The 988,788-nt window shown below is 44.1% G+C and overlaps 8 protein-coding genes, 1 long non-coding RNA gene, 1 other non-coding gene and 2 pseudogenes across 19 annotated transcripts in view; 8 read left to right on the forward strand and 4 right to left on the reverse strand.

Annotated features, from left to right (window-relative positions):
- Window positions 1-99,582: 99,582 nt before the first annotated feature.
- LOC116661016 lies at window positions 99,583-132,916 on the forward strand (annotated as a pseudogene).
- Window positions 132,917-274,753: 141,837 nt separating this feature from the next.
- SUDS3 (SDS3 homolog, SIN3A corepressor complex component) lies at window positions 274,754-306,457 on the reverse strand. Its single transcript, XM_032471606.1, has 12 exons — window positions 306,167-306,457; window positions 304,224-304,293; window positions 301,420-301,475; window positions 299,838-299,909; window positions 296,627-296,646; window positions 295,241-295,397; window positions 289,509-289,604; window positions 288,480-288,541; window positions 288,295-288,316; window positions 287,060-287,165; window positions 281,006-281,090; window positions 274,754-278,171 (listed from the first exon to the last, which is right to left on the reverse strand). Exons 1-12 carry the CDS (start codon window positions 306,306-306,308, stop codon window positions 278,073-278,075), a joined length of 987 nt encoding a protein of 328 aa, XP_032327497.1. The 5' UTR covers window positions 306,309-306,457; the 3' UTR covers window positions 274,754-278,072.
- A 3,365-nt stretch (window positions 306,458-309,822) lies between these two features.
- Window positions 309,823-455,564, forward strand: TAOK3 (TAO kinase 3). 2 transcript variants are annotated; one of them, XM_032471605.1, is made up of 22 exons: window positions 309,823-309,837; window positions 309,960-310,236; window positions 376,320-376,420; window positions 379,864-380,075; window positions 386,108-386,179; window positions 386,552-386,653; window positions 389,404-389,449; window positions 390,348-390,444; window positions 393,121-393,234; window positions 394,406-394,497; window positions 402,841-402,934; window positions 403,962-404,043; window positions 411,139-411,306; window positions 413,848-414,054; window positions 424,404-424,538; window positions 432,577-432,813; window positions 434,551-434,679; window positions 438,217-438,420; window positions 444,966-445,205; window positions 446,665-446,877; window positions 452,920-453,102; window positions 454,153-455,564. In XM_032471605.1, the coding sequence occupies exons 4-22, from the start codon at window positions 379,956-379,958 to the stop codon at window positions 454,312-454,314; spliced, it is 2,697 nt and encodes an 898-aa protein (XP_032327496.1). In that variant the 5' UTR covers window positions 309,823-309,837; window positions 309,960-310,236; window positions 376,320-376,420; window positions 379,864-379,955; the 3' UTR covers window positions 454,315-455,564. The 2 variants fall into 2 exon arrangements, with proteins under 2 accessions (XP_032327496.1, XP_006192763.1); XM_006192701.3 differs by lacking the exons at window positions 309,823-309,837; window positions 309,960-310,236 and adding an exon at window positions 318,980-319,192.
- On the reverse strand, window positions 340,503-340,574 carry TRNAV-AAC. Its single transcript has one exon. It is a non-coding gene; the product is annotated as a tRNA-Val (tRNA).
- A 10,575-nt stretch (window positions 455,565-466,139) lies between the features above and the next one.
- LOC102504231 lies at window positions 466,140-466,897 on the forward strand (annotated as a pseudogene).
- A 782-nt stretch (window positions 466,898-467,679) lies between these two features.
- PEBP1 (phosphatidylethanolamine binding protein 1) lies at window positions 467,680-473,702 on the reverse strand. Its single transcript, XM_014554459.2, has 4 exons — window positions 473,439-473,702; window positions 472,147-472,256; window positions 471,354-471,454; window positions 467,680-468,713 (listed from the first exon to the last, which is right to left on the reverse strand). Exons 1-4 carry the CDS (start codon window positions 473,640-473,642, stop codon window positions 468,496-468,498), a joined length of 633 nt encoding a protein of 210 aa, XP_014409945.1. The 5' UTR covers window positions 473,643-473,702; the 3' UTR covers window positions 467,680-468,495.
- A 23,283-nt stretch (window positions 473,703-496,985) lies between these two features.
- VSIG10 (V-set and immunoglobulin domain containing 10) lies at window positions 496,986-531,839 on the forward strand. 6 transcript variants are annotated; one of them, XM_032472203.1, is made up of 10 exons: window positions 496,989-497,539; window positions 497,876-497,980; window positions 503,667-503,948; window positions 514,009-514,311; window positions 516,048-516,308; window positions 523,784-524,077; window positions 526,197-526,307; window positions 526,611-526,623; window positions 528,068-528,279; window positions 529,034-531,839. In XM_032472203.1, the coding sequence occupies exons 1-10, from the start codon at window positions 497,395-497,397 to the stop codon at window positions 529,087-529,089; spliced, it is 1,782 nt and encodes a 593-aa protein (XP_032328094.1). In that variant the 5' UTR covers window positions 496,989-497,394; the 3' UTR covers window positions 529,090-531,839. The 6 variants fall into 6 exon arrangements, 5 of the variants coding, with proteins under 5 accessions (XP_032328096.1, XP_032328097.1, XP_032328095.1 ...); XM_032472202.1 differs by having other exon boundaries at window positions 496,991-497,539; window positions 526,608-526,623; XM_032472205.1 differs by lacking the exon at window positions 528,068-528,279 and having other exon boundaries at window positions 496,986-497,539; window positions 526,608-526,623; window positions 531,277-531,839.
- A 1,933-nt stretch (window positions 531,840-533,772) lies between these two features.
- Window positions 533,773-560,350, forward strand: WSB2 (WD repeat and SOCS box containing 2). Of its 2 annotated transcripts, XM_032471654.1 has the most exons (10): window positions 533,773-533,928; window positions 539,970-540,138; window positions 544,689-544,933; window positions 545,073-545,204; window positions 547,540-547,640; window positions 548,805-548,977; window positions 549,718-549,828; window positions 549,937-550,044; window positions 550,643-550,801; window positions 560,314-560,350. In XM_032471654.1, the coding sequence occupies exons 1-10, from the start codon at window positions 533,916-533,918 to the stop codon at window positions 560,333-560,335; spliced, it is 1,233 nt and encodes a 410-aa protein (XP_032327545.1). In that variant the 5' UTR covers window positions 533,773-533,915; the 3' UTR covers window positions 560,336-560,350. The 2 variants fall into 2 exon arrangements, with proteins under 2 accessions (XP_032327545.1, XP_006179047.2); XM_006178985.3 differs by lacking the exon at window positions 533,773-533,928 and having other exon boundaries at window positions 539,936-540,138.
- RFC5 (replication factor C subunit 5) lies at window positions 552,738-562,743 on the reverse strand. Of its 2 annotated transcripts, none has more exons than XM_006178987.3 (11): window positions 562,542-562,743; window positions 562,006-562,070; window positions 561,601-561,737; window positions 560,403-560,482; window positions 559,645-559,718; window positions 558,274-558,433; window positions 557,450-557,531; window positions 556,189-556,318; window positions 555,521-555,598; window positions 554,424-554,478; window positions 552,738-553,360 (listed from the first exon to the last, which is right to left on the reverse strand). In XM_006178987.3, exons 1-11 carry the CDS (start codon window positions 562,604-562,606, stop codon window positions 553,264-553,266), a joined length of 1,023 nt encoding a protein of 340 aa, XP_006179049.1. In that variant the 5' UTR covers window positions 562,607-562,743; the 3' UTR covers window positions 552,738-553,263. The 2 variants fall into 2 exon arrangements, with proteins under 2 accessions (XP_006179049.1, XP_032327546.1); XM_032471655.1 differs by lacking the exon at window positions 562,542-562,743 and adding an exon at window positions 562,182-562,529.
- Window positions 562,744-562,864: 121 nt separating this feature from the next.
- Window positions 562,865-588,330, forward strand: LOC116660955. The gene is made up of 4 exons (XR_004316659.1): window positions 562,865-563,126; window positions 580,355-580,532; window positions 583,347-583,460; window positions 586,530-588,330. It is a non-coding gene; the product is annotated as an uncharacterized LOC116660955 (long non-coding RNA).
- Window positions 588,331-588,962: 632 nt separating this feature from the next.
- KSR2 (kinase suppressor of ras 2) lies at window positions 588,963-965,741 on the forward strand. The gene is made up of 20 exons (XM_032471653.1): window positions 588,963-590,250; window positions 669,844-669,984; window positions 674,085-674,235; window positions 736,561-737,074; window positions 808,355-808,539; window positions 865,432-865,501; window positions 868,581-868,664; window positions 883,477-883,544; window positions 886,430-886,548; window positions 895,719-895,887; window positions 902,482-902,523; window positions 903,157-903,229; window positions 906,434-906,482; window positions 908,299-908,666; window positions 938,996-939,092; window positions 940,102-940,235; window positions 941,771-941,902; window positions 946,983-947,112; window positions 948,496-948,629; window positions 952,238-965,741. The coding sequence occupies exons 1-20, from the start codon at window positions 590,071-590,073 to the stop codon at window positions 952,242-952,244; spliced, it is 2,847 nt and encodes a 948-aa protein (XP_032327544.1). The 5' UTR covers window positions 588,963-590,070; the 3' UTR covers window positions 952,245-965,741.
- Window positions 965,742-978,062: 12,321 nt separating this feature from the next.
- NOS1 (nitric oxide synthase 1) overlaps window positions 978,063-988,788 on the forward strand; it is a 166,919-nt gene continuing 156,193 nt past the window's right edge. For both annotated transcript variants that reach the window (XM_032471388.1, XM_032471391.1), the window contains exon 1: window positions 978,063-978,315. The gene's annotated coding sequence lies outside the window, so the exon portion shown is untranslated. The remainder of the gene's footprint in view (window positions 978,316-988,788) is intronic.

The following is a 988,788-nucleotide window of genomic DNA, read 5'->3' on the forward strand; positions in this document are numbered from 1 at the left end:
TCCATGACTGGAAGGGATCCGGAACCCAGCTGTCTTTGGTCTCCATTATGTCTCACCATTGCTTACAGGAACACCTGTACATTGGAATACAAAGCCAAGAATGGCAGGGCTCATATTCAACAGAGAAAGGGCCAAAAAAAAGAGTCAGCCTCACAGATTTCAAGCTCTAGAGAGATATGTCAAGTATTAACTGAGCACCTACTATGGTATTACAAATCCAGAACATCATAGCCTTTTCTCCCTACATTGGATGGACAATGTCTTCCTCGAAGGTTACGTGAGTACCTTTGATGCTGAGTTAGCAGGCAAAATCTGAGGGCTCTCCACTGCCCTTGCCTGCCAGAAAAGGGTAATTCTACTGCAAGGGCTTTCATTAACCATCAGTGGCACAGAGGCCAAAGGATCAGGGACCAAAAGTATTCCAGAGGGAGATCTCTGCCCTCCGTGACGTCCAGTCAAATAGCCTTACATCGGTCACCTTGAGCCAGGCTTTGCTGGGAAGATGGTGCTCAATTAGACACATTCCCCACCCATGAGGAGCAGTGATGGTGTAGGGACCTGGAGAATTAGGGGACAACGTTTCCAAATGTCCCTTTCTAGGTTTTTCTGTGATGAATTCTTTACTAGGGACTCATAAACAAGGGAAAAATAAGAACCACCCTTGCATGAATTTTCCATAGAACTAAATTTATTTCATTATTAAGATGATTCCTTATTTTGAAATAATGCCCTTCCTTCCCCTTTTCTCTTTTTCTGTTTAAACGAATTGCTTTTATGAAATGATGGTGGTGATAAGATTTGAGTGTTTCAAGGTCTTTTGGGCAAAGTCAAAAGTTGCTAAATCTATGTCAGACACCCCCCCCCCTTTCAAGTGCTATTGGTTCAGGAAATCTCTAAATTGGGCACCTACAGCTATATATAAAAGCAGTATAGATAAAACTCAGCAAAGAGGGTGAGAAACTTCATTTGGGTGAAATCAAGAAAGGCTTCAAAAGAGCTGACATTTGGGCTGAGACTTTAAAGATGGATGGGCTTTGTATACCCAGAGTTTGAGGTAGATTTGAAAGGGCACTCCAAGAGGGGGACACAGCTGGAACAAAGGCACCGGGATGGGCACAGAATCCTGCAATGAGTCAGGCTGCAGGGATAGCACAGACCTCGTTTGTAACCAGAGTAATGGATTCCAGACTGTGAGCCACCGCCTTCTAGAGGGCTGTAGAGGTATTGCAAGGTGCCTGCCAATTTTCATACCAATTTGCCAAAGCCTTAGCCCTAGCACGACTACTTTTCAAGTGTCTGTAGATCTACTTATTCAAACACATTATTGAATTCATACATGCATTGGTCAACAAATGTTTTCTCGAGCAAAGTATACTAAAATATCAACTATAATTATGTCAATCTATGATTTTTTTTTTAATGTCAAAAAGGGAACCTCAGACTATTCCCTAAGCATTCATTCATCAGGTATTCACTGAGGGCCATATGTGCCAGGCATATGACACAACTTGCTGTGCTTAGCAAGATCTGGAGGAGGGAGGCCGGTGAGGAGGATGTTGCAACTTGGATGACAGATGAAGAAATGACTTAGACTGGAAAGATAGCAAAAGAAAGGATGAAAAGTAGCCAGACTAAGGCATATTTCAACAGTAGAATAAACCAGACTTGCTGGTGGATTTGATGGCTGGGGGGTCAGAGAAAGAGGAATAAAAAAATTACTTCTGGGATTTTAGCCTGGATGACTGGTTAGATGGTCATATGAGAAAATGGGAAAAGGCTGGAAACCACTGGACAACAGAGTGGGGCTTGTGAAGGTGGGGGTGAGAGGGTCACTGGAAATAATCCTGGAGGTCAGATCAAGAGGGTTGGGGACCTTAAATGCCAGAGCAAGAAGTCTAAATATTCATAAGTGAAGGCACTTTCTTTAACCATCCCAAAAAGTCAGCAGCTTGGAATCCATGAGAATGCTTAGAAGAGATGCTCTTCATTCAACTCCTCTTTCTGAGTACCAGCTGTATACAAGACACCACACTTGGCATCACGGGGAACACAAAGATGACAAGACATAATTTCTGCCCTGAAGGCACCATCAGCTGATCAAGTGAGTCTCAAGACTTGCAGATGAGAAGAGCAAGTGTCCTGTCTTTGAACAGTGGCATAATAAGATAGGCTCTGGTGGGAAGCTGGGATTCTGGAAGGTGCCAAGATCTCTATGAGGAATCGGTTGGAAATATCCTAAGTTACATCAGGGTGGGTCTTCCTTGCATCTTTTTGTCAAAAGGTTCATCCTCATGCTACATAAAAACAGGCTTGTTTGTTCAGTTCCCACTCTGCAGCCTTACCCTGACAACTGAAAGGGACCCCACTGGTGCACCCAACCCTGACACCCTTTTCTAGCCCAATGCATCCATCACCCAGAGGCGGCGAGTACGGGCTGCTCGGCTCACATCTGCCCTCGGGGAGAACTGCTCTCAAACAGGAGCCACCTAGCTTAGAAAACCCACTTTGGGCACACCCCTCCCCAAGGCATCCTGTATCCAATGACTAACTGACCTGGAGTTTAAAAAGGCTCACCCCATTGCCTCAAGGCAGGATCAGTTCTGCAGCTCAGTCCATACTCTCGAGCCCCCTGTGGGATCAGGCTGTAGTCAGTCTCCAGTTGAGATCACATCCTTATTTAATTCCTTCTCCTGCGCTTTCCTGCCTCCCTCACTCCCTTGCTTCCAAGACCTCAGCCTATCACATGCATGAAAACCCCAGGGAACCCAACCTCAGATATCAACTCTGCACTTTACTCTCGAACACAATGCTATTGTTAACAATAGCTAACATTTCTGAGCTCCTACTATGTGCCAGACAGCACGAGAAGTGCTTCATGCACCTTACCTTCTATGATCTCAAAGTTCAACATCATTGCATCCATTTCACAGATGAGAAAACTGAAGCCCTGACAGGTTATTATGAGTGGCATCCCTAACTAGTTTCCTCCGGCCTCTCAGAAGGAACCCAGATCCAGGGGGCTGCACTGCTGTTTCTGCAAAATCATCGCTTCCTCCACTTACATGTTCCTCTGAGCATCTCTTCCTCCTACCCTCTGTTCGCTTCTCATGCCCACCCTCCTCTGAAAACCACTGGTCAATTACATGGGTTTCATTGTTTAAGATCTCCTAGGGCAGAAAATTCAATTGATTGCCGTCTATTTTAGTTTTCTCTCAGAATGGCTTTTTTAAATTGGCAATAAGCACTTTAGTTCTCTCAAGAATTGTTCATTCAACAAAATGTTCCTAGCATTTTTAATAGTTATGTGTTGAGGGGAGAGAGGATGTCCCACAGCCTTCTCTTCCAGGTGCTCAAAATAATTAAGGAGATACGGGTCTGCTGTACAATCACAGAGGCTTCTCTCTCCCAGAGAATCAAGCCTCATTGCCAACAGAGTCAAAGGGTGAATACTGTGAAATCCTAAACCTTTCTCTGAAGGAAGGGGCATAAAAGAGTGAGGATGACTTACTTAAACTGGCCATCTCTAAAAAAAAAGTCGGAGGAGAGGGTATGGTGGTCATAGCTGGAGGCAGAGGGAAACAAATAAGAAACAAAACTACATGCTTTGCATAGGCTGTTTCTTCTGTCTGGAATGTTGCCTCTCTTTCTCCAACTACTGAACTCTTATTCATGCTTCAAAACCCATATTAAACATCATCACCTCTAAGATTTACATGAGCTTCTCCAGCCCCCAACATAGTCACTGACTTCTGTGGACGTACAGAGTACAATCCACTTGGAGAACATGGAATGGCAGGTTCTTAATTAAGAGCTCATTTCTGGGTGAGATAACCCAGGATCAAATTCTCACTCCATCACTCCACTGGCTGTGCGACTTTTTGCAAATCATTCAACTTCTCCAAGCCTCAGTTTCCACATCAGTAAAATGCTAGTGCACACAAACAACATGATGCCTGGAACGCGATAAATGCTCAGTAAAATGGTAGCAAATTTCTTCATTACTATCATCATGATCACTCCCTCCTCTGAATTCCCCTAAGCACAATTTTTCTGTTGTCCATTCCATTAATTTTCTATTTACTCTAGATGGCCTTGCTTTGTTAATCAACATTTCATGTGTGCATATCTCCTCTCCTTAACTACACTGCAAGGTCCCTGGGGGACAAGAATGCATCTTATACTTCTATATCTTCCACAGCTCCAATAACAGTGCCAAACATGTAGTATGTGCTCAAATATTTGCTGAATAAATTCTTAAAGCTTTGGCTACAAGAATAGGTGCTTATTTTGCTTGGCAACAGAGTAACATTTGTATTTACATTCTGGTTTCTAAGGCTAATTTGATGTGGGTCTTATAATCATAAAAACCCCTCTAAACTCTCCCCTAATAATGGCAGAAGCCATCAATTAAATAAGCCATTAGATGTATCAACAATCTATTAATCCGCTCTTAGCAGAGGGACACTGGTTGATTTCTCAGCTGTCTGGCTGCACAGAGGAATTAGATTTAACGGTAATATTCAGTGTGGTTTCCAGCTCTCCATCAACACTGCTTACTCTATGAAATGAGGATTAGATGATAATGTAGCTAATATACATATGGAGATAGAGAAAGCCATGCAAATCGCATCAAACTCAGTTCCTGGCATACTGTGAAGCTTTGATACATGGCGGCTCTCGAAATATGGGGAGATAGATCTTGAACTTCTAGCCTCCAGAACTGTGAGAGAATGCATTTCTGTTTTCTAAACCACCCAATTTGTGGTACTTCGCTGCAGTGGAAGCGGATAACTGAAAGGATGTTCAACTCTGGGTCTGGCACTTAACAGCTGTATGACCTTGGGCAAGTCATTTGATCCCGTTGATAACCAGTTTTCTCATAAGCAAAACAGGGGGGAAAAAAAACATCTGCACTGCAGAGCTATTATGAGGACTGAGTGAGCTAATATGCACGATATGATAGCTGTCCGGATTGGCACAGGTGACACAGGGCAGAAAAAGAGACAGAGCATCTGTCCTCCTGAGGTACACAACCTAGGGGAAGACACAAATACTCAGGTAGGACAAGAGGATAGCAGATGCTACGACAGAAGGCAGTACACAGGACTGAGAGGACACAGGGAGGCAGAAGACTAGCCAGGGCTCGTGTGCTGAGGTCACTGAAGGCTCCCCGCAAAGAGGGGAGTGCTGGCCAGTGCCCGACTTCGCGCCCTCCCTTCCATCATCGTCTGTGCGCTGGTGCTGACCTGCCACTACATCCCTGCTCCACCAGCTGCATCCCTGGTCGGTCTTGTAAGATGTAAGCCAGGTGGGAGGAGGCTGTGTGATTTCTAGGACCGCCACAGCGAAGTACCACAAACTGGGTGGCTTAGAAAACAGAAATGTATCCTCTCGTAGCTCTGGAGGCTGCAAGTGCAAGATCGAGGTGTCGGCAGGGTGGGCTCCTTCTGAGGGCTGACAGCGTCTGTCCCACGCCTCTCTCCTCGTTGCTGGTGGGTCGCTATCAGTTGCTGGCGGGTCGCTATCAGTTGCTGGCATTCCTGAGCTGGTAAAAGCATCGCCCTCATCTCTGCCTTCACGTCCTCATGGACCGTGTGTGTGTGTGTGTGTGTGTGTGTCTCCAAGTTCTCCCTTTTTACAGGGACACCAGTCATTCTGGATGAGGTTCACCTCAACTAATTACATCTGCGATGACCCTAGTCCCAAGTAAGGGGTACTGGGGGTACTGGGGGCTACGACTTTACTGTATGAATTTGGGGGTGGGGATACAATTCAACCTTTCACGAGGGCAGAAAGGATTGCTCCTTCCAGTCTGCATCCTGTTCCTGACAGTGTGACTAGTTCTCCCCTGACCCTGGGTGGTGCCAGTTGGTTCCAGAAACAGAAGTTAGCCCCTGTGTCCAGGTGTTTCTCCTGGAAACCCCTTCATTATGCCCCATCAGAGTCACCAGTATCAGCTGGCCAGGGCCACCCCCTCAGAGGCAATCTCCTCCCCAGGGGGACCCTCCTCCAAATATGTAGATTCTAAAACTCAGCCTCTCCCCTTTAGGGGTGAAGGGCAGCCTCTCACATGCCCCCCAGTGATCCCTGCCCCCTGATATTTGTGTCTTTGTGTAACCCCCTGCCCTGGAGTGCAGGAGACACTTGCTGACTCGCCTGACGGGATGTCACTTCAGAGATGAAAGAGTAAGACTGTGGCCTGCATCAAGGGTATTCTGGTTTGCTCACTTGATCAGATGAAGCCAGGAGCCGTGCTGAGAGCTTCCCTTTGGACAGGTCCCTGGGGCAATGAACTGAGGGAGGCCTTCAGCCAATAGATAGTGATAAACACAGAGCTTCAGTCCAACAGCCCACGAGGAACTGACTCCTGCCAACAACCACTCAAAAGACCTTACAAGCAGATGCCTCCCCAGTCCAGCCTTCAGATGAGACCCCAACCTTGGCTGCCACCTTGACTGCTGTAATGAGAGACCCTGAGGGAGAAGATCCAGCCAAGTCGCACCCAGTTTCTGGACACACAGAAAATATGAGATGATGAATGGTTGTTTTAAGATACTGAGCTGTGGGGTACTTTGTTATGCAGCAGTGGATAACTAATCCACTGCAGCGACTATCTCTGTGACCTCAGTGTTCCCTTTTTATCTTTTCCATCTTCAAGTAAGTGCTTAACCAATGCCCTATTAAATTCTCTCAGTTCAGTTAACTCCTTTGATTTCTATTTTCCTGATTAGATACCAACTGGTACAAGATGACATCTAAGTTGTGACCTTGAGGACAAATGAGAGTGAGCCAAGCAAAAGGATGGGAAGAGTGTTTCAGGAAGAGGATACAACATAGGCAAAGGCCTGGGAAACATTTATTCTTTAAACACATTCATTAAGCACCACCTACTATGTGCCAGGCCCTGTCCAAGGAATGAGATTACAAGTGAGAGAACAAGGTCCTACCCTCATGAAGACTGCACTGGCATGTTCAGAATAAGGCAGCAATAGGACAAAAGCCAAGACCGGTACATCAGAGAGAGCCTGGGGGACACGTGCATCCCATTAAGATAGGAGCGCTTGGCGTTCTTAATTTAGGCATGACGTGAGTAACCACCTCCCAGCTTCAGCATTTTCAACGGAGACGCAAGGATGACAAGCTCTCCCTCCCAGGACTGGAGCATCGACCAAATGAGCTTTGGGGGGGGCCTTCACGTAGATTTGTGCAGGAGGCAGGGCTCGACTTCTGTTGAGACACAGGAGTCCTACTTTAATCACTGGCACTCCCCACTCAGAATGATCCAAGCTCTTCATCTGCCCATGCGGCCAGCGGCCCTCTGTTGGCCTGGAGTTGGCTGCAGACAAGGCCCAGGTTAACAGGATTAAACAAAGAGCCTGTTGCTTCTGGCTCCAGCCGGCGGGTTGCTGGTCATTGATAAAAACAGGCTGTAATACAAAGAGCAACCCCCCTATGGCTACCCACCCCATAGATCATCAGCTACCAAGGGTTATTGAATTACCTTTAGAAGACGGATGACACCAAGCCGGAAGGCTGCTTGAGAAGGTTTCCCTTTGAATAATTCTGTGAAGAAAGCTGGGTTTGAGAAATGGGTCTTTCCACCAGCTCAGCCCCCTCCATGCCGTCTCCACCAGGTGCTTTCAAGATAAACACGTTTCCTTCTGGGCTGCCAGAGTATCTGCGACAAAGGAAGAAAACTTGCTGCCAGGCTCCAGGAAAGCATCTACTTCCGCCCAACGCACAAAAGGTGGTTTTGTTTTATTATTATTATTATTCATTTTTTCTGCTACTAACCATTAACAATAGCTATGATGTTTTAAGCATATTCTATGTGCCAGGCAATGTGCAAAGCATTTGAGATCATTACATCCTTAAACAGCCACATGAGGCAAGTCGTGTTACTGTCTCCATTTGATGGATGAGAAAATTGAAACTCAGAGAGGTAATGTGACTTCCTCAAGGTCACACAGCTAGTCAGTGTTGGAGCTGAGACTCAGACCCACACTCTTAACAGGAATCAGCAAACATGCTCTGTAAAGGGCCAGACAGTATTTTGGGCTTTGTAGGTCATCCAGTCTCTGTTCCGTTGCAACTAGTTCCCTCTGTCCTGGTAGTACAAAAGCAACCATGAATAACGCATAAACAAATGGGCGTGGCTGCATTCCAATACAGCTTTATTTACACAAACAGGCAGAGAACCTGATATGACTGATGAACCATGACCAACTATGACAACCTCTACTCTTAGTGGTTACATGGCACTACCTCCACATTTGGACTTTTGCAGTTTCCTTCACTTCTCTATTTCCACATCGAAAACATGCTGGCTCCTCGTGGAGTTACTTAGTTTATTCAGTTCATTTATAATTCCTCGATGGCCTTCTTGAAGGCTCTAGCTTTAAGGAAAACAAAGAGATTCTGCAAGGTGGAGAAGCAGGATGTGTAACAGATTTCAATCATTCGTTGTATCAGTGAGGAAAAGACTCATTACGCTGCAGTAACAATAAACCCCCAAATCTCGGGGACTTAGGAAAGGGCTTCTCAGCCTCGGCACTATTGATTTTGGGGGCTGGATGATTCTGTTATCCTGTGCACCGGTGAAAAAGGGGTGAAGGGGGATGGCTGGGGAAGCCTTTCCCACGGGAGTGACGAGAACTCTAAAGGGTGTGTGGGTATCAACTAGGTACAGAGGAGGGGGAAAGAATTGTAGGCAGAGAAGTGGGGAGGAGCCTGCCGCCTCAGGAGAGCTGAAAGGTCAGCGGCACGAACACACAGAATGTAAATGTGAGTGGTGTACGGTGCGGTTTAAGAGGACCACAGGGGCCGGATCATCCAGGGTTTGGCAGACCAGTTTAGAGGGTTTGGTTTTTCCCTTGCAGGCAACGAGGAGATACTAAAAGTTTTAAGCAGGGATTGAAAAATCTACTCCGCATTAAATATACATATAATAGAAATACAATCAGTTTACAATGTGGTGTCAATTTCTGGTGTTCAGCACAATACTTCAGTCAAAAAGGAACATACATATATTAGTTTTCAAATTCTTTTTCACCGTAAATTACTACAAGATATTGAATATGGTTCCCTGTGCTATACAGTATGAACTTGTTTTACTCCGCATTTTGAACAGACCACTCAAGCCGCAACGTGGAGAATGGTGTAGTGGGGGACTGAGGGGGCTGATGCAGGGAGACGGCTCAGCTGACTGTCCCCGTCTTCCAGGTGATGGGAGCTCAGGCCAGGGTGGTGGTGGTGGGGAAGACAGAGAGGAACACATGTATTTGAGAGATAATTGGACGTGAGATGTCAAGAGAGGAGAGGTTTTCAGACTGCCTTCTACATTTCTGGCCTGTATAACCAGATGGATGATTGTGGGGTTCACTGAGATAAGAAACACTGGAGAAGGATCAGGTTGGGGGTCAGGGGAGGGGGGAGACACTACAGTCTGTAATAGACGGTGAGCTCAAGAAGTCTCTGGGGCAGCCAGGTGAATATCAAGGAGGCAGGTGGATATATTCGTCTGCAACTCAGAGCAGAGACAAGGCTGACGTTATTAACACAAGAATAGAGATGCTCAACCCTCCCACTGCAGCCTGTGGCTTGGACCCCAATCCCTGGCTTCATCCTTTGTGCCTGGTTATCCTTGACTCCGTGGCTGTAACCATAACAACTCTACCAAGAACCATTTGTCTGCTTCCCTCAGAACTCATTCGTTCATTCAACAAACAGTCTTGGACCTCCTCATTTGTGACTGGTTATCCTTGAGTCAATGGCAGTAAGCATAACAACTCTATAAAGACAGAACCATTTGTCTGCCTCCCTCAGAGTTCACTCATTGATTCATTCAACAAACACTCTTAGATGATGGTGTGTACCAGACTTTGTCCTTGGGGGCTGATGATACAGCAGGAAATGAGGACAAACAAGGTAATGATGGTCCTCAAAGGCTTTTAATATTTTATGGCTTCTTATTGTGTGTGAATTGCTCACAACAATGGACTTTTGCTCCTCCATGTCAGGTCTGGAATAAATCATCCCACGCTGAAGGAAATGTTTGCCTGTAAAATGACCTCAAGATTTTCACATGAAAATAGAATTACAGTATCTCAGCCTTATATTGGTAGGATCCATTTAGTTCAATGACATCAAATAGATTTCTTCTCACACGGTCAACTTTAATTGATTGATGGTGGCTGCCTGGAGAGATAGGCCGAGAATGATTCAGTCAGAAAAAAACCAAAGTGATCAATTAGTGATTTTTGTCAGGGGTTTGATATGGCAGAGTAGGATGCTGTGTGATCATGGTTCTGATCTCAGATCCACCTTTTTTACGTACTGCTGGCTTCTGCTTGATGGTATCTTGTTAAGGAATTTTGTGTCACGTTTATGAAAGACAATGGTCTATTACTTTAAATGTCCTCATCAGCTTTTCTTATCAGAGTTATGCTAATCTAAAGATACGCTCTGGAAATAATTCTCTTCTTCATTTTCTGAAAGGGGTTTGTGAAACCTTGGAATAACTTTACCCTTAAATTTTGATAAAATGGGCCAGTTGTGGTCGGGGAGGGAAGTTAAGGAGAGATTTTAGTTGTGAATTCTATTTCTTAAATAGATACAGGGCTTTTTAGATTTTCTATTTCTTCTTCTGTTAATTTTGGTATGTTGTATTCTTCAAGGAATGTGTACCTTTCATCTAAGCTATCAAATTTAACCCATTAATTTAAAAAATTGTGAAACCTAACCTTTTATGACAATTTATAAGCCCTGCAATACACAGGAAATAACAAGAACTCAGGGCTCCAGAGGCTGATTCAGTTGCTCTCAATCTGCCCGTCCCGATTTATCCTGCTTGCAAAAGCCACAGGGAAACGGTCTAAGGATCTTTCCCCAAGTGACATACACATGCATTTTTGAATGCCCACGTGCTGCAGTATTTAGCACAATCTGATGACTGAGAGAAAAAGAGCTCTCCAGGAGAAAAATCACCTTTATCAGCACCAGACTGGAGCCTCAGATTTTAGCAATCTTACCTGCCAAAGAGGCCTGAGAGGCTCTTTGAGAAAACTCACAGTTCGCAAGAAAGAGAATCCACTTGGTTTCGGTTGCCCTGGGAAGTAGCCCAGGCTGCCCTCCCCTCGGCCCCCTCAGCTGAGTGCAAGAAGCCATTCCGTCCATGCAGATTCCTCCCTGCCCCGAGTCTGGGCCTGGCCGGGGGAAGACCAAGTCCCTAGGGACCTTCTCTGCCTGGCCTGACCTACTTGGATGTGACAAGCCTAATGAGAGTGGGAAGGGAGCTGATGGGGATGGACTGCGGTGGCCCGTGGGGGCTGAGCTAACAGGACTTGGCTCAAAATGCTCCTGTGGGAAGGTCTCTCCAGAGGAGAAGCATGTGTTAAATCTGGAAACATCAGTGCCCTGCTTACAATTTTTCAGTGACACCCTTTGTGCCCTCATGAAATAATCCAAACTCCCTCCAGAAGCTTTGCACGACCCTGATCACTCCATGCTTCTTCCTCCATCCTTCCCCCAGCCACTGTCTTCTTCAAGTGAGACTGACCTACTCTTAGTTCCAAAATGGCAACTCGCCCTCCCTTCCCGCGGGGCCTGGCATGGGCGTCTCCCTTTGCCTCAACTCTGTCCTCCCTCTATTTTCACTTGGCTTGTCCTGCTTAAGTCAAAGCTGCAAGATCACTCACGCCAGTGGCATTACCCACCAGCACAAGGCTGTGCCTGTCTGACGTGCTCCCCTAGCCCCCTGCACTCACTCATCCCTTTAGAACAGTCTGCATATTGGTTGACCGGTACCCCTCACTGGTCTGTGAGCTACATGGCCTCTCCCCCGAGTCCCGCAGTCCTATGATCAATGGGCTACTGGACGTCTCCATCTGGATGCCCATAAGCATGTCAGACCTAACACGTCCAATACTGAACTCCCAATTCCTCGTCCCAAACTCTTCCTCCCACAATCTTCCCCATCTCAGCAAACGGCAACTCCATCCGTTTAACTGCTCAAGCCGAAAACCTTGGTGTCATCCTTCACCCCTCGTGTTTCATCATATCGCACACCCCTATCCATTGGCAACACACCCTCCAAAACGTGTCTGGAGGCCGGCCGTGTCCCAGCACGTCAGAGCTGCTACCCGGATCCAAGCCCCACCCTCCCTCACCCAGGTTATTGCAACGGGCGCCCAGCTGGCCTCCCTGATCTAACCTTGCTTCTGTAAGTCCTGTTTCTAATGCAGCAGCCAGAGGAATCACTTGAAGAAAGATGTTAGATTATGTCACTTCTCTGCTTACAGCACCCCCTCCCTGCCCCATCTCACACACGGTATAAACCAAAGTCCTGGCCACGGCATACACATCCGGATAGGGTCTGACCCCAGCTACCTTCTTCCCACATCTCCTCCGTGCCCTCACTCCCTCATTCCCTCTGGCCACTCTGGCCTCCCTGCTGACCCTGGAACATGCCAACCATACTCCTGCCTTGCACCTTTGTACCTGCTATTCCCTCCGCCTGGAATGCTCGCCTTCCAGAGAGCCGTGTCATTCCTTCTCCCACTTCCTTCAGGCCTCTGCTCAAACCTCACTTGATGAAGGACATCCCCGTCTACCCTTTGCAGAATGGCAATCCCCACCCCTTCCAATTCTTCCATCCTCCCTCACTCTTCTATTTTCCTACATAACACCATCACCACCTGACTTACACATTCCACAGTTGCCTATTTTTTATTTGTTTCCCTCACAGCAATGTAAGTGCCACGAAGCCAGGGACTTCTGCTTTTTCACTGCTGTAACCACAGTGAGTAAGAGTGTCCAACCATATTGTTGGTTGAAAGACTAAACTTCCGACCACATGGTGGACTGACAGATGTAGACAATTCCCATTTCCCGAACACCTGTTGTTAGGAAAAAATGGAAATTGACACAGATGTAGACTCAAAAATAAGTAAAGGAACATCCCGAGGGGTCAGAAGTGAAAAGCATGTAAGACTATAAACACTTCAAGCAAGGTCCAGGTGAGACCAGGGCAACCAGGGGGCGCCACACACAGAACACGGCCCCGAGGGGTTAGGAGCTAGGGGCTAGGACTCTAGTATCACCAGGATAACCGGAGACGTGGTCTTGGGCCTCTGTACGGAAGGCAGCTGGATGGGAGACTCCTGCCTCAGAATCAGGCCTCTCAAAGAGACTAGAAAACTTCCCCAGCAGCCCAGGGAGGCTGCAGATGACTGTGCCATCGGCCTGGGCTCTTGGCGGTCTCCTAGTCTGGGTTCCTCCAAAGCAGATCCTGAAACAGGGATTTGGGTTCAGAGAGTTTATTGAGGCAATAATCCCACAAGGCATAAAGGAAGTAGGGGAATTAAGAGAGAAAATGGAGAAAAGCCAATAAAGGTTGCATAATAAGCAAGTTACTGCTGGGGGAAACTGAGGCTCAGTCCTGCCAGGGAACCTCTGGGAGACCTCAGAACCATCCCTCCGAGGATGAGGGGTGGGACATGAATCCATCAACTCCCATCCCCCAATGGTCTAAGGTTGCTCTGAGGGTGTTAATATCTCTGAACTTCCGGGTTATACCAGAGCTCAGACAAGACAAGCTCTCAGGCAGGAAGAAGGGGGAGAGGGGGCAAGCACTTGCGGTAAAAAGCTGTCATCAGCACCCTCGGGAATGTTTGCAGCTTAAGAAAAGCTCATGGGGACCAAAGGGATGCAAGGTGGGGCATCTACCATGTTGGGGGAAAAGAGTCTCCTGTAAGAAATTGGAACCCCAAGCATATATGTACCATGGTACAGGAGTCAGACTTTTATACTCCCATGTGATACAGAAATCCTCAGCCAAAAACTCAACATAAATGTAAGTCTGGACTCTGAAGCTCTTGAGACGCAGGAGAAACAAAAGCAAAAAGACTGCATAAGATGGAATCTATTACCAGGGAAGTCTGTTGGAGTTTCCACCTCCCTCAGCGCAAAGTCCATGGACAGCAAGCTGGACCAGTGGAAATGACCAGCAGAAAGAGGACAGCCACGACCCCCTCAGCGTGGAGATTCTCCCACGTAGATACAGCAGTTAGAACAAACTGAGAGGACAGCCAGCTCACCAAGGACACGTCAAAAAGAACTGTTCCAGCAATGAGATACCACCACACGCCTTTCACGATGGCCAAAATCTAAAACACTGACAACAGCAAATGCTGCAGAGGATGTGGAGCAACAGGAACCCTCACATGTTGCTGGTGGAAATGCAAAATGGGACAGAAATAAACATGCTTTTACCACGTGGTTCAGCAAACATGCTCCTTGGTATTTTCCAAAATGAATTAAACACTTAAGTCCACACAAAAACCTGCCTGCAGATGTTTATAGCGGCTTGATTCATAACTGCCAAACCTGGAATCAACTAAGTTGTGCTTCAATGGATCAGTGGATTAAAAAAAACCATGGGACATGCACACAGTGGAATATTATTCAGTGCTAACAAGAAGTGAGTTAGCAGACCACGAGAAGACACGAAAGAACCTTAAATGCATCTTACTAAGTGAAAGAAGCCAATTTAAAAGGACTATATATCTTCTGACTTCAACTATATGACATTCTGGGTAAGGCAAAACTAAGGAGATGGTAAAAAGGTTGCCAGGGGCTGGGGTGGGGGGGATGAAAAGCTGGAGCACAGAGGGTTCTGAGGGCAGTGGAAGTATTCTGTACGATACTGCAGTGGTGGATCCATGTCATCATACAATTGTCCAGACCCACAGAATGTACAACACAGAGTGGACCTGAATGTCAACCACGGGCTTTGGGTGATAATGACGTGACAATATAGGTTCCCTGATTATAGTAAGTGCCCCACTCTGGTGGAGGATGTTGACAGTGGGGGAGGCTGTGTGTCTGTGGGGACGGTGGTTCCAGGGAACTCTGTGCTTTCCACTTAGTTCTGCTATGAATCTAAAACTGCTCTAAAAAATAAAATATATTAAGCCCCCCCCCAAAAAAAAAGAGAGAGAGAGAAAGACAGAAATAGCCCCTTCCTCTCTCTCCTTCCCATCTCAACACAGCAGGACAAAAGGAGCAGGAAAGTGCAAGGCCAGGGGAGTTAGACCAGACCCACCCCGGAGTCCAGCCAGGGCTGGGAAACAGAGGGGGAACTTTGAATGAAATCTAAGGTGTAAGCTGAAAAACGGCCTGGTGACTTGGCTATTTTAATAGCCCACGGAGATTGAAAAGTTATGGAACCCAACTGACTTATCAGGCAGCAAGAAGGCACGGTGTGGGTGGGAGGTGTAACAGAAACTGGCTTCCGCGTAGTTACCCAGGAAAATAAGATAATTCCATGTTTATTCTTCAATGAGAAAACACTTCTCAATGTATCGGGCTCCAGAGGCAATTTCTGAGATCTTTCAAAAATCAGATAAATTCTCCCTTGTTTCTATGCTTAATGTTTACCCTCATGTATACATGCACTCACACGTGCACACACACACACAGTGCTGAGAAAAGCCTTCGTGGCTGGCAGTATCCCAACACCTGTTTTCATCTTGTTGGCAGAACACAGGGCATTTTAACAAGAAGATGCTCTGACTGTGCTGAGAAGCAGAATATCAATCACAATCACAATTACAAAATCTCACACTTCTATCCCATCTCGTTTCAAGAAATTTAAGACACCTGGCGGACTTAAATTCATTAGCATGGGGACACACACTCACCACTCCGGAGAGGAATAGCAATTGTGAGATGCTCCTGCCCAAGCCTGATACGATGTAATAAGGTCCTGGACACCTGTCAGACGTTACATGCAGCCCCATGTCCTGCACCTGTTCTGCGAAGGTTGAGACAACGACTCCCTTCAAGGGTTTCCACATCACCGGTGGCCAATGGGCTGCCATATTGGCTCTTTAGGTTTTAACCAAAGAGGTCATTGCTTCTCTACTTTGACTTGGGTCTCATCTTCATCTCACAGATTCTAGGGATATATAAAGACAGGCAAGGCCCCCAGAGAACAGTTCTCTAACAATGAGGGTTATGGTCATGAACCACCTGTAATAGCGTTATCTTTTCTCTTCCCACAAAGCACAGCAGTCTTCTCAATTAAAAACTCGACCAAGTGCAGGGAAAACGCCCTGAACTGTATCACTTTCCAGGATCAGAGAGACAGAGGTGGAAATCGGTTGGGAGGGGTAGGGGTGGGGGTCCCTCACATGCCATGTTCCTCCCACTACAGGGCCTTTGCAAGGGTTGCTCCCTCTGCCTGGGACACACTCACACTCATGTCTCCCCCTCACTTAATTCCAGCACCTCCTTTAGAGCTTGGCACAAGTCACTTCCCCAAGTCTGGAGCAAACATCTTTGTTAGATGCTCTCACAGAAGCAAGTCTCCTCCTGTACATTCTGTTCACTTTGTAACAATTTACCCATTTTGGGGATTATTTGATTATTTGACCTGCTTCCCCACTCGGACTCTATTTCCAATAGAGCAAGGACTGTTGTTAATTTTACTCAGCAACATAGCTCCAGAATTTAGCACACTGTCTGGTTCGTAGTCGATACTCAATAAATATTTTAATGAATAAATCAACCAGTCCTATTTTACTGAGAAATGCAAACACATTCAATAAATACTTGTTGAATAACCAATATCTTTAAAACTGGCTTAATATTAATACCTACTTAATAATAAAATCTACCTCATAGAGTTATTAGGAGAATTACATTGTTAACACAAATAAAAGTCTTAAACAGCGCCAGGCACATAATAAGCACTCAATAAATATGAGTTCATCATACTGTTAGCATCGCCTTATCCCCGTAATAGGAAGAGACTTTGAATTACTACGCGAAGAGAGTTTTCTTCTTTACATTTGCTGCTAACCCAGCCCTTCTTTCAGCCTGGGCAGCATTTTTCATATGTGGAAACAGAGACTCAAAGAGACTGCGAACGAAAAATACTGCAAACCATACCAGTAAACAAAGAATGCTGAAGCCATCAAGTCATCAGTGGCTGCCGCCACCCCCCAGTGAAGACAAGCATGCAGCCCAGCCTCCAGAGCCACTCACAGTGGTGCCCTCTGAGGGGACTCAGAATAAGAAAGGACAGGACACTGGCCCTAGATAGCTAGGTGCTTGTCAAAGGAATGAATTCAGTGAGCCCGAATGTTTGCTTCCTCCTATACATAGAAAAGCACCAAATTCTTTAATTTCTTGAGATGCCTGGTTTTCTTTAATTAACAAGTAATCTTTTAATGTTCCAACTGCCTGGTCTTTGTTGTAAAACTCCTATCTATCCTAGCCCCTCCCCTTCCTCTTGGGAGCAGTCCCTCAGAGCGATCTGAGAGGCTGTCACCCTGGGCTCGAAGGGGTTCGGGTCCTCAGAAATGTCCGCCAAATAAAACATAACTCTCAACTTTCAGGCTGTGCATTTCTTTCAGTGGACAAGACCTTAAGCTGGGCAGCTGGGAAACGGCAGGACTTGGATTCCAATCCACTTCCCTCAGACGCCAAAACACTAGTGTTTAACTCACTTTTTTTTCAAAACATCTAGCAACTGTAGGATGAATAAACAAATAGAACTTGGACTTTATTCATCTGAAAGATCAACTTATTTTTTATTTGTCCTCTGAAGAGAAAGTACCACTTGACTGAAGAATCACCACCATTAGGAAAGGAACCTAAAAACGGTAACAATCCCATGTCTGGCTAAGAAATAAATTCTCCTGTTTTATTATAACAAAGGCAGCGGTGTGCTGAGGCATTATTGGAAACAATTATCTCCATAATACTTGGTGTGGGCTGTAGCTCACCAGAAGCTGCTGCCTCAGCTGGTATTACTTAAAGATGGTGATTTTTTTTTTTTTCATTTGTTTTAGTCCCATAAAGTGTATTTTAAAAGTGAGTAGGGGGCAGGGTATAGCTCAGTGGTAGAGTGTGTGCCTAGCATGCACAAGGTCCTGGGTTCAATGCCCAATACCTACATTAAAATATAAATAAATTAAAACCTAATTAACTCCTTCCCTGCCAAATTTTTTTCTTAATTGGAAAAAATAAAATAATAAAAGTGAATAGGGAGCCCTATTTGAGAAATCAACTACATATTTCCATTTTAATGTAAACATTGAGTGTCCAACCCTCCACCTCACTATCTTATTAGCATTTGAATGCAAAGCACCATTGCAGACAAGTATTTCAAAACCTTTTTAAAAACTTTTTTTTCAGGCAAAGAAAGCAAACAGAGCAAAGTAGAGCGCCTAGCAGATAGCTGACCAAATGGAATAATCCCGTCAAGGAGTCAGGGGCAAACTGCAGAAGAAATGAGAAAATAAAAGGTAGCTTCAAATCCATCTGCCTCCAGGGAGCTGCTCAGGCATTTATTTGGATTTTTAGTTTTGCAGAACTTTCAAGTTCTGTTTTGCAAAACTTTCAAGTTCTGTTTTGCAAATACTATACCTCCAAAAAGTAATAATAAACAGATAAACTGGATTCTATGATGGTCAATTTCAGCCCTAAATGACCAAATTTTCCTTTTCTCTATGCTGAGGAATCAGCACAGAGAGGCTCTGAGAAAGACCCCTCGGCTAAAACGCACAGGGTCAGAGAGGAAAGCGCTGTTTGAAGCCCAATGCTTCCCCCACCAGTGACCTGGTGCCCTGTCTCCAAAGCCACAGAAAGCAGCCAGCGCTCTTCCGGATGAGCATTCAGTCTACCTGCGCGGCACACTCAGCACGCCAGGGGTGATTGAGGCAATTTAGGCTGAGTGCGAAGCGCTCCATTTCAGGCTGAAATCACGCCAAAGACTCCTTACAGAAGCTCCACTCAGCACCTCCAATTTCACGTTCCATTCCATGCACTGTCTGCCGTGATTACCCAGGATTCCAGCAGCACTTGGCCGCATTAAATGAGAGTCAGGAAGGAAAACAATAGCAAGGGACGGCTTGAGGATGCAAAGCTGGATAATGCAGGGAAGTTGTGGGGAGGCAGCCAGCGATGCCAGCTGAGCTCTGAAAATAGACGCAGCTCAATGAGCAGGAGGGAGGTTGGGGTTTTCTCCAAAAAAGGGGCAGATTCAACCAGGTAAGAACTGGATCATCACCCTCCACAGGTGAGGTGTGCCTGGGTTCAGCACCTTTGGAGGGCTGCCTGGCAGTACTGACTCCAACTAGAAGATGCATGTGCTCTAGGATGCAGGCATTTCTCTTCCTGGTATCCCTCCTACAGAGAAATGCAGATGGCTGCAACGTGCACAAGGAGGGCTGCACCAGAATTTCCAACACTGAGTTGTAATAGCCCGAAGGCAGAAGATGACCTAATTCCATCTACAGGGGACAGTCACCGTCCAGTACTAGCCCGGAGCGAAGGGATTACGCCCTAAGCAGAATCAATAATAATGTCCACACATACCTGTCCAGGGGTTGAGACATTCCAGAAACTCTCCCAAGTGCCTCACGCACACTGAACCATTTAATTCTTCTCACAGTAGGTTCTGAGTACGTCCTGTAGCTATGCTCACAGACCACCTCAGGCACCAAGATGGTAAGTGACCTGCCCAGAACCACACAATACACAGGGCATTGAAACTCAGGCCAGCTGGGTCTGTTACGGAACGCAAATCTTTGTGTGACCCATGCACAGTGAGGCCAAACAAACCAAAACATCAGAGTTTTGGAGCAAAGAAAGGTGTATTGCAGGGCCAAACAAGGAGAAGGGGTAGCTTGTGCTCCAAAACCCTGAACTCCTCGATGGTTTTCATGGGGAAATCTTTACAGGCAAAATCTGGGGTGAGGGCTGCAGGCTGTGTGACTTTCTTCTGATTGGTTGGCGGTGAGGGAACAGGGCGGGGCTCCAGGAATCCTGTGCTCAGCCTGAAGTTACCATCCTCCACCTGGGAGGGGGTCTTAGTTCCTGCAGAAAAACTCAAAGATAATGTTATACCTATTCCTTGAGGAGGAACCAGGACCCTGCCGCACTACTGCCCGCTGCCCTGTTGTCCTTGACTGCTCCTCCTTTGTTTCCGCGTTCCCTTACTTCCCTGATAAGTAACTGTTTGAATCTGCCCTTTGGAATTCAGGGAAGGTCAAGGTGGGTGAATGAAGCCTATCCCTGCAAATAAGAAACAGGGGACACAGTAGGGATATGGACCCAGAGTCTTGCTCTGTTTCAGATGCAAAAGTCACACTGCCTCTCAAGGGATTTTAAAGCATATTTTTGCCCTTTAAAAAAAAAAACAAACAAGTTGCAGAATGATACCTACAATATGCACCTGCCAGCCAAGTCTCAGGTGCCGGAGAGCCTCATGGCCTGTGGCCTCCCATTCCTTGTACAGTATTGAATGAAATTCGCCACCAAATGCCTCTCATGTACTCCTTTCTCTGTTTCCCAGGTTCCTCATTCCCCTCTGATAGCACATTATTATTACGTTTAGGTATGTTCATTCATTCAGTCAGGTTTCAATCAACTTTGTAGCCCTGGGGACCCTTTTGCGTTTTTAAGATGTGGCTTGCCCCAAATCGGAAGTGGGAGGAGGAAGTACATGGAATGGTTGAGAGCATGGATTTTGGAGTCTGACAGATCTAAGTTTGCATCTGGGCTCTGCCTCTGTGTCCTTGAGCAAATGACTTCACCTGTGTAAGCCTCATTTTCCTCATCTGTAAAATGGGGACATTAATAGCTCCTACCTCATGGGTTGTGAGGATAATGCATGGGTAGTGTTTAGCATAATTCCTGATACATCATAAGCCTCTCTCTGGTCCATACTTGGAGGGGGAAAAATTACATTTTCTTATTTCTTCCTTCTTTGGGATGTGCCTGACTCTATCCAAAGGAGGAAAAGTTGCAAATTCAGTCCAGCATATAACATTTGCTGACCACCATCTGGTCCACAACTCCTCTTCCCTGTTGGCACTTTGATTTCCATTTTGGAAACTCTCCCATTGACAGTGGTTCCGGGATGAGTGCCCCCTCCCACTACAAAACCCATAAGGGGCAAGGAGCATGACACAGGTTTCTCTAGTCACAAGCTTCCCTCCAGGAACTTGGAATCCGAAGCTAGTGACCAAAGGATGTAGAGATGACTGAAGCTGTGAACCAGATGATTTCTGCTGCCAGACATTTGCTATAATTCCTGATGCTTATTCCATCACAAGCCTGGTCCTTCAGCCCACCATTCATTCCATACACCCCATGGCCTTCTAATGCATCCTCTTCTAGTTGAAGGAAGCTGGAGTTAGGTTTGTGTTCCTTGCCGCCAAGAATGATGACGGATACATTTACTATCGACAAGATGCTGTGGATATGGGAACTAGTAAGATGCCATCAGTGCCTGCACTCAAGTTGCCCACAGCCTCGCAGGGAAGTTCAGAGCACTCTCATTAGGTGCATGGCTGTGGAGTACATCCATCCTCCCCATCTCCCCCAAATAACGTAACATCTGATTAGAGCTGAGAGGAGAGAGAAGGGCAGGAGAGCGATGAGTGGACCAACGATATTTGACTTCTCTGCACACTACAGCCCCATTTTGGAGACCAGAGACCACACCCAAGCTTAATCTTATGGGCCTATTTAGAAGTCTGGCTAATTAACGGTTGTAAAAGCAGTTTGGACTTTGCAAGCCTTTTATAATGTGCCTCACTTAGACATAATGGGCTCAAGATTGCCTCTGGCATCCTCAAGGAAATTAAAAATCCAGTAGGCAGTGGAATTGCCTCTACATGGTTTTCCTATTAGTTTTATTTTTATTATGATTGAAAATAGCAGCATTACTAATGGTACTTTTTTCTTCCTGGGAAGCCTTTCCAGGGAAGGCCCACCTGTCTCCCCATGTCCACAGTATGGTTTACTGGTCCTCTGGCCAGCAGTGTGCTGGCTCCTCCCTCATGGTGTCATTTAACAAGCACCAGATGGAGGGGCGCTGGGGGGCTCCTGAACACGCGGGATCACTACAAAGGGCAACACTGCCCATCACCCTCCAGCCTGACAATACAAGTCCTAACTGGTATTCGTCTAATCCATGGCTCTAGACAAGCAGGCGTCTGGTGTGTGAGGGCCGGGCAAGATATGGTATTTGGAAGCCTAGAGTGGCACGTGGTGCAGAAAGATGGCAGCATATAAACGTGACCAAGAACAATACAAATAACTCTAACCATTCATTATTTGAAAAGAATCAAAGGACCACTACCAAGTTTAAGAGAAAAATAATTGTAATAATATCAAGAAGTTCCTGGCATCTCCAATGAGGGTCAAAGAATCGCGATCAGGGATTACATGGCCAGGAATGAAACCCAAACTACAGCATTCGGCATGGACAACTGCTGTGGCTACTCGGTACAGACACCTCGGTTAACAGTGACTCTGGGCTTGAAACACCACCACCTGCCAGCTCTGCCCCTAAAAAGCGGGCCGTGTCTGCCACGATGCTCACTCAAAGACAGGATCCACCCGTACCTGCTTACCAGCACTGCTCACCTCCAGATTTCAATTTTCAGTTTTGTACACGCGAGTTAAAAAGGCAGGACTAGGTAAGAGGCATGCCAAGGGCGGTGGGAATGGTCTGCCCCTGGTGCAAACAGTAAGAGAATGCATGGTTAAAAGAGAACTTAAAATCGACATAATAAAACTGACTACAATCACCCTGCTTTATATTATTACCATGAGCCGGTAACTCTAAATAATGTCAAAGGTATAATACACCTCCGGGTGGAGCAGACCAGGCCCACCCTCCTCCTGGCAGGCCACTGGGTTAGTTTACATTTTTGTGCCCCAGCTACAAATGACAGACGCATCTGTCAATGAGGGTAACAACAGAACCTACCTCATAGGGTTGTTGGGGGTGGTGGGGGGGGGGAGAAAGAGTCAATGTTGTAAAAAAAAAAAAAAAAAACGTCATTTCTCCTCCAATTGATCTAGAGACAGTAATCCTAATAAAAATTCCAGCAAGTTTTTCGTTGTAGTGGAAATTTACAAGGTAACTTTAAAATATATGGGGAAAATCAAAGAGCCAAAATTATCACAAAGGAGAACAAAGATGATTTTTCACTACTAGATACTGGGTGTCATTATAAAGCCAGAGTCATTAAGGGAGCGTGCTTTGATACGAGAAAGATAAATAGACCAGTGAAACAGCACAGAGAGCTCAGAAACAAATTCACACATGTAGAGACACCTGATTTATAACAAAGGTGTCACGGGGGAGCAATAGGGAAAAAACGGCTTTTTCAACAAACGGTGCTAGGGCAGCTGGCCATCCATACGGAGAAATCTGAAACTTGATCTCCAACTCATTCTACACACAAAAATCAATTCCAGGTGAATTGTAAATCTGAATGTTAAAGGAAAAAAAATGATAAAGATTCTAAAAGACAACAGAGGAAAATACCTTGAGTTTGAGGCACAGATGTCTTAAACAAGACACAAAGGACCTGGGATGGAGGAAGGCCCATTGCCCAGGTGGCTCAGAGTAAGGGGGAATCCACAAACCACACTCCTCATCTCAGTCCCATCGCTTAAAGTTTCACTGCCTCAGAGCCTTTTTAAATCTCATGATGTTCAGGCTGAAGCATTCAGAAGGAGGAGGGAATTTCCCGTCATGCTCTTCATGGGAAGCATCGAGGTCTAGGCAACTTTTACAACGGCAGCGACTCTGATATCGCATATAGTGACTGTTTACTATGTGGCAGCCACCATGCAAAGCACTTTGCAGTCATTTCCTTATTTATCTGTATTTCTGGCTGTGGTTGGTGCCTGCGAGTTGGTGACCATGGAAACCATAACACAAGAAAATCTATCTTCCAAATCTCTCTCCACTACCTCATCCTTTAATATTTGAAATTTTTAATTTACAAAATTAAGACACGAAGAATCAATCATGAAACTGAGGTTTAAATGAGTGCTTCGTGCTTGTTTTGTTCAACTTAAAGTAAACCTTAACATTCAGCTGATGGCTTCAACTTTTAAAAATCCATCCCTGTGCACTCCCTTAGAGGATCTCTGTGCGGTAGCTATAGCTGATACTGCAAGTCCCATTTTCCAAATGGGTAAACTGAGGCACACAAAAAGCACCTCTGAGGGTCTGGAGCCAACGCTACACATCGTAAGTGAACGGAAGAGCTGGCTTGTGAGTTCTGTAGAGGCATGCTCAAGTGAAGACTGGAATTATTATCTGGGACTGTCTCTTTAACAGTCAGTAACTGCAGAGGGTGAGGAAGGAATGTACTTAGCCTTCACCTCTTTTAATTCAGAACAACCTCACCTCTTTCCTAAACTGGTCCCCCTCCCTCCGATTCCACCATCTCATAGCAACACGTTCAGATTTATCTTCCTACAACAGAGTTCTAATATGCCATGTCCTTGTCCAAATACCATCAACTGTTCCTCTTTTTTAAAAAAAATATAGGATTTGTAATCAAACAGCATCAGAAATCATCTTGGGTCCACTAAATGTTTCCAGTTTACTTCTCTGAATCTCAGTTTTCTTGTCTGTAAAATGGGGATAAGACTAGGGTTGATGGGAGGGTTAAAAGGGATAGTTTAAGTAGAATGACTTAGTGTATCGATGTGGTGGTTTTAAAAGACAGAATGAAACAATTCAGTTACTAGTAAAACCAACTTTCCTTCCTTCCTTCCTTCCTTCTTTTCTTCCTTTTTCTATTTAGATTTTGCTGTGCATCAGGTTCTGTGCTCACAGGTTTCATGCAGGCCATTATCAAATCTGCACAACTACCCCCAACGTAGGAATTACTTTTTTCTGCATTTTTATATACACAAGGATGAAACACAGAAGTGTCAGTGTTTACCCAGGTTTACCCAGCTGGTAAATAGTACAATTTAGTTTTAAACTCAGATCTCACTGAGTTCACAACTCATACTCTTATAATTACATATAATGGAAAAGAATCTAAGAAGAAAAAAATATATATATGTATATGTATAACTGAATCACTTTGCTGTATACCTGAAACTAACATTGTAATTCAACTACACTTCAACAAAAAAAAAAACAAAAAACAAAAAAAAAAAACCCTCATACTCTTCACTGCAATATTTGGACCACCTACATCAAAATCACCTAGGGGAAAGCTTGCAAAAATGCAGAGCTCTATGCCCCAGTCCAGAATGCTAGACTACAGAATCCATTCTCTCCTTTCTCCCTAGCGGCAGAGAATATGGCTGCATGACTAGAAGACTTTCCCTATGCTTTTTTCAATGAGATGCAGTCATGTGACAAAGTCTCACCAATGGAATGTGAACAGAAGTAATGGGTACCATCTCCAAGTCAAGGTAAGAAACAGGTGCATCTTCCACTGACTGGAACCTGGAGGAGGTAGGAGCTCAGCCTTTGACTGAACAGATGATGACAAGCTTATAGAAGCCAGAGAAGCCTCATGATGGAAGGGTCTCTGGATCCTTCTGGCTTGCATGGTTTGGTTATCAATGGCTGCACAGCAAGCCACCTAAACAGGCACAATGTTACTGCCACAACATTCTGTTGGTCAAAGGAGTCACAGACCCTATGCAGATTCAAGAGGAGGGCACGTCAACCTCATTTCTCAATAAAAACAGCATCAAATAATATGTGGCCACCCTTAATCTGCCCCAAGAAACAGAGATATCCACCAATAAGGAACCCTCACCTTGCACTGCAATGTGTGTAAGAGAAATGAGGTCTTGTTTATCTAGGCCATATTATTATTGGGCCTCTAAATAGCTTAGCCTTTTGCCATTACAAATATTCCTATTGAATCAGAATGGGGTAGGAGGCGGCTGAGAATCTGCATTCTAACTGGCAACCTCATGGCTTCACGCACATCAGAATTTAAGATCCATTCTGCTAAGCAGGACAGCTACTCCATCCCGAGTCTGACCTCCCAGTGACTCTGAGATAGTTAAGCCCTTTTATCTGATTGTTCATGGGGTTCACATCTTAGAATAGACAACCTCTCCACAGGGTTGGTTTGAAGATCCACGACCTTGCTAAATCCCACTTGGAAATACTCAGAGGGGACTTGGACTTCATCCAGGGAAATCCTCGCTGGTACAGGAGCTCTTAATACTCTCGGGCTACAGGATGTTCACTTCAGTGGCAAAAATACAGAAGTCCGGGTAAAAGGACGTGTTTTTCTAAAATGCAACTCCTATAGGCAATCAAATAAAAGGATCAAACTATTTGAGAGGCACCCGGAGATCACACACTGGAGGTATAACAGTGTTGCTTAGCTGAGTGGATCTTGAATACCAGAGACATGACATCAATTAATAGGGAATGACTTTGTAGGTGACACACATTTTAGGTAACAAGAAAGCCAAGCTCCTATACCAGCATGTTAAAACTGTAAACAAGAAAGTCACAGGAAAGAGCAAGAGTATTTAAAGTGATTAGTGAAGACACCCAACTGAAAAAAAGGACAGTTTATAAACCAACATCTGGCTATTCAAGACCCTCAGCACCTGGAGGGTCTTAGGAAATCAGGTCTCTAATTCAAAAGCCTTTCTCCTCCTCTCAGCTCACTTCCAGTTCTATTTGAATATTAAGCTTCCTTATGGTTAATATTGGGTCCCCACAGGCTTAAGTTGGCAACGTTTCTCAACAGAGACAGTAACACCAGCCCCAGGAGGCTGTTGCAAAGATTAAATAAGATAACACAGATATTCATGCAATGAATATTCACAACAAAGATTGAGAGAAGACGTAGTACAATGTTCAGAGCGATGTGGCTGCACAGTAAACGTAAGCCCCTCCTATTCCCTTTCCATTTTTAGAAAATAACTTCTAAATCAGGAATGGCAGCTGTTATTGACTAAATTTTTATATCCTCCCAAAATTCATATGTTGAAATCCCAACCTCCAAGGCGACTGTATGGGAGGGTGGGGGGTGGGGGGGCCTTGGGGACGTGTATAGGTTACATGGGTGGAGTCCTCATGAATGGGGTTAGTGCCCTTATAAGAGACAGCTCCAGGGAGCTCCCTCACCCCTCTCACCTTGTGAGGACATGATGAAAAGACTGTGAACCAAGAAGCGGGCCTCACTGGACATTGAATCTGCCAGCCCCTTGGTCTTGGACTTCCCAGTCACCAGAACTGTAAGGAATAAATGTCTGTCACTCAAGCCTGCCCAGTGTGCAGTATTTTTGTTACAGTGGCCCCAAAGGACTAAGACACCAGCCCAGAGAGACTTAATTTGCTGTACAAAAGGACCTTTTTTTTTCAAAAAGTTTTAAATTAGGTTCCAACATAAAACTTCGAAGCATTTACACGAAAATTCAGATTTCTGATTTCTTTGAAAAGAACAGAAGCTCTAGAAATGCAGACCAGCCTGGCCCCTACAGGCATGAGTTTGAGAGCCTAGGACCTAATAATGTTCTCTCTCATCAATTCTTGCCTCCTGGGCCTACTTTCCTGGACTCTAATTTGTCTTCTCAGTCTGAGGCAGTGAGCAGGGAAAGAATGTGTTGAAGGTTTTGACATCACCATGGATTCTGAGTGCAGAATTTTGCCTTTGATTCTTGGCTATGTGCTGGGTGCATGAAATGAGGAAAGACAAGCTAATAATACTGTTTGCTTTCAGAGTCATCATGTTTCATTCAGCATGGATTTGGTGAAACCCTACTAATGCTCAGGGCACTCTGCTCTGTCCTATGGAACATACAAAATTGGCAAGAAAGAGACCTCATCTAGCTAACCCCTGTTCACTGTTTAAGTCTCATTGTTAATGTCCCTTCCTCCAGAAAGCCCTCCCTAATTTCTCCAACTAGGTTACTCTTCAGGTATACTCTGCCCAACTTTTTCTTTGTCACATTCCATGAACTCGGTCAAAGTCTTTCTCTAGCTCCTTCCTCTGAGTTCCTTATGATGTGCTGTTAATTGCTGCATCCCCAGTTCCTCACCCAGTGCCTAATATCCACTGTGCCCTTAATGATATGCTAAAAGAAAGAATAAATGAAAGAGTACATGAATGAATGAAAGTACTAATGGCAGAAGACTGGATGTTTATGTGTTTAATTGCAATAAAAGTGAGAGGGGGGCAAATGTATTCACTGGTCAATTGCTCATTTGTTAAACATTTTAAATATCACCCTTGAATATAGAAGAGTTAAGTGTCCAGTGTATTAATAGCTATAGTGAATTAATATCTATAATGATACAAGCAGGTAAAGTATTTTCCACTAAAAGGGCCAGTTCTCTCCCCTCAAGGAAATCTGATATAAAGTTCCTTATATAAATTAAGCTCCTGACACACAGTAGGGCCCCAATCCACGGTACAAGATTATTATGAGTTCTGGGATTTATAATATAGCATCTGCTATCTTCCCTGCTATATTCTCAGCACAGAATATGATACAGTGATGTTTAGTAAATATTGGGTAAATTAATTAGGTAATTAATAATGAATTAACAATATTAGCTCAAAAAAAAAAAAAAAAGCAGCTAGTCTGATCGTCCTGAGGACTGTCTGGATCTGCTGCAGAGTGCCTGAGTGCACTCTGGGACCCCGGGGTCAATGGTGGGAAGGTTAGCAGTCAGCCCAGGATCCCAGAGGCCACACTTCTTATCTGGTCTCTCTGAGGGTCATGTCCAAGGCAACCCTGCCACAAAGGGCACCTTATCTCTGGCAGCACAGGAGGCTGAGGGCCCCAGATAAGCCCTGCAGGAGAGGGGGCCAGGCTCAGATGGGGATCCTGATTAGAGCTGAGGTCTGCAGGGCTCTGGGGTCTGGCCAGGAGTATTTCAGGCTTCTCGGCAGGACGGGTTTTTTTTTTTTTTTTTTTTTTATTTCACAGAAAAGCTGTAGAGCTGAGGGGCCAGAAGGCAGAGTGAGGGGGTGAAACAGATTTACAAGAGAGAAGAAAAGGACTGGAGATAGAGAATAATGGAGTCTGTCTGTCCATCCATCTCTCTCTCTCTCTCTCTCACATACACACACACACACACACACACACACACACAGAGGCACAGATGCACATAGAGCTGTGGGCAGGACGAGAGAAAAAAGAGATTCAGGGTCACAGTGAGAGCCAGACAGAAAAGAATCAGAGGGAGAGACTCACAGAGACACACCCAGCAACAGAGCCAGGAAAAAGGAGAGACAGAAGGGAGACATAGAGAGCCAGAGGCTCAGAAACATCCCCCCAGAGAGAGGATGCATCAAACTCAGAGAGAAAGAGATGAGAGAGAGGGAGAGAGGTTGTTAGGGAGACACAGAGAGAGTAAGGAGGACAAACACAGAAGACAGAGACAGAAACATAGTGAATTAAAACTAAAAAACCCACAGAGACCTAAAACAAGAGATCCACAAACCATCAGAGAAGGAGTAGAAGGAGGGGGTGCACCAGTAAATCTGTGGGTCAGCTTTATCTGGAATATAAAGCACTCTCCAGAGATTCTGACACTGGAGTTCTGGGGAGGACCTGGGTATCCCAAGTTTTATAAGTTCCCCAGGCGACCCTCACTCACAGCCTGGACTGAGAACCGCTGCCTAAAGCAAGGTTCTTCATCGGAGGGAGAATTATATCAGAACTACTTAAGGTGTTTGTTTAAAATCCTTAGTTCTTGGATATGAGTCCTTCCTGGGCTCTGAATTAGACCCTAGTGGGAGGCCCAGGCAACTGTATTTTCACATGTTCCTCTGGGTATTCTGAGGCACACTTCAGAGAATAACTGTCCTCAGCTGGTGGCTTTGGGGAAGCCATACACATGCACGCACACACACACACATCTCAGAGCAGGTGTGGTGATGCTGTCGCCGGCTTTTAAAGAAGTTCCCTAGCCCAACCTGTCCTTATTTGTGGGAGCACGAGACTAGACTCAAGGTCAGGAAACCAGGTCACAGCCCGGCTTCCTACCTGCTGAGCGGCCCCAGACATGTCACTTAACCTTCCTGAGCTCCTCCCTACTTAGGAAGACAATGAGGTTAATAATCTCAGCTCTGTCAGCCTCACAGGCCCTCTGGGTGAAAACATGAGACGAAACCACAGGCGTGTTTGGAAGCTGAAAAGCTCTCCAATGCTATCATTATTATTATTACTAGTTTCATTATTATTAATAGGTATGTTGTCCTTTTCCAACACCAACAACCAGTCCTCCAAATCTCTGATTCTCTGACACCACCTGGGTGTCCGACAATCAATTTTGACAACACCCAGAGTTCGCGCAGACACCACAGGTGAAGCACTCAGTCCCACCGGACTGACTCCTCTGGAGACACCAGCCACAAATGGGGTGTCCAGGCTACTCACACTCCTGTCCAGCCAGCTACAAATTCAACGGTTCCCCAGACCCCTTCCTCAGGTTTGATAATTTGCCAGAACAATTCACGGAACCCAGGAAGATGCTATGCTTGCTATTACAGCTCATTACAAAGGACACAAATGAACGGCCAGGCGGGAAGATACACAGGGTGAGGTCCGGGAGGAGCACAGGAGCATCTGTGCCTGTGGATTCGGGCTGCCCCGCCCTTCTTGCATGTGGACCTGTTCACCAACTTGGAAGCTCTCTGAATCTCATTCAAGAGCGTTTATCACCTGGTTTCCAAGCCCCTCCCTTCCTTACAGGTTGAGGGAGCTGAAAATTTCCACCCTTTTGCAAGAGTTTGGTCTTTCTGATGACCAGCTCCCATCCTGAGTCATCTCATTATCAACTACTCAGTTGTCTAGAAAAGGGTAGAAAATTATAAATAATAAAAGGGACTGCTACCACTCAGGAAATTCCTCTGTATCAGGAAGGGACAAAACCAAATGTGTATTTTATTATATCTACCATAGCAGGTAAATTACTGAGTGCCTGCTAATTACTAACTGCCCTGGTAAGCATTTCACAAGCCTTGTTTCATTGGTTCCTTATAACACAATGGGTATTTTACTATCACTCCCATTTTACAAAAGAAGAAACTGAGGCTGATAGAGATCTAGTATTTTGCCTGGAATCAAAAAACATGCAAATGGCAGAGCCAGGTCCCTTACCATCTTAGACCTGAAAGGAATCTCAAAGACCAGATGATAAAATTACCTCCCTCTATAGGTGAAGACCCCCAAAGTTTAGAGAGATCAGATGTCTGACCTAGCTCATAGAAGGAGTCACTGCTCCACTCTATGACAAATTATTTTAAACAAATCACAGTCATGACAGACAACTTGATTGTATATGGGAAAAAAATCCTAATAAATTTACACCAAAAAATTTACTAGGATAAATGAATTTAGTTAGGTCACAGCATATAAGTCAATATATAACAAAAATAAATTTTGTTTCTGTTAATAACAAATAACTGGAAAACAAAATTAGAAAAGCAATGGAATTTACAAAACCATCAGCAAAGATACAATAATTAGGAATAAATTTAGTAAAAAAAAAATGTGCAAGATCTGTATACTGAAAGCTAAGGAAGAATGTTCAGGGCAATTAAAGATGACTTGAGTAAATAGAATGATATACCATGTTCATGGATCAGAAGACGTAACACTGTTAAGATGCCCATTCTCACAAATGGAATGTAATCCCAAGCAAAATCTCAGACTGAAAAAATTGACATGCTGATTCTAAAATTCCCTGAAGAAGCAAAACACCTGTGCACTAGTTTGCTTGAGCTGCCACAACTAAGTACCACACACGGGGGGGCTTAACAAAAATGTATCGTCTCACAGCTCTGGAGGCTGGAAGTCCAAGATTGAGGTGTTGGTGGGATTGGTTCCTTCTGAAGGGTGGGAGAGAAAAAAAATCTGTTTCATGCCTCTCCCCTGGCTTCTGGTGGTTTTCTGGCCATCTGTGATGTTCCTTGGTTTGTAGAAGCATCACCCTGATCTCTGCCTTTGTTTTCATGGGGTGTTCTCTTTGTGTGCATGTCTATGTCCAAATTTCCTCATTTTAAAGGACACGAGTCATACAGGATTAGGGCCCACCCTACAGACCTCATTTTAACTTGATAACCTCTATAAAGACCCTGTCTCTAAATAAAGTTACATTCTGGGGTACTTTGGGTTAGGATCTCAACATATGAATTTGTGAGGACACATAACAACCTAGCAAAGCCAAGGCAATCTTCAAGAAGAACTTACACTCCCTGATTGTTATAAAATAACAGTAATCAAGATAGTGAGCTAGAGTGATACTAAAAAGGAAAAATGTATCAATGTGACAGAGTAAAGAGTCTAGAAATAGATTCACATGTTACAGTCAACTGGTCCTCTACAAAAGCACCAAAGCAATTCTATGGAAAAGGAGTTTTTTTGACAAATGAGGCTGTAAAAACTAGATACTCATATGAAAAAAGTGAATCTCAATTCCTATATCATACTGTACAAGAAAAAATTAATCCTAGAATGAGTCATTGATCTAAACACAAGAGTTAAAACTATAAAGCTTCCAGAAGGAAACATGAGAGTATGTTGTAATAAGCAAACATTTCTTAAGATGCAAAAGCACTAACCATAAACTTTTTTTAATTCATAAACTGGATGTCATAAAAATTGAAAACTTCTGTTCATTCAAAAGACAGCATTAAGGAAATTAATAGGGAAGTAACAAAGTGGGAGAAAATGGTTACAGTACCTGTATCTGATAATGTCCTTGTATCCAGAACATAAAAGATACTCCTACAATTGAATAATAAAAAGAAAAATAATCTAATTTTTAAACGGTCAAAAATCTTGAACAGACACTTCAGAAAGGAAGACATACAAATAACCAATTAGTCCATGAAAATGTACCCAATGCCATTAGTCACCACAGAAATTAAAACCAGATTGAAAAAACATCAAAAGCCCATCAAAATGGTTTCTTAACAATCTAACCAACATAAAATGTTGGCTAGGACGTGGAACAACAAAAAGACCCAAATATTCCAACCTGGGATACAGAGTGTACAACAATTTTTTGAAAAGATCTGAAAGTGTCTTATAAATGAAATTTACATCGACCTGGTAACCCAGAGAAACTCATTCCTAGCAATTTACCCAAGAGAAATGAAAACATACATTCACCCAAAGACCTGTCCACGTTTTATTTATAAGAGCCCCAAACTGGAAACAAGCCAGGTTTGAAGAAGAGATAAACTGTGGCACAGTCATACCATGGAACACTATGCAGCAACAAAAAAGGATGAACTGCTGCTTTGGGCAACAAAACGTGTCATCCTCACTGACGCGATGATGAGCAAGAGAAGATACAATGGAACACACACAGCACGGTTCCACTTTATATGAAGTTCAAAACAGGCAAATGGAATCTATGGTGGTAGAAACCAGCAAGGCAACAGATCAAGGGCACCTTCCCAGGATATCCAAGTGTCCCATCAGTGGGGCAACCACAGTCTAGTCCAACAGTGCTGCAGCCTATCCATGGTGCCATGAAATTAATTTAGTGGATTGAAACTAGCATTTTTTAGTGGAATGGAATGGAAAATATCCCAGCACAATAGTTATGTGTGTGCCCATGCGTGAGAGCATGTGTGTGAGTGTGCAAGTGTATGCAGGCACGTGCCGGGTCCTGGTTGTGACATGAAATGCATTTCTTACCAAGGATCGCATCAAAATATCTGAACCTGACTCTAGTCCTTTCTCCACTCACGCAGCCCCATTGGGGCACAGACACACCTGCACCAAAAGGCACCTTGGCTGTTGATTTGTATGGAGACTCCTGTGCTGTCAACATTTTAATCAATCCAAAAGGCAAACTCGCCTGCAGCTATGGAACGAGAAAGGTCTTCTGTGTTAATTGAGACATTTACTTTAAGCAAGACAGGAACCCCACGTGTGCGCTTGTATTGTAACGAGTGTGTACTTTTTGGTTTGCTTAGTAACCACAGTCCCTGGTGTACAGAAGAAACCCCAGACCCAACAACATCCCTCTGGGTCCAGATACAATGGAGGAGGGGAGGGGCTGGGGGCTCCCTCTCAAAAAAGGGCCAGGCACCTCACAAGAGGAATTATTGGGATCAGACAGGTATAAACTCCAGTCCTAATGCTGTTATCTCCCATCTGTATGACCCCGGACAAGCGAAATCACTCCTTTGAGCTTTGGTTTCCTCATCTGAAAAAAGGGGTGATGGTCAGACCAACCTCATAGGACTGTCATGGGTTAATAACAATGACAGTTTATCTCTAACACAGCACTTACAATGACTATGCCTACTGACCCAGGTAATCCTCACTATGACTCTGAGAGATGAAGGGTCACAGATGAGAAAACTGAGGCCACAGTGGTTCAGTGACCTACCCCGGGTTCCCCAGCTGCTGAACTGCAGGGCCTGGGCTTCCCACTCACTCTCCCTGCTCAGTTTTAGCTACTCAATGAAAAAAAAAACTAAGAGCCACTAGAGAAAATGATATCTAAGAGAGGATGCCAGTCTTTGAGGCTGTTTACCAAGAATTCGGGCTTCTCTTTCCAGGCACACAGTAGGATTACTGCTCTCTACCCTCTTGAATTTACAGCTATCAACTTGCTGGCTTTAGCTAATAAAATATAAGTGGAAGCGGAGTGTGCTGCTTCTGGGCAAAAGGTATGAAAGAGAGCATGTCCAACCCTCTTCTTCCTGCTGAGGGGATCATGAAAACATGTCAACATGGAGCCTCCACTGACCTGCTTTCCTGCACAGCTGCGGTGAGCGCAGACCTCCCCACCAATATGCCTTCATCACACTACGTGATTGAGAAATGAAGTTTTGTTATTTTAAGACTCTGAGATTTGGGGTTTTCTGTTCTTATAGCAACATCTGGCCTATCTTGGCTGATACAGGCCCTTCCCAGGTACTGTTTACTGAGTGCCGTGGGTCAGATTAAGATTATACACTTGACCTACGTCAACTCATTTAAGCCTGACTACAACCCTAGAGAGAAATCCTATGAGCGTGCCCATTTGCAGATGAGGAAACTGGGACTCCAGGAGGTTAAGTCAATTGCCCAGGTTCATGCAGCTCATAAGTGGCATGGTCAGGACCCAGACTTAGACCAGAATAATGACTGCCTCCACCACTTATGGGAAGGGAACACAGCAGTGCACTGGAGCTGGCCCATGGGAATCCCTTCCCCAGTTCACGCTCGGTGATGTCACACTGGGACCTTGAAATCCAGCACAGTGGGAGTATCTACACCATGGAAATTGGCAAAGGCTACCAATCAAGGCTTTTCTTTTTAATTGAAGAGCCAATGTACCACTACGTTACTCATTAGACCCCTATTATCAGAGCCAGCCATGCTGAGTTCAAATCCACTAAACTTGCCCAGGGAAATTCCCAGAAGCTCATCCAGGACCCCTCAGGATTCCCTAAAGTGTTTTTAGCTGATTGAAAAGAATCTCTAGTGGGACTAGCACCAAGCAGGGGAACCACAGGTTGAATTGCTAAGAGCAAGAGAGAAGGTGCTCAGCAGGGTGGTTAAGAAACAGGGTGAGAGAGCAAGAGGGGGAAAATCCAGTGGAGGAGAGCAGAGCCTCCCAGTAAGGAGAATAGAGTCTTCCATCTGTGGAGCACACATTTTGTTAAGTCTGCATAATTCATAAAACACAAGAACATCCTGAAGACAGCTCAGGTTCAGGGCAGAAGATCAAGTTGACAAGACTGGCTTTGGGGTAAAGCAAGCAGAGGGTGGGGGTGACTGCTGGAAGTGACCTATATTTCTCTGTGTTTACACTGGAGCAGGAGCTGTCTCTGCTCATCCATCACCCCAACCAGGCTTCACCAGCAGCCCAGTTTTCCCCAGGGGTGAGGGACCTCTGGAGCACAGAGCCACAAGGATGGCTACTGTGTTGGCTTCTGGTGGCTGCTCCCATATCTCCAGACCACTATATTCACTCTTGGGATAAGAGTGATGGTAACTCTGCCACTTGCAGGCAGGCTGACCTTGGACAAGTGGCCTTGTCTCTCGAAGCTTCAGTTTGTTCTTCTGCAAAGTGGGACTGAGACGAACTCCTAATTCAAAGGGCTGTAATGTACAGTGCCTGGCATGTGGTAAGTGCTTAGTAAATAGTGGCCTTCAGCTTTTATAACTACAAGGAAGAAGAATAGGAACAATAAATATAATATTTAACAGTGTCAGATGCTATTCTGAGAGTCTTACTTAAAATAAATCCTTTAATCCTCACAGCAAGCCTCTTAGACAGGTACCACCACTGTCCCCATTTTCTAGAGGAGCAAACTAAGGCAGAGAAGGAGTGTCATCTGACCAAGGCACAGTTATTGAGCCCCCAAGGGCCAAGGAGTTTATAAACATCATCTTTCATCATCACCTGCACAACTTCGAGAGTTAGGAATGTTTGTTTCCATTTTAAAGATGAGGAAACTGAGGCTGGAAGAGTTAAATGAGCCAACCCTGGGTTACTGAGCGAGTGAGCAGCAAAGTGGGAAATTCGACTAGCTCTTTTCGTCTCTAAGTGTTTGTTTCATTCAACCATCTGTAAATTCCCAGAAATAAAACAAGCCACCCTAATACAGCTAAGTAACATTTATTTGGCACTTAGGATATGCAAGGCACTAGACTAAGCAGTCTCCTATCACAACAGCCACAGGAGGAGGACACTTAGCCCCATTTGACAGAGTGGGAAACTGAGGCACGGGGAGATTGGCCACACAGCTAGAAAGTGGCAGAGCTTGGATGTGAAACCAGCAGTTCTGAGTCTAGAGCCTCTTGGCTTAACCACTGGGCTGAATTCCGTCCAGTTCTGGTATCTATTCAACAAACATCCTGGACCTGAGATAAAGTACAGGAAGGCAGACTTTACTCAGGGGGACCACTGCCATGGGTGTAGGGACCACTGCAATGGGAGTCTGCAGAAGGGAAGAGAGATTGGGCTCAACTCTGAATACAACAAGGAAAAGTAGGAATTTATAACCAAGGAGCAGGGTAGGGGCTCAGCGGATGAAAAATTACTAAGAGGAAACTTCAGGGGGTAAGGAAGGGATTCTGGCTGAACACATCCATTAGGATTCTTGCTGAAACTGGCCAGGGTGATCAGACATCACCTGGGGGATGGTGGAGGGACCCATTCAGATATCCAGGGCGATGAGACACTGGGGAGGGGTAAACAGACTAAACAGGATTCTTGTTAAATGCAGAAAGGAACACAGAAGCCCAAAAGTCAGAGCTTATTTGAGGAGAGAGTTCAGAGGAGACTGAGTGAAGTTTGGTCAAGGAGAGAATCTTTGCCACCTGCCAGGAGGTCCTCTCATTCCCTCTGACCAATATTGGAGTAGGATTGAGGAGGAGAGGAGGGGAAGAAGTGGGGAGAGCCAGGAGCTGGAGAGAGAGGGGCAGACAGCTGAAGGAGGGGCAGTGTTGGAGCGACAGGTGATGGACAGGAAGCTCGACCAATGGCCATGGAGGCTGGGCCGGCCCTCCTCCTCCCCTGGGCATTCCTCTCTCCCTATTCCCTCCAGGAAGGAAACTATCCCAGGTGTGTCCTGGAGGTCTTGGAACTATCAATTAGGACGGGCCTGAAGAGGTCCCTCGGTTTCCTTGGAAACGGAGCGACTCTCCCTACTTCACACCAGGCTTCCCCTTCCTGGGAGGGCAGCGGCAAAGACCTGGGAGGTCCGTGCGTGCCTCGGCTTTCTTGGTTTGAAAGATTTATTAAAGCAGAACCTTCTGAAATGACAAAATAAAGGTCGGAGGCTGCCGGCTGAATGGACTTCCGGGCAGAGTCTGACAGCCAAGCCAGGAGCCGGAGGAGCCCTTGGTTCTATTAACACCACCCTGACCTCCGTGCAGGGTGGGCCACCCCCTGGCAGGGCCGCACCCCGAAAGGAAATTTCACTTCTCCTGTAGGTGCTGGACTGGATTCTAACGTGAGGAGAAGTCAGCCCAGCAGGGAGCTCACCTTCCAGAACCCCCAGACCTGTTCAGGCCGCCAGAATTAGCGCCATGTCTCTCCTGTGCTTATGCCTCAGACAGCTCCTTGGCCCCCACATGAAACCTCTAAGTGGCCTCCAGGACCCTGTGTGAGCTGGGACCCGCTGCCCTCCCAGACTCATCTCATACTAGCCTTTGCGTCATTCAAGAAATGCTGCCCGGCCTGCAGATCTTTGCCTACCCCAGGCTGTTTCTTTTCTCCTGGACTTTGATCGGGCTGTCCCTCTGCCTGGACTGCCCTTTCCCTATCCCCTCCCATCTGCCACTTTTGCTAGGAAGACCCCAATCATCCTTCAACATTCTCCTGACTTCCTGGTTGCTGTCTACCTCCCCAGTGCTGGGTCACGTGCTGTGTGAAGTCTCCTAGGGTGGCTGTGAGAGAAATCCATTCTCTCACAGTTCTGGAGGCTAGAAGTCTGAGCAAGGTGTCAGCAGCACCGTGATCCTCCAAAGGTTCTAGGGGAGGATCCTTCCTTGCATCTCCTAGCTTCTGGTGGCTTCAAGCATCCCTCGGCTTGTGGCCACATCCACAAATTCTCCGCCCCCATCTTCACGTGGCCTTCCTCCCCCTGTGACTTTTCTCTTCTTATAAGGACACTAGTCACTGCATTTAGAGCCCCTGCTAATCCAGTATGACCCTACCTAACTAATTATACCTGCAAGGATCCTATTTCCAAATAAAGTCACATTCTGAGGTTTCTAGGCAGACATGAATTTTGTGGGGACATTATTTAACCCAGTATACCCACTGTACAGATGGGACCAGCACTGCAGCCTGGGATGATCAAGGAAGGCTTCTTAAAAAAAAAAAAAAAAAAAAGAGCTGATCTCTGAGATTGACTACTATGTCATAGGCAGATATTCCGTTTGAGAAAAATGATTTGAGCCAACACCCAGTAGGGGGGAGACAGTGATTCCTTTAAAGCCTCCCTGGCAGGTTCAAGCCTATACCTGACAGTACCTCTTCTCAAGGCTTGGTCTCCCATTTGCTTGCCCCGCTTAAAACAGACTAGCAGGAGACGAGAAATACTCAACCCCTTTAACCAGACCCCATCAGCTAATAAGGCTGAAAGCAATAATCTGTCACTTTGAAAGTACGAGCCAACACGTTTCTCAAGCAGCTTTCCATTCTAGCAATAACACGGGGCTAGTAAACGGCTTGCCTCCCTCCCTCTCTCTCATTTGTGCATTTCCAAATAATGAATGTCAAGTCATCTTTGGGAGTATTAAATACCCAGGCGACCCATGCAACTGGAGAGCAGGCACAGTATTAATTCCAAAGGCAAGGGGAAAAAATGAAACACAAAGCAATAGAGAGGGATGGAGTCAGCGACTTGGGGGTTCAAATACTGGCTTCATCACTTGCTGACTTGTGACTCTCTGACCTCTTAATCACATCTCCCTCCCCGGTTTGTTTTGGGATTAAGTCCCCTGCACCAAGTGAATACCTGAACAAATGCTACCTGGTGATGTTTTTTTAAATAAAAAATTTTGAGTAATCATATTGTTTGTTATTGTATAATCCTGAAACAAAATATATTTGTATTACTAAAAAAAAAAGCAAATTAACACCTAATTTCTCATCATTTAGATTTAAAGCTTTCCATTTAAAAGAGACACAAATGTAAGATCAAAATAAAAACAGTGCATCCCAAGTTTGAATTAGAAATATCATTATGAACACGATGTAGCTTCTCCTAAAAAAGTACATATTTCCTAACCATCTTCTTAAAATCCCTAGAAACAATAGCTGACCTAGGAGAAATGAGCCCTTCTAACACTTAGATTACGGTCTCAAATACCATTTTCCTATTCAAAGAAATCAGGGCTCCTTGGAGAAATGGCAGACTCCTGGCCTTGGGCAGAAAATGTTCAAGATGAGCCTGAAAGCATTATCATATCAGAGAATAAGAAAGCTGTTGATATATTAGGGTCATTTTCAAAGGACTCAAAGGCCAACTTTAATAATCTCCCATCAGGTAAAGATGGGATAATTTGAGCATTAATAAGAATAATGCAAGGGAGTTAAACACATCAATTACATTAAAGACCCATGAATTCATAATGGTATAAACAACTAATTCAGTTGTTTTATTTAATCCTCAATTTAATACTATGATGGAAGATCTCATTAGCCTCTGTGTCACAGATGAAGAAACTAAAGCTCAGAAAAGTGCAGTATCTCACCCAAAATCACACAGCTTACAAGTGGAGGAAGTGGAATTCCAAACCAGGTCTGTGACACTACAAAACTGCAGAAAGTGTTCAATAAAGTTTAACTTTCTCTCCACTACCCCCACCACATCAGGGCTATAGGAAGGCAGATAATAAATGGTGAGAATGTGGCACTATTAAAGTTTCATCCTGCTGTCTCGTATTCCCTGGTTACAAGCAACAGATGTTGATGGTTGAGTGTGTAGCATGATATATATGTAAAATGATAATGATGAACCAATTATAACCACTCTTGTGAAAATCCATGAGAGCCATTAAATGGTCTTTGGTTTTAAAGTGGTAACTGGCAAGATGTTTATTAGACACTTCCTGATTCATGTCTGTACCTTCCTGCCCCTTAAATCAAAGTTTCTTAAAGTGTGGTCTGGGAACCACCTTTACCCATTACCCAGAGTACTATTTAAAAGACAAAGATTCAAAGGGCCCCATCTCAGACCTACTAAAATGAAAGTAGCTGGTCATGTTATATGCTAGGAATCTCCCCTCTGACTATAGTTGATTGGACCAGGACTGAACACTTGATTTAAGTGAGCCAATCAGGTTCTGTCTTGAGAATTTGAACTAGAAAAGAGAAAGGATTTCTTTGAAGGTCATTTTTGGCATTTTTGGATCCTGTAAGCTGAGCCAGTGTGCAGAGAAAAGGAGAGAGGACCCACTAGGTGGTCTCAGAAAGAGAGAGAGAAAAAGAATGGTCTTCTTGGCTTCTGATCTCTGCTCAGGGCCCCTGTAGGAATCTCTTGTGAGAACCAGCTCTGCGTCCTACCCTTGGGTCTTAGGAGTCCCTTTCCTAGCTTCTCAGTAAATCCTCCATCTGACTAGAGTTCATTTGTGTAAATTTCTATTCCCTATAAACAAACAAGCCTTGACCCAGCTGGGGCTGTAAGCAAAAGAAAGAACACTTGGGAAGCAGAAGACCTTGGTAGTTTTGCCACTGAATGACTGTGTGACCTCAGGCAAGGCACTTCATTCCCTGGGACCTCAGTTTCCACTTTTGTAAAGTGGGAGAAGCGATAATATCTACCATACAGGATCAAATAAGTAACACACATAAAAGCATTTTTTAGCTATATGACTATTAAATGAAGCAACCTGTCCAAGGTCACTGTAATGGTAGGAGATTCAAGCACCATGGTGGGCAGCCAATGGCAGAACTATGAGGCTCCTTTCAACCAGGAGCCACTTTCTACAAACTACCTCCCAGGAGTGGGCACAGAGGTTACCAGCTTCCCAGAGACACCAGCCTACAGAGTATGACCTGGTCACCCGATGGGGGAAGGGAGCATCTCCTCTGGCTCCTTCAGAGCATCAGTTTCTCTCTCTGAGTCCATGAGTTCCAAGGGTAGGGTTGCTGTCTTGCTAATAGGCTTATTTCCAGAGGGCACAGGGCCTAACACACAGCAGGTGCTCACAGGTGAATGAATATCTCCATATTTCCGTCTGTCTGTCTCTATGTGTCTCTGTTGTCTCTTCCTATGTTTTAATGGTTCTGCCTCTCTCTTTACGTATTTTTCTGTGTTGTCTCTCTCTCTCTGCCTCTCCCTCCCTCACCCCACCTTGCTTGCCTCTCTCATCTCTTTCTGTCTCCCCCTGTCCCTAGTCTCACTCTGCCCTGTGCGTCTGCCTCCCTCTCTCTCATCCTCTGTGTCTCCTCCCCACCTCACCCCACACACACTCACACCTGGCCCAAGCTGCTCCCTCCCACCGGCTCCCTTTGTCTTGGTCCCTCTCCGGTTGCCTGGTAACCTTCCTCCCTGGCAGCTCTGCAGAAACCATAGCAACGGGCAGCCTAAGACACGGCCATTCCTCTCTGTTTTGTCCCTTACTTGCACTTGGACAGTCCAATTACAGGTACTCGTCGGCAGCGATGCCTTTGTCTGTGGCCCATTCACAGCGAGCCGGCTCCCAGGCCCAGGAGCTGTTGGGCGCTGCCTGACAAAGCACCTTTTGTGCCTCCTCCCCACTCCCCACCACCAAGCTCAAGGACAAGGCATCTCTGAACTGGCGCTCAGGCTGCTGCTGGTGGTGGGGAAGGGGAAAAGGAGAGGGGAGCACCCAGCAGATGCTCCTACAGATGATTCAACAGCCCTACAAGAGAAGCCGACATGGGAAGGGCAGGCAGGGAAATGGCTGGATCTGTGCCCCTCTGGCCTCTGACCTTCTGTGCATTCCTCCAGCCTGTAGGGCATCCTGCAGCCACAGAACCTGCCCACATTCTGTTCCCTCTAGCCCAGACCTTCTTGCTCTTTGCACACTCAACTGCTACCCCACCTCCAGAGCCCAGCTCCTGCACCCCTTGGACACCTCCCCACCCGGCTTCACTGGTGACCACAGCTCCCTACGCTGTACTTCTACGTGTGCAAAAATACACCCATTTCTTGGCTGGCATATTAAATCCCTAGGGCTGCTGCAAAAAATTACCACCAACTGGACAGCTTAAAGCAACACATTTATTATCTCACAGTTCTAGAGGCTAGGAGTTTGAAATCAAGTCGTCAGCGGGGCCGTGCTCTCTCTCAAGGCTTTAGAGGAAGATACTTCCTTGCCTCTTCCTAGCTTCTGGTGGCTGACAGCAATCCTTGGGGTTCCTTGGGTTGCAGATGTGTCACTCTGTCATCACATGGCCTTTCCCTGTGTCTCTCTGTCCAAGTCTCTCTCATAAGGACAGCAGTCACTGGATTAGAGTTGCTCTAATCCAGTATGTCTTCACCGGAAATTGATTATATCTGCAAAGAATCTATTTCCAAATAACATCAATTCAGAGATTCAGGTGACCATGAATTGGGGGTGGGGGAGCTATTCAACCCAGGATAGCCCTGGGGTCTCAGCAAAGGCATCTCCATTGGGTACCACTCTGGCCCCAGCGCCTAGTACAGCGTCTGGTCAGTTAAGAGGTGGGTCAATATTGAGTGAATGAATGAGTGAGCATGAGCTTCACCTCCATGAGCCTCAGGACCCCTGAGGCATGAAACAGAAATAAGAGCATCACTTCAAAGCATCGCTGAGGCCTCCACATGTGGCACGTAGAGAATGCTCAAAAATCGGCAACCGGGTATTCGTTTCCTGTGACTGCTGTAACAACGCTGGGACTTAGACCACAGAAGTCTATTCTCTCACAGTTCTGAAGGCCAGGAACCCAAACTCAAGGTGTTGGCAGGACCACGCTCCCTCTGATGGCCCTGGGGGAGAATCCTTCCTGGCTTCTGTCAGCTTATGCTGGGTAGCAACAGACGAGTGTATCACTTCCTCTGCCTCCATCTGCACATGGCCTTCTGCCCTGTTCCACGTCTTCCCTTGTTCTTACAAAGACACTCGTGGTTGGATTTAGGGCCCACCCAGAAAATCCAGGATGATCTCATCTCCAGGTCCTTAATTACACCCACCCAGCCCCTTTTTCCAAATAAAGTCATATTCACTGGTTCCCAGTATTTGACCTGAACGTATCTTTGGGGGGAGCCCCCATTCAGCCCACCACACCACGATTATTTTTTCTGTAATTAAGGTCCAAGTTCTGGTTGCTGATAACTTGTAGTCAGTACATGAGGACCAAGAGGCTACAGTTCTGAAACATGACTCCAGAGGGGCAAATCTGCTATTCCCAACTTAGAGCTGAGGCAAATGAGAGAGGAGGGGTGAAGTGATTTCCACCCCCAAGTCACAAACCAGGGAATTAGAGAGAAGCCCCACAAAGCACCCTGCTCTTTATCCCCGCCGGCGTGTGCACAAGCCATTCCCCTGCAAAGCCCTTACTTTCTCCTGATTTTACTGCTTATCCCTCAGGTTCCCTCCAACTGGATGTCCTGTCCCTTCTCCAGGAAGACTTCTCTGCCCACCCCCGGGCTGTGTGAGGACCCCTCTTTCAGTTTCCAAGGTATCTATCTATTATCTGGTGTCTCTCTGTGTCTCCTTCCTCTGAACTGTGAATTACTCGACGAGGGTAAGCACTGAGTCTAGTATGATGTTACATCATCACAGCTCAGCATGGAGCCAGACATTGAGCGAGAGCTCCATAAATATTTATGGAAGTAAAATTATGTGTATAACGGCGGGGCCATAGACTTGTTCAACTGAAACACATCAGTATCAATTATATTATTACAAATATTATTATTATTATTATTATTACTTATTATTTAATGGAGACCTCAGTCCCACAGAAATCCTGGTTTGGGAGAAGGCTAGTGGAGACTTATTCGTAGGATTCAAATACTGCAAAGGTTTAAGGCTTGGGTAATTGGTAAAATGCTGGTGCCATTAATAAAATGCAGAGAATCAATAGCATAGACCAATGCTTATCAAACATTCATGTGCACGCAAATCACCTGGGGCTTGTTAAAAATGCACATCCTGTTCGGTTGGTCTAGGGCAGGACCTGAGATTCTGCACCCACACGCTCTCAGATGATGCCAACGCAGCTGGCCCTGGGGCGAACTTGAGAAGCAAGGATGCAGCTGATTTGAGCAGAAGGTCAAAGACGATGAGTTAGGTTTGGAAATGCTGAGTTTGAGTTGCTGAAGTGATTTTTCAAATGAATATTTCAATGAGGCAGCTGTAAACGCAGGGCGAGACTTGGAGGGAGAGGTGTGGGCTATATCTTCCAATATAGCGTATCATATCAGATGTTGGTGAGCTTGCATGTGGACAAGCAGAAACAAAGGTATTGGGGGCAAATTCACATTTTGGGGGGAGACAAATGAGAGAAACAGAGAAGGAGCAATTAGAGAGAGAAAGAAACCAGGACAGTGCAGAGTCACAGGACAGCCCACTGCTGCAGAGCATACAGATGGCGAGCCAAGAACTTGCCAATGGAATTTGTGACCTTGAAATAAACATTCTACTAGAGCCCAGGGGTGTGCACCAGACACCGTTGAGCCCTACCCCATATGCCCTTGGCCCACCTGAGCTCGTCTGCAGCTGCTGCCAATAATTCCCCCAAGCGCAAGCTTTCCACCGCGAACACCTGTCTGTCTGTCCTCCCAACCTGAGGACTTCCTCCAGCAGCAAGGGAGCTTGCTTGGCCTCAACCTGGATGTGTAGGGGAGTTAGCGCCCAGGGGCGAAGGGGGCAACCCTTAACCAGTCCAGTGTGGCAGTAAATTGATAAATCTCTAGGCGGGTGGGTCTAAGGCATGGTTTCTCAGTGGAACGAAGTTCCAGTTGTCCACAGCAATAATGCCCTCAGTAACACACCTCTTCTTGGTTTTTCTGCCTTCCCCATCTTACTTTTCCACTCCCTCAGTCGTGCTTCCTGAGATCACCTCCCAATAAATTCTTTGCACTTAAGTCCTTGTCTCATGGACTGCTTTGGTGGGGGAGATAGGTCAGCAGCCAGAATGCAACATATAAAGTCTGAATGGTTAATATAGAACAAGTGCATTAATACAAGAAGTGGAAGGAGTTTTAACCCAGTCTTGCAAATAGCCCCGCATCCACTAGCCCAGGCAAGTAAAGAGCTGAGCCAGGCACGTAATCTAGTGATTAGATTTGGTGATTTCTCGTGGATAAGGGAAAGCCTTTGGGGACAGGTCCACAGGAGCACCCCTCTCCCCCTGGCATCACCACCACCACCAATCCCCCTTAACACTTGTCTGCACGCAAAAGCGCAGATACTGTCCCGGGAAATGGGCCCAGTCTGAGGAAGAGAGGAAAGTCTGTCTTGCTCAGTTTACATCTCTGGAGAGAGTCTCTGGGTGCAGCTGAGGTTGCTTCTATATATAACACACAAGCACAACAAATAAAACTGACTGTAAAGCACTCTGCAGATCCAAAGTGCCACGTAAACGCTAAATAAGAAAATTAATCTGAGCTCCAAAGAACTCACATTGCGGGACTGGAGTGGTTTTGAGACTGTGCCAGGGAAAAGGGAGTAAGTGCCCTCTTCTGCTCCCGGTCTTCACTTCCCCACAAACAACATACAGATACGGGCACCTGAGGAGCACGGGGGTGTCCCACATGCACCCCCGACACACACAAGCACACATTCCAATACATATATCCCGCCCCCAACATACCACCCAGATACATAGGCACCCAGAGGCATTTTCACAGCCATGCACATACCCTAGATGCACCAACACATACACACCTGCCAAGACACAGGACCCCCCATACACACTCTCCACCCTACACACACGCACCCAGAGACACCTTCACAGCCATGCACATACCCCAGATGCACACACATACATACACCTACCTACAGATGTCCACACACACACAATCTCTCATATACCTCCCACCTTCCAAATGTCCCCTGGGACCTTCTTACACACGTGGCCACAAATTCATCCCCTGAGGACCCCTCACCCACAGAATACCCTCTTACAGGCATACCCAGCACGCACACACCATCTTGCACGTGGTCCTTCATACAAGCTTCAGTATCTCAAATCGTGGTTTAAAATTCTTCACACCCTCCATGTATTAAAACCATACATCCATGCCCTTTCTCATGTAACTTCCGCTCACTGTGAACTTAGTTGACTTCCCCACCCACTGATGGTGAACTTGGCCACATGGCTTGCTTTCGTCAATGGAATGTTAGCAGGTGTGACACAAGGAGGGTCTAAATAGGCTTGTGAGGCATGGATTTTCTCCTCTTCTCTAGTTATCCGCCAGGAGTCAAACATGCCCCTCCAGCCTGACCCCAGGATGAACACAGAGCAGATACAAATCCCATGGACACCAGTAGCTCAGCCCAGCAGGACTCACAGCCTGAAGTAAGAGCTACTAGCTGAGCCCAGTCTACAGCAGCCACAGGCTGACCCACAGGCCAGTAAGCCTGAAACTACACTAGAGGTTGGAAAACTATATAGCCCATGGGCCAGAGCCAACCTATGACTGTTTTTGTAAATAAAGGTTTGGGTTTTTTTGTTTTTTGGGTGTTTTAACTTTTTTTTATTGAGTTATAGTCATTTTACAATGTTGTGTCAAATTCCAGTGTAGAGCACAATTTTTCAGTTATACATGAACATACATATATTCATCAAATAAAGGTTTATTAGAACACAGCCATGTCATTCATTTATGTATTGTCTATGCTGCCTTCACCCTAAAAGGGCAGAGCTGAAAAGCTGCAACACTGGATAATCAAGGAAACCAAAAATGCATGCCATCTGGCCCTTTACAGAAAAAGTTGTCCAAGTCCTAGAATGGATGCAAGTTGTTGTAAAGCATTAAGTTTTGGTGTAGTTTGTTACACAGCATTATTGCAGCAGTAGCTGACTAATTAATATGTACAGATACAAGTACTTCAGATATTTTCTCACATCCAAGTATTTTTATTCCCATGTACTGATAGGCCATTATGTTTCATCTCATAAATGTACCCACAGACATCCTCATCTCTGACACACACAGATACCTTTTCATGATCTGCATATATACATGTGCTTGCACACACTCTGACACAGGGATCCACACACAGGCTTACATACAAGTGTACACACATACATAAACAGACACATCGAAGATATTTCCACAAAAAGGCATATAACGTCCTCAAAATCACTCATACATTCCTCCATGTGCCACTCATGTAGTCACATGCCTACATGCTCCCACACAGAAACAAAAACATGTGCATGGTTTTTGGTCTTATTTCAGTTTTCCTGTCTGTTACGAAAAAGCTTGAATAGTCCAAAAAGTCCAGGGTCTTCCATAAAAATTATTTGGGCTGACAAAAAGTGCTCCTGTAGCCTAGACCTCAAAGGACTAGGAACCTTGACTCTGATAGCCACAGGAACCCTCTCCAGGAAGGAGGAACTAGGCTGTCAAAGAGTTTGTACACAGTGGTAGCCATGACTCCAGCTTCTGATGTTGTTGAGAGCAGAGTAAGATGCAAGACTGCCAAATGGACAGAGACTGCCTAGTCAACAGATTGACTTCATCTCCTGCCTCAACAAGCCCTCTGTACTCAGAGTTGCTTCCTCCGAGCACCTCTGGCTCACTCTTTATACCCCCTGTCTGGTCCTCATTGCTGTACTGCCCCATGGCAGCTCTTGTATACATAGTCTTACAATGCTAGGTGGTTGCTATGGAATGACTTGAGTTCCTCCAAATTTCAAATGTTGAAACCCTAACCTCCAACGTGATGATATTTGGAGAGGGGGCTTTGGGGAGGTAATTAGGTTTAGATGAGGTCAGGAGAGTGGAGCCCCCATGATGGGATTGGTGCCTTTATAAGAAGAGACTCTAGAGAGCTTGTTTCTTCTCCCTCCCTCTCTCTCCCTCCCTTCTCCCTTCCATATGAGTGTACAGCAAAAAGGTGGCCATCTACAAGCCAGAAGAGAACCTTAACCAGAAACTGACCATACTGATACCTTAATCTCAGAATTCCAGCCCCAGAACTGTGATGAAATAACACAATAAAAATCGTTGTTTAAGCCAGCCAGTCTACGGTATTTTGCCATGGCATCCTGAGAAGACTAAAACAGTATTATTTCCCATAGGTTTGTTCCACCAGAAAGCAAGTTCTATGAGGACAAAGATTTTTTTTTGTTTATTCCTATAGCCCTAGTATGTAGGACCGTGCCTGGCATGCAGCAGGTGCTGAATAAAAAACTTGAATAAATGAATGAGCGAATGAATGAACGAAGGCACTGCTTCCACAGCAGGATTAAAAACATCCTGAGGACATGAGTGTTATCTCATACATTCTTGTATTTCCTACTGAACATTTCAACATAAATGCAGGAAGAAAGGAAGATGGCAAAAAAAAAAAAAAAAAAAAAAAACAAGAGAAGAGAGAAGGGAGAGAGAGAATTGAAGGGCAGAAAATGAGAAGGAATGGAGGAAGAAAACTGAAGGAAATAAGAAAGAAAATGCGAAGGAGGAAAGGAAAGGGGGGAGGACAGAAAGAAGGAATGGAGAACAGAGTTTGAATTCTTAGTCTTATCTCTACCTGCTGTGTTTCCTTGGACACATTACCTAACCTGTTTGAGGCTTGGTTATTTTCTTTGATAAAACAGAGGTGAGAAAAGTTGCTAACATGGGATTTTTTTTGAGGATAGAATGAGATGATATAGTCAGTGCTCCATGCAGTGCGTGGAGTGGAGTAAATGCTAAATAAATGCAGAGCTGCTGGGAGAATGATAATGAAGATGAGAGCAATTAATACAGGAAGGGGGAGGGCAAGAGGAAGAGAAAAGCTGGCTAATTTAAAAGCAGCCCCTTCAACAGACGCTATTCCACAGCCCCATCCCCCTCTGTCTAGCCTCATTTCCCCCAGTTCGTGCCATTCTCCTAGACCCGTGGTTTTCAACCCTGGCTGTCCATTAGAAATTCCTGGGGAGCTTTTAAAATTCCTGTTGTTCAAGTCCCACTCCATACCACGGTACCTGGCACTTGGGAAAGGCTCAATAAAGACTGTTATCTTCCATGATTACCAGAAGCACACATTCTTGTCTTTTTTCCAAAAGCTATAGAGGCAGAAGCGGCTTCTACAGAAGCTCCTCAAAAATCCGTTGTCAATCTCCCAGCATTCACACCAGCTTAAGTACAATACAGCACCCAAGCCTGCCCTATTTGTCAAGCACAAACAGAAAGTCAAACATCAGATTTTCCACGCATGGAGAGCAGCCATCTGAGCCCAGACAGGAACACGGATGCCCTCGCAGAAGGCTCTCGCGAGACCTTGGGAATCCACAGCCCAGACAAGCAGGGGCCTTGATAAATCAGAGCAGCTGGTGGGACTTCTAACTAAGCTGGAAAGAGAAGGATTTAGGCTCTTGATCACCTTCAACTCTGACTACCATGTTCCCACTTTACAACGGAGGCCAGGTGGGAAACCTGGGTAGAAGATGCACACCTGGAGTGCAGGGGACCAGACCAGCAGGGCAGGTAAGCACATGGCAGTCAGGAGGCAGCCAGACTTAAGTTCAAGTACCAGCACCGCCAAGTTTTTAGCTGAAAGATCTTGGGGAAGTCGCTTCACCTCTCTGAAACCCCAGTTCCCCACCTATAAAAGTGGCTTAATAAAATACCTCCCTGGTAAGGTGGTTTTGAAGATTAAAAGTGACATAGAAGGTTGCTTTGTAAAGTGCTTGTCACTTAACAAGCACATGATAACTGGCTCCAATTTCTCACTGCATGGGTGTCAACATTTATGGATTTTCTTTAAATACCTGAAGGACCTAGACCTTTTCTCTGTCACACACACTATCCTGTTTCTTTCCTGTTTCTTCTGTTAAGTAACATTTTTTAAATGGACATTCAGCTGCTCCTCACCCCTTCTGTCTTGTTCCCATATAAATGCATACAAATAAAATCATCTTAATGAAAGGAGAATTTCTTCTTTTCCCTTAAAGTTTCTTTAGTGATGGAATTCATGTAAAGCTCTGAATTATGAAAACGTATCCTGTTTAATTTTTTGTGAGTGGACTATTTTCAAATACACACCCCCAAAATGCTGGGGAAAAAAACCACCTATGAAGTTGGTATTGCCCTCTGTTCCTTGTCATAAGAATAAGCATTTAATACCTCATACCACATTTAACCCTCACAACCTCCTGATGAGACTGGTACCATCTGGATCCCAGTTTTTCTCAATAAATTAATTTACTGAAGTATAACACATATTCAGAAAAGTGCACAGAAGTGTGTAAGTCAACGGGTTTTCACAAAGCGATCACAGCTGTGCCACCAGCACCCAGCTCAGAGCCCCCCACGTGTCTCCTCAAGGAATAGTTTAGCTGGCGTTGTACTTTGTATAAATGGAATCACACAGTACTGTCTTAGACAGAATAATGAACCCCCTTAAATATATCCAAGCCCTAATCCCCAGAATCTCTATGTATGTTACCTTGCACGGCAAAGGGTACTTTGTGGGTGTGATTAAATTAAGGACTTTGAGATGGGGAGATTCTCTTGGATTTGGATCCCAGTTTTAAAGTTGCAGCCCAGGTTGCTTAAGTCTAAGGCCAAAAGTCATACATTAAGTGGCAAGGCTGAGATGTGAACCCACATGGAATCTAGGATCTATACTTTGAACCACCACTGCAGGTGGAAAAACAGGCTCTGAGAGGCGACGTGATCTGCCCGTGATCACAAAGGTCAAAGTGCAGAGCTGGGATCTGGACGGGGCCTCCGCCTCCTGACTGCATGGTGCTTCTTGCCAAGCTGACATGCCACGGACATTCCCAGCCTAGATCCTTGATACTAAGAGCTTCCCCTGATAACCTGCTCTTCCCAGTGCGCCACTCTGTGCCAGCTGCGGATGACAGCTGCATGAGCCACTCACCAGCCAGAAGGCAGCTCGGTTGCCTCCCGAGTGTCACTTGCTGTCCCCAGTCCCCTTGGGTGGAAAGGTAATACCACCAGCTCTCTACCACTTTCTGAGGAAGGCTGTGGTCTCTAGGCCCCTTCACACCGGCTTCAGATAGCACTGACCAGGCAGAAGGAAATGTCGGCTGCATTTTCTGCATCGTGTGCAGATTGCGGAATAGCTTAGCGGATAGGAATGAACATTACGGCTGCTCTGGAGCCAAAGAGGTATCAGCCATCCCCTTTCTTCGAGGGTAGCCATGAGATTTAAGCTGGCCACAGGACTAAATGCAAAGCCAGGGTCCCAAAGGTCAGAGGTTCCTTAATTCTCAAGATGAGGAAACCTAACACCTACAGTAACACTAGTTGGTCTTTACTGAGCACCTGCCACACACTAGACGCTGTGCTAGGTGCTTCTGCACTGATTTCCCTATAATCCTCACTACAGTCTAGAGACATAGACCATTATTGGGCCCCCTTTACTCAAAAAGAGTGGAGATCTGAAAGGCATGCTCAGGACCACCCAGCCAGAATTGGCTTTCTGACCCCAGAGATAGGGTGCCGACCCTCTACAGTTTACACCCTCCAGAAAGGTAAAGTTTTCTAGTCCCAGTTATTCTCCAAGTCAGTGACAGGCTGAGACCTAACACCAGATTTATCTTCTGCACAATGAGGCCGACTTTGCAGCTAGTACTGGGCACAGATAGAGAATGAGTCACAGGCAAGAATTCACAGTATAGTCGTCACAAGCATGGAGGTAGAGAACAGATGGCTGCCCATCATGGCTGTTTCTCCTTCCCCTTCTTGACTCAGAAGTCAAGTCTAGTTGTCTAAGCCATTCCCACTCTCTTGCCAGGGACTGGTTTGGGAATGGGACAGGGAACTTAGTTTTTGGCCCATGGCTCATTGGAATATTTCCTTGCTCTTAAAGAGACATAGTCAAGGGAGGAGGGACAAATTAGGAGAATGGGATTAACAGATAAAATAGATAAGTAACAAGAACTTACTGTGTAGCACAGGGAATTATGCCCAATATCTTGTAATAACCTATAATGGAATATAATCTGCAAAAAAATATATATAAATCACTATGCTGTACACCTGAAGCTAACACAATACTGTAAATCAACTAAACTTCAATAAAAAAAATAAAGAGAGACATAGTCAAGAAAAGACCTCTCATCTTCCCTGGATGTGTTATTTGGATGTGACACCTGGAACCACAGCAGCCACTTCGTGACTTTGAGAAGAGCCAGACTGAAGGTAATTCCTATGAGTTTAGAGATGGAAAGAATTCAGGTAAGATGAATTGTTAAAATGCTAATTAACCAGTCACAGAACCAAATGTCCTCCAGACTGCCTGTTAGGGATATTATGAAAGTCTTTCTTGTTTCAGTACATTGAGTCAAGGTTTTCTATCACTTGCAGCCAGAAGCACTCTCACTAATACAATGAACCTTGAATTCTGGTGTCAAATTTCATGAGTTCTAGTCCTCACTCCACCACCAGTTAGCCATGTGACCTTGGACAAGTCTCTTAACCCTTCTGAGCCTTGGTTTTCCTCCTCTATACAAACTGGTGGGTCATAACAACCCTGGGTCATTGTGCAGATACAATGAGAGGATAAAAATCAAAACACTTTGCAAATAGAAAACTCAGGGGTATTGCTGGATATGAGTATTGTTGCTGATGTTACAGACGCAGTAGGGCCAGAAGAAGCCTGGGGAATCCTGGGGCGGGGCGCCCAGACCCTGCTCTTGTTCCTGGCGAGAGACTCAAGGAAGGGAGCAGCTGCACAGGCTCAGATAAGGCCACATTTGCATTCCCCCAACCTCTGCCACCCCACCATCTGCAGGCTGAGCCAGACAGCAGCCCTTCCCAGGGGCACAGGGCCAGCAGTGAGCATCTGATGGAGGGAGGGATGCTGAGGTGGGCAGGGGCTGAGAGGAGACTGCACCTCAGCCATGGAAGCCCCACCAGAGCAGCTCATACACCAGTGACAGTATATGATTCTACCTATCATATTCTGACAGTCTCCTGGGTGGCCAGATCCTCTGCTTTCAGCCTCTCATTCAACCCTCATAACAACTCTATGAAGTAGATTTATTCCTATTTTATGGATGAGGGAACCGAAGCTCAGAGAGATTAACAAACATGTCCAAGTTTAAACAGCCAGGAGTGGGAAGGCCAGACCTGCAGGACTCCAAAGCCACGCTCTTAATCACCATGCTGTAGCCGAGAAAATCAGATGCCCCTCAAGCTGCATGGAAAGAAGGCATGAGCAGTTCTGGGAAGAGCTGGACTTCTGTGTTCACTGACCTGGATTTCGTGGAGCTCACCGCCGAGCCTGCGACCAAAGCATTCAGACTTCAACTGTTCCTACGTTTTGCCTTTGACATCCTGGCCTATCTCAGAACTTTCCTCTTCCTTCTGTGTCATCTCTCTCGGTAGGGGTCCTGGTCTCCAGGAGAGAGTCCTCAAGGGAAACGGCTCCAGAAAAGTGGGAACAGTACCTGTCTCTAAGAGTCTGGGGGCCCAAGCGCGCAAGAGAGAAGGAGCATTTGGGAGTGGACTGGTTACTCCCTGCTGGATACTCGCCCAACCAGATCCGCTCTCTGCCACTCCCTGCCCTGCTCTATGCCTCGGGAGGCTGACCCACACGGATGGCATCCATGGGCTCCTGGTCCTCAGGCTTCCCTTTGGGTTTAATCAATGGGAGGCATGGGGAGAGGCTGGAAAGCTAGAAGAAGGAGCTGGAGCCATTTCTCCCATCCCTACTGCCTCAGTCCTGCTGTTCTGGCTGTGACTAAGTCCTTCCGTGACAACAGCTCCTGCTGGCCTCCCCTCCCTGTCCCCACGTCTCACCAGGTTCCGATAACCCCATCCATCTCCTTGACATTCCAGCCTAGGGGTGGTAGCTGCTCCCAACTATTACTAGTGTCTGGGTGTCTCAACACCCCTCATCAATCCCCCTAACCTTGCCCACTCCTCTGTGTGTAGCCCGTTCATTAAATATTCTTCAAACTGCCAGCCTTCTGTTTCCTCACGAGGCTCTGAGTGTTGGGGGGTGCGGGTGGGGTGCTGGGACAGGAGGCCAGACTGCAATATGTTCTCAGGAGTTGGACAGTCTTGGCTCAGCTATGCAGGAAATTGTCAGTGCGAGGAGTTTTAAGGAACTGCCAGCACTTGGTGATGCTCCGCTGATGCCGTGAGAGGAGGGCAGAGTCTGGCGGCCAAGGCAGCCCTCTATTCCTGGAGGACTCAAGCTTTAACAAAGCCAAGTTCCATCTGGCCTAGGTGGCCTGGCTCCCAGTGACCTTCAGATGGAAGGTGGAAACAGCCTACGACAGTGAGATGGTACCCAGCTCTCAGACACAATAGCTCCCTCTTTTCAGCTACACGGCACTTTTAAATTGACAAAGCAATTTTTCATGAATTCACTCAGCTGAGCCTCACAATTATTCTGTGAGGCAGACAGAGAAAGGCCACTCCCCCACCTCTCATTTAACAGATGAGGAAATGAAATTTGAGAAAGGAAGAGATACACCTAAAGCCATACAGCCCCAGCAGGTCTCAACCCCCAGCCGTGGTGACCCCAAGTCTGAGGCTCCTTTCAACACATCTCACACTTTAAGTTGATGTACTCTTTGCCTCAGTGGCTGAAGGATCACTTGGCAAACCTAAGAAGGCTGGCCTTCCCTGAGGCTCAAAAAAGAAATAAGTGAGTAAGAGCTAGCCAGCATTTGCTCACTGAGCACCTATTATGTACCAGACACTGGGCAGAATACTTCATATATGCATTATCCCTTTTAATCCTCAACAGTGCTGTCAGGTAGTTACGATTATTCCCCATTTAAATGTGGAAGGAACTAGGGCTCAGAGAGTCTCAATGATTTGTCCAAAGTCATACGTCCGATAAATGACAGGCTTGAAATTTGGAACTAGACCCTTCTTAGGCCTCCTGTGCTACTCCACTGCACTGAACTGTCTCTAGTCCAAATGCTCCAAAAAGAGAGCACTGACATGATGGATGAAAGGCATGTCCTTCCCCTATGCCCACGCCTGGAGCTATGTTAGCAAGTGCCCGTGAACTGCATATTGGAAATTGATCATTCTGCAGGAAACCCCTCCCCTGACAGCTGGTCTTCAGTTTTCTGGTCCCACACAATGCTGCTCTGGACTTGGGGGGGATGAGGGAGTTACGTTTCCAAGGATGGAATGAATGATGCCACACACATCTCCAGCATTTCACATCTCAGGATGTGTTTTGACAGTCACTGGGTCATTTCATCCCTACAGTAAGCTTGTTGGGCACACAGGACAAATACTCTCTATCCTATCTTTCATCAGAGAAAACTAAGGATGCAAAGAAGTGAAGAGATTTTCCTAAAGTCGCACTGCTGGTACGGGTGAAGCCTGGATTTCAACTTGCATAGATTAGGCTCCAAAGCCTATGATCACTCCACTACAACATGCAGTTTGGCTTGGGATAAGACTCTGAGAGGGGAAGTCACTTGCCCATGGTTACACAGCAAGACAGTGTTGCTGGGATTAAACTCAACCAACGCCCCATGCTGCACCCCCATCAGCTCCCAGACTTCCTCTTCTCCATCTCCTTCTCCCTTGCTGGCAGTTCTTCCCACTTGGGGCTTCTCTCCCGCAAGTTCCCCCTCTAGAAGCAGCTAGAACTAAGAGATGCCTCCCAACCTATAGCCTCCTTGGAGCGAAACAAAGGGGAAGGGAAGACTAATGAGAAGGGAAAAAGCCGTTATGGGCCTTATTTGCATGAGCTGGTTATAGCCCGGTTTCCTGAACTCTTGGCAGTATCTGCCTGCGGGAAGGAGGTGGAACAGCTGTGTGCACATCTGCCGGAGGATTTCTTTAAAGAGCAGAGACGACACTATCATTCTACCAGCAGTAGCAGCAGCAGGGCAAGTGCCTGAGGCTCATTTTGGGTTCACTTTCTCTCTGTCTGAGGCTCACGTCTTTAGAACAGCTGTACACACAGAGCAAGGCTGTAAGGCAAAGGAGGCCTCTGAAGCCAGATCAGGAGCCCCCAGCCAAATTCATGTGAACTGACTATTCACAGAAGCTGCTTACAAGCAGAAAATAGTAGTTAAGACACACTGTGTGCCAAGAATTCTTCTAAGCTATATACATATTTTATTTCTGTATTCATATTTATATTTCATATATATTAATTTCGCCCTGAAAACATACAATCCAAAAAAATCTCTATGCCATAATTACTATTATTACCATCAGTGGTTCTCAAATTTTAGTGTGTGCAAGCATCACCCAAGACATTGTTTAAAAATCAGATTCTTGGACTCCTGCCCTCTGAGCTCAGGAGAGCTAGAGAGCCCAGGAAATCTGCACTTTACTAAGCTCCACTGTTTGATTCTTGTACAGGTGGTGGATGAACCTCTCTTTGAGAAAGACTGGCAAAGAGATTCTTTCATTTGCAAACTTTATGGGGCAAAAACTATATGCCAGCACCTGGGACAGGTATACACGATTGAGGGAAAGTATAATGCTAGATGTTACCTGGATTGTTACCTGGATGTTAACTATATTCCAGGTACCTTGCTAAATGCTTTCTACTCACTAATGATTAATTATTACAACAACCCCCAAGTCAGGCAATATTACCTCCATGTTACAGGTAAGTAAACTAATGTCCACAGAGGTAAAGTAACTTATCCAAAGCCTTAATTGTCCAAAGTCTCACAGATAACAAGTAGAGAAACTGGGATGTGAATGCAGGTCTGTCTGATTCCAGACATTGTGATCTTAACTACAGATGCACATTTCCTACTGTTGTAGAACTCCCAGACTAGTGGCAAAGCCAAGATGGGGACCTAAACAGTCAAAGCAACACAGGAAAAAAAAAGAAAGAAAGAAAAAAAACCCCAGAGAGTTTTAAAGTTCTAAAAGTTGTGAAGGTTAGTGGGGAAGATAGATCACTTCCTATCAAAGGACAACACTGGTGGGCTTCCTAAGGGAGGTGATATTTATATAGGGTCTTTTAAAAAGGGGTATGATTTGAACACGGTAATGATAGGAGTCGTAGGGAAGAAAATTTCAGGGAGAGGGAATATCACAAGCAAAAGCACTCGTATGAGAAAGGAAAGAGATTTGATGGGAAACGTGAGCAACACTATCTGGTTGGTGTGAAACTACAGGCAAATCTGAATAGCTCACTCACCATATCTTTCAAATGTTTATTCATATGCCAGCATCTTCATAAGGCCTTAGCTGACCACCCTATTTATATATGCAAAGAAAACTATGCCCTACTTGTTGCATTACTCTGCTTTACTTTTCTTCCAAAACACTTTTCACCTGCTAATATACAATTTGCCTTTTTCTTTAACTTCTTGTTTGACTCCACCCACTAAAACATAAGCTCCAAGAGGGAAGGGATTTTTGTCAGTTTTGCTTATTGTTGAATCCTGGGGTCTACAACAGGACTTGGGAGGTAACAGGTGATCAGTTTCAATTTTTTTAAAATTTTAATGAAGGAAGCAAGAAAGAGCATCAAAGGGAGAGTGCTCAGAGAGTTCAGCACCTCGGACAGAGACCCATCGTTCTTGCTCCAGGGAGTTACATCCCTGGCTGCCCAACTGATTGCGATTTGGTAGATCTGGGGTAATTCCCTCTCTCCCTCCCTCCGTCCCTTCCTTCCTCCTTTCTAACTCTCCACTGAAGAATCTAATGTACATCCAGGGTGAACATCACGTTATGTCCAGCGGTGGCAGCCTACACAAAAGCCATTCCTATCACAGACATCAGTAGACTTCCCAGGATCCTGATATTTTGACCAGGTTCATGACGCAGTGTCTGGGCGATGCAAGTGGCATTCTCCCATTAAGCCCACTTAGCCTACCAAGGCGATTCCTGAATCAATTCCCCACCACAAGACAGCCTTCTGCACTCTCTTCTCCACCAGAACATCTTTGACAAATCCTATTCTCTCCCTCCTCCTTTCTGATGAGTCCTCAGAGACTCCAACCAGTCTGTTCTGATTCATATTTATCAGCTGGGGGGTTGTCCTCCCTTCTACATCACCCTTGTGTTCTCCCCCAAGTTAATCAGGGAAGATGGATGGATGATGGTACCCTGTGTAACTTAATTAAGATAAAAACTTCCACTGATCTTCCTGCCAGAGAGACATAAGATGTTGCCAGCAACAATTCCTGGGGCTGACATATCTGATATGTGTAGCCTCACAGAGGCTAGGGGTTTTAGTGGCTGCCTTCAGAACCATAGGATCCCAGTAACACAAGCCCCCATGACACGAACAGCTGTGGAAGGTAGAGCAGATAAATCCTGAACCTTATGTTTGCTGAAAATTCTTAGTGTCTGTATCCAGAATCTTCACCTGGTCCAAATCCCGCATCATGTATTACCTGGATTATTGCAGCAGCCTCCTCACTGGTCTGCCTGATTTCATCCTTGCCTCTCTATAACCCACTCTCAATACAATAATATTGTCATATTATTGTGTTCCTTTTGCAACAAATTGGCTCAAGTCACTCCTCTTTTCAAAACCCTCTAGTGGATCCCCAAGTCACTGAAAGTAACAGCCAACGTCTCCACATGGCCCTACCTGTTTAGTTGCAACTCCCTCTGTGATTGCATCTCTGACTGCTCTCCCCTTGCTCACTCTGTTCAGGTCATGTGGTCTCCTTGATGCTCCTAGAACACCCAGCATACTCTGGCCATCTGCATTGCACTGCCCATTCCCTCTGACTGGAATGACTTTCCCCCAGGTAGCCACCTGGTTCATTCCCTCACCTCATGATCACCTTATTTAAAACTGCAACATAACTATCAATCACTCTTACCCTGATTTATTTTTTTCAATAGCAGATGTCAACTTCTACTATACCAGATAATTCATTTGTCCATTATTGGAGAACTAGCATGTGAGCACCACAGAGACAGAGATTTTTGTCTGTTTCATTCCCTGCTGCTTCTCCAGCCCCTTGAATAGTGCCTGGCACATAGTAAACACTCAATAAGTAAATCAGCAGGATTACAAAAATTTGCATTACTAAAGACAGCTAGAAGGAACAAAGGTGACTGTGACAAAAACATGAAAACCAACATAAAATCACATTCCCTGAAGTATCCATCAAGTGCTTGACAGTTCACAGGTATGAAATCTGACTGTGTCAGTTCTGCATCTTATAAGTACACCTGAAGTCACATTAACATCCTGGCTGTGCCACTCCTGGCTGTGTGACTTTGGGCAAGTTACTTAACCACTCTGAACTTTTATTTTCTCATATATAACATGGGGAGAATAATAGAAACCCACCTCATGGGGTTATTGTGGGAATTAAATGACATCTAATGGGCTTAAAATAGTGCTCTAAGCTTAATGAGTAGTTATTCCTTGGAGTCCTCACGTGCTAACATAGTTCCTGAGCCACTGACTGGAGGAGGGACAGAGAGCAGAAAATTGGGTCTCACAATAGCTCAAAGCTCTCTCTATGACTCCTGTCCTCTGGCTGTATCCACTAGAGGCCCTCATGAATCCCCAGGGGCCAGAGCAGCGTTGATGCCTCAGGCAGAGTTGTAGAGATAAATTTTCCTTAAGTCAGGCTCCCACTTCACTCCCTAAGAAATCCTGCTTGGGTTCAGAACCACATATTTCTTGAACCTGACAGCTCTGACTTTTCTTCTTAACTGCAAACTTCATTGGAGCTCAAAATTAGGCCATTGGCTGGGTGTGGAGGTGGATGTGGGAAAGGGGAGGGACAGACACTTGGCTACTCTTACTTCCCTCTTCTTCCTCCCCCACCCTCCCTGGCCCCAAATTTCCCTTCTCCTTAACTACAGAGCAACAGCACCCATGCATGTCAATGAAAGCAAGCAGTCCTAGCCAAGACAGTAAACACTTGTTGTTTAAGCTGTGAAGTTTCAGGGTTATTTGTTATGCAGCAATAGATAACCAATACATCTGGAAAGAGACCTAAAAATCTTTACTACTGACAGCTCCGAGGGGATGCCCATCTTCTTCTATGGACTATACTCTGGGTAACAAAGAGATTAGATGATTTATTTGCTCAAGAAAATATACTTAGTCATAAGTGGCAGAACATGACTCTGAACTCAGATCAACTTGTCCATATCCCCTTAGTACTCACTGTTTCAACATACGCTGAGAGTGTTCTAGTGCAAGCACCACAAGTCTCCACCTGAGGGCTTCCTCCCTGCCCATTCAGGACGTTCTGAGAGTTAATGCCCAATGGCAGCAGTCACCCAGTGATGGGTGGGAATTGAAAGATTCCCCAGTTTCATTACCTCTTAAGTGGGATAACTGAGGTGTGTTCTACAACACCTCCCAGAAGTCCCCAGTGAGACTGGGTTCCAGTTGCCCACTGCGCTAATTTGCTCAATAACAATTCTTTATTGGCTTTCCCCCCTCCCCCATTCCTTATATCACTTTCCCACTACCATACCAGTAGCTCTTGGGATCATCTCCCAAAAAAACTACTTGAACTCAAATCCTTGTCTTGGAATAAATACTATGTGCCAGTTACTGTGCAAAGAACTCAATATACATCATCTCAAACTGTATAACAAGTCATATTTCCTTTTTATAACACTTAAGGCACAGAGAGGGTGGGTGACTTACCAAAGGTTACACAGCTAGGAATGAGCAGAGCACAACTTGAATACAAGCCTCTCTGACCTGAAAGCCTAGGTTCTTATACCTCTAGCCACACTCCACCCACTGCCACTTGCTCTCAGTCTTAAGCCATCCATCCACATTCCCGGGTCCTTCTTCCTGCCCTCCTTATGAAAACTTCCATGCCTCTGGCTCCATCTCAGTGTAGTCTCTTGACCTGGGAAGAGGTCACTAAACCAGTATGAATGTTCCCCAAACTAAGTCACTAAAATCTTCTCAAGACTTGTCCCAAAAATGTGATGCCAGCAATGTGGAATATCGTCAGGTTTTAGAGCAAGTCTGAGGATCCAAATGGAAGAGAACCCACTGTGACAAATGGATCCTAAATCAGTCTTCACAGGTGACAATTTAACTCAGCAAACTCCAGGGCTTCTCCCCAGGAATGGGGGTAGGAGCTTTGCTAAGCACTCTCTGCTCCAACTCATTCTCACAAATGTTAAACAAAATTTACCCAATGTCTGGTTCATAGCAGGCACTCAGTAAGTATTTCCTGAATAAATTTTTAAAATCAGTGAATGGATTAATGAACTGATGAATACAAGTGGGCCATCTAGCTGAGCACGAAGCCTTCAGCTAAGGCCCTCCCCACTTCCAGGACACCTTCTGCCCACCTGACAAAGGAGCGAAGTGCTGAACCACACGCACTAGGAATCAGGACTCTGTACATGTGGAGTGCTTCTGAAATTTTTCAACTCCCTTCACGATGTCTTATTTTATTCCCACCCAACCCATGAGAACATTTGATCCTGTTGGAATGGGAATAGAAGGCAACTGAGTGGGAATGAAAGAACTTTGGCCCCTAAGTCCAAGAGACATTAAGCTCTAGCCTTGGTTTTGCCACCATCTGCCACTAACCTGGGAATGGCCTCTTCCCCATTCTGAGGACAAGCTTCCCTGTCTTTAAACTGAAAGGGGTTACGCTGAATTTAAGATCCAAGAGTCCCTTCTGATGCTAACATTTTAGGATTCCAGTATCTATCCAGACAGAAAGGGAGGGCAGAAGAGGGCCAAATTTTACACACCACAAATTTCCCAATGATTCCTCAAATCTCATCTGTGAATCTCTGGGTACAGTTATTCCTGCCAATAATAAATGCTGTTTTACTGTGTGCTTATTATGTTCTTGGGACTCTTCAGGGAATGCACTATACATTATCTTATTTATTTCTCACAATAACCTGTAAGCCTGGACTTGGAATGTCATTTATAAATGCCTTCAGCTGCCAGAAGCAAGAAGCCTGGCTTAAGCCATAAGGACATTCTTAACAAGGGAACTGGATGTCACACTGCTGGTCCAGCATCTCAGTAATATCACTAAGTATCTAGGTTCTTACATTCTTCTCTTCTATCATCCTTAGAGTCCTGGTTTTTCATTTACAGATTTTTTGCCTCATGGTCATAAGATGGCTACCATGGCTCCAGACATCATAATCCAGACATTATAACCCCACACAATACCATTCAAAGCAGAAAGGAGGAAAGGGAGAGAGAGATCTATCCTCAGAAATGTATTGCTCTCTTTTTTACTGGAGAAAAATCACTCCCAGAATCCTCTACGCCAGCTTCCCTTTTATCTCATTGGCCAAAACTCAGTCTCATGGTCACCGCTGGCTACAAGGAAGGCTGGGAGAGTATCTGGCTTTCTCAATTGCTACGGTGGGTGATGGACATGAGGGAAAAAAGTGAGGCATGCTATTGGCCAGGGAAACAACAGTCTGCCCTACTTTTTATTCCCACTTGAAATTCAGAAAACTGAGGCTTAGAGGGGTAAGGTAACTTGCTCAAGGTCACACAGTGAATAAGTGGCAGAACCGTAAGAAAAATTATGCCCAGCTCCAAAGCTGGCGCTCCTAACTACTATCAAATCCCAACCTGGGCACCAATTAGACCTTAAACGGTTGAATAGTGGACAATTTAAAGGGAGTCATTTTTTTCTAAAGGGCTATTGAAAAAGAACAAGGACTTCAAGCCAGGCTTGAAGATCCAATGATGAGAGAGAGAGGAAATGAGTCTCCTCTAGGAGACCCAAGGGTCCTGCCCAGAGACCTGGCAGGCCGGTGAAGATGGGGCAGCACTCCCCTAGTCACAAGTTTGGCTTCACACAGCTATGCCTTGCCTTCATGGGCATAAGCAGCTGAGTCAGAAGATGGTTCTCCTAAGAAGGGATGCAGGAACCCTGGGGTGGGCTGGTCATCCCTGGGCCATGTGTCAAGGGGCCTTTAATAGCATAATCACTCTCTCCTATGAAGGCTAGTGCTGACAGGCCTTTTAATGAAGGATAATGGTATTTTGCATTTAAATATACTCAGCCACTGACTCATTACTGTGGTAGCTACCAGAAAGACAAATAAATCAGAAGGGAAGGAAGAATTTGTCAGGCTTAAGGAGAAATCAGGCTAACATGTGGACCACCAGGGACCTCTGCAGCCAATGCAGGTACCTCCTTAGCCCTCTTTGGTGGAGAACCGGACTGCATTTCCATCATCGGGGAAAGTTCTGTTGGACAGTCCTAATATGAAATGAAGCTGAAGGAGGGTTAACCCTGAAAGGAAAATCAAGCAGGTGCTGGGACCTGAAGAAGGGTGGACGGATGCGGGAGAAGCAAAACAGATGCCCACTGAGAGTCATTCTTAATGCAAGAGATGTCGACTTCTGCAACTGAAGAGAGCTATGGACCTTCTCCCCAGGGCGGAGAAGGCTGCAAGCAATTCCACAAACACAGAATTCTGCTTAGAGTTCCAAATGGGTCATAGGCTCCCTGAACCCAAACAATGAGCAGTGACCCCCGTTCAGAATGGCCAGTGTTCAGGGAATTTTAGCAAGACAGCGAGGGCTGGAGGGAATAACTTTTAAAGGCTTTACTGCCTGAGTGCTGTCTCCAGAGCCTCCTTTATTCTCCACCCCAATGCCCTTAGTCTAGGAACAAGAAGAATTTGTCTCTACTCCTAATTATCGGGTAAGACACAAACGATGCAAATATTATGCTAAACAAGGCCCCTTAAAATAGCAGAGAGCAAACCAGTGCTGAGGATGCCTTGTCATTTGCAATTTGCAAAGGAGTTTGATGCCTTTCTTCATCCTCTCCCCACTCCCCACTCCTGTGGTTGATGTTAATCTGAATTCCTGAAGGAGTCACCTTCCCCCCAGAAAGGTGTCCCTTGAGGGGAGGAGGGGAGGAAAATGGGGAGATGTAAATGCAGCTTGATTGCCTACATCTGATTAGTAATTACACACCAAGAGCCGCTCTGGAGAGAAACACTGTCACCCTCTGATGAGGCAAAGGCTTTGAGAGGCAGATCTCCCAAGTGGAGGGTGGAAGAGGAAGGTGATGAAAAGGGGTGGGGAGGGGGTAATCGATATGCAATCGGGGGACTGCTGCTAGTTGGGCTGGGGGAGAGGCAGGCAGGTCATCCTTTGCCAGAGTTTCCATTCCACCATTCCTCAGAATGGATGACCTTGAGCTTTGTGTGGCTTAAACTGCGTGCTTCAGTCTCATTATCTGTAAAATGGGGATAAAGCTGGTACCTGCTTCTTAGCGCTGTGGTGAAGACGGAATAAAACCTATGACTGTGCATGCATCCAAACACGTCCCAAGTCAGCCTCCAACTGACTGGATGTTGTGCTTGGGACTCTACAAGACGTCAGGAAGGCCACTTTGGTCTCTGCCAACATGACTGTAGAACCACATCCTTTGAAAATGGGAGACGATAGTATATAGCCAACTTTCAGCTACTTGTGTCTCCAGAAAGGAACGCTGGCTTGGGCAATCTTAGACAAAAGGAACCCAAAATCCCATATTTGGTTTTAGCTATTTCTATGAACTTCCTCACCATCGGTGAAGAATGAGAAAGGTGACTCAGCCCATTCAGCACTGTCAGTTGCTCTCAATGCAGACAAGACCCTGGAAGGAAGGACCTCCATTAAGCATCCCATCCCAAAGTGCATGGATGGCACAATACCTAGTGAATGTCCCTCCTTATTCCTCAAAAATTAGAGCATGTGACTCAGCCTACAAATTGCTGGGTGAGCTTGGGCAACTGGCTTAACCTGCCTGGTCTTCAGTTTCTTTGTGAATAAAATGGAGATAATACAATGAGGCTTCTGCACAGCTGGTTCTTCCCTCTACATTTCTTTTTTTTCTCTAAATGATTTGGATCAGAGCCCCTCTCTTCTGCCTTTATGAAGAGCATACCTACCTCCCCCCAGGGCATACAGGCCCCATCTCATCCCCCCAAATCTGCCTGGCTTCACTACGCCCTATTTTCTGCTCCAAAAAGAAAAAGGTCCACTTTGGTATTGGGCATACAGTAAATGCATGCAGTGATTAGTTTTTTGTTTTTTTTTTTTACTGATCTGTACTGGTTACATCATTCTGATGGTGACCCTTCTCACTGTGGGAAGAATGGGGCTAAAGCAGTAGTCCTCAGCTGTGGCTGCCCACTGAGCTCCCCGGGGGAGATTTTAAAATATCAGTGCCCAAGTTCAACCCCACCTCCCTACCCTTCTCTATACCCCTACCTTGAGATTCTAAATTAATTCATTTTGGGTGTGTCCTAGGCATTGTGATTTTTTTTTTAACCCAGGCTATATTAATTTGCAGTTATGTTTGAGGGTTGCTAAGCTAGAGAAACTAGGGCTAGTGCATGATCTACAGTGATAGGGTAAAGTCTGAAATCCCTATTTTTAAACTTTATCATAAGGAAAATAATGATACATCTGACCACAATTTTTTTTAATCTTTTTGCTCTCCCCAAAGCCAAAAGACAAATTAGGAAGCTAAACAGCCAACTTCTTAAAAAGAAAATGAAATAGATATGGAAGATTAAGCAGAAAGTATACATCCCCCCCAATTAACTGCCAAATTTTTAAAGCTCTGTCATATGTAAAGAGCTCCTGTAAGTCAATAAGAAATATAAAAGAAAATGAAAACTCCAACAAATTAACAAAAGATATGAAAAACAATTCTCAGTAGAATAAATACACATGTCTAATAAGGTTATGATCTTTTTAAAAACCTGGCCTTTTCAGTAATTAAAGAAATGCAAATAGAAACAAGACACCAGCTTTATACTTATTAAATTAGCAAGGACAAAAAGAAAACCTCTCTGCTGGCCTGGGTAAAGGAAGCACTCTCAAACACTGCTGGTGAGATTGTAAATTAGCTCAACATTTCCGGAAAGCAATTTGGCAGGACAATCCCAATTATGTTAAAAAATATATATATGTACACTTAGGCATATGAAAAAATACTGGGAGGATATAAAACAAACGTTAACAGCAATTTTCCTTCTATAATAAGATTAGGGTGATTTTTATATTCTTCTTTATACTTTTCTATATTTTCCAAATTTCCACCGTGAACATGAATTGCTTACATAACGAGAAAAAAAGAAAAGAAAAACAATGAAAAGAGACACATTTTTTAAAAACCTTGTTATGTTCTTTTGAAATGTATTTTTTACCGTTTCATATCAGGATGCTTAGTTTTGCAATGCCAAGCTCTTTAGGAAGAGTTTTGTACTTCATCCTGAGAGAGTTGTCAAATAAAAGGTACTGGTTATTTTAGTGTGTCTAGCAAAAAAAGTAAGCACACCTGCTCTGCACTCAGCAGAACTGTGTAAGTGTTTTGGCTTTGCCCCTTCTTGGCTGTGTGACCTTGGGTGAGTTATTCAAACTCTCTGAGGTTTGGATTCCACAGCTTGAAAGGAAGACATATAAACATTCCTACCTCATGGGATTGAATGGGATCCTTTGTGTAAGTGTCTGGGACAATGCCTGGAGAATAGGTGTTCAATAAACGGTAACTAGTACAAACCAGATGGTGGGGGGAAGGCAGGAAATCCTTGTAAATGGGAAATAGTCATCCAGAGAGAAAATGCAAACCACCCGGATAAAATTATCCCAACAAGTACCCCTCATGCCATCATTCCCTTTTTACAGAGGGCGCTTTCTCAGAAAGGTAGAATGCTTTACTCAAGACCCTCCCAGGACGTCAGGATTAGGGGCTGAATGAGCAGCAAAGCCCAGCTTCCTTTACTCTTGGACTAATGTTCCATTGCTCTCTCCCGAGCCCAGAATGACACATCGCCTGTCTTCCCACGTTTCCCCAGACCAACAGCAACAGCTCCTCCCACCTTCCAGCAACACGATCCTCTAGTGTTCACTGCAGCACATTCGTAACAGGAAAACTTTGAAGCCATCCAAACGTCTGGGAGCTCCCTGAGGACAAAAACCTTGTCCATTTTGCAACCCCCATGCTATGTCCCTAGCTTCTTTGAGTCAGGGTTAAGCTAGAGCTAGAAAGGAAACAGGAAGATTCAAATGGTCCCTGGCCCTTGGCTTATGGGCCAGTCCAAACAGGCGCTGTCATTCGTCTTCCAGCTGCTGTCACGTAGCAGTGAGAAAGTCAGCCACTGGCTGACCACCATGGGGGCAGATGGTGCAGGGTCTTGTAGTCATGCTAAGGACTCCGGCTTTCACTGGAAGGTGGGGATGTTTGCCTTTTTGTTCCCTGGTGCATCCTCAACACCCAGAGCACTGCCTGGTACATAGTAGACACTCAATAAATAGTTGTAGAAATAAAAATAAATAATTACCACGCAGCCAACAAAAAGTCCTGCCATAGGAAGATATGTATGATACACTGCTTAGTTTTTGTTGTCTTTAAAGGCAGATTACAAAAGAGTATAACACTGGGTGATCCCAAATTGTTGACAGTGGTTGGCTGTGAATTTGACTGGGGTAGTGAATTTGTGCCCTCCCTCTTCTTTCTAACTGTCTGTTTCCAAAAAGGAGCTTGTGATATTTGTGTAAGAAAGGAGAAAAATAAGTAAATCAATTGGATGGAGGAGTGGGAAGGAAGAAAGGAAGGAGCCAAGAAGAGGAGATGAATTCAGGCTGTGAAATCCTCCCCTCCCCTCCAATCTCCATCCTTTACACACACACACACCCTCTCTGGAACCTCTCCTTCCCTTTCTTGGCCTTGCCCTTGGCGGCATTTCAGGCTCTTTTTGCTCTTGGCAGCTCCTCCACCTCCTCCCTGAGGCCAGTGCCTAGCGGGCCCCCTGCTGCCCCCGGCCACAACGGAGGCTGCATTCAGAGCCGCAAACAAAGGCAATTAGCAAGGGCCTGCTGCCTGGTTCCTCTAATTGCCTGTACTCCTGAAAAGAAAGAAATGATGGCTCTTTCTCAGGAAAATAAAAACATCTCAGCCATTAGCCCCACAAGCAGACAGAGCAGGCGTCCCCAAGGAATACCCAGACATTGCCAGAGATGGGAATCACATGACCAGAAGGCCACTGTCCCAGGAGAGATTGAGGCCAGCTGACCAGGATGGTCCCTGACTGGCTCTCTGGGGACTGACCATCAATCCCCTAATGTGAAATCAGGCCTCTGAGAAAGAACTAGGTTCAAATGCCATCTCCACCATTCACTAGCTGGGTGGCCTTGGGCAAACCATACAGCCTCTCTGAGCCTTGACCATAAGTGGGGACAGTGACAGCACCAGCCTCAAGGGCTTACTGTGGGGGCCAAGTGAGAAAGCGCCCAAAAAGAGCTTCTGATTGTCGTCATTTACAAGTGTACTTGTCCCTTTGCCTACGCACCCTTCCCCCACCCCTTTCACTATCTCACTAATTCTTACCCATCCTCCAAGATTCAGTTCAGACGTTACCTCTCTAAAGATGCCTCCCTGACCCCTCCTGGCTGAATGGGGTGCCCTTGCCCTGTGCTCCCAGGTTACATACTACGGCTCTGTGTAGGTCAGGGCTCACTGGTTGTGAGTGACAGACAGCCCAGGGTGAACTGAAGCAGCGAGGGAGTTTATCAGAGGGATCTCAGAGCTCAGGAAATCAATGTGAGGTTGGAGGATGGGCCTTGAGAATGAACTCCGGATGCTCCAGGGAGTGGGGAAGTAGAACCTGGGCATGAGGCCACAGCTGGGATGGAAACAGAACCTTGACCCTTTCAGGCACCTTGCCCTTCTGCTCAGAATCAAATTGCAAGAAGAGGGTGGCAGACTGCCCTTGCTCAGGGCACAGCCCATCCCTTGACCAGGATGAATCAGAGCCTCCAATTATGGCCCAACCACGGACAGAAGTCACCCCATAAAGGAAGCGATCTGTGAAATAAAAGTGGGTGCTTGTCAGTGAACAAACAATGGAAACCTATCTCAAATATAAGCAGTGATTTCTTCTCATTCATCCCCTCTAAGTCTCTAACACTTTACTCAGTGTCTTGCAGAGTTTGAATGGATGAGGGATGGGGCAACCACAGCCTTCAGGGTGGTGCTAAAGGCCCCAGCTGAGGCACCAAGGGGGTTAGTGCTTAGAAACACGGACTTGGGAGTCAAACAGAGCTGAGTTCCAGTTCCACCGCTGCCTCATTTTTGACTTCACTATCTTTGACTTTGGGCAAATTGCCTTCCAGGCTTCAGTTTCCTTATCTGTAAAGATACCTTTATGAGCTTGTTGTATGGCACCAAGATTTATACAAAGAATGGATACAATGCCTGGGATATTGTTATGGAAATGACAAATGCCTGGGATATATTAAGTGCTCAATAAACCACATTATTAATACCCTTTTGTTTTTATCACTTGTTATTACTGCAGGAAATAGGGCGGGGGGGGGGATGCTGCCAACTGAAAATGAGGCCCCCAGGGAGGAGTCCCTGTGATGTGTGTGGGCCCTGTGGGAGGTCCCTGAATGAACAAGGTGAGGACCCTGCCCCAGGGAAACTCAGAGTTGAGTGAGGGAGACAGAGGAATTCTCACCCCAGATAAAGTGTGAACGTCATAAATTTCTAAAAAACGAACAAGAATAAAACTAACATATGATGAAAAACTTACGCAGCCAGTAGAACCAGATGCAGGGAGAAGCAGAAACAAACGTAGTCAAGGGCTGACTTACACAACTCACTGAATTTGGGGGCAGTGATGAAACGCCCCAGCCCTGGGGAAGGGAGCAGACTCTGCTCCGGAAGTCTTCTCAAGTCAGAACTTGAGCTGAGGCTTGGGATAGTTTGGAAAGGTCAAGAAGGAGAAGGGCACTCCAGGCAGGGTGCAAGGAAGCCAGTGTGTCAAGCCTTAGCTCAGGCTGCTGTGGCAAATACCACTGGCTGGGTGGCTGCCACAGTCGACATTCATTTCTCACAGTTCTGGAGGCTGGGAAGCCTCTAAGATCAAGCTCTTGGTAGATACAGTTCCTAGTGAGGACTCTCTTCCTGACTTGCAGACAGCCACCTTCTTGCTGTGTCTTCACACAAAGGCACGAATCCCATCATGGGGGCCCCACCCTCATGACCTCATCTCAACCCAGTTGCCTCTGAAGGGCCCCACCTCCAAATACCGTCACACTGGGAGTTTTGGCTTCAGCGTATGAATCTGGATGGGAAGAGGACACAAATGTTCAGTCCACAACGGAGACTGAGGTGGTGGGCAGGGGGAGCTGACAGGGAGATGATGCTTCTGCAGGTGGCTTACATTTTGGGCAGACCCTGTCTTCCCTCTAGATCTCTATTTAGCTCAGATAGGAGCACCCAAAGCTGGTTTGGCACAAGTACCTACTGAGGTCTCCTTTTACAATTCAGAATCCTGGGCTCTGCCCCAGATATACTAATGCAGAACCTCCTGGGACAGAGCCAGGAAATCTGGATTTTTTTCGATTCCTCAAGTGATTATTTTTTATTGTGGTAAAAGTCACATAACATAAAATCAACCACTTAGGAGTGTAGAATTCACACTGGAATTTGACACAACATTGTAAAATGACTATAACTCAATAAAAAAAAGTTTAAAAAAAAGTGTAGAATTCAGTGACATTTAATACATTCACAATAATATGCAACCACCACCCCTACCAAGTTCCAAAACATATTCATCATCCCAAAAGGAAATTTCTTACTCATTTTTTTAAAAAAGGAAACCCCTGTATGCCCTGCTCCCTTCCCCCAGCCCCTGGCAACCACTAATCTGCTTTCTGACTACGAATTTACCTACTCTGGTTATTTCATGTAAATGGAATCATACAATGCGAGTCCTTTTGTGTGTTTTGTCTTTCACTTGGCATCATGTTTTCAAGGTTCATCTATGTTGTCACATGTGTCAGAATTTCATTCCTTTGTATGGCTGAATACTATTCCATTGCTTGGATGGACCACATTTTGTTTGTCCATTCATCCACTGATGGACATCTGGGCTACTTCCATCTTTGGGCGATTGTGAATAGTGCCATCCTCCAAGTGATTGTGAGTTCACCGACTTGAGAGTTGCCATTTGGGAATTGTACTGAGGTTACAATCCTTTAAGAAAACCAGAGTTCTCAAACTTCAGTGCGCCCTCCTCCAAATCCCCTGGAGAGCTCGATGAAAATACACATTCCACGGTGTGCCTGGAAATCTTCATTTTCAATGAGGCCCCACCCTCATCCCCCCAAATTTTGATACAAATGAGCAACCCGCCATTCTGTAAGAAGGAAGTCATCATCCATGGTTATTTGAATTATGGGTAGTTTTTTTTTTTTACTTATTAAACATTTGCCATAATTGTCAAATATTCAATAGTGACCGTGTCTGACTTTTATATTCAGAATTACGCAAGTATTAAAGAATAAAAAAAGGCAAAAGGCTCTAATGCCCTGCCTGATTCTCAGTCTCTTGCTTCTCTCCAGCCCTTACCCCCACCAGTGAAGATTTCCTCAGCCCCCTCCTGCGCTCCCCCAAAGCTCAGGCTCTTTCTGAAAACTGCACACACATATTAAGAAAGTCAACGTCTGATTTCTATGCACGGGACACTCTTGCCTACGGCGTGTCATACAATTTGCTTACTTACCGAGAGCTTTTGGAGCATCTGAGGAAATCAAAGCTGGGAGCTGGATCTCTGTTTGTTTTCCTACAGATAATGATATTCCCCCACCACCTAAGTTAATAGATTGAGGCTCGCAGGCATTTATGAGTGGTGTCTTTAATATGGTGCTGGAATATTTGCCCTATAAATTCTTAAGAACAGACTTACAGATTGCCTATTACCAGCATTATGGGCTATTAATAAATCAGTTACAGCCACGTATATATATGTATTTTTTTTTGAAATTGTATTTTCCCTGTGTGTTCACATTCTAAGCAGCGAAAAGTCGGAGACTGAGCACCCATGCTGGGTGAGGGTTGCAATTTCCTCCAGAGAGAGGGCAGGGGAAGGGAACTGACAAGTAGGTCTGCAAAGGTAAACAATTTGGAACAAGGAAGGAAAAGGTGCAAAGGGGCCCCAGCAGCCAGGCGTCCCTGTAATGTTTTAGAGCCACAATCCAACCCCCACCACCACCACCACCGGTGTCCTACGGCAGCAAGGCAGAGCCTGCTAGTGTCACCCTGGTTCCTTTGCTATAAATCCCCCCAGTGTTTCTATACTCAGGCTGCTGTTCTGTGTTAACTTTGCACTTAATGATATGCTGCCTGGTGTGTGAGTATTGCCGGGGCTCTCCAGCTGGTGTGCACAAACGAGGTCACACAGGAGGACGATTCTGAGCTCCTACTGTCCCCCGTAGCCCCTTCCCCTGGTAGGAGGAAACCTGGTCCTCCTTCGAGGCTCCTGTCCCAATCTGGAAGCTGGGGAGTCCCGGGGGGATGACAACTCCTTCCTGTTCGGCACCTCAGAGAGCTGCTGGTTCCCACTCCGTCCAGTGCAGCACCGCTTTCCAGCTGTGGGACTCAGAGCTCCCTAGAACGGTGCTAACCTCCCTACGGTTGAGCATCTCTAACCCCTCACCCTGCCCCACAGGAGGACCCCACAGCACTGGTGCAGGACCACAGTGCACTGTGCATTTTGCACAGACAATCCATTTCTCTCAACAGTGCCAAGGCCAGGATGACAAAAGTAAAAGCTGCATTTTCAGGGCTTTTTTTAAAATTAGCTTTTTTGTTTTTGTTTTTTGTCAGAACTACTCTTTTCAATGAAATAATGCCATTTGTAGCAACATGGATGGACCTAAAGATTGTCATACCAAGTGAAGTCAAGCAGAGAAAGACAAATACCATATGATATTCCTTAAATGTGGAATCTAAAAACTTGATACGAATGAACTTATTTACAAAACAGAGACTCTCAGACATAGAAAACAAATTTATCGTTACCAAAGAAGGGGAAAAGGATAAATTAAGAGTGTGGGATTAACAGATACACACTATTGCATATAAAATAAACAACAAGGTCCTACTGTATAGCACAGGGAACCATATTCAGTATCTTGTAATAACTTATAATGGAAAAGAATATTTATATATAACTGAATCGCTATGCTGTACACCAGAAATTAACACAACATTGCAAGTCAACTATACTTCAATTTTTTTAAAGTAAATTTAAAACTTTTTTTTAAAAATTAAAAAAAAAAGAACCAGTCTTTTCTTTCAACCCACAAGCCTTCTTGGGGGCACTGAGTCACTCGGCCCACTGAATTTTTTCCCACCAGCAGATCCACTTGAACAGATCCCAGTCTCTTCTCATTGCTCCTCTTCTCCCCCAGCCACGCTGTGTGCATGTTTGTTGTGTCTGAACACCAGTCATTAAGGCTGGTGGCATTTTTTTCACCTAGAAGCCGCCAGTGCAAATCAGTAGATGCAAAAAGATACAGAGAACAGAACTCTGGCATCATCCACCCTGTGTGATGGGAGAAGGCACTGCTACTCACTACAACCAACCAACCCCAGATCTCAGCGTCAAGGTTCATTTCCCACTGACCTCCCAGTCTGATGTGGATTGAGAGGCTTGCCTGGTGGCTCTCCTCCAAGTAACGTCTTAGGGATCCAGGCTCTTTATATCATGAGCTGCTGTAATCTTGGGGACGTCACCTTCACAGTCCCTGTGGAAGTGAGGAGAGAGGAACATTCAAAGAGACATCCACATTTGAGCCAAGGGGCTAAACCCCAGTTACGTGGTTCCATCTTAATTGCAGAGGAAACTGGGACGTGAGATCTTCTCGTGTGCCCAAGCAGTGGCAGCAGGATTGCTGGGCATCTAGCCATTCTCTGCCATAGACCCAATTTCCACTCTGCCTCAGCCAGGCACCCAGACACACACGGATTCTCAAAGACTTTGTTCTCCTAATGAGATTATAAAGTGCCTAAGGGTAGGAGTTATTACTCTCTTGAGTCACTCCAAGCCCATGGGCAGTGCTTAGCATACAACTGATCTTCTTCAAAGGCCACAGAATCCTAGAAGTAAAGGAGATCTCCAGAGGTCATATGGGCCAGTCCCCTGCCTTCAATTCCTAAAAGTGTGGGAAGCTTTTAACAGATGCCAAGCACCTTTATAAATATAATTGAAGGAGTAGGAAATGAACTAACCTCCCTGAAACTAAAACTGTTTGCTGATTCTTTCTGACTAAGTAATCCTGCATTTTGCTTTCTCTCCCTTACCTTTTTTTTGTGCCAAGCAACCCCCCAAACTTCTCCCTTACATTTTTTACAACCATTTTAACCCAGAGGCTATGTTCCAGGAAGAAGGTAACGGGCCGATAATCTCAGAAGAATGGACAGACCCTCCGCAGTTCCCCCATGAAGCCCAGGTTAAGAAGAATGTAGCAGCACCCTATAAAGTTCCTGACTGTTCTCACCTTTTCTGATCCATCCAGTTTTTCCATAAAACTTCAAGACCCCAACCCCAAGACGGACCCACAGCTCCTAAGGCATAAGCCTGCTGTGACTCCCCTTTGCCTGGGAAAGCAACAAAGCTGCTCTTTTTCTCCCAAAACTCTGCCTCCGAGTCTCAACCTGGCTTTCAGGGTGCAAGAGGCCGGTTTTGTGGCAGTGTTATCTCATTTACTCCTCACAGCATCTCCAAGGGGTACAGAGGATCAGAATTCTTATCCCCGCCCCATAGAAAGGAGAAAAGGGAAGTGCAGTCTAAAATATAAAAACAGTGATATGGATTAACAATTTCTGAATGCTGGGATGGTTAATTTTATGTGTCGACTTGACTGGGCCACAGGGACCCCAGACATTTGGTCAAACAACATTCTGGGTATGTTGTGAGGCTGCTTCTGCATGAGATTTACATTTGCATCGGTAAACTGAGGAAAGCAGACTGCCCTCCCCAGGGTGCGTGGGCCCCATCCAATTTGCTGAAGGCCTGAATAGAACATAAAGGTGGACCCTCCTAGGAGGAAGAGGGAAACTTCTGTCTGACTGCCTTCCAGCAGGGGCACTGGGGTTTTTTTTTTTTCTGCCTTCAAACTGAAACATTGGCTTTTCCTGCATCTCAAGACTGCCAGCCTTTGGACTGCACCTACACCATCCACTCTCCTGGGCCCCAGCAGATCGTGGGACTTCTCAGCCTCCATGATCATGTGAGCCAATTCCTCATAATAAATCTCTTCATATATATTTACATACACACACATATCTGGAGAACCCTGACTAATACAAACACCGAGGATGGGTCAAGTCCTCTAAGATGTGCATTGTCTCATTCAAAACTCACAACAGTCACGTGAGATTATTTTTGATAATTGTTCCCAAGTCCACGCAGTAAATGGGATAACTGAGATCTGAACCAAGGCAAGAGATTCTAGATTCCTTGCTGGTAACTGCTACCCAAAGGAAAATATAGTAAGAGTTGTCTTTTTTAAAGACCCTACTCTACCAAATACCCAGATCCTCCTCATTTAACTGCCACTGAAGTGCCTGAGCCAATTTGGGGCAAAGAGAGGGGGCGGGGGGAGGTACCAATCCTCCTACGTGCTAGTGGCAGCTTCTCACCCACCCTTGTCATCATCTCTCCTTGGTTTCACACAGCCCCGGAGACCATTCAAGAAACTATCTCTAGCCTAACCCTAACCCCAAACCCCCTTCCAGATCGGGTGCCCCTTGGGCATCCGTCCCAACCGCCCAGCCAGAACAGGTCAACAGGTTGACAGTTACCCAGGAGACAGGAGAGTCTGAGAATCGTCAGAAGCTTCCCAAAGTATCCCCCACCCAGGCAACTGTTACTGAATCCAAACTTCCCCTAGCGGAATCACTCCTGGGAGGAAGGAACTGACTGCAGAGGGCCCCTGTTAAAACTGTCCTTCAGAGGCGAGTCCTTCATATGGATTTGCTAAATTTGCTGATCAAATGAGCTCAGTTGTTGATTCATTCAATGTCACTGATGCCTACGGGGCGCAGGACTGGGGATACCTAGTGACAAGAGTGTACCCTTGGAGAGCAGCAGGCAGAGTTCCACAGGATGCGGACCCAGGATGGAAACGGTGGCCCTTGATCTGGTCACGGGGCTCTAGAGTGGGGGCGCCGGGGGGATGACCTGAGGCCTTCAGGAGGCACCAAAGGGCTCTGGGTAGGAAAAACAGGAAGCTAGAGAAGGGATGTTTAATGATTTGGCCTGAGGCTGGTACTGCCCCTGAAATGACTTTGTCCTCTAGCCTCTGTCACATCCTCTGGCTTATTTCTTTGAAGATAAGGTCTGGAGTTTAAAACCAGAGGCTTTCAATTTATATAAACAGAAAGCCCTCGTTGGCAAGGTCACTCAGCACAGTGGAAAGGCTGGACCAGAAGGCAGAAAACTGGCTCTGGTGCTGACTCGTGACCCAGGGATGGTAGGTCTGTCACCTCTCCTCTCGGGGCCTCAGTTTCCTCGTGTGCAGCTGGGCCACACCAGAAGCATGAGGAATGGTGGAGCTGTGGGAAAGCCTGAGGCTCTTATTAAGAGCTGGGTTCACATCCCAACTCAGATGTACATTTAGCTCATGTGACCAACACTATGGGTTCACCCCCAGAGCCATCCACAGCCCTTCTGCTTGTCTTCCTCCTCAATAGAGGCCAGAAAGCTAAGTTCTCATATTTCTAGAGGTTCTCACAGCTTGAGGTAGTTATGGCCAGTGGGAGACACAAATCTCTACGGAAAGCATCCCTTCTAGAATGAACAGACAAAGCTTTAAGAGAAAAGGTTTGCCACTCCCCATTCCTATTGCCTGGATCATGGACAAGACGCTTGAAGGTGCAGCAGCAGCCACCTTGCAACCATGAGGAAGAAAGCTACATTATGCGAATTAACAGTAATAGTGCAGGAAGATAAAGGCAGCCTGGGTTTCTGAAGATGTTCTTGTGGATGAAATCATGAGCAGCTGACAGCAAGCCTCTTATTTCACTGACCAAATAAAACCCCTGACAGATCTATCAGTCTTCAGTTACTTGCAGCCACACAAAATTCTAACCAGTTCTTCAGTTCTTTCTAAAACTGATATTTATTGAGTACTTACTCTGTGATTAGCATGTACTAATAAGCACATTACATCTATTCTCTCCAGTTTCTCACAATAACTCATTTGATAATTGCCAAATTTGAGGCTCAGACAGGGTAAGTATTGGGCTCAAAGTGAAACAGCATGAATTTGATCTCTAGAGCCTGGGCTGTTAACCATGACCCATGCTTCACTTTCCTGACCTTCAGTTCCCCTATCTGTAAAATGAGACAGCAGACAGCACTGTTGTAAAGGAGCTAAGGCTGTGGGCTCTGGATAATTCAGTGACTTCAGCTTAAGTCCTGCCTCCACCACTTGGTGCTGTGTGACTTAAGAAAATAGCTAAACCTCTCTGACACCTAGATTCTTCTTCAACAAGTGGGGACAATGAGAGGATCTATCTCATAGGGTTGTCATAAAGATCAAGCACCAGCGAGCGCTGCAAGCACAGTGCCCGGCACAGAGCAGACAGTTCTCTGCAGCTGAGATCATCTTGCCTCTCCCTTCCAGCACAGCATTTCCATGACATTGGTGGCTGATTGTACATCAGTGAAGTATTCAACATCCTTCCCTGGGGGAGAAGTGCTACTGTGGCTTTCTAGGTACAGACAACAAATTGAATACAGAAATTGTTCATCTGAAACCAACTATTTTTTAAAACAACTGTTCACAGCTTTGTTTACTCCCGACAAGGGTGAGACCAAGGCATCCAGCCCCTCCCTGCTGCGGGTAATGGAGGGGAGAGAGAGAGAGAATCACTCTCCGGGGGGCTTCACTGGACTCCGCAGCTGAGCTAAAAACTTAAACACCTGAAAACGGGAGGGAAAGAGGGAGGCGCGGAAGTAATAAGCAGCACGTTCCAAGGAGGTTATATAAAAACAATGAAATCGCCATATTTTCCAAGACAGATTTCATCAGTGCCGCCTGAGTGCATTCTATTAAACCTCATTTATTAAATTTTGAGGAGCATAACTTAGATATAAGATCCTGGACAAACAGTTTGCAAAAATAGCTGAATCCGGATGCATCAACGTCCCCCCATGCGTGGAAAACAGGCTGGCGTTTTTCATCTTGATGGGCTCCCAGGGTCCTCCCCCTACAGCATGTGTGGGGGAAGGAGACAGCGAGATGGAGGATGGAGGGGCCTCCACACTGTTATTTGCCGTCTTTCTCCCCCCTCAACAGCCATTTGGAGGTGTGCTTCCTGCCCTGTAGCACAAACATCTCTGAAGTTGAACGGGCATGCTTCGTTGTGTTCTGGAATCCGTGGGCGAGAGGAAATAGGCGTACAGGTGCCAAAAAGGCAACAGACACACACAGCGCAGTTTATCTGTTTACCTAAAGGTCTCCCATGAGCCTCCCAAGACTCCCCCCACCCATCCAGAGAATCTCATTTACTGCTTTTATGAAGCAGGACTTGACCAGGGTCTTCCCTGCAGATGAAACAGATGATGTTTTTATTTGGGGACTTCCAGGTCTTTGGGACGTCTCCCTGCCCCGACCAAACTCCAGCCCAAAACACTTCCTCAGTCCTGTTTTTTAATGCCAAAAATGGCTCTCTGGGAAAACCAAACAAGTTAAGACATGCCAGAGGCTGTCTGCATGACTTCATTTACTCCTCTCCTTGGTCCACTCAAGGCATGGATTATTGATCCTGCTTAATGGATGAAAACACAGACTCAGATTGGTGAAGCGACTTTCCCAGGATCACTCAGTGGTTAGGTGGCAGAACCAGGAACCCAAGCCTAGGGGATGTGGTATAAGATTTAAACATTCTTTCAATGTCAGGACACAACACGCTGACACTTAGATGACAGGGAGAAGTCTTTGTCTTATTCAGGCTCTCAACACATTGGATGATGCCCGCCTGCATTGGTGGGCATGTCTTTAACTCAGTCTGTAGATTCAAATGCTAATCCCTTCTGGAAACACTCTCACAGACACATCGAGAAATAATGTTTTACCAGCTCTCCCGGCCCCGCTCAGTCCAGCCAAACTGACACTTCAACGATAACACTTGAAGATGGACCTTTGAGTAGCTACCTTCCCTCTCTCGTCTCACTCCTCCACTCCCCCACCTCCATCCTCTATTCACTCCAATTCTTGCTTCAGGGGCTGCTTCTAGGGGAATACAAATTGGCACGGAATAGTAGGGTAATCCCTGCTGGCTGCGAGATCTTGAGCGTGTTACTTAAACTCTCTGTGCCTCAGTTTTCTCATCTGTGAATGAGAATACATCTACTTACGGAATTGGAATTCGAGGATGGGATGAGCTAAGCTAAGCTTGGAAAAGTGCCTGAAAAATAGAAAACACTATAAATATTAGGTCTTAGTCATCTCAAGGTCTACCAAAGGACCTGGCATAGGCTAGGGCTTCAAAAAAACGTGTGCCGTTTAAAGCACATTGAGTCTCTCAGGATGGAGGAAGGCTGTATATGAAGCCTTTTCATTCCGCATTAGTTAGGTTCTTCCAGTTGCCAGGAACTCAGTCAGGCTAACACGAGCAAGGAACCTGTATCAAGGATGTGTCTGCAGGAATAGAGACAGGCATCTCTAGGGGACTACAGAACAACCAGCTAAGCAGACCGTAACAAGGCAGGAGCTTAGCTGGGAATCGGAAGGTGGCTCGGATTCCGAGAACAGCCCTAGAGAGCCAGTTATCTTGTCATCTTGTGTGAGCTGCTGGGTGTTTCTCCTCCTTCCCTCTAGAGACCTATCGCTAGAACAACTCACCTGCTCCCTGTCTTGACTCTGTACAGCTTTCTGGTTCCACTGAGGTCTCTGAGTTTCCAGTCACATCTCTTTCCCCCGTGGGTTCTGATCCAACTGAGAAATAGTCATAGGAGTCAAACTGGGATGAAGATACCAGCTTTAGAGGCAGTAAAGATGTGCTGAAGAACAGAGTGTAGACTTGTGACAACAGGCAAGAATACTACTCCTTCCCCCCAGGTCTAGACCATGGTTCTTCACAGAGCCAAGAGTATGCTCACCGGCCAGCCTGCCCCACACCTGCTGAGCAAGAAGAGACCTGAGGAGGGGATGGAAGACAGGTCCTCTCACTACATGGAAGCAGGAGCTGAGAACAGACGTTCCTAAAAGCAGGGCAACTCTGAAACCAGTGCTTGAAGATGAGATGGAGCTGGCCACGTGCAGACCTGTTCCCAGCTACACCAATAGATCACCTATGCACCCCCATTGGTGGAGTGAGAAAAGGAGGAGGTAGGATGCACTGACAGCCTCCCCAGGACTTCTAAAAGTGTAGAACTTATTTTAATGGACTGCGGTAGAATAGACAGGGGAGGGATGGATTATTTTTTTCCTGCAACTACTAACTGACCAACTTTGTCCACGTCTCTAGATTCCCGAGAGAGGACCTGATTGGTCCAGGGGTTCATCTTCATCTCTGTTTGAACAGAGCATCCATAAAAGGGTAGCTCAAAGGCCAATGACCAGCCTACCCCTTAGTGCAACCTGAAATTGCCCTGTTCATGTAGTTGTTTATCGTCTGCCCATACCCCCACTAGAAGGTTCCTGAAGGACAGGAATCGTGCCGGTTATGGTCATTGATTCATCCCCAGCAACTAGAAAGGTACATGGCACCAAGCAGGAGCTGGATAAATGTTTACTGAACATATGACTGAACGATTGATTAATGCAACGAATAAATGAATGAACAAACCTAACAGGTTTAGGAAAAGCACCATCTACATCACTGGAGCCGATCCTCTACTGCCCAGAGAACTCAGCCCCAGCCCGCAGCCTGCTCTGCCCACTGGGCAAAGTCCAGCAGGTAATGAGACCCCACTTACCTAGAAGGCAATTGAGTGAGTTTCCATTGTCAAGGCAGCATGCCTCCAATCCCCATCAAAGCAACTTAGCCAAGTGTTCCTTCCAACCACTGGAATCTTTCTGAGAGATGTTCTGGCCAGCATAATTTTCTCCATCTTATTCTATTTCCAGGGATGTTTTAGCCCCTCTTGAAACTGGACCACTGCCCTGATTACCTGCTTCTTCATCCAACTCTGTCTGCACCAGTACCCTTGATTAACACATTTTCCCATAGACTATAAAGTCTCCCTCCAACTCGCTCTCCAGGGCATTATTTATCAGAAACCTAAACCCAGTACGCTGATGAAAACAGCTCTTGCAAATAATCTTTTACAGAGATTTTAAGTGCCCAGTTCCTATTAAACTGACGCAAATTAATGACGTTTAGGAGGCTTCTAAAAACCCACAATGTCCTTGACCTCACTATTATTTTACCCAGAATGGAGTAGCAATGAGGTCACAGATCATAAGAAGCCCCAAGGACAAATCAGCTGCAAGTTTTATCACTGCTGAGGCTGACACAGTGTTGGAAGGGGACAATGCCCTGGAGAGCTCTGAAGAACGAGGACCTCAGCATTGCCAAGAGACATAGATGGGGATGCCCCCAAATGATGAGACTTTGTCCCAGTTTCCTCAGCATTGGTCAGAGGGGCTGGGAAGCTTAAGGAGTGAGCTGCACTCATGAATAAATAAGACCTACAGGGCCATTCCGCAGATCAGAGATAACAGGTAAAAAGTGCCAGCACATAGCAGATGCTCAATAAATGATAAACGTTGTTATGATGAAAACCACACAGCAGGGACCTGGAGAAAGAGGCTTTCAGCCCAGGGCCAGAGGTATTTTGGCACCAAAGGGCTTTCTGCACTCAACAAAGTGGTGGCTTTGGAGATACGAGTTTTTGCAGTTCTAGGACATGTTAAGGGGCCTCTAAGGCCAAAAGGGCTGATTGAGGATGGTCCTAAGTTAGCTGACTGGTTGAGAGGGCAGAGCAGAGAATTCCTCTCAAGGGAGCCGATGTCAGGGTGAACCTCTCCAATCCTTTGAGTCTGTGCTGGACCAGAGGACCTTTCCTTGTACTCCTCTTCAAAATCACAATGCTCTCTCTACTCCTTCTCACCATCCCTGTCCTCTGATTTTCAGCTTTGGGTTCACCTTCCCCAGGAAGCCCTCCTAGACTTTTGCAAGCTATGTGCTCTTTTTTCCCATGTCTATAATCCTATGCCATTCAGTCTGCAGCCAACAGTCTGACCTCCTCTTTTCACTGTACACCTTACTGGGTTCTGGCTTGTGAGATCTTGGAGCCCTCTTAAGGGTTCATACTCTGGTTCATATGCCTCATGTATGCCTCATGGATATGCTTCCTAGTCCAGTGCTTCTCACACTGAAACAGGCACACGAATCCCCTGGAGAGCTTGTGAGAATGTAGATTCTGTAGGGCTTGCGTAGGGCCTGAGACTCTGCATTCCTCACAAGCTTCCAAGTGATGCTTCTCAACCCACTGACTGAAGAATTGATTGGGAGTGCCATGCAAGATTAAACCCACTATCCTACCCTCACCTGGATGTCCACACTCCCTATGTAGTCCTCACGATTATAATAATGTCCTTAGCTAGTTCTTCTGTGTGTCCCTAACAACATGATCCCAAAGGCATCCCATGTCATCTGAGCAGACTACTGGCATCTTAGCATATTGCCTACTCTCTCTAGCATCTTCTTACTTCTCTGAATTGCACTTTAGTAAGACATAATATGAAACAGTCAAATAAAATCATATTTACTATAAGAACACTGTTGAGGCTATTGTTCATTATTTTATACACTATCTTCTATGAGGTTCCAGGAGAAAAAAAAAAATGCCTTTCTGATCTTAGAATCAATAATGGATGTGTCTCTCCTGAGCCACCAGATTCTTAGGCCTATGTATTCTGTAACTGCCATGTTTCCCCTCTTTGCACTGGCTGCAGGAAGCTTACAGACCAGGACAGCACTACTTGCCTTATAATTCGTGCATTCATCTCCTTCCAGAATCCTTATTATTTTTCTGGGTTGTTTGCCTCCCTTGTCTTATTTATCTTAATTTTCTTTTATTTTATTCTGCTGTTTTTTTTGCGCGTCTCTGCAAACCACCTTGAATATTCTGGGGAATAAGCTTGGTATATTAGATGGATAACCAATATGCTGATGAGTAGAAAGCATTATTCATGCTTTTAAATATTCAATTCAGGTGCAAATGTCAGGGGTGGGGTGCATCAGACTGTTTATTGGGAGAGGGGAGTGCACAAGACCATTTTTCTCTTTAAGCATCCAACCTTGCTCCTCTTACTCTGAGGGACCTAAGAAAAGGTTATGTATGTGTGTGTGTGTCCTCACTTCCCTGCTTCATATATACTCTTTTTTTTAAATATATTTTTATTGAAGTATAGTCAGTTTACAATGTTGTGTCAATTTCTGGTGTACAGCATAATACTTCAGTCATATAGGAACATACATATATTTGTTTTCATAGTCTTTTCCACCATAGGTTACTGCAAGATATTGAATATAGTTCCCTGGGCTATACAGTATAAACTTGTTGTTTATCTATTTTATGTATATTAGTTAGTATCTGCAAATCTAGAACCAATTTATCCCTCCCCACCCCTTGTCCTCCCCTGGTAACCATAAGTTTGTTTTCTATGTCTGTGAGTCTGTTTCTCTTTTGTAAGTGAGTTCGCTTGTCTTTTTTTTTTTTTTTTTTTTTTTTAGATTCCACATGAGTGATATCACGTGATATTTTTCTTTCTCTTTCTGGCTACTTCACTGAGAATGATGATCTCTAGGTCCACCCATGTTGCTGCAAATCATATATACTCTTGCAGACGTGAGACCACCTCACAGCAACCTAAATCAGCTTGCCAGGAGGCACACAGTTTAACCTTGATACCAGATGCCCGGGGGTACTTGAAGCAAGGAGAGGAAAGAACAAGGACTCTCATTATTCCCCACCATCACAGCTCTCCACTGTCTAAACCCCTTGTCCAAGCCACTTGTGGTTTAAAGTTAAACACAGGGACTTCGAAGCTCACATACCTGTTTTTAAATCCTCATTCTGCCATTCAAAATGTATTTACTTAACCCCTTTTCTAAGCCTCAGTTTCCACATCTTCAGAATGCCTGCTTCCTAGGGTTGACGGCTTAAGTGAGATAATATATAAAAAGCACTGAGCACAATATTTGGCACATGGTGAGTCCTTAATAAATGACAGCTATTACTTTACAGATTTTATTACTCTTGTCTCCACTAACCTTGTAAAATGTTGGCTCTGTTCCCTATACGTGATGGAGGCAGAGAATAATTTGGCCTATTACATCACTGTTAGCATCTAGCCCAGGATCAAGTACATGTAGGTGTTTAATACCTGGCTGCTGAGTATTTGGAAGAATGCACACCTGGAGACATTAACAATCAATGTATTTACCATGCAGTGCAATATTCCATTAACTGTACTACTTCCTCCTTAGAAGGGTCTCTCTTCAGACTCCCAATTTGCATCAGTTGTGTTGACAGCGCCCTCTGCTAGCTGGCAGTAGCAACAACTAACCTCCCAAATCAGAATGAGATTTGCTCTGAAGGAAAAGAAAGGAAGAAAACTGACACACACTGAGTACCCGCTGTGTGCCAGCCAGTGTCCTGGACATGTCCATCATCTGTGCATGAAACTGTATGGTCGGTGAGGGAACAGCCGCATCAGCCTCCATCAGGTCAATTTTCCCTGTGTGTAAATTCTACAACCTGAGCACCTAACAATCTATATTCTTTTCCAGGTCAAGTGAAATGACAAGAGGATTAAAAATGTGTCTCAGAAACCCACACACAGAGCTCAAGACGCCAGCAACAGGGAGAATCCTGGTTAATTTCAAGATGCCAAACAGCCAGCTTTCCATCAATTTCCAGGACCTCATTTCCCCCTCACCCCCTTCATTCTCAGAATTGATGTTTACGTTTCCACCAGGATGGAGACCAATTCTCCTTGGCATCCTCCGTCAGAGAGAATCAGAAATTTTCCACCTGGGATGCTACAAATTGCATTTCTCAACACAGTTCTGGAATACAGGATATGACCAGCATAGCTAATGCTGAGTGATCAAAACTCAGGTGTTCTAACTTTATAACAATCATCATCAGGCAGTCAGAGTTTCACCAAGGGAGGGAGCCTCCTGTCCTCTAAGATTCAAAGAGCAACAGCACAGCCATCTGAAAGCAGCTCCCAAGGGAGACCGCAGTCAGTGGGGCGGCTGAGTGGAGGCTCTGCCAGCTCCACCCATGTGACCTGGGGTACACTGCTGCATTGCTCTGGGTCTCAGTTTCCCCATTTCTGAAATGAAGAGCAAAGCAGCACCTAATTCAGTGCACTCCTGGGAGGATTAAATAATAAAACACGTGTGGAGTACTTAGCCCTGTGCCCGGATCGTGGAAAGTGTGTGGTAAGTCTCAGCCAAGCTGTAGTAGGCAGCTTGTCTGGTGTTTGTCCTCCTTCTCTAAAAATCCCCCTCACTCCACACCCCAGTTAACCCCTTGGAAGCTTTATTTATCCTACCTGGAACCCCCTCCCACCCTCGCAAAGCTCCCAGCCAATGGTGGTTAGAACATGGAGGAAACCTCACTCAAACCAGACCAATCAGATTCTCCCTCCCGGAAACCTGGGACGGAGCTAAAGGAGCTAGTCTCTGTCGGCTGTTCAGCTGAGGACAGGTAACGTCAGGAGCCAGGATGGTGCCGCGTTCCATGTGTGATTAAAGAAATACAGAAAGAGTCTATGGAGAGAGAAAGTTCTCCAGGTCTCTAGCTCCTGAGCAGCAGAAAGAGAGAGAGGGAGAGAGAGAATTTGCCTCAGTCCTGGATCTTTTCTGGCTCATGGTTCCAGGGCTGTGGGAGGCCACATTGCATCTGTTCCCCACGGGCTTCCTGAATCAGCACCGTGGGCTTTTAACAAACTCCACATTTTCCTTAAGCTACTCTAAGATTTCTCTTAGTTGAAGAAAAAAGTTTTGAGGCCAAAGCAGAGATTTCAGGCCCCAAACTCTTTTCTTGGGAATATGCCATTCCCCGGGATTTAATGAGGAATTCTATGAGGAAGGAAAGGGACAAAAGAAAAACACCATCTAATGAGCACCTGCTGGGTACCAGTCCCTCTTGTTAGCGTTCTCTCATATTACCATCCAGGTGTAAGACAACTGTCTATGCCAGGGAAATCATCATCATTTTATGCAATATTTTATCAATATTTTAAAGCTCAGAGATGTTAGGAGTCTGGCCAAAGGTCACACAGCCAAAAACATGGTGGAGCTCAGATTCAAAGCCGGATCTGTCTGATTCCATGTAAGGGTTTTTCATACCTCTGGGACTTAATTCAATGTCTCTGCTGCATCATCACCACCATCACTATGATACCATCATCACCACCATCACCATCATCACCACCACCATCACCCTGTCACTGCTGTCACTATCACAATCATTACCGTCATCATCATCACTAGCAGCAGCAGCAGCATCCTAATGACTAACATTTATTTACCAATTCCATTCCATCAGTCTTTGTATTGAGCATGGCACAGATACACATTAGCACATAACAAGCCTTTGAAGAAGGTATGATGATGATGATGATGATGATGATGATGATGATGATGATGATGATGTTTACTTTACATATGAGGCAACTGAGATTTTGCGAGGTTAAGTCACTCGCCTGAAGTCACTTAGCTGGTCAATAACACAGCAGGGACTCAAACCTGCTGAGCCCGCTCTGTAAGACTACAGTGACCTGCAGGGCAGGGGCTGCATCTCCTAGCTCTTTTGTATCCCCTGTGACACCTAGCACTGTGCCGTGCATGCAATAGTTGCTGAATAAATAGCTGTTGAGATGATGAAAAATGTGGAAAGGATCCCAGAAGTGCTGAAAGGGAAAGGGTTACATGCTCTGCTCCGGGTCACCGGGAAAGACAGTAGGAAAGCCGGGCTCTGAGCACCAATCTCCAGGCACAAAAGGGTCTCTTTCATGTTGGTAATAAAGATGTTTGTCAAAATGCCTTTGGAGTAGGGCTGAGAGGCTGACAGGAGCGTGCCAAGCATCTCAAAGGCTGAGGTTCACTCCTCAGTCCTTTGCCTCATCTCCTGGGTTAAGGCAGACCATGAATAACTGTCAGAAACTCCTCTCTGACCCCCTAGTTCAAGACAAGGAGACAATGAGGAGAAGATAAGATCCCACTTAGCGAGCGCATGTAGGTGCCAGGATGAGATATGCTGAGGTCACCTGATGGTACAGCACAGTGATTAAACAAGCCTCCAGAGTCAGACCGCCTTAAGCCCTGGCTCTACCACTCACTGCTTATGTGTCCTCAGACCTCAGTCTCCCCAGATATGAAATGGGGATGATGTTATTAATAATGCCTTCTTGGTGGGGTTAGCATAAGGGAGAGATGAGCACATGGTTAGTGCTCCCTAAACATTACAGTGTATTACTCCTCCTGATGACCCTGTGAAGTAGGCGCAACAACCCATTTTGCAGATGAGGTTACTGAGGCTCATGGGCAGAAACAACTTGCCCAATATGACATAGCTAACAAGTATGGAAAACAGATTGGAACCTAGGTCATTCACATCCCAATGCTGGGCCCTTTACCATTCATACTGTCATAGGACTAGAGGGAACCTGGTCATTGTGTCCTCAGCCTTGGGAAGAGGGGAAAGCTCAAACCCTTTGTGTTCTGCAGACCTTCTGTCCCTCTTCCAAGGGTTTAATTTTGTCACACACACACATATGTGGATGCTGTAGGCACAGAGAGGTCAAGTGTCAGGGTTTCTATCACTCATTTCTTCATCCATCACATACTTATTGTGCCATGCACTGAGAAAGTGACCAAGAAAACAGACTCGGCCTCTGACCTCATGGAGGTCAGTTTAGAGGAGATGCAGACACTAATCACCGAGTCATACAATTGTACCATTGTGGCCATAACATGTGCTTAGAAGCAATGATGCTGGTGCTCAGAGGGGCTATAACAGAAAGAAATCGAAAGAAAGGAGTCTAGGAAGGCTTCTCTGAGGAGGCAATGACTGAGCTAGTGCATACAACGGTCGACAGCCACATGAAAAATGGAGGGAGAGCCATTTCAAGTGGAAGGACTGCATGTGTAAAAGCCCTGTGGCAGGAGGGAGCATGGGAGCAGAAGGGACTAAAAGAAGACTTGTGTGGCTGGAGCAGAGAGCACGAGGGATGCAGATCACAGGATTCAGTCAGAGACATTACCAGGAGTCAGGCCAAGCAGAGACTCGGAACTGGAGCAGGAGCCTCAGGCCGGTGCAACAAAGCAAATCTGAGATTCCTTTATTCACTTGTGCATTTTGTGAGTTTCAGGAGGGCAAGGATGTTGTCTGTCTGGTTTACTGCTGCATCCTGTGTCTAGAGTGGTACCCAGAACACAGGACATGCTCAATTAACATTTTTCAATGAATGCATTTATTTATTCATCCCACAAAACTTCACTGCTTTATATCAAGCCCTGGCCTAGGTCCCGAAATGAATGAATGATGGTCCCTGCCCTTGAGTAGTTCAGAGTTAATGAGAAAGGCAGACAGTCCAGCAGACTGTAAATACCCTAAGGACAGGGACTGTGTCCTTGGTTGACTCTGCACCCTGTACACAAGCAAGTCTTCACCTTTATTATGCAGGTCCATGGGTCTTGGTCTCAGACAGTCTAACCTTGTGGTTCATGTGTGGAACCTGGGACTCTGCATTTTAACAAGGGCTCCTATTGATTCTGAAGCAGGTGGTTCCCCAAAAACACTTTTGAGAAACACTGTTCTAGAACACTGCCTGACACATAATAAGTGTTCAGTATAGAGCTGACAAATGAATAACTGAAAGGATTTGAGTCATTGACTGAAGACAACCTATAATATAATGAGATTAAATGCTGTAATAACAAAAGCACGTAGAAAGAACTACAGAAGTGCTTATAGGAATGCAATGTCAGGCCTGGGAAGGCTTCCAGGAGGAAGAGGTTTTTGAGTTGCACCTCGAAGCCTGTGAAGACATTTTCCAGGTAGATATGTCTTTCTATGCCTGAACCTCAGTTTTCTCAACTGTACAATGGGAATAATAATAGCTTCATCAGGAGGAGGATGTTAGAATTACATGAAATTTACTCATTCATCCCATAAATATTTACAGAGCACCTGCCACATGCCAGGCACCGTTCTAGACGTGTACAGGCAGATCTGTGAGCAAAACAGTGAAAGAATCCTGTCCCCGAGTTACTTACATGCTTGGAAGAAGACACAGAATAACCCTAATACACAAGGATGTTGTCTAGTATTTTAGAAGGTGAGAGATGCTATGGAAAACGATAAGGTAGAGTAGGGTCCTGAAATGAATGAATGACACGCATGAATGTATCAAATTGACACATCGCACACCTTAAACTTACACAAAGTTATATGCCAATTATAATAAAAATGTAAAAAGGAAGACAGTACTTGCTGCTATTGTGGTCAAACAATTGTCAAGGAAATAACTGCTCATTTGGGCAGATCTTTTATTTTTAGGCCTTTTTCCTTGCTTGGGATAAGAAATCCCTACTCCCTCAGTTGACTCCATGAGGACAAAAGAAGTTCCTTCTCATCCAGAGAAATGCCCTTTCGCCATTAAAAACAAAAAAAGCAAACAAACCAACCTCCTACTTCAAGCACTTGACAAGTGGAAATATAAAGTCTGGTGGCCAAGAGCACCCTTTCTCCTGAAGCATAAGTTCTCAGTGGTGGGTGCTGCTGCCCTCCAGGAGGAGATTTGGAAATGCTGAGGTGGGGACGGTCAGATCATTGCTAGACTTGGGAGTGTGCAGTGCGTTCACATCAATGTCCTGCCGGACAGCCAACGTCCATAACAAATGAATTAATCATATCCATCTGAGCCTAACTCTAGCGCCTTTGTACATGGAAACAAAACAAAAATTGTCTGCATGTTTTGGTGTCCGTTGAATCTTAAAGGAATGTAACGACTGGATAAATTGAGCAAAGGTTATTCTCTGCTTTGTTCAGAACAGTACCAAAAGTTGTGCACCATTTCAGACAGCGGGGCCGCAGACAGCAGTGCCGTGCATGGCACTTTTTCTTGTAGGTGACACAACACATCTGTACAAGTTTGTCTCCGAAGCTGCAGCAGTCAGAGTGATTATATATAGAAGCAATTATCTGGCTATATCATTATGTTTTATTGTGGAGTCATACCCAGGCATTTACATATTGAAATATATACTATCTTATTATAGACTACTTTCACTCTATTCTCTGTTATAATGCTGTTAGGATGTTATATTGATTTTTTGGAAGTTATGTGTGTATGTACAGATTCTATTATCTGTGAATTTCACTTCTGGATAGTAAAGAGGGTGTTATAAAATGTTTTTTTCTTTTATGAAAAAGGGGCATTGAGTCTGGCTGAGGACTGTTTCATCTAAATGCTACTGTTTGAGCTTCAGAGAGGATGCCTTGTAGATTTTAGCACTATTATTGCCTGATTGCTCCATAATTCAAGAGAAACTGGACATTCAGATATTTATATGTAAGCTCCTGATTTTTAAAGAAATAGCAAAAATTTTAAATATATATATATAAACACACAGTGGAAAAAAATCAGTGGTGACAGGGGTTTGGGTGAGGGAGGGATAAACAGAGCACAGAGGATTTTTAGGGCAGGGAAACCATTCAATATGATACTATAATGGTGGACATGTCATTATACAGTTGTCAAAATCCGTATAATGTACAACACCAAAAGTGAACCCTAAAGTAAACTATGGCCTTTGGATGATAATGATGTGGATCCATCCATTATAACAAATGTCCCACTCTGGTGGGGGATGTTGCTGATGGGGGAGGCTGTGTCTGTGTGCGGGGAGGGGGGATACGGGAACTCTTCCACCCAATTTTGTCATGAACCTAAGACTCCTCTAAAAATACAGTCTATTTTTTTTTCTGGAATCACTATTCAGGCTGAATAATCACATCTTTTGGCTAAATGTAGCCAGACTGTGATCTCAACTTTAAAACGAGATGTGTCTGATGGGGAAAGCAGGAGAGATGCGTGAACCTCTCCAGAGTGTGTGCAATCATTCCAGTTGTCAACTATTAAACACAAATACGCATTGTGCAGTTTTATACATATTATCACTTCATTTCACAAGAAGCCTCTAAGAAAAGAAATGTCCATGTCACAGAAGGGGAAACTGAGGCTTGGAGAAATGAACTGACTTGGCTTAAAAAGTAAAGCCAAAGATCCCCACCTAACTCTGGAACCTTGTGGCTAGTTATAGTCCTTACAGCCAAAAGCATTTTAGGGCCTACTGTCTGCATGACCCGGTGCACAGTGCATGTCAAATATTCTCTCATCTAACTGCTACAAGCACCATGTTTTGAGGCATGTATTTTTATACCCACTTTCTAGACCGTGAAGCTGAGGCTCAGAGAGCAACACTTGCACAGACCTGACAGCCAGAAAGCATCAGAGTCATCTCAGGGTGACCCCAGCCAGGTCTGGTGGATTCCGAAGCTCACACAGTCAACTCAATTTCTGTATTTCCTCTCAAAAAACTAAGCAATCCTAACAATGAGATTCATGCCAGGGACTTTCCTCACTGTGTCTATACTAGAGACTATGAACCTGGAGGTCACACATTAGAATCCCTTGGGCACTCTGGAAGCTATTCACGCCTGGGTCTCACTTCATCAGCCCAGGATGTGGCCTGGGCATCGGGAGGTGTAAAAGCTCCCCCAGGTGATTCCAATAATTAGCAGTAATTATGATAGTGAACTGTAAACGCCAGGGTTGGGTGGGAATCCTGGCTTCACTTCTTGAGCCAAGTCAGTTCACCTCTCCAAGCCTTAGTGTTCTCCTCTGTGCCGTGGACACTAATCTTGGGGGCTGTGAAATTAAGTATGAGCCCCAGCTGATGCACACAAAGTGGCCAGGTCCTCAAGTCTGTGTACTAGACTCTTCTGGGGGTTTTCTTTTCTAGTTACAGATGCCCAGGCTCCATCCCCAAAGATTTTTTTTTCAGCTGGCCCAGTCACTGTGCAGATAAAAGCCTCCCAGGTGATTCTAAAATGCAACCAGGGTCAAGAACCACTGAACTAGGTGTAACTGATGCTCCATTTTGCTTATGCACCAAGTGAGGCTCACAGAGGTGAAGTGACTTTATTCAAGGTCACATATCTAGTAAGTTGTGCTTTTGACTATTATTCTACGATATCCTGAAAAATTAAAAACCTCTTTCCGTGCCGCCAAATCCAGATTGTTGCTAGAACCTCCTTGTCAAGCTAGAGAATCATAGGATCTCAGGGTAAAAAGGTCCTTTAAAGGCCACCATAGTCCAACCTACCATCTGATGCTAATCTCCCTCTCTAGGCAGTTACCTTGGTTCTACTTAGATCCTTTAGAAACAAGACCATCAGCACTTAAGCAGCCTACTCTGCCTTTAAACAATTCTGACTCTTAGAAAGAGCTGCCTTACTTACTACATAGCTAACGAGAATTTTGAGATAGATCTGCTTGAACTGACACAGAAAATTTTCCAAGATAAATTATCAAAGGCAAAAACAAGTTCAAGGACTACATGCCTAGTATGATCTAATTATTATGCAAAATACAAAACCTGAGTGTGTACATAACTGCATAGGAAAAAAAATCTGGAATCATAAGAACAAGCTAGTAACAATGGTTAACTTTAATAGGGAGAGGGAAATTTAGAGGGAGTTAACTGTGTATTTTTTCTGAATTGTAATGATACATACCTCATAGGTTGTGAGAATAAAATAAAATAGATAAATTGAAATACTTAACATGATACTGTCATAAATGCTCAATAAATATTAACTAAATATTTTTTAATCGTAGAAAAATTTCAAAAGGATGTCGACAGTGATTATTCACGAATTTTTTTGCTTGCTTGTTTTTAAATTTTTTTCTAAAATGAGCATTTTATTAGCTGTCACCAAGAAAGAAAAAAGCACTTCTGTATCAGCTCAGAATGCATCTGGCTGCAAGTAATAGAAAACCTAACGAAAGAAAAGAAAAGAAAACTTAACGGACAGTGGCTTACACAAAGAAAGATTAATACAAGGTTCATTTTCTCTTAACAAGAGATCCAGAAGTAGGTGGCTGCTTTAGTTCAGTCATCAGGGATGCAGGGCTTTTGGCCATTCTCAGCACCTCTGTGTTTAGCCCCATGTTTCTCACTGCATGCCTGCAAGGAGGCCACTGCACCTGCAGACACCACATCCACTTTCCAAGAAGAAAAAAGGAAGAGATAGTGCCAGCTAAGTGTTTTCCCTTTCACTGGGAGATACCTTTGATTCTGGAAACACTCACAGCAGACTTCTATTTAGGTCCCATTGATCTAATTTGTGTCCCTTCTACCTTCAAGGGAAGCTGGCAAGGTAAGGAACAAGATTGTCATAATTGGCTTCGGCTCATCGTAAGTCATAGCCTAGGACTGGGTGTGTCACTGTCTATTTTTTAAAAAATGTTCTGCTATCAAAGGAGAAGGAGGTTTGGATACCAGGTATGGGTCACAGGTGTCTGCTGCAGCCTCCATTTATGGAGCCTGAATTTCTCCCCCGAACATCCACCATCGATCCTAGTCGTTGTTTGCAAAATTACATGCATTATCAGTAACTCCATTTGTGGGCTGCTTACAGTGTGACATATAACTTATTTAAAATCTCTTAGGGAAACCCAGCAGGGTCAGAGCTGGGATTTACAGACATCCACCTGTGCAGATAAGTAATACTCTTTCCCCCAAGTATTCATTTACATCCAACTGAAATACAAAACCAAGAGGGAAAAAAACTTGAATCCCAACCATCATTGGGATTTATACATGTTCAAACATCATCTGAAAGAGAAATGGACAAGGGGGAACAGGTAACAGAATCCCAGCTGTTGGGAGGGACGGCTCAGGTCTAGAGAGAAAATTTCATCACAAAAGGAAAAGGAGACTGGCACAGGGTGACTTGACAACAGAGTCTGCTGGGCAGAGGGAAGCAGGAGGCCCAGGTAACACACAACAGGCAGGACAGAGCATAGCCCAAATGATGGGATGTGTGTGTGTGAGTGCATGGGCCCTGGGAGGAGGGGGGCTCTGAGATACAGTGACGTGAAACCTTTGACTTAAGTGGAAGGAGTAGTGAATTTATCCTCTCACTTCACAATCCCCAGCTACCATAGCACCATGGGAACCAAGAGCTGCTTAGAAGAGAGGTTGAGACCTCTGGTCCCAGAATCACACTACTTGGTGCACACCCACTTCTACCATCAGCCAGCTCTGTGACAAGTTGTTTAAATTGGGCAGGCTGTTTAACCTCTCTTTCATCAGTTTCTTCACCTGTAAAATGGAAATAATACAAATGTCTACCGTAAAATATGGTCATGAACATTAAGCCCAGACAGTGCCTGGCACATAGTACACTCTTGCTATTTGTTGGCTGGTGGTATTGTTGTGCAAAAGGGTTGACCACCAACAATTACAGGGGAGTCTCAGAATGGTCATGGCCAGCAGTTACTAGAAGCCAGAACTGATTTAAGAGTACACATGTAACCCTAATCAAAATCAGGATCCCAAGTGGCCAGTATGGAGCGCTGCAGATTTTAAAGAAACTCAGCCCAGCAACTAAAAGTATGTCAGTCCAGTCTTTTTGCATCTCTTGGGCAGCATTAAAGAGGGATCAAATCCGTGATCTACAGACACACTTCTTTAAAGAACCCCCCTTTGTCTCCCTCATACCTCATCAGCACATTCCTTACTCCAAACTCTTCCCCCAAACCTCCAAACACCCTACCCATGAGTATCTCGCATATCTTCTCCCTGTCATAGACCTCTCTGGTCCCTCTTCCCTCTGACAAGTCCATCTAGGTCTTTTCAGAACAAAATCCCACCATCTCTTCTCTGGCTCTTCATCCACTGTTGAGCACATCTTGCATTTGAGCCTGGGCTAGGGAGACAGGGAACGATACTAAATGGGCAAGGCCAGAAATCATCTCAGAAGAATAAGGGATGGGGAGAATATTATGGATAGTCATTTGGCCTCTGCTTTTCATATAAGGCACCTTTCCGTTGTGAATTTGGTCATTCAACAGATACTTATTTGTGCCGGGCACAAACCTCGTCTCAGGGATAGGAGGGTGGGAATGCGCGGTCCCTACTCTTAGGAACTCACCCCCATCTTCTCCTGTCTCAGCCACTTCCCAGCATAGGGGATGCCCCAGATCACCCAGGACCTGAGCCAGGAGTGGATGCTCCTCCTAAAGTCCTCCTAAAGACCTCTGGTGGAGGACAGGATTCCAGCCTCTCCACAACACTCTGGGGAAGTGAAGACACTGAGTTGACAGTGGCCTTGGCAGAGCCAGAGAGAGATCCTAACACATTGATCACCAGCTGGGGAGCTGCTGTTCAGCCGCACTGACCTGTAAAATCCACATTAAACTCAGGCCTGGCTCTCCAGCTTCTGAATTTGATTTAGACCCCAGTAAAAGCCCCCAAGGCCTGATAATGACAAATCACCATTTCTCAGGGCTGTTCTACTCAGTGGACGCTTGAAGTAGCTACTGGGAAGAGCCAGACTTGTCTCAGCTACTAGGCACAAGGGGCCACAAGGTTCCCTACCCACTAAATGCCTCTTCAATTTGGCACTTCTCCCCCAGAGCGCTCATCACATTTGGAATTACTGGACCAAAATCTGTCTCCTCTGGGGGACTATAAGCTCCAGGGGGGCAGGGGCCACATCTGACTCATTCATGGCTAGATCCCCAGCATCAAGCCCTATGTGGAGACCACGGTAGATACTTAACAGATATCTAACGATTTCATCGTACATAATACTACGTTCATGACATCTCTTAAAAAAAAAAGTGTGATGATAATAATAACAATATTTAGCCAACATTGATTCAGCACCAAGTAGGGTACTAAATGATTTACTTTCAGTATCTTAAATAAAGTCAGAGAGACAGGATTTACATCTGACTTAGCCTTTCCCCAAATGCATAACTTTGAGCAAGTGATTCAACCTCTCCGAGCCTCAGTTTCCTGACCTGCAGAAGAAATAAACAAGAATAATACCAATATGTATATGACGTGCATAGCATAGGAACAATTTTTTTTAAAGGGCCCAGCCCCCTCCAAGTCATCCTAATTTTAACTGCTCATGCCCATGACTTCCCAGTAATTCCATTTCTAGGAGTTTCTCCAACAGAAGAAAAACAATGGGCAGCTAAAAAAAGACAGTGCACAAGAATGTCTACTGCAACACTGTTAGTATGAGAAAATCTGGCAATAACCTAAATGTCCATCAACGGGGGATGGTCACATAAATCATAGCGCAGTGTATTAGCTCCCCAGGGCTATCGTAACACATGACCACCAGCTGGGTGCCTAAAAACAACAGAAATGCGTTCTCTCCCAGTGCTGGAGCCCAGAAGCCTGAAATCAGTGTGTCAGGAGGACCACGCTCCCTCCACAGGCTCTGAGGGAAAATCTGTTCCTTGCCTCTTCAGCTGCTGGTGGCCGTCAGCGTTCCTTGGCTCGTAGCATCTGTCTCTCTGCTTCGTCTTTCACGTGCCTTCACTCTATATGTGTCTGTCTGTTTGTAAAAGCTTCCTCCACATCCCTCTTCAAAGAATGCATGGGATAGCATTTAGGGCCCACAGGATAGTTCGGGATGACGTCCTCATCCCAAAACTCTTAATTTAATCATATCTGCAAGACCTTTTTCCCCAATAAGGTAACATTGGCAGGTTTATTATAGGCTGAATGTTTATACTGCACCCAAATTCATATGGTGAAGCCCTGACTTCCCAATGTGCTGGTATTTGGAGATGTGGCATTGGGAGGCTACTTAGGGTCAGATGAGGGTAGAGCCCTCAAGGTGGGATGGTACCCTTATAAGAAAAGAAACCAGAGAGCTCACTCCCTCACCGAGTGAACACAAGGAGGAAGTCGTGTGCGCACACAGCAAGATGCCAAGAGAAGAGGCTTCAGAACGAAATCTATGCTGCTAGCACCTTGAGTAGCCTCTGAATAGATGATAAAGGTTAAATGAGGTCATAAGTGTTGGGTCTTAATCCAATAAGGCTGATGACCATAGAAGAAGAGGAAGAGACACAGCAAGAAGGCAGCTGTCTGCAAGCCAAAAAGACAGCCCTCATCGGGAACCAAACCTTGCCAGAACCTTGATCTTGAACTCTCTAGCCTCCAGAACTGTGAGAAAATAAATTTCTGTCGTTTAAGCCACCCAATGTGTGATGTTTTATTATGGCAGCCCTAACAAACGCCCACTCCTTCACCCTCCCCTGCTCTCCCTCTCCCAACAAAGAAAGAAAATCAGCAAAGGGGAAATTTAGGAGCTGGGTTTCCCTAACATGAAGCTAAGTCACCAGCTGGGGATAGCCTTTTAGAAAGGCAAGTACCCAAAATAAGTGAAACACTGACATCGCAAAGGTCGCAAACACAGATGCACAGAGAAGCCAGGCAGGGACCAGAAGTGAGTGAAGTGGGCTGGAGGTGCAGAAAAGGGAGAGGCAGGACCGAGAGCCCCACATAAAAGACACGGCCACTTCTTGGCCTCAGCCAGGCTTGCTGTAGACACACCAGTCAAGTGTTGGCAGATTGTGCCCTTTCATTTTTTTAAAAAAGAATCTCTTAATCTGCATTTGCATATGAAACTTCCAGAGTTTTAAACACGGCACCCTTGTATAGTCCAAACGAAACACATGTATGGGCTATTTCTAGACTGAGGGCAGCCAGTCTGTGGGTGTGTGTGCAAAGCCCTACAGGATCCAGCTGGAGGGAGGGAGGGAGGGGAACAGAAAGAGAACATGCTATGGAGTCACAAACTTGAGTTCAAATCCTGGGTCCAACACTCCGTTGCTGTGCTACTTAACAGGTCACTTAACCTCTCTGATCACTCTGAGTTAGTTGTTTAATCCTGTTGTTTCCAATAATCTGCCAATGCGAATAATGCTATTAGAAGTCATGCTGTACATGTGTCAGGTTGCATTGTACAAGTATACCTGGGGGAGAAGTTCCTGAAAGAGAGACTGCCAAACGTTGCAGGTTGGATTCTCTGGAACAAGTGCTGAGACGGAGTTTAGATCGGAAAATGTTTATTAGGCATATATGGCCACATAAAGCCTTGTACGAGAAATGTTCACAGCAGCATTACTCATAATAGCCAAAAAAGGTAGAAACAACTCAAATGTCCGTCAGCTAAGGAACGGATGGATACAAGTGGCACATCCATGGAGCAGAATAGTATTTGACAATAAAAAGGAGTGACCTACTGATGCATGCTGCACCATGATGAACAATGAAAACATTACCCCGAGTAAAACAAGTCAAACACAAAAGACCTCGTGTTGTATGATGCCATTCATCTGGAATGCCCAGAAGAGGCAAGTCTTTGGAGATGAAAAGTGTATTAGCGCTTGCCTGGGGCAGAAGCTTGGGGGAATGCTAATGATGATGGGTTTTTTTTGGGGGGGGTGGGGGGATGAACATATTCTGAAACTGATTGTGATTCGCAACTCTGTGAACACACTCAAAACTAACTGTCCACTTTAAGTGGGTGAATTGTATTTCAATAAAGTTGTCCCTGAAATGTTGAAGGGAAGAGGGAGGAAGGAGAACTGGGCAGCCAAAAAGTCTAAACTGCAATGCAGGCCCAGTGAAGCCAGCCAAGCAAGCAGAGACTGGCTGAGCCAAGACAGCCAAGCCTTTACACCCGTTTCTTTCGGCGATGGGATGGTGACCGCTCCAGAAGGCACGGCCTTGGTTGGGTGAGGGAGCTCTCTGCAGCTGACAGATGGAAGCCATCTGCTGACCACACTCCCCACCGCAGAGCAGCAAATCCTCCCCTGAAGGGGGGATCTGGGAAGCACAGCTCCATGTCTACCTCACCAACTCAAAAGGCAAATTTAATTAATTTTGATAGACAGGGCCACACTGCATGACTGTCACTGTTACCACTGCCATCCAAGAATTCCCCAACCACTGGCAATATTTTTATATCTGGCAGGTGGGATCCTATGGAACGACAGCAGGGGACAAATTTTAGAAGACCACCCTGGGAAAACCTCAACTGCCGCATGAAAGACGCTTCATTTTCTCCTGTGAGGACCGGGAGCCCCAGCATGGTTCTCTTGTTTTCCAAAGAGAGCTGACATGATGTAAAGCTATACTTTAGAATACTTACTCTAGAGACAGCATGCAAGATGGATTGGAAGGGGGGTACCCAGAAGACAAGGAGACTAATTAGTAGATTATTGAACCACCCAGCCATGGGGTGGGGAGGGCGCGTGGTTGCCGCAGAAAGGGAAGGAAAGGATAGAAGGAAGAAGGAATTTTTAGCGCACCTGGAGGCTGACTGGACCAGGGTGCAAAGGAGAGGGTAACTTCTTTTAGTCCAAGCCCAGGGGCATAGGATGGATGCCCTGGCCCTATCCCACGATGATGCCAACCTGCTAAAAACCATCCCCACCTACCCGTGTCCTGCCATCTCCACTATTATCACCACCACCTCTTGCGTGGGCAACTCTACCACCTTCTAACTGATCTCAGAACATCCATTCTGGCTTGCTGCAATCTACTCCCCTTACAGCAGCCAAAGGGACCCTCTTCAAACTTAAATTAGGTCCTGTCACTCCTAGATTCTAACTCCCCCAACTTGCACCTCATTGTCCTTGGGATAAAGCACCATATGTACAAGGCCCTTCATCGGCTGCCCCTGCCCACCTCCCCAGTCTCATTTCTTACCAGTCCCCACTCCTTTCCTTGCTGAACTTCCTTCGAGACTCTGAAAGTTCCACATTCCCTTTTGCCTCTGAGTCTTCACACGTGCTGTTCCTCTGCGTTCAATATTCCCTAATCTCTAGCCTACTCCCTACTTAAACTGTTAAGTGTCCGGTTAGATGTTGCCTATTCCAGGAAGCCTTCCCTGATCACCACACGTTAAGATTGGACAAGTTGACTGTGGTAGATTATCTGCAGGGAATGGCACAGACCATTCCCTCTCTCTGTTTGCACCCACACTGCTTTCCCCATTACGAGGTGGAATTTGTTTCCCCATTCCTTGAATCAGGCTGGTAGTCAGCTTGCTTTAACCAACAGAATGCTTCAGAAGTGGCTTCCTAGGGTGTCAGATTTCAGACCTTAAGAGGCTACACAACCTTTTCTGCTTCCACTCAGAGGTGAACGCAGCCTTGGGGCAGAGAAGTCCAGGAGACAGAAGCACCCCGTGGAGGAGAACCAAGGTCCTAGACTGTGTGCGAACCAACACCATGAGAACAAAGTGGCTGAGCCACCTGAACAAGCCCCAGGATAGTCCAACCATCCCTATGAGGTGCCAGACGCGTGACTGGGGCCACCTTGGACCCTCCTGTCCCAGTCCTGTTGCCTCAGCCAACACCATGTGGAACAGCAGTAAGTCATTGTAACTGAGCCCTGCCTGAATCCCTAGCCCATAGAATTGGGAATAATGAAATATCTGCTTTAAGCCACTATATTCTGGAGTGCTTTGATATAAAGTAATTGATAAAATGCCCCTCTCCTTAGTTCCTGCGGCACCTCCTGATTACTTCTATTGTGGCTTCTGTTTTATTCTCTTACTTGCTTGTTTAATCCTTTCTGCCTCTCCCATTCATATACGCATTAGCACCAGGAGGAAAAGGACTAAACTATATCTTGTTCAGCACTGTATATATATATACACATACATAGATGACCTTGGAAAGCTCTCAACTTGAAACACCTGGAGAACCAAGCATCCACTCTTACTCCTGTAAACCATGCACATGTCGCAGGAGAAATCAGAGTTCTTCTTTCCCCACGGGCCTTTGGAACCCCACTCTTCTCCAGGTCTGCAGCTTAGTCATGAGGTAAAGCAAGGATAGGTTTGCCCCAGCACAAGGGGGATCTGACAGTAAGGAGTTCAAGGCAGCCTGTGCTTCTGGGACATGCCACGCCTCCACTGTCTTCTGGGAAATCTCCACCCTCAGAAGCAACTCCAGACCCCAATTAACACTCAGCCCACAAAAACTATAGGATCCTTAAGTGCAAGGATTATACACATCATCCTTTCATTTCTGCCCCTCAGAAACTAGAACATTTATTGGCTCACATTCAATAATCAAGTAATTCGTGTATGAGACAGAAAGGGAGGAAACAGAATGGACTTGATAGAAAGGGGGGAAAGGAATGGCCATTTGATGCCAATTGTGCAGTCTTGGGTAAGTTACTTAACTTTTCAAACATCATATACTTTCCTTACCTGTAAAATGGGCATAATGATTTTCTGACAGATAACATTTATTGAATACTTCCTATGTGCCAAGCACAGATCCAAATGCAGTATCTCATTTAATCCTTGTAGCCTATGAAGTAGCTACTATTAGCTATCTACATTTTATTCTTTTTTGCCTATTTTTATGCCCCAAACTCACTCTAATTTTGTTTTGTTTTGCCCTTTGCAGTTCAGTTTAAATACATACACGCAACCATTTCACAGATGAGAATGTAATTAAGTAACTCGCCTAGGATCACATGGCTTCTAAGTGGTTGCGTTGGGATTCGACCCCAGTACTGTGAGCACACAGAGTGGATATGAAGACTAAACAGGATGATGGATATAAGATGCCTAGTGTAGGTCTTAGTGTGCGTGGATTGTTATTAGGAGGCAGGGAAGGAGAGAGGGAAACAGGATATCAGATCTGTCGCTCTAGTTTCTTTCTTCTGTCTGCCTCCCCTCCCCAGGTAGGGGAGAATCAGATGCATCATTAGCTAATGATTATCATTTTATTTTATTTATTATTTTTAAAACAATACAATGAATACCATAAATTCATTGACCAAATGAAGAACCTACATGTTAGCAATAATTTCATCTCCTCATGTGCTCCTCCCACCCTACCGCCTGCCTTTCTCTCAAAGGTAACTACGATCCTAGATGTTGGATCACTCACTTCACTGATTTTTTCTTTAGTTTTTTCACATATATATGCCTAACAATAAATTGTTTCGCTCTGCTTGTCTTTAACTTTCTAATTTCTAGGTCTGTCAATTATAGGCTCTTAATTCTCTCTCATCGTGGTTGAATTTTACAAGCTCACTCAGGCTACCATGTTTTGCTGTGTGGGCTCTTTGGTGCACAAGGGTTCCCAGCTGAGGGCGCAGGTAGAGGCTGAATTCCACCCTGAAGCTCCTCTGGACTTCTTCTAACCAGCACAAGATGCCGTTTCTCCCACCAAGCCACGTATTATGAGGCTGCAGCCATCGAGAGGGGAAGGACACTTTCTCTTATTTGCACAAAGGGACTACAAGGGGTGATGGGGACTCTGAGTTCACCTCCCCTGGATCACCAGCAACCCCTGTCAGACCTTCCACTTTCAAGGCCAAGATAGAGCCCAATGGGACTATAGATAGGAAATGACCCACAGTGACAGCCTCTGGAGACAGCTGCCTCGTGAGATTCACTGTTCCCACTGGAAGCTCGCTGGCCTCACTCCATTGGTCTATCTCTAACCCATCAGGAGGGATTTCCTAATCATGTTTCAGGGGCTTTAAGATTTATGTCAAGGGGCCTTGATTTATTGAATTAATGCTGCTGAGCAGAACTGTAGCTGTTAAACAGTGTGGAGATCTGGATTTTACAGCAATGTAACTAATAAGGCCATTAACACAAACGGGGCCTGCCGCTGGCCTTTATAACACCATAAATCTCTCTTCCCTCTGGAAGTATTTATGGGATGGCATGCACTCAGAGCCCACTGCCTTTTCTGTGCTCTGCTCCCAAGGCTTGGTCAGGAGGATGTGTTGCCCAATAAGGGGGCTAGTTGGGACGAAGGAGGGAGAGAACTGAACCTGGGCTGATTCTCAGCTTCCATCCCTTCCATCAACTGGAAAGGCTGGCCATTGCCGTGGGCAGATGTAGATCTTTTAAATTATTATTTATGTATTTATTTCCCATTTATGGAGCACTTACCATGTGCCAAGCCCTTTGAAAATTTAGTGACCATGAATTTCCCAGCACCTTGTCGGGAGTGAAGTATGTGTGCTCCCACTGAACTTAATTTCTGCCTTTAACACCCCCGACCACCACCAAACTCTCTGAAGCAGAACATTTAATCTTGTCACTTCCAGCTAAACTCAATCATTTTAGTGGTTTTTATTTTTCTCATGGATTTTAGCGTAAACCAAGTCAGATTTTGGATTTTCTCGCTCCTTTCCTCTTAGTGGAAAAGATGCCAAGCTCCAGGGGGTTGTGCAAATATCTCCACGCCACCAGTGGAGAGGGGTGGCCAGGTCTTATTTGTATCTGTCCATGTCCTCTACTGACACCCACTGAGATGTAACCCACGCCATAGTGTCAGCCTCCAAACTGGCGACTCCTGGGATGGCACACACCTCATCTAGTCCTCACATTCTTTACTGAAGTACCTGCACCCCGACCAGAGGCAGCCTTGCACAACTGCTGCCTCACTCTCTCTCCCTCCCCAACTCCTAAACTCCAAGTCCCATGTAGGGGCCAGGGACCACGACACTCTAGGACCACTGGTTAGACACTCTCTGTACTTCACATGCCTGGCCATACCACCAACTGAAGCTAAGGATTCCTCTTGTCTCTGCTTTTGCAGGGCTTTTCAATTGGTTTTTCTTGGCATATTGGGGAGAACTCATTATTGTGCAGGACTGACATGGTAAGAATTTTAGCATTTCTGACCTCTACAGATAGATGCTCACGCCCCTCCTCCAGTCATTCTGTCAGCCCAAAACGCCTCCACCCATGGACAAATGTCCCTTTGGCAGTGTCCACCCTCCCTGACCACTACGAGGTCGCCTACTGAAGAGATACTTCAAAGGATGAAGAATTTGCTAGTGATTTCTGACATTATCAGCCCCAGCAGAGAAACCTTTAATAAATGGTTGAAGATGGTGTAGTTCTGAGTGATATCTGCGAATTAACCAAGACAACCAGCGGAAAGAAATTCAAAAGAGGGCATGACAGGGCGGCAGACTGGCAGGGTGTTGGGTAGAGGAAGAGGGCAGCCGGGAACCTAATTAGCCAGGACTGCTCATATCTCAGCTGCTCTGCTCCCTAGCTGCCTCCTGACTCATGACATGTTGAAAATGAAATCATCACGAAGCACTCACACACAGCCACTTGTTAGAAACGGGTCCTGAGTAGGCTTAATTGGAAGAAGAGGAAGAGGGAGGAAGAAGGGCATGGAAGAAGGGAAATGGTGGGTGGCAGCTGATTGTGGGTCCCTCACACATAGGGTACCACCCAAGATAGGGTATTTTTGAAGGAACTGGGGTTTTCTCCACTTCTCCCCACTCCCGTCCTGCTACTCCACCCACTAATGACTTGTAGAGCACCAGTTCTCAACAGGGTATGTTGGTTCACTCAGAAGCATGGAAATTGATAATGCAATGTGCTGAAAGTAACCCTACTGTGGTTAAAAATCACTAACAAGTCTTTAAAAAAAATGATTTTCTCCCTTCTTTCCATGTCTTTCTTCAATCCTTTAAAAAATTAATTGAAATAGATTGAAGTTGTCTGTATAATAACTTCATTTTATGGCACTTATATTCCAAAATCCTCTTACATAGAAGAGAAAAAAAAAAGAGTTCCAGAGTGGCTTAGATATGAGCAGGTCACAACCCCAACCGATTTCATCTTCCCAACTCAATTATAAATGATGTTCATCCTCTACCTTCTACACCTTTCACTACCCACCTCACCACTAAAGAAAAAAAGTTTTAACTTTTGAAATTAGCATACTGTAACATGATAAAGAACAGTGGAGTCATATAGAACTGAGTTCTAATCCTTTTTTGGACATTCAGTGGCTCTGGGATTAAGAGCAAATTACTAACCACTCTGAGCCCTACTTTTCCTCCCCACTGGATACAGCCATTGGCAGCTCAGCTTCTGGACCCTGGATGCTGCTGAGAAATGGGGAACCTGATTCCTGTATTGCCAAATCGCACAGGGCTGTTGTGAGGATCACAAGGTTGTTGTGAGGATCAAGGAAGATAATGGATGGAAGGGTTCTCTGTAACATTCAATCAGATACCGTAGTGCCTTGGTTATATGCAATGACTTGTGCATTCCATGGATTATTTATATCTATCTCCTTGTTCTGCCTCTAAATTAATCCTAGATTGGAGATCTGGCCAGAGTGAATGAGTAGCAGCCCTTTTGCTGCCTACGCTACAACCATTTACTCTCTCTTCTTTTCCCAACACAACTCTGATTTTATTTACTCTCTCAACAGCCAAGCGCTTGTACCGGGGCTGTGCCCCTCTTAACCCCAAGAGACGGGTGAGTCTTGACTGGTCAAAACCAATCATAACAATTTCATTGTCCTTGTCAGTTACTGGCTGAAGCATGGACATGTGACAAAATTTTGACCAACGGACACAATGGGAAGTCTGCTGGGGGCTCTGGAAAATGTATTCCTTGCTCTTACAAAGTCAGTGCCTTTGATGCCTGAAGCTGTTGCAGCCATCTCTGAGCTCAAAGGGAAAAGTATAAGGACAAAAGCTAGCTGTTGAGACTTTGAGATCCTCAATGTCTTTGATCCTCAGAATTAACTCTAGATCCGCCCAGCCTAGAGATGTTCTGATATGTAGGATATGGTGTATGGTGATCACACATCCTTGTCTTAGTCAGCTCAGGCTGATGTAACAAATTGTCATAGACTGAGTGGCTTAAACAAAAGACATTTAATTCTTACAATTTTGGAGGCTGGAAGTCAGAGATCAGAGTGGTCAGGTTTTGGTGAGAGCCCTCTTCCAGATTGTAGAAGACCAACCTCTCCTTGTATCCTCACATGATGGAAAGAGAGCTAGCTAGCACTCTGGCTTTCTCTTATAAGGGCACTAATCCCATTCATAAGGGCTCCACCCTAGTGACCTAATGATCTTTCAAAAGCCCCACCTCCAAATACCATCACATTGGGGATTAGACTTCAACATATGAATTGGGGGTGGCAGACATAAATGTTCATTCCATAACAACCCTGGTTTTCCTGGAACTGTTCCAGTTGACATTTGTACCAGTGTACTTTCTGAGTTAGGGTTTGTTCTGAACAATAGTTTCCTGGTTTGAATGATAAATTATATGGTCTCCCCACTGATAATAAATGCCCTTATTATGTAAGTCACTTTGAGTTAGATTTACTCTGTGCAGCCAAAATATTCTAATTAATACAAGGCTAGGGAGAGGTATAAAGGCTGTGTGCATAAATACATGTGTGTATTTATGCATATACTCAAGTACATGAATGACAATACTAAAGCTTAGAATGAATGTTTATAATAACCCCTACTTAAAATTTTCCATGCTTTCTCTTCCTCCCTCTTTAGTAAACACCATTATTGTGGAAACAGAAAAAAAACATGAGAAAGAAACAAATAATGACATAATAATCTGAGATTTCATCTTCTCCCAAATGCCTCGTGAATCTTTAAGGCAGAGCTCTGTGCCTCTCCTACCCAACACACTATTTTTTCACTACTGTCTCATGCAGTCAAACCCTGATCCTTCTCAGTGCATGTAGCACTTAAACTTCCCCAATAGTTATATGTGCATTGTCAGAAAGTACATCTACAAATGCTTGTTCTTTCTCTCTCCTTCATCTGTCCTTCCCCAGTCACTCTGGTAATAGCTTCAATTTGCCAGTTGCCCTCTCCCCTTATGCTGTGATCAGCAGGGTGGGGTTGACTTGGCCACTGTCACAGAGAAAACTGAGCAGTCAATTGATGTAGTGTGTCGAACAAGGGCCCCATTAGTTTTCTTATCATCTGGCAAGCCTCATCCATTAGCTTGGCTGATTTGAGACAAGGTTTCAAGGTAAATCTAGCAGGCAGACACTCTACGTTAAGACAAAAGCAAGTTAGAACACTCAATGCCTGCCCATCCTGTAAATGACCCTTAAACATAAACTCTTTCTCTTTTTTATTTCTCACCTGGTGCAAATCCAAGTGTCTGAAATCAACCTCTAACCACCCAAGGTCAGGAGTATCTGGACTTGGAAATTGGAATCAAGGAACTTAGAAGATACTCACAGCTGTTACTAACACTCTTTCCAAATCAATGAAACAGGCACTCCTCTACTCTGATGGTAGCGGTATAAAAAGGTACAACAGCTCTGAGAGGGCAGTATGATCATATGCACCAAAAACCTTCCTTAAAAGAATTCATATACTTCGATTCAGCAATCCAGTTTCTATGAATTTATCCTAAAGAAATAAGGGGATAAATATATGTGTGTATAAAATGTTCATAACATCGTTGTAATGGAAAAAATTAGAAGTGCTCACTGGCAGGGAATTGATGAAATGACCTGCGATACATCCATGAAATGGAGGATAGGATAGTTATTAAAATAAGTCCTTGTCATTTTAATGCCTGAGAGTGTAAACTGGTAGAACCATTCTGTAGGATAGTTTGCCGATGTGCATCAAAAGCCTTAAAAATGTTCACACCACTTGAAATTGTCACTAATACTGTTCACAATGTTTCTGACTCTCCACTTGCCAGACACATGGTAGAACTGAGCTTCATGGCCTCCTACTTATTATCCAAGGTTCTGGCTAATGAGTTGTAAGAAGAGCTGAATACGACTTCTAGGCCAGAGCATTGAACTGTCAATGTAACAGCCAGAAAACTCTTTTCTGCTTCCATGGTGACTATTAATGATTCCAATGGTGGAAGTTCCATCAGCTTCAGTTCCAGAGTGAGAAGACGTAAGTATAACTCAGTTGGATATGCAGGATGAATGGGAAATAAGCCTTTGTTGTTTTAAGATTTTTAGAGTTGTTTGTTACTGCAGCATATCCTACCTATGCTGACTGATACACCCTCTGACCTAGCATGCCCATCTCTAGAATTATAAGGAAACACTTTTACACATAGATATACATATTGGAGGATACTTTGTATACAGAGATATGTGTTGAAGGATATTAATCACAAAATTGCTCTTAACACACATACAAAACAGCCCTACAACACACCTATGATGCCAAGACAACGAGGTCAGAAGGCATGGCAACATTGTCCATATGCTACCGGCTTTCCTAAGAAGACCTGGGCCCCGATGTAGAACCAAGTCCCATTCCAGTTTTTCCATCTCTCCTACATAATGAGCCCCTATGGTCCAATCAACTGACTTTAGTCAAGGCTTCTCACAGTCCATTGAAGATGTTCTAATAATTTTAAACTTCAAAAGATAAAGGTTAGAACCTCAATCTCAAATCTCTGAGGTTCCTATGCAAATGTATCCAACTCTCTCCACAATAAGTTATTAAGGTCCATACAGCAAGGAATATAGGGAGAACAAGCCTTTATCTATCCCCAAACACACCCGCTGTGCTCTTTCCCTGGAACAGTGGGTACAAATTTGCTCTACACCTACATAACCCACTCAAGCCGAGTCTCTACCTTTAGATATAAAAGCCGCTAGAAGTGTAGAAACTTCTCTCAACTTGGAGGGAAATAATTTTTAAGTTTACCAGTTCACTATACCATTATTATTATGAATTATATTGACCACATTGACACTGATGAGAAACAAAACAAGGGCGTAGCAGAGAAAAGTGACATGTTTCACCATCCAGATCAGAATTTTCCTGGGGGTCTCTGGATGCCACTTCAGCAACAGCTCTTTAAAACTTAATGGCCCTACTGGATATCCCTTCTGAGCCCTAGAAAGTAGTTGGTGAAGAGAAAAAGTAGAATGAAAAGTCCCTGAGGCTCCCAAAGGGATAGTTTCTCAGTTCCTAGAAGACCTTATAAGTTGCTAGTGGTGGCATTTGTGGCAATGGTCGTAGTAGGGGTGGTGGGGGTGATGGCAGCAGTGGTAATGGGTAAACATAGTAGACCTACTCGTCAGCCTAATCCTGACCTCTCAATTCACAAGACTGAATTAAATGTGACAGTAATGAGGCATTAATATTTACAAGGATTTAATATTTCATAGCCAGTCACTCACTCTAGAAACGGATTGAAAACAGAGAGGTTTGCTGTCACCAGGGAAAACAAGCAACTCAAATGCAATGAGAGAAGAGCAGGGAAGTAACAGGGGAGGGGACAGAGCAATGAGCAGAGAGGGAAGAACAGCCACCATGAGAGCTGAGGATCTTAGGGCACCAGCCTTCACAAGCTTTAAGCCTGGGAGACAGAAACATCACCAGAACGTCTGGTCAACCACTCGCACCTCCTATCTCTCTTCTTTCTATAATAGTCTGCCTCTGTTAGCTCATCTATCTCTCCTCCCACGTGGGGCAGAAAAGAAAAAGAAAGAGAATGTACCCTTTTACACCTGGAAAGCCAACAGGCAGACTTCAGGTAGCAAATCAAGTTGGGTAAAGGCTGCCACGCTGGTCACTGGTTGCCTTTGGGATATCTCCTCTCTAGGAATAGGTGAACCCTCCTACGTATCACAGTTTCCCCCAAAGAATATTTGGAGAAGTGGTCTGTAAGCTGGACTGGTAGTGCTGTCAAGGCGGGGACCAGGTCTGTCTTGATCACCAATGTTTCCCAAGGGCTGGAAAAATGCCTGCTGCATGGTCAGAGCTCAAGAATGTTTGAAAGATGAACAGATGAGTAGACAGCTCCATGGGATGTTTCATTTTTTAAACTTCCATAGTCAAATAACTGTGGGAAGCATGCAAATGCTAGCCCTCTCTTGGAGAATTACAGTGTAATATCAGAGAAGCCCTTGTCTAACTCTTTTTATCAATCAAGGTCTCAAATTTGTTTGAACATATTATCTGTCACCTTTTTTGGAATGTCTTAACTATTTCTATGGGACATGCTTTGGAAAATGCTGATCTATAGCATTACAGCACAGTGGAAAGAGCAAGAAATCTAGAGTCAGACAAATCAAGATTCAAACTCTCAACTTCACTACCTTCCAGCTGGGTTACCTTGGCCCAGCTGCTTAATCTCTCTGAGCCTCAGTTTCCTCATTTGTGATATGTGACTGTAACAATGTCTCCTTTCGGTATTTCACAGAGGCTGCTACAAAAATTAAACGAGATACTACACATGAAAAGTAAACTGCCTGCACATTGTAATTGTTGCTGTTTCTAAAAGCCAGAATCATGTCAAGGTGACATTCCCCAAGGCAATTCCCATTTCGGTATCAGACCCTACTAAAGGCGTCCCAAGGTACACTGCTTTCCGGGAGCTTCTTGGGCCGTGAAGGTACATTTCCAGGCGCAAGTGAGACTTTCTAACATAGAAAACAAACAGCAGAGTTTTTAAAAAGGCCTCTTGAAATATTGTAGCAGACACTGGTCATTCACAATACCTTTATCCCTTGCCACCTCCAGCTATTTGAAGGCTGGAAAGCCAAATACTCAATTTCCAGATGTCTCAGAAGCTATGGAAGTTACGGCTTACAAAATGTAAGCAGACATCTTCAGTGAGGCTTCTGGGAAAGTCTTGATTTTCTGATTTAATAAAGAACCAGGCAATACCAGCACAGCATTCTCATCACTCCTTTCTTGGACTAAGTACGGATATGAAGGCTGGAACAACAGCAGCTACCTTGCAACCTTGAGGGGAAGTACAAGGGAATTACAGAATCATTATTACGGAGTTATTAAGTCAATGCACCGGGGTCAGAAACCACCTTCCTTCAACTTCATGTTATTAAGAAAAAAGTTTTAATCACTAGAGTCAGGTTTATGCTACTTGCAGCTGAAAAAAAAAAATCCTACCTGATAAAAATAGTGGGGAAAAAAAGGGTTTGATTGGGACTTTATCTTTAAAATCAAACTTAAAATTAAGAAAACACATTTGTATATTATATGGAAACAAATTTAAGTTATAATTAAGTTGCTCTATAAATCCCATGCTCTAATCCTCCAAACCAAGAATGTATTATTGATTTTGTTGGGACAGAGCATAATTTTTCTAACCAAGTTACATCCCAACACGTTATGGAGATGATTCAGCTCATATTTGACTTTTACAGTAAATTCATTAAGATGAGTCTCTTCGATTTTCCTGCTGGTCTCTTAGTCCTCTGCTCTCATCCCTCCCCTCTGCAGCTCCCATTGTAGGGTCACTTTTGTAGGTTTTTCTCTTCTTTAATTGCCTAAAGCTGCCAGGTGCTCAGCTGTCAAGGGCTTTGCATGAGACGTGAGAAGTTCACCAGCATCATTGTCATCAGCGTCTGTAAGACTGCAGGTCCACTTTGCAGTGAGTTTGCACTATGTTTCTTTAATGCTGTTAGATGTTCACAACACTGGATACTTGAAGAAGAGGCTGAGACATTGACTTGAAGGTAGGGAGAGGCTAGTGTTGAGTGAAAAGAAGCATCTGTAGGGGGACTGATTTTTTAAGTGGACGGTTCATTGGTGAACATTTTAATGCATTAATGGGATTCAGAAATCTACCCCTGGTGTTCACCTTGATGAAGCCATGAAGGCAAGAGAATAGGAGTCAGAAGACTGTGCTCCGCTTCCGCCTCTGGCCCTGATCTGCTGTGTTACACGGAGCAAGTCATTTCCTCTTGCTGGGGCTCAGTTTTCTCAACTGCAAAGTGACTAGACTGTATACATTCTAAGATCCTTCAACTTCTAAAAAGTCCATTATCCTGCACACAATTGGTAATGAGTAGGGGGGTGGGTCACAAGCTTGAGTTCAAAAGCTAAGAAAGTCTGAAAAGGGTGACAAAAACCCCCGAACAAGGTCCTTTGCTAAATCTGACTCAAGCTACACATTTTCAACTTGAGGACTGCCTCGATCTCTTAGCAGCAAAGAAACTAATTAGATTTAATAAGAGACAAGGCTGCTAAATGAAAGCACAGGAGAAATATCACATTGCTGAAGATTAACACATGCTCTGGTCTGTCCTCATTATAAAACCAGGGCTCCCATTTGTCCTGGAATCTGTGACCCAGACAGAGTGAGAGGAACAAGCAGCTTATTCATCTAGGATAAGTAAGGATTTCATCTCCAAGGAAGAACAAGAAATACAAGCACCATTTACAAAGTGAAAACACGTAAGTGGTAAAAGGCCAATCTTGCCCCATCTTACTGCTCAAAAAAGTCCCTAATGCTTGAAATTGTTTCCCACTGAACCAACATACCCATCTAGCATGGTGTTCAAAGACCTCCACAATCTGGTCCCTGCAGGTGTCTCTGCCCTTGTCACTCACTATTTCGAGTCTTTTACTTTGTACTCCAGCCATCAAGGAATCCAATATTTTAAATATTAGGGTACATTCCATTTGCACTGAGCTCTTCCTCACTTCCACAGATGTACTTCTTCTGTATTTCTCAGAATTCTCTTTCCTTCCTTCTATTCTATCCTTCAGACAAACTATTCACAGTTCCCTGAGCATGTTCCCTGAAGCCTCTTCTTCCAGGGACACTTTATCAGTTACAGTGTACTTCACTACAATTAACAGAAGACCCAACTAAAAATAACTTAAACAATGCAGCACTTAAAATAGTTTGTTCAGTGGCTCAACATCCTCAGGTGTGACAGCCCCACAACACGTGCACAGGGTGGCAAAATGGTTGCCACAGCTCCAGGTATCACAACTCACTTAACAGCACCCAAAGGCATTCAAATGAGAACTTCATCTTCTCAACTTTCCTCTTCATGAAGGAGAAAAATTGTTCCCAGAAGCTCCTGCTCCCAGCAGAATTTCCCTCAAATTTCACCAGCCATAAAAGTTCTTAAACTTCCCAGGAGTAAAATTTATCAAGCATTTACCCTCTGCTCCATTTCTAAATGTCACCAGATCTCCCCTCAACTTCACGTCTGATTTTTTAATTTTAGCAACATTTACTGAATATTAATAAGTGCTAGGCACTCTGCTAAGCTCTCTAAAAACATTATCTTATTTGGCTCTTAGAACAACTCTGTGAGACAGGCATTGTTATACCCATTTTAAAGTTGACAAAACAGCCCAGAAAGGTTGAGCAACTTGCCCAAGGACACACAGCTAGAAAGAGGTGTTACATGGAGCAAGTCACTTCCTTCTGGGAAAGGATTCAAATCCAAGTATGTCCAACTCCAAAGCCCAAGCTCTCAGCCACTGTGTCCTTCTCACTCCTATGTCCTCTTGACATTCTTTACCCCTCAATGGCTCCTTCTCTTTAACACCATAGAAGTCTCCCTGTCTAATGGATGCTTTCCCATTGCTTAGCAACATTTTCAGATCTTCCCTATAATTAAAGAAAAATGAGGGCCGTTTTTCTTCACCCTATTCTCTCCTCAATCTATCAAACTTCTCAAAAGCACCTCTTTACACTCACCGATTCCACATCCTCAGTACACATTTACTCTTGACTTAATCTAGCATCCTCTCCTGCCTCCCCACTGAAACAGCTCTGCCCAGGGTTATCAGCACTAACCAATCGAATGGCTTCTCCCCAGGCTCCCTCCTCCTGGACCTGATTGATTGGCATGGTAGCCAGGCAGCTGCCCAGGGCTCCACTCTACTTGGGACTCTGAAAGATCACTAGAAATATAACAACATGAAGAAAACTGTGTTTATCAGAACTCCTCTCAGGAGCCAGTGCCATGGGCAGTTAGAAAGTAAACTTTGATCAGTTACTCAGTGAAGGGCTAGGAGAGCTCCCCAGGAGCCATGCCTGCGTAGCAACAAATGCTCTCCAGCTGCCCACCTATGAGGGTTGGTCTTTTTTTTTTTTTTTAACATTTTTTTATTGAGTTATAGTCCTTTCACAATGTTGTGTCAAATTCCAGTGTAGAGAACAATTTTTCAGTTATACATGAACATACATACATTCACTGTCACATTTTTTTTTTTCCTTCTGTGAGCTACCACAAAAAAGGGGAGGGTTGGTCTCTTTAGCTGCAGGGCTGCTGTTTGGCTGATGATTGAATGCAAGCCCGGAGCCAGAGATAATTGCTTGGGTCAGTAGAGGAGAGGCTTTTGCCCCATGAGGTGCTCAGGCCCTCCTCCAAATTAATGCCAAGCAAATATTTAAAGAACATTCATTTGAAGGGCACAAAATTATTAGCCTACTCTATGAACCTACATTTTTCAGTCCAGATAAATCTGCTGTATGTAGTATGACTGACCCACTTCCTCCTGTCCCTGATGGTCTGGTCTGTATTCTTCTGGGCCCCAACAACCAACTGGTAAGTCCATTCTCCCTCTCCTCTTCATTTCCTCTGCCTCTTCCTACATCTACAATGGGGACATGTCCCCAGGCTCTGACTTCAGACTCCCCTCTACATCTTCTCCCTCCTGATCACCACCATTCCCAGGTGTATTCCTTATCTACTGCTGCATAACAAAGGACCCCAAAACTTCGCAGCTAAAAACAATAAACATTTGTTATCTTAGTTTCCGCCAATCAGGAATCCAGGAATGGCTTAAGCAGGTGTTTCTGGTTCAAGGTCTTTCAAGAGGCTGCAATCAAGATATTAACCAGGACTGCAGTCATCTCAAGGCATGACTTGGGGGAGAACCCACTTCCGAGCTCACCCACATGCTTCTCCACAGGCTGCACCATAACACAGCAGCTGGCTTCCCCAAGAGTGAGTGGTCCCAGAGAATGCACCCAAGATGGAAGCCACAGTCCTTTTATAACCTAATCTCAGAGTGACATCCCATCACTTCTGCTGTATTCTATGCATTAGAATCAAGTCAAAGTCCCATCCACACACAAAAGGAGGGGATTACACAAAGGCACAAATGCCAGGAGGTGGGGATCATTGGGGCCAATTTAGGGGCTGCATAGCATCCAAGGATCTCCCGTCAACTCTTAGGAGGGTCATTTCTTTTGTCATGACCCTTTCATCTCTCCATTCCCAACTGCCTGCTAAGTCATTCCACGGCAGGTGGCTGGTACCTCATGCTCTACGTATGTCAAACCAGCTTTTATGTGCTCCCTTAGAGCAGCCCAATTTGCCTTCCTTGTTCCACTGATGGCATTGTTGTTTTCCCAGCCCCTGAAGATTTGGGGCATTGAGTCATCCTTTGTTCTTTAATCCAACAAAAATCCTCATGTTGCCGTTTACTGAGCCCCTGATATGTGCCAAGCTCTTTCATGGACATTATCCTATTTAATTTTTGCAGCACTGGAAGGTGAATGAACTCATTTTTCTTTCAAAGGGAAGTCAATTTCCTGGAGTTGGGTCCCATTCTATGCACTGAGAAACAGCAATGAATAAGACAGGTACCATCCCTCAGGCTCTTGTAACCTAGCAGAGAATTTTCCCGTACTAAGTGGCCCATGGCTGAGATCGCATGTTGTATACAGTGAAAACCTAGGGCTTGGAATAAAAGATATCTAGGTTCAAGTCCCCGTTTATCCACTTACCAGGGAGGTGACCTCGGGCAAGTTATTGAACCTTTCTAGAACCCAGTTCCCTTCTGTAGCAAAATAACAGTGTCCACCCCATGTAGCTATTTTGAGTATTAAAGGAGATGACACAAGTATTCCCCTTGGCACAGGGCCTAGCACACCAGGGCTCAACAAAAGGGAGGTTCTGATGGTGACATATGATGACGATCACTGTGACATTTTCCCAACTCACAGCAGCAATAATCGCTAACATGTATGGAGAGCCACTGTGCACCAGATGCTTTCCTAAGCACCACATGTGCAATAATGCACTCCATCTTCACAGCAACTCTGTGAATTATTAGACATATCATGATGTCCATCTTCTATATGAGGAAACTGAGGCACAGAGAGGTCAAGCCAGCAAGGGGGCAGAAACAGAATTTGAACCCAGGCAGACTAGCCTCAGGGCCAGGAAGGAACTGGATAGAATTTTAGAAGTGGAGACATCTAAAAACCCAGTGTTCAGGGAATCACAGTGGTGTGTGTGCGCGTCTGTCTGTGTGCATGACAATGTGTGTGCATTTGTGTGTGTGACTGTGTATGTGGGATTATGTGTGTGGCTATACACAGTGCTCGTTTTGTGTGTGTGTGTTCCTGCTCACTCTATTGGGTAGAGAAAAAGAAATCTACATTCTGGGTCATATTTTTGCCTTCTCTTCGCACTTGGGCATGCAGCTTTTGGTGATGAAAAACCTTGCATGTTTTTCTTAGAATGCCTCTCCTTTTTCTAAAGCATGATCCCCACTTGTGGTTCAGGGAATGATGAAAAAGCCCCCAGCGGCAAAAGAGAACCTGCCTCTTAAGGGCACATAAAAAGAATTACAAAACTCACTTAAGCCTTCCCTACTGATAAATTATAGGGAGATTTCCCCAGTAAAGAAGACAAATGAATTATACAGTATTTCATTCCAACACTCTCTCCTCTTTCACTCTCTGTATTTCTAAGACATAACTGGAAGAAGAATAGCCCTGTGGGAGGCAGCATCCCCCACCCTCCATGCCCAGACTTGGTGTCTTCATCACAAAGGCTCAGCAACGTGTGCACCCCTCCCCCACTGAGGATGTCCCCATTGGGAAATAACCAATTCCGGCATCAACAAAACCCACCTGCTACGTCTCTCCCCTCTTTCCCTTCTCTGGAAAAAACTTGAGGTTTACCCCCTTCCCTCCCATTTCCAACCTCCTCCCTGCCTCCCCCTGTTCCTTCCGTCTCCTTCCCATTTTTACTCATAAAATTAGGAAGCAGAGGTGGTTAACACATAGGGATCTGGAGTCAGACTCAGCACTGCCATTTACTACCTATGTGACCTTGAGCAAGTGGTTTGACCTCTCAGAGCCTCAGGTCCCTTATCTGAAAAATGAGGGTAATTGTGGGGATTAAATGAAATATGTAACTGAAGTGCTTAGAATAGTGCCTGACATGTGGTAAGCACTAAATATATATTAGAAGTAACTATTAAATGCATAATGAATCACAGTGGGGACTCAAACATTTCCTGACTGAATGGTCACACATCTGTTAAGAACATTCCTCTGAGTCAAGAAGGAATTCAGTCTGGCATCAAGCAGCGGTCAAGAACACAGACCTGGGTTCAAGTGCAAGCTCTACACCATACTTGCTTTGTGACCCTAGGTGAGAGACTTAAGCTCTCTGGTGTCAGTTTCCTCAGCTGTCAGACGGTGACAGTAATAGTTCCCACCTCCCAGGGGTGGGCATAAGCGATTAGATTTAAGCCCTCAGGTCAGGGTCTGGTGCACAGCAGATGTTCAATAAATGGAAATTATTAGGACTGGGGCATACCCTTCCTTTGCAGCCCATGAACTCTCCTCGTCCATTGTCAGCCCTCTTCTCTCTATTTGGTCTTTAACTCTCCTCGCTCCATATTTACGCGCAAAACTAGGAAAGTTCATGAGAGTGTTTATTCAATGCTGCATCTCCTATCTATTGCTGCCCAACAAAACGTCCCAAACTTAGTGGCCTAAAACAACCACAATCGTTTATTTTGCTCACAAATCCACAATTTGGGCAGGGCTGGCAGAGCTGACTGTTCCCTGCTCCAAGAAGCATCACGTGAGGCAATTCAACTGGGCGTTGGACGGTCCACTTTCAAGATGGTCATTTACTTGGCCCATAAGTTGATGCTGGTTTTAGGCTGGGAACCCAGCCAGAAAGCTATGCACTGGGGAGCTTGGTTCCTCTCCACAGGCTGCCTGGACTTCCTCACAGCATGGTGCCTGTGTCCCAAGAGTAAATGTCCTAAGAGAACAAGAGGGAAATGCACAGCCATTTTTATAAACCAGCCTGGGAGGTCACAGAGCACCACTTCCATCGATATTCCATAGCTCAGGTGGTCACAAAGGTCCACCCAGGTCCAAGAGGAGATGATACAGACTCCTGATGGCTGGGAAAGCATGAAGGATGGGAGATATCCTTGTGGCCACCCTTGGAAAACACTATCTGCCATACTTGGCTACTTTCTTTTCCCTTAACTTCTACCCTCCAAGGAAAGTGCTCCACCTAAGTTAGTTCTCTCTCCCAAACAGCTTTAATCAGGTTAGAGCTAAAGAAAGCCAAGTTAGGAGCCCTCGTAAGACACTGAACTGACCTCAGGTCTGCTTCCTAATTGGTTTGGATTATCTGTGTGAATCTGCTGGTCTGGACAGCTTTGAGTAAGTTTTATCTGGTCATTTGCAGGAGGTATTTCTGGGAGGGGTGGGTGGGGGCAACACAAGACAGTGTCCCAGATACTGTGCTCAGGTTTTAATTCCTAACTTGAGAATGTAAAACGGAAGCTTAGGAAAGTAAACTTAAGATCAAGATCCAATGGAGTCAGAACTTGTAAGCATCTCCTAATTCCAAGGCAGTGTTCCTTCCCCATTACTGCACTGCCCTGGACCCTAAAAATTTTTAATAAAGTATTTATTCACTAAGAAGGACTAGCTAATATGCACTTCCAGTCCTATATAGTCAGCCATGCCCGGCCCCAGTCCTTTCTGACAGGGCAACCATTTTTTTTTCTTTTTAAATTGAAGTACAGTCAATTATAATGTGTTAATTTCTGGTGTACAGCACAATGTCTCAGTCATGCACATACATACATATATTTGCTTTCATATTTTTTTTCATTAAAGGTTATTACAAGATATTGAACATAGCTCCCTGTGTATACAGAAGAAACTTTTTAAAAAATCTGTTTTTATATAGTGGCTACCATTTATAAATCTCAAACTCCCAAATTTATCCCTTCCCACCCTCTTTCCCCAGTACCATAGATTGTTTACTATGTGAGTCTGTTTCTGTTTTGTAGATGAGTTCATAGTGTCCTTTATTTTTTTTTAAAGATTCCACATATGAGTGATATCATATGGCATTTTTCTTTCTCTTTCTGATTTACTTAACTTAGAATGATGATCTCTAGGTCCATCCATGTTGCTGCAAATGGCATTATTTTATTCTTTTTTATGGCTGAGTAGTATTCACACACACACACACACACACACACACACACACACACATATATACATATACAGATATATACCACAGAGTCTTTATCCAGTCATCTGTCGATGGACATATAGGTTGTTTCCATGTCTTGGCTATTGTAAATAGTGCTGCTATGAACATTGGGGTGCATGTATCTTTTCAAATTAGAGTTCCCTCCAGATATATACACAGAAGTGTGATGGCTGGATCATATGGTGAGTCTATTTTTAGTTTCTTGAGAAATTTCCATACTGTTTACCATAATGGCTGCACCAAACTGCATTCCCACCAGCAGTGTAGGAGGGTTCCCTCTTCTCCACATGACTGGGCAATCTTAGGCAATCAATTCAAAGTGATATGATGGGAGTCTACCCTTCCATGGACAGCTGACTGGCTTGGGTTTAGTCACCTGACCTAAACACAATCAATCCAGAGCCCCAGTGCATAAAGATAAGCTAAACCCGTCAGATTCTCTCTCTCTCTCTCTCTCTCTCTCTCTCTGGACCATGAATAAGAACTAGAAGGCAGCATCTGTTCATGGCAATGGAAACTGACAGTTCATGAAGCAGAGTAGGCATGATGCTGCCTTAAAAGTTTTCTGCAAAATATTATTTTGATGACTAAAAACTGATTTATAGACGAGCTAGTCTGTAGAAAGGAAAGCGGAGCAGCCCCAAAATAGAGACAACGAGTTACAAAAGGATGGAGAAAACATTTATTGGAACCATTTCAGATTCTGAGAACTTTCCATCCCAGTTTCAGGGACTTATGATTAATTCCCTTTTATTCCCTGAAGTGGGACTGCTGGGTCATATGGTAGTTCTATTTTTAATTCTTTGAGGAATCTTCATACCTTTTTTCCATAGTGGCTGCACCATTGTACACTCCCACCAATAGTACACAAGGGTTCCCTTTTCTCCAAATCCTCATCAACACCTGTTACCTTTTGTCTTTATGATAACAGCCATCCTGACAGGTGTAGGGTTATATCTCACTGTGGTTTTGATTTTCATTCCCCTGATGATTAATGAATTTGAGAATCTTTTCATATACTGGTTGGCAACTTGTATATTTTCTTTCGGAGAAACATCTATTCAGATCCTCTGCCCATTTTTCAATCAGGTTTTTTTGCTTTTGTTTTTGTTATGGATAAAGAAAGCGTGCTATATACGTACACTGAAGTATTATTCACCCTTTTAAAAGAAGGAAATCCTGTCATATGCAAAAACATGGATGCCCTGGAGAACAGTGTGTTAAGTGAAATAGGCCGATCACAGAAATACTGCACAATTTTGTTTGCATGAGGTATGAAAATAGTCAAACTCATAGAAACAGAGGTGAATAGTGGCTGCCGGTGGCTGGGGGAGGGATAAATGAAAAGTTGCTTTTCAATGGGGCTAAAGTTTCAGTTATACAAGATGAGCAAGTTCTAGAGATCTGCTGTACAAACGACTGTGCCTAGAGTTAACAATACTGCAGAGTGCACTTAAAAATTTAAGAGTAGTTCTCATGTTAAGTGGTAAGTTCTTACCACAATTTTAAAAAAAGGTCCCTTTTATTTATGCTGGCCTGTGTTCCTTGCCAGCCACCTCACTGCTTTAACTCACTAAACTGTATTCACCCATTTCACAGATAAGAAAACTGAGGCTCAGAGAGGTGAACCAACTTACCCAAGATAGCACAGCTACTGAGTGACAGAGTGGAGCCTGAGCTTTTTCTTCTATATCTTGTTGGAAGGTCATCCCTCTCTGACCTGTCCCTCTAATTAATACTACCCCCTCCAGAGGCTTGTTCCTTGGAGGCTGCCATGGAGGTAATTTAGCCATCACCCTGTCTTGGAAAGATGACTTTGCCTTCGGATTCCATCTTCCTGATGAAACGCTTTGATTCCACCTCTTCCTCGAGCTGAGCTGATTGCCAAGACCATAAGGAAATCTCACCACCTCCTCAGCTCACCCAGCAGGACCCCCGTCCTTAACAAGGCAACTTTCTGACAAAGCATGTTAGATGGCCTCAGACAAAACTTTCCTAGCAGGAGACTGGAGAGGAAAGAAAAAAATAAATGCAGAATACAGAGGAGAAAAAAAAAAAGGGAGAATTCTTTCCATTGATTTCTTTGCCAATGAGAAGTCTTTAAAAATCACTTTTTAGCTGCAGCCCTCAGATGCATGAGCTGTTATGCTGAGGGAGGGAGAAAAAAATCAAACTCTGAATCAGATCAAATTCTGATCTTTCATTCATCTGAACAGTCGGCCCTCCTGGTAAACAGAAAATTAGAAATTCAAACAAAAGGAAGAGGGAACATCTAAGGTAGGGTTGGCCTTGGGCAGAACTGTGAGTCAGCAAAGTCTGACTTCAGAACCCCCCAGAGCCGCATTCTCCCCCTCATTCCTACCCCAGGCAGAATCCTCCTTGAGTGAGATGTGGAAAAGAGGAAGTTGGCTTTGTCTCCTCAGCTTCTTCTGTTTGGTGGTAGACCTCCTGTCACTTGTCCCATCCAGCTTTGGTATCATATGTCCCATCAGTGTTCTCTGACGCTAGCAACAGACCCCTAAGAGGGGATAACTGATAATTCAACCAACTATTAATTAACTGATAATAAAATCTAAGCTCAAGATACCCCCCCACCCCACCAATTCAAGGATATGTGAGATTTGAAAGAGGGAGCTCTTGGAGAGCACAAAGTCTTCAAGATACAGACTCTGTGATGGACGAATAGTAGGCAGTGTGTTGATTGAGGGGTGTGGTGGATGCCAAAAAGCACTGCCAAGATCCCCCTTCAGAAATGAAGGATGCATTGTCTCAACTGCTGAAGTACTTCTTTAAAAGAGCCCTTTGTGGTGAGTACTTACATTTTCATCTGAAGAGTGATACCTCATCCAAGGTCACGCCCCCTTCCCTGGGCAGCCCGCACCCAATTACTGATTAGCAGAGGGTATGCAGGACAAGTTCAGAAGATCATTCCATCTTCAAAACTCCCCCTAAGACTGGCTGAAGTTTCTGTTGAGACATTACAGCTCAATTTCCTCCTCTTTTCAATCTTGCATCCTTCCCTTCCCCGCTAAGTACTGATCCCAAAGGTTCTCCCTAATAAATGTTCTACATGCCAGTCCCCATCTCAAAATCTGCTTCCCCGAGGAATCCAACCTACAACAGGGCAATAAGAGAAGAGCCTTCTTGGCAGAGCCAACATGTTGCATAACTCCAGGGGACACCACTTCCGCTGCCCTGCTTGGAAATGATGCTTCCTAGAGTTATGCAATCCTAAAGCCCTGCATTCTGTAATTGCTTCAGATCACAACACCAACTCATACGCACGCATTCACGAGCTCCCAGATATCCACGCTACTGACCTCTAAGACTGGCTCTTCCAGGTACCTGATTCTTTGACTGTGGCCTGTTTTTGCCACTCAGGGCTTCGCAGTGTGTTTTCCCTGTACCAATATCTGGCCTGCTAAGCTATTTCCCCGCATTGTGACACTTCTCCACATCTAGTCCTCCTGAAAATGTGTATGTTCCATGTCTGCCACTACCTATATGGCATCGGGCAAATGTTTACCCTTCTGAGCCTGCAATTCCTCAGCTGTGACATGGCACAGGCTGCTGATTAGCTCCTGATGTCCATCCTTGCCCAGAGTATATGGCCACCCACATAGACATTTCCCAGCCTGCCTTGCAGCTAGGTGCCACGTGACCACATTCTGACCACTGAGATGCAAGTAAGAGAAACTGCATAGCATATTTAACTACTGTATTCTTACCCTAAAAACAAGCTGTTTTCCCTCTACATTTTATTTCTCCTTTCTGCTGGCTAGGAAATTCCAAAAAGCAGAACCACCACCTTGAATCTATAAGTGAAAGCCAGTTTCAAACCAATGAACTTGGCCAGTTACATGAGAGAGAAACAAGTTTCTACCTTGTTTAAGTTACTGTAGTTGGGGGGTTATAGAGTTTGTGCATGTATCAAGACCAATATACATAAAAAGAAGAAATAACCTTCCCTCACAGATTTCCTAACATCTAATCACCCTCACTGAGAATTTCTGCATCCTGTTTCTGTTTAATCTCATCTCTAAAGTGAGGGGCTTAAAAAGAATGGATCTCAAGAGATACAGAAGGACACAAGGAAAGATCCTGAGCTTGGAGCCCAGATAAGCCTTGAATTCACCCTACATAAGCTCTGCAATCCAGGGCCAAGTCACTCAACCTCTCTGTGCCTTTGTTTCTTTGCTTTCTGTAGTTATCTCATAGGGCTGCTGTGAAAAATTAAATGAGAAAATGTATGTAACAGGTTTATGTAAATACATGTTACATGATGGGTGTTAGTTCTGCATAAATAGACTGTCAATCAAGGATACCTATTATTACTAGACAGGCCACTATGCCCATGGGACGTGAGCGTGTGCTCTGGAACCAGGCAGGCTAGAGTTAAATCCAAGCTCCCCCACTTACAATATGTATGAACATAGGTGGGCTACTAAACCTCTCTGGGATCTCAATTTCCATCCGTATAAATTAAGGATTCTAACAGTATCCACCTCATGGGTTCCTCATAAACATCAGATGAGTTGATAATTTTAAATCCCTGGAAGGGTACCAGCAGATTGCAAGCATTCAAGAAGTCTGCCAACAGATCATCATTAACAAAGACTCGTTCTAGGGCTGGTAGGCTAGGACTCTCCTCACCAAACTGAAAAGCAACAAAAGACTCATCCAAGGGACAACACAGACTTCAATGCTCTGTGCAAATGAGATGTGCCCTTGCTGACCTGCTGTTAGCCCAAATCCTCAGTATTAGAACCATACCTTCAAATTAAGATGTGTTTTCATAAAAATCCTGGCCCCAAACCAAACTATACTAACAGAAAATGGGACTGCTATAATTTAGCTGAAATACACTCTGTCATGTATTCACTGAAACATTTTCTAAGTAGCTGTAAGCATAGTTCAAGGCTCTTAAGATATTTAAAAAAATAATAGAAATCAGTTTCTCCGGACCGCTATTCTCACACTGTAGAGAAAAAGGACTAAGGTAGACACTGTTAATTGCCTCGGTAATATCTATTCCTCATTTTTCTTGATAACATAACCACATTTTATTTAGAAAAGTAAAGGCCAATTCCAGGCAACGGATCATGATTGCTCTAAGTGGATCATGACAGTCTTGTCCCTCTTCCCAGCCCCTCTTGCAGCTAAGGATGGTCATGTGACCCAGGTACAGCCAACAAAGGTAAGCAAAATCAGCTGAGGGGCAGTCCTGAAAAAGCATTTGCTTTTCTGGTAAGAGGAGACAGAGCAGCTGATTTGGTGCCTTTGCCTTTTCCCCTACCTGTCTTCTTTCTGTCTTGAACATATACGAGGTGTCTGAAACTGAAGCAGCTATCACATGATCCTAACATAACAAGCATGCAGGAAAGGCCGAGGAAAGGACAGCTATACTGGCCCTGACATTCCCGGGCCACTCAATGAACCAACACCAGTAACCATTTACCTCCTGACCTCTTGTTATAAGCTACTATGAGTGAGTTTTACTTGCAGCTAAATGTATCCCTAAATACACAGATCCTTCCACAGAATACAGAGCAGGTGGGTCCACATTGTAGGTTCCAAAACATGGGAATATGTCCTTAAATTCAGGTTGTTGGGATTATAATGAAGGATGTGAAGAGGGTACTAATACTAAACCATTCCTACTTCATCATTTTGCCTGTGACCATTATCTAATTCAAGCCAGTCTTTGGTGTATTCCTCTATCCTGGATCCAAGTGGCTCACTGATAATCCTAAGAGGCACAATTCACCTAAAAATACAGAGAATAGGTATTCCCTGCCCTCACATGAAACCTTGCTCTATTTGGACAGACACTCTCCCCAGTCCACAGCTTTTTTCCTTTCCTATCATTTCTGTTCTAGCACATAGCAATTCTGTCCCAAAGGCTTCCTGTGCCTTTTCAACACTGCAATCACAAAGCAGTTGATAAGACCTATTAATATTTCAGCTCATTTTTCAATTGCAGGGCCATGATAATCACCGAACACAAACCATCTATTTGTCTACCACAAAATGCACCCAAGTGTCTCAAAATGTAACCTTCTCATTACAAAATAAGACAGTGCTCCAGGACCTTGGAGAGCATCCTTTCAGGTCCACACAGGGTCAATTTCTCTAGGAGCTCTTCCACAATCTAGGGCATGGCATTGCCTCTTCTTGACATTATTGACCAGAAAAAAAAAAAAATTTAACCACTGGGTGGAGGGAGATAGCCTTTTTCTCCACCTGAAATATGACAATCCACCTCAGGGTGCTTGGGGGGAAAAAAACAACACTTTCATTAGCAAGATTAAGATAATAATCATAATCGTTCACTGAGTACCTGGTATGTGCCAGAAGCATAAGATATTGTTGCCAGTTGATAGGTGGAAAAACAGAGGCATAAAAGGCTACCACGGTATAGAACACTTACTAAATGCCAGGCAGCCTGCCAAGCCATATATATATGGATATACATATATACGGCTTATATATAGTTTAAATATATACGTACTTATCCCATACACATGCACAGTCCTATGAATTTCTACTGATATGTTTTGCTATATTGATCTATTCAGTCCTTGAATTTGGATAAAAATAATTTGGATAGTGAGAGATACTTCTCACTTTAGGTGAAGAAATTGAGGCAGATATTACATAGCTCTTAATAGCAGTATTAGAATTTAACCCAGCCAGTCTGACAATACCGAAGGTGACTATATACTTTACTATGCAAAATAGCATTCTTTTAAGGGTGAAAGGGATGCTATTAATGACAAGGCCAGATTAGTAGGTGTGAATCTGGGCTGTCCTACATAAACCAGAGCATACGGTCACTCTAGTGAACCTCGATGAAATAATGAAATGAAATAATGTATTTAAAGCATTCATCCTCATGTCTGAAACACTGAGTATGTGCTCAGTATATTTTAGCTGTTTTTATTATTCCCTGTCTCTCAGGGTCACTCTGAGGCCCTCATGAGTTGGAAGGTAGAAAGTGGTCCAGAGATGCATAGCATCATCGAGGGTTTCCTCAACATGCCTCCTCCTCCTGCTTTCCAAGGAAGCATTATTTCCAACACATGATGCCTGTCCCACGTGGGCAATGCAGAGCCAGAAGAACTTGAGATGACTCTGGGTCTGCCTGCCTCCAGTTGATGGATGGGAAACCAGTGAACTGCTGAGACTGGCCCAGACACCCCTCTGCTGCATGCCAGGAAAGAAGCCGGTGCTTCTAGAGCAGCCATTGATGTCTGTCTGGACGTTTGATACCTCAGCTAAATTTGGACTGGCAATCAATAGAGACTCTTCCGGAGATCTCATTTTCACAGCCTCCCTCAGCTCACCAGCATGTCATGTTGCAGTGGTGAGACCTTCATTCAGGGTGGCCACTCCTCTTTCTAAGCAGGTGTCTGAAATTTCCCAGTTCTACCTCCACTCTCCTCTGTGTCTTAAATCTCTTCATCTTGCAGCAAGGAAAACCTTTTATCAATGGCCACTTTCCTTAAGATGGGATTACAGACATCAAATCACAAAATCATGAAATTCTAGATAAAGCCAGATTGAACGGAGATGCAATGAGACAAGAGACCTGCTTAATGTAACAGACAAATGATTTTAGCATTAGAATAGGGCAGTTGGGGGCAGGACTCTAGGTTTAGATTTTACCTCCACCAAATTCAAGTTAATTTATTTCTCTGTGCCTCACTTTTCTCAGCTATAAACTGGGACTAATCATAACATCTATCTCCTTATATTCTGGTGAGGATTAAAAGAGACAGTGGACATAAACCCCTTAGCACAGTTTCCTAGGGCTTAAAATAAGCATTAGATAAAGGTTGCGTTTTATTATTAATATTGATGGAGCCAGTACAAGATTCCACATCTCTTAGGAGGAAAAATTGTGAATTTGTCAAATTCCAGGTATATCCTTAAGAAAAGAGGCATTCTTTAAGGTTTTAGGTTTTCAAAGGTTTTTCCTTTATAACCTTTAATGCTCTCAAGGTTAATGAACTTGACCGCATTTCTTAAACTGTATTCCTCAAAATAGTAGTTTTCTTCAAACCTAGGAATTCCTCAAAATCCCCAGTTTGGTGGTCAAACAAGTTTGAGACTGACTGGGCCTTCTGTTTCTTCCTCCACTGGAGATTCATAATACACATGAACATACTAAAGATCCAAGAAATACCGTACAAAAGAAACCCACGTATTGTTTAAGCTGGCATTTCCCAAGCATTCTTGACCACAAAATTCTTTAGACTATCCCCACTGACATTAGTATTCCAGAACATGGTTTGAAAAATTCTGAATTAAATCAAAGCTTCTTCAAGTCCACCATTCAAATCAGAAGCCAAGCCATGTCACCTAACATTCCACAGCTTCCCAACCAGAAAAAAAAAATCTAACAAATAACCTAGACTTGACGTCTTCTGTCCAGCCTGACTCACACAGCACTGAGTCTTAACAACCATGTTTATATAATTTTACTCTGCCACCCCACCCCTTAGCTACAACTGATTGGACCAGAAGTGAACACTTGACTGAGGATAAATCAGTCAGGTTCTCTCCAGAGAGAGCCTCACTAGGGAGGTATCCCAGCTCTGAAGTTAAAGTCCCAAAGCTCCTATTGCTGGAGATTCAGGAACTGTTCTGCTTAGAGCTTCTTTCTAAATCCTCCCCTTCGAGTGATAAAGACGGTGATGAGCATGTCCTGCCTACATTCTACTTCTCACTTCCAACAATTCCATGAAAATCCCAGAACTGAGTCTTCCTGACCCTAATCGGCCCCAACTGGGTCACTCATTCATCCCAAATCAATCACAGAGGACAAGAGGGTATGGGCCTCTGATTGGCTGGGCCTGAGTCACATGACCATTTCTGGAGCCAGGACTTCATCCTCCAGATATATGCCCTCCAGATATATGCCCAGGCATGGGATTGCTGGATCATAGGCTAAGTCTATTTACAGTTTTTTAAGAAATCTCTATACTGTTTTCCATAATGATTGCAGCAACTACATTCCTACCAAAAAGCCCATCTGAATCTCACAAGATTCAGACTATAGGAAGAGTGGTTCCCCAAAGTAAAACTGTGGTTCTGTGACCAGAAGAGGGAATAGAGAGTGGGTAGAATAGAAAAAAAAATAAAGATCTCCACCATACCCATGGCCACATTATGACTTTTATGGGTCTGAAGCACTTCTATCTTCATGAGTCCCTTTCTCCGTAAAAACATATATATTTAAAATGGTATTTTACTAGTGTGTTTGCATAAAGACAAATATATTCATATTCTTCTTATAATTTTAGAAGAAGTGAAAACATTTTTATGGTCTCTAGGCTCTCCACCTGCTGTGCCACTGGATACATCAGCCCTGACCACACCTGCTCTCAGAAGAAGCCTTTTCAGCAGGAACTTGTGCCCCCTAATCAGCAAGTACTCTTCCTGTGCCTGCCTTCCACACCATACTCTAGGTCGTCCCAAGAGCTCATGAGAAGGAGCAGCCAATTTCTCAAAAGAACCGACCTGGAGAAAAGGGAACTCAGTAAATTATGGCTTCTTAATAAGCATAATCTTCCTACTAAGGGGTTTATCTGCCAGAGTGGCCTTAATCTGCTTCCAAAGTTCACATTCATTAACTGCCCAATTTCTGAATGGTGCTGACAGCCCCCTTCACAAATCTCTCACTTGCTATATAACCCAAGTTATACTTGTGGCGGCTGTTTTTTAGGATTATATGAAGTCAGTAACTTTACTTTCTCCCCCTCATAGTTTGAAGAGAGATGAACCAGGGGATGTTTTCATGAAGAGGAAAACCAGAGAAAGAAACAACCTGAAAAGGGCCCTGACTGCTTTGAAACCAAAGTCCAAAAGGGACTTGCTGAAGTTAGCTGGGAAACGTCTGCTCCCTAGTAATTTATCCTAAATGACTCCGGGTGGAGGATCACCTGTCAGTGTACCGTGGTGCACGCATCCTTATCTGGTGCACATATCCTTATCTGTCAGCCACTGGCTTAATATGCTGGTGGTTTTTGCATATTTGTGTATCAACTGTAGTATTATTTATTAAGCTTTTGTTTACTTTAAACCAGCTCACTTATTTTCCACATAAGCTCATTCTAAGCATGACCATCCACGGGATCAAAAAGCTTAAAAACCAGTTATATTTTTCCTGATACACTTAATTAAATGTGAACTATTCAAATAGAAAGTAAGTTTGTTTTCTATGTCTTGAGTCTGTTTCTGTTTTATAAATAAGTTCATTTGTGTCATATTTTTAGATTCCACATATAAGTGACATATGGTATTTTTCTTTTCTCTTTCTGGCTTAATTCACTTAGTATGACTATCTCCAGGTCCATCCATGTTGCTTCAAATGGCATTATTTTATTCTTTTTTATGGCTGAGTAGTATTCCATTGTATAAATATACCACAACTTCTTTATCCGATCATCTGTCAATGGATATTTAGGTTTCTTCCATGTCTCGATTACTGTAAATAATGCTTCTATGAACACTGGGGTGCAGGTATCTTTTTCGAATTAGAGTTTCCTCCAGATATATGCCCAGGCATGGGATTGCTGGATCATAGGGTAAGTGTATTTATAGTTTTTTAAGAAATCTCTATACTGTTTTCCATAATGATTGCAGCAACTACATTCCTACCAACAATGTAGGAGGGTACCCTTTTCTCCACAGCCTGTCCAGCATTTATTGTTTATGGACTTTTTAATGATTTAACCTCCAATGTTAAAAATTATCATCTGGACTTCTGTATTAATACCATCATGTTAATGGTATTATCAAAAATATAACTTGAATCACTACCACAACCTACAGCTTACTAATTAGTTTTATCAGTCTATCTCTTCTTAACCAATTTAACAACAACAGCCGTGACTTTTCACTACAATTCTCCTCTGAGTCCCTCTTAGCACCTTGATGAATTCTAACAACATGACTCATACCAGTAATACTCAGAGTCAGCCAATGCCACCCATCTAAAGAATCACCAACTTGGAAAAAGCTATGTATTACTATATGAATCACGCTACTGATGCTCCTAATTATAACATTCACAGCCACAGAATTAACTCCATTCTATATCTTATTAGAAGCAATGCTGGCCCCAGTATTATTATTACCCACTGAGGAAACCAAACAGAATGACTTAATGCTGGATTTTACTTTTTATTTGACACACTAGATGGATCTCTTCCACTTCTAGTTGCTCTTGTATATATCCAAAATATTATAGGTTCAAAAAACCTTTAAATAATCCAATACTGAGCCCAAAGAATATCTAATTCTTGACTCAATATTTTCATGTGACTAGCATGCATTATAGCTTTTTTAAGTAAAAATACCCCTCTGACTGCCAAAAGCACATGTCAAAGCCCCCATTCTGTAGTTCTTGCATCCGTTACTACCCAAACTCAGCCACAGTATGCTATGAATCACAACAGTCCTAAACCCCTTAGCAAACCACAGAGCATATCGTTCCTCATATTGTCCTTGTGAGGAATAATTATAGCTAGCTCAATCTGTTTGTGCTAAATGGACTTAAAATCACTCATCGTGTACTCCTCCATTTGCCACACAGCACGTGCCATCATAGCTATCCTCATCCAAACACGCTGAAGTTACAGGCGTCGCCCATGGCCTCAAGTCAGTTATATTATTCTGCCTGGCAAATTCAAATTACAGACATATTCACAGTCAAACCGTAATTTTAGTCTGTGGCCTACAGACATCTCTTCCACTAATGGTAACATGATGACTACTCGGAAGTCTTACAAACCTAGCATTGCCCACCGACAATCAATTTCATCAGAGAACTACTGGTAGTAATATCTTTTTCATGATCCAACATCACCATCCTCCTAATAGGGATTAATGCAGTCATTACTGCCTTATATGCTCCATATGTACTAATCACAACACAACACTAACATGAGAAGACGCCCTCATCACTCTGTACCTGTGACCCCTTTGACTATTGTTCAACCCCAAAATTATTTGGAGACCCATGTACTGTAAATACAGTTAGACAAAAACATTAGATTATGAATCTAACAATAGAAGCTCAAATCTTCTCATTTACCAAAAAAGTATACAAAATGCTAACTCATGCCTTCATATTTAACCAAACTTTTAAAGAATAAGAGTAATCCATCAGTCTTAGAAACCAAAAAACTGGTGCAACCCCAAAGAAAAGTAATAAGTTTATTCCCTCTTCTACACTAGTCATGCTAATTATATTAACTCTGCCAATTATAATAACAACCTCCAATGTCTACAAGAGCAACCCATATATAGCCATTTTCTGTAAAACCCGTATCTCATATGCCTTCATTACCAGCTTAATCCCCACGACAATATTCATTTACTCAGGCTAAGAAATAATCATTTCAAACTGGCACTGAATTACTTACTGTTCGACCCTAAAACTATCACTTGGCTTTAAATTAAAAGTATTGCTCAATGATATTCGTACCAGTAGCACCTTCTGTCACATGGTCAATCATAGAAGTCTCAATATGCTATACACACTCAGACCCTAACATTAATCTATTCCTTAAACATCTATTCGTAGTTCTCATCACTATACTAAATTTTAGTTACTGCCAACAATCTTCTCCAGCTTTTTAGCTGGAATCGTGTCCTTTTAGTAATTGGATGAATGGCATGGCCAAAGCAAACACTGCCGCTCTTCAAGGAATCATATATAACCGCACTGGTCTCCAGTTGGATTCATTATATTAATAGTGTGGCTCTCACTCAACTTCAATGCATGAGACTTAACAACAAATTTTCACACTTAACTTAAATCACACAAATTTACCCCTAAGTGGGCTTCTCCTAGCTGCAGCTAAAAAACATCCGTTCACTCTGACCTTCACCATGACTTCCTTTAGCAACAGAGGGCCCCGCTTCCAGTCTCAGCCCGGCTCCACTGAAGTACAATACTTGAAGTGGGTGTTTTCTTACTTATCCATTTTCACCCACTAATAGAAAACAATAAAACAACTCAAACAATAATATTATGCCTAGGACCTATCACCACACAATTTACAGCAATCTGTTCTCTTACCCAAAACAACATCAAAAAAAGTCTTCTTTTCTACCTCAAGCCAACTGGGCCTTATAACAGTAACCATGGGCTCTAACCAACCCTACCTAGCACTCCCCCATAACCGCACACGCATATTCTTCAAAGCAGTGCTATTTATATGTTCCAGATCCATTATTCACAGCCTAAATGGCAAGCAAGATAATCAAAGAATAGGAGGTCTATTTAAAGCAATACCTTTCACCACAATCTCCCTCCTCATCGGAAGTCTCGCATTAATAGGAATGCCTTTCCACACAGGCTTTTGCTCCAAAGACCTAATCATGGAAACCGCCAACACATCCTATACCAATGCCTGAGCCCCGCTAATTATACCTACTGTCACATCCCTAACGACTGTCTACCGCACTCAAATTATCCTCCTCGCACTCTTAGGACAGCCTCACTTCTCCACTCTAACTCGAATTAATGAAAATAATCCACTCCCAATTAATTCTATTAAACGCCTCTTAATTGGAAGTGTTTTGCTGGATTCTTTACCTCCAGCCACATCTCTCCAACAACTACTCCACAAATAACTATGCTTTACTATTTGAAATTAACAGCCCTTGTCGTGACTATTTCAGGGTTTATTCTGGCACTCAAAATCAACTTTACTACACAAAATCTAAAATTCAGTTGTCCCTCAAACCTATTCAAATTCTCTCATCTTCTCAGATACAGTCCAACTACCATATTAGCATGGTCTCGCATCAGATTTAGATACTAAACCTATCAGCATATCAAAAATTAGCATCATTACCATTAGATAGGATTTGACCAGAAAATGTTCTATCAATATCTACCTCACTTTTCCAAATAAAAATTTCTACACTAGTCTTAGACAAAAACAGCCTAAGTAAGTATTTCCTCTCCTTCCTCATGACACTTGCCTGAAGCATAGCTCTATTTAATTTTCATGAGCAACTTCCATAATTACCACACTACCAGTAAGCAATGACCAACCAGTCACAATCACCAGCCAAGTACCGTAACAGAGCAATTTCTATAGCTTCCTCACTAAAAAAATCCAGAATTTCTAGTATCATAAGTCACTCAATCCCCCATTCCATTAAACTTCAACACAATCCCTACTTCTTCAGCCTTTAAAATGTAAAGAATCACTGCAAGCTCCATTATCAGCCCTGAAAGAAACATGCCTAAGACGGTTTTATTAGAAACTCGAACCTCAGGACACTGTTGGGTAGCCACAGCTGTTGCATAACCAAAAACTACTAATACACCCCCCTAAATAAAATTTTAAAACCATCAAACCCAAAACTGACCCACCAAAATTTATTACGATACCACAACCAATTCCACCACTCATAATTAACCCAAGCCCACCATAAATAGGTTATGGTTTTGAAGGAAAACCTACAAAACTAAATACAAAAATAGTATTTAAAATAAATACAATGTATGTCATTATTATTATTACATGGAATGTAACTATGGCCAACGACATGAAAACTCATCATCATATTTCAACATAAGAACACTGACGGCCAACATTCAAAAATTCCACCCATTAATTAAAATTGTTAACAATGCATTTATCAACCTATCAGTTCCATCAAATATTTCATCAGGATGAAATTTCAGCTCCCTACTAGGCATCTGTTTAATTCTACAAATTTTAACAGGGTTACTCCTAGCAATACATTACACATCGGACACAACCACCACCTTTTCATTCGTAACCCGTATCTGCTGAGATGTAAATTACGGATGAATTATCTGACATCTACATGCAAAAGGAGTCTCCATGTTCTTTACTTGCTTATTTATCCACATGGGGAGAGGACTGTATTACAGGTCTCACATGTTCCTAGAAACGTGAAGCGTCAGAACCATCCTCCTGTTTATGGTAACGGCTGCAGCCTGTGTGAGTTACGTGTTAACAAGCGGCCAAATGTGCTTCTCAGGAGCAACAGTCATTACAGGTCTCCTTGCAGCAACTCTTCACCTTGGCACCAACCTAGTCGAATGAATCTGAGGAGGATTCTCAGTCAACAAAGCCACCCTTACATGCTTCTTCTTCCACTTTATCCTTCCGTTTTTTTGCAGCCTTAGCAGTTGTCCACTTATTATTCCTTCATGACCCCGGCTCTAAAAATCCAATAGGAATCTCATCCAACATGGACAAAACCCCACTGCATCCATACACAGTCAAAGATACCTTGGGTGCCTTGTTCCTATTTCTAACCCTGCTAGTACTATCCTCACCTGAACTTCCAGGGAACCAGACAACTGTACCCTGGATAACCCTTCAACACTCTCCCTCACACCAAACCATAATGACACTTCTCGTACCATTACACAATCCTACAATCAATTCCCAACAAACGAGGAGGCATGCTAGGACTTGCTAACACTAACATGAACCAGAGGACAACCTGTTGAACACCCATTTATTATCACGGGCAACTAGCATCTATTTTATACTTCCTTCTAATGCTAGTCCATACACCACTAACAGGCATCACTGAAAACAACCTCCTAAAAAGAAAAGTCTTTATAGTATATTTATTACCCTCGTAAACCAGAAAAACAGAACAACATCTCCCTAAGACTCAAGGAAGTAGCTTCAGTTCCACCACCAGCACCCAAAACTGAAGTTCTGCTTAAACTATTTCCTGAACAATTTGTTATGGGACATTTACACTGTCTTTAAGTACTACGTAAGTATTAAAAGTGGTACCATTAAAATCAACACTGCTATGTATTCCATGCATTATGCACCCTTCCACATACATAGTACATATATGCTTTATCATACACAATACACAAAATGTGTAATCGCACATTAATGATCTACCCCATGCTTATAAGCATGTACATTATCCTATTGACATGACATAATACATTATATTGGGCAACTCATATTAAACCCTTGTTCCTACGAATATCCATGAAGTAACTGAACTGGTTGATATCACATAGGACACATATATTATTAATTGTACATGCCACATTAACTTAAATCATTTCCAGTCAACATGCTATCATAACCGATAATCATCATTATCATCAGGCTGCAAGAAACATCAACCTGCCCACAAACATGTCCCTCTTATTACTCGAGGCTCATAAATCACAGGGGTTTCTATGAATGAACTACATCTGGCATCTGGTTCTTACTTGAGGGCCATCTCACCTAAAATCGCCCACTCTTTCCCCTTAAGCAAGATACCTTAATGGACTAATGACTAATCAGCTCAATCATGCACATAACTGCGTTTCATGCATTTGGCGTTCTTCAATTTGGGGCAAATGCTGTGATTCCGCTACGGCTGTCAAAAGTCTTAACACAGTCAAGCAACTTGTAGCTGAGCTTAAACTGAGTATTATTTACCAACGTCATCAACCCACAAGGTGTTACTCTGTCAGTGGTTATGGGACATGATATAATTACACACATACGTACACACATACATACACATGTACATACACATGTACACACGTATCACATAAATAGCCTGTTCAACCAAACCCACCCTTATCCCTCACCAAATCCACTCTTATATATCATCATCACCCTGCCAAAAGCCCAAAACAAAGCAAAACATAAATATGTAAGATTCAACTCAAACATATTATCCTCATTCTACCAACCCAAAGCTAGCATAACTACAAACTAGCCTCCAAGCTATACCAATGAATTACTTAGATATATAGGGCTTACATAGACCGGCATTGCCCTAGACCTGCCATTTACCTCAAACAAAATCAAAATTAAAATACATTTCAATAATGCACAAAAGAAAAAAAGTATTTCAATACTAATTTTGACACAACACAAACTACTACACTGAATACCAGTATATCGCTTAAATACATAAATCTTATATGTACAAAAACCTACTCAACCTGTTGATGTAGCAAGGCCCTGAAAATGCCTAGATGGGTTTACTAACTCCATAAATACATAGGTTTGGCCCCAGCATGTCTATTAATTTTTGATAAAATTACACATGCAAGCATCTGCATCCCAGGGAGCATGCCCTCTAAACCATGAAAGATATAAAGGAGCAGGCACTGAGCATACCAAAAACTAGCTCACAGCGTCTTGCTTAACCACACCCCTACGGGACACAGCAGTGATAAAAATGACGCCATAAACGAAAGTCTGACTAAGTTATATTAAACGATCTGGGTTGGTAAATTTTGTGCCAGCCACCGTGGTCATACAACTAACCCAGATTAACAGAAATCTGGCATGAGGTTTGTTGAAGAGCACCTGAAATTAAAGGTAAGTCCTAGCCAAGCTGCAAAAAGCCATAGCTAAAACAAAAACAAGCTACAAAAGTGACGTTCACATTTCTGACTACACAACCGTGGAGATCCAAACTGAGATCAGATACCCCACTATGCTTAGCCCTAATTTCAAGTAATTACAACAGCAAAAATTTTGCCAGAATACTAGTAGCAAAAAGCCTGAAACTCAAAGGTCTTGGCGATGCTTCATATCCCTTTAGAGGAGCCTGTAATAAACCCCAAAAAACCTTACCAACTCTTGCTAATACAGTCTATTTACTACCATCTTCAGCAAGCCCTAAAAAGGAAAAATATACAAGTATAGTGATCAGAAATAAAAATGTTAGGTCAGATTGTAACCCATGGGATGGGAAGAAATGGGCTACACTTTCTACCTCAAGAATATAAGCTAATTTAATACAAAAGTTTTTCACAGAATTAAAAACCAAAGCAAGATTTAGTAGTAAATTAAGAATAGAATGCTTAGTTAAATCAGACCATCAAGTTCACACACACCGCCTGTCACCCTCCTCAAATATGGATAACTTTCCATAAACTATTGACAAGTACCAAACATAAAAGAGGAGACAAGCTGTAACAAGGGAAGTATATTGGAAAGCATGCTCGGACAAATCAAAATGTAGCTTAAATAAAGCACCTAGTTTACACCCAGGAGATTTCATTTTGAACTAAAACTTGCCCAAATTTCCCACCAAATTCAACTACCATAAGCAAATTAAATAAAACATTCATTCAACATCTAAAGAACAGGAGATAGAAATTTAAACTTGGTGCCATAAAGTACCACAGGGAATGATGAACGAAGCATTGAAAGTACCAAAAAGCAAAGCTTATCCCTTCTACCTTTTGCACAATGATTGAACTAGAAAACTTTAACAGAGAGAACTTATGTCAAACACCCCCAAACCAGACAAGCTACTTAAGAACAGTTTACAAGAACAAACTCATCTATGTGGCAAAATAGAAGATTTATAAGCAGAGGTGACAAGCCTCATGAGCCTGATGTTAGCTGGTTGTCCAGAAAAAGAAAATTACTTAAAGAATCGTAACTTTTAATGTGGACGTTGCTCTTAAAAGGTACAGCTTTTTAGACACAGGATACAACTTTTCTCAGAGAGTAAACACAATTCCATAGTTGGCTTAAAAGCAGCCACCAATTAAGAAAGCATTCAAGCTCAACAACACATTCATCTTAATACCAACAATAAATAAGCCAACTGCTAATTTAATACTGGACTAACTAATCTATTAATTAATGGAAACAATACTATTAATATGAGTAACAAAAAATAACTATCCTTGCATAAGCCTATATCAGGGCAGACAGCCCACTAATAGTTAACAATAAAGTAAACCTAAGCCAACAATTATTTATCAAAACAACACTTAACCCAACACAGAAATGCACTTAAGGAAAGATTTTTAAAAGTAAAAGGAATTCGGCAAACACAAACCCTGCCTGTTTACCAAAAACATCACCTCTAGCAAAACTAGTGTTAGAGGCACTGCCTGCCCCGTGACACGTGTTTAAGGGCCGTGGTATCCTGACGGGGCAAAGATAGCGTGATCATTTGTTCTCTAAATAAGGACTTGTATGAATGGCCACACCAGGCTTTTACTGTCTCTCACTTTTGATCAGTGAAACTGGCCCTCCTGTGAAGATGAGGGAACAATAATATTCCATTACATATATATGCTGCATCTTCTTTATCCATTCATCTATTGATGTGCACTTATGATGCGTCCATATCTTGGCAATTATAAATAATGTTGCTATTAATAGTGGGGTGTATGTATCTTTCTGAATTAATTCTTATTTTGTGGATGGCCTTATTCCTTTGATAAATATATGTTTAAAAAACTAAAGCTCTAAATGTTCTTAGAAACAATGAAAAGTACATATATGTCAACTTTAAAATATGTGCAGCACATTGTGTATATGTATTTACATGCAATGCACCGTATATGTGCAGTCAAATTGTAACAATTCTATCTAATAAAACTGAAAAATGAAAAAAAAAAGAGGAGAGAACAATATAATAAGACAAGACCCTTTGGAGCTTTAATTAACTAATCCAAAAAATAATAATAATAATAAACAAGAACCTAACCTCAGGGGATAACAAAGCTTTTAATGGATTAACAATTTTGGTTGGGGCGACCTCAGAGAATCCAACAAGCTCCAAGTGATTAAAATTTAGACCAACTAGTCAAAATGCTTCATCACTTATTGACCCAAAATATTGATCAACAGAACAAGTTACCCTAGGGATAACAGAGCAATCCTATTCTGGAGTTCGTATTGACAACAGGGTTTAGGACCTCAGTGTTGGAACAGGACATCCCAAAGTTGCAACAGCTATTAATGGTTCATTTGCTCAACGATTAAAGTCCTAAGTGATAGGAGTTGAGACCAGAGTAATCCAGGCAGGTTTCAATCTATTACACATTTCTCCCAGTACAAGAGGAAAAGAGAAATAAGGCCTACTTTACAAAAGCACTGTCAAATCGATTAATGATATCACCTCAAGTCAATTAATTTATACATACCCTACCCAAGAACACGGTTTGTTAGGGTGGCAGAGCCCAGTAATTGTGTAAAACTTAAACCTTTATCGCCAGAGGTTCAATTCCTCTTCCTAACAAAATGCTTATGATCAACACTCCTTCACGCACTATCCTGATCCTACCAGCTGTAGCATTCTTCATGTTAACTGGATGAAAAGTTCTAGACTATATGTGGCTCTGGATAGGGGCCAAACATCGTCAGCCCCCGTGGATTATCACACTCACTGCCGATGCAGTCCAATTATTTACTAAAGCACCACTACGGACCACCATCATCAGTTTCTATACTCAGCACTGCACCAATTCTAGCCTTAACACTAGCTCTCACAATAGGAATCACTCTTCCCGGACCCCAGTCACTAAGTAACATAAACCTATGGGTACTATTTACACCAGCCATTTCAAGCCTAACCTTTTACTTCACCCTCTGATCCGGATGGGCTTCAAATTCAAAACACGCCCTATGAGCGATAGCACAGACAATCCTGTATGAAGTAACACTAGTGATTATTCTATCAGTCCTATGGATAAACAGATGACTTACACTTTCAACACTATTACACCAGAACACATAAGATTCATTTCCTCATCCTGACTCCCAGCCATACATGATGTGTTTCCACTCTAGCAGAAACTTGCTGAGCCCTATTTGATGTACTAGAAAGAGAATCAGAATTAGGATTCGGCTTCAACGTGGAATATGCCCAGGCCCATTCACCCTGTGCTTCCTAGCAGAATATGCCATCCTGTCATAATAAATATTTTCACAACAATCCTATTTCTAGAAGCATTGCATAATTCCTACTGACCAGAATGACATACAGCCAACTTCATCATTAAAACACTCCTCCTAACAATAGCCTTTCTATGAATTCAAGCGTCACCACTCCGATGTGATCAACTCATACATGTCTCATGGAAACATTCCCTACCACTAACACTAGCCCTGTGTACATCACACGTTGCACTACCTATCGCTACATCAAGCATCCCACCACAAACATAAGAAATACGCCTCACAAAAGAGATTACTTTGATAGAGTAAATAATAGAGGTTTAAATCCTCTTATTTCTAGAAATACAGGAATTGAACCTACCCCTAAGAATTCAAAATTCTTCATGTTACCACATTATACCACATCCTATAGTTAAGGTCAGCTAAATAATCTTAGAGTCCATACCCCAAAAATGGTGGTTTATAGACTCTCTGTACTAAAAAAAACTCTTATTATCTTCACTTTTATTGTACAGACCATCATCTTAAGAACTGTAATTGTAATAACAAGCTCACACTGGTTACTTACCTGCATCAGATGCAAAATAAACATATTAGCTATTATTCTCATTCTACTAAAAGAAATTCAACCCAAGAGTTACAGAAGCATCCACCCAATATTTTCCAGCACAGGCCACTGCATAAATACTACTTAGAATGGTTTCATCATTAATGTTATACACTCTGGTCAATGAACTATTACAAAAATTTTTTTAATCAGCAAGGAGCTCTCCTCCCCATAGATACTTTCCTCTCTTCTCCACTAGCGATATTTATAAACTGCATTACTTATTTATATATATATATATATATATGTGTGTGTGTGTGTGTGTGTATGTGTGTGTATATATACACACATATGTATATAGTTGTTGCCATATCTGTCTCCTCCACTCAGCTGAGCTCTGCAAGGGCAGGGACCATGATTCGCTCACCAATATGTTGTTGGTGCCTAGCATAAACGCCTGGCACAAGGCAGTTTCTCAATAAGTTATGGTGTAATAAATGTGGAGCAAAGTTTGCCCACATCCACATTAAACAATGCCCAGAACCCTTCTCAATTTGGTCCAGTTCCGGCTCCAACAATCACTCTGGAGCAATACAGTCAACTTCTTTACCCCAGGCTACAAAGGGAGTCTTTGCTCTCTAGTCTATCTGTATGTCAATGGGATCACTACTTTTCATTATGGCAAAACTGACATTCGGCACATCAAGAGGAAGGACATGATGATGTAAGTAACAAAAGGCTTTTACAACTTCCAACCATGAACGTGGGGTACATGGAGGGATGGAAGTTCCTAACAAAGAAAATGGTTTGGTTCATCAACAGGGAAAAGTGTGAATTTAATTAGGACTCTACAGTGGCTGAGATGCAGACCTCATCTTTTATAGCTGCCTTCAGCAAGAGAAATGGAGATGATAAATCAGAAATCTGGAATCATTACCAAGGCTGCTAAAATCCAGCCCAAACACTAACTGACCTCCAGGAGTGACAATAGAGTTTTGGAATCAATGTATCCATACGTCCAAGCAATCAATAATCCCCAGGGAAGCCAGTCAAATTAGCCGGGGCCCAGCAGACTGCAGCCTGAAATAAATAGCCTAAAGGAAATCCACTGTTGGCCAAAACTGGAACGGAAATCAGAAAACAAAAGCTTGGCACTGGTCCCACAATTCTTCTGACAATGGATGCTCCTTTTTCCAAAAGACTGTAAACTCTTTGAGGACAGCAATTCTGTCCATCCCTTTACAGATATATTCTGAGAGCCCAGCCCAGTGACACGTACGTAGCAAATCTTCATCAAATATTAGTTGAAAGAGTGAGTGAATAAATAACTAAATGCTGTAGCATCCTTTCTTAAAATTTGCAGCATGTTATTGCTGTCAATTTCTCCAGTTTTGCATCTCACCATTCTCCACCATGCAACTGAACCTCTAGCCAAGGTGCAGACGTGGAGGAAATGGAGCCTTCATCCATGGACAGAGGAAATGTAAATCTGTACAAGCACTTTGAAAAACTATTCGGCAGTATCTACTAGTGTTGAATATATATATTATATGTCATGATCCAATAATCCCATTTCTAAATATATGCTCAGGAGAAATACGCATATATGTTCACTAAAAGACACATACAACATGTTCATAGAAGTCACTATTCACAATGGCCCCAAACTAGAAACTACCAAGATGCCCATCAATGGTAGAATGGATGAATATGTTATGATGCAATTATACAGTACAGTATGGTAATGAGAATGAACGAACAACAATTACAGGCAACGGAGTGGGTGCAAATGACAAATATCATGTTGTGTGAAAGAATCCAGACATGGTGGTACTAGTGTGTGATTCAATTTTTATAAAGTTCAAAAGCAAGCAAAATAATCTATTCTGTTAGAAGACAGGAAATGGATAACCTTGGGGCCAGCAGTGACCAAAAGTGGTGACGGTGGATCTTGAGGAATACTAGCAAAGATGCATTTCTTGATCTCAGTGCTGGTTACATGGATATGCTCAAACTGCAAACATTCACTGCACCACATGCACTTGTGATTTGTGCTTCTTCTACATTTAAGTTGTACTTTATTTAAAATTTGTTTTTAAGTAAAAACTAATAATTCTAGTCAATGAGTTGCAAACCCTAATGTTTTTAGAGGCCACTGTATGTACTTAATGTATGTGAAAGAAATGGGCCAGTGGGCTACGCATGAGGGAAAAAAAAAGTGGGAGGCTGCAATGAACAGGGAGGCAAGTCCAACTAAAGACACTTAAATTCAGATTCTTTTAAACTCTGTGCTCACCCAATCAAACATGACTGTGTAACCAATTCAACCCAAGTATAACCAAATATCAATCTCTTCAGGTCCAGTCTGCATCCAACCACCCACAGCCTTTAGACACATCTGAGAGCATGCCCCCAAGCCTCAGCTCTCAAGCTGCCTTCTGCCACATTCTCCAAAGGTAATGCCTTTCTCATTCTCCAAGGCATAGCTCAAATGTTTATTCATTAGAAAGTCTTGCTGACCCTTCCTCTCTCAGGCATTAATAATCACTTTCTCCTTTGTGCTGCCGTGAGACTATGTCTCTCCCACAGAGTATGAGCTCCAAGAAGATGGGGATTGCTATTTTGTTCACAGCCGAATCCTCAGCACCTAGGACAGCGCCTCACACATAGTAGATGCTTGTTATGTAGGTTGAGAAAGACAGAGAGACAGAAAGACTGTAGCTCTGAAATTATGCCCTTTATCTAGAAGGACGTGGTTATAAAGCCTGTAAACAAATATGCAAAGCAATCAATACTCCATACCAAATCCGGAGGACTACGCAAACAGCCCTTTATTTGGGACGGGGGTTGGAATTGTGTCTTTATTCTATCATAGCACTATGCCAATGCCTAAAGCTACTCCAGCGGCTACATGGATTTTCTTCTTGACTCTTGGGAATGATCCCATAAGGCACTGCCAACTTGGAAGCCTCTTCCACTTGGACCCTCATTGTCTACGACCTCTCCCCTCTGGACCCTTAGCTTATTAAAGACAATGTTGGGAGGAGGGTAGAGCTCAGTGGCAGAGTGCATACCCAGCATGCACAAGGTCCTGGGTTCAATCCCCAGTACTTCCATTAAAAATGAATAAATAAATAAACCTTATTACCTCCCCCCACCAGAAAAAGGCCAGTGTTCATTCTGCTTGTGTTCAGTTTCCAGTGCAATTTTTCAGCCATGTGGATCTTCCTTTTGTTCCACTGCTGGGTTAGAGGTTGGGGCATGAGGAGGGGATGAAGATCCTTTGAGGAGAAGACGAGAGGTACTCACCCTGGCCTCCCTCATGGATGATCATCAAAAAAAGCAATCAGATGTGTCACACGGCCAAGATTAACCCCATTACCTCATCCTCTATGCATTATTATGCTAAAAGAATATCTATCTTCTACTGCTATACTAGCCTTGGTATATGCCATAAGAAGGTGTGAGTGGAGGGAGAAAAATATGTGTTTCTGCTCTTCTATCATAATAATCATCACACTGCATTTTACTTTGTTGTACACAATCTGCCTCCCCTAGGAGACGGTGAGCTCCCTAAGGGCACGGACTACGTTTCATTCTTCTATACATCTAAGTGTCCTCAAGGCACTCACAAAGGGGTGGAGGTGTATGCCATATGATGCTGTGCTCTGCTGGGTAGTGGTTGAGAGAAAAGCTGCTGCCACTTGTGAAAAAGTAGTATTTTAAACCAAACTCATGTTTGCCTCCAACAGATTGCATCTGTCCAATGTTCTGTATGGTTGTGTTTATGCTACAGAAGACAAAAGGCACCAAGTGGGAGTCTGGGGTAACTGAAAGCTTGACCATTCAGAATGATGGGTCTGAATAACAGCTCTGTCAGCTGGAAGCTCTGGGTGCCCACCCTGTCTTTGGCATACATAATACTGCATGCAGGGTAGAAGATTTAAGATGCCATAAATGCATTCCCTGGACTATGAGAGCATCGACCAGCACCACTAGGCACCAGTACCACACACAACCTAACAGGGGGTGCAATTCCAGCCAATATTTTAAAATCAAAAATAACTTTTTTCTTAATACAAACATCATCTATGCTAACTGTGGAAGATTCAGAAAACACAGGGAAGGGCAAATAATTTTTTAAAATGCATGTGATACTAGTACCTAGAAATAAACACTGTAAGTCCCTACAGACTTTAATACGCCAATCCTAGCACTGATCTCAGAGTGTTTGGCTAGATCTTCATGTTAATTCAACTCTGCTCCACGTGGCTTCTGCCAGGTGTGGTCCTCTCTTCCATGTCCATTGCCACTTCCACTTCCCTCCAGCCATAGTGACTCTCATCTCCAGTGGACCATAAGCAAAGGATCATCTTGCTGCTCTTCTTTTCATTCTACAATCCACATGCAGTTATGGCATAAACTCTGTGTCCATCTTCTCTCAAGCCCTTCCCTTTGGATTACAAAGAGCTTACATCATAAACTAAAAAAAAAAAAAATTACTATCATGTTCCTGCTACAACCACCTTTATTCTCCGCAAGGCAAGACAGATACTTCTTAGTTGGGGAAGCATACGTACTGGGAAGGAGAATACTCCCCCAAATGCACACACACATAGGCATTTCTACATTTCAACAGATCGAAAAAGCTAGTAATTACAAGACACACTATTTTTTTAAATGTTATTGAAGTGAAAGCACGCAAGGAGAAATGTGTAAGAAACATAAATGTATAGCTCAATGAATAATCACAAACATCTGTGTGGCTGCCAGCTGGGTCAAGAAACAGAATGATGCCAGCCTTTCGGAAGTCCCTCCCTCCAGCATGTTCCCTCGACCCTCTCAGAGGACAGAACCTGCCTTGACTTATAACACTGTATCTTGGTTTTGCCTGGGATTTTGAACTGTACGTATATTCTTTTGTTTACGATTTCTATCATTCAACATTGTACTTGTGAGATTCATCCTTGACTCCTCACTATTTTATGTACCCCTAAGAAAGAAAAAACACTACCAATTAAACTATGCCACAAAGCTTTCTTATCACTTATCATTTTTATTTTATGCCTATTTAAAGAGCTCTTTTAGACTTATTTGTTCAGACTTTTATCACATATTATTCTTATGCACTCATAAAAAAAAGGAAAATACGAGCAAAATAAATTGGCAGGATATTCCGAAAACTCCTTTCTATTCAGAATCCAACTCTTCTAAATCACCTTTGACTCACAATCAAGGATTCCCATTTCTTTTTGCCATTCATTGCACCATGGCGTTGGTGATGTGACTTTTCCTCAAAGAGTGTCCCACTGTTGTCTCCAAAGTTCTCTTCTGAGCTGATGACACCAAGTATGGATGCTTAAATTTTCTTACTCTTACTAGAAGTGTCAGTGGAAGGTTTTTAGACATCAACCAGAATTCATAGTCCTTCCTCAAATGGTCTTTAATGGTTTGTTGAAACTGAAGCATGGAGCTAAGTGGTCCATTCAGGCCACCAGGAATAAGAACCAAATGTGCAAACACTCAGACAATGACAACCACATAAAAATGACTGTCTAGCTGACAGTGGCTGTAGGATGCCATCAATCCCCAGACACATCCCAGTTTCTGAGGTGACACAATGTTATTTAACGTGTATTTTAGAAACAATGAAATGCAGTAATAGTGTAGTGTTCTCTCTTACTTTAGTAGAGTAGGAAATGGTCATGTGATAGGACTATACTTCCCTAAGATAGGGAGGGGGGAAAAACAATCAGAGATGAGTAATTCAGTATATCAAGAAAATATTTGGGCCAAAAACATTAATAAGCCTATTTAGGGATAAAGTGGGTTTGGCTGAATTTACTTAAATTTTGACTAAAAAAATTTCTTTGATGCTTTATGTCTTATTTCTCTGATGATTTCACAGTAGCTGTGCTCACCATCACAGGGAACGCCACCACCATTCATCCACCCACTTCCCACGACAGAAACTTAAGCGACAGCGCCCTTGCTCATGACCCCCACACCCAGTCCAAGTCTAAATGGCATCTTTCCAGTCACCTGAAGATCTCTCCTATCTGCCCACACCTCTCTCTTCATCACAAGCAGCCCAGTTTAAATCACCATCATTGCTCACTTTGCTGATACAGACGTAACCTTACGGGTCAAATCTCATCTCTTCTAGGCCCACTACCATACATCCATCTCCCACCAAGCAAAGAAGGGATCTTCCTAAAATGTAAATCTAGGCATGCCACCCCATGGCTCTAGCAAATGATGTCCAAACTCCTTTCCTTACCGTGGCTCATAAACTCCTGCAATTTCTGGATGAGAAATACCACACATGGCTAGGCTGGTGTATCCTGATCAACTCTAGGGCACACCATGCTCTAGGCCGTAACTTGGCTCACGCTGTGGAGTTGCACCATACACAATATACAAAGCAGCCCTGTCCCTGCTTACTTGTCCAGTCTCATCTGTACCACTTTCCTCCTTGCTCTCCATATTGGACCCATATGGACCTTCTCTTAGTCCCCCAAACACACCAAACTCCTTTCCAACTTTGTCTATGCTGTGCAATCTTTTTAGGCACCCATACCCTCAATCGCCCCTTCACTTAAATAACTCCTACTAATCCTCTATGTCTCAGTTTGAATGATACTTCCTCAAGAAAGCCTTCCCTGACTGTCCAGGCTTTCTGTACAACCACTCATAGACCTGGTTAAAATTGTATTAGATTCTTTTTTATGTGCTTTATCGCTTAAAATCTGGTTTCTTGCCTGGCGTGTAAGCTGCTCAAGGGAACTGTCTGTCTTTTCACTGATGCACTCCCAATGCCCAATATAGTGCCAGGCACAGAGCAGGTGTTCAATAAGTAGGGAACGAATGAATGAGTAGAAGGGTAGATGTAGGGTGGATGGATAGGGAAATAACTGATGAATGAATGAATGAACCCCTTTATGACAAACAGAGGCAGCACTGATTCATTTGGTGAATTTCAGGGCTGCTTCGTATCTCCATTCTTCTCTCCTTCTTCTCCCTAACCTGCCACCCACCTAAACTGGTCTGACAATTGGGCCCCTCCAAGGGTTCAAAACTGCCTTCAACCTAGAGTGGCCAACTGTAGCAAAGAAAACACAAGCTACCCAGCTAAATGTGAATTTTAGATAAGCAATGATTTTTTTCTTAGTATGTCAAAATGAATAATAATTTTAAATATCAATTTCATTTTTATATACTTATACTTTAAAAAGTCATTGTTTACCTGAAATTCAAATTTAGGAATCCTGTAGTTCATCTGGCAACTGTAATTCCACTTCTTCAAACCTGGACCTGCTTACCTTCAGCTCCACCCTCTGCCTTCTACCCACTTCTGTGTCACAGGGGTCTGACCTCTGCGGACTACATTTCCCAGAACCCTTTGCTAGCTGGCTTCTGGGTTGGACCAGTGGGAGGCACAAGTGGGAGAGTGACAGGTAACAGTAAGAAAAAAGTCAGTCTTCCTCTCCCGTCTTCTCTGCCTCAGGCAGCATCTCTAGTAGTAGCTCCTGCTAGAAGGTGCTGTGTGGTTCCAACTTCCAAAGGGTGACCCCAGCTCCTGGTCACGCCACCTCCTCTCTGTTCCACCAGCCTAGGAATGGCAGCTTCCTGCTGCTGCCAGTCTCCAAGCTACCTCACCGTTTAAGTTTGTCTCCTCTACTCTTTGCTCATCTGTATAACCTCTCCCCTGCACTTAATTCCTTCTGCATTAAAACCTCAGAAGGTTTCTGTTTTCCTAATTTGAACCCCAGACTGATACACTCCAAGCCTCTGACTCCTTGTTGGTCTGACCTGGTTGCTGCATAAACTCTTTCTCCTTAGTAAACCAAGTGCAACATCCCCAGTGCCAGCCCCATTTTCAAGTCCTTTCACTTTGATTGTAGTTAGAGATTGCTTCTCTGGTCTAGTGTTTGAGGAAATGGCTTCAGTATTATTTTTATGAGTAATAATAATGATGCTAATATTTATTCAGCAGTTACTATGTGCAAAGAACTATATGTGCTTCACCCCATTTACCTTCCAATATAACTTTATGGCTTGATACTATTGTCCCCACTTGGCAGATGAGAAGTCTGAGGCTCAGAGACCAAGGTGATGCATTTAGAAAGGGAGCCCCAAGCCAGTGTGACTCTGTGCTCTGAACTGTCCCCCTCTACTGCCCGGGAATCCAGTCCCATCTTCCTCTGCCCACGCTCTCAGAGCCAGTGCCAGTTCTCTCAGAGGATATGGGCATCTTTAGAAGCTGCTGTGTGGGCTTTCTCTGGAGGGAACTTTGAGTTTTTCAGCCAGTAGTCTTTATCTTGAGGCTGCTTTGAATGAACACGTCTCCATGGTGTATGTGTATGTGGGGGTGGGTGTAACAAAGAGGGAGTGACCTTGAAATTTGCAGTGAAGTCCCTCTGTGTCAGCTGTCATCACGGTGAGATGCCAGCCAGGCGGCTCGGCAGGGGACTCAGGGAGACATGAAAGACACCGACTCAGATGAAAGGAGATACCATTAATCAGCAGAGGGGCCGTTGGCAGCAAGGGAGTATCTGCTCAACAAAATATGAAGTGTCACCCAAGCAGCACAGTGAGAGGGCCGCCTGATGCATGCTGCCTTAGAAAGGCCCATTTTATAGCAAAAATAAATAACGAGAAGAGGGTGACATCCACCCCTCCATCACTCTCCTGAGTTTCTGGGGAAATTGCAGAGAATGGACTCCGAGCTTCACAATCAGAGCACGTGGAGGAGCCCCCAACAGGGACTCAGATCCCTCCGCTACAGACCTCAGCCCTGCTAGCCACCAGCTGCTGGCCTCACACAGATCCAGCTGTTTAACATTTGCAAACCAATATCAATTTTTAACATGGCACGGGTGTCAGGGAGTGGGCAGAAAGCCAGGCAGGAATGAAGTGAGCACAATTTGATTTGGCCAAGTTTCCTGCTCTGGGGAGTAGTGGAGGAGGGAAGGCAGGATGCAGTCCGGACAACCTGGGAAGCAGACGGAGTATGTGTCTGGCGGGTTCCTTCCCAGGACTCTCCACATCAAACATGCATTGCTCACAGGTCATTGCCATGCTGCCCCAGGAAGGCCCACCTGCAAAGTCCGATTCGTTTGTTGCCTATTTAACAAGCATTCACCGAGCACTTACCATGTCCTAGGCGTTGTGCTGGGGTAATCCCAGACTCCATCAGGGAGGACTTTCCCCATCTTCTGTCCCATCCGTCAAGACCTTGCTTTTTGGTCATTCTGATTATTCAGGTCAAGAATATTCATTGAGCACCTACTCTGTGCTGGGCACGACAGCTGAATTCACAGCAGTGGATAAGACAGATCCGGCCAGTGATAGATGGTGGAAAGAATAACAGATTTGTAGCCCAATGACCCACTTTGGACAGGCGGGTTAGCCCCTCAGAACATCAGTCTCCTCCTACAGAAAGTGAGGGTGTTCCCACTCATTCATAAAGACATTGTGAACCTCAGAGACAAAGGATGTGAAAATTTCTAAGCACACCTACAAAGACCCTATTTCTAAATAAAGTCACATTCTGAGGGGAATAGCAGATATAAACCTGGGGGGATACTACCCTACTATAATTCTACTGTTATCAATGAAGTAATATTTTTTATGGTTTGAATGTATGTTTTTGTCTCTTATTCCTCAACCTCCCTATAATCTCCCAGAGATCAGGAAGCGTGGGTAACATTGTCTGGGGTCCCCATTTTTACCAACATCTAAATATCTGTTGAATGAATGAGTGAATGACTTACTAAAGGGATATTAATTGGGGGTTGAAACCTCAAGAGCCAGGCTGGGAACACAACCAAGAGAACACTGGGCCTGATGGCGGGAACTGGAGGGCACATGACCTCATGAGGGCACTGCTGCTGGACTCCAGCCAACTCCTGCCATGCCAGAATCAAGCCAAGAGTTGCCAGACCTTCTAATTTTTCAACAAAAGTAGAATACGTGGCTTTTTACGTGAAATCTCCCAAGTTTTAAATGTTGGCAATAAACTAAACTGCTAAAAACACAGTACAGAATAAGCAAAATACACCTTTAAGCTGTATTTGGCAGACCACCAGCTTATAACCTCTACTAAGACATAAGGAGTGACTCTGATGGCGTCATTTCAGGCAGGCCAGTGACAAAGACGTCACTGAGATGACTGGCCTTGCAATGTCTCTCCTCTGCCTGCCGGTGGGTTCAGTGTTTGTGACCCCGCAAAAATTTACAAGTGAAAGACTCACGTGCTCATCAATTCGTGCATTCAAGAAGTACTCAGGGGAACTCCACACTGCATGATGCTGTGTGCTGGGGTGGGCACACACAGGAGCCCAAAACAGCCATGATGCCTGTCCTCAAGGAGCCTGGAAAGGGAGGGAGAGATTAAACTGATCATTATTCAAACAATTATTTAGTTGTAACTATGGTGAACTGAAAAGAAGACAGAGCAAATTTTCCCCTCTCTTAGTTTTTTGGTATTTTTGTTTAATTTATTTGAGAATGGAGATATGTGGAGGGGCTCGTGGTTATAACCCAAACAAGAGAATAGAATTCTTTTTTTTTTTTGAGGTTTTTTCTTTTTTAACATTTTTTATTGAGTTATAATCATTTGACAATGTTGTGTCTAATTCCAGTGTAGAGCACAATTTTTCAGTTATACATGAACGTATATATATTCACTGTCACATTTTTTTCTCTGTGTGCTACCATAAGACCTGGTATATATTTTCCTGGGCTATACAGTATCAGAATTCTTTAAAAAGTGGACAGGAAAAGGCAGCAGCAACAGCTACCATTTAGTGAGCATCTACTATATGCCCGTCATTGTGCCGGACATGTTAGATGTGTTTTCTTTAGCTTCCAAAATAAGTCTGCAGGGTGAGTATTATTTCCATCTTCTAAAGGAAAAACACTAAGGCTAAGTAAACTGCCCAAGATTCAGAGTGCAGTGAGCGGCAGAGCCGAGACTCCAACGCACAATTGTCTCGCTCTGCGGCTCACGGTCTTTCAGTCACATAACGCTCTTTCTCCGCAAGCACCCACCACCAAGTGCAAACTCCCTGTCCCAACTTCCAGCCAAGAGAGTAAACAATCTCTGGAAGGTATAATGGCCCAAACATAACCGAAGTTCATTTCTCACTTGTCTAATATTCCAAGGCAGTGGTCCTGGTAGGGCAGCGCTGGCAAATAGTAACTTAAGGACCCAGAACCTTTGTATCTCCTGGCTTTGGCACCTCCAAAAACAAACTGGCTTCCAAGGTACCCCGGGTGGGAAAAGAACAAGAAAGACTGTGGGTGTGAGGTTTTTATGGGCCACGCAAGAGGGAGGCTACATTTCTGTTTATATCATTGGCTACAATTCAGTCACATGGTGACAGCTGCTGCAAGGGAGGCTGGGAAGTGTAGTCTGTGCACCGAGGAAAAAGGGAAATTCATTTGGTGATCAGCTAGTCCTCCTGCCACACAGCTTCCCAGTAATCCATTTATTCTGGTTGTATCTTTTGAGTACTTGCAAAAATTCACCCAGGCTTATCCTCCCTGCTGGAGTGTCCAAGGAGCTTTATTCATGTACCTTACAGTTTTATATTCACATGGGTAGCTATTGAAAGTCAATACAACTGCTTGACACTATCATCACCTGAGGCTGGAGTCTCAGGGAGAGATAGACTTTCTTTTCCACAGATTAGAAATGAATGCAGCCCCCTAAGCAATCTTGCCAAGGAGTAAGAAAATGATATAAAGAATGAAAAGCTTTCAAAAAGAAGATATTACTCACACATCGTCCAGAGCTAGGTCTTCAAAGGAGGTATGAAAATACCATAAGCCAATTTCAAGCAAATGTCATCCAAGACTCTTAAGAGGTTCCCTCTTGTCAAGTTTCCCTTCATGATACACTGAAAATTTTAGGGTACATCAATAAATCATGACTTGCCATTTCCCTCCAAAACTCTCCCTGTTGTGAAATTCCAAGCAGCTAATCCTTAGAACAATACCTTCAAGAAGATTTTACTGGGTATGTCTGGGTTTATGTTCCCCTTTATGTAAAGAAAGAACTCTTGCCCTATTCACCACCAGCAAGAGATGCACATTGAAATGGGTTTTTCTCCCCCAGTTTGGGGAATACACGCTGCCTTAAATGCTTCCCCTACAAGAGGAATTACCCAAACTCTGTTTCATGGAATAGTCTTCCTGTGAATGCTAATACAGGTTCTGAAAGAAAACAGGAGGCAGAAAAATGATTTTGGAGAAAAAACAGGGAGGGACAAGCAGGAGGGTTAAAGAAAGATAAAGAGGTTTCTTTACTGCAGGCCTTTCAGAATCTTTTGTATGTTAATTCTGGACTGAAAGAGAACTTAGGTTGACTCTGCAGACAGAAACAGCTTCTATCCTTTCAATGGACCATAAGATGTCCATAGAGAGTATGCTTTCCATATATAGAATTCTTCTGAGTTTGAAAAACAAGGGGCTCTGGTCTGCTCAAAATATTCCTAAATGAGATACTGGGTACATTCTCTGTTCACCCCAATGCAAGTCAACAGTCTAGGAAAGAAAAAAAAGCTCTAATTCAACTTAAGAACAGAAGTTTTGGGGCCAAAAGACCTGGGTTCAAATCCTCATTTTTGCATTCACCTACTGTGCAACCTTGGGTAAATTAACTAATCTCTCTGAGCACCATTTTTTTGATGTTTCATTTCTTCATATGTGAAATGGGGATTATAATAACCATTGTCCCTATCTCACTGGGACATTACAGAATTAAGTGACACAAACTCGGGAAAATACTTAGTACACTTGCTGGCACACGTAAGTAACCTGCCCTCCAAAAATATTAGCCAGTATCATCATCACTATAGTAAGCTGTATTTCCCAGATCTATATGGCATGGGAACCTTTTAACACAGATTATCCATTAGCATCTCAAGGAACACTGCAGAATCAAGCTTGGGAAATGCTAACTAAAAGGGCATCTTATAAAGATGGCATCCTGTGATGCTGACAGACTACAGGGGATTGCAGGACCCAGAGGGTGTTCATCCCGGGGCTCAACATCATGAACGTGGTCCCTCTACCCATTTCTCAAAATCCAAAACGGTACATCTGGAGATGGTGCCAACTTTCCGGGTCCACCTGCAAATTCTTGGTGTCTGGCTGGGTCTTCTGCTCACTGAGTCCCAATCCTAGCCAGGGCTCGCAAAGTGTGAGGCTAACCTTCCTCTGTTTAAAATGAGGATGGGCTGGCTGAACACGTCATGGACTGTCTTTATACCCACCACCGAGGTCAATGCTTCCCCGTCTCTTCCTGTGGCTTATTCGGCTCCCATGGTAGACTGCCCTTTCCCCTTTGAGGCTGCTCCAGTTTGTCCACTCCAGGCTCTAAGAGAGATGATCTGCCACCGAATGCAGTTATAGCTATTTGAGTTTCAATGGCTGTCAATAACAAAATCATTACAGTCACCTCACTCCTTAGCCCTTCCAATATGTCAGGCAGTGTAAGCACCTGAAAGGCACCACCTCCTTCACATACCCCTTACAAGAACTCTGTGAGGGAGGGTCTATATTGTGCCCATGTCACAGATGAAGAGAGTGAGTTTCCAATGACTCGCCCAAGTTCTCACAGTAAGTTACGATCTGAACCTGGGCCAGGTCTCCTGAATTTGGTACGTCTACTTCATGTCACCTCCTTTTTCTCATGGCTTCCCACCCTCTCCTGCCTACTCCCTGCAGTAGCCTCCAAGAAAGAACTGGACAGATTTGGTCAGGGAGGAGGAATGCCAGCTGGACACACTGATTTCCAGAAAAACAGCTTTCTGCTCACTCATGTTCAGCAAACTGGCCTGCTTCCAATATCAGAACGAGCAGTTGGTTGGTTCCTGAAGAAAGCCCCAGTGAACAGTCATAAAACATAATGCACTCATACCTTAAGAGTTTTAGTTTAACCTAAAAACAAAGCAATGTCATTTGTTCGCCAATCTTTTAAGGCAGGGAGGTTTTGTCTTGGAGCATGGGAGCCCTGATGGAATTCCCTTTACTCTCCCTTGCATAAATCACAACTATAATATATTACCTTTGATATTCAATTCCAATTTCTTTACAGCGAAGCACTTTAAAGGAGGCCCATGTGAAGTAACCGGAGTACTGCACTCTTTCAGATTGTTGTGGGTTGTGTGTGTGTGTGTGTGTGTGTGTGTGTTTTCTGCCAGTCATTTAGTTTTCAACCCTTAATTTAACAGCATTTCTTTGCAACTCACCTTTTCAAGTATTTTCAAAGCGCTTAACTTAATGTTCACAGAAACAACTCCTCTTTTAACTCTTGTGTATTTCATCTATGATTTGTAATATTTAATTAAACTATATACTCACAGTAGAACAAAATGTAGGAGCCATGATCTTCCCGACTCACTCACTCACCTCCTTGAGATCGTGCCCAAAGGCTGTCTTCTAGGTAAGATGACATGACAGCTCTCCCTGCGCTCCTTCCCGGCTCACCTTCACCTGCAGCACGTACACTCATCTGAGGCACTGACCTTTTTTTTTTTATGGTTGTCTCACCCCATTAGAATGTAAGTGCCATGAAGACAGATTTTAGCCTGTTTTGTTTTGCTGATGTATCCCTAGTGCTGGGCACACAGTAGGTCCTCAGTTAATATATGCTGAATGAATGAACAAATGCTCCAAAATGATGACTAGGACGAAAAGCCAGTAGCAAAGAGATCTTAAGAACCTCTGTGTTTTAAAATGAACCACTAACCTGGAAGTCAGACACCTACGTCTGAGGCGAGTATAGCCCTTCCCATGTCCAGTTCTCATCTCTTCCCCCAACCTCTTCGCAGACTATAAAAGAAGGCAGCCACGGCGTGGGGAGTCACGTTTCGTGGTAACAGTGGTTCCCAGCCTCCGCTATGGGGTGAGGTGTGGCGGGGTGGAAATTTCACCCACCCTGAGACCAAGTAAGGAGAAATTTTCTCTTTGTTTTGGTTTTCTTTTTCTTTTTTTTTTTCCCCCTAGTATGTGCCTACGTATTTATAGTTTCTTTTTATTTATTCTGTTCGGGGTTTGTAGGGCATCGTAAGTCTGGCTTGATGCCTTTCATTGGTTTTGGAAAAATTTCAGTCACTCTGCCACATTTCCTTCCTCCCTTCTCCTTCCAAAATCCCAAACAGACCTCACCATGTGCTCCAAGTCTCTCCTCTTCTGAACCTACCCTCCTTGCATCTCTCCTTTCTCAATTTTGTCTGTTTTCTCCTGTCTCATCTCCCAACTGACCAAGTTTCTTCCACCGTGCCAAATGTCTAATTTGCTGAGTTCTTAACTTGTCATTTTTTTCATTTCTAGAACTTCCTATTATTTACTTTTATTATTTCTAGTTTTCCACCAGCATTCTCAATTTTGCCTTTCCTCTCCTTGTACATAGCAAGCAGTTACCTTACAGGCACTGTCTGCTAACCTCACTATTTGGAGGTTCTGGGGATCTGTTTCTTTTGTCTGTTGTTTCTGCTGGTTGTCATTCATTTGCTCACCACCTCCTCATGGGCCAGATTGTCTGGTTTTTTGCATGGCAGACAGTGCATTTGTTAACCTGCTTGTAAAAACCATTTGAGACCTAGAATTATGTTATTTTTCTCCAGGGAGAATTTATTGTTGCTTCCTCTGGGTCCCTGTGGAAACTAGCAACCTGGGGTCACCTTCACACAAATTCAGGGACTAAGGGGAGTCAAGCGCTGACCTGCAGTCCCTGCAAGAGCCTGTCTGCCTCCGTTTCACCTCTACCCCTGGGATGCAGCCCCCCAGGAAACCAGTCAAAAGTAAGGAGGGCTCACCAAGGCCTTCTCCCCTCAGCAAGCTCTGAGTTCGGCCCCCCATGTCCCCAGCCCCACGAGGTATGGAATTACCACTCAGCCTCTTCATCTCTCAGCACACCTGGAATTGCCAGATACTGGTCTCACCTCCCTTGACCTCTAGCCTCCTCAGATTCTGGTGAATTTTCACCACTTGTTAGCTCTCTGATGTCTTGAAGCTCTGTGTGTGTGTGTGTGTGTGTGTACATATATGTGTACTGTGTACATGTATGTGTGTGTATATACGTGTGTGTATATGTATGTGTATATGTGAATATATATTCCAGTCTGCCTAGTGGCAGGATTGATACAAATTACCTAGTTGGCCATTATCAGAAGCAGAAGTCTCTGCATTACCTGTGTCAGGGCCTGGCTAGGGTAAGGCAAGCGAGGCACCTGGGTGCATGCAATTGCGGGGCTGGCACTCGAGAGTGAGCACATCCTTGAACCATGCCCCCTGCGCACCTCACATGCCTCTCTCTAGAGCCAGCTCTGATCTGTACACGTCTGCAGAGGTTCAGATACTTGAGCAGACGTGACTGGGCGAACCTGAATCTAGAAAATAGGCTGGGAATAGACTTGACTTCTTAACGTTTACCTCTAGGTTGTCTGACTGTTCTTCTAGAACCAGTCATTGTTTACATGCATCATTATCTCATGCGACCCTGATAGCAACCCTGCCAAGTAGGTGCCAGTTTGCCTATGAGGAAACCAAAGTACACAAAGATCTGGTAACTCATCCATGTTCCCGAAACTGAGAGGGGGATGGAGCCGGATTTTGAACCCAGGCAGCCGGGCTCCGAAGCCTCCATGTCGAACCACTGCACACAGAGCTACCCATCATGACTCGTGTTAAAAGCACTGAACTACATACTTTTGCAATTGAAAAACATGCTGCAATATAAAATCGAAAATAATATTTTAACTAATAATAAAGACATAGGTTTTATATATTTAAAATATATACTAAAAGTCATTCTCACGCCCCAAACTGCAGGGCGCCACCACCATTGGCTGAAGCTGCTTCCAGCCCATCCCGCAGCAGGGAAGCAGCAGGGCCCCGTGGCGCCTTCCTCACTTTCTTGGCCTTTTCACTCCCCAGCGCAGAGGAAAAATGACCCAGGGCCTGTTCTCAGACGTGTCCAGGGGCCAGACTACTGCCCAGGCCACATCGGTCTGCCTGTTGTTACCATGTCAACTTGGGCCTTTGTCCACGACACGGTGCCCGACTCCCATTACTCACTCTGTCCTTTCCTGTCCAGCTGTGCCAATAAAACGATTTATCAGCAGGAGTTCAGGACGGGTTGCCAGGTTCTGGACAGGGGAAGGAGGCATGGGAACTGTTTTATGAAATAAAGGTCTTGGCTGCCAAAGGACACACTTTACAGTCTCAAATGCCTCTCCCATGGGCTCTGGATAATCCATTCATTCACTCATTCACTCATTCATTCATTCAGCACGTATTTACTGAGACCCTAGAGCTGAGCTAGGCCTATGGGATACGCCGGTGAACAAAAGAGGTGAGGCTTCTGTCCTCCCAGAGTTCACAGACTGGCAGGGGGGTGGGGTGGGGGGACACAGAACAAGTTTCAGGTGCATCATTACCTCTCCTTGCCTTGTTGTTTTGGAATTCTTCATGCTTAAGTGGATTCCCCAGGCACACAGAATAAATTTGATTTTCTCCTGTTAATCTACCTTATGTCACTTTAATTGCCAGCCAAAAGAACTAAGAGGGGAAACCTGATCTCCCCAACAGCTGTGGATGTGAAGGCAGAACAGAAGTCAACTCCCCCAGCCTGGGGGGCAAAGCACGCCAGGTAAAGGATGTCACACAGGCAAAGGTCTTGCGGTCAGAGGGAGCGTGGTGTTTGTAAGGACACAGGAAGCACAGTGGGGTGGGGAAGGAAACAGAGGGGAGGAGGCGAGCAAGGATCAGATGATACAGGATCTCACAGGCCATTGTGAAGTTGGTTTTTATCCAAAGGGGCTTGAGAAAGTCACTGGAGGGCTGTAGAGGGAGGCATGTCAGGATGCTCCCTGCATTCTGGGACAACCACCAAGGAACACAGATTAGGAGGGAACCTGCATGGAATGAGAGAAGCCACTTAGGAACCCAGAGCAGCACTTTTCAGACTCTCTGCAGAGACGAACCATTTTCTCCCCAATCCATCGCCAAATGATGCTTTTGTAAAATACAACACAAATTCACTTGGATGTCACAGCAATGTCAAATTGCTATAAAAGTTCGTAAACACTTACTCCCAGTTTCTTTACTTACTGTGGACCAGTAATGGTTTGCTGACTGTCACTAGTCTGTAGATGACAGTTTGAGCAGCACTGGGATAGCACAAATGATGGTCCCAAGCCAGACTCGAGTGTCCAAGGAGGAGACAATTTTACCTTCTAGCCTGATGTAGGTAACATTCTGAGCCCTTCCAGGTAAGCTTGCAGGTGGCCAGTCACATACACGGAGGAGTGCTGATTCTCCTCCGTCTCCCACCTGGCCCTCCCCCACCGCCATGCTCCCGGGATCTCACGCACACACCAGCCTGGATGGTCTTGGTAGGGAAGCGCTGCTCTGTTTAGTCTTTATCTGCCTCTGCCCAGTGCCAGTTCCTGCCCTGGATGTCCTCATCCCTTCTGGTCCTGGAGCTCATCCTCTGTCCTGCACTGACCTCCGCCGAGATGGCGCTGCATCCTCTTTCAGTCCTCACCTGTTTAACTCATCAATACATCCTCTGTTGCACAAGTCCCTGCATCCTGGGACGAGCCTTTCCTCTGGCCCTCCCTGCTCACAACCAGCTCCCTTCCCAACCCCTCCGGGCCACACACAACCCCCGTGCTTGGGGCAGCTTTCCCTCTGCCCAAGACGCCTCACAGCCATCCCTGATCTCTAGCCTTCTTGCCACTGAGGAGAGCAAGGCTGTTGGTTATCAGAGTATCACAGGAGCCAAAAATACACAGGCTCCCCTTGACCCTTGGCTCTCTGTCCTCTAAGTGGTGCCCCCAAGAGTCAACTCAAGGAAGTGAAGCAAACACATCTGCGTAAAATTCTCTCCCGGCGGGTGGGTAGAGCTCAGTGGTAGAACACATGCTTAGCAGGCATGAGGTCCTGGGTTCAATCCCCAGCACCTCCATTATAATTAATTGATTAATCAATTAATTAATTAATTAATTCTGTCTCTTTTTCTTTCTCTCAATCTTTTTCTCTCCTTCCCTCCTTTCCCTCCTCCTCTCTCTGTCTCTCTCTCCATGTCTGTCTGTCTCCTTCCCTCTCTCTCATCTCTCTTTTCTCTTTCCTCCTCCTCCTCTTCCTTCTCTCTCTCTCCCCACCTCCCTCCCTCCCCGCACCTCTCCCTCTCATTCCCTCCCTCCTCCTCCCCTTCAATCCCACCTCCCACCTGGCCTCTGGTCAGAGGTGGGAGGAGGAGACCTGGGTCTGGCTGATGTTGATTTCCCGAATCTTTCTGTCTCAAAACTGGATCAATATTTTGAATTCCAGGTGATAAATCACCACTCTTACTCTCAGCTCCTGTTCTGCCTGGTGGACATGATTAGACATGAGCACTGCTCACCAATATTTCCAGTTCCTCTTCTTCCACCTGCTCCTCTGCTCCTTTCAATTAGACATGGTCATATGACTTGCTGTGGCCAGTAAAATGTGAGCAGGAGTGACACACGTCACTTCTGGGTGGAAGCATCTCAGAGCTGCTGGACAATTCTCTCTCTGTCTCTCTCTCCTCCTGCAGCAATCATGGAAGCAGGTTCCACTGATATGGAAGATTCGTAGGATCAAAGCAGCCCAGAATGCTGGACTAGTCACAGAGGACAGCTGTGTGTATCACCCCGGAGTATCACCAAGACTGCAGCAGGCTTTGCGTAAGTGCAAAACTGTATTTTAAACCCACCAGTTATCTGTTACAGCAGCACAGCACAGCCTGTCCTGACTAACAGACCACGTTTCTGGCCCAAACAGCAGGTGGTGAAAGTGAAAAGAACACTCGGTAGCTAATAGCTCAGCGGGTCATCGTCCAGGGGAGGCTGTGGCATTCTCCAAGCTACAAATAATGGTGGCCTCGCTTGCAGAGGTGGTGGCAGCAAAGATGACAGGAGGGGACAGATGGGACACAAGGTGAAAAGAGACAAGTCTTGGTGATGGATCAGACGGGGAGGATGAGGAGGAGAGGGATATGTCAGGCTGTGCCCTGGTTCCCTGGCTTCAGGAATCGGGGGGAATGTCAGAGCCATTAGATGAGATACTGAGCAGCAAAGAACAGGCTGACCGCACGGCCCTGCCCCAGGAGCTCTGAACATGGCCGGTTACAGCAGTTGGAATAAACAGCCTTCCTTTCAGGTGCTCTCCCGACTCCAGGCTGCAGGCTAGGGGCTGAGCTTTTTCCATTATGTGGCAGGCGCTCCGTGGAACAGCCAGCAGGACTCGGCTGTAATCGCTCCCATTTATAATCATCAGGGAAATACCAAACTACAAGGAGGAAAGCTGCACTGCAGAAACCACTGGTATTTGAGCACCTGACAGAGCTGCCAGTGCTGAGGGTTTGATGGATGGAGGACGCTAAGAGGAGTGTCTCGTTTAATTGTTCATTGTATCAACTAATTACCTGGCGTTCATCCATCAGCACAGGATGGTGAAAGGGAGAAAGTCCTGAACTTGAGGTTCTGAGGCCTGGGTCTCGGTTCCAAATCTGCCACTCGTGACCCTAGGCAGGCATTTCCCCTCTCTGGGTTTCCTTAGCCCTACAGTGTAGAAGTCCTTCAGCAGGGTCCTGTGCACTCCTTGGAGATCCATGAACGGGATCCACGAACAGTATTTGAATGTGCTGATATTTATATTTGGGAGAAGAGGGTCTGTGCCTTTCATCAGATCCCCAAAGAATTCCATGACTTGAAACTGCTGAAAGTAGAGACGGACAAACCGGAGGGTTGTGGAGAATGAGGCAGGAGCCAGTCATGAAGGACCTGGGAAGCGGGAGCCTGGTATCACCCAAAAGAATACAGGAATCCTTTCAGATTCTCTTTTCCAACCGTGCCCAGTCCAGCCAAGACAACAAATACCAGAACACTCAGGGGCAGGGCTGGGAGGGAATACCTGCTCATTTGTGTGTTTATTCACCCAACAGGCATCTGTTGGACTCCTACCGTGAGCTGGGATCTGATACTAGAGGCTGTGATACCGTGATAAAGAAACAGTGAGACAAACGGGCAGAGGAGTGTGTGTGTGTGTCCATGTGCATCTGTGTGTGGCTGTGTGTGTGTGTCCGTGTATGTGGCGCTTGGAGCAGCTGTGGGCTGGGACCTCACCGCAGGCTCTTCTCCACCAGACCCTGAGTCTGAGAATCTCCAGGGAACCGTGTGCAACATGGTGAGAAAGAGTTGGCGCTAAAGCTGCAGGGCACATGAGGAGGATGCCAGGGAGTGATGGTCTGGGAATCAAAAAGTTGCGTTCCCAAGACACAAACCTGGCTTAGCAGGGACTGGCTGTCCCAGGCCCTCCTCTGGTCTCCTGCCTCCACCACTGTTGACAGCCAGCCCCGCATTGCCAAGACCTGAAACCTGGCTGGACGTAGAATCCCTAGATTTCTCCACTCATTGCTAGCAAACCTCCATTATCACCCAAAATTTGAGTTGCAAAAACTCAGAGTTCTTGGTACATCTATTAACTGCAAACTGAAAAGGCTTTCAGTATTAGGTGCCTTTCTGCAGGAGGAAGCTGTGGGACACTGGCCTCTATCTGAAAGCTGTGAGGCTGAGCAGCCCAGCACAGGGAGGTGGAGAAGGAGCGGTCAGGAGCAAGGGCTTCGGAGTCAGTGTGGACAGGTTTGAACCAGTGACCAGTGTGTGCCTCAGTCTCCTCCTCTGTCAAATGGGAACAACAACAGCACGGATCTCCTTGGGTTGTGTGAGAATTCAACGAGTTAAAATGCAACAGGGCTTGCAGATGTGACCAGCACATAGTAAGTACTAAATAAATATCGCTTGTTATTACGGTTATTATTATCGTTATTATTATTTATGGTTTCCTCACAGTCCTTTGAAATTTGTACATTGCTGGAAGAGAGAGAGAGAAAAGAAGGCAAGAGAGTAAGATGTTACATGTCTACCCATTAATGATGCCAGGCAAGAGAAGGGAGAATCAATTTTTATGACACATTAATATAAATATTTTATCATATGAGAATTAGCTTGGGCTGTAATATATCTTTTTCTCAACTGTAAGGCATTTTTTTTTTCTCTTCTAAGTTAATTATGTCATGTTTCACTTAGAAGGAAAGAAGGAAGGACGAGGGGAGGGGAGGGAAGGAGCTCAGCAGAAGCCTGTCCCCCATGTAGTGACTGATAGAGCCCACATTGCCTGCGTCGTGTTTTACAGGCTCCTGAGTGTCTGCAGTTTACGAGCCCCTCTAGCTGCTCAAAAACAGTCCCTGAAGCAGGTGTTCTCAGCTCCATTTTACAGATGGGGAGGGGCTGAGGCCAGAGAGGTTAAGTGACTTGTCCAGGATCACGCGTCCAAGCCCCAGCTCCTCTGATCCCCTGCCTGAGAGCACTGGGTCCTCCTCCCATTGCCTCTCAAAATTCTCCACTTACTCGTTCAACCAGCAGTACGCAGAGTCCATGCCCGGCCTCCTGATCAATGCTGCAGGTACAGAAAGGAATACACTACTGCAGTCTCACTGAGGCAGGACAGTCCCGTCACAGGAGGTATTTCAAAGGGCTTTCTCCTAGAGTGATCTTCTGAGACAAGAAAGCCCAGGCCCCAGGGCCACAGGGTCATACAGTCGCTGCAGTCAAATCCTGATTCCTCTACATCCTGCTGTGTGATCTTGGGCACCCAAACAACCTCTCTGAGAGCCCCTTTCCTCAAATGTCAGATGACAATGATGATGATGATGATGACAATGCCTACTTCGCAGGGCTGCTGTGAGTCTTACATAAAACATTTCCTGCAGAAACTCTAAGCCTGTTATGGGAGAGGCTCCTTCTGAAAGGCAAACTTCATAGATTTCCTCCCTGATGAGTCTGAACATCTCAAAAGAAGATTTAGTCAATTGGCAAAGGGTTGAGGGTTGAGTTAGTGGAAAGTACACAGATAACAAAGCCAAGGGGAAAACAAGGCAATTATTAACTTCAGGGAGAACAAAAGATGTTGCAGGAGGGGAAAGTAATCTGAGCTGACTGCAGCATCAGCAGCACGCACCATTTACAGTTAGGGTAATAGAAACACTGAATATTGATCCAACAGAAATGACAGCGGATCTGCAGGGGAGGGGGCCCCGTGTGCAGGCAGGCACAGCTCAGGGTGAGAAAGGAGAGCTAACTCCTTGCCTTCCACAGTGAGAAGCCAAGGGATAAAGCCTAGAATGGAGTCATCAAGAAGTCACAATACAAGCAGGCATCTATTTAGAGATGCATAAGTAAATAAAATAATCCGTTCAAAGGGCAAAAGTGGTTGCTTCCAGGGAAGGGGAGGGAAGAAAGGGGCCAAGAGGCTGTTGTTTTACACAACATGCTTTGCAGAACTACCTGAATCTAAACAAAGATTTCGCAACCTCAGCACCACTGACATTTGGGACGAGTTGATGCTTTGTGTTGGGAGATGTTCTGTACATTGCAGGATGTTTGGCAGCATCCCTGGCCCCCACCCATCAGAGACCACTGGTAAATAACACCCCCACTCCTAGGGTGACAACCAAAAATGTCTCCAGACATTTCCAAATGTCCCCTGGAGGCAAAACACACACACACACACACACACACACACACAAATACACACACACACACACACAAATACACACAAGTTGAGAACCACTGATCTAAATTAAGTACATGTACAACTTTAATATTTAAATTTTTTTATAAACTGTGTTTAGTGCAGTGACAGGTGCATGGTTAGTGCTTAATAAATGGTAGCAAGGATTGTTATTTCCTTGACCTTGCTGGGGCGGCCTTCTCAATCCACTGACAGGCATTTCCTGCATCGCCACAGACACGCCATGCCCCAGTGAGCTCCTAATCCTTCATCATGGAAGACAATACCACGGCTACTAATCATATTAGTATTGAAAACAATAACAGCACAGCATCTCTGGGCCTGGCACACACAGAAGGGCGAGTGCATTAATTCACATCTAGCAATACCCTGTTGCCAGGCTTGTACACAGTCAGTGTTAATTTCATCTTCATAACAAGTGGATGGGCGGGTGGGGATTGTTCTTCTCAGGATACAGTGAAGAAACTGAGGATCAGAGAAGCTAGGCAACATGCCTAAGGTCACACAGCTAGTAGTAAGTGGAAAAGCTCTAGCTTCAAATTTGATTCTCTCCAACTCCAAAGCAAGTCAGCCTCTACCACACCTAGGATCACACCTTACTATGCTTGCTATCACCTGGGGAGCTTTTAAAAAATAATGATGCCCAGACCTGACCCCAGACCAATGGACCAAAATCTGTGGGTTTGGAGCCCAGGCATCTGCATCTTTAATACTTCCCCCAGATGACCATGATGCACAAGGAAAGATGATAAGAATTGCCCTAGATCAGTGCTTCTCAAACTGTAAGGTGCACATGAATCCCTAGGGGATCTTGTCAAAATGCAGACTCGGCAGATCTGGGGGAGGGCCTGTGACCCTGTGTTTCTAACAGGCTCCCGGTCATGCTCCTGTTGGTACACAGACACACTTCGAGCAACAATGCGTGAACCTGCTGCATGTCCTCTCTTGGTAACCCTGCCCACCAAATTTACTTCAGGAGTTTCCAAGGGAAGAGGTAAACTGAATTTCTTCTTCAGGGGATAACAATAACAGTCACAACACCATTTACTAAGTACGTACTATGTGCCGAACACTGTGCTAACTATGCTTTAAGAACATCAGCTCATCTCAACGTCTTAATAACCCTATGTGGTGGTGACTTCTACGATAATTCCGATTTTACCGGGGATGAAACAGAGACACAGAAAAATTAAATGACTTGTTCAAGAGCAATACAGTTAGCGAAGTAGCCAAAATTCATACCCCTGGTTATCCTGCCTACCCTCATTCAAGGCCATTCTCCACCTAGGCAGTGCCATCTTAGGCAAGTCACTCGACCTCTCTGAGCTTCATATTTCCCAACTGAAAAGTGAGCACAAAGGTCATCCCTAGATACTTCACATCAGGAAAATACATTCTGATATCAAATAAGACCTCATCCCTGAACGAGACATTCACTCTTCAAAGACGCAGCATGTTACAAATACTCATTTGGAGAGTTGGGGGGCCCTATTTTGTTTTTAATCTTGAGCGAGTGGGTGGAATTCTGGCTTCTGGGAACACAACTGTGTTAAAGGCTGGGAGGTAAGTAGCCATACCTGCAGAAGAAGATAAGGTTTTCATCATCCTCAATGACTGGAAGCTTATTTAGAAAGGGGTGGTTGGAGAGATGCTATCTCCCAACTGAAACTTCGGCCAGTGCATCTCTAGCAGCGCCTCAGCCTGAGCTGAGGGGCAAAGGCAGCAGGGTGACCAACCACAGTGCTTCCTGCTCTCCAAGGATGCTGAGAGACGCCGCCCGCCCACATGTGGTGGGGCTGAGCACCGGGTCACATGTGGGTGAGCAATCTAGCTTTTCAGGGAAATCAGATGCGTTGTAGGTTCAAACTCTTTCTCAGGGTGGAATTTCTATCCGAAATGACAGAGGCAAGAGATGGAGCCAAAAGGCCCAGTCCCAGAGCCTTCTGGTGTGTGAGCCTAGCAGGTCATTGTACCTCTTGGAGCTTCAACTTCCCCCTCAGTAAACAGGATGCCATCTGACCTGATCTGCCTCCCTCTTGAAGTTGTTTGAAGGTTTTCTAAACGGTTGTATGTATTCTGCACAGACCTTGGGGTATGAGGCAAGTCCAGATGGCATCTGAATCAACATTTTTATTCTAACAGTTATGTACCGATTTTATGTGCGTCAGGAAAATATGTGTATAGACAGTTACTGTATTACATTGCTGGTCTCTGTTATCTTCATCTGCTTCATTTTATTTCAAATCACGTATCACCACCCGACACTGTAAAAATGCATAGATTCATTCATTGTGTGTCCCCCGTGACTATGACATCAGAGGGTTTCTCTTTTGGCGCACTGATGTACTCCCAGTGCCCCAAATCTTGCCTGGTATAACGCAGGTGATCAATAATGAAGGAATACCAAATCATGAGTTCCCTTGATACCATTGCTTAGGACTGAGCAAAGTTATTTTTGTTTTCAATTTTGGTTTTTAAGTAAGCAGGTTTAAAGAACAGCCAAGGGGGCATGCAAAAGTCCAAAGTCAGGGGGCCACCAAGTAACAGATGTGGAGATGCTTAAACCACTGGATAACACTGCCAGGATGCTGGGGACTATTGGCAGCAGTGACAGCCTGGGGGCCAAAGAGTGACTCTGGGCGAGTGCCAGCCCCTGTAACCTGAATCCCTGCTTGTATCCTCAGTCTCCTGTGAGAACCAAATGCATTAACCAAGCGGAACTGTTCTATAAACCTTCAAGAGCTACTGACACGGCAGTGAAGTTCTGTTACTACATAAACACTCTGGGTGCCACCCAACCCGAACAGTGCAAGAATCTCATTCATTCCCATGGTAGGTGCTTCCCACGGGAGTCTGAGTGGCTCTGGAGTGGGGCCAGACTTGGGTTCAAGTCCCAGCACTGCCACTTGGCACTGGTATGATCTGAGCAGCCTCTGGACCTCATTTTCCACACTCAGCAAATGTCTTTTGCTCTGTGTCTATAAAATAGGGATAACACAGCTGCCCTATACAACAGCTGCTCCATAAATGGCAATACTAGGTCCTAGGTCCCTGTAACAATCTATTATCCCCACTGTACAGATGAGGAAACTGAGGCCCAGGGAGGTGGGATGATTATAATCATATAGCTAATAAGAGATGAAGCCTTCCTTGCCTCAAACTCAGGCAGTCAGACAACCAAGCTCCAAGGTTGTTCACACCAAGCTACACCGCCTCCCCTTTAAAAAGGATGTGGGAACCTACGGCAGCTGTCTTCATCCGTTCACCGAAAAACATTCACAAGCACCAACTGCATGCCGGGCACTGGGCTAGTGACTGAGGAATGCAGCTGTCAGTGAGTGGGACAAGTTCCCTGCTCTCATGGGGAGACAAGAGTACCATAGGGTGGTGAATGCTACAAAATACAAACAGGTCAGGTTTGTTGATGGTCAGGGAAGACCTCTCTGAAGATGAGACATGAGTGACCAGAAGGGATCAATCTTAAGGGAAGGTTTCAGGAAGGGAATTCCAGAAAGAGAGAGCAGTCAGTACCAAGGCCACAGCCTTGGCATATTCATGGGACAGAAAGAAGGCCAGGGTGGCTGAAGCACAGTGAGAGGGAGAGAGGTTTAAGAAGAACCAGGAATGGCAGGCAGAGGGCAGAACATGTAAGGTTTTTATAGGCCTGAGGAAAGAGTTGGGGTTTCTTCTAAGTGTAATAGGGAGCCTTTGGAAGCTTAAGCAATTGAGTCACATGCCCTATTTAAGATCATTCTGACAGCTATGTAGAGACTAGATTAAAGGGGGGAAGCATAGAAGCTAGAACATTAATGAAGAGACTGTTACAATTGTTGGTAAAGAAATGATGGTAGAAACAAAGGCTTATGTCCGCCAAAAGCCATATAGGAAATGTCCATAGCAGCATTATTGATAATAGCCGCAAACTGAAAACAAGCCAGAAGCCCACCAACAGTAGAATGTATAAACAAATCATAGGACATTCGCCTGGTGGAATACTACACAGCACTGAAAAGGGGGAAACTACTGGAACACAGAAGAATCTCTCAAACATAATGTTAAGAACCCAGATGCAAAGCAGTACATGCTGTTTAATTCTACTTATAGGAAGTCAAAACAGGCATAAGTAATCTGTGGTGAGGGTTGGGGAGTGGTTACCCTTGGGGTGATATTGAGTGGGAGGGAACATGAGAGAGCCAGCTGCAGTCCAAGTAAGGCTATCTTGATCTATGCGGTGGTTATACGAGTGTGTTGGTCTGTAAAATTCACTGAGCTGTGCACTTAAGATCTAAAAGAAGAGAAATGTTTAGAAAGGGAAAAACAATGATAGGGTGGGTCAGGCTGGCAGCAGGGAATGAACTCAACAGGTCTGGTCCCTCCCTTAGCATTCTGGAAGTGAAACCGGCCTCCTGGGGCTGTGTCCCATGACCTGTGAGCAGCACTCTCTCCCACAGCTGAGGCTGTCACCCACACTAGGGATGACTGCATGGAGCCCACAGCTGCAAGAGACAGGATTCCCCAAGAGTATTGGAAACCTCCAGCAAGAGGTCCCAAATGGTGAGCTCTGGCTCCCCACCCTGCCAGCAGAACTGAGAGAGGTGGGGCTGTGGTGGGAGAAACTCTGACTCCATGGCCTGGGCACATACCCAGACGAAACTCTAATTTGAAAAGACACATGCACCCCAGTGTTCATAGCAGCACTGTTTACAATAGCCAGGACATGGAAGCAACCTAAATGTCCACTGACAGATGATTGGATAAAGAAGTTGTGGTATATTTATACAATGGAATACTACTCAACCTTAAAAAATGCCATTTGCAGCAACATGGATGGACCTAGAGATTATCATACTAAGTAAAGTAAGTCAGACAGAGAAAGACAAATATCATTTATCACTTACATGTGGAATCTGAAAAAAAAAGACACAAATAAACTTATTTACAAAACAGAAACAGACTCACAGACATAGAAAACAAAGTAATGGTTACATGGGGGGAAGGGGGTGGGAAAGGATAAATTGGGAATTCAGGATTTGCAAATACTAACTACCATATATAAAATAGATAAACAACAAGGTCCTGCTGTAGAGCATGTGAAACTATATTTAATACCTTGTAATGGCCTATAATGAAAAAGAACATGAAAAGGAATATATATATATATATACACACACATACCGATATATAAAACTAAAGCACTATGTTATACACCAGAAACTAACACAACATTGTAAATCAACTATACTTCAATCAAAAAATAAAATAAAATAAATCTGTTTTCCCCCTTAAAGAAAAGAAGCCTGACTCCAAGCCAAGGAGCAGCTGCTGACAGCCCTGGCTGGTTTAAACAACTTTTGATCTGCCAACCAAAGGGCTGTATCAGAACTGGAGAAAGCAGAGCAGCCACAGATTCGACCCCTTCTGCCGATTTTCAGACGGAGCAGGCTGCCCTGTGTTCCCTATCACATCAAAACGACTGCAGGTTGGGACCCTGCTGCTCTGGGAAGCCTCCTTCTAAAAAGGTCCCCATGGACCAGTGGAAGCTGGGCTGGGAGGTGCTTTGCATCCTCGCACTTTAAGATGTATGTCTTTAATGTCTCTTTTAAATTTTTAGAAAAAAATTTTAAAGCATCAAGAAGAAAAAAATAAATTATCTATACACATATATACACATGTATATATACAATAATACACACACACAAATGGGGTCCCTTCTCAGCTGCCTTTTCTCACTTAATAACAGATGTTGACCATCTTCCAGTGTTATTTGAGAGTCTTCAAGTGCACCTGTTTCATCAGCTCCATAATAAAGTAATATTCAGTGAAGCTGGAATTCACCTGCTACATACTGTTCTAAGCACTTCTCATGTCTTCGTGCCTTTAACCCTCAGTTAAGCCTTATGAGGTAAGTTCTATAATCATCATCCCCATTTTACACACAAGGAAACTGAGGCTCTGCAGAGGTCTGCCCAAGGACAGACACAGGACTGTCCTAAACACAGGTCTGCCCTTGACCAACGTGTGACAACCTCGGTGTCCCACCCAATGACAGTGCTTTAGGGTCTTGAGTCAAGAGGCCCTGCATCATAGATCCAGACCGAGTCTCCCTTCTCCAGTCTGTTGTATGACTGCGCTGAGTAAGTCCTTGTGAACAGATAAGTGGGAGTTGGCAGGACTATTTCCTGAGGATAAATGCCTGGTGGTGGGATGCCTGGGAGGAAAGGTGAGCCCCCTGACAAATGACTGGCACTCCAGAAAGGTTGTGTCGTTTCCTCTCCCACCTGCGGTGTGGGAACTGCCTTCACAACCCCTCCTACTTTTCAACATCTCAGCCAAAAGGGACTCTCCATCCTCCTTCTCTCTTTTCTCTCCTTGAAAACACGCATTTTTGGGAGCCAGTGACCAGATCCCAGAAGATGGAGACCACAACTTACTCCTCTTTCTGACCCTCCAAGCTCCAGGGGGTGGGGGAAGGCATCTGCACTGCACTTTACTTAAAGTAAAGACCAGATTCTCAGCTCCCAGCCTTTGCACATGCTGTTTCCTCTGCCTGGGTCTCTCTTACTCCACCCTCACTGCTACTGATCCTCACAGCTTCACCTCTGACATCTTCACCGCCACTGCCACCACCTCCAGGGAGCCTTTCTTGCTCCCCAGCACCTCCACAACCCCATCTTTAATCGCAATGACATAACATGGACCACATCAAGTTACACAAAATCTCATCAAATTGAAGCCATCTTCATTATTGCTGACCCTAAGATACATTCTGACCAAATGCTTTCTTTTTTTCCAACAGCTTTGATAAGATATAATTCATATACTGTACAGTTCACCAGTGGAACATGTACAATTCAGTGGGTTTTAGTGCATTCACAGATATGTGGGACCATCACTGAAGTCAATTTTAGAACATTTTTCATCACCCCAAAAAGAAACCCTGTACCCATTAGCTATCACCTCCCTATCCCCTGATCCCCCACCCTTCCTTAATCACAGGCAACCACTATCCTGTTTTCTGTCTCTATAGATTTCCCTATTCTGAATTTTCATATGAATGGAGTCATGTAATACGTGGACTGACGTGTCCGGCCTCTTTCACCTAGCATAACATTTTCAACGTTCCTCCACATTGTAGCAGGTATTCGTGCTTCATTCTTTTTTATGGCAGAGTAATATTTCATTGTTAACGCTAGACCACAGTTTCTTAATCCATTCATCACCTGATGAATGGATGTTTCTATTTCCCCTTCTGTCTACTGTGAATAATGCTGCTGTAAACATTTGTGTACATGTTTTTCTGTGGACATGTGCTTTCATTTCTCTTGGGTATATGCATAAGAATCACAATGCTTTCTTATCACTTTATTTCTACTTATTTTAAAAGTGCTTTTAGTTATTTAGACATCAATTTTTTTAATCACATATCACTCTGGAATATACTTTAAAAAACAGAAGCAAAATATATCAGCTAAGATATTCCAAAAATTCAATACAAAGTCCAGGTCTTCTAAAACATTTTTAAAATCATTGTTGCCAGAGTCTGAGTTTTCCTGTAAGATATTGGCCTCTGAGCCATGAAGAGTATTAGCAATACGAGAATTCTTAAAAGTGAGTTCCAATGTCATCTCTAGGCCAGGCTAATCTCATCCCAACTGCTGCTGGTGACAGGTGATCTTACATCCGTGATTGTAAGACGCATCCTAATCTCAAGCAAGTTAATACACAGGAGAATGTGCATCTTAGAATTTATGAAATACAGTCATTTCCTGTCTGCCTCCCTGTATCCCACACAAAAGATCCCAGGTGTCTTAAGGACAGGAACCAATCGTATCCACCTAACTACTCATTCAGTCAACAGAAACCTACGAAGCACCAGCCCACACATGATTTATTCTTAATGAAAATACCTCAAATGAATGAATGAGTGCTGAGCTACGTTAGAAAACTGAACTCACTCACCTCCTACCTGGGGGACCGCCCTCCATTTGTGTCATTTCTCTGAGCTGTTTCCCCATCTGTGACATGAGGGTAGTGACAAGAATTAAAATGAGCTCATGTGAGCAGTGCACCTGGGAGAGTTCCTGGCACCTAGCAGGATACTTTAAAATATTTGTGGAATAAAAGCATGAATAAGTGAAGAAAAAAATAATGACTATTGCAGCTAAAATTTATCATATACTTTTCTGCGTGCCAGACACTGTTCCATGCACTTTCCACGCGTGAACTCCTTTTTCTGACCCTTCGTTGAATTTTCACAACAACCCCACAAGGTGGATACTAATACCGTCTCCAGTTGACAGATGAGGAAATGGAGGCAGGAGAGGCTGAATGAATGAATAAAGGAATACAGGAATGAATGAATGTTAACCCACATTCAAATCCCAGGCATCTGGGTAAACTGGTCAGCCACTTCACCTTTCTGAGCCTCACGTCCCTGTTTGTAAAATGGGGAAGCAAATCACCTGGAGCTCACAGACAGGTGCCGAAGAGGAAGTGAGTCTGCATGCATTAAGGAAGCAACTGGCTCAGGTGCAAAGGGGCAAAATGAAGGCTGACCCATCTGATAGGAAAATCCCTTCATTGCTTGGCCAGGTGAACTTGCGCATCACGTAACGTCTCTGAACCTCATTTCCTCATCTGTAAGACGGGGCTACATCCCCATGGTGGCCGTGAAGGAGCGTGCAGTCATGCTTGCAAAGCCCCTAGCTCGGCCAGTGACTACTTAGAGACAGTCTCCAATATCGGGCGGCCTCACCTGGCCTGGCCTGCTTTCCAGGACAGCTAATACTCCCTCTCAAGGCAAATCTAACACGTGCCTGCAGCGCCAACCTTTCAAGCTGTCAGACAGGCGGGGCAGAACCCAGGGGGTGCACTCTGCTTCCCCCAGATGAATAAATCATTACAGGAGAGTGCTATGCATCCCACCAGCATCCATAAGGACCTGAATTATATATAAAAAGGCAGCAAAAGCAATTTATCCCAGGCACGTGCAAGTCGTAAAACGGGAGTTCTCGGGCACCTGAGACAATTTTCAGATATTGCAGTTTTTATCAAAGCAAAAAGGCCCTCCAAAGGAGCACCCTGCCCCACGGGTGCGCGGTGCCTTAATCGGGTTTATTCATTATCGGTGGAGAGAAACAGAACTCTCCCTCCCAGTTCCGCCACCTCCCCCACCCGCCACCCCAGTGTGGCCGCTTCTCGGCTCAGGAGCTCTGGAGTAGGAGGGTGAGCTGCCAAGAGCAACCACAGTCCTGGCGGGAACCATATGCTGGGAGGCTGGGGGCGGGGCCAGGTGTGCTCCAAATCCCTGGAGGGACAGAGGAGAAGGAGGAAGGAATTGCAAGAAGATAGCAAGAGCTCTAAGCCAGAGCTCCAGAGACCCACCTTTGCCACTGAGCACAGGTGGGGAGACAGGGGCATTGGAAGGCTGAGTAACTAACTGCTTGTTCAAGGTCACATGGAGAGTGAGGAAGGAGCTGGAATGATACCCATTAGGCTCCTCAGACATTTACTCAGGGCCTCCGATGTGCCACATAAGGGATACACAGTAGAGATGCCCCTGCACAGGTGCCTTCTGGCTGCCCCTCCATCGCACTTCCAACAGTCACCCTCCATCCCTGGGCTTCAGCCCCCTGGGCTGCGCCACGGCTGATGCTCAGATGTGCCAAGTGTGCACCTATCTCGGGACTTCCATACTTGCTGTTCTTTCTGCCTGGAACGCTGTTCCTCCAGATCTTGGCATAACTGACTCCCTCCCCTCGTGATTTCTGCTCAGATGTCATCCTCTCAGGAGGGACTTCCCTGACCACCTTATCCGAACTAGCAAGCCCCTCCTGTGCCCTGAGGCGCCATCACCGTGTCACATGTTGGATTGTCCTGGAGTAAACACAGTGACAGAGTGTGGGGTGTAGAGAAGAAAGCAGGTTTGAGGAAAGAGGGGGGAGATAAACTGTGACAGTTTCCACAAAGCTTCATCCACACAGGCAAAGAGCTTGTGGGCAAGTACTGTCCCCCAAAACGTCCCAAGTCAGCCTGAAATGGGGGCCGCTGGACCTCCTCCCCTCGTAGTCACTGAATGCAGGCGGCCCTGGAAAAGGGCTGAGCTTGGGCAAGCTGGCTCTGCAGCTCAGGCTGACTGAAGGGGCCAACAGGTATGGGCTGTCTGCTGACCACCCTCCCAGACCCCACCGGCAAGTCCTTCCTTGACGGGGCAGGGGGGTGGCGTCTGCATGCCTACAGCACTCCTAATCTGGCTTTAAATTTCTCCCCAGCACTTACCAGCCAACACTGTACATGTCTATGTATTTATTTATTTATTATCCTTCCACACAACTCGACTGCTGTTTTTCTAATACATAAGCAATGGTGTCTTGTTCTCGCTGCCTAGACCCGTGCTCGCCATAGAGCAGATACCCAATAAAAATGTGCCCAATGAATGAGTGCCTTCCACTGCTCCCAGTTTAATAGGGAAGACTGGCCAGTGAACAATTACATTTCAGCACGGTAGGTGCTGTCAAAGGGGACAGCCCAAGGGCATTGGGTGGCCTCCAACTCAGCCTGGGGTCGGGAGTGTCCAGGGAAGGCTGTCTGACTCCAAGTCCACTGCTATTTCCACTTCACCAGGATGGGACAAGCAGGGTGGAAGCAGCCTTCATTGTACTCGGGGCTCCTGCTTTTATATATTGCATATATATATATATATATATATATATATATATATATATATATATGTCCAACCAGGCTATAACTTCTCTGAGCCCAGGGGGCATGTCTTACATTTCTTTTTGTTATCCCCCTCAATGCGAGTGTGGTGTTTTGTGTACCACTGACACTCACTGAATAACAACTGAATATATGAACAGGTCCTTTAAGGATGAAGACAGTATGGCTCTGGGTGAGCAGGTTTCCTGACCTCCAGTTGGGACACAAAGTCTGTAAAAATAAAAGTAGCTATTGTTTACTGAGCACCAGCTCCAGCCAGACACATCTGTGCCATGCACTTCGCACTCATCACACTATCAAATCTCATGGCAGCCTTGCAAGCTAGAGGTCTGAATATTGTCTCCATTTTACTGATGAGGAAACTGAGGCTCAGAGAAGGGAAAACATTTTCCCAAGGCCACACAGTTAATAGATGGTAGAGCCGCCAGACAAGCCTGAGCTAATGTTCTTAACCATTACACGGACCCTTCAAGATTAATGAGAGTTTTAAATCAGGACAGAGTTGTAAAATCTGCATTGTGAGGTCGAACACCTCCACAAGCCTGAAGTCATTAGGGTCTCTGTGTATTCAGGAGGTCAGGGAGCATAGCAAATGCCACTCAGCCCTCTTCATTCTCATATCCGTAGTAATTCCAGATATCTTCTCTCACCCACTGATTGTATCTCCACCAGAAGAAAGAACCAGAAGCTATCTCCCAAAGAGATTTATGTGACAGCATAAAGGTTGGGTGACTGTACCCAGATCATTACAAACATGGAAACCTGGCGTTCTCAACACACTAAGAGTGGGATTAGACTCACATTAGCACCACTTTGAGACTGATGTGTAAACCAGATGACAATTTGTTCATTTGCAGAGAGAAATGACTATAGTAGGGATTGCTTCAGAAAGTCTACACAACCAGTACCTTCTCTCCTGATACGAAGACCAGCCTGGGGAAATAATTATTAATCTGGTTTCTTAATGAATAAACCTGGGACAAGGAGAGATGGATGTATGCATTTAATGCTTAGTGGCAGCAAACTGAAATGGCTGGGCGTAAGCATCTCATGGAAAAGATAGTTCAGATGGAATCACAAATATTACAAGTCAATTGGCAGCAATATCTATATTCACCTTATGGCAGAGACTTTGGTTGTTGCCAAAGGTCGTTGTCAACCCAGTTTCGTGGTTGCTTCACACTACAGAGACTAGATAAACATACATTCACTTTCCTTGGAACTAACGATGGTCATATCTGGCCAATGAGACATAATGGCAAGTCATCTGAGGGGCTTCTGGGAAGATAATTGCCTTCCTAGCGAGAAGTACAGAGGTGAGAGGAAAGTTCACTAGTACTACCTCTTTCCCCTTCATTTTGCTTAAATATGCATGTGATACCTGGAGCTGACGCAGCCATCTTGTAACCATAAGGAGGACGAAAAGCCAATGTGCTGAGATTTAGGAAATGTAACGGAAGAGCACAGATCACTGATGATATTGCTGATGTGCTGCATCAAACCTCAAACTTCCTACATCCAAACTTCCCATTAGAGAAGATCATTAAACGTCTTTGTTCCTTAAGCCATTCTTGTTACCTGTTGCACTATTACAAATCACTCCAAAATTAAGCAGCTTTTAACAACCATTATTATCTCTCATGAGTCTATGAGTTGACTGGACTCCGCAGGGCAGTTGTTCTGCTCCATGTGGTGTTGACTGGAGTTGCAATCATCTGGAAGCTCAACTGGGTCAAATGCCCAGCAGCGTTCACTCACGTGACTGGCAGCTGGCTGAGAGCTCAGCCTTTCTCCATATGGCTTGCATTTCTCACAGCAGTGCAGCTGGGTCCCAAAACGGAGTCTCCCAAGTGTGCAAAAGTACAAGTTGCAGATCTTTTGCAGCCCAGCGTCAGAAATTACAGAGCATCACTTTCACTTCAATCTGTTTTTCAAAGGAAGTCACAGGGTGTGCCCAGATGCACTCCTCTTAATAGGAGAAGTGGCAAGGAAGTTCCAGCCACCTTTAACTGACCATAGTTTATCAATCTGCTTTTATACGACTTGTGGCTGAAAGCATTTCTCTAAATGCAGCCTTGCAGAGATCAAGACTCCCTGTCCACTAGGACAGGATGCAGCGACTGCACTGCCAAGGCTGGCATTTGCAACTCTGCCCTCTTGGCCGCCCTGGCAGATCATGATGGACAACAGTCTCTTTAAGTATGTGAATACATTCAATCACATGACAGACAAGTCTTGCAGGCCTAGGAGCCATCCTGTCTCTTTAAGGTGACTTTGCCTTGCTCCACTTTCAACTATAATATATTGACTTCGTGGTTTAACTCTCAGAAGGCAATCTTCACTCCCTGTGTTTTCCAAGTGCTTGAGAAAACATCACTGAAGCCCCCTAAACCTGCCAGCAATCTTCACCAGGATGATTATCCTTGCCCTGTCTGCATCAAAACCTTGCTGAAAGAATCAGATGGGACGATGGCTAGAAAGGTATCCTGGATTGGTTAAGAGGGAATATCAGTATCAAAATTAAATAAGCATGTTGTGTCAGTTACAACTCTTTTGGTAACACTGACATAAAACCCAATTCAGTCCAGCTTACACAAAAGGGAGAAAGGTTGGCTAGAAATCTGAGGGGCTCTTGCCAGTTTCAGGCATGGCAGGATCCAGCAACTCAAACACTGTCAGCAGGACCGACTTCCTTTTCACCTCTTGGTCCTGGTCTCCTCCAGGCTGCCTCATTTCTCAGTAGGGCGGGCTGCCAACAGCCTCTGGTGCACATCCTACTTAGTTTCTTCCTCCCTAACTCTTTAAACAAAACTTCTTCTCCTGACCGTTATTGGTACAAGTTGAGCAATATGTCCATCTCTTAACCAGTCTGTATGGCCAAGGGCATGTAATGGGAAGGGGAGAAACATGGTATGAATGGTACCTTGACAGGTACATCATGAGTGAGCAGATGTGCAGAGAGAAGCAGGGGAATGGAGTGCTCATGGCAAGAAGTAGGTGAGGAAGACGGTGCAGTTCCATGACAAAAGGAGGGAGGGCCTTCCCTCCCTGGCTTTTTTGTTTCCATCCTTGAGAAGAGAATCAATCTTGGTAGAAGGCATTTGAAGTGACTTGACACTGAGCCCAAATTTTCATAGCAAATTGTGGGGAAGAAAAAGGGTTTGAGTTGGACATTTATCTTGAAAAACGACACTAAAGCTTATCAACCTAACAAAATTTAGGTTACCATTTCAACAACACATGAATTCTTATGAAGAACGGAAAATGAATTAAGTAGTAAGGGGTTTTTTTGGTGTAATTTTTCTGACAGAAATCCTTCACTTCGGCTTTCGCTTTCATAGTGTGATAGCAAAGAGGTCATTTAAAAAAATATTCAAGGGCCTCACCAATTTTTCCTAAGGCCTTCTAGAATCTTTTGATATTTAAATCTTTCTCTTTTGAAGTGCTCACCGTGTCACTTTCCTTGTTATTTTTTTTCCTTCAACTGTTAACCACTTGGAGGATGATATTCAGAATGTTGAATAACTGGTATGATACAGGCACTGAATGGTCAGAACAGCTACCACCAGGGCCACCTGTGGGTTCCAGCTGAGCATCAGCCCTGATTGTTTCAGGACCACCAGACTCCCATGGGTTCTCTGTGATTTTTCTGTTCTTTAAGCATGTTTCATCCACTTCTTGGAATCCTGCACCTTTGGCAAAATTTTCAATCAAAGATTTGCAGTTTGATTGTATTGTATTGTTGATTACATTGGATATGCACCAGGGTCAGACAGTCAGTGGGAGACTGATTCTCTCTGACAGGACTCATTGGTTATAAGAAACAACCATCCACCCCAGGACATGCGATGGGTATTCAAAATTCAGGGGGTCCTTCAGAGAGACTGAGCCACAAGGAAGGTGACGTGGTAGAAAAGGATTCGTGCTAGTGTTAATCATTAAAGTGTTTAACAGCTGAAGTTGTATAATTACTGGAAAAGTTTGATGACAACTTTCACTTCTCTGCACAACCCCATCATTTCAAGGACAAATACTCAATAACAAAGACCCCCTGAATTTTGTTTGTGAACCAGCTTGCGTGGATTGCCCTTTCTCACCACCAACAGGTCTTGCCAAAAACAGTCAGGATTTACGCATACGGTTTCCACAGAAATATCAGAACCACTTGGAAAAAACACGATGACCGTGCATGCGTATGATATTTTCTGTATTTGTTTCCTAAGTAAAATGCTCAGCCTACGTGGTTCAAACTAGACATCCCATTTATAAAATTCAGGACAGACCCTTTGTACGACTGTATACACTTTAGCCCACTGATTCAGACAAGTGTGGGGTCTGCCAAACAGAATAAACACACAAGCGGGGAAGAAGCAGCCCTGAATTGGTGAATTTCTCCATCTTGCCTCTGCTGAGGCTTTGGAGGTCTGACCCTCGGACTTAGAGTCAGGGCTGGGGTGGTTAGAGGTCACTGGGTATCTTTCTGCCCCCAGTTTTGAGAAACAACATCAATTAGTTCATGTCCTGCAATACTAATTAACTCTAACCGGTCAAATCAGATCAGAAGTAGTTCTGAAAACAGACTTGTGAATTCTGCAGACTGTGAATTTCCCATAATTAACATATTAACATACATCCTTCACCTGCCTCAAGTCAGAATTGGTTCGCTCTTGGGAACAGAAAAGCAAGAGCATGTGAAGCTAGCAGTCACTGGCTCTCGAAAGAGTATCATGGTAAAAAGCTGTGGTTCTGCAGCCTGACAGGTGTGGACGTAAATCCTGGCTCTGCTACTTAGTCACTGCGTGACATTGGGTAGGTCCTCTCACTTGTGTGTGCCTCAGTTTTCTCACCTGTAAAATGAGGGAAATAACCGTATCTACCTCATGAGGTTGTTGCATTAAGTATAAAGAGCTTTCAAGACCTAATGCAAAATGAATGTCTGATAATTATCCTGGATCTGATACAGTGGGTGGACAATCTAGCTTTTTTCCCTACCGGGCCATTATTCTTCCTTGTAATAACCCCTTGGGTTTCCTTTAAGTAACCACCTCTTCTCTACTAATAGTGTAGTTCCAAAGGGACTAAATAAATTCACCCCAATTCCAGGGCTGAACCCATGAACTAGTTTGCTAGCACTGCACAGACTACTGGGTGGCTTAAACAACAAAAATTTTCTCACATTTCCAGAGGCAAGAAGTCTGAGAGCAAGGCGCTGGCAGCGTTAATTTCTTCTGATGCCTCTCTTTGTCTCCTTGGCTTGCAGACGGCCGTCTTCTCCCTCTGTCTTCACGTGGCCTTTCCCTCTGGGTGTGTCTGTGTCCTAATTTCCTCTTCTTATGAGGACACCAGTCATACTGGATGAGGGCCCACCTGTATGACTTCATGTTACCTTAACTGCCCCTTTAAAGACCCTATCTCCAAAATATAGTCATGTTATGAGATACTGAGGAGTTAGGACCTCAACATGAATCTGAGGGAGACAAAATTCAGCCTATAACAATGTGTGATGTAGACCTGGCCAAAATAGTTCCTTCCCCCTACTTAGAGTAATTGATTCAATCCAAGACTTTTTTGTTTAAACTTAAGTACAGAGAATTTCTTCATCTACAGGATTGTGTGTTGCAAAAATAATCATGTGGGATGGAACTGTTGGGGTCACCATCTGGAAAAGGCCAATACAGAAGAAAATATACAAGAGAGATAGAAAGAGAGAGACAGTATTAATGTCATCACCTGAGCCCCTAGATCCAGCTGAGCCTGAATCTTGCCTTGACAGTTCGTTCATATAATCCACTAAACATCCTCTTTTTTGTGGCCTGAGACAGTTTGAGCTGGGTTTCTGTCACTTCCAACCAAAGAAGTCTTGCCTAGCATAGACCATACTTAATTATCAGGGAGCTTGTAGACCCCAAAGAAATAGAAAGAAAAGGAGAAGACTGAAAGACAGGACTGGGAAGTGGAAGAAATACTTACAGAAAAAATTAGGTAGGAATCATGAGTTTTCATATTCTTTTCCACTGTAAGTTACTACAAGATCTTGAATATAGTTTCCTATGCTATACAGTGGGAACCTGTTGTTTATCGGATTTTGTGAGAATCCTCCCCTATTTCAAAGTGAGAGACACTCTGCCAGAGTTCAGTAGGTGTTCTGTGCGATTCAGTGGGTCTGTAGATGTAATTCTTCGTCTATTTGTGGGAGAGGGTGAGCAGTGAATCTCTCTACTCCGTCACCTTTGCCTGTTCCCCTCAGCTTCATTTTCTTATTCTGCCTTAAGCATCCTCCCTCCATGACCCCATCCTTAGGCCATCCTTAGGCCATCCTTAGTGACTTTAGGCTTAGTCACCCCCAAATTAATTATCCAGATTAATTATCATTTTTTTCTCCTATAGCTTCTTCAGTCCCCAACTCCGGGCCAAGTTAATTGCTCCTCCTCCATGTTCCCATAAACTGTTCCCCAAATCTCCATTTCAGCACGGTCTTCCTTGAACTTTACTTGTGAGTCTATCTCCCCGGCTGTGTGCTCCCCACATACAAAGTATGTCCTGGTTTCTAGTTCCTAGACACCTAGGAGTCTCTGAATTCCCAGCAAAGGGCTGCAGAATTCAATCAATGTCTTGGTCAGTGTCCATGACTTCCAGCCTCCCCATCTGTAAAAGAATCCTGAGTAGGATTCAGTCTCAAGACAGAAGGAGGGAATTCAATGATATTTTGAGCCTCCTTCTAGCTTTGTGACAATTTTAAGACCCCAAGCTCATAACAGGCAGAATAACAGAAAGCTATCTGAAAATTATGTTTGCTAAGAATCCAGAGAGCTACTTTCACTCATTTATTCATTTATCTCAATAAAGATTTACTGTGCATTCATTATTCTGTGCCAGGCATTGTGATAAACCCTAGGGTTATAATCGGAGAAAACAAAAAAAAAGATAACTGGCCAAGCCTTCATGAAACCCAACCCTTGGTGAGAAATAAGAGACCCCCCCCCAAAAAAAAGAAAGAAAGAAAGAAAGAAAGAAAGAAAGAAAAATCATGTGATACATGCTATTAAATGCTAGGGGCATGTACCCAGAAATGGGACTGCTGGATCATAAGGTAGTTTTATTCTTAATTTTTTGAGGAACCTCTATACTGTTTCCACAGTGACTGTACCAATTTACGTTCCCACCAACAGTGTACAAAGAGAGGTTCCTTTTTATCCACATCCTCCCCAACACACGTTATCTTTTGTCTGTCTGATAACAGCCATCCTAATAGGTGTGAGGTGATATCCACTGTGGTTTTGATTTGCATTTCCCTGATGATTAGTGATGGTGAGCACCTTTTCATATACATGTCGGCCATGTGCAAGTCTTCTTTTGAGAAATGTCCATTCAGGTCCTTTGGCCATTGTTTAATCATGCTGTCTGGGGTTTTGCTACTGAGTTGTATGAGTTCCTTCTATACTTTGAAATACTAGCACCTGATCAGACACATGGATTGATATAATAGTTTCTCCCATTCTGTAGATTGCCTTTTCCCTCTGTTGATTGTTTCTTTGCTGTGCAGGAGCTGTTTAGTTTGATGCAATCCCATTTGTCTATTTTGGCTTTTGCTGCCTGTGCTTTTGATGTCATATCCAAAATATCATTGTCTAGACATTAGTTGATCGTGGTGGTTATTTCATAATGTGTATGTGTCAAAACATCAGCTTGTACACCTAAATATACACAATTTATGTTTGTCAAGTATACTTCAATAAAGCTGGTTGCGATACAAGTTAGGGGGACCATGAGCACAAAGAAGCACCTAGCCCAAGCATGAGAATTCAAGAGATTGCTCCCAGAGGGAGCTACCCAAGATAATACCTAAAGGTTGCAGAAAGGAGCTTGGAAAGTGTTCCAGGAAGAGGGAAGAAAGTGTGCAAAAAGCACAGGGGTGAGAGAGAGAGCATAAGAAGCTTTAAAAAGTTCAAGTTAGCGAGAGCACAGAGTGAAAAGGTAGCTGGGAAAGTAGAAAGTCATACTGCAAAGCATATAGCAAAGCCATAATAAGGCATTTGGTATTCATCCTGAAGGCAACAGGGACACATTTAAAGTTTTAGGCAGGAGAGTGGCACCGATTTTCCTGTTAGCTCTCTCTAATTTGGTGTGGAGACATGCTTCGGTTAGACTGGAGGCAGGATACTAGTTAGAAGGAAGAGGATGGTATCTGAGGGTGAAGAGAACAGAAGCACACAGCACATCCACCAGAATTTGGAACACTGCACAGCCGCAAACGACTTCCCCAACCTGGGCGCACGCACACACACCATTATGTACTGTAATGCTGGTGATATTCAAGGGGAGTCTGAAGACTCTTACCACGTGTCCTACGGGGCAAAAATAGACAAAACTACTTGAGCAAGTAAGTCTGAGATACTGCTGGGTTAACCAAAGTGAAGCAGATGTTTTTATTGCAAACCATCTGAAAACCTTTGATACATGACTGTATTTGCTAAAAAGAAGATACAATAGATGATGTTTTTCAAATTTAATTAAATAGAAACTGCCTCTCCTTCCATCTTTCCCATCTCAGGAGATAGTACCTTCATTCATTCAGAGTGAATTCCTCTCTTTTCCCCACCCAACACCGCAAGTCCTGGTAGGCTCAACTTTCTAAATAGATGCCAAATGCAACCACTTCTAACCACCTCCCTTGCTACTGTCTGGTTCAAACCACCACCCTCTTTCAACTAGGATCATTTCAACACTTTCTCATTGAGCTCCAGGCTCCCACTCCTGCAGTCTGTTCTCCCAACAGCAGTCAGAGTGATCCTTCAGAAATGTGAGTTGGATCATGTCATTTTTTTGCTTAATACCATCCAATGGCTTCCTCCTTCACTCAGATTAACATTCCAATGCCTCATCAGGGCTACCAGGCACTGTGTGATCCAGCCCCTGCCCACCTCGCTCTCCCTCTCCCCACATCATCCACTGTGAGCCACAGTCCATCCTGCTGCCCCTTCAACCCACCAAGCTCATTCCCATCCCAGGGTTCCACGCTCGCTGGTCCTTATGCCTGGAATACTATTCCTCCAGATCTACGCATGACTTGCTTCTTCTCATCACTCAGGTCGCCATGGAGAGAGGAACTTTCCCTCATTTTTTAATGTGTCCTCATCGTCTCAAACAGTGTCAGACACATTGGCAGGAGCTCAAAAAGCACTGAATGAGTGAGTGAATTTATATTTGAATAGCACGGCACCAAACGACTCACTATTCAAAAGCACATTTGGCTGGATGGATGTGATAAAATTTCTTGCCTCTTTCCCAGGTGAGAAGAAAAAAAAAAACCCAAACAAATGAAAAACAAGTCACCATTCTTCCCTTTGGTGTGCTGAAACTGACCATTTCTTCACATCCGCTTTCAGTTCATGTTACAGGGAGAAAAAAGCACAGCCCAGCTTCTGCAGGTTAATTCAAAGCTCCAATATTGCCTGATGAGTGATGGATCTACACAATGGCCCTTGTTGGTCTTGTGTCTTTGGCACAGAGCTCAATAAACACTGGAGGGAAGCGGGGAGGAAGGGAGGAAGAACCAATCCATCAGGTCAAAAGGTTTTCCTTCTCATTGTCAGGAAAGTCCACTCCTTGGTCCCAGCTGCTCCATGCCAACCCTCGGTACTTCCCAGATGCCTTTTAAGATCCCAGTACCATGTTAAACCCAAAGGAACACAGGAGAAGACAAAGACAGGATCCTCAAGGAATGTACAAGTTGGGTCCTGTTTAAACCAGAGGTTAGAATCAAAATTCAAATCCCAGCACAGTCTAATCCTAATCCAAGCACAGTCATCTCTCCCCTGTGAATGATCTCTGGCTAGTTTGGGGGTCTTGGGCAGACTGTATACTTTTTTGAGCCTCAGTTTGTTTATCTGTAAAAGGGACATATTAATCCTTGCCTCCAAAAATTCATTGCAAGAATTAGATACACACACATCAGTGTGCTTGCAGAGAGTCTGGCACATACCAAGTATCAAAATGATCAGCTATTAACATTAATAATATTATGAATGCCCCAAGCCTCCGTTTCCACGTCTTTAACATGGCAGGGGGCGGTGGGGGGGGTTGTTCATAGGTTTTTTATGAGGACTAAATAAGTAGTTCTCAATCTTTCCTGCATCTTAGAATCACCTGGGACGGTTTAAAGTTCCTGACATGAAGCCGCCACCCCCACCCCAGGTACTCCCAATTACTTCATAATCTCTTAGAGTGGGGACCAGGCATCAGAATCTTTTAGCTCCCTAGGTGATTCCAATGTGCAGCCAACCGTAAGAACCAGTGGACTAAATAAATGAAAGCATATTTTTACGCACAGAGTAGGTGTTCAACAAATGTCCCTTTTTTCTACCCCTCAAACGACTCTGGGGAGAATGCATTCCTTGTATAATCTGAGATCTCTGCCACTTTTATGATTATATAAACAGAAATGGCAAAGCTTCTGGAAATCAAATAAGATATAACTGCACAGGCCAAGATAGGTGATGCAAATTTAATTTAAATCAACAATTATGCAAATACTCTCGTGGCCTTTCTAACTATTTTATGTTTCCAGGGGAAGCCCAGGAAGACTTCGGTGGAAACACATGTCTTAAGTGACAGATACAAAGAGAGCAAGTTTCTGTCTCATCAGCAGATGGTCCCAAAACAAGGCAGCTCACCTGAGTATGAGGAAAACGAAGAGACTCAGCAAAGAGGGGAAGGGGCTTGTTTTGCTGCTAATCACGGAGTAGATGATCTTTATTTCGGTTTAATTACCCTAAAACTAGGCACCACCTCTTCTTGTTTCAAGAAATACTCTGAAAGGTGGGCCGCGGAGGGGCAGTAAATTATCAATACCAGTAACACAGGTGTTTTTACCTTGCTTTTCATCTGTGGCTTCAGAGGCACTTTATAAATATTAGTTAATTAAGGCACCCAACAGTTTTGCAAAGAATATATTATTATCTTCATCTTTCAGATGGATGAAACCACCCTTATTGGAAGACAAGGCTAATCTGTTATCCCAGGACCAGCCTGGGCAATTCTCACAGCTGAATGGACGGCTTTGTTGGGAAAGGGGCTGGGGGGAGGCAGGAGTCACTTGCCCTCTGCATTCGTTTATTCACGTAGTCATTCATCCAGCAGGCCCTTCTTGAGGGCTGACTGTGGGTTCCGGGCTTGGTGGGGAAATGATGGACTCCGAGGACAGGGGTTCTGTCTCAGTCTTAGCTGCATGCTTAGGACCTAGAACAGTGCCTGCCACATAGTAAGTGCTCACTGCATGTGGGTTTAAAAATGAAGTGAACAGAGATGAGTGAGACACTATCCCAGCTACACCCACAGTCTGGGGGAGGGAGGGAGGGAAGAAGGGCAGGACCCCTGCTTACTCCCCTCCCTTAATAATAACAACTGCTAGTTACTCTGTGCCAGGCACCATGCTAAGTGCTTTACATACACCAACTCATTTAATCCTAAAAACAACCCTAAGAGGCCAGCGCTGTTACTCCCATTGGAGAGAGGAGGAAATGGAGACCCATAGAGGTACTGGTGGAAGGCAGGAGAGAACAGTAATTTCAAAACACAGGCTCTGGAGTCCAGCAGGGCCCGGAGGGAGCTCCCCCGCTCTGCTCATCACTAGTTCGTCATACAGGGCAGGTGTCTTAACCTCTCTTAAGCCTCAGCATCCTCATCTGTGAGAGGACCTGCCCTAAGAGGGCCATTTGAGAGTTAAATGAAACCATGAAGGGCTGGCACTCAGAGCAGCACCTGGCACACACCAAGTGCACAGTAAACATCAGATATTTTTGTCACTACAGCATCTACCCAAGACTGTGCCAGGGGGTGAAACCGACATTCGGACCCAGATTTGCTAAATGCCGTGACAGGCTTGTCAGCTGCTTCTCTTCTTGGCAAATGATCCCACATCCCAGAATCATCCATAAAATCCTATCTTCAACAAGCAGCTCCCTCTACATCCTCCCTCCATCTCCTCGGCCAGCCTCCTTCTGCATTTCTCATTCCCCTTAATCCGTATCTCTCACCGCGATTGCTCCCACATCAGCACCCCTTTCCCCTGAGCACGCGAGGCGTTCACAGCCTGCCAAGCAGCCACTCACCCCACCCAACCCACAGCACCTATGAACACTGGATCTGGGTTCGGAACCTAATCCCTCTCCTCATTTGCTGGAGGTAATTACAGCATCTACTTCTCAGGGCTGTTTTGAATAAAGAGATGCAATAAATTATGAACAGGGCTTGGCATGGTGGGCACAGAGTAAGCACCCTGATAAACATGAATTTGTAATAACGGTCCCCAACTAGTTCTAAACCGGGCTTAATTTTGCCCTCTATCTAGGGTTGCCAGATTTGGGGGTGGGGTAGGGGGGAACCAGGATGCCCAGTATAAACAAAGAATAATTTTTAATATAAGCATAGCCCATGCAATATTTGAGACATACATGTACTTAAAATTATCTGAAATTCGTATCTAACTGAGGTCATGTGTTTTGCAACTTTATCCCCAGGAGACACTGGGGGATGTCGGGAGACATTCTTGGCTGCTACAGCTGGTGGAGGGTGCTACTGGCATCTAACGGGCAGGGATGCTACTAAACATCCTTCAAGGCACAAGATAGCGCCTCCACGCCAAAGAATTATCTAACCCAAATATGTTAATAGTGCTGAGGTTGAGAAACCCTGAAATAAGCAATAAAATCATAATATTATTGAGGGGAAAGGGCTGAACGGGCAGGGTTTTATACCCCTATAGCGGGTTGAATTTGCCCTCCCCCCAAAAGATACGTCAAATCCTAACCCCTGATACCTGCGAATGTGAACTTATCTGGAAGTAGGGTCTTTGCAGAAGGAATTAAGTTAAAGATCTCCAGATGAGATCAGCCTGGAGTTAGGCAATGACATTCTAAGAACGGAGAGGGAGATCTGAGATACAGAGAGAAGGCCACGTGAAGACCGGGGCAGAGACTGGAGTAATGGGGCCCACGCCAAAAGAACACCAGGGGTTGCCAGCAGCCATGCGAAGCTAGGAGAGAGGCAGGGAACAGATTCTCCCCTGAGCCTCCCGAGAGAAAACAACCCTAAGGACACCATGATTTCAGACTCCTGGCCTGCAGAACTGAGCAGGCATACACCTCCATGGTTCTCGGCCACCAAGGTTTTAGTTATCCCTAGGAAACGAGCAAAAACCCCTACAAATTTCAACTCAAGCACCTCCTCCTTTTTCTTTCTTTTTAAAATTGTAATTATTACAAAATGCCTCAAGCCTATATTTAAAAAAAAAAAAAAGAGGATAGACACTAATATAATGAGTACGACGAACTCATCCCCTATCTTGGGAAGCGAGGCTGCCCATGAACTACTGAAGCCCCGAAGACACCCCCACCCGGCCCGCTCCTCTGAGAGGCAGCCGCTCCACTGGGAGCAGTGTTAGCTATTCCCTTAAGGGCTTTTATACCTTCACTACCTACGTGTGAATTGCTAAATAACAAATAGAATTATTTTGCCTGTTTCTAAACTGTATATATAAACGGTGTCCTAGAACATATATCCTTCAACTTGAATTTTAACGCAATACTGTTTTTGAGAGACATGCTGATTCATGTGGTTCAAATTCATTTATTTCTACCCTTCCATGGTGCACGTAAATCACAAATGCACTGATACGTTCTCCTGTGGATAGACCTTTCAGGTGGTTGTTTTTTCCTTCTTTTGTTTGGTTTTGCTGTTTCCAATTTTGTTGTTGTTATTACAGACAATGCATCAGTAAGCCTTGCTGTTTCCTGGTGTGTAAGAATTTCTCCAGGGTTCTATTGCTCAAAGTGTGGCTTGAGACCCACTGATGAACAATGGAATCATTGCAGTGGCTTTGTGGTCAACACAGCTTTTGGGGGGGGGGGCAGAAGAGAAAATATTAGAGTGCATCATATGGCAAGGATAAGAATTGCTTCATAAAACTTTTGTTTCAATTATAGATAAGTGCATACTGGGTTGCAATCTAGAATGTATTTCTTACTGGCAGAGCCAAAAGGAAGTTTAGAAAGCAGTTTCCTGGGCCCCTGCTACTCAAAGTGTGTTCCAAGCATCAGCGTCGCCTGGGAGTCAGCCAGAAATAGAGTCTCAGGCCGCATTCAGGATCTACTGGACCAGATTCTGCATTTTGAAAAGATCCAGGTTCCTCATCTGCCCACTGAAGTCTGAGGAGCAATTCTCTAGGGATAGACTAACAAGGGGTATCACTGGGTCAGAGAACATTCCGTGCTTATTTAGCTTTGTTAGATATTGCAACGACACTACCCAAAGTGTTCAGACCAAGAGGCCCCTTTAAAGATTTGCTTTCCATGTTAAGAGTTCGTAGTGAGACTCCACTTGATCAAAGCATTCTACAGCTATAATTTTTTAAATTTTTTTGTCTTTTTAAATCACAGTCCCTTGCTGCTGTCTTGCAACTTCCTTATTCTCCATCCCTCCTGGCTTTCTCTGAGGAGTGAGGGAAGCTGGGATAAACCAGGCCCCCTCCTGGGAGAACAAGGGCTTCACCCAGAGACAGAGCAAGAGACAGCTGCTGTCACATGGAACCACCTGAGATGTTTAATCACCAAGTCCTAGAGAGACACCAGCCCCAGGAGAACACAACAGGCCCGCCTGGCAGCTCCTGGCCTTCCTGGGATAAGGGAATGCTGCAGCCTTTTTCACTGAAGCTGACACTGTTTCCTAGCTAGAGCAGCCCCACTCCCAGATGCAAAGTTTAATATGATTTTTTCACTTGAGTAACCAAAGCATTTCTGATGCATTGCTTTTCATGAGGTCCTGGCAGTGCATCAGCTGAGCCATTTCCTCGGGCCTCTCTCTGCTCTGGTTCACACTTCCTTTTCCTGGGGTTTCAGCGCCCGACTGACTACCCCCTGCATCCACTGCCTTACACAGAGCTGATGAAGTAATATATTCCTCTGCTGACAGCCATGCTCACTGAGGGTCTACCATGGGCCTGGAGCTGCGCTGGGGACTTTCCTCACCCCACAGAGAGACACAGTCTTCCCCCTTTTACGGCTGAGATCATCGTTCCAAGATGCACATCATCATGCTGATGACACTGGAGTGGGTCCTGGAATCAATGGCATCTCACTGCCATGTGAGTAGATGGCAGTGATGTAATGAACATCCCGCACAGACTGGAGAACTTGGTTGGTTTTCCTTTTTTTTTTTAAACATTCATTTTTTAATTTATTTTTTATTTTTAGGATTATCTTTCTATGCCTCAGTTTCCACACCTTTTTGTTTGTTAGTGGAGGTACTGGGGGTTGAACCCAGGACCTCACGCGTGCTAAGCATGCACTCTACCACCGAGCTATACCCTCCCCGCCTTGGTTGGTTTTCCTCACAGTCTGAGCAGACAATTGCACCTTTTCAATACTGCAGTCAGCAAATCATATCAGGACTACAAGCACACGCGAAAGGACCATGAATCCTGGCTATTGTCTGAGAATCTTCTTTTGATATTTTCTGGTAAGATCAAGAAAACACCAACATTAAAACTTGCAGAATGGGTTTCAGGGGCTTGAATGAAAATCCTGAGTCCATAGTGGGGCCCTCTCTTAAGAACTGCTCCTGACAGCAGGACCTGGTTATTTATTGCTGCATAACAAAGCTCCCAACACAGTGCTTAAAACAACAGCAATCATTCATTTTGCTCCAGGATCTGAGGGTTGGCTGGGTGCAGCCAGGCAGCTTTCGCTTGGGACTGTCTCATGCACTTGCATTCACTGTAGCTGAGTCCTGGGTGACCTCAGAGGTTTCTCCACTCAAATGTCAGACACCTGGGCTGGGAAGGCGCAGGCAACCGAGGGCAGGAACTGCTGCGGCTCTTTGAGCATCTCTTCTTGACATAGTCTCACCACATAGGGTCTGCAGGGTAGCCAGGGTTGGTGAGGAAGGCTCCCAGAGCGAGAATCCCAAGAGACACCAGCAGAGGCTGCATGCTCTTCTACGGCATGCCTTGGATGTCACACAGTGTCACTTCCACTGCATTCTGTTCATCCAAGTTGCCACAAAGGCACACTCAGATGAAAGGACAGGAAACAGACTCCACCTCTTGAACAGAGACATCTGTTCACATGTGGACAGTCTGCCATAGCGGCATAAATCATACACATATAATACAAACCCACCCGCTCCCAAGGGCCCCAGAAAATCTCTCCAAGAAGCAGCAAGCTCAGCTCAGGATCCTGTTGTCTAAATCAAGTCTAAGTGTGGTTCAGGCTTCTTGCGTGAAATTCAGCAAACACAGTTCCTCTTGATGGGAAGACCTGCGGACTAAAAAGACAGTATCTTCCCTCGACATACCCAACCAACAACGGTGGGCCAAGCAGACTGCTATAGACATTCCCATTAAAAAGCAGGGAGGTGAGAGGCACTCAACAGTCCATAGCAATTTTTTTAATTGAAGTAGAGTCGCTTTACAAGGCTGTGTTCATAGCAATTCTGAAACCGAATAGGGCATATGCTGCCAGTGCCTTGATTAGGGCTCAGTCCAACTGCCTGGGATGCACCCAGCCAGGATCATGAGTTTTACTGGGGCTCCCAGAAACTCTGTCCCGCAAAACTGCCCCAGCCAGCAAGCTCCATGGGAAGCCTATCAGTGAGATCACCTTCCTGCCCAAGCTCTGTCTTTAATGCTGACTCTGACTCTCCTTTCATTCCTGAGGTTTTTAGTACGCTTTCCCCAAAATCTACATTGAGATTTTTTTCAGTTGTATTGTGAAGGTTGGGACACATCTCTAGTGCTCTGGTTAACTAGTAACAGGCAGAAGGCCTGAGGTTGTCCAAGGATCACTCACTCCTGAACTGAGAGGATGACAGGAAGGTTCAGTGTAATGAGATTTTGCCCAGTAACTACTATGGGCCAGCAGCAGAATAAACCAGTACATAGCACAATGTCTAGCACACAACAGGTATTCAAAAGTCCTTACTGATGGAAGGAAGAAGGGAAGGAGGGAGGGAGGGAAAGAGGAAGGAAGGAAGAGATGGAGGAAGGGAGGGAGGAAGGAAGTCTATCCACGCCCTCAGGAGAAAACTGACTCATAAATATATCATTGCAGTAGCACAAAGGGGGAGGCACTTAACTCAGCCTGAAGGAAGGCACACTAAGTGGAAGGAACAGCAGAGGCAGACACATTTTCACATCCAGTTATCTACCCTATGAAGGAGGCAGAGGACATGCCATCCTGCCCTGTACACCAATGAGGAAACTGGGGTTCAGAGTTACATTTCTTGCTAGTTGTTTTCCAAAACTGGCAGCCCAGAAGTAGAACTCATGCTTCCTGACTTCTAATCCAAGGCTTGTTCCCAATAAACGAATCAATATTTACTGATACAGTCAATGCTGCAGCCCTTCAGAGACCCCAGGAAGGAAGCCATTTCCTCTCTCATCAAAACAGCACCCGAGGGTAGTCCTCAAGGGCTCAGACCCTGGAATCAGACTGGTTCCCAATCACCAACCTGTTGGTTATTAGACGTATAGTCTTGAGATCATTATTTTAATCTGTCTGAACCTCAGTTTTAAATATGTCAAAGGGAGTAGTAATAACACAAACCCTGAGTAGACCTGTCACCTTTTCCCTCTCCTTTCCAGGACTCAGTCCCCCTCTTCTGGTAAAAATATGGACATATTTCTTTTGAAGAATCACCACTACCCCATTCTCAGTCCACTTGTTTCAGATGAAGTTAAGTTAACCACACCCACAGTTCCAGAGTAGGCACATGACCAAGTGCTGGCCAATCAGAGTATTCCACCCCCAAGCACATGACTAAGGCCTGGCCAATCGGAATACTCCACCCCACATGTGATTGGTTCAGAAATGAGTACAGGACCCAAACTGGTCCAATGAGACACCATTATGGTATGAACCACTGGAAAAGAGAACCTGTCTTCCCAGTGGGTTTGCTGAGCTGGTCACCGGCACTCCTATAACTGCTAGAGGCCAACCTGCCATCACTGAAGGGAGGGGACAGAGAAGCTGCCTGAGAGTGAAGCCAACACAAATGAAAGCACAGTAGAAAGGCAGATAGAAACTAGTGACATTTTATTTAAACTCCTGGATCCAGGCTGTGCCTAATTCCCCTAGATTTTGCCATTTCGTGAGCCAAAAATTTACTTCCCCGCCCTCTCCTGAGCCAGGTTGTCCTGGGTTTCTATTACCTGTAACAAAGGAGTCATAGTAGGACAGGAGATGATGCTCGTGGGGCACTGAGCACAGAGCCTCACACACAGCAAGTGCTCAGTAAAAGACTTACTATCTTATCCCAGGCCTGAACCAACTCATCACCCTCAAAACAATTAGCAGAACAGTGGCCGTGACCCTGAGGACAGAGCTGCTGACTTAGGCTGGTGCATTCACTTACTTGTCCCTCACTGCCCCTCAGCTCCCTCTGCAGAAAGCTGCAATGCCAGATGGCTCGGGAAAATGGTGACAGATGAAGGCTGGTGCAGCAAAGGTGGTAGCAACTCCTGATGGATAGAGAGGCCACTGGAGGGGTGAGAGGTGGGAGGGAGGAGGCAGTCAGAGACTAAATGAGCCCAAGGGACGTCTGAATCTCCAGACCTCCAGCTGCTGGACAGTCAGCCTTGGCATGGGCAGGTACCCAAGGCTCCCTGGGCCCAGTGACCTCATGCCAACCTCATCCATCTAGCAGGGGCCTGAGACAGCCGCTCTGGCATCCCTGCTGCCTGTACTCTTTGCTGAATCACCGCCTCACTTGTTTCTGCACAGTGAGGTCTCAGCATGTTGCTGAGGACTGTAAGGGCCACTGTGATGATCGCTGCTGTCAGTGGCAGTGTGGCAGAAAAGCAGGGGAGGTGCGGGGTGGGGGCTGCTTCTTGGTTTCTCCTCCTCGATGCTGACCAGGAGGAGGGACCATTTCACCTCCCCATCTTCTCACGGGAGCCCATTCTTTCCCTTGCCCTTGCCTCCTCCCCTGCCCTCCTCCTTCTGCTCCGCACATCTGTGACCTCCCCCCGAGTACAGCGGTCTTAGATTCCCTGGCATCCCTTTAACCACTCCTGTAGACCCCCGAGCTTCTGCGTGCTATGCCGCCAAAGCCCCACACCTGTGACCTTCTTCAGAGCACTGTCCTTGAGCTACTGTTGCTCCGTCCACCACTTAGAGATGCAGAAGTCCCTGGGATTAGCACACCCAGGGAAGCCCATTGCTAGTGACTTATTCCTGAGTACAAAGACCCAGCTCCTATGCCTCAAGGTAGGACATACTCTGAGGTGTAATTTACATCCCAGAACTCCCCATAGGATCGGGGGGCTGGCTTGGTTGGAAGCCAAGAGAATTAAGATCTGACCATGCCCTTATATCCACGACATCCCACTTAATGATGCAATGGAGAAATCAAAGGCCCTGGAGGTATAGATATCCAGGGTCAAATCCATAGTCTACCAATCACTGGCTATGTGACCTTGAACAAGTCACTTGGCCTCTCTGAGCCATTTTTCTCATCCATAAAAAGGACAACTCACAGATGCCCCTCCCAGGGTTGGTAAGTAGCACATGGTAGAAACTCATTAAACACCAGCTCCCTCTAGCATTTTCCTTTATTCTCCTGTGACACGGTTCTCCCACAGTAAAGGCAGAGATGACGGTAACCCTTTCTGTTTGAAGAGAACTGAGTAGTTGCCAAAGCCCTTTCACGTAATAGCCACCAGCTGCCTCCCCGGGGAACTGGAGGCTTAAATGGGACATTGGACCTGAAGTGCTTTGCGGGCCTTGAGAGAAAAGGGAGGAGAGAATCCGGAGGGTTATTATTAGACATGGAAGCGGGAGCACGGGAGCCCACACACGCCTCTCGTATAATCAAACTGACACTGAGGTTTCCAGTGCATTGAACACTGCGTTCCAGTCCCGGGAGCTAAAAATGGAAACCTGTGAAAACAGCAGCTGGGTTCAAAAGGGAGAGGGCCCGGAGTGCACCGAGCGGGCTCCCTCAGGCCAAAGAGCAGGAAGGACACAGAGCCTTCACCGCCCGAGCTGAGGCAGCAGCGGGCCCCATGCCAGCTGGGGCATGGACCCTGAAATGGGCCGTGACCTTGTGGGACTCTTGGAAAGAGCCAAGTCAGGGCTGCAGCCTGTCCTTAGGCCAGACACTTCACCACTCTGGATCTCAGTTTCCCCATCTGCAAAGTGGATGTACCACAAGGACTGCTAGGAGGATTTATTTAGTTAACACAGGAGAGAACTTCGCAGAGTGGCTGGTGCATAATAAGCGTAAACAGCCATTGGCTTACGTTCTGGGGACCTTGTCTGTCCTCCTCTTATGCCTTCACTTATGCTGTGGTCCCCACTGAACCATCCCCTCCCCTCAGCCTCATTTATTTCTTCCTAACTAAATCCTGTCCATCCTATAAGCCTAAGTTCAAATTCCATTTCCTGGTAAAACCACAGACGTGCTGGGAGAGCCACGCATTCCTTTATTCCCTGGGTACCAGCTGTGTGCCGGGGGCTCTCCTACATGCTGAGTTACAGCCATGAACAAAACGGACAGAAGCCCCTGCCCCCGTGAGCCTCCTTTTTACTGCATATTTAGTTATATTATAGTTCTTCTAATTATATTAATACAACTACATGACAATGAACATTTCTAAGTGGGTCCTTGCATTTTGAGAATCAGCTCATATACTATGAGAATCCCTGAACTGAGGCTTCAAATACACAAATCTTCCCGCAAAACAGGCTGCTGAACTGCTCCAGGGCAGGGTGGGCCCCATTCCTCTCCCCAGAACACCAGCTGATCACTTTTCTGGAGAAAAAAAAAAAATTCTGGAGGCCTTGAGTCATGAAATCAGGCACCCATACCTCACATTTCTCTCCCTATTTATCCCAAATAATGCCAGTTTATGCTAAAATAATCCTCTGTACAAACTTGCCTCTCTGCCTGCATGTCCCATATTACTCCACACCTCAGTGACATTTCAGCAGCCTGATTAGCCCTGCCCAGATCTCTCCCCAGAGAGCAAGAGGCTGTTTTCCGAGTCTGGCAGCCCCTGGCACGGGTGTGTGTTCTCAGATGGAGCTGGCCTTGGGGATCTGAGGGCAGATGGTCTAAATGAACAGCACCCAACTGCCCATAATCACCCTGTTTTTTTCTAACCCACAGACCCCATAATCCCTGGGGGAAAGGAGTCCGCAGTGAGACTCTCAGCCCTGCAGGAGGGAAGGCTGGGAGGCCCAAGATCTGCTGATGAATGCAAAGAGTGTCAGAGCCAGTGACCCTCAAGCCTCTTCAAGGGGACACTCTTCATCCTCCCACAGAAGGCACATAACAGAAGCCATGCAACAGTCTGGGGGTTAGAAGATCGGATCTCCCACCTAACACAAGGGCCACTGACCATGGGAAAGTCATTATCCTTTCTGAACCTTGCCCTACCTGTCCATAAAGTGGGGATGCAAAAAATCCCTCCCTAATCTTACAGGCTGCCCTGAGAGGAAATGAAATAATGGTCATGGTAGTATTTTGTGTGACCACTGTCTACTGTGAGATCAGTATTCCCTGTGCCTCAGTTTCTCCATCTGCAACATGGGTTTAACCAGGAGAACATTCCTTAGAGATCTGTTGTAAAAATAGGTGAATGAGGTCAATGAGAAACAAAAGCTTGGGGAAGGAGTAAGTAGGGTGACCAACCATGCTGGTTTGCCCACATACGACCTAAGGAGGTTCTTGGGATGGAAAACCCCAGTAAATCAGGACGAGCTGGTCACTCTGGGATTCAATAAGGTAACACAGTGTCTGGCACCTAGTATGGCCCAGTAGGCATTAATTAGCTCAACGAGTAAGGCTGACATTCAAACCAACAAGCACAGAATCTAGAAGGTCCCAGACGGCATTAATGAGCAACCAATGCCTAGAGCTAGAAAAAGAAAACCTCTACACCACAGGTTTCCAATCCAGTCTACAGACGGGGATCACCCAGGGTGCTTTTGGAAACTCCCTATGCAGGGCCCCCCACCCCCAACCAAGAAGCTCTGCTGTGGGGCCTGGCATCGTTTTTTTTTTTTATTGAAGTAGAGTTGATTTACAGTATTATATTAGTTTCAGGTGTACAACATAGTAATTTGATATTTTTATAGGTTACACTCCATGTAAAGTTATTATAAGTATTAGCTATATTCCCCGTGCTATACCTTATACTCTTGTATCTTATTTTTTTTTATGCCTAGTAGTTTGTACCTCTTCCTCTATCATGCCCCTCCCCGCCACTCCTTTCCCCGCTGGTAACCACTAGTTTGTTCTCTGATTCGTAAAGATATATACACCCCAATGTTCATAGCAGCATTATTTACAATAGCCAAGATATGGAAACAACCCAAGTGCCCATCCACAGATGAATGGATAAAGAAGATCACACACACACACACACACACACACACACACACACACACACACACACACACACACAGGACTATTACTCAGCTATAAATGAGAATGAAATTTTACCATTTGCGGGAGGAGGGTATAGCTCAAGTGGTAGAACGCATGCTTAGCATACACAAAGTCCTGTGTTCAATCCCCACTACTTCCTCTAAAAATAAATAAATAAGTAAACCTAATTACTTCCCCTCAACGAAAACAACAACAACAACAACAATTTTACTATTTGCAACATGGATGGACCTGGAGGGTATTACGCTTAGTGAAGTAAGTCAGATGGAGAAAGACAAATACTGTATGTTTTCACTAAGACGTGAAATCTAAAAAATGAAACGAATGAACATAACACAAAGGAAACAGCTCACAGATAATGACACTGTTATTTCTGACAAGTTCTGCATGAATCTAAGGAGCAGGCAGGGATGAGGACCACTGATCGAAAACAAAACAGGCTCCCACCCAAGGGAAGTGCATCCTTGCACAGGTACTGGGTGACTTTTGGGGACCGGTCATTTACTCAAGGTTGTTACGAGGATTAAAGAAGAGAAGGCACCAATAAGAGGCTCAGTAAGTGGTCAGCTTATTATTATTCAGTTAATCAGCATAGTGAGCTGGTGAAGAGCCCAGACTCTGGAGTCTGCCTGGATTCCAATCCCAGCCCTGCCACTTTCTAAGTGTGTGGATATGAGGAAGTGACTCACCTCTCTGTGCCCCAGTGCCCTCATCTATAGAATAAGGATGTGAATTTCTGCCTCAGGGGGTTGTTATGAGAGTTAAAGGAGTGAAGGTGAGTGGCATCAAATAAGAGCTGAATAATCAGTAGCAGACACACACTACTATATATAAAATAGATAAACAACAAAGACCTACTGTATTGTATAGGGAACTATATTCAATTTCTTGTAATAACATGTAATGGAAAAAATCTGAAAAGAAAATATATTTATGTCTGTACATGTATTACTAAATCACTTTGCTGTATACCTGAAACTAACATTATAAATCAACCATACTTCAATTAAAAATTTTTTTAAATTTTTTTTAAAAATAGCTGAATAATCAAGGTAAGGCATATTATTCCTCAGCACACATTAATGAACCCATTTTGCAGTTGAGAAAATTGAGGCTTAAACAGCTTGTCCCAGTTCACCTACCTACTAAGCACTGGGACCCTCAGCTGACAAGTCAGAAATCACTTGCTTCTGTCACCCTTCCACGGAGTTCCACACCCTGGCTGCATACCCTCCCTTCCCTGGTCCTATGTCTGTCCCCTGTGTTCTTCTCACCATTCTCACGATTTCTGTTTCTGGGCCTTGCAGCCACAGGCAGACATGCAATGTTAATCACCAAAATGAGTTCTGAGTCAAAGACACAAAACAAACAGGGTCCCTGCATCCAGGTGAGTTTTCCAGGTGAGAATCTCAGAGCCTGACAATCCTGCCACCTTCCTCTCCTCTGTGGAGAATCCAGACCCTGTGGACACCTGGTGACAGCACATGCCAGGCCTGGTCTAAAGGTCTAGAAAATGGCCTACGACTCATTTAATCCCCACAGCAACCAATGCAGCAGGAACTGTGATTATCTCCATTCCACAGATGAGGAAACTAAGGCTCACAGAGAATTAAGAAACTTGTCCAACTGATCCAGCAGTCCCACTCCTGGGCATATATCCAGAGGGAACTCTAATTCAAAAAGATACTTGTACCCCAGCATTCATAACAGCACTATAGACAATAGACAAGACATGGAAGCAATCTAAATGTCCATCAACAGATGACTGGACAAAGAAGTTGTGGTATAGCTATACAATGGAATACTACTCAGTGATTAAAAAAATAATAATAAAATAATGCCATTTGCAGCAACATGGATGGAACTGGAGATAGTCATTCTAAGTGAAGTAAGTCAGAAAGAGAAAGAAAGATACCATATGATATCACTCACATGTGGAATCTTAAAAAAAAAAAGAAAGAAAAAAGAGGACACTATGAACTCATCTACAAAACAGAAACAGACTCGCAGACATAGTAAACAATCTTATGGTTACCAAGGGAAAGGGCGTGGGAAGGGATAAATCTGGGAGTTTGAGATTTGCAAATCTTAACCACTATATATAAAAACAGATTTAAAAAACACCTTTTCTGTATAGCACAGGGAACTATATTCAATATCTCATAATAATCTTTAATAAAAAATACAAAAATGAATCTGTGTATATATATATATACATGACTGGGACATTATGCTGTATACCAGAAATTGACACATTGTAACTGACTATACTTCAATTTTAAAAAAATTCCAAAAAATAAAAAAAAAAGAAAGAAGCTTGCCCAAGGAACCCAGGGGGTCTGGCTACACAGCTGTGCTCTTAACCTTGTCCAGCCTTCACAGGCAGCCAATCAGTCCTCGATAGAAAGGAAGATCAGGATGCAAGCCAAAAAGACACTCTGGCTTGTCTGTCTGGGTTTTTGTTTGGTTTTGCTTTTCTTTGCTTTTTTGTTTGTTTATTTTATTTTTGTTTTGTTTTGTTTCTCTAGCTTCATAAAGAAAGCCTGGGGCTAAGAGTAAAAGAAACAAGAAGCAGTTTTCAACACAACATAAAGAAGAGCTCTCCAACCATAAGAACTCCCTTAAAGAGAAAGATTACTATAACCATTAGAAAGCATGCTGGAATTATTAAGCATGGTTAGCCCCAGGGAGGTGGTGACAGAGGGGGCTAGAATAACCCCAAAGAGCCAGTTAAAACTTCTAGATGCCCTGAGCTCTGGGAAGATTATATATTCCGTTTTTTTTTAATGCAGAAAATAAGCAAAAGGAATAACAACAAACGCTTCCTTCGAAATATCAAATTCTTTATCCCAACAAGAAAAATGGGGGCAGGAAGACTCCCTTAGGCTGCTCTTGGATAATCCAGCCAGACAGGGTAGGGAGGCTTTATTTTCCATTCCACAGACTTCTCCATTGGTTGTCCTTGGGACAACAAACATTTACCATTTCTGCAGACAAAATAATATGAAAATTATTTTAAATGGTTTGAAAGAGTATTTATGATGGGGGAATATTCATGATGTAGGATTAATAAAAGTAATGTTTTAATTAAAAATTTAGTCAACACTACATAAATTGTGGACAGTGCAATTATGATATAGTAAAAACTGAATATTATTGACTTTTTAACCAGCATGAATCAATTGTGTCAGAGTGGAATAATAAGATCATTTCTGTGAAAAAATTTCCAGTTGCTAATAAAATCCTTTTTTTAAACTAGCTGGGGATGAGGTAGATATACTTAGCTTGTTTTTAACTGATCAAAATATTTCCCTCTGTCATCATCTTCAACAATCTGGTATCTCATTTGATAACTTTGCGTTTTTTGAACAAATTTTTTACTTTTGAAAAGGCTGTAAAACTTTATTGGTGTCAAGCTGAGTTTGTTTTTTCAAGTAAAGCGTTTTGGGTTTGCGATCTCCTTTAGTTTTATCATCCATTGACGGGGATTTTTGGTGCACAGTCACGTTCACATTTATATTCCACTTGCTCTGAAAGTCTTTGGGCTAGATAAGGATTTTTCTTGCATCTGACTCTTGAAAACTCCACAATAAATTTACTCACTGAGGTCCACACTGGTACAGGTTAGCCCAGACATGCAAATGGTCCCGTGGTTTGTTTTTAAACAAGTTCAGTCCTTAACTTAAAATCCTACCTGTTAATCATTTACATTAGAATAATAATGTATATTGATTCTGTTGTTATAAAATTTAAACTCATGTTATATATCTTTATAAAGTACCTTTATAAATGTTTATAGAAGTAAATACCTATCTACAAAGGTTTTATAAATGTGTACATAAAATGTAAAAAGAAAAAGAAATATCAAATTCTTTATCCCAATAAGAAAAATGGGGGCAGGGGGAACCCCCTTAGACTGCTCTTGGATAATCCAGCCAGAGAGTGAGGAGGCTTTATTTTCTATTCCACAGACTTCTCCATTGGTTGTCCTTGGGACAACAAACATTTACCACTTCTGCAGACAAAATAATATAAAAATTATTTTAAATGGTTCTAAAAGAGTGTTTATGATGAGGGAATATTCGTGATGTCATTTTAAGTAAAAAATGACATTACAAAAACATTTCACAATATAACCTTTTTTCTTTCTGTTTATTTTTATATACCTATACATTAACAGTAGTAGAGGATAGAATTATGGGTGGCTTTTATTTTCTCCTTTATGCTTTCAATATTTATTTATATTTTTCTACAATTCACACGTATCAGTTGTATAATAAGAAAAAAATAAAACTGTTTCTGAAAAGGAGATAATCCTTGCCCAGGACTGAGCTACCATGGCTAGAAAGTTTCAAGCAGAGGCAAAGGGGTTCCAGCTTTGGGTAAAGGTCAGAGATTTGAATTCAGAGAATCCTTGATGCTGGATTCTGAGGTTTATAAAAACCTGAATCACCAAGCTAATGATGGTTACATTGATCAGAAGAGAAATCTGGAAAATGAAAAAGATGGTGAGTTTGATACAATCTCAGACACATCCATATAAGCAGAGGATGTAAACCTCGGAATCATGGAAAAGGTCAGAGCTGGAAAGTTAAATGTGGGAATTCCATTGTGAATTCTGACAAAGAGAAAGATCCTCCAGAGAGTTTTGCCCAGTAATTCTCAGCCTTGCTGTACCTTAGAATCAACCGAGCCAAAGAAGTCAGACTCTCTGGTTATGGGGCCCAGGCAACAGCATTTTTAATTAATAGACTTCATTTTTAAGAGCAGCTCTAGGTTTACAGAAAAACTGACGAAAACGTCCAGAGAGTTTCCACCTGCCTCTTTCCCCACCATATACACAGAACCACCTTACCATCAACATCCCCCGCCAGAGGGCTTCACTTGTTACAGCTGATGAAGCCACACTGACACATCGTTACCACCCAAAGTCCACAATGTACATACATTAGGGCAAACTCTTGGTATTGTACATTCCACAGTTTTGACAAATGCACAATGACAAATATCCACCATTGTAGTATCATTTAGGAGAGTATCCTTGCCCTAAAAATCCTCTGTGGACATCTTTTTTTTTTTTAATCTCCAGATGATTCTTAGGTACAAGGCAGGCTTAAGAATCACCATGGTAGCCAGCGAGAAGAGCATTATAAGCATTTAAATCTTGAAGACAGCTTGCTCTTGGAAGAATGGAAGAAGTGAGTTCTGAAAGGGAAAGATGAATAAAGAATAGTTTTAGAGAGAACACTGTCATGAGAACCAGGGAAAGGACAAATATTTAACAGAAGAAGATGCAACACGCTGCAGGAGTGAAGACTGAGAAATGAGGAGAAGGAGAATGGAGAACTGTATTTGCAAGATCTTTGGTGGCCTTTGAAATTTCAGGTTCGATAGCGCATCCAGGTGAGGTAGGCTGTGGAAGCAAATCTGCAGTGGGTGGTGTGGAGTGGCTGATGAAATGGAGGCTACAAACATTTTTTAGGTTGAAAAGAATGGGAATAAGGCAGTCAAAAAAGAGAGCAAGTTCAAGGAAAGGGACTTTCTTTTACATACACATATATAAATGCACACACATACGTATACATGTACCTACACGCACAGGTTTGTAGGCAAAGGAAAAAAATCTGTAAAGAGGCAGAGATCAAAGATGCTAGAGAAAAAGAAGATATTTTGGGGTGAGACCTTGAAAAGCAGTGCCTAGAGGTGTGATGAAGAACACAGGTAGGTTCACCCACAGGGAGAAAAAAAGAGAATTCATCTACCTCTGAGGCTAGAAAGACAGAAAGAAATAGTGCTGAGGACATGTCTATAACGGTGAAGAGGTCACCTGAAGGTTCAGGTGTGGTGGCCCCAATCTCTGAAGCAAAGTAGAAGCCAAGGTCACCTGGTGGGACTCGAGAAGCAAGATGAGAAGATAGAAGAGGAAACTTGAGGGCTGAGGAAGGTTGAGAAAAGAAAGGAAGAATTCTTGGAAGGGCTTTGATAGCCCTTATTACAATGCCTGGCACAAGTTAATTGCTCAATACTTAGTTTAGTTTAGTCAGCTAGTTAGTTAATTTTAAGAGGAGAAGATGTAATTTTCTAAAGTGGTGTCTTCACTAAAGGATTACAGAGAGATAGGGCCAGATGAGATACCCTTTTAAGAGCTTTTATCACATACAAGATTAATTTCCTTATCAATTCTGTTGCAGACTCTCTTTCCTTAGGATGTGAGGGCCCATCCAACATCCCTGTGACCCACCTCAGATTTCACCTGCATCTGTGGGGGACAGGACCAGGTCGATGGGGAGCGTCACACATTAAACGCTCCCTTGACTCTCTGGTTTTCTGCCTCAAAGCCACAGGAACAGCCTTCACAGGTGCATTCTACACGTATAGAATCCCCAGGGGTAACCCTTAGCCAATGGGGGATAGAGGCAGTTAGTACACAGCTCTGTCCTCTGAAGGGACAGTGGTTGCCTACAACGTTGGTCTGCTCAGTGATGCTCCTCTTTGTCCCCCCATCTCACCTCCCCATTCCCTCATTTCTGCTTCCTGAGGTAACTTTCTGAATAAACTACCTACACCAAGTCCTTGTCGGGGGCCCTGCTTTGGAAGGAACCCCAACCAAAACACTCACCATCTGCTATACTGCGAGCCCCAAGAGGGCTGCACTGAACTCTGCTGCACCACCCAGGTGCTCCTTCAGGACTGAAGGATTTATTCCCCCAACTGCTGGGTTCCTGCAAGGATTGCCTCAGCTGGAAAGAGCTGTTTCACCCAAGGTCACTTTCCAAAGCTGCCCACATCCAATGACTGATGGTCCTCTCATGTCCAACCTGGGACAGCCCTGAAGGAACACCTGGCTTCAGAATGTCCCAGAGGGTGGGCAAAGGCTTCCATTCTGACCGCATCACAGCTCAGCTGCCCACATGCCGAATCCTGCTTTGTCCCTTCCGCCAACAGATGTGGATCCCGGAGCGCTCCCTAACAGACCTGTAAGTTCATCTCTGCCTCAGAGTCTGTTTCCCAGAGACATTTCTCTGCAATACTTCCAGACTGCATTCTCAGTGCCCAGACAGGAGCTGGCTCACAAACTCTCAGTCTGTAATTACTGAACTAACTGATTGATTGGCAGACTGATTGGAAGGTCGGGGAGCTCTGTACAGAAACTACCATCTCAGTTGTAATATCAAGACGAGAGAAGCCCACCTTCCCCCTGCTATCAGCACCTCTCTGCCATTTTGAAGTCTGGACACACCACCTCTCAACAGTTGCTCCCAGTAGCCTGGGTATGGGGGAAGGATTTCACAGTTTACCTCTCACAGACCTTTCATCTTTTCCCAGTCACAAACCCAAGGTCACAAAAGCCAACCTTGTCCATGAACATCTCAAGCCAGGAGAAATAAAATCTCTATTACATTTGACCGCTTGCTCTTTATTCGGGTGGTTATTTAGAAGAGAGTCCAGGTGTGGGTCCAGAAGATGAAATGCAATTGCAAAAGATACCTGGGGCCAAAAGAAGTGTTGACCTGTAAGCAAACCATTTCCCCGGGACCTAGGTCTCTCTGTATATGATTAATTGTCCAAGGCGGCGAACTGACTGCATTCTGGTTCCTGCCTGTTGAGAAGGGACTGGCTGCACCGGCCCCTCAGCCCAGCAGCAGGGATCTGGCGGGCTAATACTGGGACTCAGCAGCCTGAGCTTTGCAGCAACATCTGCTTGGGATAAGGCCACAGAAGGCTGGCCATAGAGGAGGCGGCGGGCAACGGCTATGCCTAAATCCTGAAGAATTTCCAGGCTCTGGGTCATGAAGACATGGCGTTGAGTGTCTTCTTTTAGAAAGTACACCTGTGCATACACAGCAATCCTTTAACCAGCAATTCCTCTCCTAAAAATGTATCCTGATGATGAATTAGCTACAAGGATGTTCATCAGAGCAGCTTTTCCAAATAATGGTGCAGGACTAGAAACAACCTAAGTGTCCACCTGAAGGGGATTTGTTTTTTATAAACCAGGGTCTAAACATGCCAAGGAATATAGTCATTAAAATGAGGTTATGCTATACCACTATATTTGTTAAATTGTAATGACATGCCTAACGTGTCATTAAGCAAAAAAGTCAGTGTGTGCTGTGTGCTTCCACTGGAAGGAAGAGAGGGAGGAAGGAAGGAGGAAGAAGAAGACGAAAGGAAAAAAGGGATATGGTTCCCACCTGGCACCTCAAATTGCCCAATGGAAAATGGCCACAGTCCTCCTGGAGTTCCCAAGAGGCAAAAAATTATCTCAAGGCAATTTCTTCAAGGGCCCCCCTTTTATTTTTAAAGTCAGGAAAGGGAGCAGGAACAAAAGAAGAAAGAGTGGTGTAGTAAATCAACAACGAGGGGCCCCTGTCTTCTGCCTTGAGATCTGCCACTGAACAGCTTCCTGATCTGGGCCTATTTCCACAACGAGGGAGTGAAGTTAGCCTGAGTGATCGCCAAACCTGACACTCTGGACTAAAACTGATTCTAAGAATCTCTCTAGTCGATCCTTAGCTCTCCCTCTGCCTCTTCTCAGCCCTCCACTGCCGCTATTGATGTTCCCTAACTATGCTTAACTCTCCTAAGAGTAGGATGTAGCAGACATGTTTTAGAGCTTCTCTCTTGCCTCACATCCCTCATTTGAGAAGGAACCCATAATTCGGTAGGGCAGGACCAGGCGGATATATTTGTTTCAAGTGATCCTGCCTTCCATAGTCACAGCTGACTGGGCTAGAGCTGGACACATGGCCCCAGAAAAGCCAGTCCCCTTTTCTGGCCAAGGACCAATTAGATCCTCACTCTTTCTTTCTCTCCCCTCCTCCCTCTCTCTCTCTCTCTCTCTCCCTCTCCACCATCCCTGTGATGGACAATGAAGTTATCAGGCCATCTAGAGCTGAGGCTGACAGTCATGCTGAGTCATGGATAGACAAGGGAAGGCCATTCAAAACAAAGAGGATCTAGAAACAGAGAAGAGAGAACGTGTCCATCCTGGGAAACGAGGGCTGCTCTGTTTCTTGCGGTTTCCGTAGCGGTTTCCATATTTCAGCTTCCATGAGGCCTGGCTATATTTGATTTCCTGTGTCCCTAAGATTCTCAAGTATATCCCTTTTCTGAGCTAGCCAGAATGTTTCTGTTTCTTGCAATGAATAGCCTCTAAGTAAAAATCAATGACTGTGGGTGTACATTATACTTTGTTCTACACCTCTTGCACTTGGCTAAAGGGTCTGGTGTATATTTCAAATGTTGTTAATATACTAATAATGAATAATAATAGCTAACAATTTATTGAGCACTTAGTATGTGCCTAATCCTCTGCCAAGCACATTGTCATTGAAACCTCACACTAAACCTATGATGGCTACAAGTCATCCTCATCTAACAAAGGGAAAAACTGAAGCTCAGAGAAGTTGAGTCGCGTTTCTTAACTTTGGCTTTATCGACACATAGGACCAGGTCATTCTTTGCAGTGAGGGCTTACCTGTGCACTGTAGGATGGTTATCAGCACCCCTGGCCTCTACCCACTAGATGCCAGTAGCAGCTTTACCCTCTTCCATTTGTAACAACCAGAAATATCTCCAGACATCACCAAATGTCACCTGGGGGGACGGAGGCACCGCTGGTTGAGGACCACTGCTTAGATGACCTCCTGCGGCCGTGGGGGGTGAGCTGGGAGTCCATTCAGACTGTATATGCTGGAGACAAAGCTCTTTACCACTGTCTGCCTCTGATTCGAAATGATTTTCTAAGGATATGGGGAAATACCTATGGCATAATGTTAAGTGAAAACATGTGGACCCCAAATTACATGATCCCATCCAGATAAAAGTCACAGGAAAAAATACCCCAAAATGTTAACCACAGTTCAGTCTGGGTGGTGGCGTTTGGGGTGACTGCCTTTATTGATCCTTCTCTGTACTTCCCCAGATTTCCAAAATGAGCTGTTTTGGCTTTCATAATTAGAAGTAATCAATAGATATTAAAAATTATATTAAATCCCACTTACCAAAAGAAATTAGCAAAGCACATTTGAAAAGGGCTCTGTGACTTCTGTATCAACTGTGTTTTGATTACACGTTTGCTCAGTCGCTGATCTGCCAAACGCCATGAACAGTCACACAGCGGGGTCCCACATCACAAGAGCCAGGCTGGTTTGCTGCATTTCCTAATAAGCCTGGTCTGTGCTCAGGTGAAGAGCAATCACTCAGTTCTCCCCATCGCCTCCTTTCAAATAGAGGACTCTGAACACTCAACAGAGGAGAATTCAATCATTTTCCCAGAAGCATCTGAAGGAGCAGTGGGGAAGCTTGTTCCTCTCCATCTTCAGGGGAAAGAACTGTTCTTCCCAGGGAACATAACACCCAGATGAAATTAAATGTGACTCACAACTCCACTCTTCTTCCACACACACCAACACACCCACAGCGACACCAGTATCCTACACCAGCTAGTGCGAATTTGCAGCCTGACTCTGCTTGAGGCATTCTGTACAAGCCTGGCGTCTGGATGCCTTCCAACACCCACTGGAAATGGTATCTTCTAAAGCAAGAAGAACAAAGTCTCAAAGCTCACACACGCGCACACACGCGCACACACACACTTTCTACCTGTGTGACCTTGGATTCCAGTTCAAGCTGGTGATGTGGGAGGATCCTGAACTCATCTCCTCCCACAGACACCAAATCTGCAGCTATGTAAGAACAATTTTCCCTGAAAAAAACTTAAAAACTGGCAGAGGGACTCCTACGCATCAGTGAGTGAGAGAAAGCCCACATCGAAGTGGGTAGGAGAGGCTGGGACACAGTGTCACCGTGAGTCCCACCCTTGGTGTGATGACACAAAATCGGTGTGTGTGTGGGGGGGGGTGGATTCAAAACCCAGAGCTTCCCCCTAAGGAGCGAAGGGTTTGAACCCCACGTCAAGTGCCCCCACTTTCAAGACCTGTACTTGAGATGAACACCCAAAACATACAGCTTTGAAAACCAACAGGCCTTGCAGCTACAAGACCCACAAGGCTACAAGAAACTGACGAAGAGTTCTTAAAGGGCTCCTGCGAGGACTCAGCCACCGCAGGGCCCAGCACAGAGGCAGCCAACTGAGAGGCGGCGCCCAGAGTTTAGGCAAACGAGGCTCATTTGCTAATCTTCAAGCATCAGCCTGAGGGCAGGCATCTAACTGGCACATGTACAGGGGCCCTCTGGCTGGTGCGCAGCATCTTCACGCTCTCCCTCTGACTCACTCCAGCTGGGGGTTGGGGGGGCGGTTAACTCTAGGCTTTTTTCCCTTTTCTTTTCTTTCTTTTCACCTGCAGACGCTATCATCACACTCTCCCTCTGCCGTGCTCCAGAGCACCAGGATCTCTCAGACGGGAGATTTTACATGCCATCTGGTGCTCAGGTTTCTGAAGCCGCCACCCAGGGGGTGCCCTCTGATCCCCTAGCTCTGCAGGCCAGAGGAGCCAGCAATTCTGGGTCCCCCAGGATATAACAACCCATAGATCGTTCTTGGCGGGTTACCACCCGCAAAGGGGCTGCACAGATAGCAGACTGAAATACACCTCCATCTTTCTGAGGAAGAGGTCTATTTGCTTGCCAGGAGCGTCAGCCTGAGGGACAGGCCTCTGCTGTGGTACAAAACGAGGAGCCCTCAGAGGGGTTCTCAGGAGCGGACAGAGGCCAGGACACAAACTGTGCTCTCTCTCTGCCTCACTCCAGCTCGCTGGTGTCACCCAGAAAGAAGCTCATATCCTTGTCTGGGACCCCAGTTTTGCAGCTGCCACCAGGGGGCACTTCTACATCACTTGGTTCTGGTGACCAGTGGGGGGCTTCCGCTCGTGGGTGGTCCCACAGGACTGCATATATTTGCATGCTTCCAAAGCTCTGCCTGATGGTCTGGCTTCCAAACAGCCTGGATCTAGGTGCTGACTGAGATCCTGCCCTTTGGGACATGGACAGGTCTTGGCACAACCCCCACTACTGGGAGCCGCTGAAAATAAAACAGGTGCTTGGACTTTCACAAAGGTTTGAAGAACAATCAAGAGCTAAGGCAGGGTTGAATGATAAGGTCCGTCTCCTATACCCGCTCCTTCAAGACTAGGAGAGGTGGCTATTTCATCTAATGCACAGACACCAAAATAGAGAGTCAAGGAAAATGAAGATACAAAGGAATATGTTCCAAATGAAGGAACTAGATAACACCTCAAAAAAAAAAAATCGAATGGAGAAAAGTAATTTACCTGATAAAGGTTCAAAGCAACGGTTACAAAGATGCTTACCTCTGTGACATTGAGCTGGTGATGTAACCTCTCAGAGCCCCAGTTTCCTCATCTTTACTAAATGGACATGACAGTCTCTCCTCACAGGGCTGTTTGGAAACTAAATACTACAAATAAAGCACTAAGCATAGCGGCTGGCAGAAGGTAGCTACAATGAACAGTCTGGCCGTTAAGCATGGAAACTAGCAATTTGTGGTGTGGGGTAGATGCTTGTTGCAGAGGGATGTATGAGTTTCCTGTTGCTGCTGTAACAAACTACTACAAACTCAGTGGCTTAAAACAACTCAAATTTATTATCTGACAGTTCTAGAGGTCTGAGGTCTGAAATGAGTCCTTCAGGTGATAAATTCAAGGTGTCAGCAGAGCTGTGCTTCTTCTAGAAGTGTTAGGGGAGAATTATTTTTCTTGTTTTTCTGTCTTCTAGAGGCTCATGGCCCTTCCAACCATCTCCAAAAACAGCAGTATAGCATTTTCAAACCCCAATCTCCATCTCTCTTTCTCTCTTTCTGTCTGTCTGTCTGTCTCTCTCACAACAGACATACCTCTGCTTCTATCCTCATATCTCCTTCTGTGACTCACCTGTCCCCTCTTATAAGGACCCTTGAGATGAGACAACATTGGGCCCACCCAGATCCTCCAGTATAATCCTCCAATCTCAAGATCTTTAACTTTACCTTATCAGCAAAGTCCCTTTTGCCACATAAGGTAACATATTCACAGATTTCAGGGATTAGGGTGTGGATATCTTTGGGGGGTGCTATTCTGCCTACCACAAGGGACAAGAAAGGAGTCCATCCTTATAATCAAACAGCCAGGGCTAATCACAATACTGAGAACATTCAGACAACTTGAGGGCTAGAAGTAACCTTAGATGGCCCAGTGGTTTTATTGAGTCCTTACTACATGCCAGGCCCCCCAGGGGAACCTCAAGGAATCGGAAGGTGTGAGGATGAGGTCTGGGGATCCTCTTCAGGCTACTAACTACTCCTACCTGCTTTATATATTGGATTGTATTTTTTAAAAAATATTCCACTACATTAAAATATTCTTAGGGGAGAGGGTATAGCTCAAGTGGTAGAGCACATGCTTAGCATGCACGACGTGGTGGGTTCAATCCCCAGTACCCCTTCTAAAAAAAAAGTAAACAAATCTAATTGCCTCTCCCCTATCAAAATAAAATAACTAAACATACAATAATTTTTTAAAGTATATTTCTTTCCTTAAAAAAATATTCTTGAAAAATTCTGATCTAGCCAAATGTTTTCATGGTGAACTGAGGCTTGGTGAGATTCAGTGACTTATCAGAGAGGCAGAGGACGATCACCCCAGAAACGAAAGCTCTCACCCTGGCAGTCACTGAGCTCTGAGCTAATGTGGTCAGTCACTGAGCAATCAATCATCCCAAAGGGAGTAGCACCTAGCGGCAAAGAGCATGGCCTGCAGGCACACACACGCAGGTTCAAGTCCTGCCCAGATACTTGCTGGGCAGTGTGTTTTTGAACCTATTGTGAGGGCGAATTAAGTGAGATAACGCACTGAACGCACTTAACATGTAGTCTGTCATTGTTGGCTAATTGGTGTTGTCATTATTTCCAAATATTTCTTATCTCTTAAGAGTGAGTGCCTCACTCCCTCTCAGCACCTGACTCACCTCTCAAGTCTCATCTAAAATAACCCTCCCTTAGGGAAGACATCCAGACCACCTAGGAGGCATCAGATCTCCTGGCTTACACTCTCTTGGCATTCCCAATTCTCTGTTGTAGCCTTCATCCCAATTATTGTTAAACAATTATCTGTGCAATGATTTGTTTGATCCCTGCCTTCTCCTACAATGCAAGCTGCAATGCAAGCTGCAATGCAAGCTCTCTAAGGACAGTTAGGCATATCAAATATTCCGTGTGCTCCCTCCGCATTTCTCAGCCTCCTTTGAAGTTAATTGGAGCCATGTGACTAATATCTGGCTCATGGGCTGAGTACAGAAGTGATACATGTCACCTCTGGCTGAAACACAGAAAAGCTGGCACAGTAATTCTCCAGTTATCAATTCCCCTACTGCAGTGATGCACTGTTCCATCAGCCTGGGCCCCTGAGTGACTACATGGAGGAGCGCCCTCTGTTGATCCACAGTGGATGTGCAGCTTAATGAGAAAAAAAAATCTGTTGTTTTAAGCTGCCAGTATTTCAGAGTTAACTTGTTACTCAGTGCAACCTAGCCTATCCTGACCAATACACCACTATATTCACAGCATTCACATAGTGTTGGACAGGTAGAAAGTGCTCCACAAATATGTGAGGAAAGAGCAAGCCTCTGAAGCAACAGTAAAAGCCAGAACACATGGTAAGTCCTAAGTCAATGGAGAAAGACAGCTCTCCACTACGAAAAATAAAAGATTGGACCACTAAAAAGTGAAACACCAGGATCCCTGTCGCCCAGGACAGAAGCTAGAAACACAGGCTCTCTGACCTTGAAACTGCTGGGCTCTGAGTCACTGTCGTGTTGCTGCAGGTCACAGAAACATTCAGTGAGGCTGAGGACGATTAGGTGCTCAACAAAGTGACAAAATCCACTACAAACAAAGCCATTAGTCACAGGGCATTTAGAAATTGTTGTAATTTATAATATTTATGAATTGATCTGCAGGAACCCATAAACATTGCTCATCAATATAACTAATTGGCATTTATGAGTTTGTTTGGTTGGCTGATACAGTCAGGCTGGTGTCATGACGGTCTTGAAGGAAAAAGGAACCCATGCACACGGGGGCCTTTGGCTGGGGTGTTGGCATTCTGACCATTTCACGGGACTGGACAAGGAACTGAGTGAAAGTGGTATGTTTAAGGAGAGGAGGAAACACTGGTATAGAAGCAAGGAAGATACAGCAAATAATGGGTTGCTGTTAAGCAAGCTACCACAGAAGGCAGCAGAAGCTTAACGACACGAGGAAGCTCTACAGAAAGGTGCAAACACACCTTTTCCCTCCTACTCGTCGCTCACACTTACCTCTCTCTCTCTTTTTTTTTCTCTCTCTCTCTCCCCCCACTGGCCCCACTGACCAGTTTTCTCTTTCCCCATCTTCATGGGAGAAAAACAGCCATCCACCCTCTTCTATATGTTATAATTTCAGCCACTACGTGTTCAGTCCCAGGGAAGCACGCTAATAAGCCCAGCTAGGGTCCAGAGTATACATCTGAACCAACCACCTAAAGCAAAGGGCTGAGTCTTGCAGTAACACCAACAGCTCTCTTGGTGCCCTCGTGATCAGAGTACTGAATTGGGGTAGGAGTGTGCTTTACTCAGATGAAAAAAGGAATTTTCCAGAAATAAATATCTGTTAAATGAATGGTCCTTAAGATCCCTTTACAGTCTGGAAATCTTAAGATCTGAACTCCAGACAAAGTGGTTTCGGTTAAAACGGCTAACAGAGTGATTTTTGGTGAGGGCTGGCACCATTCTTGAGCTGCAAGCACAGCAGGGCAGCATCTTGTGCCCAGCAGGGCCAGGCAGAAGAGTTGGGTTTGGGGACATAGCAGACCTCTGCAGCAGCCCTTCATCTCAAGACTTGGCCTCCCAGCCCCGCTCTCAAGAAGATAGTGACCCCCCCACAGGGCACCCACATGGGCCTACAGATGACGTCCCGTCGCCAACTCAGCTGAAATGCACTTCTCCAGATCACGCAGAGATGGTCCTGGCTCTCGTCAGCACCGCTCTCACTTGAGCCACAGATGGCAAATGGACTGCTCATCCCCGCCCCTGCTCCCCAGCCTGGCTGCTTCCACATTCCTTGACAATAATGCTGGTTCAGAAGCTGGCATTGGAGCCAACCCTCGCTAGGCACAGCAGGGTGGGCAAGGCGGAAGGAAAGCTGGCAATGTGAGAAGTAGGGGCTATTTATTTTATGCCTGCCCCAGCAGCCTGGAAAGTACTGTGAAAAGTGGGCAGCGAGACTGCAGCAGACAACAGAGCTTTATCAGGTAAGGGGTGGCAGGTGGGGGGACACGGGAAAATTACAGCCCCCCTTGTCAAGTTTCAGAGACACCTGCGTCTAATTCAGCATAAGGAAGAGATTATGGAAAAGGGCTGCCACCTTCCCCAGATGCAGACTCTTACAAATCTGGTCTCTTCCATCTCCTCAACCTTTCTCCAGCTTCCTCTCCATCCCCACCCCACCTGCTCTAAGCCACCATCATCTCCTGCCTGGAGCATGTGACTACCGCACAAACCCTCCCTCTGTATTTGCTCCTTGGCCACAACAGTCCATTCCCACCCAGCGACCAGAGTGATCTTTTCTAAGTTCAGATCAGCTTAAAATCCAACAATGGTTCCCCAAACGCCAGAGTTCTAAAATCTTTCACAGCAGCTCATAAGGGCCTTCACAAGCTGATACTGCCTGACCCCAACAGCTCTAAGCATCAAAGGGGGCTAGAGTATGCAGCAGATGCAATGATGCCCTGCCAGGCCCCCTCGCTTCTACCGTACTGGCCCAACTTCCAAGGGCCAGCCCCTGCTTTCATTTGCCTAATGGCTTTCTCTGGCAGTTGGAGCCCACTTTTGCTCATGTATATGGCAGAATAGAAGGGGCAGGAAATTAATGTCCTCTTACCCCAAGAACAGTCATCAAACAATTATTGACGGCAGATGGTGTATAAATACCCCAGCTCCATCATCCATTGGATGGGATGTTTGACACTGGCCCCCCAAGTTCCCCACTTGCCCACAGTGGTAACTAGCTTCATAATGCATCCTTTCCTGCCTCCTTCCCTTCCCTGTCTCACCTCCCCATTCCTCAACTCATATTCAGAATTGCCTCCCTGAATGGAAATATCTTGCATTGAAATCTTTATCTAAGGGTCTTCTTTAGGGAGATCCCTGAAAAAGCAATTATTTTCCATAACCAGGCTTTCCAGCTATGTACTTTTTTTTTGCTATGTACTTATTCATACATATTAGTCATGTGCCATGTTCTCTGCAGCCTCAGGACCTTTGCACAAGCTGTTTCCGCTGCTTAGCATACACTCTCCTGGCCCCACCCCCACACTCTCACTGCCTTGTCTATCTCCTGGATGAGTTTGACTCTACCCTTGGCTAGATCTATGTTCTCAGGTAGAACTGCTCTGATTCCATTCCACATACACAGATACTCTGATTCCCTCGGAATGTGTTCTCCTCACATTCTATTTCTCTTTCATTTCACTCATCCCACTTGTAATTATTTTTGAAGCCTGCATTCCCCACTGAAATGTAAGCCCCATGAGAAGAGGGACTGTGTTTATGGGATCATTTCTCTATCCCCAGAGTGGAACACAAAATAATGCCCAATGTGGAATCAAATAAGTCTTGCTTTGACTTAAAAAAAATAGAAAAAGAAAGGTATAAAATCACCCAAAGAAATGATAATTATGTGATATAATAGAGCTGTCAGCTAATACTATGGTGGTAATCATATTGCAATATATAAATATATCAAATCAACATATGTACACTTTAAACTTAGTGCTGTGTATCAGTTATATCTCAGTTAAAGAGTTCCAAAAAAAAAAATCACCCAGAAACAGAAATGTACAACACATACTAACTGGGTAATCACAGCCACCACCACTCAGCACATACGATGCACCTGGTACCATGCCAATAGTTTCACAAACATCAGTTCACCCTCATAAGTGGATACAGATGTTATCCCTATTTGACAAAGGGGGAAACAGGGTGAAAGAGAGGTTAAGTAGTTTCTAAATGGCACACAAGTAACAAAAGGCAGAGCTGAGATGTGAACCTGGAGAGCCTGGTACCAGTGCACACGTATTTAACCACTAAGCCCTCCTGCCTCTTACCACTCAGGAGTGAGACTCCGGTGGTAGAGAGCTTCATGGCACCTGTATACAGAGCCTCTCCCCTCAGGAAACACAAAGTAAAGAAAAACAAACAGAATTACTGACCTGGTGACATTTGTTCTTTGGACCAGATATTTATAAAGTACCTACTATGAGCCAAGCATTATGCCATGCACCAAGATGGAGTGGTAAACAAGACAGAGGCTGTCCCTGCCCTCCCGAGCCTTACAGTCCAGTAGGAAAGACAGACAATGAATAAACACACAAATAGGTATACAATTACCAGTTGCTGAAATCACAAAAATAAAAGACAAAAGGGCATGGTAAGCACCTAACTTAAATTGGCCAGAGACAACATTTAAATGAAGACCTGAAATGGGAAAAGAATTCAGCCACCCTAAGGGGGTGGATGGAGAACGTTTCCCACCAGACCTTAGGAAAGGCTGGGTGTTATTCTAGGTGCAGGGGGAAGCCACTGGTGTGGATGTGGTCTGATTCACATTTTCAAACATCCCCACCAGACGTCGGGGCACAGTGAGTGGCAGGAAGCAGGAACACAGAGACCAGCCAGAGGCTACAGTGGGTTAGCTGAGAGATGATGGTGCCTCCAGTGAGGCTCTCCAGCAGGAGAGATGGGGAAACAGGCTCTGTTCAGGATATATTTAGTGAAAATCTGCAACAGAATTTAGCGATGAGTTGAGTGAAGGGTTGAAGCAGGTGGGGGAATATCCAAGTTGACTCTCAGGAGCGGGTGACGGGACGTCTCAAGTCTGGTCCAAGTGAACCAACTTTCATCCAGGCAGTTCCACTATCCTCAAGGCAACATCTTTCCCAGTCCCTCCCTTCACCATAACCTCATTCCATAATAAACTGTTGGGGCATTTTAGGAAGGAAGGAAGGGGAGAGCCTCAGAGCTAGTGGTTTTTGCATGCTCATTATGTGTCAGGCATATATTTCCTGCAATTCTCTCAAATATTCTATGATAAAAAGCCTACTATCACCATTTTACCAAGAAAGCTTAGGGGCGCTAACTTTTGCCCAAGGTTCACACAGCTCATCAAGGACAGAGTGGGGTTCAAACTTGGGACTGGCAGCTTATACAGCCATATCGCACCCCTTTGCTCCGCATTTGGACAGGTTTGTCCTTGGAGGACCAGTGGGAGATACTGTCTTTTATGGTGGACTCGAGCATCCTGGGACTGCCAGTGGTTGCCTGAGAGAGCGAGGAAACTGACCAGATGTGCCCCATGGTGCCTGACTCTGAGACCACTGCCTAGAGTCACACATCCTCACCAAAATCCAGCAAACACCCCAGTTCTGCACACCCTGCTAATCTCAGTCCAGACTAAGGAAACAACAACTGAAAAATACCAAGGATATAAAAGAAACTAGGATTTCTGTGGTGGATCCTTTCAGTACCACCAAAAGAGTGGAGAAGGCAGGCCTGAAATGCCCACCTATCACACCCTTGGTCTTTTCAAGCAACTCTCCTCCGATCTCCTGCCTCATTAAATTTTTCACAAACATTATCTCATTCACTCTGTGGGTACAAAGCATTCTACCCAGTCCTACAAGATGAGTAAACTGAGGCTCAGCAAAATGAAATGGCGTGCAAGCTCAGAGCCAAGTTCTGAAGCCAGGGCCTCTCAGCCTAAGCCCAGCAGCCTTTCCAACACCACTCAATGGCTTGCTGTGAAAACCTTCTCAGAAGTTTGCTCTTTATTGATTTTTGCCCTACATGCATTTTTACCACTTCAGCAACAGCCAGGAATTGGAGGGGGAGGGTGGAAAAGGGAGGGTGGGGAGAGAGGGAAGGCTTTAAAACAAGGGTCTGATTCAAAGAGGAGCTGTGATTTGAACTGAGTAGAAATTGGTTTTCTGTTATCTTTGTGGCCACTACATTTGCAATTCAGGACCTGATGCCCATGTATGGAGCCAAACACTGCTACAGTTTTCTGATCAAATCTCCTTTCCAGGAAAACACTATTAAAAAATTCTCTGTAACCAATCAGATAATCTAAGCTCCTCTAAAACACCCATATCACTGAACAAGTTCACAGAGGACTCCAACCCTGATATAGCCAGAAAAAAAAAGCCATGCACCACCACATTTGCAGGGCCCAGGTAGTAAGATAAATTCACAAAGGCCTATGTGGAGCCAAAAGGAAACATACAGGTGCTGGGACACCAATCAGCGCCTCCCCCACCCACATCCTTGCTAACAGAATCTGCCCTCAGTCACAGCCTGCGATGTCCTGTGTGCCTCATGACTGATATCCAGCCATTACACACAAATGCAGGTATCCTAGAGGTTAAAACATTGAACTCCCTCGGTACCCTTGGGTAAGTGACCTCCCTAAATGCCCCTGAGGAGCTTCATCTAAACAATAAGGAAATGTGTCATCTCGTGCAACAGGAAGTCCATATGTAAGGAGGTTTCAGGTCTGGTTGGTTCAGGGGCTCAACAAGGACCCAGGTTCTTGCTGTTCCTCTTCTCTGCCATCTGTGGTATACACTTCATCCCGAGTCTGACTCCTGTCATGGCTGTACCATGGCTGTCAGTGGCACTCGGTGCTAAGGTTTTCTTGTTTAAGTCTAAGAGGAGAGAGAACCTCTCCCCTAATCATGGACTATAAGCTCTTCCAATTATTAGTCTATTTGGACCAACCTGAGTCACATGACTAGCCCTGGACCAGTAACAGTCCCCAGGGAAATGCCCCCAGGGACATTTCGCAATGTCTGGGAACATTTCTAGTCGTCAGGCTGGGTGGGGGATGCTACTGGCGTCTCGTGGGTAGAGGCCAGGGATGCTGCTGCACACCCTATCGTGCACAGGACAGCCCCCACCACAAAGAATTGTCTGGTCCATAATGTCAAGTGTGCTGAGACTGGGAAGCCCTAGCTTAGATTAATGTAGATCAGGGTTGGCAAACTACAACCCATGGGCCACATTTGGCCCACTGCCTAATTTTATAAATAAAGTTTTATTGGAACACAGCCACACTCCACCATTTACATATAGTCTATAACTGCTTTCGCACTATAACAGAGAGCTGTCACACAGCTAGTTGTGACAGAGACCATATGCCCCCACTAAAGCTTAAAATATTTACTCTCTGGCCCTCTTCTGAAAAAGCTTGCTGATCCTTGATCTGGATCTGCCCTAAAAGCTGGGGATGGGAGACTATCTAAGCAAAATTAGGGTTCTGTTAGGAAGAAGAATTGATATGGAAGTAATAAACAGAAATGACTACCAAGATAAATTCTATTTCTGGAGATCACACGATAGGGCACAGCTCTCAGCAGGAACCTTCTCAATGAATATGTATTTCCACATAAAGGATTTATTATAGAAACTAGGGACTTAGACCTTATGCAATTTTTAAACTGGTGGGAGGTGTGAAGCCTCCAACTGCACCTCCCTCCCCAACAAAATCAATCAAGACTGTCCCTCATTCAACTCCTACCACAAAGAGACAGAAATGAGCAACAGACAACGGTGAGTTCTGAGCCCACAAAATCTCATGCGTCAGGCCTGGTGTGAGCTCCGTGGTGGGCCAAAGCCACACAGAAATCAGGGGAGGGGCACACACAGGGGTGTTTCAGAATACTCCTGGGAGAGGAAGTCACTCAGCAGAGAGAATCATAGGATAGATGAGCCAGGCATCTCCAGAAAAACAGCAGCCTGACATTAATCCTGTCCCATAACACCCAGGGGGCCTGTGAGATTTCACAACGCATGCTCAGTAAGTCCTTTTCCCTCTATGAGTTTAAGTGGGTTTCTGGTACTTGGAACCAAAGGATTCCTGAGGAAGATAAGACTACCGTGTCACTGAATACCCAACCCAGGACCCCAGGGCAGGGTACCTATTTACCCACTGGGTTGACTGGCTCCTCTTCTCTCCTTCCAGCTCAGTCGTCCAGGGATTCCCGACCCACTTGGCAGGAAACTGGACAGGCCCAGAGGCCTAACAGAACATTCAAGACTTAAAAATTAAGAAACCCAGAAGGGAAAATGGTACCTGACTTTTCATAGTTATTATAAAGGTTTCTTTTAATGCCAACTCGAAGTGGTTACTGGACTTGTCAGACCTGAGTCAATATCAACTCCTAAAAAAGACTAAGGAGGGAAAACACTTCCCATAAGTGGAAAAAAAAAGTCCATGGCCACTTCTTTCCCACATGTGATAACGACACGACTTTGATCTTCTGCCCACTCAGCCTGGTCTTTAAGTTATCAGAAGCCCCGCACTAAATGCCGTTCCTGTTACTTCCCTATTCGATATTTTAATTGAATGAGAACCATCATATCCTGGCCAATATTCATTCCCCATCTGCTGCTTCTCTGGTTTTTTTCTGGGAGCGCCTGGGGGCAACATTCCTTCCTGGAACAAAATCTCCTCTCTCTGACTTCCTCTGGAATAGATTCTCTTTCCTGAAGCCAGAATCATTTGCCTCCTGGAGGCAAGTCTGTCCTGGAGGAGTCCCTCTGGGGGCCACCATCTGGGTTTCCAGGCTGGCTTTACTGGGTGAAAGGCAGTGGTGCCCAGTGAGTACGTTGCCACCGCTGGTCCCAACCACCCTCCTCAGGCTGAGGCTTTGGAAAAGGGGTGTCTCTCAATTGCAACCACAACCAAGCACGATCAAACAAATGAAGATACCGAGTTACACAAACCGACTTCCTCCCAGCAAGTTCACGGCAGAGACAAACACTTCATGTGAACGTATTCAGTGCACGCACACCCCGACTAAGTGTGGATTCTACAGAGAGAGGTGCAGAAAATACAATCCAAACCCTCCAAGAGGCCAGTCTTGAACAACAAATGCTGCCCAGCAGAAAAACAGCACAAGCCACGTTTGTAATTTGGGAGTTTCCAGTAACCACATGAAGGTAAGCAGAAGGAAACAGGTGTCTCCAGGCATATCTCATACATTATTTTCTAATTTAATCCTCACAACAAGCATATGAACCAAGAACTTTTCTCTCCTCGTTTTGCAGATGATAACACCAAGGACCAGAAAGGTTAAAACTGCTCAGGGTCTCACACTGGTAAGTGGCATCAGGGGAATTTTCACCAGACAATTCCATTGTAGAGCCTATGCTCCTGGCACACCCAATTGTTGTGCAGAAGTTGTTATTTAGAAAGGCCAAGTAAGTGGTTCCCTTCCAAATCAAGAAGCCTTTTTTCTTCCATCCTTTAATCTATTTCTGGCCTATAAATATAGATTCTAAAAAATCGAGGATTTTTTTCTGTGGCAAACATGTCAAGCCAGGATATTAATTTCAGACCTAACTAAATACGCTTTCATCAGTGCTGCAAACTGGCTCTCTGCTTGTTTGGCCCTTGCTTGTTTACAAAATTCTTCCCTCCAACCTCGTATCTGTTGGTGCCATCTAGCAGAGACACAGGGAGGTTGAGTAGCTAGCTATGGGTCACACAGCTCATAACAGGTCAGAATTAGAACCCCTTCCTGGGGTTCCTAATCCACACTGGGGCCCAAGGATATTCTCTCAGATCTAAACAGCCTCTCAGAGGAGCCTTTCCCCACAGACACAAAGGATTAAAACGGAACATCTTTAGGCATTCATTTATTGAGCACCTGTTATATGCCCAGCACTGGGCTGGATGCTGGGGTTAAAGAGAAAAAGGCAAGATGCCCACCCTCTGAGAACTCACATTGTCCCAGAGGCATCAGACAGAGTGGACAACTAGGGTACCATGTGATGAGAACCAGGAAACGGAAACTGGGGGAACCCTTGGGCAAAGCACTTAACCCTGCCCAGGGGGCTGCCAGGGGATGGGGAGGGTAGTAGTCAAGGAAAACTCCCTGGAGGAGGTGATGACTGAACTGAACCTTGAAGAATGAGAGTAAAAACTGCAGGAGACACAAGGTCAGAAAGACATGAGGCTGGAGAGATAGGCAGGGCCAGAGGGTGAAAGCCCTTGAGTACCCGAGTAAGGAGTGTGGACGTTTCCTTGAAGAAATGAGGGATTTCCACATCTAAAATGAGGGCATAATCCTATCCACCTCTTAGGGTTGTTGTGAGATTAAAGTGCTCCGCATAATGGTTGATTCATATCAAGTGCTCAATAAATGCTTGATAGCTACAATTATTGTTGAAAGGTTTTAGAGAGACTGGTAACATGATGTTAATTACTGTTAAGACAACTACCATTAATGAAACACCTACATGTGCTGGACATGGAGCTAAGCACTTTGTGTACATCACTATTTTTCTTCTAAATATCTGTCACTACCTGACGTTGCGCTGTGTACTTGTTGGACTATGCCATGACTGCCTGTCTCTCCACTAGAATAAAATCTTCACGGGGGCAAGGCCTGCTTGTCTTGTTTGCTGCTATGTCTCCAGTGCCTACAGTGGAGAATGACACATGAAGAGGAGCTCAATAAATCACTGTTGGATCAATAGATAATAATCCCACCTATGGTAATCCAGAGAAGTAGTATTTCCTTGATTTTACAAATGAGGAAACTGAAGTGTAGAAAGATCATTCGAGCTGCAATGTGGACAAAAGATGCCAGATGAGAAAGGCTGGAGGCAAGGAGACCAGTGGGGAGGCTGTTTCAGACACTCAGGGAAGAAAACTGGGATGGAGAGAGGGAACTAGATTGAAGAGATATTAAGAAAGTGGGTGAGCAGGCAAGTGAACAGATGGATGGATGGGTGGAGGGATGGGCAGAGGAGTGGATGGGCAGATAAGTGGATATGTGGGTGAATGGATGGGTGGGTGAATTGATGGATGAGTGGATGGATAAATGGGTGGGTTGATTACAGACAGGTGGATAAACAGATCTTCAGAAGGCCCTCATGCTCCTCCATGAAGCATTTTATACATAGAATTTTTTTTAACCAAAAGTAACCAGAACGGATATCAAAATATTATCCAGATGATGAAGGCAAAGTCTGTAACATCATCATATTCAAGGACTATAACAATCCTCTCCAATATACCTTTGCACCAATTTTGTCCAAGGCTTGTGTGCTCAATTATTCTTCCCTTTACCCCTCCAAGACAAATATGGCATAATCAGCCCTTAAGCTGTCATTCCTTCAGCTGATTTCCAAATCCAGAGCACCGAGGCTTTAAATTATTCTGTACCTAACTTGGTTAAGCAGTACCTGGGTCCAGATAGGATGATCTCATTGTCAGGGAAACAGAGTTGGTCTGACCTGCAGAAGCTCCTGCTGCTGCGGCCGCCAATCCAGGGAGAGTGTTAAAGCCAACTCAGAATGGCTTTGAAAGATGAGTCCTGTCCAGTCGAGTCTGAACAGACATCCAGCCATTAAAAACTCCCAGCTGGATCATTCTCCCTTATTAAAGGCAACGCGTGGACAGACAGGAGTCCAATCTGTTCTTTCTTTTTCTTCAGCCCCTCCTCCCCACCCTGTTCCCTGTGTCTAGAAAACACACACACACACATACACACACACACACACACACACACACACACACACTCGCTGCCAAATTCAGGGCTAGAGTACCTGAAATATACTAAGATATAAAGGAAAGCCCCACCTCAAAACAGTTATCTTCCCAATCTTTCCTTGAAATTCCCCCACGAGCAATACATTCTTTTGTGACAAGCATTCGCTGGTGATCTGATGATCGCGTTTTAAATAATATTCAAGAATTCCACAGGCTGGAGTAACTGGAATCACTACGTCGCTATGGGAGCTTCCTCTGGCCTGTAAATTATTCACGTTATCCAGCGTGTCAGTTTGCTAGGGTGGCCGCAGTAGAGCTTAACCAATAGAAATTTTTCTCCCCGTTCTGGAGACTGGAAGTCCACATTCAAGGTCTCCACTCTGTACCTGTCTATGTCCTAATCTCTTCTTAAAAATGGAGAGACACGAGTCATACTGGATTAGGGCCCACCTTAACGACCTCATTTAACCTAAGTTCCCTCCTGGAAGGTACTGTCATCTCCAAACACAGTCGCATTCTGAGATACTGGGGTTAGAACTTCAACATCTGGACTTGGTGGGGGAGACACAATTCAGCCATAACACCCTGGACACTGAGCTGTCCAGCATCCACATCTCAATGGGTGGGTGCTGGCTGACTCTGTTCCTTGATATCCCAGGGAGAAAATGGAACGTCATAGTGTGCCTGGCAACACTGGGGCACTCCATAGTGGCCACCTGTTGGGCCAGCTCCTGGACCAGGCCTTTACCCCACTTATAAGGAAGAAAGTGCCACTCCCTCATGCCAATCTGGCTGAGAATGCCACCCTTGGGTTCCCTGTTCCATTACTCACCTAACCTCGGACCAGTGTCTTCTAGGAGTAACAGGGTGGGTAGATCAAGAAGAAAAATAAATTTTTTTGTGGTAAAATATATATAACATAAAATGTATCATTTTAACCATTTTTAGCCTCCACTCTCCTTTTCTTCAACTTGATTTTATTTCATGATTCCCACAGCTCTTCTCTGTGCCACTAGGTTTTGGTCATGATCCCCTCAAGTCCCTCCCTAACTGCTAATCTGGGGGATTAGAGATTGGGGTATTGATTCTGTCCTCCCAGGAAGCCCCAGGACCCCGATGCAGGTTGATCCATTGTTTCCCCTCCTGGGGGTGATACAAAACAGGCAACTGGGGGGACAACGTTGGTTGAATCCCAAGAGTTTTTCTAATGTACTTATCCCAAAACAAAGGCAGACAGCTCCTACATTTGCCCAGCAAAGAAATAAGATTAGTTTCTCTCAGCTGAAAACAAAACTATAATCCTGTACAAGTAAGCAACCAAACACTTATGGAATGGCTATAGAACACGATATTAAAATGACTTTATTTCCCGGAGTTGGACCAACACCCCCACATCCTAAATTAAGGTTCTGCATCACCCACACAGGGATGATTACACTGGATTGGCAGGCATTAGGCCATCTCACATCTCTGGACTACAAACATGAGGTTGAGGTTTGAAGGAGCTGGAGTGAGGATTTTGAGACGGACAGTTGTTGAAGGGCTCTGCTCCCCAACACCCCACCACAGAGGAAAGGAGGTATGTCCTCTCATCTCAAGACAAGTGGAGGAGGCCTCATAGAGCTTGATGTAGGCCTCCTGGAGTTTGGTGAACTCGCGGCATGGTGTTGGACCCTCAACAGAAGTCCAGCAAGACAAGAGGCCATGTCTGGAGCTCTCCATGCCAGGGAGCAGAGTGAAGAGAGGACTTCATTGAGAGCAAGCTGCCCCTCCACAGGCAGGGAGGGTCAAACGAATGAGTTTCCTGGACACCAATATGGTTCCCATAGAAGGGAGCTGTCTGGCATCATTTTAAAAGGTATCCTGCCCAGGAGAACCGCTCAGAGACATGAAGGGACCCACGTGAGTCTAGGAGGTTAGCAGCAGAGAGAGCACTGCAGTCAGAGACCCCAGTGGGAGGCACTCCTGGGAACCCATAAATGAGTCAGCTTTGACGCCCACTCTGCCCAGAGGATAGCAATCTCCAACTGCAACTGTACCAGTTGCAGGAGAGCTTCCTCAAGGCTGCCACACCCCCACCCCAATTTCTCCTTTCCACCCACCCACTCTCCTCCAACCTCACGGGGACCAAAACTGCAGCCTGCAACAGAGGGTAAGCTAGCTCCTTCAAAGGGAGAAGGAGGAAAGGTTTAAATCAGATAAGAGATGGGCCTTTGTAGTTACTAAAAGGAGCCTGCCCTTGTAACTGCATGGCTCCCCAAAGCTACAGATCTGGGAGGAATTTCTTCCAAGACCAGGAAAGGACAGTTCCAGAGGCAGTGGACTTCCTTCCTCTTTATACCCTGTCAAGTCAAAACCACCCAACGAACTCATTACACTCATCACGTGCACTTTGCAAAGCCCCGGGACTCGAAACTATAAAGACTTACAGTCTTGCCTCGAGGAAATCTTTATATAACCCTTTATTTATTATGTGGGAGTCTGTTTCTCTTGGACAGGTGCCTGCGTAAAGAAGGGATCAGGGGCTTGCTGGAAGAAGAAAGCCCACACATAAAGGATAATCTAGACTCTGGGAAGGTGACAAAGACAGTGACGTGGTTTTAGAATCACCCTCAAGTCTCCCCATAGAAACAAAGAGAATAGCTGGGAGAGTGTCGAGGATGCTGCTGGTGCCCCCAAGCCGAATACGGGGCCGATACACCCACTCCACCACACACACTGAGGGATCACAACTGCCCTCTTCTCTGGAGACTTATTTTCAGTCCAACGGGATCCCCTGGTCCAGGAGGTGACATCGCTCAGAAGGCAGCCCGCACCCGATGGCTGACTGACACGGGGGTAGAAAGGAGACCCCCTCACTTAAGGGAGGACTACTCTGTGGTGCAAGCTACACCCCAGAACAAGCTGGCTGTTCATCAGGTTGACGCTTCTCCCCAGCTTTGGCTCCGTCTTTACTCAGCTCCTGTCTCTGCTCTCCCTCTCCTGCTTCCCTCCCTCCTTTTCTTCTGAGGACTCGCCAGAGTCCTCACCTCAAGCTCTGCCTCTAGGGAAGCTGACCCAAAAGAAAGAGCCAAGCCGGAAACTCACAGACAAGACCTACAATGAACGAGGTAACAAGTGTCCCCACAAACCCCAAAAGATGAGTGGGTGGGGACAAACCCTCGGCAGCTACTGGCCCCAAGTGGTGTCAGCGTCTTTGTAAGATGAAACAGAGGGAAGGGAAAGGGTCCTCCTGAAACCCCCCCCTAAACCTACTGATGCTCACAGAGAAGCAAAGCAAGCCCACCTGAGAACATCAGTGAAGACTCGAATCTGCAGATTCCAGCTCACAAGCAAGCACACAGGGACCAGCATGTGATAAGGAAGGTCTGAGTGCTGGTCTCAGATCTAGCAGAGAAAGCTCTCTTCCAGGGCAAAGGCCAGACAGAACTGAGGAGAAACTGCTGAGAGTAGGATCCAAACAGGGCAGGGACAGCAGTGACAAAGGAAGAAGAATGCACAGACACAATGCAGAAGAGGGACAGCAGAGAAAGACCAGCTGGAAGTGTGAAGCCATGTATTCAATCACGTAGTGAGAACAACTGAAGATGGTGCTCTAGAAACCGGAAGCTGGAGAAGCTCTCCTAGCCTGACTTTTCCACGTAAAAATAGGAAAATTCATTTCACTTAAGCAAGAAACAACAAAGTAACCCTGTCAAATACCATTCAAAATGAAAAAAAATAGAAAATTTACAGACAAGGAAAACATGCCAGAAACATAAGTCCCCCCAGAAAGAGAAGGAAAAACAAGAAAATTACAAGCTGATATTGGAAAGGAGCCAAAAGGAATTAAGAAAGTAATTGCTATGGAATATTCATATAATACAAGTCCCTTAAAAAGAAATCCAAAGCAATGAAACAGAAAAAAAAAAAAAAACCCTAAGAACCATAATTCAAGAAAATCAAGACAAAATAACCAACAGTGAAATATATCCAAGAAACATTATAGGAATAACAACAACAACAAAAAACCAATTATACTTTGGGCACCAGGCCAAAAAGATCAAGTCACTATAAGGTGAATAAAATCAGGTTGCCATTAGGCATTTTTAACATCAGCACATTATGCTAGAAAAAATGAAGAAGCCATATTTAGGATCCTCAAGGAAAGAAAATGTGGGCCAAGAACTTCTAAACTGACCTTCAAACAAAATTAAATTTTAAAAGTAATTCCAACAAATTCAAAGTAAATTAAAATAAATGAATCTCAATATGCATTCACTTAGTATTATAAACACACAGAAAAGAATTCTTCCAAGTAACTTTAAAATATAAAATCTGACTAGATACCCCTCATAGGGTCTACCTCAGGAATAAAAAAGGACTGCAGAAATATATATATACACACTCACAAGAACTGAAAACAAAACTTGTACATGAATGTTCATAGCAACATTATATATAATAGCCAAAATGTAGGAACAACCCAAGTGTCCCATAATGAATGAATGAATGAACGAACAAACAGGGTATATGCATGCAGTGGAATATGATTCAGCCATAAAAATGAATGCAGTACAGATACAGGCTCTGACGTAGATGAACTTGAAACTGTTATGCCAAGGGACAGAGAAGCCAGACAAAAGACCACATGTGTTTGATGCTATTTATATGAAATGTCCAGAATAGGCAACTCCATAGAGGCAGAAAGTGAATTATGAAGGTTGGAAAAGAAACCAAAAACCTGAGTGTGTGCTTGATGTGGGTGCACACAGAAAAAAGTCTTCAAGAATCTGTTAAGATTACTAGCAGCAAGCATGTTTAGGCAGTGGAAAGAAAAGTGGCTAGGATTTTTCACTATTTACCTTAATAACATTTTCTAACTTAAGAGTATTTTAAAGAGCATTAGGACTTTATAATAAAAATACATTTTAAACAAAAGCCCTCAAGCAAATTGGTGATACGTACTACAAATGTTAAAACTGTGCTTGAGACAAATTAATAGAGCTGTTTGTGCATATGGTTGTTTGTCTCATTATTATATAATATGGGAAATTTTTAAACTACCAAGGTCCAATAATAAGGCACTGGTTAAATTAATTATGCAACATACATATATTGGAATGCTATTATGCATTAAAATGCATTAAATGCATTAAAACTCATGTTTTCCAAAACCATTTAAGTGAATAGAAACTGTCTATGATACATTTTTAAAGTGAGAAAAAAACCTAACTCTAAAAAGTATTGTATATGAAATCCAAAATTTTGTTTAAAATATTTGTGTGTTTGCACATGCATTACATACAATCAATATATCTGCATGCATCAAAACAGGTCGGAAAAAATGTTAAAGAGGTTACCCCTGAGTTACAAAATTATGGGTAATTTTTATTTTTATTCCTTCAGTCACTTCATAATTATTGTGTACAAGTGTTTTCTGTATTTCCCTTTGTATAAATATGTTTTATTTTTGTAATTAGAAAAGAGCAATAAATGTTCATTTTAAAAAACTAAAAAAGGATCTCTAGAAATGAAAAAGAACACCAGCTTCCTCTCACTCCCCTAAATCTGAATAGAGGTTTGCACTTAACCTGAGCACATGAGTTCTGATCACTGCAGGAGTCTTAAGGGAACAGAGACCAACTGGGGACCTAAGCTTTGCTTCTGCTCAGAACCAGAACCATGTGACCACTCACCATCACCCCTTGTGGCCATCTTCCAAATGTATCAAACCCCCTCGCTTCTCTCTCCTTTCCTACCTGGTTCTCCGCTTTTCTACACAAGTCTGAATTTTCCACACTAATACTCAGGGTCACATCCCTAGGTTGGACATCGGTAGTTTTTGCGAACCTGCATCCATCCACTCTTCTCCTAGCAAAGGATCCAGAATTGTCTTTGGGGATTACCACCGTTCTGTTCTCATCCAGTGTGTTACAGGTTGGGCTCCATCCCTAGCCCAGGGTCAGAACATATGGCCCAGGTTCAGTCCAACCAGTACACTAAATGTTAAATCCCTCTGGTCAAAATGACTGGTTCAGGGACCATCATGTGAGCTGATGAGAGCCCATGAGATGCAACAAGAATTTTGCTGGGAATGCTGGGGTGAAGACTGTCATACTTTTCCTGTTGTGAGTAAACATGAAAGGAAGTACATATTCCTAGGAACTGCTAGCAGTCATGCTGACCACAAAGGGAAAACTTGCCCATGAATGGGATCAATTCAAAGAACATCGAGCACAGAGATGGAGAGGGAGAAACAATGCACCCTGAAATCACTTAGGCTCCTGGATCCAGGTGTACCCTGATCAACGCCTGGACTTTTCAGTTACTTGAGCCAGTGAAGTCCCTTCTTTGCTTAAGCCAGTTTCAGTTGTGTTTTTTCTCTGACTTCCAACCAAAACCACCAACTAACATACCTGGCTTCTTCTAAGTGTCTGAAGAAAGGGCACCATGCAGTCACATGTATTAAATGGCTTAAACAGAAACCCAGAATCTGAAGACCTGCATTTGAATCCTTCCTCTACTACTTACTAACTCTGTGACCCTGAGCCAAGCACTTACTCTTGCTTCAGTTTCCTCTTCTGTAAAAGGATATGAACACTTATCTCATAGACTTGTTGTGAGAATCAGATGTTAGGAATTTTGATTTTTAAGAACAATGGGAAGCCTTTGACAGACATTAGTGAGGAGAGTTCTTCAGTCTGTTTTGAAAAAATCACTTTGGCTATAGTATAGAGAGAACAGGTTGGAGGAGGGCAAGAGTGAAAGCAGAGAGATCTGTTAGGAGGGGGCTTTAGAAGTCCAGGCCGATGATGGTGGCTTGCACCAGGACAAGATTTACCTTATGTCAACTACCAAATGACAGTTGTCAAAATGGCTATCACACAGACCAGCTCTGACTTTCTGCCATGTTATCTTAACATAAATTAATTTCATGCTTAAATAAATTCTGCCTCACCCTAAGCAATAACATGACATCTCGAGGATGATTTACAAGAGATATATACATGATATATTACACATCATATATGTGATAAGTTACATATCATATTTATTACATATCATATGTCATAATATTTCTAGTCTACATTAAAATAAGTACATAACTATTGTGAAGGAAAAGTCGGGCTGGTCTAACAAGATAACTCATAGGTCTAGGAATGTGAAGGAGAGGCTGGACTGGGCTAACAAGATAACTCACAAATCTAAGTATTGGAATACTGATTGATCTGAGTTCTGCTAGACTAACTTGTAAATCTAGGTTAATTAGTGTTGGTTTGCTGCTCATGTTTTTTTTGCTAGCCAGCTGGATTTTCAAAGATACATATTTGGCTTTAGAATGTTGGTTTGCTGCCTCCCCGCCTCCACTTTTGTGATGATAATGCTGCTAAAGCTGTTCCATGCCTATTGGCCTAATACCCCAAGCTTGTACTTTACCCTATAAAACCTCATGCGCACGTCTTGGATGTGCTCAGAGCTTCGGAGCAGAAGCCCCTCTGAGCCCGCCGGCGTAATACATCTGAGTACTCCAACCCTCCAAGTGGTGCTTGTTTCTTGACTGGCCTGTCGTTTCCGTAACACTATAAACTTTTAAAATGGTTATGTACAAATCACTGAAACCCAATTCAAACACTACCAGGAGGAGACAATAAACCACCCAAAAGGATTGTGGGAGGTACAGGGGACAGAAAGAAGTATTTCTTCTAGTTATTCAGAGAAAAAGTGCTACTTGGCATCAAGTAGGGTAATTTAAGAAGGCTAGTAGAGAAGTATTTACCTGTAGATGGACCTTACTTTAAGAGAGAACCCAATTAAAAAAAAAAAAAAAAAAAAAAAAAAAAAAAAAAAAAAAACCTCAGCTGAGTAGAGAAATTAGAGGGTGATTATTTAAATGACATTCTTTCTTTTACAAAATGGCTCACCACGGAGACCCTTTAAACTGAGAGCTCCCCTACCAAATAAGTGCCTAGTACAATCATTAACTACTTGACAGAGAAGCTGGGGGCAGCTGGGGAGGAAAGAAAGGGTAGAGAGGAATCTTAAAGCCAAGCCCCAGCCCATTTAAGACCAATCTGAAATGAAGATTTCAGAAAGTCTGAAAGTATAATTTAAGTGAATGGGCTAAGTAGGCTTCCATGAATAACTCTTCCACTTAGACAGTGTTCCTCAAGAACACCCCACTCTGTTGCCATTAAAAAGTGTGTTTTAGGAGAATATTTAATGACATTGGAAACATCTCAAAAGCAGGTGGCAAATCAGCATGTACAGCATGATTCCAATTTCAGATTTAAAAAAGAAATTCTATACATGGGTGGGAAAAAAAAACTAAAAGTCTACATTAAAATGTTAACAGTACTTATATTTAGATGTTGGGTTAGATGGATGGTATATATTTTCTCCTTTATTCTTGTATGAATTTACCCAAGTTTCTGATAATTTTTTAATCAGAGAAGGACAATTAAAGGGTTTTTTTTAATAAGAATTCACTGATGATCTATTATAAATTGGACCAATTCCTTATTGACTAAAAAACTAAAATAGGAAATTTTTTACTAGAAGGGCCAAATCTCTTATTTCAAATATGATGCTATAGTGATAGTTAACATTTGTAATCATTTATTACGTGTCAGGCACTGGGCGCAGCACCTTATATAATCATGTCATTCACAATGCCTCCTCACAATCACTCTATGAGATGCGTGTTTTCACACACATCCCCCTCCCCAATTCAATTCTCCAGACAAAGAATCTGGGGCTCAGAGCAAAGATATAACCTATTCAAGGTCACTAGCTGGCAGGTGACAGAGAATCCAGGTCTCCTTATTTCTAATTCAGGGCTTTCGCCTCCATAGTGTTGGGTTTCCACAGATGCCCTAGTTTATGGGCTGAAAATTTCCCATAATTACCCCATAAATAAGCCATCGAATTTATTTATTCCTTGCATTTAACTTATTATTTAGCATTTAAAGGATACATTACATTGAGAAAGAATCATCAATCTTTCACATAATGCTCTGGTTAATAACTTGGTAATTATAATCCACAGTCACAAAGCTGAACATGCCTGTCGTTTCCATGGTGCCAAATCACCTTTTAAAGAAGAGAACTCATCAATTATCTCCAACCTGCTCATATGGTGAATTTACACCCTCTCAGAGTACTAGCACTTACCCTCATCACTGGAGAGTTCAATAGTAATTGCAGAGCCCCTAAACCTAAGGATTTAAAGGTCAAGTACCTATAATCCCCTTTAACATATCAGAATATCATCTGGCCATTCATCAATGCTAACAGAACTCCTATTAGAAAACATTCACTCTGTGTGTTCCAAGACCTCAGCTAGCTCCTTTGTGTATGGGAAGAATAGTAGAACACAATGTTTATCAATTCTATCAATCTTACCAGACCCAACATCTCTTTGTATCAGTTAGTTTCTGGTGCATAACAATCTCAAAATCTCAATAACTTACAAGGGGAAAAAAAACTTATTTTTTTAACTCATGAATCTGTGGTTGGCTGTGGTTCTGCTGAGCTCAGTGAGCTTGGCTCCAGGCTTCAGGTTGGGTTCAGTCTGTTTCAAGGGTCTTCCCATTCTCCATAGAGTGGTAGAGGCACATTTTTCTCAAAGCAAATGTCAGAAGAATAAGAAGATGAGTGAAAACACATGATGCCTTTTGAGGACTGGCATATTTCCATTACTGTCCAAAGCAAATCTCACGGCTAAGCCCCAAAATCAGTGAGGCACACAAATATTCTCCACCTACTCTAGTGAGAAGTACTACAAAGTCACACGGCAAAAGGAGTTGATGTGTAATTCCTTTATAGGAAAGAACGAAGACTTGGGAGCAACAATTCATTCTACCCACTTTTTTATAACAAATTTATTGTAATGTGCCCTTTACTATCCCAAAATGAAATTCAGAGATATTGTAATCTTCATATGTGTATAATTTTCAGAAATCAACTTCATATGTAAATGCTAGAAGACATAGTGAGGTAGTCTGATGTTAGCACATAAACAAAGAGCTGCCGTGTGCATAACAGATAAAATGCAAGCTAATTCAGTGGCGTAATTTTGGCCCCTCAGATACCTTGCCATTGGTAATGTGATCTTTCTGAAATTGTATACAACTATGGATAAAGTTCTTAGCAAAATAAACCACAACCATTCCTTGATGCACACTGCAAGCTGCATTCCTAGAAAAAAACAGAATATGCTAACACCATGTAAAATATACTCTATGTGTAAAACAAGCTCAGATGATAATAAATGAGTTTTTCACCTACAAGAAGGTCTGGCAGGACACTGGAAAGTCAAGCAGAACACAAGACAGATCTTTCCCACACATCACTGAGTATCTAGCTCGCGTGGTCCCCTAAAGCAAATCATGCCAATGTCATGATTTTGTAACTCCCCATCACCATAACTACGAAATCATCCCCAAAAATTTCTGGAAAGAGTCCTAGGGGGCAGTATCACCCCTGTGAGACCACTGGCATTGTATTAGAGCTAAATCTTTGACATTCCACAGTCTGATTCTGAATCCAGACACTGAATCCTACTTACTAGTTGTGTGACTTTGGACAAATTATTGAACTACTTTGAATCTGCCTTATTCATAATGTTGCTTTAAGGATTAAATGAGAGCATGTAGATGGCAAAGCATTTAGCACAAAGCTTGCACACAAAACGTATGCAACAAAAGTCAGAGCCTAATGTTGTACTATTAAATTTACTTATTCACATTTCACAGATGAGGAAACTGGGGCTGGAATGAGATGTCTTTGGGTGTCATTCCTCCTCCTCTCCCTGCTGTCTTCTAGTCTGAAGATGGGCAATCATTAATGTTCTGCTGAGGGTCAGTTTCAGGAGAACGGTAAGGCTGGAGAGGTTGTGGGATTGGCATGTGAGTCCATGAGTGGAGGATCTGGATTCAAATTCTAGGCTAGGATGTGTAGTGGTTTTACTCTGAAAAAAGCACTTCCTTTCACATCCACATCAAGTCACCACTTGGCACCCTCAAGAGTGGTGACAGTGCAGAATGACCCAACAGTGGTCCAAAGGAGGGTATGGTCTTCAGTGGTAATGTCAGGAGAGGTTTTAGAGAGCGGGTATCAAAGAAAGACTCTGGATTCAGGTGCCAGAGTTCAAACACTAGCTCTACCACTTACCATTCATGCATCCATATGACCCTGGGTAAAAAAAAAAAAACAAAAAAAAACTCCCTTGTGCCTCAGTTTCCTAATCTGTAAGGGGGGCAACACTAGTACATACCTCACAGGGTTGCTGTGAAGACTAAGTGAATTAATATATGTAAAGTATTTAGAAAGGGTTGGCTTATAATAATTTCTAACTAATTGTGCACCATTGCACAACTGATGTCCACTCCTAGGTTCAGGGCAGTCATACAGAGCCTGACCCATGGTGGATGACAGAGTGGTGAAAGGAAGAGATGAATGGTTGGACAAGGGTTGGAAGTAACTGTGAATTCTGGGAATGAGATTTTCAGCTTCTGACTTGGCATCTGGACAGCTGCAGTAGAGTATTTATGCTTATTGGCCAGGTCTCAACCAGCAGACCGTATGGTCTTTCAAAAACACAAAACAAACAGGGGTGGGTCAAGTTGTGCTCACAGCAGTTAACAATCTAAATGAACTAAAACCATCGGCATCAATCTTATACAGACTTGCTCTAACAAGTATGAAGTTTTTTTTATCCATTCTTATCAACATTCACAGAGGAGAAAGAAGGAGGAGAAAGAAGGAGGAAGTATGGATGAGAAAAAGAATGAGACAACAGGAAAAAGGAAAGCAGACAGAAGCAGAGAGCCTCGTCCAGTGCCTGACACATAGCAGGCCCTCCATCACTGTCTGTTGAACGAGTGGACAGCTGGATGGACAGACGGACGGATGGATGGATGCGTGGATGGATGGATGCCTCATCTTCCTTTCTGCCCCCATTTCAAACTTCAAACCAAGTTGGAAGATTTCCAGAGATGAAGTGATCATCCCTGTTCATTTTTTAAAGTCAACAGCTTCCTTAGGAGGAGATAATGAAAATACTGTGTTTTCCCGTGTTAGACAAATCATAAATATTTCAGATTCTGGTGAAAACTCTGCTTACTAGCTATATGACTGCAGTGAGTTGATTTGATTCTGAGCCTCATTTTTCTCATAGGACCTCTAAGAATCCACACAGCACAGACGTCATATAATATTACAAACAATATGTGCATGAGTATAGGCTCCTGTTTACGCACTATAGCCAGTGCCTAATTTGTTAGTGTTGCTCATTCCAATCCTCTTATCATTATTATTATGCAGAATGTTGTTATATATTGATGACTCTTTACTTCTACATAGTACTCAAGCATTTGTAAAGCACCGTAATGCCATGGCTACCATTAAACATTTATGTGCTCTTTCACAGGTCCTCACCACTCAGTGAGTAGATATCTCTAACCCTGTATCAGTCATATATTCCCCCAGTGATGCTGAGTAACAAGCAAGCACAAAAAAACCCCAGAGCATTTAGCAATAAACATTTATGTGGGGTTTCGCTGACTCGGGAGAGGCTCATCTGATTTTGCTGCCTCACTCGAGTGCTCGTGGGTAACTGTAGGTTATCTACACAGCTCTGCGGATCTTGGCTAGACTCACTGACATGTCTGGGGTTTGGCTGGATGTTGGCTTATTTAGGATGGCCTCTGCTGGGATGCCTGGAACAACCTGGCTCCTCTACATGGGCCTCTCATCCTCTAGCAGGCTAGCCTGGAAATTTTCATACTGCAATTGTATGAAAACTTTTGCAGACTTCTGTCTGCAATGCCTCTAGCATTCCCTTGGCCAAAGCAAGTCACAAGGCCAACAGAGATTATTTAAACAGTGGGTTGGGGGGAGGGTATAGCTCAGTAGTAGAGTGCATGCCTAGCACGTGCAAGGTTCTGGGTTTAATCCCCAGTACCTTCATTAAAAAAATAAATGAATGAATGAATTACCTCCTCCCTCCAAAAAAAAATTTTTTTAATCTCATAAAAAAAAATAAAGGATGGGTAAATACACTCTACCTCTTTTATGAGAAGAATTAAAAAGGCTGTGAGTACAGGAAGGTTGTTATCATTTGACTTGTCTCCCTAAAATTCACATGTTCATATAATTCCCAGTATAATTCATATAACTCCCAGTATCTCAGAATGTGACATTATTTGGAGATAAGGTCTTCACAGAGGTAATCAAGCTAAAATGAGGTCTTTATGGTAGGCCCTACTCCACTATGACTAGCATTCCTATAAGAACGAGAAACTGGGACACAGACAAGCACATAGGGAAGACAGTGTGCCATCTACAAGTCAAGGAGAGAGAGGCCTGGAACTGATTCTTCCTTACAGCCCTCAGAAGGAACCGACCCTGCCAACACCTTGATCTGGGACTTCTAGCCTCCAGAGCTGTAAGATTACAAATTCCTGTTAAGCCACTCAGTTTGTGGTACTTTGTTAAGGCAGTCCTAGCAAACTAACACAAGGGGTAAAGAATTAAGGCACTAATGCCATCAGTCTTCAGTACCCTATTTCAAAGTGGGGAAACTGAGGCTCAGAGAGTCCAGTTAATGTACCATCTAAGAGGCATCAGAGTTGTGAGTGGAACCCAGAGCTTCTTTATCAGACATCCTTGCACCTGCCATGAAGGCACTTCAGTTCCCAGTCCTTTGTCTTTCCCTAGGTGGCTTCCAACAGGGAGCCACTGGCACATGCAGGACACTGTTCATGCCCAACTAGGCAACTCTGTGCATGTTGTTTCAAAGTCTCTGTTTTATAGCCCTTAATGATCTAGTAATTGTGTTTATGGCTTTCCAATGAAGTGTGCAGAGCTCTGATAGCCGTCACCGGTTTCTTGAGGGCCTTTTTTTTTTTTAAATCTGAGACTGTACAAAGCTTCTCATAGATTAAAAGAAAAAAGGATATGTGAGGCAAAGAGGAGAAAACTCGGGTCAAATGCTTTTCGGAATGGTTTTCAGCTAACCACTCTACATACTTGAGCCACCAACTACATTTGTATTGAACATACTCAATTATTTGGGATAACTCTGAAACCCCTGGAATGATTTCCTTGGACAGAATAAAAGGAAAGGAAAAAACTGGGTCATTAACTCAGATCAGTCAGGGTTCTCCAGACAAACAGAACCAACAGTAGATAGATAGATAGATAGATAGATAGATAGATAGATAGATAGATAGATATGAGATTTATTATAGTTTTTGGCTCATGTGATTATGGAAGCAGAGAAGTCTAACATCTGCAAGTTGGAGACCCAGGAAGGCCAGTGGTGTAGTTCAAAGGCCCCAGAGCCAGAGAGCTGATGGCACAGATTCTAGTCCAGGTCCAAAGGCCTGAGAACTAGGAGCGCCAAGGACAGAAGACCGATGGCCCAGCTCAAATAGTCAGAGTTAATTCAACCTTCCTCTATCTTTTTATTCTGTTCAAGCCCTCAACAGGTTGGGTGAGGCCCATCCAAACTGGGAAGGGCCATCTGCTTTACTTAGTTCATCCATTCAAAAGCTAATCTCCTCCAGAAGCACCCCCCACAGACAAAATCAGAAATAATATTTAACCAGCGACCTGGGCATCCCATGACCCAGCCACGCTGACACACAAAACTAACCATCACAACGCATTCACAAATATTTACTGACTACCTGCTATGCGCCAAGCATTGTTACAGGTCTTAGAATACAGGCAGGAGTGAGGTACAATCCACACACAAAAGAAGCTTAACTGCCTCATTCAGTGTTCACTCATCAAATACTGATTATGAGCATCTACTGAGATGAACGAGACAGGTATGGTCCCTGCACTCACGGGGTTTACAGGTGAGCTGGTGAGAAAGGTACTGGATAACTCACGGCACAATTAAGCAATGACAATTGTGACAAGTGCTGCAAAGGAGAAGCTGAAGTTGTTAGTGACTGCATAACAGGAAGATCCGATCTATTCATTTTGCTGGGGGTGGGCTAGGGTTGGGGGAGAGGGATGGCTAAGGAAAGACTATCCTTAGGAAATGAGGTTTGAGCTGAGATCTGATGGATCAGTAGAGATTATTCAGGAAAAGACAGAGGAAACTTCCTTCTGAGGAGAGAAGAAGCCACCCTGACATCCACGAGCTGGCCTGGTACTTACTATGAGCTTGGCCTCCGTGTTCCTATGAGCTGATCTGCTGGCACTCACAGCTAGTGCTTGGTGTTCTCCTGTTGAAAATAAACAATTGCACAGAACATCAGTATCAGACGAGGCCACTGTGAAACCACAATGGAGCAAGACAATGGACACAGACCAAACATGAACACTGTCCAAACCACAAATATGACCAAAATTCCCCTACCCTGATATGAGGGGCTGCTGCTTCTTTAACAATTTACCAAGTGAATTTCTGCCACTTCCTGCCAGTATCCAGTCCCGAGCAGAGCCCTAGCTCCTTAAACCCTACCCAAATCATCCAACCTAAGTCCAAATCCCATACTAAGTCCTTTCTGATACCCTCTAACTGAGATACCCCACACCTCCCATAGTGCAGTTCCCCTCTCACTGCAATGAATATTAATCTCAACTTGTACAACTGCAAGTTTTATTCCTGGTGGTCTTTAGTTGAAGGGCACTTTGACACTCGGTAAAGGCTGTTAAGAGATCTGAGAAATCCAAACCATGCACCAAAAACACTTCTAAATTTAAAGAGGCAAAAAAAAGTTTATTATTTGGATGTTTAATTAATATTTATCATAGCTAATCTATTAGTTTTATGGTAAATTTAAGATGGAATTGTTTTCATGTGCCGGATATACACTTTCACAGTACATTGAGAACCTTTTATAATTAATGTATCTAGTATATCTTTATTTAGATCTGAAGCATAGTTTATTACCTTAAATCATTATGAAGGCTTAGAATTCTCATAGTTCTGCTTCAGGCAATCTCTAGTTGTCACTTTTCTTCAAGTTTTAACCTGTGTTACTAATGATTTAGAGGAATCCATAGTGACCTTGGCCTTTAGCACCTTGACCTTAACTTGACCAAACCAGAACTCATTAATCACTTCTAAAAATGAGACTGTCTGGCAATTTAGAAGAATTTATCCAATTTTTTAATGTGCTTAACCTTTGGCCCATCAATTATAGTCTACAAAATTTATCCTATAAATTCACTGGCACAAAAATCCAAAGATATACAAAGTCATCCATTGTTCTATTGATAATAACATCAAAAGCCAAAAAAAAAAAAAGGAAAAACTCAAATTTCTATCAATATTCAGTTAGCTAAATGAACCTTAATATGTACACCTATACAGTGGAATACTATGTAGCCATTAATAATAATGCTGAAAATACACATGAATTGGTTTGGAAAGACGCACATAATATACTGTGGGGAAAAAGTTGCAGAATAATATAATCCAAGATTAATACACAGACACACAAACACATGTTTGTATAAAGATATATTTTTATACCATGGATAAAAGTGGGTTCCTTCTGGGGGATTGGTATGGAAGAATTTTATTCCATCTACGTGTTCAAAAGTCATGTTGTATTGCTTTTACCTTTAAAAATACATTTTTTATATGTTCCATTTGCTGTATTCCCTCCCCAGATTTACCAAACACCCAATCCCCCTCCAGGATCTTATCTTCATTTCTTGTCCCTACGTCCAGCCATCAGCTGAGCCAAACATCTCAACCTCTGAAACACTTAACAGAGCTTCACTTTGCCCTTCTCTCTGGCCGGGGTCAGTGTGACCTGGCAGTTCTCCCCGAATCTGCTTCCTCACTGTCTCGACGTAAGCTGTGAACGGCCGCAGGGGACTCCTTCTAGCGTGCAAAAACATAATTCCATTCCTCTGCCCAAAACCTTTTGGCTCTCCTGGACCAACAGAATAAGCCTCAAGCTTTCACTGAGGACTCCAAGACTCCCTTTTACCTCCACTTTGCCATTTCAGGTTAAGGTCAAGCATCCAAGGCATCCGTCACTCACATCCCAGACGCAGCAGCATTAAGGGACCCCCTGGATTTGAACCTGCATTTACATACCTTCAAATCTTTCTCACTTAGTTCCCTCCTTTCCCCTGCCTCTCCTTTTAAGTCCCATCCTACAAATACAATTGTCTTCACTTAACATTCGACACTAAATGTTGCTTCTTGCTTGCACTGAGAGGTAGCCTAGCATGATTGGAAAACGCACAGATTTTGAGCCAGCCAGATGAGATGAAATCTTAGCGGCCGTTTACTAGCTCTGTGACCTTGCTTCACTCCTACCTTGGTTTCCTCATCTAACATAAGGATAAGAAAGCCAGTCTCCTAAGCTAACACTTGCAAAGCACGGAAGGACTGAACACAGTAAACACTTGAAAAAATGTTACTTACTTTGGTTACTGGACTCTAAAATGGTAACTTCCGTCGCTCCTGAGGCTCGTTGTTTTTTGCTCCTAAAGTTAATGCTCCCCTCCCAAAGCTCCCAAGCCTTTGAGTTCCTGTGACTCCTTTTTATTTATAGCATTTTTGGCATTGGTCTCCGTACAAAATAGTTAAGCGGTTAAGCTCTGAAGCAGAACTTTCTGGATTCATGACCTTGACCCTTGGCTTGTGCAAGTTAACTGTCTCTATGCCTCAGTTTCTCCATCTATAAAATAAGGTAATCATAGTTCCTGCCTTAAGGTGGGTTCTTAAGAATAAATGTGGCCATCTCCAACTCCCGGTCTTTGGCATCGCGTTCGGTCTTCGGCGTCGCGTTCGAGAACAGCGGGCGACGAGCAAGCGGCGAGGGGCGGGCTCAGGCCTGGACAGCGCTCCGGATTGGACAACGCGGCAGGCCCCGCCCCTGCGGGAGCCCCCCGTCTGGCCGGGCGGGGGAGGGCCCTCCTCCCTCCCCGGGTGACGAGCCACAGCAATTAAAAAAAAAAAAGTGATCATCTCCTGAAAATACTTAACATAGTACTAGCACTCAGTAAGTGTTAGCTATATTATTTATCAGAGCGGGAGAATGAGAACATACGCAGCATAGTTCAAATAAGGTGGAATTCATTTTAAAGACCCAGGCAGAAAAATAAAGCTACCTCAGGGTTTCTCAACTAAGCCCTGTTGACATTTTGGGCTAGACTGTTCTTTCAGTGGGGACTGTTTTGTGCATTTAAACAGTATCCCTGGCGTCTCCCCGAGACAAGAAGGAAGGCGGCAGGGCACAACCCTTAAAAGAATGAGGAGGGGGACACAGCCGTTGAGGAAAACAGGATTAAGATAAAAACTGGTTAGAACTAGACTCAAGATGGCGTAAGATTTGACTTCCAGTAGACCTCCAGCCTGGGGATACTGCTCGTTGTAATATATTAGCAAGCTAAATACACAGTATTATAAGCATACTAGACCAATGTGTTTTCTTAGCTTTTCTTGAAACAAAGACCTTTTGGAAGACAATAAATAACACTTTTAAGTTACATATAATTTCAGGGTGGTTCATAGCCCTCATCCTATGACCATTTCTTGGATCCTGTAAGATTGTACACATACATAAAAATACAACATGCCTAAAATAGTTAAACATATATTGTATCTAGTGTGTTGTCAACACATACACATTTGCCTTATTTGAACTCAATTATAAGAAAAAGAGAAAAATTTATCCTGTAGCTCTTAAAATCAATCACATCAGAATTTGGCCTCAATGCCTTAGAGAAAGTGAGGGCACAAGCAAATGCAAAAAGAAACAAGGTAAGTTAATTCTTGCCTTTTGCCCTTATAAAGACCCAGGGCAATTTAAGGTGATTTTGGCCACATAAGATTTTTGCCCTAAGCATTAACTCTAGAGCCTACCCCTTTAACCTCTCACTCAAGATGTAAGCTTTCCATATCAATGGTTTTCAAACTTTAGGCCTTCACCTATAAGTGGTCAAAAAAATCAATATACTGGGTCATGACCAATCAGCATTTTTTTTAATTAAACGGAACTGAATGGAAAATATCAGAGTGCAAGATTCACAGTATGATGATTATTTCATAACTGTTATGCTTCATTTTTAGTGTGTATGTTTCTTACTCTGTTCAAAAATGTTTGAAAGATCTATGTTGTGTGCTGCCCAGTGTTGGTAGCCAGTAATCACACGTGGCTACTGAGCACTTGAAATGGTTGACCAGAAGACACATGCTGTAAGTATAAAACACATGAAATTTCAAAGACTAAATAGGAAAAAAAAAAAAAAAAGAATGTAGAATAACTAATAAGTTTTCTATTGATCACATGTTAAAATATAACATTTAACTTCATGTATATTTTGTTGAACGAAATATTATTAAAGTTGTAAGTAGATAAGGTAGGGGGTTCTTGAAGAAAGAGAACCAGGCATGGCTTTCTTGACATAAGAGAAGCTGTTTTTGTCCTAAGCTGTTTTGTGATCTAAGGCTGGCTGCAGTGCTTGCCTTTGAATAGGTATTAGTAATTAATGATCTTAAGGGGACAAAAGAATGCAGAAACAAAGGACTGTTATCAGGCCAGAGAAGTAACTTCAGCAAAGATAATACATCCGTTGTAAGGACTCCCAGTTCTATTTCAATGGTAAAAATTATCCTGAAGCTCTACCATCAGATCAACTGGAACCTAAGGGATGATGTAGACCTTTGCCAACCCAGCCTCCTGACTTCAGCAGCTAAAGCTTGGACTCTATCCACCACCCAAGCCCCTTCATGAATATGCATACACCCTTAGCTTAAAACTTCCCCAGTTTTGCTCTTCAGGGAGACACTGCTTTGGGGAAGACCCCTGGTGTTCTCCTTACTTGCTGCAAGTAATAATAAATCCTTCCTTCTCCCGTTTTTTTTTGGCTTGATTGTGTCTTTTACCCACAAAGAGGCAAACCCAGTTTTCAGATAACAATATTAATTTCACATTTTTTTTTACTGTTATAATGTGGTTACTAGAAAATTTTTAATTATGTATGTGGCTATCATAATATGCCTATTGGACAGCACTGCCCTATATGTGTTAGCAAAGTATTGCGTGTATATACATGTTCACGATATGTTTATAATCTGGCTTATATTATCTTTATATTGCTTTGTCACCATATTACTACCAAACACTTGAGGGATTTGTTCAATGTCAAAATGAGAACCAGCCTTTCAGGGTCAGCTAAAGTGTTTCTCCGCATGGTCGGAAGCACCCACTTTCAAAGCAGAGAGTGAGTACCCACTGACTCAGCCTGACTGACTCCATCCCATGTTGCAGGGCCTTGGCAGCGATGACAAACCTCTTAGGAATGTTTCCTTCTCTTTTTTTCTCTTACTTAACCTTGTTAGTTCAGAAAGGGTTACAGCCATCCTGCCAATGGTTATGCGCTCAGAGTGACCACACCTCTGGATCCGGCAGTCCTGAGTTGTGCATCAGCTTTATATCTCATAGTCTCCTTTGCTCTCCTAGCTCAGGGAAAGTCCCACTATCTGTCAATCATAATCATGACCTTTCTACTCATCAGAAGTGTGCTGCGGGGACCCTCCCAACATGCACCTGCACGCACCTGCCCCTCCTGATTAGTTTCAGCCTCCCTGGAGCCACTCATTTCCCCCCAGCTTAACTCCTTCTGCATTCAATACCTTGAATCATATTGATCTTAGGAATTCTTCCCTTCCTTGAGGTTGATAAAAAATAATTAAATAATCACAAAAAGCCATTAATATTATATAGAGTACTTATCTTGAGACATTATGCTAAGCACTTTCTCTCACGTAATCATCACAACAGTTTTGTTGTGCTGCGAATCCTCCCCCTTTAAAAATAAAGAAACTTTGCCTTATGAGGTGACCTAAATTTTAAGATCCAGGATGTCTTGTTCACTATAGACCCAATGTATACAAAAAGTGCCTGGCACATAAGTGCAAGTGCTCGATCAATGGCTGTTGAATAAACAAGTGAATGAATAAATGGTGCCATACACCACTTTCTACTTTTACTTATGGTTGTGTCTACGTGCCAACAACCTTATTAGGTTAAGCTATTAGTTCCTTGAAGGCAGGATTTATTTTTGGCATTTCCTGTGGTTATTAGCACAATGCCTGACACAGAGTGGACACTCAAAGATAAAACAAATAAATCAATGATTACATGAGAATCACTTTCCCACAACTTCAGCATATGACATTACCTTGCTAAGAACCATTCAATGGCTCCCTATTACCCTTAGGCTGAAGCCCAGATTATTCTTCATGGCCTACAAGGGCTCCCTCACCACTTGAGCCATTCGTTATCAGCTGCACTGAACTTCTTTCAGTTCCTCAAGTTCCGAGTGATGTTAGTGGCAGAGTCTCCACTACCCTGTGAGGACCTTTCACCTGGCCATTCTTACCTTCCCCCAGCCCCCCTGCTACCCCTGCACCCGGCTGACCCTCGTCTAGGTTAGTTTCCTTCAGATGGCTCTCATGATACCCTGCACTTCCACTCTTGCAGTGCTTATTGTAAGGATAACTCAATAATTATTTTTATGTTTTTTTCATCTAGTGTTTATGTTCTGTAAGCCCCAAGGAGCATGTCTGTTTTGTTTACAACAATGTACCTTGTGTTTAGGCCAGAGGTAGGAAACCAGTGGCCCACACACGTTTTTTGGCCCACCCTCCCAATGTTGTGTCTGTGCATTTATGTGGATAGAGAGATAGATAGAATTCTATTTCTATATCTATATCTATATCTATATCTATATCTATATAGAACTCATTATAAAACTACTCTAATTTGAAAAGACACATGTACCCCAATGTTCATAGCAGCACTATATATAATAGCCAAGATATGGAAGCAACTTGAATGTCCATCAACAGATGACTAGATAAAGAAGCTGTGGTATATTTATACAACGGAATACTACTCTGCCATAAAAAAGAATAAAATAATGCCATTTACAGCAACATGGATGGACTTAGAGATTGTCATTCTAAGTGAAGTAAGCCAGAAAGAAAAAGAAAAATATCATATGATATCACTCATACATAAAATCTAAAAAAAAAAGGGCACTATGAACTCATCCATAAAACAGAAACAGACTCTCAGACATAGTAAACAATCTTATGGTTACCAGGGAAAGGGGGTGGGAAGGGATAAATTTGGGAGTTTGAGATTTGTGAATGTTAGTCACTGTATATAAAAAGAAATTTCTTAGAAGTTTCCTCTGAAAAAAAAAAAGTTTATTCTGTATAGCACAGAGAACCATGTTCAATATCTTGTAATAACCTTTAATGAAAAAGGATATGAAAATGAATATATGTATGTATATGCATGACTGGGACATTGCGTTGTATCAGATATTGACACATTGTAACTGACTGTACTTCAATTAATAAGTTTTTTTAAACTTTAAAATATTTATTTCACAAAAAAAACTCTGTATTTATGGCTTCTCTTGGGAAAAAATATCCAAAGATCTGGCAATGCTGCACATAGGAGTCAGGACAGGCGAGCAGTGCTACAGGAACAACCCCAGACCACTGGTTTCTCACTCACACCGCAGGGCTGATGGGGGCAGGTGGTGGCTCTGCTCCCCATCCCTCCTGAGTTCCATCTGGAACACTGACAGTCACTGGGGCAGAAGGAAGAGGGGACGCAGCAAACCATGCTCACCGCTCTCACCCACAAGTGACACACACCTCTTTTTTTTTTTAAAGTTTTATTTATTTATTTATTTATTTATTTATTTATTTATTTATTTATTTATTTATTTATTTATTTTGGTGGGGGGGAGGTAATTAGGTTTACTTAGTATTTACTTATTCTTAGAGGAGGTACTGGGGATTGAACCCATGACCTCATGCCTGCTAAGCATGAGCTATACCCTCCCCCCACACACCTCTTCCACTCACGTTTCATTGCCCAAAGCCAGTCACCAGCGTGGGGATAGATAACCCCCTGCAGGGAGGGCCGCTTCAGGAGGGAAACCCGAATATCTAGGAAGCAGTAATCCAAATCTACCCCAGAGACACAGTCAGCTGGAGCTGAAGCGCAGCTGTCTCCTTCCGATGGGACATTTACTCTCTAGTTTGACACATTCATTACTCTTCATTCATTACTCTTCATATATTACATTCATTTCCTGTGTGATTTAAGTTTGCAATCCCCCTAGTAAAGGGCCATAGAAAGAATGAATAAGTGGTCCATCAACAGGTAAATGGATAAAGAGGTGGTATATATACATATAATATATATATACACACACACACCCCATTATAGTATAATGTTCCATTATATATATATACACACACACACCCCATTATAGTATAATGTTCCATTATATATATATACACACACACACACCCTTATAGTATAGTATAGTATTTCATATCTATAATGGAATCCTACTCAGCCATATAAAAGAATGAAATATTGCCATTTGCAGCAACGTGGATGGACTTGGAGGCCATTATGCTAAGTGAAATAAGTCAGAGAAAGACATGCTGTATGATATCACTTATATGTGGAATCTAAAAAATACAACAAACTAGTGAATATGACAAAAAAGAAACAGACTCACAGGTATACAGAGCTAATTAGCGGTTACCAGTGGGGAGAGAGAAGGGGGAGGGGTGAGGTCAGGGGAGGGGATTAAGAGGTACAAATTACTATGTATAAAATAAGCTACAAGGATATATTGTACAGCACAGGAAATACAGCCAATGTTTTATAATAACTAAAAATGGAGTATAACCTTTAAAACTTCTGTGTCACTGTATTGTATACCTGTAACATATAATATTGTATATCAACTATATTTCAATTTTTAAAATACATTATTAAAAAAAGAATGAATAAGTGAATAAGTAAGCAAACCCTTCTGTATATTCTGGCACAAGCAAACACTAGCTCTTTGAGAAGCCAAGCCCTGGCTAGTCAGTCACTGGCTTTCTTAGAACATTTCTGCCTGGACTAGCCCCACATCCGGTGACTGCCCTGTTAGCTGCCCAGAGGAGGACTGCACCCCCATGCAGTCTCCCCATGATTACAGCACAAACGGAACATTTGTCTCCCAAGTGGCCGAGCAGCCATTACTCACGGTGGGCTGACCCATCTTCATGAAACAGATGAGCTTGGCGGGGCGAGGAGCTGGCATCTCCAGTAGGTGGGAAAACTTGTCGGTGTGCAGCCTCCTTATTGTATTCGTAATGGCCTCGGGATCAAATATTGATCTCAAATGCCTGGCGGCCCACAGTGACAAGAGTCTCTTTGCTCTGCTGATGGACTCGGGGATATGGAAGGCAGATTTCCTATTTCCTTCACACTCGCTTTCGTCACACTGGAAAGGTATAGGCAACCCAAGTTTTTCTCTAAACTTTTATCTCCAAGAGGTCTTAAGATGCCACAATCAGGCACCTAAAATGTGAATCACCTGCAAAACAATCTCCTGTCCCAATCAGTTCTGTTAACGTCCTTTCATCAGGCTACCAGATTTCAGGTTATCTCCTCCTATATACAGCCCCCCAGTGTTCTCATTTGGACACCTGAGGGGACATCATTCTATTTTTACCAGCCTTCCAGATTGTCCCCTTTTCTGATTCCCATCTGCTGACTCTCTCATGTGTGTATGTGTGTGAGTAAACATATACACACATACACATTTATGAATGCATTTGTAAATTTCATTATTTCTTCCCATGAATACTTAGTACAATGCTAGATACTTGGGGTAAATGATGAGGCAGATAAGCAGGGACGCTAGCCTTCTGGAGCTCACAGTCCTAATGGGAAGACAGCAGCAGTAGGAAGAAATGGTTATGATAAGTGCTGCAATAAAAAGAAGTTCAAAGACTTTGGGAAGCCTGAACACAGACCAGGAAGGTTCATGGACCACTTCCTGGAAGAAATGACATTCAGCCTAAGAGCTAAAGGTCGGCAGTAGTGAGGTAACTCCAGGCAGAGGGACCAACTGTGAGGAGACCCAGAATCCAAACAGCATGGGATCCTTAAGGAACAAATGAGTTCAGTTCGGCTGGGACACAAGTAGCAAGAGGCAGGATGGGAAACAGGTGGGAAAGCTAATGAGGGATGCAAGGGCCGGATTGTATAAAGCCTTGGATGTTCCATGAAGCAGCTGGAACTTAATTCCGAGTGAAACAGGGAGCCAAGGCAATGAAGTGTTTTGCAAGCAGGAGGGTGATGTGATCCGATTTACATCTGCTCCACGAGGATATTCAAAATCCATGAGCTGGAAGTCTTATTAGCACTGACCCATCAGAATGGATTTAGACAGGGTCCTGGAGGCACCCTGCTCTTCTAGGCATTTACCCATTGGCTGCTGGAGGTCTGAAAGGTCCCAGGGGAGAGGCTGAGCTGCCTGGAGGACAGAGGACTCAGGACAGTGGCTCTTAATAACTGTATAGTGTTAATTTACCCCTGCATTAATTATATTCATAAATATCTAAAAATACACATATGAGAAAGATGAAGAAATATCCACCAGCAAAAGTTGTCTTTTAGGATAATAGGCTTTGTAGTCTAGTGCAGAAGCATTTTAATGTTTAAAGAACCAGCATGGCCATCCTGAGGCATACCAGCTAAATACATGTGCTAAAGTCTGCACAGAACAAATAAGCCAGGATGGTATTTTGAAAGATTAACTGATGTTCTTTTCCCCCACCACTCATATGTAATCCAGTGGCCGTTCTCTGTTTTAAGGGGTCAGATCATGGTCAGACCATGAAAGCAGAAAAAAAGTCTTTAAAGTTTCAAAAGCCTGAACCTAGAAGAAACTTCGGCCAGTGGAAAATAAACACAAGGAAGCAGACCAGGGATTCTTGCCTTCAAGATGAGATCAAAGAGGAAGAGAAGCGGAGAACCGGGAACTCCTTGGGGGAGTACGTGCCCCCATCCCACCAGGGGGCGCTATCCACAGCCGCCCCAGTTGGGAATCTGAGTGCTGGGGATGCGTTCTGAGGGATTCACCCAAGAAGCCAGCAAGAATCTGGCAAGAACCCAAGCAGGGAAATAAAAATCAGGGACATGAAACAGTCTTACAGATCTCCTCCCACAGAGGACACCACACCTCACCCACTCCCCATCTCACGACACTGATATCATTTAAGCCTCCGGGAACTTAAGAAAGAGTCAGGCTCTCAGAACCCAGATGTAAGAGGTATTCTCGGGACAACTGGAAATTTTGAATATGGATCAGATTTTATACAATATTAGGAAATTATTGTTAATTTTCTTAACTGTGGTAATGGTATTGCAATCATGTAGAAGAAAGTACTTTTATTTAGGTAAATCATGCTGAACTATTATGGGGTAAAATACCATAACTTCTGCAACTTATTTTCAAATAATTTAGAACGGAAAACATACAAGTTCATAGGCGGGGGAGAGAGAAAACAAATCCAGTAAAATGTCAAGAACTGACATTGAAGGGAGGGTTTATGGGTGTTCACTGTACTAGAGTTTCAACTCTCATAGGTTTTAATTTTTCAATAATGTATAAACTTCTAAAATAAATATTTATAAAATTCATAATTGTAATTATAAATGCCAGAAGTCACAAGGAAAATGTTGATCCAGTAACATTAGTTTAAAATGTGCTAAGCAAAGAAAAATACCATATGATACCACTCATATGTGGAATATAAAAAAATAGGACACTATAAACTCATCTACAAAACAGAAACAGACTTGCAGACCTAGTAAACAATCTTATGGTTACCAGGAAAAGAGGGTTGGGAGGGGACAGATTTGAGAGTTTGAGATTTGCAGATGTTAGCCACTATATATAAAAATAGATTTTTTTAAAAAGTTTCTTTTGTATAGTGCTGGGAACTATGTTGAATATCTTGTAATGACCTTTAATGGAAAGGAATATGAAAACAAATATATGTATGTATATGCATGACTGGGACATTGTGCTGTACATGAGGAATTGACACATTGTAATTGACTGTACTTCAGTAAAAAATAAAATAAAATGTGCTAAGCAGCATAAAGAATGGTTTGTATTAAGGATATTCATAAATTTGTAAAAATGTATACACATGAAAAAGATAAAGAAGGTAAAAATAACAGTTGTTAAATTAAGGGGGAGGGTATAGGTCAGTGGTAGAGCGCATGTCTAGCATCATGAGGTCCTGGGTTCAACCCCAGTGCCTTCATCAAAAAAAATTGTTTTAATAAAAATAAAAATAAATAGTTGTTGAATTAGAATGGTGGGATTACCTGCGGCATTTCCCTCTATTTCTCACTCTTCTGTGCTTTTATATTAAAAGTTACTTTTAGATGCTACCTTGAAAAAAGTTGGGATGAGAAGGAAGAGATTCTGAATTGACTCAGATTAAGTAACTTCCACCCAACAGAATGGGAGTTCCGAATAAAAATTAAATTCAATTATGGAAAAGTAAGAAAGTTATTGTTATTTTTGGGTTAGTGGACCACAAGTTTACACAAGTCAGATTTCCTAGCTGCAAGCAACAGAAACCACCCCTGGCTCCTTTAAGCATTCTGGGGGTGATGTGGAGCTCACAGAATCACCTGGAAGGCTGGAGAGCCAGGCTCGGCAAGCAGGCAGGCATAAAGGAAGGCTGGCCAGCAGCCACGACCACTGCTAAATTCAGGCGACAAGACAGTTCAGAGAGGACTGCCGCAGCCATTGCACCGAGGGTGCCACAGCTCAGACCTCCACCCCTGCTGGCCTTGGCACCATCACTGGCTTCTGGAAACCTACTGATACTCCTGCCATCTCCAAAATAGATCCTCCACGGCCCCTACTTCCGCGTAACACAGCTCCCATTTCAAAGTCTCACCTGTGTGCAGCTAAGTGGTCAAGGCTAGGCCACATGCTCACGCCTGAGCTGCAAAAAAACTGGGAAGGCAATTACCTCATCTTTAGAGCCCCTGCAGCTTAGGGAGGGCCCAGCCTCCGCCTAAGACTCATATAATGCGAAATTTTCCAAAGATAGGATGGAGATTCTGACAGTGGGCACCAAAACATTGACAAATGTCACCATGCGGTTGTTCCTGCTGTAACAACTGGACCAGGCACTATGTAAGAGAAAACAAGACCGAGCCTTGACCTTTGTCCTCCAGGAGCCACCTGAAGACTGGATACTACATCTCAGCCTTCTTTGTTAACCATGGTGTTTGACAGAGAGCAAACACTGAATAAATGTTTGCTAAATAAATAAAAGCAAATGAACAGTCTACCCTGGACAAATCAAACGGCCCCTTTGCTGGCCGGGGCCTGGACAAAATAATACTCCAGGATCATCTAGCAAGAGGGTTCTTGGAATTCATGCTCTTCCCTGAGAATGGCTGAGACTCCCGGGGATCTTCCAGAGACTGTCTGTGAACCAGAAGCTACAGTAAAACTGCACCGATGCACTAAACCTTAACAAAACCCAAATATTAAATCTTGTACATGGATCCACCTAGAAAACCAATTCAAATCAAGTCTGAATCCAAGCATCTAAAACAGTTGAATGAGAATGAAATTTGTTCTGAGTCCCTGCTTAAGGTTGAATTCTCTTATCTTTTAAGCAAAAAGCCCTATGTCATTAGTTTTGGTCATACCCTGGCCTGTGGTGCCATGCTGGGCTATGTCACAGCACACATCAGCAATAATTTTATAAAGGTTCTCCTCAGCTGCCTACCTCTGAGCTTGAATCAATTTCCAGTCACAGTTTGCACATTTCATGCCAAAAGGCTGCAATGGGCGTACTAATGGTTAGTGAGAAATCACTTGTTCTGCAGATCTTTAAACACAGGTAAGAATCATCACTCCTTTCATGGTTTTAGTCTCATTAACTAGATGTAAAGTTGCTAGATTCTGTGCAGTGTCTGGACTTTTCATTCATTCATTCATTCAACAAATTTGCATGGACTGTTTAGTATGGGCCAGGAACTAGGCTAGATGCTGGGGACACGGCAGAGACCAGAAGAGATCTGGTCCTTGAATTCATGGCACTTAAATTCACAGATGAATATGCAATTACAAAATGGAATAGGTATTAGAGGGGGAAAAAGAAACAGAGTGGTGTATGAAAGAATAATAGGAAATCTAATTTAGATTGGAGTGGGGTAAGACACGTCCTTCCTAAGGAAGTGACATTTAGGCCACAGTCTCAACAATGAGAAGAGTTGTTATGGGCTGATTTGTGTCCCCTCAGAATTCATGTGCTGAAGCCCTAAGCTCCAGGACCTCAGAATGTGACTGTATTTGAAGATAGGGGTCTTTAAAGAGGCAATTAAGTTAAAATGACATCATTAGGGTGGGTCTTCACCCAACATGACTGGTCTCCTTACCAGAAGAGGAAATTTAGACAAAGACACACACACACAGAGGGAAGACCGTGTGAAGACACGGGGAGAAGACGGCCGTCTACAAGCCTACAAGGAGAGAGCCTCGGAAGAAAGGAACATGCTGACACCTTGATCTTGGACTTGCAGCCTCCAGAGCTACGAGAAAATAAATTTCTGTTGTTCAGGCCGCCCGGTCTGTACTTCGTTACAGCAGCCCTAGCAAAATAATACGAGGGTTAATCAGGCAGAGGATCGGGGTAGGGGAAGGAGGGCGGCAGAGGGGAGAGTATGAAAGACAAAGACCCAGAGTCAGAAGAGAGCTTTGCCCCCCTCGAAGAACTGAAAACCCAATAAACGGATGTGTTTGGAGCTGAATAAAGAAGAGAGAGGAGGGGACAAAGTGAGACTGGAGAGGGAGGCAGAAGCCAGAACATTTAGGACCTGACAGGCCAGGCTGAAGAGCCTGACGGTTTCCTCTGAACCATAAAAGGAAGTCATTGAGTGTCTTTTGAGAAGGGGGAGGAGGTGGGGTGACATGGTTCGATTTGCATTGTCAAATATTGTGTTGTCTAGTGAGTGGAGTCGGGGGTGGGGGTGGGGGTTGCCGCAGGGGGATCAGCTAGCAGCCATGATGGTGTTTGGACCAGGGTGGTGGCGGTGGAGGTGGAGAGCTGTAAACAGATACATATTTAGAAGGCTTCAGTGTGTGGGAGCTGGAGAGGAGGAGGCGGCAAGGATGGGAACTCGGCTCCTGGCTTGAACACCCAGGAGCGCTTAAGGAAACATTTCCCTCTGTGGAGAGGAGCTTGGGAACAGGGTTGGACTTCCAACCCTGCCATCTTGCGGCTGAGATGCCAGACAAGAGGTTTAACCTCTTCAGGCAAAGGCTAAGGTGCTCAACCTGGAAAACAAGGTTCTTCTAAATCTAACCCCTCACCTGCCATCTCAGCTGCCTTTTCCATCACCTCCCTCCCACCCAATACATTCCAGGCTCTCAGACACACGAAATTTCTCAGTGCCCATCTTTGCTCCCCCTATGTAGAAGCTGCATATTCTCCTCAGAACCCCTGCCCTGTGGAAACACCTCTGCCAAACCTTCCTTGACTCTCCTGTGTTTCCACCTTGACCCCACCTCTTCCTCAGGCAGCTCTTCCTTAGAGGTCCCCCCACTGTTCCCACGTCCCCTCCTCCCTGATCACACCACTGCCATCTGGCTTTTGCCTCCCCCATTCCACTAGAACTGGTTTGACCAAAGCACAAATTACATCCATGCCATTCCCTCATATAGCACACTGTTCTTCTTTTCCAACTCCATTCCAATCTGTAATTACATATTCATTTATGGGTTTCCTTCTAGAATGTAAGTGCCATTAACTCAAGGCTAAATCCACGTTGCTAAGTCCGATGGACACTTCCGACTTTTATCTTGACCTGACTGCACCACAGAATTTGACAATGTATAATATATATCACTCCTTTCTCTCTCTCTCTCTCTTTAAACTTTTTACTTCAAAATTTTTCTATAGAAAAGTTGTAAGAAAAGTTCAAATACCCACATCTCCTTCACCCAGATTCACCAATTACTATTTTTCCTTTTATATGTTTATCAATTTTTTTATAGACCGTGGCAGAGTAAGTTACAGTCATTATAACCCTTCACTCCTAAATACTTCAGCATGTTTCCTAAGAACAGAGATTCTCTATTATATCATCATAATGATCAAATTTAGGAAAAATAACACTGATGAAATACTACTGTCAGTCCATCTGGGCTTCTATGATGGAAGACCATAGACTGGGTGGCTGATAAACAAAAGAAACTTATTTCTCACAGTTCTGGAGACGGGGAAGTCCGAGATCAGGTTGCTGGCAAATTCAGTGTCTGGTGAGGTCTCACTTCCTGGTTCATAGACAGTCATTTTCTGTGTCCTCACATGACCAATAGGAGCAAGGGAGCTCTCTGGGTCCCTTTTATCAGGACACTAATCCCATTCATGAAAGTCCCACCCTCATGAGCTAATCACCTCCCAAAGGCTCCACCTCCATGTATCATCACACTGGGGGTTAGGATTTAACATGTGAATTTTAGGGGAACAGAAACATTCCGTTTATGGCCAACTCCTATCTAACAGACAGCATATTCTAAAATTTTTATAAATTGTTCCTATAATGTCTTTTATAGTGATTTTATTCTGACCTAAGATCAAATCAAGAATCACACCCTGCATTTCGTTGTCATGTCTAACAATCCCTTAGTCTTTCTCAGTCTTTCAAGCTGTGAATATTTTTGAAGAGTACAGCCCAGCTGTTTTGTAGAGTGCCTCTCAATTTGGGTTGGTCTGATGTTTTGGTTAGATTCTGAATACGCATTTTTGGCGAGGATATTACAGAAAAGAGGTTGTGCCCTCCTCAGTGCATGGTACCAAGAGGCATGTGATACTGGCTTATCCCATCATCAGTGATGAAACACTCCTTCCTTGAAGCTCTCTCTTCCTTTGGCTTCTGTGGCTTCCCTCCTACCTCCCTGGTGGATGCTTCTTGGTCTTTTTCAATCCCTAATTGCTGGCCAGGCAGGCGCCTATGGTAGGAGCCTAATCTAGGCTCTGTACACATTAAACTCTCCTAGGTAGCTTCACATTTCTTCTGTATCTTGACTCTAATCTTCTGTAATTTCAGCTACCACCTTTGCATTGATGGTTCTCAGATTCTCAACTCCCCTCACCCTGGGTCTCTTGCCTCAAATCCAGACCCAGACCTGCCTACAAGACAGCTACACCAGGATGTCAGCACAATGTGCAAGACCGAATACATCATCTTCCCCTGCCCCAAGCCTGCTTCTCTTTCTCCTTTGGGGAATGGCAGCACCCAGAGCCCAACATTCCTGAAGGCACTCAGAACTTTTCTAATTTGGTTATTCAGAGTCTTCCTTCCTGGATTGTCAGTTTCTTTAAATAAGAACTCTGTCTGTCTGGTTTGCTATTGTATCCCTAGAAATCCCTGACACTTGAACATTTCTAATTAGACTCTCAGTTTCCTCATCTCTAAGGCAGAAATAATAATGGATAGCTCACAGGGCTTGGGTGAGGATCAAATGAGATCATATATGAGCAAGTCCTTTATAAACCTGACACTATGTCCCCCTACCAAGTTTTGCTTTTTTGCTTTTTATGAGGGGGAGGTAATTAGGTTTATTTATTTATTTGTATTTGGAGGAGGTACAGGGGATTGAACCCAGGACCTCGTGCATGCCAAGCATGCATTCTATCACTTGAGCTACCCTCCCCCTATCTCCCCCTACTCAAAATGCTCATAGATCAGTGGTAGCAGCATCACCTGGAAGCTTATGTGGGCCTTGGGCTCCAGTCCAGGCTTCACCCACCTGCTGTATCAGAATCTGCATCTTAGTAAGATTCCCAGGTGATTTGTATACACAGTAAAGTTTGAGAAGGACTACTTAATCCCAAGGGAATTACAGACACATCCACTGAATATACCATAACTATTTGTGAACATTCAGGTCATGGTCCTTCCCATACAGGAGGTCTGTCCTGATCAAATGAGGAGATGTGAGGTTCCCGTGAATGGCTCAGCATCACAGAAACAGCAGGCTTTCAGAGCCTGACTCTTGATGCATGTGGTCTGTTTGACCTTGGGCAAATTGCTTCACCTCTGCAAACCTCAATTTCCTCATCTCTGCCATGGTTTTGAGAGCACCAGGCTCCCTGAGTGCTGTGAAGACTGATGGAGATAATGCACATTAAGGCTCATATACAGAGCATGGCATGTGCTGAATACTCAGCTAATTATACTTGTTTTTTAAGAAACTCACAATCAGATGGCTTCCTGTTTGCCACGAATGTGTAAAATCTGAGCTTGTTTATGGGTTTTGCCTAAGAGAAGAACGGGAATTTCTCCTTGTTCTATGTCTGGAACAAATTATCATTTCACAGAGATCTGGATGGGTGTGCTTTTTCTCATCTACTGGTTTTTTTTTTTTTTGTTTGAATTCCTACTATGTGCCAGACACAAGCTGAATCAAGTTAAACTGTCTGGTCTTTACATTCCCCGGGCTGGTTCCAGGCCTGGAGCACATAAGGTGGGCAGGGGCTGGAGCAGCAGAACAGAAGGAGGGGAAGGAGCTGGAAGGACAGGGAGACAGACGGTTGGAGGCGCAGCCTGGCGTGCTCAGACTCATTCCACCAAAGTTTATTTCAATCTGGCTGGGCTTTCTCAAGCTTCAAACTTACAAGCTCGAAATAATAACAATTCCCACAGCTCAGCGCCTTACCTAGGTAAAGGTGCTTCTTAAATATCAAGGACCTCTCATACCTAAGATTATTGCGGCTCTTCAAAGAGAAAGGCGTGCCAGGTAACATGCATCGTAAAATCACACACTGACATTCTCTAAAACCCCTTTGAGATTCTGATGAACACTGTATTGTGCACCTTCCAAAAGAAACAATCATGCTATAGACACAAAGTTTTGCATACAATTTCAGGGAAGGGGAGGTTGCAGTCCTTGAAAAAAAGACTCAAGAACTTCCCATTTAAAACCTCTAGATTTAAGCCATGTTTGCTTCTCAACGTGCAGATCCTTGTGTATCAGCACACAGGTGCAGGCGCGCGCGCACACACACACACACACACACACAGACTCACTGAGTCGTCAATCACTTCATTTACCTCTCTAGATCCAGAAGCAGAATAAATTAACATTTTCCTGGCAGTAAAGTGGAGACATGTTTTGTCTAGAGATTACACAGATTAAGTCATCAAGTGCCATAATCTACTCCCCAATAAGGCAGAAAGACAGACAAGAAAATTTGAATATAGCCATCCAAATCCCAGCAGGAAACTGCAAATTCACATCTCAGGAGTGTCCTGGCAGACGGAAATGCCCGGTGCTTCAGCCTTCCTCCTGAGAAAAGTGCTCCTCTGATCTAACTGACATTGTTCAGAGGAAAACACATCTTGCATGGAATGTGATTTTAAAAAGAAAGAAAAAAAAACAAAAAACCCATATAGCCAGAAAGACCAGAGCTGCTTGGAAGCCACTAACAATTTCATTTCTCCTTTATTACTGCTTAACTAAGTAAATGCTCAAAATAGGTTTTTTAATCCGGCGGTAAGCATTTGGCTCCAAATCTCAGCAAAAAAGGAGTCCAATGGTTAAAAGCATGGGACTCATATGGAACCTGACTACCGGGGCTTGGTTGAACACTGGCCCACCCCTTTCTCTGAACCTCAGTTTAATCGCAAATATAATGGGGTAATACAAGCACCTACTTTGCAGGGTTGTTTTGAGAGTTAGATCAGGTGATTTGTGTAAAGACTTTGGCTCAGAACATGGTAAGTACTTGACAGAACCTGTGTCTCTAACATGGATGTCTTCAAACTCCACAGACGCTAATCCTAACAGTCAGAACAAAGAGTCCCCGAATCCCACCTACTCCTTCCCCGCAAATGTTCCATCATACACGACAGCATCTTGGGAATTAAGGCACTGCACCAAAAGCTACAGGACCTGGAAAAAACTTATGACTTTAACTCATCTGAAATTCTTCTGTTTACTCTTATTTATTACATTCACAATGTTGTGCAACTATCACCACTATCTAGTTCCAAAATTCTTCATCATCCCACATTGAAGCTCTGTACAAATTAAGCAGTAAATCTCCCTTCTCCCCTCTCCAGCCCCAGGGGTAATGTCTATTTTTTTGTCTCTATGAATTTTCCTATTCTAGATATTTCATGCAAGTGGAATCATGTAACATTTGTCTTTCTGTATCTGGCTTATTTCACTTAGCATAATGTTTTTAAGGTTCACCCATATTGTAGCATGCACCACGATGCCATTCCTTTCTATAGCTGAGTAATATTCCACTATGTATGTAGAAATCACGTTTTACCTATTTATTCCTCTGTCAGTGGACCCTTGGGTTGCCTCCACCTTTCAGTTATTGTGAACAATGCTGCCGTGAACATCAGTGTGCAAATATCTGCTTGAGTCCCTGCTTTCAATTCTCTGGGGCAATACAGCTCGGAACAGAATTGCTGGGTCATATGGTAATTCTATACTTAACTTTTTAAGGAGATAAACTGTTTTCCACAGAGGCTGCACCATTTTACATTCCCAGCAGCCATGCACAAGGGTTCCAATTTCTCCACATTTCTTGTCATTTTCTGTGATTCATTTATTTTTAATGACACCTCAAGACTCTCCCACAAGGCAGTTAACTTACTGTTCTAAAATCATTGAGAAGTGAGTAATTCAGAAGTGAGTTATTCTAGTTTAGTAGTTCTCACCTAGGAACAATTTTTTCCACATAAGGAATATTTGACAATGTCTGGAAATGTTTTCAGTTGTCATGATCGGGAACAGTGTGATACTGGCATCTAGCGGGTAGACATCCTACATGCACAGGACAGCCCCCACCGCAAAGAATTATGGCCCCAAACAGCAACAGTGCCAAGGTTGATAAACCCTAGTTTAAAAGTTAGCCTATAGGCCAGTCTTCAAACTAGGTTCTGCAGAGTCACAGCATTCCAGAGGAAACTTGGAGCCTCTTACAAGGGAAAATATTGGGGTCCAAGTGGGCAAGACTGCAGCACTCCATCCCCACTTCTTCTAGGGCAACTCCTCATATAATTACTTTACATATTAGTCTTCCATATAAGATTCCATTCAAAATCCTCACTTCTCTTTTCTACCTAAAAAAATTCTGGAAAAGTTATTCCAATCCAGTTGCTTTTGGCTGCACGTAACAGAATGCCAAATGAAAGGTGGCTAAAAAATAATGACATCTCAAATTTTTAAAAGTCTGGAAATAATGAGGTTGATAGTTCAATACCACCACAGACACAGATTTTTTTCCATCTCCCTGCATTACTACACTTGGCAAGCTGGCTCCATCCACAGACTTGTCTCCTCATGGCCTCAAGCAGATGGCTGCAGATCCAGTCATCACATCCTCACATAGCCATGTATAAAGGCAGCAAAGGGCAGTTCACCTCTTTGTACCCAAGAGGAAAACCAGTCATAGAATTTAGGCAGGAAACTTCCCTCTGAGTCTCATTCACCTGGGTTGCATCACCTACTCATGCCTAAAGCAATCATTGGCAAAGAGAATAAACTCACTATGTTCAATCTAGGCTAATCAAAGCTTACCCCTAAGGCTGGACAGAGACCACCTTTGCTGAGCTCATGGGAGGGTGAACATTCAAACAGATGTTGCAGGTACTAACTAAACTGCAGGTTGTTTCATTGGTGCTTTAAGACAGTTAACACTTCACTTGGTTTCAGGTGCAAATAAGAAAAACCTGTTTTGTTTTGTTTTTTTAAAGTAGGGATTATCAGCTCATATAATTGAAAAATCCAGGGACAGATATTGCTTTTGGATACACATGGATACTGGTGGTCAAATGCCATCATCAAACATGGTGGTGCTTTCTCCAGTTCTCAATTCTGCTTTCTTCTGTATTGGCTTCCTTCTCAGGCTGCCTCTCCCGTGCTGGTGAGAACATGGCCAACACAAAGCCCCAGAACTGAGTTCTCATTGGCTGTGATTGGTCTGGCTGGTATCACATGTCGATTGCTGAATAAATCACCATGGCTAGGGAAATGGAATGCTCTGATTGGCCATACTTGGATCACATGGCTCCCAACCAGCACAGGGCAGGGATCTCCCATAAGCAGGTAGGGTAATGGATGCAGGGTTTGCAAAATCAACAAATATGCATTACACAGATACATGAAAAAAAAAGTATTTTTGGCCTCCAGGTAATCTGGATATTATAAAAATGCATCAATTCATTCCACAAACATCTGTTGAATGCTAACCATACACCAGACACAGTGCACTGTGGAGGTAAATAAGAGTCTCTTCCACAAAGACTCTAACCCTCTGCCACGAACCCACTATGTGACCCTGAATAAGTCCTCAACCTCAGATTCTCTTGCTCATCATCGGTAACAAGAAATAGCTGGAGTGCTTGACTTCTGAGTTATTTCCACTTCTGTATTCAATTAATCCCATCACTTCCTCCCTGAAAACTGCTTTGAATATTTTTTTCTAGATGCTACCAATCAGACAAATTTGATTCTACTTGCATGGCTTGTTGCCACCAGAGAAGAACAAATGAAAAAGGAATAAAATCAACTTAGAGCCCCTCCATGACTAGGCAGTTGACTTAGGCATCCAGAGTTCACTGACTCTTGGAGCCAGACACCTTGTGACTGACCAAGGTGAGGAAGCCCAGTGGAGAAAGAGGGGTGTGGGCAAGAGGGAGGAGGATGACTACCCTTGGGAAGGAAGCTCTGGGCCACACACACTGCTCCTCCCCAGCTCCCAGCCCCAGCCTAGGTGAGCCACTTCCAAACCATGTCTGTTAAGGGTCCTTGGCAAAAAGACTCATTGTTACCCTCTGCAGATTGCAAGCTAAAATTAGCAGAGGGTGTGAAGCCAACTCCTTCGGAGTGATTGCAGGGCCCTGGAGGTTCTGGCTTCTGTCGATTACTCATGACGCTGGCTTGCAAGGAAATGGTGTCAAGTGCTTGAAATGTTTAGTGACCCTTAAAAGACAGAATATTGCAGCTGAGCCCAAGTTTGCTCTTACAATCTTGTATTCTTTCCCCAAAGTGATGAACAGAGTAATAATGAAGAAGTAAGAGGCTGACAGCCCTCAAATGAGGTGTTGTGCTGGCTAGGCACTGCACAACTCCAGGGGTGCCAGGCATACTGCAGTCTATGAACTCCTAGGTGAGTGGTGCCCCCTAGAGTTATGCAGTGCTCAACCTGTGTAACCTCACAGGGCAGTCCTTAACACTGACACTAAAACTAGGGAGAAGAGGCTGCCATGGCAGGAATGCAGAGATTTTCAATTAACCAACACATAATTTTTAATATTGATTATATACTGAAGTAATATGTTAGATGTATTGGGTTAAATGAAATATATTATTGTTAATTTCATTTCTCTTTACTTTTTTTTATGTGGCTACTAAAAAATTTTAAATCTCACATGTAGCTTGTATCTGTGGCCTGCATTATATTTCTACTGGACCAACCTATCTCAGAAGATCCCCGGCAGGACTGTACCCAGTTGCCCACAGTGGTAACCCACTCTTTTTTTTTTCAAAAAATTTTTTAAGGTAACCTACTCTTTATCACACACTTTTCTTTCTTCCTTTGCCAGTCTCCCTTTCCTACTCCCTCACCACGTTACATTGGATCACCTCCCAGATAAACTAACTAGACCCAAATCTTGTCTCAAGGCATGCTTCTAGGGTAAACTAATAAACAATTATTCTGTACCAAGAACCATGCTAATGTACACCTTTCCTTATATTCAATTTGCATAAAGTCAGGTAGAGAGAAACCAACACAGGAAAGGTTCAATACCAGATTTAAGTAACAGGACAACAGACATGCATGATTACCTGCCAAGCGGGCAGTGCAGAGAATAAGTGCTAAGAGCTTGAAGGAGAAATGGTATGAGTGTGGAGTAGTGTGGTTGGGGGAGATTTCTGCTTGGCCCCATGAGATCTAACTGCTGTTCGGTTTGCTGCCAAAGAATGGGTTGTAAAATGTGAAGTATGAGCAAGGACTCAAGGAATGACTTCGGTGCTGACGGCAATGCGCTGTGTATCTTGTGGGGAGTTCACTTTGAAGTGCATTTATGGGTGTGGCGTGTATGTGTGTACTGGGAGTGGGGGGTGCCAGATCTGATTCTCTTATTTCACTCATTCCTCTTGTGAGCAAAGTTGGCAGGGGGAGCTTATGCAGCCTCCCCTTTTTGTTTGGATTTTTTGAAATCCAAACAAAACATACTTTCCGGAAAGGGATCAAATTGATCCCTTTACCATTAGCACCTTGCTTTCTGTGACTGAGATGGGTGATTGTGTCACCATAGGAGGGGCAAGCTTTCATTCTCTGAGCATTGCTGACCGTTCACTATGTACCAGACGCTATTGAAAGAGCAGTGCAGAAAGCAAAGAGCAAATGCTTTGTAGCTTTCAGGGAGAAGAAATAACCCCCTGCCACCATTCAGTCCTTTAAAATAAGCAGTAAATAAACCCCCAAAAAAGTACATAAGGGAAATAATTAAAATGTCCTGAAGACTAGACATCTTGGTAGTTACCCATTCTCTTATTTGCTGTTCCCCTTATCAGAGTTACATCCATTAAAAAAATAAAAGTCTGGACTTAGTTGGAACTTTCAGAGTGACTGATACAGTATTTCCCCATGTAGAAGAACAAACTCGCATCAAAGAACTGGGATGGTGCTGTCCAAGGTACCAGTTGGCTTCTCAGTGAGCCCAGCTGGAATTCAAACGTAATTATGAGTTCTCCCATAATGTTACAGGGGTGACATTTTGCCCTCAATAAGTAAGCAGGTATCACAGTCTACAGTTAAATATGTGTGTACTAAAAATAGCTTTTCTTTCATTGATACTTTGTTTTAATGTCCTGTTCTAATTTAAAGATAAGTTTCTTTAAAATGCATAGAGAGACTTAAGGGTTTTGATCAATTCAGTTCAAATGATTGTAAAGTGCACTTCATCTCGTAGATGGTGCTCTTCCTTATACCCAGCTGGAAATCTTTCCTGCTTCGCTGTGGAAGTTACAAAGTCAACTATCTACAAAGATCAGAGGGCAGAGTAGGTGACTAAAATGGTGCATTTTAAACAGCACCTGACACGGCTTCAGTGTTGGGGAGATAACAGGCATGATGGGGACTGAAAGTGAGTGTTGTCTAAAGGGAGACCCTTCTACTCAACTCTAGTCATTGTGCCCACATAGGAAAACAAACTCAGTCTTGCAAAGCTATCTAATTATTCAGGAGAAGCTAAGAAATCTCTCAACTTAAAAAAAAATTTAATTCAACTTCTAGCAATTCACTGAGGTAGCCAAAGAGAACACCTGTGGGTTGGATCTTACCCACGGACTTCTGCTTTGCAATCTCCGTTCACTTCAAACTCTCTTGCTTGAAATCTCAAGATCTTAGCAAACTGGAAGATGTTAAAAAAAAAAAAAAAAAAAAAAAAAAAGGTGTTCTCTTCTCCATCTCACAGACGAGGAACTTGAGGTACAAAACATCTTAATCGACAGAAGTTAAAATCTCCAGGGCCCTGCAATCACTCTGAAGAAATCAGCTTCACATTCAATGCTAGCTTTAGCTTGCAATCTCTGAAGAGTACAATGAGTCCTATTGCCAAATAAATTCAGCTTCGTGAGCCAGTCTTTGTTGCAGAACTCTGCCCTTTCAGTGTGAAAGCAGTCATGGACAATGTGTAAACTTATGGGTGTGGCTGTGTTTCAATAAAACTTTATTTACAAAAACAGTGGCAGGCTGGATCTGGAGTCATGGTTTGCTGACTCCTGGCTTAGATTGATGACGATGTGATAAAGCATGCTATTCAGTTCAAGAAACCAACAGCAGAAGCACTTAACCCCCTGGAATTTAAATAAAAACTCAGGACAATCATGGGAAGTGAGGTACCAAAAACAAATAAAAAATTGCTAAAGTGATTTTAGGCCACAAAAGCCAAAAATTCTACCCTAGTGTGTTTGCATGGTCCATGCCTAGATCAGTTGTGGATAAAGTAATGTGAGCTGGAGCATGTTCAACCAAAACTGATAAAAGACCCCAAAAGAAATGGCTATTATGTTCCATCTGGTGTAACTGCCACTCCACCTCACCCTCAATTAGTTGCTGGTAGCCACAAAGAGCACGTATGGAAAAGGATCGTGAGACTTTCTTCACCTGCAAACCCAGAGAGAATGAGGGCCATGACTGATTAGTGACTGCCAGGGTGGACAAGGGGGAGGGCACTGATGAGTACCAAATTAACTGCCATCTCTAAAACCATAACCACACGAGGAAAGATAGGGAGTAAATAAATGGAATTTGTTACCCCAAATAAGTTGTACAAACCAACATACGATTATCTTCGAACTGGAAAGATAGCACTACAGTTTCTAAATATTAATCTGGTCTTGCTAATAATATACATGACATACCCAAAAGTTTTTATTACAGCAGGCAGCAGGAGGCTGGGCTGGGTCACCTCTGAATATTCTTCTCAGCCCAGCACGAAACTCTGTGATTTTCAAGATGCCTCACTGTACTATCACAGCTGTGTTCCAGGTGGCTATTCTCCCAACAGCTTTGCTTTGAAGACGACATGAATATTTAAACATACTTTAGGCTAAACATGTTTCACGCTTCTCATTTCATCCACAGTCCAAAGGTGGGTTTTGTTTGGCTCACGTTTGAGATGTGTGTATGTGCATGTATATGCATATAAACCCACAGGCACTGCGTTACATACGCATCCTTGGACCTCCAAGGTGTGCGTATGTAAATTCCTCCTCTTAAATCTTGACACGCAGCTCATAAGTCAAAGTCTGTAGTTACAGGCCACTGACGTGTCCTCAGGCACACACAGCAGCTCTGCAGTAAGTATGAATGTACTGATTATTTGGAAATGACCTGTTAATGTTCCCACTGCAGTGATTCATAGACTGTGACCTCAGAACCATAGTGACTATGAAAAACCAATGTCTTCCTCACTGTTTTGATGGGCAAGAGGCTCAGTGAGTCACAGAAGGTCCCAGAGAGAGACGGGGGGGTCAGGTAGGGGCATGAAGGGTTGAGGTTAAAGACATATATTTTCTTTCTCTTTGCCATGAAATCCCACTAAAACAACTATAAAAATGTTTTGCTTTTTGTTTTGTCTTCTTTTTACAGTTTAAACCCACCAGAATGGAGAGAGAGTAGGTGAGGGGAAAACCAAGGCGTCGAAGCTGAATATAGATGAAAAAAGAAATATAACAAAATCTTAAGCCAGCAGTGGAGAAAGTGAAGTATCATGGATTAGCAGCACCTCATCAGAAAGGAAGGCGCATCTAGACATGAAGGCGAAGGCAGCAGGACTGGATGAAATTCAGTTTAAGAAGCTGTCAGTTCTCTAGATCTGTTTCCCTACTTCATGTCACTAGATTGCCAAGATTCCAACCTGGCAAGAGACTAGAGGTTTCTTCTCTAGAGAAAATAAAACTAAAGATCTCTGGACTAAAGGACTCCAGAACCAGGTAATACATTTTAAAAAGAAAAGAGGATGAAAAATCAGAAAATAAAAATAGCTCTTAGAAAAAAAAAATTCCTTTTAATGAAAGAGCAAAAGTTAAACTCAATAGAAAGTTTAGAAAATAAAGTTAAGGAAATCTCCCAGAACAGAAAGCAAAACAAAAAAGAGAAATAAGAAAGAAATGAAAATTTGAAGACTGTTATAGGAAGTCTACTATCCAAGTAATAGGAATCCCTGAATGAAAAAAACAGAAAAAAAATGGGAGGAGGAAATCATCCATTATATTATGTATTTATTGCTTCATAAAAAAATTACCCCAACACACAGAAACTTAAAACAAATATTTATTCTCTTACCCAGTTTCTGAGGGTCAGGAATCTGGGAGCAGCTTAGTGGGGTAGTTCTGGCTCAGGGTCTCCCACGAGGTTGCAGTCAAGCTGTCAGCAGGGGCTGCTGTCTCATCTGAAGGCTGGACTGGGGAAGGAGGATCATTTTTTTTTTCCCCAAAGTGACTTGCTCACATGGCTATTGGCAGAAGCCTCATCTGCTAGCTGGCTGTTGGCAGGAGGCCTCAGTTCTCTGCTACATGGGCCTCCCCGTAGGGCTGCTTCACATGGTAGCTGGCTTCCCCCAAAGCAAGTGATCCAGGAGAAGAGCAAGCACCACCAAATGGAAGTCACAGAGTCTTTTTTACCCCAATCTCAGAAGTGAATTACATCACTTCTGCTCTATACTATTGGACACAGAGACCAACCCTGGTTCAGTAATGAGAGTGGACTGTACCAGGTATGACTATCAGCAGACAAGGATCATTGGGGCCATCTTGGAGGCTGACTACCACATCCATGAAATGTACATGTGTGCATATTATGTATGTGTATATTTTAATTCTCAGATTTTGAGGACCTAGGTTTCCAATACTGGAAAAGCCCCACTAACTGCTTAGCACAAAGGGCCCATGCCAATGACCTACCATCATGAACTTTCAAAATGCCAAGCATTGTATTACTTTCAAGAGATGTTAAAAACTCAGATCATGAAAGATACACAAATGGCCAACAGGTATGTGAAAAGGTGCTCAACATCGCTCACCATCAGGGAAATGAAAATCAAAACCACAATGAGATGTCACCTCACACCTTTTAAAATTGTTATTATAAAACAGACAAGAGTTAACAAGTGCTGACCAAGATATAGAGAAAAGGGAACCCTTGTGCACTGTTGGTGGGAACGTAAATCGGTGCAGCCACTATAGAAAACAGTATGGAGGTTTCTCAAAAAAATAAAAAAGAAAACTATCATATGATCCAGCAGTCCCACTTCTGGGTTTGTAACCAAAGGAGATGAAATTGCCATCTCAGAGAGGTACCTCCTTGTTCATTACAGAATTATTTGTAATAGCCAAAGCATGAGAAAAACCTGTGTCCACTGATGAATACATGGATAAAGAAAATGGGGTATACATACGAAATGGAGTATTACTTAGCCATAAAAAAGAAGGAATCTTACCATTTGCAACAACATGGACAAAACTTGATGGCATTATGCTAAGTGAAATAAGTCAGACAAAGAAAGACAAATACTTTATGTTATCACTTATATGTGGAATCAATAAAAAAAATTTTTTTTAAAAAACTCACAGAAACAGAGTAGATTGCTGGTTGCCAAAGGCAAGGCCTAGCAGGTAGGGGAAATGGGTGAAGGTGATCAGTGGTACAAACTTCCAGTTATAAAATAAAGTAAGTCTGTAGGTATAATTGGACAGCATGGTGACTACAGTTAACAATACTGTATTGTATACTTGAAAGCTGCTAAAAGAGTAGATCTTAAAAGTCCTCACCACACACACACACTATATGGTAACTGATGAGGTATGAGTATGTTAACTAGCCTTAGTGTGGTGATCATAGCACACTATGTGTATGTCAAATCACGTCGTATGCCTTAAACTTACACAATATATCAATTATATCACAATAAAGCTGGAGGAAAAAGTCAGATCAAAGTATTAGTAATCAGAATGGCTTCGGACTTCTCCAAGGCAACACTGGAAGCTAGAAAGCAATAAACAGTGCCTTGAAAATCCTGAAGGAAAATGATTTCCAAGTTAGAATTAAATCCTCCAGAATGAAAAACACTGGAGAGGAAGCAACAAAATTTTAGAAACTGGAAAGTAAATTCACACACACACACACACACACACACACCCCTGAATTCTAGAACTTGACAATGGAGAAACCTGAAAATAATGAATTAGCAGCATAAGGAACCTCTAGAAAGAGGTTAAGGAAAGGAGGGGCCGGTTGAGACATGGTTAAATGCTAAGCACTTACTGGGCCTTTTCAGTTCTGGAAATGTATGGGCCTAAATTCTAGGAATTAAAAATGTAGTTATACCAGCCAAAACATCAATGACGTAAAAGACAGAAGGAAAGTGTTCTGAATCATGCTTGGTAAGCTACTGCAAGATTTGTTTTACCCGAATGGGGGAGGAAGCAGAGAAACAGGAAGACAAGAGAAACAAGAAATGGGAACTCAAAGTCAAACGAGGTAAAGAGAGGGGAGCTCCAGTATGGTGGTGAAGGGGAATCCCAAAGGGACAGCTGTGTGCCAGGCTGCCCGGCTCCCAGTCCAGAGTAGAGGTCAGAGGTCCCCAGGAGGAAGCTCTCTCCCGGCGATGAAACCAGGTGCCTCTCAATGTCTTAGGGGGGATTTAGACACTCGGTAAGGGCTTTGAGGATGAGTTTGTAATAGTACATAGAAAACCAAGCAAACAATAAAAATGAAAAATATACAAGATAATTATTAATTCCTGGGGGGCACAATGTCAAGGAAAGAAAAAGCAATCAGTTTACAACCCAGCTCAGCTTTGACTAGCGTTGACAGCCATAATAATGTAAACACTGAATACTGACCTAATCAAAATTATGAGAGAACTGTACTCAGGGAGAAGGGGATGACTTCCACAGTGGGAATTTAATAAAGAATACCCAGAACTGAAATATCTAGCATTAGTAACAAGTAGATGTAGATAGAAGGTAAATATCAAAACAATCAGCGAAAGGAGGCGAGACAGTTGCTTGTAGGAGGGGAAATCAGGGCGAGAACAAGGGACTACTGTATTTTGTGGTGAATTTTGCAGAACTATTTGACTTTCTAAGCTGCACATGCATTACTTTGACCTTAGAAAGAGATTAATACGCTGCAATGAGAAATGACGAGGCAGACAGCCAACCATCCATTCATTCAATAAGCATTTAACATGTGCCTACAGTATACCAGTCCTTGGGGATTTGGAAGAAAAACAAACAAAAAACAATCTGTCCCTTTCTTCCCTGGCTCACAGTCCAGTGGGTTTCTCAACACAGGCAGAGGGACAGACTCTCTTCTAGTGAGGCATTAATAAGGTGAAGAAGAGAGGCTTAGCCACCTGCGTGCCTTGAACTTCACGGTTTGTGGCCAGTGGCTTCTGTTGGCTCGCCCTAGGCAGGGATATCCTTGGAAGGCTGCTGTGGGCTTAGCCTCAAGTCATGATGGGACCCAAGCAGGTGGGGTAGCTGACAACTAAAATTAATAATGGTCCCTAATACGGGCAGTCAGCAATGAGGGATACATTTTCTGAAGCACTAGAGCAACCTAAGGCTTGTTTCAAACATGAGGGTCATTGCTCTGGCTGCTCTGCTTGCATGACCTTATTTAGTCCTCACAATAGACTTCTGAGGTGCTACTATTATCCCCACTTTCTGGATGAGGCAACTGGAGCCCAGAGAGGTTACGTGACTTACCTAAGGTCACACAGCTTGTAAGCAGCAGAGCTAAAATTCAAACCTGAGTCTTGAGTCCACGCCGAAATTCTAGCTCCTGCTCTACCATTAATCGGCTGTGTGATCTCAGGCAAGTCCCTTCCCTTCTTGGTGTCTGTTTCCTTCCTTCTCTGTGTGATCAGAGGAGGTTGACTCAGATGACATGTAAGCATCCTCTATACTTCGGCAGTCTACGTTAGGATAGGGGAAGCCAAAGGGGAAAGGAAACATGAAGAGGGTACAGAGGCGAACATTCATTTCTCCTCCGAGCCTCAATTTCCTCATCTGTAAAATTAGGGAATCATTAAGACACATCTCGCGGGGTTGTTGAGTGTATTAAATAAGACAACGTAAGGATTCCTGAAAGTTTCCACTTCTGGGAAGGTCAAAGCACCATGTTTGCAGAAAGAAGAGTGATCAAAGCAGAAGAAAGGGAGTCAAACAAAATTACTGTCTAACAGGAATGTGCGCTGTTGCCCTTTATTGGTTTTACATACGAGTTAGTTTACGAATACTTTCAGGAGCATGTAGGTGTGAAATTGGAAAGCGTCACCGCAGGATTGCCACGAGCCACTGCACTGGCGATATCAAAGGGGGAGGGAGGCGGGAACAGGGTGGGCCAGGGATGGGGAGGAGAGGAGAGAGGCAGAGGCAGAAAGGAAAGGAAGGTGAGCCCCAGGTGTGGAAGGACAAAAAGATACGGGGCTGGGGAGCAAACTGATTTTTAAAGTTTAAAGCTCATTCACCCAGATTTATTGCTGAACACACGCTGTCTTGACTTTCTGGACATGTCCCGAACTCTCCCGCCTCTGCGCTCCCGCTCAAGCCATCCCCTCTGTGCGCTTTCCTGTTCCTAGCCATGGACACTGCTCCAGGCCTGCCTAGCTTTCAGGCCAAGCTCGAATTTTATTTTCTTTCAGAAGAAATTATAAAGCATTTGTCGTTAATACAGACTCTGGGTCAGCAAGACCTGCTTTAGAACTGAGTCGGCTGAACTTGAGGCAAGTTTCTTAACCTCTCAAAACCTCAGCTTCCCAATCTGTAAACTGCAGACACACAGGAACCACCTCACAAGGTTACAATAAATAATGAATGATACTGCACATGAAGGCTTAACCATCTGCTCAATAAATGTCAGGTGCTATTATTTTCTCAGTTGCCCGCATTCCAGTCCCACTTTCTCCACGGCCTATTACACTGAACTAGAATTACTGACAACCATGGGTGCCCATCCCCGCTCTCCCAGAGGGAAGGAACACGCTTTTATTTATCTCTGAATCCCTGAAAAGAGCCCAGTACACTATGTAACATGCAACAGAAGCTCCATAAACGTCACTTGAATTGAATGCAATGATTATCCCATTCTCAAGCCCATGATTACTGTTTCAAGTAGAAGAAAAAAGTATTCCAAACAATTGGCTGTAGGTAACCAGATGACCATGGAGGTTCCCCATCTTGTCTGGGATGAGAGCGAAGCTCTCCAGGAACCCATTCTGTGGCAGGGACCCTTCTGCTCCCATAATAATGAAAACAAGAACAATAAACAACAAACATGTACTGAGGGTTTACTCTGTCCCAAACAACTACTTATAAGGGCTTTACCCAAAATAAACCAGTTAATCCTCAAAGCAACTCCATGGAAAGGGGGCAATTCTCATCTTCATTCCACAGAAAACTGAGTAGAGTGACCCACTGTCCCAGTTTGGCAGAGTCTGAGCGGGGTTCCTGGGGTGCAGGACTCTGCGCTAAATCCAGAAAAGTCCCAGCCACGCTGGGATGAGTGTGCCCAGACTCTGAAGCACACCGATGTTATGCAGATGGCCCAAGGTTAATGAGTGGCCCAACCAGGATGATGAACCCAGGACCCCCATCACCCCTACTGCAGGCACAGAGGCAAAAACGAATCTACTGAGACAACAAATTGTCCAAGTCATAAAGGGGCCTGTCCACCATGCTTTCCAGCATAGTCTGATCCAAGCAGGTATTCAAATGACTGTCCCAGCTGTGTTCTAGCCACACACTGCCCACGGCAGGCCATATGACCTAGGCAAATTATTACCATCTCTGGGCCTCAGATGTTTTCATTGTCAAAATGAAGTGGTCAGACTAGATCAGGGATAGCCTATGACGTTTACTCTACCCAAGCTTGAGCCTCAGAATCCTTCTCAACCCATCCCGCTGGGCGTTTACAACCCAAATGTAGGAGCTGACACTTACCATGATCTCTAAAACCTGCAGCTTCACCTTTTGTCTGATGGCGCTAAACTACCTTACCAGGAACGGGCGCCGATTTGGCACCTAATGTCCAAAGCGGCGGCAGCAGCAGCAAGGGAAGGGGTGGTCTGCACAGGCTGGGGGCACGCCCCGCGCCCAGGCCTGCGCTACCCACACCTCATGGTACAGCCTGGTGAACGAGGGCAGGGACTCTGCGGAGACGGCCTGGGCTTGGCCCTGGCTCACCATTTACGAGCTGTGTGACCTTAGGCAACTTACTTAATCTGTTTCTTGATTTCCTAAACTATAAAATAAGGATTATAGTACTATTTACCTCATAGGATTACAGGATTCAGTAAGTTAATGTGTGTACAATGTCTAGCATGTAGTTAAGCAGTACGTGTGCTGTTATTATTAGAATCCTCAAAATCACTCTGAGGTAGGAACTGAGGTTCAGAGAGATTAAGTTGCCCCAGGTCACACAGACAGTTAAGAAGCAAAGCCGGATCCAAACACTAATTTCAAAGCCTTTGCTCTGCTGCGCTTGCCACAATGCCACACTGCATCTCAGCAAACACTCAAATGCTCATTTCAATGGTGAAATGAAAGCGATTCTTGGTCACCTGCAGGGGCTTGCCTGCATTCCTGGGGCTGCCGCACCCCCATCCCACTCAGCACCTGCTCGTTCCCCACGGGCACTGCTCTTCCACCTGGGTCCGCAGTATCACCTGCTTTAACCTCTGGCCCGTCAGCACCATCGGCTGAGAGAGGGGTGTTGCCCACAGATGGGGGCACCAGTCTACAGAAAACCAGAGCACAGACTACTGACCCTCCAGCTCTCGAGAAATAGGGCAGAGAATCTTTGTAACTCTCATTATTGGTCTTCCCCTATCAGCAAAGTAAATTCTGCTATTTTATAGATCTCTATCTTTCAGGGAATTATGAGCAAACGCAGATTAGAGAAAATGGGTAAAGGTATTAGCATCTGGGTACCTGTGCTGTATCTTATGTCCCTCACTCCCCTAACGATCTTCCTAAAACATATGTATCTCTTTGTCTTAATAACCAGAGTTAGTTATTCACGAAAGTATCTATTCTGGTTAACACTAAAGTTCCTGAAGCGAATATATTTCTTGCTATGCTATTATGCCCCAAAAGAGTGAACTGGTACCCATGTTTCTAGTTCATTCCATCCAGTGCCTTCTTTTTAAAAGCAGGAAAAGGACTTAGCTTTACCAAAAATGGGGCTTGGGGTGTCTCTAACACTAGTGAAAGACCAGAAACTGGTTCCATTCCTGCTTCTGCCCAAAGACTGCAGCCCCCCAGGATCTACTGTAGCACAGCTTGCTGGTCGGGGCTGAGCAGGCGGTCTGCAGCAGGCGACGTGGGAGTGGTGTGCTCTGCCAGCAGTGACCCCACAGGACGTGACAGGGAAGGTTCACCGACACCCAGGAAGCAGCAAGAGGTAGGATGTCCAGCTCTTCATCTAAGTTTTTGGAAACCGGTTCACTGGCTCCTACCCTTCCTCCTGACTTTACAGATAGGAAAGGTGGGAAGAAAGTCATCCGGAAAAACAGAGACACGTTTTCCTCCAAGGCTTATCAGATAAAGTCGGCTCTACCGAGACTGATGACCCTCTACGTCCTGAATGGTTCCTCCCTTTGTGGAACCGCCATGCTCATGTCTTGTTAAAGGAAAGTAACTTCCTGGTGAAGAACTTGACTCCCTTGACTCTACTGCCAAGGGAGAAGCCCAGAGTTATCCAGCAGGGAGGAGGGCCCTACCCAATAGTGTTTTGACCTCTAAATTTGCTCTGGGAGTATGCCAGTCCAAGAGGTGAGAGCAGATAAAAGCCAACCCCCAGGGAAGGCTGAAGGAGAAAGGTGGAAACACTGAATGTGTTTTAACAGAGGAGGTTGGGAAAAGGACAGCAGAGGGCAGCCGTTAGGAAACCTGCCTTAGATAGATTCCAGAAGAGTGGGACCCGGCCACTCAATGTGTGACCTTAGAGAGGTGCCTGAACATCTTCTGTGACTAAAGGGGTCTGCTTTCTCCTCTGAAAATTGGTGGTAACGACAAACCAGTGTATTCTTTCCAGGGCCGTTAAGCGACTTAAATGACATGACGCCGGTGGAGGGCACGCCACCTGGAACTGGAGCCACTGTAACCAGCCTGCCTTGCTTTGCCTGTCACTTGGTACAGTAACACTGTCCAACAACTGACATTTGCGGAGCACTTCCTGTGACCAAGCACAGTGCTGAGCTCTGGCTCTCACAAGAGAATTAAAGCCTCAAGTTTGCGGGTGTTAGTACTCTTTACAGATTACTCCTTTGAAGGTTGAGTCTAGTGCCTGGCATACAGGCAGTACTCAGTACAAGGCGGATATTAGCGTCAAGGGCAAGCCCCATTCGCCTTGGTAACAAACAGGAGGGTGAGATGCGGGAGCTGAGTCTGTTTTTTCACTGCCTCTCTTTAGCCACATCCTTCGCTGCCTGCCAGCTAGCCTACCCCTAGGCTACCCCAGGGACTTGGCTCCTTCGGAACAACTGTGGAAGGACCCGCAGACCTCAAGAGCTTGAATCTTAAAGTGATCAAAACAGAGTAAACTTAGTGGGCTAGCAGTTACACTAGTGAGGAGTGGTAACTGGAAGAAACGCTACGGGGCTCATGGACGTTGGTGACATTGTTTCATGGTCTGGATGCTGGTTACATGGTTGTCAGTGATGCTGTCTCCTGGTCCAGATGCCGGTTATGTGGACACTGGTGACACTGTCTCCTGGACCAGGTGTCGGTTACGTGGACATTGGTGATGCTGTCTCCTGGTCCAGATGCCGGTTATGTGGATGTTGGTGATGCTGTCTCCTGGTCCAGATGCCAGTTATGTGGATGTTGGTGACACTGTCTCCTGGACCAGGTGTCGGTTACGTGGACATTGGTGATGCTGTCTCCTGGTCCAGATACTGGTTATGTGGACATTGGTGATACTGTCTCCTGGTCCAGGTGCTAGCTACATGGACACTGGTGATGCTGTCTCCTGGTCCAGGTGTCAGTTACGTGGACACTGGCGATGCTGTTTCCTGGTCCAGATGCCAGTTGTGTTGTGGATGTTGGTGACACTGTCTCTTGGTCTAGATGCTGGTTACGTGCATGTGTTCACACTGAGAAAACAACTTCTACAATTAAGATTTGTGCACTTTTTCATATGTATGTTATGTTACAATAAAATATTATTCAAATATTGACTGCCCCCTCCTCCATTATTCAAAGCATGAAGCAGCCCTTCTAATGAGTGACAGAAGCACGACTAGGTTACAAGCACAACAGAGTGGTCACTTGCAGCAGTGAGTGGCCTCATCCGTTTACCGCCTAGGAGCTGCAGAAACACTTCAGGTGCTGGTGAGACGGGCCAGCACTGCTCCAGGGTACCAGATGAACATCTCCTCCTCCTACCAGTTTATCTTCACGCTTTTCCTATTTAAGGCCAATTTTAGTTACTCAGTTTCTAAATCAGATTCTTTTATCCAACCAGGAGACAGCTGACTACCTTTAAGGGTCGACACCCCTAGACTGCTCTTTACAAACCCGAGTCAGTCTTTGATGCCACTCCACCTCTCACTCTCCATAACAATCCAATGTCTCGTAGAGCCTTCCCTCTTCCTCAACTTCCTTCCCCTATGGTCGTTGGAGAGAAAATCTAATAAATTTCAATCATTTATCAAGTCAATGGATATAACACAGACTATATGCTGGTTTTCTCTTTGAAAGTTTATTGTAATTAAAAAAAAAACACACAAAAAACCTCTATCTTTTACATTTTACATTCACCTCTCAGAACATTTAATGTACCAGTTAACAATGTTATTGTATAAAAAGCCCACCAGTTGCCTGAAATGGCTGCTGTTTTTTGTTTTTTGTTTTTTTGCCATGTTCTGCTATTAAAGTGGTTTGAACTCTTTGGAAAAACTGGTGTAACATTATATACCGAGTTTTCAAATTCCCAGATTAGAAACAAGACTCTCAAATCAGGAGGAAATTTAGTAAAAATTCAAGGCTAAGAGGAAATGTTAATAGAAAAACAAAAACAAAAATACTGTAAAAAATAGGATTTCCCTCCACCCCGAAGTTAGGTAAAAAAATTCAACCAACCCCACCCCACCCCCCACATTTCTCTTAGAAAAGTCACCCAATCCTAAACGCAGGATCTCACACACAAATACAAGCAGCTTGATTTGCAGACCAGCCTCTGCGATCTTACACTGGCCCCAGCTAGAAGTTTTTAAAAAAAAAAAAAAAATTTACATTAGGTAGTTAGACTTCCAAAAATACTGGTATCCAAATGAATGAAAACGTCCTGGGCTTTGGTATGGCTACAGAATCTGGACACTGTTAAGAAGACACTGGCTTGGGGGGGAGGGGGAAGTTGAGGGAGGCACATAAAAACCTCCAAGTGGAGGTAAAATAAATACAAGGACACATCCAAAGCAAACACCGCGTATAATACTTGAGGCAGATGCCTCCAACAAAATAAACGCATAGGTTCTTGATCAAAATAACACACATACAGGTTCTTGATCGAAACTGTCTGGATCAAATTTTATCAAAGTGTCACCTGTAGGAAACAGGCTGAATTTGGGGATCCATCTGGTGCCCTGGGGTCTAAGGAGAGACAGAGACCTTTTGGAATAAGAATAGGCAGCCAGGCCCCTCTTACTCTAGGAAGCTCAAAGTCTGGTTTTTTTTTTTCCTCTCTAGGTTGACTTTGCTCATCACAAAAGCACCTCCATTTCCTCCTAACAAGGGGCCTTTTCCACCCCTGGTCACCACAGGGGCCTGTCCGATGGGCTGAACTGCTGATTCTTCCATCTGCAGAGTGACTAAATAAAAAAATCAACTCATCCGGGATTAGGAATATAATTTACTGTGCTGTGTCTCAAGAGTACTTCACAGTTTACCCCATTTTCATGAGATCATGATTTTTAAGGGCTGTGAGGCTACTGAGGAGAAGGCAGTGATGGGGCCGAGACCATGCTGAAGTCTGACCTCAAACATTCATAGAAGGGAAAAGGCTCAAGTGCCTGGTCTTCAAATGAACGTCTTTCATGACAGCACAACAGAGCCACCAGACAAGGCAGGAAAACCAGGCAACTTGTTGCTGCTTCAAACTGAACCTCCAGTGATTATCAATACAATTCTTCCCCCTAAAAAACAAACTTTGCTGTACTGTTAGGAAGACAAAACAATCATTTCAAAACAACAGCAACAAAAGACCCACCACTTTCAGTGGCAACATACACTAAATACATCTAAATAAATTTCCATTACAGGGCACTAAGGGGTAACAAAGAGCTCCCTGACATCATGAGATGTTACGTACACCACCGGGACAATTCCATCGAGAGAGCCTCTCTTACAGCAAAGGCCGCCAGGAAGAAACAAAAGGTGAAGCCCCTGATCTTACTGTAAAGATCACAATTATGGAGGTGGGGCTGGGAGGCAGAGAAGAAACACAGAGCGCCCAGGCAACTTGATAAACAGCATCATTTATCCTGTTTTCTAAAGGAGACTCCAACACCAGAAAAAAATGAGAGAAAAATTGGATTATAAATTAAAACTAAAATGTATCTGTGCAAATCTCTACTCTGAGTCTGTAAGGTCTGGTCTCTGTTGAAGCCAGGACTTCGGAGAAGGTGATTTACTTGTCATCACAGCTCCCCAAGTCGCTTTTGGGTATGTGCATCAAGAAACAACACAAAGAGAATCACTTGAGACCAAGGGAGTTAGTTACAACGATTTCTTAGGCTGTGTAAGGTCTATTGATTGTCCGTAGAGATGCTAACACTTGCTCTAATTCTAAATATTTGAAGCATTTAGGTGGAAACTAGAATATTAAAAAAAAAAAAAAGTCACCCAATGAATCATTTCTCTGATGATGGGAATGAGGGAAAGGGAGCAGGGAGAGCAGGGAAGGCTGCTTCATCAGGACTCATTAGGGAGAGTGCAGGTTTAGTGGCAGCCACAGCCTGCCCTGTCTCCACCTGGGCCAGATCTCCCAGGAGATGGCCTGGGAGGCCGGGAGTGCCCACAATGAGGTTCCATGGGTTTGGAACAGCCAAGTGCGACAATGGCAACAGCAACAGGAGCGCAGTGTGAGTTATGAGTGAGAGTCTATGGACCACTGACGATGACACCATCCAACTCATCTCCCCACCTACAACAGACCCCCCAGATAATCAGCCTGCGGCAGGCACCGCCTCATCTACTTGCGAGCAGGAGAGAGAAGTGAATTACAGGTGAAAACTTCCAAAAGGACCACTTCTTGTTCCAGCCTGAGTTAGAACAAACGTGTCTGAATAAAACCGATTGCACTAAACAACATTTAAAATATGGTACCGTCAGTACTTCATGAATATGAAACGGCCCCTCCCCCGACCCCATTTACTGCAGCGCACATAGTCTCCCAGGCAAGTTTTTCTGTCTTTTAGCCAATGGAATGGATGGCATACGCCAGATGTTACACAAGGCATTTATTTCTCCGAGAAGGCTGAGAGCCAGGAGAATTAATCTCCTTCCTCTAGGACCTTTGCCCCGAGCTTCTGGGGAAACAGCGAATTGGGCCCAACAAAGAAAGTAGCTAAGTGATCCACTAATCAGATTCAAAACATGAAAACGCATTGTAGAGTGCATCCCTTCCTACTCCTCTTCATGGCAGGAAAACCTAAAGAGATTTTAATCGAGTTGTCCCTTCAAACTCAAAGGAGGCTTAATTTAAAAAAAAAAAAGAAAAAGTATAAGCAAAAAAACAAAGAAGTAAAGCAAACTCCCAGTGCTCCCAGAAGTGAGAGAGTCTCACGGTGACCGACGACCGGAAGGAGTCGAGGTGGATCAAGAAGGACACACGATGGGGAGTGGCTGGCCACAACAGCGCCTTGCAGAATCCACAACTGTATTCGCCATTTTCCATGGCCAAGGAGCAATCCCCAAGTTAAAAACTTTCTATTAAGAGGAAAACAAAACAAAACCAAAAACCGCTCCAGGAAAGGGGTCAAGGGAAGAACACTGTAGGAAGTCAAGCCGCTGACCTCCGGCGGATCACGAAGAGCCCGCGCTGCAGCTGGCCCAGGTAGATCCTCATCTTGGTGCTGTCACTGGTCTTCCTCACCCAGATCTGCAGGGGAGAAGGAAAAGGGACAAGATGAGAGGGGCTCATACTGAGGAGGAAACGCTCCAGGGCACAGAGACATGCGTGAATTGGGTGCAGGCAGACAACTGGCAACCTCTTCCTGCCAACCCGTGGGGCCTTCACAGGCGCCTCCCAAAGGCACCCTCTATTGCAGAGCAGGGATCAGCCTTCTCTCCCGGTCGTCTCTCTCACACCCTCGGGTAAGCAAATGGAAAGCACAGTGATCTTGAGTTCTAGTTGTGCCTTCATCTTGAAGACTCTTTTTGATTTGGTTTGATTACCTAATTATCAACTCAAGATACATATATTCATTGTTATGTTCATGTATGACTGAAGCCTTGTGCTGTACACCAGAAGTATACACAACATTGCAAACTGACTATACTTCAATTTAAAAAGAGTAAAACAAAAACAAAAACAAAAACATATACTCATGAACATAAACTTTCAACCAAATTTGGGAATATCTTCCTCTTCCCAAGGGACTTCCAAACAGTCTAGCCTTTCAATAGTCTAGTTTCCTGGCAATTAAGGCTAAAGGTCATAAAAAGAAAAGAAAAAAAAAAGGACAACAATAAAAGCACCCATGAGTGAGCCAAGGGCCAAGGAGGATCCTGAGGAGGCCAAATTAGCTTAAGACAGTCCTTCCCTCCTGAGCATACTGCTCTCCCACAGATGGGATCAGATGTCTGGTATTTTCAGGGCAGACTCGACTCCAGAACTGAGATGGAACGCTTCCAACAGGGGTCCTGCCAGCGCTGCCTGGTGCACTCGGTACGAGGCACCCCTGCTGCCAGGGATGGGAGGGAGAGCTGCCGGCTCCTCAGTCACCTGCCACACTTGCAGGAGGGATGACTGGGGGCTCCACACTGCTGACCAAGCTGAGCCTATTCATCCTCAGAACCACCACATGAAGTAAGTACTGTCATCACCCCCATTTAACAGAAGAGCAAGAGTGAGTCATCTTGTCCCAGGTGAACCCTGGAGCCTGACATCAAAGCCCCATGCTCTTCTTCATTAAACCACAGCCCTCGACTCTCCTTCTCACCCTTTCTTTCACCCGTTTAACATGCAATGAGATGGAGCCAAAAGCATGACTCTTTTAAAGATCTGCATCTCACCCATATATGCAAGCACAACTCTGCAGATTTATCTCCTCCTTCCCCACTCAGTTTTCAGGTTAAAAAAAAAAAAAAGCTATGTTTCATTTCAACTTCTTTACCATGATTACTTAACAACACAGAGACTTTAAAGTCAAACACATTGGTTTAAAAATAAAGACCTCACATGAAGCTGAGCCTCCAAAGGACCCAAGGAGGGCTGCACTAGGCAGTCACCAACATGCTGAGACCCAAGCACCTGATACACCCAGAGTCAGGTAATGCAGAGGCCAAGGGACCCTCAGTGTCACTTAGGACTTGACCTGGAAAATCAGCGGGGACACTTCCAAGAAGTAAGAAATGTTCCCTGTTACCAGGGTTGTATGCCTGCGACGCACTGAGGCTTCTCCCCTCCAGGATAACATGTCTCAGTGTCACCGCTTCCTTGTCAGATCTTGTTGACACTCTATTATGACAATCTTCAACATAGAAAAAAATCTAACTTGCATGTCTATTTTCCTGAAAAATCCTGAGATGTCACAGAGAATGATGATGGCTTCTGGATTTGGGTTCAGGTACTAGGAGGCCACCTGCACTTAGGACAGTGGCCCACGTGGCCAGTCACAAATGCCCTGCTGTGACATCGCAAAGCCTCCTGTTGAGGAACAGCAAGCAGGTCTCTGAGATCCTCTCTTCTAGTTTTGACTTGGCTTGGGATGACATACAAATCCCAAGCCCAGAGAAAAACCACATTCATTTATCTGGAAGGCTCTCTCTAACTTCAAAGTAAACAATCACTTTACAAACTAGTCACATTTGAGGGCATTTTCAATGCAGGAAGCTGGGAGAACAGAATAGGCTTAAGTCATTTCATAATCCAGTCTCATTAGATTTACTGTGCACTGGCACGAATAAGTTACAGAGGGTAGACACATAAAAATCAATTTCTTTGCAGACATTTGTGCACTGATAAAAGATGAAGCCAATCCAGCTAGTAAAGTTTTAAACTGTTTTTCGACTATTAACAATGCCAGCTACACACAGACCACATCCCCCTAATGAAGGGCCAGTTGGAGAAGTCACAGGCCACGCACATCACCCCTGAGCATGACCCTCTGAGCTGACTCCACTCAGTCCCCATCCTACAAGAGTGACTGGAGGAGATCAGAACCTAAGGGCATGAGCCTGGTAGTTCGCTGTTCGGGAGCACAACAGGACACATCAGATTAGAAACAGCAGTGAGGAGTAGTGTGCGGGTCAGATCAGGCCAGCATCCATTTACTGGGCACTTACTGTGTGCCAGACGCCTTGTTAAACCCTCAGAGCAGGAAGCAAATCTATCAGTACACACGAAAGCTTGAGAGAAATAACACAACAGAGAAGGAATGTGCTCCACAGGCAAGTCCCATTCTCAGTAGATGGTTACCTTAAAGAGCAGCAGGATGTGAATGTGCAGATAGCACACCAACTTGCATCTCAGTGGTTCCTAACTGGGTTCCTTTACAGGGAGTTCACAAAACCACAAGGAATACACAAACCCACGTATACCGTAGTCAAGCAGAGTAAGGGATTTTCCAAGGGTGACTTCTGCCTATGTGCCATTTCTGCCTGGAAGTGCTGGCTTTAGACTCTAACCCACATGGAGCATGTGACTCTGCACTTGCACTGCAAGTCTGTCCCATTTCGTTCTCCTAAAGGGTGAGGGAGTTCAGGCCTTACCTCATTGGCTCCGACAGAGCTGATCACACAGCTCAGTTTCTGGTTGTCCTTTGACTCCAGATAGATGGCTTGGCTCTTGTGGTACCTGCCAGAAACAAGACACATACTTTTTTTTTTTAAACACTTCACTGAGGTATGATTGATATGTAAAAAGTAGTTCATACATATACAACTCAGTGAGTTTGGGGATAAGGATACACCTGTGAAAAACCATCACAACCATCAAGGCCATAAACATAGCCATCTTCCCCCTTAAGCATCATGGGAGGTGAGGAGAGCGTAGGTTTCACTTCCTGGAGACAAACGGGATGCCGGTGAGCCAGCAATCCTGCTCCTGATTATTTACCCCAAAGAAACACTCTTGCAGGTCTAGAAGGGACTCAACAGATGTCGTGTGTGACATTATCTGTGGATAATGGGAGTTCGCGCCAAAGCAGGGTGGCCATCACTGGGAGGGTGGAGAGATGTAATTAGTGTGGACCCGTGGACACAAACAGCAACATGGGTGGATCTTAAAAACCCAGTTCTTAGTGAAAATGTAAGAAACAGAAAAATATGAATACAATATCATTAACACAAATTAAAAACACCAACATGCTCCATTCCCCAACAAAATAAACAAACAAATGAAATAAAGGCTTCCATCCTTGGATTAGTTTAGATGACTTCCTGATCTTCTAAAGCTAAAGCTTATATTCTTGGTCCCACTGCAAAGGAGAAAAGGGGGTGAAGCAAAGGGCTGGGAAACTAACTCTGTATTTTTTTATTCAAACTGTATGATCCAATTCAAAAGATAAATTATAATTTTTCAAGTAAAACCTCTGTTCCCACTTTCTGCCTCCACCCCAAAATACTGCAGAAGGCTGGGTGGACAGAACAAATGGGCTTGAACGACTGCCCTGTTTTTTTCTTTTTTTTTCCATGTGTCATCCACAAGACGGGACACCAAATTCAGCCCTTACTTCAGTCACTCATTCAACAAATACTCATTAGTCACTTGCTGTATACCATTGACCAGGCTGGAGGTTGCAGGTAGACAGTGAGCAAAGCCACAAGGCCCCTGCTATCAAGAGCTTCAAATACAGTGGCAGTGATGAATATTAAACAGTCACACCTGGCAGACACTAATGAACAAAGTTCAGAGCATCTTGACATGCAACAAAGGGTATCTAATTTGACCTGGTCAGCCAGGAGAGCTGCTCTGAATGGAGGAGACGAGACAGACTCTCCCCTTTCTGACTCTGTATCTATTCTCTTGGCCTGTAGTGCAGGACCACCTTCACCGTCTTCTATGAGCTCAGGGACAAGGCCAAAGACGGAAGTGAGGAAGCCAGGGCCGAAGCCCAAATGAGTCAGTAACAGATGCCACAGGAGAGGGGAGCAGCTGCTGGGTTGCAAGAGTTGGACACATCAGCTTAGCTGCTGCTGGCAGCCCTGGCCTGGGCCAGCCCCAGTTCAGTCAAGAACATAACCTTTGGTTCATTCTGGCAGCACAGATTTAGCTAAACAGACCCACTAACTTATGTAACTTTCACCAAAATGCATCTCCCAGCAAAGCACTTCATCTTATCGTTATTTTTGTGGGGGAAGAAAACAGACTCTGTTCTGCTGGTGCAATAACACACTGCTGAGACATCACAGTAAAGGAGGAACACTCCCACGGTAAGTTTCTTCCAATCCACAGTCTATGCACTCCCTAACCTGCTACTTAGGAGCTGAAAACTCAGGTTTCCAAGACAATTTACTTCCTGAAAACACTGTTAAATGAAATCAAATCATAAATTCAATTAGAACAGGGAGATTAGTTTAGACTCAGCTTTAAAGTTGTTTTTGGCCAGAAATTAGTTGGTAAACGGGCCAGGGGACCTTCATTACACTAAATATGTAATATTACAAGGTCTGAATTGCACAGTGCATGAAGAAGGGCTGAACTAGTTCAGAGCAAAACTCAGACTTGAGTTTCCCTCCCACATCTAAGCCAACCACCCTATGTAAGTGGTAATGTCTTAAGTAACAGTTAGAATAAAAACACAGAGGGGGAGAACATCCAGTTATTCTATGCAGGTTATGAGTTATTAAAAAGATAAAAACACAAAACAACATGCAACTAGCCTCAAGTCATTCTATACTTTCTAAACACTTTAATAAAGGTCATGAGTGTGGTGAAGACGTACATTACCAGTGTGGAAATGTGCTCAACACAATGCTAAGGAAAAAACCACATCCACTGTGTTTCTCTGTGTGTAACAAAACATGATGTATGCTTTACATGCATATCACAAATACACACAGAAAAAATTGGGGAAGTTAATATTAAGATGTTTAGTAAGTATATATTAAAATTTTATAAAAATAAAAAACAAACTAAGAATGACATTCCTTTTATCACGTAGATTTTTTTCAGAAGAAATAGGTATTATTTACATTAAAAGTAATTATTTTCTTATAAATCATGGTACTGGAAAATACCTAAGTAACAAAGAAAGGATGAGGAGAAAATCTAATGTCACAAATTAATGTCTTAATGTCTGTTAAAGACAACCTTGGGAGACAATTCCAACAGCTCTCATGAGATGTGCTGCATTTTCCTTCAGATGTGCTCAGCTCCCAAACCCCAACACACCCGACTGGCTTTGAAGTCAACGTCAGGAGTAAACAATGCAATCTGGTCTTTTCCTCCTGGGAAGTGGTATGGGACTAAGCCCAAATCTGTCTGCTCTGGGATCACCAAATGGTGGTGGCTTGAATGCCCACCATTAGCCATCATGTGCCTCACAAGAGAGCTGGCCAGCGTGTTTCCCAAACCTGATTCCCAGGTCCTCTTGAACCAGAGGCTCTGGGACCTCCAGGAGATTCTCAAGCACCACACAATGGTCTTAGGGAACCATTATCCCTGGGTATCAAATCTATGCAATTGTCAGAATTCTCTGAAAAAAATAAGTCTTCAGAAACTGAAGTCTTCATATTAGGGTGGGATTTCCAAGATAAAACCAAAAAGTCTATGACACCCTTCACATACAAATTTACTTTCCAATTTCTAAAGACTAATAAAAAAAGGGAGAGAGGAATTCAAAATATGTTTAGACATAAAAATGTTAAAAAAAAAAACATCAATGGAGTTAAATCAGTAAAAATGCACATTACCACTTTTTTTTTTGCCAATTAACCAGTTTTACAAGCTACAACTCATCTCTACTGAAAAAAATACTTTAAATAGCCTCAGAGAACAAGCCTCAAATGTCAAATTGACTTTATTACTAATGGAAAATCTGACCTGGGAATCCTCACAATTACGCTCTTCAAGTTTTGCCTCTGTTCTTAAACCCAATGAACCAGAACCACCACCATTATTATGGAAGAAAGCAATTTCTTTAGAAGATGGGTCACAAAGTGAAGCAGGGAAGTGGGTAGAATTAATTTTATACACTACTGGGAATCTTGATATTAACATTTCAGACCCCCTTCCCTTCAAAAAACGAATACTACGTGACAGCTACAAAACAGCAAGGAGTTCCAATTTTAGTTGTAAACAGCCAGTTTTGGGTTAATAGTCTCTCTTGTGTCAGGCAAAGGCTGGAGGGTTAAATTCAGTGGAGCAAGTGGGTGAATGCATCTGATCCATTTTAGCAGTTCCAGATTTAAAGTGAGAAGAGAAAAAACAGTCCGCCAGCACCGTCAGTGAGTTATTTTAAAACCTCAGCTACTTCCACAGTACTCTCTAAGTAGAGTCATTAGTCCAAATCAAAATGTGAGGAAAACTTACAGCAGGATGTAAGATGCCTTAAAAGCAGTATAAGACCAAGGCCAAGGGAAGATGCTTATCTTTCAAAAAGAAACAGCGTGATAAGCGCTCAGGCCAAGATGGGGAGCCCCAGTCATACTCCTTTTGCTGAAGGCATTTAAAACTCAATGAAACGTGTTTTGCCAGAAATACTGTTTCACCGAAATACTCCGCACTATTGCAAAGAGAGTAAAGCGCCTCAGGCGACCTCTGAGCCACGCGCCACGACTGCTGGTAAGTAAGGAAGAATGACAGCTTCCAAACTGACAAAAGCCAAACACTTCAAGAGCCTGGTGAGACTGTGAGAGGCCTGTTCTGCACTGGTGGAGGCGCCGGCCAGGACTCCTGCAAACACTTCCCAGATACAGCAGGGAAGGGAGAGACCCACCTTTCAACAGACGAGTCACAAACTCTGACTGCCAAGGCCGAAGAAGAGAAACACACAGAATACAGAAGACAACAACACCCCAATACTGAACAACAGAATAAGCAACTTTCAAGTCTTTGAAACAGTAAAACGCTCCAAGGGACCTTATTTCAAAAATTTCTGCCACCACTGGGAGAAGGAGTGTAATTTCTTCAAAATGCTTAGGTGATCTAACACATCCCCTCAGACCACTGTCTACACTGTAAGACACCAGTCACCGTGGGTCCTTTCTTTAGAAAAACAAGACTTTTCTTTTACTGCATTTTCACCCTCAAAACATGTCTCATAAAGTCTAAAGATTACGCCTTAGCAAGAGGAAGATCGGAAGCAACACAATGACAAAATGAACATCATCTGAAATATCACATGGCTTTAAGACTCATAGGTCCGTAACAATGTTAGTGATAAATCTCATCATTTTTGAAGACGGTTCTTATGTGTGGGCTTGATCTTTAAAGGTTATTTGGTTTTCATTATTAAAAACATTTTTCATCTGATTTTGCCCCTCAGTGTGTTGAGCTGTCAGGGCCTGCCACCTAGTGGTCACAGGCTCTGATAAGCAATGTTAGGACACAATATAACTGGCCTTTTTGAAGAAGGTCAAAGAATCACCAAATGACAAGGGCAGAAGTCACTAAGATCAGGCGTACAGCCAGAGCAAGCCTTCACCACCTACTGGGTTATTAACTCGCTGTGATCTGACAGGTGGAAATGATTTATTTCAGGCACGTCAACTTCAGAAGTGCAATATTATAAGGTTATCAACTGACACAATGTTGGAGTTTTTCCTTTAAGAAAGCTGAAAACATCTGAAATAACCTTACTCTAATTTTGGAGCCCTGGGTTAAATAAATACACTGAAACTCAAAAGATTATACAGCCATTATAGATGACAGTTACAGAGAGCATACAATAACCTAGAAAAACATTCTCCACATAACCAAGTGGAAATACAGAACGTAAATGCCTGTCCACCAGAACTTAACTCTGAGTGAGAGTCCCTGCATGTGGACAATGAATACAAGGAATAAATCAGAATTTAAAGAGCTGTGAAAAGGTGGCAGGGTCTGGGTGACTGGATACCTAGCAGAAACTCTAGTTACAGAGCACAGTAAATGTTTGGGTAAATGCAGGAGTATTTAAAGTTCTTTCATATTGTTTTGCCATTTCCTTCCCAATGAAAATGCTGGTGGCCTGAAGGTTTTCAACCATTTCAATCTAAACTAGTAATGTTTCAGGATACAAATCCCGCAAATAGGTCTCCTGGAACACTCGTGCTGCAGGATGATGCACACAAAAGGTTATCTCGGTCAAATACACAACACCTAATAACATCTTAGGAATTCACAGTGCACATTAGCATAGCAGAGAACCCAAAGAGCGCTACAATGATGAAATCCATTTATCTTAATTAACATGGTCATCCCTCAAACTCACCTGACCACAAAATCCTTTCCTCCATGGAATTAACATCTATTAATTTTAATACATGGGGGCAGAGGTAAGGGGAGGGAGAAGGGGACATAAACCCTGACCTCAGTCTACAGGAGCATTGCATAAGATGTAAGGCTGCAAATTCCAGTACAGTGACAGCAGTGCGGAGAGAGAAGGGGGGCCGCCATCAGAAGAACACGTTTTTGGGAAACACTGCCTTCAGAAATCCAACAAGTAGTTACCGATCAAAGACCCCTGATACACTTCTACACGTTACTCCACTTTTACTACTTCCTCTAACAGTTACGCAGCAGCCATGCTCTGAAATAACAACTACAGATAAGCCCCAGCCCTCATGCCGAGTGGTCCTTTTGAGACTCTAATGAGTCACCTGCGTTTATTCATGACATACCATCTTTTATCGTAGTACAGTTTGCCGTCTTCTATCCGAGCTTCAAATCTCTGGGCTGGAGACTCTGCAGGTGTGGCCGGCAAGTGTTCAGGAGAGGATGGGGATGCTGGAGGAAACAACGAGATATTTCGATGACTAAGCGTGTCCACCAGCTAATATGCTTCAATTGAAATGCTAATAAAAGGTGATGACAATCATGATCAAGTCCTTATAGCTGTCAAAAATGGGAATTCAACACAATTCTTGTATATCACATCTAACTTGATCCTCAAGGCAAAGATTAAACTCACTGCACCGAAGAGAAACCTGCAGCTCGGGCAGGCAAAGGGATCTGCCAAAGGTCACTCAGAGCAGGACTACACCACCAGTGACCATCACAGTAGCCCAAACAGGCAAAAAATTAGAAAAATCTCTTTAAATTTATAAAAATGAAATCATCTCTAAAAATATTTATTACAAGGCAGGACAAGTTACTGCGTATGTATAAAGCCAAGCTAACACAGGGCTGATAATTACGGTGGGTTCAAATCATCTGAATTCACACACCTACTCAAAAAAAAAAAACAAACCAAAAAAACCCCTTCCCCACCAGGACTTCAGAAACTCAGGATCTCTCTGAGGGTGGATCATGGTGGCTCTTAGGAGGAAATTATTTAGAGGAGGAAGAGTCTTGTGAGGCGTGTGTAAGTAATCACAGTGCTTAAGACAAAAAAAAAAAAATCCTCTGTCATTCCATCCTCCAGCCTAGCGCTGACTTAAGTGCCGTTTGGGAAGGAACCACCATGAACACCGGGCTGGCCTCTCCTGTAAGCTGGGACTGGGAGCGGCCTGCGAGACCCTCACCAGAAGCGAGCCGTGAACAGCTGCTGGGATTAGCGGCGCCTAGTACTTAACTCCACAGAGAGAGCAAAACTGAAAAAGCCTTCTGGTTTCATTTTCAGAAATGGATGTATACTTAATCTTAGATTTGATGCCTACACAGAAGAAAACAAGCAAATGTTTCTTTTACAATAAATCTTAAAGAAAAGACAAAAACAACTTTAACACAGCAGGGATAAAAAGAAAAAAATCAGGGAGGGTGTCCTGAAGGTTTGCTCCAGTTTTCATGACTGTTCTTAGCAAATGATGGATGTTTTAGTTTTGCAAACTGCAACAACTCCCTGTCAGACATTCAAATGCTTTCTCAACAGCATGATAATGTGATCACACAAATGGCAATAATATCGTGCACTTACCTGGTCTCTTGGGTGACTTAAGCTGTAGGAAGAACAACAACAAAATCTTAGAGAAAATCACTTCAGATGCAACTTAACGTGTCAAAGTTATCGAAATGACTTCACGAGTAACGTGTGAACAAAATAAAGCAGAAAACTGTAATCAAGCCTAAGCTTTCAAGTAAATAAAAAAAATCAAACTGTACCTTATTTAACGTTCTCAGATCCTCCATGATCTGTTCATCTGTTAACAAATAGTTTAGCTGGGGTGTTGAGAGTTAAAGGAATGTGTTGGAAAAGGATGGCTTCGAAGCAAACAGAAATCAACAAAATGGTGTCAGCGTTTTAGAATCTACAAAGTAAGATTACGTTCAATGATGTTTCTACAGTTTGCCTCTTGGAACTTTTTGATCCTCCTACGAAATGTCGTGGAGTCAGTTACATAAAAGAATTCACACCCTACCCCTCTCCACCCCCGCCCCATCTTACAAATTTCTATGCTGAGAAGGTAAAATGAGAAACAGTGAGAGCTCAGGACACTGTAAGGACCTCATCCTCCATTGATGAGATGCTTTTGTTCCAAAGATGGGGAGACTTCCATACACATGGGATTAACCTTGCCCAGCAATAGAAATTCTCAGTTGTGAAGATGAAGGGACCTGAAGTTACACCCTTTCCTGGGGGCAGACAAGTAACGAAATCATTCTGTACAAATGGCTATTTATTATGCCCCCAAGAGGACAGAAACAACACTCCCCGATGTGTCCCCTTCCCATTCATTCCCATTTTTATGATTAAAGGGGCTTCTTGATGTCTGACTACAATCTCATCTGCTTTAATTAAACCAGTTTGCAATCCACTGTTTTGGGGAAACTGCTAACTGAAGTTAAAAAAGGAGGCAGATATTACTGTTCTCATTTCACAAGCGGAAAAATTCAGGCACATGGAATTCTCACTTACCCCCAAATCTCCAAGTGAGTGTTCAAACCAGCACAAGGTACCTTTCCAAATAACTGCTCTCTATATTAATCCCTCCTACTCAAAACAGTAACGACTAAGGATTCCAATTATAAAATGGCCATCCTCTATCTCATGGATAAATACATACGCTTTCCAACCAAGTATGACAATTTCTGTAGGACAATGACCATGTATATAGTCCACCAAATGGAAAAGCAAAGGATTCAATACTCTCAAGGAAAAAAAAGTGACTAAGGCTCGATGCAGATGGATATCAGGTGCAGGTTTTCTCCTCTTGTCTGGGATGGGGACGGGGTCATTCGGTCGCCTCCGCAACTTTCTGGTCATGATGGGTTTCACTTCCATTGAATCTGTGGCAAAAATAGAATGGGTAAGTCTATCCAACTCCCACCTGAAGTCAGTAGGAATTCCTGTAGTGTTAGAACGTCAGCCCCAGAGCCACCCAGCCAGAACTGTTTTACTGGGGACGTGTGGTCCACACAGGGCCCATGTCAGACACCCGTATCAGACTGGAGGGGCAGAGGGGCCTGTGCTCAGGAGACTCACACCGGCTGATCGAAGCGCACGTGCCTCTCAGAAACACAGCCCCGCCCTGCAGCCTCCCACCGCAGCCACGCCGGCATCTCCCCGGCTCCCTGGAAACGAGGCATTCTCCTCCTCCCTCAAATCAAGAGGCCACAGAGCAGGGGGCTCTTGGGATTGGAAGGAGCCTTTGGATCATCTCAGTTGGTTAATTCCTGCTGTCCCCACAGACGGTGGGTGAATAAAACCCACTGGCATAAAAGGCTCTTTGAGAGGCCACTGGCTTCAGTCCCAGCATTTTCACATGGGCTCTTCATCTACAAACCTGGACTGCCCCTTTATTTTATTTTATAACCTTTTGTAGCTACTTAACTATCAAGAATGATACAGTGAAGACTCTTAATAAAGGCCTCTCTTCATCCTCCTTGACACCTCTGTACAGTCTGACGCTGCTGCCAACTACCCTTGCCTCCAAATCTCTCCTCCTCCAGCCACTTCCAGTCTCTCCTCCCCTGATTTGCCTCCTTGGGGTCCCTCTTGGTGGCCTGTTCCTTAATTGCTGGTGATCTCTGGGGTCCAGTCAGTTCTCAGCCCGTATCCCAGTGAATCTCCCATCACCAATTCCGGCCCTGCCCACCCTGCTGAATGGCAGCCTGAACCCCATGACTCCACACGCTCTTCTCCAGGTTCCGTGAACTCACTTCTTCCTTGTCTCACCCGGCTCCTGTGTCTCAGGGTATCACATCCACACATCCTTCCCAGCTAGAGCAAACTGTCATCTGTGACTTGTCTTTCTTCACTCACACATCAAATTCAACAGACAACGGCAGTTCTGCCTTTTACCCACCTTTCAACTCCATCCCTTTCTCCAACCCTCGCCGCCCTCAAGAGATCCTCCTCCCAGGACACCAATCATTCAGCACATCACTCTCCTCATTAAACACTTCAGTGGCTCGCCACCTGGTACAGGACAAAGGCCAAGTCTCGTTTCTGGTCTTCCACCCGCTGTCTTTCCACACACAAAGCCTGTGTGTGAGCTCTGAGCTGTTCTGTTACCCGAAGGCCCCCTACTTCTTACGCCTTCAAGCCTCTGTATGCTGTCCTCTCTGCCAAGTGTGCTCTTTTCTGCCTGGCAAACTCCTACGTGACATCCTTTGAGAGCCAGCTCAACATTTCCCCTTCTGTGACGCCTTCCACGGAGTCACACTATCTTCCCACTAACTAGAGCATCTGTACAAATCTCTACCACCGAGCACCGCAGAGCCTTACAGCACGGTCCCTATGGATAGAGGCCTGGTTACATCAAGTAACCACAATTAACATACAATCACGGTTTACTGGTGCTTTTTTGTTCTGCACTTCTCAAGGCCAAGTCATTCCTCCAAGGGCCCACCTGCCTACTATGCACAACTGCAGTAAAAGCTGCATTGTAACGTACTTTCACCATGAAAATAAACTCATACTTGTTCAGCTATTGAAAAGAAATGAGTTTTCATTCAAAGGAGCATCCTTTTAAGAGAATGTGACAGAAAAGCTACCGCAGAGTCAACACTGTAGCAAATCAGCAATTATCCCCAAGCCCGGGGCAGCGGACCCGGGGCCAGACTGCAGGCCCCGAGCAAACCCCCGCAAGCTGCCCTCCAACAGTGACTGCCAGTGGCCACCTGGCAAGATAAAAATCAAGGTCAGGTCTTTGGTGGCCAAACCTGGGTAGGAAGGAAGGGACCAATCTCCATTAGGCCAAAGTTGCCCATAATGCGGGGATGGCACTTCAAGAGTGAAGCCAATCAAGCCCTTCTCTGGGCCCTCAATCCCATTAAAGAGCCTGGATTCCACATGGCAGCGTCAGGAAAGAACGTCTTGGGGACAAGCCCATTCCACCCAAAAGCCAGGTTCCACCTTCCATCCTCCCCACTCCAAGATGTGTGTGGGAGCCCCTCTCCTCGCCTTGACTGTCAAGGTTCCCTGTGCACGGGCACGCTTACATATTGTGTGACCCTGCTCCCGTATCACTACAAACACATGTACCGTTTAAAGTTTACAGTCAGTAAAAACAAGCCTGACACACCTTTACCTTCATTTAGGAGTCCTCTCTATCAAAACTGACATGGAAACCATGTCAGTCTTAATAACTGCCAGAACATAAGCTCCTTGAGGACACAGACCTCACCTCCCAGACTCACTCTGTGAACCACTAAGACCATACAAGTCCATGGTATTTGTGCAGAATCGGTATAATGTGGTGCATAAGAAAACATGCCTGAAGTCAGGTTCTGGCTGAAGCACTACTTCACTGGGGCACTATGAGCAGATGGCTCCAACCCTGCACACCCGTTTGCCAAGTCAGGTCAAAGGGAGTTGCAGGAACTAAATGAGGTTCCCACTTCCCAGTCCTTTAGTCCCACTCTGTGCCAGCCACTCTCTGAAGCCCTTTATGGGTATTATCCCATCTCATCTCTACACCAAACCTCCCCAGTGGGTTCCATCATCTCCTTGCCAAATGAGAAAACCCCGTCCCCAAACCAAGTTCATGGCAGGGCCGGGATTCACCCACATCTGTCAGCCTTCAGCGGCACCTCTGTTATTTTTATATAATACTTGGCTCGATGTAAGTACTCAGACTTTCTATTTTGATATCATAACTACTCATAGCTCCTGATATGAATTCAGTATCTTCTAAAGGAAACTCACAGGCTTGAATAGCTTCCACAGGTTGGAGGAACTTACAAAAGATGGAGGGAGGGAGAGAGGAAGGCACGCAGGCAGGCAGGCAGGCAGGCAGGCAGGCAGGCAAGAACTTACGAAAGATGAAGTGGCAGTTAGTGGGCTGTTGGCAGAGAGGAGAAAAGGCAGCTGGCCTCAGACAGGAAGAGGACAAATCAATTAAAATGATAAAGCTCCCCACGTGTGAAAGCTCACATTCCCGTTGATTATCTGACTTACTTACAACCTTGGCCTCAACTGCAGAGAAAACTCACATTCAAGGAATTCTACCTATAACCTATAACCTACGACCTATGACCTATGACCTATGAGGTTACCTATAACCTCACTACTTCAAGTGTGGTCTGACCAACAACGTCAGCAGCCCCTGAAAGTGGTAAGAAACGCAAGATCATGGGCTCCATCCCAGGCCCCCTGAACTAGAATCTGCATCTTATCAAGACCCCTTCTCTCCAAACAACTCACATACACATTCATGGTAGGGGATCACTGACCTATAACCCACGCCAGCTGCTTCACTGACAGTGCACCTTTCACCTGCACAACCCAGCCGTCCCAAGTTCTCCACCAGCGACTCAGGAGGTAAAGAGAACTTCCCACCAATGCCCACGGCGGTCTGGAAAGGCTTAAGCCCTGTTTGGACGGAGCAGGTCACTGGGTACACTTGTGTCCAGCGGATTACTGGGCTGAAGCTTCTCAACGGCCTCTTACTCTGCTTTGTTTTTCAAGAGCTCTTCATGTTGAACCAGAAAAGATTTTAAGAAGTATCTTTTCTGAGAAGAGCTCGGCAGTACTGACATTGGGCATCAACCCACAGAGGTGAAATAAGTCACTCAATGAGAGGAATGAGAGCGGGCCTTTAAGCCAACACCAGAGCAGCACCATCTGTGGAGATGCTCATTATCCTTCTAGCTCCAGTGCCTTCTCTTTCAACACTATCACTACCTTGGCAGCGCTTTCCATACCAAGGGTACCAAACGGCCTGAACAAGGACATCGGTACCTTTAATGCCCACAGTTGGCTTTAAGCACTTCTGTAATCTATTTTACTGTGTCACAAATGAGTTCCCTGCATTTATTTGTCTTTTCTACCCTGGCAGGCTCGGCCTTTCAAGTCACTGAGGATGCCTCCTGTCCCCGTTAAGGTCCTGGCTGTAAACCTGCCTGGCCAAACAATGCGCATCGCTTGTCAATCATCAGGATGCCAAGTCGTAGGTGAGGTGATAATAGCCTTCCCTGCAGATGGAAAGGGAGCGGCTGTAAACTGACAATCTCTCCCACCGGCCTAATGCAGGCTCCTGAGCATCTGGTGGCTCCAGCAGAGAGCGATGAGGCATTGGTGCTGGCCAGGGCCGCCTCAGAGAAGATGGTTGTGCAGGTCAGAAAACAGGCAGGCAGACTGGCACCGGACAAGGAACCACAGTGCTTGCAGTTTAATTAAAAAAGCATTTCAACAAGAACAAGACAGAGCTGTTCTCAAGCTGTTATCTCAGCATCCATTCTCACCAAAGCACATTTCTGAGCTGCTGTCAGCGGTCTTCAAGGAATTAATTCCTTTTGCCAAGTCTTTCAATTAGGAAGCTAGCGGAGGAGAGATTTTTCAAGAGTTAGACTCCCCACTTTAGACACAACCCCATTCTCATCAGTGTATCAATGGGGACTGGGGCTAGAAGTCTGTGTCTATCGGAGGGCCACATTAGGTCACAGCAATGGAAACACAGAAGGGAAAAGACAGCTCTTAACTGTCACTTTTAGTTTCAAAGTCAGCCCTGAGGACTTACATAACAACGTCCTTTCTTAAGGACCCCTACAAAATTCAGACATGCCAGAACCCCAGGACCTCCTGAACATGATTCTAAGAGTTAAATCTGGGGGTGTGCAGAAGGCATGCCACTTATGTATCCAAGTGACAAGCTCACCACTGACATGCCCTGCTGGTATTTGCTGATGGCAGTTTTGCCAAGCTCTAAAGTTGCTAGTTCAAGCCAACACCCACCTGTATCTTTCTAGGAGTCAGTGGACTACATACGGCAACACAAGAGTCAGCCCAGATTACTTCTTCCCTAACCTCGCCTACAACCTGCCGGGTTCCACATGCAGACTGAATCTTAGAAGGCCAGGGAGGGACTGGCTCTGAGTCCAATGTAACTTTACTGCCTCTACAGAACAGTTCAGTTGGGTTTTCCTTCTGAAACTGTACCAACTCTTTCTGAAACATTCACAGTAACACCTGGGGCAAAGGGATCTAATAGTACAGATGATATAGCCAAAGCCTCCGTTCAGGTCAAAGGAAGACAATGCCTTTTCCGTAATGAAAGCAGACTGGAAAAAAAAAAAAAACAAGGTGGAGGGATTCTCACCACCACAGAGGGACTTGGGCAAGTAATTCATGACTATAAACCAGGAATTACATGAAATAAAACGTCACTATTAAAGGTCTACCATTTACCGAACACCTGTTATATACAGGGCCCTGTACTAGGCACTCGCATTTCTACCATCTTGTGAGATAAGGAATGATCAGCCCCACTTTATGGGGGGGAACAGGCTCAGAGAGGTTAAGCGGTTGACTAAAATCACACAGCCAGTATGAGACGGAGCTAGAACTCTGGTCACCCAAAGCCCACTTCCCTTTCAGATTCCTCTGCTCTGATGAGGAACCGAGATGTAAGACAGAGGGTCACTGGAGTGCCCCCACCCCCGCAGGTCTCCCAGAATCCTGCTCCCTGCCGCTTTCATACCTCCGGTCAGCTCCATCGTGAGCTTTTCATTTTCGATCATTTTCTTCTTTTCTTCTAGCTCAGCAATCAGGTTCTCTTTCAGCTCCACCTTCTTGTCTTCAAATTCTTTCACCGCGGCCTTCTTTTCTTTGATGTAATTTCTTTCCACTTGCTCAGTCTGAGTAAAAGAGGAACACAGGCTGGGGTGACATGACCCAGCAGCAGGGCTCCAACTCCAAGCCTGGCTCTACGCTCAAGTGCAAAGAAAATACCTTTACTAGAAATAAGAGAAAGAGCTACCCTTGCACGTCGACTTGCGGTAACAAGGTGTCTGGGAGCAAGTTCTCCAACGAACACATGAAATGGAATCGCTCAACTTCTTGTTTTTACATATATACCTCACTTGCTAAGCAGACACCTCCTCTTTTCCATATCTGATATTTTACTGTTTGTATGTGAAAATAGAACATAAGTTTCTCAAAAGTAGTAAACAAAGGAAGGACACAATTCCAAAGGAAGATAGTACATTCCAGATGAAATATCTACATTCGAAACTCGTTACAAGATACCGAGTCGAGACAGCATGAGTTACTACATTCTTTGATGCTTATAGTAAGATAAAGACGAACTAGAGCACAAGATCACTTATTAGGTGCCTGAACCCCGAGGTGAAATTACACTGAAATCATACTACGAAAGAAATGCACAAGCATCCATTTTCTCAATCTCACTGCCACATGAAGTGAGGAGTAAGAGGGCTCATAAGGGGCTGTGGCTGTGGATCATGTGACCCTTCAGGCTGTGACCATGTGGCTATGCTGACTTTAGTCCTAAAATGGTTTTTCCAATAACATGGCTCTGATAAAACTCATGACCCACCCCCAAACTCAAACACACACACACACAAGCCACGAGCGCATCATCCAAGATCCTGGCCCTAATCTCCACACTGCAGCGCTGTGCCTCACACAGAATCAGCACTCAGAAGTCTGATGAATGAATGGTTTTAAAACCGTCTTTCCTATGGACCCAGAGTTTCAGATGTAAAACAGCGAATTCAGTCACTGGGCTGCTCTGAGGACCGATATAACAAATTACCAGGCCATTGTAATTCAGACACCCTCCTAAATGGCTTTAACGTGAGATAAAAGTCAACAAGAAAGCAGTGAGGGGGGAGTATCCCCCAGTCCCCTGTGATAAGCAGAGGCTACCCATCCAACAAATGAATAGATGGAATTGCTGAGCTGAGACCAAATGGCCTTCTGTCAAACAGAACAGTGGTAGAAGCTTCTAGCAGGGGGATTCCCCACTATCTATTTGGTGATGGAAGCAAAGGCCCCTGGATTGGGAGAGCAAGATTCCAGTCTCTGAAAGAGCCTGCAAATCCCGAAGATCCGTGGTACTTACTTCCAGCTGGAGGAAGAGTTCTGAAAGAGATAAAATATGCAATTAGATTCACTAGGCTGGGTCACCTTTCTATACAGTGATGTTAAGATTCATTCAGAGGCAGTAATTGCTTTCTGAAAGCACAGTTACCCAGAGCAAATGTTTCCATCAGTAGAGTGTTGATATACACGAAGGGGAAGCATGCAAGAAGTGCGCTATCTGGTTACAATCTGGCCCTGAATGGAGTCAGCTTTGGCAATTCTGTCCAGGGGACCAGCAGCAGGAAGCAAACCACCTTGGCAAAATAAAAGTAGGAGCAATCCCTTCCTCCACTCAGTACATGCCTTCCAACGGTCCTACGGGCACGATGGGTCAGGAAGAAACAAAGCGATTACTCCAGAAGCAGAGGCCACGTGGATGTTTTTAAAGCCCTGTGCACAGGGTTCTGTGTGGTAAGGAGGGACACTCCCTGAGAATCCAGAAAGCAGAGGTTCTGAGCCTCCACTCACACCAGGCCTCCACCCACAACGCCCTCCAGGCTCTGACGGCAACTTCAAGTTTCAGATCTACTGCAGCCTCCTCTGTGAAGCCTTTCCTGAGGACCCTTCGCTCACCAAGCCCCTCTCAGACAGCTGAAGTCTCCACTCAACAGTATTCACCAGCTTACTGAGCACCCCGTGTGCCAGGCGATCAGTGGCAGTTTACCCAGCACCAACTCCCAGCTAGACTCTAAGCCCCTCTACAAACCCAGTACGTGAACAAAACAGGTTTATGGCTTCTAATCTTTTCCGGGTGACAGTGGAGCTGAATGTTGGTGGACCAACAATGCCAAGGGCACTGTTCCCATTTTACCACGGTCGCTTTTGCAAGCCTAATAAATCCTATGCATCCACTCCCCCATAAAAAAGCACATACGCACATTCACATGTAAAATTTTGAGTTTCAGAAACTCAAGATGAAGAAACCAATCGTCAATCAAGAGCTGTCGGATGAGAAAATCACCCGAGGAAAGTGACCAGCCACTTGCTATTTTCTACCCCTGGATGCCCCCATCACTCTGGCCCTGGGAAGCACGGGACACATGAGCCCCAGCACATCCGACCCAACACACTCACTGCTACGCGGGCCTCAGACCTCCACCTGCGTAAACGGGCCAGACACCTGGAGTCTGCACCATTCTGAGAGATCACGCCTGCGCCAACAAGTCAAGTGACAGCACTCAGAGCTGGTGGTGTTTATTTTAAAGCAGCCAGACACCAGACACAACAAAAGCAGGCAGATTATCTCTGCACGAAACATGCTTTTTAAAGCTCAAGATGTGACTGATTCAGGAGCCCTTATGCATATTTACCCAGGGGTGGGGGGGGGGTGATGTTTGTGAAAGAACACCTGAGGACAGGACTGAGAGTAAAGAAAAACAGTAACACTCAGCCTGTAGTTCTTGTTTAAGAAAAATGACATGAATTTTCAATCCTTATTTACATCTTACACCAATCCCATGAAATATGAGTATTCCCCTCTACAGATTGGGAAACTGAGGCTCCAAAAGCAAATACCTGCTTACAGGTATAAGATATTAAGAGATGAGGAAGCCCTCAACCTAGGACCTCAGCATCCACAGCACCACCTCCTTTCCCTGCTTAAAGGGAACTCCGGGAAGAGGGCTGAGGATTTCAAAGCTGTCCCGAGGAGATGCCTCAGTGTAGCCCCCCGACTGTGGGAACAAAGGAACGAGCCTTGGGCCAGAATGGTAAACAAGGTATAAAAAGCTGCAGACTCAGAGGTGAGAAGGCTGGTTCGCCAATGACGGGTAAGATCCCCAGAGGGGGGCAACCTAAGACAGGCACAGCCGCCTGAGTCCAAGAAGAATGTTGTTAAGCAGCTGTTTCTCATACGTTCCGCCCTGATAAGCTATAAGGCTCGCTGGTGCCAAGATGAACATGTTTTACCAAAACATAAAGGGTCTTCTGACCTTGAGCCAGACACTGCCTGTTAACCATTTCCCTTAACATTCTTTGCTATGTAAGACTATGTAACTTAATAAAGCTTTAGAGTAGCCATCAGTGCTCTCTGCATACGGTGTGTATGTGTACATTGACATTGCGACACCAACACTCAGGAACTCAGAGTGGGGGCCTGGGATGGGGGGAGGGGTGAACCACAGCAGCTCCATCTCCTGTTTTCCCTGCACCCCCACGGCCTACAGCTCCTTTTCTGCATGTTGTTGGACACGGACATCTACTCACTGGGGAGGAGAAAGAAGGGTTCCATCCACAGAAAGTTGGAAAGTCAATGGATCAGAAAGCGAGAGGACAGGGGCCTGGGGAGTGGCAGCCCAACATTCATGTCACCACTGCAGGAACAAGCACCACACTTGCGCTGAAAGTGCTGGCCAGCAAAGAACTTCAAAATGTACCACTTACAGAAGACTTCCTGTCAGTGCCTCAATCTGTCTACACATTTTATTTCAACAGTCATGGCATCTTACTTTTTGAATGAGTCTCTAACTCATAAGGTTCCTTAACTTGACATGTGTGGATATCTTTTGTCAATGAAACACCAAGCTTCCTGAAGTCAAGCGTTACTTTACAACGCTCAGAGTGGGGATGGAGCAGATGCTCAACACATTTTGCCGAATGAATACACTTACTGTGTACAACAGACCAAAAGCACACTGTTTTTCTCTAAATGCTTATAATACAACACTTAAGGGGAAAACCATGAAGATCCCTTTTCTTCCCAGAGCACAGGACACCAGAAGCAGCAAACTCAAAACAGGAGTGAGACAGCCAACAATCCTTTCCCAAGTCAGCTTCCCCGATTGTCCACTAAACCAGCTATGCAGATCCAAGAAAAAGCGTGCGAGACTGCTGCGGGGGCACCAGGGAGCAGAGCCCGACTACAGGGAGCCCCACTAACAATCTCCACTCCAGGCCATTTGTTGGCAATAAAGATGAACAGTTGCACAAGACTGCGGCTTTGGGGTCTCTCCTTCCCAAAACTCACCCCCGCAATGGGACATTTCAGAAACATACTGGAGGATGGCTCTCATGGCCACAGTACATCGAAATCGATGATCAGTAAGAGGGCAATTGGAAGAGGATTTGTTTACTGGTAAGATAGAGCCTTGTGGGGAGGGTATAGCTCAGTGGTAGGGTATGTGCTTAGCATGTACAAGGTCCTGGGTTCAATCCCCAGAACCTTCATTTAAAAAAAAAAAATAGAGCCTTACCTGCATTTCGTATCCTCTCTTTGTACTGCTGATCTAGTTTTTTCATCCTCTTCTGATATTCCTGTAATGTACCTGATTGAGATTTACAAAATAAAGAGTTACTTTGAAGATCAATCTGCTCTACATTTTGGTTCCTAAAATTATTTTCTAGCATCAGCAGTGACTGTTTCAGTCACAGAGTAAAACACAAACCATGGAAAGGTGCCTGTGAACAGAGCTAACCTGACTGTCAACCAAGGCACACAGCAGACATCACCCCAACCAGTGGATTAAGACTCTCTAGTAAGTGAGGAGGAGTAGAAAGGTGCAGATACCCACCAGACGTGCCCATCACTTGCTGCCACAGTTTCAGTCAGCGGGCCTCTCCTTCCTGGAAGCAGCTCACGGTCCCTCAGTAAGGTCTAGGTCAATGCCATTTAGTAGGACTCTGTGCAGCGATGGAAATGTTCTACATTGCCCTGTCCAACATGGTAGCCACTAGTCACACATGACCACTGAGCAGTTGAAAAGAGGCTAGTGCAAGTGAGGAACTGAATTATTAACTTTATTTAATTAAACTTATATAGCCGCATGTGGCTAGTGAGAATACTGGACAGCTCAGGTATAGATTACCAAATTTCTACTCGCTTCATTGCTCTTCCTCAAAGCCACTAGTTATGGGGGTTCCAATTAGTGTGGGAAGTGTTTTCTATCAACATGCTTAAGCAGGAGGTATTAATGGCAACTTTTTAAAAACCCCTCAGTCAGGCCAGGTAGGCCTCACAGACTTGCTACAGTGAAACGAATTTCTTTCTCCCGCAGTACTTTCATTACCATGGAGAGAAAAAAAAAAAGATCTGTGATTGCAACACATGGGAACATTTCTCACTATGAAGCAGAAATCAATATAAAATGGGCTGGTCCAAGCAATAAAAGTACCTCGTGGAAAAGCAGTTTCACTGCCGGGGACGCCACAAAATGAGGCCAAAGAGCTAATGACAGCAGCAGCCGTCCCCAAGTTGTCACTGGGCGCCCGGGAGTGCGAGTCACCCCTCATGCGTAAACTCATCTGCTTTCATTTTCTTCCACTTCACAGATCAGAAGACAAATTAAGCAAGAGACAGTGAGGTGCCCATGGTCAAATTTCTATAAAGTAGTGAGGGTAGGACTCGAACTCGTGGTGGGACTTGAGAGCCTGCGCTCTTAACCCCTGTGCTGACCCACCTCTAGCGGGAAGCAGCACGCGGCAAGATACAACCCACTTGTGGTTCATGAAGCAAAAAAGAGAAAACAGTGCGGATAACCCACAGCTCAGGAGCGTTCAGTTTAAAAAGAACTGTTTATAAATAAATAAATTATATTTATTCTTTGGTAACAGTATCTCTTCTGAAAATGGCTGGCTTTAGGCACAGTGGTTTTCGGTTCATGCTCCACAGAAACCCAAGCGAAATTTCGAAAAAGTAGGAAAACTGCCTCTTTACTGACTGCTAAAACCAGCCAGACCAAACTTTAAGTCACTCCCACTGAGAAGTGAAATACGTGGATTTCAAAGGTGGGCAGTATTAGGAAGTATACTTAGAGAAGGATTAAATCACACACCAACCTTCCTGAAGCTGTTGCAACTGTCTCTTGAGAGAAGCCAGTTTATCCTGATACATCCTGTAAAAAAGGAAAGCCACACTGAAAGGCAAAAACGTCCACCACCCAATCCAAAATAATCTACACAGAGGAATGAGCTGGGTTTTTATGGGAATGTCATTAACGTCCTCTAGGGAGGGAGGAAACTGAAGTCTGCTGCTGGTTTAAAATGGACCAGCAGCTAAAGGGTCAGAAAGGGACAAGGATTCTGTGCTCCTGAATCGTATCCCAGTGTTGTAGACTCTCCTGTGCTCTCTCACCTTTAGAGAATCAATCTAAAATCTACAAATACGAAGATGTGTGGATTTTCATTAATAAATGAAAATGAGAAAGAGAGCTAGACAAGGACACACAAAGGAAAACTAAGTGTGATGTGATTTTCTTCTGGATTTAAAAGCACAGGTAACACACACACAAAAATGCAGAAAAAGAATGAATCACAGCTCTTGTATCAGCTCTATAATTAGATTATAAGTCCCAAAGGAGTAAGATTATGCCTTCAACACATTATTCTATTTAGATAGCATAACTGTGTAAGCACTAAGTTAATAAACCTTCATGTCATTTTTAAAAACACTACTCTTTCATGATCAGAGAAATAACAGCAATTGAGTAACAAAAGTTAAAATGCAGGATTTATTTGCAGCCTCAGCTGGATAAGAACACAAAGCAAAAGAACCCGGTAGGTTATTTTTGCCCACTCACACTGAATGGATTATAGGCAATTATACACCCTCGTAAGTCTGTTTGATGGATTCCACACGTAAATCATATTTCAGCAATATTTTTACTTCTACCGGAAAAACACCTCCAATTTCACAGTGACAAAAACAAGACCTGCAGCCTGAAAGGACACTGTCCAACAGATAACAGGCATGACAGCCTTCTGACTGCTCAGGTAAGAGCTGCAAAGACAACCCAACTATTTATAGGCTGAGGAAGAGCAGGCAGAATCCGAGAAGTACACGCAAGGTCTGATTCTTTTAGGGAGAATTCTGATGTACTCTCAATGCTCAACTTGAATCACAAAGGGAGTTCAATTTTAATCAAAACTATTTTCTAGATCAAACATTAAGGGGTGCATTCAATTAAATGACTGTCTCAAGAGAATGCTTAAGCACACCAAGTATAGGAGAGGGAATGAATGGGTCAACTGCACACAAGAAGTAAATGCTTGGAACCCGGCGTATTAAATTTTCCACCACACTGAGTGTGCCAGACAACACCTTTGAATTTTTAATCCATCTTTGAAAGAGAACAGTAATAGATACAAGAAGTAAACAACAACAAAAATTCAGTTTCAGGAAAGAATAGGTACGTGAACATACATCTCAAATAAATCCGGGTAAGTCAGTAAGAAGCCTGAAACGAATAAAAATAAAATAAAAAGCAAGGACAGTTTCAGGGATGAAACTGTGAGAAAAAAAATCACGTGAATTATCAAAGAAATCCTTCACTCGGCACTAGTCAGTTACCTCTTTGGATTCCAAAGCTTGAAAAGGATGACAGAACCCAGAGGATGGTCATAAAACGGGCATATAAGTAAAACATTCTCCAAGGAAAGGATTGGTTAGCTTAAAGGTAAAGAATTTAAAAGCCAAATCAAGATCCTCAAAATACATTCAACCAAGACTTATCGAGTCCATGTCACACTGTCCTGTCTATGAGTTCACAGCAAGAGGGGAGTGGTTTCACTTTCCCTGGCGCACTGAGCTGTGGCTCTGTGCCGACAATGAGAAGGCTCAGGGGGGTGGATGCAGGGTCAGCGGCACTGGGGTGGGGTCAGGAGTCCTCCTTTCCAGTCCTGGTCTCCCCGAGCTCTCTAGGCATCGAGCGCACCTTGTAGTCTAGTGCTTGGTAGGGTTGCACCCATTCAAGAACCAAGAAACTGTGAAACACCATTTACAGGCTGTGAGCAATGATTTTCACATCTTAAAAAAAAAAAAAAGTGGAAAATGGTTCTCTCCTGTTACACAGCCTTACTCCCCTGGGATTGTTTCCCTCCAGGTTCTTTCTTGCCTAACCTCAAAAGGTTTTTCTAACAAGAAGTCTGATTAAATGTGACAAATTTAAAAGAGGGAAATTACATACATATATCCGGTCTTTGGAAGAACTGTGTGAAAATCATACACACAAGGTCACACTTAAAGATGCCCTTGCCCAATGTTCACAGTAACACTATTTACAATAGCCAAGACATGGAAGCAACCTACGTGTCCATCGACAGCCAAATGGATTAAAGTGTGGTATATGTATATAATGGAATACTACCCAGCCATAAAAAAGAATGAAATAATGCCATTTGCAGTAACATGGATGGACCTAGAGATTATCATACTAAGTGAAGCAAGTCAGAGAAAGACAAATACCATATGCTATCACTTATTTGTGGCATCTAAAATGTGACACAAATGAACTTATTTACAAAACAGAAACAGACTCACAGACATAGAAAACAAACTTAAGGTTACCAAAGGCAAAAGGGGTGGGAGAGTGATAAATTAGGAATTTGGGATTAGCAGATACAAACTACTATATACAAAATAAATAAAAACACAAGGTCCTACTGTATAGCACAGGGAATTATATTCAATATCGTGTAATAACCTATAGTGGAAAAGAATCTGAAACAGAATACATATATGTATAACTGAATCACTTTGCTGTATACCAGAAACTAACACAACACTGTAAATCAACTATACTTCAAAAAAAAAAGTCCTTGCCAACTCTGTTCTCCAAAAAAGAAATGTAAAAAATCATACTCACTGTTCCTTCATTTCTACATAATCTTCTTCATCATGCTTTGCCAGGTCAGTTTCACTAGCATCCTCAGTGTCTAAATAAAATTCAGGGAAAAGGATTTGTTAAAACCGTAATTCATAGAATAGGTGTCATCTAACACAGTGATGCTTTATAAACTTCTGGAAAATGAATTTCTACTCATTGCAGGCCTGCATGAAGCAATCAGTGAAAAATATAACATCAGAAAAGAAAATGCCATTTCCAACTCATACACATCCAGATTTATACAAAGGGCCTGCTTTCACCTGAAGTACAGCCGGAGAACAGAATGCAACACACATTGGCAGTTATGGTCAAGGCTGCTACTTCTGCTGAAACAACGCTGGCAGTTCAGGAAAAGGAGATGTGAGTGTGAGACTGGAAAACCACAGGCATTAAGCCTTGCTCACTGCTCCAAAAGAACGTAATACGTACATTCTCTTCTGGTAGCTGCCCAGTCTGAACCCCTAAAAGATTTTACATGGTATATACAAAGGAGAACCGGAACCAACTAATTAAACTCTAATAACAGAAACTGTTTCAGGACACTTTAAACATTGTTCTTAGACTAAGCAAATGGCTTGAGTGTCTACATAACTTCAACATCCCAAGTTGAGGTGGTGGGAGAGGAGAATCAATTTTGAACTCGCTGCTCCCTCTTGTGCTCGTTAAAAGCAGTACAAGTGATTCACATACAAAATCTCTGGTTAAACCTTTCTTCAAATGTAATTTAACCAAATTGCCATCAGCTCCTTAAATTTTGTATCTGCACATACAGCAGCCTTTTTAAAGGCTTTTGCAGATCCAACTCTCCACATACCCTTCTCCCCTCCCCAAGTGAAGAAAGCTTCCCTGAGTTGCCATGTGCCAGGCAGCCACAGTACTTGGCATTCGGGGAAATGAGATGATTAAAACATACTCCCGATTCCAGACACCTGGTCTAGCTTCTGCTCCACGGCTCTATTTTGTGCCAGAATATCTTACCTACACATTAGTCTCTCTTTATCTCTTCTTTTTTCTCTCTTGTCCTTTTATGTCTCTTCACTTTTCTCCCCTACAGCCAACTCCTTTCTCAATCCCTCAAAGAGTGTCTCTTAACACTTGCCGAACTATAAAGCCTAGTTTGCAGAGCCAGGGTCTGACAGGCAGTAACGATAACGTAAGCGGTACGGAACTGAAAATACAACACCTGGGCACCATTAATCAAATCCCTCCCGCCCTCCCCGTGCCTGTTTCCCCAACAGTGAAAACACTTCATTATCTTCTGAGGCCCAAGCCAAGTGCTTCACTTGTATCTCATTTAATCCTCACACCTACGCTAGGAAGTAGCTGCCCTTGCAGTTGGGTAAATGAGGCTCGAAAGAGCAAGTAAATTGTCTAATATCGTTAAGATAGGTTACGTAAGCCAAATTTAGCCATAACTCTATCTGGCTGATTCCAGGTCCTGTACTTTTAACCACTCTGTACCGCACTGCCCAAAGTAGGGCTGATTAAGCATTTCTCCGGGGTGAGGGTGGGGGTCTTTTGGGAACCAGGAAGCCAAAGTGGGCTTGCTCTGATCCTCTCAGGAACGAAAAGGTGAAGGGGTACTCAGTGCATCTAATGAATGGCATTCCCATTCCAACCAGCGAAGACTTGAGATTCAAAGAGAGACTTGGGGGAAGAGGGGCAGGACCTTTAAGGGACCTAGAGCTCTGACAACAGCTCCTTAAGGCCACTCTCCGCATAACTGTAGGGTACAAGGTACCCAGGAATTCCCCTTCCCCAGCTCGGATGGGGGTAACTTCCGGGAGCCACGCTCCTCCCAGCCGCCCCTCCAGCGGCCCCCAAGCCCCAGAGGTCGCCCCGCCCCTCTCCCAGGCAGCCCCACCCCCTCTCACAGCGGTCCCACCCCCGCCCCGGGCTGCCCAGCAAGCCGGAGGACGTACCTTCGTCAGACTCCCGGCCCCGGCAGCTGCGCTCGTCGTCCTCGGCGCTCTCCAGCTCTTCGTCCTCCTCAGGGTAGTACTCCGGCGCCGGCGGCGCTCCAGCTGGGGCCGGAGCCGGAGCCAGCAGCCCCGCGGCACTCATGTCGCCTCTGCCCGCAGCTGAGCGTGCCACCCGGCGACTGCGGCCACCCGCCCTGCGGACTCCACGTCCGCGTAGCAGCGCCCTAGGGAGCCGCCGACTCGAAGAGCGGGAGCCGCGGCGACCCCTCCGCGGTCTCCGCCAAGCTCCGCCCCTCGCGCCCGCTCTCGGCAACTGGGGCCTCGCGCCGGCGGTGACTTCCGGGTCGCGAGCTGCCCGAGGATCGCCTGACTCCGCCATCCTAGAGGGAGTGGAGAGGCCGCCGGACACTCTCTTCGCCTTAACCCCATCTCCTTTATCGCCGTCTTAAAATCCTCAACGGGTAGGGGGGAGGGGCGGAGACAGAGTCTCTGGAGTTAGGCGAATCCTTGGGCAGGCCCGGCCGCGGCTAGGACCCCGAAACGCAGAGGCCACTTCCGGAAATGGCCGCCAGGCGGCGCCAGGACCCGAAACTAAAAGATGATCTTTAGGGACTTGAGCGCACAGGATTTGACGGGCTCTTGGTAGGTGGAGGTGGTTTCATTTAATTTAAACAGGTGAACGTTATGAACCATCCCGTTTGTAGGTCGGGAAACCTAGACATCTAGAGTTTTTGCGATCATCCCGAAGAAAAAGAGCCTGGCTCCTCCCCTGACTAATTGGAGGGAACTAAAATAAAGACGAGGCTGCTAATACTGCATCCTGGGGTCAACAAAACAGTATTTTCCCACTTGGTGGGTGCACATCCTCTTTGTATAGGTTAGCTTAATATTGTGTTCTCCCAATTTGACAGATGAGAAAAGAGCTGTCACCTGCCTAAAAAGAAAAAAAAAAAAAAAAAGGTAGCGTCCAGGCTGCCTTGTTTACACTTGTTTAGATCCAGGCCCTCTACAGTACAGCTGCTTCATACTTATTAGAATATTGATTTTTTAAAAGGTGGATTTCCCCAATCTAATAACTTGCAACTCTCAACTGAGCAAGCGGAACATTTGCCGGCAGAAAGTTAATTAAGCTAAGGTAAGGAAGGTGCTAGCTGGTAACTTAGAAAACAAGAGAGCATGAATTAACTTGTGTGATTGAGTAGAAGGGGACACATAAGCTTTGCTTAATGAAGGATATCCCTTGTCTAAGTGTGTGTAGCAAGAAAAGGGATAAGGCAAAGGACCCAGAGAAGTGTAATGGTTTGTCCAAAGTAACCCTGCTCTTTAAGTTGCAAACAAGTCTCCATAGAAAAAGTAACTTACAGGCAGTAAAGTTGGACACAGATGTAAAAGCCAGGGTGACACCCAGTATTCTGATTCTCAGATACTTTGTGAACAAATTTATCTCGGAATTGGCTCCCACAGAGTCTTCTCAAAGTGAAAAAATTTATTCTCGTCCCTTTTACTTTTACATTTCTTATTTTCTTCCTTACTGTAATTAAAATCTTGGCTCTGTTTGCAAGGGATTTTTCCTCCCAACAGAATTCAAGAATTTTCAGAATGGAATGTTGCAATGTCTTTCCAGGAGTTTAGAGATCTTCTGAAGCTCTAAGTAAGAGTCATTCTCAGGGCTCTTTGTAGGTCCACCACCTATATTTAAACTAGAACTTTAGAACTGTTTCTTGTCCAAAGGATGAAGTCATTTTCTTTTTTTATGCTGTTAGGTCATGTCTAAGTTATTTGTAATCAACTATATTGAGCAACTTGAATTTCTATCAGTGCAATAATTATAGACCAGAAAAAGCAGGAACATTTTAGAAACTAGAAGTTCCTTAATACAATGAATCAAAAAAAAAAAAAAAAAGTGATATTGTTAATTGGTTTCCTTTCAAGATCCTGTAATTTTTTTAAACATTTTTTATTGAGTTATAGTCATTTTACAATGTTGTGTCAAATTCCAGTGTAGAGCACAATTTTTCAGTTATACATGACAAGATCCTGTGATTTTTATATTACTAATGTTTTATCTTGCTTATGTCTTCTTGATTGCAAATAACATCTGTTAATGGTCATGCATTCCTTTTTTATATGAATAGATAGAACTGAACACTTATGTAGTGAAATCTTACCCCATTTCTTCTATCCATATTGCAGTTGGTAAGATGAGCTCTTAACTGACAAATGCTTGGTAGAGAAGGAGGACCTAGTCAAAACAATTCTCTCATGACTTTAGTCTTACCCAACTTTCATAGCGGTCTAATAAGATTTTGGACAGTCTTTCACTAGGCCTATAAATATCCAATTCCCCTAAAATCAAGTTTTTCCACCTTAAAATCATTCTGCATCCTTTCCCAAAATGGTACTCAGTCACCCTGCTCGGGGAACATCCTGAAAAGAATCAGGAGTTCTTAAAAGGCGTCCTGCCTTTCTACATGCCCTAACGCTCAAACTTAAACATTAAAAAGGAGCATCATAATTGGGATAGGTATGGTTTTTAAACACTAGGGAAAACACGAATAGTGTTTGGAACACAAATTTTGTCAGGAGTCAAAACAAAACAATTATGATGGAGAGTTTTCTAAGAGCGAAGTCCTGTGTACATCTGACAAGGCTTGGGAACAAACTGTGTTCCAGAAATGAAACAATTCCTTCACAAAATGCTAAATTGTCAAAGTTCATTAGCTTTGGGCTTTAAGGGTGAGGGTAGCAGTTTTCAGTTTCCAGTATTGATTGAATTAGCATATCCAGTTTCACAAAAATATAAAGACTGGTTCTAAGTTAACATGGGATGCACTTTCACTCCTGGCAGGCACTATCTTTCAGCCTGGGTCAAGATGGGTTTCTGGTAATCACCCCCGTTGCACTTGGGTCAAAGTTCATTTTACTTTGGCCATTAGTTCCCACAAAAATCATTAAAACATGTGACCCTGAAAAATACGTTGAATAGGCTGGCTGAAGCCTTGCTAAAGCTAACAGGGGTTCCTCCACCAAGACAGTTCCTGTTCCTACTTGTCATAATGGTTATCATAATCCACAAACTGAGTATTTCTTAAGCTTTGTCCTTGTACCTATAAAAATGTGCCCTGTCAGTGTTGAATGCCTAGCTGTGCAGAGTACACATCTAGTATATAAATTTTTTTCTTCCAACAGCATCAAATTGACGTAAGTTGAACGCAGTGCAAGGAAGGGCAACTCCTTTGCCAAAGATATAAAAGAGTTCAAGTCCAGGAAATACTTACAAAGTCCTGAATGAATAATTGCCACTATTAATTTACAGCCGAATTACTTAGAAAGCTGTGCCAGGTCTAACGGGGGTAATGGGGACCTCCTCAAAGGCTCTAACATGGTGGTCCTGGGGGCCTCTGAGAGTCTCCCAAGAAAAGTAAAGGCTCAGAGAGTAGTGCCATGAACTTTGACCCCCACCGCAGCACAAACAGCGCTGACCGCACCCCAGGCGGGCCAGTGGGTAACTGAAGTTGCAAGGTCTTCCGCATCTGAGGAAACCCCGCCTGCCCCTTCCCGCCCACCGTCAACTCCGCCAATCGGCAGGTGCCATCGACCGCTCGGCTTCCTAGGCACCTCCAATCAAGTACCTATGTCCGGCCCAGGTCTGTGCCTCGAGATCAGGGAAGGTCAGTAGAGAGCCTATCGGATCCGGTTTGGGGGCGTGGTCGGGGGGCAGGGGGCGGGCGGACTGGGACGGTGGGGCGGAGCACGCTCGGCGCAGTCGGGTGCGATTGGCCACCCCTGGCAGGAGCCGCACCTCGGACAGCAGCAGCGGCGGCAGCGGGAGGGTCCGTGTGGCGCCCGGCGGCAGCGGCGGCGGCGGCGGCAACGGGGTCCTGCGTGCAAGAGTGGGACCCGACGTGGAGACCGCGGGCGGAGGCTGCGCACGGCCGGACCCGACACTCAGCGACCGGAGCCGGGGATACGCCGGGGGACCAGAGGCAGAAGAGCGACTCGGGAACAAGTGTGAGAGAGGAAGCGGCGGCGGCGACGCCGGGCCCCGGGGTGGTGACAGCAGGTCTGAGGTGAGAGAACCGGGGCGCCGGGAGGTGACTGAGTGAGCCGGGGCGAGGGGACCCGGGGCAGCGTGGGGTCGGCGAGGAGCCGAGGAGGGTTCCAGGAGTGTGTTTGACAGTACGGACTGTGGAGAGGAGACCCTGAGAGGGGCCGGCCCCGCTGGTCTGAGAGGGCGACCCCAAGAGGGCTTGGGACAGCGGTGTGAGGGGAGAGGACCTCGAGTTGGGCCAGAACAGCGGGTCTGTAGAAAGGGAGTCGGGAGGGCTCGGAACGGCGGGTCAGAGTGGGGGGCCCCCGTAAGGAGCCGGGACAGTGGGTCTGGGGGGGCGACCCCCTGAGGGGCCGGAACAGAGTTGTCTCAAGGGAGGAGACCCCGAAAGGGACCAGGACAGGTGGTCTGAGCGACAAGGGGACCCTAAGAGCGCTTGGGACAGCAGGTGTGATGGGGTACCCCGAAAGAGGTTGGAACAGTGGCTGTGACCCGGGGCCCCGGGTCTGAGTGGGGACCCGAGGGGCGTGCATAAGGGCGCTGTCCCGCCAGGTGGGCGAGGAGAGGGGCCTGGGTCGGGTTCGCGGCGCCAGGCGAGTCGAGACAGCAGTCCGCTGCTCCTCGGGTGCAGTCAGCCGAGCTTCCTAAGGGCTGAGTGGGAGACGGGGGACCGCCTGAGCCCCCGTGACTCTGTGGGTGACTCTGAGGAACGGAGATTATGTAATGAAACATCTAGCAGAACGCACAGCCTGAAGGGTCTCCCCCGAAGCACGGGGATCCTGGAAAGGGCAGGAGCGATGGACGCCAGGACCTCTCATCACTGGCCCCCTGGCTTCTCGTTCCTTTCTCCGAGTTGGGCGTGGATGCCTTGACATGAGGGGCTTCCTGCCCTAGAGAGCTTCATCAGGATGTGAAAAGTTGGGGAGGGTGTCTTTAACTCGCCACAAACTAGTGGAAAGGGAAAAGCATCCTTTTTGGAGAGCTGCTTTTGAATTAATTAGGCTGTTTATTTTGATAGACCTTGTATTTTTTCACTTTGGCTCAGCCAGGAGCTAGGAAACTTTGTCAGGTTGGCAGCATATCAGTATTAATGTTTACAATGCAGGCTTAAAGGAACTATATACTAAGTTTGACCGTCTTTGATGTGTTGAAAAGATGGGAGGTCAAGCTAAATTTTTAAAGGAGGTATTGGAGTAGCTAAACTAACGGCACTTCCCAATTAGATTTCTTGTCCTTAAAGCTACCAGGAGTCAGCTTCAGGCATAATTCCAGGACAAGCTAAGGAGAGAGATAAGCCTATTTAACCACTGTGTGCACTGGTAGGAGGCAAGTGTGTGTCTGTTAAAATGCTGAAACAAATAGTGGAAAGTAATAGAGGGTAGGAGTTGAGGGGCAGTCTCCTACTTTGACGGATGTGAAAATTAAGCTAATGACCAGGCCAGTTGTTCAGAGTCCTTAGGATATGTTAATACCGCCCTACCTTTCAAATGTTCTCTTGAATGCAGACGCTTTGTTAGGGTTCTACCCAGCAGCTTTGCATTTGAATTTTTTAATTCTCTTCTGTTTGTGTGTTGCTCCTCCTTGCCCTTTCTCTTTGCCATGAGTTTCTTTTTTTCATAGGAGATTTAGAAAATAACGGCTTGGGGGAAAATAATGGGGAATGTAATTACTATATCATTTTGCCGTTATTTGGATATCTTCTCTTTGTTTCAGGTTTCAGATAATGTCTTATTAGAAGCCTTTGCCCACATGCAGTAATGGGCAGCTTCAACTAAGAGGAAGAAAGAAATTCTGTATTATTTCCCAAAGACATAATGTAGAAGGCTTCTATAGAACTGCTGACTTAAATCCAAGACAAAAATTACTGAAGTCATCTTACATTAGGGTGATAATAAGTAGACAGAATGTATCGTTTGGGGATTTTTACTTGATACTACCTGGTAAAGAACAGTTCTTATATGGTTTCAGTGAGTGTACAGATTGTTGTGGTTATGAAAATTTCACCGACTAGAAGTCCTCCCCTAAGAAGCAGAAGTTACGGAGATGGGAGGAACAACAGCAAAAACACAAATACAAATGGAAAGTATGAGACACTATATTTAAGATGTATTAAGTGTAACTTTTTTACACTAAATTGATTTTTCTAGAACCCTAGGTAGAATTCAAGTAAAAATGAGACCAGTTAACTCAAGAGGTTATTTACAAGTGACATGTATTCATTATGTAGTGCGTGTTAACATATGAAGTGGTCTAGGGGAGGACTGGGAATCTCATTACTAATATTCTGCAAAGTAATAGAAATGTTTCAGCAGATAAGCTCTTCCATCATACTTGTTAGCTTATTTCTGACTGGTACAAATGGTAGTTTCTCTAGACAAATGTTACATTTAATTCCTCATAAGAAAAGAAAGTGTTCTGATGCTCCCCTGAGTGATTACTAAAGCAGTCATTTCAGCCACATTACGTTATGGTATTGATCCAGGGAGGATGACGAGAGAGTCATTATAATAGAGTTTTTAGTGATAGGAAGGGCCTGTAATAACTGTTTATTCCTGGGGACATAGGGCGGAGGTCGATTAGGAGGGTAGGAATTCTGTGGGAATTTATTTTCATTTCTTTCACAAAATAAAACTACACCTTGAGAAATAATTAATATGTAAATTAACTACACCTGTGTTCATTTAAACTGTTTCTTTTCCATTGAACAATATAATCCAAAGACTAAGGCGGAGCCTCACACTTCCTTATGAATGGTCATAGCCACCAAAGAATGCAGGTTCTTTTTGGCTTAGAGTCCTTAAACTATTCTTAGTTTTAGCAGGATGCAAGTACTGCCCAGTAAATATAATAATCCATTTTATACTTTCTTTACCACTTGAGTCATATACAGTCAAATCATTGTAATCTCAGAGTCTGCCTTGCTATCTAATTTGGTTTAATGTTTAAACCAGCCTGAATAAAAGTTCTCATTGCTTGCCAGTGTTCATAGTTGTTGGTTTCAGTGGTGTGGAAGAATGAATGAAAAGTAACAATTGGTACTTTTACTTAAACTTTATTTGTCTAGAGTTTATTTTAGAGTCATTAAAAACATCTTTCCTTCATAATCTTTTCCTCCAGTCTTTGTTTCTTCCCTCCCCTAAAAAGAAAAGAGACTGACAGAAAGACAGAAAGCTTCTATGTGAAAGTGTTTTGTGACTCTTCTAAGACAAGACTTCTTTTCAATCTCCAATGAGAGAGTCCTGTCAATCAGAGAGAATAGTTTTGAATTAATGGTTTAGAGTTACAGGATATTGTACAGTTGAATTTCTTCATGGGGAGTTTAGTTTGTAATTAGTTAGTTTTAACATCTGCTTAATTGATTGCCTTGCTATTTGTGAGGATACATTAAACTCAGACTTACCTTGGGGAAAAAAATCAGTTATGTCTAACTGTAATAATGGATTAGATGCACTGAATTTATGGGCCAAAATATGATCTAACTCATTTACAAGCTATGGGCACCAAATTTAAAAACAACAAGTATTCAGAATTTTTCTGATAGTCAATGGGAAATAAGTGATAGATTTTATCATTCCAGCTGTATGTTATTAAAGTTACCTAAATACTTTATAAATCAGCCTAATGCATTTTTTCTATTGGACCTGAAATTCATTAGCGACATTGGAGTATATTTTAAGTCTTTGTAAATTATTTCTATTTTAGAACAGAATGACATAAGGGTCAGTTTCTTGATTTAACACTTGTTCTCTCCTAACCATTGTCCACTGTCTCACAGATACACATTTCCCATCCCCAGAGTGAATGGGAGAAGGAACATGCCTTGGGATAAATGGTTTATACCTAGCAAAACCTACTCTCATGTGGCCCATGTGGCTTCTCCCAGCCTTTGGAACTGACATGCTGGAGTCTAGTTTTGGCAGCCCTTTAACTTCACCCCTGGCCTCAGTGAAATGATGCTTAGCAAAATCAACCACTTATTTTGTTATACTTATTGTTTTAGTCAATTATCAAAGTACTAATTGAAATACTTCAATTTTACCTTCTTCAACTATTTTTTATGGACAGTGGGGTAACCTTTTACTTACAAATCAAACTAGGATTCTGCACAGTATTTATCTTTATATGTTTCACTTTCTGTCTAATGACACTGGGTTTTGTCCATAGCAGTCAAGGCTTATTACAATTCAAATACATTTTATTTACCCATTACAATAGATGGCACTAATCAAGGCAGAATGCTTTCTTAAATAAACTAATAACGTAATTAGTCTGGGCGGTAGACACACAAAACACAATTATATTTCATGGCCAATTTTCCAGTCTGTTGTGAATGTTAGCCTTTACTTTTTTTTTTAATTACACAATTTTCATTTTAACTTTACCAGAAATTTATATTTTGTTGAAAATTAAATCAAGTTTTAAAATAAGCCAGATGTTTTGAAAGAAAGTGAAAAAAAAGGTCTTGGATGAAGAATATTTTGACTTCTAAAACAAAGCCTTTACTTCTTGAAGGCTTTGTGTGTAAATACACAAATATTTCCAAAAACCTCATAAATATAGTTTTTAACTTATCTAGGTCAAGATTTAATAGCAGATATACAAAATAAACAATAGTATGCTTTGTGTACCTTGTCTCTTGTGCGAATTTCTCTTCTGTCATTGTATACCAGTTCCTTGTTCACATCTGTTTGTCTTTTACAAGATTGTGAGCACTTTGAGGGCAGAGACGGTCTTGTTCATCTTTGCATCACTGTGCCAAGTATAGTACCAGGCACACAGTATGAAGGACGCTCAATAGATGTCAATTGAAAAAGTGAATAAATTAGTGATCAGCAAATTAGTAGATTATATTTGTTTACACTTAGTTTCTTATCCTCATTAAGGGCTTTTAGTACATCAAAGGGGTGTTAAAAGAGAGTGATTCGGTTGGAACACAAGAACAAATGTTAGCATTACTTATCTGCCATATAAGAAACAGCATGATACATTGGAAGGAGAAAGGGCCTCAAACTCAGAGAGACCTAAGCACCTATTTTGGCTTTGTGACTATTTCAGGTGGCTTACCCTGAGTGAGTTACTTAAGTAGATACGTACCTCACAGGATTCTTATAAGGAGTAAATGAAGCAATTTATATAAAGCATCAAGGACAGTGATAAATGCATAGGAAGTGTTTAATAAGTGGGAGCTGCTTGTTATTTTAATCACTTGAAACAGTTTTTTACTGCTGTTTTTGCCCTACCCCAGTATCTAATCATTTGCTGAATCCCCTGGCTCCTGACTCCAAAAAGAATAATGAACAGATTCACATATAAGGAAATTGAGATTCAGTGAGGATGAGTGACTTCCCAGTGCCATACAGACAATGGCAAACTTGACCTCTGTCATCTAGATCTGATTTTTCAACTCCAGTACGTTTTTTACTTTATACCTCTCAACGGTCCAAAAATAGCTGATGAGGGCCCCAATAATGTGCCAAGGAAGGACTTCTGTGACAATTTTTCAGTCTCCTTTTCTTTTCCGTCCTTCCTACATATACTGTTGCTCTCCGATTCCCAATTCAGTTCTGAGTTTGTCACTCATATGTTCAAAACCTTTAATAATTCCCCCAGCCTACTAAATTCAGTACAGATTTATCAACCTGTCTTTGAGTTCCTATAGCCCTATAATCCATATATAAATATATATATGCATATATATGGTAAATATATAGATAGATATATAGAGATATCCTGTGCCCCAACCAGAACAGCCTGCTTACAGCTGAGCACTTGCTGATTTGCCACCTTCTGGCCTTTGTTCCTTTTCCCTAGAATGCCTTCTGTTCCTCATTTTTCAGACCTACTTCTAATGCTGTCTTTCCTGAGGCCTTCTCTAATCATCTTTCTTGCTACTTTCTCCTTTAAATTCCCTAAGTACTTGCTTTGTACCTTTTCTTATTACACTGGTATTCTCTGTGATAGTACATTATAGATTTTGTACTTGTCCTTCCTAAATGTCCATCTTCTTGACTTTTTTTTAAAAGGGCAGTGTCTTATACATCTAACCAAGTGTCTTGCAGCTAGTATCTGCTCAATAAATATTTGTTGAATTGTATTAAATATAAGTACTTATTTTAGATTCAAAAATAATATTTAAATATTATTAATGCTACCAGGGAAGATAACAGATAATTCTTAAGTGAAGAACTTACTTCTGGCTCTGACCATTGGTAAACTGATGCCAGTGGTAGCAAATATTTGGAAACTTGGACATTCACATTCAGCGTGATAATATTCCCTGAAGTGACCTTTGATCTGGGTGTTAGGGATTTGTTGTTTTTGTTTCCTTAAGTGATGTTTTTATCTGTAAGGAGTGGGTTCTAACTTCAGGTCTTTGGGAGCTTGGTTTCCTTTCTCTAGGTATTACAGCCAAACCAAGTAAGATTCTTTGTCATTTGCAACAGAAGGTGGTGTTCACTTGAGTCAGAGGCAGAGTCTGGGAGAGCTCTGAAATTCTGGTCTTGCAAAGCAAAATTCCTTACTTTGTGATAGAAGCAATTTGCAACTGTGAACAATTAAACTTATTGTTATCCCTATCTTTCACATTGTATTCTCCGTAGTGCTTGCTACTTTCTGACACAGCGCATCTTTTTATTTATGCATTTGTCTTACATCCCTACACTAGATTTATACTCTGAAAGCAGAGATTTTTTAATCACTGCTCTCTCCTCAACACATAAGACAGTGCCTACCTAGCATGTAGTAGTTGCTCAATAAATATGTATTGAATGACTAAATAGATCAGTTTGGCTCTGGGTTTCCTCCAATTTGTTGGCTAAAAAGGCTTTGTTATTTTAAATATAGGAAGTAAAATCCTAAGGAAGTAAACTATAGCTTGGGAGAGTTGAGCTTATCTGCATATTTTATTCTCTGGGTTTTACATTTTTCTTTGAGCAGCCTTGAATTTAGTATATTTTTGTTTTACTGAGTACAGATAAATCCATTCCTACCACCACAACATGCATCCAAGTTGATTGTGTCTCAGTCTGACTACAATCTAAGAAAACTATATTCATTGTAATAAAATCTAATGGAAGCTGCTGACATGGCCCTTAGAGCCCAAAACTTAAGACCAAAGTTATAATAAAATTCAGTACAGGGGCATTCTCCCATTAAAAGCAATTCACTTGTCTTTCCTAGATGCTAAGTATTAACCCTGAAGGTTGGTCATATGAAGCTCCTGATGTTAATTTGGGGTTATCAGTTTTCTGCACGTACAAGTAATTTGGTTTGATATGTGTTTTAAGCCTGAATTAAAAGAACTTAGTCACTGGTGACTCATGGTGAGAAGTTTTCTTTTTCCCTGCTAGAACATATGCCATTGCCTCCAACCTGGCCTTTTTAAAACGTTGAAAACATAGAGAATCCTGTATTTATGTACGAGGTTTCTAGAAAAGTTCTGTTAGGTTTAAGGTGGTGTGGCCTTAATTATAGTGCTTTTTAGTAATGAGCACTACAATTGACTTTCCAAATTCCCATACAAATTTCTTTAGTCTCTATCTTTATGGAAGTTTTCTCATTATATGTGAAATGGTCAAAAGTCTACTAGTTAGTGGATGAATGACCACAGGGACTTTGTTCATTACTGTATCCCTAGTGCCTAGAACAGTCCTTTGTACTGAGAAAGCAATTAATATAAATTTGTGGAGTAAAGTCACATACATTCTTTTTTTTTTCCTTCAGAGAACTGTTTATTTTTGTTTGTTTTGGGGGAAATAATTAGAGTTACTTAATTAGATTTATTTATTTATTTTAGTGGAGGTACTGGGGATCGAACTCAGGACCTCGTGCATGCTAAGCGCACACTGCCACTGAGCTGTAGCCTCCCCCGTCACATGCATTCTTAATAACAGTGCAGCTTAGAAAAATGCTCAAGGTCTATTGAATTAAATTTTCTCCAGCCCTTTTAAATTAGGTAATCATCAATTCACGGTCAGCCTGGTTTGGGAGGCTGTTGGTGTTAGCCCACGGTAATTCTGCCCTAATAGCTCTTAGCATGGATTGTGTCCACCTGAAATCTCCTTGAGCGGTTCACTTACCAAAGGAAGGGTAAATGGGCAACACCCATAGGCACTTGCACCTGTGGGAACCAATGGGCGTTGTAACAGGAAATACTTCAGCTTGCAATACCAATCATCATGAGCAGCGACCGGGTCACACTGTTTTCATCTGCAGTTCCTTATTAGGATTGTACAGGGTTTCTTGGAGTTTTTTGTTTTTTTTGTTTTTTTTTTAATATATATAAGTTTAAAAGAGAATTAACTTTAAATTTGAAAATTAAAATGTGAGTGGTTACTGGCATTTTCTTCATCATCAAGGAATTGGTGAGTTATCCTCCTTTGAGTTCTTTCTTTACCTTCTAATGTTGTGTCCCCCGAAACTTCATTCTGGCACATAGGGAGGGTGGAGATGGAGGGCGCATAAATGTAAAATAACTAAAACTCAAGCTGTCATTATCAGTAATAACAGCCAGTTATGATATTTACATGATACTATAACAGTAGGCATTGATAGAATTTCGTAGATTTTAACGTAAGTTTTTTTTAGCCTGAGCCAGTTTTCCTCTGTTGCAGAGACTGGAGGAAAAAAATCAGGAAAAGTTTTTAGAAAGTTCTTAACAAAATGTCGAAATGTGAAGCTTATGTAAAATGCTGTTGACGTTAACTGTCTGACCAGGAAGTACTCTCTTTAAGCCTCATGCATAAAAACTGTGTCTGTAATAACTTCCTTTCTCGGGATGAAGGTGCTGATAGCATGGTCTTGTCCTTACAACTTAAGTGCAGTTCATTTTTTATCTTGCCTAAGTAAGAGGCAGCCTTTTAAAGAAAGCCATCTCTGGGGCAATCTTACTGATTGCTGTAGCTAAATAAAGAATTTTTAAAGTCTTTTTGTGTGTTGGATTGGAAACGTAGGACATGCATTTGGAAAGATCTACTGTGAGTAAGCTTGGTGTTTTGTTTTACATTTAATGTTTTGTTATAAATATGGTTTGCGTCTAAGATTGCTGATAAATTCTGTTGAATTTCATGTGAATATTTATGGCCTTAGTACAAAGTTGAGCTGAGAGTAATCAACCTCAAAAGTCACTGGATTCATATGCTCTGCTTATTTTAATTTCTGGTTTGATATTCAACAAATAAACATTAGTGAGAATTTTGGTCTTTCCTTTCTCCTAGATAAGTAAGGTAAATACTGAGCTGCAAGTAAAATATCAAAATCTTGTCAGAAGGGTCTTTTAAACAAAACTTTTAAATATACTAAAGGCCATCTTTATTAAATGGATGCAGTTTATGCTATTGAATGCTATTACTAGAAGACAGTATTTCAAAATTAAGCTACTCAAAATGGCACACTATCCTGGAAATCTTAAAAAATAACAAGACCACTTCCTATTTTTCTTCAACAGAAAGGGGGAAAAGGAGAGAAAGCAGAGCAGTTTTTTAGTGTAATACCCAAGTTAGAGACAGAAAATTCAGAAGATTTGATCACTTTTACTTTGTTTTGTAATTTTTTTTTGGGTGTAGTATATAAGGGTAGTTGTATAAGAAAGAAAATACCTTAAAATATCTTAGCCATGAGGTAATAATTTATGGGGCTGCTCTAGTCCATAAAGTGAAATTAGATGAAATAGGAAAGAGATAATTTTTATTTAATATCTCATAGTTTGTATGTCAAAAAAATCATGCAAAATATTTTATAAACCAGGAAAGCTATCTTAATAGTTTCTTTTCCAAATTTAGTAGGCTTTTGGAGCAAGGTTTAAATGAAATGTGTATAACCTTGACTTCCAAAAACTAATATTTTCCATGTTAGGTGTGTAAATTAAAGTCTTAGGATTATACATAAGATGCATTTTCATTCAAGAAGCATTGCACTGGATATTACTGATTTGGGGGGGCCTCTATTCATTCTTACATATAAAAAATGAAATTGAAACTTTCAAATAATCTTTGAAATACGATGTCATATAGCTTGTTTTTTCCTTAAGATTATGATTGTTAAAGACTTAAAAGTACCAATTATGTAAGTTTCAATAATTATAGATAAGGAGGCCTTTTATGATCGTCTGAGCGTTATGTTAGTAGTCCGGAGGTATCCCAGTCATAGTTTGGATGGCGGTGGGGCAGAGGAAGTGGGTGGGACTTCACAGTAATGACAGATTATTGCAGATTATGTGACTGCCTGCCAAAACACCACCAGTTGGAGGGAGAAGTGGTAGTTATTAATTGTATCCTATTAATTTATACATGTTTATTTAACCAGTTATAACTGCTGGTTTCATGCCCAGATGACAAGTTTTAAACTTCTAAATTACTTGACATGTGCTTAATCTTGTTGACTTTACCATGGTCGCGTCCGTTATCTGCAGTCTGCAAAGATCACATTGACTCTTTTGTGAAAGACTATGTGTTAGCAAAAAAAAAAAAAAAAAAAAAGAGGGACGAGGGGAAACCGAACTTGAAACCGTAACTGCTTTACCTTCTAGTTAAAAGTATTGCAGAGTTAAAATGTAAAGTGTCTGATCATGTTCAGACAATTTATATAAAATACTAATAAAACTAGTCTCTTGTGGAGGAGTTTGTAGTTCTCAATTGTTCTGGTTCGTCTTGAAGTGGAGATTCTTACTATTGCAACATAAAAGGAAGCTTTGTGGAGGAAATACGACATCTCTGCCCAGATGCATAAGGAGGAAAGTTATTTTTAAAAGTGTTTTCTTATGAATATATTTTATGTACTGAGAAGTATCTTTAAAATGCTAGTTTCTATGTCAGGGCCATTAGTAGGAGTTACGTAGGTTGCTCAGATCACTGGAATTCTACTAAGAAAATACTTTTTTAAAGCATTTTCATGTTACCAATCAGCCTAATGTGTCTTGACTTGGCTGATCTAAGTAGCATTTTTTTTAATGTGATCAAATGAAGAAGATAGTGAGATCCTGTCAGTATCACCAAGCAGTACCATAATATGTGTCCTACTAGGGACAGTTACCTCCCATTTCATAACAGCGTCCCACTCTCTTTCAGGAATAGAGTGTAGTGTTCAGTATGAGGAAAGGTTAGAAATGAGTCAGAGAATCTATCCATTTGTATCACTGACAGCAGTTCTTAGAACTGAGGCTCCTCCCAAACCGTTTTACACAGTGATCAGCAAATCCAGGTTCCTTAACTCTTACTTTTGGTTTTGGTCACATATATTTGGGGTTGGCAGTATAATCTAACAATTAACAAGAGCATGTCAGATGAACACATCTGCCACTTACTAGCTCACTATCTTTGTGACCTTGTACAAATCACTTAATTCCCGAAGCCTCAGTTTCTTCACCTGTAAAATGGGCATAATTATAGTACCTACCTCACAGGATTGCTGTGAGGATTAAATGAGATTGTGTATGAAAAGCACAAGTTTGGCCACACGTTGTAAAGGAAGAACTCAGTGAGTGATAGTAGATAGGGTTATTTTTGCTATTTTGGAACATCTCAGGTCTGATTCACAGTTCTACCAGAAAATGATTTTGGGAAGAGATATAAAACAATACATGTTACACCAGAAATTGATACAATGTTGTAAACCAACTCTACCTCAATTAAAAATAAAATAAAATAAAAACAAAACCTGCAGTCATATGTAGGTAATAGGATCAATGTTAAAATAATAGAAGAATTTGAAAGGACTATGGGAGCACGTAAATTAAGATCTATAGATCTTCATTTATGCTACTGCTCTTAGCACATTATGTGCTTACTACCCATTCTAAGGGAGAGTGGAAGCAGGAAAAGAGTTCACTGTAGACTTAAATATTTAGTAAAAAAAATTAGCCTGCCAAATTTAGCTTTAGTAACATTTTTCTCTTTGTTTTTCACTTCAGGGTATTTCTTTGCAATTTGATAGCACAGCTCAGGAAAGCAATATGGCAGAGTATGGATTTCTTAATTCATTTTCTCACTAGAGTTGGTTGGTTTTCTTCTGATTGAATCACGATCAGATAAAGTTGGGGCTGTGCTTCAAGATTTTAGATCAGCTGAAAAAGCAAGTTAGGTTTTTGGGGGATGGTTTTTCTTTTCCCCCCATGGTAGGGGAATGGAACCAGACAGTAAAGAATATACATTTGAGTATAAAGAAGATTTTTTTTGTTTGTTTTCACTGTGTTAATCTCTGGGGGCTCACATCCTTAATGGGTTAATTAACTTTGTATTGAAAGATGTATTGAAAAACAACTAATTTTTACCTAAGCAGATTTCATAGAACTGTGTTAGCAAAGCAGTTTTGAAATTTGGGGGCACCTGCAGTAAATCCAATAAACAAAACAATGAAACTACTTACAGGGTACTTGAAAAACATTTGACCTTGTGAATATATTTCTAGTGTTTGAAATGTCCAGGTCTTAATCCGTGGTATAATCCCTTTACCGAGTAGCCAGCCAGTTCCTGGACTAGTCTCAGTCTTGTCCTTGTTTCTGGTACCCCCTAATTTTACAATCTCAAGGCCCATCATCTTGCCACTAAAATACACTGTCTCCATGCACACCTATCCCACTCAGACCCTTATTACCTTATCCCTATATTACCACAATTGCCTTCCTTCATTTCCCTCTGTTTTTTCCAACTCATCCTGATTAACCATCTTTAAATGCTATTACTTTCCATGTGTCACTCCCCTTTTCAGAAAGCTTCATTGGTTCCCTGTTTTCCACCACATTAAATCTAACCTCCTCTGCCTGACTTTCAATGCCTTTCCTAATCTGTCCCACACTACTTATCCAACTTCATTTCTTGTGTTCTTTGGCCCACTCTTTCTGCTCTGTTGAAGTCAGCCTGTCGTTCAAACACTATACTCATTCAAGTCTGTGCCTCTGGTACTATTAGTTATTTCACTCAAAAGCCCTCCTCTCTTCTCTCTGCCTTTTCAGATTTTACCTTTTCTTCCAGACCCTGTGTAAAGTTTACTTCCAGTTTGAAACTTTTCCTTACTATTTGAGCTCTTACTGTTTTCCTGCAAGCTCCCAGGTGATTTTTAAATTGGCAAACCAGTGAACAAAAATGTGCATAGCATTTTCTATCATTCACTGTCTTATCTTCACTGATGATATAAACCTTTTTAATACAAGGACCACATCTTACAATTAAACCTTTCACTATTCCTAGCGTAATGCTGAGGTACCTGACTTTTATTTGAAGGAAAAGAAAGTAGTGAAACTGTTTCACCATACTTGCCTAAAAGTAAGGTTAATAACCTGGTAATATTGAAGGGATCTGAGTATTTTTCCAATTTGGGTCAGGTCTGTCTCCTCATTTATGGAAATAGGCAAGGCAAATAAAGACAGTTTTGTGACTGGTTATAGGTTGACGTGTTTGCTTTTCTTTATGAGAAATTATGTGTGTGTGTGTGTGTGCATCTGTAAATATACATACATATGGTTTTATTTTCTTTCTTAAAATGATACAACCAGCTGCACATGGAGAGGTGTAGTTCTGACATTAACAACTTTTCATCCTCTCACTATGGATTAAGTGTGATCAGTACATTTTATATACCAAGAAGTATTCTTACTCAATTCTTTAAGTAAACTAAGTACAATTAAACGCCTACTGTGTGTAAGGTTAGGCTCTGTGAAGGGATACTGAAATTAATTACATATGATTCCTGCTCTCACAAAACTATTAGGGAAGACAAAATATATACTCAGAAGCTTAAACATAGTACTTGTTACTTTAATTGAATGTCAATTGCTTTACTTCTTAGTCTGCTGTCTTTTGAAATAGTACATGCCTTTCTTTGTATTGAGGCCAAACTGCGTATAGGACCCCCAAATGAAAACGTTTTGTTTCGTTTTCCCCTTTATTTTTTTTCCAGTTTTATTGAGGTTTAATTGACATACAACATAGTACTTGTCCAAAGTATACAATGCAATGATTTGATATATTTATATATTGTGACATGACTACCATACTAAATTTAGTTAACATCAATCAAGGGATGTAATGGACAACATGATAAATATAATTAAGACTACTATATGTTAAGAATGAAAGTTGCTAAGAGTAAATCCAAAGAGTTTTCATCACACACACACCCCACACACACAAAATCTGTCACTTTACATAGTTAGTTTTTTTCCTTGTGAGAGAAATTTTAAGATTTACTCTTTTAGCAACTTCCAAATATACAATACAGTATTTTCAACCATAATCACCATGCTGTACATTACATGTCCAGAACTTATTTATCTTACAACTGTAAATTTTAACGTTTTGAACACCTTCACCCATTTCCCCCACCCTCTCTACCCTCTGCCTCTGGCAACCACCAGTCTGTTCTCTGTATCTATGAGTTAGGTTTTTTCAGATTCCATGTATAAGTGAGATCATACAGTATTTGTTTTTCTCTGTCTGCCTTATTTCATTTAGCATAATGCCCTTAAGGTCCATCCACGGCACATCCAGGTCACAAATGGCAAGATTTCCTTCTTTTTTATGGCTGAATAAGATTGTATTTTGTGTATACACACACACATACTTACCTAATTTTCTTTATCTATTCATCTGTTGCTAAACACTTAGATTGTTTTCAAGTTTTGGCTATAGTAAATAACGCTGCAGTGAACATGGGGGGTGCAAATATCTTTTCGAGATAGTAATTTCATTTCCTTTGGATATATACCCAGAAGAAAAATTGCTGGACAATTTGGTAGTTCTGTCTTTAAATTTTTGAGGAACCTCCATACTGTTTTCCATAGTGGCTGCATCAATTTACATTCCCACTTTTTTTTTCTTAGTATGCATACATTCCTTTGTTTTATATCTACTGCCAAACAGCAGATAGGACATCCAAATGAGAACTTTTAAAATACAAAATGTTTTATACAGTAAAAGTATGGATATTTGGAAATGTCTAGTTAATGCTTTGGATTTGGTGTTAATGCCTGGTTGTAGATACAGCCCGTAATACCATACTCTACTTGTTTATTCAATAAATATTCACTGAGTATCTATTTGTGTCAGACCTTATACTAGTGCTGAATAGGACTATATCTTTTCTTTAACTAAAAAGCAGAAAATTAAACTATTTGGCTTACCCCAATGCTATAGAGATCCATGTGATTCTAGAAAAACACATAGGAAGGGCACTGAATCATCCTCAGCCTAATGACCTGAGCTGGCGTACAAAATATGTACTCCTTACTCCTGGTTATGCTTCAGATTGACCTCATAAACTTACACCAGTCACTTAAACCTGTTACTCCACAGAATGAAAATAATAATGATTGCTGATTATTGAGTGCTTGCTAGTTACCACATATTGGAGTATGATCCTTATATAACAAATGTCTCAGTGAATCTTCTGACTCCTCTGCTATTGGCTAGGTCTCACACAGACACACATACAAACACTTTACAGTATACTGATGGTCGGAGAGGTTAGGTATTTGCTCAAGGTCAGTATAAGAACCCAGACTTAAGCTCAGTGCTGTGCCTTTGTTCATAATCGTCATGCCATGCTACCTTTCATTGAGAAGATTGGAATTAAATGAGTCTGTAACATAGGGTACCATTAGTGCCTGCAGGATAATTGCTACAAGTCCAAGATGCCATTCATTTATGACCATAAAATCTGGTTAGATAACATGCCAATGATTTAAAAAAAACTGAAATTACGAACCATTTAATACAGTTTAGGATTGTTAAAAATCATTTCAGTATACAAAATAACAATAAAGTTTTTCATTTGTCAAGGGCTTTAGAGTTTACGTAGTGATTTCACATTAATTCGTGAGTCTCACCACTTTGTGTTTTGACTTTATAGGTGGTATTATTGAGGCTTAGAGAAGTTAAGTGATATCCTTAAGATCACACAGCTGGTAAGTGGCAGAAAGAACTTAAACCTAGGTTTGCTGATTGAAAGGTTGGACCTCTTTTCCATTATACCACAGATCCAAGTCGAGTTAGTCAGGAGACCAAACTCACAACAGTTTTTTTCTTTTTTTCTAGTTAAGCTAAAATTCACATAACATAAAATTCATCATTTTAAAGAGCACAATTCAGGTTTTTAGTCTATTCACAATGTTGTGCAACCATCACCACTATCTAATTCCAGAACATTTTCATCACCCCAAAAAGAAATCCTGTACCTGTTAGCAGTTACTCTCAATTCCCTCCATCCCCTGGCAACCACTAACTTATTTTCTGTCTCTGCAGGTTTGCCACTTCTGGATATTTCATATAAATGAAATCATACAACATACGGGCTTTTGTGTCTGGCTTTTCCACCTAGCATAATGTTTTTAAGGGTCATCCATGTTGTAGCATATATCAGTACTTACTCCTTTTTATGGCTGAATTCTGTTTGATTTTATGGGAGGTCCACATTTTGTTTATCCATTCTTCAGCTGATGGACATTTGAGTTTCCACTTTTTGGCTGTTATGAACAGTGCTGCTGTGAACATTTATGTACAAATTTTTGTGTGAACATATGTTTCCAGTTCTCTTGGGAGTAGAATTGCTTATTTTTATAAAATAATTGAAATGAAAGTGTTTTGAAATGATTTCTTTCAAATTATTTTTTTAAGCACTACCCCCCACCCCCAATGCATGCACACAGTGTTGTTTATCTAGCTAATTTGTTTCCCAGATCTTTTCTTCAAAAATCAGGCAGAGCCAAACTTCAGCTCAGATCTTGGAAAAGCAGTCTGTAATTCTAAATTAATCTGGGTTCAGCACTCCCTACTACATTCAAGGCGTTATGGAGGACAAATAAGTAGATAAGATTCCTACTGTTAGTCATATTTGAATAGTGGTTAATAAAAGTTCATGTCCTTTAAAAGCAAGGCAGAATGACATCAGCGCCACAAAGTTGTTGAGTATTGTCTGCACGTGAAAATGGAAGAGATTACTTCTGTACCAGGGAAATGGGGTAACTTGGAGACAGAATTTGAGCTGAGTCTTAAATACTGGGTAGTTTTTCAGCAAGTGTGGTTGCACATAATCAGTGTATTTTTTAGCCCACTTCAGGCATTGGGAATGAAGTATAGAATACTTAGGGATAGTGGCAAATCAAAGGCCCTGGAATCACATGCCAAAAGGTTTGATCTTTACGTAGTAGATGTTGGGGAGCCATTTAAGGTGTTTGATTAGAGACTGATGTAATCAGAGCCTTTGAAAGGTTACTCCATCAATAGTTTGTAGAATGACTTAAAAAAAAAAGAAAGAGATTGGAAACGGGAACTTAACTGGTAATGAGGTTCTGGAACTAGGACAGCCTCAATGGAAAGAAGATCAGCCTGTAGGAGATTTACTGAGGGTGTCCACAGCTTCAGAGAGAGAGCTGAAAGCATATCAGGTAAATTAGAGGAAGTGCAGAGAGAAGAGAAGAGGCCCAGCGCAGACTCTGTGTTAAGAGGGAAGAGGACAGGCCAGCAGAGATGGTTGGAAAGGAACTCAGAGAGCAAAGTGCCACACAAACCAAGAAACTGGAACCGTGTAGGGAGATGCTCTATGAAGATCGTGGAAGGATATGACCTGGGAAGAACCTGACTTGATCTGGAGACTAGGAGATTGGGAGCTAGGGAGTTTAATAGTCCCAGGGTATCTTCCTGTCAGGGAAAGTTCCCTCTCCTCCCCTCAGTAAATGATACCTTGAGTGTATTGTAGGCCAGAAAGAGTCAGTGGAGAGCAATGAAAGATTTAAGAAAAAGGGGAAAAGTGAATTAATGAAATGAGAAGGTAATAGGATACAAAATTAAGCCGTTAAAATTTTTTTTTATTTTGGGGGGGAGTTAATTAATTTTATTTATTTTTTAACAGAGGTACTGGGGATTGAACCCAGGACCTCGTGCATGCTAAGCATGCACTCTACCTCTGCGCTATACACTCCCCCGCAAGAAGCCTTTACTTGGTGGTGATGTGGAAAGGTGGTTAACCTGAAAAAGGGAGACTGAAGAGTAAAGAGAAATTTTAAGGTAGAATGAAGAAAAACTGAGGAAGCTTACACTGAATGTGAATGGCCACAATGTAGAATTTATAGTATCATTGCTTATTTGTAGTACTATAGATCAACTAGTTAGAAAATACCTTAATTTACTTCAGGCATATGTAGAAAGATTGAATTCTGTCTTTCCATCCTATGTAAATGTTTTATTCTTTTAGCTGTGTATTGAACATATCTTTGCCTTTGCTTTTAAATAGAGTTTTCTCCCCAAAGCATAGCTACATGATGTAATAGAATATATAGACTACAAGTTAAGCCTGTTGAGTCCATTTTTCCGATAATGATTCAAGCTGCATATTTTAAGTGCTAATAATAGTTGGAACTCAAGTAAGATATTTTGTTTTAAAGTTAGTTCATAATCCTCAGTTTGGATTCTTTTCATACGTTTTATTCTCTCTGAAAGATGCCTAAAACTAATATTATATTTTCTTCAGGCTAGAAATTTGTTAGTTCCATTTTGTAGTGTGGCAAGCACATTTTAATCTGCACAATTATTTATTTAGTTAAAAGTAATAATGATGATTTATATCACTCTGAAATGATAAATTCCCTATTGTAAGGTGTTGTGAAATCAGTTGCTTGTTAATCCTGAAGTTCGGAGTTCCCAGCAGGAAGACTTGTTGGTAAATGAGTAGATATGGAAGCTAAGATCTCCTTTATTCTCTTTTAACTTTTCCTCCTTTTCTGCACAAAATGGTGGGAAGTCCTTGACCAATATAGCTCTTCTTATATAAATTTTAACAACTATGTAAGTTATACATGAAGTTTATTTTAATAAATAGAAAATACAGGTGGTATTTAGAAAAAAAAAAGTTATCTTCTATATCCAAATATTTTTTGATGTATAACCTCCCAGACTTTTTTTCAGATATTTAAAAATAATAATTAGGAAGGTTATATTGCATATATTATTTTATAAGCTGCTTTTTAAAAACTTTACCATATCAACAAATACTCATCTTTCATCTAAATGTACTTCTTCCATGTAATTTTTAAGCCAGCATTATTACATGGTTATTCAAGGTGGATTTTTTTTTTTTTTTTTTTTTTTTAGTTTTTATTCTTACAAATTGTTCTAAATAGTTCCTTAGTTATTCTATCTTGCGTACAACTCTAGGTTTCTTTTCAGTCATAGGAGATTCTACAACAGATAGGTGATAAGAACTTGCTTTCCAAGAACATAGTTTACTTTTTTTTTCAAATAGGATGGATGAGTAGCATTATTATACTGTGTGTCCCAGCCAAGCCTCCTGTTGCCAGGAATATGTTCCCCATTTCCCCATGCACCAGAAACACAAGCTAATAGTGTTCTGACAATTCTGTCAGCCACCAAGGGCTTAAAAGGATGCATACTTATCTCCCTAAACACATGGCTCTTTTCTTGGCCTTCGTCTATTCCAAAGGAACTCTACCTCCGCTTCTTCCCTTAAGACTGTCACCCGTCTTCCTTCCTCGTATATTCCTGCCTATTCTGGACTTTTTTGCTTCAAGTTTTGCATTCAGAAATTCTCACTAAATTCTTAACTAAAAATTTTACTTCAAATTTATACTACTGTAAATTTGAATACAAGCTTAGATGCTGCTTTCACAAAGTAGATGTGATTCAGTAGGCATTTTTTTTAACACTTTATATTTAATGACTAGGTGACTAAGTAGACTGAGCTTACAAATTTTAAGTGACCCTTAACTGGCTAGCGTCTTAGAAAAATAAATTGAGTTGTTATTATCCCGGGCAAGATGAAGGGATATGTGGGTATTAATAAGAGGACATATACTGAGAGACTCAATGAAGTAGTAAAAAAATATAATAATAAAGTATAAATATAGCATGGGGCTCCAGACTCTGAAAAAGCACAGCAGAAAGAGAACTAAATAGTATTAAGTATGGGAAGATAAAATATTATTATTATTTAAAAAGCCGTAATACTATTAACAGTGTTATCAACAGTAGTAGTGTCAACTGATCATTATTTATTTCGTGGTTAAAAAGGAACCTAATTTATTTTTTTATTTTGACTATATTATTTCCATAGTTTCTAATATGCATTAAGAGAGAAGAGAGGGAGAGAGAGACCCATGGAAGTGATTAAAAAAACAGGACTGAGTGATCAGGAAGTTCTAACTGCCACATACCTTTCGTGTTATTGAACGCATTGTAAAATGATAGCGCTGATACCACACTTCCTAGATGGGATTTTCATCATTGTCAGCATGTGAGTAGGTATTGTTGATGTGAACACTGCTCTCCCTCGTGAGCCTGTTAAGATGGATGGTTGTGTTAGAACATGGTACTCCGTCTGTTGTGTATGTTAACAGAGATTTACACCAGCACTTTTATATAATAACCGAACAAATCAACTCTATAATTGCCTTTCCTAAATCTGGTGGATTATGTTTACTATGACACCTGCTTTCACTTTGTTCTAAAAGAATCAAGAGCTTGAATTTTTTGTATTTTGGTAAGTCAGAAAAAAAAATTAAAATGTACACAGGATAAAGGGCAATGAGTACATTAGGGACTCTGGGGGAAATGAGTGACACCAGTATAAACAGTAAAAATACACAGGATTAGAAGTCAGCTCATTGTCAACGTTTAAATTTTCAAAGTCCACATAAAGCTTTTTTTTATGCTGTAGAACTTGAATTAAGTTCTAACGAATTTTTACAAGATGCTCTGAGTTTAAAAGAAAACATTAAACCTCAAAAATTCCTATCTCTAAATTACTCTCTTTAAGTACTTCCTTTAATCCAAATGTGTTAATGGTTTAATTTGGAATCACTCTGACACTTTATTCTATAGTTTACCAATGTACCTAGTGCTATTCCCCGCACATATCAAACACTCAGTAAGTATTGTTAATTATTTTACTTGGCATTCTAAGCCCTAGGCTTAAAGTAAAGAGTCACATGTACGGAGTATGGAGACTCCTGAATTTCTGTAACAAACTTTTGCTTTTGATTAATAAATTTACTTCACAGTGAACTGCTATCTAGAAGTTACCAACGAATGTGGAAGGGACCACTGTATAATTTTTTTAAAACCTAAGAAATACCATTAGAGCTTGATATGGAAACTTCAGAACACCTAGTAATTTCTAATTACAATGTCTCACAACAGAGTACCATCAGATATTTTATATTGCATTTTTAGTTTATTGGTAGTGTATAAGCCTGTTATAATATCTGAGTAAAGAATCTGGCATTTACTTTGTTGATTTCTGCAGGCTTCTGTGGATGATAAGCTTCTAACCTTTATTATTTCGAATCTTAAACTAAATGTGCTTCTTTCTTACTGTATAACAAGATCTATTTAACATGTTGGAGAAAATATTAACTTTGCCACGCTTTGTAAAAGGATAAAATTGAAAGTTATTTCATGTTGTGCTAATAAAACTTTACTGATCGTATTTATATAGCACTGTCAGTTAACAAATTAGAACATAGTCTGTAATTGTCAGCAGATTGATTTCTCATGCTAGCTTTCTCACTGGAAACGCCAATATCATAATAATATCAAAGCTGCCTACTCTCTGGGATGAGGAAGCCACATGATCTCTCCAAACTCTGAAATCCTGTGATTTCAAGCTAATTTCAAATGAAGGAGGAAGTATTTGGCCAAGTACAACAGTGCAAATGTTAAAACACACAAGTGAGAGATTACAAAAGAGTTTTGTTAGCATCGTTTAGTGGACTTTCTTGATAAAAATCTTACTAAAATCATTATTATGGGTAGTTGTATAGTTAAAACAGACCGAAAAAGGACATGTTTTGAAAATAGGCAAAAATGAAATCAACACTTCCCCCCCTTCTTTTTTCCCTAAGTTTGCTTGGTTTCACATTGTGCCTTTATCATTTGTAGCACATATATCAACATTGTCCTGCAAAGGTGACTTAGCCTGGTTATTCACTTATTTTTTTATTAGATTTAGTTATTTAAATTCATGAAAATGCCTAAGTTTAATTTTTAAAACATATTAAAATTACTATTACTATTAAAATAAAATTTGGCCACATCAGCTAACCACAACACAATATCTGGACCTGATGTTGACTTGTATAGAAGATAATAGAGTTTTTTAAAAATTAAGAGGTAAGCTGGGAACTTTGAAAATTTGACCTTATTTTTGATGACATTAAAGTTGATTGTTACATTTTAGGTATACTAATGGTATACTTACTATGTTTTTTTAGCAATAGTTCTTTTAGAGATACAGTCTGAAGTGTTTATGAATGAAACGGTATATCTAGGGTATGTTTCAAAATAATGGAGGGTGGACAGTGAGTTGGTAATTTAAAGCTGGGCCTGATGTGGTTCATTATACTGTTCTGTCAGCTCTTCATGTGTGACATTTTCCATAATAAAAAGAAATTTCAAAATAACATTTAATACCCATCTAGAAAGTTTTATATATGAAACTATTTAAATGTCTTTATTCCTTGTGAAATGAAAGAAAAGCTTTACCTACAGTAAATTCCATACGTTGCCATTCTCTTCTCATAATCCATGTTCCTGATCCTCTTTTCTTGCTGTTAGAAAAGAGCTGTTAAAATTGTCACATGGTAGAAAAAGAAAGTAAGGGGGACAAAATCACTTCATTGTGCCCAGAAGGAATTATATTTAACTCCTTTGCTCTTCCCTTTCCAACCTGGCAGAGAGTTTTCTCTCTCTCTTTTTTTTTTTTTTTTTTTTGGCAAGGGGTGGTGTGGAGGAGTTAGTTTCAGTACCATCACATTAAAGAGATATCGTTCAATTGTATCTGCGTTTTATCACAAATACTTATATATATGCACAGAAATGTATGGAAAATACTTAGTTATTCTCCACAATTCAGATTTATAATTTATTCCCTCCAAAGATCAATATTTTATTTCCTTAAGCTCTAACTGGTTGCTAAAATAGCCCTTTTGTGTTTTCAGAGATGTAAGTGTAATTCCTTAATAGCATGAATATGGCACGTGAAAATGGTCATTTTTGAGGACAGAATGGACCACCAACATGCAAGATTTTGTGAAATATAAAAAGTTTATTTCTTCAAAATTTAAAAAATTGGTAGAAGGGGTATTTCAAATTAAAAACTAATTTAAAACAGCATGTTTGTATTGGAAGGATTTGCAGAAAAGAGCAACTAAAATGCTCAATAAATGTCTCTACTTCACAGCCCCGTGATATGATTCATTACACAGATTCAAAGATAACAATGTTATAAACCATTCAGGCCAGTAGTTATGAAGACTTAACTTCTACAATTGCAGGACTTTGGGGAATTGAGTTTTCTGGTGAATTGTTATGAAGAACTGGGAATTCACGTCAAGCCCTTGTCTTGGTTTCTTACCTTCTCTGTCTCCTTACTACTGTGCATCCTCTTCACTGCCATCAGAGTTAACTTTCTAAAAGACAAATCTGATCATCATTCACTGGCTTCAAAAACTCTAGTGTCATCACATTGTTCATACGAAAGCCTGACTTGCCTTAGTGTAGAATCCACAGACTTCTAGCTTCATCCTGCCACTCTCTTAGTAGAGACCTGTATAAACTTAAGCACATCAAGCCCTTTGCTGGCCCCAGGGAATCCTGTGCTTTTCTTCTACCACGGCACTTTTGATTGCTCGATTCCCTTTGCTTGGAACGGTTTTCCTCCACTTCCCCCATCTCATCTTTAAGACCTGGCTAAAAGATCACACCTTTGAAGCCTTCCCCCAGGTACCCCTGACAATGCTAGTTATTCCCTCCTCTGGTTTCATAAGCACTTTTCATCATGTCACTGTTTTTTGTACTGTATTCTAATTATTTGGTTGTGTTTATTCACCTTTTCTATTGATTGTTTCATTCATTCAGTCATTCATTCATTTATCAGGTATCAATTGAAAAGTTACTATATTCTGGACAATGGGCACTACAGATAAGAGTGGTGATTAAAACAGTCTTTGCCATCTGCTAGTGGAGGACACATACATTTTTTTAAAAAATCACGAAAACATTTATATAATTAGAATTGTGACATCAGTGAAGGAGGAGTCTCAATACCCAGATGGCCCATCCTCTTTCTGCCCACTTCCACTCCACCAGCACCTAAGCTAGTGCCTCACACACGAGCAACTCAGTAGATGCTTTAAAAAGTGAGCGATGAATGTATGACTGTACATGAACCACATGGAATATTTTAGATTAAACTTTAGTTTGAGATTCTGTAGATTCACACATAGTTGGAAGAAATAATTTAGAGATCCCTCACACACTGTTTCCCAGTTTCTCCCAGTGATAACATCTTTAAAAACCATAGTACAATATCACAGCTGGAACACTGATATTATTCAGAATTCTCCCCAGCTTTATTGGTACTCATTTGTGTTTCTATTTAGATCTGTGTGATTATTTACATATGTAGATCTGTATCTGCCACCAGTCAAGATAAAAAAGCAGTTCCATCACCACACCTGCTACCATCCCCTTCTTCCCAACCCCTGTCTTTAACCCCTGGAGACCACTAATCTGTTCTGCATTTCTACAGTTTTGTCATTTCAAGAAAATTATAAAAATGGAATCATACAGTATAACCCTTTTCTTTTGTAATTCAGTATAATTCTCTGGGGATTCGTCCAAGTTGTTGCATGTATTGTTAGTTCATTTGATACCTTAAAAATTTAACTCAAATGGATTACAGACTTAAATATAGACATAGAAAATAGTCCTTTTATTGCTAAATAGTATTCCATGGTACAGATGTGTTAACAGCTTGTTTAATAATTTATCCATTGAAGGACATCTAGGTTGTTTCCAGTTTTGGGCTGTTAACAAATAATGGCTACTATGAACATTTGTGTATAGATTTTTATGTGAACATATTTTTCCATTTCTCTGGGATAAATGCCCAGAAATGCAGTTGCTGGATCATGTGGTAATTGCATGTTTAGTGTTTATAAGAAAGTGCCATGCTGTTTTCTGGAGGGCTATACGATTTTATATGAAGGAGAGCAATGTAGGAGAGATACAGTTTCTCCATATCCTTACCAGCCTTTGGTTATGTCACTATTTTTTGTTTTAGCCATTCTGATAAGTGTATAGTAATATCTCATTGTGGTTTCAATTTGCATTTCCCTAATGGCTGATGAAATTGAACATCTTTTCATGTACTTATTTGTCATTTGTATATCCTCTTTAGTGAAATTTGTGTTTGTCTTTGCCCATTTTCTAATTAGACTTTTTTGCCTTTTTTTTTTCTAACTGTTAAGTTTTGAGAGTTCTTGATATATTCTACATACTAGTCTCTTGTCGGATATATGGTTTACAAATATTTTCTCTCAGTCCGTAACTTGTCATCCTTTTAGTGGGGTCTTTTGTTGCAGAGCAGAGGCTTTAATTTTTGATTAAGTCCAATTTGTCAGTTTTTCTTTTTATGGATCATGCTTTTGGTGTCAAGTCTAAGAACTCTTTGCCCGTGGCTAGATCCCCCAAATTTTCTCCTATGCTTTTTTCCTAAACATTTTATACACTTATGTTTACGTTTAAATCTGTAATACATTTTGAGTTAATTTTTGTTTAAGGTATGAGGTTTAGTTCAAGGTTTATTTTTAGCCTATGGATCTTCATTTACTGGAGCACCATTTGTTGAAAGGGTATCCTTCCTCCATTGAATTACTTTTGCACTTTGTCAAAAATCATTTGGGCTTATCTGTGTGTGTCTATTTCTGGGTGTTCTCTTCTGCTCGGTTGACCTTTGTGTCTCTCTCTCCACCAGTACCAAACTATGTTGATTATTCTAGCTGTATAGTAAGGCTCAGTATCGGGTAAAGTCACTCCTGATATTTATTCATTTTCAAGATTGTTGAGCTATTCTAGCTCTTTTGCCTTTCCATATAAATTTAGAATTTTTGCTACGTCTACCAAAAAACCTTGCTGGGATTTTGATACGAATTGCATTAAAACTATACGTCAATCTGGAGAGGACTGACATTTCTTTCTACATTGAGTCTTCTGATCCTTGAGCATGGTATGTCTTTTCATTTACTTAAATCTTTGATTTCTTTCATCAATAGTTTATAAATTGTCAGCATGCAGATTATTTACATCTTTTTTTAAGTTCATACCCAAGTATTTCATTTTCTGTGGAGTGATTATAAATGATACTGTTTTAAATGTCAGTATCTGCACACATGTTTATTGTTAGTATATAGAAATGACATTGATTTTTACAGACTGCTTTTACATCTTTGTGACCTTGCTCAACTCACTTATTTGTTCTAGTGGTTTTATAGATTCCTTGGGATCTGCTACACAGACAATCATATATCTGCAAATAGTACCGTTTTATTTCTTTCTTTCCAGTCTGTGTGTCTTTTTCTTTTTCTTGCCTAATTGTCCTGGCTAGAATCTTCAGTACAATGTTGAGTAGAAGTGACAAGAGAGGAAATCCTTGTTTTGTTCCTGATCCTAGGAAGAAACCATCGTTTTTCACCATTAAGTATGATGTTTGCTTTTGTTTATTTTTTTGGTGGATGCTCTCTATCAAGTTGAAGTAGTTCTCTTCTGTTCCTAACTTGCTAAGAGTTTTTATCATAAATGAGTGTTGGATTATGTCAGATTTTTCTACATTGGTTGATATGATTACATGATTTTTCTTCTTTAGCTTGTCGATGTGGTCGCTTACATTCACATGTTGAACCACCCTTGCATACCTTAAATAAATCCTTCTTCGTCATGGTGTGTAATTCTTTTTACAGATTGTCAGAGTCAATTTGCTAGTATTTTGTTGAGGATTTTTGTGTCAAAGTTCATGAGAGAGATTGGTTTGTAGTTTTTGTTGTTTTTGTCATGCCTTTGTCTGGTTTTGGTGTCATTGTAATATTGGCCTCATAAAATGAGTTTGGAAGTATTCCTTCCTCTTCTATTTTCTGGAAGAAATTATGTAAAACTTGTGTTAATTCTTCTTTAAATATTAGATGATATTTTCCAGTGAAGTCATCTGGGCCTGGGGATTTCTCTTTCGGGACCCTTTACATTACAAATTTGATTTTATGGTTATAGAACTATTCAAGTTATCTAATATTGATGGATTTTTGATGGTCTGTGGTTTTGAAGAAATTGATCTGTTTATTCTAAGCTGTCAAATTTGTGAACATAAAGTTGTTCATGGTATTCTGTTACTATCCTTTTAATGGCTACAAGTTCTATTAAAATAGCTCCTGTCTCATGCTTGATATTAGTGATTTATCTCTTCTCTCTTCTTTGTCAGTCTTGCTAGTGGTTTATCAGTCTTGATTCTTTTTCAAAGAATCATCTTTAAATTTTGTTGATTTTGCTTGTTTTTTTCCTCTTTTCAATTTCATAGATTTCTGCTCTTAATTTATTATTTCCTTTCCTCTGCTTACTTTGGTTTTGTGTTGCTAATCTTTTTCTAGGTTCTTAAGTTCCCTTTATGGAAAATTATATCATTGAGCAGTGGGGAGTGACTGACTTAATGACAGGACAACAGCATAGTTGCTTTCTGTGTATCCTAAGGAAGGAATGCAGAAAAAAAAAATTGAATGAAGACACTTTATTTATTCTTATCTAACTGTAGCCTTATATTAAAAGAGAAGTATAAAATATTTCGGTGCTACTGAGATGTCAGTTGGCCTAGAAATAAAGGAGAAAATTTTCTGTATTGGTAGTTTTAAAAAAGGAAAGGAGAATTCTGTAAGACAGATATATTAATGGAAAAAAGAATAGACAAGAGAAGAGTATCTTAGAAAAGATAACTTTGTTTATAACCAAAGTATGAAAGAATAAAGTCTTATAATAGAAACTGAATGCTGGATAGTGGAGTTGGAGGGGCAAAAAGAAAATATATAAGGAAAGAAAAGACTATCTATAGTTTTAAAAAAATAAACAATTAGTATAAATACTAGAAATTCTTCTTAATTTTCTATGCTATTCATAGGTATTATAGGTATTAGAAGTAAATTCATTTATTTCTAATGTGGTAATAACCATACTCTACCTTTATAAGTTTCAAAATGCTTTTACTTACTAATCATAGATTATATTGTATAACAATTTCTAAAGCTCCTTTACATACATTATTTTATCTGATCCTTGAGATTATCGTAAGGTCAGATATTATTGTCTTCATTTTAGATAAACACCTGGCTCAAAGTCACAGGGCTAGCAAATGGTGCAGCCAAGAGCAGAACCTCGCTTTTTGGTTCCTAATTTAGCGTGGTAGAGCCATTTCCTGGGACCCCATGCTGTTTACCTCTTACATTTATTCCCTCTCTACATCAATTCAGGAATCAAAGGTTAAATGGTATAGACTTCCTCCTAAAAGAAATGGAATTGAATTCCAAGTTACCCTTCTATTCTCTTGGAATTACTCCCTCTTTAAAAGTAATAATATATATGCATGTTGGAAGAAATTCTCCCCCAACATAAGATGAGACCACAGACCTGTGTGTGCCATATGTAGAGTTTTGTGTTGCTTGTTGGTCTATTGTTTTTAATTAATTCTTTTCTTTTATTTTGGGGGGAAGGTAATTAGGTTATTGATTGATTTATTTTGATGGGGGTAACTGGGGATTGAACCCAGGACTTTGTGCATGCGAAACCTGTGCTCTACCACTGAGCAATACGCTCCCCACCACCACTGATTGTTTTTAGTAGGTGGCAGTTAAGCAGAGATGCCAGAAACTCCAGTCTTGTTCTTCACACCAAAGGAAACAGATGTCTCACATTTTCACAAAGTTTATGGCAGTTCAGACTTATGACCCTCCTAAAGATAAATGAGAGCTGTCAAACCAAGGGTCCTTGTTCACCAAGATTGCCTTCTGCTGCTTTTTACCCATTTCTGTCTCATTCTTCCTCCCTAACCCTTCTTCTGTCTTTTTTCTTTTTCTTCTTTTTTTTCCCCCCTTTTTCCCTCCTGGGCTTCTTTTTCTTTCTTGGTTTGTTTGTTTTTTTTCCTTTTCTTTTTATTATTAGCCAACGCACATGAAGTTTAATTGTCAACTGCTTTCTTTTGCAATCCAGAGGGGCTGCAGTGCAGTATACTTCCTCTTTGTGATAACTTCCTCTTTGCCCTACAATCAGCTGGAACCAGATAAACACAGACATGATATCTTAACTATCTGGAGAGTGCCTAGGGCCTGGGTTATGATAATGGAGTTTCAGTCAAGAATTTGAACACTACCTAAAAATACACTATGCTGCTTTGGTATATTTTAAAATTCACTTAGAAATGGGATTTTTTTTTCTGCCACCAATAGATAGATTTATATTGACATGTATAAATAAACATGTAGCTATTCTCTGCAGTTAAGAGAAGTGGATGTAGACTTACCAGACTTCACTATTCTAATATAACTGGAAACAGTTTCGTTCTTAGACTTAAATATAATCTTTACATTTATTTTCTCAACTGTCATTGTGATTTTTTTATAGTGAAGGTTCTATCTTGTCTCTCATCCTAACATCTCTAGATATAAATAACTTTTCTGTAGAGAAAAAGAGACAGGAAATGAGAGTTCACATTTTAAGACTTGTCATTTTCTAAAAAGTGCACATCATTGAACACCTAATAAATCCCCCCCAAATGTTGAAGATACCCAAATTTTTTTTAATTGTTATTAAGCCAGAGTTCTAACTTAATGGTAAACATTGACAGTGTATTGTCATTCTTCAGTCATTATTTACAAGACTCAAAAGGCAAATAGCCTATTGCTTTGCTTTATGTTTCTGGTCAGCCACATATCAGAGTTCCATTTTTAAGTCATGGCAGAAGTGGCTTTACATAACCACTTAATGCAAATCCTGATTAAGTTTTGTCAAAGAAGTCATCTGGTATCTGTATACAAAATAACAGAATTGAGGGGCTATTTATTTTCCATGTCCTTTGGTTTTTATCTGGCTCTGCTATTCTTATTTAAAAAGAGCAGAGAGAATGACCTTCTGAGTGTAAGCCAAAGTCATAGAATATAGCTTAGCTTCATATCTTGATATAAAAATCTTGTTCCTCCAATGCCTATAAGTAGGAAATGTATAGAAAATGACTCATGGCATAGAATACAGTCTTTTTGCTATTTATGGTTCTGGCAAATATTTAACATTAATCTTAACACATTATCTTCCTCTTCTCCGTTTTACTTTTCCTAAATATGCTCTGAAATAAATAATATATAATATTTTTGATATTTTGCTAAGTTTTAAAAGGTTGAGAATCAATTTTTTTTAGGGTTTTGTTTTTTTTCTGTTGGGGAGGTAATTGGGTTTATTTATTATTTATTTCTTTTAATGGAGGTACTGGGGATTGAACCCAGGACCTCGTGCATGTTAAGCATGTGCTCTACCACTGAGCTACACCTTCCCCCAAGAATCAATTTGAATTGCTTTGGAATTCAAGTTTTTCAGGACACAGAATCCTGGTGTGTTCCCATGTTAATTCTGGAGAAAATAACCCAAATTTCGAGAACTAAATCACCATTCCTAGTAGAAGGAGATAATCACACCATTTCCTTCAGGGAACATTGCAAACATCGTGCTTAAAGCAAGGTCCAAGGTCCAAACATCTATATTCTGTTACCCAGTTTGTTGGTTGTGTTTATTCGTCATGAACTCGCTGTCATGCTGTCTTGCCTCCAAGCCTTTGTGTTAACTACCCCCTGCTTCAGATACTTTTTGGTTTCTCTGGGACTTTCTTACCCTCTTCCCTCAAGAGACTGGGTTACAGAAACTTTATGTGTGCTACACTTTTCTGTTACTGCCTTTGCTTCTGGCTTGCTTTCTCACTAAATATGATCTCCTTGAGAACAGAAAACTTAACACGTTCGTGATTATGTCTTTACTTGGCCTAAAGCGTGGCACATAACAAGTGTTAAATAAATGAGTACAATTTACAGGAAAAATCGTTGCTTAATTTCATATTGCTTTCAGATTTAAAAGCCATTATAAATCCCTTATACCAAAATATTTGTTATCTTGATGAATACTACACTTTTGTGTACAAGTGGGGAGTTTCAGTAATTCAGTTATATTTTAAATTTGGGGACTGGGAATGGATTCTTTAGTATGAGATCTCCAATTGCCTTTGAAGAAAAAAAATTTTAGCTCATCTACCCAGAGGAAATAATTAGTATAATATGTTACTCATTAATGTGAATTTTTGAAATAGCTGAGTTGTTTGTTTTTTTAATAGTAAACTAGAGAGTTTTGTCAAAGAAGTCTATCCTAGTATAGAGCTTTGAGCTTGAGTAGAGTCTGGTTCTGCATCCTCATGTAAGTGTGAGTAGAGCATTAACTTAGTTGTTTCTTCCATAGACTACAAACTTCCTGAAAGTAAAGTTTGGGGCTATCGTATTTTTGTGAAAATTTGTGAAAGGAAGGGAACATTACAGTGGAAATCTTAGTTCTTTATGTGAACTCTGTATGGTAGAATGCATATATGGCCAATTTCAAAAAATAGAACTTGTATTCTAAATATAAAATGCTTTCTGAAAATAAGCAAAAAGGTCCTATTAGGATTAGGAAAACCACAACTTTGGGATTGGTTTTATACAATATTGTCAAGTCTTCCAGGCCAAGTGGGTCTAAAAATTAAACCATAAAGAGCAAATGGACTTTTCAAATTTTATCTACCAATAAAAATTGGGAAGGACAGTGTTTGTGGTCTCTAAGTAGATCTTTATTCAGGAAGACATAAAATGGAAACTCTAAATGCCAATATTCCTGAGGCTTATTTGTGAACATTATATTTTAGGATTTTTATAAAAGTTCGTCTTCTGCCAAAAAGGAAACTTGAGTTTGAGAACCAGTCTCCAAGGACTTGATACTGAATGAATTTAACTGTTTGTCTAACATTGGTTGATTTCATTATTTTTGGCACAAGATCAGAATAGCTTAGACATAGCATCTGTATGAATGTTTATGAGAATTTTCCTTCACTATTATGATTTCTCAACATATGTAAATACATTTCTTTCGGAGTGATATATGTTTACATTATATAAACAAGTAGTTCAAACTTGTTTAGACTTTAACTTTCATGCTGTGATTATAAAGTTAATGAAACGAACTTTCACTAGTCCTGGTTCTTAACCTTTTCAGGAACTCAGCTTCTTCCTCTGTACAATTGGGATAATAGTGCCTACCTCTTAGGACTTTTGTGGGAATTAACTGACATAGTATACATAAAACCTCCAGCACAAAATAAGCATTTCATAGATAGATAGTGATAGGGTGAAATCAATAGTTATTTTTATTATTAAAGCCATGTGCAGGGATTGTGTTAGGTATTTCGCTTGCTTGTTTGTTTTTGATCATGTGATCCTAGATTAGCCCAAATGTGTCTTTTAAATAAGAAATAACCATTAAGGAATACTTTGCAGTAATCATGTAGTGATCTCTTTAGGCTGATAGTGAAGATATGTGTCAGCAGGTTGCAGATTAATATTTATGGCATGACTCCATTTGTGTAATAAAGAGGGGTTTATCATTACACATATTTAAGGAAAAGTTTTTGAAGAATACACAGTAGTTTCTTAGGAATTACTTTTGAGGAATGAGAATGGGGAGACCAAGTAGAGAGGGAAACCTTTCATCTGTACCCCCTTGTACAGCTGAAATGTTGTTGAATGTTGTTGAACATGTATTACTTTTATAATAAAAAACAAAAATAAAGACCATTGAATGTTTTGGCAGCAATTGGTAGACTGAGGATTGTAAATAGAATAAACTGCCTAATGTGCTGGTGAAATCTAAGAGTAAGTTTTTTTTTTTTTTATCATAACTGATAACATCAGTAGAATTAAATCCATAATTATAAAAATGAAGATATAATGATGAATTATATAGAGAGGTTGCTGTTAAAATTATAATTCATTAATCCAAAATGCCTTGCACGATGCTGGGTACCTTAAAGATGTATTCCTGATAGTTTTAAATTCAGAGTAATTTCTGTTCTGTAAAAAATGCAAACAATACAGAAAAGTTGAAAATGAAATTCCTCTGTAGTAACACCACCACTGAAGTTTATTTACTGTTAGTGATTTGATGTATATTTTTCTGCAATTTTTTCTATGGGCTTATGTAAACCCATATATAATTATATGCATATATTTCTTAAATAAAAATGAGATATTATTATATGTACTGTTCTGCAACATGCTTTTTTTTCACTTGATACATTTATATAAGTATGTAACTATATAAGTATATAACTATATACTTATCTCTTTCTTTTAACTAAACTGTTATGCCATAATTTACCCAATTTTGTTGATGAAAGTTAAAGTTCTTTGCATTGCCTTGCTGTGTTGAACACTCCTATCTTGTTATGTATTTCTATAGAATAAATGCCCAGAAGTAGAATTTTCAGATGACAAGGTATCTTTATTTTAAAATTTGATAGCCAGGGCCAGATAGCCCACCAGTGAAATTGCCTTACGCTTCCAGCAGATTGCAGGGAGACGGGTTGATAATCAAGTATATGAAACAAAGAGTATACGAAATGATAGCAAAATGCTGTTTATTGGTGGGCTTGTGCCAAAACAGATCTCTCATCTACTAGGCAAAAATAACATTTTTTAACAAGGGGAACAGAAAAAAAGGATGTACTGTCCTATTGGGTATCCCAGCATTCCTAGTATGCTGTCTTGTTTCATTATTCATGTGCTGGCAGCATCTGCTTCAAGATGTGATGGTTCAACTTGTGTAAACCTATTTTTCAAAACATAAAGAAGTCATACACCTTTATAAGACCACTAAATTTCGTTCGACCTGTTATCCTATATTTCACTAGACGTACGATTAAAAGAGATTACAAGTAGTTTACCATTAAATGGGGAAATGTTAAATTTTACTAATCATGCTAAAATGTAAATTAAAGTAAGGCTAAGTATCATAATTATTACAAATACCTTTTGACACATCAATTTCACATATAGAAATTTATCCCAAGCAAATAATTACGGGTACATCACCACCATCTATTTCCTGAACTTTTTTGTCATCCCAAACAGAAACTCTGTATTCATTAAGCACTAACTCACCATTCTCTCCTCTTTGTCCAGGCCCTGGTAACTTCTCATCTACCTTCTGTCATACGAATTTGCCTCTTCTAGATATTTTGTGCAAGTGGAATCATGTTATATTTGTCCTTTTGTGTCTGTCTTATTTCAATTAGTGTAATATTTTCAAGGTTCATCCATGTTATAACATGTACCAAAACTTCATTTCTTTTTATGGCTGAAAAATACTCCTTTGTATGTATAAACCACATTTTGTTTATTCATTTATCTGTTGATAGACACAGGCTGTTCCCACCTTTTGGCTATGAATAATTCTGCTATGAACATTGGTGCACAGATATCTGTTTGAGTCCCTTTTGGATGTATGCCTAGGAGAAGAATTGCTGGGTCATATGGTAATACTATGTTTAACTTTCTGAGGAGCCACCAAAGTGTTTTCCACAGCAGCTGCAGCATTTTTTATTTCTACCACCAAAGTAAGGGGGTTCAGATGTTTCCATATCCCGGCCAACACTTATTTTCTTTTTCCTTTTTTTTTTTTCTTCTTTAAATTATAGCCGTCCTTGGGTGTGAAGTGGTAGCTCATTCAGTTTTTTTTTTTTTTAATTAAAAAAATTTTCTTTTTAGGTGGGGAGGTAATTAGGTTTACTTATTTATTTATTTCTTTTGGAGGAGGTACTGGGGATTGAAACCCAGACCTCGTGCCTGCTGAGCATGCGCTCTGTCACTTGAGCTGTATACCCTCCCCCCAGCTCATTCTGTTTTTGATTTACATTTACCTAGTGACTAATAGTGTTAAACATTTTTTCAAGTGCTTATCTTTGGACAGATATCTAGTCAAATACTTCTCCTGTCTTAAAATTGGGTTATTTGTTTTTTATGTTGTTGAGTTGCAGGAGTTCTTTACATATTTTAGACATTAGCATTAGAAATAAATTGAGGGGAGATCAAAGAAATCAAATAATTAGAAACAGCCTTTGAGTCACATATAGGCAATTTCCCATCCCATTACCCTTGCAGGCTTTGCCAGTGTACTTATGTTGGCATCAATACCTCATAATAACCTCCCTTCTCTCACCATCCTAAAAATACCCCATCAGCAACCAAACTGTCCTGCATCAATATCACCAGCTTATGGTGAGCTTGGAGAACTATCCAATCCAAAATTTACAGTCTCCTTTACTTACTATTTTCCCATCAATTTTCCTTTGTCATTTACTTAAAATTTAGTTAATTTTACTCCAACAAAGTTTTTTCTGTCATGTGAATATATATATTCACTCTTTCCCAAGACTCTCATAGTTACCTCAAATAACTGTTCGATCTAGTCTCTTCTATTTTTAAATCCTCCTCTTTTGGGGGAGGAAGTTGGGTTTTTTTTTTTTTTTTTTTTTACATTAAAATAACTAACATCTATGAACCTATCTCTTAGAATTAATTTTTTAAAGAAATACAGCATTATGTAATTGAAGTCTCTTGTACGCTTTCCAATTCTTTCCCAGAGGCATCTCCTCTTTGGAAGTTGGTGTGTATCCCTCCCCTTCCAACTTGTACTCTAATTATAAGTGTGCCTCTACAAATAATAACGTAGTTTTTTGTGTTGAAATTTGCACAAATTTCAATATATTGTACATATGATTCTTCAACTTGATTTTTCCTTCATTATGTTTTTGAGACTTAATGTATATAAAAACATTTAGATCAGGTTCATTGATTTAAACTATGACATGTCTTTTACATAGGATCATTATACCATGATTATTTTTCTCTATTGATAGGTGTTTAAGTTGTTTCTCATTTTTTTTTTACTGTTACAGTGCCTTAATGAATATTCATATGCCCATGTGGGAGTCATGTTCTATGCACATCTCCAACTTCGCTAGATAAATGCTAAATTATGCTGACAAAATGGTTACAGTGATATTTCCTTTTTACTTTATTTCTGAGCAAAAATATGGTGTTGATCATGACTGGTAAGCATTGTTATAATGGAAAGGACACTGGATGAAAATTAGAATGGAGTTTCAGCTCCAGAACTAATTGCTTAGATAACTTATTTAAAGTTATTCCATCTATCTGAGTCTGTTTCTCCTCCTGCAAAGTAAAGTCAAATTGAATGTAATCTCCAAAGTCTTTTCCAACCCTGATGCTTTGTGGTTTTAGTGCCAATGAAACATGTGTTGAGAGACAGAAGAGCCATACATTTTTTAATGAAATTAAATCTAAGAACTAATGTCAGCAGTCCCTAAAGTCTTTAAGTAGTTCAAAAGTTCAGTTCAAAAGAGTCTCAAATCTCCATTTACTATATAATTTTTATAAACACTGTCTTAATTCAAGATACAGTTTTAAAATTATTACTCAATTGAATGTTTTCTGATTTGCATAATTAGTTGTATTTCAAGAGTACTTTTTAAAGATATTTTAAAATGCAAAATAAGGTATTAGATTTGCATTATGGTTAACAAATTCTGTGAACTAACCTAAAAACCTAAATTTCTTATGACACATTGATTTGTGGTTAAAACATATTCAGCTACAGACACTTCACTTTAAAGTGAACATTTGGAACCCAATGCTTTTGCAAGCTGGAGACTTCCTGTAACTTTAATTTCAGGAAATCCTAGGCAAATATACAGTTACAACTCTAGAAAATTTATGGATGGTGTGTACTGTGATGGAAATGAAAATGTCACTGCTGAAAGAGTTGCATTTTGGGGGCTTGGAAGGACCAAGAACTTCCTTCTTAGGCTTTGTTTTCTCCACTAGCAGTATCATTCAATTTACTACTCCTGGAGAAAGGCAGACAAGATTAAAGTCATGGTATGGAGAAGTTTTTAACAAATACTTTGCAAAAGGGCGAAGATAACTTTAGGGGCAATGATGGTAAATAACTTATTTGAGTCACCAAATTAAGATGAGCCATAATTATTTATTCCAGTTCGAAATCTTCATTAGAAGTTGTCTTTGCTTTCCTTTAACGTAAAATGTTAGGTTTTCATTTCTGTAAATTTTTGGCCTTAGATTACTGGACAATTCAGTCATCTTTTGTGTTAAAAATTACCATAAGAGTATTTAGTACAACCTTATAAAGGGGTTACTATTGACGATAGTCTTCAAGATATTAAAGTATCCCAGTCTTACTTGAAGGTATAAGATGGCCTTTCTCTCTTTGTAACAAAACTGAGAACACCTTAATTCTATAATGCCCTGCCTGACCTTTCTGCTAGGATCGAGGATTTTCCCTACGTGGTTGGCTATCTGTTATATGTGAGTTTTGAACTGTCACTTTTTTTTTAAACATTTTTTATTGATTTATAATCATTTTACAATGTTGTGTCAAATTCCAGTGTAGAGCACAATTTTTCATTTATACATGAACATATATATATTCATTGTAACAATTTTTCTCTGTGAGCTACCATAAGATCTTGTATATATTTCCCTGTGCTATACAGTATAATCTTATTTATCTATTCTACATAAACTGTCACTTTTTAAGATTTCATTTTGTTTGCTTTTAACTTTATTAAATAGCTATTTAGCATGTTTTCTGCCCTTTCCCCCCCTTTAATAATAGGAATTTAAAAATGCATTTTTATTTTTATTTATTATTGTATTATTTTATTTTGGCAAGGGGGAGGTAATTAGGTTTATTTACTTTTAGAGGAGGTACTGGGCATTGAACCCAGGACCTGGTGCATGCTAAGCATGCGCTCTACTACTTGAGCAATACCTCCCCACCAACAGGAATTTTTTTTAAATTTATTTTTTATTTATTTATTTTGGGGGGAGGTAATTAGGTTTTATTTATTGATTGATTTTTGATGGAGGTACTGGAGATTGAACCCAGCACCTCTCACGTGCCAAGCAGACACTCTACCACTGAGCTATACCCTCCCCACCAATAATAGAGATTTTTTTTTTTTTTCAGTTTCATTTTCACTCCAGTTTTTAATACAAGACTCAGCAGAATAAAGCCTCAGCTGATCAGCAGTTTTGATTGATGGAATTCACATCTGTTGTGTTTCCCAAATGTATTTTCCCCCCACCTTTCAACATTCTCATCATGATTTTGTTGTGCTAGATCATGATACTACAGGCCTCTGGTTCAGATCACTGTTACTCAGTAGCCAAAAATAACGTTAAGACTGCAAGGTTGTGACTAAAGCTGTTAGAGACAAACAAAAAATTTATAGTAGAAGTGATACTCTTCTTTTTCTGTTGATTCAGTATGCAACTTTGGGCAGTTAGTTTCATTCCATGTAGCTTTCATTTCTTCATTTGTAAAATGAAGCTAATAGAAGCTGTCTTGTGGATTTTGTAAATAATGCAGTTATAAAACATTTGTGAGTTGTGATGTCTGTTGAATTGGATATTAGTAATAAACCTTTAATAGATATTTTAAGAAGCTATTTTCTCAGAACTATCCATTTCCCTACCCCAAGAAACATACCTTACTTTATTGTAGTTGTCTAAGACATGACTGGTTATAGAGGATAGAAACATGGGTAACTATTATAATCTAAAAGTATAGCATTGTTGCTTATTTTAAAAATCATAGTTGCTTACATAATTTAATCATATCTATTCTGTGAGCTGTTTACTAGTCTTAATAAATGTTAAATTATAAATTCAGGTACTAGATTTTTTCTTAAAATTTTTAATCCTTAATACAAGGGGATTACTTAGGTTTCTGAGTTTTATTCAACTCATCTGCTTTAATTTTCTATAGCTATAATTTTTGTCTAAGGTTTCTTTTATGAAATAAGTAATACAAACATGAAAAACTATTTTGATGATAAATGTTAATTTTTAAACTAGTAATTCAAGTGGTAGAATATTGGGATTATGGTAGTCTTTAAATTACAAATGTTCTCAGACTTATCCTTGAGCCTGTTTTGCGTGAATGCCTGAAGAATTTTTTTTTTTTTTTGCAATCTTTGGAATTCAGTAGCTTAACTAGGACATGATTCAGTGTTTAATTATTTTATGACGATTTTCCCTGAGATACTGTGTGCCCTTTCAAACTGAATGTAGCTCAGTCTGTATGTAGACTTAAGTCTTGTTTCTAGAAGGTTTCTTTTCAATTTTCTTAATTTAAAAATTTTATTATATATCCATTCTCTTTCAGGATGCTGATTATGAATATGTTCATCTTTAAAATCTTCTGTAATTTTTTAATTTTCTCTAATTATTTTTTAACTTTGTTCAGGGCCTTTTTGTTAATGTTCTTAGTTCTACACTTCACGTCCCTTACTATGCTTTCTATAACATTATAAGTTCTTTGTCCTGCCTCCAGTGCAGGCTTCATTTTGGTAGTGGTTTTATTTCTTTCCACTTCTTTCTTGACTTGTGTCAACTTCTGTTTCAGTCCCTTTTTGGCTTAACTCTTGTATCCCTACTAGGAACTCCTGTTTTATGGACCAATTACTTCATTGAGTTCTTCTTCTTCTTCACTTTTTTTAATTCATTAGCAGTGTGTTCTGACACAACTTCCATCTCGTGCATGACATTTTTTTCTGAAGAGAGCTTTACCTCCCACTTCTTTTCTTTATTTCTTTGTTTTGTTTTTATAACATCTTTACATAGATTTGAAGCTGTTCCCTTTTTATTAATATTCATCCCTAAATTAGATGAATTCTTTGTAGTCTTGTGAGATTCCTAGGGGGAAGGGCCCAAGACCATGTTTTAAGCTAGCGCTAGTAAGAATTTTCCCAACTTAATGATGAAGATCCTTTTAACAAACTTATTTATGAATTCTTTTAGTCTTTACTTTTACTTAGGCAAATGTCATTAAAACAAACTTATTTGCGACTTCTTTTACTCCCTATTTTTACCATGACAACAGAGCTGCTGTTTTATTTTTTTAATTTTGATCTCTAATTTTGAAGGAAAGGCCAATACAAATTTTTCTGGACATAGTTCATTAATTGTACTTAAAAACAAACTTACATGAATATCCACGAAATAGTTTTAAGAAACAGTAGGACTGTACACTATCCATGAATATCTACAGAAATTCTGCAGATGTAGCCAGTAGCTATTATGTATAGATTTACTGAGGAAGTAATGTTGTTTTAAAGTGCCTTATGAATGTGATTAGTTTTCTCACTGCCCTAAAACTCTAAATTCAGAACATGTTAAGGTTATCCTCACTATATGGTTTGCACATTCTTGGCTTTTTTCTGTCCTATACTTTAAATCCCTCCTCCATACTCTCTCCTACAATAGGAGAAAAGATCTACCAACATCACCAAGTAAATGTGGTAAACCTATTTATATGGCTAGTTGCAGTATAATAGAAGGATGATTATAACATTTAATAGGTTATATCAAATAGATATTTTATATTAAATAGATAAATTCTTGAAATCTTCCCAAGCAAAATTATGGATAATTTTTTATTTTTCTTTTAAAACATTTTAAAACTATGTAATATAAAGAAGGGAATAGAATGGTTTCAGGGACTAAATTTGAGAGCTCAGTTAGTTAAGAAGACCTAAGTATCAGAAAGAGGTGGACCATAGACATTTTGTATAGCGTCCACCATTTCCCAGAGCCATTTTGGGGTAACACCCTTGGTATACTGAAACTTGGTATACAGAAACATTGGTATACTGGGAAATGTGAGAAACTGGAAATCAGATACTATTCATAAAAGAATCAGAATAATAATAGCAGATCTTCCTATCTTAACCAAGATGTTATAATAATTGAATGTGATTAGGTATGTGAAAGAAAGCACTTTATCCAAATGTTGTTGTTATTTGTTAAAATTTAAAAAGAGACCAAACTTGTTTCCAGCAGCCTTTTCAAGCAGCTGGAGCAAATCCCAGCATCTACCTTGGAGTGCCAAACCCTCTTTTTCTATGACCAGTGAAGATGCTAACAAGTCTTAAAACTACTCATTGGAGCAGTACGCAGCCACACATTTGTAGTGTTTGAGTAACAAGATCCCATTTTCTTGGGTAGAGTGTTTAGTATTTAGAAATCTTTTAAGGGAAGAACCCCCTGAACTTCGTTAATAGCTCTGGGAGGAAACTATTAACTTCTAGAGAGTTGTGGGACTCTACTCTCGAGTGCTTGGAAATTTGTCAAACAGTAGGAGGAAGGAAGGGGTAGGTGTAACTGCTCTCCTAGACCCTGTGAAAACACACATACACGTATACACTCTCCCTGCTCCGTGATAACTAAATGCAACAGTTCCTGTTTCCTATTGTGTTTCCCTTTCATTCCTGTTTAAAATAAAGACAGCCTGGTCAGGAGCTAACTAAATGTGACCAGTCTGAGGAGAAGGTTTTAGAGTGAGAATGAGAGGGATGGCATGGGTGGTGGTCCCTTCCTGTCTCAGAGGTGATGCCAATAAAAACAATTAAATTACCACAGGAGCCTAGGGTCAGAGTTAGACTTTAGATCTTAGCTTTTTGTTTCACAAGTGATTTCAAAGAAGGAGTGTGAAAGCACCAGTGACGGTGAGGAGGGAGAGGCTGGTGGAAGGTTGATTTATACAATGGTCAAACAGTGCTGAAACCTCGGTACTTCTTGCACAATCAGTCAAGAGACATGTCAGCAATTCCTGAGGCAATGATACAGTCTTTATTGTTTAGTTATGAGAATCATTATTATTCATTTTCGATATAATTACCGGTGTTTTTTGAGCTATCTAAAACTGTGCTGTCCAGAATGGTAGCTGCTAGCCGTGTAACTACTTAAGTTAAAATTTAATTAAAATTTTAACAAGATTGCAAATTCAGTTCCTCAGTCACACTAGCCACATTTCAAGTGCTTAATAGCCACATGTGGTTACTGACTGCTATATTGGACAGTGCAAATATAGACTATTTCCTTCGTCATGAAACATTCTAGTTGAAAGTACTGATCTAGAACAAACTCTGAGAGCAAAAATTTAATGTTAAATATATGTCGTTGACAATCAAATGATTAAGGTTCAAAGTACAGTATGTAAAATAATTGCCTTTTTTTAAATTGAAGTATAGTCAGTTTATAGTGTCAATTCCTGATGTACAGCATAATGTTTCAGTCATACACATACATACATAAATTCATTTTCATATTCTTTTTCATTATAGGTTACTACAAGATACTGAATATAGCTCCCTGTGCTATACAGAAGACACTTGTTTATCTATTTTATGTATAGTAGTTAATATTTGCAAATCTCAAACCTTCAGTTTATCCCTTCCCACCCCCTATCTCTTCAGTAACCATAAATTTGTTTACTATGTCTGTGAGTCTGTTTCTGTTTTGTAGATAAGTTCATTAATGTCTTCTTTTTTCTTTTTTTAGATTCTACATATGAGTGATACCATGTGGTATTCTTCTTTCTCTTTCTGGCTTACTTCACTTAGAATGACAATCTCTAGGTCCATCCATGTTGCTGCAAATGGCATTATTTTATTCTTTTTTATAGATGAGTAATATTCCATTGTGTAAATATACTACAGCTTCTTTATCCAGTCATCTGTCAGTGGACAATAATTTCCTTTTAAAGATGAAACCTCCATTGTGGCAGGATTATTCTAGGCATAAATAATATTTCTAAAATGAGCATAAGTGTCTATTAAATAAAAGGACAGATCATTGTTAATTTTAGATTCAAGGACTTTAGGGAAACATGTATGGATTTTTTTTTTTAAAAGGAGGTAATTTTCATTCAATTCACAATCCTTAAACACAAAATAAGTCGAGATGAAAAATGTAGACACAGTATTGGTATAATGAAAGTTACTGGTAAATAAAGGATAGAGCATGAAAAATCTGATTCAAACAATTACATAGGATCATTATACATTATTTTTTATTTTATGAAACCAAGATGTCCTCTTGAACATAAAGAGGACATAAAATCACTTAAATGTGATTTCTGTGACAAAATTTAAATATCAGTAAAAGAAGACTGATCAGATCCTTAATTCTAATGTAATATTGAGTTTTATTACTATATCCAGAGCAGCAAGGGGGAATACTTGAATTATGGGGAATTGAGCCCATTTTTTGGCATATATAGAAAAGTAAAAATTTAACAGTTAAGCACTTCATACTCTCTATATATGCTCTACACAGACTATCACATTTAATTATTTCATTTATTAGTAGTAATGGATGAAGTTTATTGAATGCTTATTCTGTGCCAGCCACCTTGCTTAACACTTTGCATGCACTGTCTTAAGAAATCTTCACAATATACAATCTTATTAGTTAGATATGTTTATTATGTCCATTTTACAGATGAGGAAATTGAACCTTGGAGAGTTTTGAAACTTGCCCACAATCATATGGCTCGTTAGGGATAGACCTGGGTTTTGAATGCAGTTCTGCTTTAATCAAAACCCCATGCCCTTAACCATGGTTGCCTTTCTACGCAGCAGACTGAAGACCATATTAATAAAGAGCAGAGCAGGATTTAAATATATCCCTTTCTAACTTCAGATGTCATGTTCTCTCTAGTTTGTCATATGCCTCTCATATCAACTGTAAACAGGAAGAAATGATCATAATTTTATAATATTGAATGGAAATTCTTAAACTATTTTGGTACAGTTTTCCTAAATTTATTACACATCATGATTTAAGAATGCTGTGTGAACAAATTGCTAAAAATCCCACAAATTAAAACAAACTGACATACAAGTAGTGTTCATGTGACTTTCAAAAATCAAAAGCCTTAAAGCAATAGAGATGTTATTTATCAGAGGCTTATTTTAACATTGTCTTAATTTCAAATTGCATTCATTTTTTAGAGAACATTGGAACCTTACAAACTTGTTAAGGGATATTTAGGGAGTTCCTTATTTGTAAACATAAATTATGATAATTTTCCTAAACTGGGTTATGAAGAAATAATCGAACATCATACCAAGACACTAGAAAGGGGCAATCAATAATCAAAGACCCAGTAGTGAAAGCCTCTTTTTTGAATATATTTTGCAGTTAGCCTAGTCCCAAACTGTCCATGTCTATTCTGAGATCTTTGAGGGCCCTAGTGCTCAGTCTGAGAAATCTCACCAAATATGAAGTATCTAGAAAGTAAAAATTAAAAGAGAAGCTAAGTTCTCTTCAGTTGTCTTCAGTAGAATTTATCTCCAAGTGAATGAAATGTAATTCAGCCAGTTGAATCACTATTGAACTATTTTATTGTATTGGAACTCAGAAAAGAATTTTGTTTGAAAAGTACTGCTTGCCATTTCAACAACTTAAAACGATAGTCTGTTCAATCACTTCATAACAAAGCAGTGTGGAGAATGACTTTGCTGAAACGGTGCCAAAGTCTCTCCAGCAAAGTCACGTTGGCATGAGGCAGCAAAAGGGAAGGGCAGGACCAGGAAAGTAAAGAAGAGTTAACTAGACTTTATTTATTAGCTAACATTTAAAATATGAGAGCAATAAGGAAATAATTAACAATAATACGTGAAGCCATCTTCCGGAAAGTTACCGTCTAATTGAGAGAGACCCAATTCGTATGAAATAATATGAGATTTGCAAAGTAACATTAACACAGAGAAAATAGTGCGTAGATAAAAGTCCATGCGAAAGAAACTTTTTTACGATATTGTTTTTGTTACAATGGAATTGATTTACTCAGTCTTTCATCAACTATGTTTTGCACAAGTACTCTGTCAGACGATTTAAGGGGAGGAATAAGTTAAGAGTTTGGAATTAACAGATACATACTACTGTATATAAAATAGATAAACAACAAAGTCCTGCTGTATAGCACAGGGAACTATATTCAACGTCTTGTAATAACCCACAATGGAAAAGAATTGAAAAAGAATATATATATTATTCTGTTATGCATATATATATACGTGTATGTATTTATAGCTGAATCACTTTGCTGTATGCCTGAAACTAACATGACATTGTAAATCAACTATACTGCAATAAAACAAACAAACAAGCATTGTTTCAGGCGTTGGAGATGCAATAGTGAACAAAAAAAACCTATCCTAAGGAGTTTACATTTTTAGAAGGGGAGACAGAACACAGTCTGTTAGAAGGTGATAAATTCTATGGAGTATAAAAGCAGAGAAGATGGACAAGGGGGAGAGGTTACAATTTTGAAAAGGGTGATTAGAATTTATAATACGTCTTTTATTAAAATGATACTAGTCTATAGAAGCCAAAGTTGAAACAGGGCCAAGCGCTTCTCTCTAGGGAAGGAATCTGTGAATGAGAATGGTGTCAGGTATTTTATATCCCTTTCCTGGCTCCAGATATGTCTTTGTTTGGGTGGGTGTTTAGAAGTACATTTGGTGTTTTGGTAGTGTCCATTGGCCCCTGAGATAAAATAGGGGGACGGGGGCAGGAGTGCTAGAAGATATTATCTTTGATAGTAGAGCACAGTTCCACTCACCTTCCCCTGAGATCTCAGCACACACTATATGCAGTTGTGAAGCATTACTTTTACTGAATAGTATTCGGGATAATGAGATTTTCACTTGTAGAAATTTTTTTTTCTCTATCTTCTTAAAACCTTGAGAAGCCATCATAGTTAAGAAAAATCTGTCTCTTCTATGTCTCTTTATAAAACCAAGTCTATCAAGGTATTGGCACTGAATAGTTGTTTATTCATTGAGTGAATAATTCATGCAGAGAATGTTTTTCTTTTTCAAGTGTATCCGAGTTATTTCTTTGCCACAGTTTGAAAGAATAACTATTAGCTGTCCTTATCTCTTCCTTTCCGCTGACCCCTTCCCTCTTTCTTCAGGCAAGCTCAGATCTCTGTTCATCTACAAAAACCGGTACTACTCTGTTTTGTTTTACTCTAGTGTGCCTGTAAGCACCCTCTGCTCCTGCCCCACCCTGGCCTACATTTCCTTCCCTTTTTTCCCTCCCATCCCAGCCTCATTCCTGCAGACTGAAGTGATTTTCTCAAAGATCACCAGTAATTTCCACTTTGCCAACGTTCATCATCTTTTCTCTTTATTTAACCTGTCCACTTGATCTCTTTGAAAATCTCCCTCCTTGCATTATATCCCTTAAGTGAGATAAATGGAAGCATATCATAATGTCTGACACAAGAAAGTACTCAACAAATAAATGTTGGTTGAATCTGAACTGAATATGACTTTATACTGTCTGAGTTCTATTCAAGCTCAATGCCTTATATATTGTGGGTAACTCGGTGCGTTTTGATTTGTTTTACGTATAAATGAATGTGTTAATCTGTCCCTTCTTCTTTGTCTCCTTTCATGGTTCTTCCTCTTTTTGACCTCAATCGTATGCTTATAAGAATGTGTATATTAATTACTGTGCTGAAGGCTTTATATTCATTATGTCATTTATTTCTCACAACCACTTGATATGGTAGTTATTCTTATTTCTCTTTTACTGATGAGGAAAATGAGACTTAGAACTCTTCAATGGCTTCGCAGGCTCATATGTTTAGCTAGTACATGGTGAAGCCACCAGTTAAACTAATTGAGTTGTTCTAAAGGACTCAGATACTATTTAGCTCTCTGCCCATTCTTTACACCCTTCTCGCCCTTGTAGGGGCCGTCCATGATTTCAGTTGGCAGTTATATGCGAGTGACACCACAATCAATGCTTTAAGAATGGACATTGTGGGGAGGGATAAATTAGGAGTTTGGGATTAACAGATAAACACTACTGTATAGAAGAACTGTATTCAGTATCTTGTAATAACCTGTAATGGAAAATAATCTGAAAAAGAATAAGTATATGTATACATATAATGGAATCACTTTGCTGTACACCTGCAACACTGTAAATCAACTATACTTCAATTAAAAAAAATTGTCATTGCATGCCATTTCTCCAACTGCCTGTTCTGAGCTCTCTTGTTATCATGTTGAACTCAGCCTGTTTGAAACAGACCTCATCAGTATTACCTCAGAATGTACTCCCTTTTAGTGATTTAGTTGTAAAACTTCCATCATCCTGATCACTCAGACTTGAAACCATCTTTAGCTTCTTTTTCTTTTCCATTTCCTTATCTTACACTCACATCACCTGATACAGTATTATTCCCAAGGGATACACAAATACATGACTAATCCTTACACATGTCTACCACAGGTAGCAAAGTCAATCTGAGCCATGTCTTTATTACTTCCCTTTAGTTAATAACTTACTTATTGTCCTCTGTCATTTTATTTTGGTTCTTGGTGGAGGGGGCAGTAATTAGGTTTATTTATTTATTTATGTTTAATGGAGTTTCTGGGGATTGAATCCAGGACCTCATGCATGCCAAGCACGGGCTCTACCACTGAGCTATACCCTCCTCTCCACCCCACCCACATCATTTTAGAAACATACCATGAAAAACCTAATGAGAGCTGTTGGAAATTTTAGACATATTTGAAACTATTTTCCCAGAATTGTGCAAACTGGATAAATGACATATACTGCTAACTTACTGCTTCCTCCTACAGTGGGGAAGACTTTGTTTAAGAGATATTTTGAGGAGTTAGAAAGGTATCCCTGTTTCTTTAAGAACATACTATTTATAGGAGCATCAATATACATAGAAAACATAAACTGTCATTTATTTTTATTAACAATAATAGCTAATGAATTTACTCATTGGGGTTTGATATGTGACAGTCAGCCTTCTGCTTGAAATATCTCACGCAATCCTTATAACAACCTATAAGTTACAGGTATTTTTATTATCCCTATTGACCGCTGAGAAATTGACACTTCACAAAAGTTCAGTTGCTTGACCAGTACTGTATGTCAGAGGCAGAAGCACTATTCAAACACAGGTGAGCTTGCATGTGAGTTAATGTTCCTAACTAGCGTGCTCAACTGCCTTCAGTAGTTGGCAGTGGAGATGAGGCCCAGCCCAAACTTGCACTATCATTCATTATGAAACGTAGGGCTCGACCTATTTTTCGTCTTGCTAACATTTTTGCTCTGCCTCCTGACCCCTCCAACAGAGTGGAGGTGATCCATTTGTTGAGGGTAGATAGAGATCACTCTAATTTCCTTCCTTGATCTGGGCAGAAAGTCATGCTTTGTTTTGTTTTCCCCACTTAAAGCTGAGTGAATAAGGACAGAGAATGACACAAGACATATAGAAGAATATCTGAGAACATACAAATATTCTGAAGGAGACATTTTGAGTTTAAATTTTGTTCATAAGTAATGTAATACTGTGAAAGTCAAAGGGAGAGAGTCTGAGAAGTAAAATATATATCATAATATGATCATCTCCAGACTTTCTTATTTTTAATGCGCCCATTCTTGACACACTTTGAACTCTGACTTTTTCTGACCACAACTTCAGTCCTTAATAACTGCAGATTTCAATGAAAATAAAAGTATCTTTGCTGAATCACCATTCATGAATTTTTCTAGCTTTGGGGAGGAGTCTAGCTTCAAAGTACAAAAGTTGCTTGTGGTGAGAAAGGTCCTTAAAATTTCAATGGAAACACTTAAGCAAACTTCTTTTATTGAGTTCCCTCTGTATACCTCTTAGGCACTCTGCTAAGTGCTAGGAATTTTTTTTTTATTTCAACTTCCATTAGCTATTTGGCTTTGATGTTTTCACCTCTTTGCCACTGTAATCAAGCCATCATGATGGTGAAGCTTGTGGCATCATTCTAACCTTTATCAAGCACCAAGGAAACCCAGGCAGATATGAATAGCAGTGGAGAAGGCAAAAAATACAAAATTAACACATCAATACTAAAGGAGAACTAGATTTGGTCATTTCTGGCTGTATGAGAGATAAAAAAAAGAGGAAGGGAGGGTCCTAAGAAAGGAGAAAGATGAGCAGAGAATGAGGAAATAATTAGACCACGGACACATATAATTATTGAGGAACAGAAAGAAGAGCAGAATTCAGGAAGAAAAGAGCACTTTGCATAATATCCTTAAATGTGCTGGAGATTTTTCAGTGTGTGTATGTTTAATGTAGTGAGAAGATTTAGAAACCTTGCTCAAGTTCATCTTTACTCAGGGTAAGGTTTAGGTTTTTGAACTCTCTTCACTATGCTTACTTAATCCTCGCCTCTTTGGTACTCAACCCCCAACCCCAACACACAAACTTGCAGTTGCTCAGAATTATCTCTTTTATCGCTTGATATTCAGCTCACATTTACTTTCTCAGACTTGGGGAAGTCACTACTCAGAGAGATGCAAATGCAGTATTATGCCTGCCAAAGTGCTGAGCAGAAAAGAGACTTCTTTTACACCTTCCATCTTTTGAGCCTTCGGTCCTGCTCTTTCAATCTTTGCTAAATAGTAAATGGGGAGATTGTTGTTCAGATGAACACAAGGGCATTTGCATTTAGGCTGTTTCTAGTCCTAAAGAGATTTTTCACAATTTCCTTATCAGCAAAGTAATTGCCTTGATTTCCTTTTGATGATGTGTCCCAGCTGATATTCTAGAACTAGCACAGAAGCAATTCATACCGTTGTGAAATGGCTCTTGTCCAGTAATCCTGCTTGATTTGTACATATTAGGCTTTAATTACAGGGTTAAGGGGATGGATGGAGAAGAAAGCCCCCAAATTGAACTGTATCAAATCAGCTAGACTCCCTCAACAGAGACTTGCAGGAATACATTTGTATTGTAACTTTTTACCCCTAGTTGTCAGACACAAAGAATAAAACACTTAATTAAAAAATGAAAACAAAAAAATAACCTTTAGTAATTTACACTGAACACAAATAGAACTCTGTTAATAATAGTTCATAAAATTGTGGGAAACCTTAAGTACCATAAACCTATAAAAAGCATCTTAAAACACATTTTGTGCCTTTTTTGATTTGCCATTGTGAGCTGTTATCTTTTTAAGTACTGTGTTCTGATCTCAAAATAGCTATAAAAGGTTGTATGAGTCTAGGGGTTTTGTATTAAATTAAAAGTTTACCTATACGAAGGGAGGAAAAACAGTGCTGAAACGAGAATATTCTTCAAAGATTTTGGAAGATTATTGTTACCAAACTTGGGTTCACTTGCCATCGCGCAGCAAAGCCAATCTACTGACAATGGGTTGTGGTGAAGGAAAGTACAGTGTTTATTGCAAGGCACCAAGGCACCAGCAAAGAGAATGGGCAGCTCACACTCAAAAGACCTGAACTCCCCAGTGGCTTTCAGGGAAGTGTTTTTTAAGACAACCTTAGAGGTGAGGGTTGCAGGGTGCCTGATCAGGTTGTGGACATTCTTCTGACTGGTTGATGGTGAGGTAATAGGGTAGAGTTTTAGGAATCTCAGTTATCAGCCTTTTGATTTCAACTAGTTTGAGGTCCAGGACCTTGTGGTCAGTGTGTAATCACCATCCTCCACTGGGTGGAGGTCTTAGTTTCTGCAGAACAACTCAAAGATAAGCATCAGATTGTTATTTGTATCCCTTCAGGGGGAACTGGGAGTCCTGTGACTCTACTGTTCTAAGCATTAACTGCTTGAGTCTGTTCTTTGGAACTTTAGTCTATGAGACTAAAGCCTTTTTTCTATAAACAAGAAATGGGGAACATGAAGGCGCTTTTGTACCTGGGAAGGCCCAGCAGGGTCCTGCTCTGTTTTATCTTCATGTTTATATATTTGAAGGATCCTATTTTTGGCTTATTTTAACTTTTTTGGTATAATTTTCATTTTGATTTACTCTTACATAGTCTTTAGCTACTTGGTCTTTTAAAAAATCTAGGACATAACTTATGTATTTAAAAATTATAGTATGAGTTAATGACCTCCTGAGAAATGGCAAGAATTTAAAAGCGGGAAATTTTTTTTCTGACTGGTAAAATTGCCTAGATTTTACTACCAAAATTAGTGCTCCCTGTCTAACTTTAAGGCTTCCATATATACTGATTAAAATGAAATTATTTTGAGCATGAGGAGGTAGAGAATGATAGAGTTTTAAATAAATGTTTTTCCTTTTTTTATTTAATTAAATTTAAATAGTTGATTCTGGTTAAAGGCATTGCCTTGAAAAAAGATCTGGTTTTATAAACATGGACTTGAATTTATGGGGGGACAAGGGTAAATGAATAGTAAAAGCTTTATGAAAAGCTCCTATCTCCTTTACAGCTTTCAGCTGCCTAGCATGTTCTTTTCCTTTCCTATGAATGTAAGTACACATTTTTAAATTATAAAAATATAGCGACAGAAGAGCCTTGTTTACAGTTTAATCTGGTGCCTTGCAATTCAAAGTGTTGTCCATAAACCAGCAGCAGTAGCCTGGGAGTTTTTTAGAAGCTCTGGCCCCTGATCTACTGACATTCGGAATCTGCATTTTAGCAAGATACTGAGGTAACAGATGTACGTCACAGTTTGAGAACTACTGATCTAGTGCTTACAGTTTGAAGGTGACACCCTCAAGAATTGTTGATAAACTTCCCTTATATTATTAGTGATCTGTGAACAACTAAAGGCAGCATATATTGGGTTGTTTCTAACTAGTATGTTTTTCCCAATCAATAATTTATTGTCCAAAAGAAATTGTGAGAGTGCCTTGGAATTTGAGAGACTTTGTAAGGAAGGGTTGAAATATGGATTGGCTCTCTGTTTCTGAGAAATACAGTAGTTTGGATTAAGATTGAAAAGTACCTTATATTGAGGTGTATAATCTGACATTAGCAACTGTGTTATCCACATTTTTGAATAGTGTTACTTTTTTATATACTTTAAACAGTGTGCTTCATCTGAATAGACACTAGTTCTTTTGTATTCTCTTTTTTTTTTCTTTTGGGGGGGTAATTAGGTTTATGTATTATTTATTTATTTTAATGGAGGTCCTGGAGATTGAACCTAATACCATGTGCATGCTAAGCACACACTCTACCACTGAGCTATACCCTCCTCCCCTTTGGAAGAGAGGGTTTTTTTTGTTTGTTTGGATTCTTAGTAGGATTTTGCAGATCACTTTTTTACCATGTGATTGATTCCAGTATAAGAACATAATTTGGATATCTCCTTTTATTCTTTTAACGATTATTTGTCCAATGCCTGTTATGTTAGAGAAAAAACAGCAGTGAATAGGACAGACAGGAGAGAAATAATAAAAACTTAAACAAACATATGTTAAAATAATTTCAGATAAGTTCAAATGCGATAATGTAAACAGAACCGTGATGATAATCACTGAGAGAGAGAAAAAGTACTTTAGATACATGTGGCCTGGGAGGGTCTCTCTGAATTGGTAACATCTGAGCAGAGATCTTGAAGTCAAGAAAAAACCTACCTTGTGAAGCTCTGAGATATGAAAAGAAGCCAGTGTGGCTGAAGTGTGGCAAAAAGGAGCAGAGAATGATGGGGAATGCAGTCAAGGAGTTAAGAAAGGGCCAGATCACATGGAGTTTAACATCATGACATTTGACTAATAGTTGTCATAGGGTAACATCACTTTATTTAACCAGTGACTGGTATCTGAGGTTTTTAAAACATATGCTTTAAGCCCTTCACCTTCCATTCTAGTTCTTAGGGCAGCTTTTTGCCTTGTTTGCTTCTGCTATGACTGAAGCCAGTATCAATCATTTAAAAAATTTTTTATTAATGAAAATTACTTAATAAAGAGAAAATCTTTCCAGGGCTAGCAAACACAGGACTAGAGAGATGAGGTAAACTTGTAAAGCTTTGGAGTCAAAGACCATAGAAACTGTGGCACAGGAAACAGTGCCTGATCTACCTAAAGGCAGTCTATCAAATAGGTGGTTGTCTGTTTTCTAAAACAGTGTCATGCTAGCTAAACAGATCAGTGGCTTTATTTGTTAGTCAGTTTTACTTCCTTTATCACAGTTATTTAAAATCCATATTCATATATAATGACTCAGTTTTATCTACATTAAGTTTATTATAGCTACTCAATAGCTAGATGTGGTAAGCTAACTGGAGTTTGAAATATTCATTCTCTTTAAATTGTAAGTGTAATAAACACTTCGGCATTTTTAAAAATTTTAGAATGCATGTGTAATAATTAAATCTCACATACCTTAACCATGAAGATAGTTAAAATGTCACCCATTCTAAGGAAAATAAACTGAGGTACAGAGGTTAAAAGGCTGGCCTATTGTCAAAGTTAAAATTAAACTGCTATTTAATTAAAAAGAGGTGATTGCCAGTCTCCCTCATCCCATTCCTTTTTTTTTTTCCTCAAACACGCAGAGGTTATAAATTAGAAAAGACCCATATACCTTTTACCTAGATTCACCAGCTTGTAAGCTTTTGCTGTGTTTTGTTTTTATCATTTTCTCTCTTCCCTGTTCTCCTGCAATATCTAACACACACCCAGTCTCACATGCACACATATATTATCTGGTCATTTGCCAGTGTGCCATACCAGGGCATTCTATGGGATCTGAGTCATTTGTAACATGAAGATTATGTATTAGCTGCTGCCTACTCTAATCATATTATATACATTACTCCCATTTTTAATGCTAAAAGAGTGATTCCTAATGCTGGAGGTGCAATGTGTTACTCAGAATGGGTGCAGGTAAAGTTTTTTGAAATTTTAAATCATTTAAGAAGAGAACATGAAATTTTTATGTTTATCAAAAGTGGGCCAAGATTTTCTTAAAAATTGACAAGCTAGACTAAAAACTAGAAGGACAGACAGATTTATTCACCATATTGGCAACTTGTTTATACCATAGAGTTTTCCATCTGCATTGTTGAAATAAATTCAAAGAAAATTTATAGAGAACCTGTTTCAGTCAAGACCCTTGTGCCAGGGAAATAAAGCCAAAAGACCATTCTTGCCTTTAAGAAGTTTGTATTTGAAAAAGGAAGAAAACATATAGTATTGAAAGTTACACAAAAGAAAATATGGTTAGTTTTCTTTTTTTTCCACTTTTTAAATTGAAGTATAGTCAGTTTACAATGTTGTGTCAATTTCTGGTGTACAGCATAAAGACGTTTACTTTTTTAAAGCATTTTAATACTGATACCCTGGTTACTTGTGTATTAGCTGGAATAGGTATGGATTCATATACTTTTGAAAACAGTCATTCCTGTGAGAGAGAATTGCCCAGACAGTGTAAGGCAACTTTCAGCAGGAGTAAACTGCTCTAACATGTATTCTGTCAGCATATATGGATGCTTGCCCTCTCTGTCAGTGGCAAAGCGAAGTTAAAAGTGACTAAGAATGCTGAGCTATTCTTTCAACATAAGAGATTTGGCAAGAGTTTCAAGTTCTAAGTACCAACTTTCTAGGGTATAAAGACATGGCTGAAAGTCCCAGGACAGGATTACCTCCTGCACAGAAGATTTTGGAATACTTAGGCTTCCCTTGTCTTGAATTGGCACACACTTTTCACTGAACAGAAAGTCTCAGCGACGACATTGCCTTTTTTTTAAAGCACAGAGTGAAAAGAAAGTTTTAGACAGAGGGGCTTGATCTTCTGGTTTGGCCTTGGGTGAAGCAAATCAAATGGTTAAGTAGTTAGTATTCAGGAATATTGTAGGCTAGATGGAATCCTTTATAATTTGTGAAGTCATTAATTTCTGAAATCTTTTTGTACAGTGATTTAACTGAAAACTGTACCATAGTGGTTAAGAGAGTGGGCTTGATGTTGGATACTGTAGATTTGAATCCCAGCTCTACCATACACTGGCTCTGGGAAGTTAGGTCTTAGATTTTTATCTGTAAAATGAGATCAATAATAGTAACTCTTTCATAGTATTGTGTTAAGGTTTAAATGAGGTGATGTACAGTGCCAGGCACATAGTGAACATCAGATAAATGTTAGTACAATTTTGATGATGTTAATTAAATTAAACCAGGCCCTACTAATGAAAGTAACTCTTCTATTTTTAGTGTCTATAATAATCTAAAATAAATTCTTGTTGATTTTCCCTTTCTATTATATTTGTTCTAAGATTAGTCTATTTATCAAAAGCAATAATGAATGTATATTTTTTTAAGTACCTGAATAAAAGACTGAAGATGTCCTATAAACCAATATAAGTGGTATTTTGGACTTGCTGACTGAAGGAAGACCTAAGTAGTGGATTCTAAACTCCTTAACGTAAAGATACCATGTATTATGACTGTCCAAGTGGAAAAACTATTGTTTAATGAAGTTAAATCTTTGTTTAATATGTAATATAGATTTTATTTCACTTTTTAAAAATTAATATATGTGGACTTGGACTCCAGGGGGCTTTCTAGGTGTTTAAATTGGATGATATTAAATGCCATTTCTTTAAGACACTCATTAAAAATAGGTTCTTATACAAGTAAATTGAGAGTGCCGATAATTCTGAAATTATTGACGTTTGAGTACCAGGTAGTTCATTAAAACAGTAAATTTCCAAGTAAAGGCCAAGTCATTTTTAAGTAAAACAACCTATAGAAATAGTAGTTCAAACACATGAAGGAGTGATGGTTACCGTTTGTTAAGCAAAAATATTTGCCGTAATACTCCGTAATATCATAAATGCCTTAGTATATTGGGTATGTGAATTAGTATAATTCAACAGCATACTTTGGCCACATGCAGTATACCAACCAGCATGTTAGGAACTGAAGATAGAAATATGACCCCTTTCCTCTAGCAGTGTATGATCCTAATGGGCAGACATTTACCTAAGACAACTTAAATCTGTGTTTATACCAAGTATGTAAGAAATGTTTATAGCATTATGTTTTGTGGGACATAAAGGAAAAAACCCACCCCAGCTTGGGGGAGAGTCAGGAAAGTTTCTCTGAGGAGGTACTATCTAAGCAGATTCTTGAACAAATTCTAATTATCTAGGAAGAAAAAGAAAGAGGTTGCGAACAGATGCGTCTTGGTATCCCAGGGAAGTAGTTTGAGATAGCTGGGCGTCCCATGTGAGGTGCTGGAGTTACTAAGGACAGGATTCAAGAGCAGGCAAGGAGCAGATCATAGAGGATTTTATTTGCCGTCTATCTACAAGGAGTTTGGGTTTCATATCCTATACGTGATGGAATTAAAGGGTTTTAAACTGGAGAGTGGCATGGTCAGATTTTACTTTCAGGTTGATAATGCTGGCAGTAGTGTGGGGAAAGGATTCCATTCAGAAACAGCTTTAAAGAGTTTTTCAAATCAAGTGATATATAAAGAGCTGATAGGGTTCATTAAGTTTCTAAATTTCAAGTAAATCATTCAAGTATGAAGAAACTGCTTTAAATACCTGGACAAGAAAGTACTTGTAATCATATATATCTTGTGGAATTTATATTTTTGAGGTTCATATTCAGAGGCTATATTGTTCAAAGATCAAATAAATGCAAAGAGTCTTTGGAAACAGATTTTAGGTCAAAATTTGATACTTAGTCAAGTATGTGTACTTTAATTACCATATTCATTTTTTTAAGTTATTGGGCAGAGACTATGGAATGATTGTAAACTTTTTCTTGTAGTCCAAAAAAATAAAATTTCTACCCAATTCTTTGAATTATCAAGATGTATTTTTGAAAGGAAAAGGATTATCAAAGGATGAGTTTTTCTAGGTACCTGAAAATGAATGCATTTTGACAATTAATTTAGCAAACCATTTGAAAAATTGTCCAAATCTTTGTCCAAAAATTAATTAAGGAGGCTATCTTAGTCTGCTTAGGCTGCTATAACAGAATGCCACAAACTGGGTGGCTTAAACAACAGAAATTTATTTTCTCACAGTTCTAGAGTCTGGAAAGTCCAAGATCAAGGTGCCAATCACTTAAGTTTCTGGTGAGGTTTCTCTTCCTGTTCACCTTATGGAGTTGTGCTCACATGGCCTTTCCTCCTTTTGTGTGTGAGGTGTGTGTGTTGGGGAGAGAGAGATCTTTTTCTCTTCCTCTTCTTATAAGGCCACCAATTCTATTGCATTAGTTCCCCATCCTCAAACTTCATTTAACCTTAATTACCTCCCACAGGTCCTGTCTTCAAATATAGTCACATGAGACATTACAGTTTCAAAATATGAATTTGGGAGGGACACAATTCAGTTAATAGCAGAGATCAAGTAGGCTTCTTTTCAAAGAAGTAAATATAAACTTAAGTATACACAATTTAATTTTGACATTTTGGGGTTCCTAAATCTGATTGTTTTCAGGGCAACAAAGTGGTAACAGGCAAGAAATAGTCCCAAACAAAGAACTTGCTAATAGCTGTGGCATTTTAGAAAAATTGCAGGCCAGATAATCCTTCATTAGCTGTAAGAAGGTTTATTTTCAAAGCTCTTATTTCTGCATGTTCTTTTGTCTCCGGCTCCTGGCATTGTAATCCTGTAGCTGGGAGTCAAAAGTTATAAATACAGGACTCTCACAGTGACTTCATGTATTTGGTGATCAATGGCAGGTAAAATTTGCAGAGGCTAAAACTGTTTATATCTTGGGTCTTTCTTTCTTTCTTTTTCTTTCTTTCTTTCTTTTTTGACTTTGAAACAATTACAGTGAAGATTGCTGGGAATTTAAGTTATATTGAACTCAGCATTTTTGTGTGTGCGTGAACTTGAATAAATGATTTTAAAACCAAGCAACACGCCAAAGTCATAGACTTTCAGAGTTGAGTAGAACTTAGAGATTGTCTCAACTAGCCCCAATACCAGGAAACAGAGGCTTTGAAAAGTTAAATAACTTGATCAGTGCTACAGAACCATTTAAGGACCAATATGGGATTAGGACCTAAGACTTCTATCTTCCATTTAGAGTTCTTTGCATTATATTATGATAATGCTTGCTTACCCAGCTGGCAAATTTCTTTGAGCAGGAATTCAATCCAGGCTATATTGTATAATGGCATGAGTACCAAGTCATTGTTACTTAAACTATTTAGAAACAACTTGAGCCAGTCTTAGATCCATTCCAAATCTAAAGTTCTGATTATAAAGAGAATATAAAATATATATAAAAGGCATAGATTAACTTAACAATTTAAAGTCAGTTGGTTCATTTTATTGCTGTACTGCACATACTTTCTTCTCTTAAAATGCATTTCCAATGGCAGGAAGACAGGGAACTTTATATATTTATAATTGACTTGAAGCAAAAGCCAGTTTATATTTAAAAAACTAAATTTTATTTCTGATATTATTCTTTTGACTATTCATCTCAATTTGTTAGACTCAGGCAAATCATTTTAACCTTTTGATTATATATAAAATGAATGCCTAATTATAGAAATATAATATTATACTAACACTTACTTAGCATTCACTAAGAATTCAACTTTTCCTCGAGATTTTATTCTCAGCCTTCTCTTCTCTCTGCATTTTTTGGCTAAATTACCAAAGTTCCTTCTTGAGTTTGTTACCTGCCTTATACAAATAATTCCAGATCTGAATCTCTGGCTCTGTCGTTTCCCCTGAATTTTAATCTCTATTTATTTCTACTTGCTCTATATTTCTACCTGGATGCCCATCTAGCACTTAAAAGTCATTTTGCACACCAGAAATTGACACAACATTATAAACTGACTATATCTCAATAAAAAAATTTTTTTAAGTCATTTTGGCTAGAAAATGCTCACCATCTTTCTACTCTTAAACTTGTTCCTTTTACTGAATTCCCTATGTTAGTTCATAGAACAATTATCTTCCCTGTCACTTGATCTTAGTGCCTCAGAGCTAACTTTGACTCCCATGTCTTTTTCAGGCTACGTGGCCCATCAGTTGCTGGCTTTAAGCCATGTTATTAGTGTGTTATTCTTGTATCCAAAGTCATGATACTTGCCTTTTCATTTCAATTTTATTGCTAATGTTCTAGAAGAAGCTTATCACAAAACTCAGAGAAAGATTTACTTATGTTTACTAGTTTATTATAAAGAATACAAATAAACAGCCAGATGAAGAGGCACATAGGGTGAGGTCTGGAAGGGGTCCTAGGCATAGGAGTTTCTGTCCCCATGGGGAACAGAGCTAGTATGTGCCACCCTCCTGACATGTGGATGGCTCACCAATCCATAAGCTCTCCAGACCCTATCCATTTAGGCTTTTATGGAGGCTTGTGTAGACATGATTGATTAAATCTTTAGTCACTGGTGCTTGGACTCCGTGTCCAGCCTCTCCCTCTTCCCCAGAGGTTAGGAGTCTGGACTGAAAATTCCAACCCTCTAATTAGATTTGATTCCTCTGGCTACCAGCCCCTATCCTTAGGGGCTTTCTAAAAGTCACATAACAACATAAACTCAGGTGTGGTTGAAAGGGGTTTGTCATGAATAACAAAAGACACTCCTTTTACCTTTATTGCTCTTACACTTAGGAAATTCTAAGGGTTTTAGGAGATCTGTACCAGATGAAGACTAAATACAAATTTCTTATTATAAATCACAATATCACATCTATAAATAAAATTTCTAAATTAGCCAGAGTTGGTTTCTGTCATTTGCAACCAAAAACCCTGACTGTTATCTTTAGTACATTCAGTGGAACAGCATCAGACATGCATTTCAAGTAACTCCCACAAGGCTAGATGCAATTGTAAACCAATGAGACTACCAATGCCAAAAGGCATAGGACTGATAGCTGTTCAGTGGAACCACTGGGAGAAATGCCAAGGTATTCTCCACAGCTTTTCAAATAACAATGTATATTATATGGATGTTAATCAAGTAAGAATTACAGTCACATCTAGCAAACTTTTTCTCTGTACCTACTGCATACTTGGCATATATTATCTCATTTAATGCTTACAACATTCTATTAATTTCTATTAAGAGAGGTTGTAGAGGCTTAATATAAAATAGGGTGGAGTAAATTTTGCAGATAAGAAGGTTCTCTTTGGAATTCCTCAGAATTCCTCATTTATACTGATTGTCTTGAAGAGAGAATGATTTGAATATCCAGATTTCTGCTGATTAAAGAATATGTCAGAAAACTTTCAGTTTTTGTTTTTACTAACCTCTAACTGAAATTTAGCATTTTCTATAATTTACAAATGTTGACAACAAACCACACAAGTATTAGCAATATCTGAGATTTTGTCAACAATCACGAAAAGAAATCCCAGATATTTTATAGCACATTGCAGATACAGAAATCTCAAAATACTATGTTCATTACTTTTTGAAATTGTTGTAGTTATTAGACTCCCTATTAGCTCTCATTACTACTAATAAAGAAGCGTATATTAATATATCACAAACTTATATTGTAATATTTTGGCAACTTTCAGAATGATTCGTTTCCTTTCCTTTGTAATGCCAGGTGGTTAATTTTTTTCATTTAAAACATTCTGAGTGAGGAGACGGTATAGCTCAGTCGTAGAGTGCATGCTTATCATGAGTGAGGTCCTGGGTTCAATCCCCAGTACCTCAATCAAAAAATAAATAAATACCTCCCCCTCAAAAAAAAGTAGACAAAAAAATAAAACATTATTCTGAGGTGCCATAGGCTATGGACTGCCTGTGATCAATGTCACAAAAATGTTAAAAATTCCTTTAATAGATAGAATTTTCCTCCTTTAGACTAGTTTATTGGTGCATGAGAACTACTTTAAATGATTATAGAAACAAAACCATATATTACTGGGATTTTCAAGAATAATTTGAACTGTATACAGCTTTGACCTTAACTGTCCACCTTTGTACCCACCCACCTTAGGTAAGATATGACTCCATTCCAGAGGGTTTTCAAGTAAATCCACTGACTCCTAGGAATTTGAAGACATGAAAGTAGGTCGAAAAGTTCTCCATGAGGTTTTTAAATGTTATATTTTCATTTTGATGGTTGTCTCTGAAAAAACAACTACAGTAGATTGTCTGGATGACTCCCTTATTACCAAAGAGTTCTGCAGTTTATCCTGACCGCTGACTCTATTTTATTTTTCTTTATGATACTTATTAGTGCCTGACATCAATATTTATGTGTCTTGCTCCACTGGAATGTAAGTTCTGTGAGAGTAGGAAAGACCTTAAAGCCTTGTTCCGTACTGGACACATATTAGGCACTTAATAAATATTTGCTGAATGAATGAATATATGAATAAATGATTGGAGTGAAAAACTAAAAATAATTTAAGAAGTGTTAGGGATTTTTGAGAATTTTTCTATAAGGAAGCTGAGTATTAACCAATTTTGAGAAACCATGTATTAAAGAGTAAATTATTATTGTGTATAATACTTTTTTAAAGTTTTCATACCACACATATGATTAAGTGCAAACTGAAGACTTCCAAGACTGATTAAATCTATTAGAATAGTTCCAATTTTATGTAGACATAGAGAACCATTTTTGTACTGGTCTTAATTTTAAGATTCATGTAAATGCCATTTTGCCAGCCACATACAAAAGTATCAGACAGAACAGAAATTTTCAGTGTTAACCTTAAGAAATCCAGAGGAGCTGTTCCTTTCCCTTTTGTCTCTCAACCTAAACATCTTTTTCTTTTTTTTTTTAAGGGAGGGAAAAAATAATACTCTTTAAGAAACCGAAATAGTCTTAAAGGGTGACTAGAAAAGGCTTCTTCGTACAATTTAGTGTCATTTGGCCCAAAAGTAGCCAGTAGGTTATCAATATTATGATAATCAATAAGTCCCAGCTACTTCTTCATTATTTGCTGAGCAGAAATTAGATGATCACTGAGGTCCGTTTCCAATTCTCAGATGCGGTCACGATGGGCTATGTGATCATTTGGCATAAAAAGCACCTATCAGCTAGTTTCATTTTCAAAGTGAAAGTACCATAAAAATGGTTTCTTACCTCAGAATAACAGTTAAGTGTTAGTGGCAGACGATGGCAACAACTATCCAAAATCAGTTTTCTGTTTCTTTCTTTAAAGATAGTTTCTCTTTAAGACTGTATGGGAGGTTGTATTATAGGAACAGGGGAGGGAAAACATCAGACTAGTCTTGACTTTGAAAAAGTCCAATCACCTATTTATACTTTTTCACTGCTATAAAATGAAGATTCTGCCTGCCTCTATGTTCCTTCTGGGAGCAAGATAATGAAAATAATAGAAATTTACACCAGCTAAGTTACTCTGAAGGTTAGATTTCAGAGCCCCTCATTTACACCAGCTGCTTATAAGGCCCTATACTAAACTACTGTTGTATGGAGATTTTGTAAAAATTTTCTTCTTAAAGGAATCCTCAAATTTGTTGATGCTTCAGTCTCCATAAGAAAGAAATCCACCACTATTTATTAAAATGGTATGAAATCCTTTGGAGAAATAATGACAGAGAAGTCTAATCATATATCAAATTAAACTTTTCTAATTACCCCCCAAAATAGAGCCAAATAAGAAGCCTTCAGGTATTTTCAAGACTTAGGCAGCTTGATTCAGAAGAAAGTTTTCTGGAGTAGGAAATAGAAGACCTGGATTTTACTTTGGGATAACAGTACTGATAGGTGTGATTTGACACTTAACCTTCTGAGATTGAGTTTAAAAAAAAAAAAAAATGAAATGTCTGATCTTTAAAATTCTTTCCAGTATGAAATATTCTTATTCTTACTCTCTTCCTTAACGCTGAAATATTTTGGGTTTTTCAAACTAGTTGGCTCCAGGTTTATTGTTGAAGTGTATGACTACAACATTGAAAGGCAACTCAGACCTTCTGTGAATCATCTTTCCAAGAAAGTTTCTGGGAAAAGGGAAAATATGAAAAACATTTATATTTCTCCTATCAAGTGTTCTTTCATATATTAAGTTAGAATGTCTATGAAAAATAATTTACTTGATTATCTTTGTTGAAGGATTTCCATTCCTTAGAATAAAGCATGAAGAATATTATTTCAGCTTCACATTTCTGATGAAATCTTCTCCTCTACGCTAGCTGGACTGTTCAGTTGGCCCAAGAGCCCAAGACCTGAAATACTACATTCTTGGCACAGTTCTGACTCCTCACTATAAATGTAATACCTGAGGTTGCAGGAGGTCAAGGAAGAGGGGGGAAATAATTTCATGCACATCACTTCATCTTTAGTTAATTCTTAAAATGCTGTCCTCTTGGAAGGAAAAATATCCTTGTTCAGATTTTGAGGGAAGGATGAATTTAAAGGTCATTTTTTAGTCTTAAGATTGGGGTGGAAGGGGAAGGAGATTTCAGCAGATTTTTATAGACTATCTGTTATATAAAGATGCCACAGGGCCCAACAGTTCCACTCCTAGGAAAACAATAAAGAGAAACGAAAATGTATGTGTACAAAAGTGATTATAACAGCATTATTCACAATAGCCAAAAAGTAGAAACAACCCAAATATCCATCAGCTTATAAATGGATAAACAAAGGGTGACACATGTATACATTGGAATACTATTCATCAATAAAAATAAATACTGATTCATGCTGTAATGTGGTTGAACCTTGAAAACATTATACTAGGCAAAGAAGCCAGTCTCAAAAAAAAAAAAAAACACATATGATTTCATTCAAATGAAATGTTCAGAATAGGGAAACCTATAGACAGGAAGTAGACTAGTGGTTGCTGAGGAATGGAGGGATTGGTGGGGGTGGGAGCGCATTGATAGCTAAACGCAATAGTATTTCTTTTTGTGCTAATAAAATTAGCTGTGGTGATGCTTTCACATACTTGTGAATATACTAAAAAAAAATTGAATTGTACACTTTAAAGGGGTGAATCATATGGTGTGTGAATTGTATCCCCCCAAAATTTTTTTTCAAATATGCCATGAGAATATAATAATTAATCAAAACATAGATTTAGACATGTATGCTCCTCCAAAGAAGCACTTACTCAGTTAGGGTCTAATATGTAAGTATTTAATAAAGTAAAACAAAGGGAGAAAATGGTTGGTCTTATAGAAGAAGTGACATTTAGCTGGACTGTGAGAGTAGCTGGGATTTGGCTATTCTGTGTAAAGGGAATAGCATAAACAAAGACAAAGGTATGAAAATGTAACTAGATAGTAATTCATTTTTTTCCTGACTATAGAGTTTAAGAATTTAGATTAGAGTCATGGTTTGAGGCCAGCTCTGAAAGTTAGTTAAAGTTAACCTTTATAGTGTAGGCAGTATGGAAACATTGAAGGACTTTGAGCAGAGCTGTGATATTATCTGAACTGTGCTTCAGGAAGATGGTTGTGATAGTAGTGTTTTAAAGATGAATTCCAGGAAAAATAGGCTGGAGGCTTCTTTCAGCAGAAACAAAGGGAAGAGATAATGAATGCTAACAGAACAGGAAAGTGAAGAACAGATAAAAAGAAACATTTGAAGCATGTTTATGATTTAATTGAACGTTAAGGACAAGGGAAAGGGAAGAGCAGAATTAATGTGAGATGCATGTGAGCTATTTAGGGGGACGCCATATAGATAGCTGAAGGTATGGGACTGGGATTTAGAATGGAGGCCAGGACTGTCTAGTGACATAGCGTTACTTGAAACCTAAATTACACGGACAGAAATTAGGGATAGCAGCTTGCATCACACAAAGGGCTTTGGGCGAATACCTGGAGGAACACAATAATTTGGAGATAGAGAAAAGAAGAGGAACTATAGGAGGAATATGTGGAAAAACAGGAGATGACAGTTTCATGGAATCCAAGAAACATAAAGAAAGAAGGGAGTTGGTTAAATGGAATAAAACTGAGAACATCTTTTAAGAGTAATGAGTAAACTTCAGGAGTGTGGTTTTCATCCTCAATACCATGTGCAGTATTCTAGCAGGGGGAAAAAATTAGGAAACCAAGGAAGTGTAATTCCTAGAAGTCTTAGTGAGTTTATTTTAAAACATTTATAAAGCAATGCAACTGAAAATGGAAAGAGTACCCATTTCAAGAAAATTATGTAAAAATGAATAAGCAGACAGAAGAAAAATACTAAGCATGCATGTCCATAGCATGAGAAAACTATTTCTAGGAGTGCACACCGCCTGCATTTGAAACTAGTCAGGACACGATGGTGTTAGTAAATGCCTCGTTTAAAACTACTTTCTCAGGAATTTCGCAACTAGTGTCCATACAATATTCTAAGGAATATTTTAGTTCCTTGAAGGTATGGTCAGACTAGATGAGCAGGACAGACATGCAGGCATTGCAGTTATTGACTGGTTGATGGTTAGGTAAAATATGATGCTGAATTCAGGCAAGTTTTAGCTACCAATTAATCTAAAGCATTCCACAGCCATAGAATCAGAGTGAATGACAAAATAATGAAAAAGATTCATTTATAAGTATAGACATGAGAGGAGATTGGGATATTCTCAATGGGAAAAATGTGAAAATGGAGAGCAATACCTTTTTTCTCCCCCCCATAAGGCCTTCATCTCCAAAGCTAGTTAGGCATCCAGAAATTAACTCAGAATACATAAGTTTTAAATTATTATATTCTTTGACTCAGTAATTCTACTTCTAGAAATCCATTCCAAAAAAGCCCTAAGTGTATATGGATAATAATAAGCACAAAGACCTTCAAAGCACAGTAATTTTTAATAGTTCAACGAAGAGTTGATTACAGCCTTGGTTTCAAATTGTGGAGAAGTGATTGTGAATGAATTGTTGCTCTCCCATGAGATAAACACTGAGCAGCCATTAAATGACCTTTATGAATAGTATTTGATAACATGGCAAAAGGCTTATAATCTAGAGTTAGATCAAAGAGGTTGACTGTGGAATTATATGTATAGTGTGATCACAGCTATATAACAAAATAAATATGTGTGTGAAGAAATAAATATGTTCATGGAGAAAACTATCCCAGATTGTTAGTGGAGTTTGTCTGGGTAGGACTGTGAATTTTTTTTTTCATAATGGTATGTATTTCCCAGATTTTCTACATTGGGCATGTACATCTTTAATAGATAATAAAGAATTACCACTACCCCCAAAATGTGAGACATTGGTTATAGTGAAACTAGGAAAGGGAAGATAGATGAGTCAATGTAAATCATCATGCCTATTGGAAAAGCAATTCAAAATATAAGCCGTACTGACAGAATCAGTAGCATGACATCAACCTGCTGTCAGATTAGTCCTGTCTATCGGTAGCCTCTATTGAGTTTTCTTGGACGCAAACGGTTCAGTGGAAGCCTCAGTATAGATTCTGAAATGTAATAACACATTTGTTTCCCTGGTGTTGCTTGTGAAAGAGTAGCCTGTGTCTTTGTTGCAAAATTTTACCTTTTACATTTGTCATCCACAAACAGCTGACTTTATAATATTAGATTTGTAAATATTTAAAACTACCACATTATCAATTATTGCTTCTTGAATTGTACCCCTAAATTACGTATTTTATTCTTCTTTTCCCATAGGTGCACCATATATACGAAAAACTGAAGTTATAAAAGAGGGGGAAGATTGCTGCTAAAATGAATCTGAGCAATACGGTATATTTTGTGCCATACACAAAAAGGTATTGTCCCTAGATCCATGACTTAGTTTTCTCCTATAAAATGGGAACAGATTGTATTTTCTGTTTTTCTGTAATGAATTTTTATTATATTTGTAAGAAAACTTAAAAGGAAAAGTAAAAAATGTTAATAAAATTGGGATAAAATATTTTTATAAAAATTTTTTATTTTCAAGTTATTTCCTTATAGATTTTCATTATTCTCAGTTATAGCTTACGATATGGAGAATTACCTGGCTAAAGTTTGATTCTTATTATCAAATTATTTTCTGGAAATAAATATTGCCATTTTTTATTGTACTGCTTTATTTGTAGTGTAGACTTTGAAATAACTATATTTTTCATATCGCTTTTCCTCTAATTACAGAAGTAGTAGGCTTTGCAGAAAGTTTAGAAAATACAGATAAACAAAAAGAAGGAAATAAAAAATAATCTGAAATCCCAACACCTACTTCAGATAAAACACAAACCTGCAAAGAAATCCAAACTTGCAGGTGAAAGAAACCGTATTTCCCTTCTTCACTGTCCCATCCCTTCTATGCTCTTACACCCTGCCTTTTTTACTAAAACAAATCAAAACAAAACAAAAAACAAAACAAAACAAAAAAGAAACTGCCTGTATAAACTTCCTTGTAGAATATTACTTGGTCAAAGAATGAACCCATTCTCTTCTTCCAGGAATGTATAAAAATGACAGTTTCCTTATGACCTCATCCAAAAAAAAGTGTCTTTTCTCTATTATTTTGTCAATTTGGTGGATGAAATGATGTGTCCTATTATTTTAGTTTTTATTTCTTTGATTACTACTGAAATTATACGTTTTATATCATTAATAATATTGAAATTTCCTTTTTAAATTTCCTATTTGGGTCCTTTGAGTGTGGGGGTGGGTGTATGTGTATGTATGTGTTCACCTCTCTGATATTAAGATCAGCTTCAGCAATTCCTACTGCTGGGCACGTGTCCAGAGAATAATACAATTCGAAAAGACACATGCACCCCAATGTTCACAACAGCCCTATTTACAATAGTCAGGACATGGAAACAATCTAAATGTCCATCAACAGGTGACTGGATGAAGTTGTGGTCTATGTATATATATATATATATATATATATATATATACACACACACATACATATACACACAATGGAATACTAGTCAGCCATAATAAAATAATAATAATGCCATTTGCAGCAACATGGATGGATCTGGAGATTGTCGTTCTAAGTGAAGCAAGTCAGAAAGAGGAAGAAAAATACCATATGAAAAAGGACACAAATGAACTCATTTACGAAACAGAAACAGACTCAAAAACATAGAGAACAAACTTATGGTTACCAGAGGATAAATAAAGGGGGTGGGAAAGGATAAATCAGGAGTTCAAAATTTGCACCTCTTGGGAAGTGATGGAAATATTAGCTATCTTGATTGTGGTGTTGGTTTCATAGGTGTATATATCTACCAAAATTCATCAAATTGTACATCTGAAATATGTGTAGTTTACAGTGCAGGAATTAAACCACTATAAAGGTGTTTAAAAAAAAGAATAACTTAACTGGCACATCCTGCAAGAACCACCCCCACTTTACTTGCCTTTCAGTTTTGCTTGTTGCAACTTTTTAAAGCAACCTTATTATTCCTGGTTACCCCTAGACAAACAATAATCTGAACATATTGAATAACATAATATGTTTTAACAAATGTATTTTATATATGTCTCCATCATCATGATGAAGATAATAAGCATTTCCATCACTTCCCAAAGCTGCTTCCTACCCTTTTTCAAAACCTCTCACACCTCTTCTCACCCCAGCTTTATCCCCAGGCAACGACTGATGTGCTGTCACTCTAGGTTAGTTTGCATTTTCCAGAGTTTCATATAAATGAAATCATAAAGTGTGTGCTCTTCTTTTGGTCTAGCTTCTTGCACTCAGCATAATTATTTTGAGATTCAATCATGTCGTAGCATGTATCAATAGTTCCTTTTATTGCTGAGTTGCATTCCATTGTCTAGGTGTACCACAGATTTTTATCTGTTCATCTGTTGATGGATATTTGGGTTGTTTCCAGTTTTGACTATTAAAAATAAAGCTGCTATTAACATTTTGTGCACAGGGCTTTATATGGACATTTGCTTTTATTTTTCTTGGTTAAATACCTAGGAGTGGGATGGCTATGTCATATGATAGGTGTATGTTTTTAGAAACTGCCAAACTGTTTTCCGAAGTGTTTGTGCCATTTTTATATTCCCACCAGCAGTGTCTGAGAGATCTGGTTACTTCAGATCCTTGCCAACACCTGGTATGGTCTGTCTTTTTAATGTTGCCATTCTGATAGGTTTGTAGTAGTTATCTCATTGGGGTCTTAATTTTTTATCTCCCTAATGAATAGTGATATTAAGCATCTTCCCCCCCCCCCCTTTTTATCTTTCTTAGCAAAATGTGTGTTCTAATCTTTTTCTTATTTTTAAAATTGGGTTGTTCATGCTCTTCTGAGTTTTGAGAATTCTTTATATTTTTCTGGACACAAATCCATTATGAGATATATGTTTTGCAAAGATTTTCTCCCAGCCTGTGGCTTAACAGGGTCTTTCAAAAAGAATGCATTTTTAATCTCAATGAAGTATAATTTTAATCATTTTTTAATTTTATGGATTATGCTTTTGTTTTTCTATCTAAGAAATCCTTCCCTAACCCAAGGTCACAAAGATTTTCTCGTATGTTTTCTTCATGCTTTTTTTAGTTGTATGTTTTACATTTAGTTCTATAATCTATTTGGAGTTAATTTTATTTTATTTTTTTTGTATGTGGTGTCACTATAAATCAAAGCTAGACATATGCAATTGTTCTGACACCATTTGTTGTATGGATATATCAGTTTTGTTTATTCATTCACCAAATGAACAGTTGGGTTGTTTCCACCTTCTGGCTATAATGAGTAATGCTGCTATTAATATCCATGCACAAAGTTTTATGGGGATACATGTTTTTATTTCTCATAGGTACATACCAAGGATTGGGAATTTCTGGGTCAAATGGTAACATGTGTTTTAAGTTTTTGATGAACTGCCGATCTGTTTCCCAGTGTGGCTGTACCATTTTACTTTCCCACCAGCAGTGCTGGAGGGTGCCAATTTCCTCACATCCTTACCAATACTTATTATCTGACTTTTTGGTAATAGCCATTCTAGTGGGTATGAAAATGGTATCTCATGTGGTTTTGATTTTTATTTGTCTAATGACTAATGGTGTGGAGCGTTCTTTCATGTGCTAATAGCTGCTTGTGTATCTTTGGAGAAATGTCAATTCAGAGTCTTTACTCATTTTGGGGGGGGGTGGAATTACTTGTCTTTTTATTATGAATTTATAAGCTCAAGATGCTTTTTAATATGAATTCGTAATAAAATGTGTAATAAATTAATGTAAAAGTGTGGTTTTCTACAGGTACTGAACTTTGATTCTCCAAAAATATCTGTCAATGAGAGAGAAAGCTGACTGGGGTATCAAAAGCAAAACACTTGCACATACTGGTCATCATGCGGAAGGGGGTGCCGAGGGACCCAGAGATTGCTGATCTGTTCCACAAAGATGATCCTGAAGAACTTTTTATTGGTTTGCATGAAATTGGACATGGAAGTTTTGGAGCAGTTTATTTTGTAAGTAATTAAAAAGAATTGTTTAGATCAAATTAAGAAAGTTTGAATTTCACACATTCTAATTATTACTTGTAAAATGCCCTTAGTTTTTAATGTTTATTCTACAAATTAAATAATGTCTGCAGTAGAGACAAATAGTCATTGCTGAAAAGCCATCCTTGAATGCTAGGCATTATTCAAGTCAGTGGTATCCATATCAAATGACTCTGTCATTGAGGTCATGTGAAAAAGTCAGAAGCTTGGATTTGAACCCTATACATTTCCCCTGTGTACCAAATTCTTTCCTGCCTCAGGATCTTTAAATATGCTGTTCTTCCTTCCTAGAGAACTGCACATCATATCCCCATTCCTGTCTGACTCTTATTTATCCTACGGATACCGGCTTAAGTGTTACATCCACGAGACAGCCATTCCTATTCAGACCCCAAGCACTAAATTAAGACTTTATGGTCTCATAACACCCTGTGCTTGTGCTTTGTTGCATTTGTCACAGTTATAATGGAAAAATTATGTGTGAGTTTTGTTTTATTTATATATGTGCTTCCTGCTAAAAAATATGCTCCATAAGGACAGGGGTTATGTCTACCTGTCCATTGCTATATTCCCAGTACCTAGTATAATGTCTGAATAGTAGACACTCAGTAAATGATGGGTGGATGGGTAGATGGGCAAATGGACAGCTACTCAGACAGATGGACTGATAGACTTTTAGTAACAGTCGTGTTAAATCAGTATTTTCAGAGTCAGTCTGAATTCCAAGACTGTGATCATCTTCTGAAGAGAAGAATGAAAAATGACTGAAATGTTAACATAGGTCATTCATTGTATAAAATACATTTTTTTCCCATAACCTTAGAAGTTTGCTTCATCAAATTAACACATACTTTCTTAAGAGTACTAGTTCATTAAAGCTGGTAATATTTAAGTACTACTTATTACCTATTTCTCCTCCAAGCCTGTTGTCAAATAATTGTTTTTCTTAATCAACCAGTATTTGACTTTTCTTTTTTAAGTGGTCCTTTATGTTCTTCCATCTGAATAGGGCCTATCTTCAGTTGTCTTTCCAAATGAGATTTTATTAATAGCATCTTTAGCTCATCCTTTTGTTTCTGATCAAGTCTTCAGCATGAGTCTTCTCTGAATGCTCTCTCGTCCCTTCATGTCTATGCTCAGCACTACCACCCCTTCTCCTCCCTCACCCCTATCTAATACTCGGCTGTCACTCAGGTACACTTTATCATTAAGTGACCTTGCATGACTGAAGAGGGTGCTTATTTTTTATTCAATACACTTATGTCTTTGGGCTTAGAGTAGTATTTAAGGCCCAATGTCCTGTCTTTCTCATTCTGTCAAAAACATTTTTTTAAAAGGATTTTTAAATTATAAATATATCATACATACATAAGTGTGCATAATACATACACAGTTATGTATTTCAACATATGGTTTAAAAAATAATTAAAAGGCATATCCCTTTATGACCACCAGCCAGGCCAAGAAATAGAATATTGCCAGCCCTCCAAGAAGTCCCTTTTTTGTTAAGAGAATCAACTATCCTAAATTTTACGATAATGATTTTCTTGTTTTTCTTTATACGTAACCCACTTACTTCTGCACCCCTAATAATATAATTTGGTTTTGCCTGGTTTGAACTTTTTAAACATGGAAACATTCTGTATATATTTGCTTGTGACCTGTTTGTTTTGCTTGGAGATACTTTCTTCAGTCATCTTTTCTTAACTTTCTTCTATTACTTTGTAACTAATTTTTCTTTTCAGACTCTCTTGGCCAGAGTCAGAGGGTAGTTCCAAACTCTGTGTGGCTCTTCTGTTTTAAAAAAGCAACCAGATCCCTCTCAAATTTCTCTTTTAGAATAAATGCAATAAACCAAGTATGCTTCAAAACTTACTAACAAGCCATTTGTATGAGGGGCAAAGTGAAACCTATGTTGTAGTAGGCTGTAGAAGATCTGGTCCTTTATTTGCCTTTTGTGCTAAGATCTGACTGTTTAGCAGGGGTACAGTAGTTCCCCCTTATCTACAGTTTCGTTTCCATGGTTTCAGTTATTTGCGGTCAACCTTGGTCCAAAAATATTAAATGGAAAATTCCAGAAATAAGCAATTCATACGTTTTAAATTTCAAGCCATTCTGAGTAGCATGATGTCAATATAATGCTATTTGTTGATTATGATAGACTCCGGAATCATAAAGATACCTGAGTGGCTTTGATACTGAAATGTGATCATTAACTATATGTAAGGCCCATATAAACCCATAAGGCACTAAGAAACAGATTAAAGGAGAATTAACTCATTCTTTACTATAAAACTTACAAAAAGCTTTATCCTTTTATCTAAAATGGTCACCTTAAAAATGGATCTTTCTCACAGCCACAGAAATATTTACATATTTCTCCTCTCTGTTAATAGATTCTTCTCCTTTTCACTTGTAATTATAACCAGGAACACTACCATCTCGTCTCTTACTTGGACAACTGCAGTAACCTCCAAACCGATCTCTGTGCATCCATTCTGGTCTCTCTCCAGTCTTTGGTTCACAGCACAGTGAGCTTGGGGGTTGGTGGGGAGTGGAAACATGTAAATCTGATCACATCACCTTTTCTCTGTAAAGTCTTCAGGAGCTCTCCTCCTCTGCTCTTAGGCTGAGATCAAAATCCTTCCTGTAGCCAGCCTGCAAGGCCCTTCGTGATGTGGTCCTTCTCTATGTAAACTGTAGTCCCTCTTACTCTCTTTGCTTTAGCGATACTGTAATAGTCTTCTTTTGGTCATCCGTCATAGGATCTTTGTGTAAACTGCTCTCTGGAATGTTTTCCCCTCTCATCTTCATCTTCTTAACTCCTGTCCATCCTTTAGTTCTCAGCTGAAGTCTCATTTCTTCAGCGAAGCCTTGTCTGACCTGCCTGATCACATCCCTACTTCTTTGATTCTCTGAGTAACACCTACCTTTCTTTATAACACATATCACAGTTGCAGTTTTATATTAGTTATGATTTTATTTTTGTTGCTGCCTGTGCTACTAGAAGAGAGATAGGCACTAGGCATATTTACTCACTAGTCTATCCATAGCATTTAGCCCAATACCTGACAGATTTTGAACACCTAAGAAGTATTTGAATTTTGAAGAACTTAAGAGAATTTGGTACTGCTATTGAGTACATTTCATGAGTCAGAGTCATGTTAGCAAGCTATAAAGACCAGACAACCAACATTTTTTATATCTCAACAGTATAATTCCGTTAGACTCTTTGTAGTTTACAGCTTTTACACAGAGTGATGCCAAGAAATATGTTAAAAGTGAGTTGTGTCCTGGCACAGCTCTTATAGAATCAATCAGCTGAAAATATATTCCAAGAATATGGAAACTATTGATGAAATACCTCTGTGTATTTGGTTATACATAGGTAACTCAGAAGTTAGCAGCAGTAACTAATGAAATAGTAAGAAATTCTGTATTAAAGGAAAATATAAAGGGCTGAGCATGTTTACTTTTGAATCACTTAAACACAACTATCAAGTTTCTAGGTTGCTAGTGATACCTTGTTGAATTCAGCACAGCATCCGTAATCCACCTAAAGCAAATAATTTAGTTTTGTTCTTCTGGATATGAATACCTTTTAGTTTTAGGTGAGGCTTAATAAGGCAAAAAGAAAAGCTTATGTTTACTTTTTATATTTCTTTATAAGCTAGCAAAGAGTTGACAGTAATCTAAATGTGGCTGAAAATGGTTATGAAAATATCAGAAACACATATGTAGTTAAGTTCTCAGTAAATACATTCTGAATCAGTGATCTTGCTCAAAGTTAGTTGAGACCATTGAGACTACTGGAAGTATTAAGTACGAATGTACATTTCAAGGATAAAACTTGAAATGTTTAGAGGGTGTAATCATTTATAATACAGTAAGATGCATTGGAAAACTGAAACCCCACTGATAGTTTCCTTTCTCTATATTAAACCATTGATTTTTTTCAAGTTTTAGTTTCATTTCTGAATTGTAACCAGTATAAAATTGCATTAAAAAATTCACATCTATAGGTAAATAGAAATATTTTTCAGATTTCAAGTCTCTGCCCAGTAGATAGGTTCTATAAGCAGGTACACTTAGCAAGTTCTAAGTGATGATAACTCTGTAAATGTAAAAGAAATACAATTTTATTTTAGGGTGATTCGTTTGTTCCAAAGAAATGTTGATTATAAGTACCCTTAATAAGCAGTTAGATAATACTGATTCCATTTGTGTAGGCCTTTTTTTTTTTTCCCTTTCTATAAAGGTTAAGGGTTTTTGTTTGTTTGTTTTGTTTTTTTAACATTCCAAGTTAAATTTTCTCACTGAGCATTTTCTAAACCTTTCCCTGGCTCCTTAAGCTGCACAGTGCATAGATTCATACCCAAAATATCCACTTTTCAGATATAGTTCCTCTAACTTTTATTGTATTACTGAAGTTATGTCAACTTTTATTTGTTGTCGTGTAAGCACAGTCTTAGTGTTAAATTTTAAAAGTCAGCAAAATGTGAGAGATTCTTGTTTTTAACAAAAGTCAGTCTATACCTTCTAAATGAATAAAATATCTAAAAAATGCCTTTGTGGAGTACTGCTAATTGGAAAACTGTAGCTAGTAAATACCTTGTTTTTATAATAGACACTTTTAACCTTAGTGCTTGTACAGAAATTTTTGTTAGTATGTGTTCATTTTCTCTGCATTTTAGCATTCATTAAAATTCCAGGGTTGAATTATTTTCACATCGAAATTATTGTTTATTGTTGGAATTAAATTTTTTTTTAATTAGAAAGAACCCATTGTTATATCTGAGGAGCTTCTTTAATTGTATTTAAATACTGATTAGGCGTTTTTCTCTAAAATTGATGACCTGATTTTACCAGAGAGTGAATTCCAGATTTTTACCTCAGAAACACTGCTATAGCTTTATTGATTCACAATAATAATATGATAGAACCAAAGGAGCTTACTTACATCACAGGTATGACACTCATGCAGAGCCCTGTTGTTAAAAGAAAGCTAAGATTAGATAATCTATTAATGTCTTATATTTACTTTTTTGAAAATTTTTAGAAAATTACCTAGTTTTAAATTTTTTGAGTAAATTTGGAGGAAAAGATTATTACCTAAAGTATTTATGGTTTTCATGTGTGCTTTCAATGAACTGTTATATTTTGGATATGGAAGACACATAGAGAGATAATTATGAGACAAGGCAAACTTTATAGATGAATACACACACATACACATGTGTGTATGTATATATTTAATGCATTCTTATAAAATATAAGTACCTTCGAAAGTGACAGTCCCACTTAAAATTAATCTTACCTTCTGTTGTGCTGTTCAATACAGGAGCCACTATTTAAATTTTAAGTTAATTTAAATTAAATAAAATTTAAAATCCCCTTCCTCAGTCACACTAACCACATTTGACATGCTAACATAAACTTTGTAGATACAGAACATTTTCATCATCGCGGAAAGTTCTATCAGGTAAAATAATATGTACTCTGATATAAATTCTTTTATAATTTTTTTCTACACATACACTCATTACGATTTTGCAAAAATAAGATCAGAATGTACAGCTTATTTTTGTCATATTTTTACTATTTCTGTATACATACATATTGATTGCCTCATTCTTTTGTTTATTTCATTATATAACTGTATCATATTTATTTAACTGGTTCTCCATTGATAGACATTCCACATAGTGAAGCCAGTATGGATATTTTGGAAATCTGACTTGTTTTGATTGGATATATTTTGTTAAACCCTAATCCTTTTTTATGTTATAGACTTTGCATATATAGGGAAAGGGATAAAGAGAAGTTGTACCTTAAAGTGGGGTGGAAATGTCTGTCTCGCCCATCAAAAGTTGCAGCATCTTTAAATTCTGAGAATGAAGTGTGAGACTGTTATAAAAGTCTCTAGTCAAAAATTTAAGTTAAACTGGCTGAAACGTAATTCATTCTTTTTAATTTTTTTCCCTACTCTCGTAACACAGGCGACAAATGCTCACACCAATGAGGTGGTGGCAGTTAAGAAGATGTCCTATAGTGGGAAGCAGGCACATGAGGTATGTTAAAGACACTGTGTACTTAAACTGACATAAGCGAGTCAATGTGAAACTGATGGTAGAAACAAAGTTCTTTAAACATTTCTTTATCACAGTTCTTTTTTTCCCTTCTTGTGGAGCATATAATAAATGTTCCTAATATTCTAGTTCAATCAACTATTTTGTGGACTAGAACATGGATAAGTATAATGGATTTATTATATTTGGTGATGTACTAAAACAAGAAATAATACAAGTTTAAATAGCTTCTTCATGTATTAAACATTTTCTTTGTTCATTAAAGTAATGAAAAGAATATTAATATATATACCTGAAAATAAAATAACTATTTTCAGTTCAAAAATTATGATATTTTCTCTTTGACTTCAATAGAAATGGCAAGATATTCTTAAGGAGGTGAAATTTTTACGACAGTTGAAGCATCCTAATACCATTGAATACAAAGGTTGTTACTTGAAAGAGCACACTGCTTGGGTAAGTCAAAGGACCTCTATTATGTTTTAATTTTTTTCCTATTAATTTTTTTCTTTTTCTCTTTTTCTGCTATCTTTTTGGTCTGTAAAATTACCAGTCCCGTTTCTGTCCCATTTGACTTCTGCTATCGGTATTTAACATTTGTTACTACCTCAGAGTGTGCCATGTGTTATACATTCTGTAAGTTTAAATATAACATCTAGCCTATAGGAAATTTTATTCTATAAACACTCAACAAAGAGATAGTGAAAAGTTAACATTGTTTTTATAATGATTTATTTGCAAAAGTAAAAGACAGGGCCTTTTATTCTCATCCTAGAATTTTTATCTTTGTCATTTCTCTTCCCCACTCCAAGTCCTCCCAAATTTGGAATTGTGTTTGATAATTACCATCACTGTCTAAATTTTGCTAAACAAGGCCTAGATTATGATTAAAATGAAATGGTCTTTTATTCCACTTTATCTTCTTAGTATATTTTTATTTTACATGATTTTATTTTTGATTTTAGACTAGTATATTAGACACTGTTTAGAACAAGAAAATGCTGTACTTTGTACTCTATGAAATGGCACATTCCAATTTAAAGTAGTCACTATAACTATTATTTATTGAATACTTACCATTTACAAGTCCTTTCCGGTGCATGATGTCCAAAATAGGGAATGAAATTTTTGTTCCCAGATAGACTATCAAACAGTATATTTAAACATAAACATTTCTGCTCAAGCAACTCTTAAGATAACTAGAGCCATTGCTTCTGTTCTGAGCAGAAGAAATTAATAAGAGGAGTATCTCATTATGTGGAAATAGGTTCTCTGGCAATCTCTGCTGGCTTGAAGGAGTCAAGAAAGGGATTTTGAGCAGGCAGAATAAATGTTACAAAATCAAGTGCTAAATCTCATGTGTTTCAAATCTTCAGAAAATTCTCTGAGCTCTTATTTGAAGCCTATTTACTCTTAGATTACATAGAGTGCTAATAAGCTTGGTTACCTGGTTTCTGTCTACAAAGGATTTTGATAGGCAAATTAGAAGGAGCTCCTGGGAACTAAGCTGCTGGAGACATGTGTACAAACAGCCACAAATAATTTGACCATAAAGCGGAAGTTGGCGAGGTTAGAGGGCAGACCTAATAATTTAAAGGCAGAGCAAACTAGAGCTTTTTAATGTCAGGAGCAAATGACCAGACACAGCTCAGGTGCCCTTATGTTATGGAATAATTGGGAAAAAAATATTTGTGACAAAAATACAGAGTTAGCATGTAATTTTAAAAATAGAAACAACTATAGACATATTCACTTCATTTGGTTTTAAACTTCTATGTCCATTTTCCATATACTCACTTTAAGGAAGTTATATATACATATTAATTTACACAATTTAAGAAATTAGAAGAGTAAAGTGATATAGTTGAGTAATGTTTCCATTGAAATTAAGGAAAAAATGTGTTTGCAATCATACCTTAAGAAAGCTAAAAAAAAAAATTGTGCATATAAAAGGCTCATGTTAACCTGAAACATTGTAAATCAACTATACTTCAATTAAACAAAGAATCTGCTGACAATAAAAAAGGCTGATATTCATTATAATATTCACTTAGGTGGACTCTTTCAAAATAAGAAATGAATAATGTTTCTGAATCTGCTTACTTTTAATATCAAGCAGAAAACTATAATAAAGTTTCTAAACTTTAAACCTGTAAGTTTCTCACATTGTTTTAGATTATTCCAGAAATGGAATAACTTTTTATTATATGTATAATATATATTATATGACATATAATTTTAATAACATATTATATTTCATATTCTTCTAAATTATTCCAGTAAGGCATATAATACCTAGATATATTTTCACATTAACTGTTTTTAATGAAAGGAAAGAATATGTCTATATGATTATAGGAAATTATATTTCATAATAAGCATGTTGTATTTTTTAGACTAACAAGATAATCATGTGTAGGAGTATGTGTGCTTGTGTGTATGTGTGCTTGTATGTGTATGTGTGTGTGTGTATAGACTGAGCACTCCATTTCTGCTACAAATCAGTAGTCTGGGACACCTAAAAAAATATAAGATGAGAGTAAAGAGTTTTCTTAGTTTTGCTTTTAAAAAGCCTCCCAAGATTGCAAACCCAATAAGTAACAATATTATTTTAATAATATTATCCTAGAAATATTTTAGGGCATAAATTTAAATATCTCATCTCTCTCAGGAATTCAAGCTAACTTAATAATACATACCAGACTGCATCTTTAGACTGAGTTCTAACCAATATTTTCTTGTTTAGAATTTTTTACAATGGGAAAGTAAAGAATTTGCTACTTACTGGTTTATTTAACTAATATTTCCCAGTGTAGATTTTACTGACTTACGTACTTGGTTAACACTTTCTAAGTTACAAAATTTAATTTACAGTGCAACCTAGCCACCTTAAATCCTTTTGAAGTAAGATGTGGAAATTAGTAAATAGATAAATTGGCACACTCACCTTGACCGTTTATAGTGATTATTTCCACATTCAGTCCCTGTTTAGTCTTAGACCAATTCCAGTTCCAAATAGGAAATAACAAAAACAGATGAAAAAATTATAAAAATCAATTATGAGTGCCAGATGACCAAAATTTAATCAGGTTCAGGTAGATTAGATAATTTATTCTACTAGTAGTCTTAGTTCCTTGGTAGTTGATTGATTTTAGCAGCTTTTTATTAACCTTTATTATTCTGGTTATTATTTCAATCTTTTTCAGTTGGTGATGGAATATTGCTTAGGCTCGGCCTCTGATTTGTTAGAAGGTAAGGGTAAAAGCACTATTCCCCTCTTTCCTGTTCTGCCTTGACCAGAATGTTACCTGTTCCTATATTAAAGCACATGGTGGGCAAATTAAATGGTTAATGACTTAGACTTAACGTTTGTGTAGATAAGCCATGGAGACTTTATCTCTGCAGTGTCACTGAAAGTATCTGATTAGCAGCCACCCCCACCCCCATCCCCACTGTTTTAGTCCATGGCCCACCCAGGGCAGGTACTACTGAAATGTTTGGGTATGTGTAGCCAGAAACATCAACTTCATGTGTATGTATGAAATAGAGGTAGAAGGTATCAAATTATATTAATATTTAACCCTTCCAAATCTCTTGACTGACCCAGTTCTCCTCTGCAGACACTGTTGTAACCAGAGGCTATGTTAAAATCTTACATTTAAAAAAAAAAAAACTTTCTTATATTTTCCTTGATCTCTGAATAGAAATTGCTTATTAGCTGCTTTCACAAATAATGAAAACCTGTAGTTAGAAGGGGTACTTATAGATGGTTTGTGGCAGAGGAGAATAATGCAGTCTAAAACACTCTAGGCATTTAAAATGTCAGAGGGACTGGTGAATTTGGGTCTGGCCAATTGGAATCAGGGTGGCTTTGACTTGCAACTGACAAGTAAATTAGCAATTCCCTACAGTGACTATCAGGCTTTGTTTTATTTTATTTTGAAGGGGTTTGTTTTTATACTTGAGTTTCTTATTATCTATTTTTTTTTTGCTATTCTATTGAAAATATATATCCTGTATATTTAGGTGAATGTGTTCCCAAATTGTCATTTAAGAAAGTATATAATTCAGTTTGGTATAGCTGTATAAGATAATACAAACAGGAATAAAACTGATCATCTACTCCTGGCCTTTTTTTTTCCTTTCTCAGTTCATAAGAAACCACTTCAGGAAATGGAAATTGCTGCCATTACTCATGGTGCCTTGCAAGGGCTAGCCTACCTGCATTCTCATGCGTTGATTCATAGGTAAGATTAGAGACCAGTTCTGTTTTCATTTTGGTTACAGGACTGTCTGTTCAAGGAACCTTGAAAATTAGTGCATGCTCGAATTTTTAGGGTTCCTAAGGATATATGGGAAGCAAATAGATAGCTGCTACTTCTGGATGTGGAGTAACGTTGCCAGAATTTAGTTCCTGTCTCTTGGCCTCTCCCATATATCCACAAAGACTTACGCCTCTGTTCTGTGGGTAACTGTTCTCCAGGCACAACTGCAGGGAAAGAGCCCAGCAACCTTTTGATACTTTGTCAAGAAGAAAAGGAAAAATTAGCCTTCTTGCATATGTTTATTTCCTAGCTGAGTTTCTTCTCCATTTCCTATTGCAAATAACAAGTCAGTCTTATGTAAATACATGCTGTTTTATCATTTTTTAAAATTTTTTGCATTTCTTTAGTCTATTATCGTGTTTATTCCCACAAATGAAGAAAGTGAGACTCAGCAAGATTTAAATAATTTGACCATAGTTTCCTAGCATTTATATGATAAAGACTGGGAAGAAAAAAGATTGAAAGTCAAATTTTCTAACTCCTAATCCAGGGCTTCCCTCTAAATTATATTTTCTTTACCACAACCCCACTCTCCTCTCTCCAACCTACTTCCCACCACTAACTTCTAAACAAAGATGCTGTTACCATTCTTTTCTTCTCTTACTAAGGAACTTTTGGTACTGTTACTTTAATGAATGTTGGCCAAGTAGTGGAGTATGAGGTAGGCATAAAGGATGTGAGATGGCTCAAAAACAGAAGAGGAAAATTTTACATTTACTAGGAAGAAATGAAACTATTACGTCATAGGTTCTCCTTTTGCTAGAGTTTTAATCACCCTAGAATAGCCATCACCAGTTACCAGCACATACTACAAAACGAAACTTCCTTAATTCAGGCAGACCAAAATTCCTGTCATGAATTTCGCTTTTTCATAGGGATGAAGAATGAACCTAACCATATCTAATAAATATTGATAAAATTAATTTAACTATAATGTCTATGAATTTCACAACTTTAAAATATGTACATATATCTTCTTTAATGTGCAAAAGGAGTTGAAAAGACAAGACAACTTTTAAGGAATACTCTTTATTTAAAAATAAATACCATTGAGTGAAGTAAGTCAGACAGAGAAAGATAAAAATCACATGTTATCACTTATATGTGGAATCTAAGAAAGATGATACAAATTCTATCTACAAACCAAAAACAGACAGATGGACATAGAAGACAAACTATGGTTACCAAAAGGGGAAATGGTGGGGAGGGATAAATTAGGGGGTTGGGATTAACACACACATTACCATCTATAAAACATAAACCACAAGGACCTACTGTATAGCACAGGGAACTGTATTAATAACATATAATGGAAAAGGATCTGAAAAGAAAATATGTGTGTATGTATATGTATAACTGAATCACTTTGCTGTACACCTGAAACTAACATTATAAATCAACTACACTTCAATAAAACATTTTTAAAAATAAATTTTAAAAAAGTAAAAAAATCAATCAATCAATACCATGTTTCAGATTCTTATTATTTTGATTTAAAAGGCAAGTCAGTTTTCTAATTGAAGATAATAGAGAAAAGATCTTTTTCTGTTGTAAGAGAAATAAATAATGCTTTTTTTTAGTTCTCTCTGCCAATGCCTAATGTCATCATGAGGAAAGAAACTGAATTTTCATGGGAAGATTTTTGGAAATGTTATTTTGGGAGCATTTGAACCTTATCATTTTCAACTGGACATAAGTTTTCCTCATTCCCTCTGCTTTATCTTTCCACTGCCCATCAACATACAATTCTTAGTTCCTAGTACTCATTACACCTCATGCCTTTTTAAAAGAAAATAAGGGGCACATCTACATCTTCTCACTCCAAATTTTCATACCAAAGATTGAATTTTTTTAAATCATATTTTTAAAACTTTTTGCTGCATAAAATATCTAATGGCTTTTGTAGTAACCACTTGAGATTTTTTTGTAATGATTCAATAAAAATGCAATTTCCTAACCCCTAATCCTTCTTTGTTTTGATCTTTCAGGGTCTTCTTTTTACTGTACAGTGTTATTTTAAAAATAACACCTTCTCTATAACATGTACCCTCAAATGCCTTAGAGTTGCAGTTACAATTAAAGGCAGAGAGAAAGGGTCACAGGCAAGAAAGAAAAGGTATGTGTGTAGTTGAGGTTTATTGGTAGATAGTCAATGCACAGAGTCACTGAAGTTTGCTTAGACTCCAAAAATGTCATGTAATTTGGAAAAGAAACAAACAAACACGGCAGTTACAAGTGGCACCAGTTTTCCCAGCACAAGGAATACTGTTGGTGACTGGATTAAGAATATGCTCTTTTAAGTGTAGCAACTGAATAGATTTCCTTGTCTGCCATGTCTGCCTTTTTTCTCATTGTATTCTCTCCCTCTGAAGAAACCTCTACCTTTTAGTAATTACTATGACCCATCAGTAAGTACACCGAGGAATCTGGGCCCCCTTACAACATGCAGTAATTACTAAATCCCCTCCTGGCTACCTGAGCAAGGTGTTTTTGTTTTTGTTTTTTAAATAAACTTTTGTCTTACTAATTGCATGCTCTGACCTATTCCATAATCAAAATTGAAAAGTAGTTTTCTAACCCTCTTATTTTTTCCTATAGGGATATTAAAGCAGGAAATATTCTACTAACAGAGCCAGGTCAGGTGAAACTAGCTGATTTTGGATCTGCCTCAATGGCTTCTCCTGCCAACTCCTTCGTGGGCACACCTTACTGGTATGTGGAATTAGAAAACATGACAAAGTTTTAAAATATGCGTATACAAACAAGATGGACTTATAGCACTGGTTTGGTTTGGTTTTTTGACAGTGTCTCACTATGTGCCTCAAATGAGATTTCATTTCCTAGGAGAGAAAACTCACTAGCAAAAAAACACTCTGAGTTAGTATAAAATTTCCAGTGACTTTAAATTGTTCAAATAAGGTTGATGTCACTGTGTGTAAACTGAGTAGAATTATCAACTCACTGACCAAGCTCAGGTTTTAGATTTCATTTGAAGTTTCTTTTGAACTTTTCTCCTTAGGCAGAGTCTCTAGACTCTTTTCTTTAACCTTCTCTAACTAGCCAGCAAGCATGAATTTTACCTTTCAATGAAAGAAATCTAGGTTGTTGTTTTTGTTGAGTTCTCTGATACTTTACCTCGCTTGTCATTCTGTCATACACCCCATTCTATTCAAGACGCCTATCCTTTCTTTCAGAGATACACTGGAATTCCACTGTACCTTAGAGAATGATTTATGGCCCTGGAAAATTACTTACCTACTAAAAAAAATCAACTACTATTTGAATTTTTTTCCATCATCAAATAGTACTTATTAAGCAATTAGTTACACATACTAATAAGAGAACAAAGCATATTAAACTAGCATACTAAATTTAGGAGACCCTTACCCTCCTAATGAAAATCCATTATGGACAAAGTCATATCCATTACTATAGCCTGTATATTTGTTTTTTGAACTTGTAACATCTTTGAAATATCTGGTTATGTTGCTTTATGTAGTTGCATGAAGTGTTTTCCATGTTGTCTATTTCAGTGTTTCATACATATTAATTCTTCACAAATCTCTCTGAAGTGGCTACTAAAATTCTCTCTACATTACAGATAAAGAAACTGACATACAAAAAGATTAAGTAACTTAGCCAAGATCAAACACTAGTAACTGGTGGAACCATGATCTATTGAAAATAATGTATTGTTTCATGTAAATCACCAAGTATATTGTTTATATTTTGAATAATGTTTTTCCAAATTATTTGTGCAAGGAAATAGTATCTTTATCATATCTTTAAAATATGCTCAAAAACAGCTATTTCACTGACTCACTTTATTAGGTGAATTTTGTTTTTAATTTTCAAGTTGAGTTTTGCACATTATGTTTGGCAGGATGGCTCCAGAGGTGATCTTAGCTATGGATGAAGGACAGTATGATGGGAAAGTTGATATTTGGTCGCTTGGAATCACCTGTATTGAAATGGGTAAGTAGAGAGTTGCTTTCATTGTACTTTTGAGAATCACTCATTATGATTACTCATTCATTCATCCAGCTATTATTTAGTGAGTTACTGCTGTATGTATTCTAGGCAATGTGAATTTATTATAATCTTTTCTGTGCTTTGGTATAACATCAGAAGATTGCTTTCTTTCTGCTATGTTTTCATGTTATTAATTTAAGAAAAAGTTTGAGCAGATACAACAGTTAACAAATGTAAGAATATACATTGGTATTAATATTTGAAAAGTATCCATTCTCCATACCATAAGGACATAATATATGTCCTTTCTTCACATTAATATTCATTACTTAATTTATATTCCAGCTTATATAAGGGAAATATGAAAAAGTAATAGCAGGTGTATCGAAGATCTGACTGAAAACTGACCCATATAATAGAGAGCAACCCAGAGAAAATTTCGTATTAGGGTATACTCCCAGCTTTAAAGTTGTACCCCACATATTGTTGCTGTTATCTCAAATTATCTCATGTACCATAGAATCTCTGTTGTCTAGTTGTATATTTTGAACTTTAACATACCTTAAAGTTACCTTTATGCAGTGGTATGCTGGTAAATTTAACCAATGACTATCCTGGGGCAAGGTAGAAGGAAGCTCAAAAAGCCCTAATTTGTAGCATTTGCTGATTTCCTTGGTGTAAAGATTCCGATCATAGCCAATTTCAAGCTACCAATTTGATTCAAAGCTAGGGCCAAAATTAATTAATCAAGGCAGTTTTTGGACAGAAGAATCACTATACTAGACTCCCTACCATAATTATTAAATCAGTGTGATATTGGTGTAGGGAAAGATTAATATCCAGTAGAACAGACTAGATTAATATCCAATAGAAACAGACTCATGTATAAGTCAGATTTCGGCCTAACACAGAAAAGGCATTACAGATCAGTGGGGAAAACATAGCCTATTTGATTAATAATGGGACAATTTGGTAATTATATGATAAAAACCAAAATTAGATTTGTAGCTTATGCTATATACAAAAATAAATTCCAGATTTTGGTCAAATACCCAGCAGTGAAAAATAAAACTTCTAGGAAAAGCTCCCTTATGCCCCAGTTTCTTTACCTATAATATAGAGATAACAGTCCTATGAAGTAGGGGCTATTATAATGAAGATTAATGAATTAATATATATAAAGTACTTAAAACATGGCCTGGCATATAATAAGCACTATGTAAGTATAATTCTTGTTATTATTCTAGGAGTATACCTTTATGAGTATAGGGAAGAATTTTTCTAAACGATATAAAAAAAAAGACAAATACAATAACTTTTACTACTTTAAAATATAAAGCTATTTAAAACACTAAAATTAAAAGACAAGCATAGACAGGGAGAGGATATAGCTCAAGTGGTAGAGTGCTTGCTTAGCATCCAGAAGGTCCTGGGTTCAATCCTCAGTACCTCCTCTAAATAAATAAATAAGTAAACCTAATTACCTCCCCCCACAAAAAATTAGCACACATACGAATAAAGACAAGCACAGACTAATAGAAAGTAATCGAAACATATCTTATCAACAGAGTAATGGCCCAGAATTTATAAAGAACTCTTACGATTTCTTTACCAAGTTTCTTTATCAAAAAGAAAAAGACAGATAGCCAGTTGAAAAAAATGGGCAATGAATATGATCAAGCAGTAAACATTGAAAAGAAAACCTAAGTGGACAACAAACATCAGAAGATACTCTGCCTCATTAGTAATCAGGGAAATGCAAGTTAAAACCATTTCACACTTACAGATTGGTACTTTTTTTAAATTTTTATTGAAGTTAATAAATTTGAGGAGGCTGCTAAAGAAATAGGAACTCTTATACACTATCGATAGGAACGTAGATTGATATAACCTCTTTGGAGGGCAAGTTGGCAACATCTAGTAAGGATGAGAGGGAGGAATGTCAGTGAGACATTTCACTTCTAAGTATATACCTTAGAGAAATTTTGTGCAATGTACATTACTTTGGTGGAAAAAACAAAATCAAAATCTGTTCTCTGTGTAACGTAGAGTTAGCAGTTAGGCATCCTGGATTTGAATCTTGGCTTTACTAATACTTAGCTGCCAGGACCATCATGTATGGCTGCACTACAGGCTGGCATTCTTGTAGTCTAGGATGTGAATGACCCGTTCTGGGGTTGTGTAACGTGTTGATTCTGACTATGAGACCTTGGACAATTTTCTAAGCTTCCCTAAGCCTCAGTTTTCTCACCTAATTGAAAATAACAATACATACATCATAGGTATTGTCAGACTTCAATGAGATAACATATGTAAAGTGTTTAACATAGTGCTTGGCATGTATCAACACTCGAAACAGCTGATTGCATTCATATGTAGGATTATTCCTATTTTTGTCATTTATATTCTAAAATGAACCAAAATTATATTCTAAAATGAAACTATAGCAGCAGCTCAGTTACAACACCTTAAAGGGATGTCCCCACGGAGTTGAACCTTACAGTTAATTAGTGCCCAGCCATTGTTTTAACAAGTTTTTTCTTAAATCTTTCTAAAATGTAACATGGATTCTGCCCTTTCCAACTTTCTTAAATAAAGCAAACGACACATACCCTCTTATGATGATTCAAGATCATCATCACATCAGTTTTTGTACTATTCAGATGTCGTAATGACTGGAGTTTCAAACAGTGCTTGACGTGAGCAAAGTAGGTGCAGATCCCAGGAGATACCTTAGTGCTTCTTCTCTTGAGACAGTCCTCGTGTGTGCTTAATTTCTGATTTTACCTTGTTATAAAAATGAATTTAAATATGTATAAAACATTGCTATCAGCCCAACTTTGATTACCTTTTATAAAATGATTTACTGAATCAAAGAACAAAGTAGCCTTCTCCCAAATTGTCTTATCTTCCACAACCACTATTCCTTCAAACTGATAGATGATAGTATCAAATTATGCCTTCTAAGAGCACAGACTCAGTAGTCAGATAAACTTGAATTCTAATTCCAGCTCTGCCATTTCTTAGTTGCATGACTTTAGTCACATTATTTTAACTATAAAATTTGCATAGTAAGATCCTCTACCTTATGGGAATTATCTGGCTTAAATGCAAATATGGACTTGAAGTGTTTATTATTATATCTGGTGTGTAGTAGATGTTCAGTAAATGTTAGCCATAATCAGCACAATCCTAGTATATCTCATATTTCATCCAAATTTTTAATTTACATTTTAACATCTCTTTAAAACTGGGTGGTATTTTACAGGCAATAGCATTTTATAATTATATTTGGCAGCATTTTGTTCTAAGTTCTACATAAAATAGTGGTGCTTCTTAAATTGCAATGCATCTTATTGTCAGTGACATCTTAGATTCAGAAAAAGATGATAGTACATGCTCAGTTAACATTCATCAAATAAAATTGTTACCAAGGACATTTAAATTTTCAGCAATTATTCAAATTGTATTATATTGATAATATAATAAGCCATACAGTACTTTTTGTCTGCTTTACCATAAATCTCTGTCTCCTTGGCATTAATCTTAATGGACACATAAAAGGAGGCTATTTTTTTTTTTTACATGAAATGTGGTTAAACTGCTGCATATATAACCCTAAGCAATGATTTTTCTAAGTTTTCTGTATGTTTGAAATTCTAGGTATTTTACAGTATACTTTAAATGGTACTTTTAATGTTGAAATTACAGTGAAGTTGTGGATAGTACCTGAACAGTACATTGTCCCCTTTCCTTATGATATCTCTTCTGTAACAGTGTATATTTTTAAAATGCCCTGTAGTCTGAAATTGAATCACTGAGGTAACATCACAAAGCAGGAAGGTGATAATGTTATTGTCCCTGTCCCTTTTTCCTGGATCAAACTCTAAGGTCTCTAAGTGCTGAAACCTGCTTTACAAATTACCTTTTGGTAAATTGATCTTCCACTGAAAGAATTAGTTAAATGCATGCATCCTTGGGAAATTCTTATACATTGAAATTGTCTAGTCACAAGATATTTTATTATTCAAGACTATTTCAAGATAAGTTAATCTGATGCTCTTCTGTTTAAACTACAGACCAGCAAAGATTATGGTAGAAGCTGGCAAATGGTTCATCAGCACTGACAGGGAATTGACTGTGTTCAGAAATTTTAAAAAAGGATAAAAAGCATAAATGTTATGTCATTTCCCTGCTTAGAATTTTCTTCTTCCATATTTATTATTGTCACTCATTGTTTGTGTTAATAAATGAATGTTCTGAAGTCTGTTGAGGGGACAAGGGTATATTTAGTCTTGTAAGGCTGCTTCTTTCTGTTTTTCTTTCTCATCTTGAAATATCAATATTACAGATAATAAAATGCACAGAGTTATCGAAGAGGCTCTGAGACCTAGTGAAAAGAACACAGGCCTTAGAGTCTTACAGGACTGGGCTGAAATTTTTGTAGCCATTTTGTGACTTGGTTTCATTTTTTAGGCTAGCTTACCCCCGTTTCTTCAGTTGAGAAATTGGAATGATAATGCTTATCTTGCCAAGCTACTGTGAGAATTATGAATAACATGCGTAAAGTGAGTGCCTCACATGTAATAGGAGCTCAGTAAATGGTAGCAATGATTATTATTATCATTGATTATTAAAGTTGTCAACCACATTTGTTCATAAGAAATCAGCTGCCTTTTCATGAAGAATTTATCTAAAGACAGGGGTGCTCTCTGACCTTCCTCACTAAAATAAAGCTCAGTGTAGGTGTTCCAATTTAGCATGAGGTTTGCCAACAGAGCCATGTCCCAAGGCTTCACTGAACTCTCCTTCCCGAACCTTGATCTCAGAAAACATACGTGGAGCATTCACAAAAACTTGGTCATTATCTTTAAATTAAGTAGAAGTCATTATTTTTTCTTTTAAAATTGTGAATTCCGCTTTTTTAAGCTTTCACCTTTTTCCTTTTGAGAAAGTGTGGGTTACATATCACAAGGGAGCTTCAGAAGCACTTTCAGTTCTGCTCTTTATACAGAAGCGTCTATGCAGGATATTATATTCTATAGTAAGGGCCAACAGACTTTCAGTTAAGGACCAGTTAGTAGGTGCTTTAATCCTTTCAGGTCATACAGTCTCTGTCATCACTACTGAGCCCTGCTGTTGTAGCATGAAAGCAACCACAGACAGTACATTAGTAACTGGACGTGGCTGTGTTCCAATAAAACTTTACAGGCTGCTAGCTGAATTTGGCCCGGAGGCCATACTTTCCCAGCCCTTGTTCTGTAGTATGTTGGTTGGCTCAGCACTGATCCCTGTCACCATGGTTCAGAAGATTGATGTAATACCTGTAGCAAAGGACTTGAACATAGGTGAGGCGATCTGAAACTGACACTTAACGAATGCATCTCAGACCGTAGAGCTGTGTACTGTGTTTGGAATACCTTCAGTCCTGTGATTTTCTCCAGGAGCCATCTCACCCCTTGTGTGGCCAGCTGTCTTCCTGTCGTGTTCACACTCACAGGCTTCACCATTCCTGCTCCAAGTCTGAGCTCCTGCCTTTATTATCACTACTGAATTGGGTTTTATTATTGTTGTTTCTTCATCCTTCTCTTTCTAAATGTTTCACATGAAAATTATAGTCCAAAGAATGGCTCAAAAGAATAACTATTAGAATCGTGATGAAAGAGAGATGACTGAAGAACAAAGCAGTAAAAGTTAACTTCTTTTGAATTAGGAAGAAAACAGTTAATGTCTAAGATTTCAAAATATTTAGCTTTTCTTTAGAAAGATTTCTTCTTTCTTTAGTTCCCCTTCTCTGCCCTTTCTCCCATGTAATTCTGTGTTGCTCTGAGCAGTTTGAATTGTATACCTTTTGCCAGTGAGTGAGAGGGTTCCTATCCTTGTGACAGTGAATGAGGCCATTATACAGTATATAATGTAAGCCCTAAGACTTAGTCACTTCTCATTCATTTTTTTGACTTCTTGCTGCACAAAGATTCTTTATTTGTTGACAGTTTCTTCTTTGCCTTAATTTGCCTTATCTTCACTTATTCACTTGATAGATATTTTGGGGTCACCAAAATATATATAACCAGGTGCCATGCCCAGCAGTGGGAATGCGAAGGTGAACACGGTAGACATTGTCCCTGCCCTCATGAAGTTTAGCAAAGAACTACATAAATAATTAGTTAGGGTTGTGATAGGTGGTGGGAAGTTTGGACTGTAATTTGCAGTGACAGATCTAATGGGAGACCCAGTCTTGAGAGGTCAGAGAAGGCTTCCCTTAGGAAGTGATTGTAAGCATGTAAGAAGCCTTGAATAAATATTTATTAAGTTAATGCCCAAGTGCAATTATATTTAAGGTGGAACCTGCAGGATTGGGAAGAATTAATCAGGTCATGTTGAGGGAGCGAAAGTAAGAGGGGAATCCAGACAGAGAAAGCACCATTTGTGAGAGGCTCTGAGCTGGGTTTTTTCAGTGAAGCAAAAGATGACGTGAGAAGAGAAGGAGAAGCATTGCTTGTGAGAACAAAGGGCCAGAGGTAGCCAGGGTCATGTTAATAAAGGCCAATAGACAATGTTTAAGGCTCTGGACTTTGTCCTAAAAATCATGGGAAGCCATTGATGGTTCCACAATGAGTTCCTAGTTTCATGTGGCTTCAAATACTTGAAGTTATCAGAAGGCCAAGCTCTAGAAACTTTCTAGAATCTATCTCCTGATAAAATAAAATAAAATAAAATAAAATAAAATAAAATAAAATAAAATAAAATAAAATAAAATAAAATAAAATAAAATAAAATAAAATAAAATAAAAAAAACTCAAGCCATTTTTTTGTCTTCTACATTTGAAACAGGTATAAAATCTCTTTGTTCACACTGCAACTTTCAAGTTTCCACTTGTTATGTCCCTATAGTACTGGTATCTGTTTGGTGAGTGTAAAGTATCCTTTGGAGAAGGTAATAAAAAAAAATTTGCGGAATCATGGACTGTCATATTTCAGAGGTTTCAGAGATCATTTAGTCAAGACTGCGAGAGGCCCCTCCAAAGTATCACCGATGAATAAGTATAGTTGCCTTCTGCCGGAACTCTGCCAGTGACTTAAAGTTCACTACTCTCAGCATTATTCATTCTGGGTTTTGGGGGGTTTTCGTTTTGTTTTGCTTTACCACCCTGGCTTTTCATGAGTTCTTCTTTTTATGAGTGAAAGTGTCTTACCTGTTACTTCTGCCCTGAGTTCTTGTTCTGTTTCTCAGAATTGCATAGAATAAGCCCAGTTTACCATTTTGAAAGTGGTTAATAGAAGAATCTTTACTTAAAAACCAAGGAGCTCTGATGAAACCTGAGATCAGATTATGAATTACGGAATGGGACTATGTAAATAATCCATTCGGATAAGCACAATACGGTGAGAGAGTGATTTAGCTTCTATGGCATAATAACTAATAAATAGCATAAAATTAATTGTACTCAGAACTAGAACCTTGTTTCTTTCCTTTGCTGAACACATGGAGCATCTAATATGTGAATAGCATCTTATTACATCTGCTCCGGGAATAAATTTTTAAAAATAGGCGTATTAGGGTTATAAGATCTTACTCTTAGAGCTTATGATTTCTTTTGAGAGAAAAGATCTGTATTTTTTATGTAAATGCAATAGGAGAGGACATGCCAAGTGAGCAGTGTACTAAAAGAGAGTGATCGAAAGTCCAAAGACGAGATCGTGTGGGTTGGGATGGAGTATATCTTCTACTAAGAAATATCTGATTTGCTGAGTTTCCTCCTTAGAAGGGGCTAGACCAAGCCTTGCTTACATTTATCCTCCGTTTCCTTCCTCCCTTTCCCCTTCTACCCCGACTCCTACCAGTTCTTTGGCCTGGATGAGCCTTCAAAAAGTATTTATTGAACTGAATTACTTCATCTCCCATACTATGTCAGTGATGTTTAAGATGTTCCATTCCATAATAATCTCCTTTTTTTCATTCTACTCCTCTGTGCTTTCTGTATTTTTTTCCAATGAATACATATTTTTTTACATAAAACACATGCACACAAAGATGTTCATACCTATGGTGAGAAAACAAAGACCAGCCTTTTGAAGATTATATATGAAGAATGAGAAAAAAAATTTTCACTCTCTCGAAGTGGGTTTGTTAGGAGGAGCTTTGCCAGTGTACTTTAAGATGACCAGCAGCTTCTTCTGAATGGCTATCCTGGGCGACCTTAGAGATTAAAATAAGTGGATTATGTAGCGTGATGATTATAATGAGCTCCTGATTTAGTGGTGAGACTTTGCTCATAGTTCCTTATTTCTCTCCCTGCCTGATGTATTTTTAGGAACTGCTTTATCATGTTTCCTTTCTTTCAGCGGAACGGAAGCCCCCTCTTTTCAACATGAATGCAATGAGTGCCTTATATCACATTGCCCAGAATGACTCCCCAACGTTACAGTCCAGTGAATGGTAAGACTCAGCTATCGTTTTAAATCTCTAAGAAAATCATCATATGTCTTTGGCACCTTCATTAAATTACATTTTAAATATCTGACCTAGAAAGCATTTTATTCCTTCATTGTATGTTATAGTGACACTGATGCTTTACAGGCCTGAACTGCCTATACACAGACACACACACACACAGTTCTCTTTATTCCTGCCTCACTATGGCTCACTGTGTTCGTAACATGTGTAGTAACTGAAATTTTACAGGCTACATGCCTTGCTACCTTCCTAGCAAGTCTAGTCCCTCTTAAGTCATAGTGGTCTTGTATTGATCATCTCAATCTTATCACTTCTCAGCAGAGATAAAGCCCTTCTCTGATGTAATTATTGTTCCAGTTGTCGTTTTGTCTTTACTGCATATATATTTAAATCTGTTGAGACAGAACATATACACTCTATTTAGAAGATGTATTTATTGTTCCTTGCTGAAAATTATGACATTTTGATAACTATTGGGGCCACAGGATTATAGGAAAAGGGCAATGTCAAAGAAGAGTAGGCAGAATGGAATTTTTAAGAGAAGTATTTTCATCCAGAAAACATATTCCTAGGTTCTCTATCCCTCATGCTTCAAGTCTTACTACCTGCTTATAGATTGTGGGTGTAGGAAGAGTTACCAGTTGGTCATGAAGAATATAGGCTTGAGACCTGTGAGAGTTGTTATCTTTGGGGAGAAAAATGTGTATAAAACTGTTATATATATAAATATAGTATTTTCATTTTCTGATACATATATTATGATTTGACCTTGCTTATATGATATGTTTATGTGTTGACCAACATGAAACTGTCCACTTTCATTATCCAAAAGAATTAATTTTAGATACTCTAAACTTGAAAATGGTTCAGTTCTCTTGATATTCCAAAATATTTCATTAAAAATCTCCCAAAATATATAAAATTTCCCCTTGGATGAAAATTGTTTAAAGTGATCAGTGTGTTCTACAGGTCCTGATTTTATTTTCTTTCAATGTATTTGCACACACAGGACAGACTCCTTTAGGAGATTTGTTGATTACTGCTTGCAGAAAATGCCTCAGGAAAGGCCAACATCAGCGGAACTATTACGGGTAATTTTTCAAATTTATATTTGAGGAGGGGGATTTAAAGTCATGTTGTAGTAGAATATAGTAAATCATTCCTGTGGCAGCTCATCATGACAAACTGAATTAGAACATGCTGCCTTGCCATTTATCCCGAAATAGTAGCCAGGCACAGAAATGGTAAGATTATCACAAGGTATGTGCTTTATATTCCCTATGGATAGTTTCTTGCTCGTCTTTTCCCTTTTTCTTTTTTTCCCCCCTCTTTTTGCCTTATGACAGACAAAGAGTATTTCTCCTTGCTCTGGTCATCATTGTGATGTTCCTATGACTAATATCTGCATGAACTTTAATACAGTGCTTTCAGGACAGAGTCTGCCAATGGTTCAAACACAAACTCTGGGATTTTCAGTTAGATTGTTGCTAAATCATCAGGCAGTGAAGATATGTGATAAATATATAAAACATACATTCACATAGCATTGTATTACTCATGTTGGTGTCAAGAGCATCATGTTAACTGCATTCATTTGATTTAAACATAGCACTTTTGAACGTCTCTTCATGTAACATTTTATTATAGGCTTTATACGTAAGCAGTGTGCTCCATTAATATCACTGAAGTGTGTGGGAGTCTTTTTTTTACAATAAAAATATATTTTATTGGCCACAAAATAGTCCAGGTTTCTTTCATCTTTTTCTGCATGTGTGTTTTTCAACTCTTTGTTTCTTTGTTTGTTTTAAGAAAACTTAGGATTGTCTTGCCTAAATTTGTGAAGCTTAAAAATGTCAGCTGCTTTTATAATTGTTCTTTGGCTAAGTCACAAATTCTTGATTTACATTTTCCTTTTCTCAGAACTTTGTAAGCATTATTGTATTGTTTTTCTGGCTCTGAATGTTCCTGAAGAGGTAGGTCTGAAGCTGACTAGTTTTTCTACCCAAAAGGAAGTTTTTTCTTCTTATAAGTAATAGACCACAAGAATATGGGGACAGAAGCAATAGGGCAATGGATTCTTACCTTATTCTTTTGTTGTATAGCCATCACATGTTGTAGGCATGAACTACAGACAAAACAAAACCCCAGAAACACAGCATAATCTCTTTATTACTTTGAAGTAGGCAAGGATTAAAAATAAGAACAAAAACAAGCAGGTTACAAAAGGCACTGCCGTAAAGGGAAAAATTTGTAAATTGGCACTGTAAATTAAGGAGGAAAAAAACCTCAAAGAAAGATACTACAAGCATTCAAAGATGAAATTTTAGGGCAGTAGACAACAAAAGGATATAAAAAGCAAGTAGGAAGAGGTAAAGAAAGAAATAGAGGAGAAAAAGTAAAACATGGACTCAAATCATATCATAAGTAACAAACTAATACATTAAACCAACCTATATAGGGAGTTTCCAATGGTAGATAATCTTAGGGAAATAAAATTAAATGCAGAAGGAAAAGTTCTAAAGATGATTATGGAGAAATGGCACATGTGGAAGGCAGAGGAGATATAATATATTCCTGAAGAAGAAAGCAAGACACATGTGGAGCAGAAAGTATTTAAGGATATACCTGAAGAAAACTTCTGTGGAAATAAACGTTTGGATCTTTATTTGATTTGATTTACTCTTTATTTGATTTGGTGAGGCAAATCAAGAGAGCCTACTATTTAGTTAATAATATGTACTGATTGTCTACTCTGTGCCAAAGCACTACTGTAAGCACTGAAAAGCATACAGCAGTACAAAGAAAAAGATAGTTCCTGCCATCATGGAACTTATATTCTAATGAAGGAGTAAGAAAACAAACAAATATTTGATATAATGTCAGGTGGTGGTAAATTTTTGCAGAAAAATACAGCAAGGGCAGGGAGAAAGAGCTACAGGAGCTGCTGTTTTAGGTAAGGAGTTAGGGAAGGCCTTTCTAGAGAGGTGAAACTGATCTTCAGTCATCAACAAATTCTATCCTTATGAAGTTCCTAAACAATAAGGATAAATAAAGATCCATACAGACAAGTTGAAAAAAAATTATTTTGTGGTGGAAAAACCAGTTGGCTTCAGATCTGCCTCTTCAGGAACACTCAGAACCAGAAAACAACAGAACAATTTTTACAAAGTTCTAAGGAAAAGACAATGTTAAACCAAGGACTTGTGACCCAGTTAAGGTGCTGTTAAATTATAAAGGCAGCTGACATTTTTAAGCCTCACAAATTTAGGCAATTTTCTTTTCTTAAAAGCTTTTTCTTAATTGGTCAGTAACAAAATCCAGCCAATCTATCGGTGAAACAAAAACCAAGAGAGAAAGGGAAAGGGAGGGGACAAGGAAGAAAGAATGATTCGGTCCTGGAGAAACTGGTAGAGGGACTGGTGGTGAACACTGAATTTAAATTTGTCCCCCAGTTTATTTGTTTGTTTGCTTGCTTTTCATGTGAAGGGACTACCTTCTTCATTTTTAATAGGCAGTACAAACTTCAGAAGGTAAAAATACAGTGGAATTTGAGTATGAAACGTAAATCTTCCCATTCCAGGCCCTTCCCTAGAGTTAGCAACCACTGTCACCAGTTTTGTACATGTCCTTCTAGAGACAGCTTTTATGCATACCAAAGTAAATATTCCTTTTTTATTTGTGCACCAATGGTAGCAAACTTTAAACCCTCTTCTGCCTTGAATTTTTTTTTAACTTTATAGGGTATTTTGAGTATTGTTCCATATTACTTCATGCAGAGCTATCTCATCCTTCCTAGTGGCTCCATTATATTCTGAGATGGACTGTAATTTTTGGTGTTCGCAGTTTTTTGCTAGTGCAAACTGTGCTGGAATGAATATCCTTACACATGTGTCATTTTGTACCTGTATACAGATATCCACAGCATAAATTCCCAGAAGTAGAATTGCTAATCAAAGGGAATGTGGATTTTTTTTCAGAGTATAATAATTCTTTATTAGGTCTGTTAACTTTGTTAAACTTCTGCTGTTTAACCATTGGTTGGACTCAGATTAATACAAAGGATTATGTCAAAATAATTAAGGGTCATTCCACCAAAGAGATAAAACAAATTCTCAATTTGAATTTAGTTAATAATATAACTTCAAATTATAAAAAACAAAAAAGGACATAACTAAAAGGAGGCATAAATTAATCTGTAATCACAGTGGGAAATTTACTATACCTCTCAACAACTGATAGACAAAGCAGAAGGTAGTTTCACCAGATACAGAAGATCCAAGTAACACAACTAAAACGCTTGATCTAATTGACATACACAGAACATTCCACTTAAAGGCAACAGAATACATGAACATTTACCAAAATTGACTATATATTAGGCCATTAAAGACTCCTCAACAAATTTCGAGGTATTGGAGTCACTTAGAGTGTGTTCTCTGATCAAAGTGGAATTGAGCAATAAATAAATCATGAAAAGATAGAATATCGCCAAATATTTTGAAAATATTTAGATGTAACCTAAATATCCAAATTAGGTGTAACCTTGTGAGGTTTTGGACTTACTCTTTTTTTTTTTTTTTTTTAACTTTTTTTATTGAGTTATAGTTGGACTTACTCTAAATAATGTTGTCTTTGTTTATTGTAGTTTAAAAACATGGAATGTGGATTTTAAATTTAAATAAATATCGCCAAATTTCCTCCAAAGAGGTTGCACCAGCTTATAGTCCCATTAACAAATATTCTCATGTACCAAAACTTTTTGAACTTTTAGTCAGATCAGTGAAAAACTTTTCTCACTGTCATTTTAATTTTTATTTCTCATTATGAGTTAGGCTGCATATCTTTCATATGTTGACAAGCCATTTCTATTCCTTCTCTGTGAACTCTCGATGATTTTTGCCCATTTGTTGGGTTGTTGGGTTTTTTTTCTTAATAATTTGTGGTAGACCTTGCAATATTTTTTTCTAATTTCTCTTTTGACATTCTTTATTCTGGGCTTTTGGGGGACAGAATGCAGAAATTTGTTACAAGAAATTCAGCTATTTTTTTCCACCAGCTGGCTATCTAGTTGTTCTCAAGTATTTTAGAGGAATCTGTATTTTTCTCACATTTTCTTTCTGATATTAAAATGTCACCTTCACATAGAATTAATTTAAATAGAGATCTAAAGTAAAAGCACTGCTGCAATTAAAAAGTAGAATGTAAATTTTATAAACATTGACAATGTGAAAATAATAATGTAACTAGAAAAAGGTAAGGGTAGGAAAGAAATGTGAATGTACTAATTTTCCTATTTTTCAAAATAGATAGTCAATAATAGTTCTTACATTGAGATATATATATATATACACATATATTTTTTTAAGTAACTCTAATCTCTTAAAGCTTTTCATAATCTTTTTATCCCCCTTAACTTTAGAGGACCTTTAGGAACTGGTAACTCTTAGTGAAGAAATTATAACTAAGCAATTATTTTACTTCAGTCTCTTCTAATTCTATTAAATTCAAATATACCTTAATTTAATAGATTATTCTTTAAATTAGCTTTGTATAATAAGTTTCTCATGTAAAATTTCTAGGTATCCATCATTGTGAGAGGGAGTGGAGAATGTCTAAAATGACATTTCATAACTTAACAATATTTCTGAGTGGTGGAATTTGGGGTGATTGTCTTTTACTTTCTTTTTATGGATTTCTCTGTATTATTTAAATGTTCAAAGTAAACATATTTCCAAGGACAATAAAAGCATTCCTTTAAAATGGTCTGAGAACTTTCCAATTGTATGAGTTTGGAGAACAGTGAAGAGACAGAATTGCAGACAAAGAGAACAGTCAGAGCAAAGATGTGCAGGTGTGAAACTCACTGCATGAGGCAAGAATGATCTAGAATGTACTATGCATTGGGTGGGAAGGAGGAGTAGGGGTGACTAGATTGGAGTCTAGAAATTCAAGCAGGAATATAAAGGGCCTGTAAAGGGCCAGGCTTTACAATGGTGGCAGTGAAATATTTTTAAGATGATGAGTGTATCAGCTTTAAAACACTTAAACAGGTAAGGGTTTAATTACCTCATGCAATGAGAGGTCCAGGACATTGGGAAAGAAGGTGTTAGAAGCAGTCCAGAGCTGTAAGCAGCTCAACAGCTCCTCCTGTCTTCCTGCTTTACCATCCGTAGCATGTGGATTTTATCTTCTTGGTCACAAAATGGCTCCTGCTTCTCCAAGACTCAAGTCTCTATCCCAGGCAGGAGAAAGGAGGCAGGGCAAAGGGCAAAATGGCTACTCGTCCTGTGCCTTACTTCTTATTCTAGAAAACAAAGCCTTCCTCAGGGGCTTCTGCCTTTATCTCATTGGCCAGAACCTGATCACATTGTTATCTCTTAACTGCAGAGAAGGCTGGAGTCCAGCTCTTTTACTTTCTAGTGCTCACAGTAACGGAAGACAAGGAAAAGAGGTTGGAATGGAGGATAAAGGGGACACAGTATCTGTCACAGTGCATGACACGATCAGACCTATGTTTTAGGAAGAGAATTGTGGCAGGCCACCAGAAAACACACTCCAAAGTAAGGAAACCTGGGTTGCAGCCCCAGCTCTTCCACTGTTCAGCTGTGTAAATCACTTAACCTCTCTGGGACTAAATTCCTCACCTTGGAAATAAAAGAGTTTCTAAGACCTATTCCTGCTCTAAAAATTCAGTATCTTAGGTTATAGCTTGAGATTTACTGAAAACTGATTTGCTCTTTTGTATAATTGCAAGCACTCAAGTAGCAAAATAATTTACTTTCTCCCTTTCGTTTTTCTCTTAAAATATGCAGGCTACAGTTACTTCCAGGAGCGGGGTTTCATTTTCAGAAAGGACTCTTTGCAGGGGAAGAGATATTTTTACAAAAAACAGTAGCAAAAGCTACAGTTCCCCGAACAGCAAAGTCAGGGTGAAAGAAAAAGGTGTAGCTTTTTTTTTCTCACAGCGATCCTGCTCCTCTTTTATATCTTTTTAACCTATAAAGAAATTAAATCCATTCCATCATCTAAGGCCTACCACATTATATCTCACTCTCCTAGCATCTTCAAATTACGATTTCACCTAAGTGAATTTTCTACGTAACTGAACCTTTTCCTTTAAAAAACAAAACTTCTTCCTCCTACTTTTAATCATTTTCGGTGGCAGTCTTGTCAAAATATATGCTGTGCTTTCCTGCCTTCTTAAAGAAAGCATAATGAACATAATTTCACTTGCTGGTGGCTCCGAAACAGTAGCATTTCATGATCTCTTGGAGTATTAAAGGACTGTATGAAGGGCATTTGCCCCTTTGCAAAATAGCCCACAAACCTTAGTTCATTTTTATTGGGTTGGTCAGTTGGTGTGTTAGTCATGGAATTTCCCTCTTTCTCTACCATCAGGCAGTCAGAGAACTTTCAAAGAACTCTTCTTTCTAGGCCGAATAACCCTCTAACAGTTCTCAACCCTTTATTCTCCTACTTTTATTCCCCCTTTTCTAAACTACTGTAAGCTGAGAAACCAGGAAATCAGAATATGTAAAGATCGCTGATGATATTGAAGGTGAAGCCCGTTTTTCCAAGAAAAGTGTATAGACTTTGGGGTAGTTATTTTCACTCCTCAGAGGCCCTGATCCCTTAGTTCTGGTTCTATAGAACTAAGAGGAAGCTGCCAGAATTCCAACCTCTGGGTAAATGGAACAGCAGCCATATTTTCAAATGTGACATATTTTCAAAGGTGACAACAGAAACAGAAGACAAAACATACACAAGTCTGTTTTCAAAAGGGTAGAGTAGGGTGGGGAAGAGGATCGGGGCAGATTATAACAAAAATAGTCTGTACTCTGCATTGCTTTTGCTTATTATTTAGTTTGAGGTTGAAAGTCACAAGCCTCTCAGCTACTATTTAAAGTCTTAGTCATTGTTATTACTTGTAAGGTAAAGTAAACCTCAAGAATGTTGAAGTAAATTCTAGGACAAAGTTCACAAAATGGGGCTTGAGGAAGAAGAGAAAAGCATAGTTCTCCCTTTATAACAATTATACAAGATGAGAGGCTACATGAAATGAAAATCAGATCTCATTTGTGCAAAATCCACAGGACTGTTTCATGTGTATTTACTTTTATGTCTAATCTTACACCTAAAAATATGTTTCCTCCTTATCAGTTTGTGTTCTCTCCTCCCTTAATCAGCATGACTTTGTTCGACGAGACCGGCCTATACGTGTCCTCATTGACCTCATACAAAGGACAAAAGATGCTGTTCGTGAGTTGGATAACCTGCAGTACCGGAAAATGAAAAAAATCCTTTTCCAAGAGACACGAAATGGACCCTTGAATGAGTCACAGGAGGATGAAGAAGTAGGTTCAGTTCATTTTAGCTGGTGCTCACGGAGTGCCTACAAAGTAAAAAAGTTCTGGAGTGGGCATCATGAAAAACACTTTTGGAGGTAACAGTGCAATGGATGCTCTCTGCCTTAAGAGACATGCAGACTCGCAGAAGAGACATTCATAAAATAAGTCTTATTATATAAGGCAAAATATGAAAAATGCTATTGAGGTATAACACTATGCAGGGGTCCGTAGTGGGGAGAGAATAAGTCATCTGCTGGTGGGGATTAGTGAAGAGGTGGGTAGTTTTTGATGGACAGGCATAGGGCGTTTTAGACCCAGGAAAATGTTGTGCTTTAGGAAGATCATCACAGCAACAGAGTGTAAGATAGATTTGAATGGGTGACATTCTGGATAACAGTCCATGCAAGAGGTAATAAGGGCAATGTCTGTGGGAATGGGGGGAAAGGAACACTTGAGAAACACCATAGAGGTACATTTGTAATACAGTGCTTCTCATTGAAAGTGACAGTGACAGATGAGGAGGAGTTTATGGTGACTCTGTGATTAGACTATGTCAGTACCAAGAACAGGGAAAAAGAACCAAGGAGAAAGAGTAAGTTCAGGATAATTTCAGTTTGGTGCCTATTGAGTTTAAGGTCCTGGCATCCGATGCTACTGACACAGTACACAGAAAGAGTTTTCAAAGGAAAGATGACTTTCTGCTTTCTCATTCAAATAACTTAAGAAGGATTGGTTGAAGGCAAGGATAATGACAGCTGGGACACGTGAATGGAGATGTCGAGCGTTTGGTTGTGAAAGACAAATCCAGAACAAAGGAAAGGGTAGCTGGTTTGGGGGTGAAGAGTGTTAAAATGATAATGAGTCGAGGAGTTGAATGTAGAATGAGAAGAGGGCCCATCATGCCATATAAGAAAAGAGAGGCCTAGGAAATAAAGGTGTCACAGATGTTAAGAGAGGACACAGCTTCAAGGAGGGAGCATCCAGTACCATCAGATGCCACAGAACGGTCAAGTTAGGCAAACACCAAAATCAGCGTTCCCTGGGTGTTATGCGTAGGGCCTTCTCGGTGACCTCAGTAAAAGCAGTTTTACAGGAATAGTAGGATGATTACTGTGGGTTGTGGAACAAATGGGAAGTGAGACAGTAGAGACAGCAAAATTTGGTTATTTGAAGATTCATAAATTTAGCCAGGAAGGAAGAGTGACAAAGAGTTGTATGTAGAAAGGTACATAAATATGGGGAATACCTCTTCATAGTTAAATGCAGAGGTGGAAGGAGCCAGGACAGAGGCACTGAAGACAGAGGAAAGAGATGTAGTTAAAGAGTGGATCTCACTATAACTCAATTTAAAAATGTTAAAAAAAAAAAAAAAAAAAAAAGAGTGGATCTCAGGGAGTGCACAGGATAGGAGCATGAGTCTTAGTGCAGGGATTAGCTTCAACAAAAGAAAGGACTCCTCTTCCTCAAAAACTATTTTTTAAAAAAGAGGGTAAGAATGAAGAATGAATTTTAGTTTAGCTTTTTAATATTAAAGAAAATAAAACAAATTTTTTTTATCAGTAATTATAAAAGTGAAATTCAGAGAGCTGAATTGGAATTTAAAAGTTCTTGATTGCATATATACAAGTGATTCCCTTTAATTGGGAAAATAAGTCTATTAAAAATATAATGTATTATCTACCATTTTAAATTACCCAAATTACCTTTGTCAGTGATTCCTTACATTGCCATAGCTAAGTCACAATTCATTAAAGTTATGTATGTATGGTATGGTTCTTTGAAAATAGGGTTTATTTAGAGCTAAGTTGCTTTAATTATATTATTTAATCTTGTATCAAAAGATATCCCACTGTGATGGGTAAATTATATGTTCTGATTATTTTACCACTTCTCAAATAGTAGTCTTTGGACGAGCAGTGATGAATACCAGTATTATTTAACAGATATATTTAATAAGATTACAGAGGTAAGCATGATGGAATTGCTTGAGGGAGGCAGAATTTAATTACCTGCACCGGACAGTAGAATTAATATCCCTACTTAGATATGAAGTTACTCAGTAATGACTTGCAAAGGAGCATATTGCTTGTCACAACTCTGAAAACTCTTTTCACTCTCTTAGTTTCAAGAGACCACTGCCATGTTTGCAGATATCCTGGAGGTCACCTGTTCAGTAGCCTGCCATCTTTCTCTAGCACCTTGATGTTCCTGAAGGTCTCTTAGAAACCTGGCCTGGTTCCACTTACTGAATAGCAATACGACCATAAGATAGTTGCTTATGACAGGGGAAAGCCCTGGGATAGCAGTATTTGGAACCTTACGACCCATGTCCAGAGGAGCCCCTGGGGAAGGCATGGAAGCGAACTAGAGATGTCTGAAAATGGTGGGGGGAGTAGTGGAGCCCCTACATTAAAAGTTTATCCTTGGAGATTTGGCAGAAAGGCAACTTTGCACTGCAAAATTGAGTGTGCTTAATAACTTAATCAATAGATTGGCACTTTATCTCCAGTCTTTTTTTTTTTTAATCCGAATGCCCCATTTTTATAGGACAGTGAACATGGAACCAGCCTGCACAGGGAAATGGACAGCCTGGGCAGCAACCATTCCATCCCAAGCATGTCTGTGAGCACAGGAAGCCAGAGCAGCAGTGTGAACAGCATGCAGGAGGTGATGGACGAGAGCAGCTCTGAACTTGTCATGATGCATGATGACGAAAGCACAGTAAATTCCAGCTCCTCTGTTCTGCACAGGAAGGTAGGTGTCCTGGTCCCCTTCACAGCTCTAGGCTTTCCAGTCATAATGAAGACAGCTCAGGTCACTCAGCATCCAGATATTTTATTTCCCTTTTACGTAGGGGACTCAACCTAGCACTTGATAGTTCTCTTACAGTAAAAAGATGATGAAGGACTGCCCAAGCTGTATCTGTGCCTATTTCTTCATCTTCCTGTCTTGTTACTCTGATGTCTATCAATAAACAAAAATAAATAAATCCATAAATCTCCAAGTCGAAGAAACCTGTAAGTTCCTCTCTAAACCAATAACCTTAATACTACAGACTTTAAAAGCTTTCTGAGTATAACCCATCGATTGTGACCTTTTAGAAGTATGTTCTTTCAGAAGTATGGTTCTTACTGTATAGTCCCAACCAAAGTACTATTTGTTTTAGAACAGTTTCCACTCTTTTCTCTTGTTTCTTGGATTTATTGTTTCTAATTCTTCTAAGACTAGCTCTCTATCAGCTTAATTATTCTGAATTTTGAGTGAATGATTCTGTTTTTGTTTTGACTTTACTTTTCCAGTTGAAGATCCTCATTTCATACAAGCCTATCATGGTTTATAAGTGGAAATACTTTATAAAGAACTGAAAAATAATTTTAGAGCTTCTTTCAAAGCAATTTCTATAAGATGAGTATTTCACAGAATTATCAATAATTCTTTGGAGTAATTCCCAAAAGTGTTTTAAGTAACCTTAGGTAAGCAGTCCATAGTGTGGAATTGTAGGAAAGAATCCGTTATAACTTTTTCCTTTTAGGTATATGTGAGTTATGTATGTACTTATTTTAATAAATATCAGTGATTACATTCCAGTTCCAGTAGGAGAGCAAATTTAAGAATTTTTTTCATGTAGACTATTGGTTGTACATTTTTATTGAGAGGAAAAGAAAATTGAACAGGTAAGGATGAAGGATGGGAGAAAATATGTTGGCGCTCAGTCATGAACAGTGGAGGGATATACATTTATTTTTCTGTACTGATTAACTTATTCATGTATTCACATTCATGGAGACCTTTATTATCTGTCAGGAACTATGGTAGGCCCTTTGGATACAGACAAATAAAACAGACATCATACCTTCATGGAGCATATTATCTGTAGGAGAAATTAAGCAAATAATCACACAAGTAACTATATCATATAATTATAAAACTTGCTCTGGGTAAGAGGAGGACTTAATGTAGCCGAGAATAGGGGCAAGTCTCCCCAGTGAAGTGACAGTTAAGCTAACGCTTCACAGACCAATAAATGTTAGTTAACTTGGGGTGAAAGATGGGGGTGAGTCAGGAAGCAATATGTGCAAAGGCTCTGAGACAAAAGGAACTTTGCTCAAGGAAGAGGGAAAAGATCAGAGAGGTTAGATCTTGGTGAACTATGTGGAAAGTGAATTGAAACTAGAGAGACAGCAAGGACCCAAATTATCAGTAAGTCATAAAAGCATTTTGAGGAGTGGAGTGATATCAGACAGATGCAGAGATCTGCTAAGAGTTCAGCATTGTCACCTGGCCTTCTTTGAACTTGGGCAAGTGATCGTGTATTTGAAAGGCAGAAAAGTTTTCACTGGGCTCTCTTTTTGGAAGGAGCTATCATAGATTCTGATAGATATGGGCTTTTTCCTTTCTGTTACCTCTGGACCTCCATGGGGACAGACAGCAAAAGAGAAGGAATTCTGTTGAATTTCTAGGACCTCTCAAATGAGCACCTGGAATTAGAAGAAAGATACTACTGGCCTAATCCACAAGAAAGAGCACCCTAGTCTTGAACCCATTGGTGGTTTTAATTTTAATCTCTGAATACTAGTATAGAACTTTCTTGTAATAATATGGGTCTTCCAATACTTTTTTTCTCCTTGGTATAATCACTTAAGAAGACTAGATGATAATTTATATTCTGAAATAGAAGGTAATTGTATTTGATATGCAAAAAATATTTGTCAGGAAATTTTAAGTTCTAAAATGTATTTCTAATTTATTATTAAATATGTAGAGGAAATGTGATGGAAAACATTGAAAAGCATTTGCAAATAAAACTTTGAGTTAACCTCAAAATATAAGCAAGCTAATCAAAAAATATCAACAGAGTAAAAAGGCAACCCACAGAATAGGAATAAATATTTGCAAATCATATATCTTATAAAGGATTAATATCTGGAATATATAGAGAACTTCTAAAACTCAACAACCACAAAAAAAAACCTGAATCAAAAATGAGCAAAGGACTTGAATCAACATTTCTCCAAAGAAGGTACACAAATGGCCAATAAGCACACGAAAAGATGCTCAACATTGTTAATCATTAGGGAAATCCAAATCAAAACTACAATGAGATACCACTTCATACATACTAGGATGGCTGTTATCAAAAAACCAGAAGGTGTGGGGTGTGGTATAGCTTAGTTGTAAAGTATGTGCTTGGTGTGTACAAGGTCCTCAGTTCAATCCCCAGTGTCTCTGTTAAGGATGAAAAAAAAACCAGACTATAACAACTGTTGGTGAGGATATGGAGATATCAGAACCCTAGTATGCTGTTGGTAGGAATGTAAAATGGTGCAGCTACTGTGGAAAATGGTATGGTGATTCCTTAAAAAATTAAAAATAGAATTACTGTAAGATCTAGCAATTCCACTTCTCCATATATGTCTGAAAGAATTGAAAGCAGGATCTCAAAGATATTTTTTTTTACACTCATGTTCATAGCAACCTTATTCACAACAGCCAAGAAGTGAAAGCAATGCAAATGCCCATTGATGGATGGATGAATAAACAAAATGTGGTCTATACGTACAGTGGAATATTATTCAGTCTTTAAAAGGAAGGAAATTCTGAAATATGCTACAATATAGGTGAACCATGGAGACATGCTAAGTGAAATATGCCAGTCACAGAAAGAGAAATACTGTGTGACTCCACTTATACGAGGCCCTTAGGGTAGTCAAAATCATAGACAGAAAGTAGAATGGTGGTTACTAGGGATTGGGGGAGGGGATAAATGCAGAGTTGTTATTTAATGGGTCTAGAGCTTCAGTTTACAAGGAGAAAGGAGAAAAGAGTTATGGGAATGGATGGTGGTAATGGTTACACAACATTGTAAGTATATTAGCACTGAACTGTACACTTAAAAATAATTAGGATGGTAACTTTATGTGTATTTTAACCATAATAAAAAAGGAAAAAGAATATAAGCAGGCTAGAAAAATAGAATATATTATATATTAAAACTTAGTGTTAAATAATTGTATCTCTTCATTCAAACCTATTTATGTCCCATACCTGAGCTTAAAAGTATATTATCTTCAAATACAATAGAAATAAATTATTTGGAAGCTTAATATTTGTTGGTTTACTTAAATTCCTAAGTTTCCAACTTGGGAACATAAATGAAATAGAATCTTAAGGTCTCAGTAGAAATCTAGTTTTGTATAGTTGACTATAGGAATGAGGAAACTAAAGTACTGTCTGCCACTGTTAGTTTTCTTTTAATTTGGACAAGTCACAAACCTCTCCGGTCCTCAGTTTTTCCATCTGTAAAATTAGAAGTTGATCTGAATGATTTCCAAGATCCCGTCCAGCTCTAAAATTTTGTGTTTCTATTCCTGTAATTTTAAAAAGAGCTACTCTCTAATGTGACTTTCAAGCTGTTTTGTAAAGAGGTGCCTCAGGACCAAGCCTCATCCACCTCACTCAAGACAAGTCTACCTTTATCTCTTACATTATGTATTTGGATTTCACTTGAAGGGTTTTTTTTTTTTTTTTTTTTCTTTGTTGTTTCCCTAAAAGCCACTAGCCTGGTAATTCCCTTCTTCGTGCAGATAGGTGGTAGCTACACCGTATTACATGTAGGTGCAGGTAACACGTTGCAGTTCGGATTCTCCAGGAAGCAGAGCTGAGATGGCTTAGCATGGGAGATTTTTTGTTTTTAATTAGGAAATTCCTTTAGGGTCAACCCCTGTGGAAGGGAAGAGAAAGAAGCAGCATTGGGTAGAGGGCAAAATTGAACTGAGATGGAGGTCCAATGGCAGCCTCAACCAACCCCTCAGGGAGCTCTGGAGCTAAAAGAGTCCTTCAGAGTTGTCCATACTGAGCCAGGTCAGTCGTTGCATAGGTGAAACCCAGGAAGAGTGTGAACGTGGACAAGGCTGCTCTCGATAGGGCAGCCCCGAGAACTGACAGTCAAAGATGATTGCCAACAGCAGCTCCTTCCTTAAAGGGGGAATCTGGGTAGTGCATTGTTGGGTCTATCATAATTTGTGACCATGAAGATTATTTTAGAGAAAAAGCAGTCAATATTGTTTTAGGAAACACTTTCCAGTTTTATATTTCCAGAATCTTAGAGAAAGCTATATATTTCAGTAAATTATCATATTATAAATAATGTTCTACCCATTATCTCATTATTCTATTTTATTTTATTTTTAATACTTGTCACTATCCAAAACTTTATTATGTACTAATTTGTGTAATTTTTTCATGAGTAGAATATAAATTTCATCATGGATAAGGCTATGCCTACCTTGTCCTGCACTGTATCTCAGCACCTAAAACAGTGCCTGGCACAGCATGGGCTCTCAGTAAATAGCTGTGGAATGAATGAATGAACAAACAGAAAATACACAGTGAATGAATTAATTACCAGACACCATGCTATTTTGGTTCATTGAACATATGGATTTAAAAGGGTCAAATAATCTTAAATATTATCTTTATGATTTGAAAGACTTAAATGAATAGATTTTCTCCAATGATGGTACTCTAGACAATAAGAACATGCTCAATAAATATCAAAATATAAAAATAAGGGTGGGGAAGTTTTTGTTCCTCACCCTTGATTGTTACAATCCAGATTACAGATATATCCTAAATTAGTCAAATCATATATATGAACAGATGACCATTTTATGTAGGAAGTAAACTTACTTTTAAAGGCCGTGTTTAACTAGTAGGAGCGTGACTTGCAGTTACCTGTTCTGCATCCAGAATAAAGATGCCCTGATTTTAGGACAGTTCTGTCACAGATAAAGCCCCCAAAATGTAAAGGAGACGCTGAAAATTTTCCTTTAACATCAGAATTTCAGGTTACTTTTTCTCCAGTCTTTGCCTCTACTCTGGTCTATCCCAGGCACTGAAGGTATCCTAATCTAATCTTCCTTTTGAGCAAGAATGATTTGATAAGACAGAAGGTATATTCTGACAAAATAAACTTAAAGCACTTATTTCTTTTCCCCTTGCTAGTGTTGCCACACTGCTTTTTCCAACAACAAGAATATTCACCACATCTCTGGACTGTTAGCTGCTCAAGGACATCTCTTTTCACATGCCCCCTAGCCTGGTGTCTGTCACATAGTAAGCACTCAGTAAATGTTCAATGAAGATGAACTTTTATAGGACACAACTTTACACCTCAATTCTTGATTATTCACAAATGAGTCCCAGGGCAAACTCTTAATCCAGATTAGTTTTTTTTTTTTTTGTGGTCACCTAGCCTGCCTCTAAGCTTCCACTCTACTCCTTAAAACCATTGTGTACTTAGCAGTAGCAAACAGATTTTAGTATCATCCGAAGCAACAAAGTATTTTAATTTGTCAGTTAAAAGATATAGTTTTATCCTGTTAAAGTCTAAAATCAGTTATCTTTGCTTGCTGCTGCCTTCTATTAATACAGATCACAAGACTTTAATATATTAAAACTATTTGTTCATTAATCAACTTGTTATTTTCAGTTTACCTAATGAACTCTAGTCATCATGGCCTCTTTTTAGAGACTATTTTTAAAAACCATTCTATCCTAACTCCTAAAGCTTTACTTGGCCCTTCCTAATAGTCAATGTTAGCGAGGTTCCCCCCACCTCCCACATCTTTTTAAAAAGAACAACTTTACCATTTTCATGGGAGAAAAAAGAGCAATGTCCTTGAGGGGATAGGATGTTCTAGTTTAATTTTCACTTGCTTCAGTGGCCTTTCCTATTTTTGCTGAAGAGAGGAGCAGGTTCTTTGACTCTTCCACTCACATTGGGCAAAGTAAAAGTAAATTAACATATGAAGGTAATGTTAATGTTTCTTAAACAGTAGTCACACTGACCACCTCGCTATAGTGACAGCTTTATCCTCAGCATCCTGCTGGTTGATTTTTCTCCCTGATAAGCTATCCTTCCAGGTGAAGAGACCCTTTTCCATCTTCTCCCCTTCCTCTAGCCCCAGCTTTTGATAGCTGCACCTGCTTAGGCAATAATTTAATAATTTTAAAATGAACAAAACAAAAGAGATAGTAGGTTTGCTGATCCCTTCTCCACAGTGTGAGAAGTATGGGAATCTATAAAAAGGCTTCTTGTCACCAGAAAAAAAGCCATTTTTAGATCCCCTCCCTCCCTCCACGTAAAGAGGTGCTTGTGTGTGCATGTCACTATTTTATGACTTCCTTAGAGTACAGAGTGGCAGGTTTTTTATGAAATACAAATTCGAATTCTGTTAAATAATAAAGGAGAAAATGTCATTTTCTCACAATCTCCTCAGACCTATACTCTGGAGCTTATTTATTCAGCAAATATTTACTGAATTGCCTACAAAGTGTCAAGCACGGTGCTAGGTGCTAGGGAGACTGAGATTTTTCAGACCACATTCACTGTGCCTTCAAAAAGCTCACAGTCTCATGCACAGACAGACAAGTGTAAGCAGGAGGAAGGGTGTGATAAAGGTATACCCAAAACAGAACAGAGTCCAGTGGAGTGGCTTCTGAGGTTAATCTCAAGTTAATCTAGAAACTTTAAACTAGTGACCACACCATGAATCTTCATTTCAAAGCATAAATAGTAGGATATTTAGGGGGAAACTTCTAAATAAAGAGTAAAGCCCCTTGCCCAGGGTGTAATAGTAAGATTTGTGTCTCTTGCTTCACATACTTCACTATGTTGTATAAAGTTCAATTATTTTTACTAAAGGATTTTTTGAGGGTAGGGTAGTTAGGTTTGTTTGTTTATTATTTTTTATTTAATGGAGATACTGGGGATTGAATCCATGACATCGTGCATGCTAAGCATGTGCTCTACCGCTGAGCTATACCCTTCCCTACAATTTTTTTTTTTTACTAAAAGTTTTGAGCAAACATTATGACAACTTTTTTTTTTAATCTCAGGAAGTTTCATTTTTTGCAATGAAAGAACATTATAAATGTATCAGATGAACACAGATTTACTTAAAACTGGTCCCCAATACATACTGGTTTTTCAAAAAGCTGTTTTGTTTGTTCCTGGATGATAATGTTTTAAAGATAAATTATAAACAAGTCATATATTTTGTCTTGGTAAGCAGGACATGGTATTTGTTCTTAATCTTCTAGAATCATTCTTCAGCATCAAAGATGTTGGCCCTCTCATCATCATTTGTAAATAACACGCAGCAGTGCTTAACTGCATAAAATAGCAAATTGACCCTTTCCATTAACAATCTTAAAATGTGTTCAGTTTAGAAATTCTGGGAGCCAGGTATAATCATTTTCAAAAGGACTGCTACTTAAAGGGTCCAGTGTAACCAACAGGCAAAATACCCAGTAAAGCTGATAGTTTAATTTGTTCTTAACTTGCTTCTCAAGTCACATTCCTCTTATTTTAAAATTGCTTTAAGTTGTCTGCAGAGTTTTGAACTTGTTTTAAGCAGTGGTGTTGAATATCTTAAAATTTATTTCCCTATGCACATGAAGTGGCTATCCACTGTTAGACTAATTTTGCCTTTTTTGTGGTCCCTTGTGGTATAATATTTGAAGACTTTTTGTGTTGGTAATCTCTGTTACAAAGCTGCTACAGAAACTAAGAATTCTTTTTTAAAAGTTAAAAATATTGGGAGGAGTAGCAAAGAGTTCTACTGTGAGCATTATTTATTATACTTAAAATAGATTAAAATTTTGGACCTATTCTTCAGACTAACTTCTAAAATAGCATTATTTTTTAAATATACCTTAATGGGTTATTTAATTAGCTACATATCAACTAAAATAACTATGACTACACATTTTAATTTTTTCAGGGTGTTTTATATCCTTGAGTATAAAAATTTAGCAAATATAATGTGACTTTTAATTTGATAAGCAGGGTCCTAAACTACAAGTGTTAATTTTTATCTGAGAGAAAACAAATATTAAAGTTACGCATATTTGCACATGAATTTGTTTTGTTTTATTCTGTTATATGAATAGTGTGGATTTTGGTGTCCTAGTTAACTTTGTAAATCAAGTTTTACAATTTGAAACTGAGCTGCTGCCACAGCATTCGAGAGCTCCCTCTCAGCAAGTGTACTTAATGTTGTCTAATACTCACCAAAACTGTGACCTATAAAACCACAGGCCTCTACCTAGTCTGTCTCTTCTGATTACTGACATTTAGAAGCTTCTTGCTTTTCTGGGATTATAATGTTAAGTAAGACCCATGTTGGAGATAACATAATTTAGTAATAAATATTCAGCAATATGATTGGTATTAGATCCCAGTGCCTTCCTCTCTAGAACCTTAAATCTAGTGCATAAATCTAGTCCCATACCTAATCTCTCTTTGCCTGGTAAAATAAGAGTTTATATTTCCCTGGAAATAATGTGGAAAAATTTTAATTGACTTATCGAGTATTTTTTAATAAATTTCAAAAATACAGGTTGAGATGCATTCTTAACCTATAGTGCTATCTAATAGAACTTTCTGTGATGATGGAAATGAACCAAACCTACACTATTCAGTATGGCAGCCATAGTGGCTATCTTGAAACATAACTGGTGTGACTTAGAAACTGAATTTTACATGTTATTTAAATAAAATATCCATGTGGCTAATGGCTATCTTATTGGACAGCACAGCAATAGAACACCCCTTGAATTTGGTAAGTATGCCTTCAGTGGTGTTAAAGGTGTCTTCATTATTTGAAAGCAAAATAGACCACAGTACAGTAAAAAAAAAAAAAAAACTCTAAACATAGATGTAATGCTACATACCTTCCCAACATTCTGAAGCATTGTAATTTTATAAAAGGAAAAAGAAAATCAGCCCAGTAATGAATTTAATCATGGCTCTTGGCTTTTACATAAAAACTGGGATATAAAATTTAATTTTCCTCAAGGAGTATATGTTTTGACTTTTCAAAATTTTAGACTATATAATAAGATTTTGTATTTTTTAAATCTCTTTAATTTTGTTATCTGATGAAGGAAAGAGCAATTATAAAAAATTTCAAATAATCATGGACAAAATGCAAAACTAACTTCTCACCATGGTTTCTCCTAAAACCCTAGGGCAATAAGAGAATCAATTTCTCCTTCCCTATCCTGAACATGTACTACTTTAAAATCCCCCATGGTTGTACATGTTTTAGAGCTATTAATTTTTATAGTATCTTTTTTTCTGAAGGGGTAGAGCTTCTTACTGACTGACCACTCCGTCTTTTCTAGAGCAAAGCATCACCCTTTGAAAGCATTTTCCCCTTTAAAAGTCCTTTCAATTGCATTTAAGAAACATCCATTATCATCCTTCCAGGGAATGTTATTTTTCATGGGCGTTACAACAAGATTAATCATCTTTGCCTATCAAGAAGCACAGAATTGATTAAATCAGTCAAGGACGTTAAATTCCAGCTTTACTCACTCTGGTGACTGTACGGAGACTGAGTTGAGGAAGAATTTGTGAAAGTATCGTTTGGTTAAAATTGTATGCCTGTCTCTTTAAATCTAAAAAAAAATCCTTTCAGAAGCTGTAGAGAGAAGGTGCTAGAACTGTGTACGATCATGACTGGAAAGCAGGATCCCTCAGTGACTGCCGAATCTTCCCAGCACAAGACAGAGAGGCAGTTCAGCACAAGCCTACACTGATTCTAGGCAGAACGATGATCCTACCAAACAGATCTCAAATAAAATTAAATTGAGAAAGCAGATCTTTCAAGGGAATGAGGCGGAGGCTCGCTTTTATGTTAAAAGCCACCAGCATCCTCCTTGCTAGACATGGACATGACATTTTTAAAGGAATTATTTGGTTACAGCGTTTTAAGCAAACTGTTCTAAGGAGTCTGTACATTGCCTTGTTTTTTCTATTCTTTTTTTCTTTTGCATATATGTAATTCTGGAGGTAAAGAAAAAGCCTGCCAGGGATTCAGAAGGCATCCCACTAGCGATCAGCTGACATTCCTAACTGAAGGCTGCAATGTGTTGCTTATTCATTTTGTACCGTGGGAGCTGCGGGGACTAGCAGAGAGCTAAACTATGCATTTCAAACAGCAGTGCTTGTGCAGAAAGAGGGGTGAGAGAGAGGCAGCCGGCGAGGAAAGAGCACAGCTGGACTTTCTCCTTGTTTTTATCCATTTCTGCAGGATCATGTATTCATAAGGGATGAGGCGGGCCACGGCGATCCCAGGCCTGAGCCGCGGCCTACCCAGTCAGTTCAGAGCCAGGCCCTCCACTACCGGAACAGAGAGCGCTTTGCCACGATCAAATCAGCATCTTTGGTAAGCAAACACCCCTCTACCCACCTTCCCTTCCTTCCCCTCCTCCCCATCTGGCAGCCTCTCGCCCTCCCTGAGCCTCTCTCGGCTTCATGGATGGGAGGAAAGGAGTCAAGAATGTTTTCTCCCTCCTAATAATTTTATTCATTTTAGAAAAAATCTGTTGGCATAGCAACCTGATCTCAGATATTTTAGCATTGTCTCCGGCATGGGAAAAAAAACCCTTTGTGTGTGTGTGTGTGTGTGTGTCTGTGTGTGTGTATTTATATATGCTGTATGTGCAAAATAAAAGGCCTTTGAGATGAAGTTGCTAATCTATCCAATTTTGTAAAAGCTATTTGTCTTTTCATTGAAATATTCATGCTAAAAATATTTTAAAGGTATTTGATGTATGTGTATGCAGGGCACTATGCTTCTTTTTGTATAGGTGCATGTGTGTGTCTGTAATGTGTATACCCACATCAAAAGATAAAACACAATTTAAAAAAAAATATGGTTTCTGGCTAATGTATATAATTGTAGGAAATAAGATACTTGCTTCCCAGGAATGGATTGCTGGTTCGTTCTGGTTCATTCATTTATTTATTGCAACAATGGTAGTGGCTGCACTTCCCCATTTAACCCCTGAAGAATTTTCCTGGCACCAATAAAGCAAGAGGGGCTTTGTAGGAGAGGGGAGGGATGGTTGTGGAAGAAAAGATACTGTAGGAACCTTCAGCATTTTTACTATTGCAAATGTGATTGCTGGATGCCCTTGTAGTAGCAAAAGGGGTGTGTACTGGAAGAGTTAGTTTTCATGCCTCCTCCCCTTGGCCCCCGACGCGTGCGCGTGCGCACTCACACTCACACACTCACACACACACACACACACACACACTCACATCGTTTCATCCTTGGCACTCTTAACTCTTTTTAATCTTTTGCTTCCGAATATCACTTCTCAGCCAAAAAAATTATTGAAATATTAGTTGTTGTGCCCAGATTGATGCTGGAAGTCACATGGGCAGGAAGAGTTAGTGTACACTGCCTGGCTGTTACATTTAGAACCTGTGATGACATCATCCAAGGCCGACCCAGAAATGATTCTTTTCCTTGTCCTATTTTTTAAATCTGATTTCCACTTTTATCTCTCAAGTGTTTTAAAGGCTTTTCAGTTAGTTACCTTTGGGACTGATAATGGGTTATAATTTTTAAAAACCCAAATAGAAAGAAAATGGAAGTTAAAGCACCTACATATTGCTATGCCTACTGCTGTCTAAAAGCAAGCAATTTAATTTAGATGGCTTATAAATCAGCCTGCCTTTAAGGTCCTTTGTATAGAAGTTTCTTGTTGTCTCTTCAGTGGGCAATTTTTCATTTTAAATGCATGCCATACTGTGTAATGGAGGTCTTAAAATGTCCACTATGTATTTGCTAATGATTGTTAAGCACCTACAAAACATGCTTTTGAATCTAAATAAAGCATCATGAAATTACTGAATAGTAAATATCTTCATACCATGGTATCTGACAAAAAAAGAAATATGGTATTTGGGAAATACTACTACTTACCCCTGACTCTTGTGAGACTTGCACCTTTATCCAGACCTGTGCATGCTGAAGTGAGAGGAGAAATGCTGAACCACCACTGAGAATCAGAGCACCATAAGCAGGTTTTAAATGTGAAGCAGATATTGTACCAAGCGGGCTTTCCAAACCCTCTGGGACGGGTTCTCTTCTCTTCTCACTTGCCACACCCTCATTCCCACATCATATATTCATGACCTCTCCTGCCTCCCAGGAAGATCACTACTGCCATCCCAGAATGATCTCACGCTCCCATTTGTGAACTCACCCAGGGCCACCCTGTGTGCATCTCAGCCATCACAGTCTCCCTTTCTGTGGATGATGAAAGCTGCTTCCCTACTAGGCTATCTCAGGGCTATGGGCAAAGACCTCAGGAGCCCCTCGGAATCCTGCAGGCTTCACAGTGCACATCCAGGGAACGCTGGGATCAGTCTCTCTGATGGACTTTGGATTTGCTAAAAGGCCCTCCCCCACCTATATTAAGTTAAAAACAGAGTCGCAATAGGCTGTTGCTATAGCCACAAAATAAGTTGTTTCATGTGTAAAATCTCCAAATGTGATGCTTTGGGATTGATGCAAGCTTGTCAGAGTTTAATGGTTTTTGTATTTGATGGTTTTTAGAGAGAAAAAAAGTTAAAAGGAAAAGTGATGTGGTGGTATGCCGTTTTGTGTCCCTTTTTGGACAATATAACTATTGGTGTGGATATTTTAATGTGTGTTATCAAGTACTACAGTTCTAGTTCCCATTATATTATTTTCAAAGGCTAATTCCAATAGGAATATATAAATCAGGACATTGGAATATCAAAAAGAAGCATCTAATTTTTAAAAATTTATCTCAAACCTTAGTGTTTTTCGTAGATCCCTGCTGAAATGAAAGGGGCTAAAATTACTTAAAATAACATAAAAATAAGAACAAGATCATGGGGAAATGAAAGTCCAGCGTATTGAATAATCAAGTCATTGCTGAAACCTCTCTTCACTTCTCATAGTTAGTAGCAATACTATGTTGATTTATTTATTTTGGTTTTACTCTTTCTTTGTAATCTTCTAGCAGAAGTGCCAACAAGCCACAGAGTGATCCGAAAGTGAACAGCAAAAAGAAAAAGAATTTAGAAATTAGTTTATCAGTTACTAGATAAATAAGTGATGAGTATATATTTTAACTAGACTTGCAAACTGACAAAAAAAATTACGATTCCTCAAATTTGTTTATCAATCTGCCCCTTCTTCATAAACCTAAAAGAGGCCTATCTCTGTGATTTTTTTTTCCCCTTAGCAATTCTTTCTACATTTTGCTTTTGAATGGGGCTATTGACAAATGTATTAAGCCCATGGGCTACAGGCTTTTACTGCTAGATTTTTTTTTTATTATTTTGGCACCTTAAAACTGAGTTTTTTATGTTATGATACACTGTTGCACAATTGCACTTGTAACAAAAGACCTTGATACTAGAGGAAACCCTGAGGGAACTTTCAAATTTGATATACATATATTTTTAAATTATTATTATAATCATTTAAGAGCAGAGATTATTGACCTTCTTTTGAAAAATTAGAAGGAAGGGCCTTTCATGGGATCTCTTTTATTCTTTCTTTTTCTTCTTCTGTACGAAAGTTCATATTGGGCTGATTTGTTACCTGAGTAAGGAGATGTTTATGTAGTTCTTCAAAATTACTCACCTGACTTCTTGGGCCTTTGAGAAGTGCCTTCCTTGAGTTTTTAATTGTTCTTGAATGGAGAGGCTAGTATTTTAATTAGATTAGTGACTCATCAGAGTATTTTCAGCTATTGTTACATCTTATGTCATTTAAAAGAATTTTTCTTGGGGGGGGTAACTAGGTTTCTTTATGTATTTTTAAATTAATTTTTTATTTTATTTTATTTTTTAGTGGAGGTACTGGGGCTTGAACCCAGGACCTTTTGCGTGATAAGCATGCACTCTACTGCTACCCTCCCCCTTGATGTCATTTCTTAAAATTTCATAGTATTCTGGGTCACCGGCTGTTCCCATAGTAGGTGTTCCTATAAAGAGCACCAAGGCCACATCTATCAGACAGTTCAACATTTGGCCTTCTGGAGGAGTACTCACTAGAATGCAGTGGTCCAAAACATGGGAACTGATGTTAGAATACACATTAATGAGAGGGGTGTGAACCTCTTAGTTTCTAATCTCCAGGAAAGCATGTAGGAGAAAAATTTTTATTTTTCTATCCATACAAATATAGATTCTTCTACTTTGGTTTTTATCAGATTCAATAAAAGAGCTCATATAAAAATGAAATCTTCACTTGATTTTTTTTAAAAAACGCAACCTAATCATTCAGCTAATTGTGAAGTCGTGTACTTGAATGAGTTTGATAGACCAGTGTAAAATATTAGAGTAAATGCTACTGTTCCCCCTTTCATGTGCCCTGCTGTTCTGTTTCTAAATGCTTGGAAGTGTGTTCTCTTCCTGGGTGGTGCACCAGAGGTTGCTTATCAAAATGCTGTGTATCTCCTCTTTCCTTTTTCTTGGCTTCTTAATCTCACTAAGATCCTTCCTGATACCATTTTTCACTCGTGCTGCCCAGTCTATATGCCCCATCCACTTGACCAAAGTCCCTCAGTAAACATGTGTTGAGTGAATGAATGAACAAGTGAGTGAATCAATGAACAATGAATGAATGAAGTCTCTTCCAGTCCTGCTATCACAGAAGAGTTTGGGTTTATAAGTGTGTGTTTTCAGAGTTCTTCATATCAGTTTTTCTGTACAAGGCAGAATTGCCTGTTACCAGTCATTACTTTTAGTATGAATTTAAAATGTTTTTTCCCTAGGTGTTTTCAAGAGTGAAATGTCAAATTTCTGATGCCAAAATGTGACTCACTGTATTCTTTTTAAGAACTTGCTATAAATTTCATTTGTTCTAAGTGCTGAGGTAGCCAGTTTTATCATACACATTATTTTGATTCTTACACATAATTAATCTTGTAAGGTGCCTTTGATCTCTGAAGAGAGTAATGTTATCAGCCACCATGCTCCTCTTTTATGTTCAGTAAGTTGCTTATTGGCCTTCTAGTGCAGTATTCGGTACTTGGTAGGCATACAGTACACTTTGGATGAAGTGGTTTGTTTTAGGGCCAAAATTTGCTAGAACTAAACAGGGTAGAAGGCAATGGCTGTAGAAACTTTCTGAAAAAAGTTCAGTCTTCCTTTGTTGTTCTTTATTTTTATGTATCATTCCAAGTATACGAAATAGTTAATTCAGATTCAGAAATTATATATTCTAATCCACAACCTAGGCATAACAACAGTTTTATTGTTAAACTTGCCGTTTCTCTTGGATCCACTTCTGATCTATGTCCCCATCATCAGAAATGCTTAGTGGAAGAGATTTAAAAAACACCCTACTCTTAGCTTGGCGGAAGAAGGAAACCAACATATATTGAATATCTTGTGTGTATCAGACACCTTGCAAGGCACAAGTGTTATCTCATTATAGCAGTATTTCCTCTTAACATATGAAGATATTGAGAGACTTCAAGAGGTTATGTACTTTGCCCAAGGTCACCTGTATAGTGAGGGGTGGAAAGAGATTTGTCTGCAAGCAGCCTGCTAGGTATGGCAGGATGCTGCTGCCGTCCTTTAGATGATCACATTTTTGACACCACACTTGTGAAAACCAGTCATTACCTTTCTACAACTTTCTCTCATTCTTAGAATTACTCAGTTTGTAACTTAGACTTAACCACTCTCTCCAATGCTTTTTCCCCTCCATTACTTCCTAACAGAAAGGTTCTTTCTTTGCTGCCTTGGTAACGTGGATTTCTCAGGCAATTCAAGAGCTGTAGGACCTTAGTGCAAATCCCAGGCTTTATAAAAATTAAAGAGATTAATTACATGTGAAAGCATACCTTATGTCAACCATAAAGTATAATAAAATTATGAGCTATTTTTAATTCTGTTGACCACATAGTGTATTTATAAGACATGAAGTATAAACTTAAAACACACAGGTATACATAACTATAGATAATATGTTTTATATGTTTCATGTTAGACTCCATAAATGAAACATGGTTATACTTTTATTTAAATTCATCTAACTTGAGCATGGAATTCTAAAACTCAGTATCTCTAAATGTACCTAAAAATTTAGACAATTACTCTGCGATTTAGAAAGTTTAGTTGTAACAAATGGAAGGTGATATTAGGAGTTTAAAATGATGATTAACCAAATTATGGGAAGCATTCGCATTTGCAGGCAAAGTGGCTCTTGTGGAATTCAGTTATGTACAGTGGTAGCATGGTGAGCTTTGTAATTTGTCTCTGCCACAAGCTCGTATGATCTGGCATGCAGCAGGACCACCCTCTTAACAGGGACTCACCCACCAATTAGAATAGAAAGTGTTCTTGATACAAGTCATTTCCATTTTATCTGGAGACTGCCTGGTTTAGGAAAATGGCCATCCTGAAAATATTTTATTGACCACAAGCCTGTCAGACATTCTGCTAGCCAGTTTTAAATGTGTTGTGATAGCTGTAGAGTGTACCATGCCTCAGCTTTGGGAATCTGATTAAAGATGGAATGCTCAAATAAGAAAAAAATAAGTTTGTGGATAAAACATGCCTCAAACTCATTACCCCAGAACAGACACTTGACTGCCTTATTTGTCTGAAAAACAAGTGAATTCAAAAAGATTGAATGGTATCCTTTCTGTTCATTGGAATTTTTTTCCCTATAATTGAACTTCAGGAAGACGCAGGCATGAGAAAGTGAAATGTACACATGTATTTCAAACTGCTTCTTCCTTTTATCATGAAATAAGTACATTAAAAATGTTATTGTAATGACAAAATAGAAATAGATTTATTTTCTTTAGAGTGTTAGATGTGTCTTTAGTGATGGTATCTTTTTTTTTTTTTTTGGTCTTGAAATATCTTCTGCTCTTATTCTTCATACTTTAAAGAGGATTGTCCTTTAGAAAAGAGAAATGAATATGAGAAACCTAGTGTTAGTTTCAGCTGGAAAGGTTTCAAAGTTCAGCTTATGTTTAATGGTGTGCTTTGATAATACTATCCAGTTACAGAACAGCACTCTTGATAGTAAGGACTCAGTCTAGTATGCAGGGACACCTTCTAAAAAGAGCAAAGAAACAAACTGTTCTTTGTACAAAATGCACTTTGACCCATAAACTGAAAATAGTAGAGAGAATTAATAGCAGCATGAAAATTTCCAGTAAAACTTGTTTGAGGGTTAGATTGGGGAGAGTTGGCTTATAATAGTAGATTGGAGTGACTGAATTTCTTAGTAAAAAAACAAAACCAAAGTCATAATTGTGTAATTAAGATTTTCTGCTAAAATAGGGAAGATTAGAAGGAAGTGACTAGAGAATCTAGTAGGAAAATAATGAAGGGTCATAAATTGAAGGAAAGACTGGAAAATCAGAAAAGGTTTAATGTAAAGAAACAAGAAATGCTGAAATTTACAGTTGCAATCTTCAGTTTGTTAGATACTCATTTGAAAATGGGTTAAGGAAAAATTGCTAAGAAAAGTAGGCATCCAAAAATTATAGAAAGGCTTTCTCCTCTTTAGGAGAGCAAGTGAGTGTGTGTAATTTGTTAACATCTTTTTTGCAGGGAAGGGGAGGAAGGAGACAGATGATTTAGAAGGATAGCGCTCCCTCTCTCTCTCTCTCTCGCTCTCTCTCTCTCTCTCTCTCTTTCTCTTTCTCTCAGTCACTTTCACTCTTGCTCTCTCAGTTCATATCAAGAACCGGAAATAAATCTTGTTCAAACTATTTTAAAAGGATATTCAAGATTCCTATGACTATTAGAGACATGATCTTTAAAAAGAAACATATAAATAGTATAATATAGTACCGTGCTTCTCAACCAGAGGGATTTGCCCCCCAGGGGACATTTGGCAATGTCTACAGACATTTTTTTGTATTATCTTAACTTAGGAGGAATGCTGGTAAACATCCTGTAATGCATAAGACAGCCTCTCAGAACCAAGAATTATCTGGCTCATTGTCAATAGTGCCAAGATTGAGAAATCCTGGTGTAGTGGAAATAGCATGGCTCTGGAATCAGATAGAAGCAGGTCTGAATTCCAGCCCTAGTCCTTATTAGCTCTGTGACCTTGAGGATATATAGAATGATATGTCAAAAAGATGTAAATATATTTTGGCTGAAGAAATACATTAATTCCCTCAAGTCTCAATTTCTTCATCAATAAAATGATGGTGGTCACACCTACCTCATGGATGAATAAAATGAATGAGTGAATGAGATGGTTTTTTGGATTAGAGATAAAGAATGTAAAGAGCACCCAACACAGCGCCTGGGACATGTGAGTGTTCAGAAAATTATCATTAAAATGGATGGCGACAATAATAAATAAAATTATACCAGAGGATTCTTCTGCTTTGCCTGAGAGTCTGTCTTCCACGAGTCTGGTTACCTGAGTTCTGTTCCCCAACCCAAATCAGGTTACACGACAGATCCATGAGCATGAGCAGGAGAACGAGTTGCGGGAACAGATGTCAGGTTATAAGCGGATGCGGCGCCAGCACCAGAAGCAGCTGATCGCCCTGGAGAACAAGCTGAAGGCTGAGATGGACGAGCACCGCCTCAAGCTACAGAAGGAGGTGGAGACGCATGCCAACAACTCGTCCATCGAGCTGGAGAAGCTGGCCAAGAAGCAAGTGGCTATCATAGAAAAGGAGGTCAGTACATGCACACATGCCCCCGTGCCTCAGCCAAGCCCAGCCTGTTCCAGTCAGCGACATCATGTCTGCAGGAGACAGGACTGATGTGCTTTTTGGCAATGGAAGAACAATATTGGTTTGTGGCGGGGAGGATGTTTCTGGGTTTATGGGGCTACTTAGAATTGTCGCTTAAAGTTAAAATAGTAACTGAAAGTATATATTACATTCTTGTCTATTCAGATATATTCTGAGCATCACTCCCTTGATGGGGGTCTGGTACACATGAAAAGAAATGGGATGCTTCTGTTCTTGGAAATTTGTACCATTAGGTCTGTCACTGTGCCTGCCTTACCGACAGTTCTCTTCAAAGGAAAATTGCTCTACAAATAGTCCCTTTTAGTGGTGATAATCTCTGCCTGCTGATTGGTCTAAAGATGGGCACCTGACCAATGGCAGCAAGTAACTGATCTGGCTATTGCATGGGTCCTCTAAGGAACATCCTCTCTTCCCCATCCAGGTTCTAAACTAATTTTAAAAACAGACAAGATGGTAAGGCAGATAGAGAGTCAAAACGTCACCTTTATTATTGATAAATGGTAGATGGGAGAAGTGATTTATATCTGAAGGGAAATGGCTAATATTGAACAAAATTAAACAGACTTGCCTACCCAGGCACTGGCAGTGCTAAACCAGTCACCTTCCCAAACCCCCACTCCCCATGTGACTTACATGGTGTGAAAATGCTGGGGTGAATTTGTGCTCTGTGGGGATGGAGTGACTGAGGACAGGGTGTCAGAAGTGTTTCAGTAATTATGCCCGCTCACTCTCTCTCTACATGGAAGGAAAAATCAGAATTGTAGAAGCAGTTCCCCAAACAGCCATCAGTCTATGAGGCAATCTGGCATGAAAACCTCTGCCCAAACAGGAATGAGGTTGATTAAGTAAACCAGTCAGAGTCTTTCTTGGACATTTGATTTGGTAAATATGTGGGAAGAATTGTACATAACAGAAAAGTTGTTGATAATACAAGATAAAAGTGAAAAGCTACATAGAAATAACCATGAAGCATAATTCCCTCTCTGTTCACTGAGCACCTCATCTTAAATGTGTGCTTCATCTGGATGGTTCCCTGAAACTTAGATTTGGTCACTTTCAGGAGCCAGTACTGATTGGGTTATCTTTTATTTGGTCTGTATTCTATCCATTTAAGAGTCCACAAAATGCCCTGATGTCCGACTGTTGCGAATTAAGCAGATGCCTAAGAAAACAAAATGTCATTAACTTTGCCTGTTATACTAGAGATGATCCCACTCAGAAATCTGACAGTTGAAATAATCAATTAGAAGTTTAGATTCTTGGGAAAAAGCTAGCCAGTCTTGATTATTTATGCATTTTTATAATTTAGCTCTTGGGCCATCAACAGTATCATAAAAATCTTTTACTATGATTCTTACTTCACCTTTCACCCGATATATTTTGTGTGTGTGTGTTCAGTGAAACATGTGTATGGTTTTCCTCCATATTTTTCCCATAACTGGGAATATATTATCCAATGGTAAAAATTTCCTTTTTTTTTTTTGTATGTTTGATACAAGAGAATCAAAACAGGCATGTCCTTATTTTGTTTTTTATTATTTGTTCAAAAAAGGACACTAATTCAGCACTTTTGGATTCTTTTAATGCATTGGAGAATATGATCAGCTGAATTCTGTGTGAAGAGCAGTTCATTGTAGATCATATTTGCTATTTTTTCAGGCAAAGGTAGCTGCAGCAGATGAGAAGAAGTTCCAGCAACAGATCTTGGCCCAGCAGAAGAAAGATTTGACAACTTTCTTAGAAAGTCAGAAGAAGCAGTATAAGATTTGTAAGGAAAAAATAAAAGAGGTAAGAGTACCAACACTTGGTAGTCACCAAGTTGCCATCAGAATGGTTGGAAGTTGAAGTCAGTTCATCTTACATTGTGATCAATACTATAATCCATTGATTCTCAGACCGTCCAGTAGAATCACCTGAAGTGCTTATTAAAACAGATTACTAACCCATCTCCAGGTTTTCTGATTCTGTGGATCTGGGGGGAGGGGGTGGAGTTTGAAATATGCGTTTCTAACAGGCTCCCAGGGGATGCCGATGGTGCTGGGCCTGGCAACAGACTTCAGAAACCATTGCTCTAACTCTAACCCATTCTTGCCTACTTCTGGTTTATTCTCCACACTTCAGCCAGTGATCTTTCCAAACCATAAGTCTCATCATGTCACCTCATGATTTTAACATTCATTGGCTTCCCCTTGCTCTTAGGATAGATCAAAATACTAGAAGTCCCTGTGTGGGTTCCAGTCTCACCTCATACCAACGTTCCCCCCACCTGCCTCCCCGACCCCTGACTCTCTGCTGCTCCCACCACAGTGGTCACCCTTTGCTTCCTCAAATGGACCAAGCTCTGCCCCTCTCCAAGGTCTTTGTTCGTACTCTTTCTTCAGCCAGGGTGCTCTCCTCATCCCCAACCTCCTTGTAAGACTATGGATTGTTTATTAGTACCATAACTTCAGTTTCACTTCCCCAGGGAAGCCTTTCCTGACTGCCTTGACCAAGACAGGTACCTCTGGCTTTATAACACTAATTTTCAATTACATTTTTTGTTTGTTTGTTTTTAGTGATTATTTAAGCTACTTTACCCTACTAGCCAGTAAGTGATAAGAGAAAAGACCGTGTCCCTTTTCTTTGGCTCATGACTCTATCCCTATGTCTGGTACATGTGAAATATTTGATACATGAATGATTGTTTTTAAATGTTTTTTAAATGTTCAGTTGAAGACCACTAGTGGACTTAGAGAGCCCCCCTGAGGAACTGCAATTTGATCTGAAAGCTCAAATTTCTTCAGTTCTCCTTTTATCGGTACTTACAGATGAATTGCCTGCAATTCCATAGACTTTGCTTCTCATAAGACTTAAAATTTCTTATTTGTAGACTACTAGTGTATTAAGATTTAATAAAATTCAGATAGGACATTTTTAATATTTGAAATTGTTAATTTGAGCTCATATTCTAGGTTAACAATATGGGGCTTAACATGGTTCCTCTCCAATTCTTTTTAAATTAGGAAGTGAAATCAAGTGGGTTGGGGTGAGCCTCAGGATCTCTTGCCCTGCCTGGATGAGTCACTGGTGACTGTTGGGACCGACAGAAGTTTGTGTTTGGTCCACACTGCCAGGATGGGAAGAATCTCTGACACTGTAAGGTCTAGAGAACCAGGCTGTAGAGAAACGATCCAACCAAGAAGGTTCACGTGCTCTCACGTTTTCTCTTAGTTATTGCTTGAGCCTGATTATTCTATCATAATAGAAAGATGTCACTGGATCACAGAGATCACCGTGATTTTTCAATACGAAGTTTTGAAATTTTCTCAACTGCAAATAGGTTCTTCTAGCTCGTGTGTTCACTCATGCTCTAGAGGCCTTGCTTCATGGCCTCAGCCACCATTTCGAGCATATGTCCCACCGAGGGGTTTGGAGATTTGCAGGAACTCCACCTTTAGAAGTTCTCCCTCAGAACGACATTCAAGAGTCTCCACTCAGTCCTCAGGCATAGGGCCATTTTTGGTTCAGGATACGCAGATTGATGAGTGCAAGAGACCACAGGCTTTCAAGGCTTTCAACGTGCTTGTGAAGACAAGCCTAAACCCAGTCTAAGACAGCCCCACTATTATATGGCTAATATTACTCCTTACGAAGTAAGCTTAGTTCAGGCTATTGAAAGTGGCATGTATGTTTGGTTACCAATATACTTAAAGATACTGTCCTTGGGAATAACAAAACCATCTCCATTATTCCCACCATTGATAGGTCACAGGGATGTGGGTAATACAGAATGATGGATGGTCCAAGGATAACTTGTTCTTGATTTTGGAGTGGATTTTTATGATTGTTTTTGAATCTGGGTGTGCAGTATAGTGGTTAATGCCAAACCTAGTAGTAGAGTCATGGCATCAAGAGATGAGTCAGCCAGACTTTCTGGTGTGAGCCCAGCTTACTCCATGCTGGAAACCACTCTTGCTTTCTTTGATCTAATATTTCACTTGAGACTTCACTGAACAGGAAAGTTGAAAGTTTATTTACAAGAACTTCTTGGCTAAGTGCAAAAACAATAGAGATCGTGTGTGATATCCGCATCACAAAACAATTAAGTAAAATAGATATTAGCAATTAAAGGAGATTTCAACTGAGTAGTTAGCCAACTGTTACAGATCCACCTTGTAGATACACATAGTATGAGCAAAGAAGGATGCCCTGTACTTTGACCACTTTTAAGTGGTCTTACTTTCCCCATAGACTAACATCTTCTTAACTGTTCTGATTCACTGCTTATTCCCTTTGCGCATATAGTCTGAAACAGTTACGAATTTTATCCTTTTGAAAATGTAGGCGATTTATTTACCCTTTAATACCAAATAAAGAATGCTTTTTCCTGAAATTCAAAGTAGTGACATTTGCAGAGTTAGCTCCTGTCTGTGAAATCTGCCCACTTCTCTTGATCTTGTCACCCACCACCTCCTTTGTCCAAGCTAGTATTGTCTCTCACCTGGACCTTTGCGATAGCTTCCTAGCTGTCTTCCTGGATGCGCTATTGCCTCCTTCGTTCTGTTCTCCACATGGCAGCTAGAGTCGTCTTTTTGAAATGCATCTCATTGTGACACCCCCACACATATAAAATCCATTTCTCCTGTGCTAAAGATCAGTGTCCTTCACTTGCCCTGTAAGGCTTCAAACGGTCTGGCCTCCCTGTCCAGCCTCATCTCATGTCACACTGCACCACCACCCTGGCGACCTCTGAGTTCTGTGATCACACCATGTTTTGGTTAACCCACCCTAAGGGTTTTGTTTATGCCATTTCCTCTACCCAGAGTAGTCTTCCCTCTCCTTTTTCACTGGTTAACTCCTAGAGATTTTTCAAATTTCAGTGTAGTTGTTACCAAGGTCGAATATTTTCTGTTAAACATCCTTCGAACCAAGTACTCAAGTTCACAGTAGTTATCACAGTAACCCAGTTTGTTTCTGTGGTTCTTTAATTAATTTTCGATTCCAGACTGTAAAGCCCCATGGTGAAAGATGACATTTTCTTTGCTCACCCTCGCATCTTCATGCCTTGCACAGTGCCTGTCACATGACAGGAACTTAGTAAGTGTGTGGTGATTGAGTGGGTGAACCAACAATTTCTGAGAGTGAGAAGCCCAAGACATGGAAACTAATCCGTTAAAAAAAAAGGGGGGGGAGGCAGGTGGAACGCCAAGCCTTTCTGACCTTACATTCCCTGTTGCTTTCAAAATAATTTAATCTAATATTGCAATAAGCTATTCTGGTTCCTTTTGCTGGATGAGACTGGCATGGTTGTTTTGTTTGTTTGTTTTTGTCTATTTTTTGGTGAAGGAGATGAATGAGGACCATAGCACACCCAAGAAAGAAAAGCAGGAGCGGATATCCAAGCATAAAGAGAACTTGCAGCACACGCAGGCTGAAGAGGAAGCCCACCTTCTCACTCAGCAGAGGCTGTACTACGACAAAAACTGTCGTTTCTTCAAGCGGAAAATCATGATCAAGAGGCATGAGGTGGAGCAGCAGAACATTCGGGAGGTACGCATTGTGCTCATAGCTGTTGGCCCTGACTTTTGAGACGGTAAGCTCTCTGAGGATGGTGATGGGTCTGTTTTCTCCATCCCTATATTCTTATCCTTTGTAGGCTTCCATGCAGTGTATCTGATGCAAAGCGGACACACAAAAATGCCAGGGAGTGAACTTCCCATTGATAAGCGAAAAGCCCTTTTAAGGAACAAGGGATCAACTTTTTCCAAATAAATGTCATAAAATTCTGTTGAACACCTGTTATAAGCCATATCATGCAGTAGAGAATCAGAAGAAGTAGAATAGAGAATTTTGGCTTTTAGCCTGTTTATCAGAGGCATGTGTTTTTGTGATTCTACATGAAATATTTAAATAAGAGAGTCATGCTCTACAATTAACTTACTTCATTCAGTCACCCAGCACTTACTTAACAGAGTGCGGCCTTTATGCCAAGCACTGTGCTCAAGACACCAGGGCTACTAAGAAGCTATCCTCCCTGCCTTCAAGTAGCCCTAGTCAAAGGAGAAACAGACACGTAACACATTAATTACATTGTAATATGTTAGGTGCAGTAGTAGACACATCCATGAACTGTCAAGGGCATATAGTCATGAAAAGGCTTGGAGGATTCCATGACTGATGAGAAGTTGCGTGTTCTGGGTGTGTGGAGTGGAGTGAAATGGATTGTCAGAACAAGAGTAGTTGCAAGCAGAATGGAGGGCCCTGGGTCTTAAGGCAAGGCTTTTAGGTTTTAGCCTGAAGGGCACCAGAGGTTTTTAAGCAGGGGAAAAACAAGGAGAGTTGTCTTTGTTTTGAGGTGCGAATGCATCAGTTTGAGGGTGAGAAGCAAAGTACAGTGAGCTCAGCTCGGATGCCCTTTCTCTAGTTCCACCTGGGAGAGGCAGTGGGGATAGAGATTAGATCTGAGTGCCGTTTCTGAAGCAGAACTGACAGTAATTCAAGCCAAATGCTGTGAGAATTTCAGAAGGAGGACTCAAAAATGACTTCAAAGTTTCGAATTCGAGCGATTGGATGAATACGATGTTACTCATCGAGACGAGGAATACAGAATGTGAATCAGTTGCAGAAACAAAGTTCAGTAGGAAATCGTTGTGACCTGGAGTCATCAGAGGAGCCCTCAAATGAGCTAGCACATTGGTAAAAATATCAAAGTTTGATAAAAATCCAGTGTTAGCCTGCATGAGGAAAGCAGGCCCTTCAGGCACGTTTAATGGGAATGTGAATCAGTAGAAGCTTTTTGGAGAGCAGTATTCAAATGGGAAGAAGAAAGGATGGTGCCAACTAAAATTTATTGAACACGTAAATTTGGGTCAGCCTCGGACTCTTTATCTGTGTTACCTTATTGGAAGAAGGAGAGGCTGCTGAACATTTTTGAGCCAGGCAGTGAGTGATGTGGCTAAAATTTTGCTTTGCATAAATTAGCCTAGTTTGGTGGTGGTGCATAGATTGTTTAGAGTATGCATGGTCAGTGGGGGCAGTATTGCCCCCATGGTTCTTGTGGGGGAGGAGTTTTAGATATTATGGTGGCATGTGGCCCTCTGAAGGGCCACAGAACAGAAAAAGATACACAGTATATCTGTGATAGTAAACATTTCAGAGGTGAGGATGATCGGGGAAGGGGAGAGTCTAAAAAGGCTCCTGATGGGAACAGTAGTGGAAAATTTTAAAAGGTTGGGAAACTTTGAATTGGACGGAAGAAGCTAGAAGCAAAGACATCAGTCAGTAGGAGATCAGGTGTAGACAAAGATAGCACTGGTAGCTGTCGAGAGAGATGGTTTTGAAACATTTTAAAGTATATAATAAACAGGACTTGGCATACAACAGGATATGAGAGAAAAGATGTGGGTAGAATCAAAATTATTTCCAGGGTTTAAGACTTAGGGGAAATGTAGTTTTGGGCAGAAACAGAGAAACTTAGAGAGAGGTATTGGTCAGAAAACTGATTAAATCAATACTACACATATTGAGTTTGTTAGAAGGCAAAGAAGTCCAAATTGAAAAGTCCTATAACCAGTGGGAAGCAAGGTATTTGGGACTCCTTTCATCTGGCAATTATTTTTATTTTAGTAGCTTGTATTTGGAAGAAGTCTGAGGTTAAGGGGACAATTAATGCCAGTAAAAGCTGTAGAAGACAGTTATTCCCCAAAAATGATAGAAACTCTTTTCATGACTTCATTAGTATCAGATTCTAACCAGTTGGGTGAAGAATAACTATATAAGGGTATTTTTCTTAAGAGTCTAGATTTTCCTTTGTTTAGTCTTATACCAGAGCCTCCTTGGTAAAAATGTTCAGTTTTTTCTTTTTGGTCTATTTGGAAAAGTAATAAAAGAACATTGAAAAAAGACAAATATAGAAAAATACTGAATATCGATAGTTCTTGATAATCCCATCCCACCCGTTTTCTACCCTGAGACAATCACCATTAATTTGGCAGATGTATTTCCAGACTTTTTTTTCCTGTATACATGTTTATATACAGACAGCTTATATATTGTCTATAACTTTATGAAAATAAGGTTACGTTAGTACTGGTGGATTTATTTGATTAGCAAGCAATAGAAACAAACTCTGGCTGACAGCATGGGAAGAAATTTATTGGAAGGATATCGGGTAGATGGGAGAGCTGAAGACCCAGTCTGGAAAAGATGAAGAATTAAGCTGGGGAAGCAGCTTCGGTGAACTAGAGGGCAGGAGCCAGTGCACATTCCTCAAGGCACTGCCGTTTGGATGTACCTCCTCCAACCATGTTTCATCTTTGTATCATTTCTGCCTGAGATTCAGATTCCTAGGAGAGGTAGAACTTGATTGGGTAACGTGCTTATTCCCTTATTCAGTAACCTCTGATTCCAGATAGGGTGGAGTAGTTTCTCAAGCAAAAAGAGGAGCCTGTTAACAAAAGAAGAGGAAATGGATACTGAACCTACAAAACTGTAACTCTTTTTCTTTTTAAATTTACTATGTAGGACATAGAGCTCTGCCTCATTCTTTTTAACCATCAATAGTACTTTCTTTTTTGGTATGGCTATAAAATAATTTAATGAGGTACTTCTTTTCATATTTGGTTGAAGTTTTACAACATTACTAGCAGTGCTGCAGAGAACATCTTGGTACACATCTTTTTACACGTGTACAAGTATTTTGTAGTATTTTATAGTATTCTCAGAACTAGAGTTTCTTGGTCAGAGTGTATACACTTAAATTTTTCTATTGGTATTTCCAAAGAGCCTTCTAAGAGTTTAAACTCCCACCAACAAAAAAAGTACCTGTTTTCCTATACCCATGCCAAAACTGATTGTTAGTAATCTTTTAGTTAATAAAGACATTCGAAAGGATCACCAGAGGCTGCATTGAGCCCCTTCCTCTGTCATCACTGCACTGCACACAGATGCTATTTTCTAACCAGTTACGAAAATGAGAACTGAAACTAAAGAAGCATTAAATGTCATAGTCTAACAACATCTCCACTTTAAAAAGTTTGAATTCTAGTTCTTACTCAACATGGGCATGAGGACAAAAATTTTTACTTGAGTGAAATCACTTGCTTTTAAAGAAGTCGGTAGCATTTCCATTGAAATTAAACTAGGACTGGATGTGATACATGAAATCACTTTTAAAAACCGAAAGCACATTAATTACACATTATAATGTAGACACAGCACTTGACTCACAGTAAGCCAAATAAAGTTTTTTTTTTCCCATGGTGTAAAATATTACAGACGGTTTACCAGCTTACATCCCAGCAACTCAGATGTATGAATTAAAGGTAAGGGAACAACCTACAGTTGTTCCAGAGATACCATTTCAGTATCATGTTTCTCTCACTTTTTAAATAGTTTATAAAAATTGGACTTAAGTTATTATTTGCCGGATACTTCTGAATACAGAAAAGTAATAATGACACTTCTGTACATTGTAAGCATTTTTGTATGGTCTTTCATTTCATCTTCACAAGAATGGTAGTTCACAATGGGTGCTAGTATTCTCACTTTACACCTGAGGAAACTAAAGTGTAGATGAAAAGTCTTGCCCAACGCCATACACAGTGAGTCAGCAGAAAAGCTGAAACTGACTCACCCCCTGAATTATTTTTCCGTTGATGCTCAAACTTTAGTGTATATCAGAATTTCCTGGGTGGCGTGTTATTAAGGCAATTGCTTCCATCCCAGGTGATTCTGACGCAGGTATTCCGTGAACAACATCCTGAAATATTCCATTAAACAAAAACAGAAGCATTTGTTTTCTTCTGAAAGTATTGTTTGCTTTGTGTCTTTTCTTTTCTTCCCCGCTATGAGTTTTAGGTCTCTGGGCAGCTCAGACCTAGTTTGAACTTCTCTGTTTAGGAAAATGTGGAATATATAAATGCCCAATATTGAGACTCCTGGTACTTGAAGGTTAAAAATGATAGCGTGATCTAGGAACAGGACCTTTACCCATCTAATGAGTTTCCCTTGGTTTTTTTTTTTCTCTTGGTCTTTGGTCTAGAATAGCTTTAGTCTCTGAGAAGCCCTCACCATCCTTTGGTGCCACCTAGGGGCTGGTTAGTGATTTTTAAAAGAAGACATTTGATGGTTCAGGTAAAGAGGAAGGATGAAAGGAAAAAAGCAGGAGGAGATGGGGGAAATGCTCTAGGAGATTATCTTTTACTTCTTAAAACAAGTGTAAATTGCATTTATACTTCGGATATTTCCCCACTAGAAAATAAGCCCGTGAGGGGATGTACTTGTTCACTGCCCCCTCCTTAGCACCTGCAGCATTGCCTGACACATAGCGAGTGCTCAAAGATATGTGTTAAATAAATAAATGAATGATTAGCAACTTTGCTCCAGTAACAGATGCTGTGCTGTTTAAAGGACTTCTCTTCAAAAGGATAGAAAGCCCAAGTATGCAAGATACTCTCAACCACACCAATGTGCAAATATTATTGACATCTCTGTGAAAATAGTTGCATTTTCTCCCATAGTGGATGCCATTGGAGAAAAGAGGCACCCTGTTGTTCTGATTTAAAGTTCAGCTCAAACACTTTCCTTGACCTTCTTAACTAGTAGTAATACTTCCCTTATCCAGAAATCTTCAGCGTAAGATCTTTATCTCTTTAATAGCACTTAACATTTATATCCTTGCCCCCTACTTTTTAAAAATTTACATGTAAAATATATTTCCCTGTATTAATCAAACTTCATTTTGTGTGTGTGTTACTGAAATTTATTTGCACTGGCTTAAACCAAAACCAGTGAATTTACCACAGAAATACAGGGATGTTTCATAAAACCCAGTAGCAATAATACAGTGGGATCTACAAGGAGAGATTAGAACCAGTCAGGAACTGGGACATCAGTATATTTCCTACACTTCTTTCTTCTCTTTTTCATTCTTCTTGCTCTGAAGACCAGCTTTCTCTAATCCTCAGCCCTCATATCAGCAAGCGGCTACCATATATATAGTTTTTATATGCCCCTCAATTCTAGTGACATGTAAGGATTAACTGTCTCTGAATCACAAATTCCTAAGAGAGAGGATAGATTGATTCGGTCTGCTGTAAGCTGAGCATATACTTCAGTAAATGTCAGTGAACTTCCCTGCTAGAGTGTTAGCAAGTTGAGAACCGAGTCATGGCTTAGTAAACTTTTTTGTGTACCCAGAGCACACACAGTTCAGATCTTTGATATGGTGCTATTCAGGAAATATTCTTGAATTGATGAATGAAAAAATTTCACCCATCTTCCTCCCTCCTTTTTTTTCTAGTTTCCTTTCTTTCTCCTCTTCTACAAAAGAGAGAGAGAGAAAGACATGAGTGAAATTGGAAGGAACAGGAAGATTAGATCTATAAATAATCAAACAGCCTGTCATGGAAAAGATGAACAGGGAGAGATCTCATCCGCTTTTTCCCAACATGCCCTGAACTCTGAGATTTTAAAAATAAGTAATTGGTATACTTGTGATACATGCAAGAACAGGCAGGATATTTCTAAGAAAACTAAGAACATTGTAGACATTATCAGTTTAATCCAGTGATTCTCAACTCTGATTGAGTATTAGCTCCCCCGGAGAACTCTTAAACCTGTTGATGTCAGGATCCCACTTCAGACAAGTATCAGAGTCTCAGGTTATGGGACTCAGGCACCTTATGTTTTAAAAGATTCCTCACATAATTTTATTGGGCAGCCAGCCAGTATTGAGAACCACTAGTTTAACTGAAGAAGCATTTATTTAGACCCATTCATCACCCATCACCTAATTAAAGTTCACAGCAGCCCTGTGAGGTAAGAGGGGGTCAGGTAGAATTAATCCCATTTTACGGATAGAATAGTTGTGATGGCTGTGAAGTTGCCCATCTTGTAAGTGGTGGACCCATGTACAGAACCTCAGTCTCCCGGGACTGGTCGTCTAATCTCATTAAGTCATGCTGCCAAACACTAATGGGCTTAATTAAGAGGCAGTTAATAGTGCCATTCCTTGCCATCCCTCACTGAGTAATGCCTTCCTTCCAGTTCACCTCCATTCATCTCTCCTGTGTATCTTTCATCCCTGAATGCAGGAACTGAATAAAAAGAGGACCCAGAAGGAGATGGAGCATGCCATGCTAATCCGGCACGACGAGTCCACCCGAGAGCTTGAGTACAGGCAGCTGCACACGTTACAGAAGCTCCGCATGGATCTGATCCGGCTACAGCACCAGACTGAACTGGAGAACCAGCTGGAGTACAATAAGAGGCGGGAAAGGGAATTGCACAGAAAGCATGTCATGGAACTTCGGCAACAGCCAAAAAACTTAAAGGTGAGAGGAAATGCAGGTACTTCCCTTGCTGCGCTCCAGGACCCAGCTAGACTGGATCAGTGGCTCCTACACCTGGGTGGCTGTCAGAGTCACCTGGGCGACTTTTCTGGGCCCCACACCTGCTGAATCACAGCCTCCAGATGTGAAGCGCAAGGGTCAGGTGTAACAACTCCTAAAGAGATGCTGCTGGGCGAGGTGATCGCTCCATTTCTGCCGTGTGTCCTTTATGCACCTGCTTTGGCCCCTTCATAACCTACACTATTTAAAAGTATAACACATGGACTCACAGCAGCCCCTGGTTCTGATCCCAGGAAATGAGAAAGTTACCGGGGAGGAAGATGGGAGATAAATTTTATCTGTCATGCCAGTCATGTTATTGGTTGGAGCTTCCTCGAGTGCTGCTCTATTGAAAAAGACTCTAAAGCTACACCCAAGCTTATTAGGGAAGAGTATGGTTTATTAGTGACATCTGTCATGGGCATGGGAATCCGGAGTGAATCTACACGTGCCGGGCATATATCTCAGGCCTTGCACCAGAGATACACAGCTCCTTTCGCCCCCACTGCCTCCAGAGAATTTTAGCTGACTGCTAATTAACAAGCTATATGGACTAAGCCATTCCTATATGTCAAGGGGGTCATTGTGAACGTTGACAAAGATGTAAGGCCAACCTCAACCACACCATACTCCTCTCTAGCTAGATCCTAATCTAGCTAGTGATCCTTGTCATCACAACTCCTCCACGTGTTCATGAAATGTGCATGTGACTTCAGGCAACCTGCTGGAATGCCTTCTGGACTTATAATAATACACCCCCACCTCCTCCTCACCAAAATGCATATTTGATATTGCTACATGCAAGTATGACCTCTTAATGGAGGGAAAAAAAATCTAAAATCACTTTTCCCTTCCCATTTATGCTGAGATCCAGTATAAATAGGTTATGACGTAAAGTGTAATCCAGTGTTCTCCTTTATTGATATGTCAAAGAAACACAGCAGTGAGAGATGGCTTATACATTGCCATCCCCTTTCTTACTTGGAAACGGGGTGGGGTGGGGGTGGGGATGACCCAAAAAAGACCAGGAGGAAAACAAACAATAGAAGACACTGAAAATTTTGACTAGGAAACCATTAAAATAATAAGCAAGCTTTTAACAAACTAATCTTCATTGTATTCTGCAATCTCCTTAGATTGGTGATCCCCCTTAAAACAATTCATTTTTTAATCTGTTTGTAAATTCAAAATTACTTCTATTCATTTAACATAAAATCAAAAGTATTGGTGGAGTTAATTCTCATCTGTGACACATGTATTATTTTCATTATTATTGACTAGTAATATGGGTCACTGCACCAAAGGCAGTTGGTCCCAGCACCTGTATTTTATCATGAGAATGAAAGGCTTTCAGTATTTACTGATGTGTCTTTATTTTCCTTTTGTCACCTTTTCTGCCCAGGCCATGGAAATGCAAATTAAAAAACAGTTTCAGGACACTTGCAAAGTACAGACCAAACAGTATAAAGCACTCAAGAATCACCAGTTGGAAGTTACTCCAAAGAATGAGCACAAAACAATCTTAAAGACACTGAAAGATGAGCAGACAAGAAAACTTGCCATTTTGGCAGAGCAGTATGAACAGAGTATAAATGAAATGATGGCCTCTCAAGCGGTAAGTGGTTAGGTTCAGTGCCACGGCTTCAAGAGCTTTGGGAATCAAGAAAATTCAAGATCCAGCCTTTTGGTCCCAGGATGATTCTTGTGCACATTTAGGATATTGGTGTTTTTCTGCCCAAAGAACTGAGGAAATGACGACGCTGAATACAGCCAAGCCAGTGCGGATACTTGCTGGAGTGTGTCCTATAAGATGGAACTCAAGGAATGACGTGCTAACTCAGACCTGTGGCACATAGGGACTTTGAGGGCAAGATGTGATAGATACCACGTGTAATATCATACTGCATTCATCAAAGATTGCACAGCTAATGTCAGGCACAAATGAGTAAGACACGCAGATGCATTCATTTGGTAAAATGTTGCTAAGGTTCTGTGTTCAGCACTCTGCTGGGCTCAGAGATAGTGGATGGGCTGGAGAGACAGCAGTGGTCCCTATCCTCACACTTTTGTCAGTCAAGTAAGGAGGTCAGATAATTAAGCGATAAAAATAAAGCATGAAAGTGCTTTGAAGTGGGAGGTGCCGGGGGCCATGGGAGCTTAAGTAGGAACAACTAATTTAGTCTAGGGAAAGCTTCCCAGCAGGAGCCAAGAAACCTGAAGGAATTTATTGGAGTAAACAGTTTCCATGGAAAGGGACCTATATAGGCAAAGGTCCAAAAGATGAAAAGTGTGCATTTGGGGACCAAAAGAACTTTGGCGTGAGCTAAGAGTTCAAGGAGCAGGATTGTGGGAGCCCAAAATGGACAGGTCATAAAGGTCTTGGTGAGCCAGGGATGGGAGCTTACCTGGTAATTCAGTGACGATTTCCCAAGGAGATGAGTTTTAAAGAGTAATAGTTCGTCAAGCAGGCAGAAGTGGAAAAGTCACACCTGGCAGACAGTACAGTACATGTAAAGACTAAAAGGCCAAAAAGAGGATGGCACATTTGAGAAACAAGGAGTAGTTGATATGGCAGGAGTCTAACAGGAAGCAGGTGGAGAGTCAGGGTTCAGAGCCTCCAAAACCAGGAGTGTGGACATTATTCCATAAGCAGTGAGAGCTGCTGAAGCCTGTTTTAAGAAGGAAAGTGACAGGATCAGATTTCCATCGTAGAAAGATCCTGGCAGTGATGTGGCAAATATAGGTAAAGAGATCTGTTAGGAAGCTATTGTAATAGGCCAAGAAAACAAACGAACAAACAAACAAAAAGGCCTGAACTAAGAGATAACATGCTAACAGAGATGGTGAGGAGGGAGGAAAGTGAGAAATATTTAGGAGGTAGAATAGATAGAACTTAGTGGCTAATTTGAGAGGTAAGTTTGATAACAGTAGAACGGGTCATCATTTGGAAAATAGCAAGATAGGAAAATTGAAGAAGGGATGAATTTGGGTGCCTTGGAAGATAATTGACATGTCATCTGAGCTACGTGGGTATCTAGGTAGAGAGGTACAGAGATGCAAGCCTATAGTTCAGGAGGGTGTCAGCGTTAAGGTCAAAAGTTAGTCATTGTTATATGGGGGCAGTTGTAGCTGTTGGGAAAACCTGAGATCTCCTAGGGATAGGAAATAGTATTAGATTAAAGAGGAAGGGGACTAAAGACGGAGTTGTGGACACCATTATCAGAGGACTGAGTAGAAGGCAGACCAAAGAAGATGAATAGTCAGCAATATGGAAGGGGAACCGAAGACAACATGTCACAGAAGCCAGAACAAAAGTTTCTAGTTGATGATTTCAAATGTTGCAGAGAGACCAGTTGGACCTAGCAGTGGCTTTGTCCATTGATTGTCACAGACAGTGGAGTGGTAGAAATGGAAGACATTCTAAGTGGATTGAAAAAGTGATTTTAAAGTGAGAGAGAAATTGTGAGACTGCTTTTCCTAGGTTCTCGTCTATGAAGGAAAGAGAGAGCCCTAGACAGAGGAAGAGACAGTTAAAGGAGGATTTCTATGAATTGGGAAATGTTTAAACATCTCCTTAGCTGAGGCTAGGAGCCAGTATATTCATTCATTCATTCATCCCATAAGTATTTACTGAGTGCCTATACAGTGCCCCAGGCATCCAGGAATACTCTGATGAATAAGACAGTCATCCATCATGTCTTTATGGAATTTATAAAAGAGTAGAGGAACCAGACGTTGGAAAAGTCTACTGTGTAATGGCAGGGCAAGTGCAGTGTGCTCGGAGAGTCTGGAAAGGCCTCTCAGAGACTGATTATTTAAGCTGAGGAGCAGGGAACACATTCTAGGAAAAAGGAACTACATTTGTAAAGATGGGAAAGACAGTGGCACTTTTGAAGACCTCAGAGAAGTCCATTGTGTTTGGAATACAGAGCACTAGGAGGAGACCAACGTGAGGGGAATGAGCTAGATCATGTAGGGACGTGTAAGCTTTCTAAAGAATTTTGATCTGTGTCCTAAAAGCAATGGGAAGCTATTGAAAAGTATTAAGTAGGAGACTGACGTCAGCTTTGCAGTTTTGAATGATCAGTCTGGTGACACTGGAAGATGGCAAGGGTGGGTATAAGGAGATCATTTATAAATTTGCTATCTTTACCTGGGCATGAGGGAGTGGTGGCCAGACTAGAGAGGGGACAATTGGGGTGAAGCAGAAGATGACTAAAGGTGAGAGATAGGCTGGCTGTGAGACTGGAAGCATTTAGTAACAGACTGAATGTGGAGAGTGAGGTACTAAGAATGACTCCCGTGCCTACTTTGAACAAAACAGTAGATGATGATGCCATTTACCCACACAGTAAAAAAGGAATTAGAGCAGGTTGGGAAAGTGGGAAGGGAAAGATGTTTAGTTAATACTAGTCCTGCTGAGCTGGAGGCTGGGAGCACCCATGTGAAGCTGTCTCTGGTAGAGTGGATAAGCTAGCTGGCATGTCAGAAGAGAAGTCTGAAATAGAGGAATGGATGTGGGAATCATCTGCATACAGATGGTAGTTGAAGCGTTCAGAATAAATGAGGTTCCTTAGGAGGAGAGATAAAAGGAAGACGAGCTCCCAACACCCACATTTAATGGCCCACCAAGGTAGGAGTGGCTGGAGAGGGAGAGGAGGGAAGAAGAACCAAGAGGGTTTGGTGTCTTAAAGACAAGAGAAAGAGTGCAGGAAGGAAGGGGCAGTCCACAGTATCTAGTGCTGCTGGCAGGTCAGGTCAAATACGGACCCCTTCATGGTGGTCATCCGTGACCCTAATGTGGGCAGTAGAAGGTGAGTGTCAGGGTGAGGCGTGGTGAGACAGAGGTTAAAGGTAAGGAGAAGGGGAGAGAGTTGATAGGGGCACAAAGGTTGATAGATTTTTGTCTTCTTCATCTTCGTATCCTCAGCATCTGCACAAGGCCTGGCACACAAGTGCTCTGTGAGTGAGTGTTACACAAGGGAGAACAGAGCAGGATCAGGAGCATAGGTTTTGTGACTGCCCTTGAATGGAAGGAGAGGAACAGTCCTTCCTTCTGAGGTGGGGAGGAGGTCAAGAACGGATGATAATGCCAGCTGTCTTTTACTGCCTGCTTACCATGTGCCAGGCACCATTTTAAGTAGTTTGTAAGTGTTACTTCTTTTTTTGAAACCCCTTTGACCTTTGAAGTAGTTACTTTTTTAACCCTAATTTACCTGTGAGGAAACAGGTTTATTGAAGTGAAGTCACTTGCTGAGGGCAGGGTCTGGTAAACTTTTTTCTGTAAAAGGGGCAGATAGTAAATGTTTTAGGCTTTGTGGGCCACAGGGTTTCTGTCACAACCATTCAGCTCTGCTACTGTAGTCATAGGCAATAGGTAAATGAATGAGTATGTCTGCCTTCCAATAAACCTTTATTTACAAAAATAGGCAGCAAGCCAGATTTGACCCTTGAGCCATAGTGCACCAGCTCTTGACTTAAGGGGTCATTTAGTGAAAACTAGCTAATTAGTGGTGGAGCTAGGATCTGAGCCCAGTCTGGGGAGACCCTGTGAGTCTGTACGCCTGGACTCTACTACATTATGCTGCTTCTGTAACATCCGTTTCTTGAGTTTAATCCAGTGGAGAGAACAGACATATTTACCTATGCTTAAAAAATTTTTTTTGTTGTTTTTTGTTTCATTTTGCTTTGCTTTTGGGGGAAGTTATTAGGTTTCTTTATGTATTTTTAAATTAATTATTATTATTTTTTTAGTGGAGGTCCTGGGGATTGAACCCAGGACCTTGTGCATGCTAAGCATGCCCTCTACCACTGAGCTATACTCTCACCCAATATTTACCTATACTTTTATGAAACTTTTTAATGGATTTTGTATTTGCAACTTTTGGTTGATGAATACCAAATACTGGAATATCCTCTGATTTTTAGACTGGCACTTTTATAGGTCAGAGCTGGTACAGAATAACATAGTCACTGACATTAATAATAGAACGCCAGAAATAAAGAGAAAGTGGAAACTGCCCGTAGAATGAGCCTCTCACCTGCTTGGCCAGAGCTCATAGCAGTTAACAAAGACAAGTAGAAAAGAACAGGCTTTCATTCCCTTTATTGATAAGAAAGTCCTCGTATCAGGAGGGAATTGATAACAATCTCCTCGGGAGCCAGTGGCACCCTTTGGCCTTTATCCGTGAGGCTGTTACTGCTGCAGACTGACTGTTTATTGTACCTAGTATCTCTTCTCCCTTCACTTCTCATTGGGAAAATGAGAAGAGCGGTATCTTCTTTGGTGGGTTTTAGTGAAAGCTGGTTAGGATGAATTATCAGGAAGTACCTTGGAAATATGATCCCATTATTTATTTTGTGTTCATTTGATACAGTATATTTTTCCAAAAGTGCTGAAAAGGAACTATGCAAATAACTTTCTAAAACTATTCTAATAACATTTCAAAAAGTCAAATCTCAATCAAGATATTGAGATATGTTGTTAATTGTCAGAAATTGTACCGAACAGGGAAAGCAGCATAAGGTGGAGAAGAGGTATCTTGGCAAAGTGGTCTCTATGGAAACGTGCAGATAAACTCAGGGAAGACAGTACTGTCTAATTCAAGAGTTCTAATTTCATAGCTCCTGGCCAAACTGAGGGCCTGCTAAATCTAGACAAAACCAAGCCTGGTGGGGCAGAAGGGTCATCATCCCTAAACAGCCCTGCTAATGGCCCCAAATCTTCAGCTATGCTCACTGAAAGGTTGGCATTTCTCCCAGCCTGCTTAGCTCATTCCCCACACAGGATTGGTATCTTGGTATGTAATACAAAGGACAGGTGCTGTGGGGAGCAAGGGAAACTTTGTCAGGCTGCCTTATAATCCGGACTTCACTGCTTCAAACCAGAACATGCCCCTTAAGATGATCCAGGCTACCTTCTGTGGGGAAGAGATTTTGAACCACTTGAGTTTTAGATGGCTGGCCAGCAGGATAAAGTATAGCCAGTGTTAGAGGAACCAGCTTTACTCGCTTAGAGCCTAACAGCACTGTGGTATATTCCTCAAATGTTATAGAGATTGGACTCATTTGTTTAGAGGTGAGGATGTATGGAGGTTAAAGATATCTAAGTATGGAAATGGTTAGTCAAAACAGCTACTATTTATTGAACCCTTGGTATACATCAGGAACAATGCCTAGGATTTTATGTGAATTCTTCCATTTAACCCTCATACCAGTCTTAGACAGTTGGAACTGTTATTGTTAATTTCTTGAGATGAAAAAAAAATGAGACTTGGGCAGGTTAACTTGCCAAGTTGACACACCTAAGTGAACCGTGGAGCCAGAATTCCAGCCCCGGAGTCTGCCTCCAAAGCCCACAGGCTTAATCACTGGAGTGTGGAGCCTTCCTGACTCCTGCTAAGCGTGGTTTTAAGAAAGCCCGTTTTCCTTAAGAATGTTTTTGTTTTCTTAAAAAAATATTTAAGAAAAGGATGTGTTTCTAAAATTTTGTAACCCATTGGGCAGAATGTACTATTCTTGATTCCTGACTCTGAGTGTACCCAGGGTATCTTTTTCTGAGGGACCTGTTTCAATCCAAAGAAGGAAGCCTCTTCCAGTAGTCACCGAGTGCTGTGAGCTAGGAGTGAATCACAGTGTGTGTCTTCTGTGCCCGCAGTTACGGCTAGATGAGGCCCAAGAAGCAGAATGCCAGGCCTTGAGGCTACAGCTCCAGCAGGAAATGGAGCTGCTCAATGCCTACCAGAGCAAAATCAAGATGCAAACAGAGGCACAACATGAACGTGAGCTCCAGAAGCTAGAGCAGAGGGTGTCTCTGCGCAGAGCACATCTTGAGCAGAAGGTATGGGAGTGTTGCTGAGGGTCCTGTACACAGCTGGGTGGAGGACGGGGCACGGCCTGGGGAGCTGCCCTTTACTGCGCCCTGTCTGTGAACCGGGGGATTAAACGAGGCGCTGTTCCCTTCTTCTCTGCTTTTATCCTCCCGGTACCCCTGAGAGGTAGGCTTAATCTCCATTCTACAGGCAGGAAACCAAGGCTCAAAATGGTTCTGTTACTTGCACAAATGTGATCCCACAGCCTAAGTTCTATTACTCTGCTGGAAAACCCTCCATCTTCACAGCCTGAGGACTTACATGGGTTACTGGGTAGTTGATTTGACCTATGAAAAGTACTGTGAACTTAGAGCATGGTTGCTAAATGGTATGAGGAAGCCAAATGCAGATTTGGTTTTTATCCTCAACTATGTCTAAACCAAAAGAAATCACCAGCAGGACTCTTCAAAAAGAACAAAAAATTAAAATGAAGAGAGGCTGATATTGCCATGCACGTTAAATGCTGTCAGTATTGAAATATTCATTGCTTTAGATATTGCTGAGGTATGTGAAGAAAAAATTTCATAAAGCATCTCAAGGCTGTTAAACATGTATTTGCTTAACCAGTGATTTGTGCTTCTGTCTAGTAGTTCCCAGAAAACAACGCAAGAGACTATCTTCCCAGCCTCCTGCTCTAGAACTAAATTGCTAATGACCCAGGGGGGCATGTGGCTCTCTCTGGGAAAGCCACACAATCTAATTGTGTTTGAGTGTCTTTTAGCTTCCCCTGAGCCATGTCCTGCTGAGACAGGACACTGACCTAGATCAGCCTAGCTGCTTGGCTTGCTAGAATGGTAGTGCTAGCCCCAGGTGGCCCCAGACATTTTTATTCTTGTGAGCAAGTTTTAGATATGATGGATTAGACACAAGACACTTACCACAGGACTCTCCCAGGCTGCCCCAGTCTAGTTTACTCTTAGTTCCTGTGTGTTTGTGTGTCGTACGTGTGCTTGTAGGCATATATGTGCGCCTGTCGGGAGATGCTTTTTATTAAGACCTGCTCATTGTGCTCATTTCAGATTGAAGAAGAGCTGGCTGCCCTTCAGAAGGAACGCAGCGAGAGAATCAAGTACCTATTGGAAAGGCAAGAGCGAGAGATTGAAACTTTTGACATGGAGAGCGTCAGAATGGGATTTGGGAATTTGGTTACATTAGATTTTCCTAAGGAGGACTATAGATGAGATTAAATTTTTTTGCCATTTACAAAAAAAAAAAAAAAGAAAAAGAAAACAGAAAAAAAATTCAGACCCTGCAAAACCACATTCCCCATTTTAACGGGCGTTGCTCTCACTCTCTCTCTCTCTTACTCTTACTGACATCGTGTCGGACTAGTGCCTGTTTATTCTTACTCCATCAGGGGCCCCCTTCCTCCCCCCGTGTCAGCTTTCAGTGCTGGCCAGAACCTGGCCATCTCTTCTATTCATAGTACACGTCACAGTATTGATGTGATTCAAAATGTTTCAGTGAAAACTTTGGAGACAGTTTTAACAAAACCAATAAACCAACAACAACAACAAAAAGTGGATGTACATTGCTTTAAGCAATCACTCATTACCACCGATCTGTGAAAGTAAAGCAAAAAATAATAATAATAATAATAATAATAATAATAATAATAATAATAATAATAATAAATGCCAAGGGGGAGAGAGACACAATATCCGCAGCCTTACACCTTAACTAGCTGCTGCATTATTTTATTTTATTTTATTTTTTTGGTATTTATTCATCAGGAATTAAAAAAAAAAGTTTTATTAAAGATTGAAAATTTGATACATTTTACAGAAACTAATTGTGATGTACATATCAGTGGTGACATATTATTACTTTTTTGGGGATTGGGGTGGGGTGGGTGGGGTGAAGAGATCTTGTGATTTTTAAGAACCTGCTGGCAAGAGTTTAACTTGTCTTCAGCATATTCTGATTGTATCATAATCATTTTCTGCTGTTGCAGAGGATGTGAATACACTTAAGGAGCTCACAGAATCCCAGTAGCACAAATTGGGCTTTGGCAAATCGTGTATTTTGTGTATAGAAGGAATTTAAGGAGAGGTATTACTTATTTTCATATTGTATTTTAACTGTTTCTCTGATCAAATTTTTTTACTTCCTCCTCCTATTCCTCCCCACCTCCCTCCTTTTCCAATTCAGTATTTGGAGTTCAACACTGTCTCTCAATCAGATCATCTTGATCTTTTTCTTTATTTCCCCTTCCCCTCCCTAAGTCCCATATCTTGGTCATAAATATTGCATTATTCACACTTTCAAACTGTGTATTTTCTTACAATAAAAAATGATGAAAAAAAAAAGGCTTTACTTCTTTTGCATGCACTTTAAAAAAAACAAAACAAAACATTTTTCAGGTTCCAAGGAAGAGCATGATAACTGTCAGAGCTTTTAATTATATTTGTAAATAAAAGTGTTCATCACATCGCCTTGCTGTGTTATTGTAGCAGGAAGTTTCCCTTCTAGGTTCGTCAGCTCACGACGCAGAGGGAGAGCCGCCCTCCGGAAACCGTTCTCCTCGGCCCCGGTTGCTTCAAGAAGAGCCATTCGAGATTTTCAGGTAAAGCTGTGTCTTCCAAATTCTTCTACAGGGCTGAAGATAGTACTGCACTGTTTGAAGCGGTCAGCTGCATCTTTCTACCCTTAAGAATAGAAAAAGGCATGTGTGCCCACACACACACACACACACACACACAACACACACAACTCACATACACACACAATGTGCCACTGTGCCTAGGAGCACATATTGCTGAGAAAAGTTAGACACCCTTAAAGAAAAGCAGGCTATGAAGAAGACATTATAACCAAATATTTGAAGTGTAATAGTAGTTCCCCCCTCCCCTCGTATTTCTGCTTTTATTAGAATAATTTTATGTGCTTGACAATGAGGTAGTAAAATATATAACTTCCAGGATATGGTTTTTGGGGTCAAGACAATCTCAGTAAGATCTCATATTCTTAGGGTTCTAAGTTCTGGTCATTGAAAACCGATCTCTGGCGTGATGACCGGAAGATCACTCTTGAATCCTATAGGATGTTCAGTCATGACAGACAGATGTGACCAGTCATTTTTCACTGTGATAGAAGAAAGCAGAGAGGTACGCTCAAAAACCTACAAAATAATTACCAACAAGGGTTAACCCCAACCAAAAAGCACTTTAACAGTTATCAGTTTCATCAGCTTAGTTCATCAAAGTTTTCATATTAGGTACATCAGGAAGTAATATTGTAAGGGACTGGAAAGAAGACTCATAATTTTCCACAAAAAAAATAGATAACCTGTATTACTTTGTGCCTACTATTGTGACAGAACTCTACATTAAGCATTTTGTAGATAAGGAAATAAGCTCAGACCAGGGTAAATGGAGGAAGTGGAGTCTGATTCCTGAACCCACACTCCTAAGCATACTCACACTGCCACTCAGAAGGACATAAAATCACCAGTAAGACAAAAACTTCCTGTAGTTTATTTCATCCATTTTTCTCTGTAGTGAAAACTGTCTAGGTAGCTTGTGAAAAGGCCTTATGACTGTGAGGTTATAGGTGCTGATCTTTATAAAAGTTCCCTCTGCACAAGTTTGTCAGTGATGTGTCCCAAGGTAGAGAAAATCAGAAAGAAGGGATGTGGGTCTGTGCTCCTAACACAGTGTTCCTTTAGGAAGAAATAGACAGGGACCAGAATGGTAGCAAGATGACAAGTATAAAAGAAGTACTTTTATAGACAGCAGCAGAGAGCCAGTGTCCTGCAGGAGTCCAGCATACACTAAACTCTCCTGAGTTAAAAGAATTATTGTAAGTTTGTCATCAATACTGTAAGGGCTGCTTACCTTTGATTTGCAACTGACCATTCAATGAATATTTACTGAGTGCTGTGTATGTCAGGTGCGATGCCAGATGCTTAAGATCCATCAGTGTATCTCAAACAGGTGAAGATCCTCGCCCTAATAGAGCTTATATTCAAGGTAGGAGGAAAATGATAACACATAATAATTATAATTTAAAATGATCTTACATGGTAATAAGTGCTATAGATACAGAGAAAAGTAGAGAAAATTAAAGGTGATCGGAAGTGCCTGGATCAGTGTAGCTTCAGCTTGTTCAGGAAATTTTAATGAGCATCTACTGTGTGCCTGGGGATGTAGCAGTAAATAAGATAGTTGGGGTCACTATGCTGAAGCTCATGGTTTAAATCTCCACTGAAACAAGTAAATCAGCAAGAGGTTACTAGGTTACTCAAGTGGAATAAGACAAGCCATGATGGTGCAGGTGCTGGGTGCTACCAGGAGTTTAAAAGAACTGAAACAATCATAGGGAATGTCAGAAAACACTTACCAGTGATATCTACTTAACTGAGTAAAAATTTACTTACTGAATTTACTACCATCTGTAATTATTTGCCTATAAATCAAAGTATTCCTTGGCCACTGGAAACAGGCCCATGTAAGAACTCCATATACCTCTCTGATTTTAATTTAGTAATGTATTTTGCCATAGAAATGATAAAACATTAAAAAAAAAGCCCACATTTTTGTTCTAGTTTTGCATAGCAGTGTGCTTCTCCTGCTGATAACTACTAAAACCTAGACAAAATGCAAAAGGAACTATCTGAGGATACTGAAAAATAAAAGCAGGTGGACTGTGGAGAAGCAACCTAGACAGAGGAATGAAGGCAAAATAAAACCATTCACAGATGAAGAAAAAGAAGTCATTGCCACCGCTTACTTTACAAGAAATGCTAAAGAATTTCCTCCTACTGAAGGGAAATGATACCTGAAGGAAACTTGGATTTCTGGTATGAAGGAAGAGCAACAAATGGTAAATATCTAGATAAATATAAAAGACGTTTTTCCCTCTTATATTTTTAAAAAATATTTTTAAAAAATTTGTATATATATGAAATATATACTTCGTTGAAAGCAAAAAATATAACATTGGTGAGGGTTTCAGTGTATATAAATGCAACCCATATGACAGCTATAACTTAAAAGTTGGGGGTGAAGGACCCATATGGTTGCCATGCTTCTATATTTTACATGAAGTGGTACAATTCTTATTTTAAGCAGACTATGAAAAATTAGTTATATATATTGTAACTCCTAGAGCAAGTTACCAAAAAGAAAACCTAAAGAAGTAATAGCCAAAAATCTGCACATGAATTAAAATACTCAGATAATCCAAAGGAAGACAGGAAAGGGAGAACAGCCAGTCCTCCTTTGCCACTCCCTCCCCGTGGGACCAGCCCCGCACTGTTTTGCTTTTTCTTTCTCTTTTAAATTTTTTGTTCTTGGTAGGATGGGTTTGAGATTATATTTCTATCTGTTTAGTACCAACGGAGAGGCCAGCAGGATGGAGATTAAACAACATGCTATTAAGAAATCAATGGGTCAATGATGAAATCAAAGTTGAAATTAAAAAATACCTTGAGACAAATGAAAAACACAACCACACAAAACTTATGGGACACAGCAAAGGCAGTGCTAAGAGGGAAGTTTATAGTGATAGAGGCCTTCCTCAAAAAAGAACAATCTCAAATAAACAGTCTAACCCACCAGCTAAAATAACTAGAAAAAGAAGAGCGAAAACACCCAAAAGTCAGCAGAAGGAAGGAAATAATAAAGATCAGGGAGGAAATAAATAAAATAGAGATTTAAAAAACAATAGAAAAAAATCAATCAAACCAAAAGCTGGTTTTTTGAAAGAGTAAATTAAATCGACAAACCTCTGGCCAAACTCACAAAGAAGAAAAAAGAGAGAGCACAAATAAGCAAAATAAGAAAGGAAAATGGAGAAATTACAACAAATAAAATAGAAATACAGAATATCATACGAGAATGTTATGAAGAACTATATGGAACCAAAATGGATAACCTAGAGGAGATGGACAAGTTTCTGGAAACATACAGTCCACCAAGACTGACTCAAGAAGAAACTGACTACTTGAACAAACCAATCACTAGAAATGAAATCGAATTAGCAATAAAAAACCTCCCTACAAATAAAAGTCCAGGACTGGACGGCTTCACCGGGGAATTCTACCAATCATGCAAAAAACTCATACCAGTCCTTCTCAAACTCTTCCAGAAGATTGTAAAAGAGGGAATACTCCCAAACTCATTCTATGAAGCCACCATCACCCTGATACCAAAACCAGGCAAAGACACCACCAAAAAAGAGAATTACAGACCAATATCACTGATGAACATAGATGCAAAAATCCTTACCAAAATACTAGCAAACAGAACCCAACAGCACATAAAAAAGATTACACATCATGATCAAGTGGGGTTCATCCCAGAGACACAAGGATGGTTCCACATATGCAAATCAATCAATGTAATACATCACATCAACAAGAGAAAGGACAAAAACCACATGATCATCTCAATAAATGCAGGAAAAGGTTTTGATAAAATTCAACACCCATTTATGATAAAAACTCTCACCAAAGTGGGTATAGAGGAAACATATCTCAACATAATAAAAGCTATATATGAAAAACCTACAGCCAGCATAGTACTCAATGGTGAAAAACTCAAAAGATTCCCACTAAAATCTGGGACAAGACAAGGATGCCTACTATCACCACTCCTATTCAACATAGTCTTGGAAATACTAGCCACAGCAATCAGGCAAGAGAGAGAAATAAAAGGGATCCAAATTGGAAAAGAAGAGGTAAAAGTGTCACTTTATGCAGATGACATGATACTATATGTAGAAAACCCTAAAAGGTCCACACAAAAACTACTAGAAATAATTGAAGAATTCAGCAAGGTAGCAGGTTACAAGATTAACGTTCAAAAATCAGTTGTATTTCTTTACACTAATGATGAATCAACAGAAAAAGAAAGAAAAGAAACAATCCCCTTTAAAATAGCACCCAAAGTAATAAAATACCTAGGAGTAAATCTAACCAAGGAGGTGAAAGATTTATACACAGAAAACTATAAAACACTGATTAAGGAAATTAAAGAAGACTGTAAAAAATGGAAAGATATCCCATGCTCCTGGATTGGAAGAATCAATATTGTTAAAATGGTCATACTGCCCAAGGCAATCTACAGATTTAATGCAATCCCTATCAAATTACCCAGGACATATTTCACAGGACTAGAACAAATCATAATACAATTTATATGGAACCACAAAAGACCTAGAATTGCCAAAGCATTACTGAAGAAAAAGAGGCTGGAGGAATAACTCTCCCAGACTTCAGACAACACTACAGAGCTACAGTCATCAAGACAGCATGGTACTGGTACAAAAACAGACATATGGCCCAATGGAACAGAATAGAGAGGCCAGAAATGAACCCACAAACTTTTGGTCAACTAATCTTCAACAAAGGAGGCAAGACTATCCAATGGAATAAAGACAGTCTCTTCAGCAAATGGTGTTGGGAAAACTGGACAGCAACATGTAAATCAATGAAGCTAGAACACTCCCTTACACCATACACAAAAGTAAACTCAAAATGGATCAAAGACTTAAAAATAATACAAGATACAATAAACCTCCCAGAAGAAAATATAGGCAAAACATTATCTGACATACATCTCAGAAATGTTCTCCTAGGGCTGTGGGAGCCCATGATTGGGTTAACAAATTGTAACAGACCCCAGCCACTTGTCTCCTTAAAGAAGAGCAAATGTGCTTAGTAACTGCCTTGCTTGCATAGTTGAGGTTTTAGATAGCACTCTTGCTCCTTGCAAAGCAACCACCCAGGCCCTTGGCTATAAGCACTGGGCGTGCCTGCTGTAGGATAGTCTTCTATCCCCAAAGCAAGGAACTGGCTGGGCTGGTGGTCTGCTTTAACATATCTATAAGAATGTATCTTGCTCCCCTCTTCCCATGACTTCCCTAAAGGTAAACTGTAGGCCCCCAAAAGGAACAAGTCTTGGGCTGGAATGGTAAACAAGTAATAAAAAGCTGCAGACTCAGAGGTGAGAAGGCTGGTTAGCCAATGACAGGTAAGACCCCCAGAGGGGGGCAACCTAAGACAGGCACAGCCTCCGGAGTCCAAGAAAAATGTTAAGCAGCTTCTTAGAAGTTCCGCCCTGATATGCTATAAGGCTCGCTAATGTCAAAGGAACATGATTTACCAAAAGATAAAGGGTCTTCTGACCTTGAGCCAGACTCTACAATCTAGATCCCACCCTGTCTTTCCCTAAATTCCTGCATTCCATCACACAGCTGTCAGTGGTTTCTCCTTTGATTGTACACAATAAATGTGGGGGCATTTGAGAGGTTCATGGAGTTGGCTCCCGACTCCCTCTTGCTCTCTTCACTTTTCCACAGAGTCTTGAGTAATTCATTCCATTTCGGTGGGACTTCTGCTGGCCAGAACCCACAACTGGTGACAAACCCACATAGGGCAATCTACCCAAGAAATAGAAATAAAAGCAGGAACAAACAAATGGGACCTAATTAAATTTACAAGCTTCTGCACAGCAAAGGAAACCATAAGTAAAACAAAACGACAACCTACAGAATGGGAGGAAATTTTTGCAAAAGAAACCGACAAAGGCTTGATCTCCAGAATATATAAGCAGCTCATACAACCTAATAAGAAAAAACAAACAACCCAATCCAAAAATGGGCAGAAGACCTAAACAAGCAATTTTCCAAGGAAGACATACAAATGATCAATAGGCACATGAAAAAATACTCAGTATCACTAATTATCAGAGAAATGCAAATCAAAACTACAATGAGGTATCACCTCACAGCAGTCAGAATGGCCATCATTCAAAAATCCACAAATGACAAATGCTGGAGAGGCTGTGGAGAAAAGGGAACCCTCCTACACTGCTGGTGGGAATGCAGGTTGGTGCAGCCACTGTGGAAAACTATGGAGATTCCTCAAAAGACTAGGAATAGACTTACCATATGACCCAGGAATCCCGCTCCTGGGCATATATCCAGAAGGAACCCTACTTCAGGATGACACCTGCACCCCAATAGTCATAGCAGCACTATTTACAATACCCAAGACATGGAAATAGCCTAAATGTCTGTCAACAGATGATTGGATAAAGAAGTGGTATATTTATACAATGGAATACTATTCAGCCATAAAAACCGACAACATAACGCCATTTGCAGCAACATGGTTGTTACTGGAGAATGTCGTTTTAAGTGAAGTAAGCCAAAAAGAGAAAGAAAAATGCCATATGAGATCGCTCATATGCGGAGTCTTAAAAAAAAAAACATAAATATAAAACAGAAACAGCCTCATAGACATAGAATACAAACTTGTGGTTGCCAGGGGACAGGGGGTGGGAAATGTAGAATAGATAAACAAGATTGTACTGTGTAGCACAGGGAAATATATACAGGATCTTGGGATGGCTGACAGCGAAAGAGAATGTGACAATGAATGTATATATGTTCATGTATAATTGAAAAATTGTGCTCTACACTGGAATTTGACACACACTGTAAAATGACTAACTCAATAAACAAATTTTTTTAAAAAGATATAAAGTTGATTCCTTTGTATTTCTAGATAATACACAAATAATGAAAGTATAGATTATCTTTCTCTAAATCTCTTACTATTTTGTTTTGCTTTACTTTTATCCTATTATATTTTCTAGAAATTCTAGTGTAATATTAACAGTCCTAGTTACAGTGGACATCCTTGCCTTTGTTCTTATACAGGAAAGTAATCTATAACTATTTGAATAATGAATAATCCTCTACTTGTGATTCAAGGAAAATGGTATTCCTGGTGAAGAAGAACTTTTCCTTTAGGATTATCTAACAAGCTGTGTCTATTTTCAGGATTAAAATATTCATTACATTCATTCCAGCATAGATTTATATCCTGTGCTCTTTAATAAAAGAGTTATCCAGTGTAAAAAAAAAAAAAAAAAAGGATGATAGACTCAAGTAAAGAATCTAAAACTATAAAACTTCTAGAAGAAAACAGGAGAAAATCTTTGTGAGCTTGGACTAGGCAGAAGATTCTTAGAACAGAAAAAGTAGGAACCATTATTTATTTATTTATTTATTTATTTATTTTTACTTTCATTAAAACAAGTAAATTTTGCTCTTCCAAAGACAGGCCGCAGCCTGACCAAGAGAATATTCACAACACATTTCAGACAAAGGTGTGTGTCCAGGATATATATGACTCTTACAACTAAATAATATAAAGATGAGCAATAAGAAAATGAGACAAAATGTGGACACTTTCCCAAAAAAAGACATACAAATAACCAGTAAGCACATGGAAAAATGCTCAACATCAAAAGCCGTCAGGGAAATCCAACCTAAAAGAGAGAACACTACATGTCCATTAAAATGTCTAGAAAAAAAAAAAGAAAACACTAATTTTGTTGAGTATGTGGAGCAAGTGAAACTCTCATAATGTAAAATAGTATATCTACTTTTGAAGACAGTTTGGCAGTTTCTTATGAAGTTAAACACACGCTTAGTGTACAACCCACAACCCCACTTTTAGGTTTTTACACTAGAAATGAGAGCCTAGGTTCACACAGAAACCTATACACATATTCATAGCAGCTGTGCAATAGCAAGAACACCTAGAAAACCCTCAAATGTCCAACACCAGTTGAATGGATAAATTGTCACGTGCATACGATGGATACTACTTGAACTGTTGCTATGTGCAGCAACACAGATCAACCTCAAAAGCCAGGCCAAAAAAGAGTATGTGCGATATGATTCCACTTATGTGAAATTCTAGAAAATGGAAACTATAGTGACAGAAGGCAGATCAGTAGTGACGTGGGAGAAGGCTAGAAGGAGAAGGGATGAATTACAGAGAGGCGAAGAAGCTTTTGGAGGTATGGAATTGTTTATCTTGATCTTGGTGATGGTTTCCTGGTATATACCTACATAAAACTTATCAAATTACAAGCTTAAGTATGTGCAGCATAATGCACTTCGATTATACTTCAATAAAGTTGAAAAAGAAATACTCTACCTGTTAACAGGTTAAGTGGGAGCTTATCAAGGTAGAATCTGAGAGATGGCCCTATTTAGTACTTCCAGAAATGTGATCGTAAGACTATTGGAAATTTTTCAGTCCATTTGAGTTTCCTCAAGAAAAAGGTACAAGCAGACCGAGGACAGGAGATAAGAGTAGGGTAAGAAAAAAGCTAAAAGATACAGATTCCTGATTGGAGGGGACATTAGACTGAGATTAGCTTTCTGTTGCTTGTGGTCATCAGAATTAAGGAGTTGATGAATGGGCTTTACAGAACTCTGTAAAAACTCAGTTATATGTGAACTTTTGTAGAAGGATACATCTGGGAAAGGGAAGAAGGAACTCTTTTGGCACAGTGTATAGATATAAAGAAGCCCATGCTCCCTAAACTTAAGAACCCCTTTACAATTATTCATTTGACTGACGGTCACTGAGATTTCATTATATATGAGACATATGTGTGATGCTAGAGATAATTGAGCAGGAAATTGGTTGCCCTTCCCTCCGTGAAGGATCGACTAATAGAGGAGGTAAACATTAAATTAAAAATTACACAATATACATATTTTAAAATTACAATTTTAAGCAGCACAGGAGAATCTTACCTAGTCGTGGAAGGATTCCCTGAAAGTCAGTCAAGGAATACTTAAAGGGCGAATGGGATATTGTCAAAGAAAGTGGAAGGGGAAGATTCCAGGCACCGTCTGTAAAGGACCAAATCTGGAAGTAGTCTGGCTCATCCAGGAACTGAGAGGCAGCCAGCAAGTTTGGAGTTTAAAGAGAAGACAACTGTAGGAGGCTAGAGAGGAGAAAGGGGCTCAGATCATACAGAGCCTCATAGGCCATTTAAGGATCTACATCCCAGAGCAGCTGCAAACAGCTGAAAGGTTTTAAAAGTAGGCATTGAAGCTGCACCAGTTCACTCTCTGACCCAGCAGAGGCTTTGGGCCAGTACTATCATGTTTAAGTATGAGAGAGATGCCAGTCCTGTGTTTCTGAGGCCTGGTCTTAGGATCTGTTCATCAGGATCTAATATAGGACTTCCGGAGTAATTGCCCCGCTTGACATATGTTCTGCCATCAAGTCAGAATGATGGGCAAGGCTCCAGAGTAGAAATCCTGGGCTCTGGCAGGGCTGCTGAAGCTGCACCATGATATCGAACAGCCTCCTATTGCTCTTCACCCTAAACCCTGCAGACACACTTTTGATAAACCAGGAAGCAGCCTTGAGGAGAGCGGGCCACTTGTGGTCATGTGTTCCTGCATGTCAGTCAGGTCACGTTAATCACTGCCGTGGATGAATTCACTTAATCACAACAAAACATCATTTTGTGGTTCTGCAACAACCCTCTGAGATAGACAAGGCAGATTAATGTTTCCTCCCCCCGCACACCCCCACCCATTTTGCACATGAGGAGGCTGAGCCTCAAAGGGTATTTTGTGTGCAAGTAGGCACGGCAGTGATGAGCTGGGCTCTGAGGCCAGAGCTGCCTGCAGAACCAGAATTGCCCACTTCCTAGCCCGGTGCCCTTGGGCAAGTTCAAGTCTCCCTTCCAGTTTAATAGGTGAAGCACGGTATCCCTTTGCTTCTAAGATTACTTACACATCTCTTCATATGTATTATTTTTTTATTAATTCATTTTATTTTTTAAATTGAAGTACAGGTTTACAATGTTGTTAATTTCTGGTGTGCAGCATAGTGATTCAGTTATATGTATATATATTCCTTTTCATGTTCTTTTTCATTTAAGCTATTACAAGGTATTGAATATAGTTCCCTGTGCTATACAGTAGGAACTTGTTTATCCTCACATTTATTTTTAAGGTCAACAGGGTAGTTGTTTCCTTTATAACATCTGTTTTACAAAATACTATCTAAAAGCTGAATTTTAGTGGGCGGGGCCTGGGACACACGCCCCACCCCTGTTCAAGGCAGCAGCCACCGCGGCTGCCTCATGCTCCCAGGGCCTGCAGCGCTGCACTGTGTGGCTGGCTGGGAGGCATGGCGCCTCTCTGATCTTCCCAGCACAGCCCAGGTGACTCTGGACAAGGACTGAGAATGTGGACATAGCAAGTTTTACATCAAGGTTTAATATTCCAACACATAAAAGTTATTTATCCAACAGCTCCTCCCTGACCATCTACTCCTTTGAAAGGAGCAATCTCCAATGGATGATTCAGACAGATTTGTATCTAATGACTACCCAGAACACCTTGAATCGATTGATGTTAATGTGTCAGGTGCTTACACATTTGATTGATGAAGTAAAAAGTGGCCTCAAGAAGAACATGGTATTAGTAGGCTTTCCTATGGGTGGGTGCGTGGCAATGCAATTAGCATATAGAAATACCAAGTTGCGGCAGTATTTGCTCTTTCTGCTTTTCTGAATAAAAACATCTGCTGTTTACCAGACTCTTCAGAAAAGTGATGGTGTACTCCCTGAATTATTTCCATGTTGTGGTACTGCAGATGAGTTAGTTCCTCATTCTTGGGGTGAAAAGACAAACTCAATGTTAAAAATCTCCAGGAGTGAGCACAAAATTTCAGTTTCCCAGGTGTTTACCAGGAGTTAAGCAAAGGTGAGCTAGAAAATCTGAAGTTGTGGATTCTCACAAAGCGACCAGGATTGGAAAGGCAAACTGAATGAATCAAGACTGATTGGTTTATAGGTGACGTCTTTGTGAAAAGAGATTTTTACCACCAAATTCTAATTTGATAAATACTTTAAATATTAAGAAATATTTTTTAAAATTGAACTTTAAAACCCTGAGGTTAAAAAAAAAAAATTGACTCTACCTTATCCACCCTCAGAGACTACATGAGGCAACATTTCCAAGTTTTTCCAGAGAAGAAAGTACTGCCGTGAAAGGGAAGAAGGGCCCAGCCCTGCTAAGCACGTGCCAGGCCTGATCAGCATCCCTCCACATCAACAGACCAGGTCAGTGAAACCTCCTTTGTTTTTTGTTTTTTGTTTTTTTTAAGTAAAATACACCTGTAATATCATTGCCTAGAAGCATCCACCATTAACATTTTGTTATAGATCTTTCCAGAGAGTGTGTTATATGTATATGAATATATACATTTTTAATGTTATTTTGAGTTATAGTCAGTTTACGTTGTGTCAATTTCCATCCTTTCTTTTGGTACATCAAGTGGTGTCAAAGTCATCCTCCCTTGCCCCACCTTCCCCTTTTTGGTACGGATTCTATAGGGATTACAATCAGAACAGTGAGAGACGTGGGCTAATTTCTCAGTCATTATACAGAACTACACCAAGGAGGAAGGTTTTCAACTAGCTTTACTGTCAGGTGGAAAGGGCCAATTACAAAAAGCAAAGCTGCTTTTGGGGCAAGAAGACTTGGCCTAAAGTTTTGTGATATTTTTTTTCTTTAAACCTCAAGTTTAAATGGTTGCTCCTGCTGTATTTAGTGGGACATGTATAAGTGTGGACCCTCTGGTCCCTGAATCAAGTCCCAATCATCCTGCTGGTTATGGAAACGGGATACCGACCCTTAGGGGCTCTCATGACTTCCCACATTTAGGAAACCCCACACACGAAAGGGCAAAATATCTGGAGGCCTGGTTCATCCACACAACGTTTTTATTTTTATTCAACTAAGCAAATAGCAGAATTAACACAACATTCAGCAAGTCCAAGCTGGCTTTTCTTACACCAAAGAAGAACAATCAATTTAACAGGCATAGATTTTCGGATTTCTGATAAACCTCTCACCCAGTCTTGCAGCTCTAGGTGGCCGGGCTCCAACAGCAAAGCAAAGCTCTATTGCTTTTCCAGTACTGCTCTTGAAAGCAGCCAGAGCAGGACACTGACACCCAGTAACCAGCCTGAGATGTACCACATGGGGGTGGGGGGTGGTTAGTGAACATGCCAGCCCCTGGTTGTCTTGGTGAGAGACAGGGCTGTGAGAACACGCTAGAAGATGGGCTCCCGCTCACCACAAATCTTTTTTCAACCTCCCTTGAAGATTCTCTGATGCTCTTACTCTATTACGCACACAATCCTGGGCTCCCGCTCACCACAAATCTTTTTTCAACGTCCCTTGAAGATTCTCTGATGCTCTTAATCTATTACGATAGGCCTGGTCTTTTTACCAGAATTTTCTTCTTCCTTAAATTCTGGGTTGCTACTCTTACGTTAACATTTTGATGACCCCATCACAGTATGAAATATCCCCCCAAATGGACTTCAGATTTGATCTAAACATAAACCAGAGTGTGTACCCTCTAGAATTAGGACGGGTAGAAGGAAAAGTCACCCTAAACCTAGATCTGACTGCTCAGAGCTCGGGAACAGGGAAGGGGAGAAATCTACATGCATCATTAAACTTGAAACACTGCTTGGCAACACTGGGGACGGTTCCCATCTCCTAGCCCTTCTCTACTTCCCAGACAGCTGCTCGTAGAGTTTGGGCACATAGTCGTCCCATTCCGCCTGGTAACACGTGCCGGCCACCGGGGCCCCCAGCCCGTACTTTCTGCGGAAAGACGCCACCTTGAATTTGCCGCGGTGGTCTCCAGACCGGTTGCTGAGGATGGGCTCGTCACACTTCAGTGGACTGTTCTGCTCGTAAACCAGCCAGACGTAGCGGTGAAGACCTGGAGGGAGAGGCAGGAGGGGAGACATACACACAGCTTGGCATCTGAGAGGGAGATGTTACCCATTTTTGGAGAACTCACCAACTTGGAGGGACCCAGACCACCCCACTGAGGAGAGGGACACTGAGGATCCTGAGAGGTGGGTCATTCACCTGCTGAAAACCACCCAGTGGCTCCCTGCTGCAATCTGCATAAAGCCCCCACCCCATGTTCCGGCCTCTAAGGACCCACAGGGTCTTCCCTTGACCACTCTCCTCCCGCTCTGCTCCTTCATCCCCCTCGAGGCCCCAGTCTATCCCACCAGAACCCTACTGCTGTTCATTTTCCACCACTCCCACCAGAATGCTCATTTTACTTCTTCCACAGTAACACTGTTCCCTAAAATCCTTACTTTTTAATCTCACTAGAAAGAGAGCTCTATAAAGCGATGATGTTTGTCTTGTTGACCATTTTCACCCCATAACCTACCCTCGTGCATGGTAAACAGGAGGTGCTAAAAAATATGTGAGAAATGGATGAAGGACACAGCAAGTCCCTGACCAGGTGCTCATCACACCACAGCAAAGCCTAAAAGTATCTCTCTGCCTCCAAAACTCACCTCCTTAGATGTCTAGAGACTTACTTTGAAAGAAACGACCCAAACTCACTTTAACCAATTAAGTAGCAAAGAATGTTTTAAAACCAGCCAGCAAGCACCCTATTACCCATGCAGTTTCCTGCAAACTCCAAGTACTCGACACAAATAGGTACCATGAGCTACTTAAAAATAAAATTTATTTAAATATTTATTCACCTAAGTTCACTGCAGCTTTGTTCACAATAGCCCAGAGGTGAAGCACCCCAAATGTCAATGTCCACTGATGAATGAATGGATAAACAAAATGTAGTATATATGTACAACAGAATATTATTCAGCCTTAAAAAAGAAGGAAATTCTGTCACGTGCTATAACACGGATGAATCTTGGTATGGATCTACATATGGTGCGAATCTTCTATGGATCTACTAAAACTCTCCTATACTGCTGATTAGAGTGTAAAAAATTTTCAGCCATTTTGGAAAACACTCAGACAATTTCTATGACCCACCCTCGAACATTTCTACTCAGCATTTACCCAAGAGAAGTGGAGATACTTGCCCACAAAAGGACAAGAACAGAAATAACAGCTTTATTCGTTATCTCCAAACACTGGAAACAACCCAAATGTCCAGAGAAAGACTATACAAAGCATGGTGTATTCCCACCATGGGATACCACTTAGCAATGAACAGGAATGAACTACTAATATGACAATAACATGGATTAATCTCACAGATGTTAACCTTGAATCAAAAAGACCAAAAACAAATGCATACTGCATGGTACCATGTGTCTGACTCCATAAGCAGCAAGAGTAATCTATGGAGGGAGGAGTCAGAGAATGGTTAGCTCTGGGGAAATTTAACTTAAAAGATCACTTAAAGAACCTCCTGGGACAACAGAAATATCCTACACCTCATTTTCAGTGGTGTGTACATGTTCGTGGGCACCAATCAATAGTCACTGACTAAACCCTCCTGATCTGTATGTTTTATTAAATGTAAGTTAGACCTTACTAAAGAATATGAAAAAAGAAAAAAAAAAAGAAGTGAGTATTTGAAGCTCTTTTTGTTAATGAGAACACAGCTCCTACGTGAGAATTGCTTTATTCTCATGGGTGTAGTTCCCATAATTAAACCGCCTAATTGTATAACTGCCTTAGAGAACTCAAGAGATCGCTGGGAAAGCTGTCCCTCTGCCATCCTCTTAGGAACACATGAGAGGGCTTGGAGCCGTGTGAAGCTTCTGGGCCTACAGATAAAACACGAGGTCCCTTGTCAGGGGCCTTCTTGTACCTGGTTCAGGCCAACTCACAGCTGGACGGTGTGTACAGAGCTCGTGTTCTGCCACGCTCCACCTACCACCACTTCCTTGTTCCAGCAAATGGAAACACCCTGTAAGGCATGGTGGGCACCGACAGTACTTCTCCCACCATGAGCTAAAGCAGCATTTGTCCAAAGTGGAGAGGTTCAATACAGTGTTCTCTCTCTAGATATATAATGTATAACACAATGCAATACAATAAGGGTATCTTCAATATAGTTCTTCAAGTCTTCCAGATCTTTTCAAGATACCATGCTGGATTTTCGAGACAAAGAGGGAACGATATAGAAGCCAATTTTTTATAATTAATTTGGAGACTATGACTATCTCTGAGAACTTTCATGGGAACTAGACACTCAAAGATCCTACAGGGCAAAGGTTCAATTTAGAACTTAGATGATTTAACTGTTTAATCCATGTGGAGCTTCCCTGGGAAATTGTTCTGAGCATTCTGCAAAGCTACTTCCTTGGTATCTCTTCACCAATTACCCTGCTTCCATCTAACTGGTACCCAAGACTCTAGCCCCCTGACACTACTGCAGGTCCCGAGTGCCCCAGACAGGCAACTGCCTCAGAGGGGAACTGAGTTGCCTAAAATCTTCACTAGGGTAAGGGCTCTCATAAATAAAAGAATAAAACTCTAAGAACCAGACTAAAATTTTGCAGCACTTTAAGGTCACTCCTAATACGTACCCAGCCTCCCTTCCCAGCCCCCTCCCAAAGCAGCCTTTACTGACCTGTGCCCTTGGGAGGCCCAGAGCCCACATAATCAGAGAGGACTGTGCCACTGCTGATGTTGTTGCCCTTCATGTTGACCACCAGGAAATGGTGCCACTCCCTATGTGGAAGAACGGAGGACCATCAGCACCCATGGAAGTGAGCACACACCCACACACACTCATGGTGCAGCCAGCCAACACACAGGAAGCACGTGCTCCACACCAGGATGCAGCGACGGACAAGACGGACGGCCCTGCCTTCTTGGCCAGTGCATACGTCATGGGCCAGCAGAGAGGACCCAGCCACTCCCTCCCTCCCTCCGATTCTCTAGGGCAGGGGTCAGCAAGCTTTTCCTGCAAAGGGCCAGGCAGTAAATGTTTTAGGCTTTGCACTGTCTCTATCACAACTACTCAACTCTGCAGCTACCAAAAGCACGAAAGCAGCCAGAGACAGGACATAAGTTATCATAGCTAAATGGACACCGAAATCTGAATTTCACGTAATTCCCACATGTCACAGAGTATTATTGTTCTTCAGGGTACCCCCCCATTCACTTCAAAACAAAAAAGCCATTCTCAGCTTGTGGGGCTGTACCAAAACAGGCCTGGGGCAGATCTGGCTCTTGGCTGTAGTTTCTAGACTCTTGCTCTAGGGAGTGAAATGCACACTCAGGCTTAAGCAGGGATGAAAACATCCCAAACTGGGTCTACTTCTCCCAGCACAGTCTGTCCAGTGAGGGACTTACACGGTGCAAGAAGCACCAGATCAGATTTGGATGACTCACTGTTTCCACATCATTCCCCAACTTGCCTGTATTTGGGGTCCTTCCTGCTGGGAGCATCCGGGTCTGTCAAGACCAAGGTGTAGAGTTTATCTGCATCAAGGCCATCCCATGCAATGCTGGTGGGCCGGTTCTTAACCTGCAGAAGGAATGGACTTGCACTTAAGTCAGAAACACTGAAGAAACCAACACTCTTTCTTTGACCTCAGATTCCTCATAGGTGAAGCAGAGTAAATTATTAATAAAAGCTCAAGTGCAGTGACCCAACTAAGAGCCAGGAGCTGAAGTTTAATATACATTATTTATTTTAGTCCCAGGAACACTACAGAGGTAGTATCCTAGCATGTTATTAACAGAAACAAGTGGGTCAGGATTTTAATCCTGGAGCTGATCGAATAGCTGACTGAGTGAGTAGTCCTCTCAACTACAATCTTACGTTTTCTGGAATGAGAGGGTCTCTAGATTTGGAGATCACGTTACCCCGGGTCTGCTAAAGTGAAATCTGAATTAATTGGATATTTAAAAGTGCACAGAAAATGAGAAAGCCAAGATGGGCAGACTTGACAGTGAGTCTGGGAAAGGGAGGCCGTGAGAGGAACACTTTATACTTAAACACCCAACAGAAACTCTGTAAACATCTAAACTAATAAACCGTCCGAGCAGTCTATTCACATCGCTGCCCCTCAGTTTAAAGACCAACAACTCGCCGGTTTCGGACACACGAGTTTCTCCACTTGCAGCAGCCAGGACCTGGTCGCAACCAGGGGCCAAACGGTAAAACAAGGCCGTTACCCTGGAGCTTCCATCTGCAGAACGCACTTACATTTGGATGGCTCCACGCTCCTGACCGCTAAAACAAAGGAGGAATGGCTGGGCACTGCTGATCACTGGTTACATAATGCGTCATACGCCCTCGGATGGGGCTTTTGCTCCCCAAACTGAGGCCTGAAATCCCGAGACCGTAGGGAAGCCTTTGGGGTCGTGGGGGTGGCCACTGCCCACTCCCTCTCGAGGACGGCCCCCTTCCCGACCCCCCCCCCCCCCGATCTGGACTGTTTCCAGGACGATGCCACTGCCTGCGCCTCGAAGTACTGGGAAAATAGATCAATTCCTCCCACAGGCCGAGCCCCGCCCGCCACGTGCCGGGTTCCCCAAGCTCCGGGCGTCCTCAGGCCTGCTACATGGGTACAGCCACCCCTTTTTCTCGGTGAATTGGACGCACGGAGGCCGGAACGTCCTCCCCACCTCCTCCGGGTCCCCGCCCCGCCGGCCTGAGGGCCTCTTAGCCTCGGACAGCTGCACCCTCGCCGCCCTCGGGTACCTGGGTGGGTGTCAGCACTTTGCCCAGCTCATCGACCTCCACCCCGCCGTATTTAACCAGCAGCGGGTGCTGCGGCCGCTCATCCACTTCCTGCAGGCTCAGGGGCCCGGACCACTTGCTGAGATCCACCGGCATCGCGGGGCTGAGCAGGGCAGACAGCAGGGAAAGCCAAAGGAGAGCAGGGAAGGAGCAAATCCGCAACATACACTCCCAGCGGTCTGCAAACTGCACGGAGGAAACGCGGGCCAAGCTGCGGAGGAGCGCATGCGCTGGAGTCACCGCCCCGCCCCTCCTCGATCTTCCAATCACCGGCGAGGCTGGGCCCCACTCTGCTCTTTGATTGGTTGAACCCTGACCGTGAGTCGTCTGGCTATCCCGGGTCACCGCTTCAGGCTTGGCCTTTCTTTTCGCGCAGCAGGGGCCTGCTACCTGCGTCCCTCCTCCGCCTAACCCGGGGGGTGGGGGTGGGGGAAGAACTGGGTTTGCAAGATTGTTGCTTTAAGAAATGCACCTGAGCTACCTTTGATTGTTTTTTAACCTTTTTGCAGGATTCTTTGCTCTACTTTCTAAATGCAGAAACGGTAAGGCCTCGCTTTTCTCTTGCACCTCTTAAAACGGGCGGATTGCCTGTCCCTCACTGTACTCTCGCTCATGCTCACTGGCTTTCGTAACGGCCAGAAAGAGCCTGAGAGAACTTTTGAGTATTTTTTCCTAACGGAGAAATATATTTGCACTTGTATTTGATCCCCCTACCCCCTCATGGTCCAAACAGGGTTTTTGGGAAATGATTTTTTTTTTTTAAGAAGTTACTATTTTTAAACCTGTAAGACAAAGAATGTCGCTCATCACAAGGTTCTATAAGGATGAGGTCATTAGCCGCTGCAGTCCCAGACCCACAAATACACCCTGAAAAGAATTCAGGGCAAGAGCAGGATGAGGCATTCTGTGCTTTGGTGGAAAAGAGGCAAAACCCTTAGATAGTTAAATTCCAGGAGAAATTTCTTATGAATTGAGATTTTTGCATCTTCCCACACTTAGAAAAGCACCAAAATCATTAACTGAGATATCTCTTCCTAGTGACCAGCAGCTGCCTTCTACCAAGATGTATGCTTGATTGCATGTACCCCGTAGCCAAACTCCTGCCTCTTTCCAGCAGTTTCCCCAGAGCTTCTCTAGATGCACCACAATTTATTCAACAAACCACTTGGTGGATAGTTTTATGAAAATTTTATTAGACAGAAGATACTAGGTCAAAGAATATGTACTTTAAAGGGAATGAATCACAGCTAGTTAAGTGTCTACTTAAGTCCAGACCAGAAGTAATGCCTTCGACATGAAGCACTAATATGATTATTGCTTCTTTCCATCAATTCTTCCATAAATGGATTTCGAGAACCTTGTTAGCAAAAAGAGTCCCTGAACTCATGGAGTGTATAGTCTGGCAGTGGAGAGAAACATTAATGACATTCAACAAACATTAAATTACAAACTGTGATCTTTCTCAGATATAAATCAAATCAGTCCACACCTCATCTCCCTTCTTTAAAGCCCTCTGTGCCCCACTCTAATTGCCTCAGGATGGAGTCTAGACTTAATAGTCCCTGTAGACATCTCTCACCTCCCTGTCTCTCCTTCATTCTTCTCTCCAAACACTGAATTTGTTTCAGTTCCAACTTGTCTTTCTACCTCTGGACATTTGCACATGCTCTTCCCTCTTGGAACACTTTTCCATCCTTCTTTCCCCCAACCCTCACTGTATCTTGTCCAAGTTCACCTTTACTCATCTTAAACGTCACTTCCACCTTCTCCTACCCATCAAGACTGGGAAATGCCCTGATTTCTGCATCCAGACCCATTCTGTTCTTTCTCTTTCTGAACATTCAGAGCATTTGGGATTACAAGTTTATCATCTGAACCACACCATTGCGCACTGGAATATAAACTCTGTGAGAGTTATCTCTCTTGGTCACTGGTCTTGCCCCCAGCACTTAAAATAGTGCCTTTTAAGTGCCACTTAGTATATGATATTGTTATTGTTATTGTTGTTGTTATTATTATTATTATTATTATTATTATTATAAAACAAGTGAATGAAAAAAAACTCATCTGGTTGGTTTTAGGTTCAGATTACTGAAGCTTTGCTTTCTGATAAAATATCACATTCAGAAAAGGAAGACCATTGCATCTGCAATACCAGTATCAACAGCACCTCCTTAATTAGCAGCAGTTGGGGAAATCAGAGCACCTTTCCTGTTTACATTGAACAGCTCTCAATAAATGCTTGTGAGATAATAGATGCCTCCCCACAAGCCATGTGTTAAAAAAAAAGACAAAACAAAACAAAAACAAAAACTCTTTGGTCCGAAGAGACGGTTGCACTTTCATAGAAAAGGCTCAGAAAGAGATTTTTAAAATCTGCTTTGAGTTATTCTCTGGGACTAAGCACAGATGCTCATTGGAAACTTAAGAGGTGGGAACGACTTTATGGAGTGTCTGCTAGGTGCATAGTGCTTAACTGGGCTTATAGGTGAGGTTATGGAGGCTCATGGAGTGATGAGGAGTGACCAGCAGGATCTGCCACGCCATTCCCTGTCTCTATTAGCCTAGTCTCCTCTGTTCAGCGAGGAGAGAGGACTGGAACCACTTCCATTAAAACAATGGTTGAAACCAACCAAACCATATTTACTGTGTGCAGGTCAGCATGCTCCAGTAAAGACTGCTGCCATTACCAAGTGCATGCTCTCTGCAGGTCAGCGCACTCCATGGATGAGTAGCATTAACCAAGCACCCATTGTATGTATGCCCCAATGACAACACTTAACATTTACTGAGCACCTACTGTGTGCGGGTCAGAGTGCTCCAGTGAGAACAGCTACCATTTACTGACCATTACCACTCCCATGTGCCTGGCCCTGACCAAAGGCCTTGACACTCAACGTTTCGTTTCATCCTCACACCCATCCAGTGTGGAAGGTACTCCTATCAACCCATTTCATAGATAAATAAACCGAGGCTTGGAGAGGTAGATTAACAAAGCAGATGAAAGCCCACCTGGCCCCCAAGGCTGGACACAGAGTCCTTAAGCTGGAAGTGATAGAAACAGGAGAGGCAGGCATGGTCTTTGCCCTTGTGAGAGCTTTCCGCTGGAAGTTTATACAGTAAATCACCATGAAAACCCTGCATGGCATCCATGAGAATGCAGCTCTCAGACCTCTCACTGCTGGGAGAGGAGCTGGCCAGGGCCCCAGCGGCTGCTCTCTGCTTTAAGTCCAAGACCACAATTTGGCAGGCTGCCCTCAGCCCATGACTGAGCTTGGCAGGGATACTAAGGCAGAGCTGGGAGACTGGGGGCTCCTCTGTGTCAGGACTGGCTTGTCTGTTTTCCTGAAACTGCCCCACAGGCTAGGTTGCTTCCTTTGCTCACTCCCACAGTCAGGCTCAGGGTCTCTTCCAGCCTCCCCCCATTTTCCCTCCCAGCCATCTCTCCCAATAAATTCCTTGCACATTGAATTTCATCTTGTCATTAGCTTCTCAGATGACCAAGAGTGACACTCCCAAGTTCAAGAGACAGTGTGAGGATGACCTGAAGTGACAGCAAGCTTAGGGTGTTGCGGTGCTGGGCTTGGGCCAGCGGGCAGACTACCTTTGCTGGAATGGGGGATTTAGGAAGGGGCAGATGGATGACATAGCAAAAAGGCTGAATAAGGCTGAAGGGACAGGGAAGAGACTTTCCTTTTATTTTTTTAACCTATAAAGAGTTTTTAAATGACTTCAATATACAAATAATCAGCCACATAGCATAACCTAAAGGCACAGGATTGGAAGTCAGAATGCATTCACTTTCCTAATCCATCACCTTGTAGTACCTTATGAAACCCTGGGCAAGGAGGATCAGCTGAATGGCCTCTCAAAGATGTCCACATCCTAATTCCCAGAGTCTGTGAATATATTACCTGACAAAGGGGAATTACGGTACCAGATGGAATTAAGGTTGCTAATCAGCTGACCTTACATTGGGAGATTACCCTGAATTATCTGAGCGGACCCAATGGAATCACAAAGGTCCTTAAATGGGGAAGAAGGCAGGATTGTCAGAATGAGAATGATGCCATGTGTGAAGGACTTGACCAGACATTGCTGTCTTTGAAGATGGAGGAAGGGGCCAGAAGCCAAGGAGGGCAGGCAGCCTCTAGAAGCTGGAAAAGGCAAGGAAACAGATTCTCCCCTAGAGGCCTCAGAATGGAATGTAGCCCTGCTGACACCTTGATTTTAGCGCAGTGAGACCCACTTCAGACTTCTGACCTCCAGAACTGTAAGATTTGTGTTTGTCTTAAGCCACTAAGTTTCTAGTAATTTGTCACAGCAGCCATAAGAAATTAATACAGGATAGGACTTATCCTTGCTAAGCCTCAGTTTCCCCACCTCTAAACTGGGTTTACCAACACCCCTGAAATGACCATTGTCAGGATTAAATGAAACACATTGATGGGTTTTGTACACAGCCTGCACCTCATAAAAAGAAGCTATTTCTATTATTGCATGTTCATTATATGAAGCTCATAAATATAAATAAGCAAACATAAAAATTAACTAATTAAATAAAGACCTTTAGCAATCCTACCACCCGAAAGCAATGAACATCTTGCTATATTTCCTTCCAGACTCCCTTCTACATACATAAACGTGAAAACGCATATATGATAGTTTTGATTCAGTATGAACTGGGTCAAATGACACACACCTGCTGTTGTATAATTTACCTTTCTTCACTTCCTCCCATCTCATCTATAAACAAATTACTCCAGCAACATTCTGAGTGGCCGTAGGGAATTCCATTGTATGGACCGTTGCTTGTTTACAAACAAAATCCTCCCTTTGGGAACATTTAAGGTGTTCTCACTATTATGGTTCAGAAACATCTCTGCAATATGTGTCCTTTTACATGGGCCTTCATGCCCTCATTTGGTTGTTTACTTGTTTTGTCCTGAGAATAAAATCATAGCAATGGGCCAAATAGCATTTACATTTTAAGTTTGGTACACCATATTTCAAATTGGGGGGAGTCACTGTAACTGATCGATTTTTAAGCCAGAAAAGGAACCTAGTGATCAACAGGTTTACCCTCTCATTTTTTAATACGTGGTTTACGCTCTCATTTTTTGTTTGTTTGTTTGTTTTAATTGAAGTACCATCAGTTACAATGTATCGATTTCTGGTGTACAGCACAATGTCCCGTCACACATATACATACGCATATTCGTTTTCATATTCTTTTTCATTAAAGGTTATTACAAGATATTGAGATTTACAAATGTTAGCCACTATAGATAAAAATAGATTTTAAAAAAGTTTCTTCTCTCATTTGTTTTTAAATGTTTCTTTTTATCTCCACAAAGTTAATGTTTTGAAGTCTATGTAGACTATAGGATTCCCTTAAGAATACAGACATACTTCTGCATTATCCCCCACTTAACATTCCATTTTGAACATCTTCTGATATTAAACACATTTCAAAAAGTTGTTTTTTGAAATGACTGCCGAATGTGATGGCGTCACATTATTTGACACGTCAATTATTTGATGGCGTATTTATAGTTAGGTGTTGAGACTGATTATCATATATTCCCCTCATTGGACAGAGGGCCTCAGGGATTTGCCAAAGGCTGACATCCAGCTAAGAGGAGATCCTGTCTGGTCCGTGGTGAGAGGTCCCTGCCAAGTCTGGGCAGGGGCTGGTCACCCAGGAGGGAGCTTCTGCCAGTGACAGCGGAGGAGCCACACACACCTGAAAAGGCCTCCAGAAAGCCTCGTTTTTATCCAGAAACCACGAAGTGCCCTAAAAGCCCAGGTAAAGACTCAGCCCTGGGGGCCTTTGGGGGCTCCCAGCATAGAGCGAATGCTCAGTATTTACTGCCTACTCAGAGCACGGTTGATGTCCTAAAGGAGGTGGGGAAAGCACTCTTTAAGCAGAAAGAAAGGAGAAGCAGTGTTACGTATATTGACACACATCTGCTATGTATACTTGCCTTTCTGGATTGTAATTAGTCTGTGTGTGTGTGTGTGTGTGTGTGTGTGTGTGTGTGTGTGTGTGTGTGTGTGTGTGTGTGTGTCTGTCTGTCTTAGGCGGGGAGCTTTTGAGGGCAGCTATGGGTAGACTCGAGTGAATGAGCCAGTAAAAACCACAGGCTGTTTTTGTTTGTTGAGTGAGGGCAGGAAATTCACTGATGTGGTTATTCAGTGGAATGGCTTCATTCCAGTTTTTCTCTCGTGCTTCTGCTAGAGAAAGTGTTTCACAAGGGAGGCCTGGACAAAGATAAATCTTCAACCTGTGACCACGACATGAGTTCAGAAACTGTTGTCCAGGCCATGCCAGTGACTTGGAATTGTAACTTTAGGGGCCCAGGCTCTGGCTGTTAGCCAAGGATCTGCACTGAAATTTTGTTCTGGAAATGGACCTCCAGCTGGTCTCTGGGATTCCACCCTTTACATTCTCCCTGACAGCTTCTGCATAAAATATTTTTAAGAAAAAGTTAGGCAGAAAATTAATTTTAAAAACAAGCAAATTCTAGTTCTTCAAAAAATTAAAAATAGAACTATCATATGATTCAGCAATCCCACTTCCGAGTATATACTCAAAAGAATTAAAAGCAGAGTCTGGAAGAGGTACTTACAAGTCATGTGTACGGCAGTACTATCCACAATAGCCAAGAGATGGAAGCAACCCAGTGTCCACGGACAGATAAATGGATAAACAAAATGTGGTCTATCCATACAATGGAATATTATTCAGCTTTATAAAGGAAATTCTGACACAGGCTATAACATGAATGAAACTTGAGGTCATTATACTAAGTGAAATAAACCAGGAACAAAAGCACAAATACTGTATGATTCCACTTATATGAGGATATATATATATATAAAGTAGTCAAATTCATAGAGACAGAAAATAGAATAGCGTTGCCAGGGACTGGGTGGGGAGGAGCGAGTGGGGAGTTGTTGTTTAGTTTTGCAAGATTAAAAAGTTCTGAAGGCTGGTTGCACAACAATCTAGTGTATTCACAGGTAGAATATTATTCAGCCCGAAATAGCAATGAAGATCTGATACACACTACAACGTAGATGAACCTTGAAAGCATGGTGCTAAGTGAAAGAAACAGGACACAAAAGGACGAATATTTTATGATTCCTTTTATATGAAATATCCAGAGTAGGTAAATCCATAGACACAGAATGCACACTGGTGTTCGCCAGGACTGGGAGGGGTAGGGAACGAGGAGCAACTGCTTCCTGGGGTTTTATTTTGAGGCGATGAAAATGTTCTGGAACTAGACAGAGGTAGTGGTTGTACAACACTGTGAATGTACTAAATGCTACCGCATTGTTCACCTTAAGATGGTTCATTTTATATTAACCATGAGTTATATATAGTGCATGACTCTCACTTTAATTTAAAAAAATAAGCGAATTCTAGAAGTCACCCACAAGTGTGTTTGTAGGCTCAGAGGTTGTTCGCAGGACTGCTCTGCAAACAGCACGTGCTTTTAGAGACTGGGAAACAGAAATGGACAGACTAACAGTATAGACACTGGTGTTGCTTTTGCCAGCATCCATTTTTCTTTTAATTAACAGCACCCCACTCTTCCTTTGGGGAACCACCCTTTTGTGATTCTTGGTTGGTGTGGTTTGGGGGGGCCAGGCGAGGGCTCCAGGGATGGTCATGTGACCCAAGGCTGGCCAGTCAAAGCAGTGCATTCCTCTAGCCTAGCCACCGGTCCAAGAATGCACAGGTGAACCAAGCCAGGCCAACGAGACTCAGTTCCAGGACCTAGTTTGGAACCAATGGAGAGAAGGAATCTCTCTTCCAGCAAGGCTGCTGGGGAGAGAGTATGTCAGCCTGGAGCTGTTGGTGGTCATCTTATCACTGGGACCAAAGAGACTGCCTGGGAATGGAGCCAACGCAGAGGAAAGCAGCTCTGAGAGAGTCATCGTCACATGATGGTAATGACACTATTTGACCTCTGGGTGGAGCCAAGCGTGAAGCAGGATCTACCCTTGGGCTTTTCAGATGCCAAGGCCAGCAAATTCCATTTTGGACCTGTGCCTATTTCAGTTGGATGTTCTTCACTTGCAACAGAGCAAGTCGTTAGTCAATGCAGATGATCTGCTCATGAAAAAGGAGATAGAAATAGAAACCACATATCCCAAATCATGATGGAACTCAGTGCATTCAGACCTTAGGGCCATCAGATTAGTGATTGTTCAAATTGGAATCTTCACTGTCTTCATGAAAAATGGCTTGCCTTGTGTCTTAGGCAAGAGAAACCCCAGAATGCCTGGCCTGCCCACAGCCCCTAGGAAGCCCTCATGAACGCACCCTCTGACCCACCTGACAGCTGATCCACATGCGGGTCAAACCACCTGTGACATGGCCTGGATCATAAAGATGACCTACACCAATCTGATTCCACCCTTTGAATCTGCACGGGTGTATAAGGAGCAGTAGGTAGGGGTTAGTGGTAGGAGCTAGTGCAGAAAGGAGAGAATGCACACGGGGTGCAGGGGGGCCATTAAAAGTCTTGTGCAGGCTGGAAACTGGAGGCAACAGGGAGTGTGGGTAAAAGGAAATAGAGTATGGAGAAGAAATGGCCCATCGGCAGTGGGAAAACAGCAGATTCACAGAAGAAAATGAGCACCTGGAGAGACAGAGAGCCTCCTACCTCCAGAACTGACCCACTCCATGAAAGGGCTCCAGGTCAGTGCCAGACCACCAGCAGCCTTTCAGCAAATGCCTTGTTCTTAAGGTGACCCCAGCACATCTCTGTCCCTAGAAACCCAAAGAACCTGCCCCAATTATTTTTATGTTAATCAGGATTCATTCAGTGGCAAGTGACTAAAACCAAATGCAAAGAGAATCTTCAAAGAAGAAAAGTAATTAGTTTGGGTACTGGGATGTCAGTGAGTGAGTGGCTTCAGAAGTATCTGGATCCACAGGCTTGAGTGGGCCCATAAGTATCCGTCTCCCTCCTATTTCTCGACTTTGTTTGCTTATGGGCTGGTTTCAATTTCAAGTAGACGCTCCCTTTCTGTTGCCAGATAGCCACTGTGGTCAGCAGCCTCTAAGATGGCCCCAGCGATCCCCACCTCCTGGTATTCACAGCTTTGTGTAACCCCATTCCCCAGAGTAACCTGCTTCTAACCAATAAAATATGGCAGTGTTAATGGGTTAGGTTACATAAGATTGTGACTTACATCTTGCTGGCACCCACTCACTACTGCCTTCTTGGCTTGCAGAGTTTCTCGAACTCGGCTGCCAGGTGGAAAGGCTCATATGACACGGAACTGAGGGTGGCCTCCGGCCAACAGCCAGTGAGGATTTGAGGTCCTTAGTCCAATGTCCCACAAGGAACTGAATCCTGCCAACAACCACCAAGTGAGGTTGAAAGTGGGTTGTTTGGATGAATGAAATGTCCGGCTAAATGTCCTGGTTAAAAACCTCTGTGTGATTTCTCAGGCCTGACCATAGAGAATTCAAAGGCTCCACCTGGCAGGCCTCCCGGGGGAGAGCTGGCCTCCCCACACAGACCCGGTGCATGGCCAGCACGATGCAGCCTCTAAGGGCGTCATGGCAGTCAAGGACTCAGCCCCTCTGACCAGTCATGCCCTCCTGCATATTGTGCTCCTTTTGTCCTGGGTCCCTTTATCTGAGGTCCTGAGCAGATGTCCTCTCCAGGCACCTCTGCCAAGGCCTTCTTATTGGGGGGTGGAGGGGGACACGACCTTGCAGACACTTGCTCCACTCTGACTCTGTACCCAGTACTTTTCCACTCTGAACCCTCCTCCCTCGTCCCCTCCATCCCCACCCGCCAAGCCCCAGGGGAGCCTTTTGTCTGGGGTTCCCTCAACAGTGAGGTGCCCCCAGCGCCTGCACTGACCTCTTGTGCTGGTCCATGGCAGGGAAATGCAGCAGGGGGAATAGGTGCTTTCTTGAGTTTCAGCTTCTTACTTAAACCATTGCAGCAAGTGATCAAAGGCTTAACTCTTTCATTTTCGGATTGTTGCTTTAATTGGCTGTTCGGACACCTGACAGTTCAGTGCTGTCTCCCAGCTAGACTGAGCTCCTGACAATGAGACCCCAGCTGCCCAGGCCCCTGGTCCATGGAAACTGTGAGATGGTAAGTGTATAGTATTTAAAGCTGCAAGGTTTGTGGTGACTTGTTATGCAGCAATAGCTGACCTATGCTAGCCACCAAGGGCTTCAGGCCTGCACTCATTCAGGTTAGCAACCTCAGGAGAAAGAAAGGTTCCATTGCTCAACACCTCCAGCAGAATTTAGGCACTGCTTCTCAGACTGGCTGGCTGTGTGCCCAGCCCTAATCCACCCATTATCCCCTTGACCAGCCTGGGTCCTCATCTTCTTCCATAACTCCATCCCCATCAGGTTTGCTTAGGGTTGGGGAGGGGCAGTTTTCCAAAGGGAAATTATTGTGCTGATGCCAGAAAGAAGAGAAACAGAGGCAGGAAAGCAAAAGCAACACATGACCTCTTCAAGTAGCAAGGGAGAAGTGTGCACGCCTTCACAGAGATCCTGTTAACCAGCTCAAGAGAGCAACTTGTAAGCACCATGTCAGTAGCGCCCTGCATGAGTCCACAGCTAATACTAATTACCTATGATGCCAGCCACTTTATTAGACTCCATCTCTACTTATCAAAATTTTATGAGCTTATTAGAGCTTTCTGCTTGCTCCAGAAATTAAGAAACAGCAGTTGACCCTTGAACAGCATGGCTTTGAACTGCACAGGTCCACTTATATGTGGATTCTTTTGAATAAGTATATTGGAAAATTTCCTGGAGATCTCTGACAATTTGAAAAAACTCACAGATGAACTACGTAACCTAAAAATATGGAAAAAATTAAGGAAAAGTTAGGTATATTGTAAACTCATAGAACATATCTGTTAATAGATAGTTTATGTTATCAGTAAGGCTTCCCATCAACAGTAAGCTATCAGTAGTTAAGTTTTGGGGGAATCAAAAGTTACATGCAGATTTTGGACTGCATGGAGGGGTTGGTGCCCCTAATCTCCACGTTGTTCAGGGGTCAACTGTATATTTATTAAAACACACTAACCTACCTCTTATTTTGACTTCCTCAACTTGCATGAATTAGTAAAGTTTTGCTGTAATTAATATTTGTCCAGAAGTTCAAGGCAAGTGAACAAAGAGATTAGATAACAACAGGATGCCTGATCATTTTTCTGTAGTTGAGCCAAAGTCCTAGAAGGGGAAATGTCACAGATACGGAAATATATATATATAGTTTTTTTTTTCATGTTGATCTGTTTTGCAGATGAACCCAGGCAGGGTTACTAGTTGCTTTAAACTCAAGGCTGTTAAGGACGTGGGGGTTTATCTGCACTTTTTGTGGTGCGAGGAGAGGCTGAGTCAGAGAGACGGAAGATACCTCAATGAAATACTACATCTTTTTTCCTAATACAGCAAGTTGAGATGTAAGATAATAATCAAGGGGTCTCGTGGGAACCAGAGAAGACCAGTACACCGTATCTTATGTACAAGTTAGAATCCAGTGTCAATGTGTAAGACCAAACACACCCAAACTACTTATGTTACAGTAAATTTAAATTTAAAAAGTAAATTGCTTTTTAAGTAAACTTAAATTTCTCTCTCACTCTCTTTTCTAAGTGAATGGAGTGAAATTCACATAAGTTATATATGAGGATAGTGTGACTCCACTGAACAGTAAAAAAGAAAAAAATCAGAAATAGTCTGCCAATGAGATCTCATTAACATAAGGAACACTTCTCTATACACAGGCAAAGAAAAGTCTCCCTAATTTGAAGACTCAGATACCTCAGAAATTAAAAACTCCAGTTTAGAATCAGATTAGCCACATGGGCACACTGAGCTAATGTAGACCCCCATCCTGCTCCAAACACATAGAAATACTAGAAAAAAATTTTAATTAAATACATAGCCAAGCTTGGAAAGAAAAAGGAAACTCTCAGTTTCCAAAAGTAAAGAGAGCACGTGTATCCAGGATGGTGAGAGCAAGAACTGCTGTGCTGCAGTGATGCGCGTGGGTACCAGACATGACTTAGGTCCCAGGGGATGGGAGTGGTTGAACCTGAGCAAGGCAGAGTGCTGGACATGAGCCAGCACCCTCTATGAGAAGAAGACCGTGGAAGCTTTGACCACTGACCCAGGAAGGGGTCAAGGAAGGAATCTTGTCTTTACGAGGAGCTCTATTTGGAGAAAAAGGTCTTTTATGACATCTTAGAACCTGTAGTCTTTACCAAATATGGACTTGGATCCCACAGATCTAAAATATCTAGCACTGGCAAGGATGGGGAGATGTTGGGAGAGGTAGATAGCAGTATAGCTTTTTTGGAAGACAGTTCGGCAGGATCCATCAAAATTCCAAACATGCCTGCTTTCTTACCCAGTAATACCTCTTCTGAGAATTTTTCCTCCAGGAAATCTCACAAGGTTCACAAAGCCTGAAAATCGCTATGGAGCCTGGGGTGTTCATTGCTTTGTTGTTTGTGATAATGAAAAAGAGAAAACAACTTAAGTGCCCATTGAGTGGAGGATTAACTGGATTATGATGAATCCACGCTCTGAAGTCATCATAACTATGGAGTACCGGCCAGTCTTTAAAAAGCATACGCTGGACTTAAATGAAGTGACATAGAGAGGACCCCAAAATATGTTAAGTGAAAAACAGTGACATCGGTAAAAATGGCGGAGTAAGAGCCTCTGAAAATTTGCTGTGTTGAAGATTTGCCCTGACTTACACACAGAGCCCCTCAACAGAGACTGGGAGACACACTGGTTCCCGGAAGTTAAGGAAATCCCTGTCTGAGCATTAGCTGACCACTGAGCAGAGACTTTCATGACCACACATGACAAAGAGTGTAGACTTAATAGACTTAGTTCAGAGAAGTCATCAAACAGCTTCTACAACAACAAACCCCGGGAGTGGTGAGAATCTGATTTCCAAAGTTGTCGTGTATTATTAAAGTGTCCAGTTTTCAACAAAAAATTATGAAATATGCAAAGAAACAAAAAAGTATGGCTCATACACAGGGAAAAAAAGCCCAGTCAACCAATAGAAACTCCTCTAAGGATGCCCAGATATTGGACTTACTAACAAAGATCTTAAATCAGCTGTTTTAAATATGTTCAAAGAACTAATAGAAATGAAGCCCATGAAAATATGTTCAACATCACAAGTCATTAGAGAAATGCAGATCAAAACCACATTGAGATATTACCTCACACCCATTAGGCTGGCTAAGCAAAAAACCCAGAAAATAACAAAAAATTAAAAATAGCAGAACTATCCCAGGATCCAGTAGTCCTACTTCTGACTATATAACCAAAGAAATTGAAAGCAGAGTCTTTTGTTTGTTTTTTTGGGGTGGAGGTAATTAGGTTTATTTATATATATATATATATATATATATATATATTTTTTTTTTTTTTTTTTTTTTAATGGAGGTACTGGGGATTGAACCCAGGACCTCGTGCATGCTAAGCACACTCTACCACTGAGATATACCCTCCCAAAAGCAGAGTCTTAATATAATATTTGTACACCCGTATTCACAGCAGCATTATGCACAAGGGCCAAAAGGTGGAAGCAACCCAAATGTCTGCTGATGGATACATGGAAAAAAACTGTGGTAAATACTTAACAATGGAATACTATTCAGCCTTAAAAATGAAGGAAATTCTTTCACATGCTACAATATGGATAAACCATGAGGAGAAAATCACTTTGCTGTACACCAGAAACTAATACAGCACTGTAAATCAGCTGTACTTCAATTAAAACATAAAAATAAAAAACAAATATATGTGTATACATGATGTGTGATCTCATCTATGTTTTTTTGAAAAGTCTGTACGTTTATGTGTTGTGTATGATGTATGCATATGTAAGCACATAAGCAAGGACAGACAACAGGTAACTGGTTTTCTTTAGGGAGAAATAGAGAATTTAAGAATTGTTGCAAGGACTTTTACTTCCCACAAGTGGACTGAAGTTTTTTAAATTATATTTTTACAAATTTTCCTTTTAAGACAATTAACATATTTCTTCTTAACTGACTAGCAAAAAGCGTTTTAAAAGATAGGAAACTAAAGTAAGCCAAATCATTAGTATGGTGATATTGACTATTTGATATGTAAAATGTGGGGGAAAATTGTAATTTTTATAATTTTAATTGTAAAACATTATAAATTACAACATTATAATTTATACAATTATAATACTATATTTTATTTTTTCTTTTTATTATCTTTTATATAATGATAATATTATAATGAATTATAAAGTAAGATACATATTCTGCATATCCCAAATGACATGATAACATTTATTCAGCTTTCTTCTCTGCCAGCTTCCATGCTAAGCATCTTATATGGTTTCTCTCACATAATCATCTCAACATGTCCTAAGGTAGGGGCTATAGTTATTCCTATTTTACAGCAGAGGAAACTGAGGCTCAGAAAGAAGCTTAGAAACAGTGGGCTAGAGATGTAAATCCAAGTGTGTTTGATACGAGAACCCAGGGTCTTATCCAGCAGCCAGTTAGAAAAGATTGGAATGCAGGCCGGGGAACAGAGAACATAAGAAGGTGCAATGTCACTAAGGAGATAAATGTTTAGGACAAGGGCAGTGAAACTTCCTGTGACTTTATATAAACTTAAATGAAGATGCCCAGTAAAGATGGTTCCCCAAAGACAGGCTGTACCCTGAGGCAGGGAAGATAAGCAGCTCCTGTGGAGGCCAGATGTCCCCTGGAAAGGGAGAAACTGAACTGATTGTCAAGAAAATAGTTTTGGGCAAACAAGAACCATCTGCAAGATTCTAGAGCTTTGTGAGCAAGAGTTGCCAAAATAAATTCTCACCCAAGTGCTGCATTCAGTGTGGCCATCCATCCGCTTCTGTTGGGGCCAGCACTCTGTTTGTACATTTACCATTTACTGAACATCTAGCAGGTGCCAAGCCCTGTGCTAGACTGTGGGGACACAGACATGAATGAAACATGGTCCGTTCCTTCAAGGAGATTCCAGGCTGGAGCAGAAAAACAGACGTGGAAAATGATCCTTACAATTCAGAATGGCAAAGGTTGTGATATAAATTTCCACAGGGGAAGGGCATCTGTCCCTGCTGTGTACACCAAGGAAGACTTCCTGGAAGAGGTGACCACTGGAGCTCAAAGAATTGCTGGGAATTAGCCAGGTGAAGGAGGGAGGAAAGGGCACCTCCTGGCAATGGAAAGAACAAGAACATAGGCAGAGGGCAAGGGGATGTAGAGAGAACATGGCTTGGTTGAAAGAGCCATTGTCAGATGTGGCTGGAGCTATGGGGATGTGTGTGGGCTCCGTGGGGGCAGAGCCCAGTTTGCTTCGTAGCCTGTTACTGCAGCATCCAGCACGGTGCCTGGCATGTAGTAAAGGTCAGAAATCCAGTAAAGAGTGTGGGAACAGAGAGGAGGGGATGGACTGCAGGGTTGGAATGTGTGAGTGACTGCAGGGTGTACCTCTCTCAAAGAGCTCTGGCAGTAAACAAAGCTGCTGAAAAGTGAGGTTTCACATTCCTTGGGGTTTTGCCTTTTGGAAGTCTCATTTGTAAAAATACCGTTTCATTGCTATTTGACATTGGAATCATACAACAAAGAATGTTGCTCACCAGCTGATTCTACAGGGATTAAATCATTAGCCACTACAGTGACTGACCGACAGTGCACCCTGAAAGGAATTCAGGTTGAAACTGAGGATGGGGCACTCTGCTTTGGAAATACAGGCCCCTTAGATAGTTAGGGTTTATATCTCAGGAAGAATCTTAAGGAACCCAGATTCTTGCATCTTCCTGTGCATAGAAAAGCACTAAAATTATGAACTGAGTTACCTGTTCCATGTGACGAGCAGTAACCTTTTATTGAGATGTGTGCTTGACAGCACGTATTCCTGAGTAAAAATCATAAACACACTGGTCTCTCCCCCTCCATCTATGGAGCAGTTCCTCAGAGTTACTGAGAGACTGTTTCCTGGTCTATGGTCCTCACTAAGGTCCCTGAATAAAACTGAAACTCACCACTCTTATGTTTCCTTCTTTCAGTCGACAGAATGGTCAGAAATACGTGTTGGAAAGAAAGAAGGGGTCTAGGCTAGTTAAACCTAAAAGTAACTTACTTGTCCAGGAATCTAATCTTCCATCTCCCTTCTGTTTCCACAGACGCCCTGGATCCTGTGAAGGCACCCACCTGGAACCCCTGCCTCTCCAGAACCCAGCTGAGGATCAGGACTGCGAAGCCACAAAGCAAATGTCACGGAGCCCATAAATGAACAGGTACTTTTCTCATTTAGTGCCCTTGTATTCTTATTTTACCCAGAGTTCTAATAAGTTTGGTCATCTGGATTCTACAGTAGAGACGAGATAAAACAGCAAATTAAAGTAGCAAGTTAAGAGAAGCAAGAAGCATGTCTGTATTCGTAGTTCCCGATTACTGCATCTGCTGGTTGTGGGGTACCTGACTGGCACGTGCCTCATGAAATCCACTCAATAACCCCCAGAAACGGAGGCTCCAAGAGGGAAAGATAAATTTCCTAAGGACGCACTGAGACATAAGCAAACCTGACAGGTGGAGGGACGAAAACCTGTGCTCAAGGCCTCGCCCAGAGGAGGAATTAACAAAGAAACAGCAGTCTGGGGCCATTTTGTGTGGGAAGGAAGTCCCTCTGGTTCCCACAGATAGCACAGCACAGCATAGCAGCCAAGGTTCACCACGTTCACACACACGAAAGGTCATTCCTGGAATCGTCGTGAGAACAGACTGCATCGTGTCCACTGTGCTCTGTTCAGAGTAAGGGAACTATGTGATGCATTTCAGAAATATCAAGAACTTGAATACGTTGGTGAGTCCTGGCTTTGCCTATGAGCTGTGACCTTGAGCGAGCTGTGACCTTGAGCAAGCTGCTTAGCAACTCTGGGCCTCTCTTTCTCCTCTGGACTGTGAGGGTTATTGTTTGAACCAACAATCTCTGGAATTCTTCGAGTTCCATGCAGTTTGGACCAACTCCTATCTCTTAGAAGGCCTTGATGGTGGTAGAACCCAGAATGCAGTCAGGGCTCAGAGCGCCACCTGGTGATTCAAGTTTATAAGTGAGGTTTTTCACTGCCTCCTGAGCCCAGCCAACCAAGGTTGACAAGTCAAGTGTAGACCTGCAGGATTGTTTGTTTCTTTTTCCCCTAACTCCTTGAAATTGCTTTAAAAGTGTTGTGAATATGTACATTTTCCTGGGAAGAAGGTACAGAGCTTTCATGGAAAGTTTCTTAATCCTCCCTTCCCCCAATCCAAGTTTTCACTGCTCTCAGTAAATGTGAGGCCCAGAGCAGAAGTGATTCATTCTCTAAACATAGGCTTGAGGCTGTGACTTTGTTTACAAAGTTATTTCATCTCTCTCAGCCTTAGCTTCCTCTTTTATGAAACACAGATAAGATTAGAACCTCTTTCCAAAGTTTGCTTTAAGGATAGGAGGAGAAATTCCATGAAAAGTGCACCTGGCAAGAGCAAATAGTATCTGTTATGAGAGAACTTTCTCAAAAGCTCGCAAGAAGTCAGCCATCAGCTGGAAAAGCCAGGATGCTGGTAGTTACCATGTCGCTGCCAGTTCAGCGAGACTAAGTTCCCCTGGACGGGGAGGCAGAAGTCTTAGAGTGGAAGTCAGTTTAACACACTTGTCTTTGAGAAATGAGAGTGGACTTTTGCAGGGATGGGAGAAAGAATTGAAGCAAACGATGATCAGATACTGGGATCTCAAAAGGTTAGGAATTCCTGGCTACACAGCCAAAGGAGTTTGACTGAATCTTTGGAAAAAAGGAAAAATAAGGGCATAAAACTCTATGTGATGGGGGAGGGTATAGCTCAAGTGGTAGAGTGCGTGCTTAAGGTGCACAGGTCCTGGGTTCAATCCCGAGTGCCTCCTCTAAAAACAAACAAACAAACATAATTACCCCTCTCCCCCAAAATCTCTTTAAAAAAAAGAGAAAATCTTAAACAAAGCAAGCAAACTAGACATGCTACTTGACCGCATTCCAGGCAGGTGCCTTGGTACACAGAGAACCCAATCTAAGTAAAGAGAGGCAGGCTTTTATAAAATGCCAGTCTGCTCACAGTAGGGCATCAAGGAAAGTAAGAACAATTACTTTCCAGAAGACATGAGTGGAATGATGGTTAAGGGAAAGGAAACTACAAAAGAAGTGCCCCAAGTTCTCTGAGTCCCTTACTGGCTTAAATATTTATTGAACGTCCATCAAGTGATGAATGGATAAACACCATGAGGTATCTCTATACACTGGAATATAATTCCACCATGAAAAGAAAGGAGATACTGATACCTGCCATGACATGGATGAACCTTGAAATCATTATATTAAGTGAAAGCAACCAGTCACAACGTATACTGTTTGATTTGATTTCTATGAAATGCCCACAATAGGCAAATCCATTGAGACAGAGAGTAGATTAATGGTTGCCGGCGCTGGGGGCTGGGGGTACAGGGAGTTGAGGGTGATAGCTTTAAAAGGTAAGGGGTTTCTTTTAGGGGTGAAAAAGTCTAAAATTGATTGTGGTGATGGCTGGACAACTCTGTGGCTATACTAAAAACCACTGAATTGTATGCTTTCAATGGGGGAATTTACAGTATGTGAACCCTACGTCAATAGTCATGTTGAAAAAAACTCTCATTGCACTTCACACACCTGGGTAATCACAATAGATGGATCCTCTATCATTACATAAACTTTGAAAACACAAGTGTTAATGGGTGTATAATATTCCCACGGTGCATAGTAGGTAACCAGCAAAGATTATCATCTTCAGAGTTTTGTTGTCCCCAGGGAAGAGGACTGGGGCCTGGGGGAGGTAGGCAGATGGCTCACTTTCAAGATACAATTTTGTTATAAAATGGTTTGGATTTTTTTTGTTGTTTGATTTACTTTTTCATTTACAAACACCAATGAAGCATCTCTGTTTCTGTCCCATAAATGTATCATTTTCCCCATCATTGTTTTTTCACTTTCGCATTTTCTTCTGCATAAAAAAAATTGTGGTAAAATACGTATAACATAAAATTTACCATCTTAATCTTTTTGGAGGGGTGGGTTTGTTTAAGGGGGGAGGAGATTAGGTTTGTTTATTTATTTTTGATGGAGGTACTGGGGATTGCACCCAGGACCTCGTGTGTGCTAGGCGTGCACTCTACCACTGAGCTATACCCTCCCCTCTACATCTTAACTTTTTTTAAGTGTATGGTTCAGTGGTGTTAAATACATTCACATCGTTGTGCCACCATCATCACCATCCATCTCCAGAATGCTGTGTCTTGCAAAATCAAAATGACAGACAGATTAAACGTCTCCCTGTTTCTCCCTCAACCTGCCTGACAACCATCATTCTCCTTTCCATCTCTAGGAATTTGACGGCATTCGGTGCCTCTCAATAAGTGGTACCAGACAGTATTTGTTCTTGTTGATTGGCTGCTTCCCATAGCACAGTATCTGCCGGGTTCATTCGGATTTTTTTCTTTGACCATTAGTATCTTATAAGTTTTCCAGTTAAAACAACTGGTTAGTTGTCAGAAACATAAATGTATACTTTTAATATAAAGTTAAGGGAAAAAGCAGGAATGAAAACTCTGGTTAAAATGTCATCACAACTTTATAAAAACAAACAAAAAAACACACATTGGAACTCAACAGAAAGGACTAGAAATTTCTAGTGATGATTGTGGTTACTTCTAGGTGGGTTATGGTTGTATTTTATCTTCTATTTTTGTTTTTTTAATTATTCTAAAATGAGTATGCTATGTTTCCAATTAGGAACAAAGTAAATGCTTATCTAAAAAAAAAGAAGTGTGACAGTTTCAGGAAAATGCTTCATCCAAAGTTTCTCAGGAGATCCTAGTTTACTAAGTAAATTCCTCTATCCCCGTACATTCAATACATTTGTGCTTATCAATCCATACGTCCCAATTTGGAGTTGGGGAGATAACATTTATGTTGGCCAGCATGTGCTCTCAGTGGGTGAACATGAGCTCCGAGAACAGGAGTCTGATGGAAAAGTGTTTTCTATGTGAGTCATTTGGTACAACTGGCTCCTAGCAGGTCTCCTCCTTGGTAATCCTTTCAAGTTTCCCACCTTGGAGTTGTCTCATGGGGGAAAGTGGGCTGTTCCAGTGGTACTGGCTCTGGAGAGCTGGCTGTGCCTGTGGGTCAGTAACTTCACAATGACAGCTTATAACTGGCGACAGTGGAAACATTTACACCATGGAAACTGGCAGACACTACAATTACGCCCCACTGCCTCCAGCCTAGAGTCTGCGGTTGAACATTTACCAACACACCCCTGGCCTGCTCTTATCCCTTAGGGTGAGTGAGCCATCCCCCTGCCTATTTCTCAGAGGACTGGATGGTCACTTTCTTGATCCCTCAGTAAGCAGCATTTTACCTTCTGGGGATGGACCTACCTTCCAAGTCCCGTGGCTCTTTGTCACTCGGAGACACCAAACTTCACCCTCTCAGTCTTGAGTCCAGATAGGAGAGGCCGGGCTTTGGTCAAAAATAGATGGATTCTACAACTCTCTCTTTTCCATGGTACCATCTCATCCTGCCAGCTTCTTTTTGGAACGTCACCTGACTTGGAACTTTCTTGCTACAGAATCTGCCCCTCAGTTCTTTTCTTCTGGGCAGAAGGCAGCGGGGGAGGTAGGAGAAGGTAGTGTTTGGGGAAAGTTTAGTAGGCTTTATTCTCCAGAGAAGGAGCCAGGTTGATTTTGTTGTCCTGGTCTTTGGGGTGCCAGTCTGTGGGTCCGAGACCCATCCAAGAAAGCATGGGTAGGATTTTGTCATCTACCTCTTAGTATTTCTTGAAGTGAAGGGTCCAGAGCTGGCCCTGAAGGGCCAGGCTGTTACCCCAGCTCTTCTCAACTGGCCCGCCCTTTCTGAGCCCCCAGGAGAATGTCTCTAGGTTGAACACAGAAGCAGGTTGTTGCTAAGAAACCTTTCAGCACTACCTCTAGGGAGGGGACATGACATGAGGAGTCGTGGGGCAGAAATAATAGGTGGCTTGATGGCCCCAGAGACCCAGGCTGCAGGAGCACTGGCTGCAGCGTCAGGCAGGAGCCCCATTCCCATCCCTCCCACCAAGACTGATCAAGATGACACCACTTCAGCCCTGGGTTCGAATCCAGAGTCCCCCATTTAAGTGTAATGTAAATTGGCCTCTCTGAGCCATCTGGCAATTGGGAATGAAAATGCCTACCTTTCAGGGAGGAGTCAATGGTTGAATGTACATAAGGTAGTTAACACAGAGTCAGTTTTTTCAATTCATGGAAGGTGAAAATAAAACAGAACAAAACAAAACAAAAACAGCCATGTGTAGCAGCCTGAGCAAAGAGGTGTTTGAGCCCGTGTTTCACATCTGATTGTGGGATTTAGGAGTCCTGACAGGCTCTGTCAGGGTGCATCTCAAATGACAGACCCCAAAGCGATGCCTTAAAGGCTTTTGAATCCCTTTGTACAAGTCAACTCACTTTATCTTCAGGATAGCCCCATGAGGTGAATACTGACTATTAGGTGCAGATAGTGAAACTGGGGCTTTGAAATACCCTTACTTTGCTAGAGACTCCACGTGAACCTCCAACTCACTGGTCACTATTCTAGGCAGGGCATTTTCCACTGAAACACAAGTAGATGTTCGGGCAGGGCCTTTCCTAAAGGCATATCCTGTCTCAGAATCAGCCACAGCCTTAACTCCAACCAGAGAGGGTGGGTCAGCTCTGTCCCACACTGAGTGGCCTGGAGGCTTCCTTTGAACCCTCTCAGAGGACACCCATGTCTGCTGGCCTGGTGATACCCAAAGCATCCAGACTGAGGAAAAAATACTGCAGTGGTGCCCCCTCAGGGGAATTCAGGGTGGAGAGAAACAGGAAACATTCTGTGCTTTGGATATACAGGCCCCTTGATAGTTCAGATGCATATCTAAGGAAAAATTTCAAATGACCCCAGATTCTTGCATCCTCCCATTCATAGAAAAACACTAAAATCATTAACTTGAGAGGTCTGTACTTCGCAACTAGCAGTAATCTTTTGATGCTTGAATACATGTTTTTCCCAGCAAAAAAATTCATATACATCCTGGCTCCTCCCTCACCTCTTTGAGCGGTTCCTCAGAGCTAATTGAGAGAGTATCTCTGTGGCTGTGTTTCTCAGTAAGGTCTCCGAATGAAACTTAACCCATAACTTTTACATTGTGCATTTTTCTTTCAAGTTAACAAGACCATGGGAGCCTTTGTAGAAGTGACAAGATTGGAGCTTTGTTTGGCAGGAATTGGAGTCAGACAGACATGGGTTCCAGTCCTGGCTTTACCACCAACCGGCTTTGAGACTTGAAGCTTAACCTCTTGGCTGCAGGTTTCTCATTTGTAAAATGGGATTGATTGATTCCTTAGGTCCAAGTGTTGTAGGGAGGGCCCAGTGAGATTAAGTTTCTAAAGTGGCTTTAGAAAAAGACCCCAGCCATGCAGATGTGAGGTGCCGCAATCAGTGTAGTAAAACTTCGTGTAAGAGGTTGGTCATTCTAGGAGTGGAGAACTGGGCTTAAGAACTGGACATTTGATTCAGCAAATATACTTAGGAGGGCCTGCTCTGAGCAAGTACCCCTGTGAGGCACCACCAGGGTCAAAGAAAATTCCAGACCCTTAGCTAAAAACTTGCCACTTACTGATTTTGTTAATTTCAGGAGAGGATGTGAGGTGTTTGCCAGAAAAGCTTGAAGAGCTGCAATATCAAAAACCAGTGAACTTTTATTTGTTTATTTAACAAGTATATATTGGGTGGTAACTGAGGTGCCAGGCCCTGGGAATACAGGACTCGGTGTGTCCAGGACAGACTTTACTTTCCATCACAAAGTAAAAGATGAAAAACAAAAACAAAAACAAAAGGGAAAGAGGAAACCTGTCAGGAGCTGGCTGAAATCATTGAGCAAAAGATGAGAAAAAGGAACTGTGCAACTTTATGGCTCAGTTCATCTGGCAAGACAAACTTTTTTTAAAAAATTGGTTTCAAGAGGATTTCCTCATGGAAGAGGTATTTCAATCACGAGACTTTGGGCATCAGACCGAATGTTTTTCTCAATAGCGTTTTTTTGTTTTTCCCCCAACATTTTATGATGAAGTGTGGGGGGAAATTTCAAACGTAGAAACGTCGAAAGGATGGGAACATTCATCTGTCCACCGCCTACAGTTTACAGTTAATATTTCACTATATTAATTACAGTTTTGTTTTTGTTTTTTTTTAAGAGGAAGTTTCTGGTAGGGCCGTTTCAAGGCTCAGCTCTTCCTGAGAATATCACAACCATGTTTTCCCTAGGACAGAAGGATGGGATGGGGGTGTGGCAGGAAGAGGGGGATTTTAGCCCGGGAATGCAGCTCTCCGGGAATCAGACTGGATGGGGGTGGGGGAACTATAAAGAAAAAACGCAGTTCCGCTGACCCCTGGGCCCTCTCGCTCTTACTGTGTGGGCTCAGCCAGTGAACCGGACGACCAGAGTCTCGTGGCTGCTCTGGGCTGGAAGGTCTAAGGGATCATCTTTCTCCTGCTGTATCTCGACTTGCCTGCCTTCTGCAAAGGGTAGAGAAAGGCAGCGATGGCGGACCTGGAGTCCGCCCGGAGCACAGGGAAACAAATGAGAACCCCTAGAACAGCTAAGCCGAGGGGACCCTGAATGCTGCAGCTTGGCAGCGGGCCCCTCCAGCTCGCGACGCTCCTCCGGGTGCTGCAGCCGGAGCACCCGGCAGGGAGCAGCCTGAGGGCCGGGGCAGGGGTGCCGTCCTGTGGCAGCTGCAGGGTTCTGCCCGGCCCAGATGTCCCCGCGACTGACGGCTGCCGTCCCGGGCGGAGTGGGCTCGGGGAGGGACCAGCCTCGGTGCTCCTCCCCCGGCCGGCCTGGACTTGACTCGGCGCGCCCCGGAGTGCGCCCTTTACATAAAGCCCTCCTCCCCGGCCAAGGTAGAGGAAGTTGGGCTCCCGCCTGGATGGGAGGCGGGAGGGAGCCCGGCTCCTGTTGTTTTCCGCGAGCGGGAGTGGGTGGCGGGCGCAGGGGGCGGGGTGCTCCCGGGTGCGCCCTCCCACCCCGGGCCGGGCGCTCGGGAGAGGGAATCGCGCTCGGAGCCCAGCGCAGCTGCCAGCCCCGGACGTCGGGCTCACCCCAAGCATCCTTCCTGGGGGCTGCGGAAAGTGGAGCTACTCTGTCGTTCCGAGGGCCTGGGAGGAGCTCTTAGTACCCCAGCGGCCGGGGTCCTGGGGGAGGCACACCCTGCTGAGCCGGAGTCTGCTTTTCCCAAGGGGTCCCTTCCCGCATCTGGGGCGAGATGGCCGCAGGCGTCCGGGCGCCCGAACCCCAGGTCCTCGTCTTCCTCGGGGCGCTCCTGGCCCGCTGGGTCGCCGCAGGTAAGGGGCCGCAGTCTGGAGGGGAAAGTCGAGTTTTGCCCAGCAGCGGTGGGGAGGGGAGAGGCAGGGACCGAATTCTCTCCGACTCCGCCGGATCCAGTTGTGGCCGCGGCCCCGGGAAGGTCTTGAGTTTTCTGCCCACAGCTCGGCTTTTTGCAGGAAGGAATTTTCCCGGGCACTTGATGGAGGACAAGACATCCCCACCCTCTTGGTTGCAAAGGTCCTGCGGAGAGGTGATGGGAAACTCTGGGACGTTGAAGTTGGGAAAATTGAAAAGGAAGGAAAGTGTTTATTTTTATTTTTTGTTTTTTTAAGCGTCGGGTGTAAATTCGCGTTCCGGTTTTACGTTGCTGCGCTGGTTCTCAAACTCCAGGCTTCTCTGTTTCCCTCTCCTCCCTCAGCCCAAGGTTGAGCTCGCTTTGCACCTGTAACCTGTGGATTTCCCCTACACACTCCTGCTAGCCGACCTGTGTGGACTTGTGCACAGTTGTGCTTTTCTCCACTTAAAGCAAAACAAAACAAAACAACATTTTTATTTTGAAAAAATTTCAGACTTACAGAAAGCTTCCCCTGCACTTGACATGACCTCTCTCTTAGACTTGACATGACCTCTTACTGACATGATTGGCAAAAAGTCTTAAATGCTTCATCTGTGCTCTACCTTGTAACAATAAAGAATAGAGGATTGCTTACAAAAACATACAGAATTTTTTAAAAGATTGAAAAAATATTTTTGAATTTAATTCACCAGTAAAAGCCTGTCTTTGTGTACAGGGTAGTGTGACAGGCAGAGAGAGGACTCAAGTGCAGGGAAAGGAGATGTGGTTTGCCAGGATTCTTGCAGAGTCCTATTTTCAGTGTTACCCAGCCCAGCACACCTAGCTGATTGATCTCTTGTAGATTGTTAGAGGAATTGCTCCGCCCACCCCGAGCTTCCTAGCAGCAAGTGCCAAAAGTTCCTGTTAGGCTCTCACAAGTTTTTGTTTTGTTTTGTTTTTAGCAATTATTTAAGAACAGTAAAATTTCCTATAAGCTAGATTTCTAGTTTAGCTGGAAAAATCTGAAGATCTGGCAGCTCAGGAACTGAGCAGTGGTCACCCACTTTTGTCTAGGGCAGGTGACTCCAAACTTGTTCCCCCCTCTCCCTGTTGCAGTACTTACCCCTGGCTCACTGCACTCATGGATATTACCTGCTGGACCCTCCAGGCATTTGACTTAGTGGTCACTGTGCTGGGGGGAGGAGCTTAACACACAGTCTCCAATTGGCCGTCCCTGAAAGTTAAAAGTGACTGTGTATTCCCCTCTCCCCAGCTGTCTGCAGTGTTTACTGCACTGTGAATATGATCGGAACCCAACCCTGGGTTGAAATCATCATAGTGGAATGAACTGGCTTTTAGGTTGGCTGCAGCTCACCACGCAGGGATGCTTCGTCCACTGCCGTGCCCAGTTAGTTTGATGCCCAGGCCAAGTTCACTGTTCCATACAGTACCTGGGGCTTCCCTCCTTGATGTAGTTTTGTTCTTTCTTTTTCAATTCGGGAGTTGTCTTGGGGGTAAAAATTGTCTTTCTCCTGTCTCTTAACTCCGGACAATGTTCATGTCCTCACTGTCACCTCAGATTGTAAACCTCAGGTCATTCTTGGGGAAAAGTTGTTAGAAAAAAAAAATAAATGTTTGGGTACAATCTCAGCTCTGTAAATGATAATGTGGGTGCAGCATTGAGAAATGGTTGTTTATATTGCTCCCTCCTTTGGTCCATGTTCTGAAGTTAAGGTTGGAGGACCTTAGGGGACCCTCTGGACACCCTGTGGATGGCTTCAAGTAACACAAACTTACTATGTCTTACTGTCTCACCCTCTGGGGAGACCAGAGTAAACTTCTGTGACTTGGCGCCCTGAAGACCTGAATGGCAGTCCCAGCTCTCCCTGTGGCTTGTGTGGGATCTTAAGTAAGTCACTTAAGCTTTCTGAACCTCAGTTTTCTCAATTATAAAGTGAGAGGGTTTAAGATGATCAAGTCAGGACCTAGTGCATCCTCAGGGGCTACCCATTCCTTGTCCATGTTAGACATCACTAATTGATGCCTGTATTCTTCTCCACTGAGCCCCTATTCAGCCTGGCTCGTCTTTAACTCAGCCCTCAGGACTGCCACATCTCAGGGTGGAAGGATCGCCAAGGTCACCTTCAGCTTCAGTGGTTAAAAAGAATGAAGTGAGCAAAGCCAGGAGGAGAAGTGAAATGCCTTAAAATAGTTTCTTTTGTGGTTATGCCATTCTACTCCTTGGAGGAGAAGACGATGTTAGCTCAAGTTCCAAGACTAAAGTTTTACCAGGGCTTTTCCAAGTCTTTTTATTCTTTTGCCAAGGAGCCTGGGAAGGGGCAGGTCACAAACACCCCTTGCTGAATCTGTAGTTCTACAGTTCTGCCCTCCTTTGTGGGACTGGCCCTGAGAACTTGCGTACCCACGCCAAATTGTTTAAAAATCTCACTCGCTTTTTAAAGTGATTATTTGAAGGCATTTCTTGCTGTTTTGGAATCTCTAGCATCGGGTGATATTCTCTGCCTTGTAGCAAGTGGCTTAGGTTCTTTGTTTTTGTTGTTGTTGTTTTTGTTGGTTTTTGTTTTTGTTTGTTTTGTTTTCACATTCCTCTGGCTCTTGAGAATGGTGTGGCCAAAATGAGGAGAGAGTTGAGACATCCGTGGCTCCGGGCTGGCTTCTGAGCTTTCAGATGAGCCTTCTAACCAGACAGAAGGCCAAATACAGAAAACAGTTACTCTTTCTTTTGTAAAAGGGAAGAAGTTCCAGAGGCAGGTAGCAGTTTGTTAAATTTTTTTTTATATAACCACCTGATTGAGATGTTTATATACCATAAAATTCACTCTTTCAAAGTGTACAATTCAGTGGTGTTTAGTATATTCACAAGATTGTGCAGTTATCACTACTAATTAATTCCAGAATATTTTCATCACCATAAAAAGAAGCCCTCTATTTAAGCATTAACAGTCACTCCCCACTCCCCGCCCCTGCCCCGAGAGGAGCCACTTTCCCCTAGACAACTGCTAATCTACTTTTCTGTCTCCATAGATATGCCTATTTGAGCATTTCATATAAATGGAATCACACAATATGTTGTCTTTTATGATTGCCTTCTTTCACTTCACACAGTGTTTTCAAGATTCATCCATGCTGTAGCATGTACTTCATTCCTTTTTATGGCCAAATAATATTCCCATTGGATGGATAGAACACATTTTATGTATCCATTCATTGGTTGATGGGCATTTGGGCTGTTTCCACCTTTCGGCTATTATGAATAATGCTGCTGTGAGCCTGCATATATACGCTTTTGTGTAGATATGGTTTTCTTTCTCTTGGGTATACACCTAGGAGTGGAATTGCTGAGTCATATGGTAACTTTACCCTTGTGAGGAAATGCCAAACTGTTTTCCGATGTAGCTGCACCATTGAAAAATTCTACCAACAATGTAAAACGGTTCCAGTTTCTTCACATCTTTGCCAACACTTGTCACTGTCTTTGATTTTAGTCATTCTAGCAGGTGTGAAGTGTCAGGTATCTTATTGTGGTTTTGATTTGCATTTCCCTAGTGACTAGGGATGAGCATCTTTTCATGTGTTTATTTTTCCTTTGTGTATCTTTTGAAGAAATGTGTGTTCAAATCCTTTGCTTGTTTTTAAATTGTACTCTTTGTCTTATTGTTGAGTTGTGAGTGTTCTTTATATATGCTGGATGCCAATCCCTTCTCAGATGTGATTTGCAAATATTTTCTCCCAGTCTGTGGGTTGTCTTTTCACTTTCTTGATGGTGTCCTTTGCAATGCAAAAGTTTTTAATTTCTATGAAATCCAATTGATCCATTTTTCTTTTGTTACTTGTGTTTTTAGTGCATCTAAGAAAACGCTACTTAACTCAAAGTCCCAAAGATTTATTCTTTTGTTATTTTCCTAAGCATTTTATAGTTGTAGATCTTACATGTAGACCTATGGTCCATTTTGAGTTAATTTTTATATCTGGTGTGAGGAATGGGGTCCAACTTCATGCCTTTGTATGTGAATATCCAATTGTTCCAATACCACTGTTAAAAGCAGTTTATTTGGTAATGAAATATCATCTTTCACAAAATGCCAATATATTCACATACTTTGAAAACTTCTGGTGTGGTGGGAAAAAACTGTTTGGAGGATAATGAGAAATCTAGATTCTAGTCCCAGCTGCTACCTTGTCATTGTAGGACTTTGGGCCAGCCCACTTCCCTGCTTTGCGTCACATTTTTCTCATCTACTGAATGTGACATTGTGAATAAAAGACTCCTAACAGGTTCTGCCCATTGTTCTTGTGCCTGTGGCCCCTTTATATCTGGGTGCTGATTGTGGAGGGGCTGGAAAATTGCAACACTTCTCTGCATTGCTTCTTGTTACCTGGTGGCAGTCTTATGTCAAATCAATTGCCCTTAGCATTTGTCAGTTTTGAGTGAGTGTCAGGATCACCTGGAAGGCTTGTTAAAATGCAGAGTGCTACCTCCTACCCCTACCCCTGGTTTCTGATTTAGATGTTCTGGGGTGGGACCTGGTAATTTGCATTTCTAACAATGCTGCTACTTATCTGGGCTTTTCCTTCTGCCTGGGAACCCCAGCTTCATCTCTACCTGAATAATTCCTTCTTGTCCATCAGATCTGAGTGGCATCCTGGAGGAAGGCTTCACTGACAAAAATCCCAGCTGGACTCAGGGGCTCCTTCTCTGAGCCCCTATCATGTAATTTATCACACTGCATTATAAGTGCCAGTTTATTGTCTGTTTTCTGCACTAGACTGTGAGATCCTGCAGATCCTCTGTTTTGCCCATCAGTGGCTCCCCAGTGCCTAACACAGAGCATGCCCCAGTGTCCCCACTGTGAGCTGCCGAGAGGTCTTGCATTGGACCTGAAGTGGAGAGAGACACAGAGAGCAGCAGGGAAGAGGGAACAAAGACAAAGCCTTTTCCTCCCACCCTTCTGGATTTCTAGGCAAATAAAACCAGTCGGGTTCTGTATAAGTTATTTATTGCCACGATAATGCTGTGTAACAAACCTTCACAAAATGGCAATGAGTGCTTTTTGCTCAAGGGCCTGGGATGGTTGGTCAGTTGGCTCTACTGATCTTGCCTGCGCTCACTCACACGTATGGGCACTGACTGAGTGGCTGAAGGCTGATCCAGAATGGCCACAGCTGGGAGGAGGATGGAGACAACTAGGGTCTGTACCATGTAGGTATAGACCAAACTTAGGCATGTCCTTCTCAGGATGGTGGCAGAAGGTGACAGTGAGCCAGCCCAGTTACATTAGTGCTTTTTAAGCCTCTGTTTACACCACATTTGCTAACACTATATCCGCCAGGGCAAATCACGTGGCCAAGCCGGAGTCAGAGTGGGAGAGCTCTGGGGAGTGACATCATGCAGGGCATGGCCAGTGAGGGGAGGGGTTACTCGGGCTCTTTGCAGTTGCATACCACCACAAGTTCATTACTGCAGGTACTGGCTAATGATCCTGGCAGGGTGGGGCTCTGCGTGTTACTGCATCTTAAAAACACACGCCTGGATTTAAAAAAAAAACTTAATGCAGAGGCACTGTGCAAAGAGGGAAGTTGCTCAGAGATCAGGAAAGGTAGTCACAGCCTGACCTTTCCTCATACAGGGTTGGAGGCAGCCATCATCGGAGAAGTTCACGAGAACATCACGCTGCACTGTGGCAACATCTCGGGACCGAGGGGCCTAGTGACCTGGTATCGGAATGACTCGGAGCCTGTCTTCCTCCTGTCGTCCAATTCCAGCCTCCCGCCAGCCGAGCCGCGCTTCTCTCTGGTGAATGCCAGCTCCCTGCACATCAATGCACTGAGCCTGCAGGATGAGGGGAACTACACCTGCCAGGAGGTCCTGAACGAGACTCGGTGGTTCCGAGTGTGGCTGCAGGTGGCCAGTAAGTGTGGTGGGAGGGGACTGAGGCTGGACTCAGGGCCTTGGACCCAGGAGGGCTTTGGAGTCAACAGCCTGGGTTTCATTCTGGGCTCTGCCACTTGCAAGCTGAGTGACCTCTCTCATCTCTATTTCTTCATCTGTAAAATGAGGATGAAAGAAAAGTCTTGCCTCACAGAACTGCTGTGAGGAATAGACGCCAGTTTATCTATATAAAGTGCTGGAAAAGGCTCCCGGCATAGTAGTAAGCCATGACTTTTATCTTGTTAATATCAGCCTGGCTTTTAAGCTCATTTTATTATGCAACAAAGTCAGAGTATAACATAATCATACTGGCTGAGCTCCTATCCTAAGCCTAGGTCACTTGAGTAAGTAGCTTAACCTCTCTGAGCTGAAGTTCTTCTTATTTGTTGATGGGGGATAGTACGTTGCATCCCTTACCAGGTACATGCTCTTACACTGTAGTGCTAAGTACAGGGCTTGGTTTGAGCTACTATTACTGCTGCCTTTCCTAGATCAGTCTATCATGTCTGTTGATATAGACACATTAATTTAGAGCAAGGGTTGGCCAGTTATAGCCTGTGGGCCATTTCTAGCCCATTGCCTATTTTTGTATGGCCTGCAAGCAACAAATTCTTTTTACATTTTTAACAGTTGAGCAAAATACCAGAAGAAGAATATTTGTGATATGAAAATGATATGAAATTCAAATTTCAGTATCATAAATAAGGTTTTATTTGAACACAGCCACACTCATCCATTCAAATATTATCTCTGACTGCCTTCAGTGCTACAGCAGCAGAGCTGAGTGGCTGTGATGACATGGATTGTATGTCCTGCAGAGCCGAAAATATTTACTCCCTGGCCCCACATTCTGTATCCAGGGTGTGTAGTTGAGTAGAAATATGCATCTGATCACTTTATAGCTCCCTGATTTCCTCACCTACAAAATAACTTACTCACTCCTTTAGTCCATATGTCTTATTTGAGAGCCTGATGCTAGGCACTGTTCTAGGCACTGGGCCACAGGAGTGAACAGGACAGAGAAGGTCCTGCCTGTGTGGATCTGACATCTTAGTGGGGGAAGACAGACAATAAGCAGATAAACAGATTCATCAGGCAGGTGATATGTGCTGTGCAGAGAACTGAGATGGGGTGATGTGATTTCCTGAAAGACCTTCCATTGGAGGGGTCAGAGAGCAGCTTTTGGAGGGAGTGACATTGAAGCTGAATGGTACATAGGTGCCAGTCACTCAAAGAGAAGAGAGAGGGATCCAGGCAGAAAGTGAACTAGTGCAGGATGGTTGAACATGCTACATGTGAGGATAAGGAGAAGGCTGGTGTGGGGGGAGCCCCGTGTGAGAGGGCAGGACGTGTGAGATAGTGGGGCAGGGCCAGACCGTGTGGGGCTGGGTAGGACTGGTGTTGTGGGTTGCACGATGTCCCCTGAAAAGATACGTTGAAATCCTAACCCCTGGTACCTGTGAATGTGACCTTATTTGGAAGTAGGGTCTTGGCAGATATAATCAACTTAAGATGAGGGCATTGGGGTGGGCCCTAATTAAAATGGACTGGGGTCCTTGTAAGAAGAGGAAAGTGCATGCAAAGACACAGACACAGGGAGGACCTCGTACAGTGACAAAGGTGGAGATTGGAGTAGTGTAGCTACAAGCAAAGGGACGCCAGAGATTGACGCCACCGCCAGAAGCCGGGAAGAGACAGGGAAGGATTCTCTCCTAGAGCCTTTGGAGGGAGAATGGCCCTTCTGGCACCTTGACTTCAAACTTCTGGCCTCCAGAACAGTGGTAGAATCCATTTCTGTTGTTTTAAGTCATCTAGTTTGTGGTACTTTGTTCAGGCAGCCCCCGAACACTAATAACACCTGGTAAAAAATTGGGATTTTATTCTGGGTGCAGGAGAAACTCCTGGAGCTGGAAGCAAGCAGGGGTGTGGTATCATTTGAATTACACATGGAGAATGTATGTGTGTGGTCTCAAGAAAAACTGGTAAAAAAAAAATCAGGAGAGCCAGTTGGAGGTACAAGATGTTGGTGGCCAGAATGAAGGTAGTAGCACTGACTTTGGTGAAAATGTGCAGGTTTGAAAATATTTTGGAGGTAGACCAGCAAGACTTGCTGGCAGATCAGAAGGGGGAGAATGAAGGAAAGAGAGGCTTCCAGGACACGTCCAGATTTTTGGATAGTTTCTGAGGTTTCCGCCAACTCTCAAGGCTTATGGAATTTGTGCATACAATGTTTTTGTGTCTGGAGAGGCCGTGGATGAATTGCTGAATGGCCAGGAATGAATGTGGGTGTATCAAAAAAATGTCACCCAGTTTGGTCCAGTTCTGATTGATTCTCACCCCTGAGCCCATGGGTAGGAGCCTCCCTCAGTCCAGCTGCCAAACGGTAATTAATAATTCCTTTATGTCAACGTTGTCAACGAATGTTTTTGCTTTTGACCACAGAGGAGTAAGATGGCATTACAACTTTTTTTTTTAACGTTGCTCTCTCTGGTTTATGATGATTTTATCTGACACTGACTTATTAATCATTGGCTAAGTCTATTGGAGGATGGATTTATTTCATTATTGCCCTTAGGTAGATAAATGCAAGACCTTCTTATGAAAGTGAACTTATATTTAAAAAAAAAAATCACTAAACTCAAATGTCGCTTTGGGCTTCCTGAGTTACTGGGCTGTGATTTGTGTTATGGAAACTTACTTGTTTGGAAACACAGGGGGTCCCCGACTGGTGTAGGGCTTGTTTGTGAAAACAGAACACAGGCTGTCTTAGTCAGTTTGGGTTGCTGTAACAAAAATAGCAGACTGGTTGGTTTAAACAACAAACATTTGTTCCCCACTGTTCTGGAGGCTGGGAAGTCCAAGATCAAGGTGCCGGCAGATCCAGTGTTCAGTGAGGGCCTGCTTTCTGGTTGACAGATGCCTTCTCTCCTTGGTGGAGAACAGAGAGAGAAGAAGCAGGCTCTGTGGGGTCTCTCCTTATGAGGGCCCTAATCTCATTCATGAGGGCTCGACCCTCATGACTTAATCACCCAAGGCCCCACCTCCAGGTACCATCACACTGGGGACAGACTTCAGCATATGAATCTGGGGGCAGGATACAAACGCTCAGTCCAAAGCACAGCTGTCCTCTGGTTTCACATACACCAGAGCCCTCTGGAATCTCAGGCCTTGCTCCCATTCCAGGAGAATCCCAGGCCAACACTAGACCCTTCCCGGCACCAGGGAGCCCCTACCTGCCCCTCAGACAGTGGCTGAAGGGGAGGCCTTGGCATCTCAGATTGGAGCTCAGCCCTCATTTCTGCCTAGAAGATTTGGGAAAATGGCCTAAGCTTGACCCAACCAGGACTTCTGGGAGGGCAGTGGTGTTGCTGCATGGCTGAGAGCATACACTCAGAGGCCCCGCTGCCTGGGTTCAAACACAGGTCCTGCCGTTGTCTTTGTGACCTTGGGGAAGTCACTGTAACTCCTGCAGCCTTAGTTTTATCATCCGTGATATCATGGTGGAATCTAGGCACAGATCCCCTGCACACGTTCAGGAGGTCGGCACGCACAGCCTTCACACAGACTTGGGCACGCGGTATGCCCTTGGCGCATGTTACCTCCATCACCTGGTTCAGCAGGTGGGGGGATTCCTGTGGGAAAAATGCATCTCCAGTTCCCAGCCATCAGTGCTTCTGGGCTTTTTGAACAAGACTTGCTGTGGGTCAAGGACTCTGCTTGCCCAGATCTTGTGTTTCCCGTCTTTCTGTGGAGGTGGTTGATAACTTAGTCTCTTAAGGAGAAGAGTTTGGAAACATTCTAACATGGCCTTGGAAGTTAGGGAAAAGAATTCTGAGATGTGACAAGTTGTTATCTGTAAGCTACTTTGGTTTTTTTTTTGTTTGTTTAAAACATTTTTTTCTTCCAGTTTTATTGAGATATAATTGGCACACAGCACTGTATCAGTGTAAGGTGTACAGCATCATGATTTGACTTCCATGGAGTGAGAAATGATGATCACAGTGAGTTTAGTGAGCATCCCTCATTCACATAGGGACAAAGTTAAATAAAAAAAACCCAAATTTTCCCCTGAGATGAGAACTCTTTTTTGTTGATGTTGCTGTTTAAGTACAATAGATTTACAATGTTGTGTTAGTTTCAGGTTTACAGCATAGTAGTTCATTTATACATAGATATGTTTATATATTCTTTTTCATTATAAGCTTATTGCAAGATATTGACTATAGTTCCCTGTGCTACACAATAGGACCCTGTTGTTTATCTCCTTTATATATAGTAGTTTGTATCTGTAATCCCAAACTCCTAATTCATCCCTCCCAGAACTCTTAAGATTCACTCCCTTAACTTTTATATATAGCATACAGCCGTGTTCATTATATTTGTCATGTTGTGCATTACATCTCTAGTATTTATTTATCTTAAAACTAGAACTTTATACCTTCATCCAGTTCTCCCTCCTTCCACCTCTGGTAACCACAGATCTGATCTCTTTTTTTATGAGTTTGTTTGTGTGTTTGTTTTTGAAGTATAACTGACCGACAACACTGTGTTAGTTCCTGATACACATCACAGTGATTTGGTATTACTATACATTTCGAAATGATGACCACAGTAAGTCTAGTTATAACCTGTCACTACACAGAGACATTCCATAATTATTGACTGTATTCCCCACACTGTACATTTCATATCTGACTCATTTATTTTGTGACTGAAAGTTTGTACCTCTTAACCTCCTTTTGCCCATTTCTTCGTCTGCCCCCTTCCTCCCCCTGGCAACTAACTACCAGTTTGTTCTCTGGATCTATGATTATTTCTGTTTTGTTATGTTTGTTCATGTGTCTTGTTTTTTAGATTCCACATAAAAGTGAAATCATACAGTATTTGTCTTTGTCTGACTTATTTCACTTAGCATAATACCCTCTAGGTACATCCATATTGTCACAAATGGCAAGATTTCATCCTTTTTTATGACTGAGTTGTATTCCATTGTATATATATGCCACATTTTCTTTATCCATTCATCTATTGATGGGCACTTAGGCTGCTTCCATATCTTAGCTATTGTAAATAATGTTGCTGTGAACACTGGGGTGCATGTATCTTTTCTAATTAGTGTTCTCATTTTCTTCAGATAAATACCCAGGAGTAGAATTGCTGGATTGTATGACAGTTCTATTTTTAATTTTTTGAGGCATCTCCGTACTGTCTTCTATAGTGACTAAACCAATTTACATTCCCACCATCAGTGCACAAGTGTTCCCTTTTCTCCACATCCTTTCCAATGTTATATGTTGTCTATTTAGTAATAGCTATTCTGACAGGTGTGAGGTGATATCTCATTGTGGTTTTGATTTGCATTTCTCTGATGATTAGTGATGGTGAGCACCTTTTCATGTTCCTGTTGGCCATCTGTATGTCTTCTTTGGATAAATGTCTACTTATTTCCTCTGCCCATTTTATAATCAGGTTGTTTGGGTTTTTGATAATGAGTTGTATGAATTGTATTGATTAAACACTTAAGTGTATGACCTGAAACCATAAAACTTTTAGAAGGAAACATTGGCAGTAAGCTCTTTGACATCAGCTTTAGTAATTTTATTTTTTGGATGTATCTCCTCAAACAAGGGAAACAAAAGCAAAAATGAACAAATGGGACTACTTCAAACTAAAGAGCTTTTTTTGCACAGTGAAAGAAACTCATCAACAGAATATAAAGGCCAACTACCGAATGGGAGAAGACAGTTGCAAACGATATATGTGATAAGGGGTTAGTATCCAAAACAGACAAAGAACTGTAAGTGACCTTGAACGTGTGAATGGACAGAGACGCTGTAGAAACACGAAGCTGCTGTATGCGGGCTGGTAGCTTTCTCCCTCCTTACTGGCTGGATCTCTGCTTATCCATCTGTGGGCATTTGGTGCCTCTGCCTTCTAGGGAGTAAGGTTTTCTATAGGCCTGGGTTGATTCAACAGTGTGATTTTATTATCCAGCTCAGGACCAAAGATTCTGCACTGTTACCTGTTAATTTAATGGTGCAGTTGAAGAGTCTTGCCGTCGGGATTGGGACTGTGCTTCTGAGGGCTCAGAAGGCCCTCGTCCCAGAGCAGTCCAGGATTGCTGCGGCTCTATTTCATTGACTTACCCATCCTCTCCTGCCTCCACATCGGGTGGGCATGAGGTTGGAACTGCTGTGTGTTGACCTGCAGAAAGGCTGAGGGGGTTGGGGTGGGAGCACGGACCTTAACACATTCCTGTAGACCCTGTGCTTCTTTGAAGAGATAGCTCTTATGCACAGGGGAGCTGAGCGATCTCGCCCATGAAGAGCCCAGTCAGGTTTCATGGTACATGGTGCCAGACTCTCCCTCCCTGAGTCTGTTTTCCTCAGGCCAAGCAAGTGTCGAGGGAGCATTGGAGCCAGCTGGCCCGTGGGCAATGAGGACGCTGGTTTGTATCAACCTCCAAGAGCCCCTTCAGATTCAGTTGGGTTTGGAGGATGGGAGTGTTCTTGTCTAGCCAGTGGTGTAGACGCCACTCCAGACTTCCAGGAAAGGGAGTCTCAGGAAAGCCCCGTGTACCCTGACGAATTTGGCCCATCTTGTACTTGCTGTATGATGGTAGTGGGGACACTGTGCCCTCTCACATCGTAAGGTCCTAGGGGAGGGTATCATCGGGCACAGTGAAGAAGATTGCTGGCCTCCGCCAGAAGGTGGGGTGACCTTTGCCCAAAGATTGATTAATTTGAGTCTTACCGAGCTCATCTCAAGCGAGAGGTATGCTTATGAGAGGATGAGGACCTCTGGGTTTTGGCCTTTGGGATCAGCAGTCACTAGGGAGTTGGGGAGGCAATGGGATTGGTACATTTGCTCCTATGTTCAATCTCCAAAAGTGATATCAAAACAGTCTGTAAGTTTCCCCAAGGATCTTGTCTCACTATAGAACACCAGGCACCCCCGCTGGTGAGCAGAGACTAGCCAGGTCATTCTTAGGTCATTTTCAAATATGAATGCTGGTATGAAGAATAACTGTAGGAAGATAACTTTTCCTCTTGGCAAAGAACCCAAAACATGGAGATGCGAACCCATTTTGTGGGTCCCTGAGATGGAAATGAGCTCTTTGAGACCCTTGACAGGCCGACCTGTAGTTACGGTGGGGAAGCAAAGAAGTGAGTTCTAATGTCAAGAATGACTGCAGAGAACAGGAAAGCAGCAGAAATGGTGGATTGTTCTAGAACAGGAATCAAAACCCTTTCTGTAGAGGCCAGACGGTAAATATTTTAGTCTTTGTGGGTCGACAGGTAAAAACAGAGGTATCATATAAGCACTTATATAACAAGAGAGAAAACAAATTTCCATGTATTTCTTGTTGACAAAATTCAAAATATAATAATAACTTGAGTACTTTTTTTGGTAGGCCTACTAATGAGAAGAAAGGAACTCTTTTTTGAGGGGATAACATTTCACTTAATTGAAGTTCAGAGTTAGTGCTCTCTCCCATCAGATCGGTTGCGAATGTTCATCTGTAAAGATCGGCTTAGCCTGTGGGCCTTAAGAAACACACACTGGGCCGTCGTTGGCTGATGCCTGTTCTACAATCAATCAACACATTTTGCTACTGATAATACCAGATACCATTTATGGAGCATTGACCACATGTCAAACACCAGGCTAAGTATTCTGCTTATGTTTTCTCATTGGCTCCTCCACTAACCTGGAGGTGGAAGTTACTCCTTTTCTTTTCCTTTCACAGGAAGGGCGGGAGAGTGAGACTAAGAGGGGCAGGCGCTTGCCCAGGGTTGTCCGTCTAAAAGCAGCAGTAGGGTTTACTCCCAGGTCTGTCTGAATTCAGAGTACAGCCTCGTGACCACGGGGCTGAGGCATCCAGCCAGGGACTGATATGACCGAGGCCTTGCTGAGATGCCGAACCTTCGTACCACTCTATTTTTTATCTATTTGCTGCTTTATTTTTGATTCCTCTCCCATCTGTCTGTCTCTCAGTGATTGCTTCCATCACCCTGCAAAGCAAAAAGGGCTGGTGGTTTCCGTTTAGGAATATCAAGGGGATGGAGAGAGCGGTGGGAGGGGTGGAAATGGGTACCTCCTTCATTGTAGTCGGAGTAGGGGAAGAACCCCAGGGATTTAGGAAGAGGGTGCCAGCTTTAAGTAAGAAAGCACACTCAACCCAAGGGCTAATAGATGAGCTGTAACCTTTGAACACTTACTTGAACCCTTGATTCAGAAGGCCCTTCAGTTTTTCTCATTTCATTTTTTTTTTAATCCTTCCACCTGCTGCATTCTCATCCATTCCCTGTATCCAGCCCCATTTTACGCTGAGAGTTGTGCTGGTTAAAAGTCCCTCCCAACCAGTTTCTTGGAGGGGGGTTCTCCACTGTCCATGACAGGCCACTGTGGCCCTCCAGATCACGGTTTGGAAGATCCAGGCTGTCCAATCTAACACATTACCTTTGCTGGCCCGGGTGTTGGCTACCTGGGTACTTACCTGTGCTTAACTGGGTGCTCACCTGCGGTAGGCACTCCCTAGGACCTGCTGGTCCACATACCTACACAACTAGCCAGCAACAGTGAATGGGATGTTTGAACACCTCCCAAACCACGATATAATTTTTTCCCAGGCCCTCTGTGAGAGGTGACATGGTTCCAGCAAATCACTGCAACTATCAGGAGCGAGCCCTGACTTGACAAGCATATTGTCAAGAATATTGTCCTCAGAAACCCACAATCTCTGTAGTCACACAATAGCCTCAGAATAGGTGAAGTAGATGCCGTCCGTTGAAGGGCTCTGGGAAAGCCTTTTCCTCCTCCGACTAATGTATCCCTTTGGCAAATTTCTGTTCAAAATTCTACAGTCATAGATTTATTTCTTTGGCCAAGCATTACCCTTTCCAAGTTCTTAAGGGAAGCCTCTGGGGGAGGTAAGACATTAAATGACTTTAGTATAAATAGATGATAGATATCTTCCTTCCATCAAAGAGGATGTGGCATCTTAGGTTCACTGGGTACCAACAGTGAGAGGGCATTCGAAGATGTGAGGGGAACCAAGATAAGGCCTAGCATTTATCAAGTGCTTCCAACATGCCAGGCCCTGTTCTGAGTGCTGAACTACAGTAAGTCATTTAATGGTCACCACACCCCATAAAGTGGGCTCCAGCATCACCCCTGCTTTACAGCGGAGGAAATGGAGGCTTAAGAGAGGGTGAATACCTTGCCCAAAGTCACACAGCTAGTAAGTGGACTTCAAAATTGGGACCGGAAACAATGTTTCTTGTCTTTCAGTGTGAAATTGTGTGTTGTGGAGGGGGGTCCCCAAGACCACCCCCAGGTTCACGGATTCTCTAGAACTCACAGGAAAACCAGGAGCAAGCTTCCCAGAATCCTCTCCCAGTGCAGTCACGTGGGACATGCTTAATTTCTCCTGCCACAAGTTGTGTGGCAACGTGTGAAATATTGTCCACCAGGGAAGCTCAGTAGGGACTCGGCGCCCTAGGTTTTCTTTGGGGCAGGTCACCTAGGCATCCTCTGCCTGGCACGGACCAAAATTCCAGGCTCTCGGAAGGAAAGCAGGTGTGCTGTATAAACCACACTGTTTGTACAAACAGTATAGGCCCAGCGAACCCACTCTTATCAGTTCTGGGAATGGTGGGAACCCTCCTGAAATCTAAGTTCCTAGTCACCAGCCAAGGCCAACCTTGCAAGCAGGAAGGAGAAGGAAGGTCTAAGGAAAGCAGAGCCAGGTCTGCTGTGTTAACTCTTTCATGCACAGATATCCTTTCCACTCCTCTGTGTTTCTGAAATGGAGCAATTTGCATTTTCTCTTTTCTCTAAAGATTGACCCCCTTGGTAAATCTCCTGTAATTGCTCTAGAGTAAAAGAGAGAGTGCCTTTTAGCACAGCATTCGTCACATAGTAGGTATTTGACATTGTCATCCTTATTGGCTGTTTCCTGATCATTTGTGTGTCTTAGAGCTGGTGGGGAGCTCCAGGTAACACTTACCCCTCCCCATCCCCTCTGTCGTCCCCAGGCGGCCCTTATCAGGTTGAGGTCAACATCTCCAGCTCTGGCAGGCTCCCCAATGGCACCCTCTATGCGGCCAAGGGCTCCCAGGTGGATTTCAGCTGCAGCAGCCACTCCTGGCCTCCGCCCATGATCGAGTGGTGGTTCCGGGCCCCCAGTGCGCGCACTGAGCCCTTTGGAAACAACCTGACGGCCAGCCTCTTCACATTGTTACTGATGTCGCAAAACCTGCAAGGGAACTACACCTGTCTGGCCACAAACCTGCTCAGCGGGAGACATCGAAAGGTGACCACCGAGCTCCTGGTCTACTGTGCGTAAGAAGCGCTCCCCTCCCCCACTTCTTCACCTTGGCCCTTCGTGAACAGCATGTTGGTGCCTCCCCTTTGTCCACAAAGCCCTGTTGGAGGCGCGGGTTTTAACTCTGCAGGTAGCTGCACAGTGCTTCAGCAGCTCCCTCAACACATGTACACACCTGGGGCTGTGTGTCAGAGAGGGAGTTGCCTCTTCTGGAAGCTTGCTGCTAACTGGGGAGGGGGTGGATACAGAGTCCTGTGAGCCACAGAGGGGAACTAGTTCTGGGTCTGATTGAGGTGAAAGTATATAACGTAGCATTGACCATTTTAAGATGTGCAATTCAGTGGCATTTAGTATCTTCACAGTTTTGTGCAACCATCAGCTCTGTCGAGTCCCCAGACATTTTTGTCACCCCAGATGGAAACCCTACATCCCTTAAGCAGTCACTCCCATACGCGCCCCCCCCCCCCCCAGCCCCTGGCAACCACCAATCTATGTTCTATCTCTATGGGTTTGCCTATTCTGGACATTTCATATCAATGGAATTATACAGTATTTGACCTCTTGTGTCTGTCTTCTTTCACTTAGCATCACGTTTTCAAGATTCATCCATCAGTACTTCCTTTCATTTTTATGGCCAAAGAATATCTATTGTATAGATCTACCACAATTTGTTTATCCATTCACCTGCCCTCAGGCATTCCATCCCTGAACTCAGGCCCTCAGCACTGTCGAGAACCAACAGTTCACGAGCCAGTAGCTCACGGGGAAGGAACAGTAACCAAATGCACCTAGACACACACTTAGTGGCGGAAGACCTCTGTAGAAATGCAGACTGCGCTCATAACCCGTGCTAACGAAAGGGGGCATCAGAATGACAAATTAGCGGGCAGGTGATGACACGTTACTTGCTTCATGCGTTATTGAGAGCTTTATAAGTCTCAGTGCTCTCTGTCATCAGTGATGTTAATTGTATGTAAAGTCATACGTGCTTGTTGTAGGAAACACAGATGAGTAGGAAGAAAATAATGTCTTATAATCTAACCATCATTTTGGTATATTTCCAATAATTTTTCTTGTAGATGCCACATGTTACCCATAAAAGACCCAAATTTCTATTTATGTGTATTATATAAAATATGTAAAGATTATGATATACATACATGATATATACTATAATATACATACAATATGTATTATTTTAATATATAATTATTAACACATGGGTTACATTAAATTTACACGTTTATAATTTAAGTTTTTATGTGCATTCTTAGTAGTACATACACATAGCAAAAAGAAAATATATATTGAGGTGTGGGGATGAAGAAGTCTCTCTTCCCCTGTAACTCTGTCTAGGGACCAGCTCTGTCCAGTAGAACTTTCTATGATGATGGAAATTTTCTATTCTGTGTGGTCTAATACCGTGGCCACCTACTGCATGTGGTTACTAAGCATTTGAAATGTGGGTAGTGCGATGGAGGAACTAACTAAATTTGTAATTAAATTAAATAAAAAATTTAAATTTAAATAGCCACACGTGGCTACTGAGAAATGCAAAGCTCTTCAGAGATTTAACACCCAGCTGAGGAAACCTGACTTCTGTCAGGCACGAATTTGTGCTAGATGGTATTTCAAGGTACACTAACTGGGGTTGAGGTTTCTCTGATGCCCTGGTTCTGTAATCCTTAGGGTCGGCCCAGCAGCTCATCTTAGTCTGTGATTAAGGCCACTTCCTCTGGTGTTTTGCAGCGCCCCCTCCGTCAGCCCCTCAGTGCTGGGCAGAGATGTCGCCAGGATTGTTCATGCTGCAGCTCACCTGTCGCTGGGCTGGGGGATACCCAGACCCAGACTTCCTATGGACGGAAGAACCAGGAGATGTGGTCGTGGGGACGTCAAAGTTGGGAGTGGAGATGCTGAACCAGTCCCAACTGTCGGATGGCAAGAAGTTCAAGTGTGTTGGGAGCCACATAGTGGGGCTGGAGTCGGGAGCCAGCTGTGTGGTACAGATCAGTGAGTCTCGCTTGCTTTGTCCTGGGGTTGGGGTCCACCCACCTTCCTCTCTTCTGGCAGAACTCTTTAAAAGAAGGTCTGGGAAAGAAATCCCAGGGTGTTGGAGTGAACTGAATGCCTTCCATTTCTCCCTCCTCTTTTGCTTTATGTTTCTTTCCTTTCAAACTTTAAATATGCTTAATCAAGCTTCTTGGTTCTAGTCCAAGCTGTTTTCCCTTGACAAATACTAATTAAACATATGCTACGTGCTGGTTTCTGAGAACTGAAGACGGAGCCGTGAATAGGACAGACAAGGTTCATTTATTAGTTGTGTCCTGTTGTGTAACAAATTACCCCCAAACTTAATGGCTTGAAACAACAGTCTTTATCTCACGAAGTCTCTGGGCCAGGAATTCCTACCGGGCACAGTGGGAATGGTTTGTCTCGGTTCCATGATGCCAAGGGTTTCAGCTGTAAGACTTGGTTGAAATCATCTGAACGATCCACTTCCTAGGTGCTCACTCACACCTGGCAAGTTGCTTCATTTCCATGTGGGATTCTCCATGGGGCTGCTTGAGTGTCCTCGCAGCATGGCAGCCAGTTCCCTCCAGAGCTAGTGATGCAGAGGGGAGTGAGCCAGGCTACCCTCCTTATGACCTGGCGTCAGGACCCACATCCTGAGTATGTGGCATCCCTTCTCCCACATTCTGTTCATTAAGTGTGAGTTACAAAGTCTGGCTCTACTTTCAAGGGGAGTTGAGAGAATTAGGCTCCACTTTTCGAAGAGAGGATTGTCGAAGATTTCTGGACATATTTTTAAAACCATGACTATTCCTCTTTCTCAGAACTTAAATTCTTCTGGGTGGGGTAGGAGTTGGAGGAAGACAGAAAGTACAAAACAAATAAGATAGGTTCAGATTGTGATAATAATTATAAGGAGAATAAAATGGAGTGTGTAAGGGAGCGTCTCTTCCCTTTTTTCGGAAATTCAGAATGCGTATGTATTCCTATATAAGCAGTGTGACCGGCACTGTTTTTTTAAGTATAGTTGATTTACAATTTTTTTTTAATTGAAGTATAGTTGATTGACAGTGTTGCGTTAGTTTCTGGTATACAGCAAAGTGATTCAGTTGTACATATATGTATTCTTTTTCATATTCTTTTTCATTATAGGTTATTACAAGATATTGAATATAGTTCCCTGTGCTACACAGTAGGACCTCATTGTATATCTTTTTTTTTTAAAGATTTTTTAATGAAGTACAGTCAGTTACAATGTGTCAATTTCTAGTGTAGCGCACAATGTCCTAGTTGTGCTATTTTATATGTAGTAGTTTGTATCTGCTAATCCCAAACTCCTCATTTATCCCTCCCCAACCCACCCCTGGTAACCATAAGTTTGTTTTCTACGTCTGAGTCTGTTTCTGTTTTGTAAACAAGTTCATTTGTGTCATTGTTTTTAGATTCCACATATAAGTGATATCATATGATATTTGTCTTTGTCTGACTTACTTCACTTAGTGTGATATTCTTTAGGTCCACCTATGCTGCTGCAGGTGGCGTTATTTCATTCTTTATTATGGCTGATAGTATTCCATTGTATGTATATATGTGTCGCAATTTTATCCATTCATCTGTCAGTGGGCATTTAGTTTGCTTCTTTGTCTTCCTTGGCTATTGTAAATGGTGCTGCTGTGAACACTGGGGTGCGTGTATCTTTTCGAATTGGTGTTTTCTCTGGATATATGCCCAGGTGTGGGATTGCTGAATCAAGTGGTAACTCTATTTTTAATTTTTTAAGGAGCCTCCATACTGTTTAAAGAGAGTCTCTTATAGGAAGAGGGCCAGTCTTTCCAGGGTGGCAGGGAGGTCTCCTTGAGGAGGATCTGGCCAGGTGAAGATGTGTGGGCTGAGTATTCCTGGTAGAGGGAGCAGCAAGTACCAAGGCCCTGAGGTGGAAACATACTTGGCATTTGAGGAACTGGGAGGCGGTCAGTATGGCCAGAGCATTTTGTGTGAAGTACTGATGAGGCTAAATTGGTGTCATGTGTCTCCCAGAAAGATGCATTCAAATCCTAACCCCCAGTACCTGTGATGTGACCGTATTTGGAATAAGGGTCTTTGCAGATGTGATTAAGATGAGATCATACTGGATCAGAGTGGCGCTAATCCAATGACTAGTATCCTTGTAAGAGGAGGCAAGTTTGGAGCCAGGTGTGTAGGGGAAATGCCACATGACGACAGAGACAGAGCTCCGAGTGGTTCTTCTGCAGCCCGAGTGTTGTTGGCAACCACCAGAAGCTAAGAGGGAGGCATGGCATGGTTTCTCCCTCAGAGCCTCCAGAGGAATCAACCCAGCTGACACCTTGACTTAGGACTTCTGACTTTCTGGACTGTGAGAATAAGCTTCTGTTGTTTTAAGCACCCCCAGCTTGGGGTACCCTGTTACAGCAGCCCCAGGAAACCAATACCGTGGGTAAGCCAGGACGAGAGCCTGTCGGGTTGTGTTGGCCCTGGAGAGCTTCCCCCTCCAGCCTGCTGTTCCACGAGGCGCTTGTTTCCCCAGGCAGGCGACGCTGACCCTTCCCACCCACTCGTTCAGCACACCTGCCTCTGTGTCAGGTACCGTACCTGGCCTCGGGCAGCATAAGGGACCAAGACTCGCTTTCTGCCCCAGGACAGGGGTTGGCAAACTATGTCCCATGGGCCAAATCCAACCTAATTGTTTTTTGGAAAAATATTTTTAAAAGATATAATTCATATAATATAAACTTCGCTATTTTGAAGTATATAATTCAGTGGGTTTTTTTTTTCTAGCATATTTACAATGTTAGACTACCATCACCACTGTCTAATCCAGAACATTTCCATCACCCCAGAAAGAAACCCTGTACCCACTGGCAGTCGCCCTCTCTAGAAGGACTGTGGGAGAGTTCTCATTTCCCAATTTTTCCACTGAGATCGAGTATTATTAATTTTTTAGACTTTTCTTGTTTGTTAGTTAGGACATGGCAAATTGTTTTCATTTGGGTTTCTTTGATCACTGGTGGGGTTGATAAGTTTCACATACTTATTGGCTTCTTATATGTCTTCTTCTGTGTGAATTATCTGTTCATATCGTGTCCATTTTTTCTGTTGAGTTGTTCAGCTTTTCTTCTTACTCCATAAGAGGCAGTTAATTTCATAGAACTGTCATGTGTGTTACAGATATTATTCTGGCATATTTTGCTCCTAAACCACATTGGTGGCATTTCTGCTAATGGTGAGTTGTTTCTGATTTTGAAAGGGTCGCCTCTGTCAGTCCTGTTCTCTTAGGTTTCTGTGCTCAGAAGGCCTTTTCCTATTTCTTGATTTTTAACTTATTTGTAGTCTTCACAAAAGCCTGCAAGTTAGGATGAGTTGTAAGTTGCAGATGCTGCCGTGTGGGAACTAACTTACCCCAGATCAGCCAGCTCGTAAGTGACTGAGCCAGCGCTTGGCCAGGCTGGTCCGACCCCAGAGCCCCTGCTTCCACCCAGGTAGGCCCACTGCCTCGCTCGGGATGTCCTTCCACACATGACCCAGCAAATCTTTCCGTGTAGGGATTGGGTTCTCAGCATCATGCCAGGTACTGTGGAGGAATAGTCTTTGCCTTTAAAGGACTTAAACTTCCTCGGAGAGTGAAGTCAGACAAACGGGAAACAGGAAACATATCACAGGACAGCTGACCCTTGAACGGCACAGGCTTGAGGTGCATGGGTCCACTTCTGTGTGGAGTTTTTCCAATAAATACATTACTTGTATTTTTCACTTTACACATCTTTCAATGAACTAAGTATGGGGAAAAGTTGGTATTTGATTAGAGATCAGAGTATGTGGAATCAGAAGAACGAGGGTTTGAGTCCTGATTCTCTCCAAACTGTTTCAGCTTCCTGTCCTCGGGTGATCGTTTATCAATGCCTTTGAGGCATAGATAGTAGTATGTATTATTTTTTGGATTCTATTGTATTTATTTATAACTAGAAGAAAATGGAACAGCATTTTTATACAATTTTTAAAGGTTACTTTCCATTTACAGTTATTACAAAATATTGGCTATATTCCCCGTGTTGTACAATACATCCTTGAGTTGTCTTACACCCAATAATTTGTACCTTCCATTTCCCCACCCCCTCACCCCTTTATTGCTCCCCTCACCCCCTCATTGGTAACCACTAGTTTGTTCTCCATATCTGAGTCGCAGATTTTAGATTGTGTGCAGGTTGGCCGCCCAACCCCTGTGTTGTTCAAGGGTCAACTGTATTAGTGACATTAACGTTATTGAGTGCTGACCATGTGTAAGTGCCAGGTGTTTTGCACACAGTATCTTGTTCAGTTCTCACAATCACTGGTGAGCTGAGGGCTTATATTATCCCCCAGAATTAGTTTCCTGGAGCTGCCATAACAAAGTACCATCAACTTGGTGGCTTCAAACAACAGCCATTTATTCCCTCACAGGTCTGCAGGCTAGAAGTTTGAAATCAAGGTGTCCGCAGGGCCGTGCTCCCATCAAAGGCTCTGTGGGAGAATCCTTCCTTGCCTCTTCCAGCTTCTGATGGCTCCGTATGTTCCTTGGCTTGTGGCCGCATCCCTCCAGTCTCTGCGTCCATCCTCACGTGGCCTCCTCTGAGTGTGTCTCCCTGTGCTCTGTCCTCTTGATTTAGGGCCCACCCTCAATCCAGAATGATTTCACCTCGAGATCCTTAACTAGTTACAGCTGCAGAGACCTCATTTCTAAATAAGATCACACTCTGGGGTTCTAGGTGGACATGGATTTGGGAGGACGCTCCATTTTATAGATGGTGAGACCGAGGCAGCTGACTTGCCCAGACTCATGCAGCTAGAAAGCGGTGCCCACACTCAGAGTGGTACCTAATGAGGACGCCCGAAGTGTGTTATAAACAGCAAGTCCCAGGAAGTGGATAAAGGACGGACTGATGCTGAGGGAGGGTGAAATTGGCAGAGGCAGCTGGTGTTACTTTCCCCTCACCCTTCCATTTTATTTGCACGTCTTGCCCCAGTCATCATTCCTGTGATCCCTGAGACTTGACTAGTAATTTGAATCTAAATACGTGCTCAGGATTAGGACATGTCTGGAGAAGGGAGCTGATCGGAAGTTTTCCCCATTCCAGGAGAAGGGAAGCAGGCACAGAGCCAGGGCCCTTCTCGACTCTGCCGCCGTCCAGTCCTCCCTGCCTCCCTCATAGACACTCGAGCCTGGATGTGCATACAGGTCACCTGCAGGTCTGGTTCAAATGCAGATTCTGACTCTCTTCGTCTGGGTGGACCTGAGACTGCATTTCTCACCAGCTCCCAGGAAGCGCTGATGCTGCAGGTCCGAGGACCGTACCTTGAGTAGCAGACCTTGGGGGTGAGGAGTCTCTGGATCATTCTACTTGGAAGGGCTAGTAAGTCATTGAAGGCTACTGCTCACGTCCACCTCAGGGATGCAGAGCAGCGCTGCCCCCATCCTGATGAAAAGTGACACTCTCGGGGATTCCTGCCCTGCCATCCAGATCTCTCTTTATGTGGCTTGTAGGCCCCTAAACTGAAGAAACCAGCTCAACTTATGGTAAGCTGCAGTGTTAGCGAGCCAGTGTGTGAAGGCCCCAGCCCCAGCATGCTGTCCATCCCCTGCAGATCTGTGGGAGGCCCCGCATCACCCACCCTATCCTTGCACGTGGCATCCTCTTAAGTGAAATTCTGAATTTATAGGTGCCACACCAGCTGGATGGTGATGCGGCTTCTTGAGGGGTGATTGCCGTGTCTGTCAAAAGTACATGACCTTTGTTCGGGGGGTGGGGAGGTACGCTGTGGGGATTGTTTTGCTGTTAATAAAGGATGAGGGAGGCCATTTCTCAAACTTTGGTTGGTTTGGGGCCTCCAAATACAAACATACTGATGAGGCTTGTCACTGTTGCTAACTTTGTGCCCCCAGAGGAAATTCTGGTTAACCACAAAGAGGGGAAGGGGCGATTTAGCAACAAGGGGGGAATCTGACAGTTGATCCAAGAAAGGGTGCTCGCAGGTGAGTTTCCTGAGCAAGCCTAGGCTTGGGGGATTCTCTTTTGTTGGGCTGACCTAGAGAGGCTTTTGGACTGTTCCCCACCCCTACTCCGTTGCTCCTTCCCCCTTCCTTCTTCCTGGACACCAGCAGTGAAACCCTAGATTCTCTCTTGGAACAACTACCAAGGGGAAGCGTGTACTTTCACTCTTCTGGGCAGGAACCCAACATGCCACTCTGTACCCCTCAGCTGCTGAAAATACGGATATAATAAATCTTCCCCAGATGAACTCAGTACACTTCCCGGGAGGGTGTGCATTTTGGGAAGAGGCTTCTTGTGCAAATACAAATAGATCACTGTGGTAGACCTTATAGCTCCCTGTGTCCCACTTAAATCAGACCCCAAAGCCACAGAGATGCCACATTCTGAGTTTTCTAGGTCAGACCCATGGCAGACAGAATACTGGCCCCCCAAAGATGGCCACGTTCTAATCCCCAGAACTTGTGAATATGTTACTGTACATGGTAAAGGGACTTTGCACACGTGATTAAGTTAAGGCTTTTGAGATGGGGAAGCTGTCCTGGATTATTTGGGTGGGCTCAGTGTGATTCCAAGGGTCCTTATAAGAGGGAGGCAGGAGAGTTAGACACAGTAGTGAGATGTGATGACAGATGCAAGAGGGAGGAGTAATGCAGGAGAGGGGCCATGAGCCAAGGAATGCAGGTGGCTCTTGTCTAGAAGCTGAAAAAACAAGGAGATGGATTCTCCCCTAGAGCTTCCAGAAGGAACCAGCTCTGCCAACACCTTGATTTTAGTTCTGTGAGACTATTTCGGACTTCTGACCTATAGAACTATAAAAGGATAAATGTGTGTTGTTTTAAGCCACTAAGTTTGTGTAATTTGTTACAGCAGCAACAGGAAACTATTACAGAGGCCTGCTCATCCCCTGGAATACCCTTGTGAGGCTGTGTGCCCATGTTTTATATGATCAGCGTGCTTATTATACCTGGAAGCCTATGGATCACAAAAGCCCCACTCCCTGGGTTCCGTTCTTACACAGAGTAACCAACTCCTCCTGGTTTGCCCGGGACTTTACCAGTTTTGTCACTGAAAGTTCCAAGTCCTGGGAACCCCCTCAGCCTTGGACAAACCAGGACTAAATCCTAGCTACTCACTTACTTAGTTGTGTGACTTTGAGCAAGTTACCTAACCTTTTCTGTGCCTCAGTTTCCCCATCTGCAAAACAGGGATAACGACGTTTGTTGTGAGAACTAACTGAGCTAATAAATAGAATGCTGCCTAGCCCATAGTAAGTGCTCAATAGATACTAGCTTTTATTATTACATGAGACCAGGTAGGGTACAGAAATCCCTGGAGTTGCTTTGTTAAGAAAGAAATCATATTCTTGAAATTCTCAGGCTGGCTTGAATCTCCTTAAATATTTGTCTTTCTTTACCTTGTTTTGGTCACCAGGGAGCCCCTCCCTGCTCTCTGAGCCCATGAAGACTTGTTTTGTTGGGGGCAACGTAACGCTCACCTGCCAGGTGTCTGGAGCCTACCCCTCGGCCAAGATCCTGTGGCTGCGGAACCTCACACGGCCCGAGGGAGTCATCCAGCCCAACGGCCACTATCTCATCACCCAGAGTGGCCAGAGCTCCACCCTCACCATCCGCAACTGCTCCCAGGACCTGGACGAGGGCTACTACGTCTGCCGGGCTAGGAACCCCGTAGGGGTGAGGGAGGTGGACATCTGGCTGAGTGTGAAAGGTGAGTGATGGAAGTGGCCCCAGAGGAGGAGGGTTGAGAGCTTCAGAGGACCTGGCACCAGCGGGGAGCAGCTTGGTGCTTCCCTGCACATGGGGCACTGCCATCTGGGAGAAGGCATAGTGCTTGCCTGTGGCTTGACAGGACGGATGGGAAAATTATTGTCCAGTCCTAAGTCTCTAACATTGGGCTAAAAAATTATTTAACATCTGTTATATCCTAAAGGAAAAAAATATATATATTAGAAATACACATAAATACCAAAATATATATTAAAATAATACATATATAAAATATATTTAATTACATACATGTAAAATGTAAGTTATGAAACATAATAGCAAAATGAACACCCAAGAAACTACCATCCCCCTTAAGATACAGAACAGTGCCAGCATTCCCGAAGTGACCTATAAGTAGTGTGGCCAGATTTAAAAAACAACAGCAAAGCTAAACAAACAGGATGCTCACATAAATTTGCATTTCAGAAAAACAAAGAATAATTTTTTTAATGTAAACATGTCCCAAAGATTGCATGGGACATAATTTATTCTAAAAAATTATTCATTGCTTATCTGAAATCCGAATTTAATTGGGCATGCTGAATTTTATCTGGCAACCCTACCTGCACGCTGGTTTCCAGTCTCATCCTGGGCCTTCTGAAAAAGGTACCCACCATCCTGAATGTCAGGTTTTATTTAAGAAAACTTTTGCTACATATGTACACACTTTGAAATAATACATTATTTGTGTTTGTTTTAGGGTTTTAAAAAATGGTTGTTACCATACAAATTTCGCCTTTTTGTGTCTTGCCTTTTTAACTGCACATTTTGTTTCCAGGATTTGTTCGTTCGATGTACATAATTATACTTTGTACCCCTTCCCTGCTGTATGATTTTCCATTATGTCACTATTCCACAACTGAGTTATTGATTTTCCTGCTGACACGTTTGTATTGCTTCTGGCTTTTTTGTTTGTTTGTTTTGATGAACAATGTTGCTATGAAAACCGTTTACCCAGCCCTTTGTGTACATACATCTGGGTTACCAGGTAAATATTTCCCTAGCATATATGTACAAGGAGTAGACATGAAGGGTTATAGGTTATGTGCATTTTTATCTTTCTAACACTATATTATTTTCCAAAGTGGTTATACCAATTTCCATTTGCATCAGCAGTATATGATGAGTTGTTCCACATTTTCACCCACAGGCTTTGTGATTTTTGCCCATCATGTAGGTGTAAAATGGAACCTCACTGTGGCTCTAATTGGAATTTCTCTGATTGCTAAGAAAGCTGAGCATTATTTCATGTTTATTTTCTATTTATATTTCTTTTGTGAAGTAGATATTTGTGTCTTTTGACATTTCCCCTTTCTGATAGATACATAGGAGTTCTTTAGAAATTCCACATGCTAATTCCTCATTAGTTTCACATGTTACAAATAGCTCCTTTCAGGTTGTCTTTCTCGCTTTATGGTATCATTTGATATGCAGGCGTTTTGACTTTAACGTTGTTGATTTTGTGAATCTTTTCTTGTATCATTAGCAATGTTTGAGTCTTAAGAAATCCTTATCTATCCTACGGTCATGAAGATAGTCTCCTATATTTTCTTCTTAGAGGTTTAACATCTGCTTTTCACAATTAAATCTGTAGTCCACATAGAATTGATTTTTATGAATGGTGCGAGGTAGAGATCGTTTCCTCCCCCACCCCCAATTTGGATAACCATTTGTTCTAGCACCACTTTTACTCACTAATCTGACATATATCAAGTCTCCTTTTATGTGCAGACCTATTCTTAGATTATCTATTCTGTTCTGTTGATCACTTTATTGCGGCACCAATAACTCATGCTCTTAATTGCTGTAGCCTTGTGAACAGTCTTGATGTGTGGAAGACACAGAGATTTTAACTTTCCAATGTTCTTTTGCATCACATGCTTCATTTGATTCCCACAAACTGTCTGATATTTATCTTGCCCTACAGAGAGGTCATATGCCTTGCCCAAGGTCGTGAAACCAAGATAAGAGTAGGATCCAGGCAGAGAAGGGGACGTGTTGCCCTCTGAGGTGCAGGAGTATCAGGTAGGATGAGTCAAAGGTGTGAATTGTCTTTGCAGAACCTTTAAACGTCGGGGGAATTGTAGGAACCATCGTGAGCCTCCTTCTGCTGGGACTGGCCATCGTTTCCGGGCTGATGTTGTATTACAGCCCTGTGTTCTGCTGGAAAGGTAAGGGCTTCCTGGAACGGTAAGGGCTTTGTGAGTCCCTCTGCTTCTTGAGAAGGTGTGGGTAGGGGAATGTGACCCCCGTTATGTTCCCACCCGAGGTCCCATTCTATAGGCTTGCAAGTTGAGTCCAGATGTGCCATAACGAAGCAGTAAGTACCATTCCTGCACACCCTGTCATCTCTCGGACTGGGCCAGTTTTCTTATTGTCCATTCTTTTGTAAATGTTGGATCGATTAGAAACTTTTGTGAGGCTGACGTGGATGTTACTGGATATTAACGTTTTTTCCTTTCTCCTTTCAGTAGGAAACACTTTCAGGTGAGTGTTCCCTAGACTCAAGTCAAAAGCCTATTTCCATGATCTGTCTTCACTGACATTTTGTTTCCTTTCACAAGAACAATAATCACCACCACCACGGGGGACCCACCACGTGCCAGACTCCGAGCTGGGGGCTTCCTTAGGCATTACTGTAGACCCCTCTGTGAACGCTTCAGGGTGGTGCTGGCGTCTCCGTTTCCCAGACAAGGAGAGGGAGGCTCAGTGAAGCAAAGCAATTTCTGCATCCTCATCCAGGAAGCGAGTGGCCGTGCCTGCATTCAGTCCCAGGTCTGACTGATTCCAAAGTCTGTGCTCTTTTTACAATGCCAGACCTCAGGGCGAGGTGCCCTGCTGGTTTGTCACTGAGGCATAAAGACAGCGTGTATGTATTGAGCCTCGTCACTCATGCATTTATTTAATCTAATTTTCTAGAAAGAGCTAACAGGAAGAGTAAGTCATAGTCTTACAGCATATTTTGGAAGACTAGTCTGAGCATGCTCAGAAGCCCCTCCCAAAAGAAACCTCAGTAGGGGCAAAGCAACTAAAGGGAACTTGTATATTTTACTCCCTAAGGGGATTCTGGGTGGGAGCAAAGAACTCTTCTCTTTGCTCCTCTTATTCATTTATAACTGGGCTATTACTGTTCTGGGACCATCTTTCATGGGAACGTGTTATCTTTACTGCCCTGTTTCTGAGGCCACTCTGGAATGAGCCTGACATTCCCCAGGCTTATTTCTCACAGGAGGTAGCAGCGGGCATAGTGGAAGAAGGCTTTGGAATCAGTGGACCTGGATTCAGATTGCAGCTCTGCCATTCAGGCCTGTGGCTCCTGGAAAATCCCTGACCCTCTCTGAGCCTTTGTCTCCTCATCTGTTTCTTAGAGGAGGACGGTGAGGATTAAATGAGAATGCAGGGCTCCTCGGACTCTGACCGCCCGTGAAATGTACAATCTAGCTGGGCTGGCCAAACTAGCAATGAACTAGAGAACAGTCAAGGCTAAACTGCCGCCCGTGGACTCCACATTCAGTCATAGTTCAAGGCTTTGGGGGAGGGAGAGAACTTCCTTGAATAATGAGAAGGAGGAGAAATTTCAGTAAATGGAATAGAAATAAGGGCATTTCAGGAAAGGAACAGAGCATTTGTGTATGTGCCGTGAGGGTGACTGAAATGGTAGGGGCTTGGGACAATGAGGTCACCTGCCCGAGAAGCAGCAGGGTGGGGGGCACCCAGCACCAGATATGGTTATCTATCCGATCTGTGGCAGCATCTCTCTGAGAGGTTACAATCCCACTGTCACCTCATGACTCAGCCAACTTGAACGCATGAAGAATTTTCCATGTTACCAAAGGGGTTGCAAAGGAGCAAGTGTTTTCCTATTCAGCGAGGGCTGAAGTTGGAGAAAACAGAATCTCTTCTTGATCGTTTCTCCCCTTTTGGAAATTAGGAGGCAAGACGGGGGTGATGTCATGGTTTTGGTGGATTCGGAAGAGGAAGAGGTGGAGGGAGAGGAGGATGCTGCAGAGGAGGAAGAGGAGGAAGCAGATGAGAGGGAGGAGTCACCAAAAGAGATAACCAAGTACGGCCACATTCACAGAGTGACCGCCCTGGTGAATGGGAACGTGGACCCGGTGGGCAGTGGACTCCAGGCCCTGCAGGGTAAGCTCTTTGTGGGTCGTGGTGAGCTTCCCAGGAAGAAATCCCTAAGGATCTGGTGTTTTAAAGGCTGGGAAATATCGTTAAGAGGTTAACCTAGAATCTGAGAATCTACTATCAACTACGAGCACAGCAATTAAATTGACAAGTGTTTATCAAGGGTCCACTCTGGGAAAGGCACAAGGTTGGCATCGTCAGGCACCAGAAAAGAGAGATGGATGGTGAGGAGCTTTATGAGACCAACTAGGGTGAAGGGACTAAAACAAGAGGGGAGAATTAAAACAGAAGGAAGGTCTAACCCACTCTCTGAGGGGGCAGTAGAGGCACTGTGGCAAGAAGGAATTTGATTAATTGCCTGATGAATGATAATGTGTAAAAATCACAGGACCTCAGGAGAAAGATGAGAGTCTTGAGGGGTGCGCTGGTCAGGAGACGTTTCATGGAAGAAATGGGCTACGAAGCCCATCTTTCAGGACAGCTGAGTTTGACTAACCAGAGAGGAGAGGGTGGTCCAGGGTGGGGAATGGCCTGAGCCAAGAGTATGTAGAGGCGGAATGTCAAGCAGGTCCAGAGGACTTTGAGCCGAAAGAAGAGGTAAAAGCTGGGACACACACCCTGCCCCACCTGCTCCTCCATGCACCTCACCTCTAGTCCTCAGGAAAGGACTAGAAGTCAATGTGACTGAAGACTGATGGGGAAACAGAGTCACCTCTGTTGAGATCACTCAGAGTCGGGTCTGCTTTTCCCCCCTGCACAGATGACAGCAGTGAGCAGCAGAGCGACAGCCCTCAAGAAGAAGACAGGCCAGTCTGAAGAAGACAACTGTTCTTTGTCATCCTGTCTTAAAAGCTTGGAAAGCTGCATTGAAGATGAGTTTTGTATTCGGCTTTACTTGACTTGCACCCCTGCCTGAGGGCTTAAAACGGTTCAGGGCTCTCAGCAAAAAAAGAAAACACGCACTTCTTTCCTTCCTCCCCTCCCCGCCAAGTTGGTTTGATTTGCTGTCAGTTTTCTCAGCGATGTTGAAAAGCTTCGGGAACGGGCAGTGTGTGTGGTATCCGAGGTGCCCCTGTCGCTGTGACCCCTGGCTTCCTCCAGGTTGACTGATGCTGAGTTGGAGAGAGCAGGAGTCGGGGAGGCACTTGGCCTCCGTGCCCTTTGCCACTATTAAAGGTCTGTAAGCAGCCTGCCCCGGGTGCGAGGGAATAGTGTGGGAGTGATAAGGACACTTCCTTTTCCCCTGCCCAGGTGAGCTGAGGAGCCAAGCAAACATCAGCTCTCTGGAAAGGGCGAGGAGGTGTCAGCTACTGATGCTCATCAAAGGGAGGGAGTTTTGTTCAGGTTTTGAGTCGGAAACACCTGCCTTGCATCTGGATCCTCCTATGCACCTGTTTCATGGGCTTGGGTGTGTAGTTTTACCTCTCCCCGGGCCTCAATTTCCTCACCTGTGAAACAGGTGAAATCACACCTGCCTTCCAGGGTTACGATGGGGACTGAGGTTCTTTAGGATGCGAAAGTGCCTACGGGGTGCTTTGTAGATGTTGCCATCTTCGCCTTTGTCTTACCTAGTGGAAGAAAAAGTGTCCGCCGTTCAGTTACCAGCGCTGCCCTGGCCTTTCCCTCTTCTTTGTAGAATGGTTTCAGACCAGGGCATGATCAGAGGATTTTTGCTCTCCCTGGAGATAAAATTCTTCCCAAAAGGGGTAGGGGCCGATAAGAGGAAATGCCTTTTGTTAGAACCTCACATTTTCCAGAGCTCCATATTTACAGAAAAGCCTCTTAGGTGGTGCACTATTAGCTTTCAGACTTTCGCATCCTTCCTTTCTCCTGTGGCTTTGGAAGAGGCAGGAGAAACGTTTTGTAACGGAGTATCTGGTGATATGTACTCCTTAGGCAGACCAGTTCACCTGGCCTCCATTTCTCCATCTCAGAAATGGGAATGGGAAAACTTCCTTCCTACTTCTTAAGGACATTATGAGGATACGCTGCTCAATGATGCTAAGTTTGGAATGAAAATTACATGTGCGTTTAAGCTGCTGATATTTCCAGTAGATCCCTGTACAGTTTAGAGATTTGTTTTTCTTTCTGATTTCATACTAATCTCTTAAATGTCAGGGACCTTATAAGGGTGTAAAATCTGTGTGCTAAACTTGAAAATCTGATTTGAATTTGCACTCTTTAATGTTGCATATCCTGCAAGCCTCGGCAAGACCTAGGGCTTAAAGGAGAACTTCCCTCCTTCAATAACAGGGCTTGGGATTCCCAAGATGAGGAGCTGGTCACCTGCGGGGCTACCCTGCAGGTGTGAGTGGGGGACGTCCATTTTCTTGGATGAAGGAACTACACTGAGGAAGTCACTGGAAGGGATCCCTGTCCCCTGCTCAGAACACTGGGGAGGTCAGAAACTAGCCATGCAGTCCACCCCCGAGGAATAGCTGTGAGCTGCAGTTCTCTTGTTAGGCTGGGTTTTTTGCTGCATGGAACCTCACATACTTAACCACTCTAACCAGTCCGAGTTAGTGTCATTTCAGAACAGGAAACTTAGACAGGTTGTGTTTAAAGTCACTGAACACTGAGCTAATCTCTCTTTTAGAGTCTTCGATGAATCCACTCCCAGATCTGACAGTCCACTATGTAGAGGCAACCATATTATAAAAAAGGAAAAGGCAAAGGAACTGTAGGGGACAAAGTCTCTAGCTGGGAATGCAGAGAATGATTTGCAAGATCACTGAGACACTTCCTGCAACATCCTCTTCTCTTGCATGCACACCTGATGATAGGAAATCTTCGAGGCAGGATTTTTCCACTAGCAAATGCAAGCTTTCAGGGCCTCGGTGCCAAACATTATAAACCCTTGACCAGCTGAGCTGTGACTGCTGTCACTTATATCTGAGTCCTATGTGCACAGATAATATTGTTGGGTCAGCTAAGAGCCAGGTACTGGGGGTCTTTTTTTAAGGATTTTTAAAGAATTAGGGCTTTTTTTCCCTTTTCTTTAAGGTGATCCATCCCCAAATCCACCAGCATGCTGACAGTGGGTTACAGGCTTTGTGTGGCAAAGTCCAACATGTTATATTGTGCTTTTAAAACATCTTATCTGAATGTATTGTGAACTGAGACCAGGAGATCTGCTTATCAGAACCAGGAAGATGAACTCTTCAGGGCCATCACAACGGACGTTCCTTTTCCTCAAAACCTGGTGGACACCGGGGAAAGGGCTCCCATAATCCTGTGGCTTGGATGTCAGCTCACATTCTCACTAGCACATACTGACCCTACTACTGCAGCAAGGAAACCCACGATGGAAGATTTCCCTAACCCAGACACTGAAACCTGGAAAATCATTCTTGCTGGGTACAATGTATGATGATGCAGTTAAGTGCCAACCGGTATTTCTCACAGTGGTCCTGGCCAGGAACTGCTGCAAAAAGAAAGAAACAGATCCCTCTCTGCGTTATTTGCATTTTAATATTTGATGTTTAGGGGGGTTTGGGAGAAATTCATTCTGAGGTTATAATATGGATTTTTTTTAAGGTTATGGAATAAAGCTATTTTTAAATAAAGGCTTTAGTGATCTTTATTTAAATAGGATTAGTAAACTGAAAAGATTTGGGGAAATGGGTTTGCCGTCCACATTTGTTTTTAAACTAGGTTTCCTAGTATTGGTAACAATATTGTCCTCTTTGCCATTTTATTCATTTCTGTGACTTTTGGATATTACCCCCCTCTCCCCAGTCTGCCCCAGAAACCTGTTCTCCATTCTTTTCACTCTGCATATCCTCAAACACATGCCTCTTTTTGGTCAGACTGCATGCTTCCTACATTAAGGGGCTAGGGTGGGAGTCATCATGGAGCAGAACTGATGGACTGTCTGCAAAGACAATCTTTATCGGCTGTCGGTTCCCTGTAGTGGTTGGTGGTTTTGGAGTTCTTCACCAGGCTCAGCTAACTGTAGTCCCCACAGTGTCTCCCCTCACCTCCCACTTGAAGTGGCTCCATTCCATTCCCTATTCCTGTTCTAGGCCTTTCTCTTGGGTCGTTCCTCTCTCCCCGCTTTCTTTACTTCACTCTAAGCTTCCTAAGCTCTAATCAAAGCTGTCCCAGCTTCACTTCACCTCCTTTCTAACCAAACTCAGGCTTCCTACCTTAGCCTCCTTTTCCCAGGTTCTTTTTAACCCAGTCCCTCCATTTCCATGTTGTGTGTTTAATCCAAGACTGTTTCCCCAGCCCCTCATTTTCCCTCTGCCTGTTTTCACTTCTGTTTCCTGCTGTCCCTCAAGCCCCGTGGGTCACCCATGTTCACCCAGCTTGTCCATTTCTGGAACCCACTCCCTGTGACCCCTCTCTCTGGCTGGCTGCTCCTTTCTCACAGCCCCTTTTTAACCGCGGCATGGTCCGTTCTCACTCCCCCATTTTCCGATGGGCTTTCCTTTTTCTGGTTCCCATTTAAGAAACAAAAACAAAAAAGCCCGGCGGCTTACTTCTTCCTCTTATCGTCCACTTTTATTCCTCTACCTCGTCTCCCATTTACCCTCCGAGCTCCCGGCCTCCTCAGGCGCCCAGTCTTATTCTCCAGCCTCATTACTTCCCTCTTTCCAGTGTTTCCGGGCCCCACTATCCCCCTAATTCTCTCCTGTCTTCGCTTTTTGTATCCCCAGTTCTGATCCCTAGTGTCTTCAGATCCTCCGTCCTACTTGCTCTCCCCTCGGTTTTTTACCGGGTTCCCACCCCCCTCCTGTTTTCACTCTGTCCCCTCTCTTCCAGTTTCCTCCTCCCCTTCCTCCGTTTTCGCCTCAGCCCCACTGCACCCCCCTTTTCAGCCACATGTCCTCCCTTCATCCCAGTTACAACCTGGCCCTGTACCCCGCCATCCCGGTTTCTACCCCGTCCTCCTCTTGCCCCTAAGACCCTGCTCCCCCCAGGTCTCCTAGCCCGCTCTTCCACCCCCGTTTCTTCTCTAATTCCCCTCGCCGCCCTTCGTTTCCCGCAGTCCCGCCCACCCCATTTTTTCCGTCAGCACGCCGCCCCCCACCCCCAGCTCGGGTTATATTCTGTCCGCACGCTGCCCACCCCGGGTTTATCCCGCCCCCACCCCCCTTTCCCCTCTATCCCGCAAGCCCCCGGCTTCTCTGCCCGCATCCTCCCGCTTTTTCTGCCAGCCCTGCTCCCCTCCTCCCCGCCCCTTTGATTCTGCCCGCGTCCACCTGCCCTCCTCCCCCATTTTCCCCTCAGCTCCGCTTCCCCCACCCCCCAGTTTTTCCTCCTGCCCGCACACCCGTGATTTCCCCCTCAGCTCCGGTCTCCCCGCCCCGGGTCGGATCCCGCTCGCGTCCACCTGCCCCCCACCCAGTCCCCGCCCGCGCCCCCACCTCCCCTCAGCCCGGCCGCCGGGTTTTCTCGCGTCCCCCCAGCCCCGCCCCCCGCGCGTCCCCGCCCGCGCCCGCCGCCATGTGACGGGAAGCAGCTGATGGCCTCTCCGGGCGGCGGCGGCGGGCGCGGCGGCGGCGGCGGCAGCGGCGGCGGCGGCGGCGGGGCTGGGGCGGGGGCTGGGGCGGGGGCCGGGGCGGGGGCGGCATGAGGACCGGCGGCCCGGGGGGCTGAGGCGCCCGCCGCCTGCCGCGGGGCCGCGCGCGTCCTCCATGGAGGCCGGAGGTGAGTGGGGCCGCGGCGCGCGCCCTCCCCGCGCGCGGGGCCGGGCCCGTTCCGCGGGGGTGGGGCGCGGGCTCGGCCGTCGAGGGGGAGGGGGAGGGGAAAGGGGGGGCCCGGCCTGGGCCGTCCGCGTCGGCCGGCGGCGGGGTGCGTGCCCGGCGCCCAGCTTTGTTTCACTTTCGCTGTCAGCAGTCGCCACCCAGCCTCCCGCCGCCGGCCGGACCCGGGGGGGACCGGCCTCTGCGTGGCGAGGATTCCCACCCCCTCTCCCCTCCCGAGACAGTGGGGGGCCCGACCCCGACGCCCCGGTGGGACGCGGGGGGCGCCAAGCCCTGAGGGGGTGGGTGCCCCGGTGCCAGGTGACCCCCTCGAGGTCTGGGTGGACGTCCGTTCTGCCCCTTTAGAAGCTGTGTGATCGTGGATGAGCCACTTAAGCCAAGTCTGTTTTGTATCTGCAACATGGGCTAATAATAGTACCTGCCTCCGTGGGAAGTTGGGAGCTTCCCAGACTTGCCTGTGCATACAAATGGGGTCTGGGGTCCTTATTAAAACACATATGTATTGCTAGCCTCTCCCAGTAGAGACTGATTTGTAGAGGTGGGGTGGAGCTGCGATGCTGATCCCTGGTGGCATGGGTATAGGACAAGTTTAGGTGCACTGATGGGTGAAGTAGTTGCCTCTACCCTTGTTAACAGCTGTCATCAGAAGACGGTGTGGAAGGCAGACACTATTGGATATACTTGGAGGGTCAGCCCAATGAGCAGGCAGTCTTGTGGGAATGGTGTGTTTGTTATGCAAAAGCACAACCTCAAGTCCTTCAGACTTCTCCCTTCCAACCGCTTTGTCCCTGAGCCCCACTAATGTAGAAATTTGGAGTGAACTTGTGATTTATTCTGGGAGTCCCAGCTCTTGAATATACTCCCATGCTTAAAGGCAGTTTACCTTAGGGGAAATTCTCAGAAGGGGTCAAGGCCTAAGGCTCAGAATTTGTTCCAGAACCGCTTTGTGTTCTTTCAGTGAAGTTCAAGCTTCATCCTGGTCTAGAGGATACAGGTTGTGGGTGATTTTGTGTTTCCCTGGCTTGTTTGATGGAGCAGAGGCTGCAGATGGGCAGGTTGAAATCAGGGTATTCCCTGGGGTAGTGTAACTTTTTAATTTGGGAAATGACATTTCTTTGTTGGCTGGAATCAGGCATTCAGTAAAAGATGTAGAGGTAGCTTTCTCCACCTTCCCATCTAGTTAAGGGCTTTTCAGTGAGTGTGTTATCCATAGACTCTTTCTTTTTAAATGGCCCCTACTGTTTGCCTGAAATCTTATGTGAATCTCTTTATAGCTTCCGCTGTCATTTTCATTGACTCCTTTTAGTTAAATCTGAAATCGATCTGGAGCTAGCCTCCCTTTTTAGCAGGAATCTGTTTCCAGTTCTGGGTTTTTTCTGATGATTGACGATGGTGTTTCTGGGTGTGGGCAGAGCTGTTGAGAGCTGCCAAGCTCCTGTTTAAAAAAAAAAAAAAAAGAAAGCCAGAGTTTTACATTCTTTTGAACCTGAATAACAGCCCATTGTAATGTGATTACAATGGACAACAGCAGAAATCTTCAGAGCAGTGATTAGAATGCATTTATTCATTCAGATATTTATTGAGTATCTACTATGTGCCAGGCACTCTTTAGGCCATTGCTGGTTGATAGAAATATAATGTGAGACACATGTGTAATTTGAAATGTTCTAGAATGTTTTAGTACCTTCATTTATAAAAAGTGAAGCAGGTGAAATGGATTCTAAAATTATATCTTTGTCAACCCAGCATATCTAAAATATTATCATTTCAACATGCAATCACAATTACTGGAAATCTTTAGATTTTCTTTCTTTCTTTCTTTCTTTTTTGGTACAAAGTCTTCGAAATACAGAGTATAGTATGTACCAAACAACCCATCTTACTTTGGACTTGCCATACTTCAGAAGGTTAGTAACCACGTGTGGCTCGTGGTTCCTATATTGGACAGCTCAGCCCAATAGCAGTGAACAGTTTGGAGTTGGGGAGAGACACCAGTCACATAAAAGGAACAAGTAAGCAATCAAGAAAAGGTGGGTGAGTGCTGGCTATAAAGAAAAGACAGCGGAGTGAAAGGAAAGTGACTGGGCCACTTTGGATGGTGAGGCCGGATAGGTCTCTGAGGAGGTGACATCAGCACTGAGGCCTGAAAGGTGATACACAGCAGCCAGGAGAAGATCTGGGGCCAGCCAGGCAGTTTTCTAGGCTAATGGAACATCTGATGTAAAGATCCTGGGGCAGGACAAATCACCAGGCTTCCTGCCAGTGAGGGTCATTCATAGCTTCCATCCCTATGTTAAGGTTAGTCTCCTTTCAGAGGAGAGGCCCAGAGTAAATGTATCTTTCCACTCGGCCTGATTTTCCAAACACATCCCAAAGTTTAATTAGAAAACTCTGGGGGAGGGTCTAGCTCAAGTGATAGAGTGTGTGCTTAGCGTGCATGAAGTCCTGGGTTCAGTCCCCAGAACCTCCTCAAATAATAAACTTGATAACTTCCCCTACCCCCTGCCAAACTAAAATAAATAATATGATAAATAAATAAAGTATTTAAATAAAGAAAACTCTGATACATAGAACTTTTCTCCAAGAAAGGCCAGGGCAGGTACAATCCCAGATGAAGCAGGATCCTTTCTTGTTTTTTATTTTTGTTTTTTAAAGTTCTGCACTAATTATGGCTTTCTTTTCCAGCAGGCAAGCTTAGTTTAGGCCCAGACTCCCTTTCAGAATTTCTTTAGTTCCTTGGGTTTTTTCTTCTTTTAGTTCTTGGATTCCTGAGCCTGAAATACCAAGAGATTAAATCCCCAAATCACAGAAATAGAGTGTGAAATCTGGGTATGGCTTATGTTTAAGAAGCATTTCATGTGAAATGTTTGGCAAAGTCACCATAATAGTTAAAAGGGCTTCATTTCATTTATATTTAAAGAGGGATACCATGTGTATTTGTTCCACAAATATTTACTGATTGCCTGCTCTCTGCAGGGGACTGTGCTAGGCACTGGGGATAAATGTACAAGGTCCCTGCTCTGTGGAGTTGATGTCCTAGTTGAAGGGGAGAGATGGTTAATAATCATGATTGTGCTATAAAGAAAATAAAGTGAGGAGTTAGGAAGAACATCGACTTGGCTCTCTAAGGAGTTGTCATTTGAGCTGAGACCTGAATGAAGAGAAGGTGCCAGGCAGGCAGGCAGGCAGGCAGGCAGGCAGGCATGCATGCATTCCAGTGCAGGAAAGTAGCTGGTGCAAAGGCCCTGTGGTCATAACTAATTGAGCCCAGTCAAGGGATGAGAGAAGGCCAGTGTGCAGGACTTCAAGAGCAGGGTGGGGATTTTATTCTGTTGAAACCGATCGCTTTGAGAGGTGAGGAGAATGGGTGATGGGGGCCAAAGAGGAAGCTGGGAGAGCGGTTGAAAGGCTGCTTAGTGAGAGGTGACGCTGCGTAGATTAGATAAGATGATGTTGATGGGACAAGGTTGCATGGGTTCAAGTAGCAGCCATGAGATGGAAGGAAGTTAGGTCTGCCGAGTCTTTTGGAAGCTGACTCAATAGAACTTGTTAATGGATTTGGTTTGGGAGGTAAAGAAAAGAGAAAGCAAGGGTGACCCCTTTACATATTGTGTAGAGCCTCCATGGTATCAAAGGATGGATAATGTGCTTGCTGTGGGGGAAGTGAACTAAATGTGAGTATCATCAGGATGGAACAAAGAAATTTTCACCCAGGGCAAGTGATGAAAATGTACCTCCAGATCAGTCAGTGTCACTTAATATTTGACTACATCTAGTTTCTCAACCTCAGCACTGTTGACATTTTGAGTTTTCATTGTCCAGGGTTGTCCTGTGTGCTGCAGGATGTTTAACAGCATCTGTGGCCTCCACCCATTAGTTACCAGTAGCACCGCCCCTAGTTATTACAACCAAAATGTCACATATCCCCAGGGGGCAAAATTGCCCCCAGTTGAGAGCCACTGGACTACATGAAGGAGGCATTAACAAAGTGGGGCTTTATCACCTTAGGAAAATACCTAGAAATAATGAGAATAAAGAAAATACCACATGATTGCTGAATAACATTGAGAGACCTGTTTTGGATTTAAAATATAAAGTAACTTCTTAGCATACAGTTGTTCATATCCAGAGGAGTGTGCACGTATGGACAAGTAATTGTTTAAATAAAAGGATCGCATGTGCCAACACATACACATTTTCTAGGAGGAATTACCTGGGCCCGTAGAAATGCCGTTTAGACAGACCTGATATATTAAAACCTAAATTTACACATAGAAACTCAGGGAATGAATATTCTCTTTACAAAGGAAACTTCCTTAAATTTTCTTTGAATAGCAGAGCCACAAAAGCTTGGTATGATTTATTACAGTACAGTTCTATTTAAATACAGTTCTCAGCAATACACTGATTTCCTAAAACCTCATGTATTTTCCCAAACATTCCATACAGACACATATAAATATTATATACATATCTGCATCTTTACCATCTGTTTCACTGAATCGGGGTATCATGGGTCATATCGCCATTCTGTATCACTGAAAAAATACTGCCTTTTAAACTATGAAAAGTCACCACTTGACACAGCCTGATTTCAACAAGGTCAAACTGTAAGAAGACTTACAAAGATATGTCCTAAAATACACGAAATAGCTATTTAAATTAGTACCTATCTGGGAGTAGCTTTAAGAGGGTCAGTCTCAGAACTGCTAAAGTAGAACATACTCATCAGGCAGTGACCTCCTTCAGGAGGGAAGCCAGTTTTTATATTAGTGTGTGTCATAATCATAGTGGTCAGCAAATCAGTTCTGAAGGCCTTCAGCTTAGAAGCTTTGTCAGCCATTGAGAATCTCCCTTCAGAGTAGAGACTTGACCTTAGGACTGCCTTCCAGGTCCAGGAGGAAGCACCAGCCAGCCCAGCCCCTGCCCTTCGCAGGCCACCGTGCTAGGCCCCAAGAGCACAAGGGTTAAATTGTCCTGGCGTCTGAAGAAGGATGCCTAAATTCTAGTTTGAGGGGTAGACAGAACAGAGGGAAGTTGTTTACTACAGACGAGAATGAAGTAAGCAGGGTGGGACTTGTTTCCGCTTAGATAGTGTGCGATCTGGGTTCACTTCTCAGTCGCTAATCTTGGTGGGATTCTCATAAGCAGAAAATAGGTCAGGTGTGAACGCGAATGAGTTGCTTGGGGCGCGATGTGTGGCCAGCATGTGACAGGCAGAGAGCCGTAAGGGAAAAGGGGCTGGGGCCGGTGGTGTGGGGTGGGAGGCCGGCGCTCAGCTGCCTTGATTGTGTAGGCAGGTGGGAGCCATGGAACATCTTTGAAAGAACTACCATGATGTGATGTGTGTTTCAGTTTTAGTGGCGTCCCTGGGGGCAGGAAAAGCGTATCAGGAGAGCCTTGTAAAAGATCTGGGCAAGATGGGTTGAAGGTTTAAGCCAGAACAGAGAGGAGATGGACGTGGGAGACAGATCAGGACGCCTGAGCGACAGGAAGCAGGGCAAGCGCTAAACGTGTCAGTCCTGCTGATGGGGCGGATGCTGGTGAGTGACTGGGAGCCTGTGACTCTCAGACCTTCCTCCTTTGCCCAGCTTCCCAGTGGCAGGTTCTCTTTGAAGACCTGCTAGTCTGCACCGTCTAGCGTGATTCTTGCCTGGTCTGTGTCCTCGCTTCCTCTTCAGGTATTTGTAGGAAAATGAGGCCTCCATCCACCAGGTCACCCTCACAAAGGTTACTCTGAGTCATGGTTGACCAGCAGTCAGGAGTGCCAGAACTGAGTAACCCCACTGGAATGTGGCCTGTGGCTACTGTTATTGCCCCAGGTCATTTAAATGACAACTCCCTCCCGGAATCCATAGCGTCCCTCTTTGCCGTGGGGAGACGGTGGCTTTCCTGTGTCTGAGTCAGCAAGGTGGTCAGAGCCTGGCTCTCCCCTTTCCTGGGAAGTGAGGGCGCTTACTTGAAGCATGCTGTCTCCTGTCCCAGAGGAACCACTGCTGCTGGCCGAACTCAAGCCCGGGCGCCCCCACCAGTTTGATTGGAAGTCGAGCTGTGAAACCTGGAGTGTTGCCTTCTCCCCGGATGGTTCCTGGTTCGCCTGGTCTCAAGGACACTGCATTGTCAAGCTGATCCCCTGGCCTCTGGAGGAGCAGTTGTAAGTTCTTTCACACTCCGAGGGATGAGGTGATCGGGGGGAAGACCAGCGCTTTCCCAGATTACTTCTTACCCTTTTGGGTCTCCCTGCCTGTGAGCAGGAGAGGGAAGGTGGCAGAACAGTTCAGGAACTGATCAGTGGGGTTTCCAGAGTTCCACATTCTGTACATGTGAAAATTCTATCGAGATTACATTAGCCCCAGGTTGTTTTTTTTTAACTGCTTTTTTGAGATAAAATTTACATATCATACCATTTGCTCTTTTAAAGGGTACAGTTCAGTGATGTATATTCAGTATATATTCAGTAGTATATTCAGAGTGTGTGTCCATCACCGTGAAACACTGTCGTCACCTCAGAAAGAAACCTACACCCCTTAGCCGTCACTCTCCAATCCCCCTCTGCGCCCCAGCCCCGAGCTGCCACTGATCTACTTCCTGTCTTCATAGATTTGCCTGTTCTGGACATTTCAGAAAAACCATGTCATATACTATGTAGTCTGTTTTGGGAGGGGAGCGGGCGGGGGAATTAGATTTATTTATTTATGTATTTATTAATGGAAGTACTGGGGATTGAACCCAGGACCTCTGTGCTATACCCTCCCCCTCGCACTGCGTAGTCTTTTGACTGGCTTCTTTCACTTAGGATACTGTTTTCACAGTTCCACGTTGTAGCACAACTTCGTTTCCTTTATTGCCAAGTAATACTCCATTTTATGGAGATAACCTCATTTTGTTTATAAGTTTATCAGCTGGTGAACATTTAGGTTGTTTCCACTTTTCGGATGTTACAAATAATGCTGCTGTGAAAATTCAGATACGAGTTTTTGTGTGGATATGTTTTCGTATACGTTTAACTGTTGGAGAGACTGTCCGACTGTTTTCCAAAGTGGCTGCACCATTTTACAATCCCACCAGCAATGCTGGAGATTTCCAAATTTTCCACATCCTCACCAACACTTGTTGTCTGTCTTTTTGGTCATAGCATAGCCCACCCTAGTGGGTATGAAATGACATCTCATGTGGGTTTGATTTGCATTTCCTTGATGGCTGCTGATATCGAGCACCTTTTCATGTGCTTTTTGGCCCTTTGCATATCTTCTCTGGAGAAATGTCTATTCAGATCCTTGGCCCATTTTAAAATTGGGTAATTGTCTTTTTATTACCTGCCAAGTTTAGTTTCTGATATTAACCAGCTTTTCTTTCTTTGGACTGGACAAGTCCTAGTGTCTGAATGCTTTGAGCTCCCAGTCAGATGGCCCAGGGTCTAATTTTTTTCATTTGTCCCAGGGCAACTCTACGTCTGTATTTATTTATTTAGCCAAAATTTGTTGCAAGTCTTACTTGCCTGACCCAGAGGCAGGGGCCGAGAATCCTGAAATAAATCAAACATGACCCCTGTCCTTGAGGGTCTCATTTGCTTTGCTTTAAGCATTACTTGTAAGGCGCGTGTTAGATTTCAGTTTTTTATAAGTTCAGTCTGAAACTTTTCGATGATAGGTAACGCTGTTGAGAGTTTGCAGAGATGGGTGCTCTGCACACTGCTGGGTTGAGGAGAATAAATTCGTGCACTTTCTGGAAGGAAGGCTGTTTGGCAGTAGGTGTCACGGACCTTGAGACTATTCTTCCTGCAGTTAGGGATCTCAGAAATAAGGTCATCCATTTACATACACTGATTTTCAACATGAAAGTAATCATATATTAGTTGAAAATCAGAAATAGTTTAAAATCTGGTGATGAGAAAGTGGTTAAGGAAATTGTGGTGTTAACATGGTAGTGATAGTTTTGCAGCCATCAAAGATTGTGTGTTTTTTGTTTTTAACCATAATTTTTAGTTTCTTCTGTGCTCAGTTTAATAATAATGCCAAGATCATTCATTATTTATTGATCCTCAGTCTAAATACCAGGGACGCAACTTCATATCCAGTCTTAAGTCTGATGGAGATGTCTAGTCAGAAAAAGGTTTTTTAAAAATCATAAAATGGAAAATCTGTTATTTCCCTGAATATCACTCTCACTTTCAAATATATATATAACTGCACATAAAAATATTTCCCATATTAACTGAAGAAAATGGGAATTTAAGCATTAACCCTTTTTGTGTATGTATTGTTTAATATAATGCAAGATGTTATTGTTAAATAAGAAGTTAATTGTTTTAGGGAAAACCACATATTTTGAAGAATAATAACTTGAGAAAATGCTTACATTACAAGGCTTTTTGAGAAAAACAAGCCATAAAACTATATGTGCAATATGACCCCAAATTTGTTTTTTAAAAACGAATGTACACAAAATTAAAAATTTATAGTGCAGTGTTTACTGTGGTCAGAGTGGTGGTAGGGTCTGGGTAATTTTTATAATTTTCTCATTTTCAAATTTTCCCCATGTTTCTCTGTTTATAATTTAAAATAATTGTTATTTTATAAGTCCTCTAAAAGGGGAAATCTGGGGCCTTTATATTCTTGTTAGAATTGTTACATATTAAAAAAAAATACAATGCTTTTGATATTGAGCAAATAATTGATATTAACCAAATAAATGTACTACTTTTAGAAAGAAAAATTTCAAAACAAACATAAAAAAAAACCTCAAAAATTCTGAGAAACTTGCATTTCAGTGAAGTCTCCCCAACGACTCTCCCTTGCCCCGAGCCGCCCCTTCCCACGCGCCCACCTCCCACCTCCCGTGTAACTCACCCCTTGAGTTCATTGGCAAACTCTAAAGCCACGGCATCTGCTGAACATAAGGCCAGAACACCCAGGACTCGAGTGCTAGTTCCAGTTCTGCCCCAATTTTGTGACCCCAGGAAAGTTAAGTCTACCCCTAATGTGGAAATTTTAGCATCCCTTCCTAGAGGAATTAACTTTATGATATTAAAATGAATTAATATGTAAGTTTGCCATAATTCCTTTGGAATGAAGTAGCTATAGTTGTATCCTTTATTTCAACTACAGAAATTAGGATTTTATAAAGAATAAAACGTAACTGGGAAGGTCCCAGGCGGGCCCGCAGAGCTCGCCCCGCAGGCGCCTTCACTGCTGCTTCCGGATGAGGGCGGATGCGGGCTCGGGCGGCAGGCCTTCCCGGCGCGGGGGGGGGGGGGGGGAGGCCGGGCCGTGTGCGCGCTGCCCGGGCCTCATCGAAAAGACACCGTCACATTCAGCTATTTTGTCACAATGACAAATTTTCAAGTCACGTTTGGCCATTTCGACTTGGTGTCGGGAAACTTTCTGTAAGGGCCGAGATAGTAAATATTTTGGGCTTTGCGGGCCGTGTGTCTCTGTCGGGCCTCGTCAGCGCTGCCGCTGAGTTGTGGAAGCAGCCCTGGGGGCGATGCCCCAGGTGAGCGAGGGGCTCCGGTGAGACCTCCTTGCAAAACGGCTGGGCACGCTTCGCCAACCTCTGGTTTAGACTAAGAGGGTTTTAGAGCTCAAGGAGCCTCCATTAGCCTCAGTGTCTCCCTTCTAGTTCTATAGGTGAGCTTGGTTAAAATTCTTAAATGTATTCCAACCACACAGTTGACAAAAATGTGATTTACTTACAACCTTTCGGGAGCGAATGTCATACATAAAGAAGTTCAACTACATCTGCATTGACTGTAGGGTTTTTCATGGAAATGAATTCCAGCTTTATCATCACCATTTCCCCCAGTTTGATAAACCCCAGAGTGTGGTCAGAGTCCCATGTAGAAAAATGGGACCAAATACTTGCACTGATAAAGTGTAACGCAGACAGGAAACTTCGAGTTGGCTGGCCGAACTCCAGGGCTGTTTAATTGCTCGTGCCTTTGAGAAGTTGTCTGAGAGGCAGAGCGGTGGGCAGGGCCCCGTTTCTTAGGGACTGGGTCTCATTTAGCTTGTCTGGGCCTGTGGTTCTGCGTAAGTAGAATGTCGGAGGAAAGGGTCGGGCTGCAGGATCTTTCAGGTCAGCGTGCCCCTGAACAGCTCTGAGTTCTCCCCTTGACTGCTCTGCTGGTTGGTTCCTGGGCTGGATGTACCATCAGAGAAGTAAATGAAAGAGCCTCGTTCATTGATTGGAACAAAGTGAGTGAAGGTGGAAATCGGTGTGAACCAAGCAAACTGGTGGCCGGAAAGGGGTTTATTGTCCTGCTCATTAGGGGCTTTCTGAGCTGGCGATAAGGGGGGGGGGTCATCAGGCAGGAGAGCAGCAGATGGATGTTCAGGCTCTAAGCTCTGTCCTAGTTCCTTCCAGACCTACCGCATGCTTTCTTTCTCCTGGGAACATCTTTCCTTCCATGCAGCAAAACCCAGGAGAGCTTTCTGAGACGTGACTGGTTCTCAGGAGCATCTGTGATCTAGTTATCCCACAAGGCAGGTCACCCCACTGCAGGGCTGTCACCAGTGGGATGAGCCACGGCCAGTGAAGTCTCTGTTATGTGAATTCTGAAAAGAAATAAAAACAAAAGTCATACTAGAATTCACTGAAGGCCAGTTTGTTTCTAGGACTTTAAAAGCTTAGATACCCCAGAATGAAGAGTTGGTTGACTTGATGGCAGTTTCAAACTCATTAAGAACTCTCTGCTTTCCCCAGCATCCCTAAAGCATTTGAAGCCAAAAGCCGAAGCAGCAAAAATGATACAAAGGGGCGAGGGAGCCCAAAGGAGAAGACGCTGGATTGTGGGCAGATTGTCTGGGGTCTGGCCTTCAGCCCGTGGCCTTCTCCACCCGGCAGGAAGCTCTGGGCGCGCCGCCATCCCCAGGTGCCGGACGTCTCCTGCCTGATCCTTGCTACAGGGCTCAATGATGGGCAGATCAAGATTTGGGAGGTACAGACAGGTAGGTCATTCCTGGCTGAGACCAGGCCCCGGGGGCTTGTGTGCACCTTCTGATAGCCCCCAGTTGGCCGAGGGTTGTGGCCGTAACTGGCTGGTGGTGCCACCTCTCCCACTGACTGTGTGCTCCTCTCCCACGCCAGGGCTCCTGCTCCTGAACCTCTCCGGCCACCAAGACGTCGTGAGAGATCTGAGCTTCACGCCCAGTGGCAATTTGATTTTGGTCTCTGCGTCTCGGGATAAGACTCTTCGCATCTGGGACCTGAATAAACATGGTATGGAGGTCATGGAACAACTCGGCAATTCCAAAAATACTGTATTTGCCCCTCTCTCTACTTGATCAATGTCCTTTTTGTACAACAGTGTTTCTCAACCTTTCTTCTATTACTGCCTCCTGTGGAGACTTTTTAGACATTTTTTTCCTAGTAACCCTCCCCTCACCACCCAGGAGATTTTCATACCAAACATATACTGTATGTCTGTTCCTGTTCTGAATAACATATCTATGCTTTGTATATAAAACGTGTTTCTGGCCATCAAGACCCAGTTTTCAGCCCTTCTGAAAATACTTGATATAGAATAGGCTTTCTCGGCTGTGACCTTTTGGGCTGGGTAGCTCTGTTATGTGCCATCCTGTGCTTCTAGGATGTTGAGCAGCATCCCTGGCCTCCTACCCATTAGATGCCTGTAGCACCCTCTCCAGTTGTGACAATGACAAATGTCTCCAGAAGTCCCCCAGTGTCCACATCGAGGCCAAAGTCTCTCTGGGGTTGAGAACTGCTGATCTAGAATAAGTCGGCTATGTTGAGTACTTCCTGTTAGAAATAAAGTTTCTTTGTAAAGTAGAATCTACGTATAGAAGAATTCTCTCAGGCCGGGGTGGGGGATGGGGTGTGTCAGCTTTCATGCATTTTAAGCAGGACTGTATCCCGGAGTGGCCTGATAAAGAATTCCACATGTCTCTTGTGTTGATCCTTAGCAGGAAAGGTGACACAGGGAAGGGGAATTTGTTACCAGGCCACTTCTCCCTCAGGTGGGCAGGGACGCAGGTGCAGAAGAGGTGGAAGGAGGAAATGGCGATGTGGACAGTTCGTGACGGGCACACTCGTCCCTGGGAATGCAGAGTCCAAGCCGTGACTGTTCCAGCTCTCACAGCTGTGAGAGGGGACCTGTCTGTGTCCTCTTAGAAATGAGCCTGATAGCTTGTCAGACAGCTAAGGAGACAGATGCCTGTGGTGTCCTCCTCTGAAGGCGCCTAGTCCCCCAGAGAACTCTGCGTAGCTTCTGCCCCTTGCCGTGGAACTTGTGGTCACAGTGGAAGGCAGGCCTGCTGGCTGGGAAGGCTTCTCCAAGGCAGCACCGTTTGTGATGATTGTCCAGAGGCCACTTGCCACCACCTGAGGCAGGTCCTTGAAGTTTTGAAAATCGCATGGCTGTTGGGAAGGGAGGACTAGCTGAAGGGGACTGTGCAGGGTGGACTGGCCGATGTTAGGGCTTTTCAAGGAGAGGAGGGAAGTGAGTACATGTTCTTGGGTCCCAGGCCCTGCCCACACACCCTGCCTTAATTTACTCACTTACAACTACCCGGGGAGGGGGGCAAAAATATGTATTTTTATATATAAAAATAAATACATATTATTTATATAGACCGACACATACACGTAAATTCATAAATGCGTCTGTATGACTGTGTGTATTCTTCCCCCTTTTGTTTCGGCTTCTCCCCCTGAACTTTCTCATCCTCCCCTCCGTTCCATTCCTCCGTAATCCCCCTGCAGTCTTGTAGCCCGTGCTAAGAGGCTTCCGTATTTCTCTCTGTACGTGTATAATGCTATTCAGACACTCATACTTTCACATTTATGACTTTTGCAATCATTGTTTAAAGAAAAATGGAATCATATTGCTTTTTTATTAGATAGTACTCCATGTGGTTCATCTGAATTAACGGTGGACTACTACCCTTTAGTCGTCTGTTTCTCTGTGATGGGCATTTAGTTTTATCCAAAACTGGAGACCTGGAGAGATTACGTGAGTGACCCAGGGTTATGTGCAGAGTAAACAGTGGATCCAGGGTTCAAACCCGAGTCTGCCTGCCTCCAGAGCATGTGGCCCTAATTACTCCGCACCACTGCTCATCCCGACATCCTGGTGAGGTGGGAGGAGGGTGAGGGTGGGATCCTTGTGACTCGGGAAACCACTACAGAGAGTAAACGACAGAGAATTAAAGATTAACACCCTCCCAAATTTGGAAGGTGCTCCAGAGTAATTGAGGTGGTTGGGGGACCTGAAGAGAATGTTCTGTGCAATCGGAGGGATTTGGCAATCCTGATCTGTGGACAGCCTTTATCCTGCTGACCTTGTGGATCTTGGTGAAGCTATGGGTGATGATTTTCCTTGGGCATTAGAATATCCTGTTAACAGGTTCCAGGTGTTTAAAAGACAAATCCTGTTATATTTCTTTCTCTGCATTAAAAAAGTGGGCCTTTGGGCTCAGCTGATAGAGAACCAGTGGATAGAGTGGGTGGGTGGGGGCCACTCCCACCAGTTCTTCAGTCTTCCTGCTTTGTGGTTTTGAGAGTTGGTTCACCATTTGCTTCGTTTCTCTGCCAGGTAAACAGATCCAGGTGTTATCGGGCCACCTGCAGTGGGTTTACTGCTGCTCCATCTCGCCAGACTGCAGCATGCTGTGTTCTGCGGCTGGAGAGAAGTCGGTGAGTCCTAACCATGGGGTGCCGTTTGCCCTGTTGCCTTAGTTCAGCAAGACAGGGAAGTCTGAAACGGCCTTGTGTGTCAGAGGGTAAATGAGCCAGCGTCCTCAGAGCCCATCTGCAGCTCACTCCAACGGAAGGCCCGCTGCTGGCCCGGGCCCCACTGCATGCCTCCCTTTTCACTTGCACTTTGACATGAGCCCCACAAGAGGAGGTGTTTGAAAGTAGATCGCTCCCATTGTCGGAGAACTGTTTGCCTTCATAGAATGGGAAAGTGGTGCTTTTAAAATTTTTTTCCCCTTGGAGTCTCAGATTTTAAAAGTTGCAATCCACATGTAGATCCAGGTTTCCTTTGAACTGTCTAATTTGAGTCCACCTAATTAGAATTTTCATTTCAAGTTATAGAATGCACAGTTACTTGTTGAACTTCGTCCTGAAATACTGTCTATTATAAGAGAAGTATTAGAAACCCAGCTACCATTGGGAGCAGTTTGTTTGAGCTTTTTATCTGTGTCGAGCTGTTGTTTGCTGTGACTGACTTGGTAAAGTTAAGAGTTCACTATTTGGTACAGCCCAAGTAGTTAATCATTGATTTGAGGTTTGCAACTATGTGAAAGTAAGAGTTTTCTTAAAGGAAAGAAAATAAAATCCTTCTTTTAATGATTCTCAGAAAGGTGTAAAGTAATGAGCTGGGTCAGACCTACAGTTGTGGGGCGGATTTCTCTGCTCCTGTGAACAAAAGAGGGGTGTAAAATGGCTTTGTTGGTTGCCCTGGGGTTCACTTCTGGCCCCTATTTTTGGCTCTTAAGTGAAAGGCAGAGGTAGCCCTTGGCTGAGGTCTTCAGCACGGATTGCCCTGCTGGCTGAGAGGGCCCCGAAGCCTCTGCTGACACACGCGGGCAGGCCGCCTGCCGGGGTCATTGGTTTCTTCTCCCCTAAAGCCAGCACTTTGAGCATGCCCATTAGTTGGGTGCCTCAAGAATCCAGACCTGTTAACTTACCGAAACCTATGTGATACGTTCTGGAAGAAGACACAGAAAAGGCGAGTGGAGAACTTGGCGTCCCCCGGCCGTGGGGCCTGGAGAGGCGCAGCGTGCCTTCCACTCACTGTTCACGTCCCGAGCACGTTGTTTCTGCCCCTGACCAGGCACCTGTTCCTTTCCACAGGTCTTCCTATGGAGCATGCGGTCCTACACATTAATCCGGAAGCTAGAGGGCCACCAAAGCAGCGTCGTCTCTTGTGACTTCTCCCCCGACTCGGCCTTGCTTGTCACGGCTTCTTACGACACCAGTGTGATCATGTGGGACCCCTACACTGGCGAGAGGCTGAGGTCACTCTAGTAAGGACTGCTACCCTGCTCACGACTTCCTGGTGGGGCGACCGCTGAGAAACCTGTCTCGGCCCAGGATGTGGGAGGGGACAACCTGGGTGAAAGGACATGGTGTATTCACGTTTATTCTAAGGCAGTGGTGTGCAGCAGTGTCTCGTTGTCAGATAAGTTCTCAGATTAGACGGAATGCCTTCAAGGCTCCTGGTATGGGAGGCTGTCTGTACTGCTTTGGATTCAGCGTTATGAAACCTCACAGTGACTCTTTCTTTCCGTTTACTAATAACTGTAGTAACAAGTTCAGAATGATCCTCTTATCGAAACTGTTATTTCCAAAGTGAATTTTCGTGTTCTCACCAACTTGGTCTCCTTTCCCCCTTTGTCTCTGTTGTTTTCTGAAGCAAATAATAGGTAGTCCTATAATTATCATGTATCTTAGCCTAAAAAAGACTTTCAGTTTGTACTGTGGCATTAAAGTGAGGGCTGACCTACTTTGCATAAGGAAATCAGCACAGGGAGCGTTAGTAACCCTTCAGCCCCCGTCACAAGACACTTGGAGCTGCATGAAATGCGCTTCTGTCCAGTCTTCTTTACCAGGCTGCAAATCCCAAGGTTTAACTTGTGGGCTACAGGATGTGTCTGGAACCTTGCCGTGGCCGTGGCAGTTCGGCCTCCTGCCTAGGGAGGAAGGTGGCGGGTGGAGGGTGGCCCTCACTCCAGGCCTGCCTGCAGTCTTGTTTCTTTCTCCTCAGCCACACCCAGCTCAGCCCTGCCATGGATGACACTGACGTCCACATTAGCTCCCTGAGATCTGTGTGCTTCTCTCCCGAAGGCTTGTACCTCGCCACAGTGGCGGATGACAGGTAATGAAGAGAGGCCTCTTTGTGCAGCCTCAGAGCAACTGTAATTGCAGGTTACCTGTGGGGTCTGGCCCCAGGTCTGCTAACGTGCACTCGTACCTTCTCCTCCAGGCTCCTCAGGATCTGGGCCCTCGAAGTGAAAACTCCGATTGCGTTTGCTCCTATGACCAATGGTCTTTGCTGCACATTTTTTCCACATGGTGGAGTTATTGCCACAGGGTATGTATCTGTGAGCTGAACAGATGGGTGGCGATTTCTGCTGAGTATACCATGTAGCTTTTTAAGGAAAGAAAGCATCTAGAATTTTCTTGCCTATGAGAAAGCCTTTAAGGAAATCTGAGATTACATAAAGCTCTAATATTCTATTCTGCTGATACAGGTTATTATTTACTCTTAATATTTAACCTAAATGTAATTAAAGATCTACACTTCATGCTACCTAATTGGCCAAGTCTGCCAGGAAGCATATATTATGATGATGCAGAATTTATACGGGAAACCACTTAGAGCAGAGACTACCTTACAGGGAACATCTGTGGTTCAGTAGGTGGCACTCGTCCCTGTCATGTTCAGCCCATAGTATGATGTATAAGGGGGTGTGCTGACAGAGAGAGCACTTTGAAATCAAAGCACCCCTAATCCTCTCAGCAGCCTTCATCATTCCACAGCACAGCCTTTGCTCTGTTTCCAAGGTCCGGGTTGCATTTCACTCTCCGGAGTCTCCTGCTTGTGCAGGTCAGAGTAGAAACAATATCTATTGCAGTGAAAACATACGTTTCCAAGGTCTGTCTTAACACTGGCTTCTGTTTCATTTCAGGACAAGGGATGGCCACGTCCAGTTCTGGACAGCTCCTAGGGTCCTCTCATCACTGAAGCACTTATGCCGGAAAGCCCTGCGAAGTTTCCTGACAACGTACCAAGTGCTAGCACTGCCGATCCCCAAGAAAATGAAAGAGTTCCTCACGTACAGGACTTTGTAAGCAGTTCTCTGTAGTCTTTTCTTTGTAGCAGGATAAATCTCCTGACAAAGGAGTAGCTGGAATAATGGGCCAAACATCTGGTCTTGGATTGAAATAGAATTTCGCTTTGGGATTGTGAATAGAATGTAGCAAAACCAGATTCCAGCAGACTCACCATGAGTCTCTTCTCCATGACATGTGAGAGTCAGTCATAGATGATGGGGACCTTAAGTCCTCAGTCCGCTGACAGACAGCAATGCTGGACCCTTTCTAGTTGTTTTGATTTCAAGTGCGGTTACTCGTGTTGTTTTGCTGATAGGAGCACCTGGACCCGGAGAGCCTCTCTGTAGTGGCGGACAAGTGCCAACTCCCTGGACGGGGTGTTGCCTCTGCCTCGTGTCCGTCATTGTTTCAGAGGCAGAGGAGGCACTGTTGAGAGTTTTCTCCTGCTGGGTCAGAGTGGTTTTGATGTTGGCAAGCACCTTCCTTCCTCTGGCTCCCCTCTGACCAGCAGGATGGTGTTCGTGGAGCCGTCTGGTGTGAGGTATTATGTAGCTTCACTGATGTGCAGGTGAATCAGAGGCTGTGCTCCTGATACAGACACTAGAATTGGCTTTTTTCTTTTTTTAAACAATGGTGTGCATGTGCGGGAGGTGCCAGACTGGCATGTCAGATTACACAGGACGTATTCCTGAACTGCATGACCGTTCAGATGGCTACTGAGTTGTCAGTCGTTTCCCATTCGTTAGCATATTTATTTGTATTTTTCTCAACAGATGTTAAGGTACAACTGTGTTTTTCTTGCTGGTCTCTAAAAACCACAGTACTTAAATCCCAATAGTCGTGAACATGTCTCTTCTTACTTGTGAAAAGAATGGTGTCGTCACTTCAGCTGATTTTCTTATGTACGAGATCTGACTTCACTGCTTCACCTCATTGGACTAATCAGCCAGTGTCAACTCTACCCTCTACAAAACGAGCTCCTTCAAAGTACTGTTCTCCCTCAGTGGCATAGTTACCTAATCAAGACACCTCATTCAAACAAAACCTGCCTTTGGAAAATTTAATATATTTTAAATTATTTTAAAAGAAATGCAGTTATCTCATCCTTTGGCTTTCTTGCTAGGTGCTTTATGGAGGCCTGTGTACCGTCATAAAGTGTGTTGAAAAAATAGGGGAGTCTCTCCTCTGCTGCCTTTGTTGCTGAAGAAAAACATTTCAAGATGAGAGGCTTTCATTGAAGGAAAAAAAGTTAAAAGCTTTTGGCTCGTCATTTCATTTTTTCCATTAAGAAAAAAAACCCCCACCTTTTAGAACAAGTGAGTACGAGACAGCTAGGGAATGGATTGGGCCCAATTTTAATTTGTTGTTTGAAATGCCAGAACTACCACGTACAGCACAGCCTTGGAGCCCTGGGCAGCTGCCGTGAGGCCCCCCTTGGCCATTAGCTCCAAACTTTGCTGTTGTCCTTTGGCAGCGAGTTCTACGTGAGTGCAGGGCATAACCAGCTTCTCCCTTTTGATAGTACAAGATCTGGGTATCTTTATAAAGGACTGCCTCCAAAGAAAGTTGGTTCTGTGATACCAGAGATGGAGGAGGCTTTTCCATGTAAATGCAAGTTAAACAGGTCATCGTCTGTGTAACTAAGCAGAGAGTCCCTTGTAACACAGCAGGGAAGCGGCTTTACCTTTACTGTGAAGAACGCTATCACAAATGCAGCACAGATGCTCGATGGTTTATACACTGCTACAGTCGTACACGAGTCCTAATCCTTTCACCAGTTGCAGGTTTGCAGTCAGGCTTAATCTCATGTGCCCTGGGTGCAACAGGTCCGTGTTGGACAACCAGTGACCCCAACAGCATCATTTAAAATGAAAGTCTCCTCTACTGTCACCACCAGTTAGGAACTTGCTAGCACCTCTCCTACTTCAAAAGGAGAAATAAAAAGACCAATTTTTAAAGTAAGGAAATTGAGTCCATTTTATAAGTATAATAGTGTGGACCAGAAACCCATTAACCCCTATGTAGAGACGGTGCCACAGATTAGATTCACAAAGTTAATTCTGGAGCTGTTCTGTTTACCTTGAGTTGGAGGACACCTGGACCATATTAGATCTGAAAGCCTGATGTTCCAAATGGGGCAGGTCAATTTCCCATCGTCCAAGCAATTCAAGGGTAAAAGCCTTCAGGCTGAAACAGGGTTTTGCTCCCCCCACCCCCACCCCCCTTATAAAACACAAACAAGCAGTGCAGTAAGAGCTGTACATTAAAATTATTTTGTACATCCCACTCCAAACAGCCACAAACATGGTACTTTTTAAATGTCTGCCAACCATGCCTGGAACAATTTTCCACAACGGGGGTGGGGGGTTGGGGGTGCTTTGTCCCCCAGCCCAGGCAGCAGTTCATCTGTAACGGAGTCCCCTGCTCTCCAGTCACTGCTGGGCCTGAGGACTGGCAGTGAAATCGTCCTCAGCACCTAGGCCTCTGTGACAATCAGGTCTCTGGTGACTTGAAAAGCGGCAATGAGGGAACTCAGCTGAATCTTCTCATTGGTGCCTACAGAAAGTCTGTACCTGAAAGAAATCAAACGAAAGGTAAGAGAAAATACCACCACAGCTGCATTTTGACAAGAGAACAATAGCAAACTGCAATTCGGCTGCAGGAGGACAGGAAGGAGGTAATAAAAATTTATCCCAAACAGCAGTCTTGTGTGTTTCCCCTAACATTTTCTTCACTGCCTCAAAGATTCATTTATAAATTTGATTCCAGTTCGGGAGGAAAAATTAAATTAAAAAAAAATTGCTACCAGTAGTAGTGTTCGGAACTTACCTTTGTTTGAGCTCTATGTGGATATGCAGAATTTATGTGATTAAGGACTATTTCTTGACCCACAAAATGCACTGAGAGGAACTGTAAGATTTCCTTCCTCTTAATCCTGCAAGTGTGGCTGGCGTATGGGTGGTTCTGTGGTCTAGTCAGTGAAGAGGACAGCGGTGTCTGACCTCTGACCTTGCCCCCTTTAAGTGTCCAGCCGCTGAAAGCACAGCCACGCTACTCCCAGCGTGACGGGAAGTGGTGACCTAACTGGCACGTGTGAAAGCCACTGATGGCAGATTAGAGCTGGCTTCTGTGGATGTCTGTTTGGAACCCAGCGCTTTTGTCTACTGAAATGACAGCTGCCGGCTTCACTGGGGGCTCATAACTGTGTTTACTGAACCAGGCAAAGTGGAAAACTGGGTTTATGTTTACTTTCCCCGCAATATGCTTTGTATGCCAAAATGCCTTAATAACAGCTGGATAGCTGGTCGTCCCAAAGGACCTAGATGTCTGAGCTGAAGCAGGCCTCCCAAGTAACCAGAGCATGTCTAGACCCAAGGGGCGCCACGCCTTTGGGGCCTGAGGAGAGGCCCTCGCCTCAAACACGCAGCTGAGCTGTCCCTGTGCTCGTGTTGATCCATCTGAACCCTACATCAGCAGCTCACACCCCTTCCCAGACTGTCTGATAATCCCACCAAAAACGAGACTGTACTACATATACTGTATAAATGATTTGGACACAACAGTTGAAAGCAAGCAAGTAGAAACAAAAGACTCACAACACAGGAAAAGAATTAAAATTGGGAAATAAATACTTACTCAATGTCTGCCATTTTGGTCAATAAATGTATTCGAACTGAAGATGGAAAGTCAACTGGGGAAAAAACAAAAGCAAGCGAGTGGGGTCTGTAACTACCTACTACTGAAAAAAAAATCACAGAAGACATGTATGAGTTTCAACTTAGATGATACTAAAACTTCTTTTGAGCTCACTGATCTCAAGATAGCACACCTCTAAGGAAGTGAGAAGTGTATGGGTTTTCACAGTTTTTACCCACGCCATTTTGTGTCTTCATAGGGTGCCCCCCCCCAAGCATATTCCACAGTGACCATAGGAAGATGGCAGAGCCATCAACACTGCCCTTTTAGTAACTGGGCGGCTCTGGTAACTTCAAAGTTGTCACTTGTTCCAATTTTAAAAACAAATAACTGATTTTTAAAAGTCAATTCATGCTCAACGTCTACAAAGTGCAGAGCTGGGCTCAAGCCAACCCTTTTCTTGGGCAGAATTTAACACGCCGGCCGGCCACAGGGAGAGGCCTGTAAAGGCAGCAGCGGAACCAACATTCATGGGCCCGACCGTCTGCAGGTGGCAGTCTTGGGGGGAAGAGCTGCTCCTACAGGCTGAGCCACAGGTCACTTGGAGAACTCCTGTCTGGTTCTTCCCCAAAGGGCCAGCTGAACTGGTCTGGGGTGATTCGTGTGTGCTGCCAAGCTTGAGAACCAATTTTCTGTACAGAAGATACGACCAAGTGTGGAACTTAAGGTGGTTTAGTTGAGACTGCTCTGGTTTACGTGAAGGTACATATTCCTTCTCCAGCTCTGCTTTTGGGGAAAAGAACCTCTTAGAAATATGAATTAAAATATACTACTTATTGCTGTAAAGTACAAACCCCTGGAGGAAATAAGTTAGCCATCAGGAATTCCTTTTTTCCAGCATTCTACAGGGCAAAAGTGTTTTTGGAACTAGGTTTTAAATAGCAAAATAAAACTAGGGATGAGGGCTCAGGTTTATACCTCTTCATTCTCATTTCTTTGCTTCCAAAGTGAACCTAAGGGTCCCTCTCCGACCACCCTGGACCCCAGCACGTGCTGCCTCCTGCACAGCTTCTGACCTAGGGAGTGGTGTGAGTTACCTCTGTGCACAAACAAATGTATCTCTGTCAGGATATCGTGTAATGCCAAGCCCTTCAGAGTTTTCAACTCCATAATATCTAGAGGGGAGCAGTTAAGGCAAATGGAACAAGTTCCAGAACAAACACACCACACAGAATTTTGAATCCAAACCCTGGTGAATGCCTTTTGAAAAAAGTAGGGCTTTTCACCCCAATGCAGCTGTTTCTTTCAATCTGAATCTGTACGTGTTGGACCCCAATTATTTTTCTCACGTTTTCATCTCCAGTGAGGGCCTTCTGAGAACCAAGAGAGAACAGAATCAAATGAATTCCCCAAAAGGCTTTACATCACTATAACTAGATCTTAATTTCATAGCGAGACAAGAGTACCACTGACTGCCTAAAAATGACTGCACCTTCCTTCCAGGCTCTAACTGCTTCTCTCCCATCTGTGGGTGAAGTGGTGTCAAGCCATACCCAGGTCAGGGCCCTTCAGAAAGACCTCCAAGGCATTAAAGACAAGTACCCACCCCACCCAGGCAGCTTGCTCCCACGACAAGCTGACAGGAGTCACGTGCAGCCAGTTGTCTTTTGCCAGGAGGGTGCAGGTGCTGGCTGCAGCCTGAGCTCCAGGGGCCACGTTCTTGGCCCCAGGCACTTAACCATCTGCAGGACAAGAGAAAGGATACTCCTGTAGGCCGTGGTGAAGTCCTGATTCAACATCCAGTCCAGAATGCTGGCGACATCCGACTTAAGCGGGTGCCCTGTGCAGGTGTAGACGGTCTCCTCTGTCACCTTCCCAAAGGCCATGCTGGTGCTCTGTGCAGACAGAGGGGGTAGTCACCAGGCTGCTGCGGCCACCGCACAGTGGGCAGGTCAGGGGAACACTGCTGAGGCAGCAAGGCGGGTGGGCAACAGGACGGCTTGAACTCCGTCTGTGTTTTTGAGTTTTTTGGGGGGCGGATAACATGTCTTTTATTGAAGTATAGTTGATTTACAATGTTATGTTAGTTTCAGGTATACAGCAAAGTGATTCACATTTATATGCATGATCTTTTTCAGATATTCTTCCACCCTTCCTATAGGTTATTACAAGATACTGAATATGCAGTATCTTTCCCTGTGCTATACTGTAGGAACTTGTTCATCTATCTTATATATAGTAGGGTGTATCTGGCTAATCCCAAACTCCTAATTTATCCCTCCCCCCGCCCTTTGGTATCCATGTTTGTTTTCTATGTCTGTGAGTCTGTTTCTGTTTTGTAAGTAAGTTCCTTTGTATCATACTTTAGATTCTACATATAAGTGATGTCATATGATATTTGTCTGACTTACTTAGTATGGTATTCTCTAGGTCCATCATGTTGCAAATGGCATTATTCATTTTCATGGCTGAGTAGTATTCCACTGTGTATATATACCACATCTTTATCTAGTCAGTGGACATGCAGGTTGCTTCCATGTCTTGGCTATTGTCAATAGTGCTGCTGTGAACACTGGGGTGCATGTATCTTTTTAAATTAGAGTTTTCTCCAGATATATGCCCATGAGTGGGATTGCTGGATCATATGGTAACTTTGTTTTTAGTTTTTTAAGGAACCTCCATACTGTTTTCCATAGCGGCAGCACCAAATTCCTACCAACAGTGTAGGAGGGTCGAACCTGGTATTTGTTACATTGGTAAGAGCTGGCCTCATCAGAGGATGCTGCTGCTTGTCGGCTAAGTTACTGCTGCAGAATCCGTCCCTATCTTTCCCTTGTTTGTAACACATCATTCTTTCAATTAATCGAAACACAAAGGTGGGGGTACACTTTGACATCTTAAGAGATCAAGGTCTTACCAGCTTTAGATTTCTGAACTAACAGATCGGTCATGCAGTTGCCTGCATGTCTTTCTTGAACAACTGTTCTGAATCAACAACTCAAGATTTGCTTGAGGTAGTCCCGTACCTGCAAAATGTTCAGAGCCCTTCGCATATCTCCACTGGAAAGAGTCACCAGTGCTTTCATCCCATCTTCACTTATATCAACTCTGAAAGAAAAGAGGCAGAAGGGGTTAGAGGCCCCTGAGAGCACAAGCGTTCACCAGCGGAACAAGATGGCCTGGGATGATTAAGGCTTTGAAACAATGAGAGAAAAAAAGGGAAGGAGAGAGTTAACAACACTCTCCCGATCTACAGGATCCAGAATTCACTCTGGCTTTTGGGGGCGGGGGATGTGGCCCTCACATTAGTAGTCACAGCCTACTCAAAGTCTAGAAAGACCCTTATTTAGGACCAACCATTGCTACACTGAGCAACTGGCTTTGAATTATGTTCTCTGGAGAGGACAGAGCACTAGCTGAGATCTGCAGCCGAAGAGCAAAGTACCTCCTTTCAAATAAGCAGCAGCTCAGGCTGGCTACTTGCTTGGCACCTGATTGCACAGAAGGTGATGTCTCAGTACTTTCCCTTCTAGTCAAAAAAGGCTAGAGGCGTCTTAGCAGAAGGGACTTGGCAGCACACAGTTCCCAATGACAAAAGAAGAGTAGGAGGAAATTGGGACAGCTTCCAGGGGAGGAGGATGGAATCAGGAGAAGAACCAAATGACTTCCGTGAAGGATGTCTGAGGTACCCAGGCGGCGAACCGAGGGTGAGGCGTACCCTGTGCAAGGCTTCCCCCTAAGTTGTTCACAAACGTTGTATCACCTTTAGATGTAAACCAGCCAGTCGCCTTACACTACACACACTCTGTCCCCGAGGCCCTCCCTTTTCCCTGCTGCTCAGTATACTCACTTTTCTTCTCCTACGACATGTTCCAGGCGGGGAACCATGAGTTCGGGAGTCAGGGGACCGAATCGGAACCTTGTACACCGGGACTGCAAGGCGGGGATGATCTTTGACAGATAGTTACAGATGAGGCAGAATCTGGTATTTTCAGTGAATTTCTCAATCACTGGCAAGGGAAAAGAAAACCACCTCACATTCATTCTGATTCTTCAAAGGACCCAGAAACCCTGAACTTTTCCATAGTCACGTGAAGGGCACAGGAAACAAGAATACAAACAAGTGCGGATGCTACTGTAATAAGAGAGGGTGTTCCCTGGAGGGTCAGGACTGCAAACAGCTCTTTCCAAAGCTGACAAACATGCCACCTCCACAGGACTGTATAAAACATTTCCTTTTTCATGATTCGCCGTGGATTCTGGCACTCCTGCCATTCCATTCCATTAAGATCTGAAACCCAGTATTCCTGCCCTTTTGCATAAAGTTTTACTTGGCACACTGATGGTGCTCCGCCTTCTAGTGGGCGGGGGGTGGCGTTTGCAGACTTCCCAGTGGACCTTGTCTCAAACCCTCAGAGCGTTCATTCTCAAGAGCATTAGAGATGCTGATGACACCAGTTTCATTCTGAAGGTACCAATGTTCTCACACTGGGATCTGCCCAGACTGACAGTCACTCTTACGGAACAAGAGGCTGAAGAGAGGCTGCCAAAGCCTCTCTGACCAGAAGATACTCTAACTGTCCTCCTCCTCTTACACATGGGCTGCAATCCACTCCTCCCCAGAACTAAAGATTGTTCTCCCCTCCTTGCTGTTTACAGCACAGTCTTAATGAGAGAGATAAACAATGTCCTTGAAAACTAACTGCACAGGCCCCGCGAAACCAACAAATCACAGGATACGCTCCCTTCCCTGCCGAAGCACTCACTTGGCAAGCAGGAAAGTAATGTCAGCTTTCTGAGTGCAACTAAATTTCCAGTATTATTTTCCTGGCTATTTTGTATCGAAGGGTACCAACAGCAGAAAGGTCTACCTAGTGGTTTAGGAATGAAAGACTTCCCATATCCTCCCATCAAACAGGACAAATTCCCAACCTGGAAATTGAACCCAGTGGAAAAGGAGGATGAAACACCAGTGTCTGGTCATACCTGACAGTCCCCAAAGGGCTTATGTCTTTAAGCTACTGAAAGGGGAAACCCCCAACACAGAGGTCTTGGTCTAGATCGTCAGGTAGGATACACCATGAAAGGTATACAGAGGTTCCCTGGGCCCAGAAGGTGAACGAAAACTGAAAACAAGCCGTGTCAGATCTCACATCCAAAGTCCTAATTCTTCTTCCAAACACTCCTCAGCGAACACACCAGACACGGCAGCGCTCCTCACCTCTCCGCAAGGCATTCTGGGCGTCCTGAGTCATGGCATCAGCTTCATCCAAGATCACTAGTTTGAAGCCTTTCCTAGGAAAACAAATGGTACCACTGAAAGGTTTCTTCAATCTCACTTCAACTTCCAGGCCCAAACCTACACCTTCACATTTGTGCCATCAGGCCCTTTGTCATAAATTTCTTTTCTTCTAGAATTCTGACCAAAGCAGATGTCTGTGGTCACACAGAGCAAATGCCTCATCACTCCTTCATGTCCTAAAGGGAAGGGAGGTCTAATTTCTGTATTTCTGTTACACTGTGTCCTCTGGAGCCTTCATCTTTCTTCTGCACAGCAACCTATTATTTTAGTGCTGCTTTTCCCCACCAACTTCACTTAAACCTGTCTTTTTCTTTTTCTTTTTTCACCACCATCCTCATCCTAGTAATGCATCCTGATTTCAAATCATTTTTGTTTAAATTCAAACTAGTTCATCCAGTCTTAGGATGCAGTCAGTCCTCAGTTAACCAATAAAAAAAATTAATGCTTCCCCAGAGAACCTGCTAATACAGATTTAGATAATATTTCTTACTAGGTAATATTATCTATTTTTTAGATAATATTCCTGTACTTTATCTCTTTTTCATGGCTGCTTTTGACCAAGTCTTTTTTTTTTTTTAACCTTTACAGACTGGCAAAGGAGAAGATTTAAAAGATTAAACTCTATCATCTCACTGATCAGAATCTTTAGGGAGAGAAATTATGCAAAGAATTCTTACTTAAATATTGTCCTCGTGCTAGCAAAGCTCAGGATTGGCCCCCGAACGATGTCTATCCCTCGGTCATCTGAAGCATTCAGCTAAATGTGAAAGAGAGAAGCCAGAATAAACAGAAAACCTGCTGGTGTGCTGTCTATGAATTAATGTATCTTTTCATCAGTCCTGCTCAGCAAGCTAGGTTTCTAGGTCTTAGGACAGACAAGAGAGAATCATTAAAAACAAGATCACTGTTATATTTAAAACTCACAACTCACTAGATCATTACATTATATTTTGAAAGGCATATGATTGTCTTTCCTCCCCTTTCTGAGGACAATCACGGACACACTCTGGAGGAATAATTAATTGGTCTGGTCACAGTGAACAGTACCTCTGGCACGAGCAGAATGATGCTAATTTTAGCTACCACATCCCAGAGCAACCCGGAAGTTACCTAGTTTTTAGTACACTGAAGTAAGAATACTGGTGGCAGCAAGATTCTAAGATCTATAACAAAAAAATAAGCATTTTTTTCCTTACAATGGACAATACGTAGAATTTCATAATCTAAGTGCATCAGTCAAGTCCCAGCGGTAAACAGATGGCACACTCAAATGCAGTAATTGGAAGAGAATTAAATGAAGAGATATTTTCAAAAGTGCTGGTGGGGTGTGGGGAAACCACAAGGGCTATGCAATACCTCAGGGGCTACTGGGGCCCATTACCACCCCCAAGTCTTAAAGGTTGGGTGGGAGAGTGGTGCGCCCTGTAGTGAGGATGCTGTCAGACTGTGCTGACCCCCAGGGCAGGAGCAGGCATCATTCTCCTTTCCCCATCTCCTGCCAGGGCCCCTCCTGGCCAAACCTAACCAGAAGCCAGAGGGCAAAGGAGGCTGTAATCAACAGCTCAGCCTTCTGAGTGGAGAAACATGGAGAAAGGGGCCCATGGAGAGAGTCAGCAACCAAGAGACCACTGAGTGTTGGGTGAAAGTTGGCAATGGCAGAAAAGATAACCTAGCCCTACCGCAGTCCTGTAGCTAACACCAATCCAAGCCAAAATGTCAATTACAGAAAACAGTGAATTAAAATATTTTATGCCAGCTTCTTTCCCAGCCACCAAAAACCAGCAGGGCAGCTAACTTGTAAAGTAAAACGAAAGTAGCAGAACTAAAAGCAGGAGACTGGAGTCCTTTGAGAGTAAGAATAACCCTCCCATTTACCTCCAAGACCATGGAGCCGAATTCCTTATCTTTGTACAGCTGTTTAGCACAGGCTAGGATGGTGGATGTCTTTCCTGTCCCAGGAGGACCATAGAGAAGCAGGTGTGGCAGGCGGTCCTCACTGATAAACTTCTGAACTGAACGTTGGGGGGAAAAAGAGAGACGCCATCAGTCTCTGAAAGTCACCTCATTCACTGTGGGCCCTTGAGTTGGGCTGAAGGCATTTCAACCCTATGTTCAAATCAAGAGGCAGATGCAGGAATGAAAAAGCTGTAGGACTCAACTATTAAAGCCACATCCCATAAAGCTTATCTTCAAAGTTGTTATTCAACAGAGACAACAGTCCTAAGACATTAACACAGGTTGTTCAACTAGGATAACAGCAATTGACACATGGATACTTACTGGTGCTCAAGATGTCCTGATGAGAAATGAGATCATCCAGTGTCTGTGGACGGTATTTTTCAACCCTGAAAATTCAGCATGGATTACAAAATACATAAATGCAAGGATATTTTGTTATGTGCAAAAGAAACCTTTCACGTCCTAACTAAAACAGGAAGAGATACAAAGCCCTTTACCCAGTGGTTCTCAACCAGGGGCAATTCTGTCCTCCAAGGAATTCTTGACATTATCTGGAGACATTTTCCATTGTCACAACTGGGTGGAGGGTGCTAGTGGCATCTTGTGGCTCGGCACCAGGGATGTTGTCAAACATCCCACAGTGCACAGTGGGAATGGGGAAGCTGGCAAAAGCTCTAAATAGAATGGAACGGGGCTGGGGAGTTGAGGAGTGTCGAGGCGAACTTCTGTGGCTCCGCCCCGGCCGCAGGTCCGGGAGAGGCGGGGCGAGGTCGGGCTGGGGACCGGCCACTTGTCCACCTGGGCCACCGCCCCCGCGGGCGGCCCACTCCCTTCCCCGCAGCCGCGCCTCCTCCTACCAGGGCAGGTTCCTGATCTTGGCTGCCTCGGGCTGCTGCTGCTGCTTGTGCGCTGACGTCTCCATGACGGGGTGATGAAGGTGTCCGGGTCCGCTGGGGCTGTCGCTTCTCCCAGGGGGCTGCACCGCGACCAGCCGCGAGACCTGACCCCGGGACCCTCGGACTTGGAGTTCGCGCCCAAAAGCAAGTCTCGCGAGATTCAGCCTTTAGCTTCCGACTTCCTCCCTCGGTCCCGCCCCCTCCTCCATTGCTGAGGTCCCTGTTGCCTGGTTACCGGGAGTCGCCGGCTTCCAGCCTCGCTCGGATTCCGCCATTCTCGCTCCTCTCAGGCGCGGAGGAGCGTCCTGAGCCCGGGAAGAGGTGGAGCAGGAGAGGCAAGGCCACCCCTTGCCGCTGCTAGTCATCATTACACGCTAAAGACTCGCGGCCGAAGCCGATTCCAGTCACCAAAGTTCAAACACGTACCGTTCAAAGGAACAGAAAGGTGCCAACGCTAAAAAGTTCGGAGGAAAGACACCTCCAAATGACATGGCCAGTTCCATATGAATAAAAGCTCGAAATACTTTTTGGCCCCAAAGCTGGAAGGTGAGTACTTCAAATGAAAAAACAACTCCAAACAAAACTCCAGTCCCTCTCCCGAATTCATGCCCCTCACCCAACAAAATGTACAGAACCGACCTCCAGAAACAACTCCAGACTGGATAAGTAAATAAATAACTGGATTAACATGTGTGACTGGAACGGGCTAGTCAGTAAGCATAGAGGACAGGCTCCCTTTGATCTCAAGATACTGAGGGGACTCGATATAAAAATGTTAGTCTTTTTGTCTGAGGTGAGGGGATTGTGGACCACTTTTGTTTTCTTATATTTTGCTGGTCTGTATTTCCCAACAATGAGTATGCATTACATCCATAAAGCTTTTTTTGTTTTGTTTTTTGTTTTTTAACATGTTGAGAAGAACGATAATACTGGGAGGAGATGAGGCTGGCCTGGAATCTGATTTGCAAGTAGCTGCTCCTTGCAACTTATTACATCACTGTCGCCTGTTTTAGGAACAGAGTAGAGGGAGAGTGGGGAAATATACAATGAGAGTTATGGCTTTACCCTGGTCCCTCCCTGCCTGGGGAGCCAGAAGAAGGGAGTCAGATGTGGCATGTGATGTGACAGTCCCCTACTCTTTGCTTTCTCCTAACACGTGTTGGGTAGATCTCTAGGTACCACTTTTTCCATATAACTTTGGGCAGGTTACTTCTCTCCTAGTCCAGCTGTATGTATATATATTTATACCATCTATTTCTCTGAAGGCCTGGACTAGAAAAGCCATACCCTGGGCTTTATTCAACTGCCATGGTAAGAGCCATGCTGCTAAGGGGCTTTTGCATTACAAACATGACACCACCACCTCCCTGAGCTAAAAGGTGTGAACAAGACTGGACCAACTTCTCATAAAACTCTGTGTGCACCTACTGTTCAGTTTACTTGGAATGCATAGTTCTTCTGTGTGACATTGTAGTGTATATACTTATGAGGGCATCTGTTGTGTGCCTCCCGCGCGGATGGTAAGCTCGCTGAGAGGCAAGGCTTTGATTTCCTCACCACTATACTCCTGGTGCCTGGACCAGTGCCTGTCTCAAAGGAAGTACTCAGTTTATAATTGTTTGTTGAAGAATGAATGAATGATAATAGCTAATATTCATTAGACAGTCACTATGGGCCAGACCCTGTTGTAAGTGCTTTACATTCTAAGTGAATACTCAGCTGTTGCCGTAAGCCCAGGCTTCCACTGTCGGCCCCATTTCACAGATGTATTAAGCAGCTTGCCCATGTCCTCACTTGGTGTGAGGGGCAGAGCAGAATCTCACCAAGACAGTGTGATTCTATAGCCGAGCTCTTAGAGTCACTGCGCCAGTGGCTAGTGCAGTGGCTGGACCAGCAGGAGCCCCTGAGAACTTGTTAGAGACGCTGATTATTCTTCCCCCCCACCTCCAAACCCACTGAATCTGAAACTGAAGGTGGCCCCAGCCCTCTGTGTTGTAACAAGCCCTCCAGGGGATTCTCATGCGCTCAAGTTTGGTAACCACCACCCTACACTCTCCTGCTTCTCAGCCCTTGAGCTTCCAGGACTTCACTTTCTAAGAGAAAGAATGCACCCCGTGCATATTCTGGAAAAACAGAGTTGTCCTAGTAAGTGTCATTCACATGTTTATGGCTTTGCTTGTGTCTGTATTTGACATTAATTGAAGATATAGTCCTTTGGGCAGCTTAATATCTCTTTGGACCTCAGTATTGGCATTTGTAAAATGGGCAAGGGTCAGGAGCTGGACTAGAGAGAGGGATGATATTAAAAGCAACAGAGAATTTTTTTTATTGAAATATAGTTAATTCCAATGCATCTATACATTGTACAGCACAATGTCCCAGTCATGCGTATACATACTTATATTCATTTTCATATGCTTTTTCATTAAAGGTTGTTATAAGAGATTGAATATAGTTCCTTGTGCTAGACAGAAGAAATTTGGTTTTTTTTTAATGTATTTTTATATTCAGTGGCTAACATTTGCAAATCTCAAACTCTCAAATTTATCCCTTCCTGCCTCTTTTCCCCCAGTAACCATAAGATTGTTTACTATGTCTGCAAGTCTGTTTCTGTTTTGTAAATGTGTTCATTAGTGCCCTCGTTTTAAAATTTGTTTAGATTCCACATATGAGTGATATCATATGGTATTTTTCTTTCTCTTGTTGACTTACTTGACATTCTGTAGGTCCATCTGTGTTGTTGCGAATGGCATTATTTTATTATTTTTTATGGCTCAGTAGTATTCCATTGTATGAATATACCACAGCTTCTTTATCCAGTCATCTGTTGATGGACATTTAGGTTGCTTCCATGTCTTGGCTATTGTAAATAGTGCTGCTGTGAACATTGGGGTGCATGTATCTTTTTGAATTAGAGTTCCCTTTGGATATATACTCAGCAGTGGAATTGCTGGATCATATGGTAAGTCTATTTAGTCTTTTGAGAAATCTCCATACTGTTTTCCATAATGGCTGCACCAAACTACATTCCTACCTGCAGGTGGGTTCCCTTTTCTCTACACCCTCTCCAGCATTTATTGTTCATTGACTTTTTAATGATGGCCATTCTGACTGGTTGGAGAATTGCTTGTTTAGATCTTCTGCCCATTTTTGGATTGGGTTTTTGTTTTTTTGTTTTAAGTTGTATGAACTGTTTATATATTCTGGAAATTAAACCTTTGTCAGTCGCATCATTTACAAATATTTTCTCCCATTCTGTAGGTTGTCGTTTTGTTTTGCTTATGGTTTCCTTTGCTGTGCAAGAGCTTATAAGTTTAGTCAGAAGAAAGGAAATAATAAAAATCAGGGAGGAAATAAATAAAATAGAGATTTTAAAAAAAGCTTATAAGTTTAATTAGGTCCCATTTGTTAATTTTTGCTTTTATTTCTATTGCCTGGGTGGACTGCCCCTAGGAGAACATTGCTAAGATTTATGTCAAAGAATGTTTTGCCTATGTTTTCTTCTAGGAAGTTTATCATGTCTTGTCTTATATTTAAGTTTTTAAGCCATTTTGAGTTTACTTTTGTGCTTGGTGTGAAGGACTGTTCTAACTTCATTTTACATGCTGCTATCCAGTTTTCCCAACACGACTTGCAGAAGAGACTGTCTTTTCTCAATGATATATTCTTGCCTTCTTTGTCAAAGATTAATTGATTGTAGATCTGTGGGTTTATTTCTGGGCTCTCTATTCTATTCCATTAATCCATTTGTCTGTTTTTATGCCACCATACCATGCTATTTTGATTACTGTAGCTCTGTAGTGTTGTCTGAAGTCTGGGAGGGTTAGTCCTCCAGCTTTGTTCTTTTTCTTCTGTATTGCTTTGGCAATTCAAAAGCACCAGAGATTTTTTAAAATTTCACTGTCAGAAGTCCAATCACGCCAATTAAATTTGGCCTGGGGGTGTGACCCAGTATTGGTGTTTTAAAAAGCTGGTCAGTTGATTCTAGTATTCAACCAAAGTTGAACTACTGCCCTAGGCTAAGCCAACCACAGTGACCCTAGTCTCCCGATTGCCTTAAATTAAGGGTGAACATGTGACCTAGTCCTGCCCAATGAGATATGAAAGGAAATGGTCAGAGAGGAGGTGCCTCTGGGAAACTTTTCTCATTACTTTGCCAATCTTTGCACTAGGTAATCTTTAGCTTTTCTCCCAGTGACAAAATTCTATCACTTGAAAGAGAGTTCCAAGAAGACCTGAGTTCCAAGCTCACATGTCTTACAAGTTGCCTGAAGTTAATATAAAGGAAGAGGATTGGGTGGACTCTGTGCCCTGCCTCAATTGGGCAGTTTGTAGATGAGAGATTTAAGCAGAAAAGGATTGCAGCAGTGAAATACTGGATAGCTCACAATTGGTAAGAAAGAATGCTGGAGAACTCGGCTTGGAAAGTGGAACAAAGACAGGCCGTGGGAAGTGGAACAAAGATAGGCCGTGGAAAGTGGAACAAAGACAGGCCGTGGAACCGAAACCAGGGTCAAAATTACTCCACAGAACCAAGCCAGTAAGGAAACGGTTTCTACTGCCGACCTTTGGATGCTACTGTCCCTAGAAACTGAATTAAAAAAATTTTTTTTTAATTTATATTTTTGGGAGGGAGGTAATTAGGCTTATTTATTATTTATTTCAATGGAGGTACTGGGGATTGAACCCAGAACCTCGTGCATGCTAGGCATGCCCTCTACCACTGAGCTATCCCCTCCTCCTAGAAACTGGACTTTGCTCTCACCATTTCTACTGTCAGAAAGAATATACTTGCTCTCTCCTGTACTGGAGTCTTCCTAAAGCTACTGCCCCATGAAAAGGCAGGGGAAACATGCCTAACTGGCCAGGCCTGGGTCGCATGCTCATGAGGACGGGGTCTATAGCTTGAGTAGTGAGAAATGACATCTGCCTCCCACCAAGGCTTGTGAACTGGGGACATCCCTGAATACAGGAGAGAGGTTCAGATGCTGGCAGCCAAAAGGGTCACAGGTGTCCATGACACCAGTGCTCAGCCGTGAGGGACAGCAGCCAAATGTTGCCAGATCTGATTTTTTGAGAGAAAATTAGAAATTTGGATTTTTATGTGAAATTCTTGTATGTTAAACATTGACAATTAAAACAAACAAACAAACAAACAAAACAATATCTGCTAGCCAACCAAAAACACTGTAGGAGCATTTTGTGACTTTTGATTTCTTAAGGACAGGTGATCAGGCAAAAGATCTAGTAATTCCTTCTTCCCCTCTGCCTAGATTTTAGACCTTCTGGAGGATTAAGACAAATCAAGCTAGTATCTCCGTGCAAAATGTGACATTGATGAGCACAGGAACAAACTTTTCTTATGTAATCAGAACCAGATTTGGAAATGCTTTAATAAAACATCAGGTCCTGGAGATGGCAGGATTGGAGGTTGCAAACAAAATTAACAACAAAAGGCATTTGCTCTTAAAATTGGATTAGAGAAAGGGAACCCTGAAGTTTATTATTTTCAGCTTTGGAGCACACTTGGCTTTGGACACAGCACTTACTGCCTTAGTTTATTTTTAAGACTTGTTCTTATGAGAGAATGGGATACGAGGCTATCTTTGGAAGAGGCTGGCAGAAGAAAATCAAACTGGGTCTTTCTCCTGAACACGTTTATACTGGTGAGATCATATTTAAATGAAGAGCAAGGACTTGAAGGAGGGAAAAATCTCCAAGGGCAATTGGAAGAGTGTATGTAAGGGGAAGGGCTATCTTTGATGACCACGGCAAGATCACTGACTGATAAGGAATTTAAGTCCTCAGATCTTTTGGGGTCCTTGTCCCCTACAACTCATTTCTCTTGCCAGACTTCCAAAACTGCCCCCACAGCAGAACTTAGGGAAATTCATTCAGCACCCCCTAAACATTTGTTGATTGGATAACTAAAGTAATGGATATTTATAGATTCCTGAATTTGATTCTTTAAGTTTGAGACTGAAAGGGTAACTCATATGAATTTGCTCCATGACACTTGTGCTCAAAACTTCCTGTACATTAAATATAGCTAGCTCAAGGTCCTCCACTGCTCCTTCCACAAGCCAGGGTCGTTTGGAAATTCAATCTACTGGGGGTTGAGAGCTGGGTTCCTTTCCTTCCCTAGGGTCATTCAAGAAGTCTAAGAGGTTGTGGGGAAATAGGCCAGAAAATTGGGGAAGAGCTGTTAGTCTCAGTTCTTTTAGTCTTTAGTCTTCAGTGTTAGTCTGTTGAAACAGATGCTCTGTACAGACTGGAATGATCCCTTTGAAGATGGACAGCTCTGTTGATAATAGTATCCTTTCCCTCAGGGTACAACTCAGCCACCCAGAACTTTTGTCATTGCTCCAGTGCCACCGAGTATGATGTTTTGACTTCCCTGTGTCCCTCCTTTGAAGTCCTTCCGCCTACTTCTCCTTAACCTCTACTGCTCAAAGTGAGTTCCCAGGACCCATAGTATTGGCACTGCTGGGATCCTGTTAGAAATGTGGAGTCCCCAGACCTCCTGAATCATCATTCCATTTTCACAAGTTCTCCAGGCAATGTGTGTGTGCATTTCCGTTGACAAGCCCTGGATAGCATCTCTCCTACCAGTCTGCCCCCCATCCCTGTTCTGCACACCTAGTGTGGATCTTCAGGGATCTGGGTCACCCCTTCCCCACATAACACTCCCGCCTCTTTCCCTCTGAGGCCCTGGCATTTTGATAATTCATCTCCAAGTCGCAGAGCGTCTAGGCATCCAGGCTCCTCTGAGCAAGGCCCAGCACCCCAGGACTCGAAGACTTAATTGCTTGGGAAAAAAAATTCCCCTTAGTCTTTTGTAATGAGTCTACAGCAGAAAATAAGTACAGTTAATTCTCAATCATATTATTCTGTCACCCTAATAATAGGCCCTCCAGGCTGGTAAAATTTTAAAAATATTTCTTCTTCTGGAATCTTTCCTGAGTGTCCTTACTTGGAGTCCAGCGTAATGGCCTTGGGCTAGAATCTCCAGGGCCATCATGATTTAAAAGGAGAAAAGGATGTTAATAAGGAGGTGATGGAAGTGTAGTTGCATTGTTCTGGCTGTGTTTGCCATCGGGCCAGCCGTGGACCACACTGCCTTTGGGTCTGTGAGACTGGAAATGCAGAGGCATAAAAGCAGCTGGGTGTGTGTCTGCTGTACAAACTGTGTACAGAACCAGGGGACTGTTTACCACCCACTCCCATCATAGTAGGGACCCTGGGGGATGTAAGGAAATGAGGAATAGACCTTAATATTGGCAAAAGACCACGGATTTGATTCGAGGATGAACAGTAATGGGAAAGTGCAAATTACCATCTATTTACGTTGTAGGGCAGAGTTACATAATACTTTATTATACAGGGGATGCTACACGGAGAACTATTTATAGACAATTCACCCCGTCCCCCCAGTCCCCCTAAACTCACTCTTTCAAAGCATTTGGCCCAAGTTCAATGGTGATGTGATTTTTAAAAATCTATATTGTAACTCAGTGCAATGCAGAAAAGTAAATCAAGAGAGTAGTTCTGAAAAATGAAAGAGCCAAGGCTGCCCCAAATCAGTCTGGAGGAGAATTTTTAAACTTGAAGATATTTTAAAGTGTTTCAAAGATATAGATGGTCAACATGTATTTTAAAAAATTCTCTCGACTTAAAGAGAAAGTGTTTTTGAAAGGGGAGGCACCTTAGAACTAAATCTTGTTTTAAATTGAAGAGACTTGGTAAATGTACAGGAAATTAAAATATGTGGCATGCCCATTAATATGAGGATTAGACAATTGTGTCTTGAAAAAGTCTTGAAATTTAAAGTTCATTTAAAGTATAGATTTTTAAAAATTTTAACAAAAGCAAATTGCTTTCTTTAAGGGGATATCTAATTAAAGTTTCCTGAGTCTCATGGGAATAAATTATTTTGTATCCTCTGCTTTAATTTTTTTCCCACAATTTAAGGGGTATTGGATAAAAAGAACATATTTAATATGTCATATTTTGGCAGGTGTCAACCAGAATTGGCTTGTTAAATGTGGGTTATCTTCAACTTGTGCCAATTAATTAATTAAAAATGTTTTCTTAATATGAAATTCAAATAAGTTCTTGGTTTTGCTACAACTTCTGATTTTCTTCTGTTGCTCAGGTGATTTGAAATTATAATTGAGAATAAGTTTTGCCAAATTAACACATAAAAGGGCATCAGTGGAAATGTTTTTCATTGCATAATTCCAAATGCCGTGGAAGTGGTTGGCGTATTTGGATAGTCACGAAACTTAATTCCATACGTACACATTTCAAGATTATCCATCTGCTTACCACCAGGGAGGGTTTCAATGGTAAGATCTTGGTGTACCCAATTGTGCAGAACTTGATGTGATAAAATTTGCAAAATCCAAATCATGTTATTTCTTTAAAAGCAATTAGTGGGATTAGAAAGTTATTCCAAGCCTGCAATATGGTATTATCAGAACAAGAAAACAAGATAATTTATTCACGTCTCCCCGTACTCCTAAGTGTCCACCAGGGAGGAGACACACACACAGAGGTAATGAACTAAAGGTAATCCCCCAGACCCTACGGACGAGGTGAATTTGGCCTAAGCTTTAATGTTAATCAAGTGAGATTACGCCTTCTCACTTGAAATTGTAAGTGCTGAGTAATAACAGTGACATTCAAACACGGCACAAAGTATATTTATTAGGAAAACTCCTGGACATCTTTCATCTAAGTGTTATAAACTATCCTAATACCAGTTATAAAATTAGCCTAAACTGTAGTTAGTAAACTTCCCCACTGATTTGTAGCAATTTTATAAACCGAATGGGTGCTATTTATTTATTTGGGTAAAGCATCTTCAGGTGGACTGCCTGCAAAGACAGCCGCCAGTACTTCCTCCCCACCCCTCTGGCTGCAAGCCTCTTCTCCCAAGAGGTGGAGTCTATTTCCTCCCTCCTTGAAGGCTGGCCTTTGACTTGCTTTGATCAGTAGAAAGTGGTGGAATGTGGTGGAAATATTGTTCTGAGATATTGTTCTGAGACTTCTAAGCTGAGGCCTGGAAGTTTCCCCTTTAACCAGAGCGGAACACCATCTCTGTCATGTCAAGAAGTCCAGGCTATCCTGCTGGAGAAAGAAGCCAAGGGAGGGGACTCCAGGAACCCAGCTGATGGCTCAAAAGCCCCAGACACATGAGGGAGTCCGGCCGACCCCACGAGGAAAGAGGCCCAGCTGTGCAGTCCCCGGTCCTTCAGGCCTTTCCAGCTGAAGTGCCAGCCCTGTGAGTGAGGCCATCTTGGTCCTCCAGCCCCACACAAAGCCACCCCAGCCGACACCACGTGGGATACAGATGAACTGTCTGAGTCCTGCTAGATGGTGCTCCTGCCCCGCAGAATCAGGAACAAAAAAAAAGATTGTTATTTTAAGCCATTACGTTTAGGTGTGGCCTGTTATGCAGCATAGGTAACTGTACAGTGAGCATTCTCTAAATCCTCAAAATTGGGATTTACCAACTCTTAAAACCGTTTTGGAGGTTGAGAACAAAAGCCAGATAGAATATTCACTAACCAAAGCTGACGTAACTATGAGAATTTTTAAAAAGTCCTTTTGAAAAAGCTTTGTGACTGTGCTTATAAACTGTTTCAGTTCCTAATGTTTCTGTCATGGAGAGGGATTTATTTGTAAGTTAGCTAATATGTAACCTTGACCATAGCAATGACAGAAGTAGTCACTTCAATACTGATCTGATTCTTACTTGATGTTAGAATCAGAAATGAGAAATTCCTGGTAAGCTATGAGTAAGGGTCAACAGCATTATAAACTGGACCCTCTGCTACCGCATTCCAGGCTGTAAGTACCTGTGGAAAGAGCACAATATACTTACATATCGGTACCTTAGCGTCACCAAGTTTGCCAGCCTTTTGGCAGTGGTGTGTATGGAAACACTGCCAGCAGTTTTGTCGACCTCAAGATTTTTTTTTTATCTGTAAGACTGGGATAGATTTGTATTAAGAGAAGAGCATTTACATTAGCAGGTGACATACAGATCAAATGCTAACTGTATTTGGTGCTTGTTCACTAGGAAATTACAAAAAAAGATAGTTAGGAAAGGAGCTGAAAAAGGACCAGGAATAAGAGCCAAATACTAAGGGGGAAAAAAGGATAGTTTATATGTGAGAAATTATTAGCATAAGGCATTTTGTTCTGTGACGTAACTGGTTGTAAATGTGAGAGAACAGCAGAGAAGTGGTAAATACACAGAAAATAAGAGGAGAACAAAGTGACAAAAAAAAAAAATAGACTCACGCACACAGTGAGGGGAAGATCTAAAAACTAGTCCACTGGGTTTCCATTTTTGGCAATATTCTGGACTAGATAATCTAAAAACTTGTCCACGTTTGACAGTCATCTAGAAATACTGGATAAAATATAACAAACACCCTTTTAAAAGCAGAAAACAGGGATAATTCTCTGGAGTCAGAAAAAGAGGGTGTGAAATCCAGGGTCGTAAGGATGCACGTAGCAGGGAGGGGCTTGAGTTGGAAACATCTCAAAAGACAGAGGACAAAGCTTTGGGAGAATTGGAACTATGGCCTCCACACAAACAAGGATTGTCAAAGAGCTCCATCCTTATGGAAAGGTGTGAGGGGATCTAGAAAAATCTGCCCGGTCAGCATAGGGCGATAACTAAGATGTTTTTCTGTCTTTTTCTGGGCCCTGGGTGGGCAAGAAATGTCCCTTCTGAATTTGGCACAATAAGACTGTACTCACATAGATTTGGTGTTCTAATTTATACTATGAGGAGTCCCCAAGCCAAGAAATCAGCTAAACACAAGCTCTGGAAGGACAAATCTTCAGTCTAGATGCACAGGACTTCCACAAATAAAGATGTGCTGATTTGAAATTACAAAACACACAAGGAAACAATCCACCATGAGCAAGAGACAAGAAAAACAACAGACAATAAGATCAGCTCCCAATTGCCTCAGATAATTGTATTTTTAAAGACTCAGTTAAAATAAACTGGATTACAGTGATTAAAGCTGTAAATAAATTAATAAAAACCACAAGAAAAGAACGACTCTTAAAATAGATAAGGTACTTCTGAAAAAGAAAGTAGGATGCCTGTATTTTGGTAAGAGATCTTTCTCTTTTTCACCACTGTCAGTGGAACCAAACATTCAACATGAGACTGTGCCTACGCATTGGTGTGTTAACTAGAAGCAGTAAAATTTCCCCATGAGTCATTCATCATCACACATTCAGCAAACATTTATTGACCCCTGCAGTGGGCCACCATCTGTGCGCTGTGCCCTGGGGGTACAGCAAGGAAAGGAGACAGACCCTCCAGTGGGTGAGAGAGTATGGCCAGTAAAACAGACACTGAGGATTCATTACTAGCATGATGCATGTCCTCAGGGTGAAGGAAAGTAAAGGGAGATCCAGGCTGGGAGGAGCCAAGGAGGACCCTAAGGAAGCAATGTTTCAACAGAGACTAAAGAAGGAATAGAATTTACCTTGGTCTTGAGGGAGTAGAGGAAGCTGTTCTGGTAGAAAAGAGAGCACATGGGAAGGTCTGGATTCCAGACAGCCTGGTGCATTTGAGAGTCTGCAAGAAGACCACTAAAGCAGAATGGAGAAAGCCAGTGGGGCCATGAAATGTGTGTGCAGACCATCAAGGTTGATTCTGGACTAGGGGCCAGATTCTGAAAATTTTGTACACTAGGCCAGCAGTTGGGATTTGGATTTATCCTGCAGGGCATTGGGGGAATTTGGGGGAGGAGAGCTCATCAAACTTATGCTTTGGAAAAATCATTCTGGGGACCAGGTGCCAGGTGGTTTGGTAAAAGGTAGACCCATCATTCCTCAAGGTCATCATAACCAGGACTTGAGCTGCAAAATGAAGTTCCTATCCTGCAAGTCTTGCGGGGAAAACACTTGAAACAATTTTGATGAGCATCAGTAGGGGAATGAAACGGTTAAGAGGAAGTAAGCGTGGAAATACATCCACTGCGCATTCCTAAATGGAAAAACAAGCACAGGAATAAGACGTCGAACACACTCCCATTAAAAAAAAAAAAGGAAACAGAAGCTAAAATTGCCCGTGTAAGGTGTGTGTGCGCGTGCGTGCATAGTAAAAGTATGTATTAATATGAAAAATACTCTGAAAGAGCTACCAGCCTCCCCTTCTGGTTCTGCTGGTTTCTGTTGTGGATAGTTAGGGGAGAACAAAGATACTTCCTTTTTGCAAATTAACTGCCAATTGTCTACAGAGATGAAAAGAGAGAAAAACTTAAAAGTTACTCCAAGGTCATAGTCATAACCCGCTCACTGGCAAGTGAGGCTCTGGAAGTAAACCACATGCTCTGTTCGTCTTTGAAGTTCTTCAGTGCACGCCATGTAAATGGCCAATAAAACTGGATGCTAGAAGGAGAACATGGGAATTAGGGATGCCCTGAAGGTGCTGAGGAAACCGTCAAGAGATGCCTTTTTGGGGAGTTAAATTCAACAAATATTTACTGAGCCTGAGCTGGCGTGTAGGGTGGGAGAGGTGGTTGTATTTCACAGCCTAAGGACCTAAATGAGCAGCAAGCAAAGGAGGATTAGAGAGACATGGTCAAGGGCGCCAGCTTCGGAGTCAGGCAGACCAGGGTTTGAATGAGGACCCTTCCACTTAGCCGCTGTTTGCCCAAAGGCAAATAGCTTAACGTTTTGGGGCCTTAAGTTCCTCATCTGCAAAATAAGGATTATAAAAATAGTGCCTACTTCAGAGAACTGTTGCGAGAAATAAATGAGATATTCATGTCAGGCACTTAGCACAGTACTTGGGACATAATATGCTCTCCATACATAAGGTGTTATTTTAGACAAAGGTAGGGGTCAAGTTCAGTGTATCTGGTTGGTGCCAATCTTACCAGCTACTCTAGAATATCTGTCTCTTGGGTAGGCAGAATAATGGCCCCCTAAAGATGTCCACTTCTTAATCCCCGGACCCTGTGAATATGTTACCTCACATGGCAAAAGAGACGTCGCAGACGTGATTAACTTAAGGATGCTGAGATGTGGAGATTATCCTAGATTATCCCAGTGGACCCAGTGTAATCACAGAAGTCCTTATAAGTGAAAGAGGGAGGCAGAAGGGTCCGAGAAAGACGTGACAATGGAAGCAGAGGTTGGAATGAATGATGTGATTGCTGGCTGGGGGCCACAAGCCAAGAATTGTGGGAAGTCTTCAGAAAGCAGAAAAGGCAAAGAAAGGTATAAATTGAGCTAAGGAATAGAAACCTCAGGAGATATAAAAGTGGTCTTCTCTCCTCAGACAAAGAGAAAAGAGGGCAGAAAAATTCATCCTTTGGCGGGCTCACTATCTATTCATACACATGGACGTTTTATTATATGAAATGAGGTGAGCAGGGCAGAGTAGGTACCCAAAAAGTGTGTTTCAAGGAGGACTGGGAGGCTTAATCCCACCTTTTGGCCTTGGACAATACTAATTAACCAAAGGAGAGATTGTGGAGAACTTAATTTCTGTGTAAAATGAAGAGAAGAGAGATCTTACTTTTACAGAGAAAAAAGAGTACAGAACAGTGTTTCCCCAACCTAGTTTGGCAGAACTCGAGGTGTCCACAATTTAAGTCCTATTTGTGAAATTTTTAGAATACCCTCTTAATGAAATTTAATTCAAGATATTTGCATTTTGTTTAATAAACCATTGTGGAATCTCCAATTAAAAATAGCACACTGGGAGACACATTTAATTCCTCTTCCTCTAAAAACCTAGCTAAAAGACATTAAAGGAATGAAAACACTAACTCACAAGGGCAAAGAGAATGGGAGGTGAGACAACAGTGAATGAGAGCTCTCAACAAATTTGGGGAGACAAAACGTTGTTGGAGGGACTTCCAGTTAAACATGGCAGACGAATTTCCCTACCTTTGCCTTTGCTTTTTCCGGAAACATCAATAAAACTACATTAAGGAATAAAGTAGGTTTGTGTTAGACAAAGACATGTTACACCTGAGGGGAGAGCCGTCACCAGCTTTCCAATCTAGGATCTTTAACCAGCCAAACTATCCTTGAACAGTGACATTAGAACAAAGATATTTTCTGGCATGTAGAGACTTTAAAAATTTACCTCTCATTTACCCTCTTTTTGAGTAAGCTTTTGGGAATGTGTTCCAACAAAAGGAGAGAAGAAAATGAGAAAGAGAAATGTAAGAGTCCGGGCAGGGAAGAGGAGATTTAAAATGGGCAAGAGGTAAAGGGAATTCCAAGGACAGTGGCAAAGAGATGATTCAAAATGACAACTGTTCAGCAGCCTCAGAGAGCAACTTGTCCAGCCTGGAACAAGAAAAACACAGATTCTGAGAGGTCTCCAGAAAAAAACATAAAACTGAATCTTTGAATGTAGAGAACATTTTGTTGGTAGGCCCATGGCAGAGATGTCAGAGCACTTGAAGAAGTACTTAGAAACAATACTTAGGAAACCGGAGACATAAAAAACCGAGTCAATTATTAACTCTAGGAAAAGTAAAGGGCTGTGTAAGAAAGGAGGCATAGTCCTAGTGCATCCACTTGGTTTAGGAGGAAACAATATTTATGTGGTCGTGACACAAACATAAACATTTTCCACTCCCAAATTGCTGTGCAATGATGCCGGGGAGATAGGAGGTTTAGAAGGGTGTGGTGTTAGTGTGGGAGAAATGAGCCAATAAACATTCTAAAATTGGTAAATCAAAAAACTTCTGTGTAAGCTTCTTACTTAGAAGGATGGTGGTAAGTACCAGGGGAAAAGACCAAAGGGCTGAGGGTGGTTTGCCTCTAAGGAATAGGACATGAAAGGTGAGATGGAGAGGGTAGGATGGTGGGGTCTTTTAAATTAAGTGCTTCTCAATTATATTATTTTGAGTAAATCATTTAATACTTTGAAGAAGGCCTATGTACTATAATATATTTGACAACAGTAATAAGTAAGTAAATGACATTTTGAAATCGAAAAAATTAGTTAAAACTTGCTTTGGTGCACTTTTGGGAACAGTTAGAATCTTCTTACAAAATTGAAGACCTGGCAAAGTGTCCTCAGCATGGCAGTCAGGCACTTGGAGTCTGACAATCGCTTTTTGGCCTCAGCTCTGCCATGTGCTGTGTGACCTTGGATAGATCACTTAACTTCTCTGAGACTTGCTTCTTCTTGCCTATAGAATGAGGATATCAGTAATACCTAAGTCATGGGAATTATTTGAGAATTAAGTGAGATGATGATAAGAACAACTGAGGAAATGTGCTAGCCACTTTATACATATTATCTCATGAATCTTCATGACCTGTACAATTTGTGAAAGGCATGCATATCACAATGTCTAATTGTTTAATTATTAATTGTTTAATAACTTTTAGCAGTTTTCTGTTAGTTAATATTTCTATGGGAATGAAGATCAGTAGGAGATACAGAATGAAAAAAAGATAAACTCAGTAACATTCTGCTTATTTTGAGACCAGATTTGCAGTATCCTCTGTCTTCCTGTTACATGTAGTCTTGAACATGAAGTAAAAAGAAAAATGTCCTCAGGGCATCAAAGTTCTATTAAAAAATGACACCTTTTTTGCCTTAGCACTGCATTCTCTTTTTTTAAATTGAGGTAAATATACTTAACATAAATTTTACCATTTTTACTGTAAGTGCACACTTCAGTGGCATTGAGTGTGTTCACACTGTTGTGCTAGAGAGTCTGTAGCACCTCTTCCTAACCCTTGCTGACTTTCTTTTTTAAAGACAAAGATGCTGCTGCAGATTTAGATTTTCAGCAGGTAGCAGTGTTGAGGTGGAATTTAGTAACATTATTTTTAAAAATTATATTTACTTTTACCATTATCATCTAATTACGGCAGGATACCTATTTTTTATTCACTCAAATGAAATAAATTTCCCTTTTAAAATAAATTTACTTTTGTAAAAACAGTGAGTCACTTGAGAGAAATTTAGAAGCATACGCTGTGTCAGACTGTAGAATAATTGGGCAAAAATTGTGCATAAAGATAATACTCAAATGACGTTTTCAAAACACTACTGGATCCGTGAGAGTAGTATCTGTGCTCCACAAGTGTTGTTATTTGTTAACTCTGTTCATACTTTTCTAGCTTTAGGGTACATCCCGGCCCCGTGGGATGCTTGTGAAGATGCAGATCCCCAGGCCTTTAACCCCAGGGAGCCTCAGTAAGTCCCAGGTGGGATCTGGGACTCTGCAGTTTTTGATGAGCATCCCAGGTGGTTCTGATGTAACTGGTCAGCATAGGGCACCCACAGAAATTCTAGGCTGGATCTTCCCGTTTCAACCCAGGGCAGAGTTAATGGCTTGGTGACAGTGCTGCATGTCTGGAAACCCGCCTTGCCACAGAAGTGCTCTTGCCTTTGTGCTCCTCTCGTGTTTCCAGGGGCAGCAGAACTTGCAGCTGATGTTCAGGCCATGTTCTAAGCGCTTTACACTTGTTGAGTCATTTAATCCTCAGCGCCACCAGGAGGCAGATCCTATTATTACTCTTATATTACAGGTGAGGAAGCCCAGAAACAGAGGTGAAATCCCATGTAAGATCCCAGGGCCAGGAGGTGGCAGAGCTGGGATTCAGCCTGGCCACCTGGCTCAGAGCCGCTGTTTTACCTGGGGTCGTCTGCTTCCTCTCCTGCACTCTGGCTCTACTGTGAAGATGAAGGATCATCACCCCCTTTAATTCTACAGCTTCTTATCATCCTATCAGGAAATCACACTCTTTATTCATAATCAGAAATAATTTGATATTTGGATTTAATAAATAAATGAATCCATGACTAGGTGAATGTGCCAGGATTGAGGATGACTAACTTTCTAGCTCAGTGGAAACTGGGGAATAGGTCTGTCCTTAAAAACTAAGAGCCATAAACAATGGAATACTACTCAGTCATGAAAAGAATAAAATCTTGCCATTTGCAGCAACATGGATGGGCCTAGTGATTGTCATACTAAGTGAAGTAAGCCAGAAAGAGAAAGAAAAATACCATATGATATCACTTATATGTGGAACCTTAAAAAAAAAAAAGGATAAAAAAATGAACTTATTTACAAAACAGAGACAGACTCACAGACATAGAAAAAAAAACTTACAGTTACCAAGGGGGAGAAGGGGTGGGAGGGATAAATTGGAAGTTCGGGATTTGTGGATACTAACTACTATATATACAATAGATAAACAACAGGGTCTTACTACATAGCACAGGGAACTATATTCAACACCTTGTAATAGCTTATAATGAAAAAGAATATGAAAAGGAATATATATGCATATAACTGAATCACTATGCTGTATACTAGAAATTAACACAACATTGTAAATCGACTATATGTCAACTAAAAAAACCCCAAAACTAAAAGCCAACATTTGCACTGCCCATGATGAAAAAAAAGTGTTCTCTGTTTGCCAAGAAAACTAAACTGGTACTGATTTATCTGATTCTGTGCACAAAATGCACAAGACGGGAAAACCTATGATCTGTCCTGCTCAACATTTCTAATTTTCTCCCCTATTTCTTCAAAGAAAAAGAAAGTCCAAAAATCGCTGCAGAGACTTGAAGGATCTTCAGTTCCATTTTTCAGACTTGGGTACAAAACGAGGCTCAGTTAACTCTGGGTCTGTCCCCATCAGAAGGCGATCACATTTTGGGTGACTGGAGGCTCATCAAGGATGACGTGGGCAATCTTGTTCACTCACCACATGCATTTCTTTTTTTCTCCCCCAAGTCACAGATGGGCGCTGGAAGCAGAGCCAACTGGGGGCTCGCAGAGAGGCAGACAGCAGTGGTGGGTGTGACAAGGAGGCGTCAGTCTGCCTTTGCCCACCAGACGGCTGACCCCCCGTGGGAGCTGGAGGCAGCCGTGGGCTCCACCTCCGCCCCAGGCACCGCCACCTGCGGCAGAGGTGGGTACCAGGGTAGGCAGCATGCCTCCAATATGTGCAGGCTGCGGAACAGGTTTTGTTTTTCCTGCCAGCAGCTGCTTTTTTGTGCCGTTGAATTGCTCTGGTGGAAGAGAGCTTCCAAGCCCGGGCACGTGGAAAACGCATGGCCAGGATGTCAGTAATCGCGTCACAGTTGCACTTTGCAAGGGAGTGACCACTTCGGACAATGCACATGACAAACCATTCTGACTCCAGCCCGGGGAAACAGCGTGCGTCCCGGATCAGCTGGCTTCCTGAGACCAAGCACGCTGTAGACTGGAGCCCTCCACACCAAGGAAACAAATATGGGGTTAACTTTTAGATTTTACGAGGTGCTTCAGATGTTGTTTTGATAATGAAGCAGTAGACCCCCCCTCCAAAAAAAGAGAAAAAATATATGTATATGATTTACTCGTCTATTTCTTGTATCTGTCAAGGTGACTGTGGAGCAGCTGAAGATGGCATGCGTCTGTAGGGGTAGATACTGAGAACAACAAAAGACACGTTAGTAAAAACTAGAAAGATCTTCAACTTGTGTGTAGTCTAATCTGTGACATCTGAGGACAAAAAAGGACAATTCTCTACAAGGAAGCTGTAGAGTGGTAGTTCTCAACTTTGGCTGCATATTAGAATTACCTGGGGAGCTTTTTAAAAAAAATCCCAATGCCAGGGTTGCACCCCAGACCAAAGAAATCAGAATCTCTGGGCGGGGGTCGGGGTAGGAGCCAGGCCTCAATAATTTAAAAAGTTTCCCAGGTGATTCCCGTGTGCAGCTAAGGTTCTGAATCACTGCTTTAAGGGGAAGTTTCCTTACCTTTTCAAAAGTCATATAGCATTTTGGGGGAAATGGTAATGCACTGACAACTTACAAAGGGATGAAAATGGAAGTCACCCTCTAATTTGCCTGATCGCCATACTTTATTATCTGCTTCTCTTTTAATTGCTTTGTGCAAGGGTTGGAAATTCTATGCTTTCATGCCTGTAGGGGCCAGGCATGGACAGCGGATGGGGGAAGGACTCCAGCTGAAGTTTGGGGGAAAGGGGACTGGAGGGGACTGGGAAGCCTCAGCCCCAGAGCAGAGTAGCCACTCTGCCCTCCTCCTGATGTTGGCACCAGGGGCAGCTGCAGCTTAAGTGGGGCCAGGGTTTGGGATTTTTCCAAACAAATTGGTCATCAGAATTTTTCATGAGAAACATTCCCTTTTAGAAGTGTTTGCCACAAATTCAGATTCTTTTAAAACTCCCTAAAGCCAAATGATACTCATCTGCAGGCCAGATGTGGCCCCCTGGGCTGTCTTTTAGTTCACTTAGTTTAAGTACCTTTTGGGGATGCTTCTACTTTTTTATTGCAGTAAAATACACTTCACCTAAAATTTACCATTTTAATCACTTTAGAGCATATAATTCAGCGGCATTAAGTACGTTCATGGTGTTGCACAGCCGTCACCTCTGTCTAGTTCTAGAATTTTTTCATGACCCCCCAAACTGAAAGCCCATACCTGTTAAGCCCTCACTCTCCATTCTCCCCTCCCCTGGGGAGAGATGGGGGTTGCCCCTGGCAACCACTAATCTTTTTATCTCTCTGGACTTGCCTATTCTGGATATGCCATATGAGTGGAATCACACAACTGTGACCTCTTGTCAGCGAAACAGTGTCAGGTTCGCCCAGGTTGTAGCATGGTCAGTGCTTCACTCCCTATGATGGCCATACAACTCCCTCGTATGGAAGCGCCACTCGTTAGATGGTGGCTGGTTGGGTTGTTTCCACCTTTTAGTTGTGGTGACTAGTGCTGCTGTGAACATTTGTGTGCATGTTTTGTTTTGATGCTGGGATGGTTCTTACATAACAGCACACACTCCCTTATCCCACCTCTGAGCACATGATGGGTGTTCATGAATTGGGAGCCTAACTATAGAGTGACCGAGTTGTCCCAGTTTGCTTCGGACTGTCACGGTTTTAGCACTGAAGGCCCCGCATCCCAGGAACCCTCTCAGACCCCAGGAAACCAGGGTGGTTGGTCACCATATAGAGGTGGATTAAGCTAATCAGCAGGGAAGGGCTGACAGCACCACGTATCACTCACCAGCATCAGCCTTCTCCAGGCAAGGTCGAATGGTTTTAGTATTTCAATTGTGACTTTAACAACCACAGTGACAAGTGTTCCTCGCAGTTGTCTGTAGTCACCCACGACTTCAGGGCTGTGCTGTGGCACAAGCCAGTGCCTCTGTGTGTGGGAGGATTCCCGTTCCTCCTTTAGTCTCGGTGTCAGAATCACCTCCCCAACAGAGCCTCCCCAGAGCCCCTCCCTTCCCCTTGCGCGGGTCTGAAGGACCCCTCTCCTTTATTCCCAGAGTGTATCACAATTACAGGATCTGTTTGCCTGGGTCTCCCCCATTAGACCAGGACTTCCTTGAGGAGGGTGGACTATTGCTGATGCTCTTGTCTGACTGACATCTGCCCTCTCTTCTTCTGATAACAGCATCCCCTTTTCCCTTGAGGGGACCAGCCCTCCCCTAATCTCATACCTCATGGTTTGGGTAGAGTTGATGCCACTTCCCAGGCTCCAGGGTAGCCCCCATCCCAGGCCTGGCTCTCTGCACATTCCATCCCCTTGGCCAGTGTGACTGACTCAGGAGTAGGTGACCTAAACCAGGCTAGAGCACAATCAAGCCTGCAACTTACCTTAGTTGGAACTAAGTTGGAATGAGCTAGAACTTTGTTGGAACTAAGCAGAAAGGGATTCTATTTCTCACAGAGTTGATAAGCTTTCCTTGCCCATCTTTGTCACATCCTAGGGAAGAGCCACCTAAAAATGAAGCCAACACAGAAGAAGGCAGAGCTGAGAGATGGGGAGAGAAAAGGATGGCACTGGGCCAGAGTGAGATTCCATCCTCCAACTTCCTCATTATGTGAGTCACTTTTTTTTGTCTAAACGGGTTTGTGTTGGGTTTTTGTCCCTTGCAACTAAAAGAAAACTGAAGAATACACTGTCTTTTATTCATGTTTAAATCCCATGCAGGTAGCATTGTCCCAGTACATTGCAGACACTCAAGAAATGAATGTCAGTACTTTCCTAAATATACTATTGCCATTTTTTTTTTTCAGTACTGAAATAATATTGATGCAAGGAGAGGCAGGAGGGGAGGATGTGGAAAAGTTAGAGCCCTTACACATTGCTGATGGGAGTATAAAATGGTGCAACCACTATGGAGAACAGTGACAGCTTCTCAAAAATTTAAACATAGAATTAGCATATGTGGTGACTCCACTCCTGGCTATATACCCAAAGAATAGAAAACAGGTATTCGAACAAAAACTTGTACACAGATGTTCATAGCAGCACTATTCACAATAGCCAAAAGGTGGGAAAAAACCCAGATATCACCAACAAATGAATGTATCAATGAAAAGTAGTATATCCACACAATGGAATACTATGCAGCCGTCAAAATGATGAAGTCCTGACACGTGTTACAACGTGATGAACCTTGAAAGGATCCTGAAAAGGGAAAGAAGCCAGACATAAAAGGCCACATATTGTATGATTCCACTTATGTGGAATATCCAGAATAGGTAAATCCATAGAAACAGACAGCAGATCCGTGGTTGCTGGAGGCTGGAGAAGAGGGGACTGGGGAGTGACCGCTAAGTGTGTATGGGATTTCCTTTTGGGGTGATGAAAACATACAGAATAGTGGTGATGGTTGCACAGTATTGTGAATGTACTCAGCGTCACGAGTGGTAAAGTTTATGTATATTTCACACTAATAAAAACAAAGCAAAAGAATCGGGAGCTTGATCAGGGCCGCCTCGGATGGATGCTATCCTTTACATACGATTTCCTTCACAGGGTGCCCAGATTGTTGGGGGGCAAGTCTGAAATCCTGACCGGGCTTTGCCCCACAAGTTGTGGGTACCCTTGCAGAGCAGGTGCCTTTTTCTGATTCACACAAAGACACCATTTGGGCTAATGCAGAACCTCAGAGACAAGATGGTGTAAAAAGTAATAAGCGAGCGTGGTTGACGGTGCCACTGCAGTTTTTAATACTCCTTGGCTGTGCGTCTCTCAGTATCTGGAGAGCGCCACACTATGCATCCTTTTCCATCCTGAGGGTGCTGTGTCTGAGAATCCACAGTGCATCGTTGAGTGCTTAATTTGTAAGGCCAGCATAAATCACTAGACTAAATTGTCCATTACCATGAGCTCAAATTATCTCGCCATCAGGAGAGTGATCTGGTTGTTTTGCTCACACTGGAAAATTAAGAGACAAAGAGGCAAAAGGCCAAAAGGAGAAGAATTCTAGAACAAGTCCAGTTTTCTGATGTTGGAGACAATTCACAAGGTTAAAGACAAGAACTTTCTGCCTTCACTCATCAGAGGTATTTTTTTTTTTTTAAAAGCCATTTGTGTTTTGGGGATCAGTGAGCTAGAACAGAGCAATAATAATCCTCTCCCAGCTACGGAAGATTTGCTTGTGAACCGGGAGCTGGTGTTCTGAGATTTCCAACCCCCTTGAAGAAGTCAGTAGGAAAAAGGGAAAAAAAAGAAAAAAAGCCATGCCCTGGGAAAACTGTCTGTTGAGCCCCTTTAAGGACATGGCAGTGGTTGGTTTTTTTTTTTTTTTTTTTTTGGTCCCGGGGTCATCGACCACCCCTCTACCTTTGAATCTGCCATTTCCCAATTTGTGTCCCTATTCAAACGCGACTTAGAAAATACTGGGGGCAGCTCATCACTAATACAACAGGGTGTGGAATGAGACTTTTCCTGTTGACCCAGCACCACAGCTAAAGCATCGAAGGTGAGGGCAGTGGGTAACGACTCTACCTCCTTCTGTTCAGAGGTGGCTAGACTGGTCCTCTGACCATCAGTAACCATCAGCCTCCAGCTGATATAAGACAAGGTAAAGATTTTATCCAGAGAAGGTTTCTCTGACAGGTCTTTTTAGGGGTTTTCTTCTCCCCTCCCAACCCCCAAGCCAAGAGGGGAGAGTTCAAAGAAGAATCACTCAGGAGACTGGAAACACCAAGAGGGAGTGGCTGGCATCTCGCTGTGGGCTGAAGGCTGCCCGGAGTGAGGAGAGAGGCAAAGGTGCATCCTGTCTCCCCTGGGCCAGAGCGTATATGCTTAGACTTGAGTCATTCTGAAAAACTCACTGGAGAGGGCAGCCTGCCAGACAAAGGGCCCTCCAGAAAGAATGTAGGGTACTTCCCAGGGCATGAATGGAAAAGGGGTGTGTGAGAGGTCACCCAGCACATGTTCTGAGTCCCCATGTGCTCCCCACGGAGGTCTCAGAAGATCCCCCAGTGCACCCCATGTCAAAGAGGCAGCCCGAAGAGTCCCACCAGGACACCCGGGCAGGGGGATGGATCTGACACTCAGGCGAGAACTGCCCCTGTTCCATCTGAGGATCCCTTTCGCACTGGCTCCTCTGGTCCTGTACTCCAGCAAGGGGAGCTGGAGAGGCGGAGGGAAAGGATGCACCAGCTCCGGTCTCCACTGCAGATTCCTGAGCCATCTGTAGGTCAGACCAGGAGGGGCGGGGGAGAAGTGTTAAACTGCATGTGAGAATGAAGTTTTGGTTGGACTAGACTGGACCTCTGATATCTGAATTTGGGACTGTTCTTCTAGTTGAAACTAGAAGCTGTGGGATCTAATGAGTTACGGCGAAGCTTACACAGGTGCATTGACTGCCATGCACACTATCACATAGAGTCTTCCTCTGTTGCTCAGTTCCCAGTAGAAATCTCATGTGATGTGCTCCATGACAGAGCCTAGATCACATGAAGCCTGGTTGAAAGAAAGGTTCTGGGAAAGTGCTTTGGTTTCTCTTATGGGGAGGTAGGACTCATAATATGGGGCATTTTCCAAACATAGGAAGGGTAATAATCAAAGGAGTTTGGGTGGATGCAAAGCATAACAAGTATCCACTAAAGCAATCAATTGGGAGAAAACTGAATGTACTGTGTGCTGCTTACAGCCCTGCCATTTGATGACCTCTGGCTGCTTTCATTATTTAAACTTCCATCTCCTCTGAAAACAACTAGAAAAGCCAGATCAAACCATCACCATCACCATCATCATCACCGTTTGCTTAAAAGCATTCACACTGCTGCTGAAGCCACGAGGACAAAAGGGGCCAAGATTCTGGAGAGAGAGGAACTGTACTGAGGTGAACTAACATTCTGCAGCCACTTTTTTCCTGGGAGCATTTGCAAATTTGGGCACATGGAATCTAGACTTTTCCTAGGCAGGGAGCTTCTTCTGCAGGACAGAGAAACCACAGAACTTTTGGCAGTCTCATAGGGTTGGAGAAACGATACTGGGGATTTAAAAGGTTAATATCCCAGGGAGAAGGTGTGGAGGACAGAAAAGTGAGCTCAATAGATGGCAGTTTACCCCCTTAATACATTTGGCAAATTCTGAAACAGTGCAGGTCAAGAGGGTAAGAAGCTAAGCAAAAAGTTCCTGAAAAGCAGAGCAGAGTTTTCAGCAGTCTTGCCATGTTATGGGGACAAGGATTAGAGCTCAGTACCAGGGTGGAGGGGCCTTGGTGAACACCTAAACTTCTCAGTTGGAAATCCTGAAAGGCAAGGCATTAGAGGTGAGGGCTAAAGTGAAATGGTGTTTTATCAGAACTGCAGCCCAGCCTCCATCCAGCTCAGCCTCTGATTGGATTAAGGTGGTCAGTCATGCCATCTGTTTTGCAGAGAAAGGGTAAACCCTTTCCAGAGAACATCACCTGATGACTCTAGATATTTTCTTCATGCACAGACAACAGTCAACAACAATTACAAGGCCTGCCAAAGGACAGGACCAAATCACTGAAAACAAAGAAAAAAATCAATAGAAACAGACCCTGCAGGTGACCAAGGCATTGGAATTAGAAAGGGGCTTTACGATAATCAAGATTAATATGTTTAAGAAAAACAAAGCAGATGACAGAGAAGACAGATGAAAAGAGAATTTTTTCCCCTCAGGCCTCGCCTCCTTTCCTCCCCCATACCTCAGTGTGTCCTGTGTCCCTTGCTGCAGACTCAGCTCCCCACCCACCACCTCCGCCTGCAGAGACCTGAGGGTGAGAGGTGCTCCAAGCCCGGGCTTGTTCCAGAGGCCAGAGTGGGTGTACAGCTCTGAAAAGAGAATTTTACCAGAGGATTGGAGTCCATAAACTTCATAGTTCAAAAGAGATTGAGAGCATAGAGAACTCACTTGAGCACCTCATCAACCCAGAGAGATTTTGAAAATGCTGATTCAGCTCTCTATGAGACATAAAACCCCATGGCCCACAGTCTAAGAAAAGTTTCCCATCACCAGTTGTCATTCTATTTCTTAAATGGCTTCCTTTAAGGAACACATATTGTACCGTAAGTTCTGAGTCTGCTCTGGCCCATCAGCCCAGTCACTGGAATGGAGCTCTGTTTACCTAGAGAAAAAGGTGCCTTTTTGTTAATTATCCTAAATACATCCTTTGGGCAATGTGTGTTGGGAGTCCTATTAGTTAAGATGGTCAGGGAGATGAAATCTCTGTGAGATGACATTTGAATTGGCACTAAGTGACAAGGAACCAACTAGGAGAGGATGAGGGGCAAATGTGATCTAGGCAGAGGGGACATAGATTTCAAAGAACTTTGAGGCAGACTGTGGCTGGCTGTTTAACCAGGGGTTAGCAAACTTTTCTGTGAAGGGACAGAGGGTAAATATTTTAGATGTTTTAAATCCTACAATGTCTGTTGCAACTAAATTCTGCTGTTATAAGGCAAAGGTACACACACACAATAAATAAATGGGTGGCAGTGTTCCAATAAAACTTTATTTGTGGGCACTGAAATTAGAATTTCTTTTAATTTTCACATCACAAAATATTCTTTTGATTTTTTTTTACCCAACCATTTAAAAACGCAAAATCCAATCTTAACTCTGGGACCACAGTTTGCTGATACAAGATAAGTTAGGCAGCCTGGGATCAGATCATGCAGGACATACAGGACACGGTAACAATCAGATTAAGGCAAAGCCCCTTTCATTCTCCAAATGGGAAGCCACCCGTTAGGGTAATTGCAGGCCAGGGATCAGTTCTGGGAGGCAGCTTCGTACAGCTCACGGGAGATCCTTGGGTTTGTTTTATCCCCCTGCTCCCCCCCACCCCGTATCGAGAGGACAAACAAAAAGAGAGGCGCGCGCGAGCACACACACAAACACACACACACAAATCCAGCCAGAAAGCCAGAGAGAGGACGTGCCCGAGTTCACGGTGACGTTTCTCTAGCACGCACCACGGGGTTTAAAGTTGGGCGCACACCTGCTCCCAGCTCGAGCGCACCTGCTGAGCTGCGCTCCGGCCTCGTCTCGCGAGAGCGGTGCGGTAGTAGTGGCTCCCACCCCCACCCTGCCACCAAATCCCTCTCCCCGCCCCGTCGCCCAGCCTCCGCGCCCTAGCACCCTCCCTGCCGTCTCCACCGTCCCCCGGAGCAGCCTCGGCCCGCCGCGCGCGCTTCCCCCGCGCCCCGCCCGCCGATCGCTCGCTCGCACGCACGCCCGGTAGTAATTTCACTTTGCCACGCGAGCTCCGCATCCCCTAGAAATCCCGCCCCCCGCACCCCCTGCCCCCGCCCGGAGCCGTCCCTTTCCCCGGCCAGGTGCGCGAGCCTGCGCGCTCCTCCTCCGCCTCCTCCGGCGGGTCCCTGGCGCGCCGGGGCCGGGGCCCGGCGGGGGCGGATGCGCGCACGGCGCCTCTCCACCAACCCGCTCCCCGGCAGGTCCCTCGCTCGCTCTCCATCCCTCGCCGGCGCTCCCCCGCTCCCCCCTCCCCCTTTGATTGACAGGCAAGATGTCGGTGTGGAGCGAGGCAGGAGCGAATGCAGCAGCCGTCACCCCCGGAGCCCGGCGGCGGCAGCAGCAGCAGCAGCAGCGCGAGGACGAGACAGCAGCCAGCCGCAGTCGCCGCCGCAGCCGCGGGAGCAATGCAGACAGCATCTTGAGAACGCGCTAAAGCACCCCAAACGGTGGACAATGCCGTGTCACTGCAACTGGGAGGGGGGCAAACCAGATTTTTTTTGACATAAAAGCCAGCCAGCCAAAAATATATAATTTTGTCCTTCACGGAGCCGGTGTGTAAAGAGTGAGCGCTATTTTCCTTCTCCTCCTCCTCTCCCTCCCCCTCTTCCTCCTCTTTTTCCTCCTCCTCCTCCCTAAGTGTACAGACAGCATCACATCACCTGGCTTGCTTCTGAGAAACAGCATCTCTCCTTTTCAGGGATCAGAGACTCAGAGAGAGGAGACGTTCTAATGGAGTCTGCTTGATACCCCAAAATAAAATAATAAATTTTGGCTCTTGTCCCCTCCTCCCACCCCCACCCCCTCAACCCTGTGTGAGATGTTGGGTTTCTTCTTCATGAGACATTGTTGAGAAGTCGCAGTGGTTGGAGAGGCGTAGGGGGCAGACTACCTCCACTCCCCCGACACCCCCCTTTTTTCTCTCTGGGAGGAGGAGGAGGGGAAGGGGGCTTGCAGAGCAAGCGATGGATGAGGAAAACATGACGAAAAGCGAGGAGCAGCAACCTCTGAGTTTGCAAAAAGCCTTACAGCAGTGCGAGTTGGTCCAAAACATGATAGACCTGAGCATCTCCAACCTGGAAGGGCTTAGGACCAAATGTGCTACCTCCAACGACCTCACACAAAAAGAAATCCGGACGCTGGAGGTAGGTGTTGCCTATGGAAAAAAAGCAATCCTTCCTTCCCTCCCCTTTCTCCCCCACCATCCCCTTTCCCTTGATTCTGTTTGTTGGGGGTGGGCTTGGTGAGGGGAGTGGGCGGGTAGCCAGGTGGGCAAGATGTGGTCTTCTGTGATTTATCTTGCACAGCCTGCACTGGATGTCTCTACTGTACTGCCGTGGTCTGCGCTTGGCTGGGTGGTGTAGTAGTAGTAGTAATTGTTATTCTGTATTATTATTATTCTTGCGGCTGTTATCATTTGCTTCCTCTCTGAGGAGTGAGTTTTCTCTTTTTTCTGCTTGTGGATTTGTTTATATGCCACGGGGGCTTGTGTGCTGGGTAAGACATTAAGGCGCTGCAGAGAAGCCACGTGACCTTGCGCATTCTGCAGGTGGTCAAAAGGTGGTTTTTGCTGGCAGAACGGAGCTGCCTATAAATATAGACCAAGATCTTCTCTTGGCCTCCTTCCCAGTACCGCTTTTACTCCTTGGATTTGGTTTGTTTGTTTGTTTGTTTGTTTGTTTTCAGTGATACACATTTCAGGAGGCAAGATACATAGAAAAAAAATTCCTCATTGAGCTACCCATTTCCAATCAAATCAATTTGATGCAGGGAGCTGTTGCAGGCCTAAAACATGTAAAAGAAAAAAAAAAAGCATAGAGAAGCACACACAGGTGGTGTGGGAAAATACTCTGGAATCTTGGTGGGACTGTGGAAAAAAAGGGGTCGGGAGGAGGAGTTATCTTTGGCGTGTTGTAACATGCTCTCCAACAGAACTTGAGGGGGAGTTTGAAGCAATTTTGTGTGTGTATTGAGTGGGGGGGGGTGGGATGGATGCAAAGTTACTCTGAAGGAAGATGGCAGAAATTATTTCTTCCGAAGGCCATCTGGTCAAAGGAGGAAGGGTTTCAGGAGCTTAGAAAATGCCTGGCATCCACGTAATCATTGGGCATCCACGTTGCTTGAAACATCTGAAAGGTTCGACTCACATCCCTCCCTCAAACTGGTTGTACACATGGCTTGATTAAATTTGGGAACTCCCATCAGCTGGCATTCACTCAGGGTGGTGGCCGTGGGGCTGTGAGCAGAGAAAAGTGATTCTCCCTGGGCTGGAGCGGGCATGTGCGGTGCTGGGGGGGCCACTCAGTTTCCAGCCCATGTGTTTCCAAGGCCTGGACTCATCAGTCCCTTCGGAATCTTTTAGCCCTTGTGCCCTGTTCTAGTCTGAAGGAGCACCTCTCTCTGATTCACGTTCAGGTTTTCCTTTTTTTCTCCGTGGTTTTCAGTTTGACTGGATGTCAGCAGGCAGGAAGGTCATCAGTTTGAAAGTGGAGTTAATGTGAGTGTGTTGAATATGCTATTTGCTCCCCTAGAATGCATCTGTGTGCCCCTGTCATCTGGGAAAATGATCTTCAGAAATGAAATAAGCATCAAGGGGTAGCAGAGGAGTGGGAATTCTGTTGGGAGGCACAGGTCTTTTCTTTCTCGGAGCTTTGGAGAGCAGTCTAGGCTCGGACTCTGCTGATGGAAGAAAAAGTGTGGGATGCTCTGGCCCAGCTTTCCGTCTCTGTCTGAGCCGTGCCCCAGAGAAGATTCTGGTCAGAATTGCATGCTGAAAATAAATAAATAACCCCAAAGGGCCACTGGAGGCCTCTTCTGTTCCTCTAAGTCAGGAACCCCAAATGCTACTTTGTGTATTACTATGTGAATTTCTTCAGTTTTCGTTTCCTCTTTCCACCATGCTTCATCCTCTGGGAGCTCCCTGGACCACAGTGATTGCCGCAGTGGGCCACTGGTTCCATTGCTACTTTGCTGCATAGTGGTTTTCTTTTGAAACTGGTGGATGGAGGCATTGGTACGGTGGGAGGTGACAGTTGTTGGGAATGCATCTATTAGATGGGGCTTGCGGACCACTGTATCCATATTGCCTGGGGAAGGGTCTGGAGCAATTACGCCAACTTAGGCTCCCCTCCCCCCGTCTCTAGGGCTAGGGTGGGGCCACTAAAGAGGGGCTGGTCCCTTGGGGTCCAACCATGTCCTGCCAAACCTCACGCAGGCTTTGGAGCCACAGTTGTTTTTTTTTTTTTTAATCCCAGAAATTTGTCAAATTTTGTGTATCAAAATCACCTGGGGGAGCTTACTAAAGATGCATATTTTCAGCCTCTAACCCCAGAGATGCTAATTCAGGTGAGATTGGAGGGGGTTTAGGAATCTGTGTTTAGTAAACAGTCCAGATGTCCCTGATGCATGTTTTCATACTGACACTCTGAGAAGGGCTAATCTAATAGGAGATGGATGCCATATTTCAGCGATTTGATGGTGACAACTCTCTGCTCACAAGCAGTGAGGAAAGTAGTCAATTGAACAGACCATTCCTGAAAACCTTGATCATAAGCAGAATTTAGTAACATGCCCATACCCCTGTAGAAACAAAAATGTATGACATGGACCTAGCCTCCAAGAAACGCACTTCATGGTTAGAGAGACAAGGCTAATAGCTTAGTATACGTGAAATGATGAGAAAGTCCAAATAGCAAGTAATATGGGAGACGGCATGTGGGCCCATTAGGAATGTGTTCAGCTGCATGAAATAGAAAATCCAACCAGCTGTGGTTAAGCAAATAATTTCTTTTTCTCAAGTAGCAAGACGTCCGGAGGTATGTAGCTGCTTGAGTTGGCTCAGCAAGGTAATAATATCAGGGCTGCTCTCATGGCCTCTTCCTAATGGTTGCAAAATGGCTCCTGAAGCTCTAGCCATTCCACCCGGGTTCAAGGCAGGGAGGAGGAGGACCAGGTGAGTGGGGAGGAATAAAGGGTGAATATTGTTTGGTTTCCCCAGGACACTTCCTCCTCCCTACCCTCCAGATGATGTTTCATTATGTTTTCTTGGTCAGAACTGGGTCAGATGGCTCGTCCAAGCTGCCGGGCGAGGTGGGTGTGGGAACACCATTGTGATTGGTTTAGATGGTCATGATCCTTTGTCTGGTTTGACCTGTTGCCCCTGCATACAAAATCAGGGTTCTGCTGGCATGGAAGAAGGCATGAAGGGATACTGGGTGGACAGCCAGCAATGTGGGCTGCAGTATGTTATCAGGAGGTACTTTGACAGAGACGAAAGGTCATGAGCTGTGGAGTTAGACCAATGTAGTTTTACAGTCTGGCTTTTCTACTTTATCTTAGCCTCATGATTCAAACCTGACCCATGGTTTCATTTTTGGCAGAAGGGCAATGAAAGAAGAACGTGACCTACCTCAGAGGGGATTGTGGGGATGAAAAGAGATGACATTTTTAAGGGTCTGGCACTGTGGGTAGCACAGAGCCTGCAGGTGCTGAATAAATGATAGCTCTTTGATGGGGACGATTAGCATCACACGGTGTGGAGAGGGTGCCATGGAAGGGAACAGCTCAGACTGGAGGCAGAGAACGAGGAGCTTGAGCAATGTTTCCTAAAGTCTGTTCTGTGGAACTCTAGTTCTGTGGGGTGTTAGCAGTATTCATTCTTTCAACAAGTGCTGAAATCCAGGCACTGTACTAGATGCTGATGGTCAACAAGTATTCTGTAGACGGAATAAATTCCATGGTTAACCCACTTGGGAAGGGTTGAGTTAAGGAAAAGAAATAGGCATCTTGACTGTAGGACTTCTCAGAGCCTTTAATATGCCATATATGTACATTGTGACTCCAAGAGAGGGTAGCATCTGCAATGTTTCCTTTTTCCAGAGGAAAAATCTCTTGGGCTTGATGTTCCATAGAATATACCCAGGGAAATATATGGCAAAGCAGTTAGGAAAGCATTCTTGGTTGGGGAGCTGGGGGCCCTGAGGGGAGTGAAGGATGGGGAGGGTGGAGATTGCAGCAGGTAAACAGAGCTCTGGGCAAGAACAACAAACCAGATTCTCAGGGCAGCTTACAGACCAATTGGCCCAGAAGGGAGAGAACCTGACAGCGTGTTATAGAATGCAAATTTAGGTTACAAACTGCTGGGGTCTAACTAAGGACCAGGAAGTCAGACTGACAAAGCTGCATCCCTTTGAGGGAGGAGATAGAAATCTTCAAAGGTTGTGGAGTGAATACAATAAAAAAAGATGTTTAAGTGGAGAAGTATGTAGCTCAGTGGTAGAGGGCATGCTTAGCAAGCACAAAGCCCTGGGTTCAATCCCCAGTATCTCCATTAAAAATAAATAAATAAACCTAATTACTGCCCCCAAACTGATTAAAACATTAATTAAAAAATAAACTGCAACAAAAAATTTTTAAAAAATAAAAAATGATGTTTAAAGGTTAGTCTGATGGCATCCTGCAGCAGGGGCCAGCAAACTTTTTCTGTAAAGGGACAGATAGTAAATAGTTTAGGCTTCATGGGCCATGTGGTTTCCATCACAGCTGCTCCGCCCGGCTGTTGTAGCATCCAGCAGCCACGGACAATCCATAAATAAACGTTTTCTAATGCAACTTCATTTATGGACCCTGAAATTTGAATTCAATGTAATTTTCACATGTCAAGAAATATTATTTTCCTTCTAATTTTTTTTTGACATTGAAAAATGTAAAAAGTATTCTTAGGTTTTGGGCCTTACAAAAACAGGTGGTGGGTCAGATTTGGCCCGTGGGCTGCAGTTTGCTGGTCTGTAGAGTGGATGGGATGGGAAAGAACCTGGAGGCACAGAGACCGTCTGAAAGGTGAGGAAGTGACACTAGCCAAGGTGGGCACTGGCCAAGTGCAGGTGGCACAGAGTTGGGTTCTGTTTTGGTTAAATTACAAGGGGAGGGAGGTATCAGGGATGGGGTTGGGGCAGGGGGATAAGTAAAGAATCTCCTTCTACAGCAAGGGCATCATGGCCTGCGCACGTCAGTGATTTGTTCTTTAGATGTGCCATCTCAATGATTGATTATGGGGTAACAAACCACACCTAGGCTTAATTATGTTTGGGAAACTTTGGACTTGAGATGGTAACTTATTATTTGCCATGATTCTGGGGGTTGGGATTGGCTGGGCTATTCTTCTGCTGATCTGGCCTGGGCTCACCCATGTGGCTGCATTGACTGGCAGACAGGCTGGCAGCTGAGACAGCCGAGCCTTTCTCTCCAGTGGGATAGCCTGGGCTTCTTACACGGCCCCAGGGTTCCAAGAGGGCAAGAGCGAGGGTGGGAGCAGACAGAAGATAAACAGGTGGATAAGAATCTTGGTTATGTATTAACTAGGTGAGGCTATAACAAACAGATTCCCGAAGTGTGATGGCTCCCGTATAGTAGAAATCTTTTTCTTGCTCGCAAGACAGTCCCAGATGAATGATCTTGTTGGTGGGCCTTTGTCTCATGCTCCAGGCCCCTTCCATTCTGCGACATTGTCCTTGTTTGCTTCCAGAAAGACCAAACCTCTTTGACGCCTCCTCCCCGAAGTTACCCTCATCTGCTGTGTTCCATCGGCTGGAATTTCGTCACAGCACTGCCAGTGAGATGGGGCAGTGGGCCCAGGTGGCTGAATAGCTGGAAGCCTCTGCCACAGCTAATGATAAGCTATTGTTAACAGTTATCTCTTGCTGTAGAACTAGCCGCCCCCAAACTCAGTGGCTTAAAACAACCATCATATATTTGTTCATAAGTCTGCAATTAAAGCTGGCCTCAGCTGGCCAGTTCTGCTGATCTTGCCGGGGCTACTCATGTGGCTGTGGTCATCTGGCAACTCTACTGAGGCTGGATGGTCCAAGATGGCCTTACTCATATGGCTGGTAATTGGCTAGCAGTTGGCAGGGGCACCTCAGTGCTCTTCTGCATGGCCTCTCCAGCAGGACAGCTCACATTTCTCCCATGGCGGCAGCAGCAATGTTCCAAGAAGGTGGGCTCCAGTTCATAGCCCCTCCTAAGCCTCTGTTTCCTTAGCTTTTGCTAATGTCCCACTGACCAGAGCAAATTACGTGCATGAGCCCATAGTCCATGTGGGAGTTAGCATCCAAGAGGGTGGATTCCAGCAGATGTGGTTCACTGGGGGCCATTGAACAGTCTGGCGCAGCGGTGTACCACGGCTGTGCATAAACCCCCCATAAAACCAAAAGAGCATGGGAGAGAGAGGGAGGGCCATGGGATGATCAGCCAAGGCCCCTTTGAGGAGATTTTACTGACCTGAGGGAGCAAGCCATGAAATATCTGGAGGATGGTCCAGGCAGAGGGAACAGCAGACACAAAGTTCTTGGGTAGGAATCTGTTCCACCTGTTACTGAAACAGTGAGGAAAACCCTGTGGCTGGAGCAGAGTGGGTAGGGAAGGGATGAGGGACTGAGTGGGAGACAGACACGGGTCCCTGGTCAGAGAGGCCATGGCTAAGATACTTGGATGTTGTTCTAATTGTGAACGGGGTGGGTGGCTGATTTATTTAAAAGATCCTTTAGGTGATTGCTGCAGGGAACGTAGACTGTGGTGGGTAAGAATGGGAGCAGGGAGACAGTTCGGGAGGTCAATGTGGGAGTCAAAGCCTGGAATGACTGTGCCTTTGACTAGAGTGATGGTTGGAGAGGTGGAGTGAGTGGCTGGATTCAGAAGGTCAAGTGCATGGGAGGTGCTCATGAATCGGATGTGGGGAGGGAAAGAAAATGAAGACCTGAGGATTACTCCTAGGTGTTTGGCCTAAGAACTTAGTGAATGGTGGTACCTGTATTTGAAGTGTGGAGACCAGGGGTGGGACAGATTGGGCCTGACAACTAGGTCCTGTTTCGATGTTTACATTTTTGAAGTAGACAGTTGGGTATGTGAGCCTGGAGACGTGTGGAAGGCTGGAGATACGAAGGTCACTTAATTATGTCAGGACATCTTTTTTTTTTTTTTTTAATTGATGGAGGTTCTGGGGATTGAACCCAGGACCTCGTGTGTGCTAAGCACACACTCCACCACTGAGTTATTACCTTCCTCCCTGTCAGGAACATCTTTTCATCTTATTCAATATTATTTGTAATGATGCATAGTGTTATGTGGATAGACCATAATTTATTTAACTTATTTAATTTAATTGTCAGATGCATCTGTTTGTCATTTTCCATTATTATAAATAACACCGTAGTAGACATCCTTATGGCTCGCAATAATCCTTGTTTTCAATTCCTGGAAGTGGAATTGCTGGATCTAAGGATATGCAAAGTTTCAGGACTTTTGATAGATTTTGCCAAATTAGCTTTCACCAGCAGTGTGGGAAAGGGTCTGTTTTTCCACAGCCTCCGTCTGGATTTATATTTTGTTTTAGTTTTCGGTGGCCTGTGTTCTGATGACCGAGAGCTGGGGGTTAAGGAGGCAGTGGTCTCAGGCCAGAATCTCATCTTTCCTGTTTCTAGTTGGGAAGGAGCTGGGAACCTGCAGAGACAAGAGGGGAACTTGGTTTTCCGTACAGTGAGGCCAGCCTGTGAAGACCTAGTCGCCTCCTCTGTCTTGTTCCCACAGAGAGAGCATCGTGGGTGGGGTGTGGTCTCAAATTTCAGAGTCAGTGGCAAAAGTTATTTCTGGAGGGTTCAGTCCCCTCTCTGGGTTTTTGGGGTGCATTCTACTAGGGAGCTGGCTATCTTTCCTCCCAGGGGAAGAAAACTGGGGAGTCTTCCTCCTCTCCCAGAGGGTGGGTTGTTTTCTGGGCTCCCACCCACCGGGCTCCACCTGGTGGGACCTGGCCTTCCTCCTTGCTCCTCTGGAGCTGGGCATTGGAAGGTGTTGAGAAGCTGGGGAAGACGAGGGGGACATGGCAGCTGGGAGGGAGGATGGAGAAGCTGAGGAGTCGGGGAAGGGAAAAGGGGCAAAAGTGGGAAATAAAAGCCAGAGTGTAGAATGAGTGTCTCTGGCAGGGTTTCTGTGACCCTTGGAACGTCTCTCCACTGGGAAGTGACTGTGACTGTAGTTGTTCCTGTTTTACAAGCCGGTTGACTGAGGTTTAGAGCCACTGATCTGACCCAGACGGCAAATTCAGGCAGCCACAGATACGGGAAGAGGTTTACAGCTCCTCCGTGAATTCCCCAAAGGTGGCATAGCCTGGAAGAAAAGAAAGCAAAGATGAGAGCCAGTGCAGACGAAGGAGGAAGCGGAGCTGATAAAGGCGATGTGGTCAGAGGTGAAGCTTTAGGGTTCATGAGAACCGTAATGATGGAACACTCTGTCACCCAGATGCTCTCACTGGTGACCATTCCAGATGACAGTGACTAAGAGAAATAGAGAGCTGTTGGAGCCAAAATTGGGCATCCACAGAGACAAGGAAGGATGAGAAGAAGAGAGGGAGATATTTCAAATCTGTGAGGTCCAGGGTGCCAGCCACTTGCTGCATTGGCTGCTGACCAGTTGAAATGTGGTGAATTCTAATTGAAATGTGCTATTAGTGTAAAATACACACCAGATCCCGAACTCTTAGTGTGAAGAACAGAACGCAAAATATCTCATTGATTTTTTTTTATATTGACAACATGTTGAAATGATACTGTTTTAGATGTACTGGGTTAAAGAAACTATGTTAAAATTAGTGTCACCTGTATCTTATTTTCCTCCTGAGGCTTTTAGAACATTTTAAATGACACAGGCTGTTCACTGTACATTTCCACTGGTCAGCACTGCTTTTGAGCATTGAGGAGATTTCTGTGTTTTGCCATAATGGAAATCTTGTTCTTGATAAAGACTGAAAGCCTGGGCCCCCTGGAGTTACTAGGCAGCCATTGATTAAAACATGGATGCATTCCAAAGATAGATGCCTTTGATTTCCCTGGATCAAGAGAAAAGTGAGATGAAAACTCAGAAATAGCAACATAATTGAGTCCCTGCAAATATGGGTGGGTGCTCAGAGCAGTGTAGCCAAGTAGGGAGGGCTTGGGCTCTGCAGTAAGACAGGTTTGGATTCCAGTCTGAGTTCAGGATTTATTAGCTGAGTAGCCTTGGGCAAATGAGCTCCCCTTTCTAAGCCTCAGTTTCCTTGCTTAGAAGTTGGGACAATTTTACCCGGGATTGTTATGGTGATTAAATGGAATCATGCATTAAAAAGCTGAGCAAAGTGCCCAGCATGTAGCGAATGCTTAATAATCATTAGCTGTGGTGGTTTCCACGATCGTATGCTCTGCAGAATGTCATGGGGAGGTTAGGGTGTTTCAGCCCTGAGTGGTGGATAGGGTCTTTTAGCCTTCTGGGGAGGTGCCAGTTCACTTATCGAGTCAGTGTTAATGGGCCTGCAAGAAGCCTTCTGTGGGATAATGGCACACCTGCTGGGCTGCAGGTGACATAAGTGAACAGGATTCTGATCCCAGGTCTGCATCTTTGAGTTCGCTCACAGATGACTCACTTCCCATCAGTGCCTGGCAGGCTTTGGTCTTGTAAACCGTGTGCTCATCATAACTGTAAGTTGGATAACAAAATGCCAGTTATGGGTTGGCCTTACAACTCCCAAACTTGTCTTACGCTTGTGTGGTAAAGAGAAAAGTCAGAATCTGTGATATCCAGGTGTTTGAGAATTGTATTCTCCCAAGGTCAGAGGCCCCTGAGAGGTTGTGGAGGACCACCTCCTGCCCAGCGTTCAGCTTTGGCTTGGTGACTTGGGGCGAGCACTACTTCACAAGGCAACCTTTTAAAAATTCACTTTTTGTTGTGGTAAAATATATATAACCTGAAATTGATCATTTCAACTGTTTGTAAGTGTACAATTCAGTGGCATTAAATACATTCACAGTGTTGTGTAACCATGATCACCATTTATCTGCAGAACTTCTGCACCATCCTCAAATAGAAATTCTGTACCCATTAAACAGTAACTCCCTCTGCCCCCAGCCACACAGTAATCTCTATTCTGTTTTCTGTCTCTGTGAATTTGACTATTTAGGCATCTCATGTAAGTCAAGCCATACACTCTGTGCCTTTTGTGTCTGGCTTCTTTCACATAGCATGTTTCTAAGGTTCATCCATGTTGTAGCAGATATTTTTATGGCTGAATAATATTCCATTGTATGTTTGGATAGACACTTGAGTTGTTTTCATCTTTTGGCTATTGTGAATAATGCTTCTATGAACATCATTGTACAAGTGTCTGTTTGATTCCCTGCTTTGAATTCTTTGGGGATATAAATCTAGGAGTGGAATTGCTGGGTCATACAGTAATTCTACGTTTAATTTTTTGAGAGACCATTATTCTGTTTTTCACAGTGGCTGCACCATTGTATAGTTCCACCAGCAATGCACAAGGGTTCCAATTTCTCTACATCCTTGGCAATGCCTACTATTTTCTGTTTTTTTTTTTTTTAAATAGCCATCCTAGTGGGTATGAAATGTTATCTCATTGTGGTTTTGATTCACATTTCCCTAATGACTAATGATGTTAGGCATCTTTTCACGTGCTGATTGGCCATTTGTATGTCCTCTTTGGAGAAGTGTCTATTCAAGTCCTTTCACAAGTCACCCTTTTGATTTGGGTGAGTTACAAAGGTGAGAATTACCCTCCTTCTGTTGACTTGGATCTGTTCTTTGATGACTTCTGTCCTTTGGTTTATCTGGAGGAGAAGGAGAATAAGGCCAGTCATTCCTTTGACTGGGAAAATAGTCTCAAGAAGAATTTGCATCTAGATCTGGAATCTACCAGGTAGCGACAAGAGATAGTCCCGTCCACAGATTCCTGACAAGTCTCCAGCCCAACTTTTGCAGTCACCGTCTCCCTGCTTTGTCCAGTGTGAGTTCCATTTTTACAGCATTCCGGATTCTGGGCTCGCTGGTGATGATGAATTTCCCTTGGGCTGTGGACCAATCCTACCCAGAGAGAGTATCACACCAACCAGCAGTAGACATGGATGTGTCTGTTTGTGCCCATCCACAAAGGCACTGGGATGGCGCTTGGGCAGGGTTGGGTGGCAGTGAGGCGAGTAGACGGGCGTGAAAAACAGCCCATCAAGTGGGGCATCCAGGGACTTTGTTTTTATTAGGTGGGAGGCAGGGCAAGGTTTGGTGTCACTTTTTATATTTTTATGCTTCTCTGAGAGAAACAGTGCTTTGCGATTGACCCCCAAAAGCATATTGTTCTTTTAATATGGTGCTATTCTATTCTTTTAATATGTTGCTGGATTTGATTCATTAGTATTTTGTTCGAGGATTTTTGTGTCTGTGTCATGAGGGATATTGTCTGTGCTTTCTTTTCTTTTCTTTTTTTTTTTTGTACCATCTTTGTTTAGTTTCAGTAACAGGGTAATAGTAGCCCCATAAAATGAGTTGGGAAACTGTTTCCTCCACTTTTGTTTTCTGAAAGAGATTGTACAGAATTGGTGTTATTTCATCTTTAAGTGCATTAAATGCAGCTAGAATTCGCCAGTGAATCTATCTGGACCGGAAATTTGTTTATTTTATTTATTTATGCTATTTCTTGTGGAAGGTTTTAAACTACAAGTTAAGTTTCTTTAATTTATTCTTGGGTGACTTTTGGTAGCTTGTGGCTTTCAAGGAATTGGTACATTTTATCGAAATTGTTGAATTTACCTGTGGAGGATTGCTCATAATATTCCCTTTTTATCCTTTTAGTGTCTGTGGGATCTGTAGTGATGTCCTCTCTTTTATTCTTAATGTTGGTGATGTATACTTTTTCTCTTTTATGTTTTGTTAGTCTGGCTAGAGCCCTATCAATTTTAGTCACATTTTCAAAGAACCAATTTTTAGCTTCATTTATTTTCTCTATTGTTTTTCTGCTTTCAATTTTACTTATATTTGTTCTTTTTTTATTGAAGTATAGTTGACTTACAGTGTTGTATTAGTTTCTGGTGTACAGGATAATGATTCAGTTATACATAAATATATTCCTTTTTGTATTCTTTTTCATTATAGGCTATTACAAGGCATTGAACTTAGTTCCCTGTGCTCTACAGCAGGACCTTGTTGTTCTTATTATTTCCCTTCTCCAGCTTGCTCTGGGTTTATTTTGCTCCTCTTTTTTCTATTTTCTTGCATGGATGCTTAGATTTCTCCTTTTCTAATATAAGTATTTTTTCCTCTACATTTCCCTTGAAGGACCACTTTAATTGCATCCTACAAATTTGGATATGTTATATTTTCACTTCCCTTTAGTTTGCAGTACTTAAAATTTTCTTTTCAGGATTCCTTTTTGATGCATATATTCTTTAAAAGTGTACTGTTTAATCTGTAAGTATTGTGGATATTTTCTTGTTATCTTTCTGTTATTGACTTCTAGTTTAATTCAGTTATGGTCAGTGAACACATTTTACGTGATTTTAATTCTTTAAAAATGTTTAAGGTTTATTTTATGACTTAGACTATATTCTCTCTTGGTGAATGTAACAGGTGCACTTGAAAAGAATGTGAATCCTGCTGGTGATGAGTGCAGTGTTGTATAAATGCCAGTTAGATCCAGTTGGTTGATGGTATTAAGTCTTCTGTATCCTTGCTGATTTTCTCTCAAGTTTCATTGATTACACAGAGAGGAGTGTTGATATCTCCTATTATAATTGTGGATTTGTCCATTTCTCCTTGTAGTTCTGTCAGTTTTTTCTTTCGTGTATTTTGAGCTGTTTTGTGGAGTGTATATGCATTTGGGATGGTTGTTTTCTTGGTGACTTCACCCTTTATCATTGTGTAAAGTTACTATTTATCCCTGGTAATTTTTCTTACTCCAAAAACTATTTTCTCTGATATTAATATAGCCACCCCAGCTTTTCTTTTTTTAGGTTTTTAAAAATTGAGGTAAAAGTCATATAACATTAAATTCACTGCTTAAACTCTTTTATATACATTGAATGGTTTTTAATATATACTCAATGTTGTGCGACCATGTTCTTTGTCTAATTTTAGAACACTTTCATCACCACACATGCAAAAAAAAAAAAAAAACCCACCAAAACAAAACCAGGAAACCTAAACCTTGTACCTGTTAGCAGTCAATCTCAATTTCCTTGTCCTCCATCCCTGGGCAACCATTAATCTATTTTTTGTTGCTGTGGATTTTCTTACTCTGGATATTTCATGTAGATGAAATCATACAGTATGTGGCCTTTTATGTGTGGCTTTTTTCACTTAACATAATGTCTTCAAGGTCCATCCACATTGTGGCAGGTGTCAGGACTTCTTTCCTTTTTGTGGCTGAATAATATTCCATTGCACACCTATCCCTGTTTCATTTATCCATCCATCCGGGGACATTTGAGTTGTTTGCACCTTGTGGAGATTGTGAATAGTGCTGCTGTGAACATTCACTTGGCTAAGAGGATGGGGGCATTTTGAGAGGAAACAGTTTTGTTGCTTCTACTAAAAACTAAAGAAACATCCCCAGGTTCAGGCTGGTGTGCAGTTCGGAACTCTAAAGTTGGAAGTTCCTTCTGTACCTTTGTGGTTGTTCGTAGTGGTCGGTGTGACATTTCCCTGGAGCTCTTGCAGGTGCTTGGTTGGCTATTCAGGTTACATATGCCAGGTCGTGAATCGTTTGCACTGACTTCAGAAATGGAATGGACTTCATTACATAAAACAGTCATTTAAAAGACATTTATAGCCATTAAAGCAAAGCATATTCACTATAGAAAAAGAGAATATGCATTTGATCAAAAAGAAAAATGAACACACGTATAATCCGACCACCCACAGATCAACATTGTTAACATCTTGTTACAGAGTCTTCTAGGCTTTTCTGCATGCACACATGTACTTTCATATGACTTTTAAGGACAACTACATTTTATTTATTTTGTAGTCTCCTCTTTTCCTCTTGAAAGTTGACTTAAGACATAGATGTCTTTCCCTGCCAGAACCATTTTTTATAGCATTTGAAATGGCTGGTAACACTCCAGCATAAAGATATACCATAATTGAATTAAACAACCCACTTTGGTTGAGTTAGATTATTTCTGTTTTTTTTTTTTTTTTTTTTTTTTGCTCTCATAAAAACAGCCTTAGTAACTCCTTTTGAAATGAAATTTTGTAAAGCATTCATATTTGTTCCCTTAAGAAATGTACCTAGAAGTAGAATTAGTGCATGCTTATAAGGCTTTTTCTCATTTATGGCCAAATGGTCCTTTAGAAAGAGTGTACCCATTAATAACCTTCTCAGAGTTTACAAGAGTCGTTTGTGGCTTTGCGTCTTCAGGAATGACAACTGTGAGAGGTTAATGTTCCCAATAAATCTGTGACTTAATAAGAAAATTGTAAAGTCACGTTACTAAATCTGTGAATCAACTTTTATTGAGCTAAGAAACTCGAGGCAGGCTTGGCTTTTAAAAATACATACTTTCAGTTGTAATAAATACAGAGTTAGAATCATGTCAATGACAAGGAAGCCTAATTTCAGATGAAATTTTTCTGAAATGACATCAGAAAGGGATGTGAACGTTACAGTGTCTGATTTCCAGGGATCACACAGTCAGTTGTTTTCTGGGACCAGGCAGGAAACCCACAGAAGAAAAACAGGGTAGAGGCTGGATACTTGGGAGGAGACGTAAGGGCCACGGTGAACTAGAGAACATATGCCACATCCACTGATGTCAGCTTCGCCAGTGGATTGGATGTAAGTCTCATTTTGTCAGGGACTTCCATTTTCCAGCAGAACCCAGAAACCAAGACTATAAGTAAAAGCAGACATTGGCTTATTATTATCTGATCAAGAACCTCACCTAAATTGAGGTTGTATTGTTTAGTCTGGAGAAGAACCACTTACTTGTTGATTTTATGATCTTTGCTTATTGGGTGGTATTCTCAGTCTCCAATGAGGGCAAAGTAAGAGATGTGACTCAGTCCAAACAATCTTACACACATACAGACACACATACACTTCAAACCTATGCGAAAGTAGGGAGAATAGCATAATGGACCCTTATGTACTCATCACAGAAATTCAGCAACTGTCAAATTATGGCCAGTCATCTCCCCCACCTCCATCCTCCCTGGGTTGTTTTGAAGCAATTCCTAAACTGTCAGAGCATTTCCTCCCCAAATATTTCAAATACATATTTCTGTTAAATACAAGTACTTTGTGTTCAGCAACGAGATTCCTATTATCACACCAGTAGTTCCTTAGTCAGATAACAACAAGTCAAAATATTTATACACAAAAGAGAGATGTACTTCTCAAAGCAGACATAGTGGAAGGCATCTGCCTTGCCCCGGCTCTGCCGGTTCTTGAAAATTGTCTTCACAGTCATTTTACAAGAAAACGAATCTCTTTCTTTTTCCTTGATGCCGAATGGTGGCCTTCAAGATGGAAGGCTACCGTCTTGACTTGGCTTGACAGTTTCCTGATGACGTTCCTCCATTTGAAACATAAATAGGCAAGTCCACTCTTGAAGAACAAGCTGTGTGGCCATTTGAAGATGATCATGACAGTGCTCTGGGCACAGTGTCTGAGAGGAAACTCAAAGGGAAGACTCAGAGCTTTGGTGTTGGGATAAACCTTCAGCCATTTCCAATGTCTACTCTGAAAGGGAGCCTGTTTGATTAGCTTCAAAAGTTATTCACTCCTTCACTCATCCATTCATTCATTCCACTTTGTGTTAAATGCATGAGACATACAAAGGTGACTGGAACCAAGTCTTGCCCATGTGGGGCTTAGGATGCGTAAATATGTGTAGTGTATAAGGCACTGTTCTAGATACCGGGATGTGGAATATATTGACTCATCGATCTAGTGGTGTGATGTTAAAGCTAAGACCTGAAGGACAATGGGGTTAACTAGAATTGAGGAAAGACTGTTCCTGGCAGAGGAACAGTATGTGCAAAAGTCTAGAGGTAGGAGACGGCTGAGGCTTTTGATGGATCAAACAAAGCCCAACATGGTTGGTGTAGAGAGTGCCTCAGGCCCTTTTGAAGGCAAGGTGATGGAACAGAACTTTTTTCTTTCTCTAAACTGGATTCCTTTGCATCTTCTTCCTGCCTCATCTCCTCATTATAGAAAAATGAGACAGTCTCATTTGCCAAATTGAATAAAACTCTCTAACTTATGATCACCACTCCTCAAATAGGATTTGAAAGCGTGACATGAATTTATTGGTCCCCTAAGGTGGAGGAGGTTCTTTAACACCTTAACAAACACAAGCCATATAATAATAATTAATAATAATAATAATAATAATAATAATAATAATAATAATAATAATAATAATAATAAACGGGCAAGACCTTGAGAAGGGTGGGCTGGGGGGAGGGAAAGTGAAGCCAGGAGAGAAAGGTGGTGAAATGGAAATACATTTTCAGTCCTATGCTTTGTGGTTTATTATTAACAGCAGTGGAACAAATGTCTCTACAGAGTTATGAAAAATTCATCAGCAACAGCTCCAGGTCTGAGAAGCTGGTCCTTGTTTGATCAGATTAAAGATAATGAGAGCAGTCCTAAATTAACTCAGATTAAGAGGAGGACGCTTCCCCTACTATGCAGTCCTACGTGTATAATCACGTTTCCTCACCGCCAGGCGCCCTTAGTTGTCTGCTAAGATGGGAACTAGGGTCTTTGCAAAGGTAGAACCAGGACCGCAGAGGGTGGGCTGAGCCCAGATGCCGCCTTGAACCTGGGGTCTGATGGAGGAAGAGTCTCTGGACTTTCCCCTGAGCTCGAGTTTTGTCTGGTCTCTCTGACCCTCCTATTTTTCAGACCTGTTTCCTTCCTCCTGGGTCTGTGTCATCCCAACTCACAATTTCACAGCATTGAGCCCCTACAATGTGCCATGCAGTGTTCCAGGTGCTGAGGATACATCCAGGAGTAACACAGGCAAAGAGCCCTGCTGCTGGGTAGCTCACATTCTAGTCGGTGGAGACAGACAATAAATAAACATAAAGAACAAGGAAGCTGAAAGTATGATAGAAAGTGGTAAGGATTATGAAAAAAGAAAGTAGGGCAGGCTTCATGGAAAAGGTGACATTTGAGCAAAGACATAAAGAAAGTGAGGGAGTGATCCATGAAGCTATCTGGGGCAGGCGGAAGAGCACTTAAAGTGAGGCAGCAGCTTGTGCAAAGGCCCTGAGGCCTTGAAGGAACAACCAGGAGCCTTGTGTGACGGCAATGGAGTGTTGAGGATCAGGTCAGAGCAGCAGAGTGGAACCAGATCAGTAGGATCTCTAGACCAGTGTCAAGAGTTTTACTAAGTGAAATGAGGTGCGTTGGAGGGTTTTGAACAGAGAAGTAACATGATCTGACTTGAGTTTTAATAACCTTCTTCTCCCTAATAGACTGTAGGAGAAGCAGGTAGATGAATTAGAAGACTATCGCAGGTGAGAGACAACGGTGGCTTACACCAGACTGGTGAGTTGTGGTTGGATTTTGGAAACATTTAGAAATGACAGCAAACAGGATTACCAGATATTTTTGACTTTGCCTGAAAATTGATATAAAGAATGATGATGTTAACTGGTTTATTAATTACTGTTTTTTAATCTGAACTCTTTTGGTCACAAATGACAGAAACATACATCAAATTGCTTATGCAAAAAGAGGGAATTCTTTGGCTTACATTACTGAGAAGTTTATGGGTTATACTAGCTTCAGCATGACTGGATCCAGGTACTTAAAGAACACGAGCAAGGACCTCTCCATCTCTCAGCTCTGCTTTCTTTCTGTGTTGCTTTCATCCAGTCTTTCTATCACCCTAGCTACGATGGAGGAAGAGCATCGTTACTTCCCAGGAGTTACAACAAATGTCTGGGGCATCCTTTTTAGGCTTGGTTCATTTCTCTGCTTCTCTCTACAGGAGGGCACAGCATTCTGACAGGTCAATTCTGGGGCCAGGGTAAAAAATCATCTCCCCTCAAGCCTCATGGACCAAGCAGGGAGGTTCTCCAAAGGAAAGCTGGGGTGTTCCAACCGAAAAATGATAAGCTTGGCTGGAGGAAACACTAGATTTCTGTCGTCCCAACTGTTCATCCAGATTCCAACCAATGCAGGAGATTCTAAGGAGGGTATAAGGACTGAAACAGTAAATCATACCCTGGGGATGTTGAGATGTTCATAGTAGGATGTTTCAGAAATCTTTTAACTCAGCATTCACAAACGCAGTGGATTTACCTAATAGCCTTACTCCTTGAGTCTACTCTGGGACCAAGAAGCCTTTGCTTGCAGTGTGTTCTCCTGTCTGGCCTCCCCTTCACGGCCGTGTGTCTCCACTGGGACAGCAAGTGGGTGGAGAGCTGAAACACAGTGCCGGGGTCCCAGCTCCGCCATCCTCTTGCCGCTCTCTGATTTGGGCAAGTTGCATAACTACTGAGCCACAGAGGAAACTGGGAGGATCAAAGGAAAGACACTTTTTAAAGTACTTGAGAAACTGGACTCACAAGCCAAGGCCTTGGCTGTATTGCTTCTGGTTAAAGAATGCTTTATATTTGCTGATCATGGGATTGCCAGATAAAACATAGGTTCAGTTAAACTTGAATTTCAGATAGACAATGAATACTTTTCCAGGGTAAGTATGCCCAAATATTGCACAGGACATATTTACACTAAAAAATTATTTTTTTGTTAATCTGACATTCATATTTAACTGGATATATTTTTATTTGCTAAATCTGGCAGTGCTAGGTGATCATGACAAGGGAAACATCATTATTACTGACCACCCATGACAATCTCCTGACAGCCACTTCATGCGAGGACCGGGAACATTATCCAAACTGTAGACATCGCTAGTGTTTTCAGAATGGACACGAGTGAACTTTCTGTTCTCTCTTTGGACTATGGGTTTATGTCTAAGCTTGAATTCTTGAATTTGACTCTGTGTGTGTGTGTGAGTGAATCCTATAATACCACATTTTGAAATTCTTGTTTTAACATAGGTTTAAGTTTTGGGTAACGGTGTTGGCTCTTCCAGTTATGAGCCATCAACTTGGGCTTAATCTTCTCCATGTGTCAGTTTCCCCATCTGTACAACTAGGAACATGACAGTACTTACCTCATACCATTGTTACGAGGATTAGATAATATGCTTAAAGTGCTTAGCTAAGTGTCTGGCACGTGACAAGAGCTCTGTAAGTGTTAGCTGCTGCAGTTATGGCAAATCTCTAGAAATTAATCTGGCTGGTCCAGAATAATTTGTGTTTGATTTTTCAAATTAACTTCTCAGCTCTGTTTGGAAAATTTGGGGTTGAACCGTCCTGTGGTTTGGGCTTCATGCTTACCCAGTCAAACCCTAGAAGCAGAATAACAAGATGCTGTCTTGCGCTTGACACATACTGGCAGCTTTCAGCTCCAAACTGGGGGGAGAGCGGGAGAAATGGGGAGGGAGAACGAACAGTGATTTGGGTGGTGGTTCCTAGGCTTGGTGGGCATGATTTTGGCAGTCTTAGCCCTAGATTTTGCCCCAAACCCAAGCAGGCATGCCCTGTTTGGCAAGGGGGATGGACATAGGAGAATGACTTGAATCCAAGCCACGGAGATGTGCCCCTGTTTTGAGTCATTTTCTGCAGCTTCTGTTTCTAACTATTTCTATCCATTCCTCACCTGCAGACCCTGGGCAAAGGCCAGGGCAGGGCACAAAATGAACTCCTGGGTCATCAGAAGTGTTTGAGGGCTGCCCAAGACCAGGGTCTGGACACGGCTTGCCTGAGGCACACTCTGTGTGTCATACATGCTTCTTTTTGCTTGGGATCATTTAAAATGGAAATGTTTCCAAGCTCGGTGTTTTTTATCCATACCCGGTTATGAGAGAAATGTTTTTTCCATGACCGTGGGAGACTCTCAGAGTCGCTGAAGTCCCTGCTCTGCAAGACTCTTGTAGCTAGTGTGAAAGGAGCGTGCTCGGGGGTTGTGAAATTTCCGAGGCAGATTAGAGCGTGCTGCTTTCTTCTTGAAATCAGCATTTTACCAATGAAAGACAGTTGTTTGAAAAGTCTCTGTTGACTTCAGTGTTGATCTTGTAACCATGGCTGGCATTTACCTGGTGCGTACTGAATCTTAGGCACTCACCTGAGCTTCAGGTACGAGGCTATCCAAAATGTGGCTGATGGACAGGTGGCCTCGGTGCCCTGGGGAGCTGGTTAGAAATGTGGAGTCTCAGGCCCTGGCTCAGACTCACTAAAATGCATTTGAATGCAATTAGGTGACCTGAATGCACACTGAAGTTTGAGAAGCACCAGTTTCATCCTCAGAACAACCCCAGTATTATTAATTCTATTCAAATTTTTTCTTTTGGTGAAATATATACAATATTTATCACTTCTAACCATTTGTAAGTGTAAAATTCAGCGAGGGATGTTAAATACATTTACTTTGTGGTGTAATCGTCACCCCTGTCTATGCCCAAAACCTTTTCATTATTCCCAACAATAACTCTGTAACCACTAAACAGAAATTCCCCCCTCCCCGCTCTTCCAGCCCCTGGTAACCCCTATTTTACTTTCTGTCTCTATGAATTTGCACAGTCTAGGGACCTCATATAACTGGAATCATACAATGTCTGTCCTTTTGTGTCTGGCATCTTTCACTTAGAGTACTGTTTTCAAGGTCGTTCCATGTTGTAGTGTGTATCATCACCCTATTCCTTTTTTATGTGTGAATAACATTCCATTTTGTTTATCTATTATAGACACTAAGGGGTTGTTCCTACCTCTTGGCTTTTGTGGGTAGTGCTGTTAAGAATATTCATGTACAAATATCTGAGTCTTTGCTGTCTGTCCTTTTGGGTGTATTCCTAGGAGTATTAACTCCATTTACACATGAAGAAATTGAGATGCAGAGATGTGAATGGACTTGTCTGAAGTCACACTTGATAGGTTTCTTCATTTATTTGGTTCCTTCCATCGACTGCAGAGACCATCTGTGTCCTTAACGAGAAAGACACATGCTTTCCTTCTTTTCTCAGGGATGACAACATGACCTGCTGGTAAATACTGGGCTTTGGAGTCTTCGAGATCTGACTTCAAATCCCAGCATTTGCCCCTTGCTAAGTTTTGTGTTTTGGACAAATTGTCTAGTCTAAAGCTCCATTTTTTCATCCATAAAATCAGGATACCAATGCCTACCCCATGGTAATTGCTTTGAGGATTAAGTGGGAAAAATTATTCAAATGCCTGGTTTGTAAATATTCAAGAAGTATTGTTTACCCTTAAAAATAAAGAGGTTTCTTAAAAAGTTAAACATAGAAATACCGTAGGATCCAGCAATTCCACTTCTAGGTATACCTAACAGGATCGAAAGACAGGGACTCAAACAGATATTTCTGCATGAATATTCATAGCAGCTTTATTCACAATGGCCAAGAGGTAGGAAGAACCCAAGTGTCTATCGGTGGATAAATGGATCAACAGAATGTCATATATCCATACAATGGAATATGATTTAGCCATGAAATGTGATGAAGTACTGATACCTGCTACAACATGGATGACCCTTGAAAACATTATGCTAAGTGAAATTAGCCAGACACAAAAGGATTAATACTGTGCTTTTCCACTTGTCTGAGATACCTGGCGTGGTCAAACTCAAATCTGGCTGAATGTAGATTTGTGGTTGCCTGTGGCTGGGACAGGGGGAGTTAGGGAGTTACTGTTTAATGGGTACAGAGTTTCAGTTTGGGAAGATGAAAAGAGTCTGGAGATGGATGGTAGTGATTGCTGCACAACAATATGGATGTGCTAAACCGTACATTTAAAAATGGCTAAAATGGTATATTTTGTTATATATATTTTACTACAGCGTAAAAAAACAAATAGGAAAAGGAAGGGAAGAATGACTTTTCCAGGCACTAATTTCATGCTGGTGTGTACTGAGTACCTTGCTTTCATGTACCAGTGTTTGGTGTCTGGGAAAGTCTGTGTCCTTTTTAAAAAAATTTTCCATTAATTAATTATTTAATGATTTAATTGAAGTATAGTCAGTTACAACATATCAATTTCTGGTGTGCAGCATAATGTTTCAGTCATACATACACATACATATATTTGTTTTCATATTCTTTTTTCATTATAGCTTACTCCAAGATTTTGAATATTATTCCGTGTGCTATACGGAAGAAACTTGTATATTTGTTTTATATATAGTAGTTAGTATCTACATATCTTGAACCCCAGTTTATCCCTTCCCTCCTCATTTCCTCCCTGATAACCGTAAGTTTGTTTTCTATGTCTGAGTCTGTTTCTGTTTTGTAAATAAGTTAATTTGTATCTTTTTTTCTTAAGATTCCACATATGAATGATGTATGGTATTTTTCCTTTTCTTTCTGGCTTACTTCACTTAGAATGACAATCTCCAGGTCTATTCATATTGTTGCAAATGGCATTATTTTATTCATTTTCATGGCTGAGTAGTATTCCATTGTATAAATATACCACAACTTCTTTATCCAGTCATCTGTCAATGGACATTTAGGTTCTTTCCATGTCTTGGCTGTTGTAAATAGTGCTGCTATGAACATTGGGGTGCATGTGTCTTTTTGAATCAGAATTCCCTCTGGATGTATGCCCAGGAGTGGGATTGCTGGATCATATGAAGTCTATTTTTAGTTTTTTGAGGAATCTCCGTACTGTTTTCCATAATGGCTGCACCAAACTACATTCCCACCAACAGGGAAGGAGGGTTCCTGGGTCCTTTTTTTTTTATCTTTATAATGTAACAATGATAAAATCATTATTATGAGCAGTGTTGTTATTGGATGCTGACAGTGGGCCAGAGGCTGGGTAAAGCGCTTCTGTATGTTATTCCATTTTCACCCACACAGCCCTGGGAGGTAGGTGCTGTTATATTTGACACATGAAAAAACTGAGAGATCAGGTAACTTTCCCGAGGACACACAGCTGGGCTTTGGCAGAGGCAGGATTTGAGGGCCTCAGGTCCTACTGTCCTGCAGGCCAAGCTGTGCTGCCTCCCAGGATGTCTGCCCAAGGTAGTCTACAAAGGGCACACTTAGAGGGTAATTATGCCTCTGTGTTGCACGGAGAGGGCAGGTGGCGAAGGTCATTGGGTTATCTCTGCCAAGGGCAGGGCTGTTTGTGGCTTTTGCCATCCATGGCTGCTGAGTGATTTTTCTCCTCTGGGTGGGTATGAATGCATGACAAGGGAAGGGGTGTTCAGGGAAACTTCCACTGTGCCAGAAGGAGCTCTTGGAAACGGCACCAGGAGAGTCCCTCCCAGGAGAGACCAACCACTTTCCTCTGTCTAAATCAGCCCTGACAAATGCAAATCAAACTTACAATTCACTTCCAAAGCAGCCGCTTCCAGATTCCTAATTGAGAGATGCTAATCAGGAATTACGGGGCCTTCGTCATCCTTGGGGGTGCTTTGCACAGGATGTTCAGTGCTCATAGCATCCCTGTCAACAAGTTATCAGGACTTCTGTTTTTGTAGCACAAAACAGGATGGGCTGGTGAGGCTTTGCCTGGTTCCCTAAGAAGGAAACCACGGCTCAGATGAGGGGAGAGTTGGTGTTTCTTCTCTTTCCTCTGTTGTTTAATTCCAGATCTACATGAGAAAGATCAGTCGGCAGCCATTAGTCTTTCTGAAAAGGCTCCACTGGGCAGTGTCCCATGTCAGATAAGCACACACTTAAGAATCTCGGATTTGCTGTTTGTTAGCTGTGGGTCTTTGAACAGCTCTGTGTCTCAGTTTTATCTTCTGTAAAATTCGAATAACAATAGGACCTACCTCTCAGGGTCAGGGTTTAACAGGATAATATATGGAAAATGCCTAGCCTTGTATCAGCCATGCAGGAAGTAATAATATTAATAGCTACTGCTATTGTCATTATTATTATAATTATTATTATGTAAAAGACCACCATGTGTTAAAAACTGTCAGCATTGAGGAGGGTAATCGCTCAGTGGTAGAGCACGTGCTTAGCATGCGTGAGGTCCTGGGTTCAATCCCTGGTACCGCTGTTAAAAAAAATTGTCAGCATTAACTCTCTTTTCCTTTAAGAACTAAGATAAATGGGAGACTATTTTTAAAGTCTTTTTTAATGGAAAAATTTAACAGATTAAGCAGTAATCTACATTTTGGTAAGTATTTTTCTTTTGTCTCTGTCCCTCTGTGTGTGTGTGTGTGTGTGTTTGTATGTATGTGGTGTGTGTGTGTGTGTGTGTTGGAGTATTTTAAAGCAAATCCCAAAAATTGGAGACTTTTTTTTTTGGTAGGGGGAGGTAATTAGGTTTGTTTGTTTAAATGAAGGTACTCTGGGTTAAACCCCTCCCCCCAAATTATAGACTTTTATCTGTAAATACTTGAATATGCATCTCGAACAGGTTAAGCTTTTTAAGATAATATAATCTCAAAGCTGTTACCACAGCTCACAAAATAAAAAGCTAATTTAATTTCTTAATATAATTGAATACACAGTCCATGTTCAGATTTCTCCCGATATTTTTAAAATGTCTTTTTGCAGTTGATTTCTTTGAATCAGGATGCATACGAGTATCTTATATTGCATATGGCTTATATGTCTCTTAACTTCCTAATCGTTATAGTTCCTGCTCCCTTTTTTTCATGCTCCACATTGTGGCTGGAACTGAGTCATTTGTCCTGGAGAGTTTGCATGCTTAGCTTGTCTCCCTGTCCCCATGTTTCCAGTCAAATGATAGCTACATCTTCAGATGTTTGATTAGGTTCAGTCTTACTTATTTTTCTTTTGCAAGAATATCTTCATAGGTGATGCAGAGTATTTTGTAATGATCACACCAGAAAGCAGACAACATCTGGAGACCATACTTTTAGTGACGTGAACATGGATGGAACAGGATCAGATGCTGTCAATCTGATCTACTCCTGTTTCCTAACAGTCTTTTGCCTAATGACCAGCATTCAGCATCCACTGATGACCGTACCTAGATCCTTTATTCCTTTAGGGGGTTGCAGAATCATGCTTCCCTAATTCTGTCATTCCTTCTGCATTTTAAGCTAGAAGTATTTTATAAATAACTTCTGCTTATCTCCCTCTGAAATCAAGTTTACATGGAAAGGCAGGATGAATGAGATTCTTTCCCTTTACTTACCAGTTTTCAAATGTATAGTTAGTACCCTAGCCACATTCAAAGATGGCCAGTAATTTTTAAGAATATTATTTTGAATTCATGGATTTTAAAAAAAATTACTTGATGTGTTACAGTCCATTGCAGCCATTACTCTTTTTGAAGCTCGAACTGCCCCATTTTTGACCAGTCAAAGCCAGTTTAAGTTGCCTCCCAAGTTCTTTTGACATAGTCTCACTTGTCTTGAATGACTTCCGTGCCTTCTGGCACATGTTGTCCCAGAATTATTTTGTTCCCCAGACCTGAGATTAGTCATTTCTCAAAGAAGCCCTAATTCCTTTGAGAGAAAATGGTATTTAGAAGCCACATTTGGGCACTTGGGGCACTTAATGCTACAGGCTTATCATTCAGTAGACAGAGCTAGAAGATACGTATTTTTTTAGAGAGAAAAATGAGTTCATAACTTAAATCTAAGATTATATGATTTTACTTAACCTTTGATTTTATGTTTGTATCTCATTTCTCTTAACCTAAGAATCTTGGTTTCTAACTACATTGACCTTAATATTAATTTTATATATATATATATTTTTTTCAAAATAATGATATTTATACTGCTACTGTTAAATAAAAATACTGAGAATGTTTCTAAGTGAAGTAAACCAGAAGGAGAAAGAAAAATACTACATGAGATCACTCATATGAGGAATCTAAAAAAAAACAACAACAAAAAAAACCCAACAGAAATACAAAACAGAAACAGACTCATAGACATAAAATACAAACTTGTGGTTGCCAAGGGGGTGGGGGGTGGGAAGGGACAGACTGGGATTTTAAAATGCAGAATAGATAAACAGGATTATACTGTACAGCACAAGGGAATATATACAAGATCTTGTGGTAGCTCATAGCGAAAAAAAAAATGTGATAATGATTATATATATGTTCATGTATAACTGGAAAATTGTGCTCTACACTGGAATTTGACATAACATTGTAAAATGACTATTACTTATAAAAAATGTAAAATGAAAAAAATTGGAAAAAAAATACTGAGAATGTAATTAAGATTTTTTTTTGAGTACTTTTTGTCATTCAAATGTATCATACTAGATATATATAGTTGAAGCACTGTCTCTTAAGGTCACATAAGTTTTTTTCTCTGTATAGTTATGTCACCAACTTGGTATACAGATAGATTCATTTGACTGTTTTTAAATTTTTATCTTAGTTTTAACCTCCATTAAAAAAGCAAATATAGGGGGAGGGAAATAGCTCAATGGTAGAGCGCATGCTTAACATACACAAGGTCCTGGGTTCAACTCCCAGTACCTTTATTTTAAAAAAAAAAACCTAAAAAAGCAAATATATATGTATATGTGCAATACACATATATGTATATATATACATACATATGTGTACATATGACAAATATATTAATATTACTCCCTTTCTTACCCAGAAGATAGAATGCTATATATACTATAGACCCTAATAATCTAATGTAAAACTCCCTTGTTTAGTTCCATTCCAGCTAAGTTCTTTGCTTCTCTAGGCAACACTTCAGCACTATGCTTGGGAGTCACTTAAAAAAGTGAAGTCTTAAAAAAAAAAAAGCACAAGTAAGTTGATCTAAATAGATCCAGAGTGTCACTTTGTTCAGCCTCAACTGGTGATGTGCAGTGAGCAACTCAGACCTTTCACTGCTCTGGGTATGTTCCCAAACAACTGTGAATAGCTGTGAGTACTGATTCTGGGTTTACAAATACATTTTAGGGAGCAGACAAATCTGCAGCAGGAAATTCGTGAATAATGAGGACGGATTGTATTTTATTTGCCCATCTTTATTTTCTTTCTCCTTCATTCTCTACTAAGTTGTAAGCCCCATGAGGGGAGAGACCATGTTTGTAGAGGTCTTGGACATGGTAGAAGCTTAATAATGGTGGATAAATGAATTCCTAAGTAAGAATGGGTATTTTCTACTTTGGATTGTGTAGCTCTAAATATTTGTGTTTAATTTGGTTTAGATGTGTTTCCATTCTTCTGAAATAGTAGTTCTTTATCAATAAGGCACTGGTCTGGCACATTAGTCATCAAAATCTATCAACTTTATTGGTTCTGGGTCTTCAGAAAGATCTTACAGGAAGTCATTCTCATGTAAAATTTAGTGCTTCATTTGTGGCTGTTGGGCACGCTACCATGTGGTCTACCCAGATTTTCTTTAAATAGGGAAGTCTACTAATATGTATGAACTGTACTTTCATTTGCCCCAACTTAACAGATAGGTATGTGTTTCAGCTACGCAGACTGTGACCAGGCGGCTCGTTACATTGTCCTGGTAGGTGATCCTGAGCCGTGAATTTTAGCTTGTTAGGGAGAATTTCACACAGAATTTCTCTGAGAAAAAGTTAAAGCATTTGCATTAGATTGGCTGATGAGATTTTGTTAGATGTTGCTAATTTGAGACTTGCTGGGTTTGCCCTGTCTTCAGATAGGTGGGAACATTTCTGGGTGTGATTAGCAGCCTAAATATACCGGATCATCATGCCTGCAGAGGAGCTGAGCTTCCAGAGAGCTCGAGAAGGAGTCCTGGCTTCTGTCTGGGGACTGCTTCTATTTGAGTCTTCATCATACTTTGTTTACATTTAGTGTATCAAATTCTAGGCAAATAAAAGCATGCAGCCTCCATAAATAGCTGTCACACAAACATATCTTTGCTAAACTCTTTAGGGATTTGCATTTATATATGTTAAGAAGAGCATCTACTGTTTACCGATTATTTCCTGTTATTTTGAAACGTTCAAACCACTCTACTAGTAATGCATTTTCTTGTGGATGCCATTATAACATTATTTGTGATGGAAAAGGAGTAGGATTAAGTGAGCCCAGAGCAATGACTTAGTTGCTGATAGTGATTACTGTTATTTAATGAGCATTAATATTTATTATGTGCTAGGCGTGGAGCTAAGAGCTTTGTATTGATTGCATTTCGTTCTTACAGCACTTCTGAGGGGAGAGTATCAACATCTATTTTGCAGGTGAGGAAGTTAAGGCTCAGAGAGGTGAAGCAACCTACCCAGAGTCACACAGCCTGTTAGTGGCAGAGTCGAGGTCAGCCTGACTTTGCAGCCTATGCGTTAACTACCTCGGTTAAAAGTGTCTCTAAAAGCCTCGTTGTGATGAGGTCTCACTGTGTGGCCTCACAGACAGCCTTGTTCAACTTACTTAACACTTACTGAACATGTATTATATGCTAGACACCCCAGTGGACATTTGTGAAATTAAAAGTTATAGCATCTTTGGGGAGGGTATAGCTCAAGTGATAGAGCACATGCTTAGCATGCACAAGGTCCTGGATTCAATCCCCAGTATCTCCTCTAAAAAGAGAGAAGGAAAGAAAGAATTAACAGCATCAGCCAGGACTTACATATTATTTAATGTGCCCCACACTTTTCTGAGGATTTTATGCATATTGGCTCATGTAATCATTATAATAACCATTTGAGATAAGTTTTATTAGTACCCTCATTTTACAGATGAGGAAACTGAGGCCCAGGAGGCTGAATAAGGAGTCAGAGTCACACAGTGAGTAAATAGCCACCCGGATTCACACCTGGGCACCAGGTCTCTGAGCTGGACCACTGCACTGCACTGCCTCTCAGAGATAAACCAGACACCAGTATGGGGGTAAGAACAGTACCTAGGTAGCTGTAGTTTAGAATGAGGAGGGTTTTGTGCTTCCACATACAGTGAGTCCACAGTCCTCCCCCAGTTTTATGTTTGCCCCCAAGGAGTTTGCCATCTGTGGGCTACAAACCCATTAAGCCAGGCGGGCCCCCACTTCAGAAGCTCTGCGACTCTGTCCTCAGATCCTCCCTCCCCCCGACCCTGTTGTGTGGTGTGGGCAGCACCCTGGGAACCTGCCATCTCCACCCCGAGCTCTTTGTTTACTTACAGAAGTTAAGAGACTGCATTACAGAGTGTCTTCTTAGGAAAGGACTTTCACTTCCCCAAGTCACCGTGTCTGTATTTAAAAATCAGAAACCTTAACTATACCTCTCCCATGGGACTGTTGTGACGTTTCGTTTCAAGTTAATGCAGCCAAAGTGGCTGGTTTAGTGCCTGGCATATAGTAAATGCTCAATAAATGGAAGCAATATATTACTATTATTCAACTGTCTTATTTTAATCTAGGCGATGGTTTCTTATTCTTCCTTTATTCCAGGTCAAAGCCACCATCATAGGATCTACTTTATTTTTCTTTTATTTAAGTCATTAAAAATTATTCACATAGTGCATGACTCATTAAAAAATTAGAGTATTGCAGATAACACTAAAATGCCCTTAAGCACCCCTGCAATTCTGGGGCCTGTTCTGTACTCCCCAGAGCTAACTGGTTTGATCAGTTTTTTGCGTATCCTTCTAGACTATTTTCTTTGTATTTACGTACACATATATGCACTTGTAGGAAACAATTATCGTTGTTTTATTTGTATATAAATATATATTTTATACCTTTCCTATACATAGCATTCTGTAATTGTTTTCACTTAATAATATGAAATAGTTCCTTCTTTTTCAGTCTTCTCTGTTTTTGCTGACTCTGTCTAGTTTTTCTATCATTTGTTGAAGGTGGGGTATTAAAGTTTCCAACCATTATTAAATTATTTATTTCTCCCTTCAATTCTGTGAGTTTTTAGTTCGTATATTTTGGGGCTTTGTTGTTAAGGTGCATATTTTGTTTGGTTGTTAGTCTCATCTTTTAGAGCACTGTATCTTAGTCTGTGGAATGTGTACCAGCCAGCGCAGACTAGGAAATGTTGCAGTGACAAATAACCCTCATATTTCAGTAGCTTGACACAACGAAAGTGTATCTTTATTTCATGCAGCATGTTCAGTGCGGGCCAGCAGGGATCTTTGTTAAATCAGAGTCGCTCATGAACATAGGCTGATGGAGACTTCAGTGTCACCATCTGCAAGGCAGAAAAGGGGGTTATAGAGACTGCAGCACTGGTTCTCAAAGGCACCGTATCCATGTGACACATGTCCCTTCTGCTTGTGTTTCACTGGCTGGAGCAGGTCACATGGCCATGCCTTACCTTAAAGGATGTGGAGAAGTATAGTCTTTTGTGACAAACTTGGAATTAGTGAGCAGTGCTAATGACAAACCACAGTATGGATGTTCCATAGTTTATTTTAACATTTTTTTAACATTAAAATTTTTTTTGTTTTTTTATAGGGAGGTAATTAGGTTTGCTTATTTATTTTTAGAGGAGCTACTGGGGATTGAACCCAGGATCTTGTGTCTGCTAAGCATGTGCTCTGCCACTTGAGCTATACCCTCCCCTGTTTAACCATTTTACCATTAAAAATCACCCAGGGTACTTTTGACTGTGTTGTTATTGCAGTCATTACTGCACCAAACGGTCTAGCACACGCCTACTTGAGGATTTACCTTCTGCCACATTGTGTTTAAAGCTGACGATGCGCCTGCTTATTCCTTGGGGCTCTGGGACTTGTTCACCAACAAGTTAGGGATAAAACACAAGAGTTGTTCAAAGCGTGGACAAGATCATGCCTTGTTTCAGGTTTATAGGAGACAGTATTTACAGTGTGTCCTAAAAGGTAGTTAGGAAGGGGGAGGGTATAGCTCAGTGGTAGAATGCATGCTTAGCATGCTTAAGGTCCTGGGTTCAATCCCCAGTACCGCCACTTAAAAAGTAAATATATAAATAAACCTAATTACCTCCCCCCGCCAAAAAAAAAAAAAAGTGGTTAGGAGATGATTGGGGAGAAGTAATAGGGAGAGTGAGCAAGTGACAGAGCAAGGCAGTACAGAGTTTGTAGTAGAGGGTGTGAAAGTTGACCATTGAGACTGAGGCCTTACATCAGCAAGAGCTTTGAATACTTAGTTTGGTGGGCAGTGGGGGCCAGTGAAAGTTCATGAGCAGGAAGATGGCATGATCAGAGGTGTGTTATGATGCTGCACAAAGCACCACGTAGCACTTAGGTTTGCAAACTCAAATGCTTAGAGGTGCCAAAGAGGCCACCGTGATGAATGAGGCAGTTTCTCCTGAAATAAACATACAGGTCAAGTAACGACAGCCTAGTTCAGGGCATCTCAGGTCAACTGTCAGCCTCCTCTATCAATCAGAAAGCCATTCCTAATGGAGTTGCCACTGACTGGATGTGAAATAATAGGTGGGGAGCGGGGGAGGAGATAGGGCGAACTGGAAAGTGGAGACGCCATCGCCGTGTTCCAGCTGGGGCTTCCATATGGGAATGTGGACTCAGAATTGCTGGATCTTCTGTTTGTTTCTTAAGAGAAGCCAGAAATTCAGGATTTTCTTGTTTTCTCCTAATTTTCAAAAATTGGTAACTGGTGCACAGTTAAAAGGACACTTTTATGGGCTGGAACTGACCTGTGAGTTGTCCGTTTTCATCCTCTGGTGCTGAGGAGGGAACAAAGCCCAGAGAGGCCAGATATAGTAAGGATTCAGAGTATTGATTACATTCCAATATATCCACAAATCCATCCATCCATCCAGGGGTGCAGTTACTCTGTCAGTTGGGGTTTCTCGAACTCAAGGAATATTTCTTTATTATTGTATTATTTAATTATTTTTATTTTGGTAGGGTAGGGGGTAGGTAATTAGGTTTATTTATTTTTAGAGGAGGTATTGGGGATTGAACCCAGGACCTCCTGCCTGCTAAGCGTGTGCTCTACCACTTGAGCTATACCCTCTCCCGCCGGAATATTTCTTTTATAAAGGAAAAAGACTTTTAGATTTGTTGTATAGACTTAATTATTTTATTTTAATGTTAACTTAAATCTCTGCCAATACTAGACTAGTTCTTAACTAGGGCTGGTTTTGCCCCCTTTTCCAGAGATCATTTGGCAAAATCTGAAGATGTTTTTGGTTGTAATGACTTTGGGGAGGTTGGGGTACCACTAGCACCACTAGAGAAGCCAGGATGCTGACCTCTGTAATGCACAGGAGGGGCCTCACAACAAAGAATTGTCCAACCCCAAAATGTCAGTAGGGTCCATATGGAGGCCCCCTGCACAAACCTAGGTGTAAGTGTCTTATGCTTACAGGTGTTTGACGAAGACAACACAAATTTGCAAAAATTAAATGCAAATTGTTTTGCAAACCCAGTACGTTCCAATGAATAACATCAGTGGGGCAAAAGATACTTTACTGAAAGTCACTGGTTGTTCATTGGAAACTTACATGGGGGTCCACCCACTCTTGTGTAGGAGTTTTGTCTTTGGTGAGCCTCAGGTGTGTGTGTGTGTGCCTTTGGTGGCTGAGTTCTCCTGTCCTTTGAGGAAGGAAGGAAGAAGGGTAGGATTTGGCCTTTGGAGAGGGGGAACCAGTTATCTCTGTATTAAATCCGCCTTAGTCCTATTCTCTTTGGCCTGGGATAATTAAAGCAGAACATCTTGGCACAAGGGCTCATAAATTACAAGCGCTAAAATTGCCAGGCAGGACTGGTTCACACGGTGGGCATCCAGTTGATCCAGCAGGTATATATGTGGTGTGCCATTTAAAAATGAGCTTTGAAGTGAAAACTCAAAATTTAAAAATTCTCACATGGAATTTGTAGACGCCCAAGAATTCATCTGAAGGTCCTCAAGGTTTCGTGTATCCTAGTTTGAGGACCAGTAATGTGGACGATGTCAGAATGCGTTGGACTGGGAAAAAAGTGGGACATGGAAATGGAATCATTTGCTCTTCTTGCAGTTGGCAAAGTGTTAAGTTGGCTGTCTCCTCAAAGTCTGTTTAACAGTAGAGAAGGTTTTAGTAATTCTGGGTGTGGGGGAGATGGTGGGAAGGTGTTCTGAGTGTGCAGGCGAGAGATTTTAAATCTTCCTCAAGTCTGAAAGCGGCTTCCAGGTGGAGAAGCTATTTGAATCAGGTCTTGAAAAAAGAAGAACATTTTTTTTAGGGCATATCTCAAGCCAAAGCTTCTAAACTTGTCAGGATCCATGGGAAATACACAGATATGACAGTTTTCCCTGGATTTGTCAGGATAAGTTTAGTCTGTGATCAGCCTGACAGCAGAGGCCACATCTGTTTCCCCGCTGTCTGGCATGTATGAGTATGCAGTTGAGTTATCTGTTAAAATGGTGAGTTCATGGTCGTCTTGGCTGAAAGTTCTCTCCCCCGGAATCTTCCTGAGTGTATTGTGGCTTGTCAGATCATGAATCTTGATTTTGGGGTAGGAAAAAAAGTCACTGCAGACACAGACTGTTGCTGGTACAATGGTGGCTCTGAGCGGGTGACCTTGTACCCCACTGACATCTGGTGTCACAGACCTTCACTACGGGACTGAAATCCCAGGTACCAGAATGGGTCCTTTATTGGCCTCATCTCTCTGAGATGCTCTGTTGACCCCCATCCCCACACTTTCAGATCCCTACCGTCCCACTGGGTTTGGCTTATGCGTGTGAAAATTCACCACTCATCATTTTCACGCAAGTATCGTCTAGCCCTCACCATCGCTAGGCACTGAGACAGACTCGGGCCCAGAGACGGACAGAAATCAGAGATCTTGTAAAGGCTCAGAACACAGCCATCTGACTTCAGCTCCCTGAGCTTTGTTTCTTCACCTGTACCGTGGGGCTGATAACTTCTACTTTGCGAAGTTACCACGAGGCTCGAACAAATTGCGAAGTGGAAGCAGTTGGCAAACTGTAAAGCGGTACCATTTGGGGAATTTTTGATTTTTAGCAATTGCTCATTTTTCAGCCTAGTTCCAGGAACCCCAGACTCCTTCATTATTCTCTAAGCTCCACTTTGATCCAAGGCAGTGCAGATCGACTGAGGAGAGAGGGCCAGCTGAAGAGGTGCAAACAGCGGGGTCAGGCATTCCCAATGATGACAGATGAGATCGGGTGAGTGTCCCTAGTGGTAGGTGCTGTGCTGAGTGCTTCGCACGCATTGCTTCTTTGATCCTCCTGACAACAGGAGACACCCAGCACGTTATTATTCCCAGTTTTCAGATGGGGAATGTGATGCACCAAGAATTTGGTGTAACTTATATCCAGTGACACACAGCCAGTAAGTGGCAGGACCCCCTTAGGACCATTTTGAAGCCACTTGCCCCATTTGGAGGGAAGAGAGGAACAGAGAAGAACAATCACTGCCGAGGGTGAGGCGGAGGAGCCGGCGTCCCGAGGCCAGGGTGCAGAGAGCATCGGGGAGGTAGCTGTATTCGTTTCATGGGGCTGCCGTAGCCAAAATTCCATAAACTGAGTGTGAGAAATGTATTCTTCCCAAGTTCAGGAGACCAGGAGCATCAAATCATCAGCAGGGCCATGCTCCCTCTGAAGGCTTTAGAGGGGATCCGTCCCTGCCTCTTGCAGCTTCCGGTGGCTCCAGGTGGCCCTTGGCTCATGACAGCATCTCGCCAGCCTCTGCCTCCATCTTCACATGCCTTCTCCCCTGTGTCTCTCCCTGTGTCCTATTTCTGTCTCTAATAAGGGCACTCTCATTGGATTCAGGGCCCACCCTAATTTAGTATGCTCTCCTCTTAATTCTTACCTTAATTACATCTGCAAGGACTCTATTTCCAAATAAGGTCACATTCTAAGGTTTCAGGGGAACATGAATTTTAGAGAGGACACTTCACCACCGTAGTATGGGACAGGTTTAAGGAAGGAGAGGCCTGGAAGTGGAGGGGTTGCAGAAAGGCCCTGGGCAGTGGTGACAACTTCCTTGGGGCGACTTTCAAAGCCCCACTGACACGTGAGCACCTCATAGCCGAGAGAAACCAGGTCCCCACATCTTGGTGTAGAAACACATTGTCCAAATCCCGGGATGTTTCTCTTTTTGGGCCACCTGGGGATCGAGCCCTGTGCTTCTGAGACCAACTCAGGGAGGGGACAAGAAAAGCCATTCACCTCCTAGTCAAAGAAGTTACCGTTCCCCCATCTCCGTTCTGGCTCCCCTGCGCGGGGTGGGGCCTCTCACCTCTGGGCCTGCTGGAGATTCTCATCAAAAGGTTAATTTGGAGCAAACTGTTTTCTGAACTGCTGGAAACAGTGTCTGCCCCTAGGGGACTGACTGCCAATGAATTTTTTTTAAGTAGGTAAGCCTCCCCAGCTGGCATTTCACTCTCTTTACAGGTACGCACTTCCCTGAAATACAGCATCCGAGGAACCGAGACCAGAGAAACCTCTGTCCTTTGCAGTGTTAAGCTCAAATCACTCTTCCTTTTCATGTGTGTTTCCCCTCTACTTTATATTTTAAAATCTAGCTCTTTATTGAACACGTGGACAGTATGTAAAAGTGTTAAAAACTACAAAACAGCTCCATAATCGTACTGCCCAAAATCATGCACCAAAACATTTAAAGTATTTCCCCCTTTTTACATAATGAGGTCATCTTCATGTAATGCTCTGTATCTTGCTTTTCTTGCTTAAACTTATATTCTTGCCTGACCATTTCTCTGTCACTTCAAAACTCTCAGACAACTTTACGTCCCTTTGGACAAACAGATCTGCCGTTTTCCATGTGGGCCGACGTGATAACAGGGTTCTCCTTCACTGACAAGGCTTTGCTCTAAGTTTCCAGGGTTCCAAATGGTCTTAAGGTCACAGGTGTATTTTTGGTTTCCCGGAAGAATATAACCTACTGTCATTTGAATAAGAATAATCTCTACTTTTAACAAGGAAGTTAAGATAAAGCATTACTCAGGGTTACAGATCCAAAGCTAAGTACTAGCAAAATAGCTTTTCCCTCTCAACTTGGCTGTTTAATTTGGTCTTGGGAGAACTTAATTTTCATCTTTAGTATAAAATGGCATTGAATATCCGAGACTCTTGTTTACTGCAACCTGTCCCAGCAGTTGAGAACTCTAGGGCACTTTCATTCTTTCCCAATATATTGGAAATGAAGAAAAATAAGGAAAGACTCAAACAGAATTATGCAAGTTGTGATATGTTTTAAAGGTGTTCACTTAGGAAATCAACATGTTTAACACTCAAGCTATAGTGAGATTCACAGCCTTTTAAGACAGCATCAGATGTTTGAATTTGAGGTCCTTTCCGGATTCGAAGCTCAGGCCACGTGGCCCTCTTGGTCTAAGAATCGTAAGCCCTGCCTTCTTGCCAAGCAATATGCTGGCGTGTTTGAATTTCAACTCGTGTTTGCTAACTTACCCCTGTAGGGACTGAGAATTTGTCATCATCATGGATGGAGGTATTTGTCCAGTCAACACTATAATTTATTCAGCAAGTGAATTGGAAGAAACTGGAAGAGATATGGTGCCTGCCCTCAAGGAGCTGTCTCATGAGGACCTGGAATTGTAAAGAGAAACACTTAACGTATGATAGGAAGTCCTTGCATAGAGACATGTTCAAGTACTGGGATAGCAGGGGAAGGAATTTTTATGCACAGAATGTTTCAGCTGATTAATAATGAAAATATTGCCATGGCTGGGGACATGCCCTTTGAGGGCGGGGCTCTAGTCAGCCCTGCTTTCCCGAGCCTTACCCAGGAACAGGCACAAAGTAAGGTCCCATTAGCCAACGTTGGCTCTTTTCTATGCCAGGCACTGAACAGGATGCTTTTCACGCAGTGTCTAATTTGAACCTCACACCATCCTATGAAGCAAGTATTCTTACTACAAATGAGGAAATAGAGGCTCTTTTTTGGTTAGAAGAAGGAGATTGGCAAGCGCTGGGGAGTTGTTAAGGATAGGATAGCACTAAGCTGAGACTTTCTTGGTATAATCCTGACGTAGTTGAAAAAGAGTTGGAGAAAGAGAGTCAGTTTCATACCACGTGGTTCAGGGTTATTTAGCACCATGTGCATGCACCTGCTGAAGTATCCCGTTATTAATAGGCGTACACGTACCACGCTTTGGTAAATTGTGTCTTAGATAATTGTTTGGAGGGTAAAGGCAGTTGAAGGACATAGGAGCTGGGGTGGGGGGCAGTGGAAGACACAGCTGAAGATGCAGAGAAGTATTGTCTCCCACTTTATCACCATCCTTTCAGTAAACAATGCCAGGCAACGGAGACCTGGTAGGGAGGGAACTGGCCAACTTGTTTTATAGGAGTCAACAACGGGGATAGTGTAGTCGTGCCCAGGTTTTGTTTAGGCTGCGGAGGCCCTTTTTTTCCCAAGTGAAATCTGACTGAAGACTCCAATATAAAAACGTAGGTTAAAGTCAAGCTACTGGGTTGAAGCAGTTGGGGTTATTGGACTCTTGTCTATTAGACACCAGGCTGGAACCCTGAGGGTTCCATGGAACCCAGTTTGAAAACCTGTGTGAGGCCATGCATATTGGCCTTGGAAGGAAGAATCAACTTTGAGTCTTAATGCTGGAATTAACAGGCTTCTTGGCTTTGCCTGTTCATGCCACCCCTCTGTGTCTTTCCCCTCACCTACAAAATTGAATTGAATGAGAGGTCCTCTGAGGCTCACTTTTGGATTCAATATTCTCTGTTAGTTATAGGCTGCAGTGAATTAAATACTGGAATTGAAAGGGACATTTCTTTGCCCAACTACCTCATTTCCTTAACAGTCCAAAAAAATATTCTATGACTTGCTTTGGAAACTCAAGTGGGGCTTATACAAAGTACGTAACTTTTTTCTGTATTGGGTTAGAATGTTTATTTGCAGTATAGCACATGACTTCGCATGCCACGTGCCCCCATTCCTGTGAGAGTCACAGCACATTGAAGTTTCTTTGACCTCAGAGATGCTGTGTAACACCAAGGTCTCTTTGACCTCTGACCTCTGTGGACTTAGATCCCAAAGACTGTGTCTTATCGTTATGATCTTTGTGTCCTGGAGATACTTAAGGAGCTAAACTATAGACATACTTCAGGTAGTAGAAAGGGCAGCTTCCCTGAATTATGCTTCTGTTTTCTGTTCTCTGTCTAAGGCTGGTTGCTTAGGAATATTTCTCCTTGACGAAGTCTCTTAAAGGTGAAGGTAGGTGTGCATTACCACATTTGTTCAGATTTCAGAAGCCTTGTTTTTCTCCCAAGGCAGCCTCACTCAGTAAACATGCCAGAGCATTCTAAGATGTAATCCAGAAGAAAGCCAAGCTCAGTAAAGAATTAGTCCTGCAAGAAAGCATAAACAAAGCCAAAGTGAATGAGTTTTGTAGTTATTTTTTCCGGATGTGTATTTGGCAATGTACGTAAATGGATATCTGACAAGTTTATTTAAATATAGCCTGTGCTTTGCCTTCCCATATAGGAATTGTTTTCATTTCAACACGAGATACAAATGGAACCTATTGATGCCACCCTGTAAACTGATTGCTGTCAGCCACTCTGTCCTGCAAATACCCACCCCAAATATTTCTTTTTCTCATTACATTCTTCTTTCTTGGAAACTAATTATCACTTTACTTTTACCCAACCTGAAACGTCCAGTATCTTCCAGCGCTCACTAGAAGCTTCCACTGGATTCTTTTCTCTCTTGAAGACAAGCAGTGTGATTATATTGAATACCTTTTCAGTAAGTTGGCAGCTCCCAAAGAGGGGCAGTGAAAGGATTATTATGAAGCCAGTATTATATAGCTTTACAGGAAGGAAAAAGGAAAAAATTAAAAAAATAAAGAGATGGCTGCAGTCCCCCCTCCAGATATTTCTGGAACCTTGCACATTAATTTCTCTTCATTTGCATTTCATGACTAAACAGTGAGAGGTTAACTTACTTTGACCTTGTGCTCTTACAGGTGGTTGGTTGGTTTGCAGATTTTTCCGTCCACTTTTTCTGATGTTCTCTCTGTCTCGCTCTCTCCCCACTCCGTCTCCCTCTCCCCCTCCCTCTCTCTGTTCTGTGCTCTCTTAATCTCTAAACAGGTCAGGGCAGGAGAGCAGTTTCCATTGTGGCTGACGTCAATCCAGCCCTGCAGATTAGTTAGCGGAGGGTGTCAGGAGAAGGGTGCAGCTGTTGTGCCTTCACCTGGAGACCAGGTTTCACCTGAGATGCCTGGCGAGTGTCATCTGGAGCTCCCAGACCTGGCGCATCCAGGCTTACAGGATGGAGGACTCATTTCTTTGAGTTTTGTACCTTCTGGCGAAAAGAAAGTGCGCCTGTTCCGTCCCTGCTGAATCAGCACGCCAGGACTCCCCATCCCAAACAAAGACAGTTGATCACAGTGGCAAAGCTCATGGATGCTGTATTCAGAAAGAACCAGGTGTGAAGCTTGGTGTTGCCCCTTACTTACCGTGTTGATTTGAGCAAGTCATTTCACCTCTCGGAGCCTCAGTTTCCCCATCTGTCCAAGGAGGAAAATAAAAGTACCTATCTCATAGAATTGTTGAAAGGCAGTGGTTCCCAGGTTGGAGCCCTGACCAGTGGCGTGAATTAGCATCACCTCGACATCTGTTGGAAACACAGAGCTTCAGATCCCATCCCAGGACCTACCGAGTCAGCAACTCTGAAAGTGGGTCTCAGAGATCTGTTTTAATAAGCCCTCCAGGGGATTCGATGTGCACTAAACTTTGAGAACCACAGTTGTAAGGAGTCAATTCGAGAATTGTCAACACATCAGGCTTACCTCTGTAGAGCAGAAGCTTTGTGAAGACCAGTGATATTTTTAATGTATTTCATCCGTCTGTCTCCAGCCCCTAGAACCCTGCCTGCACATAGTAGGTACTCAACAAATATTTGTGGAAGGAATGAATGAATGAATGTTAACTATTATCATGATCACCCGATTATCATTTTTATTACTAATTGTAGCATACTATCTTTCCCCTTTTTAAATCATGGAATCAGATCAGAAAAAGGGAACGGTGGTGTAATTCAGTCCAGATCTCTTCAGAAAAAAAAGGATGTATGATTCCCATTTTGTGGTTGTTTTATTTATTCTTTTTCTCTTATTGCAGCTCAGTGTCTAGTCCCCAAGCATCAGGCAGAGCTGTGATCCCAGCCCTTGTCACCTGCCTCTCAGGGGAATGTTTTTCTGCTACGTGGTGCTGTCCTTCCTGGGAAGAGAATATATTCTTGGTGCCGCATGCTTTTTCATTGCTGGTATTTTGTGGCTGTGGTGTGTAGCCTGCACGTTTCATTAGCCTTTTCTCTTTCCTCCTCTGGACACCTGCCTCCCTTCACTGGTTTTGCCACTTCTGGAGTTTCAAGCATCCCAGACTGTGGGGAATAGATCACCCATGGTGCATACACACGATGATTCGAGGCTGAGGTGTGCCATGTGGGCAAACCATTTTGCATTTTAATAGTTCCATGTTTAATTGTATTTGTATTAAAAATACTTAACTAGCATATCAAAAGTATGGCCTCCCAGATACTGTGATGTAGGACAAGGCTAACATGAGTAGTGATATTAGGTGTTCATTAACTTGAGTACAAATTTTAAAGAAGTAACAATTGCTGATCCGAAATAAGCAGCAGTGGCTGTGGCAAAGGTCAGAAAGGTGGTCTACAGGTGACAAGTTTGGGAAACTGACATGGGGACTGAGAGCATCATCTCTGGGGTTAAACATAGTTGGGTTTGAGTTCAGGATCTGCCGTGTACCAGCTCTGTAACCTTGGCTAAACCTTTTGAACATCCTTAAGCAACTGTTTTCTCATCCATAAAACAGGAGTATTTCCTGGGCAGGAGGTGGGTATAGCTCAATGGTAGAGTGCTTGCTTAGCATGCACAAGGTCCTGGGTTCAACCCCTGGTACCTATGTTTTTTTAAAAAAAAAAAGGTCACTAAATTAAAAAAAATTTTTTTAATTAAAAATGGGAATATTTCCCCCCTCACAGAGTGGTGGGGAGGATTAAGTGAGAAATGTGTGCAAAATGCTTAGCAGAGTGCTGGCACTTGGTAAATGCCCAATATACAGAAGCCCAATGTGCTAGGAGAGGAAGGGGGTTATGATGCCCTTAACCAGAATCTGTTTTTCTGTTTCTTAAAGATGGTCTGAATTTAAACACAGTGTTGATAGGGAAAATGTTAATATGAGTGGTATAGGCTGGACTTTTGAATTCTTCTGTAATTTTCGTCTCCATATAGTTAGCTGAGAACTAAGGGAACTATATATATACTGGTCACTCCTTGTGACACCATCCATAGAATTTCTTTTTGGGGGTGGGGAGTATGCATTTTATTTTATTTTTTTTAAATTGAAGTATAGTCAGTTTACAATGTTGTGTCAATTTCTGGTGTACAGCATAATGTTTCAGTCATGCGTATACATACATGGGTTCGTTTTCATATTCTTTTTCATTATAGGTTACTACAAGATATTGAATATTAGTTCCCTGTGCGATACAGAAGAAATTTGTTTATTTTATATATAGTAGTCAGTATCTGCAAATCTGGAGCTCCCAATTTATCTCTTCCCACCCACTTTATCCCCTGGTAACCATAAGTTTGTTTTCTATTCATGAGTCTCTTTCTGTTTTGTAAATAAGTTTATTTGTGTCTTTATTTTCTTTTTTAGATTTCACATATGAGTGATATCATATGGTATTTTTCTTTCTCTTTCTGACTGACTTCACTTAGAATGGCAACCTCCAGGTCCACCCATGTTGCTGCAAATGGCATTATTTTTATTCTTTTTTATGGCTGAGTAGTATTCCATTGTATAAACATACCACAACTTCTTTATCCAGTCATCTGTCGATGGACATTTAGATTGTTTCCATGTCTTGGCTATTGTAAATAGTGCCCGTCCATAGAATTTCAATCTCGTTCAGTGAGTTTAGATGCTGAATATACTGGAAGCATCTCCTCAAACTGGAGGAGTTCCCCTGTGAGGCTGGCATCCTGTGACGTGGACCCTCCAGGGCCTGCATAAGGGGTGTGATGATCCTGATCACACTCTCCCTTTACGTAACAACGTTGTTCTAATCCTTGTAAGCAATTTTCTGTGACATGTGTTCACATGTCACCTGCTCCTTTAGGAGCTAGAATGTGAACCATTTTTGACAAGCCATTTGAAAGGTGTGTTTTTTCATGTAAATATTCCAAACAATATTTTTACTTCCTTAAATAGAAAAGACTAAGTGACATGTAACCTTTGGTTATTGTCCTGGTCATCATTAGTGATATGAATTATGTCTCCTGCAGTGATGTTGTAGGCTTTAGGCTGGAATATTAGAGCCATTTGCCCCTAGGTTGGGTTGCCAAGTAAAATACAGGATACACAATTAAATCTGAATTTCAGATGAACAGTGAGTCATTTTTTAGTATAAGTATGTCTCATGCAATATTTGGGACATACTTATACTGAAACTCTATTCATTTATCTGAAATTCAAATTTAGCTGGGCATCATCTATTTTTATTTGCTACATTTGGCAACTCTGTGGTCTTACACTGTTCACCACTGTTCTGTTGGATATAAATCCACCCTTCTCTACTCCTTAGCTATATAATCCAGAGTCAACTGTTGGCCAGTCCTGATTTATGACTCTAATAATCATAAAAGATAAGTCAAACTCTTATTTTTAAATGTGCTTTATAAATTGTATACTTTCTTCCGTAATTTCTATTGAAACTGGTGACAAATGTGATTGGAAAGAAAATCAAAAGGAAATATTTTAATAAATGCATGTTAATTATTGGAAACCAAACTCTTGCCTGTATTAACATGACTTACATTTGCTGGAGGCTTGCTCTGTGCCAGGCTCTGTTCTAAGTGCTTTACATGTACCAACTGATTGAATCCTCACAACAACGTTATAGGGTAGAGACAATGATTGTCCTTCATCTTTCAGCTCAGAGAGGTTAAGGAACTTACCTGAGGTCACACAGCTCATAGATGGTAGACTCAGGTTTTAATCTAAGCAATCTGACTCCCAAGACTGTTGTTGACCTCTCTGCATTGTTCAGTGTATGTTTGACCTGAATCCATAAATAAAACCTTTGGAGCCCATGGAGGAATTTTTCCATGGGGTCTGGCTTAGCAGAAATTCCTTAAAAGAGAAGTTTGACATTTGTACTGGAGATTCCCTTTTCCTTTCCTGGTATTCACCTTTAGCAAGCATAGACAAACTTTGTTGTATCCAGAATTTTCAATTTTTCAAACTGAGTTCAAAATTATGCTCATTATGTTTGGCTGTTCAGTGTACACAAGGAAGAAAGGCTTGGACTGCTGAATACTGGCTGCGGAAAGGCAGTTTTGACAGCGCCAAGCAGAGCCACACTGGGGCCTGAGGGGAGGGGGAAAACGTGCTCCCTTCTGTGTCCTTATCAAAAGATCTTCCCGAATTCTGAGCTGAGTGGGAAAGTTAAAGCTCTACAATCAAAATACATGACTGTATGTAAAGCCTGTGTTGTCCAGTCTCTCTACTTGTCATTGTCAACCCTCATAAACCTGCCCAGTAGGGGACATGATGACCTTGTGGGTCTGGGGCTTATTGGAAATGACAGTTCTGACAGCACTATAACTCTGGGTCTTAAAATGAACCATCAACCACAGCCTGTCTTTTAAAAATATTTTAATATTTTGTTCATCTCTAATTGTTTTTTCTATTGATTTTTTTAAAAAGTATTGCCTTAAAATATTATATATTTTATTTATATTTCTGTATGCATTTATTATTACATTACCTATTTATCATACGTTTTATTTACATTTTATTGTTTGCTTTTTATGTTCCTGGGTTTTTTGGCACCCCTTGAATCTTGCACCCAATACGAATGCCTCACCTAGCCCTGGTCCTTCAACTTCAGTGACCACCCCCCCTTGCATGCTGTTTCATTCTTGAGCATTTGTTGCAATGAAATTCTCTTCACCAATGATAAGCTGACTTTCAGAGAAGAGTCCGTGATGCTTCTGAATTTATTATGTCAACAGGTTTTTTATTTGTTATGTCAACAGGCTGGGAAAGATGAAACCATCTTTTTGTCTTAATGATTTGATGTCTGGCCATGCTGTTATAAGCATTTTGAAGAGAGAAAAAAAATGCCTTTGCCAAAAATCACAATTGGTTGGGAGGTGTGTGGATTGTGTCTGATCAAGCGTCTGTACAATCCAGAGCTTGTCCACCTTATGTGTTGACCCATCACATTTGTTTGTCACGGTTGGTAGTCTGGTCTAATGCCAGTTTACTCAATACCTTACCAATGTTGGGTGCATTCTTTTTTTTTTTTTTAACTTTGTTTTTAATTGAGTTATAGTCATTTTACAATGTTGTGTCAAATTTGTTGGGTGCATTCTTAAATACAGGTTTTGGCTATAATGCTGATGTTCTTATGACAGGAAAAAAAATAGTGGGTTACAAGTTGTAAGTTGGGTTTGCCTGCCTGTAACATCTCAAAAGCCCAGTTAATAATAACCTTGTGTGAAAATGAAACATACAAAGTCCCTGTCACGGTGCCTGACACACAGTAGATTTTCAGTACATGGTGCTTATTATTATTTTGAATTTTATGTCTGTTCTCCTGTTTTTCTCTCCTTTCTCTTGATGCATCCTTGAAGTGTCCTTTGATGACCCACTGTGTGCTAAAGACTGACCATAGCACCTTTGGCTGCTGTCAAAAGTCTCTTTCATTTAGTGTCTGTTCCTGATGGGTATGTCTCTGTAGTATTACGTTTCTTATTAGCTGTGTTTTGGAAAAATATACACCTGAATTTATGCACTGAGTTAGAGTTAATAAGCCTCTATATTGAATATGGGGTAAGAGTTCATAAACCTCTGATTTTGGCAGCTCATACTTGAAAGCCAGTACTCGAGAGACAAGTGTTGGTTGGAAAGGAAAGGTTGCTTTATTCAAGAAGCCAGCAACCTGGGGAGAACCTGGGTAGACTCATGTCCAAAAACCAACTCGAGAGATTTGGCTGAACTGTGAAAGTTTTTAAAGGGAGTAAGGGAAAGTTACTCACAGTTAATCATTTGGGGAGGGGGTCGCAGGCTTTGTTATCTTCCACTGTGTGCAGACTTTTTTTCTGATTGGTTGGTGGTAAAAACAGGGTGGGGCTCCAGGACTCTTGTGCTCAGCCTGAAGTTACTGGGGTGGGGGCTTTAGTTCCTACAGAACAACCCAAGGGTATTGTTGTGTGTACCTCTTGAAGAGGAATCAGGATCCTGCTTGACTGCTACACTGTTGTTTCTTGATTGCTCCTCCTCAGTTTCTACATTCCTTCCCCTCCCTTAGTCTAAGGAGAAAACCAACATGTTAAGCAAAGCAGAACAAAAGCCTTGGGAAATGTGCAGAAGCCTAAATGTCCAGAAGTTTAAGTAGTATAAAGGTTAGAGTTTAAAGTAAAACTAGGCTTTAGGGCCAAGGGGCTGCTTACATAGGTAGTTAGGTATTAGTTTTTTATTGCTGCATACAAATGATCACAATTTTAGCAGCTTAAAACATACACATTTATTATCTCACAGTTTCCATGGGCCATACATCCAGATGTGGCTTAGCTGGGTTCTGTGCCCAAGAGTCACACAGAGCTGCACTCAGGGTGTTTGCTGGGCTGCGTTCTCATCTGAAGGCTTGACTGGAGAAGAATCTGCCTCTAAGTTCATTCATGTTGGCAGAATTTATTTCCTGGCAGCTGTATGACTGAAGGTCTTGGCTTCTTGCTGACTATTGCCTGGAGGCCACCCTTGTGTCCCAGAAGCTACCCCTGGTTCCCAGACCATATGGCTATCTCTGCAGGCAGCTTACAACATAGCTCTTTGCTTCTTCAAGGTCAGCAGGGAAATCTCATTCCCCACTAATCCACTAAGATGGGAGTTTTATATAATGAGTCCTCATTATGGGACTGACATCCCATCACTTTTGCCATAATCTGTTGGTTGGAAAGCAAGTCATGTATTCTGCCCACACTCAAGGACAAGCATCATACAAGAACATAATAGCTCATGGGGCCATCTTACAATTTCTGCCTACCAAAGCCTCCTTGGAGAAAACACTTAGATATTAGTGCATGGGCTTTGTGAAAACTGTTTAACTTCTCGTAGGACTTAGTCTGCAGTTTACTTTTTGGTTGTATCTTGAAGAGGAGGAAGGGTGGAAGTTGCTAAAAGTGTGACCTGTGGATAAGTAGAGATTTTTATGTTTTTATCACATGCTAAGTATCCATGATATACCAATCAAGTTTATATAACTTTGGAGATAAGCTGTGCTTACAAGATGTTGGTTTTATGAAAGGGAGGGACTTTCAACAACAGTTTGCACAGAAGAAAGAGCCAGGCTCATGTGATCCTGCCTCCAAGCAGGAATTTACGTTAGGATAGTCCTTACTCCTCCCGAACAAAAACAACCCCGGGAGACAAAAGAGCCCTGTAAACATATCCTCCTGTTTTCTTATAGAAAGTGGAAAAAGAAAAGCTTCACTAACCTCTTCTCAAACTGGAGGACTTTTGAAGTATGATTGCATTTGGCTCTGTTCTAAGAAGACAGTTGTTGAGAGGGGGAGTTTGACCATCAGTGTCTGTGTTCACAGTCCCATCACCCTTCTGAAGTGCATTTGAGTCTCCAGACAGAGAACTAGTTTGCAGGAGGCTGATTTGCAGAAGGCAGGAGCCCACGGGAAGCCACCTGGGAGAGATGCTAAGTCACTGAGTGGAGTGTGACATGTGACTGTGCATGAGTGTGCGTGTCCGTACACACACACACACACGGTGTGCACAATAAATTGCCAACCCTTTTGTGTGGGTGGACATATTCTCAAGCCAAGTGAAACTTCTGTGGGGGTGTTTTCATAGAAGACTTCAAAATAAAACAATATTCCCCACAATTTGGGGACTTGAGCCCATTGTGTTTGTAGGGCACCTGCTTGGTGGTTTCTGCTGCGTTAATGATCCGGCGTCACCAGATTTCTTTGCCCTGCAAACAGCTAGCACCCAAGTCATCTAGCTCACATTCAGAAAGAAAAAAAAAAAAAAGAGGAAAATTATCAACCCAGTGCTTATTTTTGTACCAAAGGGGATTTCCACCGGGGGGAAGAATTTTCCTCCCTTCTAAAGGCCGTTGCTACCTCAAAGGCATGTCTGTTCAGCCAGGTAATGGGGACAAGCACGAAGACAGAAAGAAGCCAGAATGCGGCCTTTCGCTTGGGAATCACAGGAGATGCCAGCTCAGCTTTGATTGTATTTTTGGACACGGCAGAGCTGGTGTGGTTTCCTAGTGAACCTGTCATGCCTCCTGATAATGGAGGCTGCTGGGCGGACTGGAGTGCTTGCTTTTTCTCTTAAAAGAAGCTAAGATGTCAGCCTTGCTGGGTCAGGGAAAGCAACCTTCTCACCTTTCTGCGCGGCGTGCTGAGCGCCAAAGCTATTCTTAGTTTGCGTGTATTTCCTTGGCACCTATGCTGTGGTTTTTTTTTCCCCCTCCAGATCACTTCTGCTGTGCATAATGTGGCTTAAAACTGGCATCTGCCACAGTTTGGGAGATGGGTGCCAATGAGGCAATAACTCCTGATAATGAAAATGTGGGTACTGTCCCCCCGAAACTGAGGACCAGTCCCTGTTGACTTGGGCAAAGAGGAACAGGGCAAAGGAGAAGAAACTGCTCCCCTCCAACACCTCCTGGTTAGCAGAGGAAGTGGCACAACACCTGCCCTGTGTGACTCCCCCAGTCTGATCACTATCAGAGCCTTGACCTTGCTGAGATGGGGTGACTACCACCACACCCATTTTATAAAAAGAAGAGACCTGGCTGTGTGCTAGAATCATGTGGGGGCCTTTTTTTAAAAAAGAAAATTGAGAGGTAATTCACATATCATAAAATCCCCCCCTCTAGAGTGTACAGTTCAGTTGCTTTTAGCATACTTACAAGGCTGTGCAAGCATCGCCACCATCCAATTCCAGAACCTTTCCATCACCCCCAAAAGAATCCCTGTATCTATTAGCGGTCACTCCCCACTCTCCCCACCCCCAGCCTCGGGCGACCACTAATCTACTTTCTGTCTTTGTAGACTTGCCCCTTCTGGACATTTCAGATAAATGGAATCCTACTGTACGTGGTCTTTCTTGTATCTGGCTTCTTTCACTCAGCATGTTTTCAAGGGTCATTTGTGTGCTAGCATGAATCAGTACTGCATTCCTTTTTATAACCAAGTAATATTCCACTGTGCAGATAGACCGCATTTTGTTCATCCACTCCTCAGCTGATGGACGTTTGGGTTGTTTCCACATTTGGACCATTGTAAACAGTGCTGCTGTGGACATTCGTGTGCAGATTCTTGTATGAAGATATGTCTTCACTTTTCTTGCTGTTTACCTACTAGTGGCATCTCTGGGTCACGCGGTAACTCTATGTTTAGCTTTTGAGGAACCACCGAACTTTTCCACAGTGGCTGCATGCACCGTTTGACATTCCCACCAGCAGGGTCTGAGAGTTCCAGTTTCACCACATCCTCAGCAACACTGAGCTGTCTTTTTGTTGATAGACATCCCAGTGTGTGTGAAGTGATCTGGGGACGTTTTCGAAAAATACCAAATGCCCACACCACCCCCACCTCTTGCTAATTCTGATGAATTGGTTTGGGGACTGGATGCAGGCATTGGTTTTATTATTATTGTGTTTTTAATTTCTCTGATTAAGTCTTGTGTATAGCCAAGATTGAGAACCTTGGAGCTGGGAGAACTTTCTTGTGCATATCAGTAGATACTTGGTTGGCCCATACCCAGGGCTGGGAGTAGGGTGAGGTAAGCAAGGCTCTCCCCTTGGGCACAAAGTTTAAGGGGCAAGGGTGAAAAAAAGTCAGTAATCAAGATGTTTAATATTTTAGTGCAATATTAAAAAATCAAAATTTATGCAAAATTAAACTTTTTTAGTATCTTTTTTTTGGGGGGTGAAGTAATTCTACGTGTGTGTGTGTGTATTTTTTTTAAATGGAGGTACTGGGAATTGAACCCAGGACCTTGGGCATGCTAAGCATGCACTCTACCACTGAGCTATACCTTTCCCCCGATGCAAAAAGTTCTTGATAAACAAGCCATTACATTTTATATAAAGACAGCCTGTGATCCAGAGTTAGCATGACTCACTTCACTCACTTTACCCTCATCCTGGCACTGTCAGATCCTCTCTTTATTTGAAATTGTGAACTTCTGTTCTTTGTGGATTTTTTTGGTATTAATTTTGATTTTTTAAAAAATATTGCACTAAAATACAGTCCCTCTTGAGTTTTTGATGTCTTCCTGAATTTTACACCTCACTCTTCTCCTTTCTCCCAGTCCTGCAGATATTAAGCACCTACTATGTTCCAGTTACTCTTACTTGCTCTGTCTGAACTCATTTTATCACACCTGATTCTTAACAACAATCCGTTTGAAGTAGGTGATAGAATCCTCAATTTACGGATGTAGATACAAGGTGCAGAGAGAGAGTGATGTTGACCCACATCACACAGTTGGTGTGGGTGGCAAGGCTTGGTTTGGACCCAGATCTTTGTGCCCAGAGATGCTTTCTGTGCAGCACTGTGCTGCTGCCTCCTAGGCTGTGTGACATGTTCAAGTTCACAAGCCTCAACCAACCCTGCAAAGTACAAAGGATGGAAAGTGTTGGTTCCCATGTACAGATGGGAAAACTGAGCCTTAGTCACTAATTTACTGGAGACTTGGTCACTTTTTCTGAAAAGGCTTTTTAATTAAAAAAAATTTTTTTTCTTAGTTAAAAAATTTTTTTTCATAATGCCTAAGCATTAGTAATGAGAAATTTATTTTTTAAACATTTTAAAATGACAAGTGAAACTTTACAATTCACTGTGGCATCTAAACTCAAATCCTTCTTAGTTCTAATTTATTTGTTTTACTTTTTAATTTTTTTATGAAAGTACAAGTAATTACAATGTGTCAGTCTCTGGTGTGCAGCACAATGTCCCAGTCGTGCATATACACACGTATATTTGTTTTCATATTTTTTTCCATTAAAGGTTATTACAGGATATTGAACTTAGTTCCCAGCACTATACAAAAGAAACTTTTTTAAAAAATCTATTTTTATATATAGTGGCTAACATCTGCAAATCTCAAACTCCCAAATTTATCCCCTCTCACCCCCCTTCCCCAGTAACCATAAGATTGTTTACTATGTCTGTGTGTCTGTTTCTGTTTTGTAGATGAGTTCATAGTGTCCTTAAAAAGTTTTTTTTTAGTTTACATAGACTCTCATTCCATTTTCCCCTTAATTTCATTAGCAATTCTTTTATTTGATTCAGTAAATAATTATTGAATTCAGCTATGTGCACCCTGTTATATTGGTTGTAGGGGAGGGGACAAGACAGCCAAGTCCTGTATCTGGAGTAGGGATGTAGTACTAGTCACAAAAATTCACTTTATGAGCAACTTCTCGTGAAATGGATGTTTTTGTTTTGTTTTGTTTTGTTTTTCTGTACATAAAGCAGGGGACTGCAAACTTTTCTATAAAGAGCCAGATGGAAATTATTTTAAACTTTCCAGGTCATGCAGTCCCTGTTGCAACTACTCAACTCTGCAGTTGTAACACAAAAACAGTCGCAGATGATACGTAAATGAATGGGTGAGTCTGTGTGTCAATAAAACTTTATTTACAAAACCAGGCTGAGGGCCGGATTTGGCCTGTGGGCAATAGTTTGCTGACCCTGGGTGTAAAGGAAGGTGTATCTTTCACCAGAAGCCAGTATGGGAAAAAAGTACTTGGAAATGTCTGAAATTGGTCTGTTCAGTATGGAATCTGGAAAGGCTGGAAATGAGAAGATTTCTAAAAGGCAGAAATCAAAGAAGTGGAAATAGTGTGTTGTGAGAGGTCTCAGTCTGGGAGGCATGAAGGAGAATGAGAAAGAAAAACCAAAAAAGATATGTCAATTTGGTGTGGGGGGGTAGCTTTTACTTTATTCTCTAATTTTAAATAGGACAAAAAATGAGAATGTAGGTTAAAACAGATGTTTAAAGGGACAGATAACTGCTTTTTAAAAATTTGACTCTCAACTGTCTTTTTTTTCACATACTTTTTTAAAAACATTTTTTTTATTGAGTTATAGTCATTTTACAATGTTGTGTCAAATTCCAGTGTAGAGCGCAATTTTTCAGTTATACATGAACATACATATATTGATTGTCACATTTTTTTCACTGTGAGCTACCACAAGATCTTGTATATATTTCCCTGTGCTATACCGTATAATCTTCTTTATCTATTCTACGTATGCCTGTCAGTATCTACAAATTTTGAACTCCCAGTGCTATCCCTTCCCACCCCCCTCCCCCTTGGCAACCACAAGTTTGTATTCTGTCTATGAGTCTGTTTCTATTTTGTATTTATGGGTTTTTTGTTTTGTTTTTTTTTAGATTCCACATATGAGCGATCTCATAGGGTATTTTTCTTTCTCTTTCTGGCTTATTTCACTTATAATGACATTCTCCGTCAACTGTCTTTTTAAAAAATATGGAAAAGTTTTATTGTGGTAAGAATGGTTAGCATGAGATACACCCTCTTAATAGATTTTTAAATGCACAGCACAGCACTGTTCGGTATCTACAGTCACAGTGTTGTGTAGCAGATCTCTAGAACTTACTCATCTTGCGTAACTGGAACTTTATACTTACGGATTAGCAATTCTCCATTTCCCTGTCCCCCAGCCAATTCTGAAAACAAAAATCATTTTAGATGGAATAAGACGTTTCTAATAAAACAAGTGAGCTCTAGCGATTGGAACTAGAGGCCTAAGAATTTAGGAACCTCGCTTACTTTTTCCCCTCCCCCTACACACTTCTCCTGTGATCTTTGAGTGATTTAGAGGGATGACAGTGCTTAACCATGTCGTAAGGTGACCCAGTGGTAATTCCTTGTCAACGAGGGAATCTGGTAGCCCTTGGAGGTAGAAGATGGGCTGTTGCAATATTCCACTTTGAGACTTCCTTTTCCCATCTGCTGGAACCCAAGTCTCCTGGCTCCCAGTCCAACATTATTTCCATTACACCATTCAAGTGTGATGCAAGATTTGGCAGAAAAATGTCCCATGGTGGATCCAAGTGGGAAGAAAAAAAACCCCTGTGGTTTATGGATATATAAACACCTTTAAATGCAATGAAATGAATCTGAGTGAAGCATGGGGGAGCGGTCCCCACATAAAGTCAATTGGGCATGAAATCATGGATAAAATATTTCTTCTATAAAAAGTTTCTATGACCTGTGAAAGGCTTTAACACAGTGAGGACCTTTAAATAGTGATCTTATTTGAAAATACTAGATGTATAAGCAGTGTTTTCAGGAACACACAATTTTGGAATTCTGAACTTGGTCTCCTTAGTCTGAAACTTAGAAGCTCTATTGATAGAGGACGATGGTGGTTGGAGAAAACGCATGCACGAGGTACCATCTTGGGCTCCCAGGACACTTGGCTGAGCACTTGGGAACCCGTGGAGGCTGGAGCTTGTATGGATCTGGGTCTGATTACTGATTCTGTCACTTAATAGCTTGAGTGACTTTGGGCAACCCTCATCCCCTTTAGAGCCTTAGTTCTCATACCTATAAAATAGGAAGAACAGTGTTGATGCCTCAAGACTGTTGTGAGGATGACCCAAGACAGTGCTTCTCACACCGTAGTCCCTGGACCAGCAACGTCAGCATCACCTGGATGGACGCAAAGTTGGGCATCTCCCCAGACCCACTGAACCACAGCTCTGAGGGTGTTGTCCAGCAGTCCACGTTTTAACAAGCCCTGTAGGGAATTCCGATGCAGCTCAAGGTCGAGAACCATTGGCCTAGGAGAGGGTTTCTCAGCCTCAGCACTGCTGATATTTGGGGCTGGATAATTCTTTGTTGGGGGGGGCGGTGATGGGAGGAAAGTGGGGGGCCATCCTGTGCACTGTAGGACGCTGAGCAGCAACCCTGGCCTCTACCCACCAGATGCCAGTAGCCACCCGTCCCCTGCAAGTTGTGACAATCAAAAATGTCTCCAGACTTTGCCACATGTCTCCTGGGAGCCAAAATCGCCCCTACTTCAGAACCACTAGCTTAGAATAAAGCAAGTTCCTGGAACCACGGTAGGCTGTTAATTAAGCATTAACTTGCTTTACTTTCTTCTGTGGTTTAGTCATTTGAATTGTATTAGGGAAAAAAAAAAAGAGAGACAAGATGCAAGCCTTTTTTTAACTCTTGTGGGTGTGCTGACATTGTGGCCTGATGTCTTATTTAAAAATAATCACACCCTTTAAACTTTCTAACAAAATTTTCCTTTGGGTTGAAGCTAAACATGGAAAATCTCGTCCCCGGGGACCCGCGTTAATTCTCCCGCAAGAGCTGAGTGGCTGCATGTGGGGATTTTGGTGGAAAGTTTTAGGCCGTCGTGAGCGCAGAGCTATCTGCCCAGATGCACGGCATGACGTCCCCCCACTTCGCCTTGGGTCCCTCTCCCGTGAGAGCCACGCAGCTGGTGCCCTCCACACCCCGCTGCCTCGCCCTGCTAGTAATAACCAGAAGAGACCTGCCTTCCTTTGCTGGTGAACTGTTTCTGCACTTGGATTTTCCTTCTGCCCATGACCTGGGTATGAAGAGGGATCTGAGTCTGAGACATCGTCTCCATGTGGTGCTATGGAATTGGGTGACCCTGGTTCTAAACACCTTTGGTTTCTGCATATAAAATGGACACTGTATCAGAGGGGAGGGTATAGCTCAGTGGTAGAGCCTGTGCTTAGCATGCAGGAGGTCCTGAATTCAATCCCCAGTACCTCTGTTAAAAAAATAAACAAGCAAATAAATAAATAAACCTAATTACTTCCCCCTACACCATAAAATAAAATAGAATAAAATGGACACTATAATAGCTGGGGCTTTTCTGGAAGCACAAATTTTCATATTGTTGTAAAATATGTATAGCGTAAGACTTACCATTTCAAGTGTACAGTTCAGTATTAAGTGGATTTGCATATTGTGTAACCATCACCATGATCTGTCCCCAGAACTTTTTCATCATCCCAAACTGAAACTCTGTATTCATGAAACAGTAAGTCCCTGTCATCCAGTGCTGCCGTAACAAAAAACCACAGAACGTGTGGCTTAAACAACATTGATTTTATCTGAAAGTCCAAGATCAGGGTGCCTGCGTGGTCCGGTTCTGGTGAGGGCTTTCAACCTGGCTTGCAGACAGTTGCCTGCTTGCTGTATCCTCACACGGTGGACAGAGTGCTCTGGCTTCTAAGTCAGCTCCTCCCATCATGGGGGCCCCACTCTTGTGACTTCATCTGAAACCTTATTGCCTCCCAAAGTTCCCAACTCCAAATACCATCACACTGGGGATTAGGGCTTCGACATACGAATTTTGGGGAGACACAAGCATTCAGTGCGTAACACCCCCCCCATGCCTCCCCCACAAACCTCTACTCTACTTCCTGCCTCTGTGAATTGGACTATCCTAGGTACCTTGTGTAGGTGTAATCATACACTATTTGCCCTTTTAGAGAATGTACTTTGGATATGGTGGAAGCTTTTATTTGTAGCATTGACCCTCTGAGTTTTCCCAGAAGCCTCATCCAGGATTGAATCTGAACTCCAGTGGAAAGTTTGGGAGTAGTACCCTGGGGGAAAAAACCAAAGGTCAAACATCTGAATGAAAACTAAAAAATGCTGGTGGCTGTATGGTTGTCCTCAACAGGAGTTTAAACCTGAAGTTATCTGGGGCTGGAAAAGAGGCTGCACTTGCTGGCAATACAGTCCCAAGCATTCAGCATTTCTCAAGGCACGTGCTGTGTGTGGCAAACACTCCTGTTTGCCTATCCGAAGCCACCCATCTTCCTCCCTGCTTCCTGAATTCTAATCTGCTTTTGTTTGTCCTTATTTGAGTAGTACCACCCTTCGGGGGATCACTCATGACTGGTCTAAGCCAATGACATTCTCCTTGCAATGATTGGCTCATCCTGACCATGTGGCCTCCCATTCTGACCAATGGGATTCAGGGGAGGTCTCATGGAGGAGGGCTCCCAGAAAAAGTGTTGTCTCACTCATGGAAAGAGAGCTTTGGAGAGAATGCTGCCGCTTTGTCATCACCTGCGTGGAACTGCTGCAGCCATTTTTGTGCCCACTAGGAGCCATCCTCACGTGTGGGTCGTGATAGTGCCAATGAGCCACTGAATGAATCAACCCTGGGAGCACTGCCCTCTGGATTTCTTGCTTTGTAAAAGTTTCCTCTATCGAAGCCAGGTTTAATAGGGTTTTTAGTTCCCTAAGGCAGAGCATCCCAAGAATAGGCTAGGTTCTAGGAATTGGTTATATGCCCTCTTACTCTATGTGGTTCCATGGAGGCCTGTGTGTGTGGATTTTGACCAAGATGGGCCTGCATGTAAATATCATGGGCATCTCTACCGTCCCCTCCCCCCACCTCTTCTTAGGACCTTGATTAAAAAAGAAGACAAGATATTCTTTCTCTTTCCCACGGGATGACCCTGTGTTTTTAATAATCCAGGTCATAGATGCTTATGAGATAAAATGCACACAGCAAAGACAGAAAAGGGATATACTTAACAATTACATAGACACATAGATGTCTATGTAATTGTGTTATATATATATATATATGTATGTATATTATATGTGTGTGTACACCTGTATGATTACATGTAAGTTATATAGACAATGTACGTATTGCACACACACGTGAGTGTGCACACACTTTTCCCCCAGAGAGAACCCTGGCAGGGTTGTATGGTGGTTAGGTGCCTGGGCTTGGCGCTAGACCCTTTGCGTTCATTTTCAGGCTCCACCTTCCCTGGCTGTGTGATCTTGGGCAAACTGACTAACCTCTCTCTGTGTCAGTTTCCTTATCTGTAAAGAGTGATTAATAGTAATACCTACTTTATAGGTTTGTGGTGCTGATCAAATGAGATGCGTATGCAGAGTGTAGTAAGTGCTCAGTAAATAGGAGTAGGAATGACTCCTACAACCTTCATTGGAAAGATCTGGATTCTCCGTCCAGCTGCGCCACCTCGTAGCTGTGTAACCCGGGGCAGTCATTTTGCTTCTCTGAGCCTGGGCTTTGCCATCTGCATCCAACAGGCCTGTTGTGACTGTGCCCATCGCAGTGGAATCCGAGGCCTGGGTAGATGAAGTGATGTGTCAAGGACACCCAGCGAGACTCTGTTCTCCCTCCTCCCGGTGGGGGCATCCTCTGGCACTGCCTCTTGAACATCGGGAAAGAAGACAGAAAAGCATTAGTTATGTGTGCTTTTTCTACCCGGCAGATGCTGTGGCTGCCTCTTCCCCCATTTGTTGCCGGTGAAGCTTCACGTAAAGAGAAGGACCGGGGCGGATGGGGGAGACGATGGAGACAGATAAGTCTGGCGCATCCTACTCCCTCATTTCCCGCATTGGGTTTTGCGGAGGTCTATTCAGGGCAGTATTTTGCGTCTGCCTTTCTCTTTTCCGCTCGCTCACTATACAACAGCTGCAAAGGTCAAAGGATAATTTGAATTTTTAATAACCCCTGCCAGATTGCTTTTCATAAATATATAACTACTTGCACATCCCCCAGAAATATGAGATTGTATGTTTCCTCAGTCTCAAAGCAGCATTTTTGGCAACATCTCTCCTGAATATCAGCTTTGGGTGGATACTGAACATGATGAGCTGGCTGACCACCAAGCTTCTGGGAAGGCCTTGGTTTTTGTTTTTGTTTTTGCTTTCCACCACTACAAGTAATAGGTTTTCAGAAATTTCCCTTTGAGAAGACCACCTTTAGTTCTAGCAATAGTTGGGGATATTGCCTCCTCCGATACTGAGCTGAAAATGTCCATCTCAGCTCAAGTCTGTGTGCATGGAGGATCATTGTGCTGAGGCCTCGACAGAGACAGATTTCTCCTCATCCTCAGTCTCGTGTCCTCTTTCTTCCTCTCTTTTGCTTGTATCATTCACTCTGGGATTGGGGATTATGCGGCATCGTAATCTGTAGAAAGGGCTTCGCTATTGAAAGACAGAGGAGCCCAAATGGCCAGCTGGGGTGAATCAGAGTCCAGATCCAGACAGATGGAGGAGGCCCTAAATCACCAGGTGCCTCCGTTTCCCCATCTGTAAAATGGATGTAATGCTATTGGCCAGACCCATCTCTCACAAAGTTGCTTTATGGGGCAAATGAGATTGTTAACTCATTTTATCAGGTAATGTCACTCCTTGTTTAAAAAACTTCTGCAACAGCTCCCACTGCATAGGCATAAAGACTTACTCCTTGCCATAATTATAAGACCCACATGCTCTAAGCCTTGCCTGCATCTTTGACTTCATCCCCTCCATCTCTTTCCTTTGCCCGTAATAAATCCGTTCTGAGTTCCTGAAACACACCAGGTGCTTTCCCACCTCAGGGCCTTTGCACATGCTGTGCTTGGCTCCACCTGACCCCTTCTGTAGGAAGACTTCCTTTGGCTGGTCTGGCTAACAAGCCATCCTTTCTTCTTACATGCTCTCAGCTCTTTGTCACAACCATAACACTTAACATAATCCATGGTTATCTTATTTATTGCTTATTTGTTATTTCTCTTTCCCACAAAAATAGAAGTTCCACGAGGGCAGGGATCAAGTCTGCCTTGTTCACCATTGTATCTCAAGGCTTAGCACAGTGGTTGGCACTTGCAGGAAACCGACTATTTCTTCATTGTCTACTGTGTGGCAGGCACTATATGAAACACATTTTAAAACAGTGTATTATTCTACTATGGGATTGGTTTAAATTAACTATTGTTAAGCTAGTAATAAGAATTTATATTACATGGAGGTAATAGCTCCACAAATCCTGATTTGCCCAATGAGATGTCATTGGCTTTCCAGATGGGAGTCAATCCTGGCTTCTCTGTGTTTTCATTATATAGTACTAGGCAGTTACCATGAGTGAAATGTTTATATGACAAATGGATGGTTAGACGGATGAATGAATGGTTGCTTGCATAGGTGGCTGAGTGGATGGATTAATGGGTGGGTGAGTGAATAGATGGATGGCAGGTGGTTGGTTGGGTGGATGGATGGCAGATGAATAGAAGATGGTTAGGTTCCAGATCTCTGCAATCATAGGATTCCAAGGTTGAAAGGAACCTCAGGATTCATACAGTTCAGTCCCCCATCCACAAGTGACTCCCCTCTGCTCAAGGGGAAGCTGGTGTGGGTGTGTTTTTGTGTGTAGGGACAGTTGAATGGCGAATTGGAACACAGGAAATTATGGGTGTCTGTCAAGGCATGCCTTGGATGCCACCTCCTCCAGGGAGTTTTCTCAGATTGCCCCTCCAGAATTCATCTCTCTGTTCTAGTATCCACTGCCCCCTGCACTCATTTGCAGGAGCTGTGCATGTACCTGTCCACTTCAGTACCCTCAGAGCTCCTTGAGAGTGGAGCTTTGTTGGGACCTGCAAGGTGCTTTCCTCTTGAGGTTGTCTGGTCTTTTAGAGCTGCCATGGTGTTTCCTTGCTGAGGCCTGGAGCTGCCCCTGGCTTTTCAGGGAAATGCATGTCCTCTGTAAATGTGCCCAGGACACCCCAACATTCCCTTAGAGGGGCTCTGGATAGGACTGTGGTCCTGGGGGAGGGGCCCTAAGCCATTCATTGTCCTGCTCTCTCTGTTCTCATGACCTTGAGAGAGATTAATTGGGCTCAGATGCATAGAGTCACTAACCCTTCTGGACTTAACCACAGCCTTGGCCTCTGGTTCTGCCTCGTACCAACTCAGCTGGCTGCCATGGCCTGCGGAAAGACTGCAGCTTTGGGGCCAGACAACCCCTGGGGTCAGCTCTGCCACTGCCCAGCTAGACTTGTGCCAGACCAGTCAACTGATGTCCTGTTTTCCTCATTTGTAAAATGGGGACAATGAGGCCAACCTCGTAGGTTTGTAGTAAGAATTGGAGAGAATATGCATAAAGGGCTGAAGAAGGGAGACTGCTGTTGCTGAGATGGCTGTAAGACCCCATGTGAAAGAGGATCATGTGATCAAAGAACCTCTCTTCTCTCTTCCTCTTGGGGAAGAATAGCTTTTCTACTTTACCGTATTGTCAACAACCACATCTCTAGGTTAGCAGCAGATGGTTGGAGTTGCCAGTCTGTTGTGTTTGTATACCAAGCCCCCTCCACACCCTAGAACACACCAAAACAAACAAAACAAAAGATGTAATCAGCGTTCAGGCTGGGACTCTGAACCCAGGAACTGTGGGACAGCTGAGGGTTTTGTGCGTGGAGAAAGCCTTTCCTTTGGTCATTTGTGTGCATCCCTGATGCATTCATGAACGCACTGTAAGGTTTTAGTTGCTTCCCAGGGGGCTATCACTGGGTTCGTTGTTGGGATAATGCAAAAGTGACAAAGGCAAGGCCCCCTGCCCTTAAGATACTTGAAATCTGGTGGGTGAATTAAGACGTGAGTGGAAACAACTCTGACACGAGGGAATACATTCTAGCTGTCAAGCATAAACGTTGTGGTTTTGGAGTTGAGGATGGCAGATTATCCTCTGGGCAGGGAAGGAAGAAGGCTTCCAGGGAGAGTGGGCATTTGAGCTAGAACCTGAAGAATGAACAGGAGGTCAAAGCATAGAGAGGTCGTTTCAGAAGCACAAAAGGGCCTACATTAGCAGCTTTTGAACTTGAACAGGCCTCAGAATCACCTTGTGAAAAACACATTGCTCTGTCACCCCCAGAGTTCCATTCAGTGGGTCTGGGGTGGGACCGGAGAGTCTGCATAACTAACAAGTTCCCAGCTGATGTTGAAGGCCCAGGTCTGGGGACTCCACTTTGAGAACCCCTTGGTGAAGGCAAAGGGGCAGAGGAAGAAAGTATAAGGGATCATTCATTCACTCACTTCCTCATCAAGCAAATGTGAAGCACTTACTGTGCATCAGGCACTCTGCTGGGTGTTAAAGACACCGAGGAGGACAAAAGAGACCAGTGCCCAGACAGGGGAAGAAAGACGTTAAGCAAGAGACACGGGGGGATTGTGATATGATTGGAAGTTATGATAAGTGCTATGAAGAAGAAGAACATGGTGATACAGGAGAGAATAACAGAGCAAGGTCTTATCTGTCTTGTTCGAATGGACATGACATGTGAGTGGGGCTCTGCAGGATGAGAAAGAGCTGGCCAGATTGTGTGTGGCGAGGGCTCCTGTTGACAGGGCCAGCATATGCAAAGGCCCTGGGGTAGTAGTGAGCTTGGCTCATTTGAGAAGTGGAAGAACTTTCTTATGGACTTGGAATAAAGAGTTGTGGGGTTCATGATGGGGGAGAAGTGGGCAGAGCCCTGCTGGCCAGGGTAAGGCATTTGGATGGCACTCAGAGTGAACTGGAAATCTAATGAATGCATTCTTAGAGGAGAAATGGAGAGAGTTTAGGCCACAGGAAAGGAAGGTCTTGGGTGACAGTCTCAGGACCTTGGACCTTCGTCCATGGCCATAGCTAGATCTGAGTGGGAAACTGCCCAGAGCTCAGCTGGGCAATACAACCTCACGCCTCTGAAGGGACTCTCTCTCAGCAAACTCCCAACCCTCCATAGTAATCCCTTTGTCCAACCCCTAAACATACCTGAAAAGCAGGGAGGAGCAGGTATGGCTTTTTGCTGCAGGAAAGGAAAATGGGGAGACGAAAGGAACACCATGGAGGAAGAGTTACATCTGCTCTGTCCAAGATGGTAGCCACTGGTTGCATGTGGCCTTTGAAAACTAATCAGTATTACATAAAAACTTTGAATTCAGCTCCTCGGTCACATGCAGTAGCCACATTTCAAGTACTCAATAGCCACACGTGACTAGTGGCTACCATCTTGGGCGCTGCAGATACAGGACACTGATGTCATCACAGAAAGTTATTTCGGGTAATGCTGCCCTAAATGAGGTTCTACCAGCTTGTTCGGGAGAGAGCCAGATGAGAGCCTGGTCACCTGAACAGCTCCCAGCCTGGAACTCTTTCTTTTGCTCTCTGATTTCACTTCCATGATAGCTACGTGTGCCGAAGTCTCCCTGCTTGAGGCTTTGCTTGCTTGCATACAAGACCGGGAGCCTCACGCCTCAACCCCGAGACCTCCCTGCCTGGCTGGCGTTCTCTTCTGAACACTGACCCCATTGCCAAGGTCCCAGGTGCAGCACAAGGAGACACAAAAATGGTCTTCCTTGCCCAGCAAAGCCGAGACTAGTGTGAGACAGTAGGAAGCTTTTGCTTTTCCTTCATCGGTATCACTCCTAAGAATAACACTGACATTTTTTGAACTTGGGGTCACTCTGGAGAATATTTTTTAATCTTTCATCTAATGGAAAGATGAACAAGTCTGTGAAGGTTATGGGCTTGCCTGGTGCCTCATAGCTTCTTAATTGCAAAGCAGAGAATTGAGTGCTGGCCCCTGACTTCAATTGCCATCTTTCTTCACCCTAGCACTCAAAGGGCACGGTGACGTCGTCTGCTTCATCTTAGCTGGACCATTTTCTGGCTCACTTGAAAATCTCCAAGTTTATTTTTGGGTCAGAATCCTTTAGCTTGCATGTGAAATTTACCAAATGGGGGGAAAAATCAGAAATCAATTAAACCATGCCCGGATTTCCCATTCAAAAAAGCTGCTCAGTACTGAGCGAGGGTCAGAGTGATAGTCGTATCAAGAATTTGGTAAAAACCCATTGCAAAATAAGATGGAGAGGGGTTAGAGGGTGCGTTTATAGCTTCTCTGCCTCCTCCTGCAGATTTAAATGGATTTTCCTCATTCTGGGGGACATGTCACAGCCAGCATTCCCTGCACTGGTCTCTCCTCTCCCATCCCAGGTCTGCTCTGGAGCTGTACCGTGTCTCCTTTAGGAGTTTGCATTTTCCACTGGGACAATCACGAACATCTTAGAGTTGTATTGTCTATTTAGGGGAAAAGGGCTTTGAGGTGTTTGCCTCCAAAGAGACATGCTAAAAATTGGGCATGCATTTTAGAGGAAACACTGTAAGAATGACAGACATACTGTACATCTGTGTTGTCCAGCACCACCGCCGCCGGCCATATCGTGTATTGGCCCCTTGAAATGTGATTAGTGTAACTGAAGAACTGAATTTTCACTTCTATGCAATTATTTTTTGGTTTTAGAAGTTAATTATTAAAGCAAAGAAAAAAATTCAATACCCTTTTTCTCCATATGCTTTAAATTCAGCTTACATGCAGTATTATTCAATTTATGTAAGTCTTAACAAATTTTAGCCATCACATATAAGAGGACTTCATGTAATATTTGCTCCCATTGACAACCTCAGTGAATTAAACATCTTCAAACAATTTTAACTATACTTATAAATTTGATATGAAGGATTATTTTAAAGTATTTGGTAAACCGATAAGCCTTCCCAACTACATACATAGCATATGGAGAAGTCAAAACTAAAACTTCTAAATATGCTGGGCCTTAAGCCACTTCCTAATATGGTAGACAAATTGAATACAATTTCAACTTAAAATGTATGTCTAAATCAGTTATTCAATTATACATTTCAAATTAGAGTTAGAAAGGTGAAGCCTTCCTCTAATTGCTCACATTAGAGAGAACATGAAGAAAGTGTAAAATAAATACTCCAAAGGCACAGACTCTTTAATTCAAATATTATTATTATGGGTTTAATTATCTTAAGTATGTCTATAATTCATCCTAGATTTTCCCAGAACTCAAAGATACTAACTCATTCAGGAAACTAGTTTATCTCATACAATTCTAAGCTTAAAGGTTTTTTTTTTTTTAAATTGAAGTACAATTGAAGTTTAATATTACAAAATTTATTTTAAAAATTATTAGTTACAGGTGTGCAATATAGTGATACACAATTTTAAAGGGTACACTCCATTTATAGTTATTATAAAGTATTTGCTATATTCCCCGTGTTGTACGGTGTATCTTTGTAGTTTATTTTGTACCTAATTATACTTCTTAATCCCCTACCCCCATTTTGCTCCTCCCCACTTCCCTGTCCCCACTGAGAACCACTAGTTTGTCCTCTTTATCTGTGAGACTGCTTCTTTTTTGTTATATTCACTAGTTTGTTGTATTTTTTTGATTTCACCTATAAGTGACATACAGTATTGGTCTTTCTCTGTCTGACTTACTTCAGTTAGCATAATGCCCTCCAAGTCCATCATGTTGCTGCAAATGGCAAAATTTCATCCTTTTTATGGCTGAATAGTATTCTACTGTGTATGTGTGTGTGTATATATATATATGATTGGTCTCACATACATCACATATATACCACATCTTCTTTATCCATTCATGTGTTGACAGACACTTCAGTTGTTTCCACATCTTGGCAGTTGTAAATAATGCTGCTTAAGCTTAAATTCTGATGACATTTTTGGGGGGTTGAATTCTCCGATCACCTGTGGTCACATAATGACCAGTTAGAATGCTATCTGGATTTTTGTCCACAGTGCCCAAAGGCTACCCTAATCTTGTTTAGTCACTGTGTTGATTATTTATGTAATTTTAGTTAATTTGAATTTACCAGGACATAGCCACATGTGCTGAGCGCCTGATGTATTGGAAAATGCAGCTCTAGATGAAATAGGCTTCTGCAGTCAGGGGAAAGTAGTTGCCCAAACGAGACGTGCTTTCAGTGCGTGGGGTTTCGTGTTTTTTCCTTGCTTCATCTGGTCTTGCCTTATGCCTGGAATCTTTGTTCTGCTTTCCCCCTCATTCAGGCAATGGAGAATAAGGCAACTTGTGACCTAGGGCAGACCTTCCACAGATGTTTTTGGCTACTGTTTGAGTCTATCTCTGTCCCCACCCCACCCCCCGCCGCCCAGGGACTATAGGCATGGCTGCCCAGAACTCCTGCCCTTTCCGCCCAGCCATGCCTCCTCTAGTGCCCACCCACTGGCTTTTTTTTTTTTTTTAAACAATTTCATCCATCTTTGTCACTTGCCTGGAGGTCTCATGTTTCAAAGTGTAGGTGTGAAGGGTGGGTCCCCACCCTGCAAGCTTCTAGTTCTCTGCACAGCTCTGTCCCTGGGGAATGATTAAGGGAGAGGCAGGGGGACGGGCAGTGGGAGGTCACTTAGACTGACTGGCTTTGCCCCCCTAAAGCCAGCCCTGGACAAAAGAGTATTATTTGTTACTCTTCATGGAGGCTGGCCTTGTTCCAGAAAGGTTGAGAGGGGTTCCAGATGTGACACAAGTTTGCCTGAGGGGACCTGCAGCCTTATTCTTCCCCCTGCTTCCTCTCATTTTCAGGATGACTGGTCCCACATACATCACTCTGCCCTCTCTGGAATTTCAGCCCCTCAAGACTTACTCGTTTAATCAGATCACCTAATTGGCACTGCAGTGGTAATGACTGATAAAGAACCCAAAGGCAGTAGTTCTGGACTTTTTCTTGCGGGGGGAGGCTCCATCAGAACTATCTGGGGACCTTGTTTAAAAGAAATAAGAAGAGAAGCCCCCTGGCCCCAGGGGTATTTGATTCTGCATGTGTGGGTTGGGGGAAGCCAGGGTTCAGCCTGCGTATTCCTAACAAGCTCCCCTAAGAGAGGTCAAGGTTGACAGCTTTAAAGTGTGGTGTGGAAACAAAGAACGGGACAAGTTCAGGGGCAACCTCAGCCTCTGCCCATTATCCATGTGACCTTAGGCAAGTTATGTTGTCACTCTGCCTCCATTTTCTCATCTTCAAAATGGGAATAACCAACTTCTTGGCCGTTAGGGTGCATTTGACAATCAGATAACAGTAACGAAGCACTTAACGCAGTGCCTGACATGTGGTAAGTATTCAATAAAACTTATCATGATTATGATTATGAATGTATTATTGTGTAATGTTTTATTGATAATATGATCGTTCTTAACATAACTAAAGCAGTAGGCACAGGGCTGGCATACAAAAAGTATCAGCAAATGTCAGTTTTATTATTATAAACACATAATATGTGCTGTATAATGTAAATATTGTTATGCTTAAAATTATCTTCTGTATTATATACCTATGAATTTCTATCTATATCAATGAATATATAATATATGCGATTATATATAATACACATATATACACCCTGTATAGTACATATAATACACAATAATAAATAACAATATATTAACATATAATACACTGTATATGTTATAATATACAGATATACTATGAATATATTATAGACCAATGTATTGCTATGGCAAAAATATCAAAATTATAATTATGATGTGAGGCAGTTACTAGTGGGACTGGCATCTAAGTATGTGCTCATTAAATATATGAAGTCTTTTTTTTTCCACTACTATTGGTAATATTCATTAGCAGTAAGAATGCAAACAAAAGGAAAAGCCACCAGGAGCACCGAGGGCTTTAACCCAAAGCAGTGGGCAGTTCTGGGCAGAGGGAACCGGCCGCAGTTTAGAAACCCTGGGGGCCGGCACAGGACGGGTGGGTCGGGGCGGCTTCGGCCCGAGGGATCCTGTTCTAACTGGGATGGGGTGGGGAGAGGAGGAAGGGCGCGTCTCCCTGGCCTCCAGCCTCAGCAGCCAATTTGACTGCGGATGCAAATCGTCCGGTTACTTGAGACATTAGCGAGTCAAATAATTCTCTAAGCTGTCAGCCGGCCCCGCCGAGCGCCGGGGATGTTATGACAATGGTCGTCCTGGCAACCGCGGGAAGGCGTCGGGCCGCGGGCGGTTTCCTAACCCCCGCCCGCCGCCTCTGAGAACCCGAGAGCCTGGGCCGCAGCGCCAGGGCCCGGTTCTGAACGTGCGGTGCCCGCTGGAAAAGGAGTTGGGATTTCTGGGCCGAGGCCAGACCCTCCGCCCCCACAATGATGTTGGTTTATCGAGCGACCAAGAAAAAAATCTTGTATGCCAGGCACTGATCTGAACACTGGCGGGGCGGGGGATGAGGTGGGGGGGGGGGGAGACTGGCAAAGCCCGTGCTCTTTTGAGCTGACATTCTGATGGGTGTGTGAGATGAGGGGGGCAGGGGCCGTAACCATGGAAACCAGTAAACAAGATAATTTGTGGGATACAGATGCGTGCTCGCGAGTTAAAAAACAGGGTGTTGTGATGATGACATTGGGGGATGACTGGGAAGGGATGACACCTGAAGGACAGGAAAGTGGCTTTTATGCCTAAAGCCGGAGGCAAAGAACTCGGGGGAGTGGGAAGACTGGACCCTGTGGATTCAGGGTTTGAGCTCTCTGCTACTAGCCGGTTCCTGCTAAAGAGACAGCAGCAATATGGAGTGCTTGCTGACAGGCAGCCCTGAGGGGCGCCGAGGGCTCTGGAGCCTGCCTTTTCATCTGTGTGATTTGAAGGCCATCTATTTCATTCCTGAGCCTCAGTTTCCTTATGTGTAAAATGGGCATTGCCGGGAGGTTTACACCAAAGATGATTTGTGAAGGGTCACATAGATCCACAATCTGTATTGTACTCCTTTCCAGCTTCCACGGACTCTGCTTCATTTTTTTTTAAAAGGACCAAGGTGGTGAAGGTTTTGGACTCCAGCAAACCAAACCCCATGGACTTGCCCTTGGGTCTCTGGGTTTATCTTGGTTTAGATTCTGAGTGAAAAGTTTCCCGTTTCTACATTAGAGATTTCAGACATGTTTATTTATAGCTCTGTCACATGTCTTGACTTTAAACGTTTTTTTTTTGTTGTTGTTGTTGTTGTTGTTGTTTAGGCTGCTAAATTTACCATGGTGCTAATACAGAGTACAGTAATAAGGCACTGAAGATGCTCAGATCCAGGAGGGTCTGAAAAAAATTTTCCATCTGCCGTGGGAAGTGCCGGGCTGCCCCCTGGTGTGCAGATGGAGAACTACATCTCTGGGTTCTTGTTCTCCAATTCCAGGGATCCTTCTGATCCAGGCCCAGGGGAACTTACTTTGTACAGGACAGCCAGGAAGCCAATGGTGGGCTCAGCTTAGATGTGCTATTTCCAGGAGCCCTGTGTTTCTTCACTTAAAGATGGAATTTCTTTGGACTTTTTTTGAGTTCAGCTCTGCACGGACTTGAACTGAGGGTGACCTAAAAATAAATTAGGACGTCTGGCAGGGTGAGGACATACCAAGGCCCTTTTCTAATTGTGTTTCTCGACCTTGACCTCTAGGTGGTTTGGACCCTCCACTTCAGCAGAGTGCTATTGTGAAGAGGGCATGGGACTGGGGATCAGATCCTGAGTTCAAATCCTGACCCTCCTGCTTCAGTGTGAGCTTGGGCACAATTCCAGAGTCTCTGAGCCTCTGTTTCCCCATCTGTGGAATGTTAATAACAACCTCACACCCACGTCAGCATTGTCAGATGCTCTTATAAGGCAGTATCTTTAGAGCCATTTTGGAAAATGATTTAGTGATGTAGGGGGTTTAAGGTCAGTCCCTGAGAAATTCCCCAAGTGGAGGTCAGTGCCTCTCACACCTTGTGTGGGGAAGGATCAGTTTTGTCTTTCCTGGTACTTTGTAGCCAATACTTTTGTAAAATATGGTAAAAAGTGATTTACTAGAAAGATGAAATGGCCTCCCAAACCCAAACAAAACATAAACCTAGCTCTGAAACCGTCAGGTTCAGCAGATGTAAAATTATCCTGTCAAGTAGCCATTAAAGTGCTTGAATGTTTCTGTACTTAAAGGAAGGGGGCTTGACTTCCGTGTCTTCAAGGCACCTGAATAGCCCTGCCTCAGGGCAGGGAGAGGGTGTCATTGATTTTGTATCCCCTCTCTCACTCCCCCCTCCCCCCAGCTCTTTGTATTTAGAAAACACCTAAAAAAAACTTTAAAATGAACGAAGGAGAGGTCTTACTTCCCTTAGCATAAACACAGAACTGCCGTCATTTTCATCCTGTGATCTTGGAACACTGCTTGTTCCAAGAGGCTGTTCTCAAGAGTTCTACATCCTTGGTGCCTGGACTGAACTCTGGCTGCCCTCTGTTCTGACTCGTGTCCTTTGCCTCGTGATCTGTGTCTGCAGGGCTATCTTGTCAGCCCCACTGGGAGCCCCTTCAGGCCTGGATGGGTATGGCCTGCTCTGTGGATTCCCCGGGGCCCCAGACAAGGACTTCCCGCTGAGCTGCTCGGCAAAGGCCTGCTCTCCACACGACCCCACAGCTCTTAAAGGGCGCTGCTGGCGGGGGTGCTGCACCCTGGCTTTGAGAACTGGTTCTCTGTCCCGGTTTTTTTTTTTTTTTTTTTTTTTTTTTTTTTTTTTTTTTTTTTTTGCCTAAGTATCTGGATGCTTAAGCTTGTCTGAGAAGCAGACTGCTTTCATGATGTAATTTGGACAGTGGATGAATGTTTCTTATGCTTGCCTGCCACTCAGAACATTGGGGTGCTGTTTTTCTATGGATTCCTGGGCCTTCTCCAGATTCCCTGGATCAGAATTTCTAGGGCACGGATCTGGAAGTCTGATTTTTGGGGTCGGGTGGGGTAATTAGGTTTGTTTATTTATTTTTAATGGAAATACTTGAGATTGAACCTAGGACCTTGTGCATGCTAAGTAAACAATCTACCACTGAGCTGTTCCCCTCCCCCGCCATTTGATTTTTAACAAACACCTCTGGGTGATTCTTATGGCCAGGAAATTAGGGAAAGACTGAACTAACTTGTAAATGATCTAGTACCTTAGGAGAGCTGGTTAAGCTCTATGGCCCTCAGTTTCTTTATCTGTAAAATGGGGATATGCGTGTGTGTATAATTTATATACATTATATATAAATAAATACATGATTTATATTTATTTATATATTGTATAATATTTAAAATTTATTTAATGGCTAACATTATGAATGACCTACATCTTTAATTGTTGGCAAGTGTCTGATTTTCATAACGTTTGTAATTATCACACAGGTAATTCAAGCTTATCAAAAAAATTGCAGGATACACATGCACAAAAATGAGCAAGTAAATCTCACTTGTAATAACCCAGAGATGCAGCTGCTAACATTTTGGAGCATTTCCTTCTAGGGGTGTGTGTGTGTGTGTGTGTGTGTGTGTGTGTACGTACATACATTTTATGTTCAGAAAGTGGGATTAAACTGTTCAAGTGTTGTTTCACTTGCCAGTAGGTCAGAACATTCTCTGTGTGTCAATAAATAAGAGTTTGTGAGACTTGGGTTCAAATCTTGATCCACTCACTCAGTAGCTCGATGACCTTGGGCAAGTTATTTAACCTTTCTGGGCCACGGTGTTCTTGGTTGTGAAGTGGGACAGTCACTGGACCCGTGTCTCAGTGTCGCTGTGCGGATTAAATAGATAATTCATGAAAAGTGCTTATCACAGCATTGGGCTCAGAGAGAGCCCGGGCTGGCTGATGGCCGTGATGAGTCTGCACTGCTAGCCAGTCCTGGGGACCTGGGGAAAGGGCTGCTGATTCCCAGGGTCCCCGTTTGGGTAGTGCTGCTCTGTCTCTGCCCAGTACGACCTCACACTCTGGGCGCTTTCTGGGTTTGTCCCTGCTCAGACTAGCCAGGCTCTTGTCCTGCAGGCTGATTCGTGTTCCTCTGTGACTCAGGGGGAGGCCCTGGACCTGTGGCCCCATCCCCACCCGTCTTCCCCACTCCATCTGCTTCCCACACCTATCTCTCTCCCCCATGCTAATGCATCAGACTGGGGACGCCCCTTGATTCTGGCTTCTGGGCAGGTGTAGGACCAGTCTCTGGGTGACCCTAGAAACACCTTCCCAGAATCCACACATTCCCTCTACGAGTAGTCAGGACACGGTGTTTGTGTGTGGGAGGCGGGTTCTGCCTGTCTTCTGCACAGACATCATCTCATGCAATGCCTCAGCAGGCCTGCGAGCAAAGGTGAGAGATGCCCATTTAACAGATGAGAGAGTAGAGGCTCAGGGAGCTGACGTGACTTACCCAAGCCTCAGACCTGGAATCCAGAAACGCCCTTCTCCCACAATACCTAGATGGGTGAGACGTCTCTCTGCCCTTGAGGGGTCAAACCCCAAAGTATGGATTTCCTGCTTAGTGGGAAGGATCCGTGGACAAATCAGACTGCAGCATCCTGGTAAAGAGAGGGAGTTCTGGGATCATACCCTGGCTCCCTGGCTTAACTAGCTTTGTGGATCCAGGCAAGTGATTTACCATTTTTGATGCCTCAGTTTTCTGGTTTACAGAATAGGCTTAGAACCCCAGCCTCACAGCTAGCACTGTTGAGGGGATTAAAATGCAGTCAAAGTGCTCATCTTATGGCTCCGGGAGCACTATGAGGGCTCAGTGAATGGTGGCTGCAATCATGGCTCCTATTCCTGAAAACGCTTTATGGTAGCCGACAAAGATGCCCCCAGCAGACCTCCCAGGACCGCTCGCATCATGGGCTTTTGACCCTGGTGTCAAAGGAATCCCTCATGCAGAAGATGAAAAAGAAAGAGGTAGATAAGTATGAACGAATGGGAGATATCCTTGGGGCTTACTACCGAGCCAAAAAAGTATGATACAATTTATGCAGGGGAAGAAACCCAACTCTACCCATAAAACCACACTGCAGAGTTTCCACATGTACGTACATATGTGTGAAAGTATGCAGAAGATCTGGACAGGGGGGCATCAAGTGAGTCTGGATAGTTACCCCTGTTCTCTCCAGGGCGGAGGAGGTCGGCAGTAGAGGGCGTGGTCACGGGGAGCTTTGACTTTGTCTAAAAGGTTCCGGTTTGTGGATGTGTTTATTAAAAAAAGTGAATTAAAATAAAGATATCCTTTCTGAACTATTGGGGCTTTGGAACCAGACTTGGGTTTGAATCTTAGCTCTCCACTTAAGTTGTCTGATTGTGAGCAACTGGCTCAATTTCTCTGGGTCTCATTTCTTCATCTGTAAAATGTAGATCGTAACAGCATCTCGTTCCTGGGGATGTGAGGATATACTGATGTGATGCATGTGACAGCACATGGAAGTACTCAATAAGGGTAGTTTTATTTTTATTATGCTTCTTTTACTTACTTGTCCTAGCCTGAAAAGGACTGCTTAATCCTCTAAGATACCTGGTGTCTTCATTACTAACCAATTATAATGCAGGAAAAAACTGTAATACATTTTATAATAGTGTATGTACAAATCAAACGCCAAGGAAGAATTACTTAAGACTTGCTGAGGAAGCTAACATCTGAGATGGGCTTTGGAGAGAAAATTAGAGTTCCATATGTTGATGGGGTGGTGTATCAGTGAGCCATGGGTCCCCCTAATGCTGCATAACAAACAGTCACAAAACCTTAGCTGCATACCACATAAATTTTATCGATCTGCAGAGGATTAGTGGCTCTTCTGATCTTGACTGGGCTCACTCATAGCCAACCCCAGGCAAGAATTCGCCATTGGCTGAGCTAGGTTGGCTTTTGCTGAGATGCCTGTGAAGACTTGACTTTGTGTAGTTTCTCATCCTTCAGCTGATGAGCTGACTACCCTGTGCACATTCTCATGCAGATCCAAGAGAAGTAGCAAGTAGAAACACAAGAGGCCTCTTTCTATTGGCTGAGGCAAGTCACATCAACTGAGGTGCTGGTTTAAACTCTACCTCTTCAGTGAGTTAACTGCAAAGTCAGATCATGAAAGGTATGGAAGCAGGAGGGGTAAAGGATTCAGGTCATCTTTACAATCTACCACAGGTGGATATGGAACAGGGCTTCTGGGTAGGAGGAGCCTGAGAAAATGCAGAGAGGTGACATCAAGGTGGTGTGTTCAGGGAACTGCATGGAAATGAAAGAGGTAAGGAAGGAGAAACAGAGTCAAGTTGAGCCCTGAATAATAGTCTAAGGAGTTTGAACATTATTCTATAGGACGATGTTGCCCCAAATCATCAGTCTCTACCACTGCCATAGTCTTTGACGTATCTGTGTATTTTGCTATCCAACAAGCTCAATTTCCTAAAAACATACATGTATTTAAAAGTAAGTCTTTGTACAACTATTACAATGAAAAACGAATATCACTTGCCATAAATGGAAGGCAGTCAAGAAAATAAACACAATGAAAACACAAGTGTCATTAAGTTTCTAAATATGTTACCTGCCTAGGGCTGTGAGTGCATGCCCTGCTCTATGTTACGAAGGGAGATTAGCCAATATTTAGGAGTTAACGACATAGTATCACTGAACTGAGACTGTCTCCTTGATATATAAGTTAGATGGCAGCAGGGACGGGAAAGGAAGTGCTCACGTGTGACCCAGTGTTGTTTAAGCCGTGCCTGGGTACCCCCGCAGGTTATCAGTGGACCCACACTTGGGAATGGCTGTTTGAGCAGTGACATGGTTCCATCATTCCTGCTGTTAGTGTCTGGTCTTAGTGTAGCTTTTCAGTTTTCTGTGATGCTGAAACATGATGTCACTGGTTTCCAGTTGACACTGATTCCTTCATGCCTTTTAGAGGTTGATACCGCATTGTTATTATTTATTTATAGAGAAAAGATCCTTATTTCTTTTGCCATGTTGGAAACACAGCACAGTTTATTATGAAGTAATAAAGAGTAAAACCTTATTTATTCAGAAGAAAAGACTGAGGAAGTTAGCAAAAAGCCCAAATTCATAGATATTGTTAATGAGATAAGCATGTGCTCCATTCACGCAATTTCTGTTAAGTTGAATGGATTCAGATCCTATTAATTTCAAAATTAGGATGTAAGTAATTAATTAGGAAGGCACACTTTTTAAAATCCAACTTTTACTTTTAGTTACAGTTAGTACTTTTAGTACATTCTCTCGCAGTATAGCTGTAATCTTTAATTTTTAAACTTTGGAGAAATATCTCCATCATCTCATACCTTAAAAAAACAGCATTCAGTGTCACAGAATATTGAAAAACTAGACAAAGACCAGGTACTGAATGGCAGGAGCGATACATTTGATCTTTAAGGAATATTTATTTATTTTAAAACTGATTTTGATTTAGTAGAAATACTTTTCCTGACACTGGTAATCAGTGTATTTGGGGCATACCCCTGACCCCAAGCTAATTATGGAAGATACTTGTAAATTCATGTAACACAAAATCAGTACTACCGCTCTGGTATTCTGAGTGATTCTTTGGTACCATTTTGCAGGAATAATCTCTTCTAACCTTCACCATGATTCTATGAAGCAGTACAATTTAAGCCTCATTTTCCAGGTGAGAAAATTGAGGTTTAGAGCAATTTTGAGGTTCCCTTGAGGTCTGCTCTGCTGCTGAGTGGGGGCTGGAGCCTTGGGCTCCCTGGTACTGCCTCCTATTCCAACACATCAGCATTGGGAAAACAAATAAACAAACAAACAAACAAACAAAAAACCAAGGCAAAATAAAGAGTTAGAGCTGAGTTCTTTTTCTCTGGCTTTATGTGATGCTTTTCTACTTTCTCAATGACTAATGGGTCCTCAGCTTAAATCAGTGCCGACGAAGCAAGAGTTCTAGACATACTCAGTACTGGTAAGAAGTGGCTTTGTCTCAGCATTGGAGGGATCCCCTTTGCCTTCAGTTACACGGGTGTTTTTCCCCCTCTGCATGATGAGGGAAGTTATCATCCTGGGAAGATATCTTTTGTCTTGAAACTCGCTAGAATTAAGAGTGACAGCTGATGGATGTATGTTGCATATCTCAGTCTTTAGAAATAACGGGTTGGCTTTGGGTCTCTGCACCGGAAATAAAAGAAAGAAGGTAAACTTTTGATCGATTGTTTTCTTTTCTGGATTCCCAGAGTGTAGCACAGCACCTGGCTCATGGGCAGACAGCTGGCATTTAGGAAATATTCTCTGAGTGAATGAGCAGCCCAAAGGCTATGTGTATGCCAGGTGTGGACGGGATACCCAAACTAGTCTTAAAGGTTTTAAAATTCTTCTAAATGTTGAAAAATGAAAGCAGTATGTTCTCATAAAAAGTTAAAGAGTATATATGTACAGTCAAAAGTGAGTGTCTCTCTCCTCTGTGGTGCTCGTCTTTACTATTATAGGGCGTTGTATTCTGCTAGTTCCTCTGTTTACAAACATCATTAATGCACGTAGTTTGTCAGAGTACAAAGGCAATCATAATACACAGTGTCTTCGCATTTGCTTTTTCCATCTTTTTGCTGAAGATGAGCATCTTGGAGATTTTCCCACATCACTGTGTATCAGTCTAGCTTAGTTTTGAGAGTTTGTTCAGTATTCCATTCTATGAGTGTGCTATAACTCATTCATATTTGGCCTTTCTATTCATTTACCTTTAAAAAATTGTTTCCATTGGTCTAAAATGACAAACTTTGTTGCAATAACCAGCCAGTCTTTTACCCCATGTACATACATGTATAAGTATTTTTTTACTTAAAAAATTGGGGGGGGGGCCGTAATTATATTTGTGTGTTTATTTATTTGTTTAATTTATACATACGGAGGCACTGGGGAGTGAACCCAGGACCTTGTGCATGCTAAGCACGCGCTCTACCACTGAGCTCTACTCCCTCCCCCCCATAAGTGTATCTGTAGGGCTGATTCCTAGAAGTGAGGTTCCTGAATCAAAGTGCATGGGTATTAAAATGTTGATATTCCAAATCCAGTGAGTGCCCTCTGGTGGCATCCTCAGTGGCCACTGACATTCTCACTGACACTGGAGAGCATCAGTGTAAAAAAAAAAAACATACTGCAAAGCCTATCCAAACATTTTTTTCCATTGATAAGCAGGTAATACATACACATTGTATCTTCTAACATTGCTACAGAGGAGCAAACAGGGAAAAAATAGGTCACCTGTAGTCTTCCTACTGCTAACATTTTGTTATACACCCTCCCGAGGTTTTTTGTAATCATCTGTCCACGTGTAGTTTTATAAATCTTTTTATGCATTATTTATACATTACAAATATTATACATATTTTATACATTATTTTAATGGTAGGCCATATATGAATACATTGTAATTTATTCATATCAGCCCCTATTGTTGAAGAGTCGGATTGTTTCCAATCTTTCATGGCTATTACCCACTTGGAGCAAAACTTCATGAATATCCTTAATTATTTCTTTAGGATAAAACCCTAGAGGAGCACTGTCCACTAGAAATATAGTGAGAGTGACAGGTGTGAGCCGAACGTATAGTTTAAAATTTTCTAGTAGCCACTAGAAAATTAATTAATCAAGAAGATGAAATTAATTGTAATAACATTTTATCTAACCCAGTGTATCCAAAATATTATCATTTAACCATGTAATCCGTGTAAAAATATTAATGAAATATTTTATGTTATTTTTTTTCCTACTAAGTTTTTGAAATCCGTTGTGTACTTTGCACTTACAGCACATCTCAGTTCGGACACTAAAATTTTAAGGTTGAAGTAACATGTAGTTCTGTCAAAACAAAGTTACGTTTAACAGAAAAATACCGTTCATGGCTTCTGTTTTCAAATTTCAATTTAAGTGGGGAGGATATAGCTCAGTGGTAGAGTGTGTGCTTAGCATGTATGAGGTCCTAGGTTCATCCCCCAGTACCTCGATTAAAAATAAATAAAACCTAATTGCCTACCCCCAGCACACACACAAAAGTACATAGTGCTGTTTGTCAATTGCATCTCAATAAAACTGGAAGAAAAAAATGATATAAAGTAAATTAAATTTAAAATTCCATTCCCTGGTGGCACTAGCCATATTCTGAGTGTGCAGATGTTCACACGTGGCTGGTGAAATGATCATTTGGACACTGGACACCGAGATTAAATCAGTCTCATTCTCGTCCGCTTCTCAGTGTGTGAAGCCAGAGCAGAGATGGGGGTGGTGACGGGGTATAGGATTTGAGAATCCACTGGCAAACGTCAAGATCTGGGGAAAAGAAAACAAGACAAAAACAAAAAAGGCGGGCAGCAGAGCTGGGGTGAGAAGGCCCCCGGCAGGGATTGGGGTTCACGAGAGCAGCACCCAGGCAGGGCAGTGGCCTGGTGGCGCTGGCCAATCAGCCGAATCCAGCAGGTGGAGCCAATCAGTGAATCCATGGAGGACTGTTTTTCTCGCTGAGAAGTGTGATACAACGGTGGGAAGGGAAACGGCTGGAATAAACTCTGGATCGAAGCCGGCAGGACTGCAGTCCAGGTCCTGGGGCCCAGAGTCCCCCAGTCTCTAGTGAGCTGGTCCCCTCGAGCCCCCAGCACGTGACAGCTCCCTCTACTGCAGCCTGGATTCCTTCATCCCTGGGGGCCCTGACTCGCCCTCTACAAACTGTGTGCAGGTGAGCTGCCTCTGACCAAGCAGGCAGCCCCGAGTTCCCGCTCAGATCGCAGGTGTATGGGGGACCCAGGCAGTCCAGAATCAACCTCGGTGCCCCTGGGAGCGAGGCCGGCACCAGGCAACCTGCCAGGCATGCTGGCCGGGTGGGCGGATGAGTCCAGATGATGGTTCAGGGGAAAAACGTGCAGAAAATCAGCCCAGACACAGAATCTTCCAACGGCCATTTCTTAGAGCTCTCAGGACTCGGAGGGCTGAGGTTTCGCTGCCGTTTGTTCCAGAGTTTCAGCCCAGCAGCAGACATGGTTCCCAGACTTCTGTCTGGAGTCCAGCATCCTGGCCAGGCCCTGCCCTTCACAGCCACGACGCCACCCCAGGCCTCCTCATCCTGAGCCGCCACACAGGTACAACCTATTCATATTCCAGAACCACTTCCACAGGGACCATCAGTGGGGACCTACTGGGAAACTTCTAATCTCCCAGGGGCCTAGAACTGGCCCCACAGTATCTCTGACGTATGCCTGCGATCACCCGTTGCTGGATCAAATGTTCTGTAATTGTCAATTAAATCCGGTGTTTTGGTGGAGTCGTTCAGTTCAGTTCAAACTTTTAAGGAAACTCTGACAGATTAGCAGATGACCACCAAGCCGAGGGAACATGGACTTCAGTGAACACAAATGAATAAAATTATAATCTTTACAAAAATTGTATTGAAAAGTCACTAGACAGATAAATGACTATAATCCACAACAAAAAGTAACAAATTTTGGGGAGAAAGGAGAATTTTATTTTGAAAGTTACCACATTATACTATTCAAAGCATCCAATTTTCAACAAACAATTACAAGGCATCCAAAGAAACCAGAAAGCATGGCTCATTCATAGTCAGAAAACAAATTAACAGAAAATTTTCCACATCTGAGAAAGCCCAGAAGTCGGAATTAATAGGAAAGTATCCTAAATTAAATGTCTTAAATACGTTCAACGTGCTGAAGAATATCATGGAAAAAGAAGTAAAGGAGACCAGAATAACACACATGAGATAGAGACTATTCAATAAAGGGATAGAAATCATAAAAAGGAACTCAAATGGAATTTTGGAGTTGAAAAGTACAGTAACTGAAATGGAAAATTCACTAGAGACTTTCAGTTGTGCATTTGATGAAGCAAGGAAGGAAATCAGCAGAACTTGAAGATGAGTCGATTGGAATTATCGAGTCTGATGAACAGAAAGTTACCATCTGTCACGATGGTACTGTCACAAAGATACTACATTATTAATGACTATATTCCCCATACTGTACATTTCACCCTGAGATTCGTTTGTTTTGTCACTGGAAGTTCATACCAGTTAATCTCCATCACCCATTTCACTCATCCCCCAACACCGCTCCACTCCATCAACCCCAGTTTGTTCTTTGTATCTACAGCTCTGTTTCTGTTTTATGTTTTTTCATTTGTTTTGTTTTTTAGATTCCACATATAAGTGATATCATGCAGTATTTGTCTTTCTCTGTCTGACTTATTTCACTTCGCATCATCCCTTCAAGGTCCCTCCATATTGTCACAAATGGTAGGATTTCATTCTTTTTATCACTGGATAATATTACATTTTAGACCCTTTGTCTTTGGTTTTCAACAATTTGATTATAATATGTCTTAATGTGGATCTTCTTGAGTTTATATATTTATATTTGGGTTTTGTTGAACTTCTGGATGTGCAGACTCACACCTTTCACCAGATTATGGGAGTTTTCTGCCATTATTTTTTCAAATACTGTTTCTGTCTGTTGCTTTATCTCCTCTCTGCTGGGACTCCGATTATGCATATGTTGGTACACTTGGTGATTTCCCACCGGTCTCTTAGGCTTTATTCATTTTTCTTCATTCTCTTTTCTTTCTGCTCAAAGAATGATGGGGATGTGTCAAAGTATATTTATTTCTTTTGTGTGATTTTCCATACCTATATCAAGAAAACAGTTAAAACAAGTCATAAAACAAAAGACAGACATGAGCATTCAATAGATATCTCAGCTGAGGGCCCAGCTCTGAAATTTCAGTAGGTCAGACCCTATCCATTCAGAAATAAATTAAAGAAAAACCATATCATATTCTTTTTGACATTTTCTATTCTGAAACTCAAAATTGAGATTCCAAGTCAAAAGAGTTCTAGGTAGATTAGCTTAACATGATGATTGTGCTGTTAATTGCAATGGAACACAGGCTTATCAAGAAATGCAACTTTCTTTTTATTAGTGAGGTGAATAAAATTAATGTTCACTTAAAAACTAGTTTCCTGATTTCCTCCAATGGGATTCAGTCTCAGGCAGGCTCTCCCAGATGGCAGCAGGGACGACCGGGCAGCTCCTGGCTTATACGACAGTCCCCTGACAACTCCAGAGGACTGTCCTCTGAGTGCACTGCCATCATCCCCTGCTCCCAACTCTGTGGTCCTAGAATTCCAGGGCTGTCTCCTTTTGTTTTTAAATTTTTTTGTGTGTGTGGGAGGTCATTAAGTCTATTTATTTATTTTTTATTATTATTATTTTTTTAATGGAGGTACTGGAGATTGAACCCAGGACCTCATGCATGCTAAGTATGCTCTCTACCATTTCTTCTTGATAAATATTGGTTAACAGGTGCTTTGAAATATCAAAGACATTATGTAACTAAGGATTTTATTTTTGTTTCATTATCTTCATTAAATCGATTTTAAATTACAAAGATGATAATATACTGTGGGTAACTATTGAAACAAAGCAAAACAATATAAAAAAAACCTTTTTTTTTTTTACCTCACTCCATCTCTAGAACCTCCCCGTCCCAAGTTAGCAAGGCTTAGGTGTGTCTTCCACACTTTTGTCTCTGCTCATGCACACACATTGCCTTTCTTTGGTTAATGTTGTTAGTTTTTACATAATGGGCAGTAAAAAAAAAAAAAAAAAAAAACCAAAAAATCTTCCCTTTCTCATGTCATGGCATCCCTCTAGAATCATTGATTCAGGTCCATCTGATTTTAAAAGTATTTGTTAATTTGTGCATACTTGCATGTGACTTGAGATTCAAATAGCACAAAAGGGTTTAAATAAAATGGTCCTCTCACCTCTGTTCCCCACCCTCCCTCTTCCCTTCCCTAGAAGATTAGGGACCCTTCCAGAGTGTGTCTGCATTTACAGAGACATACATGTAAACAGTTCCCACGTGAACGAGAGAGTATTTATTTTTATTTATCAGCGTATCTTGGAGACTGTTCTGTATTAGCACATAGCATGCGTCCTCGTTTTATTTTACAGCTGCACACAGTTCCCCTGTGTGTGTGTATCCGCATTTATGACGAGGTTCCTACTGATGGCCCCTCAGGGTGCTTGCAGTCTTTTGCGTTTGCAAACAGAAGTGTAGGAAATATCCTTTTACACAGTCATTTTGCACAGGATAGGGTATCTGTAAGATGCATTCCTAGAAGTGCAACTGTTAAGGTCAAAGGATATGTGCGGTGGAGATGTGGATGGATACAGCCCAAGCATCGCGCCCTCCCCTCAACTAAACTGGAACAACGCACACCTCCCTCCCTTCCCAGCAAAACACCAGAACCTGCCTGTTTGCCCACCTTCACCAACACGGTTGGGAACATGAGTGGAAACTGGGTCTCACAGCAGTTGAACTGGTCTTTAAAATATGGAGTTGGATGGAGTTGGGGTGGGGAGGGGGCACTGGGGAGATAACTTGCCTCTTGTCCCTGTGACAGTGCCCCTGAAATGTGTCCTCTGTTCTCATCTGTGTCTCCGCAGAGCAAGCTGGTGAAGTACTTCAGCCGGCAGCTGTCCTGCAAAAAGAAGGTGGCCCTGCAGGAACGCAACGCCGAGCTGGACGGCTTCCCCCAGCTCCGGCACTGGTTCCGGATCGTGGACGTGCGGAAGGAAGTCCTGGAGGTGACCGGAGGCCACTCCTGCCCCCATCCCTTACCGGCAGCAGCCAGCCCCTTGGGCCGAGGGTTTTGGTCTGTGCCTAGCACATAGTAGAACTTAATATGTGTTGGATGAAGGCATGGAGCATCTCAGATGCTGTCTGAATGGGGTCATTAGGAGTATGGTTCTAGAGTCAGGTAGAACCCCTTTTAGCTCCACCACTGAGGAACTCAGCCACTTGGGCCAAATCACTACCTCTTAGATCAGTGCTGTCCTTCAGAAGGTTCTGCTGTGAAGGAAATATTTCGTACCTGCCCTGTTTGATGGAGGAGCCACCAGCCACGGGGAGCTGTTGAGCACTTGAATTGGGGTTAGTGTGTGAGCCTGAAGAACTGAATTATTAATTGTATTTAATGTTAATTAATGTGGCCAGTCACCACCATATTGGGCCCCACAGTCGTAGGACATCAGTTTTCTCATCTGTTCAATGGGGATAATGATCGTCTCCTCTTCTTAAGTAGCTGGCATGATAAAATGAGATGATCTATATAAATGCTCAGCCCATAGTCTGGAACCTAATAGCACCCAGCAAATGCCAACTTAGTGATTATTGTTATCGGTGCTGCTGTTGCTGACAACTTTGGAAGTGACAGCTTTTCCAGTGACAGAGAGAAACCAGAACCCCTGTTGCCTTGTGTCCGTCCTCCAGGAATGGACCACATCCTTAAGTTCTCAAGGATGGTGAAGTTTCCTTACCCTCTGGGGTCTTGGGTCCCCAGTGTTATCAGTGACTGAGTGGAACCTTTCAGAATAAACTCAGCTCACGTTTGTTGAATCCTTGGTGTCAGGCATTGTCACAAGGGCTTTACAAGCAAGATCTCAGCTGTTCAGACCCTGACAACGACCTTTTGACTTATGACCGAGGCTCAGGGAAGGAGCGACTTGCCCTGCTAGGGAGTGGGCGGGGCTCGCAGGAAAACCCAGTTCGGATGGACTCCAGAGCATACGGTGGGGAGCACTGTGCTTTCTCCTCGTTTTCCTTTTGCTGGGGCCTCCCTGATCTGGGTAAGAGGGGTTGGCTGCCCCCCTTGCCCGCAGGACCAAGTGCCACTTTCTCAAGGCGCTCCCTGCTTCCTCCTTGAAGATTCTCTTCCACCTTTTGTCTTTTTTAGACCTTGTCCCCAGTGTGATCTTGCCTGAACCCACCACATCTAACAGCCCTGAGCTGGGGGCAAAGGACTGCTACGTTCGCTGATCCCACCCCCATCCACCACCGCATTTCGCACGTGCGCACCAGATGGTGTATGCTTACTGTTCCTTAATACCATTCCCAGGATGGCGATTTGGCGTGAATAGCCTTAAAGTAAAAGGTTCCGTATAAATACAGACAGTACATTTAATTTGTATGGCTCCATACACTTTTCAGAGGCTTTCGAGACCATTTATTTATCAAGTGAGGCAAATGAAACAGAGACAAATCTTCCAGGCCAGTGGTTGAAAACCGGTGGCCCTCGGCTGTATCTGATGCACAGACGTTTTCTGTCTGGGCGATATAATGTTCAAAAAAAAAAAAAAGTTTTTGAGCAGGTACTTAAAAGTTGAAAGAGTGCGCATTAAAAACTCCAAATCTTCGGCTTCTCTTGAAAAATCGAAATTGCTAACCACATAGAAGTGAATTCCTGTCTGGTGTCAATGAACCAAATTCTGCTGCCTCTTTGGATCCCACAGGCTCCCTCTAGTTAGCAGCTTTGCTCATTTACGATTACCTGGACCGCAGGGGCCCAAGCCCTTTCTTTTACCATAGTCTATGGAAAATCCAAGGTGTGGATGAAGCTGCGGTTTCAGCTCCCTGTCTGCAGCTCACCCATTTGTCCACCAGAGGTCCCCCTTCTGTGGAGGAACCAGAAGTGTGGAGAAAGCTCCCAAGTGAGACAGCCTGGATTCAAACTTACTGTGTGACCTTGGGCAGTGGTCTTACCTCTCTGAATTTCAGTGCCCTAATTGTGATACTGAACACAAGTTCGTGTGCCCGACCCACAGTGAGGCCAAAAAATACCGAAATGCTGGAGTTTAGAGCAGAGAAAGTTTTATTGCTGGACCAAGCAAAGACAATGAATAGCTTGTGCCCCCAAAACCTCGAACTCCCTGAACGGTTTCAGCTGAGCATTTTTAAAGGGTCATCCCAGGGTCTGTGATCAGCTGTGCACCATTCTTTGATTGGTTGACGGTGATCAATCCTTAGGTGCCAGAAAGTCTGGTGGCCACGTGCTTATGATCATCAGGTAATTAATTGCTTCCATTTGGTGGTGGCTTTTCAGTGTGATCTTGCCTGAAGCCACCACATCTAACAGCTGGGGACAAAGGACCACCACGTTCCCTCATCCCACCCCCATCCACCACTGCATTTCACATCTGAAAAACTCAGGAAATATACAAAAGATACTATTATCTGGGTACTTCAGAGAGGAGCTAAAGCAGAGGGTATAGGGAGGGGTCTGTCCCGGGAAGGCCCCGTAGGGTCCTGCTCGGTTACAGTTACAGACTGATGATGTTGGTCAAAGTACCTGCTTTATGTGGTCTTTGTGACCTTAAGAGAAAATCCATGAAGAGCACTTAAAACACTGCTCCATCCCTTTCACTTACTATTATTATAATAATTAAATCAATCAGAGTACATCTCCTCTTTGGGGCCAAGCTTTTCCATTTTTTTCTGTCATTATTCCTTTTGTGATTTTTGTGTGTGTGAGTGTGTATATGATGATGAAGTTCAATGTAGATTATTTTTGGTGGGAGGGTGTAAATTATAGGATTAAAATGCACAAGAGAATCCTGCAGCAAAGAGGAGAATTATTTTCTGTTGTGACTCATCCCTTCTAAATGTCATTTTTTACTTTCGGATCCTGGTCTATCTTTCTTAAAGTGGGGCTTCCCTGCAACGTATCCGTGTTTGAGGAAGCCTCCAAGTGACTCATTATCGTTCTCTCTCTGCCCTCTGACTTAGCGAGCTGGAAAGGCACTGATTGGGTTTTAGCTTTCCCCCTGCATCTTTTTTTTAAGGGCTGAACGGGATGGTGTTGGATTTTGTTGTAATACTCAGATATGGCCACAAGAGGACAGAAGTATTCCACAATATTGCCTTGGAATCTCTATCCTTAGAGATCTAAAAATTTTATTTAAGCCGCAGTCATAATCATAATACATGTAAAACCATTAGATACTATTAAGTGCTATAAAGTGAAGGATCTTTTTTGTAGATTCATAATATAGAAGTATGACACATTTTAAGGTGTATCCATATTATGTGTATAGGGACACACTGTTTTGGGGAAGAGGGGTGGTTGCTGGCGGTGGTGACAACATCCCTGACCAACACATTCATAGCTGGGAATCCTACCTTTTCTGTTCCCAGCCCATCTCTTCAAAGATCTCTTTGCCCATTCCGTGCTAGATTTGTCTTAGATTGCAAAGTCGTGCCCCCTGAGAGCTCAGACACAAATCCAGTTTCACTTACAGCACTGAGCCACTTATACAGGGTTCCCGCCCCTTTCCCTTTAGGGTCCCTAACTCCCCAGTTTGAACCCCAAAAAGTGTGGCTGGGAAAGGGAGAAGCAGGGAATGGAGAACAGCCATCAGGAGACACGGGCTGTCCAGTTTGCTCTGTTCTGAGTTCACCCTCGATCTGGGACAAGTCACTGCAGTGCAAGCCAGGCAGGACTCACGGAGGGCCCTCCAAGAAGAGTAACTTGAAGCCCGGCCCATGAGGCGTTCAGAAGCTGCATGGGGAATCAGACGGGTAATTAGTTAGCTACCACCGTTTACAGACTGTGTGCTAGGCATCCGTGCTACCTTACAAAGTATGTGCGCTTAAGATTCCCATTTTCCTGGTGAGTAAAGTGAGGCTCAGAGAGGTTACGTAGTTTTCTCGGGGTCACCTAGCTAATGAGTGGCAAAGCTGACATTCAAACCCAGACCTGTCTGACCCCAGAGTCAAGAGACCCAACCATTATGTCAAGCCGCCATCCACACAGAGCCGGGTGTTCCGCTAGGCACCACTAGGGGGCAGCACGGAAGCCTCCCCTTCGGGCGCTAGCGGTCGGTTTACCGTCCTCTCCTCCCTCTGCTAGGAAATCACCCCCGGCCAGCTGAGTCTGGAGGATCTCTTGGAGATGACGGATGAGCAGGTGTGTGAGACCGTGGAAAAATACGGGGCCAACCGAGAGGAGTGTGCTCGCCTCAATGCCTCCCTCTCCTGCCTCCGGAACGTCCACATGTCGGGTGAGTAGGCTCGACATGTCCACATGTCGGGTGCGCAGGTGGATGGAGACTGGTCCCCAGCGCCTGCCGCCCTTCCTCCGGGTTCCTGTGCGGTACACGCCTCTGACGAGCGGAGGAAAGAGGGGCCTGGGTCCGGAGCCAGAAGTGGTCAGGGCAGCTCCTGGGCACTCTTGCCCGAGGGCGACCTGAGGTTGTAGGGCATTTGGTTCTGCATGATTAGGGTCCAGATATGGAAATGTTGGGTGTGTGTGAAAGAGTCTTTTTACCTTAGACATTGTGCCTTTGTATTTTGGCTCAGCATCTAACTTTTGGTTTTTAACATAAATGATATACATTCATTGTGAAATAACTTAGAAAATAGATGAACAAAAATAAAATAACTACCCCAAGCCCCACCCTCTACTGTTATCAATTTGGTGTAAGTTTTAGAATAATTCTTCTTGACAAATGGGTATGTATATAATTTCCTTAAACAATAAACAATAAAATGAGGATTATCCATACTTAGTATTTTGAAAACTACTTTTTTCACCTAACAAAATACCCTCTGGCCTGTTTTATCATTTTGGAGTACGAATATATTGTCATCTTTCTTTGATATTTCCCATTAATTGCTCAAACCCCTGTTTGCCTTGATTAGCCGGACACCAAACATCATCCTGATCGAGGCTTCCTGCTTCCCCCGAGCCCCATAATTTTCCCGCGATTTCTGGGGCCTTTTCAGTCCTAAGAGATCAGCTCTGCAAACACCAGGCAAGAGAAAGCGTTATTGGTCCACCTGAACGGTTGTTTCAGTTCCCACCACAAGGTGGCACTGTGGAACGCTAGTCGGGCTCCGTCAGGTGGCTGTTTCTCCATAGACGCCCTAGAGGAATTCTGCGTGGAATGTTCAACAAGTATTGATGGAGTGACCATATGTACCCGTAGGACTGGGGACACAGAAGTGTACAAAAGAGAACATATTTGAAACAGGGCATTGGCCTAGAGTCCCCTTTTATATTCTTTCTTGCTAGCAGATTCTAATGATGGCTAAAATGATCATCAAAAGGGAACCCGCGTCGGGGGCTGTTCTGTCATTAAAGGATGTTTGATAGCATTCCTGCTTCTGCCCAGTAGATACCAGTGAACGTCCCAACCCCCCCAGTCCCGGTCATGACAAACAAAATGTCTCCAGATATTTCTAAATGTTCTCAGAGAGGGTGCAGAATTACCCCCGGTTGACTTGCTGTAAAGGTCATGTTATTCTTGCTAGCAAATGCTCCTGACTCATCTATTATTTGCATAGTCAAGAAGGTCCTCTCAATCACTCAAAACAAATAAAAACCTGCTTCAAGGTGACTTCTCTCTACCTATGGTGAGAAGCAGCTGGAAGTTTTCTCTCTCAAAAATTGCACTGAATGACAGTGATAACACTGTCTCCTTTGTCAATAAATGTATTTCCTCCTCGTTTTCAATGCCTGAATACTGCCACCATGGATTCCCCCAGTCTCCTACTTCTAGAAATTTAGGTTGTATCCACTTGTTTCCTATTATAAGCACTGCTGCAGGGAACAGCTTTGAGTGTTAACTTTGGGTACGTCCATGGTGATCCTTGTAGTGCGAATTCGTAGGATTGGAGTTCCCGCAGCGAAGGGTTTACATTTCTGTATTTTAAGACTTCTGGTGAACGGTACTGTAGCACTTTCCAAAAAGTTTGTACTAACTGATGCCTCTCCCCCTCCTCGACCCCACCCCGGCCCTTGCAGTGCATGACGAGCACTTGAGGTGAGGTTTTTAATCGCCTTTCAGAGTTCCTGCCTTCTCTGCAGAGCTGTGCTGCTGAGTTTGGAAAGGTCCTTATAAAAGAGCCGGACCCCAGATGTTTGTGTCCCCCGTCCGTGGGCTGAGCCGTCACCCTCTGTGACACCCTGGGCTGGCTGAGACCTTGAGAGGGTCTCTAATTTGGTGTTTTGCAAACTTATTTGATCAAGCCGCCTAGTGACAAATGTGATCTACTTCGCAACGCTGTACACATGCGTGCACGCACACGTGTGTGCGCATTCACATAGGCAGCTGAAAGGAGTTTCATGAAACAACACTCGTTCTTCCTGATATTTCACACCTTCTTTTCCATTTTATTCTATGTCCTTTACCAGATGCTGGTAATGACCCACCCCCCTCAGGTCACCCCTCACTTTTGGGCTGTGAGCCATGGTTTGCAAAAAACCCTGATCTAATTGATCTTCCACCCCTTCCCAGGCCCCTGAGATTCCTTCAACAGTGTCTTCCCTCTGATGCCACCCTTAGAGCCACCGAGATCTTGAAAGCAGTGGCGAAGGGCAGCCTTGTGTCCAAGTTCCTATAGCACTCAGCGCCGAGGTCAGCACGGAGAGAGCCTCAGCTCAGTAAAGACTGTCCACTCAGCTCCGAGTCTCCTTAATACCATATGTCTGTCTGCCCTTCCTCCGTGTAGTGGTGCCACTTTTTACATTTTCATTTTAATTTAAACCTTTTTTAGGGAGTGATTTTTTTTTAAATGGATGTCTCTCTCCCTGACTAGACAAAGCTGCAAGAGGGCAGGGATCATACCCATTTTTATTCACCATTTTTTGCCCAGCTCCACATCTAGCCCATGAGAGAGCCTCAGTAAATATTTCTGAGTCATTACATCTTCCCGGTCATGGATCCTGTGAAAACTCACCAGCAGCTTAATGTACATAGTCTTTCTCATGGCTTGCAAAGTACCTCGGGCTTTGACTCCCTTATGGAACCCCGCTGATCACCGCCGCCCCCCACCTCCCGCCCCACAAGCCCTAAATATCCAATAAATCTATTTACTTAGGGCTTCCTAGATCAGCCATGGTTTTTGCATCTTGGTCCCCACCCCTCTGCTTAGAATTCCCTTCCCCTTTCTCCTCCTGGTGAATCCCTGCTCATCCTCGGGTCCAACTCCTGCCTCCAAATCTCTGCACTTTGTTAAATGAATGAGTGGTTGGTTCTACCACTGACTGACCATGGCTTGCAGTGATTGTCCGTTTCCTTGTCTCCCTCCCTTGTCTGACTGTGACCTCCCTGAGGCAGGCGTGGTGTCCCACTCTTCACCCCTCTACTCCCAGCACCTGGCTCAGGTGTGTTTGTTGAAGGTCGTTCGGGAAGGCTGCCCGATGTGCTTGCCACTGATGTCCACCAGAGGGAAGCAGTGAGCCATCTCAACCAAGCCTTGCTTCAAATTCTCTTCACTCCAACATTATCATTGGTTCCTTGAAGCTTCAAACTATCTTGGGAGCTGGATAGTTCTTGTCATTTCCTGCCCTTTATCTTCACCAAAAATATTACCTCGAATTAGGGGAAAAAACTAGTGTCTTTCCCACCAGACTCTTGTTGCTTGACGATCACACCATATCCATCTTGGTCGCCCCAGCTGTCAGCCGGAAAGCTGGGGTCTCCGACAGGGACGACATCAGATATTTAAAACTCAGGTGTGTAGTGGGGACTAAAGGCGTGTTTGTTAAGTACTGAAGGGATACAAGTTGTATTGAGAAGCTCGTATGGGAACCAAGCATGTGGAGACAAGGACGTTTATGTCTGGCCAAGAATGGCTGTCGCCTCTGTTGATGTCTCTCTCTTTCGTGGAGGATAGGGGCAGCTTGATTTTAGAGTTGTTAACTCTAACTGTAGTTTTCTCCTTGGGTTTTGGGGACGTCTTTATTCCCAGTGCCCAAGGGACCCCAAAGGCAGGAAAGCTTAACCCTTTCCTCTTTCCTCACAGCTTCTTGATAAGCCTTAGCCAGAAACCAAAGAATACTCATCATTCCTTTTGACAAACTCAAGGGACTCCGAAGCCAGGATATCTTAACCTTTCCTTATCATATGAGCGGTGGCCTGAAACCAAGAAACACTCATTCACTTATTTAACAAGATGTATCAAACGCCCACAGTATGCCAGACACTGTTCTGATCTCTGAACATGCATGCCTAGATGTCTGTCCTCATGGAGTTTGCATTCTAGTCGGGAGACAGGCAATAAATTATAATCATAATAAGCACTTACATTATAGTGTGTTTGAATAAGGGCTGTGGAGGAAATAAAAATTTGAGCAGGTGAAGGGGGTCGTCCGTGTCCTCTGGGAATGGGGGACAGGTTGTCCTATTAGGAAGAGTGGTCAGGCCTCCATTCTCTTCACTGTTTTCCTTTTCGCTTTCGCCTTCTCAGTCCTCCATCGTCTGCTCAGAGCATGGAATCTGGCACCAGACAAACCCAGGCTGCAGTTCTGGGTCTGCTGCCTGTCAGCTGTGTGGTTTTGAGCTACGTGTCTCGTGATTCTGAGCTTAGTTTCCTAAGCAGTAGGATGGGGCTGATGGTCATTTCCACCCTGCTGGTTGTGGGGTGGATTAGATGAGATGATGCAGGCAAAGCACAGTCCTGACCTGGATTAGTGCATAGTAACTCTTGTTACCAGTTCTGTTGAAATTATCATCATCAGCAGCAGAAGTACTCTCCCCCCATCCTATAGTCACCATCATCACCATTCCTACTCCAGTTGCCCCCACCATCAGCACCACCACCATCTCCATCACCACTATCACCATCCACCATCACCACCATCATCACCATCACTGCCATCTCCATCACCACCATCACCATCACCCCATTATCTCCATCATTATCACCACTATCACCATCAACCATCTCCATCATCTCCATCACCACCATCATCATCAGCACTATCACCATCACCATCATCACCAAAACCGCCATCATCTCCATCATCATCACCATTATCACCATCAACCATCTCCATCATCTCCGCCACCACCATCACCATCCTCATCACCATTATCACCATCACCAGACCCTCTAGACTTTCTCTGCCTCCAACTCACTGTTCTCCATCCTCCTCTTTTTTTTCCCTCCAAAGGGCCCTTGGGCTTCAGTTTTCTAATTTTACTAATTATTTATTTCTCTTTGATTTCCCTTCCCTCTGAACCATGGTCTCCCTCAACATTGCTGCATCTTTAGAACCTGTTTCCCACTCTATGTCTGGCTTGATTGTTCTCTAGTGGTGGCCCACCTTTCCCTGGCCAAAAAGAATAAACGCAGAGCCCTAAGCAATTTTTCCATGGCACCACTTCCAACCCCATCTGAGGTTGTCCTAGGGTGAAATTGATTTGGCTTCTGGAAAAGTGTGCTCTTGCCAGTCCCCCTCCCCACTCCTTGCCCCATCCTGCCCAGGACTGGAGACCTCAGGTATGAAGACGCAGGCTCCCTTCCTGAGCTTTCCTCTCCTGGGTCACAGCTGCCTTATCAGAGGAGAGCCTGGAGGGCGCCCGGCTCAGATATCAGACTGCTGTTAACTATGGCTTTCTTTCTCTTTCTTGATGTTTCCTCTTTCTCCCTTCTCTGTTTCTGAGCTTTTTGATTATTTTCAGCCTAATAATGTGTGGCCATTTGTATCTTCACTTTCCCAAGGAAAAAACCCAGGTTCAAGATAATGGAAGTCTTGGCTTCCCTCCCTCGCTCCCTGCCTCCCTCCCTCTCACACCCTCGCCCCCCACCATGTGCATCAAGTGCTCACTGTGCATCTGGCACTGTGCTGGGTTCCACCGTCTGAGGACTTTCTTGGGGCTTCAGGGAGGAGCTGAGACCGAAAGTAGAAGGAGGAGTTCTCCTAATGACTCGGGGTGCCAGGAGCACATGGAAGCACACTGCTTCCACAGGGGGGCGTGAGCACCCCAGGCACGGCGAGGCCACTGTGGCTGCGCCACAGGTAATGCTGGGCGGGGTGGCGGGAGCTTGTGTTAGACCAGGGGTGCGTGTGTGTGCAGGGCCAGCCCCCACAGTGGACCAAGGCACGGAGCTTGCGTGGCAGGATTTTGAGCAGCTAATGCCCAGATCGCTTGTCCAGTTTTCAAACACACATTCTGGCTGCAGGGCAGGTGGGTGGCTCAGAGTGAGATGCTGGAGGGGCAAGAGGAGGCCGGGGTGCCTTTGGCAGAAGGACCCCAGGAGCTTGCTTTGTTGCGCCCCCTCCAGCTCCTCCTCCTGAGGGTCTGGGGTTGGTGGGGGCGGGGGTGGGGGAACTGGCAGCCAGGAGGAAAACAGGATGCAAAGTGGCCCCAAAATAGGACAGCCTCAGATGCTCTCCGGCTTCTTCGCAGTTTGGGCGTTGAGTGAAGCCCACCAGAACCACGCCTTCCACTATAGCCTTCCTCCCACTAGAACAAAGAGTAAGAGCGGTCCTGATTGCTCCATTGTTCCTGTAGCTTCTGGCTCTGGGAGGGCTGGGCCCGGGGGCGGAGGGAGAGCCGCCCCTCCCACAGCTCGCAGTGTGTGATGTGTTCCAGCTCCGATGTCCTCATTCGTTCTCCAACTGTCCTGTTCTGTGGGTTCTCAGGAACCCCTTCCACAGTGTGGCCCCGTGTTAGGACTGTCAATTGCAGGTGACAGAAACCTAAGGCAATCGCACTTAGGCGTACACGGCTCATTCATTCACTCTATCAGTACTGATTGAACTTCCTTTGTTTCAGTCACTGTAGGGACGAGGGGCGCAGGGGTGGGCAGGGTCAGCCAGCTCCCACGGACCTGGTGTTCTAGATCTGAGCTGCCCAGCACGGCAGACACTAGACTCATGTGGTGAATTAAACGCGTAGTCATTAGAATGAAACATAATTAAAATTGTACTTTTCCCGTTGTGTTGGCCACACTTCGAGCGATCCACAGCCCCCTGTGTCTAGTGGCTACCCTACTGGAACAGCACAGTTAGGGCATTTCCATCATCACAGAGAAGTCTGTTGGACGGTGCTGCTCTCAAATATATTGAGAGGAACAATAAATAAGAGAAATAACAAATGGTGACTGCTTGTTTTTCTCAGAGAATTAAGATAGAATGACACAATAGTAACTTGGTGACCAGCTTTGACGGGGTGGCCACAGAGGGTAGTCAGTTAGGGCTCCACCAGAGAAGCAGAACCAGTAGAATAAACATATTAAGAGATTCATTGCAAGGATTTGGCTTATGGGATTGTGGTGACCGGCGGGACAGGTCTGAAATCTGTGGGGCAGGCCATCAGGAAGGGCTGGCTGGAATTGTTGAGCATGAACTGAAGTTGCTGTCCGTGGGCAGAATTTCTTTTTCTTTAGGGAAGCCTTAGTTCTGCTCTTAATGTGCTCCAAGGGATTTACTCAGGCCCATCCAAATTGTTGAGGATAATCCCAACTGGTTATGGACTTCAATCACATCTACAAAAACCTTCATGGCAGGTATATAAATTAATGTTTGACTGAATAACTGGGGATTATGGTTTAGCCAAGTTGACACATTGAACTGACCATGGCAATGGACCCCTCTGGGGAGGTGACATTTAAGCTAAGACTTCAATGACAAGAAGATACCAGATGTGAGAAGACTGGAGGAAGGACATTTTGAGCAGAAGAAATGGGTCCTCAGATCGCTAGAGCACTTTTGAAAAGCAGAAAAAGACACACGTGGAGGAACCATAGGGCGTGTTCTGGTGACCCACTGCTACGTAACCATCTACTCCACAATTTAGTGGCTTAAAGCAACACCCGCATTATAATCTCTCATGATTCCTTGGTTTGGCTGGGTTCAGCTGGGTGGTTCTTCGGCTGCATGTGTTATGGGCTTGACTGGGCTGGAACATTCAAGATGGTGCACGTGCCTGGATGGCAGCTGACACTGGTTGTTAGATGGAAGTTCAACCTGGGCTGTTCAGGGGGCACCCACATGTATGTGGCTTGGGCTTCTTACAACAGGAGTGAGCATTCCAAGAGGGGGAAGTGAGGCTGCTGGTAGCCTGAGAAGCTAGTCCTGGAACAGGTACAGTATTGCTTCTGCTGGTAACTGTATCAGTGAGAGGACAGTCAGGGAGCAGAACCACTATGAATGTAATGGATAAAAGAGTTTATTAAAGGAGTATAGATTTTATACAACTGTAGGAGGAGCTGGAGAAGTAAACAGTCAAAAGGAGAAACTGGAGGTTCAGAGAAAGGTCTTCAACCTGCCCTGATAAAGGGAACCAGCCTGGATGGTTGGGGCAGAGCCCTTCTCCTGTGTGTCCTGGGGGAAGGATGGCCGTGGCCAAATTTCCCCTTTAGGTGGAATCCCCAGAGCTGGAGAGTGGGGCACTGTGCTCAGCTGGGTGTGGCTGGGAAGGTCAGAAGTCCCTTGATCAAGCTATTGTTTAGGGAAAGGCAAAAAAAAAAAAAAGGCATTGTTTTGACCACAATTTTCATGTTACTTACTATCTTAAAAATAGATCCCTAGGGGAAAAAAAAAGTCTGGAAGGAAATACACTTGGATATTTAGCATAGGGTGATTTTTATTTCTCTTTTGCTTATCTGCATGTCCTATCTTCCTGAGCAAGGAACAAGCGTTTGTGTAATTTTTTTAAATTTCAGAGTTATTTATTTTTTTGGTTGAAGTATAGTTTACAACGTTGTGTCAGTTTCTGGTGTACAGCATAATGTTTCAGTCATGCATATACATACACATATTCCTTTTCATATTCTTTTTAATTTTCATTCTAGGTTACTACAAGATACTGAGTGTAGCTCCTTGTGCTATACAGTATGGACTAGTTTATCGGTTGTGTAATTTAAATGAAAAAAAATTTGAAGGGAGAAAAATCCTCCTCGAACCCAGTTTATTTACTGTTTTCTGTACCCCTTCTGTTATTTCAATGATTTCCTCTTTGATTAAACCCCCTCTTTGCACCTGCTCAAAAGGGCAAACTTCCTGCTGCATCTTCCTGAAGAAAAATTTCCTGTGGCTTAGACAATTCTTGGTGATACCCCAAGACACGACTTAGAGGTCACCACTGCCTGGATTGCCCCTGCTCCAATCTTGTGTTATTCATCCTGCAGTTCTCTTGTAGTTGTTTTGATATATAGATCTCCCATATCAGATTAGAAATTCCCGGATAGCAGGAGCCATCATAAAAATAACAAAAATAACAAAAATAAATGATTACAAGGATACTCTGTAGCAGGTACTGTTCTAAGCTGATTTTAAGAGTAACTTCATTTAATCTTCAGAACTTGCCCGTGAGATAGGGACTATTGTAGTCCCTAGTTTCCAGATAAGAGAACTAAGGTTCAGGGAGGTAAACCTGGTGGCCCAAGGTCACGTGCAGTGAATTGCAGGGCATCAGGGCTTCAGTTTGGACTGACCACAGGATCTTTTTTGGGGTTTGTTTCTTATAAAGTACTTAGCACTGTAGCAAAAGTATCACTGAAGGAATTAACGAATAAATGGACAGTCATAATTTAATCAAGAAGTGATGCCCTTGGAAGGGAAGGTTGTAGCCTTTCTAGATTTGCCCTGGGAAAGAGAAGTGGGAGAAAGACAGTTTCTGTCTGTATCTGATGGGCTTGTGTGGCAAAGATAACAGACCTGGAGAGAGAATTCTCTCTAAATCAGGGGTCGGCAAAGTATAGCCCACCGGCCAAATTCAGCCCACTGCCTGCTTTTGAAAATAAAGTGTGATTGGAATACCAGCACACCACTTTGTTTACATTGTGAAATACAATCCACATTTTATGGCAAGATAAGAAAAATTTAAACATAGAAAAAATTTCTCTGCCCTTTGGCCTCCTCTCTGCCCGCACTGTGCATCATGTATCTTGCGTTGTGCATTAACCAACCTTCCCCATCAACAGAAGTACCTGCTCAGCATAAAAACAATAATCTCCTAGCATCAACAAGACAGCTCCTTAAAGACAACATTCCTTCTTGATCTTGTAAGCAGTCCCGATGGCGCTTAGATCTGGATTGTGTAGACTGTCAATAATATGTCATTTAATGTACAGCCCTCTGTTTCAAAAAACTTTAACTGCCCTGGCTTCTGACAGGTGGAGCAGTTCTCGGAGCTTTCTGAGATGCCATTCCTGGGTTATAATCCTCAACTTGGCTTGAATAACATTTTACATTTCTTTCTTAGATGGATTAATTTTTTGTTGACAACATATTGCATGGTCTGTGGCTGTTTTCACACAGCAGCAGTGGAGTGGAGACCCCATGACCCAGAAAGCCTAAAATATTTACTATCTGACTTTTTACAGAAAAACTTTGCTAGCCCTTGTTGTCGAAGACTGAGCCAGAAATATAGTTAGCTAAAACAAATATACATAAGCTCTAAAGCTGGAGAGATATCAGTCTGATGTCAAGAAGAACTTCCTTTGGGAGGAGGGAAATAAGCATGATGAGGCTGCGGGACATTGATGGTGGAGAACTCTCTGACGAGGATGAACCACTGTTTGCACGGTGGTACAGCATTCCGTGGAGCTGCCCTTTATCCAGCATGTATTTTGCTGAATGTGCAGGGGAAGGAAGAAAGGGCAGGAAGGATGGACACACCCAGAGAGGTTAAGTAACCTGCTCAGGGTCACACAGCTGGTACAGGGTAGAGCCTGCTCTCAAACCCATACCCATCTCACTTAAAACATATGCTTTCATTGCACAGTATCCTATGTGCTGACTTTTCTTGTCTGTCTTTGGGAGCTGGGGATCACATCTCATCATCTGTCAAGTGCTGTCTAGATCATGGTCCCCAGAGGGTCACTCTTATTTGGGGGGGGGGGGGTCTGTGGTTCTTTTTGGGCAAATGTGTTGCACCATCCTGATAGGATTTTGAATGTGGAGGTGCCTCACACTCCAGATCTCCTGGCCGCCTTCACTCGACACCTAGAAAAGGAAACCCGAAGTGCCCCCCCACCCTCACCCCGAGACCCAGACCTGTATAGATGCTTCCCATCCCGCGCGGCAGCCCTGTCCTTGGGAACAGAGCTCAGTTTAGCTGCATCATCTGATCATCTTCTTTCTTTAGCGCTTTTGTTTTTCCCTTCTCCGTCTGGTACTTTGTGGAGGAGAAATGAGGCGGACAAGCCTTGTAATCGGATATCGGGATGAGGACGCCCTCGGTGACTGGGCTGACAGATTGTTTTTCAAGCTCTAGCTTCTGAAGATATTCTGCCTTCGCTGTCATGGAAGGCAGAGGAACTGAGTGGCAGGGCTGTGTTTTTGCTTCAAACCCTAGGCTTCTTGCTTGAAAGAGTTGGGGTCAGATAGCTGGTAGGCTGCAAACACTTTGATGCTTTTTCCTCTCCGTATTTATTGCCTGAGATACTATCCGGCGGGGGCCACTTTGTGATGATTCTTGACGGCCACCAGGGGGCGCTGCCTGATAAGCTTCCTTTAGTTGAGACACCGAAGAACTTGCTCCAGTGCCAGGGAAGAAAGATCTACATCAAGGTGCGAACTGGAAGGAACCTCGGTCTACTCATCTTAGCTTTCAGATAGGGAAAAGCTGAGTTCCTGAGAGGAGAAAAGCTTGACTCATGTCAGGCAGGGAACAAGTGAGGGCTCAATTCTGTGTTTTAGACAGAGCACCTGGATAGGCTGAGAAACGGTGGTCTCTTTCCCTGGCTGGCCTTGTGTGAGTTGCACAGCATGCGAGCAGCCTCCTGGGTCCAGCCTGCCTCCAGTGTGCTCAGCCGCCCGGGGGGGGGGGGGGGAGGTCTTGCTGTCACTAACCTTCCTGCAGCACTCACATCACTGAAGCCCTTGCCCCCGTCTCCCTGCCACACTGCAAATCCAATTAAGAGAAGAAAATGATCTACAAGGGAGGAACCTTGAAATGCAGCCTCAGAATAAACACCAGTGGAGATGCAAAGGGATCTCCGCAGAGGCAGTGGCTTCATTCCTTTGGAAGACATCTGGAAAGAGCATGGGGCCAGATGTGGGGTAACGCCAGCTGTGCGGGAGTCCTCCTGGAGGCTGTTCATAGGATAACTGTCAACAGATCCAACAGGGCAAGCTTTTTTTTTTCATGTTTGTAAAAATTTTGTATTTTTATTTGCCTTTATTTATTTATTTATTGAAGTATAATCAGTTTACCATTTTGTGTCCATTTCTGGTGTACAGCATGATGTTTCAGTCATACATATACATACATATGTTCCTTTTCATATTCTTTTTCACCATAGGCTACTACAAGATATTGAATATAGTTCTCTGTGCTATACAGTATTAAACTTGTTTATTTATTTTATATATGGTAGTTAGTGCCTGCAAATCTCGAACTCCCAATTTATCCTTTCCCACCTCCTTCCCATCCTGGTAACCATAAGTTTGTTTTCTATGTCTGTGAGTCTATTTCTGTTTTGTAAATAAGTTCATTTGTGTCTTTTTTTTTAGATTCCACATGTAAGTGATATCATATGGTATTTTTCTTTCTCTTTCTGGCTTACTTCACTTAGTATGATGATCTTTGGGTTCACCCATGTTGCCGCACAAGGCATTATTTTATTCTTTTTCATGGTTGAGTAGTATTCCATTGTATAAATATACCAAAAGTTCTTTATCCAGTCATCTGTCAATGGGCATTTTGGTTGTTTCCATGTCTTGGCCATTGTAAGTAGTGCTGCTATGAACATTGTGGTGCATGTATCTTTTACAATTAGAGTTCTTTCTGGACATAAAGGCATGCTTTGATTGAAATCAATGTTTTAGCCTTTGCCACATGTCCTACACTGGGGTGAAGAGATTAAAAACACAGAGGCTACAGTTGGCAAGGGACTGAGCTCCTGGGTTTTTCTTCTAGCCAGTTCAGTCACTTTGTAGAGCAGTCGGGAGGGTGTGTGAGTTCTGAGCCTGGCATGTGAGTCCTGGCTGGGCCACTGGGCCATCAGGGTCTTTGTCTTTGAAACAGGCATGAAAATACCTCACCGTTTAATGTTTTCATGAGGAATGGGTGAGGTGATGTATGTTTTCTCCTCTGTCTGGGGCTGCCTCCCCCACCTGAGCAGGACCTCACTTTGGTCCTCTTGGCTGGAGTGAACTGGAAACCATATGAACCAAATGAATGGGCTGAGTCAGCATTTCTCCCTCTGCTCCTGTTCTGCCTCCAGCCTGCTTCCCAAAGGTAGACTCCCCAGGAGCTGAACAGTCCCAGGGCCCCAGAGCTGGCAAAGGATGGGTATGGGCAGTGGAGGGTCATGCCAGGACTTCGGGGTGCTGTGCTTAAGAACCATGATCATTGTCTGGTAATCCCATTGGGTGTCAGGGTCACCAGATCTCACACTCCAAACAAGAGTTTTTCTGGGGTTCCCCAATGACAGCCTGTAAAGGCCTGGCTCAGGGTTTCTCAGCCTTGGCACTGTTGACACTTTGGGGCTGAGTGGATCACTCTTTGTGGTGGGGGCTGTCCCGTGCACATCCACCCCCCAACCCCCGCCTCTGTGGTGAAATCACAGATGCCTCCAGGCATCGACAGGTGTGCCCGGTGGGGAACCACTGCCTGACTTCTCCGAGATGCTTCAGGCTTCGCCGGCTGGTGATGCTCTTGCTCAGATGATGGTGATGATGATGATAATGGTGACAACGGAGTATCCTGAGGCCAGATGAAAGCCAGGAGACTTTGTGAAGACTGGGGGTCTGTGAAAGCACAGGAGATCATAATTGAGTTGGACTCCGGCTTATCATGCCCAGAGCATGGTTTTCCCAGGGGGCTTTAGTCAAATTTCCAGGAACCAGATGAAAGCTAGGAGCCTTGATGTACTGCCCTCCCACCAACACACACGCACACGCACACGCTCACACACACGATTATCTTTCCCTGTCTCCCCAGGGACTTAGTTAAAACTTCTGTCGCTTTGGCAGGTAAACAGCTCTTGATGCCCTGAGTTCTCTGGGTGTGGGAGCCTGAACTATCCCCGAGCCTGGCGTCCTGGTCTGTAAAATGCTGGGGGACAGGAAGGATGGGCAATAAACCCTTCCCCCGTGATTCTGTGTCTCAGGTTTGACCTTCATGCCAGACCAGTGAGCTGACGTCCCCAGCCTCACAGACAGTGGCGCGGTCCACACCACGACTTCCAGTTGTGATGATGGTGATGGCATTGCTGCCCCCCCATCAACCCAGTGACACCTTTCGGGGATTCTTTGAATCTGAGAAGTTCATTCCCACCTTTGCACTCGTCCCTTCTGCCTGATGCTCTTTCTGGGGGCTGCTCCTTCCCATTATTTACTCTCAGCCCGAACGCGGTGGGAGGTGCTGGCTGCACGAGTCAGTCTGATTATCTTGGCTGTCATTACTCTTCACAGTCAGTCGGGAAAGCTCCAGGGCTGGGAGAGCCCAGGGGAGGGGCCGAACGCGGCCTGAGCGGGTTCAGGGGAACTTTCTAGGGGAAGGAGCAGCCACGCTGAGTCCCGAGGATGGCAGACTTCATTTGCTTCCTGGGTCAGTTATTTTATTGCCCAATCTCAAATCTTCTCTTTCAATTTTTCTCTTTCAAATCATCCTAGCTAAAAAAAAAAAAAAAAAAAAAATTTTGCAATATCTTTTGCTCTGTTTTTCTTTGCAATATCTTTCTGGACCATTTTGTGTTATAAAAGCTGCCTGCAGACTTTCAATGCCAGGGTCAGTCCTGTAGATATTCTAGGAAAAGTAAACCTTTTTCTTTTTTTTGAAACGGAGGAGGGTGTACGTAGGGGAAAACGCCAGGACCATACCCAGCTACGTCTACTTTCCTTTGGTCCTCGTACCAATGACCAGAAGGCGAAAGGCGACTTTAAGTTAAATTCCTCCTAACGCCCTGCCTGGGGGTTTTATGCCACCAGATCTTTCAGGTTCCCGGGTGATGCCAATTCTATGACTTGACAGTGGGATTTTGGCAAAGGGGAATTATGGCATCAGGGTTGGGCCAGTAAAGGTTGGGACAGAGGAGATTGGAGGTTTTTTAAATGAAGAAATTGCTTGATGTCCAGTGGATTTTTCCAAATATTCTGGTGCCAATGAATGTGGACAGTAGGGATTTAAAATCCCCCTCCCTCGCCAGCCATGGGTGCCTCTCTGCACAGGTGTTGACTGTTCCCCACTATGTACAAGCTATCGCTCTGTGGTGATGATGTGCTGGACACACGATGTACAAGGACTTTCTGTGACAGCCACCTGTTATCCTTATAACAGCTAGGTAAGGTCGGGGCTGCTCTGTCCCTTATAAAATGGAAGGAGATAGAGTTCAGAGAGGTGGATGAATTTAGCCAAGGCTGCACAGCATAGGAAGTCATGAAGCCAGCATTTCCCTTAGGAGTTTGGCATGTAACCACTGCTCTATACCCTGCCTTGAGGCTCTGGGGAGAGACAGGAAGGGAGTGACATTTATTGAGAACCCAGAAGTCACCTGGACTCGGTCAGGTCTGGTTCGAGGTGAATTTTGATGAACAAGAACCCACTGGGTTGGCCCAGGTAATGCTGGTGGGAGGTCTGATGCCCTGGGAACCACTGATCGGGTTGCCCGTGGGCTGGGCCTGGAGGAGGCAGTAGGTGCGGGGGAGGGAGAGGTGAGGTGACACCAGGAGGGGGTGGGGACAAGGCCTGGAGCCTGAGCGGAGTCCTGCTGTGTGATTTCAGGAAGGTTGGCCTGACTTCTCTGAACCTTTTTAACAGGGACAGAGTAATAGCACCTGCATCTTCCCTAAAGGGCGGGGCTGAGGATGCAGTGACGTGATGCAGGTAGCATCTTGCAGCTCAGCCCGGACCCACAGTATGTGCTCAGTTGGTAAATGGCGGGTGCTACCTGAGCCCTGTTGTTACTGGTGGTCTGGCTCCAGCAGTGGTTTCCCGGGGGCAGGTGAGACTGGCTGCTTCTTGGGAAAGTTTCTTTAAATGAAAATCAGGTAAAGGGAAGACCTGGGAGGGGGAATCACAGGGGTCTGCTCCCTAGTGGGCTGAGCTCATATTTCAACTGACATGGCCCAGTTTGGGGGTCTGAAGGGCTCTGTTTCTCAGGGCCAGGAGCTGGATGTGATCCCAGGAACATGCTGGACGTTTAGGGTGGCTCCACCTGGGCGGTGGGGAAGGAAGGAAGTAGGGGGGGGAACTTTTCCACAAAACAGGCATTTTCCCTTTGCTGTCACATGGTTCTGGTTTCAAATTCTGGGCTCCTGCAACTTACCTGCTCGTGACCTTGGGAAGTCAGTCTACTCTGGGCGTCAGCGTTCCCAGCTGCACGGAGGGGATGAGGCCACGGAGTTGAAGGGGCCGTGGGAGCCTGGGAGCAAATGATGGTTAGCGAGCTGGAGAAGGTGGGGAGGAGCAGGCAGGGACACAGTCCAGGGGAGCAGCTGGGGGGTGGTGCAGAGATCCGGGTGAGCAGGGACAGAGGTCAGCTGGGCGTCTGCTCTGCATCTGTGTTGCCGCACTGGGGTGATGGCCTCTTGGACCACAGGACGTCCCTCGATTCTACAGCCACCGTCTGCTACTCTCTCTCTGACCCGCCAGACTCCTCAGAGACGTGGGCTGGGGACAAATTTCCCCACCGTGGAAAAACAGCTCAGAGCAGAGACCTTCCTTGAATTGGGACCCAAGACCTTCCCTGAATCCCCCTGGCCGACTTCCTGGGTCACCAAAGGAAGTCCCATCCCTCGAGCCTCACTTTCTTTAAAAAGAGAATTGAAATTCTTGTTCTCCAAACCTGCCCAGGTGTTGGCAAGAGTCAAACAAGGTGACATCCAAAAAGGGCTTTGCAAGCTGTCAGGTGCCTACAGTGGGAGAGGCTGCAACTTTGATCGAAGATGGCTGGGTCTGGGGTGCCAGCTTTCTCTGGGGCTATTATCAAAGAAAAAATGGAATCTCTCCTGAAATAAACTCCCTGGAGCTCCATTTTGCTCCCGAAACATATGCATGTGGACATGATATAAGTATTATAGAGAAACATTCAAATATCTTTGATGGCCCATCCTGGAAAGCAGAGCCTGGTTAGCGAGGTTGTGACAGGCAAGAGAAAACAACGTTTTAGCATATAGTTCACATTCGCATTCAGCTTTAACCGGCCTTTACCAGATACCTCCCTGCTCCTGGTACTTCGGGAGAGGTACCAGCTTTGGGGCCTTGGGGGAGCCATTTCGTCTCGGAGCCATCATTTCCTGGCCTGGAAATTAAGATGATAGTTGTCCCTCCTTCTCGGCTTGTTGTGAGGACTAAATGAGATGAAACATGCAAAGCGCAGAGCCTGGCATGGCGTTCCCACGGGGCCGGATAACTGGTCCCTTGCTGTTCCTGCTGTTGGCCAATAATCATTGCTCCTACTAGGTTTCTTTCTCGACCTGTCTGATCTCATTTAATGCTTCCAGGAGTCCTACAAGGATTATTTTCTCATTCGGTGCCACTCCATTTTTCCACCCTGTCTTCAGTGAGAATTAAGTGGCTGAGACTCATGACCCCGATTTATAGATGAAGAAGGAAGTTCAGCTACCAAATCATCACGGTCCGGGTCTCAGAGAGGCAGAGAAGTGGGGGCCTGGGCTCTTCCTTCTCCGCCTCTATCGAGACGGGTGGGACTGGAGGTTTCTGCCAGAGTGATGCTTGCATGAAACTTCTCATCTAAGGAAAGAAATGGTCGATGCTGCTGGAGAGAGATCTTCGGCCCCAAAGTAGGATGGAAGTAAAGAGCGCTGAGAAATAACCCAGACTCTCTTTTCAAATGCAAAGGGCAAAAGGCAAAGTGAAACCAGTTCTGCCCGAGCGGACATGATTTAACGTGGCCGGGGTGTACTGGTAATAGTATCAGGGAGGTTCTTGCTCTGGGGGACGTCTTTGGGTTTTTCATGCTCCGCCAGTTCCCCGGGAGACAGGGACGTGGGAGGAAGCTGGATTCGGGGGCATGTCACATCTCTTTTCTTTTACAGTCAAGAAAATCTATTTATTTAATTAAATTTCCTTTGAGTTTGGTTTTTCTTTCCTTTTTTTTTCCCCCCTTGAGCTAATTTTCTCTTCTGTTTTCTTTCTTTCCCAAGATGTCTGTTAGGGCAGAATTTGTCAATAGAAATGACAGTATTAGGAACCATAACAGTAAAGACGGTAATAAAATCCAAACAGCACCACATCCTCTGTTATCTTAAGTTTGTGGCTGAAGTCGTATCTGTCTCTTTAGAGGAATCTGTCATTAACTTGTAGCTTACATAGACCTTGTTCTCCCCGTGTCTGCCTCAGGGTCTAAGAGAGTTCTGAGAAAATCTTTTTAATCATCCAGAAACTATTCAGGCTCTGGGAGATGGCATACCCACCCTCTGCACCCCTGTCTTCCTTCCTTCCTCCCTCCCCCATCTCTCCCTCCCTCCTTACGTCTTTCCTTCTCTATTCTAGCCTGGCCAGCCGTCTTTGGGGGGAAAATAGGCTTATGCTTAGCAAGTCTTCCCCTATCTCCTTTGTGCCGTTTTGAGATGTATTAAATAATCTAACCCAGGGGTTGGCAAACTATGGCCCACAGGCCAAATCTGGCCAGCTGCCTGCTTTTTAAAATAAAATTTTATTAGACCACGGCTCCACCTATTTATTTACATGCTGCCTGCGGCTGCTTTGGCATTACAACGGCAGAGCTGAGTCGTCAGCATAGAGGACGTATGGCTCCCAAGTCGAAATATTTTACTGTCTCATCCTTCACAGAAAAAATTTGCCAATCTCTGTTCTCAGCCCTTGACTGTGGTCCTCTATGGTTTTTCATTTGTTTCTGCTGTGAATGCTTTTGAACAAAGAAGCTCATTCATTTAGTCGTTCATCAAGCATTCAGGAAACACTTTTGGTGCCAAGCTGTTAGGAACAAGGGGTGTTTCTTATCTTTAAGGAGTTATTGTGACGCAGTAAGGTGTAAACAGAGGGTTGTGTCTGATGCAGTGGTGACATGAAGGAGGAAACAGGTGGTGTCTGGGGAGGCTGAGTGCGGGAAAAAGCTAGGAAAACTTTCACAGAGGAGGAGACATTTGAGATGGGTATAAAAATGGAAAGTTACCAAACGACTGGGGGCCCGTGACCTCCCGGGCGTGGGAACAGCCTGTAGTGAGGCATGTGGTTGTGATAAAACATGACCAGCTATGAGAGTTGGAAGTCAGTTTGGAGGGTGGTTTGGTTGACGAGGGAAGAAGATGAGATTAGTAAGACAGAGGCTATGTGGGGGCACTCTGAGGACAGGAATGGTGACTTCTGTGTCTAATTCTCTCGTGATTATCTCTAAGCCACAGCTTAGGGGTGGTGTGTGGTTGATGGGGCTCATAAGGTTAACCTCAAGGTCACCCCATCTGCAGGAAGCTTCGGAGCTGGCTGATCTGCATCCAGGTTGGATTTCTGTTTTTGTACCCATCTCAAATGTCTCAAGTGTCTCCCTTCAGAACTATTTCATCCTTTTGGAATTTACTCTTCTCCTTTTGAGGCCAGTGAGAATGTTAGCACTAGAATTCTTGAAGATACATTTTCGGTTTCTTGGTGGAGTACAGATGGCCGTTAGGAGTCTGGCCAGAGGAGAAGGATCTGCAGTCTTGTAGCTTCCACAGAGTGTCTGGGCAAGTCCCAGAGGGACAGCCATGTGGTCTGGATACTGGATTCCCTTTGAGGGCCTGACATCAGGGCTGAGAAGTCTCAGGGTTGGCAAGATTGAGACCAGCTGACCTTGACCACTGGCTGCCCTTGTAACTTGGGACACCCTGGCCACAGGGACAGGTCTAGGGTTTGGACATTTGCTTTGTTAAATGGGCTTAGAAGCCTATACTTCGTCATCTGTGAAACAGGGTAATTATAATACTTAACTTCTTAGGATTATCGTGATAATTGAATGAGCTACAATAGAAAGCAAGTGCCTGGAACAGGAAGCATCAATAAGATGGTTAATAATGAAATAACTCTCCAGGATTGCATTTTCTAGAGGATGTTGAGGGGTTTTACTTAAAAAAAAAAAAAAAACAGTGAAACAGGTTTCTTTCCTGTCGGGCTCCTTGGTGTGTTCAGTAAGTTGCTGTGTACTGTGATTTTAATTATAACATCAGGACTTGACCCAAACTTGGCCATGGCTCCCTGTTTCCACTGAGTGTATGCTGAGACAGTATCTTGTGAAGCAGGCTTTGGCGAATGCTGATTGAAAGGAGCATGGTACCTGCTGAGGGCTTCCTCTGTGTTAGGCACGTGCTAGGCTCTGGGGACCTAAGAGTGGGAAGAAGCACACAGTCCCGGCCTCACGGCCTTTGATGGTGGCTCCTAGAGTTAACAGCCCGGAGCTGCTCCTCTCCTCAGTGTTAGACTCTGTGAAATGGGAACAGTGTGGATCAACGTGTGGCATCTGATCTTGCCAGGAGGCTGGAAAGGTAATGAGACATACTGACTCAGGCGGGGGTTCATAAAACCGAACTGCAGAAGAGTCATACTTCAGCATCATGTAGGTGCTAAGAGCACAGACCTTGGAATCAGTCAGCTGAGGCTGGAGAATCAGCACTGCCACCTCCTAGCTGTGTGACCTTGTGCAAGTTACTTAACCTCTCTGGGCCTCTGTCACCTCTTCTACAAAATGAGGAGAGTACTACAACTACCTCACAGGGTGCTTATGAGATTTAATGAGTTATAAGGCGCCGACATATATGAAGTGCTTTGAAAATATTAAATAGAAGAATAGTCAATAGCAATGGTAATTATACCTGCCAACATTGGTGGGCTGTTTGCTCTGTGCCAGGCACTTTGCGTGGATTGGTTAATTTATCCCTCACAATGACCTTACCTGGTAATTACTATTATTATCCTCCTGTAACAGAAGAGAAATCTGAGGCTTACAGTTAAGCCACTGTCAAAGGGTCACAATTTGTAAGTGTTGGAGCTGGGTTGAGAGACTCCAGTGCCCAGGATGGTAACCACGGCCCCATCCCTACGTAGGTGAGATCATCGTGGGCAGAACGTGTCTGCCAGGCAGAGGTCCAGCCTAGGGAGGCACCTGGAGAGGAGAGCCCAGGGGTGCTGGGGGGTGGGCTGCTTTTGGTTCAGCATTTCTGAAGATTATTCAAGTCCAGTCTTTCTTCCTCAGACTTTTGGGAACCGCGATGAACCTTCTCCTTTTTTCCCTTTCAAAAGGCAGACTTGATTCTCTTTCCTGCTCCTCTCTCTAGCCTTTGTAATGGCTTTTTGAAGTATAGTTCAGGGCTCTGGAGAACAGATCTGTAAAGGAGAGAGCTACTTTCCACAGGTGTTTTAAGCAAAAAGTGTAAGAACACGGGAGCCCTAATACTTGAATCAGTTCTGTATGTGTATGTGTGTCTCTGTGTGTATTTTAAAAGAAGATCTTGCCAAATGCTAACACCTGTCTCTGCTCATGCCAGGCAGCGCTGCATAGAGGTTGCCCTTCAGACTTCATGTGTCTCCTGCTTGTCATCTTATGAATATTTTGAGAGTGGGGGGCCTGACCCCCTCCCTAAGAAGCAGTGAATTTTAAGAGTGACTTTTTGTTGTTTGTTTACTGATTACAGTGGTTTTTTTTCTCCTTGTCCTAAAAAAATCTCCCTTTTTCCTCCTCCCCAGTGCCCGGTAGCCTGACCCTGCCTTGCTTATCTAAGACAGTAAAACAGGAGCAAGCCAGCGGCAACCCCCAGGGACAGGATGCTGCCGCAGCCCCCGCTGAGGCTGCACAGCAGAATTGCCGTGGCATTTGCAAAGAGGGAATTTAAGTCCCTTAAGCACCTGGGAGGGTTGGATGTCTTCTCTGCGACCACTCTGGGCTTTGGCAGCCATTGTCTGAGCAGAGGCAGAGCAAGACTTGATCAAGGCATCAGTTAATCTTGAGTGTGCATCAAAAGAGTGCATTCATTCACTCATTTATCCAGTTTTTTCCTCCTTCTCTCTCTTTCACCCTCTTCCCTTTCCATCCTTCAATCTGTTGCCCCACCCATCTCTCCATCCATACATCCACCCATCCATCCATCTATCCACGTGTCCATCCACCCATCCATCCATCCAGCTATCCATCTACTCATCCATTCACCCACCTACTTACCCACTAACTCATACATCCACCCAGCCACCAACCCATCCACCTATCTATCCATCCATCCCCCACCCACTCACCCACCCATCTGTTCATCCACCTACCTACCTTTTTGTCCACTAATCCATCTTCCATATACCCACTTGTCTTCCATCCACCCACACATCTGTCCGTCTACTGACCTATCCCATTTACCCGCCCATCCATCTATTTTAGAGTCACCAAGTCCCTTTTATGCACCAGACACTCTACTGAGTGCTAGAGATTTAGAAATGATGAGCAAGGCCCTGCCCTTGGAGGGGACAGAACCATTTAATGAGGGAGACAGGTACTCGACCATTAAACAAAGAAATGAGATGACTTGAGAATCTGATAAACGCTGTGAAGAGAGTGGTGAGAGAACCATGTTAGTTAGAAGAGTCAGAGAAGGTCTCTCTGAGGAGCATTTGAACCAAGATCTGAAGAATGTGAAGGGGAGAGGAATTAGCAGAAAGAGTCCTCTAGACAGAGCGAATGGCTGCATGATGAAGGAAAGTGGTTCCTGCTTAAGGAACTAACCAACCAACGTTCTCTGTGGCTGGAGCCACTACATCCAAGCCCCCATTAAGGTACCCATCCATCCATGCATCCATGTACCCATCCATGCACATCCATGCATCCCTGCATAAACCCATGTATTTATTTATCTATCTGTGTACGCATCTGTCATCCATGTTCATACCCATCCTGCACCCAGCCACACATCCATGCACCCATCCAGTCATCTGTGCACCTATCCATCCATGCACCCATCCATGTTCTCATTCACCCACCTGTGTACCCATCAATTATCCACGTGCACATCCGTCCATGCACCCATGTACTTATCCATCCATCCATCCATCCACCCATCCATTGATGCATCAAACAAATATTAGCTGACAACCTGCTATATGTCAGACACACCTTTCTTCTCTTACTTAATCTCTCAGCAGCAGATACAACCACTGGCCACTTCTTCCTTTCATAAACATTCTCTTCTCTTGTCTTCCAAGAAGGCACACTCTCCTGGTTAACTCCTACCTTTCTGGCTCCCACATGCCTAAAACTACATTTCCTCATCTTCCTCCCAAATTACCCTTCCAGTAATTTTTTTCTTCTTCTTAGTAAGCGGCAGCACCATCTCTCTAGTTGTTTAAGCTGGAAACCTGGGAGTCATCCTGATGTCAGCCCTACCCTCACTCCTCACCTGCTGTATGTCCCCAGGTCGTGTTAATTCTTCCTCCAAAATGTGTCTCAAATCTGCCCACCTCTCACCACGACTACCTTAGTCTTTTGCTGGGATGACGGGAGCAGCCTTCTGTCTGGTTTCTGTGCTTTCATACTTGCTCCCGTCCAGGGCCTTCTCTACTTGGAGTCACATTCGTCTCTTATAATCCCAAATCAAATCCTGGGGCCCTGTATGTGCACATAAAAAATGCGCCAAGTAGGAAGTTCTGCAAAAGTAATTCAGACAATAATTGTGTTTAACATAGATTAGTTACTCTGCCAGGCATTGTGCTAAGTGCTTTATATGCATTATCCCATTTAATCCTCCCAACAGCACGATGCGTTAGGTGCTATTACTATCCTCATTTTACGGATGACGAGACTGAGACACAGAGAGGTTAAGTCACTTGTCTAAGATCTCACAGAGCTCATGGCAGAGCTGGATTGGGACCTTGACCTAGGAGATTCTCGAGTTCTTGCCTTTTAACCTAAACTCTTTAGGGCTTTGACACAACAGAATCTCCGTAACATATCTATAGGCTTGAAAAAGGATGATGCTGGCTTTTCTGATGGTCTTGGCTAAACACTTGAAAGGTCTTTTGCTTTGAGGAGGGAGGTAGACCAGATGAGCTGCACCTGGAACTCACGCACTGGTGTTCCCTGAAAGGGCCTATGTTGCAGGGGCGCCTAGGTGTCTCGTTAACACGTACTCCGCTACCAAGTGTTGTGGCGAATTTGAAGTCAGTCTGCGGCTGATGAACATCTGGGTTGAGGGGGGAGTGCACGTCCTTGCCTCTGGTGTCGGAGGGTCTTGGGTAAGAATGTGACCTTGCCGATGCCTGGAGTCTTCCTATTTCTTCCTATTCCTCCTTCCCCCTGGGATCTGGAGCCAGAGTCTGGTTTTCAAATTGCACGATAACGATCTGATTTAGTGATTTATCCGATTAGGTTTAAATGTATTTATTACATGCTTAAACATATTCCAGTGAGCTCTGAAAATGAACCACAGGACTGTCCTGGGCTGAATTTCCGGGACCCACTGGAGCAAGTTCAAGAAAAGCGTAATCTACTTACAGCGAAACAGAACCAGGCCCTAATCCAATCGGCATCTGCGTTGGGCAGCGCATCCCCCACCCCCTTCCGCAACCTCAGCACCCCCAAACCTTCGTCTGGAGGTTAGAAGGAGGGCCAAGGTCACCTCGACATTAACGCACCTCTGATTCTCCCTCTCCACAGACCTGGTGGGGGAGAACACCTTACGTACCCTTTTATTCATTGTTCTAAAGTAATATTTATTTCTCTCTCTGATGCTAAAATCACTTTTATTTCCCCCAAATTCTGGAAAATAAAGAGGAGAATAAAAAAGGAAACCCAAATCACCCGTAATCTTTCTCATATTCACATTTTATGGTGAGTCCTTTCAGGTTTTAAAAATTCTTTCAAACTTGCCCATGTAACACAAGATTACATTTTAGTTTTGATAATTCCCAGGCTTTTTTTCCTATGCATTTTTAACAAAATTGAGACAGTATCAAATTGTACAGATTGTTTTATACCATTTTCCTTCACTCAGTTTTCTTCAGGGCCATGTTATTAATTAGCTTTTGAAAATATCACATCTGGTAGCAACATCCTAGTTCTTCCTGTGGATATGGTGAATCTGTGTAACCACTGATCTTCGGTTATGGTGTATTTTGTTTTTGTTATTATTAACACTGGTGTCCTGAGTATCTTTGTGTCACCCAGTCTTTGTATCATCGACTCTCATTCCATTTCTTTTAAAGATGGCTTATATTTTTAACAGCTTCACAGAGGTATAATTAACATCTAATAAATTGTACAGATTCCAGTATACAATTTGATGAGTTTTGATGTGTATACAGTCGGGAGACCAACGTCATGAATCAAAACAGTGAACATACCCGTCGCCCCTGAACCGTCCTTAAATGGCTTTGTTTACCTTGTACTTTGAGATGCCCTCACGTGTCTAGGATGCTCTCAGCAGCTTCAGATCCCCTTGTGGTCCTGGGACATCACTCAGGACGTGCCCTGCATGTAGAAAATGCCACAGTAGGTGTTTACCAAATGAAAGAACGCAACTTAAACCCCTGCCTGGTGTAGGCATCGGCCTGCCTTGAATGCCTTCAGTGACAGGGAGCTCACTCCCCACAAAAGTCAGCCTCCTTTTACGGCTGGCTTGTTCTGCATGTTCTGCCCTTGGCAGATCTCAGACTGGCTTCCTGGCATGGCTTACACTCTCTGGTTTTAATTCCGCCCTCAGAGCATCTCAGGACGCCTTCCTTCGTTCCTTCCTGACCACGGCTTCTTTCCCCATTCATTCACTTCCCTGGGGCCTGATGCTAAATATTCTGACCACGTGGAGTGTGGGACAAACCCAGTCCTTGATCTCACAGGGCTCCTGATTAGGTGGGGGAGGTAGACATTCAACAGCTAATTATGTAAACAGTGATTGAGCCTCAGGGTGAGAGACCCTCAGGAAGGAGGTGGGCACAGGGAGCTGGGAGAGCGCATAATGGGGAGCTGACCTTTTTGGGGGGTGGGATGCTGCGGTCAGGGAGGACCTCTGTAGAAAGGGACATTTAATGTGCTTTTGCTTATTGGGCACAGCACCTCAGGCTATCTTTTTAGTCTTCTCCTCTCTGGACCAAACATTTTCAGTTCCTTCAGCTGTTTCTCACTGGGCACGAGGACTTTCAGACCTCCCCATCCCCGCCCCTGCTTTTTGTCATTGTTGTTATCCTCGCGTCCTGTGCCCGGAGAACACTGAGCGCTCTGTCTCTGGGGACATTACTTGCCGAATCACGCAGCCAGTGACTGCGTTCATTTCCCCCACCTCCAGTCACAGGAAATTTCCAGCAGGACCAAAGGCTGGCTAAGAAGCCACGATAACCATAAGACAGTAGCTCACATGAACATCTATCAAATGCTTCTCTTCCTGTGCGGAGCCCTTCCTGGTGAACTCCCTGTGACAACATCAGCTCACTCATAAGCGCCAGCCCTTCACAGCACATGCGATGTGAAGGCTCTGTTGTGTCTGGTTTATTATGCATCTTAACTCAGTCCTCATAGCAACCTGATGAGGTCAGTATTGTTACCACTCCCACTTTACAGATGAAGAAGTTGAGGCAGAGAGAGGTGAAGCAATTTTCCCCAGGCCACCCAGCCAGGCTTGAACCCTCAGAGTCAGTGGTTGAAGCCACCAAGCACTGTAGGACCTCTGTATGGCTCCTGTTTTCCAGGGGAAGATATTAAAGGTTTGGTTTTAACTTGGCCCCAGCAGTGTGACTCCAGAGGTCACCCTTAATCCTTGTTCTGTTCCACCTCCTCTTTAGAGGAGCAACTTGAGGAAAGGAGGTTGGGTGGGTGAGACCCTAGGCTCTACTGGGAGAGAAGTCCTTCTCTGTCCATTGTCACAGCTGTGGGGTACAACCCAGATCTTGTGGGGAGCACCATTGTCGGTGCTGAAATATGAGGCACAGGGGAATGGACCATTAATGGGACCCAGCGCGCAGATCCTGGGATCCCGGAAGGGGGTGCCCTTTCTTTACAGAGCCGTGAGCCTGCCGTGGGTCGGTAACTCTTTCCAGGCTGAAATGCGTATCCATGATCTGGAATGAGCATCGTGCCAACCTTTCCCCCTCGTTCCTAATTATTGAGTCATTAATTAGAGCTGTCTGATTTCCTGTGCCGTTTCTAGCTGGGGATGTGGGGAGGGTGCTGGAGGGAGGGAGAGATCATCAGATCATTATCTCTCCTGCCACACTCGGAGTCTAATGAAGTTTTGCTAGAATGGTTTAGAAATTCAGATGTGAACAGACAGGAGGTCTTCAGGGATTTCTTTGTCAGCAAACTTTCTCTTTCAGAGGAAGAGAGACTGTCACGGAGAGGTTCTGACAGTCTTTAAATGGATTGTTAAAACTTTCATGAATAGGAGTTGAACTTGGTTGAAAGCTGAGTTCTGGGACTCCTGGAGACATTTGTCAAAAGGGTATCCTCCCCCATGGGCCCAGCCATTCCAGACAGAGGCGTATTCATCTGGCCATTTGTCTGTCTGGCAGCGTCTTTGTGCTGCGTGTGTGATGGTTCGGGATGTAGGCTACAGAATCCACCTGAGCAGCCCTGGGTTGGGATTTCTACTCTGCCCTTACCGGCTAATGAACCACAGGCAAACTCACTTTTCTTCTGTAACCGTGTTGCCTTGTCTGCAGAGTGGGTGGTTGCTCCTGTGTTGCAGGGTGGTTGTGTGAATGACCTAAAATTGCACATTGAGAGCCCTCAGCTCCATCCCTGGCCCCTGGTGAACACCTGGTGAAGGCATCGGTTCCACTGGGCCAGTTTCTGTGCTGGAGATTGAGATACAAGGATGACTGTGACACAGACCTTACCTTTAAGGAATACATGGGTTGCTAGAGGAGGCAGAGGCATAAACTAATAAACAGAATGAAGAATTACACCAGCTATGGTCCAAGACTCTCCCCTTCAACCCTCATGACCTTCCAATAGTTCCATGATGATCAAGAAAAGACGAAACCACCTCACAGACACTTGTTACAGTTACTACTGCTGCGTAACAAACCATCCCAAACTTAGTGATGTTAAACAGCAACAATTTTATTATGCGCATGGATTCCTAGGGTCAGGAACTGGGACAGGATACGGTGGGGATGGCTTGTGTCTGCTCCAGGATGACTGGGGGCTGGAATCATCTAAAAGCTGACCCACACTCAAATGCCTGGATGTTGATGAAGCTATTGGCTGAAAGCTCAGCTGGGGTCCTCAGCAGAACTCCTACACATAGCCTTGCCCTGTGGATGCTTCAGAATCCTCACAATATGCCACAAATGCAGTTTTAAATTTTCTAGTAGTCACATTAAAAAAGAAAAAAGAAACAGGTAACATTAATTTTTTTCCACAGCTTTACTGACATATAATTGACATATGACTTTATGTAAGTTTAAGACATATGATGCAATGATTTGATACCATGTATGGAAATCAGTGATTATCACCATAAGGTTAGTAAATACATCCTTCACCTCACTTAATTACCTTTTTGTCATTGTTGTTGTGATGCTGAAATAATATAGCTCTATTCTCATACCAGCTTTTAAGGATACCATATTAACTATAGTCACCACACTGTACATTGGATCCTTGAAACTTATTCATCTTATAACTGAGAGTTTGTACCCTTTAATTATTATCTCCTTGTTTCCCCCACCCCCAAACCCCTGGCAACCATTATTATATTCTCTTTTTCTATGAGTTCTGTGTTTATAGATTAAATAAGTGAGATCACACAGTATTAGTTTTTCCTCTAACTTATTTCACTTAACAATGCCCTCAAGGTCCTTCCATGTTATTGCAAATGGCAGGATTTCCTTCCTTTTTATGGCTGAATAATATTCCATTGTGTGTGTGTATACACATATTGAATTGTATGAGTTCCTTATATATTTTGGATATTAACTCCTCATCAGATTTATGGTTTGCATATGGTTTGCAGATACGGTTTGCATATTTTCTCCCAGTCCGTATATTCCTTTTTATTTTGTTGATGGCTTCTTTTGCTGTGTAGAATCATTTTACTTTGATGTAGTCCCGTTTGTTTATTTTTACTTTTGTTTCTTGTGCTTTTAGTGTCATATCCAAAAAAATCATTGCCAAGACCAACATCAGGGAACTTTTTCCCTATGTTTTCTTCTAGGAGTTTTATGGTTTCAGGCCTTAAATTTAAGTCTAATCCATTTAGAGTTAATTATTGTGTGTATGTAAGAGAGGTGTCCAATTTCATTCTTTTGCATGTGAATAACCAGTTTTCCCAATACCACGTATTGAAGAGATTCTGCTTTCCCCACTGAGTGTTCTTGGCTCTATTGTCAAATATAAATTGACAATGTGTGGGTCTATTTCTGGGCTCTCCATTCTGTTCCAGTGATCTATGTACGTATCTGCTTTTATGCCAGCATCAAACTGTTTTGAGTACTGTAGCTTTGGAATATAGATTGAAATCAGTAAGCATGTTTCCAGCTTTGTTCATTCTTACAATTGCTTTGGCTCTGTTGTGGTTCCATACAAATTTTAGGATTGTTTTTCTATATCTGTAAAAATGACTTTGGAATTTTGATAGGGATTGCACTGAATTTATAGATAAGTAATTAATTGTAATGTGATTTATTTAATCCTGTGTATCTAAGATACAATTATTGCAATGTATCACCAAGGTAAAAAAAATATTGAGACATGTTACATTCTTTTATTTTGTGCTAAGTCTTCGAAACCTGGTGTATATTTTTCTCTTAGAGCCCATCTCAATAAAACTAGCCACATTTCAAGAGCTTAATAACCCCACATGGCTGGTGGCTAGCCTGTTGGTTGGGGCAGCTCTAAGAGCTCTCCAAGGTATGTAGTTTGTGAAAATGGACAAGAAACATTTTGCACTGGGGACTTTAACCCAATGTGTTACAAACAGAACTCTGCTCCCAGAACCCAAACTCATGAGGCTGATCCCTAGCAGGGACTTTTATGTTGAAGAGGGAGGCCAGCATCACCATGCCCTTTCCCAAGCTCTGGGCAGAGCTGTGAACTTCCAAATGTTGCCCAGGAGATGCTCCGGCTCCCTGCAGAGTCTCCAAACACCTCCCTTTCTGAGCAGGCAAATCTAAGAAGACCTCAACTCACTTGAGGACTGACCCTCTTTGTAGCTACCAAACCTTAGCCAATAGGTAGTGGTGACACCAGTAACTAGAACCACCTTTTCGTGTCCTTACCAGGTGCCAGGCAGCGTGTTAGCCCTATGACAGCCTTATCTCACTGATTCCTCACAGCCTCCCTGTGATGTAGATACTTCTCATATGCCCATTTTAGAGAGGGGAAACTGAGGCAGAGAGAGGTCAAGGTAACTTGCCAAGGTCAGTCTTAAGGTGAAGCAGTACGTTTCAAATCTAATTGTGCAACAGAATCCCCCGGAGGGCTTTATACAAACCCAAATTGCTGGGCTCCACTCCCAGAGTTTCTGACTCTGTAGGTCTGGGGTGGGGCCCAGGAATGTGCAGTGTTAACAGGTTTCCAGGTGTTACTGATGCCACTTGGTCTGGGGACCCCAGCTGGAGAAGCCCTGTGCTGAGTTAACCCTCCCCCCAAGTTGCTTCCCTTGCAGAATGATTGAAAGCATTAAAGTTATGCATCCTAAAAGCCAAAGCTGGGAGGGCCACAGTCCCAGCCGCGTGTCACATACAAGCAGGGCTGTCATGGGGCAGAGGGGGCTGTGCTGTGTGGGTGTAGTGGCAGCGTAAGGCCAGGAAGGCGGAAGGCACCCTAACCAGATTTGGGCTCATGAAAGGAAGAACTTTCCATTTGCCAGGCCCATCCTCCACAAAGTCAAGGACTCCTGAAGTACCTGTCGCTGAGAGGGTTTGAGCTGAGACCTGACATTGGTCAGAGAGCAGGAGAAAGTTCCTTTCTTTGGTGATTGCGTGAAGACTCATCGATTTATCGAGTTTGATACTTTTGTAAGAACATCGTAGCACATTTTAAATTCGCATTTAATTTTATTTTGTTTCACAACATCATTCTCACTTATTAATTTATTTTTAGCTTTGTTGTGATAAGCTCATTAACTTTACTCTTTTTTTTCCATTTATCTTTCCTGTTTTCTAAAAGCAACGAAAAATCATCCCCCTGCCCCCAAACAAAACAAAACGAACAAAAACCAAAGCCTAGCTGAAGGTCTAGGATGGTTAAACATGGCTTAACCATCTCCCTGTTGCAGTAGCTGTCTGTCATTTCTTCTGCATATTAGCTGGAGGTGTTAAGATGAAGGCTAGGATGGGATGGTTTAATTGCCAGTCAGGTTATCACCTTTAAAATCCAGAGAGGATTTATTTAATATTAAACTGGGGTTTGACAGAGATACCACAGAGTCAGGATTAATGGAGTGCTAGCTCGTGAAATTTGTGGTGTCTTTGTTATTTGATCTAAAAAAACCAGATTTGTGTGTTAGGTTCCATTGGCCAGAAACTCACTGGTGGTCCATCCTTAAGGAGTAGTGGTCTCAGCAAAATTTCCAGGGAAAAGAAGGAGCAAGTATAAACCCCTAAGGTGACGTATCAGTTAAGGCAGTGATGGTTATTGTAGAAGGTAAAATTCAAAGCATCGGCAGCTAAATATAGTAGAGGTTGACTTCTAACTCAGTTAAGTCCAAAGTGGATGTTTTCAATGGGAGGTGAGGTGGGGGCTCTGTTCATTCAGGGACCCAGGACCCTGGCTCCACTGTCTTCAACATGGGGCTAACTAGGGTTGTCCTGGGTACTGGCACCCGACCGTGGATGGCAGGGAGGGAGTGGAAGATCGAGCAGGTGGCTTTCCTGGACCTCCTTTCTCTTTATGATCTACCTTGCTTCCAGCCACATTCCATTGGCCAGAATTCTAACTGCGAAGGAGGCTGAGATATGTTGTGCAGCTGTGGGCCCAGGAGGAAAGGGAGGAGCTTCGCGTGTTCAGCCAGCCAGGGCGGAGATGAGCTGGGTTTGCTGGAGTCCCAGCAAGGAGTTCATCATTGAGGTTGGAGGGGTGAGCATGGGCCTCAGTTTGAGATGCAATTAGACAGACACACCCTGTTGTCTTAGGAACATAGGCCAGTGAGCTCTAGCAGCGGTTAGGCCTTGGGTTAAGCCTCTTTTGATGGAAATCTCACTTAACTCTCACACCAACTCTCTGAGATAGTTACTCTTATTCCCATTTTAGAGATGAGAAAACTGAGGTTTAGAGAGAGTAAATCACTTGCCCATGGTCACAGAGCTAATAGAGGTTGGAGCTGGGAGTTTATCGCAGGCTCTAAGAGGCAGTGGTGGAGACTCTAGGCAAGAGGTTCTCAAACCTGTGTGTGCGTCAAGGTCGTCTGGAAGGCTTGCTGGACCCCACCTTCCTGGTCCTGCTTAGATAGACCCATAGGGCCCTCGGAGAGCACCGTATATGTAATATGGACTCATTGAAATCCACCCAGGGTTCTCCTGGAATGCCTTCTTTGGGCTTCACACAACGGGGATCAAGATGGGGGAAAACATAGAGATTCTTTTCTTTCCCAACGGAGTTTACAATGTGGCTGAGAAACCAAGATGCAAAACAGGAATGTTAACAACCCAGGAGATTGTGAAAGTTCCAACATAATTATCCGGGAGCTGGCGTAGACAAGTACAATTAATTACCTCCTGGAGAGGGCAGACCATAAAGGTGGCAGGAGCTCAAAGAGGAAGAGGGCACCCCCGAATGGAGGGGCCGGGAAAGGTCTGAATGAAGAGATCATTAAGGCACTGAAAGAGTAGATTTCAGGTGTGGTTTATTTCAGATGCTATTATATTTTTGTTTATTTATTTCCTTACTTATTGTCTGTCTCCACCTACTAGAATGGAAGTTCTTTGTGTTCAGGGATCATAACTCTTCTGCCTCCACATCCTCAGTCCCTCAAATTGTGCCTGGCACATAGTAGGTTCTCAGTTAACATTTGTTGAACAAAGAATCGAACGTGCATAGGGACTGCTAAGATGCATTTATAGGTGAGGGTCTGCATGTACAGAGAAATATTTCCTTGGTCAGATGCATTAAATAAAATGAGCACAGTTTCCTTTCTTGCAGGCCTTCTCAGAGCCTTTGATTTGTGAACTTGCTTGGAGAATCTTCAAAATAGGGAGCTGATATTCAGTGATACTCAAACGTATTAGAGCATCTGGTCTCTCCCATAACACCCAGTAACCCGCTGTGGAGCAGTAATGTTTGGTGGAGTCCAGTTCAGGGGATGCTCTAAAGTGATGGTGGTTTTCTCATGTACATTACCTCTCTCTCTTTTATTTATGTGCCAACCTCAAGCCTTCCCTCCGTGGTTTTCAGCTGGTGCTGGGGGGCACCCTGGTGGTCAGGTGGAATTTGGAGGTAGGTTCCTAAAACACAGTGCGGCCACAGATTTCCCTAGAGACCCAGGACGCGTCTGCTTCATTTTCTCTTGGCTTTGTTTCTGGAGCAGGGTGTCAGGTGAGAGTGATGCTGTCTCACTCGCTAATCAGACCCTCTCCCTGTCGGGTTTCATCATGGCCTCGCGGCTTCCCTCTGGCATTGCCAATTCCCCACCATGAAAAGGAAGTGTTACGGCTGCTTGGCTGAGTCTAAGGGGACCTGAGTTGAACAGGATCGCGAGACATGACCTCTTTGCCTGTGTCCCTCAGTAAATGGATCCTGACAGGGGAAGGGGTGCCAGGGGAAGGCGGGTGACAGGTGTGGGGGGACAGGCCACCTTGGGAGGTGAGAGGCCTGTTCTGGAGGCTCAGCCAATGTCTTTAGTCTATACAGGAATTAACTGGAGTTTCGATTCATAGAACACGAGTCTTATTGTGCTTTAAAAGAAGGAAGCTCTGATTCCTGCCACAACACGGATGTACCTTGAAAAAAGCCAGGCACAAAAGGCCGCATATTGCATGATTCTATTTCTATGAAATACCCAGGGCAGATAAAACTGTGAAGCCAGAGAGCAGATGGGTGGCACCAGGGGCTGGGGCAGGAGGAAGTGAGGAGTGACTGCTTAATGCGTACAGGATCTCCTCTGCGTGTGATAGAAATGTTTGGACTTAGAGGTGATGGTCGCACAACATTGTGGCTGTAAATACCACTGAAGTGTACACATTAAAACGGTTAATTTTATCCTGTGTGAATTTCACCTCAATTAGGAAAGAAAGTCCTTAGTCCGACTCTGTCACCTTAGAGAGGTGGAAACAGACCATAGAGGAGTTTGGGGATCTGGTCTGGATTGGAACAGGAAGTCTCACCCCAGGCTGCAGGTGGATTCACCTGGGGAGCTTTTAAAATTCTGGCTGCCTGGGCTCCACCCCCCAGGAGCTGATTAATTGGTCCTGCGTGGGGTCTGGGCAGCCAGAAGTGGGGACTGGGATCTGTAGCATGTGAACAGCAAAGCCAGCGCTGGAGCGAGTGTCTCCTGAACCCCGCTCTCCCACCCTGTGTTCTTTCTTTATACCCGCATCCCTCCTGAGTCTTAACTATCAGCAAATGCCAGACGTTGTTTAAAACAGGGCTCCTCACACATCATCTGGAGATGTGTTACAGTGAAGATTTGGGTTCAGCGGGGCTGGGATGGGTGTGAGGACCTGCATTTCTGTCCAGCTCCTGGGTGATGCTGAAGCTGGTGGTCCAGAGATGACGCTTTGCCAGGGTCTAAGATGCAAATAAATCAACGTGGTGAAAATGCAGGTTCACGGACTTTTTTTTTTCTTTTTAAGCATATAACACAAGATAGTTATTGACTATTACGCTCTGTTTTATATCCTCTGGTTATTTTAGCCCTGAGACCAGTTCTGTGAAGCAAGTGTTTTGATGGGCTCTGTTTTGATGAGGACTCTGAAGCTGAGAGGCAGGAAGGAACTTGTCCACGTTTGTAATGACCGGCAGGTGGCAGGGCTGGGAGTCTGTGCTCTCTGCTCCAGGGAAGTGACAGGGGAGGGCCAGGACTGGGCGTCTTGGCCCACGACGGTGCAAAGATGGCCCAGGTAGTATTCAGAGTCCAAATTCAGCCCAGCCGAGCTGGTCCATAACAAGGTGTGTGGGGGCTTTAACGAGTCGGTCCCCTGAAGGAAGAAATCTGCAGTTGACTTCAGCAGGGCCTCCCATTTGCTCCTGATGGGCTGAATATCAAATATCTTGTGGGGGCAAGGATGACTAACTCATCCTGGTTTTCTGGGGACTTTCCTGGTTTTAGCACTGAAAAGTCCCCTGTCCCTGGAAACCCCACCTCCAGTCCTTGGCAAACCCGGATGGTTGGTCCCCAACTTAGAGTTCAGGAGTCTTCCACGGCTTCTGAGGATGCTCAGTTGGCCGTGGCTGGCAAGGCAAGATGTCTGAAGACACCCCTACTTTGATTATCCTCGTGTACGGCCTGTCTTGGTAGGTAACCCTGACCTTTGTACACTGTGTGCCTTTGGATGTCCCTGGAATTGTTCTGTGATGGGAGGAGAGCAGCTTCCATCTTCAGAAGAGCCTGTCGAATGATGCAGTTTGCAATTTAAATTCTCATTAAGATCCTAGAAACGTCGAAAAACGTAAACTATTATTAAATTTTTTAAAGGATCTCATTATTTACTGCAGGAAACACAACACATTCTCTTGAAGGCTGGTTCTTTGATGGGTTGGTTGGCAAGATTTGTCTTTCCCAAGGAGGTAAAGACAGTAAAAGCAGGGTAATAATAACTGTAATAAAACAACAGTAATAATAATGATAATGGTCATTTTGGCTACTATTCACTGAGCACATGGTGTAGGGTCTCCTAGTGGACCATGACCTTGCTGGCAAAGGGTATAGGACCAGGAGACTGCAAACTTTTTCTTAAAGGGCCAGACAGTAACTATTTTAGACCTTTAGATGGTCTCTGTTGCAACTACACAACTCTGCCATTTTTGAGTGAAATCAGCCATAAACAATCTGTAAACGATGGTGGCCATGTTCCAGTAAAGTCAAATTTACAAGAATAAGTAGCCGGACCTTGGCTGCAGTCTGCTGACCCCTGGTGGGGTGGGAAGAGTACTGTCTTTGGGAGTCAGACTTGGGTTCCAGCCCCAGCTCCACCCCTTTCTAGCAGGTGAACTTGGACACGTGTAACTCTCTGAGCCCCAGTGTGCTCATCTGTAAAATGGGGACAATCTCTTAGCTAGGCAGTAAGGATTAACACATGTCCAGAGCTCTGTCCACATCACAGCTAGTGCTCAGTGAACGTTAACACTTTCCTATAAGCTTCGGTGAGTGGGGTCGGGGGTAGACGGCAGACACCCTGGTACCTTGGCGGGAGGGTGATATCTGTTGCCTAAATTTGCTCTTCCAGTGGCCCGATGGGCTGCAGACTCCACCTCTGGGCTGTGTGCTCCCGGCTCCGGAAAGGAACGCAGTGTTCCTTCCCCCAGGTGTTGTTTGATGGAGGAGAGGCTGAAGTCCTTCTCTCTCTTTGTTTTCATGCCCAATAAATCACTCTGACAAGGGCTTGTTGTTATTTAACTGTGTACATTGTTTTGGTGCTTGCTGGTGGGGAGGGGGAGGGGGAAAGGCATCATTTTGCCCGGAACTGCTTCGGGAATGGAAATGTTTTTTTCTGTGAATTAATATTCATCAAATCGATCAGGCAAACATCCAGTAATGACGATGCACGGCCCATTTATCAATTCTGGTTCAGAATGCAATGATCAGTCCAGTGGCACCGAGACGCTGTAACGAAGCCTGCCTGAAAAATCCCATCAGTTCCCAGTCGGGGGGCGTAAAGAGCCATTTTTCACTTTTATGTGAAGAGTGATACCCTCTTGTCAGAGTTGGGACTGGCAGTCGAATGTAAGCTTCTCCTGAGCCTCAGCCTTGGACAAGGAGTTTGGCAAACCCTGACTCCAAAGACTCAGCAGGCCTCCTGGGGGTCTCTGGTGAAGAGTGGGAGTAGGAAAGGGGAGAGCCTGGGCCCCAACTAACCCCCCCCACCTGCTCTGTCCCAGGTGCGGTGCTAAGAGCTCATTGTCCTCCTGTTGGCATCCTCACACAAACCCAGGATATTGGTGCTGTTTTTTTTATTACCATCATGATCGTCATCAGCTCCATTTTGCAGGTGGGAAAACTGAGGCTCAGAGAGGAGAAGGGGCTTGCTTGTACGGTAGGTAGAATAATGGACCTCCCCAAAGATGTTCTTGTCCTAATCCCTGGAACCTGTGAATATGTCACCTTACATGGCAAAAGGGACTCTGCAGATATGAGGAAGGATCTTGAGATGAGGAGATTATTCTGGACTATTCAGTGGGTCCAGTATAATCACAAAGAGTTCTTACAAGAGAAAGAGGAAGGCAGGAGGCTCAGAGTCAGAAAGAGGGATTTGCAGATGTTACACAGCTGTCTTTGAAGATGGAGGAAGGGGCCAGGAGCTGAGGAATGTGGGGGGCCTGGAGAAGCTGGAAAAGGCGAGGAAACAGATTTCCTTCTAGGGAATCCCCTCTGCTGACACCTTGATTTGAGTCCAGTAAGACCTGTTTTGGACTGGGGACATCCAGAACTCTAAGATAATAAATGTGTGTTGCATTGAGCGGCTAGGTTTGTGGTCATTTGTTACAGCGGCATTTAGAAACTAATACACTTGTCTGACGTTACATGGCTAGGAAGTGGCTCTGCTCAATACCCCTTTTGCAGGCATATTGCACACCCCTTATATTAACATCTCAGTCACTCTTTTCTTGGAGATAAGTTTCCATGGTGAGAAACTCGGATCATGTAAAATTCTGCAGCCCCAGGGCCACTCAGGAATCCCAGACCCACTGCCTGATGGCCTTTACTCAGCCACAAGCACTTTCTAATCCCCTGGCCCTTTCCACACCCTTCTCCATCCAGTTGGAATCTGCTTTTGTCCAACTAAGTGGCCAGGGAGGGCTTGGCCCCCCCCAGGGGACGAGCATCCAGGGAGTTTTATGCTTTGGGCATCAGGGTAGCAGATGAGGAGGCAGCAGCAGGAACTCCATCCTCAGAGCTCCTGCTCCCTGGGGCCGGGCACATGGTGAGGGCTCAGTAGGTGCCTCCATGACAGCAACCCTGGTTCCTAGTTCCTGCGAGCACCTGAAGTAGTGTCCAGTGGGCCACTGCAGCTGCTGCCTTCCCTTTTAATTCCTAACTCTGCCCAGAGGTGAGCTGTAGGCCCCCTCCCCCGACCAAGGCCATGGGGAGCATGAGAATTCCTGAGGCTCTTTAGAAAGGCTGATGCCAGTTTGTACCCAGGCTCAGAGCATGTCCTCTGGATGTTTCTCCTAAGTCTCCAGGTAGAGCCATCATCATTGAATCATCATCCTGGTTGTCATCCTGCAGGTGCACAGCTGGCCACGTCTCTTAGGTCCCAGGAGTCAGTCCCGGAGGCAGATTACCTGCCTCTACTCTGGGTGCCTGTCTTTACTGTCAACAGGGTACAGCTCGGGGAGGTGGAGAAGAGTTTTGGTGCCTCTTAGACACCCCAGTTCTTAACATTCATCACTATTTATTCAACGTTCAGGTTAGGCATTGTGGTTTGCATCCCTATTCACAGCAACCCTGAGCACTGGGTACTATTAGAGATTAGAAAACAGGCTCAGAGATGTCAAGTGTCTTGTCCAAGGTCACACAGCTCGGAGGTGACTGCAACTGAGCTGCAAACACTGATCTTCTTGACTTCTGATGCCAGTCCTCTGAATTTTGCTCTGAGGAAGAATAAAGCCAATGACTTCGCATCACCTATGACTTTTTAAAAAAATTTATTGTGGCAAAATAGGCATAATGTAAAATTACCATTTAACCATTTTTAGGTGTACAATTCAGTGGCACTGATGACATTCACAATGATGTACAACTATCACCATCTATTTCCAAAACATTTTCATCACCCCAAACAGAAACTCTGTCCACTAAGCAGTCATTCCTTATTCCCCTTTCTCTCCCACCCCCTGGCTGATCAGCTCTCCTGCTTTCTGACTCTACACATTTGCCTTTGCTAGGTTACCTCATATAAGTGTAATCATACATTTGTCCTTTTGGGTCTGGCTTTTTTCACATCGAGTAATGTTTCCCGGGAAGTGGTGGTACTTCATTCCTTTTTACGGCTGAATGGTTGTTCCATTGTGTGGATACCACATTCTGTTTACCCCTTCAGCCATTGATAGGAGTTTGGGTTGTTTCCACATTTGGGCTGTTGTGAGTAATGCCACAATGAACAATGCCGTCCTGCCCCAGTGCCGCCTGCCTATAGCACCTGGTGCTTCAAAACACTTACTCCTATGATTTGTAATTCAGCCGTCTCCTTTTTATTAAGGTGAAATTTACACATCATTGAATGAATCATTTTAGAGCAAGCAGTTCAGTGGCATTAAGTGCATTCACAATGTTGTGCAACCATCCCCGCTATCCAGTTCCAAAACATTCCCATCACCCCAAATAAAACCCCATATCCATTAGGCACTCACTACTCATTTCTTCCTCCCCAAAGCCCCTGGCAACTGCCTGTGCTTTCTGTCTCGATAGAGTTGCCGATTCTGGATATTTCATATAAATGGAATCATTCAATATTTTCCTTTTGTGTCTGGCTTCTTTCACTCAGCATTGTGTTTTCAAGGTTCATCCATGTTGTAGCATACAGCAGTGCTTCACTCCTTTTTATGGCTGAGTAATATTCCATTGTGTGGCTAGAGGGTGTTTTGTTTGTCCATTCATCTGGGCTGTTTTGACCTCTGGGCTACTGCGAATAGCACAGCTGAGAACATTTGTATACAAAGAGTTGTTTGAGCACCTGTTTTCCGTTCTGGGGGTATATTCCTAGGCGTGAGATGGCCAAGTCATGTGGTAATTCTCTGTTTCACTTTTTGTGGAAGAGTAATCCAGTCTTTGTGTGATGATCTTCTGCAGAGATGTCACTGTCTGCAGTCGGCTCTGGGAGAGCAGGGGCTGCCTTGGTTCTGCTCACCATTGTGTTCCCAGCCTCTGCAGGATGGGGAGGCGGGGGTCAAGTTGAGTCACAGTGTTTCTCATCTTCCTTAAGCCACTTTGTTACGGGGAAGCAGAGGGAACTCTGGTCTCGTGAGCCCTTACCATGTGCCTGGTTCCGGGATGAGAAACTCTGTTTACCTTAGGAAGTCAGCATGATTGACTGCGTTTTACAGCTGAGGAAACCAAGGCTTGGGACAATTAAGGACATGTTCCTGGTAAGCGACAGGGCTGGGATTTGAACCTCAGTCTGTTTGATTCTGAAAGCCATGCTCTTTGCCCAATGCAACAGTGTTCTTTTGGGTATAAAACTGCCGCTGGGCCCTGTCAGGAATGTAACGTGGGTCTAGACATTTACAGGGCAGTTTACATCCCTTCCGTGTTTCACCCAAAGTGATGACTATGAGGATCAGAAGTCCTGGTGCTGAGTGATTTCCTTGCATTTTTCTCATTTGGTCCTCAACCGCCACCTGACTGGGAAGGTATTGTTCTTCCCAGTTGACAGACAGGTAAACTGAGGCTCATACATCCCTTGCTTACAAATGCCTACACTGTAAGGGGCAGAGCTTGGACACAGATGTGGGCTTCGGACCCCACCCCCCTCATCCTTGCCCCACGTCCTCCTGCCAGCAAGCTGGGGTAACCTCTTTCCCTCATCTTGGTGGCAAATGTTCCCTGGGCACCAGGGACATCTGGGAAGGTTCTGGATTGCTTCCAGAACGTCTCCATGTACTGATAACCCAAACCTTGTGCTTCCCTGGGTTTCTAGCCTATTGCAGCTGGCATACTGAGCTCCATGTGAAAAGGTAGCATTGTTTTCCAGAGTAAGTGTCCCAAGGAGGCAAAGGTGATGTCCCTGGAAAGATGGCACCACTGGCAAGTTGGGCTCTCTCTCTTTTCTGAAAAGTCTAGAGGTTTTAAAAACCTTGTGCCCAAAGCCCCTAAAACGTACAAGGGAGAAGCAAGTGGTCCCAACAGTTAAGAGCACATTTCTTCCCCATTCCAGTTTCCCCTGGCAAGGGACACATTTCCAGCAGCTGAAAAAAGATGAGTCAGTGTCCCTTTGTGCTGCAAGTTGGGATGAGGTGACTGGGGGCCATTTCTCTGCTCAAGGAGGGAAACTTGGCACCAGCTCAGAAGAAGGGACGCTCCTGTGGTAAATGAGGTCCAGGGAGGTTGCTCAAGCCAAAAGATGGTGACTGTCCTGTAGCTCCAGGAAACCTGTTCCCGGCAGTGTCCTCTGATACTGGAGTTAGGCTGCCTCGTCCTGTTCCCTATCCTGGCTTCCTCTTGACAAAGGTCCTCTAATAAAAAATGTCACCATCATCAACTCGCAGTGAGAGTGATAAAGGAGGAGAGGGCGTGTTCCCCCTTGGTTAAAGTTGGCGTGTTTTCCCATCCCATTAAAATTTTTTTTTTTAATTGAAGTATTGTTGATTTACAACTGTTGCATTAGTTTCTGGTGTACAGCATAGTGATTCATTCAGTCATATATATATATTCTTTTTTATTACAGGTTATTACAAGATATTGAATAGAGTTCCCTGTGCTATACAGTAGGACCTTGTTGTTGATCATTTTATATACAGTAGTTAGTATCTGCAAATCCCATTTAAAGTGACTATTGTGTGTGTGTGTGTGTGTGTGTGCTGATTGAGTGTGCGTGTTCCTGATGCAACCCAGTGTTTACTGTTGTGCCTTCACTTCCAAGACACCCGGTTATTTTTAGGGATGATGCATCCAACATCAAAATAACTGGTTATTTTTGTGATTGGGTGCATCAGTCGCATTATGACATAGCCCAGCTCTGGAGAAACAGCGGCCAACCAGCAGTCAAGACATGGAGAAGGGGCAGAGGGAGTCAGACACAGTGACAAAGCCGGCGGGCCAGGAGCTGAGGGGCCGGGAGAGGCTGCTGGATCCATTTAAGTGGCCGGGATTCCTAATAATAGCTCCCTGGGTTGAGGGCCTGCTCTGTGGCAGGCACAGCGCTGAGCCCTCTACCCATGGGGTCCTGTCGACTCTGTGCCAGGATCTCCTGCAGTCGGCGGGGGTCCCGTGATCACTGTTGAGCAGGTGCAGATACCGGGGTCCAGAAGTTGAGCGAGTTGTCGGAGTGTTGCACCAAGTGAAACCAGCTCTGTCTGGAGCATCTTAGGCTCCTTGCGTCTTACTGAGAGAATGCCAGTCCTTTCCCTTTTATAAGCTCCATGTGTTCATAAAATGGTCACTTAATGGTAGACACTGAGCCGTGCAAGTTATCTTTTGGGGGTGGAGAGAATTCTGGAGACAGAGAGACCGAAAGGCCGTTTCTGGTTCTTAAATAGACAGAGAACAGTTTAGTTAGGGAGACCGGATGTTGACATCTGTCGCTGCACAATTTGCATATCTAGGCAGTGGTGGGATGGACTGTGATGGGGTCTTGATCTTGGAGGCCTCCTTTCTCAGCCTCTTCCACTTCTTGTCAGTCACTCATCCTGTCCAATGTCCCCTGAGTTGACAGATGTCACTCTTTCCTACAACCCCTGCAACCCGGCCATCCTAGTCTCTCTGCTGGATTTCCATGTCAGTCTCCAAAATGATCTCACCTCCTGCCCCCTTCCACCGACAGCCAGAGGGATCTTTCTAGAACGTACCTCTGATCGTGTCATTCCTCGGCTGGAAACTGTTCAGCCTCGTTTCCACAGTCTCTGTGTTCCACTCACACTGAGTGGTGTAGGGTGTTTTGGCCACTCACTCACTCACTCACCCACTCAGTAAATACTTGGGGGCTTATTATGTGCCAGCGCTTAGTTTGAGGTGGGAAAGCAGTAAACAAGATAAACAGAAGTTCCTGCTTGTATAGAACTTGCATTCCGTTGGGGGAGATGGATGGTAAATGAATAAACCAGCAAATAGGCAATGACTCAGGGCTGTGAAGAAAATACCATTTTGATCTAACGGGGAGTGACTCAGGGGAGAGGGAAGGCCTCTCCAAGAAGGTGACGTGCAAGCTAATGAAATGACCTGTATGACAAGGAGCCAGCTCTTGGAGGGTCCAGGGGAAGAGATTTCCAAATAGGGAAGAGCAAGTGCAAAGGCCCTGAGGTGAGTTGGTGTGTTTGAAGGGAAGGAGGAAGGCCAGAGTGGCAGGAGGTGTGAGGGCAGGGTCAGAGGGAGAGGTGAGAGTCATGGGCTGTTCTCTGATTAGGGAGAGCCTTGTAGGAAGCAGGAAGGAATTTGGATTCTAAGAGTAATAGGGAGCCACTGACTTTTACAGTAGGGAAGCTGATTGTAAAGATCAGTTGTTGTTGGAGAATGGGTTGTAGAGGAGCTGGAAGGGAGGCAAGGAGACCAACCAGGAGGCTGCTGCAGCTGTCCAGGTGTGAGATGATGGTGCCTCGGACCGGGCAGAGGCAGTGATGGTGGAGAGAGCTCAGAGATATGGGGTGTGTAGAGCGGTGGCGTGGGAAGGTTTTGCTGTGGGGTGAGAGGGAAGGAGATGCGTCAGAGTGGATGGTGGTCCTGCACGTGGAGTTGATGTGTCGTGGGGAGTGATGGAAGTCCAGGGGTGACACTGGAGGGGTTGACTCAGGGCTCTGCTTTGAGCAGCATGTTTTCCTCCAGCTGACTCGACTTCCTCTCTGAGATTCAGCTAAGAATCCTCCCAGAAACACTGAGCTGCCAGGCAGGCCTGGTGTCAGCATGTGGACAGGGGGTGCACACTTTATGGCAGTGGTCTGTCTCTGTGACTTTGCTCTGATGCCAGCAAGGGTGGGCACCTCCTCTGCCTTGTTCACTGCTGCATCTCCAGGTACCTGACACGTAGTAGCTCTTTGTAGGACTGGATGGAATTGCTTACAGGAGGAATCAGAGGAAGGGAGGGGCTTCCCTGTGGAATCTATTCCTGATATAAAGATAGGGATTGGAGGATGGGGAAGAAGAGGGAACGGCAGGTGGCAAGAAGAGTCATGGAGCAGAAAGAGCTCCAAACCTGGGCTCAAAGGGTCTCGGTTCACAGCCCCAGCTCTGTCATTTTCTGCTGTGTGACCTTGGCCAAGCCACTTCACCTCTCTGAGCCTCAGTCTGGCCATCAGTAAAAAGGGAATACTGGTAGTTGCCTGGCAAGGATGCCATAGTGGATAAATAAGACACTGTGGGCTAAAGCATCTAGACGAGGTCTGGGGAAAAAGTAAGTGTGTGATTGAATTAGAACCCGAGAGGTCTGAGCGGGGCTGGTTGTAATCAGCCTCCTCTAACAATGCCACCTGGGTTTTCTCTTGTCACAACGACTAGCAGGGGAGGGCTTTGCGGACTGTACCTCCATCATTCAGGATCAGATTCCTCTTTCTCTCCCCTCTCCATCTCCCATTTGTGGAATGAGAAGGAAAAGTCAGAATTAGAAAGGCTTAGAGATTAACTCACAGCGAGATGTATGGAGCGCTCTGACTCCAGGTTGCTTGAAACACAAATCTCCAAGTCTAGGCAAATGGTTTTCAAAGTGAGATTCCCTGCCTCCACAGCATCAGCACCACCTGGGCACTTGTCAGAAATGCAAATATCTGACTGTACCTGAGATCCAAGTCATCAAAACCTTGGGGGCGGCCCCCACAATCAGTGTTTTAACAAACCCCCGAGGAACCCAGAGGCATGCTCAGGTTGAGATCCACTGGCCCAGAGCATCTAGCCACTGATACTTCGTTCCCTTTAACGGGGAGAGAATCAGAATGTTTACATTAAGAAGATCAGAGTTCTCTTCTAGTCCAGGTAATTTGAAATGTCCTAGTTTCACCCATGTCGGGTAGAAGTTAGGTAATTTGGATTCCAGAAGTTTGAGAAATGCTGAGTTTCATAGAGCTCAGGTCCTACTCTGCAGGACTTGTCAGAGCCTTTAACCTGCTGATCTTCTTTGTGACTCTCCAGTGGAGGGGTGTAGCATGCAGTCTTTCTCAAATTTACTTTTAGGACTCATATTCCTTGGGACACAGTTTGGGAAACACAGATCTAGTCCAAATCCCCATCACGTGGACAATCCCATCTGTGAATTTCTGATTATTCAGCCTTTTCCCCAAAGCTTCTAGATACAGGGAGTTGCTGACCTTATGAGGTCACCCAATTCTTTCTTTCTTTCTTTCTCTCTCTCTCTCTCTCTCTCCCCTCTTCTCTTCCTTCCTCCCTCCCTCTCTCCCTCCCTCCCTTCCTTGGCTGTTGCTAGCTGTTAGCTTAGTATAAGCTAGTAGTTTGACTTATACCAAGCAAAATCTGCTTTTCTTTAATTTACGCCTATTGATTTGAGCCCTGACCCCTGGAACCATCTAGGACAAATCTAATTCCTCTTCCACCTGACTGCAGCAGAAACATAGCTGTCCATCCACCATCTCTTCCCAAGTCTTCTCTTTCCCAGTTCTCAACCCATAGATAGGGTCTGACTTCAGTAGTTAGTGAAATACTGGGATATTGCTTCTTTAAAATGGCTTCTTTCGTAGAGGTGATTACAAAGAGCAAACATTTATCACTGGGCAGACAGGTATTTCAAGAGTCTTCTGTAGTAGTTTATCATCATTCCATCCATCTGAGGCAGACAGTGGTCCAGCCTATTAATAAAGATCCAGGGAGACCACAGTCTTTCTCGTTAGTCTGTTTTGGGGAAGCCGAGTAGTTTTGCTCCTCTGAAATCTCCTGATGCCTAATCACATAGGTTCCTCACCCTTCTGTTCCTCAACTGTATCTGCACTTCACCTTGACTAAACCCATTGACTGATTTCTCTCATTTGTCCATTTATTCATTTGCCCAAACATCTTTGGGCACCCGCTCTGTGCCAGGCATCCACGAGATGCTACAGAGCCAAGGCTGAGCAAGACCAATTTGATCTGCATGCTCTGTAGGGAGAAGAGCGACGATGAAATGAAAAGAACACATAAATACGCATTTTAAACCGTGCAAAGTGGCAAGGCAGTGATGGGGAGTAACGAGGGGTGGGGACCAACCCAGATGAGGAGGTCAGGGAAGGATGCCTGGTGTTTGAGCTGATGTATATAATTACAACCCATTGTTTGTTTGGTTTCTTAATTCTACCTGATTGTTTGTATCATTATAATCAGCCTTAGATGATAAGAACCCAGAGCGCAGGGACTAGATTTTCATATTGTGCTTAGTATATAAAGTTGGAGGCATTATGGTTGATGCTGGGGGACATCTGGAAATCTCATGGATGGTTGGAACAAGTCTCTCCCTGCAGAAGAGCAATCCACAAGCCATTCCCTTGGCTTGTATCAGAGTATACTGCAGCAAGTCCATGTTATCATTTCTTAAGGGTCTCCTCTGGTCTGAGTGTCCACTCTCCTTTATATTATAGTTGTCCTATATCATGGGTCATCAGTAAGCATTGAAATGGTTTTGGAGTATCTCCTGGACATTCGAAATATTGTTGTGAGATTCTGAGTCTCCTTTGGAGAATATTGATTATTGTGTTTGTTTTTGTTTTGATTTCTTCTTAGCTGATCCATCTGGATGGGTCCAGGCTGTCAGTTTTGTCTTGCTTTCTGTGGATGGTGGTCCAACAGCAGATCTTTTCTCAAAGTTTTTGCAGTGCACCTTTGGGTTGGTTCTGAGCATGTGCAGTGTTTCACACACAGAATTAGGAAGCCTCTTCTCCTGCTCTTTCCTCTTGGGGATATCTTCCACATCCTCTGGCTCCCAAGGGCTTCTTTTTCCAGTTCTTCTGGCTAAAAGATGGGATTCTGTCAGAGTTTTAGCCTTCTGCCCTGGTGCACAAATCCTAGCCTTGGGGGTCGAGTGGTGAGAAAAGAGAGAGAGAAAACCTCATAGGTTCTCTCTTATGTTATTTACATCACATTGGCTCCTATTCCCAGTTCCTTTAGCCAAAGGGATGGATTTTCTCTTGGGGTCCTAGGTGCCTGTGTTGTTTCCGTGTCATATGAGTGCAGTTTTATATCTGGGATGACCTGGGGCAAGACTGGGAGAGGAAAAAGAGAAAAAAGAGGATTCTCCCCTAGTCTTCTGCTCACAGGGCCCCGTGTTTCCATCCTTTGTCTAGAAAGATGGTCTCCTCTGGGATGTTTATTTTTCGGGTCCATTGCATAGTTACTGGATTCTGCCCATTTTCAAGGCAAAACTGGGAGATGAAGGAAACTCACCATATTGGTCATTCTGCACATTTTTACTTTCCTCCCCGTTCACCTGCTATTATTTACTTGTTGGAATCCTCAGATGGTCGTCCTTTGCATTTTCTCCAGAGTTTGGGGCTGTTAAGCCGTGCTCCTAAGATGGGCCCTCTCCTTCATGGCCAGACCCAGAACCATGGGTATTTTATAAATGTTAACTCACTAGCCCCTCAAAACAGTCCTATGAGGTAGGTAATACTGCCCCCATTTTATAGATGAGGAAACAGAGGCTCAGAGAGGTGAAGCCCTCACCTGACTGCCATTCTCATACTACCTGGTGTCTTGCCTAAGGCATCTCATGGCACTGAAGATGCTCACCTGCACACCTTATCTCCCCTACTCCACCAGGGCACCCTTGGGGTCAGAGGCCTCCTTGTCCTTCATCTATAAAGTGGGGGAAATGTTGGTATCTACCTTGTAGGACCATTGTAAGGATTGGATTCGGTAATGTAAATGTTTAGGATAGTGCCTGGTGCACCGTGAACGCTCAGTGAAGGGGGACTGCGATCATTGCCACTGGTGTTATTTGTCCTTGTACGCTGGACATTGCTCAGCTCAGTGACTGGCATACAGTCGGACTCAGTAAATATTTGTTGAGTTCAGTCTTTCGTGAAACCATTTTATCCTTAACTGCAGTGGATTTCACTTTGTCCCATTGTTTCTCTTTCAGAAATACTTTAGCATTTTTGGCTGTTATCCCTTATCTGCCCCTAGCTGCTGACACTGCCCTAAGGATGCCCCCAGGGGGCTGAGTGTCCTGTTCCCCTTCTCTGCCCTTTCCCAGTTTTCTTTTTTCTTTTTCTTTCCTTTCAGGTTATCACTCTTACTTTCATGGCATTTCCTTCTAAGGATGAATGCTAAAGTGAATTAGGCAGGAAGAGAAGGACTTTATTGGAATTGGATTTGTATTTCTGGCTTTTCTTGCTTCTTTTTCTTCTTTCGTTCTTCTTTCTTTCTTTCGTTCTTTCTTCTTTCTTTCTTTCTTTCTTTCTTCTTCCTTCTCTTTCTCTCTTTCTCTCTTTCCTTCCTTCCTTCCTTCCTTCCTTCCTTCCTTCCTTCCTTCCTTCTCTCTTTCTGTCTTTCTCTCTTCCTCCCTCCCTTTCTTTCTTCTTTCTCTCTCTCTCTTTTTCTTTCTTAGTTGAACTTTCCCCTTCTTCCTTACCATCCTCCACCATAAGAGGAATAAAGAGGAGCTCTGGATTCAAATTTTTCCCTAGCAATATAGCTTAGAACAAGTAAAAGTTAGACCCACCCCACTCCACCCCCCACCGCAATCTCACCTGTACCTTGTGAATAATTGTGTCCACCTGTGAGGATTAAACAGAGATGATACAGGCAAAATGTCTAGCACAGTGCCTGGCACACAGCAGGTCCTTTTAAAAAATGTTAGTGTCTTTATTAACCCCTGCTAAATCGATATCCAGAAGTTCCTACCGCCACGTACGAGGAGTTATTCCAGATGTGAGAGGAGTTACGGTCCAGATAAAGCTGGCAGGAAGCTGACCGAGGCTTCCAGCATCTCACAGGTGCTCGATAACTCTTTGCGGGATAAGTGAGCAACGGAGCAGCTCAGACTCCGCGCCTCATCTAGAAGCAGCGTCAGGTTAGTAACCAAGGGACGGAACCATGGCAACCGGGAGCGTCCACGTTGCTAAGATCTAGACGGGCTTCGTTCCATCTCAGTCCATGATCTCTATCAATTTGAAAGGTTTAATTATTGTCTAGACCTGGAGGCATATTTTTAAATTTTGCATTTCTTTTTTATCCCTGGGTTCGGCAGCACCTCCTTTTGGAGATACCCTTTGAAAGCATCATCAGTGTGACATTTGGGCTCTCGTGGCAGGCTGGGTGCCAGGAAAGGTTAGCTGCTAAGGGGACAGACCTGCCTGGGTTGGCCTCCTTCAGATCAAGCCAGCAAATATTTATGTCAGGGGCTGAGACGGTGTGAGGAGATGGAAAGTGCCAGGACATGGCGCTGTCCTTCAGGAGTTCATAATCTAATTGCATATACGGACAGGTCCATGGCTCAGATGCAGTGGACTTGCTTCTTCAGGGGCGGTCATCGGTGCCAGGAAACCACAGATGGCACCATCCTCTGGATAAATCCTCAGCTTCCCACCTTGCCCTGTGGGCCCCTGCCTGCCTCCCCTGCCTCAGTTCCCCCTGGACTCCCATCACCTCTACTCTGGTTCCACTGGCTCCTCGAATCTCCTCCCATGGGCCCCATCCTTGGACATGCTGGTCCTGGTCTGGGCACTTGCCCCACTTTCTTTGCCGAATTGACCACTTCTTATCCTCCAGACTCCAGCTCAAAGGTTAGTCCTCAAGGAAGCTGCTTCCCAACCCTCAGCTCCCTCTGTTCTAACTAAATAATCAAAGTGAGATTTGGTGTTTAATACCCGCCTCCTCTTCTAAATCTATGCTGGACCTTATAGGTATGAGGGGACAGTAATTCGAGCCAGGTATGTAATTTAATATGTTCCCGTTGTCAGATTAAAAAGCATAAAAAGAAATAGGTGACATTAATTTTTTGTTCTGGTAAAGTATACATAACATAGAATTTCCCCTTGTAACCATTTCACATGTACATTTCAGTGGCAGTAAGGACATTCACAGTGGTGTCTAATCATCATCACCACTGTCCCTCCCTAGAACTTTTTTTTTCATCATCCCAAATGGAAACTGTAACAATTAAGCAACTTTGGCTCCTGTCAACCACTATTCTACTTTCTGTATAAAGTTGACTACTCTACAGGCCTCTTATAAATGAAAACATAATGGTATTTGTCCTTTCATGAATGGATTATTTCATGTACTGTAAAGTTTTCAAGGTTCATCCATGCTGTAGCATATATCAAAATTTCATCTGTTTTTATGGTTGAGTAATATTCCATTGTGTGGATAGACCACATTTTGTTTATCCATTCATCTGCTGATGGACACTTGAGTTGTATCTACCATTTGGTTATTGTGAATGGTGTGGCTCTGAACATCAGTGTCCAAGGATTGTTTGAGTCCCTGCTTTCAATTATTTTAGGTAAATACCTAGGAGTGGAATTCCTGGATCATATGGTAACTCTATGTTTAACGTTTTAAAGAATAACATTAAATTTTACAATATATTTTATGTAACCCAGTATTTCTAAAAGAATTACCATTTCAACATGTAGTTAATGTAAAATTATTAATAATCTTTTTAACTTTTTTTCATGCTAAGTCCTCCTAATCTGATACGTAGGGAATAAATTCTATGTGGATGGAGAAGTCACTAGTTTTGTGGATCCAGGTGCCTTGAAGGTAGTGGATGTCTAATAAAAATGATGCTTGTACGCAGCTGCCTGGGGAAAGAAACAGAATTACAACTAACTAAAAACAGCAACAACAACAACAATCCTAACAGTGACGGCAGGTGGATTGTTTGCAAGGTGCTTGATTTTCATGAATTCTCAAAACAACCCTAAGGAGTGGGTGCTTTTATTACTCCCTTTTGAGATACACAAACTACCCCTTCAGAGAGGTTAAGCATTTGACTCCAGGTCACACAGCAGTAAGGAGTAGAGCTGGGATTCAAACTCAGTTGAGTCCTGCTGTTCTGTGACAAGCCCCCTGGTGCCCGTGGAGATGTCTGCCTTGGTTAACAGGGGTGACAGGATAATAAAAATTTAACCAACATCTTTTTCCTGGAAGCATCCACATTTCTCTTTGCCTCCAAGTCAAGGGTAACCTGAACAGATTGACAGCCTGCCCGCACCAGGCTCTGAAGCTTTCACAAGCAATTTCCCTGCAGAGGGAAACTGGGGAAGAAATCAGGGCAGATGCCGGTCCCACTGAATCCGCACAGCGAGGGAAAAGGCAGAGAGATTAAGAAAACCTGCCGCCCGAGTCAGTTGTCTGGGGATAAAAATAAGGTGCCTTGCTGCACCTGAGGTCATCTAATGCCACCTTCCACTGTCTTGAATTTGCCAACACAAGAAGTTATAAAACTAATATACCACCTGTCACTCAAAGGGAGGCAGAGTAATGGAGCAACAGAGAGTTCTGGAATTAGAAGAGTCTCAGGGAGCATCCTTTGGTGATGTGGCTTCTCCCTGTGTGGACGCTCTCCTGCTGTATCCCTGGGGGCTGATCTGAGCCCCATGCCAGCTTCTCCCTTCCTCCTCCTCCTCCTCCCTCAGAGGCCCATGGGGCAGCCCATCCTTCTGCAGGGGGCTGGAGCCAGGCGTGGGGGGCAGAATCACAGCTATTTCTCAGCAGATGTAGAGCCTGGGGGCAGGGCAAGATCAAGATAAGGTCATCTTCCTACTCATTTCCCTTGGTCATCAGATCTTTATTTCTCAAGACTTTATCCTTCCCTTTTTGGGCAGCCCTGGGCTGTGACAAGGCATCTCCCTCACGTCTCGCCCGAATTCAGGCTGGGTGGTACAAATAATATTACCAATCATGGCGGTTAGAATTTATGAGTGTTCAAGAATCGGTTCATTCCATAAATATTATTGAAGCAACATATAATCTATGCACTGAAACAAGAAAATCTATATTTATTTAAACACTTCCCCCAGCTTTTTTGAGATGTGATTGACAAATAGCACGGTGTAAGTCGTAGGTGTGCTGTGGGATGATTTGCACACATATGCGTTGGGGGAGAACCTCTGTATTTATTTGCTGCCAGACACCGTGCGAGGCACTGGGTGATGCAGTGCTGAGAAAGTTAGCCCAGGCCCCTGCCTTCTCAGAGCTTGCATTTCGGCAGGGAAGACAGATGATAAACAAATACACGGATAAATGCAGTCGATCCTCATTCTTCATGGATTTTGTATTCATCTCTGTGGATTCACCTACTCCTTAAAATTTATTTGTAACCCTCAAGCCAATACTTGCAAATGTGGAGGGGAGAAAAAATTCGAGTCACCTGATGTTCACATTCTCAGCTGAGGTCAATGCCCCCCCCCCTTTTTTTTTGGTCTTAAATTTAGTGTCACTTTTCCACATTTTTGGTGCTTTTTTCGGGGGGTGATTTCTCTGTTTAAAATGACCCCTGTGCATTAGCACTCAAGTGCTGTCTAGTGTTCCTGAGCACAGGCAGGCTGTGATGTGCCTTATGGAGAAAATACGTGTGTTCAGTAAGCTTCCTTCCTGTTGGCCAGGGGTTGAATGTTAATCAGTCAGCAATACAGATATTACATAACTAATTAAGCTCTGCCTTTAAACAGAAATAGACATAAAACAGGGTTATGTATGGATCAGTTGATGAAAATACGACCAGAGGCTCATAGGAACCTAACCTTGAATTTCCACTAGGAGCGGTGATTTAGTATTGGCTAATTTAGTGTTTGCGGTGACTTCATAGAACATGATGATGGTGAATAATGAGAACCAACTGTAGAAGAAAATAATTCCACTGAGTGGTAAGAGTTGCAAGGAAAATGAAACAGGAGGAGGAGGAGAGAAAGAGTCATAGGATGGACGTGATGAACATTGGTACCCAGCACTGGGGGACGTGATGGGGAGGGCTGTGTGGAACCCAGGAATCCTGATGTCCAGTGCACTGTGCTGTCCACTCTGCTAAGCATTCACGTGAAGCTGGTCAGGGCTGCAGTGTGATGCTGACGGTCACCGGGGTTCAGAACCACGGCTCCAGGGAGACTGCAGTGCACGGTGTCAGAACCAGTGCATACTTCCAGGGCTTGCTGCTCTGCCAAACATCCTAACCACTGGGATCCTCGGGGCAGTGTTTTATTGCAGTATTCCCCGTGTAGATTCCAACTATGGTTATGAACCAGGAAGGGCTTTTTTTCAGTTTAAAATGTCCAGCAGATGGTGGCTGTTGTGCTCTTCATTCAGGAGGTTGGATGCATCTCAGTCACCATGTTAACTGTGCTTAACAATGGAAACACCAACTACTGTAAGAGAAGATACAGTGGAGGGAAAAGAACATGGGATTTGGAGCTGGATGGATGTGGAATTTTCTGTATGGGTGGACCTATGGAAAGTCCCGATTCCTCTGTGAGGCTCAGTTTCTCCATCTGAAAAGTGGGGCTGCATGTCCTCTGCATGGCTGTGAGGACAAATTCAGATGTGTCCTGTTTTGTATAGCTGCCAAGGGAAGATGATCTGTGGTCAGACTACCAGGGCTTGGATCTTGGTCTTGGGCAAGTGTTTTAATTTTCCAAAGACTTAATTTCTTCACCAGCCCCACAGGGTTGTCATGAGAATTAGACGAAATAAGGCATGAGGATGAGGGGTAGGGGTGCAAGGTGCGTGGTCCACAGGAGACACTGAATGAACATTAGCTACGGCGATTATTAAAGGTGCTTTGTTAAACACTCACCAGGGTGGGGAGGATATAGCTTAAGTGGTAGAGCGCATGCTTAGTATACACAAGGTCTTGGGTTCAATCCCCAGTACCTCCTCTAAAAATAAATACATAAGTAAACCTAATTACTGCCCCCCCCAAAATAAAAAAAAATGTTAAAAAGAAGAAACACTCATCAGGATGGCTATAACAACAACAATAACTATTGAAACAGAAATAACAAGAGTTGGCTAAGATTGGGAGAAATCAGACCCTCGTAAGTTGCTGGTGGGGATGTCAAATGGTGCAGCCACTGTGGAAAACAGTTTGGCAGTTTCTCAGAAGGTTAAACGACCCAGGAATTCCACTCTTAGGTACATACCCCAAAGGGTTGCAAATAGTTGTTCAAAGAAGTATGAAAATTTTCATAGCATATGCTGCTCACAACAGCCACAAAGCAGAAACAACCCTCATGTCCATCAGCTGATAAACAAAATGTGGTGTATCCGTATGATGGAATGTTACTCAACCATCAAAAGGAATGAGATTCTGATGGATGCTACAACATGGATGAACCCTTGAAAACATTATGCAGAGTGAAAGTAGCCAGTCATGCAAGATCACCTATGATATGATTCCGTTTATGTGAAACACCCAGAATATGAAAATCCAGAGACAGAAACCAGATTAGTGGTCGCCAGAGGCTGGGAGAAGGGGGTGACGTGGGGAGTGACTATTTAAACGTGTGGGATTTTTTGTGGGAGGGTGATGAAAATTTTTTGGAATTGATGGAGACAACATTGTAAATGTACTAAATGCTGCTGAATTCTGCACTTCAAAATGGTTGATGTGAATTTCACCTCAATAAAATTTTTTTTTTTTTTTTTTAAAAAGAGCTTTGTTAGAACAGAGAAGCTACCTTGAAGTTAGTGACCAAAGGTTAATCTGGCTTGATCTCCTGGTGGGTAATGAAATTGCAAAAGCCTTACGGAGCAGGACCTGGGAAGCATTACTGGGTCAGAGCCCAAGCTCCCTGCCCTGGCCCGTCTCCCAGATGACCTGCCCAGACTGGGGTCAGTGAATTTGTTTGGTCCTGCTTGGGGACATCCTGGGGCAGAGACAGTGCCTGGCGGGACCCACAGATTGGCCGGATGCCAAGCTCATTAATATGGTCTGAGTTTAAGATTCTTGCCAATGTTGAATTGTTTTGGCAACGGTGTGTTTTTCGTTTGTCCTTATTTGCTTCTTTTTGCAAGTACTACAGACCAGGAACTTGAAAATTCGTCCTGGATTTCAGGTTTCACTCTTTCAAGGATTGTGGCTTTACTGCGTATCTATCATCTTTGACTTTCAGAGGGTCAGACAGCATTGCCCCCTGTGCTGATCCAGAAAGTCTGTGTGAAATAGTTCAGACTTTAAAGGGCTTCCTGGCTGGGTCTCTCACTTCCTGAGGGCATCGGGAGGCTTCTAGAAAAACCGAGATCGTGAGAGGTACAGACCTGCATTGGAAACCCCTCTGTACCACTTATTAGCTGTGTGTCCTTGGGCAACTCAGTTTCTCAGATAATCCTCCATTTCCTCCACTGTAACATGGGGACCACAGCAGAATTTTCTTCAGAGGGTCTCATGAGGATAATGTGTAATGATGCATAAAAAATACTTACAATACTGTCTGGCACATAGTAAGTGCTCAATAAATTGTAACTATTATTAATGTTCATAATAATTGTTATTGTTGCTATTTTTTTTTTTGCTTTACCAAGGACTCTGGTGAAAAATATTTTCAACCAACATCTGAGAGTTCTGCTTCTTGCCAAAAAGTTAAAAAGACTAAAGTACAACCTTTTTTTTTTTTTTTGTTCCATTAATGACTTCAGTCTAATATATTCAACCAGTTTCTGAAAGTTCTGTTTCTTGCCAGAAAGTTGTGAGGATTAAACTAACAAGCGTTGTGAAATATTCACCGAAGTTACAAGCAGGGGGTGATTCTGGGATAGTAGACTCGTTGCCCGTTCTGCCCCTGAAGAGCTAACGCACACATGCATTCTGATGCTGGCTCTGAAATTCAGACACAGTCTAAGCCACACTTTTGCCTGTTTGTACAGTTTTAATGAGAAGGGACAAAGACGTTAGACACTTGCCTAGACTTTTTGAAATCACTTTCTCCCTTGCGAATGGCTTTTATTTCCCTCGGTCCGTTATCAGAGAATGTCAAAAAAAAAAAAAAAAATCCCCACACCTCGAAAATGTCTTTAATCAATCCTGAGACCTTTCATTTCTTAAAACCTATTCCCTTCTCCCCGCCCCTTTCGAGACTGGAAAGAAAATGATTTCCAGAAACGGATGACAAGATAGCAAAGCTACGATGAATAACCCCCGCAGCACCCTGGTGCCACACCTTCCCTATTTAAAATGAAAAATTACGCTTTTCCCTCAGACTTTATTAAAAAGAGGATCAAAAGAGAGAGACCAGTGAAGCGCTTCTGAAGCTTTGGCAGAGAGACGTTGCATCTCTGTCAGCTGAGCAGCTGACAATTTGGATAATGAACGGAGACTTTTTGCTTCTTCACCCTCAAACTTCTGATTTTTAAATGTAAGAGTGAAGGAGAAGAGAATTTGACGGAGGAGGGGGTGAAGCTTTTCCTCCTCGCTTTTCATCTCTCAGACTTTGACACAACCTTAGGACCACGATCCCTGGGGGCAGCTCAGTGCATCCTTGAATCCCATGGAGGGGCACGTGCGCGCACGTGTGTTACAGACAAACTGTAGGCTCCGGGGGCAGTGGATCCCAGCTCAGCTCCAGACGCCACAGGGTACAGGGGAAGAGTGAAGGTGAATGTTACCGACTCTGGGACTTTAGCCCCGTCCTGTCACTCATCCAGACTCATTCATAAAACAGATCAATAGCACCTGCCTTACAGGGCGGGTAAGATGAATGTGAATCCCCTAATGGGGTCTGGCAGGGCCTCCCAAATGCTAACTTTGATATCATAACTCCTCTGTCTGTATTCAGTGAATGTTGCTGCCTCTCAATTGAAGGCTCTGTTAGTCTCCTTGGACCGCTGTGACAAAGCCACTGCAAACTAGATGGCTTAAAACAGCAGAAATGTATCTTCTCACTGTTCTCGGGGGCTTGAAGTCTAAAATCAAAGTGTCGGCAGGGCCATGCTTGCTCAGAAGCTCTCGGAGAGAGTCTGTTCCATGCCTCTCCCCCAACTTCTAGTGTTGCTGGCATTCCTCATGCTGCATCACTGCGAACTGCCTCCATCTGCACGTGGCCTCCGCCTCGGTGTGTCCTCTCTTCTTCTTAAGGTCACCAGTCATTGAATTTAGGGTGTGCTCTAATCCAGGTTGACCTCATTTTTAAAATATATTTTTATCAAAGTACAGTCAGTTTATAGTGTTGTGTCAATTTCTGGTGTACAGCACAATACTTCAGTCACATAGGAACACACATACATTTGTTCTCATATTCTTTTTCACCATAAGTTACTACAAGATATTGAATATGGTTCCCTGGGCTATACAGTGTAAACTTATTGTTTATCTATTTTATATATATTAGTTAGTATCTGCAAATCTCGAACTCCCAATTTATCTCTTCTCACCCCTTTTCCCACTCCAGTAACCGTAAGTTTGTTTTCTATGTCTCTGAGTCTGTTTCTGTTTTGTAAATAAGTTCATTTGTCTTTTTTTTTTTTTTTTAAGATTTGACATATAAGTGATATCATATGGTATTTTTTTTTTCTCATTCTGGCTGACTTCACTTAGAATGACGATCTCTAGGTCCATCCATGTTGCTGCAAATGGCATTATCTTATTATTTTTTAATGGCTGAGTAGTATTCCAAACAGAAATATACCACAACTTCTTTATCCAGTCATCTGTCCATGGACATTTAGGTTGTTTCCATGTCTTGGCTATTGTAAAAATGCTGCTATGAATATTGGGGTGCATGTGTCTTTTTGAATTAAGGTTTCCTCTGGATATATGCCCAAGAGTGGGATTGCTGGATCATATGGTAAGTCTATTTTCAGTCTTTTGAGGAATCTCTGTACTGTTTTCCATGATGGCTGCACCAAACTGCATTCCCACCAACAGTGCAGGAGGGTTCCCTTTTCTCCACACCCTCTCCAGCATTTATTGTTCATGGACTTTTGAATGATGGCCATTCTGACTGGTGTGAGGTGATACCTCATTGTAGTTTTGATTTGCATTTCTCTGATAATTAGCGATATTCAGCGTTTTTTCACATGCCTACTGTGTTACTTCATTTTAATTTGATTATATCTGCAAAGACCCTATTTGCAGATGAGATCATGTTCACAAGCACTCTGGGTTAGGACTGCAACTTTTTTGGGGGGATACAATTCAACCACTATAAGGACTCAGTGGCTTTTGATACCATGGATTTGCTTTCTGTAGGGGATGGCAGCTGGCAAGATCAGAGATATAGGCATCAAAGGCAAGGCACTTTATTTTCTTACCTATTTCATTTAATCCTCACCAGCATCACATAAAATAGGTGGGTTTACTCTCATTTTCATTAACATGGATGCAGCATTAGCTGTGTGTCAAGAGTTTGTGCTAAATGCTCTACTTGTATGGTCTTATTTAATCCTCAGAACGATCCTAGGGGAAAGCTCTAATGTTATCCCCATTTTACAGATGAAGAAACTGAGTCTCGGGAAAGGCATGGGCAAGTTCATGTTGCAAAGTCCAGGGTGCTCTGCGCATATAAAAACTCCTGCTTCCTTGCTTCATGTTTACTTAGAATTAATTCTTGTTTTGTTTTTTTTTTTCAGTTCAGAAAGCAAGTCTTCCAAATGCGGAGGTTTGTCTCCTCCTTCAGAGGGAGTCAGGCAGTGGGTGATGAGCTCATTACCTCCCCTCCCTGACCTATAATTCAGGGCCATGGGCTGTCTGCTCTGGAGATTCAAAGGTCAGATGGGAGAGGAGACAAAAAGGTGAACCTGATTAAATCATATCATGTCTTCTTTCTTAAAAAAAATTCTCAGATGAGCCTGACGCTCTTGGATAGACTTGGGCAGTTTTAGAATCTCCCGACCAACTCTGTCAGGATAGAAAAATAACTTCTTGAGCAGGTGCTCCCAGAATTTCCAGGGAGCCAGAAGAGGAGGTGAAATTCTGCTGCATCCTGGCTATCTTCACCAGGATGTCCTGTAGGAACCTCAGACTTGTCCGGTGAACTTGACCTTGAACTTGCTGCCCGCTCTTCTATGTGCTCCATTTCCTTCTGTGTTTTCCATTGCTCTGATGGGCACCACCAGCCACCATGGGACTCAGGCTGGAAACCGGGACGTCAGCTTAGTGTCATGCTGAAGGGTACAGACCCGAGCCCTGGCTGTCCTTCCTGGGTGTATGGCATTGAGTGAGTCATTTAAACGTCTCTATGCCTCAGTTTCCTGGTCTATAAAGGAGAATAATTTTTGTCTACTTTGTAGGATTGTTGTGTGGCTATCTAATTTAACACAAATGCCTTGGAGCAACAGCGTCAGGGACATAGTAATGTCTCAGTACATGGTAGCTGTTTTTTCTCCTCCCCTTATACCAAGTCAACCCACCTGTCTCCATCTCGGCTGCCTCAATACTAATCCTGGGCCTCATCATCTCCCATCCAGATGCTTTCAGCAGCCTCAGGCTGGGGTCCTGCGGCCCCTCTTGACCGGTCCAGTCCTTTGTCCATAGTGGCCGGATACATCTCGCCACCACACTCATCTGATCGTGCCTCCATGCAAACTGGGTCCCACTGAGCAAGAACAGATGTTCACACAGCCTGTGCACCAGGGCCTCTGGGACAGCTTTAGCCACAAAGGGACAGGAGGAGTGGCTGGTGCATTCACTCTGGGCCAGCACATGAAGCTCCAGCAGGATTCGATGGCAACATAGTGGGCTATGTGGTTTTTAAGCCACAGGATCAGGAAAGCACCACCCTCTCCCCTGGTATGAACAGAGGTTGGGATATAACAGCCATGTAGTGGGAAGAACCTTGGCCTCCAGCCTCAACCCACTTCTCAGCATTGGCTCCCTGGGAGAGCCAGCCCTTCGCTTGGCATGAGCAGGGATTTAGGTCCCTGGCCTTGTGGATATAACACTATAGCCAGGCAGGAACTTGGCCTCCACGCCATCATCATTTGTGGTTGGAGGAGTGCCAGCCCCTCCCTGGGCATGACCGTGGGGCTGGGGTCCAAGCCTTGAACGTACAGCTGCATGATGTGGTGGACCAGAGTTTCTGCCTCACCCATTACTGGGTTTGATGGCCTTGAGCCCTTGGTGGCCTCAGGTTTCCAGGAGCTGCAGGAGATCAATCATGATCCCCTTCCACTTAGGAGAGCAAATCCCTGCACGATCCTTCTTTGCCCTTCTTCCCAGCCTTCGCTTGGATTTCTTCCTTCCTCAGAGTATCTCCAGCCATACCAAACTGCCTGCAGTTCTCCAAACTTGCCATGTTCTGCCATCTCCCGGCCCCTGACCCTGCTGTTCCCTCTGTCGGCATCCTTCCTTCTATACCTGCCCCTCCGCCCCTTTTCCACAGGGTGATGAAGCATCCGGTGCGTGGACGGCTCTCTGCACAAGCGCACAGTCTTTGAACGGGAGGTAGTGACGCGTCACCTTGGTGCTGCGGCTTCTGTGTGCCAGGTGCTGTGCTCAGCACATCACGTGTGTTATTGCATTTGAGCCTCATAATATTCCCCTGGGGCAGGTCCTATTATTGCCCCCTTTCCCTGCTGATAAAGCCAAGACTCAGAGAGGTTTGCTTGCGTGCCCAAGGTCACACAGCCCAGAGCCAGAATTAGGGCCAAGTCATCTGACTCCAGAGCTGACTCTCTTAGTCATGGGGCTAATGTGTATGTGTAAATATTTGAGACTAGACACCAGAGTGATGGTGATTTTGGTAGAATACTCTGGCAAAGTCTGGGAGGATGGAAAAGGGAGACTGTTGCCAGCAATAGCCCCTTGCTCCAGCTCCTATCCCCACTTGGCTGATTGATGGTCCAGGGTCTTTGGTAAATGTAGGCACCACTCTGTTTCAGATGCCCTGGCCGAGATCCTGGGTTAGAATCCTGGCTGCCAGTTCCTATCTCTGTTGTAACCTTGGGAACATCTTTGCATGTCCATTTCCTTATCTACAAAGTGGAGCTCAAAATGGCCTTTTGCACACAGATTTATGAAAATTAAGTAAGATGTGGAACAGTCCCAAATGAAGAAAGCAGATGACAAATCATTAAATAAGATCTTATGGCATTTCTGTAAAAAAAAAAAAAAATGCACAGCAAACCATCTGGCAGGCTCCACAGCCAAGCGTTCGTAATAGGGATGATGGCTGGGTGGTAGGGCAACGCTGCCTTTTTCCTTATCTGAATTTCCTAATTTTTCTATAATGAATATGTAATAACAAAATGAGTTGTTTTAATTAAAAAGGGGGCAGTGAGTCAGTGTTCATGAAAGCACTTTGTCAAGTGTCAAATGCTCTATAAGTTAGCTCTTGTTATGGTCCTTATAGTAGTAATTATTGTTATTGCTAGTCAGCCACAAGTTGGAATATATTTCTGCCCCAAATCTCCTTCCTTGCTGGTGATGGGAGGGCCCACTCGATCGCCTTCTGTAAGTTCCCGCCACGTGTTCCTCCGCTGACACCTGTTGACGTTTCTCCATCTTTGCTGCCACTACCACCCAAGTGGAAGCCAGCATCATCTCTCGATGGGAGCCCTGTGTTACCTCTTAACTGGGTTTTCCTTGTCCAAGCAGCAGCCCCAGTGATCTTGGAGAAATCAATTTGTGGTTTTTTTTTTTTTTTTGCTAGTTAAATTTTATCTATCTATCTTCCAGTTTTATTGAGACATAATTTTATTCATATATAGCACTGCATACATTAAGGTATACTGCATAATGATTGGACCTACATACATCATGAAATGATTGTTTTAGTAGGTTTAGTGAATATCCATCATCTCAAATAGGTACAAAAGAAAAGAAAAAGAAAAAACATGTTTTTTTTCCTGGTGGCGAGAACTCTTAGGATTTACTCTCTTAAGGACTTTCGTACATAACAAATGGCGGCGTTAATTATATCAATCATGTTATATATGACATCCCTAGTATTTATTTCTCTTAGTACTGGAAGTTTGTCCTTTTTGACTGCCTTTATCCCCTTCCCCTCCTCTCCACCCCTTGCCGCTGGTAGTGACAAATCTGATCTCTTTTTCTGTAGGTTTCTCTGTCTTTTGAAGTATAATTGACCTACAACACTATGTTAGTTCCCAGTGCACCACATAGTGATGCAACATTTTTACACATTACAGAATGACCACCATGATACATCGAGTTACAGCATGGGGAATGTAGTCAACAATAATGTAATATCTTTATTACTAATCCATCACTAATTCAGTCCTTTTTGTGGCTGCGTAGTGTTCTGTATGTACCACAGTTTAACCATTCACCGTTTCCAATATTCTTCCTATCAGATCATTTTGTTTGTTTCCCTCCTCACACCAAGAACTATCTGAAATCCTTTCACAAGTATGCGTTCTTGTCTCTCATGTCTATCTTGTCTACCTTCAGCAGAACGTAAGTCCAGAGGACCTTTGGTTCTGGCCTGTGTGTGGTCTGTTGTGACTTTTCCAAGCACAGCACCTAGCACATTCAGAAAGTGTTTGTTGAATGAATGCACGATCAAGCACACAGCAATGGTAGATCCAGAAGAAGTGTGCAGTGACTGAATAAGAGGTCAGGGAGTGACCTCAGGGTGAACCTGACTTTTGAGAAATTCATGTACCTCACGTGGGGGTTCGGTATTAAAATTACAATGTAATTGAAAGTTTATCTTTGGAAATTCTTTAAATCACCTTGAAACTGCCGAAACTAGGATCCTTGGATGCTCAAAAGACAAGAATTAGCCTCTTTGCTTTGCTAGACATTTGAGTTGTGGGCTCCCCAACCCTGGAACAGCAGAGGGTGAGGCTGTTGAACTGGGGTCATGGTGAGAGGGTCAAGGAAGGGATTTCGTTCTTCTTGGAGGGACCAAGCGGGTGTGGCTGAATTTATGTAAATATGCATACAACATATCCTGCATAATTTATGTAAACGTGCGCAATCATATCATGCACAATTTATGTAAATATGCATGCAGCGAATTGTGCATACTCTGTAACCAGCACAGGTGTACCACGTATACAGTGTAATGTGCATATACTGTAATGTGCTAACAGTGTGATTCACCTGACCTTCGCATGGCTTAATCTGTTGTCTCTCTGCTACTTTGTTCCAACTCAGGAGGCAACCTTTCCAAACAAGACTGGACCATCCAGTGGCCCACCACGGAGACGGGGAAGGAGAACAATCCCGTGTGCCCCCCGGAGCCGACGCCCTGGATCCGCACCCACCTCTCCCAGAGCCCCAGGGTCCAGTCCAAGTGCGTCCAGCACTATTGTCACGCCAGCCCCAGCCCCGGGGCCCCCGTGTACACCCACGTGGACAGGCTCACCGTGGACGCCTACCCGGGCCTGTGCCCGCCCCCGCCCCTGGAGTCGGGCCACCGTTCCCTGCCCCCGTCGCCCCGGCAGCGGCACGCCGTCCGCACCCCGCCGCGCACCCCCAACATCGTCACCACCGTGACCCCGCCGGGCACGCCGCCCATGAGAAGGAAGAACAAGCTGAAGCCCCCGGGGACCCCGCCGCCCTCCTCCCGGAAGCTGATCCACTTGATCCCGGGTTTCACCGCCCTGCATCGGAGCAAGTCCCACGAATTCCAGCTGGGTCACCGCGTAGACGAGGCCCATACGCCCAAGTGAGTGCATTTGGTGGGTGCCCTGGGGCGACTGAGCTTCTCAGCCAGGGAAGGCTCAGGTCAACTTGTCTTTCCTTCCTCTAGTTGCATAAAGGGTGGATTTTCCTTCATGGCTAGCCCGGAAAATGAATAGAATGGAATTTTCAAGAAATGACCTGTTTATTTATACTATTAATACTCGTTAAGTCTGGTAGCCCTGGAGCCAAATCTGAATTTATTGCAATACATCCAGGTTTATTCCTTTCTGTTTTGGCTGTGGGTGCTTTCCTGCTTTGATAGCAGAGTTGAGTATGGCCGGCAAAGCTGCAATATTTACCGTCTGGCCCCTTTACAGGAAAAATTTGCCGGGCCCTTCAGAGTGCACCTTAGTGCAGCCTGGAAGTAGGATGCGAGCTGCTCATGTGACCTTACGTTTTCTAGTAGGTGCGATAAGAAGAGGCAAAAGAAACAAGTGATACTGATTTTTCTCATATGTGTTATTTAACCCAATGTATCAAAACAGCACTTCAGCATACAATCAGAGAAGAATATTGCGGAAATATTTCGCATTCTTTTCTCCGCGCGAAGTCTTTGAAGCCTGGAGTGTGTTTTACATCTATAGCTCATCTCAGTTTGTACTGGCCACACTGTAAGAGTGGAAGGGCTATGTGTGTCGAGTGACTGGTGTGCTGGACGGTGCAGCGCTAGAGCGACCCTGTGCGGGGGACTCGCTCCGTGTTTATGCCTAAGACGCGTGTCCGGGTCTGCTCGGGGTGGAAGGGGCTCTGCGAGAGGAGAAAAGCACTATCATAGCAAAAGGGTCATACAGAAGTTTATGGTGGGGCCGCAGGCACCCAGGGGAGAAAATCATGAAAGTGGACGTGGTGTGTGTCTGGCTGTGGTCTGAGGGGAATGAGTCCTGCTGCCAGCAGAGGGTGACATGGTATCTGTGGCTACCTGCCAGCTAATGAGAGAAACGGGGAGACTCTGTGCAGGGCCCCTCAGAGGCTGACTGTGGCCTGGGTCCCTTGCAGGCTTTTGAGGGTCTCAGTGTATTAAAAATGGAAGAAAAGCTAAACAGGGTCACAAAAATGGGTAGCATGTTTTAAATATTTACATTTAACAAAATTGCAGTTAAGGCATAGATGATAAAATGATTATGGATAATTTTACTGGGAGATACGGTGAAGAGTCTACCTTTGGGGACTGTTGTGTGTGAGAGGCCTGGATCCCCATTCCGGGAGCTATGCTGTCAGGGAAAAGTGGGGAACATGTCAGTGCGTTTCCATTTCAATGATTTAGCTGGTGTTTCATGAGCTCTCATTAGCATATGCCGGTGAGTCTAAGACATTGACTGTAAGGTGCATTGGAGATAAAGGTGAAAATATGTGCATCTTAGAGTTGCTGAAATGCAATGTGTTCTGGGCTCTGGGCTAGTTGCTGCGGGTATAATGGAAAGGGAAAAGAGACACAGCCCTTGGCCTCGTGAGGACCGATATTAATCAGATAATCACATGTAGGTGTTATAACCTTGTGTCCAGTAATTACAAACAGTGTTAAGGCTCTCAGGAGAAAGTGCAGGATGCTCTCAGAGCTTCTAACCAGATGGGCCCGACTGAATTTGCGTTGGCAGGGAGGTGAGTGGAGGGGGGACCAGGGAGGGCCTGGTCAGGGATGGCTTCCAGAAGAGTTGTTTGGACTAAAGACTAAGTAGGGATTAAGATGGTGGAAGGGGGTGGGGTGTTCCAGCTGAGAGGTGGAGGGGAGCGTGACACATTTGGGGAATTTACCGAAGGTCTCTAAGACTAAAGGAGCTGGCATGTGATGCAGGAAGACTCAAGAGTTAGACAGAAGTTGGGTAGAGGGTATAGCTTAGTGGTAGAGTGCATGCTTTGGCATGCACAAGGTCCCAGGTTCAATCCCCAGTGCCTCTGTTAAGGGGAAAAATACTAAATTAAATAAATAAATAAAACTCTCTCTCTCTCTCTCTCTCTATGTATATATATATATATAAAATCAGATTTTTTAAAAAAGAGGCAGAAAGCAGCACTATGCATAACAGCCAAAAGGTGGAAACAACCCAAGTGTTCATCAGCAGATAAAGGGATAAACTAAATGTGGTCTATCCATACAATGAAATACTATTTAGCCATAGAAAGGAATGGAATTCTGACACGTGCCTCAACATGGGTGAACCTTGGAAGTGTTATTATGCTAATGCAATTAGACAACTAGGGTGTGATTCCACATATGTGAGGTGCCTGGAACAGGCAAATTCAGAGGCGGAAAATAGAATAGAGGTTGCCAGGGGCTGGAGGAGGGGGAATGCAGAGATTATGTTTCCTGAGAGTCAGTTTGGAAAGTGGACAAGTTCCCGAGATGAATGGTGGTCATGGCTGCACAGCAATGTGAATGTACTTAATGCCACTGAACTGTACACTTAAATATGTTTAAAATGGTAATCTCTATGTTACATATATTTTACAACAACGACCAAAAAAAAAAAAAAAGAGTTAGGCAGAAAAGCTGGGTGTTGGCTCACTTTTTCTGTAAAGGGCCAGATAGTAAATGTTTCAGGCTTTGTGGGGCCAGGTGGTCCACTGCATCTCTGCCGTTGTAGCAAAAATAGTCACAGACAATAGCTGAATAAGTGGGCGTGGTGATGGTTCCATACAATTTTGTTTATCAGAGCAGGTACCTGGCTGGATTTGGCCCACAGGCTGTGGTTTGCCCCGGCAGAAGCTGCGGTGTAGACAGTGGTTCTCCCACGGAAAAGGCCTTAAAAAATGATTTAAGTGAAAGACATAATCAGATCTGATTTTATGAAGATCACTTAAGTGTTGGTATGAAATCTAGATTGGAAACACAGACCACTTCACCACACATGTTTGGGACATCAGAGACTTAAGCAGAGGATGGGTACTTTTCTGATCGGAGTTGCACGTGGTTTTTCCGGTTTTGTGAGAGCCAGAGAGACTGGTGGGTTGCTGAGACCTCAGGACAAGTGCACGGGGAGGGTCACAGGAAGCCTAGGAATGCAGGTTGCTGGAGTGGAAGGTGGAAGGTGGTGTTTGGGGTCTGCTGGCCCTTCCCCAGACTATGCATCTCCCTCGCCCCTCGCTGGGCTGAGTGTGGTGGAATTTGACCGGAAGGCAGAGCCCGGCTCTACAGACACATAATCTTTTAACCTACAAGGTAGGGGCAAAGTGAGAGAGGCTGCCCTTAGTCTGTTTGGTTTTTTTCCCCTGCGTTATTGGGATGTAATTGACAGTAACACTGTGTAAGTTCAAGGTGTACAACGTAATGGCTTAGTACACATGTGTATTGTGAAATGATTACCACAATAGGTTAGTTAGCACATCCATCACCTCATATAATTACTGTTCTTTTGTGTGGGTCATGAGAACTTTTAAGATTTACCCTCTTAGCAACTTTCAAGTACTAACAATACAGTATTGTTAAACAGTCAACATGTTGTACATTAGAGTTCCCAGAACCTATTCTTACAACTGGAAGTCTGTACCCTTTGACCAAGATCTTCCCATTTCTCCCACCCCCTGTCCCTGGCAACCACCATTCTACTCTTTGTTTCTATGAATTTGATGTCCACATATAAGTGAGACCATTTAGTATTTGTCTTTCTCTGTCTGACTTATTGCCCTCAGCATAATGCTGTCAAGGCCCATCCATGTTGTTGCAAGTGGTAGGATTTCTTTCTTTTTTATGATTGAATAATCTTCCATATATATATATATATATGCCACATTTTCTGTATCCATTCATCCATCAATGTACATTTAGGTTGCTTCTGTATCTTGGCTATTGTGAATAATACTGCAATGAGCATGGGGTGGGGGTGTAGATACCTCTTTGAGATGATAATTTCATCTTCTTCGCATATATACCCAGCAGTGGAATTGCTGGATCCTATGGTAGTTCTATTTTGAAGTTTCTGAAGAACCTCTGTCCTGTTTTCAATAGTGACTGCACCAATTTACATTCTCATCAGTAGTGCCCAAGGCTCCCCTCTTCTCCACGTCCTCACCAGCACTTATCTCTTACCTTTTTCATGGTAGCCATTCTGACAGGTGTGAGGTGATAACTCATTGTGGTTTTGATTTGTATTTCCCTGATGATTAGTGACATTGAACACCTTTTCATATACATGTTGGCCATTTGTAAATTTGTAAATATTCTTTGGAAAAATGTCTATTCAGGTCTTTTGCCCATTTTTTAATTGGATTTTTATTGTTGTTGTTGTTATTGAGTTGTAAGACTTCCTTATGAATTTTGGATATTAACCCCTTATCAGACATATGGTTTGCAAATATTTTCTCCCATTTCTGTAGGTTGCCTTTTCATTTTGTGATTATTTCTTTTGATGTACAGAAGGTTTTTAGTGTAATAGATTCCCATTTATTTACTTTGATTTTCTTTTCTTGTGCTTTTGGTGTCATATCCAAAAAATCATCTCCAAGACCAGTGTCAAGGAACTTTTTTTTGGTCTTTTTTAAAAAATTGAAGTATAGCTGCTGCACAATATCATATAAGTTACAGGTGTATAATATAATGCTTCACAATTTTTAAAGGTTATAGTCCATTTATAGTTATTATAAAATATTTGCTATAGTCCCTGTGTTGTACAATGTATTCTTGTAGCTTATTCTACATCTAATAGTTTATACCTCTTCTCTCCTCCCCTATATTGCCCCTTCCCACTTACCTCTCCTCAGTGGTAACCACTAGTTTGTTCTCTACGTCTGTGAGTCTGCTTCTTTTTTGTTATGTTCACCAATTTGTTGTATTTTTTTAGATTCTACATATAAGTGATATCATACAGTATTTGTTTTTCTCTGACTTATTTCACTTAGCATAATGCCATCCAAGTCCATCCGTGTTGCTGCAAATGGCAAAATTTTATTCTTTTTTATGGCTGAGTAGTATTCCATTATATATATTATATAATAAATTATAATAAATAATAATTATTAAATATGTGTATATATATGTGTGTGTGTATATCTATATATATATATATAGATATACACACACCACATCTTCTTTATCCATTCATCTGTTGATGGACACTTAGGTTGCTTCCATATCTTGGAGGTAAATAATGCTGCTATGAACATTGGGGTGCTTGTATCTTTTTGAATTAGTGTTTTGGGGTTTTTTTTGGTATATACCCAGGAGTGGAATTACTGGGTCCTATATTAGTTGTATTTTTAGTTTTCTGAGAAACCTCCATACTGTTTTCCACAGTGACTGGCACCAATTTACGTTCCCAACCACAGTGTACGAGGGTTCCTTTTTCTTAAAGGGCTTATTTTATGGAATGTGACCAGCATTAAAAATACGAAATAGACTCTCCTAGACTAGATTATATTGGAATGCATTGCACGTAGCCAGGCTAAATATTAGTATTGTTTTGTGAAACTCATGTCAGGTAGACAGTTGTCCCTTGGTATCCGCAGGGGATTGGTTCTAGAATCCATTGAGGGTACCAAAATCCATGTATACTCAAGTCCCATAGTTGGCACTGCATATCCACAGTTCCAACCACAGATTGTGTTGTACTGTAGCATGACTTATTGAAAAAAATCCATGTATAAGTGGACCTACGCAGTTCAAATCCATGTTGTTCAAGGATCAACTGTGTATAGCTTTTTTCCTTACTCTGGGAGTCCTTCCCACTCTGGACAGCTTTGATTTGGGAATAAACCTCATCCAGAAGCAGATGAGAAGGCTTGAGAAGCCCGCTTTTTATCCTGTGGAATGTAGCCAAAGGCACTGACTGGTTTCTGTTGTCTGTTGCATGTCTGTTTCCTTTGCTCCTCTCCCTTGGAGCCTGGCTGGGGGTGGTTCTTTGTTGCCAACTTGGCAGTTTTCAGCCTGCTTTACTTCCTCTTAATGGGATGAAGTGGAGTTTCAGAAGTCACGGGTCTTTCTGAGGAGAACTGAATCTTTCAAAACCATCGATTCCTGTGAGTTTTCAAGCACCAACCCCCTGGTAGGTCTCGGGTTAGAGGAAGGCTATATTTGAAACCATTTACCCTTGGCACTCTTGGACAGACTCACAGTGGTGTTTAGCAGATGGTCTATTTGGGTTTCAGATCTGTCCCAGTAGTAACCCATGAGCATTCATAGAAAATGCATGGCAAGAAAACACGAATATATGAGCTATAGTGTGTCTCCCATCATTGGGAGCCTTGCAGTCCAGGTGTGTTGAGGATAGAGCAGAACTGTTGTGATTGGTCTCAGCCAAAACCATATCTCCTGTTTTGTATTGATTCTCAGAGTCCTTTTCACTTTCTTCTTTTCCTTTTGTTTGTTTGTTTGTTTGTTTTTTGCATTTGAGCTTATGAATGTGATTTTACTCCTGTGGTGTTACTGATCACTGCCCCCCATACATACACACACAGAGGGAGAAAGAAACAATTTTTTTGATTATTGTGGAAATTGAGACAGCACAGGAAACGTGATAAAGAAAGAGGAAAGTATATGCTGGTCCTTTTGTTTTATACACACACACACACACACACACACAACATACATTCTCATGGCACTGAAATCACCCCCAATGGGGCACAAAATGGTTTTTAGGGGAGAGAGGTGAAAAAAAAATCTTGGTATAATAGTTTGGGCATCCCATTGAGCCATATACATAAATAGATACCCAGGGTATCTGTGGTATTAAGATTTCATTGGGAGTTGGGGATGATGATTGGGGAAAAAACGTCTAAAAAGATTCTTTAAGGGGTCACTGAAAAAAGGTTGAGAAACACTGACATAGATCTGTGGTGTCATCCTCTAGAGTTAGGCATAAACACTGGGGGTTATCGAGTCTCCCCAGTGTTCTGACACGTCTTTCTTCTCCCTCTGGCTTTGTGACCACACTTATGCAGGGAAGCTGGTACTGATTCCTGATGGTCAGCCATTTGAAAAATGAAGAGGGAGCTATCTCAGGGATTCTGTCATCTTGGCCTTCAGTCCAGGGATTCTGCGGCCACAGTGTTGGAAAAAAGAAAAACCTAACAATTCTTGTGTGTGCAATGCATTGTATGTCTTTAGATTCCCCCGTTTGTCCGCCCGTCACAGAGATGACTTGCTGTCACTTGTCAGAGCACCTGAAAGCGTAGATTGGGTTTCTGTAGAGTGAACCCCACTTTAAATGCAAAGGTGTAGCTCAGTTAAAAAAAGGAATTCTATTATAAATACTACCCCCCTTTTTCTTGCAAATTCTTTTTAAAGTTAATTTTCAATTATAATTTTGTTTTAATTACAGAAATAATTCCCAGATACAGCTTTATTTTGAAAATAAAAAGCAATATAAAATGTGAGCGATACGAGATCAAAGTCCCCATCCCCTTGCCTTAGAGGACAGCTAGGTCTGCTCCTAATACTTTGGTAGGAGTCCTTGCGTACGTATGTTGTGTCTGTTTGCGGATCTAACGTTATCTACTTCCCCTTCTTCATAATTGAAACCACGCTGTATGGCTTTTTTTCCAATGTGACAGCATAAGTATCCTGTTTATGCTCTTCTCACACTTTATCCCTTTTAGAAATTCTTCTGTTTCCCCCAAAGCTCATCTACAACATCCCTTTGTTCATGTCTCTGCTTTCAGACCTCTGTATCATTTACGTCTGAACATTTCACCCCTGCCCTTCTGGGGCAGAGTGTGAAAACCCTCCGCTGACCCAGGAGCCAAGGTTGCGGGCTGGATGAAACCCACACTCAGTCCTCAAGGTGACGCTCAGTTCCGGTGAACTCACGTTTCTTTACCTGAGATCTCTGTCATTAGTAGCTTGTATGAGAACAGACTCTCCTCTACGGAGTCATTATGTAAATAAGATTTCAAGGGGGGCTCTTTTCACTTATTTTAGAAAACTAATTATGTGCAAGCACTCAGAGTCACTGACACACACCTACAGATAGATCGTTGTGCTAGTGACTATGACGAACTCTAATATACTGATAAGAGCAAGAGTGGAGTGTTAGTTTGTATATCATGGCATGTTCAGTCAAAGAGGACGGCTTCTGCTGGGCTCAGGCGCAGGGCTCCTTCACGTCTAACTAAGCATTCAGTCGCACAAGATGAATATTGACCACACTTGGCATCCGATTGACATAGGAGGATGTAGGGCAGCATCCAGGGTCTCTTCCGTGGCTCCCCCGGGGCTGCTCTTCCTCGCCTTCATCCCCAGGTGGCAGTTCAGGTACCAGGCGATGGCAGCCACAGTATGCAGGTGTGGGTACCATCCTGGCCTAGGCGACAAAGAGCTCCTGTAACAACTCCTTCGGTGTCTCTCCCAGGGACCCTGCAAGGGACACGCCCAGGTAAAAGTCATGCTATGCAAGGATCCCCAAGGCTGTGGATTCCTCATCTGGTATTTCAAGTTCATACCAAGAGCTCCCAGTCCACCCGCACTCTACCCGCCGGAGGCAATTCAACCACAAGCAACGTGATCTATTAACACAGTCGACTTTTCCCCTTTAGCAATGCTCAGAGGATCAGAGCTAGAAAGTCAGCCCAAGGTCAAATTCCCGTTTGCAGAAGATGAAAAGGTCGAGTTCACCCTCCACCCACAGCTTCTTTTTAAAAATCCTGTAACGTGGACTTGCCTCCAGTTCACTCTGAGTTTCCTGTTTTGAATTTTGAGATTTTTGACAAAGTCTTCTGTAATTTATGTAATCATACATAATATGGATATTATATATAACATAATTTTTAATTGTTTCTGGTAAAACTTATGCTTCTCAGTTTTTTTGGTTAAGTGCTGTCATGACTTTGCACGAGAAGGTTCTGGTCACAGCTGCCTCTTCCCATTTCGGCCGTGACCTAGTGCCCTTTATCCTTGGAGTCCAGGCCCTCTTCCCTGGGTCTGGAGCAAGAATAGACTCTTACTCTGGTTGAGATCTCTCCCTTTCCCTCAAGCTGCTGAATCTTTCAGTCCTGTGATGACTCCAGTGAGATTCATTTAAAATAAATTCAGCAAAAAAAAAGTTTGGCTTTTCCAAACAGCGGGACCGCCTCCTTGTATCTACCTCAGAGGCTTATAAAAGCACCACTGATGAGCCACCCATTGCCACGTTCCTACTGACATAGCCTCCCTGAAGTTCCACAATGAAAGATTAGCTGGACACGGTGCTTATTTGATTGTGACTTATGGTGATGAGCTGTGCGCCCAATTGGGGAACAGATATTTTGTTTGAGGTGCCTCATCATTTACAAGGAGTAACTGGAAACATCATTCCGGCGAGATTTGTTCTGATTCTGTGTAGTCATTTTGTTTACCCAGCGCCTGCCTCTGTCTCTTGTTATTTCTTTTTAAGGAGTTGAGAGGTTCCCAGGAGGCTCTGTGACAACTCTGTCTGGATAGCTCCCAGGTTTAGAAGGAGCCAAGTTGAGTCCCAACTTTGCTGCTCCCTCGCCTTGTGACCGGAAGCCAGTCATGTAGGAACTGTTGCTTCCACTGAGCGGAGTCTGTGTCTGCCCACTTCTCGGGGCAGGTGAGGCCCCACCCATACCCCCTGGGCCCACGCTGGATGTTCCTCGCAGCTTGGATGGACAGGACCCGTGCACACCAGTGTCATCCCTCCAGCACCTGTGTCTCTGCCTTGGGGCCTTTTTTGGGCCAGTGGAGCATGTTTTGCTTGAATGCAGGGAAGGCTGGAAATGCTAGGGAGTTCGTGCCCCCAGAAGCAAGCTTCACCCAATGAGGGACAAGAGTTCATGCATAAGTATGTCCTCAGTGGGGCCATCCTGATGTGTGTTCTATCCACTGCCTTGGCGGGTGGCTGAACCCCAGTTGCCTGTGGCGGTACGGACCCTCCAAAGCACATCCTCTGTGGGCTTTCCTTCCTCCCCTGCCTCACCTCTCCACTTCATCGTGCTTCCTGGGGCCACCTCCCAAGTATCCTACTTACACCCCCAAACCTACCTCGGGGCCTGATTTGGGGGCAACCCAAACTAAGAAAGGAACAAGGGTAATCATTAATATAATCTCATGACGCTCTACACATGGCCGTGTGGACACTTTTTTCCTAAATTACAAGGTTTGCCAATCAGATGTTATAATAATACAAATCATGACTGTCATTTATGGTATTATACTGCTTGTGTTTTATTTAATCCTCAGATATCCCATTTTATAGGTAAGGAAATTGGCTTTAAGAGAGAAGATGCCTCATCCAAATTCATTTAGACTAGTTAAGCACCAGAATGAGGGTTCCTTCTAACCCACAGTCCATGGTGACATTCGGGGGTGCAGTGGGTAGGGCCATAGGTTCTGGAATTGGGCGGCCTGGGTGTGCGTTCTGACTTCACCACTTCCTGGCTGTGTAACCCTGGGCAAGTTGATTACCCTCTCTGAGCCCTGATTGTCTCATCTGTATAATGGGGCTCATATTGGCACCTAGTTCATAGTGTTGTTGGAAGGCTTAATATATGCCAAGTGCTGAGAACAGCCCCTGACACATAGCAGGGGCTAAATAAATGCTACTCACTGTCACTATTTACAAAATTACCCTTCCTGGTGGTTATTCAGAATCCATGATAATAATCTTGGTTACTTGTAGGTTTCCTGCAGGGGAATAATCCATTAATAATACTGCAGGGCAGAGATCAGAGGATCTGATAGGATACCCCCCATCCCAGTGCTTTTAAAGAGCTTCAGTTCTAGTTTGAGAAGACAGGCATATTGTTAAGGTACAATCTTAATAATGGAAAGCAGATCAAACATAAAAATAGATTTGGAAGCAGAGAAAAAAACTTCCAGATTTGTTGCCTTCAGCTGCAGGCGGTGTCTGAGTGCTTCCCCACAGGGCGGCTGTGAGTGGCCGCATAGCCCTGGATTGCTTTCCTCTGTTCCTTCCCTTCCTGCAAGCCGAGTCAGAAGCCTTTCTGCTAGATCTCGGACCTTCCCTAAGCCGAGCTCTAGGCTGGAACCAGGGAGAAGTTCCCATTAGGTTTTAACCGGGGCATTAACTTCCTTTCCTTCCATGGGTGGGACATATCGTGTGACTGATGAAGTCTTCAAAGTCTACCAGCCTACTGTCTGCAGCCCAGTTACAGATGTAATGGGTCTTGGTACCCAGAACACATGGATACATGGGAAAAATATCACTGTAAGTTCAAGAAGGTAGGGAACCAACAGTTATTGAATACATAGCTGGTGGACCTGGCACTGCACCTGTGCTGGCTAACTGATTCTCATAGTAAATGGGACAGGTAGTCATCTTTATCCCCATTTTGCAGATGAGAAAACTGAGGTTCAGAGAGGTTGACCAGTGTCATGCAGCTTTGTGGGAACCCAGCCTGACACAGAGCTCTTTCCACTGGGCCATGCTGGATGTGGCTTGTGCCAAGCAGTTGGGACAGAGACCAAACATTGTAGGAATCAGATGCAGCAGGGGCCACATGGGCTTGCTTGCTGGCTTGGGACAATCAGAATCCTACCGGTGGGAATGGTGGTAATAAATCGAAGCAGGCAGAGGGTTTAAGCAATGCCCTTGGCCCTTCCCATGTCACCATCTTGGTTTGTCTCCTAGAGGCTGGGATGAAAGCAGCCAGGCAGCAGAGCATCTTCTGCTCATCATCCCCCTGCCCCACCCCCCCCGCCAGAATTAAAAGCACACCATCATGCATCTGGGATCCTTGCCACTTTAGAGCCCGTGTGGCCATCAGTGACAGAAAAGCAGTATAACCTCAAGATGAGGGGTGCAGGCCACAGAGCCATGCAGACTTGGATTCACATCCCAGCCATGCTGCCTACTGGCCACGTTTCCCTGGAAAAATGACTTCACTTGTCTGAGTGTTGGCTTCCTTCTCTGCAGAATGGAGACAGTGATAGAAGTTATAGTTATAGTAGTTACAGAGTTACTGGTGAAGGTTTAATGCAGGGAGCAAGCTGTCACGTGCGCACGCATGGAATACACCCACGCACGTCACCGTGTGCTGGTACGAGCAACGTGGGCAATGTGGAGGCAGGAAAGGAGCCCCTTGCTTCTTTCCATTTGCCATCTGGTTATTCTCATCTCTGGCCTTCCCTTTCCTCCCCTGGAAGCACATCAAGATGGAAGTGGAATGGGATCTGAAGATAGATCCTGCCATGGCCCCTTACAGAGATGGATGGAGGGTGACCCAAGTCCTGGCGAGTGAAGATGGAGCGTTCTTGCTTCCTCACCAGACATGAGGGGTAATCGGCAGCTCTGCCCGGAGCCTGAGCAGCGTACTAAAGACTTTGTGGTTCGGATGTGTGTGGGTTTAATCTTCTTGGACACGTGGTGATTGGCTCATTGTATTCTATGGGAGGGACAGGCCCTTGACCTTGACCTGGAGAAGCTGGAGATTCAGATGCTCCTGGCAGAGAGTGGTGCAGCTTGGTGATCAGTCCCCTTCCATAGGTCACGCAGGTGACCAAATAAATGTTATGGCCCCAGGAGAGCACTCGCCAGGCTAACCACACTTTGCAGAAGGGAGGTAGGGATGTTTACATCCACATCCCGATGGCAGCTTTAGGCGCAGTTATCTGTGATATGTAGATTTCTTCACGACACAGCTGCTCTTGCAGGGAGGATGGCTTTTGTTCAGAGGAGAGAGACTCTTACTGATGAGCTGCCTTCTACTCCTGTTCAAATTTTAAGGGTTGACAGGGTTGGTTGAGCCTTCAGATCCTTGGGAGGACAAAGTCTCTTTAAAGGTCCTTTAACGTCTCTTTAAAAAAATGTTTTTGAAATTATTTCAGGCTCGTAGAAAAGTTGCAAGAATAGCACAGAGAATTCCTTCCTAATTCCCTTCACCCAGGTTCCCAAACATTATTATTTTATCACACTTGCTTTCCCTTTTTATCTATCCATCCATCCATCTGCTTTTCCATCCACCCATCCATCCACCCATTCATCCATCCATTCATCCATCCACCCACCTATCCATCCATTCACCTGCTTACCTAACATCCATCTATCCATCCATTCATCCATCCACCCATCCATATTTCTTTCTGAACCGTTTAAAAATAAGTTGCTAACAAAATACCCCCTTAATCCTACCTTCTTCAGCATGTATTTCCTAAAGCCAAGTACATTCTCTTAAATAATTACAGGGCAATTCCCAAGTCAGAAAATTAACACCAAGAAAAGTCTCAGACTCTATCCAGAGTTCAGTTGTCTTCATACTGCTCTTAGTAGCAAAAGAAAAATCCAGAGTAGGCAGTGAATCCAGTTATCACGACCCCTTAGATTCCTTTGACTGGACGAACCCCTGTGATATGCTTTATCTTGTAGACCGTTGCTCCGTTTGGGTTTGTATAATGTTTCCTTATGATTAGATTCAGGTTATCCAGTTTTAGCAGGGATGCCACAGAAGCCACGCGGAACTCTCAGTGCATCACAGCAGGAAACGCATGTTGATTTGACCCGTTCTTTGTGATGCTAATTGTGATCATTTGGTGAAGGTGGTGTCTGCCAGATTATAAAGTTATTATTTTGCCTATTAAAATGAATAAGTGTCTCGTGGGGAGATACTTAGAAACTATGTAAATATTTTGTTACTCCTCAAAATTTTACCACTCGGTTTAGCATTCATTGATGATTCTTGCCTGAATCAGTTATTACGATTATGATGATTTCCAAACAGTCACTTTCCAATTCCATCATTTCTTCTACACTGGAAGAGCTTTCCCCCTCTCCTTTACTTATATCAATGTGGTCTCATGAATTCTTATTCAGTCGGTTATAATCCTTTACGTGATATAATGATTTACTTTGATCCTCTGGGCAGCGTGGGAGAGGGCACAGAATTTAAGTGATGCTCTTGGCACTCAGATTTGACCAGTGGGAGGCCCTTCAAACTGGCTCCTGCATCCTTTAGACATATTCTTACCTTTCTTTGGGTGTTGCCTCATTTTCTGGCACAGGAAGATGTGGAATCTCTATCTGAAGGCAGGTGTTTCTCCTTTTATGCATATGACACTGTGTGTAAAGAGCTGAGCACCACGCTGCGTGCAGAGTCCACGTTAGTTCTTATTATTAATGCCATCGCCGTGTTATTATGATATGCTAGCTCTTGACCCTCGGACTTCCTGATCTTTTTCCAGCAGCAGCGGGCAAGCAGGCTCTGCCAGACACAGCTGGCTGTCACAAAGGCATGCACTTAACTTCTTTCCTGGTGCCTAGACTCCTAACTCACTATAATACAGTCTTCAAGGGTTATCCCCCAAGGGTTGTTGTCACTTTTGGAGAAATTAAAAAGTATTTAGAAAAATGCAATGACTGATATAATGGACACTTAGGTTGCCACTACTTGGAATGAACATACATTAACATTTTGCCCTATTGGCTTTGCCATTTTTCCCCCAACAATAACAATAACAAAAAAATTGACAGATGAAATTGAAGGTCCTTGTGAAAACTGAACCCCATACCTGCCACCTCCTCCCAGAGACAGCCACAAATTCATTTCAGAGTGTCTCCTTCCTGTGTGTATGTATGTATTATTTTGTGTACTTAAACCTTTTACGTAAGGTATATAAATATGTGTATATCATTGTTTCTTGCTTTTCTTCACTCACCATGTTTTTGAGATCTATCCGTGTTGATATATACATGGCTTCTTGTTATTTGCCTTCAACTGCTGTATACTATTCCATGGTACAAGGCTACCATAGTTACATATTTACTGATTCCCCTGTTGATGGACATCTAGGTTGCTTCTAAGCCTTTACTATTGCAACCAGTGTTGCGGTGAAAATTCTTGTACTTGTTTCCTTGTGCATACATGTAAGGGTTTCTCTATGATACATCCTTTGAAATAGAATCACTGGGCCAGGAATATTTGTTATTTTAATGGGGAAAGGAGGAGCTCCCTAAGATTGCAGTATTTCCAAGGATCAAGAGAAGACTCAAGCACTGAGATTGGCGATGGGGGAGACATTTTGGTCCCAGGGTGGGTCTTTCTGGAGGCCTTCAAATCAAATTTCTTATAAGGCTGGTGCTGCCACCTGGTTTGCCTTTTGCCCTTAACCATCAGGGAAGTGTTCAGAGCCAGAGAGGGAAAGTGATAAGGCAACCTCGGTACTTCCTGTTAGATGGATGGCAAGGCTGAGGATTCTCCTAGAGGAATTGCCCAAGAGGGCCCCCAGATACAGCAGCTGAAGTCAAGCTTGCTGGGAGAGCATTTGCATTGAGCTGGTATTACTGCCTTTTGAATCTTTTCTTTATCCTTGTCATTATCATCTGGCTGAAATGGGCCAGGTTCTATCAATTAAAAATAGTCATACCTGAAATATGTCCGTCTAAAGTCTGGAAAAGCATTAGAGTTAGACTCAGGATTGCGATGGCTGGGAACAAAAGCCTGCCTTGTGTACAGGAAACTGCAGGGTTTCCTGAGGGACCTCATTTGTTGAGTAGAATTTATAGATCCTCTTTATCTTTCTTTGCAGTTCATGTTGAGTTTTTGCTTCTCCCCTCCCTCTCTTTGCTTTGCCACTGGCAGGCGCCAGCCTTTTGGGATGGGAATGTCACTTGGTTGCCAAATTAAATGCCCCAAATCTATTACTCAAGAGGGTGGTACCATTTCTGGAAAAAACAAAGAGGAGGCACTGTTCTCTATCTTGCTATCTGACCTATTTGATAGAATTTGAAACAAACCTTTTAGTGTGATGAATGAGGAGACAGAAAAAATCCTCCCTGGGCCAATTTCTCTGCTGTGTTTGGCTCCCGGATGGCAACTTGAGTCATAGAGGCCAGCTGCCCAGCACTTTGATTTAAGATAATGGGGGCCAGGAAGCTGGGGTGGTATCAGCGTGGGGTGGAATGGTCACACTGAGGCAGGCAGTAAGTGAGGCCTTTGGAAGCCAAGGCAAAAGTCAGGAACAAAGCTGGGTACAGCTGAGACCCCAGAAATGCAGCCAGAAATTGGAGGCCATGATGAAGAAGCCATTCAAAGCCAAGTGTGTGGCCTCAGCATGCGGACGGTGAGGTAGCCACAAATCAGTTATGACTGTCCTTATAAGCTACTTCTGTATTCCCTCTGTGTTCCCTGTGCTCAGGGGCCAGTCCTGGGTCCACCCCAGAGTAAAATCAGGCCCCATCTGACACACTGTACTACTGTATAATGGATGGAAGGATTTGATGATTGATTGATTCATTTATTCATTTATGTGTCATGCATTTTTGCCTACATGGTGCCAAGTCCTACAAGGATTCCCTGGTGAGCAAGTGACTCCTACTTTCCAGGAGCTTACAGTTGAGCAGACAAGAACGAGAAAAGTTAACACCCTAAAACAGCACTGTGCCATACTTTCCTCTCTTTTCCCCTTGTGTTTGCTCTGGGAGCGATCCCCCAGGAGATATTTTGGGGTTCTTTGTTCGTCAGATGGGCTAATGATTGGACCATCCCTATTCTCTCTGTTCATTCCAGGGACATAATGCTGCTGTGCAGGGTCCCAACCAAATCACCAACAGCCTGAATTTGTAATCTCTATTTAGTGGTTTTTATCGGGCTCTCCAGCCGTGCCTGAAACACTCACCCATTTGGTCATTCTTTCATTCTGAAAAACTTATTTTTCAGCACTTGTGATTTGCAGGGTCTGGGCGAGAAGCCTGGGAAGCAGAGTAGCAAAAAACAAAAAAAAAAAAACAAACAAAAAACAAAAAACCAACCCAGCCTTTCTTTCAAGGAGCTCAGGATTGAGAGGAGACAGGCTAGAAACTTACATTGTAACTTAGTGGGGAAAGGTCTTGAGTAAAGGAAGTAAGACTAGGGCTGAGGGAGCCCAGGTGAGGAGCACCTAAAACATTCAAGGGAGCCAGGGACAGCTTCCGGGAGGAACTGTCATCTTAAGCAGGAGTTGGAAAACTTTTCCTGTAAGGATGGGCTCAGGTAGTAAAAGCATCAGCCTCCGCAGCCCAGTGGTCTCTCTGGTGCCCCCTCAGCTCTGGGGTTGTGAGAGCAGCCCTAGACGGTATGCAAATGAATGGGCGTGGCTGTGTGCCAATAAAACTTTATTTACAAAAACAAGTGGCGGGCCGGATTTGGCCTTGGGGCTGTAGTTTTCAGCTCTTGACCTAAGAGAAGACCTGTAGAGTGAGTAAGAGTTGGTCAGGTGAAGAGAGAGGGGCAGGTAGAAAGGCCTGGAAGCCAGGGCTGGTTGGGTAGCTGAAAATAGTTGGTGCGGCCAGACTTTAACCTGCATGTGTGGTGTGGTGCAGGGTGAAAAGGGAGGATAAGAAGGAGCTGTTGGGGAGTTTGGAGTTTCTCCTGAAGGCAGTGATCTGTCATGAATCATTTTAGCCAAGGTGCGTTTTGGCCTTGAGGCCTCAAGGCCTCAGTCCAATTGCTCTGAGCCCTTAGCTTCCTGTTTTCCATTAATTATTTCTTTCCGGCGTGCGGTACGCCTTCCAGAGTTCAGGGGACTGTGGCTCTGGTGACACGGGCTGAGCAGAAGTCAATGGGCGGCTGAGTCATCTACTCCTGGCGGCTGATGGCAGAGGAGGGAGCCGCCGACCCCACTTCTGGTGCTGCCCACGTCCCCGAGGGCATCACCTCTGATGGCCTCCTGGCCTCCAGCCCCTGATGGGCCCTGTTGGGACTCAGTAATTTAACAGGAATATGGCCTGGGGCTCTCTGGTCACTAGCTGTGAGCTCTCCACTCCCTCCTCCTGCTCCTCCCAGGCTGGAGGTATTTATTAACTGGAATTAATAGAGGAAGAATGAAAATATGAACAACTCTCTAGGCTCCCATCTGGGCCCCGTTCCACCACGGCTGGTCTCCTGGAAGCTACAAGAGCGGGCGAGGTTCATTTTCTGGAGTGGTGCTCAGTGACTTCAGGAAGCAGTCACCGAGCCCTTCCTTCCAGCCCTGGTCGTGTTTCAGGATCATGCTTGGTACATTAGAGGGATGGCCTTTCGGTGTCTGTCCACTGAATCGGGCGCAGGTGTGTGGATGTCCCCTCACCAGCCTGGGTTTTAACCACCACGTCGGGGTGGGATGTGTCTGAGGTGCTGCCGGGTTGTCTTGGGACCTGAGGTTGGCACCGGCTTTGATTTCACTTTCCAAGATGCTAAGACTTAAAACATTTTGTGTTCAGTGACGATGAGGAGGAACATCTAACCATTATGTTCTTTGCCCAGAGAAGGTACAATTCATTCTCTGACTTCCTTTGTTTCATAGAAAGTCTGGGTGTGAGGACCTGAGGGGTTTCCAGTCTTCAGAGAGCACTTTGGACAGCAGCTCAGCCCTGTGGGGGTGTTGGGTGGCCTTTGCCCTTGTTCTAGCAGGTAGGTTTAGAGAGGCTCAAACAGGCAGCGGTGGCTGTGGCTTCCCTCACACCACACTGACCCTCCACTCCTTTCTGCCTCTGCCTGGATACTTCTGCTTTCATACCGTTGTCCAGCTAAACATAGTAATAGAAACATAGTAAGCGAACGTTTATCGCATCCTTGACCACGTCATGGGCACTGTGCTAAGTGCTCTACACATAGTGTCAGCTTCTACCACCTGTGAAGGAGGTATTATTATCAACAGTCTTTTGCACTGAAGGCAACCGAGGTATCGGGAGATTATAAAACTCACCGAGGGCAGCATCTGCTCCAGCAGGGATTGGCAGACTACTGCCTCAGGGCCAAATCCAGCCCACTGTCTGTTTATGTAAATAAAGTTTTACTGGAGCACATCACACCCTTTCATACTGTGATGGCAGAGTTGAGTGGTCGTGACCAGAGCCTAAAATATTTGCTATCTGGCTCCTTCAGAGAATGCTTCCAGGCTCCCATCCTTAGCTGAAGCGGCAAGTACGATACACATCTGGCCCAGAGGCTGAATTCATGACCGTTCATCCGCTAGGCTGCCTTTAGGGTTGCAATAGCCAGGCCTGTCACTTTTCCTTCTGCAGGTTTTAAGTCTCTACTCTTTTCCAGACCCTGGACTGTGAGTCTTTTGAATGTAGGGACCCTGTCTCATTCATCTCTTTTACTTCTTTGTTTAACAGAGCCCTGGGTACAGAGTTAAAGGCTCAAGGAGTGTTTGTTGAATGACTGAATGAGTGGATGGATGGATGGATGTTTTTCCTGGCTCTCCCAGCATTGGAAGCCACCCCTCCCTACTCTCAGTCTGATGTTCTCCCCATTACAGAGTGAATGTGAAAGGAGCTGTGTAAAGAGGGTCCTTGTCCAGTTTGCCCCTTCAAGGCAGGAATGGAGGTGAGTGAGGTCCCCTCCGTGTCCAGCCCTGGTCCTGCCGGCGTGATGTGGAAGCACCTGGCTGGTGCTGGAGGAAGTCATCTTTACTGTTCTTTTTGTCAAATCTCTTGGAGTTGTCCTTGCGTGGGATTCAGATTCTGAATGTTATTAATACCCTAATATTCAGGCAACCCACATAGCAAGCACAGTCCTGAGTGTGAATCCGTGGGGACCCTTCCCTAGAGCTTCTGCAGTCCACCTGCATGGGAGTGATGCTCTCTCACCTGGTCCAGGCAGGGGCAAGCAGCATCGTCGTCCTCCTCGGGCAGCTATGGGCCAAACCCACCGGTGTGCCCCGTAGTGTTTTGTCAAGTATCAACGCTGCAGAAAATGAAGTCTCCAGCAGGGAACCTTTTCATAAACAAAGAATATAATTCGTGTGGAGTTTACAACCTAACGTTAGGATGCTGCTAGCTGCCTTTCACAAAAGGAACCCAGCATTTCCTGATCCCCAGTTCCCTCCCTGCGTGCGTGTCTTACCATCACTTAGCATTAAAGAGCCCAGCGAGGAAGCCGTCTCAGCACCTGAGCTCTGGACGGAAGTTAACGATTTTGGCGCCCCCTGCATTTGCTTTCGCCCTCTGGCCTGGCTGGGCTGTGGGTGGGGCAGCACGGAAGACCTTGGCCTCAGACACGACTTCCGACCTGAGCCCTTAAGTGTCTGCAGCTTACTTGGGCCAAGTCCCCAGCATCCCTCACACAGAGAGCCCTGGGCTGTCTGGGCGGTGAGGGCTGCGCGGCCGTTAGCCACGCTCCGAGTGTCTGATGATGCTGGGGGACCTCATGGTTGCTCACCAGGCACTGAGTTCCGAGTTTTTCTCAGTTGTCCATTTAGGTTTTCAAGAATATTCCCGAAGTGTGGGGAGGCTAGGGGCTCTCTGGGAGCCAGAGGGGCCTCTCAGAAGTTAATGTTCCATTCCAGGTTATAATGGACAGCAGCTGGGGTGTCTGCCTGGGCCAATTTGCTGTGAATGGCTCTGCAAAGTTGGCCTCCAGCGAAGAATTTGTGAGTTTATTTAACCGTGGCGAGCACAGGTGTAACAGAATGACAAAACTTGCTGGAGGTGGGGGCAGAGTTGCTGGTGTGTTCACGGTTGGCCTCTTGTCTTCTTCCTCTCTTTTCCTTCTCTGCCCCTTACCGTGGTGAAAAGGTCGTATGCTTCCCAATTTTCTCTTCTCTTTAGCCTCCTTATTTCCAGTTTTAAAAATTGAGTATTAATTTACATATAACATAAAACATCGATTTTAAGTTCAGTGGGTTTTGATAAATGTGTATCCCCAGGTGCCCACTTCCCCAGTCAAGATAGAGTGTTTCTCATCCACTCTGGAAGGTTCCCTGTGCCCCCCTCTGCAATTATTTTCCCTTACCTTGAAGGCAGCCACCATTCTGATTTTTATCACCTGAGCTGAGCTGAGCTCACATAAAACTCCATATAAATGGAGTCATGCATTATATATACTCTTTTGTGTCTGGCTTTTTTCACCCAATATGATGCTTTTGAGATTGATCTACGTTGTGTATCTGTAGTGTGTTCTTTTGTATTATGTAGTTATTATATTTTAGTAATATTTCATTGTGTGACTACACCCCAATTTATTGATCCATTCACACTGTATTGGTTTCCTAGGGGCTGTCATAACAAAGTAGCGCGAACTTGGGGGCTTAAGACAACAGAAATTTATTATCTCACAGTTCTGGAGGCTAGATGTCCAAATGAAGGTGGCAACTGGGCCTTACTACCCTCTGAAGGACCTTAGAGAAGACTCGTTCCTTGCCTCTTCCAGCTTCTGAAGGCTTCTGGTAATCCTTGGCATCTCTTGGCTTGTGGCTGCATCGTTCCTCTGCTTACACACGGCCTGCTTCTCTCTGTGTATCCTTTCTTCTTCTTGTGAGGACACCAGGCATTAGATCTAGGGCCACTCAGCGTGACCTTGTCTTCACCTGGTTACATCTGCAAAGATCCTATTTCTAAGTAAGGTCACATTCACAGGTCCGGGGGCTCGGGACTTCAGCATATCCTTTTGAGGATGCAGTTCAGCCCACTCAACTCACATTGAGAGACATTTAGGGTGTTTCTAGTTTGGGATTATTGAGAATAAATCTGCTGTGAACATCTCATGCATTTTTTGGGTCAGCATATGCTTTTACTTCTCATGGGTGAATACCTATGAGTCGAATTCCTGGATCGCAATATATATATATGGTTAACTTTATAAGAAACTGCCAGACTGTTTTCCAGAGTGGCCGTACATTTTACAGCCCACCAGCAATGTACGGGAAGGCAGCAGCTCTGCGTCAGTGGTCCTCAATGTGGGGCGATTTTGCCCCCCAGAGGACATTTGGCAATGTCTGGAGATATTTTGGGTTGTCACATCTTGGGAGGAGACTGCTGCTAGCATCTAGTACTTGGGTAGAGACCAAGGATGCGGATAAACCTCCTGTAATGCATGGGACAGCCCCTACCGTCACCCGCCTCCCCCCAGGAAGGAATTATCCAGCCCAAAGTGTCAGTAGTACCAAGACTGAGAAACCCTATTCCTCTGTTCTCCATCCTTGTCACCACTTGATATTGTGAGATTTCTAATTTTATCCTTTCTAATAGGTATGAAGTGGTATCTTGTTGTGTTTTAATTTGCGCTAATTAATTAGTTGATTTGCATTTCCCTAAAGACTTTAGGGAAATCCTTAGATGTTGAATGTTTCCTAGTCACTTCCTCTCTCTTTATGTGATTTATCTGTTCAAGTCTTTCGTCTATTTTTCATTGAGCTGTTTATCTTGTTACTGTGTTGTAGGTCTTCTTTCAGACTATGTACTGCGGATATTTTCTCTCAGTCTGTGACTTCCCTTATCGCTTCCAAAGAGCCGAAGTTTTGAATTTTAATGGAGTCCAATTTACCGCATTTTTCCTTTTATGCTTTGTGCTTTTTATAATCCTAAGAAATCTTTGCAAATCCCAAAGTCACCAAGATACTCTCCTGTTTTCTTTTAGAAGCTTTACAGTTTTAGCTTTTGTGACAGGTTTATTATCCATCTCACATTAATTTTTGCATATGGTGTGAGGTAAGGGTCAGGGCTCGACTATCCAGTTGTTCTAGTGCTATTTGTTGAAAAGACCACCCATTCTGCATTGAATTACCCTGCATCTTTGTTGCCTATAGATGGGCCATGTGTAAGTGGGTCTATTTCAAGACTCCCTATTCTGTTCTAGGCTTATGCCAGTCCCACACTGTCTTGATTACTGTTGTCTCCTTGGCCTCTTTGCTCATCCATCTCTTCTGTTTTTTTCCTTTCTTAACTTCCCCTCTTTCACTGGGCTTGGGATGAGGGCAGTTGGGAGGAAAAAAAAAAACCAAGCTAATTTCTTCTTCTTTCATGCCTCTTTGCCGTCTGTATCTCTCTTTTCATCTCCTCTCTCTCTCTGTGTGTGTGTGTGTGTGTATGAAAACTGACTTATCCAGGAGTAACAAGCTTTAGATGACTGCACATGGCATCCTTGCTCTTGTGCACCAGCTTTTCTGTTTTTCACTCAACCCCTTAGTTCTCCCTTGTCCCAAGAACGTCCTACCTAAACAGATTGGCCAGAACTTATTCCTTCCCTTGTTTCTGACTCTATTGACTTCTTGAAGCCCGCTCCCTCCCCCCACCTGTCTTCCTGGAATCAATAGAAAAAGGTCATGTTCCTCTCCTAATGAGTGACTCATCAAGCCAGGGCTGAACATTCACAAACAGCCGTCCCTACAAGGGATCGAAAATGTTTCTTGTCTCTGTTGATTCCCCTGTTTATTCTTGGCATGTTCTAATGCATCTGGGCTGATGCTGCTAGTTTTATCCTGGCATCGCAGACCCCCTGCCTGTTTGATGTGGATCATGGCGCATCCAGCAGCCCAGAAATGCACAGAGGGAGGAGGCGGGGGCAAGACTGTTTTTTGCTAATGATCCAGAGAGATGATGCTTGTGGTGTAGCAACAGCAGCGAAGCCACCTAAAATCTCACGACCCTTCAGGACTACGTGGGAAGATTATAGAGCTCTTTGCACCCCAATTTAGCAGAAGTCCTGTTTTTGCATATGCAAATGATTGATCAGAACCTGTACTGATTCCTCAGTATCCGAGGGGCATTGCTGCTTACTTCCAGGTATAGTTTAAAAGATACACATTAAATCCTGTCCCCCCAAAATGTTTTATTTTAAAGAGTAAATTGAGATGAATAATAAGAGCTAGCTTTAAAGACAGCTTGAATCTAAACTATTACATAATACAAATTTAGGGTTTTTATGGTATCTTTAAATGATTTCCTTTCTTAAAGCATAGACTAGTACTTTTATGTGAAGAAATATACAATAAATATCATTTTGCACAACTTAAAAAAACCCATCTTAACTTTAAAAAAAATATAACTTTTTTTGTTATAAAATGGTTTAGGACTCCCAAGAAGTTGTAGTGCAGAAGCTTTTGTGTACCCTTCACCCAGCTTCCCCCACTGATAGTATCTTAAGTAACCATAAAGCATTGTTGAAACCAGGAAATTGGCATTGGTACATTACTACTGATACAGGTACAGATCTTTTTTGAATTTTATCAGTTTTATATGCTTTCTTTTTTTCTTTTGAGCTTTTTTTTGTTTAAAAAAATTATTATCATATTGTCCAAAAGATGACCTAACAAAGTTAAAGAAAATGTTGGGGTAAGAAAACCTGGGTTCAAATTCCAGCTCTGCTGCTTAACTGTAGTATCATGGGCGATTCACTGAAACTTTCTGAGCCTCAGTTTCTTCCGTCATAAAACGGGGATGATTAGAGCTGCCTTATAAGGTTATTGTGAGATTTACATCACTTATGGAAGCATGTAGTGCTTGGATGCTGTTGTAATGGGTTCATTGAACAATCTAAACTCACTGAAGTATAAAGAAGAAGGAAGCAGTTTATTTTTCCTCTAACTAAGATATATAGAATGTCTCCTTTTCTATCCTTAATGACGACTTGGGCAGATTCATTCACTTTTGGCTGGTAAAACTTAAACCAGGCTTGGCTTCCTTGGTGAGGCTCTGGTTTGGTCTGATTCTTCTGCTGTGAGTGGTTTCCATATAACCACTCAATTTACTCTTTAAAATAAAACATTTTGGGGGGACAGGATTTAATGTGTATCTTTTAAACTATACCTGGAAGTAAGCAGCAATGCACAGTTTTCTCTGACCTGCCTTCAGCTTCATCCTGGCAGCCTCCTCTGTCACTGAGAACCACCCTCCTCAGAGGATCCCATTGGCCCCACCAGTGGCACCACCCTTAGCCCCTTTTCTGGTGGCCACCAAGACATGGATAGATACCATCTATCCACTAACCTCCATGCTCCTTCCCCCGGAGCTCCAGGAGTACTGGGGTCCCTTCTCACACTCTCTGAGGGGACAGAGATCTGGGATGGTGTAGAAAGTTTCCCCGTGTCCTCCCCAGGCTCATCGCTTCAGTGTCCCCCCAGGCTATTCATGTATCTAGTGACCTCCCTTCTATAGAAATTTCTAGACCTGTACTGTCCGATATGCTAGTCTCTAACCACAGGTGGCAATTTTTAAAATTAAAATTAATTAAAATGAAAGGAAACGAAACTTTCCAATCTTCAGTTACACCAATGCCATTTCAAGTGCTCAATATTCCATATTTGGTTGGTGGATGCCATATTGGAGAGCACAGATATAGAATGTTTCTATTATCACAGAAAGTTCTTTTGAACATTGCTGGTCTAGACAGTACATCTTCCATCTTGCAGGTACCATGTTAATGTCTTCCAAGAACCATCCCATCCTTCTCTGCTTGGATGGTGGCATTAGAGTATGGCTGCAGGATCTGTATCTTAGTGGGTATCTACCCAGGAAATGAGTTGCCAGTTTCCCTTTCTTGCAGGCCCTTCCCGGGAACAGGAATGCACTCACTTTGTGAATTTTATATCCTCACAACGTCAAAGACCAAAACCCACTCCATCTCCCTCTTCTTCTGTAGACTGAGGAGGAGGTGGCAGTGATCACTGGGGTATGGGGCTGACTCTTGTTTACCCTTGTGGGAAGGAGTCTGGTCCCAACTTTGGCTCATGGGCAGTTCTCTTGAGAAAGTGGAGTTATTTATGTCTTTTATTTTTAGCTTTGGGCCTTAACCATAATTCCGGGGTGATAGGAGAAATCCCACTTGATATCCTATTACACTGTTACGATTAGTACTATCATTCTGACCGTATAATCCTCTAGGCTTGCCTACAGGTATGGAAATGTCCTACCCCCCGTTTCACATCGATACTCAAATATAGCTGTTCATTTCTCATAAGCGTGCCCCGATGTTTCTGCCTCAGCTAGAATTTCCAGTTTTAGATAATATCACTTTGTGTTGATGCTCCTGCTTCTTTAGTGACTCCTCTTTTAGTTGGAGATTTCCATTATTTCCAGAGCTTTGATGTTACAGATAGCAAGCATCTGGGTGCATGTAACTCCTTGCTTTTTATGATTTCTTTCCTTTGGAGAAATTTTTCCAGAAGGGGGAAATGGGGTTGAACTTATGAACCTCTTAACTCTCTGTCAGAGCTTAAATTAGCCCCCCTCCCCACACGAATTGCGGGTCTGATGGCTGAATGGGACCTTAAAAGGGTGTCGAGTTGATATATCTACTACTTACCCGTGTCTTTTCTTTCCAGTTTCAGCTCATTCCATTCTCCCTTCCCGGCTGCCGCAGGGACTTTGCCCACCCTCTTCTCTCTGTCTGGATGCCTCTTCTCTGTGTTCCTTTCCCCCTCTTTGATTAATTTCTCTTTATCCCTTAGATCTCAGGTCTGGGCTCAAATGTCATTTCCTTTGAGAAATCTCTCCTCACCCCACCACCTGCAAATATGTCAGACTCCCTTGTCAAGAATGGTGCCCGTTCTTTCCTATCATAGCATTTAGCGTGTTGTGTGCTTGGACGTCTACTTGTGTAATAAGTGGACTGATGATGTTCGAGTCCTTTGTTAGGATGCATGGCGGAGCTCATCGCTGGGTGCCCGGTGAGCGCCTGGCATCCAGGCACGTGGGGTGTGTTGGACGAGCACACGCATCTGAATGCCAAGTGAGGGGGCTGCCAATCAGGATGCCAGGGCTTTTATCCCTCTCTCCTCTGCCTCGTCTCACTTTGAATAACTTCTCTTTGGGGATGAAAACCAATCAGGGATCAAAAACAATCTGAAGTCTGTGAGTGGGCTTCAGGGTCTGTGAGCAGAAGCGTGGTGTTAACAGGTGAGTAGCTTTCATCAGATTTTCAAAAGGGGTAATGAACCCCTCAGATGAGAAGAACTGTCAGTCTTGATGACTGTTGAGGTCTTTGGAGCACTTAATCACCAGCTCTCCTCCCTCAACTCCCTGCCTGAGCTCTGAATCAGTTGAGAAACACGACTAAAATGCAGGTGGGGATCAAAATACCACCTTTACCAACTCCAAATCTGAAGAAGGATGAGGAAGGGGAGAAGCTCCACGGGCCCAGTTCCTCCCCCAAACCTGGACTTACTGAGTCACCCTTTTTCTGCTAAAGGAATGATTGTTGGTGGAGAGGGGCCCCAAGTGGGATGCTGGGGGAGCTTCTTTCACGTGGAAAGACCTATTCAAGGTTTGAGAAGCACCTGCCCCATCTTCTCCCCTGCCCTGAGCAGTGGCCTCAGAAAGCTCTTCCAGGTCTGGTATTCTCTGAGTTTGAAGGGACCTTATAAGCATCCTCGTCTTCCACTTCCTTGCTTGCTTGGATTTTACCAAAACAATTCACTGTGCAGTGAATGTGCGTTTTGCAGAGCTTTGTGAACTCCAGTGTCTAATCGGGCCAGGTAGGAAATGCAGATGGACCAAAAGGGCCTAGGGTAAGAGGACAAATGGCAACTGACATTCTGCTTCAGACTCAGGGATCTCAATAGGGCATGGTGGGGAGTGGGGCAAACTGGAGCACCCTTGCCCCGCCTGCACTCAGCTGACTATTGCTGCATAGAATGCAGACCCTGGATTGTTTAAATTTATCAAGAGAAGCCAGAAGTATGGAATTTTTAATGTGAAATTTCTCTATTAAAAAAAAAATGTTGCCAGCAACTCCAAACTTAAGCCTCGTATGAACCAGATAAAATTTGTCTGCTATCCAGATGTTACACTATAGGTCACTGCTTTGCACACTTAATTTAAAATCTTACAGACTCATTTAATAAATGTGTTCCTCGAAGTCCACCAAAATAGAAGGCCTGCAGGGTCCATTGCAGGGTGGTTGGCCGAAAGGTTGGAAGTCCTGTCTTTCAGGGAGGTGGTAATTCTATGCCATCACCTTGGACCTTGTCAGTGTCTCCATGTTCAAGTTAAATATGGCAGAGGGGACACAGGGAAGACCAGCACACAGATGAGAGGCTGTGCTGTGTGGGGGCTGCTGTTGCCATATGTACACAAGCCCATGCAGAAGAGGCTAGAAGTAGTCTTAGGTGTTTGGGTGGGTTGTTTTGTTTTGTTTTAACCATCTTCAGGCCTTTGACAGTTGTCACCTCCTTAATCTTCATGACAGGGAGCCTGGCTTGGAGGGCAGAGCTGGACATCTGAGGTCCATACATTTAATTCTGTCTGGGCATGTTTGGCCCTCAGTTTCCCCATCTGCCCATGAGTCATCCACTCAGCAACCTTGTGAGCTGGCCGAGAAGGTGACCCAGGAGCCAGGATTTCAGGGTAAAGGTGGAGGTTTCTGGTAACTTTCCAACAAGAGGTTTCTCTCAAGTAATGTATATAAAACTCTGAAGGCCATATTAATTTAAAGGTCCATTAATCCAATTCTGAATTATTCCAATTGGAATGACTTGTCTGAAGTTTAGTTTTGCTGAGCAGTATCTTTGCCTTCCATGGACAGTGAACAATCAGGTTAGTAAAATGGTCTCAGTAAAAGTGCCCTTCTCATGAACCTCTATGTTTTCTCAGTGACTTTAGAAGAGGCTGTTTGTGGTTAACTTATATTCTAGTCATAAAAGAGCCTTAGCTACACCTCTGGATAACTCTGTTAACCTCGATGGAGTTACTACATTAATTGTAAGTCATAAAAGTAATTTCTTTCAAAAATACACTGTATTTGATCTCCTTTTGCATTAGACAAGATTCTTTTGGTTGCAGGTGATTAAATCTCAAGTTAAACTGGCTTCTCCCACAAAATACGTTTGTTGGCTTTTGGCACTGCGAAGTTCAGAGAGATTCTGGCTTCAGGTATAGTTGTATCTAGGTGACTAAACAATGTTGAAGGGACTCTGTCTGTCTTGATTCTTTCTCCGTGATAGCTTTGCTTTTTCATGGTGGTCTGCTTCCCCCAGCTCCATGTCTCAAGTAGTTGTAGACTTACAACCCCAATGGGTAGATCAACTCTTCTTTCTGGAGTGTTCCCACAAAAGTCCTGGGATTGGCCCCCACTAGATCAACTTGGGTCTTGTGCCCATCCCTGAAACTATCACTGTGTCCAGGGGGATGGAATAAGCTGATTGAGACAGGTAGACATACACCTGTCTGCCCTGCACAGATTAGGTGGGTGAAGACCAGGGAAAGAATGGGCCCTCAACAGAGAAATGATTGTGCATTTGTGGGAATCAGAGGAAATGGATGGTAAGTAGACTAAACCTACAATGTTATCTATATTTAAAAAATGAAATCTTGGCCCCGGGTTAGCCTAAATTATACAGAGGTCTCTCAAAGGTACAGTTATCGATGTGCAGTTATAGTACAAGAGAAGGTTGTCTGAATAATCAAATTTTCCTTGATTCCCTCATTACTTGAAAGATTACCCAAAGTGGTTTGGGAAAGTGGATCACACATCGACTTTGGTGAACTTAAGGAGTCTGACAATGGGCTTCTCTTGCCAAATTCTTCAGCTTCTGAAATTCTGTCCCTAGAGCTGGACAGGAAGGGGCTGTGTCACTTGGGAGAAAGAACCGATATTGACTCCAGAAGTTAGACCATGAAGATCAGAATTTGGAAAAGATGGAGGAAGTTAGGACACAGGAGCCAGTGAGGGAGAAAAAAAAAAAAAAACACACTTGGGGATTTAGAAACAGAATCAGAAAATCTTATTAGAGAAGAGCTTGCATTTGTATAGATTTTTTTCCCCAGGCACTTTCATATCCATTATCTCATTTGAGCTACACCACAACCCATGTGGTTGGGAGGTCAGACATTCTTATATTCATTTGTTGCATAAAGAAACCAAGACCTGTTGAGGGTGATTGACTGGACCAACATCAAAGAGCTAATTAGTAAGAAGTCTGGGAATAGAATTGGGGAGGTTCTAAACCAGTGCTACTTAATAGACATATAATACAAACCACATATGTAATTTAAAAATCTTTAGTAGGCACATTAAAAAAAAAAGGAAAAAACAAACAAACAAACCAAAACCAAAAAAAAAACCCCAAAACCAACAAACAGATGAAATTGATTTAAATAATTTATTTTATTTCACTCAGTTAATCCAAAACACCATTTCAACATAGAATCAGTTTAGAAACTTGAGGTATTTTGCATTATTTTTTTCTGTATGAAGTCTCCAGAATCTGATGTATATTGGATACTTGTAGCTCATCTCAACTCCGACTGTCCATGTTTTAGTTGCTCACAGGCCACATGTGGCCAGTGGCCGCCATATTGGATGGCACAGCCTAGATTGTATTTGCTGTAACCAGTGGAAGCCATACTTTGGAATCAACTTTTCCAGGTTTAAATTTACTAATTCAGTTCCATAACTATTTGTTGAGTGTCTGTTATGTGCCAGATGCTGAGACTATAATGGCAGATGAGAAAAACTTGATCCCTACCTCCATGGAATTTATCTGCTAATAGGGGAAGCTAACACAAAATCGATTTACAGTGTGATAAATATAATCATCTCAAAGTGTCCCAAATGCTATGAAAGAAACACGCAGGGTGCTGAGATCGAGAATGATAGGGTGGTCAGAAAGGCCTCTCTGTGTAGCAGAAGTTGAGATCAGAAGAATCAGAGGAGTGGCCATACAAAGAGCTGTTGGCCAGGATGGAGGAGGCTCTTGTAGGTGGAGAGAGCAAAGTCCCTGAACAATATTCAAAGGCCCTGAGAAGGGAAAGCGCTTGTATGTTCCAGGAACTTTCTAAAGACCAGTGTGGCTGGAGCTACCTGGAGAAGGACTGGGGGAGGAAACTCATTTGTCTTGATATCCAAAGGGTCTTATATATGGTAGACTGTCAATGACTATTTGTTGCATGGATAGATAGATGGATGGATAGATTAATGAATAGTGGATGGATGGGTGGTTGGATGGATAGATAGATAAATGGATGGACATGTGTTGTCTATATTTGCTTTTGTGCCAAAATGGCAGAGTTGAAGAGTTGCAACAGAGATCCTACAGTCAACAAAGCCTAAAATATTTACTATCTTGCCCTTTACAGAAAAAGTTCGATGATCTCTGATTTATAAAATGGGGACAACGATAATATTAACTTTGAGGGGAGGGTATAGCTCAGTGGTAGAGTGCCTGCTTAGCATGCATGAGGTCCTGGATTCAATCCCCAGTATCTCCATTAAAAAATAAATAAATAACCCTAAAATTAAACCAAATTACCTCCCCTCCTAAAACTAAAAAAAGATAAAAATTTTTAAAAATTGAATTTAAAAAATAGTTTATAAAATTAACTTCTTCAAACAATTGTTGTGGGGATTAAGTGAGAGGAGGATGTCCTGTACCTGCCTCAGTGACAAGCGTTAGTTTACAGTCAACAGAGGTGAATTTTCTTTTCTGTGTTCCCCAAATCCTTCTCTGAGCTCTGTGTCCAGAGCTCCTGTGGACCTCCCATGTTCCCAGTCTGCTGAAATGGGAAATGGAATTCTCTCTCTGCTCTGCCTGCATGTTGCATTTTATTTGCGTGGCAGGGGGGTTGGGGTGGGATGGAGTGGTCCATAGCTCACAGACGCTGCAGCAGTCATCCTGGGGTGCGAGCATGTGTGCTGACTTAGGGGTTTCATTAACGTTAATTATGGTCGCGCTTCATTTCAAGGGAGCGCAGATTCTTACTGCTCTCAGTGGAGACAAACTTAGACTGTGCCCCTTAATGAGAAAGTTGTGCCTCTCTTGCCACCGTGAAATTGTGAGCGTGAGCGTGAATTTAGATGAGAATTTATGTATCCAGGGGCAATGCAGAGAGGCAAGAATTCCCCAAATACCTGCTTACTATCACACGAGTTTGTCCTGGGCTTTGGGCAAAAATATAAGAGCTTTGGGTAGAATTTCTAGATTCCCAGAGTGAGAGCCAGAGGCTGTGTATTGTGGCTGGGGCGGGGGCGGTGATTGTGAACACCCTCCACATAGTGCTGAGTTTCTCAGCTTTGACACTGCAGACATTTGGGGCTAGATAATTCTTTGTGGTAAGGGGCTTTCCTGGACCCTGGAGGGTTAAGAGCTTCCCTGGCCTCTACTCCCTTAGATGCCAGTAGTACCCCCTCCCCAAGTTGTGACAGCCACAGATGTCTCCTGACATTGCCCGATGTTCCCTGGAGGGCAAAATCGTCCCTGATTGAGAAGCACTGTTGTAGAAGGAGCCACTAGATGATACCTCTGTGAGTTGAGAGGCAGATGCTATAGGGGACGGGGCTTAGAGTTCAGATCAACTGGATTCAAATCCCTGGGGTGAACTCTGCTGGCTGTGTGACCCTTTACATGTCACTTAACCTCTTGGAGCATAATTCCCGCTTCAAAGGTTGTTGTAAAGATGCGATGCCATGATGTCAGTGAAGTGCCAGGTGAGAGATAGATTCTCTGTGTCTGTTGATTTCTTTCTCTCCCTGCTGCCTGTCTCTCCTTTGCCTCCTTTGCTCTCCCTTCTCCCCAGACTCTGAGAATCTTTCCCCCCTTAGCAGATCCACAGGGGCAAATGGGTGCAGATTTACCTTCCAGGTTTTCCCGTTCCTTCTCTTGCCTTTATTCATGAGATCCAGCAGAGGAGGGTGCGTGTCGGGGTGAAGAAAAAGTTGCATTTGATTACTTAAAGTTCCTTTCAAAGAGTGGCGTGGTTTTATAATTTGCAACTGCATAAAAGAGTTCCACCTGCGGCTCCAAAAAGAATAATAGATCAGTGAGATTCGAACCTTAAATCCGATCATCCTCTTGGAACCGGTGACAGGCATTCGAATGAATATTTAACGAGCCTGGCTTTGATAACGAAAAGCTGCTGCTTCCCCCGATCCTGCCCCCAAATCAGGAAAGAAAATTCCTCTTCTTCATTCTAGCCTCTTAGATGAATGAGAAAAGGATAAAGTAAAATATTGGGGAATAATTTGCCCTCCCCAAACATCACAAGGAATGCTATGCCGAACTCATTTAATTCTGACTTCGAAGCAGTGGGTTGCTGGCATCCAGGGAGCCCGAAGTTGTTGAAATTGAGCCAGTCTCCGGTAGTAATTTGCGTTTTTGCCTCATCCCCTGGGGAGCAGCCCCATTTCACCTGTCACTCTAGAAGCCCTTTCACTGGTACTTGCTCATCAGGGTTTATAGAAAATGGGAGGGAAGAGAGGACAAGGATATGATTGTGGAGGCTGGACCGGCTTCCCTTTCTTCGTCCCTCCATGTCCTCTCATCCCTTCCTCTGACTGTCCCTTCCCGTCCCGCACTTTCCCGTTTTAAATGCTAAAGGTGAGCTGTGCTGGTGTAACAAAGAAATTATACACGAGTACTCAGAGTAAAACAAGGAAAGTCCCCTATTCCCTTTGCCCCAATGTAGTCCTCACGTAACTGCCTTTAACCCTTTGCTGCTTACCCTTTGGGGGAATAATAGCTAACATGCTAAAAGCTGTATTAGTCAGAATTCTCCAGAGAAACAAAACCAACAGGATGTGCGTATATATCTTGATCTCTGTCATCTATAACTATATCAATATCTATATCATGTATATCAGTAACATGTATATCTATGTCAATATCACCTATATCAGTACCACTTATGTCTATATCATCTGTATCTAAATCATCTATATCTATATCATCTAAGTATCAGTATATCTATATCAGTATAATCTATATCTATATCAATATCTATATTTATGTCAGTATCACCTATGTCTATATCATCTATATCATCTTTATCTATATCATCTATGTATCAATATCACCTATGTCCCTATATTAATACATCTTTATCTATATCTCTGTATCATCTGTATCAATAGCTATGCCATCTATCTATCTATCTACCTGTCTGTCTAGATTTTGAGGAATTGACTTACGTGATTATGGGGGGCTGGAAAGTCCAAAATCTGCAGGGCAGGCCAGCAGGCTGGACATTCTGAAGCTGATATTTCAATCTTGAGTCCAGAGGCAGCGTGGAGGCAGAATTCCTTCCCACGTGCCAGGTGCTGTGTTAAGCCCTTTCATGGTATCTTTATCATTTGCTCCTCTAAGTACTCTAGGAAGCAGAGATGAAGCTCATTGCCCCATTTTACAGGTGGAAAGAGTGAGGCCCAGGCAGCAGCCGCCGAGAGTGTTCATGTTACTGGGCCAGGAAGAGAGCCCATCTGGTCAGTGACATTTCTGAGGGTCTCCGCTATGGATCCCCCTGACCTGTTCCTAGCTGTGGTCCTCATGGCTCTTCTCCCTTTCCCGCTTCCCCAGCCCCTCTGAGACTCTGTCCCCAGACTTTATCCTTTCTTGGGAAGAGCTGTCGTCACACCCCAAGATCGAGGGCCTGTCTCCTGGAGAGGAATCTTAAGAACACCTTGTGAATGGAGATGAGTTCTTTTGCTGCTGGGAAAATAAGGGAGGCTGGTGTTCCCTGGGCTCCTACCTCACCTGCCACCTCTTGCTGAAGAGGACAAAGATGGAGAGACCTGGTCACTGCCGACCCAGGGATGAGATGTCCATGAGCCCACTGGCAGCCCCTTCCTGGGCTGGGAGGGTTGATGTGGGTGATTCACACCTGGATCTTGGGTGCCTCCGACCCTGGGTGGCCTCACACGTAGGCCCATCGCATGAAGGTGGAGATGGGTGCTGAGTTCAGCTCTACCTCCCCCATACTGGAAGATCACGGGAGGAACAGGGACAGAGTGTGGGTAAGGTGTCTCCCCAGTCCCCACACCACTGAGCCAGCTCCTCGTAGCACACACTTGACCACCAGGGTGTCCTCAGACCTTCCTCCTAAGCACAGGATTGCCCACTGGTTTGTGTTTTATGGGAGACAGCCACAGGCCATCTCTGCAAAAGCTTAAGGTGGTGACAAATAGAACCATAGAGAATTTCAGGAAGATCCTGCCAGGTAAAATCAAGGCAAGAGTTCTCGCCAAAGTCCCTGGAGTTTCTAATCTTTATGATCTGTAGATCTTCCTATATCCCAGACTTCTCTTTTCAACACAGTAGTAATTGGCAAGGCTTGTCAATTCCACCCCCAAAATCTATCTTGACTCTGTCCATCCTTGGTGCGGCCATTCTGACCTCCATCTCCATTGGCCATATGTCAGTGCCTCCCAGCCATGAATGCTCTCCTCCTAGCCATTCTCTGAGGTCCCAGCCACACTGCTGTTCCTGAGTTCCTGCCTCAGGGCCTTTGCACATATCCTGTCTCTCTCTGGAACACCTTCCCCATCTCCACCTTCACTCTTTGTATGGCCGACTCATTCTGATCCTTCTGATCTCATCTCCAGCTGCTCAGAGAGACCTTCCTGACCACCCTATCACCTCAGTCTCAGCATCTAGTGTGTTTCTTTCACAGCCCTGGGACACTTTGAAATGATTTTATGTATTTGATGAGAAGCTTGTCAACCGCCCAATATCCCTGTCCTCTTAGAACTCAGAGGCAGCAGCAGTCTTTTAAAGAGATGATTGCACAAAGAATTAGACAAAGTATAAAATTGTGCTAAGGGATGGGAAGAAAAGTAAAGGTCACAGCAAGGGAGGAGACCAGGAGGATCTGACTTAACACGGGCCAGCTGGAGAAAGTGTCTCCGATTAAGTGACATTCAAGACAAGCTTTAAAGAAAATGTAGACATTAACCCACTGGAGTGTGGAGCGAGGACCGTTCTACACAGGGAACGGGGCAAAGGTCTTGAGGCAGGGACACTTACTGTGTGTTCCTGGAAGGAAGTTTGGCATGGATAAAGCCTTATGATGAGTGAGAAGACACGACGTGGTGCTCGGGAGGTAGGCAGGGGACAGAGCTTGCATTTGCTAAAAATCACCAGCATGAGGGTACTTACCATTTATTCAGCCGTAATATGTATTAGACCCTAAGTTACAAGCTTTGTATAGCTCCTCTAATTCTTACTTATTCTGATTCTTAATAACTTATGCTATTCTTTAATTCTTACTAATCCTGGTTATTCTCAGGGTGTAGATGAAGAAACTGGAACCCCCCCCAAAGGTTATGGGACACCCCCCAAAGCCCCACTCCCACAGCCTGCAGAGGCAGACTCGAATTTGAACGCAGGACTCCAAAGCTTTTAAACCCCACAAAACACTTGCTTCTGTCTACACTGTGTTCCAGTAGCAGGTTCCTTCTGTCCCAGCGTCCAAGATCACCTGGGGTGTGGGGAGGTGTAAAAATCCCCTGGCTCCCCCATAGTTCACCCCAGGGCCCAGCCTTCTGCCCAGCCCTAATATGTACTTTTCTTCCATAATGCATTTGAATGTTGCATTATTTCCATTCTCCCAAATGCTTAGAAACTTTCCCATTTCCTTGTTAAATAAAAGATGAGAGGCAGATAATGAAATCCAGATGCCCTCAAGGCCTTCGATGTCACCTGCCAATTCTTCTGTTGGTCATTTTTTTTTTTTTTTTTAAACAAAACAGAAGCGATGGTTTGATGGTTGGGAGCAAGAGGCCATATTCAAATGGCATCATTACCTGTCGGGTCTCCCTATGTTTTATTCAGTCATTTCTCTCCTTGGATTTGGGGCTCAGATTCAATATTCCAACTGCCTGACAGACAATATTTCAAATACATCTCAAATGCCAAAGGTCCTATCCAGATCCACCTCCTTGAGAGCTGAGAGCAAACTCACTCTGTGACCTTCTTTCTTAAAATAAGAACTAGGGGTGGGTCTATGGTCAAGTGCATTTAGTATCTGTCACTCCCCTAAGCCAGGAGGTTTCAGACTGGGTTGTCCTGCTCCTCAGGGGACTTTGGGAAATGCCTGGAGTCAGCTTGGGTGCTACCGGCCTCTTGAAGGTGCTCAATATCCTACAATTTACAGGACAGCCCCTTGCAGCAAAGAATTATCTGACCCCAAACATCAACCATGCCAAGGCTGAGAGACCCTGAGTTAAACTGTGATTCCCATGGGAAGCTATCGTCTTCACGGACGTGTCCCCAGTCTAGTGTCTGGCACTTAGCAGAGACTCAGTAAATGTCAGCTGGATGAATGATCTCATTTGGCTGCTCTCAGCTGAGAGTTTGGGGGTGGCCCATCTGTGTCTCCCATCCTTCCACCCCAGCGACCCCCCAACCATGTGTATTGTTTCTTTACTTGTTCCTTTCTTCATGCGCTTCCTTGTCTGTGTTCCCTGGCTAACTCCCATTTACTCTTTAACACTCAGCTCAGGGGTCACCTCCTCCAGGAAGCCTTCTGTGACTCCCCCAGGCCGTGCTGCTGTCTCTCTGCTGTGAGTCTTTGCTGTCCTCACCTTCCCACATGCTCCTGTATTTCTCTCCGGCACAGTGTGTGCTAGGCTCACGATGCTTAGTGCTCTCCATGCAGTAACCTCATCTATTTCCTGCACACCCCCTATGCAATAGAATTGGGGTTATTCATACCCCTATTTTTATATATGAGAAAACCAAGGCTCAGAGAGGCCAAGGCACTAGCCCAGGGTCACACAGCTAGAAGGTGGTATAGCTCAACTTTGAACCCTGGCTGTCCAAAACTACAACCAACCTCCGTATTTATTTGAATTGAATTTAAATTTTTAACAGCTTTATTCTCATACCATACAATTCACCCATTTAAAGTATACAATTCAGTGGTGTTTAGTGTCATCACAGGGTTGTGCAACCATTATTAGCTTCTAATTTTAGGACATTTTTGGGTCACTCTAAAAAGAAAGTCTGCCCATTAGCAGTCATTCCTCACTCCTCCCACCAGAGCCCCTGATGACCACTAATCTATTTCTGTGTCTGTCGATTTGCCCTATTCTGCTTGTTTCATATTAATGGAATCATTCACGATGTGGGCTTTTGTGTCTGGTTTCTTTTACTTAGCATAAGATTTTCAAGGTTCATCCATGCTGTAATATATGTCACTACTTTATTCCTTTTTATGGCTGAATAATATTCCATTGGATGGATAGATCCTGTTCTGTTCATCCATTCTTCAGTTGATGAACATTTCAGTTGTTTTTACTTTTTGGCTCTTATGAATAATGCTGTTAGGAGTATTTATGTACAAGTTTTTGTGTAGACATATGTTTCTATGTCTTTTTGATCCTCCTGTTTATGATAGTGTACATTTCATATGTATAACCATTATGTTGAGCAGGCCATTTTGGGGGAAACATCATCATATTTGTTCATTTGTTTAATAGACATACCTTAAAATTAATCCACTTTAAATACAACTAATGCATTTTGGTAAATTTGGTAAATTTACAGTCTTCACCATACCCTAGTTTTAGATCACATCCATCACACCAAAAAGGTTTCTTATGTCTGTTTGCAGTTAATTCCTGCTTCTACCTCAGCTCTGGGCAGCCATCAGTCTGCTTTTTGTGTCTCTGTATATGTGACTGGGCCACTTTAAAATCTATTTTCCAAGCAGAATGGCTAATACTTGGAGAGAAGAGGCCACATTTTCTGAATGCGTATCCATTAAGGGAATGTGGCTGGGGGACAGGTGGCTTAGGCAAGTGATTTCACCTCTTTGGGCCTCAGTTTCCCGATCTGTGAAATGGAGTTGATCACTGTAGGTGGTTTACAGGACTAGAAGTTGTAACCAGTGGATGCATTCAGAACACTCAGCTTGGTGGTCTTTGCACAGCAGGCATTCGGTGAATTTTGGCTTTCCCCATCACCACCTCACCATCTTCCAACAGCTCTGTGGGGCAGGTGTCAGCAGCCCCATTTTACAGATGAGTATATTGAGGCTTAGGTCAGGGCAGTGGATGGAGGTGCTGGGGATAAATTCCCAATCAGTGGATTCCAGAGATGGGGCCCTCCTACTTCACTGGCTTCCCACATTTTGCAGCAAGAATTCCCAAAGAGGAGGGCCACGTCCCCGCCCCGACCTTGCCTGGTGGGTTCTAAGTGCTTTGCATGGGCCAGTCTGTCAGGAACCAATTAAGACTGAGAGCACTTAGCTGCAAGTGTGGTTTCTGGGTAATGACGGTCATGAAGCAGATGGAAACTGTCACGTGGCAGCAAAAGGCATACATGGCTGTTTGCTGTCCAGCCGAGGCCAACCTTGATGCCGGGGCTGCGGGCCCTGAAGTTAGCAGGATAAGGCTGGGTTAGGTATCTCTGCTCGGTGTCTCCTGGGACCCCATCAGGGGACCTGCTACTGTGCATAGAGAAGCTGGAAAAGGGTGTCCATGAACCACATTGTCCTGTGTCCTGTGTCCCTGATTCCAGACTCTTAATAGTGGCCCCTATTGTGTTATTGGGAGGATGTTGGAGGAACAGACAAAGCTGATACTTCTCAGTGCAGGTTGAGAAACACCACATGTCTCCCATCCTGGGAATGTCCCTTGCCTGACCAGTCCCTGCTCCCCCGTGTGGTCTTAGCTTCCTCAGGGAACTTCCCAGGCTCCCTGCACTGGGCTACACACCTCTGATCCACTCTCAGAGCGCCCAGCACTGCCTCTCTGTCACTTTCCATGTTTGCCATGAGGTCATCCTTTACGGAATGAACTCTAAGCCCCTTGGAGGCCTCACTGGTGTAGTTCACAGTCATCGAGCCCAGGGTGTGGCTCGGACTAAGCCCTTAAGAAATGTTTGTGGGACAAGTGACTGCATGAAAGGCCAGACACAGGAGCTCTTCTGACCTGGCCCTACTCTTCACACGTAGAGTTAGTGGCTTTGAATTAAAACCATCTCAGCTCACGATCCTTTTCCATCATGTCTTGAGTGTGGTGTGCTGGGTCAGCACACTTGCTCTGTCAGGGGCCAGAAAGGAAGGATTTTAGGCTTTGTGGGGCGTACTGCCTCTGTTGGAACTAACTCCGCACTCACCATGTGAAAGCAGTCACAGATGATATGTCAGTGAGTAGACAGGGCTGTGTTCCAATAAAACTTTATTTACAAAAACGGGTGGTGGGTGGGACTTGGCCAGAGGGCCGCAGTTTGATCTTGGGGGTGGAGAGCTGTAGACAGTGAGAAGATCTGACACTGTAAAGCCCGGGCCCAGAAGAGGAAGCTGGTCCAGCTCATGTCTATGGATTTGGAAAGGGGTTTTGTGTGTGTGTGTGTGTGTGTGTGTGTGTGTGTGTGTGTGTGTGTGTGTGTGTGTGTTCAACACAGCAGATCTCATGCAGTGACTTACACTGTAGAGGCCAGCACAAGTGAAATGGATCTGAGTTATAAAGACTTTGGTTGGAGATAAAGAATTCTTGACCCAAAGAGAGTAATGGCTTAGACAGTGTCTGTCTCAATCAAGGCTCCATAGGATGCGAGGAGCAGAAGTCCCTCCATCTCAAGAACGTTCTCCCTTGTGCACACACACATTGTTGGAATGATAAGGGTGCCCCGGGGTATCTGAGGGCTAGAGTTGGATTCAGGGACTAAGTACAGCCTGGAACCCAATTGGAAAGAAGGTCGGGAACCCAGGTGGCTGCTGCCTCTCTGCCCTCTCTATAACCCCTGTGCCTTTGCAGGTCAGCCTCCCCTGTTCTCTGTGCACTCAGAGTGGCAGCCTCAACCCCGAGTTCACATGTCCTCATACTGCAGCTAGCCAGCTAGATGCACTAGGTCCAACTCCAGTATCCCAGGAAAAAATCTGATTGGCCCATCCTAGATCAGGAGCCCTCTCTCATCCAATCACCTGTTGCCAACGGGGCGGGTCGAGGTATTGCAATCATGGCTGTAGGTGGCGGCATTCTTCACCGAGGGAGAATGTGGGCTGTGTGGGTATCTTGAAAGATGTCTGCTAGACGGGGGTGCTAGGGGCTTCTTCCTGGTGATTTTCAGGATTAGGAAAAGCATGAGTGGCGAGTGGGTGGAATAATGTTTTCCCCCCAAAATCATGTCCATCTAGAACCACAGACTGCGACCTCATTTGGAAGAAAAGTCTTTGCAGACGGAATCAAGTGGAGATGTGATTAGGGTGAGCCTAAATTGAATGACTGGTGTCCTTATAAGAAGAGGAGTGGGACACTCAGAGACAGAGTGACAGAGGAGAAGGCCATTTGAAGACAGAGGCAGAAACTGGAGTGAGCAGTTACAAGCCAAGGAATGCAGAGGATTACTAGGAACCATCAGGAGCTGGAAGAAGTGAGGACGGATTCTTCCCCAGCACCTTCAGAGGGAGTGTGACCCTGCCAACGCCTTGACTTCAGACTTCCAGCCTCCAGAAAATGAATGTCTGTTGTTTTAAGTCACCCAGTGAGCGGCAGTTAACGACAACAGCCCAGGGAAAGGAATACAGGTGGTCAGAGTATCTGCCGTGCTCATGTGATAGCTGATGTGGGTGGTGATTTAGGGGCACCGAGAGCTTACGATGCATCATCTCATGGGATCTGTACAATGGTCTCACGAGACAGAGGGCATTATCACTCCCATCCTTCAGATGTAAAGAGTAGGGCTGGGATATGGATCCAGGCAGCTGATTCGGGAGCCCATATTCTTTGACACTCTTGCTTCTCCACCTTCCAGGGGGCCCGACTCAGTGGTCTTTAGGGATTCTGTCTCTCCTCGGCCGTCTGGGTTGTGCACGTTGGCTTCGTTGCTCAGTTATTGAAAGGATGCAGAAATAAGCTCCGAGATCAGCGGCAGTTGGATTCTTCGGGCTTCACCAGTTTTCCCCTTCCACGCTGGAAACATTATTTTCCACCTGCCCATGTGGCTGGAGACGGCAGTGCGTGGGATATGGTCCTAGAGGGGAAAGCCACATTTCCCTCACTGATAATGATTGATGGATCTGAAAGATCTTTCAGGGGCACCTGCTGCTCAGGAACCATTCACTGCAAAGGCATGGATACGAATTTCTTCCATCCATGAACAGGAACTGTCCTCCTTGAATTCAGATAATCCTGAAGATTATAGGTCTTCTATTGGAACCCTACAGGGAGTAGTGCACAGATCAAATAACGCTTTTATCCAGATGAGACTCAGCTTTTATCCAGAAATTGCCCAAATGCCCTCTGTTTATGTTCATGCATCCCAGTTGTAGGCATGTACTGCTTTGCCCTTTTTCTCCACAGTTTCTTTGCAAAGTAAAGAGACTAGCTGATTCCACTCTGTTTTATTTGCGCTGCATGGAGTGGGGGTAATTTCAGTGCTCACAGTCCAGACCCCGATGTGGTTGGAATGCGCTGAGTTCAGATTGGGAGGAGGGATGCCCCGGCAGAGCAGGTCCAGAAGAGACTGATATTTCTGGGGTCTGTTTGCGTTCATTTCCTTTGGCCTCTAATCCTCCTCTCTGGGAAGATTGCTGGGTAGCTGTGTGTGTTTGATAAATTCAGCCTAGCCTGGGACACACGAGTGGTTTTTCAGCGGGAGATGGAATTGCCTTTTAAGAGCTTCGGGGTGCAATTTCTTTGCTGTTTTTTTTCTTGTTGTGGCCAAAGGGATCTGTGTCATGACGTGTAGACAAGTTTTCTCCCCTTCAGCTCTTAGACTTCATGACAGTGGAACGGTGATGTTCGTTGGTGGATCCCAGCCTCTAGCAACAGAGCCAGCGTGAGGCAGATGGGGATGCAGGGAGCATCTTTTAAGGAGGTGCCCACTCTTGGGACTGGGACCAGTGCCTGAGAAATCTGTGTCCTGGGTATCATTCACCTCACCCCAGTCCCAGCCCTCCTGGGCCTGCCTAGCACATTGTTGGTACCCCTTAAGTATTTGTTGAATAAACAAATGAAATCCTGCTCTCCCAGTGAAACGAGACCAAAAAGAGTTAAATCATGTGCCCAAGATTAGGCACATGGCAGATCCAGAGTTTGTGATTTGAACCCAGACCTGGCTCCAGAGCCATTGACCTCTCCCTCTGTGACCCTGACTCCCTCCTGGCCTTCCTCTTGTCCCCTTTGGTCTGGATTGGCTTTTCAGAAAGGGTTGATGAGTTTGAGTTCAGAGAAAATGAGAAAGAAATGAGTCTGTTGCTGGAAAACTGTCCTCCCTCACTTTTCCTCCACATCATCCCCGCTGCGGGGAGCTGGCTGGCTTCCCCTCCAGTCAATTGCCCAGCTGCGAATAGAGAAAAATGGCTCCGAACGTGTAATAAAGTCACCCTGGAAGATATCACTCCAAGCTAAACATCCCATTAGCCAGAGAGGAGCTTTAAAAGGGCCATAGTGTGCCGGTCACCAGCTCTCACGGTTTCACTGAATTTCTCTCTTTTTGCAAATGATCGGAGCCTTTGCCTTGGTCTTTGGGAATATTCCAGTTTGGTGGAGGCATGGATAAAAATGATTCTTAATGAGGAAATTAGTTCTGCCTACACTGGGGAGTCTGGAAGACAAGAAGTCCTGATCTGACACCATCCGTAGACTCTGGGAGTTGTTTCTGAAAACTTTGATGTGGCTTTGGGAAAACAAGTCAGGCTAAATTCCCTGCTTACCCCTAAGGCCTTCTGCCTACCCGCTTCCTTTCTAATTTGATGGGTCTACTTGATGTCTGGCTATGGAACCTGTTTTTGAGATTCTCTAAATTACTCTACCCTTCAACATTCAATCAGATATTTGGGGATCTATTATATGTTAGGCATTGTGGGCATAGTTCTGGGGATAGAGAAGACAGACATGATACTCCACCTTGTGGACCAGTTCTGATGAGACAGAGTTGAATCTCCCACCTTTACAATGGTAATTGACATGGCCTACCAAAGAGAGGTGCTTGGTGATGGGAGGGTCTGTAATGGGGAAATCATGCTTGGCCAGTGACATCAGAAAAAGCTTTCCTGAGGGGAGCTACTATTGACTTGCTCTCTGAAGGTGTAAAAGGAGTTAACTGGGGGCAGACAGCAGCAACAGCATGTGCAAAGGCCCTGGGGTGGGCAAGAAAGCATATTGCATTTGAGTGACTGAAGAAGGACAGTGCAGGGGAAGAGATAGACTGAGTGTGAGGGGCCAATCCCATGGGGCTGTATTCGTGTCCTGGGGCTGCCATAATGATTTACCCCAAACTGTGTGGCTTAAAACGATAGAAATGTATTTTCTCATAGTGCTAGAGGCCAGAAGTCTGAGCAAAGTGTCAGCAGGGCTGTGACCCTCCAAAGGCTCTAGGGGAGGATCCTTTCTTGCGTCTCCTAGCTTCTGATGTTCCTTGGCTTGTGGCCACATCCCTCCCATCTCCACCTCCATCTTCACATGGCCGTCCTCCCTCTGTGTCTTCTCTTCCCTGTGAAGTCTCCCTCCACCTTTCTCTTATAAGGACACTTGTCACTTGATTTAGGGCCCAGCTGGGTAATTCAGGAATAGTTCATCTCAAGATCCTTAACTTAATTACATCTATAAGGACCTCTCCCCTGCCCCAAATAAGGCAACATTCATAAGTCCCAGTGGATATATCTTTTGGGATGGAGGTGGGGAACCATTCAACCCACTATGGAGGTGACGGTAAAGAATTTGATATTTATTTTATGAGCCTTGGGAAGCCACTGAAAGGTTTTAAGCAAAGGTGTGGCATGACCAGCTTTAAACCTTGAAAAAATTTTCTCTGGAGGGAGGGATAAATTAGGAGTTTGGGATTAGCAGATACAAACTACTGTCTACAAAATAGATAAACAACAAGGTCCTACTATATAACATAGGGAATTATATTCATTATCTTATAATAACCTATAATGAAACAGAGTATATATTATATACATAAAACTGAATATATATGTATAACTGAATCACTATGGTGTATACCAGAAACCAACATGACAGAAACTAACACAATTAAATCAATTACAATAAAAAAAATGTTTTCTGTAGTGCAGAGAGAGGACTGGGGGGCATCAGGTACAGTTAGTTTTTTTCCCTCAGTCACCTGGAGAGAGATGCTGGGGGCTTGTTCTGGAGTGGTGGAGGGGGGATGTGAGGAAGGGATTGGAAATAAACGGGAAGTTCCTTTTTATCTGCTAGAATCATTGGTTCAGTGCTGCCCTGCGGGGTGGCACCGACGTTGAGAGCTGTGCGGAAAGCTTTTCAGGGGACTCCTCAGCAGTTTGAATGAGCCCTTCTCCCTCCTCTGAGCGATGCCGACATTTGCTCTTGCACTGACAGTTGCCCTCACTATCTGGCTTGTGAATAAATGTTTTCTTCGGGGCAGTTAATAGCGTCCTCACCTAGTTAAGTACACGCAGTGGCAGGAAGCCAATTAAAGCACGGGCAGGCTTTATACATCTCCATATAGCTCCATGTAGCATCATTATTTTTCAACGACTTATTATTATTTTATTTTTTTTTATAACAGCTGGGCCAGTCCTGTGCAGGAAGAATAAATAAGAAAGGCAATTTGGTGCTTTCTGTTGGCTGCATTTAATTTGCATTTCATTAAAGATCTCACTCTGCAGCCATGCTAGTTCAGATCGTGGCTGGGGAGGTGAGTGGAGGGAGAGTGGAAGATGGTCCAGCCCCTGGGCTCTGGGATCTGACCTCCCACAGTCAAACTCTGCCCCCACCACCCTGCCATCTGGCCTTGGGTGAGTCACTTAGCCACTCTATACCCCATCTGTAAAATGGGGGAATAATAATACCTTCTTGATCGGACCGTTGGGAGAATGAAATGAGATAATGGATTAGCAATACTCAGTCAAAGGGTAGTAATAATCACTGACATTTTACCTACCAGCTGTAACATGGATTTGTTCATAGGCAAGTATTGAATGCCTAGCACATGCCAGGCACTGTCTTAGGTGCTGAACAGAACATCCAAAGGCACTGTGCTCATGTGGCTTGGTGGGAGAGAGAGACAACAGATGCCTAAACCAATAAATCTGCACAATGTCAGGTGATGATTACTGCCATAGAGGAGGTAGGCACCAAGGGAAGAGGGTAGAGGGCGTGGGGGAGGGGGCTGCCACTTTAGGTGTGGTGGGTGGGATGGCCTTACTAATGAGGGTGTACTTGAGCACAGAAACTGAATGAAATGATGGAACAAGCTGTGTGGATTTCTGTAGAAAGAATATTTCAGGCTAAGGAAACAGAGTGTGCAAAGGCCCTGAGGCAGCCAGGAAGACTTGATGGCCCCAGTCAGGAGACAGGCAGGAGATCCATAAACAAGAGGTAATAAAATGTCAGGTGGTGCTGGGAGGAAACAAGGAGAAAAACAAGGTGGGCAAGGAAACAGAACACGGCATGGGAGACCGCTGAAGGTTTTAGAGGGGGGAGTGGTCACGAAAGATCTCTTTGAGGAACTTGTTATCCGGGCTGTGTGTGTTCTAGAGAGCTAATATTTGGGAGCTGCCTGGGGCATCCTTTTTGCTCTTCCATGTTGAAGGTGATTGTGATCTTGGATGGAGGGAAGGGCTGGAGGGGCTGCTTTTAGCTGTGGGCTAGCGCCCCAAAGATCCCAGCAGGCTCCACTCTGAAATGGACCTGGAACTCTGACTCCAGGCGTGCGTGACCACCCACGGCAGAGCTGTAGACAGAGCTAGGAAAGGTTGACAGATACAGTGATTAAAACAAATTCTCTGGGAGGACACAGCAGAAGCCCTTAACAGTGGGGACTTCTTGGGAACTTGACTGAGAATTAGAGAGACAGAGGAGATGTACTTGTTCCCTAGCAGCAAAGGACTATAAACAGGGTGATGTAAATGACAGAAGTTCATCAGCTCGCAGGTCGGGAGTTTGAAAGTCCAAAATCAAAGTATTGGCAGAGTTGGCTCCTTCTAAAGGAAGTCTGTTCCGGCCTCTCCTCTGGCTTCTGGTGGTTTGGGGGCCATCTTTGGCTGGTAGAAGCATCACTCAATCTCTGCCTGCATCTTCACATGGCCTTCTCCCTCTTTCTCTTCATTTGTCTGTGTGAGTCTGTGCCCAAACTTCCCTTTCTCATGAGGACACCAGTCATATTGGATCAGAGACCCACCCTACTCTGGCATGACCTCATCTAAATTTAATTAATTACATTTACAGCAATACTATTTCCAAATACTGTCACAATCCGAGTCACTGGGCGTTAGGAAATCAAACATATTTTGATGGGGGAGCCCGATTCCACTCATAACAGGGGGATTTAAAAAGTATTTATTGAAGTCTAACATACATATAGAGAAAAACACGCTGGTAAGGATACTGTGAATTTTCATCAAATAATCTCACTGGGTGACCAGCACCCAGGTTAACAGTCTGAACATTACCAGCTCCCCAGAAATCCTCCAGAGCGGGGACTTTATTTTTCATTATGTACCTTTTGATGCTGGTTTTTTTTTTTTTTTTTAACATTTTAAAGCTATGTGGGCTTACTTGACAATAAAACCAAGTTGAACTTAAAAATAAAGAGCTCAAGCCTACGGGCCTCCGAGGAGAAGGAGCTTGCATGGACCCCTCCATCATGGCAGAAGAAAAGCATCTTTGTTTGTTTTCTGTGCTACTGTTTTTCAGTGGAGCTTTCCAACCAGTGCCCTGCAGGATGGTTAAAGGTGCATCCAAGCATAGGTCAGCTCCATCCCCTGGGAGCCTGGGGCCACTGGAGCCCCCTCATCTGTTCACCCTAGTGCGTAAGTTGTGTCCCTTTCTGTGTGTACCCACGAGGAGTCCAGCTTGACATGTGCCATCTCAGGAAACCCTCCCGGCAGCCCAGAGAGGCAGGCACTCCTGTTAGTCCCATTTAACAGGTGTGGAGGCTGAGGCTCTATTAGGGAGACTTCTGAAAGGTCTGGTTTCTTAGGTATTTTCTTGTTGTCGACTGGGCTTGGCAAGCGGAGGTCATGGATGTCCTGGGACTTCTGGAATCGCTCATCAGCTGACACACTGTCTCGTCTTAGGGAGGATTAGAGCGAGAGGGGTCCTTTAGGGACTGTTACTGTGTAACCCAACGCAGTCCCTTGACAAGAGAGAGCCTCGCTGTAATGGCACAGCCCGTCAGCTGCAGACTCGGGTTCTGAATCGCGTTCCAACCCCTGAGCCCACATTCCAAATGAGTTCATGATACTACCTCCAGCAATGCTAGGATGTGGGTCACCCTTTCTTACAGAGGAGAAATTCAAGGTGCAGGGGAGCAAATTTCAAGTTTGTCTGACTCCACTTCTCCATTTTTCTTACCATCTACTGCAGAAAGTAAGGACAGTTCAGTTTATTTTAGGACAGTCGTTGCCATGATTGCTTCTGAAAGTTTGTACAAGGTGTGCTTCTGAGAAATCTGCTCTCATTTGGGGTTCACTGTCCACTGGTTTTCTTACGACCTAGATAATGTGTTGGTTATGGGTGGAGAGGGACTACAAAGAAAGCCAGGCAGGGCCCAGCAGCCTCCCCCGGGTGGCAGGTGGCAATCTGATGTACTTGAGTGGGTCAGGGTTTTATGGCTCCTTTGCCAGTGGTCATAAACTTGGCATTTGCTTTTGGTACTTGGGGAGCCCTGAATGTCTAATTAAGTTGGCGCTGAGCAGGTGGAGGGCACGCAGCTAGAGAAGATGTGTGACCGCGGTGGAGAAGGCAGAAGCGACCCAGACTGAGCTGGCCGATGGCTGCTCTCACCTGGGTGCTGTGAGCTGTTCCCTCCTGCGAGCTCGATTCCTTTCCCCAGGAAGCGGCACCCAGGCTCTGGGCAAGGCTCAGCAGCCCTCCTTGTGGTCTTCTTAAAGAGAAGCAGTTTCTTCTACAAGCCTCTCTCTTTCTTCCCCAACAGGACCCTCCTGCCCAGGCATCATCAAAGGGTGGGGTATCCACTTGCTGACACATTTTAAAAATTGTGATAAAATATATGTAACAGCACATTTAAGCATTTTTAGGTGCACAGTTCAGTGGCATTAACTGAACATTATTCTGCAGCCATCACTCCTAGCATCCATCTCCAGAACTTTTCCATGTCCCCAAACTGAAACCCTGTCTTCATTTAATGCCAACTCCCCATTCTCCACCCTGCCTCCCAGCCCCTGGAAACCACTATTCTACTTGGTGTCTATGACTTTGACTACTCTAAGTACCTCAAACAAGTGGAATCATACAATATTTGTCCCTTTGTGACTGGCTTATTTCACTGAATGCCTTCAATGTTCATTCACGTTGTAGCACGCGCCAACATTTCCTTCCTTTTTAAAGGCTGAATAATATTCTGTTGTATGGATAGACCACATTTTGTTTATCCATTCATTTGCTGATGATCACTTGGGTTGCTTCTACCTTTTGGCTATTGTGAATAATGCTGCTATGAGCATGGGTAAACAAAGTTCTGCTTGAGACCTTGCTTTCTATTTTTTTGAGGGGTGGTATATGCCTAGAAGTGGAATTTTGGGATATGTACCTAGAAGTCACATGGTCATTCTTTTTACTTTTTTGACGAACTGCCGTGTGGTTTTCCACAACAGCAATACCATTTTCTATTCTCACCAGCAACGCACTGGGGTTCCAATTTCTGCATATCCTCAATGCATTTGTAGGTCCTTCGGCTAACCGTTTCACTGCTTCCCTTAGACAAAGTTCAAGGGCTGAGTGATGACCCTTCAGCCAGCGTAGACCAAGGAATATGGAATTGAAGGAAAGTAATTTACTGGAGAGGTAAGAGCAGAGTGGTTTAGCCCGAGGGCATGGAAGTCAGAGAGGGTCTCCTTGAAGCCTGAGTTTACTGCTCACAGGACAGACAATATGAATAAATGATGCCCCCCTTCGAAGTGTCAGGTGTCCCAGCTAATCAGCGGGGTGATAGGAGGACCTGCTGTCTATGGTCAGAAGGTTCCATGAGACTGCACGTACAAAGCATCTAGCATAGTCTTGCAAGAGAAGGGCACTCTGGGAGTATCACTGTTATGGATGAAAGGCATTTGTCCACCCAGGATTTATCAACCACCTGTTTATACCTGGCCTGGGAATTCACGGAGACACCTACTGTCTATCGTGTTGGTTGCTTCTCAAGACCCAGGCTTGGAGATGCAGAGGTCTTTAGAAGTAGCCACTCATCTTCAGTCACTCATCTAAGCAGAGATGAAGGGGAAGAGGAAATCTTATTTTTGGAAAATGAACTTCTTCCTCCAGTTCAGGAATGTTCTAGAAAGTCAGCCCCATCCTCTGGGCTTCCATACAGCATGGACTGGGAGTCATTCATTGTCCATAGCTGGTTCATTTGAGGTTGGTTCTTACCCCATCCGCATCTCCCGTAATCTTTTTTGATTAAGCAAGGTCAACACGCACCTGACGTTTAGATCACACTGTGTATTCCTCTTGATTTTTATTATTTTTTTTTTTTCTGTACAACTTCTTGTGGGAGTCCGTCTTGGCTCCCCAACTAGGTTATCAGCATCTTGAGGGCAGGCGCCTCCTCACATTCTGCCCTGTGTTTCAGAGAGTGGATATAAGACTGGGTACTGCCTTGGCTTCCTTCTCTGTAAAGGTGGGGCAACAGTAAGGTGCCTGCCTCTAGGGGTGTTTGGAAGAAATAAATGAATTAAGAGCACACAGTGTGTTCTCAGGACAGTGCCTGGCAGATAGGAAGGGCTTATTAAATGTTATTCCTTGGAAATAATCTGTTTGCAGTGTAACAGGGGTTCCAAGGACTGGTGATGGGCATATGAGAGTTAGGAAAAAGTGAAACTTTCACCTCCCATCCTTGAAGTGTCAGGCACAGGCTCGGTTCTCACACACATCACCTCATTTAATCCTCGCGACAGCCCTGGGGGGAGGCGCCATTTCCGCCCCCATTGTAGAGATGAGGATGTGGAGACCTGGGACGCTGGGGCCGGCATCTGGCTGCCTCCTGCATCTGGTGACATGTTCATTTCTCCCCCGTCCCTTCTCCACCTTTTTCATCTTCCGCTCCCTACTGTTTGGAATCCCACTGCACTAACTATCTCATTTGTGTGGCACATGCTTTCCCTCAAAGTCAAACAAGAGGCAGGTGGGTGATGTCACGTTCTCTCCCGTCTGCCCGAGGCCCAGGGCCCGCGGTTGTTCTCAGGACTTCATCACGCAGCTGAGCTGGTCTCCGTTGCTGAGAGAGCCCCTCAGTGTGCAGGCTGACAAACAGTCAGTGGTGTCCCTGTTTCCTGAACTATTAGGGACTGAGTGCAGTTCGGCAGAAGCCACGTGATCCTCGTGCTTGCTTGCCTGTGGCCCTTTCTCAGGGGAAAGGTTCTTTCCGTGTCCGGGGGACCACCATGTCCCACTCTGCCCTTTGGCTTAATCAGAATCAGCTCAGTCACCTCTGCAACTGCCCGCATCACACGCCTCCAGGCCCGTCTTCCTTTGCTGGAGCTGTGGGGCTTGGAACCTGTCAAGCTCTTCTCCCTGATGCCTTCCTCGGCTTCTATTTGCCCCAGGAGGTGATCGCAAAGACTAGATAAAACAGGAGCTTAGGGGCTTCATCAACCCAAATTCAAATCCCTGCTTTCCCATTTCCCAGCTGTGTGACTTCAGGCAAGTGAAATAACCTCTCTGAGTCTTAGCTGCCTCCTCTGTTCTGAAACAGGGTGGAGGGCTGGGTTTCCCCGGGGAAGCAGGCTCTGAGATGGAGTTCAGCATGGTGGGTGTTTATTGTGGAGTGCCGTGGGGATCCACCCCCAGGGAAGGGAGCAGACACATGTGGGATCAGACGGAGGAGGGAGGTCGAGTCTTGATGGAGGACCAGTGACAGCCACAGCCTAATGACCGCACTGGAGTTTGGGGGCTGAAATGGCCAACCAAAGTTGGCCTGCAATGGCCAGACCTTTATATCTTGCCTTGATCGCTCACTGGATGCCAGCTGCCCCCGGGAGGTGTGACCTTGGGTGAGGCAATCCCTGAAGGGCAGTGGGGGCAACAGGTCCTTCCTGAAGGCAGATCTGGGTGGCACCTCACAGCATCTAGCACATAGGGTGAATACCAGTCTCAGCTTCATGGATTTATTATGAAGATTCAATTTTGAAAAATGCATAAAAAACGGTACAGTGCTGGCCCATTGGACACGCTTTATAAATGTGAGTTACTAATATTGTTAATATTGGATCCAGCCCAGATTCTTCATCTTCCATAAAATTTTCCATGACTTCTAGAGTTGGACCGAACCCTTTCTACCCCTACCGCCCCACCCACCACTTCTGGAGCAGTTAAATGTTTCTGTCTTTCCCACTGAATTTGGAGGGTTTTACAAGCAGACCTCCAGCCTGCTATTAAATTCCCACTTCCTGCATGTAGTGGACCGTCAGCCAGTGCTTGTTGAGGTGGGGATCTCAAAGGGCCTTTTGTGCGACCGTGTTATCCAACAGGCAAGGAAACAGAGAGACTAACAGATGTGACCCTTCATGAAGCCAGTTGGTGACAAAGATCTCCGGGTCCTCCAGGTCTCCTGACTTCCATGCTACCTTTGCAATCACCCTGTCTCCCCATTTCTTTGGATTCCTCACTTAAAAAAAAATATTTTAAAAAAACTGTAGGAAAGTCACTTTGGCAACATTGAGATTCAGAGCTCCATAAAATCAACCATTATGAAGGGAAGGATTCCGTGGCATTTGGTACCTTCACCATGTTGTGCAACCACCACCTCTGTCTAGTTCCTAAACATTCTCATCACCCTTGAAAGGAAACCTCATACCCATGAAGCAGTCACTCCGCATTCCCCCTCCTGGCAGCCCCTGGCCACCATGAATCCTCTCTGTCTCTGTGGATTTACCTATTCTGGGCATTTCACGTAAGTGGAATCATACACCGTGTGACCATTGCTGTCTGTCTTCTTTTACTTAACATAATGTTTTCCAGGTTCATCCACATTGTAAGTCTCCATTCCTTTTCATGGCTGAATAATATTCCATTGCACAGATTATACCATGGTTTGTTTATCCATCCATCCTTGGATGGACATTTGGTTTGTTTTCACTTTTTTAATAATGCTGCTGTGCACATGCTCATACATGTATTTGTCTGAGTGCCTGTTTTTAATTCTTTTAGATACATGTCTAGGAGTAGAGTTGCTGGAGTCTTGGAGTAATGTTATGTTTAACTTTTCGAGGAACCACCAAACTTTTCCCTGACAGCTGCACCATTTTACCCTCCCACCAGCCACGTGAGAGGGTTTCACACCCCCATCCTCGTCAACATTTGTTATTTTCCTTTTAAAAAATATTTAGCCACCCTAGGGGGTGTGAAGTGGCCTCTCACTGTGGTTTTAATTTGCATTTGGCTAATGGCTAGGGATGGTGAGCATCCTTTGTGTATTTTGTTGGCCGTCATTTGTAGATCTTTGGAGAGATACGTATACAAGTCATTTGTCCATTTTATAACTGAGCAGTTTGTCTTTTTGTTCTGTACTCTCTTTGGAGCCACATTCATCATCTCGCCTTCTCTTGAGCCCTCACCAGCCTAACTGTAGCAGCAATACCTTGCAGAGGTGAAGAAACACAGACTTGTAGCCAGCTGGGTCTGGGTGGAGTGCCACGTCTGTGGGCCTTTGGGCAAGCGGCTTCCACTCGCTGTGCCTCAGTTTCCTCATCTGTACAATGGAGACATGCTCCCATACATGTGGGCGCTAAAGATTGGAGATAACACAGGGGACATGTTAATCCCAGTGCCCAGCGTGGGGAGGTCCCCAAGAGACAGTAACTTTTTTATTAGCTTAATTTTTATTCCTGCTCCCTGATTTAATTTGCAGCTCACAGCTTGGCTCACGGCATATACCGTCTTCCTGGATGCTTTCACATCCACAGGAGAGCGGGGATGGACACTGTTGATAGTGATGGAGGCAGCCATCCAGCTTAGGGATTCTGTACCAAGGTAAACAGGGGGCAGGAGGGGGCCTCTGGGAACATCTTGATGTGATGGCTCTGTTTGCACCCAGTGTGGCCTTTGGTGGGCAGCCTTCTGTGTCTGTCAATCGGCCAAACCTCTCTGATACATAATTCAGCATCACATAATTCATCTTGATGCTGACGTCGCACTGAAGGCAGCAGAGCCCAAAGGGCAAGCAAGTTTGCATATTCAGGAGGAAATAGGGAGCTTCTTTAATTTCCCTGGGTGCCCGTGGCATCAGCTGAGGGCCAGTGACCAGTGTCCACCACTTCCATCTTTCTTTGTAGCAGTAAGACTCCAGGTTGTGTCGTTTCCCAAAGACTTAAAGATTGTATTTGACATTGCTCTCCCAATCCACCAGTCGAGACGTCAGTTGCCCTTGAATCCAGGGTACCACAGAACAAAGTGTACAAAAGTGCAGCAATTTTGTTTCTACTTTCAAAATCCACTCACACTGCTTCCCATCTGTCCTCCCATCCCCTCAAAAATACAGCCCGATTCTTTCGAAAGTCACTTTTGTGGCATCATCACCCCATGTTAGTCCCCCCGCCGAAGCACTGTTCCTAATTTTCTAGAGGAGGTTTGCAGATTTTCCTCCAAATCAGAATCTGTTTGCCTGTGTTTGGAAAACACTGGCATTTAGAGATGCGGTTTCCTTGGAGATGGAAACATCTGCCTGCAGATCTGGGGACCTGCCTGACCACAGACCAGCTTTTGTGCCTGGCGGGAGCTGGAGAACAAGTCTCTAGGTGCTGAGCAAAAACCTCGGTCCTGTTTCTGGTTCTCTAAGGCAGCCAAGTGCCACCGAGCGAGACCCCTTTGATGTGGAAATGGGAGAATGAGAACTGATTTTGTTTTTTTTCAAAGGTCACTGCCATTTAATTAACTTGTATGCTGGTAGCAATTAGTTCAAGATATTTAAATGAGTAAGTAACACACAGCTGAATTCCCTTTGTATCTGCTCGTGTCAAGGGCTTAGGGTAATAGTTGACTTGTTAGTTTTCTAGGTAAATAGAAAGAGGCTAGGTTTTATTCATTCTTCCAGCAACTACTTCTTGAGCTCCTGTGTGCCAGGGTCTGCTCTAGACACTAGGGATGTAGTGGTGAGCAAAACTGCCATGACCTCGTCCTCATGGAGTTGGTATTCCAAAACAGGGGTCAGAAAGCACAGTCCGTGGACCAAATCAGGCCACTGCCTGGTTTTGTAAATAAAGTTTTATTGGAACACAGTCTCCTTTCTGTTCTTCCTTCTCTCCCTCCTTCCTCCTTTTAAAAAATCTCTTTTCCTATCTTCTCTCCATTTATTCTCCCCTCCCTCTCTTCCTCTCACCCAACTCCCTTCTTTCCTTCCATCCCTTCCTCCTTCCAAATCACACACACAACACACTTGTGGTAAGCATGTTCACTGTAAAAGCATCACACACATAGTCAAACGTGGAAGTTCCTCCAGCTCCCTTCCTCCCACTGCCTTTCTTCTGTGACCTTAAATACATCATAAGATCATATAGTAAATATATTCCAATGTTATGCAAATATACCTATACATATTCATGTTATATATATTTACATTTGTCCAGGGGAGATCACATGTTGTTTAGCAGTTAGTTTCCTTCACAAATCAGCATGTCTTAGAGTTTTCCACATCTGCTCGTGGAGAACAGGAGTTGGCAAACCATGGTCCCTGGGCCAACTCCAGCTCCCTGCTTGTTTTTGTAAATAAAGTTTTATTGGGACACATGTGTTTGTTTATGTGCTGCCCAGGATGGCTTTTGTGCCTCATGGGCAGAGTTAAGCACTTGCAATGAAGAACTCATGGCCTGAAAAGTCTTTAATATTTACTATCTTGCCCTTTACGGGAAAAGTGTGTTCATCCTGGCTACAAAGCTACCTCATTCTTTTTAATGACTGCATAGTATTCCAAAGCGTGGATGTGTTTTATTTTATTAAATTGCTCTCTTACTGTGACATCTTTTACTTTGCTCTCTGTACCTACTCCCGTGGGGACCCACTAAAAGACTGTGGGCTTGTCTGATGGGGAGGCTGGTGGAGCCTGAGCCTTCAATGCTGGCAGCAGAAAGAGACTTTGTGACTTATGCAGTTGTGTCCCTGCGGCTGTCCCAAAGAGTGTCTTTTGGTGATAGGTTTCCTTTCTTCTTCTGGCATGTTCCAGCCCTAGTCTGGCCTGGACTCTCAAGCCTTAAAGTCTGGTTCTTGGGGAGCCTGGGCAGATGCTAGCAATGCGGGTGGGAGTTTGTTTCACAGCATCAGCCTGTACCAGACCTGCCAGTAACAGTACAGGACACTGTCATTAAGGTAGAATTACCAGGCAGGGGAGCGTGGAAGTGTATTGGAAAGCTTGTTAAAAATGCAGATGTCTGGGCCCCACCCCTAAGGATTCGAGAGACGTTGAAGTCAAGAGTCCTTAGTCTGACATAGTGGAAAATGGAGCTGGGGGCTTTCTTGAAAAAGAAATTCAGCTTTAGTGGTCTCAAGGATGCATGAGGGGGCTTGGGTTGCAAACAGATGCCATCTCTAGCTGGCTTATGCAGAGAATGAACCTCCATGGGAGATTCCAGGATAACTCCTGGGATCCACTGGAAAGCCCAGAAAGGAGCAGGATCCAGGGTGTCTTGGGGGTTCTAAGGAGCAGGAATGACTTGAAAGGTTTTGGAGGGGGGGAGCTACCAGTAGATAAACCAAGCTTCAACGTTTTTTCTCCCATTATATGTCATGCCACTCAAGATTGATGTTCCCCAGAGAGATTCCAGTGGGTCTGGTTTGGTACCTGGTGACTTGGGGAGGGCAGCATCTGGCTGACACCCTTAGCAAGGTTTTGCACAGAGGAGGAAGAATTCCCGCAAAGGGTCGGGACCGTGGTGAGTGCAGACAGTCATCATCAAATGTCCACTGCAGAGCAGCCCTGCAGGTCAGTGGCTACGATGTTTAAATACCTGAGTTCCGAGCAGGAAGAAATACGTGGACGAACATGTTAAGCTATAATCCCCTGGGGCCCCCACCGTGTTACTTGAACCCCAGTGAACACATTTTGTATCTTGACAAGTCACTGTTGGTTGCAAAAGTTAAAAGTGGATGGAAGGCCTTGGTTTGAAAAACAAAACAAGACAGAACACTGATTTCAGGCAACAATATTCAAACTCCCATGGAAAGAGAGTTTCAGACTTTTTTCTTGGAGTCACCGTAGGATTGTCACGACTGACTTATTGGAAATTCCACTCCGCTGGGATCATCGCAGCCGAGATTTCAGTGCTGTGCTCAGGCTGACTCATTTGCCCCCACAGAAGCAAGGGGCAGACAGAGGGTCTGGGGAGGTTATCCCATTGTATAAATAAGCTTTGAAGCCTCACAGATTCTGACCTGCCCAAGGTCACACTGTAAGTCTCGGGAAGAGGGGGCAGCGTTACAGAATCATCACGGTGAGGATGGATGAGCTTTTAAGGATGATCTGCTCTAAGCCCTCATTTTCCAAGTGGAGAAGCTGAGAGCACGCTGAGGTTAAGCGGCTGGCCTGGAGTAGCCAGCCCGCCCCGGTACTGTCTGCTTCCTTCCCAAGCCCTCAAAAGCTGGCAGATGCTGTCTGTCTCCCAGGCTGTGATGGATGCATTTCGTGGATCTCAGAGAACTGCCAGGGTGAAATATGTGCCTTTTTAGGCATGTCTGTAAAGACGCACTCTCAGTTAATTTTTCCCAGGGTAGAGGAAGCTGCTTTAAAAGTGTTTCATAGATGGCCAAATTGTCACAGTTTCCCTGAAGAAACATTTCCTGCTGACCTCCCACTTTGCAGAGAGGAGGCTCTTTGCTGGCTCACAGCCCACCCACCTGGCAGACAATTGTCAATTCTGCCTTTACTTAGGGTGCAGACCTCAGGTGCTTTCATAGGGAGATATCAGGGTGTTAAGAATCGACAAGACAGCATGCTTCTCTGCCCCAAGTAAATTCAGGTCTTAGCGAGGCTGCAGTATATTTCAGAACTGAGAGCACTGGGCTCAGACAGAACTCATTTCAAATCTTGCCTCTGCCTGTTATATGCTGTGTGACCTTGGGTAAGTTGCTTAGCCTCTCTGACCCTCTGTTTCTTCATCTGGAGATGACAGTCCCCATCTTAAAGACTGAAATGAGCTAATGCCTAGAAAAGGCTTGGCACAAGGCCAGGCTCATAGTAAGGGCTTCATGAACAGAAGCTGTCACAATTAGAGCCAAGATACCTGGAGCAAAAAGGGACAGAGATCATTTAGCAAATCTCTGCTTTGACAGGAAGGGAAACCAGCCTCAAAGTCCACAGCGACTTGCTAAGTAATGGCAGAGCCAGGTCAGGGACTCAGCCTCCTGCTCCCCCACCCAGTGGTACAATCGCCTCAGGGACACCCTGGACAGGCCACACCACCCCCAGCAGGGTGGGTGTCACAGCTGGGCACAGTGATGCTGTGGAGTTCCCCTTTCACCACCCCTCCCCTCTCTGTCTCCTTTAGGGTTTCTGATTTTAGGGGATGTTTAGTTAAATGGTTCCCTGCCCTGGGGGAAGACAAGAAAAGGAGAAGCCGATACTGACCATCACTTATTGGGCTGACAGAAGCCGGCCCACATCTCACGGGCCCCAGGGAGACGGCAGGAGCAGACCTCTGTACCAATTTATCTTGGAAATTGTCTTTTCTTCAGGCAAGGGGAGGGGGAAGGAAACCTAAAAGAAAACATCCAGCCACATGCCCGTGAACTCTCTGCCCAAAATCAGTCATTCTTTTTAATAATGAGGGCTGTCATGAGCCTTGGTGCAGTCGGAAATGATGGCCTGTGTAAATATTTGGTCTGTAACTGATTTATGGGTTGGGGAACAAAAATATAAGATTAGTTCCTAATCACAGAGATGCAGGCAAATCAGCGGGCCTGGACGCCGACGCAGATCAGGCCTGGAAGGCAGAATTGAGGTTGGCTGTCTGGATGAGATCAGATGGAAGGCAGGAGGCTGGGTCGGGCTGTGCAGTGGGGTTCACCCAGAGAGGGAGCCATGAGCTTCTGAATTATTCTGTGGGGCGGGCCGTGTTATCTGTGCGTCCAGGTCAAGTACCGGCTGAGACCAGCCTTCTGGCGAGATGCCCAGTTTGCATCCCAGGCCAACCCTGAAGTCAACACCCTAGACAACCCCAGGTCTGCACAGGCACCTCTGTAAAACAGTGCGATCAACTCACAGTGGAACTGATTGAGCGATTTGGAATTGGCTTTCAAGTCCGTTAAATCTGTGATCACACCCTGGGCCTTTATTGAGTTGTGACCTGGGTACATTAATTGTTGAGAACCCCAGTTACATTCACTGCAAAACGGGGATCATCGCTGGGCTGACCCCAGATGGGATAATGTGTCTGGAACACAGCATCTGATTGTCTGGCATCTCGACCAGACCAGTCTTAGTGCCGACATCAGCAGTCTCATGAGTACTGGAATTCACCCCCACCCTTGCCGCCCGGTGGGCTGATACAGGCACTTACCTTCCCTGCAGGTTAACCACGCCCACAACCACTCTATGCAGCAAACACCTTCTATTAGAAATAAATATACAGAGTGGGTGCCAGCCACTCCCCATGGTATTGAGGCAATGTGGATGCACCTGAGGGTGTTCCATCCACCCCCAACCGACACTTCCAGGAGGAACCCCTGAGCATTCAGGAGATGGTGCAGGGGGCACACTGGGACCGTCATGCATTCATTTCATTAACTGAGCTCTTGCTATATGCCAGGCCCTGCTCTGGGCCCTGGGGATCCACAAGGAACAAGTCACACACGATCCCTGCCCTCCTGGCACTCCCAGACGGGTGGGAGAGACCCACACCCAACAGGTAACTAGAGAAACAGATGTGTATTCCACAGTTGTGGCCGGAGCTTGAAGAAACATCTAAGTGCTACCCTGGAAGGGGCGGGGTCAGGATGGGAAAGGGAAAGTCACTAAGTAAAGTCCAGGTGGCAGGGGCGGAAGGCTCTGGGGGTGGGGGGGTGACCCAGGCAATGGGGAGTGGGATTCCGGGGTGAAATAAACCAAAGGGTTGGTTTGGTTCAATTTTTCTACTTTCAGGTAAGTCCAGACCCTTCCAGGACAGGGCCTGGCAAGCTGCAGCCCAAATTCAGCCCACTGCCTATTTTTGTGGCTAGTTTGATTGGAACATGGTCCTGCCATTCATTCACACATTGCCGATGGCTGATCTTGTGCTGTGACAGCAGAGGTGAGTAGCTGTGACAGAGAGCTTAGGGATTGCAAAGCCAAAGATATTTACCCTGTGGCTGTTTACGGGAAAACTCGGCCGACCTCTGCACTAGAACATCTCCTTTTTTCCTCTCCTGTTTCTTTTTCGCCTCTTGTACACCCTGGATCTGAAGCGTGTCTTAGTGGATGGCAGGGGAATGTGTGTATGAGGACAGTTTGCTCTTTCCGCAGATCAAGTCTTGGTAGAAAGTCTGTTGGATATTGAAGAGTTCATCGGTTACTCAGCAAAGTTTAACCTTAAAAAACAAACAATGTATCTGTTCATAAGACATCTTATATGTTTTTCAAGTACATATTGATATACATGTTCATATATAACACATATATTTACATATAATATGCATGTTTAATTATATAATATATAAAATATAGAAGTATACATATATGTTTAATTATATATCATAAGATGTATAAAAACATAAAGTTTTTATCGTTAAACAAATGTTTAATGATATATCATATAAATATATAAAATATAAAAGTATAAACATGTATGTTTAATTATATATCATATACAAATATATACCATAATACAATTTATATATTACATATAATTAATATTATATACAAATATAATATTATATAAATAAACATATATATGTTTAATTTCTAGGAATCTGTAAACAACCATACTTTAATATCTGTCAACAAAATCTGAGATACCAGTTACCAGCTGACTGATAACAGCCATTTGGGAAACAAAATCCATCTGAAATTTGATCTTCAATTTAAAACTTGAAAAAAAATGATGAAACATCATTGAAACCTTAATAACAATTGAGCACATCATTCCATACCAGTACCTCTATTTTCTAGAGTTTTTTTTCATCTTAACAAGACAAAGAGGAGAAATTCAAGCGAAAAGTGCTGTGTACCATTTAAACATTATCTTTCATTATTCCAAAAAAAATTTCCTTCTGTCACTAAGTTCAAATGGCAAAGAAAAGTCTAAAGCTAACAAAGCACCTACTCCGGAAATCCACAGCCCCCTCCCCAGCCTGCCGGCTGCCTCCTGGGTAGCCTTCCAGATGTGAGTGTATCCATCTGAGACTGGGAATCTATATGACACCCCGGTTTAGGAAGCATCTCCCATCACATTGAATTGGCCAGCAAGTCTCGGAAGAGCTGTGTCCCAAATAGCTCCTGTCCCTCCACCTCCATGACCGGGACTTTGGTCCAAGCCACCACCATCTCTTGTCTGGATGCCTCCAACAGCCTCCTCTCTGGATCCCCCCATTCCATTCTTCCTCCCACCACAGTCAACTCTCTACACGCTGGGCAGAGTGACCTCTTAAGAGCAGAACCATACTTCATTGTCTTCCTCCTTAGACTCTCCAGCAGGCTCCCATTGCTTTCACCATGAAAGTCCCCTCCTTACAGTGGCTGCCTCTTCTCTCCTCCCTCACTGAGACGTGACCTGCCCTGGCCTTGACCGTCCCTCACTGCCTGCTTCCCTCTCCCTCCAGATCTTGGCCAGTCTGGCTTCTCCCTGACATGCAGGTCTCAGCCTAAATGCAGTGTCCCCAGAGAGGCCCTACCACCCAGTCACTACATCACCCAGGTTTTAATTCTCCAGTATTTCCTTATTGTTTCGTCTGTCTGTCTTTATCCCCCACCGGGATACCAGCCCAGGGAGAGCACAGCGCTTCTCTGCTTCCTTCATTGCTAGAGTCCAAGCACCTCGTTGTCCTAGGAATATTTATTGGATTCATGTTTTTCATCAGTGTATATCTTTTATTTTATTTTTGTTTTTGGAGGGGAAGTAATTAGTTTTATTTATTTTGACGGAGGTACTGGGGATCGAACCCTGGACCTTGTGCATTCTAAGTGTGCACTCTACCACTGAGCGACACCCTACCCCTTGTATATCTCTTTTAAAGACACAAATGCATTGTTTTTGCCTATCCCTTCCTTCACTTAATAAATGTTGCTGTTCTCAATATCCCAACACCTACCCAGCTCCATTAAGTGGAATTGCCATAATTTAGTGGACAAGTCCCCTGTGATGTATATTTTAGCTGTTTCCAGTCTTTTGCGAAGCAAAGTTAATTTTACTGTGGGGAGAGGGAGGGTGAAAATCAGACAGGAGAGAGAGATGGGATGGAGCAGATGCTCTGATAGCAGAACCAGGATCACCTCACCCTGGAATGCCGGAAACAGGATTGAGTTTAGAGCAGTGATGTTGGAGAGAAGTTCCAGTGATGATGGAAATGTTTTCCATCTTCTCTATCCAATGTGGTAACCACTAGCCGCCCATGAGTTTCCAGTATTGAAATTGTGGCAGTTGAGACTGAAGAACAGAATTTTAAAATTTTATCTCGACTGAATTTATATTTTACATGTGGCTCCGGCTACTGTATGAACAACATGGGTTTAGGCGGAGGGCTTTGTACTTACCACTCAGGGATGTTGCGGATGCCTGACCCTGGGTGACTCAGGCCAGTGTGGCTGGGCTCCAGGGAGAGGAGGGACTGGGAAGGCAGGGTGTTTGTGATTTAGATGCAGAAGGTCAAGAGAGAAGCTGTCACTTGAGGGAAAATAAATCCCAGGCTGGCTCTGGTCTCTTCAGGATCCTTTTTCATGATGAACCTCTGTGGACAGGGAGTCTAAAAGAGGGATTGGCAAACTTTTCCAGTAAAGGGCAAGATAGTAAATATTTTCTCCTCTGTGCTGCAGCTAATGCTGCCCTTGTCAAGCACAGTGTGTTGTGAGCGGCCGTGGCTGGGTTCCAATAAGACTTTATTTACAAGAACAGATTGAGCGTTGGATTTGGCCCAAGGTTGGCCCATTTGTCTGTCAACCCCTGAACTGGGAGAATCTGGCTGGCTCTGCCCAGTTCAAACCAGCAGGCAACTTCCCAGAGAATAAAAGAACAATGTCCCAGGCACACCCCAGGGTTTCTTAGACTTGTGCACCCAGATAGGGTACCAGACACCTTGGATGACCTCTTTCCAGTGAAAGACAGTTTCTGGCGGGCGGGTCACACTCGCATTTGTGATTCCTGCCGCCCTTGGGTGAGACACCCACAGCCCTGCTTTCTGGCCGGAGTTTATCTGCGCTGGTGCGCGCGTGATACAGCTGCCCCGTGGTGCCTAACAGTGCATCGCACTTAAAAGAGTGTCGAATTTGCAACCAAGTGCTTCATCCTGTCTGTGAACTTGGGTTTCCCCAAGTAGAACCGTAGCCCCTCCCCACAGGACGGTTGTGAGGACTGCAGGAGTGCACGTGTGTGAAGGGCTGGTGTCTGGGCCATAGTGGCTGCTTGGGGTACCACACATACTGTGCTGCTGACCACAACCTAGGGTTGGATGGTTGGAGGGCTCAGAGCTGCTCATCCTTGACCGAGCCTTTAAGGCCGTGCGGAGAGAAGACCGATAGGGCTGTAAGAGAGTGAAGGCATGGAGAAGCTGAGCGAGACCAGGTTCCAGGTGAGAGGAGACAGGGAAAACAGAGTCAAGGTCATGTGCCTTCACGAAGTAGGAAATTTACTGGCGCAGCTCGGATTCATACCAAGAGGATGGTGCCAGGCCTCCCCTCTTACAGATCCCTTTTATCTCGTGTGATCGTTTCCGCAGCTTGGTGATAGTTCTCTTTGAGAAACGAGGAGAAAGGCTCAGAATGGGGAAGTGAATTGCCTGAGACCACACAGCTGGCAGAAGGGGAGTAGGACCTTAATCCTAGGCTGTTTGACTTTCAGTCCTTGCTGAACGCATTAGTGTACTGTCTGCTGTCCTCATCCACGGAAAACTGACCTTCACACTACAGGGGTCCCTTGGAGATAACTTGGATCACTCTGCAAGAGCCACATTCCCCACAGGCCAGATCCAGTGACCTGGGAGCTGTGTTCCTCCCAAGCCAGATCCTGTGATGGGGCAGACGCAGGCAGCATCCCTTATCTGGTTCCTCAGCAGTTCTGTTTTATCCTTTGGGGAAACTCTGCTTTGGTTCTTGCAAGAATCTCTTCCCCAGTCCGGATCTCTGTGTGGTCGAGGGGAGAAGGCAGCCATGTGGGACTCACTCAGAGAACCCTGGAATCCTAACTTCCAGTCCATGAAGAAGTCTGGGTCCAGGATCCAGAGCTTTGGGGAAAACCCCCTCCCCAGTGCTGGACTGGGCTGGTGTCACATGTAGTTGTGGGGGCCTGGGCTCTGGATTGGGACAAACTGAGTTTGAATCCTGGTGCTCTCTGCACTGAGTTTCTTCATCTGTAAAGTGAAACGGCCTGGGAGGCTTGGTGACGGTATTCACTCGTGCATTCATCCAATGTATAATTTTGGAGGACGCTCTGTGTCCAGTGTGTTCCTAGGTCCTGGAGACAACACTGGGGAACCAGACTGAGATGGGGCTCCTGTTCTAGTTGGAGGAGACAGAGAGCACGTGAGTCGATCGGTACACCTCGAGAATAAGAATTTCATCAAGTGATCAGTCCCAAGTCCATGCCCCAGTGACTACCCTGTCAGAAGCAGTGGGTGTTCCTTTTAGTGATAAAATTATTGTGGGACTCCTAAGGAGTCCCTTAGGAAATAACAGGCATTGACCATGAGACCCTCCAGGGGTCCTCGGAAGAACACAGTGGAGGGGGAAGGGGTGCCCTGAACAAGCATTCCCCGCCGAGCCTTTGTCCTGGGTGCCTTTGAGAATCCTGACGTAGCTGCCCCTTCTTCCAGGAAGGCTCACGCCTCCCTAGTCTGGTGTCATCACTCAAGTGATGGGTCAGTGTGGTCCTCAGACCCTCCTGTGCTTCTCCCAAGGCAAGATGTCCTGGGTAAAGAGGAAATCTTTGATCCTCTTAGTGGATACTTATCCACCTTCTCTTGGTTTTGAATCCTGACCTGCTTATGCATGGGAAGGACTTTGCCCATAAGGAGCCTCAGTCTCCGTCTAGAGGAAAAGAAATTTCTTGGTGAGGGACAAATGCAAAAAAGAGCTACCTAGCTCAGGTGACAGACACTCTGAATGCACTATTTCATTAGATCTTCATACAACCTCATGAGAGAGACGCCTTACTAGGCATTTTTACAGGTGAGGACATTGAGGCTCAGAAGGGTCAAGTGACTAGGTGAAGGTCACACAGCCAGACAGGGGGAGAAATATACTTCCTGTATCAATATTATTTTTTATGGCCATGAATTTTTTTCTAATTGTAGTGCAGTACACATAAAATTTACCACTTTAAAATGTACAATTCGATGGCGTTCAGTATATTCATCATCTTGTGCAACTGTCACTTCTATCCAGTTCTAGAATTTTCCATCACCTCGAATGGAAACCAAACCCCAGATCCATTCAACAGTCATTTCCCATCCCCTCTCCTGCCCCCAGCCCTGAGCAACCACTAACCTGCTTCCTGTCTCTCTAGATTTGCTTATTCCAGATACTTCATATAAATGGAATCGAAATGTGTGGTTTTTCTCACTTAGCTAATGTTCTTGAGGTTCATCTACAACTATAGTATCAATCAGTACTTCATAATACTGAATGGTATTCCATTGTTTGGAGAGACCATGATTTGTTTATCCATTCATTTGCTGATGGACATTTGGGTTTTTTCCACCTTTTGACTGTTGTGAATAACGCTGCTACAAACACTGTATACAGTTTTTGTTTGAATGCTTGTTCTCAGTTCTTTTAGGCATATATCTAGGAGCAGAATTGCTGGGTCTTATAGTACTTCCATGTTTAACTTGGTGGGGAGCCATCAAACTGTTTTCCACAGTGGCTGCACCATTTTGCATTCCCACCAGCCGTGGACAAGGGTACCAATTTCTCCACATTCTCACCAACACTTATTATTTTCTCATTTCTTCATGACGGCCATCATAGTGGGTGGAAGTGGCATCTCACTGTGGTTTTGATCTGCATTTCCCTAATGAGTAGTAATGCTGAAAATCTTCTCATGTTCAAATGGCTTGTTGGCCATTTGTATATCTTTGGAGAAATGTTGCTTCAAGTTCATTGCCCACTTTTTAACTGGGTTGTTTGTCTTTTTTACTATGAAAAGAAAAACTTTGTAAGGCATCACTTTCAGTCAGAAGTAAATTGCACAATTATTGTTTGATGAATTTGTATTTATCAGTACACCCAGGTGACCACCAACCACCCAATCAAGACAGAGGATGTGTCCAACCCCTAGAAGGATTCTTGGGTTCCCTTCCAGTCAGTAATCTCCCCAAAGAAAATCACTCTTCTGGCCTTTTTCACCATGGATTCATTTTGTCTGTTTTTGAACTTCATGTAAATGGACTCTGATGGACGCATACAGTAAACACTCTTTGTGGCTGGCTTTTTTTTTTTTTTTTTTTTGCCCAAGTGTCTTTGAAACTCAGCCATATTACTTATCTTCATTGTCATGCAGTAGTCAAATGTATGAGTCTATGACGATGCATTTATCCATCCTATTATTGATGGACATTGAGATTATTCCCCACGTTTGCCCATATGCATGACATTGAAATGAACATTCTCACGCAGGTCATTCTGTGGACAAGGGCATGCGTTCTGGTTGAGCACCTAATACCCTGGGGTGAAACTGTTGGGTCAGAGCGTGTGTTCAGTTTCTTTAGATCCTGTAAGTGGTTTTAATGGTTGAGCCAGTTCACGATCTCACCAGAATTTTACGAGAATCCTGGTTGCTCTCTATCCTTGCCAACACTTGGTGCTGTCACCTCTTTTTTAGCCATTCTGGTGGGACCTGTACTCTCGAATTTACTTTACATTTTTTTTTCAACCAGCATCTCTTTTCCTTCTCCTTTCTTCTTCCTTGCCTCCTCCTTCTTCTTTTTTCTCTTTCTTCTTCTTTTTCTTCCTCTTCCTCCTCTTTTTCTTGTTCCCAGTATATTTTGCATAAGACTGTCTACTGGGAAATAACAGCACAAAATTATGGATTTGATGTGCAAAGTCAGTATTTCAAATATTAACTGTTAAGTTACAAAAATGCAAGTGTGTCTCATCTAAGCACACTGCCTATTCCTCCACACCTGGGGAAAAATGCATCCTATGCTGTTCCACTGACTCATCAGGTGCGCCTTTTTTTTTTTTTTTTTTTTTTTTTTGGCCAGGGCCCCTGGTGATTCTTGCCACACTCGGGGCATGCTTGAGCCAGAAATGAGGGTCATTGCCTGTGGCCAAGGAGCAGAGTGGATTCTCAGTAAACAGCCCCTCGCTTTTCCAACCCCACCCCTTCCACAGGCTCTGAGCAGCTGGCCGAGGGGAATCCTTACTCCCCTCACCCACACCTCTTCTCACCCAAGAACTGGTGTTATTCTTTGGTTTTGGAAAGGCTCTTCCCTGGAGGTCTCCACTTGGGTAATCAGATCAGGCCAACTGCAGAGGATTTAAGTGGCCTGATCTGAGAGGGAGGGGCAGCTCACGCAGCCCCGGGTTAGACCAGTGACCACTCTTCCCTGTTTGGGGAGATGGCTACTGGCTTAGCCAGAAGGGGTATATCAGAGTGTATGTTGTATCTGTCCTCCTGCTGCTGCCTGCGAGGAGCCTGTCTGTCCCCAGCCCTGTCATTTCCTCCCAGTCGGCAGGGCCAGATGCCCCAGGCCCCATTAATGAGACGCTGAGGAATTTGGCCGGTGAAAGCTTTCAAGTTCAAGGGGACATAGCCCCACACTTGAGGAGGCTGAGGGGCCACGTGAGCCAGTGAGTTGGCTTAACTCAAAATCCAGCAAACTTTTGGAAGAGGAGATGGTGCAAAGACTACTTACCAGTTTGGGACGTCCCTTGGCAGCCTCTGTGAGGAAGGCTCTGAGAGGCAGGCTGGCAGATGCGCACGGGTGAAGTGCATTCTGAGTGCAGGCTGTCTGCAGGGCTCGGCAGAGGTGGCCAGGGGCTGGCCAAAGAGGTAAGGTGCGTACCTGCCCTCAAGGAGCCCATAGGTGAGAATTAACTGGGAAGATGCTGACAGACAGTCCTCCTGACTCACAGATCAAAACTGGGTCACAATCCTTTAGACCTCCCCCCAGATGGAGGAGGTCAGATTGTCCCAGCCTGAGCTGGGGCACATGGACTTCTGATCTTGGCTCTGCCACTGAGTGGTGCCTGCTTTGTGTCAGGTGCTGAACATACAGGCACTTCCCTTGTATGTGATGAGGCCCTGGGGGAGACAGACATTCAGGAACCACAAAGTAAATGCAGAATTCACATGGGGAATCTTGAGAAAAAGCAGACAGTGCTGGGAGCGTATGTAGCCTGGAGAGCTGACTGGTTCTGAGAGTTGAGGACATCGTCTCTAAGGAAGTGATGCCTAAAGGTGAGTAAGTCTTCACTAACAGGCAGGATGGGGAATAGTGTCCCAGGCAGTGGGAACAGCATGTGCAAAGGCCCTGAGGCAGATAAGAACTTGGTGTGGTCAATGACGAGAGAGAAGACCAGAGTCAGAGAGTGACAAGGTGATGGTCCAAGGAGAAGGTAGAGAGAGTGTGTTGATGGTCCTCTGAAACTTTTGTAAGCCACAGAAAGGGAGAACAATAGAAAACCTTTGAAGGTTTTTAAGCAGGGGAATGATATGATACAATGTACAATCTTTAAACTTTTGGCTGCTGGGTGGAAAATACATTATAAAGAAACAAAAGTGGGCTGGTATTATTAAGCAATTAAAAGGAATGATTTTTGATACATGCTACACTGTGGATGAACCTCAAAAACATGCTAAGTGAAAGAAGTCAGACACAAAAGTTTACATGTTACATGATTCATTCCATTTATATGAAATACCAGGAACAAGCAAATCCTTAGAGATAGAAAACGTATCAGTCGTGGCCAGGGGCTGGAGGGAAGGGGAATGGAGAGTAACTGCTTCATGGGTGCAGGGTTTCGTTTTGTGAGGAGGAAAATATTTTGGAATTAGATAGAGGTAGTGTTTGCACAGCATTGTGGCTTCTTAATGCTACTGAGTTGTTCACTTTAAAATGGTTACTTCTTTATATTATGTGAATCTTACCCCAATACAAAAAAAAAAAAAAAAGTGAAGCAAAAGGAAAAATAAGTGGGATTGGGAGAGTTCGATTAAGAGGGAGAAGATGGCTTGGACCAGAACTGTGGGGCTGGAGATGTAAAGTAATGGAAGAGATAAGAATTCTCAGGGTCCTATTCTATGTAAATTAGGCATCAGGAAGGTGGGAAGACTGGAATGGTTCTTTCCTGTAAACAAGCACATTTTCCTAGGCACAGATTGTGGTCCAGCCCGCCATGTCCGCGAGCCCTGGCTTGCCTGTCCATCCAGAAAGCAGCACGTCCATCCAGGGCTAACACAGCTTCAGGGGATGGAGCTGCCCCAGCCAGTGCTTCATGCCACCTCATTTTGCTGTTTTCCCCAGAATCGGCCCCATTTCCAGAAAAGACATTTATGTAATAGAGACCTAATATATCTTGCAAAGATCATGGAGAGGATGTTCTTTTTAATTGCATCTGCAGGATATACTGCAAAATATCCACTACATTTTAGTACAGAGTCACAGTCATCAGACACAGTCATTTGTGTCTGTTTTCCCCTCCGAGCGTGTCTGGGTAATGAGGGCAGATGGTAAAAGTGAATCTTACATCCTGTCCATAAAGACTTCCTTGGTGGGTGGGAAGAGATAAAGGATTTCCTTCCACCTTCTCTGATCAAATAGCCATTCATCCACCCACTTTCTCTTCCTCCTAGTCTCTCTTCCTGCCTTCCTTCTATCCATCTTTCCATCCTGCCCTCCTCTCCTCCTTCATTACATCCATCCATCCGTCATCCTTCCATCCTTCAACCTTTTCACCCTTCCATCCATCCATCCAATCTTTCTTCCACCCATCCTCCCACCTCCTCTTTCCTCTTACCCATCCTTCCATCTTCTCATCCTTTCTGCCCTTCATTCATTCCATCCTTCCACTTTTTCCCCTTTCCCCCATCCATCCACCCATCCATCTTTTTATTCATCCATCCATCCATCCTTTTATCCGCTCATCTGTCCAACTAACATTTATACACACCCCTTCTCTGCTCCATCGGTGGCCATAAGTGAAGGGAACTTGATGCTCTGCAGCATCAAGCTACTGTTACACTTGTGCTGGATTAGACTTGGCTCTCCTTGTATGAGGGATCTGGCCTCACACTTAGTGGCTGGTGCCTCAAGGCTCCCATCTTGTTTTGGAGATAATCGTGGTATCTATCGCCAGAGGGTTCTGCATCCTCTTCATTTGCCAAAGGTAGTGGTGGGTTGAGGATGCTGCTAGCGGTTTCAGGTGGAAAGCATGGCATAGCTTCAATTTTTGGCTCCTTCAAGGTTAATTCCGTGCTATACAGTTACCCAGTTTAACCTGGTCATAGGGACGTTAGTAACAGGTCACCTGAACCCTCATTCTGAGCTGGATCCCATGCCAAGCACCTGATCTCATAGAATTGTCACAGCGTCCTTCTTAAACGGGTGCTGTGATTTTCCCCGTTGTCCAGGCTGAGGAAACTGAGGCACGAAGAGGTGTGCTCACTTTCCTGACACAACAGTCAGGACTCGAGCTCCCGTCTCCCCAACCCTAAAGCCTGTGAGTTTAACTCCTACCTTACACTCCCTCGGTGCAGTCGCTTCTTTGCATCTCCACCACTGGACGCTCACGTGGAATGAAATGCAACCCCTGCCCCCCTCCCTTCTCCAGCCACTGGGAGGGTGAGCCAGCCATCGTGTGCTGCTGTAACAGGAGGCAACTTCCCGGGCCTTGCTGCAGACCCCTGGGGAGATAATGAGCAGGACTGCCAGCGAGGGGGCGACTCCGCAGGCATGCTCGAACTCCTTAAAGCCAAGGAGCGGCAGGCCTGCTGGAGAGGCTGACTTTTAGGCTGCTTGTGTGGGAGGCTTCTAGTCTTAAATGAACACACCTTCCTGGGCGCTCCATCCCGAACCGGTGAAAATTTGCGAGGCCGGTTCGCTTTGGCCACAAGAGGGCGCCCAACTCACGCCCAGAACTGAATGGGGCATTGGGGGAAGAGGGTAAGGAGAGTCCTGAGGTTAATTTTGGATGGAGTTTTAAACCAAACTCTCCTAAACCAATCACCTAAACTCCTTGGGAAGGGGAGAAATGTTTCAAAACCAGTTCTAGAAGTATATTCTATTTGGCAGGTGCTGAGCTAAGGGATGAGAGCTCCAAAGACAAAAACCACAGATTCCTACCCTTAAGTTGCTCACAGTCAGGTGTGGAAGACGGTGAATTAGAACGCAGTGTGATTAGTGCCAGTCTTAATCCAGACTGATCATGTAGTGAGTCTAATGAGCACCTGCTGTGTGCCAGGCTCTGTGCTAGTTGCCAAAGACAGAGAAATGAACAATATGAGTCATTGCTATCAAAGACTCAGTCCATGTGGGAGACAAAATTTAAAAGAACAAATTTGGGGGAAATAGGGACGTGCAGCCACAGATATAGATATAGATACAGATATAGATATAGATATATGACTTTATTTTAGGGTAATGGCGGAGGAACACCCAACCCACGCTAGAAGGGAAGAGGGAGTATCAGGGAAGGCTTCCTGGAGGAGGGAACGCCAGAGTCAGAGTTATACAAGACAGATGGGGATTGACCAGGCAAAGAACGGGAGGGTCTTCCAGGTGATGTGGAAGCATAAGCTAAGAATTGAAGGTGAGAAGCCGCACAGAAAATGTGTTTGGAGCCCAGTGGGAAGGAGCCAGGGAGAGAGGCAGGGCCAGATGGAGGCGGGGGTGGGGGTATTGGGCGCCACGTTGAGGAGATTGGGTCCCCCTGCTCTCACTTTGTGTGCGTAGGGATACATTGCCCTCTCCTCTTTTTCTGTCTCGCTTTCAGAGCCAAGAAGAAAAGCAAGCCCTTGAACCTCAAGATCCACAGCAGCGTGGGCAGCTGTGAGAACATCCCCTCCCAGCAGCGCTCCCCGCTGCTGTCCGAGCGCTCCCTGCGCTCCTTCTTCGTGGGACACGCGCCCTTCCTGCCCTCCACCCCTCCCGTCCACACCGAGGCCAACTTCTCCGCAAGTAAGTCACCGAATCCGAGTCGGCAAGCGGGCTGCTGCGCCCGCTGTCCTCTGCGCCGGGTGCACGCCCTCTTCTTTTCCTTTTCGTGAAAATGCGCGAGACGCACACGCCTCACCCGCCGCCTCCCACCCGCGCCGCTCGCGCCCCCTGGGATGGTTTCAAGGAGAAGGGGGCGTCACTGGGAGGCCGACTGGCTGTTGTCATTGGTCCCGGGTGCCTCCTCTTTTGCCTGCAGGTGTGTAGGGGTGACAGCGGGAAGCAAGCGGGCAGGGCATTAAAGGAAACGTCTGCCTTTCCTCTCCTCTGCTTCTCAGCTGCCCGGTCACAGGATTCTTCCTGGCCGCTGTGCGTAGGGCATCTATGATTAAATTTTGTCATTCTCTCCCTCACGCGGGTCAACGCGTATAACCTTTACATCTCAAAGATGTATTGGGGTTCAGACTGGGCCGAGCGTGGCGTGGGGTAGCTTACATCCTGCTCCCATGAATTCTGCAGCAGGCAAAGTGGTTACCGCTGGGAGGGGAAAGGGAACTTTCTGGTGATCAAGGGCTGAGGTCTTCAGAACGCATTTAATCTTCTCTGCCCGGAGGCTCGTTTTGCTGATCAATCACAGATGTGGTCAGAGGGGAGCCCCTGAAAAAAGCCCAAGCAGCCCGCCAGCCAAGACAAGAACTTTTATTGACCGGGACCTCAAAGAGGAGGGGATACTAGAATGTGTGGGAAATAACCCCTTGCCTTTAATACAGCCAGACGGTGTCCACGTGCTGCTGCTCTGATGAATAAGTGATGTCTCCCGAGCACCATTACGTGCTAATCACCCATATGCGTGATCTCCATTAGTTCTTGCAACAGTCACTTGTACAGATGTATTATTCCCATTGTATAGATGAGGAAACTGAGGCCCACGGACATCAAAGACCTTGCTGAAAATCACACCACTATTGAGAAGCTGAGTCAGGATTTGAACTGATTCTTTCTAACTCCAGAGTGTACAAGCTTAACTATCATGCGTGATTTGACTTGATGAGACTCCTCAAAGAGCAAGCAAGATGCCTTTCTCTAAACATGAGGTTCTATCCTTTAACTTTATATAAGGGGTTTTCAGCTTTTTGGGGGGGGGCATGGACCTTTTAAGAACTGGATGAAATCTGTTCATTCTTTCCCCTGGAAAATTGCACATGGAACGTCCAACACAAATGTCCAGTGTCCGGACTGTTGGGTTCAGAAGCTCTGCCTTCGCCCAGCTGGCTGGTCGGCCTGGGGCAGAACCATGAACTCAGCTTACAGTCCGCAAATGTGTCTCATGCACCCACTGCAGGAATCAGTGGAGGATCTGGTACCCCGTGGACGTCAGTTAGGAGATGTTCCAGAGCCTGGCTTATCTCAGCACGCAGAGATCAAGCAAGCTAAAATAGCCCCCATGACACACGTCAACACCAGAAGGCCAATTTATCAATTTGTCAAGAGAAATCACTGTCAGAGAGACCAGAAACGCTCTGTGATGGTGGGTGGGCCTGTGTGGCAGTCAGAGGGCTGCGTGGTGAGCCTGGATGAGGAAGAGGGGTGATGACATAGCCAGCGTGTAATAGCGGCAGGGTGGGGCAGGGTGTCGTGGCCCTGGAGGGAGACACCTGGGTTCCCATCCCAGCTCTGTGACTCTTGAGCTGTGTGCTAACCTCAAGCAAGTTCAGAGCCTCTCTGAGCCTCAGTTTCCTTATCTGTAAAATGGGGATAACGAGAGCTTCACTTCACAGATGGGTGTGAGGATTAGGTAGACTCATGCGAGTCAAGGTGTCTGCCCAGTGCTTGGCACACAGTAAGTGCTTAATTAATGGTAGCTGTTGTTCTGATGTTTATCAGCTCCTTATCCTGGTAGTATTTCCATCCTCTGGCTCCATGATTAATTTTGAAGCTGTGCCTAACAGCCTCTCAGTTCCCCTTCCCTTTCCCATAACTCCCTCATGGCCCTAAGAGTGCTTGGAATTTACCTTGGCGTGACACTGGGCAGCAGCCGCTGGTAGCCATCTGTCTTTGAGCATCTCCATCCTATGAGTGAATGTTACCATGGCCACCTCTGAGGGTTTGACCATGGCTCTGCACTTCATTCTGGCCAGAGTAGACACATCTCCAGTTTGCTTGAAAAAAAACACAAATTTGCACATTTCCACCCCTGCTTCTGCCAGAGAGTTTTGCAAGGATTCATCATGGCTCCGCACTTTTCATGCCTGCCCCCGTCTCCATCTGAGAGGAGAGCCTTCCCTGCTTGCCGGTTGGCAGGAGCGAAGTACTTAATTCACATCAGGGTCGACACTAAGGGGCCCTAGAAGCACAGCTGCCTCTCTGGACCGTCCTGGTCCTTGTAATGCAAAGAGGCCACCCTGATCTCCAGGGAAGGAAAAAGATAGCATTGATTCTCCCGGGAGAACAAGCGTGTAACCCAAACAGTAGCTTGAACCCTACGGTCCAGTTCCGTGTTTGTTGATCCTAACAAATACGGGAAACAGACAGCCTGGTGGAACTGACTCCAGATCGGGAAATGAGAAGCTCTCTGCTGGCATCTCAGTGATGTCACCGTTTGCCTGTGCGACATGTCCCTACCAGGCGTGTCAGTAGCATTGTCACAATTAAGGCTCACCTCAACCTTTGAGGCCGACATGATTATCCCCATGTTACAGATAAGGAAACTGAGGCTCAGAAAGGCAAGTGATCTTGCCCACGGGGCAGGTTTTGAATCCAGATGCAACTCCAATGTGCATCTCGTCTTTCCTTCTCTAACTGGGTCTCCGATTCCCCAGCTGTACAATAAGAGACTCCCTGAAGTTTCATTCCAGAGCTTAGAAACTCTCAGGCTTACTCAGTGTGTATGCCAAGAGGCTTTTCCTAGGCAAATCTTTTGACTCAGAATGCCGATTTTGGAGACTGGGCCGGGGCTGTTGGGAGAACACTGCTGCCAGCGCCAGGTCCCCCCTTGCTTCTAACTGTCCAGTCCTCATGCCATGCTGAGTTTCAGAAGAGAACTTCCTGCCTCTGGACCCCTAGGCCAGCTTTCCTCCCATGACCCCGCCGAGGGAGCCTCTGAGGCTGTCCCTGCCAGGCTGAGTCTGTCTGCCCGTTCATCACTGTCAGCTCTGTCCGTGGCTTCGGTGTGTGAAGCGTGGTGATTCCGCCTCTTGTTACCCCTGATGGTAATAATGCCTGGGGACAGCGTGAGGCAGATTCTGGCTGCACAGTGGCCAAGACTTGGACTCTCAGGGTTCCTCACCACCTCAGATGGGCTTCAAGAAGGACTTGGGCAAATCACCCGAATTCCCTGGTCTGGGGGTGATTAGCGGTGGGGAGGAAGCAGACGGAGCTCTGGCTTATGAGGAATCTGTCTTTAAGGTTAGCCGTGGACAGTACACAAGGTATCAGACTCTGCTGCTCAGAGTGGAAGGTGCTGACTCAGGCGTGAGCCTGCTTCCCAGAGAAGCAGAGAACCCTGGGCTCGCCTCCTGGTCCTCGCTGTGTTGAGCCCACGCTGCGTTCATGTGCGCCGTGTTGTCCCTGTGGTGTCAGTTGGGATGCCTTCCACCCATGGACCATTTTTGATCCAATAAGGTGTGTGCCTGTGGCTCCTTGGAGGGCATCTCTCATCCCAGCTGACTTAGCTCAGGTGGCCTCTGTGATCCTAAAGTCTTCTTCAGAATGAAAAAAACACCACCTACCTGGGAGGAGTAATTATCCATCATCATTCATTACCGGCTGGCGGAAGTGATTTCGGGTTTATAGCAACTAAGTGGTGGCTGACACATCATTGGGCAAGTCACCGGACCCCCGTGGGTCTGTTTCTATCCGGCAAAGATGTAGTGAGGACAAAAACGAGGAAATCATGTAGATTTCCTAGCATGGGGGTCAGCGCTCAGAGCACTGGGTCTTCGAGCTTGAGGGGCCATTGCTGTTCATTATGTTATGGAATCGCTTGTCATGATGATGAAGATGGTGATAGCAGTAGCAATGGGCATTTATCGTGTGTCGACAATGTCCCGGGCTGCGTCAGTTCTGGCAAAGCAATTTACTTCTGTTATTTTGTTTAAGCTTCACAATCCTCCATCAGGTAGGTACTGTTATTACCCCCATTTTACAGATGGAGAAACAGGGGCTAAGAGATTTAAGTAGCTGGCCCAAGGTCACAAGGTCAGGAAGGAGGTGGAGTTTGCACTCATTCGGGATCTACAATGCTGGGTTGGGGAGGGCAACGCCGTCTTCATTGAAACTTGCTTGCTCAGCAAGCGGGGGGGCTTAACGTGTTCGAGGTTTCTCTCTGGCACTCTTGCCTAGTTGAGGGGATTGTCTTGTGGGGGGACTGCCTTGCTACAAAGATGCCTCTCGTTCACCAGACTGCTGGGCTCGCTCAGTGATCAGCATTCACGCTGGCTAACAATTACCCTGCCGGATTCTGGGGTTGATATTCAGGGAATCCACTGTCCCAGGTGGTAGCCATCCCTGCAGGGGCCAGGCAGCTGCAGAAAGGAGCCAGAGGTGTCATCCTGGACATCTTTGGCAGAGATGAGGAATGACAGGGTACTTTGACCACCTGCGGTTTTCTGGGTGTTTATTAGCTGCCTGTGGGGGTTGAATGTTTCAGGGCAGCAGCTACCAAAGCAAACAAGTGACATGCTTCCTGAATATCCTCATCTTGGTCCTAGTGGCACCAGCTGGAGTTTTTTCCTTTTTTTTTTTTAAAGACTAGATTTTTAAAAATTTTTTTAAATTATTTTATTTAAAATTAAAGAATTTTTTATTTAAAAATTATAAATTAAAATTTTATTTAAGAAGTATAAATTTGTTTTACATGTTTTGTTAGATTCATATATATTTCTTTGAGCAATTGTAAGTGGTAATTTTCTTTAATTTCAGAGGTTTTTTTTTTTAGTTGAAATATAGTCAGTTTACAATGTTGTGACAATTTCTGGTGCACAGCATAATGCTTCAGTCATACGTATACATACCTATATTACTTGTCATAGTCTTTTTCATTTTCATTATAGGTTACTACAAGATTCTGAACATAGTTCCCTGTGCTGTACAGTGTGAACTTGCTGTTTATCTATTTTATATATAGTAGTTAGTATCTGCAAATCCCCAACTCCCAATTTATCCCTCCCCACCCCTTTTCCCCTCTGGTAACCATGAGTTTGCTTTCTATGTCTGTGAGTCTGTTTCTGTTTTGTAAATAAGTTCATTTGCAATGTCCTTTTTTTTAGATTCCACATAGGAGCAATATCATATGCTATTTTTGTCTTTCTGACTTACTTCACTTAGAATGATGATCTCCCGGTCCATCCATGTTGCTGCACATGGCTTTATTTTATTCTTTTTTATGGCTGAGTAGTAGTCTGTTTATATAGATACCACATCTTCTTTATCCAGTCCTCTGTTGATGGACATTTGGGTTGTTTCCATGTCCTGGATATTGTAAACAGTGTTGCTGTGAGTATTGGGGTGCATGTATCTTTTCGAATTAGAGTTCCCTCCAGACCAGCTGGAGTTTTTACGAAGCCCAGGTCTTAGGAAATACTGTCCTTCACCAGGTGTTTGACAGATGCCTGCCCCCACCTTGCCCCATCTCCCCGTGCCCGTTCTCAGCTCTTCTCCAAGCAGCTCCTGTTCTTTGTCCTGGAGACTCGGCGACAGGTAGCTGACCCTCCGTTGAGGACCTGGCCTCGTGTGCCTTGAGGCTGAGTCAGAAGCCTGATGTGTTGAGGGAGGCAGCAGCGGGTAGAAATAAAGACGGATGAAGCCAAGGAACCAGCCACTGGAAGCGTTATAAAGAGACTCAGGATGGGGGTGATTATATAATGGGGTTTAATGAGGCTTGAGGCCAAGGTTCATTACCCCTCTGGAAGAGGGGGAGGAGGGGCATGTCTTGACGAAAATTGGCTGCCTCTGAACCACGTTCTCGTCTCGGAATCAGAAGAGGTTTCTAGAAGTTGGGGTCTCACTTGACTCAGTGGGGGCAATTCCAAGGGGAAAGCATGGAGTGACCCGAAGGACTTTGCTCCCCAAAGATGAGCTACTCCCCCCAGCCCAGCAGACCATGTCCCATGTGTCCTAGCATCGTTGCTGTATTTCAGAAACTGAGGTCCTGGCGGGTCCCTAACCCACTCCGAGCATCTGCTCCTTGCCAGGCAGGTGCTGGTGTAGGTACTTCATGGGCGTTCAAGTTTGTACTCCTAGAAACAAATAAAATGATACAGAAGGGTTCATAATGAAAACATGAGTTTTTCACCACCGCTCTCCCAGTCCTGCTGTTTAAAACCTCTTTCTGTATCTGCTTCTTGTGGTCACTTCCACAATTTAAACTACGTTGTACCAGGGCTTCTTGGAGCCTGTCTTGGACCAGAGAGCTTGTTAGAAATGCAAATTCTCAGAGGGGAGGGTAGAGCTCCATGGCAGAGTGTGTGCTTAGCATGCGTGAGGTCCTGGGTTCAATCCCCAGTACTTCCATTAAATAAATAAATAAACCTAACCCCCTCCCCCCCAAAAAAACAACAAAAAATGCAAATTCTTGCTTTCCTTCTTCCAGACCCACTGAATCAGCAGCTCTGGAGAGAGTCCAGGATTCTGTATTTTCACCAGCCCTCCAGGGGATTGTGCACATGAACGCTTGAGAATCACTCAGTTACTTGTCTTTTTTTTTTTAAGCTTTTTTTGGGAAACTTACAGAAAAGTTGGAAAGACAATACAAAGGATTCCAGTACCCCCTTAACTCAGAATGACTAGTTTTTAATATTCTTTGCATTTGCTTTCTCTCTTCAATCCCCCTGGCTCTGCCCTCCACCCCATCTCTGTGTCTGTCTCTCTCTCCTGCTGGGGGACCATTTGAGACTAGACTGCATTCTCGCTGACGTAACCACGAAGAGTTACCAGACTCAGTAAACTTGATGTCGAATCAAGATTCATCTGAACATCTTCCAACTTCAGCAGTTTGTCCTAATAGTATCCTTTATAGCATTTTTTTTTTCCTGTCATCTGTGGCTTTGACATCTTTGAAGAGTGAAGACCAGCTGCTTTACAGAATGTCCCTCCGTCTGGGTTTTTGTGATGTTTCCACGTGGTTAGACTCAGGCCAGGCAGTTTGGGTGGGACTTCCGCGTAAGTGGTGTTGGGTTTCACTCGGTGCGGCCCCTCTTTGTGGGCCCAGGGCTGCAAGATCTTTGGCCTTTTCAAAGGAAGTCAGAGACCGTGACTTTTATGAGAAATCTCCCAATTTTAAAATGGAAGCACCCGATAGGAAAAAAATCTCTCAATGCTGCGTGAACCAGTTTAAATAACTCCACAGGTTTGTGGATCATATTTGGTCTTGGGGCTCCCAGTTTTTAACCTCTGTTCTAGAATCACGGAGGTTGGAAGTGGTAGATGCCTCCAAAACCTCTTAGTCCAAGTCCTCATTTTACAGATGGAGAAACCGAGGCCGGAGAGTGGAAGGGACTTGCCCAGGGTTCCAGAGCTGGGGTTGGAACCTGGTCTCCCGATGCTCAGCTAATGTTTCTTTCGTGTTACGCCAAGGTGGCTGCAAAACTGTAGCTTCCAAAAGTGCTCCTGGAAGTGTTCCAGGGGAAGGAAACTGTACCTTCGTTTTAAAGGAGAGATGTTTTGTGTCTGTGGAGGGCTGGTGATGTGTGTATGTGTGTGTGCATGTGAGTTGCCTGCATGTGGGTATGTATGTTTTATGCGAGGCCACTACCAGGTTTTTATCAACTCCCTCTTCTCTGGTCTGCCTGCATATTTTGCAATTCCTGCCTTAGCACAAACCGTTTGGACCCAGTGTGCAGTGATCAACCTTAGACCTTTTGTTACGATTGCTCCCACCAGGAATTGTGGCAGCAAAATTGGTTGGTAAGTGATTGGTGCTAGGAGCTAGGGGAGAGGGGGCTGTCATTTGTGCTCCTTGGAGTGAGTCCTGATCCTCAGTCAGGTACATACTTTCGGCTTGGGCATCCTGTTCCTGTCATCAAGACCTGTGTCTGATTGTACCTTTGTCCCACTAACCGCCCCTCTAACCCCTCTGTGAGGAATTCTCGGATTTCAACTAATTTCCTAGCAACAAGAAAAAAAAGTAACAAGTAACGCTGCTGTAGAACTGCACAGTGCACACCAGACATTCATATTCCTTATCCATGCTCCTGCGTACCCATTCTGTGGATGAGAAAACTGATATTCCAAGAGGAGAAATCCATGGTTAGAGGTTATACAGTGCATCAGAGCCAAGAATGGAAAACCATAGCCCCTTCAGACTCCAAGTGGCAGGTACCCTCTGCACATAACTTGGTGGGACCTCGTTTCCATGAGATGATAGGTTGGGACAGGATGGGTTGTGTTCATCAAAGCTGCTTCCCTCCCCAATGAAACAGATTCACCTCTGGTGTCCCCATCTTGCACACCCACTCTGTTAGGCAAGTCTCTGTCTTATTTAGGTGTGATTTTTCGTCCTTCCTCTCCAAGAAGCCCCTTCTCCAACTCTTGTTGAGTTAACCTTCTAAATCAGAAATCAGCAAGCTTTGTCTGTGAAGGACCGGATATTAAATATTTCCAGTTTTGCAGGCCGCGTGGTCTCCATCGTGACTATTCGACTTTGCTGTTGTAGCGCAAAGCAGTCATAGACCATCCTGGAACAAATAGTTGGCGTGGTGTCCCAGTAAAACTTTATTTGCAAAAACAGGTGGAGGGCCAGATTTGGCTCACAGGATGTAGACTGTGACCTTTGTTTTTCCAGCCTCTTTTTCTTTTGGTTTCCCCCTGGAACACTGTCGCCCTCCTCTTTTCTCTCTCTGTGTCCCCTTCTCTCTGTCTCTTGGTCTCATCCTCTCTCACCTCTGTCCCCATCTCTGTCCCTCTCTCTGCCTCTCACCATCTCTTTCTCTCTCTCCTCCCCCTCCTGTCTCCAGTTACCCATCTTCCCAGCCTCCCAACTCTGCCAGCCACTCTGTGCAGAGTTCCTTGATAGAGATGATCTGGAGATGGTGGGATGGGGGCTGGAGGGAGGACTAACCCTCCCTCGGGAAACCAGAGCGCCCTCTCTTGGGGATTTGGTACCGAGTACTGAGGAGCGGGAGGAAGGGAGGGGCAGATGGCAGAACCATCCGTCTGGGGCAGGGGCTGGCGTGCCTCCTCCAGTGAACCCTGTTGCTGATCCCATGAAAGACCTAGGATCTTAATTCCTTAGATGCTCATTGGCACAGCCCAGCCTGCTTCCAGCCAGGGTCATTATTTTCTGTTTTCCCTAACCTTCCTTGTTGCCTTTGGCCTCAGCATTTCCTGGCTTGCATCAAAGCCTCAGGGCTGCCACTCTGGACCCCCACAGCGGCTCTCTTCCGGAGCCACTCATCCTGTTAGTCACCCAAACAGGGGCCTGGCTGGGCAGGATGCAGCAGAAAGCACAGGGGCTGAGCCTCAGCCTGGCCCCAGGCAGCAGGACCACCTCCCCTCTGTATTTTCCCATCTATAAAATGGGACTGATGATGACATGAGTCTCCTTGACCTGGCAGATCTGGAGTCAGGATCAAACTCACCAATGAGATGGGTGAGCTGTTATGAGCTATAAAATGCTACGTGAATATTTAGGCCAGGGGTCAGCTACTTTTTCTCTGAAGGTCCAGGGAGCACATATTTTCAGCTTTGCAGGTCAACAGTGTCAACGACTAGCTCTTCTGTAGTAGCATGAATGCAGCCTCATGGAACCAAAGGGGCAGGCTGTGTTCCAATAAAGCTTTATTTACAAAACCGGCGGTGGGGGCCAAATTTGGCTCAGACTTCAGAGCCAAACAAGACCTGGTTTTGGATCCCAGGTCTGCCCTCTACCAGCTGTGAGGCCTCAGCTAAGTGAGGTCTGAGTCGCAGTTTCTTTGCATCTGCAAAGTTAGAATAGTCGGGCTTCCCTCGTAGGGGTGGTTGCAAGATTAAATGAGAGAGCTGGTATAAATGGCTAGCGCAGTGCCAGGCACATGGTGAGCAGGCGTAAAGTCAGCAGTTATTATTTATATAATGTTACTAACACATGTTTATGTTCTGTATAACACATATATAGTATAATGTTATATATATGCTATATATATTATACACATGCATACACACAGGTTCCATGAGATGTCATTGTTTCCTTTGCTGGATTTGGAATTGCAAGAAGAGCGAAAGCAGTGTGGTTTTGGGGGGAGGTTTCTCCACCCACCTTATTTAATGAGGCCACTTCACAGCTGGTCCTCATGAAAAACCGAGGACTTTATCCAAGGCCCTGTTTCCTCTGTTAGGGGCCACCACGCCCACAGCCCAGCTCATCTATACTGAGGTGATGGCCCCTTCACAACCCCTTCCAAGCAGTCTGGGATTCTGTTTCCAGGGGCAACAGGTGGGAGGCAGACTGTGAAGTCAAGGTTTGCACCAGAGACAATCTGGCCTCGGCTCACGTGTAAACTTAATTCCGAGATTATGGGGTGTGAGGGATCCAGGGTCTAGAGAGAGGAAGCAGTCCTTACTACTTACCCAGTTTCTTGTCCTTCTGGAAATCCCACAGAACCTGGACAGAGGAGTAGGGGTTATTGTTGAAAGAGGGGGCACCTGCCTGAGAGACCTCCACGACTGCATTTGACAGGGCTTTTTCTGATGCAGGGAACAGAGACCCAGAACATACCAGCTCCAGCAAATAAAAAGAATGTTGATAGCTCAGGCCCTGAAAAAAAAAATCAAGATACAAACTAGGGCTTCAGGAATGTCTGCAACCAGGAGCTCAGTGTCATCAGGACATGTTCTTTTTCCTCTCCCATCTCCCAATCCTGCTTTCCGCCTTATGGGTTTCCTTCTCAGTTAGGCTCTCCCTACATGGTGGCCCTTGGCTGCTCCAGGCTTCCATCTTTATAGATCTAAGTGCATCAACCCCACTGAACCAATAGGGTTGCGATTAGGAGACTAGATCTCCAAGGAGCACCCGGGTGATGTCGCTCCCAGAACAGGGATGCTGAGCAGCAAGAGCCACAGCTGCCCCTAGAAAAATCCACTGGTCTGTGGGTTGGGTGCCTGTGGTTCATGCTCTCACTTGTTTCTCTCCTCCCTGAGAAGCCAGGGGGAAACATGAATGATTGGTAATTCAGGAGAGGAGCGTGACCCTATTCAATGAGTCCTGTTTCCCTTTCTGCTCACTTGAGATTCCCACTTTGAGATGATGTCAGAAATCTCTTTTTACCCCCTTCACCATGAGCTTTCAGCTGGCCGTGAAATAAGGAACTGCTTCAGCCTGGTGGTTCCGACCTTGGTTATATATCCTGATCACCTGGGGGATTTCAAAATTCTGATCCCCAGCCTGCACCCTAGTCCAGTGACATCAGAGCCACTGGAGGGTGGGGCCCAGGCATCAGCACTTTCTAAGGCTCCCCGGCTGATTGCAGCATGCAGCCAAGGTCAAGAACCACGAATCCAGCTGGAGTGGCCAGCGTATTCAGCTGTCCTGGGCAGGTGGAGGTGTGCTCTTTTAGGATTTTCTGAACACCTACGACAGTAGGGTAGGTGCTGTGAACTTTCTTTTCTCTCAAGCCCTAGAAATAGAGTTTGATAAAGACAGGTTTGGGACTGCGGTGTGATCCCTGTGATTTACAGGTGTCGGGGCCCTGCTGGGGCCATGATTCACCGGGGCTGTTCCTGCTTACTGACTGCTTACTGATCACTGTCAGAGTATCTGGTCCCCTTGCTGCCTTTTTGCACCGAGGCATCAGCACAGGCCTCTGAATGCACATTTGCGGAGGTGGAGGAAATGGGTGGGCAGACAGGTGTGAAATACAGACAGGACGGTGTTTCCTGGGGCAGATGACAGACAGATCAGGTGATGGGGACCAGGCTAACGAGGAGACTTCGACAGCTGTCCAGAGGGCCTAAAATATCTGCTGTTCCCTACTCGGGTCATTCATTCATTCAGTGCTTATGAAGGACTTATGGAGTGAGGAGCTGTGCAGAAGTGTCAGAATCAAATTGTTGACCCTACACCTAAGATTTAAGCAAGAGGAGACCCTGGTGGTTCCCCAGTGCTGGCTCTAACGGGTCAGCTGCTTCAGGATCTCTTTCCTGCCCTCATTCTCTGTGGTGGGGCCCAGAATCTGGGTATTGATCAAGCTCCCTTGGAATGATGACCCAGAGACCAAGGTTGGGACCTGGTGCTGTTTTTAACCAGCTGCCAGCCAGATTGAAAAAAAAAAAAAAAAAAAAAAAAGGACAAGAGACATACTGTGTTTCCATGAAGTATGTTAGGGAACTTAATAAATAAACAGTCTGTTAGTTTGAACTAATATCCTTCAAACCTTGTTGGTGTTAAATGTCCTTTTAAAGTGAAATGATGGATAATTGTAGATGGTGATTGGTTTTTTTCTGTAGTGTCCTTACTTAGAAACAGACTTTGCTAACTTCTGTTTATAAGTCTCCTATTTATTAAATTTTCTGATCCATAAAATTCAAGTCAGGAATCCTTTCTCTAGATCAGAGTTTTAAAGGTTGATTATTAATATTACTGAGCAATAAAACCCCTTCTTTGAAAAGAAGCTTGTATGACCACCCAGTATACGAATGCAAGTGGAGTTGTTCTTGGTTATGTACAGCAGGGGGCCTTGTGTCCCATCCCCTGGGTGTCCACAGTGGGGCCCCCGAGACACTTTTTTGAATCTAAATTGGGAACTGCTATCCTAGAAATTTCTTTATTTTAATTTTTTAGTGGGGAGGTAATTAGGTTTATCTGTTCGTTTCTTTTGGTGAGGTGCTGGGGGTTGAACCCAGGACCTTGCGCATGCTGGGCTATACACCCTCCCCCTAGAAATTTCTTTAAATGTGACCAATGGGAAACCCGAGGCCCTAGGAGGGAGAGTATTTTCCCAAACTCCTGATTCCTAATTGGGTCCAGCCATCCCAAGGCCAACCTGTCACTGATGAATTAAAAGGACCCTCCCATCCCCCTCAACCCCAGAAGGGACTGAGTACCTGGTAGGTGTCAGGGGGTGTGGCCTTCATGTAACAACCCTGATTTTCTCACTTTGAAAACAAAGAGAACCTGGTCCAGGGAGGATATGTGACTTTCTCAGGGTCACCGAGAGGGAGGAAGGACTTGGGGTCTGGATTCGGTTTACCTTGAAGTCCAGAGCGCTTTTCCACTTTTTCTTACGCTACAAGACTGGCTGTGGCATCTCGGAGGGAGCTTTGAAAATACCCAGGAACTATGGCTTTTCTGACAATGTAACGTTTGAGTTGATCTCTTCAAGAGTCATTCCTCCATCAGTCCATCCAACCAAACATTTCAGAGTGCATCCTCTCCATGTGGGTACCAGGGGTACGAGGACATATAGTCAGTCAAGATCTCCATCTTCACAGAACATCCAGACTGCTGGGGGAGACAGATATAAAGAGCCAGTGATGGTGCGGGTGAGAGCTGCAACGTGGATGTCCAGGATGCAATGCGAGTGAATACAGAGGAGTGATGATGGGGATGGGGGCGGATCAGGGATGCCTAATCCAGCCGGGGAACCGAGGAGGGCTTCCATGAGCAAGGGCTGTTTATGCTGAGCCTTCAAGGCTCTGTAGGGCTAGCCACGTGATGAATGGGATGGATGTGCATTTAAGGCAGAAGGAACAGTCTGTGCTGAAGGAGTTAGACAGGTTTCAGGAACACAGGGGTCTGTGCATGATGCAGAGAGAGAATAAGAGGTGAGACTGGAAAAGCAAGCAGGAGCCAGATCTAGGATTTTAGCTGAGTACGTGGGGTTTAATCTCAGGGCTGACGGAAGCTTTTAAGCCTCAGGCTCAGGCACTGACTCACCTGTGCTGTTTCTACACTTCCCTCCAGTGGCACTTGGGCTATCTGACACATGGGTCTGAGTTGAAGGGAGTTCCCCTCAAAGATATGCTGAAGTCCTAGCCCCACCCAGCACCTCAGAATATGCCCTTACTTGGAAATGGGGTCATTGCAAATGTCATTAGTCAAGTTAAGATGAGGTCATACTGGGGTAGGGTGGGCCCTTAATCCAGTAGGACTGGAATCCTTCCAAGAAGAGGGAAATTTGGACCCCGAGATGGAAACATACAAGGGGGTGATGCCGCATGGCCATGGAGGCAGAGATTGGAGGAATTCAGCTTCAAACCAAGCAGCAGCAAAGGTGAGTGGCCACCACCGGGAGCTGGAAGATGCAAGAAGGATTCCGTTTAGTTGCAGAGGGAAGATGGTCCTGCCAACAACTTTGATTTCAAGTTTCTGGCTTTCAAAACTGTGAGAGGATACATATCTGCTGTTTTAAGCCGCCCAGTTTGGGGTACTTTGTTGGGGCAGCCCTAGGACACTAACAAGTGTCTGTAAGGGGTATGTCCTCAGCCCTGATGTACGTGAGTGCCATGCTCATGAGTCAGTCTCCCGGTGACTGTACAATCAGTCTGGGAGTGAACTGGGTGCTTTTCGGGAAAATGACATGAGATCTTCTCAGCTGTGAAATTGCTCATCAATCAGTGCGTTGGAGTGAGCACCTCGCAGATGGCCTCCTAGTGACCATAAAGAGTTAGTGCTGCTTCCCAGGATGCCCCGCTGGCTCCCTGGACGACCGTTTGCCACGGAAGAGAATCCGGACCTGCAGCCCATGGGGGCTCTTGGCAGAGGAGGGGGTGGGAGCCAATTAGACACAGCTGTTGCCACCCACCCTCCTCGGGCACACAGGAGGTCTATACTGCCTGCAACACTATGGGAATAAGCAATTTGGATTAAGCCATTTTCCCAGCCAAAAAAGCTTCGTCGGAAGCCCCTTTGAATACTGTGGTCAACCCGCTTTCTTACATGTGGGATCTAAAAAGTTATACACATGAACTTATTTACAAAACAGAAAACAGACTTACAGACGTAGAAAACAAACATGGTTAACACCAAAGGGGAAGGGGGGTGGGGGAGGGATAAATTAGGAGTGTGGGATTAGCAGATACAAACTACTATATATAAAACAGTCGAGCAAGGTCCTACTGTCTAGCATAGGGAACTATGTTAATATCTTGTAATAACCTGTAATGAAAAATGCCTATAATGGTGTCACTTTTGAGGCTTTGGGCTCTGTGGCTCTTACATGAGTTGAATTTAATTGGAGTTGGAAAGGTCTTCAAAAATGTTACACTGTAACTTGGCCTTGAAACAATAAACTATCTATACATACAGTCCTTGCAGAAAGTCGTAAGAGCAGAACAGCATGATATATAATAAAATATGCCTCGATAAATCTAGAAGATTTAAAAATAACACTAAATTTAAAATTTCAAGTGTAAGAAAGCACTGCGTCATAGATAATTGGCAGCCTCTGTCTTAGTGGTTCATAAATTAACGACTTTACACTCAATGGCATCTTAAAAGTCCATGAAATATGGTAATGTTCCATTGTATGAACAGGCCACAGTTAATGCACACATTCCTCTGTTGATGGACATTTGGATTTTTTTCCCCCTATTTTTCACTTTGAAGCATTCAACTCTACGAGATCAGAGCCTCTCGACCTCAGCCCTGTTGACACTTGGGGATGAGTAATTCTTCGCGGTGTATGGTATAAGGCAGGCTCCTTTTTGTTAATTCCGCTTTCCCTAGTGGATGGCCAGTTCCCCTGCACCATTTGTCAAACAGGCTTTTTTCCTTGCCCTAATCTGCCATGCCAACTTGTCATTGGTCAGGTGTCGACAGTCACTCAGGACTGATCCTGTACTTTTTATTCTGTTCCACTGGTTGTCACTTGTTCCTATCCCTCCTTTTTTCCTTTTTCATATGTACCTGGATAATTTTTGAAACTTTGCTTTCATTTCCTTTTAAAAATATTCTCTCTTTAACGCACTATGGTATCTCAGAGCAGAAAAAGGACACTGGGGGAAAACTAGTGAAATCCAGATAAAGTCTGGTGTTTACTTAATAGCAATGTATCCACATCGGTTTCTCAGTTTTGACAGATGTCTCGTGTCTATGTAAAAAGCTGCGTGAAAGGTGTATGGGAACTCTCTGTCCTGCGTTTGTAACTTTGCTGTAAATCAAAAAGTATTCCAAAGCAATAAGTTGGCTAAAACAGATTCCTCTCATTTCTTAAAAATAAAGTTTTGGCCTTTTCTGTTACTAACACCTTCTCTAATCCTTAAACCCATCACTTTTTCATTTTTGATTTATCATCTCTTGGGTTTGCACCATTTATCTTAATCTTTGGTCTCTTTTTGCTTTCTGTCTTTTAAATGTCTGCTTTGTGGACAGGCAGTCATTTTTATTTTAAATCTCCTTTCTTTTCTCTCACTGGGTAAGGCAAAAACTCCTCCCGTCTTCTGCGTATTGGCATTCGAACTCATTTGAAACATTCAGGCTATTCATCTAAAAATCTTTTCGTTTGCTCTCAGCTTTAATCTCTTCATAATCATCTACCCTCCCTTCGTGGTTTACGGTGTATACTGCTTCCCCTCTCTGCCTCTTTCTGAGTATGTTCTCTTATTTTCGGTCATGTTGGTAACCGCAGAAAAGCTTGGCTGTGGGGGGCCAGTGAAAGAAAGCCCTCCCCATCACAGAGGGGGCAGGAGGCCTGCTTCCTTCCGCCCCTGAGTTTTAGCAGCAGGTTCTGGCTTCTCCAGAGGGCCTCCGCCCCAGGAGACTGGCCCTGGGTTAACCCTCTACCGGCTGCAGGTCTCTGAGTGCAGGTGGCACCTCTGATTTGCTGGGGCAACCGCATCCCTGACTCCTGTGTGGCATCGCCTCCTTGATAACCCACAGCCCCGGTGTCCGGGGTCATTCCGTGGGCCACTCTCACCTCCATCAGATGAACTTGATCTCACTGCCCTCATATTCCTCCACTTTGGGATGGCCAGAGGGTCTGCTTCTGGGCCCGACTAAAATTTTCCAGGAAGGTGGATATGATGGATCTCAACACTGACATTCTCCTTACAGAGAAAAATGCCATCTACCTGGAGGTAGCCTGAGTTGATTCCAGATTCCTCAGGGCAGGCAGATCATTTCTGGGGGCCCTTGTGCTGGTCGTGGCTGATCTGAGGGGACTCAGCTCTGAATTTCTAACTTCCCTGTGGCCAGTTCACGGGGCAATGGGAGTAAGACTTTAGATGGAGATTCCTCCATGATGGTGTATTTGAATGGTAGCCTGGAGGAGAGAGAGTTCCTGTAAGATTTTACATCCTGGGGCATCTCCCTTTAAGCCACTTTCTCCTTGAGGTAAAATTTCTCCTCCTTTTAATCGGCCTGGTGACTGTCTGCCTTCGTGGTTGGCCCGGGGAAGTTTGGTGGCTGAGGAATGCCTGGTGGACTCCTGGGCTTTCAGACTCTCCAGGGAATCTGAGCTTTGGGAGGGGCTTTTAAAGCTCCATCTTATACACCCTGGCTTTCTCCGTCCATCAGAATAAATACATTTTTTATGAGGGCTGTAATGGTTTTTTTTCCCCCCAACTTTGGAATTTTGTTTAACGAATGATAACAGCTCACATTTTTGTATAATGCTTTTTGGCTTACAAGTGCTTTTTTGTGTATTATCTCATTTGATAAATAATGATAATTATCCCCATTCTACCCCCGAGAAACTTGATGCATCTAATTTGTGAGTTTGCAGAAAACACTGAGGTTTCACTTGGATTCTGGGTGTTAATTAACACTTAGTATGCTTCGAGGAGGAATGGAGGAAAGATTATCTAGATTTATCATCATAATATTTAGCATGCTAGAATATAGATGAAGAAAAATAAGTAGGCGTGAAAAATGTAGATAAAAGTCAAGATTTTTTGTTTCCCTGATGGAGAAGGAAAGACCTAGATTGATAATAATCACAAAGAAGAATCACAAAGTTGTCTTTTGATCAGAAGTATTTTTCAAACACAGAAATAGTTATAGGAGATCAGGCCATCATCCGGACTTGTGACTTTTAAACAGCAGCTCCCTGGCAGCCAGTCTCCGCCATTCATTCATTTTTTTGAACAGACTGATATTCAGAGCCTCGTTCTGCTGTCTCTTGTCAGCCTGGGGAGCATTTTTACTTTACAGGGAGCTCGTTGAGCTGAGTTGCAAATCCTCAGGTCTTTGGTGAATCGCTTCCAACCAGAAACAGTACCATTGTCCTTTTTTAAAAAAAGATTTTATTTTATTAATTAATTTATTTTTATTGAAGTATAGTTGATTTACAATGTTTCAGGTGTACAGCAAAGTGATTCAGATATGTCTGTATCTATATACGTATACTGTTTTGGATTCTTTAACCATTATCCTTTCTCTTCAGGGTTCCTGCCTTTTGCAGAAGACACAGTCCTGACCCCTACTTTCTCCAGCCGTCATTAACACCCATCTGCTCTGCCCATCAGTACCTCTCTCCTTCACCCATTCAGTGACCACAACTCCCACAAAACCTTATGTCCCTCATTCCTACCTGTTGTTACTTCCTAATTAGTTCTCGAATTACTTCCCTGCATTCACATTTCCACTGCTGGGTCAAAGCCATCATGACCACAGCCCCAGCCTCCTAACTCCTCCTCTCCCTTTGCCTTCTTCCAGTTCATTACCCTGCTGCAGCCAAGGAGATCTGGGCAGAAGGCAAGTCTGATCAGTCACTCCTGCTTGCAACCTTTCCACGACTCCCCATTGCTCTTAGGTCAAAGACAAAACTCAGTGTGGCCACCAGGCCGTGTGCTCTGGCCTCTCCCTCTCTAGCTTCATTTTGCTTGGTTCTTCCCCTAACCCACCTACTCCTCCCCCTTATATACATACACACACACTCTCTCTCTCTCTCTTTCTCTGTCTCTCCTGCCCTCTCTTTCTCTTTGCCTCATCTCCACTCTCCCTCTTCCAGCCGTACTGGTTTCTTTCAGTCCCTCATACCACCATATTCTGTCCTACGCCAGGGCCTTTGCACATGCTATTTTAGCAGCCTGGAACACAGTCAGGCACCCACAATATGTGTCAGCCCTCAGGCTGCAGTAGATTAGGGAATACTGAGAGACATTACTCATAGGAGTGCATTAGGCATGTACAGCATGACTTCCTTAGGACTTCAAGGTTTTCTTTGCTTCTTCCTCTGTGTGCTGGGAGGAACCCAAAACCACTGGAGAGGGATCTCCTTGCCCTGCCCATGAGCAATCCTGTGACCCACTTGTGTGAACCCTGAGGGCTGAACAATAAAGCAGATGGTAGCACACTCGGTGAAGCTGAAGACGGTCAACTTGGTAAAGGCCTGGCTGATGTTTCTTATTTTGCAGAGAGTTGACTGAGGGGGGAGCAGGTTTATGGAGGGTGTGTGCCAAATAAGTCTCTGTGATGATGCCAAGATGACATCATTTTGACTTCCCACAGAATTATCACAGACCTACGTTTTGGTTCTTATATTTCCTCATCACTAACTGAAACACTTTAGGAGAGTCCCAAGAGGGTTTTGTTGAAGATGTTCGTTGCTATATAACCAGTGTCCTGTGGAGGACCTATTTCTGCTGTCAGGAACAGGAAGAGTTATGATTCTCACACACTTTTGCTTCATTTTTTATATAATGACTGAATCAGATGACTGTGTTTTCCTCTTTGCTCTGGCTACCAGGAAGCTCAAAATCAAATCGTTGGCCAGCTTTCCCCAATTGTCAGTTTAGGGGTTATGTCTGTTCTCCTAGGCTTTACGTACTCTCATTTCCTTCTTGCTCAACGTTTTTTATTAGCTCAAAGAACTTTTTTTTCCTTCTATAATGTATGACTGTAAATAGCTTTAGATCTTTTCTGGAATAAAGAAGGGCATAAAAATGTACACATGTTAGGTATCATGTTTTATCTGACTACTCATTCCCAAGGGTCCATGGGGCATGTACCATGTGCCAGGCACCAGGCTACATTATCAAATTTGCATTATGACGTTTAAAGAAAAGGAAAATGAGCCACAAAGAGGTTAGGTAGTAACTTCCCCAGAGTCCACACTAGCAGTTGGCAGAGTCTGGTTTTGATGTCAGCCCTGTTTCTTAAAAACTGTGCTTTGAACCACTGGCTTAAACTTCCTCTGCCAGACACTTGCCTGCCTTAGTGCATTGTCATTGCCTGGCTACTTGCCTTTTTCCCAGACCTGACTATGTGTTCCAGGAGGGCAGTGATCATGGCTTGTGTCATATTCTTGGCCTTCTGCATCATGTCTGGAGAGGTTCAATAAATATTTATTGAGTGGATATCAGCTTGAACTGGGTTTGGGGAACAATTTCCTCTTATTCCTAAAAGTGGAGTAAAAAACATTCCTAAACAATTCATGGTACTGGAAATTGTATTTAATTAAAGTTTTGTTTTTTGTTTTTTGGGGTTTTTTTTTTTAAGTATAATGGACCTGGAAGTTTTCTGCCAATGTAAGAGACCCTTTTTCAGTCAATGTGAGTGAGTCATAGTGTTGCCTTTGTTTAAGGCAGGGGAAGGTATTAACATGTGTTTAATCCTGTTTGACCTTGTCTTCCAGGGACAGGGGAAAAAGAGTCCTGATAACTAAATTGCACAACACTCAAATTGCACAAATAGGCTCATTGAGAAGGAGATGCCAGTGGAATAAAATAAGTTTTGTTGTCTTACCAAAGAGGCGCTCTGCAAGAGAATCTTTTGCTTTGCAGATGTTTTGCGTGCAGTCTGTGAAGGCTAATTGTGAGTCTCGATAGTGTCGACTCTCGGAGCTCTTGAATTACACATGTAAAATCAGATGCAGGAAATGATGTTTCAATCCTGAGCGAATCACATCGCAAATCCTGGGTTCTCAGAGGATCGGGTACTTTTTCCATCCTCTCCCCTTTTTTAAAAATCAAAAATGAGAAGAAGCAGGGTGGCATGCCTGTGGTTGCATAGGGAGTCATTAATGGAGATGGTCTCAAACTCTTCCGTCAAGATGGGCTTGAGTTTTGCAACTGGCACCATCTTGCTTTTGCAGCCAAGAGTTAATGTAATTTTCAAGTGCTGAATGAGATCATCCCTTGGCTCCTTAAATTAATAGGATAGTGTTCAAATGCACCCCCCAAGATGTCCATGGAATGTTTCTGGCCCCTTCATCTGTCTCCCTTTGCAAATTCGTATTGTGGAGGCTAAAGCATGGAGGTATGGATGGTGGTAGAGGATGGCTGGTGGGGAGGAGGTCTCTGTTATGATGATTATTTTTACATTTGGCTTTGGAATTTTTTTAAGTTTTTTTTTTTTCATTTTGAAATAATATTAGACTCATGAAAAGATGCAAAAATAGTATAGAGTTCCCATGTACCCTTCCCTCAGCTTCTTCCAATGACATTATCTTATCTTACATAACCATAGTACATTTCTCTGTTATTTACACGCAATGTGTTATTTACATGTATGTGAGTGTTCCTGCAATAACTGAATTCTTGCTCCATGCCAACCCCTTTACACACTGTTATAATTTAAGTCCTTGTAAGAACCCACTGAGGTAGATACTGCCATTATCCCCATTTTACAGATGAGGAGAGTGAGGCACAGAGAGGTTAAAAAATCTGCCTAAGTGCATGAAGCTAGTAAGTGATGCAGTGGTGACACAAACCCGGAATCTTGACTCCACAGCCCATGCCCTTAACCTCTTTACTGCCTTCCACTTCAGTAATAAAATTTCTTGGAAGTAGGGACTTTGGTTATATATCCTTCTAATCTTACTGCAGGGGGTTACAGATGGGGGCTTACTACATATTTAGCTTTTGTTTTGAATATTGAGGTAGGGACTGTGGGATATGACTAGACTGAATCTTTTTCTCCCCCTGCTCTCCCAGAACTTGCTGATAAGTCTAAGTCGTGAGAACTAGGAATGAAAGAGCCTGGGAAAAAAGAGGAATGCTATACCCATACCTTGGTTATTGGTCATGGACCACAGAGAGGTGCCTGGACCTGATACCAGCATCCTAAGCCATGTAGGCAGAGAATGGGCCCACCTTCTGGCCTTTGGTGTCCATTCCATCATGGAACCCGGAGCAGACCTAGCTTATCTCTGTAAGAGCACAGGTATCTGTTTATCAGGAGCCCTGAAGTGCAAGAGCTTCCATAGTAGTTCATCCACAAACTGTCTGTGCTGGGCATACTTCCTTAATGTCTTCACTTTTCTTTCCTTTGTTTGCCTTTGGTCAACTGTAACACAAAAGTGAGACCCTTAGGTAAATATCAACCAATGGCAGACAATATGAAGCCACTGAAGACAGTACTTGGAAATAGTGAATAAGGACGGAGCGGGAACTAGATGGGATAAATTGACTTCAGTTCAACACATAATTCCTGTGCACCCATAATGGGCCAGACACTGCTCATCACTCAGGATCTAGGGACCATTAGGACTAGCTCTGGCTCTCAGGCAGCTTGCATATATGACGGTGGCAGTTTCGTGGAGGGGAAGAGCTCCCAGGCAGGGGTTCAAATCCCAGCACCCTTGTCATTAACCAGCGGATCAGCTTTGGGCAAGTCTCTTAACCTCTCTGACCCTCAATTTTCTCATTTGTAAAGTGAAAATAATATCTTCATTAAAGATCACCTGTGATAAATGAAAGGAGACAAACGTAAAAGACCACACACCGTACAATTTCATTTGTATGAAATGTCCAGAAAAGGCAAACAGAGAGAGACAGAGAGTAGAATAGTGGTTGCCTGGGGCTGGGATCGGGAGCGGGGAGTGACTGCAGATGGACACAAGGTGTCTCCCAGGTGATGGAAACGGTCTAAAGTTGGGTTGCAACGGTGATCACAACTCTGTATATTTACTAACAGTCACTGAACTGTACACCTAAATTGAGCAAATTTTACAATTTGTAAATTATGCCTCAATAAAGCTGTTTAAAGAAAAGTACCGATTGGGAGGCTCAAGTCAGGTGATGGAGTGGGATCACTTAGGACATTTTGACATGACGTACTTGTGCGTTACCTTAGCATTTTCAAACTTGGGGGTTGACTGTTCTCTGAGGCCAGCTGCACACAGAAAAAATGTTGCTGGGGGGACCACTTGCACCAGCTTGGTAGCCTGACAGTCTAACAGACATCATTGTAGTAATTGATGAAAACTGAACATTGTAAGTTTCTTAAAGGATACGGGTTGGCCTTGGATTTAGGGTCTCCCTAAAAAATTCCTGCTTCCAGCCATGGTGAACTGTTCTTTTGTGGACCAACCCTCCTGCTAAGAGTGACTAGAAATTCTGGGCAAGATATTTTTTTAAAATGTGTTTAAAGGCATTGGTAAGGTGCTCAGGTAGTGAGGATCCCAGAGAGAAACGAGGCACAGAGAAGAATCCAAAGTGCAATGCTGCCTTTCCGCTCAAGGTACTGGCTAATTCCACAATGGCGGCCGAGAGACTGAGAATCTGAGAAAATTTCCGTGGGACTGAGAAACAAAAATTGGAACTCTAGACAAACAGAAGGGGACCCTCGTAAATAGCAGTGTATCTTGTAGGGACCTAATGGGCTACACTGTAGGAGTAAAGTAAAGAAACAGGCCAGAACTTATAAAAATAAAACTGAGCTTCGAATCTGCTCAATTTTGACTGGATTAATATGATTTGCCCCTCGCTTAACCGCCTGCCAAAAGCAAAATCGTAATCCTTTCTGGAGAAAAATAACATCATACAGAAACTAAAATTATCTCAATTTTCATACCCAGCTTCAGGAATTCTGTAAAACAGAATTACTAGACATAGTAGGAGGCAAAACCACATGACTTAAAGCCAGAAGAAAAAGACAGACCCAGAGGAGTTATTTGTGTTATCAAACATGGGCTTTTATCTTTTATTTTATTATGATTTATTTTCTTAATTCCTATGTTTTAGGATTTGTCAAAACTAGGAACTGCCTCCCCAACTGGTTGAGGTCTAATTCAGGTGTTTTTTGTTTTTTGAAAAACCAACACCGTTGAGGTATAAGTAGCACCAATTGAAATTTGCTATTGGATGGATTTGGACAAGTGTATACATGTGTGTAACCACCACCATAGTGAAGATACAGAATATTTTCATCACCCCCCGAAATTCTCTCCTATCCCTTTGCAGTTAACCCCTCCATCCCCCCATCCCGTCAACCACTTGTCTGTCACCGTACATTATTTTACATTTTCTAGCATTTTATATAAATGGATTCATACAGTATGTATTCTTGTAAGGCACTTACCCCATTCCTGAGGGCTCCACCCTCGTGCTTAAGCACCTCCCAAAGTCCCCACCTGTTAATACCGTCATCTTTGCTGGTTAGGATCTCCATGTAGGAATCTGGTGGGGGACCGATTCAGACTACAGCAGATGGTGCACTCATGGCTGGCAAGTTGGTGCTGGCTTTTGGCAGGAAGCCTCGGTTCCTCTCTGTGTAAATCTTTCTATAGTGCTCCTTGAGTGGCCTCATGACACAGTGGCCTTAGTTTCACAGGAGTTAGTCAACACTTCTCCACATCATCACACTGATCTCTCCAGTCTGCTCTGTTCCAAGGTGGACATAGTCATAAGCTGATGTTTTACTGAAGACTGAAGAGTTGGGGATGGGAAGGTCCCAGGGGAGGGGGAAGGACAGCAGAAGGGAACAGTGAAGTCTTTAACATTGGCTGGAAGATATTAATTACTCTTCCTCAAGGCCTTGGGTCATTGGGGGATTTAACCAGCTGCTCCAAGATCTTTAAAGCACAGCAAGTTCTTCTAGACCAGAATGGAATACGATGCCGGAGCAGGTGAGGGTAACTGGAGAGAAGGGAATATGGTTTCTCAGCATTCTGGGGGTGTCTTTCCTGGAGAAGAGAGAGTGGGTGGCCACCTCTGCTGTTACCCCAAGATTCTTCCTCCCACAGCAGGTAGACTCGAGTGGAGAACACCCCAGAGGCCAAGGGCACGCCCAGTAGGTATATCAGAGTGAGAGGAGAAGAGAACCAAGTAGATTTTCTTTTAAGATAAATTTTATCTCAACCCCTATTAATAAATTCAGGCCAAGTCTTAGCACACCAAAAAAAGATGTCAGGACAGGAAACAGAGAACTAGTGTATCCACACTCACATATTAATAGAGAGAGAACTCTCAGAGAATATCAAAGTAAATTTCAGAGGCAGTGGTGACATTTCCAGAATAAACATTAGTTAAACACTTAGGAACGACCATCAAAATTACTTCACGGGTGTAAATTAAAAGCCAGCCCTGTAGTGTTGATTCATTTTCCTCTCCCCAAGTTCCCACAGTTGAATGCACAAAAATACGACGGGAACATACTAAGAGACCTTTCTCCACATGGAGTTGTCAACTGCCTTCCCTTTTATCTTCTGTTAGGTTCCTTTTTCATCGGGATCTATCATTTACTCCTAATAGCAATATTAAATTCACATTTTATCAGATGATGAACTGGAGTTCTGAGCAGCCCACCCAGGGAGATGTGCTCCGGAGGGTTTCAGGGCATGTTTTTAATCCAGCCTGAACAAGTCCAGTTAATTCTCAGTTATCCATTTGTGTCCTTTCTTCTGTGTCTTATGCTTAGAGCAAGTTTTCTCCAGATTTCTACAATTTATTCACTTTAATTACAAAAAGTAATTTAGGCTATTGCAACAAACTCAAACAATAAACAAGTACATCACGTAAAAAGGTCAAAGCCCGCCACGAGAATGTGTGCACTTAAACCAGTCCGAGTGTATCCTTCTTTCTTTCTATACAAATAATTTTATTTCTATACATATAATTTTCTTTCTATACATATAGTAGTGTTCTGTTTAAAATACTTATTAAATATGTTATTCTATACCTTGTATATTTGCACATATATCAAGGGCATCTCTTCATTTTAGTACATATATGTTTATGACATTAATAACCTAGAGTATTTTGTACTTTGCACTGCAAACACTATAATATATTTATTTGCTTCCTTTTTAAAAATTGAAACATAGTTAATTTACAACGATATGTTGGTTTCAGGTGTACAACATACTGATTCAGTATTTTTATAGGTTACATTCCATTTAAAGTTATTATAAATTATGGGGCATATTCCCTGAGCTGTACATTACATCCCTGTAGCTTATTTATTTTATTTATTCTATATCCAGTGGTTTGTGCCTCTTCAGCCCCTTCCCTGCCCCTCTCCCCATTTTAACCACTGGATTGTTCTCTGTGAGTCTATTTCTGTTTTGTTATATTTGCTCCCATGTTTTGTTGAACTGTCATTTTGTTATATTTGCTCCTGTATTTTACTGAACAGTTAAACTGTATGCAGATCTCTGACCATAACATTAGTTGTTTTAACCTTCTCTGGAATAGAGTCTGAAGCAAAGGATTAAGTGCTAAGGCTTTATTTGGGAGGTGCAGTCCCAGGACACTGAGAGTGAGGAAGAAGGGAAGAAGGAGAAGCAATGCCATCCTAGCCACTGGTCCACTGAGAGCCCCGAAGAGGCTCAGCCATCATTCAGCAGGTGCGTCTGCTCTTCCACATGAGATGTCCCAGGACAGGCGGGGCAGAGAAACTTTCCCACAAGAACAGACCACTCAGGGGAGGGAGGGAGAGGAAAAGGATCTGCCCAGCTGCTTCTCGCGGGCTGTCTCCCAGTGGGCGTGGTCCACCCTGTGGTGCATTAACCCTCCCACTTGGCAGCTGCTCAGAGACCAGGTTCCACGCCTCGTGGGGTGGTGTTTCATCTGAGTCCAGTGCAGGAGGCTCCAGAGGCTCTGGGTGTGTTGTTGATCAGCCTCAAGTGGCTAAACAGCATGGGCGCCGTGGACTCAGTCTGCAGGGTGGCAGCTGAAGATGTTGGAGGCAGTGAGGCTGGAAGAGTCTGGGGAGGCCGATTTCTATAAGATATTTCTATAAAATATATCTTGTATTTCTATAAGATATATTACTAGAAGTAGAAGTGTTCGATCAAAGGTTATATGCCTGTGGAATTTTTGGTAGATTTCAAGAAATTGCTTTCCGATAAGGTCACACTGATTTGCCGTCCCACTAGGAGGGCGTGTGCCATCTCCTGTATTTCCACCAACCCCGGATGTTAGCGGTCTTCATCGAGGTTTCCAACTTGATAGGTGAAAAATGGTTTTGTTTTAATCTATGATTACTTAATTGCTAGTGAGATTAAACATTTCTTTTATAGATGTCTTGGTCGTTGGGTTTTCTTCTGTGAATTTCCCATTCATATGTCTTGGAACAAGTTGAATTCCCTATTTTCCAGCAAGCTCCTGGATGCTTTTTCCAGGGAGTGCAAAAGCGTTTAAATATTGTCATGAGTGACCCTAGAGAAAGGACACTCTTTGGAATTGCAGAATTATAATTCCTTCCAAACTGCATCATTCTTTCCAAAGACAAACACAAAGGTGACTTTTTTTTTCATTTTTTAAAAAATTGTGGTAAAATACACATAACATAAAATTTACCATTTTAACCATTTTTAAGTGTAGAGTTTTGTGGCATTAAATACATTTGCAGGTGGTGGGTGTAGCCAGTGGTAGAGCTTGTGCTTAGCATGCATGAGGCCCTGGGTTCAATCCCCAGTAAACCTAATAACCACCGCCCCCCCAAAATAAAATCTAGTGGCCTCCTACAGCTACCCCACTGCTTTCTTTAAAAAATACATATGTACATTTGCTTTGTTGTGCAACCATTACCACACCCATCTCCAGAACTTTTTCATCTTCTCAAACAGAAACTCTGTGCCTGTTAAGTACTAGCTCCCCACTTCACTCCTGCCCACTCCCTGGAAACCACCAACCTCCTTTCTGTCGCTATGATTTGATGACTCTAAGTACCTCGTACCAGTGGGATTATCCAAGATTTGGTCTTTTGTGACTGAGCATTTTGTCTTCAGGGTTCATCTAGGTTGTATGTGTGTCTGACTTTCCTTCCTTTTGAAGGGTGGATACAAATGTGACTGTGAATCGTCACTGGTTAGGGTTCTCTGTGGTTCTGCAGCAGGCCGTGGGTTTCTGAAGTGGGTTTATTAGAAAGGGCTCCATGTTGCTCCTTGAGCACTGGGTGCAGCCATCATTTCTGCTTGGGACCTGGTTTTTTTTGGCCAAATCATGGCTCCTGAGCCACCCAGGTGTCCCCTCGCCTTCCCTGCCTCCCCCCCATGAACATAAGCTTTATCGGTGCCTACCTTTGCCACGACCCATCCACTTCTCACCTTGTGCGCTGATAGCAGGTTGTCTGCAATGAATACAAGTGTGTGTGTGTGTGTGTGTGTGTGTGTGTGTGTGTGTCTTTCCAAGTTTGGACAAATTTCTATCACGCTCAGATGCACACTTTGATTTGACTAGTTTGGAAACTTCAAAAGAGAGCACATGTTGACCTTGGTCTCGCCACGCCCTGTGGGACTTTCTAAGCTTTGTTTTGTAAATCTGAACCAGGTGAGAGTTGCCCAAGATCCCCTTGAGACCTACCCTCCACCACCACCCGCCCCATCACTCGAGGATTCCTGTTTCTCACAAACTTCATTTCACAAATCCAAGCCCACAGGTGGTGCTGAGGGTAAGAGGAGGGGAGGGAGGAGTGATGATTTGAGGTTCATTTAAGTATTAAAATCAGCAATGCCAACTTGATTTTTACACAATACTAATAATGGTCTGTTGCAGAAATAATCTTATTCCTCAGAGAGGATTATTATTTATGTTGTGAAACGTATTTTTCTCCAGTGTTTTTCTCGTCCCTCCTATAGTTTGGAATATCTGTGTATATTTTCTCTAATTGGAATCAACTTCAGTGGCCGCAGTGTCTTATGTCCTGTGTTTTATTTACCCATTCCCTTACTGTTTGACATTTGAGTTGTTTTCTAATTTGTGGACATTCTAAATAATTCTACAACTTCTAAACAATCTGCAGAGCTCCCAAGCTTTGCATGCAACCGTGAGCATTTCCCTCGGTGGCTTTTTTTAAGAATAATTTCTGTGTCACGGAGGGTGCATATTTATAAAGCAATTGAATTATGTTGCCAAATTACGCTGTGAAAATTGTACTGGTTTATACTCCCTAAAAGCTAAAAATCTTCCTACCCAGGAGGCTGGGTAATAACATAACAGATAGAACACTCCGGAAAAATACAAAACTAAGAAAACCATTCAAGCAGGCCTTGCTCTGCCGTGATCCAGCCGGGTGAGTCTGGGCCAGTCCTACCACCCCCTCCCCATGACTGTTTCTTCATTTGTACAACAAGGAAATTGGGTTTAGCTCCCGATCTGGCAAACTTTTCCCATAAAGGACCCGAGAGTAAATATTTTAGGTTTTGTGGGCCATGTGGTGGTAGTTTTCAGCTGGGGGTGATTTTCCATTCCCAGTGTCTGGAGACACTTGGATTGTCACCGCTGGGGACGGAGTGCCATGGGCATGTCATGGGTGGGGCCCAGGGACGCTGCTCCACCTCCTACAGTGCACAGCACAGCCCGCACCGCAAAGATTTATCCAGCCCCGGATGTCAGCAGTGCTGAAGTAGGGAAACACTGCCACACGGTCTCTGTCACAGCTCCACAGCTCTGTCCCCGTAGTGCAGAAGCAGCCACAGATGTACAGAAGTGTATTGGTACGATTGTGTCCCAGTGAAACTTTGTGGACACCGAAATTTGGATTTCATCTAATTTTCGTATGTCACAAAATGTTCTTGAAGAGTTCTTGTTAAATCCCTTAAAAATGTAAAGATCATTCTTTGATTGGAGCCACACAGAAATAGATGGAGGGCTGGATTTGGCCCTCAAGCCAGTTGGCTGACCTCTGGATTTAGTCGAAATCTACTGCTTAGAGATTCTAACAGCTGGAGGCAATGGATGTTACTTACTGAACGTTTATGATATGCTGGGGACCGTACATGGATTGTTATCTTGCTCACCCCCACGTTAACTTTGTGGAAGGGGCTTATCCCCATTTTAAAGATCAGGAACTTGAGGCCAAGAGGGATGAAGTCACTGGTTGGAGATCGCTCACTCACAGAGTGGCAGAGCTGGGATTTGAACACAGGGGGTGGCCCCTTCTGGACCCAGGGTATGAAATCAACAAGCCACCTGGCTCCAAAGTAACACGCCTCTTCCCCAAGCCTGGATGTGTCCGTCTGAGGTTGGGACCAAGGAGAGAAGTGGAGATAAAGGTGAGGATGGACCGGGCCACAGGGAGGAATGGGGAGTGTGTAAAGGAGGAAGGTTCGGGAAAAGCACTGCTTCCTGTTGGCAGAGGTGGGAAGGAGGCTCCCTGGCTGAGGGTGGCCTCCCAGAGTTCCCCATGCAGTCTGAGCTGTCACTCCCCACCTGTGTCCATCTCGGGCCTCACAGCACGTAGCTCCATCAATTAGCCTCTGAGAGTAACTCCATTCTGCTTCCTGTGGGCGTGTCCCCACAGAGTCCATGAAAAAACTTAAAAATCCTATTTTGTGACTGCACTGTCATCCAGACAACTCTAGCCCCTGCTGGACTGATTGTTACAGACTCCCTATCCATACATTCATTTTTTTCCCTCTAGTTTAAAAAGAAATGAAAATGAAAACATTTTCGTGGGCCCCCATAAGAACTGGGGGCCCCCCAGCACTGTTCTTGTGTCGAACAGAGTGGCGGCTTTGATATTGTTGCCCCAGACTTCTGGGATCAGGTCACAGCTGCTCTGTATTCTTGAGCAAGTTTCTTTACTCTCTGAGCTGAGATCTCTTTGTTTTAAGAGTAAAAGCAAAGCCTTATAAATCTGAATCAGGGGTGAAGATTAAATGATTCAAGGTTTTGTTCCTTGGTTCAGTCCGTCATTTGGCAGATAACATTTTTGTTAATTGAGCAGCTACTACATGCCTGATTCTTTTCCTATGTGCCACGTAAGGACACAGCCATGTCTTTGAGGAGCTTGTGGGCCAGGTGAGCTCATAGTAAAACCCTAGTGAGCCTTAGACATCCTTAGGCACTTGATGGGTAGTTTGTCATATAACAAGCCCAGGAGGCAGGCACTATTCCCAGCTCCATTGTACAGATGAAGAAACTGAGGCTCAGAGAGTTTAGATAATATTCCCTGGGTGGGGAGCACTCCCCTTGCAGAGTCAAGCTGGCCCCATGAGTGGCCCTGTGGGCCGGGCGTCCCTGCTAAAGAGCCCGCACTCACACTTCAGTGTGACTCGGGGACAACCCAGCCTCACATGACAGTGACTGTGCCCAGACTCTGCCTCTCTCTCTCCCGAAGGTCCCCGGTGATGTCAGAAACCCTTAACCCTCCTGTCATACCTGTCTGTTGGCCTCAGATCCACAGAAGCCCCGGGTTAATCTCCCGTCAGCTGAACGCCTGACACCGTCACCCCCTGCCCATCAAACCTGCTCATCGTTCCTCTGAAGTTTCCTTTCTGGGGAGGTCTGCAACGTGGGTGGGGAGAGCATGAGCCCAGAGCTCTGAGATTTGCCTGATCCCCCTTTGGAGACCTCCCTCCTGCAGGAGAGGCTAGGGGCTGGGAGAGGCAAGTGGCTCCCAGGGTTCCCAGATCCGCACACCAGGACGGAGCACCGATCCCTCCAGGGTGCTGCAGACCTGGCCCTTTTCAGCCTCCTGAGGCTGCCCACCCTGAGCTCAGTGCTGGCTTTGCCGCCGACCAGCCATGCATCACTCTGAGCCCAGCTTCCCTGTCTGCAAAAGGGGCACCTGTGCACCTCCCTCCCCACAGTCCTTGGGAAGACCGAAGGCAGTCATGCTGTTAGTACAGTGAACACACTTCAGTCATTGTCATTACAGATTTCCTCTGTGTGCAAACCAGCCTCACCCTACCTTAGTAAAATGCAGCTCGATCTTCAGCAGTAACCACACGGGGTCTGGACCAGCGTCAGGGAGGCTGAGATGAACCAGACCCATCCGTTGTTCTTGCGAAGATCACGGCCACTGAGCACAGAGAGAAAGGGCCAGTCAGCCTGCAGGTGTCGCTCGGGCACGGGCCTGGCTGCACAGGGTCCCATCACGTACAGAGCTGCCCGTGGATTCCAGGGTGGGCAGAAGTCTAGGGGGCAGGCAGGGAGGCCGCGTGGGCAGAGAGCAGCTTTCAGGGCCCCCTCCCTCCCAGGTCAGGGACTCTGCCTTCCTGTGTCCCTGCTCTTGGGTTTATTCATGCCAGCCTCTCTATACACCATTCATTTTCTTCCTTGTTTTCTAATCATTTAGGAACATGCCTGGAGGGAACTGTTTGTTCCTTAAGGAAGGAGACTTTCTCTTGTCCCTGTTTCCGTACTCCCAGAGCCAAGCCCAGGGTGTGTGTGAACAGCAGAGAGCATTCAGCAAGTGCTCACTGGAAGAAGGAGGGAGGGAGACAAGCACCGGGAAAGTCAGCAGGAATCAGCAAGAAGACTGTCTTGGTCAGTTTGGGCTGCTGTAACAAAAGTCCCATAGACCGGGTGGCTTAAAGAACAGAACGTTTTTCTCTCTGGGAGACTGGGAAGTCCAAGACCAAGGTGCTGACAGATCTGATGTCTGGTGAGAACCCACTTCCTGGTTTGCAGAGGTTTGTCTTCTCATTGTGTCCTCACATGGTGGAGAGCAGAGAGACAGGAGTGTCTTTTCTAAGGGCACTAATCCCATTCCCAAGGGCTCCACCCTTGTGGCCAAATCCCCTCCCAAAGACCCGCCCCCTAATGCCATCACATTGCAGGCTAGGATTTCCACATATGGAGTCCACAGCAGAGTGTGTTTTGCTTGGATACCAAAGCGTTGACACTTTATTTAAACTTTCACATTTGTTTACCTTTTATCTGCTCAGGCCTCCTCTGTGCTGGGCTCTGTGGGCCAGGTGAGTGCTTTGTCTCATCACAGCATCTTACGTGAGCCAAGCCTGCTACCCTGGGTCTTAGATGTTACTGATTTACACCTGGGAAAGAGGAACAGAGAGAGGCAACTTGCACTTCAAATGCTCAAAGTGCGAGTTACTAGGAAGTGACTGAGTCAAGACTGGGGCTCTTTTTTTTTCTTATTTTTTATTGAAGTGTAGTCGATTTATAATGTTAGTTTCGGTGTATAGCAAAGCGATTCAGTTATACACACACATACATGTATATTTTTTAGTTTCTTTTCCTTTATTTGAGCTCTTTTTTTTTCCATTCATCTGTTTTTTTAAACATTTTTTATTGAGTTATAGTCATTTTACAATGTTGTGTCAAATTCCAGTGTAGTGCACAATTTTTCAGTTATATGTGAACATACGTATATTCACTGTTGCATTCTTTACCGTGAGCTACCACAAGATCTTGTATATATTTCCCTGTGCTATACAGTATAATCTTGTTTATCTATTCTACATATGCCTGTCAGTATCTACAAATTTTGAACTCCCAGTCTGTCCCTTCCCACCCCCTGCCCCCCTGGCAACCACAAGTTTGTATTCTATGTCTATGAGTCTGTTTCTGTTTTGTATTTAGGTTCTTTCTTTTTTTCTTTTTTTTTTTAGATTCCTCATATGAGTGATCTCATATGGTATTTTTCTTTCTCTTTCTGGCTTACTTCACTTAGAATGACATTCTCCAGGGACATCCATGTTGCTGCAAAATGGTGTTATGTTGTCGGTTTTTGTGGCTGAATAGTAATTACATTGTATAAATATACCACTTCTTCTTTATCCAGTCATCTGTCCATGGACATTTAGGCTGTTTCCATGTTTTGGCTATTGTAAATAGTGCTGCTATGAACACTGGGGTGCAGGTGTCATTTTGAAGTAGGGTTCCTTCTGAATATATGCCCAGGAGCGGGATTCCTGGGTCATACGGTAAGTCTATTCCTAGTCTTTTGAGGAATCTCCATACGGTTTTCCACAGTGGCTGCACCTACCTGCATTCCCACCAGCAGTGCAGGATGGTTCCCTTTTCTCCACAGCCTCCCCAGCATTTGTCATTTGTGGACTTTTGAATGATGGCCATTCTGACTGCTGTGAGGTGATACCTCATTGTAGTTTTGATTTGCATTTCTCTGATAATTAGTGATACTGAGCATTTTTTCATGTGCCTATTGATCATTTGTATTTCTTCCTTGGAGAATTGCTTATTTAGGTCTTCTGCCCATTTTTGGATTGGGTTGTTTGTTTTTTTCTTATTAAGTTGTATGGCCTGCTTATATATTCTGGAGATCAAGCCTTTGTCGGTTTCATCGTTTGCAAAAATTTTCTCCCATTCCGTAGGTTGTCGTTTTGTTTTACTTATGGTTTCCTTTGCTGTGCAGAAGCTTGTAAGTTTAATTAGGTCCCATTTGTTTATTCTTGCTGTTATTTCTATTGCTTGGGTAGACTGCCCTAGGAGAACATTTCTGAGATGTATGTGAAATAATGTTTTGCCTATATTTTCTTCTAGGAGGTTTATTGTATCTTGTCTTATTTTTAAGTCTTTGATCCATTTTGAGTTTATTTTTGTATATGGTGTAAGGGATTGTTCTAGCTTCATTGATTTACATGCTGCTGTCCAGATTTCCCAACACCATTTGCTGAAGAGACTGTCTTTATTCCATCGTATATTCTTGCCTCCTTTGTCGAAGATGAGTTGACCAAAAGTTTGTAGGTTCATGTCTGGGCTCTCTATTCTGTTCCATTGGTCCATATGTCTGTTTTTGTACCAGTACCATGCTGTCTTGATGACTGTAGCTCTATAGTATTGTCTGAAGTCTGGGAGAGTTATTCCTCCAGCCTCCTTCTTTTTCTTCAGTAATGCTGTGGCAATTCTAGGTCTTTTGTGGGTCCATATAAATTTTATTATGATTTGTTCTAGTTCTGTGTAATTTGATAGGGATTGCATTAAATCTGTAGATTGCCTTGGGCAGTGTGACCATTTTAACAATATTGATTCTTCCAATCCAGGAGCATGGGATATCTTTCCATTTTTTAAAGCCTTCTTTAATTTTCTTCATCAATGGTTTATAGTTTTCTGTGTATAAGTCTTTCACCTCCTTGGTTAGATTTGTTCCTAGGTATTTTATTACTTTGGGTGCTATTTTAAAGGGGATTGTTCCTTTACTTTCTTTTTCTGTTGATTCATCATTAGTGTAAAGAAATGCAACTGATTTTTGAACGTTAATCTTGTAACCTGCTACCTTGCTGAGCTCTTGATGTCACTCTGGTTAATGGGTAGAGTTGGGGCACTTCTCCTGTCCCACCCTTCCTTAGGGGGAGCCTCTGTGACCCTTCCTCTCCTTTTGGAGTAAAGGTCACAGATGTAGAGAGAGCCAGGACCTAGGGGTGGGAGACTGAAGCCAGCACGGGGCAAGTGGCAAGTTGTTTAGAAGCTTCAGAGGGCTGTAGGCTAGCCCTTGGCTCTTGGCCTCTTGGGGTTCAGCTCCATCGCCCCTCAGTGGACCAGCCAGAAGCAAGGGGTGATCATCCTGGGTGTCCGTGGTGTGTTTTTTGAATACTAGTTGTGTGGACCGTTAATAGGTGTTATGGTTGGGGGGGATGGGTGGGGGTGGGTAAAGACTTCAAGGTCAACCAAGCTTGGAAAATCTAGGTTATATTGAGTTAAACAAGGTCTCTTTTACTACAGGACTTTTCAAAATGGCAATGTCCATTGTGACTCTTCAAATCTTAATGATCGTAGAATCCTTGGCTTGGCTTTTTATGGCACATCTATCAGGGTTAGTGTGCTATATGTAATAAGTATGGGGACAAGCTGAATTATATCTTATGACCCCAAACACCTTGAACTTGGAAGTCAGAGACGCGGGAGAAATGCTTACCATGGTCTCCATTTAATGGATGAAGAAACTGAGGCACAGAGAGGTGAAGTGACTAACCCTGGTTAGTTAGCAGAGCATCCCTTAAAACTCATTCTGATTCCCAGGTCTGCGTTCTTACCAGCAGGCAAGGCTTCGGGGCTGATCTCCCGAATCACTGCCATTTTCCTTTTATGGAGGAACCTTCTTCACCCTGGCCTCATTGTTTCTTTCTTTGGTTTCTTTTGCTTATTTCTGGATTCCATCTGAGGCATAGAATAAGCTCATTGTAATTTAGTCCCTTGGACCACTCCTCCCCACCCCCGACCAAGTAAAGGGTGAGAATTTTGGGTTGCTTGTCAGCAACACTGGAGGAACTTTGTTGGATGTTGGAGCCTTGTTGGCTTGGAAAGAGGGTCCTTAAAACCCAGATTAACAAGTTTGTCACAGTGACAGTAACCCAAAGTCAGGGCGCACCTACAGGTCGGTCAGCAAACTCTTGGGAGAACCTCAGAACACGTGATTCCTCTCAGAGCCCCAGATCCACTGAGATCTCGGTGAATCCATTTGTCTCCCTCTTTAGAAGAAGCCACCAACAATACTGGAAGCAAACACAAGAGATCAGACATCTTGAATGGGGAGAGCAAATATGTTTTGCCTGGCCCATGCAAATTATTTTTTCCCTCTGAATTAATTGTCAACATTTTAAAATTGGGAAATTTCATATAAAAATCTGGAAAAACCAGAAAATGCAGCACTCTTGGACCCCCATTCCTGGTTGGCCACGAAGGACCAGAGCTGAGTGGTGCTGGCCGCTACTTTAAATCAGGACATGGTCTCCAGCTCACCACAGTCCCCACCCCTCCCGTCGTCTCTCCAGCAGTGAGGTAGGATGCCAGCCACCACCTCGCACGACATGCACACTGTTGTTTTGAACTATATATAATTGGATTATTGTTCATGAACAATTTCCTGTATCTGTGTCTCTATGAAATTTAGGAAAACTCTGGATAAACTAAGAGGTCATTTTTCCAGCTTATCTGTTTCATTTATCTGACTCGTAGACATTGAGATTTCATCTCCTTTCTCCAGATCTCCATTGAAAGCCAAATGGTGCAGCCACTGTGGAAGACAGTTTGGCAGTTCCTCAAATAGTTAAATATAGAGTTACCATACAACCCAGTAATCCTACGCCCAGATACATACCCCAAAGAATTGAAAACAGGTTTTCAAGTAAGTGCTTGTACACAGATGTTCATAGAAACACGATTCATGATAGTCAAAAGGTGGAAACCACCCAGATGTCCATCAGTGGAAAGATGGATAAACAAAACATGGTCTAGCCATACGACGGAATATGATTCAGCCATAAAAAACAACAAGGCACTGATGCATGCTGCAATGTGGATGAACTTGAAAACATGATACTGAGTGAAAGAAGCCAGTCACCAAAGGCCACATACTGTAAGATTCCATTTATACGAAATGTCCAGCATGGGCAAATCCATAGAGACAGAAAGCAGATTGGTAGTTGCCGGGGGCTGCAGGGGGCAGAAGACAGGGAGTGGCTACTTAACAATCTTCCTTTGGGGATTAGGAACATGGTTTGGAACTAGACAGAGGTGATGTTTGCACAACACTGTGAATACAGTGAATTCCACTGAATGCTACACCTTAAAATAGTTAATTTTATGTGATGTGAATTTCACTTTATTTAAAAAAAAAAAAAAAAAAGCCTGGCCCCCTGCCTGTTTTGGTTGCTGCCCGCAAGCTAAGAATGTGCTTTTCCATTTCTAAATAAGTGAAACAAATCAAAAGAAGAATAATATTTAATGACTCATGAACATTATGTGAAATTAATTTTAGTGTCCGTAAATACAGTTTTATTGGAAAACAGTCGTGTCTGTTTGTTTATATATTGTCTGTGGCTGCTTTTGAGTTACGACGGCAGAGTCAAGTAGCTGTGCCAAAAACTGTATGGTTGAAAATTCTCAGATATTTCCTATCTGGTACTTTACTGGAAACGTTTGCTAACCTCTGCTCTAGGTCTTTGTCAACCGGGTGATGGAAGTCAGGTGGAAATGAGCATCTCAGTTCTTACGAGATTGGAGCAGCCATTGTCCTTGTGTCTGGAGACAGAGGGACATACAGCCAGGCTTCCCCTGATAGTCAGTTTGTTAGTTTCCTAGGGCTGTTCTCACAATCCCATAAACTGGGTGACTTAAACAGTAGGCCTTTATCCTCTCCTACTTCTAGAGCTGGAAGTCTGAAATCAAGGCCTCGGCAGCACTGTGGTCCCTCCAGTCTCTAGGGGAGGATCTTTCCTTGCCTCTGCCTGGCTTTTGATGGTTGCCAGCAATCCTTGGCTTGTGGACACATCACTCCATTCTCTGCCTCTGCTTTCACGTGGCCTTCTCCCTGTGTGTGACCTCACTTCCTCCTTCCTCTGTGTCTCTGTGTCCATTTTCCCCTCTTCTTATAAACCATCAGATTAGGACCCACGCTAACTCATTATGACCTCATCTTAATGATTACATTACATCTGCAAAGACCCGTTTTCCAAATAAGGTCCCATTCTGAGGTTCCAGGCAGACATGAATTTTGGGGGGACCCTATGAAACCCAGCCCATCAGGCACCCCCACGATCTTTGATTCTAAGTGAAGAAGCACAGACTATTCTTGCCTTATTGGAAACTCTCCGAGGCTGAGTAGAAGTAAGCAGGGGATATTCATTCAGTAACAAATACGAATTAAGCACCTTCTAAGTGCTGTGCACTGTTCTAAGTGCTGGATCAATCCTCTGAGGAACCAGTGAGGCACAAAGAGATTAAGCAGGAACTTTCCCGAAGTTTTACAGCTGACGGAGCCAGGGTGCCAACCCAGGCAGCATGACTCCAGAGCCTCATTGAATCCGATGGTCACCTTACAGGGTTGCTGTTTAAATTCTCATATTGCAGGTTAAGTAAGTAAACAGTCTCAGAGAGGGTAGAGGGCTCGGCCAGCAGCAAAGCTGAGATGGGAACTCAGGAAGCAGGACCTTGCTCTTTCCAGCGCACAGGAGGAGCCCCTCCCTGTAACCCCCATGCCTTTAATCTCATTTCTTCCTTACATTCGTAGAGTCTTTTGCCTGCCTCCACTCAAGGGTGATATCTTGGGATGAAAGAAGCTAGCAGATGCAAAAAGAATCACCTGGAGGCTTTGAGTGAGGCTCTGAAAACCCTGAGCTCACGCTAAGCATTCACCCATGAAAACCCTTCCAGCCTTCAGAGAGTCAGGGTCCTATTGACAAATGCTGAGATGCTGACTCGCGCTCCGAGGCTGGCTGCCTGCTCCAAGGTGAAAAGCGTAGATCAGGCTGGTGAATGTGCTTCCTTGGAGTTCATCAATCTTGCCTTTGTTTTGTGCATAAGCGAGAATGATCACATTGAGCGAATCCATCATTAGGTTGTGTTCCTTTCTGCAAGAATAGTGGCGCCGGGGAGAGGAGGCAGAGAGGTGTGGTCCAGGAGCGCGTTCAGAGCCAACCTCCGTGGAGAATGGGGGCAGGTGTTGGGGCAAAGGGGCTCTGAAAATGCGTCTGATTACATCCACACCCATCCATCAGCCCTGGGCTTGGTCCCTTTTCCTTTCCTTACCGGCTGTCAATCACGTGGCTTTTGCAAAACCTGAGAAAATTGCACCTTAGGGTTTGGTGTGCTGAGCTTGAGAATTGGGAACCTGGGGCCACTTTGTGAATTAATTTTCCTCTTTGGTATCTGCAATCAGACCATCTTTGAGCTTTGGCCCTGAGTGCGTTCTTGGGCTCAGAAGCACTCCCCCACGATTACTCCCAATCACCATTCTGTCCTCAGTGATGGGGCTAAGTCACTGCACCTGGGAGAGGTGGCTTCTCTGAGAACCTGGGGAAACTTTGAGAAGACAATGCAGCTACATGACTGACCTCATGATTCCCGCCAGAGTCGCAGGTTTGGGCAACCTGTCCCAGCCCCCACGCTCATCATTCAACCCACACACTTGATAAATAGTCAAGTGCTCCAAGATGTTTGGGTATCCCACTCAGTAGTTCCCTTCTTCCTGTCCATTCTTGGCATCTTTGACTCAGAACAGCAATTCTCAACCAGAGGCAATGTTGCCTTCTCCCCACCTACTCCCCTGGGACACTGGACAATGTTTGGAGACATTTTTAGGTGTCATGGCTGGGGAACAGGTTGCTGCCGGCAGCTAATCCTAAAATGCACAGGACAGCCTCCCCTACAAGGAATTATTGCTGCAAATATCAAGCGTGCTGATGCCACTGTTAAGTTTTGGGATTGCACTTTGAAAAGGATGCTCTGGATCACGGCTTCTTGACAGAACGGCAGCATCAGCGTCACCTGAAACTTGTTAGAGTCTCACATTTGTGGTCCCCACCCCAGACTTGGTGAATCAGCAACTCTGGGGCCCAGAAAGCAGTATTTCACCAAGGCGTCCAGATGATTCTTTATGCACGGAGTTTGAAAACCACTGACTTAGGGCAAGTTCGTTTTATAAACGGCCAGGAGAAGCAGCTGCTGGCCCAGGTCTCACTACACGGCAGAGATGCCTTTCTGGTCTCAGAGCCCATGTTCTCCGTCACCCCAGCATCTCAGTCCCGTCTGAAGTTGTGTCAGACTGCAAATAGCTAACACTCCACGTCAGGGCCGAGTGTCAGTCTGGAAGGCCAAGGGATCAAAACATTGCTCAATGATTCTTCGAGGTGAGAGCGCACCTTGGATTTTCCTGGATGGTACCTGCTCTTGTGGGCTTGGTAGTTTACGTTGTTTGATTCCAGGAAGAGCTGGGGTAGGATTTCCTTGATTTTGACTTTCGGGGAATGTTGACTTACTCACAGGCACTAATATGCCACCCCTCTTGCTTCAGGCTGCCAGGTAAATAAACAGATTGTTTTCCCTCTGTGGGAAACTCAATAAAGGAAGTAGCAAGAAATGCCCCCTCCTGGGCTTACTAGCTGTGTTGGTAAATGACTGAACGTCTCTGATCTGCAGTCCTCTCTTCTGTAAAATGGGATGTTTTCCTGATCTTTCCGGTTGCTGTGAGGCTCCTGGATCTAAAATGCCACACATGGAGTAGGAACTGAATAAATTCCCGTGTATACTCCTTCTCTGAAAGAAGAGTTGGGAGGCATATGGCTGTATCAGCTTCCTGTTGCTGCTGTAACAAATTGTCGTAAATGTACTGGCTTAAAACCACATAACCATTCTCTTCCAGCTCTGGAGATCAGAAGTCCAAAAAAAGAGTCTTATGGGGCTAAAATCAAGGTGTCTGCAGGGCCAATTCCATCTAGAGGCTCCAGGGGAGATCCACCTGCTAGAGACTGTCCTCATTCCTTGGCTTGCACAGCCTACATTCCATCACCATTTCTCCCCCAGCTCCTCCTGGCAAGGTCACATCACCATCCTGTGACTTTCTTGATTCCCTTTAATAACGATCCTTGCGATGACATGTGGAGCCCACCCGAATAATCCAGGATGACCTCCCCAGCTCAAGATCCTTAATTTAATCCCATCTGCAAAGTCCCTTTTGCCATACAAAGTCGCATTCATAGGTTCCGGGCATCCAGACAGCGATGTCTTTGGGAGACTGTTTCTCACCGACCACGATGTCTTAGCCCATGTGGGCTGCTGTAACAAAAATGCCACAGACTGGGTGGCTTAAACAGCCAAACATTTCATGGTCACAGTTCTGGAGGCTAGGAAGTCCAAGATCAAAGTGCCAGGCAGCTTCGGCATCTGGGGAGACTGGTTTTCTGATTCACAGATGCCCATCTTCTGGCTGTGTCCTCACAAGGTAGAAGGGACAAGGGAACTTCCTGGGGTCTCTTTTTAATAAGGACCCAAATCCCACTCATGAAGGCTCCACCCTCGTGATTCAATCACCTCCCAAAGGCCCCCACCTCCAAATACTGTCATATTGAGGATTAGGATTCCCATGTGTGAATTTTAGGGGGATATAAACATTCTGTCCATAACACACAGTGACTAAGGTCCTTGGCAACCATATAAATGAACTCCTTTGTAGGAGAGCCAATAGCGAAAAGGCCCTCGCACTCGGTTTGGTCACAGGGTGATGTCTGGGTACTGCTGTTCCTCAGAGCTGCTCCTAAGCCTTACAGCAGATGGGGAGTGTCATACACGCACCCGGGGGTTCTCAGAGTGAGGCACCTGGACCAGCGCCTCACATCACCTGGGAACCTGTTAGAAATGCAGTTGCTCAGGTCCTGCTCCAGCTTTAACAGAAATACATTCCCTGGCAGCAGAACCCAATCCTCTGCGTTTTAACAAGCTCTCCCGGTGATTTGGATGCAGGCTCAAGTTTTTAAAAAAAAAAAAAAATAACAGCTTTATTGCTCTATAATTCACCTGCTTTAAAGTTTACCCTTTAAAACAATTCAGTGGTTTTTTAGGATATTCACAAAGTTGTGCAACCATGACTGCTGTCTAATTTCAGAACGTTTCCATCACCCCAAAAAGAAATCCCACACCTGCTAGCTCTTACTCCCTATTATGCCTCCCTCAAGCCCCTGGCAAACATTAATCCACTTTCTGTCTCTCTGGGTTTACCTATTCTGGACATTTCATATAAATGGAATCCTACAATATGTGGTCTTTTGTGTCTGGCTTCTTTTACTTAGCATATTTTCAAGACTCACCTATGTTGTAACAGGAATAAGTACTTCATTTCTTTTATGGCTAAATAATATTCTAATGTTTGGATAGACCACGTTTTGTTTATCTCATCATCACTTTGATGGACATCTGGATTGTCTTCATTTTTGGGGTGTTATAAATAATTCTGCTGTGAAGGCCCAAGTTTGAGAACCACCGCAGAAGAGAGTTCATCAGAATCCAGATACCTGAGTCTTGCTTTCTCCAGTTCAGAAACAGATGCTCTTAGAGTCAGATTCACATTAACCAGACTTTTGAGACTGATGTATAAAGCCGGAATGTCTGTCTCTTCATGTACAGTGAGAAATCACTATCACAGGTATTGCATTTCTCAAGGGCCATGTGATTAGCCCATTTCCTCTCTGCAGTCCACCCGTCCTGAAAGCTACATTTCCATCGGGAGTGTTCCCGGTGAATGTGGAATACAGAGTAGGATAGTTTGCTACATGGAACGTTTGAAGGCCTCAGGCTGGGGCAACCTGCTATCCCTGGGCAGGGTAGCTGAGAGTACAGGCAAGTCGCCCATGGGTCGATCCTGGCCCACCGCTTGCTAGCTGTGTGACCTCAAGCAAGTTATTCAACCTCTCTGAATTATACTTTCCTTCTCTATGATTTGGAGATAATAATAATGAAGCTGTCACAGGACTGTTTTGCAGATTAAAGGAGATAACACTTATAAAGTGTTTAGCATTAGTGCCTAGTACGAGGTCCGGGAATGCTGGGTACCACACCTTCACAATGGTTGACCATCTCATGTTTGGGAGGGGAGTAGCTATAAGGCACTGGAGATGTCAGAAGTCTGCTGTAAGGTCTGTCTCTGTGACCTTGTATAAGGTCAACATTCTTCTGCCTATAAGTGATAACAACTCAAATTGCTTTAAATGTTTAAAAAATGTGGATTTAATAGAGAAGCTCCAGGGGAATAAATGTTGTATCTACCCCCGGTTTCTCTGCATCTCTCCTCTCTGCTTTTCTAGTGTGTTGGTTTCCTTTCCAGGCAGGTCCTTCCCACAGGTATGCTCAGGTGGCCCCTGGGCACTCAGGTGTGCAGCCCACCGGCTTAGCTACGCCAGGGAACGGAGGGTATCTTAAAAAGGGGAGGGGAGGGTGTTTTGTGGACTCTGCTTGGCCCATCTTTGGTCATATGCCTGCCGCTGAACCAATCACAGTGGCCAAGGAGTTGGAATGACTTGGACTCTCCATGCCGGGGTCCAACCCCCCTGCCCCAGAACTGGGAGGTCCAGCTGCTCCGAACCTCTAGTACTGAGATGCCAGAAGGGTTGTTTCCCGATGGAAGACCAGGTTGCTCCAACTAGAAGGAGGAATAGGCTCCAGTGCTGAAGGCCCCCGTCCCCTGGGTGGGCTGGGAGGGTCAGGCCAACATCTCTTTTTATGGTTGGCTAAGCTCCTCTTTCCAGTCTGTGCAATATTTAATCTGATCGCTTCAGGCTTTGGATCTGAGTCCCTTCCTGACTCTTTGGACAGCAATTCCCAAGTATAAAACGATTGCCATTTGGAGCCGGACAATTCTTTATGCTGAGAGCTGACCTCTGCTTTCTAGGATGCTAACAGCATCCCTGGTTTCCACCCACTAGATGCCAGTAGCGCCCCTCCCCCGCATGTGACCACCCCCACCCCCCATGCAAATGTCTCCAGATATCTGAGAACCACAGCTGTAGGTTAATGTTGTTCCTCTGTCCTCTGATCCATTAGAGGCTGGGCTAGTTTCACTCTTGGAAGGTCAACTTCCTTACCTCCAAGTTCTTGGGGCGGGGGTTCTCTGTACCCCCCCCCCCATACTGACAACACTTCTCGCTGATAAACTGTGGCCCTGGTGCAGCAGAAGTCCCCTGTCTTCATGGCCTCACCTTCAGGGCTGCCATATCACGATGAGGACCGGACACATCTCCATCACCTCAGCCCCACTTAGAGATGCTTTGGAATATGGACGCCCCATCTTGACCTTGGAATATGCCCCGTCACAAGACTGTCTCCACCCACGTCTGCAAACCTCAGACAGTGTGACATCTCTCTGGACATCACGTTGAACCTCAGGGAACTGAGAGGGGGAGGAAATCTATTGCCTGAAGTTCAAACCCAAGGATGCCTGGTGCCTTGGGTTTCTTAAAGTCGGACTGGGGTCTCTCACTGCGAGCTCTCCTGGTCTGTCCCCACTGAGACCGCTCAGACAGTAAATTGCATGGAATGACTCTGTGCGGGGAACTTCTCAGCAGCCCTTGGTTCTATGGACAATTAACTTCTGCCGAACATTGACTACAGGGTGGCCGTGTAATTGAAAAGTGCCATATTTCCATTGGGGAAGAATCTCAGCTCAGGCAACTCTGAACGGCTCTGATTTAAGATCCATAAACCCAGTTCAAGGCAATAAATATGTAAGTAATTGATGATGTAGTGTGCGAGCAACTTAAGACCCATCCATCACACCCAGGCAAGCAAGGGCTGTGGACATGCTCTGAGCACAGGATGATAGGAGGGGATGAATGGCCAGAGGGACCTAGACAGTTCTGCTCGCTCCATAACTCACCGCTGCTTCTCCATAGAGTCGTGGCCTCTTTCCCCAAAGAGCCTCCTCCCTGGTTTTGTCTTCTCAGGCCAGGGAGAAGGACCACTGAGGAAGACTACAAGCACCTGGGTTCCTCAAGGGGAAAGCCCCCTTTGATGGCACACCTACGACGTACCAGGCACCTGCTTCCTCTTCCAGTACCTGATTCCTTAGGGGAACTCTGCACGATGTGTTTTATCACTCCCTCTTTGGGGGAAGAGGTCCAAACAGCAGAGGACGCAAGCATCACAAAGGTAGAATCAGGATCGGGACTCAGGTCTGCATCTGTAATTAATTCCATCTTGTCCCTCTGCCTCCTGTGCAAAAGACGGGGTGGGGGCCCCCTGGGCTGCCTGGATCATGGAACATAAAATCCACAAATGCGTTTGTTGCCCACTTCTGGGTCCCGATGTCAAGCCCAGCTTACAGATCCCAGCCTGTGGTCTGCGTGTCCCGCACCACCCCCGCCCCAGCCCTACGCCTGTCAAGGATACAGCCATTTCTGTTGGTCTGTTTCAATGTGAGATCATTTACAATTGAAATTGATGGAGCACAGGGCTGGCTGTTTTTCTCCCTTCACAGGGACGTTTGCGGTGATGGCAGCGCGGGGCCTCTGTCTGTCAACTCTTGTTTTGTCCTCATTTAAGGCTGAGCCCGGTGCAGTAAGCCAGCCTCTTCCAATTAGCATTTTCCTTCAGGTCAAGGAGACAGGTCCTGTATCTATGTGGTCTCAGATGGCTTTGCATTGCTAGCCGGGCCCCCCGAGCTTCTCCGGGTTTCTGGGCTGCCCGTCTTCACGCTTAGGGCTTCTCTCCCAGAGAGAGTTCACAAGAAGACCCCCTTCACCAACTCTGCTACTGGTCTCTCCTCCTTTCTGAACATCTGGAGAGAAACCCTGGTGTTCACAAATGGGGCTGTGTAGTCCAGATCCAGGTTAAAATCCCAGCAGGACATATTTCATAAGGCGACCTCTGAGCCTCAGTTTTTCCATTTGCAATATGGGATCATTAGTGCCTACCTCGCAGGGTGGACTGTTTGTAAACTCATTTATTCAATCATTCATCCATAAATATTTGCGGAAATGCAACTTGGTGCCCATCCCTGTGCGAGCTGTGGAGGATACAGGAGGGAATGAAATAAACACGTTGTTGTAAAGAATCAATGAGCTAATGCAGGTGAAACACTTAGGCCAGTGGCCCCTAAACTTGTCTGTGCATTAGTATTACCTGAAGACCTTTTGAAATTTTCAAAGCCAAGCCATACTTCAGCATCTTTAAATCAAGGATCAGCAAACTTTTTATTAAAGAGCCAGACAGTAAATGTCTTAGGATTTGTGGGCTATCAGGTCTCCATCGAGGCTACTGAGCTTGGCCCTTAGAGTGCAAAAGCAGCTGTAGACAGTGGACATGTTGATGTGCCAATAAAACTTTATTTACAAAACAAGGTATGGGCCAGAGTCGGCCCATGGACTGTAGTTTGCTGACCCCTGAATTAAATCACAATTCAGGGGAGGGGCACAGGCCTCAGATGATTCCTGTGTGCTGACGATTAGGGACCAACTGACTTGGGCAGTGCCTAGTTCATGTTAGCTTTTGTCATAATTACTCTGCTGCAGCTCAGAGAAGTTAAGTAACTTGCCCAGTTAGGGGGAAGAACCAGGACTCCAAACCCCATTCTTTTGATCCTTTTGCTTCTCTGCTTTAAGCTCTCAGAGCCTCAGTTTCTTCATCTATAAAATGGGATCCTTCTAGACCTCCCTGACAAGAAAGCTAAGAGGCCTGCATGTGCACATTGACATACATTGCAAGTCTGCCCTCGGGAGGGACTCTGTCAATGGGACCCATTACAGGCAAGCGTTAGGGGGTGTCGAGAATGTTCCAGGGGTCCTGACTTCAGTGGCTGGTGAAACTGTGGGGCCCCAGACAGACAGGCACGTGGGGAGATGTTTGGGCAAGGAAGTGGTGGGCTCTGGTTTTGAGCAGATGGGTTTCATTTGGCCCCAGATGATGTCCCAGCCCCACAGGTCAGAGCCTGAGAGCTGAGGCTGGAGGTATAGGTGGGTGGCCAGGAGAGAGTGGGGCACCTGGCTTCCTGGGACCCCTCACTGATCCAGAGCCTGCAAAGCCATGGAGAAGTGAAGCCTCCGTTTGAAGGGCTGGTCTGCTGGCTTATTTTTGCTGGAGTTAGCTGGAAAACTCTTTACCTCTCAGCTCTAAGCTAAACTCTCCATGAGATATTGAACACACACAAAAAAGATGAGTAATTGGCACCTCCTGCTGTCCAGGGGCTCACAGTCAAGTGGGTGGTGGGGAGATCAGATGTGTGAGCAGAGGCTCTCATGCAGTGAGGCAAGTGGATGCCACGGGAGGAGCATGACAGGGGTGTCCACCTCTGTGCATTCAGGGAGGGCTTCCTGGAGGAAGAGTTCGAATGAGTCAAGCTAAGAGAAGCTGGGGACAGGGGGTGCAGAAGAATGTTCTAGACAGAGAGAACAGTATCTTTGGAGGTGGGAGGTACAAAACAGCAGCTCCATGGTGTGAATGTGACTCAGGGAGGGCCAGGGACAGCAGTGTGGCCATTGGCAGTCTTCAGCCTAGGACTGGCCCTCAGTGCTGTCTTTCTGCTTTCTCAGATGCACCAGGCATTTCTTCCTCTTTGGCCTGGGATCGGCATATTTTTTCTCCTCATCTGACTTTTCTTGGTCACTTGAGTAGATCTGATGCTCTAACAGAAGTCCTGGAGACAATGATTTTGAATATACTAAGTCAGCCCTCAGGATTATATTTTAAGGGATCCACCCCCCCACCTCCTCTCCAACTCCAGAAACACCACACATATTTCCTTATTGATCATTTATTTCCTGAGTGCTTCCCAGATAAACCAACATGGACCCATTATCCTAATGAGAGATTCTTCTGGATTTCTAGGTAATGTTTTAGTCCTTTTTTTAATTTGTATTTTAATTTTATCATCCTATTACATAAACTGATTTTGACATTTCAAGAAGATGATTCCGCCTTCTCTTTCCAGACCATAGCAGTAAAATTATATCAAGGGGAAATTCGAGGGGAAGGTTTGGGGAAGAGATACAGGGAGAAGGAAGGAAGATGGGTTTCCTAGTACGTCTAGGGTTTTAGAATCGAGGGAAGATTGATAATTAATGCTGCTCCCTGCTCCAGTCCGTGGGGTGGTGTCTCCTGGAATTAAAGGCCCATCCCCTCACTTTTCTCTACCCCCCATCAGACCCCGCTGTCCCCACCCCACCTGCACACACACCCGACCTACTATTAACATCTTGGATTCTCCATCTGTCATCCCCACAAGGAAGATAATTACTCTTGTGGCACCCAGGTGTCCCACTGTTTGGTTACGAGGTTAAACATCCCTGATACGCTTTAATAAATTCAACAGTGAGCACATTATAAAATGTAATTAAATGCCTCAGCCGTCTTCTCTTTCTTTACCAGCAATGAAATTCAATTGAGGCCATCTGAGGGGGCTGAAATAAATCACAGGCGATGACTCCATGCTTGACGCTTCTCCCTGGGGCAGGGCGTGATGTTATCCCTGTCCACACCTGTGACTTATGGGCAGTTCAGGGGATCCCAGCTCGGCAGTTACCTGCTGGGACTCAGGCGCGTGAGGTGGCGATGGTCTTTGAAAAAGGGGAGAATGATTCTGAAGAGGGTGTTCGAAGAAATACATTCTAGTTTTCCCACTAGATCCTGAAGGTACTTCCAGCCTGGCTTCCCCTTCTTGGGCCGGGAGGCACAGGTGATGGGGCAGAACTTTGATTGATTGTAACTCACCAGGATGTCTTCCTTCACATCCTCTGCAATTTGCTGCCCCGTGTATCAGCCCTCTCTGTGCGACCATTTGCTCAGTGCCCTCACTACTCACCTGTCCTACCCAGGTAGGCTTCTCCCTGGAGCTGTACCCAGGAGAGCACTGTATCTATTCCCCAGGCCATGACCAGCTTCACCTCCTCTCCAGCTGTAACTTACACATCCTCAAGGTCTTCTCTCTGCTTTGATAAAGTGACAACTGGATAATCGTATTAATTAGCCCACAGACAGGAGCAGTGAGAGGAGAGAGTTAAGTTTCCTTTCCCTCTGTCTTCACCAGCTGACCTGGATTTCAGCAGGGGCATGTCATCAGAGACATTGCCTCACTACGGATTATTCTACCAGGAGACAGCGAGGGCTGGAAAGAAAACAGGCTTCGGGTGAGACTGGGATGAGCCTGGGATAAGTTAGAATCTTGGCTGGACCGCTTACTGGTCCTGCTCTGCCTGGTTCTTCTGCTCTGCAAAATAAGCCAGAAGAATTGAAACAACATGCCCCACGGGGTGTCAGGATTAGGTGAGCAGAAGGGTGACACCACGTGTCCGTGCGCACTTTGGCTTGGAGAATGCAGGCCATTTGTCCAAGAATTCCCACCACCCAAGTGGCAGAAGTGGGTATCTACAACCAGAGTCTTCTGGCTTCAAAGGAAAAAAAAAATCTGTCACAATATAAATAAATATCAAACCATCACGTTGTATACTTTCAATATCTTACAATTTTATGTGTCAGTTATACCTCAATAAAACAGGAAAAAAGAAAAGAAAGAGAAAAAAATGTCTCCACTAATCAGCCAAGGAAATGAGTTACATAGCATTTAATCAGGGGTTGACACACTTTTTCTGTCAAGCGCCAGGTAATAATTACGTTTGGCTTTTGAGGCCATGTTGTCACTGTCACAGTCACTCAGCTCTGTATAGTGCAGAAGCAGTCACAGGCGATATGGAAATGAGTGGGCGTGGCCACACACCAATCACACTTTGTTTACAAAAGCAGGTGATGGGCCAGATTTGGCCTGAGGGTCATAGTTTGCCAGCCCCCGCTCTAAATCATAGTCCCTGGGGGAGCTTTGTCCTGTTCTGACTGGTGTGTTAATTCTAGAAGCAGAGTGATGATGACAGTGACAAAAACAAGAATAACAACCATATGTCCGGCACTCGGCTGAGCCCTGGTCCAATTACATTACCCCACTTCATCCTCCTAACAATTCTGTGAGGGAGATAGTGCGACCCCCTTTTTACGGGAGGCAAAACTGAGACTCAAGTGACAGTGCCCAGGGTCTCATAGGTTGTAAGTGGCAGGGCTCATGTTTGAGCACTTTGAAGGTCTACTCACTTTGAGGTCCCACGCTCCGCTGGGCACATCGAAGGCCTGGAGGCCCTTCCCATTCAGAAATGAAGTGTGCTGCTCTGTCTCCAAAGGAGGTCTACGCTCAAGGCCTTGTAGCTAGTTTAAACCCCAGGTTTGAGCCTAATACCGCCATCCCTGCACTCCTCCTGTTTCTAGGCAGGTGGCTTCACCGTTGCCCTTCGTTTTGCCTCAGTGCCATGGGGACCCCTAAGAATCTCCTCTGAAGGGTCTCTTCCATCAGGATTAAGAAGCACAACCTTTGCTCACTCCAGCATCTATTTAACACTGCCTGTCTCTTCTGCCTTCTTCCTTCCCCGCATGACATGGCCACCCAGACTCTCACTCTCATCCACATGCTCACCAGTGCTAAGTTGTCTCCCCGACGCCTCCAGAGTGCTCATGGCCCCCAGAGGATGAAATTTGGATCTTGAGAAGTGGGTTGAAGTGGTCTTATGACATCCATCCACACAAAGAAACTCCATTTGGCCGTGAAGCACCACGAAGCTATAACCTTTAGAGATAACGCATGATTAAAACACTTTTAGATCTGATGTATTTGAACTGGATATTAAAGCAAACAGAGTCATGCCCCACTATGTGAATAATGTCGTGAACAGCTTTAGTCAAGGATCAATTGGCACCTTGGATGAATCAGTGGGATTTTAGCTGGTGACTGGCCTATGGCCCCAAAAGAAAAGTGTAACGCTCTAAGCTTTATTAGTTTCAGGGATCTCGGAGACCAAAGAATTTGCTACTCGATTTGAATGCAGCACCATCGTTAAGTTCTCAGTCCGTCTATTGTGTCCCCAGGCAGGAAGTTAAAGGGCAGCTTGGACTTTCCATATTATTTGTGGCGTCTCTGAGGTTAAGCTCTGAGGTATGACTGTCCTGGCATGAACCCTGGCTCTCCCGCCTCAAATGGAGTTAGGACATTAAATAATACAATACGTCTAAAGCACTTAATCTGAGCCCTGCCGTATAGTAGATACTCAATAAATGTTAGCTGTTATTATTGATAGTATTATGTGCTCAGCGGTCTCTGTCTCCATGGAAACGTGTAAGGATGGAAGAGCTCCTCTCCCTATCGGAGAGACTTTAGAGACTCAGAGACTGCAACAGCCAGTTTCTTGTGATCCTTTCCAACTCTAGGACCGCATGATTCAACAATAATTTTTACGCTTGTCTCAGAAGGAGACATAGTATAGGAAGGCGGGATGACATCGAGGTTGAACAGCAAGGCTTTAGTTATATAAGCAATTGGGTTCAACTCTAAAGTCCACCAAATACCAGCTATAGGACTTAATCTCTAAATTAGGGATACAACCTGGTAGTGTTGTTTGGATTAAATGAAGAAATGGCGCCAAGAGGTGTAGCTCGACTTGGGATCCTTACCGTAAATAAGGCGGCGTTGCTCCCGTGCCAGGCAGTGGTCTGATTACTCTGGGGTACGGATTTTTTATTGGGGGCTTCAGGTGGGATCATGATAGGACAGCTCAAGTGGGAAAGGCCTGGCCTGGGAGATGAATAGCCTTGTAAGGCTCAGGGCTGATGCTTTGGACCGCAGCACGGGTGGGGAGTTAGCGGATGAGGGGGTGGGGTGGGGGTGGGGCGCTCCTGGTTTTGTCACAGTCTAGTGGGCTATTCTCCACTCCGCCGCCAGAGGGAGCTCCTCAATGTGTAAGACCCTGCATAGCATCCTGCCTCTGTTCTAATGTACTTGAGGGTTTCCATCACCTTAACACAAACCCCCAAAGTGCTCTTTTATTTCCTTCATGCAACGCATCACAGTCTGACCTTCCCTGTAGACTCTAAGCCCAGAAAACCTGACTACACTGTTTCCACCATACCCACCCCCGGTTCTGGACCTGGCACGCTGTATCAGTTTCCTGTGGCTGCTGTTAACAAATTACCAAAACTCAGTGGCTTACAAGAACATAAATGTATTATCTTACAGTTCTGGAGGTCAGGAGTCCAAATCAGTCTCAAGACTAAAGTTAAGGTGTCCACAGGGCTCCTTCCTTCTGGAGGCTCTAGCAGAGAACCTGTTCTTTTGCCTTTTCTGGTTCCCGAGGTCACCGCACTCATTGGCATTTGGCTCCTTTCCATTCCCAGAGCCAGCAGCCGTCACATCTTCTGACTCTGACCCTCCTGCCTCCTTCTTGTACTTACGATTATATCAGGCCCACCAGGATAACCCAGAGTAACCTCCCATCTCAAGAGCCTTAACTTAATCACACCTGCAAACTCTCCTTTTTCCTGTTAGGCAGCATACTTGACTTATGGGTCCCAGGATTAAGGAAGTGGCCGTCTTTGGGGGTGGAGGATAGGCATCTTCAACAAAATTTTTATTGAGTCACTGCATGAATGATGGAAGGAATAAACAACTTACTATGACATCACTTTCCAAGTCTCTGCAACCCTTTTCTGAGTTTAAAAAGGCCAGTGCTCATTATTTCTTTTGCTTTTCCCAGGCGGAGGTAGGAGGCATGGACAGTAGAGGAGGGGTGGGTTGAACTCCGTGTGTCTGGGGGACAGTCTGAGCTAGAAGCATCCAGTTTGTTCCTGTCTATGGTTCAAATTCCAACTCAGTCACTTATTTGCTTATTGCTTATAAGTCTCAGTATTCCTGTCTGTGAAATGGGGATAAAATTGGCTATTGTTTACTGAGTCCCAGCTATGTGATCTGAATTTTTTATAAAAACCTAGTCCTGGCCTTTACTTGCTGTGTGACCTTGGGCTAATAACCTCTTGATTTCCTTGGTGGTGAAGTGGCACTGATGATAACAGCTAATGCATCACATGCATATATATATGCAGTATTTGGGTCGGATGAGATATGTAAACAGCTTACTTGGCAATAGTGCCAGCATGTGGTAACACTCCACACAAAGCATATCTATTATTTTTCTTATTTCTCATTTTCTTATTATCATTATTCTTATTTCTTTCCTCCTTTTCCTTTGCTTTATCATTACCTATTTTCATGTGATGTCTCTGTTCAGTGTTTTTAAGTATTTTTCCCATGTTTTTAAGTATTTTTCCCATGCCTGACTCCTCTGTTAAACTAAGTTCAGATTCACCAGGTAAGAGCCTGGGTTTTTCATTTTAAAACTCTACCTAATGCGATACTTCATTAAAGTTGGTTTCTTCTATCGTGGCTTCGGTTTGTCCATCTGGCTACCAAGGTGATTTCAAAGACCAAGCCTCCTGGTTTCTCCCCTTCTATGCAGAGGCACTTTTGAGACGGCATCAACAGTGGAATCTAGTGGAGGGAGGGAAAAGCCTTCCTTCGCTCCAACCCTTTCCCTTTCCATGCACTGCAAATGAAAGTATCTGGGAAGAAATATCTATTATTCTGCCCTGGGACAGAGGTACCAGGGATGGTTACAGTTCTGCCTCGGTGTCTGCATGGCTTGCTGTCAGAAAATTAGAGTAGGAAAGAAGCTTTTGTTCAGCTGTGGAGACATCTTAATAGGTGCTTTGATTGTTAAACAGAAGTTTCTGTATTAGTTTAATTGCTGTAAATGCTGTTTGCCTTCTCTGTTATGATAAGGTCTGAATTTTCATAGATTTTTTTCCTTTTCAACAGTTTTCCTTTGCTTTAAGGCTTGCATTGGCAAGTTTAATGAAATCCAAATGAAGAAAGTGAAGGCAGGATCTCAGAGTTCAAATCTGCACACCCACGGACGAAGCCGTGTGGAGGTTATTATTGCTTGAGACTAATGATGCCACAGCCGCTGAATGTAATTGACAGAAATTCACCCTTTCAACCAGATACTGGGAAATGAAACCAAACGACTAAACTTAATTACATCTACTTTTTTGAGAAGGTGCTGTAATTGAGAATAACAGAATAACTAGGGTATGAATCTAACAGTGAAATGTGCTTATAATAAAAGAGGATTTATTCTCTGCCAAGTTGAGCTTCAGAAGTACCATCTTGGTTTTTGTTTGTTTGTTTGTTTGTTTGTTTTGCGGGCGGTGGGGATGGGGAGATAGCCGGAGAAGTGAAAAACATCTAGATCAGGGTTTCTCAGCATTGGCGCTATTAACGTTTGAGTCTGGTTGGCACTTCGATGTGGGGGTCTGTCCTGTGCATTGTAGGATTTTGAGCAGCCTCTCTAGTCTCTACACTTTAGATGACAGGAACCTCTCCCACCCCCTCCCCAGTTACTTGGCAATATCTCCAAATATGGCCAAATGTTCCCTGGTGCAAAAGCACCCCAGATTGAAAATGCTGATGTCGATGCTTTGGGAAGACTTGTGAACAATTACAGAGTTACTCCTTGAGGTTCTACTGGTGTCTGGCTGTGTGACATTTAGCAAGTCACTGCACCTCTCTGAGCCCCTGTGTCTTCCTTTGTGCATTGGGAATGAGAACACCAACTGCGTAGAGGTGTAGCTTCCAGGTATAAACTGCACAGAATAATGCCTAACACATACTGAGTGATCAATAAATTCACTGTTCCTATTATAATAATCTTGGATTCAGCAAACATGTATTACATACTTATTTCATCCCAGCTGCTTGCAATGCTATGAGGCAGTGATGCAAAGATTAAGGTGTGGTCCCTGTCCTTGTAGGAGTGGCAAATACATGCAGACTTGTTGGTACTATCTTATTCTCCACCCGTGGCAGACATTACTAATCGATCTCAGTGCTCTTTCATATTGAGCATCAGATTCCTTCTCAACACACCTTTCTAGACAGCCACTACTAATGTCCCAAGAGATGAAACCTATTTGGCACACCTAGTTTTGGAGATTCCCCATAAGGAGGCTGTGTATCTGTGCTAACCCTTCCTCTCTAGCACAACCATTCCACCTCTACACATCCCTGGCGCTGGAGAGAGCATTTTAAGGAGTCAACAGGTAACATTCTTCCTCACAAATCAGACTTCAGTCCCCAAAGGAGATAGGAATGGGGAAAAAATGCTCTCTTTCTCTCTCTTTTTAAATTGTTTTTCTTTCTTGTCTTTTTTGTTTCTCTCAGAAGCCGAAACAAGTAATAAAATGGGCTTGGAGTTGATGACAGTTTTTAGTTAACCTAGAGGAAATTCCACTGGCTATGATTCTGATTGATATGTCATGCTGTCTCCCTCTTGAGTTTTCTCTGTCCTTTGGGGTTGGGGAAATCATTAGTTCTCCCAGAAATGATCCCAGCTTTATAAGGGCAGAATTGGGGTTTCTGGAAACAGCTTTCAGATGGCTGTCGACAGTGTTATTGGACCGGAGAGAGGAGTGAATGGTTTGGGGTTAAATGCTCCCTGATCAGTTCAGACATGCCCAGCTCCACGATGAGTGTGCCACGCCATCACAATTGCTGTGAAAGATGAGGCGTGCATTTGCAGCTCTGAAAGCAGGGAGCTGGCTCCATCCATCTGGCCTGAGAAATGAGAGCTGGCGTGTGGGTCAGCCACTTCCTTCTTCTCTCCCCCAGCTGGTGAAGGTTTCACGGGCAGCTCTAGTCCATTTCTGCTGTTGTTTCACACCTCTCTGGGGCCTGCCAGGTCTGCGAGGAGGGTGAATGCAGGCAACCAGGCAGTGGGGCGAAGGTGGGGGCTGGTGCCCAGAGGCTGTGGAAGGAATCCTGGAACTCAGTCAGTGGTGGAGTGATTGTGTAGGCCACTAGGATGTAGCCTAAGGCATAAAAGAAAAGACTAGATGGGAACAAGTACCCAGTCTGATGTCTGTGTGATTTATTTTTCCTTCCTCATTCTCATTCATCCATCAACTTATCTGTCCATCTATCTATCCATCCATACATCCATCCACCCACGTAATAATCCAGCCACCCACCTACCCACCTGTCCATCTGGCAGTCCATTTGTCCATTCACCCACCTATCCAACCATCTAGCCACCCAACTATCCAAACATTCATCCATCCATCCACCCACCCACCTACCAATCCATCCACCCACCTCCCCATCTGTCCATCTACTGACTCTTCTGTCCATCCACCCACCTATGCAAACGTTCATCTAGCCATCCATCCATTCATCCATCCATCCATTCACTCACCCACCCATCCACCCACCTACCAATCCATCTACCCATCCATCTATCCATTCATCCATCCACTCATCCATCCATTCATCAACCCATCCACTTATTCTAGCATGAGTTTACATGGTACATGGTTAGAATATTTTAAATAGTTACTTATAATATACAGAAAGTGGTAATGGTTTTCCATATAGAGTTTGCTTTGAAAATAAATGTATTTAAACAAGTAAACCAAAATAAGTCAAATTAAAATATTAAGGAATTAATTTCATGGGTTGTACAGGGGCACGACAAAAATTAGGGAAGTGGTACTTGAATGACCAGCATTTGGAATCTACAGAGTTCAAACTTTGCAGGCACATTTATAAGTCCCTTAAGCCTGGATTTGCAGCTGCTGTGCAGTCTTATCAGGTATGTGACCTTGAGCAAATGACTTCTCTCCAAGCCTCAGTTTCCTCATCTGTCAGGCTGGGATGCTTACAACCCCTAACCCTAGAGTTGTCTTAGGCTGTAGCGAGCAAAGACATGTGAGTCACATAGCCCATGCCTGGCACACAGTAAGCACTCGGTAAATGGAAGCCATGCTCAATTTTATTCTCCCCACAACTGGTTTCCTTCAAGGCACTGCCTGGAAGCCCCACCCAAGAGACCTTGCATAAGCTGAGGTAACACAAGCTAAACCAGTGTTCCAGTTGGCTTTGGTTTAACAAATGATGACAGCCAGTGTCCTTCCTGAGGCTGGCGAACCTCCCTCTTCCTTCCTCGGCGTGGTGGGAGCCCAGCCCCGCCTCTGATTCTCTGCCTAACGAGGTCTTCTCCTCTTCTCTCCCTGCAGACACACTGTCAGTACCGCGATGGTCCCCGCAGATCCCTCGCAGAGACCTTGGCAATTCCATCAAGCACAGGTAGGCTGGATTTCTGTGTGCACTGGGGCCCACCTCCCAGCACGGTGAGGGCTGGGGGACTCTGGCCTCAGGGTGGGTATGGGCTGGGTTGCCCCAGCTCCTCCATCACCAGGCTCTTTTCTCCTCTGCCAGGCTGAACCTCAGTGTGGCAGGGGACTGCGATGTCTGCTTCTTATTAACCTGGCTCTTATAAAATAACACATAGCAGTTAAAAGCCAGGGCTTTGGAGTCAGACTGACTTGTATTCCAATCCCAGCTAGTAAAGCTTTGCAACCTTGAGGAAGTTACTTAACCTCCCTGAGGCTCCATTTTCTCATCAGATAATTCTGCCTACTCCTAGGGTGGTTGTGAGGATTAAATGAAATAATATATTAACGTGCTAATCAAAGGGCTTGGCACATAATAACCACTCAATAAATGGTATCAATATTAAGACCAATGCTTGTTCTAATTTTGGGTCTCCCCCCCCCCCCAGAAGACACAAGATTGCAGGCTGAACTCAGATGCTCACCTTCTGGTCAGCCCAGGGCTCCAGCCCTGTTGGGTGCACGGGGCAACCTCTCCAGGGGTATCCCTGCCCTTTTCAGGAGGGAGATTTCTGTCTACTAAGTCAGCTCTTATAAGAAATTAACTTTCCAAATTTAACTTTCCATATTTTATCTCATTAGCCTCGCAATCTGTTCACACACTCAGTGGGGTAGGTAGCACAAGTGTGGTCACATCCATTTGACAGATAGGGAAACTGAGGCCCTGGATGGTTAAGTGATGGCTGTACAAGCCAATTAAGCCCAGTACTTTATGATCTTTTGACACTGCTGCTGAGAGCTTTCTTTGCACTGAGGTCCCTGTGACCAGCTGAGAGTTCACTCATTCATGGTTTCTTTCCACTAGTATTTATAGAGTTATCTGTACCAGGGCTGCAGCACTGAGCACGTCCTAAGACTTTCACCCTTGGGGAGCTCGTGGTCTAATGGAGGGACAGATGGTTAACAGACCATGACAGCACCGGAGGATCAGGGCTATAACGGTGGGGCCAAACCAGGGGCAGACACGTCACCATAACCCGGGGTGAGGCAGGAATGGGCACACTCTCCCGGAATGGCCTCTCGTCAACAGATTTCTGTTGACAGGATAGTTGTTAAGACACAAATGAAAAAACGGTGGAGGAAGCCATGAGAAATACGCGATAGATTCATCAGTGGTCAGGCGGTGAGAAACAGCAAAAGGCATCAAAAAGAAGGGCCTTTTTTTTTATTTGCTTACACACTGCGCCCTGGCTAGATCCACCCCTGGATAGGCCACACCCTTGGCTAGCTCCACCCCTGGATAGGCCACACCCCTGACTCAGCTCCACCCCTGGATTGGCCACACCCCTGGCTCAGATCCACCCCTGGATTGGCCACAACCCTGGCTCAGCTCCACCCCTGGGTTGGCCACACCCCTGGTTCACCTCCACCCTTGGATTGGCCACACCCCTGGCTCAGCTCCATCCCTGAATTGGCCACAACCCTGGCTCAGCCCCACCAGCAGACTCAAGTACCCTAACGTTAGACCTGGTGGTACCTCAGATTCAAATGCTGATGCCCAGAGGAGGAAAACGATCTAATGATCTTTAGCATCGGGAACATTTTCCAGGAGCTGGCACTTGGGATGCCCTGTTACTCTCCAGTCTCACCTTGTGTTTCTCCCTGGGCTCCATGCCAGGAGGGAGAGACCTGGATACATCCCCAGCCCTGGTGAAAAAATGAAATGAAAATCTCAATACCATCCGCTGTCCTCAGAGCCACCTTAACCACAGCTTAGGAAGAGGGATTGCTGATCCTGAGGATGGGGGAGGGCCGGAAAAGAGAGGGAACTCCCACCTGCCACTGGTGCTGCCTGCTTAGTTCCCACACTGCTGGCCGGTGGGTGGAACGTGAGCCCATTCGCCGTTCCCTAGAGCTGCCAAATCCTGCAGAATAGGTCCTGCCAAACTCACTGGCCCTGCTGAAGGGACAGAAAGGGGCTTAACCAACCCCTAGTCTAAAACTGGGAAGGGAATTTTCTTGGCCCCAAGAAATCTCTGTTCAGAATATTGCTATTTGCTTAGATATGGAGGCTTTGGGCTGCGGCTCATTCTGTTTGGAGAGTGACTGACCCAAATCAGGCAAGATGGTACAGCAGAGGGATACAGACTTGCCCTCAAAATTCTCAAGCACCGAGTTACATAATCACTTCCAATTTTCACTTTGACACTGTGAGGCAGTGGAGATTAGATACAACTCCTGCTGAAGGTGACAAAAATTGAAAATGAAAATTAACTGTGACCTGGCAACCTTCCATACTTTTCTTGGGTCCAGCCCTGCTGCTGCCGGATATCTCCTGGGGAAGACAGCACCCTGGCAGCAGCAGGGGGCCCAGAAGTTAATCTAATGTATCTCTGTTCCCGCTGGTTTCTAGCTGTATATCAGAAACCTCTAAACTGCCTTATGTTTGCAGCAAGTGGTGGTGGCTGGGGAGGAAGATGAGCTGATGATCTGAAAAGGGCTTTCATTTTAGGGACTTCTTTTCTCCTGCTAAAGTTTGGGGTCTCCACTTTTTGGGGGGCACACCCTCTTGAAGCTCTCCAGGTGGTGTAACTAGCAGTGATGGGGAACAGACTCTGGGGGGGAGGTGCATCTTGCTTCGTGGTTCTCTGAGGATAGTTCCAGCCCCATCCATTTCTCTGTCCTAGAAGTGAACCTGGTGCAGTAGGCCACCAGGCAGTGTTTGCTGAATGACTGAATGACTGTTGTGAATGTTTGGGTAATAATACAGCCACAAGCCAATTCAGTGAGTTCTTCTTGTGTGCCAGGTGCTGCATGAAGCCCTTGATATGGATGACCTTGTTTAATCCTCTGAACAACCTATGAGGTCGATGCTGTTTTTATCCCCACTTTACAGATAAGGAGACTGAGGCTCCATTGGTATAAGCAATTCAACTAAGTCACCTATCTTGGAAGAAGCGGGGCTGGAAGCCAGGGTTCATGTGGTCATCCTTCTAGAGATAGGTCAGTCACCATCACCTTGGCCTTGAACACTTTCTGTCTCTTTCCCACAGGTTTTCCACGAAGTACTGGATGTCTCAGACGTGCACAGTCTGTGGGAAGGGGATGCTTTTCGGCCTCAAGTGTAAAAACTGCAAGTAAGTGCTATTCCTGGAGGCACCTTTTCATGGTGCCTGGTGTCAGCAGGAGCCATCCCGGGCTCTGAAATAGTTTATGGGACTTCGGTTTCTTGACCCTCCGGAGAGTGGCTTGCTCTATTTTTCAGAAATAGGTCTTTTTTTTTTAATTGAAGTATAGTTGGTTTACAATGTTGGGTTAATTTCTGGTGTACAGCGTAGTGATTCAGTTATATATGTGTATATATATGTGTGTGTGTGTGTGTGTGTATATGTGTATATATATATATATATGTATGTATTTTCCAGAAATAGGTCTTAAATGAACCTCTACCCTTGGGTAAGGGGTTGAGGAGGACAGTTGTGAAGAAGAACCAGTGCTGATGGGTGATGCTGGAAATGTATAATGCTGTCTGTGGAGGCACAGAAGGAACTGGCATTTTCACAGCATCTGAAATCGGGGTTGGCAAGCTTTTTCTCTAGCTGACCAGATAGTAAGTATTTTAGGCTTTACAGGGCCGTGGGGTCTCTGTTACAACCACTCAACCCTGCTATGTGGCTCAAAAGCAGCCATAGACAATATATAAATAAACGAGCATGACAGAATTTATTTATTCCAATAAAATCTTTAAAAAAAAATTTTTTTTTTTACAAAAAATGTGCTGCAGCTGGCTTTGACTGATCCCTGAGTTAGAGTTTGCAAAGGCCTTTTCTCCTTTATTTTTTCTTCTTGTGGTGCTTCTCTGGGGGGTGGAGGAATGTGTTCTGATTCTTTCCATTTTACAGATATGAAAGCTGAGTCCCAACAAGGATAAGTCACCTGCCTGAGGTCACATAGCTAGGAAGTGGCAGTCAGGACTTAGACTCTGGCCCCCTAACTCCTGTCCTTTCTGTGGCATCATGTCGGTCTTGAAGGCAGTGAGAAGACTAGACCAGACAAGTCCCCGCCTTCCCCTGACATCCACCCAGGTTGTGGACCCAGGTCACAAATGGCAACAGAGAGGGATGCAGGGAAACCCTGATGCCCAGCCTGGGCCCCAGAGTCAAACTGAGATGCACGTACATCCTGGTCCTGCCACTTCTAGCCCGGTGACCTCGGGCGAGTCCCCTCACATGTCTGTTGCTCGTCTTATCATCTGCACAAAAGGAATAACTATCATTCCTGCCCAACGTGGTGGTGAGCCTTGAGAAAATCAGCACTAAAGGACACAGCCCGGTGCCAGGCTTAGAGTTCTGTCTTCTGTCAAAGGTCATAAATGCCTTTCTGTCTAGCCATCCTCTTTCCTTCCGTAAACTTGTATTAAATGCCCTCTTTGGCCCAATTACTGTAGAATAGTCAATAGCATTCAGCTGTACCTTGGGGTTATGAATGAGTGCACGTCTGATTGCTTTATAAAAGCCACTTAGTTAGAAAAATTGGAGGAGCCCTTCTTTCCCGTCTAGCCTTGCTCTTCCTTGTCCAGCCCAGGCTGGGAGCTCTCATTTGGGCTCCTCCAGGCCTCCCCACTTGCCTGCCCCGTGATGGAGGAGGGGACCGGTAGGGGCACGTTCTTACTCTCCCTGCAGCCTAGATGTCTCAGTAGTAAGGCAAGGCTGGGAGCCCTTCCCTCCTGGAGTCGTGGGGAGGATTAATTAGATCCAGCCCCTGAGGAGCCTTAAGCTTCATGGCACAAGATGGGAGCTGGGCAGTGATTACCGAGCATGAGTGTTTGGAGCTCACGTCCCCACCTTGGTCCTTTATAGACCCAGGCTCTGAGGTGAGTCCTCAGGATGGCAGCCCCTGGTCTTTCTGACTTTGAGACGCACCAAGCCGGGCCCTCGGGTCCAACTTGAAGTTCTGTCTCATTTCCCCGTTACCCAGCTGCTCCGGGGGCCTGCCTCACTGGTGTGCAGTCACCCCGTGTTCTGAGGGGAAACGGCGGCTCTCACATCCTCACACCTGCCAAGCGGAGGCTTTGAAGTCAGGTAATTAGGTGACAGGGATGCAGCCAGGAGTCAGTGAGGCTGAACACTTCCTGAGCCGTTTTAATTTTCAGCGCTCAAGGCAGAAGTCAGAGGTAGCCTTCATTCTTGCTCTCTGTTCTGGAAGTCATGAGCAAGGCCTCAGACCCTGCCAAGGGCTGGGGGAGGGACAGGGACCTGGAGGGGAGAGGTGGCTGCAAGAAACAGGTTTTGAGAGCAGCCAGAACTGAGTTGGAGTCCCAGCTCCATTGCTGAACTGCCTGTGTGAGCTTGAGCAAGGGACCCGTCATCCCTGGGCTCAGTTTCCTGACCTGCAAAGTGGGCGTGATGTTAGCGCCCCGCACAGGGGCTGCTGGAAGGAGTCGGTGAAATGTCCCTGCCCCAGATGGCAACGTTTTCTCAAAGAACGTTTCTCCCCTCTCCACCTTGTGCAAAAATGGCTCCTGGAATTCTAAGAGGCAGACTATGAGTGTGCATTACCGATACCAGCAGCTGAAGTTTGACCTTACTCTTCCATGAATGAAATTCTGCGGGTTTCACATTAGTTACAGTGAGGACGGATGACTGTTTATATGTGTTTTCAAAGATGGGCAAAATTTTGGAGGGAAGGGTCAGATGAAAGACAGAAAAAGGTAACACACAGACCCCACTGTCAAGGAGTTTAGGGGAAGACACACCTGGAGGGAAATGAATTTCAGTAAGACTGCAGTGTGCGCATAAAAGCAGGAACAGGTGAAGTTTCAGAGAGGCAGCATGGAGGATGGAGGGGGAGCTTCTTAGAAAAAATGGGCAGAACTGTTTGTTCATTTACTCGACTCACATTTGTTGAGCACGTCCAAAGCGCCAGGCACTGTTCTAGACACGGGGGAAATCACACTGAGTGAAACAGACGGAATCCCTGCCCTCATGGAACTTATATGCTGGTGGGGGATGGAGATGGAGGGGGACAGACAGTAAACCGAGTAAATCACTGAAATAGGTCATCTGTTCAGATGGTGCTTAAGTACTAAGTTGAAGAATGAAACGGAGGAGGGAGATAGGGCCAGGGAAGGGGCTGTAATTTTCATTAAAGGGCTCAGGAAATGTCTTATATCTGAGTGAGAACTTGGGGGGGGGGGGGGAAGTAGTGTGTGCTGCAGGTCCTTTCCAGAGGCTTGGGTTTGAATCTGTCGCAAAGGTAATGATTCTTTTTCCTTTTCTTTGTTTCTTTTTTTTTTTTTTTCTTAGCCTAGAGCAGTTCTGGTTCTGTTACTGACAGAAACTCCCTGGGTGACAGAGGTTGGCTTTGACCCATGGTACTCAATGTGTGGTCCCTGGACCGGCAGCATCAGCGTCACGTGGGAGCCGGTCAGAGAGGCAGACTCTCAGCTCCACCCCAGACCTGCTGCAGCAGAATCTGCAAGTTAAGATGGTCCTGGTGATTCTTGTGCACATTCAGTTTGAGAAACACTACTCTTAACAGCTCCAAATTCCCTTGCAGAGCTGATTTTATTTTTCTAGATTATGGGTCTCAAATGTGAGTGTGTATCAGAATCCCCTGGAAGGTGTATTAAAACACGAGATTCCTGAACCCCCGCCCCCTCTGGCTGGAGTCTCCAATTCAGCACGTCTCAGGTGGGGCCCCAGAATGTGCATCTCTCACAAGTTCCCAGGTGATGCTGATTGCCGCTGGTCCTGGGACCACAGTGTGAGAATCACTGCTCTACATAAAAGCAGCAGTTCGACAAAATCTTTTTTTTCCAGCCTGACATTGCAGCGTGTGAGTTTTTTTGTTTTTTTTCTTTTGAAAGTTGGTCCATCTTTGCTGATTACTTTTCAGGCTCTTCTGCTGTTACATCCCTTGACCTCACTCCGTAGACGTGAATCTTTTTCATCCTCGTCCCTCCAGTAAATTCATCCAGTAAATATTTATGTGCTGAGTCAAAAAGATAAGGTGTGATTAGGAACCCAGGCTGCAGGTCTCACACATACACACACACACACACACATATTTAAATCCTGACTGTGCCACTAACACTTTCATTATTTCTGAGCCTCACTTTCTTCCTCTATGGAAAGAAGAAAATAATATTCACCTTACTAGATTGTTTAAAAAAAAAAAACAACTGAGATTAAATAAGGGAACATGCTTAGCCTAGTACCTGGCCCATTATAAGAGCTTAATAAATGAGAGCTCATGCTGTCACTGACTGAATTAATTTTGGGGTACCCTCCACCCAGTGAGCCAGGATACTTCTGAATGTCTAGCCCCTTTCCCTCCTGCTTTGGTTCAGTGCCCACTTCCTCCGGAATTATCATCAGCTGTCTTGTCGGCATTCTGAATAGAGAGATTAATGAACTAATAGGAAATTATGCTCAGAAAGCAATTTGCAGTTATCTAAAATGAGGCGTCTTCATCTAATAAGTTCATGAGCACGGAATGGAGTTTAGTTCTAAGTGGCTGGATCGTCAGCACAATCCACATATTGTCTGATAACTGTGGACTCAGCTGGCTGAAGTTTGCTTCTGCAAAAGTAAGATGCTGATGGATTTCCCGGGCCTCAGTCCTGCCTTACCTGCATCCTTCCTCCTTCTCGGGGTCCTTCCACATTTTTCTGCCGAGCTGAGGTCTGGTTCCTTGGAAATCCCTCCACCCTGCCTGCAGTTTTTGCATTTTTGCAGGGAGTGTGAGTGTTCTGGGCTGAGGAAACAGCATGAGCAAAAGCTTGGGTCAGGACTTAAAGGAGTTTGAGCACACTTTGCAGGCAGGGACCGGAGAGGAGAGGAGATCGGTCCGGCTTTGCAGCCGCAGTACCGGTCCTGCTGCCGTGACTCATGCTGCTGCGTCCCGGGGCCCCAGGCCCGTGTGGGGCTCCGCTCACTGCCCATCCGGCCGCATGCCGGGGAAGGCAGTCTTGGACTCCAGAGCTCCCCTCACGCTGGAGCGGCTCACTTGTGAGGACAAGGCCCTGGGGGAGGAGAATGTGGTGATGGGATGGCCCTTCCTCTGGGTGGAAGAGCGGGGAGCAGAAGCCAGGACTTCTGATGTTCCCAGAGACGCCTGCTCTTAGGGCCTGAGGTGGGAAGGGTATGGATATGAGAACACTTTGCAGATGTTTGACTTACTTTCCTCTCGGACCACGGAGTACTCACTCCTCTGCATTGAAGACAGGATGATCAAATTAGTGGCACAGCCCTAGCTAGCCCATGTGTGTCTTGGTGTCCTGCTCACGTCCCAATGACCTCGTTTTGGGGTGCTGTGCTAACAGCTTGTACCTGAGACCTTCTCCGGAGGCTTGCCCTTGGGTGACTGATGGCAGCTTCTCACCCAGAGGTGCCTGGGAGTTAGCCCCCAACCGCAGGTGGCTCAGAGCCAGGGGCTAACCCGTACAGGCATGCGAAAGGCCAGCTCCTTGTCTCAAGGCAGATGGACTCTACAGTGCAGTTCACACTCCAGAGTCCTCTGCGGGATCAGGCTGAGACTAGAGTCTCCTGGAACCATGTCCTTGCTTAGCTCCTCTGCCATTTCCGATCTGGCTGAGGAATATTCTGGAAAACTCCCTTTTACAAATCACTTGCAAGTAGACCCATCTCAGAATCTGCTTCTAGGGAACTGAACTTAAGACAGCAAAGCAACTACAAGATCCAAACTCTGGAGTTAGAGGGGGCAGGTCCTGGCTTTGCCGCTTCCTAGCTGTGTGACTCTGGTAAAGTTACTAAGCCTCTCTGATGTCACAGGAAGCTAATATGTTCCTTCAATGTGAGAAGACATGTGAGTGCCCTAATCACAGTCTTGACTTGGGAATTCCTTCAAATCAGAACCTTTCAATAAGTTGTTCAGCGTTTATTTCATTGCAGGAGTGGATTCTCTATTAAAATATATGAAATATGAAAAGAAAAAAAATACCCGCCACATCACCTCCATGGGTTTAAGCAAGGTCGAAGTTCTGGAAGAGTAAGCCCATTTCCTACTTTTCTGTAGTTCCTATTCTCCGTTTTTCTTTGGGGATTTTCGGAACCACCCAGCTTCTTGGAAGATCTGTTAAAGGGCTTCTATCAGGGGTTCTCAACCTTGGCGCTATTGACATTTTAAGCTAGATAATTCTCGGTGGTGGGAGCCATCCTGCGTGTTGAAGGATGTTTATCTATTTATTTATTTTTAATTGAAGTATAGTCAGTTACAATGTGTCAATTTCTGGTGTACACAATAATGTTTCAGTCATACATACACATACATATATTTGTTTTCATATTCTTTTTCATTATAGGTTATCACAAGATATTGAATATAGTTCCCTGTGCTATCCAGAAGAAATTTATTTTTTATCTATTTTATATATAGTAGTTAGTATTTGCACATCTCAAACTCCCACTTTATCCCTTCCCACCTGCTTTCTCCCTGGTAACCATAAGTTTGTTTACTATGTCTGCGAGTCTGTTTCTGTTTTGTAGATAAGTTCATTAGTGTCTTCTTTTTTCTTTCCCTTTCTTGCTTATTTCACTTAGAATGATGATCTCCAGATCCATCTATGTTGCTGCAAATGGCATTATTTTATTCTTTTCTATGGCTGAGTAGTATTCCATTGTATATATATACACCACAACTTCTTTATCTAGTCATCTGTCGATGGACATTTAGGTTGTTTCTGTGTCTTGGCTATTGTATATAGTGCTGCTATGAACATTGGGGTGCATGTATCTTTTCCAGTTTGAGTTCCCTCCAGATACGTGCCCAGGAGTGGGATTGCTGGATCATATGGTAAGTCATAGGATCATATGATATAGGATGATATGGCTTAGTTTTTTTGAGGGTGAGGCTGTTTAGAAGCATTGCCTCCACTCACTAGATGCCAGTAGCCACCTCCTCCCCACCCCTCGCCAACTCCACTCTCAGTTGTGACAGTTAAAAATGTCTCCAGACATTGCCCAACATCCCTGGGGAGGGTGGGGGCAAAATTGCCCTTGGAGGAGAACCGCTGTTTTATTTAATAAATCCCTCACTCCCAACCAGTGGGGCTGTGTACCCATCATTCAGTTGTAGATGCCAGTATTAGAGTGCCATTCCTCAAATTGTCAATAGAGTGATCCGACTTATCAACTTGCCTGGGACTTTCCTGGGTTGAGCACTGAAGTCCCATGCCCTGGGTGACCGAGGTTGGTCGAGGCAGGTCTATGCTAGTAGAAACTTTCACAGGCTCCAATTAAGGTCACTGCCCACTGCTGTAGGCGTGAGACCTGTAATCATTTCCCTGGAAAGGTGAGGAGTGATGTTTGGAAACCAGCAGAAAGTTTCCAATGTATTCTGGTGTTTTAATGCACTGTGCACAGGTCCCCTCCCCTCCTGCCCGCGGGAGCCTGGCTGGACGTGTTACACATAATTCTTTTCACGGAACCAGTCACTTTGCTCATTTCCACGCACTTCTTTATCTGGTTTTGCTCTGTTATTGGATCTTTTCACTTGGATTCCATGTACTCTTTGGTTCCCTTCTTGCCCTGTACGTCCCCCTAGCCTGTATCCTTGCATCAAAATACAATGTCTTATCTGAAATTTTCCGGTTTTTGCAACATGGCTCCAGCCACGGATGACGAGGAGATAAAAGCATGAAGTTAGCCGTGGTTGGTTTGAGCCACTGGGCACACTCATTTCCCCAGCTCTTGAAAAACTGGGGAAATGATGAGCTGGTGTTGCAGCTGCTGCGAAGTTCCTGGAAGCTTCAGGAATGTGTACAACAGGCAGGATATTGGCAGGATATAATTATGAGCGTGCATTTTGGAGATCACCAGCTTGAAGCCTGAACTTACTTTTCCGTTAATAGAAACACTTCAGCGTTTGCAATAATCATCGCGGGAATTAATGGTCCCTTCTGTGCATTTTTACCTATTATAAGCAAAACTTTGGGCCCAATTACAATTGTATGTGAGGCATGATGATAATTCTACTGGTGGCTGAGGTGGGGATTAGAGGTGAGGAGGAGGATGGTGATGATGACAGCGTGTATTGAGGGCTTACTGAGGGTGCCAGACATTTTACTGAGTACTTTACATGCGTGATCTCATTTAATTCTCACAACAACCAGGGAAGGTGGGGTCTATGGTTATCCCCATTTTATAGATGAGAAAACAGAGACCCTCAGGAATAAATAGTTGGCCCAAAGTCTCACTGTTGGTGGATCCATGCCTCAAACCCACTGATCCCTCCGATTCAAGAGCCCAGAGGCTTAACCACGTTACGTGGGCAAAGGACAGCCCCCCGTAGTGGCTGCCCCTACTTCTCCCTGAATCAGACGGGCAGAACAGAAGATGAGAATCTGATCTCACCCAGATCCTGGACCGGAGACATCAGTCTTTTCTTCCCCTACCTGCTTCCCTCTCCCATCATCCCTTCTCGAATTGAAAGATGTCAGATGGGTCTCTGTGTTCTGAGAACACCCCCAGGTGCTGGGAGCCAAGAGGACTCTGTGGTCATGCTCTCTTTTCTCAGGGAATTGAGCGGGGTCGGGGAAGTCATCTCCAATGGGTAATCAATCTGCAGCTTCCTTACAGTATCCTCTTCAGAGAGAACAGTTCTTGGGTTTTCCTGATTATTTTTCATTATGTTGCTGGAACGTTCTGTCTGATTTATATGTTAACACTCCCCACCTCCCTGGCTCATTTCTGCTGTTGCCTTTTTCTTTCTAACTCAGTTGGAGCCCAGAGAGCTCAACCCCACTGAGCTGTCAGCAGTGAGGGAAGGGGTGTTTGAGATCCTGCACTGAGAGCATATGGAGATGGTTCTAGAAGCATGGGCTCAAATGAGAGACCACAGGGGAACCAAAATCAGACAGCACTGCTTGGTTGAGGTAGTCAGTGAAACAAACCCACTGCAAAGAGGGTAATGATTCTGTTTAGCGATTTTGCAAGAAGCCTTAGGGGGCACTTAATGCAGTGATGCGGGGAGAGGTGAGCAGAGACAGAGGGTGGGAAGGAGAAGCAGGAGGGGAACTTTGCTGACCTGTGGTTGTAAATATCTGCTGCCGGGGGCCAGGAGAAGGGGTCTTTCCAAAATGCTATCCAGCCTTCACCTCCCTGTTTGAAACCCTTCATTGGCTCCCCCCGCTGTCAAGATAAAATCCATTCTCATGGTGAGACCCTGCACCATCCTTGTTTACCTCTCCTTCCGTCCTTCTCATCACTTCCTTCCTTATGCCCAGAGCTCCAGCTTCATTGTGCCATCAACCCCCACAGCAGGACATGTGCCCACTCATGCACCCTATTGCTTTGTCCTGAATCTTTCTTGCACACCTCTGCCAGCTCCCGTTTCTCTTCTGGGCTCAGCTCAGGTATCACCTCCTCCAGGAAGCCCTCCTTGACTCCCCTCAGATCCAAAGTGCCATCCCCTGCCCGTCCCGATCATTCTGTATAACATACTGTGTTGTGTCTGTCTCTTTACCTGCCTGCCTCTCCGACCAGACTTCAAACTATTTGAAGGTAGGGCTGTGACTGGTTTGTGCACTGTTTATACGTCCAGGGTGAGCACAGTGCTTGGCACAGAGCGAGTACTTAGTCAATACTAGCTGATGGAATGGATCTCAAAAGGAGCCTCTAGAGGGAAAGTGGTTCTTGCCAACCCAAGGCTCTGAGAACCTGGTTCTAATCCAGATGGGATCGTTTCTAGGAGGCAGTTTTGAGGCAATGAGATGAGTGGAAAGATGTTCATGTTTGAAAGGACAAGAGATGGGTTACACCCCCATCTGGACAGTGAACTCCTTGGTAGATGATTGTAAGATAGATGATTAAAGAAACAATTCTTGCCCTGTTTTATTGTACACCCCCAGTGCCTCGCACAGCACCTGACAGAGGAGGAAGGCAGCGATGTTTTTTGCAGGCATGAATGAATGGTTATCCTGACTCTGCCACTTACTAACTGTGTGATTGAGCTGCTCAGTCTTCTCAACTTTAAAATGGGTGTAACAGATTCTTGTTCAGAGTTGTTCAGGGTTAGGTAAGAGTGCTTGGTCCCACACTGGTGTTTGCTTTACATGTCCTCAATTGGATGTTAGGGGCCAGGTTTTGAAAATGTCCCATTTGCACTCAGTAAGGAAAGGCTGAGCCTTCTCAGGTGGATTATGAAGTGGGGTGAGAGCAAGGAGCAGGGATTTGGGCTGCCTGGAGCAAGCTTTCCCTAAGTCGGTTAGAACCACCCAATGGACCATTTGAAATGGTTGTGACTGTCTCCACCAGCAAGAGTCTGGATGGTCCCTCCTCCAGGAAGATTAGCGTTCTGATCCCAGCCAGTCTCGGTGCTTGTGTTCGCTCCACGGGGCTGCTGAGGGCTGTGACAAATCCATTGAGGGGACAGCAGGGCGGCTTATAAAAGGGGGCGTTTGTGCCCCCACAGTTCCCGGGCTAGATCCATGCAGGTCCAATTTGCTTCTGGTCAGATCCCCGTCTCCCACCCCTACGTCGGGAGGAAGGCAGGCAGAAGGAAGAAGGGAATGCAGAGAGGGACATTTTTGCATTTCACAAAATGTGAGGATGCCATTTATAAGAAATAGAAATCATTTTTAAAACATCTGTTGGAGACTTTTTTTTAATGGAGGTACTGGGGATTGAACCCAAGACCTCGTGCATGCTAAGTACATGCTCTTCCACTGAGCTGTACCCTCCGCCCGCTTCGATGGAGACTATTAATACCCTCACACCAGTAGCATTCCCTTCTGCTGGCCCTTCCTTTTTCCTTCTCTCTTCCTCTCTCCCTCCATCTCTCCAATATCTCAGCATGTGTGACGCACCAGCCACCACGCCAGGCACTGAAAGCGGGGTAGGAAAGGTGGCTGAAAGATGAGGAAGATCCAGATCCTGCCCTCAAGATAAATTCTCATATTGAATTTTCAAACGGAGAGGATGTCTCATTTGGCCAGCAGCTCCTTGGGAAAATGAGATACCCCGCATAAGCAACTTTTCTTGATAACTGAGGCTTATCCTATTAGCCTTTGAAGTTGAAAAAAATGAACTCTTTTCAATGAGAGTTTTAAATAAATCCTTTCCAAATTTCCAAGCTGTCTGAGGTTCGCCTGGCATCCCCTGTGAGCCCTCAGGTGTGTTTTAGCCCTGGTCTACCAATAAATTGCATGCCAGTAGGTCTTTTCTTTCATGGGCAGTGAAAAGGAGAAGTCTAATTTGGGTGGAATCGTGCGTGCTCCCCGCTGGAAAAATGATTCTTCATAAGTGGGGCATCATGTCTGCATCGTGCAAAAGTCTGACCTCGAGCCCTGTATCCCCACCCATCCAGGGTCTGTGCAGTTTCAGCACTGAGCTGATCCTGCTAACTCGATCAGCAGGTCCTGGATGGGAGGGCTCTCGCCCTTGACACGTGAACCTCTGTGCAAGGTTGAAGTGTCTGGGCATCAGCGAGCGTTCTCTTGGGTCTCCTGCACCAGCAGTGGCGCTGCTCCCAGTCCCAGTGCTGCCCTGGCCGGAAGGATGGACGTTCCTTCTCCCACGCTTCGGCCAGAGGTGGAGGAGGGCTGCTTCGTTAGTGGGAGAGACGAGCCACTGGGACACAGAGGGGAAAATGCCAGGGGCAGGCAGGAAACGGGCCGAGGTCACTGGCGGTCTCGTCTGCCTGGTCCTGGTTCGGACGTGGTCCACAGCTTATGTTAAGTTGCTCGCCCTCTGCTCGTGGAGCTGCCCACGAGAGGAAGCCGCTGCTTCACATCTGCTCATCAGCCGTCCAGCTGGGCTCGTTTGACAAGGTGGGGGCGGCAGAAAGGAAGAATCTCTTTCTGGAAGCTTCCGGGTGGAGTTGAGCAATTTCAAACAGGAAAGAGTGCAGAAACTTCTTGGTTCAGCTGTCATTAGGCATCAGCAGTCTCCCCAGCTCAGGGCTTCCCAAACATCAGTCCGACCGTGTTACAGTCGTCCAAGGCCTCCGGTGTTTGTAAATCAAATACAGACGTGCTGGGGCCCCACCCACCTCCCCTTCCTCGTGCCTTCACTGCACTCTGGTTCTCTTCACTTCAGCCTCATTGACCTTCAACCTCTGACCCCAGGACCCACCAGTCTCGATCTTACCCCCAAGCCTTTCCCCTCCCCCTCCCATCACTCTCCATCCTGTTTCCCTGTATTATTTTTTTCCACCATCTTATCACACCTGCAATATCCGATGTTTGTTTTCGTGTTTTTTAACCCTCCCTATAAACCTCGGGTCTTCATCTAGCCTGACCATTGCGGGCCCAGCAGGCCCAGTTAAGTGTTTGTGGAATGAATTAAAGGCTGATTTCACGCACAGCAGAGCACCCCATCAGAGTTTTGATATAACGCTAGTTATCTCCACAGGGGCTGGGACCTTCCCTATAGATTTGAGAATCTGGGGGCCTCAGAAAAGAAAAGACGAAGCTGGGTACAGTAACGTGGGATTTCCATTACCTTGTGAATTCAGACTTCTGTAGAGGGAGAGCAAGGTGACATCTTAGGCTCAAAAAAAAAAAAAAAAAAAAAGACATTTTGACTCAGCCACTTACAGACCCCAGGAGCCTTCCCCTGACTCATCCCCACCCCCAGGATGTAAAGCAAGAAGAATCTGGCATAGTTAGAGCTGGACTCGGGACCTACTACTAGTTATTTGACCTTGGGCAGGTTATTCAAATTTGTTGAGCCTCAGTTTCTCACTCTGTAAAATGGGGGTAACAAAAGTTCCTACTTGTTAGGGTTGTTATGAGTGTTAAATAAGTGATGGAAAGCCCTGAGACCATTGCCTGGTGCATGCGTAAATCTTAGCTCTTGTTTCTTTCAGAGTCATACAGTCTTTACAATGTTCATGACCAATCGTACCTCCTGACGTTTTCAACCCTCTTAGACTTCGGGTGCCAAGAGCTGCCGCCTCTTTTTGAAGTTCTCACACTGTCTCTCTCAGCCAACTCTTTCCAGCCTAACTCAGCCATCCACTTAGCACCCTGTCATGATTTTGTCTTATTTATGAAGCAGCCCTGCATTTATCTATTTACCGTTTGTGTCCTTTTTTACTCAAATGAATTGGTTTAAGGATGAAAACATATCTTATAATCATGGATAGAAAATCAGCTTCGCTTGCCATGAATATCAGGCGAGCAGAAAAAAAAATAGACCTTCAAATGGAAATAATGAATTTATTCAGTTCCTCATGAATACTGTTGCCTGTCCAAACCTGGGGCTGGGGTTAGCATGTGGTCAAGAGATGTAATTGCTTGTTAGCACAGGAAGCCCCTGATGCAATCGGAGCGAAGGAGAATTGGAGATGAACTGACGCTCCCACTATGTGATTCTTTCATGCTGCCCACGTCCCTCCTGGCTTCCCCTCTGCACCCCCAGTAGCCCCAGGTCTAACATCTCCATATCAGAGAGGAATTCAGGGCCCTCGCAGGGCCATAAAATATTGGGAAAATGTGCACAGACATTCCAAAACAATCAGCTAGACTAGTGGTTCTCTTACCTCCGCACCTACCTATCAGACCTCACCTGGAGGGCTCGATAAACAGATGACTGCATCTCAGCTCCAGAGTCTCTGATTCGTTAGATCTGGGATGGGGCCCTGAAAGTTGCGTTTCTGAAAAGTTCCCACGTGGTGCTGATTCTGCTGGCCTGGAGACTCCACTTTGAGAATCACTGAGCTAGAATAATTGAGTCAATGTCAAGTCCTTGTGTGGGCTTCCACACCATGCTGTTAAAGAGAACTGTGAAACCCCTAGAAGGGAAGAGGGTGGAGGGCAAATCCAAAATTCCCACCTCTCTGTGTAGAGTATTTTGATATTAAACACGTAAGCTGGCTGAGGGTGGCCTTCTGCCAAAGATGTTGGCTGTTGGAAGATAATCTGGTGCACACAAAACTGTAAGGGAATCCAAAAGGATGTGGGTGGAGCACTGATAGTATCTGCCACAGTGCTTATCCACCCTGTGGATGTAAAATGCCAAAAGAAAAGGACCAAGCCAGGTGATGGTACCCTTCAAAGTCTGGCAACGGTATGGGGAAGAGCCAGGTGATGTCTTGGACTTGTCTCAAAGGAAGACACTTTTACTCTAAACTCTAAAACTTAGTACCTTTGAAACCTAATACCTGTTACGAGTCTCTTCCTAATTGGAATGGTTGGCTGGCTGTCTCCTATAGCTTGAGCCTTTAAGAAAAATGAGTCTACCTCTGGTATCACTGACCCAGGATTTCTGCCAGGACAAGTCAGTTAATCTCAGTTTTTCCATCTGTAAAATGGGAAGAATCTAATACCTATTTTGTAAGGTTGTTATAAACATCCAGTGACATAGCTTACATAAAATGTTCAGTACAATGGTTGGGAAATGAGTCTTCAAGTAGACAGTAGATGATTATTAGTATTGGATGATGATGATAAATACAGATGGATGGGGGAAAATGTCTTTCAAAGTGTGAAGTCCAAGTGGGCACTGTTGGTGAAACAGTTGCTACCGCTCTTGGACTAACCACAACTGACCTGTGAGCCTGTGAGAATGAGATGGTAGCAAACTCTCTCCAGAATTCATTTCCTAGATGCCAAGGATATGCCTTTGCAGTAGCTGCCCAATGTCACCTCACATCTTGCTATCCACAGCACCCAGAGCTCTCTCAACCACTGGAGTATCCCATCCACCCACCCATCCATTCATCCATCCATCCATCCACACATCTGTCTACCCAACCATCATCCATCCACCCATCTATCCATTTTTCCATCCATTTACCCATCCATCCATCCATCCACGCATCTGTCTACCCAACCATCATTCATCTACCCACTTATCCATTTGTCCATCCATTTACCCATCCATCCATCCATCTATCTACCCAACAACCTTCCATCCACCCCGATCCATTTGTCTATCCATTTATCCATCCATACAAACATCCTATCTTCTCTCTCTCTCTCAGGTTAAAGTGCCACAACAAATGCACCAAAGAAGCCCCACCCTGTCATCTCCTGATCATCCACCGAGGAGGTAAGTATTTAACACTTACTGCCCTTGGGGTAGGGGTTGGGTGGGGGCCCCTGCAGGCTATCTGAGATGGTCAATTCTGGATACCCCATGATCCATGATGCCTGCCTGTCTCATTTCTTTCCGTCTGACTCTCTTCTTCCTGAAATCTGTCTCCTTAATCCACCTCCAATTCCTGTTCTCCCCATTCCTTGCCCCTGCGCTGGTCTCTGTGATACTTTAGCCTCCAGATTCATCTCCCCTTCCTTAACTAAGTCTTTTTCTCTCATTCTTGTCCTCTCTCCTAATTTTTACTCTTCTCTCTTTCCCCCAGCCGCATTCCTTTTCCTTCCTGCTTAAACAGAGTGCAGGCTGATTGTTTTTCCATTATGTGCTTTTCAGACTCAGTCAGTTGGCCCTGCAGAAGTGGGCACAGGGAGGGTCTTGCTTGGGCCTGTTGGTTTGGGCCATCTGTGTTCCATCTCCTGGGGCCCAGGGAGTATCTGGGCCAACCTGTCAAGGCAGGGAGGTACCTCTGGGAGAGACACTACCAGCCTTCCACTGTGCAAGAGCAAGACCAATTTCATGGGAAGGAAAGGCCCTTCTCTGCCCATCAAGGACTCAATAGGAGGCACTTCCTTGGGAAGACTTGCAGTCCAGCTTTCAAAATGGTTCCCCTGATTCTTGTCCTGTGGGTAATTATTCCCAGACCCCACGATCCACACTGCAGTTCATCCACTGCGGACTCTCTAGGCCTCTGCTATTCAGTTCAGTAGCTACCAGCCACGTCTATTTAAATTTAGATTAATTGCAACGAAATAAAAAATTTTAAAAATGTAATTACTCCATCACAGCAACCATGTTTCAGGAGCTCAGTAGCCATGTGTGGCTACCATGTTGGACAGTGCAGACATAGAACACTCCGGACATCACTGGTCCAGACCCTTGCTATTCTGCCTGTGGTCCATGGACCAGCAGGAACACGGGAATCACCTGGGAGCCTGTTAGAAACGCACCACCTTTGGCCCCACTCCAGTTCTGCTGAATCAAAATCTGTTTTAAATGACACCTGCAGGCGATTTGCCTGTGCTTTAAAGTCGAGGAGCACTGCCCTGAATGCAAACCCAGATGCCTGCCAGGACCAAGCAAGCACCCTAAATGAGAGAAGCTGGCTGCAGGGGGCCACGCAAAGTGGCAGGAGAGCCCAGGTACCATCCAGAAAGGGTGGCTGCTCCAGCCACGTGACCCTGCGATGTGGCATTTTTCCTGTTTCAAAAAGAAAGTCCAAATAGTTTTATGTGCCATATACTTATTTTAAAATGTTAGCAACTGATTAAAATTTTTTAAATTCTTGCTGGCCCCCTCCCGGCCACCCACGACCCACCTCCCCACCCATTGATAGGTTGGATGGAAGCTTAGAGCCAACTTTGGGGAACACAGCTTGCCAGTCCTCATCCTCCTCCTGCAGCCCTCCCAGCTCTCCTGGGCACGGGTCAGTGTAGGCTCAAGGGAGTCTGCCCTGTTCTCCAACGAACCCAAGGGAAACCTAAAGGCTGAGGCAGATTGCTGCCGAAAGTGCTGGCGTGTGTTCCGAAGCCGATGGGCCGTGGGTTTTTGATGATCTTTGCACTGCTTTCCTCCAGCAGGAGAGGAAATTGCAAGAGAAGGAAAAGTCTTCAGCCCCTTTCTTGCCCCCTCTTACCTCACATTCTTAATTAAGAACCATCTGTTCCTGGGACAGCCGTATACACGCCACGAGGCTGTTTTCAACCTGAATTCTCACCGCTCCTGAGCCCTGGTCCTGGGTCAGCTTCACTGGGGAAGTTGCCACCCACCAGATTCCCCTCCGTAGTGGGCGCTCCTGGAGCCCGACTCCCACGTGGAGACCAGAACCAGCCTGCTGGGAGGCGACCCGCTCTCAGAGGCTGGCATCTGGAGAAGGGCTCCCTCCCACCCGCCTTCATGGCCACACCCGTTCACTCAAAGGCGGCAGGTGCTGTTTATGCGAAGCAAACAGAACTTTCCAGAAGTCCACCAGCTTCTTGCTCCCCAACTCCTTGGTAGGAAGGCGAAAATATAGTTGGTTTCCATGGTGATGGCAGCCCAGGCTAACCAACGTCCCCACCCCACACCCACAAGAAAAAACAGTGAACAAATGACATTATCTGGCATCAAATGTGAGCTTCTGACTTTGCCCCTCGCTCTGGTCCCTGTAAATAGTAGAAATAACAGAAGGGTAACAGGGAGAGAGGCTTGGGTGATGTGGTTTGGGTCAGGACACATTTATTTAGCATCCCCTGCATGTCCCGCTTTTCGTGTGCCTTTAGGGGTGGGGCAGAGGGGAGGCTGGGGGAGCTGAGACCTTCCTTCAAGGCTCCACAGTGGCCTTGTTCAGGACAGATGTGTTTTGACTTGCTTCAGACTGCTGGGGCCTGAGAAATCTCACAAGGAATGAAAGATGATCCTAAGACAAGCTTAGGTGGGAGCAGGGACAGGTGGCCTCAACGAGCCTGTCCACTGATTGACAGCCCCGATTGACAGCCCCGGAGAAATCAGGAACCTCTTGTCTTTCAAAGGATGTTCAGTTCTGCAATGAATGCCAACATGCAACAATTATGGCATAGGGTCGGGGAGGGACTCTAATAGCTTCAGTTTCATTATTATAATTTTTACTTGTCAAAAGTTATATATTGACAATATAAACATTTTAGAAACCACAGACAACCCTGGTTAGCGGGAGCAGTGTCTCACTGTTGTGACACAATGACATTCATTTTTAGAGAATTCCCTTCCAGCCTTGAGGGTGGCCCTCTGAGGTGGGGTCAGAGCTCTGCTTTCCTGGCCTCACAGTGTGTAGCGAACGTGGTACTTAAACTCCCAAATCGCTGTTTTTACCCCTACGGATCCAGCAAGGTTAGTCCGGACAGAGTCCGTCCCGTGTGACATCAACAACCCTCTACGAAAGCCACCCCGGTATTCGGACCTGCACATCAGTCAGACACTCCCCAAAACCAACAAAATCAACAAGGTGAGATTGGAGGGGAGGGGGTGGTGCTTCTGCTGGGCCGGGGCAGGCTGGAGCTGCCAGACAAGGGGCGGGAGGGAGGAAGGCTCTAACAGGACTCGGCGGATTGATCCTGGGGCTTTGCCCTTAATTCCCAGCCCACCTGGGCGCTCCTCATTCTGTGCGGTTTGTGGCTGGAAAAGCTTGGGGGCATCCAGCTATCAGTGAAGAGTGAGTGCACCAGAAATCTGTCTAATTTAGATAGTGGGCACCTGGAAATGAGAATGAATGTGTTGACGGGGCACGGTAGAGCTAGGAGGGGAGCCTGAGAGGGTCCTTGGTGGTCCAGACTCCACCCTCTTTGTTCTGTGTGCTGTTTCATCACCTGCCGGGACTGGCTCCGCACATGGTTCTGGGCATTCTGACACGTCTGCTGAATCCAACCACCAAGGGGTAGGAGTCTATTTCTGAGCTTCTGCTGGAAGCTAGGTAGATGGGTATGTGTTGGGGTGCCGAGCTCTGAGCCGTAGCCAGTCAGGTTGGCTTCTGGTTGGTCCTCAGATGGCGGTCAGCAGTGGGCCACCCTGTGCATCTTTCTTTCCAGCGTGGCCTGGAAATTTCCAGCGTGACTTCCATGTCTTTTGTTTGGTCTGTGGGTCAGACTGCACCAAAGCTATCTCAGGGACACTTCCAGCCTCACGGGAACAGGCAAAGGTTACAGATGCCAACAGGTGACTTGTCAAGCCCTACAATGTCTTCATGGCTTCGTGTGGAAGGTGGATGAAGTGTGGATCAACCCGGGCACATGGGAAGTCAGCAGCTGTGTTCGGGGCCCAGAAGGGCATCATGACGGCGGTGTGGGCGCTCACTGGCAAGACATAATCTCCCTTCTCTGCAGCGGGCTGGTGAAGGCGTGGCCGCCTCCTCAGTCCATTCTCCACACAGCAGCCAGCGTGATTCTTAATGAATAATTCGAACTGCACCTCCCTCTGCTTAAAAACTATCCGGTGGCTTTTGATTGCACTGAGGAAACAAATCCAACTCCTCACTGCAGCCGGCAAGGCCAGGCGCAATTCAGTCCCTCCCTCCATCTCCGACCTCCCTTTCCGTGCCCCTCCACCATAGCCCATATGCTCTTTCTGTCTCATGAAGACACCCACTGCTTTTACTACTGGATCTCCGTCATTCACCATCTGGCTGCTTGTGGCATCATCTTAGGACTTGATACGACTTGGCCTCTGAAGGCAGGCAGTCCTGGCAGCCAGTCTTGGCTTCCTCCACTTACTAGCTGTGAGACTCTGGGCAAGTACTTTAATCTCTTCGAGCCTCAGCTTTCCTGCATGTAAAATGGGTGTGTTCCAGTTACCCACGGCTGTACAAACAAACCACCTCAAACTTGGTGATGGACACAACAACCTTTAATTAAGCTTGTGGGGTCCATGGGTCAGGAGTTGGGAAAGGGGTACAGAAGGGATGGTTTGTCTCTGCTCCACGACGTCCAGAGACTCAGCTGGGGAAACTCACACAGCTGGGGGCTGGAATCACCTAGAACAAAGATTGGCAAACTAGGGCTTACAGGCTCAGTCCAGCCCACCACCTGTCTTTGTGAGTAAAATTGCACTGGAACAAGCCACACCCGTACTGTCTATGGCTGCTTTCATGCTATGAGGCAAGAGTTGACTAGTTACAACAGAGACTACTTGACTCACAAAACCGAAAGTATTTACTCTCCAGCCATTTAAAAAAAAAAAAAAAGTTTGCCAACCCCTGAGCTAAAGGCTCCTTCATTCACATCCCTGGTGCCTGGGCTGGGATGAGTCCAAGGCTGGGCATAACACGTGTGGTCTTGCCCGGTGGCCGAGGCTTCCTCACAGCGTGGTTGCTTCAGGGTAGTCGGGCGTCTTGCCTGGGACCTCGGGGCTTGAAGAGCAATTGTTCTAGCACGTGAGGTGGAAGCTGCAATGGCTTTTGTCACCCAGCCATGTAAAAGCCCGTGCGTTGTCTTGGCTTGTCACTGGCCAGGGGTTGATGGTGTCAGTTCTGCTGGAAGCAGTCACACGCCTACTCAGACTTAGGGGGAGGAGGCGTGAGCCCACCTGTCGATGGGAAGAGTCTAAGGGATCTGTGGCTATGTTTTAAAATGTCCCCTGGTGGGTGAAGAGGGCAGAGAGTTGTTGCGGGGATGAAATGAAATCGTCAGCATAAAAGCACGTGGAGGGGTTGCTGGCACGTGGTTAAGTGTCCAGGAAATTCTAGCTCTTAATATCAGCTTACATCTTGGGCTTCCAATCATAGAGTCTGGCTGGGTCCACTTTTCCTTTGTCGCCTGTAAAAAATGCAGGTCTCTAAGGGAGGGAAGCCCTGCATCTGGGGTTGGGAGGCTCACAGGGCTCAAACGGTGAGGCCCCTGGGAAGTAGCTGGGCGCAACCATAACCATCCTTTTCTCTGTGACCTCTTGGGGGTTGAGTGGCTCAGAGCCATCTCGAGACCTTTTTCTCTGGCTTTACAGACGCAGTGAGCCTCAGTGTCAGATGGGACAGGAACATGGGTCAGATAGACCCGTGACAGTGACATTGTCCTGCTTGTCTGCCAGCAGGAGGATTTGTTAAGAGAAATAAATTAACGTCTATTTAGAAAGTGGCTCTGACATGAAGGTGGACCGGACCTATCACAGAGCTGGGTTATTTTTTACCCCTCTTTCTCTTCTCACTGGCTTCACGCAGATTCTTTTTGTCAGGTGATGATGTGGTTAGTGCAATAGATTTCTGAGCCAATTTGGTCTGGAGATTTCCTTTTCATTGCTGTCTGTCTCCTCTCTCGTCTAGCTCAGTTAATCCAGGTTCACAAAAGCCCAGCTTAGTCACTCATCATAATGGCCTGAGTGTGCACTTTGGAGTCAGAGGCCCAGGCTTGAAATTCAGTTTCTTCCACCCTCTACTTTTGTTTTCCCCTCTGTAAAATGGGCGTTTTATCGTAGACGTTATTGGGATTGTAGAGAGGACTCGGTTCAGTGATATGTGTAAAGGGTTGAGTCCAGCACTGGATGCGCAGGGCATGGAAGAGCTTGGTGATGAGGAAGATAGACGATGAGGAGGAGGAAGAGGACCAGAAGGAGGAAGAAGAGGAGGAAGAAAGGGGATGGAGGAGGAGGAGGAAGAAGGGGAGAAAGAGGAAGAGGATGAGAGAAAGAATAGGAGGAAGAAAGAAGAGAAATGAGGATGAAAAGGAAGGAGGGAGGAATGGAAGAAAGAAGAAGGAAGAGGAGGAAAACAAGGAGTATGGAAGGATGGAGGAGAAGGAGGACAAGGAGGATGGAGGAGATGGAGGAGGACAAGGAGGATGGAGGAGGATGGAGGAGATGGAGGAGGACAAGGAGGATGGAGGAGGATGGAGGAGATGGAGGTGGACAAGGAGGATGGAGGAGGATGGAGGAGATGGAGGTGGACAAGGAGGATGGAGGAGGATGGAGGAGATGGAGGAGGACAAGGAGGATGGAGGAGATGGAGGAGATGGAGGAGGACAAGGAGGATGGAGGAGGATGGAGGATGGAGGAGGACAAGGGGATGGAGGAGATGGGGAGATGGAGGAGGACAAGGAGGATGGAGGAGGATGGAGGAGATGGAGGTGGACAAGGAGGATGGAGGAGGATGGAGGAGATGGAGGAGACAAGGATGGAGGAGATGGAGGAGAGGGGACAAGGAGGATGGAGGAGATGGAGGAGATGGAGGAGGACAAGGAGGATGGAGGAGATGGAGGAGATGGAGGAGGACAAGGAGGATGGAGGAGGATGGAGGAGATGGAGGAGGACAAGGAGGATGGAGGAGATGGAGGAGGACACGGAGGATGGAGGAGGATGGAGGAGATGGAGGAGGACAAGGAGGATGGAGGAGGATGGAGGAGATGGAGGAGGACAAGGAGGACACGGAGGATGGAGGAGATGGAGGAGGACAAGGAGGATGGAGGAGATGGAGGAGATGGAGGAGGACAAGGAGGATGGAGGAGATGGAGGAGATGGAGGAGGACAAGGAGGATGGAGGAGATGGAGGAGGACAAGGAGGATGGAGGAGGACAAGGAGGATGGAGGAGGATGGAGGAGATGGAGGTGGACAAGGAGGATGGAGGAGATGGAGGAGATGGAGGAGGACACGGAGGATGGAGGAGATGGAGGAGGACAAGGAGGATGGAGGAGGTGGAGGAGGACACGGAGGATGGAGGAGATGGAGGAGGACAAGGAGGATGGAGGAGGTGGAGGAGGACACGGAGGATGGAGGAGATGGAGGACAAGGAGGATGGAGGAGATGGAGGTGGACAAGGAGGATGGAGGAGATGGAGGACAAGGAGGATGGAGGAGATGGAGGAGGACTAGGAGGATGGAAGGATGGAAGAGACGGAGGAGGATGAAGAGGTTGGAGAAGCAGCAGCAGCAGCATCAGCTGGCTCCTTCGGGGACCAGTCTACAACTCCTGCGTTTCCACATCAAAGCGTCCAAAGTCCCTTTTGCAGTGCTGTCCGAGGCCGAAGATCTGCCTGCTGCAGTGAGACTATTTGAAGTGGCTGCAGGCTGGCTGCCCTTTTTAGTTGGTTGCAAGGAACAGAGACCCACCTAGGCTAACTCAGCAAAAGGAGCTGTCTGCTGGAAGGATGGGCATGGGGCAATGAGAGAAAGGGAAATCACGGCTCAGGAGCCAGGTCTTAGGAAAGTAGACGTGGAGGACTGTCTCATGCTCAGGCCAGCTCCTTGGACCTGCAGCGAGATCGCGGGTCACTGTTCTCATCCTCCATCATGACTTCACGTGGCTTGTCTCCTCTCTGTGGGTCCACTCTGATCCATTACTGCTGACTGGTTTCCTCACCCTCTCCTCTCCTTTTTTCTCTCCGTCATCACTTCTGCTGCCGTGTCGTTCCCACTCCTCGTAACTTCAGCTGGTTTGTTCTCTGGCCTCCTGTGGCTCCTCTGTTCTCTTGAACCTCATCTCCTCTCTACCCTTGTGCTGCCTTCCAGTATTCTTCCTCTCGGTCCAGCTCATCTTTTTATTCCATATCATAGGTCACTGACCAGCTGCCATTATGTCCTGACCTGTGGTCCTGAGTTGGGCATGGGCATTGGCAGTCACAAGACAAGTATGGCTGTTTAGGACTGTCCATTCACCAAAGTTGATTGGGTTGGGGTGGGGGACAGTTTCCTTAGGAAGATTCCCTGGGAGAGAGAGTTACTATCACTGTTATGTCCAAGACAGTGCACCACTGGGTGAAGAGGGAACTTGGGAGTTGAACATGCTTCTGTTTGATTCTTAGAGTCTGATGTGCATTTCTTACTACTTGGCTCAACCCTGTGTTTCTGCTTCTGGGCTGGAGATTGGGACCTGGGCCACTAACTCTCTGTATGACTCCAGCAAGTCACACCGCACCTCTGAGCCTCAGTGTCCCCATCTGCAGAATGAAGGGGTGGGACTGGGTGGTCTCTGAAGGATGTTTCCACGCCTTAGCTGCACTCAGAAAGAGGAGTTTTGCCATTAGCCCTTCCCCGCATGATCTGGTAGAGTTTGACTTTCCCTCTGATGGAAAACAGCCTCCAGCTGCCGGTCTCATTGGGACACAGATCTGGGTCTGACTCGAGGAAGGAATTTCCCCTCCTGTTGCAGTTCTGCCAGGGAATGTGGGCGCCATATGCAACTTTCTCTTTTGCTGATTCTATTCATTCACATCAGCCCTGAGCTACAGAGATGAGAAAGACTGAATCTCTGCCTTTAAGGAAGTAGAAATAACCATTATCTCCATTAAGACAGTTCCTCTTTCCCCACTTCATCTCTCCTTCCATCCCTCCTGCCTTTCCATTCATTGATTCATATAACATTTATCAGCCAGCTCTTATGTTTTTGTTTCTAAATTCTGCAGATTCCAAGATGAATAAGACACAGGCTACTGGGAGGAGATAAACCTTTTCCTCCCTCCATCTCTCCATCCCTCCAGCCCTCCCTCCCTTCATTTCTTTGCTTTTTCTTTCATCAAGGGCACATTTAACCAGGGACCACACTGTGCCTGGCACATTGCTGAGTGTTGAGACTGGGGAGCTCCTAACCTAGAGGCACGTGAGCTGAGATGTGATTGTGTTGAAGTAACAGCGGAAGCTCAGGCTGTGTGCAGGGCTAGTCCCAGTGCAATGTGCTTACCGGCTGGAGCAGGAGGTCAGGGGGACTTCTCAGAGGAGGGGCAATTACAGTCTGAGTAACAGAAAGAAAATGGACTAAAATAAAATAGGAGTAGAACCTCAGGGACCCTTGGAACTAGAATAAAAGATATAGCACTGGTGTCATCAGAGTCCTGGAAGGAGATGAGAAAGACACCAGCTGAAAAAGCTCTCAGGGAAATAATGGTCAAAAACTTCTCCAACTGGACAAAAGACATAAACCTCTGTTCCTATTTTTCTGATTAGAGAACTGATACACATACTATATTCATGGATTGGGAGGTTCAACATAGTTAAGATGCTAAGTCTCCTCAAAATTGGTATCCAATTCCTATCAACATCCCAGCAAGACTTTTTTGTAGATAAGAACAGGAGAATTTTAAAAGTTATATGAAAAGGCAGAGGAACTAGAAGAGGTAAAAACAATTTTGAAAAAGAAGAAAGTGGGCAGAATTACCCGATGGCAAGGCTTATATTGTTACAGTAATTAAGACCAAAGACTGGTATGCAGATGGAAAAACAAGCACCTGAAAAGATGTTCAACATCATTAGCTGTTAGGAGAATACAAATTAAAACTGCAGTGAGAACCACTATGGTCCTATCCGAATGGCTAAAATAAAAAAATAGGAACACCACCAGACACTGGTGAGGATGCAGAGAAAATCTATCACTTACACATCGCTGGTGCAAGATGGTACAGCCCCTCCAGAGAACAGTTTTTGTATTTAATTTAAAAATTAATACCGTATTACCTAGAAATATTCATTCCCAGAGAAATAAAAATTTATGTTCTCTCAAAACCTGTACATGAATGTTGGTAGGAGTTTGATTCACAAGAGCCACACAGGGTAACAACTTACTTGTCCGTCAATGGATGATTGGTTAAATGAACTGTGGTATGTCCATACCATGAAATACGACTGAGCAATGAAAAAGGAGCCAACCATTGGTGCACGCCACAACTTGGATGAATCTCCCGAGAACTATTCTGAGTGGGAAAAAAAAAGCCAATCCAAAAATGTTACATACTGTATGATTCAATTTATATAATATTCTTTAAATGACAGAAATACAGCACTGGAGAATAGATAAGTGGTGCCAGGGTTAAGGTGGGAGGGAGAGGGGTGAGCAGAGGGGAGGAAGCGGGTGTGGTTAAAAGAGGGCAACAGGAGGGATACTTGTGGTGATGGACATGTTCTGGGTCTCACCTGTATCAATTTAATGTCTGGGTCATGACATTGTACCCTAGTTTTGCAAAATGTTATCATTGGAGAAAACTGAGTCTGGCCGATGCATGAGACTTCCATGATTCCTTACACCTGCCGGCAGATCTGCAGTTATCTCAGATAAAAAAGCTTACTTGCAAAAAGAAATACTGTCATTAATGTCATCACTCCCATTTGTTAATAACAAAGTGCCTCAGCCCAGTGCTCAGGGTGTAGGTACGTATACATTTAAACTTCACAACGGATCCACAAGGTGGGTGCTCTTAGCTCACGTGAAGGATGAGGAGAGACTGAGGCTCACAGAGGCGAAGTCACTGACGTGGAGGCAATGTGACCAAGTGGGAGTGGACTGGACTCTAGGAGGGGACATGTCCGTTGGGCTTCCTATGCTGATTGATGTTTGCTACATCAACTCTGGAGTTTGGCAGATAAACGCACCTGTTGACAAATAACCAGATCGCAACAAAACCATCCTTGGGCACCTGGAGCTGAGCTGACGGATGGACTGCTGAGTAATTTGGGGACCAAATGATCACTATCCTATGAGTGAACAGATGAAGGTGTCCCCGAGAACTCTCAGCTCTGATGGCTTTGAGAGGCAGGAAGGATGTTGAGGGTGCTTTTTTAGGATGTTGAGACTTGCTAGTATTATTCCCATTTTACAGGGGGCAAAATTGAGGAATGGAGAGGTTAAGTACTGTGTTCTGGGCGCATAGGGAAGAAGTGGCCATGGGATTCTGAATCTGCATTTGCCTCACTCGGGATTCTGCTCGTGTTAGTTTCCTGGGGCTGCTGTAACAGATTACCACAAACGGGGAGGTTCAGACAACAATTATTCTCTCGCAGTCTGGAGTCCAGAAGTCTGAAATCAAGGTGTCAGCAGGTTGGTTGCTTCTGGAGGCTCGGAGGGAGAATCCATTCCCTGCCTCTCTCTTGACCTCTGGTGGCTCCGGCAATCCTTGACGTTTCTTGGCTTGTGGAAGCATCCGTCCAGCCTCTGCCTCGGTCTTCACATGGCCTTTTCCCCTCTGTGTGTCTCTCCTTTTCTGGTTCTTATAAGGACATTTGATATTGGATTTAGCCCCCATCCTCCAATCCAGGATGATCTCATCTCAAAATCTTCACCTGAATTACACCCACAAAGACCTTTTTTCAAACAAAGTCACGTTCTGAGGTTCTGAGTGGACGTGTCCTCTAAGGGACACTATTCAACCCACTGTTCGGCTGCTGACCGCACCCTGACCAGCGCCGTTCGGAGGATGCAAAGATTCTGTCTTCATCTCTGCTTTAGAGCAGTTCCAAGGGCCAGGAGAGGCAGTGCTGGTTCCAACTGAGATGCGAGGGAAGATGCTGAAGGCTTGCTCTCACGCTCTCTCTTGAGCTGTCAAGCTGCTGATTCTTTAATAAACACTCAGGAGGAGAAGTGTTAGGATGGGAAGAGCACTCTGGGCACCTCTGCATGGGACTTTCCCAAATCAAAGAGGCTCAGCCAGTGTGGCTGTCATCTCCGTGGCTTTCATTACGTGGTAATCTTTCAGGCTGCGGTCCAGGCATTGGACCTGGACAGGAATTTGATTCCAGAAACTGTTCCTTCCACAGCTGCACGCAACCCGGTGGGGATGAGAAGTGGGTGGGACTTTGGAAGGATCTGGTGGTTGAGGAAAGTGGAAGAGGCGTGGAGGATGCCGGGGTGGGGTCCCTTCCTGTGCTGCTCACCCTCACTGCTGTCTCTGCTTCCCTGCCTGCCCCCTTGCCCCCTGCCCTGTTTTCTTTCTGCAGGACCACATCCCTGTTCCTTACCAGCCAGACTCTAGCAGCAACCCCTCGTCCACGACGTCGTCCACGCCCTCCTCGCCAGCACCCCCACTCCCTCCCAGCGCCACGCCGCCTTCTCCCCTACACCCTTCTCCGCAGTGCACAAGGCAGCAGAAGAATTTCAACCTGCCAGGTACCTCCATGTTTGGGAAGTCGCAGGATGGGGACTGGGTCCGTGGCAGAGCCATGTCCGGGCCGGTCCATGCTTAAAGGCAATGGGTTGGAGGCATATGGGTTGAGTCTTACCAAATGCAGGACAATTGCTACATAGTATCTTATTTGATCATTAGACTAGCCATAGGTAAGTATGATCGGCTCCATTTTACAGATGAGGAAGTTGAGGCTCAGAGAGCTAAAGGGACTGAGAGACTCCATCTTTGGTGAGCAGCCACCCAGGGTCTCCCCCGAAGTCTGAGTCACAGGGGGAGCCATCTGCTCTGGGCTGACCATTGTTTTATGCGCTAAATAAGTTTAAATTGGCAACAGAATCAGGTGCCAGGGATCTCAGGGACCACATACCTGAGCAGGGCTGCCTTTGGAGTCTTACAACCCAGACGTCGGGAGTGGGCTCTGAAGGAGTGGGCTGGAGTCCTGGCTTCAATATCCAGCTCTCTCAGGTCCCTGCCGGGTGACCTCTGACTTCAGTGTTCTCACCTCTGAAAGGATGTAGATGGACGACAGGACCCCAAACGGCCTTCAGCCCACGAATTCCAGGGCACTCGGCCGCTGACCTGAGACTAGGTGCTGGGCTGTGAGATGGTGGAGAAACATCATCAGATGTTTTGGCTTCTTGGACTTAAGAAAGAGATCTTTCCCTGTTCTCAGGCAAGCCAGACCACCCCTTCCCGTCCCTTCTGGGGCTCAGCACAGCCCACTTCCTGTTCTAGGGCCCCAAGGATGGTTCCAGCACCGCCATGTTTGCAGCACTGTAGCTGACGTCGAGATAGAGGCTGGTGGGATGAGGTCTGGCTTGGCTGGTTGGGACCAAAGTCTAGATCTGTGTTGTTCAGTATGGTACCCACTAGCCACATGCAGCTGTTTGAATTTAAATGAATTAAAATTAAATATAATTAAAATTGTAATTCCTCAGCCACACTAGCCCCGTTACAACCGCTCACTAACCACATGGGGCTAGTGGCCGCCATATTGGATAGCACATTGGATGGTGAAGAACCTTTCCCACCGTCACAGAAAGTCCCACTGGGCAGTGCTGGTCTAGGGGCTGATTTCCTCCAGAGCCAGTGAGCTTCACACAGTGGAAGAAAAATCCCAGGTCCTCAGCCACAGGTCACACCTCCAAACCTAATCCGCCATGAGTGAAGGTCTAGGAAATGAATGAAGACCCAACCTCACACCTGGGCAACACCCAGGTGCAACCACCCACTAAAGACAAGCTGATCGTGTCCCCTGCCCACACTGGCTAGATCTGGGCTGTGTCCAAAGGGATAGAGTGGGTTTTGAAGTCTTGCATTATTGGGATTTTTTGGTGAAGCTCAAGCCTAAGGCAGCCTCATACCTGTGGTGTGCGGGCCACTCACCTGGCAGCCGACAAGGACCGTACTGTGAGTCACCAGCTGGAATCACCTCAGCTAACTGCCCCGGAGTCAATTAGGGAAAAATTGCCCGGCTTTTTCATAAACTGGGGGCTCCCACCACCACCTCCAGCATAATCCATTTCCACTTCTCTGGAAGAGAGTGAATGGAGAAAAGGCCCTTTGACAGCCCATGACCCCCCAGTTCTATGGGGGAGGAGCCTGGGTGCTTTCCTAGAGCTGTTTCACCCCCTACCCAAGACACCCACTTCCAGGCTGTTCTCCTGAAATTGTTTGCAGCATTTTGATCTAGAACATTATTTTGCAAAAGAAGCTGTGGGGTTAACGGTCCCTTGGCTCACTCATTATCCTCAGGACACGCGAAGGGAGAGTTTTCTGTTAGAAGCCCACGTGTGGCCGGCACAGGCATGGTGGGATTTGTGATTGTGCTCTGCCGGCTGGGTGGACCTCTTTCTTCCCCACCATTCCCCTCTGAATCCTGGCACCATGTTGGCCATGGCACAGTGTAGGGTGGAGTCAAGAGGGCTACATGGACAGACAGACCTGGGTTTGGAACCCAGATTTGCCCCTTCCTACCTCTGAAGCCTTGAGTGTGGCACTGACTCGGTTTGGGTCTCAGTTTCTCACCTGTAAAATGGGTCTAACATCCAAGCTTGTGTGACATTTGCTGTGGCAAGATACATAAAGGGGCTCTGTGAAGGACTAGTGTTCAAACTCCTTCTTTCTTTGGAGCCCCCTAGTGCCATGGTTTGTGTCCATCTCTTCCACCAGAGTGTCAGCTCCATGAAACTTGGCAACATGTCTGTTTCATTCACCCGTCTCCACCCAAAGCCCAGCACAGTGCCTACTGCTGAAGGCACTAATGAAATGTTTGTTGAATGAATGAATGAACGAGTGAGTGAATGAGCAACTTGAGGCTCATGCTGTGCCCAGAGCTGCATGAGGTTTTTTTTTTTTTTTTTTTTTCTCTTTACACTGTCTTCTGGCCCTCAGACTACATTCATCCCTTCATTTCCATAATGGATATTCACTGAGCATCTGCTACATGCCAGGCCCTGTACGAGGCCTGAGGTGTGGGGCAGTGCACAAGCCAGGCATGGCCTGTATAAGTTTGCTGTTGCTGCTGTAACAAATTGCCACAAGCTCAGTGTCTTAAATCTATTATCTTACAGTTATGGAGGTCAGGTGTCCAAAATCAGTTTCACTGAGCTCAGAATCAAAGTGTCTGCAGAGCTGGTTTCTTCCGGAGGCCCTTGGGAAGACTCCACCTCCTTGCCTTTTCCCAGCTTCTGGTGGCCACCTGCATTCCTCTGCTCGTGGCCCCAGGTCACTCCAACTCCTGCTTCTGTTGTCACATCTCCTTCTCTGATTCTCTCTGTGACACTGAGCCTCCTGCCCCCTCTCATGAGGACGCTTGTGATTATATTTAAGGCTCACCCAGAGAATCTAGAATAATCGCAGATTCCAGGGATCAGGAGGTGGACATCGTGGGGATGGGAGTGGGAGGGAAAGGCATTATTCTGCCTGTCACAGTCTCTGTTCTCAAGTTAACCAAGGAAACACAGAAGAAAACAGAATTAGAAGCTGTGATAAGGGCGATGAAGAGATAGAACAGTGCTGGGAACAAATTCAAGAAGAGAACAAGATTATTCTGAAGGGTCAAAGGCAGCTGAGTTCTGAAGACAGGGGAGAGTTGTCCGGACACAGAGAGGAGGGCATGTGCAAAGGCCCTGCTACGGGAAAGAGCTGGAGAGAAAAATGCCCCAATGGCTCAAGTGTCTATAAACAAGGCACCAAGCAAGACTCAAGCCCGTACTGGGGAGGCCTAGCCGGGCCTTGCAAGGCGTGGCAGGAATTTAGATTTTATTTAAGACACAGTGGGAGGCAATTGAAGGATTTAGGCAGGGGATGATTTGATCTTTCTTCCTTCCTTCTAGATCCTTCCTTGCAGATGACCACTCAGGCTGCTGTCTGGGGAGCCCACAGGGAGGGAATGGGGGCTTCAGAGTGGATACTTGGGTTCATTCGCTGCTCCTTGGACCTGCTTCTCACTGGTGTCCGTTATCAGCCAGAAGAACAGGCAGGGCTCACAGCATACTTTCCCTCCTCCTCTGGCCGAGACTCTCCCCTTTTCAGCCGTCAGGAACGAGCTGTTCTCAGGCACACGGAGGGGTCCAGGCGAGGACTGGCTCTGCGTGTGGAGGCGTTTGCTGGGTGTCCCATTGCCTGACACCTGTCCCTCCTCAGAGCAACGCTGACTCTCCATCACCCAGCCCCTGCTCCTTAAAAGAACATTTAACTGCCAGCTAACCTCTTCTGCAGACACTGAATCCCCAGTCCCAGTCTGGGAGGGAAGAGATCAGCTAAGCCTCTTGAGAATCCCGGGGAGTTTTTCTTTTTTAATTGTAGCCCCTTGTTGACAAACAAAATGTCTGCATGCAATGAAAAAAACCTATGTTATCGAATGGAAGAAAGGTCCCTGACCTCGTGGAGGGTGGATTTCTCTTCAAGCTTTGCTCTGTAACCTTGAATGAGTTGCTTCCCATCCCCGGCACCTCGTTTACCAGAATCAAAAATGCACCCATTTGGATTCCAGCGATCCAAGATACTGGGGGTTGCTGTGCTAAAAGAGAGTAGAGTAATTCAAAAAACACAGGCGGCTCCTCCGCTGGGTGCAAGGCACCAAGCCAGGTGCTTGGGATCCTGTTTATAAATCAGTTTATAAATCAGTTCCAACCTCGGAAGCAGCTATTGACTTCGCTCTCTGAAACTATCCGATTGTCTCTTAATTAGAAAGCTTTCTTGTCTCTTAGTTAAGGGCGTTTAGAGAGATACTGGCCTATTGATCGCAGCTAATCCTGGTGCCGCGCCTATTGTGCGCTCTTATCTCATGTACTGATGAGCTCAGCCCTCTGAAGGGGAGATGATCGTTAGCCCCATTCTACACATCTGGAAACTGGGAGAGTTGCCCAAGCTTTTACAGGCAATCAAAGGAAGAGCAGGGATTCACCCCGACGGGCCCAGCTTCTAGACTCCGGGCTTGGAACCCCTGTGCTAATTCCTGTTGAGCCAGCGCCCAGCTGTCGCTCGTCCCCAAACAAATAAAATTGTTTCCGGAAGTGTATTCCCCAACTCAGACTCACGTCTGACCCCATCCCTGCTCACTGCCTTTATTTGAGGATATAACGCATTGTGTGACCGGCTCCCCACCCCTGACACCCCTTGGACCCCCTGCTCCAGGGCCCCCCATTCTGCTGGAGTTGGAAACCTAAGCAGATGCCCAGAACAACGGGCCTCCAGTGAGCAGACTGGAAATAAAATGAATTGTAGGAGAAGCAGCAGTGAAGTTAAGGAGATTTCTTGTATATAATTTTCCCCCTAAATATTGAAATGAATTCATGCTTGTGGTAGGCAGAATAGTGGTCCCCTAAAGAGGATCTAATCCCGTTCTAATCCCGGGTTCTGTGAAGATGTTACTTTATGTGGCAAAAGGAACGTTGCAGCTGTTCCTAAATTAAGGCTCTTAAGGTGGAAAGATCGCCCTGGATGATCTGGGTGGACTCTGAGTGCAGACACGAGGCTCCTTCTAAAGGGGAGGCAAGAAGGTCAAAGACAGTAGAAGGCTGTGTCAGGACTAGAGCAGAGATTGGGGTGGTGGGGCTGGGAGCCAAGAAGCAGGCAGGTGCTACCGCTGCAAAAGACAAAGGACAGTTTGTCCTTCGGAGCCTCCGAAAGAGCTCAGCCCTGCCTGAGACCCTTCTGCTGTTTTCAGACAGAACTCTGAGTCCAGCATGCTAAGAGGATGCCTTGGTATTGTTTGAAGCCAGCCAGTTAACGGTAATTTGTTCACAGCAGCAACAAGAAAACAAAAACAATGCTTGATGCAGAAAATTTGAAAACCACAGGAAACACATAGAGGACTCTTTTCACTTTTATTGAGATAGAGTTGACGTATGTATACCCTTGTGTATGATGTAATGATTTTAAATGTGTGTACACTGCAAAATGATCACCACAGTAAGTTTAGTTCACACCCATCACCTCACATAGTTAGAAACTTTTTTCTTCGTCATGAGAACTTTTAAGATCTACTGTCTTCAGCAACTTTCAAATTTACAATACAATATTGTTAACTAGAGTCACCGTACTGCCCATGACGTCCCCAGGACTTCTTTGTCTTACAAGTAGAAGTTTGTACCTTTTGACCACCCTCGCCCAATTCTCCTATCCCCATCCCCTACTCCTGGCACTCACAAATCTGATCTCTATTTCTATGAGTTTGATTTATTTTTAGATTCTGCATAAAAGTGAGATCATATCATTTGTCTTTCTCTCTCTGACTTATTTCACTTAGCTTCCTCTGGGTTCATCCATGTTGTCACAGATGGCAAGATTTCATCCTTTATTATGACTGAATAGTATTCCGTGTGTGTGTGTGTGTGTGTGTGTGTGTGTGTGTGTGTGTGTGTGTGTAACATCTTTATCCATTTAGCTGTTGACGGGCACTTAAGTTGTTTCCATGTCTTGGCTATTGTGAATAATGCTGCAGTGAACACAGGGGAGCAGATATCTCTTTGGGATAGTGATTTCATTTCCTTCAGATATATTCCCAGACGTGGAAATGCTGGATCACATGGTCGTTCTAATTTTAATTTTTTGAGAAACCCCCATACTGTTTTCCACAGTGGCGGCACCAGTTTATCTTCCCACCAACAGTGTGCTAGGTTCCCTTTTCTTTACATCTTTACCAACACTCGTTATTTCTTGTCTTTTTGTTAATCATCATCCTAGCAGGTGTGAGGTGAGATCTCATTGTGGTCATAAAGGATTTATTTTAAAGCCACTGTGATCACTGCCAGAAGAGAGAAGATTAGTGTGTTAGATTATGGCTTTAGAGACTTTTTCTCTACATGTGTGTCCTTATGCAATTAACAAAGATGAGCTTGTGCTCAGCATGACTCTCTAAGTTGGGGAGCTCTGTTTTCAGGGGTGTCGATGGGAGGGTTGGCTTGGATGCTTAGAGTCCTGGTTTCTTTAGACATGTTCTCAGTCTCTTGGGATTCAGGGTGTCTGCAGAACCTGGAAACTGTCACGGGTGGGCAGAGGACCCACAGGGTGGCTGAAGGGCCAGCTCCGGGGCGGCACTCACTGTGGTCTTTTCTTTCTCTCGCAAGCGTCCCACTACTACAAATACAGGCAGCAGTTCATTTTTCCAGGTGAGTTCCGTGTGCGGTGCAGGGGCTGCTGGAGTGGATGGAGGCGACTGTTGTTGGGGTGGACAGGCTCAAAGGGGCTGGGGTGGAATCACCAGGCCACAGGCTAGTGACTGGCTGTGGAAAAGGAGAAAGAAAGGGGGGCGGTCCAAGGGCACGGTGACACCAACAAGGCCCCAAAGCACAGTGGAAAGGCCCGAGTGGGTGGTCTGCAGTGGAAGGATGGACATAGGGGAGGAAGGGTCCACAGCCACACAGCAGGAGAGAGATGGTCCAAGGGGCTTGAGTCGGGCAGTAGGAGACGTGAAGCCCAGTGGCCTCGTCATCCCAAAGGGAACCCAGGAGTGAGGACGATCCAGAGATGATGCTCAGTGGATGCTTCAGGCCAGGGGCTTGGGGGTTCTGGCTGCCCCCTGGTGACAGTGGGGAATCTTGTTCAGGATGTCCTCTACCCCACTGGTGCCTCTACGCAGGTGAAGTTCAAGTGGTTGTGGAAGGGAGAGGGCACTGAGCAGCCCCAGGGACGCACAATCTGGGGAGAAGTTACTAGCTGCCAGCGTCTCCCAGGAGCTGGGCTTTGGAGGATGGTTGTGCACCCCACGTTTGGCTTCTGACTGTCTGATCTTTGGCTCTCAGATGTGGTTCCAGTGCCAGAGACACCGACCCGGGCACCCCAGGTCATCCTGCATCCAGTGACCTCGAATCCAGTGTGAGTGGAACAGAGCCCTTTCCCCTGCCCTGGCCCTCCAGTTTGCTCAGAATCCCGGTCTTCCGTCTTCCTCTTCCTGGAATTGATGGGGTGGGAGAAGTATGAGGGGGCCATAGAGACACAGGGAATAACTCAGGCAAAAAGAGGGAGAGGGTGACAGCCCAGGCCGAGAGAGGGGCAGGGCCGGCCCCCACCAGTCAGTTCTGCCTTGTGTCCCTGGCCCGGCCGGTCAAGTGTGATTTCCAGGCGCTGGACCATTTCCTTGAGACCACCAGACCCTCCTGTGATGAGAAAGACAGCTTTTCCCAGACAAGAGCTAGAGGTTAATGAAAAGGCATTTATTCTGTATCATTCTCCCCCCTTTAAAAAGTATAATTTGGGTTTATGCCAGGAATCAGCACCTTACAGCCTATGGGACAAATCCTACCTGCTGCGTGTTTTTATAAATAAAGTTTTATTGGAACACAGCAGTGCCCATGTTCCCAACATGCCGTCTACGGCGGCTTTCAAACTACAACAGCAGAGATGAGTAGTTACAGCAGAGACTGGCCCGCAAAGTCTAAAGTAGCTGCTATCTGGCCCTTTCCAGAGCAAGTTTGCCGGCCCCTGGTTTATACCATTATAAATATACAATAAGCTGATCTGGGGAAATTTGGGCTATTCTGTAAAGAATTAAAAAAATTAAAAAGGAAGGAAAAATCATCTCTTATAATCACACCACTCTTAGATGTGTGTTCTTTCTATTCATATGGTATATATTTGTGATCCACGATCTTTGCAGTTTCCACCCTGCTTCGTTATTCTTTAATGCTATAACATCAGATTTTTCGTGTTATTCTTCATACGCATTATTTTTTTTAATGGTTCTATTTTGTTCTGGTTTCTTTAGAATTCTTTTTTTGGGGGGCGGTTAATTAGGTATATGTATGTATTTATCTATTTAATGGAGGTGCTAGGGGTTGAACCCAGGACCTCGTGCATGCTAAACACACACTGTACCACAAAGCTATACCCTCCCCCCATACATATTATCTTTCATGGCTGTAAAATATCATGTCAATGTGGAATAATTTCCTTAACCATTTCCCTACTGCTGGGTAATCTCTCTTCCCATATTTCACTGCTGTAAACAGTGCTGCCACGAACATCTTTGTGTGTATGGCGTCTTTAGCATCCTTAGGACACAGACCCTCTTTCTAGGTGGTCTATTGCTTGTCCAGCCAAAGTGAGATCACCTTCCGTAACGTAACCTCTTTGGTTGTGACCCAAGTCTGGGGCATGCTAGCGACCGAATTGTGATTTCACAGGTTTCCTAACTCACATTTTTGCCTACGTGGTTTTTCTTCTGGCTCCCCTAGCTGCTCCGTCCTTTCTGACCCATGTGTCGTAGACTTTGTTAAAGACCCAAATGGTACATCTCTGAAATCAAAGGAGTAGCAATTTGCCGGGGGGACATTGTGCTGACATCTGGCTCCAGATCGTTTCTCTGCTGCACATAAACCAATTCCACAATTTGTGCAAGATGAACTCCAGGTTATTAACTGAGAGTCAGGGAGTGCCCGCGAAAAACGGAGTCAATAAATGCCCGCGATCTGCTTAAATGTGCGTGGAGTGATGGGAACTGACTCTTTGCAGAAGGGAAATAATTTAATAGCCCTGGCTGCTATAATCGCGCCTTGATGTGAGCGGAGGAGGGCAGTCCATTTTGTTGGGCATGAGAAGGGATTCCAGCTGCATTATTCCACCCGAATCTCCCCCAGGGCATCCAGTTCCCGGCGGATCAGCTGTGATGGTGTGGCGCCTGCCTTCCCAAGCTGTGCTATAAATTATTGCTTAATATGATGGCAAATGCTCCTTCTTTCTCCTTCTTTGAGTTCTTACAGTCTTTCAGACTCCCTCTCACCAGGAGTCCCTCCAGCAATTGGATTGCCTCTGTCTGCAGGGTCAGCAGCTTCCTGGGTGAGGTCTGAGGGTCAGGGTAGGGGAACCGTGCCCCTTCCTCTCCAAGTGAGGAGGTGGGTGGGAGAATCTGCTAAGATTCCCCTGGGGAACTAGAAAGGGGACATGGTAACCACTGAGATCCCTTCCTCCCACCAGTTCTAGTTCGCTCTGTAAACACATGCACGTCCTCTACTCTAAAAACCCACTCCCCACAAAATCCTTTAACACACATCGTGCCACACATTTCCATCATATACCATGTGCTCCAGCACTCTCAGACATCCCCAGTACAAAACCCAATGACACCGTCAACTGTGGCATGCCCCAACATCCCTAACATGTACACCCAACTCACATGCACACAACCCCTGCACAGGGTGCATCCTGTAAGACCCACACAGGGCTCGATAGATACTCAGCACTCCCACTGTGCCCGCAGCTCCCAGACCCAGACCTTTCTCATACTCAGAACACAACTGCACCTCATGAGCTCATGAATGCACGAGATACACACACACACACCCCTGTGTCTTCCAGCCCAATACAGCCTCGCTTTCCCCTCCTCATTCTCATCCCACACATCTCCATCGAATGTGATTGGCAAAGTCCAACTTGAAACACTGTGAACATTCAAAGACGTCTAGTACCCTCTCTCCTGGGAATTTCCATCACCCTCCACTTGTTCAGTTCGTGTCTAACCTTCCACCCTTGTCACTTGTAGCCTCTCTGCACAACAGCAGTGGTATAAATATTCCTTAAAGTCAGGAGCCCCATCAATTTCAACTCTGTATCCCTCTAAGGGCCTGGCACTGCCCCCGGCACCTAATTCTAATCAAATGAGTGAATGAATGAATGAATGAATGAGCAAGCAAACACACGAACACTAGGATCCTTTGAAAAGAGTCAGAACAGTAGAGATCTGACTCATTCTGTCCTAGGGAACACCTAGAACTTTGCGGATCCTGCCACCCATGGAATGTAGGCCAATTTATAAGGAAGCTGCTAGATTAGTGGAAACCAAAGCAACAAAGAAAAATGAGCCCTGAACAGACCAGAAAATCTACTTAAAACAATGTCCTTGTACACTGCTCCTGGGTGACGAGGTTGTGGATTATTTTAGACACAAGCGTTGAAGTGAAACTGGGGTGGAGGGAAAGCTTGATGGTGAGAACTTCTCATTTAAGACATTTCAGACAGAGATCCACTCAGTACACAGACCCCTCTTTTCCCCTGAGGGTCACCTCTGTTTTTCTTTCTTTAAAGCTTGGAAGGAAATCCATTACTTCAAATTGAAGTGGAGCCAACCTCAGAGGTGAGAACTGGAGAGCAATGAAGCAACTTGTTCCAGGGGGGCTGCCCACCTGGCAAAGCCAATGGATGCCTGATGACGCAGAGGGCTTGGGGCAGGCTGGGGGAGCAGGGGCCCCGTTTGATGGATGTTGTAACTTCAGGGCAACTAACGAGCGGGGGGCCCCTCCCAGCACCGAGCCTAATGGACCATTACGCGGTGTGCATCACGGAAAAGCTGGTTGTGCGGAAGCTGGCCAGTGATTTGCATTCTTAGTTGAAAATTCAGCTCAGGGTGGTGTGAGTACCAAGGGGGATGTGCCCCGCTGCCTTTCAAATAATGCGTGGGAGGCAGAGACGGGGGGACTGAGGGACACTGGGCATGGCGGGGTGTCAAGAAAGTTCTGTGGCTTCTTCCCACCTGCCAGAGCCGCTGGGGGAATAAATGAAGTAACGAGGTGTTCGGGGTGAGAACCAGAGCCCTGACGCCTCGGCTCTGCTGGGATGTCCTTAACTGAAAGGGATGGAGTCAGGGTTTCCACAGAATATCATGGCCTTCTCTGGAACTATGGCGGTAGTTGGAAAACGATCCCAAAAGAAGCCATGTTTCCAGCGGCATTTCTCCTGAGTGTGCCACTGGGGACTGCTTGCTCAGGTTTGGGGGTCAGAGAGACCTGCCCCCAGCCAAGGGGCCCCTTTCTCGGGCTGTCCTCTCAGGCCCTGAAAATGCCCCGGCTCAGGTACCTGCTACTCCCCCATTCCAGCAAAAGAACCCATGGTTACAGGGACCCCCCGACACCATGCTGGGAAGGCAGTTAGACCTAAAGTGTCTAACTATTGTGGTGGTCATGTATAAGTGTATCCAAGTCATGTGGCATGTGGGACAAAAATGCAGACTCCTGGCCCTGGCCCTGGCCCTGGCCCTGGCCCTGGCTGGCTGATATTCTGATTCAGAAAATCTGGGTGGGGCCTAGGAATCTGCATTTTCTCAGCTATCACAGTGGTCAACTGATCTGCACCTCATTGAAAACCTCCCACGGCCCCCAGGGGCCGATGTCATTAGCTCCCCTTTACAATGAGGAAAGGAAGGCTCAGAGAAGTGAAGTGACTTGCCCAAGGTCACACAGCGGCCAGATTCCAGCTTATCTGTTCTGACTGTGAAGCCCACTCTGTCCACCTCTCACTCGTGTATCTCCTGCCCTCCCAGCTGCACAGGAATCCCAGGCCTCTGGCGTGCACGAAGTAGCTCTGCCATCTCCCAGTTTCTGTCTCATCAATTCCAAATTCCCCAGGAAAACAAAGGCCTTCCAGGCTGAGGGTTGTCGCATGCTATATGCAGGTGTACGACGTACCCGCGTTGCAGCCTGCCGTCTTTCTTCCTCCCGCGTACGTAATCAGGCAGGTCAAAATGTCGTGGTAGAATGGGGGGCCTCGGCTGTCAGGAGTCAGAGACCTGAATCTCAGTCCTAGCTCAGCCTGGCTGCCTGACCCAGAGCTCGGCCTTTCCCAGGCTGACCAAGCATCCCCATTTGCCGTGGGAGTTTCAGTGCCCGGGCCTGCAAAGTCCCAGGAAACGGAAACAGGTGGTCCCCGAAGCATTTCACCTCGCTGAGCCTGTTTCCGCCCTAGCACAGGAGAGGTGGGTTATCACCATCTCCGTTTCAGCGCCTTCGTGGTGGCACAAGACAAGAGCTGCCTGGGCAAACAGAGACACGTGTGCGCCAGGCGAGAACGCACACAGAGCGGTGCCCGGACCTACGCACGCACAGGGGGCCCCAGTGGGGCCTGGTGGGAAGCTGGGGCGGTGGCCGGAACTGACCACTCTCCCCCTCCGGCCACAGAATGAAGAGGGCCACGATGAGGCCGAGGAGTCGGAGGATGACTTTGAGGAGATGAACCTGTCCCTCCTCTCGGCCCGGAGCTTCCCGCGCAAGGCCAGCCAGACCAGCATCTTCCTTCAGGAGTGGGACATCCCCTTCGAGCAGCTGGAGATCGGCGAGCTCATTGGGAAGGGCCGCTTCGGGCAGGTGTACCACGGCCGCTGGCACGGCGAGGTGGCCATCCGGCTGATCGACATCGAGCGGGACAACGAGGACCAGCTCAAGGCCTTCAAGCGGGAGGTGATGGCCTACCGGCAGACGCGCCACGAGAACGTGGTGCTCTTCATGGGCGCCTGCATGAGCCCGCCCCACCTGGCCATCATCACCAGGTCAGTGCCGCCTGCGCTCCCCGCCCGCGGACTCGTTCCCAGAGCTCCGCTTCCCCCGTGCCCCATATTTGCGGAGCAGTGTCTCCAAGACTCACTTTCCCCAAATGTGAATTGAATGGATTAGACTAAATCAGGGGGTCAGGAAACTTTCTGTAAAGGGCCCAGTGGTATTTTCAGCTTGGCAGGTTGTACAATTTCTGTAGCAGCTGCTCAGGTCTGCCTGAAAGCAGCCTCAAACAGGTTGTACGTGTGTGGCTGTTTGCCACTAAAACTTTATTAACTCAGTGAGGCAGTAGGCTGGGTTTGGCCTCCAGACTCTACTTTGTTGACCCCTGGTCTAACATTCTATTAAGTTATTCTGGCTTTCGTGAAAACAGAAGGGCATGTTTGCAGAGCTCTACCATTGTTGTTTTAAATCTCCAGGATCCATGGTCTATAGCCCCACAAAAGGGGTGGTTAATAGAGAACTGATATTAAGAAAATGTCAGATGGTAGGAACTTTCTTGGATTGGCTCTCTCTGACCTCGCCCAGTGATCTGGACATTGAAGAAGAAAAAAAAAAACAGCTTTGGTTTCAGCTGAACAGTTCTGGAACAATCCTTTGGTGTGTTTTTAAACTCTGGCCTCTGCTCCCCTGTTGTGCTGGGACTGGCCACATCAGCAGCATTCTTGTGTGGCCTGTGATGCCAAGGATCAGTTAAGAGCCTTCTTATTCCTATTCTCAACTCAAGCAATAAGCTTCCAAATATATAAGCCTCGTATCTTGCCAAGGGCTGTAGTGGGGGCTGAGGGTTTAAGGAAGAGCTGATGTGTCTTTGATCTGTTCCCTCGAGATCCATACAAAGCCTCCTTGAGTCCATTTAGAAGACCTTGGTGATTGGTAGAAGGTGTGTTACTGTCCGTCACCATTGCTTATGCAGTTGGGGGGTTGACTGGAACCCATGTGTCAAATGGTAAGTGCTTGCAAAGGACTGGAGATCTAGGGCTGGCCCTTCAGTCCTCCTTAAATGAGGGTAAAAATGGTGATTCTCAATTCTACACAGGACCAGAAATGGATCTCAAATCATCAACCCAGATCATAATCAAGGACTGAGCTGTTCCGATTTGGTGATTGTATCAGTAAGCTTTTGCTGAGTAACAAACTACCGCCAAAACTTCAGTTTCTCTCTAGTCTGCAAACAGTTCTTCTGGGCTGAGCCAGGCTCAGTAGCTGGGCTCTTGGATGTGTCAGTGGCCCACTGGAAGGGCATACTGAGGGCTGGTCAGTCTTGAATGCCCTCATTTACATGTCTGCTGGTTGGCAGACTGTCAGCGGGGGTGCCTCAGTTCTTCTCCACGTGACCTCTCATCCCTCAGCAGGCTAGCTTGGGATCCTCCCCATGGTGGTCTCGAGGTTCCAAATGCAGCCAGACAGCAAGAGGTCAAGCCCTGATGGACATGTGGCTTTCCCATCTCTGTGTTGCATTGGCTGATGTCCAAAGCAAGTCATGTGGCCAACCTCCATCCAAGGTGTGGAGAACAGACTACCTCTGGATGGGAGGATTCTCAATGCCATGTTGCAAGGACATGGGTGCAGGAAGAGGGACAGTCTGTGGCCGTTTTTGCCACTGTGAGCAAGACCCTCGGCTCCCTTTTCTCCCCCCTTTCTAGTATGTATCATCTATATTAGCAGGCTGTCAACAGCCCTTTACTTGGGGTGCACACATCTGGTTGGAATATGCTTTTTGCCCCACCACTGGCTTTCTCCCTGCTGCCCTCACCAGTCTGTTACCGCAACTTTCTCTCTGGTCAGCTCCTCATCTTCTGGCCTGCTAAGCCCTCTTTTTCAAATCCTCAAGTTAGGCACTTGAAAATCATCATCTCCTGTCCTTTGCCTGGCTCTTCTAAGGACCTCTGCCCCCGGCCTTCTGACTTTTTCAGGGGTATCCGTGGAACCCACTTACCCAAGCCTCCCTCCCCTCTTTCCCAAGGGCTGGCTAATTGGAAATGGATGGATTCTGTTAGCAGCCATCCTTGAAAAAAGAGTGGTCATTATGAAAATGTGTCACTCCTCCTGCAAGCCAGCTGCGTTGGCGGCCCCCTTTTCTGTTATATACAGAATTCTGAGTCCCCCTCCCCAAACACCGTGACTGCCTGCAGATTTCACAAATAGCGCAGCCTTTTCCTGGCACCGTGATAAAGACTGCAGCTTTGGGACGTGTAATTGGTCTCTGAAGTGTTTTGGTATTTTGTGTGAAGAAGCCAGATGAGGCCCCAAAGAGGTGGCATTTATTCCATATTATTGTGTCATTATATATTTATCTTAGGGAGGGGCTCAGTGCCCTCCTCTCTTCCGTTCAGCACCGTCCACTTGTCGGCCACCCAGGTTTCTTATCTGAACATTCAGTTTGAAACCAAATATTTGAGTAATTTGATTAATCACTCGCATTCGTGCAATTGTCTGGCAGAGGTTGATGGTTGGATGATCGCCAACCAACTGGAACAGTTTCTGGACCCTGGATTTATTTTACAGGGAACATAAGACCAGATAATTACCTGGCATATTCTGGTTAAATTCACAATGGCGTGTTCTAGCCAATTACTTAGTAATTATCATCAAAGTTAACAAGTAGTTCTAAGATTAGCTTGCTTGTAATGCGATGTGTATGGCTCTTGGGAAATGAGTAATAACCAACTAGTTACCCAATTGCTAGATCCACAAATGCAATTAGCAGCAGGATTGCTAAATCGTTTCACGATTGGGTCATTATGAGATTATTGCAGAGCTATCGACAGTCCACACAATTGCTCATTTTTAAAACTCCAGATGGAATTTGAAAGCCAATTACAGATAGAGTTGAATGAAAGCATCTCTTGACCTTGCCGCCAAGTTTCTTATCCCTCAGCTTCCCCATCTGTAAAATGAGTAGGTGGAAGCAAGTGTTGGTTGCAGAGTCCTTCTAAGTCTAACAAAATTCTTTGGTTCTCTGAGAATGGGCCATTTGGGAAGCAGCATGGAACAGCTCTGGAGCAGTGCTTCCCAGAATATGGTCCACCAGGACCTCCTGCATCAGAGCCACCAAAGGGAGGAGGGTCGTGAAAATGCAGGTTCCCGGGTGCTACCTGTGTTCATTTCCTAGGGTTGTCGTGACAAATTGCCACAAACTTGGTGACATAAAACGCCACATGTTCATTCTCTTATGGTTCTGGAGGTCAGAAGTCCGGAGTGGGTCTCACCAGGCTAAAATCAAGTGAGGGCTGCTTTCCTTTCTGGAGGCTTTAGAGGAGGATGTGTCCTTGCTTTCCCAGCTTCTTGAGTTGCCTTCCTTGCATTCCTTGGCTCGTGGCGCCTTCCTCCAATCTTCAAAAGCCAGCAGCGTGGCATCTTACTTCCCTCGTCACTGGTCACATCTCTCTCTTATAGACTCTTGTGATGGCATGTGGGACCCACCTCACTAACCCAAGATAATCTCCCATTTCAAAATGTTTAATCCCATCTGCAGAGTCCCTTTTACTGTATAAAACAACAGTCACAGTTTCCAGCAGTTCAGAGCTGGGTATCTTTAGGGGCCATTTTAAGCCTACTGCATCATCTTCGATCTGGCGAGTCCAGTCTGTTTGTAGATGAAGCCTTTTTAACCAAGCTTCCCAGCCCATTTGAATCCAACTAATATGTGGGAACCTTGCCCTGGAGAATGTCACCAGGGCATACGGTGTCGTGCCCAGCATTGGTGCCAGATGTGTCCAGCCAGTGTGAGGGGAAACGGAAACAGGGAAGTTTTCCAAGGAAAACAGACCAGACAGAATTACACAGTATTGGGACCCCAGTGGGACAGAATGTGTTGTTTATCTGGTGACAGGAGTGTGGGGCAGCCTGCCTGAGCTTGGTGCCATGGAGACAAAGACAAAGCAAAGCCCTGAAATTGATGACTCCCAGAGGTCTTCATTAGGGAAGTGTGAACCCATTTCACCCATCCTGGCCATACTACAGATGTGGAAGCTGAGACCAGGAGAGGAAAGCGGGGCCAGGACGGGAGCACACGTCTCCATCATCAATACACCTCATCCTCTGACAGCTTGAAAACCCTATCCTCCTTCAGTGCTTGTCCATCCGTCCATCCATCCGTCCATTCATCCATACATCCATCCATCCATCCAACAGATGTTTAGTAAACACTTATCAAGCACCAGGCATTTTGCTGGATGTTTGGGGATGACGGTGAGCAAGACAGACAGGGACCCTGTTCACAGAGTGCTGTCATTTTACTGGGGGAGACAGACTAGCAATAAGGCAGAAATTTGAGTAGGTCCCAGTGAACTGACAGGAACAAACTGGAGAGATGTGCTACAGAGGAACCTGGGTGTTGGGGTGATTTCAGGGGCCCAGGCAGCCTCTCTGAAGCAGTCCATTTGGACAGGACCTACCTGAATGCTGGGAGCCAGCTGTGCAGACATGGGGGGCAGGGCACACCCAGCAGCAGGAATGGCAAATGCAAAGGCCGGGGGATAGGAATGAGCAGGGAGTGTTTGAGGACCAGAAAGAAGACTGTGGTAACAGAGCATGGTGGGTGAGGGCAAGAGGGAAGAAGATGAGGATAAAGCTGGCAGGAGCCGGACTGGGGAGGGAAGGGGCTCTTTAAACAGTAAAGAGGAGACTGGGGAGGGGGCGGCTTTTAAAACAATACCGATGCCTACCCTGGTCTCTCAGCCTTGGCACCATGACATTTGGGGCTGGATAATTCATTTACAGGGGCCGTTCTGGGCAGCATCCCTGCCCCCTACCCACTGGATAGCAGAAGTACCAAGTTTGTAGTTGTGATAACCAGTAAGTCCTCAGATATTGCCAATGTCCCGTGGGTGCAAAGCCACCCCAGTTGAGAACCATTGCCCTCCAGTCTCTAATTTAATTCATCTAGGCGGGGCTCATACCTCGGTGCAAAACCTCCCCAAGTGATTCTGTCAGGCAGCCATTGGGGGTGGCGGCTTGGCGCTCTGAAACCCTAGGTTATTATAGGACCTTAAAGCCTGTGAGAGGTAAGGATTTTATGGTCAGCGTAGCAGGCAGGGCAGCGCTTTGAGGGCAAAAATTGGGGAACTTCCAAAATGAAGAGTGGGGTCCAGGGAGAGTATTTGGAGGCAGCAGCAGTTCGAGGAAATGTCTGTTTATCTGTCCTAACGTCCCAGCGTGATCAAAGAGCCAGTGATTTCCGCGGGCACCGGCATCCTCTCCTCCAGCCCATCCCACTGCCCCCGGGGAGGGACCAGGAAACGCTGTGTTGTGAAGACCGCCGCCCTACCGCGCTGGCTGTTTTGACAGCAGAGGAGGGTCTGCACCAGCAGAGAGGAAGCGCAGCTCCACCCTTCTTGCTGCCAAGGGTGAACCTAGGGAGGGGGAAGCTGCCTCATGCTTCCCAGAAACGTTTATCACAACCTTCCGATGCCCTCCTTAGCTCTGGGCGGGCAGCGACTGTGGTTCCGTCACATGCTTCCTTTTCCTGCAGCTGAAGGAGGCTGGTTGAAAGGGATAAATCCCTTAATGTTGATAAATGCAGAGCCCCCAAAATAAACCAAAAAAAAAAAGCAACAAATTCCACCAATCTCAGCAAGTGCTTTGCTTCAGGCCAGGCGCAGTGATGGTCTCCTGTTAATCACTGTGCCCATTTTATAGGTGGGGAAAGTGAGGTTGGAGAGGCCAGGGCAACCCTTGCCCAGGTCACAGAACAAATAACTCGCAGAACCTGGAACCGAGCAAATGTACATCTGAATATCAGTCCAGCATGTTCCTTCTTTGCCACGTACGGCTGCCTCGGCCAGGTCGACGGGGATGGGCTGAGCTCGTGAGCAATGGCCTCTCAGAGAAGGTCTCCACCTTTGATCATATCCGAATCAGCTGGGGCTCCGCTTGGTAACACTACAGGGCCCAGACCCTGTGTCACTCCAAACAGCCAAGGCCTCTGACTTTTTAAAATTAAGTTCCAGAGGATTTGGTGCATCCACAGTTTGAGAACCACTTTCTTGTTAAACTGAGTTTCATTTTTTTGTAGCTTTGATTCTGTTTTTGTATTTCTGAAATACCCTGTAAGTTCCTGGGGGGGGTCACACACACACACACACACACACACACACACACACACACACACACACACACACTGCAGAAGACCCATTTCATTAATATTAGCAACTTACAAAGTTTGGATAGCCTAGAAGCCCTTCCCCCCTAAATATCTTTCTAGAATCCCCAAGTTTCTTAGATCCATGCTTCCTAGTGTGGACCCCTGACTAGGATCACCTGGGAGCATGTTAGAAATTCAAATTCTTCTCCCCTCCCCGCCAATCAGAGGCTTGGGGGTGGGCCCATCTCTCTGTCTGAAAAAGCCCCTGCAGGAGATTCTGACGCGCGTTTAAGTTCAGACCCACTGCTTTAAAGAAACCTCTTTCTGCTTCCTGTGCTGAGCACGGGGGCTTTTCTTCTGCCCAAAGCTTCCTGCACTCCTTGGAAACCTCTTTGCCCCCTTGCCCAGCGATTCTGCCCGGCAGCACTGAGAGGTGAGCGGCTGAGTCCAAAATGAGTGAGGGCCTGGAATGTTCCAGTGTGAGAACGAGCAGGGGCCCAAGAGCCATCTCTTAGCTTCAGTGGTAACATGAGTTCACTAACGTGCTTGCCACGGTCATTTGTTGGACCCGGCTAGGTGCTCAGAACACAGTTCCTACAGTTTTATATAAGGACTTTACGTGCCAACAGAAGAGACAGACAATAACAAGTTAAACAGACAATTAAGATAATTAAAGCATTGCGTTAAGTGCTGTGAAGGCCACAAACGGGGGAGTTGGGGGGACAGGTCAGAGCGACAGGAGTGCTACTTCGAGGAGGGGCTCACAAGATGTGTCTTAAGGGATTTGACGTTTGAGCTAAGATCTAATGATGAGGAGACAGCCATACAAAGAGGCAGAGAAAAAGCAGTCTAGACCAGGGCACAACAGGTGCAAAGGCCCTGAGGTTGTTACCAAGCCAAACTTGAGTTCGCTCTCCCAGGCCCAGCAAAGCCAATGTACTGACACCGGGTTGTAGTAAAGGAAAGTGCAGCATTTATTGCAGGATACCAAGCAAGAGCTATGGGCCAGACTCCCTGATGGCTTTTAGGAAAAGGTTTTAAAGACATGGTGAGGGAGGGGGGTTGCGGGGTACATAACAACTCATGGACATTCTTCTGATTGGTTGGTGGTGAGGTAATCCGGAGTCAACCTCATCAACCCTCTGGTTCCAAACCAGTCTGGGGTCTGTGTGCTTGTGCGCGGCCTACAGTTAACTTCTTCCACCTGGTGGGAGTGTCAGTATCTTGAAATAGCTCAAGGATATGGCTCAGAATATTATCTACAGCCCTTGAGGAGGAACTAAAGGTCCTTGACTTTGTTTAATGGCTAAACTGTTATTTGGTCTTGCTTGACTGTTCCCCTTTGTTTCTGCATTTTCTGACTTCTCTGATTAAATTTCTTCTTTGGAACTTGGCCTCCGAGGCCAAAGTTTTTCTATAAACGAGGCAGGCAGGGGAGGTGGGGGGAATCTGTCCCAGGAAGGTCCCGTAGGGCTCTGCTCGGTTACAGTGCCCCCTGTTCTTTGATACTCCTTGAGGGGGGAGCAGGTGCAGGACAAGGAATGGACTTTGGGATGGAGAGGGTCATCATCAACTCAGCAGAGGAGCCCGGTTTTAGGGGGACACACTTTCAAGGCGGGAATGAGGTGGGCGCATATGAGGACCAGAAGGAAGCCGGTGTGAGTGATGGCAGGTGGTGGGGAAGGAGCCGCAGGGTCTCAAAAGTACAGAGTTTCTCCTACTGCAGTGGGGAACCAGTGAGAGACTTTTAAACAGGAGCTGCTCCCACCACTCTGAAAGTTTCCTGGTGGCCTGGAAACTTGCTTCCTCCTTTGACACTCAGCTGTGTCCAGTGTTGAGAGCAGTGGTGGCATCAACCAAGCATAGGAGATCGGACCGCTGAGGGGTCCGCCCAGCTGTCAGCCTGGCATTGCTCCCTGCGTGGAGCTTCAGGAAGGATGCTGAGTGCTTCCTCTGCACTTGGGAACACGGTGAACTTCACCAAGATGCTTTCTCAGGGACGGGAATAGGAGGGAGCGGGACATTAAAGGCATTACATAGACATCTGGTCGTGAGAGAGGGCCTTGTGCGCCCCAGGAAAAAGAAAGAAGGGCAGGATTTCCCTGCTGCTCTTGGGAAGATTTTTAAATTTCTCATTTAGCGTGTGTCATCAGTCCCCTCGCTGGGTGCCCGGAGTCCAGCTGCAATGCTGCAGCCGTGTCATCTTGACTGTATTGCCCGCGTGCACACGGCATCCAGCCCTCGTCCATCTCCCAGGGATGAGAGCGTAATGAAATCCCACGGGGCCTCATTTGCACAGCATTTTAAATCTGGTAAATATGGGAGCTATTTAATAGGTTATTTATTTCCAACCCCACATCAGTTCCTGTTTTTCATGCTTTCAAATGCAATAGCGCTAAGCTGCTGTTTGACAAACGGAGGGCCCTGCCTTCTGCTAAGACAGTAACTCAGTGCCTGGATGAGATCTGGACTTACTTTTTCTGTAACTCTGTACTTCTGGGCTTTCTGATTTTTGTTTTTTCTTCAGGCCAGTTTGATTGTCCTAAATATAACATACAAGAGTTGAGGGGCCTGAGCACATGAAGATTCCACCCCCCCTCGTCATCTAGTGGAATTGGCTTCCTTTTATGTTCAAAAAGCTGAATTGCTTTCCCTTTATAAAGCACAGCTGAAAAGGTTTTTTGTCTGTGGCTGTCTTTAATTGTGCTGGAATGTAAAACGCCCCGGGACTTTTGTGAAGGAAGCGCTATAAATGTACCGCATCATCATTATTATATATTATTATTATTATTAGCATCATCTCATGTACATCACACATGCCTGTTGGTAAGCGATCATATGATCAGCTGAGGGACTGGCATGAGTGAAGAGGATGCCACTGGCCCCCACTTATCTCGAATCTGGCATCACTTAAATAACTTTTGTGTCCTTTTATGCAAGTGATAACTCGTTTGTTGCTGAAAACACAGATCAGCAAAAAGAAGAAAATGAAATTCATCCAGAATGTCTCCAGCCGGAGAGAGTCACGTTAACATTTTGTTGTATATCCTTCCAGGCAGTTTTCTGAGTATACATGCAAACTCACAGTTTGTATTTGTCAGTGTAATGGTAGCTGCTGTAACAAATAAGCCTAAAAAAAAACATTTACTGGCTTAACACAGGAGAAGTCTATTTCTTGCTCATGTAATCGACCAAGATGGGTGTTTCTGGATGGTAGGTGGCTGTTCTCCATGTGTGAAGGGATCCTCACCCAAACCCATCTTTTGGAGCTGTCCCTAGGGCTCGGAGTCCTCTGCTTCCAGCTGGGGTAGAGGAAGCACCTGGAGGGTCACAGGGGAGGTTTCCGTGAGCCATGTCTAGAAATGACACATCATTCCTCTCCTGTGCTGTGGACTGACACAGTCCCTTAGCTACACCTGACTGCACGGGAGGCTGAGAAATGGCTAACTGTATCCCCAGAAAGAAAATGACGTGAGTTTTGATGAAGAATGAGCAGCCCCACATTTGTGGGGAGATCTCTGGCTGCTTTTGACGGTAGACTCTGTTCATGGCTGGCTGTTTTCACTGCACAGTATATGCATGAACAACACCTGTTTTGGACTTGAGTCTATTGCAAATATCTTCACTCCTGTTTGCCTCAGTCTCCTCATCTGTAAAGTGAGGGTAACATTGCTCTCTCTTGCAAAGTAGGGATAAGGATTAGAGATCTTGCATGAAAAGGTTCACGTCTCCTGTAACTGGAGGTGCTCGATACCTTGTATCCCCTGGTTGCTATAGTAATAATGATGATATTATTATCATCATTTCAGCAATGAAAGTGATACCAGCAATTGGGAGGAGGAGTATATTTTCTTGCAGGTGCCAAAGCCTCAGCACTACGAAGAAAAGGTGTTTTGTGTTTATTACAGTATCAAGCACTATGAGGTGGTGGCTGGGATTTGACTGCTTGGGCTTGTGACCTGGCTCTGCTTCAGGATGGTACGTTGGCCAAGCGGCTTAAACTCTGTAAGTTTCGAGCCACCCAAGAGGAGATGTCGAGTAGGGAGGGGCTGGATATATTGAGTCTCAAGCTCAGATGAAAGGTTGGGGCTGGAGTCACCCACAGAGAAGTGGTGATTGATGCCAGGGGCTTGCATGGAAACTGAGGTCATCCAGGGGAGAGAGGAGGGTCGGCCGAGGGCAGAGCCCGGAGCACCTCCAGCACTGGTCAGGAAGGGTCACCCCGCACAGGGGACCGAGAGGGAGCAGGCAGGGCAGAAGCAATCAGAAGTGAGTGGAGTCATGAAGCCAATTCAAAGCATCTCCCGCGGCCCCGCTTCCCCCCACCCTGGTCCCTCCTATTACATCATTGTGCTTTATTCTCCTAGGGTACTTGTCACCTTAAGATAATATTTTGGTTTGCTAGCTCCTTGCCTCTTTTCCTTACAGCCCATCCCCCGCCTTAGGACATAAGCCCCAGGAACGCAGGACCTCAGCTATATGACTCACCTCTGTATCCCCAGCCCCTAAAATATTAGGTCCTTCTTAAATACTTGTTGCATGAACGAATAACAGGTTCTAAAAATACTTTCACACGCATGATCACAGCCTGCTCCTCTAGGCAAGTGTAGCAGCCAACAGTGAATGGTACTATTTACTTAGAATCACCGAGGAATGAGTGGGACAGAAGTAAAATATAGTACAAACCAGTCGGGGGTGGCTATAGGATGTGGGAGAATTAGCGGTGATGAAAAGAAAGATGCCAATGGGGTAATGTAGGTTATAAAAATACAACAAGGAGGCTAAAGGGTTTGGGGGTGTTTGCCTCATACATGCGGCATGTGTAAGGTCCTGGCCCTGATGCTGGGAATGCAGGAAGGAGGGCATGGCCTCTGCCCCTCAAACAATGTCATAATCCCTGCCATAGAATCATGGGGGGCAGGCTGTGGGGACCCAGAGCCATCCCTTAGCCAACCAATTGGCTAGATGGACAAGAAGGTATTGATATTGTCAATAGAGGGACTGGCACGTGCAAAGGGCAGGAGGCAGCAAGACCAGGGTGGGGGTGGGGTACAAGAGTCACGAGCTGGAATACAGGATCCATATGCATGCAGAATAACAAGCGATGCTAAGCTGGAGACCATCTTAAATGACCTTGAGAGCAACACTAAGGGGTTTGACCTTTTCTCCTAAAGGCTGGGGAAGCCACCCAGAGTCGTAACCAAAGAAGTGACATTGTCCAGTTGGCCTTTAGAAAGAGTGCTTTAGGGCAATCTCTTTTCCGAGGAGAGCGTGCCACAGGATTGCTGATACATTCCCCGCTTTAAGAATGGTGTGGGCAGTTAGTGTTGGTCCTACTCTGAAGTCAGTGGGCACCTCTGCAGGTTTTAATGCCCTGGGTCCTAAAAGATATTTGGCTGGACTCCCTAAGGGACCAACTGGGAGCTGGCAGTCCTTTGGAAGCGAAGGCATCTTCAACAGCTTTTTCTATTTACCCAAGTTAAAAATAGCCAGCCGCACTCCCATGTTTTGAAGGCGAATGTGGCAACAGCAACATTAGCTCCTTAGCATGTGTTCCCGGAACCAGAGGGACTGTTTCTTCTGCGTTGCCGGCCGGCGGTGGTTAAACAGACATTCAGGAGCTCGGGGTAGCTTCGTGGAAGGGGGTGAAATGTACTTAAAACGCTGGTTTTCACACAGTCTGATCGACCTGCCTGCATGTTCTGGTTTTTCTGTCTTCGAATCATCTGAACAACCCTCCAAAGTCAGCACCATTCAAAACTCTCCTGTTTACAGCTGAAGCAATGTGCCCAAGGTTATAAAGGCTAGGAAGAGGCAGGACTTGAACCCAAGGCTGTCTGATTCAGACCTAGATTTGTCTTAAACCATCTTCTTGTCCTCTTTCCCCTCCCAGATATGCCTACGTCCATCCCCCTTCTTGATGCCCTGTGGACCTCTTTGAACCCTCCCCTGCAGGGTCCTCTCCCCTGCAGAGGGGAGACGTTGACCTGCCTCCTGGTCAGATTCATTGTCCAAGCCAGCAGACTTGCCCAGCTTGTGACTTGTTGAGTTGGCCCTGGTATGTGTCCCTTGCCCTCCCTCTCCAAGTGGCAGACTCCAGGGTGGCACCAGTGGGTGGGGGTGGGGAGTAGGAAGTGTCAGGTCAGTGGATTTTTGCTGCTCTGGGAACCTGCCAGCCTTGGGCTTGGGTTTGATGCCTTCCAACCCAACTGCAGTTGCTTGGGCACTGCTCAACGTCTGCTTTGTCCCTGCCTCATCATGTTTAAGATAATTAAGCCCATAAATCAAATAATAAATAGATATTGACTCTTTGTCATGGAGTATATCAGAATGGATTGACCGCTGGGAATACTGCTGTCCCCAATCAATGGGGAGCCGGGGGGATAAATAAATCTTGATAATGACTGGCAAGAGGGAAATCAATAGGTATATTAATATATGCATTGGGAGCATACATCTTCAAATGTGAAATAAGAGTTCGTTCTGGCAGAAGGGGAGAGCAAGAGAGGCAGGGAGGACAGGCAGAGACTGACCATCGGCAGCCCTGTCCCCAAGCAGGGTCCCGCGCACACCATAGGTGCCTGTGGATTTGGGGTGAACTTCAGAAATCCAAGGAGGGGGTTGCTTTAAAGAGAAACTGTACTTCGTGTGGACTTTTTCCATTCTCTTGTACGTCTGAGTGCCCAGAAGTCCCCTCTGCCCCAGGGCTGCATTGTTCTGTTCCCGTCTGGCCTTCAAGTGTCACTGGCAGGAAAGAGGAGGGAAGACCTGGTAGGGTGGGGAGGGCAGGAGAGGGGACACCCACTGAGAAAGAGATTGCAGGGCCACCTCAGTCCCTGCTTCTTGGGGCTCCAGCCCCTGGGTCTCGGGGGCAGTGACCATCCTCGGGCTGTGGCTGACTGACGAGCCGCAGGGTCGCCTCTCCTGAGCCCTCTTGTCATCTTCTGTCTTTGATGGAAACGGAGCCTTGTGGCTGAGAAGTTGCTCTTGCCTGTAATCAAAAGGTTTGTCTCTGATTCCTCTTCAAAAGAGGATTCCGTTTCTTCTAGGTGTTCAAAAGACCCCGAGGGGGTGCCTAGCAGAGAACAGATCGAGTATCTTCAAATGCAGGGAAGGGGTCACAGACGTCTTCAGCGATTCCCCAGCTGAGGCCGGTCCCTCCAAGGCGGTTATTAGGACAGCCCGTCGGGACTTGGAGGCGCAGATCAAGGATTCTCAGCGGACTTTTGGAAGTGGTTGTAGACCATTGAGGACTGTCATAGCATCTCGGTCCCTGGAATCGGATCTCTTTCTGAGCCACGAGAGCTGCCTTTGACAGTTTCTCAACACTGGATATGCCGCACTGCAGCATCTTGTCAACGAGCCCCTGTGCCTCAGGCTCAGCTGGCCTTGTAGCCCTTCCGTCCGCAGGAACTCTGCACCCTCTGGCCTCCCTGCTCTCTGTCTTCCTTTCCTGCCTTCACATCCCTGGGGTTGATCTTCCCTCGCAGATGCAGCGCTTGGAGACGACAAACCGGGGCTGTTGACATGGCATGCAGAGCAATGGGCTTTCCATCAGGGGCTGAATATGACCAGGGAAGAGCCTGGAAGGAGGAAGGGGCCAAGAATTGAAGAAGTTCTTCTGCTGTGACCTTAGACAGGCTTTTAACTTTTCTAGCAATCAGTTTCCTTGTTGGTGAAATGTTTGTAACGTTACCTACTTCATCCTTCGTTGGATCATTTATTTCCTTGTCTGGGCCTGGTTGGCCTCAGCTGAACCCTTAAAAGTGGATGACCACTCATCCATCCATCTATCCAACTTCTCATCAATTTGTCCATCCGTCTTGTACCCCCTCCCCCTTCATAGACTTGTCCACCCATCCTTCCACCCATCCCACGTCCACCCACCAACCTGCCTTTCCCATACATTCATCCATCCAACATCTGCCTTCTCAACTACCCACCCATCCATCCACCCTCCCCTCATCCATTCATGCACCCATTCACCCACTCATCCAAGGATCTAGCCATCAGGCCGTTCAGCAAATAGGTGTTGAGAGCCAGTTCTCCATGAGGCACTGCGGTTTGCTTAGGAATGAGTATTTGGGGCTTCAATGATGTGATGGAATCAGTGTGTCATACTTAAAGCCAGTTCTTGAAGCAGTGCAAGGTGGCAGGGTAGAGTGCGGAGGCTGTGGTCAGCATCATGCTGGTAGCACTGGGCATACAAGTCTGCAGAAGCATCCATGGGTGGGGATTTCAGCAGACTGCACATCTGTGGAAATGAACAGTGGGCCATATTCCCAGGTATGAAAAGAAAACAAAGCACCCAAAATGAAAAGCCAGGCAGCAAGACTAAAAGACTCAGAGTCATCTTTGCCTCTATGCTTCCTTCCCTTTGGTTCTGATTTTTGTGGAACTCTGTGCTGATGGGCATGGAAGCTGAGACCTTGCTGGGAAACGGAGGAGGAGAGGGTGGTCAGAGGGCAGACTTGGGCCGTGGGGGATGGGGAAGAAAGGCATCCGTTTTGTAGGCTCCGAGGTAGCTTAGCATGTTTTCCAAAGGTTGGTGGTGGAGAAGGGGCCCGCAGACCAAAAGCCGTGGGGCTGTTCGCTGCCTGTGTTACACCCCATTAACTCCCAACTCAGAATCATTTATCAGTGGCAGGCTAGAGTTTACTTATTCATTATTTATAGAGAAAGTGTTTGCTAAGCAAATCAGCAGTTCAAACAAGAGCACAGGGGGGGTAGATTTAACCCACTCAAGAAACCCGACCAGAGTAAGGGCCTCGGCACATGCAGTGTCTGAAGGCAGAAGGAGCTGCTGGCAACCGACGAACCACTGGCTTTAATGGCTCCTGCCTTGCAGCTCCAGAAATCTCCACTTAATCTCAAAATAATCTCTCTCTTGAAGCTTTGTGCATAGAAACTAGAGTGCCTACGGGAGTTAAGGAGGCCTGGGAGGGCAAGATTACCTGGGTTAACACTTGGTGCCCTGGAGTCAAGAGCTTAAGAGCAAAAAAGAACCCCAAATGAACTTGGGTGATGATTTTCGCCCATCTCCGAGAAGCTGGCACAAACTTACATTTTGTTCCTCCACCTTCTAAATTGGGTTTTGGGGAATGACAGGACTTTGAATTGAAACAGATTACCAAGGTGAGGCTTGGTGACTAATGGAAATAGTCGTAATAGGATTACCTGGAGTGTTCGTCTTTCCCCATGAAGATGCAGCATCGTCACGTGACAACCTTCCGGGGCACGGAACTTGTGTTTTTAATCTCTCTGGACATTTGTTTTCTGTTTTTTTTGAATGATTGAGAGGGGAGGTCACATCCCTGGGGATGACTTACTTTCTATCTGTAGGAAGCAGGAGGAAGCTATTAACAAAAACATGAAATTGAATCTCACCAAGCATAGATTCCCATTTGCCACCACTTCTTTAAAACCACGGTGCTGCCCGGTTACGAATAAATGGAGGTGTCTTATGGGCCACGCAGAAAAGAGCCATGCTTCTTCGGTGCCGAGGAAGACCAGAGACCGGTCTCCCTGGTGATGGTTGCTGTAGTAGCCTGGTCCTAGCCAGAGTATCTTATTTTTATTTTGCTATTGTGTCTCTCTCCATTTTCTCATGCCTTCACTCACATCGCTAAGTGATGCAGTGGTACTTGGAGCTAGTGGCACCTGTCCTACCTTCTGGGAAAACCCCGTACCCCCAAACCTGTCCCTCCTGCCAATTACGTATTAACCAGGTACTGTAGTCAGGATGGGACATGCTTCTGCCATAGCAACAAACAGCCCTAAAATCTCTTCGGCTTACTCAGAGTTTCTCACTCACTTGAGTTTGCTACAGGTGGGGCAGTTAGTTACTCGGGGACCCAGGATACTCCAGTCTTGTGGCTCTACCCTGTCATCACCATGGCAGAGAAGAAAAGAGGCTGTGGGTTCAGCAGTGGGCTTCTCAGTACCCACACCAGGAAGTGCCAGGGCTCTCTTGCCGTTGGCCAGACCCAGTCACACAGTGCCGCATGGCTGCAAAGAGACTGGGATGCGTGGTCTCCGTGGGCCCGGGAGGGAGCAATAGGAAACAGAACGTGGTGAACACGTGGTGTCTCTTCCACGCAAGAGTGTTCTACCTCAGTCCCCGCAGAGCTGTGGGGTGGATTCTGGCTTGTCCGCCTGCATTCGTTTTCAGCAACTTGCCCAGAGGCTCATCATGTAAGAGTACAGGGACTGGATCGAAACCCAGTGCTGTCCAGCTCCAAACTCTGAGCTCTTAACTGCTGGGAGCTACTGCCTCCCCAGTGAGTTCTCTCCTCACCACTCTCTTTTCCTACTTCTGAAAAGGAGCGATTCCCCCACCTCCCCCCGCACACTGCCCTATCTCCAGATTCTTGTACATTTTGCTTGGGGTAATGAAATCGTAGTTCAAGTTCATTTGCCTCCCAGTGTTCACCCCAGGAACTCTGCCCATCCAGCCTGCCTTAAACCCCCCCAGGGTTCTAACTTTATCTCAAAGCTTCAAGTGCAAAGGATGCAGTGTTCCTTGCTGTCAGCCCAGCAGAGGCATGGGTTATAGAAACTGGGAAATTCCTTACCTAGTGGACCAGGCTGAGAAATCAGGATTTTTATCCCCATGTTTCCCAGACCAAGGCTCCTCTGTAAATGCAATGGGAAGAAATGAGTGGGGGTTTTTGTGAACTTTCAGTTTTTAGCTTTTTTAAACAACTGTTTTGAGATATATGCATATATGCATCTATGTATTATATATATGTATATATATAATATCACAAAATTGACTCAAAGTATCCATACAGTTCAGTGGTTTTTAGTATATTTACAAAACTGTGCAGCTATCACCAAATCTAATTTTTTATTGAAATAGAGCTGATTTGCCTTATTATATTAGTTTCAGGTGTACAACATGGTGATTCAATACTTTTATAGATTATAGTCCATTGAAAGTTACTACATCATTTTAGAACATCTTATCCCCGCAAAAAAGAAACTCTGTACCCATTAACAGTCACTACCTACCGCACTCCCTGTCCATCCTCACCCGCTGGCGATCTCCCATTGTTAGACAAAGAATCAGTGTTTCCATTGGAACATTTCAAAGGCCAGGGAAAATGAAGACATGGGTGCTTTTTGAGGGGTGAGAGAGGCTGTGGCCAGTTCTGTAGTTGGCATGACTCTCCCTGACTCCAGCCACACAAAACATACCCATAGGTAGACAGAGATGCGCCCATAAATGCAGTGATGCCCGCACACACATACGCATGTGTGCACATACATAGGTATGCACACACGTACTAGTACACGCACACAAATTCACTCACGTGTATATACACGTGTTCATGTGCACATAATCACATGCATACAGAGAGCGACACTTGAACTCTTAGAAACAAGAATCCATGTGTACATGCACAGACGTGTATGTGCACAGGCGTGTGTATGTGCACAGGCATGTGTATGCACAGGCGTGTAAATGCACAGGCATGTCCTTAGCTACAGTGACCCTTTGTGTGGTGGCAGAAGATCAGATAATGTCCCCCTGGTGGCCCTGTCCAAGCCAGTGGTCTGTAAGGAAGGCATTCTAAAGCAATTTGGGATTTGCCTCACTTGGATGAACATTTGTCCAGCTAATTTCGTGCCCAGGGGCCGCCTGTGAAGACTCTGGTAGGGTGTGGTTATGGGGACTCAAGCAGGGGGTGGCAGAGAGAAAGAGGCAGGGGACTTAGAAACACGTAAATTGTATGACATGGACTTGGCACTTGCTTCTGTGTTGGAGTCACGGCGGGGAGGACTTGGGCGGGTCCTTGACTGGAGCCTCCGTTCTGTCTGGGGTAACAGCGGGCAGCCATCCCATCTCTGTTTAACTTAGGCTCGTAGATAAGTTCCTGGCCTGCATTTTCACTGGCCCCAGTTCTTTCCTGCTCCTTCATCAGCCCAGCTGAATCCCAAGCAGAGAGCCATGTCCCGTACCTGTGACACTCACAGACACCCACTCCTGTGTGTCTGCCTGGCCTAGCAGACTCGAGAGCCCCGCACCTAGCTGAGAGTGTTGGCTCAAGGCATGGATGGATGAATGGTTGAATGAATGAATGAATGAATAAATAAGGGGGTGAATGAATGGAAAATCCACTTGGCCTTGACCACATCTGGTTCTCAGTGCAGAGGAGAATGGTTCAGATTGGTCAGATGCCTGGTTCTCACAGCCCAATTTCTATTGACCCATCCTAGTTTCTTAGAACAAAAGCCAACGTTTTCCAAGCCGACAGGAAATGTTTTCGGCTGTATCATTGGATTTCTATCCCAAACACTCACCTCTTCCCTTTGGCATGAAAGTATGGGAAACAAAGGGTGTGGCTCTGTGCCAGTAAGACATTTTCACAGAAATTTGAATTTCATGTAATTTTCACAGGTCACAAAATATTCCTCTTCTAAATTTTTTTAAACTTCTGTTTGAAGGTGTTAAAACAAGTCTTAGCCCACGGGCTATATGAAAACAGGCAGTGTGCTGGGTTTGAGCCACAAGCCATCATGTGCAACCCCTGTCTTAAGAGCCTGGCTCTGGTAGGCCTGCGTGTCTACACTCTTCCAAATTCCGTGCACACCCCTGACCTAGAGCAGTGTAGACAGAGTGGGCTAGTTGGGTATGTGTGCTGGGGTGGCCCAGCGCCAGAGGCCTTCTCCAGGAAGGGAGGGGCAGTGGAAAGGCCAGGAGCTTTGGGCAAACGGGACCCAGATCTGCCTCCACGTCCTGGCCGAGAAGGATTCTGGGAAAGTCATCCATTCCCTCAAGCTCTTGCTTTCTTATCAGAAAAGTGGGAAGATGAAAAGTTCCCCCTTGGGGATCTGGTGAGGGGGAGACGGGTATAAGGCTTGTTTTGGGAGCCGGGAAAACACTGGTTTCCTCGTCCCTCAGCCTCTGTTGTTTCCATGTCCCAAAGAGGCCGTGTAGCCTAGTGGTTGAGAACAGCACGCTGGTGTTAGATCTGCCGAGGGTAGAAAGCCAGTTCTGCTTCGTGGACCTTGGCTGCATGAGCGTAGCAGATGACCCTGCCTGTCTGAGTCTCAGTTTCCCCATCTGCAAAATGGGACCGACCCCCCGCCCCCGAACAGATTGAGGTTGAGTACAACTAAAGAAGATCACTTGCGCAAAACCTTTAGCAGAATGCTCATGGAAGCTTCCGTGAATGGCTCTCTTTATTCTTAGGAGGCAGCGTGCCTCTGTGGCTGTGAACACAAAATTTAACCTCAGACAGGTCTGGGTTCGAGCCAGGCTGGGCCAGTTGAAGCATGACCTTGGGAAATTCTATCCCTCTTCGGCGGTTTGATTTCCCCATCTCTTCCAGTGTGCTCTGACACTAGTCTGCAACCTAAATTCTAGAAATGTCTATGCATGTTCTCTTACACCATGGACAGGTCGGTTCTAGGCTCGGGTATGTTCCCAGCATCCACTAGGAAGGTAGAATCCCACCTCCCCTCCACCCTCTCTTCCCCTTCCCCACCCCGCCTTCTCCCCCTCCTTCCCTCTTCCATCTCCCCTTCCCCCAGCTCCCCTTCCCCTCCTCTCCCCACCTCCCTCCCCACCCCACCTGCCTTCTCCCTTCACCCGCTGAGGCCCCAGTCCCCGTAGGCAGAAGGGACAGCACCGTTTCCAGAGGTACACACACCGCTCATGTCTCTGCCTTTCTCTTACTAGCCCCCTAGTCCTTTTAAAATATCAAATCATCAGCCCTGTCTTCCTCATTAGGGACTGAGTTTTTTCAGGTGGGGAGCTTTCCATTAGGACTTTCTGGTAAGGACCCGCCTCTGGCTGTGCGCCCTGAACAGGCTAAACCCTGCGCCAAAGACAGAAGGAGCAAGAAAAAAAAAAAGTTTAAGTGCTTCCTGGGGCTACTCAGAGGATGAATTCGGTTCCGACTCCACTTTATTTCAGTTTGTCTCCCTTTCAATATTTTCCAAACTGTCTATAGAATAAGCATATGTCTGGTTTCATTTCAGTCTGACTCGAAGGTGCTGTTTTGCCCTTTCTTTCTCATTTGACAAAAGTAATACGTGTTTACTGGAGAAAAATTAGGAAAGAGAGATAAGCAGCGAGGAAAACATTTTTGCAAAGCTGCTTCTAATCCCGCGACCTGGAACTAGCCGGGCTCACATCCTCTCTGTGGATTTTAATGCATATAAATTAGGAGGCGTATGTATACATTTAAAAAACGGTAATTCAGTTGACTGTTCAGCTTTAAAAAAAAAAAAAAAATGTGGTTCTGGTCAGGGAGCAGTAAGAACTGATGTGTTTTGATGCCCAGCCCCGGATGAAAGGACCTGGGGTCAGTCGGGGCTTTTTGTGCTCCTGGAACCTGGTGCAGGGAAGAGGGTGGAAGGGTCACTGCGCGGTCAGTCTGGTTTGGCTCATGGCCTGTTCCGTGCGCTGAGCCAGTAGGGGAAGACCTGCCTTACCCTGAGCACAGCTCTCCCAGCTCCCCAGAACGATGGGGAGAAGGAAGGTGGGAGGAAGCGCCTTCCTTCGTCCATACATTCACGCCTTCTAGAAGCATCTCTCGAGTACCCGCCCTGGGCCACTCTGTGCTGCCCACTGGGCCTCCTCACCAAGGAGTTCTATGAACCCTCTCTGATGGTCCAGCCCTCTTCACCCTGCCTGTCTCTGAGTGGCAGCCGGGAATTCCCAAACCAGCAGGAACTGGACAGTGAGGCCAGACATGGGCTGGCCCTGAACTGACAGAATAGAAGGAGAAACCTAGGGCTGGGGAGGGAAGGGGGGTGGTCCCTACTGAGCTCAGTGGACAAACAAGGGTTTCCATAAGCCAGGCCCTCTGAGTTGGGCTCGGCCAGTTCCTGCTTTGCTAAACCATCCTTTCCCAAGGGATCTTAGGAAATCCTGGGAAGAAGATTCAAGAACTGGTCTCAAATCCTGACCCTGTTGGCTACTGACTGTGGGACCCTGGGTGGGTTACTTAACCTCTCTGCACGTGAATTTCTGCATCTGTAACATAGACCCTCCCCTCCTGGGAAGGCTGGCACCACAGATTCTCAGTTCGGCACCTTGGGAGAACTCCGTAAACTCCATCAACTCCAGGCAGCCCTGAGTAGGAGGTACTGACCCGCACACAGAGATCACTCACATACTTACACGTATAACCAACCCCCTTCCCCGAATCGCCCCACCTCGCAGTTCACCAAGCGCAGCAAGTTCCAAAGATTCCAGGCAACTTGTCCAAGACCACACAGCTAGGAAGGGACAGAACTTTCCCCCAGGTGACTGATTCTGAAGGGCATGCTTCTATCCAGGCTGACTCATTGCCTCGGTTTCCTCATCTGCACAATGAGTATAACCACACCCACTTTAGAGAGTTATTAGAAGCATGGAATGAGATGATGCCTGGAAACCTCTGACTCTGTCCTGGGCTCCTGAGAGGCCTTTAGGAGATGGTCATCGTCCATCTAAACAAGGTGATGCCTGCCCTTCTTGGAGAGATTAAATAAGGGACATTTGGGTAGATGGTGCCAGAAATCAATACAGAGTCTTTGCCCCGAAACAGCATGATGTGTTGGGAAGGGGGTCCCTGTCGGCACCCCTCAGTTGCTGACCTCCATCCTCTTCCTGTCCATCTGACCCCATGAGCATTTCTCCACTGCCCTCATCATAACCTGCAATTATTCTGTTTGCTTATTGTCTCCCCCGCGAGAATGTCAGCTCCATTACTGAGGAAGTGGCCCTTTTTGTCTTGTCACTGCACACACCTGGCCTAAAGTCTCTGTTCACACATGGTTAGTAGAAGCGGAGGGTGTGCAGGCCAGGAGATTAAATGAGTCCAGATTTCCCAGAAGGTGGGAGAGGTACCACTAGCCCCAGATAATGCTGAATCACATCGTGGGATCATGATTTTCCTCTTAGTTCTGTCTCCATCCTTCTGTGACATTAAGGAGAAGGTCTTTTTTCAGTGCTGGATTTAACACCCTCCTAACCCTTACTTGCTGAATTTTAAAAAAGAGAGAGAGAGAGAGAGAAGGCCTTAGGCTCAGATGATTTGGCAGGCCACCATGCCAAGCAAGAATTTCATTTTGGTTTTTAGTGGATTTATTTCATCGTATGTATTTTTACATTTATTTGGGGCTAGAGATTCTGGCGTTCCCTCTGGTAACGACAGAAAGTAATGATAAAAGTTTCTTTTGAAAATACACCTATTTTTCAAAGGCAGGGCATATAAGGAAAACTATTAGCAAGTGATAAAGAAGATGATTGGCTGATCTGGCAAAAAACTTAAGGTGGTTCTGGAAGGATGGGCAGTGTGTGGGAGATTCGGTGAGTTGCAGGCTGACCCTTGGGAGGTCCTGAGAAAAGATGCTGTAGAGTTAGGGACAAGCATGTCCCGGGATGTTTTTGGACAGGCTAGGAAGAGCAGGTCTTGTTGGTGGCTGGACCACACCACGTGATGAGAGGCCGAGGAACCGGGCTGGCTGGCTGTGCCCTGGGAGCCCTCCCTTCCTTACAAAGCACAGAGCAAGGAGGGCAGAATGTCACCAGACACCCAGAAGCAGAGGATGACAGTCAGGGATGGGAGCACCCTCTAAAAGGGGCAAAACCCCCATCTCAGTCCTTGAAGGGCCCAGAGCCAACCCTTGGCCTCTGGACTTAGCAAAATCGGACAGAAGAATCCAGTGAGACCCAGAGTGTGAGCTCCCTTTTCCCTTCCTCCCACTTCTCCCAGCTTTGGAGGACAGCAAAGGCTGGAAGGGGTGGTGCATTCACACACACACACACACACACACACACACACACACACACACTAACAAAACAACCTAAAACCCCGAAGCCCTGCTTTCCAGCGAGTGCAGCTAGCTCCTGCTTTGCATGTTCCGGTGCCTGGAGGGCCACTGTCATCTTTCTTGTCTGGCCAGGACGCAAGCCTTCCCCAGCCAACCCCTTATTTAATGGAACTCTATAACTCTTCATTTCCCGGGCTCACATCGGATTAAGCAGGTGGCAAACAGCTGGCATTTCTCACTTGTTTTCTGGCATTTCCCATTTTTATAGGAAGCTAACCTGGCATTTCTTATTATAAAACCCCAGAGCCCCATGGTTTAATATCCTCGGTGTTAGATTCACGAACGAGTCGGAAGTTAGAGATTGCCTGCGGCTGGAATTTGATGGAGCGAGCAACTTGTCACTTGGCGTGTGATTTATTTGCTCAAGGGAGGGGGAAAGAGCAGAGGGCAGTTAAGTGGGTTTTGAGTTTTGCCAGGTTGGGAATGCTGAGAAGTAAGCATAAGCGAGGAGGAGGAGGAACAGCCGAGGGGTCGTAAATTCCTTCTGACAGAATTAAAGGTTTTTAAAATAACAGCTGACTTGGAAACCAGCTGCTTTGGGAGCTCACATCAGGCAGAGCTGAGGACTGTTTCCACCCGGCTGTTTCTTTTATTTGAAGGATCAGCCATTGAGGAGGGCGGGCACTGGGAGATGCTTCCTAGAGCCCAGCCTCATGGCCTTGCCTATGTTACTCAAGCATGCCGCGTGGGTCCTGCCTCAGGGCCTTTGCACTGGCTGGTCCCTCAGCCTGGAACTCTCTTCCCTCAGATTTTCACAAGGTTGGCTTCTTTCTTCATTTTCTCTAAGCACGAACACCACCTCCTCAGAGGGACTTGCCCTGAGCATCCTAGCTAAAGAGACCCCCAGGCCCAACATGCTTTGTCCAACAAATCTGTTTGCTCTCTTCATAGCACTTGGGCCCCTCTGCATGTCTCATCAGTTTGCTCGCTTCCTTGTGTATCACCTGACTTCTCCCCTAGCCAGTGCGCCCCATGAGGGTAAGGACCGGGTCTGTCTTGCATACTGTATCTCCCACACCTAGGACACTACCAGGCCCCGTGGCGCTCACTAAATGGACTGTGATTGTGAACTTAATGATCTCTGGGTCTCAGTCAAATAAGATCGGCTTGAACAGTGGCTCTTCAAAATGGGGTCCCCAGACCACCAGAGTCAGCATCACCTAGGAACTTGGCAGAGAAGCAGTATCAGGCCCTCACCCCAGGTTCCCAGAATTGGAGTCCCTTGGGGTGGGGCCAGCCGTCTTGGTTTTAACAAGCCCTTGCTGGGGATTCTGATGCACACTCGAGTTTGTCCACCACTGCCCAGGAGCTTACACACCTGTGTGGTCCAGGCAGTTGGTGCTAAAGCAGGAAGCAGAGCAGGTGTGGCAGAGGGGACCGCATGTTTCCTGTCTAGGGACATTCATACGTGAGACCACGCCTGCCCGAGGGCCCAACACCCGCTCCTTCCCAAATGGGCCAGTGGTTACCCTCCACTAGAGCCTGGAAGAGCGCCTGAAAGAGCCCGGTAGAGCACCCGAAAGAGCCCGTGAGCAAATAAGCCAAGGAAGGTGAAGACACGGACCCCTGAGGAGTTTTTCTGCTTTATTGGATGTGATGCTCTGGTAGGAGCCTTGCTCCCTGGACTCCTGGCAGAGGAGCCCTGGCCATGTGAGGCCGCCATAGCATTGCATCCGTTCATGCCTTCAGAACCTTCTGTGCATGGGGAGTACAGCAGTGGCCCCCTAGATTAGACCCTGCCCTCCTGGTGAGTACAGTCTGGAGGGAGAGACAGCCCGTAATCAGACTCCAGCTGACACACGTACAGCCGCAGCAAGGGCTGCACAGATGGAGGGCACAGTGCTGCAGGGACCGACGGGGAGAACGGCCTGAGCTGGGGAGGCTTTTGAGACAGATAGGGAGAGTGTTGCAGCCTGAGAAAACAGCATGAGCAAAGGCCCTGAGGTCAGCTGGTGAGGCTGGAGCTCCATGGGCGAAGGAGTGGAGCAGTCTAGGGGGACCAGACTGTACAGGGCCTTTGGGTCTCCATCCAGAGGGCAGTGGGGAACCATAGCACTGGGGAGTGACCTTGAAGGGGAGCTGGGGAGTGATTTTGAAGCAGCCACTCTGAGTGCTATTGAGAGTGAGTTGGGGAAGCTGGAGCGGCCGTGAGGGGCGGTGTGGTCATCTACACAGGAGAGCATTATTATTGGCAATGCATTAGCAATCATGTTATTAGCCATGATATGAGCCACTGTTCAAGGAGTCCGCATTCTGGCCAGATGCTGGGCCAGGCACTGTCCTTCTGTGGTCCCGTCTCACCCTCAGGCCCCGCTCTGTGACAGTACTTACCACCCGGCTGGATTAGTTTCGGATTGCTGTTGTAACAAATTACCACAAACTCAGTGGCTTGGAACAACAAAAATTTCTCTTATAGCTCTGGAGGTCAGAAGTCCAAAATGGCCTCACAGGGCTACAGTCAAGGCAAAGGCAGAGCTGCCTTCCACTCTGGGGCCTCTAGGGGAGAATCCGTCCCTTGCCTTTTCCAGCTTCTGGGAGCTGCCTGCACTCCTTGGCTCGCGGCCCCTCCCTCTGTCTTCAAGGCCAGCGGAGGCTGGTCCAGTCCTCACCTCACACCCCGTCACGCAGCCTCCTCTTCTGTCTGCCTCTCGTCTGCCTCCCTGGTCACTTGCCTCCTTCCTGGGACTCTTGCCTCCCTTTTCTGAGGGAGTGCCCATGATAACACGTGGGGCCCAGCCAGATAATCCGGAATAACCCCCCCACCTCAAGAGCCTTAATTTCATCACAGCTGCAGAGTCCTCTTTGCCGTGTAACAACAGCCGCTGTGTCTGAGGCTTCGGGTGTGGACATCTCGGGGGACCGTTAGTGAGCTGACCACAGCAGAGTTACAGATGCAGACAGAAATGAAGCAGAGGGAGTCCCCGAGGCCGTGTGGGGCTCAGAGAGGGCAGAGCTGGGCTGGGAGCCGGTTTGTCGGTCTTTGGAGGAGGTCGCCCCCAGCCCCTACTCCCCACCGTTGACACCTGCCCGCGCCCCTGGTCTTGATGGTGAGGAGTTTGGAGGAGAGGAAGGAAGCGGCTCCCATGGGCATCCAGATTTCTTTCCCAGCCACTGTTTTGACAGAATGAGCCACTTCGGATGGAGGTCCTTGGAGAGAAACCTAGATGATTTTGTATGATTGTTTCTGATAAGCCTCTTTTAGGCCTGCTTACAACAGAAGTCTCCCAGTTGCCCTGCCATCTTGGCCCAGGGCACAGTGCCATCTGTATCACCTGGGATGTGGGGTCCAAAACAGCCTTATATGAGCTGCCTGGGGCCAGGGTGGGAGAGGAGGTGGCCTGCAGAGAAGATGGGAAATCCTCAGTCCTTGCTCCTCTTTTTGGAAAAACATGATCTTTGTTGCAGAGAGAAATACCGAGAGGCATGTGTGTGTGTGTGAACTCAAGCACGTGTGCCTACTGCCCCAGAACTACCTTGGACACCTACCTAGTGCCTTAAATATATCCTTAAGCCACTAAAACACCTTCTCTTGACTCCAGACTGACTCTGCTACTGAGGCCAGCAGCCCTCATTAATCTTCATTGCCACAAGTGATGTTAGCAGTGATATTACAGCTCCCATCTACTGAGGACCTGTGACATGCTGGAGTCTGAGAAAGTTAAGAAACAAAAGATGAGGGTATAAACTCTGGAGCTAGCCTGCCTGGATTCAAATCCCAGCTCTGCTTAACTTCTCTGAGCCTCAGTTTCCTCATCTATAAAATGATCCTGTATTCCATTAAATCTAAGATGCCATTGGTTGGAATAGGCACCCTTTCTTTCCTGTACTACAAAGAAATGCAGTAACTGACCTGTCAACGAAAGCAAAACACGTTCTAATTGCAGAGATGTTACAATCCGAGGAAATGCACATCTTGGAATCAATGAAATACTGCGAGGGTACCCACCTCACAGGGCTCTGGTGCGTACGGTGGTGCCCAGCAAGTAGAAGGGGCTTCGTGCGTGTTTGCTGGTATTGTTACGACTGTCCGCATTTTACAGATGAGGAAATTGGGGTTGAAGTCACTTCCCGAGGTCGCCCAACAAGCAGTAAATGGGAGAGTCGGGATTTGGGTTTACTCGGCTGCATGTCTCTTTCATGGCCTGAACGTCATGTCCAATAACTGGGCCTCCACACCGTGGACGGGAAGATGGGAAAGATCAGGAGCAGGCTGCCCTGTGGCCACGCGTCCACAAGCAGGCCTCTGCCCCTCTGGGTCTCCGTATCTTCACCTGCTAGAGGTGGGTGAGAACATGGACCCTGTGGGGATGCTGGGAGGATGCCTGGAGGGGAGGCAGGTCCCGCGCATGCTCAGTAAGCCTCCATCCGCTCCTCCCTTCCCTGCCCCCCCCCGCCCAGCCACAAGCAGCCTCTAGGGCACAGGTGTTAGCCACAGAAATCCCAAGCTCAGGCCAGTTGCCGTGGATACGTAGACTGACTTGCCTGGACTCTCCGAGCCTCGGCCACCCTGGACACCTGCCTAATGCCTGCTCCTGCTCAGAGCTCGCTCAGCCCGTGCCCTGTACCTGCCCTTGAACTCAGGCTCCAATAAACACCTGGGTGGGCACAGCCAGGCCTGGAGTCCCTCACTCCCCTGCAGACACTGCCCCTCAGGACTGTGAGAACCATTTAGAAATGGAGACCTGTGGTAAAAGTATTGGTTTAGATTTTAAATTTCAACTCCATATGTTAATTGTTCATCCTTTCCTCGTCGTTTTTTTCCTAAATTTTTGGAAGGATAACACGCCTGCCAAAGTGTTCAGATCCTAAGAGCACAGCCTGATGAATTTCCACTAAATGCACATCCATATAACCAGCACGTAAATCAAAGCACAGAACATCACCTGCCCCCAGCTCCCCTCGGGACCTCTCCAGCCTCCCGAACGCCACCCAAGGGTCACTACTGCGCTGACTTCTCGCACATGGACCAGTTTTGTCTGCTTTTGCACTTGATGCAAATGGAGTCATTCAGTGCCTGTGTGGCTTCTTTTGCTCAACATGTTGTTTATGAATTTCATGTTTCTTGAGGTTAGCAATAGTTTGCTTATTAACAGTCTGGTATGAATGTGTCCTGTTATACAGTTATATCATAATTTATGCAGTTTTCTGTTGATGAACATTTGGGTTGGTTCCAGGTTTGGGGCTATTAAGAATAAGTTGCTGTTAACATTCTAGAATATTCTGGTACATTCTGGTACATGTCTGTAGGTGAATATGCATATGCATGCCCACTGGATATGAACTTAGGGGAGGAATTGCTGGTCATGGGTTATTTGTGTATTTCACTCTAATAGAGGGGCCAAGCAGTGGTCGTGCCAATTGATAGCCCACTAGTCAGTGTGTGTTTATCCACCGGCTCCAGATTTAGCAGCTGCTGATGGAAAGGAGGAGGTGAGCGCGGAAAGGAGACAGGGATGGGCTTTTGGGGGCTGTGACTTCTATGCAGTTACCCTGAGAGTCTGGGAGGCTTGGAGCCTGCTCTGCCGTCTGCAGTGGGGAAGGATCTTCTGGGCTCTGGCCCGTAATGAGTGTAGGTGGCTGTTGAAGCACAGAGTAGCTGTGGGAGGGAATCCACCCACGGTCTCCGCCATCCTGAATATTTAAATGTCACTATGGTCTAATTGGCTGCACAGCCCGCTCCCCAGCCCCCCATCTCGCCTCCAGCAGCCACAGCAAACGCACTGGCACTGCCCGAGACAGCAAGGCGGGACAGCCTTGAGTCACCATGGCTGCCCCCCACCCCCGCCGCTGACTTACTGGGCAACCTGGGACAGGTGACTCAGCCTCCCTGAGCAGGTGAAGAAATGAATCTTAGTCCAAGTTCATGGGTGATTATAGGTAGCATGGTGGGTGGATTGATGGATAGATAATAGATGGACAGACAGATGTGATGTGGGTGTAAATATATAGTTTATATATGTTTGCACACAGGTGTGTGTGCGTGTTCACCATTTGATTGGTCGTTTACCCCCTCTCGTAACAGCCAGAATTTCATGACTACTTACACAGAGATTTGCCTCCACCTTTACACACCTGATTTCCTGTGATTCTCCTGCAAAACCTTGGAAGGTTTACAGATAATGAAACTGAGGCTCTGAGAGGTAAACTCCCCTGCCCAGGGCCACACAGCCACTGACTGACAACCAGTCTAGAGTCTGACTCTAGCCCCCTGTTCTTTTAACCACTGAGCTACACTCCCCACCAGCTCCTTCTCCCACTCAGTCCTCATACTAACTCTGTTGGGTAGGTGTCATTAGTTCCCTTTGATAGATGAGGAAGCTGAGGCCCAGAGAGGTTAAGTAACCCACCCAAAAACACACAGTAAGTAGAGAGCGGAGCTGGGATTCCATCAGGTCCCTCTGATACCCGAGTTCTGGCTACAACCACACGATCTCAGCTAATTCCAGCCCACAACAAGGGTTCAGTAACTACCATAGGACTGAATGCAACGCTTAGACCATTTTAGCAATCAAGTTACAGATTAAAAGAAACATTCAACCAATTATTTTGACATAGATGGAAAACAAACTTTACTGATGTCATTCCTTCATCTTCCAGCCAACATTAGGCGCCATGAGCCAGGCATGGTGCTGAGGGCTGGGCACGCTCATTCATTCGTCCATTCGGTGACTGTTCATTGAGGGTCTGGTCTGTGTGTGCCGGGGATCGGGCTCACTGGGGAAGAAAAGGACGGATGAACACGCCGGCAATTAAGTGAGAAGGTGTTACTGTCACTGTATCATGTCCTTTCTCATCTTGTCATTCATCTTTAAACACTGGTCCTTGAAATGAACTCAGTGAGGCTGGAAATAGTTTGCAAAACCCTCTATCTAGACAGGCATCTGGTGTGGGGAGGTACTGTTGGTGTTTACACATCCCTGTCTGAAGGTGTGACTGCATCATTCACTGGTGGTCCTTAGCACACATCAGCTACGCCTTGCTGGTCTTCCATCACTGTCCCCACACACCCGTGTCTCCCGGCGAGGGGGAGCAGCTGGGCAGAGGCACCGGCGGGGTGCTGTCTGAGTGGTGTCTGAGGACCCCAGAAGTTGCTGGCCTTACGTGCAGATTTCTGTCTGTGAGACCCTAGGATAGATGGAACGAGGCACCCCTGCTTCTGGACTTGGCTGGACCCTGCAGGTGTCCTTGGATGCCGGGGGAGTGGGTAAAAGATCCTGAAGAACCCCAGAGAACTTGCTCCCGAACCTGCATCCCAGAACCAGAGCTGAGGTCCAGAGCCAGGTTTATTATCTCTCAGGCATATCCACACATGTCCGCTCTTTTGTGTGTCACTTTTAATAGCTGTTGTGGGTGGCCCTCGTCTCAACAACTGCCAACAACTCACTTTGTCCCTTTGCTTTCCAGCCTCTGTAAGGGACGGACACTCTATTCCGTGGTGAGGGATGCCAAGATCGTCTTGGATGTCAACAAAACGAGGCAGATTGCCCAAGAAATTGTGAAGGTACCTCCCCCCTGAACCTCCGAAAGACCCAGCCCCCTCCCAAGCCTCAGGGTCTGACTTCAAACCAGCAGTCTGGGCTTCAGACAAATTAGACTCGACCTGAAAAATACCAGGCCGTGTGTATGTAAGAATTTTGCCAAGATGAAACCATCAGGGATGGTCTTCCAGTGTGTCTGGTTCCCGTCTGGTGCCCCATCGTCATGATAAGCAGGCGTGTGCAGGGACCAGGGGAACTTCTCATTGTGAGAACCCCTCACCCCACAAATGCTTGAATTCCCTGAGTATAAGGCACCTGTCTCCACAGCCGCTGGGGATACATCAAATTGTTGGGTGTTGTTTGGGGTTAAAACAAACGGGAGCATCCTGGGTTTTCTGGTGTGTGCCTCATTTGTCAGTCGTATTCAGGTTTTTACTTCCCGTTGGACGTGTCAAGACAGTTGCAAAAAGAAAGAAAAATGTGACTGCTCGTTCAGGCAGGAAAAAAGCAATCCAGGCATTCACCCTCGAGCTTGACCTGCAATAGCCCTTGTCCATGTTCTTGGTTATCACATCATGATACTTCTCTTGAGGAACATGGTGATTTTCGGCAGTGCCGTGGGTTAGGTCAAACTAGGGAACAAGTTTTCTGCAGAGGAGTTACTTTGCAAAGAGGAAGTCAGGGAAGATGGTTGATGGGATTCCTTTCCCTGGGGACCTCTTTTCGGTTTGTCCCCACGCTTTTCCCTCTGGGGAGGTCTTCCTGGTTTCTTCCTCAGGAAGCAGAAGAGCTTAGGTGGAGGTGGCTTTGCTGAGGTCTGAGGGTTGGGGCAGATTTGTGTCTTGGGGACTCTGCCTGTTCCCACTCTCCATGCCTTCTCCACCCCACCCGCATGCGTGCGGGTCCCGGCTCTGCAGCTGTTCCGTGTGGTCTCAGTGGAAAGGCAAGGCATGGCCCTGTGGACCCATGGCCAGGGCGGCAGCGAGCGCACGGGTTTTCTCTGGCAAGTCTCCGTGTCCTTGCTTCTTGCAGGGCATGGGCTACCTCCACGCCAAGGGAATCCTGCACAAGGACCTCAAGTCGAAAAACGTCTTCTATGACAACGGCAAGGTAGTGATCACGGACTTCGGGCTCTTCAGCATTTCTGGGGTGCTGCAGGCTGGCAGGTGAGAGGCGGTGGAGGGGCCCAGAGGGGTTCCTGACAGATGGTGATCAGGGGTTGGGAAGTCACCCAAATGGCTTTAGTGACCTAGACTGTGTTGGGTCTGAGGTTGCTTAGCTGAGCAGCCAGGCTGCTCTGCCCGTGATGCATTGCTGATGCCCGTGGGGCCTGTCTTGGAAATGGCGCCTTGGCGTGGGCACAGAGCATCCTTAAACCCTGTAACACCTGGCCCTTGACTTTCGCTGGAGGGCTCTCTCCTTACTCCAAGCACTCACCTGGAAGTCAGGATCACCCAAGGGCCCTTCCTCAGAGCTTTCTTATGAGTTCATTCATTTTAGTACAGCAGGATTATAGTTCAAAGCAAGGGATTTAAAGTCAGACACACCCGGGGCCCCAACTTGGCTCTGCCCCTTATTAACTGTGCCTTCAGTTTCCTGCCAGAAAGACAACGGGCCTGATGGTGCCTTTCCCGGAGAGTCCTTGCTAGGAGACAATAGAACAACACCCACTGAGCATCCAGGCACCGCGCCTGGAGCACATCAAAGACCACGAAGGCCGTGGAGTTGTTGTAATTAGGATTAATTTGCATACGCCTCCGCAGTGTCACCCAGGAGGGCCATTAACCACTGTTAACTAATTACTTCTCGGCCACTGCTCACCCTAGAGCAAGGTGCCTCCAGTTGACCATGTGAAAAACAGCTTGATCCCAGATAAACAACCCAGGATTCAGACGGTCTCCCCTTTGTGACTTTTAATTTGGAGTGTGTGCACACATACACACACACACACACACACCATAAACTAGCCTGTTTTCTCTAATCATGCCTCTTATAACGAATGGGGTACCTCTCCAGAAAGGCAGCCCCTGCCTGACCCGGTTTCTCTCATCTTACTTCAGTTTCCGATCTCACTCAGCGAGGACAAGGGCATGGGGATAGGGATGCGGATGGGGATGGGAGGGGGTGGTCCAGGGGAGTGCAGGGCCAGAAGCTCCAGCTCTGGGGCCAGTTGGATGGGTTTTACAATTCTGCCCCCTGGTAGTGGGGCAGTCTCGGAGCAAGTCACTTCATACTTCTGAGCCTTGGTTTCTCTTATGTAAAATAAAATAGAATAGGATAAGTTGTTTTTAGGATTCAAGATTATATTTTATGCGAGATACATACATGCATGCATGTGTGTGTAAATATTTCCCCCAAGAGCAATAACTCAGTAGTCACTAAGTCAGTGTTTGTGGAGGCTTTATAGAACATGAGCACCGCGCGTGATGAGAATCCACTGTATTTGTTGAATAAAGGTGGAGAACGTGGCCACTTCAGAGGCGAAGGGACCTGATGACGGTCTGGATGTTGAGTGTCTCTCTCCAGACCACCCTTTCCTGCACCGCCCACTGGGTTTTGGCCTCAAGCACAAGATCAGGCAGTGCCAGATGGAGGAACACAAGAAAGCCAGCAGAGATGGTCCAGGGACTTGGGGTCAGCGCTGGGGACTGGTCCTCCCTGGGCTGTGAAACGGGGCTCACCCTGTGCTCTGCTTCTCCAGGCGCGATGACAAGCTGCGTATCCAGAACGGCTGGCTGTGCCACCTGGCCCCAGAGATCATCCGCCAGTTGTCTCCCGACACGGAGGAGGACAAGCTCCCCTTCTCCAAACACTCAGACGTCTTTGCACTTGGGTATGTCGCCCACCATGGCCTTCGAGAGCCCCCACCAGGAAGAGGGGTGCTTCCCTAGGGTCTCTTCAGTGCTTTTGGAAGAGACAGGTGGTCTGTAGGGGCAAAGGTAGCTCGATTTCTGGGTGAGACTGAGGGGATCTGAGTGAGTTGTAGTAGAAAGACCTTGATAAGTTACCTACCCATTCATTCATTCATTCATTCATTCATTCTTGCAAGCAGTAGCCATTTACTGGGTGCCTGCTCTTAACAAATTATCCAAAAACTTAGTGGCTTAAAATGACATTTATTATCTCAAGTTTCTGTGGCCAGGAATTTGGGAGTGGCCTAGCTGAGTGGTTCTGAGCTGGCTCAGGGTCTCACAGGAGGTTACAGTCAAGATGTTGGCCTGGGCTGCAGTCTCATCTGAAGGTTTGACAGGCTGAGGATCCATTTCCAAGATGGGCCACCCACATGGCTGTTGGCAGGGGGCCTGAGATCCTCAGCACACAGGTCTTTCCACAGGCTGCTTGAGTGACCTCACAACCTGGCGGCCAGAAGCCGCGTTGCCTTTGTGACCTACTCCCAGAAATTATATAGCATCGCTACCACTGTATTCTATTTATTAGAAGCAAGTCACTAAATCAAGGGGAGGGGAATTAAGCTCTACTTTTTACCAGAAAGAATATCAAAGAATTTGTGGACATACTGTTTAAAACTCCCATAGGTCCCTATTGTATCTTGTCTAGTGGAAGACAGACAAGGAAACAGTTTTTACAAAGTACTGTGATAAATGCTTTGCTGAGGATAAACACAGGACTCTGGGAAGAAAGGAAGAACTAAATCCAGCCTGGGAGATCAGAGAGGGCTTCCTGGAGGAGGTGACTCCTAAGCCTACATTAAAGATTGAATATAAGTAGTCCGGGTGAGGGTAAGGTGAAGTATTCCAGATAGAAGGAACACATGAAAGGGAACAAGGGTGAAAGAGAACAAGGTGCCCACAGCGGAGGAATGTGTGAGGAGTGCCAAGTTGCCCACAGTGAAGGAACAGGTGAGGAGTGAGGAGGAAAGGAGCTGTTGGATGGAGAATCAGGAAAAAATGAGGCTGGGGTGGTGAGATGAGAGACTAGAGAGCAAAGCAGGCCCTCTGCAGGGACTTAGAGGCTAAGTTAAGAAGTCTTCATCTTCAGGGCACTAGGGAGCCATTGATGGTTATTAAGCAGGAGAGTGACATAATCACATTTTTGTCAGTCAATCACTCTACCATGTCAAAAACAGAAAGGGAGACGAGATTGAGGCTGGGTGACCAGACCAGAGGGAGATGCTGAGGTTCTCCATTGAATCAGTGCCAGTGGGTGTGAAAGCTGGGACTGGACATACAAAGAAGCGTTTTGGGGGTAGACGTGATAGGGCTTGATTGATTGGTTTCAGTGTGGGTGGTGCCAGCACTGACCTTAAGCAACTGGGTGGAGAGTGGTATCATTCACCAAAATAGAGACCCTGGAGGCGGGGCAGGGTTTGGGGCACACCAGGAAGGCAAAGAGAGCAGACTTGGGCACAGTGAGTTGGCGCTACCGTGGAGATAGCCCACAGAAGCAACCAGAAGACAGCTGAATCTAGCCATCTTAAATTTGAGAAAGAAGAGTTTGGGACTTGTCAGCAAAGAGGTAGTAACTGAAGCCATGGGAAAGAATGAGATGTCTTTGAAAGTGCAGAGGAGGGAGAGACCCTACGATGCACATCAGGGTGCTCTGAGAAGGTGCATTACAAAGGCTTCTGTGCTCTTGTCCCTGACATGGCCATGCTAATCCTCGCCTTACCTTTCCGTGGCATGGTTGCCAGGACCGGCAGAGATAACACTGGGAAAGCTCATTGGGAAAGTTGGAGGTCGGCAGATGTGTGCAATTAGATTTAGCACCGCCAAGAGATGTTACAGAGACCGTCTTCCATGGAAAAGTACCCCCACTGCGTCCTCTCTATAAATCTGGGATGGGAGGTGGGGGGCGGTGTTTGCTGGCACATCAGGATTCTGCCATCTGTCACTTGGACCCCTCTAGAGGCTGTCACTTGCCCCAATGGGTTTATGCCCAAATCTTTATCTAGTTAGACATTGTTATCTGAAACCAAATTGCAATAATTAAGTTGGTATATTTTAGTATCAATTTAGCAAGAAAAAAAAGAGCGTAATTAACAAAATGTACCAAAGTGAGTAATTGATTTTCCACCGGAGTTTTAATCTTTGGCAATTTTTTTTTCCCTTCAAGCGAGTTTCTCTTAAAAGTTAGGTTTCAAAGGAAGTTTTAATGAGGTTTTTATTCCTGACACTGCTGAATTCCGAGGGACCTGGTGCTCTTGGTTTCCTGCCAATTAGATGCATCTTGTTGCTTGGGAACATCATGCTCGGGCAGGACTTAGAACAGACAGGGACTTTAAAAGTGTATTGAGCACCGAGTTAAGCTTGTTCTGGGTGCTGTCTCGTGGAATCTTCAGGTGCACCCTTTGAAGCACGTACCATTGTTCCCAGTTGACAGATGAGGAAACTGAGGTTCCGAGTGGCTCCGTGTCTTGCCTTCTGGTAATTAGAGGTGGAGCTGGGAGTCAGACTTAGGACATCCTGACTCCAGTGTTGGAGATTTTCATGTTGACAGAGCCCCCAGGGGCTTGAGAGTCATTTCACCACTCCAAACCCTACTTCCCTCAGCCATAAGGCCAAGATAATAAAGTCCCTTTATCCTAAGGTGTTCTAAGGATTAAATGAGAAAATGCCATAAGGCACCCAGCACAGAGCCAAGCTCCTGATAGGCTCCCTTCCCCTTTCCACATGAGCGGTACCTGGACTCTGTCTGTGCCTCCTTCACCAGGCCCCAACCATCAACCAGAGGGTTGCCTTCCCAAATAGTTCAGTGTCCCAATGACAGAGGACTCTTAAATAGGATGGAGTGTAAGTTTCCGAATACAGCGTAATGGCCAGTGCTGTGGTTCTGCTGTCAAATGAATTCAACTCTGGCTGAACTTCTTATTTTGTCGCGTTACCCTGGATAAGATACGTAACCTTCCCGAGCCTCAGTTTCCTCATCTGTAAAGTGGGGATGATAATAGCACGCCTTGCTTTAAAATGTAGGTGTTATTATTATTCAGGTGTGACGAGGCCACTAGATCAGGAGACAACTGCCACTGGAAAGATGGTTTGTCATTCACAGTTCCCAAAAGGAAGAGACACATCATACCATGCGGGCCAACGCAGGGAAGAGGCAGGGTCCATCAGGAGACAGGGGGTGCAGGAAGAAATGGTGGGCAAGAGCCTTTATTGTGGTTTCCTCAGGAAGGAATGGGCGAGGCAGGAGAAGCTGGATTGGGATTGGTTAGTTTAACTAATTTCAGTGGGGTCTGGGGCATTGACGCCATTCTGAGTAGGGCAGGGGAATGTTGGCCCTGAGTGTGAGAGCCTGATGAGGGGCAGGGGATGTGGAGTACTTTGGATTGGTTCGTTTGCCTATGAAAAGCACACTTACAGGTCAGTCCTTTACTATCTCTAGGAATTGGCTAGTCCCTCCAGGGTCAGCAAGGCCCCAGAATAAAGCATCAGAATAAAAGGGCATACTACACACACACACACACACACCCCCATAATCATAATAAATGCTAAGGGCTTAGCCTAGTGTTGGGCACAGACTAAAAACTCGAGAGGTGTTACTGTTTATGATGAGAACTGCAATCATCCCAGCACCTGAGCATCACCAGCCCTCCTCTTCCCAGAGGGATGAGGTTGGCAGAGGAGAGAAGATGCTAAGTGAGAGGTGGAACCCCAGAAATAACTGATTCGATACAGTTCTCCTATCAGTAAAAAGGATAACTGAGTGTTTTGTGTTCTTTAAGGCAAATTTACATAAATTGAATTGGAGGAAAGATTGTTTCCTAGGATTGTTTCAGATATTCCCTGAATTGGGGCATCTTCTCAGTGAGCTGAGACCTATCCCCTAGGTACAGCTCAGTGACACCCCAACACCCTGTGAACACCCCCATGGCACTGGCCACGGCCCCCACTGCTGCCCACACCTCCCACAGCACTTGAGCACTGCCCGGCCCATCTCCCCATCCGTCCCTGCGCATTGTTCACCACAGCGATCCTTTCTTCAGTCATGACAATGTCGTGATTTATGAAACAGACGATAACACAGTCAGTCCCTCTGGAATAATTCCGGCATCGAGTGATGCTGGCATTCAGCCTCCCAGATAAACATTCTTCCCCTGCGATTTTATCATCATTCTCATTTGGCAGGTAAGAAACCTGGACTCGGAAGGGAAGCAGCCTACCCAGTGACATAGTACTAGCATAGAATAGAATCGGGACTTGAACCCAAGGCAGTCTGACTCTTAGATCTTTTTTTTTCCCCCGCTTTCCACTGTTTCACAGGAGGGTTCGTATTTACACACAAACATAATAGAAACAATTCTATCCTAGCCTATCACCGAGAGCAAGCTGTTGTTAACATTTTGCTGTTTGCTCCTTAGTCTCTTGTCTGTACCTCCGTAATGGTTTTTAAAAGTGTAGCATATCTCATACACAGTTTGTGATCTACTTTTTCCACTTAAAATTATATATTGAGCACTTTTATGTCAGCATAATTTCTTTGCAATGTTTTAATAACAATACAGTGTTGCATTTCATTTTATGGATTTACCATAATCTATGTGATGAATTCTGGTTACGAAACTTGTGACTGCTACTTTTTTTCCAGTGTTCTATATAACGGTGTGCAGGAGGTGCTTGTAAATACATTTTTGTCTGTATCTCTAATTTTCCCCTTAAGTAGTCTCCTAAAATGACAAACATGGGCTCAGAGATCCTAGCCACATTTTATTAAATGGGTCAGGTTCTAGCTTTTGATTCATTTTAATTCAGGCCCTGGAGAAGATATCCTGGGATAAGCACGACTTCTAAGACATCAAGAAAGCTTTAAGTATATCTTAGGTAGCAAAACACCAGCCTTATAAGGAAAAAACTAGGGAGCCAGAGTGGTTAGGCTCCCCTGTGTTGGTGAGGGGATGCAGAGTTCCAAGTGACATATCACACCAACACCCCTGTAACAATGTCTGCCAACAGGACAATCTGGTATGAGCTCCATGCCAGGGAGTGGCCTTTCAAGACCCAACCAGCAGAGGCAATAATCTGGCAAATGGGCACAGGCATGAAACCCAACCTCAGCCAGATCGGCATGGGAAAAGAAATCTCGGTAAGTCCCAGGCTAATAGTGGCAGGTCTAGGGGACAAGGGGAGAAGCAGATGCAGTTCTGGGCCTTCTTCTTCCTGTTTTGTAAGCTTGCAAACCCTGGGGGGGAGGGTATAGCTCAGGGGTAGAGTGCCAGGCTTATTAGCATGCCTGAGTTCCTGGATTTAATCCCCAGTACTTCTGTTTAAAAAATTAAAGTAAATTATAAATAAGTAAACAAGCAAACCTAATTACTGCCCCCAAACAAACAAAAAAGATTATAAGCCCTTTCCCAGAGGGTGATGAGAAAGCATCCCCACCGCCTTGTCAAATAACGGTTTAGAGCTTAGAAGACAAAGCTTTTGAACTATGCCCCGCAATTCGGCTTCCTACCACCAGGGTGCAGTAACACTTGGCTAGGTTTTTCCTAGCAATGAATTGCTGAGTCTAATAGTACCAGTGAATCCCTCTTTCTCTGCTATTTTTTAAAGACATACTTTAAAATACCACCAGAATTAACGCCTTAAAATTTTTATGTAGATTCAAATAAAATTAAGGCATTCTCCAACTCAGAACAAGATATACAGAAACAAAGAAACCCTAGTATAAATTAATACTCATCCTCTAAAACACATCAGGAAGCATCCTCTTTTGATCAGAAGAGAGAAGAATCAGGGAAGGAATAATTGCCTGGTGTGTTTTTTAGGATTACCTGTCTTTCCGTTTCCTCTCTCAGGTGAGACCATTACGAGTAATTTTCCACTCTGGAGGGGTGCTTATAGTATTGGGATGTGGATAGTGGCCTCAGGACTCCCTTTTCTCCCTCTCTTTTGAGGAGAATGCCAAGAAACTCCTTGGGGAGCATAATTGATTTCAGTGTATCCCAGACCTTCTAGAATAGGACTTACCTAGTTTGCTACATAGGTTCAGAAAGTAGAGAGGGAAAGGGTGGATGGATAAGTGGCTGATGCATGGATGGATGACAGATGAAGGATGAACACATGAACTGAGATGGATAAATGGATGCCTGAGTGATGGATGGATAGCTAGATGGATGGGTGGATGGATAGAGGGGTAAATGGATAGATGGATGGGTGGATGGATAGAGGGGTAAATGGATAGATGGATGGGTGGATGGATAGAGGGGTAAATGGATAGATGGATGGGTGGATGGATAGAGGGGTAAATGGATAGATGGATGGGTGGATGGATAGAGGGGTAAATGGATAGATGGATGGGTGGATGGATAGAGGGGTAAATGGATAGATGGATGGGTGGATGGGTGGATGATGGAGGAATCTGAAAGTGGAACAAATAGGTAGACAAACAGACAGATCCAACGAGGTGCCAAGGAGTAGTCAAGCAGTTACTATTTCTGTTAAATCACCACATATTGCTTTCTTTTAGGACATTCTTCTCTTCTGCTGGGCTTTTGAACAAGAAGAGAGACCGACCTTCACCAAGCTCATGGACATGCTGGAGAAACTGCCAAAGCGAAACCGCCGCCTGTCTCACCCTGGACATTTCTGGAAATCTGCAGAGTAGGTGTCCCCCCTTAGCATCTCTCCCCACTGCCGTTGCCCGCTGGCCTTTGTCACCTTTTCACTCCCCACCTCCTCCACCAACCATCTACTTTCCATGTACCCACCTCCCTCCCCCAGCCCCCACCCTTCCCCACTGGGTTTCTGTTCAGGGCATTGTCCTCTGGGATTTGGGTTCTAGAAGCTGCCATGCAAGGCCTTGGTCCCTGTGGATGCCATGGCTACCTCATTGCCTATCTCTTCCCGATGAAGGTTGATGCCCCAGTGAGTCTGAGCATCACATGACAAGGCACTACCCTGAGCCCACGGAGCTCCATGTGTCAGCTATTCAACATTCCCCTCCATGAGGCCTGGCTTTCAGAAAATCTCCCCCTTGTACCAGCAGCCTATCCCCATCACGGCCGCTCTTGGCTTCCAGCATTCTCTGTTGTGTGAAGACAAGGGGAGGGAAGCTTCTCAGCTTCTTCTTGCCCATAGTGTCCCTCTGGCTTCCTCATTAGGAGGCCACTTCCCCTTGTTTCTGGCTGGGGTCAGTAGCTTAGTCTGAGATGATACATGTGGTGTCTCTCTGGGTCGCAGCCTCGGTGGCTGGTCTCTCCAGACGGCGAGAGCAGGAGAGGCCCAGGTGAGGCTCCTTGAGGGGTCCCCGCTCCCTGCTGCACTGACAGTTGATCCAAACACACATAGTTGTGCACACTCACACAGACACAGCCAGGCGCGCACACACACGTGCATGCATACATAGGAACATTCAGTGAAGCACACACATTCCCACACACACACAGAGATACACACACTGGAGGGCTTTTCCTTTGTGGAGCAGCTGGGCTGGGTTTGGGCTCCAGAGATCAAAGGCAACTCCCAACTCCCTCTCTTCCCACTTTGTCACTTTGGACCCTCAGTTTATTGCCTGGAGCTGGAAGCTTTCTCTTCCACATTATGACCCCTACTTCGGGGAAAAGAAGTATGAAAGAACATAACAAATTAAAGCCTTGAAGAAGCAGAAGTCATCGTCCAAGTAGAAAAGTCCTAGGAAGTACCTATTTCATGGATGATGAATGTGTGTGGTGTCTGTGACCTATTCCTGTACCCGTGGCAGGCATGACTAATCTATTCTGCACATTTGCCATTACTCAGTCCTCAATAGCAGCTATTTAGAATCACTATGGCCTTCCCTGGCCATTCCAGATTTATCCAACCTCCTTTTACACATGGAGAAACTGTGGCCCAGGGACATTCTGCAACTCACCGATATCCACACAGGGTGTTGGTAACAAAGCCAAGAACACAGGTCAGGCTCGAATTCCCTAGTTCAGAGTTCGCTTTCCCCACAACATCAGCCCCTGTAGATTTCTCGGTCATGCTTATCCAGCTTTGAGATGGTCACTCTCATGGTGTGGTTCTTCCAGAAACCACCGGGGTTAGCAATGGATTAGGAGAGGGCTTGGTTAAAGTGGGCCCAGGATCTGGGTCCTGTCTAGGGCTTTGTAATCTGCAGAGGGTATCGACCAAGAGGTCTCAGCTGCAGCTGGTGTGTTCCAAGGAGATGAGCAGCTAACTCAGAACTCACCTCTGGGGTCTCCGGGTTGTGTCCCCAGTGGCTCACATCAGAGGAGCTGGTGTTTCTAGAAACCCAGCATAGTTTAGTACATGGTGAGCTGGAGGCATGACCAGGGCAAGCCTGTGTTCCAGAGCAGGGCATCTCAAAATTTAGTTTGCACTCGTATCACCTGGGACTTTGTTAAAATGCAGATTCTCATTCTGTATGTCCGGGGTGGGGCCCAAGATCTTGCATTTCCAACAAACTCCAAGGTGATGTTGAAGCTACTGGTCCGCGGACCACCCTTTGGACCTGTGCTGTCCAATAACAGCCACTCACTACATGTGGCTATTGAACACTCAGAATGGGGTGAGTTTTGATGGAGTGTGCCATGAGGGTAAAACCGACCCCAAATTTTGAAGACGTAGGAGAAAGTAAAGAATGTAGTTTGTTACATGACATACGCAGAATTGGTCACGTGTTGAAATTGTAATGTTTGAGATATAATGGGTTAAGTAAAATATGCTATTAAGATTAATTTCACCCTTTTTTTACTTTTTAAAATAAGACTAGAAAATTTACAATTATGTGACCTGCACAGTTATTTCTTAAAAAAAAAAAAACAGTTTTGTTGCGATATGGTTCACATAGCATGTATTTCTCCCAGTTAAAATATTCAACCCAGTGGGTTTGGGTATATTATATTATTTTTTAAATTGTGGTAGAAAATATATATATATATGTGTGTGTGTGTGTGTGTGTATATATATATATATGAAACAAAATTTGCCATTTTAGGTGTACAGTTCAGCGGTATCAATTTCATTTGCAGTGTTGTACACCCATCACCACTATTTCGCTCCGAACAGAAACTCTAACCCTTAAACAATCATTCCCTCATCCTGCCTCCCCCTAACCCGTAAACTCTCATTTACATTCTCCATGAATTTGCCTGCTCTGGATATTGCGTACAAGTGGAATACAATATTGTCCTTTTGTCTGGTTTCTTTTACTCAGCATGGTGTTTTCAAGGTTCATCCACATTGTGGCGTATATTAGAACGTCATTTGGTCTGTTTGTACCTTTTGGCTATTGTGAATAATGCTGTTGTGAACATTGGTGCGTAAGCGTCCGTTTGAGTCCCTGCTTCCAATTCTGTTGTGTTGCATTGTATATGTGTTGCACAGCGCTGGTCGAGATCACCATGGCAACCACCACCAAGATCGCCATCATCTGGGTACCACTTATTAAACGCATGTGTGATAGGTGCTATATCAAGCATTCTGTCTGAATTATCTCACTGAATCCTCAGAGCCTCCTAGGAGGTAGTCTGGTGCCCCTCAAGGAGGTACTGTCTCTGTTTTACTTATGAGAAAACCAAGGCACAGAGAGGTTAGGTGCCTATTCACAGGTCACACAGCTAGTAAGAAGCAGTATTGGAACCCAGGTTGGTCTGGACCCTAAATCCATGATCCTGACCCTTCCACTCTGCCACCTTCTAGGCACAGATTACCTGTGCACCTTCTGGGTCTGTATCCAAAATCGTCCTGGGAGAGTGGACACAAACTTCTGCCCCTGACCGCTGGCTCAACAGTAGTCAGCAAAGCCTCTACTCATAACTGGAGTGTCTGGTGTGGGTCTGGTCTCACCTCCTTTTCCTGAATCTCCATCCCTCACCAAACATTCTCAGCAACTCCACATGGTATGTGGGCTGGTGTTCCAGCAACACATGGCCTCAACCCAGCCACACCTGGTGACCACCCCTAGTCCAGAGGCTACATACGCCAGTGAGAAGAGCCTGCTGCTTCCTGGCTGTGCACCACTGGGCAAAGCACTTACCCTCTCTGAGCCTCAGTTTTCTCATCTGTATAAAGGGTATAATGAGATCAGGTATGTGCGTCACTTGGCACGGAGTCTGACACGTAGTAGGACCTCTGCCTTTTCTTGCGGAGGACAGGAGCAGTTCATCTCAAGCCTCCTGCCTTCCGAGAGGGCGCTGATTCACAAAGATGGCACTGTCTCATCCATGTGACCTCTTGCCACTCTCTCCCTTCTTTCCCCACTCCAGGCTGTGACCGCTGGACAAGGGGACAGCACTTAGCTGCCTCAGCTCCCACGCCACCTCTCCTCCCCTGCTCTGCCCTCTGCCAGCTCAGGAGGCCAGAGGCTCACCATCAGCGGGTACCGACCCCGGCCGGCCTGGGAGCACTGCACGACTGAGCCCGGCGGCTTCCCCGCAGCCCAGGCCCGTGCCCGTTTGCTCGGGCAGGGTGGGGGATCCCCGAGCTAGGACTTCACAGGACCGGCCAGGGAGATGCGGCATTGATCAGTGAGGCCCAGGGGGATGGTGCAGAGAAGAGAACACGGGCTGGATGCGGAGCCCCTGGGCTGCGAGACCAGGGCAGGAGGCCCACGCGGGCGGGCTCGCCGGAACGGTCTGTGTGTCCGTGTGTGTCTACGTGCGCGACACCATCTGCTCTCAATTCCCCTTGACAAGTAGGAGTCAGGCTGCCCCAGCCCTGGAGCTGAGTGCCCTCAGCTGTTTCGGTGTCTGTGTGGTGGGTTCCAGCTACGCTCTCTGGGAAGATGGGACAGGGATACAGAGCCAGGCGCCCACATGGTGGAGGTTATGGGCCCGGGATCTGGGCGGGGCACTCAGCTGTCCCTTTGTAAACATCTGATCTCAGAGGCCCCAACCCATGCCTATCAAGGTCTGGGCACTTTGTGTGTTGCTCCAAAGTGCATGTCTCTTGCATCCTGGGTCACTCCAGGGTACGCTTTGCCGTCTCCGCCGCTTCTCCTGTTCTGTGACAGCCTCGTCCCTACCTGCTTTGCTGCCCAGCCTCCCCCCAGCCATTTGGAAAGCACAGTGATGGCCAAGATGACTTCTGGGGGCTCCTTGCAGCTCACCTTCGTCCATGACACCCCCCGAAGTCTGAGCCTTGAGAACTGGGGCTCTGGGAGGGGGAAGTTCTAGGACATTCTTTTTCCCTCCCTCTGCTCTGGCACTTACACCAGCTAAGTTTGTCCACCACAGTGACAGATACGGGTCATTAGGTTCTGTGTGTGTTGGGTTACATGGCGTGTGCACAGCATCCTGTTTGCAAATGATCCCCTGCCCCCGCTGCTGCATCCTTAAAAAGTCCTACTGGGTAGGCGAGGTGGGAGGCCGTTTGTTGGGGTTCTGCATTCTCGGCTCCAGCCAGTGCTGAGTCCCAGAGTGGCTTCCCCCTTTGACGTCTGAACACGCTCAGTGCCCCTGCCTTCCATCCCTCCCCACCGGGGCCAGCTGCTTTTTCTGACCACACTGGGGTCAAGTGTTCCACGTCAAGGTCTCTGGGAGCAAGTCGGTGCAGAGTGATGGCGGGAGCCTCAGTCTTTATGTTCCTTACTGTTTAAGAGAATGTCTTACATCTCCAAGACCCTGGACCCCCTTCACCTGACCTAGCATCAGAGGGAAATCTGTCCCCCAGCAGGGCACAAGCAGGATAGCTGGGCTTCTGGCAGGATGCCCAGGGCCAGCCCCCAGTCCTGCTGCACTTCCTGGGCACTGCCCAGCTCGGTTTCTTCCGGCCACTATCTTATCTCAATATCTTGCTCCCAGAGAGGGGACCTTAGACTTTAAAAACCCTACCTGGGCTCAGACTCACCATCCAACCCGAGATACGGGGATCTCCCCTGCTTTACGTGGGCCCCAGACTGGGTCACACTCTGGGGGCCAAGCCTGCTTCCGGATTGGGAAAAATGATGAGACCGGGCATGCTTCCCAAGACCCTGGCCACGGGGGATCCCTGTGTCCCCCAGAGGGCCTCCCTGAATACCTTCCCCATGCTCCCACCTGCTGGGGACCAGAGACTCCAGGCCCTCGCATAGGCCTTTCCTAAACATTCCTCTTCCCTTGGTGCCTGTAACTGTGGCTCTCAGCCCATCGTTGTGCATCCTGGAGGCATTTGCACAGGTTGGCAGGAGCCCCAGCTGCTCTGATGTTGCTGCAGGCAGCTCTTGTCCGCGGCTGGCTCCCTATCCAGGCAGGTCACCCAGCAGACCAGCCCCAGGCCCAGGCTTGGGCCTCTGGAGGGTCTTGCCTCTCTGGAGTCCAACGGACTTCTCGGGTCCACGGACCCCAGTCTGTCATGGACCTCAGTGCGGGGGAAGGAGCAGCCAAGGGCAGCTCCCTGAAGCTGAAATGCCACCCAGGACTGCAGCCTACTACCCCGGGCTTCTGTCGTTTCCAGAATTAACTAACATGGCCACTCAGAGCCTTTGGCAAAGCCCAGCCGCGTCTCCACAGGCTGATTTTTCCATTTGTTCACAAGCACCAACTTGAGGTTAAGAACGGGGCCTGAGGGAGCCAGGGAGAAACCTCCGCTTTGCCTGCGCCCTTGGAGTTTCTCTGCTTTTCAGAACGGGGCTCCTTGGGTCCATCCCTGGGTCCCACATCCCTTGCGCTTGCCTTCTCCCTCCGCCCACGTGGTCACTTTGCTCCGGCCTTCCTTGCCTTCCTCCGTCTCCGCGCTCACCAGCCCAGCCCCTCCCTCTCACCCTCCTCCGGCTCCACCCCCCAGAACTGTTTAGAAGCCAGCTTTCATTTGCAGACGTTTCAATCCAGGAAGAGCCAAACCCTCGCTTTCCACTGCTGACCTCCATCCTGTTCACTGAAGTCTGGGAATGAGGTCATGTTCATTAACTTGTTGCAAGTGGGGAAAAAAAGGTGGTGTGTGTATTTGCATGGGAATCGCCAGGCCCACCTGGGACTCGTTCTGTAGAATCCACACAGCACAGATCGTGTGTGCACATGTGCCTGATCGCAGCTGCATGCGGGCGCCCGGCATCCAACAGCGAGTCCTTTGTGTCTCTGCCTTGCTTTCGGCAAACCCTCCCATACCTAGGCTTCCCAAGTGGACCAGTCCGCAGGGTGGAGATTCCACCAGGAAGCCTTGACCTTGTCTTCTTTGAAGGGCATGTGGATTTGCACACTGAATTCCACCCAATTCTCCCTGCCTACAGGTCTTTCATAAAACAGGGGTCTCCTGGCAGGAGGACCCCCTCCCTTGGCCTTGTAAGGGAGCATTCCTACATGTCACCGTCCCCAGAGCGAAGCTGGAAACTCAGAGTCACCACTTAATCCTGTTTTGTCCTGATTTTCCTTTTGCTGGTCAGAGAGAAGCCTCTTGTCTTGCTGTGAAGCCCTCTTCCTCCTCGTTTATTTCTACCTTGGGTTCTTTGTCAATAGAAATTCTGGATTGGTCTCTGGAGACTAGACTCCAGTATCTGGGAAGCCCTGTTCTGTCCTCCGTCCACCACCCACCCCGCATACACACATCCCACCCCCACTCCTCCCTTCCTACGGTTCTTGTCCCCGCCTGTGACTGATCATCTGAGGAACAGGAAGTGGTAAACACTTAGGCCCCTTCTATGTTTAAAAATCTAGACTTTACAGTTGGCAAATTATGCCTCCGTGGGCTGTATCCAGCCCACCAAATGGTTTTTTAGTCTTTCACTGGGGAAAAAAGCAGAAGATTTCATGATACATGAAAACTCTATGAAATTCAAATATCAATGTCAATAAACAAATTTTATTGGGACTCAGCCGCCCCCACTCCTTTACATATGGACCACACATTTGTACTGTGACAGAGATGACTGCCCATAACAGAGACAGGATGACCCTGAAACACGAAGGTGTTTACAGTCTGGCTTTGACAGAAAGCTTGCCAACCTCTGATCTAGGGGACCTGTCGAAGGAAGGAAAAACCAGTTTACACATGGCTCCCAGAGGAGGCAGGAACCAGGGGTGGGAGGTACAGGGGCCAGGAACGTGTTCCAGGAGGGGAAGAGCTTTCTAAGAGCTCACCCTGAGCTGCAGTGGGCTGCCTCGTGAGGTAGGGAGCCCCCCGTCCTGGGAGCGGTGCGGGCAGACATCAGGACCACTTGGCGTGCAGCGCTGCGGAGGTTGGGAGGGCTCCCTGCTTCCGTCTCGTCTGCTCGGGCTGCCTCAGCGAAATACCACAGTGCAGGGGACTTCAGCCACAGAAATGTGTTTTCTCACAGCTCTGGAGCCTGGAAGTCCAAGACCAAGGTGTCGGCAAGGTTGGTTCCTTCTGAGGCCCCCTCTCCTGGGCTTGTAGGCAGCCAACTTCTTACCATGTCTTCACATGACCTTGACTCTGGGCCCCCACATCCCTGGTGTGTGTCTCTCTTACAAGCACACTAGTTATGTTGCATTAGGGCCCTGTTCTTATAACCTAATTTAACCTTAATTAGCTCTTTAAAGGCCCTGTCTCCAAATACTGGCACATTGGAGGTTAAGGCTTCCACATATGAACTGTGTGGGCGGGCGGTGGGCAGCACAGTTCAGTCCCATAGCAAGGACTGTTGAGAATTCTAGGGCCCTGATTTTAGGGGCTTTCAGGGCAAGAGTCCCATCCCTGGCTTTCTTTCCCATGCTTGTTCTCAGCCTTGAGTCCCTAGACCTGCTCTTCCTATCCTCGTCGCTTGTCAGCCTTTGCTTCGCTGACCCATCCCCTGAGGGCTTATATCAGATATGCCAGCAGTCAGCTCAAGGCCCCCATCCCTGTCTGTACAAGTCCGCTAGGGCAGGGCTGTCACAAAGTGCCACAAACAATAGGGGTCGATGCTCTCACAGTTCTGAAGTCTAGAATCGAGATGTCAGCAGGGCCACCGTCCCACTGAAACCCATGACGGAGTCCTTCCTGGCCACCTCTGAACTTCCGGTGGTTTTCTGGCCATCCTTGGCCTTTCTTGGCTTGTGGCCACCTCTGTCCAATCTCTGCCTCCATCATCACTCAGCCTTCTCCTTGGCTCTGTCTTCATATGGCCATGTGCTTATAAAGACACCAGTTCCGTGGAATTAGGTGTCCCTTCTGCTCAAGTTCAACTGTATCTTAACCAGTTACCTCTGCAGTGACCCTGTTTCCAAATAAGGTCACATTCTGAGGCACTGGAGGTTAGGACTTCAACATGTCTTTGGAAGTAGGGGGCACAATTCAACCCCTAAAATCCTGAGGAGCTTTGTCTCGTCCCTTGGCTGGTCACCTTGGTTCCTCCATGGCAGACCCCCTGAGAGGTAGATTCCCCAGCACGTCTGGGCCACGAGGGTCACTTTACTCAGACCTGCCCCCTGACCGGCACCTCCATCACTGGGGTCCAGCAGTCTCAGATTTCATCTCCCTGGGTGAGGGTGGACAGCCCACCTGTGGTGTGGAATGTGCTTCAGCCCCGTCTGAAGGGGCTCGTGGCATGATGCTTGCTTTTATTTTTATTCTCCGTCAGCGGCAAAGGAACAGATCTTGGTGAGCTGCGCGTTTGCTGTGGAGTGAGGGAGCCATGAGCAGACCCATGTGGACACGCTCACTGGCCCCCAGCCTCACCTTAGCCCGCCATCCCAGCCCTCCCCTGCACACCGCTGTAAGGGAATAATCCTGACCTCTGAGGGGTACAAAAGGCAGCAGGTGTCAGCCTGGACCTGGAATGTGGGAACCTAGGGTCCTGACAGTTTGTGTTCTTCCTGGATCTCCCGATGGCATGTCACGGCAGCCCCGCTCCTCTCCAGTCCCTGCTCCTGACTATTACCCTAAACCCCTGACCCTGCTCTCGGAGCCCTGACGTCCATGCCTGCTCTCTGTTAACCAGCAGGGGCAGAACATTGGTGGGAGATCTCCAGTCCCCCCGACTTCCTCGACTTATCTATGCGCCAGCACCTAGCATAGTGCCTGGCACGTAGTAGGTCCTCGACAAACACTTGCAGAATGTGGGGGTGGGGGTTGCTGGGTCAGAGCGAGGCCCTGGCACAGGGGTCAGAGGTCCTTCCCTGCAGCCGGCGGGCTCTACTCGCAGGTCCAGGCAGTATGGGATTCCCTGAGTTGTGAATCCCAAGTCACTCCAAACGAATTTGCCAGATTGAATGGTCGTGACTCAGAGAGAGACCCCTTGGGGCAGGTGTCCCAGGGGACCCAGGCCCTGGGAGGCAGAGAATGACCCATCTAACAGCCTCTCATCACTATGTGCGAGGGTAGCCGAGTCCTCGTGGAGTACAGTCCTAGGAAGTAGGTACCATTATCCCCATTTCATGGGTAGAGAAACTGGGATATAGACGTAAACCAGCCTGTGAAGTGAGAGAGCCAACATTTTAAACATGATTCTTTGGACTCATTCGTTCCCAGGAACCCACCCCCACCCTGGTGAGTGGTCTCTGCCCAGCTGCCCGTCGGGATGTTGCCATCCCCGCCTCTGATGTCATCTGTAGCTCAGAACCATGGGGCTGAGATGGCTCCTTTCTCCCTATTGAGGGCTGGGCTGGAGGAGATGGGCTTTGCCTGGAGCGCGCCTGATCTGGGTTGACCCAGTTTACCAAGTGGGTCTCATAGACCTTTAATTCCATGGCAGACTAGATGGACATTGCATTTTTGGAAGGGTTCTGGGACAAATACGCATTGGAAATGCTTAGGCAGAACAAGATTGAACTCAGTTCTTGATTGCAGGACTTAGCAGAGCTTTCAAGACGCTACCTGTAGTTAAATCTCTAAAAAGCTGACAGCAGGCTGCTCTTTCCAAGCTTTTCTAGGCTGGTTTCTGCATCCCCAACAAGGTCATCATCTATGAATTCAACTTGACATCTTGCACAGTATTCTGAGAGCAAGTGCCAGGGTACCAGCCCACAGAAAAGACCCACCGGCATTTACCAAACACCTGTTAGGAGTCCAGAAAGGTAGATTGGCCTCATCCAGCCCTACCTCCCCTGGAGGCTGGCGCTGTGGACCATGAACCTTGAGGCTGAACAAGATGCGCTGGGCAGAGAGAGTGGGGAGGCGGTAACCACTGGCCACCAGCTGCTCCTGATTTTCCATTCAGTGCTGTTAGTAAAAGCTAAGCCCGCAAAACCTGAACCTTGCCCCTACCATCCCACATTCCTTACCTAGGCCTGCTGATGGAAGACACCAGTTCCCTGCATGAGGACAGTGGTTCTATGCACAGGAATGGACACTGCCAAGGAAAATTGTGGTTAAGCATGTCTTGTAATGGAGGGGGCAAATGCAAATGTGCTGTGTGTTAGTGACTTCCTCAGCACACCATGGTTTGGAGACCAGTGTGGCAATGCTAGAGGACATCATGCCTTCAGAGGGGCCAGCTAGAACTTGATCTGATTTTTTGTCTTTGGCCAGGTCATTGCAGTGAAGATCTAGAATGATCTACATCTAGAAGATCTAGAAGGATGATCTAGTCCAAGGAGTGCAATAATGTAACATTCCTACCACCACTGCCCCCTATTGTACTCTTGGCAGACATTGCCAATCAATCACAGCACGCCTTCCCGCTGAGCACAGATGCAACCTCAGGGCATCAGAGTTGCCACTTGATGTGGACACGAGTAGCCAGCCTGATCTCATGCCTCCCCTCCTTTCACAAAAGAAAGAAACTGGGCCCAGAGAAAGGAAGGTAAACTCTCCCAAACTAGGTCCCTTAGAGGCAGAGTTAGGTTTAGAACAAAGGCCTCAGAAACTTCCAAAAGCATAGTCATTTGAAGTCTTGGCTGTAGCTGGTGGACGGTCCCTAAGGGCCCTGGAGAATTTTATTTTCAGTCCGGGAACTTGGAAAATGCAGAAAGAAAACTTCTGTCCTTAAGACCTTGCGTGTGATCCTATTTGGTAATGCGCTTGCTGGGAGGGAAATCATTTATCTTCCAGAGAATGGCTTCCCCTCAAGGCCATCCTTAGCCTCGCACCAGCTGGGGTCCGAGGCCCGGGGAACTTGAGGAAATATGGTGTATATGCGTGTGGGAGTGGGAGGGCTGTTTTTTACTTGAGGCACTTTGTAGAAGTTTCTGTGGTTCAGTCTGGGCATCTATGAAGGTAAGGAATGTTGCCTATAGAGAGGCGGAAAAGAAAACTGGCTCCAGGTGCTTTCTGGTTTCTTCCCTGCGTGGAAGGCTCAAAATCAAGTTTTCACCTGGGTAAAATTCCCTGGGGTCCTAGTGGACCACCAGCTCTACTCCTGAGCTCTTGAAATGCCTCTAATAACCAGTTTGGTGGCAGAGAGTACTTTCTGTCTGCTGCCTCTTCCTTTCCTCCTTCCCCTCATCCTTCACCACCACCACCTCCTGCCAGATAACATCTCCCCTGGACTCTGAGCTGAGGAGAAAGTTACACAATAGTAGAGATGAAAAATCGCTACCATGTATTTAGCTTAAATTAGCTCAGAAGCATGGCTCCCTCCCTCTATTGAGCGGGCAGCCATTGTTTATGCCAACGTGCTATTTGCATCATGCCTTCTTAGATTTGAAAGTCTACTGATAAAAAATAAATCTTAGGTTTTCTTTTCCACCACTTAAGAAAAAACAAAAGACAAAAAAACAAACAAAAAAAACCACCAGCTTGGCTAGCTCTTCTAGTTTAAAAATACCCTGACCTCCATCGCCCAGAGTGAGAATTTTGGAAAGACTGATGCCAGGATAGCAGGGAAAAAACCACAGCAAAGAAGCCTGTTTGGAAGTGGTGAGCAGTGGGCTGGTCAGGGTGGAAGGGGCCTTTGCATCCTCACACAGATGCTGACAGCCCAGTCAGTTTGGTGTGAGATTGTGTCTTCATCAGCCGTGTATTCGATGAATTATTTATCGAGCATCTACTACATTCTTAGAGCTCCGGGCATTCAGTGATGAGCTAACATCTCCCCATTCTGAAGCTTAGAGCCCAGAGGAGGAGATAGACAAGAAGCTGGCCAATCACAAGATATAAATTATGACGGACATAGCCCTGTGGCAGGAAAACCAGTGGGGGGACCAGTAACCTGAGATGGGGGGACAGGGGAAGGGGAGACTACTGTGGAGGGAGCACTTGGCGGAGGACTTTCTGAGGAGGTGACATTGCAGTTGCGGTCTAAAGAGATGGAGGGAGGGAGGGACGATCATTCTAGTCAGGGTCCTGTGTTAGTGGCGGGGAGGGGCATCCTGTGCCTGTAGGATGTTGAGCAGCATTCCTGGCCTCCACTCTCTAGATGCCTGTAACACCGCCCCCTTCCTGCCACCCCTGAGATGTGACGACCAAACCTGTCTCCAGGCATTGCAGATGTCCCCTGGGGGATAGAATCACCCTCCATTGGAAACCACCATTCCAAGCAGAGGAAACACAAAACACAAAGACCCCTCAGAGAAGACAGTCTTGGTGTGGCCAGGGCACAGCAGGGGGCCAGAATGGATGAGTGGGCTGGGGCTGGAGGCTGGGGAGCATCTCAAAGGTCTTCTGACGGCACCAGGAAAGCACTGGGAGCTTTTAAGGGATACAGTGTCACCATCTGATTGGTTTGAGCCAAGGTACAAGGTCTTGAGTACGCTGTCTGCCGGCCACATCACTACGACCCAAATCCAGCCTCCTGCCATCTGCAGCCTTTCATGAAAGAAAAAGGAAATCAGATGAAGGAAATGGGAAAACTCAAGGAGGGGGCTTCTTGAGTCACCATGGCAAGGAAATAGGTTTTTAAAGCAATATTTAGCATCTTCAGTGGTTGGAAGGTGGCCTAGGGGAGGAGAAAGTTGACTTGCCCATCACCACCTGCATGAACAAGACAAAGTCTGAAATCCCAGCTCCTGAGGTGGGAAGTGCCCCACAGGTCACCCACCCGATGCCTGGCTCCCCCTGCCACATCCGCCCCCGTGCCTTCCGTGTTAGCCCACTCCATCCTCTTACAGAAGCACATCTTCTTGAACTGAAATCTTAGCACTTGCATCAGACAGTCCCAGGGCTGCTCTCGGGGGCTGCTCAGAGAAGTCCCCTCTGTCTTTCCCAGGAAGGAGGGTCCCCAGATCTCCCAGGGGCTCTCCCACCCTCCTTCCACTCCCTAGTTAACTCTGGAGAAGAGAGTCAGAGGTGCTGAGTCTGGTGGGAATGAAGCAATAAAACAGACAGTATGGACAAGAGGTGGCCGTCCAACCCCATCCCATGTGGCTGACTTGGGGCTGGAGGTGAGTGTGGGCAGGCTCGGTAGGTCCCACGGCTCCACCCCTACACATGGACCCCCGGGGTCCAGTGGGCTCAGGACTGGGGAGTGGGGCAGTGGGGCATCCCAAAGGACTGGGGCTGGGAAAGTTGAGAATTGGAGATACTCAGCCAAGCACCTTCCAAGAAGGATCCTGAGTCGACCTCTCCCCATCCCAGCCCCGCCGGGGTTGGGGCAGCGGCAGCTTACGTGCATCCTGGACAGTTAATGCAATGCATTGGTCCTCCAGGACTGCAGCCATTTTCCTGTTTATTTTGTGTCTATGCTGCTACTACTGCTAAAATGGGTAAATGGGTACGTGTGAACTCGTGTAAGTTCAAGTTAACTGCTATGTAGCTACAGTGTAGACAATAGGCTACCCCCACCCCCGACCCTGGCCCACTCGCCCTCCTGGCCAGCCTCCCGTGGAGCGCCGCGCAGCCCCCCTGCATATCCTGGGCCTCCGGCTGGGCGGTGCCTGGCTGGGTCGGGCCAGGCCCGAGCACAACTGAGATCCCAGAAGTCTTTTCTCAGCTCCTCCCTCCTCTTTTCCATCAGTCTGCCCTCCGTGGAGGCCCCAGTGCTCCCTACCCCAGGGGATGCTGGAGATTGTTCTTTCTCTTCCTCCACGCACACATCCCAGCCTCGCTGGCGGGAATAAATCCTCTGAAATCTCCAAGCCTTGGAGCAGAAAGGCCGGAAGCTCAGACAGTGTCAGGCTTAGTGTCACCCGGCTTTTTCTGACTCCCCCTTCCAAGCTGTCATCCAGTTAGTAGTCTTTACTCCCCATGGGCTCCCACTTCCCACAGGAGTTCCATCCATGTCATGGTCCTCTAGGACCTCTGTAGTTCCTACTTTCTGGCCCATTGGTGGATCTAAAATGCCTCCAGCTGAGCAGCTGAAGGATGCTAAGAAAGTCTTCCCTGTATTTCAAAAGCTTGTGTCCCCAGTTGCATTGGCTACACCCCGAACAGAGCTCAGCATGAAGCAACACTTATCTCTTCAGTCCCCAAGAGTTTATCTCATGTATTCATTCAGTGAAGCACAGCAAGTGCTTCCTATGCTCCTGGGGAAAAAATGAGGAAGAGAAGTTGTCCCTGCCTTCAGGAAGCCTGAGTCCAGAGGACGAGATAGAGAAGTATAGGGGTCCTGAGGCCCTGAAGGATGCCCCAGCTCTGACAAGGGCTCTCAAAGAACTCTTCTCAGAGGAGGGGACTTCTGAACCTTGTCTTGAGATTTGAGTCAAATGGGAGTGGGTGGCAGGGAACAGTGTGCCAGGTGGAAGGAACAGCCCATGTGGAGGCTCAGAGGCAAGATCATGATTTATTGAAAACCTGCCCCTAGGCACTAGCTCTGTCCTCCCCTGCTTTCCCCTAACCTGATCCTGAACTCTGGGGAACTCCATCCCTGAACAGAAGATACCCTGGCTCAGAGGTGGAAACCTCAATTTCTCCCCTCATCATACCTGGCCCAAACTATTGGCCTTTTCCTGGGGAAGAAGATTTCTTAGGTGGGTTTTGTGCTTGCTGAATCAGGCCAGTACTTAGGCTGCCTTAGACTCTCTCTGCATCTCTCTCTCTCTCTCTCGGGCCCTGTCACGGCCTGCCTCTGCACAATGTCTCTGTTTCCTGGTGCCCACATTGGGTCCTTATCCATGGATATCACTTCTACAGATGGATTGGCCATCAGCCCTTTTCTCTAAGGCATTTTTCCTCCTTGTCTTTGCTTCTGCTTCACTGTCCCCCTACCTCCTCTTGCGACGTGTGTCTCTGATCTCTCTGAGGCCCATACATCTTCCTTCGGCCGTCTCACTATGGCCTCTTTCCTAGAGAGTTTATGTCACCCTATTTTTAAGCCACTGGAGCGCTGAGGTCAAGGACATGCATGAACATGGAAATTTATTGATGGAAAGACCCTGCTGTAAGGATCTCCAACTAAACATGACAGGTGTGATGGGCGAAAGACTGATTTGTTACAGAGTGGCTGAAGAAGACCTAGGGGTCTTAGTGGGCCACAGGCCAAGTCTGCAATGCAGCCTAAAGTGTGAGAGAAAACATATGAACCCTCTTGGTGGGATAGTGTGTGCTGTTGTCCCTTTAAATACATGTCAGGGCTTGGAAACATAGCATCTTTGCTGACTACAGGACTCCCCGTGTGTGTGTGTGTGTGTGTGTGTGTGTGTGTGTGTGTGTGTGTGTGTGTGTCTGCTGTAAATTGGCAGGGCTCGTTCACCTGCTTCATTGTGACTCTACATGTATTTCTCAAGCCACACTGTCTTGTGAATAATGACCTTAACATCAATTTCTCAGCGCCAGCAGTTCCTCCAAAGCATTCCTTGGATTTTCTTAGCTTCATGAAGCCCACTAGTACTTCGTCTGTCCCTAACCCTCAAGGTAATTGGAGGGGGTTAATGAAATAATGAATGTCAATAGTGTCACACAATTTTTGGCACACTGTAGGTGCTCAGTAAATGTGGTTTCTCTTCTCAGTGACCCAACTGAAACCCCCAGGAATTCCACCTTGAAGATGTTCCTGAAAAAATGGAGGACTAGAATAGAGAGGTAGTGGGTGTTACCCATCTTCTTAGATGCTGGTGCCCTGATGGACATGGGGAGGGATGCCCAAATCTCATAAGGACACCCCCCCCCAGCTGCTGTGGGGATCAGCATCCACAGAGCAGAGGCTCAACCTTAAGGATCTGGGAGCCTCTGGCAAGACCTGTCCCCTCCAAGGGTGCCAAGACAGAGGCCAAGGGCATTCACTGGGGCCAGGTGAGTCTGGTCACGCCAGGTGAGTCTGGTCTCACCAGGTGAGTGCCGTCGCCCACGGCTGGGTCAGGCTGAGAACATCTCACTTGAGCGGTCAAGTCCCACCCCATGCCTCTCATTTCTGTGTCCCTGAGCTTTGATTTTGCCCTGGGGTCCACTCCACACACTTACCGCATGATTTATTCGGTTGATTACTCTCAAAGTTATTGACCTTAGGAAAATTCTCAGTTGTAAAAAAAAAAAAAAAAAGGCTTTCTTGGTGTAAATTATGCTGTTACTTTTTTCTATACACAAAGTATATATACCTATAAATATTATACATATATATATTATATATATATATATAAAGACTAATTCTTGTACAGACCGACATGGACCAATGGCCCATATTGTTTTCTCCATGTTTGTACTGACTGTCACAGAATGAGTTCATGTAGGAAGTTGGTTTCATGTTTTCCTGTTGGGGCCACTTCTTTCCTTTCCTTTCTATCTCTGTCTGTCTTGGTCTCTGTCTGTCTGTCTCTCTCATTGCCAATGTCTCATTGCTGGGAAAGAACAGTCGATCCAGATGCCATCCAAGAGAGGAAGGCCAGATGGATGGAGGGTCCACTGTGTATATTTGTACAGAATCATTTATAAAGTTTTCTACACTTCTCAAAAAAGTATTTCTAACTTGGGCTGTTGGACAGGTTGTGAGCCTCTGAGCCGGCAAGCCTATTGTTTCTTGTGTTTAGTGCAATGTTTAGTGAGAATCCAATGTCTGAATTATTTATGCCAATAAAGAATTTGAGAACTACTGCATCGCACTGCCGCCAACACAGGTCTGAATTCTGTTGTTGTCTGTTGTAGAGAAGGAATTTTGAGAGGTGACATCAGCCAGTGTATCAGTCAGCTGTCGCCACAAGAATGCCATGTAACAAATATCCCCCAAACTCCATGGGTGACAACAACTAGGACTTATGTTTCTGGGTCTGTAGATCTAAGCTGGCTTAATTCAAGGTCTTCTTTAAGCTTCAGGTCAAGTTCATGTCTGCTCCACACATCTCCCTGTTTCAGGACCCAAGCTGAAGAAGCTCCCTGGGGCATGCTCTGCCTATGGCAGATCAGCAGAACAGAAGCACCAAGCCAAACTGCAGGAACACATTCAAGGCATCTTCTCAAGCCACATCCACTAACATTCCAGGAGCCCAAGCATGTCACATGACCCAGCATTTCAGTGGAAGGGGCTGTAAACTCCACCCAGGGTGGGAGGGGGAGGGAAGTGAATGTTTGCCGAACAGTAATGCAAACTATCATAACCCAGAAAGTACTAAGCGTTGTCTTTTTAATCCCCATAAGCGCTGAATTCCCTTTGACAGGTGAGGAAGGATGCGGAGGGATGACATAACTGGCCTGACCCAAGGTGAGAACCAAACGCTCACACTGTCCCAGGTACACACGTGGCAGGACGGGCTCCTCTGTACCAAGGATTACTAAAGCCGACTTTACAAAGTGCTTTTATGAAACAAGACCATTTCTCATCCAGAAAACCAGCCAGTGAGGCAGGGACTATTCAACTCATTCAAAGCAGAAGGCACGAGAGCCGGAGAAACAAGCTACAGGGTGACTCTGACTCGAATTCCCAGCTGCCTCCCTGGAGACCGCGCTGCAGAAGAAGAGCTGGCCTCGTCTGTCCCCGTAAGTTCCTCCCAGCGCGTACTTCAGGATCAAGAGCGCAATGGTGGACCTCGAGTCAGATTCTAGCTCTACCACATGCAAGCTGTGTGGCCTTGGGCTGGTCGCTTAGCTTCTCTGAGCCTCCATGTCCCTATCTGTAAAACAGGCATAGTTATTGTACCTCTAGCCCCTACTTCCCAGTATTGTGGGGCTTCTGTGGCCTAACATAAGTCCTTGGAGCAGTGCCAGCCTCTAGTAAATGCTCTACAGAATTAGTTAGTTAATTGCTAGCGTTAGTTTTGTTACTTATCCGGCCGTGGTGTGGGGCCAGCCCTAGTGACTAAAAAGAAAGCTCCACCCTGAGTTTCTGCACCCCAGAAGTCCCCGTCTCTGCTGGGAACTGACCCAGGTCCCAGCCCACCCCCACTGTCTCACTCAGAAAGCACACCTGGTAGCTAACACTCTAAACTTGCCAACCTACCTTCACAGCGTGATTTCTTCCCTCTCATCACAATCAAATGGGATGGGTGGTATGAATTGCCCCACTTTACAGGTGGGGAAACTGAGGTTCCAAGAAGTGAAAGTCTCCTACAGCATCTGAATTTCAGTCCTGGCTCTGTTCCTTAGACTAGCCATGTCCATTCTCAGAGCTCAGTTTCTTTAACTATAAAATTGGGCTAATAATGGCTCACACTCCAGAGATTTGTGAGCAGGATTACAAGCAGGTAAAATACTTAACCCACTTCCTGGCATAAACAACCAATTAACATTAGATATTTTAAGCCCATATCTGACATTTAGCCCTGGGATAGTGTTGACATGGGAGAAAGTGTGAGACAGACCAGAAACTTCCATCCCCACCTCTCCGATTTCAAGCAGAAGAGAACAGGACACAGTCTTCCCTGGGGCCTGGAACTAATTGATTGTCTCGGTTCTGGCTTGTGGTCCTCTGTGGCCACAGGGCCACCATCAATCAGGCACAGCAGGTGTTGAGCTGAGCAAGGGAGACCTTGCAAGTCATCGGAACTGAACAGCTCATTAACCTCCGTGCACAGGCTGCAGGGAAAGTGCCTGGGAGCAAGAAACAAGCACAGGAGAAGTCACCCTGCTGCCCCAGTGGCAGGGACAAGGCCTCTCAAATCCTTCTGGCCTCTGGGATCCTCCTCAGCTTTGCCCAAATTGAGACCCTCTAGAGCCCATCCTCATCTCCCATCTCCCATCAGCCTATTCCCAGGCACAAAGCTAAGAAGGTGACATTTGCCATCTCGCTTAACCCTCATCATGGTCCAATGAAGCAAATACTCCTTTGTCTCCATTATACAGAGGAAGCAACTGAGGCTCAGAGAGGTTAAGTGACTTGCTCAAAGTTACCCAGTGATAAGTGTAGAGCCAGGAGTCACACCCAGACCATTTGAATCTGGGGCCCATGCTCTGAACTGCAGTGCTGGCCAGCCTCCAGGGAAGACAGATTGCAAGGAATTCAGGCGATTGCAACAAATCAATGGTCCTCAACCAGGGGTAATGTTGCCTTCAGAGGACATTTGGCAGTTTCCCACTGAAGGATGCTATTGGCTTCTAATGGCTAGAGGCTCAACACCCCAGACTGCACAGGACAGTCCCCGCTACAACGAAGAATTGTCGGTCCAAATGTCAATGGTGCCAAGGTTAAGAAACCGTGCTATGGAAATTGCTAAGTACAGGGCAGCAAGGGGAACCCCGGCCAGGTTTACAGGGAGGAGCATTGAGAAAACTTTCCTAGAAGAAGAAAGACCAAACTAGGAAAGCGATTCATCTCCTTTGATGTTACAGATGTGGCAAGAGAAGTTATGTGAGTTGCTGAAGGATGGACTCAAGTAATAGCCACCACAAGTCTTCTCTGTGGCAGGCAGCATGCCAGGGGTGCCACCAGTTCATGCAGTTAACATTCATTCATGCATCGCCTTCTCAATCACGGCCCTCGGAGGTAGGAGCTATTACTTCCATTTTGTAGTTGGGGAAACGGAGGCTCAGAGAGGTGACTTGTGCTCAAGGTTACACAGCTAGAAAGGGGCTCAGCTGACGTTGGAACCCAGGTCTCCTATCATTTGCATGGCCACACTCTCAGACCGACACACCAAAGGCTCTCGTCTCAGGGAGTCTGGTGCCCCCAGCAGTTCTGCCTCAGCCCGGAGCATCTTGTATACATTAGCAGGTGGGTCACCCAGGGTATGAGTTTCAGTCCTGCCCATCAACTCCAGAGCAGCTCCACGCATGACTTTGGGGAAGTCATTTCAGCTCTTAGAACCTCCACTTGCTCATCTGTAAAGTGGAGATCATAAGAGTATTTCTTTCCTGACACTGTTGTGAGTACTCAATGATGTGATGTAAAATACTTACAGTGTTTAGCACAGAGTCAGCCCTCCGTGCATGTTTCGGTTTGGTTGGGTCTTGTTGAGGGCTTCAAATACCAGATAAGGTTCGGGGACTCGGCCTGACAGGTGGTGGGAGTTTGGGGGTCACCTGGTCAGTTGATGTGAAGTGGTCAGACATGTGGATCCCACAGAGCACTGAGGTGTTTCCCTCCCTCCTGAAATGAGTCCTGGGATAAAGCTGCCCTCTGGGCCTGTCCTTCATCTTCCAAGAGGCTCCCAGAGGCCCAGGCAGGACAGTGTTGGGGGGAAGTGGGTGTGGCCTGGGCAGGTGGCTCGAGCTCCAGGTAGGGGTGGGGCTGGCAAAGGAGGGACTCTGACCCCAGGCTCAGACTATCTTCTCATAGGCCTCTGGGTTCCCCACCCCCAAGCCCCTACCTTACCTTCCAGGAGCTGACCTCTGTGTGCTCACATGTACACTCACACACTCACACCCACGTGCACGCTTTCAGAAAGCCCAAATTCCCACTGCTCACTCACCCTCCTCCTCACACAACCCCTTCCGTCTGGTTGGGGCTGGGGACCTGCAGGCCAAGTAAGGCCTCTCCAAGTAAAACATCTACATTTGTGTTTCTAAAACATGCCTGAAGCTTTGTCTGAACAATCCAGAATTATAGCTCCTGGGGCTGGGCTGCCGGTTCTGGGGTTGAAGGCAGGCAGCCTGGAACTCACCTTGATCTAGCTTTACCTGATGGCATAAATGTATGTCCCTGCCCTTCCAAGGGCTCAACATTAACACAGCATTTGACAATTGGGTCATTGTTTTCCCTGCACCGCTTATACCCAGGAAAACTCTCCTGGGGGTGTACATACATGTGAAATGCCATCTCAGCCGGTAACAAGGCGAACAAGGGTAAACACATTCTGAGGCACTGAGAACAGTGGTTTTAGCCAGTGCCCAGAGTTTTCCTGAAATATGTCCATGACAGGCTAGTGAGTGTGCACTGGGTGAAACTAAATTAGGTGTTGTTCCTTTGCTGTAGGACTTGACAGTGCCTTTAAGCTCATGTACCTCATAAACTCTCCCAGAGGAGGCTAGAGTATGTAGGTTTCCCAAACTACTTGGCCCCAGAAGTCTTTGTTCACTGTATCTTAGAAGATTCACATTCCATGGGATGCTTTGAGAAATGTTGCTCTCAGCCATAGGAAAAATACAAAGTATATTCTTGGACCTTTTACAGACCATGTAGACCAAGAGTCTGTGTTTCCTGGACCATTAAATGAAAACGGAAAAAATAATTTAGGGAAACTGATATACTATCTCAGCTTTTTATTTTGTTTTGTCAAAAAAACAAAGCAAAATCCAAACAAGATCTCGCCAATGTACTATCACCATTGTTTTATAAAAGAAAGACTAGAAATTAGGGCAGCTGTAATTTGGGAAATAAAAATTAAAATAGCCTTATATTTTTCTCATTTCTCCAGACCCAGTAAACACTCTGACATGGACCAGCATGAGTCTGTGTACAAGTGTTTGGGGGCCACCTGCTTGGTGTTGAAAGTCCCCAGCTCTGGAGTGTGATGCTGGGGCTCTGAACCCCGGCTCCTCCACTCACTGACCTTGGGCCCCGCAGAGCTGCCAGTATGTGTGCCCCTCCCCCTCCTCTGTGTGCTTTTGCTTCTAACAGCAGCACCTGTGGTCTTAGAAGGACCATCCTCCAGCTGCCGGAGCCCTTCTTGCATCTCCCCCACCCACCCCCGCCCAGCGCGGCTGTGAACCATGACTGGCTGGCGCAGAAGTACCAACCCAGGCAGCGCTTTTGCCTTGAAAGAGGACGACCCCCGAGGTGTACCTGGCACTCCAGAGCACCCCGGCAGGATCAGGCTCCTTGCCTGCCTTCTCCCCCGACCCCGACCCTTACCCACCTCTACCGGGAACACGCCCTTAATAAATGGCTTGCAGATGGCTCCTTAGGGTCTGCTTCTGGGAGAACCTTATGTCACTCTCTGAGCCTCAGTTTCCTCAGGCGTCATACAGGGATGATACTGGCAGCCCCCTGCTGAGAATGGTGAGCCTAGCTCATACTTCAGGAAGGGCGGACGCTTGGCATTGCTCTTAGGTTGTTATTGGAACCTGTGTGTTTGGGGATTGTAGCAGCTCTCTCCAGCCCACCAACCCAAGAGGTCAGTCTCATATAAGAGAGACCGGCTTTGAGTCACAGTGCACCTGTGATCTCCCTGCCTGGACACCATAGACCCAGCACCTAACTCCCTGGCCCCCTTTCCCTGCCAGGACGTACCCCCGCAACAGGGGCTCAAGTTTGACGCTCTGGCTTGAAATCCCCCCAGCACTGGGCTCCTTCCCCTCTGCCTGTTCATCCAGAAAGAACGGAGCTTCAACACCTCGAACCAAGCCTCTGAGGATTTCAATTTATTTGATTGTTTCCTCTTTTTTAATACCTGACTCCATTCCAGCAGCCTGACTACAGGGCTCGGCTTGGGGGGAAAGGGTGGGGAGCAGGATTGTCATTTTCTGGTCCAGCACCATCTTGAGTCTTTGCTCTACGTGACATTTTCCAATCCCAATGACATTTTTTGAAAAAGGAAAATTAGATCCCACTCAAAGGATGATGGCTAGAAGTTCTTCAAGTAAAAGGAACTTGCTAATACCACCTTGACGAGGAGGCGGATGTGAAACACAGCTGAGTAACGTCCCCTGGACACTGAACTGGGGGCAGACATGGATTGACCAGCATCACTCACTGAGGCCAGGCTTGCAATTGCTTTATTACATATTAAATTAACCCCTTAAGGCTGATTTAGTTTTTCACTTGCAACATACTTGAAATGTTGTGTAGCTCCATTGCCAGTTTCTGTATCTTGAAGTAAAATTTTGGATCAAAGGACTTAATGTTACTTTTCATTACAGCAAGAGGTTGGCAACCTACAGCCCCCATACCCCATCTGACCTGGGATTTTTGCACAGCACTAGAGATAAGATGATTCTTGTTTTTTTAAAGGGTCGAAAAACAACAGAAGATTCTGTGACATATGACAATTATATGGAATTCAAATTTAGTGTCCATAAATAACGTTTTATGGGAACATTGACATTAGCAACACCCATGATACGGTCTGTGAAGCCAAAACACTATCCTTTACAGAAGTAGCTGGCTCCTGCATTAAATTGTCAGCACTCTCTAGGGAAGGAGGAGACAGGTCTGTTCAGGATGGGGCAGTGAGAAGACATCAGCCCACACTGGATCAGGTGAGGAAGAAAGTTCTTTCCCAAATGTAAGGGTCCTCCTATTCTGGCTGGCCCCCTCCCCGCTCCAGGTGACTGTCCATATCCCAGCAGTCCTTTCTGCTCCATGACTGTGTCATTAGACTCCACCCACCCATAGCTGATTGGTTTAGGGCTAGACATCTGACCCAGACTGGGCCAATCAGATGTCCTTTCCTGGGAATTTAGAATTCTGAACTGGGGCTTGTGGGGAGGGATTGGGTAGTATTAGGAGCTACGTCTGTGACTCAGAGAAGGTTCAAGAATTTCTGCTGCTGACATCTCCAGAGCAAACTTGGTTTCTTCATTTCTTTGTATTCCTTGGATTCTCCAGATGCTTTGCATTCTAATCGGTTCTTCCCATTTCCTCCTCTTTTCCCTCAAATTTAGAATTGTTTTTGTCGCTTGCAAACCAAACAAACCTGAAGTCCTGGTCTCTAGCCCAGGCCTCTGTTCATTATTCATGTGATACAATGTCAGGTCTTAATGTCATTTCTTCTTGCAAAGGGGTAACACAAAGCATCCAGAGCCAAAAGGATGAAGACAGTGACCCTCTAAGTAAGTTAGAAAGACCTGAGCAGAGAAAAGATGACAGGTCTTATTTTTAAACATAAAAACATTATACAAACCAAAGTCCATTTCATTAACAGTGTCCTTACACTAATATTTTATAAGTTGTTAAACCTATTGGTGGCCCCATTTTTTCATCATCACCAAATGGTGATATGACATAACCTTGTGAAATTAATGTCAATGTTAGTACAAAAAAAATTGATGCAAAATGACTGAGAAACTCCGGAAACATAAGGAGTTGCACAAGGGAATGGTACCCTACAGTGGAAAAAAGAGCAAGGGCTTCACAGTCAGCCAGACTTGCAGTCGAATCCCAGCTCTGTTGCTGTGTGACCTTTGGGCAGGTGCTTAACCTGTCTGAGCCTCAGTTTCACCATTCATATAATAGAGGCAATACGAGTCTCTATGCCTTAGAGGATTAAATGATGTAATACAGGTTAAAACATTTAGCACCATGTCAGGTACACAGTAAGCCCTCAGTAGCTCATAGCTACCATTGCTAATTTTATGATAGATCACCCAGAGAAAGGTCAATGCTGTGTCAAGGTAAGAGGCAGCCTCCATCCCCATTTCCCACAGCTGAAACAATCCTGTGGCCTCCACCTTCCCCCGCCCCCACCTCAAGTCTGCGCTGCCTGGTTCTATCCATCCTTCCCTTTCTTTCTCACCTTCCCATCAAAGGTTAACTTCCAAGATGCAGGGCTTTTGCTGGAATGAGCTTGCAGCCTCCCAGCACGTCTTTTCTGAGAGTGGAGGTTTTCAGTGCCCTCTGCATCCCAGGAAACTGTAGCGGGGTATCGGCATTTCAAAGAGCCCCACCCACTCCCCTTAGATGCTTCTTTCCCTGGCTTTGGGGCCGTTTCCTCATACCCACTATCAGTACCCCGAATACTCTAGAGGGACCTCCCCAAGCTATCTTTATAGACCCTCCAGCCTGATGAACTAGGCACCAGGCGGTGAAGGCCTGCTCTGGGCCAGGGGTTTTATACTTAATCCCCCAATACCGCTCGGAAGCTACGCTGTCTGATACAGTAGCCACTAGCTATGAGTGGTTATTTAAATTTAAAATTAGTTAGAAGGGATAGACGGGATTTCAAAATTGTAGAATAGATAAACAAGATTATACTGTATAGCAAAGGGAAATATACACAAGATCTTATGGTAGCTCACAGAGAAAAAAATGTGACAATGAATATATATATGTTCATGTATAACTGAAAAATTGTGCTCTACACTGGAATTTGACACAACATTATAAAATGATTATAAATCAATAAAAAAATCATTCTCAAAAAAAATTTTAATTAGTTAAAATTAAATAAAATTTGAAAATCAATTTCTCCCTCATACCAGCCACATTGCACAGGCTTGCTAGCACCATGTGGGTAACGGGTTACCACCTCAGCACCCTCGTGGCCATGATGGCAGAACATGCTACCGAGCAGTGCTGCAGCAGATGAAACCCATCACCCCCACTTTCCAGATAAGGAAGCTAAGGCTTGGGAGTCATGCCGCTGTGTGGTCAAGCCAGGATTGACACTGGGCCTCTGATTCCAAACCACCAGACCGCACCACGGCTCCTACAAGTGCCCTGCACTGGGCTGGGCTCCAAGGACAGAAAGACAGATGAACTTGGAGGCCAGAGAGATGAGTCATGAAAAACTGACAGGACCACGTGGCAACCCGGAATCTGTGGGCTCAGGGACACCTCTCTTGTTGAGCTGAGAATATCCTACCTCCTGTCTTCATTCCCTCAATCAACAAAACTTTCCGGAATGGCATTGCCCAAAACAGAAGCCACAGGCTATGTGTGGTTATTAAGCCCTTGAAATGCAATGAGTCTGAGTTGAAATGTATGTGTAAAATACACACTGGATTTCTAAGATGTTTAAAAAAAGAAACAGAAAGAATGTAAACTATCTCCTTAATAATTTTTGATAATGATTATATACTGACATGATCATTTTCAACTAGATTGAGTTAAAAATCCATTACCATAATTAATTTCACCTGTTTCTTTTCACCTTTTTAATGTGGCTTCTGGAAAACTTAACGATTAGGTCTGCGGTTTGCAGTGTCTTTCTCCAGGCTATTGCTGCTCGAAAGGCCTACTGGGTGCCAGTCCCTGTAGAACCAGAAGAGAATTTGGCTCCAGGCTGACAGCAGATGCCTGTGGGAGCCCAGACGAGGGACATGCTGCTCTGAACTTCGTCTCTGCAGCCGGTACCCAGGCTCTGAGTATCCACCAGCCCTGACTTCACAGAAGGATGCTGGGAAGCTGCATATCCAGGGCTGGGGACATAGATCTGGGTTTGTAAGCAAGTGATTTTCTATACTAATATATAACAGTAATCTTTTCTATTTCCTCAGTCGTAAAATTGAAATAATAATTATTCTTGCCTCCTGGTGTTATTTTAGAGATGAAGTAAATTGGGGGATGCAAAGTGCGTGTCCCATACTTAATGTATGACTGTGGTTAGCAACTAGGGGTGGTGTGTTCCCCTAGGACATCTGGAAACATTTGGGGTGTCACATGAAGCAGGAGGAGGATTGCAATTGGCATTTAATGGGCGGAGACCAGAGATGTTGCTAACCATCCTACAGTGTATAGGACAGCCCCAAACCCCGAACCCCAAAGAATTATCCACTAGTGTTGAGGCTGAGAAACCCTGGTAGATGGCAATGGCTGTTGTTATGAAGAGAAACACCTGTGAAAATTACCTAGTTAAAAATACAATTGCAAGATGGTAGACTCCATGAAGGCAGAGATTTTTTTTTATCAGTCTCAGTCACTGCTGTATCCCCAGTGCCTAGCGCAGTGCCTAGCACATAGTAGGTGCTCAGGAAATATTTGTTGAATGAAGACTGAATGAATAAAATGGCAAGGCTACCTGTGGTCTATGTCTCCAATGCTCAGCATTAGAAAGAGCATGGTAGGTGATGGTTTCAGTCTGTACATTTACGAATACAAGAAACACCTGCTGAGTACCTACTACGTGGCTTGCTCTGTGCTTCGGTATGGGGCGTATAATGGTGTGGGAGAGACAGAGGAGGTGGAGGTCCATCTTGTGGGCACATTGGACCAATGAAGAGGCAATGCTGGCACCATGCGGTAAGTGGTGGGGGCGCTCAGGGGAAGCACCTGCCTGGGGTGGGAGATGGACTTAGAAAAACAGCTTCCAGGTGGAGCTGAGGTCCCAGATTAGGCCTGGAGGAGGAGTAGAAATCAACTAGCTCTTCTAGAACACTCTTCCTATTTCTGGAGTCCCCTTTAACAGCATCCTGTTAGAATCCTTTGACTGACGGTGAACTCATTCCCTTCCAAGGTACCCCACTCTGAGTTCTCACTGCTTCTTACTAGAATGTTCTCTTCACTAGTGAGGCTCGCCGCTCGGGGCTAGGGTGCAGTCACGTGAGCTCAGGGCCCTTCCCTTGTCATCATGAGGCCCCAGTCTGTACCCCGGGCACCTGCCCCACGTCTGGCTCTGGCACCAGGGCTGACAGCCCAGTCAGCTGCCTGCTTCCTTCTCAGCCTGACAAGCTGCGGCAGGCGGGTGGGGATGGGTCTGGGCCACGGGGGCGAGCTGCCTGCCAGCGTGCCCATAAGTCAGACCAACAGGAGCGCATGAACCTCACTTAGGATTAGACCTAAGAACATTCCAGAATCGCATGCTCCACCTTGGAGCTCCCGGAGGGGCAGACCCAGCCCTCAGGCATGTTCCCCGTCCCCAGTGAGGGAACCAAGGCACACAGTGTGAGGGGAACTGTGCTGCCTGAGAATGGGATTATAATAATTATTATTGCCTACATATTGCCAGGGTTAATTATTAAAACACATCAGGTCCAGGTGGACAGGGTCCTGTCCACATGGCTATATGCCATGCCTGTGACAGTACGTGGCATGTAGTGGGTGCTCAAAAGGTTCTTTAGTTGCATAGGTGCGTGAACAACAGTAGCTACTTCTATTTTTTGAGGAGATTCTACAAGGAATTACATATATATTTGTGTGTTTTTAAATGTATTGTCTGTCTCTGCTGCCAGGGCACAGACTGACTCTACTTTGTCCAACATGAGGTCCCCAGCACGGTGACCCACACATAGCAGGTGCCCAGTAAATGTTACTGAGTGAAGAGGCAGGTGCTGGGTACTTTCTTGTTTCTCCTCACGCAGCCCAGGCAGGGAGGCGGTGCTCTTTGGCACATCTTAGAGATGAGAAATTGAGCCCCAGAGAAGGGAAGTAATCTCTGAAGATTATGCAGTCGGTGAGGAAGAGCCAGGGTTTGACCCCACATCTGTGTGACTGGAGAGCCTGTGTGTGCTCTTAACTGCTGACTCCTGCTGCTCCCAGGCAGTGAGGGGATAGGCAGGGGCAGGGGCCTCTGGGAAGGGATACTGGGGCAGAATAGGGACTGTGTCATCACTCCCCAATCCTGCCTGGGTGTCCCAGTCACAAAGCCCTTTCAACATGGCGTCCCATTTGCAGCAAAGCCCAGAGAGTTAGAGTAACTTGTTCAAAGTCACACAGCAAATTTGGCACAGGTCTCCTGACTCTACGTCCAATGTTCTTTCCCCTAAACCCCAGCGACGGCTCAAATTTGGAGCCCTAATATAAGCAGGGACTCATGTGGGTCAGTAGAGAGGGCTTATGTTTCAGCATAAACACACACTTTGTTTCTCCAGGCAGGCTGGCCCAACACAACTGGTGAGAAAATCCAAATTCCACACTTTGCAGTGTGACCTAGAGAACTGGCTTCCTGACTCTGAGCCTGAATTTCCCCATCAAAACAATGATGCCTTCCTTTGCAGGTGGTGCTTAAAAATCCCTGCTTTGGTGTCTCTCCTGCTGTGTGACCTTAGGGAAGAGGCTTAGCTTCTCTGAGCCTTGGTTTCTTTATCTGTTAAGTGAGATTACTAAACACCCACCTCTCAGGGCCCAGAGAGAGTTCATGAGGGTTCAGTGTGGGCACCGTGCATGACTTGGCACGTAGTAAGTGTTCAATAAAAGATGTTTTGGGGGCTCCTTGGTGACCACGGTGGGTGGCCCTCTGGATCCAGCGGGCCCGGCCTGGCCACTACAGACCCGCACACACACTCCTGGCTGCCCCTGGCCAGCTGGGGGGTAACCTGAGCCACCCTCCTCCTGGGTAGACGCCGTCCCTGCCGCTGCTGCCTCTGAAATGAAAGAAAGGTCAGAGCCCAGGGAAGCCGGGCTGGGTGTGCGATGGAGGTCGCCGGCAGGAGAGGAGGGGAGGGGTGGCCAGCGGCTGCCTGACTGCCCTGGTCTCTCCAGGGGAGGCCTGAACCGGCCAGGCCTGGGTGCAGCCCCCCTGCCCAGGGCTTGGCCTCCCAGCCGGGCAGAGCCGCCTCCCAGCCTGCCCCTGGGGAGGGGCCACCTGGTGTCAATTAAACCCCAGCCACTCGGCCGCACCACGCCAGGCGGCTGATTAGTGCCGCCGGCCTGTCCAGATGGGGCGCACAGCCTGAGAGGGGGCGGCCGCCACCACGCCAGGGGGAGGTCTCGCCGGAGCCGGTGAGTACCCGGGCGGGGGCTCCGCTCCCCGGGCAGGTGGGCCCGGCGAGCCCGGCCTGGGCATCGCGGGGCCGGGGCTCGCCGTGTGGCTTGCTCTCCCGGGCGCTACGGAGCCTCCCAGCATCCCTGAACCCCCTTCGCCTTGGCCTGACCTGCAGGGAACCCAAGGGGACCAAAGGACGGCCTAGCGTCCTTCTCCCCTGGGTCGTGCCGTGGCAGGGCCACGCCAGGCGGTGTGAAGGCGCCCTGAGGGGCGAATGAAGGCCCAGTCGCCACAGTCTGAGGCTTTAGCGCCCCAACGCTCCCCTTGTCGCCCGCGATGAACTAGCTCTTTGTGCCGGCCTGTCTGGGCATCTCAGGCCATGTTCCTGCAACCCGCCAGCTGGAGCTGTGGGGTGGCCCCGTGGGGCTGGCTGGGGTGAGACCCCTGCAGGAAGCAGGCGTGGGGAGGCTGCTGCACCGGAGACCGGGGCTCAGGGGGAGCCCTCTGGCTTCTGAGCGCCACGTGTCTTGGAGCGCGGCCGGCGCCAAGTGGAGCCCTGGCCTGGGATCCACAGATGCTTCTGGGGACATTGGTCAGTCCAGCGTGCAGGCTGGGCAGCTCTGCAGGGTCGGAGCCACCCCCTGGTTCCCAGTGGGAGTCAGTCCCAGCAGTGGCAAAGGAGGGGGCAGCTGCCTGCCCTTGGCACAGGCTGGGTGCTCAGAGAGACAGACAGCACCTCCAGTACCTCCAAGCAGTGTGGTGGCAAGTGACTTGCCTCTAGGCCTGCACTAGGAACTCTGGCCCCACTTTCTGGCTGATAGGGGTCCTGTTATTCATGGGAAGTGGCATTGTCTCTTGGTGGTACCGCTGGGCGGTCTGTGGCCACCGCCTGCTTGAGGCGGAGGCGAGGTGTGTTGGGGACGAGGTGGCGGGGCCTGGGAAGTGGAGCAATGCAGGGTGTGTGTGTCCACACGCCTGTGCCGTACTGGGTGCATTTGGGAGATGGGCGGGATCCCCCACGTGGGTTGCTGGGGCCCGTTCTGGACAGTGGCTCTAATGCGTAGGCTGGGGGGGAGGGATGGAGCATGGGCAGAGAGCCCTGTGGCCAGCAGGGCACAGCGACGTGTCCCCATCTGTGTGTATGTGTGTGGTTGTGTTAATGCCAGTGCTGTGCAGACTGGGGCCCCTTGGCAGTGTCCCTGGGTCATTACAACCTGCTCTTGCCAGCTCAGTCCCCCTGGGTGGGTGGGTATTGTGAGTGTCTCCGGAGGGCAGCACCCATGAGCTCCCTGGCAAGCCAACAGGACAGTCTTCCAACTGTGCACCCCGGGGAGCTTGCTCTGTGTCCCAGACTGAGGCCAAGCCAGGCTGGTGGCTGGGATCTGAAGGCTCGGTCCCTGAAATGTGTCTGTGGGTCTCGGGTGAGAGGGGCAGAGGATGGGGGGAAACCATAGCTGAAACTCAGCTGTTTTCTGGGAAATACTGGATCTAGTTCATTTCCTCCATAAATATTTATCACAGACCTCCTCCGGGCTAGAACCTGGGCTCAGAACTGGGACTATGAGCGTAAACCTAGAATTCATTCGTTCATTCAAAAACATTGATTGAGATACACTTAAACTAGGTGCTGAAATTTCATGGTAGGTTTCACATTCATTCATTCCTTTACTCCTTCATTCACCCCACAATATTTATGGACCATCCCCCGCACCCCCAGCGCTGTGTGAGCTGCTGCAGATACACCAGCGAATCTGGGAAATGGGAAATCATCATCTCTTCCAAATTTCCTTGCGGTCTATACACAGTGAGCCTGGATCTGGAAGAAAGCCAGATGCCTATGAAGCAGAAGAACATTGGGGCCCCTCCTCTGGTCCTTTTGCAGCCAGGCAGAAGGGCCCCTTTAACCATGCAGCTGCCATGTGGGAATGTCCCCAGTGTCCACCTGGAATGAGTGACTTTCATTGGAACCCAGTGACCTTGACCGTGACGCACCCTCTTGGGTCTCTGGGCAATATCCACACCGGAACAAGATGAGCGTCATTCGTATCTGAAGTTTAACTTCCTTTTCCAAAGGAAAGTATAATGCTGATGATTAATTACCAAGTATGCCCAAGGCATTGCTCAGGTAATTAATACACCCTGGAAGGTAGTACTTGCCAGGAGCCAGGCACAGTGCTTAGCATATTTCATGATTCATCTTTTTTAATTCCTGCCCACTTCTCAGATGGTAGCCTTATTACCTCCCCATTTTATAGCTACAGAAACCGAGGTTGGGTGGGGCTTCATAACCTGCCAGGGCCTTTCTGACTCCAAAGCCGGAGCTTTTAACCTCTAGGCTAGAGCCCTCAAGGAGTTCACATTGTGATGGAGACTTGGGCAGGACATCTCAAGACAAAATTTGGGTGGAGCCACGAGAGGGAACAGGTGCCCCACATCAAGGCGGTGGGGGTGGAGGGGACAGAAAATACCAGATGGCTAAGTGTGTCCTAGTCTGTCTAGACACAGAGCACTTCTGTCCAAACAAAGCCTCACGGGAACAGATCAGAGCAGAGCTGTCCTGGGTGAAACGAGGGTAAAGGGTCTGGCCCAGCCCAGGCTCCCTCTGACCCCCTACCCTGGGGGGAGCCCTGAGGTCCCCCGGCGAACCCCTGCTGTGTGCGGGCAGCTGGCCAAGCACATTGGTATGAAGTCAAAGCCAGCTGGTGTAAACATGGCAGGTGAGGGTGCCTGGCAGGTGAGGGTGCCTGGCAGGTGAGGGTGCCTGGCAGGTGAGGGTACCTGGCAGGTGAGGGTTCAGGTGACCGTGAAGGTTTGGAGAAAGGCAGGCATCTGGCAGGGGACAGATGAGACAGTCATTCATTTATTCACTCACTCACTCAAATACTCACTAAGCTCCTCCTCTGTGCCTGATGTTGGTGTAGGCACAAGGGATCCAGCGTGACTATGATAAACCAAAACTCCTCCCCTTGGCCAGAACTGATTCTCCACGGGGCCTGCCCGAGGAGGTGCAGGTGACTGGAGTAGAGCCTCTGCAGGGCGGGCAGGAGAAATGGCCCGTTTCCTCAATAAGGGAAGTTGAAGTTCCCACTGTCCACTTGAGCTTGGCCTTGGGACTGGGGTTACAATGATTCACAGGCTGTCCCTTCCGTCTCAGGTCAGGTTTTCTAAAAGCAGAGCCTGAGATCTGAAGTTCTGTGCCTGCGGTATCTGGAGGGAGTGCTTTCCAGAAAGGGAGAGCGAGGGAAGCAGGAGAGGGCCGAGAAGGGGCTTAACGAGGCGTGGGGCTCAGCTGCAGGTGCTTACCTGATCCCGTGCACCCGGGGGTAAGGAGGAGGCAGGGTTCTGGAGCGTGAGCTGTGCACAGAGTTGACCCCACCTTGGGGCGAGGCAGCAAACCTATGGTCTCCCCCTGTCAGCCAGTCACTGGTTCAGGCTGTCCCCAGCTGGGACGAGGGGTGTCATAATTGCCCCGCCAAGCCAGCTTCCCTACGTAAGGCAATGCTCCAGGAAAAAAGACGAGCAGCTGAGCAGTGGGTGCCTTGCCGGACAAAGGGGACCTGGGCAAGGCACCAGAATCACTTCCCTCGCTGCCCCTGAATCATTCCTGGTCCAGTGGGGAAGGCAGGCAGTGGACATAAGGGCCGTATGGAGGGCGCTTCGCCCCAGTGGGGAAGCACAGGGGGCTGAGGGAGCCCAGGAGGGGCGCCAGAGCCAGGATGGGAAGTCAGGGAAATGCAACATCGAAGAGTCTGGGGCCTGGGTTCAAATCCTAGCACTGCCCCTCGCCAGCAGTTGGCCTTGGGCTGGTTACTTCACTCCAGGAGCCTCTGTTTGGTGGGCTATAGGATGCAGATGCTACGTGGGCCTCCCTCCTGGAACGGCTGGTAGGATTTGTATATGAATCGAGTAGCCCGGCTCCTGGTGCACAGTAAGTACCAGGACGACGCAGGCGGCGGTGCTGGCGTACAGAGGCTTGGTCGGGTTATTGATGCTGTGTTCCTGAGGAATCCGGGTCCTTTCCTGCAGACCCCGCAGTGACCTGGGAGGCCCCAAGAGGTGGCGGAAATGGCTGCCAGTGGCAGGTCCCAAGTGCTTGGGGTCCTTCGGGGGGAGGGGTGTGAACTGGGCAGAGTTGGCGCAAGACAGGGCACTGGAACCAGCTGGGAGCAGGCAGGCCCTCCATCTTCTCCCCATGCCTCACTCCCAAAGCCCAGACCCTGGTCTGAACAGACCATCTCCTTCTCTAGGTATCACTCCCTCCTCCGTCCGTCCATCCGTCCATCCATCCATTCATTTGTCCATTCATTCATTCAACATGTGTTTCTGGAACTCCAACCCTATGCCAGGCTCTGAGGATGCATTTGTGAGTAAGACAGACAGGACCCCTGGACTCATGGGGCTCAGACTTCATGGTCAGGGTGGAGGGTGGTTATAAAGGACCAGGAATATAAACCAGGCCAAGGGGCGAGGAAACATTGAGCAGTTTCTGGGTGCTGTGGGCAGAGGCTGGTGGCAGGGCTGTGACAGGGTGAGCTCAGGCAGGGGGAGAGGACAGGGGACACGCTCTGCTTCCATCCAGATTTCAGCAGGGAGGGGAGGTGACGTGAAGGCCGGGAGACACTGTCTCATTTAAAGAACGTGGTGTGTGTGTGAGGGTTTGTGTATATATGAGGGTGTGGCGGGGAGAGGATTTGCACGCCAGCAAGGATGTGTTTAAGGGCGTGTGTGAGAGGAGGAGTGCGGAGGGTGTGTAAATGAGCAAGTGTCTGTGGCGGGGGGGGGGGGAGTGCATGTGAGTGTGTGTATTTAATGGTGCATGGGGAGGGTGTGAAGGTGTGTGTTCATGCCCTTGTACGTGTGTGGTACACAGATGGGTGTGTGAGAGGGCATGAAGGAGTATGGGAGGGGGTGTGTATGTGTGTGTGTGTCTGTACCTGTGAGTGTGTATCTGTGTCAATGATTTTTCATCAGATTCCAGATTCTGAGAGCTAGAGTCGAAGCTCCTTCAGTCCAACCCCAGGCCCCACCCAAAAGGAAACCCTCCCTCACGTGTGCACAGCACCCTACAGCTTGGACTTTCTCATTCATTACCCCCTGGGGCCCTCTCAGCAGCCCTGGGAAGACAGCTTCATCCCATTCGACAGATGTGGCAACTGAGGCCTGCAGGTCCAGGGAGAGATGGTGGCAGTGCCTTTAGTCCCAGGACTTGGTCTTTGGCCGGATACCGGCTCTCACTACTCCTCCCTGTATCTTTTCCAGCTCAAGCGCTTACAAATGTAGCAAGAAGCCAATTCAAAGCCCACATGCATCCATTATATTATTTCTTATCTCCTTTGATTCTATTACGTTCTTTTTTAATCCCATTTCTCCCATGGTTCCACTTCCTTCCACTTCATTAGGGAGGAATGAGTCTATAACTTTAACACATCCCTCACCGCCCCCCTCTGCCAAATGCATTTTAAAAATCTCTCTGCAATTAAGAGGACAATTCTTATTTTTTAAAAAAAAAGTTTAAATCAAAGTGGAGCTCATTAGTCAAGAAAATACGGTTAGGAAAAAAAGTCAGTTTGCAAATGCTTACAGAACAATGCATTGTATAGAGACATTCACTGCTTACAAAGAAAAACAAACGATCTCGAATAAAAGCCAAATATTTTCACACAGTCAAACCCCAAAGCAGAGAAAACAAATTCAGTCTTCAGGAAGCCGGCAGTGCCTTCGGCTAGCAGTTCCTACAGATTCAGGAAACAAAATGCATTCTTCTGCCCACTTGATCCTGCATATTAGCTAATGCTCCCCATCCCCACAACCAGGAGAGCTGTACAGACAGCCGGCCCTCCAGGAGCCCCCTGAAGGTATGAAAAGTGGAGACTTATTACAGTCGGAAGAACTGAGCTTTGGTGCTGAGCTCCAGGCCCCAGGAGTGTGTTCTGAGCTTAGAGCAGCCCAGCCTTGGGCATCTCGTCTCTGGACAGTCAACCCCACCCAGGCTCCTCTCCCACGGGGGCTGCGATCTGACCCTCCAGCCTCCCAACTGGGCCAGCAAGGCAGCCCCAGGGACCCTGCGTGGGCTGGACCCAGTTAAGGGCAGGACCTGGGAGGGAAATCTCTCGGTATGGAGTATGAGTTACCCTCGGGGAGGGGACAGATGGTAGGGGCCGTCAAAGTCCTCTCCTCCTCTGTCTCCTTCTGTCTCTGTCTCTCCCTCCCTCGCTGGCTCTCTGAGCACCTCTCTGACTATCCCTTGCCACCGTCACTCTACTGACAGTAACAGTAGGCTTTCATGGTTACTGCCGCCTTCCCCATCCCTGCCCCCGCCATTGTCCCACCTGCTCTGCATGGCGGGCAAGGCTGGTGACCCTTTGTCCTCATTCACATGTTAAGAGCCAGAGGTTTGGAGGCTTGTCTAAGGTCACACAGAGCTGGGCCCTCCCCCGAGGACTGTACGTTTCCCAGTCCAGAATGTGCTTTCCCACGGCACCACGGAGCCTCCCGTGTCTCCTCCCCAGGTGTTTCTCCACTCTTCTCCACTCTCCACACCTTGACCTCAGTTGCCCTTCTATTCTCTTGACCAGGTTGTAAGACACAGAGACAGGAACATCGGGAGAGGATGTTTTTATACCACTCTTCCATCAGCCCCATGAGGTAGCAGCAATGCTAGTGTTAGTAGCGGTCACCATTGGTCGGGTACTGATCCGCCTTTTAGGTGCTGGTTTGAGCCACTGGCACACCCCACCCTTACCTGCCATCACTGGAAACCATCATAGATGGAAGATTAATTCCAAGTGAGCAACAGTTTTTGAGCAGTGAGTGTAGCCTGCAGAACGATGGCATAAAATAAAAAAGAATGAAATAATGCCATTTGCAGCAACATGGGTGGACCTAGAGATTATCATTCTAAGTGAAGTAAGTCAGACAGAGAAAGACAAATAGCATATGATGTCCCTTATACGTGGAATCTTAAACATGATACAAGTGAACTTATTTACAAAACAGACTCACACACATAGAAAACACACTTATGGTTACCAAAGGGGGAAAGAGTTGGGAGGGATAAATTGGGAGTTTGAGATTAACAGATACACACTACTCCTATATAAAACAGATAAACAACAAGGTCCTAGTGTAGAGCACGGGAACTATATTCAATATCTCATAATAACCTGTAATGGAAAAGAATCTGAAAGAGAATGTGTATATATATATATATGAATATATTCATACACATATTCATATATACATAAAACTGAATCACATTACTGTACATTTGAAGCTAATACAAACTTGTAAGTCAATTGCACTTCAATAAAAATAAATAAGTGGAAAGGGACTTTTTTTTAAAATGATGGCATATAGATCAGTGTCTTTCAAACCTGAAATACTTTTAAAGGGTACATATTCTTAGAGATGCTCGCTGTCAATATTGTCATAAAATATTTTTATTTTGATGCTGCTTAAATGTGTACCAGCAAAATAATCAGGTGTGAGTTCTTCATGCTTACATGCCTCTAAAACCAGAACAAATCCACAAGTGGAACACCATCCCAACTGCCAAACAACTCAAATTTGAATTCAAAACGAGTATGTAATGGCTGGAGTGATTTTTGCAATGCACGGCCCAGAGGGCTTTTTGGGGTCCGCCAGCCTCTGGGATGGGCCCTGAAAGGGCTTGATTTTCTCTCATTCTCTCCTTCTCTCATTGCTCTGAGTCCTCTGTCCGTTCAGCGTGGCGTTCCAGCCTTTGGCCTTCACCAGGCACGAAGAGGATTCTTTCTGTATTACATCCTCAGCCTCTTCTTGTTACCCTGCACTCACTTAAGCAGGACAGCTCAGCCCAGTTGCCATCATAACAGAAGAGTCACTAGAATCCTGTGGCAATTCTTAGTGAGAAGACAGTTATCAGCAAATCCAGGAAAGGCTGATGGCAATGTCCTACAACTGAATCACTGAACTGCACACCAGAAACTAACACAACATTGTAAATCAACTATACTTCAATTAAAAAAAAAAATGCAAACTCAGAAACAAACCAAAAAAAAAAAAAAAAAAAACCCACAATGATAACCCTTCTAACAGTCACAGTGTTTTATGAACCCCCAGTGGGAATGCAGTTTCAGGAATGCAAGTTCAAGCATCTAATGGGGGTGGGGGGGCAGTATGCTTTCAACCTGGGGAGCCCAAGTAGAAAGTTATAGGGGCATGAAGGTTTGATGCCAGCAATAGGCATGTGAAAAATGCTCAATGTCACTACTTAACAGAGAAATGCAAATCAAAACTACAATGAGGTATCACCTCACACCAGTCAGAATGGCCATCATTCAAAAGTCCACAAATGACAAATGCTGGGGAGACTGTGGAGAAAAGGGAACCGTCCTACACTGCTGGTGGGAATGCAGTTTGGTGCAGCCACTGTGGAAAACAGTATGGAGATTCCTCAAAAGACTAAAAGTAGACTTACCATATGACCCAGCAATCCCACTCCTGGGCATATATCCGGAGGGAACCTTAATTCAAAAAGACACATGCACCCCAGTGTTCACAGCAGCACTATTTACAATAGCCAAGACATGGAAACAACCTATATGTCCGTCGACAGATGACTGGATAAAGATGTTGTGGTATATTTATACAATGGAATACTATTCACCCATAAAAAGTGATAAAATAATGCCATTTGCAGCAACATGGATGGCCGTAGAGAATGTCATCCTAAGTGAAGTAAGCCAGAAAGAGAAAGACAAATACTATATGGTATCACTTATATGTGGAATCTAAAAAAAAGACAAGTGAACTTATTTACAAAACAGAAACAGTCTCACAGACAAAACAAACTTATGGTTACCACGGGGGAAAGGGGTGGGAAGTGATAAACTGGGAGTTCAAGATTTGCAGATACTGACTAATATATATAAAATAAATAACCAAGTTTATACTGTATAGCACACAGAAGTATATTCAATATCTTGTAGTAGCTTACAGTGGGAAAGAATATGAAAATGAATATATGTATATTCATGTATGACTGAAGCATTGTGCTGTACACCAGAAACTGGCACAACATGGTAATCTCACTGTAATATCTGAATTTAAAAAAAAAAAAAAAGAAAGCAAATTACAACAACAACAACAAAAAGATTTGATGCCAGGAGGGCTCCAAAGGCTAAAATGGGAAGGAAGGTCTGAGTGAGGCGCTGGAGGAAGATGAGGCAGGATTTGAGGTCTGATGGTGATGCCCAGGGAAGTGACCTTCCCAGAGCCAAGCCGTGGTTCCCGGAGGGATGAGGAAGGAATTAGCAGGAAGCTGGCAGGGACAAAGCCTCAGTTGGTTTTCCCCAAGCTCGCTGGGATGCTGGACTTGGCTTCCCTTGATTTGTCCCATCCTTGACTTCTTTGTTGGTCGAATGAGATTAAGACCAGATCTTCCAACATACTTGACAGTATAGACAAGCGAGTCGGGGGATGAGCTGAGGAGTCCAGTGGATCACAGCCTGGATTCTGGTTCCATGATTTACCAGCTATGGGACCTCAGACTAGCCCCTAAACACATCAGCAGCTGTGTTTCCTTGGCTATAAAAGAGTAATTGCATTAATACCTTCCTACGGTTATTGTCAAGGTCAGACACAATAACGCTTGGGAAGGTTTGGAATCTCATGAGCTCAGTAAATTACAGCTGCTACTGCTCCTGTGACTATAATTGAACTGTTGTACCATCATCAGCATCCCATCCGCAGCAGCAGCCTCTACCTACCTCTCCATCGACCCAGGTCCCAGCTTCCCTCAACACGTGGATCCTGCTCTCTGCTTGTGAGGGCTTTATCAGACACCTTCGCCCCCAGCTGCTCTCCTTTCTCTAAAGAAGAGTTTCCACCTATCTCATGCCATACACTCCTTGGCCATCTGGTGAAGCCTACAGACCCCTTTGCAGAAGAATGTTGTTCAATGCATTTAAAAAAAAAAAAAACCACACACACACACACACACACACATACACACACACAGGATGGCAAAGGAATCAATTATATGGAGACATAGTTACCAAAAATGTATTTTAAAAAAATCAAATGTGACATGGGAATACGTACGTTTCTTTATTTGTGCATTAACTCACAAGAGGAGCTGTGCATCTAACAAATACTGTGATTCTGAAGTAGCGATGAGCGTACATGTTTCAAGATACCTGCAACATTTGCAAGGTGATGCAAGTACCTGTGATTTCTGTCGGTGATAAAAGTCACAGGTCTGGTAAGACTAGCATGGCTTTTTCTCTATATTCGTAAGGGCAGCAAATGCTCAATTTCAATTAGAGGTTAAGATAAAGATGTCATTATCTTCCCCATCCAAGTTCACAGCCCCTCTGAATTATATCCAAAGACCCTTTGCTCCAAATCCAATGATGTTAACTGCCTATGCTATGCCTTTGGCTTTTGCCACTGACTCTATTAAGCTAAGATTTTTCTCTCTTTGAACGTTCAGAATCTTTTATCTAAGA

Source organism: Camelus ferus, chromosome 32 (genome assembly GCF_009834535.1).
Source record: "Camelus ferus isolate YT-003-E chromosome 32, BCGSAC_Cfer_1.0, whole genome shotgun sequence".
NCBI classification, from domain to species: Eukaryota; Metazoa; Chordata; class Mammalia; order Artiodactyla; family Camelidae; genus Camelus; species Camelus ferus.

What these genes read in the sequence shown, in the direction of transcription:
- PEBP1 (XM_014554459.2), bottom strand. Translation starts at nt 473,642, where the DNA reads ATGTTGCGGATTTGCTCCTTCCCTGCTCTCCTTTGGCTTTCCCTGCTG. An exon ending in AGGAAGGACCCCAAATACAG is followed by an intron (nt 471,455 to 472,146) that starts GCAAGTTGGGGA and finishes TCTTCCACATAG; the next exon opens with GGAGTGGCACCATTTCCTGG. An exon ending in TGGGCCTCCCAAGGGCACAG is followed by an intron (nt 468,714 to 471,353) that starts GTCAGTAAAGGC and finishes CTCTCCCTCCAG; the next exon opens with GTCTTCACCGCTACGTCTGG.
- RFC5 (XM_006178987.3), bottom strand. Translation starts at nt 562,606, where the DNA reads ATGGAGACGTCAGCGCACAAGCAGCAGCAGCAGCCCGAGGCAGCCAAG. An exon ending in TCGGCTCCATGGTCTTGGAG is followed by an intron (nt 560,483 to 561,600) that starts GTAAATGGGAGG and finishes TTTCACATTTAG; the next exon opens with CTGAATGCTTCAGATGACCG. An exon ending in CATGTCGTAGGAGAAGAAAA is followed by an intron (nt 557,532 to 558,273) that starts GTGAGTATACTG and finishes CTTTTCTTTCAG; the next exon opens with AGTTGATATAAGTGAAGATG.
- VSIG10 (XM_032472202.1), top strand. Translation starts at nt 497,395, where the DNA reads ATGTCCCCGCGACTGACGGCTGCCGTCCCGGGCGGAGTGGGCTCGGGG. An exon ending in AGCCCTCCTCCCCGGCCAAG is followed by an intron (nt 497,540 to 497,875) that starts GTAGAGGAAGTT and finishes GCTTTTCCCAAG; the next exon opens with GGGTCCCTTCCCGCATCTGG. An exon ending in GGCCCGCTGGGTCGCCGCAG is followed by an intron (nt 497,981 to 503,666) that starts GTAAGGGGCCGC and finishes TTCCTCATACAG; the next exon opens with GGTTGGAGGCAGCCATCATC.
- KSR2 (XM_032471653.1), top strand. Translation starts at nt 590,071, where the DNA reads ATGGATGAGGAAAACATGACGAAAAGCGAGGAGCAGCAACCTCTGAGT. An exon ending in AAGTGGAGCCAACCTCAGAG is followed by an intron (nt 906,483 to 908,298) that starts GTGAGAACTGGA and finishes CTCCGGCCACAG; the next exon opens with AATGAAGAGGGCCACGATGA. An exon ending in TCAGACGTCTTTGCACTTGG is followed by an intron (nt 941,903 to 946,982) that starts GTATGTCGCCCA and finishes GTCTGCCAACAG; the next exon opens with GACAATCTGGTATGAGCTCC.
- WSB2 (XM_006178985.3), top strand. Translation starts at nt 539,951, where the DNA reads ATGCTGTCTCCTGTCCCAGAGGAACCACTGCTGCTGGCCGAACTCAAG. An exon ending in GCCACAGTGGCGGATGACAG is followed by an intron (nt 549,829 to 549,936) that starts GTAATGAAGAGA and finishes CTTCTCCTCCAG; the next exon opens with GCTCCTCAGGATCTGGGCCC. An exon ending in GGTGGAGTTATTGCCACAGG is followed by an intron (nt 550,045 to 550,642) that starts GTATGTATCTGT and finishes GTTTCATTTCAG; the next exon opens with GACAAGGGATGGCCACGTCC.
- TAOK3 (XM_032471605.1), top strand. Translation starts at nt 379,956, where the DNA reads ATGCGGAAGGGGGTGCCGAGGGACCCAGAGATTGCTGATCTGTTCCAC. An exon ending in GTTTTGGAGCAGTTTATTTT is followed by an intron (nt 380,076 to 386,107) that starts GTAAGTAATTAA and finishes CTCGTAACACAG; the next exon opens with GCGACAAATGCTCACACCAA. An exon ending in TGAAAGAGCACACTGCTTGG is followed by an intron (nt 386,654 to 389,403) that starts GTAAGTCAAAGG and finishes AATCTTTTTCAG; the next exon opens with TTGGTGATGGAATATTGCTT.
- SUDS3 (XM_032471606.1), bottom strand. Translation starts at nt 306,308, where the DNA reads ATGAGTGCCGCGGGGCTGCTGGCTCCGGCTCCGGCCCCAGCTGGAGCG. An exon ending in GTTGCAACAGCTTCAGGAAG is followed by an intron (nt 299,910 to 301,419) that starts GTTGGTGTGTGA and finishes AATCTCAATCAG; the next exon opens with GTACATTACAGGAATATCAG. An exon ending in CACGATGGAGCTGACCGGAG is followed by an intron (nt 289,605 to 295,240) that starts GTATGAAAGCGG and finishes TTTTTGCCACAG; the next exon opens with ATTCAATGGAAGTGAAACCC.